Source organism: Lissotriton vulgaris, chromosome 5 (assembly GCF_964263255.1).
Source record: "Lissotriton vulgaris chromosome 5, aLisVul1.2, whole genome shotgun sequence".
In the NCBI taxonomy this organism is placed as follows: Eukaryota; Metazoa; Chordata; class Amphibia; order Caudata; family Salamandridae; genus Lissotriton; species Lissotriton vulgaris.
This window is the reverse complement of record NC_141693.1, coordinates 979,774,600-980,928,032: the sequence shown is the minus strand read 5'-3', so window position 1 is coordinate 980,928,032 and position 1,153,433 is coordinate 979,774,600. Positions and strand designations below refer to the sequence as shown.

Here is a 1,153,433-nt window from a genome sequence, read left to right as displayed (position 1 = left end):
CCTTAACAAAGTCATTCAAATCAATATTGTCAGACAATTTAGACAAATGAAGTTTAACTGACGCCAAAGTGAAATGTTTAAGCCAGTTCTAACATAACTTGCCTACTGAATAGGTAGTAACAGAATGTGTGGTCTCAAAACGGGGATCCACTCCTAATTTGTGTATAGCCAGGGGCCAGACCCAGAAATCAATGTTGACATGAATCTGACGTTTTGTGCCATAGCAACCAACCTTCAGGATTCAAATTAGAAATATTAAAGCAGGAATTTAGTAACAAGAACTGGGATTCACCAATGGACATATCTGTGTGATTGTACCATTTAGGGTATTCTCCCAAATCAGGAATGGAGGGAGCATTTAATGTTTTAGTCCTAGCCAATCCAAAGCAAGTGGTTTGTGAAATAGACAAGTTCAAAAACAACATTTTGTTTGGGATGAGGCATGCACGATGCAAAGCTGCTGTGCCCTGAACTTGCCAACTTCTAGAACACCAAACAGATTTAAGATCAATAGTATCTTTCCACACCTCATAGCCCCCTACAGCTAATTGATCAATAAAGGACTTAGAATACAGTAATTTAGTGTGGGTGAGTCTAACTTTAGAAGAGGACTTCGCAGTCATCTTAAAATAAAATGTGCCAGGATTAGATTGATTAAAATCAGTAAAATAAGTAAACTTTTTCAAAAGAATTTTCGAGCTGCCTTCAATTGGCGCTGGAATGCTCCCATTGTGTATAATTAACCACATTTCTAAATGTGTTTGCTTTATGCAGAAAATGATTACCATAGTGTTGGTAGAAAAATAAGTCTGCATAGTTAGCTGAGTCCAAATAAAAATCTTCAGCATCTAAGGCAGCATAATATTTCAAATCAGAAAAAAGAGCCTCTACTGCTTGTACATCCCAATCATCAGAGCGTATGTTTTGTTTCACAACATCCCACATTGAAACACGATGTACATTAAGGACATTAATAACCTCTGTAGTGCCGTGGATTTTAAATTTAACAGCATTCCACACAATCCCATCTAACACAGGCCAAGCTGTGATGTTAACAAAAGTCTGGTCCCTTTTCATGATGTGTGATGAGGAATGGGTTGCCAAAGTTCCATCAATTAGTCTAATTGAAGATCTTTCCTTAACATAATGTCCATTCACTAGACGAAAAAACATAACTACAAATCCAATGGACATGAACCAAAAAATTGAAAAAAAGCACCAGCCAAATGTAAGTCCAATGGGGTCTCAAAAAATGTTTCTTAAACCAAACCGCAAAAATAGAAATTTTCGAAGGGGACTTAGATGTTGTAGAGTCAGTGTCAAATGAAAAGCGTGAGTGATTGACAGCAGTTGTTTGCGCATCAGGCAACAAGACATCTGTGGGATAAGTATACTCCGTACCATCAAGTGGATCACCAGCTGGTGGATTCAATAAAGGATTAGTTTCTGTAGGCATCTCAATGGCAACGTCAGGCCTGTTGGTCCTCGCCGGAGCCAAAACAGAATTTCTCAGCATTGCTGGACAAGAGACCGCTGGAGTCATACCAAGAAGAATCGGCCACTCGCTGTAATTTGACATTGTCAATGGAGATGTACCTGTTTCCTTGCGTCCAGGAAGTGGAGGTAAAATGACTGTTCTTGTACCCTGCACGCCAAGCACAGGAACTGGTGCACGATATGAGGCGCCAAACTCCTTCTTGTTCTCCACCTTCTCAAGGACCAGGTCACCAACTCGGGGTAGCCAGCCAACTACCGGATTCTGAAGAGCAGCATCAGATGTGGAGGGCACATGCTCCTTTGCAAGACTGTCTCTGGTCTTTTGTAGGTTCTATAATTCAGCGGAATGATCATCTACGTCAAAGGGTGCGTCAGACCCCGCCATGTCTAGACCCTGAAGGTCCGGAACAAACATTTTGATGCCAAAGAGCATTTTGTATGGGGTCCGCCCACCCAGAGACATTCTAGGGAGATTATTAAGTGCAGTTGAACGATATACAGATGGGCCAGCCAGTTCCTGCCAGTACCTAAAACCCTAGCTGTCAAGGATTGCTTTAAGTCACGGTTCATCCGCTCCACGACTGAATTGCCCTCAGGCCTGTATGGAGACGAAAATTTGACCTGTACCCCTAGTGACTTCATGGCCTCCTTGTAAGCCTTAGAGGCAAACTCAGGACCCTGGTCCGAATGAAAGGTACCACATGCAAAGATTCCCACAAAGACACGCAAATCCCTGATAATAGTTCAGGCATCAGCACTCCTTTGCGGACAGACCCAAAGATAGAGTGTGCAGGAATCCACTGCAACTAAGATGTACTTATACGCAGTATCTGAGGAGAAAGGATCGCAGTGATCTAAATAAACACACCCAAGTGGTTTATTATAAATGTACAACTGTGTCTGGGGCGGGCGCGCAGCAGTTGAAGGTTTAATCTGCTGGCAAATGTCGCAATGAAGGACATAATCACGCGTTTGTTTGCACAATCCGCGGCACCAGTAACATTGTTGTAGAGAGATATTGTTGCTGAAACGCCAGCATGTGCCGAGGCCATACCCTCGTGAGCGGCTGTTATCGAGGAAAGTCTGCGGTCCGCGTTGGGAATCAACCTGTCACCATCGTTAATTCTCACATAGGGAACTTTATCAGGACTTAAATGATAAGAGTATTTAGAAGGGAAACCTCAAGGGTAATTACCTCTCTTCTCTCTTGCAGCAATGGCTGCCAAGATGTCATCATCAATCTTACTTTTGGAACGTATAACTGCTGCTACTACATATGTCTCTACTGCTGTCTTTGCTGCTTCATCAGCAAGACTGTTGCCAACAGCTTGTACCCCTACGCGCTGATGACCAAGAGTATGAATTACAAACACGAGAGGCAGATGTTCTTTAAGTTCTGCGACTCGAACACATAACATTTTGTGTTTGATCGTGCTACCTTTGGAATCTCGATATTCATTCTGAGTCCAAAAGAATAAGTTTTCATTGAAGACTGAACACAGTAGTAAGAGTCACTCACGATAAGAGTAGTCACACAAGGGTCAGCGTACTCCAGTGCAAGCACCAGAGCCCTAAGCTCTGCCAATTGGACGGTACAGTCCCCTAATGTCTGTGTATGCACGACATGGGACTTGAACTCTCCATTCACCATAGTACCAACCACTATTGCGCAGGCCGCTGAATAAGCATGCTTTGACACCGTCGCCGGTTGCGCCAAACCGTCAGTGTAAATGATACAATGGAAATCCTCATGCGAGCGTAAGGACAAAGGAGCCGGATGAACAAATTCATACTGAAGTACTCCTGAGTTTGCAAAGAGGAATCAAAGAAAAACATGACATCCAGAGACATCAAGGATGTGGCCAATTGTATCCAACAAGGATACAAAGCTTTTGAATTTGGTACACTGGCTTTTGTCACTGCCTCCAGGGCAGGATACGTCGTAACTACAAACATGCGTTCCCCCTGCGACAGCGCTCTTTATTTTAGAATCGCCATCTGCACTGCAGTCAAAACTTTCTTGACAGTGGAAAATCGCATTTCAGCTTAAGTGTACAAGCGTGACTTGTAAGCTATAGGGACTGTTTCACCCTCATTAAAAGTCAGGTACGTGAAACCAGCCGCGCCTGGCACAAATCTTATCGCCAGTTGGTATGTTTATCACGAGTCAGTAAGTATTTAGATTCAAGAAGATCAGACTGCAAAGACTAAAATTGCAGAATGTTCAGGCAGCCAGCAAGATTTGGTGAAAGTAGGTTGTATCAAGGCATAAAGCGGCTTGATACGCTGGGCATAATCGGGAATGTAAGTACGCCCGAAGTTTTAAAAAAACAGCAAAGATTGTAGTTTTTTCAGAGTTGTAGGAGCGCACAACTGTGTACATTTCTCCAAGAAGTGAGGTGTCAAACCTCAACCTTCATTGTTGAGCTCTTAGCCCAGTAACAACACTGTGTACTCTTCAATGTGTGATTTTTTTAAAGTTAAATTTGTAACCGAAGTCCACAAACATACAAATGATGCGGTCAACGCGACACAGATCCGGTCTGTGAGATAAATATCAACTTACGAGCATGCATCAGGGTCGAGTCCCTCCAAAAGAGAGACTATGCGAGCGGCAAAGACGCCCGGGCTGTTCTTATAGCTCATGGCTAACCTTTTGAACTGATATTGTTTGCCACCAGAGGTAAAAGCTGTCGTTTGACTACTAATAGAGGACAGGGTATGGCTAAAAAAGCCATTGGATTACGCACAAGACTATCCACAAGGGCAGAACTGTGAGTATTTTGTACCGCGCAGGTCTGACAATGAGAGTTCAAGTGCTGGTAATCTAATACGAAGTGGTACGACCCATTAGGTTTGGTCACAGTAAAAAGAGTATTAATCATCGGTAACACACACGGCCCAATCACACCTTGATATACCAATTGTTCAAAGATTTCCGCAACAGGAGCTTTTGCTTCACGCCGCATGGGATATTGAGGTTGTGGCTGTGGCATAGACCGCAATGGAATCTCATGTCTGGGCGAAAGTTCGTCCCATCCATATTGAGTAAGGTACAATGCTGGTGCAAGCACCGTAGCCCACTCTTCTGCAAAATTCAGGGCCTGCTCCTTCGGCACAGTGTGCACGAAACTAGGGAGGATCACCTCCTCCCCTCTCGGAGCTGTGGGGGCCAGTCTGCCTCCGCTAACAAAATGTCATAAGTAGAGGTCAGATTTTCCCCCAAAATCCCCTTTATTTTACTTTGTATGTCACCATCAATTAAAAGGACTATTTCAAAAAGTCTGTTAGGGGGAGCCACTCTAGTGTCAGCTGTCTCACCAGTAATGAACGTGTCAGTTGATGTCGCCTTCAAAAATGGACGCAATGCTTCCCACACTACTGTAATTTCCACCGCGCTGTCTAGCAGCGTCAGCGCCCATGTCAGGTTCCGAAGCTGTGCTCTCACTATCCGTGGCATACCTCACTGTTAATGCAGCAATTTTCTTCTTCTGAAACTGGGGTCTCTGACGTGGAAAGTCGTCTTGCTTGCCTTTACCTTCCGACTTGCGGGGCTACTCACACCCCTCTCCCCCGCTCCTCCACCGGTGGGTGAGACCGATGTATCCTGCAAAGAGTGAGGAGAACGTTGAACAGGAACCTGAAAACGATCAGGTGACTTAATATTAGCGCAGTTGCGCAAATCATATGTGCGCTCAGTAGACACAGGTATTGGCGAAGCAGGACGTGACCCCTCTTTCTGTTGCTTTTTTCCCTGTTTTTTATTCTTATTCCAATTCTGCTTTGGAAAATTGGGGCGTTCATCTTTATTAGAATTCGCCACCTGTGTTTGCTTCTGTGCTGATGTCTTTGCAAAAGGCTTAATACCCAGACTATTGTTGCCGATGGTCTTATAACCCTCCGCATGGATTTTCGGTAACTGCCCTGGTTTATCCGCATCGGGGACATCGAGTAAAGCATTAGACACCTGGAAGTTCACTGAATACCCCTTAACATTAGCAAGGACGAGATCAGAAACTACATCAGATACTCCGAGTCTCATTCCCAATTCAACAGCCGCTTCCCCACCGTGTTCATCCTGTACACCCTTAATTACGGAGGGCAGGACAGCCATGGACGGAGTGCCGAAGCACTTAGTATAGACTGTCGCAGGAGTCATATTAGGAAAGACTGCTTCCAGCCGGTCAAATTTCTCAGCAAGCCAAAAAGGCATATCATCCTTATCTTGGGGCCGCTTGCCCATAGCCGAATTAACCATGACGGGATTCATTTTCATCCTGGCTGGTCCAGCTGGTTGCGCCGCAGCAGCAGGTGGCCCCACCTGGACGTTGCGGGATACGTATTGCAGTAGAGCCCGATGCACTCCAACGAGGGAGGCATAGAGCACACGTAATTCATCTATAGTAACTTGCAGGTAATGCGGATGCTGCGTGTAACCGGCCACGTGGCCCCAGGAATAGACAACGGACCTAACTGAACCGCTGTTACCGATTGGGGAAGGGCGCCATCAAACCAAACTTGATGCTGCCAGGCCGTAATTGGAATCTCCAGTGTCCTATATGGGGTGTGGTTTAGAGGCACGGCCGTGGGAGTATAAATGTGAAACGTACCAATATCCGCATTGGCCGCAGGAAAGGTAAACCCAAGAGTTCAAACTGGTACGCTGCTTCAGCACTCACCACAAAAACAACCGCCATGCCTTCCAAGGTGACGCCAAACTCCTGCAAATGATTGCGGATGGCCACCCTACTATGCGGTGGGATATCAACGTCAGCCATGAGGACACAGAAGGGAAACAATGCAAACGAAGTGTAGCACAAAATAGGTTGTAATTCAAAATAAGAACCTTTTTAAAATTGCAAGCTTGAATAAACCTATATATAAACCATATAGGTAGGTTAAACTGTCACCACCGTCAACCGGAAACAGTAGTGAGGGTGTCATGGACTGTTATAAGCACTACTCAAGAGTCTCAAATATAAGACCACATCGTGAGGTGCGACATGTTGCGGGGATTCTGCTCATACACAGAACTGTGTACAGAGACCCAGGACCTCAGTGAATTGTGGGGTCCCAAAAAACTCACCTCAGTACCTAGTACTCCTAACCGACTAGCATCAGTGTCACATTAGCTCTCCGTCCTATAGCGAAGCTACTAATGATTAGACAACCCAGAACATGCGACTTAGGTTACTCTCAGGAATGGTGGGAATCAAGAACACTCTTTCGTTTGTTATGCTCATACCAGTCCACAACGTGAGTAAATAGAGACACAGAAACGTTCAAAATGTTTATTTTAACAATGTGCTCTAAGATGCAGTATTTTTGCTAACATAAGCAGGCATATGATTAAAAATAATACGATCAGCATTGTTACAATTCCATAAAACACAAAGGGAGAAATCATATTATAATGATAATGGAAACAGGTCCTATAGTGCCTTGTATGCCACCCTCCCCAGCTAGGAACTAAGTTTTATAATAATAGAAGTTCTCTTTGGCTTGAATGGAAACCCCATACTTCAGAGATCAGCAGAAGTGAATCACATCAGGATCTGCACAAGCTCTCTCTGGAAACGGAATTTCTCCAAGTGCCCTCATCATGCATGCAGTGCAATATTAAAGGCGCTAGGATTTCAGTTAGCTGCAGCTGTGTGTATGTTGTGTCTAGAGCGTGGGCTGATCAGCCCAAATAACAGCTAACATTGTTTTGATAACCTTGGAGGCTTCTGCACACACTGTACAGACTGAGGTCGCGATGTAGGGCTAGGGTTGTTGAAAACAGGCCTTTCTCGTGTGAAGATTTTCAAGCAGTCTAACTTACATTAACAGTAACATGCAGTGTTGTGTGCAAAAGCTGCAAAATAGCAAAATGGCATTTAAACGTCTAATAAGCTTATGCTAAAATAGCAATGTGTGCACGCAGGGCCCTGCCTTCACTACAGATGTTTTTATAAGGTAATGTACTGCTTTCTGAACTTTGTCTATGCTTTTTAATTCTTGCCAAACATTTTTGTATTTTGCAGACACTCCATTGACTAAAACCACTTAAGGTTTCTCTATTTTCTATTCAGTTCCAAGAGTGGTTATGTTTTTGTTGAAATTTAGTGGTAGGAAAACTACTTTTCCTTTCAGGGTACGTACTAATTTTGCTGAAATTTCCGATTTTGGGTTTGTTCTAAAAATGATTTGAAAAGGATGGACAGTTAAAATCAGATGCTTTAATATAATTCAGTTGCTGTAGTTCAGATGGTATGGGATAAATGTTCAATTTGTTATGAATTCCATTTGAAGGCATAAAGTTGTGGTCTAGTTTTACAAGAGAGTAATTGTAGGGCAGAATTTGCATAGGGAGAAATTGGACCTGGGAAACTAGCCGTAACTTGTGTATGCCAGAGAGGGGCCGGTAATCCCAGAGTTATTATTGAATGGTTTCTATTACTTCCACCTTGGTGTAGGAGCGGATTTTGGCAGACTTTCCAGCTCCTTTAGAAACATATTCCGTGTTATGCTTCTCTTGCTAGAGGATGCTATGAGATGGGAAAGTGCAATTCTTTATTTTATAAAACAATTTTTTCTGTCAACCGTTATTGAAATGTATTATTGTATGTGATGATATTGCATTGATTGTCTTTGAAAAATATATTGGGTGAAAATTTGCAATTGTGCCAATGCTATCCTATCATATTGCATATTTGCTGTACTTCACACTGCTACATATGCAGTCTTATCTTGTTGTATTGAAATGCTTGTTCAAGCTGTTTTGATGTAAGCAATTGTAAGTGCTAAGCTCATAATACATAATTTTTAGGAGTGCACCGCGTACGATTGCCCCAACGATTAGACAACCAAAATTTCTAACGCCATTTGAATTGTACTTATACAAGTTACTAATTATCATGGATTCCCAGTTAAAAGGTATGGAAACCAGGTTCCCCAAACAAATAAAAATAATTAATAAGTTTGGCTAAGAGTAGCATTTACAAACATAGGCACACATATTTCCTGGCCTAAGGAGGGAGCATTTGACACAAACATAATTGAACACACTAAAACACATATAAAAACGAAATATGCAGGACAAAAGAGTCAGTATCAGAATTATGGACCATCTTTGAAAAGGTTCAGACCGATAACCCCCTGATGCAGATAGAGAGCAAGGCGTCAGCATCTCCCCCACCATATGCAAAGATGGATGTACTTACACCAGCTCCCCCTGCCGTAGGATATGCAAAGCCAATAATAGTAGAAGGTGACGAGGCCCCCACTGGGAAAAGGTTAGTTGGGTCTAAGCCCGAGAATGCCAAATTTAAGCGAGCCCAGATGCCACAGCGCAGTCCAGGTTCCTAGGAAAGGTGACCAAATATTCGACTCCTGTTCCACCACACTCAACACGCACCACCTCAAAGGACGGCAAAGCACATTTTCTCACTGAGGCCCCACCGATAACAGTGGGGCTGCAGGGTTTGCCCGGGTAACTGAGGAGGAAACAGGAGAACATTTGAGGGCTAAGCCAAGCTAACAAAAGCAGCATGTAGCTCTGAGCAAAAGGGACAGGTCACACAGGGCAAGGAAGAGATGCGTGAATGAAGGCTCAATAGAGAAAAGGCACACAACACGGAGTTAGTGCAAGAGTACAGGACAGCTCACTCTGCTCATGAGGAAAGCAGCGCCAGGTATAGGACCCAGTGCTGGGAAAACTCAGAGGTAGATGAAAGACTACTAGCTGGGCTTAGAGCGACATCGATCAGTTGTCCGGGGAGAGGGGCAGACCAAAAGATAAGGAACAAGGCAGCCTGGTACTCACTCACCCTCCTGCGATGCAGGAAAAACAAAATGGCACCTGTGTTTGCACATGAGGGAAGCTCCTTGTGGGTGCCGTACAAACATGAATAACCCGAAGGGAGGTAATACCTAAAAAGGAGGGCAGGACTTTTGTGTACCCCTTTTGCAACTTACTAGCAGACTGAACTGAGGAGAGGGACCAATATGATAGGTCTTTCCCGAGGGTTTGCCAAAGAACATGGCAGCACCGGAGGATTACATCAGGCATGAAGGAGGAAACCATATTTCAGACTTCAACATGCAGAGATGCCTTGTGAGATGGGAACGCTATGTTGAGGAGAAACCCGTAAAGTCACCAAGAGTGAGAGTGGGCCAGCTACTACGAAAGAGCGTGGCACAGATTATATACGTGCCATGGGCACAAATGGACAAAGAGGTATTGAGAACAAAGTTACTGCCATTGCTGAATGGGGCAGGGAAATGGATTCCATGCTTTGAGAAAATGACAGCAGATATCATCCTAACAATAGGGAATAATAAGAGTTTGCTAAGCAGTCTAATTGGGGATCAGACAAACATGGTGTTCGCCCAGGCTCGCATTCCAGCAGTCAAGCTAACAGATACCCAGAATGACTGGGCCTTGTTTACTACCCACAAGTAGCGTTTTTCTACAATATTCTCAAGAAAGGGTTACCCACCGAGTTACAGAGAGGGCAGGACAGTGTAGTTGGGTTAGATACCAAACCATGAAGGGAGATACAAGCTCACATATTCCACTACCATAAGAAAAAGCAAGAAAAGGAAAGAGAATCAGGAGCAGACCCAAAAGGACACAGGCAAATTAGTTTAGCATAAGTTGAAAAAGACCACCCTCGAGGGGGCGGCGGTGGCAGCCACCTTGCAGATGGCACTGGTCACAATAGGGGCTCTGCCGCAAAACTTTAGAGGGTTCCAAACAGGTAATCCAGGAGCACAGACAGATTATATTAGTGGAAGCCCGGAAAGCTGGTTGCAACCAGACCTTAGAGAGTGCTACTATTGCTGTAGGTGGGGTCACCTGGCGAGGAGGTCCTTGTTAAAAGCATACCCTGAGCAGCAAAAGCAGCAGGGGTTAGAGAGCCAAGGCCAGCCACCACATAACCCCATGAACATCCATCCTCAGTTTCAAGCACAGGGTAATTAGAACGTAGCTTATAGACAGTCACTGGGAGGTCCACCAGTCGACGTACAACCGCAGCAGGGATCAAGCAATTGGGCGAGCATGTAGCAGCAACAGCCGCAGACCGGGAACTGAGCTCAACTGGGTCCAGGGCCACAACCCCGACAAAGAGAGGTGACAGTATGGGTAAGTAGCACGTTCACGCAATCACAAAGCCAAAATCGACAGTAGATGAAGACAGGAGGTAATAATAATCTCAACAACCTAACCTCCAAGAGTTCACCTCCGATAATAAAGACAAAACAGCATCCCCCTTCTCCCTCTTTCAGAACAGAAAAGACCATAGGCAGTATTGGGGTTTCAAAAAAGGTTTTTTCTTTCTTCCAGGAAATCAAGGTTGCTAAGTGCTTTGTCGATCAGGTGTTCACACAGAATTCAGCATCAATGTTGAATCAGTGGAAGCACACAATAATCAGGCTGCCCAAAGTGCCTACAGAAATTAGGCCCCACTCTGCTGCTGATCCCCCAGGGCGGGATTTGCTGGCCACGCACCATGGGCAGGGCAGTCTGATGAGTTGGCAGGAAAGAGACTTGTTCAAACAGCCTACACCCAGGTCCCGCAGCCAAAGTCTAAGGGGACGCATTCCAGACACCAAGCTGAAAGGTCTCCATTATTCTGGACATCATGCCCAAGCTTGATATTTCCTTCATGGTGTATAGTCCAAACAAAAACCCTCAAACGCCCTAGAAGTCTCTGAGTCCATGAAAGCCGCCCTTTCATTTATGAATGAAGCCATCCTCAATTACGGGAACAATGTTCGTCTTGCGTTGGGGATGGTATGACCCTAAAACTCCACAGCGCCCCCACACACGAGAGTCAATAAGTTAAGCCTCTGTGTAGGTTGACCAGATGTCTCAGATGTGCCCAGACAGTCCTGTTTTGTTTTTCTTTTGGTTATCTGTCCATGCAGATTTTTCTGTGTTTTTGGAGTGACCACACTGAGCTAGCTTTTATTAGTCAGTAGTTAGTCAATGCTATTCAGTGCTTAGGAGTCTGTGTTTGCTTCGTTGAGGGGCACTCTCTTTTTTAAGCATTCTGCACCCCTCTGCAATGTAAAATTGTAGTCCCACTTCTATTTTTGTACAACACCCTGATTTTATGGCTCCAGAAATTTGATCACCCTACCTCGACGTAATGACTATTCCGAGACTCCAGCTGGGGGTTTGTGAAACCTTTCAAGGCTGTGTGTGGTCCGAAGGAGAGGAGGGTGTCAAGGACGGAGGTTTCCGAGCCTCTGTCCCTGCTTCAGATGGAATGCAGGCCACTGGGTACTCCCATTCCAGGTTCAACTCCATTCCAAGCATAGACCACTCACAACACCCCATCCTAGCAAGCACCATCCAATAAAACAGTTAACTCTGCCAAACCCATGGGGGCAGTGCATGGCAGGGGGTAAAACATCAGAACAGCTTCTGACCTAATCTCCATGGGGCAAGGGAAACCATGAAGAATGTGGCTCCACGAAAAAGCCCAAAACTAAAAGGAAAAGAAATCTAAAAAATCTGCGATTAAAAAGGCAGGGTCTGGGTCAGCCAAAGACAAGTAACTGAGAGCACAAGGGAGGGCCACGTTGCACTCTACAAGGCGGAGAAAAGGGAGATGCGCACTCATAAACATGTGTTCACGTGGTAAGCACAAGCAACACAAACGGGGCGTGGCTAAGCACGCAATGGCGGAGGTCGCACTAGGGTAGAGCTCCGTGTTAAGCTCCCCTTCCCTGAGCCGATTCTCCGCCAAAATACATGGCAGCCGCCCGAAACTGCAGGCGGACCTCCCCGGGACACTTTTCGGCACTCTGGCCGACTTTGAACTCGGAGCTCCGACACGGTCGGCACCGGCCTATCCTAAGGCCCTCCTGCGGGACCTGCTGCTTCCCGGCAGGCGGGGAAATTAAGAGAGGGCGCGGCTCGGGCCCAGCACACAGACCCCGGCCGGCGATCCCCGCCCCACCGATTGCAGCCCCCTGACCGACTGCCGGCAAGCTGAGAACACCCTCTGGCGGCCCCCAATCTGCCTCACCTTGTTGCTGGACGCCTGCGGGGGGCCCGGACTGAGGGAGGAGCGGACACACGGCCCTCACATCACGGCCGCCGCGCACCTGGTGCTCCGTGCGTGTGGCGCGGGCTCGCTTGGCTGCCTGATGGTGCGCCCGGAAGGGCACGACACAGAGGACACCACCGGCGGGACGCTGGTGGGATGGCGGACCCGGCTGACGGGACTCCTCTCCAGGATGCTGCGATGAGACCGGTGCCACCCGGTGAGTCCCTCCTGCGCCTGCCTGCATAGCGGGACCCGCGCAGAGAAGCCGCCTGGGGCTTGCGTTGCGCATCCGCTGCTGGTGGAGAAGCTGCCTGGCCCCTCCTCTTGACCACCACACCGCAATCTGCGGCAGCCTGGCCGCCTTCCTGTGACGGAGGCCCACAACAGCACGCTCCGCACCGGACTTGCCTGCGGGCCCCCCGCGGGGATAGCGGCTGCCTGAAGGGCGGGGGGGGCACGCGAGGGGCCGCGACCTGGGCCTGGACCTGGCAGCCGGACCTGTCTTACCCTCCTGCCCACAGAACTCGGGCCCTGTGGACCCGCGTGCCGCCCTGGCCCCCTGGTCCCCCGCTGCACCTGGGACAGTGCGGTAAAACTACATTGGGAGGAGACGAGGACCCGCCTGACGGACCTCCCCCCGCCATAACGGCGACGGCCCTGGCCAGAAGAGCGGCTGCTGGCTGGCGGACCCCCTGCCTGGCGTTGGAGTGATCCCGGAGGTGCTGCTGGAGTGACCCAGGTGGGAGAGCTGCTGGCCGGGTGATCTTGCCCATGTCCGGAGGGGTGCGGACCCGCACCGGGACTGCAGGTGCCCCGCCGAAGGGTAAAACAGACAAGTTGCTCAACAAAATGGCCGCCGACCAAGTGACTGCGAGGCTGGACAGCGTGCTAGCAGCTATGGAGCGCATGGAACAGTCGCTCCAACTGACCAGAACTTCCTTGGAGTCCAAAATAGACAGTGTCGACGTGGACCTGACCCACCTAAGGGATGACCACAGGAAACTGTCCGATCGGACCAAGACTCTGAAGGGTGCGGTAAAGGAGATCGAACCCAAGGTCACCCAGACGGACAAGCAAGTGCAGGATCTCCTGAACAGGGTGGAGTTTCTGGAGGACCGGGCCGAGGATTATTGAAGGGAGGGCGAGACGCAACAACATCAGGCTCGTGGGGGTCCCGGAAAAATGGGAAGGGAACCATCCTGCCCAGCATGTTGAAGACTGGCTCAGGAACCTGTTACCCGAAGGCACGCTATCGCCCTACTTCGTAGTGGAGCGGGCACACCGAGTGCCGACGAGGCCCCACACCACCGGCACTAATCCGAGGCCGCTGCTCTTCAAGATACTGAATTATAGGGACCGGGACACGGTGCGGCGGGAAACTAGACGCCTCGGCGAAATTCGAATAGACAATGCAACAATAATGTTGTTCCCGGACTACACTGTCCAAGTGCAACGTCAAAGACCCAACTTCATGGAGGTGAAGCGACGACTCCGCACCGCAGGCCTTAAATATTCCTTGCTCTTCCCTGCAAAACTGAGGGTGGTGGCAGGAGACAAGACCTACTTCTTCAACACCCCCGAGGAGGTCAGTGAGTGGCTGGACGAGGGCACGGACACGGCACCCAGACAGGGGCAGGGCGGTGAGGCGAGGCCGCGCTCACGCGGGCCGCGGCGCCGCCGCAGAAACAGAGCACAGCAGACCCAACGCCCAGAGGAGGCGTCACAACACTCTCCCCCGATGGACAAAATGCTTCAGGAACAACAGGATGCACTCCGGAGAGTCTCCCAGTTGAGTAATTCGCCATCCCAGGAAGCGGCCCTGGATGACGGCCAACAGACAGTCCCTAGCGATGATGATGAAGCTGTATATGGGATTCCGAACTCTCAGATCTCGGTGGACCTACCGGACATCACACCGCAAACTGCAGACCTGTTTCATTGACTCCGTACGAGTCATCTGTGAGGTACCCGCCATGGCGGGGGGGATGGCGGCAGGAGCCGACTGGACGCTACGGCGCGGCTGATGCCTGATGCTGCCGGGGAAATCTTCTCCCCCCCCCCTGCCTGCCGACTGGACAGTGGACAACCGGAACAGTGAGTACTGCCCCGATGGTGCTGATGAAAGCAGGGTGTGGTGGCGGTGGGGTTGTCTTTTGGCCCGTGCTCCTCCTATACCACCTCTGACCGCAGGCCACAGTCAATGGGGAGCCATTCTTGCCAGGGGCCCGGGAAACGCACCACACCTCCTTATACCCTTCCCCTGCCATGACCGGCTGGAACGGGGCCCCCCACGGGATGAATGGCGCCACATTCCGGAACACTGATATTGGCTGCCAGTTGCCTATCCCATATGGCTCAGGGAAGGATCTTGATCTCCTTCCTTGACTGATCACCTGAACTGCCAGGACTATGCTTAGCGCACGATACCCCCTAGACTTGAAAGGTTGTCCCTCTCGATTGAGAGTATGGACGGTGGCCCGTTTCGCCACTGCCCTTTTGGTATTTTAGTGGGGTTCACCCACAGTTGGTTATTGTTGTTCTTTGTTTTTCCCCTCCTTAATGTCTTCCTGAACATTGCTGAGTGTGCTGGGGGGTGGGGGGGGGGGGGGGGAGGTGGTTGTGGGAGAGCTGGAAAAGGGGATGCAATGGACCTTCGTTGGGCTGATGTTCGTGGCTATGGTGGGGGGGAGTTCACACTGCTAGAATGGCTGCGATAACGATATGCACCTGGAATATTAGAGGCGTGCACACACCAGCGCGCCGTTATCAAATATATTCCTACTTGAAAAGGCAACAGGTGCACATTGCACTCCTGCAGGAAACACACTTGAACGGGGGAGGTGGCCGCACTGCGTCGTAGATGGAGGGGGCAACTGTATGCCACGGAGTACTCCTCGTTTGCCCGTGGGGCGCTACTGTGGGTGAAACCGGGCACCCCCTTCACAATGACAGATGTCCTCACAGACCCGGAGGGGAGGTACGTGTTGGTGAAAGGCCGCTTGGATGGGCAACCAGTAGTTCTGGCGTCCGTTTACTCTCCGAATACGGACCAGGGGTCTTTCTAGCGCGCATTTCGGAGAAGCTGGCGCCCTGGCATGGTGTCCCCTGGATACTGGGGGGGGATTACAACACAGTGCTGGATCCCATGCTGGACCGCTCGGCCCCACCCAGGCCAGATGCAACATCTCCAGGAGCCACAAGAGCACTCACACAGTGGGCGGCACAGTGGGATTTAAAAGATGCATGGCGCGCCCACAACCCTAACACCAAAATATACTCTTATTACTCAGGGACGCACGCGTTACATGTCCGCCTCAACAGGTACATGGTGTCATCAGAACTGCTGCCACACATCACAGATTCTCAATACCTTGGCCGAACACACTCGGATCATAATCCACACACGCTGCAAATGGCTTGGGAGCGCCCACATCCGCCCATCCTCACATGGCGTTTACAACCTGCCCTACTGCTGGATGCCCCCTTTCGAGACTCCCTGCAGGCTTGCGTAGCACAATACTTCACAGACAACTCGGGCACAGCGTCCTCCCCACAGGTCGAATGGGACGCCTTCAAGGTGGTGGTACGGGGACACTGTCTGGGCACGCTGGGGAACATGCAGAAAACACTAGAAGCCGACCTGCGCAGGGTGGAGGCGGACCTGCTCCGCTGAGAGCTGGAAGCGGTGGCAGGGACGGGCGACCAATTAAACGAGGCCCGAGCTGAACACACGACAATACTGGAACGACTGAGACACATCAACTATGCGGCTCACTCGGCGCGAGTACACCAACACAGCGACAAGCCTGGGAGGCTGCTGGCCTGGCTAGTCAGGCAAGAGAACCGCACGGAGCCGGTGTCCGCCATCCGAACAGCTGAGGGAGAGGTAGTGTACACACAGAGTAAAATACACCAAGCCTTTGTGCGTCACTACCAGGCCCTATACAGGTCACAGCTGAGGGTCTCATCGGCGTCCATAATAGATTACCTTGTTGATATACAACTGCCTTCCCTTACGGACGCGCAGCAGGGGGACCTAGGTGCACCATTCACTCAGGAGGAAATGCGCGAGGCCATTTTCGCCCTATCCAATGGCAAATCCCCTGGCCCGGATGGCTTACCTGCCGAATTTTTTAAAGCGTGTTCAGACACACTGATCCCGGAGTTGCTCAAGGTTTAGAACGCCGCAATCGAGGACTCGGCGCTCCTGGACACGCTTAATGAAGCCAACCTGGTTTCGCTTTTGAAACCCGGCAGGGAAGAAACATGCATGGGGTCCTACAGGCCATTAGCCATGTTGAACACTGACTATAAAATTTCACCTCCTTATTGGCCCGACGCTTAGCCTCGGAGGTCTCCAACCTAATCCATGATGACCAGAATGGTTTTATGCCAGCAAGGAGCACTTCTCGTAACATACGCCGACTCTTCCGAGTTCAGGAAGCCGCCACGTCGCATTGGCCGAGATCGGGGTGCCTAGTCTTAGACCTTGAGAAGGCCTTTGACTCCGTAGAGTGGCCCTATCTGGGGGCGGTGCTGGCCAGATTTGACGTGGGCGATGCCTACGCGGACATGGTCGGACTACTTTACCAGCGGTCCAGTGTGCGAGTGCGGACGGGCAGGCTGCTCTCGGAGGCGGTGCGGGTGCGTAGAGGCACCCGACAGGGCTGCCCCCTGTCACCAATTCTCTTCTCTCTGGCCATTGAGCCCCTGGCGGCGCTGTTGCGGGACAGGGGAGCAGGATGGGGGATCCCGCTAGCTGACGGGGTACATATAGTTTCGCTTCACGCGGACGACCTGCTGCTGTATGTACGGGACCTTACCGCAGTACCGGGCGCACTGTCAGACATTTTCCAGACATTCGAAGACGTATCGGGTCTTAAGGTCAACTGGACAAAGTCCGGAGTGTATTCGTTCAATCCGGACCTGCAGGAATGTGATGTGCACCTCGGAGGTGCTCGATTCACATGGTATCCTACCACCTTTAAGTACCTCGGAATGTATATATACAGAGACACGCAAAACATACTGGAGGGCAACCTGGTGCGCGCTATCTCCTCGTTGCGAGCCCAGATGGCCTTCTGGAAGACTCTGCCACTGAATGTGCCCAGCAGGATTGCACTATCCAAAATGATAGCTCTGCCCAGGCTACTATATCATTTCGCAAACATCCCACCGTATGTCCCCACAATGATATTCCGCGACCTGGAATCAATGATCCGTAGCTTGATCTGGAACACCGGGCGCCCCCGCGTGGCCCTGGCGAAACTGTACTCCCCGACTGCTGAGGGAGGGCTGGCAGTCCCTAACATGGAGCTGTACTACCTGGCCGCGCAGCTGCAATGGGTGACACACTGGCTTAGCGGCTCGCATCTAGACGACACGGCCACCGCTGCCTACCAATGGACCCACACGCAGGTATGCGCCTTGTTTCATCCCCTGACTAAGGGACCCCGCCCTCTACCCCTGCACATGGCTGTGGCCCGTAAATGCTTCATCCGTAGCCTAAAAACTGACCCAGGAAGTCAGACCATATGCCCTTGCGCTCCCCCTGATGGGCACCCCCCGGCGGGGAGGAACGGTGACACCACGCATTCTGGAGAGCTGGACTGTGGCTGGGGTGGAGACCATGGGCGACCTCTACGCGGATGGAGCCATGCTCCCATTTGCGGAACTGTCGGAGGGCACGGGTCTGCCAGCGGGGCAATTCCTGCTCCACGCGTCTATACTGCGGGCATACACGGAGTCCTGGGGAGATATTCAGGAAGAGCCGCCGATACACCACCTAATGCAATACCTACACGCCATGGGCAACGGCTCCCACATCATTCGCTGGCTGGCGCAGGCCCTCCTCATGCACACGCAAAGATCCACACAATCGATTCGGGACAAATGGGCGGCCCACCGAGGGAGGGATTGGACGGATAAGGAATGGAACCTGTTACTGGCTGGCCCCGTGAATATCCCACGCAACTCCCGCTTCCGGACGATTCAATTATACATACTGCACCAGGCATATTTATCACCAGACAGAATCAACAGGTACTTCATGATCAACACTGCCACCTGTCCCAGATGCGACCTGCTAGGCGCGGACATCCTACACATGCTCTGGCACTGCCCCTCTCTAGCCACATACTGGGGGGAGGTGACATCTCTCCTGACGCGTAGTACGGGCCCGGGGCTGCCACACACATGGGAGGCTTGCATTCTTGGGCTATACAAAAGAACCAAACTCAATAAGACACAAGCTAGGTTCTGGGATCTAGGCCTTATCACAGCCAAACGGCTGCTCACCAAACACTGGAAACGGAGAGAACCGCCAATCCCCAAATACTGGTATGCATCCTTTACCAACTGGGCTAGAGCAGAAAGCACGGCACTACACCGGGAGGAGATAGCGGGCTTAAGGCAGTTCCCGATAGCACAACTCTGGGACGACATCCTGAGATCCCTCCAGGGGGAGGGCACGGCCAGAGGGCTCACATAGAGACCGCCACAAATGGGATAGCACTGCTGGGGTAACCGTGGCGAAGACAAGGGCACAGGTTGCATCCCCCCTCACGACACTCGCCCGCTTGGAGCGCTGGAGACGTGGCGCTTGCGGACTGCAGGAAGCCTGCCTCCCCCCCACACGCCCTGAGCAGCGGCTGCACCATACATCCGACACGCTAGCTGTGGACCCGGACAGCCACCCACACGAGGGACCACTAATCCACGACATATTGAAATATCCTCCTGGCCCCTTTTCGTGGCATCGCTCCCGCAAGTACACTCTCCCCTACCGCTCCCCCTCCCACGCGCACCCCTATGTTCATTGTTTCGGACTCTTGTCTCCCAAATATAGCCCTGTCTTCCTCACACGCCACACCCGGAAGGCGTACCTGGACACATGTCCGGCCACGGGACCGGACGCAGGTGGCGTCTCCCCAATACACAGCATGGCTATACCATTTATCCGTAAGGCACATCACACACTTCATCGACAGCCCATGGGGCCCTACCGCTCTGAACGGCTGTCGTACACCACGACAAAGACAGACTGAACACATGCACTACTAACCCCTATCCCATTGACGCGCCTCCAAGGTCTGATGTTATAACCTATGGGTTTCAGTGTTGTGGAAAGATACGCGATGGCACAGCCAAAGATTGGGACACACCGATGAGATCTGTTTTGTTTGCAGAGTTAAAATGTTTACTTATAAAAAAAGATAAAACAAGACGTCGTTTGCAAGCATAACTGAATAATGAGCACACGTGATACGAAAGATGTAATTAAAGACTCACTCACTGAAGTTACAATCGAAGGTACTGTACACCTTCCTCTATGTTCCTTTACTCTCACGATATATCGTAATGTTGCAGCCGGCCCACTGGGTTGTAGGCTTCGCTATATGTACTGCTCTATTGACTACTAATAAACGACTTACAAAAAAAAAAAAAGCACAAGCAACACAAACAGCAATACGTCCCTCTTCGCACATTTCCACATGCATATAGCGATCACATAGGGGCTGAACTACTCAAATTATAGCAAGAACAACTGGGGTAATGCCAAAAACAGGCAGTTCCTAGCAGGAAAATGGCCTGAGAAAAAGGGCCGCTCAGCAGTCGAACTCTTAGGCTTGAACCAGGCGAGTTGTCTTTGGTAAAATGAATGTCACTCATAGAATTCCTGCTAAAAAGCCAATTCTAACCCTCCATCAGACCACTTCACAAACAAACCTAACCCCAATCTGATCACCGAGAACCGAACCGTCAGAGAAGTCCGAAACATTATATATACAGTTAGGATTAGAGGGCGCTCAAGGGCTTATAAAAAGATCTCGCTAGATAATAATAATCGCCCTTATTCCCCCAAATTACTAAAACGTTTCCAACTGGGGTCACGTTCTGGTGCCTCACTAGATGGAGACTAGCAAATGTTAGGTTCACACCCCTAGAGTAAAATACAGGGTCTCCAAAACCATTAATAACGGAGCTTGTGTAATGTTTCTGAGTTAACAATCAACCAAGTTCTTTCAAAAACAGGCAACCGAGAAGACATCAAAGTGCACCAACGTGATTTCTTGTCAACCCCCACAAAGAAAAAAAAAAAAGGACATTTCTGAAGTTACACCAATGGAAGGAGGAAAAACCCACAGGCCCTCAGCTTAACACCTGCGTGGCTGCACCTTCTCCTCGCATAGCCAAGCCCTTCCATGGAGATGACACCCATGAACTAAATACAGTAAACATTTTCAATTTGGTAAGAAGGAACACAGCAACCTGAGGAGCACAAATGACCCCAAAAGGATTCGCACCTCAAACTACAAATTTCGACAAAAGTTATGTATACTTTTATGGTTGTGTACAATTTGCCTACTATGGGTAGTCCCACACTTGAGCACTACCGAGGAAATTGCTGGCTCCAAAGATATTTACTAATGGGAAACTACTGCGTCTGCATAGGGACCTTTGATATATCATCTTAATTACACTAAACAGAATACTAGCATACCACATGCACTGCACAGCACCCTTTTACATAACACCCGGTACCAACACATGACCACAGTCGTTTTCCAAGCATCATCCAGGTCATGTTATGTGTGCTCATTGATCCCTCATGCGGTAGGCGCAAGAGGTAGCCCCCGAGTTATCATAATGCTTCATTCACCTCTACCTATATAGGATAAAGGCCAAAATTATAGAACGACGCAGAGTAGTTGTAAACACCCACCCAACATTGCTATTCCATTTCACTGACCGACTAATATCCAAACTGAGTTTGACAGGATGCGTAGGAAGGGTGCCATAAAGAAAGATACCAGTTGGCCCGAGATTTCCTGGAGAAGAGATTCATGAAAGTAGCAAAACCAACAACTCAGTGCACAAACACGTTCGCTCCAGCATCCAAGTGAAGACCGAGAGGGGCTCTTAGGTTTTCTGGGCTGTTTTTTTTAACAACAAGTGGTCTCCTGACATGGAATTCCTGTGCAGGGCCGTTCAGCTATGGGATAAACAGGGGATTGGGTCGGATGGGGGAGAGTTTAATTCAATAATAAATCGACTCATCATCATCAACTTTATTCGGTTTGTTTGTTCAAAACCATCAAAGTACACAAAAGATAAAAACATTGTCAATTTACAGTTTAAAAATATAAAAACAGGTACATTTTCGGGTAGCCTATTAAAAAGAACACCAAAAAGATGGCAAGGCAAACATGCATCAGAATACATTAAGAAACAACTAAGGGGCATGCTTCCTGAAGAAGTGGGGGGAACGTTCCTAAAGTGCACAATGCATAGGTACATATTTTGCAGAACAATTAATAATTCGGTGCAATCTACAATAACAGTTTCTGGCGGATTATCCAGAAGGCAAATAAAAAGCGAGTGACAGAAACAAGCATTTGCAGTGCAATAGGTCTCGCATTTATGCGAGTTTAGGCTATTGACATTGTTAATGACAATGCCTTTTGTTTAGGTTTTAAAAAACAAAAATAATAGGAATTGCCATTTGCAATGCCAATAGCTTAAACTTGCGTAAATGCGAGACCTATTGCATTGCAAAGGTGTGTTCTACTATGACGCACCTCTGTCAGAGCCTGCACAAAACTTACCTAAAGAACAGAAGCCCTTGGTGTGAGGTGAGAGAGACTGCCGCCCAGCACGAACCTAGCAGCAGAACGATGATTGATAGAGCAGCAGAACGATGATTGATAGTGATTTGGCACAGCAGTTGCATAGTAATGCACTGCGAGGCCTATAGCAGCTGCAGCATTTTCTCCACTTTGGTAATGTTTCTTCTTAGGGGATTGGTGCAAGTACATCTGTGTGTATATCAGTGTTTGTAATTACAGCATAGGCCCTGCGGCACCTCCAAAATAATCATGCTGGAATTCAGAAGGTGTAGAAGAATAAAGATGCCTTTAAATTTTGTTTATATCTAGTCACATTTGCTGCACGTTTAAAGACGTCATGTGTAAGGCTATGTGTAAGGCTATGGCTCTGACAAATCGCTGCTTATTTTCTTAAAAGATTGTTTGGTGTTTGTTTTCTTTTTCAAACTGAAAAGTTAAATGATTTTCTTACGTGAACTTTGGATTAATCTTGTGTGAACCAGTGAGCGGGAAAGCAGAGGCTGTAAAGTGCCATATTTACCCTAACACAACAAAATTTAAATACATGTAATGAACGCCATTTTGTCAAAAAATTTGAAAAGCACAACTGAAGCACATTTTATAATAATTTTGAAGTGCAATTGAAACACACATTTTAGTAAGATCAAAACAAGCACAAATTAAATATTCAGTGAAACCAGATTGTTCTTCATAAGCACCTAGAAACCTCGGAAATGTCACACACAGGCAATCTGTAAACTATGCAGCTATGACTCTCCTCTTGCGCCCCTGTGATGCCCTGGCAAGTTAAAGCAAGATTGGGGATCCTCCAAGGATACGGAGGGACGCGCTCCTCACATTTCCCCTCAATAACAGCTCTCCCTGGAGGGTTGGGTCATTCTACACATACGTATCCCATGCCTGCCCGTTGCATCACCTGACTGCTCTCCAGGCAGCAGCAGTTCGCTCGGTCTTCTAGTCTAGATCCCAACCTGAGTGAGGGTTCTTTGCCGCCCCCTCCAAAACACGACTAGGCCAATCATAACAAAAAAATGAATAACTAGCCTGCCCCTCAAAATTGACCTTACCAAAAGTGCATAAGGATGTCAACAACCCGCCGGGCCGACCAATCGTTTTGGGCTGCGGCTCTATGCTTGAACCCCTCTGTAAGTACATAGACTTTTTTTCTCAAACCAATAGCAATCAAGACCCAGGCATATCTCCGAGACACCACCCAAACCATCAACCTAGTGGATCAGCGCCCTTTTGATTGCACTCGACAATTATTAGTCACCTGTGACATAGTGTCCTTATACACTAGTATACCACTGCTGGAAGCTCTCAAAGTCATTCGCAAAGTCTTGGATGAACGTCCTGCACCTGTACCAGTGCCAACTGATTTCATTGTGGATTTGCTGAAGTTAGCAATGATGAAGAACTTCTTCATATTCCAAGAAGACTTCTACCTCCAAACAAAGGGAGTCGCCATGGGGGCTACATTTGCCCCAAATTTAGCGATAATATTTATGGACTTTTTTGAAAAACAATTAATCTCTTCAGAAACTAACCCATTCAATGCCAATCTGGCTTTATGGGTAAGATATATTGATGATGTTCTTTGTGTATGGGATGGCAACTTGGAAGAATTAAACAATTTTCACACTTGGCTAAATTTAAGAAATGAACATATACAATTCACCATGCAGTCCAGCAATAATCGGATCCCATTCCTAGACATTACCATCTATGTTGAAAATGATCATCTACAAACAACCTTGTACAGAAAACCTATGGAGAGGAACTCATTGCTACAATACGGAAGTCATCATCCAAGGTGACTAAAAGATAATTTGCCTGTGGGACAATTCTTACATATCAGACGGAATTGTTCCAAAAAAGAAGACTATATGTGTGAATCCCAGGATTTATCGGAACGCTTAGTAGCCCGATGGTACCCGGGACGACTAGTGAAAAAAGCCCGTAAACGGGCGTGGTACAATCCACGGGACATTCTTCTTAATGCCGGAGATCGCGACAAAACTGATCCTGAACGCATAATTTGCGTCACCACTTTCTCGACGAGAAGTAACGAGATCAAAAAGATCATTAATAAAAACTGGTCCCTGGTGGCCGATGACATCAAGCAGGAGGATTTACCATTACACTCTTTCAAAAGAGCCAAAAACATCTGAGTCACAGTGGTCCATTCTTTCCTAGATTCGCCTGAACAACCCACCATCACTTCACTATGGAATCTTTCTCCGATTATTGGGCATTATAAGTGTGGAGTATGTATTGCTTGTGCCACAACACTACAAACTTTTTAGTTTGTATATCAGAATCGGACCTTCTTTCTCAAATCTTATACCAATTGCAATACGGCCAACGTTATATACATCATCCAGTGCCCTTGTGAAAAATTATATGTTGGTCAGACTCAGCAGAAGGTTAAACAAAGGATCTTGCAGCATGGCAGCAGGATACGGTGTGCCGTACCAGGAGCTCCCCTAGTAGAGCACTGTCAAAGAATGGGACACACTGCACAGGATTTGACATGGTTAGTCATAGAGAAGATCACTTTGGGTAGAAGGGGTGGTAATCTGGCGGCAGTGCTTAATACCCGGGAATTGAAATGGATGACCATATTTACCTCAATCACAAATGGTCTCAATGAAACAGACAGTAGCTATGCCCAGATGGCAGCATTGGGACAGTGATTAAAGTAGTTATTGAAAATGTACATGTGTCCAAGCCTTACAAAATAACTTCTAATTGTTTCCGATGTGAACTAATTGATAACGTCTACACCCTCATACTGGAGAGGTGCACGATTCGCAATTGGTTATAGTATAGAACAATTTATAGTGTGTCTTCTACTATGTAAGACTGTATACCATTATAATTATTGATTATTTACACCCTAATTGATTTGTCTGAACAAACTCTAAAACTGTAATAATGAATTGCGTTTACACCCTCGTGCGTGATAGGTGCGTGTTTTTCATATTGGTCACATTAATTTAAATTTGAGATTCTATTTCTATTCTATTGGGTGAATCAATTGATAACGCCTACACCCTCATACTGGAGAGGTGCACGATTTGGAATTGGTTACAGTATTGAACAATTTAGAATGTGTCTTCTACCATGTAAGAAATTATTAACATCCCATTTGAGCTGGTCCGGGAAGTCTCTGAACAAATTCTAGAACTGTAATAATGAATTACGTTTACACCCTCGTGCATGAGAGGTGCACGTTTTGCATATTGGTCACATTAAAGTTGATACTTTATTCTGTAAGAACGATCGTGCAATTCAAAACATCCGTCCCGCTGTCTTACAGTTCGAGTAGTATCTCTTTAGTTTTTAGTCACCCACGTGACCACGCCACTAAGCTTTCAAATGAAACATGGAAGTGCTTTCGCTTCGCGTATACGAAGAAGCGAGCACCTTTGTAACGAGAGAACGCGGCTGCGACTACACTTTTCAGTAAGTTTTACACCTCTGCAGATTTTTGCTGTTCCCCATGACTCCTGAGAAGAACCTACTAATATCCGTTCCATTAACTTAAATCTTTCAGAGATTTTGAGAACGTTGATGAGCCTCTACCGCCAAGGGCCATTATACTAGACTATTGCAATCCACGGCGACCGCCTGATTAATGTAAGTTTTTGATCAGGGATCGCGTTCTCATACGGTTAGACCTTATAGAGTTTTTTGGCTAAAACCTCAATCCTCTTCCTCCTTTAGCGGCAGCCTAGGAGAAGATATCCCTTTCTACCCCAGCGTTCCTTTACATGGATGGACTGACTCCAGTCCTAAAGTGAAAGATCTATGTAAGTGAGACCTCTTGGAATGCAGTCTATCCTGGCTGTATTGCTGTGAAGTTTGACACCTGTGATTTATTGATCGAAGTCTATTCTTGCTCCTCTTTAGTTTACCTTTAAGCCCACTAACACCTGACCACACGGAAGGTGGTCCTTCAGATTCCTGACACTCGGATCCTGCTGGCCCGAATAACCATGGTAAACCTTCCCTTCTCTTTATTGTATAGATACATTTTAAATTTAATTTTTGTTCGGAATTTACTTAGTCCTCTTTATCTTTTAGAATTGTCTTGCCCCACTACTACACCTCCTGTCCTGATGAAGACCCCGTTTAAGGGCTCAAGTAAACCTCCCATGTAGGGGTCGAAACGTCGACGGCTCTACCTGTTTCGTCATCCGGCACAATCCATGACTAAAATATTTATGATTGTGACCGTAGAATGATTTGTGTACCATTTAAATTGCAATATTGGCTTGAATAATTTATAGCCTGTTCTTAATTAATAATGAATGTTTTGTATTGAAAATGAAACTTAGTTCTCCTTTTTGAATCACCTTACTCTCTTTTATTTCACACTTTACACTTCCTCCCCTTTCTGTGCTTGGGGCTCTTAATACTTTTATGTCGCAAAATTTGAATTGATTGAATAGCACATTGTGATTTAATGACAGTGTTGGCTTTATTAAATATGATAAATTCTGTATTTGGAAATGCTTTGATCAATTAATTGCGTACTTTCATGATACTCTGTCTCTCTGGGACCCTTATATATGTATCCCTCAAAATTGACGGCACGTTTTCACAGGCGGCGGCACCGCATTCACAAATTTTGTCCACACAAAGGCAAATAAAGCCCAAATTTGTGCAACCCGCCAGGGGAGTTATTTTCCCACACTAATAAGAAAAACCTCACCCTTTTGTGAGGGAAATAGCCCAATCTGAGAGTATTGTTCTAGGATTAATACCACAGTGATCCGCTGTTTTACAAACATACTGTACCACCCAGGCTCTCTGTATGGGCTAGCCTTGTTTTCTATATTGTTCATGTGCAGACACGTACTCGAAGTGTCACACATTTGACAGTAGAATGTCACACATAGCCGGACTTAAACCACAGAAGCACCACACATACCGATCTGATAACTTAGCAGGTTCCTTTGGTTTTGAAAAGTTGATTGGTATATTAAGCAAACCACACTGTACACTATTTTTGGACTGGCTGTACGTTCAATGTTCAAGGGTAACTATAAGTTTCAGGGTGCAAAGGGCTGGGGTTATTAAAACCAGTAAATAATAAATGAACATGCTGCATCTCGACAACTCTGGGCCATAAAGATACACACAGCACTGACGTACGGCCATGTGTTCAACACTATAATGGCAGGAGCAGAGCGCAAGGTATTTTTTCGAGGTTTGCCACAGGAGTACACATGCCCTTGATATGCCCGTCAGACTGTTGAGGGCTACCAGCTTTTACATGGCAGGAAATTGAATGACCACTGGGAAATCCTGTGTAAAGTGAGGTTTGCCGGTCAGATTTTAACTTGGCCAGCAAGTCACTAGGTGGCGCTGCTGCGCCTGGACCATTTCCTGCCAAACGAGTAGAAAAACAAGCAAACAAGTGAAAAAAACAACACTGCACCAAATACTAACACCACACCTGCGTCAATACGATCTACTCACTGCACGAACAAGTCGGCCTGGAGCGCAGAACAGCCTTAGAAGAGACGCGGGAGGGCAGGAGCGTGACGCCATGAGCGTGCACGTTGGCGTTCCCTGCGGCTCGTGCCAGTGGTGGCGCCTGCAGTCATTGCCTGTTTCTTGGAAGCGCGTTCACAGACCGGAGTCTGCTCGTGCACCGGTCTGTACCACTTAGGGAGGCAACACAACGACAATAAGGCTCGCTGGCGGCAGTGCTTCGCGCTGCAGCGCCAGGCGAGCCCTAAAAACTATTGGTTCAGATATATCTGATTTTAAAATTCTGTACACAATCTGGTACTGCCTAGCTCCTAGATTAAGGCAGATTGGTTTTTATCAAACTCATGCTTATCTGCTGGTATCTAGGCCAGAAAAACAAAATGTGTTCTTCAGTTTCTCTGACAGTAGAACAGGAAGGACATAAATCTAATACTAGGCCAGATTCCTCCATACTAGGACATTTTAGGAGCAGATTGCCGTATCTGAATCTTACATATAGACTTCTTGCAAGAGAGATTCGATCCAGAAAGGGTTCTAATTGTGGGCGTGACTTTACAGCTAAAAATGTAGATGTTAATTGACCGTTGTTCAAATTATTAGTATAGTTGACGGCCACCACCTCCCAATATCTGGCTTTTAATCTCAGAAAATCGTCTCTTGTAGCCCTATCCGTATGTTCCCACAGGTCCTTCATACTCAATGACTTGCACCAGTCTGCAATGTGTTTAAACCATGGTAAACTTTTTGCACCATTGATCATCATAACCTCCCGAAGAGAATTTCGATAATCGATAATCGATAAGTTGGGGGGTTATCCATAGGCGCAGCCAGTAGGTTAAAGGTTTCAAAGCAGCCAGATCCCCATTTCTCCTAAACCAAAGGTCACAGAAGAGGGGAATGAGAGGAGTTATAATCGGTAGCGAGATGAGGGATCTAACAAAGATGTTTTCACAAGTCTTCAGCTTATTGGCGTTGGTGTAGCCCCTGATCTCGGCTCCATACAGGGATTTGGGCTTTTGCACGATAGATTTCCAGTGCTGGGGATACAGGTTGAGTGTAAGATTGTTTATTAAATCTTAAAATAGATTTAGACCTTTTGCACAGGATTAGGTAACTCTTGTTTAGCTGGTAATCCCAATTGAGTGACTCATTCAAACCTATGACTAGATAATCAAAATGTTTTACCCGCTCAAGGGGCTCGTGTGTAATCTTGATTTCCTGAAGGCCACCCCGAACTTTCCCAAACACCATATATTTTGTCTTGCAGGTGTTGAGTACCAATGTCCGATCTCTACAAAATTCTAAAAATCTATCCAATAATATTTGCAAACCCATTGGAGTCTTAGATATTAATAAGGAGTTGTCTGCAAAGAGCGAGATAGGGACTTTTCCCCCGTTCAGGCAGGGTGCGTCATTCTCACCTAACATTGCAATTCCATTTCACTGACCCACTAATATCCAAACTAAGTTGGACAGGATGCGTAGGAAGGGTGCCATAAGGGAAGATACCCGTTGGCCCCAGGTTTCCTGGAGAAGAGATTTTTGGAGGTAGAAAATCCAACAACTCAGTGCACAAACATGTTCGCTCTAGCATCCATCTGTAGACCGAGAGGGGCTCTTAGTGTTTCCTGGGGCGGTCTTCTTTAACATCAAGTGGTCTCCTGACATGGAATTCCTGTGTAGGGCCGTTCATCTCTGGGATAAACAGGGGAATGGGTCATACGGAGAACAGTTTAATGAAATAATAAATCGACTCATGTCAGGAAATCTGGGACACCGAGGTTGGTGGATACACCTGGCTAGAAGAGAAAGGTCAACCCCTGATTGTATGTCAATTTACACTGTATTCCTTATGTTTCAGAGGAAAATAAACGCTTCTGATGGGCATGAATGCTAACTGCAGGGTGATTATGCATATTCTGGATATGCAATGGGGCACCTCCCACTGATGGATTTTTATTGACAGTGCGGCAAGCATGCTAAATCCCAGCTTGTTCCCGGTTGGAGGGGACTGTGCTCCCTGGCAACCCTGCACACTTCGACCCTGGTCATTCCTAGAGAAGAGCTAACAGACTTGTACCAGCACCTGTTAAAGAAAAAGACCACCTTGCTGCACAAAGGTCATGAAAGGAAATCAGCGGACTATTTTGGCTGGGCTCAGTTCAAATATATTCCAGAAGAATTTAGGCTGTTCACGGAAGCACAGCTAGGGGCAGGGGTCGATACCCTTCTTCACCATCCAGACAAAAGTGAATGACTGCTGGCTTCATATCACCTAGTGGGAAATGCTTAAATTATGAACACCACTGAGCTCAGCCTCAATTCGATCAAAGAAGAAGTACGAGCCATCCGCCTCATGGTAGCATCGATATGTGCTGGACTTAATTACTGCTGTAAAGGGAGGGGTCTAAGAACTGAGATGCCTGCTGTGCATTCATCCCAGGGAATGGCATAGACAATTTAACATTTACGCTTGCCATCCAAGCACTGCATATCCTACAGAGAAGTATGCATGAAGATGGCGGTGTTCCTGACCAGGAGTGGTTTTAGGATTGATTCTCCTGGCTCCCACAGTGGATATCTGGACTATGTAAATCACTTTTGCGAGTTATTGTTGTGTTCCTATTAGTTTGCTGGGTTACATAATTGGGAATCACCTACTGTAAAAAAACAGTCCTCAAACTGGGTAAAAATGCAATTAATTAGGACGGTTGTCGTAGCCAAAAGCGAGCAGGGGAAACAACAGGACCCAAATAAAGTAATGATACAAATGCATGAGTTATAGTGTAGCTCAAGAATCAACTAGATTGGAGAACGTTAATATGGATATCAATGTGTTTTATCAATAAAAATAAACTATCATCCTTATGAATAGAATCGCCCATTCTGAACTCCCCATCTACCTCGACACGCAAGTATGTACGTCAGGAAAGCCGTACGACCTAGGCTCAGGATTACTGATTGATGGGTCATAGGTGGGAGGGTGCGTAGCTGGCAGGCAAACATTTGGGCTGGAAACTCTTGATCAATCCCACAGATAGGCGCAGCGACATTACAATGGTCAGGGTTATATATATTCACTAAAAAAACAAAGGTTAAAAGGACATTATATTCACATTCAGATTTTACATGTACAAAATGGTAGAAATTCATTATCTCAAGTAACCATAATTCGTGCCCTACGGTAGTTATAAATCGCCCCCCTGCCATGCAGTTTTATCAGTGGTAATTTTACAACAAATCTTGCAGTGATATTATCCATGATTTCATAGAAGATGTTATGAATGATGTATCTGAAAGAGACCATAGGTATAGGTTCCTTACCTTAGAATTACCTCCAGGCGTCAGACTGGATCTGGAGAATTATAGTCATAGCAGTACCCCTGCGTCAGTCGACTCCGCGTCCATCGTCGGCATCGTGGTCGCCGGGATGAAGTTGCACTGTCTACTTTGCCACCCCTGCGCGCTCAGGTCAGTTCTTTCTTTTTCCGTTCCAGCCAGCGCAGATCCGGAGACAGCATGCCCCTTAGTCTTCGACTCCTGGTGCAAGAGGGATGTCCCATCGCCGGACCGGATTTAAGCCCTGTGACTCCTGTCACTAGCTGATTTTTTGTCACTGATCCACACCTCGTGTGTCTTTGGTGCCTGGAGCACGACCAAAATCCGAAATCATGCTCCACCTGCCGGGCCATGAATCCGAAGTCTTTGCAGGAGCGGTCCTGAAAGCTTTTGGAGGCCCTGCAGTCTTCTCCACATCGTTCGAGGTCCCGGTTGAGAGGAAGGTCGCGGGACCAGTCGCAGAGTCACCACCACTTGTCTTTGAAGTCGTCGCACGCCTCCGGTAAGTCGAAGCACAAGAAGAAGGTGAAGAAGCATCATTGCTCTTCGCCTTTTCCCCGACCAACGCGACGCTGGACCTGGAGTGCTGTTGCTCTTCGGCTCTGTCTTCGGAGTCCGCTGGGACAGCTCCGCGCTTCCCTCCCTTTCCTGGAGTCAGAGTGTCCTCTGCCCAGCTTTGTGCTTTTTACAAAGCGCTCCATAGCATTTTTGGGCAGCCTGACTCCGCTAGTGCGCCGTTGGTCCCCACGGACTCGGCTGGGGGCCCTGGGCCTTCGATGCCGGCAGCTCCGGCCTCGGCACCGGAGGGCCTCCATGGATTCAGGCCTGGATCCGGATCTGTGCTGGTCGACCTCACAGTACCTTCCCCGGCATTGATTCCAGTGACAACGCTCCCCGACGCCGGTTGTGCCCCCAACCGTCGTTGACACCCTCACCCCGACTTGGACCCGGTGCCATTCATCAAACGGCCCCAAAGTTATTTGTAAACTAAAAAGCGCCTTGTCTGTGGAAAAGCTGACCTCTAACCATGACTACCCAATCGCCTCCACTGGGATATATATTCACGAAAAAAACAAAGGTTACAGGGACATTATATTCACATTCAGATTTTACATTTACAAAATCGTAGAAATTCAGCTGTTATAGTTCATTATCTCAAGTAACCATAATTCGTGCCCTAAGGTAACTATAGCTCGTGCCCCACCATGCACAGTTTTCTCATCAGTAATTTTACAACAAATGTTGCAGTGCCATTATCCATGATTTCATAGAAGATGTTATGAATGACATATCTGAAAGAGACTGTAGTTATAGATTCCTTACCTTAGAATTACCCACAGGTGTCAGACTGGATCCGGAGAATATTTTTTTGTTGCAGTGCCCCTGCGTCGGACGAGTCTGCGTCTGTCGTCGGCATCGTGGTCGCCTATATGATGTCGCTGTGTCTACTTAGTCGCTCCCCCTGCGCGCTGACGTTTGTTCTTTCCTGCCCGCCAGCGCAGATCCGGAGAGAGCGTGCCCCTTAGTCTTCGACTCCTGGTGCACAAGGGTACTTTTGTACCACTGTTCATCACTGGCGTTCCCTATCGCCCTGAGTGGCAGCCAGAGGAGGGTGGGGAGGACTGGGAGGGGTCTATTGACCCTCTAGCTCACCAGCTTAAAGATCCGGACTGGCGAGAGGAGTTGGGTGACACCAGTGGTCTGGATACCTCCCAGACCTTTGCATGCTCTACTCCCTACCATGACTACAGATGAGGTAGCTTCCTAGGCTGTGATGTTGCATAGGGCCTCAGAGACCCTGGGCCTCGAGCTTCCTACGGTGGCAGTCAGGACTACCCTCCTGACAGAGGTGCTTCAGCCTGCAGCGGCCTCTTCGGAACCCCTGCTGCCTTTTAATGAAGCCCTCACCGACATTCTTCTGGGCACTTGGTCCAAGCCCAGCACAGGGGCTCCTGTCAACAGGATGATTGCCAGACGCCATCTCCCAGCCCCGGGGGACCCACTTTTCCTCTCCCAGCACCCCACCCCGAAAGCTTGGTGTTCCAAGCCTCGTCCTCGAAAGGTGCATTACCTACTGCTCTCCCAGACAGGGAATCCAAGAAGCTAGACCACCTTGGGAAGAAGATGTTTTCTTCCACCAGCTTTGGGCTGCGGTCGGTAAACAATGCATGCCTCTTGGGCTGTTACGGTTGTGCAAGTGCTGCCACAGTGCCCGTAGGAGGCCTGGGCCTTGCTCACCCGTGCAGTGGCAGATGGTTGAGAGGCAGCGAAGTTCACCATCCGGTGTGACTGGATAACGGTTTCCATGTCAGTAGCCCTGAGGCGCTACGTCTGGTTGAGGACATCTGTTTTTCAGGGAATGTCCAATCCACCCTTCTGGACATGCCCTTTGATGGCCGTCACATGTTTGGGGACAAGGCCGACTTCACGCTTAAGCGCTTCAATGATTCTAGGGCTACGCCAGATCCTTGGGCCTCGCAGCAACCTCTCGCCCCACACAGTCTGCCTTTCGTGACTACAGAAGGGGTGCCCCACCACTTTACACCCAAGCGAGCCACAGGGCCATGCAAGCTACCCAGTCTATGTGTGGCCAAGGACATGGGACCCAGCGTCATAGGTCTGGGGGCCAGTGGGCGGGCCAGTCCACTCATACCTACCTTGCAGCAGCCTCCAAACCGTCCTAGTCAGACCTTTCAGGTTCACCAGAGGCCAATGAGTGGCAAGATTGGCCATCACCTCACCCACTGGCAAACCATCACGTCGGACAGGTGGGTTTTGCAGATATCAAATAACCAAGAGGGGGAGTGAAGCAGTAGTGCTCAGAAGAGCATAAGAGGTGGATATGTCCCCCTCTAGTCAATAGGTTAACAAACAAAGGGATCCACCCTTATGTAAAAGAAAGGTAGTGTTCCTCCAGACCTAGTGTGTCTCCTACAGTGGTGGAAAGCAGACCGCTTTGTTAAAATACCCCTCACCCACCAAAAGGACCCTTGGTGGCATGCTTCATCATCATGGTCTTCTCGTCCCGCTGCTGGACGGGGCGTGCTGCGACCTATGACTACCTGGGAGCGCTGATTATATAACAATACTATGTGTGCTGTATGAGTGTGAGTGGAAGGGTCAGAAGTGAGTGAATGTAGTGTATGCTTAAAAAATACCTGGCTCTGCGGAAATATAAACTTTAATGATCCTTTGAGCTGATATTGTTAAAAGTGGGGAATAAGATGGAGGTACTAGGCTTTAATGGGCAGTACTTCCTGTGTCAACATGTTTTGAAGCTCTCCCCTGGCTTCTCATCAAGACCTAACAAATTCCTTCTATGCTAAAAATTTCAAAACTAAAATGTGTGCTATTATAATAAGGTAAATACTATGTAGTGCATATAAGAATCTACATGCATTGTATAATATACCCCAGTAGGTATTTAGGCTGGTATGACTCTGGAAGAACAAAATCATAATCAAACATTAAAAATACATAACACATACACCCTGCACCATTTGTGGTGGTGACCTGTTAGGAAAAGTGATATATTTTTGTGCGTGATATATTTTCTTTTATTCCTATGCTTTACGTTTTATAACTGGTGCGTGTTATGCCAGCAAAATGAGACAGTACAAGACACGAACGAACAATGTACAAAAACCACACACTCTATTGTAAGGGACCGCGTAGTTTGCTTGTCCACTTTGTATATTACCATGAGTCTCTTTTGTATACATCCACAATTCATTTTCAAGTGTAATATCAGGAAAAACCTGTTCAATAGGTTGTTTACGTACTTCTAATTAGCTCATTTAATACATTATGAGCCTGCACAACGAGAGGGAGGGAGCACCTGTAGTCAGACACTGGAAAATAGAAAAATAGAAAGCTGGAACAGCCACCGTTGGTTTTGACCTCTAACATTTTCATTAGCGTTTCTCTACTCTAATGCGGCTATGCCATACTCACGTTGTCAAGGTTACCTCCTCGCCTGGACACTACCTCATCGCTGCTCCGTGGAATACTGAGCCTGCGTCAGGTGTCCCTTTTTAAGTTGAGTGCAATTGATGTTTTGCAAGCCAAACCTGCACTAATTGGTTGGTAACACAAGACCGCTACGGTTAAACAATGATCCCCTGGATCGTAACCGTTCCAAACCTCACTTCCTGTTAAGGTCCGATAGTTGGGAAAAGGCTAGTGCGTTATTTACCCCTGGGGCGGAGTCGCAACAGGAGTGATCCTCACTTCCTGTTGTGGCCTGTCTTCGAACAGAAAGGCTGGTGCATGTGTTATAACCCAGTGTTTTCTCAATGAAGAAAGACTGCCCCCGATAGTGGAATGAAACACTTATTGTTCTGTCTGTTTTTACCCCACAGTTTGGAAAATGCCCGATGGTGGATCTTGTATGTTGGTGTGGTCCTGTAAAATAATTGAGAGAGAAGAAGAAGCAGGCCTCGTTAGGTTATCTCCCGAGTTCATCGTGCGGTGATGGATATACCTCTATGAGTAGGTGCTTCTTGTTGGGCGGCAACTACTGGGTGTTTTTGGAAAAATCCATGAATAAAACAAAATGATCAAGATAATAAATGAGGGCCTAAGATGTAAATAAAGGAGAATATAAACAATAGCATCCTATCGATTGTGTGAGGTTGTCTCTGGAGCAAGTCCCATGTAGGTACGTGTTAAGGCTCTGTACTCAGGACTTGTCATCGACATATGTGCTAATAACAAATGCACATATATATATATATATTTCTAAAGCGCATTACTGGTTGTTAATTCTTCCCCAGGTGGTGGTCAATGTCCCAAAGTGAGCAGAATGGAAAAAGGTTGAAAAAAATGAAAAAAGTGAGATGTGATTAGCCACGAATGGTTGCACTACCAGTATGCACTTTCTTGTAGTTGGTGGGCCTTAACCAAATTCACCCCAGGGTATATCACCGTTGAGGCCCGTTAGGTGAGTGCCCAGGTGAAACACCCTCTGTTGTTCTTCCTCGAACAGGCCATTCTCATCATTAAATTATTCAATGATGGTCCACTGTAGGTCTTCCGTCGTGTGTTGAGTCGTTAAGTAGTGGGTGGCCATTTTAGTGGTACTTTTCTTGTAACGTACGTTGCTCCTGTGTTCTCCTATCCGGGTTTTGACAGGTCTTGTCATTCCAATGTATTCCATACCACTTGGGCAGGTAATGATGTACACTACATTTTTGCTATTACAGTTTGTAAATCGTTGCTGCTCCCATTCAGTGCTGATTTTGAACTTAATGTGTTTGGTTCCTTTTGTAAGGTGGCAAATGCTGCAGTTGCCACAAGGGTAGTCGCCCTAAACGTGGTATCTGTTTCACTTGTTGTGATATGCTGTGGTCTTGTGTGGACCAACATGTCTCTCAGACTCATTCCTCTTTTGTGGGCAAACATTGGTTTGGAAAGGTCGAGGTTGGCGCAGGTTAATCGCCTCCAATGCTTGTTTACAATTTTAGTCATCTGGTTCGAATTGATGTTATACGTGGTGACGCATATGGGTCTCTGCTCTGGTTCCTTTGGGACTCTTGGTTCCAGTAGTATTGTTGTTGCGTCCCTCTTCATAGCTTTATCTATGACTTGTACTGGATCATTCTGTTTCTTCAGCTTCTCTTGACGGTCCGTTGCCTTGTTCTTGAAGTGCATAACCTTGGTACAATTCCTCCGCAAGCGGAGGAACTGTCCATAAGGGAGGTTGTCCCAGAGGTGTCGAGGGTGGAAGCTGTTGTAAAACAGCAGGCAGTTCTTAGCTGTAACCTTGAAGTTGGTGGTAGTCTTCAATATGCCGTCTTCCGGGTAGATGTTGAGGTCTAAGAAAACCAGATTGGTCTGTGAGACTGTGCTGGTGAATTTGAGGTAGGTGTTCTGTTGATTCAACCAGTTCATAAAAGCTTCTGTTGATGTAATGTCTCCTTCCCATATCACCAGCACATCGTCGATGTAGCGTTTCCATATCCTTATATGGTTGATGAAAGGATGGTTTTTGTTTAAGATTTTCTTTGTCTCCAAGTGATAGATGTAAAGACCAGCTATGCTGGGAGCAATTTTGCTCCCAATGCTGGTCCAGTTTCTCTGAAGGTAAAGGGCGTATTTATAGGCAAAGAAATGTTTTGTAAGTGTCAGAAAGACACACTCCATGACCACATTGCATGGTGTTTGGTACTCTAAGTCTATGGTGAATAGTACCTCCTCTATGATGGTCAAGATCTCATCATGTGGGAGGCTGGTGTAAAGGCTCTCCACATCTAGTCCCATAAGGAGATGTTTTGCTGGTCAAAGTTCATCCCCTGGAGTAGCTGTAGGACTTCCTTAGTGTCCTTTAGGTATGTCTCGGATTTTTGGGCCAGCGGACGAAGGAAGGCATCCGCAAATTTTGATAAAGGCTCAAGAATGGTTTTACAGATAGTCCGAAAGGGCTACTCCCTCCCCTTTGAGACTACCACTCCCTCCATTCCACCAGCAATCCATCGCATGTTGGAGGATCACTTGGCCCTTCTCCGCCAGGAAGTTACGCCTCTCTTGGTCAAGGGAGCTATTGAACGGGTCCCTGTGCCAGAAGTAGGTTGTGGTTGCTTTTCCCACTACTTTCTGGTACCCAAGAAGGACAAAGGACTGTGTCCTATCTTAGACCTCAGGGCCCTCAACTGCTTCCTCTGGAAGAAGAAGTTCAAAATGCTCACGTTGGCTCAAGTCCTCTCTGCCCTCGACAACCAAAGCTGAATGTGGCAAGGCTCTATGCGCAAAATTCTCAATAATCCCCACAATCAAATGCAAGAATATCAAATTATGTGTTCCAAGGAAGAGGGCAGCCACTTATACACACAAAAGCAAACTAGAAAAACTAGCCCTATAACAAGAAACAGGTTATCCTGAGCACCACTAAGTTTGAATCCAATCCGTCTTCTTTCCACTCCGATGTTTATTTCTTGAGATACTCTCGTCACAGTTTGCTATTCATCCTTTATTGACACGCTACAATGTTCTCCAAATATCCAACACGTGTTTCGTCAGACATGATGCATTTGCATCTCTGACTTCATCAGTGTTATAAGCAAATAGACTTCGGACTGGACTGTTCCCATGAGGCACAGGGTCAGAGCTGATTTGCATATAGCCAGTGTCTAACCCAGGGTGGTGTGGAGTGCAAACAAAACATGGATTTAGGCCCAGATCCTTGTACTGGGGTGAATGTATGACATTGTTCTACATTTCTGTCCATCAACTGTGTTTTTTGCAATTTTCACCCCGAGTGTGCTGGGTATACTCAGACATGAGTCCCAGGCTCTCCACACCACTGGTGTCAACCTATCCAGGCTAATGAAGGCTGATAGCCAGAAACCGGTCCTTGGATGCTTGATTCCGGTCTGGGAAAGACATGGCTTGGTAGTTCGGACTGGACTGTTCCCATGAGGCACAGGGTCAGAGCTGATTTGCATATAGCCAGTGTCTAACCCAGGGTGGTGTGGAGTGCAAAAAAACGATGGATTTAGGCCCAGATCCTTGTACTGGGGTGAATGTATGACATTGTTCTACATTCTGTCCATCAACTGTGTTTTTTGCAATTTTCACCCCGAGTGTGCTGGGTATACTCAGACGTGAGTCCCAGGCTCTCCACACCACTGGTGTCAAGCTATCCAGGCTGATGAAGACTGATAGCCAGAAACCGGTCCTTGGATGCTTGATTCCGGTCTGGGAAAGACATGGCTTGGTAGTTCGGACTGGACTGTTCCCATGAGTCACAGGGTCAGAGCTGATTTGCATATAGCCAGTGTCTAACCCAGGGTGGTGTGGAGTGCAAAAAAAACGATGGATTTAGGCCCATATCCTTGTACTGGGGTGAATGTATGACATTGTTCTACATTCTGTCCATCAACTGTGTTTTTTGCAATTTTCACCCCGAGTGTGCTGGGTATACTCAGACGTGAGTCCCAGGCTCTCCACACCACTGGTGTCAAGCTATCCAGGCTGATGAAGGCTGATAGCCAGAAACCAGTCCTTGTATGCTTGATTCCGGTCTGGGAAAGACATGGCTTGGTAGTTCGGACTGGACTGTTCCCATGAGGCACAGGGTCAGAGCTGATTTGCATATAGCCAGTGTCTAACCCAGGGTGGTGTGGAGTGCAAAAAAACGATGGATTTAGGCCCAGATCCTTGTACTGGGGTGAATGTATGACATTGTTCTACATTCTGTCCATCAACTGTGTTTTTTGCAATAAGCAAATAGACAGCACAAGTCTAAATTACATTAGAAATGCTATGTAAGATCACCTTCACCATATCACCCATGTGCTTGGCGATCTCAACGTGATTTGCATAATCATAAACACTGCAACTCATATCTATTATATGCTTATATCACAGAAAGAGGGAATTGAATAAGGTGCAATTCATGTCACCCTAAAATACATAAAACTCATAATCTCATTAAGTGTGAGAAATACGCTCACACTGTAAACACAGAACAATATTTACATGTGTGCTTAAACACAAACAAACATGTTGTGCATAATACATGAATCACCACCAACCCCGTGACTACCACCATTTATCTCTTTAGTTTTTCCGGTCAATGAGCTCACCTCTCAAATATCTCTATTCCAGATTTCAAATGCTTAAAAAAGGTTTCTGTTCAATCTAAAGCACAAGATATGAGAATCACTATCCAAAAACCATAATTTCTGTTGTAAATACAAGCCACACAAAATTCCATCTAAAATAAATGCACAATTCTTACCACCATTCCTTTCTAGTCCTCCATCCAGGACACTTGATATCAGAATTAAAGATCTTCTGACCTGCAAATAATACAAGTATATCAGAGAAGAAAATTGTGTCTCTCACCCTAAATCTATAATTTCTCTTGTTAATCTACATACTGACAAATGTTAAAAAACCACTTATATTTAAGTACAACATATAACATGATGTCTGGTTACCTCTCAAGGCATATATAGGTACTGAATATAATGCATATATCATGCCCATCAAGTACATTATTCCTTCCCTACTTGTCTTAATTGTGATGGCACCTAAGTGCGGCCCCATTGTCAACCCGATATAAATCACTACATAACAGGCAGTTATCAAGTAAATCCAAACCCAATATCTACACCATCACACACCGCAATTTACTACATACGTAGTTCATGTTGTCCGCTTAGCATTGTCAAATTAAAATTATTACCGACCTCATGTTACTGAAAGCTTGGAAGTTATTTTAAAAAACACCACGCGTTGCTAAAGCTCCCTGTTACCACCCGATTCTGTTCACCATGTATCCAGGGAATTCTGCATCAAAAATCACCCCATAACAACTTGCTTCTTACAAAACAAAATACACTGATTATACTATCTAGTTATTTCCCCGGTCACAAAGGTATAATACTCGTACTCAGACGAGTGGCAGAGAGTACTCCTCACTCGTCTTTCTCGGCGTTCCACTCAGGGGCCATCTTGAATCCCTCATATTTATAGTACGTCCAAATTCAATGGCCCGCGTACTATCACTAATAACAGCCATAATTGCCTCGAAAGTCAGATGTAACTTTGTTTTTCTAATCCACCTATCTCACCAGTTAAGTGTCCTACTTTAAATCATCTAAAATCATAGTATTTGGAGTTAAAACCTCATCTGTTTCCTTACAGAAGATGGCCGCCATTGCCTTGAAGTGTTTTGCGGAGTTCAGTGCATGTTACGAAATGTTACTCGTGACACCTACATCAGACTTGTGTACACAAAAAAAACTTTATTACCACCAATAACATGAGCAAAAGCAAATGTTTATGATGTGCTCTTCCGACTTGAAAAAGGTCACGTAGTCATAATCATATGCGGCAAACCTAATTATAACACTGCACACGATCCGAACTAAACTAAAATTCTCATAAACTTTACTAATGTTGGACACCCATGAATTATTTCTTATATAAAAATCGAATTCATCTTGTTACAGTGCAATCTATGTGAGCAATTAACCTCAAGACATCATACAGGAGCCACTGCCTGATCTTACTAGGAGACCGTATAGGCAAAATAATACCTCATTCTCTTACAATTGTCAATCCTACTTTTGATAACCAGAACCTCCTATCCAGCTTCAAACCAGTACCTCTTATCCAACTTCAAAGGCCATTAACAATCACATATTCTGGGAGGTGAATCCATTGTCCCGGTGTGACTAAGTTACTATTCTAAAAACAGTTACAATTTCATATAGTAGGACATCATCAACAATAAAAAACAGTTATATGCCCTTAAACCCAACTAGTTACATGAAAGCTTACACAATTATGTGTATTTCATAAAACACAGTACAACATACAGTTTCAACACTTATAAATCCCCAGATTTCATTACAAGAACGGAGGCTACCATTATGCATATCACTTTTAATGCAGACCCAAGCAGCCGCATACATCATAAAGCAAAGTTCCAAATAAGAACATTAGCAAAGATAAGAGGCATGAGCACATAACTGATAGAGCGCGCAGGTCACCCGACTATAAATTTACCAATACTCACCAGGGCCCATAATTCAATTACACATTTACTTAATCGGGTAACCCACACTCTACTACCAGTTTATTTTATTTCCACTAATTCCTATACCATTGACTTACCAATCCTTGTCACTGGTACCTATGACCACATGGATCAGGGAGTTAGTTGTAAAGAAGGCAGTCAAAATACAATCATTTTAGCACTCATGTAATAACCACAGACTCGGGAAAGGTTTAAACTCTTTATCTAATCATCATCAAAAGTCATGATCCACAAATTAAAAGCAATTAAACTATCAATAACCAAGATTAGAAATAGTATGTAACTATGCAAAAGATATAGTATGCCAACCATTTAGCAAACACGAAATAAAGGGAAGGTAAGAACAAGGAACATGCTATTTTGAGAAACAGATTTTTGCAACTTGACTAAAGGAGGGTAAAGAAATGGAGCATACTAAACCAACAGCTTTCGCAATTATTAACAGTTTGGAAAAAGAGAATACAATATGCAATATCGAAACTCAATTTTAGCACATAACTATAGGGATGGTAAAAATTGGAACACACTATAAATTCAGATAATCAAGCTTAACTCCTTAAAGGGAGGGTAAAGAAAGGGAACAATTATGTAATCATGAAAAAAACATTTAGCATTTGACTAAAAGGTGGGTAAGAAAATGGAACACGCTAATAAACAGCAAAACATGATTTTTTTCCATTTACGAAGGAAAGGGTAAGAAAAGGAAATTATGCAATCAAAACTTGCACATCAGGGAAGGTAAAGAAAAGGACGCAAATTATATTGACAATTACCCACACAGATTTATATTTACCTAGAATGGTGTGAAGACCAACCCTGGCCACGGGTCAGTTGAAAAGGACAGAAGAACTCCAAAGATTTCAGTGCCAGTAGGCCCGCAGGTGCAGATCAGAAAAACAGGACAGGATAACCCCAGAATTTGGATCAGAACCGGACCACCAAAGGGTAAGACCAGCACCCGCAGTTTCGGTTGCAACGCCTGCGCTACTCCCTCTCTGCAAGGAATCAGCCAAAACCCTGATTGGGTTACAGCTTTCACCAGCAAGGTGCTTCGCCAGCACTTCAACTTTCCAGAACCCCGAAGGGGAAAGCGAACCTCCCGACAGAGTGCTCCGCAGCCCTCTGCTCTTTATCACCTATTGAGTGAGTTGGGTCAGTGACAGGTCAGCTAATTGGACAAGTCGGACAATTTCCCTAGCTAAACCTACGCTAGTTATACTGTTTTTCAGGTCAGTGTACCACCCCTCAAAGGTTGCAAGTGTAAGCATCCCCAATTTCGATTGGCCAAAGGAGGAGGACGGGTCATCACACCATCTAATATTTTGAATTTTGCCATCTCCTTATTCAAATTTACGTTCACACCCACCAAATTCAGGTTCACATGATGTCTTCATTTCACATAACAATGGATGTTCTATTGACAAATACATTGTAGACTTTTGACTTCTTCTAGTGGGATCAGAAGTGAGTTTCCCAGGCACATATTGGCTGTGACTGCCATCTTGTTTGGGTTCAATAACACAGAGTTCATCTTCTTGCTGCAGACTGTCATGCGCGGAAAGGTCTTCCAAGATGGAGTAAAAAAAAACACCTCCCAGGCCCAAAGATTACGAAACATGAAAAGTAAAGGAAACAAATTTAGAATACAGAATAAAATGAATACACTGTATACCATGAATTTCTACACTGTACCCATTATTTTATAATAAACTATAGCATTAGGATTAGGTAGAACAAACAGCTTTGCAAGAGCAGCAGTGCAAACCTCTCGCATGTGAGAACACAGAGCAGCCATATTAGCACTAGTGCGCAGATGCGACAGATTCCCTCCAAAGCTGCGAGTACGTCATGTCACGCGGGTACGACAGACGCATGCGCAGTAGAAATTCTCGCGTAGCAGCAGCCATTTTAATGGCAAGCGATTTAGGATTGGTAAACACATAAGCAAGCTTCACTCGGATACCCAATAATGATGATAAAAGGGGCCAATTTGTAAGACAAATATGTTGATTACATAGTTAACGTTATTCGAGGTTCATGAATTCAAGCAAGTTGCTTCTCGTGCGAATCCTTGCTCCATCAATCCCCTCTTTGATGATATTTTATATCATCACCAATTAATGAAACATATGCCAACTTCTCACATTTCACCCATTTCAATCTCTTCAAACTTTCTATTCTTCTTTTTCTCATTATTATTATGAGAATTTTTCATTTTCTTATAGATCTGGCTATTTAATTCTTCTAATTCAAATTCTTCAATATTTCTTTTTACTCCTCGTCTATTCATGGCATATTTCTTTTTATGTTTTCGACATATGCAACAAATTATTATTCCTAAAACTAATAAACCTATTCCCGCCATTGGCATCCGTAGTTTACTCACACAACTTTTACCTAGATTAGAAAACCAACTACCTATAGAGGAGAGACCATCCGTAGCCTCTTCCATGCACTATAACCTTCCAGTGGTTTAATCTCTTTTTCCAAATTAGTAATGTTTCGTACATACCTCTTAATTGTAACCCTTTTGTCTGGTATATAAGTGCAACAATGTTGCGCTTTCAACATTCTACAGACTCCGCCCTCTTTTGCCAATAACGTGTCAAGAGCAAGTCGATTTTGTAAAACCATAGATCTGATCGCAACCAATTCGGTATTGACCATCAAGAAACCTCCAGTAGTGTCAGTTGATAACAGATCTACTACTGTTGACAATTTGCAGATTCTGTGTGTATTCAAAGCCACTCCCACTGTAGGTATCAATGTACTAAATATATCACCTACTATTTCTCCAACACTAGCTCTTTTGCTACGTACTAATCCATTAGTTTCTTCATTGCTTCCAGTGATTTTACCCACATGGTATATCTTTGGGAAGACAATACCAAAATAACAGCTCCCATACCAATGAATTGGCAATTTAAAATAAGCCTTGTTCCCACATATGTAGTAAATTCCGGGGAACACAGGTTCGGACCCATCTTTAAAACCCCAACCCCCAATTACTTTGTAATTGTGTTTGCATTAACTGGAACCAATGAATATATTGTTATAATAACTAGTCTTTTCTCTATGAAGACAGAGCTTCCCCTTCTTTTCGAAATCCAGCAACATAGTAGCATTAGCTCCACCATTTGAGGGGCTCCCTATACTTTCAGCCCATTTAGGAATTTTCTGATTCTTGTCATTTGCCTTTCTTTGGAAACTCTCTCTTCTTTTCTCTACCATATTCAAACATATGTTCTCCTTTTCTTATAATAAGCATGTTAAGTTACTCTTGTGTGCGTCGTCTATATCTATTTTATCTATAGTTAGAAAATATTCACTCATATAACATGCTACATCTCTAGTAGTATGGACAGGGTTTAGGTTTCTACGTACAGGAAGTTCCGAAAATATCACGTCTAAGTTGGAGTAATAATACTGTAAAGGTCCTTTCTTGTAAAATAAGCTAGTTAAAACACTACAGGAAATTCCATATGTTAGTGGTAAATGGTGGTACGTTACACCTTCAGCTACCGAAGTATGTAACTTCAAGCAGACATAGCAGTCTTCTATTTCCATTGCTTCTACATAGTGTACTAACAGGTTTGCAAATACATTTAAATGAGTTCTGTTTATTATAATGCAATCCTTCCTCATCTGGTCCTTCTAAGTCTACTTTCATTTATCTAACGCTAAGTGCTCTTTTTGTGTATCTATTCTTTGTGGTGTATCTCTTGTTAGTAGCTCTTCTGTGTCTTTTGGTAATTGCTCAGTAGGGTACAGATTTGTGTCTTTACTCATCATGTAAGGAATAGCTATTGTTATTCCTATCCAAAGTAGAAGTACTATTGCTACACTACATAAACATACTCTGCAGCATGTTTTTAAACAACTTATTTTCGGTCTTCCATTAACAGTATGATCAGCCATTGCTGACTAAAGGAGACTCATCCTCTCTTTGTAACTTTTACACAGTCTTTACCCTGTGTGAATTTCAAGTGGGTCTCACTTCTTCGTCAGTTTGATCAGTAATCAATTCTTCATCACTTACTTTCGTCACTTATGTCTAGATTTTTAAAATCTTCCAAAACAATGTAGGTCCACTCAGGGCCTTTGTATTTATTATTCAGTCTCTTTAGTCGTGGACTTCTTCTTCTTGGTTGTATTACAGGTTGATGAGTTTGACTTGTTATTTCATATACTTGTTCAAGTTCTTCATTAATTCCCTTTAAACGCAGTCTCAGTCTTTTGACATACCTACGCCATTTGTCTCCTTTTCTGAGTCTTTTAACTGGCACTGTGCTCTGGTATTCTTCGAATGCTCTTTTATTTTCATTCAGTTGTGGCACATTAATTTCAATGCTGTCTTCTCTTTCCCTCTCTATCTGACTAGATAGATAGGGAAACAGGTCTTATTTCGGTTTTTTCTGCCTGGTCACTAAGCTGGCCTTGTTCAGGAATCTGTTGGATTTGACTTTTGTTTGCTTCACTTATTTCATCCTGAACACAATTGTCTATTCCTGCCTGGTCCTGCTCAAGCTCTTCAAACCCTTGATTTTCTTCTGCTTTAGCTTTCGCCCTAATTTCTATCTGTCCCTTTTCAGGCTCAGGAGTTCTTGGTGGAGTGTCGATTACTTAATCTTTCCCTCTCTGGTCCTCCTCAGAATCACTTTTGACTCGGATTTCTATGATCTGAGTATCTTTTTCTACACCTGTCTCATCCTCCCTATCGCTCTGTCTGTCTAGATAGGTTTGACTTCTTGTCCGCACATATTCTGCAGGTATGTCGATTACTGGAATCCAATCATCTTGACTGGTGCTCGGCTGTTCCTCTTCAGCTACTTCAGGATCAATCTCTTGGGACCCTTCAGCTGCACAACCTTCAGCCTCAGTTTCATCAGATTCCGTCACCTTCTTCGTATGACTGGCATGTATCCAGTGTGAAACTCTGTAATGACCGGATTCTCGGACCAAAAACTATCCACTCACCTAGATGCAACCATCCCGGCCAAAACGTAACATCATCCCTTCCCGGATCCTATTTACAACAGTACCTGAGTACTTACCCGGGAATGGGGAATTCGCAATATACAAGCCTATACCATCAAAAACACTGCTAGATCTAAGGGATTACTAAGAATAGCCACTAATAACTACGGAATTCCATGTCTCATCCTATGATCTCACCTTATAGCCCCGCGGCAATCTGGCCCGGGCTATTCTACTCTCCTTCTCATATTGGAGAGCAGCTCACTCTACCACACCAACCACAATTGGTGTTCTCATTAACGCCCTATCTTGAGCGATCTCACTACACACCATCCACAATTGGTGTTCTCACTAATGCCCTGTCTTGAGCAATCTCATTACACACCAATCACAATTGGTGTTCTCATTAACGCCCTATCTTGAGCGATCTCACTGTCCTATTAATACCTTCTGCTCTCTCTCTCTCTATTGGGAAGTTCCTAAGTACCTAATGTTTACTGGGAGTTATTTCCTATCAAAATTACCCTGTCTTCCATTTCTCAGTTACCTGTAAGAAGGGAATTGCCCATCCTTCTATACGACAGCACCTGGCTAAAAAGAAAGGTTAATTCTGTCTTAGTAAACAACTCTCAAGTGCAATTACTACGTATTGGGGCCTCTTTACACACTAATAGGATGACAAGGAGGAATAGCAATATAGATAAAAGGGAAAATAATTAATCATGAGAATGCACACATGCACACCTAAAAGATACACAGATCTGACTAATGCATTTGCAGTTATTCTCTGATCAGAAGCAGTACACTTCACTGTCTTCAGTTACCTGTAAGAAGGGGATCACCAGCCTTCTGTACGTCAGCACCTGGCTATGAAAAGCTCACTTACTCCCTCCCAAAGGAAAACATACAAATGATACTAATGCACATTGGGGTCTCTTTATTAGAATGACAAGAAGAAAGCTTTATTACTAAAATAACAATTACCAACACATTCACACATGGCTGAAAGAAAAGTGATTAATCATGATGTACAGGCAGGTATTGGGGTCTTTATTAGAAAGAGAACAAGACAAAGAAAACATTGCAATAATACAGTAGGGAATTATTGATGCAAACAGGAACCTAAATATAACCTAGAAAACAAAAGCCGATGATTGCTTATTTATAGTGCAAACTAGCTAAGAATACCTCACCCTGTTAAGAAGGGTCCAACTGTCTGTTCCTCTCTCTGGTGGAATCAGGACTCTCTCTCCTTCACCATCACCAACCTCCTAGCTTCACTCCAACTGCACTCCAAATGTAACTTGATCGTCTGCTAACAATTCCAACTCTTCCATCTGCCTGGTAACTGCTCCACAGATCCACTGTCCAACTCACACCTCCAGCTCACAGCTCCAGCTCTTCAAACCAACTGACTACATCTGCCTTTGTCCACTCCAAATACCAATGGACTTCTTCAATTCCAAAAACCATCTGACCAAACTGATCCAACCGACTTCTTCAATTCCAAAAATCATCTGACCTCTCTGCTCTTCTGTTCCCTGATAATATGGGAGGCTCTCTGCTCATGGAAATTTCCAGCAAGCACCCTGCCTCCCACCGAATTCCTGTACCAAGCCCCGCGCTCCCTGCCCTCCCTGCGCTCCCACAGTGGCCAGCTGTAGTTGCATCTAGAGCCCGGGGAAGTAAGCACATTCCTTCGATAAGGGCCGGTCCTCATTGGTTTCTAACTAGTGAATAACAAGCTCAACTCTAAACATCACTTATGACCTACAAGCGCCTCAGACAACCGAGGCAGGAAGACAAGATGGCTGCTCTCTAGTTTAGGCCTTAAGGCCCAAAAAGAGGCAAAAGAGACATAGAATCATGCCAAAGCCAATAGGCAAACACTTCAAATAGATAAATACTGCAAAGGAAAGATGGCTACCCTCTAGTTTAGGCCTTTAGGCCCGAAAAGAGGCAAAAGAGACATAGAATCATGCCAAAGCCAATAGGCAAACCCTACAGATAGGCTAAAAATAGGGATCTAACCACTATACTAGGATGGTAGTAGACCAAAGTCACCATTACTCAGAAATAAAACAAATTATCCGGTCACTACAAACTCCTGCACACTTTACAGCTGTGGTGGTAACCAAAATCACTTGACGTGGCTTACCCCACCTGGGTGCAAGACAAGAATTTCAAGTAGGCTTCTTTATCACTACCCAATCACCTGGGTTCAGGTCATGTGCTGGAGTTGCTGGTCTGGCGACAGTGTCTTCCCCAACCTGGCGAGAGATAGAATGCACTTGGTCAGCCAGTTCTTTGCAGTATTCCAGTACTAAATCATCAGAAATGCTTAGCAGTTTGTGTCCTGGCACCCATGCTTGTCGCATTGCTCTTCCCATCAGTATTTCATGGGGGCTCAAGCCTGTGTTCAGGTCCGGAATACTTCTAAGTCCCATCAGAACAAGTGGCAGAGCATCTGACCACTCTAATCGAGTCGACTCATACATCTTTCCCAATCTTGACTTGATAGTGCCGTTCAATTGTTCTACCACCCCAGAAGCCTCTGGGCGATATGCACAGTGCAGTTTTTGCTTAATTTTGAATGCTTCACAAATCAGACCCATTATTTCACTGTTAAAATGTTTTCCTCTGTCCGATTCAATTGTTACTGGAAAACCGAAACGTGGGATAAGCTCTCTAAGTAAAAGCTTAGCTACAGTGATGCTATCGTTCCTGCGTGCGGGGTAAGCTTCCACCCATTTTGAAAACAGGCAGACACTGACAAGTACATATTTTAGTCCTCGACAAGGGGGTAACTGAATGAAATCAATCTGCAGTTGAATAAAAGGACCTTCTGCCGTCCAATCTTTCCTGGTAACACCACTGTTTTCTTCCCTGGATTCATTTGTTGACAAACCAAACACCTCTGGCAGAGTGCCTATGCTATGTTCCTGAATTTCGCATTAAACCACGTTTGTCTGAACAGACGTATCATAGCATCTCTTCCCAAGTGTGAATCTCCATGAATCAACCTAGCCATAGGAGCAAGCAGACAGTTGGGTAACACTACTGTTTCATCAAGATAAATAATGACACCATCTTCAGCCCTTCTCTGACACCCTAATCTCTTCCATTGTTCCTTTTCCTTGGGTTATGCTGCATTCTGCAAATCTCTCACTTCTTCCCACGTATTCACACCTTCCAGCAACATAAGTTGGCAGCTGTTTCCGCCCACCTCAACCTTTTTATTAACAGCCATCTTATATTTTGCACAATGTTGGGCCAACTGGTCAGCATATTGATTACCAGCTGTCACTTTGTGGTTGCTAGATTTGTGAGCTGCACACTTGACCACAGCCACTTCTTTTGGCAACTGGATTGCTTCCAGTAAATCTTTCAAATATTGACCATTTCTGATTGGAGTGCCTGAAGAAGTCAGAAACTCCCTTTGTACCCATAATTGGCCATAGTCATGCACAACCTCATATATTTTTTATTTTTTTTAAATATATTTTTATTGCAGGAATTAGCCAAAGTTACATGTCGGTTCGTTGACACATTATCAGTGACAAATAAAAGAAAGAAACCCCGGTAAAGAAATACCACTAACACACAGCCATTCAGCCCACATCCCGGAGGCTGGGCGGCGGTTACGTTGAACCAATGTATGAGGGTCTAGTGGTCGTCTGGCGTTGACCAAAATAAATGAAAGGTCCTCTTCTGCTTTTCTAAACAACTTGAAAACATCCCACCCCTCCCACTTGACCCAACCCCCCCAGAGGACTAAGTACCAAGCATACAGTATGAAAAATCTTCGATGTTGGTGGAAGCTTACGCCGCTTCCCTTTCCCTCTATCCACCTCCCACCTCCCACCCCGCCATCGGTGCGCTAGTGTGCATGCAAAGAGCTTGTGGTAGGAAACCTTTTCCTTCTTAATGGAAGTTCCGCCTCTAAATATCTCTACAGGGACGGAGGCTGTTCACCTTCATCACTATCGGAGTCACTGGATGTGCTGTGATTGCGCAGGGCCTGCACCAGTGTCTCCCACTCCTGTGCTGCCTCTAACGCCTTCTCGTCCTGCTGCCGCCTCGCCAGTTGATACCTCAGGGTGCTCTCTCCCGCAGCCCATTTTAGAAGTTCATTGCCCCATTTAGTGCCTGTTGGACCAACCCGTGCCTTCCAGTGTCTGGTTATCTCCCGCTTCGTCAGTATTCGCCCCAGGTCAATAAATTTACTAGAGATTTTGTTTTTGGGAGTGTGAGGGAACCAATGTAGGATCTCCACCGCAGCGTCAAACTCCAGGGCCCTCCCAGTAATCCCGTTAAGGGTGTCCCCTATCAGCGTCCAGTATAAGGACAACGCAGGACAGGACCACAACATGTGTATGAGGTCAGCGCTGATCGTCCGGCATCTGGGGCAAGCCGCCTCGTCCGAGGCAAAATATTTCTGCATTTTCTCCGGGGTCAAGTAGGCCCGATGCAGTATATAAAAGTGAACCAACTGGAATCGAGCGTGACGCGTACCCTTCCAGGCTCGGCGCATCAGCTGCGCCCACGTAGTCTCCGGGATGTCTTTCCCTATGTCAGCCTCCCATCGGGTCCTGAGTGTCTCCAGTGGGGGTAGCCTCTCGTTGACCATCCTGGAGTACAAGCACGTTACTGCTTTGACCGTCCCCGACGATATCATGACAAATTGGCACGCCGCTGACGTCGGTGGTTCCTCGAAACCCTTCTGCCAGTGCGCTTGGATTGCCCTCGTGACCGCCGCGTGAAGCAAGAAATCGCCCCGGGAGATGTCAAATCGGTCCAGAATCACCTGAAAGGGCAGCAACACTCCATCCTCATAAAGGTCGCCTACTAGTTGTAACCCCGCGTCTTCCCAAAGCCGTAACCGTGACCAATCGCCACCATGCGGCAAGGCAGTGAGCATTCCCAACGGGATTTCCGGGGCATACGGGCGTTTCAGTTCCGCCCGGCAATGCACCCGGTTCCAGCACGACCGTATGGTGCGTTCTTCATGCGTGAGGTCCCTCAAGGCTAACCTTTATTGTAGTGCAATATAGGATAGAACGTGCCTGGGTATACTGCGCCCTCGTTCCTCCTCCGGGCCCCGAAACTCTCGCGCTACCTCCTGGGTGTAAGTCTGCAGCTGGGCAGCCAAATAGTACTTTTCAAACTCGGGTACCGCCAACCCCCCCTCCGTTTTGGGTCTCATCAGGGTCTTAAGCGCCACTCTACGGCGGCTCGATCCCCAGAGGAACGCCACTAGCAGTGAGTTCAAGGTCCGGAAGGTGGCCGGTGGGACCCAGACCGGGAGCGTCCTAAAGTAATATAGTAGCCGAGGAAGCGCCACCATTTTCAGCAGTGCAATGCGTCCTGCCACCGACAGCGGCAGGGTGGCCCAAAAGCTCATACTGCCCTTCAGTGCCCGAGTACAACGGGAGATGTTGCCGTCGAGGAAATCAGCAGGGTCATGATAAACGTACACCCCTAGGTATTTAAGGCAGCTAGGCTCCCATCTGATCACCCTGGTAGTGTCAGGTCGGAGCTCCCCCCTTCGAACCGGGAACAGGCAAGTTTTGGCCCAGTTCACCTTAAGGCCCGAAAGATCTCCGAAGGCCGTAAGTGCTGTGTCGGCCCCGGCCAAGGCATCGCCTGCATCCTCAAGAAAAAGTAGCAGGTCATCGGCATAGAGGGAAATGTATTGCTGCCCCGTCAAGGTCTGCAACCCCCTGTAGTAGGCCCCAGTTCGAATCGACCGCGCCAGATCATGCACAACCTCATAACCATATTGGCTGTCAGTGTATATGATTACTTTCCAATTTTTCCCAAATTTACAGGCCTTTGCCAGGGCAACCAATTCAGCTACTTGTGCAGACTTGACTCCAGGTAACTGGGATGCTTCCACTGGACCTCCCAATGTACATAAGCAGCGCTTAGACCTCCTTCCTCATGTCTCATGCATGAGCCATCTACAAACCGCTCATACTCTGAATCAATTAAGAGCTCTTCTCTTATATCTGGTCGTGGTTTTGTGCTGTATTCAGTCCGGTCATTGCAGTCCTGTTCAACTTCTTTTTTTAAATTTTTTTTATTTTTTTTAAAACCTTTATTTCGAAACCATCTCAGATATCACATCACATACAGATTGGTTACATGCAGATAGGGCACATTACATTTGGCATTCAGTGAATGAGATTCAACCTCACAGCGGGCATGGCACGTATGGTATACAGGTATGGCAAGGCCCTACACACAGTGCGCATTGTTCAGTAGGTTACAAGTCACAGAGGATAAACATAGCAACGGACAATCTATAAGGTAGCATAATAAACAGGTCACAGTGTCGGATACCATCAAGAGCACTCATCCTGCATCGACCATAATGGCAGTGCGCATAGCAGTAGAAGTACAAAAAAACAATATCTCCAGTGAGTCCGTTAAGCACTACTAGCATACATCATACGACCAACACAGCAGATGCTCCAAGATAGTCAACGCTGAGCCCAATCAAAGATATTTCTCCATAGCAGCTGTGCATATCTACCAAGGAGAGACCCACTCACACCCCACCATTTTGGCTATCACTCTCTGAATCGCCCTGTTGGGTGGCCCTAGATAACCAGTGGCTCCAGAAGTCCTTATCGCCCTGTTGGGTGGCCCTAGATAACCAGTGGCTCCAGAAGTCCTTAGGTCTACAGCGGACAGGCATCTGGTCAGCATACACATTATATTGATCCTGACAGTATTCCACATCATCCAACCATTCCTTGAATTTCGAAGCTCTGCCTCTTCCCCATCTGCAAGCTATCTGTCTTTTCACCAACAATAGTGCAACATCCGCAAACCTGCGGTGGAACCTTGGAACGTCTTTCGTGTATCCCAGTAACATAATCAGGGGGTCCAAAGCTATAGCCCCCTCAGTCATGATCTGCAGCGCGTCATGAACCTGAGCCCAGAAATCACGCACCACACCACATTCCCACGCTAGGTGAAGAAAGCCAGCCCCCTTCACCCGATACTGAACACACCTGTCATCCTCTGCCAACTGAAATCGAAATTTCCTAGCCGGTGTGTAATAGAATCTCTGAACAAATTTATAGTGTATAATCTTAAGCCTGCAGCTTGAGGAAATGTTGGCAGTGACACCACAACAATAATTCCATTGCTTATCAGTGATGTCAATGCCTAACTCCCGATTCCACTGCTCCCGTGCATAACTAACAGGAGTCTCTCGCTGTGTTCTAATGGAATTGTACAATTTGGACACCAGATGACGGCCATCAGACACCAACATGACGTGCAGCGGCAACGCTACCCCTGGTTCATCTGGAAATTGGGGGAGTAAGTCGCGTAAACCCTGACGGAGCCTGATATAATAGAAGATGTCCAAAGGAGAGGGCTGCTCCACCCGAAAGAATTGGTCTCTCGTACGGAGCGTACCCTCAAGGAATAGGTCACCCCACTTGGTCAACTGATTTCGCCTGCACATGTTCTGAAACCCTGTTTCTTGCAAAAGGGTCAGTTTGGGATGATACGTAAGTGGCCGGTGAATAAAGCAGCGTAACTTCCAAAACCCTTGCGATCCGAGTCCACGCATCAATCGTGCATGTCACCGTGGTAGCCGGAGTCTCTACATCACCCACCCTCCCCAGTATCATGCCATTTAGTGGGAGTGGATGCACAATCCATTCCTCAACAGCTATCTGTGGCATGAAAGGCGTGGGGTGTATCCAATAATATGCATATTGCGCCTGGGCGCTTAAATAATAGACCTCCAGATCCGGGACATCGAATCCTCCTTTTTCATAGGGCTGTGTTAAGGTGGACCACTTCAATCGTGGCTGTTTGCCCCCCCAAAATAATCTAAGGAGTTCCGATCTAAGCCGCTCGAAGAAGTAGGCGCCGGGGTAGTAGGGGACATTCTGAAACAGGTACAGGAAACGGGGAGCACCACCATTTTCACCAGCGAGGCTCTACCCGCCATAGAGAGCGGTAGGAACATCCATCGCGTGACATTATCAGTTAGTTTAGAAATGGCAACTCCGTAATTAAGTCTGATCGTCTCCTCCCTATTAAGCGAAACTATTATGCCCAGATATCTAAGATCAGTATCGCACCACTCCAGGGGATAGTCCAGCGGAAACCTTTCAACAGCCGCCGTGAGTGGGAAGAATTGTGATTTTTTTCCAGTTCGTATGCACCCCTGATATTCGCCCCAAAAAAAGAAGCTCCCGCAGGAGCGGGTTTAGATTCACCTGCGGCTCTTTCACATACAGAGTGATGTCATCCGCATATAGAGACACTCCTATCTGCCGCTGAAAGCAGTTGAACGCACTGTGCTTATGTAATTGTCTAATCCGGCATGCCAACGGCTCTATTGCTATGGCAAAGAGTAACGGGGAAAGAGGACAGCCCTGCCTAATACCTCTTGTTATAGGCATCTGGGGGGAGAGTGTTCCGTTAACAATCACTCTAGCCACTGGTCTGGTGTACAACAACTTCACCCACGCAATAAAGATTTTAGGAAATCCCATTCTGCACAAGACATCGATTAGGTAGTTCCATTCCACCGAGTCGAACGCTTTCGTAGCGTCTAAAAATACTGCGGCAACAGGGAGTTCAGGCGCTATAGTCGGGATCAAGGAGAAAAGTGTGCGAAGGTTATGGGTAGTGGCCCGACCCGGAACGAAGTCGGACTGATCCGGAAGCACTATAGTGGACATGATCAAAGAAAGCCGCGACGCCAGCACCTTCGCTAGAATTTTTGCGTCGCAATTAAGCAGCGACAGGGGTTGGTAGGAGTCTGTGTCCAGGAGGTCCTTACCAGGTTTCAGTAAAGACGTAATCGCCACCTCCCTCATCGAGCCCGGCAGAATCCCCACCTCCAGTGATTCCTCAAACACCTCCTTAAGTACCGGGGCCATCGTGTCTATATAGCATTTATAAAACTCGGCAGGGTGGCCGTCCAATCCCGCCGCCTTCCCATTACTCAAGGTCATTATGGCATCACGGATTTCGTCAACCTCAAGAGGTCCTCCGAGAAATGCTCTATGCCCATCGGATAACCAACATAATGCAGTGTTGTCCAGAAAGCCCCCAAAGCGGACCTCCCCTGTTTGTTGCGTAGAGTATAACTGTTCATAGTGTTGAAGGAAAGCCTTCTGAATCCCCAACGTGTCTCGGCACCGCACACCGCCTTGCGTAGTAATTTCAAGGATGCCAGTGCTAAAGCGTTGATGTCTCGTGAGGGCAGCGAGTACTTTACCCGGTCTTTCCCTTTCGCAGTACTTCCTAGCAGTCCAATATTTTCCCCTATATTTCACTTCTCTAGCGGCTTCTTCTTCGAATTCCGACAGTTTGTCCCTAAACTTATGGCAAATCTCAGGGTCAGTGGTACTTGTCATCTCTCTCTCCAAGTCTTTCAATTCCGATTCCAATTGCGCTATGGTTTTGACGATGGTTCTCAGTATCCCACAGCTTTTAGAGATTATGATCCCTCAAATTGTCACCTTAAATGCCTCCCAAATCATCTCCACACTATCAACCGAGCCCTTATTCCTGGGAAAAAATTCCTCAATCTCATCCCCAAGTTCCGCCTTAAAGACCGGGTCTAAGAGTACAGAAGGAAACAATCTCCAAGGTGGTCGGGCCTATTGAGACCTGGGAAAGTCACAACAACCAGCACTGGACAGTGGTCAGAGTAAGTCCTGGAAAGGTGTTCCACCCTATGCAAGCCTATGCTAAGGCCCCGTGAAAGAAAACAATAATCCAATTGTGCCCAGGAACGTGCATGTGTCGTGAAGTGTGTGCCCTCTCTACTGTCGAGGTGCGTGAACCTCCAGCTATCCACCAATCCAGCCTCCTTCAGAAAGCCTTGTAGGACATCCCTCGCTTGTCTGTTATACTAACTGCTCGCGTCAGACCTATCCGCTCCCGGCCTTAAGGCTATGTTAAAGTCCCCGCCCCATATGATGTGTGTAGCTTCTGTGGATAGAACGTGTCCCCAGAGAGTAGTAAAAAAACCTGGAGTGTCAACATTGGGTGCATAGCAGTTCACGATTACAACAGTATCCAACCCAAGCCTCCCCCATAATATCACATAACGCCCCACATCATCCAGTCTCGCCCCCAACTCCTGAAAATGAAGCGTCTTTTTAACTAGCACAGCAGTCCCTCTAGCGTATGACGAAAATGATGAAAATTTCCTAACAGCCCAATGACTAGCAAATTTAGGGTCCACCCATGGGCGGAGGTGCGTTTCTTGTAACAAAGCGATCTGCACCTGGTGCCTATCCAAGTATGCCAAAACATTCCTACATTTCCTCGCATCATTAAGACCCCGCACATTCCAAGACAGAATCGATATTTTATCCAGCGCAGTGTCAGCCATTACCCATCTTGCAAAACCATCATCACTAGCATAACCATATGCCTACCCCGCCGTTCAGATGAAATGCATCTCAGCCAAAACACAGCGTGCAACCGCAACCGCATCCAATCTACATCACAGACTCTCCCCGTGGCCCTCCCCTCCCCAACTTGACAATACCCAACTACAACACCCCAACCCCTCACTACACTAGTGCGGAGGTCCATAAACAGATGCAGTTCAATCAATGCAGGCAGCCCGTTACGAAAGTGCATAGCATGCCATCCATTGATCATCAGGCAAAATCCTGCACCCCAGCAGAAGTAGGAGCGCAACTGAGAGCAAAGCGCAAGACCTCCATATGCTATAAAGAAACAAATGAGGCCCACTATGACACAGCCTCGTTGAGGCCCCTCAACCAAAGTAACAGCCAAGAGCACAGGAATGAAGAGAACCAAAAAACAAAGGAAGGCAGTCCCAAGAGACCACCGCACCTGAAGACAAGTGCACCCACCCACCTCCCACTGAAGCATCCCCATCCTGCCAGTAACCCCTATCCCCCCACCCTGTACAAAACCCACACACCCCAACATTTGTATCAGAAGCAACAAAGTCAATGGGGTATACCCTTCAGGGTGAAATCTAAAGGTGCACATAACCTCCCCCCACACCTCGCCTGTGACCCACAGTTCACACATTAGGCGCGGCCCAGGTAGTGGGAGGGGGTGCCCGGAGTACATTACCACCGCAGTCCAGTGTTCGCCCAATGACCTCTGGCAGCAAATGACATGTCCTTCTCCAAGGCCTCCGGAGCGGTTTCACAAACATAGGAAAAGGAAAAAGAGTGGCGAGGCCTCACAAGCGCGAATCCAGAGTTCATGCACATAATGTTCAGTGTCAGTCGTCCTCGTTAGCCGAGTGAAAGTCCTCCCGTCCGTCCTCTCCATTTCGCCACCCCGCTGCTCGCTCTGTCTTAAGTTGCTTCACAAAATCCTCTGCCTGCTTTGGATTTGTAAAGAAATGCTGCTTCGCCTGGTGCGTCACACGCAATTTAGCAGGATATAACAGCGCATAGTCTACTTGCAGCTCCCTAAGCTTCTTCTTGAGGTCAATGAACTTGCGCCTCTGCTCCTGCACAACAGGGGTAAAGTCCGGATAGATGGAGAAGTTGACCCCCTCGCAGGGTAGTGTGCAGGTGGCACGTGCCGCTCTGAGAGCTGCGTCACGATCTCGGTAATTGAGGAGGCGAGCAATAATGGGTCGCGGCGCCGCCCCAGGATTAGGCCTCGTCCCAATGATCGATGTGCCCTCTCTACTATGAATTGCTTGGAGAACGCCTCGGGGCCGATCGCCGCAATCAGAATCTTCTCCACGTAGATCTCCATCCTCCCCACATTGGTCGACTCCGGAACTCCCACCACACGTATATTATTGCTACGGCTTCTTGCTTCCAACTCCTCATTCTTCGCAGCTATGATCCGGAGCACATTGTCCATCCTCGCAAGTTGCGTCGTGTGGGTAGCTGCAGTGTCATCATGGTCAGAGATACGTTGTTCGGCCGCTGTAATACGTTCCTCATGGACGTCCATTTTCTGTACCACGGCATCCATTCTTGATGACATTTTGTCCACCTTGTCCACAATAGTGGCAAACCCCATTTCCTGCATCATCTGCTGAAAGTCAGGAGCGACCGGTTGGGGGTCAGTGTCTGGCATAGCATGCGCACGGGATCCTCCCGCGTCCTGCACATTCCGCAGTCCCCTCTTGACCGCCAGCAGGTCAAACGACAGCTTCGGTTGTTTATTATCCGGCTTGCCCATGATTGGATGTCAGCAACTGTCCAAAGCCGATAGCTGTATAGCACAAAAGCGATCACCAGCCCAAGAGAGAAGAGGACAAGAACGCCGTTATATGTAGAGCAAATGTGGGACCACACAGCAGGCAGGCAGCGCTCACGCCAGTTTTGGAGCACCCAAGCAGCAGTCAAGGCAAGGTAAGTCAATTGCAGTGGACGCCCATCAGGGAGCAGAGTCGTGAATACCAGCAGCGGTCGCCCTTATGCGCAGTCCCCCGGTCCCCGAAGTGGCCCAACAGTGTTGCAGCTTGAAGAGAGGATCTCCAGGACCGATGACTCACCCCCAGCAGTTGGCGCCCCCACCGGGTACAACAGAGGCCGTTCGGGGCGTCAGGAGTAGGCCACAGGCAGCAAAACTACGCCCAGCAGACACAGCAGGGTGAACCAGTGCCCCGAAGGAACAGCACCCCGCAGCTAGCCGGAGCTAAGGGCAGAACAAAGAGGCCACCCCACCAGACAGTCCAAGCGTCCTCCGTGAGCTTCACGGGCAGGAGGGCAGAGTCAGCGCACTCACAGGCAGCATTCCTGGATTCATGCAGTCCAGGCAAATCGGCAGCTCCGGCGTTCTATGCGCCCGTATTTGGGTAGAGCAAGCACCCGGCACAGTCCCCAGCACCAGGGAGAACAGCCCCGGCAGACAGGCACAGTCCAGACAGGGCCAGAAGGATCGCCCAGTGACGACAGCAGGCAGGGACACGAGCAGCCAGAACGCCTCCCCGCTGCCGCCACTCACAATGGCCGCCAGTCCTCACGGCTGCAGAAGCCCCGTACCTCAGCTCGCCTCACCCGTCGGCCGCCTCCGCAATTTACCACAGCCGCTTCCCGGCATGTACAGCAGGGCCGCCGCCAGTCCTCTCCACACCCTCGTAGGGACCGCCAATCGGTCAGCACCGCTCTGGTAGGAATCACCGGGAGTCCAGGTGCAGGCCCACTCGCCTCGTGATGCGCCGGGGAGTCACGTAGATCAAAGCCCCGCTAGCGGCACCGGCCACTTCCAGGACACTTCACGGGCGGAGCTTCCAACGACGATAACTCCGGCCTGGAGCGTCGTAGACGGCTAGGACTTGCACCGAAGGTGCACCACAGTCGGCTCAACCGATGTATGAGGTCAGCACGAACACAGGAGGTGGCAAGGCAGGATAAATAACGGATGGTGTCTCCAGGCTGCAGGAGCCTCACATCAGTGCGGCCATTCTGCTAGTGCGCCCTCTAGCGCCCTTCATGTTCTACTTCTTCCTTCACCTCTGCAATATGTGAATTATGCAACAGGGTTGCTGGGTTCAGAATATTACACCTAGCAATGGTTACATTTCCTGCACCTACAAGAATTCTCTCGTACTTAGTCAGCCGACTAGGTGTGAGATATTGAGTCTTAGTTCTTGTAAGCAAAATTAGAACTGCATGGGGAACATACACCGTTACAGGATGTCCCATAACAATGGATTCACTCAGCTCAAGGCTCATGCAAGTTGCAGCTACTGCTTTCAGACATCCAGGCAATGCAGTTGCCACTGGGTCTAACGTGGAAGAAAAATAGGCCACAGGACGTCGCACTAGGCCATGAATCTGAGTCAAGACTGAAAGTGCACAATTATCTCGTGTGTCACAAAAAAGTGCAAAATCTTTCGAATAGTCAGGCATTCCCAATGCTGGAGCTGTACACAGGCAGTTTCGTAATTTTACAAAAGCAGTCATGCTTTCGTCATCCCACTCTCCTGGGTCCTTTGCTCTTTTCTTTGTCATTTGTATCAGGGGCTTTGCAAGGGCTGCAAATCCCACAATCCATTGCCTGCAATATCCTACTACTCCAAGAAACATTCTGATCTCATTTTGTGTTTGTGGCAAATTCATGTTTTTAATTATCCTGATTCTTTCTGAGGTTACTTTTCTGACACCTCTCTCTATCTGATGTCCCAGATATTTCACTGATGAAGCACAGAATTGCAATTTCTCTTGTGACACTTTATGTCCTCCTTCACCTAGATGATTCAGTAAAGCAATAGTATCAACAACACAGTCTTTTCGTGTTTTAGACCCCACCAAGAGGTTGTCTATATACTGAACCAAGACTGACTGTCCAGGTAGTACTAATGACTCAAGGCACTTTTTCAAAATTTGATTACAAATCAAAGGGCTTTCTGTGTACCCCTGAGGGACACGATTCCAGACATAAACATGACTGTCGGATTCAAATGAGAAAAGAAATTTGCTATCTGGGTGCAATGAAATTGAGAAAAATGCATGACACAAGTCTATGACAGTGAACCATCCAGCCTCCCACGGTATCTGATATAGAATCACAGCAGGATTTGGCACGACTGGACAGCAAGGAACAGCAATCTTATTAACCTTTCGAAGGTCTTGTACAACCCGGTACTTACCTCTCGGTTTCTTTATACCAATTATGGGGGAGTTACATGGACTGCTCATTACTTCTTGCAAAATGCCTGTTTCAAGCAAACGCTTTATTTCTACTGCAACACTTGCTTTTATTTCTGCACTCATTTTGTACTGACGAGTATTTGGGTAAACTGAATCTTCTTTTATAGTCACTTTCATTAGGTCAACATTTGCCATTAGTCCTACATCCTTTCCAGTAAAGTCCCATACCTCTGGTTTTACCGTCTGTTGCAGTTCTTCTGCTAAGTCCTGTATTGTCATTTTTAATTTCTGTCTCTGGTTTTACTAACATTAATTTGTAAATTCCGTCTTCGTCTGGGGTTTGAATTTCAACACCATTTGGAGTGCAAAAGATGGTGCAATTCATTTTGCACAACAAATCTCGACCTAACAGGTTAACAGGACTTGAATCACAGACAACTAATCTATGCATTTCTTTAAAGTTCCCTATTCTAACTTCCATTGGTTCTGTAACTGGGGTACTACTTTGCTTATTAGAAACGCACACTACTTGGATTGCTTCTCCCGAGAGGGGTAGGTTTGGAACGTGTGCTGTTCTCACAGTAGAACGGTAGCACCAGTGTCCAACAGAAAGGTGACCTCATTTCCTTCAACCTTTCCTTTAATGTAAGTAAGTAAAATTCTTTATTGTTTGATTATTTAAAATCTTACAATATTTACAACACAAAAACATCTAATGACAGTACAATAAAATCAATTATATCCTTAAAAAGTTCGATAAAATTTCATTAAAGAGATTTTTAGTAATTTATTCACCCAGTTTTGTGATTACTATTTTTAAGAACCTCACAAACGTAGCGTTCCTGATTATATCATTTGAATGAAGACAGTTTATCAATGCTTGCCTGCACGTCCTTATCCCACGTATATTAAATTGCAATTTAAGCAGTGCGCATCTTTCATTACCGAGTGCAGGACAGATGCATAAGAGGTGCACAATATTTTCTTCACCGCTTTTACAAAGTCTACACAATGTGCTATTGTTAGTTTTTTTCAACGGAAAGAAGGTGACTAAGGCCCGGTAGTACTCCAAATCTTGCTCTTATAAGACATTGTTTACATTTTTCAGACCAGGGTATCTCCAAGTATTCTTGTATCTTCTTTTTATGGTATCCATTTATTACGGACCATGAATGCTTTCTTTTTGCCAGCGTATCTTTGTCACTTACAAGTGATAGGTGATTTGTTGTTCGATTTACTATTTTTTAAAACGATCCGTTACTTATCATATTATTCCAAATTGACATAAGTCCAAACTCTTCTATTGCCTCATTTAGATACTTCCATGCAAGTGAATTCGTATTATTTAATTCTTGCCAAAGAAGTTGAGATACATGATTGTCATGGTTGTTTTTTATCCTATACCACGTTTTGATAAATTGGCCTTTTCTTGCGAAACATTGGTCATTTAGACCAAATTCCAATCTAATTTGTGCTGGAGAAGCATTATTTGGAAGATAAAAGAGATTTATATGTTTTGGAAAGTACCTTGTTTATTGTTTCCGCATCCGTCCCCGTTAGTGCCTCGCTACTGTATGTTATGGTTGGGAGCAATTTAGCCCCTATAATTTTCAAAAGTGGCCGATAGGTTAGATTTCCAAGCGATTTCTGTGCTATTTTAAATGCTGCAGTTAGCGAATTAGCTTTTCTTTGTATGTCCAGTTTTTGCAGTTGGTAATTTCCCTTCTGGTCAAATAGAACACCCAAATACTTGTACACTTCTACTTGTTCCAGTTGGATGTTTTCAATATACCATTTATTTTTTTGTCTCAGCTTTATGTTCTTAGTGACCAAAATGATTTTTGTTTTGGTTTCATTTATTTCCATTCCATTTTCATTAGCATACAAGATTGTTTGATTAATTAAACGCTGAAGGCCAATTTTAGTATGACTTAAAAGGATGGCATCATCTGCATACATTAGGTTAGATATCAGTTTACCCCCTAGTTTCAGAGGATGTGCATTCAGTTCGTCCAGATTTCCTGATAGATCTCCCATGAATAGATTAAAAAGGAGTGGGGCCAACACACATCCCTGTTTTAGCCCTTCTAGTGCTGGAATCTCTTTTGTTAATGATTGTCCGTCCCCCATTCTTACTCTTACCCAGGTTTGACTGTATAACAATTTAATCAATCTTAGCAATTCAATTGAAATATCTTTTTTCAGGAGTTTTTTCCTAAATAAGTTTCTTTGAACACAGTCAAAAGCAGATTTAAAATCTACAAAACACAGATACAAAGGCTGTTTAACTCTGAGTGACTTTTCAATTACCAGTGATAACGCCATAATGTTTGTCATTGTTCCAAGCCCCTTAATAAAACCAGTTTGGTTCAATGGCAAGATCTTATTTTCTGTTACCCATTCATTTAATTTAATTAATAGTACTCCAGCAAATAGCTTGGCATCTGTATCTTCGAGGGTGATAAGTCTATAGTTTTCTGCAAGCGCCCAATTTCCTTTCTTATATATTGGGGAGATTAAGGATCCTCGCCAGGACTCAGGAATACTACCGGTCTTTATGACTTCTTTAAATACTTTTACCAGATAGAACGACCATACGTCTGGGTTTTCTTTATAAAGGGCAAACGGTATCCCGTTGGGACCCGGTGCCCCATTTTTCTGCTTCTTTATTAGTTTTGCTATTTGATCTTTTTGTATTTCAAACTGATCTTGCATCTCATCACCAGGATTTTTAATAAGTTGTGTTCTCATGATGTTTGATGCTGGGTTATTACGATTTAGGTGTTTTCCTAGATATGTAACCCATTCTTGCTCAGCCAAAGTTGAAGAAACTACCAATTTGTTCGGTCTTACTAATGTGTTTATAATTTTCCAAACTTCTCTTGCATTTGTTTGTTTACTTGCATGAAATATTTTTGACCACATTTCCTGTTTCGCTTGATATTTTTCATTCCATATTAGCTTCCTCAGGTTTTGATTTAATATTTTTAGCTTAATTAGGACCTCCTGTTTAACAGTTGTATTTTTTATTTGTCTTCTTATCCTATTGCGAGTTCTTTTTAACTTCGTTATTGTGTACGGAAGATTTATGAATGAATCCTTTTCTTCTCGTTTTTCTTTTACATTCCTTTTGCTTGAGGTCTCTTGAGTTTGAGGTTTCACTAATTTCTTAGTAAATTCCACCCATTGTTCAATTGCTGTTTCCGTTGAATTTTCATTGAAGCAAGTCTCTAGAATGATCTGGATTTGTCATTCATCCTATCCTTATTCAAATTGGTCGAGATAAGGTTCTTATAATTTATCGTTCCAACGTACCCAGAGACAGCATGGTATGGTTGGTTAATGTTGCTTCTAATATTGGTGGTTATTATCTTCTGGCAATGGTCACTATCTCCAACTTTGACTAACCTATATGAATTTATACTCTGAAATATATTAAGTGATACCATTGTATAATCAATCCTAGTGCTTACATTCTTTGAGATGTATGTATATACTGGGGGAATATCCTCTTTAAATCGACCATTAAGGATTCGCAATCCCAGCACTTCTATATCATTAATGAATGTTACAGCAATTTTGTTACGTGCCTGGTTAGTCATGGCACCTAAGTGCTGTTGTTGAGGAATTAACCACTGCTGGTCTTGTGTTTGTGAAACATCATCCCTTATTAATGGTACTAATAAGTTAAGGTTAAAATCCCCAGTCATCACATAGTCCACTAATGGATTCTCCAGCATATGTTCCAGCAAAATACTGTTAAGAATTGCACATATACTTGCTCTACTTGTTTTTGTTGGGTGGATATATACATTGATCATAATTAATGACCTCTTCTTTTGCTCAGTTGTTTTGTAATTCAGTTTGACTATAAGAATATTTTTACTGTTGGATACCAATTGCTCATGATCAGCCTGTATGCTACTGGAAATAAAGGTTGCTAGCCCCCCACTCAGACGACCATACTTATGAGTTTTGGTTGCATTTTCATAATATCCTACATAACCCTCCATTATAAAGGGATATGTTTCCCAGGTTTCCTGGAGGAATAATATGTGACATGGGAAGGGTACAGAGCTTATATGTGCATTAAAGAGCTTTGTCCCTACTCCATTTATATTCCATGAGCACATTATCATTTCAGTTAATTTTTCTTGGGGGATTGTAGTCTTATTCCTTCATTGGACTACATTGCTGTGAAGAGCCTGTGCAATCCATTTTTCATTTATTCCTGGGGTGCTTTCTATTATGTTAGATGGTAATGCCACTCTTGGTGTGTTAATAGATCTACCCCGGACATTCCTTAGCACTGTTCCTTTTTGTTTAGTATTTTTTTCTATTAGGACATGACTTATGTCATTAATAAATGGAGTAGGATAAACTTTCGGTGCCTGCTTAGTAATGTGTATTCCACAGGCTTTAAATGTTGTAAACTCTTTTAAATATTTGCTCTACTATTACCATAGATTTTAATGTGATCAATGTCATTTCTTGAGTACTGTCCTTATCTGTAATAAATTCAATGGAATTGATGTCTTCGTTCTTAATGTTATCTAATGCTGGAATTGATTTAAATAGTCTAAGGATGTTCCCTCTATTCAATGTGTCAGATCTACCTCTGGATTCATACTCAGGTTTAAATATTAGCTGTGCTTTCTCCGTTGTTAACAGGATTTCATTGCAAGGTACCTCCAGAGTATTGTTTGTTCTATATGTAATTAGTTTTTCTCCTTCCCTATTTTCAATTACAAGATGATCCCAGTGCGGTAATTTGGTTTCATGCTCTACTTCTTGCTGTATCATTCACGTTGGTTTTGAAACACGTTTCTGTATTCCCATTGTGGTTTAGATCTTGTTGCTGGCATGTTTTTACTGTTACTTTTAATGGCATATTTTCATTTATTCCATTTATATTGAAAAATTTCGAATTGTCCTCCTGGTCTTCATATGTTTCCCTTCTTTTGTCTTTAACTAGTGGTGAATTAGTTATAGTCGTCAGTTCTTTTTCCACCTTTTTTGGTATTATTTTAGCGTCTTTATGAAGTGCTTGTTCCAGTAATGGTTCTTGTACGAATATTGGGAATAATTTTTTAGTCTCATTCTCAGTTTTTGGAGGAATTTTTTTCTTCTTCTTTTGAATTCTCTCGTTGCAATCCATGTTTTTTTATTGTATCATCAGTTTTTGTAGAATCTTCGTACGCATAGTTGTTAACTTTTTTATTTTTCCTTGCTTTACGTTTTTTTTTCTTTGTCGTTTTGACATAGTATAACCATTTGAATCCTGTTCTTTGCATTCCTACTCTGCCCTTGTTACAGTACTAATTGGTTCGTCATGTGTTTCATCCATTACTTGTATTTCTATTGACACATCTCTATCATCCTGTACATTTACTTTTTTCTGGGATTCCATCACTGATATTATTTCTTTATTATCAACAGTTGCCACAACGCTCTTTTTCCCCTTTTTAGCTGTCTCACTCTTGTCGCATTTATATTTTCTTGAATTATCTTCGTGGCTATTTTCTTTTTTAATAGCCTTTTTAGTATCTTCTATTATAGTATGCAAAACCTCTGGTATAGCTACAAGCTTATCCATAAGTGGGGTGCAGATACATTCAATGTCTGTTTTTTGTTTGTCATTTTGGACTCTAACTATCAGACTATTGAGCTGTGTAAGTTTATAATCTATCCCCGTAACTGCATTTGCCATCATTGTGAGGAGATCAATCTGAATGTCCATCTTATTGGATTGATATTTTAACGCTTCAGTATTGTAGCTTTGTGTACTAGTTGATTTGGTCCTATTTTCATCCAATGATGACTGAGGTTTTTTCATAATTTCCACATTTATTTCTATAGGAATTACTGATATTTTTGATTCAATCATGCTACTTTTATTTAATGACTCTTGTATATCTTGCTTATCCAATACTTCTAAATCCTCTAGTTCTATTGATTTATCGTATTGATTTATATTTGGAGGAATGGTTACATTTGGCATATCCTGGTCTGTAATTTGGAGATCCTGACCCATCTTTTGTGTTATAAAATCTCCATTTTGAGGGGTACTTTGCATGACTTGCCCATTGTATTTCACAGTGCTCATTAGCTTTATTGGAGTTTGTAGTTTTTCATTTTCCATATCCTTTTGCATAGTGATAAGAGCACCAGCTGGGTCTGTCAGGAATTCAAATTTATCCGGGATTTTTCCTGATTTCGCGAACATTCTGGCTATTGGGGAAATTAAAGTTTGATTTACTCCTTCAATGTTTGCTTTGATCTTTTTTTCAACTTTTGTTTGCTGTATTTTCTTTGTACGTCTAGTAGTTGATACAGACGTTCTCAATTTGCCAGAGCTCATAGTTCCTTTATATTTTCCTGCAGTTTCAACACTGCCCTTTTGCTATTTCTTATCCCAGACCTTAGTAAAGGCAAGGTGCTCAGTTCTCCGGACTCAAGGGGTTGAGGGCTCAAAAGCTCCGGGGCTTAAAGCTTTCAAGCTGAGCTCTTACCCTCCGCCACAGTTACAGATGATTTTTAGCCCGTTATTTTTTTTTTCTTTGCAGTCCCTCCTTATGATGTACACTCAAGGCCTGTGAGTTGTAGCGGCGTTGTTATCACAGCTCTTTTTTTTTTTTTTTTTTTTTGCAGCGCTCACGCTCACATTCAACCCACTTACGGTATAACACCACCCCTCTGATATGGTGTACTTCGATGTGCAGCAGTGTTGTTTTTCCAGCGCGTATCTCCGCGCTCACGCCTGCATACAAACTGCAATCCTCTAGTAGATAACCCTCCAGCCCCCTGTATCTTCTTCTTTTGTCTTATTTCAATAGGTATCCTAGACTGGCCTCTCCAATGTCAAAGCCCAGTGTCAAAGATTATCATGAGGAAAATCGTGGGGAAAATGTGGAGAGGTGTGAGGTGTGACCTCCCAATGACCTCCCAGTGGTGGCCGCTTAACTTTGCTGCGCGTCTCTGGTTCCCGTTTGCCTTTGATACGTTCACCCTCCCAAGCCTGTCTGCCCTATAGATAATGAACAGCTGCCGTCAGGGAGGGATCGAGCAGGGACAAAGTCGGGTTGGAAGAACAATGTAGGATTTATAATAGCTGCATAAACCCTCAGCACACTCTATCCTTCGAGGATTCTTACTCCAGCAGGTCTACACTGCTACCCAGCTGTAGCTGATTTGGTGTTCCTTCTTGGTAGGAGCCTCCTCGAAATACTGCTATCAGTAAGCTCACTGTGTCTCTCGCCCAGCCTATGCTCCCCACTACCACTAATTTCCAATCAGGACCCGGACTCCGCTATAGCCCGTTATATCCCACAGTATATTTGTCTTGACTCAGACGTCATTCAGACGTCATTCAGGGCCTCGGCGTTTTCACAAACACAATAATCACAATAGTTAGTCTGCAGCACACTCGGAGCCCACTGCTATGGAACTCCAGTTACCGCTACCTTCACTCTCTGCCGTTTATCGCTGCTGCCGCTGCTGCTGCCTCTGCTGCTTAACCCAAGCTCCGGCACTCCGGTTTTATGGATTTGTGCGTACCTGTGGGAGGACCTGTGGGAGGGCGGGAGCGGGAGCACTGGGCGGCTGGTAGAGAGGCAGAGACTGATGGACAGGCAGGGGCCTGGGGCTATGCAGCGACGGGTAGCGGTACTATGATCCTGATCCTAGTCTACTGCCACCCTGCCGTGTCGTGCCGTGCCGTTACCGTTTCTCGTTATCTCCACTGTCCACTCTGTGCCATTACTTCCGATTCCGCTGCCGCCCGCTGATGCTCTACTCCACACCACTGAGTTCCTTCAATGTATGGACCTGACTGGCCTACCGGCAAGGAGGCGCCAAGCACGCACTCCTCGTCCTCCCCCCCTCTGGCACAGTCAGTAAGGTTCTTCACAAAAGAATGTGTCATTCAATTGAAATTGTGAAGTTGCTGCATCCCTTTTTCCCCTTCCTTCCCAAGTCGAGGTATCTACACTCTGTTGTGCTTTGCTCCTGTAATTTACATAGGTGCTGGGGGTAATTGATTCTGTATTAACTGCTGCTGGGTCTTCCGTGGCACCTCATTCTGCGTCTGTGGATTTAAATCATTATTTGGCACATTACCATTCTGCACAGTCTTACACTCGTCTTTCCAGTGCCCCAACTTGCCACATCCGTGACAGGGGAACTTCTTTTTAGCATCCTCCCTATTGAAATTTCCCCTTGGTCTTCATCCACTTCCATCACTCTTATTCTGATTGCTAGTCATCTGGTTTAACTGTTGTTCTTGTTGCTCTGCTAATTTTACTTGTGCCCACATGACTTTTTCTTTTAATTCTTTCCGCTTATTTTCTAGCTCATCTTCACAATATTTCGCATATTTAAGGACCTCATCTATGGGCTTAGCTTGCCAACAAATGTTATTGTCTTTAATCCATTGTGAAATTTCTGGTCTCAATCCTAGCACAAATCCATACTAATATAATAAAGAGAGAGCCCAAACCTTTGAGGCGGGTAATCTCAGGAACCATAGCACCAATCACAACACCCAATACAGCGTTGGAAAGGGCAGTTGAAGCAGAAGGACATAGGCTATGCAGACGCCCACCATATACATTTAAAAGGTAAAAGAACTGTGCCAGCAAAGTAGTCCCTTGTGCGCGTGTCTGCATTCTGCTGTGGGCGTATGGTGGGGGTGTGACTAACGCTGGGTGCGTGTGGTACGTTCTGCCCTTCATGCCATGTCTCATATTGTTTGCTAATCCCACCCTGCTCCCTTTAAATACCCCTGCACCCCATAATCATAACCCACCCTTACTCCTTAAAATACCCCAACACCCTTAAACACTAACCCATCTTAACCCTATAAATATACCCTGTACCCCAAAACCCAAACCTATCCCTAAACCCTAAAAATACCCCTGTACCCCAAAACCCAAACCTAGCCCGAACCCTAAAAATACCACTGTACCCCAAAACCCAAACCTACCCCTGAACCCCAAAACCCAAACCTATCTCTGAACCCTTAAAATACCCCTGTACCCCCAAACCTACCCCTGAACCATAAAAACACCCCTGTACCCCAAAACCCAAACCTAGCCATGAACCCTAAAAATAACCCTGTACCCCAAAACCCAAAACTACCCCTGAACCCTAAAATACCCCTGTACCCCAAAACCCAAACCTAGCCCTGAACCCTAAAATACCCCTGTACACCAAAACCCAAACCTAGCCCTGAACCCTTAAAATACCCCTGTACCCCCAAACCAAAACCTACCCCTGAACCCTAAAAATACCCCTATACCCCAAAACCCAAACCTAGCCCTGAACTCTAAAAATAAACCTGTACCTCAAAAGCCATACCTATCCCTAAACCCTAAAACTACCCCTGTACCCCATAACCCAAAACTATATCTGAACCCTTAATACACCCAAACACCCCAAAACATATATCTCAGTACCCAAAACCATATACCCTTATACCCATACTTACCTTATCCAAACATTAAAAAAAACATGCTTTTACCATTCATGCATTTACAACAAATTTCATTGTAAATGTATGCGTGGTAAAAGCATATAAAATGTAATGCCATGTGTTATAACGGCATTGCAGAGTCATGGTACTTTTGTAATGAAAGTATGCGGAGTGATGGTATGCGGAAAGAAATTTGTGGAATAATGGGTGTTTACCCTCCCCCGGTAAGTACGTTGGTGGCACGGCGGCCCACATCTCCAGCAACATACTCATATTTTTTCAACACCCATTGGAAAAATGCACAGGTCTCTCTCATTGATGGCCAGCACCGACATACACTTTTAGACACACCTCCCGCCACAAGTTCTAGAATTGCAATCTTTAGAGCTGGGGATCTACGTTTGAATCTCGGCATCAGCTCAACATCCTGTGATTCCAGGCAAATCGCTTTGTCTCCCCGTGCCTACCGCAAATGAATGTGTTCTTCTGTAATGTGAATTGTGCTCATGCCATGTTGTCGAGTTCGTGCTGTATAATATTGCAAGGAAAAATAAAGCATCAGCAGTGCACTGTGAATCGGAGCGTTTCACAGGCCTGTCACAGATAAGAAATGCTATCAAAACGAAATCCTACAAAACAATATACTACTGTCCGGCAGCAGTTCATACCCGAACAACGTCGGGACGGGCTGCTAGTCGATAAATAAAATGCGTCATATCCATGTTGTCTAATCCACTGTATTGTTTAAATGTCTGTAATAAACGTTCATAATATGAATGCACTGACTCGTCTTTATTCTGAGTGGTTCTATCTATTTTCATCCAGTCTGTTTCCTTTTCAGGAACCTTTCCTTTTAGGTAAAGTATTACCTGATTATATTTTTTCATTACATCCTCAGAAGGTGCCCCTGTCTTTGGGTCTCTAGGGTACTCATCACTACAGCAATTTTGCATTCCGTCCACAAATCTACGGGGACTACAATGTCAAATAATCTATCTAAGTCTTTCAAAAGACACTTGGAAACTTTTACAAATCTCTCGACTTGTCTGTACCATTCTACAGGCTTTTCACAAAGTTTTGGGAAATCATTTGTAAATTACAAAATATCCTGTCGGGACCATGGAACATGCACATAGCCTCCACCTGGCACCTCCCGCATGGGACATAATCTTTCCACCTTTTCTGCTTCTTTTAAAACATACTCGGAAGTCATTTGTTTTGATCTAACCTCTTCTTTTTTCTTTGCCCATCTGGCTTTCCATTTGTCTAGTTCTCCCCATTTTTGCAAGAGTTTCAACAGCTCTCTTAGCACTTTTCTTCCGGACACATTCATGTTTTCTAAATCTTTGTCAGAAAATTCTACTCGATATGGTTTCTGCAATACTTTAGATTTACCAATGTCAATTCCCATGCTAGCTGCAGTGTCCATTAATTTCTCATGAAACACCCGTGTATTTCTAGTAATGCGTTTACAAATGAATAGTAATTCATCTTCACTAAGGGTATTTAATCTGTCCAATCCCACATTTCCAGCCCTCAATTCTCGTGTCCATCTGTCTATTTCTTCAGGAGTTACTACAGTGGCACTTCTGGTACCTGAAGATGTCTCTATCTGTACTTCTCTTGAATTCAAAGGAGTGGTCTTTCTCATTGAGCTACCTTCTGGTTCCCTTATTGGTAAATCCATTAAGGATATTACAGACTCACATTCACTTGGCTGATCATCTATTATCAGTGGTTCTTTTCTTGGCTGTACTACTGAAGTAGTTATAACTGGAGCTTTTGGACTAGCTTGCTTATCTCCGTACAAACGAACAACTTGGCCAATAGTTACTGGAATTGTCAGAGCTTCAGGACTTGTGTTTAATTGAGAGATTTTCTGAATTAATTCACTTCTCTGTTTATTTAAAGCTTCTCTTTCTCTATCTTGTAATACCCTTTCGATGGAGGTCTCATGTACCACTTGCGGAATTAAAGGCGGTTTCAAGAACGGGGCATACGGATTTACTGTACTTGGTTCCTCATTATAAGCTGGTGGATTTTTCATTAATAAATCCTCCATATAATCATCGTCTGAATCACCACTAGTGATTAAATGTTTGGTTTTCTCAGTCCTTTTACCTCCCATGGGCTCCTCTAAAGTTAGTACTGGATATAACCCTTCCACTAACATGTTTTGTCTCCATTGTTTCATTTGTTTATCTTTGGAATCTCGTGGAACCTTTGGGTAAAATGTACTCAGTCCTTTGTCAATTCTCGGTCTGTCTCGCTCAAAAGCCTCAATCTCCCATTCTTCTAGTGCCTCGTATTGCGTTAATCTAGGTCTGGGATGTAAATCATTCATTTGAGTCCTTAAATTGAACAAAATTCTTCCATTAAATGTGCCTTCTAAGGAAAATGCTAAAATTCCATCATCTTTTGTGTATTCCACCCAGTTCTCTAACCATACACAAGAGTGGTAACCCCTATCAAACATCATAAATGATGCGGGAGTATTTGGTGGTGGAATAATGACTCCTTCTCTAGTTTTAATGGGCTTGTCTTTTTTAAAGTAATTCTTAACTCTGTCTACAAGAGACATTTTTCTCTTACTTCCGTACATGTTGCAAGGTCTGCCTCTTATCATCTGATCCCTAGCAAACCCTTGGTATCTTGGATCAGGTCGAGTTTCTGGATGACTTGGATACCACATATATTTTGCAAAAAGAAATTCAAATTGTGCGAAAATACTTATTTCTGTTTACTATATGCTTCCAATACTAACACGTCTTTTCTTTTTCTTCAACCAAAACAGGGTGGTTTCAAATTATATCACCCAATAATTGTGCGGCTTTTCCCGTGAGATGAATTCCCACACTCCTGCGCTCACCCCTCCTTTACAATGCTATCTCAGCTACACGCCCGCTGTCTTGACCAATACCAGCGCGGCTCTGAGTGACGTCAGCGCAGCTCCGCAACTGACTCCCTCCTTCACAAGGTAATGCGAAAACTCAATTCTTTTCTTTTAAAGTGCAATTCTCTTTTAATCAACAACGTAAAAACATTCGCCACTGTACCCGAGTGACTAGAAAGGAAAGATATGTTTCACTAGAAGTAAATCCCTTCCGTTTACTTTTCATACACTACGAGTAGATCCCTTCTGCCTACCCTTCACACAAGCATTAGAGAACCTGCTACTCCTTCAGACTTTATCCACTCTGGGATATACACTAAGGCCAAAGTTTCACCAGCGAACCCCTTTGCTATCGATCAAGCTCAGACGAACCTGCTACTCCTTCCGTGTGACCCTTACTAGGTGATATCACAACAAATGTTTTGCCAGCGAGCTCTTTGCTATCATTTATTCACACATTCAAACAGAAAACCCTAAATAGTGCTTCCGGTTCTTCCCAACCATGCACTAACTTCCTGCGGGTAAATGAACTCAGTGCGATGTGGCTTCCATTTACCACCCACTATTCTGCCCCTGGGGATTCCAAACAAACCTATAACAGGTACGAACAATTTTTGTTAATACATAAATTATTATAGCAGCAATGACATCGATAAATTTCAAAACATTTCAAATAATATCACATTTGATCGATCAACAAAATATGAACCTTAACCAACTAACTAACTAGCTACCTATCTTAACTAATCCCTAACCATAACTCTGCTACCAAAGAAATATACTGATAGAGCGCGCAGGTCACCCGACTATAAATCTACCAATACTCACCTAGGCACATAATTCAATTACACATTTACTTAATCGGGTAACGAACACTTTACTACCAGTTTATTTTATTTCCACTAATTCCTATACCATTGACTTACCAATCCTCGTCACTGGTACCTATGACCACATGGATCAGGGAGTTAGTTGTAAAGAAGGCAGTCAAAATACAATAATTTTAGCACTCATGTAATAACCACAGACTCGGGAAAGGTTTAAACTCTTTATCTAATCATCATAAAAAGTCATGATCCACAAATTAAAAGCAATTAAACTATCAATAACCAAGATTAGAAATAGTGTGTAACTATGCAAAAGATATAGTATGCAACTATGCAAAAGATATAGTATGCCAACCATTTAGCAAACACGAAATAAAGGGAAGGTAAGAACAAGGAACATGCTATTTTGAGAATCAGACTTTTGCAACTTGACTGAAGGAGGGTAAAGAAATGGAACATACTAAACCAACAGCTTTCACAATTATTAACAGTTTGGAAAAAGAGAACACAATATGCAATATCGTAATTCAATTTTAACACATAACTATAGGGAAGGTAAAAATTGGAACACACTATAAATTCAGATAATCAAGCTTAACTCCTTAAAGGGAGGGTAAAGAAAGGGAACAATTATGCAATCATGAAAAAAACATTTAGCATTTGTCTAAAAGGTGGGTAAGAAAATGGAACACGCTAATAAACAGCAAAACATGATTATTTTCCATTTACTAAGGAAAGGGTAAGAAAAGGAACATATGCAATCAAAACTTGCAAATCAGGGAAGGTAAAGAAAAGGACGCAAATTATATTGACAATTACCCACACAGATTTATATTTACCTAAAATGGTGTGAAGACCAACCCTGGCCACGGGTCAGTTGAAAAGGACAGAAGAACCCCAAATATTTCAGTGTCAGTAGGCCAGCAGGTGCAGATCAGAAAAACAGGACCGGACCACCAAAGGTTAAAACCAGCACCCGCAGTTTCGGTTGCAACGCCTGCGCTACTCCCTCTTTGCAAGGAATCTGCCAAAACCCTGATTGGGTTACAGCTTTTACCAGCAAGGTGCTTCGCCAGCACTTCAACTTTCCAGAACCCCGAATGGGTCAGCGAACCTCCCGACAGAGTGCTCCACAGCCCTCTGCTCTTTATCACCTATTGAGTGCGTTGGGTCAGTGACAGGTCAGCTATTCGGACAATTTCCCTAGCTAAACCTACGCTAGTTATACTGTTTTCCAGGTCAGTGTACCACCCCCCAAATGTTGCAAGTGTAAGGATCCCCAATTTCGATTGGACAAAGGAGGAGGACGGGTGATCACACCATCTAATATTTTGAATTTTGCCGTCTTCCTATTCAAAGTTACGTTCATGCCCACCAAATTCAGTTTCACATGATGTCTTCATTTCACATAACAATGGATGTTCTATTGACAAATACATTGTAGACTTTTGACTTCTACTTGTGGGGTCAGAAGTGAGTTTCCCAGGCACATCCTGGCCGTGACTGCCATCTGGTTTGGGTTCAGTAACATAGAGTTCATCTGCTCGCTGCAGACTGTCATGCGCGGAATGGTCTTCCAAGATGGAGTAAAAAAACACCTCCCAGGCCCAAGGATTACGATACAAAGTAAAGGAAACAAATTTAGAATACAGAATAAAATGAATACCATGAATTTCTACACTATACCCATTATTTTATAATAAACTATAGCATTAGGATTAGGCAGAAGTGCAAACCTCTCGCATGTGAGAACACAGAGCAGCCATATTAGCACTAGTGCGCAGATGCGACAGATTCCCTCCAAAGCTACGAGTACGTCATGTCACACGGGTATGACAGACGCATGCGCAGTAGAAATTCCTGCGTAGCATCAGCCATTTTAATGGCAAGCGTATTAGGATTAGTAAACACATAAGCAAGCTTCACTCTGATACCCAATAATGATGAAAAAAGGAGCAAATTAGTAAGACAAATATGTTGATTACATAGTTAACGTTATTCGAGGTTCATGAATTCAAGCAAGTCGCTTCTCGTGCGAATCCTTGCTCCATCATAACAATAAGCCTATTTTAAATGCGGCTCCAAGCAGATAAGTTCACTACTTCTCTTGTTACTTTATTCCTCTAACTGTTTGATTTATTCCTTTTCTTTAGGTCTCGCTGGTGATGCAGCGCGAAAGCGCTGTCGCCAACGAGATCTATTGTGGTCGTCTTGCCTGCCAAGTGGTACAGACTGGGGCACGCGCCGATTGATGTCTGTGGATGGTCTTCTAAAGAGTCGCGCTTGCGCAGACGCACTTCCATATACACACACAGCCAGCACCCCCCTTCCTTGAACACACACACACACACAAACACGCACACACCCAGACAAGCACGCACACACACACACACACACACGCACACACACACACACACACACGCACACACGCACACATACACACACATACACATTGCCCCCCCACACCCCCCCGTACTCACCGCATAGACGGCCTCAGCCGCCACTCCTGACTTCTGCCGCCACCGAGGGCTCTCCCTCAGGCATGGGAGCCCCGCGTCAGTACTGCTTCTCTGGGCCAGCCACTTCGTGGGCGCGGGCTTCCCATAGAAGACGGAGGTCCCGCCCCACGACAGGCGTGACGCACCCGAACTTACGGTATTGTATAGCGGAGATGGAAACTGCAGGAAACATATCTTAGAGGTCTCACACTCCGCACCTCTCAAGATTTTGCACACTATTTAATTTTCTCCCCAGTCGCTCCCACGGCTAGACTTCGAGTCTGGCATAGTAATGTAATGTAATGTATTACTTGTAAAGCGCACTGTTGCCAGCCGGCGTCCTGGCGCTGTATACCGCTGGGGAACCCGTCCTAGCTTTCTCTGTGGGATGGTTCCTACTGGGAGTCCCCAAGGTGGAGCCAGGCATCCCTGGCGTTGATGGGGCCATTGTGGAGATTAAGCCAGCTAATGCCCAGAGTTGCCGAGTGGGTCCCCTGGTTAGAGTAGGCACCGAGGCGAGAATTATCGAGTCCGCTGACCTTGGTCCAAGACCCTGCAGCGTCGGGAATTGAACCCTGGCCCCGGGCCGACTTCTGCTTCCGGGTCTGATGCCTCTAACCAGTGAGCCACACCACTCCACTGCATAGGAGTGAGTTGGTCATGGGTAAGGGGGTGAGTCGAAAGAGGTGAAGGCCAAGTGCCCAGAAGTTCACCCCCTTCAAAAGGAGGACACGTCAACCAGTTGAGCCCAGACTGAATCAGTGCATGGCAGGGGACAGAGATTACGAGGCGTCTAAGCCGAGGAGAGCGAAATCCTTCTGCCCAGGCAGACTGAACAGAGCGGTGAGCAGCACAGCCTTTCCACTCCAATGAGATTCTTCTTTGCCTCACTCTAAGATATGTTGGGATCCGCTGTGTGTCAGGCGCGAACAGTCTCAAGGGTTCCTCATGGGAAGTAGGGTTGCCACCTTTCCAAGAAATAATAAAACAAGCATTTGCAATGCAATAGATCTTGCATTTACGTGAGTTTGAGCTATTGGCATTGTAAATGACAATGCCTTTTATTTTTGTTTTGCTTTTTGAAACATAAATAAAAGGCATTGTCATTTACTTTTTTTAAATTTATTATTTATTAAAAGTTTTTCACATTTATCTTCCGATACTTTTACATCAATGCACAGCTTTATACAGTATATACAGTATATACAAACCATCAATTCTTATATACAGTAAATACCTATTGCAATTAAGCTTCATTGCAGTTTACTGCGATACTCTATCTATAGGCTGTCAGTGTTCCTCAAAAAGGAAAGAATAGAAGAGGAAAACAGAAAGGAAGAAAAGGAAAGGGGTCAGGCGCATCAATTAACAGAAAACACTCACGACTGCTCCAATCCCTCTTTCCATCTCCTAATAGGGCCCCTTATTCTCAACCCAAGCTGCCTCCCTCTCCTACCTTTCCATGCATAGATTGATTTTTCCAAGTTGTATGCGGTCAGCAGGTTTGCCAACCATGTTTGTAATACAGGGGGACTTTTATCCAGCCAGGCTCTAGCTATGCATAGTCTATATACTGCCATAGCTACAAACATAAAGTCCTTCTGTAAGGTGACACCATCTGGGCTAATCCCTAATAATATCCAGGTTGGTGTAAGTGTTATTTGGATACCTATTGATCTGGCTAAAAACAACTCTATATCTCTAATAAGAGTATGTAGTTGAGGACAAGAAGCAACAATGTGCACCATATCTGCTTCTAGGAGGGTACAGCGAGGGCAGGAAATCCCTGAAGTACTACCCCATTTTGCTATCATTGCTGGTGTAAAATAAAGAGAGTATCGAGTTTTATAGTGCTGCGGCTGCAGAGGTGCTGAACAAAGGATTGTGCGCCCTAAGTCCAACAACACGTGGAACCAGTGTGTTTCGCCGCTCAGTTTCTCGGCCCATTTGGTGCTGTATTTACTTATATCATCTGGTTTCCCTGCAGCTAAACTTGCATAAAAACTACGGATCGTGGGATCACCTCCTTTCCATATTTTATCCAGGATTTCATTGCTGTCAAGCCCTGCAGGTCCACCCTGTTTGGCATTCAAGAAGCTTCTAACCTGCAGGTACTTAAAAAAGCTCCTAGTATCTATGCCATATTTATCTTTTAGTTCAGCGAACTGCACCATCCTGTCCAAATCCATGATATCACCAATCCTTACTATCCTTTTTTCAGCCCAGCCTGCCATGGTTGAATCCGCAAAAACCGCCTCTGTGAATGATCTATTTTTATACAACCTAGTGTATCTATTATATCTACCTAAACCGCATTTTTTCAAAAAGGCAGTCCAAATTCTGATGGCGGCACTAACCGTCCTAAATCTTGTCCTTTTATAGTATACAAAATCGATGCAATTAAAAAAACTATTTTCCACCTCCACCCCCAAAACCAGTGCGTATATCTCTGTCGAATTATTAGTGACTCTTTGATCTACACCTCCCCCACCGATTAACCTCTGCATGTATTGTAGAGCAGCTGCCCAGTAATACAACCTAAAATCCGGGGCGCCCCACCCACCTCTGTTTCTAGGGAGGGAAATAAACCTACATTCCCGGCGGGTTTTGCCATGCGCCCAGATAAACCTATTGAGGATTAGTTCTAACGCATTAAACCACTTAACCTCAAAGTATAAAGGAATGTCTCTAAAAAAATTAAGAAATTTGGGCAAAACAAGCATCTTAATGACATTGATACAGCCAACAAGGGATAGATGAACATTATTAATTCTCTCTAGATCTACTCTTACTCTAGCAATTAACAGAGAGATATTGCTCTCCACCACCTTGTCCAAATCTGCCGAAATCTCAACCCCCAGATGTACTGCAGAGCTGATGACCCGCGTATCATTGCAGCATGTATAGGTATTTTTAACGAGCTGGGTCTTAGCTCTGTTAAGCCTGTATCCAGAGACCTCAACAAAATGCTGATCCTCAACTTCCACTTCCCTGATGGCTGTGGTCGGGTTAGATGTTAAAATGGCCACATCGTCCGCGTAAGCCAATGTTTTTACTTCCCTGTCACTTATCCTTTTTGGACCAATGCCAATAGTTTAAACTCACGTAAATGCGAGACCTATTGCATTCCAAATGCTTGTATATATCTTTATCTCAGGTCAGATCGGCAGCAGTCCTGAGCTCTCTGCTCCTGATCCCTCCTTCTCAGGCCGCTTGGAGGTAGGTGCATCTCCTCTGTCTCCTGAAAAAATGGCGGCAGGTGCAATGGATGAAACCGGCACCTCTGCCTCCGAGTGAACGCCCGGACCGTCTCACAAGGCCACATGTATGCCCTGCCTCGGCGCCCTGGGTGGTCTTAAGAAAGGTCTCGCTGCCTGTAGTGTGAAGGGAAGAGGACTTCCTCGGGGGTGAAAGCTGCGCAGGGTTCACGGAAGGCACAAGCCCAGCCCAAGGGCACACAAATCAGAAACACTTGTTGTTTCCTCACGAACTAAACATTCACGTTTATTGGCCGAGCAGTCTTGGAGTAAACGCGCTTCCAATTTACTACCTTTTTATCGCTGTTTATTCCTTGAGGTGGAGATTTTTGTAATCGTTACCACACGCAGGGGCCGAGCCTAGGGCACAAACACAGAAAAGGTGGAGGGGGTGTCGGGGAAGCGGGGTAGGCCTGGCAGTGTAACACGAGCAGAGCACACACATCTCCGCAGCAGGCGCTCAACCAACTCAGCATGCGCCTGCAGCTCGTCCAGCTGAATGCAAAATATGCCTTCTGTTTCAGGTGAATTTATGTTAAGTTTGGCTTTTTCCAGAGTAAAAGCCAGCCCTTTGTTTATAATTTGCAATTCTGGAAGGGAAATAGTTCATGAACACAAACACGCGAAAAGCTATAGCTGTTGCTGATTAACATAACAATTCTATCTTTTTTCGCTGGAATAGACTTCTAATTGGTGAAATACACATCTAATAAAAGTTTTGGAAACTCAAAAACGTCTTTTCTTTTTGTATTTGGTGTTAAATCTGCTGTCGCGATGATTCTCTATTAACAGCGTTGATATAAAACTGTGTGCAAGGTAGGCACCGGCTACTATTACCCAGTTCATAGTATTCACTTGATCAACCTCAGACGGATGGATGGCAGAGATGGCCCTACTCTTATTCAAAATCATGACCGTGTAAACACAACAGGCGCCTGCTGCGAGTGTTAAACTCGCTGAGCCATCTTGCCAAAAATAAGACAGACTAGAGCTGATCCAAGTTAGCCTCATAAACTCATCAGAAGAGAGTATTGTTTATTTTAGTATTTGTAGTGTACAGTCCTATCCCATGGACGGAGGCCAAAAAAGCATCTCGAAGGAAGGGACCTTAAGCCCCCGGTGTCCGAGAGAGGGAGGGAGAGACGGAGCAGCCTGGTCGAGAAGTCTGCAGCTCTTAAGAAAAGCTGCACAGCTTCCATTGATGGTGGATGGGAATCCCTATGGGGTGGGGTGTCCACATCAGGCACGGCCATAGAGCTCAAATAAATGGAATGAAAAAGAGTGAAATAGTTTAATCTGTTTATTACATTTATTTAGCGTTTGTCTCGTAGCCCATCGCGCAGATCTTAAGACCAGACACTACCAGCTGGGAAAAGGCAGGTGGAGTTTACAAACACTGGTGCTCGCCCTCTGAAGACAAGCCCTAGCTAGTAGGACACGCATGTGCTGTGGGGTCTAGAGCCCAAGAAGCGATCTGAGCTACCCTATGCCTGGTGCGCTGGGACTAAGCTTCGGCAGCATCATATGGCGAAGTTGATTCCCTGCTACACCCAAGCAGGCCTCCCCAAAGGACTGATTATGTGGAGATGTATTGTAATTCGTAGATTTATATAGTGCGGCTTATCACCCATGAGGGTATCCAGGCACTGTTCATAGACCAAGTGATCTGCCCAGTATCACAGGATGTTGAGCCGACGCCGACACTGGACCCTAGGTCCCTCCAGCTCCAATGACAGCAGCTCTGGTCGCTGTGTCACACCTTTTTCGTATCTGCTCATACTGCCTGCCTGTGAAGAGAGTGGGGGTACCTCTAGAACTGTCCATGGTGAATGCATAGTATCTTGGACCTTTGTACACATTGTTTAACAATAACGTAAGCCTACTGTTGGTCCTACCAATTTTACACATCAGGAAATGGAGCCAGAGAAGGGTAAAGTAATCTACCCAGGAGCACACAGCTTAGTCAAGTGGAGCAGCCGGGACTACAACAAGAGTTGCTGCTTCCTCTCTGGTGTGATCGGTAGCCTCAGAAGGAAGAACAGCTTTTGTGGAAATACAGCAAGGCAGCAGAGTTTGCTCTTTACCGGTGACAGCCTGGGAATTGCCCCGTGGAATGGTTGTTGCTAACAACAGCCTGTATTTGAAAGGGCAACAGAGAGATTTGAATCAAATAAGGAGTGGAGGCAAAGGTCCTGAGAGCCGGTTGAGTCAGAAGCACTGGCAGAACCTGCTCGGTGGGGCAGGGTCCGGAAGACAGCACGTCTGCAGCTGGAGTTACTTCCGCCTCCTTCACAGACATGGGGCTGCTGCATACCACTGTCCGCACTGCATACCACTGCCTGCACTGCACACCACCGCCCGCACTGCACACCACTGCTCAGACTGCATACCACTATCCGTACTGCAAACCACTGGCCACACTGCATACCACTGCCCGCACTGCATACCACCGTCCGCACTGCATACCACTGCCCGCACTGCATACCCCTGTCCGCACTCTATCGCTTCTTCCAGGAAACAGTCATATCAATCTGAGGAGTCCCTTTTTAAAAACTTCTATTTACTATCCATATAACGAGGCATGTGGCAGCAGTTACATCAGAACATTCCGAGACCATTAGAGCTTTTGAATATGTTTGTTCACCCAGATATAATGCATCTCCCTTTCTTTACTCAAATGGTTATATGTCGTTACTACGAATTCTGTTGCAACGCAAGCCTTTACCACGCATGCGTTACAACGGAATTCTTTTTTTACGCATAACCTCTCCCACGAATATTCATTTACCACGCATAGATTAACAACGATTTTCGTTGTTAATTTATGTATGGTAAGGGCATATTCTTGGGAAAGGTTATACCCCTCCCCTGTACCCTTACGTGTCCCCCAGCCCCCAAACCTTCGTCTATTTACCCCTGCCCTTAACCCTCAAAATTTTTATTTTTTTAATTCCCCTTACCTCTTCACGTCGTTGTTTCTTCGCCTTCATCTTCCTTGATGATGTTCTACGTCGTAAAGAGGAAGCACAGGTTTTTTCCCGTTGCCTCTCTAACGATGCCAATTGTCTCCATTTTGCTTCGTAATTTCTTTTTTGGGGGGTAGATCCCCCTCAACTCCCCTTTTTATTCTCATGGTTTTTTTTTATTGGGTATGCCCCCGAGCCCCCTTTTTAAATTTTTTTCTTTTACCACACATGCCTTTACTACACATCTCGTAGTAAAGGTATGCTTGGTAAAGACTTCCGTGGTAACCACGCATGCGTTCTAATGCATTCGTGGTAAAGCCTTTCGTGGAAACGGCCGCGTTGTAGTGGCCATTTCCCATTCCCCACTAGCCACCTCCATGAACACCCTCTCCCGTGAATGTGAACAATCTCTAGTTCCCCTCGAAGGGGGGTATACTTGGGCTCCCCCTACTTACATTCCCTTTACCCCAGATTTGCTCCCACTTTTTGGGGCAGCCCCTACTTTCATAACCCACCTTCTCGGCCACCATACACCAGTCCATATCTTTCGTCCCGTCTGGAGTGTCGGTGTTGGTTTACCCCCCACAGTCGGGCAATGTTACGTTTGGCTAGAAACATCCCCAGCGATACCGAGTCCCTCTTGTCATTAGATAGCTGCTCTTTTATAGGACATTGCTAACTTTTCTTAAAATGTAAAGAACAGGTGAATGACCAGGGAAGACCATGCACCCATTATGGAAGTGCTCTAAATGCTGGCACAACTTCACATAGACTTTCTGTTGTGTAGGAGTAAAGGGCTTACATTTTGTATTATTTGCAAATCAAGCACTTTTTTAAATGGACAAGAAGATTCTCCGTCCTGTTGTATCCCCCGATGCCGTTTGCAGACCCACGTGCTTGCCATAAACTGCGTACAGAAATCGTGGCACACCACTAATTAAGCTTCTTCGTGTTAGACGTGTTTTTTATTTTTTGTTTTACTGAATCCAACTCCACCCTCCAACTTAACCCTCCAACTTAACCCTCCAACTCCACCCTCCAACTCCACCCTCCAACTCCACCCTCCAACTCCACCCTCCAAATCCACCCTCCAAATCCACCTCCACCCTCCAACTCCACCCTCCAACTCCACCCTCCAACTCCACCCTCCAACTCTACCCTCCAACTCCACACTCCAACTCCACCCTCCAACCTCCAACTCCACCCTCCAACCTCCAACTCCACCCTCCAACTCCACCCTCCAACTCCACCCTCTGACTCCACCCTCCAACACCACCACATCACTCAGGGACACCACCACACCACTCAGGGGCACCACCACATCACTCAGGGGCACCACCCAGGGGCACCACCACATCACTCTGGGACACCACCGCATCACTCTGGGACACCACCACATCACTCGGGGGCACCACCACATCACTCGGGGGCACCACCACATCACTCTGGGAACACCACCACATCACTCTAGGAACACCACCACATCACTCGGGGACACCACCACATTACTCGGGGACACCACCACATCACTCTGGAACACCACCACATTATGGAAGTGCTCTAAATGTGGGCACAACTTCACATAGACTTTCTGTTGTGTAGGAGTAAAGGGCTTACATTTCGTTTTACTTGCAGATCAAGCACTTTTTTAAATGGACAAGAGGATTCTCCGTCCTGTTGTATCCCCCGATGCCCTTTGCAGACCCACGTGCTTGCCATAAACTGCGTACAGAAATTGTGGCACACCACTAATTACGCTTCTTCGTGTTGGACGGGGGTTTTTTTGTTTTTGTTTTACTGAATCCAACTCTACTCTCCAACTCTACCCTCCAACTCCACCCTCCAACTCCACCCTCCAACTCCACCCTCCAACTCCACCCTCCAACTCCACCCTCCAACTTCACCCTCCAACTACACCTTCCAACTACACCCTCCAACTACACCCTCCAAATCCATCCTCCAACTCCACCCTCCAACACCACCACATCACTCAGGGGCACCACCACATCACTCGGGGGCACCACCACATCACTCGGGGGCACCACCACATCACTCGGGGGCACCACCACATCACTCGGGGACACCACCACATCACTCGGGGACACCACCACATCACTCGGGGACACCACCACATCACTCAGGGGCACCACCACATCACTCTGGGAACATCACCACATCACTCTGGGAACATCACCACATCACTCTGGGAACACCACCACATCACTCTGGGGACGCCACCACATCACTGGGGGATGCCACCACATCACTCGGGAACACCACCACATCACTAGGGGACACCACCACATCACTCTGGGACACCACCACATCACTCAGCCCAACCACATCATCACTCAGCACCACAACAGCACTGTCCTTGCTTGCTACCAACAAGCATTGCCATAGCCAATAGGATTTGCATTAGGAAAGTGAAAGCTATTGGCTTTGTGAATAACAATGCTATTAATTTATATATTTTCAAAGCCAACACATATTTAAAAAATGTGTCATTTACAATACCAATAGCTCACACTTTCCTAATGCGAGACCTATTGCATTGCAAATGCTTGTTTAGCCTTGTTTTGTATTCTGATGTTATCACCAATGCTCTAATGTCATTGCTGCTTGTATTATTGCTAATTTTATTACTCTTAAAATTATATATACTTGTATTTGCGCTTTACTCGATTTGCCTTAATAATTGTTAGTTTATGGTTAATCCCCCTTTATTAGGCGTGTTCTCCCGCTCTCCAATTTATGGCGACTGGCGCAGATTTTTTTCCCCCTAAACCGCCCTCCCTACCCTCGTCCGTTTCTTGTTTCCGCGTTATTTTGTAACCGGGGGAGAGGATCGCTGCTCGTAGGCTCCTCTCCCCGTACTCTCTGTTGCTTGAGGATTTTGATTTAAATTATTTAAAATAACAAGCGCTTACCGTCTTGATGCTCCCTTCACTCTGGGACCTTTCGAGCTGGCGCATTTAAAGGAATTCACCCTGGCAACGCCCGTGTCCCGTACTCTTGTTGCCAGGGGACTTTCCTCTACCTCTCAACAACCAAGCCAGCTGATCAGACGCTCGAGCTGAGTTTTCAGTTACTCGCGTCTTGAATCAGCTGGCGATTTCGGAGCTCGGCTCCCCTTCGAAAAAATATATATTCTTGTATACATTTGAAGCCCTTATTTGGACAATATTATAATTTATAACCCTCTATATTTTCATTTTACTCTATTGAGTGATAGCTTTATTAAGTCTCTTTGTCCTACTAGACCCTCTCCATTTAGCCCCCCCCCCCATCCCACCATTTTTAGGCAAAATACAAATTAAAAAAAAGGGAGTTATATCTGATATGTTAAATAAAAAAAATAAAAAAAGAACTAAAAAATATTAATAATTATATTTATTCACTATGTCTGACACAGACTCAGATCAGGCTAGCTCCGCTGAATCTGGCTTTAATAACGAGGCTATAAAAAATCTAATTCATAAGGAAATGAGATCCTGTATGTTCTCAACACTTTCCCAGGTCATGGCTTCAAAAAGATCATTCCCTTCCGAAGAGGATGACTCCCCCGAGCCTGACCTAACAGACGAGAACGGTCTCACTGAAATAAGGGGTAAGAAATCTAAGAAGTCACAAAATATTGAATTTACCCCAAAGAGCACAGGAGGTCTTAGTACCTCGAGATGTACAGGAGGTCCTCGCACCTCGAACACTTCAGGTGTCCTTAGCGGCACAAGATTGAAAGGTGTCCTTAGCAGCACAAACAATATGGGTGTCCCTCGCGGCACAAACTATCAAAGTGCTCAAGGTGATGAAGATGGTCTCCAATTCGTACATGATGACAACTTTCATGTTGATGACCATGATGATAATGCCTCAGAATTTACGGTGAATATATCCTTGACCTCGATGAGGATGAACAAGATATTGACTCCCTTATCCAGTATTATGGGTGTCTTTCATAGATTCACATGCCTGAATCATTCCCCGTCATCGAGACGGGAGCCTCCGGTACATAAAAAAGTAATGTCCTATAGACATACATAGAGAAAATAGGCCTAAGGGTCTCCCCTTAGCAGCCTTTCCTTGTCCTTATGCAAAAAGGACCAAACTCTCAGAGTCAGCCAATCAGCTCCGACCTCCCTCTAGAACCTTCCTGGGAGGAGCCTCAGTCCCTCAGATTTTCTACCGCACGTTGTGCTAGGGAGTCTCCAGCCTGAGCTCTCCTCAGGATTCCTTTAAAATCATCTGATTACTTTTGGAAGTGATTTCTTCACTCTACAATCTCATCAGGAATTACTTCAGTCCACATTGTCTGCAGTAAGTGTTTCTTTCCACTGCTTTCAACAATGTCTGACTCCCAGAAGAAAGCCCTTTTCAGGGCCTGCTCTTCATGTGGGAAGAAAAGGCTCCATGTGGATGATAAGCATGACCTGTGCTTATACTGCCTTTATCCGGACCACGTCCCTGCAGGCTGCAAAATATATAGGTCTTTCCCTAAAAAGACCGTAAGGGACAGAGAAGGTCGCCTTCTCATCTGGCTTGACAGGCTTAAGGATAGAGACAACCTGGAATCTTCAGTGGGTAGCGTCTCTAAAACCTCAGAAGTCTCTCAGAAGAGGCCAAGGGTAGTTTCACCTGGCCCATCAGACACTCCTCCTAGGAAGGCACATAAGAAGTCTTCAGAGGCAAGATCTACGACATCTTCAGTGTCTGTCAAAGATTCCCAGACCTTTAAGAAGCCTGCTCAGTCATCTACCAGACATGCCCAGAGGACTACCTCAGTGACAACCACTGTGTCGACGACCACAGCGTCGTCACCTTCACCGTCGACGACGACAACTCCATCGTCATCGTCTGCAGGTAGACCTATTTCCTCTGTTATACTGCTGAAATCGTCGTCGACGACGAAGACCTTGTCGACGACGACGTCGTCCTTAAAGGACACATCGTCGACGACGACACCGTCGACGATCCCGACGTTGAAGGCGTCGACGAGGGCATCGACGGCGAAGACGTCGACTACGAAGTCATCAACGACGAAGACGACGACGGCGGGCTCGCCGTCGACGAGTGCACCGGCAACGACAACATCGACGTCGAGGTCATCGTCGACGACCAAGGTGCCGTCTACAGAGATACCGTCGACGAAGGCTTTACCGTCGACGAAGACGCCGTCGACGGAGGACTCGTCGACGACGATAGCCCTTACTGAAACATGGAAAAAATCCAAGCTAGTAGAGGTGTCGTCCCTCACGCTACCACCGTCGACGACGCCAACGACGACGACAGGAACTTCCAAAGAAAGTTCCGCGTCTGGCAAGATTGCCAAGCAACAAATTACACCGGAAACCACTTCTCCGAGCAAAGTGGAAATGCAGCCACCTCCAGAAATCTTTCAAAGTGAAGAATCTGAAGAGGAAGACCACATGGGTCCTGCTACTTCCATATCGGACCTTCATGTCAGATGCCAAAGCACAGACGAAGAACAGGAGGAGTTCACTTACCAAGAGCACTCCGTCCACACTAGTGTCCGCACGGAGGTCACCCCAATGGTGTGCCTACCGGTCTCTATTGTCAATGACTTGAAACACCTTATACAAGATTACAAGCAACGCTTCCCGGAAGCGTCAACGACGGAAAGTGGCAATCAAACGCCTGCAGTTAATGACCCGGCGTCAGCGTCACTCCCAAAACAGTCTCGACCTCCTCCTCAAACCCACCGTGAGAGAATCCAACCTCAGGTGGTGGTATCGTCAAACGAAGATGAAGACGAGGATGAATTGGAAGAAGGAGAGGTCCAGGAAGTGCACTCTGCCCATGATGAGGAAGATGAGTATGTCGCATCTTCCCCGGCTTCACCTCAACCACGCCAAGCAGATTCGCCGCCTGTGGACATTGGCGGCTTCCATAAAATTGTGGAAAGGGCGGCTAAACGATTCCATATGGTTATGGAATCGACGGAAACTGAATGCTTCCTACACGATTTCAAGGAGCAGACGCAGAAGTCAACAAAATCTATTCCGATCATAGAATTCCTATGGGAGCAAGGCAAGAAACTCATGCTGACACCTGCTTCTGTTCCTGCGGTGGTTCCACGCCTGGACAAAAAATACAAGGCCCCGCTTACGGCGGCAGCTTGCCTCAATGGACACCCTAAACCTGATTCAGTGGTCACACAGGCGGCCCAGAAGAACTCCTGCAACCCTTCTTCCTCTCTGTCGGCTCCTCCGGACAAAGAGGGCAGGAAGTTGGACACAATCGGAAAACGTTTCACGACAACATCGGCCATGACCATCAAGGTGGCCAACTCCATTGCCCTGTTGGGGCGTTACAATCGCCAACTCTGGGAGGACATAGCCCCATATTTGGCGGAACTGCCTGACACTGTCCAAAGTGAAGTCAAGGCTCTGCTTGCGGAGGGTCAAACCTCAGCAGCGGAAATAATTGACTGTGCTATTGACGCTGCCATGACCGGCTTTCGTCAACTTGCTGGAGCTGCAGTCCTGCGCCATCAAGGATGGCTCAAAGCGACGTCGTTCCGACAGGAGGTACAATCAAAGGTGCTGGACATGCCCTTCGTCGGCCAGCACCTTTTTGGGGACAAGATCGATGAGGCACTGCAAACCATAAAGAAAGACACCGATACTGCCAGGGCACTGGGTACTTTGCAAACGCGGAACCAGTCCTTTCGAGGCAACAGATCCAGAGGTCAGTCCTCTTATCGAGGTTCCTATCAGAGCAAGTCCTCGTATTCCTACAATAACAAAAACCAATATCAACACAAACAACAACAAGGGCGTCAATCTTCTTACGGAAGATCAAACTTCAGAGGCAAGAATCAAAAGAGGGGCACTGGCGGCCGCCAGTGACCCATTACTCCAGCCAGTCCAGCCACCCTATCCCTCATTACAAATTGGAGGAAAACTGACCCATTTCCTCACCAATTGGCAACACATCACCACGGACAGGTGGGTTCTCCAAATTATAAGATTCGGCCATTCCCTGGAATTCACCACCATTCCTCCCAAAACACCTCCACGCAGACGGACACACAAACACCTACGCCTGCTTCTCCAGGAAATTTCTGTAATCCTGAAGAAGGGAGCAATCGAGCGAGTTCCAACGCCCCTAAAATGGAAAGGCTTTTATTCCCACTTCTTTCTTGTACGCCAGAAGGAGAACAAATGGCGGCCCATTCTGGATCTCCGGGCACTCAACGCTTTCCTACGGAGCCAGTCGTTCAGGATGGTGATGATTCAAGAAATACTGGGCATTCTAGAAAGAGGAGATTTCATGACATCCTTGGATCTCCAGGATGCCTACTACCACATCCCCATCCTCAAGTGTCACAGAAAATTCCTAAGGTTCGAGGTTGCAGGACAACATTATCAATTCAAGGTCCTGCCGTTCGGCCTCAAATCCGCGCTGCGGATTTTCACGAAGTGCCTGGCACCGGTGGCAGCTTTCCTGCGTCAAATGGGTCACCAAGTCTTCCCCTACCTAGACGACTGGCTGGTGAAAGCACCCTCGGCAAAAGGCGCAGCCGAATCCTCCAGCGCCTGCACAAATCTTTTTCAGAGGCTAGGACTAACTCTCAATCTCAAGAAATCCTGCATTATCCCTTCCACAAAAATCACCTTCCTCGGGGCGACCTTGGACACGGAGTCCGCAAAAGCCTTCCCCTCCAAGGAAAGGACAGACAAGATATTATCTCTGGCCACGGCTGTGGCGGCAAGGAAGAACCTAAAAGTCAGGACCTGCACATCACTCCTGGGCATGATGTCTTCCTGTATTCTCCTCATCCCTCACTGCAGACTCAGGATGCGCCCGTTGCAGGAAGCTCTTGCGAGCCAATGGACTCAAAGTACTGGCTCTTTCGAGGACAGGGTGCGGATAACAACAAAAATATCCAGGAGTCTAGATTGGTGGAGGCACCACAAAAATCTAACCGTAGGACTGCCATTTCTCCTTCCGGCAACACCTCTGGTGATCACTACGGACGCCTCCCTGGAAGGATGGGGCGCTGTCCTCCAGAACCTTCGGATCAGTGGCAAGTGGGACATTCAGGAAAAACAGCTCCATATAAACCTTTTGGAACTGAGAGCCTTGTATCTGGCACTGCAGGCCTTTCTACCACGCATCCAGAACTCCCCGGTGCTCGTCAAAACGGAGAACACCACGACGATGCACTATCTCAACAAACAGGGAGGAACGCGCTCGCTCACTCTATCACGCGAATCGCAAAAGATCTGGAACTGGCTTGTCCTGCACGGGATCACGCTCAAAGCGGACTATGTACCAGGCAGAGACAATACCATCGCGTACGCCCTGAGCAGACAAAGATCCCTCTCCCACGAGTGGGAACTAAGCGACAACGCACTGACCCACATCTTCTCTCAGTGGGGAGCCCCAAGAATCGACCTGTTTGCCACCAAGGGGAACGCCAAATGCCCAAACTACGCAAGCTGGCATCCCCAACAAGGGTCACTGGGAAATGCTTTTTCCATCGGTTGGTTCAGCATGTTTGCGTACGCTTTTCCTCCGTTTCCGATGATCCCGAGGCTCCTCAGGAAGATGAAGGCGGAGCCCTGTACCCTGATCCTGATTGCCCCGTTCTGGCCGAGACAACACTGGTTCTCGGATCTGCTTCGACTCTCCATCAGGACACCGATTCGTCTACGACAACATCCGAACCTCCTGACGATGTCCAACGGGCAAGTCCAACACCCGAACCTGCAATCGCTCAAGTTATCGGCCTGGCTCCTGAGCACAGAGAGTTCTGTAGCCTGAATATCCCGCAGGAATGCAGAGAGGTATTGGCAAAAGCGAGAGCAGACAGTACCAACAAAACCTACTCTCTCAAATGGAAAAGATTCTGCATTTGGTGTTCAACACAGGGCCTGCAACCACTGCAAGTCACACCTGAGCAAATATTGCCATACCTCCTACAGTTGGCACAGTCAGGACTGGCACATGCATCCATAAAGGTTCACCTGGCAGCTATCTCACGGTTCACCAGAACTTTCACAGGACCTTCTCTGTGGTCCAGTAGACTGGTCAAACAATTCCTAAAGGGTCTTTATAGATCCTTCCCGAGGCCTCGGAAGGTTCCTCCAACGTGGCAACTCAATCTGGTCCTCAACCAACTCATGAGACATCCTTTTGAGCCCATTCATCGAGCATCCATCAAGTACATTTCATGGAAAACTGCGCTCTTGCTCGCTTTAACATCTGCAAGGAGAGTGAGCGAGCTACAGGCTCTGTCCATTCAAGAACCATTTATGCAGTTCAGACAAGACAGGGTGGTGCTGAGACCGAACCCTAAATTCATACCAAAAGTGCCATCGGACTTTCATCTCAATGAACCGATAGTCCTTCGGTCTTTCTTTGCGAACCCTTCCACCACAGCAGAAAGAGCCCTATACTCTTTAGATCTCAAGAGATGTCTGAAGTTCTACCTAGATAAAACTAAGACTTTCAGAAAATCTTCACAACTGTTTGTGGCATACAGCAGACCGAGAATGGGTCTGCCTCTCACGAAACAAAGCATCTCGAGGTGGATCTCCTCAGCGATTACATTCTGCCATGACAAGGCCGGACGGCCATTGAGCGATCAAGTTACTGCACATTACACCAGGGCAATGTCAACATCAGCAGCACTGTTCGCTGGAGTGCCAATCTTGGACATATGCAGAGCGGCGACATGGAAGTCACCGCACACTTTCTCCAAACACTACTGCCTGGATCTCGAACTCCAGAAGGATGCAGCAGTGGGCCAGGCGGTGCTCCGCCATCTCTTTCAGTGAGGTGAGCCTTCCTACATCCCGCCATCCAGGTATGCACATTCTTTGTTCTAGTAAGATTCTGCTTACGCTATTATTCCCATGTTATTGATGATATGTATATTGTCTAACATGACTGCAGAGCAACTTTGCATCACAAATGTGCATATCTTATTGCTAACTACTCTGATTCAGGCATGTGAATCTATGAAAGACACCCATAATACTGGATAAGAAATGCGTTACTTACCTGTAACAGCAGTTATCCAGTATTGGTGTCTTTCATAGATTCACATGCAACCCTCCCGCCTCCCCTGGAAGGACTCACATCCCTCTCTAACAATACTACGTCTACCTAGCTGGGTGCGTACGAAAATCTGAGGGACTGAGGCTCCTCCCAGGAAGGTTCTAGGTCGGAGCTGATTGGCTGACTCTGAGAGTTTGGTCCTTTTTGCATAAGGACAAGGAAAGGCTGCTAAGGGGAGACCCTTAGGCCTATTTTCTCTATGTATGTCTATAGGACATTACTTTTTTATGTACCGGAGGCTCCTGTCTCGACGACGGGGAATGATTCACGCATGTGAATCTATGAAAGACACCAATACTGGATAACTGCTGTTACAGGTAAGTAACGCATTTCTTCTCTTTAACGACAATCTTCCATCATCATCAAAAGATAGTATCATTGACCCCCTGGGAGAGGAGATGTTTTCTCCTTTTAATATTAAACATCCTAGGAGTTCGGAGTGGACCCCCCATGATCATGTATGCAAATTTATTAATAAATGGTTAAGGAACCCTTTGGAGAGGGAGACTCGCAACCTTTTAAGAGCTGAATGCTCTAGACCTTCAATCGAGGGTAGAGTTTGCCAGACCCCAAATCTCGACCCCAAACTCATTACTTACCTTTTTTAACTTGGTAAGGACCCTCGAAAGGGATTAGAAAGGTCCCTTAAAATCTGCCAAGACAAGGTCTTAGACGTTCTAAGTCCTTTAACTAAAATTATTGATGCCGCCGAAGAGAGCTACCTTAATGACTCCCCTCTCAACACCCATTCAATTCGGGGTTGGAGTCAAAGGGCTCTTGCCTTACTAGGCAATGCTAATGCAGGCCTTGACTCAGAGAGGAGAAGAGTAGTCTTAACCAAGATTAGCCCAAAACTAAGCGATTTGGCTGATAAAGAAACCTCTCTTAATCCTAAAGGTTTACTTTTCGGGGAAGACTTAATTAAAAGCCTCAGTAAATATGTTTCTACATTCACTACTTTGGACAAAGCTCATCAGAACATGAAAAAGGTCTTCAATTCGAACAACCTTTTTGGAAGGGCCGGAAGAAGGGACCAATCTTCCGGCCACTTCAATCGCAGGCCCTATTCCAGATCTAGAGGTTATGGTGGAAGAGGATACCAACCCTCCAATCAACCTCAATTCTACCCCCAAGAGGAAGGGGCTTCCGTTCGAGAGGATTCAGAGCGAGAGGAGCTTCTGCCGACACCAACACTCAAAATGAGTACTTCTCTCCCTTATCCTCCCCCCTTTCTTTGAAACCAAAAATGGGAGGCAGACTGAAATTCTTTTACCACAACTGGAAACTTATCACTCAAGACCCCTGGGTTTTAAATACAGTGGTCGGATTTTCAATAGATTTCACCCAAACTCCAATTTAAAAGTCACTTCCCAAAGTAATTCCCCTCACTTTAGATCAGGAGAAAATAATAGAGGAAGAGATCTCCTCAATGTTTCAGAAAGGTGCAATTATAGAGGTCCCTATAGAATTTCTGAGATTTATAAGCCCTCTTTTCCTTGTAGAAAAAAAGGACAAAGGTTGGAGACCTGTCATAAACATGAGGGAACTCAACAAATACCTTGTTTACAGATATTTCAAGATGGAAGGCATCCATCTTCTGAGAGGACTCTTATTGGAAGGGGACTGGTTAGTCAAATTAGATCTGAAAGATGCCTACTTTACTTCCTATGGGAGAGGAACATCAACCCTTCCTTCAGTTTATTTGGAAAAACGTCTTTTTCAATTCCAAGCCCTTCCTTTCGGCCACTCCTCAGCCCGTTGGTGTTTTACCAAGGTGATGAGGGCAGTTGCCTCATCTTTAAGAGAAAAAGGTATTCCTCTCATCATCTACCTAGACGACATCCTCATCCTGTTTTAAGATTACAATCCAATCATCCAAGATCTGAAAACTGTTGTATACCTTTTAGAAAGCCTGGGTTTTATCATAAACAAGGAAAAATCCATACTTTCTCCCTCAAAGACCATGGAATTCTTGGGTTTCACCATAGACGCCACAAATTGCCTTCTCGTTCTTTCTCCAAAGAAGATTTCCAAAATCAGGAAAGAGATAAGACATGTCCTGAAGCAACAAAATCTTTCTTTAAGAGAATTAGCCAGACTCTTGGGATTTCTCTCTTCTTCCATTCAGGCTATCTTTCCGGGCCCCCTAAATTATCGAGCCCTTCAAATAATAAAAGCAAGGGTTTTGAGATCAGGCCTCTGGTACGGAGATGGTGTTTCTTTGAACTCGGAAGCCATCTCAGAACTGACCTGGTGGTTGGACAATCTGGACGCATGGAACGGCAGAGCGATCTTCGGTTCTGCACCAGATTTAATTTTGGAATCAGATGCGAGCCTTCATGGCTGGGGTGTTTGTCTCCAGGATCAGAACACTGGAGGAATTTGGTCTCAGGAAGAATCTTTTCATCACATCAATTATCTGGAGTTAACTGCAGGGCTTTATGCTCTGATGAGTTTCAAACCCTCTCTTCAAGACAGATCAGTAATTCTCAAAATGGACAACATGTCCGCTGTCGCCTACATAAACCGTTTGGGTGGTACCAAATCGAATGACCTCTCCAACCTAGCCAAGAAACTTTGGATTTTTTGCCTGGAACACAAAATCTCTCTCAGAGCAGAATATCTCCCCAGGAAATCCAGCCTTTGTGCAGATTGGAACTCCATGTTCCTCTTAGACTACAGTGACTGGAAACTCAACACGTCTGTTTTCAATTCCCTCAACAAATTTTGGGGCCCTTTCCAAATAGATCTATTTGCGAGCAGACTAACTTTCCAATTGGAGACTTATTACAGCTGGATGCCCGACCCGGGTGCTCTAGCGGTAAACGCTTTTCTCCAATCTTGGGAAGGGATCAACGCTTATGCCTTCCCTCCTTTTGCCATGATCCAGAGAGTCCTTCAGAAAGAGAGACATCAATGCTCCTCAATTGTCCTGATAATCCCATTTTGGCTATCCCAAGCATGGTTCCCTACTGCCCTAGAACTGTCTTACGATCTCCCCCTCCTAATTCCTCCCCTTTTAGACCTTCTTACAGACATAGACTGTCAAATTCACCCTTTTTGTTCAAACAGGGAATTTGAACCTTCTTGCCTGGAGAGTGTCAGGAGATCCAATGATCTCGCTGGACTTTCGTTGACAGCTTCAGCTCTCCTCAGTGAATCATGGTCCCCTGGCACACACTACCGCTACAACAACATTTGGAAAGTCTGGGTTGTTTGGTGCCTGGAAAGGAACCTGGATTCCGTGGAGGCACCTATCGTTGATATAATTAACTTTCTTGTGGAACATTTCGAGAGAGGCTGTAGCTATAGATCTAGCAATAGTTATAGATCAGCTATTTCCGCAGGCCATGCTCTTATCAACGGTAAAACGGTCGGTAAAAATCCCATTATTTGTAGATTTCTTAAGGGTATTAGATTAAGGAGACCTCCTAGACCAAGATACCAATCTCTCTGGGATGTGAATTTAATTCTTAATCTTTTTTCTAGCTGGCCTGATAACTCCCTTTTGAACAGAAAGAATCTTTCATTTAAACTCGCTACTTTACTTTGTCTAATATCCTGCAGTAGGGTTTCTGATGTTAAAGCTCTGGATATCTCTTATAGATCATACGATGTGTTTGGAGTTAAATTCGAAATCTATAGAAGAATCAAGATTAGGTCTGATTTTATCTTTTATCCACGTTTTAACTTATTAAAAAAACGTTGGGCTGTAGACTGTATGAAAGAATATGATCTCAGAATGAATGCTCTTCATACAAAAAGAAAAGGAATAAATCAAACAGTTAGAGGAATAAAGTAACAAGAGAAGTAGTGAACTTATCTGCTTGGAGCCGCATTTAAAATAGGCATATTGTTATGTGCTCATGCCTCTTATCTTTGTTAATGTTCTTATTTGGAACTTTGCTTTATGATGTATGTGGCTGCTTGGGTCTGCATTAAAAGTGATATGCATAATGCTAGCCTCCAAGTCTTAAATAAAATCAAGATTCTCTAGTCATGTTAATAGGAGAATCGCAATTTTAAACCTCCCCAAACATTGATCTCATATTCTTTTAATCAGCATCATAATCCATAAATTAGTATTCACCCATTTACATCTTTATTATGTACCCAAGAAATATTGCTTTTCATGATCTATGTTGAGCCCAAGTTCTACAGATTTCAACGTCATTATCCATTGTGCTTCGTTCTGCCTCAACATCAGCTCCCTGTTACCCCCTCTAGGGTTACTAGGTGTCGTCTGTAGACCATGGAATCTAAATTGTAGATGTTTTCCCTGAGCAGTACAGTCACACATGTGCTGAGCTATCGGATATCTCATATCTCGTGGTTTAACTGCTCTAAAGTGTTCCAGGATTGTCTCTCTCATAGGCCGTATAGTGCTGCCGACATATATGATTTTGCAATTATAAATGAGTGCACACACTACATATTTTGTCATGGAATCAATATGAGTCTTAATGTTAAATATGGGAGAACCATTAAACCTAAATTCCTGAATGCCATCAACGGCCAGCTTACACATACTGCAGTGTCCGCACTTGTATGAGCCAATAGTCCTATTGTGTAGCCATGTTTCTCGTGTTGGTGTAGATGGGTAGTGATCCAGCGGCCCTACAGAACATCTGTCTCAACAACACTACCCAACACCATGATACTCACCATTAATCATAAACTCTTCACAAGGCCCATAAACGACTGAGACAAATATTGGCCAACTGAATCATGTGACCTAATTAATCAGAACTATTCACAAACTATTTACACTTCATATACAACTGCATTTTTGTCATCATCATATTTATAAAAATGGAAACATTTAATTAAGTCACCTAGGTAATGGATCAACTGATGGTAACTAGACTCAGAATAAACAAGACCAGCTTGTCATTTCAAAATCTATTTTATTAACTTTATTTTCAAATAAAGAGCATTTTAGTAAAGAAAATCTTTTATTAGCAAATTGAAATCATCTTTAATCAAAGCTAAGGCACATTAGACTGTCATTTCAAAACGGGTCAGTATGAGAAGTATTAACGCTGAAAAGGTCTCATTCCCTAAATTCTATTTCCCTGACTAAACTTATTAGAACATAAAAAGAAAAGTCATTAGTTCAGCTTTCCTTACGTGAGTCAAAAGTCCAACAGCATCTCACGCCCTTCAGGATTCAGGAACGAGCCAGCAGCCCTCCTCCCAAGGGGCCAAGTTTTATACCTTTTCTCTATCTAAAACTAACTAAAAGAATACTTTTTCTTTGACATTCAGCATTTTGATTGGCTGACAGCCGTCAGTCCATGTGAGCTCATTGCCTTTTCAATCCAAAATTGTGCCCTTCTAAAACGTTTTTGTCCTTTGTCCACAAGCGACATTAGCTTCCGAGGATTTTGAAACATCTTATTAAATAACAGCAGTTCGCTGCTTCCTCAGCTTGGCTGTTCTTCCGCTTCCTGTCCTTGGAGTTAAACAACACAGAGCACATCTTGCACAGTTCCGTTTATTTGTTTTTCTGATGAACGCAAATGTGACAAACTTTTCCATTCTTTAACTGTGCTCGGCTCATCACAACAGGATTCCAACACCCGTTAAAAAGCTAGGCCTCAGGCCTCTTTCTCGATAACTAGTATGCAAAGAAACACAAAACATTAATTAATTTGAGTAATGAAAGTCATTCTGTTACCCACCCTGTTTACTAATGTTAACCCATTAGTTTATGTTATCTAGCTTTAAGCACATAAAAGCAGCGTTTATAAAAACCTTCTTCACATGGGCCTCAGGATTCTCCACGAGCCTTTGCCACATAAAAGACACGACATAGACAAAAGCACTTTTAAAAATAAGCACATGCCATTATTTAAATAGCCGCAATTAATGTTGACAAGACAAATAGGCAAAGTTAGTTTATTATTTTTCAACGTACTCGCGATTGCAACAAAGAGCACATAATGTTAAACCCTTATGTTGTGAATGCATTTTAAGCTAGATTGATTAGTACAAAATCGTGCAAAAACTCATTAATATAATTAATTCATTATGGAAGTTTAACTTCACGAGTCAAAACGTATTTAATTTCTGAAACTCGCTTCATCAACTCCCTCATCTGGTGATTTTAAAATCACCAAACAATACCAAAAATTTTACCCAAAATTTTAACTTTTGAAGACATGTTTTGAACACTCTTTGTGTTAGTATTTTCTAAACTCCTGTCTCAGCAGTTTGTCTGCAACTCTCATATTGTGCTCTACGAAACTCTTCAGTTTCTATCTCCTTCTCCTGTTCCTTTCTGAGTTTGTAAATCCTTCTCTTTTCCCTCACATGCTTCTTCCTTTTGTGAATCATGCTTCTTCCTTTTGTGAATCATGCAACTAATTTTTAACAAAAGAGTCACTATAACTATGATTATTACAGGATAAGTATTTTGCCAATGATTGAACTGCCAATCTCTCGAAACCATTTTCCTATTGCTGCAAATCTTTTACTCAAACGTTCTGTAAAATTGTCATCTTCCAGGGGTTCTATTTCGTAATGAAATTCAGTGATGTTTTTGATAAGCATCTCTATATTCTGGCTCTTATCTGGGATATATGTACAACAATGCTGGACATGCAAAATCCCACAAACTCCTTCTTTTGCCAGCAGAATGTCTAATGCAAGACGGTTCTGCATAACCATGCTTCTCGTAGCAACAAGTTCTGTGTTAACTAATTGGAAACCACTTGCGGTGTCTGTGGACAACCTATCTACAATTGTGGAAATCTTTCTGATTTTGATTGCATTCAGGGTTATTCCCACCATAGGAATTATTGCACTAAATATGTCACCGATGATTTCTGAAAAAACTTTCCCTCCTGTACCTGTTCAGGTGTTTGCCAATTTCAAATGAACCTTCTGCATTTCTGTCCACATGAAAATTTTTGGGAAAAACCAAACCAAGATAGCACGTCCCATACCAATGGTCTGGGAGGCTAAAGTAAGCTTTATTCCCACAGACAAAATACATTCCAGGGAAAATTGGGTCTTTGCCACCTTTAAATCCCCATCCCCCTATGATACGATAAGTATCCTCGCATTGACTTGCACCGACAAAATATTTGTCATATAATGTGTTGTCTCTCCTAATACAGAATTTTCCACTAACAGGATCATCTATGGAGATGGTCACATAGTTGTATTCGGGGTAAGATGGCGGCCGCGTTGTGCGGCTGAGCAGCAGCGATCTGTAGCGGGGACATGGAGCTATGAACTATTCTGCCTCAGAGCGGACAAACAGTAATTTATGTGAGAACAAATGATTACCTACCGGTTGACGCTGCCATCTGTCTTGCTTCAGAGGATCGCGACGGCTGGAGTCTCGGTTCGCCTGGAGTCGGAGTCTGGCAACGCGGAAGCAGTTCGCGGTGTTCACGGAGTCAGTGGACGGAGCGGACCCGGCGTGCTCACGGTCATCCTCTGCAGTGGAGAGAAGCAGCGCTGCCGACCCGAGAGGATCGAGCGGGGCAAAGTGATCTGTTCCAGGGCCATACAGCGAGTGTGCAGGATGGCCCCAAAAGCTAATGCCGGTGGGAAGGCTGCAAATAAGAAAAAGAATGTGGGCGAAATCGTGAGCGCCCCTGCAACAATCGATGGCAACTCCGGACGGATTGTGGAGCCAGCGGGGAAAATGAAGGCTTTGACTCCAGTTCAATCTCAACCCCCGGCGAAGGAAACCAGACCACCAGCGGTCAGGACCCGCCAAACCACCGCTAATACTGCAAATATCAGCATAGCAGAGATGTTCGCCCGCGGCGGTAAGGAGAAAGGGGGGAAAGCTCCTGAAATTGAGACTGAAGTAGAGGCTGGCACGCCCGGGGGTGAGACAATGTTGGAGGTTCAAAACGACCTTGGTTGCAATGAAGTCGGCCCTATAGACCAAAAAGGTATCGGTGGGTCTGATCCCACTGATCCCACTGCCATAGACTCAACCATGGCTCCGGTTGGGGGTGCCTCTGACATACTCTCAGATGTACCCCCAGATGAGAGTAACACTCAGGTAGATATTGATGCTGTTAACCCTGGCTCAGCAAATGTAACATTAATGGAACTCCTGGAGGGTACGGGAGGCAGTGTTTTTAAAGACTGTGATATAACCAAGGTCAATCCCGCTTTAATCAGTACATCAACCAATGGCATTATCTCAACTGAGGAGACGGCGGTAGCTAGCAACACTGAGAGTGAGAGGACTCCCAGTGAATGTTTCCACTCTGTGGCCGAAGAAGCAGACTGGTCTGAAGATGAGGGGGAGCACAGTTCAGACATAGATGGAAGTAACCTAGAGTCAGACAGTGACCCGGAGGAGGACCTCCCGCAACGGCTGTGAAACCAGGGACTTCTTTCAAAAAGAATGATCAGAAGGGGTTGGCTTGGGACTATTCACCTACTACTTTGCTTCAAGGATCCCCTAATCAAGATCAGGACCATGAGTTCACCCAACGGTCTATATTAGAGGCAATTCACCAGGAAATAATCGCACATCGGGAGGAAACCAGGCAGGACAATCGTAAGTCCCAAGCAGCCATGAGGAAGATAAAGAGTGTTGTGAGGAAACTTTCAAAGGCCTGTGCGACGGTGGATGATAGAGTGTCGAACCTTGAAGAAAGAGTGGTCTCCACTGAGGCTGAATCTGCTGCTGCTAGCAGTAAGGTGGAATCATATGGGGCTCAAGCCCAGGACATACAGTGGAAGCTGGAGGACCTTGAAAATAGGCTCAGGAGAAATAACCTAAGGGTTTTGGGGATCCCGGAAGGCTCGGAGGGAGGGGATGTGAGAGTCTTTATTGTTAAATTGTTTGCACAAGCATTCCCTGAATTGGCTAGCTGGTGCTGGGAGTCAGAAATTCAGCGGGCACACAGAACCCCGTTCAGGATAAATCGAAACCCAAGGGAAGGAGACAAACCCAGGGCAATTTTGATATTTTTGGGGAACTTCATTTTGCGCCAGGCCATAGCGGAAAAGGCTAGACCTGATGCTAAGAGAACAAGCGAGGGGCTATCATTTTTTGTCAGACCTGATTTCTGCCATGTTACGGTAGAAAGGCGTTGGAGGTTACGCCAACTGATTAAGCCCTTCCAGGATAAGAAAACTCAAGTCTACCTTATAAACCCGGCCCAGCTCAAAATAATCCATCATGGGAAGACATTGTATTTCTCGTCAGAAATCAAGGCGCAGAAATTTTTGGACTCCATATAACTTCATTTCGAATTGTTTTTCTTTCGCGGTGGGTCTGGGTACGCGGATAGCTAGATATCAGGATGTACTTGAAGTTATTTACACATGAAGGGATATGATGCTAGAAGTTGTACTTAGCGCAAGACGGTGGTAATGGAAGGGCGTTTTTAAGGTAAAGGCAATGAATAGAATTGCTAAGTGTTTGCCACCTGTTATTTTTGTTTGGTTATTGTAAACATGAACTCTGAGGCTAAGGCCATTAAGGCCAGTAAGCAGTATATTTTGAGTCCTCGCTGCGACGCTGCACCCATCACATGCACAGACCTAGTCTGAGCACCGCACCGAAGAGGGTGAGCGGCCGAGGGGCTAGGGTGGTGGGGGGGCAGGGGCTGCAAGGGGGGAGCGGGAGGGGGGAGGGGTGGGATGGGGGAGTAAACACAAAAGAAAAGAGCACGTGTCACTAATTTACACACAAATTCAATTGTAAATATGCGAAAAAAGAGGTTTTGTAATTATGTATCTAATATGTTTCTTTGTCGTTTGAGAAGTTGGCAATGTCTGGTTCAGGAGTATGCCTAAGCTTAAAATTGGCTCTATAAATATTAATGGGTTGAATGACTGGAAGAAGAAGGGTAGATTTGAGGAATATTTTAAAACAACAGGTATAGACTTCCTTTGGTTACAAGAGACTCACTTGCCATGGAAGAAAAAGCACTGGCTTAAGTTAAAAGGGTTTGAGATTCTGTCATGCTCTTCTCAAACGTCTACCATAAGGGGGGTAGCTATCATCGGGAAGTTGGGCCTGGGAGGCGTTAAGCGCTGCAAGGCAGATGCCCTTGGCAGGTGGGCTGTATGTGAAATGAATATGGGATTTACTGTCTGTTCAATATATGGAGCCAATTCGGACGATCCTGAGACCTTCGATCTTATAGAGAAGGAATTGATAGATTGGCCAGCCCCAATAGTAGTCTGTGGGGATCTCAATATATCGTCTGACTTCGCTAATGGTACCCCATATAATGGACGCAAGCCCCGGGTATACAGAGCTATATCCTCGCTGTTGCAGTCACATGGGTTGAGAGATGTCTGGGGCAATAAAGAAGCAGGGGATACTGGGTACACCTACTTCTCACACCCCTTTAACAAATATTTTAAACTAGACTACTTTTTCGTATCAGCTACTGAATTGAACAAGGTTAAAATCTCCAAACTCCCAATGATAACGTCCGATCATAACCCTCTGGTAATGACAATGGATGTCAATCGACCTACGAAAGGACCTAGACCCTGGACTTTTGATAGAAAATTACTAACCGACAGTGTCTACATAGAATATATTAAAAATTGGTCACAGGCCTTTTTCGATGCCAATAGATACAGTGCCTCTCGAAGTGTAGTTTGGGACAGTTATAAGGCAGGGTTAAGAGGGGAGACCATTAGCTATACTAACAGGCAGTGGAAAAGGATTAATCTGGAAAGGGAGCAATTACTGAATAGATTGACTGAGGCAGAAGGGCAACACCGAAGAGATATATGTCAGGGTCGGCAAGGACTGGAAAGTCTCGAGAGGATCAATACTATTAAAGCGGGATTACAGAACCAACTGGCCAAAAAATCAGCGGCAGAATATCATACACAGAGAACCAGGCTATATGAAACAGGGGAACAGACCGGGAGGGCATTAGCGCTGCGTATTAGACAGGTCACGTCAAAAAATGTAATTATGCAAATAGAAGAACAGGGGAGAGTATACGAGGAACCATCCGAGATTCTGGAGGTCTTTAGAAGGTATTATCAAGACCTATACCAGGAGGAGGTGGTGACAGATGCCCCAATTACCAACTGGGGAAGTACAGGTGTAAGACTGGGTCAGGAAGAGAGGGACGTTCTCGAACAGGTTAGCACCATGGATGAGGTAATAGGAGGTTTACAAAGTTTGACATTAGGAAAGGCGGTGGGCCCGGATGGGCTACCACTTGAAATATATAAGTGCTTATGGGAGGAAATATCCCCACTTCTTCTAGACCTGTTTAATGGGATTATGATTACTGGCAAAATACCGGAGTCATGGATGAGTACCAACATCGTGGTGTTCCACAAAAAAGGCAAACCCAAAGAAAATCCAGGCTCCTATAGGCCTATCTCCCTAGTAAATGCTGACAATAAGCTGTATGCTAACATCTTGGCCACCCGCTTTGGGAGGATCATCGGGCCCTAGTTTCGCCCTGGCAGCACGGGTTCATCCTGGGGAGAGGTACGACGGATCATATTAGAAGAGCGATTACCGTGTTTGATATCTGTGCTGCCGGGGGGGGGGGGGGGGTGGGGGCAGTGCGATGGTCCTCCTTGATGCGGAAAAGGCCTTTGACCGGGTAAGGTGGTGATTTTTGTGGAAGGTGCTGGAGGAGAGGGGGTTCGGACCAAGGTTCCAACAGGCTATCCAGGCAATGTATTCTACTCCTACAGCTAGGATTCAGTTGATGGGGGGGAGTTCAGAAAAAATTAGTATAACGAGGGGGACTCGGCAGGGTTGCCCTTGTTCCCCTATTCTATTTGTGTTGTATATTGACCCATTAGTAACTCAAATAATGTCCAATACGGCGATAAAACCTGTAGTCACAAAAGGCTTTCAAACAAAATTGCTCGCATATGCTGATGACCTAGCCGTCATTACGACTGATCCGGAGTCTGCTATGAGGGAAATAGTGACTATGACAAGTCTGTTTGGGAAACATTCAGGATACCGACTAAATGAGGCTAAGACCCAAGTTCTGTGCTCCAAGAATATAACTAAACTGGATGCTAGGTATGTTAATTCGGTGGTGTACCTCGGTATAACACTTAATTCACAACCAGGGAATATAATCAGAGATAATTTTACACCGCTCCTGAAATCAATGGAACAGGATCTAAAAAGGATGGATACACTACATTTATCGATAATAGGTAGGGCCAATGTCATTAAAATGACTATGTTTCCCAAGATTTTGTATAAATTCAGATCCATCCCATTCAAAATAGAAGATAAACTAATAAAGGAAATCGAAGCCATTTTTATGAAATTCCTATGGCAATACGGCAAGATCAGAAGATCAAATAAGTTTATGTCTCTACCTCAGGAAAGGGGAGGGTTAGGTATGCCAAATATCAGGAATTATCACTGGTCCTGTCTCCTCACAGAAATGGCAATACTCTTTGATCAGGGGGGGGGGCGGGACAGGGGATGGGTCAAGATGATATCCCATCCATATTTCAGCTGGCATTGGGTAAGTAAGCATTTGGGGTACTCCTGAGGAGAACGGAAAAAAGGTACTACAAGAAAACACGATATAAACTGCTCGAAGGCATAGTGGGGGTATGGGCATCAGTGCAGTAATGGGAGTTCCCAGGTATAATCATCATACTCCTCTCTGGAATTCTGGACTTTTTCCAAACTTGTGTAAGGATGGATTCTGGAGACATTGGGAGCATCAAGGCATTGTTACACTCGGGCAAATAATGGTGAAGATGTTTGTAGATCACTGGAAGATTTAAGGATGCAATACTCATTACAGGTAGGGCAAGAATATAAATATCTTCAGGTGGTTAATACAATTAGATCAGTAAGACCCCGAATAATTTTGGAAAAATGGAGTGCACTTCTGGATTATCTGAAGGGAGGGGGGGCGTAGAATTAAGGAACTTTACAAAATTCTTATGGAAGGGTCCCCAGATGATATTGTTAAGACTGAGGCAGCCTGGGCTATGAAATTGGGGGACCCAGAGACTGATCTGGATAGAGCCCTTTCATTTGATAAAAGATTTCTGCGCTCCTCCAATCTTAGAGCCCAGCATTTTAAAACTTTATTTAATTTATATTATACGCCCTCCAAGCTGTTTGATTGGGGAAAGAGGGTGGATAGTGATTGCCCTAGATGTGGTAAAGGACCCGCAGATATCGTACATATGTTTTATGGGTGCGAGAAACTGGAGCTAATCAAAACTGAGATCGTGGCCTTTTTAGAGGGGCTGCTAGATGTCAAAATAAATCTATCGCCAACATTATTGATTATTGGCTGCGATATTAAACTAAATCTAAGGATCGAGGAGGAAGCTTTAGTTTTCATAGCAGTAGCCGTACTCCAAATACTAATCTCAGCCGCCTGGAAAGATATAGAGGCTCCAACATTTCAAATGTGGCTATGCAGGCTCCTCGGTATCCATAACATGGGGCTACGGCTTTGGGCACCAGTGGCCGCTTGGAGGGCGGCAAGGATGAGGGGTCAGCCGAGTGCGATATCAACTGTTCAGCCATAGGCTTTTCTGTACTGTATGCTAAACCTCCCCTGGGCCAATACTTTGTATAGTTCCCCCTTATCTAGAACTAAGAGTGTAGAGATACGAAAAGCAAGAATGGCTACTTTTTAATTTAATTAGTTAGAGTCTTGCCTTTCTCTTCTTTCTTTTTTTCTTTATAGATTATTGGTAGCTACTGATGCACTCGCGACCATTATTTATTTATGTATGTCGGATTCGTATCTTGCATTTTGCATCTGGAATGAATTGTATTTTGTTGTGTGATATGTGTTCACGAACTCTCAATAAAAAAAAAAAAAAAAAAAAAAAGGATCATCTATGTGAAAAGCAGCGTATCTATTTCCACCATTGAGCTTCTCATCCTCGAGTTGCTAAAATTTGGATTTAGTTTGTTTCAGCATCTCATTTCTCTTGTAAATCGCCCTTCTCTCCTCAACCAATTTCAGAAATGATTTTTCTTCATCTCTCATTTTGCATGTTAAATTGTTTTTATAAGCGTATTCATAGGTAAGTTCATTAGTCACCAAAAAGAATTCCCTCATCTGTTTGGAAGGTCTAACTTTGTTCAAGCTATTTACAACTTTCAGATTAGCAAAAATGCCATCATAATCTGAGTAATAGTACTACAGACGACCTGTTTGATAGAACAAACTAGCTATAACACTGCATGTAATGCCATAAGTAAGGGGAAGCATGTTATACTTAACCCCCTTTGAAACAGAAGCAGAAAGCTTCACACAGACATAACAATCCTTCACATCCATGACTTTTACATTTTCTGACAAGAGTCTTGAGAAAGAATTAGTAGAAAAATCACCAACAGATCTATCTTGGTGGATCTCTGGTTTGTGCTCAATGATTCTATTAGTTTTGCCTGCTACCTCATGAACATCTTGTTTAGTTTCAGCTTTACTTGTCAGCTTTGTAATTTTCTTTATCAATCCCAAAAGGAAAGATGACTGCCAAAATTAACCAAACCAAGATTATTAGGATCAAACAAATAGAAGACATTTTACAGCATCTTCTAAAAATAGCACACCTTGAATTGTCAGTTTTTTTACTTAAATCAAAAACAAAAATTTTAAAGTAAAGTAGTACTTATATACACCTCCCCTTTTAATTTTTTTTATTTTTTATTTTAATAACCCTCTAACAGCTTTTCTTCGACCTTGCGTCTTACAACAATGTGTTTTTCCAGCTAACACAATTTATTCGACCTTGTGTCACCTAACACAATTTCTTCAGCCTTATGCCAAAAATAAATCTCAACCTAAAAGAAAATGACCCTAATCATTGTCACTGGTTTCTTCCAAATCCTCCTGACTACTACTACTGATTTCCACTACTGGTGGTATTATTATATATGTCCATTCAGGGGACTTGTACTTTTGGTTTGGCTTTAATGGTCTTTTTCCCCTACTGCTAATCACTTCAATTTTCTTTCCTGCTTGATTTTTCTTATCAGAGTCACCTTTTTGACTTTATTTCATTAACTTGCTCTTTTTGACTTGTTTACCAACTTGAATTTTAAATTTTCTTTTGGCCAATTATCTCCTTTTCTTATGAATTTCTTCTTCGGCTCAGATTTGTTACATTCAGCTTTCCAAACTCTTTTTCTGAATTTTCTTATTTCAGATTCTTCATCACTTTCATCTGAATCAGTCTCAGAGATCTCAAACTTATATTTAGGATCTTCTTTACTCGGCAGCTTCACTCCGTTAGGAACATCATCCTTGTAGCTGGTACTCGGTAATTTGTCTTCTTCTTCTTCTGGAATTACTTCTAACTTGCCAGTTTCAGAATTCTTGTTCCTGCTTTCAGAGCTTTCAGTCTGCTTTTCAATACTCTCCTGATCTTGATTCTCTTCTGACTCAGATTCTTTTTCTGCTTCTTTTTCTAGAACATCTTCATCATTTTCTGAATCTGGAATCACAATCTAGATCTTTTTCATTTAATGCCTGATCATCTGAATCTTCCAGATGTCGACCTTCTTGTCGATCTTCAGAATCTGGATTCTCTTCAGGTTCTTCTTCAGAGTTTGAATCTGTTGTTGTGTCACTATCCTCATCAGGATTATCAGGAGGTGGTACAGGAATGGTGTGACTCGCATGCACCCACCTTTTCAAACCTTTGCATTTAACTGCATTTGTTGTGACTAAAATCACCTGTCTTGCTTTCTGCCACCTGGGTACTAAACAGTTTCTTCTCCGGTGTACTTTTGTTCTCACCCAGTCTCCTGGTAACAGATCATGAGCTTGCTCCTTTTCTTTTGAAATCACATCAGTTCCCACCTGATGGAATACAGAAGTTACCACATCAGACAAGTTCTTGCAGTATTCCATAATAGCACTTTCATTAATGCTAAGAACTTTTCCAATTGGTACAAATGCTTGTCTCATTACTCTCCCCATAAGAATGTCATGAGGACTTAAACCTGTCTTTTTATCTGGTGTGCTTCTCAAAGACATTAAGACAAGTGGAAGTGCATCTGTCCACTTCATTTCTGTAGCAAGGCACATTTTTGCGTTTCTATTTTTAATTGTCCCGTTAATTTGTTCAACAACACCTGATGCTTCTGGTCTGTATGCACAGTGTAGCTTTTGTTTTATATTCAGGGCTTCACAAATCAATTGTAACAATCTGTTTTCAAAATGTGTGCCACGATCACTTTCAACTGTAACTGAAAATCCATACCTTGGTATGATTTCTCTCAAAAGCAATTTTGCCACAGTAACTGAGTCATTGTGACGTGTTGGGAACGCTTCCACCCATCTTGAAAACAGACAGACAATCAATAGGACATATCTTAATTTATTGTGGGGTGGCATGTCAATGAAATCCATTTGCAACCTGGTAAAAGGACCACCCTCCCGTCCTATGGTTCCCATGTTCACAACTGTTTTTCTGTTTGGATTGATTTGTTGGCAGATCAAACATCTCCGGCAAAGTGACTCTGCAATAATCCTAAATTTTGGATTATACCATCTCTGTCTAAACAACCTAATCATGGAATCTCTTCCTAAATGTCCTGGACCATGGTGCATCCGTGCCATGTCAGCAATCATGCAATTTGGCATTACAGGTCCGTCATCTTTGTAAACCCAAATCTCATCTTCTTCCCGCTGTCTGCAACCTGCTTTTAGCCATGTGTTTTTTTCCTCATCATCTGCCTCATCATGTAGATCCTTTACTCCTTGCCATGTCTCAACTACAGATATTAGCATGAGAGAGTTCAGAACATGTTTATTGTCTTTTTCACGATTAATTGAAAAATTGTTTTTTGCACAGTAACGTGCAATCTCATCAGCAAAATAATTACCTTTAGTAATATAATCCTCGCCCTTTTTATGTGCTGCGCATTTTACAACAGCAATTTGTTCTGGTAACTGAATGCCATCAATCAATCTCTTGATCAATTTTGCATTCCTGATCGGTGTTCCCGCAGAAGTCAAATAACCTCTTTGAGACCAAAGTTGGCCATAGTCATGGACTACGCCATATCCATACTGACTATCAGTCACTATGGTAACCTTGTTCCCTTTTGCTCTTTCACATGCACGAATTAAAGCAATTAATTCTGCCACTTGAGCTGAACGAATTCCCTCAAGAGAGGAACCTTCAACTACTGCAACTGTGCAGACTGAATATGCTGCTTTCAGAATGCCCTCATCTGTTCTTAGGCAGGAGCCTTCAACAAAATAAACAAAGTCTGATTCTGGGATAGGTACATCTTTTATGTCTTTCCTAGGTTTAGTGCAGTAATCTAAAACATCCAAGCACTCGTGATCAACATCAGTCTCATTTTTGATTTCAGTAATAGCACCATCAGGCAACAACGTGGAAGGGTTTAGATTCACACTATAGCTGAGATACCCGCCACCCCCTCTCAACACAATCCCCAAGGATGGGAAACCGGAAACGGTTCTGAACTTTTGGAAGACGGGAGGGAGTGACCCTCCCGGCCGTATTTATTAAAATATGAAACAAAATAAAACATTAAAATAACAGTTTCATATTATGTACAATTTCATTTCCACATTGCGATGTTTGGCTAACTTTAACATATTCTCTAATACAAAGGTTCTCCTAGCCGAACTAACATCCTACAAAACATTTAACTTGAAATTGTACATCCTAACGTTTAGGGGCCAACGGCAAGGTCGTAACCGGTGTCAAGATCCCTAAACCAGAAATATCCCCCTCACTTGTGAGGGGCGACCGCACAGAGGTGTACCTCAAGTGCATCTACCAATTTCCCTTGACTTGACGGGGGCCCAATAAACTCGACGCCATTTAAAGGTCGTCCGAGGACTCGTGTGAGGTATCTAGAAGGTAGCGTAGACCCCCTCCCAAACCCCACACAACTTACCACATCTGCCGTCGCAGATGTCCTGGCCCCGGGAAATTCCCCAGGAGGGGGCTGTAGCCCCTCCTACCCAGGAAGGGGCCTTGACCGCCTTTCCTTTCCTTTCGGCGGCCCATCCTTAGAAGGGACCGCCTCCCCGTTGAGGGGCCAATGGCCACCTCCCCCGAGCGCTCCCATCCGTAATGGGTGACGCCCACCCATAGGGATCTTCCAATTACTGCTCACCGATCATGACCTTACCGCCCGACCAAAATAAATACGACAATTCTAACTAAATTACTAAATGACTAAATTACTAAAAGACAGTAACAATTACAACTTATTAAAAAAGCATGATTACTGATCAACACTAGTGCAGAAATACTTTATTTGCAAAACATACTACCAATTGACCATTCTTTATTGCATATTCAAAGTTATCACGATAATCATCACAACCTGCAAGAATTAGCGTTACCACATCAAACTTTATTCAAAACCACTTGCTGTCCTCAGGGGCTGGTGGGTGGGTCAAAATTGGCTCTTCGTTCCGTCTCGAGCTCACGTGCAGCGAGGAGGTGCAGCTTCAGAGCACAGGAACAAGAGGATGCTTTCTTGGCTTGCTGCTCCTTTTATCCGTCTTCAGGGCGGGCGTAAACCCGCCCCTGCCTGCCCCAAGGGCGTGGCCGGCCGCGTCAGTGTCTAGGCCAGCCCACTCCAGGGCGGGAAAAAGCGCGCCCCGGCTACGCCGCTTCGGGCATACCAGCCGAGACTCGCCTCCCTCCCAAGATGGCTTCCCGGGGGGATCGTGGTACTCCGCCATACGTTCGAGGGGACCGAATGGTCGCCCCTTTCCATATAGCTGAGATACCCGCCACCCCTCTCAACACAATCCCCAAGGATGGGAAACCGGAAACGGTTCTGAACTTTTGGAAGACGGGAGGGAGTGACCCTCCCGGCCGTATTTATTAAAATATGAAACAAAATAAAACATTAAAATAACAGTTTCATATTATGTACAATTTCATTTCCACATTGCGATGTTTGGCTAACCTTAACATATTCTCTAATACAAAGGTTCTCCTAGCCGAACTAACATCCTTCAAAACATTTAACTTGAAATTGTACATCCTAACGTTTAAGGGCCAACGGCAAGGTCGTAACCGGTGTCAAGATCCCTAAACCAGAAATATCCCCCTCACTTGTGAGGGGCGACCGCACAGAGGTGTACCTCAAGTGCATCTACCAATTTCCCTTGACTTGACGGGGGCCCAATAAACTCGACGCCATTTAAAGGTCGTCCGAGGACTCGTGTGAGGTATCTAGAAGGTAGCGTAGACCCCCTCCCAAACCCCACACAACTTACCACATCTGCCGTCGCAGATGTCCTGGCCCCGGGAAATTCCCCAGGAGGGGGCTGTAGCCCCTCCTACCCAGGAAGGGGCCTTGACCGCCTTTCCTTTCCTTTCGGCGGCCCATCCTTAGAAGGGACCGCCTCCCCGTTGAGGGGCCAATGGCCACCTCCCCCGAGCGCTCCCATCCGTAATGGGTGACGCCCACCCATAGGTATCTTCCAATTACTGCTCACCGATCATGACCTTACCGCCACAGGCCGGATAGTTGACCGGCTATCCGGACCCCCCACAACACTCCTGCCTAAAGGTCATGTCATAAAGTCTTTAGCCAAGCTATCAGGTCTCCTATGAGTAACTCGTTCCCCATCCGGGATAAATGAACACCATCCCCCAAATACATACTGTCCCCTTTAATACAACCATGCAAAATAGAATGCAGTGTACTTGAACGGAACAATCTACTCACTTTATTATTAATTTTCCTTACTGAATGATTCAGAGCAGAAACCGAAAGAGCCCCCCGCCACACTTTCCGTGGGATCATATGGGACCATGCAATTGTGCACCCTGGAACTCTTCTCGCTAACCAACTTACCGTGGAAAGCATCGCCTCAAGAAGAAGTCGTCTACCAGTGGTCACCAAATCATTGCCCCCAAGATGTACTATGACTACAGACGGCGGTGACCTCGTCCGCCCTAACAAACCCTCAAAAAATGATCGAAACTGGTCAATACAGAGCCCGCCCTTTCCGTAGAAGGACACACTGTACCCGTATTCCACAGCCACGTGAATCATGTCACCTGCTTTGAATACGTCCGCGGCACGCCTCACGTATGAGTGGCCCACGACCCACACCTCCTTTTTCACAGCCGGTGATGTCTGACCGCTGGCCCCCCGGTGTCGGGTCGACTGCACAGTCCGCCCCGCCTCGTAGGCTTGCGAAACTGAAAACCAAACAAAAACAAGAAGCGTGAGTACATCATTACAGCTTCACAACATGTGCAACCGCACATACCTCTTATAACAGTTTGAGGACCAACGCCCCACACGTTTTACTTGTTCAACATTCAGACCCCTGGCTGTAGCCTCTGTAGCAGCACCTATCCGAAAGGAATGGGTCCCAAACTCGCCGGGGTTCAAGCCCGCGGCCGAAATCGACATCGCAAGCACCCGCTGAAACTGAAACCTCGTCAGTGGGGTGGCGTCAGCGTGTCTCAACAAGGTCCCCCCCCATGATGCCACCCTTTGCGTTAAATATTCCTCTACGCACACCACAGGGCACATGGAAGACCCGGGAATCCTTTGTATGATTATGCAGTCCCCAATCCCACCCTGATCGGTCTTGGACCTGATAAACGAGACAGTCATTGTCTCCCCCCTGACCTGGACGTGCTCTCGGCACAGTCCCCCCATGGTATCCTGCTTGTTCTTTGCCACTAGTTCGCTCACCCGCATAGCCCCATGAAATGCTAGCACAAAAGCGGCTCGGAACAACACTGTTTCATACTGGGATGAACACGTTGCAGGAAGTACAGATAACAACAGAGCCAACCTATCCAGACCTATCGGGCTCCTTTCATCTACTCTGCGACCCTCAAGGCATTGCCACCCACGTAGCGCTTTTTGCACAACGAAAGACGCAGTCGGGTCTTGGATCCCATGAGCCCTTGCCATAAAGGAAATGGCGGCCCGATGCCTCTGGGCCGTAGCCACTGATTTGCCTGCCTGATGTAAGGACAGCAGAAATTTTACTACTAGCTCTTCCTGGCCCCGAAGCTCTCCCCTAGCAGCCCCCAAAAAGGCCCAATAGGATCGGAACGCCCCTTCATATGCCTTCCTCGTCCTGGGTGCTAAACTCTCTCCCACGAGGTTCTGTAGTTCGGGGCACCGAGAGACCAGAGAGCTTCGGGAAAGGGTGCCGCCACCGGGTCCGCTGTGGGCAGAAAACCCCAGAAGGCCTGCATACGAAAGCGAGAAAGCGCATCAGCCGCTTGATTCATTACCCCCGGCACATGTCTTGCCCTAAATAGCACGTTCAATTGCATACACAATAACACAATTTCTTTGAGCAATCTCAGAATCCATTTGCATCGTGCTGCCTGGCTATTGATACACTCAACCACGTTCATGTTATCAGACCAAAACACCACAGAGTGATCTCTGAATCCCTCCGGCCAAGTTTTCAGGGCCACCAAAATGGGAAAAAGTTCAAGAAAGGCAATGTTACTTGTCAGCCCACACTCATGCCACCATAACGGCCATTTTTGAGCCGACCATTGCGTGCCGAATATGGCACCAAAACCAATGCTCCCAGCCGAATCCGTCCACAGCCCCAGCTCCTCGGAGGACACCGCCGGTTTATTCCAGACGATTCGACCATTGAACTCCGCCAGAAATGCCAACCAAATGCGCATGTCCTGGCGAACCTCTGCCGATAGCCTCGTGCGATGATGACCCTCCTTCAGGCCGACCATGGCCTGAGCGATCGAGCGGGAAAAGGGGCGGGCCATCGGCATTACTCTCAGGGCAAAATTCAGCTGGCCCACCAATTGTTGTAATTGATGCAGTTTGACCTTAGACTCACTAATACACGTTTCCAGGGATGCCCTGAATCTCAACACCTTTTCTCTTGGTAATCGAAAACAACCTTCCTCTGAGTCGAGCTCGATCCCCAGGAACTCGAGGCAGGACGAGGGACCCACAGTCTTACCTGGTGCCAATGGCACACCAAAATGCTTCATTAAGACACAAAATTCATTCAAAGCCTGTCCACATTCTGGATCCCCGGCTGCCCCCAGAAACAAAAAGTCATCGAGATAATGCATAACATGTTGAAAACCCGTCCTCTTTGTGAAGACCCATTGCAGAAAACAACTGAACTTTTCAAAATAGGCACAAGATATAGAGCATCCCATTGGCATACATCTATCCATGTAATAGTGACCCTGAAACATGAAACCAAGGAGACGCTGATCGTCTGGGTGTACCGGGAGCAACCGGAACGCTGACTCAATATCTGATTTTGCCATCAGCGCACCGGGCCCTAGGCGATTCAACATGGCAACGGCCTCATCGAAAGATGCGTACCGCACCGAACACACTTCCGGGTCTATCGCATCGTTCACGGAAAGACCACGTGGGGCTGATAAATTATGTATCAGCCGAAACTCACCCGGGTCCTTCTTGGGGACCACCCCCAAAGGGGAACAAACAAAGTTAGCACACGGTGGCACATCAAATGGACCGGCGACTCGACCTCGAGTAACCTCCTTCCCAATCTTTTCCTGTACTACGGTCGTATGTTGCAAGACCGACAGTTGGTTCTTACATTTTGCTACACCCTGAAAATCCCCCACTGGGATGCGGAAACCATATGAAAACCCGTTCCGCAACACCCCAGCGGAAGCATGATCCGGGTATTCGTTGAGCCAAGGAATCATTGCCATGGTATCAATCGGAGTAGGTAAAGGCGCCCCTCGGACTATTTCAGACCTGTTTGGCGCTTCCCCTACCACCGTTATCACCCGTTTTGGCTCTGCACATGGACTCAGGATGGGATGGCTGCCCACACCCTCCACATTCGTGTCTAAACTTGCATGACCCCTGGGGCCTCGTACATTTACCCCTGTTAAAATTCCAACAAATCCCCCTTTTACCTGCGTTGCCGTTCGTTACCTGTACCCGATCGAAAGGGTGTCCCAGCATATTGGCGGGAGGATTCACCCCCGCTACTCCCTACCAATGGTACCTTCAACATACCTGTACTCTCCATTTTTGACCATGAAACAGAGTCGTAACAATCCCAAGTCAAGTTTTTGTCGTGTTCTTTCGCCTTTCTAAAAATATTATCGTAACAGAACCACTGATTGCCCCCATATGATCCGTAATACTCCATGATCCGTGACTGATAAATAGGCAATTCGGTCAGCAACTCGGGCCTACGTTCGCCCATGATGGAGGTAAAGATTCCCCATGCCCTGCCCCAAGTGCCAATGTTTTCGTCCACCTTAAAGGCGGCCATTTTTGCGCGCCAAACACTCGGATGCATGAGCTCCTTTTGGCTCTTAACATGCTCCATCTCATAATGGTCGGTAAGCAAAGAGAAAATGTTTACATACTCATCCGCCCACATCTTTTCCTTAATTGCCAGAGGAACATGCTGACCCACCTTTTCCCTTCGTGAAGGTGCAGACCCCTCCCTCGCAATCGGCAATGGCCGCTTACCTGAACCAGAAGCTGCATCTGCCGCTGGACCTGATCCTGTTGCTTTTTCCACCGCCGGAGACAGCGGGGTAACTGGCGATGGTGCCTTCCCCGCCTCCCTAGTTTCACGCAGTTGTTTCATTAACACCCGTGCGTCGTCAGCCGTGGCGCCCTCGCTATCTTTCCCCAACCACGCTGCCAATTGTGCTGCTAACTCAGGAGGCATATCCTCCCCGGACACAGGAGTGACCACCACGGGAATCGGATTCCCCTCCCTCGGCACTGGAGTTGGCTCTTCAAGTGGGGTATCGGGAACCGGGGAGTCCCCCCCAGATGCCCCCCTTCTGGACCTCTTGCCTTTCCCTCCGGGAGCTGCTCCCGACAAAGGTCGTTTCGGTCCCCCTTCCCCGTCTTTAGCCGCCATCTGCTTCTTCAGATCGGTTACTTCTTTCATGAGCATACGGAGCATCTGATCGGTAGTAACTCGCTTTCCAACTTCAAAATTGGCTCTTCGTTCCGTCTCGAGCTCACGTGCAGCGAGGAGGTGCAGCTTCAGAGCACAGGAACAAGAGGATGCTTTCTTGGCTTGCTGCTCCTTTTATCCGTCTTCAGGGCGGGCGTAAACCCGCCCCTGCCTGCCCCAAGGGCGTGGCCGGCCGCGTCAGTGTCTAGGCCAGCCCACTCCAGGGCGGGAAAAAGCGCGCCCCGGCTACGCCGCTTCGGGCATACCAGCCGAGACTCGCCTCCCGCCCAAGATGGCTTCCGGGGGGGATCGTGGTACTCCGCCATACGTTCGGGGGGACCGAATGGTCGCCCCTTTCCAATCTTGCAGTTGAAACATTATCTGATCCTAGAATAACTTTTTCATATTTGGTCAATCTGTTACTCGATAAATGTTGTGTCTTGCTTCTGGTAAGAAGAGTTTCAACTGAATGAGGTACATATACTTTTACAGGAAACCCCATTATAATTCCTTCACTATGCTCAAGACTTACACTTGTTGCAGCCACTGCTTTTAAGCAACCTGGCAACACTTTTGCAACAGGATCAAGAACAGCTGAGAAATAAGCTATTGGCTTTCTCAGTTTTCCATGTCTCTGAATCAGAACTGATAATGTGCAACCTTCCCTTTCACTGCAGTACAGCTCAAATTCTTTATCATAGTCTGGCATCCACGCTGCTGGAGCTTCACACAGACTCTTTTTTAGCTGCTCAAAAACCTCTAGCTCAGTTTTTGTTAGGGTAATCAGGTCTTTTATGTCTGCTTTTGTCAGTCTTTGCAGTGGTTTTGCAATTACTGAAAATCCACTAATCCATTGGCGACAATAACCTACCATTCCTAGAAACATTCTGACCTGTCTCTGTGTTGTTGGAGGTTGTATTGCTCGAATCATTTTTAGTCTTTCAACTGTCACTTGTCTGATTCCCTTTGCAATTCTGTGACCAAGGTATTTTACTTCTTGTTTGCAAAACTGTAATTTGGCCGGTGACACTTTATGTCCCTCATCTGCCAAGCGATTCAAAAGCGTAATGGTGTCTGTTACACAATTTTCTCGTGTTTTTGCAGCCACTACAAGATCATCAATGTACTGGACCAATGTTGATTTTCCAGGCAAATCTAGATCTTCCAAAGATTTCTTTAACAACTGATTAAAGATAGATGGACTCTCAGTATACCCTTGAGGGATACGACACCATGCTAAGATACGATCTTGGAATCTGAACGCAAAAATGTGTTGGCTCTCTGGATGCAGTGGAACTGTAAAGACGGCATTACACAGGTCTATGACCGTGTACCATTCTGCATTGTGCGGAATCTGATGTAGAATTACCGCTGGGTTTGGTACAACTGGGCAACATGGAACAACTATTTAATTAACCTTTCTCAGGTCCTGAACTATTCTGTAAGTTCCGTTTGGCTTTTTAATTCCCATAATCGGTGAATTACATGGGCTGCTCTCAATTTCTTTTAAAACACCTTGTTTTATGAATTTCTCAATCACAGGAATGACACCTTCAATAATTTCAGCTTTCATTTTATACTGAGGAATGTTTGGGAATTCTATTCCTTGTTTTACAGTAATTTGCACTGGGTCTACATGTTTCCTCAAACCCATTTCATCTCCAGTTAAATCCCAAATTTTTGCATTAACTGTCTCTTTCAATTCTTCAGGTAAATTGTTTTTATCAAAAGCAGGAAACAGTTTATTATCTTCTTCAGCCATCAGCATTGTTAATTTGTACAGAACATCTTCTTCTAAAGTTTGGAGTTCAATACCATCCTGTGAGCAATATATTTTGCAATTCATCTTGCACAAAATGTCCCTCCCTAACAGGTTTACAGGACTGCTGTTACAGACTACAAATCTGTGTTTATCTTTGTAATTTCCAATCTCAATTTTAACTGGTTCTGTTAAATCTGTTTTAATCTGTTCATTTGCTACACCAACTACTTGGATGGACTCACCAGAGAGAGGAAGGTTTTCAATTTCCACTGATCTAACAGTAGAACGGGTAGCACCAGTGTTCACAAGAAAAGTGATTTCTACATCATTCACTTTACCATTTACAAAAGGACCTGACTGATCTACCTCAAGAGTGGCTCCAAGCACACACTCTTCTTCCTCTCTCAGGCACCGTCATGAGTAATCCTCTGAATCACTCCCTTCGTTTTCTTTCAACCAAAATTGCTGAGAAACATTTGACACATTTACTCTTGGTGATCTATTTACCTGTTCACCTCCGCAGAATCCTGTTTCAGGACTGAATCTTTGCGCATTCACACAGTTTGGAAGTGGCGGTTGTGGAATTTGGCTCTGCTGATTCAGTTGGCTCTGCTGATTCACTAACTGTCGCTGTAGCTGTTGCTGCTGACTTATTTCATTTAACTGTCGCTGTAGCTGTTGCTGCTGATTTATCTCACTCTGCATCTGTGGATTTAATGATGAATTTTTTAAATTTCGGGGCCGATTCTTACATTCACGCCTCCAGTGTCCAATTTCGCCGGAATTAAAACATGGGAGCTTCTGCTTGAGCTCTTCAATATTTACATTAAATTTTGGCTTGTTAAAATCCCCTTAAAATTTGCCTTGATTCTGCTGAACATTTTTATTTTCTAAGGTCGCTATTTGCTGTTTAGCTACCTTCACCTGTGCCCACATTGCTTTTTCCTTAAGCTTCTTTTGTTTGGCATCTATCTCATCACTGCAGTATTTTGCTTTTCTCAGAATGTCATCAACTGTAAGAAATTGCCAACCGACAATTCCGTTTCTAATCATCTCACCAATTTCAGGGCTCAAGCCATAAACAAACTTGTATATGAAATGGCTCATGTCTTTTTCACTTAATTTTTCATAACCACTGTATTGTTTAAATACCAGCAGCAATCTTTCATAAAGTGAATGTACTGACTCTTTTGGTTCTTGATTTGTTCTGTCAATTTAACCCAATCTACTTCTTTTGGAGCAATTTTTTTTTCAGACACACAATTGCCTTGTCATAAAAATCCATGACATCTGCTGAAGGAGCGCCTGTTATTTTATTTCGAGCTGGTTCTTCTTTGGGCCAACCTACAGAAATTTTACATTCTGTCCAAAGATCTGATGGGACAACAATGTCAAAGAATCCATCAAGATCAATCCACAGAACTTTTGAAACCTTAATGAATCTGTCTACCTGACAATACCATTCTACTGGCTTTTCTCTCAGCCGAGGAAAATCATTTGTAAAGAGTAAGATGTCCTGCCTTGTCCATGGGACATCAACGTAACCTCCGCCAGCTATTTCTCTCATAGGAAACTCATTTGCAACTTCCCCTCTTTCTCTTTTTTCTTCTTCTCTTTTCTTTGTCCATTTTACTCTCCATTTACTTAATTCACCTAATCTTTTTAGAAACACAATCAATTCTTTTACATGAGTTATCCTACCTATGGTGTTCAAATTTTCAATGTCTTTTTCAGAAAAATCCACTCTGTAATGCTTTTGCAATTGTTTCTGTCTACTCAAATCTACGTCTAATTCAGCAGCCACTTCTTCAAATTGATCATACTTGTTTTTCGTTTTCCATTGTATACTCTTACAGATAAACTACAATTCATCATCCTGATATTGTTTTAAACTGTCAGTTCCAATTGTGCCAATAATTCATTCTTCCAAATCTGCTTTCAATTTTGCAACATCAAGTTGTTTAAATTCAGGAACTTGTGGGGTAAATGGAGTCTGTGTTAAATCTGTTTTATTCATGCTCTTTTCTGGAGATCCAGAATCTGATCCTGCAACAGATGGTGACTGACCGTTTGACAAATTTTGATTAAAAGTTAAATCTGGCATTGTTTTTTCTCGATGTATTTCTGATAATTCTGAATAGAATTTTTCAGCCACTTTCTGAATTCCCGCATTTAATGGAACAGTCAGATCTGAGTGTCTATTTTCTCCTTGGTCAAAAACCGGTACAACAGGACCAATTGTTACTGGTACTGTTACTGCTTCCATCCCTTTTGTTAATTGCTGTATTAATTCCTCTTTTGCTCTTAAATATTCTGAAATATCTGGTATATTCCCAAGTCTCTCTGTTCTCAATACATTCCTCGGGAATTCATTTCTCTGTTCTGGAATTTCTGGATAATTTCTGTTTTCTCTTGGAGTATTAGAATTACTTCTTGACCCTACTCTTTCAGGTAATCTTAAAAATATGGGTTAATTTTCATCAGTTTCTCTAGGAGGTGCACAAGGAGAGGTTCCTGAAGAAACTCTCGGGGTAGACTGTGAACACTCTGGTTGATAAGGTGGCGGTTTACGTTTTGTAATATAAATTTCTTCCAAAACCGCATCATCTAATTCTTCATCAAGATTATTTTTCTTTCGGGTATTCTTTTGACCTGGTGTTTCAGTAATCATCTCTCTTACTGGGTACAAACCATCATACATGTCTGCTTTTCTCCAACGATGTACTCTATCTTCATGAGTTTCCCTATTAATGTCTAATTTTGGGCCTCTTGTTATTCCTCTGTTCTCTCGTTCAAGTTCCATCATTTCAACTTCCCATTCACCTAAAGCCTCAAATTGAGTAGGTCTAGGCTTTGGCACAAGAGCCATCATTTTTTCTCTCAGGTTTTTTAAAACTTTAACATTAAATGACCCATCTTCTGGCCACGCTAATACACCATCATTTTTGGTATATTGCATCCAATTTTCAAACCAAAGGACAGTATGATAACCATATTCACCTTCCATATATGCTGCGGGTGTTTTGTACTTATGAAGTAATTTTCCACCACGCGTTTCAATTTTCTTATCGGGGCTGAATATATTTTTCAATTTCTGAATCATGAAGGCTTCTTTTCCTCTTTTTTATTAAATTATTATTAAATGACATTTATAGAGCGCACTGCTACCATGAGTTTCCTGGCGCTGTAGGACAGAGGGGTTGCAGACTGAGGAGGGTTTACAAGGTTTAGCAGGGTAGGGGGAAGAGGAGAGTTTTGAGCTGTTTCCTAAAAAGAAGGAGGGAGCTGCTGGATTTGATGGCCATAGTCCAATAACTCATGTTTTAAAACTATTTCACTTAATTTGGAAAAGATCGTAAGTATTTCTTTGTTATTCCGCTACTCTAGCAAATCCGTGCGCGAAACTCACCAACAAGCCAATCAGGTTAAGCCACGTCACTACCTTGCTGAACCAATGAAAGTACTGTTTTCAGAAAGGACCAATCAGCTATCAGCTCGTTTTGGTCACGTGAACCAATCAGTGCGCTCGCTGTGACGTATGTTAACCAATCACAGCGCGAACCCTGTGACGTATGCTGCCGCTGCAGCTTCACTGTCTCCGCTCCGTAAACTCACCCCTCCTTTACAAAATATTTTCCCAGCGCCATTTTAAAACAATTCTTTTCAATGAAATTCAATTCGTAACTACAGAAAAACAAACCATTTGTCTGTTTCGCTAAATAAAGTGATAGTATTTATCAATCATTCGAGTTCTCTCTCTCGTGAAATAGACAACGCTATTCTCACAAAATCATTTATACACATTCAAACGGAAAACCCTGACCATGTATGAGTAATTAACTTTGGTAGGACTTTAACCTGCCAATAGAAAATCCTCATTTGCCAGTAAGAATAGACGACGCTTCCTTACCCTTCACTCAAGTTTGAATAAATCCTATTACTCTTTTCACAGCGAGTTTTAAAACAAGCTCCTAGTCCCTATACTCAAAGCCACAATTTCATAGGCAATCCTCACTATACATTCAACCTATCACACTTAAAATCCCAAAACTTGTGCTGTACGTCCACAACACTAGCGATATATCAATATCACTATTCTGAAACAGAACAAATGAACTGTGTAACTTCACCTGTTACACTACTCTGCCGGCAACCAACCAGGAATTTTCACACTGCTGGAAAAAACCTTTCGACTACATGTAACAACTGGACAAACTTAACATGTTTTAGACATGTATCCTATGTATCTACATGTAGCATGTCAGTTCCCATAGTAACCATAACTCTGCTACCAGAGAATTGATCCAGCGGCCCTACAGAAAATCTGTCTCAACAACACTACCCAAGACCATGATACTCACCATTAATCATAAACTCTTCACAAGGCCCATGAACGACTGAGACAAATATTGGCCAACTGAATCATGTGACCTAATTAATCGGAACTATTCACAAACTATTTACCCTTTATATACAACTGCAGTTTTGTCATCATCATATTTATAAAAATGGAAACATTTAATTAAGTCACCTAGGTCATGGATCAACTGATCGTAACTAGACTCAGAATAAACAAGATCAGCTTGTCATTTTAAAATCTATTTTATTAACTTTATTTTCAAATAAAGAGCATTTTAGTAAAGAAAATCTTTTATTAGCAAATTGAAAGCATCTTTAATCAAAGCTAAGGCACATTAGACGGTCATTTCAAAACGGGTCAGCATGAGAAGTATTAAAGCTGAAACGGTCTCATTCCCTAAATTCTATTTCCCTGACTAAACTTATTAGAACCTAAAAAGAAAAGTCATTAGTTCAGTTTTCCTTACGTGAGTCAAGAGTCCAACAGCATCTCACATCCTTCAGGATTCAGGAACGAGCCAGCAGCCCTCCTCCCAAGGGGCCAAGTTTTATACCTTTTCTCTATCTAAAACTAACTAAAAGAATTATTTTTCTTTGACATTCAGCATTTTGATTGGCTGACAGCCGTCAGTCCATGTGAGCTCATTGCCTTTTCAATCCAAAATTGTGCCTTTCTAAAACGTCTTTGTCCTTTGTCCACAAGCGACATTAGCTTCCGAGGATTTTGCAACATCTTATTAAATAACAGTTCGCTGCTTCCTCAGCTTGGCTGTTCTGCCGCTTCCTGTCCTTGGAGTTAAACAACACAGAGCACATCTTGCACAGTTCCATTTATTTATTTTTCTGATGAACGCAAATGTGACAAACCTTTCCATTCTTTAACTGTGCTCGGCTCATCACAACAGGATTCCAAACACCCATTAAAAAGCTAGGCCTCAGGCCTCTTTCTCGATAACTAGTATGCAAAGAAACACAAAACATTAACTAATTTGAGTAATGAAAGTCATTCTGTTACCCACCCCCTTTACTAATGTTAACCCATTAGTTTGTTATCTAGCTTTAAGCACATGAAAGCAGCGTTTATAAAAACCTTCTTCACATGGGCCTCAGGATTCTCCACAAGCCTTTGCCACATAAGACACGACATAGACAAAAGCACATTTAAAAATAAGCACATGCCATTATTTAAACAGCCGCAATTAATGTTGACAAGACAAATAGACAAAGTTAGTTTATTATTTTTCAACGTACTCGCGATTGCAACAAAGAGCACATAATGTTAAACACTTATGTCGTGAATGCATTTTAAACTAGGTTGATTAGTACAAAATCGTGCAAAAACTCATTAATATAATTAATTCATTATGGAAGTTTAACTTCACGAGTCAAAACGTATTTAATTTCTGAAACTCTCTTCATCAGTAGCTTGGGCTTATAATGCTTCATATTGAATTACCTTTTTTATATGTGAAACTGGGATGTTCTCTCACATGACTGCAAGTCCCTATCCATTCTCAACAAGGACCAATGTTTCTTTAGCATGTTGTACAACTTATGAGAGTAAGGATGATAGTTGGTAATCAGTCTAATTGTACTCTCCTTTTCTCTCAAACTAGTGTCAGTTCTATCTTTCAGTGTGTTCGTACGTTTTAATTTCCGTGCTCTAGTTTCAGCCTGGTTCACAACATCCTCTCCATAACCTCCTTTGAAGAAACGCTCCCTGATGTCTTTCAGATTCAAATCGAATGTGTATTCCTGGCTGCAGTTTCTACTCGGATATACTTGTATTATTTGCAGGTCAGAAGGTCTTTAATTTTGGTATCAAGTGTCCTGGATGGAGTACTAGAAAGGAATGGTGGTAAGAATTTTGCATTTATTGTAGACAGAATTTTGTGTGGCTTGTATTTACAACAGAAAGTATTTTTAATGGATAGTGATTCTCATATCTTGTGCTTTAGATTGAACAGAAACTTTTTTTAGCATTTGACTTCTGGAAGAGAGATATATTCAGTACATATATATGCCTCGAGAGGTAACCATGTTATATGTTGTACTTAAATATAAGTGTTTTTTTTTTCTATAAATATTTTTATTATTTCAAACAAGAAAAAGAGAATAGACATATCCGGTGCCATACATACATATGTTGATAATTGGGTGAACAGGAATGATAGCAGGATAAACATGGAGCAACAGAAGAATCCTTGAGAGGCCAACGGTAATGAATACGGAATAAGACTTGCAACATTACAATCAATAGACAATTTAAGCGCGGACCCTCAAGACCCTCCCACCCATAAAATCAAAACAGCAGAAGAATCATGGCAACCAGACACTAGAATTCGAAAAACAGAATCAGGATATTTCGGCAATATTGCTAGTAAAGGAAAAACTTAAAAAAAGATTGAAAAAAAGGAAAACCATATGAGCGATAACAGAAAGAAAACAAAAAACCCAACCCCCCACCCTGCACCCCTGCAACGGCTATCGCCTAACCCCCACTAGCAGTGTGCCTATCGCCCCAACTAACTAATTCTAAAAGTAGAAAAGAGAAACTATGGGGGAAGGCATTTCCATATAAGCTCCCGGTCCCCTTTCCCCCTGCCAGAGACCAGCACCCCCTATGATGAAGAGTCAATAATATCTATAATCAACAAAAGATAAATTAGGGGGAGCCATGATGCACCGCCCAACCTCCCGCGAGACCAACAGCCTTGAAATCTACATCCATTACGGCCGTAATACGCTACAGTCGATCACTCTCAGCCCTGGCCCTTCCGAACCATTATGTGAACCCCTCCCATTACTTCAGCAAGAGAATCGAAGCGAAAAAAGAGTCTGAATAAATGCAGTACAATACAATTCAAAGTCAGCAAGTTGCCAAGAACTTTAGCAGCACTAGAACACTCCTTCATGGACGGATAGTCCCAATTTAATTTTCTCCAAGATTGGAAAGTCACCAAAGAGGGAAAGGATGGAACAGAAGTCCAAGGACAACCACCCACAAGATTCTCCGGGAAGGGAACGCAAATCGATTCTCCCAAAGTCAGAGATGATGGTAGGTATGCCAATATCTTCAAAACACTGGGTTCAGGATTTTCCAGGAGACCAACCAAGGGCTGCTGCTCCTCTTGTCGCGCGGGGCTCTCGTTCAGAATCAAGATGGTTGTAGCTGAAATAGTAGCTTGCGGTAATACTTGAGATGTAATCGGGTCCGGTTCCACGCACTCCGTCACCAATAAGCCCGTCGTCATTTTGTGAATCAGGGCATCCACATGGGAATGAAATGCCCCGATGGCTGCCAATATCGTCTTTAGCGACGGCTCACTCTCTGTCCGGTCCATTTCTCCACGCTCAGCAACAATCATGTTTACTTCCCCCAGGGAGCTGGCTTCTACGGGGGGAACAGACACGAGCGGAATGGACGGCATCCGAGGGGACTGGTCAGTTTCTGCGGCAACAATATGTATCTCCCTTCGAGAGCGAAGACCCCGACCCATCAAACACTGGCCGGGCCACACCGGGTCCACGAGTCGGGGACCTCCACCCCCGACCACTGTCGTGCCACATCAACCCTCCCTCAATGTTGGTCAGGCAAGATGAGCGCCTTCGAGATTGGGCAAAGAAAAAACCTCCACCTTGGTGGACCGGACCCTGACTGCCACTCACGGCCGATGTTGTTCAACTCCGACACGGCCAGATCAAAACTCGAGTCCCCGGCTCTCCTGCTGGATTAGGCCGCAAACCTCAACTCGACGCAGCTTCGTCACCCAAGCGAGTTAAGTTTTCGGAATTGCACCATCGGAGTGAGCATCGGTTCATCTACACGGAGGTCGGGCGTGAAATCAGGATTATCAACAGGATCTTGTGGCAGGATACGGAGGTCGGCGGAGCCGGGAGCCTAAGCGGCCATCTTGGTTGCTAGAGTAGCTCCTCCCCAAATATAAGTGTTTTTTTTTACATTTGTCAGTATGTAGATTAACCAGAGGAATTATAGATTTAGGGTGAGAGACACAATTTTCTTCTCTGATATACTTGTATTATTAGCAGTTCAGAAGGTCTTTAATTTTGGTATCAAGTGTCCTGGATGGAGGACTAGAAAGGAATGGTGGTAAGGATTTTGCATTTATTGTAGTCGGAATTTTGTGTGGCTAGTATTTACAACAGAAATTATGGTTATTGGATAGTGATTCTCATATCTTGTGCTTTAGATTGAACAGAATCCTTTTTGAAACATTTGACGTCTGGAATAGAGAGATATTTGAGAGGTGAGCTCATTGACCAGAACAACTAAAGAGATAAATGTTGGTAGTCATCGGGTTGGTGGTGATTCATGTATTATGCTCAACATGTTTGTTTGTGTTTAAGCACACATGTAAATATTGTTCTATGTTTACAGCGTGAGTGTTTTTCTCACACTTTTTTAAAAACGTATATTTAATATTTATTGATTTTTGTGGTGTACAAAAAACAAACATGGTACGTTAGGACACAATCAGATCATTTGCATTCTTCATGTTGCATATCATTATGCTTTGCAAGTTCTTCTACCTATGAATAGACATCCAGTCATTGTTAAGGGCCAATATCAAACAAGTCCTGCAAACAACTGGGGTGTGGAACTGGGGGGAGTGTTCATTGAAATCTGGGTATCAGTGGTGGGTGGGGTATCAGGGCGAAATGCATCTCGCTAGGCATCGTATCAGTTTTTCTCTGGGAGTGAGGGGGGATGTTGGGTCAGCCTTGCTCCAGTGTCAGGCCTTCAGGTGCCGCATGGTGCGTGTTAAGAATCGTGGGGACACTATGTTTATGTTTCAGGAGGGATTCTAGCGTGTGTGTGGACGATTTTAGCTCATGGGCGCGTGTTCGTTGGGCTACAAGGGTGGTCATCTGGGCCGTCGTGGATATGTGGCTGTTTGAATTGGTGCAGCGGCATGGCCCACTCCATGGAGATGGGGTGCTTGCGTGTCCCCTTCACCTCCTCCTCCCTTAGTGTTTCTTCCTCTGCTATCGCCCATTTGTGAACCGTCCACGCCGCGATCGGTGGGCCCTTGGGGGATCGCCAGTACATAGCAATACTCCTTTTGGCTAACAGAATTGCTAGAGAGACAAATTGGGTTGGCACTTTGTGTTTTCGTTTTCGGAAGAGCGTATTTCTCACACTTAATGAGATTATGAATTTTATGTATTTTAAGGTGACATGAATTGCACCTTATTCAATTCCCCCTTTCTGTGATATATGCATTGCCAATGTCTATAATATTACGTATGAGTTGGAGTGTTTAGGATTAAGCGAATCATGTTGAGATCGCCAAGCACATGGGTGATATGGTGAAGGTGATCTTACTTAGCATTTCTAATGTAATTTAGACTTGTGTTGTCTATTTGCTTATAGCCCTGATGAAGTCAGAGATGCAAACGCATCATGTGTGACGAAACACGCGTTGGCTATTTAGAGAACATTGTAGCGTGTCATTGTGTGAACCCGCTATAAACATACTGATTCAAACTAACCCATCAACTCACTGAAATAACCCACTCCTCCCTCCCCAAGGCATGTTGCTTCTAATATGTCACCAAGATTTCACTGATCTGTAACATCGCATGGGTTGAAATTGACCCATGACCAATCATTATGGACATGTGCATGTGCATGCCCCTATCCCTACCTGCCAGCCCTGATAATTGCATGCATATCCCTTTTATTATTATTGTGATCCTTCAGGACGGTGCACTAGTTCCTGTATATTCAGCGCAGTCTCATCCTCACTATCAGTGTCTAGGTCTTTTAGCAACCCTACCAGATGCTCCCATGCCCTTGCCATCTCCAGTGCTCTCTCGCTTCTGGATCGTTTTGCCAATTGTAGCCGGACTACCACATCGCATTCCGCTCATTTAAGAAACTCTTTCTTCCATCTACCCACTCCAGGGGGTGTTCTCGCCTTCCACTGCATTGTAATCTCCTGTTTGGCCAACAACAACCCCATGTCTATGAATTTACTGGTGATTTTAGTTTTAGCCGTGTGAGGAAACCAGTGTAGGATGCATGTTCCCAAAGCCAAATCCAGCCCTCTATCTGTTACAACATTCAGCAAATCAATCACCTCCATCCAATAGTCTGCTAACAGTGGGCGTCCCCATATCATGTGTGGCAAGTCCGCACCTTCCCCTCTACAGCGCGGTCATTCATCCGTATCTGTATTAAAATATGCTTAGATCTTCGCCGGGGTGAGATAAGCCCTCTGCAGAGTAAAGAAATAGACCATTTGAAATCTACCATTTCTATTGCTCTTCCACGCCCGCACTACTATGTGAGCCCATGTCCTATCAGATATGTTAGTACCCACATCCACTTCCCATTTATACTTAAGCCCTTCCTGAGGGTCCAACCTCTCCAGGGTCAAACGCTTATAGAGGCACGTAACTGCCTTATACCTCCCTGCAGCAGTCACAACATACTGACAACCCAAAGAGGTGGCCCTCCTTCCAGTGCATTTGAATAGCCGCAGTGAGGGCCGTGTGTAGCAAAAAGTCTCCCCTTCGCAACTCAAACGGCTCCTGCAATACTTGGAAGGGCAACATAGCTCCATCTTCATACAGGTCCCCAATAGTAACCAACCCTTTCTCCTCCCACCCGGCAAGTGGTATATCAGGAGCATAAGGCAACGCCATCCCCGCACTGCCTCGCTCTCCAAAGGTCCTCCGGCAGGTCACCCAGCATAACAGGAAGGTTCAAAAGGAGCTGTGATAGCAACTTCAACTCTGGCACTCCCCCTCTCTCCTGTTCAGGGCCCCTCAACCTCGCCTCCACATCTGTAACAACCACTGTAACTGTCCAGCCAAATAATACATTTCGAAATCTGGAACTGCCCATCCTCCCTCTGAGCGCGGACGCTGTAACATCGATAGGGCTACCCGGCGCCTCCCAGTGCCCCATAAAAAAACAGTGACCCAGTTGTTTAAACACCTGTGCCGGTATCCAGACCGGCAAGGTTGTAAAATAATAAAGCAACTGGGGATGAGCCACCATTTTAAGTAATGCCACTCGTCCCGCCAGCTATTGTGGCAAAGTACTCCAAAACTCGAAACTGGCAATCAGCCCTCTCATCGCTCTCACCACATTCCCTTCTGCAAGTCCCCTATGCTATTGTTTGTTGGAAATAGACAAGATTTGGACTCCTAGTCCATGCAATAGCGCCTTCGTCTCCTCCAGAGCTTGCTCCGTATCCACGAAAAACATGAGTAAATCATCCTCATACAAGCCAATATGGTGAACGTGGTCCCGCACCCGAAGGAACCTATAATACCTCCCCGTTCTAGCCTTTATCGCCAAAGGTTTCATAGCCAATGCGAACAGGAGCGGGGACAGCGGACATCCCTGTCTCGTTCCCCAACTCACTGCACAGGCTCTAGATATCAACCCGCTTGTTCTAACTGGTGCCGTGAAGGACTGACACAGCAGCGCCATCCATGCTATAAATGCATCTCCCAACCCGAAGCCAGCCATGACATGAAACAGATACGAGCACTCTAAACTATAGAATACCTTTTCTATATCACCGGCAAACACCGCAGCAGTGTCTTTCGGATATTCCAGTCTTCCCCTATCTCGACGACTGGCTGTTGAAGGCGGACTCGCCCCGGCTGTCGTCTCCCACCTCCAGACTACGCGTATCTCCTGCATTCGGTGGAGTTCACTATCAACGTGCCGAAGTCACATCTGATTCCCTTTCAGAAGCTCCTTTTCATTGGAGCAGTTCTGGATACAGCGCAGTTTGGGGCTTATCCTCCCGAGCAGCGAGTCCGGGATATTCAGGCTTGATACCGATGTTTCAGACTCTATCCTGAATTTCGGTGAGAATTACCCTGAGGCTGCTGGGTCTCATGGCCTCCTGCATTCTGCTGGTGGATCATGCCAGATAGCATATGCAGGATTTGCAGTGGGACCTGAAGTTCCAGTGGGCGCAGCATCAGGGGAATCTTTCCGATGTCGTGCAGATCTCAGAGGGGACTGCACATCAGTTGCAGGGGTGGCTCACGAACCAGGATTGGATCAACGGCAGATACCTCTCTCTTCCCCTTTCACAGTGGTGACAGATGCGTAAGTCCTGGGATGGGGCAGTCACATGGGAGAGGCGAAGATCAGGGGTCTCTGGTCTCTGGTGGAGTCCGGGCTCCAGATCAACCTTCTGGAGCTCCAGGTGATCCATCTCGTACTGAAGGCATTCCTTCCTTCTGTCAGAGGAAGAGTAGTGCAGGTGTTCATGGACATCACCACCGCTAAAAGGGTCTGCAACAAAAAGGGCGGTATTAAGAGGTTCTTCACCTTTGGACATGGCTGGAACATCAGGGCATATCCCTGGTGGTTCAACACCTGGCAGGTTCCCCTATCGCCAAGGCGGACGAACTCAGCCACCGGTGTACGATGGATCACGAATGGTACTTCACTCAGAGGTGATGCAAGGTCTCGTTCAGTTGTGGGGAGAGCCTTGGTTAGATCTGTTCGCCACCGAAGAGAACACGCAATGTCAGCAGTTCTGAGCGAAGGAGTTTTCAAGGCAGCACTCACTCGGCGACGCCGTTCGTTGCGAGTAGAATTGCGGCCTCCTATACGCCTTTCGCCTGTACCACTTCCACCCAGAGTGCTGAAGAAGATCAAGCTTGATCGGGCCCAAGTCATTCTTGTGTCTCCGGACTGGGCACGAAGAGTCTGGTACCCTGAGCTCTTGAGCATGGCCATCCATCCTCCAATCAGACTGCCTCTTCGGGACGAGCTTCTGTCGCAGCAGCAGGGGACGGTCCTCCTCCCCAAACTGTCCAGCCTCCCCCTCCTTGCCTGAAGATTGAGCGGCGACAGTTGACAGCTTTCGACCTTCCTCCCGGAGTCTGTTATGTCATCTTGGCAGCCAGGCATCCCTCCACTGAAACAGTATACCCCTGTAGATTTAACAAATCTACAGGTGTATGGTGCACAGCAAAGGCTGTGGATCTCCTTTCTGCCCCTCTTCCAGAGGTTCTCCTCTTCATTCTCTCTTTGGCCCAACAGGGCTCTGCTCTTGGCACCCTTAAAGGCTATCTTTCGGCTATTTTGGCTTTTCTTCGCCTCCCTGATCAGCCTTCTCTTTTTAAGTCCCCTATTGTAAACAGATTTCTGAAGGGCTTTACTCATCTCTTTCCTCCATCTCCTTTCATAATGCCCCAGTGGGACTTGAATCTTGTCCTTAATTATCTTACGTGTGCTCCCTTTGAAGCACTACATAATTGTCCTCTACGTCTTCTTACTTTAAAGACTGCTTTCTTGCTTCCCATCACCTCTACTTGCGGGGTATGTGATCTTCAGGCTCTGTCCTCCAAACCTCTCTTTCTTGCTGTCCATCCGTACAAAGTGGTCCTTCGTACTAGGCCCTCTTTTCTGCCCAAAGTGGTTACCTCTTTCCACAAAGGTCAGACTATCACGTTGCCCACCTTCTTCCTGCCCCTTCACCCCTCCAAGGAGGAGGAGAGACTTCACCGTCTGGACCCAAAACACGCACTGTCCTTCTACCTTGAACGCACTAAAGACTTCCAGGTGGACAATCAACTTGTGGGTGCCAAAAAAGGTTGGGCCGTGCACAAACATACCATTTCTCGATGGGTTGTCCTATGCATCAAGATCTGCTTTTCTTTGGCAAAAAAGGAACCTCTAGTAGGACTGCGCGCCCACTCTACCAGGGCGACGGCAGCCACTACTGCGTTGGGACGTGGAGTTCCGCTAGTTGACATCTGCCAGGCAGTCACGTGGGCATCCCTGTACACGTTCACAAAACATTACTGCCTAGACAGCCAAGTCCAGAGAGACGGCTTTTTCAGCTGTTCTGTTCTCCAAGACTTCCTGGTGTGAACTTTGTTCGCAGACCCACCACCGGGGTTGGCATTGCTGGGGTATCTATAACTACGGTCTCTTTCAGATGAACAAGTTACTTACCTTTGGTATCGATGTATCTGTAAGAGACATATGTAGTTATAGATTCCTTACCGCCCCACCCATCCTCTCCTTTCTGCGAACTGACCTTTAGGGATAAGAACTCCTTAACAGGACCCTAGGTATGTGCACCAGTTGCTTGTGTCTTACATGGCTCTGTGCTTCTGGCATGGAAAGTCTTGTCCGCGCGTATGGGCGGCGTCTAAGTAAACACCGTAACGTCATCCCGGCAACCACAACGACGGACACGGAATCAACCAACGCCACCTACCGACGTGCAGGGGTACTGCTACAAAATAAATTCTCTGGATCCAGTCTGACTCCTGGGGGTAATTCTAAGGTAAGAAATCTATAAACTACAAATGTCTCTTACAGATACATTGTTAACAAAGGTAAGTAACTTGTTCAATTAGCAGTGCATGGCGAGAGCTCAAGTTATAGTTACCTTAGGGCATGAAGTGTGCCCCACCCAATTAATTTTAAAGGCAGGCTCCCGGAGAATTGGGTCCCCGGGGCAGAAATCGGTGCTGGGAGAGGGGCCATGGTTACCCCTTTAATTATATTTATAAATCCTCTTTAGGACCTGGCTAACCTGCGGTGCATAAAAAAACAAGTGCTGGACACCACGCTTGTTTAAAAGAAAAAACTAGGGGGCGTGGCCAAGATGGCGGGGTGAGCGGACGCTTCTTCCCGCAGCTCCTCCGGCCCGACTAGGCCCGAGCCCTTTTTGGACAGCTTTCCTCCCCCCGCTGGAGTTCAGCGGCCGTGGGACGGGTAGCGGAGACCCTGGTGCGTACACCGGTGCTAAACTTTGGCCCGAGCGCTTTTGCAGGAGCACACTCGGGTGTCGACAAGCTGGCTGCGGAGCACCACTGAAACGAAGCGAAGCAGATCGCCGGCTGAGAGGCCTGGGTGGGCCCCGGCGCCTGTACCTGGCTGCTTTGTGCGGAGTCTGCTAGCCTACTCGCATCGGCTTATGCTTTGGAAGCTGGTGCGCCGGATGACTAGCCACCGTGAGGTGCCGAGAGGAGAGACGCCTGTTGCCTGAACGTGGAGGCGCTTGAGTTTGCGGCAGTAGCCTGATACACTGCGTGTGCCTCGGCCCTGTAGCCAGTTTGGGACGGAGTTCAGGATAGAGGGCCAAGTCATTCGGCCCTCCTACGACTCGACGGGCCTAAAGGAGACTCATTTCTGAGGCCCTGACTCTCTGCACGGTTCCGGCAGTGACCATCGGACTCGGAGGGTCTGCACGGCTACGCCCGGCCGCCATCTTATCTCCACGGCGGCGGTGACGAAGATCTCCTACAGTGCCGTCCTTGAACAATTCCTGCGCCCCCGGACCTGAGCAGAACTCCCCTAAGAGAAGATTCCATGGACCGGGAGGTCCTTGTAGTGGCCAGCGGCTTGGACATTAATTGGAAGTGTGGGTCGGCCTCCGCGGCAGAGCCTGGCCGCCATTTTGTTCTCGGAAACACGGAACGCGTAGCGGCCCTGCTACGTCGGACTCTACCCTCGGTGGTGCCTTGCCTGTCAGTGGGGACTCAACGACACCGAGACCCGCTGCCAGTGGTCCGGGATCGCTTCTTTGGTTGAGTGGAGTGCTGTGGTCCATAGTGCACAAATGTCGGGGAACCGGGGCGCGAAGAGAGGTGACTGCACTCTCCCGGACATGGTCAGCAGAGCCCAGCAGCAACGCGACAGGGCGCAACCATCCCCAAGCTCTTCCAGAACCACAGGAGAACCGGCGGGGGTGAGCCCCCAGTCACAAGATCCTTCATGGAGGACCTGTTCAGCTCACTCAAAGCTGACTTTCAGACGCTAAAGCAGGAAGTAGCCAGCGAGGTGCGAGAGGTCCGCAGAGAGGTGGAGGGCCTTGGTGAACGGATGGAAGCGGTGGAGGCAGCGGCTCAGCGGAGGGACGAGGAGATTGTCCATCTACAGCAAGACGTACTCCGCCTCAGGGAACAGCATGTTGACCTCCAGGCACACAATGAAGACCTGGAGAACAGGTCGAGACAAAATAACATTCGGGTCCGGGGCGTTCCGTCCGCAGAAGAGGGAACTGATTTGGCTGGCTACCCGAAGGACATGTTTAGGGAGATCCTGGGTGAGCCCGCGGACTTCCCGATCCGGACCGACAGGGCCCATAGAGTCGGCCGACAGCGGCAGTCGACGGCGCCTCCTCCGGACATTCTGGCCTACCTCCCGGATTTCCCAGTGAAGGAACGCATAATGGCGGAGGCCCGCAAGAAACAGCCGCTGACCTTCCGTGGACGGCCTGTAGTGTTGTTTCAGGACCTGTCTGCCATCACTCTGCAGAAGCGCAGGGCCTTCAAAATCGCGACGGACTTCCTAAGGGAGAATGAAACACCGTACTCTTGGGGATATCCTTTTCGCCTTATTTTCCGCTGGAATGGCATACTGCACCAACTGCGCTCCTTGCAGGATGTCTGTGGAGTCCTGGGCCTCACGGCTACGGAGGAGAGTGAAGCGACGCCGGGCCGGAGGCGCCCTGATCGAGGAGGACGACGGCGATCGGCGAGGCGGAGGTCGACGGCTAGTGCTGGGAGACCGGACTCACCCACCATCAGAGCAGAAATGGCCAACGCTCTGAGAGAAGCGGCCAGGGACTCGGCTGCCACGAACGGTGTAGCCATGATGGCGAAGAATCGCCGGGGGGGGGGGGAGATGGACATAGCTTCTGCAACGACAGGTTTGGGGGTTGGTGAGGGGGTCAGGGGAGAGGTGGGAAGAACGAGTGGCCGGACGTCCACTTTTTGTACTTTCCACGGACTTGTCCGTTTTGGGACATGACTGGGACAATGTGCTGTTTGGGTTTGGGTAGGGAGTTGGCCAGTTGCCACGGGGTTGCTTTGAGGGAAGTTGGGGGCTGTTTGGGGGTAGAGGGGGCACCGTCCAGTGTCTTACATGTTATTGCTTTATCTTATTTTGCTTCTCCTGCGCTACTGTCCCGTGCCCCTCCCCCGCCGATTGAGAGCCCGCGGACTAGCGCACACAATCCTCTGGGGATATGGCGACACTGAAAGTAATGACCCTTAATGTTAAGGGACTGAACAATCCGGTAAAACGGAGAGCGATCTTATCTTTGTTGGAGGGGACACAAGCAGACATATGTCTGCAGGAGACCCATTTACTAACACAGGATTGCCACAGGATGCGCTCTAACAAGTTTCCTACACAGTTCTTCTCCTCTGCTGCATCGAAGACAGCGGGGTGGCCATTTTGATAGCAAGTTCCTACAGGGGGGAGGTGCTGTACAAATTCGCAGAACAAAGGGGGAGGCTGTTAGCGTATCGCCTCAAGCTGGGGGACACAACGTTCACTATCGGCTCTTTATATAGCCCAAACGACCGCCAGGAACGCTTTCTGGACTCGGCGCTGGTGGACGTGACTGCCTCCCCGGACAGACATGTCATTTTAGGGGGTGATTTGAATATAGTTTTTGACTCCACACTCGATAGGTCCGCGCAGCGACACCCGCAAACTGGGGAACTCTCACAGGCAGGGAAGGCCCGAATCGCTGATATGGACCTACATGATCTTTGGCGCACCCTTCACCCCACGGTTAGGGACTATTCTTACTATTCACATGCACACCAGACTTATGCACCGTTGGACCACTTATTGGTCAGTGGACCGATGTGTGCCTCCGCTACGGCGGCGGACATTGGAGTCCTGTCGTTGTCTGATCATGCACCGGTCGTGGGCACATTTGCGCTTCCGCGGCCCCCCCCCCTCTCGTGGGGTATGGCGACTTAGAGACACCCTCTTGCATAAAAAAACAGTTGTGAAACACATTGAGGAAGCGATTCGGGAGTATCAGGCACACAACGATAATTCAGACACCTCCCTAGCGACGCAGTGGGCGGCGTTGAAAGCGGTTCTGAGGGGGGAGTTCATTTCCATCTCCTCGGCAGAGAATAGGGAGAGACAACGTAAGAGGGAGGAGCTGACTTCTAAAGTCCGAGAATTGGAGCAGGTCCATCGCCGTACCGGGGCTCCTAGGGTGTGGAAACAACTGAAGGCTGCCAGGAAGCTCTTGTCGGCATTAGACATGGATAGGGCGGAATACGCGGCGCTGCGTCTGAAACACGCATTTTACACAGGGGGGATAGGTGTGGCAAACTCTTAGCGAATGGACTTCGTATAGCGCATTAGCGTAACGTGGTAAAGGAACTGCTCGGTTCTGATGGGGTGGCAGTCTCTGACGACGCGGCTGTGGCGGAGACGTTCCGTAGGTTCTATGAAGAGCTTTACACGGGGGACCCCCTTCGCCGCAGGATACTGCGGACTACTTGGAGTCAGTGACCCTTCCGGCCCTGGACCCAGCACAGGACAATTCCTGCAACCCCCCTGTTTCATTTTTATAACCCGGGTAGGGAACGATGGAATAGGGAATTGGGTAAGACGCTTAGTAATAAGGAGTGGGATCAGATTGCACATCGGGCGAGACACTCTGCATATCACACAGGTCTCACAGAAACACTCACCAAGGTTTCCACGTATTGGTATTATACCCCGGAGAGGCTACATGAAATGAATAGGAATATTGGGAAGGAGTGTTGGAGGGAATGTGGACACACGGGGGCTCTCACACATGTACTTTGGGACTGCCCCTTGTTGAAGGAATACTGGACGGAGATCATTGATGAGATAGATGCTTATTTTGAGATTGAACTGCCACGCGTATGTTCTGCTGGGTCTCCCGAATGGGCTGATGTACCCGCTGAAGTCCCGTAAAGGCAGACAAATAGCAATAGCACTGGGATCGGCGATTCAGAACATCTTGATTCATTGGCGCACCACCACGGTCCCCTCCATCACGGGCTGGCTACACAGGCTCTGGCATGTTCTAGGTATGGAGAAATTATCGCTTATGGTGGCGGGGGACGTGGAGCAATTTGACGAGTTGTGGCAACCCTTTCACGCGCTCTTAACCACAGAATTCAGAGAACTCACCTGTCCAAGGTACCTTAGACTCCTGAGACTGACACCTCCGGTGGTCCCAACCGACTAAGAAGATATGGGATGGGGGCTCATGGGGCGGGGGATGGGGTGGGAGGGCAGGACGCATTATTGCTGAGCACTGGACGGGGGGGGTGGGAGGGTGTTGGGGTGAGTTGGGGTGTTTGGAGGGAGGGGTTCAGGGGGGTAGTGGAGTTGGTTTCTTGCTTTTCTGCCTTTCACTTTTTAGCCCGCTTGATGGTGGCAACCATGTTTAGCCCTTACTATTTTGCTCATCGACATTTTCTTTGCAGTAGCCCTGTCCACCATCGCGCTCTTTTATCTTTGCTCTGCTTTTTTCATTTGCAATGTATGTACCCTTACCCCTCTTGTCCCCTTACCTCCTATGTTTTTGCCTTAATAAAAAAAGCTTTAAACCTAAAAGAAAAAACTATTTGTCACAGATTCGTTGATCCTCTGAATTCACAGTAACATTTTTAAAACACATTTTTTGGACCTCTGAGTCCCATGTCTTAAGATGGCTGCCACCACTTTTTGGTTGAAGTGATGGTAGCCAATCAGATCTCAGCATCCGTGTCCCTAGATTTACTCCAAATTACAAAAAAGAGATGGACCAAGACCTACCTTTTGTGCCAAACTTGATGAAATTCCGTTCAGTGGTTTGGACTGTAGTTGTATCGAAAATCCCTATGGGAAACTGCATGGGGCCGAAAAGTGTTTAGGGACATCCTTTTTCCTTGGCCCACTCTTGACGAATCACGTTGGAACTTTCTAGACAGCAGCTGAAGTTAACTGCAAACTCGTTTTGAAACTGTAATGAAGATTCGTATATATATTACTAGTATAATGCATAAATGGGCAGAAAACAAGGAGCCCCAATCGACGCCTGTAACTAAGAACGGGTTGCTGCCTGTGTCCTGGCACTGATTTTGCCACCTCAGAGGGCAGCAGTCACAAAGGTAAGCCAAAGGGTGAACCTTGACCCCCAATCCGGCTTTCGTGCCTGCCACTCCACTGAGTCTGCCCTCCTCTTTTCCACAGAGGTTCTGAGGAAACATGTAGATGAGGGTCAGACAGCGGCACTGATTCTTGTTGATCTCAGTGCCGCATTCGACACTGTGGCACATCACACCTTGCTGCAGTGTCTGAGGAGAGGCGGAGTGAACGGGAGGGCTTGGTCCTGGATGGAATCTTTCCTCCACGACCGCAGTTTCTATGTTGAGCAGGGTGTTCATAGGTCAGAGGCTTTTGACCTAAAACAGGGAGTCCCTCAGGGCTCTAGTCTTAGTCCCACCCTATTCAATCTCTACGTAGCACCAGTGGCTTCGATCACAGAGCAGTATGGGGTAGAGGTGGTGACCTATGCCGACGATACCCAGCTGGTTGTGGCTTTGACACAAGCGGCTGAGCTCGCAGCCAGCTATTTTACATCCTGCTTTCAAGATCTGGCAGGCTGGATGGCCAACAATTGTCTCAGATTGAACGGGGACAAAACAGAGATGCTTATCATTGGCAGGTCCCCCTCGGTCTGGACCTCTGCTTGGTGGCCCCAGGCACTGGGCCCGCTACCCACCCCGAAGGATCATGTGAAGAATCTAGGCGTTTGGATTGATTTCAAAATGTCCTTTGATTATCACACTCGGCGAGTTGCAGGGACATGCTTTGGTATCCTTCGCAGTCTGAGAAGAACACTCGATCTGCTCCCTGTGTCAGCTAGGAGGGCTCTGGTCCATTCCTTGGTCATGTCCAGGCTGGACTATGGAAATTCCCTATACCTGGGAGCAAATGCGAGTTGCCTTCAAAGACTGCAGCATATCCAGAATGCAGCCGCGCGCCTTGTGCTGCAGTTTCCCAGGAGAACTTCCTCTAAAAAAGCCTTGGAGACATTGCACTGGCTTCCCATTAAGGAACGCATTGAGTTTAAAGCTCTCTGTGTTAGTCACAGGATCGTTCATGGGAAGAATCCTGGCTTCCTGCGCAACTTGCTTCTCCCGTACAAACCTACCCGGCTCCTACGCTCATTAGGCGCAGGTTTGCTCTCAGTCCCTAAGATCAACAGGGCGAGAATGGGCGGGAGATCTTTCCGCTCCTTGGCCGCACGAAGATGGAACACTCTCCCACCCAGGATTCGGTTGGAGCCTTCGGAGGCGGTGTTCCGGAGGGAGCTAAAAACGTTCTTGTTTCCTAAGCCTTAATTTTTCGACGCAGGGCTCTTTCCTTCTGCCCTAGGTGCTGCTCAGTTCAATGATAGCGCGGGGACACACTGTCAAGTGTAACCAGACGCTTTAGAAACTCAGAAATAATAATAAAATGACGTTCATGCCAGAACTTGTCTCGGGTTTTGCACTGATTTTGGTGTCAACTTCCATTTTGGCTCCAATAACCCTGCCAGTCCCTCTTTCATGCTGGTCCCGACATCACCAGAGAGGAATCTGGTGCAGGCTCCAATGTACAACCGGGAGCCAAACAAGTTTCAACCCAAACCGAGGTTGAGCTCCAACTCAAATCCAGCATCCCTGGTTCCTATATAGCCTTTTTCAGACAGTATACAACCACTTCTGTAAAGCCTTCCTCTAAGCTTTTATCATATTTTTGGTTCTGATTCTAATTGGAGTTTACCTCCACCTGACGTGCATTTGTAAGGCGCACGTTCACCCATGAGAATCGTGGAGACCTGGAGATAATGGGGATAACTGACCTCCACAATTTGAAAGTTTATACTTGGACGTACAGGAGGCCAAAGGGCTTGATACTTCCTCTGATACAAGGTTGATTCCCCCCATTAGGAATGAGAATGCTTCCTTTGCTGTAACAATTTGACATACAACTGAGGCCTACAACTGCCTCCTGTGGAATTAAGACAATCATCCTTGTAGAGGTCCTGCAACTTGGGCCTGCTTCCTCTGAGCCCTTATTCCCATTTAATGAAACCCTAACTGACAATCTGAGGAGCAATTGCTTTTACCCACCGATGAACAAGCAGGTGGCCACTCTCCATAGACAGGTGCCCAGTGACCCTTATTTTCTTATGCAACATACTAATCCTGGAAGTTTGGTGGTCGAAGCTTCAACCAAAAAGTTGAATTCAAATGTATTCTACACAAACCCCCTCGCACAGGGAGTTGAAAAGAATTTAGGCGCTTCGAAAACGAATGTTCTCTTCTGCCAGCCTAGCCTTGAGGTCAGTCAATGCGGTGTCTCTATTAGGCCAGTATGCACACGGACTCTAGGACATCCCTTATATATATATATGCCTTTACATAGATGCCATCTATTCAACAACATTTTTTACTCTGTCTTACAACACTTTAAGGAAATTTAGGTCATGGCGATGCCTTCTTTTGACCCCTCTACTCCTTTCAGAAAATTTCTGCATCAGTTTCAACCTTCTGACACTTGTCCAGAGATTTGCCATACCAGCAATGCCGAAGCCCATCGCCTCCTCCCTCCCGCCCGGCAGTCAACCCCGTACTTTCATGGCCAGGGATATAGATCAGGCAGGAAATGCACAGGTCACTAGGGACATCGATTTTGCCAGTCTTGCTCCACTGTTGCTTCAGCATCCAGGCAGATTTAGTTTCCCTTTAGAGGCACACAATCGCCCTGCAGGAGGCAGGATACAAATCTTTCCCCCTGGGTGGCAATCCATTACATCTGACAGATGAGGCCTGCAGACGATTCTGCATGGCTATGCCACTCTGTTCCTTTCAGACCTGCCACAGCACCCTCCCACATCATAGCAGCTTTTAGAGGAGGACCTATCCATTTTACTTCAAGAGGTGCTAGCTCTACTGTTCAGAGTAGCCATCAAGAGGGCTCTGGCCTAGAAATAGGGATGTGTTGTTACTCCTGCTATTTCTTCATGCTGTATTAGACCTTGCCTCCGTTATGCCTTTGTGTGGAAGGACAAATACAAAATACTGACACTGGTCTAGGTTCTGTCTGCCTTGGATTCTGACTACTGGATGGTGGGTGGGTGTACTTGTAAATGTGGGTGTACTTGTAAAGCGCACTGTGACTCCAAGGAGTATCCTGGCGCTGAAGACCGCTGGGGAACCCGTCCTGGTTTTCCCTGTGGGATGGTCCCTTTCTGGGTATCTCCAAGGTGAAACCAGGCATCCCCGGCGTCTGTGGGGGGCCGTTGTAGAGATGAGGCAAGCTTAATGCCCAGAGTTGCTGAGTGTGTTCCCCGGTTAGATTAGGCACCGAGGCGAGAATTATCGAGTCCGTTTTTGACCCTGGTCCACGACCCTGCCGCGTCGGGAATTGAACCCTGGTCCCGGGCCGTTCTCTGCTTACAGGTCTGCCGCCTCTAACCCCTGAGCCACACCACTCCACGGTAGTCTTGGACTTGTAGGATGTGTCCTTTCATGTACCAGATCTTCATTTCCACAGATTTTACCTGCAGTTCAAGGTTGGCTATGAGCATTTTCACTTTGCCGTGATCCCCTTCGGCCTTACCAAGGCCCCTTGGGTGTTCATGAAAGTAATTGTGGTTGTTGCTGCCTGTCTTCGGATGTTGAGGATACCAGTTTTCCCCTACCTCAGTGAAAGGCTGTTGAAAGTATGCTTGCCTCAGTCAGTTGTAGACCACCTCCAGACAGTGGTGCTTTTCCTGACTTCATTGGGGTTCTTGATCAATGGTCCAGTTCAAATCCTTTCCTCCATCGTAATGAGTCCAGGAAATTTGGGTAATGATCCTGGTGTTTCGGCCGCAGTCCTGGATATCTCTGAAAGCAGCTCTGGTCCTTCTTGACATGTTAGCCTCATGCATCCTGCTTGTCCATTTAGCCAGGTGGCATATGCAGGCTCTTTAGTGGGATCTGAATTCCCAGAAGCAAGGAAACCTTTCGGATGTCATCTAGGTTTCAGAGGAGATTGCACAGCATCTGCAATGTTGTATACTCAACTGCAACCTGCCTATTTACAGACCCTTCTCCCTTCGGCACCTAGAGCTAACGGTTGTGACATATGCGTCACTGCTGAGCTGGGAAGGTCATCTGAGAAAGGTGAAGATATGAGGACTCTGGTTTCCAGCGGAAACCCGGCTCCATATGATTCTGTTAGAGTTCTGGGCCATTTATCTGGCACTGTAGGCCTTTCTGCCATCTATCAAAAGGAGGCTGGTACTGATCATGGATATCACCACAGCCAAGCGTTATTGCAAGAAGCATGGCTGAGTGGGTTCCTGTGTCAAGAGGCTCTGTACCTGTGAAGGTGGTTGGAACGCTGGGACATCTCCCAGATAGTGAGCCACCTGGGAAGATCCTTGAATGTCAGGATGGATGAGCTCAGCCGGCAGTGCCTGGTGGATCACGAATGGTTGCACCTGAGGTGACACAAGGGACTTCTACCAGTGGGGAGAACTCAGGGCTAGATCTTTTTTGCCACTGTCAAGTGCGCAGTGTCCAAACTTTTGCACAGTGAATTTCCTGTAAAGGCTGTCCTATTAGATATATTTAGTCTGCAGTGGAACACAGGACTCCTGTCTGCTCTTCCATCACTACCTCTCCTGCCAGAGTTCTGAAGAAACTGAGGAGCGGCCATGCATTGGGCCAGGAGAGTGTGATGCCTGAACCTTTTGATCATGTATTGTTCTGCCTTCTAATCGGGCTATCACTTTTGGAGGATCTTCTGACGCAGCAGCAGGGTTCTGTACCCGAACCAGCACAATCTACACCTCCATGAATGGAAATTGATCTGCAGCAGTTGACTGCATTCGATCTTCCTCTCGAGGCAGTGGATGTCATTTTTGCAGCCAGCCCACCTTCCGTTAAGTTTATTTATGCAGGGCACTGGAACAGATTGGTGGCCCTTTGCTGAGTTTGCGGGTCATACCCATTGCAAGACAAACCGTTGAATATTTTCTATTTTGTTTTGTCTTTGGCCCAGGATGGCTTTGCAGTGGGTATCATTAAAGGTTATTTATCTTTTCTTTCAGCCTTTCTGCTTTTACCAGAAAAAACTGCCCTTGTTTAAATCGCCTGTTGTGATGAAGTTTCTTTAAGGTTTAAGACACAACTGTTCCCTCCCAATCTGTTTGTGATGCCACAATGGGACCTTAATTTGGTTCTGACATTTCTTATGTTTACTCCCTCTGAGTTGATGTACAGTTGCTCGTTGTGGCTTCTGATCCTAAAGACGGTCTTCCTTGTCATGATCACGTCAGCTTATCGAGTGAATGAGCTCCAGACTCTCTCTGTGCAATTGACCTATGCCACCTTTTTTTCAGGCAATCGGTTGATGAAGATCAGGGCGGCCTTCTTGACAAAATTGGTAACACCTTTTTGCATTGGGTAATCCATCCCCCTCCCAACGTTCCTTTCTCTGTCTCATCGCTCAAACGAGGAGGGAAGACTTCATCGTTTAGACCCAAAAGAGAATTCAGCTTTTGCATCGTTTGCATCAAAGACCATTGGCTGGTCGATTAGCTTTTTGTTGGGTTTCTGGGGCAAAGAATGGTAAGGTGATGCAGAAAAGGACTCTGTCAAGGTGGATAGTGCTTTGCATTAAGATCTGCTACGTTGGCCAAAACGCAGACCTCAGATGACATGAGGGCCTATTCTATCAGGACCAAGCCTGCAGACTGAGTGCCTGTCCTTGACATCTGTCATACTGCGACATTGGTGTTGATTAAGCATGGGCGAATTTTGCGAATCTGGCGTTCGCGAATTTTGCTAATTTGCGAACTCGCAATCCGCAAAATCCGCGAATTCTCGCGAATTTGCAGATTTTTTTTTTTGTGTTCGCAAGGATTTCTGCCAGTTCGCGAGGGTTTTGTACCAGTTCGCAATTGCGAACTTACATGTCGGCTCGCAACGGTCGCGATTATGTTGTTTCTACGTCTGGTTCATCATCACAGGTTCCCAGCACCCTCTGTTTCACCCCTGCCACCCTCTGTTTCACCCATGCCACCCTCTGGTACATCAATGCCACCCTCTGGTTCATCATCACTGCAGATTGTGGGGGGAAAAAGCAAGCACACCTGCCCTGCTTCAACTGACATTAATTAATTTGGGGTTTATTTATTAATGTGTCACTGTTTTAAAATTCCAGTCTGGCACCTGCTTCCTTATCTGTAATTTGCTTTCTGTTGCAGTGCAATTTTTTTTCCAGGACCTTTGTGACCTACTTGTAGCGATTCTATGATCCGGCTGTGAGGGTCAGAGCAGGGTCATACAATTGTTGCAACTAGCAACTGAACTCTGGAGGGGCCCCAGTCAGAAGGCACTACAGGGAATGGTTACTAATGATGAATTTGAACTTTTGCACCTGCTGCTAAGTGCTTTCAGTTTAGCAAAACTCGTTTTTCTGCAGAACAGCATTACAGCAACTGTAATGCCCAAACAAGCTTACTTGTGAAAGTTGATTTCTAATCCAAAAGTGATCCAAAGAAAGTCAAAAGGCCTCAAATCCAAAAAAGTGCAGGCAAATGTCAACCTGAGGAGTTATTCTCATAAAAATCATAATTTTCAGAAGGTCTATGCTGCTTGCTCGTGGATTTCTTGTGCAGAATTGCAATTTTTGTAATTTCTCGAGTGCGAGATTGTTGCTGCCCGCCGCACCTACATGTTCGCAGTTGCGAACTTACACTGCACACCGCAAAATTGTATCACCAAGAAAAAAAAATCCGCTGCGTGCGAATTTGCGGATTTTCGGTAAATTCGCGAGCGTTCGCGGATTGCGAATTTACCGAAAATCCTCACAATCCGCAAGCGGAACGGATTTTCCGCCCATGCTTAGTGTTGATGCACACGTTCCTGAAGCACCTCTGCCTTGAACTGTGCATAAAAACAGTTCCCACAAATTCTCTTCCCCAACCCCCCACCCACACCTGCCCAACCACCAACTAGGCCGCGTTCATTCGTCCGCCCCATCAAACAGTCCCCAGCCCCGCTATCACACCCCAAGCTCCAAACACACGCATCAATCAAGCCCCCCCATCCACCCCCCAAAATATACAGTGGTAATCACACGGGGCAGATGTAGTCGGTAAAAACTGTGCGTCTATCACTGTAAGACAATATCAAGTACACTGCCCCTCTACACCCCTCCAACCCAGAACTCCAAAAAATAGGAGGGTGGCACTACCACCCCATATCAAGTTGCCAGATGTCTCAATCCACAAATACGAAATCGTAAACTGCAAAACACACGAAGGTCTAGAGCTCCCAAGACAATAGGCAGTGCTGTAAGTTCAAACGGACACTCCCAGACAGTGTGGGACCCAAAGAGTCAAGGAGCGAACCCTATAGTACTCGGGGTCATAGTCATCTTATAGCAATAAACAGCTCTTTAGAAAACCATTATGAACATGTACCCCAGCCTCCCTCCCGCACACAGGACATGCCGCGTAATGAGGCATCAGAGCATCAGAAAACACACTTAGGTTATGTTCAGTCTTGCTCCTCCAGGGGTTCCCCCACCGCATCGTCGCTCTCCTTCCTCGGCGAGCGTTTCTCCTTCTGCCAGACTTTCAGGGTATTTTGGAGCTCCTTGGGGTCCGTAAAGATCATAGATCTCCCCTGCCGATTGATGCGTAGTTTTGCTGGGTATAGCATCGCATAGAATCTCTGACAGAATATCGAGAGACAGGATATCGACACTCAAAATATTGATGTTGGAATAGCGAAGGCAAGTATATCAACACCCTATCTACAACATGGTAAGTACAAAAATATCGAAAATAAAATATCGATGTTAAAAATATCGTAAGTAAATATATAGTTTTTTTTTATTATTAAAAAAAGAAATGTAAAGTAAATAATACTTTTATATAATTTAAACTTATGTAAAAATATTTTAGATTGTGTAAAATGATTAAATAATACATAATTAATGTTAAACATTTAATTAAAATTAAACGTGCAATATGTAATATATATTTAATTAATGATATATATATTTTTTTAATTATTGTAAAAATATTAACAAATACTATAAATTACAAATACATCAACACTCATAAAATAATTACATAAATAATAATAAATATTTATATTTAATACATAAAAACAATGAAATATACTTTCATTATTTAAAAAATTATTTAAACACAACATTATGTAACATAATAAAAATATTCTAGAATACATAAATAATTATAAATTATATTGGATAGCATAAGGCTAAAAATTGCTATTCAAACTCCATAGGGTAGTAGGGAAAGTGTTAGATAGCGGGTAGGTAAAAATGACTATTCACACTCCAATGAGTGCAACATTAGGGAAAGCGTTGGATAGCGTAAAGGTAAAAATTACTATTCCAACTCCAAAGGGTGCAACAGTAGGGAAAGAGTTGGATAGTGTAGGGGGTAAAATTACTATTCCGACTCCAGAGAGTGCAACAGTAGGGAAAGCGTTGGATAGCGGGTGGGTAAAAATTACTATTCCCACTCCAGTGAGTGCAACAGTAGGGAAAGCGTTGGATAGCGTACGGGTTAAAATTACTATTCCAACTCCAGTGAGTGCAACAGTAGGGAAAGCGTTGGATAGAGTAAGGGTAAAAATTACTATTCCAACTCCAAAGGGTGCATCAGTAGGGAAAGCGTTGGATAGCGTATGGGTAAAAATTACTATTCCCACTCCAGTGAGTGCAACAGTAGGGAAAGCGTTTGATAGCGTAAAGGTAAAAATTACTATTCCAACTCCAAAGGGTGCAACAGTAGGGAAAGCGTTGGATAGTGTAGGGAGTAAAATTACTATTCCCATTCCAGAGAGTGCAACAGTAGGGAAAGCGTTGGCTAGCGTACGGGTAAAAATTACTATTCCCACTCCAGTGGGTGCAACAGTAGGAAAAGTGTTGGATAGTGTAGGGGTTAAAATTACTACTCCAACTCCAAAGGGTGCAACAGTAGGGAAAGCGTTGGATAGCGTACGGGTAAAAAGTACTATTCCCACTCCAGTGAGTGCAACAGTAGAGAAAGCGTTGGATAGCGTACGGGTAAAAATTACTATTCCCACTCCAGTGGGTGCAACAGTAGGGAAAGCGTTGGATAGCGGATAGGTACAAATGACTATTCCTACTCCAATGAGTGCAACAGTAGGGAATGCGTTGGATAGTGTAGGGGGTAAACTTACTATTCCCACTCCAGAGAGTGCAACAGTAGGGAAAGCTTTGGATAGATATGGGGGAAAAATTACTATTCCAACTCCAAAGGGTGCAATAGTAGGGAAAGCGTTTAATAACATAGATTTTTATTGTCACATACTTCGAAATAATGTTTATATTTGAAATAATGTATAATTAATTTTTCAAATACATCAACATCAATAAAAAACAATTAATGTTTAATAAAACCAATTACATTTCAATAATTTATTGACTATAAATTAACAACAAACACCAATAAATAATAATTATTAAATATTAATCACCAAATAATACATATTAAAGAATAATTTATTTATCATAACAATAAAATAATATTTAAATTTAAATCAATATTAAAAATGAAAAAACATTATACAAATTATTATTTTTAGAAAAAATAATGTTCAACAATTATTTAATTATTTGTTCTAGTTATTAAAAAATATTTACAAATATTAATTGACAATTTAAAAAATAATTGTCTATTAAAATAAATAATTACCAAATAATAATTTTTTAATACATTAATTATCCATAACCAAAAATGTATAAATAATCAAATATTTACAATAAAATTACTTTCCACCCAACACCCCTATAAATCCACAACACGCTCAGGTACTAAAACATAACATTTAATTAAAATTAACATTAATTACCAATTATATAATTAATTTATCAATTAAAATAATTAATTGCCAATTAATAATTAATTACAAAATAAATTATACATCAATATATATTTTATTAATTACAATTAAATTACTTCCCACCCTATTCCCCTATAAACCCACAACCCGCTCCAGTACTAAAACATAACATTTAATTAAAATTAACATTACCGAAATTCCCCACACAGCTCTTCTCCTCCGACACATCCAAAACGGCAGGGGTCGCAATCCTAGTGTCTGGGAGGTTCAAGGGGGAGATCCTTCACAAAGTGGCTGAACAGAGGGGGAGGCTATTGGCTTACAGGGTCAAATTGGGAGGCCTGGTGTTCACTATAGGCTCGATTTACAGCCCCAACGACCGTCAGGAGCAGTTCCTGCTTAGGGCCCTAGAGGAGGTGGCGACCACTCCTGATAGACATATCCTGTGGGGGGATTTGAATATGGTCTTCAATGCGTCCTTAGATAGGTCGACGCAGAGACGCTCGCAGACGGGAGAATTCTCACAATTGCTTAGGTCCCGTATGGAAGACCTTGATCTGCACGATCTGTGGTGACGCCTCCACCCTACGACCCGGACATATTCCTACTACTCACACGCCCATAAGTCCTACGCGAGGCTGGATCATCTACTGGTGACGGGCCCGGTCTGCGAGCTGGCCCTGGCCTCTGACGTAGGGGTGCTTTCCTTGTCGGATCATGCACCGGTGGTGGGCGTATTTCAACTGCCCCAGGTCTCCCCCTCGCGCGGGGTCTGGCGCCTCAGAGACACCCTACTTCACAGACAATCAGTGATCAAACGTATACGTGACTCCGTGGCTGAATACCAACACAATAACGATAACACCACCCGCGCGACACAATGGGCTGCCCTGAAGGCGGTGCTTTGCGGCGAGTTCATTGCGATCTCCTCTGCGGAGAATAAGGAGCGTCAACTAAAACGGGATGAGCTTACGAGCAAAGTGAGGGAATTGGAACAGGTGCACCAGAGAACGGGGGCACCCAGAGTCTGGCGGCAACTTAAAGCCGCCAGAAAACTCTTGTCCGCGCTAGACATGGATAGAGCAGAATACGCGGCGCTACGCCTGAAACATAAGTACTACACCGGCGGGGACAGATGCGGCCGACTCCTTGCGAATAAGCTTCGCATGCAACACCAGAAGCACCGGGTGAAAGAGTTGTCGGTTCCTGGCGGAGGGATGGCCACAGAGGACAACCAGATTGCGGACGGTTTCCGTCAATATTACGCCGATCTTTACACAGGAATGCCCCCCTTGGCGCAGGTTGAGGATGACTATCTGGAATCAGTCGATCTCCCTTCCCTCACCTCGGAACAGGCCCAGCACTTGGAGCGAGAAATCAGGCCCGAGGAGGTAATCACGGCGATTTCTCGCCTCAAACTGGGGAAGGCCCCGGGACCCGACGGGTATACCCCCCTTTTCTACAAGACATTCTGCCAGGAATTGGCGCTGATATTGACGCGCCTCTTCAATTCGTTTTCGGAGCCCTGGGCTATCCCTCCGGACTTACTCCAGGCGACAGTGTCGGTGATCCCCAAGCCTGGTAAAAACCGGGCAGAATGCGGATCCTACCGGCCGATCTCGCTTCTAAACGCGGACCTCAAACTGTACACAGGGATTCTCGCGGCGCGTTTGGCACTACACATGCCGGGGCTCATTGACCCGGACCAGGCGGGGTTTATTCCCGGTAGGCAGACGGTAGATAACACCAAACGGGTGGTCCATTTACTGGAGAAGGCCTCCCGAATCCCCGGTGAACGTATGCTGCTTTCCATCGACGCGGAGAAAGCGTTCGACCGGGTGCACTGGCCATACCTTGAGAAGGTGCTGTGTAAGCTGGGTGTGGGAGAGAAGTTTCGCAACCTGATATTCAATTGCTACAGATTCCTGTCTGCGGTGGTGAGAGTAAACGGTTGCAGTTCTCGGAAGTTCATGATAGAGAGGGGCACCAGGCAAGGGTGCCCATTATCGCCACTCCTCTTCGCCCTTTATATGGAGCCATTCGCTCAGAGGATTTGTCGTAACCCTGCAGTGACGGGCATCCGAATGGGGGAGTTCGTGCACACTCTTACTCTTTACGCAGATGATGTAATTTTAACACTAGATGATCCTGGACAGTCCCTCCCTGCGTGCATCGCTGAACTGGATAGCTTCACCAGGGTGGCGGGCTTTAAAATGAACTTGGGGAAGTCGGCGGCCCTGGATATCTCGCTATCTCCCACCACGAGAACCGAATTACAGAGGCTCTTCCCCTTTAGCTGGTCGAGGGATTTGGAGCCTTACCTGGGCATCATTCTCGCACCCTCCCTTCCTGCTATGGTGTCAGCCAACTACACGGCCTTGGGCAAGAAAATCAAGGAAGAACTAGCCCGATGGGATAAGGGGATGCTATCACTGCTTGGCAGGATAGCCGCGGTGAAAATGACCCTCCTACCGCAAGTCCTATATCTCTTCCGGGCCCTGCCGCTTCAGCCTCCTAAGGGGTGGATTAGACAGGCCCAGGCGGATATCGCACGCTTTGTATGGCAAGGCCGCAAACCCAGGCTTAAAAGAACTCTCTCCACACTGTCACCTGAATCCGGTGGCCTCGGCATACCGGATCTGACCAAATATTTTCAAGCGGCGCAACTTCGATACCTAGTGGAGTGGAGCAGATGGGAATCCGACAAACATTGGTTGTTTCAGGATCAGGCGGTGGCGGGTCGACCGCTGCAAGAGGTGCCTTTCTTGCGTAGACCCCACCGCCCCCCCCAACCTTTATGCGTCGTTTGTCACAAGGGTCCCACTGCAGGTATGGGATGCTGTGAACTGCAAACACGAGCTCACCACCTTTCCATCGCCGTTCACACCGATAATAGACAACCCGGATTTCGGCCCAGGCATGGAACCCGGAGCTTTTGCGCGCTGGCGTTTCACTCGATGCTCTGCATTGTTCCACGTATATGGCCCGGAGGGAGCTGTGCCCTTCCAGGACCTTCGACGGGAATTCGATCTGCCTGAAACGGAACGCTTGAGATATATGCAGGTGCGTCACTGGGTGCTTCAACCGCAGGTGCGAGAACTGGCTGATCGGAAAATCACGCCTTACGAACGATGGCTGGTGACGCGTTCTTCAGACGCCAAGCTCATCTCAGATCTATATAAGCTCCTGCAGCCCCCTTCGTCCCACATCTACAATCCCGGTCGAGAGCGCTGGGAAAGGGAACTTGGAAGATCACTGAGCCACACTGACTCGGATCACATCTCCTACCGGGCACGACACTCCGCCTATCACACGGGGCTCACCGAAACGCTCACAAAAATCTCCACCTACTGGTATTACACTCCCGCAAGACTACACAAAATGAATCACAACATCCCACAGACCTGTTGGCGAGAATATGGGCAGGTCGGAACACTTACTCATGTCCTATGGGAATGCCCTTTACTGGGCCCCTATTGGGAGGAGGTGTTGGAGGAGATAGACCGGTGCTTTGAAATTGAACTACCGCTCTTCCCTGTCTACATTCTACTGGGTCTGCCCAATGGCCTGATGTATCCTCTGAAATCTAAGAAAGGCACGCAAATAGCAATCGCATTGGGCTCGGCGATCCAGAACATACTCATTCATTGGCGCACCACCACGCTTCCCACTGCTGTTGGCTGGCTGCACAGGTTGTGGCATGTCTTGGGGATGGAGAAGATGTCCCTTATGGCGACAGGAGAGGTGGATACATTCGAGGAATTGTGGTTGCCCTTTCATACCTTGCTACAGTCAGAATTCAGGGAAATTACTTGTCCCAGGTACCTTAGGCTGCTACGACTGACATCCCCGGCGGCCCCGCCCACATGAATCACTCCTGAGAACGGGAAGGACAGGGGGAATGAACAAACTGCTGAATTGGAGAAGTAGGGCACTCTTTGCACAGTACTGGGGGTGGGGTTAGGTACGGGGAAGGGAGGGGGGAGTTGGGTAAGGGGGAGTAGGTTTATGGACTCGTCTCACACGCATGTGCGCCTGATACATAACCCTGAGAACTGCTAGTCTTCTATCACTGTAGCTACAGGCCGCACTTCTATGGCGAATTGATTGCACTATTCTAACCAAGATAATTGTAATTGTTGACCTATGTTGTTTCTCTTTTTCAATGATGTAATAAAATACTTTAAACCTAAAATTAACATTAATTACCAATTATATAATTAATTTATCAATTAAAATAATTAATTGCCAAATAATAATTAATTACAAAATAAATTATACATCAATAAATATTTTATTAATTACAATTAAATTACTTCCCACCCTATTCCCCTATAAACCCACAACCCGCTCCGGTACTAAAACATAACATTTAATTAAAATGAACATTAACTACCAATTATATAATTAATTTATCAATTAAAATATTTAATTAACAATTAATTACAAAATAAATTATACATAAAAAAATATTTTATTAATTACAATTCAATTACTTCCCACCCTATTCCCCTATAAACCCACAACCCGCTCCGGTACTAAAACATAACATTTAATTAAAATTAACATTAATTACCAATTATATAATTAATTTATCAATTAAAATAATTAATTAACAATTAATAATTAATTGCAAAATAAATTATACATACATTTTTTTTTATTAATTACAATTAAATTACTTCCCACCCTATTCCCCTATAAACCCACTACCCGCTCCGGTACTAAAACATATCATTTACTTATAATTTTTTTTATTCATATATAAAATGAATACCCATATAATATTATTTATTTTAAATACTTAACTAAAACATATAACACATACATAATAAAAAACAAAACAAAAATACAAATATCTTTATTAGTGTCATCGAAATTAGTTACATCGATATATATGCTATCGATATTACTAACTTCGATATTACTTACATCGATATAAAGAATTTCGATATTACTTACCTTAGGGTCGATATTCTGTCCAACGATATTCTTGACATCGATATTCTGCACCTTCGATATTTCAAACACAATATTTTGGTAGGTCGAAATTTAAAACTCAATATTTTGACTGTGTACCCATTGCATAATCTGCGCCCAATTCACGTAACTGACGCTTCATAGGAGCAAACTGTTTCCTGGCCTCCTGCACCCTGGCCGTAAAGTCGGGATATATGGAAAGAACCGAGCCCTCGTATTGTAGCGGCTGCTTTTCTCTGGCAAGTTTCAAAGCAATATAACGGTCCCGATAGTTTAACAGTTTAGCAATAATGGGCCGAGGGGGAGCCCATTATGTCGTGGGCCCAAGGAGCGATGTGCCCTTTCAACAATGAACTTGGATGAGAACGCTGTGTCTCCAAGTAGTTTGTTCAGGAGGCCCTCCATAAACAGTTCCATATTGCCTGTCGGAGTGTTTTCCGGAAGGCCAGTGACGCGTAGGTTATATCGGCGCGAGCGGGCCTCCAAATCCTCCATTTTGGAACTCTCTGCCTGCCCCTCTGCGCTCTATTCCTGAGTTGCTTCCTTTCAGGAAGGCACTTAAAACCTTCCTTTTTACCACAATTTAGGCCCATTTTTTTCTACCTTTTCTGTCGTGTTGTGTTATTATTCTCCAAAGCGCCGGGACGCCACTTTGCTGCGGCATCCGTGCGCTATACAAAAATCATATAACATAACATAACATAACATTTTGTCCAGGAGGGACTGCATGGCTCTACCAATTTGCTTGTTCTCCGAATCCAGCGTGGTCTGGGCCTCCTCTACCTCAGTGAGCCGACGCTCCGACATATCTATTCTCTCCGCTTGTTTGTCAAGCCGCTCGGCCATACGATCCATGCGGTAGGTAAGAGAGTCTATTTTCGTGCCCAGGTTCGTCATACCCCCCTGCAGATTCTTTTCCATGGAGAGAAGGATACCTTGTAAGTCCTGCTGTTGCGTTTCCTCTGTCTCAGGCCTATCCGCCGCACCGCCTCCGCCAGCGTCCTCCATCGTCTTAGAGCCCTTGGGGCCGAAGGAAAGCTTTAACTGCGTCCTGTCGGAGCGACCCATAGCAGGTGGGAGTGCACCCCTTCTCCGTAGGGATGAGGACCAAATCAGGAATCCCTCAATGGCAGGTCACAGTATCTTAGTACACCTCCAGACACCCTCTCAGTCGGGCACGTCTCCAGGCGCAATGTCCGTGTCCGCGTAGGGTGGTAGCCTCAGCTGGGGGATCAAGAGTAAGGATGGACACACTGCCGAAGTACGGCCAGGGGTGCGCAATTGTGAGGCGGTCGGTACAGGCCCGAAGTGTTGGTGGGGCGCAGGACCACACGACGCGGGCAGGGACCAGTAGGAAGGTGTTCAGCAGATGGCAGACAATGGGGAGAAACAAGTGCCTCTAGTTCCGTGCAAGTACGTGCGTCGCAGGTCCACGCAGCAGCGTGGCAGACCGCGTGGACCAGGGAGGGAGTTATCAGCACGTGCGCAGCTAGGCACCCTCAGCAAATTCAGGCAGAGCCCCCTCTCCGCCCAGCACCATCAGTCTAGTTGTGGAAGTGTCGGGGGGGAACAGTGATGAGTGATGTACCCCACTCCACGGGAGACCACAATTCAACACAGGTAATCAGTGATGCAGGTAGTCACTGGTCAGCTAGCACTGTCGTCTGGGCCTGCCGTAGCAAAGAGCGCTCCTGCGTAGGTCACTGGGGGCTAGAACGGGTCTACAGCCCGAGTAGTGCAACCTTCAAATCGTGGGCCCCTTCGTATTGGTTTTGGCAGCGGTGCGGCAGACCTCACGTTGCCAGACCGATCTGCGAAGCGGGAGCGGGGGGGGAAGGGGGGGAGGAGCGACCCGATGGTCAGGGTCCTCGCTATGTTCACCAAATGCCCCCCCTGAAGCCCGAACTCCTCCACTCACCGCCGAGCCAGCAAGCCGCCGCTTCAAACCGCAGCACAGTGTCTTCAGGGGCCTCGATGGGAGAGGCTTGGATCTGTGTTGCGGGTAGCGTGAAACTCGAGACCGCGGCTCAGTAGGCCTGCCGCGCGTCTTACTGCCGGTCGCTCGTTCACAGACCTGCCGGGTTCAAACTCGAGCAGAGTCACAGGATTCGGGTGCCGAGCCTGAGCACACACTCCGGTGCAGCAGTTTAGCCAAAGAAATACAGCAACTGACAAGGATACTTGTACGATCGTTCGTCTGGGCGGAGGAGCTCCGGACTTAGGCAGCCATCTCGGACGCCGGCTAGCTCCGCCCCAACCTTTAGAAAGTTACAGGAAAAAACAACCGGAGGAGATCTCGTAAACCCAGTTGCAACCCGAGTAAGATAGTAGCAAACAACAACGTCTGAACAGGTAGCATGTGAACGACAATTAAACAAAAGTAAATAATTACTTAAGGGAGGAAAAAAACAGAGAAGAGATACCAAAATTGAGTATCACTATCTGTATTAGATGTCGTTGTGGGAAAACATTAATTTCAAACAGCAATACTCTTTCTTCAATGTAGGTATAATCAAAGCCGCGGCCGGTAGTGGGAGTACCTGCCAGGCGGTGACTTGGGGAGGGGCAGGGTGGGGGTTATTAATGTATGGATTATAAAGCTTTACAGGTAAGGCATTTGGTGATGCAGTGCACGGAACGAAATTCGTTTTATTTATTTATATGTTTACCTACCTTTAAAGCTCCAAAATCCACACATTACTACCCCCCACTCTGCCCCTCCCCCTCCCCACGTCACCACCCGGCAGGTACTCCCACTACCGGCCGCGGCTGTTTAATCAGAAAGATGCAGACATAGTGCTTGTAAAAGGTGAAAGGCGCAGTGAGGCACGTGATATGGTGGCCGCACCAAAGGTGTAATTAAAAATGGTACATAGCATCAGCAGTGGGGCTATAACCAGTGTGAGACATGATACTGATATGGATATGGATATAGGAATGCTGTGCTTTGTCGACATAGTTTCGACCTGGGCAATTTCACGTCATCAGCAGGACGAGTTTACATGAGTTATTTTGAGACTGCTGGAAAAATGAAAAGGAGGAGAAGGAAATCAGGACAGTGCTACTGGGAGAGAGGGATAATAAGACAAGAGATGAGTCAAGGGATGAACTACCTGGACTGGTATCACGTCCGGATCGGCAGATCCCGATTGGTAGGGGTCAGTGAGTACCAGCGAGGTGAATTAAAGAGGTTCCGGGGAGGGATCCTGGAACAATGGGAAAGAATTAAAAGACGGCCTGAGAGGGACAGGGTGGGTATCAATTGGGAGAAGTTGATTTATCAAGAGGGTGGTGGAAAGGGGCAAAAGGGGGCCAAGAAGGCTCAGCCGGAGCTTGGCTTCCAGTGAGTATTAGAAGAAGTAAATCATGGGAGGTGACCATCCGGGGATTAGTCAGCCCGATTCCAAATTGAACCTAATCAGAGAAGTGGAGCGAGATTAAGGATTAAGGCCTGCATGAGTGCTTGCGGAGACCTAAAGGCGTTTAGTGAAAGTGAGATTACCCTCCCCAGCAATCACAAGCATGGAGCTGGTCGCGCTTGTACTTCTAGCACCGTGCGCAGCACAGATTAAAAGCTGCCACTGAGCTGGACTGTCGGGAAGGCGTGCCAGTGCAAGTCCGGGGTGGCGTTGAGGGAGCATAGGGGACATGGCGGGAAGTAAAGGGAAGGTGAAGGCCATATAAGACGCCGCCTACAGCCAGTCACACACACAGAGGGTCTAGTCTGCCAGTGCAAACACTGTGGAAATTAATCTAAAAGGTAGCCTCCGAGCAGGTAGAGTGCTTCCCGGCAGGGTGGTCCACTGTCAATGTGGCGTGGCTTGCGCTGGGAGACGTGGGGTTGGACTGAAAGGAAAAGGCCTATGAGGCGGTAAGAAAGCTAGACCGCCTGTAACATGGGAATGCAAGGGGAAGCCAGGTACCCCGGGGGATTGTGGCGGGTGGGAAAAAGAAGAAAAAAAGGTAAGGCACACAAGGTTAATAGATTAATAGAAGTCAATCAGAGTCTTGTGGGGTCAATCAGAGTCTTGTGGCACTGGAGAAAAATAACTCCAAAACCATGGTCCCTGCTCGCAGCGTACGCGACGCAACAACAATGACTTACAACGCAAGCCCCGACAGTGCTGCAGCGCCTCCGAAGTACCGCCGCTGCGTGATTCTCGAGCACTGCTTCACCGAATTATGTGACGCATCGCTCCAACTCCAACGCAGCGCTTGCAACCTGGTGGTGTAACATGAATGCAGTGGAATCGACGCACCTCACTTTGACATCGACACCTCGTTGCCCTTAATACTCGAGGTCTCACAACTGCAACCGATGCATCACCTCCCCGTCTCCCCACATCATCCTTGGTTGTTAGTTGGACAATGACCCTGCACGCCTCCTGGAACAAGCACATCACTTTGCTACAGTGTCGCCTTACCTCCTTTGCACAGCGCATTGCCCCAGAGCGCAAACCACCTGCATAGCATTAAGGACCCGATGCATCACCTGCCTTTGTGACGCCTTACCTCCTGTGTGCACTGGACCGTCTTGGACTTTTTGACACATCCATTGTACTGTACCGGGGTCTGTGCGACTCCAGTAGCCGGCCCGCACTCCATCGCGATTGGACTGAACTTGTGGATTTGTCTTGGTCAAGCGCGATCAGATAGCCCCAGTTGGAGAATTTTTGTTCTAAGCACTACAACTGCATTTAATTTTGAAGGATTTATATCTTGACTAGTGTATGATGAATTGTTGCCGTTTTGGTCTTGTGTTATAAATATTAGCTACTTTTCTAAACTGGTGTTGAGTACTTTAGTGGTGTATGCGCTATGTTACTTCTGTGTGTGTGCACACATTGCCTCTTTAGTTTAGACTGATTGCTCTGAGCCACGCTACCTAAGGGCGAGCACAGATAAACTTAGTGTGTACTACACTTACCCTGACTACAGTGGTGGTTCCTGTTTGTACAGGGTGCATCAGACAACCAGAAACCTCATTCCTAGCAACCACAAATAGTGTTACAGAAATTAACTTGCTCTTTACTTGTATTTTCTTTAATTTTCTCTTAGACTTGAGAAAGCTCCTAGGCATAATGTTAGGCCATGGAAAATAAAAAAAACTGAAGAATTATATCCCCATAAAGTTTCATTAAGGTTGTATATTTGAAAAAAACACCAAAATGATTTTTAAGATCCGAGCTATGCTTCAAGATCTACAAGAATACTCCTGAATTATGGGTGGTAGGTAAATCCGAACCATCGCCCAGGGATCGCCTCTTATATTCACCCTGCACAATCAGATACAGATGTACAAATAGCTGCAGAATGGTTTTGCTTACATATTCAATACAAATTCTTGAAGATCTGTGAGTGTAAGAACTTCAATTCTTCCTGACAAATGAACCTGTTCGTGAGAATATGGGCCAAGCAGATTCAGGAACCCTTTCCAATCCACTACTGATCCAAACAATTGCTTTTAGATCAGGTAGCCCTAAAAGCCTTTCAGTCTTAAATCAAAAACGCTCATGTCGTGTTAACAACAGAAAATATGACCACTTAGTTTTAGATTTTTTATCAAAGAGAAACAAGATCTCTCCTCCTCTCAGTAGAATCACAGTCTCTATGACTCTTTGCCTTAAATCACAATGTTGCTTTAAAGGTGGAGCTCATGCCCAGATTGTGCAAATGCTGGATAGATGCTCTAAAGCATACAAACAACCCATAGCTGCTGTGGTTGGGGGACCAGCAATAGACTCTGATTTGTCTTCCAAAGATGGGGAACTCCATCGCAGAACTGTGTTTTAACCCTTGTAATGCAGAATCCATGTAGCAACCCTATCCTATTTGTACGAGCCATCAATTTAGTATGGCGTGTTGAAGAGCTTCAGGTTTTCATCCATGGACTCTCTAGTCGTAAATAGCTCTCTTTGGAAACCATTTGTATTCCGTCAACTGAATATGCAGACACCCAGTCACCAAACATTCATACCTCCAGTCTTAAATGAGTTAAATGCTGCTCAATAAATAAAAACTTTGTGTCTCCAAATTTAATTAAAACATGTTTTCAATCAGTAAGTCAAAAGCTGTTACAATTATTTCATGAGTTAAAATTTCATTACAAGAAAAAAATAAACCATAAAAAAATACACAAAGACTACATGAATTCAATATTTTGAAGGAGAAAAAAACATACAAGGCAATTACATCTGTCATTGATTCGAGCTAATTTGTTAGAATCAATAAAAACAAAACATAGTAGAAACCAATTTCTTTTCGAATGTGATTATCTGATCCTCAAATTTAGCACAGTGTGTGCGTCAACACAGAAGGTAAATCAGCATTAAAAAACAATAATACTATTGCCCCTCCTGTTAAATACTATACAGTGGTGAAACATAGCCATTTGGACTTTGCTTGTCCATCCTTGAAAAGATCACAGGTAATAGAAGAGGCTGTACCCTTGAACCTAAGCGAAACAATAAAGACAGTGGCACATTTCTAAGTTTCATTCTGTTAGAAAGGGCTTGAACTCGAAAGAGAATTGGATGAACTCCTTTTATTGTGATACTTTACAGGTTAACCTGCGAAGGGGGCGGAGCTTGCCCCCAATCTGTAGGCAGCGCCGCTGAAGAGCTCTCCAGCTGCCTTGCACATGCCCAGCTCCTCTTGGCCCCTACGCCTGCCTGAAACAACCTGCAGCAGGGGCCCTGCCTGCTGTAGACCCGAGGGCATACAGTGCATCCAACTAGGTGGACCAGACCACCGATGCCGACCATGATGCCCCAAGGAGACTCGGAGCTGCCTGTCGAACTAAGTTGGCAGCTCCGATGTGAACAAAGATGCGCCCGCTGCTCACTAGACTGCTACCACCATGACCGCAACGCCCAGGCGAACAGTGGGAAGATTACACTTAGTGGGGCCGAGACTCTCCATCCTTCCTTTCGTTGCAGCCTGCATTGTAGAGCCCGGTGGCCCCTCCCACTTACTCTCATCCACACCCGAGTCCCATGGCCCGCTTCCTTCTTCAGTGGGCGCCTTGGCAGACAGAGCAGTGTGAACTTGCCCTGTTTAAGAATTGGATGGAGCGCTGGGTCCAGCTGAAGGCTGATGGTACATAAAGCCTGAGGGTGCGACCGCACTGCATTAAGGGTGATCAGGCCGCTTGCCAAAACAAGATAGCAGCCTCAAGATGAGATGCACACAGCAGTGCCTGAAAAGCTCACTGCCCTCACCACATTGGGTGCAAAATCTGAGCAGACTGCGAGGAGACTGCCCTTTGTGGGGGCCACCATTGGTACTTCCCCCGCATCCTCTCCTCTCCGGTATTGGAACCTGGTGCCCTGCTTTCTTGTTTAAGCAATTAACCAGCAAAGGATTAACCAGACAGCGGAGGCCTGCCATTTTGGGGATTCCAGCAATGTGTGGGGCTAGCTGGAGCCTGACTAGTAGCCCCAGCATTGAAGGTACTTTAGATTGTGGAGCACAGCAGGGGTATTGGGGACCCCATCTGATCTGCTTATCCCCTGAACTCCCCACCTACTGCACTTGTTGTTGGTCGTGTACTCCCCGCCACCTTTGCACATTGCCGGAATACAGGACGGATGAACACATACACTGTGTTGGCTGAAGCTGTGGGGGAGTGACACCTTCGCCAGAGGCCACCGTCAAACCGCTTATTCTACCAGGGTAGGAGTCAATCCACAACAACCTTGTCTGCCCTGTGTGGAGTGGGGAGGGCCCCGAGGTGCATACGGACAGGATCTGGAAGGGTGCCGCAAGAGCTCAGGATTGGTGGGTAAAGGGGACAGTCCTACTAATGTTGCATGTTGAGCGCCTCCCTCTACCCTCTCAAGGACTGTACCTTCACCTGTTGACTTACCACTCAATACCGAAGCAGTAGCAGCGCTGTACGCGGTTATACTCTGACTGCAGTTGTTAGTTGTGGACTACCTCCCCTTGTCCCACTGCAACATGGGCCGGTCACAGCGACTAAAAGACAACACCTCAAAGGGTGCCCCTCAGAGGGGTTCAAGCAAGGCATTGAGGGAGGAATGACCTCTCAACTCGATGGCAAGCTTGATAAGCTGATGATGGCAATTGATGCTTGGTGAGCGACTAGAGGGCAAGATCGATTCAATAGCGGTAGAGTTGGGCCTTCGAAAAAGATGTTGGCACAGGTGTCTACCCTTGAGACTATGGTTCCTAACCTAATACCAGAATCGGCGAACATAGATCACCGGCTCACCAACTTAGAGACACTTGTCAACATGAGGCCAGGGTTTAAGACCAGGAGGGGAAGGCACACTGAACAACATCAGTATTGTTAGCCTCTCCGATATAGTGGAGGGTGAGTCCATGCTTGGATTCTTGGAGGATTGGCTACCGGAGTTTGTGGCCCAGAATGTTTGTCCCTGTTCTATACACTAGAGCGCACACATAGAGTTCCCGCTCGACCACCCATGCGGGGGGCCCTGTTAGCCCATTGATAGCCCGGCTATTACATTTCAGGGTGAGAGACTTCCTTTTGCAACAAGCACGAAGCTGTGGCCCCTTTGCTGTGGAGAATGCTAAGATTTCCCTTTACCCCGACTTCACCATTTAGGTTTAAAACCGAGGGCATCCTTCACTGCAGTGATAAAGAGGCTTCGAGAGCTGGGGCTGCTCAATGCATTGTTTTTCCCGGCCCATTTGAGGGTGCAGGCAACAGGTGAGACTCACTTCTTCGCTGACCCCGCAGCAGAATGGGAGTGGCTCAAACTCTTTGACAAAACAACAGCACAACCGCCCTGAGCGCCCAAGGATGCAGCTACCGAAATTGCAGAGGTCCCACAAATGTGGGGCACCCCAACCCACCAAGCAAGAGGTAGATGTGGAACAGACTAGAGTGGTGGAGGTGGCCGCCTCATAGGGGCCTGGAGATGGATCTTCCCTCCCTGGGTCACTATCACAGAGGGGGACCGCCTTTGACGCTGCCGGGAGTGACACTTGATACAGTCTCTCTACCCTAAAGAACTTTCTGTAACAGAACTTTTTGGCCTTTCTAATAGTTCATTAGGTTAAGGCTATGGCCTATATATGTTTTTACAGGATGTATCTATGTCACCGTCCGGGGAGGGTGTTGTGGGTATTTAGTTGATGTTTTTCTGCTATGTTTCTTTCAGGGTGTGGGCATGGTAGATGGGACTTTGGGGAGCGATTGGATGGTGGTACTGTGGTTGGGCGACTGGCAGGAAGGGGCCTTGAACGCAGGCCCATGCACATTATTGCAGCTATATCTGACCACATCCAAGTGATCACCTGGAATGTGCTGGGACTTATAAGCTGTCAAAGTGGTATAATGTGCTAGCGTACATAAAACATATAGGTTCACAAATATAATTTCTGCAGGAACCCCACATGATTCTCAGTGAGGGCAGGACTCTTTGTAAGAGGTGGAGGGGACAACTTTACTACACCACATACTCTGCATTTGCGTGGGGCACCCTGATCTGGATTAGACCCTGAATGCCTTTCCAGTTACATAAGGCTATGAAGGAACCCGAGGGACGTTATGTGTTGATGTTGGACAGATTGTATGGTAAAGACATAGCACTACTGAATGTGTATGCCCTAAATACCGAACAACATGCTTTTCTAATTGCCTGACACACTTGCTGACGGCCCTGCTGCATTACCTGCAAATAATTGGCGGTACTTCAATTGTGTGGCGGATCCCCACCTGGATAGGTCATATCCTCCGCTACCTGCATCCCTGACACATAAAATAGCAAGGTCCTTTTGACAGTGGATGAAGCACTGGAGGTTAGTCGACTGCTGGGAGGCACGCAATCCGGGAGTACAGGCTTATTCCTCACTGGATTGCACAGATTGGATGTGCGCCTAGATGTACTCTTCTGTTGTGATGCCATGACTGAGCGAGTGATGGATGTGGAGTACTAAGCGAGGACACACTCTGATTACAACCCATTACTTTGCACATACCTATGGCTGCCTCGCAGGGCTGGTGTCGCATCGCAGCTTTTAGATCCTACCCTTCTGGAGGATCTGGTATTTCGCAAGTCACTCGTAGAGGTAATTTGTAATTACTGGTTGGAAAATATGGGAGCAATGTCCTTTCTCGCGGTGGAATGGGAGGAACTCAAGGTAGTGGTGCTGGGGCATTGAATGAATGAATGAATGAATTCAGATTTCTAGAGCGCACATAGCTGCCATGAGGCGTCCAAGCGCTAAGCATACCAACTGAAGTTCAAGTTAGGAAAAGGCAGAGTCAGCTCCACAGTTTATGTGGTAAACAAGAACGTTTTCAGCTGTTTACGGAAGGAGAGAATATCGGGATTAGATCTTAGATGCTGAGGCAGGGCGTTCCACCTCTTGGCTACATTGTAAGAGAAGGAGCGGCCTCCGGACCTTGATTTCTTTATTTGCGGCACAATGGCTAGATTTGCAGAGGTGGAGCGCAGCTGTCTGGTGGGGAGATAGGGTGTGATGAGAGGGAGATTAATTGCCGGGTCTAGAGACCAGAAGGTCTGGTGTGCAATGCAGAGTGATTTGAAGTTTACTCTTTCCTTTACGGGAAGCCAGTGCAGTTTCCTCAGTCCGGACTTTACTGAGGATCTGCGGGGGATATGTAAAAGTGTTCTGGCTGCGCAGTTCTGTATTAGTTGCAGTTTGCGTAAGGTGAAGTCAGGGGCTCCGAGATACAATGCATTTCCATAGTCCAGCCGTGATTGGATCAGGCCCAGAACCACGGTTTTTCTTGCTTCAAAGGGGAGTAGAGACAAGATCTTCCTGATGACTCTCAGGATGCCGAAACAAATGGCAGAAAGTTTTGTTGCCTGTTGATCGAAAGACAGGGACCTGTCGAGCCAGACACCAAGGCTCTTAATGGCGTCTTTGGGAACAGGGGCAGGACCTAAACTGGAAGGCCAGAGAGTTTCTATGGCAGATGGTGCGGTGTGACCCAGGAGCATGAGCTCGGTCTTGTCTCCATTAAGTTTGAGACAAGACTTGGTCATCCAGCTCTTGACCCTCTCCAGGCAACCAGCAAGATCTACATTCGCCGAAGGTCCGCCTGCCTGTGCCAAGGAGACCACCAGCTGAGTATCGTCCGCGTAGGTAACGATCTGAATACCATACGGGCGGACGATCTCAGCCAGTGGCCTCATGTAGACGTTAAATAACGTCGGGCTTAATGATGATCCCTGCGGGACTCCGCATCCCAGAGGCTTGCTAGAGGAGGTGACATTGCCCTCATACACCTGGAAAGATCTGTCACTCAGGTAGGACATGAACCACTCCAGAGCTCTGTCAGATATTCCGGTGTCCAGGAGATGCTGCAGGAGGATACCGTGGTTGACGGTATCGAATGCCGCGCTCAGATCGAGGAGGATGATTGCCACCGATCCTCCCCGATCTAAGATTCTCCTGGACTCCTCTGTGACTGCCAGCAGTGCCGTCTCGGTCCCATGCTTGGGGCTGAAGCCAGTCTGGGAGGGATCGAGCAGTTGGTTTTGCTCGAGAAAAGTTGTTAGTACGCTGTTTATGTATTTCTCCAAGATTTTGGCTGCCCAAGGCAACAAGGAGATCGGGCGGAAGTTGTTGAGGTTCTTGGTGTCCAGGTTAGGTTTTTTGACAAGAGCCCTCACCATACCTCTAATAAATTGGGTGTGCGCACCCACCTGCACGATGACATTTAGCGGCAAGAAGGGATATTGGGAGATCTGTCCCCGGACTTGGGAGAGGCAGTCAAACTAAGAACCAGGTTGCTGGAAGAAAGGGAGAAGTTTTTTGCCTTTGTGGAATGTCTGAAACAGTACGATTATTTATAGGGCATATATTGCATGGGCACAAGCGGACAGGGATAAGTTGGGCAGCATGCCGGTAGGAAAACAGGGGGCACACAATACTTCAGTTTTGGGATGTGAAACCTGGGCCTATAATCATGAACATTACCTGCGCCATCTTGCCCAATCATCCTTTTCTACGCGCACATAGGCCGCAGCCATTTTGATCGACCGCAACCATTTTATGTTCTGTTTCACCTGCACTCCCACAAGTGTCTGTATAACTCTCTGACCGACTTGGTATGTGTGCTAAGGGCCATAATCTAGAGGACATGCCCACGTTTGATGTTAGCTTCAAAGGGACATTCTATTGCCACCACAAACCTCTGCCCTCCTTGTTCCTCCCCATCCCCGTGCAGATAACCAAAGATTGTAGATACCAAAAGGTCCCGCACTAACCTGGTTTATTGCACCCCGATGAATGCACCTCCGATGGACAATGGAACTTGTTTTCCTATCAATCATGAAAGACGTTAAACCCTGACCAGCCTCGCATGTTCTCGACCCTGAGGCAAAGGCCAGCTGCCCGATAAGCATCATACGTCCAACTGTTTATGATTGGGAGGGTACGAACCAACTTGTCCGGAATGTATGGAATCTTGTCCGGGGCGGGGGGTACCAAGCTTACATGACACCACTCATAAAGATTGTTTTGTCAAAACACTGTATAAAAGTAGCCTGTTGAAGAGTTGAAGTTGGAACACCTCCCTGAGAAGACATCCCGGTGTCTGCAGTAGACGTGCTCCCCTCTAGAGAAATAAACCTTGTTCTTGTTTTCCATTCCCAGCGCCTGCCTCGTTATTTTCATAGAATCGAAGGTGAATTAAAGGTGCCAAGCCAAGCAGCTTCGGGGGTCTCAAAGGGGGCTGCTTTTCCATAGGATCCCTTGGGTCTGGCCTGCTCTCAAAAATAGAGATTAATGGAGTGTTAACCCAGTATTATAGCAAATTGTCTGGGACGGGTGCAGCTGTTGCAGAGGTGGATATGCTGCAATGTATAGTGGACTCATCCTCCACGTCCTGAGCCCTGAAATGGCTGAGCGAATAGGTGTTGCCTTTACTGTTCGGGAGGTGAAGTGTGCGATCAAGGAGATGGCATGGGGCAAGGTTCGTGGGTGAGACATTCTTCCCAACAAGTTCTATGCACATATACGGTGGCACTTTTCCCGAAACTGATGGAAGTAAACAATAGGATTCTTGTGCAGTGTAGGCTCCCGCCATCACTGTACGATGCAGTGATAGTATTATTACCCAAGAAAGACAAAAATCCCCCATTCTATCCTTAACATGGATTACGAAATCCTAAGCAAGATTCTGACAAACCGCATTCTGCATCACGTGGGACTGTTGATACACCTGAACCAGACAGGGTTTGTCCCTACCCGTAGTACTATGCCTAGTATATGCCAATTGATCCAAGTTCTGGACATGCATGAACACTTCCCACAGGATTCCCTAGCACTATCGGTGGTTATGCAAAAGGCATTTGACTCCCTCCGCTGGCATTTCCTCTATGCCACCTATTCAGGATGGGCTTCGGGCTCCAATTTGTTAAGTGGACGCGTCTTTTATACATTATATCTGGTCTAGCAAGGTACCAGACAGGACTGCCCAATTTCGCTGTTAATATTTGCCTTGGCTCTGGATCCATTTGGGCTGACTGTACGGATGGGAAAGCATTATAGGGGGTTGCAGATCTTGACAGACAATTATATATTTATATATATATCTATACTACTATTATAAAGAGAGAACTTGCACCTTTTGGCCAGGTAAACTCGGGAACCACATCGCCAATCTACACACCCGATACACCTATGAAAATTTCAGGGTGTGTAGATGGACATAGGCTATATAAATGTAAAAAAAAAAGTAAATTAAAAAAATTAAGTTTGTAAACAAAGTAGTCCCCTGAAAGTAGCGCCGGCCGGGACCTAGCGCTGGCCGCGACGCGACGTGCGTGACGACGACGAAGGAGGAGCGGCGGCTGTGCAGTGAGGAGCGGCGGCACAGGTAAGGAAAGGGAAACTTCAGTGCGAGACGGTGTGATGCAGGGGAGGCAAGAAGGAGGCAGAAGTAAAGGAAAATGTCAGAGCGCGCGTGAGTCGGGGCGGGAGGGTGCGTGAGTGAGTCGGGGCGGGAGGGGGGCGCGAGTGAGTCGGGGCGGGAGGGGGGCGAAAGTGAGTCGGGCAGGAGGGGGGCGGGAGTGAGTTGGGGTGGGAGGGGGCGGGAGTGAGTCGGGGCTGGAGGGAGTTGGTGCGGGAGGGGGGCGGGAGCAGGTGTACTGCCCCAGGCAACGCTGGGGCAGGCTGCTAGTATATATATATATATATACTAGCAGGCCGTCCCAACGTTGTCCGGGTATGAATTGCTGCCGGACAGTAGTATATTGTTTTGTAGGATTTCATTTAGATTGCATTTCTTATCTGTGACAGGCCTGTGAAACGCTCCGATTCACAGTGCACTGCTGATGCACTTAAGAGTGCGCGTTCAGTAGTGTGTGGACTCGAGTTTCCCTATTTTATTTTTCCTTGCAATATTATATAGCGCGAATTCGACAACATGGCATGAGCACAATTTAAATTACAGAAGAACACATTCATTTGTGGTAGGCACGGGGAGACAAAGCAATTTGCCTGGAATCACAGGATGTTGAGCTGATGCCGAGATTTGAACGGAGGTCCCCAGCTCTAAAGTTCGCAATTCTAGAACTTGTGGCGGAAGGTGTGTCTAAAAGAGTATGTTGGTGCTGGCCATCAATGAGAGAGGCCTGTGCATTTTTCAAATGGGTGGTGAAAAAATATGAGTATGTTGCTGGAGATGTGGGCCGCCGTGCCACCAAAGTACTGACCGGGGGAGGGTAAACGCCCATTATTCCGCAACTTTCTTTTCGCATACCATCACTCCGCATACTTCCATTACGAAAATACCATGACTCCGCAATGCCATTATAACACATGGCATTACATTTTATATGCTTTTACCACGCATACATTTACAACGAAATTCATTGTAAATGCATGAATGGTAAAAGCATGTTTTTTTTAATGTTTGGATAAGGTAAGTATGGGTATAGGGGTATATGTTTTTGGGTACTGAGGTATATGTTTTGGGGTGTTTAGGTATTTTAAGGGTTCAGATATAGTTTTGGGTTTTGGGGTACAGGGGTAGTTTTAGGGTTTAGGGATAAGTATGGGTTTTCGGGTAGAGGGGTATTTTTAGGGTTCAGGGCTAGGTTTGGGTTTTGGGGTATAGGGGTATTTTTAGGGTTCAGGGGTAGCTTTGGGTTTTGGGGTACAGGGGTATTTTTAGGGTTCAGGGCTAGGTTTGGGGGTACAGGGTTATTTTAGGGTTCAGGGCTAGGTTTGGGTTTTGGGGTACAGGAGTATTTTTAGAGTTCAGGGGTAGGTTTGTGTTTTGGGGTACAGGGGTATTTTAAGGGTTCATGGCTAGGTTTGGGTTTGGGGTACAGGGGTATTTTTAGGGTTCAGGGGTAGGTTTGTGTTTTGAGGTACAGGGGTATTTATAGGGTTCAGGGCTAGGTTTGGATTTTGGGGTACAGTGGTATTTTTAGGGATAGGTTTGGGTTTTGGGGTACAGGGTATATTTATAGGGTTAAGATGGGTTAGTGTTTAAGGGTGTTGGGGTATTTTAAGGAGTCAGGGTGGGTTATGATTATGGGGTGCAGGGGTATTTAAAGGGAGCAGGGTGGGATTGGCACACAATATGACACATGGCATGAAGGGCGGAACGTACCACACGCCCCCAGCGTTTGTCACGCCCCCAGCACACGCCCACAGCACAACGCAGACACGCCCACAAGGGACTACTTTGCTGGCACGGTTCTTTTACCTTTTAAATGTATATGGTGAGCGTCTGCATAGCCTATGTCCTTCTGCTGCAACTGCCCTTTCCAACGCTGTATTGGGTGTTGTGATTGGTGCTGTGGTTTCTGAGATTACCCGCCTCAAAGGTTTGGGCTCTCTCTTTATTATATTAGTATGGATATATATATATATAAGGACCAGACCTGCCTTCGGTCGCGGGAAGAATGGAAGCGGCGTCAGAGTCATTGTACTCTGCTTTGAGTGAGGAGCTATCCGGCACTTACCCCCGTGGATTTCATGCCTGCTAGCGGAGGTGTTGCAGTTAGGGGACCTAAGGAGCCTCGATGTTTCTACCGGCAACATAGGCCATTGGTAACTTGGTACACGACTCCCCGCTGCTTGCGCCATTTCCCGGCAAACCACTGCATGCTGGGAATTGCAGTCCAGTAACCATCCAGGAACGGCTGCAGGTGACACAGATCATTGTGATGGGTGGAGCATACTACCTTTGCTTAGGTGGGGCAGGACTATTAATACCGGATACCAACTCACCTCCTATTTACTACTGGGCGCTGATGAGGCTAGACAGCCGAAATGCTGCATCCGCCCCTTTGTGCCGAATTTGAAAATAAAAGACTACGAAGTCTTCCCCTTTTGTGGTCTCCGCCTTTCTTTGTTGATGGGACTCTTGCTGCACATATATATATATATATATATATATATATATATATATATATATATATATATATATATGTGTGTGAAAGAGATCCCGACCGCTTCTCGCTGCGGTCCTAACGGGCGAAGACCTGCACTCCACAGATAGATTAACTGGATGTTAAATCATCGAAGGCACAACACCGATCAAAGTGCCAGCAGTGCAAAATTTATTTTCAAAGTGTTTCAGAGCAAGTGCCCTCCCTGACGCATTTCGCTCTGCGAACGGAGCTTGGTCACATGACGCGTCAGGAGTAGGCAGAGCATTATATAGATGTTAAAAGCCCAAGCGCCTAAAGAAACAGGACGCATGGGTGAAATGTGATAACAATCAAGCAGTAAAACAAGCAAAAATGATAAGCAAGACCAGATATCTGAAAATAATCTGAAAAACCAATGAAAGCATAGTGCTTATGAATTAAGGAACAAAGCAAACCAGTATAAACAAAATGAATAGGGTAAATCCATTAAAAATGAACAGAACTATTTGTGCAAGCATTGAAATATAGTAACTATCATCATATAAACAATTAAATATTTGCGATTCATATAGAAATTGCATGTATAAATAGTATAAACAAATCAATTGCAAGTGCAAAATGTAACTATATGATTATGCAACACTAGCGTTCACAAATAGATTTTATACAATCAGCTCTTGCATGTTAATTTATAAAAATGCATGATTGCTAAAGTGCAAGTGCTAAAAAACGTGATCACCACATTCAGATGTTAGATACATGTAATATTAAAAAATATAGGCGGTTGAAACTCTTTTCAAACCTACAGCAAAGTGAACACTACATATTTTCAAATATTCATCAAGTATATAAATGTACTCTGTAATACAGTTGAATATAGGTACAGGATAACTGAAAGAGACCAATGATGCAAAAAATCTACACAATTATAAAAAGTGATGTAACTCATCAAAAGCATTTAAACCATTAGGAGATCTGGTGTCAAGCAGCAGTATAAAATAGGCTTCTTTTTGTCACTAAAGTTTTTCACGATCACCGCCTCTGCCCGGATTAGCGACAGAGCACAATAAAGTATATTTGAGATCTTTAAGTTTTTTTATCATGCACTGCCTTGAAGTGGCGAGCCACTGGATAATTTATGTCAGAGTTTACTATTGCTCGTATGTGCTGCAAGATGCGTTGGTTTGCTTGTAGCTTAGTGCTGCCAATATAAGAAAGTAAACATGTGCGTGTTAGTTGGTGTATTACATAATCACTGCGACATGTAAGATGTTTTTTGATTGAAATTGGTCTCTCACTAAAAGCTGATGTGTAGTGGGTACCATTGACAGCAAACGTGCAGGCCCGGCTCGAAGTACACCTAAAAAAACCTGGTTTATTAAGCCAGGAAGTTTTGGGTTGGAGCTCAGGTTGTGTTTTATCCAACAGATCTTTCATGGAAGGAGCCCTCCTAAAGGTGATAGCCGGTAGCTTGGGTAAAAATGGGCCTAAAATAACATCTGTTAGCACAATCGGCCACTCTGACTTTATGATCTTTCTTAATTTAGATACCTGGGAGCAGTAGGTGGTGATAAAGCGAATAGATTCAGCACTGGCAGAATCTAAGCTGGTATTAATTTTAGGGGTCAAAAGTTCCTCCCTAGGGCGTGCTGAAGCCTTAGTGAGAGCACCATCCAAAGTGTCTCGTTTGTAGCCTCGCCTGAGGAATCTTTCCCTGGAATCAGCCAAACACTGATTGGTAGTATCAGAACTGCTGCAAATTAGTTTAATGCAAATAAATTCGCCTAATGGTATGCTGTTGATTGTGTGTGGATGGTGAGCACTGCAGGCATGTAGGATGGAATTTCGCGCAGTGCTTTTCCTGTGTAATTTAGTCTGGATTGTGTTGTAGTCAATGTAAACTTGGACATCTAAAAATTCTGCAGAGCTTGATGTTATGTTAGCAGTGAATTTAAGATTTCTGGTGTTCATATTAATGTCCTTGACAAAGAGTGCTGCTTGCTCGTGTGTACCCTTCCAGACGATAAAAATATCGTCTATAAACCTCCAATAATGGGCGACATGGTGGAGCTAGTGCCCATGGGTGACCCGGAGAACATGCTTCTCCCACCAGCCAACATGCAGGCATGAATAGCTGGGGGAGAAGCATGAACCCATGGCCACTCCACGTTCTTGATGGTAAATATCCCTATCAAATTGGAAGTAGTTATTGTATAGACAGATACTAATCATGTCCAACAACATGGAATTATGCTCTTGCATGCTTGCCTCCCGTGTGTCAAGAAAATATTGACCAGCTTCCAAACCTTGTAGATGATTAATGCTGGTGTAGAGTGCCTCAATATCCATCACCAGGAAACAAAAATCAGAACAACAAGTGATATATCTATATCAAAACTCCAAATTTCTCTGACATCCACTGCAGCAACCTTCATGAGGTAAAAGCCAGATCGGCGGGCAGATCCAGTTTACAGCATGCCTGTCGATTCATTAAGGCTCTAGGGATTTATTTATTGATTTGTTTGTCAGGGACACCTCATCAATTAGAACTTTTTTCCTTTAAACCTCTACCATAGTATATATTGAAAATTTGTGTGCATTGCGAATTATGTTGATCTAATGAATTGCGTTTTCGGATCAGAAATTGAGAATCCAGATAGACTTAGCCCATCCAGGGCAAAATGAGTTAACACAAGACTGTTTATGAATTGACAGTCAATGAGACATGTATTGCTTTTTTCAACATTATGAACATTGCTCTTATTCAGGTTCTTTGCAATTTTGCCTGGGTTAATTTGCTATTCTAAGATGGCGCCTATGATTTGAAACACGATTTGCTTTCTATGTCAATTGTTATGCCTTATTTACTTCCGCCTTGCCGTCGCCAGCTGACACTGACGAAGGGAAGTGCTGAAACGCGTCTGTTACTTTGATATCTGCGTGCAATAAACCTGAGAGAGGTTTAACCTACTGCGAGTGCTGGTTTTGCTGTTTCTGCTGTTTTTGGACTGCGGACTGCGGAGCTGGCATATATGTATATATATATATATATGTGTATATATATATATATATATATGTATATATATCAAAGCTCCAAATTTCTCTGACATCCACTGCAGCAACCTTCATGAGGTAAAAGCCAGATCGGCGGGCAGATCCAGTTTACAGCATGCCTGTCGATTCACTCCTGACGCGTTTCCTGCTCATTACACTCTTCAGAGGCGCAACAGTCATTTTGACATAAAGGCTATTGCTGCAGTGGATGTCAGATTGCGTTTCCAACAGGTGGGAACCTTGGAGCTTTGATTTATACGCGGCCTCCCAGCCGTGGGAGATGCACTACCCGGAAATTTGGGGCCACAGATCTCCGAATCACGGAGTCTCAATGTGGAGGCATCCATGGAGGATTGACAAGCCGGATGTGCGAGTGGAGGCCCATTGGTGGGCTTGAAATGTCTCAGACAGCGGCACATAATCGAGGCACACACTACAAGACCCACAAACCAACGCTGACTCTTTCGAGTCAGCCATTGGAGGGCTCATATTTTTAAGTGGGAGGTGTGGCCTCTGTGTCAAAATGACTGTCGCGCCTCTGAAGAGTGCAATGACCACGAAACTCATCAGGCGTGAATCGACAGGCCTGCTGTAAACTGGATCTGCCCGCCGATCCGGATTTTACCTCATCAAGGTTGCTGCAGTGGATGTCAGTGTGCGTCTCCAACAGGTGGGAACCTTGGAGCTTTGATTTTGATATATATATATATATATATATATATATATATATATATATATATATATATATATATATATATTTGTACTTGGACGATATGCTCTTGTACTTGCGAAGGGAGGAGTCTGATCTGGAAGGGGTGCTTACAGCCTTTTCCACATTTGGGGGGATGTAGGCCTTTTCTGTCACCTGGCATAAATCAAGTGCCTACCTGCTATACCCCGACCTCAAGGAACAACAGAACGCGCAAGCCACACCTGCACTGCGTTAGGAGCAGCTCACCACTAAATACCTGGGCGAGCTGATTTATAGAACTGCAGACCTGCGACTCAAGGGGAATTGAGGTAAGGCTCTGACTGTGCTGCATCACTAGGTCACCTTTTGGAATGCCCTCCCCTATCAGTGAGTGGTTATATAGCGGCATCGAAAATGGTTGTACTGTCACGCTTTCTTTAATTATTAGCATCTCTGCCTGCTGAGTTCCCAGGACGTTCTTTCGGGAACTGGATAGCATTTTACTTACACTATATTGGGGCTCCTCCAGGTGTTAAATAACTCTACAGAAGCTACAGCTTCCGGTGGACGAGGGGGAAATTGCGGCCTCGGATCTTGAGATCTGCTACTTGTCTGCATAAATGCAATGGATGGCTAGATGGCGCTACCATCTATGGAATGCTCTGCATCAAGGAGAGCATGGTCTACCATCCCACGATTGCAGGGGTACGGTGCGTACACCCCATGATTTCAGGGGTACGGTGGGTATACCCCATGATTGCAGGGGTACGGTGCGTAGGGGTACGGTGCGTACACCCCATGATTGCAGGGGTACCGTACGTATGTGATTGTGTGGCTCTCCATATGAATCGCTCATACGCAATGTTTTACGTATGAATCGCGTTCTCATTCCCCGATTCCGGATCGTACTTGTAAGGTCGGACAGGAAGTTTACGATTCACACGGTTCACTGTGAGGGTCCGTGTCGTACGGATTGTCCCTTGCTTTTTGTACGGTTCGCAACGATTCGGTTGTATATTTTTCAAACGAATCGTACTATGCGATTCGGACGGAATTGTACGAGTCATACGGAAAGGGCTAAGGATTTCATTCAGTCGTACGATTGGTTTACCAAATCGGAATCAGCCCCTATATGTACCTGGTAAACTCCTGAGGCACAGCCGGGAGATTTTAATCGCTAGAACAATCTGCTTTTAAATTGTTGTATACTGTGTTTTTACTTACTGCTTCACTAAAAAACGCTGCTATACTTAGGCACTTACTCGAACTTGGCCCAGCCGATGTCAGCGCTGACGCGGGAGAGGGAATCCCGGTGTAGGCTCAGTTCCCACCCGCCGTGGAGCCACGCCCCTTTGATCTAAGCCACGCCCCCTACCAGTACTTAACGCGCTGAATACGAGCCGCGCTCAGATAACTGGTAAACTCCTGAGGCACAGCCGGGAGATTTTAATCGCTAGAACAATCTGCTTTTAAATTGTTGTAAACTGTGTTTTTACTTACTGCTTCACTAAAAAACGCTGCTATACTTAGGCACTTACTCGGACTTGACCCCCCTGCCCAGCCAAGGTCAGCGCTGACGCGGGAGAGGGAATCCCGGTGTAGGCTCAGTTCCCGCCCGCCGTGGAGCCACGCCCCTTTGATCTAAGCCACGCCTCCTACCAGTACTTAACGCGCTGAATACGAGCCGCTCTCAGATACCTGGTAAACTCCTGAGGCACAGCAGGGAGATTTTAATCACTAGAACAATCTGCTTTTAAATTGTTGTATACTGTGTTTTTACTTACTGCTTCACTAAAAAACGCTGCTATACTTAGGCACTTACTCGGACTTGACCCCCCCGCCCAGCCGAGGTCAGCGCTGACGTGGGAGAGGGAATCCCGGTGCAGGACACGCCTTCATTCTGAGGCCACTCCCTCCGAATCCCCCATATACACATGTGCCTCCACTGGACGCGCAGCGGACGGGCGCAGCGGGCGCGCCGTCTGCGCGCCTAAGGCAAGCCCGTCTGGGCCCGTCCGGGCCCAGACGGCCTTAGGCCCAGGCACTATGCCCGATTCTCAAAGCCGTATAACATACACCCAAGACAGGCTCCGAGCATTGAATTCGAACAAACATCCCAATTGCACATATATCCTCATGGAAGACAACCCATTCACGGGCTGTGTCCTTTGCAACCCGCCGGAGGAGCAGGCACACCCACAAGCCCTCCGACTTGGCCTTCTCAACTGCAGGTCTCTTGTCAGACACGCTCACGAGATAAATATCCTCGTTCAAAACTTTACGCTGGATATACTGTTTCTCACAGAAACATGGCTGACGCCGAACAACGACTTTGACATGGTCAACGCCGTCCCCCCCGGCTACCAAATACGCTTCCTTAATAGACCTGTCGGCAGAGGCGGTGGATTAGCCATCCTATACAAGGTCCACCTCACCTGCAGGATTGACAATGGCAACGTCAAAGATTGTGAAAGTTGCAACTTCACTCTACAGATCTCGCCTACAATCTCTCTCTCCGGACTTTTAGTCTACCGGCCGCCAGGAATTCTCCAGTTCACTGATGGATCATGTTACACTAAAAGCAACTACTGCCTCTAATTTCCTTCTCCTAGGGGATCTCAATCTTCATTTCCTTGATCCCACGGATAACCCTGCAGCCAACCTATTGACAGATCTCTTGTCAGTTGACCTGCATCTCATGAACGCACAAGCCACCCATGAAAAAGGCCAGCTTTTGGATCCGATTTTTATGAATCTTCGTAATTTTAAAACTCAGGCACCCATTCCTTTTCCATGGACAGACCATCTACTGGTCCCCATGCACTGGCATCTCAAAACCACTCCGACTCAACCACCCAAAGCCAGGACCCTCGTAAGACGTTGGCACAAGCTGGTACCGGAGGACTGGGAAGCTAAGCTGAGAGAATCCACCCCTCTCCCTTCCATGGATCCCAAAACTGCGGATAGAGAATTTAATGACTGGCTCACCCATTCCCTAGATAATCTCATTCCCCACACTAGCACTCTCAAACACACCAAGAGGATCAATCCCGCTCCTTGGTACACCCCTGCATTGAACGCCTTACGGAAGGAATGCAAAAAGTCAGAACGCATCTGGAGGAAGGATAAGTCTGCGAATAAAAAAGACGTATTCCAGACAGCCATGAGAGAATAGAAACTGGCACTCCGTAACGCCAAAAGTGCCTTTTATGAGGAAAAAATAAAAAATTCTTCCTGCTCTGCTAGGGAAACCTTCCTTATCCTTAAAGAGCTCCTCCATGTCCCCGACCCCCCAGAAAAACACCTGGACCCCAAAGAAGCGGAGGACAAATGTGTCAAACTAGCTACCTTCTTTGATGAAAAAATCAAAAAAATTCTCGCCTCTCTCCCCGCGACTGATTCCGATTTCAATGAAGGAGATAAGGATAACTCTCCCTCGAACTCCCCCCTGAAATCACCTGCCCCTCACCTGGCTTCCTTCGGCCTGGTTACCGCGGAGGAAGTAGCCGCCACATTTGCCTCAATCAAGATTGGCGCCCCCAGTGACCCAGTGCCCATACGGTTCCTCAAAAAAGTCACCCACACCATAGTGCCCCTGCTGACCGCACTGATTAACACCTCCTTATCCCAAGGGGAAGTCCCTCCTAGCTGGAAAGCGGCGGTCGTTAAAGGACTTCTCAAGAAACCTTCCCTAGACCCTGAGGACCTATCAAACTATAGACCCATCTCCCTCCTCCCATGGATTGGTAAGGTTACTGAGAAACTAGTAAACAAAAAACTGTCACAGTTCTTGAAACTAACCACCTGCTCAAGAACTCTCAAACGGGCTTCAGACCAGGCCAGGGCACCGACACCGCACTCCTGGCAGCAGTGGAGAAGGCCAGAGACATTCTTGACACAGGAGGATCAGTGGCAGTGATCCTCCTGGACCTCAGTGCGGCCTTCGACACTGACAGCCACCAGGTCCTAACCCAACGCCTGGGAAACATCGGAGTGAAGGACAAAGCTCTGAAATGGCTCGCATCTTTTCTCTGCCAACGTTCCTTCCAAGTTTGGGAAAGTGACAGCCGCTCTCCTGCCATCCCCCTCCGGTGTGGTGTGCCCCAGGGCTCGTCACTTAGCCCCACGTTATTTAACATGTACATGGCCCCACTGGAGGAGGTGGTCACCCCATTTGGAGTGACCATCATCAGTTATGCTGATGATACACAGCTGGTGGTAACTCTATCTCACCCCAAGCAAGAACCCTCCAACCTTCATGGCTGTCTCTCCAAAATTCACCAATTGATGAACGACTCAGCCCTTAAGCTTAATGGGTCAAAAACAGAGATTCTGCTCCTGGGACAAAAAGGGCTCTCTCTCCCCCCTAACATCTGGCCCGCCTGTCTTGGTGAACCCCCTACCCCCAAGACGGAGGTTAAGAGCCTAGGAATATGGTTAGAAAAAGATCTCACCTTTAGAACACAGGCAAAGAAGATGGCTGGTGTTTGTTTCGGCCTTCTTAGGTCATGTAGGAAAGTGCTCCCCCTGCTTCCTTTTAACTCCCGGAAACTGTTGATCCAAGGCCTGATTGTGTCCAGGTTGGACTACAGTAACGCCATTTATCTGGGAGCCCCCGAAGCCACCTTTCATATCCTACAGAAAATCCAGAATGCCGCTGCCCGGATGCTAACGGACACCCCGGCCAGAGCATCAGCGAAACCCGCCTTGAAGAAACTGCACTGGTTGCCGGTCAGGGAAAGAGTGGTGTTCAAGGCCCTCTGCCTGGCTCACAAACTGCTCCACAACGAAGGCCCCCCAAACCTCAAACACTGCATCACCCCCTACAGACCTTCCAGAGCACTCCGATCGGACCACGAAAACCTCATAGTGGTACCCATAGTGAAAAAAGCCCGCGCAGGAGGTCGCCGCTTCTCGGTGCACACAGCGAAACAATGGAATGCGCTTCCTCTGAAACTAAGAACAGAACCCAACCTCCTCCGCTTCAGGAAATCGCTCAAAACCCTTCTCTTCCCCTAAACCCTCCAATTTCCTGTAGTATGTCTCCTCTTGATTACTAGGTATAGCGCTGGGATACTCTCAGGTGACTACGCGCTCTATAAAAACCTTAAATAAATAAATAAGTAAAATATGTTCCCTTTACAGTTCTATCGGAATGCTTAGTTGACATGTCGCCACACCCACGTTTGCTGTGTGATTTGTATTCATTTTGATTAAAAACAATAAAAACAAGTTAAAAAAAAAATACAAGTTAACCTGAAATTAAAAAAGAATCACATTTGGGACAGCACAGTATGCAGGTCCCATATCTGTTTTGTTTTTCTTTTACAAACTAGTACATAAATCAGAGTATAAGAATTTGAATGCTCTCTTCGCTTAGCCACACTTTTTAATAGCTATTCCATTTTCAGATGTGTATTTTCATCACCATTTACCTGGTTTATAATGTATGGTTAAAGTTTTATCGATTCATTCTGCTGTTTAAACCGCTCTTGACAGAAGGCCTATTGAACGATCTCACTCAATTTACTTATTCCCCTAACATTTATTGGTTATTTGTGCTATTTAACATAACATTGTTCTTTAATGTTCTTGTTTGTCAAATATTTTATAAAATAAGTTTGCATATATATATACTAAGTTATATATATATATTATTGTATTTTTAGATCATCACAATATCACAGAACCAATTACTCTGGTGGTGGGGCAGGTAACACATTTCAGTGTTGAATTGTTCTGGGATTTGGAAAGCAAGTTGAGACGGAGAGAACCTAACGCTGAAACTGTCACATTTTTGATTGAGCAAGAGGATTCCAAAACGAAAGCGTATACAACCGTTTATACGTAAGTATACTTTGAACGTTTTAAGACTCGTTGTTTAGGTTTATATCAAGTTACCCATTTAAAAATGGAAGCTTGATAACCAAAGTCCTAAAAATATCCTCATATTGAATGCACAGTTTTTTCTTTTTCCTATGTTTGCCAGAGTGGTTTTATAGAAACATTCATAGAAATAATTTTGGAAATATTTATTACATTTTATTACGTGTCTCCCTAAGAAAAGCACTGTATTTACTATTTTTGTTGATCTAGATTGTGGAATTCAGCATAGCTTTTTTTAGGCCTTTAAAGCCATTGCCAGCAATGAAAAGGCTGATTCTTTTCAGGCTATAATCAAATCAAGTCAAACCCCAAAATTCCACCCAGCATTAAACCTCAAAACTCTCTCTCTCTATGTAAAGTTGTTGAACACTTTTTCCCCATGTATATTTTATTGATTTTCAGCAGAAATTGAATCACAGTACATGGAAGAATGTAATCGTATATAACATAGGTAACTAGACATATTATTGCATTTTTAATATGGAATGTAAGTAATATTGAAGTAAAAATATTGATATTACCATAATATCGAATGATAGAATATCGATGTCATAAATAGTGTTTTAATTTTAAAGTAATAATTATCGAAGTATAAAATATCGAATTGATAATATCGTTTTTCTATAATATCGAAATTATAGTGTTGTCAAAAATATCGAAAATAAATATATAGGATGTTTAAAATATCGATTTAGTAAATATCGAATTCGTTATTTTTTAATATTAATTTGTGTAATTTTTTTAATTGTATTAATATATGTAATAATTTTGTTAAAAATGTATTTTAAGATATGTTTTAGGAGCGGATGCTGGGTTATTAGGGGATAAGAGTGGGGAGTGTTCTAAAAATATTTGTTTTTACATTTTTGTATTAAATATTTTAACTTTAAATTTTAATTGTTTTGAAATTAGATATTTTTTTATAATTTCGAATTGAATTTTTTAGAAATGTATTTAAAATTTGGAATTTATAGTAATTTTTTAGGAGCGGGATGTTGGGTTATTAGGGAATAAGGGTGGAGAGTGTTTAAAATATTTGTTTTTAATTTGATAAAATGTAAAAATTTTATTTCGAATTGTTTCGAAATTAGAAAATATTTTTATAATTGGGAAAAATATTTTTAAAATGTATTTAAATGTTGTGATTTATATTTATTTTGTAGGAGTGGGATGTTGGGTTAGTAGGGGATAAGGGTGGGGAGTGTTTTAAAAATATTTCCTTTTAATTTACAATGAAATTTTCAAATTAAATTTCAAATTGTTTCAAAATTCGAAATTATTTTTATAATTGGGACATTTTTTGTAACAAATTTTATCATAATTTTGGCATTTATAGTTATTTTTTGTAGTGGGATGTTGTATTATTAGGGATCAATGTAGGGTGTTTTGTAAAATGTGTATTAAGAATTTATAATGTTTTATCATGTTATTAAAATTTAACAAAACATTTATTTAACATTTCTTAAATTATTTTCACATAAATATGTTTTTTAGTGTCTAATATTTTCAGTGACTTTAATTTAATTTGTGTTAGAATAGTAAATTATATATGGTCAGTTTCCAGCACCTTCCTTGACTTTCACATAAGTGGAGTGGGAATAGTAAATTATACTTGGTAAGTGTTCTGCAACTACCCTGACTTTCACATAAGTGGAGTGGCCAGCACCTTCGCAGACTTTCACTAAACTGGAGTTGGAATAGTAAATTATGTATGGTCAGTGTCCAGCACCTTCCCTGACTTTCACCCAAGTGGAGTTGGAATAGTAAATTATATTTGGTCAGTGTCCAGCACCTTCCCTGACTTTCACCTAACTGGAGTGGGAATAGTCATTTATATATGGTCACTGTCCAGCACCTTCCCTGACTTTCATCCTTCTGGAGTGGGACTAGTAAATTATATATGTTCAGTGTCCAGCACCTTTCCTGACTTTCACTCAACTGGAGTTGGAATAGTAAATTATATTTGGTCAGTGTCCAGTACCTTCCCTGACTTTCACCCTTCTGGAGTGAGAATAGAAATTATATATTTTCAGTGTCCAGCACCTTTCCTAACTTTCACTCAACTGTAGTGGGAATAGTAAATTATATTTGGTGAGTGTCCAGCACCTTCCCTGACTTTCACCTAACTGGAGTTGGAATAGTAATTTATATATGGTCACTGTCCAGCACCTTCTCTGACTTTCACCATTCTGGAGTGGAAATAGTAAATTATACATGGTCATTGTCCAGCACCTTCTCTGACTTTCAGTCAGCTGGAGTTGGAATAGTAAATTATACATGGTCAGTGTCCAGCACCTTCTCTGACTTTCACCCTTCTGGAGTGGGAATAGCAAATTATGTATGGTCAGTGTCCAGCACCTTCCCTGATGTTCACCCTTCCGGAGTGTGAATACTAAATTATATATGGTCAGTGTCCAGCACCTTCCCTGACTTTCCCCCTACTGGAGTGGGAATAGTAAATTATGTATGGTGAGTGTCCTGCACCTTCCTTGACTATCACCTAACTGGAGTATGAATAGCAAGTTATATATGGTTAGTGTTAACTATATTTTGTTCTTTTTAGTGAATTGTTTTGGATATAAAAAATTATATGTATTTATGTAGGATTTATTTGAAAAGTTTTTATTATATTTAATTATATTTTTATAATGTGTTTATTTTATTTTTTTGTATTTTAAAACAATTATATTGGTATTTGTAGAAATAATTTAATATGTGTACTTACAATGTATATAATAATATACATTTATATTATGTGTAATTATTATATACTTTTCTTATGTTACTTAAGTGTGTTTTACAGTTTAGTGAGACAAATATAATTAGAACATGTATGTATTAAAATTATACTTGTAGATAAAAAACATGTAGGTGAAATATATATTAATATATAAATATTTAAATAAAAACACATTTTTTTAGAACACCACTTTTATTTTTGTAGAAGCAAGTAGAGAGGAATAGTTTCAATTTTTTTTATTTACAGTATGGATTATACATTAGTCAAAATACAATAAATATGTATTTCAAAACTTTTTATTGGAAGTTTCAGGGGTATATATCATACAATCAGAAATTGCAATGTACATACCATCAATACTTGTAATTACACATCATTCAGCATAAAAATGTATTATGTCCCATGGTGGTGGTGATGCAGGACGATCTTGAAGACAGTGTGGCAAACCACCATGCAGCCTTCCTAGGCTGGGTTCCTGAGGGGCTATAAAACAAGGGAATTGGAGTTGGACAGGAAAGGAACGGAGTAGATAAGAGGAAAATGGAGAAAATAGAAAGAGAGAATAGAGGTTAGAGGTGAGATGTAAGAGGTAAGAAGCTAGATGCAAGATGTAAGATGTTAGATGTTTGGTGTTAGATGGTCCACCACGATGCGGCTTAGCAGTCCAGGTTACGAGTGACGGGCTATTTAAGCTGTGAGAAAGTATGTACGTACGGCCCCCCAGGAGCTGTGGGAAGGTATGGGGAGCATGATGAATCACAGAGGTTTATGGGTTTTGAAGTAGATGTCTAGTGAGTTCCAAAGTTTCCTTTGTGAGGTTCGCCCCGGTGTATTTTGTAAAGTGATATTATCAGCTCCTCTGAGGTTAATCACCCAGTTTAGCCAGCAGGCATAGCTTGCCTTTTTGGTGTTTTTCCAATTGTTTAGAACGACTTTCACAGCTGCTGTGAGGAGGAGGTCAAGGAGCGCCCTGTCTATTTCTGGGAGTTGGGTCTCTTTAGTAAAGCCGAAAATAAGATAGGGGAGTTCTTTGGCAGGTGAGATATTAAATACTTTGCGGACAAAGTCAAATACCCTATCCCAAAACAGTGAGACACAGTCGCATTGGAGTATGAGGTGTTCTAAATCTCCTTCTGCACGCTTACAGTTCCAGCAGAATGCGTCAGGGCTGGGTATATGTGCATATAGGCGAGCCGGCGTCCAGAATTCTTTATGCATTAGCCAGAACTTGGCTTGTGATAATGTAGGGCTTATTTTATGGCTTGTGCAAGATCTCCACGCCGTGGACCACTCCAGCTCTGAGATGGAAAAGGAGGCGACTGATGACCAGAACTGTGTTGTTTTGGTATTTAATGTTGATGATTGCGGGCTCAATAATTTGTATAACCTCGAGACCTGGTGGCCTATTTCATTTAGGGAGGAGAGGAGTGAAGGAAGAGCTGGGTGTTTGGATGTCAATCCGCTTTTGAAATGGCAGTTTTAACATTGAGGAATATGTAGAAGTCGGAACTATCAATCCCAAAATTAGATTGGATTTTCGTAAAGGGTAGAGGGTAGCCATTGTCATAGAGTTGGTGGGGAAAAAAGATTCCCTTCTTGATCCAGGTTGGGTTGAATAGTGGCTCACCTTTGTAGGTGATTGAGGAGTTTTTCCAGATCGCTTCCCACCTAGATTTTCTTATAGTTGAGTCTAACACTTTATCTACTTTAAGTAGGGCTATTTTGGTGTTGGTAAATATGGGTTTAGAACATGGGATCTGATTCGCTTTCATTGAAAGGATCGAGATGGGAGGCATGCCTTCCAGAAGCGCTTTTTCGACATCTAACCACTCCGGCGAGTAGTCCATCAGGGGGGGACAGCCAATAGGATCCTTGTTTCGCTAAAAAGCAATTTGATATCTTTTAAAGTCAGGGAGGTTGACTCCGCCAATGGATTTATCAAGTTTCAGTTTTCACAGGCTGATATGTGGTTTTTTCCCTTTCCAGCTGAAATTGTTCATAGTTTTATCTAATTTATTATGAAATTCTTGGGACAGCATTAAGGGGAGCATGGTAATTAGGTAGTTTACTAGCGGTGTAATCATCATCTTAATGGTCTCCAGCCTACCCCACCAGGTGATGAAGCGGGGTGACCATCCGTCTAGTTGCGTTTTTATTTTTTCGAGAGTGAGTTTCTCATTATGTATTAGGGTCTCTATGATGTAGCTTTCAAATTCTATACCCAGGTATTTGATGTAGTTGTTTTGCCAGACTAGGCCTGATAAGCCTAAAGATTCTTTGTTAGTGAATATGTTTAGGGGTTTAACTTCATATTTATCCCGATTCAGTTTGTAGCCTGAATGTTTAGAGTATGATTCTATAGAGTTCATCAGTGCGGCTATAGAGGTATCGGGATTTTCAGTGACTATCAGAATATTGTCTGCGTAAGCAGCAAGTTTTACAGTTTTATCCCCGAAGTTGATGCCCCTGACATCTGTGTTCTGTTGTATGTCGCGGAGGAGAGGTTCCATTGCCAGAAGGAATAGAGAGGGAGATAATGGACAACCCTGTCTAGTTCCTTGCTCGAGAAAGAATGGTTCTGATAGCGAGCTGTTGATAGCAATTCTAGCCGAAGGGGAGGCGTATAATGACATGACCATATTAATAAAAGTCTCACCCATGTTGAATATGTGCATGCATTGGCGGAGGAAGAGCCATGACACTTTATCAAACGCCTTCTCCGCGTCCAGGGTGATTGCTACAGCGGGGGCATTTGAGATTTTCGACTTCTCCAGTACATGACATAGGAGTCTCGTATTATCGTTAGAAAGGCGATGTTTCAGGAACCCCACCTGTGAGTTATTTATTAGGGCGGGTAAAACTTTGTTTAGTCCAAATTTATGAGGGATATCGGCCTATAATTCTTAGGGAGTAGGGGGTCTTTCCCCTCTTTGGGGATCACTATTATTGTCGCTTCACTCATCGTGGGGGTGATTCTGTTTGAAAGTGAAAATAAATGGAACAGTTTAAGGAGTCTTGGGTTAAGTTGTCCGTCAAAAGTTTTATAAAAATTGGCCGTGAAGCCGTCAGGCCCCGTAGCTTTATTGTTCTTTAGTGTTTTGACTGCGGAAGAGATTTCTGCTATAGTTAGTGGGGCCCCTAGTCTGGTTTTGTCAGGTTCCGATAACCGTGGGAGTCGAATTGAGGTTAGATAGTTGTTACATTCTTCCATGTTGAATTGGTTATTATTTTTATAGAGCTCCTCATAAAAGGACTGAAATGTGTGGAGAATGTCTTTTTGTTTGGTTTCGGTGTTATTGGATTGGTCTCTAATCGATGTTATATGGAATTGCTTCCTTTTGTGTTTAAGATAGGAAGCAAGGAGTTTCCCTGCTTTGTTACCCTCACAAAGTTTTAATGCCTTGAATTTGTTAATCCATACTCCTGCTCTTTTACTAAGGATGGCGTTGTATTTATATTTCAGGTTTGTCAGTTGGTCGATGGTAACTTTATTGTTCAGATCACTGGAGTGATGCAACTCTAGCTGCTTGATTGTTTTCTCTAGAGAGTCCAGTTCGGAATTTAATTCTTTATTCATACGAGCCCTGATACGTATTAGCTTACCTCTTAATGTTGCCTTAAACGCGTCCCATACTAAGGCGAGGTCCGTTTCTGGTTGTGAGTTTATCTGGAAGTATTCTTGTATGCATTGTTCTATGCTTAACTTGTTTTCTGGCACTGATAGTATCTCATCGTTGAGTCTCCATCGTCTGGGGGGGATAAGAGAGTGGGAGCCTGCCAATTTCATATGGATACCTGCATGGTCCGACACCAATATGGGGTCTTTATCAGTTTCGTCGATGAGGTGTGTATGAGAGTCGGATATCAAAAGGTAATCAATTCTTGAATAAGAATTGTGGGGAGGGGAGTAGAAAGTATAGTCACGGCCATCTGGGTGTTGGAGGCGCCAAGAGTCATGTAGGTGGAATTTGGCACACATTCGTTTCAATGCCTCGTGGGCGCGTGGGGGGTGGTATGTACTTTTGGATTGCCTGTCTAACAAGCGATCTAATGGTAAGTTAAGATCTCCCCCGACCACTAGTAATTCAGCTTGTGGGATATTTTCAAGTTCTTTCGACACATACTCCCAGAATTCGGGCAGGTCTGTATTAGGGCCGTATATATTTGCCACATAGATATGGTCCTCGTCTCTTTGAAGGTGTGCAATACTCAGTCTACCCTCGGAGTCTACCGAGTGTGATATCAGGGCTAAGTTTGCCTTTTTAGCAACCAGGGTGATCACCCCTCTTTTCTTTTGATTCGCGGGGGAGCAAAGTGTCAGTGAGATCCAGTTTTGTTTAAGATTATCGGCATCAATCTAGGATAATTTGGTTTCCTGCATGAGAATTATGTCCCCTTTAGTTTTGGCTAAGTAATTTAAGATTTTTTTGCGCTTTACTGGGTGATTAAGCCCCTTAACGTTTAGCGAAAAAATAAGTAGAGAGGCTGGTAATTTCTTATCTGGGGCCATGGATATATGATCGGATTAGTGTGGTGACGGGCCGCCACGAGATTTTGTGTGGATATGGTCTTGCTGTAACGTGGATTCCCGCACACCTAGGTAGTCCGAGTTCTATGGAAACTCCAATAGATAGCGCTGCCAGCCTAGTAAGGCCTTGGGATGCGTGGCACACATCGCGGTGGTAGAGAGTAATTAGTAAGTCAGAGGAAGCAGTGAAAGTGCGAGTAGAGAAAGAAAAGAAAGAAAGAAGAGTAAAGAGTAGATAAAGAGTAGTACATAGCAGAGATACACCTGAAACATCTGTTTTTACAACCCTACATCCCCCCCAACTGAGTCAGCCCCTCCTTACACCCCTCTCCCCTCCCCTCCCCCCCTCCCTGAAACTCGAACTGAAGAGCTGCGACAGCAGTGCTGTTGGCGCCCGCACAGGGACATATGTACTAAAGATGATAGATGACCCATTGTGCGATATCATTCTGAAAAGTTTTGCGTTCAAACATCTTGGTAAAGTTCTGATAACATTAAGAGATAAAGCAACTTAAGTACATTCAACTTATATCCTTTAACTATTTAACTTAGCACTTCGGGCACTCCGAAGGATGTCTGACGTAAAGCCTTATTTGAAGAAAATTACATAAGTAAACAAAGAACTTCTTACTTGGAGAGCCCCTCTTTTTTGCATATGATAGATAGAATTATTGCTAACAGTTTCGGTTATGAATTGGTACAGTAAGCAATCAGGGATTTGTGGAAGGTATAGTCTTTTGTACGCAAACCTCGTAGCTTAAGTCTATGTGTAAACAATATAGCGTGGGTCCTTGCTTAAATGTAAGTAAAACAACTACCTGGTAATCAACCTCGTATTACAATCGACTCACGTCAGGTTATCGGTGATAATTAACATACAATAAACCTCTCAACGACTTATGGGTAGTCATAGTATTAAGAGGCACAAGGCAGTTGAGCACTTTAAGTAGTGCAGTGTAGTGCTGGAGCCCTCCATACATGGAGCAGATCAGTAGATTTACATTTTATAACTAGAAGAAAGACAGGCTAAGTGGGGACTTGACACAGGGATGTCTCAACCCAGATTACAGTTTTCGATCACTGAGTCAAAGTTCAGACTGTGAAAGGCACTGAGAGGCTAGGACTGGTCATAAGGCTGGAGTAGCAGACCATCTGAATTCATCTTCCATATCACAGCGTTTAGACAGACCTGTATCTACATGACTGTATGTAGACAATATATTGTATGTCTTCTATGGAAGACAATGAAAGTCTAGGACATGCCGTTAAAGGCCGTTAAAACTGGGGTGGCAGGCCGCCTGTATACACCTTCCATATTTCAACATTTGGACATACCTGTCAATAAGATCATTGAAGGCGAGGGTTAGAGATAGTCCTAACTGCCTTTTTCTTGGGCATCTGTTTTTCTTTTATTGGATTGACCGCCAGACATGTCCATTTCTTGTTGAGGTTTAACGCTTAGGTAGCATGCTAAGTCATGCGGATTGGTGAATAGATGGGAGCGGCCATGGTCTGAGATCTTGAATTTCGCCGGGCCTGCAAAAGAGAACTGAATATCTTTCGCCCGTAATTTCTCTCGGAGGGAAAGGAAACCTTTCCGTATTTCCACCGTTTCCCTTGAATAATCCTGAGTAAATGTGATTCTGTTACCTTCCCAGCTGATGTTGTGGTTTGTTCTAGCATACCTTAGAATGGCTTCCGCGTGCTGGAACCTCAGTGGCTTGCATATGAGAGGACGAGGGCCTCTCAATGTGCGGTGTGGGAAGGCAGCACTCTGTGGGCTCTGTCCAGCTCCAATCCATGCTGGAACTGTATCCCCGTAACAGAAGAAATCCACGCTTCCAGAAAGGATATGCAGGAGTCAGCGTCCTTTTCTGCATTTTCTGGGATTCTGAAGATTCGCACATTTCCTCTTCTGTTGCGATCTTCCAATTCTGAGGTTTGGCGTCTGAGATCGTTGGTGGTTGTTTGGAGATGCTGCGTAATTTTAGCGCCATTCGTGGTCTTGTCTTCGATGTCGCTAATTCTTTGCTCTGCTTCGTCTTGGCGTAGAGATAAGGAGTTCATGTCTTCCCTGATCGCGGTTAGTTCGAGTTGCATCGCATCGGTATTGCATTTTGTCGATTTGGCTAGCTCATGCACGTCCGCCAGCTTCTTCAAAATCATGTCTAGTGTGCTAGCAACGTCACCCCTGTTTTTGATAGGTGAGTCTGAGACGGAAGTTTCTGGTCGTACCTTCTTAGTGTTTTTGGAGTCCCTGTCCGCCATTTTCGGTAATTACGTGGTGTCTAATCAGTAGGAAGGTGTATCGATAGCGGTTGAACCACGGCCGACTGCAGAATCAGAGTCAGACTTATGTATTCAATGGCTGGTAGTGCACCTCTGGCAGTTTTGCTTTTCTTGGCCCACAATTTTCATGAGATCCTATTTGTAGTGTGGCACTAGTAACACTGCTCAGTGGGACAGGGACACTGAGCTGTGGGCCGGGTCGCAGATGATAACAAAGACCTTCCGTGCCTTTACAAATTGATGCGTTTGTTGCAAGACACCCTGGTTGCAGTTGTTATAGTGTGGGCTATAGTGTGGGCTCAGTGTGCCCTTCTCTCTCAGTTGCCGGACGGCGTTGACTGGTGTCGCCTGTATCTACTGCTGGGCGTTATTAGGGCTGAAGAGGAGTTATGGGCTGAAGCTGGCCGTTTTTATGATGGTTGATCACTGATAAAATGGTGCTGGATCGATGAACCTCTCAGTTGCTGGACAGCTGGCTGTAGTGTGTGGGCCCAGTGTGCCTTCCTCTCAATTGCAGGATGGTGTACCTACTGCTGGCGATATTAGGGCTGAAGAGCAGTTATGGGTTAAAACTAAAGCTAAAGCTGGCCGTTTTTTGTGGTGGCTGATCACTGAAGTGAGTTACCAAAAGAAAAATCGCCTTCTCAAATTGTGTGTAGGACCGCCATCTTAAGGTCAGGCACGACGTGCTGGGCGATGGTCTGGGAGCCCCCTTTTAACTTGTATGTTGGGGGATGTTAGAAGGAGCGGCAGACATAATTTAGTTTGAGGACATTTAGACAGTCCCAAGAAGCCCGGAGCAGGATAGCATGGCGAGGAGGCAGGCTGCGTTCGTTGCAGGGTCTTATCAGGACGCCATTTTGGAGTCAGGCAACAGTGGTGCGCGTCGGATTATTTTGCCTCCCGTTGCCGTGGCAAATCATTGGGATCATCCGTGTGCCGCCCTGAGTGAGGGTAAATCAAGCGCTCACCTCCGGTGTAGAAACCACACCTATCTGGGGTTTGCAGGCATCGGAGCACCTCCGTGTCAGGAGCGGAGGTCGCGATCGCAAGATGGCGGCTGGTTGTCGGGTCCCCGGACTGTCCGCTCGATCGGCTAAAAAACTCCTTTCAATGTCTGTAATGGAGTCGCAAGTCACATTTCCCCGCGCACCAAATCAAGTGGTTGGAGATGACCTCGATCTGATTGACGCTCGGGCTCTGGGTCGCACTGCAACAGGATCTGGTTCTGTCCCTGTGCGGAGCGGAGACAGACTAGGCGGCCAATCTCACCGCCGTCCAAGCCACAATAAATATGAATATATTTTTTATTCATGTTGAAGTTTTAGGTAAACAAAGTTTTATAATATTATAATTTTGAATAACATAAGTATTTATAATCCATGAAAAAACCATATATATTTATTTAACATTTATAACAGTTTTTGAATTCAAATATTACATTTTTTGATTACATTTTAATTTTTTATTATAAATATATACAGTATATTTCTCATTAGAAAAATGTTGCAACAGAATGAGTTTGTTATTCACAATAATTACGTTTGAGGAAAAAAAATTGTAATTGTGTTTCAGTAAATATGTAATTAATAATATTAATATATAACATATATTAATATTATTAATCATTACATTGCTTTATTAAAACATTTTTGTAAACAGGTAATTATTTTTTTCAATATTGAAATGCTTCATATGTATTTTGTATAATTTTTGTTATACAGAAAAATATATTAATAATAATTAATAATAATTTGTAATTAATTATTAATATTAATTTACAAAGGGTAATAATTACACAGTAATTTTTAAACATACAGAAACATATTTGTAACATGTATAGTTAAGTATAATTCATGTTTTTAATTTTTCAGGTTTCATTTAATATATTTAAGAAGCCATTTGCATTTCACTGGGACTATTTTCTAACCGCGTAATGTTATTTAGGTTCATTCAGGACAGGAGAAGCTCGCGGTTGAAGCTACGTCGCATTGAGCAAGGTAAGGTGAATTTTAAGTCTTATATCTCCGAAAATACTTATGTTTGAGCGTAGTTGGGAGTTTTGTAGTGTTTTTTTTGTTATCTGGTCGTGTTTCTGGTGTATTTTAGGTGTTCGTAATTTTTCACGGGGGTGTCGTGAGTTGGTTTTTTAGGCCTAGTGTGTTTAGTTTATTATGTTATTAAATATGTGTTGTTTATATGTTTTTATGTTTCACATTGATGTTATTCTATTTATTGCATGTTATTGGGGTTTTGTGCGGGTGGGTATGTTTTCGATATTTTTTACAGGTTCCTGTTTTTCTCGGTTACGTTCCGGAGAAGGATGCTTTTTTTAAAAAGAAAAGTGTTTATTAGTTGATTAAACTAATATTGTTACACGTTCTTTCATTTTTCGTGGTTTCCTGGAGCGATTATTTACTTTTTAAAGTTTTTTTTCGGGTTTTTAAGGGTTTCGAATGTATGCTGAAGCGGAAGACGCGTTTAAAAAAAAAAAGTGTGTGTAACTTTAATTTATAAAGTTGTCACACTTTTTTTCTCGGGATTTCCTGGAGCGTTTTTTACTCTTTTTACATTTATTCAGGTTTTTGAGGGTTTCGATATATTGGATTTGTCGAAGAACAATTTTTATTGGTGATATTGCATTTTTGCATTTTATTTTTGGGTATTCTTTGGAATTACCAGTCCAGTATAAGGATTATTGCTTGTTGGACTACATCTTCTACTGCTACATGAATTGTAAGTTTATTTATTTTACATTATTTGGGTGGGACATGATGTTATAATTGGATGTGATGTATATTATATTTTGAGAAATAATTTATAATTGTTCATATACATTTAGTTTATTGAATATAATATGTATGACAATTATAGATCATTTCTGAAAATATAATATTTATTTATGTTTGTTAACTGATTATTTTGTACATTATTGTGTATTTTTAGTTGTGGATAGGTAAATTATAGGATGCTTTTGGCTATTAGAGATAGTCTAGGCCTCTTGTTGATGGGTATAGGGTAACCTGACTTTGTAGTAGTGGAAACATTTGTTTAGTTTGTTTGGTTAATTGAGGAGCAATTTGAGTTACAGATTGTTCTATGCGTAACTCTTGATAGCTTTCTTCTTTCAGTATAGATTGCAGTTGTTTTTGTAGGGTAAGTTTCCCTCTACTTGTAGTTGCTTGGAAGGCATTGTGCCATCCTTCAACACTATTATTTGTTTTGGCTTCTTTGTTTAGTGTACTTAGGTATACATTCCACCAAGGAATGTGGAACTTTGGTTGCCTTCTATGTCCAGATCGGTGCAGTCTTCCCACCCATGTGTCCTCAAAGTAGTCTAGGAGTGGTGCTAATTTGTCTTCATTTCTTTTGTAATTGGGGCTATCTATTAGTATACTGTAGTGTTCTGTTACGTCGGTCACAGGGACATATGCTAGGGCTATTAGCTTTTTAACCTGGTAGGCAAAAGGGCTATCTGTAGCAGATTGTACACTTAGGGGCACTGTCGTAACAAGGGACAGCCCGCCATAAGGGTGGGGGTCCCTTATGCGCCCGGCACAGTGGCGGGGGCATCCTGCATCCCTAACATTGTGGCGGGCGGTGCACTCAGCACCGCCCTCCACAATGCCAGGGAGGCATGTTGTGCACTTCCATGCACAACATGTCAGGCACCGTGTTGTGCCTGCCATGCTGTGCATGGAACTGCAGGAAGGGTACCATAGCCCCCATGTGCACCCCTCCCCGGAGTCCCTGGGGGCCCGCAACAGGCCTCTAGAGCAGACTCTGCATGCCTTTCCGCATCTGCTGAGACACATTGTAATATGGCTGGCGGTGTCTATTAGACACCGCCACCATATAGAATCCTTATCGAAAAGCGGCGGACGGTCTTTCCGTCCGCCGCGGACCCCCCAGCCATTATAATATGGCGGGGGGTCATTTCTGCACGGATGGCGGGCGGATCGCCCCCACCAGGCTGGAGGTGGCTACCGCCAATGTTGATTTTTGGAGATGTCTCCAAAGGATTTGGTTAAAATGATAATAGCAACCCTGGATTGCTGTGTGTGGAAACGTTTTTTAAGATGGAATTTATCATTGCCAATTTGAAATCAATAATTATTTTTTGTGGGAAATAATTATTAGTTTCTTGTTTTATTGTATTTAGTACATCTATATAGGTATTTTGTTGTTTATTTGTTAATAGGCAGTAGATAAATGGTATGTTAGAATGATGGTATAATTCATGCACTGTGTACAGCTGGTAAAATGGTTTTGGGCAGGTTTTGAAAGTTCCGTCCATCATCCAGCTGTGACATTGCTGTAATTTAATTAAATTGTTTGCAGTAGCAAACATTATTATTCTGTTGTTAGGGCATTTGTTGTCAAAAAGAAGAAATTGTTCCTTATTGTGGGTTATCCTTAATTCTGGGGGATTCACAACTTCTTCAAAGATTTTAGGGTTAGGTAGAGTAGTCGTTGTTGCTCTTTTTTGTCTGGCAATAGTTCTTTTCAGATAATCTATTGTGGGTAATTGTCTTTTAGTATTTGAGTGGTAGGTTTTTCAGTATTAGTACTTGCCTCTTTAATGCTTTCTAGAGCATCCCTGACCTCAATCTCTGTTATATGGGGGGGGTGATTATGTTCTTTTGTAGACAGTACTGTAGTTTCATCAGTAATAGCTCTACCATAACATTTGTTTGAGTAGTATTTGCTACACTTCCAAAAAATATTTAGTCCAGATTGCTTTTCTTGTGTATACACATACCCCATATAACACATTAACATCTTATTATTTTGAGACATTACAAATTCAGCACCTTCAGTCATGTTTGTCTTTGTTATACTAGGAGAGATTAGAAAAAATACATTTTAAGTATAAGAAGCTTTATATATATTTTAAATGCATTTATATTTCAGTTTTTATACTTACAATGTTTCTTCGCTGTAATTTGAAATGTCCAGGATATTATTTCAAGCTTTTACTTGCATTTTGATGATGTATTTTTTGTTTGTTAGAGAAAAAAACATGTTGTTATTGTATTCTTTTGTTTTTAGATGGGCAGCTATTTTGGAGTTAGCATTTTAGGTTTTTTGTAAAAATTGAAAAAATATATACTTACTTTTTCAATGTGTGGAGTTGTTTACTCTGAAGAAGTACGTTTTGGATGTTTTTACAATCTTCTGTAAAGGAAATAGAAAACAAATAAAATATGTATTAGAGCTTTTAGTTTAATAATTGTTGCAGGTGTGTCATAGAAATTTTAAATACACTTACCTTCATTTATTTTTCTCTGGGGAAGATGTAGAAAGTCTTGTGGTGTGTTTAGGAGAGGTTTGTAGAGGAAATCTAAATGATATAAAATAAAGGTTACTAAATTGATCTTATTAATAGTTTTACTTCTAGGCTACTACTTTTTTTTAAAACAATAGTTTAAGTTACTTTGAGTAGTTCTGCAATATTACATTTTTGAAGAATTGTTCTTTCAGGAAACAGTTGGGCAGAATTTCACCTTCTTTCGTTTGAGTAGAAAATAGATGCAAACATTTTGGTCTTTTATACTGTGTATTTCATTAGTTGCTTCATTTTATTGTGAAATGGGAGCATTTCATTGATTGTTTTGTATTTTTTTTTTATTTGGCTGTTTGTTTTCATATAAGGGAAACGCTAGTTAGTTATTAATTGGTGTCAAAATATTTTATTTTCGTTTTTGTCTTTTAAATATATTTTACATTGTTTGATTTATTATATTCTGCAAGTATTATATTTGTGAAAGTTTTTTTAAAGAATATAATTATTTTTCTATGTGACTGTTTGATTTTGATATGTATATGTATTAGTAAGGTATTATTTTGGGGTTGATTCTGATTCGGGAAACAAATCCGTACGACGATTCGAATTCGTAGCTGTTTCATACGAATCGTACAAATCGTCCGAATCGCGTAGTACGATCCGTAGTAAAAAAATACGTCCGAATCGTTGCAAACGATTCGGAACCTGAAAGTGAACCACAAGAATCGTAAACATGCCGTACGACCCGACAAGTACGATCCGGACCGGGGAAAGAGTACCCGATTTGTCGCGTATGAGCAATTCGTACGGAGAGCCACATAGGGTACAGTTCGTACACCCCATGAACGTAGAGGTACGGTTCTTACACCTACGATCATGGGGTACTGTTCGTACACCCCAAGATTGTAGGGGTATGGTTCGTACACCCCATGATCTTAGGGGTACGGTTCGTACAACCCATGATCTTAGGGGTACGAACCATACCCCTCCCGTACCCCTACGATCATGGGGTTACGAACCGTACCCCATGATCGTAGGTGTACGAACTGTACCCCTAAGATCATGGGGTGTACGAACCGTACCCCATGAACGTAGGTGTACGAACCATACCCCTACGATCATTGGGTGTACGACCCGTACCCCATCCTCTTAGGTGTACGAACTGTACCCCATGATCGTAGGTGTCAAACCGTACCCCTACGATCATGGGGTGTACGAACCCTACCCCTAAGATCATGGGGTGTACGAACCGTACCCCATGATCGTAGGTGTACGAACCGTTCCCCCTACGATCATGGGGTGTACGAACCATACCCCATGATCGTAGGTGTACGAACTGTACCACTAAGATCATGGGGTGTACGAACCGTACCGGGGGTCCGTTTTGCACGCATTTCAAGTCGAATCCTACTTTTCTGGACGTTTTGAGCTCTCGTAAAAAAAGAGTTGTACAGAGTGTTGACTGGACGAATCGTAATTGCTGGGTAGGAATATGATGCTTCGATCCGTACGGACATCCCGTACTGCGCGTTCCGAATGCGATTCGTACGGATTATTGAGTCGTACGGGCTTTGGTACGATTCGGACGGAGAAATGCTTTGGGTACGCATCGTACTACATCGTACGTATGGGGACGTTCGAGGATACGATTCATATAGGAAAAATGCTCCGTACGGCCATTCGTACGTGATTTTACAGAATGGGAATCGGCCCATTTATGTTCTTCAATTGTTTTGAAGAGTATTATAATGTAAATATATATTTTTTTGTTCGAGTTATATTTTATTAGCTTATTTTTACATAGTCAATATTTTTAGAAAATCGATGTTGGTGTGATCTATATTTTTGCATTCATATGTTTGTTACTTTGTATTTAATTTACTGTTTAACGATATTTTTTATCGATATTTATTATTTCGATATTCTGTGTTTCGATATTTCTTATGTACGATATTTTGTACTCGATATTTTAGTATTTCTTTAAATAAGTATTGTCATTCGATATTATTGTAGTCGATATTTTGACGCCAATATTTTTTGTGTATTCTATATTTTGGTTGTCGATATTATGTCAGTGATCCATAACATATCATTCCCATACTTCATGGAATACCAATAAAACATAAGAAAATATAGCATTAACAAAAAAAAATAAGCCTAGGCCGGAAGGTCGATATTTTGGTTGTATACAATGTACAATGCAACATAATTCTAAGGCAGGACCCGGAGGCGAGGATTAGGCTTTTCTCTCTTCACTTTAGTGTAAACCATTTACTCCAGCAGCCATTTTAAGTTTGTGACAAATCGTTAGAAAAACGACATCTACCATGAACACCAGGGAGTGAAATCAACATATTGCAGCCAATAGCATCATAGTCCAGTCCATAACATCCCGTGTAGACCTCCTAACTTCCTCTTTTTTCGCTGCTCCAGCAGCAATCAAGATAAGTGCCCTTTACTCTAGCGTTCGGTATACTGTTTATTTTGTGGTATTGGGAGTGCTCGAGAGCCTCCCGCTCTGCGGCTACTCCTAAGTGCTGACAATTGCTATAATCTGTTAATTAGTGTTGTTATCACCGCGGGAGCCATCGCTCCTGCGTGGCTTTTTGTCTGAGGCTCGTGCGCGGGCGGTCTTCTGGCCGGCGGGGGGCCCAAGTTCCTTTTTGCACACTCAGCACATCCTTCTGTCTGAAGGCAGCCGGAACACATAAGTTTCTCTCTTTGAAACTGATGCTTTGTTCCGGCTGCAATTAACAACGCGGGGCGGTTGAAGGAGCGCGTGAGTCCAATGTATTGAAATTGACATGGTTTCACACAAAAGCTGCAGCTTTGTTAACAGCTGTTTCTGCACTCGCGTAGTGAACCCAGTGTAATTGACACGAGCCAGTGCCTGAAGGGATAACACCCTTTGGGGTAAGACTTTGTGTTCAGTGGAAAGGGACACCCCAGGCACTTTACCCCGCAGAAACATAGGGGGCAGTCCTTGCATTTGCTAGCAGTGAGATTTACTCTGATTTAATCAGTCTATAAGACTCTAAATCCCCCAAATGTTTGTGGGAACCTTCCCTCAAGTACCATTAACCCTCATGGAATACGAGGAGGCTGGGGACTATATGGAAGAGGAAGAGGTTACTTACCTTCCTATTGATAATCAATTTAGTAAAGTCATGGATGCATCCATCCTCAGGGCAGTTAAGCAGGTGGTGGCCCCCCTGGTGAAGAGAATAGGACTCCATGCGCAGCGTCAGCAACCCCTCAAAGAGAGGGGAGATTCCAATGGGCCCCTGCCTCCTTACCTCCTGGACAGGCGAATGACCCACCTTGCATCCCTCCCAGAGTGTTGAGAAGTGTAAACGCATAGACAAACCAGGCAGAGGCGGCCAAAGGAGCAACTTCAACAACTTCAACTACACTCAAGGTGAGAATTCACTCTATTGGGATCCTCATTAGGGGGGCGGTGGCCCATTTTCAGTCAAATTGGAGAAAGTTATCCTCGGATGCTTGGGTGCTACAGACGTTAGAAGATTTCCACATTGAGTTTTATGGAACTCCGTTCCAATTCCACCCGCCCAATCCTTTGTCCTTTCCTCCCGAGCAGAGAGTGATGGTGAGCCAGGAGGTGGACAGCGTTTTGCAGAAACAGGCAATAGTTTGTTCAGTAATTCACCCTCGGGGCTTTGTCAGCAAAATTTTTCCTAGTGGAAAAGAGAGATGGTGGTCAGCGCACAGTTATAAACCTCAAGGAGTTTAATTCTTGGCACTGCTATCGTCACTTCAAAATGGAGGGTATTCACCTCCTGCAGGACCTGCTCCAAGTCTCTGATTGGATGATCCGCCTATATCTGAAGGACGCCTATTTGACTGTGCCCATTTTTCCCCTGCACCAGCGATGCCTACAGTTTTACTGGGAGACCCAAGTTTTCAAGTTCACCGCCCTTCTGTTTAGCCTTTCCACAGCGCCTGGGTGCTTCACCAAGCTGATGAAGCCGGTTATCGAGCATTCCCAAGCTCAAGGGATGAGACTTATCGTCTACCTCGACGACATCCTGTTTATGGACCAATGCACAACTTCACTTTCCCAACATTTGCAGACAGCGGTGGATCTGCTGGAATCTTTGGGCTTCGTAATAAATGAGAGCAAGTCAGCGCTGATCCCATCCCAAACGATGGAATTTCTGGGCTTTGTGGTGAATGCAACCGAAGCAACTGTCAGTCTACCAACAAGATACTTATTCTGGAATATTCCGATATGGCTCACACAAAAACAATAATTCTAAACTGAGGTCCGCGCTTCAACGCCTAGCATGGGCTGGGACACAGGCCAGAGTCAGCTGGACGACCTTAACAAAACCATATTGGGGTGTTTGGAACCCCGGACCTCCAATTGTATTACTATTGTGCCAAGTACACCACGCACATTACTGGATACAACCGCACGCACACATCCCACATATTGCAGTGGAGAGAGACCGTGTTCTTCCAGAACTACTGACAAGCCACATTTCGGATCAAAAGATTTACTCCCAGAGAAACGATAAAAACAGTCCACTGCACATCCAGAGCGTGGCATACTTTAACATATCGAGCACAGAAGCTTCCACTATACACCCCAGCGCTGCCATTGGCTAACCACCCTAAACTCTCGGTCCCACAGGAAAAGAAAATGCGAACAATATTAGGGGAAATGGGGTTTTTGACCATGGGTAAGTTGTTTTCACACAATAAATTCATCCTGTGGAGCGACCCATCCCTATGTGCACATCAAACGCCATTAAAGGTGTTCGCATACCTACGACTACGCCCAGCAGTCAAAGAATTGTACACATCATTTCCAGAAGAACCCAGACAATTAAATGCACTACAGATTCTTTTGACAGCGCACACAAGCCAACCCCTAGTAACACGACTACACAACGCTTCCCAGAACGAACAGAAGTTAGGACCCGATATGTCACTCCAGAGATGGGAAAAAACAACTGGTGAAACAATATCCGAAGAAGATTGGAGCTATAGCTATGCTCAACTACATTTACTTACATCAAATTGCAACCTACGCATAATTCATTTTAAGTTTCTCCATCAGACATATTACACATAGGTTAAACAACATAAATACGGCCTTAAAGCAGACAGCAAATGTGTGCTATGTAACGCACCCAAGGCTGATTTTTTGCACATGGCGTGGGCATGCCCCCATCTGCAAAAGTATTGGCAGGAAATCACAGATGCGTTATCGACTATGCTGACTGAGCAAATCCCAAACACACCATTAGTATGTCTGCTGAGAATCCGCACTCTTAAACTAGCCAAAAGACGGAAATTCTTGGCTGTGACACTCCTACTGGCCAAAAGACGAAATTGCTATGAAGTGGGGTAGTAAAAGACCACCTAGATTCAAAGACTGGATGACCGACATGACATAATGTAAAGAGACACTGGGGGCATATGCAGAGGACATACATCAGGCCTCCAGACCTAGAGACTTCTGGCAACCACTAATGGAATATCTGCAGGCGACACAAGACGACCCTTGAATGCAGGAGAAAAGTTGTCAAGATGTGCACAGGGGATACTTGACGGAATGGCAAACGACTGGTCAAAGTTGGCTTTCATGTACACAGCATGTCAGGTCACAACTATTTCACAGGAGATTCTGACGGGCGCTCCTTTGATTGTAGCCTTATGATGTATTTACTGTATTGTATGCCGCTGATTGTATTATTTTTTCTTTTCTTTGTGAATTATTGTAAGTGCATGACAAAATAAGACATATACTAAAAAGATAATACATGTATGATGTGCATTGTTGCTGCTTGGTGGAAAAAATAAAATAAAAAAACAACAACAAAAAACAGTCTACCAACAAGGAAACTATCCAAAATTCTGCACTAATTGCGGAGGACAATGTCCAAATACCACGTATCACTTCGGCAATTGGCAAGGATAGTGGGACTCCTGTTGTCCTCTATCCAGCCAATTTTTCCGGGTCCTCTCCATTACAGGACCCTACAGCGTCTGAAGATCGAAACACTTTGGAAGGGTCACAAATGATTTCTCTCTCGCCCGGAGCAAAAGAAGAGATGTGTTGGTGGCTAAGCCACATGGAAGCCTGGAAGAGCAATTTTCGTCTCTCAACCCGACCTCATTATTGAGCCAGACGCCAGGGGTTCCAGATGTGGCTCGCGTTGTGGGGAATTCTCCCCAGGCGGAAAATGGTCCTCCGCCAAATGCTCTCTACACATGAGTTGATGGCGGGATGAAATGCTCCTTACTCCTCAAAATGGACAATGTTGCAGCAGTACGTTACGTCTATCACCTGGGAGGGGTGAGGCCGAAGACACTGTCGGACCTAGCCCCTACCATTTGGGAGTATTGTCTGTCCAATCAAATTTCCTTATTAGTGGAACTTCATCCTAGGAGCTCCAATCAAATTGCCGACTGGCATTAGAGAGATGTCTGCCTGTAGAAATTGAATCCACAGATATTCTGATAGATCAAGAATGATGGAGACCGGATCCACAGGCGACAGCCTTGGATGCCTTCCTACAGGATTGGAGCACGGAACAACCGTATGCGTTTCTCCCCTTCGCCATGATAACCAGGCTGATGGCACAGGTGTGCAGACAGAAGGCAGAATTAGTGGTGATAACCTCAGTTTGGCGATCTCAAGCTTGGTTTCCAGTGATGATGGAACTTTCTTGGGATTTTCCATTCCCTCTACCCCAATTTCTAACTCTTCTCCGAGATCCACAAGACAATCCTCACCCGCTGGTCTTGGCCGGATCTCTTCGTTTTATGGCCTGGAGGGTTACAGGCGACGCTGGCAAGTCCCAGGCCTTTCATCAGAAGCTCCTACCTTGCTCGCTAAGGCCTGGGCAGATAATGCAAACAGACGATTCAATTCTGCTTGGTCACGATGGTTATGTTGGTGTCATCAACACCAAATTAACCCCTGGTGGGCAGATGTTGTCCATGTAGTAAATTTCCTAGCAAATTTGACTTCCTCGGGTTTCGCTTATCGATCGATCAATACTTACAGGTCAGCACTTTGCATGTGGATAGTCACCCAGTCGGGGAATATCCTTTGGTCAGGAAACTGTTGAGGGGAATTAGACTCTCGGTTCCTCCTGAACCCAAATATACATACTTATGGGACATTAGCAAGGTCCTAGCATTATTTCAATCTTGGCCTCAAAATAAATATCTATCCAGAAAACAACTGTCGGCAAAATTGGCAATGTTTTTATGTCTGCTATCCTGTTGCAGCTTTTCGGATGTCCGAACCCTGGCTATAACAGGTAGAGTGTTTATTTCAATTCTCTCGTAGAACTAAATCTAATTCTTCATCTGTTTCTTACCCAGCTGTGCGTGGAAATCCTAAGTTGTGTGTGGTTCGCACTATCAGGGCCTATAAGGTTATGACTGAAGAATTCCGCCCTGATGGGGAGAAACAATTAATAATTGCACTCACCAAACCTCACAAAGCGGTTTTGTCTCCTACGATTGCCAGATGGGTCAGGTGGGTCATGCAAGAAGCAGGAATTGATGCCTCACATTTTGGAGCCTACCCAGTCAGAGGGGCCATGGCTTCAAAGGCGTTCTGTCTAGGAGCCTGTCTTAAGGATATCCTCAATGCGGCAGACTGATCTAATGACTCCACCTTCAAGACCTTTTATTTTAGACCGGTTCCCTCAGGCTAGCGTGGTAGAGGATAAGCTTTGAACTAGCCTAATCCTTGCCTCCGGGTCCTGCCATAGAATGAAAAATTTCCTAGGTAACGTAACGGAAAGTTTCAATTCTATTAAGGACATGGAGGCAAGGATTAGCCCACCCTAAGAATTCTTGGAAGAAAATTCTTACCCTCCCTTTATTGGAGTCAATTTGAGGTACTTAAGGAATGTTCTATGACACAAAATTTGTTGAGTTTATGACCTTGTTGAGTTTTATGATCTTGCTGTTCTAATTTGGAATCCGCCCGCGGGGGTATTAGGATGCGCCCGCCAAAGTGGCGGGCTCATCCTGCATTTTGCATCCTGCATTTTTAACATTGTGGCGGGCGGGCTCTCAGCACAGCCCACCACAATGCTAAAAATGCATGTAATGCATTTGCATACACAAAGCGGCAGGCACCGCGCGGTGCCTGCCGCATTGTGTATGCAAATGCAGGGAGGTACCACAGGTACCCCCCATGTGCACCCCACCCCGCTTTCACCATGGGGGCCCGCAGGGGGCCCCCAAAGTAAAGACCGCCTGCCTTTCTGTGGCGACATTGCATCTCACAAAGCCTACACTAATATGGATGGCGGTGTCTGATAGACACCGCCACCATATTAACCACTTGGATGCTAGGCGTTTTCCCGCTGTGTGCTGGAAAATGCCATTTTAGTGGCACCATGACGAGCTCAGCTCGTCATCAGCACACGACCCCCGTGGGTGATGACGAGCTGAGCTCGTCATCAGCATCGAAGGGGTTAAACCTTTTCGCCATAGTAATATGGCGGGGGGGAATGGGTGGTGCGCGGGTGGCAGGCGGGCAAGGATGTCTGGCGGATCGCCACCGCCCGCATGGCGATCCACCAGACATTCTAATGGGCCCCTTAATGTCATATGATATTTGGAATTTCATTACCGTAGCAAGTAATTGGTATCCCTTTATTACAGGGGCAGGACAGACTCTAACAAACAGGAACAGTAAAATGGCGATTGACAACCGTCTCAGGAAGAAAGAGGATGTTAGAAGGACTGCACAGGATGTTATGGACTGGACTATGATGCTATTGGCTGCAACATGTTGATGTCACTCCCTGATCTTCATGGGAGATGTAGTTTTTCTAATGATTTTTCACAAACTTAAAATGGCTGCTCGAGTAAATGGTTTACAATAAAGTGAAGTGAGAAAAGCCTAATCCTCGCCCCGTGTACTTAATAGAATTGAAACTTTCTGTTACGTTAGCTAGGACATTTTTCATTATTGACAGGGGTGATTATAAACGGTAAGTGAAACAGTTTTGTTTCCTAATTGGGCACTGGAGGTCGGTATCCTCAGAGGCCTCTGCAGGGAAATCGGCACTATCTATACATTTGTATAATTACAGGAGGGGACAGCATTCTGGCAATGTCATATAGGCGCACTCCGCTCGGAGCGTGTACTTCAAGGGGGTCAATCATAATTTTTCTCTCTTCAATCCTCCCAACATAGTCATCCCAACAATATCCTTCTCTAATGAGTGTTTCCTGAAGGCGCATCCATGTATAAAATCCAGACTCACTTGAGCCCACGTCCAAAGTTACCACAGCCATCCGTTAATATCCGGGTAACAGGATCCTTCCAGTGCATTGCTATGTGGAGCTTGAAAAGGATGAATGCCAGGTCCACGAATTTATGATTTGATTTCGAAATTCTAGAGCGCTCGAATGCCCGAAGGCATCTTAGCAGTAGCGAATCCACCCATCTAAACCTCATTTAAACCAGAAGTGCCGCAGAGGTTATAGAGAAAATGAAACAGCCAGGTTTTTAGATATTTGCAAAAGCACAGGAAATTTGACAGATATTTTAATCCAAAGTTGACTGACCCCCCTCAAGAGCCCCAAGTTTCAAGCCAACTAGGGTCTATAATGGCTTTTGTGGAGGCAGTTGTTGAAAAAGCAATAAATGAAACTCAAATTAACAAGGCACCGAGCCCAGACGGGGTCCCAGCGGACCTGTACAAGAGCGCACCGAAATTTTGGGCCAAGATCCTCTCAAATGTTTTTAATGCAACTAGAGGAAACAACTTCCCGGAGTCCTGGGCTAAGTCCATTATTATACCTATCTTCAAAAAGGGACAACGTGGAGACCCGGTCTGTCAGAGGCCCATCTCCCTAATTGACTCTGCCGTTAAAATCTTAGGCAGAGTCATACTAGGTAAGCTCACAGACTGGCTAGAGGAAAGCGGAATCATGTCGAACGCCCAGTATGGCTTTAGAGCCAGGAGAAGCACTCTGGATCAGTGTCTTAATCTTCAACTTTTAATCAGCAAATATAAGTTCGCTAAGGAGGGGTCCCTATAGATGGCTTTTATGGACCTCTCCTCAGCTTTCGACCTAGTCAATAAGTCGAAGCTGTGGAGGGCCCTTTTGGGGATGGGTATCGATCCCCCCTTAGTCAGATTTTTAGCTGACCTCCACTGCGGTCTCCTGGCCTCAGTCAGAGTCACTCAGGCGGGAAGGTGCACAAGCCATTTTAAGTCGGAGAGTTGGGGGTCAGGCAAGGTTGCATCCTGGCCCCCCTTCTCTTTACACTTTACATAAATGCCCTAGAACCTGTATTAACAGAGGCAACTGTAGACGTACCGCGTGTAGGAGACACTAATATTCCGGTCCTCCTATACGCGGGCGATGCAGTTCTTCTAGCTCGATCAGGCGTTGCCCTAAATGGACTATTAGCATCCTTTGGTGATTTTATGTTATCACTAGATTTGAAAATCAACATCTCTAAATCCCAGGTTATGGTGGTGGGAGCCTGTGGTAGGAAAATGAAAAGTAAATGTTATTTCTTTTGCATGGGGGAAGAGGTTAAAAGGGTTCCCATCTTTTCTTACTTGGGTGTCATCTTTGATGAGAAAGGAACTTGGGGCCCCCAACAGAAGTCTAAATGTAACGCAGTTGCCAGGTCGTCTGCGGCTGTGTTGGGATTCGCCAAACGGTTGGGAGCCAGACCAATGGAGGCTATACTTGAAGTATATAAAGCAAAATGCCTGGCAATAGCCACCTATGGCTCGGCCGTTTGGGGAAATACAAATCAGGATGACACCCAGAAGCTGGAGAATAAATTTATTAGATCCCTTCTCTCCGTACCACAGTCAACCCCGACCTTTTCAATTCATTCGGAGTTGGGGATGGGATTTGTTACAGACTTACTGAAATCCGCCCCGGTAATTTGCTGGATCAAAACCTGGCTTAACCTGGAAATTTCCTTGAATCATTTGATTCTCAAGGATTGCCTGGCTCTGGATAAAGCCCACAAGATTCCATGGTTGGTCTTTATTAAAGCCTTGCTCACGAAATTAGGCAGACCCGAGCTTTTCCATTCGCCCGGTTCTATAAAAAGAGAAGATGTGAGGGAGATTAAAATTGTCCTGTTAAACTTATTTACTGTTGAGCGGGAGGCAAAGGAGTTGGAGAAGCCACTTGTAAGAAGGAATTATGGATTGATAACTGCCCCCGGACTTGAACCCTATCTTTATGGTAACTAGACCGTTTCATCGGTTTGTTTTAAATAGATTTCGTTTTAATTTAATACATTTTATTCTTGGTTCTTTCTCTACCTGGGAACACACTTGAAATGGCTAAATCCTGCGACTGTGACAATTTCTCAATACAGGACACACTACACTTCATGATGTTTTGTGACCATTACGCAGAAATGAGGAAAAAATACTTGTTCCCGATTCTGAGGGAGGCGGGTTTCCTCAGGTGAGACCCGCTCTCCTGTTTTTGCAACTTTTATCTAGTGCACAAGTCACTTTCCATGTAGCAAGTTACCTGGTAGCGTGTGTCCGTATTAATAAAGGTCGCAGTAGGTCACAGTGTATTCTTTCCCAGTGTATGAATTAACTGTATATTGGCTGTTTTTAATTGTCCCATTGAGATATATCTTAACTGAGTTTTAATCTATGAGTAATTTATATACATATTGTCTGTACACCCAATGAACTGCTGTTGTTTACTTCCTGTGATGTATTTATATTTATGTCTCTTTTTTTGATTTTTATTAATGAAATAAAAGTATCTTGACTGACTGTCTGACTGACTGATAATGTAGACAAAGCTGCAACCACCCCAAGATGCTTTCTTGATTCTGGGGACGATCACTGATCTTAACGTTACAGATCGTAAAGGTTTTTCAGAGAGTACCAACCAGATTTGTTTTTTAGATACACAACCGTTTCTATGCAGCGCTTTATGGGCCATGCACAGGGCTTTGAAAACAATCATCTTTCACACAGGAAGCCAATGGAGTTTGGCTAATGTGCGACATGCTGCGTTTTGCAGCATCTGGAGCTTGTTCATTGGTCTCTGTTTAATGGCCATATAGAGGGCATTACAGTAATCAATTCTGGATATAATTAAGGAAATGATAACATAATTTCGCAGATTTATATGAATAAAAGGTAATCCTAGTCAGTTTTATTATAAAAAACACGAAGAAGAATGTTTCTTGATTTGTCCATGGAGGTATTTATCCCCTTTTGCTCTCGCCTGGATTCCCAAGATGCCCAGGGTAAGTCGAAGCGTGTGCTCCATATCTTACCCGTTTTCTCTGTGACTTTTCCCCAGACATGGTGAAGTAGTATGCATTCCCATGTCATGTGATAAAAGGCCACATTTGGAGTTCTGCACCTAGAACAGTCGGAGGAAGCCCCTGAGTACATGCTTTGTATTCTGTTGGATGTGAGATATGTTTGGTGTATGCAGTTAATTGGGTGACCCTAAAACATGCGTTCCGTGGCAATTCTTTGACCCATTGCTTATCTGTCAGTTGAGTAAGTAGCGCTGAGTCCCACTGCCCTCATGCTAACACTAACCCGGCAGTGGCCATAGTCTGTAGAGCGTTGTACAGAATTGTGATACCATGTTGTGTGCCCCTATGGGTTATTGAAACATGGGTGCAGAGACAGAATATCGAATCAAAAATATTGATTTACACAAATATCGAGTCAAAAATATTGTGGGTCAGAAATATCGACAGACAAATACTTGTGGTCAAGAATATCGAATTTAGGTAAGTAATATCAATGTTTAAAATATCAAAGAGTAAAATATTGTTTGCAAAAATATACAGCTAGATTCATCATAGTGCCGTTTTGCGAGTCCTTAAGAGCGATTATTAAGGAATCGCTATTAAGGACTTGCAAAACGGGATTCATGTTGGAATCGCTAAATAAATTGCGATTCCTACACATTTCTTATTTGCGATTAGCAAATTGCTAATTGCAAATAAGGACTAACTCCCCATTCATTCCTACAAGCCTAAATAAGGATGCGATTTCAAGGGTGCCAGGGGTGTCCAAAGGACACCCTGTAGCACCCCTGAAATGTAATCTACATTGGTGTTGTGCACACACATGTCCAAAGGACATGTGTGTGTGTAACATGCAACTTAGAAAAATGCATTTAAATGCATTTTTCTAAGTTTTCGCTATTTACCACGAGGTTGCCAGAAATAGCGAATTCGCAAATCAAAAATGGTTAATGAATTGCATTTAAGGAATCTCAAATAGAGATTCTTTAAATGCAATTCCTCGCAAATATGCGATTTCGCAATTACCGATTTTTGCATTTGAGAAGATGAATCCCAAATGCAAAAATTGCGCTCGCAAAGGGCCAGATTCACAGAATCTGGCCCTTTGCGAGCCGATTTTTCTTTCATGAATCTAGCTGATAGTTGTTAAAAATATCGATTTTTTTTTTTTTATTAATTTCATTTATTTTAGTATATATTTTATATGCATGTGATGTATGTTTTTTTGTATAAGATTTGTTTGTATTTTTAATATATGATTTTTGCGTTTTTAGTTCCATAGCCGGTTTATAGGGGAATAGGGTGGGAAGTAAATTAATGATAGTAAATGTAATTAATATTTGTATTTATTATTATTTGTTTCATTTAAATTTTATAGAGTTAAATGGGGAAAGTAATTAATTAATTAATAATTGGTTGTTAATTAATTTTAGTTAATTGGTAATTATGGTAATTGTGTAATTATTTTAGGTGTGTACTATGGTGTTTATAGGTGTAAAGGGTGGGAAGTAATTTATTTGTAATTGTTGAATTAATAATTAGTTATTACTACGTTTTAATGAATTAATTAGTAATTAATTATGATAATTGTGAAATTAATTTTAGGTGTGTGTTGTGTTTATAGGAGTAAAGGATGGTAAGTATTTTGTGTTTCATTATTTATTATATACTTGTTAATGTTAATTATTTGATATTTATTTTGTGTGATTGTTTATTTTGTGTGTTGTTTTTACTTTTTAGAGGGATGAAAAGTGTGTATTAAATACGTTTTTAAATATTTAATTATTAGTTGATAGTAATAGTTTAGGTGTGTGTTGTGGATATTATAGTGTTAAAGCATGTGTTCTCAATGAATATTAATTCTTTTTTTTTTATTAATACGTTTTGTTTAATTGATTATTAAGTATGTTAATTATGGAAATAAATGCAATTAAAAATGTTGAAGTGTTTTGTTATCGGTGTGGTGTTATAGGGTAGGAAATAAAATGAATACATTTATGTTTTAAATAATGTTTTTGTTTGTTAATATTTGCTACTTTTAAATCATTATTGTTTATAAATGTATTTATGTTAATATTCTAATATGTGTGCTTTTGATATGTTTAATATATAAAATGGTATATATTTAAAATGTTGTTTATTTTATGATTTTTAATATTGTAAAAAAAAATTCAATTGTTTAAGTGTTATTAGTCATTTTTGTTTCTCTGCTATCCAACACTTTCCCTAATGTTGCAATCACAGGAATGGGAATAGTAATTTTTACCTCTCCGCTATCCAGCACTTTCTCTACTGTTGCATACACTGGAGTGGAAATAGTAATTTTTACCTCTCCGCTATCCAGCACTTTCCCTACTGTTGCATACACTGGAGGGGAAATATTATTTTTTACCCCTCAGCTATCCAACACTTCCCCTACTGTTGCACTCTTTGGAGTGGAAATAGTAATTGTTTCCCCTCCGCTATCCAACACTTTCTCTACTTTTGCTATAATTGGGGTGGTAATAGTAAATTTAATTCCTTCGGTATCCAACACTTACCCTACTTTTGCACCCCTACCTAGCAGACTTGATTAGGATCTAACCAGTGCTATTATGGCACAAAATATGGGCATCTGAACACACTATTTTAAATCGAGCAATAATTGCCGACTGCCAAAAATCGCCTAAGGTTTTCAAAATTCCGTGAAATCTGTAAACCGTCTGTGCTGAGGAACCAATTGATCTTGACTAGTGTTTATATACAGAAAATAAATGTAGGGAGGGTCAACAGGGCATATTTAACGACCAAGACCACTTGTGCCCTTATTATAAATGTCAACAACCAAGGAAGTGGTCTGGTCCAAAAAACTGTTAGTGTGCCGTAACTGAACTAGAGCCCCTAAACCATTAGTAACACTAGAAGTGATAACCCTGGGCTGGTAAAGAAAATCCCATCACACGAGAGAGTCACTCACCGCTGACAGAACAGACAATCTAATCCTGTCTATGTTAACACGTGTTAACATAGACATAGTAGTGTTTGTGTGCTTAGTTACTTGTTCTTGTTTCCTTAATTCCGTTACACACTATATCTTCTGATGCACGCTTATCCTCCTCTTTTTATAGGAGATACTGAAAGATCTGGATTCCCTCCAGTACACATCTGGGCTCAGAGGAACTGGTAGGATTTATCCAGCGTATACAGCGTGAACAGTCACATAGTTTTGTTGTTTATAGTTGCAGTCGCAGTTTCCCAATGGTCCTGAAGAAAGCTTAGACCAATAGTCAGTTTAGCTGAAACATGTCGACCTCCACTCACTTTGCCTATATATAGTTATTATTTCAAACTATCTGGGCATTTTTAACATTGACACTAGTACCATACTGATTAAACTTAATTTTGGTCCTTTGAGTCAATTTTATTTTCACTTGTTCACTTTAATTTTTCCACTTGCACTGCACCCCATTAGCATCACCAGTGAAGCCCAGTGGTCTGGATTTACATCATGATAATCCATCTCCGCACCATCACTAGGTGCATTGTCTGAGATTTGGATTGGTGACATCTCCCACATGACGACACTCCACCAAATGGGTGGGCTGATGGGATTTTCTTTACCAGCCCAGGGTTATCACTTCTAGTGTTACTAATGGTTTAGGGGTTCTAGTTCAGTTACGGCACACTAACAGTTTTTTGGACCAGACCACTTCCTTGGTTAGTGTTTATATACAACCATACCTAGCTAACGTTTATAATCCTTGTCACAGTTTGTGCTCACCCGTTTTCGGTTGGATATTTTCCATCATTTAATTAGCTTCCCTAATGCTAATAATTGGTCACCTGACTTGGGGAACTGTACTTGTGATGATATTTCATCTCAGAACACAATGCATACCGTACTTTTCTGTAAACAGTTCTCATGGTCGAGACAGAACCTCATAAAACCCTTTTTATTACAGCTGAGTTTTAGACACTGCCGCCCGGCGTATATCCATTTTCAAATGTTATCAGACATTTTTACTTGTTTTGTAATGTCGCATTGCTTGTTGGCTGTCATGAACTATAGGAAGCAGCTGTAAATAGTAATCATATCATTGAGTCCTGATGACAGTTCTTTTTTTAAATACTCTGAACTTGCTCACTTTTTATAAGAAAGAATTTTGTTTGTTTTAAATTGTATTCTTGGTCATTTTTTTAATCATTGGTACTGCTGTCTTACGTAGCTTTTATGATTCACGTTGTGACTTCGAATATAGCTTATTTTGATTGATTTGAGGGGGGATAGCAATTTTTACCCCTCTGCTATCCAACACTCTCCCTACTGTTGCACTCTTTGGAGTGGGAATAGTAATTATTACCCCCGCTATCCAATAGTGATGTTGCTTAAGCTCCATGTCCTAACATGGAGCGTGGAGCGTGTGTATTCCACTAGAGTCAGTTGACTCAAGGCCTCTATGGATGGGGTCATTTAAATAAACCCTCTACTTTGACCTACGAATTACAGTGTTGGTTGCTTCTTTACACTGGCGACGATCGCGTGATGTGGGAAGAGGGATAATTGACCCCAACATGGAGAAGGAGAATAGTGCAGGACGAGCAGTGAATTTAAAAAAAAAGAAAAGGGAAAGGACGGAAAAACGTTAAAGCGGGATAGCGGAAACACCTCACCTGTGTAGCTGCATATGTCGTGCAAGGCAAGTGAAAGTGGATTTTAAGGCAAATAGTGGGAAGCGCGAGGAAGAAGTGTGCTGGAACGCAGCTCGCGCATGCGTTTCACTGCAACTGTTGGGTTGCAGAGTTGGCAAAAAACATGCTCTATCGCTGCCGGAAAAGAGCATGAATGTCACGCTAGTGCTGCGCAAAGAAAACAAGCGCAATCGTCAATAGAAAGACGACCAAGTGTGTACTTGGTGACGATGGCGGCGGACATTTTAAGGACAGGCAGTAGGAAAAGGAAACAAGCCCAATCTTCCAATCTAACCAACATGTTTGACTAGGGATAGTGGCGGCCATATTTGAAAGGGAGAAGTGAATTTCTTTGGAAACTAAGAAAAGAGGAGGATAAAGGTGGATTTTGGTGTATTTTTTTTTTTTTAAAAGAAGAGAGAAAGAAGAAAATAGAGAAGTGGAAAGTACGAGTTTGCTGCCACTGTGACAAGCACACCTTAAAGTACTGCTGGAAGCTTGTCACAGCTTAATGTACAGCTGCAAGTTAGTCAATACAGTGACTAGCACAACTTAAAAAAAATATATAAAAAATATATTTTTAAATTTCTTTTTTTTTAATGCATATGATTTTGGTGTAGGTTTAAGGTGTATTGTATTTTGAAATTTTAGGGTATAATAAGCTATATTATAACTTTTACTAGCTTTTGTCAGTTATTTTTATTGAGAAATAAGGACAAAAGAAAAAGCAAAACATGCGACAGTCCCGCACAACTTCCCACACAGGGGGCTAAATTGAAAGCAAGGTAAAATGAGGACCCTGCATCAGAGTGGAGCTACTGGTATCACCAGAAAAACGACCTCAAACTAGAATCAGTAGTGGCACGTCCAGGCCGCCTGCTAAGGAAAGGAATGAGATAAACCATGTAACGGGTTGAGTAACAATAACGAGTACTTAGGCAAATAGTACGGTGCGGCTACCGCTTGTGGGGAAAAGCTCCGCAAGGCCCTTGAAACTGGGTCTGCGCGGAAATATAAACAGAAAACCCCCCTTCCCCCCTCCCCAGTGGTGGTAGCAGCAGTTAGTAAAATAAAAAGAAAAAAGAGAAGAATAGTGGTAATCACAGTTGGAACAAGTGAAGTGCTCGCACACTAGGTGGACAGACCGCGGAGGGAAGACCCTTGGAAAGGAAGTGAACCAGGGGGCCCCAGCAAAATATGAAGTTTTTAAAATCATCTCGGAAAACATCAGCCATTCTCTCCACACTCAGCAACTTCCATAACCTTGCGTGCCAAAGCGAGATCGCGGGGGCCTCTTTCTTCTTCCAGGCCGCCGCAAGGGTGAGTTTAGCCGCCCCCACACACAGCCACAGTATTCTCTTATCAGCTTTCGTTTGATGCTCTAGCTCTGGGTCTCGGAGGCCTAGCATTATATGAGCTATGGAGTCCTCGATGGGGTAGCCCAATATCTCTTTAATGTAGGATAAGATCTTCACCCAGTAAGGCCGGATGATGGGGCAGTCCCACCAAATATGGCGGAAGTCCCCCAGCAGTCTGCAGCCTCTCAAACATCTGTCTGAGGAGCTCGGGAAGATCTGTCTCAACTTGGCAGGGTAGAGATACCAATCCATTATCGTTTTGAGATGGGCCTCCCGTAACTCTATCGAATGGTTGTGTTTTGCTACATCCGACCATAGACGGGACCATTCCACCTCGGTGATGTCGCGGCCAATCACTCCCTCCCACATAGACATGTATCGAGGTCTGGGGGACATGGTAGTGGACAACAGAAGGCTATAAAGGAAGGAAATTGTCCCTCGCATAGTGGAGGTCCTCAAGAGGAAGGACTCAAACGGAGTCGGTGGTCGGGTGGCTGCCTCTCTCACCGCGGGGGACAAGGCCCAATGTAGTAGCTGGGTGTGGTGGTGCTGCTCGGATCGTTGGACACTATAGTCCCGCATGCAATTATCAAATGTGAGAGGCGCATAGCCATGGAACAGGTGTGTCAGGGCGCGACACCCTCCCTCCTTCCATTTGTCAAAGGGCCCCTCAACGGCCGCCGGGGGGAAGGCCGGGTTAAAGTGTATAGGAGTAAAAGGAGAAGGAAATGTCGTCCATCGGTCATCACCAGAGATCGAGTCCCACACCTTACGGGTAGTTCTAGTGGGGGTGCTAACGTAAGCATTCCTGGGCCTGTCGCCCTTGGGCTTCCATACCAAGTCCCATATCGACCTCCCCGCTAAGCTCCTGTCCATATGCAGCCAATGCTTTTCCGACTCTTGCTGGGACCATTCCACAAAAACACGAAGTTGTGCTGCCTTAAAGTACAAGTGCATGTCAGGAAGGCCTATTCCACCCTCCTTCCGTGGGCGACGAAGGGTAGTGTAAGAGAATTGAGATTTCCCCCCTGCCAGATAAAGCGGAGCATCTGCGTTTTGACACGGCGGAAGAAGTCCCCATCGGGGGTGATGGGCAAAGCTTGAAAGAGGTATAGGAATTTAGGGAGAAGGGTCATTTTAATCGCATGTATGCGCCCAAGCCAAAAGATAAACATCGGTTTCCATCGAGCCAGGGTCTTCTGGATGGAGGCAAGCAGCGGTGGGAATTTAGCGGAATATAGCTTCTCAACCGTGGGGGTCAGTTGGATCCCCAAGTACTGTATAGAGGCGTGAGACCACGATAAGGCCGTGGAAGATTGAAGACGCAATACCTCCATCTGAGGCAAAGTGAGGTTAAGGACCAGGGATTTCCCATAGTTGATTTTAAAACCCGCCACCTCTTCGAAGTGGAGCAAAGCATCTTGAACGTGGGGCAAGGAATGGGCGGGGTCCGAGAGGGAGAGCAGGACAACATCCCCAAACAGAGTAATTTTGTGTGATTCACCCGAGAAGGGAAGGCCACGGATATCGGGGTCCTCTCTCACTGCTACCGCGAGCGGTTCTATACTCAGGGCAAAGAGCAGAGGGGAGAGGGGGCAGCCCTGGCGCGTACCTCGGGAGTGTAGGAAGGGTGCGGAGACGTGGCCATTGATAACTACTCTGGAGCGGGGGGCGCTAAAATTGGCTTGAAGCATTGTTAAAAATTTAGGAAAAAAGCCGAAGGATGTCAGAGTTAGAAACAGGAAGCTCCAATCCACCCTGTCAAACGCTTTTTCAGTGTCCAGGCCCACCAGAACAGCAGGGATCTTGAACTTGTTAGCTTTTTCGATGAGATGAACCACTCGTCTGGTGTTATGGTGGGCCTGGCGGCCCTTGATGAAACCGGACTGGTCCGGGTGGACAAGAGCTGGCATCAAGTCCTGCAGCCTCCCCACCAGTATGGATGAGTAAAGCTTGGCGTCTAGATTGAGCAAGGCTATTGGTCTGTACGATGAACAAGACGACAGATCCTTCCCAGGCTTAGGAATGACTGAGATTAACGCTTCAGCCAAGGACCCGGGGGATACCCCTTCGGTAGCCATGCAATTGAATAGTTGGACCAGAAAGTCGCTCAGTTCCGAGGCAAAGGTTTTTCAAATGGTTGCGGTAAATCCGTCAGACCCCGGGGACTTATGAGGTTTCAGGGCCTTGATGGCCGTTAGAACCTCATCTCTGGTAAAGGGGGCGACTAGTTGATCGTTCCACTCCGCTGACACCTGAGGGAGCGGGAGCGTCCTCAAGTAAGTCTCCTGCGCCCGTACGTTGGGGGAGTCCCCGGTATAGAGAGCTTCATAGAAGTCTCCGAAGAGCCCCTCCTTGGTGCTATTGTGGTGGATGATGGAGCCCCTCACATCCCGTGTGCCCCCTATATAGTCCTTCTCCCGTTTGTCACAGAGTTGGCGTGCCTGGTGTCTCCCCACTTTATTACCCTGGGAATATGAGAGCCGCCGCAGTTTCAGCAGCGTGAGCTCAGCTCTGTTGTTATAGTGAGCTCTGAGTTTCCCCCTGACCGCCGCTAGCTGCCGCTCTGCTCTCCGGGAGGGTTTCTGCTTGTGGGCGAGTTCCAGCGAGGAAAGATCATCCTCCAATTGGCCCCGCTCTTTCTTTCTGAGTTTGTTAAGGGCAGAGTTGAGGGCTATACAGCTGCCGCTGATAGAAGCTTTAAAGGCGTCCCATGTGGTGTATATCGACGTGTCTCCTATAGCATTAAGTTCGAAAAAAACGTGTATAGCTTTTCTCAATTCCTGGCAGGAGGTAGCATCGCGAGTCAAAGAGGCAGGGAAATACCATCTGCGGTAGGCGGCATCCACTGTTTCCCAATGAAGACAGATAGTGAGCAGGCAATGATCCGAGACGGATAAGGGGAAGATCTTAGCGTTGCGCAGCTCCCCTCGTAGAGATTGGCTAAGGAAAAAGTGGTCTAAGCGTGAGTATGAACGGTGAACATGCGAGAAGAAGGTAAAATCCTTAGACTGCGGGTTCAAAGATCGCCACCCGTCCACTAATCCCATGTCTGTGATCATTTGCTGGGTGTCGGGGGAGAATAGGCCGGTATCCGATCTCTGCTGATGAGTACTGTCCATATCCCTCTGCCAAACTAGGATAAAATCTCCTATTACAATTAGGGGACCCTCCACAAAGTCCAGGGCCGTCTTCAGCAGGCCCTGAATGAACCCGTTCTGACCTACATTAGGGGCATAGAGGATCAGGAATGTGCAAAGTCTACCCCGAAGCACCCCCTTGACCCCCAGCCAGCGCCCCTCTTTGTCAGTGATCACTCCCGTGGGCTGGAAGTGCAGGCTCGCCCGGAACATAAGGGCCACTCCCCTGTGTTTCGTGGTGGCGGAGGACCTATAGATGAGGGGGAACTGTTTATGTTTGAGGCGGGAGTCGTCTTTCCTGGACAAATGGGTTTCCTGTAGTACCACCACATCTAAGTCATGGTCCATTATGTACTTCCAAACTTTCTGGCGCTTTTGGGGGGAGTTAAGCCCCTTCACGTTCCAAGTCCCTAAGGTGAGTGGCATCGTAGAAGCGGGGATTCTGCGTGCACTGCATGGGGCCTATGGGCTCGTCCAGCCCCCCTAACCTTAGTCAAAAAACCAACAGTCAACAATTCTGCCTCCCTCACCCGCTCTGGGCAACCACTCACGCCGTGTGTCAATAGCAAAGAAAAGAACAACAAGCCCCCCCCAGCTACCACCACTACCCCCACCACTACCCCCTTCCCCTCCCCCCCTACCCCCAACAACCACCCCTCCCCTCTCCCCACCCACAAAGACCACCCGGCCCAGCCAGTTCACCCCCCTCACAGGAGGGGCATGAATGTGACCATAGGGGTCGAGTCTCTTGGACTTTGGCGGCCAGAGTCCCAAGGTCTCTGCAGGGTCGTGTCCCAGGGAAAGACATAGAGTACCTGTTGAGACAGACGGTCCGCGTCCCTCCGACGCTGGCCTCACCTACGCCCAGGGTCTCATTCAGCTGAGGAGTCATCTTGCGGGGTGGCCTGCGTCACCAACGACACAGAGGCAACTGCCCCCCCTTTTTCCTGGCGGCTAATCGCTGGATTCGGCTTCCCCCCGGCCCCCCTCTGCCATGCCGGGGAGCGCTGGCGGCGTCTTGTAGGCGTGCCGTCACCCCTGGGAGTCGTAGTCGAGTCCTCAAGATCTAAGAGTTCCATGGCTGCTGCAAGAGATCTGACCTGGACAAGCTTGTTTTTCCAGCGGAAGATAAGGCGAAAGGGATGGCCCCACGAGTTGGCCACCTTCTGGTCTCGCAGGAAGGTGGTGACTGGGCGGAACTCTCTGCGCTTCTACAACGTTGATGCCGCTAGATCCTGGAAGAGTTGGGGATGATGGTCACGGAACAGCAGGGGTCCACCTTCCCGGGCCTTCCAGAGTATGCGTTCTTTGAGTTGAAAGTCGTGGACTCAGAATAGTATGTCGGGGTGGTGACTTCGTACCACTAAGTAGGCCCACCCGGTGGACTCTGTCCATGCGTATGGTCTGAAGATCTTTCTCGTCCAAGACATGTTTAAAAAGGCTTTCCACATATTCTTGAAGATCTGCACCCTCCCCCGACCAGGGCACCGCCCGGATACGAATGTTGTTCTGGCGGGAACGGTTCTCCAAGCCTTCGGCATGCGCCTGGAGGTCCAAGTTTTGCTCTGTGAGTCGGAGCACATCTTGTTGGAGTTGGTGTACGTCCACCATCTCCAGGTCGTGTTCCTCCAGGGTCGCCACACGTTCGCCCACTTCGTCCACATCTCTCCGCACCACTCGGAGATCCGACGCCAGTTGCGTGCGTAGTACTGAAATGTCCTCTTTGATGGCAGAGAACAATTTCCTCATGAAGTCCTTCGTCGCCGGCACCTCGTCGTCTCCCCGGGGGTGTCTTGCTTGGTCCCGGTGGCGTAGTGGGCGTTGCTCCCTTGGGTAGGCCGTCCTTGCTGGGTTTATCTTTACGGGGTCTGCCGGCCATAACTCCTTAGGTGCGGGAACCGTAGGTCAGGGATGACCTTCCTTTCCGGCCTCCACCGAGTGCGTTCAAATCGACTATGGGCCACCACTCTGAGGCCGTCAGGCAGGGGGAATCTCACCAACCAGGCTTCACGTCGCCTCTCCCGATCTTCACACCACTAGGCCCTGCAGCCCGCGCTAGAGGGGCACCTTCAGGGCCGAACGCGTGGCGTCAGGCGACAGCCTCAGCTGATAGCAAGGGGAGCCACCCCCAGGCCCCGTCAGTTGATCCTAGTCGTGTACATCAGTGCCGGGGGACCCCGCAGCGTGTTGGATGGGCAGGTAAAACTATGGATCCCGTCGATCCCAGCGCTATTCCTCCAGGCCCCAGGTCGCGTCCTCTTGTGGCCCCACTCCAAGGCGGCGGTGCGTCGTGCAGGAAGGGCCCCGCGGGCTCCGGGGCGCAGGCACCACCCTTCCCAAACCGCGTGTGAGCCGCTACGCAAAGATTATGCAGTTCGGCGGCGGGGAAGGGGGGGGGGGGTGTTTGGGGAAGTCCGCATTCAGCAGCCAGATGACAGGCCTCCACTAAGCCAGCCTCACTGGGCTCTGGTCCAACGGGTATCGCTTCTTGCCACCCCCGCAGCGGGCCTCTCTTAGTAGTTAATCGGAGTGCCACAGATCACCGCCGCAGCCCGCCTTAAGTCCGCCCTCTAAGGGCTGCAAGGGGGCCCTCCGCTTCCCTCCTGTGGTCCGCCCCTGGCCGCGCACGCTCAAGCTGCAGCCTACCTAGGCCCCGGTGCCCCGGGACCTCCTCGATGCGGGCCGTCGAGCGCCGTCGTCCTCTTGCCTGCAGGTGGCCCCCTCCGCGCGGAAGCAAGCCACGGCCCTCTCAGGTCCCGGAGCCCTGAAGCCCCGCACTCTCCTAAACGACGCAGTCAAACCGCCGGCTGATGGGTCCCAGGCTCGTCGAATGCGGGGGCAGCTCCTCCGCTGGCTCTACACCCTCCGATTGAGGAGGCGCGAAACAGGGCCCCTTAGGCACCGTACCTCGGTCTTCTTCTGCTCTCACGGCCGGGCCGCCTCCACCAGGACCGGGCGTCCGTCTTCCGCGTCTGACCCCCACTGGAGGTCACTATGTCCCCGATGCCGCTCTTGCCGGCTCAGCCCCCAGCACGTAATGGACAGGCAGTCTGGTGCAGGCACCGGTCCCCTCGGTCACGCTCAGCTCCGCTCTCCGAGCCACTCCGCCCTCAGCAGCCGAAGGTTCCCGCGCGCGGCCACCGCCTGGCAGGCCGCGGCTATAGACTCCGTCGCAGGGCACCGCCGCGGGCAGTACAAAGCCCCAGACTCCGCCAGTCGTCTCCGGAGCCCCAGCAGCACGATGGGCAACGAGTAGGAGCCCCTAGGACCAGCTAAACAATGCCAAGAAGGCCTATGGCGCCGGAGGGACTGCAAAGTACGTCTCACTCCGCCGCCATCTTGGCCATGCCCCCCTTTTACTAGCTTTTGACTAGTAGTATTTTAGAAAGTGCGTTGAGAGGGTGTTTCAATCTCTATTTTTTTTTTTAAATGGAGTGAAATTACTAAAAGTGGAAAATGCAAAATGTAACTGCGCCACCATTTTTCATGACTAATCCGGGGGAACCACTGGTGAAATGGCAGTAATGTTTTGTAAATGATGCAAGGGTATGTGGTTCAAATTTAAGTGCGGAAAGAAACCAGGCACTTTTACTTCATTGTTAAGGTGGAGAGGGGCAAGAAGTATTAGAAAATCTTCCGCCGCTAAGTCAAATACGTCAAAGAGGTATGAGGTATGTGTAAAACAGTTGGACCTACATTTTCTGCCAAAGGTGAGCACCATTATGGAGCGTTATTATTTTAGTTTGAGACCAAGGAAAGGAAGAAACTGTGGAAGAGTTTGTGACTGCTCTTAGGAAACTGGCGTCAAGTTGTAAATTTGCGGAACTGGTAGTAGTAAGAATACGTGGCCAGTTTGTGTTAAAATGTGGAAGTGACAAAATGAGAAAGGAACTAGGGTTAAAAGATGTGCCACCTTTATATGAAGTTATGATAATTTCAAAAAGGGTTGAACACATGTTAAAATCTGGACCTGTTTATAAAATGTTTGCTGCTATTGTGTTTTTAATTTCTGAGATCAATATGTATTCAACAATATGAATTTATTTAATTTGTTTTTACCTGTAGAATTCTACATGTTTTAACTATATGCCTTTTTAGATTATTTATATATGCTTTTAATGTTACGATTTCCAAAACCCCTTCAGTTTTATCTGTAAGAGTGTAATTATCTTATGTACCGATTGTATTGTGTCTGGTTTTTTTAATGTATCTTTTATGGCTCAATGGGGCCGAAATAAAGATTTAAAGATTGAAATTGAAAAAAATTGAAAAAATGTGTTAGTGAACTGAGCAAGGTAGGGAAGTCTGCAGTTACTCAATAAAAGGTTGAAGAAGTTGTGTTTCAGGCGGTACATAAGACTGACATTGATAATAAGAACAGTGGGGAAGATGAGAAAAGAAACAAACCTGGGGAGGGTATAAAAAGAAATGTTATGCCTTTCCAGGGGACTTGTTATTGTTGTGAGAGAAGTGGCCATAAGGCAAATGCATATTTTTGTCCTGCACTCAGTGTGGTTTGTAACTGTTGTGGAAAAAAGGGCATTTCTCAAAGAACTGTTGTTTCCGCAATAAAAGAGATGGTAAGAGTGATGTGAAAGAGGTCAGTTTCCAGGTAAATGAGGTGTGTGGTTTGGAACATCCTTCAGAATGGGTTAAGATAGAAAATGTGAAGTTAAAGATGAAGTTTGATTCCTGTTCTCATCTCACTTTTATCTCTAAAGATTTTTTTTAACAGAATTTTTAAAACAAAGTAAAATTATTAAACACGGATGTTAGACCAACAGGTTATGGGGGTACTCCGATAAAGATGTTGGGATACTTTCAGACTTGTCTAGAGTGCAAAGAGAGATTTACAGATGCCAAATGGGATGGATCAGCCATTAAGGCATCTACTTCCTCCTTTGAATATGATAGGCCTAGGTCCCCCATTTTCTAGGGTGTATGACTAAGGTGCATTAAGTATGGTACTCTGCATTTGTCCTGAGTTTGTAGTTGGTCGAGTATGTACTAGCGTGTCTCTTAAACTTCTCGCTCTCCGCTTCCTACCCATTTCACGTAATTATATTCCTTTGTTATGCTAGCGCTAGTGTGTCCACACTGTTGGGTGTTTTGACTATTTTTAGTACCGTCTGTGTACTTCCTCGTTATAATTCTTTTTGCACTTGGTTTAATAGTCATGTTCTTTTTTTAAAAACATTACAGTGGCGATTTAATTATTATATACGCCGCATTGTCCAAGTCTTTCTGGACCTAATGGGGGTTGAGAACGAGAGTATAATGGGCTCAATATATCTCCCCAAACAATCACTCATTATAAAAGTACCATCGTGGGTCAGAAAGTGTTTGCTTGCCCAGGAATGACATTAACAGTCGCATTCTTATGAGGCTTGGTAAAGTGGAGTGCACGTGGATATATTGATGAGAAAATATGATTTTTACACATAACGTTAACGGAAATACGCCTGTGTGTATATGTGTTTCTTTCTCTCTTTTTCCACAGATCCCAAATACCTGGAAATCCCAGGCTTAACCAGTATTAAGAACCGTGAGTTGAGTAATTCTTGAGATAACGCTGAGGTGAGGGTGCGCCTTAGAGTGCGTATACCGCCCAGTGTTTAAATTGTGTTTGGTCCTGATGAAAGCTCTGCCAAATTGGCCTGCAAGAGCAGAAACATGTCGACCTTATGATTAGGATAATCTGACTCAAATTTACAGTCTACATTGTCCTTCTCATCTCTTTTTTATATAGATGCTCACATTGATCTCTATTAAAGTTTGGTTTGGATCAGTGTCCGCACCTTTTTAACTTTATCACGTTCACCATTTTCACTGGTTTTTATTTATATCCAGCTCCACTGCAACTGCAGGTGTCGCAGCACACCAGACAGGTCTTTTACCTATCTGGTGAAAAATACCCAATGATGAAGCATGTCACCCAATAGTTGGGTGAGTGAGGCTAATACAAAAAACTTTTGTTTATTTATTTCACGTTTCACTTCACTTTAGACACCTTTTTTCCTTTGTTTTCTTAGTCACTCCTTTGTTGTTAGTTATATTCAGAATGGGGTACAGGAGTGTCCTTTGAGCCCTTTCTCTCTTGTTGTTGTTATATATCTTCTGCAGCGTGCAGCTGCGAGAGTAATTCTTTCACGACTTTAAAACCATCCAAGTGCACCTTAGTCATACACCCTAGAAAATGGAGGACCTAGGCCTATCATATTCAAAGGAGGAAGTAGATGCCTTAATGGCTGATCCATCCCATTTTGCGGATCCCCAAGTGGCACAAACAATATCCCAGACAACTGAATGGGACAAGTTATCTGAACAAAAAAGGAGCCGTATTCGGGCTATCCTACATGGGACAATATTAAAGGAATATCTACTGAATAATGCAGCACCCAAGGGTTTGTTAGTAGCTAATGCCTCAAGGATTTTTCTTGACGATGCCCCATTCCGTATAGAATGGGCTCAAATTGCCTGGCGCTGTACCCGTGATTGGGCCATACTAATCATGAAAACATCTCTTAGACTCTCAGAAGCGCTTCTTGTAGATATTCAGGTGACTGAAACTCATTTTAAGACCTCACTGACTGGATACAAGAAAAAATTGGACGAACTCAATAAAGAAATAACGGAATACAAAGAAAACCTAGCCCAGTCTAAAACACAAAAATTGCAGAAAGACTTAAAACGATGGTCATACACAAAAGTATACCCATATTCAAGTGCAGAATATACACTACCTAATCGTAATGTTGACGAAATAGATAGTGGTGACAGTGATTCCAATAGCAGTGGTTCCAGCACTGGTAGCTACAGCAATAGACAAAGGGGTAGGGGCAGGCCGAGAAGAGCACATAATATCCAACCATGGTACCCATTCCCACAACAGGGTAACTTCCCTCCACCTTTCCAACAACCATCTTTTCCACCCATGATGGGATGGAATCCACCTCATATGGCATACCCCCAATTCCAACAAAACATGTATCAACAGCCTTTTTTAGGACAGGGCAGACGGAACAGGGGCAAAAGAAGAGGGGGCAACCAGGTTCGCTGGACCAACAACGAGGTAGTGGGAGACAATACCCGCAGCAAGACGACCGAGCAACGCCCAGGCCCAAGCAACCTGAGAGCCTAATTGTAAATCTATCAACAGTGACCCTCAATCCTGATGAAACAGCAGTATTAGAGAAAGGTCTAGGATGTATCCCTACTGCACGTTTGGACCGCTTTAAATTACACTGTGAGCTGTCTGAATTCTTTCGAAAATTACGCTTAAAGAATTTCTTTGAGAACAGAACGGTAGAAGAATCACAAGCTACCAATGATGACACCGGGTTCCGTTCAAAATCTACCTTCACTCCGCCCTCCTACACGGTACCCCCAGAACTACTAGCCTTTGAACAGGTGGTATTCAATGAGGTTGAACAATTACAGGAACCTACCGCCTTCAAAAATATGAAGGCGACTGAATACCAGGCTTTACAACATCTGCAACAAAACCCTAATATCGTAATAAATCCTGCGGATAAGGGGGGAGGTATTGTGATACTTGATGTCATGGCATACGATATGGAATGTAGACGACTTCTGAGCAGAGAACCAACTACATTCTCCTAGATGCGGACCCCACAGAGGCCCTACGGGATGAAATTATCGAGTTGGTGTCTGAGGCTGAACATAACGATTACATTTCCAAACATGAGGCAAACTTCCTGACCAAGTCTGAAGGTATTATACCGTACTTCTATATTCTACCAAAGACCCATAAAAATAAATTACCACCACCGGGACGACCTATCGTCTCCGGTATTGGGTGTTTGTTGGAACCTTTCTCCCAATATTGTGATTTCTTTTTGAAACCACTTGTCAAACAGACTAACACCTATCTGAGGGACACAAAGAGTTTATTGGCCATGTTGAATGAAATAGTTCTACCAGAAGGACCTGTATTCTTGATCTCTCTAGACATAGAGAGCTTATACACATGCATCCCGCAGGATGACACCATCAGGGTCATCAGAGACTCTCTTACCAACTCAGGATGGACATATAAAACTCCACCTTCCTTTGTAGTCGCCTGCGCAACTTTAGCCCTTAAAAGAAATTTCTTCAAATACCAAACTGACTTGTATCTTCAAGCCACCGGAACTGCAATGGGCAGTACCTTTGCCCCTAGTGTGGCTGGACTTTATGTCCATGATTTTGAGAGCAAACATATCCTCCACGTCTCAAATCCATTCACAGTCAATATAACGTTTTGGCGCAGTTACATTGACGACGTGCTGGTTATCTGGAGTGGCCCAGAATCAAGGCTCAAGGAGTTCCTAACGTGGATCAACACTTGCAATGAACACCTCAGATTCACTTACAATTACAATCCCAGTGAAATGATATTCCTGGACATCACCATCTCTAGACAAGGCAACCGTTTACAAACCAAAAACTACCAGAAACCTACATCAAAAAATAATCTCCTACACTTCACCAGTTTCCACCCCCGTACATTAAGAGAGAATCTACCATACGGGCAATATTTACATCTCAGACGTAATTGTAGTGAGATGAAAGATTTCAAAAATCAATCAGTGGAACTGACCCAAAAACTTGAAACACGTGGTTACCCCAAACAGATTCTGGCTAGAAGCTGTAAACGGGCGGAAAACCAACCAAGGGATGTACTGATTGAAGACAACCCAAGATGTCCTGAGGAGGAGATTCCCCTTACGTGCATAACAACTTATAACTGTTTATCCACCAGCGTCAGCAAATGTATAAACAGACATTGGACGATTCTTACTAGCAATAAACACAATTGGACTAAACCCCTCTTCTCTTATCGGAGAGCGAGAAGTTTAAGAGACACGCTAGTACATACTCGACCAACTACAAACTCAGGACAAATGCAGAGTACCATACTTAATGCATGGGGACTTCCCCCGGTACTAGGACACCATCCCTGTGGTGGATGTAGTGTCTGTCACCTCACGTCCTCAACTAAAACCCTGACCCTAGAACCAGGAAAAACTTGGCACCTGTGCCAACATGCAAACTGTAATTCCTGTAACGTAATTTATCTTATAACATGCCATTGCGGCTTACGTTACATTGGAATGACGACACGGCGCATAAAGTTGAGGATCTGCGAGCACCGCAGCAATATTAGGTGCAAGAAGAGTACCACAAAACTTACTAACCATTTCATTGAGGCCAATCACAATCCTAATGACGTTAGGTGGACAGTGGTAGAGCAGATACACGCTGGCACCAGATTACAGGAATCCCTGTTTGAAAAAGAACAGCGGTGGGTATACCGATTGTCGACCCACCTACGAGGTCTAAATGATAATATTCCATGGGGTACAGTAATGCATCGCTGATATAACACCTTAACTCTGCTCCACACATATACTGTTAGTGCCCACAGTTCTTCTCTACTCTGAATAACAAACCCTTCTGATCACTTGATTTCACCGGGACTTGACTAATGAGTCGAGAATAGGGGGAACAGTAATGCACCGCTGACATAACATCATAACTTTGTCTTGCCTATAAACTTGTAGTGCCCAAAGTTCTGCTCTATACTGAATAACAGACCGTTTATGTAACTTGATTCCATTGGGACCTGACTAGTAAGTCGAGAATAGCCGGATCGGTTAATATTTCTCATTCTCCCGTGAGATAGCTCGGGTTCTGACAATAGAATACGCGCGTTCTATTTAAGCCAATTTCGCGTGTATTTAGACTTGCATGATTATGTGCAGGGATGGGGATTTGATAAAGTTACATTATGATTGATTTAGAACTGTCTCTTTAAATTCAAACACCTTCCACAAGTGCTCTACCAAGAGCCATGAACGATGATTCGTTGTCTAACAACACGTGACCGGAGTGATTCCATATCGCCGTTTCAGCAACCCGCATTAGCTACCATTCGGGCGGTGGTTGTGCACTGTGTAGGTCACAACGCGGGGAGCCATCGGAGTGCAAGTGAGTAAGATTTTCCGCTAACTTAGATCACGCCGACAAACGATTTCGTTTTGCCTTCCTTACTGCTTATAGAAAGGACTGTGGTGGTCGTCGTATATTGATATGGCATCTTTATTCGCTTTCAGTTTCCTCCGATGTGAAGTAACCCCCACCACTCTGCCCATGACGTGAGACAGACTTCGGTTTCATGTAATTTTATTCCTTTGTTATGCTAGCGCTAGTGTGTCCACACTGTTGGGTGTTTTGACTATTTTTAGTACCCTCTGTGTACTTCCTCGTTATAATTCTTTTTGCACTTGGTTTAATAGTTGTGTTCTTTTTTAAAAACATTACAGTGGCGATTTAATTATTAAATACGGTAAACAGACATAATATCGAGTCCAAAATATCGATTGGACAAAATATCGAGTAAAAAATATAGACTGGACAAAATATAGACTAGACAAAATATAGACAACAAAAATATCGACTAATATCGACTAGAATAGCCAAAATATCGAATCAAAAATATAGACTAGACATAATATAGACTAGAAAAAATATAGACAAGAAAAATATCGAAAATAAGGTAAGTTATTCATATTTAATAATATGTGAGTAATATAAATCTGTAGCGGGTTGTGGGTTTATAGGGGAATAGGGTGGGAAGTAATTTAATTATAATTAATTAATTATGTAACTTTAATCTAATTGTTAATTAAATAATAATTGGTAAATAATTAAAATATAATAGTTAATTAACTAAAAATTATTAATTGATAAATAATTAATTTTTAGTAATTTATTTTCTGTAGCGGGTTGTGTGTTTATAGGGGAATAGGGTGGGAAATAATTTAATTATAATTAATTAATTATGTAAATTTAATCTAATTGTTAATTAAATAATAATTGGTAAATAATTAAAATATAATAGTTAATTAATTAAAAATGATTAATTGATAAATAATTAATTTTTAGTAATTTATTTTCTGTAGCGGGTTGTGTGTTTATAGGGGAATAGGGTGGGAAGTAATTTAATTATAATTAATTAATTCTGTAAATTTAATCTAATTGTTAATTAAATAATAATTGGTAAATAATTAAAATAATGGGTAATTAATTTAAAATAAATAATTGATAAATAATTAATTTTTTTAATTTATTTTCTGTAGCGGGTTGTGTGTTTTATAGGGTTCAGGGTCAGTTTTCAGTTTTTGGGTAAAGGGGTATTTTTAGGGTTCAGGGTCAGTTTTCAGTTCTTGGGTAAAGGGGTATTTTTAGGGTTCAGGGTCAGTTTTCAGTTTTTGGGTAAAGGGGTATTTTTAGGGTTCAGGGTCAGTTTTCCGTTTTTGGGTAAAGGGGTATTTTTAGGGTTCAGGGTCAGTTTTCAGTTTTTGGGTAAAGGGGTATTTTTAGGGTTTAGGGTCAGTTTTCAGTTTTTGGTTAAAGGGGTATTTTTAGGGTCAGGGTCAGTTTTCAGTTTTTGGGTAAAGGGGTATTTTTAGGGTTCAGGGTCAGTTTTGGGTTTTTTGGTAAAGGGGTATTTTTAGGGTTCAGGGTCAGTTTTGGGTTTTTGGGGTACAGGGATATTTTTAGGGTTCAGGGTCAGTTTTGGGTTTTTTGGTAAAGGGGTATTTTTAGGGTTCAGGGTCAGTTTTGGGTTTTTGGGGTACAGGGATATTTTTAGGGTTCAGGGTCAGTTTTGAGTTTTTGGGGTACAGGCGTACGCTTTCTCTACTGTAGCACCCACTGGAGTGGGAATAGTAATTGTTACCCCTACGCTATCCAACGATCTCTGTAATGTAGCACCCACTGGAGTGGTTACATTAAATTTAAACCTTTTGCTATGCCACGGTAAATATATTCTATATGTTTTATTAATAACATGTATTAATATATATATGTATTATTATTATTAATTTTTAAATTTACATTAATTATGTAATCATGTTACATGTATTTAATAATTTTAACAATGTTTATATTAAATATATGTAATATTATAATAGTTTTAACTTATTTTAAAGACATTAAAAAATCGATATTTTGACAGTCTATATTTTTAACACTCGATATTTTAAAGTCGATATTTTTGTACTTACCTTAGTGAAGATAGAAAGTCGATATTATGTCCCTCGATATTTTGTCATCGATATTTTGGGAACTCGATATTTTGGTAGTAGATATTATTTCAGTGATCCATTAAATACGCCGCATTGTCCAAGTCTTTCTGGACCTAATGGGGGTTGAGAACGAGAGTATAATGGGCTCAATATATCTCCCCAAACAATCACTCATTATAAAAGTACCATCGTGGGTCAGAATGTGTTTGCTTGCCCAGGAATACCATTAACAGTCGCATTCTTATGAGGCTTGGTAAAGTGGAGTGCACGTAGATATATTGATATGAGAAAATATGATTTTTACACATAACATTAACGGAAATACGCCTGTGTTTATATGTGTTTCTTTCTCTCTTTTTCCACAGATCCCAAATACCTGGAAATCCCAGGCTTAACCGGTATTAAGAACCGTGAGTTGAGTAATACTTGAGATAACGCTGAGGTTAGGGTGCGCCTTAGAGTGCGTATACCGCCCAGTGTTTAAATTGTGTTTGGTCCTGATGAAAGCACGGCCAAATTGGCCTGCAAGAGCAGAAACATGTCGACCTTATGATTTGGATAATCTGACTCAAATTTACAGTCTACATTGTCCTTCTCATCTCTTTTTTTATATAGATGCTCACATTGATCTCTATTAAAGTTTGGTTTGGATCAGTGTCCGCACCTTTTTAACTTTATCACGTTCACCATTTTCACTGGTTTTTATTTATATCCAGCTCCACTGCAACTGCAGGTGTCGCAGCACACCAGACAGGTCTTTTACATTTCTGGTGAAAAATACCCAATGATGAAGCATGTCACCCAATAGTTGGGTGAGTGAAGGTAATACAAAAAACTTTTGTTTATTTTTTTCACGTTTCACTTCACTTTAGACACCCTTTTTTCCTTTGTTTGTTTTCTTACTGCTTTGTTGTTAGTTATATTTATTTACAAGAATCTGTGCAAAAAGAGATTGACAGATTGTTGGATGCAGGTGTGATTGAGCCGGTGGAGGTGACTGAATGGTTGGCTCCAATAGTGGTAGCTAGAAAAAACAATAATGAAATTCGTCTCCGTGTGGACTTACGTGCACTCAATAAGGAGGTGGTTGTGGACAAATTGCCATTACCCAACATAGATGAGATGGTCTCAACTTTGGATGGTGCTTGCTATTTTAGTACATTGGATTTAGCTTTGGCGTATCACCATGTGCCTTTAGAAAAGAGTTTGCATGCACTCACTGCTTTCAATACACCTATGGGAGTATTTAAGTTTTTAAGAATGCCTTTATGACTGGTGTCAGCCGCATCTGTTTTTCAGAGAAATATGAATTATGTGGTTAAGGGAATTAAAGGGGTCAGGTGTTATCAGGATGACTTGTTAATATACGGTAAGACCATTGAAGAACATGGTGGGAGAGTTGAAAAAGTGTTAAGCAGACTAATAGAAGCTGGTTTGACTCTACCTTTTGATGTGTAAATATGGTGTGACAGAAGTAGATTATTTGGGTCATCATATCTGGTAGTGGTGTCAAACCCCAAAAAAAAGAGTTGGTAGACACTATTGTAAATCTAAAGGAACCAAGTTCTGGGTATGGCTGAATTTTATGGCAAGTTCATAAAAATATTTGCAAATAAAACACGTCATCTAAGAAGTTTGCTCTGCAAGAAGACAGAGTTTGTGTGGCATGAGGTGTGAAAGGAAGAGTTCCAGAATGTTAAGCTAGATCTTAAAAATGCACCTGATCTACGAGCCTTCAAACCCGGTGATTTGACGTACATTGTGACAGATGCGAGTAATAAAGGACTAGGTCTATTGTTGATACAGAAAAGAGATACTCAGGAGTGTTTGGTTGCCTGTGCATCAAGGTGGTTTTTTTTTTTTTTTTTGTATTCCTCATATACCAATTTTTTGGGTGCTCTAGACGGAGATCCTCTCCCCCCCCCCCTGGCATCTCGATGTTACGACCACAGAATTCGATGCCAGTGAAGGCAGGAAAAGATACCCCCCTCTAGTGTTTACTGTTTGCTTTATCCACCTCAGCCTCTGTGACTTGGCGACCCCCGGATTGGTTGAGGACTAAGCACCGACAGTACCCAGGTGAAATCATCGGAATACTCTCATCTGTTCCGCCATGCCACAAGGAGCTCCCAGATCTTAGACTCTGAGGAATTATCACATGCTATATCAGACTCACTAATATATATAATATACCTTAAACATTCAGAAAAAGTGGGAGCATCTTCAGATTTCCATACTTTACATATTTCTCGTCTTGCCAATAACATCACATAGAAAATAAATTTAGTCTGCTGATTCGCGAGATGGTAATCCGTCTCCAGACCGAACAGAATCATTACCGGTGAGACCACAATCCGTGTTCCTAGCACATCCATCAAAAAACCCTCAATTTTTTTCCAAAACAGGTTAAGGCTAGGACATTCTACAAACATATGCAAGTCATCTGCCTCTAAAGATTTGCACCTTGGGCAGCTATATTGTAGGTTTGTGATCCTTGTCAGTCTTTTTGGGGAGAAATACACCCTGTACAGTGTGAACAGATGGTTTCGTTTAAGAGGAGCTGATTTTACTATTCCGTTCACCAGGCTAAAAGAATCCCCCCACAAGTCTACCAGTTTGTTACTATCCAGCCCCACAACATTTCCCCAGAGATTCTGAAGTTCCAAATCAGTAACTCCCTCTTTTTCCATCAATGCCTCATACCAAAAAGCGAGCTCTTTATCCCAACGCCCCTTTCTATTTACAAAATCAAATTTCGGGTTAGATGTACAATCCAATATTTCCGTAGACCACCAGCTTGACAGCTGGTAATATTTAAATCTTGTAAGGGTTCCTCCCGTCAACATGAAGAGGGAATCCCACCCCAATAACTGTTGATCATTTTGTAAATCTCTCCACTGCATTAACCCTGCTAATTTGAGAGGGGTTGACAGTTGGTCTCTAAGACATTCTGGGGTCCCTGGAGAGTCCCATATTGGGGCCTGAGAAGCATAGTATGGAATTTGTAATTTTTTCCTGAAGAAAACCCAATTCTTCAGAGCCGTGACTAAAACCTTTAGCCTGACCTTTTTATAAAATCTGGGGTCTCCAAACTTAAATAAGAAGTATTCGTGGCCTTGGGGGATACCATGCAATATTGCCTGAAACAAACGTCCCAAAAAAGATGTATCTGCCTTACCTGCCATAACTCTGAAATTTTTAAAGTGGAAGGAATGGGCATAATGCAAGATGTCAGGTAGCGCCAGACCTCCCATTTTTAATTGTCTTCTTAACTTTTTAGCAGAAATTCTGGGCATTTTGGAGTTCCAGATGAATGAACGTATTTTTCCTTGTAGTTTACCCACCGCCTTTGTATCAAAAGATAAAGGTATTGAGTTAAACAGGAAAGTTACCTTTGGTAGTATAATCATCTTTATAAGATTGACCCTCCCGAAGATGTTTAATGGGAGCCCGGACCAACGCTGTAATTGTCCACAGATTTCCTTATACACCTTGTCCAAATTAACTTTCGATATCTGAGTAATGTCCTGGACTAACTGGATCCCAAGGTACCTCATCCTTAATTTTGCTTCAGGCAACACTACCTCCTGATTCCATTGCATGATTTCCGTTTTATCCTTATTTATTCTATATCCAGAGGTCTCTCCAAAAGCTTCTGCATGTTCAAAAAGTCTAGGTATTGCTACCTCAGGATTGGAAGTGAACATTAAAAGGTCATCTGCATATAGGGCGAATTTTAGATCCAGATCGGTTATGGAAAAGGGTTTTATTAAATGATCTGCCCTTAATTTATTTACTAATGGCTCAATATATAAATTAAACAATAAGGGGGAAAGGGGGCACCCCTGCCTAGTACCCCTTGATATTTGAACCCAGTCTGTGAGCGTCCCATTTACAAAAATCCTTGCCTTTGGGTTCAGGTACAGTGCTTTTATAGAGGTGATGAAGTTAGTTGGTAAACCGAATCCGGCCAGTACATCCCAGAGATAATCCCAATTTACCTGATCGAATGCCTTTGCGGCATCTATTGCTACAATAGTCAACGGAAGTTTCTTATCAGTAGCATAGTCTATTGCTGTGATAGCCTGAAAAGTCAACTCGTTAATCTGCCTACCTGGCATGAAACCCCTCTGATCCTCATGTACAATAGTTTTAATCACTTTGGCCAGCCTCGCCGCCAAGACTCCTGCAAAAATTTTGTAGTCAGTGTTCAGCAGGGAGATTGGCCTATATGATTCAATAGTCAGGGGGTCCTTATTCGGCTTCAGGATCAAAGCAACTGAGGCCTCCAACAAGGTCTTTGGAATAGGTTCACCAGCCAGATATATTTTGTTAAACAAAGAAGTGATAACTGGGACAATTATCTCCGCACCAATTTGATATACCTCCACAGGGAGTCCATCCGGGCCCGCAGCTTTTCCTTTTGCCATCTTCTTCATCTGATTATGGACTTCCCCCTCTTTTATCTCAGATCTTACAAAGTCAAAGTCGTCCTCCTGACACTGCGGAAGTCTGACCCCCTCCAACCATCCATCTACATCCAGATTAGATTTATCCTTGGTTTCGGAATATAGGGTCTGCATGTATCTTCTTGCCTCTTCCGATATTACATCATTAGCATAGGAGACATCACCAGAGCTTTGCACTTTAAGGCCATTGATTTGATTTCTTGCTCTATCAGACCTAGCCTTCCATGCAAGAAGGCGGCCACATTTTTCCCCATATGAGAAGTTGCTAAGTTTACTTGAATCCCATTTTTCTTTGATGATCTTATCAAGATTCGCCTGATATTTCGCTTTCAAATTTTCTAACTCTTGTTGTAAGATGTGTATGTTGGCATGTTGTTCAAGTGAAGCCTTCTGCAGCTGTTGCTCCTTTTGCTTAATCTCCTGTAATGAGTTCCTCTCTGTTTCCTTCCTATTCTTACTTCTCTTAATCATTATAGTGGTAAATAGACCCCTTAAGTAGGTCTTGAAAGCTTCCCACACTATTTGTTCTGGAGCAGTGGCCTTGTTAAACATAAAATATTCCTCCATTTGTCTCCTCAGATCTCCCCTGATTTCCTCCTGTTGTAGTATCGATCTGTCTAATGTCCACCTTCTGGCCTGCCCTCCCTGTGGAATCTTTATAGACAGGGTTACTACTGAGTGGTCCGATAATATTGCTGGAACATAGGAAGTGGTCATGACTTTAGATAAGAGCTCTTGATCGATTAAGAAAAAATCTATACGCGAATGATGTTTATGCCTGTGGCTGTAAAATGAGTAATCTATATTTTTCTGGTTTTTGACGCATCAAGGTGTTTAAGAGGAGCTGAGATAAACTACTCAGTCATTCAGAAGGAGGCGTTAGCCACTTTTTGGGCTTTGAATAAATATAAGAAATTTGTTTGGGGTACCCAATTCATTGTTAGGTCTGATCATAAACCTTTGAAAGAGATTTTCGAAAAAAAAAGGTTTGGACTCAATTCTTCTAGAATCAGGAGGTGGGTGATTTCACTTCAGGAATTTGATTTTTCTATGGAGTCTATTCCAGTAGCAAGTAATGTTTCTGCAGATTGTCTCTCACGTTTGGTAGATACTATAGAAAGTCAAGATGTGATAGGAGATGAAGACGTGGTTGATGAGTTTGATGTGAAAGTTTGTGAAATCACTTCAGGAGTTATCAAAGAAGATGAATGGAGAGATGAAGTGAAAAAGGACAAGGAAATGCTGAAAGGTATGGAAATGATTACACAAGATAAAAGCAGCAAGCTGGAAAAGCCTTAGTTAATGGTGTGTGATGAGTTAGCCATCAGTAATGACATTTTAACCAGAGGCACAAGGTTGGTTCCTCCAGTGAGTTTGAGGGACAACATTATAAAAATGGCTCATGAGGGACACATGGGTATTTGTAAAACAAAGGAGCGTGTTAGGCAGGACCTTTGGTGGCCTGGCCTAGATTTGATGGTATGGTGCGTGATTGTGTTCCTTGTTCCATGAGCGATAGGATTCTTAAACCCAGACAAACTCCAATGGTCTGTAGGAAGTTACACATGTGTCCTTGGGATGAAATAACCATTGACATTGTAGGACCACTTCATGGTGAGCATCAGACCCCATATTTAATAGTTTTACTTGATTTGAACTCACGTTGGATTCAAGTGAGTTGTGTATGTGATATCTCTACTCAGGCTGTGATTACGTTTTTTGATGCTATTTTAAACGTGAAAGCTTTCCAGGTTCTTTGTTGTCTGACAATGGCCCACAATTTTGCTCGGGTGAAATGGAGGAATATTTGACTAGGGGCCAGATGTAGGAGCCTTAATACCGGTCGGAAACGGCCGATTTCGGCCGTTTCCGACCGGTATTTGGCTTTTGAGATGTAGGGGGCATCTGATTTACAGAATCAGTAAATATACCGATTCTGTAAATTAATATGTAGGTGGCACTTCACAGAGTGCCACAGGCCCTGTAGGAGTCGGTATTTACCACCAAATCCTATTGGGTGGTAAAATACTGAATTCAGGTGTGCATGCACATCTGTGCATGCACACCTGTGCCATGTGACACACAGACATGCCCTTAGGGCATGTATGTGTGCCACATGTCACACAAGCCTGTACTTGGGGGGCTAGAGGGTGTCAAAGTGACACCCCCTGCACCCTTGCAGGATTCGGTATTTACCGATTCGGTAAATAACGAATCGGTATTTCCCATTGATTCCTATGGGCTTCAAGGCCCATAGGAATCAATGGGCAATACCGATTCGGTATTTACCGAATCGGTAAATACCGAATCTTAAAGATTCGGTAATTGTGTTTTGAAAATTACCTACATCTGCCTCCTTCTAATTTACCGATTCATAAATACCGAATCGCTAAAATTCGGTATAGGGGGCTCAGATATTGACTCTTGGGGAGGAGTCGTCCTCAGAGCCCCAAAAATATTTATAGGGGCTCCCTTCACTGTTGTATTTTACTACAGAATGTGGTGTTAGACCTGGCAGGATGTGAAATAAGGTGATCTGATAGAGACTTCTAGCTGCAGATTCCTTACCTTTGATTTTGAAAGTTAAGGAATCTGCAGCTAGATAGTCTGTACCAGATAATGCGTTACCGAAGATAAAAATAACTTGTTCTTCTAGCACAATTAGTTTAAAATTGTGTATTTTAAACTACACTGGGCCCAGTTAAATTGGTCTCAGCCTAGTACGACTTAATATTTTCAAGCTGTTTTACTAATCCCTCCTCCATTGCCCAGCGATACTTTTAGAAAATTGTTGGGAAATGGTGCAATTTAAGCACATTTGTTTGTGTATTGTTCGGTCTATACTGTGTTTACCAGAATGCAGTACCTTTATAATGTTTGCAATATATGTTTGTACCCAATATAGCTCTGTTTGTCATGGGCAGGGTTTCTAGTGCTCGCTCAGTATAACACACATAATACTGAATCTGCAGTTCTTGGAACTATGCGGTATCCTGCATTTTGGCTCCTAGTATGAGAGCAGATCAAATTAGTAGGCTTGGCAAAGATGCAGTTATAATTCTTTTTTTGGTTTATTGATTAACTGAGCTTATTTTTGTATGCCTCGTGGGGCCAAGGCGTTTCATTTTATATGATTGCAATTTAAACATGATGTATTTATTTGAAATTAAATTTACAAATACCATAACGTTTTTTGGCTTAAATTAAAAATGGAATGCTGATATTATTTTGAGACAGCTGCATTTCGTTACTGCTAGAAGTGGGCTTGCTATATGCAGGGCCACTGGAATTATGCGATTGCAGCTGCTGCGTTTTTCACATAGTTATAGATTTTCCGCATTTGCCACATAATCTGCTGTATAAATGTACTCGCCCCAGCCTCGATTTCGCCCAACCCTGCCCATTCTAGTGGCCCTGGTTTGCGGATTTGTAATTTATAAAGGGTAGCTTTCGTCGCTAGGGGGCAGAATTGAACTGTATTCACGTTGATCTCTTTACTTTTACCGTTGCAAACATCACACATGTATCAAGGGATTCCATTTTACAATAATTTTGCAGTCCTTGTTTGGGGAAGGAGTTACTATTTGCTAAACGTGTTATCGGGCTACACTGCCGTCTGTTTAACGGCGCTAGCAGAATAGTGGGGATTGAACTCTAAAATATTTAATTCGCTTGTTATAACTGCTTTGAAAGGGTTTTAGAGTTTAGGAAGGACTGACACATTTGCTTTGAATGTAAGCGTTTATATTTGTTGAGCGCTGTTCATGAGATCTGAATTTGTACACGTCATGCTAGCGACATTTCTGGCAAACTTTAAAGACAAATACATTAAAATGTCAGTGATGTTAACCCATCCCATTAAAAACAATTATGTTACAATTTTGTTTTATGTGAAGATAACCACCTTCTAATTTCCTCTTTTTAGGGGATATTCCAAACACCGTGTTGTGGAGGGGCTTGAGCCCACAACTCTGTACAAGTTTCGTCTTAAAGTTGCTTTTCCTAATGGGAACTTTGAGTACAGTCCAGTGGTTTCAGTATCTACCACACGTAAGTCTGTGTTTGTCGCTTTAAATTGATTTTCTGTTGCCAACACTGTTTTATAACATCAAAATATATTTCGGTGATGCCAGATCAGTTTTGTGTCCTAGCAGCAATGTTAATGGACTCGAGATATTTTTGCTTTGCGCTTCTCACCATTTTCTCAAATCCAGCCCATCATAAATCATTTACGTCTCTTATATCGTGGGTACTGTCATTAATAAACACAGAGAAAGAAAGTATTTTGCCATGAGGTAAGTGTAGTTGCTCTCATACATGCGATAGCAATCGCCAAGTGTTACCACTGGGTGTAATGGAGATATGTAAACATTTGGCTACATTCAAGAAAAAGGCATGCCCAGTGGATATGCCCTATTGTCGGAAATGCAACCTGTGTATTATGAGGTTAGCCAGGTAGTGCAACACTACACAGCCAGCCCCCTTCCCAAGTTAGCAGGAGCTCTTGACATTCCTTGACTTTATTCCCTGCCTGGAGGAACGTGCCGAAAAGCATCCCTCACTGAAGGGTCACCACAAAAATATTTCCTTCCTCCTATTCTTTTATTGACCTCGTTTCGTTTTGTTGAGTGGCTTAAAAGGAATGTTTTGAAATGTGATAAATTAAACGTTTTGCATTCCTCCTCTTTTACCGACCTCGTTTCGGTTTGTTGAGTGGCTTAAACGGATTGGATTGAAATGTGATAAATTATGTTCAAGTTTACTCAAAGGCCATTCAATTGGACACAACAATTATAAAAAGTAGAATGCTGTATTTAATTCCATTGCTCACATAAGAGAGGGAGAAGTGCTCATTGATCAAGTGCTCACACATGAGCGAGTTCGAGAAGAACAAGACGTGTGGGTGTAGATATAGAATCGAGCAATGGATCCGACAAACTCGAAGTAATGGTACAGTACTCATCAATTGTAACACATACAACTGTCAATGCCATGGGCCCAGTTGAAAACTGCTTCAACAGCGTTTTGGTCCATGCTTCTGTAAGGGATTCCATCTTCCTTCAGGACAATAGGTTATTGAGCATAAATGGAGCTCTGCAAATTTGTAAATATTAAGTTCAAAATTATAAAAATCCATTTAGTAGACTAGAATATATGTGCCCATCGACTGAATGACCTATATTTGTAAATCAGGGTAATATCCCACTGATTGCTCGGGAAATACAGTTCTGGCCCAAAGCAACCGTTTTACAATCCTCAGAGCATACTCAAAATACCTGAAAACATTCTTTAAGCTGATATTCATATCCTTAACTGGCTGAAGGTTCTCATAACTGTCTAAATCGGGGCAATTTGCTAAATTTAGCAAATATTATTCTCGATCTCACTTATTTAAATGTGCGTCATATATGAGGGGTTGAGTTTCTAGAAGTATAAAAGGGTCCCGAAAAACGAATGCTCTAGGATTATGCAATCTATCAGAGTAGCACCGTGTAAAATTAGTATACATGTTGATGGTCTCTGAGTACTAATTTGAAATTAAGAAAATTTAAAGCTGATATCAAAAATGTGAATGTCATTCCAAACAATAGATGCCTCATCTTGTTATATACAGTGGCGGCTCCTCGAGGGAGTGCTGCGAGGTGGGGGAGGGGCACGTTGGGGGGTAGTAAACTCCGGAATGCGGGCAAACGGAGTTGTGTATATAAATAAATAAATAAAATGAATTACATTGCACCCGCTGCAATGCCAAATCGGAGATGCAGTGCACAATGTAATTGGTTTGATTTATTTATTTATATACACAAGTCCGTTGGGCTGCATTCCAGAGTTTACTACCCCCACCCTGCCCCTCCCCCAACCCGCCCACCGCCCGCAGCACTCCCTCGAGGAGCCGCAATTGGTTATATACTATTAAATTAAAGCACCAACATGGCAGGAGTAGTGTCAAAGGAGGTCAACTGTGTTGTTTTGTTCATGGAAGTTCCTTCACAGTCAGGTATTTTGCTTGTGTGTTCAGTCACTCCATTTAATTATCCTAGTATTAGATTCCCAGATACAACATGTCTCTGTTAACCATCATGTAGGGTTCTCTTCCAGGGGATCCTCATCAATAGTCATAAGCATTAGAATATTCCCGCCCATGCGCGGGACCCCGGAAACACTATATTATATGTGCCCCACATATATATACTCATATATATATATATAAACATATATATATATAAAAACATGCAATAGCAGCAAAATAACATCAGAGCTGAAATATGCTGTGAAGAATTTCCACCATATATGAATAATATGCAGTAGAAACATGAGAAACAACACCAAAGATTGTTTAGAAAACTGTTTTAATCCTCAGATAGCAGCAGAAATTCTTATAACTCACTGAAAGCATTGAAAGTTCCGAGGCTGCATTGCTAACACACAGTCTAAAAAGACTGAAAAGCTAACCTGTAGCTGCATAGCAATAAACTGACACAGTGCTTTTAAGGCACTCATGACCCCCTGTATCCCATCATGCCTCAGGGGTGACAGTAAGGTCAGTTGTTCTTTCCGGCTCCTTCAGGAAGGATCCTGGTTACACAGCTCCACTAATTTCTGTTTTCTGACAGAAAATTACTTCACTTTTAACAACTTTTTTACTTACTTTGACATTTTACATCTAGTCAAGTAAGAAACTGTCTTTTTAAGTCAGTTTAGTGAGCATTTTCAGCTGAGAATGCCTTCACTTTTTGACAAATGTCCTTCTTGTGGCAACAAGAAGGCAAAATCGGACAACCACGACGTTTGTATCCTGTATCTGCCTGAGGAACATGATCCAGGCACCTGTCCTCAATGCGAGCACCTGTCAGGAAGAACTCTCAAAGACAGGGAGAGGATTCACATTTATGGCCTGGCTCACAGGTCATCCAGAGGAAGGTCTCCGATGAAGAAGGACTCCAAGAAGGCTAGAACATTTTCAAAAGAGAAGTCTTCACACCCTTCAGCTTCAGCATCGGGCTCGGCGCTGAGGAAAGAACCACCGGTGGGTCATTTATCTTCAAATCTACCGTCGACGGCAGGCTCGCCGTCAAAAAGAAGACCAGGTACGTCGACGACGTAGAAGAATCCAGCTCCGTCGTCGAAATCCCCTCCGCCGTCGTCAACCCGGCGACGATTGGCGTCGAGGGAGGTCACTCCTCCGCCGTCGTCAACCAGGCGACGTTCAGCGTCGAGAAATGTGACTCCGCCACCGTCAACCAGGCGACGGTCGGCGTCGAGATCCAAGGCCCCTCCGCCATCGTCAACCCGGCGACTATCAGCGTCGATGGAGGTCAGTCCTCCGCCGTCGTCATCCAGGCGACGACCGGCGTCGAGAAGTGTGACCCCTCCGCCGTCGTCTAAGAAACAACGTTCGGCGTCGAGGACCAAGACCCCTCCGCCGTCGGCAACAAAACATCGATCGACGTCGAGGAGGCAGTCTCCGTCGCCGTCTCGTCGACGCTCGGCGTCGAGGGTGGCCAATACCCCTCCGCCTTCATGGCACAGACATTCGACGTCGAGAGGGAGGGCTCCGTCGACGGCTGGTCATCGCCGTTCGGCGTCGAGGGAGGCTCCGCCGTCGGCTGTTCATCGCCGTCCGGCGTCGAGAGATCGTAGATCCTCGCATCGATCGCCGTTGAAACATTCGACGTTGAGATTGATGGTCCCGCCGACTCCCCAGAGGCATTCGATGTCGAGAGAAAGGCATTCGACGCCAGAACGCTCGACGTCGAGACATTCAGAAAGAGCTCGATCGTCGTCGAGGAACTCTGTAATCATGGTTACGGAGTCAGCTTCGCGCCATTCCACGTCACAGTCTTCTGGCTCCTCGACAACATCCTCAAGATCCAGAAGTCCTGTCCGCAGATCTCCTGTGCGGCAGCCAGATCCTTCGGCTGCGGAGGTCAGACTGTCACCTAGATGGTACAATTCATTGGATCATTGGCGAGAATCAGGGGCTACCAGACATCTGCAAGAGTATGTCAGTCCTCAGCACAGATCTCCTCTCCAGAGGCTGGTGGAGGAAGTGGACAGACGCAGTCCTCCCAGGCGCCAAGCAAGCAAATTGCCTGTGAGAAGGCCAACCAGATCCCGTTCTCCCGAAGGGAAGATCTGGTTACATCTCGTTCTCCCAGAAGAAAGTATCCGGTCAGGTCTCGTTCACCCAGAAGAAAAGATCCGGTCAGATCTCGTTCTCCTAGAAGGGAAGAACACTCAAGAAGATCATGGGAGAGGAGGCACGGTGCGCACGGTAGACGTCGAAGAACTCCGTCTACTTCATCTACTTCTTCTACCAGGTCTTCCAAGAGGGATTACTCTCCCACGCTGATGGATAGTCCTGTTTCTAGATCCTCTCCAGTGGATGACATTGGCACTTATCTAGATGTCCTACAAAGAGGAGCTCAGAAGTTGAGCATTGAAATGTCTGTCCCCCAGGTGGCTACAACAGTAATTTTTGAAACTTTGCACAAAAAATCAGTCTCTCGCCCGCTGCTGCCTTTGGTCCCGGGGATTATGGATCCGGTCAAGGACGTTTTTCTAACTCCAGCAACCATCAAAGCGGTGCCGGCCCGCATACTGAAGAAGTACAAACCAGCTTCCTCCGACCCAGTTTTTGTAAAATCTGACCCTCCAGCAGACTCAGTGATAGTGGCAGCTGCAAGGAAGACGTATGCAGTTGCTGCTTCCTCTTCAGTACCACCAGATAAGGACAGCAAATCACAGGACTCGTGGGTCGCAAGGTTTGCAATTCAGCTGCCTCCACGCTGAAGGTCTCCAGTGCGGCCGCGCTGTTGGGTAGATACGATAGAGCCTTATGGGACTCCATGGAAAGGTTCAAGTCCAAGCTACCAAAAGAAGACCAGAAGGACTTCGAAGAAACTATGACAGAAGGATGTCTGGTGGCGAACCAGTTGATAAGCACTGCAGCGGACGGTGCAGTTCTTGCGGCACATTCCTACTCACATGGGTGCCAGGAGGTCAGCTTGGTTGCGCCTCACAGGGCTGAAGCCGGATGCTCAACAACGCATCCTAAATCTTCCTTTTTCGGGGTCCTCTCTCTTTGGAGAACATGCTGACGAAGAGATGACTCGTATGAAGACCGAGCTGGATACGGTAAAAGCGGTGGGTTTGGAGAAGAAAAAAGAGTTCAAACGCCGTTTTAAGACCAGCAAGGGAAAAGGGGCTCAACAGAGGGTTCAAACCCGTTAGTGGTCCCAAAATAAGAACCAGGGAAAATCCCAGTTTCAAGGCAAATCCAACAGAGGTAGAGGAGGTCACCAGCAGTCCTCTACCACCACGAGAGGAGGAAAGGCCTGAGCAGTGGCTTCCTCTGGCGCCGTTGCCCACTCCAGTGGGAGGAAGTGCTTCACAACACCTGGCAGAGTGGGTGAGCATCACAAGAGATCGGTGGGTGCTGAATATACTGCGCAATGGATACATGCTACGTTTCCGTGCACTTCCAAAGAGCATTCCTCCAAAGAACTCTTGCTCTCACCAGCTAAGCTTGCTCCGGAGAGAGGTGAAAATCCTGCCACAAAAAAGAGCTATAGAGGAAGTTCCCCCCTCTCAAAGGGGAAGGGAGTTTACTCCAGAAACTTTCTTGTCCCCAAAAAAGATCAGGAGGACAAGTTCAGGCCCATACTCGATCTTCGTCTCCTGTCAAAGAAAAGTTCCGCATGTTAGTTCTTCACCAAATATGCCCACATCTTCAAGCCGGAGATTGGATGTGTTTGGTGGATCTGCAAGATGCATACTTTCACATTCCGATTGCACTGCAGCATCGCAAGTACTTGAGGTTTGTCGTAGGAAACAAACACTACCAGTACAAAGTGCTACCCTTCGGACTCAAGTCCGCACCACGAGTCTTCACCAAATGCATGGCAGTGGTGGTGGCTTTTCTTCACAAAAGGGGACTCTTCATCTATCCATACCTGGACGACTGGCTCCTAAAGGGGCCATCTCCGGTACCGGTAGCACATGATCTGCAACTTTGCCTGCACCAGTTGCACAGGCTCGGTCTCCATGTAAATCTGGAGAAGTCAGTCCAGTGGCCGACACAGTCCATCCACTACCTAGGCTTCGTTCTGGACACAAAATTGGGAAAAGCGTTTCCTTCGGAGGAGAGTCTTTTTTCCATGAGACAGAAATGTGGGATTCTACTAGAGTCTCGGTTTCCAACAGTCGGACAGGTAGCATCCCTGCTGGGTTCCATGGCGTCCTGCATTGTTCTCATCCCAAATGGCAGGCTGAGAATGCTGCCTCTGCAACAGGCTCTCGAAGACCAGTGGGACCAAGCGACAGGGCGTTGGGAAGATCGTATCACTCTTTCCCAAGCAACAAAGGATGCCATCAAATGGTGGACTCGGACGAGGAATGTGCTGGTGGGAGTGCCTTTTCACCAACCTCTACCGTCCCAGTTTATAGTGACGGATGCCTCTCTGCAAGGCTGGGGAGCGCACATGGGTCCACTTCAGATTCAGGGTCAGTGGTCTGCCCAGGAGCAGACGTACCACATCAACATGCTGGAACTCAGAACGGTGTTTCTAGCTCTCAAAGCTTTCCTTCCAGCAATCAAGTCCAACTCAGTCCTAGTTCAGACGGTCAATACAACCACCATGTTCTATCTGAACAAGCAAGGAGGCACGCGGTCACGCCCACTCTCCCGGGAGGCTCAAACCATCTGGCACTGGATTCTCGCTCGAGGCCTCTCAGTAGTAGCGGTGCACCTTCCAGGCGAATTGAACTTCAAAGCAGACGCACTCAGCAGGCACTTCGAAGATCAGCCAGACTGGGTGCTAAACGACGAAGTGGTAGAAGAGCTTTTTAGTTGTTGGGGTCGTCCAGCCATAGACTTGTTTGCAGACGACGAAAACCCAAAATGCCATGCCTTCGCGTCCAGGTTCCACCGGCCAGGGACGCAGGGGAATGCTCTCCTGATGGATTGGTCGGGAACATTTGCTTTCGCGTTTCCTCCCCTGGCTCTGATTCCGAAGGTAGTCTCCAAGCTTCTCAGGTCCGACATGGAGATGATCTTGGTAGCTCCGGATTGGCCTCGGCAGTGGTGGTACCCGGACCTTCTGCATCTGTCTGTGTGTCCACACAGACGACTTCCTTGCAGGCCGGACCTGTTGAGCAAGATGAACGGGAGGATACTGCATCCCAACCTCCCATCACTTCCACGAGAGCGTCCTATGCGTTCAAGTGGAAAAGGTTTTACATATGGTGTAGGGATCATCACCTAGATCCTACTAAAGGGCAGGAGGGGGTAATTCTGCCATACCTCCTTTCCTTGGCAACTTCTGGTTTGAAATATGCTTCCATTAGAGTGCATCTGTCAGCCATAGTAGCGTACAGGAAATCACCTAATCAGATTTCTTTCTTTCAGGTTCCGGTGGTTAAGGACTTCCTCCAGGGGTTGAAAAAAGTCTATCCCCCTGTGCGAAATCCTTCTCCTCCTTGGGAATTGAACCTGGTGTTATCCAGGTTAATGTCACCTCCTTTCGAACCCATCCACAAGGCCTCTTTGCAACATCTTTCTTGGAAAGCAGCCTTTTTAGTGGCAATTACATCAGCGCGCAGAGTAAGCGAGATACAAGCGCTCTGTGCGAAAGAACCATATACTGTTTTCCATCACAATAGAGTAGTCCTGAGGGCTCATCCATCCTTCTTGCCTAAGGTGGTTTCTGATTTTCATATAAATCAGTCCATTTCCCTCCCTTCTTTTTTCCAAATCCAGCGACCCCAGCAGAGCGGTCATTGCACTCCTTGGATTTAAAGAGAGTGCTCAAGTTCTATTAGGAAAAAACCAAGGGAATCAGGAAGTCGGATCAGCTGTTTGTGAACTATGGTTCAATGAGAATGGGCTTTCCAGCGGCCAAGAGGTACATCTCCAGATGGATTGTCTCCTGCATTAAATTGGCCTATCAGCAAGCAGGCAAGCCTTTATTGGTGTCATCCAAAGCGCATTCTACCAGAGGAAAAGCGGCCACAGTGGCTTTCTTGCACAACATTCCAATGTCAGAAATATGCAAGGCTGCAACCTGGAAATCAGTTCATACTCAAGTAGGGCAAGCCTCCTTGAGAAATCTGTTTGGGTAACCTATGGCCTGCTCAGGCTTGTTAATGAGATTACTGTCTTGTTATTCCTTTGCCCGCAGGGATGAGGAGAGGTTCGCTATTCTATTCTAATGCTTATGACTATTGATGAGGATCCCCTGGAAGAGAAGGATTAGTTACTTACCTGTAATCCTAGTTCTCTTCCAGGGGTATCCTCATCAAAGTCATAAGCAACCCTCCCGCCTCCCTGGGCAAAGGACATTGTCTAATAAGTCAAGTCAAGTCAAGTCAAAAAATTTATATAGCGCGCTACATACCCAGAGGGTCTCAAGGCGTTTGAAGAGGGGTGGGGACTTACTGGTCAAATATCCACGTTTTAAGTTGCTTTCTGAATGCTAGGTGGTTCTGAGTGAGGCGGAGGTGAGTGGGAAGTGAGTTCCAGGTTTTAGCTGCTAGGTAGGAAAAGGATCTACCTCCCATGGTGGTTTTGTTGATGCGAGGTACAGTGGCAAGGGCCTGGTTGGATGATCGTAGCTGGCGTGAGGGGGTGTAGAAGGACAGTCGTGTGTTGAGGCATTCTGGTCCGATTTCGTAGAGTGCTTTGTGTGCGTGGGTTAGGAGCCGGAAAGTGATCCTCTTATTGACGGGGAGCCAGTGGAGGTTTTTCAGGTGACCAGAGATATGTTCTTTGCGCGGGATGTCTAATATGAGCCTGGCTGAAGCGTTCTGGATTCGTTGGAGTTTTTTCTGGAGTTTAGCGGTAGTACCGGCGTAGAGGGTGTTTCCGTAGTCCAGTCGGCTCGTGACCAGAGCGTGGGTGACCGATTTCCTAGTTTCGGTGGGGATCCAACAAAATGTTTTTTTGAGCATGCGAAGAATGTTGAAGCAGGATGAAGAGACGGCGTTGACTTGTCTGTTCATTGAAAGTGAGGAGTCCAGGATGACGCCCAGGTTCTGTGCGTGATCCGTCGGGATGGGTGCTTTTCCAAGGGCTTCTGGCCACCAAGAGTCGTCCCAAGCAGAGGGGGAGGTACCTAAGATAAGGACTTCTGTTTTATCCGAGTTCAGTTTCAGACGGCTGTGTTTCATCCATTCGGCTACTTCTTTCATTCCTTCGTGTAGGTTAGTTTTGGCGGTGCTAGGGTCATTGGTGAGTGAAAGGATCAGTTGAGTGTCATCCGCGTAGGAGATGATGTTGAGGTTGTGTTGGCGTGCGATGGCCGCGAGGGGGCTCATGTATACGTTGAAGAGGGTGGGACTGAGTGAGGATCCTTGGGGTACGCCGCAGATGACTTCAGTGGCCTCTGAGATGAATGGTGGGAGGCGGACTCTCTGGGTTCTTCCGGTGAGGAACAAGGTGATCCATTCTAGTGCTTTTCCTTGTATTCCGATGTTTCTGAGGCGCTGTAGAAGGGTGCTATGGCAGACTGTGTTGAAGGCTGCGGAGAGGTCAAGGAGGATGAGGGCGACTGTGTCTCCATTGTCCAGGAGAGTTCGAATGTCGTCTGTTGCTGCGATGAGGGCGGTTTCAGTGCTGTGCTTGGCTCGGAAGCCGGATTGTGAGGAGTCGAGGGATTTGTTTGTTTCAAGGAAGGCGGCGAGCTGGTTTTGACTGCTTTCTCAATGACTTTGGCCGGGAATGGAAGGAGCGAGATGGGGCGGTAGTTTTTGAGTTCGGTGGGGTCAGCTGTGGGTTTCTTCAGGAGGGCGCTGAGTTCGGCATGTTTCCAGCTTTCCGGGAAGGTTGCGGAGTCGAGGGAGCAGTTGATGACGTCTCGGAGGTGCGGTGCTATGATGGAGGCTGCTTTGTTAAAGATGTGGTGAGGGCATGGGTCTGTGGGGGATCCTGAGTGGATAGAGTTCATCAGACGGATGGTGTCTTCGGTGGAGATTGGTTTCCAATCATTGAGGGTGTTCAAGGGAGGTGGGGGTCCTGCAGGGGGATGGGTGAGTTGGTCTTCGGGTTGGTTGTCGGAGCTGTTGTGGATGTCTGCGATTTTGTTGTGGAAGAATGAGGCTAGGGAGTCGCAGAAGGCTTGGGAGGGGGTGATGTCGTTGGAGTTGGCTGCGGGATTGGTAAATTCCTTGACGATGTTGAATAGTTCCTTGCTGTTGTGGGTGTTGTTATCTAGTCGGCCCTTGAAAGCGGCTTTCTTGGCATTTCGGATCAGTTGGTGGTGTATGCGGGTGGCGTTTTTGAAGGCTTCCTTGGTGCTGGTGGTTGGATCTTTTTTCCAGGCCTTCTCATGGGAGCGGCAGAGTTTCTTGGATTTCTTAAGATCATCGTTGAACCAGGAGGCCTTCTTGCTGCCGAGTTTGTTTTGTCGTTTTTTCAGTGGTGCTAGGATGTCGGTGCTGTTGGATAACCATAGGGTGAGGTTGGAGACGGCTTGATCGGGGTTTGAGGAGTGGGCTGGGGGGTTAAGAAGAAGCGATGAGGAGATCTGGTCGATGGTGATTTTGTTCCAGTTTCTTTGCAGAGTTGGTTGGGGGTGGTTGTTGGGTTTGGGCTTGTTGTAGGTAAAGTGAACGCAGCTGTGGTCAGTCCAAAGGAGATTCGTGGTGTGGCTGAAGGAGACATGATTGCTGGAGGTGAAGATAGGGTCGAGTGTGTGACCTGCGATGTGGGTGGGGGAAGTGACAAGTTGTTTAAGTCCGAGGTTGGCGAGGTTGTCCAGAAGGGTGGTGGAGTTGCGGTCGTTGTGCTTTTCAAGGTGAAAGTTGAGGTCTCCCGGAAGGATGTAATCTTTGGAGGGGAGCGCGTGTGGAGTGATGAAGTCCGTGATGTCCTCACTAAATTGAGCGCGGGGTCCTGGTGGCCTGTAAAGGATGTTTTTTCAGTCTCCGAAAAGAACAACTGACCTAACTGTCACCCCTGAGGCATGATGGGATACAGGGGGTCATGAGTGCCTTAAAGGCACGGTGTCAGTTTATTGCTATGCAGCTACAGGTTAGCTTTTCAGTCTTTTTAGACTGTGTGTTTGCAATGCAGCCTGGGAGCTTTCTATGCTTTCAGTGAGTTATAAGAATTTCTGTTGCTATCTGAGCATTAAAACAGTTTTCTAAACAATCTTTGGTGTTGTTTCTCATGTTTCTAATGCATATTATTCATACATGGTGGAAATTCTTCACAGCATATTTCAGCTCTGATGTTATTTGGCTGCTATTGCATGTTTTTATATATATATGTTTATATATATATATATGAGTATATATATGTGGGGCACATATAATATAGTGTTTCCGGAGTCCCGCTCATGGGCGGGAATATTCTAATGCTTATGACTTTGATGAGGATACCCCTGGAAGAGAACTAGGATTACAGGTAAGTAACTAATCCATACTATTCATCTATTGTCTTGGAGCTAAATAGGGCTGCTAATAAAATTAGGATGTCAGAATTTTCCAAGTTATATAAATAACATAGCAAATAGTTATTGTTAAACCTGGCATCATTGATGTGTTTTTACCGTCTTTTTGCTTCTGACCTCCTGTTTTTGACTGAGTGCTGCATTTAGTTTTTGCTAGTTTTAGAGCTCTGGGCCCTTTACCACTGCTGATCAGTGCTAAAGTGCAAGTACTCTCTGTGTAAATGGTGATTATGATTAGTTATCCATGATTGGCATATTTGATTTACTTTGTAAGTCCCTAGTAAAGTGCACTGTGTGTGCCCAGGGCCTGTAAGTCAAATGCTACTAGTGGGCCTGCGGCACTGATGGTACCACCCACATGAGTATCCCTGCAACCATGTCTCAGACCTGCCACTGCAGTGTCCATGAGTGCAGTTTTAAACTGCCATGTCAACCTGGCAAGCGCACCCACTTGCCAAGCCAAATCCTTCCCTTTTGACATGTAAGGCACTCCTAAGGTGGGCCCAAGGTAGCCCCATGGGCACGGTGCAGTGTATGTGAAAGGTAGGACATATATGGTGTCTTTTGCATGTCGTGATAGTAAAAAAGACTACCAGTTTCGTTTTATTACCATAGCAAGGACAATCTTTCCCATATGTTATCACTGGAGCTGCCTTGTAGCATCTTACAGATGTAACTTTCAATTGGGAAGAGATGGAGTTTTGGAGTTTGGGTTCTTGAACTCTGAATTTAAAAACACATCTTCTTGTGAAGGTGGTTTTTAAATTGTGTTTTTGAAAATGCCATGTTTAGAAAGTGGGTATTTTGTTGCTTTGCAAACACAATAAGATGATGGACGGAGCGGTGAAACTTTTCAGACACTCACCCCCAGTCACTATTACATCTGGGTTGAATCCATCCTCATGGGAACAGTCCAGCCTGAACTGCAAAACCAGGTCTTCCCTGTTGTGGTTTGCTTCCTGGGCTTCTCTCCGATCCAAATTGCCCATCACAGCAGTTCTGACGTTCCTTTTGCAGCTTTGGCTGTGGCTCCCCATGCAGCCAAACTGTTCAACCACCACAGGGGACCCAGCAGTTTTGTGACTGAGGTGCCCATGGACACCATGGCTAAAGTCAGCTGGCTGCCCAGTCCACCACCCCTCCTGCTAAGCCTCTTTAGCTTATCCTTCAGAGAACACCGTCGAGCGGTGGGAGCAGTATCCATCGATTCTTACTGGTTTGGCAGGCCATCACCTTGGACAGGTAGGTTCTGCAGATCATCTGTAAAGTATACACCCTTCACTTCCTCTCTTCCCTTCTGCTCCTTTAACTGTCCCCTAGCATCTGATGGAGTACCATCTCTCCATTTTGTTGCAAGAAGTGCCAAAGAGGCTAGTATCAAGAGGGTGTCAGTACCATAAGTAGGACATGTTTGTTATTCCTGACACTTTCTGGTGCCCAAAAGGACGGAGACCTTTGTCCAATTTTAGACCTGTACCCTATCAATGGCTTTCTCCAAAAGGAAAAATTGAAAAAGCTCACCCTAACTCAGGTCTTGAATGCCCTTGACCCTGGAGACTGGAGGGTGGCGTTGGACCTCTAAGATGGCTATTTCCATATAACTGTCCTACTGGCTCTTTGGTGCTCCATGCGGATTATGTAAGGACAGGAGCATTTTCAGTATGCTGCTCTCCCCTATGGTGTCACTAGTGCCCCTCAGGTGTTTATGCAAGTGATGGTGGCAGTGGCAGGGCAGCTTTGGAGGACAGGGGTGCCAGTTATCCCCTACCTTGCTGACTGGCTGTTGAAGGTGGGCTCGCTCCAGACAGTGGGGTTCACTATCAACATATCGGAGACACACCGGACTCTTTCTCAAACATTCCTCTTCATTAGAGCAATTCTGGACACCGTTTGGACATTCAAGCTATGATCTCAATCTTCCAGCCTTGGTCCTGGATTTCAGTGAGGTCGACTCTTAGCTTCTGGGACTGATAGCCTTTAGCATTCTGCTGGTTTAGCCAGTTGGAATATGCATGCTCTGCAGTGGGACCTAAAGTCCTAGTGGGCCCAAAATCAAGGGGATCTCTCTGTCCATGTTCAGATTTCAGAGGAGACTACACAAGACCTTATGTGATGGTTGCTGGTATGCGATCGGGTCAGTGGCAGACCCCTCTCCCTTCCCCACCAAGAGCTGACAGTGGTGACCGATGGCTCACTACTTTGTTGGGGCTGCCATCTGGCCTCCAGTGGTGCCCTGGCTCCACATAATCCTTCTAGAGCTGAGGGCTTTGAAAGACTTCCTTCCATTCATCAAAGGCAGGCTAGTGCAGGTGCTCACAGACAACACTATATACATGTAGTACTGCAGCAAACAGGGCAGGTGGGGGTCACAAACCCTGTGCCAGAAGGCCTTGCACCTCTTGAATTTCCAGGGCAGATGAGCTCGGCCGTTGATGCCTAGCAGATTGCAAATGGCAGTTACACCCACAGGTGGTGCAAGGTCTCTTCCAAGGAGTCTTCCACTCAGAGATGTGTCTGCGTCGAGTAATAGTCAGGGCTTCTGTATGTTGTTCCGCCAATACTACTCCTGCCCCACATTCTCAAGAACATCAGGACTGATCTGGACAAATCATCCTAGTGGCTCTGGACTGGGCATGGAGAGTATGGTATCCAGAACACCTGAGCTTGAGCTTATGTCCTCCTATCAAACTTCATTCCGGGAGGACTGGTTGTAGCAGAAACATGGCAGGGTTCTGCACCCAGACTTTAGGATTCTCCACTTTCATGCATGCAGATATAGTGGCGACAGTTGAACACTTTCAGCCTTCATCCAGAGGTGGTTGATGTCATGTATTGACAGCCACGTCTCCTTCGACAAAAACTGTATATGGCTTTCGTTGGGACAAATTTGTGACTTGGTGAGGCACTCATCAGTTAGACCCCCTCCAAGCCACGTTATCTGAAAGTTCGGTTTGTCATTTGTTCTTTCTTTTGCCCAGCAAGCTTTACCTTTGGGCAAGTTAAAGATGTTGCTCTTTCGGCCATCTTACAATTGCCATATCAGCCTTGGTCGTTTAGTCATCACAGACTCGGTGATGGCAACTGTGTGATGGTTCAGCCACACTTTCCATACACAGAATGTTCTTTTGATTGTTAACTTTGGTTCCATTTGACGAATCTGCATCCCATTAGCAAACTGGTTAAGGTTGGTCCTGCCAGTTTTTATGCAGATCTGTGCAGGGGCACTTTGCTTAGAAATTTTGATTTTTTGATTTGGCATACATCTGTTCAGTAGCTTTTGAGATATTGGTGTTTGAAAAATGTGTCGGTGGGCATGAAAGAATTGAAATGTGGAGATAGTTTGACTGTTCTTACTTGCAAGCAGGAAACTCGCAAGTTGAATTTTCATGAAATGTGATTAATTGAGGAAGGGTTTTCAATTGATTTGCTTTCTCCCCCGTCTTGAAATGACAAATTTGCATTAGCTTGCCAGTTATGCACTGTGAACAAAAAATAAAAACCACAAGGAAAGACACAATGTCCATATCTAGGCCATAAAGAGAAGTACACCAGTACACAGAGGCTTGAAAACAAAAGAACAACCAAATCTAAAAGAAATCTTGTAAATTAAAAAAAAGGTGTGATCATGATGCCACGGTTTTATCATTTTAAGTAGGTGCCATTTTCCTGAGCGCTCGAACTTATTTGAGCAGATGTCTGTGTGTGAATGTGTGTGTGTGTGTATATATATATATATATATATATATATATATATATATATATATAATATAGGGAGTGCAAGTAATCCCTTCTCTTTGATGAAAATACTAATGTGGACTTTGATTACAGACCCGCACTACTCGCACTTACCGTTAGTGCACTGTGACAGAGGAATCATTTGTTGTGAAAATATATATATGTGTGTGTGTGTGTGTGTGTGTGTGTATATATATATATACTAGCAGGCCGTCCCAACGTTGTCCGGGTATGAATTGCTGCCGGACAGTAGTATATTGTTTTGTAGGATTTCGTTTAGATTGCATTTCTTATCTGTGACAGGCCTGTGAAACGCTCCGATTCACAGTGCACTGCTGATGCACTTAAGAGTGCGCGTTCAGTAGTGTGTGGACTCGAGTTTCCCTATTTTATTTTTCCTTGCAATATTATATAGCGCGAATTCGACAACATGGCATGAGCACAATTTAAATTACAGAAGAACACATTCATTTGTGGTAGGCACGGGGAGACAAAGCAATTTGCCTGGAATCACAGGATGTTGAGCTGATGCCGAGATTTGAACGGAGGTCCCCAGCTCTAAAGTTCGCAATTCTAGAACTTGTGGCGGAAGGTGTGTCTAAAAGAGTATGTTGGTGCTGGCCATCAATGAGAGAGACCTGTGCATTTTTCAAATGGGTGGTGAAAAAATATGAGAATGTTGCTGGAGATGTGGGCCGCCGTGCCACCAAAGTACTGACCGGGGGAGGGTAAACGCCCATTATTCTGCAACTTTCTTTTCGCATACCATCACTCCGCATACTTCCATTACGAAAATACCATGACTCCGCAATGCCATTATAACACATGGCATTACATTTTATATGCTTTTACCACGCATACATTTACAACGAAATTCATTGTAAATGCATGAATGGTAAAAGCATGTTTTTTTTTATGTTTGGATAAGGTAAGTATGGGTATAGGGGTATATGTTTTTGGGTACTGAGGTATATGTTTTGGGGTGTTTAGGTATTTTAAGGGTTCAGATATAGTTTTGGGTTTTGGGGTACAGGGGTAGTTTTAGGGTTTAGGGATAAGTATGGGTTTTCGGGTAGAGGGGTATTTTTAGGGTTCAGGGCTAGGTTTGGGTTTTGGGGTATAGGGGTATTTTTAGGATTATGGGGTAGCTTTGGGTTTTGGGGTACAGGGGTATTTTTAGGGTTCAGGGCTAGGTTTGGGTTTTGGGGTACAGGGTTATTTTAGGGTTCAGGGCTAGGTTTGGGTTTTGGGGTACAGGAGTATTTTTAGAGTTCAGGGGTAGGTTTGTGTTTTGGGGTACAGGGGTATTTTAAGGGTTCATGGCTAGGTTTGGGGTACAGGGGTATTTTTAGGGTTCAGGGGTAGGTTTGTGTTTTGAGGTACAGGGGTATTTATAGGGTTCAGGGCTAGGTTTGGATTTTGGGGTACAGTGGTATTTTTAGGGATAGGTTTGGGTTTTGGGGTACAGGGTATATTTATAGGGTTAAGATGGGTTAGTGTTTAAGGGTGTTGGGACTATTTTAAGGAGTCAGGGTGGGTTATGATTATGGGGTGCAGGGGTATTTAAAGGGAGCAGGGTGGGATTAGCACACAATATGACACATGGCATGAAGGGCGGAACGTACCACACGCCCCCAGCGTTTGTCACGCCCCCAGCACACGCCCACAGCACAACGCAGACACGCCCACAAGGGACTACTTTGCTGGCACGGTTCTTTTACCTTTTAAATGTATATGGTGAGCGTCTGCATAGCCTATGTCCTTCTGCTGCAACTGCCCTTTCCAACGCTGTATTGGGTGTTGTGATTGGTGCTGTGGTTTCTGAGATTACCCGCCTCAAAGGTTTGGGCTCTCTCTTTATTATATTAGTATGGATATATAGATATATATATATATTTATCTCACAACGCAAAGTTCCTTAAGAATGATGGCACTCCACTCGGGGGAAGTTTAAAGGGTTTTATTTCAACAACTGTGATCACAGTTGTTGAAATAAAACCCTTTAAACTTCCCCCGAGTGGAGTGCCATCGTTCTTAAGGAACTTTGCGTTGTGATATTTGACGGGATACTGCCTTGATCCCGACGATGGCACCAGCTCCTGTGTGCTCCCCCTGCGACGAGGCAAGTTGCGAGGTGATAAATATATATATATATATATATATATACATATATTGCGCTCCAACTCCTCCTGATTAGTCAAGAAGACAAAACAGCATTCGAAGAGGTATACTGCCAATCACGCTGATTTTATTTTGCGAAAAGGGGCTCACACAGACGCGTTTCGGCGTGCTGCCTTCATCAGTGTGTGTTACACCAAAATGCATTGTCGCCATTTTGATAAAGCTTTCAGGTGATCAAGGACATGAACATTGACAAAGGACTCTCACCACTATGTTCAAAGAGCGCGCCATCTTGGAATGACATATGGTGTATTAATGTCACAATCAATCAATAAAATTGAATACAATATAGCCCACAGATGGGCTAATCGCCCCTTGAGAACAGTGATGACTTCGTTATACGCATTGTTCTTGAAATGATCAAAAAATCAAGCCGTGGATCGGCTAATGTCCCTTATCTTGCATGTCATCATTCCCATCATAATTTACAAATTACATTTTCATTCCAAATATGGAAAAATTACTTTTGAAGGGAAAGGAAAGCTCAGCAAGTAGATGCGATGGGTTTTCAGCTAAAAGAATGGCATGACATTACATTACTACAATCAACTCAATGAATCAATCTTATTGAGTTGTATCTCTAAGTATTTCTAGGGCTGTTAGGTTACAGAACAGCTATGAGGTTATTAGCCTAGATAACATATTCAGAGATAAAAAAAGGCATTCGCCCACTGAGAAAAAGTCATAGCAGCATTATAAGACATTCATAAATCACTTCTAATTCATGGTCGCATGATTACTTCACAGTTAGCATAATTCATAGACGCTAAAATATTTTCCTCAAATGGTGAGAATCCAAATTTCATCATATGGCAATCACGAATTCATAGTTTCAAAAAAGTAATAATAAGAAGAAGAATCAAATCAGATCCAATCAGATCTGGTTAAACTTTCAATTGAGAGTTAACAAAACAAATATCAAATGCACAGAACAATTATGTTAGTTAAGGGGACAGCATGTTAAGAGATAAATTCAAACTAGCTCTAGTTCACATAACAAGGTTATGCTCATACAGTGTTCAAGTTTTTCATTCTATACTTTGAGCTATTCTCTTATTTACCTAGATGGAAGGCCATCTCTTCCCCACTGTTAAGACCTTTAGGGTGTTTTGTAGAGAGGTCTATTATATATCTCGACTCCAACCTCCGGAGTCGCCTCAGGCGGTCACCGCCCCTCACATTCGGGGGCACAATATCTATTCCAAAATATTGTAGTTTGTTTCGGTCCCGCCCATGTGCTTCAGCAAAGTGGGGAGCCACCGTGTAGGACGGGTCTGCCTTGTCTATCGCTCTAGGATGTTCTAATATTCTTAGTTTAAGCTCTTTGATTGTGCTTCCGATGTAGCGGAGGCCACACGGACAGTGCAAGCAATAGACCGCATACTGCGTACTACAGGTGATAAATTTGTTGATAATCATTTTTCTCCCAGTTTCTGTTATTATGTACGAAAGGACCCGTTTACTGCCTGCGCACACTTTACAGCGGCCGCAGGGGTAAAACCTTTTTGATCCCTTAGAGTATTAACTCTCGGGGCAAGTTTGTCAAAGTGGCTGGTAACTAACATGTCACCAACTGATCTTGCTTTGCTGAAAGTGATAAGTGGGTGAGTTGGTAAGTCCTCCTTAAGTACATTATCAGTCAATAGAATGTGCCAGTTTTTATTAAGCATCATTCTCAGATCTTTCGCTCCTGATGAATATGGGGTAATTAGCCTGAATTTCCCTTTGTTATTGGTTTCCTCCTTCCCACGTCCTCCCCTTGTAGGGTTGGATGTGAGGAGGGTTCCTCTTTCGATCTTCCTTACTTTATTCAGTGTCTTTTTCAGCAATTGTTTGTCATACCCCCTGATCTTAAAACAGGATACGCACTCCGAGGCAGCCGCCTCGAAGTCGGAATCTCTGGAGCAGTTTCTGCGGAGCCTCAGTAGCTCCCCATAGGGAATGCTATTGATGAGTTGGGGAGGATGGCTGCTGCTGGCAAAAAGTGTTGAATTCCCAGCAGTCTCCTTCCTATATAGGGATGTATGAAGATGTCTTTCTTCAATGAATATTCTCAGATCCAGATAATCCGCTGCCACCGGATTAACCGAACCTGAGAAATGAAGATTCAAGTTGTTGTTATTTAGTATGTTTATGTATTCATCTGCTGTTTCTCTTCCACCGCTCCATACGATGAACAAGTCATCGATGTAACGATGCCAACATACTACTTTCCCTTCTTGCTCCCTGACGTTACAGCTCCTGGGCACCTGCTCCTCCCACCAGCCCACGAATAAATTTGCGTAGCTGGGAGCAAAGCAGGTGCCCATCGCTGTCCCTGACCTCTGCATGTACAATTGATCCTCAAATAGGAAAATATTATGGGTCAGGCAAAATTCAACAAACTCCAGAATCATGATATTATGTCTGGCAAAACGCAATTGACGCTGTTCTAAAGCATGCTTGACTGCTTTCAGGCCATGATGATGTTCAATCCTGGTGTACAAGTTGGTGATGTCCAATACAATCAATAAGTACCCCGATTCCCATTCCAAATCCTGTATTTACACCAAAAAGTCTTTTGTGTCTCTAATATACGATTTCAAATTGGACACCAAAGGGAACAGGACGTTATCCACGAATCGGGACATATTCTCTGTCATACTCCCAATGGAGGAACTGATTGGACGGCCTGGAGGACAGTCACGGTTTTTATGTAAATTAGGGAGTTGGTAAAATGTTGGTGTCATGGGACAGTTGTTGCGCAGGAATAAGTGTTCATCTCTACTGAGCATCTGAAGATCGTACCATTTTTGGATATATATATATCTCCAATGTTCACTGTCTTCTCACTGGATACTTCCAAAGAACAGCAACGGACCACAGAGTAAGTGCTAAGTTAATTTATTGTGCAAATCGGCATAACACGTTTCAGCTCCTGCGGGAGCCTTGATCACATAACCATATATATATATATATGAATACTTTGTTCGATTTCTTAACCATCAAAGTTTACTAATAAGTCAAACACGAAACCATCCATCATCATTTCAACAAAATAAAATGACAGATTGTTGGATATGCAATATACAATATAAAAACATGGTTCATCATTAAAAATACTCTTTTGGTGTACAATAGAAGAATAAAAGTATATTTTTTTAATAAGTTTAAAATCCCACCAATTACATACTTGATATGGGTAATTCATGATTAAGCAGATATAAGTACAGGTGAGTTAAAAACACTTAAATTCCTGGAACTGCTCGGTCAAACGACCCTGGTTCTGTTCATTCACGTATGACAGATAGAGAGATTTACGGGCCAGTTTATCTGCCTTGCAGATTGCGTCTGGTTTGTTCCAGAATCGCAGCAGACCCAATTTGTTAAGCCAAAGTAAAATCAATCTTATTCAACCTTTAAAGTTAGGTCCAGTCCCATTAAATCTCTCAGAGAATCGGGGGGGGGGGGGGGGGGGAGTGCCTGGTCTCTCTGAGCAGCAAGATGGCCGCTTGTTGAGAGGGCTCTGCCGGAAGAGAAATTATCTGGCATTTATCCGAGCTTGAAGGCCTAATCTGAGAGATCTCAGAGGATGGCAATAAACGCCTAACTGCAGGTTGCGTCTTCTGTGAAGATCCTAACTCCTGGGGCTCCGGTAAAGATTGGACACTGACAGCCGAATGGCTGGGCCTCTGACACGCCTGACGGGCCTCTCTATTCAGGCCCGCCTGTGAGGAATGGACCTCCTGGCACGGGTGGGGTCTGGCACGGCTGGCCTGGTGATGCCGGAGGGCTGGAGCCCAGGCCCTGATGCTGCCCCAAAGAAAGAATAGGCGAGTCCACTGCGCGGTGATGGAGGGGCTCTGGAGAGACTCTGCAGAGACTGTGCTCAGACGCCGCGCTCAGACGAGCTGGAGGAAATTGAGGTGAGAGCTCTCTCTGCGGAGCTAGACATGAGACACCTGGTCCCGGCTGCAGACTGACCCGACCTGGACGCTGCCAGCTCCTGCTGCACGCACCAATGTCGGCGCCCCTATCCTGCAATCAGTCAACCCTGCTGGGGGGAAGCTGGCAGTGGAGGGCGGGGAGCGCTGGGCGGGCTGAGATGCAGCTGATCTGCGCAGCTGTCATGAGAGCGGCCCGGCGTAGATCCTCTACTGGAATAAGGAGACAGAGAATGCTAGGGGCAGAAAGCACAATACTGGGCCCATCTGCGGGAGAGTGAGAGACAGCCCGGACTCCCTGAACTTCAGACGCAACAGCGCAACTGTGCCAAACATGTAACAGGCCTGAAAACTGATGCAGGGGCTGAGTCTGACACGGAGTCTAGCCCCAGGGAAGAACCTGAAAGACAAAGTGCATATCTCTGCGTCATACTACTTAAGGTCAAAACCAGCCTCAAAAGAATTGACTCTAATTTCAATATACATTCCTCTGGGCTGGATCAGGTGAAACAACAGGTGGACGCCCACGAGACACGGATAGACCAACTTGAAAACTGCACTTCTGATGCTCATGACTACCAGGTGAAATCTAAGGAGCACCTGCTGCAAATGGAAAAAGTCCTGAACGTAATTAAAGCGAAGAACGAAGATCTAGAAGCCCACTCTAGAAGGAACAACCTCCGCATCACAGGAATCCCAGAAACCACAGCAGTATCTAAAATGGAAACATATGAGGTCACTGTCATTTGAACTGTTTGGCCCTGACCTCTCCACAGTGTTGATTGGTGAATGCGTCCACTGTTGCCTGGGCCCCAGGCCTCCTGTGGGCGCTACACCCAGGCCAATCCTGGCGCGCCTGCTTAATTACAGCGACCACAACAGTATCCTGTGCCTGACCAGGGAGCATGGCACCATAAGCCATCAAGGAAACAACATTTCATTCTACTCTGACTTTACACCCTCGGTGTAAGCAGCCTGTCATGACTTTGCTCCCGTCAAGCGCATCCTACAACAATCTGGGGTACCATATGGCCTTATGCCCTTCTGTACCCAGCTAAACTATAAATCACTTACGACGGACACCCTCACTACTTCACTGATTTTAAATCAGCCCTAAAGTTTGCAAGGCTCATTGGTGGTCAGAAATGCACCCCCGAGTCCTCGGTGCGTGGCCCTGCATGCACGGGGCTCAGCGATAACGACTGACATTTCAGTAAATGGACACTGCACAGCGGAGACCTTAGCCAATTGGAATGACTTCATGGGCAGAAAAGCGCCAAAGCAGCTCAACTGGGGAGTTGTTCCGGATATATACACATTACATTGCCGACATCTGTTTGGCTTCTTTGAATTATGATAGCTCTTGCTTCTTCACTATTATCTGATAAACTCTGCCACCCTGCCCCTAAGGCAGACCAGTTTGCTGGCTCTCTCATGCCCCCCGGGAGAGCTTCCCCTCCTCCTTCTATACCGGGGTATTGTAATGTTTACGAGATAGTGGGTGGATTTTAATACAAAACCTTATAGGTTGGTGTGGGTGGAGGGTGGGATTGGGAAGTTGGTAAAGTTTTTTGGGGGACGGTAGAAGGGGAACATTGAGCTCCAACACCTGCTTGGTTTTATAGATACATGGAAGCACTACAGATCACACCAAAGAGACAACTCATAACCCATTTATTTTACAACAGCAACATCAGGAGACAACAGACAACCAAGATGGTCATGCCCAATCGCACTCAACATCCTGCACCCAGGTTTAAATGATGACATACACTTTACTTACTTGGAACATTCAAGGTCTAAACGAGCACAGAAAGGCATGTCTCAATCAGACATATTTGCTTTGACAAAACATTGATGTCTTCTTCCTTCAAGAGACGCATCTTAGCAACACATCAGCTACTAAACTACACCACAAACGCTGGGGGGGGGGGGGGCATTTATTCATCGGCATACTTCAACTAGGTAAGATGTATTCTCAGAACTGCCTGCATAACCCACAAAGCTCTCCCACACAAAGAAAGTCTCCCTTGAAAACGCACTATCAAAAGCAGGCCAAATGAGACCCCTTCAAAGCTCTAACAGTCTACTCCTGAATTCATCCAAATTTGAGAAGGAAAAATCTTGCACCGACTCCTTCTCCAAGAATGCTCCTAGAATCTGAAACACACTGCCTCAGGAGCTGTGTGACAACCAATCAATCCCTCACTTCAGGATGAAACTTAAGCTTCTTCTCAATAAATACCTAACCCCCCCCCCAAATCATCGGACTGGCCTGTTGCCTTTAGCCCACACCCTACTGATAATTCTGAGCATCACTACCTCGGGAAAACTGTGCATTTACTCTCTCCACCTTCGCAGCACCCTACCATAACTGCCTCAGTACTATACAGTATGAAATCCTACTGTGTAGATTATACTGACCTTTTATACTGTAGCAATGCATTTGTATCTACTCCATGTGTAGCTCATTTAATTGCTGCTATGATATCTCTGTAAAGCCCTCTGATACCGTCGGATTTGGTTAGCGATATGGTCCCCATATACTACTGTCCATCGTATACTTCTTTTATCTACTCTTACTATGTATTATTCTTTACTGCATATGTAATTCGTGTAATTGCTGGTGTGCCAACTCTGTAAAGCGCTCTGGTACCTTTGGGTCAAGTTTTTGCTATACAAAACTTGATAAATACAATAAACAAACAAGCCTGACTGGCCCTAAGACGTTATTGTGACTATCATGCAGTGAGGTCTCACAATCACTCAATATAATGCACCATTTTCCTCGCATGCCCGCTTGTAAAGGCAAGGGGCCAGACCTCATAGACCGGCACCTGGTGAACCGGATTTGTTCACCCAAGCTCGCCATCCTACAACGCCTTATTGTGTAGGCTTCAAGCAGTATAAGTGAATGCAAATTCACTCCTGACTACTGCTCCGGATTGAGAATCCAAACATATTCATACTTTTGGTAAACATGTTTTCTTCTGCCACTCTAGGACTGTGATCTGAGATCTTGCCCAATACACACACATGCCTTTTAGGACATGGTCAGCGAGATCCTGCAAGATTTTGGGGCCTAGTATGTTTTCCATGCATGTCTAAATACTATAGATTGCCTCTATAGAGTGGTCAGTACCAGAATTTTCCATTGGCATCTCTGGATGAGCCCTACTTGGATCTCTGGTTACGAATAGGTCTCCCTAATAACCAGGCACTGGTTATTTCCAAGCTGGACTAATACAACAATCTATACTTGGGAGTTTCTCAATCTCGCTTGATGAGACTTCAACGCATACAGAAATCCACAGCTCAATTGCTTCTGAATCTTCCAAGATGGGCCTCAATAGGCCCTGTGGTTCATAAACTGCTCTGGCCCCTTGTGAAGAAGCATCATTCTTTTAAATCTTTGTGCTGCTGCTTCAGGGCCTTCTTAAATACTGGTGCTATAGAAGGCTCACCTATTGTGCTCCAAAGGAGCCATTGACAGGGTGCCAGACTCAGAACAAGCATTTACAATGCAACAGTTTCGCCTTTGGAAAAGTTAGAGCTATTGGCATTGTAAATGACAAAATTTGTATTTATGTGTTGGCTTTGAAAACAGATAAATAAATGGCATTGCCATTTACATTGCCAATAGCTTAATCTCTCGCAAATGTGAGACCTATTGTACCCTTCGGACGAGCTCAGCAGACAGCAATTACTACCACACACACACACACCCAGAGCCACACACACACACACACCCAAAGCCAGCCACACACACCCAGAGCCAGCCACACCCACCCAGAGCCAGCCACACCCAGAGCCACACACACCCAGAGCCACACACACACCCAGAGCCCCACACACACACACCCAGTGCAGTCACATACACACACCCACTGGAGCAGTCACACACACACACACTGAAGCAGTCACACACACACACAGTCTGGAGCAGTCACATACACACACACTGGAGCAGTCACACACACACACACTGGAGCAGTCACACACACACAAACTGGATCAGTCACACACACACACACTCTGGAGCAGTCACATACACACACACACACACACACACTGGAGCAGTCACACACACATACACTGGAGCAGTCACACACACACACACACTGGATCAGTCACACACACACACTCTGGAGCAGTCACATACACACACACACACACACACTGGAGCAGTCATACACACACACACTGGAGCAGTCACATACACACACACTGGAGCAGTCACACACACACTCTGGAACAGTCACATACACACACACACACATTGGGGCAGTCACACACACACACTCTGGAGCAGTCACACACACACTTGAGCAGTCACACACAAACACACAGACACTCTTGAGAAGTCACATATACACACACACACACACACAGGAGCAGTCACACACACACACACACACTCTGGAGCAGTCACATACACACACACACGCACACACACTGGAGCAGTCACACACACACACACACACTCTGGAGCAGTCACATACACACACACACACACACACACACTGGAGCAGTCACATACACACACACTGGAGCATTCACATACACACACACACACACTTGAGCAGTCACACACAAACACACAAACACTCTGGAGCAGTCACATACACATACACACACACACACACACACACACCCACACACACTGGAGCAGTCACACACACACACACACTCTGGAGCAGTCACACTACTGGAAGTTTCTGGAAAGTGCTGCATGGTGAACCACTCCATCCTTCTTCACGGGCTGCCGCATCACATGGTAGACATCTCAGAGACCGCCTGAAATTATGAGGACCCTTCCTTCATCTATTGGATCCATCAGAATCTCATCTGACTATTTATATTGAAGAATATCTCCAAGTGCCGCAGAGTCCCTCAGACATCATCATCGTCCATATTACTTCATTGACGGACATAAAATAACAACTAGCCACCTGGACCTTCCGGATGCAAACGACACCAGATCCACTGACAGTCAAGAAAAGATCTGTGCGCCAAGCCAACCGGTCCAGATCTTGACGATCTGAACTGGTGGTTATGCTTCTGACCTTGAAACAGGAGAGAATAATTCTAATCCCAGGTTCCCCTCTGGGCCAAACTATGTGATTTTGAGCAAACAACTTCATCCGACTGTACACCTCTTCCGTAATCCTCCTAAAATAAACAGCCCTTTGACACAAATGAATGCTGTTCAAAAGGCTGGGTAAAAATACAACTGGGCAGGCAGTCCAAACCCACAATGGGAAATGTGAATATCTGGCCCACTTGCACGCATTGAGCATGTGTAGATCAACTCTTTTAGGACGGCTTGGTACACTGTGCCAAGTGGCTTTTTAGGGTGCCAGGGCAGTAGGTCAGGGTGATTTAGGTTGCTTTTTATCCCCTCACATTAAACTGAGCCCTATCTCTTCAGTGGTGGCTGAAGCTGCGTTTGTTACACTATTGCTGGTAGCAATAGCGCTAAATCCTCCACCCTGGCCAGCATAGGTAAACTCATCTGCACGGAGACCAGGCTGCTCAGTCGGTGGTGGGGCTGTCGGGCTGTAGACAGGGCAGTTGTAGACCACCGTCTGACTCCTAGGCAGCTTGACAAAGGAGGCAATATCACGGTGCACACACTCTGCTGCTTTACTGTAAAGCGCATCCGAGCTGCTCACAGAATGTTTGTTCTTTAGCCCAGACTGCTGCGTCCCTCGAGCAAGTGTGATGTGAGCAGCGCCATGTCCTGTGAAGAGGAGACCTCAAATCATCCAAGCTAGCGTTTGTGAGGGGAAATCACTGGTAGCCTGCCATCACAGCCTCAAAAATAACAGGACAAGAGAACAGCCGATAAACTAGAGACCTCCCCTTTTGTAAATGGCAGCTACTTGAGCAATGGCGAACCCTTGAATTACGAGATAAACACATAAGATATATGTGCTGCCTTTCATCTCTGTGAACCAAAAGTTTCTCGGGCACATCCTCTGACTCATACTGCAGGTTGAGGCCCAGCTCATGAATTAAAATGCGCCCCTGAGTTGAATGGGGGTATCAACGGTATTAGAAAACAGAGTCAGCCAGATAGTCAATACAGAATGTGTGTACTTCCCGCACACTGCTTTCTCTTTCTGCCACGCTTCTAGTAGTGATTGAACAAGGGGGTATGGGCAGGGTGATGACTTGCTAAAGCCATAGGAGCTGTGCAAAATCAAAGTACTACTTTAAAAAAACGTTTAGCTAATATAATTAATATCGATCATCAAAAGAATGTGGTTGGATCAGTGGGGACACACAGATGCATTTTGAAGCACATTTTTTCAGGTATGTGCCATGGTGCAGTACTGTCCGATATATTCAGCATATCCTCTATAAAAAGGAACCACAAATTCGACCCGAAAGTATCTGTGCGCTGTACGCAAGCACCAGTTGCATTACGGACGGACACATTAATTTTTATGCTGGGGTTGAAGTCTCCGGGCAATAAAGGAAAGGCACGGACAGCCGGAGGGGGGGCGGGAATGGCTCGGACAGTGGGAGGGGGAGCGGGAAAGACACGGACAGCGAGAGGGGGGGCGGGAAAGACACGGACAGCGGGAGGGGGGGCGGGAAAGGCACGGACAGCGGGAGGGGGGCGGGAACGGCAAACTGCAAGAAAGGCACTCACCTGGACTTCCGGCGGCGGTCGGCCGCAAAATAACCCAAACAAACATTGACGACCAAAAAAATAAACCCGTCCACCGCCTCACTGACGTCCTAAAAGGGGCCGGATGAGAAAAATTCTCAGAAACGCCCACGAGTCGCCTCCCAGAATGACGGACGCCTCTGTTTTCCAATGGCTAGCCTCCATTTATGGAGCTAGCCAATGGGAAACAGAGGCGGGACTTTTGTCCATACTAGTAAACAAAAGATTTCGCCTTGCGCGAAAGTCTGCTTGCGAAGCTTTCGGCGAGGCGAAACCTAAAAAGGCAGGGGCTATTCTCGATTTTTCTTCACCACTCAACAAAGCACATGGCCTCAGTTCTATTCTGGACCGGACCTGTGAATGCCTTCTTGCGGAAGGATACATTTAAAATGTTCCATTGGCCCAATCTGCTCTGGATTCAGTGACTGGATGCTATCCTTGGACTTTCTGGATGCATACTTGCATATAGCCGTCGAGCAGTTCTACAGGCATTCACTGTGATTCAAGGTGGACCCGCTGCCATGTCCTACTTCAGCCTCATCAGTCACAAAACCAATGTCAGCGGTGACTGCCCATATCCTGGTGGTTGGGAGTCCCTGTATTCCAATACCTCGACTACTGGATGCTAAAGATTGGCTCACTCAGTCAGTGTGGTCTTCCTCCGGATGGTGGTGGAACTCTTGACATTGTAGTGGTTCACCATAAACGAGCTGAAGTCCTACTGGCTGTCTTCAGAAGCTTCTGTCCATTTAGGCAGTCCTGGACAAGGTGGAGTTCAGGGCTTTTCCTCTGCAGCAGCACGTCTCAAATATTCAGGCTATAATTGCGATGTTTCAGGCACTGTCCTGAATCATGGGAGAGTAACTCTGAGGCTTTCTCACCTCTTGGCATTGTGCATCCTCCCAGTCAGCTATGCCAGGTGACACGTGTGCTCTGCAACGGAACTTGAAGTTTCAGAGGGCCCAACATCATGGCAGCCTTTCTGACCTAATCCAGGTCTAGTAGGAGAAAGCTCAAGATCTGCAATGATGGATGAACAAATGCAGTTGATCCAGTGACAGACCCCTCTTCCTTCCCTACCCAGAGCTGATGGTGATGACAGACGTGTTACTGCTGGGCTGAGGACGTCAATGAGGAGGCAGAATAGACATAGAGAATCCTGTATGTTTTTCCACCTCTGCCTCGAGTTTAGAACTACATTAAGAAAGACTGCGCCCAAGTCACTAGTGGGCTGAGTTTGGACTCGGAGTTTGGTATACCTAAACGCCTGGCCATGAGCAACTGTTCTCCAGTCATGCTGCCACTTAATGGTGACCTCTGTCTAAGCAGAAGGGCACACCTGCACACGAATGTACGCAATCTACACCTTCATATATGGAGATTGAGCGGAGGTAATTGACTGCCTTTGGTTTTCTGCCTGAGGTGGTGATGTCATCCTTACTGCCAGGCACTTCTTCACTAAATCCATTTATGCCAGGGATAAGGCCAAATTTACAACCTGGTATGGTGTTCTCAACAATGAACCCTTACAAGTGAAACTGTTGGATGTCCTTTTGTTTTTAGCTCTGAAAGGCCTTGTAGTGGGCACTATATAAGGTTACTACAGAGACTTTCAGCGCAACCACCCTGCACTGCCTTTTTCTTGGACAAATTGATGCTGAGGACTAGAGCAGTCTTCTTACCAAAGTCGTGACTTCTTTCCACGTTTCGGCAATCGACCAGTCTACCAGCATTCTTTCACCTCTTGAAATATGAGGAGCTGCTTCATCTATTGGACTCCTTTTAAAGGTCTTTAAGCTTTTACATATGTCATACCATGGACCATTGACTGGATAATCAGCCTTTTGTGGGGGTTATCTGGATCAACCAAAGAGAAGGCTATGCAGAAGGGACTTTTGTTGTGGTGGTCCCAAGTTAGTATTCTCCAGTATTAGGGTGTCTTTCATAGATTCACATGCTTGAATATCCCCCGTCGTCGGAGTGGGAGTCCAATGGTAAATAAAATAGCAATAATATACTATATATATATATATATATATATATATATATATATATATATATATATATATATATATATATATATATATATATATATATATATATATATATGTAACAACATAAATCCTGAAATATGTAATAGAAAAAAGGCATAACAAGCCTACACATATTTCTACATAGGATTGCATGGAAAAGGAAAAAAACATTTGCAGTCTATCATTGTCATTATGTTGGTCCAAACCACAGCCAATCAGGCGCCGGCAACCCTCTAGAACCTTCTCCTCAGAGCTCAGCACCTCAGATTTTCTACAGCACGTCGTGTGAAGGGAGTCTCCCTGAGCTCTGCTCAGTTTTCTTCAATTTTCTTCAATTTTTTCTTCTTAATATCACAGTTTTGTAATGTCTTCTTACATGAAGTCTTCCTTCAGACCCTGTGTCACTTGTGGGAAGCTGAGACCTTTTCCTGTGAACCCTCAGGAAAAGTATATGGACAACACTTTGCTGGTCTCTGACATGGTAAGGGGAGAAGGGGTTGTTCTTGTGCTTAGACTGTACCCCCCTTCTGATGTGGGAGGATTTTTTTGTGTGTCCTGCACATTAAGAATTTAAGTGATGCTTCTCCTCTACTTCACCAGCTGAAGTAACATCACAATTAAGGGGTCTCTGGCCTTCTTTGAGTCTGCCTCCCACATCTACGCCCACGAGATTTACTCTCAGGCGTCTAGACTCTCTCTGCGCACTTTTCTGCGTGAAAATGTGCCAGCTTGTCGACGATACGGTCAATGTACCCTCTGACGACAATCTCTGCCGTCACTGTTGCTCTGCAACGACAACGCCTCCAGGCATGCGTCGACGACAATGTTGACAGTGCCCTCTTGTAGTCTACAGGCTCGTAGACCACTGGGAGTTTTTTTTTGTCAATGGTAAATTTCTTCGACAGTTGGCCTCGTCGACGGTCAGTTCGTCGACGGTAGGCCCGTCGACGGTGGCCTCATCGACGGTGGCCTGGTCGACGGTGGCCTGGTCGACGGTGGCCTGGTCGACGGTGGCCTGGTCGACGGTAGGCTCGTCGACGGTAGGTTCGTCGACGGTGAGCTCCGTAGACGGTGAGCTCGTCAACGGTGAGCTCGTCGACGGTGAGCTCCGTAGACGATGAGCTCCGTAGACAGTAATCTCTGTAGACGTTGAGCTCTGTAGACGTTGAGCTCTGTAGACGGTGAGCTCTGTAGACGGTGAGCTCTGTAGACGGTGAGCTTTGTAGACGGTGAGCTCTGTAGACGGTGAGCTCTGTAGACGTTGAGCTCTGTAGACGTTGAGCTCTGTAGACGTTGAGCTCTGTAGACAGTGAGCTCTGTAGACGGTGAGCTCCGTAGACGGTGAGCTCCGTAGACGATGAGCTCCCGTAGACGGTGAGCTCTGTAGACGGTGAGCTCTGTAGACGGTGAGCTCTGTAGACGGTGAGCTCTGTAGACGGTGAGCTTCGTCAACATTCAGCTTCGACGCCAGTTGGCTTCGTTGACGGATGACCCTGTCAACTGTTGGATTCGTCGATGGTTGAGTCCGTTGACAGTTGGTTTCACACACTGTTGACTTTTATGCACAATGTTTTTCGGTAGACGATTTATCTCGTCGACTGCAGCTTTCTGCTACATCCACGTGATGGCGTGATGGTTTTTTACTCCTGCCATTATTCTTCTTGGGCAGCACATAGCCGTATGAGCATGTTGTTTTTTTCTTCAGATCAGAAATATGTATTTCTGACAGCAAGGCTGTCACGGCCTGATTAAGTCTTCTCTTTTAGCTGGAGTTCTATTGCATTCACCTCCGGTGAATATTGGAGGCTTCCCCTCCTTATGAAGAGAGCGACAAATCGTTTTCCCTTTTTTCCCTCGTCCTGGGGTAACTACAGAAACAAGTTCGTTCAGTTCCTATCATAGACTGTATTTAGCAATAAGATGTTAGACTCATACGGAGGCCAAACTCTGTGCCGGCGGTTTGTTTTCCACACCTCGACAAGAAATGTGAAGCTCCCCACTATTCAGCCTACCCTGACTCAGTCATTACTCAGGCGGCACAGCGATTATCTTGCAAGCCAGTTGGGCAGGTATGCCGCCAAATGTGCTCTGAAATGTTGGCGCCAGTAGAACTTATTCCAGAATCCTTCAAGCCTCACGCTTTGAAGATCCTGCCGGAGGGAGAGAAAAGAGAGAAGTGCATCAGGTGTGATACACTGTGAAGCGGACATTGCGTGTGCAGGTTTTTCCACAGCTCGCTGTAGGGGCAGTCTGGCAAAGACAATTTTGCTTCAATGCTACATCTTTCGCAGGGAGTTTCAGACTTCAATACTTCACTTGTTCTATTGATTGAGGGTCCCTTCTGGTCAGCATGTTGATGAGGCACAGCAGACCATCTTAAAGGACACAGATACTGCCCGCGCCTTCGGGATATAGAATCGCAGCCTTTTTGTGGTGCCGAGAACGTAGCTCCACGTCCTTTTTTTCAAGGGAGTTACATCCAGTATTGGCTCCTGCAATCAGAACCAACTGGGTTACGCAAATCAAACGCAGTCATATAGGCACAGTACCAACAGGTCCTCCGTAGACAATCATCGTACAGCCGAGGCAACTCTTCTAGAAACAATGGATTACCTGGAACACACCTTTATTCCCTCCAAAAACGTCAGAGGTCTAATATCTCAATTTTATTCCAATTAGTCAAATTTTCCTCTTTCTACACCTTCAAAGGGACCTCCACCTTCTCTTCTAGGGTTGTCGTTTGCGCAAGTATCTATATGGATACAATCAGGGACCGTCAGAGTGGTTCCGAATCTCCAACACTTTAGGGTTTACTTTCAGTTCCTGATCAACAAGCAAATGAGAGAAGTAGCGCATGATTTTGATCTTTGCGCAAACTTTACAAATGTGGTCCCTCAAGACAGTCCAAAAGTTCTTATGCCAGAACGACTTTATACCTACTCTCAACCTCCAGGATGTCTATTTTCATGTGACAATCCTTCTTAAGCACAGGAAGTGGCTACGCTTTACAATAGGTACAGAACTTATTCAATTAAAGTCCTACCTCTTGGATTTAGGTCTGTTTCACGTGTCTTTACGTAGATGCTGGCACTAGTGGCAGCCTATCTACGTCTGCAAGGCATTTAAATTTATCATTACTGAGACAACTGTATAATAAGGGCTTGCTCTTATTTACAAGCAGTCCAGCACACCCAGACTTATCATTCACTGTTTCAAGACCTGATTTTGAATTAATCATGACAAGTCCCAACTAGTACTAGCTCCAATATCAACGTTTCTCGGAGCATCAATCAATACAAACCTAGCAAAGGTGTTTGTCTCACACGAACGACTGGCCTGCATCTCCCACTTGGTGGTTCTTCTACGTTGGTTGCAGGTCTCCAGTTCATTCGAAGATCTCATTCAAATCAATCCTCGGATGCAAGAGGCCTTTTTGTTTGGTGGGTCCAAGAAAGAAATTTGTAGAAGGGGTGTACGTTTTTTCCTTCAAAAAGCGCCAAATTACACAATCACCACAGACTCATCCCTCAAGGGTTGGGGAGCATATCTTCAAGGGCTGAAGGTCAGCAGGGAATGGAACCCTCAATAAAAGGCTTGGCACATCAATCTGCTAGAGCTAGGTGCCATCTTAGCCCTCAAATCCTTTTGTGTTATCATTAAAGGGACCATAGTATTGCTTCGCACAGACAATACTTCAAGTATGCATTACTTAAACAAACAGGAAAGAACAAGGTCGTTTCTTCTATCTCAGATCGCCCAAGAGATATGGGGTTGGTCAATATGGCAGAGGATCAAACTCTTGGCTGTTCATGTGCCAGTAGTTGCAAATGTGTTGGCGGACACCCTCAGCAGGTCAACAGGTGTCCAACCACGAATAGGAACTGCATCAGCCAATGGCGGATCGAATCTTCCAGCTGTGGGGTCATCCCGATCTAGACCTCTTTGCCACAAAAAAGAACAGCAAATGCCTGTTTCTTTGCAAGCTGGCATCCCCACAAGGACTCGCAGGGGAAGGCGTTTTTCGATAAACTGATCTCAATTATATGCTTACGCCTTTTCCTCCGATATCGTTGGTTCCGAGAGTTCTCCGGAAGATGAAGAAAGAGCTGTGTTGTTTGATTCTCATCGCCCACAGGTGGCCTCGCCAATACTGATTCACTGAACTTCTTGTCTCTCAGAGTACGATCCAATACAGTTTCGACCAATACCAAATTTCCTCTCCATTCAGTATGGTCAAATTTGCCATCCGATCCGGCTTCTCTAAAATTAGCAGCTTGGCTCCTGAAGCGCCTTGAATTAGCTCTTCTGACTATCTCGGCGGATTGTAAGGAGGTACTGGCTTACACAAGAGCACCTACTAAAATAAAGACATACAGTCTTGAAAAAAAAAAAAAAGAATCTGCATTTGGTGTTAATCTGCTGGGGTTCACCCATTTCATGCAACGCCGGACTAGATATTAACTTTTTTCTTGCACCTGGCAAGATCAGGCTTATCTCATACAACGTTGAAGGTCTTTTTGGCAGCCATTTCAAGGTAACGTCAGGATGAGTCCATCTCTCTTTATTCTTCAAGAATACAACAGTTCTTTAAGGAACTACTCAGAATGTTTCCTCCTGTACGTCGTCCGCCACCATCATGGCATTTTAATGTAGTATTAGCGCAGCTCATGCGTCACCCATTTGAGCCAATTTTCAAGATGTATTTCAGTTTCCTAACATGCAACGTTTCTTCTCTTTGCTAGCATTAACTTCATCTTAAGAGTCTGTGATGTTCAAGCTCTCACTGTCAATTCACCTTTCTTACAATTCACGTCCAATTCTGTGGTGCTACGTACAAACCCAAGGTTTATGCCTAAGGTGCCTTCGGATTTTCACCTGAATGAACTAGTTATCTTAAAGAAGTTTTTTCCTAATCCCCAATCCCTTGCGGAGAGGGCATTACTTACCCTTGGCATCAGTAGATGTTTTAAAATTCTATTTGCAAAGGACCTCTGTCATTCTCAAATCGGATCGACTGTTTATTGCCTATGGATATATACGGCAAAGACAAGCAGAGTCTAAAGGCACCATAGCTAGATGGATTTATGCAGCTGCTGACATTTGCCATCTTCATAGCTTATGAACGTTTCCACTAAGGGCGTCCAGTTCCCAATCCTAGTATTGCTCGTGGGTTTTCCTCGGCCATTGCTTTCTGCCATCAACAGGCAGGCAAGCCTCTACAGTCTTCAGTGAGGACCCATCCTACCAGGGCGCTATCGTCTTCAACTGCCCTGTTTGCCAGTGTGCCGCTGCATCAGATCTGCAGAGCAGCCATGTGGTCAAGTAGGCACACGTTTACGAAATACTACTGCCTGTGTGTCATTAACAAAGCAGACACTGCAGTGGGACAGGCTAGGCTTCGCTATCTTTTTCAAGAAGGTGAGCCTCTGTCTTCCCTCCTCCATTATGGTTTACCTTGTTACTGTACGTCTTGCATGAATATAGACATATTTGGTCTTATAAGTCTATGCATGTGTATCATGCTGGGAAGTTTTCTTCGGATATTACTGCTTTCTATTCTATATTCAAGCATGTGAACCTATGAAAGACACCCTAATACTGGAGAAGAACAATTGTTACTTACCTGTAAACAGGTGGTTCTCCAGTATTGGTGTCTTTCATAGATTCACATGCGACCCACCCTCCTCCCCTCAGAGGCTCTTTTCTCCTCATAGACTCTGTGGTCACTATTGTGCTACGAAAATCTGAGGTGCTGAGCTCTGAGGAGAAGGTTCTAGAGGGTTGCTGGCGCCTGATTGGCTGTGGTTTGGACCAACTTAATGACAATGATAGACTACAAATGGTTTTTTCCTTTTCCATGCATTCCTATGTAGAAATATGTGTAGGCTTGTTATGCCTTTTTTCTATTACATATTTCAGGATTTATGTTGTTACACACACACACATATATATATATATATATATATATATATATATATATATATATATATATATATATATATATATATATATATATATATATACATATATTATATTATATTATTGCTATTTTATTTACCGTGGGACTCCCACTCCGACGACGGGGGATATTCAAGCATGTGAATCTATGAATCTATGAAAGACACCAATACTGGAGAACCACCTGTTTACAGGTAAGTAACAATTGTTCTTCAGTACACTTTTACCAACAAATGTGCATGCTCGTAGTATGAGGAAGCGGAAAGAGTAAAGCTAAGTAACTAACATCAGCACATAGGGATGGAGCATATATGTGGCTTTGTTCCCTCACTATTGGGGTGGTGTGGCTCCAATGTGGAGCCACACCACACCACCTAGTGGCACATGGGAGCGCTGCTGTGCAAAATCTACAGATCAGGTTTAGCACCTTGGGGATATTCTAAGGTGAAGAATCCGTGGTTAGAATATCCACCAGAAACTCTGTTAGGAAAGGTAAATAGCTTGTTGAATATTGTCAAGAGCAGCAAGACACTGTAGCCTTAATTATTGGGGCTTTTTGTTTCACTTACATCACAGATGCGTTGTGTTATTCTTAATGCTTAGAGTTGTATCTAAAGTGGCATTGCCACATAATGTGTGCCTCTTTGCCTTACCATAAAATCTAGCATCTGTGTCACCAGACCCAACTATGTTCAAAAGATGAAATTCAACGAAAGAAAGAAATGATTAAGAATCTTCAGAGAAACTTGGACTAATGATTTAATTTCATTAAGTAAAATTAGACTATACTATATATCACTTGTCACGAAAAACCGCTGCTTACAAGCAATACAATCATAAGCAGTATTATTGCATAACGATGCACAGACATTTAAAAACGTAAAAGGTCGGTTCCAAATTGGTTGAATGAATTCTCTGAAACAAAACATGATTGGCAATAGTTGTTTTTCATAGTTTCTAATCATAGTTCTGAAACAGCAGCCAAGCTCGATTTTTTTAATAACCCCTAAAATAGCGAAAAAAGGTAAACTTTAGTCTTATGGCTAATTCGGGAAAGCCTGCTCGTATATAATTGTATCGGAGCCGTTCGTATAGCAAAACCCATGGTGGGTAAAACCAACCTTTTGCATCAGGCAAATGCTAAAAGAATAGATGACCTATCATCAGGCAGTAAACATTCATCCATTGATAGACTCTGCCTGTGAGTTGAACAGGTTGGGGCTCGATGAAACAACAGATGTTCGTTATGCAGCTCAACTGACTATCTTTGTACAAGTAGCTCTCAAAGAATGCCATGTTGTTGAGAAACTGGTGTTAACGTTCAGTGTAAGGCACAACAGCTGGACAAGGCATTTTCGATGAAGTTAAGCTCGTCTTGCTAAAACGTGATTTTCTACAGAATAAACTTAGTTGTCTAACAGCTGATCGAGCTTCTGCGATGGAAAGCTAGCAGATTGAATTTGTTAGTCTAATGATGAAATCAGTGCCCCAAGAAATCATCACTGATCACTGCATAATTCAACAGGACTAATTGCATGCAAAAGCCCTGGATATGAAATGAGATATACATTTTTTTCACAATGAAATTCAAATGATCAGAGGGACTCAATCAGAAAGTCCCAAGCACTTCTTAATGAGATATGATCAGACTATAATGATGTATTGTACTCCTACCAAGTTCTAAGGCTCAGCAGGAGAGCCACATTTGACACAGTATGGTAACTGTTTCAAGAAACAAAAGCCTACAAAATAAAGTAGGAGGTGTTAACTTAATGGATGTTGATATGTAGCTGAATGACATGGCATTCTTAGATTACTTTACACGTATCTTCAAAACTTGTATGTAAAAGGGTCCATTTTAAAACAAACTGTTTGACTTCACACGTCGTTCATTCTAAATCTGGAATTGATTCCTAAAACATGTAATGAACAGGAAGTCACACATTTCACAATACTGACATCCGGAGACTGTGCTAAAGAAGGGCCGTGCATTTTGCACTGAACGTCAGACTGCTTAGAGGAATTAAAAAAAGATTTCTAGAATTCGGGGAGCACAGTGATGACCTAAATCTACCTGCAGTTCTATGTGGAGGAAAAGTTGTTGATGTGCCCAAAAGTTTAATAATTGAATTAACCGACCACCATAATGTGAACTATTGACATTTTACTGTCATTCTTACATCACACTCTTTCCCATTAAAATAAAAAAAATATGCACTTTGCTTTACGGATCTGTTTGGCAGCACTTATTACTATGCACCTCTGTGGTGTTCTATTGTATTACTATGTATCTTCATTTTGTGAATTTTATGTTTATTCTATAATATTACTTATGGTATGGAATATTGGTATTATCTTGTCCTCATATTATGTATTATGTTGTAATGGAATGTTGGGCTTCAGTGGATGTTCACACCAGAGTCAGTTGTTTATGTTCCTCTGGGCCCGTCAGACATGCTTTCTTATGGTGAAATAAATATACCATTGCAACTTTTCTATTGGTGGATTTTCATTTTTACATTTTTGGCGACGGTCTGGGACTTGATCTTTGAACCTCTGGAGGAAACGCTGTGCTTGTATACTTCAAGGTATTTTTTTTCATATCATCCAACGGGCCCAAAGGGATATGTTACTTCCTGCGCTGTTTCCATTTCCAATATTATTATTTGTACCTCAGCGTTTGTGCCTCCCATGATTTTCTGCATTTTGTGCTTATTTTCGCATTCAGTGCTTTCCGTTCCTGCGCAGTTTTAAATACTCCGATCACACGCTTTCGAGCCTCCGCTCGAGCGTGTTTATCTATGTCACAGACTTGACGCCACGTTGCCCTGGTAACTACACGTCTTGAAAGGCCGCTTTCGTTCAAACAGAGGAAGACGCTTAGTGTGCCACGTTGCCCTGGAAATTATGCTTCCTGAATAGTCGCTCTGTGCACAATCAGACAAAGACTCTCCGTGGACACTTCGGTTTTACCAAGAAGTTATCAAAGGTATTTATTTCTGTGTTTTTACATAGGTGGAAGACACTCTACTTTGCCATGCGCATATAACTGTGGGATACCGCTCCAGTATACGTGCAGTTTTCAGTGATTGTGGGGTTGTTTTCTTTTCATGTGCGTTTGTCTGTGGGAGATTGCGCCGAAAAAATGTGCATTTGTCCGCATTTCTACCTTCTTTGAACAATTACACAGAAACAAGTTATTTCTTTGACAAGACCTATGTTTTGAAACTGCAAATCTCAATTTTTACATTTTATTGATAAAGAAAACAGGAATTCACACTGTTTACTCATCTTATTTATTACTCAACGTGCATTGTCGTGGGATACCGCTCCGACTGACAAGTACTTTCAAAACAGTGTTTCTTTATCATCTCTAGTTTTCAACGGACACTGTTGTGGAATACTGCTTCGACTTTTCTGTACATTTAAATCATTTTTTTAAGGTTTTATTGCTACAGCGTCATCTTGCAGTGATTCACACACTTTCCAGCAACTGTGAACACTATTACTACTATTTTCTTGGACATCCACTTTCGCATTTTTTTTTCTTTTTTTTTCATTCATTCCTTTTTTCTCTTCATTCTTGTTTAAGTATGCAAACTGTTACTCCTCCTAATTATTTTTTACAGGACCCTGGAGAACCTCCTCTAAAATGGCGTCTGTGGTTTAGATCTTTTAATGCTTATCTTGGAGCTATTGATGGTATGAAAGTTAAACCAGATAGAAAACGCAGTCTTCTCTACTACTATTTAGGTGTGGAGGTGCAAAACGTTTATGATCATTTACCTGCTTATGTTGGTCATGATAGTGGTGATATGGATGAATATCAGTTGCCTCTTAAACAACTTAGTACTTATTTTCAAGGTATAGTTATTTGTTTGTTCATAGGCACACATTTTTTACACGAGCTCAATCTGCGAGTGAATCTATTGATACCTATGTCACTGCTTTAAAAGTATTGGCCAGTTATTGTGACTTTGAGGATTTTACTTCTCAATTAATAAGAGATCAAATTGTGTGTAGATGCTATTCAAAAAGAATCCAGCAGAAATTACTTTCTTGCAAGAATGCTTCTTTGGATGATACTATCGCTATTGCTAAAAGTATTGAGCGGTCAGAATTATATGCCAAACTGTTGGAATCCAATGCATGTTCTACTGTAGCCGCTGCTATATTCAATTCCAATTCCTGTCCTAAACAGCATATCAGTGATACCAAACCCAAGAAAGGAAAAATTATTCCTGATAAGAACAAGCCTTCTTCACGCATGTCTCCTGGATTTTATTGTTATAGATGTGGCTCACCGTCTCATCTTTCCACTTTTAAAAACTGTCCTGCCATTTCTCAAGAATGTCATAAATGTAGAAAATCTGGTCATTTTAGCAAAATGTGTAGAGGTGGCAAATGTTTCCCAAATTGAAGTGTTCAAGATGCACATTCCCATGAAAATTCTGATGAATTAGATACGGGTATGGAAGAATTATCCTTATCTGTTGTGTCTGTTGAGTACTTAAATAATAACAATGTACAATCTGATAAAAGGTTTAATGATCCTTTTTGTACAAATATCCATCAATCTCATGAAATTCCCTTGCTCATAGATTCAGAGGCCAGGATTACCATTATTTCTATTGATAAATTTAAACAATCCTGGTCCAAGATCGATTTTCTACCTCCTGATGTTATTTGCACTGCGTTTGAGGGCAGCAGGATTGACCTTGCAGGCTATTTTTGGGCTGATATCTCCTTTCAGGATAAAACAACGTTGGCCTCAAAGGTATCAATGTTTTAGGTTGGTGGCATCAAGCCGAATTAGGTATGATTATAAGACCTGGCCAGAAGAATCCTGTTTCTTTGGTTAATTCAGTTTCGGATAGTTCTCACTGGAAAGTTAATTACCCTCAAGTTTTTGCCGATAATATTGGCAAAATAAAAGATTTTGTACATTCCATTAAAGTCAAAGATGATGAACTTCCAGTTAAACACAAACTGAGAAATGTTCCCCATAGTATAAGGAATGATCTTACTATTATGATTATCAAGATGCTTGAGGATTGTATAATTGACCGTGTTGACGCCACTCTCTAGTTATCTCCCATAGTTTTGGCTAAAAAAAGGTCTGGTGAACTATGCCTTTGCATTGACTTAAGATCGGTTAACAAAGCCATTTGGGTTGAGAATTTTCCTTCGCCTCGTATTGATGATTTAATCATTGCTGTTGGTCAGTCCAAATGGTTCTCGAAATTGGATTTACGTTCTGCGTACCATCAGGTAGTCCTTGTTGAAAAATCTCGTCATCTTACTGCTTTTGTGACACCTGATGGTACATTTCAATTTTGTCGGCTGCCATTTGGAGTGGCCTAAGCTGCTTCTGTCTTTCAGAAGGTCATGACTTCTATGTTCCAGAACATTCCCAATGTTGTAATTTTTCAAGACGATATTCTTGTACACACTGATTCAGAGCTTGAACACAATCAAATGTTAGATCGTGTTTTTCAATCTCTTCAGAACAATGGTGTTACCCTGAGGGAGGATAAATGTATTTTTTCGGTAAATAAAATTGAATACCTTGGTCACCTGTTAGCCAAAGATGGTGTTAAACCTAAACCCAGCATAGCTGATGGTATTGTGAATGCTCCACATCCTTTAGATAAAGATCAATTACAATCTTTTCTTGGTCTATGTGAATTTTATTCCAAATTCATCAGGAATTTTTCCAGTCTAACCGAGTGCTTTAGAAATTTATTAAAAAAAGGATCTGAATTTGTTTGGACAGCGTTATGCCAAGAAAACTATGTTTTAATTAAAGAGTGTATTGTTTCTGCTCCGCTCTTCAACCTTATGTAGAGGGTCGTGACTCTTTCATTATGGTTGATTCCAGTGCGTATGGAATGGGTGCGGTTTTGTCCCAGATTGATGGTGGAAGGGAATTTACGATAGGTTTTGGTTCCAGGAGAATGAAAGAAGTTGAGTTGAGGTATTCGGTAATAGAGAAAGAGATGTTAGCTTGTGCATGGGGAGTTGAAAAGTTTAAATCATATGTATGGGGAAGAAAATTTTGGCTAAGGACAGATCATAAACCCCTTGTTGATATTCTCTCTGGTTTCAAAATTAAAAAGTCTACTGCTAGACTTGCCAGGTTGTCTACCAAATTGTTAGAATTCAGTGTCACAGTTCTTCATATTGCAGGTGATAAAAATGTAAAAGCAGACTTTCTTTCCAGACTTCTGATGGAAAAAATTTCTAATGACATTTCGGAGGACCTTATTGCCAATGTGGATGATACTGTTATTTGCTCAGATATGTCTTGTTGGCAAGATGCGTTATGTATTGACTCTATTTTGAGGCAAGTAATGGATTATGTTGTTGAAGGATGGCCCAAAGAGAAAGTTCTTTCTGCTGACCTACAACCATTTTGCAGAATTTCTGATGAATCATCTATTGAGAATAATTTACTGGTTAGGGATAATAAACTTATTCCCCCTACTATATTCTGAGTCAGGATCATGGAAACAGCTCATTTTAGTCATTTGGGCAAGAGTGCTACTAAACGTAGAATTAGAAATGATTTCTGGTGGCCCATTATGGATCGTGATGTTGACAAATTAGTAAAGAATTGTGTAAAATGTTGTTATAGTGATAAACATCTCACTATCTGTACTCCCATACCCAAACCTGTTTTGTTTTCACCCAGAGTATGGCAAAGAGTTTTGGTTGATCTTCTTGGTCCATTCCATGTCTTACCTAATTGTATAAGGTATTTTATTGTTCTTATTGACAATCTTTCCAGATGGGGGGGAAGTGAGAGGTGTGTCTGATTCCAATTCTAAAGCTGTCATTAGGTTTCCACAAGACATTTTTTCTAGAGAAGGTGTTCCGGAGGAAATTCTAACTAATAACGGAGTGCTGTTTACTTCTGCATCCATGCAAGAATTCTTGGCTAAATTAGGAGTTAAACATTTACGCACTCCTCTTTATCATCTCCAATCCAATGGCAGAGTTGAGAGGTTTAATAGGGTCCTTGTTGAATGTGTGCAGAGTACTCTTAATATTCATGGGGATTGCGAAACAGCTGTACGTAATATGATTTGGGCACATAGAACCACTCCTCACTCAGTTTCAGGTTCCATTCCTTTTGAATTGATGAGAGGGAGGAATGTTTCTTCTTCTTTGTGTCCTTTCTGGAAACTCAATGTTTTTACCAATCATTTTTCTGGGGAAGCTTCCAAAGCAAAAAGAATGTCTGACAATGCTAATCGCCTCAGATTTTATAAGAATTGTCAATCTGGTAAAAGGAAACTGATTAAATTTTCTGTTGGTGATCTAGTAAGAGTAAAAGATCCTTTAATGTTGCAGAAAGGTTTGTCCAAATTCCGACAACCTCATTGTATTGCTGAAGTTAAAGGACATGCTGTTAAACTTGATAATGGTCAGTGGTGGAGCTTTTCTCGTCTTGCCAAAGTTTCACTACCTAACAATGTTTCTGATTAGCAGGTTGCCTCTCCTGAAGTTGTTTTACGAAGTAGAACAAGAAGGATGCCAAACAAATTTCTTGATTCATTTTTTTTTTGTTTGTTTTGTTACAAATGTTATTCTTTCTCTTATTTTTGTTTAAGGGAGAGATATGTGGTGTATTACTATGTATCTTCATTTTGTGTATTTTATGTCTCTTCTATATTATTACTTATGGTATGGAATGTTTGTATTATCTTGTCCTCATATTATGTATTATGTTGTAATGGAATGTTGGGCTTCATTTTTTATTTTATTGATTTTTCCCCAAGCACATTGGAAACTATACATATCAATCAGAATGATTATGAAACAATGTATACCTAAGTAAAATAAGAAAAAGAGGAAAGCAGAAACCCCAAAAAATACAAACAGATTATCAAAGAAAAAAGAAAACAAAATTATGAAAAGAGGCAAAAAGAGCAATTATTTACAGTAGACAAAAGCAGATGGAGTGGCAGCTGACCCCATTTAACTATCATTATTGCTTTTAAACCCTAAACTATATTTTACTTACTAAACACTGTTCGACCCGCCAGACCCCCCAACATCCAGTCTTGAATGGGTGCCCAGATTTTACCCTCAAATCTTCTCTTCCTACTCCCTTTACTTCTGTAAATTGCTACCTCGAAGCTATAGATAGCCAGCAATCTTGCTCTCCAATTAAAAAAACTTGGAGGCTCAGAGCTAATCCACTCACTGGTAATACATGCTCTAACCACAGCCATCATCAGAAACAAAAGTGCGACTTCAGCATTATTCATTATAATGGGCCATGACTTCGACCCCACCCCCAAAATTACAAGTTCACGCGTAAAGGTTATCTGCTTTTGAAACAAAATATTTAAAAACCCTTCCAAGTCCTGGAAAAAACCCTACTAAATTTGGACAGGAAAAGAACATATGGATGGAATCAGCAGCTAACAGCCCACAACGATTGCACTTATCCCCTCCTGTTTTTCCCCACAAAACACCTTCCTAGGTGAGTAATATAAGTCCCACAAAGCCATGTAATGCTGGCTATGATGTCTGCCTGTCATCAAAACACTATTGGCCAGTTCCAACAATGTATTAATATTAAGGGCTACCACACCAAATTTTTGCTCCCATTTTAATTGACAGTTATCCAAATCATCTGGTAAGACTGCGACCAGTTGTTGGTAAAATTGCCCAATCGAGTCTTCTTCCTCATTTTCTCGATTAGCTCAACGAATTGAGATCCCATATTAGGACCAAATTTAGCCATGAAGCCCTGAATTTGCAAATATTTGAAAAAGTCTCCCCTGTCCAGGGCAAACTGTTCTCTAAGCTCTGAAAATACCATCAAGTCCCCTTGATCCAAAAGTTCCCCTAACCAAGAAATTCCTTTTCTGCCCCATTTAAAAATAACATGATCCCTGGAAATTGGAGGAAGCAGCCCGAGGCTTTAAATGGAGTGTAGACGTTTAATTTTGGAATTTTGCATACCCGTTTAATTTGCTCCCACACTCGATGAGTCTTAAATCTTGTTTCTTTTATAATACGATGGCTCTACGATAATCACTAGGGAGCCATTAGCTTTCTCACCCATAATAAGCTCATACATTGACGGTCTATGAAATAAAGAGATAGGAGCTTTACTCCCCAAAATCAGTGCCCCCATAATCTGTAACATGGCTGCCCAATAGTACATTATAAAATGCGGGACACCCCAACCACCTCGATTTCTTGAAAGAATCATTTTCTTATGGGCCCTTCTTGTTCTCCGATACCCCCACAGAAACCTTGAACAAACTCTTTCTAATTTTAAAAACATTGAGTTAGGGAATTACAAAGGAATGGTTCTAAATATGTACAGAAATTTGGGAAGAACAAGCATTTTTGAACATAGCATCTACCGTGCAAGGAGAGATGAAGGTGATTCAGGCGTTACAGAGTAATATTAACCTTCTCCATGACAGGAGGAATATTCAAGGCTGGAATCTTCTCCAGATTAGGAGTAATTTTAATTCCCAGATAAGTTGCCTCTGACGTAACTACCACGCCAGCCGGGGGATCCTACCTAGAGTAAAGAACTTGAGTCTTTCAGATGTTGAGCTTATACTTGAAAAAGAGCCAAACTGCTCCGCTACAGTTTTGATTACTGAAAGAGCAGTTAACAACTCACCAGATACATGAGTATATCATCGGCATAAGCCAATGCTCTATATTCAACTCCACTAAAACTGATTGGTTTACTATCCTCATGACAGTTTACTTTGCACAAAAATAAATCAATTTTTTTGCATTCTGAGAACACTCCTGAGGCGGAAGCCGGGAGCAGCTGTTTTAAAAACTTGTGACTAATTTTATAGTGTATTATTGTGATTTTAAGACTCTTTGCACTTTAAAACGCTTGGCATCACCTGACTGGAGCTTATCAGCAGATAGCTTGTTGCTTCGCTCTGGGATCGCGTCCTGCCGCCATTTCCTGGTCGAGGGACCCGCCAGACACGCCCACCGCGGCTGGCCACGCCCCCCCTCCCCAGTTCATATAAATTGCGCGCCAATCGCCAGCGCCTCATTTGCATTCTGAGAACACTCCTGAGGCGGAAGCCGGGAGCAGCTATTTTAAAAACTTGTGACAAATTTTATAGTGTATTATTGTGATTTTAAGACTCTTTGCACTTTAAAACGCTTGGCATCACCTGACTGGAGCTTAGCAGCAGATAGCTTGTTGCTTCGCTCTGGGATCGCGTCCTGCCGCCATTTCCTGGTCGAGGGACCCGCCAGACACGCCCACCGCGGCTGGCCACGCCCCCCCTCCTACGCACCGACCCCTACTATAAAACATGAATCCTAGCAGGAAGCGCAGCGGACGAGCGCAGCGGGCGCGACGAATGCGCGCCGAAGGTGCGCATAAGGCAAGCTCGTCTGCGCTCGTCCGCGCCTCGGCAGCGACTGGAGCGGATTCCCAAGCTCTGGCCCCCCAGTCCATCACCACCCATCCGCATCTAACTCGCGAGTCCTTACTCCGTCTCAGAGATTTTGCTCATGAAGGCCATTTCTCTTTCACAGACACTGCCGATCCTCTGCATGACTTCGCCTGTAGAGGTTTGCTGTCGGGTGGCCTGCTGAACGTTAGGTCACTGCCTAAACACGCCAATGAAATTTCTCAGCTCATTGATAACCATCACCTCGATGCACTATTTCTTACCGAGACATGGACCCACTCCGACTGTAATATTGAATTGGACTGGGCTTGTCCACAAGATTTAAAAATATTGCATCTTCCCAGACCCAAGGGTCGAGGTGGTGGAGTCGGCATTATCTATAGAGCTTCCTGGTCCATAAAAACCCTCGATATGGACCCAGTTACCGGTACGGAAATACTCGGCCTCTCAATAAACTGTCACTCTGGAATCACCTTCACGGCCTTGATATGCTACCGCCCTCCGGGAGCCTTCAATTCCATGCAGCAACAGTCGCTTCTTACCACCCTCACCAATATGGCTACCACCCACAACAAGCTGATTATTCTGGGCGACTTCAACCTCTGGCCAAACGGCAGTCTGGACTCTGCCCTAAACAATCTTATACTTTCTTGTATAGGTATGGGACTATCCCAACTGGTCAATAAACCCACACACTCTGCAGGGCACCAGCTTGACCTGATCTTCTCCTCCCCCCAGCTAGTATTCCTGAGCGATATATTGCCTATGTGCTGGACCGACCATGCACTTATTAAATTCCACATAGCTGGCAGCAGAGCCAACAGGCCGCCACTTAGCACCTCCCCCGATTCTCTGTACAGAGATTGGAAAGTCTTGGACAAACTAAGATTGGCCGGCCCCGTATTCAATGTGGAAAATAGTTTTTCCACCTCTCATTCGGTGGAGGACAACTACACGGCCCTCTGCACAATGATTTCTAACACCTCGGAACCCCTTGTCCCCCAGAAAAAGTGCAAACCTAAGAGAAGAGCACCAGCCCCCTGGTTTGACGACTCATTGAGAGCCCTCAAATTAGCCTGCAGACAATCAGAGAGAAAATGGAGGCAAGGCTATTCGGATACCAACAAATCTCTCTGGAAAGATAACCTCCGGGCATATAAAACTGCCATTGTGCAAAGTAAGGCAAACTACTTCTGCTCTACCATCGCCAACGCCACCAATAGTTCGAAAAGTATCTATCAAATACTCAAAAACCTAACCCACCCAGACTGTGCCACAATGACTCAGCCTCCTACACAAGCACTCTGTGACAATCTTGCAGCAGTTTTCACTGACAAAATTAACACCATCATCCACAATTTGAAGACCCCCCCCTCGCTGGGATGTTCCAACAGCCCGGGAGCTAGCACCAGCATCCATGACTCGACGCCCTCAGGCTCCATCCCTACGGCTAGATTACGGGAATTCCCCCCTATTTCTGAATCCGAGTTTGAAAGACTGGCGCTCGGAATTACCTCGGGTTCCCCTCTCGACCCCCATCCTTCCAAAAATTTGGAAAAGCTTTGGAACAGAACTCTTCGGCACTTTGCGCCGAATATGCAACTGCACTGCGGATATGTTCCAACCCCTTGGAAACAGGAGCTCGTTACCCCGCTCCTGAAAAAGCCCTCCTTGAGCCCTGACTGTCTATCAAACTACCGACCCATTTCCCTCCTGCCATTTCCAGCGAAAATCGCCGAACGATGGGTCAGCTCCTGTCTCTCCACTCACCTGGAGCAGAACAACTTCTTGGATGACCTCCAATTCGGTTTCCGTCCAGCCCACAGTACTGAAACAGCTGTCTTGACAGCCATGGAGGATCTTCGCATGCGTGCAGACAGGGGCCAGCCAGTAGCATTGATACTGCTGGACTTGTCTGCCGCATTCGATACGGTCAACCACAGGACGCTGTTGGAGAGACTCAGTGAGGCAGGTGTGGATGGCACAGCTCTGCTATGGTTTCATTCCTATCTGCGGGACAGGAGACAGGCTGTTTCCCTTCCCCCATTCCAATCCGCATTTGCACCTGTGCCCCAGGGAGTTCCCCAGGGCTCCTCCATCAGTCCCATCCTTTTTAACGTGTATCTTAAACCTTTGATCACGTTAATTAAGTCGTTCAGGATAAAAACGATCAACTATGCTGACGACACCCAGCTCATTCTCTCCTGGGAGGGAGAAGACTCCATCCCCTTAACTTCCTTCCACGACTGCCTAAGAGAGACGGCTGGGTGGTTGCACAGGAACTCCCTACAATTTAACTCCTCTAAAACAGAGGTTCTGTTTTGCGCTGGAAACAACATACCTCGCCAGTTCCCGAGCGATTTTTGGCCTCCAGAAACAAGGGACAAACCACAGCCAGTTACCTCGGTCCGCAACCTGGGAGCCATGCTCAATAACAAGCTGAGTATGGAAACCCAGGTCGCTAAAACAGTGGGGACCTGCTCAGCTCTTTTACGTTCCCTGCGAAAAATTATGCCACTCCTCCCTGCACAAGCTCGGGCGTTGATAGTCAGGTGCACTATTCTCAGTCGCCTCGACTATTGTAACGCATTGCTACTTGAGTCTCCAGTTACGCTGCTAGACCGGCTTCAAAGAATTCAGTCAGCCGCTGCCAAGCTAGCTCTCGGCTGGACGAGGAGATCTTCGGCCACAGCGGCCCTAGCCGAGCTACATTGGCTACCTTTGAAGCAGCGTGTGGCTTTCAAGTCCCTCTGCATTGTCTTTAAGGCTCTGCATGGACTCGGGCCCGGACCTCTGCAAGCCCTGTTCTTGTGGTACACTCCTACCAGAGCCCTGCGATCGTCCTCAGCCTGTCTGGTAAAAGTGCCCAGATACAACAAAGCTAGAACCGGGGGCAGATCATTCAGGGTCGCAGCGGCTAAATTATGGAACAGTCTGCCCATCGACATACGCCAAATCTCACAACTCCTTCCCTTTCGGAAACGGATCAAGACTTGGTTATTTCCCTAAATCTTCCAGCTTGTTATTTGTTATGGTTTCTCCTCAGTAGAGTATTCTCCAGCGCCAGGAAACCTGCAAGGTATCAGCTGCGCTATACAAATACTTAAAATAAATAAATAAATAAAAAAGCAAATAAAAGGGGAGAACACAGGGATCCTTGTCGTGTGCTGCGTCTGATATTCAATTCATCGGTCGCCAGCCCTGAAATCCGTATTGAGGCCACCAGGCTAATATATAGAGTCTTAACAGCTTGAATAAATGCTGGACAAAACCCTTTCCACCGCAGGACCTCCCACAAATAGCCCCAGGAGACCCTGTCGAAAGCCTTTTCGGCGTCCAACAGGATCACCCCAAGCTCTCAGTCTGTTGCTTGTGCCCAATGTAGAATGGTAATAACCCTTCTGACCTGGTCGGCAGTATCCCTCCCTAGAATAAAGCTGTGTTGCACGCTAGATACTAGAGGAGCAATAACTGTCCCTAAACGTGAGGCAAGGATTTTTGAGAATATTTTGCTATCAGAGTTGATTAGCGAAATAGGTCTATACGAAGAGGGTGAAAGCTCTGGCTTACCATTTTTTAGAAAAACGACGATCGTAGTTTTTCTCCACAACTCTGGTGCTATCCCTTGTTGCGCATTCAAGAACAGATTTGTAAGCTCAGACATTAAGACACGACAAAACGTTTTATAGAATTCAAGTGGAATACCGTCGGGCCAACTGCTTTGCCCCTAGCTAATGATAAAATCGCTGCTTCCACCTCTTCCATGTAACATCTGCTGCTAAAGCCGCAATGTTCTGATAGATACATCGGCCTTGTGGATTCCTCCCCTTGCGAATATCCCCCTTGCATCAGCAACGTTCGGAAAATGCTTGGTAGCACGCCGGCGTCGACGACGTCAAAGGAGCACAGCATCGCGCGCGACTCGGTCTGACGTCACCGACTCCTTATTAGGCCTACGTCGGCGTGATGACATCAGTTCCCTTTTTTCCACGTCGTCGACGCTAACGGTTTCTGGGATCTTCTGAGATTCAGATAGCGACTTTGTATCTATTTATTTGTGAGTTTCTGTTTCTGTTCTTCGTCGAAGATGTCGTCAAGGAAGACAGGGTTCAAGCAGTGCGGCTCGTGTGCCCGGATGATGTTGATTACCGATCCACACGAAGATTGCTTATGGTGTCTGGGTTCGGATCATGATGTCAAGGGCTGCCGATCCTGCTTTAAAATGAATCCAAACGCTCTGCGAGAATGGGAGGCAAAACTTCTGCTGGCCAGAGTTAAAGGTAAAGAAGCCAAGAGATCTTCGAGATCAAGATCAAGACGCCCCAGCTCGAAGCCGAAGTCAAGGTCGAAGTCGCGATCGAGGTCGCGATCGAGGTAGAGAGCGAGGTCGAGGGCCAGATCGGAGTCGGCGTCGAAGTCGGCTTCTGGGCATGCTTCAGGATCCTCAAAAAGAAAACACAAGAGGAAGAAGCATAGTTCTCGGCATCATTCGGGGTCGTCGGACTCGAAGAGGAAGTCTTCAAGAAAACATCAGAAGGACTTTGTGTCTCCTTCTCCCGAGGGTGGAGCCTCGCCGGTACGGTCTCAGAGCATTCACCGGATCCAGAGCAAGAACCGAATCCGGTATCGGGACAGTCTTCGGAGCATGAAGAGGTCGTGGATCCTCAGACACCGACTCCGGAGGAAGACCTGGAAGGTCAAAAGGGTCAAGAGGAGCCGAATCCAGAGCAGCCTCCATCGGAGCAGCCATTGGGTTCGTACCCTCCCTTTCCTGGTCCTGGTCAGGACCCTTCGCATTTCCTAAATGCCATGTTTAGTGTTTATGCGAGGGCAATGTACCCCTCTGGAGCGCCTGCGGGTCCCATGGGTCCTTTGTCATATAACTTGGGTGCTCCCCAAGCTTATGCTTCGGCGCCTTTTCTACCATTTATGCCGGCGCCATATCCTCCTTGGCTCGGTATGGCGCCGCTGAGGTCAGCGACTCCACGCACGGCTTCGCCGGCTCCGGAGCGACCTCGGGATTTGGATCGGGGTTCGACGCCGGTTCCGTCTTCTCAACCACCTGTTGTTCCGGAATCGTTACCGGATCCGACAACTTCGGTTTGTCTGGAGTGGTCGAGGCGTAGAGCCCAGCGTGTCTTAGAGGAGAAGGAGTATGGGGAACCTGAAGTGGAGGAAGGCGAGTTACAGGAGCACGAGGATTGCTTTGAGGATATGCAAAGTGCAAGTAGCCTGGAACTTTCACCAGAATGGGGGTTGCCTGTGGTTTCAGATGCACCCTCTAGGGATGTGATGCCATACCATGTAGTTATAAGAAAGGCTGCTGAATTGCTAAATTTGACTTTGCCTACAGTGGAGTTCAAATCAAATATCCTCACGGAAGTCTTGCATTCGCCATCTTCGGTTATTGAGCCTACTCTGCCATTCACTGAGGCTCTGACTGAACCGATTTTAGAGGCTTGGAAAAAGCCTTTGTCTGCACCTGCAGTGTCCATATCAGTGGCAAGGCGTTATAGGGTGGCGCCTTGTGACCCTGAGTTCTTCACTTCTCATCCTTCACCGGAAAGTCTGGTGGTGCAGGCCGCTTGTTCGAACAGGTCTGCTGGCTCTTTTCCCCAGGTTCCTGGAGATAAAGACTCCAAGAAATTGAATCAGGCTGCTAAAAAGGTTTTCTCCTCGGGTAGCATGGCCTTGAAGTCTACTAATGCTACTTGCCTACTGGGAAGGTATGTTCATGCCTTAATGGATTCAGTGAAGCAGTTGTCAGCTAAGCTTCCGGAGGAAGACAGGAAAAACTTCAACGAGGTTGTCTTGGACACTCAGGCGGTGGCCCACCAGGTTATTCAGAGTGGCATGGACACGGCGGACTCTGTGTCTAGGGTGATGGGTTCTTCGGTGGCCACCATAAGAGCCGCATGGCTAAAGACTTCAGAGTTTTCCACAGATGTTCAGGCTACTCTTATGGATTTGCCTTTTGATGGCGTTGGCCTCTTTGGAAAGAAAGTGGATACGGCATTGGAGAGGTTCAAAGAAAGCCGGGCAACGGCTAGATCTTTGGGCCTGCAAGCAAAAGGCACTACCACCAGGAAGGTCAGGGGCTTTGGGAGGTCCTCCTTTCGTCCCTTCAAACAAAGCCAACAACAGCAGCAACAGCAGAACCCTCTATATAAATCATACAGAGGAAGACAGAGGGGTCGCGGACGTGGACGTCAGGCCTCCTCCTCCTCTACTTCCTCCTCTAACACCCACCCCCCACCTACAACAGCAAAGCAGCCCTAGATCCGCCATTCCGGATCATGCGGGTCCGGTAGGGGGCCGGCTTACTCATTTTCTACGGGATTGGGAATCGGTTCCATCAGATCTTTGGGTTCTCAATCTCGTAGAAAATGGGTATACACTTCCTTTTCAGGAGTTCCCTCCCAATTACCCTCCTTGCCAAGGTTATTGTTCGGAAGACCACCTGCTTCTCCTGCAGGAAGAAGTCCTGGCACTGTTCAGAAAAGGTGCGATAGAAGTGGTTCCGGAGCAGGAGAGGGGTCAGGGGTGCTACTCCCGGTATTTCCTGATCCCCAAGAAGGATGGCAGGCTTCGGCCAATCCTGGATCTCAGGATCTTGAACTTGTATCTGAAACAAGAAAAGTTCAAGATGCTCACTCTTGCGCAGGTTCTTCAAGTGCTGTTGGAAGAAGACTGAATGGTGTCGATCGACTTGCAGGACGCTTATTTCCACATCCCCATCCTGAAGTCGCACAGGAAGTATCTCCGTTTTACGGTGGGGTCGCAACACAACCAGTTTGCGGTCCTTCCGTTTGGACTTACTACTGTGCCTCGAGTTTTCACCAAGGTGATGGCAGTGGTGGCAGCACATCTCAGGAGGTCGGGGATACCGGTATTCCCGTACCTGGTCGACTGGCTGATCAAAGCGGAGTCGCCAGAGAAGGTGCTCCATCATCTGCAAGAGACAACTCAGTTGTTGTACAGGTTGGGTTTTTCGATAAATGTACCCAAGTCTCACCTGGTGCCCTCCCATCACAACCTATTCATAGGTGCGGTACTGGACACAACTGTATGTCGTGCATTCCCTCCTCCTCAAAGGATTCGCGACATACAAGAAATTATTCCTTTATTCTACAATGGAGCGGTTGTTCCAGTCCTGAAGGTCCTTCGTCTGCTCGGTCTGATGGCTTCTTGCATTCTGTTGGTCAACCATGCACGCTGGCATATGAGGGCACTCCAGTGGTGCCTCCGCAGGCAGTGGTATCAGCACAACAGAGATCTCGGGGAGTCTGTGAGGATCTCCAGAGAAACTGCAGCAGATCTGTCTTGGTGGGGCGTGGAAGGCAATCTGTCTCAAGGAAAGCCTTTCCATCTACCTCCATCGGTGGCCACAGTGATAACGGATGCATCCACTCTAGGGTGGGGTGCTCATCTGGGGGATCTGGAAATCAAAGGTCTTTGGTCTCCAGAGGAAAGGTTGCTTCACATCAACCTTCTAGAGTTGCGGGCGATACGTTAGGCGCTCAAGGCCTTCCTCCCTTCCCTTCGTGGTCAGTCGGTTCAAGTCCTGACGAACAACACGACCGCGATGTGGTATGTCAACAAGCAGGGAGTAGTAGGGTTGCAGTGTCTCTGCAGAGAAGCTCTGCGTCTCTGATCCTGGGTTCAGGACCATCCGATTTGTCTGATGGCAAATCATCTGGCCGGAGTTCTGAAGGTACGTGCAGACATTCTCAGTCGGCAGTTCTCTGCCGATCACGAGTGGAGGCTCCATCCGGAGGTTGTTCACGACATCTTTCAGATGTGGGGGACTCCTCGGGTGGACCTGTTCGCCACTCGCAAGAATGCTCACTGTCTGTCACTCTGCAGTCTCCAGTATCCGATGCAAGGAACTTTGGGGGACGCATTTCAGTTGAGTTGGGGAGGTCAACTCCTTTACGCGTTTCCTCCCATACCCTTGATTCCTCGGGTTCTGAGGAAGATTCGCCAGGACCGGGCCCAAGTCATATTGGTCGCCCCGGATTGGCCAAGAAGGGTGTGGTACACGGACCTACTCCACCTCTCCTCTCACCCGCCGCTCCGTCTCCCTTTCAGGGTAGATCTCCTCTCACAGATGGAGGGGCAGGTTCTACACCCCCACCTCCAGACATTACACCTTCATGCCTGGAGATTGAACGGGGCAACCTAGGTTCCTTTTCTCTCCCTCACGATGTGGTGGATGTCATTCTTTCAGCCAGGCGTGACTCCACCAGGTCCATCTATTCGTATAGGTGGTCTAAATTTGTTGTTTGGTGTAGGGAGAAGGCTATTGACCCTTTGAGGGTTCATTTTTTCCGATATTTTACAGTTAGCTCTTTCTTTGGCGCAGCAAGGTTTTGCTGTTGCCACAGTCAAAGGTTTCCTTTCGGTGTTGTCGGCATTTCTCTGTTTGCCGGATCAGCTGTCTTTATTTAAATCTCCAGTGGTTTTGAGGTTTCTAAAGGGCCTCACTAATAAGTTCCCTCCTTCTCCATTTATCATGCCTCAGTGGGACTTAAATCTTGTCTTAACATTCTTGATGGGTTCTCCCTTCGAACCCTTGCACAAGTGTCCCATGAGGCTTTTGTCTTTTAAGACGGTCTTCTTAGTTGCGATCACCTCGGCACGGAGGGTGAGTGAGCTTCAAGCTCTTAGTTCTAAGCCCCCATTCCTGACCATTCATGCTGATCGAATGGTTCTTAGGACCAGGGCTGCTTTTCTGCCTAAGGTGGTATCTCCCTTCCATCTAGGACAGTCCATTACCCTTCCTACCTTCTATCCTCCCCCTCACCCTTCCAAGGAGGAAGAGAGACTGCACCGTCTGGATCCTAAGAGGGCGGTGTCTTTTTATCTGGACAGAACTAAAGACCTTCGGATGGATGACCAGCTGTTTGTTGGTTTTGCTGGCTGCCGGAAGGGTAGAGCCGTGCACAAGCGCACACTTTCCAGGTGGATAATTCTGTGCATCAAGATCTGCTACTCCCTGGCGGGTACGGACCCTCCTGAGGGTATAAAAGCTCATTCTACCAGGGCAAGGTCTGCAACTTCTGCATTGTCTAGAGGTGTGCCTGTTGAGGACATTTGCAGAGCCGTGACTTGGGCCTCCCTCCACACTTTCGCAAAGCATTACTGCTTGGATACCGAGGTGTGGAGGGACGGCCACTTTGCGCGCTCTGTCCTCCAAGATTTTCTGGTATAGCAGAGTGGGCACCCTCCTCCGGGAGTGGGGACTGCTGTGGGACTCTATTCACAAGGTGAATAGAGAAGAACAAATTACTTACCTTCGGTAACGCTTTTTCTGGTAGATACAGTATCTGCCTGTGGATTCCTCACTGACCCACCCGCCTCCCCGTTGTCCACTCTGCTATACCTGAGTTTATGTAGTTTTGTATTTATATTTGTATATATAATGGGATATTTATTCCTTTGCTGTGCACTATGTGTGCTGTTTTGATTTGTATGTACTATTTACACTGTATATTTGTATATCTGCTGTCATTGGTCCGTCCGGGTGCCTCGAAGGCATGGAAAAAAAGGGCGGAACTGATGTCATCACACCAACGTAGGCCTAATAAGGAGTCGGTGACGTCAGACGGAGTCGCGCGCGATGCCATGCTCCTATGACGTCGTCCACGCCGGCGTGCTACGAAGAATTTTCCGAACGTTGCTGACGCAATGGGGATATTCACAAGGTGAGGAATCCACAGGCAGATACTGTATCTACCAGAAAAAGCGTTACAAAAGGTAAGTAACTTGTTCTCCTCTGAGATTTTATTGGTTTCTATATTGCCACAAAATTCTTCCATATGCCCTTCAGTATTTATTGTTACAGGCCAGCATAAAATCTACTAAAGACCCTCAAAATATCATTTGGCGACTCCAGAACCTTATCATTATGGTCACATATCCTAGATATTCGATTCACATTCTCCCTTTGGCGCATCTTTTTGCTAAAATTCTACCTGCATACCCCGAGCATTGCTAACCTAGACTCCCTACCGGAGTTCAGCCCGGTTGAGGCAAAAGTGTTTATGGGGGATCTGGGGGACAGAAAGGTTTCCCGGATATACCAGACGCTGGTCATTCATTGCTCCTCCAGCCTACACTCTCTTCGGGCGGCATGGGAGGTGGACGTTGGCCCTCTCGATGAGGACGATTGGAGGGAGGCGCTAGAATCCCCACGTGGGGCCGCCATTGCTGTCCGGCTCCGACTCATCCAATTTAAATACTTGCATCGGGCCTATTATACTCGTGAACGATTGTGGAGAGCTGGGTTGATAGCTTCCCCGGAATGTTTGCGCTGTGGGGCGGTGCCTGGGTCCCTGATGCATACTGTGTGGTCGTGTGGTCGGTTGTCTAGTTTCTGGAGGGGTGTGTGGAGTTGTCTGTCCGAGGTCCTGGGCTGGGACCTTCCCCGCACCCATCGGCTGGGATTGTTGCACATCATGGATGGCATTGGTGGGAACATTTATAAGCGTCATCTGCTGCTCTTGGGGCTTGTTGTTGCCAAGCGGGACCTGGCCCGGGCATGGAAAGCGGTGAGGGCCCCCCCCCTGTCTGCGTGGAAAGCTGGGCTGGACTATTTCATGGGCCTGGAAAAGCCGATCTTTGAGGCGAGGGGCTGCTCGCGCAAACACTACAAAATTTGGAAGCGATGGGCAGACTACCGGGGTCTGTCATTGGATCCCCCAGCGGAGCGAGAGGAGGACATTTGATGGCAGAGACAGTGCTGGCCCGAAGCTGTAACGCCCCGGGTGCGCTACACCTATACTCGTTATTGTATTGCTGTATGTACGCGTGTGGTCGGGAGGTAGGGGGGGGAGTTTGGGGAGTTGGGGGGTCGGGGTAGGGGGATAGGGTGGGTTAGAGGGAATTTTTATACTGAGCCTATTCTTAAGATCTGCTAGAACATTTGCTGCCTATGTGATTTACTGTACCGAAACTGTCGTGGTGATCTCTGGTGTTGGGGGTGGCACGTTTCTATGGCTCATTTGCTCAATAAAATTGGTTGTGAAAAAAAAATTCTACCTGCATTCTCCCCTGTTCCTCTGGGCCCGTCAGACATGCTTTCTTATGGTACCATTGCAACTCTTCTATCTGTGGATTTTCATCTTAACAGCCTCTTTTTTCAGGATTGAGCATATCAACTGAAATCACCCTTAACAGATGATCCCATTAAGTATGTCAGCGGAACCTAATAAATTGTATAAGGCTGTGGTTCTTCAGCTTTTGACTTTTGTGCACTCCTATTTATTCATCACTTGAACCCGGGGACCCCACAACTAAATTTTTGCTTGCAACAGGTTTTTACAACTATCTTTTCTTTGTTGGAATGTCCAAGAAAATTTCCAGCAAGCACACCAAAGTGCGTATGACTGAATTTTCAAATCTCTAGTGTACGTGGAAAAGAGGAAGATTTTATTATCCAGTATCATTAATATTCTCACTTGACTATTGTTTGGAGAAATGTGATATTTAATGTTACTTTCCTTTCTTGATAGAAACATTTTCTTTTCCAGATGTGATCACATTTATTCAGTAGTGTTCTATGTATTTTTTTTTTAAATGGCAGCCATTACATCTGGTTTGTTTAGTCATGTTGTACTATTTTGTTGTTGTTGCTATTATTATTTTTAGTAGTAGTAGTATTTAGGAATCTAAATTATTTTTATGTTTGGACTTTGTGACCCATTCAACTGTTTTGCATTCTTTGATGTTCTTGTTGGCAGTGATCATGTGACTCTGCTGTTTGATGTTGCATAACTTTCAATGCTTTTCTTTCCTCCACAATACTTGATGCGCCTCCATACCCCCCCACACACACACCTTAACACATTAGATAACCCTTTTTAGTTCTCGCGCCTGCGATTGCAGGGGCGAAAGCCCCTACTGTCGCAGAGCGAGTCTATTGTAATCGTTTCAGTCCTTTTTGCTTTCAAGGACTAGGCAGAGCGGACAAGAGACTGTTACGCGCACGCAGCCTGCCGGAATCTGATCAGGTGGCGCGCATGAACACGTGCTCCGATTCCGGCAGGCTCTTCACAACACATGCACAACACACATACAACCCAACCCCCCTGCCGCGCATACACACACATACAGAACCCCCCCGCATAGCATACACACACACACACACACACAGAACCGCCGGCGCTTACACACACACACATCTCCTACCTCATCTCAGCGTGTCTTCTCGCTCCCTTGCCCCCGCTCCTCTGGTGCGCGCGCCGGCTCCTCTGTGGTGCAGTTCTGTGCTTGTTCTATTTATTCGCGGGGTGGGGAGCGGAGCGGGGGGAGTTGCGGTTCAAGGTTCTTTCATCGTCGGGGCCCGCAGCGGCAGCAGCCTTACGACCGGCTTTCCTCGGAGTCCGTGTAGGGTGGGACTCCCCCGCCAGGCCCCACCCCCGGTGCAGTGCCCGCCCGGGGAAGAGGACGAACAACAGACTCCAGAGCGGGCGGACCAGCAAATAGCGGACCACAAGGGCTGGGGACACCTGTAGGTTGACAGCTGCTTCACCACACCCGCGGCCAAAACAAGGAGCTGACCTCTGCTGGAGCCCAGATAGGAGACCGCAGCCACCCGAGGTCTCAGCTGCCCAGAGACTGCTAGGTGAGGCTTAGCGACCACCCCTCCGACACTGCGATTTGAAACTAATGCTGTGTGTTTTGGGTTCGTGTTCCCTCGGGCTCTCTGCTGTGCGTGGAGGTTGCTTTGCTGTGGCCCGCCCCGCCACCACTGGTTTCGTTTTAGTCAGTGCACGCGCATCATGTGGTTAAAGGCAGCAGTTGCTCCCTGGCATGAGCCGGTTGCAGTGGGAAATGTTTCAACCACGCCGTGACGCCGGGTTAGTGGGTGTAAGTTGTCAAGACAGCGAGCCGGGCTACTTGGGGACACGGAGAGAGTTCTTTGGACTGTGGATTCTGGCGTAAGGTAAGGTAAGCCCGGACCGGCACAGTGCGGTCAGAGCGGGCACTAATATACCGGGAGTGACCAGGCAGAGTACCAAAGGAGCGGGCCGGGCAGAGCTGGCAATAGTGCACCAGGACTGGTGATGACAGTCTGTCTGACTACTTTGAAAACAGAAAGCCAAAGAACGGCGACTCTGGTGTCTCCCAATTGGCAGAGAAGTTCTTGGCTGCAGGGGAATGAAGAAGTGCAGAGGGAGGGTGTCTGGGCCATTGTCAGGAGTTGGGTAAGCTGCAGTAGGCCCTGTTTCGAGCTCCCTGTCCCTAAGGTGTGCACAGAAACCGCAGTAGCTTCTGAGGTAATGGTTCATTACTGAAGAAACAAATACTGCCTCTTATGTGTGAAGGCACGCTGCATTAAGCCCCAGTGAAGACATTGTTAAGGCATTGTCATTTACACCACAACATCACTCGGGGACACGACCCACTTCACCTTTCCACCAACTCAATTGCAATAACTTTTATTTAAGTATTAATTATTAAAAATATTAACAGCCATTATTATTGGTAATATCAATAAATCTAAGTCACGGAAGTACAACACATATTGCGTTACAAATGCTATAGGTGTCACATTTGCAAAAGTTATAACTATTGGCATTGTCATACACAATGGCAATAACTCAAACTTTAATGCTGCAAGATCTATTGCATTGTAAATGCTTGTTTAGAGTGTATCTAGAGCATCATCACCGTTAGCTCTGCTGCAGGATCACCGAGTAATTTCAGCAATTTATTAGAGGTAATGTACCACTCATTTAATTTTAAAATGGTTTGGAGGCTACCTCTTGGTTAGGGAGACTAGAAATACAATAATATGTTTGTTGGATTCTCCTTAAGGCTTTAAACTTTACCTTTTAATTATTTCTAACACACAATGGGGGTTTGCAGGGTGATAAAGAAGAAAGGATCGACTCTGTGCTGCAGGGTTATGCAGGAGGTCCCTGGAGGATCAGCTTAACATGTCCACTAGCCATCTGGGACAGAGCGTCTGCGAAGTGGATTTTCTAAGCCCCTGTCTACATGAAGATTGGGACTAGCCACTCTGGCAAGTGAAGTGACTGGTGGTGTGGAAAAGTGACAAACTGCTCTAGAGTATGGATTGTCCTTTGGTTGGAGTGAGCTATAGTGATCTTTGTTCTATTGTGGTCTTAAGGGGTTTATGTTCTGGGCTCTTTGATTGATGTACCTTCTCTTACTTTAAGTCAGAGTGCGCTCTTACTTCTCTCGCTGCCTGGATAGAACTACTGGCTGATAACTGATTAATATTGCTTCCTGGCTGGCGTCTCTTACTCCATTGCTGAGAACCACTTGAACATCATACCAGGGGAACTGACCAGTTGACCTGCTTTCCAGCACCGAGTGCTTTTCTGTGAAACTGTGCAAGACCTACTTGTGATCGGACCATTGAACATAAACATGCAATCCTTGGTTTGTGATCCTGCAGCCTATATACTAATCATCCTGGCTTTGTGAACACTACATTCTTACTGTTGTGAGGCACACTAGTCTTTGTGACGTTGGACTTTTTTTTACTAGCTGTCGTTTCTGAGACACACATTTGTTGATGCTGTACATTAGTAATAACTAGAGCCACATGCAGTCCTCACATTTCTGTTGGCAGTGTAAAGACTCTAAAGTAGTTACTAGCTTTTATTTCCTGGTAGGATATGAACTTGTTTACTGTGGTGGTTTGCGATACTGGAAGTGTATTTGGCACTGCTCTGTCTTGCGACGCAACATTTGCCATGTTTAATTAGTTGTGAACCCTTGCTCTCCACAATACAAATTTTATATGTGTCCCGCCACGTCTATGCCTGAAGTATTTTCTGAGATGCTATGCTGACATGCAAATTGCAAGGATAAATACACAAAAAAGCTACCAAGGAGGAACTCGGATCAACTTACCAGATTGTTCATTGAACTGGTTCTTGCACAGTAGGCCTACAGCTCGCACCCTGGGCCAGGCCTACCCTGCTTAGCAATATCACTATCAATATAAAAGGTATTGTGGTAATTCGAGGGCTTTGAAGTCCCGATGACATTGGCCATCTCAACCAGTCCAACACCACAGCAACCGTCTTGCTCTTTGCAAGGCAAGAGTGGATACCGAGGATATCCACAGCAGCAGCAGTTTAGTCCCCACCAGCCACTGTGGGGTTTGCTTCCTCCAATCCCCTCTGACTTCTCCTAATCATGACATCATATTCCAGTGGGTGGGGAAGGGGATCATGAAAGACTGCAGGGTAATTGAATTGATCTGCTGTTGCAATGCATTTCCCTTCCTGTCCTCAAGCCCAGGCCACCTCCATTCCTACGAAAATGCTTGCTTGCTCATGACTCCATTGGAAGGCAGAATACTTTTCCTTGCAGGACAAAGGACTTATACAAGTACCCGAGGAAGAGGGGAGCAAGAAATGTTATTCCCCTTACTTCTTGGCCCCAAGAAGGGCTTAGACCTATTCTGGACTTTCACCTTCTGAACCTGTTCATCTGTGAGGAATAGGCTGTGCATCCTGTTGTGCCTCAGGCCAGGTGGTGGATGAGAGCTCTCCTCTGGTGTCTGAGGAAGATTTTCCAGCCTATAAATCAGGATCAGCATTGGTGGTTTTAACCCCTTCCAATTTCTGGGGGGGTTGCCCAATCAGCCCTGCGCAGGCTCAGGCTAATGTAGTTACATACACCTTCTTCCATGATGGAGTGTTCATCTGGGCGACATGACATGACAGGCCTTAGATTCATGTTAGAGGCAGAGGCTGTACATAAATGTACTCAAGCCTTTTTGCCCTAAAGTCCTTATCCACTTCCAGTTCAAGGGGAAGTTGATAGATTCTGTCAGACAACACCACTGCCATCCATTATATTACTTACCAGGTCGGAGTGGGGTCATGGACCCTCTGTTGGCATACAGTTTGCTTGTGGACGCAGTGATGTGATGTGAGCTCTTTCCACTTGTGGGCCATTCTGCTGGCTCCCTTAATTTCCTCATTCGTGAACAACAAGTGGGAACTATCCCCCAACGTGACGGATCTTGTCCACATTGGGTTATCCATTCGTTGATGGCCTTGCCACGGCCCCTAAAACAAGTGTTCTCACTTTTGTGTTATACACTTTTCCAGTGGATGGCTCTTTTGAGAATGTCTTCAGGTTCCACTGATGTCAAGGTCTCCTACATGCGTTCTTGACGATCCGGATTCTGCCCGGAGTACTGCAAAGAACTGCTGGATAATTGGTGTGTAGCTTCCAAATAGACGAGGCGGATCTAGTACTCCAAAGTCATGCCACTCTGTTTTCTACTGTTTTTGATTTTTACAGAAAGGGGACCTGCTCTCACAGCAGAATGGTGAGGTCTTCCACCCTAGTCACCAAACACTGTGAATACACATCTGAAATTTGAGCTGTGCCAGCTAGAATTCTTTAGCCTTCCTGATGAGGTTGCAGATGTTATCTTGGTGGTCAGAAATTCTATCACCAAATACATCTCTGGAGACCACTGGAAGTCGGATGGGTTTAATCCTTTTAACAATTGGGGATTTCGTTCCTTGCATAGCAGAGTATCATATATTGCGAGCGTGGCAGCGCTGTCTGCATTTACGTGTTCTCCGGACCAACCTTTTCTGTTTAAGTAGCAACTAGGCGGACACTTTCTGAAACGTTTGCTTCATTTGTTCCCTCTCTATTCCGTTTATTGTTCCCCAGTGGATTTTGAGTTTATTTTTTATTTTTTATTAAACACCCTTGATGGCATCTTCATTCAGACCAATGCAAAGTTGCTCGGTTCGACTTCTTACTCTAAAACATTTCTGTTGGTGGTGAATACTTCTATTTGCAGGTTTGCAGGGCCTCTTGGTTCTCCCTCCTTTCACAGATTTCCACCAAGGTAAGCTGGAGCTAAAAAGATCAAGGTGGTAACCAAACACACTTCACGTTGGGTCAGCTTCTTTCTTTAGGTCTGCTGTGCCCCAGCTAAGAAAGAACCTCCGGAGAACATTTTTGTTGATTCCATTAGGGACACAGCTGCTTCCATGGCTCTTTAAAAAGCCATCTCAGTTGCCAAATCTGCAGGCAGCTGCATGGTCACCCTTGGTTATTTTTGCCATGCACTACTGTCTCAAATCTCAGGCAAAGTGTTTGGTATTTTGCCCAAGTTGTGTAGAATGACTCACTTTGTTGACCAGAATCCAAACAGTGGTTCAAGTACAATGTTAAAGTGAGAAGGGATTTGAAACAAAAGGAACTAAATCGTAAGAGTATTTCGTTAAAACAGAAAAAAGAGAAAGCCCAGAAACTAGTGCTGACCAACTAATAAAACACTCAAAACCAATGAACATATAATAACTTTTTAGATTTATAAAATGTATTATCAAATTTTTTTTTATACATAAAACAAAATGATTCCAATTTTCAATCTATCGGAACATATCCTTTCCTCTGCTGAAGTTACTCTTCTGAGCAACGGCCTCAGTTTTGTAACCACAGAGAGGACCTGTCTATTCGATATTCAGATCGAGCTCTTGCAGTTCTTCAGAAAAATGAGTTTGAAATATTTTTCAAGTACCAGATTACAACGACAAGTTTAATCCTTCGAAACTCAGCCCAACTTCTACGTTCAATCCCCCTTCTCATCAAATTTCAGTTGAATTGCTGGCTTTTGAAGCTATGGTCTTGAAAGATGTTACGTCCTTAGATAAGGGGTTTGAATATATTCCTTATAGTATCTCGTTCTTGGAACGAAAGGCGTTACAAACTCTGAAAAATAACCGGGAGGTGATCATAAAGCCAGCAGACAAGGGTGGCAGGATATTAATCCAACCTATCGACACATACAAATCTGAGTTTCTTAGACATTTCTCTAATATGAATCACCACACCCCATTAGAATGCAATCCACTGTCTGATATCCAAAAGCTTGTTATGGATGTGACATCAAAAGCTAAGTTGTCTGGGTTCCTTAATGACAAGGAATTTGATTTGACTTTTTAAACACTCAAACACCACAGACCCCTGTTCTGTACACTCTCCCAAAGGTGCATAAAGATCTTGCTAATCCTCCAGGCCGTTGTTTCTGGCTGTGGGTCGGTCCAGGAACCAATAGGCAAATACATTGATGTTTTCATCAAAGACCTTGCCATTCAAACTAGGAGTTATGTACGGGACAGTGAGAATATTATTTCACAGTTGGAATTGATGCATTTTAATCTAGAAACTGAACTATTGATGTGTTTGGACATCGAGTCCTTATACAACAATATACCTCCATTGGAGGGAATTGAGGTTATTTGACATGCATTGGACACACAATCTGGTCCGGTGACAGTCCCCACAGACTTCATCATCGACCTGTTGACAATCTCTCTTACCAGCAACTAATTCGAGTTTGACTGTACTTTCTATTTACAAATAAAGGGAACATCAATGGGGGCTTCTTATGCCCAAACTTTGCAATATTGTATGTAGATAACTTTGAGCAGGCCTACATTTACAATCAAGCCGCCAATCCATAGTTTTTGAATATCCGCAATTGACGGCGATACATCGATGATGTTTTCTTTATTTGGTCCGGTGACACGCCAACTCTCAATGATTTTCTAAATTGGTTGAATTCATGTTCTCCTGATCGCAACTTCACCTCCCATTCCAGTAATGATAGTGCTGACTTTTTAGATCTAACAATCATCCCTCACGATGGGCAATTGGCAACTAAACTTTATACCAAACATCTGCACGAAATCCTCTCCTAGAATATACCGGCCACCTTCCGAAAGGTTTGAAGAAAGGTCCACTTTTTGCCCAGTTCTTGCATATTCGTAGGAACTGCCAATTTGGGGTAGACTACTTTCGGGAAGCTAAAATTCTAGCCAAAAAACTAGAACAGCGCGGGTATCCAAAGAAACAAATCAAGCGCTCCTTGAAGAGAGCTTGGTACAACCATCGCAAGTTTTTACTTATACCATGTACCCCTAAAACTCTTGATTGTTGTCAGGACTGTCAGATCATCTTATAGAAGAAGGCTCACTGTAAACTCTATTGTCTGCAGGTCAAGTTTTAAAAGGAGGACGTTTTCTAAGCAAAATAAAGCTTTGAAGATTACCGATTCCAAGATGGCAGCGCAAGGCAATGTTTCGAGCAGCAGGTTAGCGCTCTACTAAACAGCGGCAATCAGCAGGATCCTGGTGCGGTGCCCGTTCCGTGGTACACTTCACCAAATGTCGCAGCGGAGAAGGACTTCTGGAATTTTGGAGCATCGAGAAGTTAGTCAGGGAACAAACTTTGTCACGCAGAAAACATTCAATACGCTGTAGGGGTTTCGCAGATATCCAGTTTCCAAGTAAGACTGTTCCGGTGTAAATATTTGTTGTTTTTGAGCATGCGCTATCTGAAGAGAGTGTTCTTTCACTCGAGCATGCGTATTTAATTATTTCCTTTGAAGTGTCTCGGAGAAGGCTGCAGCGTAACCGCAGTGGAGCACTGAAAGGATTTTCAGAGTCAGTACAAGTCCGCTATTTAAAACGAAAATTCAGTTGTGAAAATTACTTGCAGTGTGATGTAAACACATGTTTAAAGTAGAGTTTAAAAACAGTAAATAGAAGTGAAGTAACTTCAATATAAACAAATAATAAGGCAGAAGGAACACTAAAGAGATATCAATCGTTATTCAATCGTTATTCAAGTAAAAAGAAAGAAAGACACTAAGGTGAAGCAAGAAGATTACAAGAAATATACTTACTCAAAATAGAATCCAATGAAAACTACAGCTGAGCTCAATATAGGTGAGAAATCAAAAGAAAAACCACAATAGAAGGAGTCAGTTGGGAATAGGCAAAGAGAGAGAGAGACATTATTAATATCATCCTTTAGTTGCAGCATCAGAACAACATAAAGCACTATCAAAAAAGAAGAGAGGCAAAGGTCACACTAAAACTGGTTAGGTGAGCAGAAGGACAAGTAAATAGGAAAGTTAGCAGGCGTAACAATGTGTTAATAGTGACTTTCTCTTGCAGCTCAATATAATCTGTCGAGCCAGAACGAAGCTCTAGATAGGAGAAGCTGAGCGAAGAATTCAAGCACAGTGTGGCATCCTATTCTCTGTCCCATCCCCCCCTCCCCGGGGTTCCCTTGGCATATTTGCTGTTGTACGCTGGGGGAATCTGGGAGGGGCATTGCGAACTTGCAACGTTCTGCTCCTGTGCTGTTGAGGCTAGCACCGAACCTGACAGAGTGAAGTGCCCACGTTTTAATAAGCACCTGAGCAGAATGGCGGATGGTCTGAACTTAATTAACACCTTGAATGCTACAGCTAATCCTCCTGGATGATGACCTCTCTTGATTCCCATTGTTCATGACGAGCTCAGCTCGTCATGAGCTCACGACCAGTGTACTGCATGACGAGCTCAGCTCGTCATGAGCAGGGAAGGGGTTAAGTTATGAGAAATCTTAGAAGGAATTCAAAGAGAATTAATCTCAGTCAGAGAAGAGAATAGGGAGGTAAGAAAGGAGACTACTGATTTAACCATCAAAGTGAGCAATCTCGTGTCTAGTCCCAGTTTAAAATATTCAGTCTTCCAAGAAGGAAATCTTAGTGAAGAATCAGTTTCCGCCCCAAAAATTACTGCACAAGTTATTCATTCCTTGTCCCCTGTAATTCCTTTGGCACCACCAGAACGATTTAATGGAGACCCACAGAAGGCCCAAATGTTCCTGACACAATGTACCTTACATTTCATGTGTCGTCCGGCAGTTTTCCCCGATGCGCAGTCTCGAGTGGCATTTATCCTGTCTTATTTAAGTGGGGATGCTGCATCTTGGTCTTTACCGTTGGTCACCAGAAATGATCCGATTTTATATGATTTGGACGAATGAAAAAAAGAATTTCTTTGAATATTCGACAGACGAAGGGTCTGGCAAGCAACAGACAATGAATTATTGGAGATTAAACAGGGCAATCAAGAGCTGTTCCCTTATTTGGCTCAGTTTAATAAGTTGGTAGTGGGATAAATTAAAAGACGCCTTGGCACAAGTGCCCAATAGCCCCACGGAGATTTCTGCATTAATATATCTGGTATTAGAAATTGACTTCCGCCAGAGTGAAAGAAGAGGAGAAAGGAAGTGAGACTATCGCCCCAGTGTGGCAAGAATGGAAGTCAGTAAGGAAAATGACTCAACTCAGTGAGAACCCATGCAAATTGGAACCATTCGTGGGCCTCTCTCTAAAGAAAAAAAAGAAAGAAGGAGAGTAAACAAGCAATGCCTTTATTGTGGTGGAACAGGGCATTTCGCTCAAAATTGTCCTAAAAAACACAAGCAAACACCGTCGGACAACGCCTCGCACCACCAGTAAGTGGAGTTGGACTGGTGGTTGCAGAGACTGAGACAACTCCAGATGCACATACCTTGGCAAACACTTTGCAGTCTGCTGCTCCGCATTTGGTTATGATGATAAAACTACGTTTTAGAAAGAAGGTTTTGAAACAAGTAACTGTCATGGTAGACTCAGGGGTTACGGGCAATTTTTGCGATTTGAAGTTCACGGAAAAGATCTGTCTGTATGCAATCAAGAAGGAAAAAAGTGAAGCAGTTTGAGCAGTCGATTGAACAAATCTTTCATCAGTACCCATCGTAAGTCATACAGAACCAACTGGAAATGGAATCATAAGATGGACATCTTGAAACCTTACAATTTAATTAATCGATCGATAGCTATGAATTCCGAATATTGTAAGGAGAATTGTCATAAAGAATGCAAGAGAGTCCATGAGAAGACTCCGGCGTTTCATATGAGTGAAAGGGAAGCTACAATTTGTGTGATAAATACAACATTACCCGAAGAGTATAAAGAGTTCCAAGATGTGGTAAGTGAAGTGGAAGCAGAACAGAAAGGCTTCCACCACATAGAGAATTTGATTGTAAAATCTGATTGGAACCGGGCTCCAATCTCCCATGTAGCAGAATCTATGCTTTGACGGAGCGAGAAGATGAACATCTGAAGGAATATTTACAAAATTATCTGGCAAATGGATTCATTAGAACGTCCCAATCCCCAGTCTCTTTGCCACTGTTTTTTATTCTGAAAAAGAGTGGAGAGTTAAGAACATGCATAGATTATAGGGCAATCAATCGGATAACAATCAAGAATTGATACCCTTTGCCTTTGATATCAGTATTGTTAGATCAGGTGAAAGGCTCAAAAGTCAGATTTCGTGAAGGAGATTAATGGAAGACGGCATTTAGAACTAAGCATGGGCTTTTCGAATACCAAGTAATGCCCTATGGTTTATGCAATGCCCCAGTCGCCTTTCAGCATTTTATGAACAAATTCATTGATCAGAATATAATAGTGTATATTGATGACATTCTAATATATTTATAAATCAACAGAAGAGTGACTAAAAAACTGAAAAGATAGTGAATGGCTACCACCAAGCTGAAGGAAGGGTAACAGACAGAGAGCATTCAGACAGAAAGGGTTACATACAGAGTGTCACAGAAAGAACCCTCAGGCACCAACGAGACAGTTGGTTGCCATTTGTCTTCATTGGGTTCTGTATTGAAAGTAGTGATTGAAAAGTTAAAAGAAGTATGGACTACTCCCCAAACTAATTTATTAGGGGGTAGTTCTAACCTCATTAAAAGTTTTAGTGAAAGTAGAACGGACGGGAAAGTAGTTATGTTAGTTTGAACCACCCAGTCCCAAACAAAAAACAAATATAGGTCGACATGTTTCTGCTAAAAAGAGCCTATACTCAGCTCAGCGTTCATCAGGACCACATATAACTACAACAAGTGAGTGAAGCACGCTAAGGCTGCATCACCACTTGAAGTAGAAAAAATTAGTAAAAAGAGGATTACGACCTTGTGTGTAATCGAGACACTGGGACTTCCTAGTCTCTTCTCCTTCTACGAGTGAGAGGTTTATGTGTGTGTGATGATTTCACAGCACCGCATAGGCACGCGGCTGGGGGAAATCTTCACGCTCGGGCACCTGGCTCCCGGCGACTCCCCGCTTCTGAACCTGCTTGTTGGCCAGAACCGCTGCCCTAATCCTCTTTTTACTAATTTTTTCTACTTCAAGTGGTGATGAAGCCTTAGCGTGCTTCACTCACTTGTTGTAGTTATATGTGGTCCTGATGAACGCTGAGCTGAGTATAGGCTCATATACAGTTCATATGAGCACAATGCCTGGTTGTTTTTATTTCCAGCATGGGCGGTGAATTTTTTGAACTTGTGATTTGGTACAGTATGAATTTTTAATTTTATATATCTGTTGTATCCATGAGTGGATAATTTGGCATTTTTATCATTTTCCCTACTTGTGTTCCTATCTCCATTAGATCTCAACTTTTTCATATCCCAGACTATTAAGGCCTACTAGACCAGTATCAATTACTTCCTATGGGGCATAGATATTGCTTTAGGTATGTCCATATACAGTCAATCCCATTCTTTTTCCTTTATATATTGAATTACGGGTTTATATAAATTTGTACCTGTTTTCATTTTGACAGAGTTCTTGGTTTTGCGATTGCTGTTTTGAAGGTTGCATGCTTGCTTCACCTCCCTCTTGGAGTACTTACTTTTGCTAATACAGGTTATTTCTCTTGATCAAATTACTACTCTCTGCGATTATCTTGAGCTATATATATATATTGCATTCATTTCTCATTTTTTCATTTCACTTTTTGGTGATATACATTTTTTGCATTGTTTTCTGTTCTTCGGGTATATCACATACTCAGCTGTTTATGTCTTTGGGCTTTATGAGTGATTCATGTATTTTGCCCATGGTCATATATTATATCAGGTTTCTGATACTCATGTATATTTTATTACAGATATTTTGTTGATACCCAGTGGACCCTCTAATGTTTGATGTTCTGTCCTGATAATGACTCTTTAATTGGTTACGGGTCGAAACGCTGTTGATGCTGATATGTGGCCCTAAATGAAGAGGATACATATTTTGTTGTGTGTTTCTGTTTTGTTTTGAACCGTGTCTTTGTAGTTTTTTCTCAGCCACTTTTTGTTTGTTTACACTGTTTATAACTGTAACATTGTTTCTCCAGTATTACATCTTTCATAGATTCACATGCTTGTATCTTCCCCGTCGTCATGGTGGGAGTCTCACGGTAACAGAATGACCAAGCAGTATCATAGAGAAGAAAAACTGCATAGAAAAACCCCATAGGGGCTGTACTATTTGGTAACCAGACCATTTCTTTGTTTTGGTCCAAAAGCCAGCCAATCAGCATTGCTGCCCTGCCCTCACACTCCCCAGCAGCAGCTTCTTGCCTCAGATTTCCAACCGCCTTCGTGTGAGAAAGGAGTCTCCCTGAGCTCTGCTCAGTTTTCTTCTGTTCCTGTGTGAACTTTTGACCCTTTGGAATCTTGTTTCCTGCCTTCTAAATTGAGGTATTGTGTGTACTTATCTTGCTTATGATGGCTGAAAGCTCTAAAAAGAGGCTGTTCAGGCCATGCAGATCCTGTGGGAAGGCCACACTTTTCTCTGAGGACCCACATGAGGACTGCCTTTACTGCCTCTACCCTAACCACCTGGTGAAGGACTGTAAGCTTTGTAGAAAATTTTCTGACAAAACCAAACGTGACAGAGAGGCTAGATTACTGTTATGGCTTCAAAAGAAGAAGGCCACATCAGGCTCAGATTCTGAGGAAGAATCTTCTCACTCCACTCCCAAGAAAAGAAAGGCCTCTGTTTCTGTGGAGAAAGTGGAGTCTAAAAGGAGTAAGTCTAAGGAAAAATCGACATCATCTCTTACTAGTACTCCTCTGGAGAAGCAGTCAAGTCTTAAAGGACCTGGATCTGCACCTACTACCAGTGTGATGGCTTCTACTCCTAAGTCTGTGGTAAAAACTTCAGTTCCGTCGTCTACAGCCTCGTCGACGACAGGATCTAAGGCTGCGTCGACGACCACGACGTCTACAGCAACGACATCGATGAGTAAGGTGTCCCTGTCAGCGAAAGGACCGTCGACGACGACGACTCCGTCGACGACAGGTTCGATGTCGAGGATGTCAACGGGGGCCCTGTCGACGATGGTTCCGTCGACGATGGTTCCGTCGACGAAGGTCCCGTCGACGAAGGTCCCGTCGACGAAGGTCCCGTCGACGAAGGTCCCGTCGACGATGGTTCCGTCGACGATGGTTCCGTCGACGAAGGTTCCGTCGACGAAGGTCCCGTCGACGAAGGTCCCGTCGACGAAGGTCCCGTCGACGGTGGTCCCGTCGACGGTGATTCCGTCGACGATGGTTCCGTCGACGAAAATCTTGCTTTCATCGGCTAAAGTGTACAGCTCTCCTCAGTCGAAGACCATGATCTCCATCCGCTCTTTTCAGTCGACGAGAGGTTCGGCTACCATCAGTAAATCCGCAGAGTTCACCTCATGGACAAAGATTTCTCCTTTACCGCCATCATCGCTGTTGGAGCAGGATTCAGATGGAGAGGAGTCCTCAGGTGCCGCCTACAGTCCTTCTCAGCTTCAAATAAAAAGCCAAGATACGGATGAGGAGGAAAGTTTTTCCTTCAGGGACAGGCCAAAATCTTCCAGATATGAATCATTCCAGGAATCTGGTAATTATGATGATGAAGAAGAGCAGCACGTGGACTCACGGGAGGAGGAACGTCAAGAGACGGTTTCTATACCACTCACTCTTGTGTCTGATCTTAGATTGATGCTAAACGACTACTATCGTCGTTTCCCAGAGGCAAATTCCTCTCAACCAGTTACACAGACGCCTCCTCCGCAGACACCTAAAAAAGCACCTGCCCCTCAAGATCAAGGAGTTAAATCTCCGCAGGTGGTTACTATAAGGGACGACCTAACGGACTCCGATGAAGATGAACAGCCCGAAGACGGAGAGCTGGTTCATGATGCCTCGGGGAAGGAATGGGACGAATACGTCTTGCCATCGGCTGCATCACCTGACCCACTCAAATCTACCTCCCCTCCTCAGGACATCGGAGGCTTCCACGATATCATGGAAAGGGCGGCCAAGAGATTCAGTCTAGATGTGGAAGTGCAAGAGACTGATTGTTTCTTGTACGATTTCAAGGATGATAACAAGAGGTCACTTCGCTCAATTCCTATTATTCCTCATATCTGGGAGGAGGGCCTCAAGATTCTAAAAACACCAGCTTCTATAGCGGTTTCAGTTCCGCAAATTGAAAAGAAATACAGAGCTCCAGAATCTACGGCAGCCTGCCTCATTGGACATCCCAGGCCGGAATCTGTTGTGACACAGGCGGCGCAAAGAAATTCTAAAAACCCGGTGGCTACTTCGCTAGTGCCACCAGACAAAGAAGGGAGGAGAATGGACGGAGCAGGTAAGAGGTTTGCGGTCATGGCAGCCTCTACCATTAAAGCGGCAAATGCTATGGCACTGCTTGGCCGTTACAACAGGCAGATATGGTCAGATCTGGCACCAATTCTGTCAGCGCTTCCGGAGGACCGAAAGGAAGAAGCGGCAGCCCTTCTCAAGGAAGGAGCAAAATCGGCCGCCGAGTCTATCGACATCGCCATGGATGTCTCGTCTTTGGCCTTCAGACAAATGGCCGGGGCGGTGTCGCTTCGCAGACAGGGCTGGCTCAAGGCGACTTCTTTTCGACCAGAAGTGCAGGCGAAGATTGTAGATATGCCCTTTGATGGGGAAAATCTGTTTGGGAAACATATTGATGAAGCATTGCAAGGCATAAAGTCGGACACGGATACGGCTAGAGCGTTAGGATCTCTTCAACAGGGAAAGTTTCAGTCCTTTCGGAAGAGGGGTGCAAGAGGCCAATTTAATCAAAGACCCTCTTTTCAGTCCAACCGATATCAACCGTACAATCAGCAGGGATATCGCCAGTTTAACACCAACAACCAGTTCAGATCCTCTAACTCCACTTACCAGCAACAGTCCAGAGGTAAACCCAACGACAGGGGGAAAAATCAGCAGTCTAATAGACGTCAATGATTTCAGGCAGGCGCTCCCCACACGGAAGATCCCGGACAACGACCACTATCTGTCTCAATACTTCGCCAACTGGATGTCCATAACATCGGACAAATGGGTCTTGGATGTCATAAGCAGGGGCCACACGCTGGAATTTGTGGAAATACCACCGGACCACCCCCCAGTACTCAGGCCCAACCGTCATCGCAAAGAAATGCAGAAGGAAGTTCTCTCGCTTCTGCAAAAGGGTGCCATAGAGGAGGTACCACAGCATCTCAGAGGGAGAGGCTTCTATTCGCATTTCTTCCTCATCAAAAAGAAGCAGACCCAGAAATGGAGACAGGTATTGGACCTGAGGGATCTCAATCTATACATAAAAAAGATGCCCTTCAGAATGTTGTCGTTGCAAGAGATCTTACTCATGTTAAAGGACAAGGACTAATTGGCGTCCTTGGATCTCATGGATGCGTACTTCCATATTCCCATCCATCGGAAGCACAGGAAGTATCTAAGGTTTGTTGTGGAGAGTCGCCACTTCCAGTTCAAAGTCCTGCCATTCGGACTCAAATCAGCCCCGAGGGTATTCACCAAATGCATGGCCCCGGTGGCGGCCCACTTAAGACTGCAAGGGCATTACATTTACCCATACCTGGACGACTGGTTGGTGACAGGTCCATCTTTCAGGGAAGCAGCAAAAGCTCTACAAAGTTGCATCCGTTTGTTTCGGCGATTAGGCCTGAGGACAAACTTAGAGAAATCCTCGCTGACTCCGGCCCAAGGCATACAGTTCCTGGGGGCATGGATATGCACCAGAGCAGGGAAAGCCTATCCTTCCGAAGATCGGATGAAAAAGATCAGGGGGTTAACAGCTTCCCTTCAAGTAAAAAAGTCCACTTCCGTGAGGATTTACAAGTCCATGTTGGGGATGATGTCATCCTGCATCCCATTGGTACCAAACTGTCGTCTGCGAATGAGACCTTTGCAGGAGCAGCTCGACGAACAGTGGGTACAGGCCAAGGGAACCTTCGAGGATCGCATTACCATCACGATCCGTATGAAGGTGGCCATGTCATGGTGGAAGATCCTAAAGAACCTGGACCAGGGACTGAGCTTCATTCCTCGAGATCACGACTTCGTGATGACGACGGACGCTTCGCTGAAAGGATGGGGCGCACATCTTCAAGAGCTGGAAATTCAGGGCCTTTGGTCAGATTGGGAAGCACAGCTTCACATAAACATGTTGGAGCTCAAGGCGGTGTTCCTAGGGCTTCAAGCATTCCTTCCCAGAATACGACAATCGTCAGTACTTATCCAAACGGACAGCACCACGACCATGTTTTACCTGCTGAAAATGGCGGGACGAGATCCAGACAGCTGTCGACACTGGCGCAAAGGATCTGGAAATGGCTCATAACCAACGAAATTTCGATCCAAGTTCAGCATATACAGGGAGTCCTCAACACTCGGGCGGACGCCCTGAGCCGCACTCCCAATGCGACACACGAGTGGGAACTACACGACACTCAGATTCGCATTTTGTTTCAAAGGTGGGGCACTCCCACATTAGATTTGTTCGCGACTCAAAGCAATTCAAAGTGCGCTCACTTTGCGTCCAGGTACCGTCAACAGGACTCCATGGGAAATGCATTCCTCATGGACTGGACAGGAAGGTTTGCATACGCGTTCCCATTGATACCGCGCATCCTGCGCAAGATGAGATCGGAACCGTGCCGGATTATAATGATTGCACCAGCCTGGCCAAGACAGGCGTGGTTTTCAGACCTCCTTCAATTGTCGAGGGGCGACAGGATCCAGCTCCCGACATTTCAAGACCTCATATCCATGAAGGAAGGGCAGATTCTGCATCCGGACCTACACTCTCTAAAGTTGTCCGCATGGAACCTCATGAGCGGGAATTTCAAAATCTAGATATTTCGCAAGAATGCAGGCATATTCTCTCACAAGCAAGAGCTGTATCGACAAACAAAACATATACAGCAAAATGGACCCGTTTCTGCCACTGGTGCAACAGACAAAACTTGCATCCGTTTGAGGTTCAGCCTGAAGGTATCCTGCCTTACCTGCTTTCACTATCTAAGTCAGGTCTGTCGCATGCTTCGGTTAAAATGCACTTAGCAGCAATATCACGTTTCCGGCGGAAGCCAAATGAACCATCTCTCTGGTCATCCAGAGTGATAAAGGAATTTATCAAGGGGCTTTTTAGAGTCTTCCCGCCCATACAACGCCCACCTGTGCCGTGGCACCTCAATACAGTTCTATCGCAGCTTATGAGGCCACCCTTTGAGCCCATACATAAGACAGACTTGCAGTTCCTGTCATGGAAAACAGCCCTCCTTCTCGCCTTAACATCTGCAAGGAGGGTTAGCGAAATCCAGGCTTTTTCGGTGGAGGAACCCTTCTTGCAATTTCGTCAGGACAGAGTTATATTGAGAACAAATCCTACCTTTATTCCCAAGGTGGCGACGTCTTTTCACCTCAACGAACCCATTATTTTACCTACTTTCTTCAGCAAGCCTTCCTCGGAAGCAGAAAGAGCCTTACACTCTCTAGACATTTCAAGATGCCTAAAGTTCTACATTGAACGGACAAAGACGTTCCGCAAGTCCAAGCAATTATTCATTGCTTTTGAAGGGCAGAGAAAAGGTCTTCCATTGTCGAGACTGAGTATTGCTAGATGGATATCCTCAGCTATCCTAAAATGTCACGAAAAAGCGGGGAAGCCGCTATGTTCTAAAGTGCATGCACATTCAACGAGGAAGATGGCAACCTCGATGGCCTTGTTCGCAGGAGTGGCACTGCCAGACATCTGCAGAGCAGCAACGTGGAAGAGTGTGCATTCATTTACAAGACACTACTGTCTAGACACTGCGTGGAAGGAGGACACGGCAGTGGGACAGGCTGTTCTGAAGCGTCTATTCCAGTAAGGTATGGTCTAATGGCATATTGTTTTTACTATACAGTGCTTTGACTTGTACTTATACATGCATTTATCGTATTACTGATACTTTACTAGCTACTGTTATATCATTGCTTTGCGGCAGAGCTTCCTTCTGTGTTCTGACCTGGAAACGCTGCAAGTATGGTGAGCACTGCTTACTACTCTGATACAAGCATGTGAATCTATGAAAGATGTAATACTGGAGAAGGAATTAGTTACTTACCTGTACACTATAGTTCTCCAGTATTATCTTTCATAGATTCACATGCGCCCGCCCGCCTCCCCGTTTCTCAGGCAGATCTTGTTCTCGGTATTTATCCATGTCTCCCACTCGGGGACGGAAATCTGAGGCAGGAAGCTGCTGCTGGGGAGTGTGAGGGCAGGGCAGCAATGCTGATTGGCTGGCTTTTGGACCAAAACAAAGAAATGGTCTGGTTACCAAATAGTACAGCCCCTATGGGGTTTTTCTATGCAGTTTTTCTTCTCTATGATACTGCTTGGTCATTCTGTTACCGTGAGACTCCCACCATGACGACGGGGAAGATACAAGCATGTGAATCTATGAAAGATAATACTGGAGAACTATAGTGTACAGGTAAGTAACTAATTCCTTGTGTAACTTTGTGAGCGCCATTATCGTTTGATGATAAAAAAAAGTTGACATTAAATTTTATACATCTAAAAAGTTATTAACTGTACATGGGTTTTGGGTGTTTTATTAGTTGGTCAGCACTAGTTTCTGGGCTTTCTTTTTTTCTGTTTTAACTAAATACTCTTAGGATTTAGTTCCTTTTGTTTCAAATCCCTTCATACTTTAATGTTTTACTTGAACCCCTGTTTGGATTCCAGTATTATTTAACCCCTGATTCTGGTTCTAGGGTTGCCCCTGTTGTTCGTATCACTTGTTTGATCAGCACTGCTCAGTCTCAGCTGAGACGTACTGCTTTGGGACTCATTTATAAGGTGAGGAGTCAATGGGGATGATGTATCCATCAGAAGAAACATTTCTTATTTCAGATGAGTAATTAATCCTTCTGCTGATTCCTAATTCTCCTCCATCCCCAATGAACAGGTGCTGTGATAAGGTATGCAAACCAACTATATGCTGTATTTATCAATGCCATGGCTCTCTTGGTTCCTCTCTGCATGGGTAACATCCGTAACAACGCGGTCAAAACACTGCCCTGCCATTACCACGCGTCTTTTACAACGCAAGTCGTTACCACGACTTGCGCTGGAGGGCGCTGTAGACTAAGGAATAGTAGATTTACTATTCCAACACCTTCCCTACTGTACGTAGGCTGGAGTTTGAATAGTAAATCTTACTATTCCTAAGTCCAGCACCCTACAGCGCAAGTCGTGGTAACAGCTTGCGTTGTTAAAGATGCGTTGTGATGTACTGCGATCTAAAACATCGCGTTGTAACATCATACAACCCTCTGCATGCTTCAGTGGGGGACACAGCATTTACAACATAGGCTTAACCATGCTTGCTGTTTCAATGCAAGCAGAACCACTCTTGCCTTAGCCATGCATATGCCTAAACCAGGTATATGCATGGTTAAGGCTGTTAGTACTCTTGATGCAGAGCGGATGGGCAAGGAAAGGAACAGGAAGGATGGGACACAGCTTGGTAAGTATGGCTGGAGGATGGGTCGGGTAGTTGAAAAGGGCTGAGGGCCAGTTTTAGGGCTAGGTCGGGGTAGCTTTTAGGGCTCAGGGTGGTGGGGAGGAGCAGTTTTCATTGCTGGGGGCCAGTGTAGGGGCTCAGGTCGGGAGCACTGGGGTCGGGGTAGTTTGTTGGGCTGGGGCTGAGTTTTAGGGCTCAGGGTAGGGGTGGGTGTAGTGTTTAGGGCTATAATGGTTAGATTGCAGTTCAAAGGGCAGGGTTTTATGGCTCAGCGAAAGGGGGGGGCTGGGGTGTGATCTTTACCACGCATATACCTTTACCAATCATACCTTTACAACTAAGTTAGTTGTAAAGGCATGCGTGGTAAAGGCACGTTTGTTAAGACCGTGTTGTTAAGGCATGCATGGTTTAGGGAGTCGTTCTTCCGTCATACATTCTTCAGTGGTGCACAGAAGAAAATCAATAACTAATGCCAGAATGCCAATCTGTGCATAATATCCTCTAGTCATGTTGTAATGTGGGGTCACAGCTGCAGTCGCATGCTGCTGCCTGGTGACACCTCAGACTCATTGCTGGGGAAGAGGTTTTCTGGATGTGTTTGAAGTCTGGAAAAAGTATTTATAAGATGAGGAATGTGCAGGAAGACTAATCATCCAACGGAAATATTGTTTCTCAAGTTAATTAACTTTTTTTTTAATCAAAGGGACAACAATGTGATATTCCAGGTTCTCTGTCAGAGAACTACTGTGCCTTGTGAAAATGGGACAGTATATTTTCAAACTATACCATGGCTGTACAACAGGCCAGAAATGTATTCGAGAGAGTGAAATATAGGATACAGGGGAAGGGTGTTAAATTCATGTGCCTTCTGCCAGAAAAAAGGAAGACATGCTCTTTCACTGAGATGGAGGACTCAGAGGTCTGTGTCTGGGCAAAGGGATGGAAAACAGTACATGGTGTAGTACAGGACATCCTTTCCTGAAATGTGTAATGCCTCAGAAGGAGACTATTTAGACAGAGGAGTGGTAGACTTCCTTTTCCAGAAACCCAGATGACGTATGGAGAAAATAATTATGGAAGATGCAGACCTCATTAAAGGGTTGGAGGACCCTATATGTGATCCAACACATGAATGCCTGACACTTGTTTTATTCACCAGTCGTTCTTCTCTAGCTGTCTTATAATAGATTATTGTAATCAGGGTTTTAGCTGAGATGATGGGTCTGCTTGCAAGTTATTTGTTGTTAATTAACGTTACTGTGGCTGTGCCTATTTTTTTACTTGAATTCTTTTTATTGAAAAGGATTTTCACAGATCAACAAAGTGATCAAGACATTAGCTCCATACAGACCAGTTGGCATCAATTGCATTGAATTGCACATACAGAGTGGTAGAAGTACTGTAGTAGGCAAAAAAGTGTGTCATTTACCCCTTGAATATAACAAAAGTGAGCTATCACAATTAGCTGAGCAGTTCCAACGATCCAGCTTAGAATTGCAATTATAGAAAGGTATTAAAACAAACAACAGTCAAGCAGGATTGTCCAAGCCTAGGGAGGCCCAGTGTCCGCACAAGAAGGTAGGGGTTTGCAGGATAGGGACATGTGACTAAAGGAGAGGGTCAGGCCGGGGAAAAGCAGGGGACGTGTCCCGCCAATTGGTAACATATTTTATCTATTCAGGATTAGTTCAAACAAAAGTTGCAGCACGTTAAGTTTGGGGGGATTTAAGCAAGTATATTCCAAGCGTGAAAGTTATTTATCAAGGTTTGCCAGATGCGGGCAAACTTGAAGTCAGTTTGAGCAATTCTATGTGTCAAAACCTCCGTGGTGTCAGTTTGCCATTGTGATGGATATGTATGTAGGCGTGGTGGACCTGAATGTTAGAGGACCTGGTAAGTGCGGGAAATCAGCCCTCGCATGCCATCATAAGCCTTAACCAGCCCTTCAAACAGGGTAAATTGTCTGGTTGCTCCATGTGTGTTTAGTGGGTGTAAGGCCCAATGTCACAACTGACAATACTGTAGACAAAACTATTCCGGGAAGTGGAACTCCTGTTTACAGTGATCAAATGTCTTGATAGAAGTTCCAACAAACAGGTTGTGCAGCGTGCAACATTCCCCCCCCCCCTTCCCAATTGTAGAATGAATGAGGCTCCAGAGCCCGAGAAAACTCAGGGTTGCGCATAAAGGGGTTGTTAGGGGAGGGGAAGGGGTATGTCCTCATTTCAGAGCAATTTTGTCCCAAATCTTGAGCACGGTCCTAGCAGGAGTCGCGAGGTAGGCACTCCATGGCCGGGCAGACCTTGGAAACCAATCCAGGTTCCAAAGAGGCCAGCAAGCGACATATGGACCCAGTGCCTCTCACTTTCCCTCATCACCCATTCAGATGTGAAGTTTATGTGTGCCACCCAGTTGGGACACGCCAAGTCCCCGATCCCTAGTGAGCATCAGAACCGAGTTCAAGAACCTGGGCTGCCTCCCTCCCCAAATGAAGGCTCAAATGTCTTGCTACAAATGTAAAATATCCTTGCTTGTATGGGGGTTGGGAGTGTTTGGAACAGATATATGGGAAGGATAAACATTTTTATGGCGTTGAGCCATCCGAGGCAAGATACGCGCAGGGGCCTCCACTGATGAAGATCATCCAAAATAGATTTTCAGTAGAGCGTCCAGCAAGCCCTCGTCCAGATTGATATGGTAGGGGTCAATTTGAGCCCTAAGTAACAAATAACATGTGGGGCGGACTGAATTAGGGCCACAGCCTGTAAAGCCGGGAAATCCTACTTGGGTATTGTAAGGTTTAAAGCTTGGGACTTGGACATGTTGACCCTAAAGCCGGAGTCCTGCTCTAAAGCTGTCAATGCTAAAACAAACGCCGGGAGATAGGTCGTAGGCTGGGCGAGCGTGAGTGAAAGTTCATCTGTGAATAGACTCTGTTTATGAGCACAGCCACCGAAGGACATACCAGCGATAGAGTCTGCCGGTCTGTTAGTGATTGCCAGGGGTTCTACCACGAGGGCATACAGTAGCGGCGTGAGGGGGCATCCCTGACGCATATCTCGCATTGAACTAACTGGTCTTGAATGGAGGCCGTTGATCCGAATGACGGCGGTGGGAGCTTGATAGAACGCCATGATATGAGATCTCATCTTTGGCCCGAGCACTGCCCTTAGAAATGGCCGGTTGAACCAATCACAGGTCTTCTCCGCCTCAAGCGAGAGAAGGCAAGAAGTAATCAGGTCAGGGGTATACTCCTCCAGACGGTTTGCCTTAGCCTTAGTGTAGAGCTTAGCGTCTGTGTTCAAAAGTGCAATGGGGCAATAGGAAGCGCACATGGAGGGATCCTTGCCGGGTTTAGGGATGAGGACAATCTCTGCCGCTGCCATTGTTGGTGTAAGGCCGGAGTCTGAACTGAATGAGTTAAAAAAAAAAACAAGAGCCAGACCTGGAGGAGATGGAAGAAGGGTCTATGGAGGGCAATTGGAAGCCCATCTGGGCTAGGCCTCTTCCCCAAAGGCAGGTCCTTTAGAGCCCGCAGCAGTTAAGCAAGAGTGATGGGGGCCTACAGGAGCTCCGCGTAGTTTGGATCTATAGGACCCAAGGACAAGCGCTGAGATAGGAGTCTATGAGCCTCCAGGTAAAGAGCCTGATAGAAATCATAAAAGGCATGTTGCTTCGCCTGCTCAGTAGTGGCCCACTCTCCATTGTCAGTCTTGATCTTGGCTATGTGTGTACGGGCCTGATGTTGATGTAATTTACGTGCTAAAAGTGCTCCCACTTGGGGCGGAGCTAGCCGGCGTCAATGGCGGACGCGTAAGAGCGAAGCTCCGAGCCAGCGCCGACACCTATCCGGCATAGATCCTCTAATAGCAGTGCCACACACGAATAACCAGCGGACGTCGTCCCCCCTATCCCTAACGGATCTCCGGCTGCAATTTTGGCGGAAATCGGGCTAGGGAAACCCTACTTTGCCCGACTACCCTACTGACGCCGGACCAGGCCCGAATCCCCGGCCTTTCCTACCCGGCGAGGCCGAGCGACGTCACCCGACGTGCGGCAGAGGCGAGCGGACGGCTGGGGGTCTGACGAAACCTGGCGGAGGCTGGCCCTCCGACTGCCCCACGCTTTGGAACCACGCACCGGAGGTGCTGACACACACCTGAGAGCCGGCGGGAGCAGCGAGGGAGGCACCGGTGCGACTGCAGGGCCGGTTGCGGACCACGTGGCGACCGCGGAGCACCCCGAAGGTAGGCTCGGCCCGGGCCCCAGACTGACATGCATCCCCACAGCTGAGGAGAGCTGGGCTTTGCTGAGGGAGCGAGCAGCCTCCAGAGGGCAGAGGACTCCCCCCACGAGAACGGACTTCTTTTACTGCCCTGGGCCATATTGGGGATACTGGAGGGCGACCTACCGGCCATACCGGAGGACACCCACGGGCATAAGTGGCGACACCGGGCCCCAGCAGGCCGCACTCCCTACGCAGCCCAGCCTACAGCACCACTGCAGCCACTCACTGCCAACGAGGGTACACGCACGGAGCTCCGGCATACAGTGAGGCCCCCCGCCAGAGAGAGCCACTGCCTCCCCGAAAACTTCACAATGGGCAAGGGAGACCGGACGCAAACGAAGCTGACGTTCGAGCAGCGAAGGCAGAAGGAACCAGAACAACCGGCTGCCCAGTCTCCGAACACGGCTAGTGACCAGAGTCCCTCACTATGTGCCGAGATAAAAGAGATGCTTACCACTATGGAGAAAGGGCTGCAGGAGGGTATGTCGGCCATTGGAAGCAAGATTGATGCACTGGCCTATCGGATGGACCGGATGACAGAAAGAGTGGACAAGCACGCGGAGAGGCTGGACATGGCGGAACGCAGACTCACTGAGGCGGAGGAGGCGCAAACCGAGTGGGACTCTGACCGTAAACAATTTGGTAGATTACTTCAGGTCATCCAGGAGAAGTCGGAGGACTTGGAGGCGCGTTCCCGGCGCTCCAACATCCGCGTCACGGGCGTGGCCGAGTCGACCCAAACGGGCAAAATGGAACTGTTTATTGAAAAGCTCCTGAAGACGATGCTAGGGGACGACACCTTCTCGCCAATGTTCATAGTGGAACGCGCCCATCGCACCCTCGGCCCGAGGCCTCCCCCGGGCGCCAACCCTAGGCCGATTATAGCGAAATTGTTAAATTACAGGGATAGAGACGCTGCCCTCAGAGCGGCCCGTGAAAAGGGCAAACTACAGTACGAGGGAATGGACATATCGCTATACCCTGACTTCACTTCGAAGGTCCAGGAGGAGAGACGGAGATTTGTTCCATACAAACAGCAACTCAGAGACCTGGGCCTGGACTACGCCATGTTATACCCAGCGAGACTACGCATCAACAGGCAGGGGCACTCGCATTTCTTCACGGATCCCAAAGAACTGCAAAAATCCTTGAAGGTTTGGATGAAAGATGCCCGGGGGAGCCCGAGTCCACACACGGCGGAACGGAACTGTAATAGGGACCTCGAGGAACAAGACTGAGGAACAGAGGGCGGTAAGCAGTGCAATCAGTTTCACTGATCGCTTCAGCACCCCCGATTCCCCTCGTTGGACTAATGGGAGATAGCCGCTCGGAGCGCACTGCCACAGGCCCTGGACTGTTACACGTTGAACTGTGGGTGAGATTTGTGTGTTATGTACTGGGGCCACCGGGGGGCTGCGCTTGCACTACTGGAACTGCCCTAGGCGGGACTTGGCTCCCAAATGCGAGACACAGGAGGGTACTGGAGAATCTGGGTGTGGGGGGGGGTGGAGGGGTGAGAACTCGCACACATTGGTGAACTGTGGAGCTTAGCAGACACTGCTAAATCTTGTTAACGGGGCGCTGGCGAAGGGGCAAGCTGAAGGACACTGTTTGATAGTCCTAGTGGGGAAGAGGACGACAAAAGGACTACACAGGCTACCTCTGCCCCAGCGCATACTGCGGTTACGGCTCGGATCGAGCTGGTATGGGGAATTGTTGCATGGGTTTGAATGTGGGGGGGGGGGGGGCACTGGAACTTCGGTCACACCAGGTTGGGGGTTGGGTGACTGTGGGAGGCGGGGGGACGCGAGAGCTGGAGGACTCTGTCACACCAGGTTGGGGTTGGTGGACTGTGGGTGGGGGGGGAGATGGGGGTTATGGGTTCAGAACTGTTCGAGGGGGGGGTCCAAACTGTGCTCTGAAATGTTGTGCACCTCGGAGGGCGTAGGCGGATGCTGCGGACGGAGGGGGGTGATGAATGGCAGGGCCTTGACATTGATGTGCTTCTTTAGGGACTATGGTTGATGCATCACATGATGACTTACTGAGTGACACAGAGACTCTCAAGGCTGTTACATGGAACGTTAGGGGGCTAAATGATTACCGAAAACTCCGCAAGGTGCTGCAGTACCTACTCCGACACCACATAGACCTGGCGCTTTTGCAGGAAACTCACTTGCCCGACACCAGCAAGATGCTCACGCATAGGGGGCTTCAGGGAAACGCCACTTACGCGGGCTTCACCACACACGCAAGGGGGGTTCTTACATGGGTCAACCCGAAATCCAAGTTGTCTCTCACACTACTGAAAGCGGACCCGGAAGGAAGGTTTGTGTTGAGCAGGTGCGTAGGCAAGGGCCACGACATACTAGTCATGAACATCTATGGCCCGAACTACGATTCCCCTGACTTCTATGCGGCAGTGGCGGGCCACTGCGCTGAATGTCCCGCTGATAGAATGCTTTGGGGGGGGGACTTCAACTTCACATTTAATGCAGAGCTGGATAGGTCGGCGGGCCCCCCCCGGCGCCCGGCGGCGGCCGCTCTGCAGATGCAGGCTGAAATGTTGCGACTAGGGCTGGTAGACATTTGGAGAGATAGGCACAACGACAAGGGGGGATACACACACTACTCCGCGTACCATAACATCCATACCAGGATAGATTACTGGCTGTCCACACACACGCTGCTTCCCATGGTTAGGGGCTGCAGGGTGCTCCCCCGCACCCTGTCGGACCACTCCCCAGTAGTGCTAGTACTGACCACTCCCAAGCAGAGGATCCCTCCGTTCACGTGGCGCTTCCCGCCATACTCACTACTAGATGAGGCGTTTAGGGCTGACCTGGGGGAGGACATAGATACCTACTTCGCCACTAACGTAGGCTCAGTGGACAGATTTGGGACAGTCTGGGAGGCATTCAAAGTTTACTCAATACAGAACACCCTGGGTCTTCTACAGAAGAGTGAGAGAGGAGTGAGTCAACCAAATGAAGCAACCACTAGGGTACCAGTCTTCCGAGTGGGAGCGAAACGTCCTTCTACCAAGACCCATCAATCACCCAATGTGATGTCTCATCATCTGGGTTTAGGTATCATCCCATCAAGGAAAACCGATCTAGGGATTGATCGGAAAAAACCTTGACTAAGAGGAAGACTATGGGTTAGCTGGTCACCCTACATAGTACTTACTCACATCCAGAGACTCACTTAGGAAGGTGAGAGGATCAGAGAGGTATAGGTAAAGGATGTGAAATGTGCAGCGCAAAATAAAGTGAGAAGGTGGTGTTCTAAAAATGACTAAGGAGTGCTTATAACAATCTTATTCCGCAAGCCCCCTTGCCATTACTAAAAAGCAGAGTGCTGACGCTTGTTATTTACAAGACGTCAAACAGTGTGAAAGGTCAACATGTTTCTGCCCTCACTAAGATCAAACTGTATCGGGGCATTCTTCAGGACCAAGCTATAAACAAGTACAGCTGCTGCTACAAAAAGTGAAAATTATAATAGTGTGAAATTAATATACAAATACTCCACCGGTAATGTCCAGATTGAATGGTTAAGGATACATTAACCGGAACCTGTAATAGATAAGAAACATCATCTACGTGTCAAAAAGTACTCCATAAATTACACTCACTCAAACTCACTCTGTGCTTGCGTCAATTGACGCTTTCACATTTCTAATTGTGTGGTGATACTCAAATGAGGTCTATCACTTACCCAGAACACTTGGGTGTCGCCCTCACCTCTACCTGGTACACTACTCAGGGAAGGGGGCCCCGCTCTGAAATAAGGACAAAAAAAGAAGAATATAGTCAGTGATGTATCTACATCACGACCAGTACGTCTTATATTTACTACACTCGCCCCTGGCTAGGGCCAATTGAAGGTACAGCGCGTCAGGTGTAGTCCACAAGGGGTACCCGTCAAAAATCTCATCCCTCATTAATCACGGGGTGTCATGTGATGTTCTTACATATTATCTATTTCACCCCTCTTAGTGTAATCCTCTCTGTCTAACCTGCTATTTGAATAAAGCAAGTAAATAAAGCAGTATGCTCTTGAGAATGGAGCAAGTAACTTTAATTAAACACAGAGAGATATAGCTAAAGGCTAAGTCTTGGCTAAGTTGTTATTAAATACAAAGCAAGTAATCCTGGTTGAAAACAGAGATACTAAGACTCGGCTAGGTCTCAAGTGGGGTATCCAGTTCCCACTCCTGAACCAGCGTTCGTCTGCTTGAATCGAAAAAGTCTAGGCATCTCTTGTGAAGAGACTCACCTGTCCGTCGGTACCCCGGGCCGTGAGGAGTAATGACCGGAGGTACCGACGTTCTAATCTGCACTGTTTTTAAAGTAGATTAGCCGGCTCGCCGCGTCGCGGGGTCCTCCTCTCCACGGGCGTCCAGGGATGTGCCTGCAATACTAAGTTGTTCCCGCGCATGCGCGCGGCGACTAACACTGCATCTGGTATGCCCGGCCCCGATTGCGCATGCGCCAGGAGCCAGACACTCCAAAACGGACATGCTCTGTGGGTCAAATGTAGTTCTAAGCATGCCCGAGTTCGTGTCACTATACCCACATGCTTTGAGATTTATCTCGTTACTCTATATCGGTGTCAAGTTTCTGGTGGAGTTTGGGCAGGATATGGAACACAGGTTATTCTCACTAAAAGGTGTTCATTAACACTTGTGAACTCCTCATCCTAGGGTACATACCCATTAGCTTCACTCATTTTCATTCTGGTGTGTGGAGATTTTGGTGAATAATGATGTTTATCACAAATAAGATGAGTGATGTGTTTTATGTACATTAAAGTATCTGGTGTATATTATGTACATTAAAGTATCTGGTGGAGATTTTCAACCAAAACAGCCTCAATAGTATGCAGTGAGTTCTAGAATGCCTCCCTAAAAAAGGTGTTATTTCATAGGGTAATTGTTCTCAGTAACTTCTGGGATTGTTACTACCCAGCATGGGGGCAAATGACAGATTGCCACACCCACTCAGAGCCTGGCCATGTTGCACCCAGGAGGTTGCTATATGAGAAACAGTTGGTTTTGCTCAAAATACCACATGGATGTATACAGAAAGTGGTATTATCTGCGATATGGTGGTTTTATTTATTGTAATGCCAGCCACGGAATTTCTTCGTTGAGCCCATCTACATCTGTATGTAATCGGAACACCCAGCGCTGTTCACGTTGTAGGAGAAATTTTTGAATATCCGTGATATGAGTAGGGATAAATGGTTTCTCTAGAATCACCCAGTGTAATTCTGTATCCGAATGTCCCGCCTCTATGTAGTGATTAGTTAATTTGGTGGCACTTTTCTTACACCGAATAGTACTCCGGTGTTCGGAGATTCTCACCTTGATCTTTCTAGATGTCATCCCTATGTATCTCTTTTTGCAGGGACAAGTGATGAGGTAGATGACCCTCTCGGTGTTGCAATTAGTGTGTTTATTTAGGGTCCAGGGCCTAGCTGTCCCTATGTCTACCTCAGTGGTATGACTTGTCAGTGGGCAGACAGAACAATTGCCACATGGGAAATGACCTGTCACAGGTGGCAATCCCCATATTCCTGGTTCCATGAGATCCTTCTTGGGTTCACGTGGTCTCGTATGTACCAACCGATCTTTGACATTCATACTCCTTTTGAATGCAAAAAGCGGAGGGGGTAATGTCTTCCCTCCGATTTCCAGAATCTTCCAATGTTTTAGAATACTCTTCTTCACAGCATTTGAATGTCCTGAGAAGGTGGTTACACATGTCATCCTCTGTGTATCTGTTCCATCATTCCGTGGTAATCTGGGCTCCAGTAGAGCGTCTCTATTATTATTGGACGCTCTTTTCAATGAGGTTTTGATTGTTTTCTTCGGATACTGTCGTTCCTGCAATTGTACAGAGAGTGCTGTTGCATGTTCTTTGTATTTCGCACTGTCAGAGCAGTTCCGCCGAACTCTCAGAAACTGTCCAAAGGGCAGATTTTCGCGAAGTGCCTGGGGATGATAACTCTGAAAATGTAATAATGAGTTCCTCGCCATTGGTTTTCTATATAGTTCAGTACTCAGATGCCCATTCTGAGAGTAGATGTTAACGTCCAGAAATGGGAGATTCTTCTTAGAGAATTCACAGGTAAAATTCAGAAATTGGTTCCGATGGTTCAACCACTGGTGAAATTCTTTTATACTCTCAGCTGTTCCTCTCCAGATGACTAGAACGTCATCTATGTAACGTTTCCAAGTCACAATGTGGTTCAGAAATGGATTAGTGTTACATAATACATGGGTCTGCTCAAAGTGATGAACATAAAGGTTCGCCAGCGAAGGAGCAAAAACACTGCCCATGGATGTACCAGATACTTGGAGAAACAGATCTTTATCAAACTGGAAAAAGTTCTCTTTCATGGCTATGGATGCACATGCCATAATAAAACTCACCGGAGTCTTGCTATCCAAATCAGTCTGTAGCAGGAGGGTTTCTATCACAGAGAGAGTCTCGTCCTGAGGTATACATGTGTATAAGGACTCTACGTCGAAAGACACAAGAAAATCTTGGTCCTCATCATACTCCATGGCTGTTAGTAGACGTAATAGATCTTTGGTGTCCTGAATGTATGTTGGCATTAGTTTTACTAGAGGTTTAAGAAAGAAAAAAAAAAAATCAACAAATGTTGTGGGGTCCATTTTTAGAGGACGATAGAATTTCTTATTGCTCAGTTGTCTCTTGCACTCATTGTCGTATGTGTCTATATCCATGATCACAGTTGCCCCCCCCTTGTCGGCGGGTTTGATGACAATGGACTTGTCATTAGACAGAGTTGATAGTGCTAGGTGTTCACGTTTTGAGAGATTGTTGTATTGTTGATGGGTAGTGTGGAAGATCCGTTCAGTATCATTGAGTACTGAACGGATCTCCCACGCATAGACTCAGCGTTGGTATTAAGAGAATGGTAGAAGAAGCTAAAGAGGAGGATTGGATCACCGATCAAGAGGCAGCGTATTTGGTTACCACACACCCGGTGGTTCCTTACTTTTATATCTTACCAAAGATACATAAAGGAGTTACACCCCCTCCTGGAAGGCCCATTATTTCAGGGATAGGCTCCTTATTGGAACCCCTGTCGACATTTGTTGATTTTTTTCTTAAACCTCTAGTAAAACTAATGCCAACATACATTCAGGACACCAAAGATCTATTACGTCTACTAACGGCCATGGAGTATGATGAGGACCAAGATTTTCTTGTGTCTTTCGACGTAGAGTCCTTATACACATGTATACCTCAGGACGAGACTCTCTCTGTGATAGAAACCCTCCTGCTACAGACTGATTTGGATAGCAAGACTCCGGTGAGTTTTATTATGGCATGTGCATCCATAGCCATGAAAGAGAACTTTTTCCAGTTTGATAAAGATCTGTTTCTCCAAGTATCTGGTACATCCATGGGCAGTGTTTTTGCTCCTTCGCTGGCGAACCTTTATGTTCATCACTTTGAGCAGACCCATGTATTATGTAACACTAATCCATTTCTGAACCACATTGTGACTTGGAAACGTTACATAGATGACGTTCTAGTCATCTGGAGAGGAACAGCTGAGAGTATAAAAGAATTTCACCAGTGGTTGAACCATCGGAACTAATTTCTGAATTTTACCTGTGAATTCTCTAAGAAGAATCTCCCATTTCTGGACGTTAACATCTACTCTCAGAATGGGCATCTGAGTACTGAACTATATAGAAAACCAATGGCGAGGAACTCATTATTACATTTTCAGAGTTATCATCCCCAGGCACTTCGCGAAAATCTTCCCTTTGGACAGTTTCTGAGAGTTCGGCGGAACTGCTCTGACAGTGCGAAATACAAAGAACATGCAACAGCACTCTCTGTACAATTGCAGGAACGACAGTATCCGAAGAAAACAATCAAAACCTCATTGAAAAGAGCGTCCAATAATAATAGAGACGCTCTACTGGAGCCCAGATTACCACCGAATGATGGAACAGATACACAGAGGATGACATGTGTAACCACCTTCTCAGGACATTCAAATGCTGTGAAGAAGAGTATTCTAAAACATTGGAAGATTCTGGAAATCGGAGGGAAGACATTACCCCCTCCGCTTTTTGCATTCAAAAGGAGTATGAATGTCAAAGATCGGTTGGTACATACGAGACCACGTGAACCCAAGAAGGATCTCATGGAACCAGGAATATGGGGATTGCCACCTGTGACAGGTCATTTCCCATGTGGCAATTGTTCTGTCTGCCCACTGACAAGTCATACCACTGAGGTAGACATAGGGACAGCTAGGCCCTGGACCCTAAATAAACACACTAATTGCAACACCGAGAGGGTCATCTACCTCATCACTTGTCCCTGCAAAAAGAGATACATAGGGATGACATCTAGAAAGATCAAGGTGAGAATCTCCGAACACCGGAGTACTATTCGGTGTAAGAAAAGTGCCACCAAATTAACTAATCACTACATAGAGGCGGGACATTCGGATACAGAATTACACTGGGTGATTCTAGAGAAACCATTTATCCCTACTCATATCACGGATATTCAAAAATTTCTCCTACAACGTGAACAGCGCTGGGTGTTCCGATTACATACAGATGTAGATGGGCTCAACGAAGAAATTCCGTGGCTGGCATTACAATAAATAAAACCACCATATCGCAGATAATACCACTTTCTGTATACATCCATGTGGTATTTTGAGCAAAACCAACTGTTTCTCATATAGCAACCTCCTGGGTGCAACATGGCCAGGCTCTGAGTGGGTGTGGCAATCTGTCATTTGCCCCCATGCTGGGTAGTAACAATCCCAGAAGTTACTGAGAACAATTACCCTATGAAATAACACCTTTTTTAGGGAGGCATTCTAGAACTCACTGCATACTATTGAGGCTGTTTTGGTTGAAAATCTCCACCAGATACTTTAATGTACATAATATACACCAGATACTTTAATGTACATAAAACACATCACTCATCTTATTTGTGATAAACATCATTATTCACCAAAATCTCCACACACCAGAATGAAAATGAGTGAAGCTAATGGGTATGTACCCTAGGATGAGGAGTTCACAAGTGTTAATGAACACCTTTTAGTGAGAATAACCTGTGTTCCATATCCTGCCCAAACTCCACCAGAAACTTGACACCGATATAGAGTAACGAGATAAATCTCAAAGCATGTGGGTATAGTGACACGAACTCGGGCATGCTTAGAACTACATTTGACCCACAGAGCATGTCCGTTTTGGAGTGTCTGGCTCCTGGCGCATGCGCAATCGGGGCCGGGCATACCAGATGCAGTGTTAGTCGCCGCGCGCATGCGCGGGAACAACTTAGTATTGCAGGCACATCCCTGGACACCCGTGGAGAGGAGGACCCCGCGACGCGGCGAGCCGGCTAATCTACTTTAAAAACAGTGCAGATTAGAACGTCGGTACCTCCGGTCATTACTCCTCACGGCCCGGGGTACCGACGGACAGGTGAGTCTCTTCACAAGAGATGCCTAGACTTTTTCGATTCAAGCAGACGAACGCTGGTTCAGGAGTGGGAACTGGATACCCCACTTGAGACCTAGCCGAGTCTTAGTATCTCTGTTTTCAACCAGGATTACTTGCTTTGTATTTAATAACAACTTAGCCAAGACTTAGCCTTTAGCTATATCTCTCTGTGTTTAATTAAAGTTACTTGCTTCATTCTCAAGAGCATACTGCTTTATTTACTTGCTTTATTCAAATAGCAGGTTAGACAGAGAGGATTACACTAAGAGGGGTGAAATAGATAATATGTAAGAACATCACATGACACCCCGTGATTAATGAGGGATGAGATTTTTGACGGGTACCCCTTGTGGACTACACCTGACGCGCTGTACCTTCAAATGGCCCTAGCCAGGGGCGAGTGTAGTAAATATAAGACGTTCTGGTCGTGATGTAGATACATCACTGACTATATTCTTCTTTTTTTGTCCTTATTTCAGAGCGGGGCCCCCTTCCCTGAGTAGTGTACCAGGTAGAGGTGAGGGCGACACCCAAGTGTTCTGGGTAAGTGATAGACCTCATTTAAGTATCACCACACAATTAGAAATGTGAAAGCGTCAATTGACGCAAGCACAGAGTGAGTTTGAGTGAGTGTAATTTATGGAGTACTTTTTGACACGTAGATGATGTTTCTTATCTATTACAGGTTCCGGTTAATGTATCCTTAACCATTCAATCTGGACATTACCGGTGGAGTATTTGTATATTAATTTCACACTATTATAATTTTCACTTTTTGTAGCAGCAGCTGTACTTGTTTATAGCTTGGTCCTGAAGAATGCCCCGATACAGTTTGATCTTAGTGAGGGCAGAAACATGTTGACCTTTCACACTGTTTGACGTCTTGTAAATAACAAGCGTCAGCACTCTGCTTTTTAGTAATGGCAAGGGGGCTTGCGGAATAAAATTGTTATAAGCACTCCTTAGTCATTTTTAGAACACCACCTTCCCACTTTATTTTGCGCTGCACATTTCACATCCTTTACCTATACCTCTCTGATCCTCTCACCTTCCTAAGTGAGTCTCTGGATGTGAGTAAGTACTATGTAGGGTGACCAGCTAACCCATAGTCTTCCTCTTAGTCAAGGTTTTTTCCGATCAATCCCTAGATCGGTTTTCCTTGATGGGATGATACCTAAACCCAGATGATGAGACATCACATTGGGTGATTGATGGGTCTTGGTAGAAGGACGTTTCGCTCCCACTCGGAAGACTGGTACCCTAGTGGTTGCTTCATTTGGTTGACTCACTCCTCTCTCACTCTTCTGTAGAAGACCCAGGGTGTTCTGTATTGAGTATACTTATAATAGGGGATATTCACCCTGCTGGTCTATAAAATTATCCCTTAGACCCTCCATTAAGATATTTGTCGTGATTGAAAGATTCAAAGTTTACGTCAGGGGGGTAGTCATGGCAAAACACTCCAGTGTCCTCAAAGCTATTAGGAACAGGCTTAAGTATCTTGAGGGGCAGATCGCGGACTGTGAACGCCGCCAGCTGCTGGACCCGACGCCACTCGGGGATGGGTCCTTGCAGGGCCTACTGAAAGAGTTTCAGGAGGAGGCGGATAGAGAGGTTAGACATCTAGGAAAGTACGCGACAGCGCGCTCTTATGGAGAAGGAGAACGGCCTGGAGCACTGCTAGCTAGGATAATGAAGGGCACTAGGCGCAGGCAGACAATCCCGGAACTGCAAACTCCGGGGGGGGGGGAGAGTCACTACGGAGGATGACATTCTAGCGGAATTTCGGAGATTCTATGAGGACCTATATACTACCAAGATCACTGGGGTGGAAGACCAAATTGACAACTATTTAGACTATATTAAGATGCCGTTCCTCGAGAACTGGCAGAGGGAATTCCTGATGTCCCCTATACTCCGTGAGGAAATATCGGACGCGCTAGACACCATGAGGTCCGAAAGTGCGCCCGGGATAGACGGACTGACGGTGGCATTCTATAAGGCATACAAGGACAAGTTGTTGCCTTACCTCTCCACCCTCTTTGACGAGATATGCGAGTACGGCGCTATGCCGCCCTCGATGAGAGAGGCGCTCATCGTCACAATATTGAAGCCGGGCAAGCCTCCTGATCTTCCAGGTTCATACCGCCCCCTTTCCCTTCTGAATGTGGACGCTAAGCTTTATGCTAAGGTCCTGGCGACCAGACTGGCACTGGTAGCCCCGGAGTTGGTAGCCCCGGAGCAGGCAGGGTTTATCCCAGCAAGGAACCTCACTTACAACATCCGCACTGTCATGGGGGCCATGCAGCACACTAGGCATGATACTAAAGCCATGGCGGTGTTCCTCGATATGGAGAAGGCCTTTGACTCTGTGGAGTGGCCCTTCATGCGTAAGGTGCTGAAGAGGCTGGGACTGGGGGAGCTATTCCTCCAACTCCTGGGCGCGCTTTACCATATGCCCACGGCGAGGATCAGGCTAGGGGACGCAGTCTCGGAGCCGATCGCCATTAGCAGAGGCACGAGACAGGGGTGCCCCCTCTCCCCGCTACTATATGCACTGGTGGCGGAGCCACTGGCGTGCGCGATGCGGGAATACCACTCCTATGAAGCCATCAGCTACCCTACTTACAAGATTGGCATATCCACGTACGCGGATGACACTCTGTTGTACATCAGAGACCCGGCCAATAACTTGTCTTCGGTCTTGAGGGAAGTGGTGAGGTTTGGCGCACTCTCGGGACTAAAGGTCAACTGGCCAAAATCAGTGGCCTTCCCGCTGACCCCTATCACCGAGCCTTTCGAGATGGATTACCCGCTCCAATGGTCCACGGAACCGGTGAGGTATTTGGGCATCATGCTCCACACAGATCCTGATATGATGTTAAGGGAGAACTACGGGGTTGCCTACAGTAAACTTGTAGACGACGTGGAGCTTTGGATTAAGCTTCCGCTGTCGCTGATGGGCAGAATAGCTATGATGAAAATGGTGATTCTCCCGAGATTTCTGTTTCTCTTAAATAACCTCCCGATGGTCCTTTCGAAGGCTTTCTTTGCGACCATGAACAAATTTCTGGTGAGACTGGCGTGGGCTGGAAAGCAACCTAGAGTGCAATGGAAGGTGCTACAATTGCCGTACGAGCAGGGAGGTCTGGCTGCTCCAGACCTGGAGCGCTACTACAGGATTGCGCAGGCCTCCCATCTCCACACCTGGATTCATGGTGACCGGGACATCCCGCATGTGATCCTGGAGCGGCTGTTCGCGGATCCCACCCCACTTCCAGCGACCATATGCGGACCCAAGGACCGCAGAGTGGGAGTGCTGGACTCCCTCCTGTCCACTAACCATGCCTGGCATTCTATATTGCAGCGTCAAGACAAAGTACTGATGTACGCATCCAACATGCCGATACAATGGGCGCTATGGCCCCCAACATTGGCGGAACCTGGTGTGTACAAGGCCCTCAACGAATTAGGCGCACGCACCATGGGTGACCTCTTTGTGCAAGGGAAGGTGAAGACGTGGGAACAGCTCGCGCACGGGGGGAGCGTGCCTCAGTGCTTCAATGCTTCCAGTATCATAGGGTGAGAAGTGCGCTGCTGGATCTATTGGGCCCCGACCTGGAAGAACCCCCTGAAGTCCCGGAACTAGTATACATCATAGATACTGAGAACCCGAAGAAACTGATTTCTAGGCTTTATAGGATAGGTCATGAGCACACGGCACTACACTACACTAGGGCGCGATTAGCCTGGCAGACTGATCTAGGGACTCCAATTGACGACGGCATGTGGGGGTACTGCTGCGCGGCCTCCAGGCGCATTTCCCTGAACGGGCGGCACAGTTTGATCCACTTTAAATTCTTGCAGCGGGTGTATCACACGCCGGAACGATTGCACAGGTACGGCCTACGGGACACGCCACGCTGTGAGAGATGTCATGCTCCAGTGGCGGACTTCCTGCATTTAGCCTGGTGGTGCCCAGGAGTTCAGAAGTTCTGGGCCTGCGTATTTGCAGAAATTAGCAATATAGTGGAGCTGGACTTGACACTTAACCCGGCCCTCGCGCTGATGGGATACACAAAGGAGATACCTGTCACGGTGAGGAAGCTGGTGAGCATGGGCATGCTCCTTGCGAAAAGAGTAGTGGCACTGTGCTGGATGAGGGGTCCCCTTCCTACACTGAAGAGGTGGTCTAGCGACATGAAATACTGCAACACTCAAGCAGACGCATACAGCGAGCTCCTCCCGCCCCGAAGCCGCCCCAAAAACTTCTGGGGGCTATACCAGACTTACCTAACCACCAGAATGGACGGGGATGCATCCATGGAGGGGGAGGGGGAAGACCAAGACAGTGACCCGCACATGGAGCCCGGATAGGGCTGTACACTACACTATAGTATGTCACTGGGTGGGAGAGGCCGTCACACCCCTGCCTGTGTGAGACATTAGGAGGCTCCCTCTGGGTTGCTGGGAGGTTGAGAGTGGCACGAGCCATAACACGTCACCGGGACGCACACTACCAAACACGAGAAGCACACACATGGGACCAGTTGTGGGGTGGGGGGGTTCATGGGATGGGGTTTTGGTTGGGAGAAAATGATAAAAATGTACAGTTTTGTTTATATACACGCAGTGCACACCGCAACGCAGACAGGATTAGCGGGCGGGGGTAGCCCTGCTTGATCCGTATTGCTACCGAGACCTAAACCTTGATCTATAGGTCCTTCTGCTTGCTACATGTAAGTGTCATGATTGTGGCGAGGCAGACCACTGCCGGCCCGTGAAGGGTTGTAGGCGAAGGGCTCCTCGTACATTGTAATGTGCTGTTATTTTTGCATGATAAACAAAATAAAAAAAAAAAATAAAAAAAAAAGTGCTCCCACTTTATCCTGCCCTTCATAGTAACGCAGCCTCAAGGCCAGTAAAGCCCTTTCCGCTTTATTCGTTCTATGTGTGCATAACTGGCCTCGCAACAGAGCCAGCTGCCTTTTCTTACACCAAGAGAGGTCAGACTGAGATCAAGACGCTCAGCGGTTTTAATCTCTGTGGCTAGGCCAGTCTTTACCAGCCGAAATTCTCGCATGCGGGCAATTTCTTTGTAGGAGATAACTCCCCTCATGGTGGCCTTGAAGTCTCCGGTATGTCGGTAAGCTCAAAATAATCAGTAATTCCCTTTCTGATTTCTTCCACATCTACTGGGTGTCTAAGGAGATGTGAGGGGAATCACCAGCGCAGCTGTGTATGCCACAAGGGGCCATCCCAGCTCCAAACGATTTCCACATGTCCATGATCTGATTAAGCATGTGTAAAGAAAACATGAGTGAAAACCCATCAACCTGGTTGGGATTGGGGTAGAAAGATATATACAATAGACAATATCCCAACTGGTATTATTTGTAGACAATTATACAGGATATCTATACAGCATTATCCGTAAAGGAACAAGGAGACTCAGTTTGATTTTCGTATGTGCTCAAGGCATCATTTATCTCAGCGTATCAAAATTGTATGGGGCAAATGAAATTTCAGTTGATATCAGCACTGCAATTAATCAATCACAAGTGACAGCCCAAATTGTACAAGGTGCACGAGTGCAATGGTGAGTGGCACTACGGCGACGCAAGTGACAGTGAGAGCAGCGTGGACGGCGCAAGGTGCAATGTGAATAAATATATACAGTGCGTAAAAACAGAGTGGTATTCAAACAATTTAGTTTTCAATTTTCCAGTTTCTGAGAACCACTGAGTACAGGGCGCTTAAAATCTCGCTGGGGATTCGACGGCGTTTCGATCTGAGATAATTAGGATCATCATCAGGACTAAGGGGCTGGAATCAGTGCATCCAGCAGCTGGTGGATGACAAAAGGGGAGTCCCACGGGTTCAAAGCTCTATAGTGAGTCTCGGGGACAATCAGGTGCTGGGGTCTGTTTGGTCCCGGCTTATATCTTGGATTCCATGAGAGCCTGAGAGCGGCAGTATGATTCAAAGCCGATTGGTCCGTGAAGGACGCGAAAGTTGATCTATGCGTGATGGGGGGCGAAACAGTCGGCAGTATAAATCAATGCTGAGTGGTCCTTGGAGGACGCAGGAGCGGATTTAAGCGTGACAAGGTGAATGAATCTTTCCTCGATAGAATTATCGAGCGAGTAAAACGCTGTTCTGGGGTCTCTATGGCAAAAGGGCTGATTAAGCATGGGCTGAAAATTCGTTCAGCTCGCAGAATATGCGTATTTTCCGCGATTTCGCGATCCGTGAATCTTGCGAAATCGCAATAAAATCCGCGAATCAGCTGGACGAATTTTCAGCCAAGCACTTACAGGGTTACAGCAGCAGGTGCAAAAGTTGAAGCTAATTTTTTGTAACCTTTTACAAAAGGGTTACAAAGAAATTAATTTCAACTTGGGCACCTGCTGCTGTAAGCCTGTAAGTGCTTCCTGGCGCCTCGTTGCCTACTTGCAACTATTCTCTGACCCTGGTCTGACCCTTGAAGCAGGGTCAGAGAATAGTTACAATTAGGCAATGAGGCGCCTGTCACGAAAATTAAACCTCAACAGGAAGCACTGACAGATATAAAAACAAGCATTTACAATGCAATAGGTCTCGCATTAGGAAAGTTTGAGCTATTGGTCTTGTAAATGACATTTTTTTTTATGTGTTGGTTTTGAAAATAGCTAAATTAATAGCTTTGTCATTTACAATGCCAATAGTTATAACTTTCGCAAATGTGACACCTATAGCATTTGTAATGCAACATGTTTTGTATTTACGTGACTTAGATGTATTGATATTACAAATTACAATGGCTTTTAATTTTTTAAAATAATTAATACTTAAATAAAAGTGATTTTAATTTATAATGGCAATAGCTTAAACTATTGTAAATACCTTTTGTGAAGATTATGTTCAGTGTATTTTATTGTGACGAAAATCCAAGAACAGAAGTCAAATATTAACATCTTTTTGTGACATTTGTAATAAAGCTTGAAACATTGAGAGAACATATTTGAACCAGTTGTTGTTGAATGGTTGCGCAGATTGATGCTGGGGTGGTGCTGTGGTGGTGCTGAGTGGTGCTGTGGTGGTGCTTAGTGGTGCTGTGGTGGTGCTGAGTGATGCTGTGGTGGTGCTGAGTGATGCTGTGGTGGTGCTGAGTGGTGCTGTGGTGGTGCTGATTGATAATGTGGTGGCGCTGAGTGATGCTGTGGTGGCGCTGAGTGATGCTGTGGTGGCGCTGAGTGGTGCTGTGGTGGTGCTGAGTGATGCTGTGGTGGTGCTGAGTGATGCTGTGTGATGCTGTGGTGGTACTGAGTGATGCTGTGGTGGTGCTGAGTGGTGCTGTGGTGGTGCTGAGTGATAATGTGGTGGTGCTGAGTGATGCTGTGGTGGGGCTGAGTGGTGTTGTGGTGGTGCTGAGTGGTGCTGTGGTGGTGCTGAGTGACACTGGGATGGTGCTGAGTGATGCTGTGGTGGCACTGAGTGGTGCTGTGGTGGCGCTGAGTGGTGCTGTGGTGGTGCTGAGTGGTGTTGTGGTGGTGCCGAGTGGTGCTGTGGTGGTGCTGAGTGGTGCTGTGGTGGTGCTGAGTGATGCTGTGGTGGTGCTGAGTGGTGCTGTGGTGGTGCTGATTGATAATGTGGTGGCGCTGAGCGATGCTGTGGTGGCGCTGAGTGATGCTGTGGTGGCGCTGAGTGATGCTGTGGTGGCGCTGAGTGATGCTGTGGTGGCGCTGAGTGATGCTGTGGTGGCGCTGAGTGATAATGTGGTGGTGCTGAGTGATGCTGGGGTAGTGCTGGGTGATGATGTGGTGATGCAGAGGCAAAAAAAGCACAAAAAGCAGTCTAACAAAGGGCAGAAGGGCAGAAAAACAAGGGAAAAACGAGTCTAACAGAGGGCAGAAGGGCACAAAAAACAGTCTAACAGAGGGCAGAAGGGCAGAAAAACAAGGGAAAAACGAGTCTAACAGAGGGCAGAAGGGCACAAAAAACAGTCTAACAGAGGGCAGAAGGGCAGAAAAACAAGGGAAAAACGATTCTAACAGAGGGCAGAAGGGCACAAAAAACAGTCTAACAGAGGGCAGAAAAACAAGGGAATAACAGAGGGCAGAAGGGCACAAAAAACGAGTCTAACAGAGGGCAGAAGGGCAGAAAAACAAGGGAAAAATGAGTCTTACCGAGGGCAGAAGGGCACAGAAAAAGAGTCCAACAGGGGGCAGAAGGGCAGAAAAACAAGGGAAAAACGAGTCTAACAGGGGGCAGAATGAATCCCGCCCTGCGTGTTTGTCCATGAAGATGCCACCGTTTTGTGCAATACCTTTACTCAACTGGAGTACTTTCTACTGTCTAATCAGTAAGTGCTCCCTCGTTGGCATCATTTATCTCAGCGTATCAAAATTGTATGGGGCAAATGAAATTTCATGTGTTACAGGCACACATGGTCACTGGAGACACATCTTCTGGCCATTTACGCAGCTACAGTGTAGTAAAAGCACTATACATTTACCCAATGAGGGAGTACTTACTGGATTAGCCAGTAGAAAGTACTCCAGGCCAAAAAATCAGCGATTTCGCAGGAAAATTCGCTGATTTTTTTTTTACAATTTCGTGGGGAAATCCGCGAATTCACAAATTTCGCCCATGCTTTGATCTGATACAGAAATGTCTGAGATGGTGACAGTGCCCAGCATTCATAACAGGAAGTGGGTCAGGAATAGGTGGTCAATTCTAGAACAAGATGTGTGCATGTGATAATAGAATGAATATTCGTACGCGTCATGGGTGCCTGTACATCCAAGCATATACCAGGCCCATATCTGCAATATCTTTTTTAGGCGCTGCCGACCTCACACCTTTACCTTGGAAGGAAACAGGGGTGCGGTCCAACTGGGGAGCCCACACCAGGTTCAAATTGCCACCTATAATGATATCACCCTCAACAGAAGCTAGCTGGTCTCGCAGCAAGTCTCTAAGGAAGAGGTCTTGCGCCGGATGAGAGGCATAGACATTTAATAGCGTAAGTGGGCAAGTGCTCCGTTGCATGGTGAGTCTCATGTAACAATCATTAGCATCCTGTATCGTCTTAACTAGTGGATGCATGTGCGCTAAAGTGTTGGGGGGATTTCTGGTGGTGCATGCATGTACTATCGCCCTTCAGGAGATGAGTTTTTTGGGGGAGTTCAAGCCCCTCACGTTAAGTGATAGTAACTTAATGTGTCGGAGAGTAGCCGTTGGCGCATGAGAGAGGAATCAGTAGCAATGGCAGCAGACCAAGGTGGGTGGGAATGCCGAGGGAGAGCAGCGGCACTGCCCAATAAAATAAAACTTCCAGCAGGGGTGGTGGCCCTAGCTTGGGGCAGAGTCAAGTACGAGGCCATGTCGTGGACTCGGGGAGATGAAGAAACATGTAAGAGGGCAGAGGAGGCAGAGACAGTAGGACTGCTAGCGGGCAGGCACATGGGCAGTGCTCCCTTGTATACTAATCGACCTGAAACAGATTTTTTTTTAAAAAGAACTACAACCTTCATAACGCCAACGGGGCTAACAGCTCCATTCAAGTCCTGCCACGACCCGCACTCTAGTGCGCCTGTCACAAGGGATAGGTCATTCTCCAAAGATGTGAATTAAGATGGGGTGACCAGAAGCAGAGCAGCATCAGGTTCAGGGAAGGACATCCTGTCATGTACAGGTAAGGCAATACATCCACAGTGACATCACAGGCCCCAGACTCCTGCAGCCATCGAGAGCTGGAACCATGTTTTGAGGTGTTCTCTGTGCAAGTAAGTCTGGTAGTCCTATTTTCATGATCACCAGGGAGGGCATTCATTGATGCTCAAGGTCGGGGTCCCAAAGGCCTAGAAGAACATGGTCCAATGAGTCCTTGATAGGATAGCCCAGAATCTCCCTGATGTGGGACAGAATTTCAGCCCAGTAGGGACGGATGATCGGGCAGTCCCACCAGATATGGCGGAAATCACTCAGCAGCCCGCAGCCTCTCCAGCATCTATCCAAAGAATCCGGAAAAATTCTCCGTAATTTGGCCGGGTACAGGTACCAGTCCATCATGGTCTTAAGATGGGCCTCCTTAAGGTCTAAGGAATGGTTGTGTTTCGCTATGTCATGCCACAGATGGGACCATTCCTCGTCCGATATGGTGCGTCCAAGGAGTTCCTCCCAGAGGCCCATGTAACGCGGTCTAGGAGAAATAGAAGTAGAGAGAAGGAGGCCATACAGAAAGGTGATGGTTCCTCGCATGGTGGAAGTTTTAGCGAGGAAAGCCTCAAAAGGAGTGGGTGGCCTGGTGGCTGCATCTCTAACCGCCGGCGACAGCGCCCAGTGGAGTAGCTGGGTATGGTGGAATTGCTCCAGGTGTGAGACCGAGTAGTCCCGCATACAATTGGCAAATGTGAGTGGGGCAAATCCATGGAACAAATGTGTAAGGGCGAGGAAGACCCCGGATCTCCAGGCGTCAAAGGGACCCTCTCGCTCTGCAGGGGAAAAAGCCGGGTTAAAGTGAATCGGCGTGAATGGGGACGGGAACGACGTCCAGCGTTCATCGTGGGAGACCGAGTCCCAAACCCTCAGGGTGGTGCTCGTGGGAGTACTGATGTACGCATTTTTGGGTCTATCCCCTTTAAGTTTCCACACCAAGTCCCAAATCGTCCTCCCCGCCACCGACTGATCCATATGCAACCAATGCTTCTCGGAGAGGGGCTGGGACCACTCTACTAGGACCCGTGGCTGCGCCGCCTTATAATATAGGTGCATATCCGGGAGGCCCCCCCTCCCCTTCTGTGGGTGCCGGAGGGTGAGGAAAGAGAATCGAGCCCGACCTCCCTGCCAGATAAAGCGGAGCATCAAGGACCTAAGACGACGGAAGAAATCGCCCTCAAGGACGATAGGTAAGGCCTGGAAAAGATACAACAATTTAGGTAATAGGGACATTTTGATCGCGTGAACCCGTCCCAGCCAAGAGATAAACTTAGGCTTCCAACGGGCCAGATCGCTCTGAATCCTCATCAGGAGTGGGGGAAAGTTGGCGGCAAACAATTTCCCAATAGTGGGGGTCAAGTGGACCCCTAAATACACTATGGAGGTGAGGGACCACGGCAGGGGCGACAGTGGGCGTAGACGGCCCTCTTCAGCCGAGGGGAGCGTGAGGTTAAGGATACAAGATTTATTGTAGTTGACCTTAAAGCCCGCCACTTTCTCGAAATGCGATAGGACGTCCTGGACATAGGGAAGGGAGTGAGCAGGATCCGCTAGGGACAGCAGAACATCGTCCGCAAAGAGAGAGATCTTATGTTGTTCCCCCGTGAAGGGCAGGCCCCGAATGTCTGGGTTCTCCCGCACCGCCAACACGAGCGGCTCAATGCTCAGGGTGAAAAGCAGGAGGCGAAAGGGGACAACCCTGCCGAGTGCCACGGGAGTGTGGGTAGAAAGCAGAGCAGTGTCCGTTCACCGTGACTCTAGAGCGGGGGCTACCGTAGTTCGCTTCTAACAACGTGAGGAACCTAGCAGAAAAACCAAACGCCGACAGGGTCCGGAACATGAAGTTCCAATCCACTCGATCAAAGGCCTTCTCTCATCGAGGCCCACCAGGACCGCCGGGATCTTAAAACGGTTGGCCTTCTCAATGAGGTGGATCACCCTCCTGGTATTGTTGTGTGTTTGATGGCCCTTAATGAAGCCGGACTGGTCACTGGTCCGGGTGTATGAGGGCCGGCATTAAGTCCTGGAGTCTGTGTGGTAGAATGGTGGAGTACAGTTTGGCGTCCACATTAAGCAGTGCTATGGGCCTATATGAGGAGCATACGGTAGGGTCCTTCCCAGATTTAGGGATAACCGATATGACGGCTTCCGCCATAGAGCCTGATGTCAAGCCCGTCTCCCCCATGGTATTGAACAACCGCACCAAGAATCCACAAATGTCCGAGGCGAAGGTTTGGTAGAACAGCGCGGTGAGCCCATCTGGCCCTGGCGCTTTATGAGGCTTCAGCGCTTTAATAGCCGCCCGTAAAGGGAGACGCAAGAAGGTCGTTTCATCCACTCCTGGGGTAGCGGGTGCGCCCGCAGGTACTCCTCCTGATCTTCGGAGGACAGGGCTTCCGCCGAGTAGAGAGCGGCATAGAAGTCCCCAAAAAGGTCCGCCTTAGCCCCGTCTTGGTGTGTCACAGTTCTCGACGGGTCCTGAATGCCACCTATGTAATCCTTCTCCCTCTTGTCCCTGAGTCGGCGGGCCAGATGTTTTCCGACCTTGTTCCCCTGGGAGTAGGAAAGGCGCCTCAGCTTCAATAAAGTAAACTCCGCTCGATTATTGTAGTGGGCTCTAGGTTTGCTCCTGACAGCCGTCAGGGGCCGCAATGTTATCCTAGAGGGGTTCTGTTTATGTGCCCGTTCAAGAGTGGCGAGTTTGAGTTCTAGTTCGTCCCTTTCTGCTCGTCGTAACTTGTTAAGAGCGGAGTTGAGGGCGATGAACTTGCCACGTATGGTGGCCTTGAAGGCGTCCCATAAGGTAAAGATAGAGGTGTCTCCCTCGCGATTGAGGTAAAAAAATTCACGAACAGCCTTTTGCAGTTCTTTACAGGATGTGTCGTCCCGGGTTAATGATGGTGGGAAATACCATCTGCGGTGGACAGTCGTTCCGGGGGACCATGTCAGACAGAGCGCCAGCAGACTGTGGTCCGACACCGACAGGGGAACTATGCTGCCCTCCCGAAGATCACCACGCAGGGATTGACTCAAAAAGATATGGTCCAACCGAGGATAAGAGTGATGGCCATGGGAAAAGAAGGTGTAATCCCTAGCCTGAGGATGAAGGGCACGCCACCCATCCAGAAGGCCTAAGTCCATAAATATGTCCTGAGTATCCGCAGCAAAGAGGCCGGCGTCGGATCTCTGGCGGTGGGAGCAGTCCAAGTCTCTGTCCCAAATCAAGTTGAAATCCTCTAGGACAATGAGTTCTCCCTCCACAAAGTCCCCCACCTCCCGCAGTAGGTCCCGCAAGAACCCGTTTTGACCAATATTAGGGGCGTAGAGGACCAAGAATGTGCAAGACCTGCCAAGGAGCACACCCTTGACCATGAGCCAACGTCCCTCCCTGTCACTCCGGACCCCCAGGGGCTGAAAGTGGAGAGTGGAGCGAAACAATAGGGCCACCCCTCTATGCTTCGTAGCAGGGGAGGATCGATAAATTGTTTATGCTTGAGACGGGTTTCGTCTTTACGAGCGAGGTACGTCTCCTGGAGGCCCATCACGTCTAAGTGATGATCAACTATGTACTTCCAGACTTTTTGACGTTTCTGCGGGGAGTTCAAGCCTTTCACGTTCCATGTGCCTATGACTAGAGGCATTACATATCAGGAAGCTCCCTTCGCTCTCCCAGACGGCCCACAGCAATCCGCTCAGGACCCGTCAACTCAAGGCGGGCACACAGCAAGTCCACACACACCGGACCATGACCGTCACCCCTCAACACCACACAAGTGACAGCGCAGGGCAGCCCGCACGCAAGGTCCGGTCCGGACCCCCCCACCCCATTCCCCATCACCCTGCAGCCAGCCTCGAGCAAACGCGGATGCCACTTGACACCCCTCATCCCCCCACCGCCAGGCCACCAAGACACCACCATCAGCAGGGCAAACCCCACACCACTGAAGCCACCCGGCATATCAAAAAGTCCACCCTTGAGGGCAGGCCACACACATCCCATAGAAAGCAAGATGGAATTCACGCAGACATACATACCTTGGTTACCACCACTCCCTCCCAGCCCCCCGACGTGCCCCCCCAACCCCTAAAAACAAAAACACACAAACCAAAAAGAGGCAGAACGGAAATAAAAACTAGATATATTTATAATTATTGACTCACAGAACTACTGTTTATTATCTCTGGTTGATCGTGACTTTGTTCACTACTGTTCTTATCATTGTAAATCACTGATGGCTAATAAGGTGAAGAGTTGATATTTGCCTTTGGAACAGTTAAAAATAGAAATGCATAAGCCATGTTGTGTACAGTGAATGTATATATTTATGTAATAATGTTTTTTAGTAAATGTTTTGTATAAGTTGATTTACATATGTGTTGTATGTGTTGTGTTGTCTTTCTGACATAAACCAATGATTTTTTCAAGAAAAAGAATCTAAAGAAAAGGTAAAAATAAATATACCTAACATATCAGAATTAATATTTATCTGTTGCTTATAATTCAGAGCAAACCAAACAAAGTGGGTTGGCATTTTCTCTCCCTTTTTTGAACGTACATAATAAGGTCCAGCCATTCCCACACCTCAAGGACCTAACTCCTTTACTTTAAACAGTATCCTGTGGTGACAGACATCACCACAATCCTCACGATGATTCCACCAACTGCCCAGTATTTTTCGGTCATAGACCTGAAAAATGCCTTCTTCAGCATCCCTATCCATCCCGATAGCAGACAGATTTTCGGATTCTCGTTATCTGGCCGAAGCTTCCGCTTCTGTCGCGCACCTCAAGGCTATACTGAAAGTCCGAGCATATATAGCCAAGCCCTTAAGGCTCTGTTGGACGACCTGGACTTGCCGGAAGGCAACGTATTGATGCAATATGTGGATGACCTGCTAATTGCTTCAGACACAGAAGACGGCTACAAAGCTGCCACTGTTAAATTGCTACACCATTTGGCAGCAAAGGGGAATAAGGTGTCCTTGTCTAAATTCCAATACTGTCGACAGGAGGTAACCTATCTAGGTCATCTACTGTCGAAGGAGGGTTGGCGACTAACCCCTGAACGTATTACTACCATTTCTAATATGTCTGTTCCTTGCATTCAGCGTGAAGTTCGTTCTTTTCTTGGCATCTCTTCTTACTGTCTCCAATGGTACCTAACTTTTCATTGCTCGCTAAACCTCTGTTGCATCTGACTACTCAGGACGTGCATGAACCCCTCCCCTGGACGGATGAATTTCAGCACTCTTTTGACTCTTTAAAAACTGCTTTATGTTCTGCTCCTGTCTTGGGCACTCCTGACTACCGTAAACCTTTTGTACTATACGGGCATGAGGTCGACGGTTGCTCACTTTCAGTGTTAACGCAGGACTTTGGTGGTAAGCAAAGACCTTGCTCTTATTTGTCAGCCACATTGGATAATGTCGCCAGAGCTCTTCCTAGCTGTCTGAGGGCCACAGCAGCTGTTGCGGTGGCTATCCGGCAGTCGGAAGGACTCGTTCTAAATTCCAATCTGACGGTGATGGTGCCGCATGCTGTGGACACATTACTAAATAAAACAAAAACACAGCATCTCACAAGTGCACGCCTCACTGGATATGAATTGACATTGTTTGCACCACACATCACGATCACACGATGTGCAACACAAAACCCAGCTACACTGCTACCACTCCCTCCGAGTGAAACTACCACTGACACACATGATTGCATTTACCGTACCGAAGAAGAAACCAAAGGAAGAATTGACCTTACCGACATTCCTCTATCTGACCCTCAGGGGGAGTTATATGTGGATGGGTCCTGTTTTAAACTAGCAGATGGAACAACAACAGCTGCATATGCAATTACGACTTTGAAGACAGTAGTCCAAACATTTCGAGTACCCCACCGGTCAGCCCAAGCTGCTGAACTGATGGCTTTACTACGAGCCTGTGAATTGAGTGAAGGACTCGAAGTTAACATCTATATAGACAGCCGATATGCCTTCGGCGTGGCCCATAGTTTTGGGCGGCTGTGAAGGGAGCGGGGTCTCCTTACTTCCCATGGTCAGAAAATACAGAACGGCCCCCTGGTTTTACGGCTGTTAGATGCCCTCACTCTGCCCAAGAAATTAGCCATCATCAAATGCAGTGCACACAAAGCAATAGTGGACGAAGTGGGGGAAGGGAATGCTTTCGCAGATCAGGTGGCCAAACAGACAGCTCAATCCCCAATGTCAGCTATGTTTGTGACCTCCTCCGCAAGATGGGTGGAGGAATCTGAATTGTTTGGTAATACTATGGAGAGTGTGAGTGAATTACAGAAGGAAGCTGTTGCGTGTTTATCTAGGTTCCTGATCGATACTGTGACCTTATGCCCCTATTCAGCTATAAATCCATTTATTCCCTATATTGGCATAACCGTTCAAGTGCGATATTCAGAAAGTCATCTCTGGCCTCACACGAACAGAGCCACATTCCAGCATAGTTCTCTGCCACTTCCTTTGCAACCAATTAGTGCAATGACAGTGCAGAAGTCACTATCTGATATTCCTAGATTAACACTCCGAGTTCTTCAACAAGATAAAAACTCAGCAAACCTGGAAATCCCCGCTTGCTGTGTTTTGATTAGTAATGGAACTCTAATGAGCAACTGATAGCTATCACTTCCTAGTGACATCTTTAATTGACGTCTTATGTCCAGCAAACTTGCCTCAAACCAGGCACCTGTCAGGTATAAATACTACCAACGTTGCCTTAAGCAATTGCTGGTGTCCCATTGCTGTTGTATGCTGTATGCAGTACGCTGATGCTGCTGCTGTCCCTTTGGTGGTGAAGCTACTGATACCATTATCGCTGCTAAAGCGCGAACGATGGTGTGGTGAGCTTAGGAGCTGAACAGCCGTCCCTCTGCGAAGAGCCCAGCAGATGCCAAGCTGCCCGCGGACGCTGTCCCCCCTCCTTCCTCGACGCGCTGAAGAGAGACGCTGCATTTCTTCTGCTGAGAAATCCAGCTCCAGCGTTTCTAGTCTGCCCTCGCGGGTGACTGGGATACCGAGTGCCTCCTGAAGGAGATACCAGACCTCCATCATTCTATTCAGAGGTATGGTGTTGACTAAACCCTTAGATGAGAATTCTTGAAGCAAACCTTGGCAAAACCAACTTAACTTAAAGCTACTTACTTACTCCCCTTCCACATGTTAGGCTTAGGTCAGGCACACTGAGGTAGGCGTAGTTAGAAGCACCAGTTGAGTATTTTAGCCTAATGTATATATGAATGTATATATGTTTTATTACTTTTAAACCATTGTATGGCTAAGAAACCATATCAATGCTTTTACAGTATTATTTCGCAATCCTTATCTTACTGTACGTACTTTTTATAATAACAAGTCTTGCAATTGTGGCAATACATTTCTCTTGTACGAGAAGAAAGACTGTTCAATAAATGTTAACCCTTTATTGACAAACGCCCGTCTCTCTATTCTCTACATCTCGTGAAAGTAAACTGCACTAACCTGACTGAGTGAAATACATGTCTATTGTTTCACACGACCCTAGAGATTGACTCTTGATCTGAGGAGCAAAGTTGTCATGTTGCACGGTTGTTGGAAAGCTGAATCCCTTCTTGTCTGTGCCAGGGAAGCTGATCACTTCCCATGCAGAGAAGAAAGTTTCCAGTGACCTCTGAGCTAGTTGGTAACACACCCAATTAAGTTTAGCATAGTCAGTAGAGGCCTGGAAGATCCGCACTTCTACGTCGATACTACTGTTTATGTTATTCCAATGCGCAGGGCCTAGTGGGAAACTAGGAACTACACTACATGGCGCCCAAACGTTTGGTAAGGCGATAAACTAACGCAAGACGTTAGAGTAACTCAGTCGTGCATATTTCACACAGACCCCTTTCTCCCGTAAATACTCCAATAGACGTCTGGAGTGGGTGAAAGGTTAAAATCCGCCCGACCTCAGTAGGAAGAGATTCCTATGTAAAGCTCTGGTTTATTCAACGTTGAAGGATACAGTGTTCCAAAATATTGTGCACCTAATCTTTGTCTCCTTGGAGACCAACTCTGCAAAACCTGCATTTATAAAAAATGACAGACAGTGAAGAAGAAAGGGAAGCAGTTAGACTGGCAGCCCTACTAATAGAGGAAGACTCGAGTTTCCTAGACACAGACCCGGATGCAATTATCATCCCGGTCCACTTAAGAAAATCTATAACGTTAAAACTTATAGAGAACGGACTGACACCACAAGGTGGTACAGTAATTTTTGTGATAGAGGCTCACGAATATCGGCAGACAGAGGTATTCTATTCATGGATAAACTTTCCAGCGGCAAACGCTACAACAAAAGAGTTTCACTATTACAAAATAGAGGAACCTCCGGGAAGAGTACGCTCCTTTCGAGGAGATTGAAATTCCACTTAAATTTCAAGAGCACCTGCTCTGGTTTAATGGCGCTCTAAAACATAATGATCACATTACCAGGCTCGGTCCACTAGGTAGACCAGGAGCAACGTGGCCGGTTCTAGCCAGCTACACACCACATCCGGACATTGCAAAAATGTCAAGAGAAGAGCTGTTAGTACAGCTAAAAACACTAATTAAAATACATAGGCAATTAGTCCAATATGTAATGCGGACTGCAACAGTCCAGCCAGCTGTTAATGTACCACAGCTGACCCCTCATCAGGGGAACACTAATAAAATTACACCACAGAACATACAGTCATGTCTTGGTAAAACACCCGTAAAACGGGAACAAATTCCTTTCTGGTTAGCACAGAAAATCACTCAAATAGAGGCAGTATTTCCTGATACTACCCCTATAGAGAAACACAGAATCTTGACCATCTGCCTTCCTATGGGAATCGCACCACACGTGGAGGACTGCGACACTTGGGGTTCAGTCTTTGCTTCCATTTACACAAAAACACATGGTGTTCCGTCTATGGCGGTAATACCAGAAGTGCTAAAACAGATTCAAATTGAATACGGTCCAGAGCCAGCTTTAAATCTAGGTATGAAATTACTGAAAGACTTCAAGCAGGTCTCGGCTATATTATTAGCCAACATTAAAGGAGAAGCAGCATCTGTGACGATTCGCCAGAAGTTGAAGGAAACAGATATAAAAGATCCAATTGAGCTTGCCAAAATCATAGAAAAATGCAATGGAGAATTAGGTAGAGACAGCTTGGGTGGGAAACCAGTAAAGCCCCAACTGCTCGAAAATCCTGAAAAATTATTTATTAAAAATAATTCAAACACTCCTAAAAAGAGCTGGGATGGAAATAAACAATCCACTCCCAAGGAAAAAGTTTTCCAGTCCAGAGGAAGGTCTCCTCGACGGAGGGAAAGAACTCCGACTCGAGAACACCAGTCTCCCCAGAGGGAACCCTCTGAGAAAAGATATAACCTTAGAAATAGGGATAATCTGAAAAAACCTGATAGATATCAAAGTATTGATACACGTCCCTCTCGATCTTTTCCACAGAAATCGGAAAGAAGAGGACGGTCAGACCCAGGAGAGCACACCAAGTCCAAAGACAAGGAACCTGCTCAGAGTAAAAAATCTCAATTTCCAAAAAAGAAGGTAGCCAGTATTAGAGTAATCAACCATGCCGAGAATACTGAGGACACAGTTGAAAAACGGGGAGTGGGCATTGGCAATGTTGGACAGTGCAGCAGAAATCAGTATAGCGCGCAAGATCTTGATGAGACATCTGGAGACAGTGGACACGAATGAATACATTCAGGTTGAAACTGCCGACACCAGACTTAGCGAGCACCATAAAATATACTAAATAACATTGCGTATAGAGGGTGATAAGACTAGGAAAATAAGAGGTCTGTTTTGGGATAAACTCTCAAAAGGCTATGATATTCTGTTAGCTGAAAAAGATTGGCCCCCAGAGTTTGTCAGGGAGTGCCCTCGTGGCAAAGAAGTGATTATGCCTGCCTTCTCGAATCACATTCCGATTCACAAAAAATATACTTATGCAAGGAAATGGGCAGTAGCCCAGGCTCCGGCATTGTATAAAAATCATGTAGGATGGGATGAGGACTCACCGCCTCACAAAATCCAATTAAAAAGTGAACCAACTGCCCAACGGCAGTATCCCATAAAGCAAGAAGCTAAAAAACAGGTCAGGGAGATCTTAGATCAACTTGAATACCAGGGGGTGATTGAAACATGCACCTCTCAAATGAACAATCCTTTGTTTCCTGTCTCCAAGCCAGACAATTCATATCGTCTAGTTTTGGACTACAGACACCTTAATACATGTTGTAAAACTTTTGCAGTACAAAACTCGCATAGTGCAGCCCTAATGAATAACATAGTTAGGAAAAAATATAAAACGACATTAGACATATCTAATGGTTTCTTTTGTCAAAACATTGCACCAGAAAGCAGATATTTGACCGCTTTCTCCGCATTTGGGTCGCAGAAAAAATTCTGTCGACTCCCACAGGGGTTCAAGAACAGCCCAGGACTATTCTCAGCTAGGGTAACAGAGTTACTACTTATCTATGATGATGAGGCATTATCTTACGTAGATGATATTTATCTCACAGACGACGACTTGGATACTCACTTGAAAAGAGTGAACACCATTATACTTGGGTTCGCAGCAGAGGGTTACAAATTCAACTTTAAAAAGTCTCGAATTGCCCATCTGACAGTACTATTCTTAGGGTACTAATTATCAAGTGAAGGGAAAAGCCTGGCGGACAACTTCTTAGAGAAGTGCGCTGTACTCCAAGCTCCAAAAACGCTGAAGAATTTACAATCCATTCTAGGTTTTCTGAATTTCGGAAGAACATACATTCTAAATTACGCAGAGAGGGTTAAACCTCTCTACAAACTAATTAAACCTGATTTTAAACAAATCAATTGGACTCAAAAACACACAGAAATTTTGAGATCACTGCAAACAGACATGTTAGCAAAAACAAAATTAGATACACGTGACAACACACGTGATCTTGTAATCCGAGTCATCCCAGGAAGATGCGGATTCACGTACCTAACCTCTAATGAGGGAGAAAAGGTACCAATTTCAGTTAAATCTCACTTGTACACACAAGCAGAAAAAACATTCAGCCACACAGAAAGAACTGTGAAAGCAGTGCAAATCGCATTAGCAAATGAACGAGAACTAGCACACGGCAAACGGATTAATATCCTTACAGCGGAATCCGCCTTCGAAGCGCTATTCAGCCCAGCAAACCTGCCTACAGTGTCACTGGATCCGAAATGGATACAATATATAGATTCTCTAGGAGCGGAAGATGTGAAATACTATTTCGCCCCGCAATTCGAAGAACCGAATGATTTAGAATATTAAGAAGAATATCATCTGCCAATCGAACTTCTGCCTCTCCCACAGTACGCCTGTATAATCTATACAGATGGATTTGTACAGCATTTCAACGTAGAGAGAAAATCCTACGATGCAGCATGTGCGATTATTAAAGGTCGTTGGCTGTGCGGTAAATTCAGACCGAAAGTAACAAAAACTGAATCTGTAAGAAACTGTTCGGTTCAGAGAACTGAAATAAGATGTTTAAAGATGGCGCTCGAAAATGCAGAACGTGAATTCCCGACACTAATAGTGTGCGATTCTCATTTTTGCATCAACTCTTACAACAATAAACTGCAGAGGTGGATTGAAAACGACTACAAAGATGACACAGGTGCCACAATAAAGCATAAATTGCTCTGGAAACAGGTAGCTCTTTTACACAAAGAACTACAAAAGACTCACGTGATACACGCACAGAGTCTTCAACGTGATGGCGTTCACGTTGCAGGGAATTCATTGGCTAATACAGCCACAGCGGAAGCAACTAACCCGGCTTCCGTAGCCACAAAAAAGCGTACAGAAAAATACATAGACGGGGAAACCATGCTGGCAGTAAAAACGACCTTAAAAGGCGACTGTGCAGCACTACCCATGAACTATCCACTCAATTATGCATACGTAATAGATGCAAACTCCGTTCCTTTTGCTCGAATCCCTGGAATGGGGAACAGAGTAATTCCAAACAGGAGCAGGAGGGGCTTCCTCTTACTGGAAGCACACATGGGGTTGGGTCTGAGACATCAAACAATTAAAGATTCTCTGAAAGAATTACAATCAGAGTACTGGTGGCCAGGAATGAGCATAGATATTCAATGTTTTGCTCAAAATTGTGAAGACTGCAACAGAGATCGCAGTAATGAACAGGCCAGTGTAGTTTCAGGTACCCTGCTAGACAGCATAAGGCGGTCTATCTGCGCAATCAAAGAAGAGAAGCGCGTCCCATTGTACACAGTTAAGGCTAAACACACATAAAAATGTGGCCCCCAGCGCTCGGCTGACGCTAGAACGGTTATAAGAGATTTGCGAGTCTTTATCGGCACATATGCAATTACCACGTTCCATTCTGACCAGGGTCCTGCTTTCAGCTCTAGAGCCTATAAGGAGGCCATGGCCAGCATGGGAATTGGGTTGCGGTATTCTTGTCCGTCGCACCCCGAAGGGAATAGTGTGGTTGAAAGAAAAAACCGGGACATAAAGCGATCTATAACAGCGAAGGTATTAGGTTCAGGCGCTGGGTGGGTCAAACATTTAATAAGTGTCCAAACTAGTCTTAATAACTTGCCAAGAAATTCTCTAAAAGGTTTCAGCCCATACGAGCTATTGTTCGGAATTAGAATGAACATTCAGGACCTCGATAGTCAGATGTCAGTGGTACAAGAAAAAACAACAGACTTTGACATCAAAGATCATTTGGCTGTTTTACAGGAACTGAATGAAACAAGAAAATCCTTAAGCAACATAAAGTTAAAGCAACAGCCAACTACCACGGACGAGGCACCACAAGCAACAGCCCCAGCAAGGCCTGTCTGGATTCCAAAGATTGGGGATCTAGTCAGAGAAAAGATTGCGGTGAAGAAGGAATTTGGGCCTTCTTACAGAAAAGCAGTACCTGTCTTGGCAGTCACCGGAACAAGATCAGTAGTGCTACTGCCCCTTGCTGGTAAAAAGGAGAACAGAGTCGTGTCCATCGACCTGGTTAAACCACAAGCATGTGGCCTATAATCAACAGTAGGCCCAGTGGACTCCCAAGAAACAACAGAATATCCAAACTTGCAACAATCCAAGAGGTTCAAACTGAAAGACTAATCACATTCGATCAGCCTGCAGTGCACAATGAAGGACTATGCAATAATGCCATGGAACTCGTGCCTCTTGAGACACAGATTGAAACAGTTCGTCAAGAAACAACACCAGTCTACACTAATGTGGCATCAGAAAGTGCTACGGAGAGACAGATTGAAAGAACAATCCCATCAATTGACAGAACTGCCTCTGGTTATTTCATCAACTTCGACAACTTCTCTGAAGATCAAAACGACCCAGAAGTGATGCCAGAAACAAAAAAGTATTCTAAAGAAAATACAACAGGACTCCTTCAACAAATCAAAGAATTATATCTGGATTCACCGTTGATTGAGCATTGGATTATCTCAGGGGTATTCATACTCCTACTATGCCTAATTTTAGTTTTAATTTTAGGAAAATTTATTACAATTGAATGGACACAGCAAGTCAGAACATCAACCTAGTCCTGAAACCACACAGATCATCACACGTGAAGAAAAGAGAACTGTCAACAGTAAATGTCACAGCAATTCCAATACCTGGTGGGGTAGTATGGGAGAAAACAGACTATGAGATCTATGGTCCGGTCGAAATCCTGAAGTATCCTCATCAACTGAAGGTTTCCTTAAGTGACTTTGTAAAACCTAGCACATTCTCTGATGATTGGGACTTTAACAGTATTAATGACATGATGTCTGATTTAGTAATGTCAGCTAGATTCACAGATCATGATTATTTACAAGGTTCATCTAGTTATGAGCAGCTATTCTGCTACACACACTATGGTGATCATTACTTGCATAAATCTGCACAGCCTAGAAATGTTTTTATGTGTAATCAATGGGAACATTGTGCTACACCACCTAAAAGCAGTCCTAAAGCATTTTTTGAGAAATTCAAATACTTCTCAGGGTTTAACACCAGTGATGCAGAAACGTTTTATTACAAACTGTTAGATAAAACAGGAATGAAAACAATGCTGACAAATTCTAAATTGATATATTCAGAAGCATTTTATGACAAAATGATGACATTTGGTTTTGATTATTGGAAAAATAACATTGAAACGAAAACTATTTGGGGTACAAAAGATTGGCAGGTACAAGGCCTTGAAGCACTATTTAGAACCTGCATGATACCAGAACAAATGTTGTTTTTAAATGACACAATACACCAAACATCCTGTCTTGGCCTAGCTAAGATCAAAGACCTTAAAAAACCGTCTATTCCAAAGCCAATACCTGAAAATATAACTGCAGATATTGAGTTAGACGTAACACAAATTTTACATTTTAACAGAACACATCCTGATTGGAAAAAGTGGTTAATCTGGCCTACTGACACAAACAACTGTCAAGATAGATTCCTGAATAAAACACAGGGGTTAAAAAATGACCAGACTACACCCGAGATATTCCCAGAGACAACATCCAGGGATAATAACAACATACAGTGTAGGGAAACTCTGCCTTGAATGGCTAACATCATCCACACTGGCTGAAATTAAGCAACACTTGTCTTTACTAAAAGATGGTGCTGATTTGCGCGATTTCATTCTTGGACCACGCAAACAGCGTCAAAAGCGTTTCATAGCGACCAGTATCTATGCTGCGTACAACGAGGCTTGGAAAGTCAAACAAATTGAAACAGCTGAAAAAATACGAGAAATTGATCGTATTAATTTGGAAAATTCACTTTCTGTAGTAGACAATGGGTTAATGACTCTGTCTTCCAGAATATATTCGTTGGACAATATTGTATCATCTGCCTTTGATGTGATAGATAGAGACTTGCTAATGTTACAACATGGCCAATCTCAATTACGTTCTATTATACAATTAGGCTGGACGCTGCAAAATCTTCGTTCAGGCTATGTGCCTTGGCGTTTAATCAACACAACGTCATTATTTTCCATTTTTAACCTTACTGATAAACAGATCAGTTTGGCACAGAAAGGAGCAGACTATACAATCCTGAGCATTGAAAAACTTGAGAGATTACCATTGACAATGTCAGAGAGTCCTGTCATTGAATGGATAATACACGGAATTATCACAATTCCGATAACAACTTTCCGATTTAAAAAGTGCCTTGAGTACATACCTGCTGGCCAGTATGAACAATTGGGTAAAGGATATGTAAAATCTGAATGGAAATGACCATACACACATTCTTGCTATAGTGACAGCGACAAAAATGTATTTCTTAGTGGTGACAACTGTAAACATTCACTAAGCGGTATACTTTTGTGTCAGGGTATTAATTTACATGGAGCATGTGATGGAAATTCTAACAACCTTTCATGCCACCAGCTTGTCACACCTGCAACTCAGATAGAGCCCTTCTTTATGCAACTTGCAAACAGGAGTTACATTCTTAGAACGGATCACAGATGTTGTGGCCTTGTGCCAGGGAAAAGTTATCTAGTAAGTGTAACATCCATGGTCAAATGCTGTATGCAGGCATTGTTCCCGAGTGGGCCTGCAGACACAGTGACTCCCATCTGGCCTCGTCTGAATCTCTATTCTATACGAATTGATACTTTAAGCAAAATGAAGTCTGTGCTTTTGCAGACAACAGTGCCTATAACGTCATCAAAAGAGACGTATGATCTTCTAGTTGCAAGGACAGCTTCTGAAGTTCATGAACTTTTATCAACAAATTGCCCCGTGCATTTCGTAGAAATGCTCAGCCAACTCCTCAACATGTCTAGTGCCACGAGCATCCCAGGCATATTTAAGACGATTTTTACGGGACTGCTAACACCTTTTCAAGCAATTTTGGGAATCGTTCCTAATTTTGTTCACTCTGTTTTTGGCGGCATACCACTATTTTTGGGACTCGTTGCAGGGATTCTATTTTTGACCCTCCTGCTTCGTTATGGCAAGCCGAAACTCAGACATAGCTCCCATGGGAATGGATGAGACAATCCTAGCAATGCGCTACCGGGACAGGATAACTAACGTCCTCGGATTGGCCAGGCTGAGAGATCTAAACATGACCTGGTTCCTTTCATTCAGACCTATATGGCAGAACTGTATCTTACCGGTACTTCGATGTATGCTATGCGGAGATGAATGCGTGTTGGACATCTGTCTTTCACTTCCATCAGCAGTACCAATGGACGTCGATACTTTGCTCAGTCCAATAACGGCTCACGCATTGTGTTGTCCCCAGCGGCTACCAATCCTGATGACAGCATTCGTTGAGACTCCTGTACTACGACTAGGTGGTAACAGTGGAGCGAGTGACAAAAGCAGCATCACCCAGGTACGACCTTCTGTGAGCATTGCTATGAGCTTAGCTGTGAGCTATGATGACAGCAATCATTCTCACACCTGCCAAGTTACAGCACTATCGAATTTGGTTGAACTGTCACCTGAATTTGTAGACCAATTCTTTGAGAGCCTCTCTGATACGATGTTCTCACCCGTACAGAAACAATAACTTTTGAGAAGCTTTCCGACACACAGCGTTCCCATGAACTCTGAATTCGGCCTTCAGTTTTGATCAACAAAAACTGCTAAAAGCGTTGGAACTCTATTTCCCCGTTCAAGCAATAATTCTTTTGAATTGGATATTTTTTTAATATTGACCCTTTTTTGGCACGAACAATTCTTTGCTTAAGGTAAAAACTATTCTTAAAGAACAGAAGCTTCAAACTTCTATTTCTAAACACATCTAGAGACATAACAACTTACATCAGCCTCTAGCTCACATTTATTGCAATGCATTTATATGTGATGATTTATCTCGCCCTTCTTCTGTTTCAGAGATATTTCATGTGTAATTCTTTTTGCATAATCGTTCATTGATTTCATATGCTATCATTTTTGAATGATTTCTATGCTTTAAAAACGTACAGTACCTAAATTTCACGTATTACAATATACGCCTATTTCGAATGCATTTATGTATTTTGGGGTGGGCAATGTTACACAGGCATCCTATTGCTCTAGTTTTAGTAATTTGATGGACATGAAAACGTGGAGTGGGTGTTGCGTGTTTATCTAGGTTCCTGATCAATACTGTGACCTTATGCCCCTATTCGGCTATAAATCCATTTATTCCCTATATTGGCATAACCGTTCAAGTGCGATATTCAGAAAGTCATCTCTGGCCTCACAAGAACAGAGCCACATTCCAGCATAGTTCTCTGCCACTTCCTTTGCAACCAATTAGTGCAATGACAGAGCAGAAGTCACTATCTGATATTCCTAGATTAACACTCCGAGTTCTTCAACAAGATAAAAACTCAGCAAACCTGGAAATCCCCGCTTGCTGTGTTTTGATTAGTAATGGAACTCTAATGAGCAACTGATAGCTATCACTTCCTAGTGACATCTTTAATTGACGTCTTATGCCCAGCAAACTTGCGTCAAACCAAGCACCTGTCAGGTATAAATACTACCAACGTTGCCTTAAGCAATTGCTGGTGTCCCATTGCTGTTGTATGCTGTATGCAGTACGCTGATGCTGCTGCTGTCCCTTTGGTGGTGAAGCTACTGATACCATTATCGCTGCTAAAGCGCGAACGATGGTGTGGTGAGCTTAGGAGCTGAACAGCCGTCCCTCTGCGAAGAGCCCAGCAGATGCCAAGCTGCCCGCGGACGCTGTCCCCCCTCCTTCCTCGACGCGCTGAAGAGAGACGCTGCATTTCTTCTGCTGAGAAATCCAGCTCCAGCGTTTCTAGTCTGCCCTTGCGGGTGACTGGGATACCGAGTGCCTCCTGAAGGAGATACCAGACCTCCATCATTCTATTCAGAGGTATGGTGTTGACTAAACCCTTAGATGAGAATTCTTGAAGCAAACCTTGGCAAAACCAACTTAACTTAAAGCTACTTACTTACTCCCCTTCCACGTGTTAGGCTTAGGTCAGGCACACTGGGGTAGGCGTAGTTAGAAGCACCAGTTGAGTATTTTAGCATAATGTATATATGAATGTATATATGTTTTATTACTTTTAAACCATTGTATGGCTAAGAAACCATATCAATGCTTTTACAGTATTATTTCGCAATCCTTATCTTACTGTACGTACTTTTTATAATAACAAGTCTTGCAATTGTGGCAATACATTTCTCTTGTACGAGAAGAAAGACTGTTCAATAAATGTTAACCCTTTATTGACAAACGCCCGTCTCTCTATTCTCTACATCTCGTGAAAGTAAACTGCACTAACCTGACTGAGTGAAATACATGTCTATTGTTTCACACAACCCTAGAGATTGACTCTTGATCTGAGGAGCAAAGTTGTCATGTTGCACGGTTGTTGGAAAGCTGAATCCCTTCTTGTCTGTGCCAGGGAAGCTGATCACTTCCCATGCAGAGAAGAAAGTTTCCAGTGACCTCTGAGCTAGTTGGTAACACACCCAATTAAGTTTAGCATAGTCAGTAGAGGCCTGGAAGATCCGCACTTCTACGTCGATACTACTGTTTATGTTATTCCAATGCGCAGGGCCTAGTGGGAAACTAGGAACTACACTACAAAGCTACCCCTGCAGAATTAGAGAAATGGGAAAAGGAAGTAGGAAGACTGGACGAAAACAATTGTTGGGTTGATCTAACAGAAAAACAGAGGTGGTTACTGCCTAATGCATTAGTACAGGCCGTTCTGACTATGGCTCACGGCCCTGCCCATGTAGGAACAAAAGGTATTGGCGGGCTCCTGGACCCAGTATAGAACAACCCTAATATACAAAGGACGGCTGTCCGGTTAGTCCAATACTGCATGGTCTGTTTGCAACACAACCCGGGGAAGGTAGAAAATGTCCTGAGTGGGAACTTTGCGCCTCCAAGGCTGCCTTTTGAAGTACTCCTGATGGATTACATCGACATGGAGCGTGTTAATAACTTAAAATACGTTCTGTGGTGGTTTGTGCTTTTAGCAAATGGGTTGAGGCCTACCCTACCAAGGAGAATACTGCTCTGGCCACAGCAAAAGCCCTTCTCAAGGAGTTTGTGCCACGATTCGGTTTGCCCCGCTTGATCTGGTCAGACAATGGGGGGCACTTCCATGGGGCCCTTGTTAAGCATATTTGTGATGGTTTACAGATAAAACAGTAATTCCACGCAGCCCGACATCCACAATCAGCAGGGCTCGTGGAAAAGTACAATGGGATTCTTAAGCTCAAGATGGCTAAAATTCAGGAAAGCACAGGGTTGAAATGGCCTGACACCTTGCCCTTGGCCCTCATGTCACTACGGGTCACCCCACATTCTCGCTCCGGCCTTTCTCACCTTCGGCCGGCCGGCTAATGTATGGGGGTACCCAGACCACGATCCTTTTCTGATATTGAATATCCTATGTTGATTGATTATCTGTATGCCCTGACTAAAGACCTCCGTTCTATTCATCAGCAGGTAGCATCTGTGCTGCAGCCTCTGCCAGAGGGCCCCTGACATAGACTACAACCTGGTTAGTGGGTTCTAGTCAAGAAGTTTGAACGAGACACCAGCCTGGCTCCGAGGTGGTCCGAGCCACGACAGATCCTACTAGCCACCCGGATGGCTGTCAAAGTGGATGGGAGAAAACATTGGATTCATGTCTACCATCTGAAAAAGCTGCTGCTTCCACTTCCATATGATCAGCAACGCCCAGGAGGAATTCTGACACAGGAAACCGAGAGAGCTGCTGCATTTGTACCCTTCTCCGACGCCTGCGAGATTGAACAAAGGCAAGAGGAGGGAGTGACGAGATCAGGTGAACCGGTCTCTGCTGAATCTGCAATTGCTTTGAATCCTGTTTTGAGTACCCGTAAAGCGAAAGTTCTAATGAGAGAGAGATACCTACAGTGCTATTTTCTGATCAGGAAGTTCCGGGTCATGTGCGATACAACCTGCGGCCGAGAAAACATCACGGTGCCTCAGACCCCACCACTAGGAGATAAGGAAAGACTCGATTGAATAGATAGGGTTTGCTAGTTTGCCGGCCTGAGGTACTGAGCGAGACACTGGACTGAACCCGTTGAGAGCTGGAACTTTGATCACTGTGCTCTGTTCAGAAAGAAAGGCTAGCTATTGTGAACGGCCAGGTTGCACAACGGAATCATTCTGACTACCACTCTTTGTTTTCTTGAGATGAACGATAGGAGTCTACCTGTGAGACTCTGACGGACACAGGGAGAAGAACACTCTGGCAGAACGGACTGCTAGGCCCGAGCTTATTTTTTGGACTTTTAGCTAGGAATGTACCCTTTTGGTCGTATTGGGCTTATTTGTATATACAGAGCATAAATACCCTTTGCAAACATTTTTACCCTCAACGGTTGCACCGCCTGAGCATTTGATGTACACCTTAGCACCCCACAAAGAACGACATCGCCAGACCTATGCTAAAAATGTATTTGTAGAAATGGTTCATCAGACGCACAGTGCTACCAACACTACTGATTGCTGGGTTTGTGGGCTTCTGCCTTCTGTTGTGCACAATCATGATCTGTTCCTCTCACTGCCCCTGTCCTATTTAGGTAGTTGTGAAGCATGCTTCAAAATGTTTTCCGCCATGTACAATCATTATATAGAAAATCACAGACATTACACTGCGAAAGATTATGATATGATTTTAGCATACATCGAGGAGCATCAGGGATTTGACCCACAAGGTAACGGGGGACGGGGATCGATAGACCCTCAGGCGTGTATGAATAGGTACATGGAGGTTAGGAACAGTACTTGGCTGCAGGATGAACTCTATGATTTTAACTATTTTAATGCTTTCCAATATTTCCAGCTTTTTGTTGAACGAAATGTTACAAGCGATCGCATTGTACCCATTCCTATTTTAAATACTTCCTCGGATTTCTGTGTACAGGGGATGGGGCATGTGCAGGTTGGTGACAGTATTTGCAATTATACCTATCATATGAAGATACCTAGCAGTCCACCATTGTTAACGCCACCCAATGTGTATTTTGTATGTCGGGAAAATGCTTACACTTGGTTACCACGTGGTTGGGCTGGGCACTGCTATCTGTCCTTCCTGTACCCCCCTGTATACATAGCACCGTCTGACTATCACAGAACACACCAGCTACACCCAGCGAGCAATTGGCAACGTAGACAGCTCATCGCAACAGAAGTCGTTCAGACCGACACCTCCTTGCAACAATTCACGGATTTTAGCAAGGGTTCGGTCCCATTCTGGGGACCTATATTTAATAGCAGAGAAATAAGAAGGTTGTCCAGAATAGTAGAAAATGTTATTAACATCCCTACTGATATCTTGGCCAATCTTACGGTTGAGCTTCAGGCGACCAGGCTCGTTGCGCTCCAAAACCGTATGGTTTTGGACGTTATCTTGGCTGATCGAGGCGGAGCATGCCGAGTGATTGGCAGCTCCAGCTGTGTGTATATTCCAGACTCCACCCCCACTGTTCATTTGGCCATTCAAAAGCTGCATCGCATAGCGTCCGAAATGCATACTGACAACGGGTCCTGGTCACTGTCCGGCTGGTTCTGGGGGCTCCTGTCCACCTGGGGATGGAAATTGTTGTTAATTTTGGGTGGAGCAGCCGGTGTTATTTTTACCTGTTGCGTCCTGATGCAATGTGGTCCGGCCTGTTGCTCCTATTGCGCTTCCAGAATGACGACTCTGTGTGTCCCTGCCCCAGTTCCCGCCAAGATTCAGATGATACAACAGGAGATTCATGAACTAATGGCCATTGATGAAGTAGTTTTCCGAGATTAACGCCCGCCTTTGTATTTAGCTACATAACGCTAAAAGGAGGATTTGAGGAACCGGAATTGATTTCCGGTTATGCGCAGCATATAATCGATGTTTTAGAAAGTAGCATGATGTTTCTAAATTACTTACCGCAAATACGCAAACACTAGCATGAACCCAAATTGCAGTAATTCAGATTTCTAACCTACACCGCTTTTCACGTTTTACACTTGCTTGACTTGACCGACGCCATTTTGTGGCCTCACTCGAAGCCCTACAATAACAGACCCCATTCATTTCTTGCATCGAAGTCGTTCTCCTGAGAAACAACCCTGTTGCAATACTTCTGCCTCAGCTCGTTAGGCCTGTCAAGGTTATAGGTAGCAGGAGGAGGCCCGATAGGCACATTCCGGGAGGGGTGCGGGGCGGACTGTCTCGGAGTTAGTCACCCGTACGACCTTGCTAATCTAGGATGAGCTAAACCAAGAGAGCTTTGTCTCCCATATATGGTCTTTCCTTCTGCACCAACCTGTACCAACTTGTATTTTTCCATCTTGGGTAACGGTTTCGAGAATGCAACTGTATATATGTGATGTTCTGACAATGTGCCAGCAGTCTTCTTGGCAGACCTCGTGGGGTTAGGTCGCAAGGAGCTCCTCTGGCAGAGTTTGTTTGTTATAATAAACGATTAGACCTTCTGCACTTCCAACCGACTGATTATTGGTAATGGGAATGGGATTGGTTGTGAATGTAACTCTAATTGGGAGGTGGTGAATATATTTTCAGTACTACACATTATCCATGCGACAGCTACGGTGGACCCAATTTTTTAGCGAATTTGATTTCGTGATCATGTACCGAGCGGGAAGAAAGAATGGCAAGGCAGATGCCTTATCCCGTTTGGGATACGATCCTGTCGAAGAGAGTAGTACACCTCCTCCCATTATAGCCCCTGAAAGGTTCATAGGGGGGTCTGTTCAGAGGAGGAATTTTTGGACAAGGTGAGAAAAGAACAAGAGACAGAAACCATGAAAACAATTACACAAACACATGAAGCTATTAAGGTGGGTGATTTCTACTATGTGGAGTGTGGATTGGTTCTCCCCTCTGCGGAATTACAAGGTTGAGCTCTTCATTGGTTTCATTCCCATCCATTAGCGGGACATCCGGGTTACAAGAAGAATATTGAAACCGTAAAACAATATTTTTGGTGGCCGGGGATGGGCAAAGACACAAAGAGGTACATACAGACTTGTTCTATCTGTGCACAGAGTAAGGTTTCCCATCAGAACCCCATAGGATTGTTACACCCGTTACCAACACCCCCGAGTCCTTGGCACACCGTCTCCTTAGACTTCATTGTAGAGTTGCCACTCACGGTTAGGGGTCACAATACGCTGCTTGTTGTAGTGGACACGTTTTCCAAAATGGCTTATTTAATCCCCCTGAAAGGACTCCCTACTGTGAAAACCCTAGCTTCTGTATTTTTGACACAGGTGGTTAGATTACATGGACTCCCGTCAGTGCTGATCTCGTATAGGGGCACCCAATTCGTCTCCCGATTCTGGCAGGGCCTATGTGCTCTTTTGTCAGTAGATGTACGACTCTCTTCTAGCCACCATCTGCAGACAGATGGCCAGACAGAAAGAGTTAACCGGTGTTTCGAGCAGTATATTAGAGGCCAGGCCTTGCAATCCTTGAAAGAGTGAGGTGAGTTGGTATGGTTGGCAGAGATGGCATATAACAACAGTCACCATGCATCTACAGAATTCACACCCTTTTTCTGTATGTATGGTTTTCACCCCGCATTCTCCCTGGTGCATCCTCCTCATCTACGAATGCTCCCCTTTGCCTCACAACTGCTGCTAGCGAATTAGTGCAGGAGATTCAGCGGACTCACGCACTCACACAAGACAACTTAGAACAGGCCAAGAAGAGATACAAGAAGGGTGCAGACCTCCACAGACGGCAGGAGCCTGGGTATAAGGAAGGGGATGAGGTATGGTTATCATCCAAGTACATCAATATGAAGGGGGCCTGTAAACTCAAGCCCCGGTATATTTGCCCTTAAAGGATACTGAAAGTCATAAATCCTGTGGCCATGAAACTTGAGCTCCCATCATCCATGAAGATACATCCCGTATTTCATGTATCGTTACTAAAGACCGTTGAACCAGGAACTATTTTGCCTACATCACCTCCTCCCATAGACGTAGACGAGGAGCTGGATTACGAAGTTGAGGCCATCATAGACTCGAGGAGAGTTAAGCGACGGTTACGGTATCTCATACACTGGAAGGGGTATGGGGTGGAGGAACGAACATGGGAACCAGCTAGTCAGGTCCACGCCCCTAGGTTGGTGAAGCTATTCCATAGACAGCATCCGAAAAAACCTAAACCAGTAGGAGGATCCGTAGGGGGGATGTACTGTCACGCCTGCCAGCCCCTGAGTGAATATGCAGACCGAGCAGACAACGCGAGACCTATCCAAAATGGCCACGAGTTTCTGCGCATGTGGGAGGGGATCGGGCAGGATACTAAAGCCTGACCTCCCTGCTACTCTGAGCTTCGCGCTCTAGTTTCCACGTCGCTTCTAGCGGCGCTCACTTCCGCCTCGCCCGCCTCACTCCTTGTTTCCTGTCGTAGCTTCTATCTATTCTGATCCGCATCGTTCCCGGACGATCCATTTGTCCTTCGCTGAAATAGACTCCTTGTGTATTCTGTTATTGGAGCACCATTGTGCTTCTCTGAACCTCGAAGTTAGAGGTTAAAGCTTCAGAATACCGCGTCGCCTGATTTGCGGTACTTTTCCAATTCTCCCCTTTTTGTTTTGAGACACAGTCATTGTCCCCGGTGCCGGCTGTCTCCTCTCAGGGTTCTGGAGGGGGCTCACTCAGCTGCACTCTTGCGGATCCGCTTTTTGGCCGGACTACGGTTCCGTCAGACGGCCGGCCTTGTGGGGTGTGAGTTGTTGGTGTCCACTGTTGGATTCTGGGAGTTGTGGTCCGCCTGGAGGTACACTCTTTTATTTTTTGTTGTTAATCCCAGTTCCTATATTTGGAGTTTGCTTCACTTCCTGAATGCTGGCATTCGTCACAGTGCTGGGAAAAGACGACCTGGTAACGCGCTTGTAGCGCACCTTTATTATTCACACATTTCTTTCATAAGGGTTCTGATGATTCTCATGCCAACTGTTATTGCTCTTCCAGAGATACTATTGCTGTTATCTTAGTCCGATCCATAGTTCAACCACACTGTTTAGCTCGTTGCTTTCAGGGGTAAGACTAGTACAGCACTACATATTATTGCTCATTGGCATGTAGCATATTCCCTAGTTACATGCTTTTATCCATAACAGGCATTCCGTGGTACCTAGTCACTGTGGACATTTAGGAAGACAGATTGAACCCTAGTATCCCAGTACACTCCTCGTCCTTATCAGGTATCAAGCAATATATATGCAGAGAAATATTAGTAATGTTTGTTGCTTATTGATGTACTAATTAACCGTTCCTTTACCAGCACCAGCTGCATCCAGAGAGAGAGAGTCATCCAAGAAGTCCTGTGTCTCTTCCCCTCTTACCTTGTTTTGTTCCCTCCTTTCCCTCCCGATCACCATTGCGTTCTAGTGTTTGATAGCCGCAATTGGTGTAGGGGGGACGGGTTGGGCTAGGCTTCGGTTCCTGGCACTCCTGCAGAAACGACCTTGGCTCCTTACAGGAAGGCCGTCAATGGTCGGAAGTCACGCCGCTTCTGGAGCGTTGAGGCAGCCAGATCCTGGAACAGCTGGGGATGATGGTCCCGAAATTGCAGGGTGGGAATCCCTCGAGCTTTCCGAAGTATCCGCTCCTTCAGTTGAAAGTCGTGGATGCATACTAGGATGTCTGGAGGCGGCACCCGCGCTCCCCTCGGCAAACCCACTCTATGGACTCTGTCCATACGGATTTCTCGGAGATCGTCTTCACCCAGAATCTGCAGAAATAGTGCCTCCACATAGCTCCGCAGGTCTCCAGCCTCGCCCTCCCATGCTACTGCCCGGATGCGGATGTTATTCCGGCGGGACCGGTTCTCTAAGTCCTCAGCGTGAGCCTGGAGGTCTAGATTCTGCTCCGTGAGTCTGAGCACATCTTGCTGGAGTTGATGCATATCGCCAGCTAGACCCAGATCGTGTTCTTTGAGTGTTGCCACCCGCTCACCTACGCCATCCACGTCCCTCCTCACCCCGCGGAGATCAGAAGCAAGCTGGGAGCGGAGTTCCGAGATGTATTCTCTTATGGCAGAAAAGAGCTCCAACATAAAGGCCTTGGTAGCCCGCGCGTCATCGTCCTTCTGTTTAGACGAGGAGCTGGGTCCCGGTGAGGTCGACGACAGGGTCTCTCTGGGCTGGCCGTCCTTGCCCGGCTTGTCCTTCTCTTTTTGAAGCCTGGTGGTCATCTTGTAGCCCCCGGTAGACCACTCCGGTCAGGATCCAAGGTAGAGCGCACCACACACCTCACGAGCAGCACCCACAGGACAGGGCACGTGGGGCCCCCTATAGTCAGGCAAAGATCTTCAGTACCTCTCACGCGCCGGGCAATCCAGACACCAGTATGGCAGCTGCAGTAGTACTGGTCAATGGGGAGGGGGGCACCGACATCCACAGCCGCCGGGCACCACTCCAATGATGATCTAAGGGGTGGCCAGACCCCAGCAGAGCAACGCAAAGTCCATCTGCAAGCGATGCGTTGGAGCGGCAGCCGCAGTTCACCCCACAGAGGGGCCAGTTGGGGCAGGCGGGGGGTAGACCCTCCGCAGCAGCCGGAGCGGTGCAAGTTGAGGAGGCCGCAATCACCCCCAGCAAGAAAGGCAGGGACCAACACGCACCGCTGGCCGCAGGTTCGGGTCCGCGCCGCAGTGGGCTACACAGGTGGCGGCTCAGGCTCAGCGCCACCTCTCGGCCACTCCGGGGGCGGGCAGGCAGCAGAAGCGTTAAGAGTCTCCCTCAGGGGCAGGTGGGCGCCAGCAGTAACTCCGGAGCACCCAGCCTTACCCCACTCCAGTGGACAGCACTGCAGGCCCAAGAGGGGGAAGGCTCAGCAGGCCAGGAATCTCCGGGCTAAAGTTCGCCCCAGCAAGTACTGTGCACAGCCTCGTATGGCAGATGCCCCGCCAAAGCTCCAATCCTCCTCGCAGGCACACCCCCGTCCAGGCCACGCCGCACCTCCGGGAACCAGCGGCACCACATGGGTCGGGCACTCAAGGCAGCACGCGGGCTACGCCGCACACGGAGGCCCGCCCCAGGCAGGTCACAGTTCTCAAGGGGCAAATCGAGGCGGCAGCGCTCCAGGGGGCCTCAGTCACACGCCCCACTCGCCCGCCGCAGCAAAGTACGAGTGGCTGATCTCGGCGGGGGGCCCAGCAACGCCCGACTCGGCAACCTCCACGCCGATCAGGCCTCACATCCCCGGCCTCAGGTGACTCCTTCTGCCGGCCCCCTTGCTCCCGGCCGCAGGGCTGTGCAGTGAGCAGGGCACCGCAGACGCGAAGGTCACGGCACCCGCTCAGCACTCCAGTCGCTCGATGCACGGGGCAGCAACCTCACTGCCGGGCCACGGGCCGGAGACGGCAGGGGGTAAGGGCAGTACAGCAGCTCCTCCGCCGCACTCCACGCTCCGGGGCAGCCACGCCGGATGACCAGCAAGCAGGCCGCATACGCTATCACCTCGCTCCGGGCACCGGGAGACACCGGAAAGGCACCAATCGAATCCACGCAGCAGCGCGGAGCTCCCCCCAGTCGTCCCACCGGTGAGTAAGAGCCCCGGGAGGGTACCAGACAATGCTTTGAGTGTCGTGGCGCCGGAGGGACCTGGAGGAACGCCCTACTCCGTCGCCATCTTGGGCACGCATCAAGACCCTTTTAACTGAAAGATAAATGCAATTGTGTCTGCCTGTATCGTAGTAAAATGTAGCAATATCAGGTGTTGAGGGACGTTCTGACAACGTTTTGGCCCAGGGCCACTGCACCTGCTGCACCATTCAAATCATGAGCATGTTGTCTGCAAGGTGGCTACACTTGTGACTGCCTGTTTAATAGTAAAATATAGCAACATTATGGGGCCGATTTACAAAACGAACTTAAGACAAAATCCTAAACTTACTACCATTTTGGTATTCACAGAAGGTACTTACTCATTCTGGAATTCACAGAAGACACTTACTCATTTTGGTATTCACAGAAGATATTTAGGAGTCCTAAAGTTAGGAGTCCTAACTTTACTACTCCTAAACTGAGAAGAATCCTAATTTTAAGACTTTCGGTATTCACAGAAGGCATTTAGGAGTCCTAAAGTTAGGAGTCCTAACTTTAGGACTCCTAAATGCCTTCTGTGAATACCGAAAGTCTTAAAGTTAGGATTTTCCTCAGTTTAGTTGTAGTAAAGTTAGGACTCCTAACTTTAGGACTCCTAAATGCCTTATGTGAATACGGAAAGTCTTACAGTTAGGGTTGTTCTCAGTTTAGGAGTAGTAAAGTTAGGACTCCTAACTTTAGGACTCCTAAATTCCTTCTGTGAATACCAAAATGAGTAAGTGCCTTCTGTGAATACCAAAATGGTAGTAAGTTTAGGATTTTGTCTTAAGTTAGTTCTTTGAATCGGGCCCACTGTCTCTAGGAGACTGCCCAGAGCAGTTAGCAGAATTAAAAGCCCTTTTACTGGCACTAATAAATACGGATCGAAAATTCCCCACACTGATTCCGTGCAATTCTTTTTACTGTGTCCAGTCATACAATGAATATCTTTACTACTGGGGTAAAAATGGGTTTAACGACTCAAAAGGTTGCACAATTAAGCATAAATTGCTATGGAAAGAGGTAGCTGAGTTGAAAAACGAACCACCAAGAGCTCACGTGATACACACGCTGCATCATCAACGTGATGACGTTCATGTTGAAAAGAATTCATTGGCTGAGGAATCTGCAAAAGGGGCAGTATCAACTACTGCCGTAGCTGCAATCACTCGTTCTAGCATGAGAATAGACAGAGACATAATGGTAGCTGTCTTTGCTTCATGCAAAAACAGCTCAGAAGTGCCAAAGAAATTTCCACTCAAGTACTCAAGTTAGATGCAAATAACATTCCATATGCTCAAATTCCAGGAGTGGGCGATAGAGTAATACCAAACATGGATCGCAGATTAAGTTTTAATTTTTTTTAACTTTTCTTTTTTATGAAAGACGAGGTAGTACATGTATAAACAATGGTCAATCATTATTGCCAATGAGACATCCATGGGTATAGTTCCCCCCGAATACAAAAGCAAACGTCAAATTACAAACTACACACAGTTAGTCAAACTGGGACCAGTCTACCCTGATTCGTGCCTTCATCTTGGCAACGGTGGTTCACAGATCTCGCCTCTATAACAGTTCCATTTATTCCATATTTGTGTCCATTTATTGGGGCAGACTCTAGATTCGTACAAGTATTCTCAGTGAACATACAAAGATCCATATCGTTTTCCCATAGTCTCAGTAACAGCTTTTCTTGGGCCCCCCACAACCTTGCAATATTCCTTTTGGCAATCATCATTCTCAATGTCCCCCATGTTCTCTCCTTGGTATTCAAGTCAGTGGGACCCCATATATTTAAGAGACACAGTTTTATGTTACAATCGATTTTAAAACCCATTATTTCCTCCATGCTACTCGCCACCCTGCCCTGTATTTTTGGATAGCTTGACATTCCCAGAGCAAGTTTACGAAAGTACCTCCCTGCCCACATCCCTTTGTGCAGTCTGTGCCGGTCTTATAGCACATCTTTACCAGCGTTGGCCCCAAGAGATATGTTCTATGGAGTATTTTAAGCTGAACTAGCCTGAATCTAGCAGAAATAGCAGTAGCCTTTGGTGAAGCGAGAGCTTATAGCCATCCCTCATCGTCCAGTCCCATCACGTCATGATCCCATTTAGTCCCGAGTCAGAGTAAGGGATCAGGTATATTTTTAATAAGCTTTTTGTATATCAGCACAATTGTCTCCTCAGGGAGATTACTGTCTAGTATCCTGTCCTCTAGCGGGGATGACTCTGGTGGCATCTCTCCTCTTGGTATTGCCGCCTGTAATGCATGCCTAATCTGTAGGTACCTGAATCGTTCAGTAATGGCAAGATCGTATTCGTCCTGCAATTGGGTAAAGGAAAGCACCCCCTCCGCCCTCCATAGGTTCCTTACCGTGGAGATGCCTTTGAGGTCCCAGTTGTCAAAGCCTTTAGTGAATCGTAAATTACCCAAAAGTGCAGTATCCCAAAGTGGGGTGGCCAATGTAAGTTTATCTTTCCAGTTCAAACTCGTGGCAGTCCGCCACACTTGGACCGCGTGTCCAGTGCGTCCCGACAATTTCAATTTAGAAGGGTGTGCATCGAGCGCACCCATAAAGCTACCCCCTGGGAGTAGCCATCGATCAATATTAAATCCCGGATCTCCCTGCGGCCTGTACATACACTGATTTACAGCAGTGAGTTGTGCCTCCAAGTAATATCTTTTTATATCAGGGAGGTCTATTACTCCATCATACCAGCCTCTCATAAGCTTTTGGATCAATATCCGTGGTGGTTTTCCCTCCCACAGGATTTCCTCAGGGCTCTGTCTATAGATTTAAATTAGTCTGCTCTCACTGGGTGTGGAGTGTTCTACCAGGCATATAAAAACAAAGGAAGGGACATTATTTTAAATAGGGCTGCACGCCCTAACAAGGACAGTTGAAGTGACTTACAGTGCAAGATATCACTCCTGAATCTTAGCAGCGGGGGAGGAGGTTGCGTTTGTGAAAAAGAGTCAGATTTTTCGACAACTGGATCCCCAGGTATTTAAATCTTGATGTGACTTCAACAATGGTGAACCCTCTAGGTAAGATCAGTGATTTACCGCTGAGAACGTAAAGAACAGACTTGGACCAGTTAATCGTGTATCCTGAAAACTTACCGAAGACAATAAAAATATGTATCACTATCTTCAGGGAGGCCGCCGGCGATACCAGGTATAGTAGGATTTCGTCAGCATACAACGAAATGCGGTCCTCCCACTCTTCAGCCCATCTAAGCCCTCTAATAACCGGGTCCTTCCGTATCCACATTGCCAAGGGCTCTAGCACGAAGGCAAAGAGCAATGGGGAGAGGAGGCAGCCCTGTCTGGTTCCCCTTCCGAGCTTGAATGTGGGGGAAATTCCGTTTTTGACCACTATTTGGGCCAGAGGCTCCGCATAAAGAAGGCGTATCCATCGCAGGAAGCCCGGGCAAAATCCCAGTTTCCTCAATACTGCAAACAGGTATGGTCACTCGATCGTTTCGAACGCCATGACTGCGTCAAGCGAAATCACCACTGCGTCCTCCAGTATCATATCAGCCCGATCTAATACCCTGTGGAATCACAAATTTGCTAGCATTCGCGACAAGAATTTGCAATTCTATTAAGGACACGGAGGCGAGGATTATGCTTCTCAATCTTTATTGAAGCTCACAGCAGCCAATGAAAATGCTTGCTTTTCATTAATAAAACGTTAAACAACTACACATCCCATCATGACCAGCACATAGGCCCGCCCCCCTAGTCCATAAGAGGCCCCTGCCTGCCGCCATCTTCCTCTTTCTTTAAGGCGAACAGCTCCAACAACCACTTGGATAACTTGGTAACTCCTCCAACGTGGAAGAACATAAACTTTTCAGGCGTAATATCCTGGTAGTCGTCGACGTTCAGTCATTTTTCTTATCTGAACCTGCAATAAAGGATATAAGACCGTAACCACCATAACCACTGGGTGGGCAAGCATTTATACATAACATGCCGGGTGGGATAATCCTCGCCTCCGTGTCCTTAATAGAATTGCAAATTCTTGTCGCGAATGCTAGCAAATTTGTGATTCTATGGCAGGACCGGAGGCTTCAGATTATGCTTGTTTAACGCTTATTAAAAACAACAGAGGTAATATCCCCCACCGGCTTATAATATTACGTTTTGAAGGTCGATTCTGATGACCAATCTGCGCTACGCATGATATCTTGTATACTGGAGCCCAACATAAATGACTTTGACGCCATGGTTCCTCTGACTAAATGAGCACCAAAAATGGTGACGTCAACACCGGCTTCCTTCATGACATAACGAAGCCATCTGGCAATGGTGGCAGCTGCCACCGCTTTAAAAGGCTTTTGTATGGCAATCAATAATTGAGAACAGCCCTGCGGCCTATTAGCCGCTGTGCATTCCTCATAAGTTTTCAAACATTTAACAACATTTAACAACACATAACTTGTCATTCTCTTGAAAAGCATTATATGAAATATGGCGAGATAATGTCTTGGTGCGTCCTGAAATAGAAAAAGAAACTCCTTCCGGAGTAAATACTCTACCTGTAACCTCCAGCGCCCGCACGTCCGACGACCTCCTGCATGCTGTAGCTGACAACTGCTTCCTGGATAAAAGAGAGTTTACCGGCCATTTGTTAAATAAATCTAAAACCAAAGACACATCCCACAACCCCGTGTATTTGGGCTTTGGTGGGTTAGCCACCCTAATTCCTTTAAGCAATTTGCACACCACTGGGTGCATGCCTATTGGTTTTCCATCCAGCTGAGCATGGCCTGCTGATATGGCTGACCTAAAACTATTGACCGATCTATACGCCAAACCCTCGGAAGCCTTATCCGATAAGAAATTCAGCACGTGGGGTAAGTCTGCCCCCACGGGATCCAGATGTCGTTCCATGCACCAATCCATCCAATTCTTCTAGGCCGAGGAGTATCAAGCGCAATCAAGCGCAAGTCCTGCTCGAAACGCCTGGCAGCTGCCAATGTTCCCTGAAAGCCTCCAAGCCATCAGCTGAAGCCTGCCTTCCATTATCAAGGGATGCTGTTCCTGATGAGGGCCCAGCAGTAGCGTCTCCGATTCCGGGAGGAGTCTGGGCCGTTCGCAACTCCACTGCATTAGTTTGGGGAAACATGATTGTGACGTCCACCATGGGGTCCCCATGACTACTTCCGCCCGTTGCTTGATCACTTGAGACATCGCTCTCGGGATCAGCATGAAGGGTGGGAAGGCATACTGCGTCCCCTCCGACCAATCCCGGAGAAATGCATCCGTTGCTTGCACCACCGGATCCGGTCTCCAGCTGAAGAACCTGGGTACCTGATACGTTAGTCTGGATGCAAATAAGTCCGTCCTGAACGGACCCCAAATTTTCTGCAGCCATTGGAACACCTTCGGGAGCAACTTCCAGTCGCTGTAGTCCCTGAGGTATCTCGAGTTCCAGTCCGCCACCTGATTGGACTGACCCGGCAGATATTCCGCAATTATCGATATCTGGTTCTCCAGACAATAATGCCAGAAGACCTTGGCTATTTGTACAAGCATCGACGACCTCGTGCCGCCCAACTTGTTGATGTATCTCACTGCTGAAACATTGTCCAGGCGCAGGAGGATACAACAAGATGTCTGCCTCGGGGACAACGTCCGCACCGCGAACGACCCCGCGAGCAATTCTAAACAATTTATGTGAAGCGAAAGCTCCTCCGGGGACCATCTGCCACCTGTGGAGATGTCTCCGCAACGAGCTCCCCAGCCCCAACGGCTGGCGTCCGACTCTATTGTTTTTTCTGGGAGAGACCGAAGATGGCTCGGCCGTTCCAGGCATCTACGTGTCCCAGCCACCATTGCAGTTCGGTTCTCACCTCTTGTGTGAGAGGGATACTGTCCGAGTACGACAGTCCCTTCTGCAGATGTCTGATCTTTAACTGTTGCAGGGCCCTGTAATGCAGAGGGCCCGGGAATATCGCTTGTACTGATGACGCCAATATTTCTACCACTCTGGCAATTGCCCTGAGTGAAACTGTCTGACTGTTCAGCAGCCTACTGATTTCCTTCTTCAGGTCTTTCAGCTTGTCCTTCGGGAGGCATAGCTGTGCTGTCATGGAGTCGATCGTGAAACCTAGGAAGTCTATCACTTGAGTGGGTACCATGACCGATTTCCTGGTGTTGATTACGAGTCCCAGATTCTGAAGCAACGTTGTCGTCAGAGTGAGGTGTCGCAAGAGGGTCTGCTGACACTGATCCACTATCAGGATGTCGTCCAGATAGATTATGAGGCGTATACCCCATTCTCGGAGGTATGCCACCACTGGTTTCACCACCTTGGTGAAGCACCAAGGAGACGAGGAGAGTCCGAAAGGCAGAACCAAATATTCGTACCATCGGTCTTTCCACCGGAATTGGAGATATCTGCGATGCGGGGGAAAAATTGGAACAGAAAGATAAGCGTCCTTCAGGTCCAGCCGGACCATCCAGTCTCCTACCTGTAGTAGATCTGTCAAAAGATGGATGCCCTCCATCTTGAAGTGATTGTATGTTAGAAACTGGTTGAAATCCCTGAGGTTCAGAACCAATCTGTTTCCGCCTCTCTTCTTCTGTGTAACAAAGATATTGCTGCAGAAACCGCGAGGACCTTGATGGACCGGTGCTATCACATGTTTCTGCAGCAACTCGGTGATCTCTTCGTCTATAAAACTGAGATCTTGTTGGGAAAAATGGAGACCTGTAGGAAGCCCCGATTGAACAGGACGAGAATAGAACTCCAAGTGAAAACCTTGAACTGTTTGTAACACCCATGCGTCCTGTGTAAGCTCCCGCCACTGTGCTAGGCAGTGTTGTGTCCGTCCCCCCAATGGAAGAAGATAAACATCTGCTACTCTCACCTGAGTTCTGCTGGTGTTTGAAGGTCCTCCTGTTGTTATTCGATTGATAACAGCTCCTGTTGAACCTCCTGCGCGAGGGGTAGAAGGTCCCACCACGGGTGGAATCGTACTCGTTCCTGCCCCTGCCGAAGTCGCCTCTTTGGGAACCTTGTGGACCTCCACGGCCCGACGAGCGGCCCCCGCCTCATCCGGCCCTGTTAAAAACTCCCTGGCTGAGAGCTCTCTTAATGTCTGACTGCGCTTTGTCCAGCGCTGTAAAAGTCCCCACATATTTGGAGACGTCCTTGACAAATTTGTCCACAAATAATTGACCCGCTGCTAGGGGTCCCGGCTCAGCATCCGCTAGCTCGGTCAAATTACTATCCATTTTCATGAGGAGTGATTTCCTCCTTTCTGATGAAATGGCACAATTCGCGTTGCCCAGCAAGCAGATGGCTCGCTGGGTCCAACCAGCCAGCACGTCCGGGTCCACAGGAGAGGAACGCTCTTTGGCCGCTAGAGCCATCTCCAGAATTTTGGCCAAAGGTCCGATTGCGTCCAACATTTTGTCTTGGCATCCTGACCATGCCCTATCCAAACCTCGTTTGGGGTCCTTCGAGAATTTCTTCAGGAAGGTCAAGAGACTTGCGTCAATTTCTGGTGTCTCCGCTACTTTGTCCGGGATGTCCGGCCGAGGGCATTCCGACTTAAGACGGTTCCTCACTTCCCTGGGGAAGCTCCGTCTAAGGTTGTCGTGGATATATGCTGCCACCGCCGGAGGTGGCACCCAGTCCTGTGACCAGGGGTGCATGATGTCAGACGGATCGAAGGTAAAAGGTGTATTCACCTGAGCAATATCTACCTGCACCTTCTTCGCCATCTTTGGAGGAGGATGCTCCTCCGAGGTATCCGTGTCTGTGTCTGTGGTAGTGTCCGTGTCAGTGTCAGTGTCCATGTCTGCATGGACCTTACGTTTTGACTTGGCCTTGCTGCCAGATTAGGAATGTTCCGCTGTGTCTGGTAGGGTAGCTAGGGCCTGTGCATGAGGCCATGTGGCAGTGTCAACTGAAGGTTGACCGGAAGTGGATGCGTCCGCTTTTTTCTTTTGTGGCTTGTCATAGCCATGCCTCTTGGCAAAGCCCTCCAATTGTTTTCTGATTGGGTGAAGGGCTGTAGCTAGGGCTTGCTGTACTGTCTGTGGGACTGTAGTCTCCATAGCCCTATTGACGGACGACTGTACAGATGCGTCCAAAGCGTTGACTAAATTGTCCTCAAGGACAGCTTCCTGCCGTCCATCATATACCTCCTCCTCAGCATAATCTTCATTGTATTGCTCCCACTCCGACATTGCAGGGGTGGTTGGTCTAAACTTCACCTCAATGAAGTTACTCAATGAACACTGTCCAGCCACAAGGAGGGTCAAGGGGGGGGTCAGCCCTGCTAGCACACTAAATTTAACGAAGTGCAAACCCCCTCAGCAAAGCTGTAGTCACAGGGGTCAAAGACCCAGGCCAAATCAAGATACACAGAGCGTGTGCGCACTCTAAACACTGGCCACAATATTTTACAACCTTTTCAGGCGTTTCACAAGAGCAGAGGGACCACCGGTATGTAATTGCACCAAAAACGCTATGAATGTCAGTTAGGGATTCGGGCCGTGAAGTGCAGCCCAAACGTGACTGAAAACCTACTAAAAGGTAGCCCAATTTCAGTGCGTTTAGACGCACGCCGCGGCCGAGAGCCACCCGGACCCTACTCGCGTCATCGGCCTACCAGGGATGCTGTATGCGCATGCCCAAGACGCGCTTAATTGGGAAACAGCCGGGACAACAATAGAAGGCTCACAGTGTATTACGTGGTGCCCGTCTGCCCCCGGTCAGCGACCGCTGCTACCTGGCTCCGCTAGGCGCTCCAAATGCCACAGAGGAATGAAATTAATTCGCTAGGCGCCGCGACGCTAGCGCTCGTGCACAACACCCCCCGATACTCTGATTAACCCCGCAAACAGGTAGTAAAGATGAACAATCCTTTGCCCATTACATATTTTGTCTAATCAGCACAATTTTACTAAATAACATTTAGCATTTTACTAAATAACATTTAGCATAAGCCACTCTCAAGTAACATTTGCCAACAGCAGAGGGAGGAAACAACATGCACTTAACACTTGCTGTGAGCAGCAAAGAAAGAGGAAGATGGCGCCAGGCAGAGGCCTCTTATGAACTAGGGGGGCGGGCCTATGTGCTGGTCATGATGGGATGTGTATTTGTTTAACGTTTTATTAATGAAAAGCAAGCATTTTCATTGGCTGCTGTGAGCTTCAATAAAGATTGAGAAGCATAATCTGAAGCCTCCGGTCCTGCCATAGAATCTCTGCAGGTTAAGTGAGGTGTTTCTGGCTGGCAGAAAGCCAGACTGGTCAGGGTGGACAAGCTTAGTAATGACATGAAATAGAGGGGTCGCAAGTATTTTAGCCAGGATCTTGGCTTCTGCATTAAGCAGGGAGATTGGTCTATAGAAGGCTAGTTGCTGGTCTGCTGGGAGGAATCCTGCCTCGCAGCTTATTTATTTATATTTTATTTTATTTATTTATTGCATTTATATGGCGCAACAGCTACCCTGAGGGTTTCCCGGCGCCTTGGATCTGTGTTAGCCGAACAGAAGAACAGTGGACACTATTGATGAAACAGCCAGGCTTTGACTCCCTTCCGGTATTGGCGGTAGTTAGGTTCCAAACGTAAATTGAGCGGAAGTGAATTCCACAAGACTGGGGCCATATACGTGAATTAGCGTCCGCCCAAGCGTGCCCATTTAAACCTGGGAACAACAACAAATTTGGCCTCAGACAAGGATCGAAGATTCGGGGGGGGGGGGTATATATTTCTGAGCCAGTTTACATAGATATGTAGGTGCTTCCTTCACATTGATCCGAAACATATAACAGAGTGCTTTGAATTTCACTCTGTTGGCGATTTTCAACCAGTGCAGTTTTTTCAGATGTTCCGTCATGCTCGTGCGCCCTGGGAGACGAAGGAGCAACCTAGCTGCGGCATTTTGAATGACCTGAAGTCGGTTGATGGTGTCTTTATTCGCTCCTAAGTAAAGGATGTTCCTGTAGTCTAATCTCGAACCTATTAAGGCCTGTACTACTGTTGTCTGTGCTCCTTCCGGGAGTTGCCACAATATTTTCCTCAACCATTTGAGGATTGCAAAACATGTTGAGGCCGTTTTGGCAGTTTGTGCTCGCATTGACAACTTCTCGTCAATTATTACCACTAGGTTGCGAGCAGATTGTACCGCAACCGGGGTCGGCCCAATTCTACCGGCCAATGAGAAGGGCCCCACAGATCCTTATGATCACCAAAGAGAAGCAGCTCTGTTTTTCCCCGTTCAGCTTTAGTTTCTTAGAGTGCAGCCAGTTTGTCATTCTCAAGAGCCCAGAGCAAAGAGAAGAGACATTGGATTTATCAGTAGTTGTCAGGGAGAACACAAGTTGTGTATCATCCGCGTAGGAATAAATAGTGAGGCCTATTTCCTCTGCAATTTTGGCTAGCGGGGTAACGTAAATATTAAACAATAGCGGACTCAGTATTGAACCCTGTGGTACCCCGTGGAAAGCGTCCAGGATATCGCAGGAGTTGTTTTTAGAAAACACCTGGAAGGTCCAATGTGAGAGGAATTGTTCCAGCCACCTCACCTCTTTCCCTCTTACTCCTATGTCCTCTAGTGCCTGCACCAAGGTTTTGTGGGAGATGGTATCAAAGGCTGCACTCACATTTAAAAGAATGAGTGCCGCCGTACCACCGCTATCCAGTTCCTTACGGATAGCTTCAGTAACCCCTAATAGGGTAGATTCCGTGGAGTGACCTCTTCTAAACCCTGACTGAGAGTGATGCAGTAGATTGTTATCATTGACAAAATCTGCCAGCTGTTTGTTCACATGCTTTTCCAGGATTTTCGACAATATTGGCAGTAGCGATATTGGGCGAAAATTAGAGAAGACCTCCGGGTCGCCGTTTGCCTTTTTTAGTAGGAGGATTACCATAGCGCGCTTCCCGTCATCGGGTACTACAGCTTCCTCTAAGGAAGCGTTTTACAACGATCTGATCACACCCAGGATGAAAGAATCCAGCTGCTTTAGAATAAACACTGGAATCGGATCCTGAGGTGAGCCTGATCTGATGCTATTTAGTATTTTCACAAAAGTCGTGTTGTCTAGAGGTTGCCATCTACTAAGTACGTTCTCAGGGGAGTTCTCTCTTATAGCTCTTCCAATAGGGATTGAGGCAATTGCTAACGAGTCATTTTTGCTAAAATTAGAATACATTTTGGTTATCTTCTCATTTAAAAAATTGGCTATGAGATTACATTGCAAGGGAGACAGGGACGGGGGTTTTGGTTGGAGAGCCGCTTCTGCAAGGTCTTTTAAAACTTTAAAAAGAGTGCCAGGGTTGCTTTGTGCTACTATAATAGATTTCTTAGTATACTTTCCCTTAGCTATTTTACAGGATAAATGGTAGTCATTAAGCGCTTGTTTATATATTTCTTTAGTGGCTGAAGTATAGTCTCTCTGCCTCTCTAATTTTTTGCACTTACTTTTTTCTTTCCTTAATTTCTCTGTAAACCACGGAACTGGGGGATTACATGATTTTCGTTTGCTCCAAGTGAGCGGGACTATAGTGTGTGAAGCACTGGCTAGCCAGCTATTGATCTCTTTGTGGTCACTAATTTTGAGTTCCTTAAAAACAATATCGGGGCTTGAGCGAATGATCTGTGTGTTGAGCTCATTTATATCACGTTTTCGGCAATTCCTGGACCAGACGTCCGATCTAATCAGGTTTTTGATAGTGGGAACCCAAATATTAAAATGGATAAGATAATGGTCAGACCATGGGATAGGTAATGCGGGCTCACATCTTATACGATCGGAATTTGCAAAGACTGGATCTAATAGGTGACCTGCAATATGAGTGGGGCCATTGTTCCACAATTAGACATTAAGTGCTTCGAAATCCGAGAGAAGATTGAGGATCATGGAACAACTGCGATCCTCCAAATGCAGATTGAGATCTCCAAGAATTGAAAACATGGATGCTTCCATTAGAAGTGGAGTGATTACTTCCGATAGGGCTGCCACCCAATCCCCAACCGCCCCTGGTGGACGATAGATCAGAATTCCAGTGAGTGTAGTTTGGGGAGTCAAGGTAAGTTTAAAAAGACCAGCTTCACAGTTGGCCAAATTGAGATCCTCCCATTTGCATTGAAGTGTTTTTTTAAAAACAACATCTATGCCGCCCCCGCCTTGGTTTAGTCGATCTTTTCTGACTATGGCGTAATTTGGGGGAAGGGCCGTGGCAATGTCCGGCCCTGAGCTTGCATCTAGCCAGCTCTCTGTTAAAAATAAAGCATCCGGCTGTTGATCAGTTAAAAGATTAAAAATATCCTCTTTATGTTTGGGCAGTGACCTACAGTTAGTGCTGAGGAACTTGAACTGTCTGTCATGAACTTTATTCATATCAGATGTCTTGTTCATACATCTTCCATTCTCCCCCGTTATTCCTAGCTGAAAGTGGGAAGCAGAGAACTTACAATAAGGACAGCCAACTGGAGGATTTTTTAAGCACAGCATCTCACAATTGGCGTTGAGTTTTGTCCTGAGTCTAAGTAAGTCATCACAGGAATAGCTAGGAGCTGTAAGTTTTCGGGCAGGGGCGTTGCCCCTAGCCCCGTCTTGGCTTTTGTGGAACATATTAGTCAGGTGTGGTGCAATTTAGTTTGAAGCGATCTTATGGGCAAGCTATTCGGGCCCGATGCCTTGCCCACACGCAGGTCCTGTATATTGTATAGCGTTTCTACGGCCGTACATTCTAAGTCTTTTTCTAGGTCTAACCGTTCATCATCGGAGAGTGTCGGCAAGGGTATGTCTTGCAGTAATGAAAGTGCGTCCATTTCTGTATGTGCCGTCTATGACATGTACACTTAGCGAAAGTGATCACCGAACGCATTTGCAATTTCTTGTGGGTCCGAGATTGTGTGTCCAGACTCAGTCGGGAGTTCTACTACCACTCTGTTGGCCTGTTCTCCACAGCCAAGCCATGCGAGCAGCTTCCCGGCCTTGTCGCCCACTTCATAAACTTTACAGAGTGTCACCCTATGTTTTGCTTTAGCCGCATCAGTGGCCAAAGCTAGGTATTCTTTAGTTTTAAGCCGCAAAGCATGTTGTGTCTCTTCAGGATGGGCATCCTGGAGTTTCCCTTCCAGTTCCAAAATAGCAGCTTCCAACCATACTAGTTCCATCTGTTTCTCTCTCTTAGTGCCGGCGATCTGGGAGAGAGCCGTCCCTATTACGACGACCTGGTAGGCCTCCCAAAGTGTCTGAGCTGAGTCAGCCGAATGTTAATTTTTAAGGAAGTTGTGCTTTGTCGTGCATAATCATGTTGTGAATCTGAGGGATCTTAAGATACCAAGGGTTTATAGGGGCTGTCCTCCCTCTTTGTGGCAACCCCCACCTCTACCCCGGCCCAGGTAGGCGAATGGTCCGATATATCCCATGCGAGGTGGTTCACCTCCCTAACTTTTCCCAATTGGCCCGCTGGTGTTCTAATATAGTCTATTCTTGACATACTGCAAGGGCCCCAGAGTTAAATGTGTATTGCTGCTGTGTAGGATGGAGCACCCTCCAGGTGTCCACAAGGCCCGTTGCTGTCATGAAGTTATGGATTTGCGTGCGAGCCGCCAGAAGGTCTCTAGAGGGCCAGTGACCTAACCTGTCAGAGACGATTGAGTTGAAGTCCCACCCTATCACGAGTCGCCCCTCAGGTAGGGAGAGTAATAGGTCGCCTAAATCCCTGAAGGCCGGGGCTTGAAGGCCAAGTGGAATGTATACACAAAGACTAGATTTAATGTACGTCCCTCCCAGCACCCTGAAATGGCCACGAACCTTCCCAGGTTGTCTGTCCATATATGGTCGGTCGTCATCTGAATTTTTTTCCGGGTCAGTATCCCCACTCCCGAGACCCAGATCCAAATGCAGAGTCTGCCACTAATTTGAACCCCCAACGCGTCAAAGCCTGGCATGCGTTCCCCAGTAAGTGTGTTTCTTGTAGCAAAATCACGTCGGGTAAGTGTCTTTTGATATATTGAAGCACTATCCCCTTTTCAACTTGTCCCCTAAACCATTGACGTTCCAGGATAATACTTTAAATACGATTGGTATTGGTAGTCCCATGGCTGTGCAGTGTGTCAGTCCAATCTTTTAAGGGAGTCCCAGCGGATGCATCACTTTCTCGGCTATCTGCCCTCGTACAGACTATTACTCCTAATGTAGACATAGGTTCTTTGAATACAGGCAGTGCAGCGTCATGAAGATAAACTGTCATTTCAACCTTGTCAAAACTTTGAATAAACCCAGCAAAAGAAACCCATCCCCCCATAATGTCGTCGTGTGGGACAAACTGCTCCCCAGTGCAATCGTACATGAATGTAACATATACTCTCAATGTATAAAGTCCGATCCACCCAACACCCCATAACTGCTCCTCCCTCCCTGCCTCCCTGCATGGCGGTATCGGAAACTCCTGTCACCTCAACATTGCGGAGCGCCTATAACCCACCCAAAAACTGATAGATCATGTGCCAACCCACTTTCACCTGGTCCCGCGTTCTGTTCCATTCGATTCTGCCCCTGCCTCTCTCGTGAGTTCTAGTGGTTCTTCTTCCTCGCGACTCACCCTCCGTCAAGCCAGTTCTTCACTACTCCTAAACTGAGAAAAATCCTAACTTTCAGACTTTCAGTATTCACAGAAGGCATTTAGGAGTGCTAAAGTTAGGAGTCCTAACTTTAGGACTCCTAAATGCCTAACTTTAGGACTCCTAAATGCCTTCTGTGAATACCGAAAGTCTTAAAGTTAGGATTTTTCTCAGTTTAGTTGTAATAACTTCTGTGAATACCGAAATGAGTAAGTGCCTTCTGTGAATACCAAAATGAGTAAGTGCCTTCTGTGAATACCAAAATGTAGTAAGTTTAGGATTTTGTCTTAAGTTAGTTCTGTGAGTTGGGCCCCATGTCTTTCCCTCCGCTTCCACTCACAGTTTGGTAGGGAAGAGCATGGCGTATTTTATGTCTTTCTCTCGCAAGGCTATCTTGATTTCAAGGAAGCTACGCCGTTGTCGCTGGACCCTGATCGTAAAGTCGGGAAAGAAGGTCAATCTGCTGTTCTCGAGTTCTGTTGGAGGCACCGTTCGAGCCGTTTGTAAATAATGTCTCTATCCCTACAGTTGAAAACTCTTACCACTATAGGTTGTGGGGGGGCTCCGGGCTTGGGTCTGCCACCTGGTACTGTATGTGACCGCTCGATCGTGAAACATTTTGACAGTCTCATGGGTTGTAGATGCTTAGTGACCAAGTCCTCCAGGAACAGGTCTGCCGCCTGTCCTTCAGCGTGTTCTGAAACGTCAAGAAATCTCACGTTGTTGCGCCGTGAACGCCCTTCATGTTTGTCAAGGAGGTCCTCCATTCTATCGCTTTGGGTCTGTAACTCAGTCACCTTCTTTTGTACGGCCGAGGTATCCTTGACCAGGGAGCCAGTGGTAGATTTGACTTCTCCGATTCTAGAGTTCATGTTACGCATGCCTGCACGTATGAGCGAAACTTCAGCAGACACAGAGTCAATCCTGGTCTCTAGTCACGCCCTCACCATTGTGATGGCTGTCATTATGTCTTGGAGAATGAGTTCTGATGGCCTGTCATTCTCTTGCTGCTTTTCTGGTGTGTCTTCCGCTTCTTTGTCCCTTAGGCCCGCTCCCTTAGTCCAGGCATATTTATCCAGCTTGGCCTGTGTGGAGGCTTTAGAAGTTCTTCCACCGGCTATTGTAAATCTTCAGCTGTCCCTAAATGAAACACTATAGGTGTCCAGTCGATGAGTAACCTTTGCAGGTACCAGATATTCAGGCTGCTCCTTGAGAACCAGTTGGCTCAGGTAAGAAGTTATTTGAGATATGCCCTAGCACAGGCCAACCACCCTGTGAGCTGTCTATCTGGGGGAAGTGGAACACCATTTACACAGTTCCGGAGCCTCGGGAGTATCTCCCAATCCGTTTCCACCCCCGATTATCAAGGTGGGCAAGGTGCTGGCAGATAGGCAATAGAACCGGTAGTCCTGATTCCTTTGGAGGATAGCCGAGGCAGCGCTGTGGCTTATGTGAGTTGTAGGGATAGTGAGAGATGAACAACTGCGGCAATCAAAGGTCACAACCCATACAGCAGAGGACAGGCGCTTTTAAAATTCGCACCGTGCCCTTTGGGCCATAATGCAGGCGACGTAGCAGGTATGCAATGTGCAGCTTACCCGTCAACGAAGTTACTCCTGAACGCTGTCCTCTCCCTGTCCTTGGGCGGACTGCAGGTGTTAGCCAATGGAGCTGCGTTGTATGTGATTCACTTTGAATAAGTAGCCAGGAGTTTGTCCTTCCGCCTCGATGGACACCACAATGGGGCTCTGCCCTGGGCACCAACAGGAGCCGTCTTCAGGCTCTATTCAATAGTGAGATTAGGCTCTTCACTAAGCCCACAGCTAATTTGGCCACCCAGCGGCTTGGGGCACGGCGCCTTGAACAATTGGGAGGAGCTCAGTCTTTTAAGGCACAGGGCTCAGTTTGGGGCCAGGAAGCCTGCACTTAGCTGAGCACAGCTTTCTCCACTGCTCCAGTGGCCACTGCTCCCAGCCATAGCAGGAAACGGGACCCCAGCCGGTTCGCTGTTCACACTGGCTTTCACGATGGCTCACGCCCCAGCGGGCAGTATGCTGGGGCTGCATCCTTTCTTCCACCTTCTCCGACAGCCATGTGAGGGAACTCAGGCGCCACTGCTCCACAGCCCAGCCTACGCAGTCGGAGTCGTTGCCGGGACAGTGCAGTGTTCTCCGTCACTACTTGGTTGATTTATACTGTTTCTTCGGCAAGGACACTCTGAGTGGGCTCCGGTTGTCGAAAAGTTATTAGAGTTACACTCTCTTAGGATATTGAGGCAGATATTGCTGGAGAATGGGCACGCTCGGACGGAGCCTCTCGAAGTTACGGCCATCTCACAAAAGCGGTTGGCCACGCTCCTCGCAGATTAGGTTTAATTCTATATGCACAAAAGGGTGTAGGTTCTGCACACGCAAGATTTACCGCAACAGTTTACTTTCTGAAGCAACGCTATTGGTTGCCGGGACCAACTAAACAGACAAAGAATTTTGTCTTAAAATGCAATATCTGTCCGCAGATGAAGGGTTCCACCGTGGCATGTCCAGCGCAGCCACCATTACTAAAATTGGACAGACCACTCGCTTGTGTCTATTTGGACCATTGCAGCCCCCTACAATCAGATGGGCTTACAAGTATATCTTGGTGGCAGTGGATTCATGCTCTAGATTCCTGTGGGTTTAGCCTTAGCGCTTGGCTGACGTTCAAACTGTTATAAAAGATTTGCGAGTCTTTATAGGGACATACACAGTTGGCACATTACATTCTGACAGCGGCCCGTATTTAGCTCTAGGGCTTACAAAGAAGCCATGGGAAGTTTGGGTGTTGTATTGCGGTACTCCTCTCCGTACCATCCCGAGGGAAATCTGGTTGTGGAGAGGAAAAAACTGGGACTTAAAGCAATCTTTAACAACAAGAGTATTAGGTTCGGGTGGTAGTTGGGTCAATCACTTATATTGTTTCTTGAGGCGCTCAACAGTATGCCAAGAAGTTCTCTAGGAGGTGTCACTCCTTACGAAGTCCTATTTGGGACGACAATGTGGGTACCAGATCTCGAGTATGAAAAGACAGTGGCGGATGAAAAGCCATTTGACATCAATAAACGTTTGGCTGTTTTACAGGATCTGAATGAATTCCGGGCACTACAAAGCAATGTGCAAGTAAAACGCACCACCACTTGGGAAGTCAATCCAGTCATGGCAAGACTTATCTGGATCCCAAAAGTCAGGGATCTGGTCAGAGAAAGATTGTGGACAAGAAAGAATTTGGGCCATCATACATAAAGCCTATATCTGTCCTGGCTGTTGAAGGAACAAGAACAGTACTTCTTCTTCCTCTTGCCGGGCAAAAAAAGAAAAGATTTGTCTCCATCGATTTGATCAAACCACACTATGAGGCCGATACTGAAAAGTAGGCCTCGTGGGCTACTGGGTAGCCGACGCTCTCCTCTCGCTACCTTTCAGGAAGATCTAACAGAAAGACTTATAACATTTGAAGAGTCACCAATACAAAATAATGGACTTTCAACAATGAAATGGAATTCGTTCCTATTGAAATAGAACATCAAAACACAAATGAAAGACAAATATCAATTCAGCCTACCACCAATATCTACATAAATATGCCTCCACAAGATACGTCTGCCAGTTCAACAAACTCTGCTGAGCTACCAAAAATAGGTCAAACTGTATCTGGCTACTTCATCGATTTTGATACCTTCTCTCTTGATCCCAGTGAACCTGAAAGAACGCCAGCTTCAGTTTCCCGTAAACAACAACTTCATGACTACTACATTTTTATGAAAAAGACTTACCTAGTCTCACCATGGCTACAGCCCTGGATAACAACTGAAGTACTTTTTTCTGTTCTGGATTGGCCTAGTGACTGCCTTCTGCTTACTCATGAATGGAAACTATATCCCAGAACGGTCTGCAGTATCAAATGTGAACTTGGGCCTGAACCCTCATACATCATCGCATCGTGAACAAAGACACCTGTCCTTCGTGAACATTACAGCTGTTCCAATTTCTGATGGTATTGTTTGGGACAGAGTTTCATATGATGTATTTGGGCCCACTGAACGTTTGAAAATACCACATGTATTTAAAATCTTTTTGAATGATATTATTACCTCCAGTATATTTTCTGATGATTGGGATTTTGAAACTGTAAATAATATGTTGTCTGATTTAGAACATTCTGCTGCATTTTCAAGCATTGAAATGTTAGAGGACACAACTGATTACAACACAATTTACTGTTACCAACAATATGGTCATCTCTTTGTACATAAATCCAGTATCCCACGTAATGTTTTTACACACCACCAATTGGAATATTGCCAACAACGCCGAAAGGTAGTTCACAAACTTTTGCATAGAAGTTTTCTTATTTTCAGGGTTTAACACTTCTGGCCCAACCTCATATTACTATAAGGTTGCCCCTACAACTGCACAGAAACATATGCTAACAAATACAAAACAGATTTACTCTGCATCCTTTATTTCCCAACTGTCTGAACAAGGTTTCGACTTATGGAAGGACAGTATAGACATAAAATCAGTCTGGGGTTCAAAGGACCCAAAGGATTCTGTGCAGCTCTCAGCGCTATCTATTAACCATACCCAGGGCCACTGGAATTAGGCAATTATGCGGCCGCTGCGTTTTTCACATAATTATAGATCTGCCACATTTTCCCTATAATCCATCATCTGCTGCATAATCTGCAGATTTTGATTTAAACATTTTTGTTTCTAGCTCAAACGGTTCAAAAGTTATCAAAATTGCAGCAACATCTGTTCACGCACAGTAAAATGCCATTTTAAAAGTTTGACTTGTTACATTGCTGTTGCTTATTGCTATGTTTGCTTGTTAAACTGGTACTAATAAGGGGCAATGTATGCCCAGACAGTGTTACCAAGTGTAAAAAGGCCAAATTAATAAAGTAAAACTATCAGAAAATGTGCTGCATTACGCAACATAATTTGCCTTTTCCTGCCGCATAATTTAGTCGACCTTGGCACATAATTTGACCCTCTCCTGCCACATAATTCCAGTGGCTCTTACCATACTGTCAACAGAGGACGATTGCTCCTCATCACTCTTTTTTATACATGAGATCTTACCTTTACCCATCTTTTTACCTTTGCGCATGCAGGCTTTTGCAAAGTGACGAACCAGACCACATTCAGAGCCCTGAACAATCTAGCTGGGCACTTATCAAAGTCTGCAGGATGAAATGGGCTTCTGCACCTGTAACGCGCTAACCTAGGATTTTTACAGAAATGGGAAGTATTGGGAGCAAACTTCTTTTTACCATCAGAAATCCTATACACTGATTCACTCCCTTCAACCTTAGTACTTCCTAGTGACACTTTGCACAATGTTCTGAAAGTTCCGCTTTTTTAACAATAGTTTCAACCCATAGCCTGTCTTGGACCGACTTGTTTTTAGTGTACATTATGAATTGGTCTTGAATAAGGTTATCATGTAAAGTACCAAAATTGCAGGTGATTGCTAACTTCTTAAGTCCGGACACATAATCATCAATGGATTTGTGTTTCTCTTGCTTACGCTGGAAGAAAGCATGTCTCATAACTGCCTCACACACTGTGGGTGAAAAATGTTCGTCCAAGTCTATTAAAGCAATTTTAAAAAACATCAAAATCGCCCGGTCCGTCTATTTTTGGAGTTGCTTGTAAACTCTTAAACCTTCTGGACACAGACAGTACATTAAAATTCTCTTTTTTCTTTCAGGAGAAAAGACGCCACTGCAATCTTCTAGATTAGCAATATAATTTAGGAGATATTTTTTCCGTTCCAGCCATTGTAATTCAGGTTTACAAGGATTAGATAAGAATTCTTTGGGAGAACTGAGGTTAAAAGCAGAAGAGGTTCTAGGTGGTTCTCCGGCTGTAGACATGCTCACAAAATAAAATTCCATATTTTTTTTGAGGAGTGGAAAGTACTTAAAGCTGTGATAAAACGTAGGCTTGACAGTGCTGTTGAAATGTCAGTAATTGTGGGAACAGTCACTAAAAGTAGCGCACACAACAAAAGTACTTATGGCTGTCGAGAACGTAGGAAACAAAGCCAAGCTTTGAAGAGTCGGGAGCCGGAAATAACCTTAAATGCTGGTAATTGTGCAAATCGGAGCTGAAGAGGTGATCACCAACTGAGGAAGTGCTGAGCAGTAGGGAGGTGGAAGACTCCAATACCCAAAATGGCGGCACTTATTTGCTGTTGTGTGGGATGGCTCTCGGCACGAAAATATACCAAACGTTGCTGCGCAGCTGTACTGATGCGGAGGAAGCGTCACAGAAGAATTTTCCAGTGGAGACGAAGTGTGTGTGTACGGGCACTCAATGTGCGTAGAAGGATTGCACGAGAGTACACTCGAGAGCACACAGCAGGGATGGCTCGTGGCTAGAAAAAACGTAGGAACGGAAGGTACGTTTGAAAAACAAAAAATGCCTTACCTAACCGTTCATATCTTCGATGCTGCACAATCGTAGTGTAGACTCAGGAAACACACAGGAAAGTGCGGTTTTCTGGAAAAGTATGTAGGCAATCCTCCGGAAACGTTGGAACTAAGGGAAGGTTTAAAAAAAAATAGCCTTACCTAAATGCTCTTACCTTCTATGCCACAAAATCCCTGCAAGGACTTTAGAAATTTTCAGGAAAGCAGTGTACGGGCAATGTATGTAGGAATCCTCAAATGGTTGCAGGCAATTTCCTTGAATAATAATGATAATCCACAAGACAAATAGAAGTCCCACTGTAGCATAGGCCTCAAAGTAATGAGTATTGTCACGTAGAAGTGGGTTCGTGGGCTTGTCAGCAATCCCGGCCCGTCGCCAATTTCTTGAAGTAATGAGGCTGTAAACAAAGGAACTGTGGATATCTTCTTTATTCTGACAGCCCCTCAGCATGAACCAAGCAAGCCGAGTAACAAGCAGAAGTAAAGCCACCATTCTAATACATGGAAATAAATACACAGAACTATTGAATTGTTCTGATTCTTAATTCTCAAGAATCAGACTATTCCAATCCATGATATAGGAAGTAACCACAATATTACAGTTACTTTGCTCAATTTTCACAAAGGATCAGTTCTATGCGGTTGACTTTTTTGGGAACGGTTTGTGAACTGCCCTCAATTATTTTAAACAAAAAATGCATTGTAAAGAAGAAAGGACCCAAATAAGAGAACATTTAACATTGCCAGTTTAAAACGGAGTTCCTGTTCTTAAATATACTCTGTCTTCTCTTTTTTCTAGGAGAAACTTTAAATGCGGACTATTTCCATAATGCTGTCGCTGTAAATAACGAGGAAGCTGTTATGAATTCTCTTAAAGAAAGGTTGGAAACCATTCAATATATTTATGAAACTATAAAGTCATAATTGACATGTACTGTCTGTGTTGCAGTATGCGGCTGACTTTTATGTATGGTAATCTATTTGCTCTCTCGTGTGGCAGGTGGTTTCTTACCTGCTCATTCTCACGGTGTATGAAATGTAGAGTTCTGTTGTTATTCTTATTTGACTTCTTCTTCCAGATCCCTTCACTCCAACCTTTAGAGATGTCTGATAGAGTTACGTTAGAGGCCCAAAATGTATTTCATTAAAATTGCTGGCAAAATGAAGATAGATGCATGTGAATGCTTGCTTCTGTAGGGCTGTGCCCTGATGTGCTCCGCTTCCTCGTGGCTCAGGCGAATCCTCCTTTTTATGAGCCTACAGTTTACGAAGTTATTTCATTTAACCAGATAGCCCTTTGAGCTTCATTTTAAGATAGTACAGCTCGGAAACAGCGAGCACCCTGACAGAAGCATGTACTGTAAGAAAGCACTGCTCCAAACCACTCAGGTTGGGGTAATTCCAAGAGCTTTCTTGGTAACACAACCTGGCATCTCAAGGCACAGCCAGTAACTGCTGGCCCTGGAACTTCCTTCACCTCACAATCTAACCTGGAATGTGATTCAAAGAACATATGCAAATTAATGAAGAGTCAGGATGATGTATTCACATCATAATTCATCTCCTTTTTTCCTTGTGAGCAAACTAAAGAAATGAAAGAGAAGCATGGAAGAGTAGAAAGGTCACAGTGATAGCAAAACAATGAGAAAAGTAAGCATTAAAAACATCGCCAGAGTGAAAAATATAATTCTAATCTGAAACAAAATCTGTGGTCTCCGAATTCTGGAGACACCAACAGAAGTAGGCACATTTCCCATGGGTATGGTACTTCCTCCAGAGGAATCCAAATCAAGACCAGAACCGTGCGTACCACCAACATCCTCATCCTTCATCAACATCATACCTGAACACCCTTCGTCCTCCTCCCTTGTACAAACTCCACCCTTTTGATAAAGACCCGCATGTCTGAAATTCCACTTGTCACCATTGTCCAACATTACAAAAAACGTTCCCACCTTCACAGCATGGAAAGCACATCTGAACTTAGACAGTCCCCTGTAACTCGCCCAGACCTTCAATGCGAAAGAAATAACCTGGTGTCCACACTCAAATAGTAAGGGAAAATGTACAGAAAGCACACAAATGGAATGATTAAAAAAAGTAGAAATGCATTTATTGTAAATATAAAAATAAGACAATCATGTTAAAAACGTAGCAGAAAATAATTCAAGCTGCATAAACAATTTTATGAATAACCTAATAACACATCATATTCATATATCACAGTGACAAAAAACAGTTTTTAAAAATTAAGACAGCTGACAAAATAAAACAATAAATCACAATTATTGAAGGAAATTCATAGAAAATTCTGGTGGCAAACAATGTAGATCGACGCGCGTTTCGGCGTTATAAAGAACGCCTTCATCAGGAGCCACAGAAAAAGCTAAAAACTTTTGATGGTATCTACAATGGTTTTCTCGAACCAATACAGGGGAGCGAAGCAAATCTTTTATATTCAGGTAATGTATTGAACACACAATGCGTCTCAAGAGTCTGCCGAAGTTTCCATATCTTTAAAATTGAGGAAACCTATGTACTCGTTTACACATATGCAGTTGTAGGAAAATGTCAAGGTAAGATGGAATAATCCGTGGCAGACAAAAGAGTCGAATATCCGGTCAATAAGGATTGCGTGGATATCCAAATGTAGGTATCTGCATTAACCAGGTGGGTCCCGCTATCAATCTGCTAGTGACCCACAACCGTTTGGGGAAAGTAATGCCTTACTCGTATTGTCCGCAGTAAATGGCGGGAACACAGTTATGAATTCGACCGTGTATTTAAGTTTCTTGCCGTAGTGTAAACAGAGGGGGTTGCACTGAATGGCGAGGACACAGCTCTAATACGGACCTTGTTTCAAGGATAGACAGGTCGTCGGCGTGTGCATCAACCTGCGGGAGCCGCAGAACTGATCTCTGCTGGCGTCCCGCAGCCGTTCCTATCCCAACGGCACACAGTTATGAATTCGACCGTGTATTTAAGTTTCTTGCCGTAGTGTAAACAGAGGGGGTTGCACTGAATGGCGAGGACACAGCTCTAATACGGACCTTGTTTCAAGGATAGACAGGTCGTCGGCGTGTGCATCAACCTGCGGGAGCCGCGGAACTGATCTCTGCTGGCGTCCCGCAGCCGTTCCTATCCCAACGGCTGCGGGACGCCAGCAGAGATCCGTTCCGCGGCTCCCGCAGGTTGATGCACACGCCGACGACCTGTCTATCCTTGAAACAAGGTCCGTATTAGAGCTGTGTCCTCGCCATTCACTGCAACCCCCTCTGTTTACACTACGGCAAGAAACTTAAATACACGGTCGAATTCATAACTGTGTTCCCGCCATTTACTGCGGACAATACGAGTAAGGCATTACTTTCCCCAAACGGTTGTGGGTCACTAGCAGATTGATAGCGGGACCCACCTGGTTAATGCAGATACCTACATTTGGATATCCACGCAATCCTTATTGACCGGATATTCGACTCTTTTGTCTGCCACGGATTATTCCATCTTACCTTGACATTTTCCTACGACTGCATATGTGTAAACGAGCACATAGGTTTCCTCAATTTTAAAGATATGGAAACTTCGGCAGACTCTTGAGACGCATTGTGTGTTCAATACATTACCTGAATATAAAAGATTTGCTTCGCTCCCCTGTATTGGTTCGAGAAAACCATTGTAGATACCATCAAAAGTTTTTAGCTTTTTCTGTGGCTCCTGATGAAGGCGTTCTTTATAACGCCGAAACGCGCGTCGATCTACATTGTTTGCCACCAGAATTTTCTATGAATTTCCTTCAATAATTGTGATTTATTGTTTTATTTTGTCAGCTGTCTTAATTTTTAAAAACTGTTTTTTGTCACTGTGATATATGAATATGATGTGTTATTAGGTTATTCATAAAATTGTTTATGCAGCTTGAATTATTTTCTGCTACGTTTTTAACATGATTGTCTTATTTTTATATTTACAATAAATGCATTTCTACTTTTTATAATCATTCCATTTGTGTGCTTTCTGTACATTTTCCCTTACTATTTGAGTGTGGACACCAGGTTATTTCTTTCGCATTGATTATTTCCCTGTATTACGGATTATTCTTTAGAAACAGGGGGTCCTTGATTGTTACATTGACTCGCCCAGACCTTACCATGACCCAATCTCCACCAATTATCCTACTTTCCCTTCTACCACCATAGTTATTCACCTCTTGTCTCACACTCCAATACACCTTTCAACCATACAGGCACCAACCTAGTTCCCAGCATCTGCCCACGCATTTAATGAAAAGGAATTTTACTATGTGCTATGTGCAGTTGTACGAAAAGCCCACACCATGTTGGTTACCATTTTTTTTAACATCACAGCGATTGGTAATACCCACCAATTGGTTGAGTCTTTCTACCATTTACCTGTAGATTATATAAAGAGGTGCAAGAGTGTCCCACAACAGACATTTTGAGAAAGGTTGTCATATCATGTGAGGTCAACTGAGTACCATTGTCAGTTATGAAGACTGAAGGGACACGTTAAGCCTCAAAATCCTCCTCCAAATCTAAGATGGTACTTATAGTAGTCACATTCATCATGAACCTCACAAATATCCATCTAGAATAAACGTCCACAATGACCATGGCAAACCTCAACCGCCCTGGTGGTTCTGCCATGGGTCCAATGAAGTCCAAACATATGGTGTGCCAGGGCTTTCCAGGATCTTCAATGTGCCTTGCTTCACTTCCATGTCCTACCCTTAACCTCTTCTCACTCTCCTTGCAAATACAACAGGACTCAACCCATCTTTTGACCTGCTCATCAAGGCCAGGCCACCAACATTTCTCTTTAAACCTCCTATTAGTCAAACCTTGACCCAAATGGCCTTCATGAGCTAGGTTAAACAACCTGTGTCACAATCCAACTTGAGGAACAAAACTATCTCCCCTCATTATGATAGATCAACCACACAATGCCAACTCAAACAAGATTTTAAAGTACGAGTGTACTGACTGACAACATACTTTCCCTCGACGCACCCCATTGGATCAAATTGCTAACCTCTCTGAGAACACAATCCACTCTCATCTTTTACTCCCATTTTGCAGAGGTAAATGCTCCCAATCCACAATATAATGCATGGTACTCAGAAGCTACAGCACCTTCCGCCTCCGACTCCCTTACTGTAACACATCCACCCTTTTCCAATCCAAAGGCAGTCTAGACAAACAGTCCACTTGTACATTTTTTATTCTTTGCACAAATTCCACCACATACTGATACTCTCGAAGTCTCACTGCTAGTCTGCCAGCCTACCAGAACCTTTTCCTGCTCCCCGGTAGAAAGTATTTTTAACAGAGGCTTGTGGTCAGTGCGCATGATAAAAGTAACTCCCCACTGATATACACGAAAATATTCAGCACCCCAGGTGGCTGCTAACACCTCTCTTTCTATAGCTGAGTAATTCCTCTCAGCTTGTGTAAGGGTGTGTGATGCGAATGCAACAGGTTTTTCATTTTTAACATGTAATTGGGATATCACCACCCCTAAACCAGTTGCACTATCGTCCACTATCAATATGGATCTCAATTTATTGTCAAACAAAGACAAAATCCCAGCATCAAAAACGTCAGTCTTTATCTTGTCAAAACATGTGCTCTGCTCCTTCCCTCACACAAATATTTCTCCTTTATGCAAAAGTTTCAGGCTTTCAGTTTTATCAGAAAATCTATCTACACATTTGGAATAATATTCTATGAGCCCTAGATATGATCTTAGCTGATCTTTGTCCATTGGAGCAGGAGCCAACCTTATGGAATCCACTAACGATCATTTGGTTTGACACCACCATTAGATATGGTGTCGCCCAGGTACTCTATTTGCTCGCTCAAAAATGTAAATTTCTCCTTATTGAGTGTTCGACCAAATTCCTTAAAACCATGCTCAGAGTTACATTGTGCTGTTCCACCGTCTCTCCCATGATCAAGATATCATCATCTTTCACTCCCTCCAAGACTTTTGTCATTATCCTTTGGAAGACACTAAGCCAAACTGCATACGAGTGAACTGATCAGTATCTTTAGAAGTAATAAAAGATGCCAAGCCTTTGAGTCTTTGTGTAATCTGATCTGATGGTATGAACTTCTCAGGTCTAATTTGGAGAAGTACTTACCATCCTTTACCAAGACCTACAGCTCATTGATGTTTGGGAGGGGGAATGTGTCTGTGATTACCTCCCAATTAAGGGCTCTGAAATCTACACAAAATCTCAAATGACCAATGGATTTCTGGGTAATGACCAATTAAGATATCCACTCTGAGGCTTCTACCGGTTCATTCACGCCCTCTTTCAACATTTCGCTCAATAACTTCTTCACTCCCTCTCTCACAGAAACTGAAACTCTCCTTAGTTTGTGTTGTTTAGGTACAGCATTTTCTTTCAACAAAATTTTGTAAACATACCCCTTTAATCAGCCTAAGGATTTACTGAATACATCCGCTTCCCCCTCCAGTACATCCTTCAAATGAACATTGCCAAGAACCATTACCTGTTTTTTTGTTCTTGGGTTAATGACAATGTTAAGGTCGAATTGATGGATACATCCCAATATCGGTGGCCCTCTCACAGAAACGTATTCTTTCCCCTTTATGCATCGTGTCTCAAACTGAATGTTTCCTTCCATGTAACCCTCAATATCAATGGGCTGACCTTGAAACCCGCTGGGACTAATGTCCTTTAGTTTTAATTGCACTCCAGCAAAATAGAAGAAACAAAACCCTGCCAAGGAAGATCACAAATGGTCCTCTAAGGGATGCAAAACTGCTATTTAAAGAGTAACATTAGATGAACATCCAAGCCAGTGACTTCAAAGGACATATACATCAATCCATAGATTTTTTGATAAAATATATATGGAGTCCCAAAAACTCATAAAAACAGTGTTGATCCACCTTTGAGACCCATTGTCTCCACCATAGGCTCGGCTTCCGAGCCTTTGTCCAAATACATAGACACATTTTTGAAACCTTTGGTCACTGAATTACCGTCCTATGTGAAGGACACTGGCCATTTCATTAGTCTAGTGGAGGGCATCCCTTTCTTTGAAAAATGTGAACTCTTAGTGACCTTAGATGTGGAATCCTTGTATTCCAACATACCTCAACAAGGAGCATATATTACCATCGAAAATATTCTCGCCATGAGACCTGAAATTACGAATTCTGAATTTATCCTCCAATGCCTTGAGGTGGTACTCTTCGAGAATTATTTTGAATTTGATCAAACCATGTACAAACAAACAACGGGAGTCAGCATGGGGGCAAGTTGTGCCCCTAGCATAGCCTGCCTCTACATGGGGGAATTCGAGCGGATCAATATTTTCAATGAGATGGCCCCCTTCCATGAAAACGTCAAGAATTGGAAACAATTCATTGATATCTTTTTTATATGGAAGGGGGACCAAAACAGTCTGAACAAATTTGTTCTGTGGCTTAATGCAGCCGATCCCAACCTCCGGTTCACATATCACTCGACCGAACACAGAATTGAATTTCTGGACATATGGGTAGGGCACCTGAATAACATCATTAAAGTATCTTTATACATCAAACCCACTGCCCGCAACACGCTACTTCAATACACCAGCTTCCATCCACGGTGTCAGAAGGAAAGTATCCCCTATAGTCAGGTCCTTCGCATTCGGAGGAACTGCTCTGACTTCGGGACTTCCTGACCCAATCGGATATCCTCAAAGAAAAACTACTACATCGAGGATATCCTTCCAAATTGGTCAAGGATTCCTTCAAGAGGGCCAGATACACCCATCGGGAGAACATGTTTCTACCCAAATCCTCTGAGAACACCGATTAATTGGTTTGCATAACCCGTCATTCCAACCTCAACCATAAGGTGCGCCAGGCGATAAATTCGAGCTGGCACCTACTGAATCTAGAAAAAAACAAGGCCCCCCTAAATAGACCGATCTTTGCGTTTAGAAGAAACAGGAATTTGAAGAACTATTTAGTCAGGGGCAAGATGCCAGAGATTCCATCCAGCCACCAGATCGCAATCACCAACCTGAGACCCATCTTTGGAAACCATAAATGTGGCTCGTGCCATGCTTGTCCTCATGCTGTGATAGGCGAGAAACTAACTACCACTGAACGCACGGTGTCGGTTGCACGGAATGAAACCATGACGAACTGCAGCACTACTAATGTTGTATATGTGATCCTCTGTCCATGCGACCTCCCCTATGTGGGGGAAACTGGACGCGAGTGTCGCATCAGAATAGGAGAACACAAGTCCAACATTAGAAATAAAAAAACATCGGCCCCAATTGTCACCCATTGGCTTGAGAAATGTCATACTGAACAAGAGCTAAGGTGGTTTATACTTGAAAAGATAAGGGCCAAACCTGGAATAGACCCCGTAAACCTCCGTAATAAAAGAAAGGTCTTTTGGATCTTCATGATGAACTCGGTTACCAAGGGCCTTAATGAAGATTGCCCCTGTCATCATGCCTTTTTTATAAACCCCTTTCCTGTTCACCTATTGAATATGATCTATATAACATGAATTTGAATTAGTTTGAAATAGGTTATGTGTCCTACCCTAGCTCTGAAGATGAATTCTGTCCTGAAACTAACTGTGAATCTGTATCCATTTTACACAACACTTATTCCTAATACTTTTTTTATTTTGTATTTTCTTTTTTCATTTAATGAAATATTATCTCTTTTTAAGATGACGCATCATGTCAGAATCCCCTGCTTCCTGTTGATTTCTGTACTCATATACTCTTGACCTGGATCCCAAACTTTACGTATCCCATGCAGCGCCGTTTTTCTTGAGACTATTGAAATGTCATTTCACTGTAAGATGACGCCCTATATCAGGAATACCTGCCTGTGGTTTAGGAATGTTGCGCCGCATCCCCTTGGGATTATTGAAATGTCATCCCATTCTATGATGGCGCCCTGTTTAAGGAATCCGTGCTTTCGGTCTACATACAATGATTCGATATTTAGCGGAATTTAGTGAAACCATACACCATTCCAAGATGGCGCGCTATGTCGGGAACGATTGTCCGTTGTTAATTCTGCCGAATACTCAGCTGAAACGAATTCTTATCCCGACATATTTAAAAAGGTGTCGGTACCTTTGGGGCAATAGCTATATCGAACTTCACCGAACCAGAACTCTGTACCCGTTGTCAGGAGGCTCATCGGTCGGATATCTCTGCGGTAAGCCTTTTCTCCCCATATATGCCCCTTTCAAACTTGGATATTGAATATATCCAAACTATCCTACGTTTGAGTCTGGCAGGGATGTTCCCATTGCTAAATCGACCCCCTGCCACCGTATGAGAACCTTTAATCCCTCCCCGGGACCGCCTTGATAACAGAAACATTGCATACCAGACACGTTTGGATCTGCGCCCCATACTTCTGGTAAGCGCGTTATCGCCCTTTTTAAATTATTCATCCCGCCATACGGATCAGATCGAAAGGAAAGTGATGTTCACCTGTGTACCTTAACTTTACCCCGAATTTCATCGGTCTAGCGAATTAAGTACTCCTTACGTGAGCTTTTTATTCTCCCGTTTATTCATAGCCCTATAACGAACTATGTTTACTTAATGAGTGCTGTCACCATTTTGACCACTTTGGACCTATATATTTGAATACCTGAAAGACATTAATCGCCTCATCTTATTTCTTCCTCAGTCGTTGATCCCCTGGGATCTGGGCCTGGAACGAATTCCAATTTGACTCTTGGACCGCGCCCTTGCATCATTAGGGTACTGAATGTTTTATACATATTAAGGTCATCCTTTAATTATATACTTCCTTATTTAATTCCAACCTAGTCCAGGCAGTCGCCATAAGTATTTGCTCGTATAAGCTGGTAGGAAGGCCCAACCTTACTTCATTATTCGTCCGAGAAATATAGCTAACTTTTCCCTCCTTATACACTCGACTGTTCAAATCCAGTTAGCATAGGCCATCACCATAACCTTATGCGTGTATGTGATGGCAGGAAGGCCGAACCTTACTTTATTGAGTATAGCAGGACTATATCAACTCCTTTAATCCTGTGCTCCTCTATCTCACATTCTCCTTTATAACTTGAGAAGGATGCTACCAGATTATCCTAAACGAACATAGAAAAACCATTCTTCGATGTTTGATCTAAATACCATTCCTTCTGCTCTGCTTGTTTAACATCATCAGGAAAAGAAATAGAACTCTCCTCTCCGCTGACTAGAGACTCCTGTTAACAGACCTGAAAAGTGTGGACCATTTGAACCTCCCATCAGGTTGAAGTTGCGTTCCCCACAGGTATGAACCCTATTATGGGAATGAATATATATAATTAAAAAAAAAAATTAAAAAGGGCCTGTATATCTACAGAGGGGAAGTGGAAACTGGAACTATCTACATCATGTCTCTTTCCCGACACGACAGAACTTGAATTGACTTTTTTATTAAACCCTGACTTTTTCTCACTAAAAGAACTCTGTTACCATAGAGAGTTATTCACGTTGGGAGTGACCTCATTATGATAGACTTCATGGATGAATCATGAATCGAATAAACAAGGTTGGCATCTTAATACTCTAGCCACCTTGATTTTAACCACCTTGCTCTCTCACCTATAAGAGAAATAAAACAACAACTTTTTAAATATGTCTAATTACCGGCTTGGGATAAATGTATGTGAATGAATGATGGAATGTAGGAAATGTTGAATGACGATTCTTTTGCCCTCTCCTGGGTCCTTATCTTTTGCTTGACCCTCACTCCCCGATTGTGGGGAGGTATATCTTGTGAGTAACATGATGTCATTGAAGCCATGACACTAATATCCTATTAACAAACTGTAATAAGAATGTATTAAATATGAATTAGACTATATAGTCATCTAATATTAGGAAATGTGTTTGATTTTCAGCTTGTATGTTCCGCTCCCTGGTCGTACCTGCTTGCCCTGACCCTTGCCCTTGCCCGGTGCTCTACACCGAAACGCGCGTCGGCGTCACTCATAAGAAACGGCAATACCCTAGTCCTTGTGGACAACAGTTTTCCATCTAAGTGGCCGTTTTGCACCCACGTCCATGCAACCTTAATTCTATCTTTTTTTGTTGCAGGCTCTGTAGTACCTATATGATTGAACCGTATGAATGTTTTGAGAGTATGAATGAATTCCTGAAAATATGAGTGTGTGATATGTCCCCTTATTTGCCAGGAGTGAGTGGAACATTGACCAGTACAAATATATCGTCCTCTTTCAAAATGATATGAAATTTTGCTACTTATCTTTTTTCTTAATCTTATGTATTTATGCATTTTCGAAATATCAGATTCTATATAAAAAAATAAAAAATATATATTTTATCAAAAAATCTATGGATTGATGTATATGTCCTTTGAAGTCACTGGCTTGGAAGTTCATCTAATGTTACACTTTAAATAGCAGCTTTGGATCCCTTAGAGGACCATTAGTGATCTTCCTTGGCAGGGTTTTGTTTCTTCTATTTTGCTCTAATCTCCCTCCTTCCTGCCTTCATCAGTTACCCTTGTGGGGAACCCCCTTCTATTGTGTAGTGTTTAATTGCACTCCATCCCATCGTGCCTCAAACAACTCATTAGGGATAATAGTGTACATCCAGCCCGAGTCAACCATGAGGTCCACTTCTTTCTCACACTCTACAAACTTAGACACTGGCCTTGTCAATCGCTTCTCTCCATCATATTGGTATATATGTTCTCACACTTAGCGTCCACATCCACCACACGTATCCTATCCCCCTATTGATTGTTGCATGTTTCACCAACTTCCATTACCCGCGATCTGCATTCCTTGTCGCCTCCACCATTTTCTTTGCACATTCTTGCATAATGGACCCTTCCTTCACATGTCCTGCACTCTTTGTTGATAGCAAAACATCGCTTGAAGTCACTGGAATAAAATGTGCTACCACAACATGCGCACTCTTTCACTTTCCCTCTACCTGTGGACATAGTTGCTCCTACCCGATCTTTTTTTTAATAACACAAACTCCCTCTTGAACGTCATTACCACCGTTGTCTATTGTTGAGACTCCAGCCTAAGTTCCTTCATACACCTTTGGGACTCCTCAATAACTTTTGCCATCTCAATCGCCTCCCTAAGAAGAGGGATCCTTCACTGCCCATAATCTCTTTTGTATTTTTTTATCTTTACATTGGACAATAAGCTAATCACAAATTATTTTCCCAGTCATTGTGCCAAAGCAACATTTAACGGAAAGTTATCTAAGCCTTGCCACAAATTTGTCGATTGTAACATTTATACTGTACCATTACCAGATTTAATTCTTTGGCGAACCTAGTTTCCAGGCGCTTAATCACTTCTTTAAACACATTTGAAATAGGTTGACAATTTGGTCCTACAGCTATAGGCAAGTATTTAAAAACCTTTTGCCATTCATTACCCAGAACAATTAGCAATAAAGCCTTTTTTCTTGCTACAGAAAATTCTTGGCCATCTAATGCTATTATGTAATTTTCAAGCACCTCTACCCAATCATCCCAAGACATTGTAGGTGGGCCAGGTACATAAAAAAATGGAGGAGCAATTATGTTGTTAAGAGCAGCTAGAACTGATGAATGCAAGAAAATTATACAATGTATCCAATGTATTAAATGTGTACCTACGTGTCCAGATCACCAGAAACATGGGCATATAGTCATGTCCAGAGCAATACTTTGCCTGCACTATAAATGGTGTGCAGATCACCAAAACCAATGACTCCTCAAAAACGTTTGTCTGCACATATAATAGGTGTGCAGATCACCAAACACAGACTTGCTTGTAACTTGGCTGCAGACTTGGATACGCCAGAAGAAAGGTTCCTGGAATGGTTCGCACGTTGAACTATGTGCACAGCAATAAAGTCAAGGCAAGGGCAGCAGCTGCCGGCCCTGGAACTTCCTCCACCTCACAATCTAACATAGAGGGGCCGATTCCGATTCAGGAAAAAAGTGTCTGTCCGAATCATATCCGGAGCCCTCTCCGTACGAATCGTCCACGTCCGTCCAAATCGCGTAGTACGATCCGTATCTCGTCAATCGGCTCGAATCGTCGCGAACCGTACGAATTGCAAGGGTGAAACCGTACGACACGGACTCTCACAGTGGACCGTACGATTCGTAAACATGCTGTACGACCCGACGAGTAAGATCCGGACCAGGGTATGAGGACGCTATTTGTACGGTCCACGTCAGGTAAGGGCGATTCGTACGGACAACCACACAATCAGGCGATTCGTACGGACATCTACACAATCACATACACACCGTACGGTGCATACACACCATGATCGCAGGGGTACAGTGCGTACCCCTGCGATCATGGGGTGTACGCACCATACCCCATTATCGAAGGGTGCACGCACAAAACACCCTGCCATCATGGGGTACGGTGTGTACACCACATGATCGCAGGGGTACGCACCGTACCCCTGCGATCATGGGGTGTCCGCACCGTACCCAGGGAAGGGGGCTTTCCGTACCTGTTTCGAGGCAAACTCTGCTTCTCCAGACGTTTTGGGCTCCCGTTAAAAAAGCGTTGCACGGTGCGTACCCGACACGAATTGTACTTGCTGGGTCAGGAAAACCTGCTTCGAACCGTATGGATGTCGCGTACAGCGGGTTCCGAGGGAGAATCATGTGGAGATTAGAGTCGTACGGTCTTTGTATGATTCGTACAGAGTCCTGCTCCTGGTACGAATCGTACTTCATCGTACGTAAGGGGACGTTGCAGGGTATGATTCGTATGGGAAAAACGCTCCGTATGGCTATTCAGAGTGGTTTTTCCCGAATCGGAATTGGCCCCAGAATGTCATACATAGAAGATATGCAAATGAATGAAGAGTCAGAATGATGTATTCACATCATAACAGAACAGCTTCTCCGTGAGAGCATTGGAGCATCGTCCACCCTAAAAAAATGCTACAGAGCAGGTAAAAAATAAAATGGTAACAAAGTTTATTTATTACCATTTTATTTGGAAGCAACGTGTCCAGAATCTAGTGTCAGGACGGGGCAGGGCCAGTGCTGACGCGTGGCAGCAGGAGCTGTGCCCTTATGTTTAAAGTACGCATTTCTCTTTGGCCGTCCTTCTTACGACAGCCAACCAGATATGCAGATTTTAAACTTCTCTAATCTAGCTGTCTTAGCGCCAGGTGTACGATCCTGGAAATAGCGTCTCACAAATTGCAAATCTTTTGCGACTCGCAATTTCCGAGGCGCTATTACCAATGTACAACAGTGTATTTCATTCTGTTGGAGATTCCCAATGGGGTCGCAAATAGATAGGCTCAAGAATATTAATGAGCCTCTCTCAATTTGCGACCCCATTGGGAATTGCAGGCTCCTGCAGGTATTGTGGCCTGCTGGGCTCAGCAGTCCACCATGTCTGGGACTGCTTTTAAATAAAGCAGTTTTTTTTTAAATGCAGCCTGTTTTCCTTAAAGAAAAACGGGAGGCATTAAAAAAAAAATTAAAAGTTTTCGTTTTATTTTTTAAGGACAGGCAGTGGTCCCTGTGACCACTGCCTGCCCTTAAAAAATATTTTCCCCTGTGTTTGCAACGGGGAAGGGGTCTCCTGTGGATCCCTTCCCTGTTGCGACCTTATTACCACCCTCTTGAAGAGGTTGGCAATTTGTGAGTGTTTTGCGCCCACAAAACATTCTTACATAGGGTTGCGCTCGCTATTAGGAAGGAATAGCGAGTCGCAAAAGCCTATTTTGTGAGTTGCAAAAAAAAAAAATATATATATATATATATATATATATATATATAAAATATTTTTGCATGCGCAAACGGGTTTGCAAACCCAATTCTGCATGCAAAAATGCTCGTACATCTGGCCCTAAAACAGCTAGGTTATAGCGAGCAGAGGCCTCCAATGCTCATAGGAGCGCTGTGAGAGGCTGCTTCCTCCAATCCTAACACATCTCTCATGCTGCGAGACGCGCCAGGATTGGAGAGTGCAGTTTTCTGGGCCCAAGCTAACAAGGAGCGAAGACACCCGAGCAAGGAGGACTTTGTGTGGCAAGTCTGCAAGGTAAGTGCCTTTTTTATTCTATTTTCTTAATGTCACCTGCATGATGCCAGCTCACCATCCTAAATACATGCCAGCCGCCACCTGCAAGCAGGGTTTGCCTCTTTCTGTTTCATAGCAGTGATGTCCAAAGAAATACTGCACTAACTCAGAGAAATTTTGGGTCAAATTAATTGACTTCCAGCACGTGGTGCTGATATTTAAAAGGTTCACTGCTCTGCGCTGAGCCAGCACAGGACATTTGATACAACCCTTGGACTCTACCTTTTAGGTTCCCCAGTCTCTTTTCTCTGCTTTGAAGAATTTTGCTGCCATGGGCATGTCTTTCCCTCTTTCCAGTATGTACCTGAGATAGTTCTATGGTTATCATGCCACAGGTCACCAGCTTCAAGGAGTGCAAAAGGTTCAATTGACAGTTGATCTGTATGGAGTGTGCTTGGATGGCCTAGGCTTTCTACCAGCAGTGTCCTATATTTCTATGTACCTTTTACCTGTGTCCTTTGAGGAAACTTTTCATTATGACTTGGCCTCTCATAATCTAACCGCTGAAAACGTGAGGATGTACATTTAGCAAACAAGCAACCAAATTAATGCTGGATCTTTGGTTTCGAGAAAGGAGGGGGTAGCGTTTTTCGTCCCCGTCTGTTGCACTGCTTGTTAACTGAGGAACCATTCCTCATGCGTGAAGTTGTATTCCTGCTATAATTCGACAATGTGATCAAGTATTCCATAATTTTTACATCGTTCTCATGTTTCAAGTGGACTTCAAAAGTGGATCACTCCGGAGACAGCCAGATGGTGCTTAAAATGTTTTATTTTGCATTTTCAAATGTCTGATGTTGCCGAGGCTTTTACACAGACATGTGCTTTCAACATTGTTACGAACAAACCATTCTTTTCACCCAATGCATTTCGAACGTATAGTTCTTCGTCAGGGGTACTGAAAGAAATCAATAAATAAGAGCCACATCAACCAATGTTTAAAAATAACATATTAAATACATTGAGATAATACAAATCAGTTTATCAGCTTTGAAAAAAAACCTCATTTAACCACAGTGAACTTTTCTTGGTATACAGATTCATCACACAGTGTTCGCAGCGGTTCCTTCAATTAAGCCTCACCCTTATGTTTGTACATCATTGAATTCAAAGACTTAGTCCGAATGGTATACTCTCCCCACACCCCTAGCTGGTCTTAACATCAAGCCTCTTCATCTAGATGTAAAATGTACCTGGTAATGTGCAAAAAGCCGGCGGCTTGTAACAAGTCTATTTCCTTTCTGTGCCGTGAGCTTAACCACAGGTTCTTTGGTTTCGACAGCCATCTCACCACAAGCCTCTATGGTCAGTGAATCTCATGAATAGTTGCCACCCTGCAGTAGCTGAATCTCTCCAGATGTGCTCTCTTACCATAGTATATGGTTTTCCCTGAATTTCTTCCTTGGACTAAAGCTAAAAGTACAACTCAAAAATCCTAAAGACACCGGTGCTGAACCCCATTTATTTGGTAAATTCTTCAGAGTTCTTTGGCTTGTTGAAACCTACTTGTTGGACCCGGCCCGTTGGGCAGGTTCACCCCTAGACTTTTTGCTTTTTCCTAGCCTGTTTATGGAACCTGGTGTTGGTGATTTTAGGCCTCTGCGCACTTTTTCACTGTGGTACAGTGTAAAGTGCTTGAGCTCTCTGTGAATGAATGGTGAGTGACCTGCCCTCCCATAGGAATGAATGGGGAATATATATGCCCATGGTAGTTCCTGATGTGTGGGGAGTGCAGGGGCGAGTTTGGTATGTATGAACTCGTGAGAATGAATGCTGCAAAATGATGTATGCGGCATGACTGTGTCTAGTCTAGAAGTACTACTTTTGGAAGTTGGCATATTTGTGTAAGTTGGTGCTGGCGTGTGATTGGCTGGTGAGCCTGGCCCAGAGTGCCTGGGACTGCTTGTGGATTGACTGTCTAGTTTGAGGATGACAGGGGCTAGAGAGCCCAGGAGGTTGTCTGAAGTCAGCCCATGGATGAAAGGCAGCATCTGCTGCCAGGGAAGTGGGAGGAGATGGCACCTGATAGTGAAGGGCTGTGCCTGCCTAACTACAAAGCTGGCTCCACCTCCCGCTGGGCGACTGACACCTCTGTCCCTGATACTGAAGGGGACTTCCCTCTAAACCAGTCCAGCTGGTTCTCACACTGAGACTTCAAAGGCTTCAAAGACTTTTCACTGTATAAGAAGGGGCTGTGTCCCCTTCCAAAATGTTCTTGTTTCTGACTTGAATCTGCCAGGGGCATGCTGCTGCTGGAGCTCAGGGGAATCCCTGGGCCCTGCCCAGCTCCTGGACCTCTGATGGACATTCCTGGACTCCTGGGGGACCCCTCTGCCTTGCTGGGCTGTGGGGGGGACTTTGCTTGCCCCCTTGGAATCTCTGAGACCGTGTTGCAGCATGGAGGAGCTGCATTTGCCTGCAGGAAGCGCTGTGCTTCCCCCCTGAGCGCCTGGGAGCGCTCTGCCTGATTTCTAGCGCTGTAGAGCGCTTTATTTGGATTACAGCGCTGTGGGTCGTCATTTAGCGCTGGGAGCGCTTTATTTACATTGCGAGTGCCCACCTCGCTTATTTGTACTTTTATTTAATTTCGGCTGCCCACGCCGATATCTTTAATGCCTGCCCGCCTGCCTGCCTGAATCGGGCCGCCGCGCTGCCCGCGGCGACCCGGAAGTACCTGGCCGGCCGGCCAATCCCAGCGTGGCCGGCCGGAAGTCCCGCCCCGCAGCCCGGGTGCCGAGGAATGGCGACCGCGAGGCGAGGGGAGGGAAAGAGGAGAAGCATGGCGGAGCGGTAGCGGAGGGGGCACGAGGCACATTGTCGGTGCCTGCCCCCGCCGCGGAGAAAGGAAGAGAGGAGGAGTGTGGCCGGCTTCTGGGGCTCCCGTGTGCAGAGGGAGCCCCGAGTGAGGAGAGGAGCGGCAGGCGGAGACTTGCGGCGGGGGCGCGAGGCACATTGTCGGTGCCTGCCCCCACCGCCAGCGGAGAAGAGCCGCCACCCGGAGGAGCCACCCCTGAGGCCCGGTGAGTCTGGGCTGGGGCCGGGCGGAGTGGGGCAGAGCAGGGGAGGGGCGCCGGGACACATTGTCTGTGTCCGCCCCCCCCCACCCCCCCCCGCAGTAGCGCGAGCTCGCGCTCGATGTGGAGAAGCCACGAGGGCTTCAAGGGCGGCCCCAGATGGCAGTGGGCCGCCCCAACGTCACGCAGAGCCTGTGGAGGCTCCAACGAAGGGGCATGTTTTATTTACATAAAGCCTTGCGAGGCTCACGGCGCCCTTGTCCACGAGTCCGTGAAGGCTCCCACGATGCCCGCATTTTGTTTGCAGAGCCACGGAGGCTCGTGGGCCTATTTTAGTTAAGAGCCACGAGGGCTCTAGTGGGCACAGTGAATTCCTGAGCCAAATGGCTCCAGCACCCCCCCCCCCTACTTCTTTCCAGAGCCCAGTGGGCTCCAACGCTTTAGGGGCATGTTTGTTTTAGAGCCTGTGTGGCTCAGGTGGCGCAGATTTGTTCTAGGGGCTACTGAGAGCCCTGCCACAGCTTGTTAGTACACAGTTGCCCAGCACTTTGTGGGCAGCTGCCACGTTTAGGCTTTTTGTACTCTGTGACTGGCGCTGCGTGGCAGCGCACCCTGACTTTGGACACAGGGCATCTTTGCCCCACAAGGCCAGTTGGCCTAGGGACTGCTACAGGTAGTGGCTTATGTAGTGTTGGCGCAATGTGATTTCTATGCTTTTTAATAGTTATTGCTAATGTGAGTTTTTGCGCTATTGATTTATTATGCACCTCTGAATGTGTAGGTTTATGCATTATGTGTCTTTCTTTCCATGCGCTGCACCTCTGAATGTTTAGTCATCATGTGTCTTCTTGCGCTGCACCCCTGAATGTATTTTATTGCATCATGTGCTCTATTCTTAACACCTCTGAATGTATTTTAGGCATCATGTGTTTCTCTTTATTACTCCTCTGAATGTAGGTTATTGCATCATGGGTAATGTGTTCTTTTCCTAGACCCCTAAACGCTGTGTGATACTTAGGTGGTTCTTCTTTTTCTAGTACAGGTGGTCCTAGTAAGTTCCTGGTTCCTGTTACCAGTGGTTACTGGTTGTTATCTTTGATTATTATTTTATGTTACATTTATTCTTTATTCTCGAAGTGATTTTATATTCTACATTTTATCTAGAAGTGCTATATCTGAATATGACAGTGGCCCATGTGGCCCTGTCTTGTAAATAATCCCATGTGAATATTGCCCGTGCCAGTTGGCACCATGTATATTGTGTGATTTTATCTGATGTGGTTTTATAATACAAAAGTTATTTTTATAATAACCTTGTGTGGAGTCTCTTTTGTGGTGTGCCTAGTATGTTGTTGCTGTTGTGCGCTGGCGCAAATGCTTTACACATTGCCTCCGAGTTTAGCCTTACTGCTTGAGCCAAGCTACCAATCAATCAATCAAAGACATTTATAGAGCGCACTACTTACCCGTAGGGTCTCAAGGCGCTGGGGGGAGGGGGGTGCCGCTACTGCTCGAACAGCCATGTCTTCAGCTTCTTCCTGAAGGAGAGGTGGTCTTGGGTCAGGCGCAGGTCGGTCGGGAGGGAGTTCCAGGTCTTGGCGGCCAGGTAGGAGAAGGACCTTCCTCCTGTATTTGCTCTTCGGATGCGGGGGACGGCGGCGAGGGCGTCGTTGGCTGATCGGAGGAGGCGTTTGGGAGCGTAGAAGTTGATTCGGTTGTTGAGGTAGCTCGGGCCTTGGTCGTGTAGGGCTTTGTGTGCGTGGGTGAGGAGGCGGAAGGTGATTCTTTTGTTGACGGGGAGCCAATGTAGGTCTCTCAGATGTCCGGAGATGTGGCTGGTTCGTGGGATGTCGAGGATGAGTCTGGCTGAGGCGTTCTGGATCCGCTGGAGTCTCTTCTGGAGCTTGGCGGTGGTACCGGCGTAGAGGGCGTTGCCGTAGTCCAGTCGACTAGTGACGAGGGCCTGGGTGACGGTCTTCCTGGTCTCGGTGGGGATCCACCAGAAGATCTTCCGTAGCATGCGTAGGATGTTGAAGCACGCCGAGGAGACGTTGTTGACTTGTCTGGTCATGGAGAGGGAGGAGTCCAGGATGAAGCCCAGGTTTCGTGCGTGGTCTGTCGGTTTGGGTGCGGTGCCCAGGGCGGGAGGCCACCAGGAGTCGTCCCAGGCAGAGGGTGAGGAGCCCAGGATGAGGACCTCCGTCTTGTCCGAGTTCAGTTTCAGGCGGCTGGTCGTCATCCACTCGGCTACCTCTTTCATCCCTTCGTGCAGGTTGGCTCTGGCGGCGGCGGGGTTGTTGGTCAGGGAGAGGATCAGCTGGGTGTCGTCGGCGTAGGAGATTATGCTGAGGTTGTGTTGTCGTGCGATGGCCGCGAGGGGGCTCATGTAGACGTTGAACAGGGTGGGGCTCAGCGAGGATCCTTGAGGGACGCCGCAGATGACTTCGGTGGCCTCTGACTTGTACGGTGGTAGGCGGACTCTCTGTGTTCTTCCGTCGAGGAAGGAGATGATCCATTCCAGAGCCTTCTCCTGGATTCCGACGTTGCTGAGGCGCTGTACTAGGGTGCGGTGGCAGACAGTGTCGAATGCCGCGGAGAGGTCTAGGAGGATGAGGGCCGCTGTTTCTCCCTTGTCCATCAGGGCTCGGATGTCATCGGTGGCGGCGATGAGGGCGGTCTCGGTGCTGTGGTTGGCTCGGAAGCCGGACTGCGAGGGGTCGAGGGATCCATTCGTCTCAAGGAAGGCGGCCAGCTGCTTGTTGACGGTCTTCTCGATGACTTTGGCTGGAAACGGGAGGAGCGAGATGGGGCGGTAATTCTTGAGTTTGGTGGGGTCCGCTGTGGGTTTCTTGAGTAGAGCGCTGAGTTCGCGTGCTTCCAGCTCTCAGGGAAGGTGGCGGTGTCGAAGGATGTGTTGATGATGTCTCGCAGGTGGGGTGCGATGACAGCGTCGGCCTTGTTGAAGACGTGGTGAGGGCAGGGGTCGGTCGGCGATCCGGAGTGGATGGAGTTCATCGTGCGGATGGTGTCTTCGGTGCTGATCGGAGTCCCGCCGTGGAGGGTGGTGGTGGGGGGTGGTTGTTCGGTCTTGGTGTGCGTTGGTTGGTTGTTGAAGCTGTTGTGTATGTCCGCGATCTTGTTGTGGAAGTATGAGGCGAGGGAGTTGCAGAGGTCTTGCGATGGGGTGATGTCGTTGTTTCCTGCGCTGGGGTTGGAAAGCTCTTTCACGATGTTGAAGAGTTCCTTGCAGTTGTGTGCGTTATTGTCCAGCCGGTCCTTGAATTCAGTTTTCTTGGCAGCGCGGATCAGCTGGTGGTGCTTCCGGGTGGCAAGCTTGAAGGTGGTCATGTTGTCCGGTGTTGGTTCCCTTCTCCAGACTTTCTCGAGGGCTCGGCAGTTCTTCTTGGAGCTCTTGAGTTCGTCGGTGAACCATGGGGCCTTCTTGCTGCCGGGTCTGCTGGGCGGGATCCTCAGCGGGGCGAGCTCGTCTGCGCAGTTGCTGATCCACTTTGTGAGGTTGACGGCGGCCTGGCTGGGGTTCGCTGAGCTGGCAGGCGGGTGCTGGCTCAGTGAGGTGGCGAGCTGGTCGGCTGTGATCTTGTTCCAGCTTCTGCGGGCAGCCTGTTGCTGGTAGTGTGGGTCGTCGTTCTTTTGAAGGTGAAGTGGACGCAGCTGTGGTCCGTCCATTGAAGCTCTGTGGCGTGGCTGAAGTCGATGTCTGTGCTGGATGAGAAGACTGCGTCGAGTGTGTGTCCGGCGAGGTGGGTGGGGGTGGACACCAGTTGCTTGAGTCCAAGATTGGCGAGGTTGTCGAGCAGGGTGCTGGTGTTGCGGTCGTTGTTGTTCTCCAGGTGGAAGTTGAGGTCCCCCAGGAGGATGTAGTCAGCGGAGGGGAGGGCATGCGGGCTGACGAAGTCGGCGATGTCCTCGCTGAATTGGGAGCGTGGTCCCGGGGGTCGGTAGATCAGGGTGCCTCTGAGGGTGGTCTTCGGGTCGGTGTGGATCTGGAAATGCAGGTGTTCGGCGGTGGTCAGGGTGTTGTCGGTGCTGGTCGTGAGACGGATGGTGTTCCTGTGGATGATGGCGATGCCTCCTCCCACCTGGTTGGCGGTGCGATCCCTCCGGGTGATGTTGTAGCCCTCTGGGATGGCGATGGCGATGTCGGGAGCTGAAGAGGCGTTCATCCAGGTCTCCGTTAGGAAGGCAACGTCAGGAGCTGTGGTGTCGAGGAGGTTCCAGAGTTCGATGGCGTGTCTGTGGACGGAGCGGGTGTTGAGCAGGATGCACTTGAGGTGGGTGCTGCTGGTGTTCGACTTGGCTGGTGCTGGTGCGAGGCAGGTCCGGATGCAGGTGAACTTGCAGGCGTGGCAGCTGAAGGGTCCGTGGGTGTGCTTCGGAGTGGCTTGGTAGCATCCTAGGGTGAGCAGGGGTTATCTTGGCGTGTGACTTCCTTGCCCTGACTACAATGGTGGTTTCTGCCTGGCTTTGGCGTCAGCCTTAGCCTACCAGAAATAGCCAGTTCTAACATTGTTGGTCAGCGGTGCGGATTTGGACTTGTGTTTGCGCAGTGCCATAGCGACAACTGGCTACATCACAAAACTCTGCAATTGTTTTTTACAGATAGTCACATGTTTGGGATTATTGTTTTTGATTTTTTTCCTCAAGAGTGTCATTTTCAAATGTGTTCCTGCGCTTTATGTTTAGTGGCAGATGAGAGAAAGTGACAGGGCGGGACGCCATTAGAGGGGGAGGTTCCCATAGATTAGGAATCCCTTGCTGGGTCCTGTGCCCAATCCCAAATCCTGTCCCTGTGTGGGTAGATGGAAGAGAGGGAGTGTGAGGAGAAATGACTAGCTCAGGAGGGTGGTTGTTCCCTGAGTGTAGTGTGTGTGTCTGGATTCCCCAGTGTGGTAGGATCCAGTGGTGGCAGCTTTAATGTGTCCAGTGTGTTAATTCCCATTCCCCGCTCCCAGAGTTTGGTACCTGTGTCACGTGTGGTCAGGTTGAGTGATCAGGGGTGGTAGAAACTGCCTTACCAGTCCGAGGGGGGGGGGGAGTGTGCGAATGAGTGATATGCTGAACTGGAGGAGTTGGTGTGAGGTTTTTTTTAAGGAGCTTGCACGTGAGGTGTACCTCTGGTGGTGTGCAGGAGGTCCTGCAGAGGCACTGGACAAGAAGGTGGATGTCTGGCGGTGTGCTAGATGTCTTGCAGAGGCATTAGGAGGTGATTCTAAAAGGAGTGGCTTGTGTATCTGATGATCCTGTGAAAGGGAAGAGGTTCATGTGTAACCCAGCTAGGTCCCAATAGTATGGTAGGGGTGTAGGGGCTCACGCCCTGTCTCAGTGGAGGCGGAGTGAGTGTGGGACGGTGTGTCCCACGTTGGCCTGAAACCCTATCTCAGGGCCTGGAGGGTTCCCTAAGGGAGCGCCAGGTCAGGGGCCTAAGCTGTACATAGGTCATTTGAGGAGGATATTCCTGTGTCTAGAGGACGGGAAGTGTCTGTAACCAGAACTCTGGCGGTCCTGGTGTTGGGCAGCACCACTCCTAAGTGGAGGGTGCAAAAGTCCTGGCTCGCTGAGCATATGACGGTCTAGAGTGCTTGACCATTTGTGGGGCCTCTGGAGGTCGTTCCCCGAGGAGGGGGGAAAGCCGGGTTGGGGTTGTGGCCTGACCTGGAAGGAGTACTGAAGGAGAGTGTGTCGCTGATACGCCGCTGGCGTGTGCTCTGTCTAGCCTGGGACATACTGAGAATCACCCTGTGATAGGGAGTACTGAAGGAGAGTGTGTCGCTGATACGTCGCTGGCGTGTGCTCTGTCTAGCCTGAGACATACTGGAAGGGGGTGCAGAGGGACGGTGTCCTTACTTCTGACCCCGGTGTAACCTGAGGGTTTAGATCTTAGGTTGGGAGATTAGGAAACTTCTAGGTCAAGAGGAATCTCTACCAAAGTGGATCAGCTGAAGAGACTAAGGGGGCTGCCCTTGCTGTGTGTTCTGGGGCTCACCTGCAGTTTGTTGTTTTCACTAAGGTAGAGGAAAGGGGGCTTTGCTGTGTGCTGTGTCCCCCCCACCTGCTTGAAGAGGGACTGTGCTGTGTGCTTTGTACCTCAGAAGTGGAATAGTTTCCAGGTGGTAGACCAGTGATGGAGTGAGGTCCTGATCTGGTAGGAGAATTGTGTTCTGGTGAAGGGCTTTTCTGTGAGGGTGCGGAAACCCAGAAGAAGAGGTAGGGTGGGGCATTCTTGCCCGTGACCTCTGGTCAGCCTGAGGGTATGGTCCCTAGGTTGTTGGATCAGTGGTAGTTGTAGCTACACTGAGAGAGAGAGTGGAGAATGGCTATTGTGTGCCAGGGGTTACTACCCCCCACTCTGTGGATTAGTTAGGACCTGTGATTTGGATGGCCTATGGCCTGGTCCTGGCTGTGGATGACTAGGGAGTACCAGTGTGGTATCCTAGTTGTGTCAGAGAGTTATTGTTTGGAGGTAACCAGGTGAGTTCAGAGTGGCGTAAAACCGGAAGGTGTCCCTGCTGTGCGGGTCCGTGTCCGTGGTTTGTCGCCCAAAGCAAGGAAGCCCATCAGTGGAGTGATTGGTCTACCCTGTGTTTTGGCTGGAAGGGGGTTGTGTTGGACCCGGCCCGTTGGGCAGGTTCACACCTTGACTTTTTGCTATTTCCTAGCCTGTTTATGGAACCTGGTGTTGGTGATTTTAGGCCTCTGCGCACTTTTTCACTGTGGTAGCCTTACTGCTTGAGCCAAGCTACCAAGGGGGTGAGCAGGGGTTATCTTGGCGTGTGACTTCCTTGCCCTGACTACAATGGTGGTTTCTGCCTGGCTTTGGCGTCAGCCTTAGACTACCAGAAATAGCCAGTTCTAACACTACTTCATTGACATTTATTTGCTAATTACTTCAGAGTTTCATGGCTAGGCTAAACCAGCCTACCTAATTCTTCTGAAGAAAGGCCTAATAGACCTTATGCCAAAGTTAAAGTTTCCACTGAAGTCACCTCAAATCTTAAGTCTACAAAAGTGTGAGCTGAGGTGTCTGTTGTGCAGATATATATATATATATATATAAGTGAATGAATCAGATGTGAAATCCTTGTTGAAAGAATTTGAAAGACTGTGCAAGCAGGAGATTTCGAAGTGGTGGGAGTGCACTTCGCTCACTAGATATTTGGAAGTCAATAGAGTCCCTCGTGGGCTGCGAGTACTGGTAGCACCCACATATGACAATCCAGACCCGCAGATGCTTCAAGAGTGGGCGGACAATAATGCCATGTCCTCAAAAAGAATGTTGGAAATACTCGTAAAATATGCTGCTTCTGACAAAGAGAAACTGTTGGCAAAATTGGAAAACGTGGCTGAGGCCCTTGGAAAAAGTGATGAACAAGAGCTTATACGAAAGCAAATGGATGAAATCAAAACCAGAGTATCCAAATATGAACAAACAATAAGGGAACGCAAGGCCCAGATATTCCAAAGGGATAGAGCGGATTATATGAAAGGCCGTATATATACGTTCGCAAGAAAGTATGACGGTATAAGACAACGAAAATTACCAACTCCGAACAGCAGGAAAGTGTAACACCTGAGGAATCAGAAATAAGTTCAGGAGCTGAATCAGAACCAGGTACCTCAACAAATGCAGCTGAAGTGCAACCAATACCAACTCCTGTGGATGAATTTGCTTTTTTACGAGAGGACAGATTACGGAGCCTAAGGCCACGGCAACCTCAGGGAAACTACAGCAAAAACAAGACATCTTATCAAAAAGCAGGAAACGCAAAAACAGACAATGGAGTAAGTGTGCAGCAACCCACAACGAAAAAACAAACATACAGAAGGTACAACAGGCGATAACAAATATGGCCTCAGAGAATAAAAACACAATCATCAACTTATCCAACATGGCGTTAACAAACAAAGAAGAAGAGACTCTCTCATTAGGACTATCTTTCTGCAAAAGAACTAACTTCAACTACACACAGACACGTATTGATTTACATCAATTCACAAGAAAACTGAAGTTAAACAAACATTTCATTAATAGCAGTGAAAATATAATTACTGGAAATGAAAAACTGAATGAAGCAAACAATGGATGGCGGGTTGAAGATATGACATTTATAAGAGAAATGGACGATTTGGACACAGAGGAGAGAGAGGGTGGACTAAGCACACAAGAAGCAGCCCAACATGCAGGGCTAGTCACAACAGGCACCACTAACTAAAACTCCATTCAAACCAAGATCAACGTTTTGTCCAAATATGCCGAAAGACTCCATAGACATCTTTTCTGGCAAAGTCATCAAGGACCTGAAAGCACTCTCATGGGACAGCAGTAATGACTTTTTCAAAACAAACCAGAGTGAGAGGCAGTTATATGATAACATCATGATGAAAATTAAAGACAGGAGTGACCTAGTCATACGTTGGTCTGACAAAGGCGGCAAAATGGTGCTTTGGCCTTTGGAAATGTACAACGCAGAAGCACAGCGGCAGTTGTCAGACAAAGATTGTTACCAAAGAATAGGTATAACGAACATATTGACCATACAAGACAGATATAATAGGAGTCTGTATGATTGGAAAAGCGCAGGTATCATCTCTAAACAGGAATTCCAATTTTTGAAAACAGACTATCCGGTCACCCCTAATCTGTACCTTATACCTAAGGTACACAAAAACGCGACATGTCCTCCTGGAAGGCCGATTACATCAGCTATTGGGGGCCTATTTGAAAGTACCAGTCGATTCATTGACTTCCATTTGCAACCTTTTGTGCAATCATTGCCTTCCTATACGAAAGACACTGGAGACTTTTTGAAAAAAATCTATGACATAAAATGGCAGCCTGATTTCATGTTTGTAACACTAGATGTGCAAAGCCTATACACGAGTATAAGGCATTGTGATGGCCTCAATGCAATCAAGCACTATCTAAGCAGCAGAACTATTGATTTGTATGCACAAACTCAAATGTTGATACAAATGACTGAATGGTGTTTGATGAATAATATATTCAACTTTGACAAATTGTTGTACAAGCAGATACAGGGGACGGCCATGGGTACTTGCTTCGCCCCCAGCTATGCTAATTTGCATATGGGCTGGTGGGTGGAGCAAGTACTCATGAAGCCCAACACTACAGAAATGTCCGAAAATATAGCACATTATAGTCGCTATATCGATGATATTTTTGATATATGGCAGTGAGGAGGGTGCAAAAGAATTTGCTGAACATCTGAATGAAAACAGCCTGAATTTGAAATTCACAAGCTCCACCAGTAGAAGCAAGATTAATTTCTTAGATTTAGAACTATTTGTGTTGGACGGCAAGATTCAATCTAAGACATATCGCAAACCTACATCATGCAATACGATCCTCCATGCCTCCAGTTTCCACCCTGCAAGCTTGATTAACAGTATTCCATATAGGATAGGATAGGATAGGATAGGATGTGGATTTATAGAGCGCGAATTGCTGCCCAGAGGCGTCCAAGCGCTAAGAATACCAGGTCCAACCAGGGGAAAAAACACAGAGGGAGGGTGGGAAGTTTAGACTGGGTGAAATAGGAAGGTTTTTAATTGTTTGCGGAAGGTCGTGAGATTAGAGTTGGATCTTAAGTGCAATGGGAGGGCGTTCCAAGCCCTCGCCGCATTGTAGGAGAAAGACCTACCTCCGGATCTGGATCTCCTTACTCTCGGAGTGGCTGCTAGGAAGGACTGGTTAGATCTTAGGTTCCTGTTGGGTCTGTAGTGATGGATTAGGTCCTGTGTAATCCTGGGGCCAGAATTCCAGAAGGACTGGTGGGCTATGCACATGGCTTTGAACAAAACCCTTTGGCGCACCGGTAGCCAGTGGAGAGTGACTAGCCCGGACCTAGCTGACTGTCTGCGAGGGATGTCAAGTAACAGACGTGCGGCGCAGTTCTGCACAATCTGCAGCCTCCTCAAGGTGGATTCTGGGGCTCCGAGGTAGAGGACGTTATTAAAGTCGAGACGAGATTGGATCAGGCCTTGTACCGCTGCTTGCTTGGCTTCCATAGGAAGGAGGGGGAGAATTTTCCTAAGCATTTTCATGATGCCGAAGCAGGTGGCAGAGAGTTTGGTAGCTTGTACGTCGAAGGAGAGAGATCTGTCCATCCATATTCCCAGGCTTTTAATGCTGTTTTTGGGGGTTGGTGGAGGGCCCATGCTGGGTGGCCAAAGGTTGGGCGGGAGGCTGGGAACCGAGTTGCCGAGGACCATAAGCTCGGTTTTGTCTCCATTTAATTTTAAGGATGATTGGGACATCCAGGACTTTACCTCCTCTAGACACTCTCTGAGTCCGCTCTGTACAGGTAGATTGGTCTCCTGTGTCAGGGAGACCACCAGCTGCGTGTCGTCCGCGTAGGAAATGATCTTGATCCCAAACGGACGGACGACATCAGCCAGTGGTCTCATGTACAGGTTAAAGAGTGCCGGGCTCAGAGAGGATCCTTGGGGGACGCCGCAGTTCAGAGGAATGCTGGTGGAGACTGAATCACCATCGAACACCTGGAAAGATCTATCTTTCAGGAAAGACCGGAACCAGGTCCACGCTTTACCCTTGATCCCGACCTGGGCCATGCGGTCCAGCAGGGTGACATGGCTGACCGTATCGAAGGCCGCACTGAGATCAAGGAGGATCACTGCCACTGATCCTCCCTGATCTAAGATTTTCCTGGCCTCCTCAGTGACCATGAGGAGGGCGGTCTCGGTCCCATGTTTGGGTCTAAAGCCGGTTTGGGTGGGGTCGAGAAGAAGGTGGGTTTCTAGAAAGTTGGTAAGTTGGAGATTTATGTATTTCTCCAGGACCTTGCTCGCCCAGGGGAGCAAGGTTATTGGGCGGTAGTTGCTCATATTCGTGGGGTCTAGGCTGGGCTTCTTCAGCAGGGCCTTCACCATGGCCTGCTTCCAAACTGTAGGAACTATGCCCGTGGAGATGGAGGTGTTTAGGACGTCCCTTAGTATGGGTAGGGTGGTTTGTGAGGTGGCCATTATTATCTCTGGGGGGGCAGGGTCATTGGGGGAACCAGATTTGACTTTGCGTGCCAGAGACTCCAACAAGACAAGTTCCAGTGGAGGAAAATGAGACAGCGTGGGTGATTGAGGGTTATGAACTGGTTCAGCGGGGTGTGGAGATGTAATGGGCGGAGGGGGATTGATCAGGGGGAAGGCCGAGTAGATGGAACTGATTTTCTGATGGAACAATTCGGCAACTTTGTTGCAATGGGAGGTGGGTTTGTCCACTGGTAGGCTGGGAGGGGGTTTGGTTAGTTGTTTTATGATTTTAAAAATTTCCTTCGGTTTGGATTTTGCAAGGACAATTTTCTCCGAGAAGTAGGCGGCCTGGGCTTCCTTTATCAGACTTTTGTAGTTGCTGATGGCTTCTCGGTAGAGAGTTTTATGTACCGATGAATAATCAGTTCGCCAACGTCTTTCGAATTTCCTACAGCACCGTTTTTTGTCTCTCAAATTCTCCGTGTACCACGGGGCAGTTTTATGGAGGCGTTTAAGCGTGATTTCCTTTTTCGGGAGGGCAATGTCGAGAGATTGGGAAATCCAATTGACGTAGGCCTGGTTGGCTGGATCGGGGTTATCCGTGATCAGGGGTCGGGTCTCTATAAGTGCATTGGTCCAGTTATCAATCATTAGATGGGACCAGGCTCTCTTGAGTCTTGTGGTGGGGGTGGGTTCGGGGGGTTTAGGGATAGTCCAGTTGATGGGGATCAGGAAATGATCCGTCCAGGGAAGGGGAATGGGAGGACTGGTTAGGAAGTCAGTGCAGTTGCTAAAAGCTGGGTCAAGCCGATGGCCTTTTACGTGTGTGGGCAGGGTGACCCGTTGTGAGAGCAGCAGGGCTGCTAGGTCGCCTGTTAAAGTCGAAGCGGTGAGGTCAGAGGGCGAGTCAAAGTGAATGTTAAAATCACCTAGCAGGATGAAGTTAGGTGAGGAATTAATACGTTCGGATACATTTGTGGGTAGGCTGACGTGGAACTGCTTGGGGGGGCCTGGAGGTCGATAGATCAGGGTGCCTGAAAGGCACTTATTGGGGGAAAGTTCAATGTTAAAGGTGAGGCTTTCACAGTCTAGAATGGTTTCGCCGACCACTCTGCAGTTGAACTGCTCTTTATGTATTATGGCTAGACCTCCTCCCCTCCCTTTTGACCGGTCCTGGCGCAGGATTTGAAAACCTGCAGGAAGCGCAGCTATTACGGCTGGATCGGCTTCCGGGGAGAGCCAGGTTTCTGTTAAGAACAGAATGTCAGGTGAGTGTTCTTCTATTAACAGCATTATTTCGGCTGTATGTTTAGGGAGGGAGCGGCAGTTCAGCAAGAACATCCGAAAATTGTGGAGCGGTTTGGGGGTAGTAGTGGGTTTGAGGAGTTTGTGGCACTCTGGGCAGAGTTGGGGTAGGTTGTCAGCAGGGTATCTGTGACAACTGTGATTGACCGTGGGGGCCCTCAGACTATGAAGGGGGTCCGCACTGTAGAATATGCGATCAGTAGATCGGGGGACAGGGGATCTGGCCCTTGGCCCGGACTCGGCGCGGACGAGCGCAGACAAGCTTGCCTTATGCGCGCCTTCGGCGCGCAATCGTCGCTCCCGCTGCGCTCGTCCGCTGCGCTTCCTGTACATGCACATATTTATTGGGAGGGTTAGGGGGCGTGTCCCTTGCTTCCTCGTGGCCGATGGCGGCTGAGGAGGGCTCTCTCAGGCACTCCCTCTGAGCGCTAGCTCCGCTCTGAGGAAAGCAGGTGAATACAAGTTAAAAACAATTTAAAAGCAGTTTTTTCAATCTGTGCAAATCAGCAAGTTTAGCAGCGTTTCCTCTCCCGGCTGTGCCTCAGGAGGGAAGTGGTATACAGTGCGCTTGTGGGTCAGCACGCTATATATGGCGAGAAAGTGGGCGTGGCTACGAGGGGGGCGTGTCCCTTGCTTCCTCGTGGCCGATGGCGGCTGAGGAGGGCTCTCTCAGGCACTCCCTCTGAGCGCTAGCTCCGCTCTGAGGAAAGCAGGTGAAGACAAGTTAAAAACAATTTAAAAGCAGTTTTTTCAATCTGTGCAAATCAGCAAGTTTAGCAGCGTTTCCTCTCCCGCTGTGCCTCAGGAGGGAAGTGGTATACAGTGCGCTTGTGGGTCAGCGCGCTATATATGGCGAGAAAGTGGGTGTGGCTACGAGGGGGGCGTGTCCCTTGCTTCCTCGTGGCCGATGGCGGCTGAGGAGGGCTCTCTCAGGCACTCCCTCTGAGCGCTAGCTCCGCTCTGAGGAAAGCAGGTGAATACAAGTTAAAAACAATTTAAAAGCAGTTTTTTCAATCTGTGCAAATCAGCAAGTTTAGCAGCGTTTCCTCTCCCGGCTGTGCCTCAGGAGGGAAGTGGTATACAGTGCGCTTGTGGGTCAGCGCGCTATATATGGCGAGAAAGTGGGTGTGGCTACGAGGGGGGCGTGTCCCTTGCTTCCTCGTGGCCGATGGCGACTGAGGAGGGCTCTCTCAGGCACTCCCTCTGAGCGCTAGCTCCGCTCTGAGGAAAGCAGGTGAATACAAGTTAAAAACAATTTAAAAGCAGTTTTTTCAATCTGTGCAAATCAGCAAGTTTAGCAGCGTTTCCTCTCCCGGCTGTGCCTCAGGAGGGAAGTGGTATACAGTGCGCTTGTGGGTCAGCGCGCTATATATGGCGAGAAAGTGGGCGTGGCTACGAGGGGGCGTGTCCCTTGCTTCCTCGTGGCCATGGCGGCTGAGGAGGGCTCTCTCAGGCACTCCCTCTGAGCGGTAGCTCCGCTCTGTGGAAAGCAGGTGAATACAAGTTAAAAACAATTTAAAAGCAGTTTTTTCAATCTGTGCAAATCAGCAAGTTTAGCAGCGTTTCCTCTCCCGGCTGTGCCTCAGGAGGGAAGTGGTATATGCAGAGTGCTTAAGAATGCGACGCAATTGTAGCACAGAAGAGACATATGAAGAGTCTAAGGTTAATCTATTTAGCAGACTGACCAGCAGAGGGTATACTGAGCAAACACTTGAAATAGCAGCAAGAAAAAGTGAGACCAGGAATAGGAAAGCTCTACTGTTCAAACATGTATCCAATGCACCAATGTCCAAACAAAGCACGAACATCCCTTGCTTAATCACAGGGTACAATGCCTACCATAAACAACTAAAAAAGATCATCTATAGGCACTGGCCAATAGTACGTAATGACCCAGTGATTGGCAGTATGTGCAACAAAGTCCCTCAGGTCACTTTCAGAAAGGCGAAAAGCATGAAAGATGAGATTTTTGTAAATACTCCATCCTTGAAAAAGAAAAACATACCATGGCTAAAAAGTAGAAACGTTTCATTTAAGTGCATTAAGTGCAAAGCGTGTCAATATGGCCTTAACATGACCAAATTTGATGTGCCACACAGGAAACAGCCACTGGAAATTCGTGAGAATTACTCATGCAAGACAGACTATGCAGTCTACGTCCTGCAGTGTAGTTGTAAAAAACAATACGTGGGCAGTACTATTCATCCTGTCCATGTGCGGGTGATGACCCCACGTATCCAGTGGCCAGACACATCAACAAAGACCATGGGGGAGATGCCGACAATATAAGATACTTTGTCGTGGATCACGTAAAGAAGAGTATAAGAGGGGGGAATAGATTACTTGCCCTAAGGAGACTCGAATCCCGTTACATCATCCTCCTAAATACAAAGGCCCCTCCGGACCTTAACGCAGATGAAGCACTTAGTGTACATTTATAAGAAAAATAATAAATTTTTTACTGTCACTCAGTTGCCCCAACCGACCCGAGCCCACACCCTTTGTAACAGTTGGAGACAATAGCCTAAATACTGAGCTGCAAACATAGGCTTTTTAAGAGAATTTTTTTTTCTATGCAGATGTTAATCACAAAAAAAATAGGTGGTTGTTACACTTATAATTTAGATTAAGAAAAATATATGGTGGACCCGGTTGTATATGTAAATAGCAACAATGTATGACAAGAATGGGACAGGTATACAGGGATGCATTGTCATGAACTAACCCTATCACTTAGTGTTGATTTCGGTTCTCTAAATTGCCCACTTGGGCTGTATTTCTTTTGAACTGTCTAAATAAGGCATTATGCAGTGATGCAATGACATGTATTTAAACTTAGTACCCAATGTGTGCTTTCGGTTCTTTAGATTGCCCACTTGGGCTGTAATCCCCCCCCCCCTTTCCCTCCCCTCTTTTTGAACGGGTTAAGGCATTATGCCAATATACAACTATACGATGTAATAACTAACATCTATAGCTTACACAATCATACATGTACCATAATGCTACTGTAGCATGTATTTATGCATGATTTGCACAGGTGCCACCATACATATACAAGATTTCCAATAACACGGAAGATACGGGTTGTGTGAAAATAACAATGTGTTTTAATTGTCACACAAGCCATGTATTAGTTAAAATTATTATCATTTATTAGGTTATTCACATATTGGTGAAACACAAAGATCGATGTGTAGAAACGATGCAACGATTTGGTAGCCATGAATTTAATGGTTACCATGGTGTCTAAAACATGACCACCCTAACCAATCAGCAACTTGTTTGTTTGTATATAGGATCCTATCTCACCAGCATTCACTGTTGTGATCAAGGCGGTATGGCCGTCGAAACGCGTCGAATCTTTATCTTTTGCAAAAATAAAAACTTTTTCCTGAAAAAGACCCCACGGAGTCAGTGCCTGCTTTGCACCGCCAAAACGTCAGGTTTGGACATTATATATATATATATATATATGTGTGGCTTTTTCTTCTTCCAGGTGAAGGGGATTTGGACTGTATATGTTGTGCGCGGCCCCAGCGCATTTGGAGCCCCCACCCCACAAAGGAAGTTCGGTGTTAGCAGTGGCAAGTGCTTTGTTGGTAACACCTCATTGTCTGGGGAAACGCCGAACCACCACGCTTCACGGGAGCAGCCTACCAGTTTTGGACAGTGAACTGCACGAGGGAACTGCCTGCACTGTTGGAATGTTCCGAGTCTGCAACTGTAGTGTGTGGGGGGGTGAAGGTGCAGGCCAGCCGCTTTTTCCACAAGAACATCCAGGTGCATTGAGGAAGTATAGGCAGTGACCGCCCACTGGGGCAGTACAGACGCCTTGTGACTGCCGTTCCTGAGACCAGGAGTGCCGAGTTTTGGGATACTCCCTAGTACCTGTCAGGTGTCAGCAGCCAATCGCAGCAAGACATTTTGTTTAAAAGGTGGACATTGGCGAGCATTCAAGGATTGAAGGCATTTGAAAAAGTTTTATTATGAAACGCGTCATGCCAGAAAGCCGCGCAATAAAGTGTGCTGGACCAGGTTACCTATGTGTGGCTTTTTCTTCTTCCAGGTGAAGGGGATGTGGACTGTATATATATATATATATATATATATATATATATATATATATATATATATATATATACACACACACCATGGGTTGTCCTAATGTCCATCTACAGGGGGGCAGGTTTTGCAAATGACGAGCTACTCAAAGCAAATTAAGTAATTACTGGCTCTAGTGCTATGTTAAGGGAAAGCCTCATGAGCCTTGATGAAGCATCATTTTCCATATGTAAATGCTCAACCCTAAACAAAAACCCATGAGCAATTTTCCAGGTTATGATTGGATTGATCATATGTTCCAGTTGTTGAGCTTGACTTAATCCAGATGTTAATGGGCAGAAAGATATACCAATTATCTGTAGCTCCCTTATCTGCTTCACCTGGCATGTGTGATTCACCAGAAGATGCTACAATTGAGCAGATCTTAAAAGCTTCTGTGCTACGCTTCCTCACAGCTTGGTATTGTATCCGCTTGTTTCTGTGAACATTGTAGAAAGCTAGTTGGAATACTTGACCCATTGAATAACAGTTTGACCTCTTTCCCTTTCCCTGAAATATAACTCACCACACATTCTCTGACATCCTAGGCATCCTTCCCCACACAGGCTACAGCATGAGGATTGTACTTATAAGAAGGAAGGTGGCACAGTCATTCATATTTCCTCTTGGTCCTTTACAATAAGCAAACAAGTGATACGTTTTTGCAGGTTCACCAGCAAAGACAACCCAGTTTTAGACACCCCAAACCATCTGGCAAGCACAGGCTCAGGACGGGTTACCAATTCTTGCCAGGAAGTCAGGCAGACTGTAAACCATGTACCACCCATGACTTATTTGGGGATGGGGTGTCTAGAGTGACAATTAGTCTTGTGAGACTACATTACTATTTATTAGTTATTAGTGAGTTCTAGAACCTCATGGTTGAGCATAAATAAAAAATCTACACTATATAATAAAACATGCTGTGTTGCAAATGAATGCCCTAACTTAATGTGGATATGAATACATATCTAATAAACATAAGCAAAATGGTTACAACTGAATAGATGACTAAACAATATATACAAAAGAATAACAACATATTGAGAGGCATTTAGATGGTGTTTATTGAATTAAAGCATTGGTTGATGGAACCAACCTATTGTAAAACTCCCCACCCTCACCAAAGTGCCTGCACGAGTTTCTCAAATGGCCTGTCACACATACCTTCGTTTCATGAGAAGGTTGTGTTTGAGGCATATGAGCTGTAGATCATATACTTGTGCATAGAGCGCCACCTGGTTTTGGGCTCGGATGTTTGCACTTTGTTTTTATGTTCAAAGAAGTCTTTGTAGTCATGAGCTAGGTGACTCCTCCTTAGGGTGATAGTGTGCATGGGCATCGACTCCATCTTCAGATTGTTTTTTCCACCATCTGGTTCGGATGTGATTTACTGCGCTCCGGGTCGGTGTCGTTTTCGAACCCCCTTCGACGCGCAGTCCCCCACCACTCAACGGTATTGTCTCAATCGCGTTTCCTTTTCAATGCCCATCTCCAAAAAATATAAAATCATCGACCTAGATCTTCGATGCGGGCCGTTGGGCATATCCGCGCCAATCACGCCAGCAGTCAATGTAAAGGACTCCTTTTAAGAAATGCACCGGGTGTGGTGCTAAGTTCCCACACACTGACTTACACCAGGTTTGTAATCACTGCCTCTCACCAGAGCACAAGGACAAGAACTGCCAGGCCTCAGCATCTTTCAGGTTAAAGAAAACCATCTGTGACCTTCGGGCTTGACGTCACCCAGTGTCCAGCCAGAACAAGAAGCTGATGAAGCAGAGATCTCCGTCTCCGAAGCCGACGATTCCGACGTCGAAGACAAGACAGTCACCCCGGCTCAGTGGTCCGTGAATACTGAGACCTCTCTCCTAACCAACCCCAAACAAAAGGCTCCGGTAACACCTTCCCCATCGGGCTCAGGTCAACACCGGCAACACATTTCAGATGCCCTCCCTCAGGCCCAGCTATGAAACCGAAAGGAAAGCCTTCCAGCTCGGGCTCGAGCCCACCCCATTCCCGTGCCGACAAGTCACCTCTGGCACCGAATCCCAAAACTAAAGATGTGCCACACCCTTCTTTGTTGGCACCGAAAACAGCCTTGATGCCATCGGCGTCGAAACAAACAAAGGACAAGCATTCGGAGCCGAAACAGGTTAAACAAAAACCTATTGAGCCGAAAAAGGTCTCGGAGCCACAAACTGCTATAACGAAAGCTAGAGTCCAAGACCCCGCAGAAAGCTTCAGAGACAAAGACAAAATAATATTCTGACCCTAAGTCATTGGCACCGAAAAAGGACATTGTATCCAAACAACAGTCTGTACAAGATTGTTCGGATCCAAAGCAAAAAACACTATACATTGACCCAGAAACAGGAAACTGGACACTCCAGAAGACTCTAAAATACCCATTAAACGGAAAAAATGGGCACTAATACTGCTCCACCTCCCTCTCCTTCTCCGGCTGATCCTAATTTGTTAATTTCTCCTGCACACTCCCCACAACATACATTTTCACCTCAACCACAGGATGATGAAGATGATTTTTCTGATGGGGATGGGAACGGAGATCCAGATAGGGATGATGACGCACATACCATCCCACATGATACAGTTCTTTGGGATGATTACAATGCAGATCCCATACCACACAATGACCCGGACCTCTATCCCGCTAGGTCCTCACCACTAGATGACAATATTGGTTTTGCGCAACTAATTATCAGGGCTACCCAAAACCATGGGGTACAATTACACTCTGATCCCTTAGAGGAAGATGTTTTATTAGAAACATTTGCACCCTCACAAAAGTCCACACACACCCTGCCAATGCTAAAAGGCATGCTAAAACATGCACCAGAAGTGTTTAAAGACCCCCTCAGAGCCAGGATACATAACACCAGGGTGGACAAAAAATATAAGGCAGCTCCCAATTACCCAGTGTACATCAAAGGTCAGGTCCCTTCAGATTCTCTTGTGCTGTCTAATGCACGTAAGAGGGCTAATTCACAAAGCACAGGCGACGTGCCTCCTCCTGATAAGGAATCAAAACTCATAGACTCATCCGGGAAACATATTATGTCACAAGCTGCAAATCATTGGTGGATTGCCAATGCCCAAGCTTTGTTGGCCAGATATGACAGAGCTCACAATGATGAGCTTGAAAAGCTTATGCAACATCTTCCTGACAATATAAAAACAAAGCTAATGACCTTATACAGGAGGGTAAATTAATATGCAACACATCTATCAAATGTGATACGGCATCTCGTGCTATTAATACCAGCGTTTTACTACGCAGGCACGCTTGGCTCCAAATCTGCGGATTCAAGCAGGAGGTGCAATCCCCTATTCTTAATCAGCCTTTTGACCAAGAGCATCTTTTTGGACCCACAATCGATACATCTTTAGAGATGAAAAAGGATACTGACATTGTCAAGTCCATGGGGGCCTTGCAATTACCTTCCCCTAGAGGTTCATTTTGTCGCTCCTTTCTTTTACAGGGCTGGCTCCAAAAATACTTGCTCAGCACATCTCTCTTCAACATATAAAAGTCCCAATCAAACTACCTCCTCCAGAGGATATTTTCGAGGAGGGTACAGAAGGGAAGAGGTCGCGGTAACAATACCCGCAAATTCCCTACCACCAAGCAGTGACATCCCTTCACTTCCCCCTGATCATCCCACTCCTGTCGGGGGGACGTCTCTCACAGTTCCTACCTGTCTAGAATTTCATCACAAAAGACAAGTGGGTAAGACAAATTATCCAGTATGCTTATTGCCTGAAAATCACATCCACTCCCCCAAATATCCCTTTCAAACAATGTCCAATGTCCTCAGAACATCTGACTCTTCTCAAACAAGAGGTTCTCTCTCTATTACAAAAACATGCAATAGAACAAGTCCCCTTTGCCTCGTCAAGGCACAGGGGTTTACTCCCTCTATTTTCTAATTACAGAAAAGGACAGCTCTCACAGGCCAATACTGGACCTCAGACCGTTGAACCTCCACATTCAGCCAGGCCACTTCCACATGGTCACTCTCCAACAGGTGTTTCCACTGCTTCAACAGGGTGACTTTCTCTCCACTCTGGATTTAAAGGATGCCTACTTTCATATTCCCATTCACCCCGCTCACAGGAAATATCTCAGGTGTGTGGTAGACGGTCAATACTACCAATTCAAAGTCCTCTCGTTAGGGGTGACTACAGCATCCAGAGTCTTCACCAAGTGCCTCGCACTAGTGGTGCATCTCTTACGAAAACAACATATTCACGTGTTCCCCTATCTGGACGACTGGCTCATAAAAGCCAAGTCACACATCAGCTGTGTGCAACACACATACACAAAACAATCCATTTGTTTCATGACTTGGGATTCACTGTGAACCTCACCAAATCCCACCTCCAACCGTCCAGCACACAACAATATCTAGGAGCTACAACAGACACCTCAAAAGCTCTAGCATACCCCAACCCAGTCAGGAAAAGCAACATGCAAGCTCTAATATCAAAATTTCAGCCTCACCACTCATTACCAGCTCGAGTGTTCATGCAGCTAATCGGGATGATTTGCATCTTACATTCTGATAGTCCCTTATGGAAGACTCCAAATGCGTCCCTTACAGGAGTGTTTAGCACGTCACTGGAACCAGGCTCAAGGTCCGCTAACAGATCTGGTGTTGGTGGGCGGCCGCACACATCGCTTTCTGCAGTGGTGGAACACACAAAACCTTTCCTAAGGGTGGCCGTTCCTTGACCCGGTTCCACGGATAGTGCTAACAACAGACATATTGCTCACCGACTGGGGAGCTCATCTTCATAACCATACCATTCAGGGCATGTGGACCCCTCAGCAAAAACAATTCCACATAGATTACCTGGAATTGTTGGCAATTTTCCTAGCGTTAAGATCCTTTCAACTCCATCTAGTATATAAAGCTGTCCTGGTCCTTACACACAACATGACAGCAATTGACTACATCCAGAAACAGGGGGACACACTCTCTGCAGTTTTCGCACCTACCTCAAAGCATATGGAGATGGGCCATTCCGCAAAACATATATCTCAATGCGGAACACCACCTAGAAGTACACAATCAAATTGCGGATCTGCTCAGTCTTCTAAGACAGCAGATCCACTAATGGGAACTTCATCCTCAAGTTCTTCTTCCCTTCTTTCACATGTGGGGCCACTGAGAAATAGATCTGTTCGCCACACACCAAAACGCAAAATGCCCAAGCTTCGCGTCCAGGTATCCACACCCATTGTCCAAAGGCAATGCACTATGAATGAACTGGTCAGGCAAATTGGCTTATGCTTTTCTGCCTCTCCCGCTCATTCCGTTAGTGGTTTGGAAACTCAAACAGCATTCCCGCACAATGATCCAGGTTGCTCCAACATGGACTTGACTACCATGGTTCACAACCCTCTTGGAACTATCAGTAGTTCCGCCTCAAAAGCTACGACTTTCACCCGAGCTTCTTACTCAGAACCATGGAGAGATAAGGCATCCAGAGCCCAGTCAACTCAACCTTGCCATCTGGCACCTGAAGTCTTAGAGTTTGGCTACCTCAATCTTCAGCCAGACTGCATGAACATCATTAAAGAGGCTAGACGTCCTACCACCAGAGCATGCTATGTAGCAAAGTGGAAACGATTTGTGATTTACGGTACAAATAGCAAAATCAATCCACTAGATACTTCTATTCAGAACTTACAGGGACATGCATCAATATTGCATTTTGCGATTCCTTAATTGCGAAAAATAAGGAATCGCAATTAAGGAATTGCAAAATGCAATGCATCAAGAAATTGCAAAAAAAATTGCGATTTCTTAATATTCCTTAATTACGACTCGCAAATTGCGAATCACAATTAAGGAATACCTCCCCATTCATTCCTATGGGCCTAGAGGCCCATAGGAATGAATGGGAAGACATTCTCAATTTGCGATTAGCAATTAGCGAATCGCAAATTGAGAATGCGATTTCAAGGGTGCAGGGGTGTCCAAAGGACACCCTGTTGCACCCCTGAAATCAATCTGTGCACATATGTTGTGCACACACATGCCCTTAGGGCATGTGTCTGCACAACATGGAACTTAGAAAAATGCACAAAGTAAATTTTTCAAAGTTTTTGCAAATTACCATGAGGTACAACCTCATGGTAATTTGCTCCCTCTAATTGCGAAATCGCAATTTTTTAAAGTTTCATGCATTGCATTTAAGGAATCGCAAAATGCGATTCCTTAAATGCAATCGCAATTTGAGAATTCGCAAATATTTGCAAATTCTCAAATTGCGAGGGCCTTTACCCTTCATGCATTCCAAATGCAGATTTTGCGATCGCAAACGGCCGATTTTTGCGATTCGCACCGTTTGCGATCGCAAAATCCTTTGATGCATGTGCCTGATAATCTGTTATCTCTTGCACCACAACAATGTAACCTAGCATATACATCTATAAGACTACATCTTTCTGCAATAGCAGCTTATCTCCAAAATAGACAACACTTGTTTTTATTTCGAGTACCTGCTATCAAAGCATTTATAGAAGGACTTAAACGAATAGTTCCACCCAGAGTTCCACCCTCTCTGGTCTGGAATCTAAATATTGTCCTTACCAGACTCATGGGCCCCATTTGAATCTCTGCACAAATCCGAATTACAGTTCCTCACTTGGAAAGTAGCCTTCCTAGTTGCTATCACATCTCTGAACTCAGACAAGACGGAAGTTCTCATCCTCGGCCCATCCATCTCCGCCTGGAACGACTCCTGGTGGCCCCCTGCTCTGGGTCCCCCACTCAAGCCCACGGACCACGCACGCAACCTGGGCTTCATCCTTGACTCCTCCCTCAAGATGGCCAGGCAAGTTAATGCCGTTACCTCCTCCTGCTTCAACACACTCCGCATGCTCCGTACGATCTTCCCCTGGATCCCCACTGGAACCAGGAAAACGGTCACCCAGGCCTTCGTCACCAGCCGTCTGGACTACCGGAACGCCCTCTACTCTGGGACCACCGCCAAAATACAGAAAAGACTCCAGCGCATCCAGAACGCCTCAGCACGACTCGTCTTGGACATCCCCCGACACAGCCACATCTCCGCCCACCTGAGGGACCTGCACTGGCTCCCCGTCAGCAAAAGGATCACGTTCAGACTCCTCACCCACGCACACAAGGCTCTCCACGACTTGGGCCCCGCATACCTCAACAACCGCCTCACGTTCTACACGCCAACCCGCCAGCTCCGCTCCGCCAGCCTCGCCCTCGCCACCGTCCCACAGATCAGCAGAACCACCACTGGAGGAAGATCCTTCACCTACCTTGCGGCCAAGACCTGGAACACCCTCCCCACCCACCTATGACTCACCCAGGACCATCTCTCCTTCAGGAAGCAACTCAAGACCTGGCTTTTCGAGCAGTAGCAGCCCCCCCCCCAGCGCCTTGAAACCTTAGCGGGTGAGTAGCGCACTTTACAAATACTCTTGATTAATTGATTGATTAGAAGAGTTAGTGAACTCCAGGCATTAACCATACATGAACCATTTTTGCAAATCTATCATAACAAAGTGGTTCTTCGAACCAATCCTAAATTTTTACCTAAAGTCGTTTCTGCCTTCCACCTTAACCAGTCTGTTGAACTCCCAATTTTTTTCCCTCTACCAGACTCAGTGGCAGAACGAGCTCTTCACACGCTAAACGTTAAAAGAGCAATACTCTACTACATTGAAAGAACAAACAACTCTTTGTGGCTTTCTCCCCACCTCAAAAGGGCAAACCCATTTCAAAAGCGGGAATTGCAAGGTGGATTGTTAAATGTGAAAAAAGGATGGGCAGTAGGGGTATTTAGGCTGCGCATGGTGATTTGACTGCAAGTAAAGCAAAACACTTATATCTGAAGCATTTACGATAGTGCTCCAAGGAAGTTGAACAACAACCGCCCCTCGTTGTTAAATGGGTGCAAACAACGGCCAAACAAATTCAAAGTCCTGAGCCACAGGCGTAGCGTTAGTATCACAGTCAATCCAAAAACTAGTCTTCTCAAGTGATTCTTCTTGATGTTTATTCTCCTTTATAATAAAGTTGTACTTCATTCCTTCAATATTACAGGTAGCCACAGGTTGAGCCAACACGTGTCCCACACCACACACTTTCACAAAAAACTATTGTGTAGATGTGCAAGCAAAACAACAACCTAGTGTGGGCCAGGCTGTATTAAGAACACTTTTTCAGACCACTGCAACAGATATAGGTAGCCACCGCTAAGGAGATAACTGCTGTATTGTCTGTTCACAAGTATATGACCTACAGCTCATATGCCTCGAACCGAAAATGCTACTTAACAGTATGCATCTGTTCTTGGCATGTAGAGCCCACCCGCCTCCCCAGATACCTCTATCTGTTGCAGTACTATCTTACTTAGATACATCACACATGGACATCTCTTTCTATTTCTTACTAACGCCATCATAACCCTTCATGTGAAAACAATCTGGAGATGGAGTTGATGCCCATGTACACTATCCCCCTAAGGAGGAGTCACCTATCTCGTGACTACAAAGATTTCTTCTAAGACAAAAACAACGTGCAAACATCCTAGCCCAACACCAGATGGCGATTTATGCACAAGTATATAAATCTCCAGCTCTACATGCCAAGAACAGATGCATACTGGTAAGTAGCATTTTTCTTTTTATGTGATACTGGGATCTGAGATCAGAGGTCACAGCTTTGCTCTGTTTTAACATTCAGCACTTTGAAAACGGAGATAAAGTTGGCAAATGTCAAGATGTGGCTTTTTTGTTTACATGTTTTTACAGCACGCTCTCCTACAAGTTCTCAGAGGAATCTGAAGGTGTCTTTCTCTGAAGATGCCTTTGCATCAGACTTAAAGAATTGTTTATTGTTATTATGAACAGGTCAGACACCGTGATTAGTGATGTCAAGTAGAGGAATTGACATAAACATTCTGTTGCACATTTACTAAAATCTGCTTCACATTATAAATCTCACTATTGATGTATAACATATAAGCAGTTGGTGCACTATCAACCTATAATAAAGCAAAACGTTGCAAGTTGAAATGTGTAATGAATACTCATTGTAAAGGTTATAAATGAGAAATGTGTATATGAAATGAAGATGAAACGTAGTTGATAGAGTGCTTTATTCAAGTAGGAGGTAACAACTCCAGCTTCTCACGTCTAACCCCCTTCAGGCTTTCCCAGTCTTCCTGGAACCCCCACCCTTGCTATGGAAACCACAACCGTGGCCTTCCAATACAACATTCTGAAGTATCTGTCAATGGCATACAACACATGCCACTAACAGCAGAGATCCTAAATGCTACAGCAGAGATACTAATACTAGATACTACACACCTCCCTCCTTTCAATGACTAAAACATGAAGGACAGCAATTTAAGGAGTATGAACAATTAAGAATATCAAAAACAAAATGCAATAACATCACAGGTTTCAATAAAATAAGAATTCATTAAGAGTATCAAACAAACTCATCAAAATACTGATATTTTCTAGAAACCCTAGAACTTCTTCTGTTTGTTGGCACACAAATCATGTTTGTCGGCTCTGTCAGCCCTCACCCGATCATCCACAAACTTTCTCACATTTACCCTTACCACACGTCTTAAGTTCCAAATTCTATGATCTTCAGTCCTCACTGCATTCTTGAAGACCTTAATGTCTTTCATGGGAGTTGAAAATTTAGACCTGTGCTGGAGACACTTCCTCGAGGACTTTCAATCTTAACAAAGTCACCAATGTAAACCACAGTTTCCTTTGTCGTCTTGCGAGAATCAAATCACTCCTTTCTTTCAGATGCTAACTTATATTCTCTTACATTCTTGGAATCTTCTTTTTGTTTCACACTCAAATCATCACCCACCTTGTCATTTACCCAAAATGGACCGACAAAAGTATTTGCTTTCCTTCTCTTGAACAATTCAAAGGGAGAGAAGCCTGTGGCGGAATGGGGAGTTACTCTATAGTTACTCTATAGTTCTTCACCTTGCACAACAACTCTCTCTTTAACACAAATTACATGCAATGGCTCGCTGTATCATCTCTTTGAGTACTTTGTTCAACCTCTCCACCATGCCATTGGTTTCAGAGTGAAACAGTGCTGACTTCTTATGTTGCTACCCCACTTCTGCAAAAATTCTTCCATTTCACGAGAAACCAATTGTACTCCGTTGTCAGTTAGCATTGTCACAGGAAAGCCCTCTCTCTCAAAAACGTGTTCAAGGAATCTAATAACATCACGTGTTTCATTGGAATTAGTAATCGCAATCTCAGTCCACCTGGAAAACATATCAATAAGAACCAAGACGTACTTATCAACATTGGAACAACGAATGGGACCAAGAAAATCGAAAGCAATTTCTTGTCAGGGTTTTTTGGGTATCTCACTAATTATCATAGGTTGATCTCTACACTTAAGTGTTTTGTCTGCATTTTAACAATCAACACACTCCCTCACCACCCGCTAATCCTGGACATCCATTCCCGGCCACAAATACATTTGTTTCAATCTTTCTTTGGTTTTTGAGATGCCTTGATGACTGTCATGGGCTAATGAGATCAATCATTCCCTTAATGAGCCTGGGGGAATCGATCTAGACCCCCTGAGACCCAAGCTTCCCTTCACAGACAATTCATCCCTAACTCTCCAAAAGTCCTGCAACTCAACCTGATTCTTATCAACAACAGACCAATTACTTGTAATCTTCTGCACCACATCTTGTAAGATCTCATCTTTACTCACTTCAAGTAACCACTCTTCTTCTCCTATCACTCCTCTTAGCAAACTAACTTCCAATTCTTCTTCCTCACTAGAAACTTTCTCACTTGCATCATGAGTGCTAACTAACCGAGAACAACAGTCAGCTACCCAGTTCTTTGTTCCAGGAACATATTCAACGTCAAACTGAAACTCTTGTAAACTAATAATCCAGCGCCTTATGGTTGCAGACACATCATCCAAACTTTTTTCTTAAAAATCTCTCTAAGGGGGTAAGATCTGTTTTTACAGTAAACTTATTCCCCTAGACACATTTTTTAAGTTTCTGCACAGCCCAAGATACTGCCAACGCCTCTTTTTCAATAACTGAATAATTCAGTTTTGCTCCTTTCAAACTTCTGGAAATAAACAAAATGGTCCTTTCTAAGGCATTGTGTCTCTGTAGAAGGACAGCTCCCAGTCCTTTTTTAGAGAGTTCTTGAGAGAATTAAACTCTTTCTCACACTCTTCAGTCCACAAGAAAGATACAACTTTCTTCAATAGAGCTCGCATATTCTGAGTCTTCTCTGCAAAATTCACAATAAATGTATTATAAAATTCAGCCATCCCCAATAACTTAAGTACTTCTTCCTTTGAAGTGGGACTGGACAAATTGTTGATGGTTTCAACCAGTTCTTTTTTAGGCTCAATGCCCCCAGAGGTAGCTCTGTGTCCTAAATATTCTATCTGATCCAAATGTAATTTACATTTGTTCGCTTTCAAAGTTACACCACTGTCTCTAAATCTTTGCAGCACCTGACGCACACGTTGATTATGTAGAACCACATTCTCAGCAAACATCGATACATCATCTTGATACATTTTAATTCCTGGAATACCACTCAACATCTTTTCCATCGCCCACTGAAAGGTGGGAGCTGCCGAGATTAGCCCAAATGGCATACGCACACACTTATAAGTACCAAAGGGGGTAACAAAGGCAGTCAAGTCTTGTGACACACAATGTAGTTTATCCTGGTGGTAAGCAGATTTGAGATCAACGATAGACCATTTCATTGATGTTAGGTAACCATTTTTATTCAACTCACGCAGATCCACCCAAAGGCGAACCTCGCCATTAGCTTTCTTCACCATAACTACAGGAGCTAGCTACTCTGTAGCTTCTACTTCCTCAATTATGCCATTATCTTTCAACGTATCTAATTCTACTTTCATCTTGTCTTTAACCAGCAAAGGGACCCCCTAACTTTGCTTACAATATGAATAGCCACCTTTTTTACGCGTATTTTGTGGACATAGTTCTTCACACAACCAAGTTTGTTGTTAAACACTTCAGGAAACTCTTTCTCAAAGTCAGGTTTATCAGAACGTACAAATTCTACCTCTGCAATTTGTTTTAGTTTAACAGATGGATTTTCGTTGGAATAAAGATAAATTCCAAGAACTTTCTGGTGATACCAACTGATAAGAGAGTCACCTCTCACAGAAACATACATTTTTCCCAATCTAGTCTGTCTCTAAAATACAAAGACCCATTGAAATAGCCTACCAAATCTGTTGGTTGACCTCCATATCCTTTAGGACAAATATCGGGTTTGAATATTTTGACCTTACCCGACAAATATTTTTCAAGAAAACGTTCTGTATCAATGTTATTTTTGCACGAGAATCAAACAACATTGAAACAGAAGCACCTTCAATTTGAACCATGTCCCAAGGGCCTCCTATAACGTCTTGAACGTGTAAGATAATTTCATCACCTGATGAATCATCAACAAGTTTACAGTTAATTACGTGATTAAAAAAAAAAAGAATTATTTTTGGTACCAGAGCTTTCTATAGCAACTCAACACATGCCCTTTTCCCCACATGTCTTGCAGGTAGCTTTCCAACCCACACATCCTTTGAAATTGGCATAGTGACCATAATCACCACACCTAAAGCACTTCCCTTGAATAGTTTTCCCATCTTTCCCCGTATCTTTCAGATAAAAACCGTGAAGTGGAACCATCACTGGATTTTTTGTGTAAAGTGGCTGATTGTGTTGTTTCTTCTTTGGAACTAGCATTCCCTTTTTTTTATTTCTTCAACACAGGCCTTGCTATGTTCAAAACCTTTTGCAAGCGTAACTACTTCAAATGAAGATGGATCATCTTTTTGCCAAAAGCTTTCTATGGCTTTTTCTACACAACACCCTAACATAAACTGATCGCGCAATCTTACATCACTACTAACCCCAAAAGAGCAAATTGAGGCCCGTTTTCTCAAAACCAATACATATTTTTCAACAGACTCATTGGACCTTTGCATACACTTGCCATATTGGTATCTTTCTAAAACCTGTGAAACCTTAGGTGTAAATAATGTAAATCCGATTTTTTTATACATATTTCATATTCATTGAAACCCTCACACACTTCTGTAGGTAAGTTAGGTAAGTGCTCAAATACTTCTTGGCCTTTAGAGCAAAGACAATGAAGTAATAAAGACATTTTACGTTCAGCACTTAAAGATGTACCACATATCCTTGCATAGTTTGCAAAAATGTTTTTCCATTTCTTCCATGGAATTTGAAGTTCACCACGGTCATGAGGAAAAAAGGTAGAGCAGGAACATTTTGCATGATGGCACGATTCGTTATAATCCTAGGTATCGTGCAACAGCAAAACAAAATGAAATGAGTAATGCAAAATATACTAAAAGGAAGATGGTGTGCCGTCACCGAGCAAAATGAAATTTCCAAAATGTTAGGGAGACCAACTTTCAATGAAGAGTTGATCACTGATTGTAAATAAGACAGCGAGAGACCCCTTTGTTTGGACCAAGGGAGTAGGGTACTCTTCACGAGATAAACAAACAATCCCTTGGGCGATACTCTGCGTATATAACCTAAACCACTGCTAGATTACCATTAGTCTGACCGATCAGACAAACACATTTATTTAGCTTACAGCCCACCCCACAAACTAAAATAACTTAATCGATAACTTATTCAATTGGAAAAAGACAAAAACATGTCTTTATTTAGTTATTGATCTCACTTTATAAAAAGCATTCATTAAACCAGTTAAAATCTCACACACATGTCTCAAAACAGTTCATAAAAACAAATCATAAAATAATCACAGTTTTACACAAAACATACAATCACAATTAAAAAAAAAAACATAGACCCAAGAGAAAAAATATTTTTAGACTCTGTCATTGAAACAAACATATCCTATGGGAGAATTAATAACCACCCGGCCTGTGTGCCCTCCTTATCTTGCAAATACAGGATCGGGTTGACCCTAGGATTATGTTGAACACTATGCGTCAACGCGTTTCGATGGTTAAAATTATTGTTCCACCTTTTTCAAGACTGTAGATTGAAATTTTCTCTGTTGTCATTCCTATTTTCTATATCCTTGTTTCTATAGGAAAGTCCAATCGAACTTTACACCATTCATATATCCGACTTCCCACTCATCTGGGTCTGCTTGTATATAAAACCGCAGTCTATCACTCACTTTGGGTGGATTGTCTGTATCTATACCTCACATTCGCGCTAGCTCAATACCGCAAGTTAACTTGTAACAGGGTTTACTACAACTTGATACCCCGTTCCTCATATGCACGCAGTTACCCACTAAATCCTCTGTTATCTACAGGTCAGAGGCATTGGCAATGCTCCAACTCCTCTCCCATGTGTCGCTGTTTGTTGAGTGGCAGCGGTTGGCCTCGGGACGCTCTCTCCTCGTTGTAAATCGTTCCTACGATAACGGAGGATTTAGTGTGTAACCGTGTATGCTTTTGACCAAACTCAAAAAAACGGATGCTCAACGAACAGTATTTGTATCCAAATTTCCCACCAGGAGTGTGAGCATAAAAAAGTCCATTATCAAACACTGCTCCATTCTAACATTAGAGGATGATTTCAAAGGCATCTTCAGCTCATCTCCAAGATTCGCGTATTTACAAACACGCAACCCCAAAGAAACATTGAATAAAAAAACTGAAAATCAAAACACGAAATATAAGCGGACTTTACCCTGCATGAACTGCGGAAATTGTAACGCCATTATCAAAGGGAACTACATTCCACATCCATCGACAGGAACTCAAATAAAACTAAGGGTAACAGCGACATGTGACAGTTCCAACGTGGTGTACATGCTGAAATGCCCCTGCAGGTATGTTTACGTAGGAAAAACGGAACGCAAAATCAAAACTCGGTTGACAGAACACAAAAGCAATATCCGGATGAATAACCCAAAATCCACAGTAGCAGCTCACTTCAATACAATGAAACACAATACTAGCCAGTTGAGATTCGCAATATTTGAGAAAGTACCAATTCTCCCAGGAAGAGATAACACCCTGTTTCTACTACAAAGAGAGTTGTACTGGATAAATCACTTAAACACCGTCAATCCCAAAGGTTTAAATGAAAGACTGGATTTAAGTTGTTTTATATAAACCAGAATGTGGTGAAAATCCTGTATTACTACATAAGGTTTAAAATAAGCCCGAATATGTTAAAAATCATCTTCTCACTCAGAGGATAGATCACACACTCATCAGTTGCTTGACCATCCTGTAATGATGTTCCAAAACAACTTGTGAATTTTTATACATTCCATATATCTACCTTTCAGACAATTGCAGTTAGTGCAAATACATATTGTTTCTACACCTGTAATCTTTCTTCTTTCTTTCCCCTTAGTCTGTTTTACAGTTCGATTCTACCTAGCAGCCAAACACCATCAAACCGAGACTGACTTTTAGTTAAGTCCCTCATTTATTTTTAGCCATGCACGGGTACCACATGACCCCGAAAACTTCCGGGTAAGCACGACATTTAGGTCCATTCACTGACCCCTCACTCCAAACCCACCCAGGGAATCGAGCAAAACTTTGTTTTGAAGGAGACAACTGACGCTAAACACTTCCTGCACTTTGGGTGAGTGAGAACTCTTAGGAAAGCGTTCAAAACACCTACAGCCGTTTTACGTCCAAATACCAGGCACTTATCTGTTTTCTTTATTTCTCATCTGTAGAACGTTGAAGTTATTTAGACACTTCCATTCTGGAAGATAAAGGTTTGTAAGTTTTTGCATATTATTATTTTCTGTACACCGTGAACACATGGCTCTCATTTAAACCTTGCATTCAGTTTGGGTCACCGCCGTCTATTCTTAGCTCACTGATTTGCATGACGTTTCAGGAAACTCACAACATGGTTTCTTTTGCACGAGTACTTCGCTTAACAATTCACATTCCGTTATGTCATGTCCCATTCCCGGTTCGCCCACCTCTTTCTTTATTCTTGACTATGCCATGAAAAGGTGCTGCTTCGTTCAGATTGTGTTTACTTGAATATCCAAAGCATCTCACCTTTTTACACCAAGCTGTATGGATTCAATCGTATTATAAGTCACATGCATGTTATGAATCAAACTGTCAATGTCTATTTTACTCAATGTTTTTTTTATACACTGTGCTTAATATAGCCTCTATGTTAACATTACTGAAGAAAGTAAGGTTATGAAATTAAAAAGAAGAATAAAATTATTTTTGACAAACATTTACAAAAGTTTAAAGTTGGTTGAAATATCTACAGATTGCAATTGGGGACACTCTCCCCTGCTGGGAGCAGCGCAAATAAATCTTATTGCCTTCCCTAAACTCAGGGGATAACCAATTGGCACTACCGACAGTTAATACCTTTTGGACTACATAGCATAACCGGAGTGTGAAGGTCCTTCCTCCGTTTAGATCAAGTATGCAGGCCAATCTAAGGTCAGTTCTAACGGCGTGTGGTCCGAGAGGCAGATCGGGTGAAACCGGGTTCCCAACACCGTATAGGGGAGGGAGACTTATGAAGGCATGATCGATTCTGGAGTATGTCCTATGCGAATGGGAGAAGAAGGAGTAGTCTCGGGTCGAGGGATAAGCTTTTTTCCATACATCTACCAGGCCCAGCCCAGTGTAAAGTTGCTTGAAGCTGTTTGCTAAAAACCCCTCCTGCTCCCCTATGGACGTGTGTGGTATCCAAAGATGGGTCCCATATCAAATTGAAGTCTCCAAGTAGTATAATATCGCCTCTCACAAAATGGGTCTCCAATGGTCTCATGCGGTTCTCTGGTTCCTTGTGTTTGGCCTCCAGTTCGAGAGCACGGGCCTCAATGGAGTCCACATCTGATTTCAGGGCCACCAGCCGATTTCCCATTTCCGCCTTGAATGCGTGACATGAGGCCCCTTTGTCGGCCTTGATGTCATCCCTGAGCTCCTGCTTATTCCCGTAGTGAGGACAGCAGATCCTCTCTGGTGAGCGCCATAATGTAGGATGCTCGTGTATGTTTGCCCCTGACTGCCCCCTTGGTGGCAGGGCAAAAGAAGCTGGAGACCCTTTGAGGCTGTGCTTTATTGGGTGGCAAAGAGACCTTCACCCACTGCTTGCGCGGGCCGTCCATGCCATGGGAGAGGCCATGGAGAACTTGGCACTGCAGCAATTGTCCACTCTTGCTTTGCCGGGCCGAACCGCTAATACCTTGACTCCGGTAAAAAGAGATCAGCTGTGGGAGGGCTAGATGTCCGGGGCTCCAGGGCTTGAAATGGTGGGGGGGCGGGCGTGTAGTAAGTGATCCCCCACTTCTCGGGTCTTGTACGGTCCGCGCGGGCCTGTGTACTCTTGGGGTCCTAGGACCACCCCCTCTGCTGTTGGACTTAATAGGCAGTATTCAGTAATCTGTGGAGAGCAAGATTATTTGGGATACTCCTCTGGGCCTTAAGGGGGGATTGTGCGAATGGGACCTCAACCATTCCCCTTTATGCGGCCATGAAGGCTCTCATACCTGGGCAAGTGGATAGATCCGTCTTCGATAGTCACCATTTACCAGAGGGCCCACCCTAGGGGCGCAGGTACAGTACCGAATTGGGAAGAGCTCCACTCTTGGGCCCCCTCATGAGGCTCCCGGTCGGCGCCTGGCCGCCACCATCTTAGCGCCAGGCACCTATCCTCACAACCCCTGTTGGCGGGCTGTTGCGGTGAAAGGGGGGCCGCCCTGATTGTCACTGTTGTGATCGCTTGTCTCCTGATGGGGTGTAGCAATCACGTGCAATCTTCGAGGGCACAAGGTGCTCAGCACACTTCCTTCCTCATCTATCACCACAAGAATGATTGAGTATGAGAGCACCTTGAATGAGGGACCACTAGGGGGCAAACGACATACTGGGCACTACAAGTCCCAGAACCCTATGCTCTGAATGCCGGTAGCAAGATCCGTGCTTTGGCCCACATGGAGGCTACAAAGCCCCTCCTCATCCGAGGATCAGGTCTTGACAAACTGATCCTTGGCTTCCCGAGTTCCTACCTTTATGAAATCCTCCACCGGAGTGCCGCGCTAGGCAGGTTCCCGTTATTTTCAAGCCTGCTGCGGACATCTCGAGTTTCCGCTTCCCGTTTGCATTTAGGAAGGATCGAGTCCCTGAGCTCCGGCCACGGAAGGTACTTCCCCGCAGGAGTGCCGAGACTCAGACTCTCCTCCTTGCTGGCTGCCGTCGCTGTTTCTGACGGAGCCGTGATTTCTGCTGCCTGTGCCTTGCAGGTCCCTTTGTGCGCTGATCCAGTGAAGGAACCGGACCAGCGTGTGGTTGCATACAATACAATGGATAATCCTCAGCGCAAGCCGCTTTCAGGTATTTAGGTTGCTTTTGGGGAGCATTTGCGCAGGAGCGCTTTCTATGTATCCCGTGCCCGAATAGAAGAATTTTGTACTTTGACATCACCTTGCTGATTTTACTTCTCCAAACTCGTAGTGAAGGAACTACTTGTTTGTGGTTTCTTTTGAACCGGATTACAGTCTTCCTGTACATGTTGAATAGTCTTGCCCTTGTTCACTTAAAGGATAATGAACTCCACTGCATGTATCCTTTTTGCTGAACCACCATAGATGCCATATTCTGTTGAGAACTGCTGTGTGGAGCATGCGAGTATAGATCCTCTCACTGGGTGTGGTATGAGTAGTCCTTGTCATGTTTTTGCCCCAACTCTGGCTTCTTGTCTCATTTCCTTAGAGAGTTGCCTCCACAGGACCCCCACGCTCCTGCTCTGAGGGTTGAATGTCAGATTACAGAAACAGGAGTAGAAAGAACAGTGAGGTCCGCAGGGTTTATTATTTTATCCACTTCCCTTTTCCCTGGGGCGCAATTGTACATAGTAGTGTTGGTTTCACTCTGTGTAGGGTTGCTCCAAGGGGATTGGGGGGGCCAGTTGCTTACCATTGTTCACATTTACGATCATCCAGGGTTAGTGGCTACATTTTGTTTAAGTGCTGCTGACATCGCAGCATGTGGTCCCAAGCATCTCCGGCCCCTCAGGGGACCCGTTCCATCCTTCAGGGTTGCTGGAGGTAGGGCACGTCTTCTCGCGCGGGCACCAACGGCGCAGGATACCTTCAGGTTATGTGAGCATTCAGCCCCAGGGTCCCCAATGCCTCACCGGGGAACATCACCGGAGCCGTCTGGGCCTGCTCACGAGATGCTGACTGTTTGCCTGGCTGCCGTCATCTTAAGGCCAGGCACCGTAGTCCTTAGGAATCTTCAGCGGACTATTTGGTGAAGAGGGACCCCGCTCCTCATCGGCACCAACGATTGCCACTAGGTGGATCTCCAAGCCAATTTGGCCCCCCGCGGCCCCTGCTCCGTCAGCCTGCAATGTTGGCGGGAGGGTGTGTCTACCCTCATGGGGGACGGTGGCGACGATCACCTGACAGCCGTCTCGTGGAGGTAACCCCTGGGGGCCAAACTAACAAAGCCCTCCGCTCTTGCTTTCCGCCACTGGTGTGCGCGGCCATCAGTAGGATCTGCCGCATCAGAGTGTCTCTTCCCTGCCGAGCTGGGTAATGGCTGCCATTTTAAACCCCTTTGGGCACCAGTGAGCAATGTCTCTGGTTCCTCGATCACACCTGGGGGACTGTCCCCTATCTTTTTTGTTGTTCCTCAGACCCTGGGTACCTAGGCTGAGCCTTTGAACCAACTATGGGGCATTTGGTGCCCCCTAAACTACTGGATTTTTTAGAGCCTGGCACGGAGCCGATTGGATTCACGTCCGGTCGGCCATGATGGTTAGCCACGCCCCCCATTTCATTTCTTTTATCACGCTACACATCTCAATGTAGAGTGTCAAGCGCTTTACAGCACACTTAAACAATGAATCATGTATATAAGAGTATAGGAAATGTTGGGTAAGAAAATGAGAGCTGCAAGGTGTAGGAATCACGTCATTGTTAGATTTGGGGGTCTCTATTGGCAGAGGTTGGTACCCTTGACCATATAGGGACTCTTGCGTCTAGTCAGGGTAAGGGGCTACACTTCTATAATAACCCCTGCTCACCCCCTTTGTAGCTTGGCATGAGCAGACAGGCTTATCTCAGAGGCAGTGTGTTAAGCATTTGTGAACACATACAGTAATATAGCCACAGCACTACAGATGGACACCATACAGGTTGTATATAAAAAATAAATATTCTTTATATATGCTTATCACGACCACAAACAACAAAAATCCACAATACTGTACTTTAGAATGGTAGAAATAGCTCAGTTCACATTAGAAGGTGAATGCAAGACTATACGTTTAATGTAACTTTGGATGCGTAATGCTCTACAAACAAACGTGTTGCAGGGAAGGTGATGCGTCGGTTCCTTACTCTGGGGGAGGTGATGCGTCGGTTCCCTACTGCTGCGTTGGGGACAGTGATGCGCCGGTTCCTTACTCTGGGGGAGGTGATGCGTCGCTTCCCTACTGCGACGTTCAAAGGGGCTGAACCCTAGGGACTTCTGTGGCACCTCACGGTAAGCAAAGAGAAGGCATGGTAAGAGGATGTCCCACTTATGCCTCATGGGTTCTTCCTGACCCATAATCGCGCCTTTGAGGGTTCGGTTGAACCTTTCAACCAGCCCATTACCTTGGGGGTGGTAAGGAGTGGTGAACTTGTATGTTACACCGCACTCCTGCCTCAGGGACTTCATATACTAGGAAATGAAGTTTGTACCTCGGTCAGACATCACCTCTCTGGGGAATCCCACACAGGAGAAAATTCCCATCAGTGCCCGTCTCACCACGGGGGGGCGTCACTGTCCTGAGAGGGATGGCTTCCGGGTGGCATGGTTCACCAAACCAGGATAAACCTGTTGCCCATGGCTATCTTGGGATCCAGTGGCCCCGCAATGTCAATCCCCACCCGTTCAAAGGGGGTGGGGTGCTGACCACAGGGAATGGCTGGAGAGGAGCCTTTTGCTTCCTCCCACTCTTTCCACTTGTATGGCAAGTCTGACAGGTCCTGCAATGAGTGTCTGAACTCTTGCGCATTTGGGGCCAATAAAAGTGGGTGGCAAGCCTCTCAAAGGTCATGTTCTGCCCCAAATGTCCTGCTAAAGGCACATCATGAGCCAGCCCCAGTAGGAAGGCTCTGAAGCTCTGGGGTACCATCAGCAGATGGGCTGACCCAGGCTCACTATACAGGAGACCATTATCTCAGTAGATCTAATGTGATCCAGACTGATCACTTGCTGCCTGGTTTGCTGCCTGCTGCTGCAAACCCACAAGAGAAATTCACTCTTTCTGCACCTCACAGAACTCTTCCCTGGGGGGTCCTGCTTCCTGCTGCCAATGGTTTAGCTCAGGCAGGTCCCCCAGTTCAGCTACCTGGGACCCTGTAGGTTCCAGAGCATCCCCCTCAAGGTCGGCCTCCTCCTGGACCGTGGGAACTTCGGGGGCCGGTTTCCCGCACCCCCTGCCTCTCCTCTTTAAGGCAGGCACCGGGGCCTCCCTCTCAGGCTCCAGGTCCTCCTGAACACTCTTACTGGCTGCCATGGACCGTGTGGTCACACATGCCCACTCAGGCAGGCCCAACATCTTCAAATGAGCACTTCGGTCCACCTCAACCCAAGGGGAGCTCTCCAAATCGTTACCCAACCGACAATCAACAGGCATGGTGGCCTCACAGCTACTTGAAGAGTACAAGAGACCCCCTCCCCCACTCAAAGGAAACCTGAGCCACCTTCCAGTGGCTCTCTGTGCTGTCATTGGCAACAACTGGGTAAAATGCATTGGAGACCACCTGCTCTTTAGACACCAGGTGACAGTTGACCGCTGTCACAGTGGCTCCAGTGCCCCAAGATCCTCCACTCTATGGCCATTGATGGTCATCCACTGCCAGTACTTCTTAGTGTTATCAGGCAGTTGGGTCCTGGGGATCACCTCACAGTCTCCTAAAGAAACAAGGGACATCTCTGCAGGACCCCACCCACCTTGGGCACCCATCTCCTTCCCCAGGGCTACACTTGCCATCTGCCGGGGTGGTGCACCAGGGGGTGCTGTCTTTCCATACTGTGGGCACTCGGGATCAATAGACTTATGACCCACTTCACCACACTTGAAGCACCTCAGAGTTTTCCTCTGAACATGTCTACCTGTCGGGCCACAGGCTTCTTCTCAGGAGGAGGATGGGAACTTTCCCTTAGTTCCCTTGGGGATTACTTTGTGGCCCTTTCTGGACCTCCCTCTGTTTACCCTTGTCCCCCTACTCTTCTGCTGGGGACCCTGCCCACACTTGGCGGAGTCTCCCACGTGACCCTTGTGGACCCGGGTGCTCACCCAGCAGTCCGCCTCCTCAGCAAGCTTCCCAGGGTTAGTCAGCATGCTATCAATAAGGTGCTGGCGTAGCTCTGGAAAAAAATTACTTGACAAGTGGTCCCATACAATTAAATCAAAGAGATCCTCAAAGTCATTCACTTTGCTACCCTTCACCCAACCATCCAATGCTCTGCAAAAAAAAGTTACATACTCTACCAATGTGCTTGACTCCAACTTTTTGCAATTCATAAACCTCTGCATATACAGTTCAGGAGTCAACCCATACCTGGTCATCAATGCTTCTTTCATATGGCTGTAAGAATTGTGGACTTCAGAAGGCAAGTCTAACAAGGTGTCCCGACCCTCACTGTGGAACTGCCCCCACAACCCCGATCCCTAATCCTTCTCAGGGACCCGGTGGGAGGATATGGCTACCTTTGAAGGAATCGAAATTTCGCAAAGCCTGGCTATACTTACCAATATCCCATATATAAATAAAATTAACAAGAAGGCAGTCGGCAATGGAGAAAGTCGAATCATTTATTCAATCAAATACAAGCCCTGTCAGGGGAGCCTCAGACCACACGACCCTGGAGGTGCGCAGAGGAGACTGGCTTCATACAAATGATACAAATACGTTTCACACATTCAAGTTAACACCTTACAAGGAAAAATACAAGTTGTCAGTGAGCCAGCAGGAAGACCCATATAAGGCACAATTGATTGCTAGTAGCTAGGCCGAAACTATTCCGGGGGCAGGGCAGTGTGTGGGTTTCCCTGGGCTACACACTAAAGATACTAAAGATCACAGAAGGAAGCTATGCCTGGCAACATGGTTTCGTACTGAAAGCTAACTCACGTGACTTCTGGGAAATGGAACATGAACACGGAGAACCGAAACACACTAACCGCAGTTATATCAATAGGCCTGCATAGGCCTGCATGGATCAGTCGAAAAGCATACGCATATCTACGTAACAGTATATGGTTATTCATATGTATGCACAGTTCTATGGTACATAGTGGGCCAATCATGTGTATATATATATAATTTTATATCCCAACAGACGGCCCTTTTAGCCTACTATGGCCAATATAACTATTCTACTCCACAAACACCCCCCCATCGATCTGCATGAGGTCTGCTACCTCCTTCTGAATCATTTGTTTCTCAATCTTTTCCTGTCGGGAATTTGTCAGGGCGGAGGTTATCTTTGTGGCACAAAAAGTGCAACACGCTGGGCCACATTGGAGGCATATGCAACAAGTAAAAAGAACCCCAAAAGCTCCTGCTAAAATCATGAATATTTTCCAACCCCAGGTTGCCAGGAGGCCCCAGAACCATCCACTGAGGGACCAGGTGCCGTTCTCTTCATGTAGTTCACTAGCTAATCGGTGTAATTTCTAGATTGCAAGGTGTATGGTAGGGTCCGAATCGGGAATAAATACGCAACAAGAGCTGCCGATCACACTGCAAGCTCCACCCCTATCTGCCAGGGTGACGTCTAACACCATCCGATTTTGAAGAGAAACGAGCCTCGTAGCCTGAAGTTCAACAGTAAGGTTGGTCAAAATTTCGGTCGTGTTCCGGCTATTATAGATTGGACCCCAAAATGGAGCCAAGCCCTTTGAAATGTCTTCAAATTGGTGCAGTGAGGTATCTGTCTGATCAGTACTGTCAGTATCATAGCTCCTAATAGTTCGATTAGATTCTACCTCTCTTTTCACCAACCAATGGGTCCTGTGATAATCAGAAGGAGCAATATACACAGGGGGGTAGAGAAAAGACAAACAATATCGTCCTGCCCATCCTCGAGGGAGCCAGGTATAAGCATTTTCCCAGCATACAAAATATACATTAGGGGGTGTGATCATCGGGGGAGTACTGTCGGTCTGCAACGTATAGGTGTAATTACAGGTACTACTCCCTACCTTAACATGACCTCGTCCCCTAATACAAAATAATGAGGAGGCATTGATTATAGGGATCGGCAGTGCTTTATCGTTTGTAACATTACGTTCCTTAAAATGCTGGAAATACAAAGTAGAATTTTAAAGTTCAAAATCCTGCATTTCTTCCTGCAACCAGGTATCATTTTCAAAATCAGTATATACATTCATACACGCATTTGGATCTAAGGAACCCTGACCTCCATCCCCTTCAGCATCAAATCCTTGGTGTCGCTTTATATACTTCAAAATAGCTTCATAGTCTTTTTCGGAATATATTTTGGGATTTTCAACATAGTGCGAATACATTAATGATAACAATTGCCACCATGCTTCGCAGCTAGCTAAATAGGATAAAGGGAGGGAGATGAATAACTCATGCTGATGCATGACTGATGGTAACAAGCCACAAACCCAACAGTTCGTTTTGTTCGTGGTACTGTGGGTTTGATGCAACATTTCTATGAAAACATTCTTTGAATAAGTCTCCCTATGCCTACCCTTATGTGGAGGCAAAGAATAAAAGAGATGTTCTTCCGGGGCAGGAGTAGTTTTCAAAAATTTCTGCGCTGGATGCTGAAATTCCAAGTATACAAACACACACATCATTATTACAGTAATTATAACAATACAAGCAACGAATGCCACCTTCACTCTAGTGGGCCATCGGAAAACAATTGCATATCATGAATATGACGCCAAGGGCAAGTGGTCGTTCATCTTCCATCACAAATCGATCAAAGGGAAACATATTCGCTAAGAGTCCAAATCTATCTCGGCCCCTTGCTAAAAGTCCAAAAACTAAGCTCTGTATCCACAAAGCACGCACACCACCAAAGGGTTTCTTCTCCCCACTAAGGGGTCTTCTCCCTGTGTCCGTTTTTTAGAGCCTCACAGGCAGACCCTTATCACTTTCAAGAAAAAGCAAACTTTCAGATTCTAGAGGTACGATCGCGGCCCTTAACTCAGTCTTTCTTTCTGAACAGAGCCTTATTACACAATATTCCAAGCTCTCTGCGAGTTCAGTCCAGTGTCTCGCTCAGTACCCCAGCCACTCTACTCAAGGTTTTTCAGCACAAAGTCTTGGTCTATTTTCTTCCATCAGTGAGTGGGGTACCGCGCTGTTTTCGGGCCGCAGATCGTATAGACTGCGGCCAGGTTGCTCCTGGTCAGAAAACAATTCGGTATCATGGGTAACAGACTCGGTCACCCCTTGTGGCACCTCTGGACCTGTGGTGGCTTCTGACTGAGCTTCCACACAGTTTCCCTTCAGGCGACACTTCACTTGATTGCACTATCTCTTGAGCATCTGAAAAGGACACAAAACTTTCAATCCACTCTCCTTCCTGACTCGGCACTCCATCCGTGTTCTGTCGATCAGAAGGTAGGGGCAGCGGTAGGCGCTTCACGTGGCTCACATGAATCCAGTGCTTTCGGCCATGCACCTTCACCGCCGTCCTTGTGGCTAAGAGAATCTGGTAGGGCTTGGACCACCTGGGCTCCAAACTCGACGTCCGTTGGTAATTCTTCGCCAGTATCCACTGGCCAGGCTCCAAACGATGTCCAGGACCCTCCGGTAGTGGCTGCAATGTGTCCGATCCCTGTTGATAAATAGAACGCAGATCTTTAGTCAAAGCATAAAGGTAATCTGTCATCCACGGATAATCAATATCCCTAAAAGATCTGGGCCTAGGGACTCCCCACACATTGACGGGACGGCCAAATATCACCACATATGGAGACAGACCGGTTCTAGAGTGAGGAGTGGTTCTAAGGGACAGTAAGGCTAATGGAAGGGCATCGGGCCATTTTAATCTCGTGTCTGCACAAATTTTGGCCATCTTGAGCTTTAAAATACCATTGTATTTTTCGACCAAGCCTGCTGATTGTGGATGTCTAGCAGCATGAAACTTTTGCTTTATTTAATCCATCACAAACACTTTGCACTAGCAAGGCATTGAAATGGGACCCGTTGTCCGACCAGATAATTCGGGGCAAACAATACCTAGGGAAAAATTCCTTTACTAGAATTTTAGCAGTGGCAATTGCCGTGGCATCTTTGGTTGGGTAGGCCTCAACCCATTTACTGAAAGCACATACCACCACCAATACATACTTCAAATTATTTACACGTTCCATTTGTATATAATCTATCTGTATGACTTCAAAAGGCAAGGATGGCGGAGCACAATTGCCACTCAAAACAGCTTCTCTACCTCCAGGATTATGTCGTAAACACACCGGGCAATATTTAACAATGAGGGCTGCTATTTTAAGAATGTTTGGGTTATTCCATACTGGGTCTAATACTGCGCTAATTCCTTTACCACTAATATGGGCCGGACCATGCGCCATGGTAACTACTGCATATACAAATGCATTAGGGAGCAACCACCGCTGCTTCTCAGATCGATCTATCCAACATCCATTCTCATCCAGTTTCCCAATCTCCCGTTCCCACCTCTGCATCTCTTCAATAGTTGCTTCCTTCTGTAACTCTTTCACACTTTCAATGGTATTATCTAAAAGGGATGTCTCGGTGGGCCATCGGGCAGACGTACTAGGAAACATGGGACTTCCTTTAGCCTGAGCCGTTTCTTTGGCTACTGCATCAGCAAAGGCATTCCCTTCTCCAATAGAATCTACAACTTTCTTGTGGGCACTACATTTGATAATAGCTAACTCCCTCGGTAATGTCAGAGCAAATAATAGTCGATCAATCAAGGGATCATGTTGGATTTTCTGGCCATGCATAGTAAAGAAACCCCTCTCCCTCCACAGCCTCCCAAAACTATGGGCAACGCCGAAGGCGTACTGGCTGTCTGTAAAAATATTCACCCTTCGTCCTTCACTCAATTCACAGGCTCTTAGCAAAGCTATTAGTTCAGCTGCTTGGGCTGAGTGGTGTGAAATCCTTGCGGTTTCCACTACTGTCTTCAAAGTTGTAATGGCATATGCATTGTTGCAGTGCCATCTGGCATCTTAAAACAAGAGCCATCCACGTACAATTCCCCGTCCGGTTCAAGTAAAGGGGTGTCAGTTAAATCTACACGCCCCTTTGTTTCTTCTTCCATTCTAAATACACAATCATGGATATCAACTCTCATCCTTTTCCGGGAGAGGCAATAGTGTGGCGGGGTTCAAAGTAGTACATCTTTTAATGGTAATGTGAGGGGCAAATAATGTCAATTCATATCCTGTCAATCTGGCACTCGTGAGGTGCTTGGTTTTAGTTCTATTTAAAAGGATATCCACAGCATACGGTACCATAACTGTGAGGTCAGTGTTCAAGACTATACCCTCTGATTGTTGGATGGCCAGTGCTACTGCAGCAGTAGCCCTCAGACAACTCGGGAGGGCTCAAGCAACAATGTCCAAAACTGAAGAGAAAAATGCACAGAATCTCTGTTTTCCTCCAAAAGTCTCAGTTAACACTGACAATGAACAACCGTCCACCTCGTGCACATAAAGTGAAAAAGGCTTCCGGTAATCAGGGGTTCCCAACACAGGTGCAGAACACAAAGCAGACTTTAAAGATTCAAAGGCTTCTTGACATTCATCCGTCCAGGGTAAGGGTTCATGCACATCTTTGGTTGTCAAATGAAAAAAAGGTTTAGAGAGAAGTGAATAGTTAGCAATCCATTGACGACAATAAGAGGTTATTCCAAGAAAAGCACGAACATCACGTCGAGTACGAGGTACAGACATATTAGTTATAACAGATATTTGTTCAGGAGTCAAGCGCCACCCCGCTTTCGACAAAAAATGGCCTAAGTAGGTCACTTCCTGTCGACAATATTGAAATTTAGAAAGGGACACTTAATTTCCTTTCTCACCCCAATGGTGTAACAATTTCACCGTAGCCTCTTTGCATCCCTCTTTTTTATCAGAGGCCACCAATATATCATCCACGTACTGAATATTCGTATTCCCGGCTGCCAAAATTAATTCATCGAGAACCACCTTTAAGGCTTGGCTATATATACTAGGGCTTTCCGTATAGCCTTGGGGAGCGCGTGTAAATCTAAAACTTCGGCCAGCCATTGAGAATCCGGAGATATGCCTGCTATCTGGATGAGTCAGGATGCTAAAGAAGGCATTCTTCAGATCTATTACAGAGAAATACTGAGCTGTGGGAGGAATCATAGTCAAAATAGCAGTTATATCGGGTACCACCGGATACTGTGGAACCACTATTTTATTAACCTCTCGAAGGTCGATCACAAAACGATATGTGTCCTTATAATCTGGGGCACCATCAACTGGGGCTTTCTTCAAAATAGGTAAAACCGGGCTATTACAAGTATTCGCCGCTGTTTCTTCCACTACCCCTTTTTTAATGAGGTCGCGAATACTGTGTAACATAGCCCGTTCACCTTCCGGTGAAATTTTATACTGTGGAATGCAAGGCAGCTGCACATTAGGTTTCAGAGTAATCGACACGGGGGCTATCTTTAACAGACCAACATCCGTGTCTCCTGCAGCCCACAGTGTCTGAGGAATTGTAGAGAATTCAGGGGGAAGACGCTCACCTTTTGCAAAATATTGAGCGTCCATCAAAGAAGGTTTTTGCATCGTCTGATATGCACCATCCGTTGAACAATAAATTCGGGCATGTCATTTTTTAAGAATATCTAATCCCAAAAGATTCTCACCACAATTCGATGTCAACATAAAAGGCGACTGTATAGAAATAGGACCTATAGTAAAAGACAAAGGCTTAGAAATGGGGCTTACCACAGGTATTCCAGAGAAACCTACCGATACATTATTTTGGCCAGACAAAGCAGCCCCTGGGACCATTGTATGAGCAACTGAACTATTCATTGCTCCAGTATCCAATAGGAATTTTCCCGATGGGCCAAACAGTTCTCCTTGTACATAAGGTCCCTCTTGGTCAACTGGTACTGTAATGTGGCCCCCTCTCTGTCCTTGGCTGTCTCATGCATAATCTTGCCCATCGTACCCATCCTCTCTATAATTCTCGTTATAGTATTGCCTATTTTGTGGGCTGTCAAAATAATTCTTTCGAGAATCCTCTTCCTCTCTTCGCATTCTGTTTCGATCCATATTTCCCCGGCCCCGTCCTCGTCCCCTACTGGGGCCGTTCCTTGCCAACAACAAAGGACAGTCCGCTCTCCAATGCCCCTCCTGTTTACAATATGAGCATTGATTAATGCCAATATTAGGGGGTCCTCCTCTTCCTCTGCCTGCAGCTACACCCCTTTGGGAAGGACCATGCCCACCTCGTCCCGCAGTCTGTCCTCTACTGACTTACTGCAACAAAACTCTAGTTTTTAAATCTTTCGACTTCTTTTCAGTTTTTTCTTTGCTCTCATTTTCACAATGCTCATAATATTGAGCCATACTAAAAATTACGGACGGTGTGGCAGTGGTCCAGGTACTTTCAGCTGCCTGGAGGCGGGACATAATTTCAGGTAGCAAATTTGTCACATACCTGTTTACAAATAATCGTATTCCCCCATCTATGGAGAGATCCTGACCACTAAAATCTATAAATGTTTTCTCAAACCTGGTGAAAAAATCTGACACACTCTCCTCTTTCTTTTGTTTACAAGCCGTTAATTTATCCCAGTCTATTGTCTTAAAAGGGAGAAGGGTCTGCATGAACGTAATAATTTTATCTGGTACCGCAAGAATTTAATCTCGGGGTTTCTCTCCAGGTTTCCGTTCCTTATCCCAATTCTTCAACAGGAATATGATCAATATCATGTATCTGCCTCCAGATATCAACCGGAATCAGAAGACCAAAAAATAACTCAATGTCAGCTATAGTCATAATAGCTGAATTGGCAGCCTCGACCAATTCTTTAAAATAAGCTGTAGGATTCTTACGGGGGTCAGGGAGCTGAGCTCTTAATGTGAGAACCTCGCTTCGTTTCCAAGGGGTATATACCCATTGTTCCTGAAGCCTCGCGTCGACCCTTACTCTGGTAACATTGCCTCCAGCGTCTTTTATCTCTGGTAATTCCGGAAAGAAGAGAGGATGCACCTCTCTCATAGGGTTCTGAGCTCCCCAATCAGCACATTTCTGATGCATTCGTTCTCGATAATGTAAGAGAGTCCCTACATTCTGATATACCTCATCAGACTGTAATTGGAACTTATGCGCTCTTTCTCTTATATCCCTCAGTATTTGAGGGGCTAACCCTTCCTCAAAACATTGTTCCCATAGCGAATTTAATCGAATCGCCATATTCTCTAAAGCCAATTGCTGAGCAACTGGTTCATAGTCTTTCATGGTGCTCCAAATATCCTCCATCATATAAATAGCGTTCCGCATCCATTGGAATGCTTGATTTACTATAGCCCTCCTTTCTTCCATACCTAACGAAGATCTAGTAAAAATAAGTTGATCACTCGAATCAGACCAAAGACGCTTAGGCGTGGTATCTATGGTAGCCAGAGCTCGAGAATCTATAGCGCTCCGAGCAGGGGGAGAGAGAAATACGGGATGCAAGAGGGAAGAAACAACTGAATCTGGTTGTAACGAAATCAAGGGTGAGGTAGTTGGTCGGAGTGAGGGAGGGGGAAGTAATGCGCGCCGTACAGACCCATCCAATGGGGCCGTAGCCACGGCTCCCATAGGATCCTTTATGACTAACGCAGCGCCAGGGTGATCTACTCAGGCCAAAGGCACTGCTGGGTATAAACCCTGTGGGGCATAAGGAGGAGGTGGACGGGCGTCCAATAAATCCTCCAGCTCATCTCCGACATCGGGTCGTGCCACGTAACTTCTGTCTGTTTCTAAACGGAACTGTCTATCCATTTGGGCAATATTTTCCTCCACCTTTCCTTTATCGTAAGCTACGGCTTTCTGCGTTACAGTCTGTCCTAATTTAATCTTCCCCGATTTCTCCTCCCTTATACGTCGCCGTTTTGCCTCCTTTAACCATAGGTTCAAGGAGTCAAACATCGACTGACGGCTTTTCTTCATAAACATTTTATTTTGGAGGTAATTAATCTTTTTCTCATCGAACGACCCGGTTAGAGGCCATTGTAAGTCAGTATTATCACTGGTGTATTTGTGCCATAAAGTATTAAAAAAGATTGGTGTAAGACCATGTTTAACATACATATCAAAACTGGGGCTTCCCTCTGGAGGGGCGGGCTGTCTTTCTTCCAGCCGAGGACCTCTCCGACAGCAGCACCCAAAACATATTTTGCTTAAACAAGGCATGGCAAGGACAATATCATAATTCTTATTTATAAATTTTCACTCATTCCTTTCATGCGGGCGCCCTCTTCACCATTCACTCTCTCATACACTTCCTAATTTTCAATCATGTAAAGTGCTGTAAAGCGCGTCAGGGTAACAAATGAGCTCAATACAAATTCTAATGCAAATGACATGTCTTCTAATACGAACAGAGCCCGTCGACTCTCGTTCGGGGAATCAATTCAAAAGAATTCCAGACCACTCCGAAATTCAACCACAAATAAGCCACTTGGTAGGAAAACCACAAACCCACTTCCTAGGTATCCCCTGGTCGCATTCTGGTTGGGCCGGTGTTTCGGGGCTAGAAGCTTCAGAACCCTAGCTTACCCAGCTGTTCCCAGGGCTTTTTCCGGAGTGAGTTTGGCCGAGCGAGCACTCCGTGCCCCGTGAGGCACCAAGTATTATCTCCAATATTTACCAAACAAATCCACAGGGTGTCTACCTGTGCAGCCCCTGCACCGCAACGTCAGACCCCTTCGATTCCCTGTGTGGACCGGCTTCCCCGACCACCAACAAAAAGCAGACTGCTATTACCAAGTGAACACTTTTCCCAAGTGTCCGTAATCAAAAGACTCACTCACCTGGTGCACTCAGGCCGATCCCGACTTCTCCACTGCAGATTCCTAAACAGACCGACACAGCCTGTTCTTCTCTCGATTTAAGCCCGTAGGACTCCGGCGTAGGGTCTTCGGCAGCTGGGAAGGATACTGGGCTCAAGGGCGGAATCTCTAATTGTCATACCACAAACGGGTGTTTCGGATCAAAATACTGCCTGTCCACCCACTCGGCCAGAACTCCTTCCTGTCCCTTCTGCTCCTGTTTACAGTAGGGGACGACCCTATCGCAGAGTCTTGGCGGAGTCACCAACTGATGGAATCGAAATTTCGCAAAGCCTGGCTATACTTACCAATAGCACATATATAACTAAAATGAACAAGAAGGCAGTCGGCAATAGAGAAAGTCAAATCGTTTATTCAATCAAATACAAGCCCTGTCAGGGGAACCTCAGTCTACACGACCCTGGAGGTGCGCAGAGGAGACTGTCTTCATACAAATGATACAAATACGTTTCACACATTCAAGTTAACACCCTACAAGGAAAAATACAAGTTGTCAGTGAGCCAGCAGGAAGACCCATATAAGGCACAATTGATTGCTAGTAGCTAGGCCGAAACTATTCCGGGGGCAGGGCAGTGAGGTGCCCTCTTGTCTATCTGGGGCCCGGGGAGTACAAGAACAGACTCTGCTAGAATGTACGCATCCTACAAGGAAAGGCAGGTGCGACCTTGGGTTTCCCTGAGCTACACACTAAAGATACTAAAGATCACAGAAGGAAGCTATGCCTGGCAACATGGTTTCGTACTGAAAGCTAACTCACGTGACTTCTGGGAAATGGAACATGAACACGGAGAAACGAAACACACTAACCGCAGTTATATCAATAGGCCTGCATAGGCCCGCATGGATCAGTCGAAAAGCATACGCATATCTACGTAACAGTATATGGTTATTCATATGTATGCACAGTTATATGGTACATAGTGGGCCAATCATGTGTATATATATAATTTTATATCCCAACACCTCATAAGCCTTGAACCACTGCCCAATGTCAACATTTTTTATAAAATTATTTTACCACATCCTTAGGTATATACACTCTTGCTTCAACAGGCATGGACGGTGTGCTGCCACCAGAGGGAGTAATCTCTAAGCTCCTAGTGTTTAACTCCAACTTTCTCAAACTTCTCTCATTCTCAAATTGCATTCCCTTTTCCTCTAGGGCCAATTTCCTATTCTCTAACTCCAATTTCCCACCCATCTTGAGCTTGGTCAGCTCCAATTTGTGCATCCTACTTTTCTCCCTGTCCTCCAATCATGGAGTCACTAATCCATACATCAATTTACCAAAGGGAGCACTTGCACTGTGGCACTGAGTAGCAGCAGCACAGTGCCCAAAGCGTCTATAACCAGCATAAACATAGGAGGCAACAGCAAAAAATGGAAGGGAGACCCACTCCAATGGAACCAAGCCCTTTGAAATGTCTTCAAATTGCTGCAGTGAGGTATCTGTCTGATCAGTACTATCAGTATCATAGCTCCTAATAGTTCGATTAGATTCTACCTATCTTTTCACCAACCAATGGGTCCTGTGATAATCAGAAGGAGCAATATACACAGGGGGGTAGAGAAAAGACAAACAACATCGTCCTGCCCATCCTTGAGGGAGCCAGGTATAAGCATTTTCCCAGCATACAAAATATACATTAGGGGGTGTGATCATCGGGGGAGTACTGTCGGTCTGCAACGTATAGGTGTAATTACAGGTACCACTCCCTACCTTAGCATGACCTCGTCCCCTAATACAAAATAATGAGGAGGCATTGATTATGGGGATCGGCAGTGCTTTATCGTTTGTAACATTACGTTCCTTAAAATGCTGGAAATACAAAGTAGAATTTTAAAGTTCAAAATCCTGCATTTCTTCCTGCAACCAGGTATCATTTTCAAAATCAGTATATACATTCATACACGCATTTGGATCTAAGGAACCCTCACCTCCATCCCCTTCAGCATCAAATTCTTGGTGTCGCTTTATATACTTCAAAATAGCTTCATAGTCTTTTTCGGAATATATTTTGGGATTTTCAACATAGTGCGAATACATTAATGATAACAATTGCCACCATGCTTCGCAGCTAGCTAAATAGGATAAAGGGAGGGAGATGAATAACTCATGCTGATGCATGACTGATGGTAACAAGCCACAAACCCAAAAGTTCGTTTTGTTCGTGGTACTGTGGGTTTGATGCAACATTTCTATGAAAACATTCTTTGAATAAGTCTCCCTATGCCTACCCTTATGTGGAGGCAAAGAATAAAAGAGATGTTCTTCCGGGGCAGGAGTAGTTTTTAAAAATTTCTGCGCTGGATGCTGAAATTCCAAGTATACAAACACACACATCATTATTACAGTAATTATAACAATACAAGCAACGAATGCCACCTTCACTCTAGTGGGCCATCGGAAAACAATTGCATATCATGAATATGACGCCACGGGCAAGTGGTCGTTCATCTTCCATCACAAATCGATCAAAGGGAAACATATTCGCTAAGAGTCCAAATCTATCTCGGCCCCTTGCTAAAAGTCCAAAAACTAAGCTCTGTATCCACAAAGCACGCACACCACAAAGGGTTTCTTCTCCCCACTAAGGGGTCTTCTCCCTGTGTCCGTTTTTTAGAGCCTCACAGGCAGACCCTTATCACTTTCAAGAAAAAGCAAACTTTCAGATTCTAGAGGTACGATCGCGGCCCTTAACTCAGTCTTTCTTTCTGAACAGAGCCTTATTACACAATGTTCCAAGCTCTCTGCGAGTTCAGTCCAGTGTCTCGCTCAGTACCCCAGCCACTCTACTCAAGGTTTTTCAGCACAAAGTCTTGGTCTATTTTCTTCCATCAGTGAGTGGGGTACCGCGCTGTTTTCGGGCCGCAGATCGTATCGACTGCTGCCAGGTTGCTCCTGGTCAGAAAACAATTCGGTATCATGGGTAACAGACTCGGTCACCCCTTGTGGCACCTCTGGACCTGTGGTGGCTTCTGACTGAGCTTCCACACAGTTTCCCTTCAGGCGACACTTCACTTGATTGCACTATCTCTTGAGCATCTGAAAAGGGCACAAAACTTTCAATCCACTCTCCTTCCTGACTCGGCACTCCATCCGTGTTCTGCCGATCAGAAGGTAGGGGCAGCGGTAGGCACTTCACGTGGCTCACATGAATCCAGTGCTTTCGGCCATGCACCTTCACCGCCGTCCTTGTGGCTAAGAGAATCTGGTAGGGCTTGGACCACCTGGGCTCCAAACTCGACGTCCGTTGGTAATTCTTCGCCAGTATCCACTGGCCAGGCTCCAAACGATGTCCAGGACCCTCCGGTAGTGGCTGCAATGTGTCCGATACCTGTTGATAAATAGAACGCAGATCTTTAGTCAAAGCATAAAGGTAATCTGTCATCCACGGATAATCAATATCCCTAAAAGATCTGGGCCTAGGGACTCCCCACACATTGGCGGGACGGCCAAATATCACCACATATGGAGACAGACCGGTTCTAGAGTGAGGAGTGGTTCTAAGGGACAGTAAGGCTAATGGAAGGGCATTGGGCCATTTTAATCTCGTGTCTGCACAAATTTTGGCCATCTTGAGCTTTAAAATACCATTGTATTTGTCGACCAAGCCTGCTGATTGTGGATGTCTAGCAGCATGAAACTTTTGCTTTATTTAACCCATCACAAACACTTTGCACTAGCAAGGCATTGAAATGGGACCCGTTGTCCGACCAGATAATTCGGGGCAAACAATACCTAGGGAAATATTCCTTTACTAGACTTTTAGCAGTGGCAATTGCTGTGGCATCTTTGGTTGGGTAGGCCTCAACCCATTTACTGAAAGCACATACCACCACCAATACATACTTCAAATTATTTACACGTTCCATTTGGTATATAATCTATCTGTATGACTTCAAAAGGCAAGGATGGCGGAGCACAATTGCCACTCAAAACAGCTTCTCTACCTCCAGGATTATGTTGTAAACACACCGGGCAATATTTAACAATGTGGGCTGCTATTTTAAGAATGTTTGGGTTATTCCATACTGGGTCTAATACTGCGCTAATTCCTTTACCACTAATATGGGCCGGACCATGCGCCATGGTAACTACTGCATATACAAATGCATTAGGGAGCAACCACCGCTGCTTCTCAGATCGACCTATCCAACATCCATTCTCATCCAGTTTCCCAATCTCCCGTTCCCACCTCTGCATCTCTTCAATAGTTGCTTCCTTCTGTAACTCTTTCACACTTTCAATGGTATTATCTAAAAGGGATGTCTCGGTGGGCCATCGGGCAGACGTACTAGGAAACATGGGACTTCCTTTAGCCTGAGCCGTTTCTTTGGCTACTGCATGAGCAAAGGCATTCCCTTCTCCAATAGAATCTACAACTTTCTTGTGGGCACTACATTTGATAATAGCTAACTCCCTCGGTAATGTCAGACCAAATAATAGTCGATCAATCAAGGGACCATGTTGGATTTTCTGGCCATGCGTAGTAAAGAAACCCCTCTCCCTCCACAGCCTCCCAAAACTATGGGCAACGCCGAAGGCGTACTGGCTGTCTGTAAAAATATTCACCCTTCGTCCTTCACTCAATTCACAGGCTCTTAGCAAAGCTATTAGTTCAGCTGCTTGGGCTGAGTGGTGTGAAATCCTTGCGGTTTCCACTACTGTCTTCAAAGTTGTAATGGCATATGCATTGTTGCAGTGCCATCTGGCATCCTAAAACAAGAGCCATCCACGTACAATTCCCCGTCCGGTTCAAGTAAAGGGGTGTCAGTTAAATCTACACGCCCCTTTGTTTCTTCTTCCATACTAAATACACAATCATGGACATCAACTCTTTCATCATTTTCCGGGAGAGGCAATAGTGTGTCGGGGTTCAAAGTAGTACATCTTTTAATGGTAATGTGAGGGGCAAATAATGTCAATTCATATCCTGTCAATCTGGCACTCGTGAGGTGCTTGGTTTTAGTTCTATTTAAAAGGATATCCACAGCATACGGTACCATAACTGTGAGGTCAGTGTTCAAGACTATACCCTCTGATTGTTGGATGGCCAGTGCTACTGCAGCAGTAGCCCTCAGACAACTCGGGAGGGCTCAAGCAACAATGTCCAAAACTGAAGAGAAAAATGCACAAGGTCTCTGTTTTCCACCAAAAGTCTGAGTTAACACTGACAATAAACAACCGTCCACCTCGTGCACATAAAGTGAAAAAGGCTTCCGGTAATCAGGGGTTCCCAACACAGGTGCAGAACACAAAGCAGACTTTAAAGATTCAAAGGCTTCTTGACATTCATCCGTCCAGGGTAAGGGTTCATGCACATCTTTGGTTGTCAAATTAAAAAAGAGTTTAGAGAGAAGTGAATAGTTAGGAATCCATTGACGACAATAAGAGGTTATTCCAAGAAAAGCACGAACATCACGTTGAGTACGAGGTACAGACATATTAGTTATAACAGATATTTGTTCAGGAGTCAAGCGCCACCCCGCTTTCGACAAAAAATGGCCTAAGTAGGTCACTTCCTGTCGACAATATTGAAATTTAGAAAGGGACACTTAATTTCCTTTCTCAGCCCAATGGTGTAACAATTTCACCGTAGCCTCTTTGCATCCCTCTTTTTTATCAGAGGCCACCAATATATCATCCACGTACTGAATATTCGTATTCCCGGCTGGCAAAATTAATTCATCGAGAACCGCCTTTAAGGCTTGGCTATATATACTAGGGCTTTCCGTATAGCCTTGGGGAGCGCGTGTAAATCTAAAACTTTGGCCAGCCAATGAGAATCCGGAGATATGCCTGCTATCTGGATGAGTCGGGATGCTAAAGAAGGCATTCTTCAGATCTATTACAGAGAAATACTGAGCTGTGGGAGGAATCATAGTCAAAATAGCAGTTATATCGGGTACCACCGGATACTGTGGAACCACTATTTTATTAACCTCTCGAAGGTCGATCACAAAACTATATGTGTCCTTATAATCTGGGGCACCATCAACTGGGGCTTTCTTCAAAATAGGTAAAACCGGGCTATTACAAGTATTCGCCGCTGTTTCTTCCACTACCCCTTTTTTAACGAGGTCGCGAATAATGTGTAACATAGCCCGTTCACCTTCCGGTGAAATTTTATACTGTGGAATGCAAGGCAGCTGCACATTAGGTTTCAGAGTAATCGACACGGGGGCTATCTTTAACAGACCAACATCCGTGTCTCCTGCAGCCCACAGTGTCTGAGGAATTGTAGAGAATTCAGGGGGAAGACGCTCACCTTTTGCAAAATATTGAGCGTCCATCAAAGAAGGTTTTTGCATCGTCTGATATGCACCATCCGTTGAACAATAAATTCGGGCATGTCATTTTTTAAGAATATCTAATCCCAAAAGATTCTCACCACAATTCGATGTCAACAGAAAAGGCGACTGTATAGAAATAGGACCTATAGTAAAAGACAAAGGCTTAGAAATGGGGCTTACCACAGGTATTCCAGAGAAACCTACCAATACATTATTTTGGCCGGACAAAGCAGCCCCTGGGACCATTGTATGAGCAGCTGAACTATTCATTGCTCCGGTATCCAATAGGAATTTTCCCGATGCGCCAAACAGTTCTCCTTGTACATAAGGTCCCTCTTGGTCAACTGGTACTGTAATGTGGCCCCCTCTCTGTCCTTGGCTGTCTCATGCATAATCTTGCCCATCGTACCCATCCTCTCTATAATTCTCGTTATAGTATTGCCTATTTTGTGGGCTGTCAAAATAATTCTTTCGAGAATCCTCTTCCTCTCTTCGCATTCTGTTTCGATCCATATTTCCCCGGCCCCGTCCTCGTCCCCTACTGGGGCCGTTTCTTGCCAACAACAAAGGACAGTCCGCTCTCCAATGCCCCTCCTGTTTACAATATGAGCATTGATTAATGCCAATATTCGGGGGTCCTCCTCTTCCTCTGCCTGCAGCTACACCCCTTTGGGAAGGACCATGCCCACCTCGTCCCGCAGTCTGTCCTCTACTGACTTGCTGCAACAAAACTCTAGTTTTTAAATCTTTCGACTTCTTTTCAGTCTTTTCCTTGCTCTCATTTTCACAATGCTCATAATATTGAGCCATACTAAAAATTACGGACGGTGTGGCAGTGGTCCAGGTACTTTCAGCTGCCTGGAGGCGGGACATAATTTCAGGTAGCAAATTTGTCACATACCTGTTTACAAATAATCGTATTCCCCCATCTATGGAGAGATCCTGACCACTAAAATCTATAAATGTTTTCTCAAACCTGGTGAAAAAATCTGACACACTCTCCTCTTTCTTTTGTTTACAAGCCGTTAATTTATCCCAGTCTATTGTCTTAAAAGGGAGAAGGGTCTGCATGAACGTAATAATTTTATCTGGTACCGCTAGAATTTCATCTCGGGGTTTCTCTCCAGGTTTCCGTTCCTTATCCCAATTCTTCAATTGATCCTAGGTCCCCCCTAGCTCAGGAATATGATCAATATCATGTATCTGCCTCCAGATATCAACCGGAATCAGAAGACCAAAAAATAACTCAATGTCAGCTATAGTCATAATAGCGGAATTGGCAGCCTCAACCAATTCTTTATAATAAGCTGTAGGATTCTTACGGGGGTCAGGGAGCTGAGCTTTTAATGTGAGAACCTCGCTTCGTTTCCAAGGGGTATATACCCATTGTTCCTGAAGCCTCGCGTCGACCCGTACTCTGGTAACATTGCCTCCAGCGTCTTTTATCTCTGATAATTCCGGAAAGAAGAGAGGATGCACCTCTCTCATAGGGTTCTGAGCTCCCCAATCAGCACATTTCTGATGCATTCGTTCTCGATAATGTAAGAGAGTCCCTACATTCTGATATACCTCATCAGACTGTAATTGGAACTTATGCGCTCTTTCTCTTATATCCCTCAGTATTTGAGGGGCTAACCCTTCCTCAAAACATTGTTCCCATAGCGAATTTAATCGAATCGCCATATTCTCTAAAGCCAATTGCTGAGCAACTGGTTCATAGTCTTTCATGGTGCTCCAAATATCCTCCATCGTATAAATAGCGTTCCGCATCCATTGGAATGCTTGATTTACTATAGCCCTCCTTTCTTCCATACCTAACGAAGATCTAGTAAAAATCCGTTGATCACTCGAATCAGACCCAAGACGCTTAGGCGTGGTATGTATTGTAGCCAGAGCTCGAGGATCTATAGTGCTCCGAGCAGGGGGAGAGAGAAATACGGGATGCAAGAGGGAAGAAACAACTGAATCTGGTTGTAACGAAATCAAGGGTGAGGTAGTTGGTCGGAGTGAGGGAGGGGGAAGTAATGCGCTCCGTACAGACCCATCCAATGGGGCCGTAGCCACGGCTCCCATAGGATCATTTATGACTAACGCAGCGCCAGGGTGATCTACTCGGGCCAAAGGCACTGCTGGGTATAAACCCTGTGGGGCATAAGGAGGAGGTGGACGGGCGTCCAATAAATCCTCCAGCTCATCTCCGACATCGGGTCGTGCCACGTAACTTCTGTCTGTTTCTAAACGGAACTGTCTATCCATTTGGGCAATATTTTCCTCCACCTTTCCTTTATCGTAAGCTACGGCTTTCTGCGTTACAGTCTGTCCTGATTTAATCTTCCCCGATTTCTCCTCCCTTATACGTCGCCGTTTTGCCTCCTTTAACCATAGGTTCAAGGAGTCAAACATCGACTGACGGTTTTTCTTCATAAACATTTTATTTTGGAGGTAATTAATCTTTTTCTCATCGAACGACCCGGTAAGAGGCCATTGTAAGTCAGTATTATCACTGGTGTATTTGTGCCATAAAGTATTAAACAAGATTGGTGTAAGACCATGTTTAACATACATATCAAAACTGGGGCTTCCCTCGGGAGGGGCGGGCTGTCTTTCTTCCAGCCGAGGACCTCTCCGACAGCAGCACCCAAAACATATTTTGCTTAAACAAGGCATGGCAAGGACAATATCATAATTCTTATTTATAAATTTTCACTCATTCCTTTCATGCGGGCGCCCTCTTCACCATTCACTCTCTCATACACTTCCTAATTTTCAATCATGTAAAGTGCTGTAAAGCGCGTCAGGGTAACAAATGAGCTCAATACAAATTCAAATGCAAATGACATGTCTTCTAATACGAACAGAGCCCGTCGACTCTCGTTCGGGGAATCAATTCAAAAGAATTCCAGACCACTCCGAAATTCAACCACAAATAAGCCACTTGGTAGGAAAACCACAAACCCACTTCCTAGGTATCCCCTGGTCGCATTCTGGTTGGGCCGGTGTTTCGGGGCTAGAAGCTTCAGAACCCTAGCTTACCCAGCTGTTCCCAGGGCTTTTTCCGGAGTGAGTTTGGCCGAGCGAGCACTCCGTGCCCCGCGAGGCACCAAGTATTATCTCCAATATTTACCAAACAAATCCACAGGGTGTCTATCTGTGCAGCCCCTGCACCGCAACGTCAGACCCCTTTGATTCCCTGTGTGGACCGGCTTCCCCGACCACCAACAAAAAGCAGACTGCTATTACCAAGTGAACACTTTTCCCAAGTGTCCGTAATCAAAAGACTCACTCACCTGGTGCACTCAGGCCGATCCCGACTTCTCCACTGCAGATTCCTAAACAGACCGACACAGCCTGTTCTTCTCTCGATTTAAGCCCGTAGGACTCCGGCGTAGGGTCTTCGGCAGCTGGGAAGGATACTGGGCTCAAGGGCGGAATCTCTAATTGTCATACCACAAACGGGTGTTTCGGATCAAAATACTGCCTGTCCACCCACTCGGCCAGAACTCCTTCCTGTCCCTTCTGCTCCTGTTTACAGTAGGGGACGACCCTATCGCAGAGTCTTGGCGGAGTCACCAACTGATGGAATCGAAATTTCGCAAAGCCTGGCTATACTTACCAATAGCACATATATAAATAAAATGAACAAGAAGGCAGTCGGCAATAGAGAAAGTCGAATCGTTTATTCAATCAAATACAAGCCCTGTCAGGGGAACCTCAGTCTACACGACCCTGGAGGTGCGCAGAGGAGACTGTCTTCATACAAATGATACAAATACGTTTCACACATTCAAGTTAACACCCTACAAGGAAAAATACAAGTTGTCAGTGAGCCAGCAGGAAGACCCATATAAGGCACAATTGATTGCTAGTAGCTAGGCCGAAACTATTTTGGGGGCAGGGCAGTGAGGTGCCCTCTTGTCTATCTGGGGCCCGGGGAGTACAAGAACAGACTCTGCTAGAATGTACGCATCCTACAAGGAAAGGCAGGTGCGACCTTGGGTTTCCCTGAGCCACACACTAAAGATACTAAAGATCACAGAAGGAAGCTATGCCTGGCAACATGGTTTCGTACTGAAAGCTAACTCACGTGACTTCTGGGAAATGGAACATGAACACGGAGAATTGAAACACACTAACCGCAGTTATATCAATAGGCCTGCATAGGACCGCATGGATCAGTCGAAAAGCATACGCATATCTACGTAACAGTATATGGTTATTCTTATGTATGCACAGTTATATGGTGCATAGTGGGCCAATCATGTGTGTATATATATAATTTTATATCCCAACACCTCATAAGCCTTGAACCACTGCCCAATGTCAACATTGTTTATAAAATTATTTTACCACATCCTTAGGTATATACACTCTTGCTTCAACAGGCATGGACGGTGTGCTGCCACCATAGGGAGTAATCTCTAAGCTCCTAGTGTTTAACTCCAACTTTCTCAAACTTCTCTCATTCTCAAATTGCATTCCCTTTCCCTCTAGGGCCAATTTCCTATTCTCTAACTCCAATTTCCCACCCATCTTGAGCTTGGTCAGCTCCAATTTGTGCATCCTACTTTTCTCCCTGTCCTCCAATCATGGAGTCACTAATCCATACATCAATTTACCAAAGGGAGCACTTGCACTGTGGCACTGAGTAGCAGCAGCACAGTGCCCAAAGCATCTATAACCAGCATAAACATAGGAGGCAACAGCAAAAAATGGAAGGGAGACCCACTCCAATGGTGGCAGGTCTAACATTCATCATATGGGTAGGAATTGTCTGTTAAGAGTGCTTGGTCTGGAGAAACAAACTCTGGATTTAAAACATAGCAGAGTTATTTTGCTTGCCTATAGTAATAAGAATGTATTACTACCCAAAAAAACCTTTCTAGCAGCCTTAGAATAATGAAAAAGATTGAGATAAAAAACAACATGTTTCTAACCCTGTACCTTGCTGTTTGCATGCAGCTCTTTTATGTTGGTTCATATTGCACTCCCCTTTGTTAGAAGGATTGTAACTTATGAACTGCAAGTAACAAAAGCAGTACCTCACTGAGCTACCTATAAAATGCAAATCTGTTATCTTCATGTTACACATTGTGCTTTGCCGCAGACACATTAATCCTACGTGCTTCTTAATGATGAGTAAAACTGTGACGTAGCAAAAGACATTTCTCTCCAGCAACTGCGTTAACCACCAGAGTATACTTACAATTATTATCACCACCTGAAAATTGCTGTGAAAACACAAATCTGTGCAGTCTGCTCTTGTCTAGCCTGTCACGCTTGACATGTCTGATCTGTCCTGTCTTCCCATTGCAGCGCAAATGGAATGCTCTGAGCTTGATGCATCAGTCACACTTCTTTAAAGCCAGTCCTGCTCTCGTAGTCCTAGACTGGACAAACCCCCTTGCCATCACCACCCCCCTGCTCAGTATCCAACCATCACATTGAGATCGACCCAAAAGACAACAACTAACTTTCACTGCATTCGGAGAATACTCTGTAGACAACCTAAATATCAAACTCTTCTCTCACCTTGCCACCTCCACATCTAAGCAAATGTAACGCATTTTTGGAAATCCATGTAAACACCCATGCTGTTGGGGGGCGTTGCCTGGCAAGATGGCAGAGTAGACGATTCTCTCTTCTCTCCCGTCGGCCATCACTGAATCCGACATAATCCTGATCAACCTTAATACCATCTCCCTTCTGGGCTGCAGGAAATAGTAAGACCTGATACCAGCATTGTCGGGCTTTCAGGTTGATCCAGGCAGAAGTCCAATTCCCCGGGAGCGAAGCTATTGTCTCAACCTTTCCCAAGGTACCACCCTCTCTGTGTCATCAGAGAACACAACAGAGAAGGCGATTTACCCTAAAAATGAAGAGACCAAGAGTTGACTTTCAGCCAGCTGAAGATATGACCAGGGCAGGGAATCGTCAGGATAGCTGTATAGTAAAACAGAACATGAACAAAATGTAATCAATAAAGTTCTTTCCAAAACAATAAATGGTTTCTCTATTCTATACAGTTCTAACTGTGTGCTGTCCCACACTCACCTGTAGCTTGGCTGAAGAGAATCCTCGTACAAAAGTCTCTTTACCAAAATAAACAGCTGCTGAGAAAGTCTTGCAATGAGTACAAAATAATATCAGGCAAAGATCTTGCTGTTTATTATTCACCAAATATCGGTTGGTAACGGCCGAAAATACTGATTTTCGGCCGTTACCGACCGGTATTTGGAATTTGAGATGTAGGGGACAGAAAAACGTCCGATTTGGTAAATTTACTGATTTAGTAAATTTACCGAATCAGTAAAGTTTCCGAATCGGTAAATTTACCGAATCGGTAAAAATACCGAATCGCAACAGTTTGAGAATCGGTAAATTTACCGAATCGGTAAAAATACCGAATCGGTAAATAAGAAGTGGTAAAATTGAAAATTGTGATGTAGGTAAGCTCATAAATACCGAATTTGCTTGAAATTCGGTATTTGAGTCTGTATTTACCATGGATTGAAATCAGGTGGTAACCAGGTGCAGCCTATAAAAAAGGACCCAAAATGCAATACTTTTTTCACGATGGCGGCATTCTATGTCATTGCGAGGTGGCTACGGCTACAGGAGGAAGGAGAGAGGGAATGGCAGGTCTACAGACAGAGGATCACCTTGTTCATGCTCACAGAGCCAGAGATTCTCCAGAGGTACAGGTTGGACTCAGACACCATCTTGGACCTCATCAGGGACCTCCACCCACTTTTGGAGCACACTACCCCAAGGGCGCACGCCATTCCACCCCACGTGCAGGTGCTGTGCAGCCTACACCTGCTTGCGTCAGGGAGTTTCCAGAGTGTGGTCGCTGCGGTACGTGGGGTGACCCAGAGCAGCCTGTCACGCTTTTTCCACAAATTCCTGACGCCATGGTACAGAGGATGGACCAATATATAACTTTCCCTGAAACCCATGCTGAACTGCTCCAAACAAAAACTGACTTTTATCTGACTTTTATCTGATGGCGCATTTCCCCAATATCATTGGCTGCATTGATGGCACCCACATTCCCATTTGTCCCTCTGCTGCCACCGAATACATATATAGGAATCGAAAGTCCACCCACACCATCAATGTGCAGGTGATCTGCAATGCCAAGTGCGCCATCACTGACCTTGTGGCGAAATTTCCTGGGAGTACCCACGACTCCTACATATTTCAAAACAGCGGTATCTATGCACGGCTGACAGCAGGGGAATTTGGTGAAGGATACCTGCTAGGTAAGACACAGTGTGCGACCCCATTAACACCAATTGCAGTAACAAGTACATGTATGCATGTGAGTAATGTACTCCCATTTCCTTTTAGGGTGCAGTGCATATGCCCTCCGCTCCTTCATCCTCACCCCCTACCTCAACCCCTCAAACCCAAGCCAAAGAAGATATAACAGGGCCCCCAAGAGCACAAGAAATGTTGTGGAGCGTACCTTTGGTATATGGAAGAGCAGGTTCAGGTGCCTGCATAAGACTGGAGGTGCCCGGCAGTATACCCCCATCACCTGCTGCAAAATCATTGCTGCCTGTGCCATGTTGCACAACCTTGCCGTGAAGAAGGGCACAGAGGTGGAGTCGTCAGATTTTGAGGATCATGACGACGAGGTTGCTGTGCCTGAACCACTACCTGCTGGTGTGTCTACACCAAGTGATGGCAGATACAGACATGAGGAGATTACACGCAACTATTTCTGAGTAAGTAATGAGACACAGACAGGTTGTGTGTGAGACAAACTTATTTTAATGGTGCCACAACGTTTCTGCACATACGTGCAAAAACAAAAAATGTATACACGTGGGGGCTGTATGGCCCGGGTTACTTCACCCATGAACGGTAATGTCACTTGCGCAGGCGCTTCCCTGAGCCACTTGGATGTTGTTCGCTTTGTTCAGCATGCCCTGCAGCCTCAGCTTGGCACCTGGTACTACTCCGTGTCTCCACATTTGAGCTTGCTATGCTGATACGGCTACTGGTGTCCTCACCCTCTGCCACATCCAGGGCAGGATTCTGTGCTGTGTGGGAGATCAGCATTGCCTCTAGAGCACTGGTCATTTTGGCCTTGCCCCTGGTGACCTCAGCTGTATTTTGGGTCAATGCCTCCTGCATATTCATGCCTCTCCTGCATAGCAGGGATGTGGCAGTGGCCAGGCGATTGATGGCTGAATTCTGGGCACGGGGATCCCTGCGCCATGTGTGTAACACACTGTCAAGTTTAGCGCATAGCTGCGTAACTGATTGGCTCATCTGCTGCATCCCTGCTGCAATTTCCCTATTTGTTTTGGCAACTTCTTTATTCGCCTCCACTATGTCTCTCATGCCCTTCCCTATGTCTCCTATGTGCACATTCAGGGCTCTGACTTGGCGTTGGCAGACTTGGATGGATTTGCCCTACATCCTTTGAATGTGCACCATGCTCCCCTCCAGCCCACGGAACACAGTGCCCTCACCACGTCCGCCTGCACTGCTGTGTCTGTGTTGTCTCCTGCGAGAAGGGCCCAACTCATTTGTGGACTGCAGTGCTGCTGGACTCTTATCCACGGTGTTTTCAGCCTCCCCCTCACCCTCTGCTGCCTCCATTGATGGTATAGGGGCCACGACACGCCTCCTGGCTGGTGGGGTTACAGGAGTGGACTGGAGCTGAGGTGGTGAATTTTCTGGTGAAAATTGCAATTGAGGGGATTGGGAAAGCTGTGGTGAGTGCAACAACTCTGTGGTCTGTGCAGTGACATCTTCCAAGGACATGCCAGTTGTGTCTCCTTTGTCCTGTCATTTTTCCACTTGGCTTGAACCTGCTTCCTCACTCTCCTCCCTCTCTGGTGCAGTCCCTTCTGTGTCAGTGGGTCGACTGCGTGATTTGGCCCCTAGGTATAAATGAGCGTATATTAACTGAGTGCTACTGTGTCACGGTCACTACAATAAATGAATTACACATTTCACTTTCATTTATCTGCATTCATTTCACTGACTTGCTGATGTCTGCGCTGTTACACATGGTCTTACATTTGCTGACTGCATTTTCCATAATGCATTGCTCCTGTATAGTGCTAGCAGTACTGGACTGGTGTTTGCTTGTCCTCAAAGGGAAAAGGGAAGCAGGTTGTAATGGGGGTGTCGTTCTGCGTGGATGTATGACGGTACAACGCATACCGTCACAACGCATCCCTTTACCACGCATCCCTTACAACGCAAGTCGTTACCACGACTTGTGTTGGGGGTGCGGATTTCGAATAGTATAATTTACTATTCTAACACCAGTCCCCGTGGACCCTAGGGAAGGTGTTGGGATAGTAAATTTACTATTTTTAATCCTTTAGCGCCCTCCAGCGCAAGTCGTGGTAACGACTTGCGTTGTAAGGGATGCGTGCTAAAGGTACCGCGTTGTAAAAACTTTGTGGTAAACGATGTTTACCTTCTGCGCATGCGTCTTACCTTTTTTTGCTGCAGCTCTGGCTGAGCTGTCCACATCTCCCAGTCCGCAGACGCTGTCTGCCTCAATGGTTGAGGCCACAAACTCCTCCAAGTCAGTCAGGGGGGGCTGTGTTCCTGCTTCCACCGGTTAGGCCTGCCTGCTTGTGGATTTCAGCCATTTTCCTCTTGGTGAGGCTCCTGAGGTCATAGAATCTTTTTTTAAGGTCCTCAGTGTTCCTGGTTGTGACTCCCACAGCATTCACTTTCTCAACAATTGCCTGACAGATTTTTCTTTTGGCAGACTCGGCAACAGTGAGGGATTGCCTGCCAAAAAGTTTGGGGTGCACCCTCACTACCTCCTCCACAAGTACCTGCAGCTCCATGCTGCTGAATTTGATTTTCCTCTTCCTGTTAGACTTCTGGCTTTCACTGCTGCTTGCCATTTTTCAGTTTGTGAAGTTGAAATGAACACTCCCTGCTGCTCTGTGACTCTGCTCAGCTCAGACTGCCTCTCCAGAACCTTCTAATTAGTTGCAGCTGCCTGGGTAGCCACTTCCTGGTAGGGAGGGGGCATGTGTTTGCACCTGACTGGCTGCCTTCATTGGTTTCACTTTTGGTTTTTTTCCCGATTCGGTATTTACCGATTCGGTATTTCCCATTCAATCCAATGGCCAAAAAGGGCCATAGGAATGAATGGGGTATGCCAATTCGGTAAATATGATTCGGTAAATACCGATTCGGAAAATACCGATTCTCCGATACCGAATTTTACCGAATCGGTAATAATTACCGATTTTTTTTTCCCTACATTCCAATTACCGATTCTGAAATACCGAATCGGTAAAATTCGGTATTTTAGAATCGGTAAAATGGTTTTACCTACATCTGGCCCTAGGTCCTTTAGAAAGTGAAGTAAAAAAATAGATGTAGGTGCTTTGTAGCCCGATGGACACCAGGTACTTTGTAGAAAGAAAAGGTGGCTGCGTTCTTGGGAGCTCCAGCAGGTATCCTGGGGATTGGAAAAGAGAAACGTGTCCTCTCGTTTAGCTACTTAAAATGGAGGGAGGCTTCGGCAAACAACAAGCGCGTCTCAGCGCTTCTCTTGGCAGAAATGCAGTGGTACTGGAAAGTAAATAAACGCGTCCTCGCGCTTAACAAAGGAGCAGAGTTCGGCAAACACCAAGCGCGTCTCAGCGCTTCTCCTGTGGCGGGAATGCAATTGCAGGGGAAGTAAATAAACGCGTCCTTGCGTTTCACAAAGGAGTATGCCGGCTCAGAACGTCCACAGCGGTGTTAATCTCCAATTAAAGTTGTAAGCACCAAAAAAAAAGAAAAGGCTCTTTGTCCCGAGAAAGAGAAGCACTGATGTAAACAAAAGCGGCACAGCCGCGAACAAAGATCCATGGGAAGAAAAGAAAAAAGGATTTAGCGCTCACCGCGCTCGGAGTCCGGATATGGAAGGGTTGAGCCCTCGAGTCTCACACGAACAGCAACAAGGTCACAGCGACAGGGAACCAAACTAGACCAGGAAGGTTTAGCTCATAAAGCCAGGCACCACCATTTTGCACTTGGAGGCTTAAGAACCTCCCAAGGTATCACCTGATCAGTCCCACGTCAGTATGGGACAGCACACCATTCCCCTATCTGGCAGTGCATTCTGGAACATGTAGTGCAGTAAGTGAACACAGGTTTCTAGTGCTAACAAGCATCCACCTGCTGACTCAAGTAACAGTACGAGCGGGCTGCGGCCGTGAGTGTGGCCTGGCCCGGGCCTGGCCACTATCTTGTGTACTGGGCCCATGAGGCAGACGTGAGGAGACTCCGGCGAACTGATGGCTTGAATTAAGAAATACACTACAGCAGACAGAACAGTGGCTCTTCCGACGGAGGTGGGCTCGATCCCTCCTCCCACAAGTAAGAGACGCGCAGAGGTAAATACGGGGGCCGTACCAGGTGGCAAGACAGATGACGGGGCGCTGCTGCGGGCCGGCAGACTTCGTGAACTGCAGAGGAGTGCTGGGGGGCACCCCAGGCAGTCTGGCAGCCGGATTGAGCAGACCGGGGAATAGACCCGGAAAGGAGGGCAGTTCGGCATATTCTGGATGAGAAAGTGAACAGCTGCGGAGGTTATCGCTCTCCTCTGGAGGACGCTGGTCACAGCTCCAGCTACATACCGGCGCAAAAGTGGCAATGAGGCAGGCGAAGGAAGGGCCATGCTGATTCTGCTGGTCGGACGCGATACACTGAGCAACTGAAGGTACCCGCTGAGCAAAGCAACAGAGCGATCGCAAATCGTGGGGAGAAGGAAGTCGGCCTCTCTGGTCCCTAAGAACTGCCCCAAGTAGTTAGGCTACGACAAGTCCACAAAGACTTGAATAATTAGCAGAGTCTTACAGAAGGCAGGATGGTGTACATAGGTCGGATTGGAGACAATGACACCTGTAGCTCTAACTGACACAGAAGACTAGGTCAGTGACTGGTACTGGCACGGTCTTAGGGCCCCACCAGAGTCAAGGACCACAACCGTACACTCTGGAGTAACCGACTAAAGTATGACCTGAATGGAGAATACCACAAGAGGTGGGCATAACTGATCCGCAGACCCAACTGTGCAGAGGATTATAAGACTGGTAGGAGAGGGATCTGAAAGGTAAATTCACCTGGAGGGATAACTAAAAGGACGTGGGGGGCCTCTGGGATCCCGGCGGTGCGAGAACCGCACATGCTGCTAAGAATCGCGGATACCGACAACATGGTCCAAGATAAAGGACCCTGTGTGCCTAAAACTAATAAAATTTCAAAGTACGCCCAACCTTTATCAGTGGCTTTGGGAGCTCAGCAGGTAATGCGGAAAAAGGTAGGGCTGGTGACCTTTTTCAGAGTTGCCCGGCGTTAACCGCCTCTATACCCACTCAAGTTACCAAACAAAGAGGCAGGCGCTGGAGACTGGAAGGCAGGAAACAGAAGTTTTATTCCGACGGAGCAGAACACATCAAATCAGACAACAGGGTATCTTCTCGAGGTGCTCTAACCGCATCTCTGAGGCCTGGCCTCTTATACACAAGTTTATTGTTTTATTACGTAAAACACATCTCTGTCACTACTTTGATGTACGGAAAGACATCCTCGGAATCCCCGCTTCAGGCCCGTTCCCACACACATTTACAGTTGAAGTCCCCACCCTGGTTACAACAGGTGATGATTATCGCGCAGCTGGACATTCCGCCGATTCACGGAATGTATGTGGTCGATCGGATCTCATAAGGTGGGGGCTTTGATCAACTCGTGGATCCTTTGATGGGGGAAGCTTCCTACTGTACAGGGGGGGGGGCAATAAACAGGATCCGCAGGGCCAGGTGGCGGCCTGGGAACGAGTAGGACAAACGGGCTCACAGGAAAAGGGGTGTTATCAAAGGATCCGGGACCATGAAAGGAATGGAGGGAGGTGTCGCGCTGGGAACAGGATGGGGTTCCGAGGCAGAGCTGCGCTGAAGAGGGGTTTATGACCCAAGGCATGTGAGAGCGGGGGCTGTCAGCGTGCGGGGGATGCTTTGCGAGGTCAGGAGAGAGAGAGAGAGACGCGCTGGCTATCAGTGATGGGCAGAGAGGCCATGGTACTCAAAATGGCTGCCGCTTATGCACACGAATGGGCTCGAAAAGGGGGGCAAGATGGCGCCGATAATGTTGATGCTGCAGCCTAAGTTTTAACAGTCCTCCCTTTTCAACATATCTAGCCAGCTTGTCTACTCGATATCGATCTTCATTAAATTCCTAACCTCGGCATCATACAATGCTCCCATGCGTTCATTTCCAAAGTCCACAGTCTTAGGGCAAATACAATTCGTACATAATGAACACAGAGGCGGCAGGCATTGAATTCCTAAGCATAGTCCACATATTACAACTACAGGAATCAGGATAATGGTAAACAGTCTCCAGCCCCAGTTCTTAACAGTACTCCAGAACCATCCACCAAGCGACCATTCTTCCTGCTCCTGGTGGACTTCTGAAGAGAGTCTGTGGAGGTGTTCGATGGCCTTGTACACTGAGGGTGAATTGTCCGGTATAAATGTACAGCAGCTGGACCCAATTATGCGGCATGCTCCACCACGGTCCGCAAGAACCACATCTAGAACAAGGCGGTTCTGGAGAGCCACCAAGCGGACCGCTTGAAGCTCGGCGGTGTTGTTAGCAAGGATACCAGCTGTGATGTTCATCCTTGTCTCGACTGCCTGAGTCAGATGTCGGATGGCACGGCTGTTTGCCATCGGGCCCCAGAGTGGAACAAGTCCCTTCATAGCATCGAGGAACTGTGCTCCTGTTGAATCGGCTTGTTCAAAGTCCTTGGCTCGTTTTTGTCTATGGTGATTCGCTGGAGCCACATAAGTCGGAGGAAGGATAAAGGAGATGAAACAAGTGCCCCCCCAGCCTTTGGGGAGCCAGGTGTAAGCCTTTGTGCCGCAGATGAAGTACATGTTTGGAGACGATACGAAAGAAGTTGGATCGGTGGAGTCCAAAGTTCTGGTAAAACGGCAAGCACTGTGGCCTACCAGCTGTGTCCCAAGCCCTTCTATGCACATATGGCCTGTGACGTTGATGACAGATAGAGCCACAGTCAGGGTGGCAGCCGTTCGTTTCCGTAGGTAGGAGAAGGTGGGTCTGGTTGGATTGTTGAACACCTGCATTTCAATTCGTTCTTTAGCGGGGATGTCCATGTGGATAGAGTCGTTGGAGGTCTGCGGGCAGAAGTGAGTCTTGGTTTTGTTTCGCCAGACCTCATGAAAGAAATGCGTCATGGTTTTGCTGGAGGTGGCATTGTCCTTATAGCTTTCTTGCAGGAGGATCAGCCAAGCAAGGCAGGAGCCGTGAATTGAGAAGGGTGAAGGGATGAAAGGTATCGAATGTCCAGTGGCATGGGGTAGCAACCCACAGATCCAGCAGTTGGTGGCATTGGTGGCAAGACTGTGCTGGTGCAGCAGCTGTACAAAGGAGTTATTCCAAAACTCCTTTCGCCTCTCTCTGAGTTGAGGAGAGAGTAAAATCAGATAATGTTCCTTCATGGTGGTAGGCTGTGCAGTGGTCAGGAATGTTTCATGAGCAGGTGCATTTTCTTCTACAATCCAGAGTGTGGTCATGAGGAGAAAGCAGAAAAGGATTGTGATGAAAAGTGCAATTGTCTTTGAGCTGTGGAGTCTGTCTGTTTCTGGGTTTCTGTAGTGGGTATTTCCAGTTGCTTCCATCATCTTCTTATTTGGCGCTTCCATCATCTTCTTATCTGGCGCTTCCATCATCTTCAAGGTGCTCGGTAGCGGGCAGAACCACAGACTTCGTTTAGCTTCTCTCCGGATGACCCTTGGTGGTGTTTAGGTCACCGTTCTGAGATTTAACTTAGTCCGTGGTCTACTTAGCCGAAGCTCCCTCCTTTCGACGCAGGAAATACCCTTCTCTGGATGGCACAGTGGGATCAGGGAATTTTGCAAGTTCAAGTGCCTCGGTATCAGGATAGCAGTTCAGTGATGGTCGGTCCTTGTTCAGGAGCTCTTCTTGGTTGTCGATGTTTTCTGTTGTGGCCAGGGTCGAGGAGACCTTCTTGCAGTGGTGCGCGTGCAGCCGGTGCCGTTTCCCCTCCACTCGAAGAGCGGTCCGGGTGGTGATCAGTACTTGCCAGGGGCCCGTCCACCGGGGTTCCAAACTCTTCGCCCGTTGAAAATTCCGGACTAGCACATAGTCCCCCGGTTGGATGTCGTGGCCCGGACCCCTGGAAGCATCGGGGATGGCCTGCTGCACCTGCTGATGAATGACAGACAGAGTTTCAGTCAACTTATACAAATAATCAGACATTAGGACGTCCGGGACGTCATGAATGGAAGTCGGTTTTGGTGCAGACCAGACGCTCATGGGTCGGCCGAAAACGACCTCGTAAGGTGTCAAGTGGTGTTTGGTGGGGGTGGAACGCATCGATAGCAATGCCAGTGGGAGAGCGTCTGCCCATTTCAGTCCTGTGGTAGCCACTATCCTGGCCAGTTTTAGCTTTAGTGTGGCATTGTGCCGCTCGACAAGCCCAGCAGACTGGGGGTGGAAGACTGCGTGGAACTTTGCTTGATACTCAGCCCCTGTAAGATGAGCTGGATGACTTCGGCTATGAAGTGGGGGCCGTTGTCGCTCCATAAAATACGACAAAGGCCGTAGCGAGGGAAGAATTCTTTTAACAGTACTTTTGCAGTGGCCATAGCAGTTTTGTCACGGGTTGGGTATGCCTCCACCCACTTGCTAAATGCACATACCACAACAAGTACGTATTTCAGGCCTTGGCATCTGTCTAGCTGGATGTAGTCCATCTGCAGGACTTCAAACGGGTGATTTGGGACCCCAAACCCTCCCCGGGGTACCACAGTTCCTTTCCCGGGGTTATGTTGCAGGCATATCAAGCATTGTTGGACCAGACGTTTGGCGGAGTCTGTGATTTTATCATTGTGCCAAACTCTGGAGACAAGTTCAATCATGGGGGCTGATCCTATGTGAGCAGGGGAGTGTGCCATAGTCAGTATGGGAATCAGGTATGAGTCAGGTAGCAACCATTTGTTTGTGTCTTTTGTCCGCCAGCAGCCTTCGTCGTCTTTCAATCCCACCCGTGCCCATTCAGTCAATTCGTGTTGTGTGCTAGCCATTTGAATGTCTCTAATAGTGTCCCTAGCGTCGGTCCATTTTTCTGCTTGTGACCTGGTCACGTACATACGTGTTGTCGTCCTATTTTCAGCTGTCGTTCGAGCAGTGAGGTCGGCTAGAGCATTTCCCTGTCCAATAATGTCTATCACCTTCTTGTGTGCCTGGCATTTGATGACCGCAAGTCTTTTGGGGAGAAGGACAGCTTCGATCAAGGCGGAAAGTAGATCTCCATGTAGGATGGGAGTGCCGTGTGAGGTCAAGAATCCCCTTTCCTTCCAAAGGAGCCCAAAATGGAGAACCACCCCGAAGGCGTACTGGCTGTCGGTGTAAATGTTCGCTGTCGTTCCTGCTGCTAGGATGCAGGCTCGTGTCAGGGCAATCAGTTCCGCTGCCTGAGCAGATCGTTGCGTGATGCGGGCTGTCTCGACTACAGTTCGAGCCGTGGTGACTGCATAGGCAGCTGAAGTGGTGCCATCGGGGAGTTTGATGCAAGAGCCGTCCACCCACAGCTCTCCGTCGGGGTCAGGAAAAGCCGTGTCTCTGAGGTCAACTCTACTTCTAGTCTGTTCGTCCGTGAGGGTCACACAGTCGTGTACAGGGGGCACATCGGGATCATTCTCTGGTAGGGGTAACAGAGTTGCTGGGTTCAGGGTGGTGCATCTTTTCAGGGTGATATGGGGTGCAAGCAGAGTCAGTTCGTATCCAGTCAGTCGTGCACTCGTCAGGTGTTGTGTCTTGGTCTGGTTCAGGAGGGTGTCAACTGCATGGGCTACTAGTACCGTGAGGGAATTCGAGAGCACGATCCCCTCACTCTGTCGGATAGAGATAGCAGCGGCAGCTACAGCTCGAAGGCAGGCAGGTAAGGCTCTGGCTACAGGGTCAAGAGTGGCAGAGAAGTAAGCGCACGGTCGTTGCTTTGGGCCAATGGACTGGGTCAGGACAGATAAAGCGCACCCCTCTCTTTTGTGAGTGTAGAGGGAGAAGGGCTTTGTGTAATCGGGGGTACCTAGGACAGGGGCCGAACAAAGGGCATCTCGTAATTCCGTGAAGGAGGATTGGCATTCAGTGGTCCAAGGGAGGGGGAAAGGGACATCTTTGGCTAGCAGAGAAAGCCGCGGTTTCACAATGAGGCTGAAGTTTGGCAACCACTGTCGGCAGAAGGAGGTGAGGCCTAGTAGGGAGCGAACCTGTTTCTGGGTCTTAGGGACAGGGGTTTCAAGAATGGTTTGGATCCGGTCGGGAGTAAGTTTCCTTCCGTCTTTGGACAGAAGGTGGCCTAAGTAAGTGACCTGGGGTTGGCAGAATTGCAACTTCTTTTTGGAGACCTTGTGGCCATTTTCCGCAAGGAAGTGCAGGAGTTGAATGGTGGCTGTGACTGCTAGTGGAGTGGTGTCGGCCGCCAAAAGGATGTCATCGACGTATTGTACTAACACCACCCCATCGGGTAACTGGACTTGATCCAGCTGTCTCTTGAGGGCCTGGCTGTAGATGCTGGGGCTTTCCGTGTAGCCTTGGGGTGCTCAGCAGAACCTATATGAGCGGGCTTTTAGGGTGAAGCCGAAGAGATATCGGCTGTCTGGGTGGATGGGGATAGAGAAAAATGCGTTTTTGAGTTCAATGACAGTGAAGGTGGTGGCAGTAGAAGGAATCAAAGTCAGGATAGTGGTGATGTCTGAGACCACGGGGTACTGGGGTACAACCACTTTGTTGATCTCTCGAAGGTCGATGATGAAGCGGTATGCTTTCTCATCTCCCTCTCCTTGTTTCTTGATGATGGGCAAGATAGGGCTGTTGCAAACGTTGCTAACCACTTCCTCTACCACTCCTGCGTCTATCAGTGACTGAATAATCTTTACCAATGCCTTCTCGCCCTCGGGCGATATCCGATATTGTGGAAGTTTTGGGAGTATCGCGTCCGGTCGGACAGTAATGTGCACTGGGTCAATCATCGTGCGCCCTACGTCCGAATCTGTCTTGGCCCACAGATACGGAGGCAGAGTGTCAAGCAGGGACGTGTCAGCGTCAGTGATGGAAAACATGCGTCGGGAAGGGCAATGTCTAAGCAGAACGGGGTTGTCGTACAGGAAAACTCGAACTCCGTCTTGGGAACATCTAATGGTCGCTCGGAAGTGTTTCAGTAAGTCAAGTCCCATAATGGCGTCAGGACTATTGGAGGAAAGCAAAAACGTTGTGTCAGTGGTGTTGTTTTCTAAGTCGAAGAGGATCGGAGCGGACAAAGGGTTAGTGGAGGGCGTTCCATCGAAACCTGTCGATGTTATAAGTGAGCCAGACAAGGGTGCCCTTGGAATTAGTCGTTTAGATAACGCACTACGTGTTGCGCCAGTGTCTACCAGAAATGGAGACTTTGTACCCAGGACCTTAGCAGTGACATAAGGGCCTTGCTGGTCAAAATAGAGCTCGACTGGATCCCTCCCTTGCCCTTGGCAGTCCTATGCGAAGTCGTGGGCATCGTCGTAGTCAGATTACTGGTACTGGTTCTGTCTGGGTCGGTCAAATGTATTTGGTCTGCTTGATCTATCGTTAGTCGTGTCATTTGCGGGCCCTCGTTGCTGTCCTCTATTTCTCGGTCCACCTGCTACGTCCTTGGGGTCCCTATTTCTGATCATTTCCAAAAGAACCGGGCACTGGGATTTCCAATGGCCGGATCCTTTACAGAAAGCACACTGGTCCTCTCTAATGTCTGTACGTCCAATGTTGGGAGTCGAGGTGTGGTCTTTAGGAGGTGCGGTCTTAGGGACATTCGTCTGATAGTTTCCTTTGTATTGGTCTCGTCCTATAGTCACCCCTTGCAGTTGTGCAATCATCACCCTCTCTTTCAAGTCTTTCTTCTTTTTCTCTGTTGCTCTATCGTTTTCATTTTTCTGGTGTTCGTAATATTGGGCCATCTGAAGGATAGCCGCAGGTTTGGAGGCTGCCCAACTACTCTCGCTGGCCTGCAGCTTCTGGGAGACCTCCGGCGACAAACCCTTAACATAATTCTGGACAAACAGATGGTGTCCGGTTGCAGTGGTCATGTCCTGGCCGCTGTAATCGGAGAACACCGTTTCAAACCGGGAGAAGTAGTCAGATACATCCTCCTGGGGTTTCTGACGACAAGCCGTTACTATCGACCAGTCCACTTTCTTTTCTGGAATCAGGGTTTTCAATTTCTGTACGATTTTATCTGGGAGGTCTAAAATGGATTTCAAAGGTTTCTGTCCAGGTTCCCGTTGTCTATCTATGCCATCGAGTTGTGACCAGGTATGTCCAAACAGCTCAAGGTGATCGACTTTCCGGATTTGCTTCCACACATCAGCTGGTAGACATAACCCGAAAAATAAGTCGATGTCAGCCAGGGTCATGATTGTTGAACCTAGGGCTGTACCTAGTTCGGTATAGAAGGCAGTGGGGTTTTTACGTAAATCAGGCAGAGATTTCCGGAACGTTAGAATATCTTGCCGATCCCATGGCTGGTAGACCCAGTTGTACACTACCCTCCCTCTTGCATCTTTGAGGTTGACGTCATCGTGAGTTCCTTCACCTCGTGGAGGAACCCAGTAAGGGGCAGCCTCTCTTATTGGCATCATGGCGCTAGCTCGCTCAGTTTGTGGTTCGGTTGCTACGGGTGTCGTGGGTTTAGCTTCCGATTCCTGTTCAGTGAGGTGGCGGAAAACCTCAAGCGTACGCGTAAGGAGGTCCGTCACATCACACTCGCCCTCATCCCCGATATCAACCTTCCTGTACAGAGTCGTTAGGCTCTCGGGACCTTTGTCTCGATATCGGTCCTCATATGCGTTCAGGACATAATAACACAGTCGTACGGTAAAATGTCGTCTGTAACTCCCTGCATACGAGTTGAACATATCCGTGATGTACTCTTCACTTTCTTTTCTTCCTACCAATGTCCTCACTATCTTGTCAATCCCTGCTCGCTCATCCTTGCTTAATCTGTTTGTTCTTGCGGAATCAGCCTTTCGGGTCTCAGGGTCACCTAACGCTGTCGCTTGTGTTGTATCTAATACAAGGAGTTCGGCCGGCACAGAGGCCATGGGGGCCGAAGCTTTGGTGCTACTCTCGTTTGTGCTTGGGGGTAGCGGGGGCTGTGCTAAGGGTTGGGAAGGGGCATATGGAGGGGGCATGTAGATGATCGGAGGGCCTAACAAAAGATCATCGTTGACCCGTTGTTTCAAGGGCAATTCAGGATAGAGCGTAGAGGGCGTTCTAACCGGACACTGGTTTGATGTTTCTGCCTCTGGTTTCCGTTTGGCTTCCTCTCTTTCCTTAATCTCTTCTTCTAGTTTCTTAGCAGCAAGGTGGGCTGCCTTTCGCAGCTCTTTTCCCAACCTACTCTCATTTCTCTTTTTACGCTGTTCGGTTTCTTTGCGCCACATGCCGAGACTATCAAGCATAGTGGGCGTTGTCTTGTGTTTCCCAAGGGCTGTTTCTAGCGCGCTTATTTTATCCTCATCAAAGGACCCTATCAGTGGCCACTGACTTTCTTGATCCTTTTTCGTATATTTATGCCACAGCTTGCTATACGCTATAGCGGTCAATCCATGCTTCATGAACATGTCCTTATTAGGGGTGCCTTCCAGTGGAGCCGGATGGTTCATCTCTAATAAGCGGTCTGGGCTAAACAGGCTACCAATCAGTGGGGAGAAGACAGGCATGACGGATTACAATAGGGACAAAAGTCTGCACTACCTATCTTATCACTGCGTGCAAAGCCTAGACAGAATATTTCTATTCTTCGTTGTTTGCAGGCGGTGAATACCTCAAAAAGAACCAATATCGAACAGTCAATGTTCGGTCAATCAAACAATCAATGGGGAGAATAAGTAGGCACGACGGGTTACAACGGGGACAAAAGTCTGCGTTACCTACCCTTTCACTACCTGCAAAGAGAGAACCTGTTCTTCCCTGTTTGCAGACAGAGAATCTCCAGAAAACAATCCGCGAACAACAGTTCGGGTCAAACAATCAATCAGTGGGGGAGAAAAGATAGGCACGACGGATTACAATGGGGACAAAAGTCTGCGTTACCTATCCTTCACTGCTTGCAAAGAGAGAGCCTGTTGTTTCTCCGTTTGCAGACAGTGAATCTCCAAACAAATCAACAAAAGAGTAATACTAGTATTTTCCAAACAATCAAACAATCATTTCGCAATTCGTCGTGTTTACACGACCTTACCCGGACCGCATGACAGTTTCTTGTCTTCCGAATCCAGCGCCCGATCGTCCTCTATTCTTCGTGATCCTCGCGGCACTCCTGATGGTTCCCAGTCAGGACCGTAGATCACTCGAGAGAGGTCTGTTCGGAACCAGTGAAGTTCGGATGATCGGCTGTCAGACGAGGGTCTATCGGACAGGAGCTCTCCCGATCGTTGCAGTCGTTCACTCTGTCGTCGGGACCTCTCCCACTGGATCCACGAGTCGCTGATGGGCCCCACGTGGGCGCCAATTGTGGAAAAAGGTAGGGCCGGTGACCTTTTTCAGAGTTGCCCGGCGTTAACCGCCTCTATACCCACTCAAGTTACCAAACAAAGAGGCAGGCGCTGGAGACTGGAAGGCAGGAAACAGAAGTTTTATTCTGACGGAGCAGAACACATCAAATCAGACAACAGGGTATCTTCTCGAGGTGCTCTAACCGCATCTCTTAGGCCTGGCCTCTTATACACAAGTTTATTGCTTTATTACGTAAAACACATCTCTGTCACTATTTTGATGTACGGAAAGACATCCTCGGAATCCCCGCTTCAGGCCCGTTCCCACACACATTTACAGTTGAAGTCCCCACCCTGGTCACAACAGGTGATGATTATCGCGCAGCTGGACATTCCGCCGATTCACGGAATGTATGTGGTCGATCGGATCTCATGGGGTGGGGGCTTTGATCAACTCGTGGATCCTTTGATGGGGGAAGCTTCCTACTGTACAGGGGGGGGGCAATAAACAGGATCCGCAGGGCCAGGTGGCGGCCTGGGAACGAGTAGGACAAACGGGCTCACAGTAAGGGGTGTTATCAAAGGATCCGGGACCATGAAAGGAATGGAGGGAGGTGTCGCGCTGGGAACAGGATGGGGTTCCGAGGCAGAGCTGCGCTGAAGAGGGGTTTATGACCCAAGGCATGTGAGAGCGGGGGCTGTCAGCGTGCGGGGGATGCTTTGCGAGGTCAGGAGAGAGAGAGAGACGCGCTGGCTATCAGCGATGGGCAGAGAGGCCATGGAACTCAAAATGGCTGCCGCTTACGCACACGAATGGGCTCGAAAAGGGGGGCAAGATGGCGCCGATAATGTTGATGCTGCAGCCTAAGTTTTAACAGTAACCTTAAAAGATAAACAAGGAAGTATGAAGGACTTGGAGAATCCAGACCCCTAATAGTGGACGTGTTGAAAGCCTTGCATACAACATGAGACAAGATGGCCTATAAAATAGACAGCCGCTGGCTAGGCTGCGATCTCCGGAAAGTTACGGATAGAGTAACTACCAAAGAACATATGGTGCAAACCTTGCAGAAGGAGGCAAACACCTTAAGTAGTATCAATATGAGGAGAGTAACCCTTATGCGTCAAGGGAACTGGGTAAAGCAAAGCTCAAAAGTAGAAAGAGGTTCCCTTGAGTTACAACTTTCTAAATCAAGTCTGGTCAATCTATTAAATTAATAGATAACCATCGCACATTCAGTCACTCACATATACTTGAAATCAACAAAATTAGCACTTACAATCTAAAGAACTATATACCACGTAGCCAGTAAGTTTGTGTATTATATGTCCAAGCATTTATTATTTTTAAAAACCAAATTATAAAAACATTCCAATTAAAAACATACAGATAAATATTCCTTGTAACAGTTGTTTGTTTGCACTGGTGCACTGTTGTTATTAAGCACTCAGTCAGTCTCATAAGTACATTGTACCATGGCAGGAATCATAATTGGCAATACATTCAAAATACATTTAAAAATTATTGTAAACAAATCAAGTCAAGTGATTTGTTTACAATAATTTTTAAATGTATTTTGAATGTATTGCCAATTATGATTCCTGCCATGGTACAATGTACTTATGAGACTGACTGAGTGCTTAATAACAACAGTGCACCAGTGCAAACAAACAACTGTTACAAGGAATACTTATCTGTATGTTTTTAATTGGAATGTTTTTATAATTTGGTTTTTAAAAATAATAAATGCTTGGACATATAATACACAAACTTACTGGCTACGTGGTATATAGTTCTTTAGATTGTAAGTGCTAATTTTGTTGATTTCAAGTATATGTGAGTGACTGAATGTGCGATGGTCATCTATTAATTTAATAGATTGACCAGACTTGATTTAGAAAGTTGTAACTCAAGGGAACCTCTTTCTACTTTTGGGCAAACACCTTAAGAAATACAGTAGGGCTCTTCAGAAGAAAGTGGTCTGTCTTGATTAGTGAATGGAGGACTCTGAAGGGAGATCAAGACAGAATAACCAACGATTTATAGAATTTCCAAAAAAGGCAGAACTTCTTTTGGAGAACTAGATTACCGTAGCAATGGTCCCCAAAAAGCCATCTAAATTATTCACTGTGGAAAGGACACACAGGGCGCTTGTGCCTGCGCCCAAACCTGGCAAACCACCTAGAGGCATCAACGTGATGCTCCTTAACTTTAGGGATAGGGACGCCATCATGCGAATGGCGCGCACTCGAGGCCCATTGATGTTTGAGGAACATCCCATTTCCATATACCCAGATTACACACAACGGGTATAGGAGCAAAGGAAATCCTTTATGATGGTTAAAAGATGACTCAGGGAATCAAATCTTAAATACAGTCTCCTGTTCCCCGCCAAACTCATAGTTGAGAGCAACGGGAAAGCATAGTTCTTCTTTTGGGCAGCAGAGGCCAGTGACTGGCTGGACACACAGGGACATCCGGTGAAAGAGGCAACCCTCTTAACGAACTCCTCCTGAGTGGATAGCTCCCGACTTCCATTAAAGGACAAAGGAACACAGAGCAAGGCACTCAGGCAACCAAATACATAGCCCTGGAAGGATCCGAGTATGTAGAGATGGAACACTCCAGTTCTTGGGCATCGTCCCTGACTCAGGAGACTCCTCCCAGACACCGCAGTTGAATATGAATCCTTGTGAAGGAGAGGATGAGAAGGTGGGGACGCATCAGCTACACAATTTAGACATTGGAAGGATAACAGAACATGATAAGTAGATGACTGATACTGAAGGGAACCACTGGGAATGTTTTTTGATAGTATGAAGGGAGATTATAACACTTATGTGGTTGTTGGCACAGAGAATAAATAATTCTGATTTAGAATATTGATTTTTTATTTTTTTATTGAGTTTTTACATGAGTTGCATCAGTTGCCAATAATGAAAATATATATCAATATCTTGCTCAGATGGATCATACATCAAACAATAAATGACTTTACAGCATTTTGGATTATTTTGGCAAGGAGTATGTACTCTGTCAACTATATCAGCATGCTGTCACAGGCAACACCTGGTGAGATGTACATGTGTTGATAAATGTAACAACATGTTAACTCGTGGGGGGTGAACAATATGGTGGAAGGGGGAGGGGGGGTCTCATCTATGCATGCAGTTTTTGTAAATTGGGTGCAGATGCCTGTGTTAGTGTGTTGCCTGCATAGCATCGTACAACTCAACTCTGTGTCTACGCACTGTTTACTTATACTACTTTTCCTTCTGTTTTTGGTACTTCTATCTATGGGAACCATCTTTTACCATGCAACCATTACAAGGCGTAATGGTTACATCGTGGTTTTAACAACGCAAGTCGTTACATCGACTTGCACTGGAGGGCGCTCTAGACTAAGGAATAGTGTGAATTACTATTCCAACACCTTCTTTACTGTATGTTGACTGGAGTTGAAATAGTAATTCACACTATTCCTAAGTCCAGCGTCCTTCAACGCAAGTCGATGTGATGACTTGCGTTGTCAAAACGGCGATGTAAAATACCACATGGTGATGGTATGCGTGGTATGATCATACATTCCTATCTACACCTCTAGTTCTCAGTGAATTTGTGTGTCTCCTTATTTGTTGCATACTTCAACTAATTTTGCCTTGCATATATGTCTGGTTGCACCTCGCTCTGCCCCTGTGTCTTTCCTCTAAGGTGGCGTTTCCTGGGGGCACCAGCTCCTATTGTGTGCTATTCGTTTGCTCTTATTCCATGTTTGTTACTTGGTGGGTTTCCTGCGCCTCCAAACGCGCCTGCCAGGTGGTCCGAAGGTCTGTAAGTATTGTGTCCCATGTTGTTGCCATTGGTATCTTGTGCACACCAGTGGCGTCTTCGCGTCTAAGTGCTACGCTTTCCACTTGTGGCCAGCACAGCTTGGAATGGAACCATGCCTGCACTGTCGGGGATCAGGAGATTTCCAGCATTTACTGATGAGGCGCTTTGCCACAATAAGACCCAGATCTATCAAGCGGGTTGTCACCCTATGTTTCTTAGTTCTCCGGTATAATCCCAATAGGCATATCTCCCAGGTCGACTTAGCGTTCAGTTGGTGCATTGCGCCAAATGTGATAGTTTCCCAGTATGTAGTCAGTGTGAAGCAGGCCCATAGCATGTGTAAGAGGTCACCGCCTACTAGTCCGCACCTAGGGCATTGGGCATCTTCTCGGCAAAAGATTTCATTTATTTTAGTTGGCGTCATATACACTCTCTGTGTTATATAGTATTGTATAATTCGGAACCAGACGTTCCTTGGGACGTAGGTGGGCCCTTCTAGAATTGTTGTCCACTCCTGGTCTGTGTTTGCCTCTGTACGTCTGTGTCCTAATGACCTTTGAGGGTCGTTAGTGGTGTTGCCGCATGCATGCGTAGTGATTCTGCTGGTCATCTAGGAGATGCCGGCCAGTGCCATTATGTGCAGGTATTGCACCGTTAAGTGTGTTTTTGGCTCCTCCGTTACTTTTCCCCTGATTGCCTGCATTGCCTTTGTTATTGCAGCATGAAGTAAAAATTGGCCCTGCGGCAGATCATACCCGTCCAGGAGGGTGTCGAGGGGCATCAGCTGCCCGTCTTGATATAAATACCCTAAAGTCTGGATTCCTGCGTCTTCCCATGTACGGAGTTCCGCTGCTATGATTTCTTGCCGTTGCCTTGGCATGCCCAGTATTGGGAGGGAGGGTGTGTATGGGATTACACCTTCAGGGAGCCGCATGCTGCGCTGAAAACAGGCGTAAGCGACCTTCATCAACTTTTGGGTGGGCCCAACTCCTTTCCTACCAGGGTTGAATAGAGTCACAATCTGCGTTTGGGTGTAGTTCAGCTGATACGAGGCAATGTTTGTGAGCTGTCTGTCACCGAGCCATCATGCCTTCCATTGCAGCTGCGCTGCCAGATAATAGTGCTCCATATTGGGCACTCTCTACCCGCCACTGTTGGTAGGCAGGTAGAGTTTGGCCAACGCCACTCTGTTACGGGTGCCATGCCAGATGAACTGTTGCATGTCAGACGAAACAACGCAGGCTTAATATATAAGGGTACACTTGTAAAGTAATATAAAAGTCTTGGAAGCACCACCATTTTTAAGAGTGCTATTCTGCCCATTGTGGCAAGAGGCAGCGTGCGCAAGAATGTCATTTGTGATCTGATCGACGTTACTTCGCGTGTGTAGTTACCCTCTAGCAGGTCCAGTGGTTCCCGATATACTCTGATTCCTAAATATCGAAATGCTGTCTGCTGCCAATGTGCTGGTGTGCCATTGACTGACAATGCAGGATAAGGGGTTGTCTCATTGAATGGGTATAGGCAAGACTTATCCCAGTTCACGCACAGTCCCGATATGGCACGAAGTCCAAGAGCGTTTTTTCTATCGCGTTGCACGGCTCCCGGACATCATGCAGGTATATTAGCAGGTCATCTGCATTTAGGGACACCACATGTATGCGGCCCCCAAGAGGGATACCCCAGTCTTTCATTGATCCACATAAAGATACAGCCAGTGTTTCGATGACCAACGCGAACAATAGTGGAGAGAGAGGGCAGCCTTGTCGCGTTCCTCGACCCATTGGTATTGCTTGAGATACATATGGCCCTGTCTTCACTCTGGCTGTAGGTTGTGTATATAGTAGTTTGACGAGCCCTAAATAGTCAGAGCCCAAACCATACCTGGTTAGAGTGGCGAATAAGAAATCCCATTCTAGTGTGTCAAACGTCTTTTCTAAATTTAGCACTAAGCAGCCTGAGTGCGGCCAGAGCACTCTAGAGTACTGGGCCACTCTAAAGAAGCGCTGTGGATTCAGTGATCTGCAGCGTGCCGGTACAAACCCATTTTGGTCCGCATGTACTAATTGTGGGACTATTGGGGCCAGCCTGTTTGCTACCAGTTTAGCTAATATTTTGTAATCTGGAATTATCAGTGCTACTGGGCGATAGGAGCCTAGGAGTTCTGTGCCTCTGTCGGGCTTGGGCAGTGAGACAAGGAAGGACTTGTGCAGTGACAATGGCAAGGCAGAGTTCTCCTGTGCACTACAATATAGTGCAAGTAGTTTCAGGGCAAGATTTTCCAGGTACGCCTTATAAAATTCCGCAGGCAGCCCATTCGGACCTGGTGCCTTGCGTGTAGCCAACGCCCGGTTCGCCGGCTGTACCTCCAACAGTGTTATTGGCTCGTCTAGCTCAGTTCGCTGAGATTCAGTCACAGTCGGCATAGGGAGTTGGGACAAGTATGCTTCTAGCGCTTCTGAAGTCGTTTGTACCACTGGCTTGTATATTGCAGTAAACCACCAATAAACATCTATCTACCTATTTGGAACAATCTGGCAGCCTCGATCCATCACAGTCAGGTTTTAGGCCAAAATATAGCACCGAAACGGCCTTGCTGTCGATAACGGACGATCTACGGATGTACCAGGACAAAGGCTATTCTGTTGTCCTGGTGCTGCTAGATTTATCGACAGCGTTCGATACCATTTCTCACAACATCTTGATCGAACGACTGACTGTGAGTGGAATCGGCGGTAGGGCACTGGATTGGATTAAAAGCTTCCTCTCCAACCGCACCCAATGTGTCACCATGGGTGAGTTTAGATCGGAAGAGGTTAACATCACCAAGGGGGTCCCGCAGGGCTCTTGTCTGAGCCCTACCCTATTTAACACCTATGTGGCCCCCTTGGCAGAAATAACCAGAGCTTTTGGTTTTCGCCCAGTGTCCTACGCTGATGATACGCAGCTGCTTTTCCCCTTCAAACAACTAACTCCGGGGATTATACAATCTTTCTCCGATGGGATGAAGGCAATTGCGAGGTGGATGTCCTCCAACTTTCTTCAATGTAACGTTGGAAAGACTGAGGTGATGCTTTTCGGTGAAGCCAGGGTCCAATGGTCCCCCGATTGGTGGTCTCCTGATCTGGGCCCAGTTCCTGAACCTAAATCTATAATCAAGTTAGACTGGAACCGGAGTTGACCATGAAACAACATGTTATCACCACCGTGGGATCTTGTTTCCACGTGATAGGTCTCCTCCGTAGGATATTTCCTTTCCTCCCTGACTCCCATAGGAGAACTCTAGTTCAGGCTCTAGTCATCAGCCGTCTTGATTATTGTAATGGTCTCTTGGCAGGTGCAAATGAAGAGGTTTTGGATCGTCTGCAGGTAGTGCAGAATACAGCAGCTAGGTTAGTCCTTAATGCACCTCCCAGATCTCCATCTAAACCTTTACTACACAAACTTCACTGGTTGCCCATACGCCAACGAGTGAAGTTTAAGACCTGTTGCATCATTCACAAGGGCCTCAATGAATTGGGAACAGAATACTTGGCTAATAAATTTGTTCCATATGTTCCCACCCGTACCCTTAGATCTAGTGAACAACTGTTACTGAATGTTCCTAAGATAAATAAAACTAGGCTAGGCGGTAGGGCCTTGTCTGTGGTGGGTCCTAATTTTTGGAATGCGCTCCCACTTCCATTGAGACAATGTTATAACCATCTTCATTTTAGAAAACATCTGATAACTTTTCTGTTTAGTTCACTTTAGCTAAGCACCCTTGTTGGGTTTTAATGAGTTCTTATCTGTAACATTTTTAATATCATTATTTCCTCTCTTAGTTCCTCCGGCCGGTTGTCACGAGCGCGGAGATACTCCTCCGGGAGTTTATTCACAGCGCTATATAAACCCGCTAATAAATAAATAGTGTGTGGTGAACTCGCTGTGTATGTCATGTTGGTGTGTTAATATTTGACCCGTCTTGGATCGTAGGTGTAATGTCTGGTGTTGTACATGCTCCCACTTAATTAGTCGCGCCAATAGTCTCCCAGCTCTGTCGGCTGAGGCATGGGTGCGAGCTGAGTATGCAGCATAATTCAGGCATTGCGGTCTTCCCATGACCTTATCGGGTTTTTGTCTTTGATCATCCAACGCTTGCTGTGCGCCAGCGCTGTCTACCAGGTCAGTTACTAACTTTATAAGCACGTCCTCAATTTGTTTGGCTTCACGGTCCAACTGGCGGCGAATGGTCCAATTCAGGCCTAAGCATTGGCCTATAACCACTGCCTGGCATGTATCCCATAATACACCATGGTCCGCCACTGAGCCTTCGTTTGTGCCAAAATATGCTGTTATGTCCGCGCCCACCGAATCTCGAAAGGGGGATCCTCTAGTTCTGTTGTCTGCAGTCTCCATAGTTTAGCAATGTGTGCCATATCTTGCCCACGCAGTTGTAACCAATGCGGGTTGTGGTCTGAATGTGTGCGCCCTAGATAGTCCGCACTGGTGCACTTTGCTAGTAATGTCGTACTCCCCACGAATCTATGTGCACATGCAGGCTGTGTAGGTGTGAGGAGTGTGAGTAAAGGCATGCCTGTTGGTTTAACCCCTTCCATGCTCATGACGAGCTCAGCTCGTCATGAGGCACGGTTGAGCTGTGCTGATGACGAGCTGAGCTCGTCATGAACAATGGGGTTCATCCAGGATCAGCACAGGAGGGGAAAACACCTAGCAGCCAAGGTGTTAATGACCTCCAAATATCTGCAAACCCCCATCTGTGCAACCATTCACGGAGGCCTCTGGCTTTTGACACAGTGGTTGTTTGTTGCATTGGCTGGAAGGACCTGTCTAGGCTCATGTCTAACACTGTATTGTAATCACCTCCCAACAACCAGGGGATATTGCACCAACGGGACAGAATTACAGATAGTGCGCGCCCGAATGGAGTTTGTTCGGTATTTGGGGCATATATGGAGACCGGTACTATTTGTCTACCATTTAGCCTGCCTTTTGTTAATGCAAAATGGCTGTGAATGTCTATTTTTGTTTCTTCTGACACATAGGGCTCCATTAGGATGGTGGGCGGATGGCCCCCGCCAGACTGGTGGTAGCCACCGCCAGCCTGGCGGGGGCAATCCGCCCGCCATCCTTCCCTGTATTCCCCCCGTCATATTAGAAGGGCGGGGGGACCACGGCGGAGCAAAACACCGCCCGCCACTTTTCCGCCCCGGTCACATTGCGGATGGGGCGGAAAATGATTAATATGGTGGCGGTGTCAAGCAGACACCGCCAGCCATATTATGATGGGCTGAGGGTGATGCCGCCGCGGAAAGGCATGCGGTCTTCACTCTGGGGGGCCCCTGCGGGCCCCCAGAGTGAAGGAAGGGGGGTATTGCACATGGGGGGGTACCTGTGGTACCCCCCCCTTCATTTGCATTAACAAAGCGGCAGGCACCGCGCGGTGCCTGCCACTTTGTTGATGCAAATGCAGAAATGCATTTCTAGCATTGTGGCGGGCGGTGCTGGGAGCACCGCCCGCCACAATGCTAGACATGCAGGATGTGCCCGCCACTGTGGCGGGCACATCCTAATGCTGGCGTCGGGACCCCCGCCCTTAAGGCGGGCGGTCCTGTTGACCGCCATCCTAATGGAGCCCATAATGGGTGCCCGTTCTAACCCACACTAACGCTCCTCTCTCATATGGGGAGTACCCTGTGGCAAATATCTGGGCTCTCCACTTGCGCTGCAACCTGTGTGTATCTGGCTGCGATATGTGTTTTTCATGTAAGAACGCTATATGAGGGGCGTGTCTCTTCAAATATGTGTAAGTATTGTATCGGCACGCTGGTGTGGGCATGCCCCTGACATTCCAAGTAATTATAGTAGTCGGCGGCATTTGTCAATCATATGGTATGGTTGCATAGGTAGCAGTCGTATTGCCCTACAGGCCGAGCGGTTAGTGTATGCATGAATTCCAGGCTCACTCTGCTTTCTATCTGTGTGTAATTCCAACCGCAGTGTTTGTGAGACATAATGTGGTGGAATAAACATTCTACTGTAACTGGGAAAGGCAGAGTAACAACTTGTGTCTGCTCAAACTTCGAACGTTGCCTTGTGGCAACTGTCGGCCGTTTACTCTATATGTGGGGTGAGCTTAGCTGAGTTGATAGAGGGCTGGTGGAACCACGGGCCCTGTATCTATTCTTAATAAAGCTCACTGTGTTTTATCCTATCTTTGTTTCAGTGTCCCAGCAGTGGAGAGAGGAGAAGGTATGATTGGGGGGGGAGAAAGGGGAAGACAAAGCGCGCTCATATACAACTTCACAGTCCATGTAGTTGGGACCCTGCCATATTGTGTTTTGCTGGTATACATGGGAACAAGATGTCTTGCGTACAGTTTTGTGTGAAAGTTGCTGCAGCTTTCTTTCAGAGTCTATGCAATGTCGTCTTCTGTCTGGGGTGTCACATCTGGTAATGCATTTGAGTTCTTGCACAGCGGCCATATCGCAGATGAACTGCCTGCACTCATGGATCTTTCTGAAGAAGCATCTGTGTCTCTACTGTCTTGGCTCCTTCACATAGTTGCTGCCATTTGCAGTGCAACACTTCTTTCCTGCAGACTTTTCTCCAAGTCGGGGACTGCCCTGAGTTGCATAAGGTCTTTCTTTACTTGTTTCCTTTGTCTTCGCCGGTTTCTATGATACCCAGATTAGTGGCAGCAGTAGTGTGTCGCCTACTGGGCGAATTGTGTTGATCTGCAGCTTGGATCCAGTCCTATACCTCTTCCGCTGTACTGAAGAAGTGAGTGGAGCCATCCTTGACCACTCGGAGACGAGCTGGGAACATGAGTGAGTATTTTATATCTAGCTCTCTCCTTTTCTTTTTCACTGCCATGAACAAGCTCCTCTGTTTCTGCACTCCAAGGGAGTAGTCCAGAATAAATAATACTGTGGAGTTGTCTACAATCACTTCTTCTATTTTGCGTAGCTCCTGGAGTATCGCATTGCGGGCTTTATAGTTTAGAAATCGGAATAAGAATGGTGGGGGCCAGTGCCCGGTGGTGGGCAGCCCGACCGGACCCCGTGTGCTCTTTCCGTTGCAAAGAAGGGGTAGAGCGTGTGTGGTGGCATCAAGGACTGCAGCCAGGTGTCGTGTAGATCACTGCATCTCACCCTTCCAATCCCTTTGGCAGGCCCACCACACGGACGTTGTTGCAGGGAGAGCGCCCTGCTGCATCGTCCACCCTGCACTCCAGCATGCATACTCTATCGGTGAGTTACCGCACCTCAGTGGCCAAGGCCTTAGTGATTGGGAGTATCTCTTCAATTTCCGCTTCTATTTCATCTACTCTTTCAACAAGTTTGCGATGGTCTGCGTGAAGTAGCGTGAAGTCGGATGTGATCTTATCTGTTCGCCCCTCCGACGATGTGCGGTTTTGCGCCAGTGGGATGTTTATCTGTGTCACTGCTTGTAGTACAGTATCTATTTTAGATCCCAGCATGGGGTTCTCTGCAGTCTCCTCAGACTCCTTCTCCTGTTCTGGTTGCTTGGGAGGTGCTGTGGTCTGTGTGGCCAGTATGTTTGTCGCTGCCCGTTGTCTTCCCATCGTTAATGCCAAAGACGTAGGAAATAGGTACAGGTGTTGTGTTCGCAAAAGGCAAGGCCCTATTCCTCTTTTCTAGTTCTCTGGCCGCCTTGATCTATTAGTCCAGTCCCTCTTTGGTATTAGTAAGGTTGTGCGCCACTTTTTGAATCCCTCGTTTTTTTGGTGTGCCTGGGCCTTGTTAGCACGCCTTGCTGCCTGTGGCTCCTTCGGCGTGGATGTTGTCAGTTCCCGCTCGTTTAGGTGATCTTGTCGGCTGCTAATTGCCACTGGGTCTAGACTCGATACAGCCCCGGGGACCCAGCCATAAAGCACTCACTGCAATCTTGTGGCTTTGTGACCGCGCACAATCCAGCCCCGGGGCCTTCCTAATGTGACCCACACGGTGGCTCTGTGCTCCCTTTGTCTCCGTGTACCTTTGCCTTGCCTACTCCAGCACCCTTCCTTCAGTTTTTGCTGTGCCTGGGCTTTGTCAGCGCGCCATGCTTCCTGTGTCCCTTCCGGGGTGGGTATTTGTAGTTCCTGCTTACTTAGGTGATCTTATCGATCATTACCTACCGCTGGGCCTAGGCCTGATATAGCCCTTGGGTCACCGCCGCACCACACTCACTGCGTTTGTATGTCTACGCATCCACAGAGCTTTGCAGGTCGGATCACACGCGTTGGGGCCTCCATCAGGGTCTTGTGTGCCGAGGCCTTCACTGCGCGCCTTGCCTCCGCTTGCACCACTCCCCCCACACTGCCGCTCCTCACTGGCTTCTGGATGTAGGTGCGCCCCCTGTGTCGCCGGCTGCCCTTACCCAATGTCCAGGGCTTGGGGGCACTTGCTCATAGGGCTGTTACCCGGCGATGTCCGGGCCGGTGGCCATGCCGGTGCTGAGTGTTCTCTGAGTATTCTCCAATGGCTGTGCCAAGATGGACGCCCCTTGCAGCTCGCTTAGGGGCAAACCGGGCCTCGCACCGGGTCCGTGCCATGCCTCTTCTCCCAGATTTTTGGCTGTAAGAAATATTTCGGCATGATCTATCTGTGGCGCAAGCTCCGGTGTCTCAATGGCTTCAGTGGCTGTCTTATTTTTGCAGATAAACGGACCTCAGTGCGGAGACGCCTTAGAATGCGTCTGCCATCTTGGCCAGCTAACCACTCCCCCCTGATTTAGAATATTGATAATAGACAGGAGGCCTAACCCCCCCAAGTGGTGGACAACTGAGTGGGGAGCTGGAGGTGTGTCCTTACAACCCATTTGAGAGCCTACCACTACCATTGCAGAAACTGTTGAAATGTTTTACACGCGTAATGCAGAGAGTATAGAAACCTTGAAAATAAAGCTAAGGATGGTATACTATTGTTGCATTGTTTATCTTTGTTGTTTGTTGGGGGAGAGAATGGGGCAGCATAAATACATCTTCACCGTGTCTCTTTTGCAACTGGGGTGGGGGGTGCACTACTGCCCAGAGGGAGGGGGAGGTTTACCATAGTTGGGGCTTGGTTGGGGCCTATCTTCCCGGCTTCTCAGGGAGTCGGAACAACAGTCCCCTGCACACACTAACAGTGTATCAATTATTTCAATAACTGTTTGACAAAAGCTTGAGTCTTTCAGTTTATTCACAACAGCCTTAACCAACACATGTTTCGGCAAGCTTATGGCTGTGTGCAGCAACTTCTTCAGTTCTAAGCAACATGGGCCGATCCTTCAAAGTTAGTCTGTCACAATGGGAAACTGACATTGGATGCTATTGTTGCATACCTTTCATTCCCAATTCTGTGCTATTGTTTGTTTCTTAGCCCTGAAGAAGTCGCTGCGCACAACCGTAAGTGCAACAAAACACATGTTTGCTAAACTGAAGCGCATGTTCCAGCAAAGACTCCAGTTTTTGTCACACTGTTATTGAAATAATTGACATACTGTTTTACCAGTGGATATCCACACATTGGGGAGGAGGGTGGCTCTCCCTACCCTTATGCCCCGCAATCCTTACTCAGTACTAGAGTATACATATCTGCGTATTGCCCAGGAGCACCAATACCCTATAGAACCACCTACCAAGCAGTTTCACTTCTCAGGGAGTCAATGTATGTGACAAGGCATTAAGATGCCACGCATGGGATGAAAAACATGGTGATATATGGTTGTGAAAAAGGAGTGGAGTAGGAACATACCTAACATGGGGGCCCCTGTGAAAAAGCTAATCACATGGAATGTACATGGAATAGCCGCCTTCGATAAGGGCAGAAGAGTCTTTGAATATTTAAACCGCTACAAGGTAGCCGTAGCCTTCTTGCAGGAGACACATATATGGGAGTACTCCCCAACTCACGTGAAGAAACGTTGAAAGGAGTAAGTATATGCTACCTCATATTACGGGTTTGCCGGAGTTGTCCTCATATGGGTGGCTCGGGGGATCCTGTTCCAACATCACCACCACTTAGTAGATCCGGAGGGGAGATACGTTATTTTGTGTGGCAAGCTAGACGGTAAAGAAGTGTGTATTATTAATGCATACGCCCCCAATGAGGTTTGTCCGTCCTTTTTTTCCTGATTTGATGATGGGAGCGGCCCCCTATCTAAGTGCGTCTGTACTGCTGGCGGAGAACGTTCACTGTGTCCTGGATGGCGCTATGTATCGCAAGCCCCCAAAACCATGAACTAAACTCCGGGTGACGGAGACGCTACAAGAAAATATGGACAGCATGTGGCTGGTTGACTTATGGCGCTGACAGTCACACAGCTCAACAGTTTTCCTACTACTGCCGTGCGTCCTGAACATTTAGTCGGTTAGAATACTGGTTCCTTTCCACAGACCTAGACCCTGATGTGAGCAGAATAACGTATTTACCTAACTACCTGTCCGATCACTCACCTGTACTGTTAAAAATTAGTGAGGCGAGAACTCGCCCTGCTGTGCCACTGTGGAGGCTCCGGACGGAGGCGATATCAGATCCTCCATTTGTGTCAGCAGTACTCACGGCCCTAGAACGCTACTTTGAGACGAACTGGGGGACAACCTCGACATGTGCTCTTGAATGGAAGCCATGGAGGTGGTTATAAGAGGGGAGTCTATCAAAACATCATATGGAGTACACCACCAGTTGGAAACGGACGTAGCCAAACAGGAGGTTGTGGTGGGTGATCTAGCGAGAGCCCTCCCAGGGCCCCCCAGAGGTTGGAGGAATGGCAGACAGCACGCAAAGCCCTATTGATAGCCTTGCAGAGATTACAAAAGTATGTACACTCCACATACAGACAAAGACTGCATAGGGAGGGAGATAGAAAAGGAGCTCTGTTGGCTCGGTTAATTAAACAAGAGTCACAAGTTAACCCGATCGTACAGCTACAGGACCAAGATGGCATCATGGTTTTTTCACAAACTGCAATTGCAGCTATCCTAGCTGAGCACCTCAAAAGAGTTTATGCACAACCACCCCTGTGCCACAAGAGAGAATCCGAGCATTCTTAGATCCAATTGAGATTCCTCAGTTAGACGCGGAAATGAGGGAGGCACTAAACGTCCCTATCCGAAAGGAGGAGGTTATGGTAGCTATCCAACGGTTGAACACCGCTAAAAGTCCAGGGGCCGATGGCCTACCGGCAGAATTTTATTAAAGGTATGCCCCACAGCTACCTGACCATTTAGTGAAGGTTTATAATGAGGCATTGGGGCAGAGCATGCTTCCACCCACTATGAGAGAAGCACTAGTTCAATGATGCCTAAAGTGAACAAGGACCGTCTACTCGCCAGCTCCTACAGACTGATATCCCTTTTAAATATAGATGTTAAACTCCTCAGTGGAGTTATGGCATCGCTACTTCTCCCTGGGATTCCCCGGTTCATTCATCCAGACCAGGCCGCATTAATACCTAAGCGCAGTACTCTCTCACAACCTAAGGAGAGCAGCACATGTCTGGCACGCTCCAGGCGCGATGGATGATGACTATGCCCTGGCATTGTTAGATATAGAACAGGCCTTCGACTCAGTGGTGTGGCACTATCTATGGGATGTCCTACGGAAGGTGGGGGGTTGGTGAGGAATTATTTAAGTGGATAAAACTATTATATACTGCTCCTGTGGCACGAATCAGAATAGGGAATCTGGTATCCAAACAGTTTTGATACACGGGTACACAATAGGGATCCCTACTCTCCCCATTGTTATTTGCGTTAGCTGTAGAACCACTGGCGACAGCCCTGCAGAGCAGATTAGGAGAGTTGGGGATTAAGCTGGGAGAGACCAACCATGTGGTGTCTTTATATGCCAATGATACCCTGGTTTACTTACGCTGGCCAACAAATTCTGTACCACTGCTGCTAGCAGAGATGCAAAGATTTAGGGAGGTGTCTGGGCTTCGGATTAATCCAGGGAAGTCTAGGCTCATGCCCATCGGGGTTGGCGGGAAGGCCGCAGTCTGAACACGCTAGGGAAGCACTACCTAGGGGCGGGAGGGAGTGTAATATCTGGGTGTAAGACTGGCATATACACCTTCCGCATACCTTGAACTTAATATTGGTAGAGTAGATAGGAAGGGGGAGGAGCTACGTACCGGTCCAAGATGACTGCGTAAGATCTCGGCTCCGCCGTAACCAGCCCCAGCATGCTGACTAGTATCCTGAACCTGAAGCCTAGGGATTAAAGGAGGAGGGAAAGCGGCGCACCCGGCGGCAACTCAGACCATCCTGCGACTTCCGGGGCGGGAGATTCAAGCCCCGTAGTTTGTGGCCTGTGCCATGCCTAGAGCCAGGGACTGGCGTGGAGAAGGTACCGCCGCGGAGTAAATCAACAGCGGTGACTTGGGCCGGAAGTCGCCGGTCACGTCGCATCGGCCGTGAGATTCGACGGCGGTCGCCCGTGGCGGCATGTAGGAGGTGCAGGGGGTGGGCACTAGTGCTCTAGGAGGAGCCCCCCTCTTGCGCTCGCTCCCCACAGCGACCGGGCAAATACTGGAGCCCTGGAAAGGCTGCAACTCCGGTGCGGTCTGCGAAGCATCGGCAAAAACCGGCGCCAACCAGCTTCAAAGGGGTACCGGGGGTGAGTGCGGGACAGCTCCATGCCATATCAGAGAGACTGGGGGGCCTAAGGAAGTGACGGGCTCGCAGTGGCACATAGGAGTGCTTTGGAACCCCCGGTGAACATCATACAGCCAATTCCAGAGATCAAGTGGTCAAGCGGAAGCCCTGTAACAAGACAACCGACTGGCGAAGGTAGCAGCTGAATCCAGGGAACTACCACTGGTGTACACAAAGAGACGATCTGCTCATGGCGACCAAACCGGACACCGATAAGCATCAGTCCAGGACAACCAAAGCGCTGAGGCAAGTCCAGACTAATAAACTGGTTCGATATACGCTGCCCAAAGGTCCTCCAACAGATTCTAGGCAGATTCTAGGCACACGCAGGAGTTGAGTCCTCAGGCCCGGCTACAGACCTGACTCTGCTTGATGTGATGGCGGCTATAGATGGGGTCAAATCGTCCTTGGGGAAATAAATGGAGTCGTTGGACAACAAGCTTGACACAGTCTCCTTAGAAGTTAATATTATACGTGCAAACCTCACCAAAGTTAACGAAAAGGTCAAATCACTGGACATTAAGACAGCCAGTCTTATGTATTATGTGGTGGAGCTCCAGCAGAAAGTGAGCGATCTCAACTCTTAACATGAAACGGCTGATAAGCTGGACGAATATGAAGGGAGAGCCCGCCGCAATAATATCCGCATCTTAGGTGTGCCCGAAAAGTCAGAAGGCCCAGCTCCTGATTTGTTTGTTTAAGACCTTATCCTAACACATCTTAAGCCCAAGGGACTTGGGAAATTCTTCACCATCGAGCGGGCACACAGGGTCCCGGGAGGGCGGCCAAAGCCCAGTGCGCCCCTCGTCCGATGATCGCCAGGGTTCTGAATTTTAGGGACAGAGACACTATCCTGCAGGCTGCCCGGATGGGAGCCCCATACGCTATGAGAATGCCACCCTCTCATTCTTTCCCGATTTCACGCAATTGGTACAGAAGCAGCGCTGGAACTTCCTCGCAGTAAAGAAAAAACTTAGGGACAAGGGGATAAATTACACCATGCTGTTCCCAGCACGTCTTAGGGTGGAGGTTGAGGGAAGAGCATGTGTTTTTGATAATCCGGAAATCGCATCTGACTGGATCGACAGCCGTCCAACTGGTGGCTCGGGTCACGGGACTGAGGTGATGAGCAAGCAGCACAGGAGCAAGACAGATCCACCACCTACGCTCATGGACTAAATGTACCTTGCCAGGTCTTGGGGAATGGGTCCAATGTTAGGATGTCTGACTGTCCCCAGGATGAACCAAACCGGTTATACGTAAAGTGGGCTTCAAGGGACAATTTTGTTTGAGTTGATGCGGGGTTCGGGGGGTAGGGTGACGGAGCACCGGCCTTCCTCCTCTTTCCTACCTTTAGTCATATAGTAGATTTAGTGTGTAGGACAACAGGCACTCTGCCAGTTGGGGATATTGAACGCCGTGAGCAGGAGTGCAGGGAGGGAGGGAGGGAGGGGTTTGTATTGATTTTCATTTTTGAGTTGGTATTGTTTGATTGTTCACTTCAACGCTATCAAGGGGCAAAGCAGGGCTGGGAAGCCTTCTACAGAGGCGAGATGTCGAGCCATAGACAGAGATTAAGGGTCAGAGTGCTCAGCTGGAATGTAAATGGGCTGGGAGACAAATTAAAACGGGGCATGGTGAACCAATTTATTAGAAGGCATGCCCAAGATGTGATCCTTTTACAGGAAACCCATTTGATTGGGAACAGATGTATGGCTTTGCATAGGGGAGGATATGAATTTGCACACGCGGGATTCACCTCAGGGTCGAGGGGAGTAGGTATACTAATCAAAAACTTGTTTCCCTTCACGATACAACACACATGGACAGATAAACGAGGCAGATATATAGGGGTCTCGGGCCAATGAGAAGGGAAAGTCGCCACACGTGGAGAAGTATGGTTCAATGGTTAGAGCGGCAGACCCTGATGCAGAGGTCTAGCCCGGGACCAGGGTTCAATTCCCCGCCTCGGCGGGTCTTGGGCTCAAAAATTTCAGGGACCTGATAATTCTCGCCTCGGTGCCTATTCCAATCACGGAGTCCCACTCTGCAACTCTGGGAAATAGCTTGCTTAATCTCCACAATGGCCCCCACAACACTAAGGATGCCTGGCCTCCACCTTGGGGGTGCCCAGGAGTGGACGCCTCGCAGGGAAAGCCAGGATGGGTTCCACAGCGGTATTCGTACAAGCGCCTTGAGACCCTTGCGGGTGAGTAGTGCGCTATACAAGTATAAATTTACAATTTTTTACAATTTACACATTTGTCTCAATATATGTCCCCCCGGCCTACAGACGGAAACGCTTAAGGACCTGGGAGCAATTTTCCTGACTCTTCCTCTGGGTCTGCTGATGTTGGGAGGAAATTTCGATGCTGTTATGTCTGGGGACTTAGATCGCCACCCCCCACGAGAGATCAGACCTGCTCAGAGGTGGCTCCCTGAGTTCATAGACACAGTAGGTCTTGTGGATGGTTGGAGGTTACATAACCATGATAGAACACAATTTACACTTGTGTCGGGGGCACACCACAGTTTGTCTAGAATAAACTACATCCTAGTCCCGTCGGTGCAGGCCCATACTATTCGAGAGGCACGTCACTTGCGGCGGGGTATTTCAGATCATTTCCCCTTGTGGCTCCTACTGGAATGGGACTACGTGAGTGTTGGTAGAGTAGCCCCCATCACCCCATGGTATTTAAAGGATCTGCAAACCCGTAGGAGCTTCGTCAAAGTCACAGATCATTACCATCAAGAAAACAAGGACTCAGTAGGCTCCGCACAGACACTACGGGAGGCTTATAAAATGGTTGTCCGGGGAGAGACGCTCTCCCTGATAGCGGGTAAAAAGAGGGAGCGGCAGGCTGATCTTGAAAGAGCAGAAGAGGATGTGGTACAAGCAGAGGAGGAATTGACCCGGGCGATTTCCCCGGGTTTCCCCGGAGGGCCTTCACCTCCTGCGACTGAAACAAGATGAGTTTTGCGGTATCGCTAGAGATGGAGCCAGGTCGCAGGGTAGAGAGGTCCAGGGCAGAGTGTACGAACTCGGGTACAAAGCGGGAAAGCTGATAGCGTGGCTGGATAGGCGGAAGTGGGTGTCTCGTGTCATGCCTGAGATAGAGGGAAGTGATTCCGATCCTATAACTGACCCACAGGCCATAGCGAACTCATTTGCTGTCCACTACCGTACAGTGTACACTACGGCCGGCAGGTTCACGGAAGACTAAAATGCCGAAATGTTAAGAGATATAAGACTCCTGACGCTCTCTGACGAAAACAGAGAATACCTGGACTCCCCTATAACTGATGACGAGGTGGCGCAGGAAATCTGGGGTGCAAACTCAGGGAAAGCTACAGGCCCAATGGTATCCCCATTGAATTGTATAAGCTGAATTCCAACAAACTGGCCCCCTATTTCCGGTCCATGTTAATGAAGAGTAGGGAGAAGGGACTGCTTCAATACGACTAACGAGTGGCAAATATAGTGGTCATATACAAAGACGGTAAGCCGAGAACTAGCTGCGCCTCCAATCGACCGATATCATTGTTAAATGTGGAGCCCAAGGTCTTTGCCAAATTATTGGCGACACGCTTGATCAAAGTAGTCACCACTCTGGTGCACCCGGATCAGTCGGGCTTTATGCCGCATCGCAATGCAGCCCTTAACCTACTTCGACTGCATGGAATCTTGAGTAGAGCGTCCACCATACTGGAACCGGCAGTTGTGGTGTCATTAGATGCCACCATGCGTTTGATATGGTTGAGTGGCCCTATCTATTTGCGGTCTTAGGCAAGTTAGGTTTTGGGCAGGACTACATTGGCTGGATTCATCTTCTCTACTCCGATCCGATGGCCCGGATGGTCGTAAATAATTGTAGGTCCCCGGATTTTCAGCTCAGTAGAGGTACTCAGCAGGGATGTCCCCTGTCTCCGCTCCTTTTTGCGTTGGCAGGGGAGCCATTGGCAGCTTGGATTAGGCAGGATTAATCCATTCGTGGATTGAGGTGGTCGCCGGATTGGGAAGACAAGATTTCATTGTATGCTGATGACGTTCTTTTGTATCTCACGAATCCTAGAGGTTCACTGATCTGCCTCCTTGATGTGTTAGTAATATTTGGATGGTACTCGGGATTCACAATAAACTGGCTCAAATCGGTGGTCTTCGTCCTACAGGGTGAACCACCTATAATACTGGGAGGTTGCCCGATTCGAATTGCGTCGGAGGGGTTCCGATACCCCGGAATCTACGTAACCCTAGATCCGAAACTCCGTTATGCCCGCAATTTGGATCCGCCTCTGCAAAGACTCAAGAAAGATGTTGTGCATTGGAGATCTCTTCCTCTATCCATGCTAGGCATGGGGGTTCTTTTTTAAAATGATGGCGCTTCCACGTTTCCTATAAGTACTTCAGGACACGATGGATCCTGTTCCCGTGCCCTATTTTATGGACATTGAGAGTTTCCATAGACTACGTCTATGGCAAGGCAGACCGCGTATAGTATTCTCCAAATTAACCCTAAACTGGTGTGATGGGGGAATTAGTCTGCCTGACTTAAAGAAATACTACTGGGTGTCTCAGCTAGCGGCAATCAACCACGGGATCCATGGGCAATCGAATGACCCCGGCAACGCCATGGACAGATGGCTGCTCGGGGGGGGGAGGCGTGGGGGGATAGGGGACTATACTAAAGCTATATGTGCTAAACCCCGTAGATACCCACTGACTGGACCTACTGCACATGCTGTACAAGGATGGCATACCATCACCAAAACACCTGCAATGGGAGACTAAACTCATGCTCGCCACACCACTGTGGAGCTCCGAGAAACTGGGTAACATTTGGATAACCAAGGGGTCCGATAAATGGGACCTTATAGGGATCTCCCGAATTGAAGACATCTGGCGGGAAGGAATGGTACTACCATTTCCGACACTACAAGCGCAATACAAACTATCTGACACTGAGAATTACTGCTACCTTCAAATCCGCCATGCACTACTCGCGCATGTGCCCAGTGGCACGTCACTCCTGGAAGCCTCCCCCCTGGAGGATAGAGTCCTCAATGGACATCTTCCAGAAAAGACCATATCCCTCATATATAGGAAGTTGATTAACAACATGGAAAATCCGTTATTGGCTCTCAGATGGAAATGGACGGGAGACGGTCTAGAACTCGATGATGAAGACTGGCAAGAGGCGTTCTCCTCCCACGAGTGGTGGCGATCCCAGCCAGGCTGAGGTTAGTGCAGCTTAAGATACTGCATAGGGTCTATGTAACGGGTCCGGGCCTGGTTTGCATTGGACCGGTGGAAAGTGGAGAGTGCAGACGGGGGTGTGGAGAACTGGGAACGTTTATGCATATATTGTGGAACTGTCAGCAGAAAGAAAGGTACTGGATAGACAATCATCGTATACTGTGATCTGTATTTGGGGTGGACATGCAGTCGGAAGCTCGAAGATGCATATTGAATGTCTGGGAGCTTACAGATCTCAATACATACACTATGCAATGGGCTACTCTTGCATACATGATCGCAAAACGTAACATCGCACAATTGTGGGGGGCCAGTCAACCGTCCCAATCGGGGAAGTGGAAGGAAGATTTAGACTGGTGCATGTTCAGAGAGATATCAGTGTTCGTGGCGAGGGGATGCCCCAGGAAATGGCTTAAGGTGTGGGGAGCGTGGAACCGATTTAGAGGCGATATCTGTCTCCCGCTTAGCCGGCAGGTGGACGCAGCCACTCTTGATACCCCTTAAACCGACTTGTGCATTACTTGTGATTTATGTTGTAAATGTGAATGGTCTCTGCGATGGACGAAGCAGCCTGCTTGTATCTAATGCGTTGTGATTTTGTTGAACTGTTTAATAAAAAGCAATATAAAAACAAAAAATTGGCAGAGTGATAGAGGGGTTCCATAAGGTTCTGGCGGGACTTACTGTTGTCCTTTATGGGTCGAATAGCAATAATAAAAATGATTGTTCTGCCCAGATGTCTCTACACACTGTATCACTCGTTTTACGTCATTCCTCAGAGCTAATTTCGAACATTAGACCAACTTCTCACACATCTCTTGTGGGGTAATAAGCGTAGGTGGGTGTGCGTATAGATGTTGCAGCCAATGTGGGGCCGGTGAGGACTAGAAGTCCCATGCATGGAATTGTATTATATGGTTTCCCAGCGCCAACATGCGGTGCACTGGCTGGACTCGGATAATAATTGGGAAATCGATCTATTGGCAGGCATGCATGCCGGATACACATTGCCTGAACTATTAATGCTTGGGGTAGGTGTTCCCTCCCAAATCCATTACATTGTACACCATGTAGCTGGGATATGGGAACACATGGTTTGAAGGGTCGTTCAACACACCCCATATGCTTCGGATATGCCTCTATGGTCATTACGACCATTTTCCCATATGTCTGTGTGCAGGTGGAAGGAAGGACGGTGCCAAACAATAGGAGATCTTTATACAGCAGGGAGGTTCATTATGCGAGACAAAGCCATGGATCTCTTTTACCTGGGGGCCAGACAATTTCTACAATATGAGAAAATTTGCAACTTAAACCGGGAAATATGGCCAGGGTTTCCTGTGGAGTGCCCCAGCACCAACACACTGAAGGTAATGCTATATATGGCAGTGGGAAGGCGACTAAAATCCCATTTATACCGAGCCTTGAGGGATAACTTACCAAATGGGACCCTACCAGTGAAGCAAAAATGTACGGAAGGAACCACTGTCAGACAGAGAATTGGAGAGAGTACACAAGAGGGTGCGTACAGTCAGCTCCAATGCAAGATTCAAACTCCTACAATACAATATAGTTCACCAAGTGTATCTCACCCAAAGTAGATTGCATAGGATATACCCAACCCGAAGGGATGAGTGTCCAAAATCTAGATCACAGGCAGCGGACTTCCTTATCTATAATCTAGTTGTGCCCCACACTTGGCCCCATCTTGGATGCGGTGCTAACACACCTTCAGAGGGCTATGAGGTGGGTGCTCCCTAAAGAGATCAGACAGATACTGCTGGGCCTAATAAGTACTCCTAAAAACGAAACAATATGGAGGCAGTATTTTTCCCTGGGATTGGTGCTCACAAAGAGACGAATCATAATAGTATGGATCCGACCTAGGCCTCCGCAGGTCGGGGACTGGATGAAAGACATCTGTGAATGGGCAACGGTGGAAAGGGTTTGACTGAAATTGGTTTGTAAAGACGAAAAGCTAGAAGAAGACCTCCGGGCATGGTATGAAATGTTAAGGGATCTTAAAAGAGAGCAGGACACAGGAACCCAAGCGTCTACACACGTGATCGATGCTACGCCACAAAGGGGAAGGTAGGACGGGGAAATAGCACGATACATGCCTGACATTAAAGATTAATATATAACAATCATGCAAAAACCCACTAAAGCCGGGATTTTAGTTGGGACGGGAGGGGAGGGGGTGAAGGTTAGCGAGGGATATGTCCAAGTTAGGATTGGCATTATTTACGTAAGTCTCAAGGAAGAGTATCAGAGGTACATATGACATCAATGGAAGATATGCGGATGGGAATATTTACTTCCTCTATTCGGATCAAATGCCTTGTCCAGATAATGTATTGTGATTAGGAAGATGATATGACTAAGCCCAATGAGATGATGGATAAAGGGAAATGAGGGACCGCTTTGGTGTCTCAACATTTGACTGTAAAACTGTCTTTATGAAATCTAAATGCCAATAAAGTTAACTTTTTAAAGAACAAAAACAAAAACACCCATGCTGTTACCAAAAGGCAGAAGTGCAAGTGGAAAACTTCTGCACCCTGTTAGTCGAGAGATTTTGCAAATAACAAATGCACCATCCACAGACAGGATAGTAAATAATAAAACAACCCTTGATGCTACACCCTACAGGCAACTTGCAGACAACTCAACACTTCAGCCAAAGCCAAGTACTATACAAAAACCATCAATGAAGCTGCCTATAGTAGTAAAGCATTCTTCCAAACAATCAAACACTACACACTCTACAGGCATGTGCACTTCTTCAGTGAAAAATGGAGAAGATCCAACAGCACATAAACACCAACAAATCTGCTTCATCCCTGACACTCAGTCATCCACTCTGAATCCCATATAGATAATTCTTCACACCCCTGTCTCTTAACAACCTTACTGAAATCCTCAAAACCCTCAGCCCAATTGTCTATGAAGGTAATGTCTTACCCTCAGCCTTGATCAAACCTCTCCCTGGAGCCATCAACACAGGCCACCACCTCCTACACCTAAAGAAACTAACACTAGACCCTGACAACCTGGCCATCTCTCATCCCAACACTCATTTTCACTTTGTCAGAAAGATTATCAGAGAAAAAGTCTATCCACAAGCTAAATATCACATCAAAGCCAACCATCTCCTGCACAGCTATCAATCCGTTTTCAAATAACAATGCACAAGGCGACAGCTGTATATCAAATCAAAGTCAATGCCCGCCGGATAACAAAGATGACCTCTGGCTCCTGACAATAATGGGCCTCCCAGCTGTCTTTGACACTGTCAAGCATCACACCCTTGCCTACAGCCTGATGTCTTCAGTATAATTTACAGGAAATGTCTTATACTGATTTTGCTCCTGCCTGTCCAACCAAAATCAGTTAATTCACAATGGCACCTAAAGGTACCCGTATATCACATTACCCTTGGGGGACACCCAGGGGTCCAGCTTATCCTGTGTCATCTTCAACTGTACATAGTTTTTTTAGATATATATCTTTATTGGTTTCAGACACAGACAATAACCATATCTAGAACATCAGCAAGGAGCCATTCGCACATAGCTACTTACCAAAATCGAATGACAAACAGGAACAGTGGAGCCATAGTGAGCACGAAGAAACCACTAACCTGCATTTGGGTGCTGTCAACTGACACATTTAAGAAGGCATCTGCACCGGTGTGTCACAAGCTAGTAAGAATTCGATAGTAGCGATAGTAGGACTCGGGGAAGGGGGTGGATCCAGCCAGGAGGATTGTGACAATAGCAAGGGGCCGCAAATGTGCGCCCCACCAGGGGACAAAGCCCCATCAGCGCACTCACAACAGACCCAACCCCTCCCCCGCAGGCGCAGAGAGACCTGGCATAGTGAGTACAAGATCTCAACTAGATTTGGAGCCTGAGGCGGTATCTGTCTCCTGTGGTCAATGACGTCCCATTATGTGCCCAACAAGATGGGATACAAGATTCTAGGAGAACACTCAAGGTGGGTCTGTATCATTCTTTTTTCTAGGCTTCTAATGTAAGTGTCCTAGCTCCAACGGCGAGCACAAACACCCCCGCGAACCTCTGCAAGCACATCCAACTCAGAAGTCGTTCACCGCAACAATGTGGCGATCCAGCAGTGTATGTCGGGGCTGGTGAGTGCTTTCCAAGACATCGCGAACTGATGCTTGAATAGCACAAAAGCAAGATCAATAAACCTATGCAGACACATATTCCCTTTAGCCTTAGGTTAAAACCCAAGGAGGTATGATTCAGGTGAGGGTAGGAGCAAGCACTCCACCACTGCAGCCGTTACTCCTATGACCTACCCCACTGTAAAAACCCACCTCAGGAGTTCTGCATCTGAGACGTTCAGGGGAGACTGCGGGAAACACATGTTTGATACACTGCAGTGCCAAATAGGCCTGATGACGAAACCTCCTTGACATGTTGGAGCGCCTGGGACCAAAGACTATCAGTGAGTGGCGTCAGGAGGTCAGTAAGCCATCTAGCTTTAGCTCTCTCTGCCGTACAGGGGAGCAAACAAAGTGTGGCATAAATGGCCATTATAACATTCCTTGTACTACCGTGTGACAGAATGGCATGTAGGGTCAGCCATTTTAGTGTCTCCTCCCGCCCCAGTCCCCAATCTGTAGCAATTGCATGCTATACAGCAATATACGATAAAAAAGCTGTGATCCTGTAGGTGTCCACAATCTCCTGAAAGGCCATAAGTACCCCTTCCAGAAATATGCCCTCCAGTTGATCTATCCCTGCCTCCCTCAAAAGTGTCAAGTCATAGGCTCGAACCACCTCAAGAAGTGCTGGTGTTGGAGTGTAGAGAGTGCCACCTGCTGCCTTCTGCCCCAAAACCGAGATCAACTATAACAGGAGACCATGAAGGTCCCAAAAAAGGCACCTAGAGAGAAAAAGTGGTAACGCTGCAAAGAAATACAGGAGCCGGGGTAGGATAAGCATCTTGGAAATTGTCACTAGGCCCAGCGGAGATAGCAGCAAAGATACCCAAAATAGGAAGAACATGCGGCTTGAGACCAAGGCCCAGCCCACATTACCCTCAGAGAGTTTGCTGTCCGAGTTATATATCTGGACACCAAGGTATTTAAAGGTGTAATTGCACCATTCAAGCTGGAACCTCAGCATGGACCCTCTTCGGGCTCTGGGGGGCGGGGAGAGGGGAAATGGGATTGACTTAGCAATTCACCATTATGCCCGACACGGTTCCAAATTCCTCCAAGGTCTTCAACAGGGCTGAAAGTGAGGCTATGGCATCGTGCACATAAAGGAGAGCATCATCCGCATAGAGCGAGACAGTGTGCTATTCATTGTGCCTCCAACAGCCCCTACTGCAGCGCACGTTGACGTATGCTACAGACCTGGGGCTTCATGCCCAGCTCAAAAACCAGTGGAGACGGAACAACTCTGCCGGGTGTCCTTTTGAATATCCGAGCTGTAAGAAATAAGGTTACCCATCCTGACTTTTGCCGTCAGATTCTTACACATGACATGGTCCCAAATGAGGTAAACCGGCCTGACCCCCATGGCCGTCCGTGCCATCAGTAAGAAGTCCAACCCCAGAGTGTTGAATGCCTTCTCTATATCAAGCTACAGCACTACCTGCTCTCAAAGCTTGCTCAAGGCACCTCTCATTAGTCAAAGCAATCAGCGGAGGGTGAAGAAGGTTTTGTGATGGGCAATAAACCCAGATTGATCTTTGTGCACGAGGATGCTGACAGTGGGCAACAACCTTCCCCAATACTTTGTAACCTAATGGTAGGAGAGGACATCAAGAGGGTCAATGCCCGGTTTAGGCAAGATCGTTATTAGCTCCTCACGAAGTGAATCCGAGAGTTGGCCCCTTGAGCTGGCCTCATTAAACACAACCAGTAATTTCTATGAAAGTTGCACGCTGAAGGTGGCGTAGTATTTAATGTGGAGGCCATCTGTCCCTGGGATTTTGTTCTAGACAATTTGCACAATCCCTGCACGTATCTCGTCAAGTTGGAAGGGAAACAGGAGTCCCTGTAGAAATCCCCAAATGCAAGCAGCGGGGGTGAGTGGGTGTCATTAGTAAGCGTCATTAATGTCAACCTGCGTGTTATTAACCATGCCTTTCCCCAGTTTGGTGGCCCCTGTGGGCAGGCGAGTGTGGTCCTCCCTAACTAGCCATGCCAGTATCCTGCCTGAGCGATCTCCTTCTGCGTGACGAAGGACAAGGTGATATCTGTAATCATGTCACCCCAATCGCCCAAGTGCATCTCCAGTTCCCTGTGAGTCCTGCACAGCTGCCAAATTCGCTCCAACTCAGTCGACCTCTGGGACATCTCCGTCTCTAGAATTTGCAGTGAGTGCTGTAGGTCTAGTATTCCCCTCTTCAGTGTTCTACAGACACCCCCATGTAGTGGCGATACAGTGGCCTAGCATTACCACCATATGGACATCACATTCCAAAACTCTGGTGGGGTCATATCCCTGTTGAGCTCAAAGTACTGAAATATATGTGCGGATCTGATCTCTGTAAACTGGAAGGTCCAACAGTGCTTCAGTCTTCAGCCGCCTGGTCGGTATGCTAGTTCCCATCTGCCGTCAGTGTACTGTCAGCAGTAGCGGGCAATGGTCAGAGAGGGTGTGTGGCAAGTGCTGTGCCCTATCCACCTGCATGCCCATCAGTTCACTGCAGCGAAAAAGATCAAGATTGGGGTGGAGTTCATGAACCAGGTAATAAAATGAGAACTCACTGGTGTCCGGTTGGCACAACCACTACACATTGTACACATGCCTATGAGCCAATTAAAATCGCTGCCCCACACACTCTAAGTGTGTGGGTCTCTGAAGAACACCAGGGTAAGGAAGTCTAAAAAAGCAGAGTGGTTAAGGTTGGATGGGTAATGCTCACCAGTATGAGAGGCGCCCCGTTCTTGTAGCTCTCCTGGATTAAATACCTTCCCTCCAGGTCAACTATGTGGATCTGCAAAAGCGAGGGCCCCTAGGGCTATCCAAATGAGCACTCGCTTGCATACGCCGACGTCTTGGTGCCATATACTAGTCCCCTCCACTTCACACTAACCTTATTTAACTGTGTCTGCGTTAAGAACGTCTCTTGGAGGAAAGTGACATGCGTGCCCCTTTGATTAAGGTAAGCATGCACCCAGTATCTCTTAGTGGTAGTGGCCATGCCCCGCACATTCCACGTCAACATGTTATAGTGTTGGGTGGCGATACAAGCTGGTGTCCTGATAAAGACGTAGTTAAAGAAATCGCAGCCGCAAAGCAAACTCCCCTCTTTGTAAATGTGTGGGTTCCCCTGTGCAAACTGCCTAAATGGGTGTGACTGGTGCAGAATTAAGCCATACTACAGCAACATGAATACATGACTCGCAACAGTGCAACAAAGAAAAAAACATCAGAACACATACAAACCCCCCTCACTCTGGCCCGGGCTCCACCAAGCACTTAGCCTCAACCAGTCAACAAATAACCAATAACATACGAAAAATATAAAAGAAACAATGTCCTTTTAGGGCAGCAGTAGAGACGTGGTGAGCAAAAAGCGAGGCTCATGGACACACAGGTCCATTCTACTGGTTCGGGCATCCGACCAAATGGCCCAGGGAACCCAAGGGCCGTGTTCCGACCACAGAGCCGCAAAAGGATTCTGTCCATGATGTAACACCTCCTCCACTTCCTGTTTAAACTCACTAGCCGCTTGTGCTGGGGAGGGATGGCTCCCAGTCCTCTTGTGCCACAGCTGGGGCTTCAGCCAGTCATCAGCACTCCGGTTGTTGCATGGGGGCCTACCATCCCCTTAGCATTGAGCCAAGTACAGGCATCCTCAGTGGTTAAGAAGAAATGACAGGGTGCTGGAAAGCACTACTCCACACGTCCGGTAAGGTCAAAGATTTATTTAGGAGCACATGTTCCGCATCAGGAGCGGCACAGCGTACAACTTAAACACAATACAGCAACTGACCATCCAACCACCAACCTCGAACCCTCCAGGCTAATCATATTCCATTTTCTACTCCCCAACATTCCAACACAATGCCACACATCTTCCCTCTTTAGACAACAACACAAATAACTATGTACAACTGATAATTAGCACTTACAATACATCAGTATGTCACTATTCACCAAGAGGCAAGGTAAAGTCATCATACAAAATGAAATGTTATCCCAACTGGTAATCCCCCAGATGAACAGGAGGTTCCTCATTCTTGACCGCGATGTACTTTTGGATCATTCCTAGCCTCCCCATCCCTTCCACTCACATCACAACCACTACCTTCTACTGCACCCTCACTTCTCCATGAACCAACCACAAAATCCTTTCCCAACACATAATTATTTTCCTCACCGACTCACCATTCACCCCTTTCTGCAACGTAACAACACCACTTTTAACATTGCACAAACTCACTTGACATAGATTCCACTGCACTACCCATCACTCCACTCACCCTCAGCGGTTCTGACCAACATGCATCCCCCTTCACGACAAATATGAGTTTTTCACATATACTAATTAACCCCCTTAACCCAGCCCCCTCTTGTTTTTGGAAGTCTGTTCCTGTACGGTACGGTCTTGAAGCTTCTCTACCCTCATCCTCAAATGTACATCGCAAGCCCCACTTCTTATTCTCCCATTCCTTCTCAGTAACCACCAGGGTACCAATTTTGTAGACGGTTTCCTTCCTCTCAACAATTCAAAGGGCATTTCCCCTGTCACTGAATGCGGGGTAACCCTATAGGATAATTTATCCTGTAAAGCCCATTTCCATGGTACCCCAGCAACAAGAGCTAACTGGATGGCCTCTTTTATCACCCTATTAAACCGCTCAATGTGTCCATCGCTTTTTGGGTGATATAACGTTGTCCTCACATGTTTGATTCCAGACTCAGCTAAGAATCTGCATTTTAGGGGAGGTCGGTTGCACCCTTTTATCCAACCCCAACACATCCGGTACACCTTCTCATGAAAATACATTCTCCAAGAACTCAATCACAATGTCCGTAGTCATATTCTCTACCATTCTTACTTCTGGCCATTTGGAGTAATAATCCACTAGTACAATAGCATACTTGTCCTTAGATGACCAGGTAGAAAAGAGACCCATAATATCACCAGCCAGTTTCTGCCATGGACCCTCAGGTAATGCTACCCTCGTCACATGTATGATCAAAGGTTTAACCACCTGGTGACTTGAACTGTAAGGTTTGCAGTTCCTAACCCAGTGGTCCACCATGGCGTCCAATCCATGCCACCAAACGTTTTCCTTCATTCTTTTTTTAGAACTCAATATACCACCATGCCCCTTGTGACCAATGCTTACAATGCCTTACCGTACTCCAATTGGAGGTACAATTCTGTCACATCTCAATATGATCTCCTTGGACACAGACAACTCCTCATTCATCCTTCCAAAATGCACTACACTCTCCTCGCAACTGCCCTTCGCTTGGCCAACCACTTACCACATACCTTTCCACAGCCTCCAGAACCACATCTTTCTCCATTTCTTGTTCTCACAAACTTTATGTCAGTATCTGTTCACCTTCCTTAATCTCCACTCCACCACTCAACACATCCTCAGCTGTAAATGCCACGTCATACTCATTGGTCACCTCCTATGGCGACGGACTGGCCCCTTTACTTTGGTTGTTACACGGTACGTGTTATTTAGACTGTGACCACTATTTTCTTTATTCAGTTCCTCTTACTGCAGGCACGATGTCCTTTGGTGCCTTCTTTAACCTTCCCCCCTCCTGTTGTTGTGCCTTGTTTACCCCCCTCCCGCGCTCCCTCCTGTTGTCCATGCTTCTCCCCCACCCCCTCCCGCCCGCTCCCTGTCAGTGCCTTTTAACATTGCACAAACTCACTTGACGTAGATTCCACTGCACTACCCATCACTCTACTCACCCTCAGCGGTTCTGACCAACATGCATCCCCCTTCACGACAAATATGGGTTTTTCACATATACTAATTAACCCCCTTAACCCAGCCCCCTCTTGTTTTTGGAAGTCTGTTCCTGTACGGTACGGTCTTGTAGCTTCTCTACCCTCATCCTCAAATGTACATCGCAAGCCCCACTTCTTATTCTCCCATTCCTTCTCAGTAACCACCAGGGTACCAATTTTGTAGACGGTTTCCTTCCTCTCAACAATTCAAAGGGCATTTCCCCTGTCACTGAATGCGGGGTAACCCTATAGGATAATTTATCCTGTAAAGCCCATTTCCATGGTACCCCAGCAACAAGAGCTAACTGGATGGCCTCTTTTATCACCCTATTAAACCGCTCAATGTGTCCATCGCTTTTTGGGTGATATAACGTTGTCCTCACATGTTTTATTCCAGACTCAGCTAAGAATCTGCATTTTAGGGGAGGTCGGTTGCACCCTTTTATCCAACCCCAACACATCCGGTACACCTTCTCATGAAAATACATTCTCCAAGAACTCAATCACAATGTCCGTAGTCATATTCTCTATCATTCTTACTTCTGGCCATTTGGAGTAAAAATCCACTAGTACAATAGCATACTTGTCCTTAGATGACCAGGTAGAAAAGAGACCCATAATATCACCAGCCAGTTTCTGCCATGGACCCTCAGGTAATGCTACCCTCGTCACATGTATGATCAAAGGTTTAACCACCTGGTGACTTGAACTGTAAGGTTTGCAGTTCCTAACCCAGTGGTCCACCATGGCGTCCAATCCATGCCACCAAACGTTTTCCTTCATTCTTTTTTTAGAACTCAATATACCACCATGCCCCTTGGGACCAATGCTTACAATGCCTTACCGTACTCCAATTGGAGGTACAATTCTGTCACATCTCAATATGATCTCCTTGGACACAGACAACTCATCATTCATCCTTCCAAAATGCACTACACTCTCCTCGCAACTGCCCTTCGCTTGGCCAACCACTTACCACATACCTTTCCACAGCCTCCAGAACCACATCTTTCTCCATTTCTTGTTCTCACAAACTTTATGTCAGTATCTGTTCACCTTCCTTAATCTCCACTCCACCACTCAACACATCCTCAGCTGTAAATGCCACGTCATACTCATTGGTCACCTCCTATGGCGACGGACTGGCCCCTTTACTTTGGTTGTTACACGGTACGTGTTATTTAGACTGTGAGCACTATTTTCTTTATTCAGTTCCTCTTACTGCAGGCACGATGTCCTTTGGTGCCTTCTTTAACCTTCCCCCCTCCTGTTGTTGTGCCTTGTTTACCCCCCTCCCGTGCTCCCTCCTGTTGTCCATGCCTTCTCCCCCACCCCCTCCCGCCCGCTCCCTGTCAGTGCCTTCTCCCTCCCCATTCGCTTCTCCAGCTGGACGTAGGCTTTCTTCTGACAGCTGTTCCCTCTACATGCTCCTTTTTAAGGTTATTTTGTACAATTATAAAGCATGGGCACAGGGGTGAGTAAGTCATTTGCCCAGGTTTACAAGAAATTGAATGACGCTATGGCTTAAACACTGTTCCCGAGGTCCGAAGTCGGCAGCTCTCATGCGGCTGCTCATTGGAGGAGGGGTGAGGTAGAGCTGAGGCAGCTGTTTGTGCTTGTTTTTTATGTCACGCTTGAGCCAGCGCATGCGCTGCTCTGCGAGGCTTTTAGTAAGGGCGTTTAAACTCTAAATACACGCTCGTGCATGTGCTTTTTTTTTATCACTCGCAATTGACCTTTGCATGCGTTTTTCTAAAAAAGACAGCACACAATTGGGCCAAGGCGGGTTTATGTCCCGCCTTCTCTGTCCCTTGGCCTAGTGTGCTCGGGAGCGAGCAGCAGCGCCATCTGTTTCTAATTATCGCACCCGTGTCTCGCGGTCGCATTAATTGGAAACAGATGGTGATCAGAGCTGGACTCGCTGGTTATGTTGTTTTTTCTTTCCTTCTCCTCTCTCGTGATTTAAACTATATTCTCATCTCTGCCCCACTAGCTTTTTTTCTCCCATCACCTTATCTTCCTTTACTGTTGCACTTCCTTCTCTCTCTGCCTTTGTTTCGTCCCTTTTGCTCTTCTTCTGCCTTGTGCCCACCAAGCAGTCTTTATGTTTAGTTTAAGATTGCGTGTGCGCATGTGTGTAAGATTGCAAAACAATCACTGATGTCAGATGCAAGCGTTTATCTCAATGAGTCGTCTCGTGACTCATTAAGTTAAACACTAATTATTGACATCCTAAGCGCGAGGATCTGTACGACGTGAATCCGTGCACTGCCAAGTCTGTATTTGTCTTTCCGAAGTTGGTCAATTGAGTACCATTAAACTTGCCAGCACTGACAAAGAGTTCCTTGCACCGTGTCTCCGCCGACACCCCTGGATGTCCAGGACTTCGCAGGAGGCAGCCTAGCGGCCTTCTGTATGGCGTGGACCTCCTGGATCGCCACCAGTCCCGGGGAGCTCCGCATTCACGTGTACTCGGCGGTGAGGTCCCTCCCCCAGTTTCAGAATGTCATGTAAGTTGAAAAGTGAGACCAGGAATACTTATTTACAAAATAGAGGTGGACAGGACAAATAAGGCTCCAGCCTGTGTCAATGCACATCATGCCGGGTGGCTCAAACTAGGGACTTCCTTGCCCATGGAAATGAATGGGAAAGTATTCTTTAATTGCGATTCGAAATTTGCTAATCGCAATTAAGGAATACTAAGAAATTGCGATTTTGTACATATAAACCTATTTGCGATTCTCAAATAGCGATTTCTTAAAAATCGCTATTTGAGAATCGCAAATCAGGTTGTGATACATATGGCCCCATGATCACAAAGCAGACTAGGGGAAATTTGGGGCTTGGTAAGCATATTTTCTTCATGGGACTCTAACCAACAGCCCTATTGGACCAAGAGGGAACTGCCATCTCCCAAGTAGCATCCGTCTGAAGGTCAAATTTTTTAAACAATTTAAGAACAGTAGATGTTGTAGCACCCAGGATAACGTACGTGCTTCTTGGTTAAATACTTATAAGGTCCCAAAGGCGAGACCTTTTTGCTATGCCAATGCTTGTTTTACATCCAGCGTGCCTCTTGTACAGTAAAAGTTGGCAAACGCGATTTACTCTTTGCCATTTCTCGTGTTGAATATAATTTGGCGAAAGCTGTAACAACTCACAAGAGGCTTTCAGTCATTGACGCAGCCCGGGTTCCATGGCCCAATCGTCTAAACAATGACAATAGCCCGCCTCACCACTGCCTGGAAAGTTAGATTCCTTAATCTTAAATTCGTCCTCATGTGACGCTGGTGCTGCCTCTTACTTTGGTTCAGGGTTTCTCATAAGAAGAGCCATGCAGGTGTCCCATCCCGTGCAGCGTGTCTTCAGCTGGAGTCCATACTGTGTTGGAATGTAAAAGAGATGGTGTTCCTCTGGATTGCTTTGCTTGGCTTTAGTGTGTCTTTGCCACAAAAGGAATACATTTGAACTGGGTGTCGTCAGAGTTTTGGGGATGGAGCAATTCTGGTAGATGGGATGATGCGAGTTAAGTTTAAGGAAGGGGGTGCGTTTTAATTTATTATGGGGGTATATTAAATTGTTTACATATGTTAAAAGGGCATGTCTCTTTAAAGGTAACTGTGCTGCACTCGCACAAATGAAGATACAGGCCTGTGTCTTCACGTAGACATTGCCTTTCATTCTTTCCAACCTGTACACACATTACAACAGACACTATGTAAGCATCTGGGTCTTTCGTATGTACAAAAAATGAGGTTTTATTTGATCACACACTTTACTGTGCCAACATTGTATTTAACAAGGGCAACAGAGACCCAGAGGAGGGCCTCACCCCAGTAGCACACATTTTGCGGGCCGCCCTCTTTTTTTTTTTTCTCCTCATTTTCCTCCAACCTTAGCTAACCTGAAATCCATCGGTTGCCACTGTTACTCCAGAAGGAGAAGTAGGCCCTCCGAATCATTTCCGCCCTTCAGCTCTACCAGCAGCATACCCACTTCCTTCTAGTTGCTGCTCTCCCGTTGTTACGGGGGAGGGTGGTTGCACTCTCTTCAGGAATAAACCGAGACTGGTGTTGATGGCCATCCTTAGCTTAGACACAGTCTGAGAGTTTCCTTGAAGCTTAATCATAGGACAAACCAAAAAAAAACCCTCAGACTGAAGTCCAATTTGGTTCTCTTCTTAGATTTTTTTAATCGAGCCAAATCTGTTTTGGAAATTTTATATAAAGAAGATAGCCACTCCGAATGTGTGGGAGGTGTTGATTCAGCCCATCACTTACATATTTCCCGTCTAGCTAAAAGAGTTGCAAAAAATAAAAAGTCTCTCTCCGGGCTGGTGATATCGCTCCATATACCAAAAATGATGGATTCAAGGGAAATTTGTATTGTATAGCTCAAAATTGATGTTAAAGAGTCTCCGACTTCTCTCCAGAATTTAATAAGAGATGGACAGGTCCAAAACATGTGTACATCCGGAGCACTTTCCAGATTACATTTTTTGCACTTTGCCGGTGGGCCTTTGGACATTTTAGCCACGCCGGGGAGAAGTAGGCCCTATATGTTGTAAAATAATGGTTCGTTCTCAACCAAGCTGGCTTCACTACTGAAAACAGAATTCTGCCACAAATCCTCCCAATCAATCTCCGGAATGGCTTCCCCCCATAACTGCTCGGCCAGCTTGAATTCGCCGTCCATGGCCTCTCCTAAAGCCCAATAGAAAAAATAAATTTCTTTCTTCCTTACTGGTTTATTAACCAGATGGTCTTCCAGGGGGTTCCCTCGGCCTAGTGGCATCTTCAAGTTTTGCGACCAGCTAAGTAGCTGCAGATACTTGAACCTAGACATACCACCCTCTAGCTTGTCATTTAACGTGGCCCACGGCAAGAGAGATCCATCTACTGCAAAGTCCCCCCATTCTGCTGCTCCCGATGTTTTCAAAGGGCCTGCCAACTGATCCTTTAGGCAACTGGGAGTTCCTGGGCTGTCCCACATGGGGCAAGCCTTGAGTAGTATTCGAGACCTATTCGTTTTTTTATCTTAGCCCAATTTTGAGCCATACCATTTAGGACTTTCAGTCTGACCTTCTTAAAAAAAATTGTCCCCATACTTAAACATAAAGCCTTCTCGAGGAAGCCCCAATTGATCCAACATGGCCAAGAACATTATGCCTCACCCTGAAGAGTCTCGAAATTTTAGCAGCATTCTAGAATACGATAACTGAAAGGCCCAAGCATAGTATTTAATATATCGGGAAGAGCCAGACCTCCTTTCTCCCTCCTACGTCTTAGTTTCTTCCATGATATTCTAGAAGCTTTTGATGCCCAAACAAAGGAATTCATGGATTTCTGAAATTTATTGATCAGTGCTTTCTCGAAGTTCAAAGGGATGGTATTAAACAGGAACGTTATCTTTGGCAAGATGGACATCTTTATAAGATTTACTCTGCCCAAGATAGACAGAGGTAGATGTATCCAAGATTTCACGAGAGTTTGAGATTCCTTCAAAATATTAATAAAATTAACTTTTGGTATTTGGTCTATCTCTGGAACGATCTTTACGCCTAAGTAGCGCAACTCTTTTTTGTTTTGGTATCGGGACACTGGCAAATTCCATGTCATTATCTCGGTTTTGTTCTCATTAATTTCATAGCCAGAGACCCGGGCAAACTCTCCAGCTAATTCAATCACTCGGGGGGAAAGAGGAATCCAGATCTGACACCTAAATGAGAATATCATCGGCATACAGGGCTACCTTCCTCTCCCATGAGCCGCTCTTGAATGGTGTAATCGCAGAATCCTCCCTTAGGCACTGAGCAAACGGCTCTATATAGAGATCAAAAAGGAGAGGGGAGAGGGGGCAGCCCTGTCTAGTTCCCCTTTCAATTTTGAATGGTCTAATCGTTCTACCGTTTACCACCAGCCTAGCGGATGGCTCGCTATATATAAGGCGGATGGTGCAGCCAAATTTTGGCCCAAATTTCAATTTCTCCAAAACCGCCCCAAGAAATTTCCAAAGCACCCTGTCAAAAGCTTTGGTTGCATCGAATGTCATTGCTGCCAGGGGGAGAGAAAAAGTGGATGCAAGATCTATTGCACCAATAAAATCGTGGGTGAGATCAAAAAGGTTCCTACCCTTAATAAATCCTTTCTGGTCAGAATGCAAGAACTCACCAGCTATGCTCCCTAGTCTATCTGCCAAAATTGTGAAGAAAATCTTATAATCCGAATTTAGGGGCCTATTAGGATGGCGGACGGACCAGCGTCCGTCCGCCACCCCTGAGGTGGAGGGGCAGCGGCGGTCCCTCCGTGCGAATTAGGATGTAACCGTCACCCTGGCGGTCACATCCTGTATATTTAATAAGGGTGGGCGTAGTGGGGCTTCGCGAAGCTACGCGAAGTGGGCGAGACACTACGTCCACCTACGTACTTCGCGTAGCCCCACTACGCGCCACCCGCCTCCCTCCCGCGCTCCCTAAATACTTAAATTACATTTTATAAAATTATTAAAACCCACTTACCTTGTCCGCCGCGTCCCCGGGGCTCCCTCTCGTCATCGCGCGATTTGCGCCGCCGTCTTGAATAGTAATGCGCATGCGCGGCCGCCTGCCATGCGCATGCGCATTACTGTCAAAGACGGCGGCGCGAATCGCGTAATGACGAGAGGGAGCCTCGGGGACGCGGCGGACAAGGTAAGTGCTTTTTGATCATTTTATAAAATGCAATTTAAGTATTTAGGGAGCGCGGGAGGGAGGCGGGTGGCGGGCAACTGGCGGGCAACTTCGCTACGCCTGCGGGGTGGGTGTAGTGTTGCCTGCTACGCCTACTTCGCAAATGGCGAAGTAGGCAACACTACGTCCACTCCGTGGGCGTAGCGAAGTGCTACGCCCAGGGTTAATATTTACCATTGCGGCTGGTGCTGCTTTAAGCAGCACCCGCCGCAAGGTTAAATATGCATTCTTTCCATTTGCATGCACAAAACGGCAGGCACCATGCGGTGCCTGCCGCCTTGTACATGCAAATGCTGGGGGGTACCATAGGTACACCCCATGTGCCCCCCCCCCGACACCCTGGGGGCCCGCAAGGGCCCCCCAGAAGCTATTGTCCACATGCTTTTCCATGGCGGTAAATCCGCTGCGGAAAAGCATGTTTCCAATTCCAGTGTAATTTGGCTGGCGGTGTCTTGCAGGCACCGCCACCAAATTGCAGCCAACAACCCGCGGATCAGCGGCGGACGGCCTGACGTCCGCCCCTGATCCCACCGCCATCATAATCTGGCGGTGGGTGTTTTAAAGGTCCGCAGCAGTGATTCCGCATCCTCCGGGCCGGCGGTAGCTTCCGCCGACCCGGAGGATGCGGAATCACCGCAATCCTAATCGAGCCCTTAATAAGGATATTGGCCTGTATGAACTACAAGTTGTAGAGGGTTTACCTGGTTTAAGGATTAAGATAATATTTGCTTCACCCCAGGTAGCAGGAGGTTGAGCTCCTTCTAACAAGATTTTGTTAAACACCTCGACCAAAATGGGAATAACTGCCTCGCTCAATTCCTCATATAGTTCCGCAGGGAGGCAATCTGGCCCTGCAGCTTTGCCCTTTTTACAATCCTGAAGAGCCTTTCTAACCTCTTGGTGCGATATTTCTACCTCCAGGCTTTCCCGATGTATTATGCCCAATGAAGGTAGTTCGATGGATTTTAGCCAGCCTTGGATAGATGCTATGTCAGTCACTTTCATCTTTATATAGGCCTTTAAAGTAAGCATGGAAGATCTCTCCCATCTTCTCCTCCTCCTCGCTTGTTATTACATTCGAGCCTTCAACCTCTATATGTTTAATTTGATTCCTGACTCTGTCTACTTTGGCTTTCCAAGCTAATAGCTTTCCAGCACCTTCCCCATATTCAAAGTGGGTAAGCTTGCTCACCTCCCACCTATTAGAAATTCTTGTTTGAATTGTATTTACCATGCGGGCCTTTAACGCCTCTAATTCTACCGTTAGGGTCTCTTGGAGATCTTGCTCTTGCTCGCTTGCCTGATTAATCCATTCTCCCACAGCTTCATTTGGGACTCTACAGAAGCAATCTCCAGCCTGTATTGTCTATTTTTATGGACAGTTTTATTTGTAATCAGACCTCTCAAAAAAGATTTCAGTGCATCCCATACCACCATTATATCTGTTGTTCCCTTATTGATACCCAAAAATGCTTCCACCTCCGTGATCAAATATCCAGTAACAGCAGCATCTAGGAGAAGTGTGCGATCAAACGTACACACCCTTTGTTGTTCTCTACCGGCTAAATTTAAGTTAATCCAGACCGCAGCATGGTCGGACAAGTAAGGGGTTTAATACCCAATATTTTTTGTGTGGGTCTCTTAGATTGTTACTAATCAGGATATAATCTATTTGTGACTTATGTCTATATATTTTTTGTTATAGAAAGATACACCCAGCTGTGTACCCGATCTCTCTCTCCATATGTCACAAATGTCATATTGCTTCATCATCAATTTTAAAAAGGCCCTTGATTTAGAGGGGATTGTGGCTCTGCAATTTGAAGATTTATATAATCTCGGATTTAAAACAATATTGAAATCCCCTGCTAGGACAGTTGAATCAGGGAACTCCAAGAGATTTAGAAAGATAGTTTTTAGCGTTGATGGATCATCCTGGATAGGACGATAATATCCAACGATTGTAATAGGGACATTCTCTACCAAGATCTTCGCTATCACACACCTGCCACTTAGATCAGTTCTCACATCTTGTAGGGACGCATTTGCTTGTTTTTTTATTAGGATAGCAACACCCCTAATATTCGCTGTCTGACATGAGCAGGCATAATGTTCCACCCACCTACTCTTCCCACAAATGTCACTCATTTCTTTTTTTGCCAGGTGGGTCTCTTGAAGAATAAGTATCTGTGCAGGTGAGTCTTTTAAATATTGTAGTATTCTTTCCCTCCTACTTTTAACTCGCAGACAGTTCACGTTCCAAAATAGGCACTGTAGAATTTTCATGGCGAATGAGAACGAAAATTGAAGCTATAACCTTGGGATTTCAATATTTTCCAGTTTACCCTGTTCCTACACCAAACCAAAGACGATACAATTTGAACTTCATCTAGATTATGAGGCAAATGTTTTTTTGGGATTATTTTTTCCCTTCTGCTCCCACACCCGTGTACTGCCCCCCACCCAACCTTCCCCCCCACCCTCCCTGGAGAACCCTACCCCCATTTACCTGGAGTAGCCAAGGTTCTGCCCGTCTGCTAACATACTGTAAACTGCTCCATAATTTAATTCTACTTACTCTAGTACTATAACGTTAGGCTGCTACCTCTAACTACGATTCTAACTGCAATTCTAATTGTCTGCTAAGGAAAGCATAATCTGTGTAGTGTACAGAAAACTGAAGTAAAATCAAGGTTTTAGGTTCACTAGAAGCTCATCCGCTTCTTGCACTGTTTTGACCAAATATATTTTAATATTAAACATGATTTTTAGTTGTGCAGGGAACTTTAATTGGACTGTTGCCCCTAGCTTCCTAAAGTCATCCATTCTTCTCCCCAGCTCCCACTGTCTATCTAAGGTGGTACGAGAGAGGTCGGATCTGATTTCAAAGGAAAAGGAGGAGTCTCTTGATTTCAAGGATTTCAGTTTAAGGGCTGCTGTTAATATTTTTTCCTTAAGGGAAAAAGTCAGGAAGTTAACTAAGATCTTCCTAGGCTTTGTCCTATTCGGCTGTCTTCTGGGGGATCTTGGTGAATTCTCTGGATATCTCTTTTTAGATCATCTTCCGTGGCATCGATCTGTATTGTATCCTTAATGAGGGAGGTAATATAAGATTTAAGGCCCTTCCCCTCTTTCCCTTCTGGTATATTTAGGAGTCGCAAATTGTTGCGCCTGGAATTATTTTCCAATATTTCCACTCTGTCCCGAAGTGCAGCTTCCCCCTTTTTAAGAATGGAAATATCCGATCTGACTTCACCCAGGCCGTCTTTGATGGTTCTAACCTCACTCTCCAAAGTAGTCGTTCTTGAACTTAAGTTGTCGAGTTTAGTCGTATTTCCCCCTGATTTGCCTCTGAAACGGCGAATCCCTTTTTAATGTCCGTGGCCATTGAAAAAACAAGGGTTTCCAAGGAGATCCCTGAGTGATCAGGGTCACCCGAAGGTACAACTGGTCCCAACGCATCCCCACAAACCTCCAGTGCTCTTTCCGGCCCCATGTCCAGCTCCCTGCTATCTTTTCCTATCCCCCTATATTTACCAATGTTAACTGGTTGACCTCGGTGCTGGACAAAATTATAGAATTTTCTACTGAAACAATTTGGTTGGCTTGTGACTCTATTGACCGTAGATCAAACCCAGAAGAATCTAAAGGCGACCCCAATGAAGAATCAGCCCCAAACAACAGGGGCAAGTCCAGGGTTCAGCTCAGAAGCTGAGGGGATAGATTCTGACGGGGGTAGTATGAGACTCAACTCCATATTTGAAGGTCCTGACATTTTTATAAACCCAGAGGATTCCAAATCTTCCCTCAACCCCCTCTGCTTCTCCCTCCTGCTTTCCTACTTCCAGCACTTGCGGGAGAACCTTAAAATAAGATCTCAAAGAAGGGGTAATTCGTATTTTTGCATCTGCTGGAAAACCCCTTTTCTCCAATTTTTTGTGCCCTTCTTTTTATATTCTCAGTTGGGGGGATATCCTTCGTTGTCTCCTTCAAAGTCTAAAGCTGAGTGGACTTTATCTACTGCTGTTTTCTTAAAAACTTCATCGTCCACAATGCTCTCCTGAAATGACCGTGCTTGTGAATCAGAGTTTTTTCCTACCTGCCCTTTCCCTCCTTTCCTCCCTCTCTTTGCACCTTTACTACCCCGTACTTTAGGTGACCCAGCACCCTTCACCCCCTCCCGCCCTCCTTGTTTTTTCCCTGCTGCTTCTCAATGGGCTGGACTCTCCGAGGGGGCGGCAAAAACAAAGAGGGCAGCTTTCCCGAAGTAGATGTTATGGGTTATGGGGGGGTTTTGTATAGCGCTCAGATACTCCAACGGAGTGTCCCGGCGCTTTCAGACCAACAGGTCAGCAGCTAACACATAACACAACAAAGAAAAAAGGAGCAGTAGGAAGAGTAGAAACACCAGACTAAAGACCAAACAACCAGGTTTTAAGTCCCTTCCTAAAGGCAAGCAGATTGGCGGTGCTGCGGAGTGACAGGGGGAGAGTGTTCCAGAGCTGGGGAGCAAGACGTTTGAAGGAGCGTCCACCAGTCCGAGCCTTCTTCACCACTGGAACCACCGCAAGAGAGAGAGTTTCTGATCTCAGAACCCTGGTGGGTTTATAGAAGGCTAGCCTTTTCTGAATATAAGTCGCTCCAGTAGAATATAGCGCCTTGTGGGCCAAAGTGAGGGCCTTGAAAGCAATTCGCTTTCTGACAGGGAGCCAGTGCAAGGTGGATAAAAGATCAGAGGCACTGGCCCGACGGGGGAGACCATAAATGGCGCGGGCGGCCGAATTCTGGACTACCTGAAGACGCTGCATCAGGTAGTCAGGCAGACCCAGGTAAAGAACATTGGAATAGTCCAGCCTCGATCCTATGAGGGCATGGACGGTAATCTTACGATGGTCAAAAGAGAGCAGAGGGAGAAACCTCCGCAACATCCTGAGCAAGCCAAAGCAGACGCCCACAAGGCCAAGAACTTGGGCTTTCATGGTCAGGCCATTATCAATTTTAACCCCCAGATTTTTCGCCACGGTGGAGGAAGATGCCGGTGGAAACATGTCATGCGGCCACCAATCCTGCCAGCTCGGGTCGGATTGGCACCCGAAAAAGAGCACCTCAGATTTTCCAGGGTTACACTTAAGACTATGACCCTGAAACCATTCAAATACAGCTCCTAGGCAGCCACAGATACTGTCTCCATCAAACTCAGCCCCCTTTGCACACGTGAAAAGGAGCTGAGTATCGTCGGCGTATGATATTATCTTGGCCCCAAAAGACTCGGCCAGCACCGCCAGAGGGGTCAGAAAGATATTAAAAAGTATCGGGCTCAACACGGAGCCCTGCGGTACTCCAACCCCAAGCGGCGGCACTTCGGCTGAGTGGGGGGGGGGCCCAGACCACCTGCCGGCGACCAGTAAGGTAAGATTGAAACCACCTCAACACCGTCCCACGCAGACCTATCTCATACAGTCTACGGAGAAGACCTTCATGAGGGACGGTGTCGAAAGCCGCCGACAGGTCGAGCATGACCAACATGGCCCTGCCCCCTGAGTCCAGCACCTCCTTGATAGCCTCACTGACTTCAAGAAGCGCCGTTTCAGTGCTAAAGTTGGTACGGAAGCCAGACTGAGAGGCATGAAGCAGGCCGTGTGACTCAAGGAAGGCAGAAAGGACCCCATGGACATGTTTCTCGACGATTTTAGCGAAAGCAGGTAGGAGAGAGATCGGGCGATAGTTCGCATGAAGGTCAGGGTCGAGTCCCGGTTTTTTGAGAAGCGGAACCACCCTCGCCTCTTTCCAAATACCGGGAACAACGCCACTGGTCAAAGAACAGTTCAGCACAGGATTCACAAGTGGATTGACCACCTCCGCCATCCTTGCCAAAAACCTGGCAGGACACGGGTCAGCAGGTGAACCGGATTTAAGCTGAGAGAGCAAATCATGCGACGCAGTAATAGATAGAGGTGGAAATTCCGATAGAGTGTACTCAGAATCTTCCACCAAATTCCCATGGATCTCCTGGCACATCCTAGCCCCAATGACAGGGTTAGGGAAAGAGTCCTGGATCAGCTTGATCTTGTCATGAAAGAAGCTGGCCAGTGCGGTCACCCACGGTTCCGAGAACTCGTGCTGAGATGCAATAGCTTTGGGCGACATAAACTCCTTCACGATCGCGAAGATCTCCTTACAGGAGCTAGAGGCTGACTCTATTCGAGCCGCGAAATAGTGCCGTTTTTCTCGCCGAATGTCAGCATGATAGGCTTTAATAGCTAACTTGTAATCAGTCTTAGCCACATCCTCGTACCTATGGCGCCACCGTCTTTCCGCACTCTTACAGGCACGTCTGGACGAAGCCAGGGCCTCAGTAAACCAGGGTGCAGATGACCGCCTAGGAATTTTACGAGGAGAGGATTCAGGAGCAAGTTCATTTAGGCGCTCCCTGATCCAATCTTGCAACTGAACAAGGTCAGACTCCAAGTTTCCAGACAGCCGGCAAGGGTAATCACGGCAAGCCTGTCCCAAATCTTCAAGAGAGACCTTATGATAGGCTCGATGGGACTGCCCCGATGGACAAGTGGCGCACACACGGGCTTACCAACCCCGACAATCTGAAAAGATATCAGAAAGTGATCTGACCAGAGCACAGGGATTGGAAGGGCCATGATGAGAGGCAGAGTGGAAAACACCTGGTCAAGAGTATGACCTCTATTATGGGTTGGTACAGCCAAGTGAGGGATAAGGCCAAGAGGAGCGGTGACATCCAAGAGTCTAATCGTGTCACCCTCATCTCCTTGATCCATATGGATGTTAAAATCACCCAAGACCAGACAATGTTTACCCTTCAAACAAAGTTCCATGGCCCTTGCCTGCAGATCTTCATAAAAAGAACCAAGGGGCCCCGGGGGGCGATAAACAAGAAGCCCCAAAAAGGATTGGTGGGCAGAAAGAGTCATGGAGAAAGCTAGGGCCTCACAACCCGAGATGGGCTCAATCGGGACTACAGCGCAGGTGGCCGATCTATGTAGATACAGATAAAGAGGTATCCGCAACTAAAGAAGAATCCCCCTTCCGGTTTAAATTGGGCAGTGAATATGGGGGGGAAGGCTTACCGAGCTTGAGGCCCCCTCGGAGCCCCGGTGCCTCGCCTCTGGACTTCCCTTCCTGCTTTGTTGTGGGGCTTCGCATTGCTGCCACTAGTTTTACAAAAAGGCAAGGGTTGAGGCAAAGAGAATGCACCTGCTTTCACCTGTGGCTTGTAAGTAGTGGCGATGGCGCTTGTGATTCCGAAGAACACAACCCTGTCTGTTCCTTCAAGGGCAAAGCCCAAAAATTGCAATAAAGGATAAGGAATCAGCACCCATCCAAGAAGTGTTTTTTTAGTAGTTTCAAATGTCCACAGTACATATAAAAGTGCACGATCTTGTAATAAATAAGTCCGGATTTTTGCAAGATTTTCTTTTTCACGTTCTTTATTGTGGTAATCCAACACAAGAAAAAATCCAAGAACACATAAGGATTTCCTTCTTAGCCAATGCGTTTCGTACAGACGTGTACTTATTTTGCATTGGCAATTCATTATTTTGAGCTGTTCTATTATATTCCAGAATTAGATGAGGGTCGCCTTCACAAGGTGAGGTAAGCAAGCAGCACAAGGCCTCAAAAAAACATTTTTCTAAAGTCAGCACCTCTGACCACATCCTCTGCCATTCCTTGAGATATATTACTTCATCATCTACTATGTTTCTAAGTGCCCCTTATACTGATCCTTCAGGATGCTCAATACTCTAGAGATGTAGTTGCACATAGAATGTTATGGTGTTGTTGACTGGTGACAAAGCACGTGTCTTTTAGTCTGTGCCATGAAAAGCCTTGGAATGTGTCCATAAATGTTTTCGGAGGCAAGCATATAATCCTGAATCAGACTGCACGAACCAGTGTGTGGCAATTGTATAGCTCTTCAATCCCTGATGGCACAGCACCCAGGATAATGTGCTGCATGGCTAAACATTTATAAGGTCCAAAAGGAGAGACCTCTTGGCTATGCCAACGCTCGTTTGCTAAGTGAATAGCTGTGGATTTTGAGCCTTGGCTCAGCCGGCACCCAGGGAAACCTAGCAAATGTGCAAATGATTTAAACCTAGACACCTGGGGAAATCCAGGTTGGGGTGACTTCTGTGGCTCACACCAGTTTGTGTAGCCAGAATCCCTTGCAAACCTCAAGCTATGAAAAAACATTTTCCTCACATTTACAGGAATATACAGGAAGCCACAAACGTCCTTCCACCCAGCATTTCCCTAAGTCTCTCAATAAAAATTGTTTTTCACTTGGGTGTGTGGGTAGGTGAAAAGTACTTCTTAAAGTAAGTTTACTTCCAAGTATAACTGACAAAGCCAGCAGGTCAGTCAGAGGAAATGTAACTGCCTACTGTGCAAAGCATAGCATTCCACATTCCCCAACAATGAAATCAAGCAGATCTCCTCATTCCTCTCTTCCTTGCACATTCCACTCCACATGCCTCCCAGCAAAACCTGACACATCTTTCCCTTATACAAAAAAATAAAATAAAAACAAAATTAACAACTAAAAACTTAAAAAAATTATTCACACAATATATCCTTTGTTAGACGTATCAAAGCGAGTCAGAATCTACTGTTCGAGTTAGGCTGAGTACAATTCATGTGTCCTATAACCTGTTCACCATTGGGTAGCTTAACACTGAGCAGTCAGGCTTATCCCCATGGCCCAAGTATATGGTATTGGCACAACACCAACCTCACAACACACTGTGTACACCACTAAAGACTGCACACCGTATGTATAATGCACAGGTCTTTTACACACACATTGAAATCAAAACGAGATAATCATATTAAAATGAGATACACATTGTTTATACACTTTACATTTATATGCAATTGTTGAATTTTCCTATTAACAAAATAGTCAAGCAATCAGAGATCTTTGACTGTGCCTCGTGACGCAGCTTCTCAGCCACTCAACTACATCAGCCAACAATAACGGTTGCCCCTGCTGGTGCCACATTGACTGGACTATCGAAACCACCTAAAACTAAAAGAAACAGTTACTAAGTTTCGTTCATCCGGATTAGATCTCCAGGCACCCTGCGGCACTTGCACGAGTGTGGGATCGCTATCTCCCCGTAGACAAAAGGTTGTGACCCAGGAAGCTGGCTTGCTTCCAGGCCTAAAGAAATGTTTCCAGATGCCGTAACTCCTGACAGTCAGCCGTAGGTGTCTACAAGGCACAACAAAACCCCATGGGCCATGTCATGATTTTCTCCACAAGAAAGTACCTTTGTGGCGTGGGTCCAGGGAGAGGGAGCCAGCTACCACGGGCGCAGGCTGCAATGTCAGGCACTGTTGTCCTCCCGATCTGGAGGTCGAAGATAGTCTAAGTATTCAGCTGAGGACTCCAATTCCCTTCGGACACCACACGTCCCATGATTGCAAGCACGAGTCCCTCAGACTCTGTAAGCTTTCCCCACACTCTTCGGACTCATCACGTCCAGGCACCTCAGGTGGCTGCTGATCTTAACGAGCACAGTTCTATGCGTAGTGTGATGAAGGTGTACATCAGGATGGTCCTTTTCCCAACCGACGATCACTTCCACCCATTCCTGCCGCACTCTGCGCGGTTCTTAAAATCTCATGGAAACCGGGAGATCCTTTGTGTCCCTGGGATCTCATGGACAGGAGGCCAGCCAACCGGCCATTGGAGAGTACTTCGAGACCCGGGCTACAACAGTTGACACTTAGCTGCAGGCCAGCAACGTCCAGGCAAAATCCAACAAGTGATAGTCCTCTTCCTGGAGCACGACAAGCTCCATGCCACCACAAGTCTGTGGATAATCCAGTTACAGTCCCTCCTGCCCTAATGATTCCTGGTGTCGATGTCCCAGCGTCAAACCAATGTAGTATATCTCCAAATCCAAAAGCATCTCTACTTTTGGAGGCCAGAGTCCCAGTAGTTATACCCACAATGGCTTTTGAAGATACGATCGATTCTAAAGGCCACCTTTGAAATGCACACAACCTCGCTTAATTTTGTCCTTTCTGACATCCTTCCGGGTGAACATTGACCACTATCTTTAGTGTGGCCAAGACCCTGCCCCTTGGAATACAGGTGTCAATTCCACCCCAGCTTAACCATCCCAGAAAGGCCCCTCAGAGTCAGAGTTCAGCAGTTTTCCTTGAGCCCCTAGTTTATGCCCTTCTATTAGAAATGCACAGATGTAGATGTCCCTCCACTAACTAGATGTGAATTGGAGACAGGCCAAGATGCACACAGATCCACAAGCATCGAAATGCCCATTTTCCCCAAAGTGAGATTCCACATATGAAATGTCAGATCCACTCACACTACCGAGAGGACTCGCCATTACGAACTCATCAATATCAAACACTATACTGCTACTATTCTGCTAAAGAAAATGCTGCTCAATAGTCTTTTTGTACATTTCCCCATGCTAATTTAATGCGAGAAGCAGGCCCCATTGAACCGAACATACCACCCTGAGTCATTAACAACCCCTTGCATGTAATGCACACGCGCACATGCCCTACCTCTTCCCAACACTGCAACCTGTCACCAGGGAGAACTCTGATATAGCAAAAGACATGCAGAACCTAGGCACGTACCTTTTTAATTGCCAAGCAGGGTAACAGTAACCTGTGCACACAGGCCCCACCGGGCAAACCTGTGACACAATCGATGAGCTACCTCCATGAATGGTAAAACGAGTGATGCAGGCCCACAGAGGAGCATTTGAAATACATGCCCTGGGTATATGTCTTACCCCTTGACAAGGGACTTATAGCTAACTTGAATCATGTAAACACTAATCACCATTATTTATATGATGAGCACAGCACTTTGGCTCTGAATGGCACTCTCAAATGCACTCAAAGTCCTAATGTTAGGATCTAGATCATCGAAAAACTGGGGATGATAAAAGCAAAAGGCTGCAGACAATGGTGGCGCAATTTGAATCCTTACTGGGCTGATTGAAGGAGCCCTTTGAAGCACAGGGACATTGCCGTTTTTGTTCGCCGACCCAGGATCACGGTATCAGGACCTTTCAACGGGCGTGTAGCGGGACTGCGAGGACCAGGGGGCCAAGCAACACCTTAATCGGCCGCACCTGGGTTCCCTTCCTGCCCGCCCCTACGTCCATAACAGCACCTTTAAATGTAAATGTAAATTCGAATCAACCCAGCCCGCTCAATCACGGGTAACAACGCTCCCGGTTTCTTTCTTCTATGGCGAGGGGTCTTCTGGCGGGGGAGATCAGCATTCCCATGCTTTCATCAATGTTCTGAAGAATTTATTGGACCCCCTAATGGCCAGACTTGACTAGATTGATTCTAGGCTACAAGCACTAGAAACGGTGACTGGGGGTATTGAGGATCATTTGAGAACCAGAGGCAGTACCCAAAGAGTGCCTACAAATGCGGGCATTCCCCCCCACCCAATCCCTCCGGTTTGATAATTGCAAAGAAAACCATCCCCCCTACCTTAGTTAGCACAACTTTACCCAACATACCGATTCCCACTCCAGTACCTGCCCCTAGGCAACCACCCCCCCCTGCCTTTAGTACAGAAGTCTAATCCTGCACCCATAAAGAACCCCATTCAGACTGGTGACCACCCTGCCCAGGATCCAAATAGCTTATGCCGGAAAAAAGTTGTCAATCTACCCCCAGAATTGGCATCTCATGTGGTAATCTTAAGTGGAGTGCCTGAGCTCTCCAGCTTTGCCCAAGAAACCTTTGACTCGCTAAAAAATAAAGTGATCAGTTGGCTGAACATCCATAGGCCCCTTCCCCCTAACATGAGAAGCGAACTGCTGATGGTCAGGAGGGTAGCCTGGGTGGGCAACACTTCGAAGAAAATAAAGGGTGACTGCATCCTGGTGAACTTTAGAGATCCGCAGATAGTTTCTCATATCTGCAATTGGTTGGGTGACTCGGGAAATACAACCATTCAACCATTGCCATTGTCCTTCTTTTATCCACCTCCAAATACCCGATGGTACCCAGGGACTGATAATGGATGGACAAGGGTGGGACCAGGCTCTCAAGGCAGAAGGTATAGGACCATTCGATATGATGTACCTACCCTGGGAGATTACTCACATAACAACAGATACAGCTGTCTTGATCAGGTTGACTGACTCCAGTTGGAGCCAGGCAAAGGGGGAAGAGCAGGGGGGGCGCCTCACTCAGTTCAGCCGGGGACAGTTGTGGTCACCCTTGATGGTGAAATATAAAACAGGGGGGGGGGGGGTGGGGTCCAAGGGAATATATAACGACCCAACAATGCTACTACCCTTATACATATACAACTACCAACAATAAAGTAGCAAGGGGTCAATAAAGAAAAAGAGAAACTCCTGTGTGTGTCTGTCATTTGATGATCTCTACTGCGAGAGATGAACAGCAAAATCAATCTTAGGGTACTCTCTTAGTGCAAAGAGAGAAATTCCCATCAGAAAACCAACCTGTACCGCCCTACATCATTTGGGAAGCCTTCTGGCTGCAGGTAGATGTTCGTACCCGTTGAAAGATTTGGCCAAGTTCAGCCAAATCTATCCGTTATGTCCCAATGGTGGTGTAATCTTAAACTCGTTATCAGGAGGTACCTGAATAGCAGTGCTTGATAATGTAAATCATATGTGATAGAAGTGAAATATGTAAAATTGAGTAATAAAGAGGAAAAAATATTTTAATGGGCACCTCCTTATTCCCAAAGCTAAAATCAGTGCAAAGAGTAGTATTAACAAATAACTACTAGAATGGAAATGTGGTCGACATGTTTCTGCATTTTAACAGGGGCCCATTGGTCTCCTACTGCTTCATCAGGACCATATATGCTACTGCTAATGTTGTGGAAAATATATGTGAAATGATATACGTGAAATAACAATATTATTATCACCTGCAATTCTTCTATTTTCAAGATCCCATTTGTATCCAGGAGTTCAAGGCAATAGACAGACAGAAACACAAAAGAGAAAAGAAGTGTATACATATCGTTAATGACATCTTCTTATCACGAAATTCCTGCTAGCTTGGTGTTAACCAGTCAGGACTGCATACTACAGAGTATCATGGTACTTATAACTAATGTAACATGAAAACACTACCTGTGGAGTATATCAATTTACGTGAATGGCCACTCACCTATTTTGTAGGAGAATGTAGCCCCACCTCACCTGGCCACAGTGCAGGTAAAATGGAGCACCGCTCTATTTAGGCAAAACAAAAAGAACAGAGTCAAAGGGAGCACTTCAATGCTACACAACAAGTATCACTAATCGGCTTTCATAGGGTTAACTGCATTGATTTATATGAGTCCATTTCTTAACTGAGTTTATGTGAATTCAGCGTCCTCACACGCCGTCCATTGCCAAGCCCGTATAGAAATATTAGGGTTTGTCGAGACGCTATGTCTGTGTGGGTAACGCCGCGTGTATATATAACTGGTGCCGCTGTCGTTTGTAAAAAGGAGTCGGTCACATGCTCTTAATGCCAGGGCAGGGTTCAGAGTGTTGGTTAAGGAACCAAGGCTTGTTCAGATAGAATGTTCGTGCCAGGTACGAGCCACGTGTCTAAACAAGATATTAGCTCTTCCGTATACTCCTTGCAAGCAGTTGTCAAAATCTGACCGTGCGTGTTAAAAACCGGAGTATTGGCCCTGCCCTTCTACAATTATACCAAGTTTGTATGCACAGGCTAGTAAACCCGCTTACCTGTCCGTCGGTACCCCGGACGTACTTCTGGGCTGTCTGTGGGGAGGTACCGAACGGACAGGTAACGGTGATTATAACGTATCATGGGATTGGCCTGTGCGTGTACAACATGACGTCATCTTGTGGTGCCTCTGTAAAGGTTGGGAATTGTAGTACGTGGAACTGGATAGTAGTTTATAAGTATGTTCACTGTCAGGTTACAACGGATTGGCCCGTACATATGCGACATGACGTCATCTTATGGCTCCTCTAAGAAGGTTGGGAATTGTAGTACATGAAACCCGATAGTTGTTCATATGTATGTTCACGATTGAATTTACCCACTTTTTTTCACTCAATCTTAACTCCGTCTCACCACTGTTTGTGAACACCCAAAGGACATTCTTCCACTAGAAGCCATATTGTTCAGCGCCACATCACCGCGTCGTTGCAGCAGTTATTGTTGGTAGTTCACCCTTGATGGTGGCCATCCCTCCCGGGAATATCCACTCCTCGGACCTGTGGGCACTGTCAATGGAGGATGTTCTGGGCAACCTCCAGCCAATTCCTCTGGCCCGAGTGCATTAAAGAACCTTTCCTGGAATGTAGCAGGCCTATGTAACAAACTTCACCTGCCCTGACTGGGCGTCATTTAGAGATCTAAATGATATCTGCCTCTTCCAGGAAACATGGGCAAGGGAAGAGCAATTTCGCATGGGATTTGCCTCATTCTCAGTCCCCGCAAGGTGGGGGGGAAAGGTAGACCGTCTGGGGGTCTAACAATTATTTGGGTTGCAACCTATCTGGGCTGTTCTGCCAGCACCATGTATAAGAATTGGCTTGGTAGTTTGGTTTGCCCTGTTCCCATCATGCACTGGGACAGGAACAGACTAATTTGCATGTAGCCAGGTTCTGAGCTGGATGGTGCAGTGAGCTAAAAAACGGTGATGGATCAAGCCCTGATCTTTGGACTGGGTAAGAGTGGTCTGCTTAATTCAGACACTCTGTTCATCACCACCCCTTTTCTGAATCATTTTTGTCCACCATAAGCGTGGAAGGGTATACTCAGATGTCAGTCCCTTGCTCATTGCACCATCAGGATTCAAGCAAGCCGGGCCGACGACGGCTGAAATGCCAGAAACCGGTCCCCGGTAGCTTGTTTCCTTCCCAGTATAAGAATTGGCTTGGTAGTTTGGTTTGCCCTGTTCCCATCATGCACTGGGACAGGAACAGACTAATTTGCATGTAGCCAGGTTCTGAGCTGGGATGGTGCAGTGAGCTAAAAAACGGTGATGGATCAAGCCCTGATCTTTGGACTGGGTAAGAGTGGTCTGCTTAATTCAGACACTCTGTTCATCACCACCCCCTTTTCTGAATCATTTTTGTCCACCATAAGCGTGGAAGGGTATACTCAGATGTGAGTCCCTTGCTCATTGCACCATCAGGATTCAAGCAAGCCGGGCCGACGACGGCTGAAATGCCAGAAACCGGTCCCCGGTAGCTTGTATCCTTCCCAGTATAAGAATTGGCTTGGTAGTTTGGTTATCCCTGTTCCCATCATGCACTGGGACAGGAACAGACTAATTTGCATGTAGCCAGGTTCTGAGCTGGGATGGTGCAGTGAGCTAAAAAACGGTGATGGATCAAGCCCTGATCTTTGGACTGGGTAAGAGTGGTCTGCTTAATTCAGACACTCTGTTCATCACCACCCCCTTTTCTGAGTCATTTTTGTCCACCATAAGCGTGGAAGGGTATACTCAGATGTGAGTCCCTTGCTCATTGCACCATCAGGATTCAAGCAAGCCGGGCCGACGACGGCTGAAATGCCAGAAACCGGTCCCCGGTAGCTTGTTTCCTTCCCAGTATAAGAATTGGCTTGGTAGTTTGGTTTGCCCTGTTCCCATCATGCACTGGGACAGGAACAGACTAATTTGCATGTAGCCAGGTTCTGAGCTGGGATGGTGCAGTGAGCTAAAAAACGGTGATGGATCAAGCCCTGATCTTTGGACTGGGTAAGAGTGGTCTGCTTAATTCAGACACTCTGTTCATCACCACCCCCTTTTCTGAATCATTTTTGTCCACCATAAGCGTGGAAGGGTATACTCAGATGTGAGTCCCTTGCTCATTGCACCATCAGGATTCAAGCAAGCCGGGCCGACGACGGCTGAAATGCCAGAAACCGGTCCCCGGTAGCTTGTTTCCTTCCCAGTATAAGAATTGGCTTGGTAGTTTGGTTTGCCCTGTTCCCATCATGCACTGGGACAGGAACAGACTAATTTGCATGTAGCCAGGTTCTGAGCTGGGATGGTGCAGTGAGCTAAAAAACGGTGATGGATCAAGCCCTGATCTTTGGACTGGGTAAGAGTGGTCTGCTTAATTCAGACACTCTGTTCATCACCACCCCCTTTTCTGAACCATGGACACAGCATCCGAGGATGTACAGTGTGTGATTCTGGAATGGCAGAATGGCTCTAGACTCGCATTGGTCTATATCTACTCTAGACCTGTGAGTCCTACATCTGAGTCTAAAGCCATCGAAGAGCTATCCTCCTTATTAATGAACATTCCAGAGGGAGTTATGTTTCTGGTGGGAGGAGATCTTAACTCTCACTTCGAACCCCTGGAGGGTTTACTGGATGGTGGAAACCAGGAAGAGGATGATCTCTGGAAAATCCCACAGGTTGCAGGCCCCACGGCGAGGTCATGGGCTCCACTGGCCATTCAAATTACGTCTTTGACTCTGGCCCATTCTATCAGGGCATGTAACGGCCGTACTAAGTCTGATATCCCGCCTATGACCACTTATAACAAGCCAGGGAGGGAGGCACATTTGGAGTATATCTTTGTTGAGTGTAGGGCTTGGAATAGAGTTCTAGACCTGAAGGTTGTACCCAGGGGAGAGAGTGATCACAACCCCCTCATCTTGGACCTTTCTATGCCTGGTACCAGGAAGGGCAGCCCAGCTCCACAGGCTGACACATCCAATGGGGCTATTCTGTCTAGTAATAGACGTAGGTTAAGATGGGACAAGCTGGTCAACAATCCAGATGGAATAGGCGAACTAAATGCCCGGGTCACCCCTGTATTAGTTGACGTAGCTGCTCTTATAGATCAGCATCCCACGCATGATTTTCCCGAAAGGCTGGGAGCACTTAATAAGGCACTATTTGATAGTCTCTCAGACATTCTAAATCCCCCAGGTCCCAGTGAGAGAAGGGTAGGAAAGAAGCCTACCTGGTATAACAGGGCATGCCGATTGGCAAAAAGCGAACTCCTTGGTGCTTTGAAACCCAATACCAACAGAGAAGTAATAAAGAGTAGGAGGCAAGCATATCAGCAGTTAATCCGCCATGCTAAGATCTAGTGGGGTAATGAAAATTGGGCAAAGTTAACAGCAGCCTTAACGGTTAAAGACCCACGGAAATTCTGGCAGATTGTGAGCAGTGACTCGGCTGAACCAGAGCTGGCAGTACAGCCGAACATTGCAGCAGAGGTCTGGGAAGAACATTTTAGCACCCTGTATAAGGTGGACAACTCCTGCTTGGTGCACCACTCGGGCGACATAGTGAGTTCGCCTGCGGACGGTTCATCTGAGATTAGGTTCACTTTAGGAGAAGTCCGGGACGCCATATCCAAGCTACCTGTGGGTAAAGCACCAGGGTTGGACAAGGTACTGGGAGATCTTTATAAACACGAACCTGAGATCTGGGCTCCCTATTTGCTAACGATTTATAATGCAATCCTTGGAGGTATGGCAGTCCCAAGTACTTGGCTGGGAGCAGAGTTTGTCCCCATTTTTAAGAAGGGGTCCCCTCTGCTCCCATCCAACTACAGGCCAATCAGCCTGATAGACGTATCTCAGTAGCTTTTTGCAAGGCTGATCTTGGACCACCTCTTGGACTGGATGGAGGACTCAGAAATCCTAAGCCAGTACCAAGCGGGTTTTAGAAAGAACGTACCCACTATTGACCAGATTTTCAGATTATCTATGCTCTACTGGAAAACGGTCATCGTGGAGGGCGGTTCATTATATACCGTTTTCGTGGACCTCCGTGCGGCCTTCGATCTGGTCCCACGCAGGAAACTTTGGAGAGTTCTAGGGAACCTAGGCATCCCAGTTCCCCTTCTGAACATCATAATACGACTCCATACTCAGAACTTCGCTACGGTCATGTGTGGGACAGAAGGCAATTTGTCATCTAGCTTCTCCGTTGACAGGGGGTAAGGCAGGGTTGCGTTTTGGCGCCAACCCTGTTTTGCCTCTATGTCAACGGAGTAATCCCCCATCTGAATGTTGTCCCCAACAGAGATACCCCAAGGCTGGCTGCGTCGGGAGTCTCTGCGATCATGTTCGCAGATGATACCCTGCTACTCGCTAAGACTCCAATGGGTATACAGCGCGTCTTGGATGGCTTTGTCACCTTCTGTTACGATAGGGGGCTTGAAATAAATACATCCAAGACGAAGTTCATGATTTTTAACCCCCCGAAAACTACTCGCCCAAACCCTGCCATAGGTGGTGTACGGCTGGAAAGGGTGCAAACGTTCGAGTATTTGGGTCTGACCCTTAATGAAAATATGACCTGGGCCCAACATCAGATCAAATCCAATTTAAAGCTCACCCAAAAGGCGGGTGGATTCTAAAATTAGTGAACAAATCATCATTAAAACCTATCGGCCCACCTCTTGAAATCTATAAAATGCAGGCACGTGGGGCGGTAATCCATGGAGGTGAATTGTGGGGTCACAATTGTGCCCCTGCAATTACTGCCAAGGAAAACAAGTTTATCAGGCAGTTGGTATCCATGCCTCCCAGCACACCCCTGCTTCCACTCAGGCTAGATTTGGGATTGAGATCACTAAAAGAGGAACTGGGCCTTAAGCCCCTAACATTCTGGCGGCGACTATGGGTCACCCCGGAACTCTCAAGCTATAGGCAAGAACTTTTGGACCTATTAAATCTCCCTAATGTATGGAAACTTCCCTGGTTAAAGTATATCAGACAGGAATTTGAGAGGTTAGGTTGTCCTTCACTGTGGACCAACCCGGAACAAGCTTGCAGAAGTCTAACCCGTAAAAGACCTGGTCAAGAGGTATTACGATCAGAATCTGTCTGCCTGTTTATCGAATGTCCAAATGGGGTCATTGTCGAGCACATTTGTAGTAACAAAAGATTACTATAAAATGGAGTCTGTGCTCGATGATATTAGCCCTACCTCCCTCAGGAAGTTGTATCTTCAATGGAGACATGTCTCTTTGCCAATCAGAGCCCTCACTAACCGCTGGTGTCCACCTACCCCCAAAAACTGCCCAGCGTGCACCACGGACCTAGAAAATGAAATCCATGTTATCTTCTTTTACCCTTCGTATCAGCTATCTAGAAAGAAGTGGATTCTTCCAATTTGCAAAAACTTGTGGATAAGGCAGTGTTTTCACTCCTATAGAATATTAAAAACTGATTTATCTCCAGTAATTGTTTTTGCTGTATCCAAATTCTTAGCTGCCATGTGGCATATCAGAAGACAGCATGTGGTAAAATGAAATTTTGCGTATTTTCTTGTGTATAGCTCCAGGTGCTTGTAGGCTTTTAATGACGAGCAGGACTTTTGATTTAATCCCTATTTTAATCGTTGTAAATGTTCCTATGATTAATTAGTTTTATGATAAGATGTACCCTGGTTTTATCTTAAAATTGTAATGATTTTTTGTTGCTGAAATTGTAACTGTGACCTCTTTTGTGGCATTTTGTGTCGAAATAAAGATGATAAAGAAAAGAAAGACAAAAGTCAAGGGAATGCACCCTAAAAAGAGCCATTTCAAACAACCATATTCAAGCAAATTTCATGCTACATCATAGTCACCTAACCGCACAGATAGTTTTTTTCTCCATTGGGGTTCTTGTGTGTGGATGACATTTGTTCCTAGAAACCTCAATACACAGCTTCTCCCAGATTGCTGGAACATCAACACCACAAGTGTCTAGACTGACCCTTCCATCTATGCTCAGAGGTGCTCTTTGTACAGACAGCTTTTCCTTATTCTACCATTTGCCACCTTCAAGCCTGACCACACTCCTCTTCACACACACTTCTTTTTTAGGATCAGATAATTTTGACTATCCTTTTCAATTATTCCCAGCAATCTGACACTGAGCCATGCTTTCTGTGGTGGTTAGACCAATGAAACCTCGGGATCATGATGGATTTCAACAGCCCAGACCAGGTGATGTTGCATAATGAGAGGATGGGTGCAATGTCTGTAGGCAAATGTGCGTGGACTGGAGCTTTTCCAGAAGTGTTCGGAAGTGAGTTGGGCAAAATTAAAAGGTTCATGCACCAAATTAATTTGAAAACTGAAGCTGAACTGGTGGTGCACAAGGCAAGACATATCCCATTGCCATGAGGGAGGAGTTGAATGAGGAACTCAGGAAGGTATGTCAGCAAGGCAAAATTGAGCTGATAGGGAGCACGGACTGGCTTTCGCCGGTTGTACTGACTAGAAGGGCAAATGGTACTTTAAGAATGTGCATTGACTTGAGAGACCTAAATGAAAGGACATAGGTAGATAGACGTCCTCTACCCAATATTTCCGAGATGCCGATCACACATGAAGGGGTGAGGATTTTCACTGCATTGGACATGTACTTCGCCTACCATTAGTTTGCATTACATCGGGACTATTGCCACCTAACATCCTGTGTTACACATGGTGGAGCATTCAGATTTAAACAAATGCCTTTTGGTTTCGGCTCATCCGTTTTCCAGCTTTCATTGAAACCATTTCTAAGGGCATTGATAACGTGAGGTGTTTTCATGATGACATATGCATTTTCAGGATAGATGAGAAGGCGCATGATAAAACTCTAGTTCCTACTAGTTCTGCCGCCTTCAGTTAGGCCTCAGCGCCGGGACACCCCTGCAGGGGGTAGCTGTGAGCCATACAAATCCCACAAATAAATAAAACTCTACTATTGGTGTTGTCTATTTTGAGGATAAAGGAGTCACTCTAAAGCTGAGTAAATGCCAGTTTGCTGTAGCCAGTGTGGATTTTTTGGGACCTAAATTGTCAGCTAGAGGGATGGAGCTAAAGAAGACTGCAGCACTGCAAAATAAAGACTGATTGCAGTCATTGTTTGTTATGCTAGAATTGTATCCACATTTTTGCCAAAGTGTGCAAAAAGGACAAAAAGGATTAACATATTATTAAAGAAAAATGTAAGGTTTGAGTCGTATGAGGAGGTGGACAAGGAATTTTGCTCAATAGGGCGGAGATATCAGACTCTATTCCACTCAAGTCTTTTGTCACCCATGATCCATGTACTATGGTTACTGATGCCAGTCAGTACGGACTGGGGGCGGTGTTGATACAAACAAGGGATGGTAGGGATGAAGTAGTGGCATTCGCTTTGCTTGCTCTTTGGGGTGCAGAAAGCACAAATTCCGTTATAGAGAGAGAGAAGTGTTGGTGTGTTGATTGGGAGTAAAACACTTTAGAAAGTACTTGTAGGGGTTGGAGTTTGCCATGCTAATGGATCACAAGCGGTTGGTCAATTTATTTACTAGCAAGGGTGCTTGCAGAGTAACTTCTAGAACATCCAGTGGCACTACAGGTTGCAAGACTTCCAATTTAAACTGGAGTACATACCAGGGGTGAGAAATGTTTTTGCGGTTTGTTTGTCATGACTACCCTTGAAAGTAGTATGGTAGAGGATGAGGACAATGATTTCTGTGTTGTATTGTGTACAAAGACAGATGACGTGGGTTGCATAAAGGAAGAGGAATGGAAAGAAGTGGTAAGTCTAGATATGGTGCTACAAGAGTTAATATTGTCCCTATATAAAGTATGGCCTAAAGGGAGCGTGGATAACTCACTGAAGGTGTGCAAAGAGGTTTTTAAGGAGTTGTGTTTCAAATGGTATTATAAGACGTGCAAATTTGTTTGTAGTGCCTCAGGGAGTGCGAGCAAAGGTACTGGAATTAGCTCATGAGGGGCACATAGGGATGCAAGCAAATAAAAGAAGGATCAGGGACACGATTTGGTGACCTGGAACGGGCAGACAGGTGGAGCAGTGGTTAGGAGAGTGTGTAGCTTGTGCCCTGTTTGATAATTCACAGGTGACAGTGCCAAGTCCTGTAGAGACTGTGCCAGTGCCAGAGAGACCTTGGATCAAATTAGGCGTGGACATTATACCTATGAACTTGCTTAGGGAAATCCATGGATATGGCATTTTATTGTTAGACTAGCAGCCCGCCACAGCACTGCCCGGGGCAGAAGGGGGCTGGGGGCAGCATTTCAGGCTTGTGTGCACTCCCCCCACTGCCCCCGCCCGCCACGACATTGTCTGGGTCCCGGACAATGTCGTGGCGGGTGGGGGCTGGGCGGGAGTGCACGCAAGCCTGAAATGCTGCCCCCAGACCCTGAGCCTTACCGCAGTTGTTCCGGGCCAACCTCCCGGACCGGCTCCCTCCCGTCCCGTGTCCCAGAGCCTTACCTGAGCCGCCGCTCCTCCCCAAGCTCCTCACTTCACCTCCACTCCTCCTCGCAAGCCTGAAATGCTGCCCCCAGACCCTGTGCCTTACCGCCGTTGTTCTGGGCCAACCTCCCACACCGGCTCCCTCCCGTCCCGTGTCCCAGAGCCTTACCTGAGCTGCCGCTCCTCCCCGAGCTCCTCACTTCACCGCCGCTCCTCCTCGTCATCACGTACGTTGCGGCCAGCACTACGTTGTGGCCGTCAGCGCCGCGGTCCGCTCTGCTTTCAGGGCACTACTTTTTTTTAAAGTTATATTTTTTAATTTACGTTTTTTTTTCTTTTCTATAGCCTATGTCCATCTGCACACCCTGAGGATTACAACAATGTATTGGGTATGTGGATTGGCGCTGTGGTTCTCGAGTTTACCTTGCCAAAAGGTTTGTGTTCTCTCTTTATAATAGTAGTATAGATTATTATTCTTGGTGGGACGAGATAAAATTTGTCAAGTCAATAAATACATGGGAAGTGATTTAAGTTTTGTGCGCTTTGTTTTTGAGGGAAAGTGCTTTGACTGAGTTGGTGACGGATAACAACATACAATTTATGACAAGCCACATGCATCAGATGCACAGCTAATTGTGGCATTAAGACAAAAAAATTTTTAAAACACATGCTAGGCCAAGTCTCGCTTATTGCCACATAGTCAAAGCTGCCGGTAGACTCATTAGCAATTTGGGCAAGAGCACAATTGATTAAGCTATTGGTTGTGTGCTCAAACACCTCGAAATACCCAGATGTGTGCCCGTTGCGAGACACTGTTGTGCATTCAAATACCTAGAATTGCCCTGCTGTGTGCCGGCACCACTTATGCACTTGTTTATTATATGGGTTGCAAACTCACTGTCATCCCCAGGGATGCTTTGCAAATACCTTACAATCTTTCCCTTATGCCGTTCTGGAATCCGCGGGGAGAAAAAGATTTCCATCCACCCAGCATTTTCCCAAGTCTCCCAATCAAAATGTTACCTCACTTCTGTGGGTAGGCCTAGTGCCCATGAAAGAAATTGATTAAACCAAGGTTAACAGGAGTCCCCTGGATGAGGGATTCCATTGTCCTTGAGTTGAGCTGTTCCTATAGTGGGCACTTGGCCCAGCCGCACAAGTGGGGCAGCGTTTTTAACTGCACAAGTGGGGTAATGCAGCGCGGTAGGAATTTTGTGGATTCCTGCAGATTCCAGAAGTTTCCATCACAGAAATGAAAGGAAAATGTGTGATGTCCGGCAGAGTTTGAGGTTTACAGAGCATTTTAGGCAACAAAAGCTTGTGGGATCCATGCAAGGTACAGCATCCTGGAATCCCCAGGATGTCTAGTTTTTAAAAATGTCTGTGGTTTGTCGTTTTTCATTGCTGGCGCCACAGCATGTCCCCAAATACAGCAGCTACCCACGTTGTGAATCTAAAAGACTATTAGTTATAGATTCCTTACCTTAGAATTACCCTCAGGAGTCAGACTGGGTCCGGAGAATTTTTCTTCAGCAGTACCCCTGGGGTCGGTAGGTGACTTCGGTCGACTCCGTGTCTGTCATCGGCGTTGTGGTAGCCAGGATGACTTTGCAGTGCCTACTTAGAAGCTGCCTCAGCCCAGAACTGGAGAGAGCTTGTCCCTTAGTAGTTTTTTAGGTTTATAATATTTGTAATTGAATTTTATATTAGGCACATATGAACCATGAAAACAATGAAGAAAAACTGATGAACTGTATCCCTCACCCACCCACCCCCTTTGAAGAGTCCACCCCAACAACTCCCCTCCCCACGCCTTTCCCCCTCCCTCCCTCCCCCTGCTCCCTCCCTCCCAGCCCAGCCCCCTCCCTCCCAGCTTTCTCATAAAGTTTATCTTTTGCAACCTATTAATATTCCACCTGCATTGGTTTCGTAAATCGTAGTATTCGTAAGTACTTGGGGCATGTGAGTTCCTTGAATTCAATGGAGAGCATCTCTATAAATGGCTACCATAGCTCAGAAAAATAGGTCCCCTTGTTAGCCAAAGATTAGGATATCTGCTCCATGCCAATGAAATGCCATATGTGATGCAACCAGCCCGTATCAGTTGGAAGTCTACCTGTGCTACACAACGCCAAAATATTCTGTAGAGCTGCACCTAGGGCAAGGCCTGTCTGTCTGCCTTTCCGAGATTTAAGCGGACACTTAAGATCATTAGGTAGGCCCAGCATAACATATCTCGTAAAGTGGGGAAGTTGTATATCAAAGCATTTATCTACATCATTTAGGACCTGTGTCCAACATTTGGATAATTTCGGGCAGGCCTACAGGATATGTGTTAAGTTTCCCTGAGCCCCACACCCCCTCCAACGCAAAGGGTCCCGTGCAGGGTTTCCGCAATGTAATCTGACTGGCGTGAGGTACCAAAAGGCAGTTATTTTTGTGACTGTTTCTATACCCGCTACGTTTCTGGCTGTGTGCCTAGCTCTATAATATATGTTTTCCCAATCACGCAATGTGAGTTCTCTACCCAGTTCAGTTTCCCATCGCCTCTGGCTAGGCCCATTGGTAGTTGGGGAGGGGCCTTAAGTGATTGCATAGTTCTGTGATAAGGCGAGAATCAGATGTCTTGGACAAAAGTCACCCCTCTAATGACGTTAGATGGCGTTGTGCTCGAGGACGTATCTTTGGTTGCATCACCCAATGCCTAATTTGTAGGTACCTAAATCTCTTGGTTTCAGGCAGGTCTACGCGTTGACAAAAGTCCTCAAATGTCCGGGAACCTGATTTGTCAAAGAAGTGCCCAATGGATCGGCCTCCCACTTGTATCCACCAGTGGAAAGTTGTGATATCTAACACCAGTAGTAAAATCTAAATTTTGTGCTACGGTTGTCTGGGGAGATGGAAACGTCGTTAACTTCTTTCTCTCCACCACTTTATCCCAAGCCCTCAGAGATGCCTGCGTGACCTACAAAAGATAGAGATTCCTGGGACAGTTCTGCTTTGAGATGAATAGGATCTTCCACAGGGGTGTTTTGGCCAGGGCCCTGTCCATGAACAGCCAATGCTTTTCAGCTTTTCACATTCAGACCGGGACCATTCCACTAAGGGCCTGATCTGCACTGCCCAATAGTAATTTTGGAGATTTGGAATCCCGAGGCCTCCCTCCCCTGGGGTTCTATATCTGAGATCTCAGCGTAGGCGGGGATTCTTGTTAGCCCAAATAAAGTGCCCTAATTCTCAATGTAAGGTAGGTATGGTACCGGTAGGGGGATCTAATGGCAAGGTCTGGAAAATAAATAGAATTTGGGGTAAGACTGTCCTCTTAATTGCCGCTATTCTTCCCAGCCAAGATAAGGTATATGATTTCCAACGGCTAAAGCAGGTACATATTTTCATAAGCAGGGCTTTGTAATTTAGTGAAACCGTTTGTTGCTGGGATGTGGCCAATTGTATCCCTAGTTAGGGGATTGCATCTAGTGCCCATTGAATAGGGTATGCTGCTTATAGGTCTGCTAGCGTGGATGATTTAGGGGATAAATGAGCTGAGAGCCTGGGATTTCTGAATCTAAATTTTAATCCCTCCAGCTTGAGAGAATTCCTCCAACTCAGCCAAAAAGGCCAGAAGGGTTGCCCCCGAAAATGGAGCAAGATCTGGGGGGCCTGGAAGGAATTCAGGGGAAATATATGTGAACCACTGGAGGAACAAGCTGATGAAGGTTTGGGAGAGGATTTCTAGAGAGGGTGACGTTAATGACGTGCAAGGTACTGCTCACAAATGTGGTGCTTCAGTTATCAATGGGTATGAGTAATAAAGGGGTTGGCCCTTAGAACTCAAGGACCTGGGTCCATATGACAGTACAAAGAAGAAGTGATCCGAGTTGCAATGTGACTAGTATACTATAATAAGTCTGTATCAAATCAAACAGACATTCACCACATAAACATTTGCCATAGATTTGCACACATTTATCAAAAAAATCAAGAAGAAAGAAATTGCATTTATTTGTGCAATATTGGTATTTTGCGCAATATTGGTATTTGCGTACATTAATCAGCCTGTTGTATATCTAATATTTCAAAAAACAATACTTAAATGCAATTGTAAAGTCATTACATTCAGAGTGCTCTCAGTGAGAAGGGGAGGGGAAGTGCGAAGGTTGTGAGGGACCGGGTAAAGGTGGTGTGACTTTTTAAAGACATCGCGTTAAAATCAAAACACGCCTTTACAGTCAAAATGTACAAAAGGTTCCGGGATTGCATCAGACATAGGTCAAATTAATATATTCCTTTATGTCCAATGGTGTGTTCAGATGGCGTAGTCTACGTTTCGACCCCCAAAGTACGCTAGAAGGGTAATTATTGCCTCATGTTGGGGTCTTCATCAGGACAGTGATATGGAGAGCCTACAAGAATAATGCGGAGGCTATAGTTAAATTGAAAGTGGTGAGCAAGCTCAGTGGTGATCAAACTAGTTAGAATGAGTTACATACATCAATAGACGGTCCTCATCTGTGCCGTCTTGGGGTGGGCCTGGGCGGGCTCCTTGTTATTCTGTTAATACATAATAGGTAGAGAATAAGTCTCAATGTGCTGTTTGGCCGGGCTGCCGGAAAAAATAATTAATATGGAGTGGGGAGAACTTACTTGGACTCTGTTCCTTACTGACGTCTGAGCATCGTGTCAGGGTACAGTCCTGGTATTTCAAATGATTCAACGCGCTGTACTGGGAAAGTTAACAAAAAGCCGCCATTAGATAATCAGAGGGACTGAGGCTGTGACAACAGTTCATCCAGAGTAATCAATGTGGGCTAATTGTGGCAAAATTATTTTGGGCGGTGGAGAGGGAGCACGTTTGACAGGTAGTGCTTGAAGAGACATTCTTTAGCTTAGACAGAACTAGAAGGTGCATAGGAGTCCCTTCAGTTACAAGTGCACTTGTCAAGTAGTCAAAATGGTCAAGAAACGTATGGAAAACATTGAAAGCGCGAGTTTAGGAAAAAGTTAAACAGGAACGCCATGTGAGATTAAAAAGCGGGACTCAGGGTTGGTAAAACGCTCGTAGCGGATGTTACATAAGGGTACTGTACATGATCCACAATGTTAGTGTGATCACTTACTTCAGCGTGGTTATGGCCGTCCGTGCTCTTGGCTGCCTCGGTGCATCTGTCTATGCTCGCGGTGCAGCCGCTGGGTGCTAGTTAAAAATGGGCTCGTCAGTGACGGGCCAATCGCGTTGGACCTCAGTGGGCCTGCTGATTCACCGCGCGAAGCGTGAGCAAGGGGGCGTCTGGTAAAAGGTCGATTTCTGCCCGAAGGTTGAGGGAGTGTGTCAAACCATTCGTGTGCCTCCATTGTAGATAGTTCTAAACTAATAATGGTTTGCAGGAGTACAATACACGTACGAATGTATCTGAAGGTTGAGGAAGTGTGTTAAAACATTCATGTGCCACATTTGAAGATAGTTCTGAACTCATACTGGTTAACAAGGGTACAATACATGTACAGTTTTTTCTTAATCGTGTAACATACATGTCATAACTGTGTATAGGGAGGACTTGAGAATGTGGTCATCTAGTAGTGTTCTTGTACAGTACACGTACGAGTTTCACAGTACACAAATGCGTTATAGTGCAACCTGTATATCATAATTATATGTAAGAACAACAAACAGCATGGAACTGTGGTTATCTTATAATATTATTGCCCTCTATCAAGCAATAGCTTCCAATGCGAATCGGAAGGACCTAGTAACTTGGGGATACAGGTGATTGTGCTATACTATGAAGGATCAGGTTCAAGGGGTGAGAGTTTTATGCTGGATGTTCATTCTGGGTTTATACCAGCCATTTGGGCAAAATTGGCATCTAGTTCATTGAGCCCAAGGGTGATTGTTTTAAATAGATACATCCATTTGCATTCTCTGATATTTAAAATGGTATTCAAATTGCCTCTGAGCAAGAGCACTCTTGCGAGGGTTTTTCTTCCTTTTTCCAATTCAATTTTACATGTTTGATTAATTCTATTTGTGTATAGTAAGGGCTTCATCAGTATGGAACTTGAGACCCTTTCTTATACAGAAGACTATATAGAGAACTTGATTGGGGAAGACACGGGGACTGCCTTCCTTACAACAAACAGCACCAGTGTAGACTATAACTATAGCCCCTGCATTATTCTTGTAGGCTCTCCATATCACTGTCCTGATGAAGACCCCAACATGAGGCAATAATTACCCTTCTAGCGTACTTTGGGGGTCGAAACGTAGACTACGCCATCTGAACACACCATAGGACATAAAGGAATATATTAATTTGACCTATGTATGATGCAATCCCGGAACCTTTTGTACATTTTGACTGTAAAGGCGTGTTTTGATTTTAACGCGATGTCTTTAAAAAGTCACACCACCTTTACCCGGTCCCTCACAACCTTCGCACTTCCCCTCCCTTTCTCACTGAGAGCACTCTGAATGTAATGACTTTACAATTGCATTTAAGTATTGTTTTTTGAAATATTAGATATACAACAGGCTGATTAATGTACACAAATACCAATGATGCGCAAAATACCAATATTGCACAAATAAATGCAATTTCTTTCTTCTTGATTTTTTTGATAAATGTGTGCAAATCTATGGCAAATGTTGTGCAAATCTATGGCAAATGTTTATGTGGTGAATGTCTGTTTGATTTGATACAGACTTATTATAGTATACTAGTCACATTGCAACTCGGATCACTTCTTCTTTGTACTGTCAGTTATCAATGGGACACTGTACTGGGAATGTAATTTGATGGTTCTGAATGAATATGTATGCCACCTGGAAGAATCTTGTTTATTTTTCTTGCTTATAATAAAATGAATTTACAAAAAGGCCAGAAGTGAAACCTCTGGGTCCTCCAGAGATGCTATGACATCATCTGCTTACAAACTTAGGGTGTGCCTTTCTCCCCCGAAACCTACCCCAGTAATGTGAGCATTATCACACACTCTTTGAGGCATAGGCTCCATATATAGGGCAAAAAGGAGAGGAGACAAGGGACAACCCTGTCTAGTCCCTCTTTGTATTGGGAAGGGAGAGGAGGCATATCCGTTCGCTCTAACTGAAGCTATAGGGTTGGTGTAGCCTCTAAAGACCCATCGGAAGAATCTGTCAGGGATCCCAAAGTGTCCCAGGGTTGCTTTTAGATAGGGCAAATGGCCCTATTGAATACTTTCTCAGTGTCGATCAGTAGGAGCATACGCTCTGTCTCGTACCCCTGTGCTTTATCAGTGATATGGAGTAATCTCTTAGTATTATCAGCGCATTGGCGGCCGGGGATGAATTCCCCCTGGGCTGGATCTATTAGGCCAGGGAGGAGGGGGGACAATCGGGCAGCCAGTGCGCTTGTAAATAATTTAAGATCTACATTAAGCACAGAGATCAAATAAGAGGCACATTATCTCTTGTCCTTACCAGGCTTGTGAATCACTACCACTGATGCTGCTAGCATAGTTTGGGGAATCTGTGATGCAGACCCGACAGCATTGTACACCCTGGTGAGGATTGGGGGCAATATATAACAGAATAATTTATGAAACCCATCTGGCCCTGGGAGTTTTAGCTTTTCTGTTTGGAGATAGCGGTAATTACCTCTGCTAATTGTATGGGCGATTCCATAGCCTCCGCTAGCGACCCCTTGCAAATACTGAGCTGGAACCACTGTATGGAGATCCTGCGCCTCGTTAAGCCCCCTGTAATATTGGCAAAATGTCTCCGCAATCTGGTGATCGGACTCCTGTACCTACCCGGTCGATGCATATCTTGCAGTTACTCCCGCAACCTGTCTCTGCATCCACAATCTATTAGCTCGCAGTCTCTCACTCCTGTCTCCCCCAGTGTAGAAAGTGTGGCACAGACTCAGCGCATCATACTCTGCTCTATCTAAATCTAGTGCTGCCAACTGGACGCCTGCGGCCTCCAGCTGACGCCAAACCCTTGTGCCCCGGTCCGTTGGTGGATGCGCTCTAATTGTACCTGCGCTTTCAGGAGGTCCCTCCTCTTCCTCCGCCTTTTGTTGTCAGGGATGCAAGTGATATAAATTCTCCCTTAACCACCACCTTTAGGGCATCCCATAGGGTTGCTATTGAGGTTTTTCGGAGGTATCATTTACTGTTAGGTAATTCCTTATTGTTTTAGTTTTTGTTCGATGTCCTCGGGGCACTGTAAAAGTGCGCCTCTCAGGCGTCAAGTGCGTGAAGGGGGCTAGCGGTTTGCAAGGTGATTTCCACTGATACTACTGAATGATCAGACAGAGTGCAAGGATGAATTTCCACCTGCATGACTTGTGCTCTGATAGCGTGAGTACCCAGCATGTAATCTATTCTGGCATATGTTTTATGTGAGTGCGAGTAGCATGTATACTCTCGGGCTGTGGAATGAGCATCCCTCCAGATATCCAGCAAGCCTGAGTTTTGTTACCTTTGGTGTCCTTCCTTAGAAAGCATTCCATATTGTCCCCGTCTTTGAGCCATCCTGTCGAGGGTGTTGTCAAATGTCAAGTTCAAGTCCCCCCTACAACCAAGAGTTTATCAGTAGGTATGTACACCTCTGCTACTGCTGACTGGATGAAGTGTTCCTTTTTTTCCTTGGGGTACATATAGAACCAATTGTTATGGAATGAGGTCCCACTTGGAAGGAGTATGCCAGTAGACCCTTGATTTTGGCTATCTTGGAACCCAGCTTTCCCTGAAATGAGGCTGAGGTGAGGATGGCCACTCCCGCAGATTTGGTGGAGAGAGAGGAGAATATTTGCTGGGGGAATGCTTTAGAGCGAAGTCTATGTGTGTCACCTGAAAGGAGATAAGTCTCCTGCAGGAGACAGATGTGAGAACCTGAGTTTTCTAGATAGGAAAGTATGGCCCGTCTTTTCACCTGGTTGTTGAGCCCTTCAACATTTAAGGTGAGAATCTATATCCGTTTAAGATGTTGCTTAGAGAGTGCGCAAAGTGGGATGAACTGAGTAGCTGCGCTAATGGGATCGATCATAAGTTGCATGACGGTAAAAACCCCTTACGCCGGTGCAGATGGCTGGGACTCGGGGGCACTGGAGAGAAACACCCCAAAATAATGAACCCCAAACATATAACAATATACTTAAAAATTGATTATTATAGTCCTGGGAGGTCAAATCTATGGAAAGGGGGTGGAAGCGGCTCGGAGTGCCCCATCGCCGGTCTCTCCCGGACCCACTCTCCGATTGAATAACAGCTGGCCCGGTAGGCGAGACGGAGCAACGAGCAGGCACGTCCTACTTGGTCGCCATCTTGGTGACCCCCACCTCCCCCCCTCCCCAAGTCATTTTTTGACAAAACCTTTTTCGACTTTTCTCAACTTTTTTTCGAGTCTTTAACTCCTGGTGAGCAGGATGTCTCATCGTCGGACCGGTTTCAAGTCTTGTAACTCCTGTCACAAGCTGATGTCCATGACAGATCCGCACCTCGTGTTCCTCTGGTGCCTGGAGCGCGACCACGACCCAAGGTCGTGCTACAGCTGTCGGGCATGAACCTGAAGTCTTTGCGGGAGCGGTCCCGAAAGCTTTTGGAGGCCCAGGAGTCGACTCTGCGTATCTCCCGGTCTCACTCGAGGAGAAGGTCTCAAAACCGGTTGCAGAGCCATCACACCTTGTCTAAGTCTTCGCACTTCTCGGGTAAGCCCAAGCACAAAAAGAAAGAGAAGAAGCACCATCGCTCTTCGCCTTCCCCCGTCGGTTGGCTTACGTGACACGGGACCCGGAGTGTCGTCGCTCTAAGGCTCCGTCTCTGGCACCTGACTCAGTGACGATTCTGCGCTACCCCCGTTTCCGGGCATCCCCTGCCCTGCTTCGTATGTTCTAAGAAGCCCTCCACCGTGTGTTTGGGCAGCCGACTACGCTGGTGCACTTTCAAACCCCACGGAGCCGGTTGGGGGCCCTGGGCCTTCGATGCCGGCGGCTCTGACCCCGGCACTGGAGGTTCCCCATGGATCCAGGCCTGGATCCGGATCGACGCCAGTCGACATTACTCGACCTTCCCTGGCGCCGATCCTGGTGACGACGTCCTCGGCACCGGCCGTACCTGCAGCCAACGCCATCCCCATCCTCATCCCTGAGATGGACCCGAGCCGGATCGCTGCCGAATCCGACGCCGGAGGATACTTTTGATCCCTTGTTCATCTCAGGTGTTCCCTTTTTCCCTGAGGATGGTGATGAGGACTGGGAGGGGACGCTCGACCCTTAAACTGACCAGCTGGAAGAATCGAACTGGAGAGAGGAATTGGGTGACGCCAGTGGTCTGGATACCTCCCCAGATCTTGGAAGGCTTTCTCCCCCTTCCGTTGCTAGGGAGTGGCAGATGGGATAGAAGCAGCAAAAGTCACAATCCGCTGTGGATTGATACCACCAACTCTCTGAGCAGAACGATTGCTACGTCGGTAGCCCTTCGGCGCTATGCCTGGTTGAGGACGTGTGGTTTTTCGGGGGATATTCAGTCAACCTTGCTGGACATGCCCTTTGATCGCTGTTGCCTTTTTGGTGACAAGGCAGACTCAGCTCTGGAGTGCTGTAAGGATTCTCAGGCTGCGGCCAGATCCTTGGGCCTCGCTGCGTTCTCCTGTCCACCACAGTCTGCTTTTCACCCCTTTCGTGGCTACAGAATCGGCACCCCACCACGTCAAACCCAGTCCAACCACCGGCCCACGCAAGCTGCCCAGCCTCTGCGTGGCCGTGGATGCGGGACTCAGCGACATGGGTCTGGGAACCAGCGAGCGGGTCACTCCACCCTTTCCCCCTCTGCAGCAGCCTCCAAACCCTCCTAGTCTGACCTTTCACGGCCATCAGCAGCCAGTGGGTGGCAGGATTCGTCATCACCTCCCCCACTGGCAATCCATCACGTCAGACAGGAGGGTTTTGCAGATAGTCTAAAGGGGCTACTCCTTCTCCTTCAAAACTACCCTTCCCTCCATGCCGCCGTCTTTCGATCGCATGTCAGAGGATCACTTGGCGCTTCTCCACCAGGAAGTCTCATCTCTCTTGTCCAAGGGGGCTATCGAGAAGGTTCTGGTGCCAGACGTAGGTCGTGGTTGCAGTTCTCTCTACTTTCTGGTGCCCAAGAAGGACAAAGGCCTGTGTCCTATCTTAGACCTCAGGGCCCTTAACCGCTTCTTCCAGAAGGAGAAGTTCATAATGCTAACCTTGGCTCAGGTCCTCTCTACCCTCGATCCTGGAGACTGGATGGTGGCGTTGGACTTGCAGGATGCCTATTTCCACATACTCGTCCTTCCAGCCCACAGACGTTACCCTTTGGTTCACGGTAGGCTATGAGCATTTTCAGTTCAACTTGCTCTCCTTCGACCATAACAGTGCCCCTCGGGTGTTCACAAAAGTGATGGCGGTAGTCTCAGCTCATCTGAGCAGATCAGGGGTTCCAGTCTTCCCCTATCTCGACGACTGGCTGTTGAAGGTGGGCTCCCTCCAGGCTGTTGTCTACCACCTCCAGACTACGGCAGACCTTCTGCATTCCCTGGAGTTCACTATAAACATACCAAAGTCACACCTTTTCAGGCACTTCCTTTCATCGGAGCTGTTCAAGACACAGTGTAGTTTCGGGCTTATCCTCTCGAGCAGCGAGTCAAGGCTATTCAAGTTATAATACTGATGTGTCAGCCTGCATCCTGGATTTCGGTAAGAATGACTCTGAGGCTGCTGGACCTCATGGCCTCCTGCATCTTATTGGTAAAACATGCCAGATGGCGTAAGCAGGCTCTGCTGAGGGTCCTGAAGTTCCTGTGGGCACAGCATCAAAGGAATCTCTCTGATGTGATCCAGATCTCAGAAGGAACTGCACAGGTCCTGCAGTGGTGGCTTACGAACTGTGATTAGGCCAGAAGCAGATTCCCTCTCCCTTCCCCAACCAGATGCGTCACTCCTGTGATTGCGTGGCCATTTGGGAGAGGTGGAAAGCAGAGGACTGTGGTCTCCGGCGGAATCAGGGCTCCACATCAACTTGTTGGAGCTCTGTGTGGTCCAACTAGCATTGACAGCATTTTTTCCCTCTGTCAAGAAGAAGTTAGTACAGGTGTTCCCAGACAACACCAGAACCATGTGGTACAGCAACAAGGAGGGCGGGGTAGGGTTTTGGACTCTTTGACAAGAGGCATGGCTGGAACAGCAGGGCATAACCCTGGTGGTTCAACACCTGGTAGGTCAGGCCTTTAAAAATCATAAAATGTTCACTAGATCTTCAGTTCTAGTGACTTAAATAATCTACTCGACCTATTTTTAGTGGTCTTGACCCATAAACTGGTTTCAAATGATGTGATCGTGGGCAAATTATTAATTTTATTGAGCCGCCAATTTCTTCATTACCACTCATGAAAGCACCTTCAAATGTGCAAGTTCAGCATTTCTGCTGTACAAAAAACTCTTTTGTTTGATTTAATAGGCTAAACTTTTTTTCCATATATAATACAAATCTAGCCACTTATAGGTCACACCTGACCCCTGACTTGCCCCTTAGTTCATTATTGGTACAAAAGGGGGTGGTAATGGATGGAGCATCTGAACCAATCAAACACTCACACCCAGTGAAAAGATCTGGGTTTAATCCATCACCGTTCTTTAGCCCACTCTGCCACCCCAGTTCAGACATGGCTATATGCAAATCAGTCTGACCCTGTGCCTCATGGGAACAGTCCAGCCCGAACTGCCAAGCCATGCCTTCCCTGGACCGGAAACAAGCTTCCGAGGACCGGTTTCTGGCATTCCAGCCATCTTCAGCCCGGCTTGCTTGAATCCAGTGGCAAAGTGAGCAAGGGACTCACGTCTGAGCATACCCTGCCACACTTATGGCGGCCAAAAGCGGTACAAAAGGTGGTGGTAATGGACAGAGCATCTGAACCAATCAAACACTCACACCCAGTGAAAAGATCTGGGTTTAATCCATCACCGTTCTTTAGCCCACTCTGCCACCCCAGTTCAGACATGGCTATATGCAAATCAGTCTGACCCTGTGCCTCATGGGAACAGTCCAGCCCGAACTGCCAAGCCATGCCTTCCCTGGACCGGAAACAAGCTTCCGAGGACCGGTTTCTGGCATTCCAGCCATCTTCAGCCCGGCTTGCTTGAATCCAGTGGCAAAGTGAGCAAGGGACTCACGTCTGAGCATACCCTGCCACACTTATGGCGGCCAAAAGCGGTACAAAAGGTGGTGGTAATGGACAGAGCATCTGAACCAATCAAACACTCACACCCAGTGAAAAGATCTGGGTTTAATCCATCACCGTTCTTTAGCCCACTCTGCCACCCCAGTTCAGACATGGCTATATGCAAATCAGTCTGACCCTGTGCCTCATGGGAACAGTCCAGCCCGAACTGCCAAGCCATGCCTTCCCTGGACCGGAAACAAGCTTCCGAGGACCGGTTTTTGGCATTCCAGCCATCTTCAGCCCGGCTTGCTTGAATCCAGTGGCAAAGTGAGCAAGGAATGCCAGAAACCGGTCCTCGGAAGCTTGTTTCCGGTCCAGGGAAGACATGGCTTGGCAGTTCGGGCTGGACTGTTCCCATGAGGTACAGGGTCAGACTGATTTGCATATAGCCATGTCTGAACTGGGGTGGCAGAGTGGGCTAAGAACGGCGATGGATTAAACCCAGATCTTTTGACTGGGTGTGAGTGTTTGATTGATTCAGATGCTCAGTCCATCACCACCCCCTTTTGTACCGCTTTTGGCCGCCATAAGTGTGGCAGGGTATGCTCAGACGTGAGTCCCTTGCTCACTTTGCCACTGGATTCAAGCAAGCCGGGCTGATGACGGCTGGAATGCCAGAAACCGGTCCTCGGAAGCTTGTTTCCGGTCCAGGGAAGACATGGCTTGGCAGTTCGGGCTGGACTGTTCCCATGAGGCACAGGGTCAGACTGATTTGCATATAGCCATGTCTGAACTGGGGTGGCAGAGTGGGCTAAAGAACGGTGATGGATTAAACCCAGATCTTTTGACTGGGTGTGAGTGTTTGATTGATTCAGATGCTCAGTCCATCACCACCCCCTTTTGTACCGCTTGTGGCCGCCATAAGTGTGGCAGGGTATGCTCAGACGTGAGTCCCTTGCTCACTTTGCCACTGGATTCAAGCAAGCCGGGCTGAAGACGGCTGGAATGCCAGAAACCGGTACTCGGAAGCTTGTTTCCGGTCCAGGGAAGACATGGCTTGGCAGTTCGGGCTGGACTGTTCCCATGAGGCACAGGGTCAGACTGATTTGCATATAGCCATGTCTGAACTGGGGTGGCAGAGTAGGCTAAAGAACAGTGATGGATTAAACCCAGATCTTTTGACTGGGTGTGAGTGTTTGATTGATTCAGATGCTCAGTCCATCACCACCCCCTTTTGTACCGCTTTTGGCCGCCATAAGTGTGGCAGGGTATGCTCAGACGTGAGTCCCTTGCTCACTTTGCCACTGGATTCAAGCAAGCCGGGCTGATGACGGCTGCAATGCCAGAAACCGGTCCTCGGAAGCTTGTTTCCGGTCCAGGGAAGACATGGCTTGGCAGTTCGGGCTGGACTGTTCCCATGAGGCACAGGGTCAGACTGATTTGCATATAGCCATGTCTGGACTGGGGTGGCAGAGTGGGCTAAAGAACGGTGATGGATTAAACGCAGAACTTTTGACTGGGTGTGAGTGTTTGATTGATTCAGAGGCTCAGTCCATCACCACCCCTTTTTGTACCGCTTTTGGCCGCCATAAGTGTGGCAGGGTAAGCTCAGACGTGAGTCCCTTACTCACTTTGCCACTGGATTCAAGCAAGCCGGGCTGAAGACGGCTGGAATGCCAGAAACCGGTCCTCGGAAGCTTGTTTCCGGTCCAGGGAAGACATGGCTTGGCAGTTCGGGCTGGACTGTTCCCATGAGACACAGGGTCAGACTGATTTGCATATAGCCATGTCTGAACTGGGGTGGCAGAGTGGGCTAAAGAACGGTGATGGATTAAACCCAGATCTTATGACTGGGTGTGAGTGTTTGATTGATTCAGATGCTCAGTCCATCACCACCCCCTTTTGTACCGCTTTTGGCCGCCATAAGTGTGGCAGGGTATGCTCAGACGTGAGTCCCTTGCTCACTTTGCCACTGGATTCAAGCAAGCCGGGCTGAAGACGGCTGGAATGCCAGAAACCGGTCCTCGGAAGCTTGTTTCCGGTCCAGGGAAGACATGGCTTGGCAGTTCGGGCTGGACTGTTCCCATGAGGCACAGGGTCAGACTGATTTGCATATAGCCATGTCTGAACTGGGGTGGCAGAGTGGGCTAAAGAACGGTGATGGATTAAACCCAGATCTTTTGACTGGGTGTGAGTGTTTGATTGATTCAGTGGCTCAGTCCATCACCACCCCCTTTTGTACCCCTTAGTTCATTAACAGCATTAACCAACTTAAGTGTTCTGCTCCTATATACCTCTTTGTACGTATCACACTTCTTAATTACAAAATAAAATAGCTTTTGTAATTGATATGTTTGTAATATTAACCCCTTGGGTGCTTATGACTGCTCCATGCCGTCATGAGTCATGGTAGGCGTGTATTCATGACGGCGTGGAGCCGTCATGGCGCTGCCCCTCCGCCCACGCAGCACTAATTCTCCGCCTGTGCGGACGAATTAATGAGCGGGCGGGGTCGTGACGGCACCACGCCATCATGAGCACACGCCGCCCGTGACTCATGGCGGCATGGGGCCGTCATGAGCACCGAAAGCGCCTCGCCCACCCCCTAGCCCCCGCACCGCGGCGGAATTTGCAGCGCAGGGAAGGGGTTAATTTACAGGCTATTTATTTACATGTATGTGTTAGAGAAAAATGACTGACATCTTCACACAGCTCACTTGACATAAACCCTCTAACTTTAGTGAGGGAGAGAAAAATAAACCTCATTTTCCAAGCAGCAATTAGTTCAAAAACAAACTGACATTTGACCTCTTTCCTTGAACAGACAGCAAATGTCAAGATAAAAACAAGATTTTATGGCATCTTTATTGCTCATTTATTTCCTGAATATTTATTTTATTTAGTGTGTTTTGTATAGTGAATAAACAGAAAACCTGTTCTTTTCCATCCTAAGTTTACTCACCAGATGGGACTAGTAGAAAATAGCTCTTTACTCGCAATTGCGAGTGTTGATGCCTGAGCTGGAGATGGTGTAATTTCAGCAGTGGGTAGAGCCTTAATTAGAACAGTTTGCCTCTGAATAGAATGTGCAATGTCAGCAGTATTGTGCTTTGGAGTTTTTAAGTTGGCCATTGCTCGGCGACGCTTTTCATTGCAAGTTGAGCTCCGTCCTCCTGTATGCCTTCCTACCCATACCACTCCTGCCCTGAGTTCTCAAGAAGATCAAGAACGACCAGGCCCAATTCATTCATGTGGCTTTGCACTGGGTGCAGAGAGTTTGGCATTCCGAGCTTCTAAAAATGATCATAGATCCTCCGAACCACTGATCAGGCTTCCCCTTCGGGAGGATCTTCTGTTGCAGCAGAAGGGGATGGTTCTCCACCTGAGTCTGTCAACTCTGGCGATTGAGCGGCTGCATTATATAGAGTTTTTAACTTTTCTCCCGAAGTTTGGATGGTTATTCTGGCGAACATGCAGCCCTCCACCAAAATGGTATTCGTCTGCCATTGGCAGTGTAAAATATTGCACAGAAAAGTCTATCGACCCTCTTTATGACTCTTTCTGATATTCTTCTCTTTATTCTTACCCTTGCCCAGCATGGCTTGCTCGTGGCTCTGTTTTTTCCCCGCAGCTAATGCCCCTGCGGCTCCCCCTGCTCGTTCCCGCTCCCACTTCCCAGCTGCACGTCCCGCCCCCTTCCCTTTTAATGGTGGCCACGACAAAGGCGTGCCTAAGGCAAGCCCGTCTGCGCCCGTACGCGACCAGCGTCAGGAACCCTGGATCTCCAACCATCCACCACTACGACGCAGCCGCCCTCCTCGCACTCAACCCCGGATGAAACAATAACTACAAGCAGTCCACCCCAAAAACAACACACAGTCAATTCTCCTGCTGCCACTGTCACAAGACCCTCACCTACTCCCCAGCCGCCAACCCTGCTGACGTCCTGAAGTGCATCCTCCTCATTGTGCGCCATGTAGATCTGGAACCTCCTTGACACCCTCTCACCAGACGTCGCCTTCTTTACCGAAACCTGGACCAACGCCTCCTCCACTTGTTGGGTGTCACCACCGCCATCCCGGACAGATACAAGATCCAGATGAAGAACCCGCCTCAACCACCTGGAAGGAGGACTCGCCATTGCGCACAAAAGTTCCCTCTGCCTCTCCACCTCGAGCTACGCCTTCTCGGCCCCGACCACCTATACTTCCAGATCCAGACCAGCCCCAACTCAACACTCCACGGCATTTTCGCCTTCAGACCCACCGGCTCCCATGCCCCCTACACCTCCATCATTGCCGACCTCATCGCATCCCACGCTAACGCCGCATTAAACTACATTCTCATCAGTGACCTGAACTTCCACCTGGACAACCCCAGTGACGACAACTCCACTACCCTCCTCGACAATCTCGCCAACATCAGACTGAAACAACTCGTCACCACGCCCACCCACAAGGCAGGACACATCCTAGACCCCATCTTCGCAGGAGGAAGCAGAACCCATTTCAGCCACACCACGCAACCCCCATGGACTGACACCACTGTGTACACTACTTCGTCACCAAACCCAAGCCACCCAAGCCTGCATCGCGCCCTCCGCGAAGAAACTGGAGCAAAATCACCGAAGAACAGCTAAACTCGCAACCAGGGGACTCCTGGATCTTCAGCTGCGCAGACATGCTCGCCCGCTACGCGACTCTGACAGATAGCCCCACAGGAAAGACACCTTGTTCACTAGTGACCTCAAAGAAGCCAGACGCACCTGCAGACGCCTCGAGAAGAACTGGCGGAACAACAAGACATCTGAAAACCATACCACCTACAAATACCCCATGACAGAATACCACCAACACATCAGGACCACCAAAAAAACCTTCATCCGCAACAAAAGCCACGCCAACGTCAGCAACTCCAAGAACTCTTCAGCGTCATCCATGAATTCACCAAAGCCCCCAGCGAAACCACAGACATCACCCCCTCCCAGGACCTCTGCGACAAGCTTGGATTCTACTTCCATCTGAAAATCATGAACCTCTACGACAACTTCAACGACCAAACACCTGCCTCTGCAACCATTGCGACCTTCAGCAACTCCAACCAGCCCGCCATCGCCTCCTGGACACCAGTTACGAAGAGACCGCCTCTACCATGAAAGGCGTCCACTCGGGCGCCCCCACAGACCCCTGCTCACCACCCATCTACCACAGAGCCACCATCGCACCAGAACTAAGACACACCATCAACGCCACCTTCATGACCGGCACCTTCCCCGATGACTGGAAACACGCGGAAGTACGACCCCTGCTTAAGAAACCCTCAGGAGATCCCACGAACCTAAAAAACCACATGCCCATCTAGCTCCTACTTTCACGTTAAAAGTCGCATAGAAGACCATCAACGCACAGCTAAACAAAGACAACTCCATATCACTCAGCCCAACCCTTTTCAACATTTACATGACCCCCCTAGCCGCCATCATCTGACAGCACGGTATCCTACGCCGACGACACCCAACTCATCCTCTCCCTCACCAAGGACCCCACCACCACCAGGCTCAACTTCCAGGAAGCTGTGCAGGACTTTGCATCCTGCATGAACAACAGCTGCCCAAAGCTCAACTCAGAGAAAACAGAAGTCCTCGTGCTTGGAAACACCCCATCAGCATGGAACAACACCTGGTGGCCACCATACTCGGCAGCCCGCCGAACGCCATGGACAACGCCAGAAACCTCTGCATCGTACTCGACACCTCTTTCTCCATGAAGAAGCAGGTCAACGACGTCATGTCAAACTGTTTCAACATCCTCTGCATCCTCCGAAAGACCTTCAAATGCATTCCCCCCCCCCGCAAGTCAAGGAAGACAGTAATCCACGCACTCATAACCAGCAGATTGGACTACGGAAACGCCCTCTACGCCGGCATCAACAAGTCTCTACTCTGCAAGCTCCAGACGATACAGAACACCGCAGCCAGACTCGTCCTCGGCATCCCCGACATGAGCACATCACCCAACACCTACGGAACCTGCACTGGCTCCCCATCAAGAGGAGAGTCACATTCCAGATACTCACCCACGCCTAGAAATGGCTCCACCACACAGGACCTCAATACCTCAATGAGAGAATCATCTTCCATGTACCCAAACAAAACCTACGCTCCACGAACCTCGCCCTCGCCATAACCCTACGCATCCGCAGAGCCAGAACAGGGGGAAAAGCCTTCTCCTACAACGCAGCCAAGACCTTGAACAAGCTCCTGATTGACATTAGACGCGCCCCCTCCCTATGCACCTCTAGGAAGGAGCTCAAGACCTGGCTATTCAAATGAACGGAACTGCTGTCATCCCCTCCCCCGTCAACGTCCATGAGACCCTCATGGGTGAGTAGTGCGCTTATAATTCCCTGATTGATTGATTGATCTTTCTGCTATGTCTGCTTTCTTGCGGCTCTCTGACCTGTGCTCTATATACCAGGTCCTATTGTGAATAGGTTCCTAAAATGGCTTGTGCATATGTTTCCTCCTATGCCCTTCATTACTCTTTAATGGGATCTGAAACTGGTTCTCACGTACCTCATGTGTGCTCCCTTTGAGTTGCTACATAATTGTCCCCTCCGGTTGCTTACCATCAAGACAGCATTTCTAGTGGCAATATCATCTGCCCGGAGGGTGAGTGAGCTCAGTGCTTTATCATCCAAGCCTCCTTATCTAATGGTATTCCCAGACTAGGTGGTGCTTCACACCTGGGCCTCTTTCCTACCTAAAGTGATGACCCCATTCCATTTGGGTCAGTCGGTCACACTGCCCACGTTTTATGGTCCTCCACATGCCTCTAAGGAGGAGGAGTGAATACATCATCTGTACTCAAAAAGAGCATTGTCGTTTTACCTTGACCTCACAAAAGAGTTCCAGGTGGATGACCAACTCTTTGTGGGCTATGTGGGAGCTAGAAAGTACTTTGTCCGTATTCCACTGCCAGGTTGGTATGGCTTGGGTATCAAATTCAAAGGTAAGGAATCTGCAGTTAGAAGTCTTTATCAGATGAATAAGTTACCTTCGGTTTCGCATTATCTGGTAGAGACAATATCTAGCTGCAGATTCCTTGCAGACCCACAATGCCTCCCCGCTCAGTGGACATATTTATAAGGCTAGGATTGCTCCCTTTTCAGGGCCTTAGGACACACACTAGTCAGTTCGCATCACAGCTTTGCACTTCTAACGTGGAAAGTCATGAAAAGTATCTGACGCCTGAACGCCTGGGTGGCGTCTATATAGGTGACTACAAAATCACATCCGGCGCCAACTACGCCACGTGGAACCAAACTGCGCCACCCCAATGGCGCGCAGGGATACTGTTCACACAAACGTTTCTGGTTCGAGTCTGACGTCAGGTAAATTCAAAGATAAGAAATCTGCAGCTACATATTGTCTCTATAGATGATGCGTTACTGAAGGCAAGTAACTTGTTCATCAAAACCACGTGCTAATTTCAGTGATAATAAAGAATTAATGTTTAGTTTTTTGTAGTCTGTGTTTGTGGTACCTAATATCTTCTAGAACAATTATCTCTACAGATTCAATCGACATTTTTGTTGCCTGACAGATGCAAAGGCCCCATACACTTCTTCCAACTATGCATTCACAGTTTACAGGCCTAGGTAATATACTTATTGCCATTAAGCTGAAATATTTTAGAATACTGTTTCCATGCTTGATTGGTGCATTATGTCTAAACATCCCACTCTGAATAAAAGGTTCCCCTTTATTTATGGGAAGTTACTTTTAGTACCATTGATTTATTCGGTGCAGTTTAAATTGGAGTGTTGAGAAAGTTGAAGTCGGCTATACATCAGTTTGATGACACATTTGGGCTGAATATGTGAGTAATTTTATAATGGAAATTCTGAAGAGAATATCACCCTGTATCCTCTGGTTATCTTGTGTTTTCTCCACTTGTCAATTGCTGTCTTTCTTCTAAATCGTTTGCTGTTTATTATGTTTTATTGTGACAAATAATGAGATTCATTGACTTACATGCTTTATTTCTTCTTTCTTTTATAAGGAATTTCTCTATTGATGTTCTTGACAATTATGGATTTACAGCTCTGATGACCGCTTCACAGAAAGGGCATTTCAAGTAAAGTTGTAATTCCTTACAATTGATTGTATGGGCTTGTATTGTTTTTCCATTTCAGGTTTCTGACTGAAAGTTCTGTTAGACGTTATTGAGATTTTTATGAACAACACAAAGACTAATTATTTTACATTTATATTTAGGTATGCCTAAAGAGAGCAGTAACAAAACATACACGAACATTAGATGGTCTCCGATGCCGAGTGAAGCTTTCACTTCATTGTGGCTTTCCGTTTGGTGTTCTTGGATATTGCAGTCTGTTTTCACCCGGTGGTCTATGATGGCCCTATCCAGTGTATTGGCCACGAGAGAGCCAGGGTCTGATGGAATTGAAGTAGCCATTTGGCTATTAATCCATGTGTCTGACACTCTCAACAACACCATGTTTCAGGTATCAAATTATTGCCACTGAGTACCACGCTAACACCCTAGCAGATCCTGTCACGAATACCGAACTCCTCAGGATCATGGTGATGCTTAGAGGGGTCCACCTCCTGATTAACCCACACTCTGACTAGACAAGCATACACTGAGCATAGATATAATCAAGCGAGGGATGGGAAAGGTTGGGAACAGCAACGGAGGGGATACCTGAAATGAGAAGACGCAAGAGATTACCAGCCTGGAAACACTGTCTACTCTCAGTTATTTCTCACTAATGCTTTCACACACACCTAGAATAATGTTGTTCCAAGAGGAACTGTCCTCTCTTTGTCAGGGTAGCAAGATATTTCTCTCGCCAACAGGATCCGAATATCCCTACAAAATCAAGAGTATTAGCAACCACCCACATCTCACCATGCTACTCCGTAGTAACAAAACCGACACCATACATACCCTCTTGCACTCTCCCATAATCCACAGAAGAGTCCTACTCCAGAACCAGAAGGATTAGGTGAGGCAGGGGATATTGGAAGTACATAGGTGTATATTAAGATCCATGTTCAAGGAAGAAAAGCTGTTCCAAAATCAAAAATATAAACAAAAGGAAAGTTCCAAAGGCTACTATTGGGTCCCAGCAAAACCTATTGGAAAATCTGGGCCCCAAGGATACATTCCATATGCAGCACAACAAGGTCAGGAATAGGGTTCAGTCCTACTGGACGTCAGCTGCTTACCAGAAGTCGGTGGCCTTTAATATCCGTAGGTCATGAGCTCCCAGAACGGAGTTCCTTGATGCTGCCGCATGGACGTTCAGTACTCCCAGGAACACACTCCCTGCTGCCGCTCTCTGCAGAAGTACACGGGCTCCCGGTAAATAGCGCTCTGCAGGGAAGAGCCGCCCAAGTTTCTTAAACCATGTCCGAAGGAACTCCTAGAATTTCGCCCTCAGCTCCTTCCCCGCTGCAAGCCGCAATCAGAAAGTAGAACAATCACAGGAGATCCTGCTCAGCCGGGCAGGCGGGCGGCGCGGAGCTCAGTAGGAACCCTCACCGCGGGGAGAACCAGAAAGAAGAGTGCCTCAGCCGAGAACGCTGGAAATGCCCAAAAGTACGCGCCGTCGGGAAACCAAGGTAGGAGGCTCGCGTACCGAAATCCAAAAGCTTCAGAAAGAAGAATCACGTACGACGCTACCTGCGTGTAACATGCTTATAAAACTTCAGTTTTTGATGACCTGCCTTCCTCCCCATCATTGTATTACCCGACCTCGGACCACACAATTACAGCCAGAACTACACTACCACATACAGCACTACACTACTACTTCTCACTGACTCCAGTCTACACACCATTGTGTTTCTCACCTTCAAGATCTGCTACCACCTGTAGGATCACACTACTATCCCTATAACTCTATCATCCCTAATATCACAATACAAGCCTACACTATCATGCCTTTCACAGAACTTTCCAAGCACACAACAGCATAATACATCCCTGCTTACAGCAGCACTACTATCTCACCTATACACTACCACCCCAAACATGCGCTACCATTTTACAATGGCAAAAGTGTTCCACCACCACCTTAACATCCAAACAACAAGACTAAACTTTGACAACTCAGTCGAACTAACACAGCCTAGCACCTCTCCATCTCCATCTCTCTTATGATACCTCACTACCACCAGAAAGCACACACTGCACTTCTAATTTTCAACCAGACCATTGCAGGTGTCATAGTTCTGATCCCAGGACTGTTCTGCTGTTCCTAGCACCACTTTAGTAGTTCTTTGTGGTGTACTGTCACATCTTTTATTTGTTTTGTTTACTTTTAAGGTCTAGAGACCATCGGAATAGCAGACACCTGCATGGACTTATGGGTTTTTTGGTGCGTTCTGATATTCATTATACTGCATACTTGATGCTTGGTGTGGGAAAACGAAGAATTGGAATTTCCAGGCCCTTCGGGTTGCACCATCTTGTTCATTCTCTTGCACAGATGTTTACAAAATGAATTTAACACTTGCTGATGGATACTTCTACCTGTAGATTCCTCACCTGTAGAACATCCCCAGGCGTCACACTGGATCCCGAAAACTTAAAAGTTTGTAAGTCGCTGCTAGAAGGTGCCGGACTTGGTCGACTCCAGAAGTGACATAAGGCAGCATCCTTGAGGCCAAAAGGCATGTAATCAGTTCCCTTTTGTGCACACATTCAAGATGGATCTAGAGCTAAGCTTTCTGAGGAGTTTTCTTCACAAAAAATTCTACAAAACAGTACTATGTCTCCTCCTAAGAAATCAGGATTTAAACCATGCAAGGATTGCAAGTGACAGATATCCATTACAGACCCCAGTTAGTTTGCCTTTGGTGTATGTGGTCAGACCATGACTCCTGAGTCTGCCCTTCCTGCCTCAGATTGCACCCTAAGGCCGCAAAAGAGTGGGAGGCCAAGCTCTATATGGCCAGGGCGGGAGAGGCCCAGTGATGCCACAAATTTACAATGCATAATTCCAGATCTTCACCATCCACTATCAAGAAGAAGCAGAAAAAGGCAAAGAAGCACTCAAAGGTAAGTTTTCTTGTCACTCTTTGTCTCCCGTACTAAGTCTGGCTTCGAAACATCTTCACCACTGCACAAAATTCTAGTGTTGGCTGAGCCTGCCCCGATTTTTGGACCCAGAGTCAGAGTCAGCTGATTTTTTAACGCAGTGTTATTCTCTCTTTGCAAAGACCTCAGTGCTGACTGGCACATTTTTGGGACCATGGGCCCCATTTAGGCCTCCAACGTTTATGTCGCTTTCTAATCCATTAAACGCCACCCTGCTTCAATCTGGCACTCAAGGATTTGGCACCTCAGCAGCCAACAGAGTGGACGACTCCTCCACCTCCAGTGCCGGATACCACACCACCGACACCGCAATTGAATGCCATCTCTCAGCACAGTTCTCTCAGGTAGACCCAATGTATTTTAGAGGAGGAAGCATACAAGAGCAGTCTTCATGATACCTTTGGGATGAACTCTGATCCTATTGAAATTATGTCCTCTGGAGACCCTGATCAAGATCCTCTGGACTTCTAAGGGCTGTCATCCTCCAGCAGCATAGACACCTCGACAGAGTTAGCAATGCAATTCTCCACTAGTCTACCAATCCCTGAAATAGTATCTCTAAACAAAGTGATGCTAAAGGTCGAGGTCTTAGATCTCCAACCAAGGACTTAGATCTCCAACTGCCCACCACAGAAACTAAAAGCAATATTCTGACCGAGGTCATTTTGCCTTCTGCTGCAACTTTGGAACTGTTTGTTCCCTTTGATGGTGCCCAAGAAGGAAGTCGGTCTGCATCCTAACCTGGATTTCAGGGACCTGAACTTCTTTCTTAAAAAGAAAAAATTACAGATGCTGACCCTAGCTCAGGTTCTCCTGACTGAGCTTGGAAACTGAATTGTGTCAGCCTGCAGGATGTGTATTTCCACTTCCCTATCCCGCGGTCACACTGGAAGTACGTGCGATTTGGGGTGGGTTTTACGCACTACTACTTTGAAGTACTATCCTTTGGCTTAGCATAGGCAACTCCACTCTCCACAAAGGTAAAGGCAGTGGTTGCTACCAATCTCAGACTGTTGGGCATCCCCGTTTTCTTGTACCTGGACGACTGGCTCATCAATGCTAGTTCGCCAGAGGTGAAGTTGCCCCATCTGCAGTCGACCGCAACCCTGCTGTTCAACCTGGGCTTTTCGATCAACTGGCCCATATCTCACCTGTGGCCTTCCCAGTGAATCCAGTTCATAGGGTCGTCATTAGACACCAGCCTTCTCCATGTCTTTCCTCCACTGTAAAAGATCAGAGACATCCAGAAAACTGTTCCTCAATTTTCCAAAAGGCCTAAAAGTTCAGTCCCAGGAGTTTTAAGATTTCTAGGTTTGCTGGCTCCCTGCCTTCTCCTTGTCACGCTGCACATTGGCATATGAGGGCCCTGCAGTGGTTCCTCTACAGTTAGTGGCTCCAGCACGGGGAGACCTGTTGGGTTCCCCCATAATATACCCCATCACTGTGGCAGAAACTGTTTGGTGGGGGAACTAGGTGAACCTAACTTGCGGGATGGCATTCACTCCCTCTCCGACTCTGACTACGGGACTGACCCTAGGATGGGGAGCTCATATAGAGGATCTAGAAATCAGAGATCTCTGGTCTCCAGAAGAGTTGGTTCTTCACATCAAACTCCCCTCCCTCGTAGATTCCCACATCCAGATTTTGATGGACAATACAACAGCAATGTGGTTTATGAGCAAGCTAGGGGGAGTAGGGTCTCACCTCCATTGCCTAGAAGCATTGAGACTATGGTATTTGGCACACTGCCTGAGCCGTCTCGTCACCTTGCAGAACACGAGTGGCATCTTCTGCCAGAGGTGGTCCAGGATATATTCACGCAGTGGGGCACACAACAGCTTGACTTATTTGTTTATTTGGAAAATGGTCAATGCTAGCAGCTCTGCATCCTGCAGTATCTGTTGAGGGGAGCCTTGGGGGATGCTTTTCAGTTGAGGTGGTGGACCTTTCAGCTTCATTATGCACTCCCCTCCACCCCCACTGATATCCTTAATTCCTCAAGTTCTCAGGAAGATTCAGCAAGACGAGGCTCAAGTCATTCTCAACACCTCTGGGCATTTGGCTGCCTTATCTGCCGGACAAGCCATCCCTTTTTAAGTCCCCTATTGTGCTTCCTCAAAGTTTGACAATTTTGTTTTCTTTAACTCCCTTTGTGTTTCCCTGGAGGGTTTTGAATCTAGATCCCACCTTTTCCATGAGAACTCCTTTTGAGACGCTTAACAATTATACCTTACAATTGTTATCCATCAAAACAGTGTTTTTGGCTACTATCACTTCTGCTAGAAGGGTTATTGTGGTGCAAGCCCTTAGCTATCGTCCTCCCTTTTCTAATTTATTTCTGGATAAGTTTGTGTTGCAAAGCAGGGTTGCTTTCCTTACTAAGGTGCTGATCCCCTACCATCTCTGTTAATCCATCACCCTTCCAAACTTCTATCCTCTTCCTCCTATCCTACGAAAGAGGATGAACGGTTGCACTGGTTGGATCCTAGGTGAAGGGTTAATTATTACCTGGACGGCGTCAAGGATTTCTGAACAAATGACCAGCTCATTGTCTAGCACCGTGGTGCCAAAATTGGTATGGCAGTTCATAAGAGGACTCTATTACAGTGGATCATCCTCTCCATCAAGATCAACTATGTCTTAGTCAAAAAAGTTCCTCCTGAAGGGATCTGAGCCCATTCCACCAAGGCTAAGTCTGTTTCTTTTGCACTTGGCTGAAAGATTTCAAATTCTGAATTCTGTAAGTTGGCAATGTGGGCTTTCTTGCACAGCTTCAAAAGCACTACTTTCTGGATTTAAAGGTGCGCAAGGAGGGACACTTTGCCAGGTCTTCTGCAAGATTTCCTCATCCAACCATGCATCAACCCTCATCCGTGGCAGGGTATGGCTCTACAGGTGAGGAATCTGCAGTTAGAAGTATCAATCAGAACAAAAAGTTACTTACATGCAGGAACCATCTGTTTTATGGATACTCTTATCTCTACCTGCACATTCCTCACATTCCTGCCCACCTTGCCTTCTCATTTGATATACGAGTTATAGGGAATGGTAATACGATCACTATATATATATATATATATATATATCAAATTAGCACTCCTGACTGCTGTCGAAGCGGTAACACAGCAGGCGCAGACCTCTTCTCATTTACGCAAATTAGGCTCTGAAGTAAAGCGCCGTCACACTATCAGTAGTATAAGCAGTGGAAAATGTATTGCAGCAAGTGCAGAGCAAATGCTCTCCTCGACGCGTTTCGCTCCGCAGGCGGACCTTGGTCACATGACGCGCCCAAAGTAGGTGTAACATTATATAGTGATGACAAGGCTCTATCACCCATAAAAAAGGGATAAAAGCACAAAACAATAAATGGGCATAACATTGATTCATGAATATACAGTCACTGTGTGTTTGTGTTCAATAAAACACACATACACAACAAAACAAATGCAAGCATAGTGCTCAAATCATTATAAAATGAAGACAATCATCATTTTAGAAAATGTACAATTTGTATACAAGGTAAAAAACACAGAAAGACAATCAGAGCATAGTGCTCATATCCAAAGGTTTAAGGTATGATTGAATAGGCTATAATTCATGATGGTAATTTCAAAATCAATCAGGGTAGTGTAGCAACTTTGCCAATTTTTAATACTGAACATCGGATTCTTAATCGGAGCTTGATACTATGTAGAATAAAATGTTAATCAAATAAATGTCATGTTTTTCAAGCTCCGTACATTTAATAAAATTTGCCACTAAATCACCTGGCAACCCAACCACAATGTTCAACAAAGTGTTTCTCCTTGTAACCAGTGTAACCAAATGAAATAAAACATGATATTTAGTATGCCAACTAAAACAAATAGTGCTTGTGTAAATAGGGTGAAAAAACAAATTATAAAAAATGTGTACTTATGAACGGAAACAGCTGAAGCACACGTTATGAAAATCATCCTAATTCATTTAGTGTAAATATAAAACCATATATCAAAACAGGTGTCTTATCAGATTGTATAAAATTGGCCTAACTTTAGACACTAAATTCCAGAAGCACAGCAAAGATGGGTTCAAAATTTCAATTATAAAATGTTGTGAAGTTCATCAATTGCATTTAAACCATATGGTGCCTTAGAATCGAGTAATAGAATGAAATATGTCTCTCTTTGTCTAAGGAGTTTCTCTCTATCTCCTCCCCGTCCGGGGTCGGGAACTGACCCCAAAAGTGTGTATTGCAAATCTTTCAATTTATTGCTGTGGACAGCTTTGAAGTGGCGAGCCACCGGGTAATTACTGTCCGAGTTTACAATTGCACGTATATGCTGTAAAATACGTTGATTGGCTGGTAGTTTAGTACTGCCAATATAGGACAAATTGCATGTACAGGTAAGTTGATAAATGACAAAGTCACTACGGCATGTCAAATATTCTGTGATGGCGATCAGTTTATCATTAAATGCAGATTTGTAATGCGTGCCATTCATCGCGAACGTACACGCGCGGCAAGACGTGCATTTAAAGAAACCTGTTTTGGACAGCCAAGTTCGTTTAGGTGTTAATTCAGGTTGGGTCTTGTCCAATACATTTCATGGAGGGAGCCCTCCTGAAAGTAATCGCCGGTGTTTTAGGTAAGATGGGACCTAAAATGACATCCGTCAAAATGATTGGCCATTCTTAGTTGATGATCCGTCTCAGTTTGCGTTCTTGTGAGCAATAAGTGGTGATGAGGTGAACTGAACCGATGGAACTGTCCTCAGAAATAGTCAACGTTTTGGGAGCCAGTAATTTATCCCTCGAAAATAGAGACGCTTTCGAGAGGGCGCGTTGTAACAGTTCAGATTTATAACCACGCTCGAGAAATCTCTGGGTTGATTCACCTAGGCATTGATCTGCTGCAATTGGATCACTACATATTCTTTTGATGCGGACAAATTGCCTGCCGTTGTTTTCCTATGTAACCTGGTGTGGAGCCTACCCGGCTCGATGTAAATCTGGACATCAAGCAACTCAGCCGAGTCTGATGTAATGGTGGCAGTAAATTTCAAATTGCGAGTATTGATGTTAATCTCGTCTACAAATTTTTGAGCCTGAGCTTGCGAACCATTCCATATGATACAAATATCATCGATGAATCGCCAGTAATGGGATAGATGTGAAAGCCACTGGCTGTAGTTTTTTCCTAGCTCGTGCTCCTCCTACCAGCCAACATGAAGACATGAATAGCTGGGGGAGAAGCACGAGCCCATGGCAACACCCCGTTCCTGATGGTAAAATTCATTTGCAAACTGGAAATAATTATTGGTTAAACAGATGTTAATCATTTCTACCAACATATTATTGTGATCTCGCAGGATTGCATTGCGTGTGTCCAAATAATATTTGGCCGCCTCCAAACCTTGGGAATGATTAATGCTTGTATAGAGTGACTCAATGTCCATCACCAAAAAACAGAAATCAGAACACCAATTAACATGTTTAATCTTAACCAAAAAGTCCATAGTGTCTTTAGGATAGGATGGGAGTGAAGTCATGTGAGGTTGGAGAAAATAATTAATGTACTTGGATACATTTTCATTCATACTCCCTCGTGCCAAAATAATAGGACGACCAGGAACAGGAGTGATTAATTTGTGTACTTTGGGGAGAAAATAGAAAACAGGAGTGATTGGATGCGTGACGCCCAAAAATTTGGCCTCTTCCTTAGTTATGAGACCCATTCTTTGCCATTGATGGATATTTTTTCTAGTCACTTCATTGCTTTTTAGCATGGCAAATTTGGTGGTTCATGTGTAACACAGGGGATCTCCCAATTGTCTTTCTGCTTCAAGGAGATAATCCACTTTAGCCCATAGTACCGTGTTGCCACCCTTATCGGCGTTCTTAACAATCACAGATGGATCACTCTGAATTTTCTTAATTAGTAGCCAATATTGTTCATTGTTATAGTTATGTTGTTTTTTCTTACCCAAAGTAACCCTGTTCAGTTGTTTCAATTTGGCTACAACTCGGTCGCTAAAAACATCAACTGCGTCTTTCGGCATGAGAGGTAAAAAAGTTGATTTACTCCTAAAGGGACTGGAAGCTGGTTTATTTACTGAGACAACTTGACTGACAGTTGGTGTTCCTTCCACGTTATCTTCATGGGCTAAGGAGAGAAGTGTTTGAAGGCCTTCAAGATTTCTCACTTGCAAGGGAGCTGGTGTTGTGTCTGTTTGTACAATCTCACTTGCTTTGTTTTTAGGCATGGGATGTAGTTGGAAATATTTCATCAATTTGATCTTCCTGATCAATTTAAAGACGTCTATTCGTGCCTGAGTGTAAGAAAAATTATTTGTTGGACAATATGAAAGGCCTAGTGACAATAATTGTTCCTCTGCCTTGGACAGGACAAGGTCTGTCAAATTAATCACAGTGTTCTGTTGTCTCATTGTGGTTTGTTCCAGTTCCTGCAAGAGTTGCCCCTTGCTGCGCCTCGCTTTGGAATTGCGCCTCCTGATGCGTCATTTTTGACTACTGCTCTGCTCTGTTGTTGTTGAGGGTTGCGGAGGCGCAGGGAGTACCTCCGGTCCTCGTTGACAAAATTCAGCTCATCCACAACGTAGAAGTCTGTAAGGTGGCTAGCATCTACAGAGACCACTGACCGATTATCCTCCGAACCACTGTTGGAGGTAAGAGATGCATTGTCAAAGTCCGTAGCATCGCTGTTGGTAGTTGTAGATTGGCCCGTTGCTTGCCCGGTTTTTTGCTGTCCAGACATGGCTTTCCGTTTATAGGAATCGTATGTACGGGCAAAGGTGAATATGCGACCTGTCGCATAGTCGCGTTGATCCCGCGCAAATTTCTGTATTTTGCGTTCTTGAATGGATTGCTCATATTTCTTCAAACAAGCTTCAATCTCCTTCCTAACTTTACTAATGAGGTCAGTTTCTCCTGTAGCTTCCAACAAACCATTTATACCTTCTATTTCCACAAGCAGAGCCTCTATCAGATTGGGCGTATTTAATCAAGATGTGTAGCATATTTCTTGAGGCCTGTAGATTATTGTCGGCCCATTCTTGTAACATCTTGGGGTCCGGATTGTCATAGGTGGGGACAATTAATACTCTCAGACCCCGTGGTATGCGATTGGCGTCGCAGTATTTCTCCAGGGACTTCTTTTCCCACCATTTGGACAACTCGTTACCTAGTAAATTCTCCAAAGTCCTCAACAAGTCTTTCACATTACGATTCGTGGATGCACCCTGATTGACGGTGGGCGGAGCATCCTTAACCGCCGGTAGATTTTCAAACAGCGCTTCAGCCGCCGTTTCTCTACTTTTCAGCGCTTCGCTGGAAATCATAGCTGCACAATAATATTTGGCTCTGAAATGATGTTGCCACTTCACTGCTAGATGGCGGTGATATATTTTATCTAATAATGTGAGAATTATCCCAAAGGACCCGCTATCAATAACAATTTTGCAAGCACATAAGCAACAGGCGTCTTACCTGAATCGGCGTTCCAGGCTCGTCAAGGTCAGCCGACCTCGCAGACTCCCCGAACACCACGCCAAGTAGCAACCCAATGCCGTTTTATTGCCAACAGTCTCTGGAAAGCGGGGGGCCCAGCACAAAACTCGCCCGAGTTTAAATCGTAGTACTCCGAAGGGTAGCTGGCTGGAAGAAACGCTGAGCCTCTTGGATAACTGGGCAGGTCTTGCAAAACCGGAAACAGCCAAAGTCCGGTGATAGAAATCAAATTAGCACTCCTGACCGCTGTCGAAGCGGTAACACAACAGGCGCAGACCTCTTCTCATTTACGCAAATTAGGCTCTGAAGTAAAGCGCCGTCACACCATCAGTAATATAAGCAGTGGAAAATCTATTGCAGCAAGTGCAGAGCAAATGCTCTCCTCGACGCGTTTCTCTCCGCAGGTGGAGCTTGATCACATGACGCGCCCAAAGTAGGTGTAACATTATATAGTGATGACAAGGCTCTATCACCCATAAAAAAAGGGATAAAAGCACAAAACAATAAATGGGCATAAAATTGATTCATGAATATACAGTCACTGTGTGTTTGTGTTCAATAAAACACACATACACAACAAAACAAATGCAAGCATAGTGCTCAAATCATTATAAAATGAAGACAATCATCATTTTAGAAAATGTACAATTTGTATACAAGGTAAAAAACACAGAAAGTCAATGTATATATATATATATATATATATCTATATATATATATATATTTAGTTACTGAACTCCTACATCGATGTCAGTCTGCCGTCTCGCCTCAAAGGCTTGGAAGAAAAACTGAGAAATACAGATTTCTGGTGTTGTTCTGCAGGTGAGGAATCAACAGGCAGATAGAATCTCCACAAAATAGATTGTTACCTCAGGTTTGTTACTTTTTCTTTTATACTTTAGGAAGTCTGTAGTTGAACTCCAGATCAAGAGGGAGAGTAAAGTTGTCTTTTAAGATTATAATACAGCCTGCATGAGTCATAAATAATCTATTTTCCATTCCTTTTCAGCAATCTGGGAAGTCACTCATAGGCCCATTCACATTGAGCATGCGTAGGGGGTGGCCATTCATTTGGAGTTGAGCCATAATCCACATGTATACTGGGTGCACAGCTGATGTAATTAGCTTAATTTATGCTAAAGATAGTCCTATTTTTAGGCCATGTTTTTCAACATGATGACCATCACTCAATACCATCCTTATTATCATAGTAACAAAACTTCGTCTTTGCTTAATCTCAATGCATATATTTCTTCCTTTACCTGATTTTCTTCTTCTTTTGAGGTTTACTTGTAATGAAATTGTTACAATCTTCCTGTTCTCTGAAGGCCTGGGAGGATGTTGAGAGTACCAAATAGATTTGACCTGATTACTGTGGACAGAACCATTAGGATAAATGGAATTAAAATAACTATGAAGCTTTTATATGTATGACTAATACAGGCTAACGAAAGCGCCAATTCTGCAAGACCTCCGGTTTCATCCACTAAATGGGGTCGGTGCAAAGCACCGGGTGCAGAACCATCTAAACATCAAAGGAAAGCTGTGTCTTTCCCTCAGCAACATAGAAGCTCACACTCAGGATCCATGTCCTTGTGTTTATTTCAGTCATAGATGATATCAGCCACTTAGCAAGTTATTCGTAGCTCTGAAAGAATGTATTTAAACGAGATAGGAAGTAATACGATTGTATGCAAACAAGATTGCTTGTAATTGTACAAGTGAATTTACCATATAACTTTTCACTTTTCCTTTTTTCTGACCATACCGTACAATTTATTCTGCTGTATTATAATTTAGAAATGCTGTATCATGATGCGCAAATATGACAAGTATGCTTCCTATGTCCATGGTTTAGTAAAGTTTTTAAAAGGTTATTGTGCACTTTGTTGGATTTAGACCGTGACGAAGATCGCAAGGTCGAAACGCGTTGCTCAATAAAACTTTTTCTTGTACACATCCCGTAGTGCAAGCTTCTGTGTTACTGAGGGCATGACACAGCTTTTCTTTAACTAATTACGGCTGTAGTAAATGGGGGCGTCCCTTTAGTCTATCAGGATGTTTTTTATTTTGACTATCCTTTTTTTAAAAACTTTTTACTGTGGGTGAGTCCCAATACATGAGTCTCACTCACATAAAATTCCCAGTAATTGGAGTGACTGTGTTGACTGCCACTGTGTGCCTTTTAGTATAAAGTTGATGCTGCGCAGCTATGGTAGGGGGCACTGGGCTGCTTACATATGAACATGTGTGCACGCATGTGTACGCAGGTGTTCAGGCTGCGCATTTGAGACTTCCATTGCTCAGTAATTTTACACATGTAGCTTGGCACAGAAGGGACTGTGCATGGAAATTAATACTGACATGGATGAGTCCTTATAATATGAGTGAACATTCACAATGCATCTGTAGTGCTTACTGGAATAACCTGTGGTGCTTTCTCCGTATTAGACATATAGGAAATCTGCCTTTGAAGTGCAGTTTCACACCACTTAGGTCCACAGAGTCCAGCAAGGTATCAAACTGGGGTAGAGCATGTTAGCTTAATTGCAATGTCCAGCCAACACATCATATATATACATCTTATGGGGCTTAAGGGATTGTCATATTTTTCTTATTCATAATCAGATTCCAGGCCTTTGTCCTCCCTACTGGACCAAGGTAATTACTCTGCTCCCCATCAGAGGAAAGAAAGACCTACACATTCTAAAGTAATAATTATCAGTGATTGATTCACCTCCTAGGAAATTAAGGAGTGGGGAGGAAACTACATCTGATGATTAGCTTGTCATTCTGCACTCATCTGAGCTGGCCCAACACAGGCCCACTTGAGGGGAGGGGCAAACCTCTGAAGTCAGCACAGGAGGGGCTCACCTTTGAAGTTTTGGTGGCATTGATGTTGGCATGGGGCAGAGGTGAGGCCCTCAGAGGAGCTCTTTCCAGAGAAAGCATTGTGACAGGGTGGAGGAATTGTGTGGCATCCTAGGATTGGGCAGGTGTGCCTGGCATCTAAAACTTTAAACCTGCCCCCCTTCAAAACTCCTGCACAAGAAAGAGACAATTAAGAAGGCCATGGATCTGGTCGGTCACAATGGCCGACAAGATGCCAAGCTAGAACTAGAAGACACCTGATTCCCTGCAAAGATGACTTAAGGACTTTGACGCCTGCTGGCCTCAAGAGTAAAATGGGGCTCCCCACGGACAGTGCAGCTGGTGCCCTTATGCCCCTGAGGAACAGTTGGGGGAAAGACCATGACTCCACTGCACCCCCACCACTGCTCTGCAAGACAGCCAGGAGGCTCTGGGTCCTTGGGAAGGGTACAAGGAGGGTGCTCTGCTGGCTGGTTGCAAAAGGGCTGCGCGAGAGGATCGACCAGTAGGAGAAGAGTGCCAAAAGTCAGGAAGAGAACAAGGCTGGTGTAGGGAGCCAGCAAAAAAAGCTCCCTGCAGAATGCTCTCTTTTATAGGCCAGAAGGGCTGGTAAAAAATTTCCTGGTAGCTAGACCTGAGCACCAGGAGCAAAATGAGAGACAGATGGACAAAATATACTTGTTTAAAGTTTTGCCTCTTCAAGAAAAAAGAAACAGAAAAACCAAGCACCTGCAAGGCCACCGCTACTTAGCAAAGTGCACCCTGGGTGGGCCAGTGCTCAGAAGTTGGCACACCTATTTTTTTATTCTTTTATCCTCCAAGGGAAGGGGCCTCCTCCCTAGATTTGGGATGCTCCGGGGCAAGTGCAGTATTGGCGACCTCAATTCTAAAAACAAGAGAGCAAACAAACAGGGAAGGTGCAAACTTATAAAAGCATCCTAATTTTCGTTACTCTATGTGGAACTCAATATAAAATCATACGGGTGTCCATTATTCATTTCATCAATATGGCACTCGTGTAGATCCTTGGATGTAACACTTTGAGGTGCGTCGACGCGTTTCGGTGGCCTAATGATTATTGTATGCCACTTTCTTCAGGACAACGTGTATAGAAACCTCTCTTCCCCCAACAGCAAAATATGTCCTTTTAGGCTCTCGAAGAGAGTTCCGAAAAAACTTCACAACGGGCAAGACCATATGATCCAGACTGGGTGTATGTGTGCCTGAGAAGGGTACAATATATGAGTGATGCAGTACTGTGCAGTATGTGCAAGTACTGGGTATATTTGTGCCTATGAGTAGTACAATGCATGAAGGATACGGTGCTTTGCAGTGTGTGTACATTAAATGTGGGTGCTGGATGTATGGATGCCTATGAGTGGTACAATACACAAAGGTTAAATTGCTGTACAGTTTATGTAGGCTCTATACATGCACTGCATATATGTGTACGTGTGAATTGTGCAGTACATGGAGGGCCATGAGTTTCATGTTGGGATACCCAAGCCTGCCTGGTGAAACATAAGGAGAGGAAGTAGAGGAACCCCCCCCAGACAGATGTGTGCATTGTTGCATTCATGTAAACTGGGAGAGGATGGCTCGGTCTACCCAATACACTTCAGAGGGTGTTTTTTGATTTAGTGAGCTATCACAAGAGGGGCCTGGGTACATTTTAGGAAGGAGATTGGGCTGATAAGAGAATCACACAGAATAGGGATGGGGCCCTGGGCTAACCTTTTGATACACATATCACTGTGGCTGACATTCAGGTCTGACCTCTTGTCTCTTCAATGGACTGTATTTTGAGGCTATCAGCTATGTAGTCGCTCTTGTTGTGACACTCTGCCGTCAAGCGGAATAGAAGCCAGAGGAGTGGGCACTTCAAAAGAAACAGACCTGGACATAAACTTCAAGGAGTCAGACTCTAAATCAGGGGTCTCCAAACTGGTCCTGGAGGGCTGGATCCATGCCAGAGTTTTTTAAATAACTACATGTATCTCAATGGGGATATCCAAAAAATCTGGCATCGATCCGGCCCTCCAGGACCGGTTTGGAGACCCCTGCTCTAAATCATATTTGGAAGCTGGAAATGCGCTATAAGAAGGAGAGCTTAAGACCCCAAGATGTGTTATCTGCCAAGGTGCCATATGGGCTGTGTAAGGAGGAGAAGCTCTGAAAGACTTCTGCCTGTGTCCAGGACTGACATCCAAGGTCGGATAATGTCCTTGCTTGCTGAGGAGACGTCACCTGGGAAATCCAAGACCACTGGCCTTTGAGCATAAGCGCCTGCCTGCTTGCTAAGCCCAATGTGCCCTGTGACCAAGAGGAGAGCGTTAAAGGGTGCAAGCTCCAGTGGGGAACCCTGTCAAGTGGACTCCCTTTGTGAGGTGCTTGGAGATGGCTGCTGCATCAATCATGTCAAGTCACGTATGCAGGGCATACTCAGCAACCCTCATATGACAGAGGAGTGCCGCTGTGAATTTAGTCGTATGCATTGCTGCGCCAAACAGACCGGAGCCCATTTGTAGTGTGGAGTCACAACGCTGTGTGCTAGGAGGGGTCACCGCAAGAAGATTGCTGTACTATGAGGGCCCTAGCGGTGGTGAGCTGTGACTCCTTGGGCCGGGAGGGGCCGCTGCTGAGGACTTCACTATGCCAAATGGGCCACAGCCTGTGCACAGGGATGATACAGTATGCCAAATAGCCCACAGCCCGTGCACAGGGATGATATGGTGCCAGAAGGGGTCACCGGGAGGAACAAGACGTACGACCGATGACACCAAAATCCCCCTGCCAGATTAGTGAGGCCACTTTAGGAGTACCTGAGCATCAAGGCAAGGGACTTGGTTCAGAATTGTTACATCACCACTGATACCCCCCCCCCCCGCCACCCCCATTGCAGGAGAGATCAGACATCCTGCAAGGAGTATCCACAGAGAATCTCCAGTCCCTTTGATGGTGAAGCTGTGTTTTAGGGAACTCCGAGTACAGCCCGTCTGGGCTACATGTGACAAACTCTCCTGATTCAGCTATAGCCGCTCTGAGCACCTGCAGATGGGACGCATTCAGGAACTCCATACGCTTCAAGCCTTCAGTTGCTGGGAGGACTGATTACAGGCCAGTTCCCCCCTGGGGAACTTGTTTGCTAGTTAGCACTGCAGCCCTGAAACCCTGATGACTTTAAAATTGAGTCAGAATGGGCCCTTTAGACTGAAACTACTTGTGGGGCTTCCCCTAGATGTTGCCTATAGTGAATGGGGAATACCCACTATCGCTATGAGCAAGGATTGAGTGGGACCCTGGGGACCTCCTAAAGAAGCATTAGAGCCTTGACCTCAGGGGGACTGTGTAGTTCATGAATTTTGAATTTTTCCTCTGTGTTAATAGTTGCAGAACTAAAATATGTCTCTTTTTTGTTAAAAAATGAACATTTGACTGTACAACAATTTATTGCTGGACACATTTTGAGTTGAGAGCCTGTGTTCACTTCCCTGTATCCACCTACCCCTGAGGGAGCCGTAAACTGCTAGGACCACACTATTCCTGAAGTCAAGTGCTGAAGGTGTACTTGGCCTACCTACTCAGGTTCCATAGTACGTCGGGCAATGGGACCTTAGGAGTAAAAGGTTTCAACCCTTAATGTTGGGGCCAGTAACCCATGTGTACCCTGTAGTCCTCTAAAAGGGGTTCTGACAGTGTGCCTATAATGAATGTATCTGAATATGTTTAATTTATGTAAATTGTTGTATGAGGTTCAACTAGGGCTGTGCCAAAATATATATATATATATATTTTTCCTGTAGTTTTATATAGCGTGAACTTGACCCGAAGGTGTCAGAGCGCGTTACATTAGCACCAGTTACGTTACACAAGGACACATTCATTTTTGTAGGCACAGGTATATTAAGTGATTTGCCCAGAATCATAGGATGTTGAGCGTCTTTGCCGATAATCAAACCAGGTTCCCCAGATTTGTTATTGACTGCCCTAGCCTTTTAGGCTATATCGGTGAGTGCTGCAAAGTAAGCCATGTCAAAACCACTGGTGATGTTTTGTGCCAAAAATAAATGGCCAAAATACATCATTTCCTTCATGTGAATCAGTGTTCAGAATTCTGGGCGTTCGTGGAAGCCCCAATGAGGACTCATTGAAGCTTTAAGACCTGTTAAGGCTCCAGGAGGGGGGGGGATACATTTTCGAAAATGTCCCTCTCTGTCATTCAGTGTGTACAAATTACAAGGATGGGTAGTGCTCTTGCGGGCCAAGGGTGAGGGCCCCAGGAACTGAAGTCCTTGTATAGGCCTGCCATGTCGCAGAGTGCATGGGACGGGGATTCCGGTGGCTCTGAGTTGGCTCCCTTCCTTGACCTGGTGAAGAAGCTGTGACCTGGCCCATAGAGCTCTAGCTTGCCCTGGGCTGGAAGTGTTTTTCGCTGGGCTCCATTCTCTGGGTTGGTGTGTCACAAATTGCCTGAGAAAGAGGTCCTGCAAGCACTAGGCTTGAGGGTTCCCTGCTTGGAAGGGTTAAAATGCTCTGACCAGTACAAGGGTCAGAGCTCCAGCTGGCCCAAGGCTGGAATCTTCCGTCCCTAGGCTCCATTCTCTCGGCCCTTGTGGCGCAAATGCCCGGGATGGGGCCCTGCAGGCCTGGGAACATCTTCCCTCCTGCCTGGGCTAAGAAGCTCTGGTCAGGTCCTGGTCAGATCCTTAGCAGGCCCGGTTGTGGATGCTCCTTGCCCTGGGCTCCATTTTCCAGCCCGCTTTGTCTCAAAGTGCCTGCGGCTGAGTCCCATGAGTATTGGAAGGCTTTCCCTGCCTGCCCAGTTTAAAAACCTCTGACAGTGTACCAGATCAGAGCTCCAGCAGGTTTGGGGATGGAAGCCACTGGCCCGTTGAAGGCCTCTCATGCCTTCTCAGGCTAAGATACTCTGACCAGGCCCTGGTCAGAGTTCCGGTAGGCCCAGGGGTGGAAGGCCCCAGCCCAGAGCTCCATTCTCTGGCTCACCGTGGCTCAAAGTGCCTAGGACGGGGTCCCGCAGGCCCAGGAAGGTTTCTTCTGCCTGCCCGGGTTAAGAAGCTCTCACCGGGACCTGGGACAGAGCTCCATGAGCCCTCCTACAGCCCCCGACATGAGGCCCAGCATGGAGACCACAAACCTGTCCTGCATAATTAATGTCTCCTCCAATGCTGAGCAGCATGTTTGACATGATACCTTGCAAGCAGATGGCTGGGCTGCCTTGGAAGCCCTGATGAAGTCTAATTTTACACTACAGTCCTTCAGGGCTCTAGAAGGTCCAATGAGTTCACTCTGACACAGCCCTCAGTTTGAGGCACTCCCTTGTCTACCAGTTATTTTCCTCAAGCACTGCAAGGGTGTGGGCCAGCCCACATAGGGCCCCCAATGACACTGCTGCCTTCCAGTTCTGTCCAGTAAGCCTTTTCTACAACCCTGCCTTCCTGAAAAACAGAAAGGGATGCGAAGCTGACATCCTTGTGCATGGCGGCCTGGTTGGGGATAGCACTTTACTCTGATCAAGTGGGCACACTTTGGGATGGACTGCTTGGCCATCCTGCTGTTGTTTCAAGCAAAGAGGTTGCGCCTGCTTGCATATCTACTAGCTCGAGAGTCTACTTTTTGTGGAGGCCACCTAGAAGATTGATTGCCAAGCAGCCTGGCAGCTTTTGACCCACAAACCCCTACGGGCATGCAGGGGTTCCCGCAGAAGGCTCCTGAGGGATGGAAAGGTCAGTCCAGGACTGGTTTGTGCTCCCCCCCATCCAGCAACTAGTTGATCTTGCCAGTAGCATATGTTTGGCTAAAGGTTGATTACATGCACGTGTAGGTACACATGGCTGGTACAATGAAACGGGAAATGGCTCATTGAATCATTTATGGTTCCACTAATTGCTCTATTACATGGATACCTGTGGTAGTTATAGAGCTAATGCATGCAGAGGAGCGCTGACCTCCTAGGAGGCATGCATTTATCAGACCCAGTCCAATTTGACAGAGATGATACATTCAGATGTCTTGCCTATCAACTTCCAAACCCACTTTATGTGCCTCCCATGGTGACCACCAGTAATTGGGAATCAGGCTTTGATTCCGAAGAGGGAATGGCTACTGTATCCAGGCAAGGTTTCCCGGGGGAGTAGAATTCTAAAGCTGAAACTTAAAGGAGATACTGGAAAATATGTAATTGCTTGAAGTAAGTGGCCAAGACTTACATGTTGACCATGCAGTATTAGGAAAGAAACTCTTTTCCACACTGTTTGCAGATGTCCAGGATATGCAAGCATATGTATTGGACCTGGCTCTCTCTGCCGGGTCTCTCCCAAACTTTTTGGCTTTTTCCCCGCCATTTTTTGATGAATTTGTTTTTGTTGGCCTTAGGACTTTGTGCACTTTACCATTGCTAACCATGACTAAAATGCTTGTGCCTTCCCCTTTAAACATGTTAACATTAGCTTAAATCTGTTTGGCCTATTTAATTGACTTATAAGTCTCTTGCAGAATCGTATACTATATACCCAGGGCCTGTAAATTAAATGCTGCTAGTGATCCTGCAGCACCTATTGTGCCACCCACCTGAATGTGGTTTTAAATTGCCAACTCTACTTGTCAATATAACCCGCTTGCTAAGCCTTAAACTCCCCTTTTATTACATGTAAGCCATCTCTAAGGTAGGCCCTAGGTAGCCCACTGGCCAGGGAACATTGTAATTAAAAGGCCCAGGGTGTACTTTTAGGTTTCACATGTCCTGGTACTGAAAGCACTTACATTTTTTTTCACTACTCTGAGGCCTACCTGTCCAGTAGGATAACATTGGGTTGTCTTATTACATTTGATTAGTGCTAACTTTTGATTGGGGACCAATACGCAGTTTATGTTTGGTATCTATGAAATTGTTAGGAAAAATAATTTTTAATGGTAAAGCCTGATTTTAAATTACAACTTTGAAAATGCCACTTTGAGAAAGTTGGCATTTTCTGCCCTCAGATTTTTGGTGCGTGCAGCCTCCCCATGGTCACATGACTGGGTGTAACTGAACGTTTGCCCCAGTGCATCTCTCCCGTATAGTCACACAATAGAGGGATTAGGTGGGCCTGATTGGGCCATCTGCTAGCAGCATGGTTGGGGGCGGAGCTGGGCACAACCCCACCTGCAACTGAGTAGGTTGTGCTCTGCCTTCACACAAATGGCTTTTCAAGCACTTCGAAGAGAAACCTCTAGAAACTTCTCCCAACTTAAAAGAAGGCACCAGGTATAAAAGTAGGGCCATGATACCCACTCTTCAGTTCTTTTTCTGGACCTTCGGAAGGAATTTCAGAGGACTGCCTGCTGCTGTGGCCTGCTGTGTGCTTCACAAGACTGCTTTGCGGCACCTAGAAGGGCCACTTTGATGCTAGGAGCCTGCATTAAACCCTCAGATGCCAGCCTTGCTATTTGAGCCTTGCATCTTCACCTGAGCCCAGGACTACCAGAGGACATGGGGCTTGTTTGCTGGCCTCCTGTTCAGAGCCACTGGGACATAAAAGGCTCCCACGATCTTGAACCCGCACCTGGCCCCAGCCTGAGAGCCCTGAACCCCCAAGTGCTGTCCCACCAGTACTGAAAGCTTGGTTTTGGTGCTAAAGGTGTCTAGATAGCCAAAATTCAAAATCTGGTACTTAAAAGATTTTGGGCTAAAAATTGCTCTTGGACACAAGGGAAGACCGGGACCAATCTGCTCGTCGGTATTCTCAGTGTGCATCGCCGGTCTGCCTGACTTCGCATTTGCTCTCTGTACATTCTTCGCAAGAGCAACAAATCCTGCTCAGTGGTCGCTACTAGTACTGGTATCTGACGTTCTGAAACTGTCTTCAGCTACAGCCTCCTTTCTCGTCCCTCTGAATTATTTTTCGACTTCCATAAAAGTGACTAAGTCCTAATGTAGAAATCTCCACTGCAACTTCACCCAGCGTCTCCCCAAAGATGACACTTCCCTCGTGGACACTGCCTGGAGCCATGCCCCGTTGAACTTTGCCATCTCACAAAATTTTTCTTGAAAATTCTTCAAAGTCCAAAGGCAAACGCTGACTGGGCCTTAATCCACTTTGTGTATCCAACCTGCGGTATCTCGCGGTCGGCCATATTTTTATACTGTGACCCGGTCAGTCGCGACTTTATGTCCGAGGTTGGTACTCTGATCTTTTAAGTGCTAGTTTTTACTAAAAACTCATAATTCATGTTCTACTGATTGCATTTGTGTCATTTTGGTGTCAAATAATTTAATACAATGTACTCTATTTTTCTAGATCGGTGTGGGATTTCCTGGTGTTGTTTTTTCACTTTATTATTGTTTGTGTGCTGCATAAATACTTTACACATTGCCTTCAAGTTAAGCCTGACAGATTTTTGTGCCATCTTCCCAGAGTTAAGCACAGGTTAATTTAGTAACTTTTATGTGGTTCACCCTACCAGGGATTGTGGCTGTTGCTTGACAAGGGCTCATATCCCAGTCAGCCTACAACCCAGTTTCTCACAGTTCAGCGGTGTGGATCAGGACTTGTGTGTGTACGGTACCATACAGTGATGCGTGTTGCAGAAAATCCCAGATAAATAATTTGACACCAGAGTTGACCTATTTTTTAATTCTTCTTAGTTTTCTATTGGCTGTGTTCTCCCATTTCTATTTGTAAGTACCCTATCTCCCTTTTTGAACAATGGAGATCGGTGCTGTGCAACTACGACACCCTCAGCTGGGGTTTAGCTGCTGAAACTCTGTAAACAGAACGAGCTGAAGTCAGACAAGGAGGTTACCAAACTGGATCTCTAGGTAACCCTCACTCTTTGAGGAGGTATAAAGATGGCAGTCCACCTCAGCAGATGATCATGATCATGATGAGGGGATAAGTATCAGAAGATGAGGAGATGGTGGAACTAGTCCTGGGCCCAGAGCTGCAAGGATAGCCCAACTTAACCACAGTGGATGCCCAGGATGGGGCAGGCCGTATCATGTCTGTCAATGGCCTGTCCCAAGAAGCTGTGGGACAGAAATGCTGAGACAGAGCTCAAACTTCAGCTGGCTAAGATGAAGCTAGAGGCAGCGAAGACTGAGGCAGAAAGAGCCTTAGCTGAAAAGAAATTGCTTTAGGTTCATGAACGAAGTCTCTGAGAGCTGGACATAAAAGCCACGCAAGTACAGTCCAGAAATAATGGTGGCAGCATGCCAGCAGTGTCCACTGGAGATGGGAGGGATTGCATACCACAGGAACTGGTGCACAACTATGTGGTCAGAGATGATGTGGAGAAATGGTTGTCTGCCTATAAAGTAGCTCTGAGGAGTCACAGGGTCCCAGAGGAATGCTGAGGGGTAGCTTGTGGAACTAAATGCCTACAGTTGGCAGTGACACACTTCTTACACTTGAGGTAGAGGACCAGACCAAGTATGTCCCCACGAAAGCCATTATTATTTCCCAATTTAAGCTGACCCCTGAGAAATACTGTCAGAGGTTCAGCAAGAGTAACAGACTCCCATACCAGTCCTGGGTGGACTTCTTAGAGTGTTCCACCCAGCATTGAAGTACTTGGTGAGGAGCAGCAAAGTGGATGATTTTGTTGTGCTGTACAACCTTGTTCTGAAGGAGCACATGCCCTGTTTTACAGAGCTGCACCAACAGCTGGTAGAGAGCAAGCTGACTGACTTTAGAAAGCTTCTTGAGGAGGCGGACTTTTAGACCAGCACCAGAGTGTCCAAACAGGTACCTGGAGGTGGTTTAGCCCCCCCCCCCAGCAGGGTGAGCTGGAGAACAGGGGAGACACAGACCATTCTCAGACTAAGGGGGAAGGAAGTGATTCCCTTGCCCCTTCTGTAGGAAGGGTCTGGCGGGGGTTGGCCCAGGGCACCCCATTTCCAACCCCCCACTTTTATTGTTCTCAGCTAGGACACAAGCATTGGGATCTGTCTGTAATAAGAAACCAACCACTGTTGGGACCTTTACAGGGGTGGCCAATATGGCCTTACGGTTAAGTAGTCCCAAGGGGGAGGAGGTAGACTATGATCTCAACTCCCTCAGTTGGATACACCCAGTAGATAGAATGGTGATCCCTGAGGGTAGAAATGGTCACTTCCACCAAGTAAAGGTGAATGGGGTCTGAGGGACCCTAGGGCCAGCCAGACCATGATAGTGGAGAAGCTGGTTCCCCAGTGCAGTATACCGGTCAGATGTGTAGGGAAATTCAGGCCCACAGGCAGTAATTTTTCCTCCCCATGGCCCTGGTATACATGGAGTGTGGTGGGGAGGTGACCCAGAGGAGAGTCATAGTCAGTCCCCAGATACCCATAGATTATATTCTGTGGAATGAGTTGCCACCGGTGTCAAGAAAGCCGGTAAGTGCGGCCACCCAGGGTCCTCTAAATGCTTGGGTTACTGGAGATACCACTCCCAGACGGAGGGTACTGAGGCCCTGATGGAGTGGGAGGAGAAGGAAGGATTCGCCCCTGACCCCTGCTCAGCTTCAGGGTACAGCCATCGAGCTGGGTGACCAGTCTCAGTCCTACACCACTGGACTGATTGGAAGGAGAGTAGATAAAGGGTTCCTAACACCTGGGGCAGTTGCCCTCCAGTCTGAGAAACCTTGGTGGTCAAAGATCCTGGGGAGGACTGGGATCTGGCTCATGGACCTGACCATTGTCAGTGGCTTCCTCTAGGTTGCTGTCCTTATGAGCATTTTTTCCTTGGGTTTGGTAGAGCAGTCTGCTTCAAGGGGTGGAATGGACCAAATCACTTTGCTGGCCCTTGTCCTACTGGGACACATCTGTGAGCATATTAAAATGTGGTGCTGCATAGATGGGGTCTATAGGTGAGGAGTAGGGTTCCCATAGGTCAGTCCAGCGGCTCAGGAGAGTGTAGACAGAGGAATCCAACTGAATCCATAAGGGCAAAGAACTAACAAGTGCCTCTGCAGTAGACGGCCATTGGCCACGTTCTATTGCCTAAGCAGGGTAGCCCGTTAAGCTATTGAGTAGTCTACCCTGGTTTGATGCTGGAGGGGGGTGGGTAGTTTTGGACCTGCTCCTCTCTACAGCCCCCAGCCTTTTGCCTTTTTCCCTCCAATTGTTGCTGAATTAGTTTTTGTTGCCCTTAAGACTGCACTTTTACCACTGCTAACCAGTGCTTAATTGCTTATGCTCTCCTCTTTGAACATGGTAAGGTTGGCTTACACCTGACAGGCCTACTTAATTTACTGATAAGTCCCTTGTATACTATATACCCTGGGCCTGTAAATGAATGTTACTAGTAGGCTTGCCGCACCTAGTGTGCCACCCACTTTAGTACCCCCTTAAAACATGTCCCAAGCATGACATTGCCGTATGAATGAAGTTTTAAATTGTCAACTCGACTTGGCAATGTAACCCGCTTGCCAAACCCTAAACTCCCCTAGGTAGCCCATAGGGTAGGGTGCATTGTAATTAAAAGGCTGGACATGCACTTTTAAGGATCAATTCTCCTGGTAATGATATACTTCTGTATTCTTTTCACTACTGTGAAACCTCCCTGTCCCATAGGATAACATTGTGTTGCCTTATTAAATTTAATAAATGCGTACTTTTGATTGGGAACAGATACACAGTTAATGTTTGGTATCTATGAAATTGTAATGAAAAACCCTCTTTAATGGTAAAGTTGAATTATAAATTGCAATTTTTAAATATGCACTTTTAGAAAGTTTAGAAATTCTTGTTGTCAGCCTTTTGGTGCTCGCAGCCTTCCCTGAGTCACATGACTGGGTAAATTCCTCCTGGACAGTCACACAGCAGGTGTGCCTGAATAGGCCATCTGCTCGCAGGATGGGTGGCGGAGCTAGGCACAAACCCACTTGCAACTGAATAGGCTGTGCTCTGCATTTAGACAAAGGGCCTGTCATCTCCACATTGCCCCTGCAGCAAGCTTGGAGCCAGGGCAGGGGATTCAGAATATTTGAACCACTTTAAAGAGAAACCACTAGAAACTTCCCCAACGTCATGGAAGTCACCAGTTATACAAATATGGCTCTCAGATTCACTCTTCAGTAAGCTTTCTGGACCTGCGGAAGGACTCTCAGCGGACTGCCTGCTCCTGTGGCCTACTGTGTACTCTGCAAGACTGCTTTGCTGCCTGGAGCTTGCCTTGAACCCAGAGAGGCCAGGCTTGTTTTTGGAGCCCTGCATTTTCACCTATACCCAAGACTACCAGAGTGACTCCAGGGGCTAGTTTTCTGGCCTCCTGTTGAGAGCCACAGTGACATAAAAGGCTCCCACGATCTTGAACCCACACCTGGCCCCAGTGAGTCCTGGTCCCTCAAGTGGTGTCCCACCAGTTTTAGACCCTTGGTTGTGGTTTCTAAAGGTGCCCAGATAGCTAAAATCCAAAACTTGGGACTTGAAACATATTTGGCTAAAAACTGCTCTGAGGGCCGTGGAAAGACCAGTACCAACCTGCTTGTCGATCTGCCCAAGGTGCATCACTGGTTGGCCTGACTTTGCAGCTGCTCCTGCTACAGTCTTTTCAACAGCAGCAAATCCTATTCAACGGTTCTGCACCAAAAGAGTATCCGACATCCTTGAACTGTCTTCGGCTGCAGCACCTACCTAATCCTGCCAGAGATTTTCAACTTCTATAAAAGTAACTAAGTCAGAACATAGAAATCTTCACCGTACCTTTGTACTGAAGCTCCCCAACAATGATGCTCCCTCCTCCTATACCGCCTGCAACCTTGCCCTGCTGACCTTTACCTTCTCAGAACGTTTTTCGTGAAAAAAAATTTACATCCGAAGGTGAGTTCCGATCGGGCCCAATGAACTTCTTGTATTCGAATTTGACCCGGTCTTGCGCGACTAGGTTGACGCTTTTAACATTTAGGCACTCGTTTTTACTAAAAACTTCAAAAACTCATAACTCCGACTTCACCGGACTAGAAATTGAGTTGAGTGTGTCATGGATGCTCTTAAAAGATGTTAAATTGAAATATGCCCTTGTGGGCTCCTCTTTTGACCAATCGTTTGAAAGCATCTGTATGTACGAGTCCCCCTAAGGCATGGTCACACTCAATTATTGTGCCAATATTTAAGAAAGGCTCCAAGAGAAATCCACTGGACCGGTTGCAAAGTTTGGGCAGAACAGAATTATATTCTCACAAAGCTACAATTTGGCTTTTGTCCGGTCTCAGGACAGTTGAGCAATGGTTCAGTCTATATCTATTAATAAACAAATACACGGCGGCCTAGGAGAGGAAGTTTTATTTGGCATTTATGGACCTGAGCTTGGCTTTTTACTCTGTCAATAGATCCAAGCTCTGGGCCATTATGAACAAAATTGGGGTAGAAATGAGTACTGTTAATTTCTTGAGGGAACTACACTCAGAAGTGACAGCCACTGTGAGGTTTTGGTTGGGATGGGAGACAACAGAAGCTTTTAAGCTTGCTAGAGGTGTACGGCAAGGCTGTGTCCTGGCCCCTTTTCTTTTCTCACTGTACGTGAATGGGCTTGAAAGGAGCGTATTAGATATTAATGTTGATTGCCCTAGGGAAGGAAATCTCTGTGTTCCAGCACTGAAGTATGCTGAGGACACTGTGCTATTAGCTAGAACTACAATTGAGTTACATTGATTGTGAGATCAGTTCTGCATTTTCATGGCAAATTTGGAACTCAGGGTTAGACAAGAGAAAACACATGTGATGGTCTGTGAGCCAAAGAAAAAGAAAGATAAGGCCTTTACAGTGAATAATATGCAAGTCAACATGGTTCCATCATCTATGTATTTTGGAATCTAATTTGATGATAAACTTACCTGGGGCATTGTGAAAACAGCTAGAACAGCCATGCTAGCATGAAGCTCGGAAGTGGTCCTTAGTTTTGCTCACAGGATAGCCATTAGAGAATTGACAACAATCAATAAGGGTAAATATTGCCCCAATGCCATGTATGGGGCTGGTCCTTGGGGAAACAGCAATCAACCAGGGCTGGGGAAGGTTGAGAACAGGTACATTAAAAGACTTCTGGCCGTACTGAAAACCACCAGTGCTAGCATTTGTCATTCTGAAGTGGGGCTGGGCTATACAAATCACCATGTGAAATTTCAGCTGTTGCTATTATGGCTGAGGATCTGGACTAAGATTACGACTTCGTTCAACCAGACAATTCTTGCTTATTGTCTTAAGCTTGATCGAAGATTAAAAATACCTTGGTTTGCGTACATTTAAATACTTGTATCAAAATGAATTTACTTGATCTTCTTGAAAATCCAGGTACTTAGTCGGCTACTTTTTCCAGACCCTCGAGGGAAATATTTTTGACCAACTGTTCAGATGAAAGGTCATTAAAAATGTTGTGAAGCCTGCTGTTATCCAGTATTGGGGTATCTTTCATAGATTCACATGCCTGAATCATTCCCGTCGCCGAGGCGGGATTCCCACAGTAATAATATATACAAAAGCAGTGCCTTCGAAAAATGTTGTAGTAGGCTGACAAGACTATAGGCCTCAAAAAGCCCAAAACGTAGCAGCTTATCTACCTCATTATATGAAAAGAACTGAAAAAACGGGGTTCCAACCAATCAGCTGTCAGCACCCTCTAGAACCTTCCCAGCAGAGGCAGTTCTCCTCAGATTCTCACTGCACGTTGTGTGGAAGGGAGTCTCCCTGAGTGCCGACTCAGTTTTCTACTTTTCTCTTCAGAATGTCCGAGAAGAAAGCCCTTTTAAAGGCCTGCAGGACCAGTAATAAAAAGAGGGTCCATATAGATGATCAGCGCTTAGACTGCATCCACTGTCTGCATCCCACTCACATTGTGAAGGATTGCAGGATTTGCCGCACCTTCCCTGCCAAGACCATCAGGGACAGGGAGGCAAGGGTTCTTCTATGGCTCAAATCATCGTCTACAGATGATGAGGACAGAGCTTCTACTTCCAGCAAAAGAGCCAGATCCAGAGATAGCTCTTCTCCTGAGAGGAAAAAACATCTCAAATCCTCTCATAGAGCTACAGAACCCACAAGGAGTTCATCGACTCCTCCACTGGGATCTCCATATTCTCCGCCCTCTTCATCTAAAATTGTGAGTAAAGCCCAGGCAAAAACTGTCTCTCTGGTGTCTTCTCACACAGTATATGTGACTTCTACCACCTCAAGCTCTTCTGCTACGGTGTCTGCGTCTTCTATCACCTCACCTACTGTGTCATCCAAGGTTTCCTCAAAGAAATCTTCTGGGGCTAACAACATTTCTTCAATTTCCTTCAAAATCATCGTCGACTATTCCATCGACGACGTCGAAGTCAACGTCGACGAAAGCCCCATCGACGTCAAAGTCATCGTCGACGACGAGCCCGTCGACGAAGAGCCCGTCGACGACAGCCCCATCGACGACCGCCCCGTTGACAAAGAATCCATTGGCATCAGCCCCGTCGACTTCGGTCCCGTTGACAGTACCACCATCGACGACGATCCCCTCGATGACGAGTTCATCGACAACTAGCTCGTCTACGGCAATTCCATCAATGAGCCTGCCGCCTCCAGCGCATCTTATCAAGACGCCTGAATCAATGAAGAGTCCAGTTATTACCAACACGCCACCTGCAAGAGTGGCATACACTCACTTTCAAGTGAAGAACTATCATAGGCAGGACTACTCTAATATTTCCCCGCTACTACCATCACACATTTTGGAAAGATATGTAGAGGAGGAGGAATCGGATGAGGATGTTGGAGACGAAGAAGGTCCCTTTGAGATTGCAAGCCATCCATCAGAATTACGAATAAAATATCAGGAAGAGGATGGAGAGGAGGATACGCAGGTGCATTCCTATCAGGAGAATTTTTCTACACCTTTCTATAGGCAACCATACAGAGCTCCACGTTCAGGGGATAAGGATAAGTCTCCCTCCTTCTTTGGTTTAGGACTTACAAGCCATGTAGGCAGAGTATCGCCAAAGGTTCCCGCCTACACCGTCCACGCCAGCTGTGCCTTCGGTACCAGCAGACGTACCCATGCCTCCAACACCGCAGGCTCCAGTGTCGCCAAGACACACTGTGGACCCCACACCACAAGAAGATCAGGATACTTCCTCTTCAGATGAAGATGGTAGAGAGGAAGGCGAGCTGCCTAATGACAACACACCTGAAGATCCGTGGGATGAATACATAATCCCCATGCCTTCACCGCCCTTGCCGCAACCCTCGGATTCCCCACCGGAGGACATTGGCGGGTTTCACAATATCATGCAAAGGGCTGCTATAAGATTTGAATTGCCAGTTACTATTGAGCAGTCGGACTGCTTTTTGCATGACTTCAAAGAAGGGTATAGGAAGATCACCAGGGCTATACCCATTATTGATTTCATTTGAAAGGAAGGTCTTAAGATAATGAAGACGCCTGCTTCTATCCCTGCAGTCCTTCCCCGTATTGAGAAGAAGTATAGAGCACCGCCAGAAACTCCATCTTGTCTGGTGGGCCATCCACGTCCGGACTCTGTAATATCTCAAGCTGCTCAACAGATGCCCAAGAATCCATCCACTCGTATCTCGACACCACCGGACAAAGAGGGCAGGAGATTAGATCTTATAGGGAAAAAGTTCTCCACCAATGCTGCAGCTTCCATTAAAGCAGCAAATTCCTTGGCAATCCTTGCCCGCTATGACCAACAGATGTGGTCGGATCTGTCGGAATTCATAGATCTGATACCAGAAGATCGTCAGCAGGAAGCATGTAAAATAGTGCTGGAAGGAGAGAGGGCGGCCTCAGAAATAATAGACTGCACCCTAGACATCGCTAACACTAACTTTAGACAGTTATCAGGTGCTGCGGTCCTCAGATGACAAGGCTGGCTCAGAGCAACCTCTTTCAGACCGGAAGTGCAAACAAAGATCCTAGATATGGCTTACGACGGGGATTCACTCTTCGGTAAGCGCATAGATGACGCCTTACTTACCATCAAAGCGGGTACTGACACCGCAAAATCACTAGGTACCCTGCAATATAAGAGAGGCTCTTTTAGAGGGGCAAGGGGTCGTGGTTTTTCTCCTAGGGGAAATTAACACAACCAACAGAACAGGCAATACCAATCTCAGTACAAACAGCTGTATTACCAGTCTTCATACAGGCAATCTACCCCCAGCAATTTCTCTCGTCAGGGAGGAAGACGAAGATCAAATAATCAGGGACGAGATTCCAACAAACGTCAATGAGCTATGCCGGACACCAGTCCAATATCCTCCCCTCCCCGTGGGCGCAAAGATATCCGCCTTTTACCAGCAATGGCGGAACATTACATCGGATCAGTGGGTCCTCGACCTAGTAGAAAAAGGACACACTCTGGAGTTCTTAAAGAAACCGCCTACAACCCCGCCCAAGGGTCCCCCTCCCCTCGTCTTCACTTACTGGTCAAAGAAGCCTTAAACATGTTTCGCAAGAATGCGATAGAGAAGGTTCCCATCTCGCAAAAAGGAAAGGGATTCTACTCTCGCTTCTTCCTCAAAAAGAAGAAATCGGGAGAGTGGCGCCCAATTCTGGATCTGCGCAAACTCAAGAAATTCTTGAAGAAACAAAGTTTTCGCATGGTGACTTTGGCAGATGTGCTCAATTGTCTCAACGAAGGTGATTTTATGGCTTCTCTGGACTTGGAAGATGCTTACTTCCATATCCCTATACACCCCAAACATCGCAAATGCCTGCGATTCACAGTGGCTGGCGTCCACTTTCAATTCAAGGTGCTCCCATTCGGGCTGAAATTGGCACCAAGAATATTTACCAAATGTTTAGCCCCTATTTCTGCAGCACTGAGGTCGCAGGGAATACAAGTCTTCCCATACCTCGACGACTGGCTGCTCAAAGAACCGTCAAAACAGGCTACAAGACAAGCGGTCAAAAGCTCCCTCCGTCTATTCTCAAACCTGGGGCTCACCCTCAATGCAAAGAAATCACAACTGCAACCCCTTCAAGTGTTAACCTTTCTGGGAGCTTCACTAGACACTCAACAGTGCAATTCGTTCTTGTCAGAACAAACTTCAAAAACTAGCAAAACTAATCTCAACAAAAATGTCACTTTCTGTCTGAACATGTGCGTCTCTTCTGGGGATGTGCTCTACAGCGATCAGTCTGGTCCCATTGGGAAGACTCAGGATGAGGCCACTGCAAGACGAATTGCACCAACAATGGCGACCAATAGGAGGGTCTTTCGAAGATCGCATAAAGGTGACATCAATAATGAGGCAAGCTCTTCAATGGTGGTCAAAAGAAAACAATCTGTCACCGGGCCTCACGTTTCTCCAAACTTTTCCGGAGTTCATCCTGACCACGGACGCATCTATGGAGGGTTGGTGAGGTCATCTCCAGGACCTCCAGATCCAAGGGCGATGGTCTCACCAATTTCGGCAGAGACACATTAACAGTCTAGAGTTAAGAGCCATTTTCCTGTCTCTGCAGGCGTTCCTGCCGAGAATTGCAAATTCCTCAGTGCTGGTGCGTACCGACAATACCACCAGCATGTTCTACATCAACAAGCAAGGGGGGACGAGATCTCTCTTCCTCTCGCAGGAGGCTCAGGAGATGTGGGAGTGGGTTATACAACATGGCATAACCCTCAGAGCGGAGCATGTGAAGGGGGTTCAAAACTCTCTAGCCGACAGCCTCAGCAGATCTCTCACAGGTTGACACGAATGGGAGCTGGAACAGGATCAGGTGAACAGGATCTTTCGGAGATGGTGCACGCCAACTCTAGATCTGTTTGCGACGTGACAGAACAGCAAATGCCTGTACTACGCCAGCAGATTTCCTCAACGGGGGTCAAGAGGAAATGCCCTGTCCATGAGATGGTCAGGAATCTATACATACGCTTTTCCCCCGATTCCTTTAATACCGAGGATACTGCAAAAGATGAAGAGGGAACATTGCACTCTTCTCCTCATTGCTCCTCGCTGGCCGAGGCAGTACTGGTTCCAAGAACTGCTCCTGCTATCTCAGCAGCCTCCAATTCGTCTCAGACCGACAATTTCAATGTTGACAAGGGAAGGAGGTCAGATTTTACACCTGGATCCTCAATCGCTTCACTTGCACGCCTGGCCCCTGACTTCTTAGAGTTTAAAGATTTCTGCAGACTGTAGAGAGATTCTGTCTCAAGCCCGTGCTCAGAGTACTATCAGAATGTACCGTTTTAAATGGAGACGATTCTGTGGTTGGTGTGAAGCAAATAATATTCATCCGCTCCGGGCTCAACCTGAGGATATCCTTCCTTACTTGCTATCGCTAGCCAAAGCAGGTCTAGTATTCTGTTCTATCAAAGTACATCTGGCCGCTATATTCAGATTCAGAATAAGTTCAAACAAGCCATCACTATGCTCTTCCTCATTGATAAAGCAATTTCTCAAAGGATTATTTTGGGCTTTTCCTCCAATCCGACCTCCACTTCCTGAATGGGATCTCAATATTGTTTTGTCCCAGTTAATGAGGAGGCCCTTCGGACCTATTCACAAAGCTGCTCTAAAGTTTTTAACCTGGAAAGTGGCTATTTTACTAGCTCTCACTTCAGCCTGGAGAGTTAGTGAGATTCAAGCTTTCACGATTTCAGAGCCTTTCCTTCATTTCTCTAAGGACTATGTTACCCTGAGAACCAATCCGAAGTTCATCCCTAAGGTACCATCTCAATTTCATATAAACAAGCCGGTAAAGTTAAAGACTTTTTTCCCGGATCCTGTCACACCGGCAAAAAAAGCTCTGCACTCTCTTGATGTGAAACGATGTCTAAAGTTCTACCTTCAAAAAACTAAAGACATAAGAAAATCTAACCAGTTATTTATTGCTTATGGTCAGGTCACGCTGGGACACGCCGTGACGAAAGCAACGATAGCCAGGTGGTTACCCTCAGTAATACAGTTCTGTCACGAAAAAGCTAACAGACTTTTAGTCAGAAAGGTTAAAGCACATTCCACCAGAATGATGTTGGTGTCGACAGTCTTATTTGCTGTGGTCACGCTAGAGGGCATTTGCCGAGCTGCTACATGGAAGAGTGTCCATACATTCACAAAGCATTACTGCTTGCAGTCGGCATCACAGGATGATACAGGATGATACAGCAGTGGGACAAGCGGTGCTGCAGCATCTTCTTCATTAAGGTTAGACTTTTACAAGATCTCTCACATTATGTTCATGACATAAGAGTATGCGAGATATACTGTAATGTTTTGCTTGTCAAATGCTGTCTTTCATATGAACTATGTTATCTGAATATAACTATTTTCTTTCATAAGGTTTCTGCATATATGTATAGTTAAATTTTTAGTGCTCTATAACCTTCCGGTTGAGTGGGGGATATGTAGAATTACGCTTTGTCTCCCACCTTCCGCAAACGACAGATATGGTTTTACTGCTTGCTATTCTGATTCAGGCATGTGAATCTATGAAAGATACCCCAAAACTGGATAAGAAAACAAGTTACTTACCTGTAACTACGGTTATCCAGTATTGGTATCTTTCATAGATTCTCATGCACCCACCCTCCTCCCCGGCAGAGCAGTTCTTTATTAGGGATACATACTTCTCACTTGTGCTGTGAAAATCTGAGGAGAATTGCCTCTGCTGGGAAGGTTCTAGAGGGTGCTGACAGCCAGAGGCGGATCCTCCATGGGGGCGTTTGGGCGCCGGCCCACTGCTTTCTCGCCGTGCGGGAAGGCAGAAACAAATTGTAGAGAACTACCATTTGTTTCTGCCCTCTTGCACGCGAGAAAGATGAAGTTCCTGGTTGCGAGAGTGGGAGGGGTTACTCGAGGGCAGGGGGGAGTGGCTTTCCCACTGTTGTAAATACTGTCTGTTTGGGCAGCCTCACAGAGGCTGTCCAAACAGACAGTATTAACTGTATTAAGAAAGCCGCTCCCCCCTGCCCTCGAGTAACCCCTCCCACTCTCCCTGTTCTCTGTATGCTGCAGCATACAGAGAAATCACGTGGTGTTGGGGCAGCCGGCCGAACCAAGAACAGCGCTGTGCTGTGGTGGAGGGGAGGGAGGCTGCCTGGCTTCCTGCGTGACGAGTGACGAATTGAAGAACAGGAAGGCGGGTTTGGGACGTCTGGAGTCGCCACGAACTTGAAGGCGGGAAGGTAAGGAAAGTTACGTTTAGTGTTTCATTGTGCAGTTTGCATCTGCTTTGATTCTCTAAAGCTAAAATCCAACATAGCGCGAAAATGATACACAATTCCGTATTTGTTTCTCAGCATGTGGTGAGAACTTGGGCTCAGCCCGAGCCAGAGGGAAGATAGATGTATGCTGCTAATGCGGACTTTAACTAATTTGGCACACCGCTATATCACAGCAATAGCGGCGCTATGAAGTTACCGACCGAAGCACTGTATTAAACACTCCATGGCGGTGTGAGTTGAAAAGTGTGCACACTCACCTGTTGCGCGAGCGTTTGGGGACTGGGGTATTGCTGAACAGTAAGTTGTCTCTCAAACCGTGGTGCTGAGAGAGCGGGAGCACAAAGCAGGCTCTCAGTGTGGTGGGCATTTTGCACTATAGTGCGTGGACCCGAAACCACTGGTGCTGCGAGGTTGTATCACAGTGAAAAGTGAAGGGTGGCAGCATATGCTCGTTTTATTGCCTGCTCACCCGTGCTATGGAAGGAGAGGCGTTTCAGTGTCTGTTTAAGGACAATAATACTCGCTGCGGTGTGACATTAATCACATGCTGTTTGTTTATTCAATGACCTTAATCTCACGCTCGTTCTTTTTGTTTAATGACATGTATCTCGCGCTGTGTTGGTTTCCAGGAGTTTAAGCCTTGAGAACTTTGCGTGTTTTCCTTCAGCTGTGAGATTGCAGCCGCTGTTTGCAGTGTCCACAGTTTGCACCAGTGCGGTTTGTGCTCTCACTGCTGGTCTTTTAAAGGGAGGGCTGGAGGCCGCTTGTAGCATTAGATACCAGAAGGGACTTCTGCCCTCCGTCCCCGCCTCCCACCTGCCCACATAAACAGACTTGGTGTACTATTCAGGCAGCCCGGCGGTCTGTTTCAGAATACTTTTACTTTAAAAATCGCCATTTGCCAATCCTTTTCCAATTTTCTTTTGAGAGGAGGACCCAACCTGTACCCACTTTCATTAGCTTCGCTTGCTCACTTCGCTTGCTGTCATGCCCAACTTTTACGCCCCACTGTTTTCAAATGTCACCAGCCGCCACTGCTGACAGCTAATTGGTTGGAACTCCTTTTTTCAGTTCTTTTCATATAATGTAGTAGATAGGCTGCTAAGTTTTGGGCCTTTTGAGGCCTATAGTCTTGTCAGCCTATTACAAAAATGTTCCAAGGCACTGCTTTTGTATATATTATTACCGTGGGACTCCCGCCTCAGCGACGGGGAATGATTCAGGCATGTGAATCTATGAAAGATACCAATACTGGATAACCGTAGTTACAGGTAAGTATCTTGTTTTCTTCTATCTCATGCTTTGATTTTCACCAGCCCTAGCACTGAGCCTTGCCTAGTTTGGATCAGTAACCTTTATCACAGATTTCTGCTTACTCGCTTGAGGCTAAACACTGTACATTTTCTCGTGGCCTATCTGGTTCAAGGTAGATATTTTAGTCAAGTCAAGTCAAGTCAAATAGGCTTTATTTCGACATAAAAAATATCTTAAAAAGCATACATACAAAGTAAATTCAATTTTAAACATTGCTAGATAAAAAGCATAAAAAACCCCTTACGTACTAGGAATCAGCGTTTTTTCCTACAATTTCTGGAGGGGGAATTATATAAATTACCTAAAAGAGATAGGCCGAAAACAGACCATAAGTTTAAAATCATGATTAAACAATTTGCCTAAGTCTTTTTGACCGAATCCGCCATGCCCACCCAAGGTATTTCGAGGTGGCGCATGCAAAAAATGTGCGAGTGTCTGTAAGTAGTATTCTTAGTGCCACGTTGCAATGTCTGGTGCCCAAGGTGAGACACATTGGTTTAATCCATTTCATACGAGGAACCTTGTAGGCAGGGCACTCGAATAACAAATGAGGGACAGATTCACGGCGCTGAGGGCAGAAGGGGCACCATGGAGCAGTCTGATAAGGAATTTTCCAGTGGCATGTGAGCTCCATTACAGGGAGAAGACCTATTCTGAATTTAAAGTACAGGGATCTTTCCCATGGGGCGGAGATAATGTCCAAATACAATTCTCTGATAGGGACATCTTTGAACTCCACAAAGTTTCTAGTTGATTTACAGGTCGATGCCGAAGAGTTTCTTTTGTTTGCCACCCATGTCCAATAGAGTTGTTTTAACGTAGATTGGGCGGGGCTGACTGTTGATGCCATGCTTCTTCCAGCCCCAGGTTGGCAAGTAGGGCCTTGATGTCCCTTAGCCATTTTATTTTTGCCCAACCTGTGGATTTGATTATCTCCCGAAGGCCATCCGCATAACTTGAGAGCTCTGGCACTCTCCAGATGCGGGCCCACAGTAGCAAGGGGCGTAACTTTGCTTGGTCTTCAATCGCCCGACAGCCCATGTCCAGTTGCAATGGTAGGATGGGGACAGATGGACCGAGAGACATTAGACTTCTCAAGAAGGTGTTCTCAGCTCGAGTTAGCTCTTTCATGTTTGACATCCCCCAGAGCTCTGCCCCATAAAGTGCTGCACTTACTCCTCTGGCCGAGTAAATGTCCATTACTGCTGCTATTGGTTTTGTGGAAGCTGCTCTCTGCTCTTTCAGCAGGACCCCAGTCACTCTTTTCAGGCTCAACAACATTTTGGTCAAGTGACAGTCCCATTTCATGGAGTCCACCAGCCGGATGCCCAGGTAGTCGAACATCTTGGTCCTTTCCAATGCAACGGACCCCAGTGTTGGAGGGGGGCCGAGTTTTTGCGGGGGGTTCAAAATGAGATACTTTGTTTTATCTGTATTGATACAGAGACCTCTCTGCTTGCAGAAATCGTCAAAACCAGAGAGAAGCTGCTGGAGGCCCATTGGAGATTTAGACAGTAGTAAAGTATCGTCAGCAAAGAGCAAGGTAGGGATTAGACGGCCTGCCAGACGGGGCGCATCTGCTGGTAACTTGGTCAGGAAGTCCACCACCCCATTTACATAGAGGGAGAATAGGGTTGGGGCAAGTACGCAACCTTGCCGCACACCTCTATTCACCTCTATTCTTGGGGTCTTTTGACCATTTGGCCCCCAGCGTATTTGGGCGTAGTTCTTTTCATGGAACCTCATGATCAAATGAAGCAAGTAGGGTGGCATACCAAGGTCACACAGTACCTTCCATAGGTTGTTTCTGGGTACCAAATCAAAAGCCGTCCGGAGGTCGATGAAGGCCAGGTATAAGGTACCCTTCCCAATCGTGACGACCTTCCAGTGGATCATGAGCAGCCTTAGCGATTGTTCTATTGTTCCTGTGCCAGCTCTGAACCCAGCCTGGAAGTCCGAGAGTATCTTGTTTTCATCTGCCCACTGCTGAACTCTGGATAAGAGGACCTTGCCCGCTACTTTTTGGGAACAATCTATCAGGCTGATCGGCCTGTAATTAGCTGGGTCGTCTCTTGAGCCTTTCTTGTGCAGGGGGACCACCTCGGCGGCCATCCATGAAGCAGGGAGGGGGGCCCCTGCCATAGCAGCGTTTAGTAACGATGCGATTAGCATACCCCAATCACCTGTGTCTGCGCGAAGAAGGTCGCCAGGAAGGCCATCAGGACCAGCTGCTTTGCGAGGGACCAGAGATTTTATAGCAATTTCAGCTTCTTTCCTGGTAAACAGACTTTCCTCATAGCTCCCATCACCTCGAAGGATCTGTGGTAGTGGGAAGTCCATCGCTTCTACTGCAGATGCTGTGTACAGTTTTGAGAAGTGTGAATACCACAGATCTTCGGTTATATTGCATGTGATGACAGTGTCTAGGGGTCTGTTTTTCTTTCGCAATAAGTCCCAAAAACCTTTAGCATTTTTTTCTACACTGGCGACACGGAGTTCCTGCCAAAAGGCATCTTCCCAGTCTCTCCTTGCTGCCTTTAGCACAGATTTGTAGCACTTGCGTTTGGTGGCTATTAATGTTGCATCACCGCTCTTTACTGCCAGTATTAAGGCTCTCTTTCCAGCACGGCACTCCGACGAGTACCAGCCTGATTTGCCCTGTCGCTTATCAAGGTTTTTGTTTCCCTTTTTTAGTTTAACCATGAACAAATCCCCAATCGACGTCGAAACCTCGCTAAACATGGCTGAAATCTTGTGCGGACTGGGAGGCTGACTTTCCAGAAGTTCACAAGCTGCAGCAGTAACGGCTTTGATGCAGTATAGTTTTTCTTCATCGATAGCCACTTTGTCCCATTTTAAGCGTCTGAGGCAATTTGAGGGGACCACCCCCCCCCGATGACCTTAGCTCAGAAACGTCACGGTCTCCACAAGATGAGCCACTGTCCCTCCACCAGTATGTTAGGGATAATGAGAGTGCATTATGATCACTATCCAAGGAAGGTAGAACTATCATGCCCTTCATGTGGGCCCACAAAGGAAAGTTTAAAAGGATGTAATCTATCCTAGATGAGTGGCCCACCCTATTGTACGTGTGTGCCCCCGCTAGGTCTGAGTGTGTTCTCCCGTTGGCTGCTCTCAAGCCGTACTCTAGTGTGAGGGAGTTTAATTGAACAATTCTAGGGGTCCATCTTTTGACGATTGGAAGATCAAGGGACGGGACGCCTCTCCTTGAATCTTCGTCGTACAGGTCCAAGGATTCGTCGGTCAACAGGGGCTCAAATGTGCAATTAAAGTCCCCCATAACCAAAATTAGGGAATCTCCACGGCACTCCCCTAAGGCTGCCTCCAAAGCCATGAGGGTTGGTGACGAGGCCCTCCCTGAAACCCCGCGTGTGTAAATGTTAAAAATCTCCAGCTTTTCAGCTTTCCTTGGGCATTTTACAGTGAGCCGCATCAGGTCTGGAGATTTTTGGGGATGATGGTGTACTCTCCAACCTAAAGATATATCTACCCAGACTAGGAGGCCTCCAAATGGGCGCCCTCCTCCCGATGCTGGAATACCTGCCGGGACAGAGAAGGTAGCATAACCTACTCTATGCCTTGGTTCCACACACCACGTTTCTTGGAATGCACAGACTGCGTGGGGCTCAGTGAGCGCCACCCAGTCCGGGGCATCCAACTTGTTATTTAAGCCTGCCACATTCCAGCTGATGGCTTTCAGGGTAGGGCAATTTGAAAACTCAGCACGTCCAGCTTCCCCACCCTGTGCACCCAAAATTTGTACTCCATCCACGGACTCAGTGGACTCAGTCCGAAAGCCTGAGGAAGAGGGAATGGGGTGGTTGGGCGTGGGTTGGGGCACAGGGATGTTAGCTAGTGACGGGGAGGCCCTCCCAGCTATGCATGGTGTAATAACCCTAGGTGGGGGGGCGTTTATTACCACTTTATCACCAAGTCACCAACCCCAACCCTGTGATGGGGCTGCTTGAGTCGGTGTCCATGCCCTTGCTCTAACGTCCAAGGTTGGGTAATGCGGGAACCATGCGCCTCTGCCCCCATCCGGCAAAAACTTCTTGTGCCCCGATGAAGGGGGGGGACGGTAAAAGTACCCCAAGTCCCTAGTTTGAATGTCGCAAAAGTTGTGATGCGACTGCTGGCTGCAAATCATACCTGCTGCTCTAGGATCGCTAAAATTGATCAGCACGCAGTCCCCAGTTAGATCCTTACGTCTATTGCCGATCCACCCCACACGACGAACATAGGCTATTCTGCCATCAATGTGCCCTGGGAGGGGTCTATTTGCTTTGAGCCAGGAGAGCGTCTTGTGTTTAAGATCAGAATACAGCTCACAAGAACCCTCTTCGAGCTCCGGAACTCCCGTTAGAATTACCACATACGGTTTACAACCAGGGGGGAGGCTAGCATTGGGTGTGTGCCTTTTTGCCCTATCTGTTGGTGTTTTAGCCGGGGATTTAGCTAAGGGTTTGGCTAGGGGTTTAGGCGCAGCCTGATTGCCAGGAGTGGAAAGGGATGGAGTTATGTTTCCATTCGACGTGGTCGGCAAATTTCCTGCTGCTTTAGGGTTGGACGCTATAGGCTTGGGATTTGGAGCAAAGTTAACCTTGGGGGCCTTAAGCGCTTGGGTACTGGGTTTTTTCTTTTGGCGGCCCGAGCTGGGCTCAAGAGTAGGAGTTTGTGGGGCAGGGCTGGTTCCAGTGTTGGATTGATGTGACTGAGTGGCCTCCCCCGGTGCAGGCGTTTTAGGGCGAGACATTGACTCAGAGGGAACTAAGGTGACAGCACCACTCCTTGACCCGCCATTCTCTTCGCCCTGCGCCTTGGCGTGGAATTTAACCAGTGATTTCACAGCGTAAAAATTATCCAGCATTGACTGCTCAAGGGTAGCTAGTTTACGTGTGAGACTGTCAATCTTGTCTACAAGGGGCATCACCACAGACCTGATTATGTTCTCGACATCTAGATCAGTATGCACAGCCTGGGGGAGTGTGGTAGTACCTAGAGAAGCCAATGGGCCTGGTATGCCCTCAGGTACAATATCTCTAGTGTGGATGGTAGAGGTTTTTGGGTGTGGGACATGGTTTGTAATGGTACCCCCTTTGGTCACATTGTGCCTACTTACTTTACTGTGCGGCTTTTGAGAGCCCCCCCTGCGAGGACTGGCAGGACGCTTTCTCTTCTTTTGTGCAACTAGTCCTGGAGCTAGTTTCCCTAATGGGGTAGTTTCTTGAGCCACTGCTAGGGAAGTGCTAGCTTCGATAGGTTCGACTGTGAGGGGAGGATTTGGGGCTTCGTTGGGCAACGCAGAGGGGCTAAGGGCATTGTTGATCTCGGAATCAAGATCATAATTTTGAGCCCCCGGCGAAGTGTCAGTTTGGTCGAGTGGATTAGGGTGTATTGAGTCATGAGCAATGACTGGTGCAGTGGTAGTTACCCTTTCTAGGCTTGCCCTAATCCGACTCACTCTCTCATCAATGTCCGGGGAGTCAATTACCACCAATGGTGTTGTAGGTACATTTACAGGGCTGGGGGCTAGGGCAAGGGCGCCCAGAGATGAGCGCTTGTAAGAGAGGCCCCTGGAGTCCCGGGATAATCTTCGTTCAGCAAGGATTATCTCCTTTTCTACAATGGAGACAGCCCGAGTTATAAATTGGTCCATTGTGCCTATGACAACGTCTCCCGCAGCTTTCCTTGATTTGCTTGCTCTAGTGCCTGTGGCCATGCTCTTGCGATTCACGTGCCCGCTTAGCAGAGCCAAGAGATGTGGCCCGGCCCGGCCTGGCCTCTTCTGGCCCCTGATGGCCAAAGATGGTCCCGCCCTTGTCCCGGGCTTCTCCCGCGATGCTCCCGCGTGCTCCCGCACAGCAGGATAGAGGCGTTCCTTTGTGGAGGCGTGAAGCGAGGGATGGGAGGGGCAAGAGGTCAGCAGGTGTGCCGGAACTCAGGGGCTCCTGGTTATTTGAGTCCCTGCAGCGGCAGCGCTGGTGGATAGAGCGTGGCCCTGCTCCCTAGAGTCCTTCCTAAGGGCTGTGAGCAAACGTGCTCCCAACAGCCTCACGAACCAAAACTGCGACGCGGCACCCGCGGAGCGGGTGCGGCTAGTTGTAGCAAAGGGCTGCCCTTTGTCCCGTGCTCACTACGCCACTGGAGTCAAGCTATCCTGGCTGATAAAGGCTGATAGCCTGAACCCGGTCCTAGGATGTTTGATTCCAGTCCAAGGAAGACATATCTTGGCAGTTTGGACTGGACTGTTTCCATGAGGCACAGGGTCAAGACTGATTTGCATATGGCCATGTCTGAACTGGGGTGTTGTGGTGAGCAAAATATCGATGGATTAAACCCAGATCTGTGACTGGGGGTGAATGTTTTGCCAATGTGCAACATTCTGTCCATCACCTTGTGTGTTTTGCTGTTCACCCTATGTGGGAAGGGTATGCCCAGACGTGGGTCCCGTGCTCACTACGCCACTGGAGTCAAGCTATCCTGGCTGATGACGGCTGATAGCCAGAAACCGGTCCTAGGATGCTTGATTCCGGTCTAGGGAAGACATGGCTTGGCAGTTCTGTCTGGACTGTTCCCATGAGGCATAGGGTGAAGTCTGATTTGCATATGGCCATGTCTGAAGTGGGGTGGCGTGGTGAGCAAAATAACGATGGATGAAACCCAGATCTGTGACTGTGGTAAATGTTTTGCCAATGTGCAACATTCCGTCCATCACCTTGTGTGTTTTGCTGTTGCTTGATCAGGGCTCACACCCCAGACCCCAGTCAACTTTCAACCCAATATGGAATTTGTCGGGTTGAAGAGGTTATTTATTCAGTCATATCTAATAAAATCTACTCCAATATAGTACAATTATTTTTAACTTAGCACACTAAAGGCTAAGCGGTTTGTCATATTTCACAAATATAGTATTTTCCCCCACCAAGCAGTAACAATGTACATCATATATTCATTGTCCTTTTGTACATAAAAGTCAGAATAGCTTCATGTATACATTGGAAGGCAACATAACAAAGCATGTAATATAATGTTCGGTGTAGGACATGAGATCAGTTACACAAAAGATTACCATTTGATGAGCACAACACTCAAATTTCCGTGCCACAGCTATGACCGGATTTGACCTTTACATGGGGCCCACTATCAAAGTATACAGATCTACTGGCAATCTCTTTCCGCAGCCATTCAACCCTACTTGGCAAGCAAGAGTCTTCTTGAGTTTGTTGCAAATAGTTTGTTAGTGGTTGCCAAAAATCTTTAGCTCTGGATGCTTGGGGGATTTCCTCCGCAAAAGTTCCTAATGCTTCCTAACAGTACAATAGGTCAATTATCCAGTCCTTACATCTGGGAGGACGTTTGCTACCCCACTTTATAGCTACTCGTCTTTTTGCGAGTAACAGCGTCACCGCCAGGAATTTACGCCTTCTGGCTTGTTCAAGTTTACGGATTCCCAGCAGGCATACTAATGGCGTGTTCGGAATTAGTTCGGCCAACATATTTGTTAGTGCGTCTTTAATGTCCTGCCAGTACTTGTGTAGGCTGGGGCATGCTCAAGCCATGTGTAAGAAGTCAGCCCCAGGTGCAGAGCAACGCAGACATCTGTCATCCTCTGTAAGGCCGTAACGGTATAGTTGAGTCCGTGTGTAATATGTCTGATGTATAAACTTGAAATGTATAATCTTTAAATTACAATTCGACGTAAGAAAGTGTAACTGTGCACAACTGTAGTTCCAGTCCTCTTCGGGTATAGTTTCCCCAGTTATGTCCTCCCGAGTCCCATCTCTTGAGTGATCTATGCGGCCCTAAAACTTGTTCATTCTGGAAAGCAGTATAAAGCCGTGTAACAAGGTTTGTACGTGTGGGTGCTGTCAATAATATTTGTAGTGCATGCAGTGGTGTGGGTTATTCTAGGAACGATTCGTACAAATCTTTGACCACTGCCCGTAACCTTAAATAAGCAAACCTCTTTAATGGCGCTTGGTGTGCACAAAGGGATGGGTCATTATGTAGGATAAATTTCTTATGTGGAAATAAACTGCCCATGGTCGACAGCCCCATTTCCACCAGCATAGTCTGCATTTTCTTTTCCTGTGTTACTGAGAGTTTAGGATGATTAGCTAGTGGTAACGCCGGAGCATATGGAGGTAGTTTCCGCACCCTTAGCGCAAGAGTATGCCATGCCCTAGAAGTGCATGTAACCGTTTGTATCTTGTCTTTGGGATAGCATCTAATAGGGTCTAATATGTAATGAGTGAGTTGGTTAGGATATACACTGTCCTGTATTACTGCGATATGCGGGATGTGAGAGTGGGGTTGTATCCAATAGTGTGCATGGTGTGCCTGCGCACAGTAATAAAACAGTTGCAGATCAGGGGCTGCGAACCCCCCCACCCCTTATGATAGGGTTTCGTTAGTATTTTCCAACTGAACTAGGATATTTCACAAATATATTTGATGATAATATTCACGTAATTATTTTGTGGAGTTGTGCATTAGAGTACATATCTGTAAAAAGCACCTGGTCACTGTGTAGTCAGTAAGAACAGACTTTATATGTATAGAATGTATAAATGTGTCTAATCTAGCTGATGGTAAATAATTGTATATGAAGGATCTGACTCCTTTATACCAAGCAGTTGTAGTATTTTTTTTTTATCTTCAGGACAGACACCGGACTCCTCCTTCGTCGCCAAACAGCAGCTAAGCAATTGTAAGCCCCTCTGAAACATAGAAACCACTGCTCTGGTGAATACCAACCCGCTCAGACCCATGACCAGTGTTCCTGCCGGGGGAACAAAGGTGCACATTGGCAATGTAACAACCCTGAGGGCACAAACTTCATTATGAAGCACACGCACTTCACACATCACTGAGACATCTTTTGCAGCTCTTGCTTTTAAAAAGCGAGCAGCGTGGAAAAAAGATCACTTTCTTGAAGGGTCACAAGGAACAGAGTCTGCGATCTTTGGCCAAGCAACAGACCACTGTGGAAGAGGGGAACTCGAGCAGTGTGCCTTTTACACGGCAGTGTATCTGGTTGTAGAGGGTCACAAGTTGTGCAGCTTGTGGCTTCATTACATTTCGTTTGCTTCATAGTTTTGTAGAGAGGCTGCTGAGCTTCACAGGCAGTGGTAGTATGACCCGTGGCTGGCATATTAATGTATTTTTAAAGGTCATGCACTAATTAGCATTGTTTGGCATTTGGCGTTTGGTGTTTGGCATTTAAGGGCATGACGTGTGGCATACTGAAGTTATGTTTTAAGTCCCAGCCGCTGTCCCAAGCATGCATCAAATGATTAGTCATTTTCCCTGCCTAGACCTGGGCTCTGCAATTGCAGCATTGCCCACCTTTGACGCATGATTGCAAGCAGCCATTTAAGAATGTAAGGGCACTATGATTGGTAAACCAATCACATCATCATGTTATTCCTTTATAAATGTGCAATGAGTTTCTCACTTCTGGTTGATACTACCATGCCAACTGATTATAGGATTCATTTGCCACCTTGCTCACACTAACACACGAGGACACAGCCTCAACACTCATACGCCATCTCACAAAACACACACTATTACTTACACATCACAACAACTTTCTTACCTTTGCGGCGAGGGCTCTTTGCAGAGCTCCCCATCAGAAAATGCCAAAGTCCCAATAACCACCTCCGGCCACACAAAGCACGTTGGCCCCCTTGCAGCTCTGTGGTGCACAGAGGATCTCGCCTGACAGAAAGGACTGGGCCTGCATCTTCAGCTTAGGTGCTACTCGCTCTTTGTGGTGGGTGATTACCGTTAGAGCTGCAGAAAGAGACTTAGGGACTCTCTTCCCATCCTATCATACCTTTTGTCACATATGTTTAAGAGTTAGTAGTTGAACTGTGGTTATTGCAGATGGATGTAGACATCTATTCCTAAATAAATTCTGTTGCCTCTTCCACTGCACAATTCTCTGTATGTAAGAGCACCTCCTGGAGGGTACACATGTTTTCAACTCTGGAACCACCACAGTGCTCAGGCTTCGGTAGTGAAGAGTGCTGCTAAAATTAACCATAAAGCAGCTAACCGACTGAGCAGCCCCTTGTCTATGAGCACTGCCAGGTATGACATGATTAACCTGTTGTCAGGAGTAAGTGATGTGTCCAGATCTATTTTTTCTTTTATCCTGGTTCTTTTTTGCTTTCCTCATTAGAAAGTAAGAGTCGAAGAATGCAAAATAAAACAAGACTTAGGGCCAGATGTACTAACGTTCGGAGTACTGATTTCCTTCTTGTGATTCTCTCTGAAACTCAAATTGGAAATTGGATTTCCTAATGTATGAAACTCTTTTGAGTTTTAAAAGTGATTTTAAATGGTTTGCAAATAGACCTACTGCATTCATATTAATGAGGTAGGTCGCAATTTGCGACCCATTAGGAATCACAGCCATCACAGGGATGGTGGCCTGCTGAGGTCTGCCGAATACTATGCTTGGGATTGCTTTTTAATAAAGATTTATTTTTTAATGTAGCTTGTTTTCCTTAAATAATAACGGGATATGTCTAAAAAGAAAAAAAAAATAACTTTGCAGTTTCATTTTTTAAGAGTAGGCAGTGGGGTGCAGGGGGACCACTACCTGCTCTTACAAATTATTTGTTTTCCATTTTTCCATTCTCAGAGGAGAAGGGGTCCCCTGTGGACCCCTGCCCATTTGCAAATGGGTACCATCTCCTTCAAGTAGTCTATAAAATATGAATGTTTTCCAACCTTAATTTTGTTGCAAAACATTCCTACATCTCATTCAGGTTCGGTAATTGGAAGAAACACCCTATAGACGCCCCTTCCAAGTTCCTAATCGCAAACACAAATTGCAAATCGGTAATGTGTTACTGAATCGGAATTTATGTTTTGTACATTTGTAAAACCATTTTTGTGGTAGCAAACGGCCTGATTGGCTGTTTTCGACTGCTTAAATGCTTTGTATATGTGGCACCTAATGATTTATTCCCCCAGAAGCACAACTTGCCTATAGGGCACTAAACTAATGGCGCAGCTCCAGTTTTGGACATATGCAGCAGCAGCAGTGGCATGAGCCCCCGCAATTAAGCTTTTTTTTAAACAAATGAACCACTGCAAGCACTCATTTATTTGTGCTCCTCATGATTAAATTTATCTTTCATCTTGCAGCCTAAAGCTTGGAGATAACATTTTGTTTGAAGTCCATGCTCAGGGCACTGTTCGTGTTTTACAAGTGACAGCAGATGCTCCTTCAAGGAGAGCATTTGCTGTTCTTGGTTCAGTCATTACACCTTCCTGCCGGTGGTACTACAAACATAGAGATCAGCTTGCTCACTCTTTATGATTCTGTGCACTTTACCATTGGTGCAGCAGGTGCAGTGGCATAGGGCCCAGTGCCATGAGGGACCCATTGAACCCTGTAAATTACTGTATATTAGCAGCACAACAACAGTTAAATTAGTAATTTCCTTTGCTTGCACCTGAGCTCATGGCATCCTTGGTAGTCTATTGGCTATTACCACTATGCTCTCTTCATCCTCGTCTTTCCAAAAATATACATAAATCCGAGCTAGGTGTTACTGCTAGTACTGATAGAGGGTTGTATGTTTTGGAAGGGGGGTTGATTTGCTCAAGACCGTACACAGGTAAAATGATAATCATAACAAGTCACTGCAGCGCCAATGCCTGAGCAGAAGTGAACCCTTTGTCTACCTCTTCTTGGTTCATTCAGTATTTCATTCTACCAAAAATAGGTTTTCCATGTGTTTCATTTAACAACACAGTTTACTTCCTAAATGTAACAGCAATATTAGATTTTTGTGTATTGAATGGTACATATGATTATAACTGCAAGTATTTGGAATACAAAACAGACACACACACACACGCATCAGCTGTTTTAAAAATATCCACGCCCTATATCTTTTATCCTACGCCACGTGTTGTTTAGGATTACCAAGTGTAGGGAGAGGACACCTTTACAAAAAGAAGGGTCAAGAAATTGTTGACATACTAACACTATCAGTCTTCAAGCCTGTGATATGCATGCTGCAGATGTCTGCAATGGATGTGTTAACCATCTGCACTACCTTACATGTTTACTAAGACACAAGCAGGGATGTGGAATTCCTATAGCCCGACGCCCAGGACATATTGTTTGGGGTCAAGGGCAACAATTTTTTATGTGTATTTTGTCCTTGGGACAAGTAGGCTCAGCCCCCTGCAGCACAAACCCTTTGGCTGCCAGTGTGCAGAACCACATTATGGACCAGGGAAGGGCAATGTCTGCAGTTACGGTAATATTTTTGTCCATATGTGAATGCTATTCAAACTTGTATTTATGGTTCATTAATTGAAAACCTTTATTATTAGGGTGAGCGCTCCACCTAAATGTTGCAAGCTCTGACTGCACTACTCACTATGGTTCCAGTATAACATGTGTACACACGTTTTCAAAGTTTAGCAATACAAGACTATATCTAATGCTCCCAGCATGCTCTCTGATATGATGGAAATATTTGCAGAAGCTTGAAAGCAAGATTGATGATTCTTTGCTTTCAAAATAAAATGTTGATAAAAAAATGAAAGCAGGAAAAAAAAACCTTTAGCTAAACTTTCTTTGCAGCATCATTTAGTAATCTGTTGGTACATGCTAGTGTTTCCCAAAAATATTCATAATGGAAAATCAGTGTAACCATTTTCAATACGATTATGGGAAACAAAAATAAACAAGCATTGGGAAAGTCAGTAGGTCTGAAATTGGTGGTCAGCTTTTTGGTTTTGTTAATGTGTGACTTGTTTTGGCATGGTTTTTGTAAAACCTTATTGATGTGGGGGCTGCCGGGCCCCTCACAATTATAACAAACATTGGCAAAAGAAAAAATTGTTTTTAGTCTGAAAAACACACTGCTACACTAGTTACTGGCACTGAACAAAACTACTTTGTGTGCCGATATGCTCCTTGTGAAAGAGCGGAATGCTGTCCCTCACAGTGAAGCCAGCTGATACAGAGAGACAGAATTTTAATAAACGCAAAAGGTCATGGCCAGACTAAATTTGGAGCCCAATTATTAAAGAAAGTCTCAAAAGTGCACCCATATTATATAGCCTTGCATTAAGTGCTGCTATACAGCTTTTTTGTATTCCCAAGAATTTACAAAAGTAGGACAAGAAATAGTACTTGAAGAAAATATTTGTGAACTGCATTTTAGCATGAGCAGATAGGCATGTGTAGATTTTCTCATACGAAAATCTGAGTGTTTGCAGATTCACTTTTCATCCAACCGCTTTTTTCCACAACTCTGGAAGAAGGCTTATGTCTGCCTTTGCCAGGAGTGCATTTCCAACTTTTCTCAGTATGGGAAAAAGATTAGAGAAGAGTTGTTGAAAACCCCTAAAACGTGCAAGTTAGTAGGTTTGCATAGACTCAAAAGGGCATTCTAACCCTGGAACTATTCCTTACCACTACCTTCAGCCCCAGTATGTAGATCTGGGGAAACGTGGCAACATAAGGGCATTGCATGTATTCAAACACTACTTTGGTATGAGCCCTGTCATAATCAGAGAAGCTATATCAGAGCTCTTATATAATGAGATTGCTGACATAATTTGTCGCCGCACTACATGGCACTAAAGGGACAAGTGGATTTTGTTACAGGACAAGTAGATTTATGAAGCAACCTGCCCGTTGGACAAGTAGATATATTAATAAATTCCACACCCCTGACAAGAATAACAGTGTATGTGTGTTAATTCCAACTGAGGATCAACAGACTTTTGGGGTTAGAGGATTACCTAAACCTTTTGTTTTAATAGCTAAAATCACTTTTATCTTTAGCATATTGCACTGTGCATTTTCTTTTTCATTGCACTGTGGTTCACCATAGGAGCAGCTGCGATTTATTTGCTGCCGCATGGCTCCTGTCACTCCATTACCAGTCCATTTAAAACAAAATACACTGAGGTATGCAGTGGATTCACATATAATTTCGACCTGCATTTGCTGAGAGGATTTGTTTTTCCAAACACTGTGCAGTAGTTTTGTATGCAACATATGACACTTGTGCAGTGCATACTGTAAATTGTGCTGCATCCAGGTGTGTTACTGAGCAGAAATTGTGGGGGGGGGTGATTAGAATTGGATGTGATTGATAACTCTGGATTTGAGGCAGAATGCAGTGTCAGTTTCTCACAGTGTCTGTCAGCGAGTCCTACATATGTTCAGAGTGCATGCCCCTCCAATATTTGTCCCCTCTACCAACCACATAGAGTGATATTCACGTGTGTAAATTGTAACTGTGGAAAAGTGTTTGCAGGAGTTACACAACAGTGCCAAAGGGTAACAAAAGGCTTTGCTTATAGCTGGCGGGTGGTGTATATGTGGGGGGATGTTGAAATAAAGGAGATGAAAGGAAGTATGTGCAGGAGAGTGAAAGGATGGTGCTAAGGAGGAAAGAGATAATGTTTGAGAGATGCATATGGAGGTTTTCAAAAACTATATGGGGAGAAAATTAGCCTAGGTGTCTAACAGAGTGTGAGACTGCGGAGAAATTTGGTGTGAATGGCAGAAAAGTTCAGTTCTTGTTATCACAACAAAATTGTTGTTACTCATCTTTTGATACAGTTAACAAGCACTGACAAAGCCAATACGGTTGGCCTGTTTTAGATATAGGTCTGTTGTTATTATGTCTGCTATAGTAACAGAAAAGGAACGTTTACAACAAGGGGGAGAGGTATCTTATAGGAAAGTCGAATTCACCACTCGGGTAGAGTAGTAGGTCCAGCCACAGTGTTCTCCCTCAAAGTCAATGTGTTACTAAGAAGTACTGTGCTGTTCCTGGAGGTATTAAAAGTACGGGTCACAAAAGTGTCTGGATGTAGTAGGGTCTCATAGGAGTCCTACAGTCGGGCATCCATTTTGTTGAATGTAATGTCCTCACACACCCTTTCAGGTATCATGCTTTATCATTGGTAATGCTCCTCGTTGGGTCGGCGGTGCAATACCCAATGGGCGACACCTTAAAGAGGGGCTCTTTGGCGGAGATCTTCTATCCAACAGCCATTTGGGTGAAGTGCGGGTGTGGGGCCAGGTTGTAGTAGACGTGTTGGTGGGTTAAAATGAGGCTAGGAGTACCAGGATTAAGTTTATTCTGGGGGTCCCCTGCTTCAAATAAAAGAAAAGACTAGCCTGTACTTGATGGATAGCTATGTTTCCTTCTTCGAGACACGACTAGTAAGTCCAGTAAGTGGTCGGCATGTTTCTCGCAGGTGTGCAATGACTAGCGATTCATCAGGACCTAAATAAGAAGTAAATATGTCTACATAGATTGATCTACCTAAGTATCAACTATTCATTTCAGACTATAAAATGATCAAGAATGGTGTAAAAGCATATGGTTGTGGTCCCTCTTCACACATTTGCTACACACACACACATATATATATGTGTGTGTGTGTGGAGCAAATGTGTGATCGATGTTTCTCGAGGCATATATATATGTGTGTGTGTGTGGGTGTGTGTGTGTGTGTGTGTGTGTGCGGGTGTGTGTGTGTGTGTGTGTGCGTGTGGAGCAAATGTGTGAAGAGGGACCACGACCATATGCTTTTGTAGCCGGATGTTGACTTACGAGTGGAGCGATATATATATATATATATATATATATATATATATATATATATATATATATATATATATATTATATATATATATATAAAATACAAGCCAGCAAATGGATTCAGCGTGACAATTTTCGGAGACGAGCATTGCATCAGATCTATCCCCTTTCACATCAGTAATATTGGCTCTGCTCTACAGACCTCCAAGACAGGTACTTCATGTACAGATCACCAAGAAACATTTCAAATTCTGGATGTTTGTCGTGGGGCAGGACCTCTATCAGTATCAAGGCTTCCATTTTGCCTCGAGTCTGCACCCAGTACTTTCTCGAAGTGCAGACAGTGGGGGCTATCCTCCTCAAGATAAATCAAATCTTCATCAACCCCTTCCTAGACAATTGGTTACCCAAGGTGTCTACTCCACAGGGAGCATAGCTACACTTGCAAAAATGTTTACAAAATAAACTTCTCAAAAAGACGCTTGGGTATTGAATATTGTTCTGTCGCTATTGTCTTAGACTTTAGAGTCCTTCGCCGACCATGCCACCTAAACATGCTCTCATGAAGTCACTAATCCCAAGGTGACATCAGTATCATCTCTCTTCTGCTCCATAGCCTCATGCATCTCTCTCACTCAGAATGCATGACTACTCCACAGCATCTTCTTCAGCAGTGCCTCGAGGAGCAGTGGGAACAATTGTCTGGCATCTGGAAGGGCAACATCATCGTTCCTCATGCACAGTTTCTAATATGGTGGTGCTCTCCAGCCTACCTGCTTTGAGGAATGCCTTTTCACCAATAGGTTTCCTCTCAGACTATTGTCAGATACATCAATCCTGGACTGGGAGACTTACACTTATCTGCAGTTTCAGGGCATGTGGTCTCTGGAAGAAATGACCTATCATATTAATCTCGTCAGGCTCCTAGCAGTCCACCTAGCCGCTAAAGCCTTTAGCCTGTACATTCACATCACACTGGGGCTTGTTCACACGGACAGTTCAATCATCAAATTCCACCACTACAGGCAGGTGAGAATGAGCTCCACACCTTTATCCCACGAAGCACAGACAATGTGGGAATGACTCATAGCCAGGACTATACGTCTCTCAGCGACTCACCTCAGAGGTGTACTAATGGGTCGGCAGCTGCCCTTAGTAGAGTGGAACAAGAAAACAACAAATGGGTCCTTCACAACATCATAGTTCAAGGCTTCAGGCTGTGTGGCTTTCTGCTCCTCGATTTTTTTGCCACTACAGGACTATAAAAATTCTAGGGCTTCGCCTACAGATATTCCCAACAAGAAATTTTTGGAAATGCCTGACTGGCCCGCAAGATTTCTCTACGCCTTTCTAGCAATCCCACTATCCCATCAGTCCTCATTCTCAAGAGCCAGAATTATTTTAAGAGCTCTGTAGTGGCACTGGTGGTTCACACACCTCCTTTACCAGTCAGGATGTCCAATTCTCAAGCTCCCTTGTAGACCAGACCTACTAATTAAGTGCGTAGACCTGAGGGTGCAACAAAACCTCACTTCTTTGATTTTGGATCATAGCTCCTGAGCGTGTGCAGTATGGACGCTTGAATCTGCTGCAAACCAACTTGGACATCCTCAAGGAGGCTAAAAAGCCCTTCCTCCTGTTCAGTATATGCCTTCAAGTAAAGTAGATGTTGCATCTGGGGCTCGTCCTAGAACGTACACCCTAAAGTGTGCAAGGAAAATGTCATTCTTGCAAGTCTAATCTATAATAGTTCACTTGGCAGCCCTTACTGCCTATAGAAAATGTCCTTTACAAGCCTCTTATTTTCCCAATCTTTGTTATGGAGGTTTCTTTAGAAGGATTGAGGTACATTTTTTCTTTCTGTTAAGTGTCCTTTTCCCTCCGGGGAGCTTAACATAGTCCTTTTTTCTCGTCTCTGCAGAACCCTTTAAAACCGATTAATAGAAGTCAAGTCAAGTCAGAGAATTTATATAGCGCACTACATACCCAGAGGGTCTCAAGGCGCTAAGGAGGGGGAGGAGGATTACTTGTCAAATATCCACGTTTTAAGTTGCTTTCTGAAAGCTAGGTGGTTCTGGGTAAGGCGAAGGTGAGTGGGGAGTGAGTTCCATGTTTTAGCAGCCAGGTAAGAGAAGGATCTGCCTCCCATGGTGGTCTTGTTGATGCGAGGTACAGTGGCGAGGGCTTGGCTGGAAGAGCGTAGTCGGCGGGAGGGGGTGTAGAAGGACAGTCTTGAGTTGAGGCATTCTGGACCGATGTCGTAGAGTGATTTGTGTGCGTGGGTTAGCAGTCGGAAAGTGATTCTCTTATTGACGGGTAGCCAGTGGAGGTCTTTCAGGTGACCAGAGATGTGTTCGTTGCGTGGGATGTCTAATATGATTCTGGCTGAGGCGTTTTGGATTCGTTGGAGTTTCTTTTGGAGTTTGGCGGTAGTGCCTGCGTAGAGGGTGTTTCCGTAGTCCAGTCGGCTCGTGACCAGAGCATGGGTGACTGTTTTCCTGGTTTCGGTGGGGATCCAGCGAAATGTTTTTTTGAGCATGCGAAGAATGTTGAAGCAGGATGAGGATACGGTGCTGACTTGTCTGTTCATTGAAAGTGAAGAATCCAGGATAACGCCTAGGTTCCGTGCATGGTCTGTCGGGATGGGTGCTTTTCCAAGGGCTTCCGGCCACCAAGAGTCGTCCCATGCGGAGGGGGATGTGCCTAGGATGAGGACTTCTGTTTTATCTGAGTTCAGTTTCAGACGGCTGTGTTTCATCCATTCAGCAACTTCTTTCATTCCTTCGTGTAGGTTAGTTTTGGCGGTGCTGGTGAGAGAGAGGATCAGTTGAGTGTCATCTGCGTAAGAGATGATGTTGAGGTTGTGTTGGCGGGCGATGGTCGCGAGGGGGCTCATGTATACGTTGAAGAGGGTGGGGCTGAGAGAGGATCCTTGTGGTACGCCACAGATGACTTTGGTGGCCTCGGACTTGAATGGTGGAAGGCGGACTCTCTGGGTTCTTCCGGTGAGGAACGAGGTGATCCATTCAAGTGCTTTTCCTTGTATTCCGATGTTATTGAGGCGTTGTAAAAGGGTACTGTGGCAAACTGTGTCGAAGGCTGCAGAGAGGTCGAGGAGGATGAGGGCGACTGTGTCTCCATTGTCCAGTAGAGTTCGAATATCGTCTGTTGCTGCGATGAGGGCGGTCTCAGTGCTGTGATTAGCTCGGAAGCCAGACTGTGAGGAGTCGAGGGATTTGTTGGCTTCGAGGAAGGCGGCGAGCTGGTTGTTGACAGCTTTCTCGATGACTTTGGCCGGGAATGGAAGGAGCGAGATGGGGCGGTAATTTTTGAGTTCGGTGGGGTCCGCTGTGGGTTTTTTCAGAAGGGCGGTGAGTTCAGCGTGTTTCCAGTTTTCCGGAAAGGTGGCGGAGTTGAAGGAGCAGTTGATAACGTCTCGGAGGTGCGGTGCTATGACGGAGTCTGCTTTCTTGAAGATGTGTTGAGGACATGGGTCTGTGGGGGATCCTGAGTGGATGGAGTTCATCAGGCGGATGGTGTCCTCAGTGGAGATTGGGTTCCAGTCGTTAAGGGTGTTCGCGGGGGAAGAGTGTTCAGCATGTGGTTGGGTGGGTTGGGCTCCGGGTTGGTTGTCGAAGCTGTTGTGGATGTCTGCAATCTTGTTGTGGAAGAATGAGGCTAGGGAGTCGCAGAGGGCTTGAGAGGGGGTGATGTCGTTGGAGTTGGCCGAGGGATTGGAAAACTCCTTGACGATGTTGAAAAGTTCCTTGCTGTTGTGGGCGTTGTTGTCAAGTCGATCCTTAAATGCTGTTTTCTTGGCCTTTCGGATTAGTTGGTGGTGAGTGCGGGTGGTGTTTTTGAAGGCGTCCTTGGTGCTGGTGGTTGGGTCTTTTTTCCAAGCTTTTTCAAGGGTGCGGCAGAGTTTCTTGGACTTCTTAAGATCATCGTTAAACCATGAGGCCTTCTTGTTGCCAGGTTTGCTTTGACGTTTTTTCAGTGGTGCTAAGGTGTCGGCGGTGTTGGATAGCCATAGGGTGAAGTTGGCGGCGGCTAGGTTTGGGTCCGAGGAGTGGGCTGGGGTGTTTAGAAGGAGCGATGAGGAGATCTGGTCGGTGGTGATTTTGTTCCAGTTTCTTTTCAGAGTTGGTTGGGGGTGGTTGGTGGGTTTGGGCTTGTTGTAGGTGAAGTGAACGCAGCTGTGGTCAGTCCAGAGGAGATCCGTAGTGTGGCTGAAGGAGACATGATTGCTGGAGGTGAAGATGGGGTCGAGTGTGTGACCTGCGATGTGGGTGGGGGAAGTGACCAGTTGTTTAAGTCCGAGGTTGGCGAGGTTGTCCAGGAGGGTGGTGGTGTTGCGGTCGTTGATCTTTTCAAGGTGAAAGTTGAGGTCTCCCAGAAGGATGTACTCTTTGGAGGGGAGCGCGTGTGGAGTGACGAAGTCCGTGATGTCTTCACTGAATTTTGCGCGGGGTCCTGGTGGTCTGTAGAGGAGGGTGCCTCTGAGTGTGGTTTTGGGGTCGATGTGGATCTGGAAGTGAAGGTGTTCGGAGTTGGCGAGGTTGGCGTCTGAGCTGGTTGAGATGCGGATTGATTTCTTATGGACGATAGCGATTCCTCCTCCTGTGTGGCTGGTACGGTCTTTGCGAGTGATCTTATAGTCTTCAGGGATGGCAATGGTGATGTCTGGTGCGGAGGAAGCATTCATCCATGTTTCCGTTAGGAAGGCGATGTCTGGAGAAATGGTGTCTAGTAGATTCCATAGGTCAATGGCGTGCCTGTGGACCGAACGGGTGTTGAGAAGGATGCATTGTAGGTGGTTGGGGTCGGGAGTCAGTGGAGTGGTCGTAGCGGAGGTGTTGTCGGTGCCGCTGAATTTGCAGGAGTAGCAGGAGAAAGGTCCGTGGGTTTGTCCAGGGGCGGCTTGGACGCAGGTGGGGGCGCGACCGGGGTTAAGGGCTAGGAGGGTGGCGGCATCGTAGGTAATGCGGGGGGGCTGGGTGGCGCGAGGGGCAGGGGGTCTGGCGCTGGGCGCGGTCCAGGCGCGGACAGGCGTAGACGGGCTTACCTTTGGCGCACCTTCGGCGAGGCCGTAGCGCATGGACGCTGCGCGTGGGGGCATTGGCCATAAATGGATGGTGGAGGTGGAGGGGGCGGAGCGTGGGAGGGGCGGCAGGGAGGCGGGCCAAGGGAAACGATAGCGCAAGATGGTGGTCGAAACTGAGGCAGTGTAAATAAACAACAGCAATGGCGATTACACAGATTACAGGCACAAAAGCAGGCTCAAACAGTGTTTTGGGGCAATCGCGCTATGAGCAACAGATGAGGTGCGGCGCTACAGTGACGCGCTATGAAAGCTGACAACAATGAGTGACAGAATGATATTAATGCAGCGCGCTACGATACCATGCGCTGGTAGCAGGGTCAAGCGCTTCTGGAGGTGCAGGACTGGAGAGTGGCTCAAGCGCTTCAGGGAAGGCACTCTGAGCGGAGGTAGGAAGCGAGGGAGCGACCGTATAGGCAGAAGTCCAGACGGTCACAGCGGAAGGTGAGGCGAGGTGAGCTATATGTTCGTGGGTGGGAGGGGCGGCTGGGAGGCGGGCCAAGGGAAACGATGGCGCAAGATGGTGGTCGGGGTGGAAAACGAAACTGAGGCAGTGTAAATAAACAACAGCAATGGCGATTACACAGATTACAGGCACAAAAGCAGGCTCAAACAGTGTTTTGGGGGAATCGCGCTATGAGCAACAGATGAGGTGCGGCGCTACAGTGACGCGCTATGAAAGCTGACAACAATGAGTGACAGAATGATATTAATGCAGCGCGCTACGATACCATGCGCTGGTAGCAGGGTCAAGCGCTTCTGGAGGTGCAGGCCTGGGTTGGCGAAATGCAGGCATTTCGTTCTCACAAACCATTCACAGTTTTTTGCTCTAACAAGATAATCAATCATGAGAACAACCCTCGAATTTCCTCCAGAACATTCTTTCGGATTTCAACGTCAGACATTTTCCTTATCAATATTTTTTCAGCTTCCTTCAACTCCAGCTGAGGTCCTTCATATGAAGCATGTTTTGAAGTTTTATCTAGATAAGACATGCAACATGAGTTAATAGGACCAAATGTTGGTCAATTATGGCCTGATCTGCACAGATGTAGCCACTTCCAAGCAACAAATCTGGATAATATCTTGCATCTTCTTATGCTTTCAAGAAACAAACAGTATTTTGTCAGCTAGACCTCAAGCCCTTTTTTCCTGGTTGAGAAGCAGCTACTGCTACTCTAATGAGATATACCCCTGTAGCGGACATTTGCAAAGCAGCTACATAGAGATCCAATCACACATTCACAAGCACTTTTGATTGGTTTCAAGTGCTCGAGCACATGCTCAAATATGACGGGTCTCACTGAGAAATCTATTTGCATAATTTAGTCATATCATCACTACTCTGTTTTTCCACTGCTCTTTGTGGTTATAGGCTGCCTACTACGATTCAAATGCTTATGACTTCAATGGAGATTCCCCTACAAAATAACTTGAATTAAAGGTAAAAACTACTCCTTCCTCACATAAAGAACTCAACAAATTTGACTCCCCCCCTACATCTCAGAACCCAAAAAACCTAATCTCATCAGTCCCTCGAGGATCGTCACTCAGCCCAACACTCTTCAATGTCTACATGACACCCCTCGTGGACATTGTCAGAGCCCATGGCTTCAACATAATATCCTGTCCTATTTTAGTGATGGTACTACGAGTTATCTCCTAACTTGACATGTCGACAAATCAACGGGAAAAGCAAAGGTACAATCGAATGTTTTTGATTATCAATCTATATCAGTTCCACATTATATTATCGCGGACAAACATGGGCTGTGACAGATTCGGTACAGTGCTAACAGCAAGAATATAAATTAAAATAAGACTTATAACAATGTATGTTTGGTAACGTTGTTATTTAAATTTTATTCCACATAAACAATATACAATTCACAATTCATATAAAATCATCATTAAAACATTTGTAATGTGCATATCAATAAAATAATTTTTTGCATAAATAAAAACAAGAAAAGAATCACAAGGTCGACGCGGCGTTTCGGCTTTCTTTTGTACACATTCCTCAGGACTGATTCTAAACAATTAAAAATATTAAAGAACATAAAGTTACCAAACAGTTTTAGCTAAAGGTTTATATTCCACATATGGACGCATTTCATTTTATTTTCCCAATCTGTCACACTGTAGTTCTTTGTCTTAAATATGAAAAGCAGTAACACAATTTAAATACTATCACTTTTTTTCTCTTTTTTTGCAGATTATTTTCATTATTACATTTTGTACACACCTTGTTTAACATCTAGTTTGCCTGTCCTTTGGAACTGAATCCAATGCTTGACGACCCATAGTACCACTACTAAAAAGAGGTGCCTGACGGATCTTATCGAACATGCATACCTTATTAATCCAGATGGAGTTATAGCCCATGTGCAGAATGTTGTTTTAGCGAAAGTCCTGTGTAGAATCAGAGAAAGATAGGAGCTATGTAGACCGAAGATGATAATTATAAAAAGACTCGGCACGATTATTTACAAGGAGTCACTCAGAAAAAGTGACAAGACAAGCTCCCATAATTAGAAGAAAACGACTATAATAATGCGTTATACCAAATAACCAAATGGTTAAGCACGGGCCATTATTTTATCAAATAGAGGCAAACCTCGAGCAACGTGGTTTCTTTAATAACCAATGGTAAACAAAGAGCTATAATTCTGCCCAATAAGAATAGATCGTGAGATACAACATTAACATCGCCATAGAAACGCGTTCGTGTAACAACCACTGTGACTGCGAGCCACAATTCTGCCAATACAGAGGCTGACCCCCAACAACACGATTCACTCGATTCATTTTTAATCACTTTTCTGTTAAATAGAATTATACGGGGAGAGATAACAGTAATATCGCCACAGCAATGCGCTGTTTCAATAACCAATAGGGTAACTACAAAGAAAAGTAAAATCGCCATAGCAACGCGTCACTTTAACAACCAATAGGGTAGCGGGAAAGAAAAGGCCTGCCCAATAGAAACAAATCCCGAGAGGTAATAGGAACACTAAGGAGAGCAACATCGCCATAGCAACGCGTCGCTTTAACAACCAATATGGTAGCGACAAGGAAAAGGCCTGCCCAATAGGAATAAATCCCGGATGATAATAGGAACAAAAGCAATTGAACATGAATCGCCAAAGTTTAGACCAATCAGGAAGCGCGAGAAACGGCGGCCTATCCCGAAACAGGTAGCATATAAACAGGTAACGCGGAAGCAGGTTATTCTATTTTGAATGCCGGCTGACTGAGACGAGGAAAGGCTGCCAGAGGATAAGAGCAGGGAGGCCGTAATAAGTAACGAAGGTAAGGAAAAGAGGGTAATCAGGGGTTGAATTGAATTGATTACCACTTAGTTGAAAGTTAATTAATCAGCCTACTACCAGGAAGCACTAGAAGGGAAAGGGCGAAAGATGAGGAATAGGAATAGAATTCAGCTGCAAAATGGAAGGGCACATACCGAGTAACGCGAGAAATATTTCGCTCCTTTGTCTCAGCGAACAATGAGCTTAAAAGAAAACATACAAATGGCAGTATAGACAGTTTATAGAAATCGCTAGAGAACAGAGGGAGACATGTATAGTAATATAGAATAACTTACATGAAATACATGCACAGAAAAATGTATATTCTAAATCTTAAAATATCCTTCAGCAGAGCAACTTATAATAAATTGATTTAAAATGCTAAAGATTGAAAATACATATAGAAGTAGGACGTATACGATGATGAAATATAAGACAAACTCATGTAACCAGCACTTCCACAGTGCACGACAACCCTGTGAGGCGAACCCCAAGTGTGTTGATCGTCCCACTGCGAGACGCAGATCTAATTGAAGGAGATCTCCGACTTTACAGACCGATCCCGAGGGTCTTAGGGTGAGTGATATTATGCTGCGATTGAAACATGACAAAAATGTTTTCCTAAAACTGTTTCTGAAAACTAGAATAAAGAAAGCAATTGTAACCCCACAGGGAGAAATTGACCAATATCCTTCATACAAACGGGGGCTCCTTCTGGCAGCTTGAACCCGGCAGTACTATATACAGGTACAAAGGATATGATATTCATAATAACTACAATATAGAAACATGGGGAACGGTAATTTAAAACACCCCTTTCCCTTACTATTTCCTGTTACAGATCAATATATAAACTAACAGAAAATGAGATCAAAAGGAAATTAAGGGTACTCCTTTGATAATAGGTATGTATTAAGAACGCCGCCCACCGAGTATAAATAGATGGGTAAAGACAATAAGTAAAAATCATTGGTATATATTTTATGTCTTCATTTAGAGACAGCACATTTTACAGATTGATGGTAGTAGTCTGTGCTCAGCTGATCATCCCATTCTACACAGGACTTTCGCCAAAACAACATTCTCCACATGAGCTATAACTCCATCTGGATTAATAAGGTATGCATGTACGATAAGATCCGTCATGCCCCTCTTTTTAGTAGTGGTACTATGGGTCTTCAAGCATTGGATTCAGTTCCAAAGGACAGGCAAACTAGATGTTAAACAAGGTGTGTACAAAATGTAATAATGAAAATAATCTGCAAAAAAAGAGAAAAAAGTGATAGTATTTAAATTGTGTTACTGCTTTTCATATTTAAGACAAAGAACTACAGTGTGACAGATTGGGAAAATAAAATGAAATGCGTCCATGTGTGGAATATAAACCTTTAGCTAAAACTGTTTGGTAACTTTATGTTCTTTAATATTTTTAATTGTTTAGAATCAGTCCTGAGGAAGGTGTACAAAAGAAAGCCGAAACGCCGCGTCGACCTTGTGATTCTTTTCTTGTTTTTATTTATGCAAAAAATTATTTTATTGATATGCACATTACAAATGTTTTAATGATGATTTTATATGAATTGTGAATTGTATATTGTTTATGTGGAATAAAATTTAAATAACAACGTTACCAAACATACATTGTTATAAGTCTTATTTTAATTTATATTCTTGCTGTTAGCACTGTACCGAATCTGTCACAACCCATGTTTGTCTGCGATAATATAATGTGGAACTGATATAGATTGATAATCAAACACATTCGATTGTACCTTTGCTTTTCCCGTTGATTTGTCGACATGTCAAGTTAGGAGATAACTCGTAGTACCATCACTAAAATAGGACAGGTTTCACTTCGTCCTCTGGTTTGGGACTTTGTCATTTTTTTAACACTGTTTTTCCCCCCGGTCCCTTATAATACTGCATGGGGTCCTCCTTCTTCTTCTTCAATTCAACATAATATCCTACACCGACAACACACAGCTCATCCTCTACCGTACCGTCTCAACCAGCACCACCTAAGCAAACTTCACCAACTGCATGAGCAACGTAGCTGCTTGGATGAAAAATAACTGCCTCAAACTCAGCACAGACAAACCCCAAGTCCTAATCTATGGCAATAACCACTCCCCTTGGGAGACCTCTTGGTGGCCCTCCGAACTTTGCCCCCAACCCACCCTGCGAACCATGGCAAGAACCTCAGGATCGTCCTAGACACCACCCTCTCCATAAGCAGACATATCAGCACCATCTCCTCATCATGCTTGCACATCCTGCGAATGCTACGCAAGATTTTCAAGTGGATCCCACTGAACACCAGACAAAGGGTCACCCAGGCTCCTATTATAAGTAGGCTTGATTACGGAAATGCCGTGTACATTGGAATCCCAGCCCATGTCCGACACTGACTCCAAACCACCCAGAGTGCTGCTGTCAGACTCATCCTGAAAACCCCACAAAATAACCACATCTCTTCACACCTCAACAATCCCCACTGGCTCTCAGTCCATGAAAGATATAGGTTCAAGCTACTCACCTATGCCTATAAAGCTCTCCACCACACCAGTCCAGCTTGCCTCAACTACCACCTCAACTTCTACCAACCCACCAGACACCTTCGGTCTGTGTCCCAGGCAGGAGCGCACCTCCCTCTCATCAAGAAGACAAGAAGTGGAGGACACTCCTTCTCATCCCTTGCAGCTGATCCTGCGGGCCTAAAGAAATTCTGTCTCTTCAGTACTACCTACACCACAATACTCACCATTAATCATAAATTCATCACAAGGCCCATAAATGACTGAGACAAGAGGCCAACTGAATCATTTGACCTAATTAATCGGAACTATTCACAAAACTATTTATATTTATATACAACTGCAGTTTATCATTGTCATTTTTAAAAATATGTACATTTAATTAAGTCACCTAGGCAATGGATTAACTAATGGTAACTAGACTCTAAATAACCAAGACCAGCTTGTCAATTCAAAATCTATTTTATGAACTTTATTATCAAGTAAAGAGCATTTTCAATTAATAAATCTTTTATTAGCATTTAATAAGCATAATTTTATTAAGTAAAGGCGCATTAGACTGTCAGTTTCAAAACAAAATCAGCATGAAAGTATTTTAGCAGAAAGAATCTCATTCCCCTAAACCCTATTTCCCTGTCTAAACTTAATGGAACCTAAAAGGAAAAGCATAAGTTCATTCTCCCTTACGTGAGTCAAAGGTCAATCAGCATCTCACGCCATTCAGGATTCAGGAACGAGCCAGCAAAGCTCCTCCTAAGGGGCCAAGTTTTATACCTTTTCTCTATCTAAAACTAGCTAAAAGAATACTTTTTAAAAGACATCCTGCGATTCAATTGGCTGACAGCCGTCAGTCCACATGAAGTCATTGCCTCTTCATTCCGAAATCATGCCCTTCCATAACGTCTTTGTCCATTGTCTACAAGTGACATTAGCTTCCGAGGTCTTTTGCAACAATTTATTGAATAACAGTTCGTTGCTTCCTCAGCTTTGGCTTTTCTGCCGTATCCTGTCCTTGGAAAATTATACAACACGGAGCACATCCAGCACAGTTCCTCGTATTTTGTTTACTGATGATTATGAACGACAAACTTTTTATTTCATTCTTTGCTGTGCTCGGCTCATCACGACAGGACACCAAATCACCCATTTTAAAACTAGGCCTCCGGCCTCTTTTTCGAAACACTAGTATGCAAAGAAACACAAAACATTAATTAATTTGAGTAATGAAAGTCATTCTGTTACCCACCCCCTTTACTAATGTTAACCCATTACTTTATGTTAACTAGCTTTAAGCATGAAAAAGCAGCAAATATAAAGACCTTGTTCACACGAGCCTCAGGATTCTCCACGAGCCTTTGCCACATAAAGGACACGACATAGACGAAATCACATTTAAAAATATGCACATTCTATTATTTAAACAGCCGCAATTAATGTTGACGAAACGAAAAGACAAAGTTAGTTTATTATTTTTAAACGAACTGGCAAATGCAACAAGAGCACATAATGTTAATTCCCACATGTTCATGTAAATGCATATTAAACTAGGTTGAAGTAATACAAATCATGCATAAACTCATTAATATTATTAATTCATTATGGAAGTATAACTCAGCGAGTGAAAACACATTTTATTTTAAAAACTCGCTTCATCAACTCCCTCATCTGGTGATTTTAAAATCACCAAACAATACCCAAAAATGTTACCAAAATTTTAACTTTTGAAGACATCATATTTTGAACACTCTCTGTGTTAGTATTTCTAAACTCCTGTCTCAGCAGTTTGTCTGGAGCTCTCATTTTGAGCTCTACGAAACTTTTCCATTTCTATCTCCTTCTCCTGAGCCTTTCTGTGTTTGTAAATCCTTCTCTTTTCCCCTCACATGCTTCTTTCTCTTGTGAATCATGCAACTAATTTTTAACAAAAGTGTCACTATAACTATGGTTATTACAGGATAAAGTACTTTGCCAATGATTGAACTGCCAATTTCTCCAAACCATTTCCCAATTGCCTCAAACCTTTTGCTCGGAAGTTCTAAAAAATTGTCGCTTTCCATGGGTTCTATTTCAGGGGTGTGGAATTTAATAAAATATCTACTTGTCCATGGGACAGGTAGCTTCATAAATCTACTTGCCCTGTAGAAAAATCCACTTGCCCCTTTGGTGCCATGTAGTGCAGTGACAAATAATAGCGGCAATCTCATTTTATAAGAGCTCTGATAATAGCCTCTCTGATTATGCCAGGGTTCATACTATATAAGGGTTTGAATACTAGCAATTTTTCTTATTTTGCCATCTTTCTGCAGATTGGGGCTAAAGGTAGTGGTAAGCAATGGTTCAAAGGTTGGAATGCCTTTTAGAGTCTGTGCAAACCTAATAACTTGCACATTTAAGTGGTTTTCACCAGCTCTTCTCTAATCTTTTCGGACACTGACAAAGGTTAGAAATGTACTACTGACAATGGCAGAAGGAAAATTTCTTCCTGGGCTGGGAAAAATGTGGTTGGAGGAAAAGTGAACTTGTAAATGCTCAACAGATTTTCGCAGGAGCAAAACTATGCAATCATATTTGGTAGTGCTAAAATGCAGTTCATAAATATTTTCTAGGAGTACGATTTCCTGGCCTTCATGTGAACACATAAAAGCTGTGAATCTGCACCAATGCAATAAAATTTACCTTGGGTGAACTTCCGTGACTTTCTTTAATAACAGAGCTCCTAATTGGGTCTGGTGTTAAGCAGGACCTTTCGTTTTCATGAAAACTCTATCTATTGACTGGCTTCACTGTGAGAGTCAACATTCGGCTCTTTTACAAGCAGCGTATCAGAACTCATAGTAGTTTTGCTCAGTGCTAGGAAATACTATGGCAATGTGTGCTTTGAGACTAACAACTATTTTCCAATAGTTGTTGTAATGGTTAGGACCCAGCAGCTCCAGCAACAATAAAGTTTTACATAAACCATGTCAAAACAAGACACGCATTGACAAAACCAAAAGGTTGACCACCAAAGTCAGACCTATTGGAGTTGCCAGTGCTTGCTTATTTTTATGTTTCCCATTATCTTGTTGAAACTGTTAACACTGATTTTCCATTATGAATATTGTTTGGAAAAGCTAGCATGCATCCACTCATTTTAATAAATGATGATTCACATAAATGGTACCTAAAATTTCGCAGTAGTTTAGCAAAAACAGAGGTAAGGGTTTTAGCAGTGGTTTGAGATGGGTACTGTCTTAAGGAGAGTTTCTATAATGGGTACCTTTGTGATTTCTGCCGTAAAGAACATAGCATCCATACAATTTCACATTGTTTTACTGTCTCTCCTGAGAAGTTTGCACTATTAGCTGTTTCCGGCTTTAGTACCTTCTTCTGCCTGGCTTCTGCATGTGATTTCTTTCCAGCAGAAAAAACTGTCTTCCTGACTGCCTAGTGGTAAGAGTATCAGCAATGTGCTTTGATGTAACGTTCAACCCAATTGCAAGGTGTAGCTGTTATAGATAATCCGAAGCTCCGGGAAGATAAAACAAATATAACACAAAAGACAGACTCATGGGCCTCTGCAAAAATGTGGACCCTAAAAACAATACATCTTATTGAAGTCAAGGAGTGAGAAGCCCCCTCAGTCTATCCATCCCAAACAGTAGGAGGAGAATTTCTTTAGACCAGTTTATCCTAGGATCTCAACATTTTCACTTTCCTGGGTCAATTGTTAAGGTGCCTATTTGTATACATTGCATATACACACATGCACGTCTACCCATATTAGCTCCTCTAACTAGTCATCTATGCCAGTGTATTGTAGGTAACCATTCCATATTTTGCCTAGTACCAGCACACTATTCTCCTAGCTCTTGAGGAAATGTGGTGCAAATATGATCGGCCAAACGAGGGCACCGAACCTTCAACCCTGACTCACTTTCAACCCTGACTCACTTTCAGTTAACCTCAATGTGTTATCCTGGGCAAGTGTTTTGTTTACTTGGTTCTCTGGTTCTTAATCTACTCAAATTGATGGTACTTGGATAAAGGTTAACCCGTTACTAAACGCTACCTAAAACAAGGGCTCGGACCCTTCTATCTCGTCCAACTTTCGCCCCATCTCCCTGCTGCCCTTTCTGGGCAAGGTGATGGAACGCCATGTTACCGCGGCTCTGAGCACCCACATTGAGGCGAATGGGGGGCTGGCTTCTCGTCAGGCAGGATTCCGCCCCAGGCACTCAACAGAATCGGTCGTAGTCGCCGTCCTAGACAACCTCAGAAAGGGCATGGATGACAACAACCACCAGGCACTGGTCCTCCTCGATCTTTCCGCCGCCTTTGACACGGTGGACCATACCATCCTACTCACCCGTGTCAAGGCGGCTGGCATCGGGGGATCAGCCCTTGTCTGGCTCTCCTCCTTTCTGAGGGACCGCACCCAGGCGGTCCGTCTAGGCGACTTCACCTCCACTCCCCTCCCTGTCACTTGTGGTGTTCCCCAGGGTTCCTCTCTCTCCCCTCTTCTCTTCAACCTTTATATCTTTCCTCTCATCTTTGCTCTCCAGCAGTTGGAGGTCACCGTCTTTAACTACGCGGATGACCTCCAGCTCATCTTTGATCTGTCCCCCTCTTCTCTCTCGGTCTCCAATTTCCAGTCTACTATGACATTCATCAGGGACTGGATGAATCACAACCACCTTAAACTGAACCCTGATAAAACTGAGCTGGTTCTCACTGGTGGTTCGTCCAGTCCCTGGAACTCTCTTTTCTGGCCCCCCTCTCTTGGCCCTGCACCCTCCCCCTCCACCACTGTCAAAACACTGGGTGTAAAAATGAACAATCAGCTCACTCTTCACTCTCACATCAGCTCCGTGGTCTCCTCCTGTTTCCTCACTCTTCGAACTATCCGCTCTGTCTCCCGTTTCTTCACCCCTCAGGCCCTCAAGACCATCATGGCCGCCCTGGTAATCTCGCGTTTGGACTACGCCAACGCTCTTTTCCATGGCATCCCTGCCTATAGTTTGCGTAGACTCCAAGCCATCCAGAACCAGGCGGCCAGACTGATATTTGGCCTCCCACGTTATCACCACTCCACCCCCCTCCTAAAGAAACTCCACTGGCTCCCCGTGAAACAACGTTCCCTCTTCAAAATCGGGTGCATGGTTTTCCAGGCCCGTCAGGGCACTGCCCCTGCTTTCATCACTTCACTTATCAAACCCTACGTCCCCGCAAGAAATCTCCGGTCCTCCTCCAAGTCCCTTCTCCTGATCCCCCGTTTCTCGCGCAAAAAATGGGGTGGATCCAATTTCTCTACTCTGGCCCCTTCCTTTTGGAACTCTCTCCCTGATAACCTCCGCTCCGCAACTCAGTACCTTTCTTTCCGTGGAGACTTGAAAACTTTCCTATTTAGCCAGGCTTTCCCCGCCTAAATTTTCTCCCCGGTCTTCCTTCCCCTCAGCCACTGAACCTTCAGCGCCAAGAAACCGCAAGGTGTATGCTGCGCTTTACAAGCATTTTAAATTTTTTAAATTAGAATTAGAAGTGTGTATTGCTAAACAGTGCAGAGGCGCTGGGTTTAACCAAAACTTTAATAGTGTTTGCAGGGGTGATGAAGAGTTTAAGGCTTAATTATTGCTATAAATTAGATAAAGGTGCAGCATATTGGGAAACTCATGGTTGTTTCGTGTGTGAGTTCGAGGGTATGTCCTTATTCAATGAGAACTGAGCTGACCTAGCTGTAGCCCCTTTGTAGGCCTCAAGTCACCTATCCTATTGCAGATATTGTCTTGTGCCCTGGCACTTGAAGAGGTCACACTCCATTTAGCACACCATGTTTCCTTAAAGCCATGCTTATTAGTTCACAGAAAAGCATATAAATTCCCTCAGTTCAAAAACAAGGCTTTGGTAACATCCGGTAATTGAAATTAAGATTTACATTGAATGTCTTTCGTACACACATCACAGTACAAGTCGGGGGTGGAAAAGGCTGGACTGTGTCCCCTCATTAATCAGAGGGGACACAGTCGTGTTTTGCCCAAGGCAGAAGGAAGATCAGGTATGTCCCTTTTTCAACTGTATGAATACCCATGCAGTTACCTAGCATTTTCATTACTGTTTCCAATGGCAAACATATGTCTTTCGTTACTTGCAATGTGGCTCACAGTATTTTTGTGTCAATAGACATCTTCCCCCTCCTCCAGAGGAGCCCATGATGGGGGTAAACTGTCCAGCACTGACATTAATTTCTTAATAATGTTGGGAGTGTGGTGTTTTGCAATTTTATGGTGTTACGAATTACAGCTTATCCAGTATTATGGGTATCTTTCATAGATTCACATGCCTGAATCATTCCCCGTCGTCGGGGTAGGAGTCCCCGGTAAATAACAATAGTAATGTCACATAGACATACACTTAGTACTAGGCCAGAGGCCTCACATTAGCAGCCTATCTAGGTCCTTATGTAAAAAGGACCAAACTTTGGCCAGGAGCCAATCAGCTACCATCACCCTTCTCACCTTCCTGGAAGGAGCCCTAGTCCCTCAGATTTTCTACCGCACGTCGTGCAGAGGAGTCTCCACTGAGCTCTGCTCAGGTTTTTTCCTATATCTTTGGTTTTTTGCCTACTATTTCTTCAGAGTTAGTTGGAAAAGGAGTATTAGTATTTAATATGTCTACTACTCCTAAAAAAGGTCTTTTTAGGCCATGTGCCTCATGTAGTAAAATGAGGTTACACATAGAGGACAAGCATGAAGAATGTTTGTACTGCCTCTATCCTCAGCATTCTGCCAAGGAATGTAAGATTTGTCGCACTCTCCCGGTCAAGACATTGAAAGACAGGGAAGGGCGACTGCTTCTGTGGCTCCAGAGACTGAAGGACAAGGACCAAGTCTCCTCAGGTGAGAGTGAGTGTTCCTTCAGAAGTTTCCACTCCTCTCCTAAAAGGCCTCGACAGACATCTCCAGGTCAGTCTGCTGTGCCTCCTCACAAGAAGCCAAAATCTATGGAGGGTCATCCTAAGGTCAAGCCTTCTCTTCAGATGACAACCTTCAAAAAGCCTGCTGTGGTATCTTCTGGCCTGCCTGTGACGATGTCGACAGTATCCATTTCGACATCCACGGCGTCTACTTTCTCCATGGCTTCCACTGCCACAACGTCGTCGACGATGGGTAGGTCAATACCTTCTGTTATTCCTCTCACAAAACCGTCGACGACGCTCCCGTCGACGTCTGCTTCATCATCGACGAAGGCAAGGCTTCCAGCGTCGACGAAAAACCCATCGTCGACGTCGAGTTCATCGTCGACGAAGACTTCATCGTCGTCGAAGCCACCGTCGACGAAGACACCGTCGACGTCGAGACCGTCGACGAAGACTTCCTCGTCGACGAAGACTACACCGTCGACGACGGCACCGTCGACGAGGACACCGTCGACGACGGCACCGTCGACGAGGACACCGTCGACGACGACACCGTCGACGACGACACCGTCGACGACGACACCGTCGACGAGGACACCGTCGACGAGGACACCGTCGACGAGGGCACCGTCGACGACGACACCGTCGACGAGGACACCGTCGACGACGACCCCATCGTCGACGAGCCCGTCGACGACGACACCGTCAATGAAGCCATCGTCGTCGACTTCTGCAGTGTCGACGCCGCCGTCGACGAGGGCATTGTCGTCGACGTCGACGAGGACATCATCGACGTCGATGCAGTCGACGATGAAAATGTATGATAAAATGTCAACTATTGTAGACGCTCCATCAGACGCTACAATGAATCTACACTCAAAGGGCTCTCCATCACTGAAGTATTCCTATACCCATTTTAAGATGTCATCATGCATGGTGACACCAGAGATGACTTCACCTAGCAAAGTCCAGCAACTGCTGCCAACGCAGTTTCTAGAAGCAGAAGACCCTGACGTGGAGAACATGTTTCCCATAGCATCCAGTCCCTCTCATCTTAACATCAAGGTTCATGAGAGTTCAGACTGTGAAGATCTTGAAGAGGTGACGATTCAAGAAGAAGTTCGACAGCATACCACTGTTCAGCCTATGGTATGCCTTCCGGCGTCAATTGTCTCTGACCTACAGTTTCTGATTTCAGACTATAGGCAAAGATTTCCGTCTTCTGCTCCTGCTTCAGGTGTGCCAGCGCAGCAGGAAGCTCCAACCCCTCAACGTCGCCAGCGACCACCTCCGCTGGTTGTGCATCAGGAGCAAGAGAAATTGCCTCCTCAAATTTCTTCTGATGAGGATGAATATGAGGAAGAAATGAGACATGATGAAGTCCAAGATGAGGAAGGTGAAATACATGATGAGGATTCTGATGACAACGCCAACCAGGATCCGGCATCCCCAGAGCAAGTACAGGATGATTCACCCCCTGAAGATTTAGGGGGATTCCATAATATAGTAGGGAGAGCGGCTGCAAGATTCAACATCCAAATAGCTTCGGAAACGCAGGACTGTTTCCTCCATGACTTTAAGGAATCCTTCAAAAGATCTGTTCGATCCATCCCAGTAATCGATTATATATGGGAGCAAGGACTTAAAATTATGAAAAATCCTTCCTCTCTCATTCCAGTGCCAGGTAGACTTGAAAGGAAGTACAAAGCCCCAGACACTGCTCCCGCATGTTTAACTGGCCAAACTAAACCGGACTCAGTCATATCACAGGCCGCTCAGCAGAAGTCTAGCAACCCGTCAGCGGCAATAACAGCGCCTCCTGATAAAGAGGGAAGAAAACTTGATGCCATCGGCAAAAGATTTTCTTCTATGTCCGCCCTATCAGTCAGGGCTGCAAATTCTCTAGCATTACTAGGTCGCTACAATCGACAGATTTGGGCAGATATAGCCCCATATCTAGAGGAAATCCCAGAAGACCAGAAAGAAGAGGTTAAGAAAATTTTACTGGAGGGCGAACGCTCTGCCTCAGAAATGATCGATGTGGCCTTGGATATCGCTTCCACAGGATTTCGTCAACTGGCAGGAGCAGCGGTTTTGAGACGCCAGGGCTGGCTCAAAGCCACAGCATTCCGGCCTGATGTGCAAGCCAAAGTTCTAGACATGCCATTTGATGGAGAACTGCTCTTCGGTGAACATATCGATGATATGCTGCAAGGTATTAAGAAGGATACCGACACGGCGAAAGCCTTAGGCACCCTACAATACAAAACTAATTCCTTTCGAGGATCCAGAGGTAGAGGGCAGCAGAATCGAGGCAGCTATCAAGGTTACAAGTCCGCTTATAACTCTTCTCAGCAGTACAAGCCTCAATATCAGCAGCGACAGCAACAAGGACGAGCTTCCTACAACAAGTCGTCCTTTCGAGGGAAAGGAGGAAAGAAGGATAATTACAGACGCCAATGACTGCTTTCTCCAGCATGCCTGCACCTCTTCTCCACAATTCGCAGTTGGAGGAAAAATTACCAACTTCCTTCACAATTGGAAGCAAATTACAACAGATCGTTGGGTGCTGCAATTAGTTCGCTTCGGACACACTTTGGAGTTTGTGGAACATCCTCCTCCGAACCCACCATGTCCTATGCAGCACAAGAATCTACGCCTACTTCAACAAGAGCTCTCTCTAATGCTCCAGAAAAGAGCAGTGGAGAGAGTTCCTCGAGGTCAGAAGGGGAAAGGATTCTATTCCCGATTCTTCCTGGTCAGAAAAAAGGAGAAGAAGCAATGGAGACCAATACTGGATCTGAGAAACCTAAATGTATACCTCAAGAAGCAGTCCTTCCGTATGGTTACCCTCCAGGAGGTACTACATCTACTCAATCCAAAAGACTATATGGTATCCTTAGACCTCCAGGATGCCTATTTTCATGTCCTCATTCACAAGAGTCATCGACAATTTCTGAGGTTTGCAGTGGCAGGCAGGCACTACCAGTTCAGAGTTTTACCATTCGGCCTGAAGTCAGCTCCACGCATCTTCACGAAGTGTCTGTCACCAGTAGCGGCATACCTTCGCCAGCATCATCACCAAGTCTTTCCCTACCTAGACGACTGGCTCATCAAAGCTCCGACTCGGTCAGGCGTAGCCAAGTCCTCTTCGGCCTGCCTTCATCTATTCAAAAATCTGGGCCTAACACTCAACCAGGAAAAGTCAACTCTCCAACCGTCACAACGTCTCAATTTCCTGGGAGCAACGTTGGATACACAACAAGAGAAAGCCTTTCCTTCCAGAGAACGTCAGGTCAAGCTGAAGACCCTGGCTGTCCACATTCAGGCCAAACAGAGAGTCAAAGTTCGACTATTCAAATCATTGCTAGGAATGATGTCTTCCAACATTTTTCTCATTCCTCACTGTCGCCTACACATGCGGCCTCTACAGGAAGCCTTAACAAATCAGTGGATCCAATCTACAGGGTCTTTCGACGACTGGATCAGGATCACTCAGGTCATGAAGAAAGCTCTGAGATGGTGGCTTCTGGGCGACAACTTAAACAAGGGTCTCCCTTTTCTTCTCCCAGTCTCTCCTCATGTGATTACCACAGACGCTTCACTGGAAGGATGGGGGGCGTTCCTGCAGGAACTGCAAGTACACGGTCAATGGTCAGTGGCAGAAAAACAACTCCACATCAATCTGCTAGAGTTGAGAGCAGTGCGCCTGGCACTTCGAGCATTTCTGCCCCGAATCAGGAACTCCCCAGTGCTTGTGAGGACGGACAACACCACCACAATGCACTACCTGAACAAGCAGGGGGGTACTCGATCCAGGACGTTGTCTCGAGAATCTCAGCAAATTTGGATCTGGCTGGTACAACACGACATTTCTCTGCGGGCAGAGTATGTCCCAGGAGTAGACAACACCCTGGCAGACTCGCTAAGCAGGCAGCGTTCACTTTGCCACGAGTGGGAGCTCGACCAGCAGACGCTCGACTCGGTGTTCTCCCGTTGGGGCAAACCTCACCTGGATCTCTTTGCGACGGAAGTGAACGCGAAATGCCAACATTACGCAAGCTGGCTTCCCCAGAAAAGGTCCCTAGGGAATGCCTTTTCGATGACATGGTGCAACGTCTTTGCTTACGCTTTTCCACCGTTTCCCCTGATCCCCAGGGTTCTCCGGAAACTGAAAGCAGAGAGTTGTACCATAATCCTGATAGCCCCAGCGTGGCCGCGCCAACACTGGTATACGGAGCTACACCTTCTATCGCTGGAACCTCCAATTCTATTCAGGACATGCCCACATCTCCTCACAATGAACCAGGGACAAGTCCAGCATCCGGATCCAACATCTCTAAAATTATCAGCTTGGCTCCTGAGTTCAGAGAGTTCCAGGATTTAGATATTCCACAGGAATGCAGGGCCGTCTTAGCCCGGGCTCGGGCTGAAAGTACTAATAAGACGTATTCCCTCAAGTGGAAAAGATTCTGTTTGTGGTGTAGAGCTCAGAATTTGCATCCATTCACTTCTACTCCAGCACAAATTCTGCCCTACTTGCTCCACTTAGCCAATTCTGGACTGGCACATGCTTCAATAAAGGTCCACCTGGCGGCCATATCCAGGTTCAGACGATCTTCGTGTGGAGCTTCATTATGGACCAACAGACTAATCAAACAGTTTCTGAAGGGATTATTCAGATCTTTCCCTCCAGTTAGAGCGCCTCCACCTACATGGCAACTAAATGTGGTTCTAGCTCAACTAATGAAACACCCGTTTGAGCCAATCCACAGAGCAGATCTAAAATATTTGTCATGGAAAACAGCTCTTTTGCTGGCGCTCACGTCAGCAAGGAGAGTGAGTGAACTGCAGGCCTTTTCTGTGCAAGACCCCTTCATCCAGTTCAAGAACGACAGGGTCATTCTACGGACTAACCCTAAGTTTATACCGAAGGTTCCGTCCTCTTTCCATCTCAACGAACCTATTGTCCTACGATCTTTCTTCCCGAATCCATCATCTGCGGCTGAAAGATCTCTTCACTCATTGGACCTCAAACGATGTCTCAAATTTTACCTTCACAGGACGGAGCAATTTCGAAAGTCCAACCAATTGTTTGTCGCATTTAGCAGACCCAGGAAAGGCTTAGCCTTAACAAAACAGAGCATTTCCAGATGGATTTCAGCGGCCATCGCCTTCTGTCACCAACAGGCGGGCCACCCTCTGCCTTCAAAAGTACGAGCACACTCCACTAGAGCGGTTTCCACCTCCATGGCGCTCTTTGCTGGGGTATCCATTGTCGACATTTGCAGGGCGGCGACATGGAAGACACCACATACGTTCACGAAGCACTACTGCTTGGACTCTGAACTTATGAAGGATGCAGCAGTGGGACAGGCTGTCTTACGTCATCTATTTCATTAGTGGTGAGCCTTCTTCCTATCATCCCACCTTCCAGGTAATTTATCGCACATTTCTTATCAGGTTGTGAGTATCATGTAAACTGTGTAACAACTTATGATAAGATTGCTATGTCTTTACGAATGTATTATGCGAAATGTGCTCATTATTGCTTGCTATTCTGATTCAGGCATGTGAATCTATGAAAGATACCCATAATACTGGATAAGAAATGCGTTACTTACCTGTAACAGCAGTTATCCAGTATTGGTATCTTTCATAGATTCACATGCAACCCACCCACCTCCCCTGGAAGGGCTCACCTTCTCCCTCTCAGTAGCACTGTGCTTACGAAAATCTGAGGGACTAGGGCTCCTTCCAGGAAGGTGAGAAGGGTGATGGTAGCTGATTGGCTCCTGGCCAAAGTTTGGTCCTTTTTACATAAGGACCTAGATAGGCTGCTAATGTGAGGCCTCTGGCCTAGTACTAAGTGTATGTCTATGTGACATTACTATTGTTATTTACCGGGGACTCCTACCCCGACGACGGGGAATGATTCAGGCATGTGAATCTATGAAAGATACCAATACTGGATAACTGCTGTTACAGGTAAGTAACGCATTTCATACTCGAAACAGAGCACCTAACAATTTGCTCTTTGCAAGATATCCATGAAACGTACTCACTAAAAACTGTCGTTTTTGACTGTAACTAAGAAGGCTCTTTAAAAATGTCAATACGTACCCCTTTGTGTTTGGGAAAACACATGATTTACAAGAAGTAAAACGAATATAACCTTGTTCAGCATCTCACTTCATAAATATATTTGTTGTTCTGTAAAGCAAGTATACAATTAGGGGATCAATTCTAGCCTAACAATATAAACATTTTTTTGTGTGCAAAATGCTACATATTTAATGCATCGCACAAGACAGTAACATTACTTGCTGTGACATCACTTCATGTGATTGTCTCTGTGCTTTGCCTATGCTAATTAGTCTCTCTGTGCTTTGCCTATGCTAATTAGTCCACTAGCGATTTTCTCTAGAACTTGTGCCCTGCATATCACCACAAGCCTGTCTACAAAAGCAGACTGGGGTGTCCCTTTGGTTTTCATTTCCCCTCTTCCCATTCCTGGTGCTGGTGAAGAGACAAATGCAGAGCACCTGGAAGAACGAGCTGGCAAACAGCACTGCGCCCACCAAATAAACATGAGGCACGAGGGGCCAAGTGAAAGGACAGAAATTGGGGTGGGCCAGAGGCCTATATGAAGGTGAAAGTTACATGGGCAAAGTAAGGAGATTTATTGAAAGCCCTCAATAAGATAAGAGGTGCACAGGGAAGGTAAAGCATGAAGGGAGGGAGGGGCACAAGCTGTATGAAAAGGGAAAGCAGGGCACTTTAATGTAGGCCCAGGAGGCGAGGGTGACAAGGCATCTTGGGGCCGTATGAGACACAAGGGTGGAACAAAGAATAAAAGACCCAGATGGCAGGGGCTTAGAAGCAGATAAACCAGCCTCGTGCAGGTCAATGCTGTAAGTGTTCTTGAGCTGCAGTGCTCGAAGTGAATGAAAGCGCCTTGAGGAGAAAGTAAAATGCCTGTTACGTGGTAATGTTGTGGGTGTACCACAAGGAGCTGCAACTACGAGCTCCCCTCCAACATGTTGGTCTTATGTTCCGGGGAAATGAAAGCGCAGACCCAAACGTTTGAACTGACCCTTTCACTGCCAATAAACTGCTCAAAGCCCAGCCCTGACCAGGAGGCACTGACACAAAAGAACAGTGTCTCAGTGGGGCGAGCTAAGCCCCCCTCTCATCCAAAGCCAGTCGTGACTTTACTGCATGCCATCAGTGCAATCACAGGCCCCAACATTTCAGCACGAAGTGGCATGTACTTAATTTAGACTTATTGTCTGGCTTTCACCATCAGGTTTGAAGAGCTGTGTATCGCATTACAGCAAGTCTTTGTCTACTTGTCCTTGGGACAAAATAGATATTAAAACTTCTTGCCCTTGTGAGAAATCTAGATTCTCGGGCGTCGGGAGATACAAATTCCCCACCCCTGTATTTCTCAGTGAAATTCAGTGATATTTTTGATAATCATCTCTATATTCTGGCTTTTGTCTGGGATATAAGTACAGCAATGCTGGACATGTAAAATCCCACAGACTCCTCCTTCTTTTGCTAGCAGAATGTCTAATGCAAGACGATTCTGCATAACCATGCTTCTGGTGGCGACAAGTTCTGTGTTAACTAATTGAAAACCACTTGCAGTATCAGTGGACAATCTGTCAACAATTGTGGAAACCTTTCTGATTTTAATTGCATTCAGGGTTATTCCTACCATAGGAATTATTGCACCAAATATGTCACCCATGATCTCTGTAAAACTTTCTCTCCTGTATCTGTTCAGGTGTTTGCCAATTTCGAATGAACCTTCTGCATTTCTGTCCACATGAAAATCTTTTGGAAAAACTAAACCAAGGTAGCACGTCCTATACCAATGGTTTGGGAGACTAAAATAAGCTTTGTTCCCACAAACAAAATAAATTCCAGGAGAAATTGGATCTTTGCCACCTTTAAATCGCCATCCCACTATGATACGATAAGTATCCTCGCATTGACTAGCACCGACAAAATAATTGTCGTATAACGTGTTGTCTCTTCTAATACAGAATTTCCCACTAACAGGATCATCTATGTGAATAGCAGCATAACTATTTCCACCATTAAGCTTCTCATCCTCGAGCTGCCAAATTTGGATTTAGTCTGTTTCAGCATCTCATTTCTCTTATAAATTGTCCTTCTCTCCTCAACCAACTTGAGAAAAGATCTTTCTTCATCTCTCATTTTGCAAGTTAAATTGTTCTTGTAAGCGTATTCATAGGTAAGTTCATTAGTCACCAAAAAGAATTCCCTCATCTGCTTAGCAGGTCTAACTTTGTTTAAGCTATTTACAACTTTCAGGTTAGCAAATATTTCGTCGTAATCTGAGTAATAGTACTCCAGACGACCTGTTTGATAAAACAAGCTAGCTATAACACTGCATGTAATGCCATAAGTAAGGGGAAGCATATTATATTTGACCCCTTCTGAAACTGAAGCAGGAAGCTTCACACAAACATAACAATCCTTCACATCCATGACTTTAACATATTCTGACAAGAGTCTTGAAAAAGAATCAGTAGAAAAATCACCAACATGTCTATCTTGGTGGATCGCTGGTTTGTGCTCAATAACTCTATTCGTTTTGCCCGCAACATCATGAACAGCTTGTTTAGATTCAGCTTTGCTTGTCATGTCAGCTTTATAATCCTCTTTGTCTATGCCAAAAGGAAAGATGACTGCCAAAATTAACCAAACCAAAATAATTAGAATCACACAAATGGAAGACATCTTACAGCATCTTCTAAAGATAGCACACCTTGAATTGTCAGTATTAGGCATTTTTTTTTTTTTTACAAAGTTTTTACTTAAACAAAAATTTTAAAATAGTACTATATACACCTCCCCTTTCTAATTTTTTTTTAATTACCCTCTAACAGCTTTTCTTTGACCTTGCGTCTTACATCAAAGTGTTTTTCCAGCTAACACAATTTCTTCGACCTTGTGTCACCTAACACAATTTCTTCAGCCTTATGCCAAAAATAAATTTCAACCTAATGAAAACTATTCTAATCAATGTCACTGGTTTCTTCTAAATCCTCCTGACTACTGCTACTGATTCCACTACTGGTGGGATTATTATGTAGGTCCATTCAGGGGACTTGTACTTTTGATTTGGCTTTAATGGTCTTTTTCACCTACTGCTAATAACTTCAATTTTCTTTCCTGCTTGACTTTTCTTATCAGAGTCACCTTTTTGACTTGATATCTCATTAATCTGCTCCTTTGATTTGTTCACCAATTTGAATTTTAGATTTTCTCTTGGCCAATTATCTCCTTTTCTTAAGAATTTCTTCTTAGGCTCAGTTTCGTTACATTCAGCTTTCCAAGCCCTTTTTCTGAATCTTCTTATTCCAGATTCTTCATCACTCTCATCCGAATCTGTCTCAGAGATTTCAAATTTATGTCTAGGATCTTCTTTACTCGGCAGCTTCACTCCGTTAGGAACATCATCCTTATAGCTGGTACTCGGTAATTCTTCTTCCTCTTCTTCTTCTGGAATTACTTCTAACTTCCCAGTTTCAGAATTCTTGTTCCTGCTTCCACAGCTTTCAATCTGCTTTTCAATACTCTCTTGATCTTGAATCTTTTTTGACTCCGAATCCTTTTCTGTTTCTTTTTCTAGAACATTTTCATCACTTTCTGAATCTAGAATCACAATCTCTAGATCTTTTTCATTCAATGCCTGATCTGCATCAGAATCTTCCAGATGTCGACCTTCTTGTCGATCTTCAGAATCTGGATTCTCAGGTTCTTCTTCTGAGTCTGAATCAGTTGTCGTGTCGTCACTATCCTCATCAGGATTATCAGGAGGTGGTACACGAATGGTATGACTTGCATGCGCCCACCTTTTCAAACCTTTGCATTTAACTGCATTTGTTGTGACTAGTATCACGTGTCTTGCTTTTTGCCACCTGGGTACTAAGCAGTTTCTTCTCCGGTGAACCTTTGTTCTGACCCAGTCTCCTGGTAACAGATCATGAGCTTGCTCCTTTTCTTTTGAAATCACATCAGTTCCCACCTGATGGAATACAGAAGTTACCACATCAGATACATTCTTACAGTATTCCATAATTGCACTTTCATTAATACTTTAAAATTTCTCCAACTGGTATAAATGCCTGTCTCATTACTCTTCCCATAAGTATGTCATGGGGGCCTAGACCTGTCTTTTTATCTGGTGTGCTTCTCAAAGACATTAAGACAAGTGGAAAGGCATCTGTCCACTTCATTCCTGTAGCTAGGCACATTTTTCCAATTCTATTTTTAATTGTTCCGTTAATTTGTTCAACAACACCTGATGCTTCTGGTCTGTATGCACAGTGTAGCTTTTGTTTTATGTTGAACGCTTCACAAATCAATTTTAGCAATCTGTTTTCAAAGTGTGTGCCACGATCACTTTCAACAGTGACTGGAAATCCATACTTAGGTATGATCTCCCTTAAGAGCAATTTTGCCACAGTAATTGAGTCATTGTGACGAGTTGGGAACGCTTCCACCCATCTTGAAAACAGACAGACAATCACAAGGACATATCTTAGTTTATTGTGAGGCGGCATGTCAATGAAATCCATTTGCAACCTGGTAAAAGGACCACCCTCCCGTCCTATGGTTCCCATGCTTACAACTGTTTTTCTGTTTGGATTGATCTGTTGGTAGATCAAGCATCTCTGGAAAAGTGATTCTGCAATAATTCTAAATTTTGGATTATACCAAGTCTGCCTGAACATCCTAATCATAGAATCTCTTCCTAAATTTCCTGGACCATGGTACATCTGTGCCATGTCAGCAATCATGCAATTTGGCATTATAGGTCTGTCATCTTTGTAAACCCAAACCTCATCTTCCTCCCTCTGTCTGCAACCTTCCTTCAGCCATGTGTTTTTCTCCTCGTCATCTGCCTCATCTTGTAGATCTTTTACTCCCTGTCATGTTTCAACCACAGATATTAGCATGAGAGAGTTCAAAATGTGATCATTGTCTTTTTCCCGATTAATTGAAAAATTGTTTTTCGCACAGTAACGTGCAGTTTCATCAGCAAAAGAATTACCTTTAGTAATATAGTCTTCACCTTTTTTATGAGCTCCGCATTTCACAACAGCAATTTTTTCAGGTAATTGAATGTCATCAATCAATCTTTTGATCAATTTTGCATTCCTGATCGGTGTTCCCGCAGAAGTTAAATAACCTCTTTGAGACCAGAGCTGGCCATAGTCATGGACTACGCCATATCCATACTGACTATCAGTCAATATGGTAACCTTTTTTCCCTTTGCTCTTTCACATGCACGAATTAAAGCAATTCATTTTGCCACTTGAGCAGAACGAATTCCTTCAAGAGTTGAACCTTTAACTACTTCTGCAACTGTGCAAACTGAATATGCTGCTCTCAGAATGCCCTCATCTGTTCTTAGACAGGAGCCATCAACAAAGTAAACAATGTCTGACTCTGGCAAGGGCACATCTTTTATGTCTTTTCTAGGTTTGGTACAGTATTCCAAAACATCCAAGCACTCATGATCAACATCAGTTTCATTTTTAATTTCAGTAATAACACCATCAGGCAATAGTGTAGAAGGGTTAAGATTCATACATCTTGCAGTCAAAACATTATCTGATCCCAGAATAACCTTTTCATATTTGGTCAACCTGTTAGTCGATAAGTGCTGTGTCTTGCTTCTGGTAAGGAGAGTTTCAAATGAGGTACATACACTTTTACAGGAAACCCCATTATGATTCCTTCACTTTGCTCAAGGCTTACACTTGTTGCAGCCACTGCTTTTAAGCAACCTGGCAATGCTTTTGCAACAGGGTCAAGAACAGCTGAAAAGTAAGCTATCGGCTTTCTCAGTTTTCCATGTCTCTGAATCAGAACAGATAATGCACAACCCTCCCTTTCACTGCAGTACAGCTCAAATTCCTTGTCGTAGTCTGGCATCCCCAATGCTGGAGCTTCACACAGACTTTTCTTTAACTTCTCAAAAGCCTCTAACTCAGTTTTTGTCAAAGTAATTGGGTCTTTTATGTCTGCTTTTGTCAGTCTTTGTAGTGGTTTCGCAATTACTGAAAATCCACTAATCCATTGGCGACAATAACCTACCATTCCTAGAAACATTCTGACTTGTGTTGTTGGAGGTTGTACTGATCGAATCATTTTTATTCTCTCAATTGTCAATTGTATGATTCCCTTTGCAATTCTGTGACCAAGGTATTTTACTTCTTGTTTGCAAAACTGTAATCTTGCAGGTGACACTTTATGCCCCTCATCTGCCAATCGATTTAAAAGTGTAATGGTGTCTGTTACACAATTTTCTCGTGTTTTTGCAGCCACTAGAAGATCATCAATGTACTGGACCAATGTTGATTTTCCAGGCAAATCTAGATCTTCCAAAGATTTCTTTAACAATTGATTAAAAATAGATGGACTTTCAGTATACCCCTGAGGGATACGACACCATGCTAAGATACGATCTTGGAATCTAAACGCAAAAATTTGTTGACTCTCTGGATGCAGTGGAACTGTAAAGAAGGCATTACACAGGTCTATGACCATGTACCATTCTGCATCATGCAGAATCTGATATAGAATTACCGCTGGGTTTGGTACAACTGGGCAACAAGGAACAACAATTTGATTAACCTTTCTCAGGTCCTGAACTATTCTGTAAGTTCCGTTTGGCTTTTTGATTCCCATAATCGGTGAATTTCATGGGCTGCTCTCAATTTCTTTTAAAACACCTTGCTTTATGAATTTCTCAAACAAAGGAATAACACCCTCAATAGTTTCAGCTTTCATTTTGTACTGAGGAATGTTTGGAAAATCTATTCCTTGCTTTACAGTAATTTTTACTGGGTCCACATGTTTCATTAAACCCATTTCATCTCCAGTTAAATCCCAGATTTTTGGATTAACTGCTTCTTTCAGTTCTTCAGGCAAATTGTTTTTATCAAAAGCAGGAAACAGTTTATTTTCTTCCTCAACCATTAGCATTGTTAATTTATACAGACCATCTTCTTCGAAGGTTTGGAGCTCAATACCATCCGGTGAGCAATATATTTTGCAGTTCATTTTACACATATGTCCCTCCCTAACAAGTTAACAAGACTGCTGTTACAGACAACAAATCTGTGTTTATCTTTGTAATTTCCAATTTCTATTTTGACTGGTTCTGTCAAGTCTGTTTTAATTTGCTGATTTGCTACACCTACTACTTGGATGGACTCACCAGAGAGAGGAAGGTTTTCAATTTCCACTGATCTAACAGTAGAATGGGTAGCACCAGTACCCACAAGAAAAGTGATTTCTACATCATTCACTTTACCATTTACAAATGGACCTGACTGATCTACCTCAAGAGTGGCTCCAAGCCCACACTCTTCTTCCTCTCTCAGGCACCGTCATGAGTAATCCTCTGAGTATCTGCCTTCATTTTCCTTTAAACAAAATTGTTGAGAAACATTTGGCACATTCACTCTTTGCGATCTATTTACCTGGTCACCTCCGCAGAATCCCGTCTCAGGACTGAACCTTTGCGCATTCACACAATTTGGAAGTGGCGGTTGTGGAATTTGGCTCTGCTGATTCAATTGGCTCTACTGATTCACTAACTGTTGCTGTAGCTGTTGCTGCTGACTTATTTCATTTAACTGTCGCTGTAGCTGTTGCTGCTGATTTATCTCATTCTGCATCTGTGGTTCAATGATGAATTTTTAAAATTTCTGGGCGGATTCTTACACTCACGCTTCCAGTGTCCAATCTCACCGCAATTAAAACATGGGAGCTTCTGCTTATGCTCTTCAATATTTACATTAAATTTTGGTTTACTAATAAAGTTCCCCTTAAATTTGCCTTGATTCTGCTGAACATTTTTATTTTCTAGGGTTGCTATTTGCTGTTCAGCTACCTTCACATGTGCCCACATTGCCTTTTCCTTAAGCTTTTTCTGCTTAGCGTCTATCTCATCACTGCAGTATTTTGCTTTTCTCAGAATGTCATCAACTGTAAGTGATTGTCAGCCGACAATCCAGTTTCTAATCATCTCACCAATTTCAGGTCTCAAGCCATAAACAAATCTGTAAATAAAATGGCTCATATCCTTTTCACTTAATTTTTCGTAACCACTGTATTGTTTAAATACCAGCCGTAAGTTTTCATAAAATGAATTTACTGACTCTTTTGGTTCCTGATTTGTTCTGTCAATTTTAACCCAATCCACTTCTTTTGGAGGAATCTTGTTTTTCAGCCACACAATTACTTTGTCATAGAAATCCATGACATCAGCTGATGGAGCACCTGTTATTTTATTTCGAGCTGGTTCTTCTCTGGTCCAACCTACAGATGGGACAACAATGTCAAAGAATCCATCAAGATCAATCCACAGAACTTTTGAAACTTTAATGAATCTGTCTACTTGACGATACCATTCTACTGGCTTTTCTCTCAGCCGAGGAAAATCATTTGTAAAGAGCAAAATGTCCTGCCTTGTCCATGGAACATGAACATAACCTCCACCAGCTATTTCCCTCATAGGAAACTCATTTACAACTTCCCCTCTTTCTCTTTTTTCTTCTTCTCTTTTCTTTGTCCATTTCACTCTCCATTTACTTAATTCACCTAATCTTTTTAGAAACACAAATATTTCTTTTACATGGGTTATCCTGCCTGTGGTATTTAGGTTTTCAATGTCTTTCTCAGAAAAAATCCACTCTGTAATGTTTTTGCAATTGTTTGTCTACTCAAATCCATGTCCAATTCAGCAGCCACTTCTTCAAATTGATCATATTTGTTTTTCGTTTTCCATTGTATGCTTTTACAGATAAATACCAATTCATCATCCTGATATTGCTTTAAACAGTCAGTTCCAATTGTGTCAATAATTAATTCTTCTAAATCTGCTTTCAATTTTACAACATCAAGTTGTTTAGATTCAGGAACTTGTGGAATTAATGGAGTCTGTGTTAAATCTGTTTTGTTCATACTCTTTTCTAAAGATCCAGAATCAGATCCTGCAACTGATGGTATCTGACCATTTGACAAACTTTGATTAAAAGTTAAATTTGGCATTGTTTTCTCTCTATGGATTTCTAATAATTCTGAGTAAAATTTTTCAGCCACTTTCTGAATTTCCGCATTTAATGGAACAGTCAGAGCTGAGTGTCTATTTTCACCTTGCTCAAAAACTGGGACAACAGGACCAATCGTTACTGGTACCGTTACTGCTTCCATCCCTTTTGTTAATTGCTGTATTAAATCCTCTTTTGCTCTTAAATATTCTGAAATATTTGGTATATTTTCAGGTCCCTCTGCTCTCTTTTCATTTCTTGGGAATTCATTTCTCTGCTCTGGAATTTCTGGATAATTTCTGTTTTCTCTTGAAGTATTAGATTTACTTCTTGACCTTACTCTCTCGGGTAATCTTAAAAATCTGGGTGAATTTTCATCAGCTTCTCTAGGAGGTGCACTAGGAGAGGTTCCTGAAGAAACTCGGGGTAGACTGTGAACAACTTGGCTGATAAGGTGGTGGATTAATAAAAATTTCTTCTAAAACCGCATCATCTAATTCTTCATCAAGATGACCTTTCTTTCGGGTATTCTTTTAACCTGATGTTTCAACAACCATCTCCCTAACTGGGTACAAACCATCATACATGTCTGCTTTTCTCCAACGACGCACTCTATCTTGATGAGTTTCCCTGTTTATGTCTAATTTTGGGCCTCTTGATATTCCCCTGTTTTCTCGTTCGCGTTCCATCATTTCAATCTCCTATTCAACTAAAGCCTCAAATTGAGTAGGTCTAGGCTTTGGCGTAAGAGCCATCATTTTTTCTCTCAGGTTTTTCAAAACTTTAACATTAAATGATCCGTCTTCCGGCCACGCTAATACACCATCATCTTTGGTATATTGCATCCAATTTTCAAACCAGAGGACAGTATGATAACCATATTCACCTTCCATGTATGCTGCGGGTGTTTTGTACTTATGAAGTAATTTTCCACCACGCGTTTCAATTTTCTTTTCGGGGCTGAATAAATTGTTACATTTCTGAAACCATGAAGGTTTCTTTTCCTCCTTGTCGTACCAATAACTCATGATTTTAAACTATTCTGTTTAATTTGAAAAAGATCGTAAGTATGTCCTTGTTGTTCCGCTACTCTAACCAATCCGTGTGTGAAACTCACTAACAAGCCAATCAGGTTAAGCCACGTCACTACCTTGCTCAACCAATGAAAATACTGTTTTCAGAAAGGACCAATCAGCTAACAGCTCGTTTTTGTCATGTGAACCAATCAGTGTGCTTGCTGTGACTTATGTCAACCAATCGCAGCGCGAACCTTGTGACGTACACTGCCGCTGCAGCTTCGCTGTCTCCTCTCTGCAAACTCACCCCTCCTTTACAAAATATTTTCACAGCGCCATTTTAAAACAATTCTTTTCAATGAAATTCAGTTAATAACTACAGAAAAACAAACCATCTGTCTGTTTCGCTAAACAAAGTGATAGTTTTTATCAAACATTCAAGTTCTCACTCGCGTGAAATAGACTACGCTATTTTCACAAAATCATTTTTACGCATTCAAACGGAAAACCCTAACCATGTATACATGAAATCTTTGGCAGGACTTTAACCAACCAATAGAAATCCTCAATCGCCAGTAAGAATAGACAACGCTTCCTTACCCTTCACTCAAGTTTTTAAAAATCCTATTACTCTTTTCACAGCGAGTTTTAAAACGGGCTCCTAGTCCCTATACTCAAAGCTACGATTTCATAGGCAATCCTCACTATACATACAACTTGCCATACCTAAAATCCCTAAACTTGTGCTGTACGTACACAACACTAGTGATATGTCAATATCACTAATTTGAAACAGAACCAATGAACTGTGTAACTTCACCTGTCACACTACCCTGCCTGCAACTTAACCAGGTATTTTCCCATTGCTGGAAAAAACCTTTCGACTACATATAACAACTAGACAAACTTAACATGTGTTAAACATGTATCACATATATCCTATGTATTTTACATGTAGCATGTCAGTTACCATAGTAACCATCCTCTGCTACCAGAGAATTGATCCAGCGGGCCTAAAGAAATTCTGTCTCTTCAGTACTACCTACATCACAATACTCAGCATTATTCATAAATTCATCACAAGGCCCATAAATGACTGAGACAAGAATTGGCCAACTGAATCATGTAACCTAATTAATTGGAACTATTCACAAAACTATTTATATTTATATACAACTGCAGTTTATCAATGTCATTTTTATAAATATGTACATTTAATTAAGTCACCTAGGCAATGGATTAACTAATGGTAACTAGACTCTAAATAACCAAGACCAGCTTGTCAATTTAAAATCTATTTTATGAACTTTATTATCAAGTAAAGAGCATTTTCAATTAATAAATCTTTTATTAGCATTTAATAAGCATCATTTCATTAAGTAAAGGCACATTAGACTGTCAGTTTCAAAACAAAATCAGCATGAAAGTATTTTAGCTGAAAGAATCTCATTCCCCTAAACCCTATTTCCCTGTCTAAACTTAATGGAACCTAAAAGGAAAAGCATAAGTTAATTCTCCCTTACGTGAGTCAAAAGTCCATCAGCATCTCACGCCCTTCAGGATTCAGGAACGAGCCAGCAAAGCTCCTCCCAAGGGGCCAAGTTTTATACCTTTTCTCTATCTAAAACTAGCTAAAAGAATACTTTTTAAAAGACATCCTGAGATTCGATTGGCTGACAGCCATCAGTCCACATGAAGTCATTGCCTCTTCATTCCGAAATCATGCCCTTCTATAACGTCTTTGTCCATTGTCTACAAGTGACATTAGCTTCCGAGGTCTTTTGCAACAATTTATTGAATAACAGTTCGTTGCTTCCTCAGCTTTGGCTTTTCTGCCGTATCCTGTCCTTGGAAAATTATACAACACGGAGCACATCCTGCACAGTTCCTCGTATTTTGTTTACTGATGATTATGAACGACACACTTTTTTTTTCATTCTTTGCTGTGCTCGGCTCATCACAACAGGACACCAAATCACCCATTTTAAAACTAGGCCTCAGGCCTCTTTTTTGAAACACTAGTATGCAAAGAAACACAAAACATTAATTAATTTGAGTAATAAAAGTCATTCTGTTACCCACCCCCTTTACTAATGTTAACCCATTAGTTTGTTACCTAGCTTTAAGCACGAAAAAGCAGCAAATATAAGGACCTACTTCACACGAGCCTCAGGATTCTCCACGAGCCTCTGCCACATAAAAGACACGACATAGACGAAAGCACATTTAAAAATAAGCACGTGCTATTATTTTAACAGCCGCAATTAATGTTGACAAAACGAAAAGACAAAGTTAGTTTATTATTTTTAAACGAAGTGGTAAATGCAACAAGAGCACATAATGTTAATTCCCACATGTTCATGTAAATGCATATTAAACTAGGTTGAATTAATACAAACCATGCATAAACTCATTAATATTATTAATTCATTATGGAAGTATAACTCAGCGAGTGAAAACACATTTTATTTTAAAAACTCGCCTCATCACAGCCAAGACCTGAAACAACAAACTGAAAAACCTCAGAACCTCCTCCTCCCTCATGGACTTCCAAAAGAACCAAAAGACATAGGGCCAGATGTAGGTCGGTCGGTAACGGCCGAAAATCGGTACTTTCGGCCGTTACCGACCGGTATACATGATTTGAAATGTAGGGGCACAATTTTACAGAATCGGTAACTTTACCGATTCGGTAAAGTTACCGATTCTGTAAAATACCGAATCGGTATTTTTACCGATTCGGTAAATCTCAGATGTAGGTGGGACTCTTCTGAGTCCCAAAGGCCCTACAAAATCGGTATTTTACCACACAATCCTATTGTGTGGTAAAATACCGATTTCAGGTGTGCATGCACATGTGTGCATGCATACCTAGCCATGTGACAGACAGACATGCCCTTAGGGCATGTCTGTGTGCCACATGATGCACATGCCTATTTGTGGGGTGCCAGAGGGTGTCAAAGTGACACCCCCTGCACCCTTGCAAAAATTCGGTATTTACCGATTCTGTAAATACAGAATCGGTATTTCCCATTGATCCCTATGGGCTTTGAAGCCCATAGGAATCAATGGGAAATACCGATTCTGTATTTACAGAATCTGTAAATACCGAATGTTACATAATCGGTATTTCCACATCTGGAAATACCTACATGTCAACCACATTGATTTACCGATTTTCAATTACCGAATCGGTAAAATTCGGTAATTAAAAATCGGTAAATCAATATTACCTACATCGGGCCCATAGCTCTTCCAGACAAAATTAGGATGATCTCCTTCCTACTCAGGCCGGCCCTACTCAGCGCCTGGATACACTCACAGGTGATTAGCTGTACTCTACAAATTCCCATGTGAAATATTTGGATGTGATTTTTGGGAAAACATTGTCTTGGAAATCATGTCATATAGTGTTTGGTATTTCTGTTTTCATCCTACTGATTTATAAACTTTGTTTTAATATTTTATTTAAACAGATAATCTATACCACTATATTTGGGATTTTATCTAAATGCAGCAGTATATTATTTGACTTGAACTTTAAATGTATCCAATGACCTGAGACTTTCTTTTTCGTGTACATACCTTCTTGGCTTTGATTCCAGTACAAGTATTTTTGATGCTCCAGTTATTCACACAGTATCCATTTTTCAGATTTCTCTTTTACAACTGGTTCTGCATGGTTCAGTGTGTCCTTCTACAAAAAATGTCAATCTCTGACAGACTCCCCGCTATTTAGTGTCATGACTGGTTTCAATTGCAGAAATATGTGAGCATCGGGGATTTAACTGTCAATAGTGGAAGTAAATTAAAGTAATATCAGTGAGAGCTGCTTGGGTCAACCAGTATTCTGCTATCTGCACCAATATCCTCAGCTAGGAGCAGTTAGGATCTGCAAGGGCTTCTCAGCTCTGCCGAAGAGAATTAAGGCATTTAGGGGCCGATTATGATGGCGAACGGACCTGAATCCGTCCGCCACCATAGAGTAGGAGGGAACCTCCGCATGGCCTGCGGAGTTCCCTCCTGTGGAATATAGGATGTGACCGCCACCCTTCCGGTCACATCCTCTATTTTTACCATTGCTGCGGGTGCGGCTTCAAGCTGCATCTGCCGCAATGGTAAAAATGCATACATTGCATTTGTATGCAGAAAGCGGCAGGCACCGTGCGGTGCCTGCTGATTTCTGCATACAAATGCAGGGGGTTACCATAGGTACCCCCCATGTGCACCCCCCACCCCCCTTCACCCAGGGGGCCCGCAACGGGCCCCCGCAGTGAAGTTACAAATGCTTTTCCACTGCAGAAAAGCCGCCACGCAAAAGCACGTTTCACAGCCCATCCTAATCTGGCTGACGGTGTCTGAGAGACACCGTCACCATATTAGAGCTTTTCCGCCGCGGTTGTAAGCCAACCGCGGCGGAAAAGCTACGGACGGAAACCAGGACCCACCAGCCATCCTAATGTGGCGGTGGGTCTTTGGTGGGTCCGCAGAGGATTTTCCGCATCCTCCGGGCCGGCGGTGGCTTCCGCCGGCCCGGAGGATGCAGAAAATCCTCCATCGTAATAGGCCCCTAAATTAGGTGTTCTCCTTTAGGACATTTCTCGTTCCCATAAAACACAGAGGAAAAACACATTTTCCAGAAACCTGCAGGATTAGAAACTTTTTAGAAAACCCTAAAAGCCTACAGGAGTCTATGAGGTACACCTGAAAGTAATGTATCATAAGACATTTTTGCCAAAACAATTGTATCCAACGACCTAAAAAACCTCTAAAAAAGCTAAAAGTCTGTATCAGCAAATGTTTACCTCTATCATTGGGATATATGGGGACTAAATAATATAAAGACAGTGAAGGAGGGAGAAGAAAAGGTACCCTTCAACTATCATCCTACAGAGAGCCTTACAAGATGTTCGAAATATGCTCTTTTCAAGGCTATTGCTTTAGTCTTGAGAAAAGAATCAGACAAAGAATAAGGGACCCAATAATCTAGCATAGAATTTGTTGTAAAGGGCATATGACCTTAGATCATAGAGTGTGTCACTTTACTACTGAGGCTACCATGAATTTTCCTTGGTTGGTAATATCAATGATCATATTTTGTATGAGGATTCACCATTTACCCTATCAGCGAACAACTGAGACGGGATCACCACAGAAAGCATGCCATTCTTTTGGTGACCTCCATGTCTTTGTTCTCCAATGGGCAAAACATTGTATCTCCAGCATTTCCAATGTCAGTTATTTTATTTTTCTGGAACCAGCATGATGATAATCGGTGCACATTGATTAGAAAGTCGGACAAATACTTTCATTTGTATCCCACATGTACACAACCGCTCAACTTGTTGCCCTGATTGTTATTTTATTTCATACAAAGTTAGGGTGTTAGTTCTCGCTGCCATAAATCTGCACCTTTTCTCTAAACACGTTATGTGTGCATGTGGTGAATTTCATGCAGCTATTATTTTTATGTCTTCTGAGGCATGTGTCAATTTTCTGGTTTTTGAGACCAACAGTTCGTTTTGAGTTTTAAAGAGTTTACAAAATGTAACGTTACTATTGTCGGAACTAAGGATTTATAGATCTTCACAAATCATTGATATCGGGAGAAGCTGATTTTTTTCCATTAGAGTTAAAGTTTCACTTTTGTGTTCTTGCCAGCAGCTGTCCCAAAAATGTTGTTTTTGGGAAATATTTCTTTTAATTGTAAAGAGCATGGATCTTTGTATCTTTTAAGCGAATTATGAGCAAGCCTTGTAACTTTTTAATAAAATATTTGGAACACCCTTAATCGCATTCATGACTTCTGTCAAAATCTTTCCCTAAAATGTTGTTAAACTCTCTACTGCATCCTTCATTTGCCTGATTTCCTCTCTATACGATAAAATGTATTTGCTTTAGTAGCATTGAGATATGGATGAATTGTGCCCTAAACGTCTGACAAAATTCTTTATTCCTTTTGCAGCAGCTTGTGCCAGCAACGATTTTCACTTAAAAGCATACCTAGGAAGGACATTTCTTTATTATTTCCAGTTTGTGGCTATTGCAATGGAAATTATAACTTTTCCTTCTTGGGTGCTTTAGATTGATGTAAATTATTAATGACTTGTTCTCACTGGCTTTTAGTGTATTCACTCAACAGTACAGTATTATTATGTCGGTGCAAGCAGATGTCTGATGATTTACTCGAACCTCCTCCTGTATGTATATGCTGTTTTTCAAACCTGGGTGTAGGGCTGTTTGTTCTTCGCCTATCTCCTTTGCTGGTTCGATAATCAAGACGCAAGGCCAGATTTATTTAATCTGCACAATTTGTGGGTTGTGGTTCTATCTATGCAAGGACATCCTTAAAAGGTTTGTCAGGAGACCTGACTTCCTGTCTTGAGCGACACTAGCTACCCGACTCACTCGGTGCCCGGAGGCATGTGTGACACTATGGCAGTTTCTATATGTGACTCCCCATTTTAGCGCGGAAAGTAGTCAAAGAAGAAACTGACGTTAGCATGTCAGGGGAGGGCTTATATGGACTCTGATGACGTCATATCCAGTGGACGACGTTGTTACGGAGTCTCTCAACGCCCTCCACCGACGCGCAGAAGTACTGGTGTAGAAAAAAATTTAGATCCAGGCTGGCGGCTGGGGATTATTTTAAGGTAAGGATTCTGGTGCTAGATCTAGTCTCTATCAGATGAGGTATTACTGAAGGTAAGTAATGTATTTGTTAAAACCATTGTCAAAAATAAATTTTACATTGAAATCTAAAACATGGTGTGGCATTGTTTTGAAAGGGTAGGTAGTAATCCTATAGGCTTTTTTTCACTCTCTGAGACTGCTGCATATTGTTTGTACATCTTTTGCCACATTTTCCCTCCAAAAGATCTCTGATATTTCTTCAGTTATTGTGGTTCAAATCTTTTGAGCAAAGACAGAATTGCAGGTTTCATAGATTGCAGGTTGTCAAAAGTCAGCAGTAGGCAGGTAAACATTCCCTGTTCCACAACAGTTCATTTTTAGGTCTTGTTTAGTCCAGTTGTCAATAATGGGTATTACCTCACAACTTGGAAAGCAATCCTTCTAAAAATAACATTTCTCAAATATTAGTTCTAAAAATGTGCACTTATAAAAAGTAACACTTTCCAGAGTGTTTTGTCCCCAAAAACATACTAAGGAAAGGACAGTTTGAAAGGATTTGAGGGTTTGAAGATTTGGTGGTGAAGATGTAGCTATTAAGAGTATGGAGATTAGGATTAAGATCGTAGTATTAAGAGTTTGATGTGTATAGAAGTCAGGCATTAAGCATTTGGGATTAATGGGTTCAGGGTTAAGAGTTAAGGTTTAGGTTTATCCAGGTTAAGAATATGGAGTTATGGGTAAAGGGTCAAAGGCATAGGTTTAACGAATTGTGGATATAACTTTATGGGTTGGTGATATAGGGTCATGGGTATATAGGCAAGGTTTAAGGGTAGAATGTTAATGTATTTGGAGGTTAAGGGATTGGGGAATAGTGTTATGATAGAGCATACACAGTTGAACTTTAAGGGTATGATAATTAATGGACTGGGGTTATGGGTTGTGGTTAAGAGTTTGGTGTTTGGGGTTTTAGGATATATCATTAAGGATCTGGAGTATAGGGTTGCGAGTATAGGTTAAAGGTTTGGGGTATAGGTTTACAGGTAGATTTAAGTTGTAGGCATAGGTTAAGAGTATGGGGATGAGGGGTTCATTCTATGGGGTTATAGTTTAAGGGCATATTGTTTAGAGTTAAGGGTAAAGGGCTAAACGTTTGGTTTAGAGAGGTTAATGGGTTAGGGTTAACCACTAATATTGTATTTGCTAAGTTTCACAGATGGAAATATGTTTACATAAACATGTGTATATGAGTTTTAAAGTCGTTTTTAGTCTAGCTACACCAGAAAAAAATTGAGGTGTTGCTCCACACAATAAACTCTGCATTTAATTAATTTCAAATAAACACATTCCATTTTCGATGATATGCATTTGGATGTGATAGAAACAAGTGGATGCTATTTCTAAGTAAAAAATTAAAATGAACAAGTTAACACCTACTAATCATTCTAATACATATACATTCAACACTTTTTTAAGATCTCTATTGATTTGATATGATTTAACAAGATGGTACAAAACAAAAAGGGGAATGAGTCATGTACAGGCATTGTAACAACTGCAGCAAATTGAGAGGACAACATATTACAGCTCTAGCATAAGCTCAGAATATAGAGTCAACAACCGAACAATGAAGAAGCTAAGACCTCACGACCCATCGTTAAAGTAATTCCATTATGGATTCCTATTTTATATTGTTTTCTCTGAACCACCCGGGCTTTGTAACCAAGTTCCAATGTTGCAGAGGAGAAGTCCTTACCCCTGGTTCATTCCTTCATCAAGGGGGGATCTGCTTGTCTCCAGTGGGGAGCCAGATGGCTCTTGGTTATCAAAAAGCAGGTGTAAGTGGAATCATCCAAGTATTCCATGAGTCCTAGAATCATCACATCATCCCCTTAGGATCTAGGACTAACCTCCTACCCACCACCGTTCTCAGTGTGATGCACACGTAGTGCATTTGCCCATCACTTGGAGGCACTGGCAAATCATGTGATCATATTTGCCAAGAGAAGAATTTCACCTCTGTCACCCGAGAGTGCTTTCCCCTTCCCATTTGCCATAGTGATAAGGGGTTGTAGTAATAGCTGTGTACATATTTAAAATTGCTAGTTAATTGAATTGCAGATGTGGTTAACACCTGTGGGGCCATTCTTGCTTCCACCCACTCACAATCTAATGTACCGCCATCAAGCTCTCTTTTTTAAGTTGGGATCAGGAGAATTGGTCACTAGAGACCGGTTAAACCATGATATCCCTTTTTCCCCAAATGCATCGGTGTCTAATATGGCTTTGAACGGACTACGTTCTAGAAGTGCGGCCAAATATGCTCTTGTAATATTCAAGGGTGTACAAAAAACAAGAGGGGGAGGTAGAGCAAATGGGGAATGGATTCTTGCTCCACAGAGATACTGTAATAAACAAAGAGAATCCAACCCGCAGGTAGGGTGAAGTGTTCAACATGTGTTGGAGCACTTAGTATTTTGTAAAATACCCCTCACACACCAACAGGACCCTTGGTGTCATGCTTCATCATCGGGGTCTTCGCACCCCTCTAACGGGATGTGGCGTGCTGCGACCTACGACTACGTGGGAGCACTTATAGTTAGTGACTATATGTGGTGCATGTGTGTAGGGTGTATTTACAAGTGAGTGGTGGGACGTGGTGAAGATTTAAAAAGTACCTGGCACATGAGTATATTGGAAAAAAATGTATTCTTAACTCTGGCTGGTACTATTAAAAAACGGTGCAGTGTGAGGTCAGATCTGTTGTATTAATGAACAGGACCTCTGGTGTACGTCGACATGTTTCGGAGGCAAAGCTCCTTCTTCAGGACTTGGGCACAACTTCCTCACCTTACTCACGTATTTCTAGATAATATCCAAATGAATTATTAAAAAGTGAAATATAAGGCTTTAAATGTGCCTACAGCGGTCTGCTACAAGCTCAATGACTTATGAAGCTTGCTTCATGAGCAATAGGAACGTGTGGGGTGTTGCTATTTTTGCAATAGGATCGGGACATAGTAATCTCCGCCTTACCCCCCACACGCTGCTCCGCCGAAGTGATTGCCCCACACGGCGGAGCAGCGTGTGGGGGTAAGGCGGAGATTACTATGTCCCGATCCTATTGCAAAAATAGCAACACCCCAGACGTTCCAATTGCTCATGAAGCAAGCAAGCAAGCTTCATAAGTCATTGAGCTTGTAGCAGACCGCTGTAGGCACATTTTAGCCTTATATTTCACTTTTTTATAATTAATTTTGATATTATCTAGAAATACGTGAGTAAGGTGGGGAAGTTGTGCCCCCGTCCTGAAGAAGGAGCTTTGCCTCCGAAACATGTCGACGCACACCAGAGGTCCTGTTCATTAATACAACAGATCTGACCTCACACTGCACCTTTTTTTAATAGTACCAGCCAGAGTTAAGAATAATTTTTTTTCCAATATACTCATGTGCCAGGTACTTTTTAAATCTTCACCACGTCCCACCACTCACTTGTAAATACACCCTACACACATGCACCACATATAGTCACTAACTATAAGTGCTCCCACGTAGTCGTAGGTCACAGCACGCCACATCCCGTTAGAGGGGTGCGAAGACCCCGATGATGAAGCATGACACCAAGGGGCCTGTTGGTGTGTGAGGGGTATTTTACAAAACACTAAGTGCTCCAACACATGTTGAACACTTCACCCTACCTGCGGGTTGGATTCTCTTTGTTTATTACAATATTCAAGGGTGTGCCATAGTTGAAGATATCTCGAAAATTGGGTTTTATGCACCTAGAAATCCATAGCCCAGTCTTTGACCAACCTAATACTGTTAGTTTGCCACAGATCCCCCAACAGAGAGATACCGATCATGTTCCACTGGTGAAAGCTAGTCAATCCGGCTGATTGGGCAAGTCAAGTGCCTTGTTTTAATGCTTTCTTCCTGCATAGTAACAGGAGTCTAGTGGCCACCACCATCATCCTGGAGATTGTCCCACGATACAATAGTTGAAATAAGTCAAATTGATCAAAAAAGTCTACATCTAGTATGTTTAGGGTTCTTCCCTAACACCGAAAATCCAGTCATTAATGAGGATGAGCTGTGTGGTCGTTAATGGAGTCCAAAGTCTACAACCTATAGCCCGCCATCACAGGGGGACTGTCTACATTTAGTGAAAGACTCTTGTGGAGTTGAATCCCCCCAAACAAAGCCACTAATCGGGAATTGTAAATCTGCAAAGAACGTTGGTGATAGCGGAAATAAGTAATTTTATAGGATATAAAGAAAGTGTGGCATGGAATTTTTTTTAAACAGTAAACTCCATCCCATTAGCGTTAGAGGGAAGGAGGCCCTGGATGTATTCTCTTGCTTCGATTTGTCTGTGAGGTGAACTGTATTCAACTCCCAGCTGGCTTCTTGTAATTTCCATACCCAAATATCGAAAGTAGTCTCCCTCAATGTGGAAGAAACAGGTGAGATCGGCAGATTCCTTTCATTGGGGGCATATATTGATTTCTTCTTTAAGGCCAGACTCATCACCATGCATCCATAAAATGTCCATGAGGCATGGAACAAAGATGCAGGGTTCTTACAGTAGTATGCCATTCGAATATTCTGAGATTCTGTCTTCCTGGTCACTTGCCACCTTAACCCCTCCAAATGAGCATCTATATTTATCCATAAGGCCAAGGGCTCTACAACTCACAAAAATTAAATTGGAGAGGTGGGAAGCGCTGTTGTGGTCCACTCTGTATATCGAATGGTGTGTAGTGGATCCCATTGACTCAGACCTGTCCCAGTGCTCAGTGTAGATGATTTTCACAAACCTATAATAAGCAGGTTCCACCTGACAGAGAAATGGCCAGTGTACTGAATCAAATGCTTTCTCCGTGTCCAGCAAAAGCAGTGCACTGTCCCCTGAGATCCTGTCTTCCCTGGCAAAAATAAGATTGAGACGCCATAGGCAATATCTGGTACAAGTATTTTCTATTCAATATAAATTAAACATATGGGGAGGTTGGAGGAACAGTTGTTTGCTGCTTTTTTGGGGGTGCGAATGACTGCTATTGTTGCTCCACACAGGTCGAATGGTGAGGAATTGGTCTCGAATACTCCTGCAAACAGTCTTTGGAGGTGAGGCGCAAGGATTGAGGAGTACCTCTTTAAAAAACTCCAGTGAGATGCCATTTGAACCCAGAGTTTTCCCTGAGGGCATGTACATTATTGCTTTCCGTAGTTACTCCTATGTAATGGGAGAATCTCTGTCAATCTCTGTCAAGCATGACTGATACTGGAAACACTGTTGCAAGGGGATGCCTACGTGAGGACAGTGCTTTGAAATGTGAGGCAAAGGATACACTGATACCTGCTCTTGTAGTACTCGCTAGGCCATTCTCAGTTTATATTGAGGGAACTGCTCTATTTACCTGATCTACAATGGCAAGATAATATAATAGTTTGTCAACCTCATCCCCCATCTCGTAAACCTTAGTTTGAGTAGCCATCTAGCCTGTGCGGGACTAGTCAAGCATTTGTTGTCTCAGCTTGGCCCTTGTGAGCTCAAGTGATCGATTAGTGGGTGGGCCTATGAAGGGACCCAACTGCCTCGCAAATGACTCTGTGTGTTCCTCAAAATCAGATATATCCTTGAGTTTATCTCTCAACTCACCCTTGATGTATAACATTGTATCCCCATGCATGGTCGTCTTGAATGCCCCCCTAGAGTGTTACAGGGGAACTTACTGAGGAAGTATTGAGAGTGAAATATTCAACAATATTCTCTTGGAGGAGGGCTACTAGGAAATCCTCGTCAAGCCACCATGCAGTGAGCCACCACACCCTGTGATATCCTCCTCAGGTGGTATGCAGGGTCAATTCAATCTGTCATCTCTGTAGTGGATGCTGTGATAAGAATTATAAATTAGCCTGTGACTACTCAAACTAGGACAAATAATGTCTGAATCTCAGCCACCAACTGCCCTCCACCCAAAAGCATCCGTTGCCTTGAAGAACAGGAAATTTTAAGACAAAAGAGAAAAAAACATAAAGATGAGTAGAAGGAAAAAGTTATGAAGGGGATAGGAAAACAGCGGGCTCAAAAGTGGTGATGCATACCCATGCTCTCTGAACCACTGTGTGATTACCATTATCTTATGCAAAGATGTCCCCTCCGGTAGGGGAAGGAGGGAGGAGCCTACACTAAGGTAATTTGCCCAACCCTGGTCATGTACCAAATGACAAGAAACTGAGAGGTCGTGAGTGACATCTAGGGGAAACTAAATGTAGGGCCCACTATATTAGTAGGATCAAGTTGGACTTGCAAGGAGCAATATTTACATTGTGTTCAGGTGAATAGTGTCCCACCATCTCAGGGTGGCCTCGGAGCATCTCACAAAGCATCAAACTGAGACAACTTGGAGGCCACTGCCCTACCCAGCTCCACATCAGCACGGGTCTGATGGGACCTTACTAGACTTTCAGATTTATTGTCAGTTTTCTGAAAATTGTGGGTTCTCAGCCATCTACTTCAACGTGTTCTTTGCTTTTTGGGACTCACTGTTGCAAAGGGGAATTCGGAGTACTGCACCTTGTCTTGTGGTTTTGTGAGGTGAGATGATTGCTCTTCCATCCCAGCCCATGCTTGGTCCGATGCGTTGAAGAAGTCATCATTAAGGAGAGCTTATAATTTTGCAGGGAAGAGTAGCATATAGTATAGGCCCATGGCCCACAACTTCTATTTTACCTTGTCATGGGTCTGGAGCTACTACTGGGCCACTCAAGGTTAGTCTGAAATTATGAGAATTTTGTGAGTGACTAATAGTAGATCCTGGGACCCACGAGCGGCTCTTAACAATAGAGGCTCGATCATGATAATTAAGAAAGTGTGCAATCACCTTGCCTAGCAGGGTTTCTCATGGGGGCAGCGATCACGGTGCCCCATGTGCTCTTCCTATGAAGAAGCAGTGTGGGAATTTTGCATCGTGCATTTGAGCTATAATCCACTCCTCAAAAATGTTGATGAGGCAGCTCTAACCTTTTCAGAAAACCCCACAAATTAAAGGTTATTGTGCCTCAACCTGCCCTCAGCTTTGGCGCGTTTGCAACGTTCATGGGACATCTTGTTCAGTTCCTTAAGGGTGTCTCTGAGACCCGTGGTTATGTCTTTGATCTGCAATATATACATTTCTGTTTTAGTGAGCCTATCAGCCATGTGCTGCATATCCTGACGCAAGGAGGAGGGGCCGGTGCCACAGGTCGCGACCGCTCTGAGTTCTTCCCGGTTCTACTCAATCGAGTTCCCCCCACGACTGCTCTTGGCTGGGGAGGAGATTCCAACGTTGTGTGCTGAGCCATGTGCCGAGCGCCCTGAAAGGAGAGCCCAGCCCAGCACCGATGAAGCTTATGTAAGTGCGAGTGCGGCCACTGTCAGACAGCAGCCGCAGAGAGCGAGCCTCAGGGGGGAGCAGAGGTGGCCCGGCTAGTCCCGGGTGCAGCCTGCACCTACCCTGTAGTGCCCCAATCATCCCACCTGCATGGAAACCTATAAGAAAACAAGCCTCATATTTGGTGTCTACCACCACCTCTTGCCACGCTGCTTTGCTGCCTTGCCAGCAGTTTCCGGAACCTCAGCAGCAGCAGCCTCAGCAGTGGACCCAAAGGAGTCTCAGCAGTCAAACTTGCCCCTAGGAAGGAGATAAAGTGGACACCTACTCTTTAGCCCGAGCAGTCTAGCCCCCTAGTCCAGGTCTGCCGGCCCTCCACCTGCCCTAACATTCCAACAGCCAACAGCCTTCACCTTTCCCTTAGAGGGGCACTTTCTTGGGGGGGGCGGGGGGGGGGCAAGCCTTGTCCGTCCAGCAGCTGGTATCCGGAGGGGGAGCCCTCTAATGGTGGTTGGACGTGTTTGAAAAATTTAGTCTGTAAGTCCGGCATCTCGAAAGTAACTGCGCCGGTACCCATAATACAGACACCCTGGGAATATACCCGGAGGGAAAAAACAAAAAGGGGCATTAGGAATTAGCAGCCAAGACCAAAGACCAAACAAAGATGGTCAAAAAGAGGTGTCCGGGCAGAAGCACGGCCAGGAAGGGGTAAACAGACCACGCGAGTGCCTGCTCAGGCACAGTCGAAGAGGGGCAAGACAGTCCCTCACCTGACCATTCGGGTACCAGTAACGTACACCTACAATTCAACCAACAACAATAATTACAACGGAACCCATAATGGAAACTGACAATCATCTGAAGAAGAGTCCACCCAAGATAGGTCCTCCAGTTACCTCTCCGCGCCCTCCTCCATGGGGGAAAATCCAAAGTTATTTTCAAAGAATCATTCACCCTACACACCCCATCGCTCACCTCAAATGCAACCACGCCCTTGAAAAGGGCACTAAGGAATTAACCAGGTGCTCCCAACTTTCAAATTGGGCAGTGTCATTGAGCCCAGAGCCGTCCCAGCCTAAAGGGGGTAACATAAGGAGATCAAATTCCCACCTTACGCTACACCAAGTCTGTGAGCCAAACAGACTGGCCGAGGGAAATACACATTCCATGATAGCGCATGTCCATGTTGGACTTTTAGCACAGATTCCGGTCACTCGCTTAAGTTAGCTATTCCCTCCAGCCTTTTCAGTGAAACAAGCCCTACAAGGGGGCCCTATCACAAGAATTTTTAACAACTTTAGAAGCTCAAATAGTGCACAAATGGAAGCATCTTTATCCCAAACACCAAGGCCAGTCACCAAGCGAGTTACACACACTAATTATCACTCACCGCTCCACCTGGATGAAGAGAGCACCGACCAAGTCAGCTTGGGAAGCCCGGCAGGTTACAACCGGGATGATTTCTCCTTTTGGTTGATATGCTTTATTTCGATACATAAAAATATCTTAAAAGCAATACATACAGTAGTAATTTAAAAAGATATACAACAAATGTACATAGGTATACATCCTAAAGCTAAAAAAGACAATAAAACATTGGAATATGTACAATTAAAAAGCATTGATTTTGGTATATACAGTTAAAAAGGAATTAAATGGATACAGAAAGCCTATTTAATCGGATCAACCAAGACCATTTTAAAAATGTTGAGACGCCACATACTACAAGGGGGGTGGTATCTGTATGTAAGATGCGAAGGGCCACTGTATACTGGCGGGTGCCGAATGATCTGCACACAGGTTTAAGCCAGCGCTTTCTTGGGTTAACATAATCTGGGCATTCAAAGAAGATATGGGCAACCGTCTCCACCCTTGTGGAACATAGGGCACAATAGGGAGAGTGCTGGGAGGGAGATTTCCATCTCGATGTCAAGTAGCCTACTGGTAGAGTGCCTACCCTAAGCCTTAAGTACAGAGCCCTATCGAATGCGATGGAAATCAAGTCAAGATAGGGTTTGTAAGCCACCACGTCTTTAATTTGTAGAAAAGCTGCGGTGGAATTGCAGTGGCGTGGGTTGCTAATAAGTTTAGAGGAGACCCAGTCCCAGTACAATTTCTTTAAGGTGGCTTTGGGGGGGGCGGAGCGAGTAAACCATGCTTCGCCCAATCCCAACTCCCCCAAAAGGCTTTTGATATCCCTCAGCCACTTTATCTTATGCCAACCCCCCATAGCCATCACCTCGGACAGGCCCTCAGCATATGAGGCAAGTTCTGGGACCCTCCACAGATGGGCCCATAACAACAGGGGGCGTAATCGTGCCTGATCTTCAATCGGTCTACATCCCAAGTCAACTAACACAGGGACTGTGGGTATGCTCAAAGGGAGAGCCATTAGATCTTTCAAAAATGTGCTCTCCGCTTTGGCTAGTATCTCCAGATTACAAGTACCCCACAGCTCGGCCCCCTAAAGTGCAGCGGTGACCCCTCTAGCTTTATATATATCAATAACAGGGGCCATACATTGTTTGGCCCCTGTTATTGATATATATATATATATATAAAGCTAGAGGGGTCACCGCTGCACTTTCTCCTTTTATAAATAAGACACAATAGCCAAAGCTATGCTCGAGCGGCAGTCACAGAAAATGGAGCTCCAGATCAACCTCATCCAGTCAATAGAAACAAGCTTAGTGGTCTTAGGGAACAGGTTAACTATGATTGAACTCAAACTTGATCAGACGGAAGTGGGCCAACCTTGCTCTTGCACTCAACTAATGGACAAACTGACCTTGATACCGGAAATTCTGTGGGCCCTATTAGACAATGTTAAGAAGAATTGTCTATCAGCGGACACTCAAAGGGATAACGGAGATGCAGCAACCAGCACACCAATGCCCACAGGGAAACCAGCACACCAGCCCGCATCCTCTTGTCATAACAAATGCATGGAAGCAGATTCCCACTCCAATGCAACCTCGAGCTCCTACATAAAATTACACTCATCAGTGAGCACCACCCACCTAGCTCCTAATGCTTACTCGACAGAAGAGCCCTCTCTCAGCCCCCAGCAAGCTCTCAACGTCCATGTCTCAGGGGAGCCTCTCTGATCTAGAAGAGCAAAAAAGAAGCAGAAAAAACTCTCCAAAAAACAGCACCTACAAAAAAGGTTCCAGATGACATCAGGCCCAGGCACAAGAACAGGCGCAATCTTACAACAAGGAAAGCCAGGTACATTTTTAATAAGAGATCCCAACTACGCACCAGCTCGAACTCCAGCGATTCTCATGTCAAGGTTATAGTGGCCAGTACTCAGAAAATGGAACAGCCTCCTATATTGGAAAAACCTTCAGAGCACACAAAGAACTCCAAACACAGATGAGCCAACCCACAGAATACAAAGTGACTTGCTATTGACTCCAACACAAACAATGGCCAGGCTCGGATCCCTGGCAGATACTCCACCAATACACCAGGCCAGCCCGGGAAATCTAATAAAAAACCAGAGCGCACACTACCATCCGAGCCGATATGCAGTTCAAACCACAGCCCCTGGCCTTCTGTCTAGCACAGAAAAATCAGTCGCACATAATGGCGCTCACATAATTTCCACCCTGCCTCCCCCTTCTGCTAGCTCAATGTTGACCTCAACTCAAACCGACCCTCCTCAAGGAATCTTCACGCATATAATGGTCGAATCTCGAGGGACAATGAGCAGGCACAGGAAACCCTGCTGAGGGGGCTTCAAACAATTGGGACCTTAACAGAAATCCTAGCATATCCCAACACATGAAACCGACCGTGGAAAAAAGGTCACATGGGGGCACATCCGCAGCACCTTTCTTTACACACAAGCGGGGACCGGCAAATTTCAAGTGCCCAGGACTCCAGCGTCATAGGAATATAAGGAAGCAGGCCATCCAGGAGAACCTTTACCTTCCTGCATTAAAGGGGATGGGCAAACAAAGGCAGAAAACTCCTCAGTCGGCTCAATATTGATCCCTCACTACGTCTCTAGAGGGCCTGCGGACATTTTAAACAGAGGGAACTTGTTAAAACTATTTCAACACATTCAACACCTCAAGCATCTAACTTCAGCGGAGCTGCATTCAGTAGAATTTGCCCACATACCTGGACAAGAGCTCCTGAATCAACAATTACAATCTGGGACTCAAAAGCCAGTAGATACACAGTTCTTGGGGCAGAGAACTCAAGCCCATTCAGCCAAAGAAATATTCTAGGTCAACACATTTGGGACCAGCTTTCGTAAGGACCACACGCCACACAATGGTCACAAAAGGATGAGATAATAGGGCTCACCAACCCAATGTCAACACCGATAGGCCTCTCACTTCCAGTAGAAATTGTGAAGGGGCAGAGCTTCAGCGGGGGAGCACAGCTCACCCCACAGTCACCTCATCTGTTATACATTGGCACCAGAAGTTTCAACAAGGGGCACAGTCAATACCTATTGTTGCCCAGGGCTCTCGCAGAATCTGAGGACAGTGGGAGTGCAGTGCAGTCTGACTATCATGTCCAGGATAAGTATCAATGTCCCACTCACCAAAGCATACCCGGGCAGGAGAGCAGTGCATGCCAAAGACCACCCAGACCACTCCCTGTCTCCCTGTATGGGCCCTCATTGTGGCCTAATCTACCACAGCTAAGAAACTTAGAAGGGGCGGGGAGGGGGTTGCATGCAGAGGGCAGAGCTCACTCCAGTCCCAGGCATACTCAGGGGACCAATAACAGCTGGTCGTCCATGGCCCCTGCCTGCTGCCGGGACCTAGGGTTACGCCATTAGGCCTCCACACTCACTTGGGCAGATGGCAACAAGGCACAGGCCTTGGGTCAGTAAACAAGGGTTGGCGGCCCAGCTAAAATACTAGATGTTATCTCAGTCAATGGGTACATGTTCATACAGGTGCAGCAGGCCTCCAATAGCAAACTTCCGCCAGACTCTGCTTCACCTCAGGACCCCACACCATGGACTTTTGCAGGCGTCCGCCATGTCCCTCGGTGTTGGCAGTTGTAGGTGCAGTCTAGGTTCCACAGTGCCACTGTTTCATCTGGTACAGCTGCAAGTTTGAATGGACGGATATTTAAAGTTTATCGGGCAGAGCAGTGCAGAGCTCTATTCAGTGGCGTCCACCATGTTCCCAAGCAAGATGCCCATCATTGGTGTTTGTGCAAAGAATTTTTAGAGTTTGGTATGATGGGCTAAGATATTTCTGTGCTGTTGTAAGAAGAGAAAACTTACATAAAGCATCAGCCTTTTTGTTCTGCTCTGCTGGTCTGGTTATTAAGATACACAACAGGGTGCAAGCTACCGCTTCTGGAGGTATGTTCCAACTGTATGCCACAGCATCTATTTCTGAAGCACCAGCTTCTAGAAAAGTTGAATTCAGGGGATTAGGGTGAAGCAAAGTGCATGCTGCAGTGAAATAGACTAGCAGTATATGAAAACAGCATCTGTTTACTTGGACTACCCAAAGAAAATTCCTTTCTTCAACAGTCAAATATTAGGTGTTATGATTTTGGAAAAAGTAGTGATTAGTCACTGTTAGAAGTTAGTCGACGCCAAAATGCATAAAATACCTTGCACTGGTTAGGATCAGACCACTACAACCTTAACGTTACTTGCATCCATTTGAAGCCCTTGTTAATTAATAATTAAATTTAAGAACTCCTTTGTGGACCTACTACAAGTACATTTCTCTGCTTTTGGTGTATAGTTTTTCTTTTTGAAAATATGTTTATTGTCATTGCAAGGTCACCATTACATTTACAATCATTTCGTCTCCTCTTAGTTACAGAATATTGTGCGGTGTCATCAACATTTTCACATCAATATTATCACTTTTTCCGTTTACTTTGTCAGCGCTGCTCCCCCCATGACATTTATTATTACTACATATTTACTTTTGTTTCAATTTTGCTACAACCAACCCCCCCCCCCCACCCACCCCCCCGGCACTTATACATTGTATAGAGTCTTTTGCTTGCGAGCCACGTCCGTTCTTTTATATTCCGTAATATAATGGCCAACCGTCGCATCATTCTCATATTTCAATGCTACTGCCAATTATGATGTGTTTCGATTCTGCAACCTGTATGACGTGTATGTGACCCTCATCATAGCTTGGTTGACACCCCAATTGGGGGGCCTTCCCCTGCCCTTGTCAGCCCACCAACCTGTCCACTATTGGCATAGATATTCACTCGGTGTATTCCTTCGCGCACGTATCAAACTCCTCTACCATTAAGTTCCATTGTATGGAGATTGGGTGTTTGCGTAGGCCTCTTCTCTCCTCTCCTTGTAGCTCTTGGCCCTCTGCCTTACCCCATCTCAATACCTCGCTAATCCATGACTCCACACTCGGTGGTTTCACTGACTTCCATTTCATTGCTGTCGCCCGCTTTGCTAATAATAACGCCAGGTCTACAAACCTAGTTGCTACACTCCTCTTCCTTTCTTTGTGCCCCAGCCCCAGCATGTTGTATAATGTTGAGTCGTATGGTCTTCCTGGGGCAACCTCCGCCAGGATGTGGTAGATTGTGTCCCAACTTAGGGCAGTCCCAGAACATGTGTAGCATACCCGCGTCATCCCGGTGGCATCTGGGTCATTGGTTGGACGACTCAGGGAACATTGCGTGTATTCTGTGTGGGGTTAAGTATGCTATATGGACGATCATGAGTTGTATGAATTTGAACTTAGGGTTGCGTGACACTTTCTTGGGGAACTTTAGTATCCTTTCCCAGCCCTTATCATCAATGTCTCCGCCTGTGTCACCCTCCCAACATGTACGAAGTGGCTGTAGCGGTACCGCTTTACTCGTTCTGATACCCCTAGTGAGCCACTTTGTGAAATGACTGCCCGATCCCATGAGATATTGCATGGTGAGCAGGGCCGTCGTTTCCGGTTCCATGCCTTCTCTCATCCAGTGTGTGGAGATGTAGTGTGTGACTTGTGCATGTAATAGAAACATCGATTGTGGCGTCTAGTGTAATTGCATGCTTTTGGTGTATAGTTCCTTATCTAATTTTCTTTATAATTGTGGCAATTTCATTGTTTTTCAAGTGAATAACATATCCTGTGTAGATGCTCCTTCTATTTAAAGTATCAACAATTCCTTTACAAAGAAAACTCACATTACAACAAACTTAAGACTAAGAAACCATCAGTCTACTCAGTAAAGTATTAATATGGTGGCGGACACCGCCAGCCATATTACAATGGGCTTAGGGAGATGGCTTTCCGTGGCGGCGATGTCGCCACGGAAAGGCATGCGGTCTTCACTCTGGGGGGCCCCTGCGAGCCCCCAGAGTGAAGGAGAGGTGGGGGCTGCACACGGGGGTACCTGTGGTACCCCCCTTCATTTGCATAAACAAAGCGGTAGGCACCGCGCGGTGCCTGCAGCTTTGTTTATGCAAATGCATTAATGCATTTGCATTGTGGCGGGCGGGGGCGGTGCAGAGAGCACCGCCCGCCATAATGCTATAAATGCAGGACGTGCCCGCCACTGTGGCGGGCACATCCTAATGCCCCCCATAAGACCCCCGCCCTAATGGCGGGCGGTCCCGAATTCCGACAGGATGGCGGGCGGACAAAGTCCGCCTGTCATCCTAATGAGCCCCTAGGTGTTCTGTTCATTCGGGAAGTCAATGAGCAATAAAGATGTCTTTACATCTTATGTTTGAGGCTTGTGTGGCTGTAGATACACATGCTGCGCATACTCCTGCCATCTAGTGTTGGGCTCGGATGTGTGCAAGCTGTCTTTCTAAGAATTCTTCCTGAGTCATGGGGTTTGTGGCTCCACCTCTTGCTTACAATGCGCATGGCCATTGGCTCTGTTGCCACAGCCACCTATGGACATGTGCTTCTGTGCTCCAGATTCATGCTGTTGTGGTTATCTTTTCGGTTCTCATTGTCCCGATCTCTCAGTCAGTGTTGGATTAGATCATGTTTCTCCTTTTTCTCTCGTATCAGGGCAACGCTTCAAGTCACCATCCGGGACAGTTTGCCGGTGGAATCTGACCCCCTGTTGGGCCTCTTCTCCTGGGGCCTCTCTTTCCTTCCATTCTTTCCGCTCTTACCATTCCTCACCTGTGATGGAACAACACCCTTTTGATACTGCTCACAGTCTTTTGCGAAGTACCCCTGGCCTTACCCCACCAGGTCTGTAATCTTAACCTCTTACCCAAGCATGACTAGGCCTCTTGCAACACGAGGCAGTCCTTTCTGTTGAAGAAAACCCTTCAAGACCGCCGGGTCAGTTGATTCGAAATGCTGCTCATGGGCGGCCAAGATAATCTCTTTGGCACCCAGGACCTCAAGGGAGAACATCATTCTGAGCCTTTGTCTGCTGATGAGTAGGCTTTCCTGCCCGAAAAGAGTTCCAGCTCCGACCTTGAGATCGAAGATCTCCCACCGACCCAACAGTTTATGAATACCTCTCACCCTTGACTCCCCTCTGAACTTCTACCTCACAGAGGCATTCAGCCACTATGGACCCACAGAAGCCTGGGCAACTACTGCCTTCAGAAAATGGTCGGCACCGACCATCAACTTCGAACACCATTCTAGGTCGGATCTGAAACAGTCAGCCTCCAAGCACAAGTCGGCTCTGCAGTCTAAACATTTAGCTGCAACCAGAGAAAATACACTGAAATAGTCATTCACCCCCAAACAGGCCGGATACAGACACAGCCTCGAATGCATGATCCTCGGCCTCCTAATAGTCAGCTCAGCTTCGAAGCAGCTCTGGAGCCCCCTCCTCATCCAAAGCAGCAGGGTAAAACCACCAGCCCTCTTCTTGACCCCTTACTGCCTCCACCCTGGCCACCACCATCATGTTCCCCATCTCCTTCTTTACCTAACTCACTGTCTTACAGTCCACAGTGGTCACCACATTCTGACATGAGTGAACAGGGTGGGGGGGACACTTATGATGTGCCCCCACAGGGAGAGCCTTAGGACTCTTATGATGTAGGAGGAGGCTGGGGCCACACTGCCTCTCATCCCAGCTCTCAGTTTTCCCCAGTGCATCATGGTAAATGCAGTGCATGATAACACTTACTTCAGTTGTAGTTTCTGATTTTTCGCTCTTGTTAGTGCAGCCTGTACTGTGTAACTCTAGAAACGTGTTTTGGGATTCACTCCATCAGTAGGGAGCGACAAGTCATTTTGAGAGTGCTGGAAATGCTGGCGTACGTTTTCTCAGGTCTATGTACTACTCACTGGGCTCAGGTGCATCAATACAAGCTCATCGGCTCAGTAGCTCAAGGGATCCTTTTCAGACAGAAGGAGGATGGGAGCACACTGCCTTACATCCTAGCACTCAATTTGCTCAAATTCATCATGGTAAATGCAGTGCAAGATAACACTTACTTCAGTGGTAGTCTTTCTTTTTTTCACCCTTGTTGGTGAAGCCTGTGCTGTGTAATTAGAAGTGTTTCTCCATTCACTCATTTATCCGTAGAGAGCAACAAGTTGTTTTGGGTTCGCTGGAAATGCTGCCCAAAGTCTTCTCAGGTCTCTGTACCACTCACTGGGCTCAAGTGAATCAACAGAAGCTCGTCAGCTTAGTAGCCCAAGGGAGCCTCTTCAAATCAGAGGAGGGTGGGAGCACACTGCCTCTCTCTCATCCCAGCGATGGGATATGAGGCAGTGTGTGCTCACCCTCTCCTCATATGATGTAGATCCACCTAAGGATACTGATCCCAGCCTTTACCCTGCCCACCATTTCCTGCCAGGGGAACCTCTTGTTATCATGAGGTTCTAGGTGGGTCTGCTGCATACCACAAAGTGCAGATGCATAAAGATCCTGTCTAGAAGGATCTCCTCTTTGAGATTATTTCTTCGGCTCATCGCTCCATGTAGTATATTCTCATGCTGGAGGGGATGTTCAAGCCTGATCCAGATGTATTCAAGGAGCTTGGTCAAGATAATTGTTTTTAACCCAAAGGTTGACAAAAAGCGGCCATTTGTAAAGCAGCTACGTGGTCTACACCACATACTTACACTAAGCACTACTGTTTAGATGTATTAGCCCACCAACAAGCAAATGTTGGTCAGGCTATATGTACTACATACCCCCTTTCTATCTTCTGCAATATCCACAGGCTAGCCACCACTTAGGGGAGGACTGCTTTACAGTCTATGCTCATTATGTGTCTTTACAGCCGCACATGCCTCGAACAGAAAATATTATTTACCCTGTAAGCATCTGTCAGTGGCATGTAGTGTTGTAGATTAACATGCTCCCACCCTCCTCCCCGGACACCTCTGGCTGGTGCAGTTACCATTATTTTCTACTTTTCTTGCATGGTCATCTTTATCCCTCTCTCTTTCCTGTGTCACTCTGCTCCAGCCTCATCCTAACCCGTTGTGTGGGAAAAACAAAATGAGAACGGAGCTGATTACCACGCACATTGCAAGCAAGAGATGAATTCACACTACTTAGTGAGTCAAGAAGAAATCTAAAAAGAAAAACAACTTGTACAATTGCGAGCATAACACTAGCTGGCAGCGTGTAAATCTACAGCACTACATGCCACAAACAGATGCTTATAGGATAAGTAGCATTTTTCTTTTATCTTGTCACATTTCCGTGCTTCAAAGACAGAGGTCAATTGTCTTCTTACACAGTGCTGCTTATATTTTCCTGGAAACTGGTGTTTGCTTTTCTTTTTCACAATAGTTTTATCAGTAAAACGGGATGTTAGTGGGAACGTTCATGGCTATTCAATTTGAAAATGGAATGGCCTGTAAATGGTAGTGCGCTACCACATCATGCTACCCCCATGATTACAATGCTATTAGTGAACTACGGGCCATATGTATGAAGAAGTCGATTTGCGATTCGGAATCTGCGAATTTTACCGCATCGCAGATTCAGAATCGCGAATTGGAATGTATCAACACATTCACTAATATTTAGCGATTCGGTCAAAATCGCTAAATATTTGCGAGAAAATAAATAGCGATTCCTTAGTGGTAAAATATCGCAAATTTGCAATTTTTTCCGGTTGAAAATCCCACCGGAAAAAAATCGCAAAATTGCGATTTTCTAGAATCATCCAATCGCAATCCTGATGCAGTTTGATGACATCACCATCCAGGAAGTGCCTGATTACCCATGGTGCAACAGCATTGATTGTGAGAGAGTGTGAGAGTGAGGATTGCATCTGGGAAGGCATACAGGCAAAAGTCAATGCCCTTGGAGTAACACACAGGAGTGTGGAAGTGTTGCTCAAGCGCTGTGTTATATTCTACTATGGCATATTACTATGCATGCCTTTATCCACTTAATGCTTTCAGTGGAATGCCTTTGGAATGCCTCTGCACTGTGATTCATCATAGAATGTTGGGTGGAGGTTTAAAGAAAGACACAGTTATGATGGGGCTGAGCTGCCTGCTGGTGGCTCCTGGTGGGTTCTTGTTCTTGACTTATTCCTGATTAATTAACATCTTAATAAATACCTCTTGAATACCTCAACTCGGCTGGACTTAGTTACTAAATTTTGATGGCGACGAATTGATCCTACCTACGTATTCAACTCAAGAAATCAATTCTCAAGAAACCTAGACTGTCATAATTTTCATCAAGGAGGCAAGATATTGTAAAGTTTCATCTATTTCTAACTCCATCAAACTTCAAACACTAATTTTTGCACCAAGACCCACCAGTGACCATTTCACTGGTCGCCCCCAACTGCTTTGTGCCAGATTCCTTTTCAAGTCTCAAAATTGGATTTCACAGCAACAACACTTCTTCAAGCAAGGTAACTGGCTGTTTCCTTTCTGACGCTTTGCTTTTGGACTGTCTGGTAAAGAAGTGTGCTCTGATCTACGCTAGTTTCGTATGCTGTATTTACAACCAAGTCATCTTAACTTTCCAGCATCTTTCAAGAGTCAAACCACTATGTTCACAAAGTCTCTACTAGCAAGGTTCCTGCCTCAACAAACGCTTATGTACTATCAGAGTGGTATCTGGTGAACATTTTGTCCATCTCAATAAGGAAACTACAGCGCACTTGGTTCAAGAGTTGAAAGTTGTGTATATGAGGTTCTTTTCCCAAAAATGTCAATATCTATTCTACTTGTTTATTAATGCTGTTGAACAGGGTGGTATGAAAGATCTTTATTAGTTCTTTTCTCTGCTTCTGTTTGGTATTTCCATCATATACTCAATGTTTCACCTTTTCATACTCTCCTTAGCTGTGGGTGTGTCTCGAGTGAGTGTTGGGTTGTTTTTTAATTCTCTTTCTCGTTATTTTCTGTAGAGGAGAATTAAAGCTCTTATTTTTCTTGTGTTCCAGTCTTGCTACTGGTTTGTTCCGTTTTTGTATCCATTGGGAAGAAAGGGCAGAATAGTTCCTATTCATGTCCTTGCTACCTGTCTGTTCCACGTTTATGTTTTCGTTGGAAAGAAAGGGAAGAATAGTTCCTATTTATGTCCTTCTGCTTTTCTGTCTCTCTTGTAATCTGGGTGTTCTTTTGCTTTTGCTTTGTCTTGTGTCTTGGGAATGTATCTGTCTCTGTCTCTGTCTCTCTCCTCTAATCTGGGTGTTCTTTCACTTTTGCTTTGTCTTGTGTTTACAGAGTGGGATCTGATCTATTTTCATTCTTATCTTCTCTGTTGTTTCTATGTTTCTTGCTGTTCATTCCTTCCTGTCACATCTGTCTGGCCAGTGGGTGTGCCAGTTAGTAATGATCAGTACGCGTTTTCTTTCTTTCATGTTCTATGTTCCTATGTTCTCTATTTTGTTGTCGAAGAAAAGGAGGTAAGTTATAACCTACTATGGCATATTTCTATGCATGCCTTTATCCACTTCATGCTTTCTAGTGGAATGCCTGTGGAATGCCTCTGCACTGTGATTCATCATAGAATGTTGGGTGGAGGGTGAAAGAAACACACAGTTATGATGGGGCTGAGCTGCCTGCTGGTGGCTCCTGGTGGGTCTTGTTCTGGACTTCTTAACATCTCAATAAATACCTCAACTTGACTGGAGTAATTTACTACACGCTGGTTATGTTATGTTATTCTGAATTTGTTAAGCGCGCGGGCACCCAGAGGTTTCATGGCGCTAGTAGTGAGGAGAGATAACAAAACAGTTAACCTAACCCGAAGCTTGCTTGAATAACCAGATATTTACAACAAGGGGTGGTGAGGGACAGAGTCTCTGAATTAAGCAGAAAGCTCTCACCCAGTCAAGAGATCAGGGCTAGATCCAACACCATACTCAGACATGAGTCCCTTTCTCACTGCTCCATCAGGATTCAAGCAAGCCGGGCCGAAGACGGCTGAAATGCCAGAAACCGGTCCCCGGTAGCTTGTCTCCTTTCTGGTGAAGAATTGGCTTGGTAGTTTAGTCTACCCTGTTCCCATGATGCACTGGGCCAGGGACAGACTGATTTGCATATAGCCAGGTTCTGAGCTGGGATGGGGCAGTGAGATAAATAACGGTGATGGATCAAGCCCTGATCTTTTGACTGGGTAAGAGTGGTCTGCTCAATTCAGACACTCTGTTCATCACCACCCCCTTTTCTGAATCGTTTTGGCCACTATAGGTGTGGCAGGGTATACTCAGACATGAGTCCCTTTCTCACTGCTCCATCAGGATTCAAGCAAGCCGGACCGAAGACGGCTGAAATGCCAGAAACCGGTCCCCGGTAGCTTGTCTCCTTTCTGGTGAAGAATTGGCTTGGTAGTTTAGTCTGCCCTGTTCCCATGATGCAGTGGGCCAGGGACAGACTGATTTGCATATAGCCAGGTTCTGAGCTGGGATGGGGCAGTGAGATAAATAACGGTGATGGATCAAGCCCTGATCTTTTGACTGGGTAAGAGTGGTCTGCTCAATTCAGACACTCTGTTCATCACCACCCCCCTTTTCTGAATTGCTTGAATAACCAGGTCTTCAGTGTGCTCCTGAACTCCATGAGATTCGTACATCTCCTAAGTGACACGGGGAAAGAGTTCCAAACCTTTGGAGCAAGATGAGGGAATCGGCACCCACCAAGATGTTTCCGTTTAAAGGAGGGCAGAGTGAGAAGGGACTGATAGGCAGAGCGGAGATTGCGGGTCGGCTCATGTTTGATTATAAGGCTGTTGATAAACATGGGGCTTTTCCCGTGGAGAGCCTTAAAGGCCAGGCATCCTACTTTGAATATAACCCATTGGGCTATAGGTAGCCAGTGAAGAGTAACCAGCAGTGGTTTCGCCTAACTCCTACCGTGGCTCTTGAAGATTAATCTGGCCGCCTGATTCTGCACAATTTGCAAGCGCTTAGACAAAAACAGGGGAAGGTCCAAATAGATAGGTACGACCTGCGCCAGCGCTCCACAGAAAAACTGGCAGCCAAGCTGGAGCAGTCTCAACTCACCGGTGGGGGAACCTCCAATGTAACAACACACACGGAGAGAGTAGGGTCCAAGGGAAATATTTAAAGACCCAAACACAGTTATAACCCCTTAAGCTGAACACTATATATCTTAATAATAACTGTGGGTCTCGAGAAACTCAGGTCTCTGTGTTCAAAATGTGTCTAATCTACTACAAGATACATCCGGACTCATCACTGTGTGATAAAGATTCCCATCAGTTACACACTCTGAACCGCCCTTCTTGTCATCATTTGGGCCAGTCTCACAAAGTGGTATGTCCACAACGTACATATAGTACACTAGGATAGTGGTAACCGAAAAGCAGTGCACAAAAAAACAATGAGTGAAAGTGATATAGTTAAAAATGGATAGTGGGTGCTCAAAGGACTTTAATGAGAAGCAGTCCACTTCCAAGATTAAAAAGCGTGAAGTGCAAAATGACAGCAGTTTTAAACAAATATCTACTGCATGTATGGAAGGGTCGACATGTTTCTGCAGTTAACAGATACTAACGGTATCACCTGCTTCTTCAGGACCAAGAATATATTTTGCTACTGCTTAAAAAGTGCGTGCGTGCATAATAGAAATTATATAGATACTAGGATATCACCTGAGTCGGCCCTCTCAATGCTCCTGTTTAGGAGAAGCTGATTTCCACAAACGAGAGGAATCATGTGTAGACAACACATATAAAAGAAAACAGAGAAAATGGGGCAACATATTAATGAAAGTTATCTCTCCTGAGTTTCAACAGTTGAAATTACTTGTATACTCGTATATCCCAAGTGCATTACCCAACCATTTATTGTTTGGATATGCCTCTCACTCACCTAGATTTTGAGGGACCGGCGCCGCTCCTCACCTGGCCACAGCTCAGAAAATAGGGGCACCGCTCTATTTAAAACCACAAAAACGATAGTGAGAACCCCTCACAACAACTGCCAAAGCAACTGATCCATCAACTTGTTACAATTACCATGAAATCAATGGTAATGAGCATGTCATATTAAGCATTAGTCTCATTCTGTTTTGTCAGAGCGGTCACTAACTGTGTTCCACCTAACAGGAAAAATTCTATCTACTGAGGGTGGATTAGTTGTTTTTAAGATGTCAAAACACCCCGTTCTGATGGCCAATGCCGAAAGAGTTTCTTTGAATGTCCAATTTAAAGAGACGCTGTAAAGGTCAGCTCAAAAGGGGGTTACCCGCCCTTGCGCGCAATACCTTTAAAGAATAGCGCGCAATCCAGTGTGCACAGAGTCGATTTGGAGCATACCTTTCCGTCGGTACTCCAGTCAGGCATCTGCGCAGTTTGGGGAGGCACCGGGAAGTGTTTACGCGTCATATTTCTAGCTGGAGAAAACCAATCCGTCGCGTACAAAAACCAATGCGCATGCGCCGTTACACACAGGCGAGGGCTCATTGGCCAATACTGCGTACGTCATCCAACTGTGTCAAAAGGACTCATGGGAAATGTAGTAGGGAAGCTATATGGCGGAATAGAACAAGATCCCATCCGAGCAGCATGTAATTAATGAAGAATATTTTTACGAGAATGTCCGTAATATATGTGTAAAGCCAGCAAAGATACTTGATCTTTTGTATACTGGCATTTCGTTTTTAGATTTTAGAAAAACCTCCAATGTGCCTGAATCGACACCGCTTGAGGAACTGGTAGAGGGCACACTGGCTCCAGAGTGTTGCGGGCCTATCCGTGCTAGACAGCTCCGACCAACCAGCTGCAAGACCAGGTAAGAAGCATGCCTTCCCACCTCAAGCACCCACCCCCCCACCCCCTGCAGCAACCTAGGGATTAGGGGAACCACATGTCACGCTAGAGCAAGTACACAGGCAGTCACAGCAATGCATTGTGGGAGATGTAGTCACAATAGACAGAAATGTTTGAAGTAGCATCCATCTAATGCACTTTTCACATGTGCAGGTCAGGAAAGGGTAATGACTAAAGTAAAGTAAGGGAAAACTGGGAAATATTTTTTTTTCACATCATACTTTAGCAACAAAAAAATGGTGTGATGTTCTATCCACAGCACCTGCAACTCATAAGCCCACAGGCAGTGGAAGAGACACAGGACCCCAAGCCTCTGGAGATGCTAGCCAGGTTCAGGACACAGATGGGGAGGACAGTCCTGGCATTCCAACAAGGGAATGCAGGAGGAGGATGGTCAGGCCATTACCAGTCATGGAGGACGGAGATGAGGACAACAATTACATTGAGCAGTCTGGTGCCCCAGGTTCCCAGCAGCAGGAGTCAAGGCCACAACACAGCCAGGGTCCACAGGTCACAGGCAGGCGTAGACCCAGCACGGGCCGCAGCTCCATTGCACATCAGGACGAATCGGTTTTTGCTGGGCTGGAATTGCACATGCTCCAAGTACACCGCCTACAGGCAAAACATATGAAGGCAATACAGGGTGAGATGAGGGCAGGGTTCAGGGGTGTGCGTGAAGAAATCAGGGGTATGCGTCAAGAATTCAGGGGTGCTGTGCAAGAGCTAACTGCTGAGTTGCGTGAAGAACGCGCTGCCAGGCGCAAAGAGCTGGCCCACATGGACCTCTACACACGGGCAATAAACCACCTGGCCTCATCTACAAATATACTGTCCAGGCGTACCATAGAAACCCAGCGTGAGTTCTCTCACGGCATTCAGGACATTGCCACAGTTGTCGTGCAGTCCACTTCTGCCCTGGATGAACTGCGTGCCCTACGTACCGCTGGACCAGGAATGCTGACCCCAAGTGAGGAGGACTCCCAGTCCGTGCGGAGCTCCAACACCCCACCACCCACTGTTTAGAGGTGCCGTCGTGACAGAAGCAATAGGCCTGCTATACACCAGTAGGATGTGCAGCCAAATGACAATGACTTTTCAGGGCAGAATATGGCCCACTACAGTGTTGACTGTGCAGTCATTCCTGTCAAAATGTTGCACTGTGATTTGAACATGTGCTTCACATTGAGAGTGTTGGATGTTGTCGATGTGAATGTGTGCCATTGTTGCTGTAGCAATAAAAACACATTTGCTAAGATAGAAGTTGTCATTGTCTCATCATTACTCACCTAGAAGTAGTTGCGCATGATCTCATCACGCCTCTGTCGCCCAGCTGCAGCACCAGCTACGCCAGCTTCCATGCCTACAGGTCCAGGTCCCTCCACGTCGGAGGAGTCCGAATCACTCAACTCCATTGGTGTCCCTTTCCTGGTAGCGATGTTGTGCAGCATGGCACAAGCTACAACAATTTTGCAGCACGTTTCGGGGCAGTATTGGAGTGCTCCTCCACTTTTATGAATGCACCTGAATCTGCTCTTCAATATGCCAAATGTTCTCTCGATGGTGCCTCTTGTTGACATGTGTGCCCGGTTGTAGCGCCGCTCCCCAGCAGTAGCAGGATTGAGGTACGGTGTCAGAATGAAATCCCGGACTGCATAAGCACTGTCACCTGTGGTTTGAAATGTTAACAGTTAGTCACTGTAATGCACATGCTAGTCAGTGGAAACGTGGCCTATGTATGTGAGCATTTACCTAGTAGGTATCCATCGCCAAAATCACCTCTTGAGAGTCTACGGTATAGACCACTGTGACGGAAGATAAAGGCGTCATGTGTGCTTCCAGGATACTTTGCCACTATGTATGTGATGATGTTTTTGGCATCACACACCACCTGTATGTTTAGTGAGTGGTAGCATTTCCTGTTCCTGAATATGTACTCGACGTTTGAGGGGGGGACATGGCAACATGTGTCCCATCGATGCATCCTATGACGTGGGGGAATTGGGCAATGTTGTAAAACTCCTGCTTGGTCTGTGCTAGTTCCTGTGGGGTGCTGGGGAAGTGTATGTGGTGTTGCATCCTATGTGTCATGGCATCAAGGAACGCATGGAAGAAGCGCAACAGGGCACTTTGTGACACCCCTCCTGCTGAGGCAATAACCCCCTGAAAACTACCTGAGGCCAGCAGGTGTAGTGAACACAGGACCTGGATGTGTGTGGGTATGGCTTGTGTCCTGCGGGTGGGGTGTTCTAGGTAGGGTCTGAGTTCCTCTATTAAATCAAGTATGCTCTCTTCCTCCAGTGTTTAGTGGGTGTAGATGTCCTCCTCAGTGCGCTGGAAGATGGTTGTGCGCGCACGGAATATCCTCTCCTGCCGCCTCCTCCTCTGCGCCACAGCTCTCAGTCTTCGCCTCCTCACTATCATGTAGAGCCCAGACATTGTGGAAAGGATGTGTTGCATTCTGGGATTCCTAATATACTTTACACCTGGTTACCATCTGCTCCCATTTGGTGGTAATTGCGATTCCCTAAATAGCGATTTTCAGTGTTTCGCAATTTGCGAATGTTTGATACATATCATTGCGAATTCCTTGATTGCGATTTCCAGATTTGTGATTTTCGCTAAGCGGTTTCATCGTAATTTTGGGAATCGCAATGTTATTCGCAGATTTCGGGTTCTCGCACTTTTTGGAACTCGCTAAATAGCGATTCCTTGTTTTGCATGCATTTTTCTTTGATACATAGGGCCATATGTATCATCATGCCAATTTGCGATTTCTAAATAACGATTTTTAAGGAATCGCTATTTAGAAATCGCAAAATGGTATGTATGTAGGAAATCGCTTCTTTTTAGCGATTCCTTAACATTCCTAAATTGCGATTAGCAAATTGCTAATCGCAAATTTCCCATTCATTTCTATGAGCCTGGAGGCCCATAGGAATGAAGGGGAAATTTGCGATTAGCAATTTGCTAATCGCAATTTAGGAATATTTTCAAGGGTGCAGGGGTGTCACAAGAACACCCTGCTGCACCCCTGAAAATGACATGTGTGGGCATATGGCGCACATACATGCCCTAAGGGCATGTATGAGCGTCATATGCCACCTTTGGATTTTAAATAAATTGCTTTTTCAAAAGAATTCGCAACTTACCACCAACTAGAAGTTGGTGGTAATTTGCGATTTCTTATGGGCATTTTTGCATTAAATTTTATTTGATACATAGCATTTAAGGAATCGCTAAATTTGCGATTCCTTAAGGGCAATCCCAAAATAAGGAATGGCAAATTTTGCGATTCCTTATTTTGCTGCGAAAATGTTTCATACATTCCATTTAGCAAATTAGCATTCGCAAAGGCCGAAATTCGCAGAATTTGGGCCTTTGCGAATGCTAATTTGCTTGATACATATGGCCCATAGGAAATTGATATTTTTCTGTCGCAAACGCTATTTTTTACCGATTCGCATCATTTGCGACAGAAAAATAGCTTCATACATATGGCCCTACGAGGCAAGTCAGGGGTCATGTGTATCTTACATGCGGACTAGATTCTTTTTAAATCATGGAGCAAATGTCTATTAAATCAAACAAAACATGTGTTTTGCTGCAGACATTCTAAACTCACATATTTGCAGGTCCTGTCATATGTGACAGTGGAAAAAAAGTGACTTGTTGAAATGCAATATTTGCCTAGGATCACATCATTTGAGACCAGTTTATGGGTCAAGAGCACTACATGTAGGTCATGTAGAATAATTGAGTTGCCAAACCTGCAGGTCTGTTAACATGGTTATGATTTTGGGAGGCATGGATATAGTGTACTTCCCTCCTCAATGTGCAGTAAACATTTTGTTGCAGGTCCTTCCATGTTTTAAGGCATTGGGTGTCTGAGAACTTCACACCAGAGAGGTCATGCCATTTGCATCTTTGCTGGTCTTTGCCATATGGGGTTGCTTCCAATAGGAGGATAAATAATTGCGAAATTATGGCTTTACAAACTTCTCAAAAGGGTTAGCTGTATGGTTGCCATCTCCCTCAGACTAGGCTGCAGTATCCAGTAATATCTCGGTGTGTAGAAAAATTGTTCAGTTTCACACATGTGGTATTTTCTTTTACATTCCATGAATTTTTAAATCATCCCATACCAAAGCAGGTACATTTATCATTAAGCAATCTCCATCTCGCCACACAGAAGTGTAGTGCTTGAAACAAAGACTGGTTCTTAGGCACTGGTGTTTGTGGGGAGGTGAAAGTGCTCTAGGGAGATATTTTATTTATCACATCCCATCCTAATAGTAATCTTTCTATATGAGTACTCAAGAAGACATTTAGTGGGCCACTATACTAGGGCTTTCATAGAAGATCCTACATCGAGGGACCTTTCGCTGTTCTATCCAAAGGCATCCTCAGCTTCCCTGACTCTCAAGCGCTCCATTCAGAGATCACCCTCAGCTGGGTTGTGCGATAATGCATTTTAAAGCCGGGTACGACCAATAGCCCTTTCCTTGTGCTGGCACGTAATTTTTTATATCTGCGTCTGACCTCCACCACAGATGTATTTTAGAAGCCCCTTTTTAACATTTCAAAAAAAGGTTTTGGGGACAGCGATTGGGAAAGCCTGACAAGAGGTACAATCTCTTAGGCAGAACTGTCATTTTAATCTAGTTGACTCTTCCCAGCCATGAGATTGGGAGTGTCTGCAATCTGTGTAGTTTCCCTTTTATAGATGCCAAGATTATTGCTTTGTTCGCTCCAAATTAATCTTTAATCTTGGGAGTAATATGAACACCCAAAAATCTGACCAATCTTGTAGCTTGTACAGTTGAGTTCAATCTTGCAAAGCAATTACTTACCAAATCTGGGATTGTTTAGAATTTCACATTTAGGTATATTTATTTAAAATCCTGACATTCCCTCAAAGTCCATCAATAAGTCTTGAAGCAGAGAGTCGAGGGAGGGAGGTGCCAGAATTAGTCAAGGTAAGTAGGACATCATCTTTAAATAACATTAACTTGTGCATCTCTTGCCCAAATTACAGTCACTTTATTCATTCATCATTGCCCAAATGGCTCAATAGTGATAGCAAAGAGGAGTGGTGACAGCGGACACCCTTGGTGGATGCCCCTGCGCAGAGAGAGTGTGGAGGGGAAAGCTTCCAATTAAACACTATTCTCGAAGTCTGATTGTGGTAATTAGGTAGCACCATCACCATGAATTTGGGATCAGACCCCATACTTTCCAACATCTGTTAAAAGAAGCCCCGGTCTACCTTATCAAAGCCCGTCTCAAGCTGTTAAGCATCTGGCAGTTTTTAACTAAGTCTGACTGATCTGGATGCATTAGATCTTGCAAAATATTTTCCAGATGCATGGCTAGGATGTTGGTATAAATGTTAACATCACTGTTAAGTAATGCTATCAGCATATATACACAATGTTTAGGATCCTTTTTTGGTTTGTGAGTAATTGTTGCTTCTGCTTTTCAAGGTATAACTACCCCTGCCTTCAGAAAAGAATTAAAGAATTGAGTATGACGCAGGACATCCAGGAAGGCAAAGTTCCTGTGAGCCCATCAGGTCCAGGAGATTTTTGGAGTTTTAAGGATTTGATAGTTAATTTCACTTTGACCTCTGGATTAGGGGCTTCAAGCAATTTCTTTTGTCCTTAGACTCCATGGTATTGCTTACTTGAGCTGGGATGGTGTGGGTTGGTATTCCGGTCCTGAACATTTACTACAGAGGACCAGCTGCTTCGTCCTTGAGCAAAGGGTCAACCCCCACGCCGCCAACAAGGGGTGGGAGGGAATCTCCCCACATGTTCAAAACCGGAATACCAACCCACACCATCCCAGCTCAAGTAAGCCGTGCCACAGAGTCCAAGGAGAGATATTGACTATCACCTCACAGGCCCTTGGTCTGCAGATTCTCTATCAGTCAGCCAAGGAGAGATATTGACTACCACCTCACAGGCCCTCGGTCTGCAGATCCTCAATCAGTCAGCCAACAAAAATGTTCTCATATAATTGATTGCACACTTCCTCCAAGGGGTTGGTCCCGCGCTCCATGCTTGCAAGTGGCTTTGTGGAGCCACTGGTATTCCGATAAACCAAATGTGATACTGAATGCTGTTTTCTTTCATCACTTTCTCAAGCCCTCGCAGATCATTCAAAAGATTTTTGTGTTTTTTTATATGGTCTGTAATTATTGTTATTAAAAGTAGGGAATTTCTTTTGTTGATGATAAAGTAATTTAACTCTCAGTAGTAAATGTCTTGCCTTTTTTGGGTGCAAACAACAAAGGAGATGCTGCGGGTGACTTTGAGAATCTGATGAAGTTGTTGCCAAGTTGTTTGTGAAGATATATTTGAAGATATTCATTTTCTTGCTCGGTGTGTTTGTGCCTAACTACAGCTACAAGGAAGAGGGACTTTAAGTTCTAGATTGATTCATTAATCTCTGACGACCTAATGATGACAAGCTACATATAGAATCAACAGTGGGTTTTTTTATATTTATTTTTATTAAGTATAACAAGCAAGGCAAGAAAACAATATACAGAGTGCTTTGTTCAAACGAGGATGGATAAACAGTACATCAAATAATCAATAATCACTATAAGGAAGGGAGGGGAACAGGGGCGAAGCAGTAAACAGACAATAGTGCAAACATTAATGTGGGGTCAGGGGGAGAGTGGGAAATCGATGTTATCCACTGCAGGCGGTGTACATATGTCTCCACGATACCTGGTCCATGGCCCCCACACTCTATGCCATTTCCGGGGGCGGCCCCGGGCTACATACACCGTTTTTTCCCTAAACATGCACCAGTCCATGTTTTCCTTCCATACTTAAACTGTAGGAGGCCTCTGGGACCCCCACAACTGTGCAATATCATGCTTAGCAATCATGGCCCCCAGGGTTGCCCACTGGGTCTGGGCTACGTTGTAATCTGTAGGCTCCCAGATATTTAACAAGCAGCGCCTGGCCTCCGGTAAGAGAGCAAAACCCGTAACCTCTTTCATTACATCGTATACCCTGTTCCAATAAGCAGCGACTTCATGACATTCCCAAATAATATGAAGAAATGTCCCCACCTGCCCACATCCCCGCTTACACAGACCCTCCTCAGAAAAGCCCATCCGAACCATACGGGGGCCCGTGATATACACTCTGTGAAGAATCTTAAGCTGGACCAGCCGAAGTCTCGCTGGAATCGCGACCTCCTTGGGAGAGGAGATCGCCGATTGCCAGTCCTCGTCATCCAATTCGAGGCCGTCACGGACCCAGAGATCACGTAAGGGCAGCAGGAGGTCCGACCTATCATTGATCAACTTTTTATAGACAAGGGAAATAGTACTGTCTGGAACATGACCGTCCAGCAATCTGTCTTCAAGAGGGGACGACTCAGGGACCACCTCCCCTATCGAAAAGACTGACATCAAGGCATGGCGAACTTGGACATAGCGGAAGAACTCCGAGTTCCCTAATTCAAACTCCGTCTTTAAAGTCTCAAACGATTTCACTAGTCCCTTAACCCAGAGGTCTCCCACCTTGCTAATACCAATGAGGTCCCACTTATCAAAACCCTTAGTCTTCCACAGTTTACCAAGTCTATCAGATTCGAAAAGTTGGGTCACTAAAGTCAAGCGGTCCTTCCATCCCATCAAATTAGTTGCGTATTGCCATATACGAACTGCCGTCTTCGTAGGCCCTGACAAAGACTTGACCACTGATTTCGAGTATAGTGCCCTATAATAGTTACCCCCAGGCAGCAGCCATCTATCCATAGCAAAATCAGGGTTCAATTCGGGACCATACATACCGTGATTAATGGCCCCCAATTGAGATGCCCAATAATATTGTTTGATGTCAGGGAGAGCAATACCCCCGTCGTAACACGGGAGTGTTAGTTTGGCCAGCGCAATGTGGGGTCTACCGTCCCATATCAGTTTCCTTTGAAGACCTTCAACTTTACGAAAATAACTAGCGGGGACTATATCAAGAGTGTTTTGGTGGGCATAAAGAAAACGAGGCAGAGACATCATCGTAAAGAGGGCCGCACGTCCAAGCGGCGAGAGCGGAAGCCTACGCCAACCCGCGACGTCCTGCTTCAATCTGGTCAGAGGTGGGAGAAGACTCCGCTCATACCGAGTCACAGGGTCCCTAGAGACCCAGATACCGAGATATTTAAATCCCATCTGTGTCACCTGGATGGGGCAGTTACGCGGAAGGAAGGGGGCATCGCCAGAAAGAACATACAAATAGGATTTTGTCCAATTAATAATCAAGCCCGAGTTTCTACCAAAAGAGGCCAGGACATCGCATAAAACTATCAACGATTTCCTGGGAGAGGTCAGATATAGCAAAATGTCATCCCCGTAGAGCGAGATGCGATCTTCATACTCAGAGGACCACCGAATACCCCTCATCGAGGGCTCCCAGCGGATCCATGCAGCGAGGGGCTCAAGGGCTAGGGCGAACAGGAGGGGTGATCAGGGACACCCCTGACGAGTACCGCGCCCGAGACCAAACGGAACCGAGACGAGACCGTTCACCACAATTTGCGCAAGGGGGTCCTCGTAAAGAAGCTGCACCCAGCCAATAAAACCGGGACCAAACCCAAATGTAGCCAACGCAGCCCACAGATATGGCCATTCAATAGTATCAAAAGCCATTGTGGCATCCAACGATGCCAAAATGGCCGGCTCACGTAGCGTCGCAGCCCTCGCGAGAACTCCGTGCAGACGCCTAAGATTCAGCGCAGTGTTTCTATGGGGAATAAAACCGGATTGATCCGTATGGATCAGATTGCTAATAACAGTGATCAATCGATTATCCAATACCTTTGCAAGAATCTTAGGCTCGGCATTCAAAAGAGATATCGGTCGGTACGACGCACACTTATCCCTCGGTTTCCCCTCCTTATGTATAACAACAATCTGTGCTATCATAGGCCGCGGTGGGGCACCCGCCTTGGGTTTACCACCCGGAACCCAGTGAGCCCGTTCCACAGTAAAAAAAATACTCAGTCCCTTGGGTGCAAGGTGGCTAACGATGAGGTTCTCCACAAAGAGGTCAGCTGCCGGATCCTCCGCCTTCTCCGGAACTCCAATGATATGGACATTGTTCCGCATAGCCCTTCCTTCAAAATCCTCTAGACGACGCGCAAAGAGGTAATTGGAGGCCCTTAAGTTGCGAACCTCCATCTGTATCTCAACAATGTCATCCGTCAGACTGGAAGTCTTAATGTCCAACGATTTAACTTTTTCATTGGTCTTCGTTAGGTCCGTGCGGATCAGATTCACATCAATCGCCACTGTGTTGAGTTTGTGGGCGAGAATCTCCATTTGTTTCCCAAGGGACGATCTGATCCCATCGATAGCGGCCATAACATCTTGCAGGGTCGGCTCGGCTGCTGAAATCAGTGGATCTCTCATTCCCTCCAGCGACCTACCCGGTCCACTGGGCGACACCTTAGCCTGGGCATAGCGATCCATGATGTTAGTTTGGGTATAGCCACCCCGCCGAGTGGTGTTAGACTTCTGTTTGTCCCCCTCCGGTTTCCCCGCCATTGCGGGAGGTAGTAGGTATAATCCCAAACAGTGGTGGGGGGACAGAGCGCAAACAAAGCAGCTGAAGAGTGGTAGGCTATTCCCGGCAGCAATCAACGTCGGTCGACTTGGAACAGTCACACTGAGTGGAAAGATGGAGGCCTCAAAGGTCCCTCGAGCGGAAGGTCAGAGTCAGCCCGAGAACACAGCTCGAGCGTCTCTCCAGAGCAGGTCAACCAATGAAATACTGTGCCTGCACCTAGTGTTTCTACTTACTGCTGCTGGGTGCTTTGAACTGCTTTTTGCCCCCTCTCGCACCACGCCTCGCGGTCCCCTCTCGCACCACGCCTCGCGGCCCCCGCTTCGCGGGAGCCGCTCGAGGTGCTTTCATCTCTGGATTGCCTGAACTCAAGAGGCGACCGCCGAGGGACTGCTATCGTACCAGGGACTGCGAGGACCAGCGGGCGCTGCGTTCCTAACTCGCCGCAGCTGGTCCTCTTCCCGCCCCCTCCCGCCTGGATTTGAAGAGCGGAGAGCTGGACGCATCGTCTGTGCCTGCACATAGTGTTTCTACTTACTGCTGCTGGGTGGTTTGAACTGCTTTTTGCCCCCTCTCGCACCACGCCTCGTGGCCCCCGCTTCGCGGGAGCCGCTCGAGGTGCTTTCATCTCTGGATTGCCTGAACTCAAGAGGTGAGGGACTGCTATCGTACCAGGGACTGCGAGGACCAGCGGGCGCTGCGTTCCTAACTCGCCACAGCTGGTCCTCTTCCCGCCCCCTCCCGCCTGGATTTGAAGAGCGGAGAGCTGGACACATCGTCTGTGCCTGCACATAGTGTTTCTACTTACTGCTGCTGGGTGCTTTGAACTGCTTTTTGCCCCCTCTCGCACCACGCCTCTCGGCCCCAGCTTCGCGGGCGCCGCTCGAGGTGCTTTCATCTCTGGATTGCCTGAACTCAAGAGGCGACCGCCGAGGGACTGCTATCGTACCAGGGACTGCGAGGACCAGCGGGCGCTGCGTTCCTAACTCGCCGCAGCTGGTCCTCTTCCCGCCCCCTCCCGCTATATAGAGACAGCCACTGACGCGCTAGCGGGACGCGCGCGGGGCAAAGCGCGGAGCGAAGCCCGGGCAAAGGGCGGGCCCTCTGTGGCCCTCGGTGACTGAGGTAGGCTGGGCTGGGCCACGTTATTTATATTTGCTTTTAAATATACATGTTGCGATCATAAGCGAAGTGCCGCCTTGTGAGGTGTAAAATTGGTTACTTGCTCCTTTGACACTGACTGGAAGGCAACACCAGACTTTCCTCCATCCGTACACTTATTTTTTGGTCCATTTACGTTCTTAATCATATTCTCTGTGGAAGTTTATTTCCTTATAAACAACATATTTTGTATAAATTGCCGGGGAGGATGACGAAGAAACTTCGCTCCGGGAGAATACTAGGGAGAAGGTCTTGTGTCAAAACAAAAACCAACCCCCTAAGAAATAAATCAGTTAATAACCCTCTACTGAAGGGTCAATGTCAGCTCTTTAAACTATGGGAACAACCAATGGATAAGAACTTACCAGTTGATGAAATAGAAGGCTCCGTCTCAGTTGCGCACACGGGACCGTTTAAAGTGGTTGATAATCCGGTCTCCCAATTTGCTGTGAGAGATCCATCCCAAATAGAAATTGCTGCGAGGACCTGCCTTGTACATCCCGATTTTGATAGTGATATCAAGCTCCATGTTCAAACTACGGAGGGAGAACAAGCTAACAACTCACCAACTCCACAAGTCTCTACTCCTTATGTTCGGTCAGGAGGAGATTCCTTATTGTCATCCATTGACCTAGAACTCTGTGGCCGTTACTTGGATGCCGGTACTTTGAAATCTCCAGAAGCCATTAAGTCATCAGTGGGTGCTACTCCTTCTGGGCTATTATTATATAGCAGCACTCCTTCAATAAATGCGCAGGACATGTCTGCATTGTTAAACGTCTCCAAGAGCCCTGAGATCAATCTATCTGGAATCTGTCCTCCTGTTGCTACAGGTGAAAAACCTTTATCGGAATCTCTGATTGCCCTGGAACATTTGCTGTCCTCTATATTACTTCTTTTGGGTAAATTTGTGGGTAGCTCTGACTGTATTTTGGATTCGGTCACACAAATATTGAATACGTTGCTGCTAAAAGTTCCTGAAAAGAGGAGTGACTTCCCTCCTGAGGCCTGTATCAGCCTGGCAACGGGGTATGTAAATGTTCCTGCAGGAAACTCTGGTACCAAGTCTACAGTAGTAGTTCAAGAAAACGATGTCATGGTACCGCGAGTCACTGGGGCGACTAACTATGTAAAGAACTCAGATCTTGAAATAGAGGAAGAAAATCTGTCTGTCTCAGTTTTAAAAGTGGCACAAGAATTATTTCCAATATTCATCCCGGAAAAAAAAAAAGGGCAACATGATGAGGAGAAAGTGATAAAGGAAAAAATCGGCAAACATAGAAATAATAAAGGAAAAAAAAGGAAACCTGTGCGCAAATATAGGAAGAAAAGACAGAGGCGGATAATCTTCCAAGATCCAATTGTTTTAACTGATAACGAAGATAATGTCACCGTCTCTAACCCGGTGGCCACGAATCCGGCTATTGAAACCTGCCGTTCAGATTGTGGTCCAGAGGTCATATGTAATATTCTTCCTATGTCTGTGGAGGACTCTCAGATTGGTGGTCATGGGTTGGTTGCCCCACCAAAGGCGGAGATGAGGAGACCTATCCTGGCCGAACTTGGGGCCCTCAACCCTTTGGCTTCTTCTTTTTCTCCTATAGATGAGGTTGAAGTTCGTCCCCATCTTTCCTCCCAGCCAAAAATATCAATGTCTTATGTGGACACTCTGGTTCTGGACTTTTTGCCTTTATTTGATGCTGATTTGCCCTTAAACAGATCATGGTTGCTTAAATGTTTTAGAGACTTGGAAAGTCTTCACCTTATACAATCAAGTGATATTGAGTTAGTTACTCTGCTAGGTGGAGATAGTGTGACACGTATAAGGGTCAAATTTCATTCTAAAATTATTGTAAATCTTATATTACAACAAGCGGAGAATTTCTAATGCAGAGGTATTGATGTTCTGCCTATTTTCACTCTAGGAAAAGCCATTCATTCTCATAGGATGGCCCAAAAGGGTGATAAACAAGATGGGGCCCTTTCGCCCTTTAATGATTTAAAGATTTGGGTTTCTAAGGGGAAACGCTCGGTCTCCCAGGTATTGCCCCCTCCACTAATTCAGAACTCTCTTCCATCAGAGGATAATCAACGGTGGAATTGGCTGCCTAGTGCCCTATCAAATAAGACCACAGAAAATCCCAAATTATTTCAACATCTTTAACAATAATTTGAAAATCATTTCTTGGAATGCAGCCAGGATATACAGTAGTCCAGAGAAACTAGAGTTTCTATTCTCGCTGGAAGCAAATGTGATCTGCATCCAAGAAACATGGTGTGCTAATAATATTTATGCAGGAAAGGATTACTATGTGTTGGAAGTGCCGGCTGCCCCCTCCAAGAAAGGTCATGCTAAAGGGGGAATTGCTTGCTTTTTGTCTAACAAACTGCAGTGGAGATTCTCTCACTATATTGACCCAAGTTATCTCTTCCAAGCTATAACAATAGCAAATCTCCCTAGCTTTGCAAATAAGTCTTCTGTTGTAATCATTAATGCTTACATCCCTCCCGAAGAATGTTTTAACATTTTATTGAAGCAAGTGTTTCAGTATATCAGGCAGATAAAAAAGGCTCATCCTTCACCTGAAGTTATTCTTGTAGGAGATTTAAATTGTAAAATTTCTAATGCTAGTTTAAATTTATTTAGAAATAAACCTAAAGAAGAGGCCTATTTCATTCCACAATCCCTCTTCCCAGATAAAATAGTAACTAATAAAAGAGGGAAGATTCTTTCGGAAGAACTGCAGGCAGTCGAGGGGCTTATTTTAAATGGTAGATTCCCCTCTGACGTGCCTGCGAAATTTACTCATAGGTCCCCCTTTAGTGCTTCTATACTTGATTATGTGATCTCCGATTATGACATTTTTCCATTCGTTCAGGATCTTATGGTTTCCCCAACACTCTTGAGTGACCATAACATAATCACTTTAACTATTTCTTTAAAACCTCCTCCCACTGAGTCTTGGTCCCTTAATAATAACGATGTTAACTTCCATGGATCTTCGGGTAGATGTTTCTGGAATCCAACTGCTATTATAGGTGTGCAGAAAATTCTTTCCAAAACCATATAAGAATTAAGCGATTGGCAGGGTTCCGAAATTGTTAACTTTGAAAAATTTATGAGGAAGATCATCTTGGATGTGAAAAAGGCTAGTTGCTCTAGGAAAAAGGTAGTTTATCCTAGTGTATTGCGTACTCTGAATAAGGAAATAAATAAACTAGTGCGGGAGCAATTCTTAGGTAGATCTGGTGAATTAGCAAACGAAATATCGAGGTTAAAAAGAAGGAGAACTAGATTGAAATTGAAACTAAAAAAAGAGAAGGAAGATTCTGTATGGATAAATCTAAGGGAAGCGGTTGTGCATGGTAAGGCTAGAGAATTTTGGTCTATAGTTGGTAAGGGATGTGGTGCCAGAACTAGCCCTCTCCCCATCCCTATATCTGAAGAGGTATGGTCCTCTCACATTCGGAAGCTGTATGCTGGGAATGACATATTGGCTGAAGATAGTGAGCCTGTTCTAACATCTGAGGGTCCTATTAATTTCCCAACAGAGAAAACCATAGAAATGGCTATAAAGAACATGTGCTCCTCAGGAGCAATGGGACCTGACGAACTACCTATGACGGTTTTGAAGCAGGAGCCCTCTTTATGGAGTAAGATCCTCTACCCATTGTTTAGATCCTGCTTTGTTACTAAAACGGTCCCTGCTTCTTGGAGGGGAAGTTTATTGATCCCTATTTTTAAGAAGGGAGCAAGGGACAACCCCATGAATTACCGTTTGATAGCTCTCCTCGATTCAATCGGAAAGGTTTTTGCAAAATGTATCCTAATATTACTTAACGAATGGATCGAGAAGAATAATATCTACCATTAGAACAAACTGGTTTCCGTAGGGGGCACGGTACACTAGATAATCTCACCGCCCTACAGGTGATCTCGGACAAATACACCAATGTGCGAGGGGGGGTGGTGTTTGCTGTGTTTATTGATTTCTCCACAGCGTTCGACAAAGTAGACCGTTGTACGCTGTGGAGAAAATTAGCAGCGCTAGGCTTACCTTCTTACCTATTAGATCTGGTACGTGCTCTCCATACGGACACTTGGTGTCGTGTACTTCAAGGTGGGGAAAGAGGACTCTCGCAATTAATCCCATCTTTGAACGGCCTTAAACAAGGTTGCCTTCTGGCTCCATTATTGTTTTCCTTGTATACTGTAGATCTTCCTGCTTCCTTGTCTGCTTGTGTGGGTATAGCTCCGGTGGTGGGGGGGAGGGTTCCCTATCTCTTGTCTGATGTACGCCGACGATATTCTCGTCCTAGATTTAACACCTAAGGGTCTGGCTAATCGGTTGCAGGCTTTACATGCATTTGCTGACTCTCATTTTATGAAGATTAATACATCTAAAAGTAAAATTATGTGTATTGCAGGGAAAAAGGAGTGTCGATCTGAAAACTTTGGATGGTCTATAGGTGGCCAGAAATTAGAGGTTGTCAAATCCTATACCTTTTTGGGTAAAATAATTGCGGCCAATTTGAGTGAGAAGCCTCATATTGAGCATAGTTCACGTAAAGCCCTCGCTCATGGCAAAGGTTTGAATTCCCTTTATCTCGCCACTGGTAAAAGACACTTCTCCTGTTTACTTGAGGTGTATAGGGCAAAGATTCCTGCTACCATATTATATGGCATAGAACTTATAGAGCTGAAGCACTGGGGTTTCTGCCACACAATTGAAGGGAAACTCCTAAGATCCTTATCTACCCTCAACTCAGCGTGTTCCCTGGCCGCATGTAGGCTTGATTTTGGCCTTAGGAGCAGTTGGGTTCAAGGGTTATGTGCTCTGGTAAGATGGGTGGCATGCTTGGCCAGAGCTGAACCGGGATCGATGAGAGCTCTTCTTAAAGGAGAATTGTTGGGCATCTTCAAAGAGTTCTCTCGATTAGTAAGGAACTTTAGAAGAGCTGTGTCACTTCTAAAGCTAGACGAAAGTGTTCTAATCCTACATTCGCCGACTCAGCTAAAAACCCTGCTGAAACAGGCATCGTGGGAACTCTGTTTTCAAACAGATAAGAATGTAGTACAAGAAAAAGGGGGTTGTGATCTCCTCCTTAATTCTTACTCTCTGAAGTTGGCCCAACCCTATGCCACATGGAATATTCCACATGGTATCCGAAGATTATGGTTTCTTTTAAGATATGATTTATTGCTCCTAAATATACTCTTATCCAAACGGTATGGATCCTCTCCGATGTGTAATTTTTGCAATATGAGTGTTCAGGATCGAATGCACGTGTTGTTGATTTGCCCTGCACTCCGCCTATTGCGGTATAAATGGTTAAAACCAATATGTTTACTACTAGGCATTTACAATGTAAAAATCTTCCTACAAGCTCTGCACTGTCCCCCAAATGAAATGGTTTGGATTCTATATTTTTAATTTTTGTCAAAGGTTTTTTAGCTGTTTATTAATGTGACATGGAGGTCTTTGATGTTGATTATTCTTGTCTATTGTCAATGGATGCAATTTGTTTCGTGCTTGCTGTATTGAATTTTTGTTTTGCATGTAATTTGTATTGTGTATTTTATGTGGCCCTCGTCGAGAGCCAAAACATAATAAAATAAATTGAATGAAATACACACTCTCGAGTACCAAGCCAGACAGCTGCCTTCGGCGATAGGGAGGCGCTCCCAGTCCCGGGTCTCTCCAGTAGGCAAAGCCGAAAGTGAAAGTGGACCGGACCAGCCGTCCCCTCCACCTCTGGCCGATGTTATTCAATTACACCTCGGGCACCATGTCAACTCCACAGCCGGGCATCAAGGAGGTGTAGGCCTCAATCTTCAAAGCGCCATAACTCCGGCTTCCGGGGTCCGATCTGGATTCTGATTGCAGTTTTTGCCTCTCCCGTGGTTCGTCTTCACAAAGACGTAAATAGGGGTCAGGATAAACAACAGGATATATGCAGGAGGTTACGAGGGTCTCGGGAGTCCTGTGCTCACGCGGCCATCTTGGTTATGCGCGAAGCACCTCCCCAGAATCAACAGTGTTAAAGTTGGCTGTAGCAGCAAACTTTTCTTTTGCACCAGCATACACAAAATAAACCTTCCCTTTAAATTAAGCCAACATTTATGGCTTAGCTTTTTTATTTTGCGAGGAATTCCTCAATTGTAAGTAGATCCTGTTTTCCGGACAGATCACTACTATGTCCACATGGGCATTTATTGAAAATTAACCAGATGGCGTCACATGACCCCCAGGTGTCATGCTTCATCATCGGCCATCCGTGCTTGCTAAAGCATACTCTGACTGGTGGCCCCTCGTCTGAGTCTGAGGGAATTTTTTTTTAAAGGAACTGAGGGAAGGGAAGTATCCTAGTAAAAATCCATTCCACCTGCCAGAAATACAACTCTGGATTTATTATGTGGCCGAAGAGGGACAATTAAGATCAATAACAGAACAGATTAGACTCAACCATACTCCTATTCTTATCATGTCGACATGTTTCAGCCCTAAGCTTGCCCCCAACGGGTTCCCGTGCTTTTTTCAGGACCAAAAGGGACTCTATGCGTTTCCCTACTTCCATACACACGCTCTGTGCACATGCATACGATACACAGATCCTAATTTCTGATCTGTGTAGTCAGGACTTTTGCCATCTTTAACATAGGTCCTATGCGGAAACATAGAAAAATCATTTATAAATATTACTGATGCCAAAACGACAACAAAGAAAAATACATAAATCATAATATAAATTAAATGAGACAATGCATATGTAATCGCTAGGTAACATATACACTTGACTCTCAAAATGCAAGTTAGGCCAAATTCACCAATATCAAATGACTACATCTTGTTTTCCTGGTGTGTACACTGCACACTGCATCCAACTCAGGCTTGTGTAAGTCCAACATCCAAGTCATGCTTTAGTAAAACAAGCATTGTGTGTATATAAAATGTTTCATTATGCATGCACTAGAAACCTCACTCTGTGGGAAGTTCCTTCTTAATTGAGGAGGGGAGAAGGAGAGCCTTAAACTCACACACTGTAAATAAAGGAAATCGCTAAGATAATGCCTATATCCAACTGAAAATGCTCCATCTCTATTTGTTTCAAAAGGACTTACCTTGTCAAAGGTCTTCCCTTTCTACAAAACCTACTATGCGGTCCGATCGCCTACTGATGCTGTTGTGACTGTGGTAGCTTTGGGACTATAACGAGGACTGTCAGCGATGACTTCGAAAAAGGGTTGCTGGGCTGGCCTAACTGGGAAATGTAGTCTCCATCTACATGCTTGCAAATGTGGATGCTGTGATCCTACGCTAGGGAGCACAGAAGTTTTCCAAGATCTGTGGCATGAGCTGTGACCTCCTAGTAGAGTTAAAAAAATAATCAGGAGCAAAAACTAAACTGTTTGTCACATTTCGAAAGGTAGCTTAAAATTTAGAAATTATAGACTCAACAAATAGGATGCCACTGTGTTTGCAATTGTTGCTTGAACTTTTTTTATATATATGTATGTATATATACAAAATGAAAATGTCGCTTTCCCGCTCTTTCCAACCCCCCCTCTGCTCCCCGCCGCTGCTCTCCTGCGGCCTGCCCCCTTCTCCTGTCCCTCGCCCCCCATTCGCCGCCCCGCTCCCACCTCCCGGCTTCTCCTCCCTCTCACTTCGCTATAAACGGCGGGGACCGCGCGTACGCGCCAAAGGCGCGCCAAAGTCAAGCCCGTCTACACCCGTCCGCGCCTGGACTGCGACCAGCGCCAGAACCCCTGGACCCCGCCAGAGCCCGCCAACCCGACTGAGCTACGACGCCGCCACCCTCCACGCACTCAACCCCGGCCGACATCCAGCCTGCTACCAAGCCACCCCGAAATGCACCCTCGGAGTCTTCACCTGCAACGCCTGATACTTCACCTGCACTCGGTCCAGCACCGTGCCAGCCAAAACAGCCGCCAACAACAACCACCTCAGGTGCATCCTGCTCAATACCTGCTCCATTCACAGGCATGCCGTCGAACTATGGGACCTCCTAGACAAAACGGCACCAGACGTCACCTTCTTCAGGGAAACCTGGATGAACGCCTCCTCAGCCCCCGACATCGCCATTGCCATCCCGGACGGCTACAAGATCGTCCGGAGGGACCACGTCAACCAGATCGGAGGAGGCATCGCCATCGCCCACAGAAACACTATCTGCATCACGACCAACACCGACGACACCCTCGCCATCGCAGAGCACCTGCACTTCCAGATTCACACCGACCCCAAGACCACCTTCAGAGGAACCCTCATCTTCAGACCCCCGGGACCACGCTCACACTTCAGCGAGGCCATCGCAGACTTCATCAGCCCACTCGCCCTCTCCTCCCCCGACTACATCCTCCTAGGAGACCTCAATTTCCACCTAAAGAACGACCAGGACAACAACACCACCGCCCTACTAGACAACCTCGCCAACCTCGGATTCAAGCAACTGGTCAACACCCCCACCCATTACGCCGGCCACACGCTCAACCTGTCTTCTCCTCCAGCAACCACATCTCCTTCAGCCACACCACTGAGCTCCACTGGAACGACCACAGCTGCGTACACTTTAACTTCAGGAAACCAACGACCCACCACCCCCCTCAACAAACCCCCCGAAGATGCTGGAGCAAGATCACCACCGACCAACTCACCACCTCCTTGCGCCTAAACCCTCCCACCAACACCACGGACCCCAACGAAGGAGCCCGCAACCTCACACAGTGGATCACCGACTGCGCTGACACCCTTGCTCCAACTGAAAAACCCTCCCAGCAACCTCAACAGCAAGAAAGCCGCGCGGTTCACCAACGATCTCAAAGACTCCAAAAAATCCTGCCGTGACCTCAAGAAAGCCTGGCGCCACAACCAGTCAACGGACAACATGACAGCCCTGAAGGACGCCACCCGCAAACACCACCAGCTGATCCGCACCACCAAAAGGTCATCCTTCAGAGAACGACTGGACAACAACACCCACAACAGCAAGGAACTCTTCAACGTCTTGAAAGAGCTCTCCAACCCAAACGCCAGCAACAACAACATCACGCCTTCTCAAGACCTCTGCAACTCTCTGGCCACCTTTTTTTCACCGTAAGATCGTCGACATACACGACAGCTTCGGCGCTCAGAACACGTACCCCACCACCGAACCTACACCCCCCACCACCACCATGTGCGCCTGGACTCAGGTCAGCACGGAAGATACCACCCACACGATGAACACCATCCACTCGGGCTCCCCAGCCGATCCCTGCCCACACCACATCTTCAACAAAGCTGACTCCATCGTTGCACCCAAACTTCGGAACATCATCAACAACTCCTTCATCCCCCACCTTCCCGGAGAGCTGGAAGCACGCAGAGATCAGCGCCCTCCTGAAGAAACCCACCGCAGACCCCTCAGACCTCAAGAACTTCCGCCCCATCTCGCTCCTCCCCTTCCCTGCAAAAGTCATCGAGAAAACCGTCAACAAACAGCTGACAGCCTTCCTGGAGACGAACGGCTCCCTCGACTCATCGCAGTCCAGATTCCGAGCGAACCACAGCACCGAGACCGCCCTCATTGCAGCCACCGACGACATCCGGACCCTGCTGGACAACGGAGAAACCGCCGCCCTCATCCTGCTCGACCTTTCGGCTGCGTTCGACACGGTCTGCCACCGCACCCTGATAACCCGCCTCCGCCACTCCGGGATCCAAGGTAAGGCCCTGGAATGGATCACCTCCTTCCTCTCCGACAGAACCCAAAGAGTCAGTCTCCCGCCCTTCCTCTCAGAAGCCACCAAGATCATCTGCTGCGTACCTCAAGGCTCCTCGCTCAGCACCACCCTCTTCAACGTCTACATGAGCACCCTCGCAGCCATCGCACGCAAGCACAACCTCAACATCATCTGCTACGCCGACGATACCCAACTGATCCTCTCCCTCACCAACGACCCCACCTCCGCCAGAGCCAGCTTCCAGGACGGAATGAAAGACATTGCAGACTGGATGAAGCACAGCCGCCTGAAACTGAACTCAGACAAGACGGAAGTCCTCATCGTCGGCCCATCCATCTCCGCCTGGGACGACTCCTGATGGCCCCCCCCTCTGGGCCCCCCACCCAAGCCCACGGACCACGCACGCAACCTGGGCTTCATCCTTGACTCCTCCATCACGATGGCCAAGCAAGTTAACGCCGTTACCTCCTCCTGCTTCAACACTCTCGGCGTGCTCCGTAAGATCTTCCGCTGGATCCCCACTGGAACCAGGAAAACGGTCACCCAGGCCCTCGTCACCAGCCGTCTGGACTACGGGAACGCCCTCTACTCTGGGACCACCGCCAAACTACAGAAAAAAGACTCCAGCGCATCCAGAACGCCTCAGCACGACTAGTCTTGGACATCCCCGACACAGCCACATCTCCGCCCACCTGAGGGACCTGCACTGGCTCCCCGTCAGCAAAAGGATCACGTTCAGTCTCCTCACCCACGCACACAAGGCTCTCCACAACTTGGGCCCCGAATACCTCAACAACCGCCTCACGTTCTACACGCCAACCCGCCCGCTCCGCTCCGCCAGCCTCGCCCTCGCCACCGTCCCACAGATCCGCAGAACCACCACCGGAGGAAGATCCTTCACCTACCTGGCGGCCAAGACCTGGAACACCCTCCCCACCCACCTACGACTCACCCAGGACCATCTCTCCTTCAGGAAGCAACTCAAGACCTGGCTTTTCGAGCAGTAGCAGACCCCCCCCAGCGCCTTGAGACCCTAGCGGGTGAGTAGCGCGCTTTACAAATACTCTTGATTGATTGATTGATTCATTAAAAAGTTAGTAATAAGGGGATTTCTTATCCAAGGTGGTTATTTGGAAGCATAAAGAAGTGACATCTGGAAATCAAACAGTGGAAAACATATTTCTAGCTTGAAAGACTCATGCCATAGTTACAACTCAGTATGATTCAATGAGTGCTTTGGAACATACTTTTGGTTTAAGAGACCATGTGATCATTACAAGTACAAATTATCCACTGTGGGACTACTCCTATACTTGTAACCAGGGAATATCATTGTTGAGGCCAGTTATATGAGTCTTTAACCGATACACCCACCATTGCTCTCTTTCAAGCAGTACCTGACTTGTGTTACTCCCAGGGCGATGAGCTATGACGTCCAGTATGACCCGCAGTAAGTCCTTTTCTGTGTGTTGCTAATTTAAGTTATGTCTGTTCATGCAGGTAGTGGTCTTCCAACACCGAATAGTTCTGCGCTGTTCACTATCAATCAGGGAATTGTAAGCGCGCTATTCACCCATGAGGGTCTCAAGGTGCTGGGGGAGGGTGGGGGTCAGCACAGCAGTTCCGTTCAGCCGAAGAGCCAGGTCTTGAGAGCCTTCCTGAAGGTGTTCAGGGAGGGGGCACGTCTGATGTCAATTGGGAGCTCGTTCCTGGATTTGGCCGCGATGTAGGAGAAGGCTATTCCCCAAGTTTCGGCTCTGCGGATGCGGGGGGTTTCGGCGAGGACGAGGTTGGCAGATCTGATGTTTCGTTTGGGTACGCGGAGGGTGATTCTATCGTTGAAATATTGGGGTCCGGTGTTGTGTAGGCATTTGTGGCTTAGGTGAGTATCTTGAAAGTGACTCTCTTCTCGACGGGGAGCCAGTGGAGGTCCCGTAGGTGTTGCTGATGTGCTCGTGCCGAGGGATTCAGAGGAAGAGTTTGGCGGCGGTGTTCTGTATCGTTTGGAGCTTGCAGAGCAGGGGCTTGTTTATGCCGGCATACAGGGCGTTTCCGTAGTCCCGTCTGCTGGTGATGAGTGCGTGGGTGACTGTCTTCCTTGTTTTGGGGGGATCCATTTGAAGGTCTTGCGGAGGGTGTTCAAGCAGCTGGAGGCCACAGGGTCGACCTGCAGTTCATGGAGAGGGAGGATTCAAGTAGGATGTCTAGGTTTCTGGCATGGCCCTTGGGAGTCAGGGGTTGTTCCATGCCAATGGGGTGGTTCTGAGGATGAGGACTTCTGTCTTTTCCGCGTTGAGTTTCAGGCTGCTCTTGCTCATCCACGTTGCGATGTCCTGCATTCCTAATCACCAACCCTGATCCATTGCAACCATATGTCTGACTCAGATAACAGATGTAGCCTAGTGTTTCGAAAAACACTGTGGCAAAGAGAGCTGCATGGTGCCCTGATTCAAATGTATAACTGTGTTTCGGTATTATTGTGTGTTTCCTATAGAGCCCATTGTCGTTTTTCCTATATTAACCTAAGTGTGCGCATAGTAGGCCGATTTTGCTTTGCACACATTACCAAATATCATGCTTGTTTTTGTGTCACATTGTATTTTAACAAATAGGCTGCACGTGTTTTTGTGTTTTTTTCTCTTCCTGGGATTTAGTCTGAATATCCTATTAAAAGTTGAACAACACTGCTCCTTGTTATTCTCTTTGGTCGGACACTAGCCCCTAGACATAATAGAGAAATCCAGCTGCTGTTTTTACACACATACTTTTATCATATAACCCAGGACTTGTCCTTTTGAAAAAGGCATAGTTAAAACATCATTGCAGAGCAAAGATCCAGAGAGGAGACGGCTACTACACCAGTTGAGCTATAGCACAGCTATCTATGTATGCCAGTTACGGGGTTTGCCATTAATCCCAGAGATCTATAATATATTACTGTTTTACATAGTGAGGGTAGGCTTAGGCAAATCTGTCAGCTAATATGTTAGGGCTTTTTATTGTGTATGGTCTTCTAATTTTGCTAATCACATTGTTGACCTGCATATGTTTTGTATTTGCAGCGCAGTTGCTGCATAATAGAGCACAATAATTTCAATAAATATTGTAAGGTTTCCTCGTATCTCTTTATCATTCATGGTGGACATGCATGAATGAGAGAACGAAAGGTGATGACCTGCTACCGTGTTCCTGAGACAGTCTAGAGTGTTGTGTTCTGGGCTGTGAAATTACGTGTCTCTCTGGAAAGGTTAGGAGGGCAAGTGAGGCACTATTACCTAGTCTGATCTGGGTCCAAAGGTACTGATCTTGTATGGTGGCTCAGTCCCTACATACTGGTGTGCTATGGTTCCAGTCACAGCTCTGTTTCTGAACAGAATCCCTGCAACATGGTGCCACCAATGTTTGGGTTTGGTACTTATTCACAGGTCTCCTGAGTAGTGCTTGTGCGTGGCCACAGTAACCTTAACGTCTTCCCAGAGATGTTCAGGCTGTTTGTGATTAATCCTCCAAAGTCTTTAGGAAGCACCTAAGTCTGTTGTTTTTTCAAGCTTGAAAGTTTAAAGAGATATAACCCATTTTTATGTTGCCTTTATTGTCCTTTCTGCCATACTATGGCAGCACAGCCTATTGTTATTCCTGTTAATTGCTGTTAGAACTGGGGGTCTCTAGTTGGCAATGGTATACACATTTGTCCAAATAGGGACCCTTGCTTCTAAGTCAGGATAAGGGGATTACACTCCTAGATAACCCCTGCTTACCCCTTTGGTAGCTTGGCACGAGCAGACAGGCTTATCTCAGAGGCAGTGTGTTCAGCATTTGTGAATATACACAGTAATACAGTGAAAACACTACAGATGGACATAACACAGGTTTTATAAAAAATAAGTATTCTTTATATAGATTTAACACAAGACCACAAATGACAAAAATCAACAATACTGTACTTAAAGTTGACTTAAAAATGGTAAAAGTTACTTAGTTCAAGTTGATGATAAATGCGACACAGTTCTCAACAAAGTACCTGGATGCGTAACCCAAAATAAACAAAAGGCTATCAGAGGGAGATGCATCGGTTCCGTGCTCTTGGGGAGATGATGCGTCGCGCCTCAATGCTTGCACAGAGTAGGGGATGGCTCGTGATCCTTACGGGTGGGGTAGTGATGCGTAGGTTCTCGGCCTGCAGCCCGGTTGCGATGTGCAAGATGGTGCCTTGATGCGAAGCGACAATCCTGGTGCGATGCGAGAAGATGGCGCCCTTGATGCGATGACGATGCGTTCATGCCCTGGCAGCCTTGCTACGACTCTGTACTTTGAAGCTGCGACACGCTTCTCTGGTGATGCGATGGCGACCCTCTCGATGGCGTCATGCTTCTCTGGTGATGCGACATCAGACAGCTTCGACGAAGACACGCTTCCTGCGAGATGCGACACGCTTCTCCGGCGATGCAATGACTACTGCTGTGGTGGCGTCACGCTTCTTCTCGTTGCCTCGCGCTCCCAGTGACACACAGGCTTCTGCAGATTGAATTCCCAGCAAGGAAATTCAGAGGGGAGCTAGAGATAAAGTCTTTTGTCCCTGAGACGTCAGCAGGAGGCAAGCACAAGTTCAATCCCTTGGGGAAATATTCTGCAAGATGATGAAAGTTCTTAAACAGTTCTGTCTCCTTTCCTTGGCAATAAAGAAACCACTGCAGGCATACCCAGCAAACAGCACACTGGCAGAGGGGCAGTCCAAACTCCTGCAGCTTCCTCGGTTCTTCTCCTTGGCAAAAGGTTGGTCTTGTTCCCAGAAGTGATCTAAAATTCTTGGATCTGGGTCCCAATATTTATACTACTTTTCTCTTTGTTCTCTGAAGGCAGAGGGATCTTTGCCTACTTCAAACCAGCCCTGGAGCACTTTGTTGACATGATTCTTTCTCTTCCTTCACAGTGCAGGGCAGAGACATCAGCCGCACCCCAGGGGGTGGAGTCAGCATTGTGGAGGGAAGGCACAGCCCTATTCAGGTCCCAGGTGCAACTCCTCCCTCCAATCTAGATGCAGATCTCCCTATTCACCACTGGGCTGACTCATTCTGTCTCCTGGAATCCCCCAGCCCTGTCACTCAAACTCCAGACAAGGAATACACACCCTAGCAGAGGCAGGCCTGGATAGTTATGTTGTAAATAATTGGGTTGGACCCATGTAGTCAGTGGGACCTGGGTAAGTAGTCGATATACATATAAAGGGGTCCCAGACCAAGCACAGAATGAATTTTTAGTGATCACAATATTTAGTTAAATTGATCCAAAACAAATGAGGGTGCATAGTGTTTTTATTTTCACCGCACCGTTATAACCATCCAATGATCAGAGAATCAATCATAGTATACACAAATTTTCAATGCGCCCACAGGGAGAAGGGAGAAAGTGCAGGGAAAAAAAGAAACACATTTTTGATAGTTGTACATCACTAATCAAATTTACATATGCATAAATCCATAGATCAAAATCATAAATGTCGTTGACCCCATATGAGAGGTCAAATAAAATATGCATACATCAAAAACATTTTATGACAGAAGCTCCTAATCTGCTGTATATTTCAAGCTAATGTTAGGAGTTCGAGGTTGTAGATAAATGTCTACGTTTCAACCCAGAAAATGTAGGACAGTAGATCCTTACTACGCGGGTCTTCGTCAGGACGTGAAGGGAGGGTATGGTGGGGCTGATTCCTGGAGGGAAGACTGAGGCGGCCAGAAAAGACGTGGTCCGTGGCCAGGCTGTGCCTTTTTCTGCGCTGGATGCTATCCGTATCTCTTAGTGTCAGGATAGTGGAAAAAACTGATTCTTGCTCCTCCGTCAAAACTGTTTTTTTTTTCAAAAAATCTTTAAAGTGAAAGGATCACTCATACGCGTCTCCTGGTTTCAGGAGACGCGGTGAGACGCCGGCTCGCACGCTCCTTTACAATCACAATCCCTTCGGATGTGTATGAGTGATCCTTTCACTTTAAAGATTTTTTGAAAAAAAAAACCGTTTTGACGGAGGAGCAAGAATCAGTTTTTTCCACTATCCTGACACTAAGAGATACGGATAGCATCCAGCGCAGAAAAAGGCACAGCCTGGCCACGGACCACGTCTTTTCTGGCCGCCTCAGTCTTCCCTCCAGGAATCAGCCCCACCATACCCTCCCTTCACGTCCTGACGAAGACCCGCGTAGTAAGGATCTACTGTCCTACATTTTCTGGGTCGAAACGTAGACATTTTTTCTACAACCTCGAACTCCTAACATTAGCTTGAAATATACAGCAGATTAGGAGCTTCTGTCATAAAATGTTTTTGATGTATGCATATTTTATTTGACCTCTCATATGGGGATCAACAACATTTATGATTTTGATCTATGGATTTATGCATATGTAAATTTGATTAGTGATGTACAACTATCAAAAATGTGTTTCTTTTTTTCCCTGCACTTTCTCCCTTCTCCCTGTGGGCGCATTGAAAATTTGTGTATACTATGATTGATTCTCAGATCATTGAATGGTTATAACGGTGCGGTGAAAATAAAAACACTATGCACCCTCATTTGTTTTGGATCAATTTAACTGAATATTGTGATCACTAAAAATTCATTCTGTGCTTGGTCTGGGACCCCTTTATATGTATATCGGCCTGGATAGTTAGACAATAAAATACCTACTTTCTAAAAGTGATATTTTCAAACACAGAATATTAAAACCAACTTTACTAAAAAGATGTATTTTATCATTTTGAGTTCAGGCATATTAAATTCGAATTTCTACCATGTTCCCTGAGTCAGTTAGGATTGTAAGATGTAATAATCTAATTGCCCATTCTGGCCTATGGAGAACAGGTAGCCTTGCAAAAGTGAAAAACGAAAATGGATGTACTTCACTATTAGGACATGCCACACACACCACGGTATGTCCTACCTCATACTTACAATTCACCCTGCCCTTGGGCCTACCATAGGGGTATCTGATATGAAGAAAAGGGAAGGTTTAGGGACTGGCTAGTAGGTGCACTTGCCAAGTCGACATGGCAGTCATAGACTGCACACAGGCCTTGCAATGGCAGGCCTGAGACACACTTTACAAGCTTTTTCTGTGGGTGGCACAACCAGTGTTCAAGTTCAAAAGACCTTTATTCGAATTTCATAAAATTCATAAAAGTACCGATTACAGCAATGATTCATTTAAATATAATACAAACAGAATAAAAAGAATATTATACAGAAAAGCATTTCATAATATCATAAAATGTCATACAATAACTATACAATGGATTTCATTTCATTATATTATTTTCATAATAACACCATTATGGCTGGTTTCTATATTCAGGGGTTTTCCATCGTCTTACGCGCTCGTATGGCCGATCTTAGAAAAGTGCTGGTGCGAAAAGTCAATTCATCAGTGTCCAAAGTAATCAACATTATATAAGATTCTTTAAGTGTGAGAGGTCTATATTTTTTAAAATAAGGGGTTAAAAACCATTTAATAAATCTCAGATAAAATTTGCAAAAAAATAAAAAGTGCAGATCATCCTGTGTGCTCACACCATCACAAGGGCATGGAATGAGGTCAGCACTATGTCGATACCCCATAGGAAAAGACACCAATTTTCTTTGGGCGAGGGAGGCTCAAAACAGAATTGTTGGCCTTCGAGAACTTGCTCGTGGCGTGGGCCAAATGCCCACACCACGAGCCGTTCGCAGCGAAAACCAACCCTAAATAGGGGAATTTAGGAACAGATTCTAGTTTGTCTGTGCCTATCTGGATAGTATTGAGTTTCCTTTTGCCCGGGCCACAGGACATAATAAAATATTTTTTTAAATGTACCCTTAAGTCCAGACCCTCCATAAAATTGACAAAACTATGTGCGAGCAGACGGAGAGCATTGGGAGTGCGGGCCATGAGCACCGCATCGTCTGCGTATAAAAGCACAGGTAAAGGTTTACCTAGGATTATTGGGACATCTGAGGTGACTTTTTTCAAGCAATTGGATAAACCATTGATATAAATGATGAACAACAGGGGTGCTAGAACGCACCCCTGTCTCACCCCCCTTCCTTTTTCAATGGCTCCCGAGACCTCTCCACCCATCCCAATACGTACCCGTGCTTTCAGGTCAGTATGGAGATAGGCTAGAAATCTGACGAGAGTAGCATCGAGACCGTTAGATAGGAGAATTGACCAGAGTTTGGATCTATTCACGAGGTCAAAAGCGGATGAAAGATCCATAAAAGAAAGGTAGGTGGGAGATGAGCGGGCATTGCTATATTTATCGATTATTAATTTCAAATTTAAACATTGCTCCACTGTTCCTACCCCACTCCGGAACCCCATCTGACAGGAGTCTAAAAAGTCAGTGTCCACCGCCCATTCCAATACTCTGTTATAAATTATACGGCCCAGGACTTTTAGGGTGTTGTCCAAAAGGGAGATAGGGTGATAATTCGCAGGATCTGACCTATCTCCCTTTTTGTAGATTGGGACAATGATACTGGTAGATCATGTAGCCGGCATAGCTGCTTTTGGGAGGCTATTGAAAATATTAAAAAGTATTGGTGTCCACAAATCGACATTATATTTAATAATATCGATGGGGAGGCCATCGGGTCCGGGCGCCTTATTTCCTAAACTCTCTTTTATGGCAATTTAACTTCATGGTCCAAAATCTTTAGGCCACCTAATTGACCTAGATTAGAGAGAGAATGCTCATCAGAGGGGGCTGCATAAATTTTAGTGAAGTGGGTCTCCCATGCTGCGCTTGTTATATTACAACTGATTTGGGTGAGCTCCTTTCCCATTTCCCTCGTTTTCCTGACAGCGGACCAAAATGGACCACTGCCACCCAGATTTGCACTAATTACCAAAGAGTCCCACTGTTCTGAGAGTAGATTAGCCTTCCTTTGCGATATTTTAACTTTATAATTTTTCCTGGCAGCTTGAACTGTAACTTTGCACCTGGGTTTAGCAGAAAGTGCCTTTCTTAACTCTCTGTTTGCCAAGGAGCAAGATGAATCGAACCACCTTGGCTCTTTACATTCCTTGGGTAGTGGGACTGACAAGAGGGTTTTAATGGTTGAGCACAATACTTCAAAATCAGCAATTAATTTGTCATGGTTACCACTGGGGAACAAACAAGACTTGATCAGATGTGAGTGTGACATTTGTACACTGTCTAGAATGGCCCCACAATCAATTCCCCTCCATTTTAATCGAAGGCCATCAATTGACGGTGTGATATCCCTTGCACCATTTAAATTCATAAAGATCGGACTAGGTGCAAAATTTAGAATCACCAACAGTGAATTATGATCGCTAAAGGATGTTTGTACCACAGAAGTTTTTGCTATGCAATCTGTTAACAGTGGTGACATAAATACATAATCGATAGTAGAACTACTATCCCTGCTAATAAACTTAGGAGCATAGGGGAAGTTAGGGTTATGCCCTACTCTCATGGCATCAGCAAGGTCAAATTCGGTTAATATTTTAGACAGTTCCAAACCCCTGCGGTCTACTAAATCAAGGTAGGTCTGATCTTCAGACCCATAATTCTCTATTAATTTCACATTAAATTCACCCCCTATAAGAATACCAGTCGCAGTATCTACTGATAAGGAACATTCAAATTTGCTTAAAACCTTAGATAATGCCAGAAAATTCTTGTTCGGTACACAATAAAAATCATTATTATAAAAATTGATTAAATAAATCGTGGTCTTTGACTTTGACTTGTATTCAAGAATTTGGATATTAGGGTTATCAAGGTTTTCAATCTGCAGGTCTCTAATTGTACCACCTGCCAGGATCCTAATCCCAATGAATAAGCCACCCACTGCTCGGCCAAAACTGAATTTAGGTGATGTTAAACTGAAACAGTGGTAGCCCTCTATGTACAGATTCCCAACAGCCCATGTTTCTTGAAACATAAGTATATCCACATCATTGATTATCTCAATCCATGCAGGGTCCGACAACTTAGATTCCATTCCTGCAACATTCCAGCTTAAAATTGATAGACCATGAGTAGTGCAACGTTTGCCAGGTCTACTCCCAGTATTCCCTGTTTTATCATAGGTTGTATTGTCAAAAACAGGCAAAATATTGTTAGAGGACAAGATTTCTATAGGGCCATTCAGATCCTGACAAACTACAACTGGTGCTGGAGGTCCCTCTGGTTTACTGACTGTAACTTGGGCATGCATATCATTTTTGTCCAGTGTACCCAGTCAGTCCTGTTCATCTAGATTGGAGAAATATTCAAACCGATTGTGAGTAGGAATATTAAATGTTGACCTAACTTCAGTTATCGGTGTGAACTGATAGGGATCAGGAACTGGGTAAGACCTATCTCTATAATTGTATTGCTGCATAGTTGGGAATTGCGGGTAATGCGGAGGATGGGAGATGGAAACTGACATTGGGGCCTGATTCCGCCAATTGCGGCTATTCATATGATTAAAATTGGGCTCCTGGTTCTGAATAAAAGGTGGTGATTTAATCCTTGCTCCAAAATTCAAATCTTGATAAGGTATTAAAGGGTAATTCGCCATAGCTTGTTTGGGGGGTATCCAATGTCTATAAAAATAGCCTAGTGGAAGGAGTGTAGTGTTGAATTCCCATGGTGAGGGTGGTGGGGCACTAGCAAGTGTTTTTTCTGCCCATTGGGGGTTTTTAAAGTTTATTGTAACACAGTCACCCTCAAACTTTTTCCTGAGTGGGCCTATCCAGCCCACTCTCTGAGTATTAATAATCTCCCTTGCACCATCTATAGGAAAATTGAAGTTTGCAATTAACCAGTGTAGGTTTTATTTTTGAGAGATGTCGGAGTTTTGTCCTGGTCCTTCCTTAATTTAGAGACATTTACTAGGACCAGTACATATGCTCCGCATTCTGGTGGAAGGTTAATACGAGAGGGGACTTGTCTGATTGTTTTTTGTGGCAGTTGGGTCATAAGGGAACTACTTGCAGCGTTCAAAGGTTGGCCTGCAGTAGTCCCATTTAGTTGTTTGGTGTTCTGATCCTTCCTTATGTCTAAGGCTACATTCTTCGTGCTAGGGTTGGCTATTGGCTGACTGATAGTTGGACCTTTTGGTGTGGCTGATGGGGCTTTAGGTGCGGTATTTATATTTGTAAATGGTGCTTGAGAGATGTTAGATTTAGTACCTGCTGTTTTAGTGGAACTTAATTTCGTTGCACCATTCACGGCACCTTCTTTGGATAAGTTCTTAATGGGGATACTCAGTTCGGATATTTGCTTTTCTATCCGAGCGAGCCTGCTTTCTATGGGAGATAGATAGATACTTAATAGTTCACCCAACCTTTCCAGCATACGATCATTTACATTTTCAATATTATCATTGATTATATCATCCTTATCTAATATGCTGCTCCTCCTCTCTTTCCTTATCTAATATCCCACCCTGCTGCTCCTCCTCTCTTTCGTCCTCCTGAATAGTCTCTGTAGCCCTACTCAAATTTTGGTTGGAATTAGAATTTGTACCTTTCCCGGTTTTTCTTTTTGTGGGCCATGTTTTCTGACCTTTGTAGACCGGGGCTTCGGTGCATATAGTTTTTGTCTTTGAATAGCGCCCTCACGTCTGCCTCTTAATTGCCTTGTGTTATCAACTGATATTACTTCAGGAGTGGGATTAATATGTAAGTCTGGGGTCTTTTCCAAATCCATACTAGTATCTGTCTCCGAATCTATCAAGGGAATTGAGGCAGATAAATTTACCTCACGTGGGATAGTGTGTATGTCAGCACATACATTTACTAAGGGTCTGATATTGTTGGGCAGAACCTGAGTAGGTGTAGTAGCTGAAGCAATGAGGCCAAGGGATGAACGTTTAGCATGGGCCAGGTCTTGTGAGACCCTACGTTCTAAAAGAGAAATACCCTGGTTTATAGCATCGTTGGCCTTAGTTATGAAATTGTCAATAGGGCCAGTTACTGATCCACCCCTTACAACAGCTGTTTTACTGCGACTGCCTCTTGGCGACATAATGGTAATAGCATATACTGATCGAGTCACAATGTGAGGTAAAGTCTGTTGGACAGAACAAGAGTAATGAGCAGAGCAAATACGGAGAGCAAAAGCCTAGGATGAGAAAGGGGTTACCACAAGGAACACAGAGCAAGATTACTAAGTATCAGCATGTTGGTGCTCCCGGCAGAAATATAAAGCAGTAATGTCAATAATCCTCAGGGAAACTTGCCGGACAATAAACTAGTAAGACTAGTAACGGACAAGTACCTTACGGAGACAAAGTTAGGGGGGTGGCCCCGTCACGTCCTCCTCGTGCCTCTGAGGGCCACAGAGGGCCCGCCCTTTGCCCGGGCTTAGCCCGGCGCTGGTCCGCGCGCGGTCCAGCGACGCGGGAACTGTGTGGTATTTAAGTGCCTCCTGGCGCTGTGGTTTGGTTGCGGGCGGTGACGCTTCCTGTTTCCTGCCGCTGTGCAGGCTGGGAGTTGTGGTTTGCCTTTGCCTGTCTCCCCTCCACTCGGCGGCCGCTGTAGGCTGGAAACGCGGCGGCGGGAGGGAGAGTGGCTGCAGGCTGGGCAGGTGCTGGCGGGAAGAGCGGGACCCAACAGGCAAGTCCGGCGAGTTCGCAAATTACCCCTGCTCCACCGAAACTGTGTGGGATTTAAGTGCCTCCTGGCGCTGTGGTTGCGGGCGGTGACCGCTTCCTGTTTCCTGCCGCTGTGCAGGCTGGGAGTTGTGGTTTGCCTTTGCCTGTCTCCCCTCCACTCGGCGGCCGCTGTAGGCTGGAAACGCGGCGGCGGGAGGGAGAGCGGCTGCAGGCTGGGCAGGTGCTGGCAGGAAGAGCGGGACCCAACAGGCAAGTCCGGCGAGTTCGCAAATTGCCGTAAATGGTTCCTGGGATGATTTACGGCACGATTTCATAACCTGTACGGTTGATACGACAACCAACAGTAAGGCGGAGAACTGCCTCTTCAGCTGGTACAATTGAGCATAGCTGATTCAGGCTTCCAGTTTTTTTTTTGCAAACAGATTTTATTGTTGTCCACATTCGAAAAGAAATATGCAAGGCACAAACCGCCAATATGCCCACGCAGGGGCCCATAAGACAAGGAGCATTGCAATCAAAGCTTAGCCAGATGAGGGGGTCAACAGTTATCCACAACTCTAGAAACCCCTGGACCATGCACCGTCCGTCTATAACAGTCAGCTCTCGGGCTGCCAGGGTCGAGTCTCAGTAGAGTCCAGAAGGAGGGATCCTCCAATGTTATGACACAGCACAATACTCCTGCGGAGGGCCGGCCCTCCCAATCACAACGCTCCGGCCCTACCAGTGAGAGCCTTAGCCCTTCCCGCGTTCCCAAAGCGCCAGGACAGCTAAAGGTGGACATTTTTACCTAGAACCCGTGAACCCCCAACAACCCCCCCTCCCCCCCAACCGCCCGCTCCCACCCCCCCAGTGGTGAAAGTGCCCTACAGTGTAGCGTCAATATCTAGAGGCCTGTGTGCTGCGTCTAGAACTGGAACAGGTGTAAGGCCCTGATTGTAGAGGGACACACCGCCGATGGGAGGCCCTCAGAGAGGAACCTGACAAGTGGCCCCCAGCGATACTCGAAGTTCTTGGAGTCTTCTCGGGAGATGTCGGACATGCGTTCCAGGCTTAGCAGTTGCCACAGGCGGGAGTGCCACATTGACAGCGCTGGCGCCTCTTTTTGTTTCCATGCTTTTGCAATGGCTAGCTTGGCTGCCCCCAAGCACAACCACATAATCCTTTTATCTGCCCTGGTTTGGTGTTCTAACTGGGGGTCCCGGAGGCCCAGAAGTGTCTCTGCCATAGTAGTCGGGATCGGATAACTCAAAATGGATTTTACCTGAGCCAGAATTTCCTCCCAGAACGGTCTAATGGAGGGGCAATCCACCATATATGTTTGAAGTCGCCTAGGAGCCCGCACCCCCTCCAGCACCTATCGGATGTCCCTGGGTAGATCTTGGCCAGTCTAGTCGGGTATAGGTACCAGTCTGCCATTACCTTTATGTGTGCCTCCCTCAGTTTCGTGGAGCGATTAAAGCGAAATATGTCTGCCCATAGGTGTTTCCAATCCTCCTCCCCAATGTCCCGCTGCGCCAAACCCTCCCACCATGCCATGTAGCGCGGCCGTGGTGCAATCTCTGTAGAGAGTAGGAGCTTGTACAATTCCGAGATTGCCCCCTTCATGGACTTGGCCTTGAGCAGGAATAACTCGAGTGAGGTAAGAGGTCTGGTGGCACCCTCCCTAACCTGCGGACTCAGGGCCCAGTGAAGGAGTTGAGCGTGGTGATATCGCTCCCCGTCCCCCACCCCATAATCCCTCTTGCAATTGTCATAGGTGAGTGGGTCATAGTCGTGGAACAGATGTGTGAGTGCGAGACAGCCCCCCGTCCTCCAGGCATCGAAAGGTCCCTCTCGAATCGCCGGGGGGAAGGAAGGGGTGAAATGGATCGGGGTGAGCGGTGATGGGAAGGACGTCCAACCCTCCCTGCCAGCCACAGTGTCCCACACTTTGAGGGTAGTGCGTGTAGGGGTGCTGGTGCACGCATTGAGGGGCCTGTCCTTCTTAGCGCGCCATACCAGATCCCAGATCGTCCTGCCCGCTACGCTGCGGTCCATATGGAGCCAGTGCTTTTCCGACTCCATCTGTGCCCACTCAACCAGGACGCGCAATTGAGCCGCTTTATAGTAGAGACGAAGGTCCGGAAGCCCTGCCCCTCCCTCTCGCTGCGGGCGCCTTAGCATATAAAAGGAGAAGCGTGCCCTCCCCCCTGCCACACAAACTTCAGGAGCATGGTATTAAGACGCTTGAAGAAGTCTTCCTCTAGCTCTATGGGGAGTGCCTGGAACAGATAGAGGAGCTTGGGTAGGAGGGTCATTTTGACGGCGTGAATGCGTCCCAGCCAGGAGAGGAAAAGTGGTTTCCAACGGGAGAGATCTTGTTGGAGTCGGGTAAGGAGCCCAGGGTAGTTGGCTGAATATAATTGATTGAGCTTGGGAGTCAATTGGACCCCCAGATACTGTAGCGAGGAGGGCGTCCAGTTGAGTGGAGATAGCGCTTTAAGCTGCGCGGCTACAGGCGGAGAAAGAGTCAGGTTGAGAATGGAGGATTTGGTCAGGTTGACCCTGAAGCCTGCAACTCCCTCAACGGAGATGAGCACCTCCTGCAAGTGCGGGAGGGACCCCAGCGGATTGGACAGAGATAAGAGGACATCATCCGCGAAGAGCGAGATTTTGTGGGCCTCCCCGGTGAAGGGTAGACCTTCTATGCCCTGGTGTTCCCGGATCGCTATAGCTAGGGGCTCTATGCTAAGGGCGAAGAGCAAGGGGGACAAGGGGCAACCCTGTCTCGTCCCCCTGGAGTGGTCAAAGGGGGCCGATTGCACCCCGTTGACCGAGACCCTAGAGCGCGGGTGCCTGTAGTTGGCCTGGAGCATAGTAAGAAATTGAGGGGAGAAGCCAAACCGCCGCAAGGTGGACCACAGGAAGCTCCAATCCACCCGGTCGAATGCCTTTTCTGCATCCAGACCTATCAGCACTGCAGGGATTTTGAATCGATTGGCCTTCTCTATTAAATGAATGATGCGCCTAGTGTTGTCGTGCGTTTGCCTCCCTTTGATGAAGCCGGTCTGGTCGGGGTGGATGATAAGGGGCATAAGGTCGCCCAGTCTCGTGGCCAGAATAGAGGAGTAAAGTTTGGCGTCTATGTTGAGGAGGGCAATTGGCCTATATGAGGCGCAGTGGGAGCGATCCTTGCCTAGCTTGGGAATGACCAAGATCACCGCCTCGCACATGAGTTGCCCTCCGTGGCCATGCAATTGAACAGGCGGACCAGGCGAGGCGCAATCTCAGAGGTGAAGGTCTTGTAGAAGACTGCAGTGAATCCATCCGTCCCCGGTGCTTTATGAGCCTTAAGGGCTTTGATCGCCGCTCGGACCTCCTCTAGGGTGATAGGGGCTACATGGAGGTCGTTCCACTCCGGGGACACTTGAGGGACGGGCAGGTTCCTCAAGAAGGCGTCCTGACATTCTGCGTCTGGGGCGTCCGCTGTATAAAGGGACGCATAGAATTCTCCAAAGAGATCTGCTTTGTCCTCGTCTCTGTGTTGAAGGTCCCCCGCACCATCTCGAATGCCCCCGATATATTCCCTCTCCCTCTTATCCTTTAACTGTCTGGCCAGATGTTTCCCCACCTTGTCCCCCTGTGTGTAGGCTAGGCTGCGCAGTTTAAGAAGAGTGAACTCCGCCCTATTGTTGTATATAGCTCGTAATTTACCTCTAAGGGCCGTGAGCGCTCTCTGGGTTTGCCTGGTGGGAGTCTGCTTATGTGTCTGTTCGGTCTTCGATAGCTCCTGTTCCAGGCCTTCCCGTTCTTTAGCGCGCTGTCTATTAAAGGCTGAGTTAAGCGCAATGCATTTACCCCTAATAACCGCCTTGAACGTGTCCCACGTGTTACATTCAGAGGTCTCCTCTGGGTTATTGAGGGAGAAAAACTCCCCGATGGCCCCCCTCAGTTGCATGCATGAATCTTTGTCTCTCACTAGTGCTTCCGGGAAGTACCACCGTGCCGGTTTTGGGGTGCAACCTAACCAGGTCAAACAGACAGTGTACATCCAATGGTCCGAGACAGAAATGGGGAGGATCTTTGCGTCTTGTAAGGAACCCCGAAGGGACTGGCTGAAGAAGATGTAGTCCAGGCGGGAATAGGTTTGGTGCACATAGGAGTAAAACGAAAATTCTCGCGTGTTCGGGTGTGCCACACGCCAGCTATCTAGGAGTCCCATGTCCCCTATCTGCGCCTGGGTAGAGTCCGGGAATATACCCATGTCAGCTCTCCTAGTGTGTGTACTGTCTAGTGTTGGGTGCCAAACCAGGTTAAAGTCCCCCATCAGAAGAACAGGCCCTTCTGCAAAATCTGTCACTTTACCCAGTAGTGTATGCAAAAAGCCCTTTTGGCCAGTGTTGGGGGCATATATTGACACCAGAGTGCACACTTTACCCTTCAGCCGGCCCTTGACCATGATCCACCTCCCTTCCTTGTCACTCTGAGTGCACATAGGTTCAAATTGTGCGGCCGGACTGAACAGTAGCGCCACCCCTTTCTGCTTGGTTCAAGAGGTCTGACTGTTGATTTTACTATCACTCTGTTTTGTCTATGTCAGGAGCCACGCTCTAAGCTCCTTTCTTTGCACTTTTTCTTTACCTTCTTTTTTTCACTTGATTTACAAATTCTGGAAATAGGAATGGCCACCTATGATGAGAAAGGGGCACAACATTTGGTAAACATCTGACCAAATTGCCCCGAGGGTGTTCGCCCGTGAGGTGCCTTCCTCTCCGCCACACATTTTTTCTGGTACGAATTGTGTATGTGTGGATGTTGGTATAGTCCTATCTAGGGCTGACTATATTGGTCGCGCCGAGTTGAATACCTAGTGAACCCCCCTCTTTTTTTACTACTAGTAACAAATATTGTGTTTGCTTAGGACAGTCGGGCATTAGAGACAATAAATACCTACTCAGAGAATTACGAAGAGGTATATCCAGAATTTTACTATAGAAAATTCCAGTGGAGACTGTTTTCATGCCCGCAAGACAATTGCTAATTCGAGTCCTGGGTACAGGGAATTTTTGGATTGCATCCTCTCACACGTACCTATGCCTGTTCGCATGGGTTCCCTCAGTCATGATGGGGCGACCTGGCCAGCCTTAGCTGGATATATGCCATATCCTTCATTTTTTGCAAACACAAGCGTTTTCCGAATCTTTAGTTGTTTTGTATAGACGCTTAACTCAAAGTGTTTCACACACCTTGTTGGCGCAGCCAGCAAGGGTTAGCTTGCTAGGGCAAGCTCAGTTGCCTTCAGTGCCTAAAATAAGTCCTATAATTGTTCATTCAGTTATGGGCAAAAGACCCCCTTATCACAAGGAAATTCCATTTTGGATCGCCCAAAAACGAGATCAACTTGAAACTGTGTTTACCTTTACAGGTCCACAAGACAAGCACATAATGTTGACTATATGCTTACCCAATGGGATGGTTCCCTCTATTGGAGGCTGTAACACCTGGGGGATGGTTTTTACCACAGTCTATACTATCTGTCACGGCGCTCTCTCAATGTCCGTCTTACCAGTAATACTCAAACAGATACAGAATGAACAAGGGGCAATGCTGCCCTGGATTTGGGGTTGAAACTGAAGGAAAATGTTCCCATAGTGTCCTCAGTGATTCTATCTAATGTTAAAAGTGAAGCAGCATATCTGGTTATACGCGACTCACAGCTGTTGTGCAAGTCACCACGAATGTGAGCTGCCTATAATTATTGCAGATGTATATCCATCCGTAGGACTTATTATTTTGGGGGCCTGACCTACTAAATCACCACTTGGCAAGCCTAGCCCTGACAAGGAAGACAAGCAGACCCGTGAGTTTTTTTTTTTTTTTTTTAAAAGCGCTAAATCAAAACAACCACAGAAAGGTAAACCTCGTGGAGGTTCTCCACCCCTGGAGCCCTCTGAGAGACGTTACGATTTTTGTGATCGCTCCAAACTCAAGACTCAAAACTCCAGACAGGTTCCTGATACACATTCTCCTCGTTTCTTTCAGGATAAGCAGTATGGGATAGGAGATTGATCGAAGCGCTGACAGGAAGAGTACTTGGAGCTGAGGAAGGATACACAACGCTCGTCTGACGTAAAGATAAAGGATTACAGACCCCCTCAATATAAAGCCCCTTTTAACAAAAGAAAGTAGCTTTCATGACGTAAAATATGCTACAGACACTGATAACCCTCTCCGAACAGGAGTTGGGCGGTGACTGACCTCAACAGCACAGCAGAAGTCACCATAGTGTGCCGTAATCTCCAGGAGTTTCTGGTAGCGAAAGCAACTGATACTTTTATTACAGTTGATAGCCTAGACAGTCGTGTGGCCCCTCCTGATAAATTATATCGCATAGACTTTCAAATCGAGGGTGACATACAGCGAACAATTAAAGCAATTTTCTGGGAAAATTCAACTTACTCCTACAACATCCTTCTGACAGAGGTTGACTGGCCCCTGCAATTTGTATGATATTCCCACAAGGTGAGGATGTGATGTTTCCTTCTTTTTCAGTGCTTTTCCTTGATCAAGTTCAGCAAGCTTATGCAGCTAAGTGGGCTCTTGCCCTAGCCCTTGTATTATATCGCAACTATGTCTGCAGGGATAAGGATTCTCCTTATCCTGTTATACCAATAAGGTCCAGCCCGCAAGTGTAACCACAGTACCTATTAAACGAAATGCTAAAGCACCTGTTAGAGAAATACTCTCCCACTTGGAGTATCAGGGAGTAATTGAACCCTGTGTCTTTCAAATGAACAATCCTCTTTTTCCTATTTTAAAACCACGCCATTCATATCATATAGCCTTAGACTATAGACATTTAAACAGTCATACACGCGCTTTTGCAATACAAAATACACACTGTATGGCACTTATTAACAATATAGTCTGTAAAAAAATAAAAAACAAACGTGGATATTTCCAATTGTTTTTTCAGTCACAATCTAGTGCCCTAAAGCTGTGATTGGACAGCTTTCTCCACACTTGTATTTAGCAAATAAGATATGGAAGGCATTCAATGAGCTATAAAAATAGCCCTTGAGTTTTTTCTGCATGCATAGCGTCAATTCTACATGACATTGACCTAGATGCGTTGCCCTATGTAGATATCTAATTTGAACCCACATTTAGCAAGAGTAGATCACATTATATTGGGATTGGCTGTAAGTTCAACTTGAAGAAATCTAATATAGCTTTTCTGAGAGTCCATTTTCTAGGATATGAACTTACACATGGGCCTTGCACCTGATATTTTGGAGAAGTGTGCACAGTTGCAAACTCCAGATACATTAAATAAATTACAGTCCCTGCTAGGATTTCTAAATTTTGTCAGAACATACATACCATATTATGCACAATGCCTTACACCACTATATGAATTCATTCACCCTGATTTTTCCAATTCACGTTGGACATCAGAACACACAGATGCACTCAAATATTTGCAATCTTACTTACTTGCTACACAACACTTACATACATGTGTATATCCCACAAACCTGGTTTTGACCGGGTACACTTAGATTTACCTCTGTTACTTATAATGAAGGTGAACCAGTGCTGATGGCACGTAAATCGCATTTATATTCCAGTGATGAAATGCTTTTTGCTTCCACTGAAAAAATACTGACTGATGTGCAGGTGGCTTTTTTAAAAGAAAAGACAATTGTACAAAGGAAACGCATCATTGTTGTTACTCCAAGTGCCAGCCTTAGAGGCTTTTACAAAAGCTAACGTTCCTAACAATAAAGCGCTCCATCTTAGATGGATACAGTGGGCAACATCCTTAACAGCTGTTGATGTAGACTTTGTCTTTGACCTGTCTTTGCACGTACAGAAATTCTTACAGTATGAGCAGGTTTATCTCATGCCAAGATATGTCTTACAACTTGAATAGTACAAATATATTAATTACACTGATGGTTCAGCACAACCTGCTAGAGTGCTAGAGGTACTAAACAGCAATATTCAGCAGTATGTGCTACTGCTGTTGGTGTTATGTAGGATGGCAACTTCCAACCGCCGAAAACTCGCACCCAGTCCTTAAGTGACTGTACTGCACAGTTGGCTGAACCAAAGGCTTTAATTCTTGCACTTGAACATATGGATCCTGAGTTCCTCACACTTATTGTGTTTAATTCGTATTACTGTGTACAGTCCTTTAATGGTCATCTACATTGCTGGCAGCAGAATGGATTCAACGATACTAAAGGCAACACAAGCATAAGACACTTTAGAATAAAGTGACAGACCTCAGAGACAGGTTGCCACTGCGCACGTTGTAGGGAATTCTTTAGCTGATGAAGCAGCGAAATCCTAATTTTGGCTGCCTTTAATGCAAATAAAGAGGACATCCCTTTACCCAAATGTTTTCCTTCCAAATATTCTTAACACCTAAGTGACCAAAAGATCCCTTTGTTGGTAGCAGAATGGATTCAACGATTCTAAAGGCAACACAAGCATAAGACACTTTAGATTAAAGTGACAGATCTCAAAGACAGGTTGCCACTGAGCACGTTGTAGGGCATTCTTTAGCTGATGAAGCAGCCACATCCTAATTTTGTCTGCCGTTAATGCAAATTAAGAGGACATCCCTTTACGTAAAAGTTTTTCTTCTAAATATTCTTAACACCAAAGTGACCAAAAGATCCCTTTGTTGCTATTCCATCGGTTGGTGGTCGTTGGATTCCCAAACAAGACCGCAGACTAGCTTTATTGATAGTGGCACATGATGGAGTTGCTTCTGCACATGCAGGCGTAGCGGCCACAATTTCCTTGCGACAGCAACCATATTGGTGGTACGGCTAATATCATGAGGCCAAAAATATGTCCTGTGATGCGACTTTTGTCAAAAAATGTAAGCTTCCACCTTGACTCGTCAACAACAGACACACCTGTTGATTTCAACAAGCCTTTAAGATGCTTTTTTATTTGGACCACTGTGGTCCTCTTATTTCAGATACTGTGGTTGGATTCATTTGAGTTGCAGTTGATTCTTACTCTAGGTTCCTCTGGGTTTGGCCACCGCGTTCGACTGATACTCAATCTTTTATTAAAGACATGCAAGTTTTTATCGGAACACATGCATGCAGTGCACTGTACTCTGACAAGGACCCAGCATTTTAGTCTGTAGCGTATCAGGATTCTATGGCATCCCTTGGTGTACAGATGCATTATTCTTCTCCATACCGACCCAACAGCAATTCTGTTGTGGAGAGAAGGAACCATGACTTAAAGAAGTCCTTAACGGCTAGAGTATTAGGCACAAGGCATAGCTGGATCCGCCACCTATATGGGGTTCAACAAGCACTTAATAGCCTCCCTAAAAGATCTCTGGGTTGGTGGCCCGTACAAAGTACTTGTTGGCATCAAGATGTATGTTCCAGAATTTGACGGTCCAGACATTGTGGCGGCAGCTTTGCCCTTTGCCGTAGATAATCATTGTGCTGTCTTACTGGATCTAAAAAGGTTCTGTGATGGGCAATCCAATGAACATTTTAAAATGTCTCCCTCTCCGACCATTGAGGAGGAACCACAACCTTCCGGCTGAATTGTTCGGGAGAAGGTCGAGGTCTAATAGGAATTTCGCCCCTCATACCTACTACCAGTTCCAGTCCTTGGTATCCAGGGAACAAGAATTGTTATCCTGCCACTGCTTCCTGGTTCTAAAGACAATTGTTTTGTCTCCATTGAATATGTCAAATTACACCATATGGCTGTTTTAAACAGCAGACCACGAGTAACCCGTGATATTCTTCTGCAGCTAGTCAGCACCACAGAAGCGGATTCTTCTTAGCTGGGGGGCAGAGAAAGCATTACAATTAATTCCTGCATCTGCAACCAGCAACACAACTGAAGTAAGCACAGCTGTTACTGCTGCATCTTCTGCAGCTGACGTTGTCTACACAGATCCATCTTCGGTGAGTCCACCTCTTCTGGATTTTCTGACTCCTGGATTTTCTGACTCCAGTTACCAAACATGAGCCACCAGTTTTTCAACCGAATGCTTCTGGGTACTATATTGATTGCAATGATTTGTCTTCAGACAGTTCCTCCATTTTAGACAGTCTTCCTTCAAGGATCTTTGTTTTCTGTTCATGGCTGAAGTGCACTTATCTGGTCCCGTTGGATATATTTTTGGATTGCACTTTCTTTGGATTTTCTATTCCTATGGATGGATTTGTGACTGTTTATTTCCTGCTGATTAATGACCACTACCGTCCAGAACCTTCTGCTTCAGAACTGTTCGACGTGCTGTTGGCCCCCCACTCTTCGTCCCATAAATTTAAAAGAGGCCTGTCCCTCTTGATCATTTCAGCCGTTCCAGTAACTGATGGAGTTGTCTGAGGTAAAGTTCCTTTAGACACATTCGGTCCAATGGAGATCCTGCAGACATCTTTCTCTCCTGTCCGAAGACATGGATTTATCAGACTTTTTATTAGGCTCAAGTTCCCCGTGTTTAAAAGTTTTATTTATGCTACCTATAATGAAATCTGGAAATTATTGCAAATGGAAGCTGCCTCACGTTTAAGACAAATTGATAAAGATTATCTGGATAAAGTGCTTCCTGTTATTGATAATAGTGTTAACATCCTGTCTTCTCACATATGTAATTTATTTAACATTGTGTCAACTATCATTCATATTATGCAAAGTGACATGATGACATTGATCATGGGCGAAGTAAGCTTAGGTCTATCATGCAGTTTAGTTGGACACTTCAAACCCTCATGAATGGGTGTATACCCTGACGTTATTTGATTTCCACTAGCATATTTTTGCCTTTTAATTTAACACACAGACAACATCTGATGGCAAAGAAAGTGCTATCTATACAATGTTACATTTAGGAAAATTAGAACAGCTCCCCTTTACAATAGCCAAAGCACCTTCAGTTGCCTGGTTAATACACAGTGTAATATCATTACCAATTCCAATTCACACCCTGTATGAAACATTTCCCTGTTGGTAAATATGAACCCCTAGAAGGCAGCTTCATTCATGAATTTTGCTCAATCCTCTTTTCCTTCCATTGTCAACATGCTGGCAAAGAGATCTTCCTAACTGGAAAAGAATGCAACACTTCTGTCGGGGACTCATGCGTTTGCAAATACATGCCCGCCCTCGGCGCATGTAATGCTTCGGAAGCAAATTTTGCCCTGTTTTCTAAAAGATATAACAGCTTCTGCAATACTCCCACCTTCTACTGAAACGCGGGGTGGGCTCCTGCTTCATTAATAAAATATAAAGTGGGCAATGAAGGGTAGGCTCCCTCCAAAATTAAAATATAGAGCAGGGTGGGCACACGCTAATCTCAGCAATTTCGGGGGAATGCCTTTGCTGGGGATTCCATCAAGGCAATATGCAGCTCAACGCTGCCAAGCTCTGGGGCTCCTTTTGGAGCCAAATCTCCGCGCTCCCAGGTCGCAAAAAGGCAGCATCAAGTCTTGGCAAAGTCAAAGGAAGCAAAATGTCCAAAAAGTCCTGGAGGCATCAAGGGGGGGGACATTGTAGGACCCAGGGGCCAGCACACAGGGCCCTCCAGCAGGGAGGCAGCCATCATGGCGGTTCCTCCTGGGCCCCACCAGCAGCAAGCCCCACCTCCGTCAGGAACAGCACACCAAGAGTGAACAATTTCATAAGGTCACAGCCCCTTCTTTTATATTACATTTGCCCTTTGTTCACGCCGCACAGGCTGGGGGAAAACCAGATGCAACTGGTTTGGGGGAGCTTTGGAGCACGTTGTTGTGCTCAGCTCCTCTCCTCTTTGTCAGGTGGGGGCTAGATGCTCAGACGCACCACATGGGCAGAGCCAGCATTGTGGAGGGAAGGCACAGCCCTATTCAGGTCCCAGTTGCAACTCCTCCCTCCCATCTACGTGCAGATCTCCCTATTCACCACCGGGCAGATCCATCCTGGCTCATGGAGCCACCCACTTCATCCAGCACCTGTCAATCACAAGCCAGACATGCAATTCACATCAGGCAGGCAGACACACATTACACAGAAATGCCAACTTCTAAAAGAGGCATTTCTCCACCAGTCACCATAAATCGCCAACAAAGGCTTAACACTGAGGGGGGAAAGGCCTAGCAACGAAGGGGTTAAGAATTGGGGCTCTGGCTTAGTCAGTTTACTTTATACACTCTTCGGAGTAATACCGGCCTTTATTCATTCCCTTTTTAGGTCGAGCCTGGGAATACGCATCCGAAGGATGCGGTCCAGGTGGAGAACTATAGCTAGCTGACTCGGGGCAATGAAGGACAAGAAACTGCCACGCGCTTCTCTCCGGCTGGATTCAGCTGTGTGCACGCGCACCCACACTCACGCATGCGCACATCACAGCCACACGCATACACAGCCACACGCATACACAGGCACACACCCCCCCCCCCCGCCCCCGCACCTACACACACACTAGCGCACCTACACGCACACACAGAGACCCCCCACACACACACCAGTGCACCTACACACACGCACGCACACATACAAAGACCCCCCTCCCTCCCCCCCGCCGCCGCAGCCGCCATCGTACACATACACACACACACCAGCACCGGACCCCACTCACCGGCTACGCAGGATTTCTCTTATCTGGGGCGGCCCCGGGGCTCTCCGTAGCTCGCGGGAGGACTCGGCTTCTTTGCTCCATCCCGGCGGGCAGCCAATCATAGCCCAGCAGCAGGCGGGACTTCCTTCTTTCTTCTGGCCCGGCCTACGTCTTCTCTCCCGTTGCCTGGCTTCCTGCCTCAGGGGTCCCCCAATGGCAGCGCGGCCCCGAGCAGGAAGGCGGGCACAGCGTTTCCTCTGGAATCCCGGGCCCGTTGGCGGTGATATTTTTAAAGTCACTACCCAGCCACATGCTGCCTTGTTATTTAATTAACTGCAAAGCGATCCGCATATTTGTAATGGGCTTTGTTTTCATTTTTTTTATCAAACGTCTTTACGTTGAGCTGAGATGTCTGTTCAGTTTGAAGCAAATCCAGCTAAGGGATTAACGTGTATCTGCGATCTATAATGCAAACCGAGTGCGCATTTTTGTGATGATTTTTGTTGGCTTCTTTATCGGTCGTATTCATGTTTGGCTGCAATCTCGGTAGAATTTAATACAAATTCAGCTAAGGTACTCTAGTTTGGCAGCAATCTTTATGTACTTTTTATTTTAATTCACTGCAAATCGATCCATATATACTTGTAATGGGATTTGTTTTTGTGTTTTTTTATCAAACGTCTTTACGTTGAGCTGAGATGTCTGTTTACTTTGAAGGAAATCCAGCAATGATACATCGGATACTCCCCTTTACTAACTCTAGACTTTGTTGTGTTAAAACACCTCCTCCCTCAGTGTTGTGCCCACGGGCACACACTGCCTGCGAGCCAGTGGGCTTTTGTCCGGTGTAACGCTTTGTGGTATTTTAGACGCCAGTTGCCTAACAGACAAATGTTAGGGTTGCGAAGCCAGAGGTGTGTATCTCAGCAGAAGCAGCAAGCATGCAGGGCATGGGAGGAATTTGCATCGGAGACGTGAGAGCCCTGAGAGCATAGTGGTGACGTGTTGAGGAGGGTGAGAAACGAGCAGGGCAGGGGGAGGGCTGGTCTTAATAATAACAATAGACCGTTTAATTTATTTTCAGGGCATTTCAGACAGTAACCACTGTGCCCTGCACGCAGAAACCACACCTCAAGATAAATAAATAGTGAATGATGTGCTACGGTATTTGTGCAATGTCACTTTGTGCCCAAGTGTGTTGTTTGTGAGATGATCTCTTATGTTTTACAATTTTATGTTTCAAGTTTCAAGTTTCAAAAGACCTTTATTCGAATTTGTTAAAATTCATAAAAGTACCGAACACATCAGAAAACATATACATACACATAATACAAAACAGTTAAATAATTTACATTTCATAATGACAAAGTAATTCATATAGAGGTTAGACAATAAATTTCATTAGCTTATAAGGTTTTAGCAGTAGTATTTTTTGACTGAATCTAATTGCAAGGACTTTCCATAGTCTTGCGTGCACGTATGGCTAGTCTTAGAAAAGTGCTAGTGCGAAATGTCAGTTCATCATTGTCAAGGGTAAGCAGCAGCATATAGGATTCCTGAAGTGTAAGAGGTCTGAGTTTTCTAAAATATGGGGTTAAAAGCCATTTGGTATATCTCACATAAAATTTACAGAAAAACAGAAAGTGCAAATCGTCTTGAGTGCTTGTGCCGTCACAGGGGCAGGGGGTAAGGTCAGTATGATGTTGATACCCCAAAGGAAAAGAAAGCAAAAATTTAACAGTTCCTGCCCTTAGACGAAACAATAGAGATCGTTCCCAATTTGACATAGGCAATGATAGGTAGGGTGGCATGATTTGCATACAGAGACCATTACCAATGTATTTTTTAACCCCTGATTTCTGTAGTTCGATTCCAAGCCGTTCATTACGGTAAAGTGCATAGAGTGCCTTTTGGACCTCATGTTTATCCTTTGGTTCAATAGCCGTTGGCTCAGTAAACAGAATACCTCTTCCAATTTCATTAAATATTTTAAAAACTTCTTTAAACCAGGGGATCTGCATGCCATTATCACTATTAAGGCAGTCCCTAATAATGTTTTGCGTAAGGGCAGCAGCCTCATTCCTCCAGATTCTGATCCAGAAGAGTGCTGGTCTTGCTTTAATAAAGTCGTTTATAAAAGGGAGGTTGAGTTCGTTGTGGCAGATGAAATTGGAGGAGGAAATTGGTGCTCCCAGCAATTTCCTGCAAAAACGGTTTTCCTCTCTTTGAATACCAATGCTGCTGGCCGATCCCCAAACTTCGGCTCCATACGTAGCAACAGGGGAACACTGTAGTTTAAAAATTGTAACAATAGCTTTGGTGGCGCCGATTTTCTTAGGGCGGGGGAGACTCAGGACAGAGTTGTTGGCTTTCGAGAACTTGCTCGTGGCGTGGGCCACATGCCCACTCCAGGAGCCGTTCGCAGCGAAAACCAACCCCAAATAAGGGAACTTATGGACAGATTCAAGTTTATCTGTTCCAATTTGAATAGTGCCGAGTTTCCTTTTGCCCGGCCCACAAGGCATGATAAAAGACTTTTTAAAATTAACTTTCAAATCCAGTCCCTCCATAAAATTTACAAAACTATGTACAAGCAGGCGTAAGGCGTTAGGTGTACGTGCCATAAGGACAGCGTCGTCTGCATATAAAAGTACGGGCAGGGGATTTCCTAAAATGATTGGGACGTCGGGGGTAGCTTTCTTTAAACAGTTGGACAGGCCATTAATATAGATGATAAACAGCAGGGGTGCTAAAACGCACCCCTGTCTCACCCCCCTCCCTATCTTAATGGCTCCCGATACCTCTCCGCCCATACCAATACGTACCCGAGCTTTCAGGTCGGTATGGAGATAGGCTAAAAATCTAACAAGAGTGGCATCGAGACCGTTTGACAGGAGGGTTAACCATAGCTTGGATCTATTCACAAGATCGAATGCGGATGAAAGATCCATAAAAGCTAGGTAGACGGGGGATGAGCGAGCAATGCAGTATTTATCTATTATCAATTTTAAGTTTAGGCATTGCTCGACTGTTCCTACCCCACTCCTAAACCCCATCTGACAGGGGTCTAAAAAGTCAGTATCAGACGCCCATTCTAGTACCCTATTATAAATTATTCGTCCTAGTATTTTTAAAGTATTGTCCAGGAGGGAGATGGGACGATAGTTTACTGGGTCAGATCTGTCTCCCTTTTTGTAGATAGGGACAATAATACTAGTAGCCCAGGTGGCAGGCATGGCTACATGTGGAAGACTATTAAAAATGTTTAAAAGTATTGGTGTCCAAAGATCAGCGTTAAATTTAATGATATCAATAGGGAGGCCGTCTGGCCCGGGCGCCTTGTTACCTAGGCTCTCTTTGATAGCTTTCCTGACTTCTAAGTCCGAAATCTCTAAGCCTGCTGGTTGATTCAGGTTGGGGAGAGGTTGCTCATCCGAGGGGGCGGCATAAATATTAGAAAAATGGGTCTCCCAGGCTGTACTGGTTATGTTGCAACTAATTTTTGTAAGCTCTTTGCCCATTTCCCTCGTTCTCCTGACTGCCGTCCAAAATGGGCCGCTACCACCCAGATTGGCGCTGATAACCAGCTTATCCCAATGATCGGAGAGCAAATTTGCCTTCCTTTTCGCTGTTTTATCTTTATAGTTTTTCCTAGCAGCTCGAACAGCGTCCTTACACCTGGGATTGGCTGAGAGGGCCTTTCTTAACTCTCTGTTGGCCACGGAGCAAGATGTATCAAACCACCGTGGCTCTTTGTGGTCAATAGAGAGTGGGACTGACAGGAGAGTTTTTATATTGATGCATAAGGCTTCAAAATCAGTAATCAATTCTTCATTATTTGTACTTGGGGAGGAGAGGCATTTCAATAAATCCGGATGTGCCTCCCGAATCGTATCTATAATGGCCCCACAATCAATTCCTCTCCATTTAAGGCGAAGGCCATCAATTGAGGGTGTGATATCCCTTGCTCCATTTAAATTCATAAAAATCGGACTGGGTGCGAGATTAAAAATAGCAAACAAAGGATTATGATCGCTGAAGGACGTTTGCACCACAGAAGATTTGATTAAACAATCCGTTAGCACAGGTGATGTAAAAATGTAATCGATAATTGAACCGTTATCCCTGCCCTTAAACGTAGGGGCATAGGGAAAATTCATATCATACCCTACACTCAATACATCAACAAGATTAAAATCAGAGAGTATGCTAATCAATTCCAGACCCCTGCGGTCGTTACAGTGATCAAAATTAGTGGATCCATAGTTATCTATGAGTTTCACATTAAAATCTCCCCCGATCAGTATACTAGTCTTAGTATCTACTGACAAGGAACAATCAATCATATTTAATACCTTAGAAAGAGCAACAAAATTTTTGTTCGGTACACCATTAAAATCATTGTTGTAAAAATTAATTAAATAAATTGTGGTCTTTGATTTCAGTTTATATTCCAAAATTTGAATGTTGGAATTGTCAAGGTTGTCTAACTTCAGAACATTAATTGTACCGCCTGCCAGAATTCTAACCCCCGTAAAAAGTCCACCCACCGCTCGGCCAAAACTAGGTTTTGGAGATGTCAGGCTGAAGCAGTGGTAGCCTTCAATATACAGGTTGTCAACAGCCCAAGTCTCTTGAAACATGAGTATGTCTGTGTCCTTAATTAGTTCGGTCCAGGCAGGGTCAGAGAGCTTAGATTCTAAACCTGCGACATTCCAGCTTAGAATTGATAGGCCGTATTTAAACCCCTGGTTAATAAATGTGCATCTAATATTCCCGTTATCATAGGTAGTTGGTTCGTTTGAAATGGCCGGAATACTATCCGACAATATGATTTCTGGAACTGCTGTTTTAGCATGAAGCGATGCAGGTGGATTTATAATTATGGCATCCTCTTGGTTACAGGCTTTTACATTCTTACATAATTCTTTATTGAGGGGTGTGCTCAGTCAATCCTGTTCGTCTAATGATGATAGATAGTCGAACCGATTGAAAGTTGGGATATTATACATTGGCCTAGCTTGTGTCATCTGTGCAAACTGGAAAGGGTTAGGAATTGGGTAGGACCTATCCCTGTGATTGTTCTGGTGCATAGTTGGGGCTTGAAAATGCTGCGGGTGGTTGGGGGTAAGGATTGGCATTAGAGGTTGTGGATGCCAGTTGAGGTTGTTGGAAAAGGCGGCATTTAGGTTCTGGTTTTGGTCAAAAAGGGGTGATTTGACCCTTGCACCAAAATTCATCTCTTGGTATGAGTTAATGGGGAAATTGTTGGGAGGGTTAACCGTGGCTTGTTCTGGGGGTATCAGGTGTCGGTAAAAGTATCCTAGGGGAAGGAGCGTGGTGTTAAATTCCCATGGCGATGGTAAAGGGGCGTTGGCTAATGTTTTCTCTGCCCAATGTGGTTTTCTGAAACTAATAATGACACAGTCGCCCTCAAATTTTTTCCTTAGTGGTCCAATCCAACCCACCCGCTGTGTGTTAATAATCTCCCTTGCACCATCAATCGGGTAATTGCAGTTAGCAATTAGCCAGTGCAGGGTTTTATTTTTGAGTGATGAGGGATTTTCATCCTGATCCTCTCTTAGTTTAGTAACGTTTACTAACACTAATACATATGCTCCGCATTCCGGAGGAAGGTTAATGCGGGCCGGAACTTGTCTGGGTGTTTTAGGGATGGGTTGGGTCAAGATAGGATTGCTTGTAGGAATTAAAGGGTGACCTGTGGTACTCGCAATTGGAAGTGTAGTATTCGTGGTGGTGTTGGTGCCAGGGTCCTTCCTTTTATCTGCGGATTTGCTGTTGGTGTGTGATGTTGCTGTTTTTTGTTTAGTAATTGGGCCATTGGCCGGCGCGACAGGTACGACTTTATCTACATTATTTGGGGCGGCTGGGGGTACTTGTAAGATAGTTGTTTTAGGACCTGCTATATTGGTGGAGTTACTATTTTTTGTACTAGCTGCAGGACCTCCCTTTAGGAAAATCTTAAGAGGGTTGCTCAATTCATCTAGCTGTTTTTCTAATCGAGCAAGCCTATTTTCGATTGGGGATAGATAAATACTTAATAAATCCCCCAGTCTTTCCAACAGGGGGTCATATGCCTTGTCTATATTTCCGTTAGTGTTCGTTGTTCTGCCCTGCTGAACAGTTTCACTATCATCCCTCTGGGATATTACCGTAACCTTAGTCGCGTTGTGATTATTGTCAGGGACAAAGTTGGTATTTTTCCCAGGTTTCCTTTGTGCCCGACCATATTTCCTGATCGTAGTTACCCGGGGCTTGGGTGCGTGTAACTTCAGTTTTTGAACTGCCCCCTCTCGCCTACCTCTAGCATGCCTGGTGTTGTCAGCAGATTTTACTTTGGGAGAGGGGTTAATTAGTAAGTCAGGCGTTTTTTCCAGGTCTGTGCTAGTGTCGGTGTCTGTGTCTAACAGGGGAATTGAGGCTGAGAGGTTAACCTCGCTGGGAATGGTGTGTATGTCAGCACAAACATCAAGTAGGGGTCTGATGTTGTTAGGCATAGCTTGTGCAGGTGTAGTGGCGGTAGCAATGAGGCCAAGTGAAGAACGTTTGGCATGCGCCAAGTCTTGTGATACCCTGCGTTCTAGTAGGTTAATGCCCTGATTGATGGCATCATTGGCCTTAGAAATAAAAAGGTCAATGGGGCCAGTCACAGCGGCGGCAGTTTTGCTGCGGGTGCCTCTTGGGGACATGCTGACAGATAATATTCCCTGTTCTGCGGTTTGGGTTGTTATGCAGGACTACAGATACGAGAGTCAATGACACATAGCAAACATAATAGTTGAAAAGGCAGATAGTCCCGGAAATGATAGCAGTACCCACAGTTCCCAAATGAGGAATGGCCAGTGGACCAATGAACAGTACCTTCCAGTTGTGACGAATGGGTAAATAAATACAAGGAGGTGGCCCCGTCCCGTCCTCCTCGTGCCTCTGAGGGCCACAGAGGGCCCGCCCTTTGCCCGGGCTTCGCCCCGGGCGCTCCCGCGCGCGACTCGCGGGGGCGAGGGGGGTGTCAGCGTTTTACCTGCGCCTCCGGCCGCTTCGAGCGCGTCACGGTCGCGCTGGTGCCCCAGGGGCTGCTGGGGATTGCAGTCCTTTACTCCCGGTGCCGGTGCCTCCCGGAAAAACACTCCGCCGTTTCCCTCACGGCTTTCCTCTGCCCGATGGCAGTCCAGTGATGGCTAAGACTGGTGTCCCCCCTGGTCTCGTGGGGGTCAGCGTTTTACCTGCGCCTCCGGGCGCTTCGAGCGCGTCACGGTCGCGCTGGTGCCCCAGGGGCTGCTGGGGATTGCAGTCCTTTACTCCCGGTGCCGGTGCCTCCCGGAAAAACACTCCGCCGTTTCCCTCACGGCTTTCCTCTGCCCGATGGCAGTCCAGTGATGGCTAAGACTGGTGTCCCCCCTGGTCTCGTGGGGGTCAGCGTTTTACCTGCGCCTCCGGGCGCTTCGAGCGCGTCACGGTCGCGCTGGTGCCCCAGGGGCTGCTGGGGATTGCAGTCCTTTACTCCTGGTGCCGGTGCCTCCCGGAAAAACACTCCGCCGTTTCCCTCACGGCTTTCCTCTGCCCGATGGCAGTCCAGTGATGGCTAAGACTGGTGTCCCCAATACAATTTTATGATATGTACTTGTTATGTGTTATTTTATTTAATGTGGTCATGTTACGTTATGTAATGTTACGTTACTATTTTCCGTAATGTTGTTATGTTATTTGCTATTCTATGTTATGTTGTCATGTTAAATGATGTTATATTATGTTATTCTACCTACATTACGTTGCGTTACATTATATAAGATTGTGTTATGTTATTAATTTTTCTTATCTTCTAATGTTATATATTATTTTATGTTATGTGTTCATGGTACGTTACAGTATGTTTTCTTATATTTTTTATATTATTATTTTATATTATGTTCTTATGTTATCTGTGCAACCATTCAACAACAACTGGTTCAAATATGTTCTCTCAATGTTTCAAGATTTATTACAAATGTCACAAAAAGATGTTAATATTTCACTTCTGTTCTTGGATTTTCGTCATAATAAAATACACTGAACATAATCTTCAAAAAAGTTATTTACAAAAGTTTAAGCTATTGCCATTATAAATTACAATAACTTTTAATTAAAAATTAATTATTGAAAGAAATTAAAATCCATAGTTATTTGTAATATCAATTCATCTAAGTCACGTAAATACAAAACACGTTGCATTACAAATGGTATAGGTGTCACATTTGCAAAAGTTAAAAGTTTTGGCATTGTAAATGACAAAGCTATTAATTTCGCTATTTTCAAAGCCAACACATAAATAAAAAAAATTTCATTTACAAGACCAATAGCTCAAACTTTCCTAATGCGAGACCTATTGCATTGCAAATGCTTGTTTCTAGTGTGTTAGGAGGATTCCCGCAGCTGTTATTCCTGATTTGGAGAATTTTGGTTCTATTTTTGCTTCTCCGCAATGATGCTCTGTTTGCGAGCCCACTGGAATTATCACGGCTCCAGCTGTGCCGTGAGCATATGTTTCAATACTTTGTGATCTTACTACTTCAAGAATTGGACCTTGAATGTGTATTAACTTTCAGACCTGTCTGGTTCACCTGCGTGCTGCCTGTGTTTCACTGCCTCTGATGCCCCTTCGTATGAGCACTGGATACTTGCCTAGCTTTGCAGGCGCCATCTCTCATGGACATTGAACTGCTGATGAGTCCTTTAGCAACCTATTTTGAGAGTTGGCCCTTGGGCTTGCCGCTTCTCCACAATGCAAGGTATGAGCCACTCCTTCCAGAGATGTGTCCATCGGCACATGGATCACTAAGTACAGGCTCTAATAGCATGGATGCAGGTTAGCCAATAACTTTCTAGGAATCGGCTGAGACTGAGGATCATGTCTGTTCTCTGTAACTTATGAACTGGGCTATCGAGCAATCATTTTCTGCAGTGATGTACTCCATTTTGGTGTTCCTGGCCTTTGAATTTGCGAGTGACATCATTGATACCTCCGACACACCATAAATTGATTATTTTTTTCTAAATTAACATGTTCATATTTTGTTATCCTTCTAATCTTTTTTATAACATGCTTAGTAGACATGCTTTGAATTGAGTTGAATTGTGTGATGTGGAGTGGAATTGTGTGGTGTGGAGTGAAATTGTGTGGCACTGGGTGGAATTGTATGATATGGAGTGGAATTGTGGGGAGTGATGTGGAGTGGAGTAGAACTGTGTGAAGCGGAATCGTGTGGAGTGGAGTGGAGTTGAATTGTGTTGAGTGGAGTCGTATTGTGTGGCATGGAATGAAATTTGGTGGCTGGAATTGTATGGCATGTAGTGGAATTGTGTGGTGTGGAGTAGCATTGTGTGGCATTGAGTGGAACTGAGTGGAGTAGAATTACGTGGTGTCAGTGGAATTGCCCAACATAGAGGAGAATTGTGTGGCATTCAGTGGAATTATGTGGAGTAGAATTGAGTTGTGTGTCATAAAATTGTTTGGAGTGTCAGGGCTTGGAATTATGTGGTGTGGAGTCAAATTTTGTGGAGTAGACTTGTGTGGTGTGAAGTGAAGTGGAATTGTGTGGCTTGGAGTGAAATTGTGTGGAGGTGAATGTGTTGCATCGAGTGGAGTGAAATTGTGTGACATGTAATAGTGTGGGTTGGAATAGTGTAGTGTGCAGTGGAATTTTGCAGCGAATGGACACTAATTAAGATGACTCGGTTTATGCTTGGTCCATGCTCCATAGACAGAAAACGGAAGTGATGCTTGGCACAGGTTTACCAAGTAGTAGGCAGTCAAAGAAGGGTGGCAAATATGCAACTAATGGGAAACAATGGGTGGTCTCCAAGCCCTTTATAGTAAACATTATTATTCCCAGTAGACAGCTTGTGAGCTGTCGGCAGGCGAGACCTAAAAAAGAGAGTTGGGATGCTTCTGACACAGAAGCTTGTTACATCATCATGCCGATGTACTGCTATGCCGCGTTATACAGCTGGTGGATAATTTGAGGCAATCTACATCATTATGTTAAAAGGCCAGCACAGAGTGTGACTAAAGCAACAACAAAAATAGCTTCATAAGTATTGTGCAAACAAGGTAGTAAGCATCAATGGTGCAAATAAATACAGTAATAAATATAACTGTACTAAAGTAAAGAAGAAGGACTTTTTTCTGCCAAGTTAAAGAATGCAATTAGCATTAGATATTCCATATGTCTCAGTAAAAATATTATAAAGACTGTGCAGACAGTGTTGCAAAATAACTGTGAATAGAGTAGCGCCAAATGATATTTCCATCTAATACAATGTTTATAGCTTGTCATGCTCCACATTTATTTGTAGATAATAAAGTTGGAACAAAAGTGGACGACAGAAAGACTTATTGGTCAAAGCGGGCTCAAGGCATTTCACCAATTAGTCCCAATCTGTGAATCTGTCTTTTATTCTATAGACCCACTTTTTGTTCTTTTGCTGATAATCTAGTGATGGAATCTATGGTATGCAGGGATTATTTATATCATTTTCATTGTGTCTTAATTCCAAAAAATGGTTAGTCAACCGTGCTAAGAAGCATGGTAGCAGACATTACTGCGGTGTTCCTCAATGTGGATCCTAATCTTCCTGGTTGTCATATTTTAGTGCACATGAGAAAATGAAGAAATAGATCAAATGATCACGTTTGCAGTAAGAGTATTTTCTTAGCTGCTATTGTTTACAGAAGACCAAAACAACTTCTTCAGTGGTGCTTGTGTGCCCACAAGTAGAATGCTTCATAACTGGCAGAAGGCACCAAATGGCTGGTTGTTCACTGGTTGAAGTGATTTTCGGTCGTGAATATATTATATATTTATATTAGACTACACCCTCGTTTGAAGGATACCAAACGTTTTGGTAGTCACATTTGTCCTGTATTTACGATCTCTCAATGTCTCTTCATGACCTATTTTAACATTACAGATCAAAGAAAATGTGGTTGGTTACGCATGTGATTCTCTCATGTTTTAGACTTATGCTTGGTTCCTACTGAGCTTCACAGATATTATTTTATACACTTTTTCTTGCTCTTTTAATAATCTGATTTGGGTATTTCCTTTTATCTAGTTTCAAGGTCAATTGTTCTGCTTGCTTGCAAGTGCATTTTTTATGCAGGCGTAAAACTGTCTAAATGGTAAATACTTCCTGAGAGTCTGAGGTTGAAAACTATCGAATGTCAGTGAATTGTTGCAGTCAATGGGATTGGGATATACCTTTGCGATCCACCAGCCTTCCTGTGAAATAATGTTAAATCCAAATAGAAATTATTAGGGTTAGACAGTGTATGAATTCCTGTGCACAACCATCCCCATACACCTCAATTACGCAACAGTCAAAATTAAAGGTGCTGATTAAAGGCAAATTTTACTTGTTGACAGACGTAGATGAGGCTCAAGATCTGCTTAGCAAAATGTTGCCTGGTTAGATAGTTAATTCACCTCTTTTTTTTTCTCTTCTCTTTTTCTTTAATCTATTGGAGGATGGCGTTATAATTGACATGGAGGAGGGGTGGAGGGGGGGTGCTTGGAGGGTTAGGGGGTGTTATACCAAGACACCTCTATGGTATGGGTTCAGACTCGGTGGCAGGCGTGGGCAAGGGCAGCAGTAGGATGGCCACGGGTGAAGTCTGGGGTGGGGATACGGTTGGGTGGGATAAAAAAGGTGAAAATATCGAAGTTTTTTGCAGTAGGATTGTTTTTGGTGAAAGAGTTCTCTGTAAAGATTTTTGTTATTTATGGAAAATTTGGCACTGTGCTATTTATGATGTTACAATGTTTGACGCGTATAAGTTGTAATATGTATTATGTCTATTAATGGGACACTGAAATTCATCTTGTTTAATGTCAATGGCCTCAATAATAGGAAAAAAATGCGAGCCATAGAGTCATGGATTGAGACTGAGAATCCCGCTGTTATAATGTTGCAGGAGACTCATCTCTCCGTTCCTAAAAAGGAGGATTTTACGATGTTCAAGGCATGGGCTTTGTTCCGGGGCTTTTCATGCGCCATTAGCTCACAATGAGGAGTTGCTCTTTTTTTTAATAAAAATTTGGAGGCTGAAATTACTGAGACGGAACAGGACGGGCTAGGTCGTTGGTGTTGGGCTTCGTGTAGTTTCAAAAATTGACAAAGGCCTATTACCTTTGTAAGCTTTTACTCTCCTATAGAGGATAATTCTCAGATTTATGACACTATGTTTCAGTCGTTGTTATTGGTGGGAGGGGATATTGTTATAGGCGGCGATTTTAATATACTTATGAACCCTAATTTAGATTCTACCACATCCTCCAAGAGACAGCCTAAACCTAAATCCCTTAGGACTATGTTAAATAATATGTTAACATTCGATTTATGTGATCCATGGCGCTTGAAAAATCCACGGAAAACTGATTTTACTTGCAGGTCGGGCAGGTTTAAATCATCCTCCCGTATTGATTTTTTTTCTGGCCTCCAGAAAGCTCAATTTTTCTTCTCAGAAAATTTTTCATAATGGTTTTTCTGATCATGCCATGGTGGTTATTAATTTTGCTGTGGGAGACAATACTAAAATTCCTAAACGATGGATCTTTAATAAAGCATATTTATGGGAGATAAATTGGGTTACTGTACTCAAATCAGAGATTACGGATTTCATTGTTCGAAACACAGGCAGAGCTCCCGTACATATTATTTGGGACTCCCTGAAGGCTTTCATTTGGGGTATAGTCATAAGCAAAGATACGGCTGAATTGCTCGCCGTAAAAAATATCAGGAATTCTCTGTTACAAAAAATTCAGGATTTAACACAACAATACTCCAATCCAACTTGTGATGTTCAGAAACAACTTAGTGAAGCCAAGCGGGAACTTAGTGCCCATTATTTTTCACAGAGCGAAGAGGTTTTTCGTAGACAATCTCAAAAAGTCTATGAAGAAAGTAACTTTACTCGGAAATTTTTAGCTTGGCAGGTGAAAGAACAAGCTGCTACGAATATGATTCCTTCTTTAAAAAGTCCAGTTACTCCTATTGAGACTTCTGATCAGGCAGAAATAAATTCAATAATGTTCTCCCACTATCAAAAAATTTATAGTACACAGTATTCTATCGACCATCAAAAGCTGTCAGATTTTCTGGGGAGACATGTACTTCCTAGTTTATCATTAAACGATCAACTAATCATGCAAAGTCCATTTTCCCGGGAGGAATTGGATTTGGTTGTAAAGGATCTTCCATTGGGTAAGACTTGTGGCCCGGATGGCTTCCCTGCAGAGTTGTTTAAGGTCATTTTTAGTTCTTTTTTGTGATCTGTTTTTGGTATTATTAAACTCTATGCTCGATGGTGGACAAGTTCCCGCATCTTTTCATGAAGGTACGGTTGTTAGTTTTTTGAAAAAGGGGAAAGAACCAAAGGACCCTAATTCGTATAGACCGATCACGTTATTAAATTCGGATTATAAAATCGCCACCAAATTACTGTCACTTCGTTTTAATAACATTACGGCGGATTTGATTCATCCCAATCAGAACGGGTTTATTATAGGAAGGCAATTACTCACAAATACAAATTTTTTGATTGAGGCACTAGATTACTTTCGGTCACGGGGGTTACATGCTTTGGTTCTATTATTAGATGCAGAAAAAGCTTTTGATTTGGTGGTCTGGGACACACTTTTTATTATTTTGAAATATTTTGGAATCCCACAACAAATCAATAATTTAATACAGAATCTGTACACTGGTGCTACAGCTAATATAATTATTAATAAACTTTTAGCGGGTTCAATTTTAGTTCAGCGGGGAACTAGGCAAGGGTGCCCTCTGTCTCCTATTCTGTTTGCTTACTTTATTGAACCACTTGCTATAGCTATTCGGAACTGTGCTCAGATTGTTCCCCCGATCATTTCTATGGCCAAGATAAAATTATATGCAGATTACATTATGTTATTAATTAAACCGGATCTTCAATCACAGACACAGGCTCTTCAGATTTTTTAAGAATTCGAGGCTTTAGGGGGCTATCGAATTAATAAAAAAAAGACAGAAATTCTGGTTTGTGGGGGAGTAGACCCAGTATTACATCCGGACCTGCATGGCTGTATTAATTCAAAACCTAAAAGATACTTGGGGATCTTATTTTCTCCTACAATTCAGGATTTTAATACACTTAATTTTGTCCCTTTGCTTCGGAAGGTCCGCTTAATGTTCGCTCGCTGGGATCCATTACCGTTATCTATTCTCTGTCGAATAGCCCTGATTAAAATGTCAATACTTCCCCTTTTCAACTTTTTATTTTCCACTATTTCAGTTTTTTTTGCCTGGCTCTTTTTTCTCTAGAGTAGAATCTATGTTTTCCGCATTTGTTTGGGCAAAAAAAACGTCTAGAATTGACATACGGACTTTATACGAAGAAACTGAATATGGAGGCCTCTCATTACCAAATTTAAAAGACTATTATAACGCATACTTTGCGCAGTACTTAGACAGATTTAAAAATACAATTCCAGGGGTGGGTTTATTTATACATTTTTTCTTTGAGTTAATATGTTTAGAAATTCAGATCCCATCCCCCTTCTTGTGCTCAAATCACCTAAATTTGTTCGATACAAGACCCTGAATTGTTTTTTTAAATGCCGGGATGCCATGCTTAAGAGATATTCCCTTGCCCTCTTCAATTTAACAACTCTTCTAATTGGTGCTTATGCTTTCTTAAGGATCAAAATTAAACCCATAATTGTTGTAAACTGGGGGTGCGCTGGGTTTAAAACGTTAGCCGATTTTATGGGGAATGGGTCCTGGTTAGCTGTTGATGAAATGACACGTTTAATTCCTGGCAACTTTTTGTTAATCGGGTCCTATATTGTGATCTATAGAACTCTGGCACAATTAGACCCCAGTCATATTAGTATCCCTTCTCTGTTGGCCGAAGATCTCTTTGTAAATGTCTCAATAAAGAAACCTGGGGAATGGAAACATTGTTTGGAACAGAGTCGGGAGGAAGAGTTGAGCTCTAAAGCTATACGAAAATGGCATACACAGGAAAATTGTGTGTTATCTATCGATATATGGAAAACTATTAATCATTTTAACTTTGGTTCATTACGTGGTGCCAACTGGCGCAGAATGTTATTTTTTAGCAAATGGCTTTTGTACCGCACTCCTGCAATTATCGCCAAAATGTATGATAATACGTCTGCTAATTGTTTTAGATGCTTTCAATGTGACCCAGCCAATTGGTCTCACATTATGGCTTACTGTCCAAAAATTAAGTCTTTTTGGGATGACATTTTTGTTTTTCTTAAAACCTATTATGCGATTTCAATTTCATGCAACGTAAAATTATTACTGTTTGGCTTTGATCCTGATTGTAAACTTTCAGATTATTTGGCAAAATTAGTTTATATTTTAATGGCGGTTGCTAGATCACTGTTATTGCAGAACTGGCGCTCATCACAGGTTCCGGTGTTTCAGGAGTGGTTTGACAAACTGAAAAGGGTCAGGAAATGCGAACAAATGTATGCCAAACGTGTTGGGGGGATAAAAAAGTTTGAAAAGATTTGGGGAGTGTATTTCGAGTAACTTCCTGTATAATATGTTATATTGAAAAGAATGATAATGTAGATCTGTGAGATTTATACTCTTTGTAGCTGATTTAAGAGACTGCAAATAACTTCAATAAAAATATTTTAATAAAAAAATTTAAAAAAACATCCCCATACACCTAGTTAGAGTTCTAAGTGCAGATACCTTCATACATCTAGTTAGGATGGGGGTAGGTAGAGTACAGTGCCATTTTTCTTTCTTTTGGACCTGGCAAATGCCTCTGATCCCCTAGTTCGGCACTTAGGGCCAGATTGCAATCTTTGGCGGCGCAAGGGCCGGTGTCCCCGCCACCCGCCTGCCAGATTGAACGTTTTTTTAAGTCTGTCTGGCGGGCAGTATATCGCTCCCACAGCAGTGCTGTTTAAAAGGCTCATTGTGAGCCTAAAACAGCACCGCTGGAGGACCACCAGTTTACGTTCCTGCACAGGAAGAAATGCACCATGTCGTGCATTACTTCCTGTGCAGGAACTGGGGGTGCAGAAATACAGGGGGCACAACATGTATCCACCCACCTGCAGTCACCCTTGTGCACAGGGGCAGGAAGGAGCCCTGTAGGGCCTCCTTTCATTCCTCACCGCCAGCAGTTACATGGAGGAAGAACCTCCATAATACCGCAGGCGTTGAGGAAAGTCGTTATATGCTTAGCAGTGCCTCAGGGCACCCCCAAGCATATTGCAGCCCTCTGACTGCCATGGGACTACCAGGGAATGGTGGTTCCCTGACAGCCGTGACGGTGCATTGGCGGTCTAACCGCCGGAGTCCTAATAGGACAGTCGGACCAACGGCGCAGCAGTGGCTGGACCGCCACTGACGCGCCCCTGCAGTCTGGCAGACCTCAGGCCGCCAGACTTGTAATCAAGGCCATATTGTCAGCAGAAACATGTTGATCACATGAAACTACTATAGAGACACAAAATACCCTAAAACGTCCTAATTTTAATTTTAACTTTAGCGTCGAGAACATCATTATTATGATTCTTTGTTCTCCTTTAGGTAATTTTAATCATACATCAAGGGGTTCCCACAGGAGCACCTAGCCTTACAAAAACAATGGTGCATTTAAAAAGAACTCCGTTAATTGGAAGCCATTAAGCTGAACAGGATCCCCTGCCTGCCCAACGAGGAACAAAACCCGATGATCAAATGTGCCACATTACTGGGTCAGGGATTTCACGTCCTGTGTACACATCGTTGTAGAGCTAGGAATCTTAGCACTTGCATAACTGTGAAACGCAATACTTTTAGTTTTGCTTATGTACATTGCAGTTCAGGTTGCACTCTGAATTCACCTTATATACTCTCATCTTTTGGTGATTTGCATGGGTTGGCATGTTAAAGTAAAACCTGTTGTCTTTGCCACGGCTGTTTATACTATTTACAACGTATGACGCCTGCAGGAAACAAAACAAGCATTGGCATAGCCAATAGGTCTCGATCTTGGGACCTTTTAAGTGTTTAGGCATTGAGCACATACATACACAGGAGGAAGGACACTGACAGTGATAGGGGTGGGGGGAGGTAGAGAGCAGGAGGCAGAAACAAATAAGGAGAGATAGAGGAAGAAAGAGGAAAGGAAAAGAAAGGTCCTGTAAGAACGTGTGCAGAAACATGCAAATTAGTGACATCCCTCCTGAGTTGGCGAGCAAACAAGGACTCTAGTTAATAGGATTCTCCCATCCAAATTAAACTCACCCTTTATGGTTCTTGGTTAGTAGGCCTCACCAGGCCTCAGTCGTGCTTCCCTACACTGAACAGGCTCTGCCAGGTAAACAACTGCAAAGTGTCCATGCCCTGCTGATACCATATTAACATAAAGATTAATCAGTCGTGGTTGCAACCAAGCTACTTCCCCTTTATACACAGCTCTGGGTGAGGCGGGTTTGAAACTGAGCTCTGCCACAACCGGAGCATAATCCCGCAATCCGGCCAGTAATCCATTGGAGAAAGTTAGTACGAGGCAACAGAAGCCCCTGGTATATCTGAGAAACCGGCAGACCCGGAGTGAGGTCTGCAAAGGGACCACTCAGCAAGAGCAAAACCAAAGCCTGAAGAGACAGCGGGTGGACCCGTCAGTGCCATTGCCAGAGGGGAAGATTAAGTAATTTGCCCAGAATCACAGGATGTTGAACCAACGCCGGAACTTGAACCTGGTTCCAAAGGTAGGAACTCGGCAGCTCTAGTCATTACAACACATCCTCTCCCCTCTTTCATGGTTAGTACTTGGTTCTGTTTTAGGTGACGCTAACAGGAGAAATGGGCTGGTGCAAGCTACCCCCTGACAGGAGCTCCAGGACTTCTTTTTTTTTTACAACTTAACCACTGCTGTGGGGAGTAACTTCTCATGGATGAATGAACTGAATATGGTGCTTGGACGTATAGAAGCTTCATTATGGCATCTGTATGGCATCTTAGCACTTGCATAACAGTGAAACGCCATACTTTTTGTTTTGCTTATGTACATTGCAGTTCAGGTGGCACCCTGAATTTACCCTATATACTCTCATCTTTTGGTGATTTGCATGGGTTGGCATGTTAAAGTAAAACTTGTTATCTTTGCCACGGCTGTTTATACTATTTACAACATATGTTTTATACCTGGCTGGTGATTGCCTCCTTCTGGGTAGTTGTGACATCGGCTCTGTAAGGCTACTCCTGTGTGAGATGCTACTGTAAGCCACCCTTACGGGCGAGCATCACGGCGAAAGGTACTCATTATTGCTGTTACACAGCCTCATGGTGCTGTTTGGTGCCTGTTAAAGCTTGATGACAGCTTTCCCAGTGCGGTGTCCTTGAATCCTTAGCATTGGGGTGGTAATGGAACGTTGTATTCATTAACATACGATATGAAGAGCAAATTTACAGCTTGACAGGCACGTCAACAAAACCACTTCTACGTGCATGATGTTGTAACGCATGTTGCGTAAAGTTCTGCCCCTTCTCCCCGCCCAAGCTAGGCCGGAAGTAGTTCGCGGTACCATACTAAGTCGTTTAGACTATTGTAATGCGCTACTTCTAGAGGCCCCAAAAAATCTGGTGGGGAAGTTACAACGGGTGCAGAATATGGCCGCCAAGTTGGCTCTCTCACGCCCTAGGTCTAGCTCCTCTACCCTAGCTTTGAGAGAGCTACACTGGCTCCCGGAACATCTGAGAGTGCTGTATAAAGCCGCGTGTTTGGTGTTTAAGGCAGTACATCAACTGGGCCCGGTACCTCTGCAGAACATGTTCACCTGGTACTCTGCCCCGCGACTTCTCCGCTCCTCTTCGGCGCATCTGCTGGTAGTCCCGAGGTTTCAGAGAGTTAGGATGGGTGGCCGCTCATTTAGTGTTGCAGCGGCCAAACTCTTGAACTCCCTGCCACTCTCTCTGAGAAGCCACAGGGACTACCTCCCGTTCAGGAAAGCGTTAAAAACGCATTTGTTTCCTAAAAATTGTTGAGTAGCGAATAGTGCAACCGCTCAAGTTCAAAGCGCCAGGATGCCCTTTGGGTGACAGGACTGCGCTCTACAAGTACACAAAATAAATAAACAAAATAAATAAAGAAATAAATTATGAAACGTTTCTTTACAGCAGTAGGTCTCCCGGCATATGGAGCCTTGTGGCTCCCGCGGACGGTGACCTCATCGCTGCATCACGTGCTGGGGAATTAGCCACATCTCTAGACCTGACTTAGAGGGCCTCTCCATAAAGCATGCCGGCATGTGCGCGCCCATGCACATCTCTTTGCAGGGCGGACAGAAGATGTGCACGCAGGGACTGGCTTTACTGGCGGTGCAAAAAAAAGTCCACTGAGTATCACGCCGCCAGTAAAGTGGCCAATACCCGCGTGCACATCTTCTGTCTCGTTTGTCTCCCCGTGTGCATGCTAGAATCGTATCAAATCCAAAAGGCCTCTCATGGCAGAGCAGCGCATGCGCTGCTTTCGCCAGGCCGAGATCCAAAATGCGCACTTCACGTTTTCCTGGGTGAGTTTCAACCCTGTTACTTCACAGAAAAAATTGTGATCTGCTGTGAATTATTGAAGTAGCAGCATTGCTACGGACTATATTTGAAATTATGTGTTTATATTTAACTAGCAGCCCGCCCTGACGTTGTCCGGGGCAGAAGGGGGCTGGGGGCAGGTCCGCTGCAGGAGACACGCAGCAGAGCGGCCAGCAGCGGGAGCAGCAGAGTGTACTTACCAGCATCACGTGCGCGGGGTGTTGTTTCCTTACCCCCGTTTCCTTGCTCCTGGCCGCTTCTGCCCACGTTCGTTTCGTTGCTCCTGGCCGCTTTTGCCCACGCTCCTGTCCTGACTCCGGAGGCTGTTGGTTTGGCGTTCCTTTTTTTTTTTTTAAACCTTTATTAGAGCAAAAACCATACAGTAGTGCACATACAGATTGGTTACAAGAATAGAAGGCACAATGTTAGAGTCAAAAAATAAAGGAGAACGTTCTTCACACTGGGCAGTACATATTACAATTGGGAGTACGGGTCAACATATACGGCAATTAGCACTGTACAGCAGGGCCACGGTACAGAAAAGGGGGGAATAGTACAGCCGATAGGATCCCAGCATAGTGTAGCACATAATGTACAGCATCAGTAAATATCGACAACCCCTATCAGTCAGCAAGAATCCTAGGAAGGCACATGTTATTAGTGACACAGCGGACATCAGCAGCCCAGCACCCCTTCAGGTATCAGAAGTCAGCAGCCGTCACACATCCATCACGGCATTCCGGTGTAGATAATGCGCATATTAATAGATCATGCCATTCAATCACGGCAGTGCAGATTTAGCAAAGAGGACAGCCCTCACAGCACGCCACCCTGGATATCACTATCCGAGTACGCGCTTTGTGCAGCTTTGGTCAGCCAGTAAACCTGCAGTGGGCTCCAGAAGTCCTTAGGCCTACACCGCACAGGCATCAAGTCAGCATATACATTATATTGATCCTGACAATACACCATATCATCCAGCCAGTCCTTAAATTTTGGAGCCCTGCCTCTTCCCCACCTACAGGCTATCCTTCTTTTCGCTAGTAATAAAGCCACATCTGCAAACCTGCGGTAAGGCACCGGAACTTCCTTCGTGTATCCCAACAGCATAACCAGGGGATCAAACGTCATAGCCTCCTCAGTCATGATTTGCAGTGCATCGTGAACCTGGACCCAATAGTCACGTATCGCATTGCACTCCCATGCCAAATGAATAAAGCCAGCCCCCTCCGCCCGACACCGAGCGCATCAATCATCCTCTGCCAGGCGAAATCTGAATTTCCTAGCTGGAGTGTAGTAAAATCTCTGAACAAATTTATAGTGTATTATCTTTAGCCGGCAGCTAGATGAAATATTGGCAGTGATGCCACAACAATAGGCCCATTGCTCATCAGTGATATCGACGCCCAATTCAAGAGTCCACTGTTCACGCGCATGACTAGTCGGAGTCTCTTGCTGCGTCCTAATGGTGTTGTACAACTTCGAGACCAGATGTCGACCATCAGACACCAGCAGAGCATGCAGTGGCAAGGCTACCCCAGGTTCATACGGAAACTGTGGCAGCAAAGCACGGAGCCCCTGCCGAAGCCGCACGTAATAAAAAACGTCTAAGGGGGAGGGCCGTTCCTCACGGAAGAATTGATCTCTCGTATGAAGAGTACCTTTGAGAAATAGGTCACCCCACGTGGATATCTTGTTCCGTTTGCACATAGTTTGAAACCCCGTTTCTCCAGTATTAGGGGTGTCTTTCATAGATTCACATGCTTGAATATTCCCCGTCGTCGAAGTGGGAGTCCCACGGTACATAAAATAGCAGTAATATATGCATGTATATATGAGAAATATTATAAATAAAATATACATACATATAATGCAATAAAAATGTAAACTTAAAAAAGTACCATAGAACAGAATAGGCCCATTGAAAAGCCCAAGGGAGAATTCACTTTAGTAACTTATAGGAGTCATTATGTGTTGGTCCACATTCCAGCCAATCAGGCTGTAGCCTCCTCTAGAACCTTCTCCTCAGAAGCCCAAGTCCTCAGATTTTCTACCGCACGTCGTGTGAAGGGAGTCTCCCTGAGCTCTGCTCAGTTTTCTTCAAGTTTCTTCATATTTTTCTTCAAAATGTCTTCTTCAAAGAAAACTCTGTTCAAGGCTTGTCCATCCTGTGGGAAACTTCGCCTTTTTCATGAGGATCCACACAGTAAGTGTATTTACTGTCTATATCCGGACCATGTTGTCTCTACCTGCAGACTCTGTCGCAAATTTCCTCCTAAGACCTTGAGGGACAGAGAGGCTCGTCTCCTTCTGTGGCTACAGAAGTTGAAATCATCTGACAACATCGTGTCCGATGCTGAGAGTATGTCATCTGGTTTTTCTAAAACCTCTCAGAAGTGTGGGTCTGAGACTGAAATCCCCTCTCCTTTTCTTAAGAAGAGTAAAAAGCTGGGATCTTCCAAGGATGTCTCCTCACAAGACTTGCTTCAGGGCGCGCCTACGGGACCTGGTTCTCTGGCGTCTCGTCCCAAGACCATGCCCTCCGTTTCTAAAACGGGCATTGGCTCGTCGACGGGCTCGTCGACGCGTCCGTCGACGTCTTCAGCGTCTACGAAGTCTGTTTTGGCTTTTTCCACGTCGACGACTACTTCTTCCATGTCGACTAGTTCTGCCACGACGATGATCATCTCGTCGATGAGCAGCCAGGAGGTGAGACCCATCTCATCCATTATTATGATCTCGTCAATCAAACCGTCGACGAAGAAACCACCGTCAACGCATCCATCGTCGACGGCTCTCCCGTCGACGAAGACCAAGGCTTCATCGTCGACGACCGGATCCTCGTCGACGACAGCCCCGTCGACGATACCATTGACGCAGATGATGAACCCCCCGTCGACGGCTGCTCCGCCGCCGACTTCCTCGTCGACGGCAAAGACTGCGATTCCATCGACGGCCTCGTCGACGGCCTCGTCGACGACCAAAAAATCATCGTCTACCAAAATTAAATTTCCTACGCCAGATGCAGCGGCGCCAACGAAAAAACAACTAGAGGGTGTTACAGCTATGCCACTCTCGTCGACGGGCTCGTCGACGACACAGCAACCCCTACAATCTGCTACCACCTTCAAAGTGGTTTCTACTTCGTCCCTCAAGTCTGTACCACTGATACAGTTAAGTCCTATTAGGAGTGGATCGCAACCTCCGGAGAAATTATTTCAATCTGGAGCAGAGGAATCTGGAAATGATTCAGAAGTGGATCAACTTTACCAACCAGCAACCAGTCCATCGGATTTACACATAAAGTGTCAGGACTACAGCGATGAGGATGAGTATACGGATAATACCGTCGAAGATGGGAACGTCCTTTTTCCATTGGATAGCACACAACAACCTAATTACGAACGCTTTACACAAATTCCTATGTCTATGGTCAAAAACCTACAACACATGCTGGATGACTACAATCGTAGATTTCCACCATCGCTGCCGCCTTCCCCAGCACCCCAAGTGCAACGGTCCCAGGCTCCAGCTCCACGCCCTCCGTCTCCAGCGCTTCAACCACAGTCTCCAGCACCTAGGCCTCGAGCTCAAGCGACTAATGCACCTACGTCTCCTTTAGGTGCTGCTCCTGATATAGATAATGAGGGTCAAACTCCACAAAACACTGGAGATAATGACACTGATGATGAGGAAATGCAGGATTGGGACAATTATAGGGCACAGACACCCTCTACTCCACCAACATCACCGAGAACTTCGCCACCAGTGGATATCGCAAGTTTCCACAGCCTTATGGTTCGTGCAGCAAAAAGGTTCCACCTAACGTTAGAAACGCAGCAAGCAGAATGTTTTCTGTATGACTTTAAAGACTTGCCTCAACGCCAAACTCATACCATTCCTATTATTGACCACATATGGGAAGAGGGTCTGAAATTGATGGAACGTCCTAACTCCATTCCAGCCGTTCTACCTAGACTGGACAAAAAATATAAGGCGCCGCCTACTTCCCCGGCCTGCTTAGTTTCACAGCCTAAAGCAGACTCAGTGATCACTCAGGCGGCACAAAAAAGGTCTCGAAATCCAGCCATACCCCTAACTTCCCCCCCGGATCAGGATGGCCGCAAATTGGACTCCATTGGTAAGAAATTTACCACAATGGCAGCAACAACGGTAAGAGCTTCCAACGCCTTAGCCATTCTGGGTCGATACGACCGTCAAATGTGGTCCGAGATCGCTGGTCTACTTCCCCAAATGCCCGACTCCATCCGGGAGGAAGCACAGGCCATCATTCTCGAGGGAGAAAAGATTTCAACGGAGATTATCGACTGTGCCGTCGATATAGCTTCTACTGGATTCCGACAATTGGCGGGTGCTGCAGTTTTGCGTCGCCAAGGCTGGCTGAAGTCAACAACCTTCCGGCCGGAAGTTCAATCCAGAGTGCTTGATTTGCCCTACGATGGCGAATCTCTGTTTGGTAAGCACGTTGATGATGCCTTGGAACTCATCAAAAAAGACACGGACACAGCAAAGTCCTTAACAACTCTCCAATACAGGAAGAGGCCATTTTGTGGGGCACGTGGTAGAGGAGGAGGAACCTCTACTTTTCGAGGCACAAATCAATATAGAGGATACACTTACGACAACAGACAAAGAGGATCCTATCAGTCCCAAAATCGTTCATCCACCTCCAGACCTTACCAGCGGAAGTCCAATTACAGAGGTGGTGCGAACACCAGCAAAAAACAGTGAGAGGATTGTGCATCTTGGAGGTCGGATCTCGAAATTCTTCTGCAATTGGTCGAACATCACCAACGACCGATGGGTCTTGGATGTAGTTTCAAAGGGACACACCCTGGAATTTACGAAATTTCCCCCCGCTCGCCCGCCTTCGGGCCCACCTTCTCCCCATTTCAAGGAACTGTTGGCCCAGGTGCAGCTTCTGATCAGGAAAGGAGCCATAGAATTGGTACCGCAATGTCAACGCGGCAAGGGATTCTACTCCCGTTTCTTTCTAGTGAAGAAAAAATCAGGAGAGTGGCGCCCCATCTTGGATCTGAGGGCTCTAAACAAGTTCATCGCATCCAAGACTTTTCAGATGCTAACCCTGCTTCAAATCTTGAATTTCCTCATTCCAGGAGAGTTCTTTTCGACAATAGACCTTCAAGATGCATATTTCCATGTGCCTATTCACACCAGGCACAGGAAATACCTTCGTTTTACAGTCAGCCAATTTCATTACCAATTCAAGGTCCTCCCATTCGGCCTTCGATCGGCACCGAGGGTATTTACCAAGATCCTAGCCCCGGTGGCCGCTTACCTGCGCTTACAGAACATCCAGTTTTATCCGTATCTGGACGATTGCCTCATAAAAGCCAGGACTTTCCAACTGACACAAGAACACACACAAGTCTGCATATCCCTGTTTGAAACTTTAGGTTTCTCCATCAATTGCCTGAAGTCACACTTTCGCCCTTCTCAACAACGAGACTTTCTAGGAGCCTCGCTCGATTCTCGGCTAGGGCAGGTGTTCGTTTCACAGGAACGTCAGGGCAGAATGTTACAAAAAGTTCAGTTCCTGCAGTCAAGACAGTACGTTTCTGTCCGAATGTACAAGTCATTCCTCGGCATGGCTTCCTCGTGCATTCAACTGATTCCCAACTGCAGACTGCACATGAGAGTCCTTCAGGAAGAACTCGACAGCCAGTGGAAGCAGGTATCAGGGTCGTTCGAGGACAAGATCCATCTAACATCCCGCATACAAAGAGCTTTGGAGTGGTGGGCTCATCCTCCAAATATAGCAACAGGTCGTTCATTCAAGGACGAACAACCAACACTGACACTGACGACAGACGCCTCCCTAGAAGGTTGGGGTGCTCATCTCAACGGAATGTCCGTGAGAGGCAAGTGGACGGCGTCTCAGCGCACTTGGCACATAAATCGCTTAGAACTACTGGCGATTTTCTTGGCCTTGAAGTCCTTTCAAAGAGTGGTGCAGGGACAGACATTGTTGGTGAAGACAGACAATACCACCAGCATGCACTACATCAACAAACAAGGCGGCACAAGATCTCTCGTGCTATCACAGCTGGCACAGGAAATTTGGGACTGGGCTCTACAACGTCAAATACATCTCCAAGCTATCCATGTACCAGGTGTGGCCAATGTGCTGGCGGACGCGCTCAGCAGAGCCCTCTCGGACAACCACGAATGGGAACTCCACCAACCAACGTTGGAGTACATCTTCCGACAGTGGGGCCGACCGCAGTTGGATCTCTTTGCAACTGTTCTCAACAGGAAATGTCTAAGGTTTGCGAGCCGGCATCCTCACAAGGAGTCGAGTGGGAATGCTTTTTCAATAAATTGGTCGAACGCCTTCAGTTATGCATTCCCTCCTCTGCCGCTCATTCCACGTCTGTTACACAGAATGAGATTCCAACCATGTCGGATGATCCTGATCGCACCCAAATGGCCGAGACGTCCTTGGTTCTCAGATCTCCTCCTATTCTCTCTGACACAACCGATACGGTTGCATCCGCTACCACATCTTCTCACAATGCATCAACGTCAAATATGCCATCCGGATCCAGCATACCTTCAACTTCATGCTTGGAACCTGAGTACTATGAATTTGCACACATGAATATCGACAAGGATTGTAGGGCAGTGCTATCAAATGCTCGAGCACAATCTACTGTCAAAACTTACCAGCTGAAATGGAAGCGTTTTTGCGCTTGGTGTTCCACTAGATCACTAGATCCCATGTGTGCTCAGCCAGAACAAATTTTGCCATTCTTTTTGTCGCTAGCAAAATCAGGATTATCTCACTCCACCCTTAAGGTTTTTCTGGCTGCTATCTCTCGTTTCCGTCATGATGGCATAACATCTTTGTACTCTTCCAGGATCATAAGACAGTTCTTCAAAGGCCTTTTTAGGATGTTTCCTCCAATCCGTCGGCCTCCACCTTCATGGCGACTCAACCTAGTTCTGTCTCAGCTGCTTTTGCCTCCATTCGAGCCCATCCATTCTTCCAATCTGAAGTTCCTCACGTGGAAAGTGGCTCTGTTACTTGCTCTGACCTCTTCTAGACGCGTCAGCGACATTCAAGCTTTTACTATACAGCCACCGTTTTTGCAATTTTCCAACGAGGCTGTTACCTTGAGAACAAATCCCAGTTTTATTCCTAAGGTTCCCAGTGACTTTCATCTCAATGAACCTATTGTTCTTAAGACTTTCTTCCCTGCACCTCAATCTGCAGCGGAGCGCTCCTTACACACTCTGGATGTGAAGCGCTGTCTTAAATTTTACATTCAACGCACAGCTACCTTCAGAAAGTCTGATCAATTGTTTGTTGCATATGGTCCAGTATGCAAAGGACAACCCGTAACTAAACAGACTATCACCAGATGGATATCGTCTGCTATATCCTATTGTCATCAACGGGCTGGCAAGCCCCTTCCTGCTCCTGCTCGAGCTCATTCCACGAGAGCTGTGTCGACTTCTGCTGCCCTCTTTGCGGGGGTACCTCTAAGACAAATCTGCAGAGCTGCTACTTGGTCCAGCAGCCATACTTTCACGAAGCACTACTGCCTGCAATCAACAGATGCCGCGGATGCGGCAGTGGGTCAAGCGGTGCTGCGGAATCTTTTCCATTAAAGGTGAGCCTCTGTTGCTACCCGCCTCCAGTCATAAAGGTATTGTCATGTTTTGGTTTTTTATTGCTTATTAAGTGATAAGTTATGCCTAAACTTAATTTGTATCTTCCTTTATGACTAATGTATGTTTTACTGCTTTCTATTCTTATTCAAGCATGTGAATCTATGAAAGACACCCCTAATACTGGAGAAGAACATAAGTTACTTACCTGTAAACTGTGGTTCTCCAGTATTGGTGTCTTTCATAGATTCACATGCGACCCTCCCATCCTCCCCTCAGAGGCTCTCTTCTCCTCAAACATTTATACTTACTTGTGCTACGAAAATCTGAGGACTTGGGCTTCTGAGGAGAAGGTTCTAGAGGAGGCTACAGCCTGATTGGCTGGAATGTGGACCAACACATAATGACTCCTATAAGTTACTAAAGTGAATTCTCCCTTGGGCTTTTCAATGGGCCTATTCTGTTCTATGGTACTTTTTTAAGTTTACATTTTTATTGCATTATATGTATGTATATTTTATTTATAATATTTCTCATATATACATGCATATATTACTGCTATTTTATGTACCGTGGGACTCCCACTTCGACGACGGGGAATATTCAAGCATGTGAATCTATGAAAGACACCAATACTGGAGAACCACAGTTTACAGGTAAGTAACTTATGTTCTTCCTGCAGCAGTGACAATTTAGGGTGATACGCAAGTGGCAACGCCGGTGAGTAAAGCAACATGGTTCCCAGAGCCTTTGCAATACGAGTCCATGCATCTATCGTGCACGTCACCGTGGTGGACTGCAATTTCACATCACTGACTCTCCCCAGTACCATACCATCAAGTGGGAGGGGATGCACAATCCATTCCTCAGCTGCTATCTGCGGCATAAAGGGCGTGGGCCGCATCCAGTGATAGGCATAGTGCGCCTGAGCGCTCAGATAATATACCTCAAAATCCGGGACATCAAACCCCCCCTTTGTCATACGGCAATGTTAAAGTGGACCACTTCAACCTCGGTTGCTTGCCCTCCCAGAACAATCTAAGGAGTTCCGACCTAAGGCGTTTAAAAAAATAGGCGCCGGGGTGGTATGGGACATTCTGAAACAGATACAAGAAGCGTGGGAGTACCACCATTTTCAGCAGTGAAGCTCTGCCCGCCATAGAGAGCGGCAAGGACATCCATCGCGTGACATTGTCAGCCAACTTAGTGATAGCGACTCCGTAATTGAGCCTAATCGTCTCTTCTCTATCAAGTGAGATCACTATACCTAAATAGCGGAGATCGGTATCGCACCACTCTAGGGGGTAATCCAGCTGGAATCTCTCAACAGCCGCCGTAAGCGGGAAGAATTGTGATGTTTTCCAGTTCATGTGCACACCGGATATTCTGCCAAAAACAAGAAGCTCCCGCAGTATCGGATTTAGATTCACCTGCGGGTCCTTCACATACAAGGTGATGTCGTCCTCATAAAGTGACACACCTATTTGGCGTTGAAAGCAATTAAACGCACTGTGTTTATGTAATTGCCTGATTCGACACGCCAGTGGCTCTATGGCAATGGCAAATAAAAGTGGGGAAAGAGGACAGCCCTGTCTAGTACATCTCGTTATAGGCAATTGAGGGGAGAGTGTTCTGTTAACTATCACTCTGGCCACATGTTGGGTGTACAGTAATTTCACCCATGCAATAAATATTTTAGGAAAGCCCATTCTTCACAATATATCGATGAGGTAATTCCATTCCACCGAATCGAATGCTTTCGTAGCATCCAGAAAAACTGCGGCAACAGGGAGCTCAGGAGCTATAGTCGGAAGTAAAGAGAAGAGAGTGCGAAGATTATGGGTGGTCGCACACCCCGGCACGAAGCCAGACTGATCCGGAAGCACTATAGTGGGCATAAGCAAAGACAGCCGCGACGCTAGTACTTTCGCTAACATTTTTGCGTCGCAATTAAGCAGCGACAGGGGATGGTAGGAATCTGTGTCCAGAGGGTCCTTGCCAGGTTTTAGTAGGGACGTAATTGCCACTTCCCTCATCAATCCCGGCAGAATCCCTACCTCCAGAGACTCCTCAAAGACCTCCTTAAGCACCGGGGCCATAACATCAACATAACATTTATAGAACTCGGCAGGGAGTCCATCCAAACCCGTCGCCTTTCTATTACTCAGAGACATTATGGCGTCCCTTATTTCCTCCACTTCCAGGGGCCCTCCGAGAAATGCCCTATGGCCATCAGAAAGCCAACACAATGCAAGATCGTAAAGGAAGCCCCCTTATCTGACCTCCCCCGACTGTTGTGTAGTGTACAGCTGTTCATAGTGGTGCATGAAGGCCTTCTGGATCCCTATTGCATCCTGACACCGTGCGCCGTCTTTCAGTGCTAGTTCTAGGACCCCAGTGCTAAAACGTGGGTGTCTCGTGAGGGCAGCGAGCACTTTACCCGGTCTTTCACCTTCACAGTATTTCCTAGCAGTCCAATACTTCGCTCTATATTTCACTTCCCTAGCAGCCTCTTCTTCAAAGTCCGATAGCTTGCCTCTAAACGTATGACTGAGCTCCGGGTCCGAATCACTGATCATCCTGTTCTCTAGGTCTTTTAAGTCTCCTTCCAATTTCTTTATGGTCTTGGCAATATCTCTGAGTATCCCACAGCTTTTAGAGAACGTAACCCCTCGAATCGTCACTTTAAATGCCTCCCAAATAATTTCCACACTATCCACTGACCCCTTATTCCTGGGAAAGAACGCCTCTATCTCCTCCCCAAGCTCTGCCTTGAAAATGGGATCTAACAGTACTGAGGGGAACAACCTCCGGGGGGTCGCGGTCTATTGAGACCCGGCATCGTCACAACAACCCTAACTGGGCAGTGATCTGAGTAAGTTCTGGAGAGGTGCTCCACCTTGTGTATTCCCACGCTAAGCCCCCATGACAGAAAACAATAGTCCAATCGCGCCCAAGTGCGTGCGTGTGTTGTGAAGTGCGTGCCCTCCCTGCTGTCAGGATGTGTAAACCTCCAACTATCCACCAACCCAGCCTCCTCTAGTATGCCCCGTAAAACGTCCCTCGCTTGAGTGTTATATTGGTTGCTCCCGTCAGACCTATCCGCCACAGGCCTCAGCGCTATGTTAAAATCACCGCCCCATATAATATGTGTGGCGTCTATGGCAACGACGTGGCCCCAGAGGGTAATAAAGAAGTCAGGAGTGTCAACGTTGGGCGCATAACAGTTCACAAGCACAACAGTATCTGAACCAAATCTACCCCACAATATCACATATCGCCCACCAGGATCCAACCTCACCCCCAGCTCCTGGAAATTAAGCGTTTTTTTAATCAACATAGCAGTCCCTCGAGCATAGGACGAATATGATGAAAATTTCCGAACGAGGGCCCAATGGCTAGCAAATTTAGGGTCAATCCCTGGGCGGAGATGTGTTTCTTGTAAGAAAGCGATCTGCACCTGATGTCTATCCAAGTACGCCAACACATTCCTACACTTTCTGGCATCGTTAAGACCCCGCACGTTCCAGGACATGATTGATAATTTATCCAGCGCACCGTCAGCCATTATCCATGTAGCAGACCATCAACACAGACCCACTCATGCGCCAAAGTCGCCTCCCAGGCGAAGAACAACTTAGCAAAGAAACATTATGCAATCGCATCCGCACCCAATCTGCACCACAAACACACCTCATGATTTCCCCCCCCTCAACTCGACAACCCCCAACCAGCACACACCAGCTACACACTACCGCAGAATACAAGGCCATAAACAAGAACAGTGCAAGCAATGCAGGGTGCCTAAGGCAAGTACCCACAACACACCACCTAGCAATCACCCAGCAGCATCCTACCACCCACTGGTAGCAGGGTCAGATCCGAGTGCAGGGCACAAGACCATCCCACAGCATGACATAACAAGAGAGGCCTGTCATGGTACAAGTATGTCTAAGCCCCCGGTCCAGAAGGGCAGTCATGATCATAGCAGTGTAGAAAACAGTAAAACAACAAAAAACAGTCCCACGGGACCATCGCACTTTAGTACAAGTGCATCCTCCCGCCACCCACCTGAGCAACCCCAACCTGCCAGGACCCCTTGTCCCCCCCTCCTCCCGCAGCAAAACCCATCCAATCCAACATTTGCATCAAAAGCACCAAGTTCAATGGGGAATACCCTTCAGGGTGTAATCTAGAGGCGCACATAACCACCCCCCACACCTCGCCTTTGACCCTCACGTCACAGGTAGGCACGGCCCAGGTAGTGGGGGGGGATGCCTGGAGTACATTACCACCGTAGTCCATCGCTCTTCCAGTGTCCTCTGGCAGTACGCGATAGAGCCATCCTGCAGTTCTCCGCAGCGGGGTCAGACAACAAAAAGGAGAGGGAAAAGCGGGTATTATGGCGGAACCACAGAAGTTCAATTTACAGACACCGACCAGTCAGTGTTCAGCATCACTCATCTTCGTTGGCCGAGTGGAACCCCTCCTGCCCATCATCCCCATTTTGTCGACCCGCTGCACGCTCCCTCTTAAGCCGCTTCACAAAGTCCCCTGCCTGTTGCGGGTTTGTAAAGAAGTGCTGCTTCGCCTGGTGCGTCACTCTTAATTTTGCAGGGTACAATAGAGCATAGTCCACCTGCAGCTCTCTAAGCTTCTTCTTGACATCCAGGAACTTACGCCTCTGTTCCTGTACCACAGGCGTGAAGTCCGGATAGATGGAAAAGTTTACCCCGTCACAAGAGAGTGTGCGGGCGGTGCGAGCCGCACGAAGAGCCGTGTCTCGATCCCGATAGTTCAGGAGACGGGCGATTATCGGCCGCGGTGGGGTTCCGGTAGCAGGTCGCGGTCCAAGGGAACGGTGCGCCCTCTCCACGATAAATTGCTTAGAGAAGGCCTCCGAGCCGATCGCTTCAAGCAGAATCTTTTCCACATAAGTCTCCATCCTACCCACATTGGTCGTCTCCGGCACACCTACCACGCGTATATTATTGCGACGACTTCTGGCCTCCAACTCCTCATTCTTTGCAGCTATGACCCGGAGCACTTTGTCCATACGCGCCAGTTGTGTTGTGTGGGTAGCCGTCGTGTCATCATGGGCAGAAATACGCTGCTCTGCCGCTGTAATACGCTCCTCATGAACGTCCATTTTTTGCACCACAGCATCCATCCGTGATGACAGTTTATCCACCTTGTCCACTATAGTAGCAAACCCCTGCCTCATTTCCTGCATCATTTGCTGAAAGTCAGGGGCAACATGTTGGGGGACAGCGTCAGATACAGCAGGGGGGGAGCGGGAGCCCCCGCGTCCTGCGCATTTCGCAATCCTCTCTTGGCCGCCAATGAGTCAAAGGACAGCTTCGGCTGTTTATTGTCCGGTTTACCCATGCCCAATTGCCTGCAGCCGCCCAAAGCAAGTACTGCTACACTGACGGTACACAAAGCGGCCAGCAGTCACAGGGCAACGCAGGCCAAAGACCCCCCCTCGTCTGCTTAGCACTCACTGTCCGTAGGAGGCTTAAGGGATATCGCAGCACGCATGTGACACCAACACCATAGACGGAGCACCCAATCCACAGTTCAGTCCAAGGGCAGCAAAAGAGGGGGGTCGCAATCAACAGCAGCAGTCTCCTCCGTGCGCACACCCCCAACCTCAGAAGCAGACCACCAGCACTGTAGCTATTTAGATGAGCACCGAGCCTGCCAATCCCCCGCCGCAGCCCACTCTCCAGGTGGCAGGAATGTAAATCCCAGAGTTATTGGATGTATAGTACAATCAACAGCATTTCATTCAGCAGGCACAAAAGGCGGAAAAGTGCCTCGCATCACTGTTGCATCACCCTCGAGTTGGGAGAAAATAAAAATATAGCAGAATGATCTCTCCACCATATGCCAGCAGTGTCCCCCGTTAGCTCCGGCAATTGAGGTCGAGGACAGCACTCTCCATGTTGAACGTCCTCGGTCCCACGCAGACCACAAGGATAGTTGCACCAGGGTAAAGCAGGCCCGTACAGGGACTGCACACAATCTCAGCGCCGCATCAAATGTCAAGGAAATCAATGCCGGCAGTCGCGGACCAGCCAGCAAACAGGGGGAGCAGTGAAAGCCCACAGCAACCAGGGGCACGAGCAGGTAAAATACCCGCCTCACCTGTCTCACACAATGGCCGCCGCTCCACACGGCCGCCGGAGCCATATGCAGCAACGCGGCTCTATAGGCAACAGTCACTGCAGTGCAGCACAGCGTCTCACCAAACGCAGAGGAAGGATCCTTGTCAGTCGTCCTCTCGCTCCGGCGATAATCGCCCAGGGTAGCACAGAGCCGTAAGGCCCCGCCGAGTAGTGCGTGTGAAGGCCCTCTTGCCTCGTGGTGCGCCGCTGTCTCAAGTAGATCGGCAGCCCGGCCAGCAGCAGCAGGCGTCTCCAGGTCACCGCCCGGTCAGATCTTCTACCGGCTGTAACTTCGGCCAGAAACGTCGAAAATGGATGAAAGTTGAACCGAAGGTGTATCAGGCCAGCCTCAAGCAGGATTCACGGACAAAGTAAGCGCAGATGGTGGTAAAGTAGGATTAATGACAGATAAGGTCTCCAGGCTGCAGGAGCCTCACATTAGTGCGGCCATGCTGCTAGTGCGCCCTCTAGCGCCCCCTGGTTTGGCGTTCCTACCCGCTTCTGCCCACGCTCCTGTCCGCTTAAGGCATGTAGAACTCCGTAGTCTGTCGGTTCGGCGCTCCTGTCCTGCCCGCTTCTGGCCACGCTCCTGTCCGCTCTCTGAGCACTTTACTACTTTACTAACATGGCGGACCCGTGATTGTGATGTCAGCACGTATCAAACGCACATGCCCACCTCAGACATGGTGCTACTTCCAAGGGACTACTTTCTGAAAGAACGTCCTTTTCCCTTCTAAGGTATATTTTTTTATGGTATAACGCCTATGTCCATCTGCTTACCCTGACGTTTCCTATGATGTATTGGGTGTTTTGATAGGCGCTGTGGTTCCCGAATTTACCTGGCTCAAAGGTGTGTGTTCTCTCTTTATAATAGTAGTATAGATAACAAATATCTGTTTATACATCTGAACAAAAGGTCTGTGTTAGAATTTCTTTGATAAATATAAATGAGAATGTCTGTTTTCTTTACATAGTCTCGTCACTTTATTGGTTGAAAATGGTGCAGATGTGAAAAAGGTGAACGGAAGTGGAAAAGACAGGTATTTAAAACAAAATATCTTTATTTAGTTGTTTTCCAAATACATGCACGTTTCATATTGTGTAGTTTTGTCACGTTTCATTACTTTTCTATTGTGTCATCGTTATTGGAACATTTGATTCAACTCTTATAACAATAACTCATAAATTTGACGATATCCGTAAAACATTCTATATTACAAATCAGTTGCACACTGTTTGTATTTCTCATACTAGTTAACGGCATCGATGACTCGGGGTGTTTGGTATTGCTTGTGAGTGATGCCAGCTTTATCCTTGTTGACGTATGTATCGGATCTTATACCATAACTGTTTGTGAGAGTGACGCGGATCAGGGGTGGACAGGGGTGGCTGGCATCAACGGGGGTGTTTGCGTGCTCAAACAAAATTTGAAAATATAAAAATAAATAGGCGCTCATGAGAAAAAAACTTCAAATATATTTAAAATGAACTTACTTTACGACAGGACATCCTGCCCCGAACCTCTCGCGCATGCAGCTCGTCCACCACAAGGAAACTCCTTAGATCAATCCTGGAGCTGCTCTCATGTTGTGAGAGCAGCGCTTTGATTGGAGGGAGCGGCCTCACTAGGAGCTCCCTAGCGGCCTGCACTTACTCCAACCCAGCAGCTGGGTTAGAGGTTTCAATGTGTGCATGTCTCACTGGCCGTCTCAAGACACCCAGCCAAAGGGACATGCACAGTTTAAAAAGTGCATATACTGCCCACTCTCCTCCTTGCTCCTGTCATTCAGAAGCGACCCCGCCCCCGTCCTGACGCTCGGTCCCATCTGACCATTTTATTCATCTCGGGGCTTTGGGTGGTTTTTTAAATTGGTGCGACTCTCCTCTGCTCAAACTGAGGAGCAGCCCCTAGGAGTGGGTAGTTTGTAATGGTGAGGGTAATGAAGGGAGTAGGTATTTAACCATCATGTTATGTTATTATTGTGTTATGCTAAGATTAATTTGTAGAATGCACGTTCACCAAAGGTCTCTTGCCACTATTGTAAAAGCACTATCAGGTGGGTGCATATGTATAATCTGCTCAAAAGTCTATTAAAATAGCTATGTCTTTAGATTTTTTTCGAAATGATAAAACGGATTGTGCAAAGCAGAAAATTCCTGATAGTGGGGGCTAACACTGCAAAGCTCCTCCCTCCCTATCTGCTCTTCCGATAATTAGCAACTAATAAATTAGAATAGGCATGTCTTAGATTGTGAAGAGCATACTTTTTAATGTTAACTGCAACAAAGTTCAGTGCTAAATTGTTTACGCAGTTAAAGACCGTACAGAAAAGTTTAAATTCTGTCCTTTTTTTCCTTGAAAGCCAGTGCAATGTTTTTTAGCAACTGTGTCGCCTGAGTATGTCTTGTGACCCTTTAAATTAGCCAGTGCTTAATTTGTAAAATATGAAGTGCAGGTGCTCAAATGTTTGTCGGAGGCCACACCTACTTTTCTCTGGCTCCACCCACTTCCTCCACTGGCTCCACCCACTTACTATATTAGCTCCACCCACATCTTCAACGGGTCAGAGCCAGGGCAGTAATAATAATAACCCTTTTACATAACCCGGCTGCACCCTTCCATGTGAACATACTGTGAACTGTGGTGCACAGCCCCTCATAGTAGGCTTCCAGGCCTCCCACATCATGCCAGGCAAGGCAACAGAGTGCTTGTTGAGGGTCAAATAATCCTGGAGTCCCTGAGCCAGTCCCTGTGTGAAACACCGGTCTGAGAGGTGCCACAAGTTGAGCCTCCACACTTGGCTAGGTCCCACGCTCTGAGATCCAAAGTGTAGCATTACTGGGGTGTGGTCAGAGATAAACCTGGGCACAGTGAGGGAATCAGACAATTGAGTCAGATCGTTAGGAGGGAGTAACAGTAGGCTATTTTGGGATTGTATCTTGTGTGTTGCCAACAGGTGAGTGTAAAACCGGTCATGGGGGTTCCATGTCCTCCACGCATCACAAAGCACCAGGACTACGACCCATTATTTCAGACCTGTCAATGTCCCCCTCCTAACACACTGGGCCCAGTAGAGCCCACCGCTGGATTCAGCGCTTCATTAAAGTCACACCTTTTGAGGCTGATTCCCTAGGGTAATTTTAGTATCACATCTCACACTTGGTTCTAGCTGGAGGGGGGCAAATATACATTCCAAGGGGATGGATTGGGCAACCCTCAAAAGGGTACCTCTACCACCACATATCTACCAAGAGAATCGTTCGTCACTTCGGATACCACCAGGGGGTAGGTTATGTACGCATCCTGTGGAGGGGCAATACAGTGGGCTGAAACATGCCCACCTGACCAAAGGGTTGAATCATTCCTCTGCACTTTTAATTAAGCCCATCAGGGGACAGGAGTAGAGTTTATTAGGGCACCAGAGAGGTCTTTTTAGTCATTCTGCGTCTCTGTACATAGCACTGCAAGGTTATTTTATCCACTTTTTTCAAATATTTCCCCCACGCCACAACGCCTTGTTTGATATAGGACTCCACCACACCACACATGGACATTTCTGGAGCCCCCATGCCTAGCAGGGCTGTAGCCCACCCCCAAGAGGTGGGAGGAGGATCCTATGATGAAGCCTGCCACCAGGCTGGAGGGGGGGGGGGGCTACCATCTTCAAAGGAAGACCGTTTTATCTCACAAAGCCCACTTATCTATTCAGTAATTTACAACACCCCCTTTGCAGAGGGTACCCGCTGTCCCCTTGGCCCTGGGAGAGAAACCCCTAGTGTACCCCAATAAACCCCTTGCAGTAGTTTAGTAATGTGAGACCACAACTGATGGACACGCCTTTCAGTAGATAACAGGTCTCACTCACTTCTTGCGGTAACACACCATCACTTAGACATGATGTCACACCTGTCTTGTCTTCAGTTAACATACTTCAAGGTGTCATGCTATGAAAACCTGCACATAGAGGCTTCCAAAGCTCCCCTAAAACATTCTAGAAGCTTCAATAAATGGACATTTTACAATCTGCTGATGATGCCAGCTGCACGAAAGCCTGCACTAAAGGGTGTTCATGAGCAGAGGGCTATAGTGGTGTGAGGGCTTAGGGTGCGTGAGGGTCAGGTAAAGAAGGGGGCTTGTGAGAGAAGCGTGTTTGTTTCCAGCTGGGAGAGGTTCGCCTCGCAGTAGAAATGTTATGAGTTGTATGCACAAGAGCGTCCAGAGCTGAACGAGCGTGTAGGCTGAACCCTTCTTTAGAAGTGACCCAGCCATTGATTGGATGGGCAAAGAGAATGTTACTTGCTTGTCTCCTGCCATGTGCCTAATAGAGAGATCCCTAGTTGGCATCCCTCTCACCTCTTGGAGGTGAATTCTCGACAGAGAGGCCAGTAGTGGAATGGGCAGTAGGTCTTAAGTGCCCAGTGCCTCAAGAGAGCAGTGGCTCCCTGGTTGCGTGTAGTGTCAGGCCCCAGGTTGATACGCAATAGGATCACTACACCTCTGGAGCCTTTGGTGTCCTGCTGCTCCTGCATGCTTCACCTGCGCAGCTTTATTTTTTAAATCATGATTAGGCCGCCGACCTACGCCGCCTACCCAAGGCCATCATGACTAGACCAATCAACATAATGATTTAAAAAACAGTAATCACCGTCACGGCGCCTGCGGCCTGCCAGGCCCTGCCTCACCTACGCAGCTTTATTTATAGGCCTCGCACACAACTCTTTACCTGTTTATTTTTGTGTTGGAGATTCTCCGGCTGCAATAAAATGCTGCGATTAAGGCACTCTATTTTTTGTGGTCCCAAGTCTGTGCTATATGAAATACTTCAACTAAACGAATGTATGGAAAATCTAAAATAAATAAATGAAAGAGTTGCGTCATGCGTACGTTAGTTCAGTGGGTTAATGTACTCGCTGCGGTGATCTGGGCTCTACATGTTCCTTGCCAGCACCCCTGTTTGACTCGGCGTTTTGTCCCTATGAGTTCACTGTGTGGTGGGATATATTACTTTTTAATTGTATACAGTTCTGCAAAAGTGCAAATTGCCACAGCAAGCACCACTCAAGAAAACAAGCTATTATTACTATTTCGGACCAGATCCTTGCTGGACCTGCCTGACTCAGAATGCCCAGTTGTAGCTTGATTGGTAAACTCATATTTCACCTAACGGCTTGGGAGGCAAGGTGGCTGAGAACAATTTTCACATTCAGACCCTGGTGACACATACAATATCAGGGTCTCAAAGGAAAGACCGTGAATCTCATGCTGCCTTAATACACAATACAGTTCAGTGGGGTGAGAGCCCACCCAGTGTGCCGACGGTCGCACGTCTGAATACAAACGGCAAACTCAGTGTAACAAAGTAGTGTTTAGCAGCGTTGGGTGAAGGGAGTTGATTGAATAAGATCACAGTTTAAATGTCTCCAGGCTCACGGTGATGCAACCGGCTTCAAGAAGTATGAATTGTAAAACATGAAGAGCCAGGCTTGCTTTACCTGCAGTCGGGGTGAAACCGGCAGGAAATCTAGTGGAATTATTTCTCAATGTAAAGAAAAGTAACATACCAGGTCCCGACTCCCGCTACTTTGAAGGGCGGCATTGAAGTAGTTCATCAGCCACCAGTGGATACTCGGTGGTCGGTGAGGTGCGGCCGTGCGGGTATGCTGGGGCGGGCGTGCCATGGCAAAATTAAAGCTGTGAATGCGCGCGCATTCAAATCTACGCACGCGTCGCTGCCTCTGCCGCACACAGCCCCAACCCCCACAGAAGAAGACCGGCAAAGGCGCCCTGCCCAACTCAGTGTCCCGCCCACTGATCCGAGTGGGCCAGAAACACTGATCCGCGGCCGGAGAAGTGAAAGTGAGGAGATGAGAGAATCTGAGTTAATCACGTGACATCACGTCGTCACCATTTAGGACACACAGTAAGTGTTTTACATCCACAACCAGTACGACAGAACTTAAACTAAGCAAGTTACAGCAGCAGCACTAACGATACTACAGCAGGCGCAGCACAGCACAGCACACGCTCTCTGTGCCAGTGCCACAACTCATTATCAATTACTGACGGTGCACTTAATGAGCGTGACTGTAGACCCGGCCCTGATAATTAGGTGCCGGTGCTAAGCACCGGCAAGCTCCGGCTCAAATTAAGCCCTGAAATTAGCCCAGCTGCCTCATTCTGTAACACTTGAAGTTTATGTAGGTCGGTGATTGGCAGGCCGGCAAAAACCACGTTAGCTTAGCATAATCCAAACTGGATAGAATAGTCACTATTAAAACTTTGTGTGCTTCAGAAGTCACCATGGGGCTGTTTTTCTCATCATTTTTAATGGGAAGGTGCATTTGGACACCAGAGAGATCGCTTGAGTCTAAAAATGATAGATTACTATCAGTCATGCCCCTCACACTCCTAAACACTGACGAGGATGTAGCATCCATGACTGTAGGGTGACAACAGACGTAGGGCACTAGGACCCTGCGGGTCATAGGGCAGTGACCAGGTCACTGGACACCACATCCTGTAGGGGACAGGAAGTGGACAGACGACTGAGGACAGACGAAGAGGACAGACGTGCTGTGACACGCTGGTACCACAACTACAATAAAGAAAGTGACCAACCTCATTTGGCGTCCTGTGTTCCTTATGCCGAGTGCAGCCCTAACAACACGACATCTGGCGACGAGGGAAGTGACGAATCCACACGTGTGAGAATCGCGCCGTGTATTCGAAAACAACATCACTGGTAGCAGAGAGACGCAAGGAGCTACACGGGAGCCCACCCCGATCAGCGTCCAACGGAAAACGGCAAAGCGCGGTAAGAAGCATTGGACGAACAGCGCTAGTGCCCCCAGTCAGAAGCGCGAGATCCTCGCGCTCAGAAATTGAAGCGCGAAGTCTCGCGAGAAGCGGGAACATCGGCGGCCATCTTAGAAACAGGCAGGAAAGCCAATAAGAGCAATGTAACGACGCGGCGGCCATCTTGGGAACAGGCAAAGCGACATTTCGACAGCGAAGTCTCGCGTGAACAAGGGCAGCCATTTTGATGGGGACAGCAGAAAAATAACAGTGAGAAAATACAAGGCAGCCATCTTAAGGGCAGGCTAAACGAAAAAAAAACGAGGAATAAAGAGAAATAGAGAAGAAAACAAGGAAAGGGACATAGATGGAGCCCCACATCAAGGAACAAAGTCAGAAAAAGATCGTGAGCACTTGGAAAGTGCCGAATTTGAAGAGGAAGAAAAGAAATAAAGCACAGGCAAAGCCAAAGACAGCAAATAAAGGCTGGACAAAGGACAAAGAGAAAAAGAAATCAAAGACTTAAAGAAACAAAGTGACAAAGGAAAAAGAAGATAAGAGAAAGGAAGAAAGAAAAGAAACAGTGAAAGACTAAAAAACAAAAACAAAAAAAAAAGGAGATAAAGAGAAAGGAAAAGAGGAAAAGAGCAGATAAAGGCAAGAAGGCAAGGATGGCAGACCCAAAGCCCAGCGCACAATGTAGGAGGCCACTGCCATTCAACTTATCGGAGCCACAAACAGGAATAAGGTGGGAGAAGTGGATCAGACGGTTCGAAAGATATATGGAAGCAACAGACGTAACAGAAGGAAAGAGACTAGGGTTACTGCTGAACTTAGCAGGGGATGACATCGAAGAACTTCTAGTGACACTGCCAACCGAAGAAACAAAGACATATGAGACATTAAAGAAATGCCTAACGGCCAAATTTGACCCACAATGGAACATTGACTTCGAACGATATACATTCACTATTGCGTGTCAACAAGTGGATGAGACGCTGGATGACTTTGCGACAAGGCTGAGAAAATTAGTGACACATTGTGAGTTTGACAAGTTCGACAACGAACAAGCAATACGACTACGGATCATTGAAGGCTGTCGCGACACAGGATTCAGGGCAAGGATCCTCAAAGAACCGATCTCATTGGAGAACATCCTGTCTCTGGCAAGAGCAGAGGCGAGAGCAACGGCACATGCCAAGGAAATTGAAAGAGGGAAAAACGTTGAAATAGAAAACGCACACTACGCGCAGGCCGGTGGAAGAACGACCGGAGAGAACAAACAGAGAGGATACAACCTGAAGGAACATGCTACAAGTGTGGAATGGAATTTCCACACAGAGGTCCGTGCCCAGCGTTTGGCCAGACCTGCAAAAGATGTAATGGGAGGAATCACTACGCCAGTATGTGCCAAGGCGTACAATTCAGAGATGACAGGAGAACAACAGGAAGACAACAAGAGTCGACAACAAGACACGTCAGATATGTCGACAGAGAAAGAAGAAGTTTGTCACGAGGATCAGGTGAAGATGAGGAAGAAGAGAAAGTGGAAAGACTATACCACATGTCGGAGGTTCACATAGAACTGAATGGGGAAGACAGAAAAGGAGAGACAACAACTCGCACAGGCAGAAACACCCAGGAAAAGACGGACTTGGCAAAGATAGGAGTAGGAGAACATGAAGCGGAATTTGTACTGGACAGTGGTGCAACATGCAATGTCATGTGTGCATCAGAATACGAGAAAATTGAATCAAAGCGGGCACTGAGAGCGTCTAAGGTCAAGATCTTCACCTGGGGGTCAAAGAAAGAAATAACAAACTTGGGAAAGTTCACAAGGGAACTGAAGTATAAAGACAAAAAGAACAAAGAAGACATACATGTGCTGAAAGGCGACGTTCCAGGACCATGCCTGCTAAGACCGCCCAAACAATGGGTCTCATAACTATGACATATGAGAAAAAAGACAATGAACAACGCACTGAAAGCGAACAAAGAGAAGAAACAGAGACCAGAGAAAGAGGAAGGGCACGAAAAAGAATAACTGAAAAACCAGACAAAATAAAAGGCGGCCGTAGAAAGAGAGGAGCCAACAGAGATAGCGCCAGCGGGACCAGGATATTGGACACACGACAAGGAGCTAGAAGTGGAAAGATAGAAGCTGGCACGCGGAGAGCAGGAGGAGGACAACAAACAAACAAAAGAAAAAGACGATGTCAGAGAACGGCGACTGAAAAGAAATGCAAGGAGACAAAGAGACTAAGCGATAAAACATAGGAGTCAGAAAGTAGAGAGACGAGTCAATGATGACACCTGGACTCTCTCTCTCTCTCTCTCTCTCTCTCTCTCTCTCTCTCTCTCTCTCTCTCTCTCTCTCTCTCTCTCTCTCTCTCTCCATTCACTACCTCCATGATGTACCAAGATTTCGTGCATGTGACAAAGAACTCTTGTTTGTGTCAAAGGGGGAGATGTAGCATCCATAACTGTAGGGTGACAACAGACGTATGGCACTAGGTCCCTGCGGGTCATAGGGCAGTGACCAGGTCACTGGACACCACATTCTGTAGGGGACAGGAAGTGGACAGACGACTGAGGACAGACTAAGAGGACAGACGTGCTGTGACACGCTGGTACCACAACTACAACAAAGAAAGTGACCAACCTCATTTGGCGTCCTGTGTTCCTTATGCCGAGTGCAGCCCTAACAACACGACAGAGGGAGGTGGTAACGGACCTACATCAGAAGGCCAATACTGTTGATCATAAGCGACAATCTTGTGCATTTAACAAGACTACCTCTGTCTTGTCAGCTTTTATCATAAGTTGGTTCAGCTTCATCCAACCAGAATGATGTCCTGAAACTGCGTGTGCTCAAGGTGTACCATCCAGATGAAACACTAACTGAGTATAATCTGCATATTTATAAACATTGCAGCCTCTATTTACCCATTCAGCAATGAAAGGCCTTATAGGAAGATTGAATAAATGGGGAGACATTAAGAAGCATTGAGGGACTCCTCATTCCATTCTTTTGGCCTTAGATGTAAAAAGCCCTGGTCTAACTGATTGAGTGTGGTCCACAAGAAATTATTCAATTCATAAGCGTATCCTGCGTCCTTCACTTGATCGATCAGTATCCTATGATTGAACATGTCAAAGCCTGTGCATAGTTCAAACAGTACCAGTGGTGCTTCTTTTCCCTGCTCTTCTTTCCATCTTAGATCATCTATTACAGATAGTAAAACCAATTCTGTGTTGTGCAAAAATCCAGCTTGAACAGTGTGCAGGAACACCGTAACCTGTAGGCACTTACACAGTTCGGAGGCAACATAGGCCTCAAGTAATTTAGCTGAAAAGGGGAGCAGGGATATAGCTCTGATGTTTTTTATCTCTATTAGTTCCAATCCTTGCTTTTTCAATAATGGAACCTGCCCAGAGTTCTCAAGAGATCAGAAATGTCTGGGCCTAAGTAATTTTTGAGGCTCGGGATCGGGCATGGAGAGTCTGGTATCTCAAACTTCTTAGCTTGAGCATTTAATCCTCTGATCATGCTGCAGTGGTGAACTGAGCAGGCCCAAGCCGTGACTGAGGACTAGAATCTGGAGTGTTATGCCTCTCCCAACGTGTGGTGAGGATCCCAAGAAACCTACCGGCATCAAAGGAGCATCAAGAAGTCCCCCACCCCCTGGACTCTGTAGGACCCCATGTGAGGAACTCAACTTGAGCTTCATCCGGGTCACGTGACAAAGAGTTATTGGAGGCAGTCGTTGCAGCTTAGTACCCACGAAGGGGACACGCTCAGAGTTTTACGGTTGCTCAGATCATACTGGTGCAGGTAAGATTGATTGACTGGCCAGATGGCCCACAGCACTTGCATGGTAGATAGTGCTTCTGCACAGAAGCAATTTTGACTTTAATATAGAGTTGGACGAGTCCTGAGACTTGGACTTATAATGGAGCTTAACATCAATTTTGCATCTAGTGCATGAGGACTAACCACTACCACTGGGAGAGAGGAGTGGGAGTCAGGGACTGGCATATAAAATACTAGACCCCTGACCTCAAAGGACTGTTTGTATTGTTATTGAATGTCATATTTTACTCTGTGTTTGTATATAAATACTCCTTTTTTCAGGAAAGTAAGTATTTGATGGGACATTCATTTATTGCTGCTGGTGAACATATTCCGAGTTTTGAGCCCTATTTATGATTTACCTCATTAGTTCTAATACAGGTCATGGCCGAGATATATCTTGACTACAGCTCGATTTTACTGATGTCTAATTTAGATGTTAAATCCCTTTTGTCAAAGTCTATCATACAATCTGTCAGTAAGGATATACTCAAGTCATGGCATTTTTTTCCAGTGATCAAGAGCCAGGCTGTCCATTATTATGTCCGTAGTAAATTTTGGCTCTTCTTTTGCCCACAAACCTCGCCAGAGTGTAAGGCCCGCTAATTTGATGGTATCATTTATATAAGAAACCACCAATTCTTTATATACAATATAATTGGCTGTGGAATTTGGTACTGCCAATACTCTTTTTCGAAATGTATTTTCTTGGATTTGTAGGGATATGGTATTTTCTCTCCCCCATATGGCAGCCCCATAACTAGCACCAGTAACACATTTGGTTCTATATAAGGTAAGTATCTCCCTAACAGGCCTTGTTACCCATTTTGGCTGAAAATCTAAGCAACTCTTAAAAATTTCAGGTTACATGAATCTATGTGGGGTTTCCAACTGCCCTTTCCATTGAAAAGTAGGCCCAGATAAACAAAGGTTGAGACTCTACCTATGGATACACCCCCACATTATGTTGTCTAAGCTTCGACTTAGTCTTTCCACATGCCATAACAAAAGTTTTGTTAAGATTTATCTTTAAATCCCTATCTGACATGTACTGTGTAAAATTCTCAATTAAGCATTGTAATCTATTCGCTGTCCTTGATAATAGGACAGCATCATCTGCGTAGAGTAAAACTGGAGTTATACATCTGCCTACTTTTGTACAATCAACATTTTGCTTTTGCAGAAAGTGATCCACATTATTAATATATAATGAAAACAACAAAGGTTCCAATACACAACCTTGGCGTACACCTCTTGTAACCTTAAAATCCTGTGTACATTCGCCCCTCATTCCAAAATGTACTCTTGAATTCAAAAAGGTATGGATTTGGGATAAGTATATAATAATACTAATTGCTGGAATGTTGCTGGACTGGCCAACAAATTGGGTGACCCGGACTGGGCAAATTATATCGAGACTGGAGACGTATGTATGTTCCAGGAAACCTGGGCCAGAGAGGACTATGGTCACCAAGGCTACATGTCATTCTTCATTCCAGCGAGGTGGGAAGGCAAAGGCCGTCCGTCAGGGGGGCTTACGACCTGGGTCGCATCTCATCTGGGCTGCGTGGCATCACGGTTGTCGGCTAACTCCGAAGACATCCTTGTGGTTTCATTATCATGGCCTAACCAAGCTAAACTTGTGTTTATTAACATCTATTCTAGGCCAGTGGGAATTGCAAAGGAATCACCGACCATAGAAGAACTCTCGAACTATATATCTGAACTACCGAGTGATTCATTCTATGTGGTGGGAGGGGATTTTAATTCTCACTTCGAGCCACTCCCTGGCCTTCTGGACGGGTTATTATCGGAAGAAGAGGCCAGATGGGTAGTGCCCTCGGTGGAAGCTCCACCACCGAAGGCTTGGACCCCACTAGCCCTACAAATTACAGCCCTCACCCTAAAGTTCGGAATCAGAGCTTGCAACGGGCGAATGAAATCCGACATACCCAGTAAAACCACCTATAACAGACTGGGAAGAGAGTCCCGTCTGGACTATGTCTTGGCCCAAATAGTGAAGTGGCCGACAATCCAGGACTTTAGGGTGATGGAAAGGACCGATAGTGACCACAATGCACTTGAGCTTGACCTTGTCCACCCTGGCCCCCAAGCTCCCGTGACTAACGTGGAAGGGAACAATCCTGCGCTTCTCCTGGACAATAGCAGGAGAAGAATCAGGTGGGAGCACATGGTTACAAGCAAGAATAAACTCCCCATGCTCTATGATGGGATAACTCCCATCTTGGAAACTGTGGGGAGCTTGGATACCGAGGCAAACAACAAAGACTCCCAGGCCAGATTGTACAAGGCTCATGAGGACCTTATAAAAGCTGCGGCACCTCATTTCACTTGTAGCTCACGAAAGCCAAGAGGGGGGCGGCAAGGCAAAACATCATGGTATAACCTAGCATGCAGACGGGCAAAAACATAACTCCTCAGACTAATCAAGGAGGGACCAGGGGGGGATAGCCTTAAACAAAGCAGGCGAGCTTACAAGAAACTTGTCGCCCACGCTAAGGCAGAATGGGAGGAAAATCAGTGGGAAGAACTCACCAAGGCCCTAGCGATCCAAAACCAACGCCTGTTTTGGAGGATAGTGAACGGGGGGTCGGGGAATTTACAATCGGCACTAGAGCCTAACATTGCCCCAGGGGTGTGGCAGGCTCACTTCCAGTCCCTATACAGCTCTGAGCCGGGAGAATCTTCTGCTGCCACTGAGGTGGGCTGGCCGGGCTATGAAGGGGAGCCAATAACACTGGGCGAGGTCACTGCTGCCATCTCAGGTCTGGCTTCCGGAAAGGCGCCGGGACTGGATGGCTTACCTGGGGATATGTTTAAACAGGAGCCCACTGTTTGGGCGCCTTACCTTGCTGCCCTTTTCAATGGAGTTCTTGGCGGCATGGAAATCCCTAGTACTTGGCTGGGGGCAGAGGTGGTCCCCATCTTTAAAAAGGGCTCGCCTCTCCTCCCAGCCAACTACAGACCAATCAGTTTAATAGACGTAGCACAGAAACTGTTTGGTAGGGTTTTGCTGAATCGGCTCCAGGACTGGATGGAGGAGGTGGGCGCCCTTAGTCCCTACCAGGCGGGATTTAGGAAGGGGGTATCCACAGTGGATCAGGTTTTCAGATTGAACCTGATCTATTGGAGGGCAGCAAAATTCGAGGGCGGTAGTCTGTACACAATTTTTGTGGACTTACGGGCCGCCTTCGACCTGGTGCCCAGGGGGAAACTTTGGAGCGTCCTGGCAGAGATGGGCGTTCCCCCGGACATCCTATTGATCTTACAGAGTCTGCACCACAATAATTACGCCCGAGTGAGGTGTGGGAGGTCGGGGAACTGACCGATAGATTCCCCGTTGGCCGGGGGGTAAGACAGGGTTGTGTGTTGGCACCGACCCTGTTTTGCCTCTTCGTCAACGGGGTAATCGCCCACCTGAATGCCACTGACTATACTGACGCCCCCAAATTAAATGGCAGCAGGGTGCCCGCAATTATGTTTGCGGACGACACCCTGCTGCTATCTAAAACCCCTATGGGTATACAGAGGATTCTTGATTCCTTTGTGGCCTTCTGTACCAATAGGGGGCTAGAAATTAATGCGGCAAAAACCAAATTCATGGTTTTGAATCCGAGCCAAAAATTGCGGCCGAATCCGCAATTGGGAGCTGTACGGCTCGAGAGAGTAGCCACCTTTGAATACCTTGGTGTGACTCTTAACGAAACCATGACTTGGGGATCTCACCAGAGTAGGGCAAACCTCAAACTCATACAAACCACTGGGGGCATCGCCCAGTTGATGACCGGCTCATCATACCGTCCATTGGGGGCACTAATCCAGATATACAAGGCCCAGGCTAGGGGAGCGATCATGTATGGGGCGGAACTGTGGGGTCACACACCTTGCTGGAGTCTGTCACTAACGGAAAACAAGTTTATAAGACAGATAGCCGCACTCCCGCCCAGCACCCCGCTCCTCCCCCTGAGGCTTGATTTGGGTTTGCGACCGTTAGCTGATGAAATAAGCCTGAGACCCATAGCCTTTTGGCGCAGGCTGTGGAGCAGCAATGATCTTGCAGATTACAGGGCGGAACTGGTCGAATTACTGAATCACCCAAAAGCGCTCCGTATCCCCTGGGTCAAAAACATCCAAGTCACTTGCATGGAATTAGGGCTCCCTGATTTATCGACTGAGCCGGCGAATGCCGCATTAAACATCTCCAAAAGGTCCCTGGCTAATGTATATCACGAACACAAATTAGCTAGGGCCCAAGCTACCCAGGCAGAAGGGTCCTTATCCTCTGTGTTTTTGCAAAGCAAGGATCTTTATAGGTTTGAGAAGGTATTAGATCCTATTTCCCCTGTACTTGCTAGAAAGCTGTTTCTCCAATGGAGATACGGCACACTGCCCTTCCAGTCCTTTACAAGCACCTGGTTACCGGCCTCCTCCACAAAGCAGTGTCTGGTTTGTGATGCAATGGAGGAAACCGACTTGCATGTGGCTTTCTTCTGCCCAGCCTATAAGGTAGCAAGAAAATACTGGCTCCTCCAGTTGATAAGGAATATGGGTTGCAGGGAATACGCACCAATGTACAGGATTCTAAAATCTGATGTCTCCGGCCCAACTGTTTTTGCATTAACAAAATTTCTTACCAATGTTTGGCATACGTGTAACCGTATTTTAAAGGTGTTGGGTCCTCCTTAAAAAATTTTAGATGCATAGTTTGTATAGCATTTTTAGCACATGCATTCCAATGGTTTTATCCCTTTATGAACTGATTTATTTGTGATTGTATATGCGTATTGTGTATCTTTTATGACCAAATGGCCGAAATAAAGATTGGAAAATGAAATGAAATATAATAATATCATTTGGTGCTCCTAACTCTTTTAAGGTTTGCCACAATTTGGCGTGATTGACAAAATCAAATGCACTGGTGAGGTCTACAAAGCATAAATGTAGAACCCCCTCCTTAACCAGTGTTTATTTTCCTATTAGGAGTTCCAAATTTAATCATTGTTCTACCACCCCAATACCTCGTCTGAACCTAAACTGGGCTTCTGAGAGGATGATTTTTTCATTAACCCATTCTTCTTACCTCCCCAGAAGGTTTCTTCCCGATAATTTAGAGGTTGAGTCCAGAAGGGATATGGGGGGGTAGTAATTCGCCTTCACTCGATTACCCTTTTTGAAGATGGGAACGATAATACTTTGTGTCCATGATACAGGTAGAGCTCCATATTGCTTTTAAAAACATCAATTGGTACACCATCGGGTCCAGCGGCTTTCCCGCTGGCACTCTTTAGGAGGGCAGTTTTAATTTCCACTGATGTAATGGCAGTGATTTTGCGGGTTCAACTAGCATAAAATGTCTATTTTGTATTGTTTTAACACTAGTGGCGTGTGGATTGAAAATAGACTCAAAGTGTGTCATCCACTCATTTGGGGGCACCGCAATCTCAATGTTCGGGGTTAGGCTATCTTTAAAAAAAGGATGATCAATGGTACGCCAAAACAATATTGCATTTCTAGTTTCCCGTGCCTGTATTAGGCTTGCACAAGCATCCTCTTGAATTTCACTTTTCCTTTGTTTTAGGACCATTTTGTAGTCTTTCCTCGGGGTGCTTATTCTGGCATAATCTCTTGGTTTTAATTTGAGAGCTATTTTTAGATCCCTGTTTAGCTTTGAGCATTTGTTATTAAACCATCTAGGGTTGTTCTCATATTTCATGTTCTTTCTTTTGCAAATTAAATCACTCGCTATTTCGGTGGTGATATTATAAAAGGCATTAACAATTAGCAAATCTGTGGAGGAGCTATTCAAGCAGATATCAATATCTTTTTGGTTTTTCCCTTTTAGGTTACCCAAAAAGAGCATTGGATCAATGCCTGCCCATTTAACGGAGACTCCATTATCTCCTTGCAATTTTATTTCAGTATAAGAAGTCATGCCCCTTCGTTGCTGGCCCAGACCTAAAGTAACCCCCAATGTAAGGGGGTGATGGTCACTAAACAGACTTTCACTAAATTTGACTTATTCTACCAGATCTATACACTTTGCTGATATAATAAAATGATCAATATTTGATCACCCTCTCCCACCTACATAGGTTGGGATCATGGTTTCACCCTCCAAATTTTCTGGTTCCAATATTACTAGATTATTTTTAAAAATAATATTATTTATGGCATCACCATATGTATCATGTGGAATATGTGGAATTCGGTCTCCAAGACTACATTGATCTCCCTGGAATTCCGCAAATTTCACAGTTAAAATCACCGCCTCCCAAATAACTACATACCCCCCTCACAATTCCCTCACAACATTCTCTAAATCAACCCCTAGGTCTTTAATTACAACTGATTTAGTGATATCAAAAATATTATTATAAAAATTAATCAAAATAATTGTTTGTTGGGCGGGATCCGGGAGAGGGGAGTTTCGGGGGGGGAGGAGGGAGTGGGGCTAATCTTGTTTTGTTTGTAACTGCTTGTTTCCTATAAGAAAAATGGATTACAATCTAATTGTTGTGGCATATTTGACCTGCAGATATCTCTGGGGTACAGAGCTCTGCTAAATGTATGCAATCTTTGAAAAAAAATTTTTTAAAAAAAATAATTGTTTGTTTCCCTTCAGTATAAAGCTGTATCAACTGATAAAATTGTGAATTAGTATTAACGTCTTTCACTATCAAAGGTGCAGTAACCGTGCAGTAACCGTTATTAGTGTTGCTAAACCTCCCTTTGATCTTCCTCTTCTAGTCGGTATAGCGTTAGTACAAATTACTTTAAACCCATTTACAAAAAAGGGCTCTGTATTCCATGTTTTCTGAGTCGTAATTATAAGACACCTCACTATCACTTTACACCATGCATCATTTTTTATCTTGTTCTTAATTCCCAAGATGTTTCTTCCCCTGGAGAAGCCTTGGACTGCTTGACCTGCGCTACCACTGAGAGTCAAGTGCCTAAGGGGTACTTGTCCCAGTTGCTCAGGATCCATAATAGATTTGGCCCTGGAACATAGAGAGTAAAATATGAGGGAACTAATTAATGTTACCTCTGATTTCGGTAGTGCATCCGGATACAGATTAAATGTGGCAAAAACACAGGTTCTATGCTCCAGCAAGACAGTCAAGTTGGATAGTAGATATGTGGACTCCGCTGTCTATTTGGGAATCACAATCAATGCCCAGACACAGGAAATTATTAAGGATAATTTCTCACCATTATTGTCGAAAATGAAACAGGATCTAAAGCGGATCGATACTTTGCATTTATCAATTATAGGCAGGGCGAATGTCATTAAAATGACAATGTTTCCAAGAATTTTATATAAATTCAGATCGATCCCTTTTAAAATTGATGATACTTTGATCAGGGAAATGGAGGCAAGTTTTATTTGGCAATATGGCAAGGTGAGGAGATCAATCAAATTTATGTCTCTTCCTCAGGAAAAGGGTGGCCTGGGTATACCAAACTTAAAATTTTATCATTGGTCTTGTCTGCTTAAAGATATGGCTATACTTTTCTTCCCTGCTAACACGGTAAATTCTCAAAGTGGTATTCCCTCTTTCTATAAGTTATTATTAGGGAAAGAGACCGATGGAGTACTTCTAAGACATTTTGACAAACGTTTCTTTAAGTCTCAAGGGCACAAAATGTTGGAAGATATTTATACAATTTGGGTGGGGATACAGAAGAATCAGAATATCCCGAAGTACAATAAACACACTCCACTTTGGAACTCTGGGTTATTCCCCCACTTGAGCACAGACGGGCCCTGGAGACACTGGGAAAGACAAGGAATCACCTCATTGGGTCAAGTGATGGTAAAGGATCTACTGAGGCCCCTAGATCTCCTGGTGTCTCGGTATGCACTTCAAGGCTCTCAAGAGCTTAAATACATACAACTGACTAACACAATTAAATCCAAGAGACCGACCATAGATGTATCTAAAGAATGTGCACTTTTAGACTACTTAAAGGGAGGTGGCCGTCGCATAAGGAAATTGTATGTATTATTTTTGGATACACTGTTGGATGATCTGCTCAAGACAGAAACCACTTGGGCAGCGAAATTAAATGATCCTGATATCGATTTAGATAGAGCCATTCTTATGGATAAAAGGTTTTTAAGATCTTCAAATCTAAGAGCACAGCATTCTAAAACTTTATTCAATCTCTATTATACGCCGGCAAAATTATTTGATTGGGGCAAGAGAGTAGACCATAATTGCCCCAGATGTGGCAAGGGTCCGGCAGATCTGCTCCACATGTTTTGTGGCTGCGAGAAATTAGGACCAATTAAAACTGAAATAGGAAAGTTTTTAGAGGGGTTGCTAGATACTAGGATTGATCTATCCCCAACTGTATTAATTCTTGGGGTTGATACCAAAGTGGGGTTGAGTGTAGAGATGGAGGCACTGGTTTTTATAGCTACAGCAGTCTTCAGAATATTAATTGCTGCTGCTTGGAAAGACACTGAGGCCCCAACCTTTCAGATATGGATGTGTAGGCTATTAGGGATTCACAACATTGAATCAGAGCTATACGCACTGAAGGGGGTGAAATCCAGAGAGATGGGACTTAGGATCTGGTCACCTGTGGCAGCTTGGAGGCGGTCAAAAACCCATGGCTTTTAATCTGTCAAATATCCATAGTATTACCTCCTGCATAATCTTAATATATTATAAGCATATGTATCTTCCGCTATATTAATGGTTTTAATTAGCTCAAGTACTTTTTTAGAAGGTGAAAATTTGTCAGTTTTATCTATGCCTTGATATTTATAACTACTTGGGGTTGCTAGATACTAGGATTGATCTATCCCCAACTGTATTAATTCTTGGGGTTGATACCAAAGTGGGGTTGAGTGTAGAGATGGAGGCACTGGTTTTTATAGCTACAGCAGTCTTCAGAATATTAATTGCTGCTGCTTGGAAAGACACTGAGGCCCCAACCTTTCAGATGTGGATGTGTAGGCTATTAGGGATTCACAACATTGAATCAGAGCTATACGCACTGAAGGGGGTGAAATCCAGAGAGATGGGACTTAGGATCTGGTCACCTGTGGCAGCTTGGAGGCGGTCAAAAACCCATGGCTTTTAATCTGTCAAATATCCATAGTATTACCTCCTGCATAATCTTAATATATTATAAGCATATGTATCTTCCGCTATATTAATGGTTTTAATTAGCTCAAGTACTTTTTTAGAAGGTGAAAATTTGTCAGTTTTATCTATGCCTTGATATTTATAACTACTTGGTAACGCCATGCCAATTTGTTTTCTCTGTTTTGTATTTGTTATGATATCGACATGAACTTTCAATAAAAAAAAAAAAAAAAGAGAGTAAAAGGCCTAAGCCCCCACGGTTGGACCGTAGCTCCTGCTTGCTCCGTCATCTTCTGAAAGGGGTTTTAATGCTTATGATCTGGTGATATTGAAATAAGTCAATATTACTAAAGAGAACACCACCAATCGATTGTGTTATTATTGGATGTGATTGAAAACGCACTGTGGCCGATTCACAAAAGCAGTTACGACAACGGGAATAAGTACTACATGAGTTCTCTTTAAAAAAGTGAAAATGCAAAGAGAACTCAATCCTTTTGATTTGTACTAATTGTATACATATATTGCCGTGTTTATTCGCACATTAGAGGGTTTGGAGCTACTTCACAAAGGCATGTTTGAGCACATACAGAGTGTTACTTAACGTACTCTAAAATGCCTTTGGGAATTAGTTCTTTGTTAGTCATGGCCTAAAAGGTTCTCTGCAGGAAAGCATCTTATAATCATTCTTTGTTTAACAAATTTGTGAATGTTTTGAGGCAGAAATATTACATTATTTTGCACAATATTTGAAACATATGGGTACCCTTCCTTTCAGGTGAATCTATTGGATTATAGAATGTTGTGCTTTACAATCTACTAAAATTGTAACAAACTCTTGTTACCTATATGTTTTCGGTGCGTCCCTCCTTTGTTTGACAATCCAAATGTGGTCATTCGTATTAGCATATCACCTCTCCCAATCATCTTTGCTAGATTGAGGAGGTGTAATCCTTCATGTCTTCGACTGGACTCACATGTTATCCTGTTTTCCTTTCTTGTCTTTAATTGTAGATGTCAGCTTTTTCATGGCATATGTAGTCCAGTGTCTTGCACATCCCATATTTATCTGGAGTGGGTCTGTGAGCTTCCAGGTTTGACCTAAATTTGTGATAGTAGGTTCATTCAACTTTGTCCTAGGAGGGAAAGCTCTCTCAACAACTATGGGCCATATGTAGGTGGCCAAATAGCGAGCGCTAACTCTGAAATTCGCAGATTTTCAGCATTTGCGATCTCTATTTGGCTGAGAGCAATGTAGGTTTAAACCTACTAGCAAACTAAGGAATCGCAAAATTACGATTCATTAATGCAATGTAAGTAACACAAAAGAAAGTGCACTTTAACCTTAAGGAATCGCTAATTACCACCAACTCCAAGTTGTTGGTAATTAGCGATTTCCTTTAAAAAAGCACTTTTCAGCTTTTTTAAAAATGCCATGTGGCACCCATTCATGCCCTTAGGGCATGTATGTGCGCCACATGTGCACATATGCACATTTCAGGGGTGCAACAGTGTGTCCTTTTGACACCCTGGCACCCTTGAAATAGCTCCCCCTATCTGTGATTCTTTAATAGCGAATCGCAAATAGTGAATATCTTCCCATTCATTCCTATGGGCCTCCTGGCCTCCTGAATGGGTAGGTATTCCTTATTAGCGAATCTCAATTTGAGATTCATTATTAACACCTTGGCTGCTAGGCGTTTTCCCCCCCTGTGCTGGAAAATGCTTTATTACTTTATTTATGACGAGCTCAGCTCGTCATCAGCACAGCTCAACTGTGCATCATGACGAGCTGAGCTCGTCATGAGCATCGAAAGGGTTAAGGAATATTAAGGAATCGCTAATATTTTATCGATTCCTGCCTACATTCAATTTTGCGAGTCCTTAATAACAAATCGGTAAAATTCGCTATTAAGGATTCACAAATTTGATTTTACCTACATCTGGCACCTATATCGTCTTTAAGAATTTAGCAAAATATTTATCTCCAGTTCGGTTAGAATCTATTTGTAGGATGTCACCACCCTCCAATATTCCTCATCAAAGGGACATGGCAATCACATACTTAATAGAGCGATTTGTGTTGTACAACACTTACACCATAAATAGGAGAAATTGAATATCGCTCTCAGAAGGGTTAGAGTGAGGTTCCAGAAAGTAATTATTTTATACATATTTTCCCTTTATTGCAAATAAATAACTTAATTCCTTGACCCCAAATCGTAGACCAGAACTCATCTGTTATGTGGCATCAACAGTCATCCTCCTGCTGCATTATGTATTATTATTATTTATTAATTGTATGGTGCACGAATCATACCCAGAGGGATATCTCGGCCCCGAGAAGCAGACAACTGTGTACAAACATCAAAACACTAATATAGCCATGTTTTTAGCTTTTTCTTAAAGGCCATGAATGTAGGACAGATCCGCAGGTCTTCTGGTAGTGCGTTCCAATACTTAGGAGCAACATAAGAAAAGGCACGACCACCCATCCTGACTTTTTTGATTCTCAGTATTTGAAGAAGCTTATGGCCACTAGATCTTAAGTGATGGGATGGAGTGTACCATATTAATTTTTTCCTCAAATATTCTGGTCCTAGCCCAACCAAGGCTTTAAAGGCCAGACACAGGAGTTAAAAAACTGCTCTATTCCTCATTGGTAGCCAGTGCAGCTCATTCAGTAATGAGACAGGTTTATTGAGAGCTAGGCGGGCCGCCGCATTTTGCACGACTTGAAGTTTGGAAAATAAATCTTCCCTCATCCCCTCATGTTTGAACATCAATTTGGAGTTATTTAGCAAGGAATATAAGATTGATATTCCCTTTATGTTTTGTTGTTTTGAGAACAGTTGTTCAAAAGGTGTTTTTCCCTTGTTGTTGTGTCACTCCATAAGTGCGCAGTGTGGTTGTTGTACCCGATAAGGTCAGGGCTAATCTCTCCCTATTGGTTTCAGTATAAATAACAGCTGCCTGTAAATGATAACACTCCAAAGGGTGATGGATTGCCCTAATTCCAGCATTTAAACATGGGATCTGATTCCGCAGGAGTGAAATCAGGGTTGAACACTGTAGGATCCGTGGGTTAGAGGAAAGATGCAACGCTTCCCTAACATGTTGCTTGGTCCCATTAATCCAGTAGTAACTTCAATAGTAATAGTTCCTCATGGGAACATTCCACCCAACACTCCAGAAGGGAATGCAAGCATCCCCAGACCAGTTTCGGTATTATTAGGTCTCATCCATGAGTTATAGCTTGGATTCTATGGCACAATGACCATGGGGACCTGTCTGGGTACAGCTTTGGCCATTAAATCAAACACATCTGCCCGGCAGGCAGGATAGATTGTTAACCATGAGGAACAGGTTTAGTACTTATTTGCATAAAACAGGACACGGTCTAGAGTGGCACAGTGGGTGGAATTCAGTGGGTTGGAATGCTACCAAGAGCAATTGCCAGTCCAAGCATTCCTCCCATCACCTTTTAAGTGTTTTTGTGTAGCCAACCGTGGTGGTTGAAATTGTTTGCCACTTGTCTCCTGTGGTTTTCCCTACTTAGCCTCGGCACAGTGGGCCAAATACACCTTTTCTACACTTCTGAGTAGCAAGGAGCTGTCAAAGGCTTCTCAGGCAGGTAGGATGGGGACAAGAGATCATAACTCAACAGTCAACCAACAGACACAGATATATATCTGTAAGGGCAGTGCTACTCTCTTAGTTAAAAGAAAGACCTCTATACTCAAAGCAAAATGAAACACTACACATCTTAACAGGAGTCTCAGTTACTGGGTAATGATATTATTTACGATCGTCAGTGGGGTGCTACACTCCTTTCGGTGTCTTCTACCCACTATTGGAGTTTTCTAATCTTTACATTACAGTCCCTGATATATATAACATGAATATAGGCATTCATTATATAAATACATTTCCTGATAAGGAGGCATCATTTGCTATTTTCCTCTCTAAGATAGCATGAAATGTACCACCTTTATACTATCAGAGCAAGATTAAAAGTGCAAGAATTTAGGAGTGAAAGTGATACTAAGTGGATTATTTGAAGGGAGGCCGTGAACTCTGGGGACTCAAGGAAATATTTACGTTTGGTGGCAGAATACTGTGATTCTAGGGAGACAGCCCATAAAATTTCCATCCCTGAAAATGTTTTGGGTGGGGTATATTTCTAACCTGTATTGTAGTTGTTCTGGTGAAGATGATCTTCTGGCGTTAAGAATAGACAAATAAATATTTGTAAGATATGGTGCTCCATCTCAAGCTGAGACTGATAGTTTTATTTTAAAAAAATGCAAGAATTTATGGAGCAGTGGGGCCAGATGAGAGCCCTATTGCGGCTAATAAAAAGGAGGCTGTAGAGTGTGGAGAGTTTCTTGGCCCACGCTTTGAATATTACTATCGAACAGGGATTATCCCTGTGTCTTGGAGGGGTAGTATCATCATACCGATTTATGAAAAGGGCCATAAATCTTCCCCAGCTAGTTTTAGACAGTTAACATAGTTGGATACAACAGGTAAACTCTAAGCTAGGAGTTTACTTTCCCATTTACAACATTGGGTTTGATAAACGAACCTCATTCCCCCTGAACAAGCAGGTTTTGAGATGCTAGTACCATCTGTTATATTGCTGTCCTTCAAGTGATTATTGGGAAATATCCTCTTTACTCCAGTATTGGAACTTTCATAGATTCACATGCCTGAATCATTCCACGTCATCGAGACAGGAGTCTCCGGTATATAAAAAGCAGTGCTTAGTAGTATAGAAAACTGAAAAGAGGCCTAGGCCCATTTCCCTTTTGCAACCCATAGCCTTTGTTATGTAAAAAAGGCCCAAATTTTTCCCTGAACCAAGCAGAGCTCCTCACCCTCTAGAACACTCCTGAGAGAACCTTCTGCCCCTCAGATGTTTCTACCGCACGTTGTGCTAGGGAGTCTCCTTTGAGCTCTGCTCAAACTCTTTACTTTTACAGTATTTTGACTTAGATTTGAGGTTTTTCATCTACCATGTCTGAGAAGGAGAAGAAAGGATTATTTAGAGGTTGTTCCACCTGCTCTAAGAAGAGGCTTTATACAGATGACCCTCACAATGACTGCATCTACGGCCTCTATCCAGACTATAAGGCAGCAGATTGTAAGGTACGTCGTACCTTTTCGAATAAGACCTTGAGAGATCGTGAGGGAAGGCTACTGATCTGCCTTCAGAAGGTTAAGGCCATAAAGGAGATCCTCTCAAGTGAGAGTGAAGAGGAATCTGTGGCGTCTAAGAGATCTCAGAATAGAAGTAGATCTCACATTCCTCAGGGGAAAGACCTGAGAAGGCCCCAAAAAAGACCACTCCAGGGCCTTCAGGGCGCAGTCCCTCAAAATCCCCTTCAGTCTCAGCTAAGAGGAAGAAGGGTTCTGCTTGTGAGGTGAAACTAGTGAAATCCGCCTCAGATCCACCACAATCACCTCAGAAAATCAAGATTACCATCAAACGGTCTTCTTCTACGCCTTCTGAGGAGAAGGGTACTGTTTCAGCACCGTCGACGGGACCGTTGACAAAAAAGGGATCATCGGTGACGACAAAAACACCTCCGTCCTCGACGAAGAAAGATAATGTTAAAGCTGGTGAGAAAACAGCATAGACGATTTCACCGTCAACGATCGCGTCGACGAGGACTGTGTCGACGGCAGCGTCGATGAGGACGACGACGTCGACGAGGACAGCGTCGACGGAGACTACAACGTCGACGGTGGCGTCGACGACGATGACTTAGTCGACAACGGCGATGGGAATCTTGTCAACGGGCTTGTCAACAAGGGAAAAAACACCAGAAAAAAGGTTGGTGCCTTGGAAAAAACCTATAACACCAGAGGTTACATCTCCGAGCAAGGTCTCCCCATTGTTGCCGTCTCACCTGCTGGAAGAGGAAGATTCAGAAGAGGAAGATGACGAGTATGGAATTGCCAGTAGCCCTTCGCAATTGCATGTCAAGTACCAGGAGGAGGATTCTGAGGAGGAATATGGGGGTTATCAGGAACAACCCCAGGAACAGCACCGATATCGCCAACAGCAACGCGAGGAGATGACAAGTGTGCCATCCTCATTGTTGAAGGATCTCCAGGGTATGTTAGAGGATTATTGGGAGAGATACCCAGCGACTCCAGTCGCTCAACAGCCCCAGGGGTTATTCCACGTCCATCATCGGTACCAGGGACACCGGTTCGTAGGAGAGAGATTTTGACGGAACCTACTGCTAGGTCTCCACCGCTGACGGCACACCACGATACCTCAGATGACGATCATGAGGATGGGGAAATTGTGGACACAAGTCCAGAATGGCATGACTATATCACCCCCTCACCGTCTACTCCTCCACAGAGACCAGTAGATTCTCCACTGGAGGACATTGGTGGATTTCATAATTTGATGGAAAGAGCCACTAAGAGATTTGCAGTGACCATGATAGAGGAGAAGACGGAATGTTTTTTATACGACTTCAAGGACTCGTTTCGGAAATCCGTTCGATCCCTGCCTATAGTGTCTCATATTTGGAAGGAAGGATTAAAGGTCATGGAGACGCCAGCCACGGTAACGCCGGTTCTGGCCAGACTAGAGAAAAAGTATAAGGCGCCTATTGATGCTCCAACTTGCCTTTTGGGTCATCCCAAACCGGATTCTGTTATTACTCAGGCGGCACAACAGAAATCCAGGAACCCATCTGCTCTGATTGCAACACCTCCAGGCAAAGAGGGCAGAAGGTTGGCTAATGCGGGAAAAAGGTTTTCCTTAATGTCGGCTCTGCTAGTGAGAGCTGCTAATGCCCTCGCTATCTTGGGAAGGTATGACAGGCAGATGTGGTGTGACCTGTCTCCATACATTAACCAGGTGCCGGAACAAGAGAAGCAGGAGGCGAAGAAGATTCTCATGGAAGGAGAGAGGACTTCGGCTGAAGTCATAGACTGCGCTATGGATATAGCGACCACAGCGTTTAGATCCTTGGGAGGAGCGGCGGTCCTGCGCAGGCAAGGATGGCTGCCAGCAACAGCGTTTAGGCCGGAGGTGCAAAACAAGATTTTAGACCTCCCTTTCAATGGAGAAGAGTTATTTGGGAAGCATATTGATGATACTCTGCAGAGTATCAAGAAGGATACGGATACGGCAAAGGCTCCGGGAACACTGCAATACAGGAAAACCCCTTTTTGTGGCTCCAGGGGTAGAGGACAGTCCTCGTATAGAGGAGGATACCAACAGGGGAGATATTCTTATCCGTCCTCATTGCAGCCTTACCGTCAACAGTACAGCCAGCGTCAATTAGGAGGATATACAAAATCAACTCCAAGAGGATGGGGTGGCCGGGGAAAGGACAACACCCGTCGACTATGACAACCTCCATCTTCCGGCTCTGTCAGATGCTCCCCTGGGTGGAAAGATTGCTCACTGTCTTCACAATTGGCAGAAAATAACAACGAAGCAGTGGGTCCTCAAAATAGTTCAATTCGGTCGTACCCTAGAATTTCTTCAAGCACCCCCTTGTACGCCACTGATGCACCAGAGAGCCAACCATCTGCATCAACTCCTGCAGGAGATTCGGACAATGCTCCGAAAGGGAGCAATAGAACCGGTACCGAAAGCCCAGGAAAACAAGGGGTTTTACTCCCGTTTTTTTCTTATCAAGAAAAACAAGCTCCAGTGGCGCCCCATTCTGGATCTCAGATCCTTAAACACCTATCTCAAGAAACAATCTTTCAGGATGGTGTCTCTGCAGGACATCCTTCCGTTATTAAACCCAGGAGATCATATGACCACATTGGACCTACAAGACGCGTATTTCCACGTGCCGATACATCCTGCACACAGACAGTACCTTTGGTTCTGGGTACCCGGAAGACATTACCAATTCAGGGTACTGCCATTCGGCTTGAAGTCAGCGCCAAGAGTTTTCACGAAATGCCTGGCTCCAGTGGCGGCTGTGTTGAGAAAGCAAAAACATCAAATATTTCCTTACCTCGACGACTGGTTAGTCAAGGCACCATCAAAGGTACAGGCCAGAGCGTCAACACAGGCCTGCATAGCCTTATTCGCCAATCTAGGATTGACTCTCCACGAGGGAAAGCCGAACCTCCACCCAGCAAAAGTGATCACATTTCTGGGGGCAATATTGGACACTGATGCAACAAAGCGTTTCCCTCCGAGGAAAGGCAACTGAGGATTGTGTCCCTCTTCCAAGACTTTGTAAAAAGAAAGTCTCTTTCAGTCCGCAGGTACAAATCCTTACTGGCCACGATATCATCTTGTATTCCCCTGGTACCTTGCTGCAGGCTAAGGATGAGACCATGTGTGAGAAGTTGGCCTGATATGTAGTGTTTCCAATTCTGGAACCACTGGGTATCAGTCCAAACAAACCCCAAAGATGTCAGGTTGTAAGTCAACCTTGTAGACAAGCTATCCTAGTGGTAGCATGGACTAAGCAGCCTTAAAGGCTTAACTTAAGAGGTCGTGTTAAGCGAGCTGTTTTACCACATACAATCCTGTAATCAAATGAAAGGACACCACACAAGTATATATTGTAAAAATATATGTATTTATTTCTAAATTACTCCCCAGTACTCTTTATGAGGAAAGGGGCACAAGCGTTAAATCAAAAGCACAGTAAAACATATAAAGTTGCACAGTTATGGATGAGGGCGGGTGGCCACTCAGACCATATATTAAAAAAGTGGTATAAGGAACACTTATCGAACAATGGTTAGGCCTAGGGCCTAGAGATTCGCTGGGAGCAGTCAGGACTAGCAATGATGAAGTCGGGAGTAGCCCACAGGAGACGGGTGCAGCACGGAAAGTGCGGCGCGCACCAATGCAAAGTCAATGGTGCGTAAAAGTTGGATAAAGTGAATTAAATGATACTTCCGCTGAACCTAGGAACACAAAACTTTAGACACAGACCCTAGAGGTGTGTACCAGTGTAAGGACACCGGCGTTGCAAAGTTACCTCACCCACAGGCCGTGGGTGCACAGGGTCGAAGTGGCGTCGGGTTCTGTCACGCAGGTTCTTGGTGCTTGAAGCTGTTGCAGCTGCAGGCGCTGTGAAGCAGAAGTGTCCGGTGCGATCCAAGGGTGGATCGAAGTAGAAAAGTACCTGAAAGCAGAGGGGACAGAGTCTGGGTCACTCAGCAGTGACCAGGGTGGAACCAGGACGGAACCAGGCAATGTCGGGCGCAATCAGGCGGTTGTCGATAGGCTTCTCTCCGCTGTCACGTGGGCTCTGGGGCATCTGCGACGTCCAGGAGCAGGTCACGATCTGTCCCACGTAGGCTCTCGCCGTCAGCACCGTCGGCTTCAAGATTGCAGCAAACAGCACTTGGCAAAAGCAATCCACGCAGAACCGGGAGATTGCTTATCACTCGAACCAGGAGGGTCAGAGTCGGTGCTCCTTTTCACAGGAGCTGGTGCAGATCTGGAGCAACCAGAAAAGCAAGTCGTATTTCAAGTTTCGTCGGCACAGGGGCCACAAGCCAGCTGGCAAGTGACCGGGCCAACGCGTCAAGCGCACACAAGCAGAAGGGCCCCACGCAGCACTCGTCGAGTGTGGAGGGGTGAGCTTTGGTGCAAGTGGAGCTCGGGGCTGGGGCTTCTCAAACCCCGGTGTACAGCTTCGAGGGTCACTCGTGGGCTGCACGGTCAGCGTCTCGTGGCCTTTTCAAGATGGCGTGCCCCACACTTCCGGTCGCCTCCACGGGTCTCAGCTCTGCAGGGACTGTGGATCGGGCAGGTAGAAGGCAGGCAAGCTTGATCTCGTCGATCTCTGTCGCTCGAGTTCCGGCGGGAACTGCAACAAAGCAAGGGTCGAGGGCTGGATGGTGCCTGTTTGCACAGGGTGGTCACTCCTTGACCACAAGGGAGATTCTTCAGTCTTCTCACGTCGTGTAGAAAGTCGAAGGGTCCAGATTTCGTTTCTTATGTTTCTTCAGGATGATCTGAAGTCCGTTGGGACTGCTCCCCCTCTTATTCGAATCTAGGGGGTTGGACATCCTGCTAGGTCCCCTCCTATGGGTGGGACCCAGGACGGGGGTGGTTACACCCCTCTCCTTTGATCCTGGCCGCGCTGGGACAGGGGCTGGGAGGCCCCAGAACCGGTTTGGCCGGATCCTGCAAGGGGCAGCCTTGTGCTCCCCAGGCAGTGTCTGGTTTCTTTGAAACCTCCCTACTCCAATCCACTATCTCCTGTCTGGGGTGGTTTGACACCGCCCTGTGACAGGAAACTCTTTGTCCAGGCCTCCTCTGCCGGGTTTCGGTCAGCAGCAGGAGGCCAGACCCGTGTCTGTGGCAGGGGCATCCATTTTGTGGATCTGAGGCTCATTTTAAATCAACCGCGTTTCAGTAAAGTAACATGTCTTCTCCCTCTAGAAGGGTGGAATGCTACCCCCGTCGCCAGAACTGGCGAGGGGGTAGTATTCCAATTCGTATGACACCTTACACGACATGTTTTGATAAAGCCAAACCAAAGTTGCTATATAACCGCGAGGATTATAAGGCGCTTAAGAGTATATGGTATGGCATTATCCCGGACCAGCTTAGGGGGTTGTTCCCGACAGCTGCAGACAGGCTCAGCTCATGCCAGAGCACCATCTCACATAAAACCACGCACTCTGCCTCCAGGATTGATGAGGCCTTCCATAGGAGTGGCTCACAGGTTATATATGTGTCCAGATATAGGTTTAGATATAGGTATACTATATCTAAGCAAGGGGTGATTACACCCACTTGCCCCAGCTGAGTGTTCAGCCAGTTGTGTCAATTTAGATAGCCAGCCAGGGGTGGCAAAAGATATGCTGCAGCCCCTGGTAGGCCTTGGATGCACCTATGCCCTGGGCACCTATAGGGCACTGTACAGGGGCTGATAAGGTGACCCAAGCCAATCTAGTTATGCACCTAGGGTACATGGAATCCATTTTACAGAGAGAGCAGATAGCCTGGGGCCCTGATTAGCAGGGAACCAAGCCTGGGGCCCTGATTAGCAGGGAACCAGGCCAACTAAGTCGAAAACCAGCTAAACACAGGGCAAAAAATCTGGGGTAACCATAGTCAGGTAGCCACCTTCCTACATAACCCCCCCCCAGACGAAAGGAGATAAGGCTATCCTTGGCCAGGTAAGCCTTTATTGCCTGAGTGGCCATATAAGGAAGTACCTGCACTAGCATGGGTACCCCCTGTCTCATGGTCCACTAAGCAGTCCCTCACCCTAGGGGTATTAGAGGGTCTCCACCATAGGGAATCACTACCTTGGGTGTGTTTATGCAAAGTTAAAGGCTGGTTTGGATATGGAGTATTGAAGTGAGGCTCCACTATTTTTGGGCTCAACTTCCTCCAATTATCTTCCACCATATGTGCCTTTCTTTCTTCAACTGAGTTGCACTGAGCTCTCAGGGTCAACCTCTGGCTACCTAAAGCTGGAGGCTGGGTCCCTCTGTTTGGCTTGCTGGAGGGACAGTTCAGGTTTGGGCCCTTTGGGTCCCAGGTTTGGCTGTGCCCAACAGAATCCATCTGTGGGAGGTCCCTAACAATTTTTAAGGGGGCTCCCTCAGGAGTTTTTAAAGTTTTCACTTTACTAGGCCTACTAGTTTTGGTGCCCCTAATCTGTTGATGGGGATGCTTTATTTGACAGGGGGCCCTCTGGGTCTCACTGTCCTTCTTGTCCTCTGCAGCCCTGGGCTGACTAAGGCAAGGTAGAGAGGGGCAGGTTACCTGCTCCAGACTGGATCCCACCTGAGAAGGGTCCACTGCCATCAGAGGCTCTGTCAGGCCAGGCCTAACAACCTCTGGGGCAGTTCCTTCATCAGGGGTAAGATCAGTTCCCTGAGGAGGCTGATCCTGTCCTACTGTCTGGTGAGGGGGAGATTTCTCTTCCTCCTCCATGCTCTCAGTTTGGGTGGAGTGATCCATCATTTCAGGCTTCACAACACACATATCTGTTTGAGTTTGGGCTGTGGCCATCACAGCCCCACCAACCTTTTCAGGAGGAGACTCAGTTTGGGTTTCTGCTGTTATCATAACAGCTTTGCTATTCTGTCTTGGAAGAGCTTCTGGTAAAGATGGGGCAGAGAGTTGCTCAGCCCTACCAACCTTTTCAGGAAGGACATCTTGAATTGGGGCTATAGCCAGTACAGCCCCACTAACCTTTCCATTGGAACTTACCATTCCAGAATGGATTTCCTGTTCAACCTCAGCCCAGGCTGAGATTTCCAAATCATTACCCAGTAGACAGTCTACAGGCAAGTTTGGTGACACTGCCACTCTCTTTGGGCCAGTGACACCTCCCCAGCTGAGACTTACTACTGCCATGGGATGATTTGTTTGGATGCCATCAATGTTTGTTACCTGGTATGTGGCACCTGGTAGAAGTTGTTTAGAGGGGACTATACAGTCAGCCACCATGGTGATGCTAGCCCCTGTGTCTCTAAAAGCTTCAACTTTCAAACCATTGATGATGGGTTCTTGTCTATATTTGCTCAAGGTATTTGGGCAAACAGAGAAGTTGGCAAACCCCATGCCAGTCTCATGAACAAGATTATTTGGGGATGGGGACCTGGATAGGCCAGGGTCCCCTTGGACTCCAAAAGTAAACCCACCCAGATTCCTGGGTGTGCTCCCACTTCCTGGGGGATTACTGCTGACAGTAACAGGAGGTGTTGGAGCTGGCTTTGGAGGTATGTTTTCCTTATTGCCATTCTTGGGACAACAGCTGTCTGTTTTGTAATGCCCAACCTGTTTACAGGCATGGCAATAAGGCTTTTTCTCTGTTGAAGAAGTGTCTTGGGACCCACCCCCCTTCTTGGAGTTTTGGGGCCCTGGGGAAGTGTTTTCTTTACCTTTATCCCCACCCTTATCTTGAGGCTTGGTAGACTCCTTCTTCTGGTTATTGTCCTGATTCTTAGGCCTAATCCTGGTTCTGACCCACTTATCTGCCCTCTTTCCCAATTCTTGGGGAGAGGTCAAATCTGAGTCCACCAGGTGCTGGTGTAAGAGCTGGTTCTGACAATTACTAAGGATCTGCTCCCTCATAATCAAATTATACAATCCTGTGAAGTCATGTACTTTGCTGCCATTCAGCCAACCCTCCAGAGCCTTAGTTGCACAATCAACAAAATCAGTCCAGTCCTGAGTCTGTGTCTTCTGGGTATCTCTGAACTTTAACCTGTACTGTTCAGTGGTTAAGCCAAACCCATCTATCAGAACACTCTTCAGGACTTTGTAATTGCTGGCATCCTCATGTCTGACAGTGAGGAGCCTATCCCTCCCTTTCTCTGAAAAGGAGTACCATAAGATTGCTGCCCACTGTTCCTCAGGAACCTGCTGTACCATGCAGGCTCTCTCCAGAGCAGTCATCCATTTGTGGATGTCATCCCCTTCCTGATAGGGGGGCACAATCTTTGTCAGGTTTCTACTATCATAGGACCTGGGTTTCTCTTTAGGAACTTTGCTGCCACCAGTGGCATCTAAGCCACACAATTTTCTTTCTCTTGCTAAAGCAAGTTTAGCTTGAGCCAAGGCTACCTCTTCCCTTTCTATTTGGAGTTGGACAGCCCTCATCCTGGCCCTATGCTCTTTTCTCTGGGAGGGAGTCATCCCTCTCTGAGATTCTCTTGAGGCACTAGAAAGGTGAGAGTCCCTTGATAGAGATCTCTCCCTCCTATTACCTGGGAGAATTTGGTTATGAGATCTGGGGAGGTGCTGGCCCTCTCCATTCCCATGTAGGTCCAAGTTGGCCTGGTTAAGCCTGGCAACCTGTACCTGGTTTCCCCTCTGATCCTGATCTTCAGGCTCTTCTACATCAGAGCCTTCCTCTTCCTCTTCCTCCTCCTCTTCTTCTGGAAGATTCTCATTCTCAGGGGAGTTTATCCCTTCACCTGATTCTAAGGGAGCCTGACTCACCTTATCTAGGTCATCCTTTTCTAGGAGAGCTATTAGGGAAGGAATGGTAGGGCCTCTGCCCTTTTTAGCCCCCTGGCTGTGCACAAGGCACTCAGGTCTTTGTGGCTAAGGTTGTCATATCTGGATGTTGTCCCTATAGGATCAACTTCTACAGGAGCAGAGCCTGAGGGTCTACCTGTATCAGACATGACTGCTAGTGAGGTGTAAGTGGTGCACTTACCTACACTAAGTGGTTTCCTACTGTACCTTGCTAGTTAGTTGTAGTCAGGGTGTGCTAATCCCTTTAATCTACAACTACTAAGTTCAGTAGAACTTAATATGCTAAGCTTTTGATTTATATGTACCTAGAGGTACTTGATGTGATCTTTCAATTTGATAAAGATTGCAATGGTAAAACAAACAGCAAGCTCAAATCCGCACCGCTGCACACCAATGTGAGAAGTTGGCCTGATATGTAGTGTTTCCAATTCTGGAACCACTGGGTATCAGTCCAAACAAACCCCAAAGATGTCAGGTTGTAAGTCAACCTTGTAGACAAGCTATCCTAGTGGTAGCATGGACTAAGCAGCCTTAAAGGCTTAACTTAAGAGGTCGTGTTAAGCGAGCTGTTTTACCACATACAATCCTGTAATCAAATGAAAGGACACCACACAAGTATATATTGTAAAAATATATGTATTTATTTCTAAATTACTCCCCAGTACTCTTTATGAGGAAAGGGGCACAAGCGTTAAATCAAAAGCACAGTAAAACATATAAAGTTGCACAGTTATGGATGAGGGCGGGTGGCCACTCAGACCATATATTAAAAAAGTGGTATAAGGAACACTTATCGAACAATGGTTAGGCCTAGGGCCTAGAGATTCGCTGGGAGCAGTCAGGACTAGCAATGATGAAGTCGGGAGTAGCCCACAGGAGACGGGTGCAGCACGGAAAGTGCGGCGCGCACCAATGCAAAGTCAATGGTGCGTAAAAGTTGGATAGAGTGAATTAAATGATACTTCCGCTGAACCTAGGAACACAAAACTTTAGACACAGACCCTAGAGGTGTGTACCAGTGTAAGGACACCGGCGTTGCAAAGTTACCTCACCCACAGGCCGTGGGTGCACAGGGTCGAAGTGGCGTCGGGTTCTGTCACGCAGGTTCTTGGTGCTTGAAGCTGTTGCAGCTGCAGGCGCTGTGAAGCAGAAGTGTCCGGTGCGATCCAAGGGTGGATCGAAGTAGAAAAGTACCTGAAAGCAGAGGGGACAGAGTCTGGGTCCCTCAGCAGTGACCAGGGTGGAACCAGGACGGAACCAGGCAATGTCGGGCGCAATCAGGCGGTTGTCGATAGGCTTCTCTCCGCTGTCACGTGGGCTCTGGGGCATCTGCGACGTCCAGGAGCAGGTCACGATCTGTCCCACGTAGGCTCTCGCCGTCAGCACCGTCGGCTTCAAGATTGCAGCAAACAGCACTTGGCAAAAGCAATCCACGCAGAACCGGGAGATTGCTTATCACTCGAACCAGGAGGGTCAGAGTCGGTGCTCCTTTTCACAGGAGCTGGTGCAGATCTGGAGCAACCAGAAAAGCAAGTCGTATTTCAAGTTTCGTCGGCACAGGGGCCACAAGCCAGCTGGCAAGTGACCGGGCCAACGCGTCGAGCGCACACAAGCAGAAGGGCCCCACGCAGCACTCGTCGAGTGTGGAGGGGTGAGCTTTGGTGCAAGTGGAGCTCGGGGCTGGGGCTTCTCAAACCCCGGTGTACAGCTTCGAGGGTCACTCGTGGGCTGCACGGTCAGCGTCTCGTGGCCTTTTCAAGATGGCGTGCCCCACACTTCCGGTCGCCTCCACGGGTCTCAGCTCTGCAGGGACTGTGGATCGGGCAGGTAGAAGGCAGGCAAGCTTGATCTCGTCGATCTCTGTCGCTCGAGTTCCGGCGGGAACTGCAACAAAGCAAGGGTCGAGGGCTGGATGGTGCCTGTTTGCACAGGGTGGTCACTCCTTGACCACAAGGGAGATTCTTCAGTCTTCTCACGTCGTGTAGAAAGTCGAAGGGTCCAGATTTCGTTTCTTATGTTTCTTCAGGATGATCTGAAGTCCGTTGGGACTGCTCCCCCTCTTATTCGAATCTAGGGGGTTGGACATCCTGCTAGGTCCCCTCCTATGGGTGGGACCCAGGAAGGGGGTGGTTACACCCCTCTCCTTTGATCCTGGCCGCGCTGGGACAGGGGCTGGGAGGCCCCAGAACCGGTTTGGCCGGATCCTGCAAGGGGCAGCCTTGTGCTCCCCAGGCAGTGTCTGGTTTCTTTGAAACCTCCCTACTCCAATCCACTATCTCCTGTCTGGGGTGGTTTGACACCGCCCTGTGACAGGAAACTCTTTGTCCAGGCCTCCTCTGCCGGGTTTCGGTCAGCAGCAGGAGGCCAGACCCGTGTCTGTGGCAGGGGCATCCATTTTGTGGATCTGAGGCTCATTTTAAATCAACCGCGTTTCAGTAAAGTAACATGTCTTCTCCCTCTAGAAGGGTGGAATGCTACCCCCGTCGCCAGAACTGGCGAGGGGGTAGTATTCCAATTCGTATGACACCTTACACGACATGTTTTGATAAAGCCAAACCAAAGTTGCTATATAACCGCGAGGATTATAAGGCGCTTAAGAGTATATGGTATGGCATTATCCCGGACCAGCTTAGGGGGTTGTTCCCGACAGCTGCAGACAGGCTCAGCTCATGCCAGAGCACCATCTCACATAAAACCACGCACTCTGCCTCCAGGATTGATGAGGCCTTCCATAGGAGTGGCTCACAGGTTATATATGTGTCCAGATATAGGTTTAGATATAGGTATACTATATCTAAGCAAGGGGTGATTACACCCACTTGCCCCAGCTGAGTGTTCAGCCAGTTGTGTCAATTTAGATAGCCAGCCAGGGGTGGCAAAAGATATGCTGCAGCCCCTGGTAGGCCTTGGATGCACCTATGCCCTGGGCACCTATAGGGCACTGTACAGGGGCTGATAAGGTGACCCAAGCCAATCTAGTTATGCACCTAGGGTACATGGAATCCATTTTACAGAGAGAGCAGATAGCCTGGGGCCCTGATTAGCAGGGAACCAGGCCAACTAAGTCGAAAACCAGCTAAACACAGGGCAAAAATTCTGGGGTAACCATAGTCACGTAGCCACCTTCCTACACCATGGCAAGAGCAGATCGATCTCCAATGGCGTCAAGCGGAGAGATCCTTCGACGATACAATATGGGTGACACCAGTGATGGTACAGGCAGCAAAGTGATGGACACAAAAAGCAAATGTGTCTCAAGGACTGACGTTTCTGGCAAGAGCGGCTCTTCTAGTGGTAACGACGGATGCGTCGTTAGAAGGATGGGGAGCTTTCCTTCAGGACCTTCAAGTCAGCGGTCGTTGGAAGGCGCAGGAGCAGCAATTACACATAAATCTGCTGGAGCTCAGAGCGATCCGCTTGGCATTACTGGCTTTTCTACCAAGGATAAGAGGTTCGCCGGTGTTGGTAAGAACAGACAACACTACGGCGATGCATTATGTGAACAAGCAAGGGGGAACAAGATCTCTCTCCCTGTCTCAGGAAGCCCAGGAGATATGGGAATGGGCTCTTCAGCAAGGAATATCATTGGCAGCAGAACACCTCCCGGGGGATCAGTACATCAAGGCGGATACTCTCAGCAGGCTCAAATCATCCTGCCACGAATGGGAGCTAGACCAGGGGATCCTGGACAGCGTCTTTCAAAGATGGGGAACACCGATAGTGGACCTCTTCGCTACAAAGGAAAACAGAAAATGCCAGTACTTCGCAAGCTGGCTTCCCCAGAAGGAATCTTGGGGGAATGCTTTTTCAATGGCATGGTCCGGCATCTTTGCCTACGGTTTTCCTCCAATTCCTCTTCTCCCCGCGTACTGGTGAAGATCAAGAAAGAGCCGTGCACTCTGATCCTAGTAGCCCCGTGGTGGCCCAGACAACACTGGTTCACGGTACTGCTGCTGCTGTCGGAGGACCGTCCAATTCATTTGCGTCCAATTCCATCGCTTCTGACAATGTCCAAGGGGCAGGTGCTCCATCCGGACCCGAAATCCTTGCGATTAGCAGCCTTTCTCCTGAACACTGTGAGTTTAGCCATCTGAACATCTCACACAAATGTAGGGAGATCCTGTCCAAGGCTAGAGCGGAGAGTACCAACAAAACCTACAGGATGAAATGGAAGAGGTTTTGTCTGTGGTGTAAGAGGCATAATGTTCTCCCTCTTACTGCTGCACCTCATCAGATTATACCTTACATTCTGCTATTGGCAAAGTCAGGATTAGCACACGCCTCCATCAAGGTGCATTTGGCTGCGTTATCCCGCTACAGGAGGTCATCGTCAGGCCCATCCTTATGGTCATCAAGGATTATCAAACAATTTATGAAGGGGATATTCAGGGTCTTTCCTCCAGTAAAGCCTCCACCACCATTATGGAATCTGAATATTGTACTCTCTCAATTGATGAAACCACCATTTGAACCGTAACACATGGCAGACCTGAAGTTTTTGTCCTGGAAAGTGGCTCTTCTCATTGCATTGACTTCAGCAAGAAGAGTAGGTGAACTACTAGCGCTCATGATTCAGGAGCCTTTCTTACAGTTTCAGGAGGATAGAATGATTCTCAGGACAAACCCAAAGTTCATTCCGAAGGTGCCAACTGATTTTCATTTGAACCAACCGTTGGTGTTGAAACATTTCTTTCCTCATCCGTCAACAGCAGCAGAACAAGTATTGCACTCGCTGGACGTTCAGAGATGTATGAAATTTTACTCGAAAGCAACTAAGGCGTTTCGCAAGTCTTCTCAGTTATTCGTCGCTTTCAGCGCACCCAGGAAAGCTTTCCCGCTGTCAAATAGGGGAATTGACAGATGGATTTCCAGTGTGATTGTCTACTGTCATCAAGCGGCTGGAAAGCCTTTGAATGCACGAGTTCATGCCCATCCCACAAGGGCGGTGGCCACATCCACTGCACTGTTTGGAGGAGTGCCAATCCAGGATATCTGCAGAGCAGCTACCTGGGCATCTACGCACACCTTCACCAGGCACTACTGCTTGGAAGCAGCTGCAGAATCGGATGCGGCGGCGGGAGAGGCGGTACTGCGGAATTTCATCCAGTAAAGGTGAGCCTTTTTTACATCCCTCCATCCATACTTTCTCTTGTTTACAAAGTCACATTTTATATAAGTATATATATATATATGTATATGAGATTATGCTTCATTTTCAAATGGTATTGCATGATTATGAAATGTATCAGAGAAATGTGCTTTGTTTTTTCACTGCTCACTATTCTGATTCAGGCATGTGAATCTATGAAAGTTCCAATACTGGAGTAAGAAAACAAGTTATTTACCTGTAACTTTAGTTCTCCAGTATTGGAATCTTTCATAGATTCACATGCACCCACCCTCCTCCCCTGAGAGGCTCACCTCGGATTTAGCACAAGAAGTGTGTTATATGCACAAGTGCGCGAAAAATCTGAGGGGCAGAAGGTTCTCTCAGGAGTGTTCTAGAGGGTGAGGAGATCTGATTGGTTCAGGGAAACGTTTGGGCCTTTTTTACATAACAAAGGCTATGGGTTGCAAAAGGGAAATGGGCCTAGGCCTCTTTTCAGTTTGCTATACTACTAAGCACTGCTTTTTTATATACCGGAGACTCCCGTCTCGACGACGGGGAATGATTCAGCCATGTGAATCTATGAAAGATTCCAATACTGGGAAACTAAAGTTACAGGTAAGTAACTTGGTTTCTTCCCGTGGTATGGCAATATATATGGCTTTCTTTGACTTCTTCACAGCGTTCGATAGAGTGGATTGACAATTGCTTTGGAGAAAGCTCTTTTGTTTGGGTTTTCCTCGCCACCTCTTAAGGCTCATTACTGAACTTCTTTCTGATACCTGCTGCCAGATTCTCGTGGGGGATTTTAGGGACGATTTCTAAAGGTTACAACTCAGAATTGTTTACAGCAGGGCTGCCTTTTGGCTCCCCTGTTGCTTTCTCTCTCTGTATATATGATATACCAGGTATTCTAGGTCAGGTGCAGGGGGATTTACCCAGAATTTGCACAATGTCTTTTGGCTGTCTGCTGTACGCTGATGACGTGGCTATAATGGATATAACCTATTTCGCCTTACAACATCACCTTACTGCTATGAAGAAGTTCACAGAAGCCTTCTTTCTGAAAATAAATATATCTAAAAGTTACATTTAGACTTTCCGTAAGAAAAGTGCAAGAACAGGAGGGAAGTTCAAAAAGTATCTAGGGATAGATACATTGGAAAAAGTGGACTTGTATCTTTATTTGGGTAAAAACATTTCTAGTAATGGGCGCAATGGCAATCATGTTAATCTTTGTTCAACTAGAGCTCTATCCCAGTCAAATACCCTTACTAGATTATATAAATTGTGAGGGAAACGTCACTTTGGTCATATTTTGCCGGTCTATAAGGCTAAAATTCCTTTTGTTATGCCTTTAAGGTGTTAGATATAAGTCGCTGGTGCTTTTTTGAAGGTAGTAGATGGTCAGACCCTTTGCCTGGTACTTTGGATACTCTAGCAGCCCCTCATGCCCTTTGCCTGAAGTTGGGATTAATGTCAATTTTTACCATTGCACTGGGCGCTGTTTTGAGATGGGGAAATTCACTTTTGGGCAGAGAGGAGGGCACACTTTGTGCAGCTCTTAGGTGTGAAATGTTTCGCCTTCAAAAACATGAATTCATTCTTTAGGTCCTTTGAGTTGGCGAAATAAACCTTTGAGATTGATTTGATTGTAGGCTGCTGCATGCCTAAATCCTTATAAAAGAGTCATATAAAAAATACCCTCTATAGAGTATGTCAGGATAGAGACATTGCTTTCTGTCAATCAAATGAGCAAAATCAGGTGGCATGGGAGAGCAATCCTGGTAATAACCCAACAACCTTATTTAACCTGGAATCAAAGTCAAATAAGTCTTTATTTCGACAATTAGTCATAAAAGACAACACAATAAAAACAGTAAAAATCAATATTTCATACTTGTTACATCCAATGTTCACAGTTTACAGGGAAAATTCATTAATTGATCTATCCAATCGATGCCATGTACAGGGTGTTCCAACACAACCATTTAGAAAAAAAAATAATACTGTGTGAATATAAAATCCATTAAAATTTAGTACCATTTTTACTTATCATACATTTTTTAGGTTTTGGGACCAGATTAAAATAGTGCAGACTACAGTAATTTCAACTTATCCCTGCGTATTGACCACATCCATTTTAAAAATTTTGCAAGTGCAATTACCATGTCAGTGCAATCTGTTTTAACAATTCTTAGTGCCGCAGTGCCACTTTGGATGCCTTTCTGTATGCAGATTGGTCTAATCCATTTATGGCGCGGGGCTTTGTATGCTGGACATATAAACAAAACATGAGCTAGACTTTCAGATTGGGCTACACAAAAAGGACACAGATGGTGATCTTTGTTACTTGACCATTTGCTAGTAAATGTATTGATAGGAAGGGTTCCCACCCTGTATTGATGGAAAAGTTTCCTATTATTTGGGATGGTAATGAGGTCCCAATATCGCTCGTAAACAGGAGTGTGTTTTTGTTCCAGAAAGGCCCTGGTGAGTGATTGATCAGTATGTTTCTGAAACTCCCTTTGGGTTATGTACGCCCAGTACAACTCTTTTAAGGTCTTTTGAGAGGGGGAAGATATTTTCTGAAGGATTTTCCCATAGTTCCATCATTCACAGGGCTTTAAAAAGCGACTTCACCTGTCTGAACCATAGTATTTTACCCCCTGAATCCATATTTCTGGTTTCCAGAAGCGCTAAAGCATAATGAGAAAGTTTGTGTGTAACCCATAGCCTCCTCCAATATGCGATAGGTCTGAAGCTAGATATGTCCTGTATTTTCCGACATCCCAGATCCATGTACAAAGGTACCAATGGTGTAGATTGCGGGAGCCTTGTTAGGCACCGCAAGAATTTGTTTTGTGCATTAGTCAAGGCTGTGACGTCGGAAACCCCCCACAGTTCAGCCCCATACAGCATTGAGGCCCTAACTTTTGTGTCGTATATTTTAAGGGCTGGGGCTATTGGTTGTGTGGCTGAGGATTTTAACTCTCTCAGTAGGACACCAGCCAAATGTGCATGTTTGGTGGTTAAATAAGTCATGTGTGGCTTCCACTCTAACCGAGACCCCAGTGTGATACCCAAATAACTGAAACTATCTGTTTGTTCTAAAAGCTCGCCTTCCATAAGAACTGTGCCCCTTACTTTCTTGTGTCTATGCATTACCATAAATTTTGTTTTCGACACATTAATGATTAGGCCATAATCATTGCAGAACATCTAAAAACAACCAATTGCTTTCTGAAGCCCTTCTTGCGTTTTGGAGATTATGAGAGTGTCGTCTGCAAACATTAACAGGGGAACTGGGATGCCATTTTGTTTGGGTGCATCTGTGTGTACTTCCCTATAATATTCGGTGACCCTGTTTATATATAACGTAAACAGTGTTGGCGCCAGGACGCACCCTTGTCTAACTCCCCTTTCTGTTGCAAATTTATCAGTAACCTGGCCCTGGTTTCCCCACCTAACCTGAGCATAATTATTTTCATGAAATTTGATCAGGAAGGCAAGGAGTTCATGTGGCATACCTTGCTCATGAAGCACTCGCCACAGCCTAGTGCGTGGCACAAGATCAAAAGTCGATTTCAAATCGACAAAGGCTGCGTAAAGGGTGCCCCCTCCAAGGATAACCCATTTCCAATATATGGCAGAAAATCTAAAAACTTGATCCACAGTACTCGTAAATGGGTGAAAGCCTGCCTGAAGCGTGGACATGACCCCTGAATCGTCTATCCAGTTCTGAATCCTAAGGAGCACGAGCCTGGCCCCCACCTTCTGAATACATGCAATTAGGCTGATTGGCCTATAGTTCGCAGGATCGGCACGATCCCCTTTTTTTAAAATTTGAATTATTTCAGCTCCCCTCCAAACTTCTGGTAATGGTGAGCCCCTGGAAATGGCATTTGCCAGCAGCTCTATATACAGCACCCAGACCTCTTTGCTATGAAGAAAAAGGTCTGCCGGAATCGTGTCCGGACCCGGGGCTCTTCCTCTCGGTATTGTGTGTTTAGAGCTTGTTCAATGTCTCTCCGGCTAAACACCAGCGGAGTAGTAGCTGTGTAATTTATAGTAGGATCCAAACTTTCTACGCTTGCCCCATCGGGGCGTGCAAACTGTAATTTAAAGTGTGATACCCAGCGTTCAGGAGGAACAGAATTTTCTGGCTGGGGCCAATGCTTCCCTTTGCCCCATCTCACTAGATTCCAGAAGCCTGTCATATTTCTGGACTTACTTGCCTCATATAGTTCTTCCCAGTATTTATTGTCCCAGGATTTTTTGCTTCCTGCTGGGTCGTTTTGTAATGACGCCTAGCATCACGTATTAAGAGCCTATCCGTTGATCGCACTGCTAGTGCTAGGGATTTGTAGGCAGTTCTACAGCTTTTGTCATATCAGGAGTCTGGCTTCCTTCTACCTTTACGGAGTGGATCATTTCTTGCCTTGATAAAAAATTTACTGAGATTTAAAAAAAGAGTTGTGTGGATTGGAACCACCCTAGTTACATAATCATCATCGGATGATCAGCCCTGTAACTCAGAGATTGCACCCGATACCAATGCATCCATTTCTGTGATGCAGTGATGATTACCTAAACATTCAGCCCATTTTAGTCGCCTTGTGTCGTTAGCAAGAACGATATCGTTTGTTGTATACCTGGCGACTTCTCCCTTGCCCTTAAGGAGCTGAATCTCTAAACTGAGGGGATTGTGGTCACTCTCAATTCTTTTAAAAACGTTCATGTCCCGGATAGCTGACCAGAATTCCAGATTAACTAGTATATAATCTATCCTACTTGAGCTATTGCCATTGTTAAATGGAGGACTTCCGTGCTTATCCCCATTTGTTCTTCCATTTACTGCTCTAAGTCCACACTCAAGACTTAAGGTTTTGAGTTGGAGAGCTGCTTGGGTCCACCTGTTTATGGGGGGTATATTTAATTGGGGGATTTGCCAGCTGTGAGATCTATATCTGCCTCTGTAAGATCTATATCGAATTGGTCCAGGGGCTAAAAGGAGCAATTAAAATCACCACATATCAATACATTTGCATTTCCCCTAAGCGTTTTTACATGGTGACCAATTGGTCAACTGTTTCTGACGGTTTTCCTCCCGGTTTCCCCCTTGCGTACACATTGAAGATTATTCAATCTCCAAACATAGGGGAGTTTAGTTTTGCAATTAGAATATCCTTGGAGTTGGAGTCTAATTTCACAGTAGTATACCTATCATCCTGCTTAACCCAGGTGGTCAGGCCCCCCATTGGCCTTCCCCTGTTTGTGTGGGTTGCGGGTAGCGAAAAATTTAGGTAGCCCGACCTATACTGGGATTCCACTGCCCAGGTTTCCTGCATGACGATTACGATATATTTGTTAATAAAGTTTGACCAATCCCTGGAAGCCATCTTTTTCCTAAGACCAGCTACATTCCATGACACTAAAAACTGTCCAACCTGGTCTTTACTTAGTTCTCTTGGGGCCTGGTCATACTGTGGATGCACATCCCTCTCAGAGATTGTAAGTCCGGGGGTGTCGTTGGGCTCAGCAGACCCATGACTCTGCAAACTATCGTTGGGTCCTATGACATCTACTTCTATTGTTCCTATCGCCCTCCTAGTTAGTGTGTGAGACACTAAACCATGTTTAGTTGTATCTTTCACTATTCCCCCCATTCTAACTGCCTGAGGGTATGTTCTAATCATGTCATGTGGTCCCACTGAAGCTTCTTCCAAAGCCGGGACTTTTTGGGCCATTTGTGTGCTAGAGGGTTTGGTATGTGATGATTCCGCATGAGTATCACCCTCAGAATAGGGTGAAAAAACACTACTGTGTTTTGCCCGGTTATAACTGGCTACATTGATTCCCCCCAGAGGCTGATGTAACACAAAGTGTGATGTATTTACCATGGAAAACCCATGGTCTTTAACTGCTGAGCTGATAGTGTGTGTTCGACCACCCATACCCCATGTAGGCTATAGTCTTCAGTCGCAATCATCCATACCAGTAAATACATCAAACCTGTTTGCTGTCTCCAGGGGTGTAAAGGGTCTCAAGTGATCCATTCTCCTGTTAGCATTTGTATTAAACCTAGGAGGTACAATATTCCACCCAAAGGGATCAGCAACGGGTACTGGGTATTGTGCATGTAATTGATGCCTAGTGTAATATGAAGTTGGAAAATAAGTATTGGTAAGTAATTGACCACTTGTGTAAGTTGGTGGGAACACTATGGATCTAGGATAGAAATATGTCAGGGCACGGGGGATGATGCAGTTATTGCCATTGCCTGAGGGCCAATTTAGTATAAAATTGACCGCACGCGGGTCTCTAAAATTAACTACAACTACATCTCCCTCAATGTCTTTGCCTCTGCCACCCAGCTATTGAAGTCGGCGAACATGTACTATTTCGCCATTTATGTTATTTGCAATTGGTCTGTATATACTGAGCCAATGCATAATTTTATTCTTTAGCTGGGCGAAACCTTCCCTCTTGTTTTCTGCCAATTCAGGGACCCCTGTAAGGACAACCACAAAAGGCACAGCTTCAGGAGCAAGTTCTGCTAATGGACCCCTATTCATTGGAACCCCTACATGCCTAGTGCCTCCCCCCTCCTCCCATGATTTCCCCATGCGCACCTTCTCCAATCCCCTTGTGGGTTTACTTACAGAGATTGCAGCTAGTTTGTTTGTCTGCTTTGGGGGAGATGGCTTGTGTTGGTTGTTGTTTGCTCTTTTGGGAGGTTTTGGTGTGGCTATGGTCGGTTGCAATGTAACATTAGGGGCAGATGTGGTGGGTAATGTAGCCAAAGTTGGAAGTTGCACAGCCACATTCACCGGTGCCTTAGTTGGGCCATCCTTGCTCCTTATTCTCAACTCTATTTCTTCGAGTCATTCCTCCACCCTGTCTAACCTCTCGATAATTGGTAGGGTGTAAGACCTGATTAGATGTTCAATACTGTCCAGTGTAACGGTAGAATGTACTGGTTGCAGCAGGGGTTCTGCAGGACCTACAGTTGGTGCACTGGTACTAGCATCCTTATCGATTTGTGGAGATATTAGGGGGACTATCACATTTGGCAATTTATCGGGTGCGACTATTACAGCCTGATCAGTAATGATGGTAGGCTTAGAAGACTTGCCAAAGTCGGAATGACTAATCTTTGGTTTTTGCCATTCCACCCCCTTGCGTCTTCTTTTACAGGGTGGTGGACCATGGTCCTTGAGCGGCATTGGCTTCTTTGTCTTACTTCGAACAGATTTTACATGAATAGGAACTGAGGTGGTCAAATTCTCAGTTATACTAGTTATACTAGTAGGACTGGGGGGGGGAATATGGCTCAAAGGCTGTTCGGTGGAGACACAAGGTGTAGGTGTACAATCTCTAAGTAAAAGTGGCACACTCTCCAGGGATGTAAAATCATTGTTACCACTAAGACTACCTTCGTTTAGGGAGTGGGCATGGGACATAAGATCTGATGGTATCTTATTCTTCATGCTTTCAACCGAACGACGGCGCTCCGCCCTTCGCTCTGCTAGTGTTGTTTCCTTATCTAGGTCAATGACAACTTTTGTGAAATATTTATCAAGAGTGCCGTTGAGTGACCCCCCCGGTTTTTCTACAGTGGCTTTCTCAGGGCTTGGAACCATGATAGACATTTCACTGGAAAGTACAAAAGCTAAGTACCTGTCAGTCAATGAAAGGGTATAGGCCCTGCCCGGCCTCACTCAGCTTCTGAGGGCCTAAGAGGGCCCGCCCTTTGCCCGGGCTTCGCCCGGCACTGCCCGCGCGCTCCCGTGTCGCGGGAGATGAGGCAGTGATTTAAGCGCCTCCTGGCGCGATTGATCCGGGTGCGGCTTCCGGCCGCAAAGGCTGCTGGTCGTGGTAGTTCCCCCGGCCCCTCCTCCGCACTGCGGCCGCACGGATATGGAGTTTGAGTGCGGCAGCGGGAGGCGGGAGGCGGGCTGTCACGTCGGAACAAGCAGCGGGTCCGTGAAAGTTCCAAAATGCGTCCCCACAAGTTCGCACAAGGGCGCCAACAGTCAGGTCAGTTTTGGCGAGATCCCCGCTCCCCCGGAGATGAGGCAGTAATTTAAGCGCCTCCTGGCGCGATTAATCCGGGTTTCTAGTAATGGGCGCAATAGCAATCAGTTAATCTTTGTTCAACTAGAGCTCTATCCCAGTCAAATACCCTTTCTAGATTATATAGTGAGGGAAACGTCACTTTGGTCATATTTTGCCGGTCTATAAGGGTAAAATTCCTTCAGTTATGCCTTTAAGGTGTTAGATATAAGTCGCTAGTGCTTTTTTGAAGGTAGTAGATGGTCAGACCCTTTGCCTGGTACTTTGGATACTCTAGCAGCCCCTCATGCCCTTTGCCTGAAGTTGGGATTAATGTCAATTTTTACCATTGCACTGGGCACTGTTTTGAGATGGGGAAATTCACTTTTGGGCAGAGAGGAGGGCACACTTTGTGCAGCTCTTAGGTGTGAAATGTTTCGCCTTCAAAAACATGAATTCATTCATTAGGTCCTATGAGTTGGCGAAAGAAACCTTTGAGATTGATTTGATTGTAGGCTGCTGCATGCCTAAATCCTTATAAAAGAGTCATATAAAAAATACCCTCTATAGAGTAAGTCAGGATAGATACATTGCTTTCTGTCAATCAAATGAGCAAAATCAGGTGGCATTGGAGAGCAATCCTGGGAATAACCCAACAACCTTATTTAACCTGGAATCTCCCTAATGAGAACTGAAAATTGATCCTTTTGATGAGAATGAATTTGCTCCCCTTACATGCTATTACTGGCATTTGCGATAAAGTACGAAAGAAGGAGAGAATTTATGAGTTATATCACTTGCATATTCTAGATTTTAATTGAGTAATATTTGAATGTCCTGTGTTGCACAATGCACAGCGTCAGTTTCTAAGGCCATTGTATTTTAAACAAGATAATCGATCAGCATCGGAGGTCCATAAGTGTCCAACGTTTCCACCTAATGGAATGGTTTGTGATAAGATCTTTCAATTCTTTAGATGTTTTTTAAATATGTATTAACGATTCAGGTTGTTTACATACAAAAAGGGTCAATAATGCAACATTCACAAGTTCCATTACTAGCAGGTACATTATTACTGTTTGTATGTATCTTGTGTTGCACAATGCACATTGTCACTTTCCTCAGGCGTTATTTAATACATTTCAATATTTGTTTAGTATAGGAGGCCAGTAAGCGTCTAATGCAAGTGCTGTTTTTTTTAGCATGTACAATGCCATTTTTCAAGGTTAGTGTCCTATATTTTCACCTAATTAGATTTGGAGGCTTGTTAGTGTTAAACGTTTTTATCTACAAGAATAGTTTGTGTGAAGTTTTTTAAATATTTTTGTTTCTTTGTAATCTATTAATGAGTTTCATATAATTATGATTGTATATAATATGCCCTATGTATTTTTGTATTTTTTATCTCTGATATTGCGTTATGTGGACCTCCATCACAGTTCCGTATCATAATAAATAGAATTGAATTGGCATTGATAACGCACAGGTGCTGTTTACTCAAATGTACCCTATTGACTAAGATGGGTAAATCAGTTGAAATAGCTTTCCCTGGGCAAAAAAGCCTTACATTCATTCGGCACAGTTCTCTTGCACTTTCATACTTTTGTTTCCCTGAGATTTAAGCCCACTATGATACAGTTCTGGTAGTGTGGGACACCCCAAACATCTCTCCTGCGGCAGCAGCACCGTAACTGCACTAGCCGTGACAGCGACCTTACTCGGTACATAGGTTGCGGGGACGATCATTGTGACAGGCTCCCATAGCGGCACATATCTTCAGCCGTTGTGGCATCCCAGCCTGGGTGCAAATGGGTGTTTTTTTAGAGCACTTGCATCTTCTGGGACATTTGTCAACCAGTGTTCATCTTCGGCATTTGTGATCGCCGGGCTGATAAGACCTTTTGCATCAGCAGTGATGAGGAATATTCAGCTTCAATATCATCAGCACCAGTCCCTCAGGCACGACAGGATGCCGGGTGACACAATGATGCTTTGTACTTAAACATCTTGGTGCATTCCACAGCAGGAATCACTTAGGTAGATAATGAGATCCTTTCATAATACGGTTCACACCTGGCTTTGCTCCCTTATGGCAGTCAGTTTGTTCTCTGTGTTCCTGTTGCCCGGAACACATTGTGCTTCTCATCCTGGACAAGCTCTCCTCCTGTACGGCGAGGCACCCTTCTTCTCGCTCTTTATCTCAGCAAGCACCTAGGTTTTAGCCAGACAAGACCGCTCCTCCAGCAGAAAGTGCAAAAGTCTGGTGATGTTTTCTCATCTCCCGAAGAATGGAAGTCATGCAGTCACCAGCGCTGGTCACACAGTAATCCTTTAAGTACTCTGCAAAGCACTCCCTTCTTTGCCAATGAAGAACCTGAAACTGGAAGAAAGAGGGGTGGTGTAAATCCCACTTTTATAATCATTGTCCAGACAAGGCATGTAGATCCATTGACTTTCTGAGGTATCAGAACCAGTTTGGGTTGGTTCTCTTTCAGATGTCATTTTCTGGCTGCCTCGCATTTATTACTTTGTGCAAGATGATGACTCTTTTAACAGGTAGCATTGATGATGGCTCAAAGCAGAAGTATTCAAAACAAGGGCACAATGAAGAGTGAGATCTCTGCACCTGGCTGTCATTGAGCTTCCTAAAACAGTAATCAGGGAGAGATCAAAGGACAGGCCCTGCCTACAAGCTTCCTCACCTTGAACAACAGAAACTGCAGCCCACTCCCTCACCCATACCAAATGACAGTGCCCAGAAAAAGCTAACCAGCAGCCCTCGTTTAACAGAGACCTCATAAAAAAATCAGTGATGGCCCTTTCTTCATCCTGTAATACTTCAGTGTCTGGGTCATCACCCTTCTGTCCAGGGCCGGACTGGGAACCACACGGCCCTGGCAAAGTGCTCGCCCCCCCCCCCCACCCCCCCCCCCCCCAAGTTGAGCACTTTGCCGGGGCCGGTTTTCGGCCGATTTTGTTACAGGGCCGATTTTGCAGCCCTGTAACAAAAACAGCCTACATGGGACCCAAAACCGGCCCTCACCCGTGCGGCGCACCGGGGGATTGCCCGGTGCCCACTATGGCCAGTCCGGACTTGCTTCGCTGCTTCTGTCACAGGAATGCAGTCACTTTGCTTACACTGTCTGAGGGAGCTGTATCCACCCTTCATCTTGTGCCATTCTAAATGAAGGCCAATCTAAAATGTATCCCGCCGATCCCATTAATCAGACAATCACCACAAACTGAGTTCTACTACCATACATAGGCACACCCACTGCACATGCATTTACTTGACATTCACCCGAAATGGCACTGCAAGGTTTTGGGTCCATAATAAAGTAGAACTTTACACAAGAAGGGCAATAGACCAAGATGTCACTTGACACAGGTCGAGTCATACTAAAGATCCAAAACACTTGTTACACTGCTACCGTCACTTTATGTGATACCCCAAGACATGGGAAAAAGTCCTGTGCCAGCTCTGTGGCAACACTTGGTGTGCCCTTCCAGGCCACAGTACAGGTTTTGGGTCTTCAGCTACCACTGAAAGGCCTAGGGCACAACACACACACTACATTAGCCTGTTAAGAGGACCAAACAAAAAGTCTGGTCCAGCTTCAATTGCATTTGGTGTACAAAGCTATTTACTATGCAGAGGACATTCCCGCCCCAAAATGGAACCTGCATTTTTCTGTTGAAGACAACCTTTTTTTGCTTTTGATATTGTTAGCTAGCCACAACAGGGGGTTAACATCTCATCCACAAAATGTTGGAATTGTTAGGGAGTAACTGGGAAGCACATTCATTAAAAAAAGCATACTACCCCTCACCAGTCTCATCCACAAAATGATGGAATTGTTGGGGAGCAACTGGGAAGCACATTCAATGAAAAATCATTGTGTGCCTCACCAGTCTCCCAATTAAATATAAAATGGCATGGGTTCCAACTAGGAGGGATCATTTGAATAAGGTTGCATGAGAAAAGAAGTCATTGTAAACTTAATTATGAAGGATCATCCTCTTCTTTCCATTTGACCCGAAAGCCGAAAAGAGACCATAAAGCCAACATAGTAACTCGGTTGATAACTGTTCTATGCACAGTTCTACTTTTCATACTTGTCATATGAAGAATGTATGCTTTTATGCCTCATCCTGGCTCACTTTCTTAAGTATGAATTCACCTTTCTTTTATCTGTATAAAAAATGTTCTTAATGCTCTTAATATTCGACTAAATAAAAACATGATTTTTAATTTGCAAAGAAGATCCACCCCAATGTTTGTAAGAAGAATGAATGGAAATAAGTTATACATACAGTTTCATATTTTGATTTGCCCACATTTTTCTCAGGTAGTTTAATACATTTTAAGATTTACTGTCTCTTCATTGCAGTGTTTTGTACTTATATTTCAGTTTAATGTTGGCTTGTTATTCCGGGAACTTGGAAATTGCTCAATATCTTAAGTCAAAAGGAGCATCTTGGAAAACCAGAGATAAAGCAGGTTGCATGGCCTTACATTCAGCAGCAGATGGTGGTCATATAAATATCATTGAATGGCTGATCAAAGATGGCTGTTGGGTATGAAATTTAGCTTTGGTCATTATGTGTAGTTTTAGTGCAATACAATTTGGTTTGATGATATTCACGTACAAGTTGTGTTAAAAAAACAAATATTCCACCTAGTGCTACAAACAATTTGGTGGCTATTTTTTTAACTGGCATACTCTCTGAGGTTTTAAATTGTCTAATGTCCAAATATTGCACAAGCGGGTGCTCAGCAAAAGTAGGGAGCATCCACCTATGTGCTCGTCAAATAGGGCAATGTCTAAACAGTTGCAGTTACACCTGCGAGCGCTCTTACAAATCATGCTTAAGTCATTAAACATACTTTACAACCGCTGTCTTCTCTATTCTGTGTTTCCTACAGTTAATTCCACAACACCAGGATATGTGGCACTGCAGCATCACAAACCCACTCAACCACATATTCAACAGGTGGCGAACTTCGATCTCGCCTACTGTTCATTATACTTGTGGCACCTCAACAATACCTACACCGTATTTACTCATGACCACTGCTTAATATGGACTCACAATATTTTCCTGACAGTAATATGGAAAACGTTTTGGAATCTTCTACTGACGTGTGTTATATTGTACTCGAAATAGCCCTTAGGAAGTCATTGGCAGTTTCCAGATGGCGAAGGCGTGTTGGCTGCTAGACTACTTTTGAGGGCTTTATATTAATTTGTGAAGGTGCACACAGGTGTAACTGGAAATAGTCTTCCTACCTGAAATATTTTAATGCCAAAAGAGTAAATTTCTACAACTTGTAATGCAATTCTTAAACTCTCCCATTTAATCTTGTTTCCATGTAAATTCTAAAATAATTTATTATGTAAGCCAGGAAGGGTATTGACTCATATGTATACGCCTAACTTTTTATATCTAATGTAGGTCTGATGTAGGAGCTCTTTTAACGAAGGTTGGACCTGGTTCTATGTCAGAATTTGCCGGCCTGCCATGGTGGTTTTTTCATAGCAGTCCCGTCTTCATGGTGGTTGATACTTTGGGAATGGGAGGAAACATTGGTGGCCAGGTCCACCATGCCAGCATGGGAAACCTAGCTGCAGAGGCTCTGATAAACCGAGAGCTTTTTTCCAACGTGCGGGCAAAATCCCTTAATTTGTTTCCTGTATGGTTTGCCACAGTTCATGTAGAAGACTGACAGATAAAAGTGACTGGGGCATTGGAGTGGCCGCCCTAAAAAGGGCCATCAGTATATGTAATGTACAAGGGTTTTCACGACAGCAGTACCAGCATCAGTTTTGGCAGAAAGTCCATCAGGACCACACTTCAAAGTAAGCTCTGCCATACATAATTGAAAGCAGGAGAAGGAGCATAAGGAAGTGGAGTACACACATCTCTCTCTCCCTGTGTGATGTAATTGCAATAAGGGAATCTTTCACTTTCTGATGTAAAAACTTGAAACTTCCCTCCCATAAACAGACTAATCCCCGATACCATGGCATTCGATTTTTGTCGAGTGTGATGAATAACACCTTTTATGAGTTTATAGGGAATCGCATACAGATTTCAGTGTTTAATGCACCAATATCGGCATGCTATGGTAAATGCAGTATGCTTTTCCCCTGGTATACTACTGCTCCTAGTCTTTATAAAGCAGAGAGGGGATCGGCTTGGCTAGGAGATGGTATGTGGGATGGTCTGATCGCAGTTGTGTGAGGTTCCATCACTGTTCGAGACCCCCCCACCCAACCACCATCCAGAGTTGCATCGAGCACTGGAGTTCTTGCTGAGCAGTCATTACCGGGACTAGGTTCGTAATGTCATGTCTCACTAGGAATTAAGGCCTGATGTAGAGTTTGGCAGAATGGTTAGTCCATCTTACATTTGTGATTGGGATCCCATCCGCACTTGTAATACAACGGATGGTTTATCACGTTTATGATGGAGTAACGCTCCTGCTGAACTCTAAATCAGGCCCTAAGTGAACAGCTGGGTTGGCAGAATCTAGGGGAGCTGCCACTGTCCTCATTGGCATGAAGCTTCAGCATTGAGTTCAGGGCTTAACGTGTATGGAACCTGCAGAAGAAAGGCACATTCCTTATCACCTTCTCTGGGCTAGTTCCTTGTAGTTTGGAAGATTCACCATGGGGTCAATTCATATGGAAGCCTGCACTTCCCCCCTGGGTGCCTGTCTCTGACTAACACCAGGTTCTCCACATGAAGGCTTGATTAACGCTTATCAGCCAGAGTTATCTGTATTACTTTGAGTGACCTCATGAATCGTTCATGCTCACTGCTATCTTGCGGACAGCAGTTTGTCACCTTTAGCTACTTCAGTGATGATTGGTGCTGGGGGATCATAGCTACTCTGCACATTTTCACTAACTTGCCAGGCCATATAGTAGCAGAACCACAGTGTATTGCAGAGTCTGTTCTCCCGTCTTCACCATTCCTTTGTGTGCTGCGTGAGTGGACTCCAATGGGTTGTACAATACCTGCTGCAGACCCTGGGGAAATCCCTTGTGTACCTATGCCCTGTGTACCTTTGTACCATATACTAGGGACTTACAAGGGTACACCAGTATCCAATAGCGGATGTACAAGAGTACTTATAATGGTCTATTTAGGGAGAAAGTACACTGACTGGGGTCCTGATTATCAGGATCCCAGTCAGACTAGGTCAAAAAACATACTGACACAGAGCAAAAACCATGAAAGCAGATCCCGTTTTCCCACAGAAGCGCTTGGCAGATGTGTGCAGAGACACCCACATTGCTTCCTGGCAGGTGTCTAGGACTGGGACACCCTGAGCCAACGCCGAGGTTGCAGGCTTCCCCCTGATGGGATGACCTCTTAAACCTTTGGGGGGCTGCTTCTTAGCCAAGGCGTAGCAGATTTTAATGCAGAGAATGACCCAGCGAGAAATGGTCTATTTCTGCACTGCCTGACCTTTTTTAGCTTCCATGAAACACACAAAGTGTTGTTCGTCCACCCAGAACTCTTTTGTGCGTTCAAGGTAGAACAACAACTCTCTTTTTGGGTCCAGACGATGGAGACACTCCTCTTCCTTAGAAAGTTGAAGAGGAGCAAAAAAGGTGGGCAGTATGATCAGTTGACCCAGATGAAATGAGGTCACCACTTTTGGCAAGAATGAAGCACCACCTTTTCAACAAAAGTCATCAAGTAGAGAGGCTTACTAGACAAAGTCTGCAATTCATCACCCTCCGGGCAGATGTTATTCCCACTAGAAAGGCTGTCTTGATGGTAATTAGCCGGAGGGGAGAGTTATTTAATGGCTCAAAGAGAGCTCGGGTGAGAAATGTCAGGAGCAAATTAGGTTCTACTGCGGCATGACAAAGGGCATAGGTGGAAACATATGTGCAAGCCCTTTTAAGAACTTTTTTACGATAGGGGACTTGAAGAAAGAGGGTTGATCCGGCAGCCGCAGGAAAGCGGACAGAGCAGAAAGATAATCCTTGAGAGTACTCAAGGCAAGCTCTGCTGGGCAAGGGTAAGAATGAAAAGAATAGTAGATAAAGAAGCAGAAAGAGAGTCACTAGACCTTTCTGTACAATATTTTATACATTTTTGCCAACTGCAAGGGTTAAGGGGGCCTAGATAAGTATCTACTGGATTTTGCGAGCCAGATCTGTAGACTACTGAGAAGGCATACTCTTGTAGCTGAAGTATCCACTTCTCATCACTGAGGAGGCTTGAAAATGGACCCCTGAAACAGAGGGACTAGGGGCTTGTGGTACTTGCAGACTGTGCAGCGGTGCTCTCATACGTAAAGTTGGAAGGGCCTGCATCCCAGTGGATTATGATTGCCCTACGTTTTATCTTGGAATATCGCTGTTCTGTAGGGGTCAAGGGTCGGCTGACATAGGCAACAAGTGCCCCTTTCCCTATATTCTTGCTTTCGAGATTTCATGGAGTCGGTTATCTGACTTAGCAGTAGTTACACTGTATGCAAATTGGATTAGGTAAAGTCCTTCATCTGTTTGGCAGTTTAGGAGCATCCTTGCTGCTCAAGTGACATAGATGTCTTCTGGGGGGCGCTAGAGGGCGCACTGCAGAATGGCCGCACTGTCGTGAGGCTCCTGCTGCCCGGAGCTATTATCCGCCTAGGGATCCTGATTACCATTGATGCGCCCTGATCTGACCCTATAGATCTACTGGGATATCGACTGACCACCCACGGTCCAACTCCTGGGCCATTCGGAGGTTGCTGGCCGAAGTTACGAGGATTCCAAGTTTCCCCGACTTGCGCTCTGGAGGCCTGGTGTCCCTTGGCCCGGCGTCATCATCCATGCCAGCCCGTGGCTCTGCACGTGGGGTGTAGGCCCTGATCTGCCCCTCTCCACCGGGTCCGCTCGCTGGCCGGGCAGGCCGTTTGATTCTTCTTTGCCATTGGACTGATTTCTTGGCTCCTGCATCTGCCTGCCCAGATACCATTGCTCACGGAGACACAGCGGATCTCCTTCTGGTCGTCTGGGGGATCGCCCCTTGGGTCTGGGAGTGGAGACGGCCATTTGTTCGCCGCTGGGAGTGGCGGGGCGCGCTGGCCTGCTCGTGCCCCCACGGTTCGGTTTTTGTCCGTGCCCTTTGTCCGGCCTACATCCTAACTCCTATGTGCTCTGGTCCCCCTGCTGCACTACTAGCACACCATTATGGGGAAGCCGGACACTAAACAATCCAAGTTGTCCTTTGACTCTGGATGCGCTAGGAGGGGAACGCGGTTGCTCCAGGATGCTGGGACTTCACGGTCTCCCCCCCCCCGTCTGTCGCTGATAGTGTGCCGCAGCCACCACCACCGGACTTTACCCAGATGATGCAGGAGATGAGGCAGGGGTTTGCCACGATAGTGGACAAGGTGGACAAGATATCGTCGCGCAAGGATGCGGTCATCCAGAAGCTGGACGTGCATGAGGAGCGCCTGACAACGGCGGAACAGCGCATTTCGGACCACGACGACACGGCAGCCACCTATACCACCCAACTGGCGAGAATGGACAATATCTTGCGTGTAATTGCCGCTAAGAATGAGGAGTTGGAGGCGAGGAGTAGGCGCAACAACGTTCGCATTGTAGGTGTGCCGGAGTCCACAAATGTGGGTAAAATGGAAACTTATGTGGAGAGACTACTGGTGGGCGCCATTGGGGCGGAAGCATTCTCATCCCAGTTCATCGTTGAGAGAGCGCATCGGTCACTTGGACCTCGGCCGGCCTCTGGGGCCGCGCCGCGCCCCATCATCGCGCGCCTTTTAAACTATCGTGACCGAGACGCTGCCCTCCAGGCTGCCCGCACTAATCGGGCCCTCTCCTTCGATGGGGTGTCTTTCACCATGTACCCCGACTTCACGCCGATGGTGCAGGACCAGCGTCGTAAGTTCCTGGGGGTGAAAAAGAAACTTCGGGATCTACAAGTAGACTACGCTTTGCTTTACCCTGCCAAACTTAGAGTGACGCACCAGGCTAAGCAAAATTTTTTCACCAACCCACAGCATGCTGAGGATTTTGCAAAGCGCCTCCAGCGCGAACGAGCGGCTGCAGATCGGAGAGGCGATCGAGACCCTGAGGATGAACATTCGGCGGCTGAGGAGGAGGTCGCCTGATTGTGGTGACTTTGGTCTTTGTTTCTCTTTTGCTGGTGTTGGAACATTCTGGACGTTTGCCTTTTACACTGACTTCTACGGACTTCCTTGTCCGCATTGGTGGCCTAACTGCTATCCGCTTTTACTTTTGTTGGTGCGGGGGTCATGTCTTTCCTGAGGTGAGAGTGTACGTATTGTTTTGTGGGGTCGGTGTGGAACCGCAGGATGGTGCTATCTGGTGTCGCGCTCTGGGCACCCACCCCCCCGCGCTGCGCCTGGGGCCGTTTGATACTCGTTGGCTCGGACACTGGTGTGGTGTGAGGGAGTGGTATCGTGCACCTCTAGAAGGTTCCCCGGAGGGTGTGCCCCACTTGTACCTTTGGTTTGGATTCTAGTCCTTTGCTGGTTGACTGGATGTGTGTGTGCGCATGGCCTGATAGTTGGGGTGTCATCAGGTGGGTGGGTGGGGTGGGGATGAAGCTGACCACACTTGCTTGCCCAGGCCTCATGGGTCAGTGTATGGATTGCTGCTATTGTCTGTGTGCACAGGCGCGGCTCCGTGCCCGCTGCCTCGGCTGGTCCATTTATCTTCTCGGCGGAATTGATCCTGGGGCCCTTGCCCCCGTCCGCCATGGGCCCGTTTGGAACGGCCGCCATCTTTGGCAGCCGCGTGGCGGAGAGCGCTTTGCACGAGGAACGCGTGTGCGGGGTGTGGGCCGTATGAGCTGGATTGGCTGCGTGCTGTGCGTAGTGTGTTCTGAGTGCTTGTTGCATGGATGGTTCAGCTGGGGGGGGGTTGCTGTGGTTCTGGTTGCTTGGTTTGGAGATGGCTGGGATGTGTGTGGAGTGTATGCGGGGGGACGACTGCTCCCTAGGGTGTGGTCCTGTCGCTGGCTGTTGCTGGGAGTTGGATGTTCTGTATATGCTTATTGGGTCCTGCGGGGCCCGGAAACTGGCTAATGTCGACTGCTGTTATAGATCAGATATCGATTTTGTCCTGGAATGTACGGGGACTTAATGATGCCAGGAAATGTCGTAGTGTGATCCAGTATTTGGACAGGCATGCTATTCATGTTGCCCTCCTCCAGGAGACGCATTTGCGCCCCGCTCCTTCCCCCAGCTTTGGTGGGAGGTGGGCTGCGGCCAGGATGTTTGCTTCCTATTCTTCTTATGCTCGCGGGGTTGTCATCCTTGTTAAAAGATCACTCGCATTTCAAGAACTGGGATCTTTGGGGGACCCTGAGGGGCGCTATGTACTACTGTGGGGGCGGCTTGGGCAGAACACTGTACTGTTTGTTAATTGCTATGCTCCTAATGTCGATACGCCAACCTTTTTCGTTACATTGTGGGGTCATGTTCTTGCTGTGGATGCCACTTACATTGTGTGGGGGGGGGATTTCAATTTTGCATTTCATGCCCAGTCGGATAGATCGGAAGGGAGTCCTCAGTATAATGTGCAAGCTAGAGAAGTACTGCGTGGGATTGTGGAGGAGGCTGGGCTGATCGACAGCTGGAGGTACACCCACCCTGCCACTAAGGAGGGTACTCATTACACTACACATGCTCGTTCATGGGCGAGACTGGACTATGTGTTTCTCTCTAGAGGGTTGGTAGCTGGCCTGCGGGAGGCTACACATCTGGCTCGTACGTATTCTGATCACTGTCCGGTGAAGGTTGCTCTATCCGTCCCCGGGCTGCATAGGCCGCGCCCGCCTTGGCGCCTTTTTCCGACTGCTTTGCTTGACCCGGTGTTCAAGGAGGAGCTTGGCGAGGAGGTAGAGGCGTTCTTCCCTAGAAACAAGGGCTCTGTTGACAGCGTCGAGGTTATATGGGAAGCGTTCAAGGTTACGATCCGGGGAGTCACTATTTCTAAAAGTTGTGGAATGCTTAAACTGATTGTTCGGTCCCTCGAGGGCTTGGAAGCTGACTTGCGAGACTTAGAACGCAGGATGCAGGTTGACTCTGATCCCGATCTTCTGGCCCAGTTCCGTACTAAACTCTCCGAGTATGAAGAGGAGGCTGCTAGAGAGGCTAAACATAGGGGAAAGTACTGGACGGCGAGGCGATACTGTGAGGGGGAGCGGCCTGGTAAGGTCCTCGCTGCCCTTACTAGACATCCGAGGCATGGGTCGGACGTGTTGGAATTGGTGTCGCCGGATGGCACTCGCTGTCGGGACACTGCGGAGATTCAGCGAACCTTTATTGACCATTACGCACACCTTTACACGACACAGCAGACTGGTGAGACACGGTATGGCGGATTTCTTGATGAGCTGGCACTCTGTTGGTTATCGGATGATCATCGAGCGTTCTTAGGTAGGCCCCTAGAGGTGGAGGAGGTCAGGAATGCCATCATGTCTTTGAATAATGGGAAGGCCGCCGGTCTGGATGGCCTTCCTGCTGAATTTTATAAGTGTTACGTGGACACCATGGCCCCTGTTCTCCGCGAGGTTTTTGAGGAGTCCCTGGAGGAGGGGCGTCTGCCGTGCTCCATGCGTGAGGTCGCCATTACGTCGCTGCTCAAGCCGGGGAAGGACCCGTTGGATGTGGGTTCCTATAGGCCCCTCTCATTGCTCAACTGCGATGTCAAAATTCTCGCGAAAGTCTTGGCAGTGAGACTTGCCGAGCTCATGCCCGTTATTGTACTTCCTGATCAGTCGGGGTTTGTGCCCGGCCGTGCTACCTCCCACAATCTTCGCACCTTGTTTTCGCTTGTGTCGACCATCGCGCCTGATATCCCGGTTGCCGCCATCTTTCTTGATGCCACTAAGGCGTTTGACTCCGTTGAGTGGGGCTATCTTATTGATGTTCTTTGTCGGATGGGCTTCCCCCGGATCTTCATCTCATGGGTTAAGCTCTTATATACTGATCCGATGGCGAGGGTGGTGGTGAATGGGATGCTGTCCCCCTTGTTCCCTCTCACAAGGGGGACCCGACAGGGATGCCCCCTCTCGCCCCTCTTGTTTGCCATTGCCATTGAGCCGCTGGCCTGCAGGATTCGTCAGCTTCACCAGCAGAGCGCCTTTAATTGTCTTCAGCGGCAGGTCGGTATCTCTTTATACGCTGACGATGTTACACTTTATGTTAAAGACCCTGAGAACAACCTTAATTCGCTCTTGTGAGAGTTGGTCGCTTTTGGGGGTGTCTCCGGTGTCCATATCAACTGGCGGAAGTCTCAACTTTTCCCCCTCACTGCTGCTGTAGCTAGGTTTCCCCTTGATTACCCTCTGGAATGGTGTGATTCGGAGCTGCGGTATCTCGGCATTGTCGTGTCATTGGATAGAGAAGAAACGGTTTGGCTTAATTATGGTGTGGCTATTACTAAACTTGCAGATGATGTCACTAGATGGATGTCCTTGCCTCTCTCCATGGCCGGTAGGGCGTCACTTATCAAGATGGTGGTTTTGCCCCGCTTTCTGTACCTCTTTCAAAACCTTCCGTACCATCCTGGTGCTTATTTTTTTCGCAGACTTCGATCTGAGCTCATACGATTGTTCTGGGGGGGCAAGCAGCCGCGGGTGGCTTGGGCTACCCTTACATTACCCTATTCTGATGGCGGATTCGACGTCCCTGACTTTGAGCTTTATTATCTTAGTGCTCAGACGCAGTACGCTTATCACTGGATGCGCCCCACGCCGTTTATGCCCCAAATTGCTGCTGAACATTGGGTTGCCCACCCTCTCCCACTGGAGGGGATGGTATTGGGTAAGGTGTCAGATGTGGAAACGCCTCGCACGACGTTGACGTGCACGGTGGATGCTTGGAAACGGGTGGCTCAATTGCTGGGCGTCTCCTTTCTTTATTCGCCGGCCCTGCCTCTGTCTTATCATCCTGATTTGTCTCTGTTGCTGGAAACGGGGTTTCAACGAATGTGTAGGCGGCTCGGTATCCTCACGTGGGGAGACTTGTTTCATGACGGTGCCTTCCGTACGCAGGCTCATTTCTTCGGAGTAGCTGCCTGCTCCCCTTTGGAACTGTTCTACTTTGTCCGCTTGCGGCAGGGCATGCGTGCTTTGCTACCAGATTTCCCTTCGGAGCCGGGGGTTACCCTCCCCCTCCACCTGCTGTTGGTTTCAGATGGGCGACACCTGGTGTCGAAATTATACGGAGCTATTCGCAGACAGCGTTCGGTCCCGGCCAATCGGGTGCGCGAGCAGTGGGTTGCTGAGTTGGGAGCCCCTATTACCGACGAGCAATGGAAGTACTGCTGTGGACTCACGGCCAATGTTTCCTCCAGTTGTCGCCTTAAAATTATCCACTATAAATTTGTTCAGAGGTACTATTACACCCCGGCGAGGAAACTTCGGTTTCATTTAGCGGAGGATGACAGATGCGCTAGGTGTCGTGCAGAAGGGGCTGACTTTCTCCACTTGGCTTGGAGTTGTGCGGGGGTGCTGGACTATTGGACTCAGGTCCATGAAGCCCTGCAGATTATGGCGGAGGATGGGGTGACATTTGACCCGTTGGTGATGTTGCTGGGCTATTCTAAGGACGTGCCTGCCTCTCACCGTAGATTTGTCGACGTGGCCCTGCTGCTGGCTAAGCGTAGGGTTGCTTGTTGCTGGGGTCGTGGCAGGGTACCTCGCTTCCAGGATTGGTTGACTGACCTCATATACTGTCAGGACCAATATAATATCTACTCTGAATTGATGCCTGTCAGATGCAGACCGAAGGACTTTTGGAGTCCGCTCCAGGTGTACCTCCTAACTAGAGCTGTGCAGGATTCTGATTCTGAACATGGGGACCGTGTAGGGGTTGGTTGACGGCAGCATGGTGGGCTGGGATTTCATCTTACACCTGCTAATCCTCAAGTATCGGGGGAGAGTCTGGGCTGCTTCCTCTTACTGCGAGCTTTCGGGGGCTGTGGTTCCTCTTATGACAACTGGATGGTTAGAAATTGAGATCGTACCCCTGTCAGGTTTTTTTTTTTTTTTTTCTTGGCCCTTCTATCTTAGTCTCCTTTGTTTTATTTTCTATGCGCTACTAGAGTGTGTCCATACTGTATTATCTTATTAGCTTGTCTGTGCATGCTGGATCATTTCTTTCTTATATGCATTGTACATTTCGATGTGGCTATGTGTATTGACTGATATGCTACCCTGTACTTGCTTTTATCTCATTTTTCGAGTCTGACGCACCATTGTAATGGCCATATGTGACTGTATGTATTGTGTATGCACTTCCTTTGTCCTTGCTTGTCTCCAAATAAAGGTTTAAAAAGACAAAAAAAAAAAAATAGATGTCTTCTCTTTGGTGAGTTCAGTTTTAAATACCCCGGTCAGGGGCAGCAAGATCTAATGCCCTTAGGTTTGAATTATATTTTGGTTGGTTGCAAGTGTGACTGAGTCATCAGTGAGTTAAATGTTGTCCTTGACCCAATGTTAATGCATGCACCAGGGTCGATGAGGGGATTCACCAGTCGGCCTCCCACTAGGATTCGGCAGTGGAATCAACTGCATGTTGGATAGTGTCCTGCTTGCTGACGTACACAACATGTACTTTCTCTTCTCACTCCTCATCATCATTCATCTTGTCGGCTGGAGCATCAGATGAGGTTGGCATGGCACTGACTCTCATCTTTCTGGTCAGTCTCGACTGGTGAGAGGATTGGCATTCTTTGCATAGCAATTCAGTGTGCCACACACTGAACATTTCTTGCCTACAGCTGGAAATTTACTGGAGTTGGGAAACCTTCTGCAGTACCTGCATTAGTGGCTTAGAGGCAACTTGGATGGTGATTTGGGACGATTAGGTGTCTTGGTGCCTAAATTGATTGGCTCAAATAATTTGTAGGTTTACTTGATGCCCTTTCCATGTTGAAAGCTCTGGAAAGTTAAAGGGATTATAAATAATATAGTGTATGAGGTACTAAACTGATGACTTGCAGCCCATTCACCCCTTCCTATAGAGGCAGTCTGTGTTTGATGTGCAGGCCTTGCTGAGGAAAAGAGCAATTTTTGTAACAAGGCCTACAAGCTGGTGGCTGCCCCAACATGTGATTATATTGTTCTACTTCTGACTGCGCATTGAGGTCACGCCTGCCTGGTGTAGAGAGAGCAGAAAACACAGCCTCTCACTTGTGTCATCTGACCTGAATTGGGCAGATTGCGAGTGATGTTGAGCCTTGAAGCTCTTTTGGGTTAGGATGCAATGTGGCTTGTGGATGACAAGGCATACATAAGGCCACACGTCAGAGGGCCAAATGACTAGGGTTGTGGCCTTGAAGCAGAGCCAACAATGAGTTAGCGCTATGGTTGGGAATAACCAGGTGCACACAGTGGGAGAGGAGCGCCTGCAGCGAGGAATGTTGGAACGCGATTTTGCTGGGCCACAAGGTTGAGAGCATGGGGCTGTCAACCATCCTTTTTAGGCCGCGGGCCTAGCGTACACTGCGCATGCAGTGTCGCGCAGCGCAAGTCCTTTTCTCGGCGTTTTGAAAATGGACCTGGAAATTCCACGCAGCTCGTGCGTGTTATTTCCTAGGTCCATTTTCATTGGCCTTCCCATGCGTGCGTCTTTAAAACAGAACACGCAATAGGCCATGGGCGGTCGTACAGCTCCGCCCATGGCCTATTGGTGTCTGTTACGCGCACCATAGGCCATATATCTTCAATTAATGCGGCCGTCAGGGCCGCGGTAATTGAAGACATATGCTGGCAGTGGCGCGCGCGCACCACTCTCCAGCTTCTCATTTTTCTTTATCCATTTCACGGCGCAGCTCTCCCTGTCAGCGCCTCTTCTCCATGTTCAAATTGGCTTTGCGCAAAGAAAAAATAGGGTATGTGACCCATTTTGTGACGCTGTGTCCTATATCTGGTTAACTGACCCGTGTTTTGTCCGGGGAGTCAGCAGTGGGCTCCTCGCCCTACTTATCCTTCCCCTCCATCAGGCTTCCAGCTCCGTCTGCACCCTGTTCCATCTGCTCCTGTACTACACTCCTTTGCCGCTTGTTGCTCGTGCCTCTGCGCCGGGTCCCCGTGGAGTGCTCCTGTGGACGGCTCCATGCGTCCCCGGGCTCCTGCAGCCGGGTCCTTGAAGTCGGCTCCCGGCGCCCAGACTCGGCAGCCCTGCTCACCGGCCGGCACAGCTGTCGCCCAGTGTCCCTCGGGCTGAGCCTCACCACCCCCGGCAGAAGGAGCAGGCGCTCCCCCGCCACCTCTAGAGCAGACATCCTGTCGCTGCCGCACAGGCTGCTATTGATCGAGGAGAATTGACCTCTCGCTGCCTCCAGGTCTGGCTCTGGCACCCCGTGCCCCCTCCTTCTGCCCCTGCCCTGTTACGCGGGTTGCAGTGCCCTTCGGCCCCGGGTCTTCACCTGCACACACCTCCCCCTTGTATTCCACCCGTCCCCTACCCCCTCACTCCTCCACTGTCCCCTTTACTCTCTCATCTGAGAAATTTTGCACATGCTCTCTGCCCGGCGTCTTCTCGCCACGCTCTGTCGCGCTCTCTTTTCTCTCTTCTGTGTTTCCTGCCCCTCCCCTTCTGGCCAGATCTCCTCCTGTGCCTGGGACCCAGGTGAGTATACAGTCAAAATACCGAGTTTTTGTTATTGATTTGCATTAATATCGTTTAAAAAATAAAGAATGGACACAATATTGACTGGACAGAATATAGACTACAAAAATATCGAATAGGATAGCATTAATATCGAATAAAAAAATATAGAATGGACATAATATCGAATGGACAGAATATAGACTACAAAAATATAGAATGGACAGAATATAGACCACAAAAATATAGAATGGACAGAATATCGACTACAAAAATATAGAATTTGAGGTAAGTAAGTTAATATACATTTTTAAAGTGTTTTTTATGTTAGTATATGTTTGAAAAGTGTACATTTATTTTATTATTTATATTAATTAATTAATTTTATGGTATTTCATTTTTACGTAATATAATTCTGTAGCGGGTTGTGGGTTTATAGGGGAATAGGGTGGGAAGTAATTTTATTATAATTAATTAAATATGTTAATTTATTTATTGGTATTTATTTTGAATTATTTGTTAATTAATTATTATTGGTAATTAATTAAAATATAATTGGTAATTATTTTTTATTAATTGATTAATTGATAATTATGGTAATTGTAGTAATTTATTTTCTGTAGCGGGTTGTGGGATTATAGGGGAATACGGTGCGAAGTAATTTAATTATAATTAATTAAATATGTTATTTTATTTATTGGTATTTATTTTGAATTATTTATTAATTGGTAATTAATTAAAATATAATTGGTAATTAATTAAAATGAATAGATTAATTGATAAATATGTTAATTTTAGTAATTTATTTTCAGTAGCAGGTTGTGGGTTTATAGGGTAATAGGGTGGGAAGTTATTTAATTATAAATAATTAAGTATGTTAATTTATTTATTTGTATTTATTGTGAAATAATTGTTAATTAATTATTAATTGGTAATTAATTAAAATATATTGGGTAATTAATTTTAATTAAGTTATGAATTGATAATTATGTTAATTTTATTTATATTGGCCCACATGCATCAATGTAGGATTTTGCATTTCTTAAATAGCGAAAATTAAGGAATCGCTATTTAGGAAATGCAAAATGCTATGCATCATTTTTTTCGGTATTTCTTTGTGATTCGGTAAAAATCGCATTTTTTACCGAATCCCAAAGAAATACCGAATTCTTAAGTTAATTTTCGCAATTTCCATTGATTCCTATGGGCCAAAAGGCCCATAGGAGTCAATGCAAATTGCGAGTGGCACTTAGAAAATTTCATGGGTGCAGGGGGGGGTCCAAAGGACCCCCCCATGCACCCCTGAAATTTATTTTTCGCATCATGTTGCACACACACATGTCCTAAGGACATGTGTGTCCGTAACATGAATGTTGAAAAAAAACATTTTAAGCATTTTAAACACTTTTTCCAAATTTACCGAGTGGTTCAACCACTCGGTAAATTTGGAACCCTAAGTGCGAATTTTCACTTGTCAAAGTGATGATGCATTGCTTTTAAGAAGTCGCACAGTGTTAAGTATTTTAATTAATTTGTAATTGGTATTATTATTTATTTTATTTTTATTTATATATGAAGTATTTAATTTCCCTACTGTTGCACTCACTGGAGTGGGAATAGTAATTTTTATCCCGACACCATTCCAACGCTTTCCCTACTGTTGCACTCTCTGGAAAGGGAATAGTAATTTTTACCCCTACGCTATCCAAGGCTTTCCCTACTATTGCACTCTCCGGAGTGGGAATAGTGATTTTTACCCCTACGCTATCCAACGCTTTCCCTACTGTTGCACTCTCTGGAGTGGGGATAGTAATTTTTACCTCTACGCTATCCAACGCTTTCCTTACTGTTGCACTCTCTGGAGTGGGAATAGTAATTTTTACCCCTACTCTATCCAGCGCTTTCCCTACTGTTGCACTCTCTGGAGATGGAATAGTAATTTTTACCCCTACACTATCCAACGCTTTCCCTACTGTTGCACTCTCTGGAGTTGGAATAGTAATTTTTACCCCTATGCTATCCAACGCTTTCCCTACTACTGTTGCACTCTCTGGAGTGGGAATAGTAATTTTTACCCCTACACTATCCAAAGCTTTCCCTACTGTTGCACTCTCTGGAGTGGGAATAGTAATTTTTACCCCTACGCTATCCAACGTTTTCCCTAATGTTGCACTCTCTGGAGTGGGAATAGTAATTTTTACCCCTACGCTATCCAACACTTTCCCTTCTGTTGCACTCTCTGGAGTGGGAATAGTAATTCTTACCTCTACGCTATCCAACGCTTTCCCTACTGTTGCACTCTCTGGAGTGGGAATAGTAATTTTTACCTCTACGCTATCCAACGCTTTCCCTACTATTGCACTCTCTGGAGTGGGAATAGTAATTTTTACCCCCACGCTATCCAACGCTTTCCCTACTGATGCACTCTCTGGAGTGGGAATAGTAATTAATACCCCTACGCTATCCACCGATTTCCATAGTGTTGCACTCTCTGGAGTGGGAATAGTAATTTTTACCCCTACGCTGTCCAACGCTTTCCCTACTGTTGCACTCTCTAGAGTGGGAATAGTAATTTTTACCTCTACACTATCCAACGCTTTCCTTACTGTTGCACTCTCTGGAGTGGGAATAGTAATTTTTACCCCTAGTCTATCCAGCGCTTTCCCTACTGTTGCACTCTCTGGAGATGGAATAGTAATTTTAACCCCTACGGTATCCAACGCTTCCCCTACTGTTGCACTCTCTGGAGTGGGAATAGGAATTTTTACCCCTACGCTATCCACCGATTTCCATAGTGTTGCACTCTCTGGAGTGGGAATAGTAATTTTTACCCCTACGCTATCTAATGCTTTCCCTACTTTTGCACTCTCTAGAGTGGGAATAGTAATTTTTACCTCTACACTATCCAACGCTTTCCTTACTGTTGCACTCTCTGGAGTGGGAATAGTAATTTTTACCCCTACTCTATCCAGCGCTTTCCCTACTGTTGCACTCTCTGGAGTGGGAATAGTAATTTTTACCCCTACGCTATCCAGCGCTTTCCCTACTGTTGCACTCTCTGGAGTTGGAATAGTATTTTTTACCCCTACGCTATCCAACGCTTTCCCTACTGTTGCACTCACTGGAGTGGTTTTAGTAAATTTTACCCTTTCCGCTATATCCTACGGTAAAAATATTGTTATGTTTTTTATTAATATTACGTTTATATATATATATATATATGTATTAAATCAATTTGTATAGTTTACTTACATTAATTATTTATTAATTTTAAGGTTATTTAAGTATGTTTAAGTTCATTATATTTATTATTTCATTAATTTTTAATTAATTTAAAGCATTTTAAAAAATGCGATTTTTTGACTAACTATATTTTTTACATCGATATTTTTGATTCAATATTTTTGTACTTACCTGTTTGGAGATAGGAGGTCGATATTTTGGCATTCTATATTTTTACCTCGATATTTTGGAAGGTCGATATTTTGGCATTCTACATTATGTCAGTGATCCACCCAGGTGTTAATGATTCCTGTGGAGGAGTGTTGCCATTGGGGGTGGGGGGTATGTGTGAAGTTGGGTTCCCTTGGCGTTGGGGCTCAGACCATCATGAGTCACATTCGCAGGCTTTGCCGGCTCTCCTGTCGCTTCTCCTAACTTGGCCCATTTAAACCCGGCAACAGGCAGCTAAAGCGGTCCCGGGTGGACTGAGCGACGAGCGGCTCTGGCACCTATTCAGCGCCCTCCCTGGGTGTGCTACAACTTCCCACACACATAGGACGAGTCCACATCAACGAACAGCATACGCGGCACGGGGTGTTCACAGGAAACGGAGGGGGGGCCTCCAAAGTAGTTTTTTTCAGATTAACATACTGCCTTCTGGGGGAGGGAACCAGTCGGGAGTAGACATGGAATACAAAATGCAGGGTGAACAGTGTGTGAGTGTGCAGGATGAGCAGTGTATGAGTATGCAGGGTGAGCAGTGCGTGAGTATGCAGGGTGAGCAGTGCGTGAGTATGCAGGGTGAGCAGTGCGTGAGTATGCAGGGTGAGCAGTGTATGAGTATGCAGGGCGAGCAGTGTGTGAATGTGCAGGGTGAGCAGTGTGTGAGTATGCAGGGTGAGCAGTGTGTAAGTATGCAGGGTGAGCAGTGTGTGAGTGTGCAGGGTGAGCAGTGCGTGAGTATGCAGGGTGAGCAGTGTATGAGTATGCAGGGCGAGCAGTGTGTGAATGTGCAGGGTGAGCAGTGTGTGAGTATGCAGGGTGAGCAGTGTGTAAGTATGCAGGGTGAGCAGTGTGTGAGTGTGCAGGGTGAGCAGTGTGTGAGTATGCAGGGTGAGCAGTGTGTGGGTGTCCAGGGCCAGCAGTGTGTGATTGCGCAGGGTGAGCATTGTGTGAGTATGCAGGGTGAGCAGAGGGTGAGTATGTAGGGTGATCAATATGTCAGTATGCAGGGTGATCAGTATGTGGCTGTCTAGGGTCAGCAGTGTGTGAGTGTGCAGGGTGAGCAGTGTGTGAGTATGCAGGGTGAGCAGTATGTGAGTATGCAGGATGATCAGTATGTGGGTGTCCAGGGCCAGCAGTGTGTGAGTGTGCAGGGTGAGCAGTGTGTGAGTATGCAGGGTGAGCAGTGTGTGCAGGGTGAGTAGTGTGTGAGTATGCAGAGTGAGCAGTGTGTGAGTGTGCAGGGTGAGTAGGGTGTGCTTATGCAGGGTGAGTAGTATGTGGGTGTCCAGGGCCATAGTGTGTAAGTGTGCAGGGCCAGCAATGTGTGAGTATGCAGGATAATCAGTATGTGGGTGTCCAGGGTCAGCAGTGTGTGAGTGTGAAGGGTGAGCAGTGTGTGAGTATGCAGGGTGATCAGTATGTGGGTGTCCAGGGCCAGCAGTGTGTGAGTATGCAGGGTGAGCAGTGTTTGAGTGTACAGGGTGATCAGTATGTGAGTATGCAGGATGATCAGTATGTGGGTGTCCAGGGCCAGCAGTGTGTTAGTGTGCAGAGTGAGCAGAGTGTGAGTGTGCAGGGTGAGCAGTGTGTGAGTATGCAGGGTGAGCAGTGTGTGAGTATGCAGAGTGATCAGTATGTGAGTGTCCAGGGTCAGCAGTGTGTAAGTGTGCAGGGTGAGCAGTGTTTGAGTATGCAGGGTGATCAGTATGTGAGTATGCAGGGTGATCAGTATGTGGGTGTCCAGGGCCAGCAGTGTGTGAGTGTGCACGCTTTCTCCCGGCACAAACACCACCAGCCGTCAGTGCACGCTTTCACCAAGGACAAACACCACCAGCTGTCAGTGCACGCTTTCCCTAGTTTATTGTTTATAATTCCTCGCTCCATTTTCTTCCACTCCTTGCTCCCTATTTCTTCCCCTCTCTGGTTCTGTCCCTCTGACCACTCTCTATCTCGTTTCTCTTGCTCTTTTTCTGTACTTTTGTCTCTCTCTCCATCTGTTTGTTCTTTCAAATTACCGCCTTCTCTTTCCCTCCTAGTAACCCTATCAAACTCTCCTTTTCTCTTCTTCCTCAGTCCCCCTCTCTCTACCCCTCTTCCTTCCTCCTTTCTTTACGCCCCTCTCTCTCTTCCTTCCTTCCTCCTTTCTTTACGCCACTCTCGCTCCTTCTTCTCTCTGTACCTTAGATGTGTTTGCTCAAGCTGTGTGGGCCTACATATAGTTTTTTGCTGGATGTTTGCAAGCTCTTCATACATTTCCTCATCTATAAATACATCCTGCACTTTTCTTTCATGAAACGTTAATCTGACTGGGATTTCCCTGTGAATGTATTTCATTTTAAACCCCAGAAATAATAAATGTAAACATTGGCTAGATTGGTATGAAGGTTTAGGATTTTTTTAGGTTTGGCTCAGAAACAGCATTGGCTCTCTTGCCTGCGTCATGGTTAAACTATTACCAAAAGTAATACACATGCCCTGAGAGCCTTCTGTATGCCCTGTATTTACATCCATTGGTCTGTCCAAGTGTCATTCAGGTTTTGATTCTGCTCATAGAGCTTGGGGCACTGGGCCCACCCACTTCGACAGTTGGCTGGTTTGCTCTGTAACCCATCTTTGTGCCTCCAATCTTTCCTTAAAGTTCGAATGAACTGGAATCGTTGCTTTTTCACGTATGTTTGTTTGTCTGCCAGGGCCTCTTTGCTTTGTCGCTTTTTTGAAGCGTGCATGCGCAGAACAGTTGTAGATGTGATCCAGTGTTAACCTGTTAGAGATGGCCAGGCAGATCAAAGGCAGCCTCTCTCCTCTCTGTTGACTTCTGCAAACAGTGCCCTCCTGACAGGTGCACCTTGAGCTGTGACTCCGCCTCTCTCTGCGGCTTCCTCTGGGTTGAAACTGCCATATGACATCAGTGGTTAAAAAGTGCAAGGGAACCCAAGAATCAATAGGGACCAAGGGTACTAAGTATTTTCTGGACCAAAGTTCCGTACAGTCAATGAATAGATAACAATGCTCTGGAGACAAGAATAATGTCCAGGAGTAATAAAAAACAAGCATTGGCATAGCCAAATGGTCTCGCCTTTGAGACCTTATAAGTGTTTAGCCATGTTACACTTGATGTTATTGCATCAAGGACATTGTGCTGGACAACTAAACACTTATAAGGTCCCAAAGGCGAGACCTATTGGCTATGCCAATGCTTGTTTTCATTGTGATGTTGGCACAGAACAGAACACACTAGCCAGTACAGTGCCAGTTTAGCTTCTGAAGAGCAGTGCGCAGGCTGTCGGTTTGCTTTTTTGTGCTTGTATGATATCACCTAGGACTGAACCATTAGGCCCAAACTCTGGGGTACAAAAACACAACAGACCACTGCAGTGCCTTTAAGCGTGTATTGTGCACCTTAGGATCCTTTCCTTTTCCTACGATTTTCCTATTTGCGGTCTGAACCATGTGCATCTTTTTATTTGGGTGCATTAAATGGTAACTTGCAAAGCGATCCTCAACCGGTATTGGTTAACAGTTTATCATAATTCATGTATTCTTCAAAGCACTATCTAGAATTCTGGAAACCACGTCCAATGGCAAAATATTAAATATGCTCAGCAGAGTCACAACCCTGAAAAGCAAAGTTGAAGGACAAAACATTCAACAAATGGTACTGTTTAGAGGAAACTAACCTAAAGGGAGCAGGCAGGAATTTATTAGGAGTTTTTATAATGTCACTAGGGTGCTGGTAGGTGACTGGAAGGACTAAAAAGAGTCTCATTAAAAGTAATTCAGGCACAAACACTTCACAGAAAAAGTGGTTATTTGGACTTTCACAAACTGTATTGTAAAGTTGTTATAGTATAGAGGTCGGTTTGGTGTTCAGTATGTAGTAGTGGGAGCACCCCCAATCAGGCATTGGAAGTGGAAAACATTTTCTTTATGACAGTGTTAACCTGAATCAAGAATGGTAATTCTGTATCAGAGATGACTCCCTGATTTCTTTCTGAAAGACAAGGATTAGGAGTGTTTAGAGAGAGAAAGGTGAGATCTTGGCAGGAATCATTTATATTTGTGGTTATTTTGGGATTTTGATGTATATTTGGGTATCATTGACATAATTTTGGTAGTCACTGTTGTGGAGTTTGGGGAATTTTGGATGTAGGTGTTGAAGAGTGCTAACAAGAACCATGAGTAATTGAGATTAATGGACTAAGTTTTACCTGATGATGCAGCTGGCAGGCAGTGTTATCTGAGCCATTGGAGAATGATCCGTATCAGACCAAACATGGTCTTCTTTTGAGATAAGAGATTACAGTGGTTGACTGTGTCAAAGGAAGTAGACAGGTCCAGGAGAATCAAATTGTCTGTGGCAGAAAGTTTTTCTGTGGTGTTCTGCTAAGCAGTTTTTGTGTCACTTTGTGATCTGAAACCACTGCAAGTTGCTGAGGAGGTTATTTGATTCTAAGCAGGTTGAGAGTTGTGTTGTGAGTATGCTTCCAATATTTGTGCTATTGTGGGGAGAGTAGATACCGGTCTATAGTAGGCTAGGACCTTTGAGTTAGTTGTATTTTTCTTGAAAAGTGGAGCGATGACAGCATGCTTGGGTTTGTTGGGGAGGCATTGACAGATGTGTGATGGTTGGAGTTAAAGCAAAAAGTTTAATGGTTTTTGCATTTCATAGCTTTGAGGTGAGGTATGAAGTTTGAGCTAACTGATTATTTTCTTAATAGAGGTGTCAGTGACTGGGTCAAATGAATTCCAATGTATAATATGGAGAACCATGTACCAGCAGGTAATGAATGTTCATAATAAAAGAAATATGTCACAGCTGTTTGGAATACAAGAAGTTCTTCACGAGTAAGTGGATTAGCTACAGTATTTCCAATATTAAGCTTGCCTCTGCAAAAGGGCAGAATGATAATTTCCAGTAGGAATCTTCACCACACCCACTAATTAGTCGCATTCATCATAGTAGTGTAGCCTTAACAGTCAAATTGGATGCTTCTACGTATGAATTCCAAAGGTATATGGAACTTTCAAATGAGATTGCAGTTTTGAGAATAAACTGAACACAAGGTTTTAGAAAGTTGTTGCTGTTGTAACACTTAAGGGTTCAGTGAGGATTTTGTGTTGTTACTTTACAGATCTGGAAAGGAACTGCTCGGGAATCTTGGACATTTGTGATCCATAAACCTGAAGTATTGTTGTTGTTGTATGTACTTTATTCAATATAAAATATCATAAAAGCATGAACAAGAATTATTTAAGAATAAAAAGTCTGTCAATTCACTATAAAATTTGTCTAAAATGTCCAGTAAAAGCTTATACCATATATATACAATAAAAACAGATATCATTTACAAATTGGCATATATACAGCATTTGAGCTCTTAAAACACTAACTCTTACTGTGCTTTAGCAGCTTGATACGTCTCAGCCAGGCATTACCCAAGTATTTTGCTACCTGAAGTATGCTTTTTAGGTCTCATGGCGATTACTGCGCGAAAGCGCGGTCTCGCCAGAGACCTATAGTCACCAGCTCAGCTTCCCAGGATACAAGAGATGGCCACGCGCATAAATCGGATCGGAGCTGGCCGCGCGCGCGTGTGCACATCTCCTGGGAAGCTCCAACACACACAGCCACACCTCCCCCTGCTTTCACACACGCATGTGCACACACACACACACATACACACACACACACGAGCGCACATACACGCACGCACACATACAGAGAGACACACACCCCCCTCCCCCTCCCCCCGCCGCACACACACCCTTAGCAAGCCCCCCCCCTCGCTTCTACATTTTTATTACCTACCGAGGGTGCCCACCCCTCATTTGTCGACACGAGAAGCCGCTGCCGCGGCAAACCCGGAAGTCCGGCCCGTGCCCGCCTGACTGTGGGCGGGGCCGGGAGTGACTCACTTCCGCTTCCCCCTGCCTGGGGGAAGCCATTGCCCGCTTTTCCGGTCTCTTGAATGCCGAGGGAGACCGGAGATACCCAGAAAAGCCCCGAGTCCCAGGAGGGGGCCCGGGGGAAGGGGGACGACGGCCGATGCCAGCGTGGGGCTCCCGTGAGGAGAGGGAAGTGCCGCGCCAAAAGTGTCCCTGCCGGTGTACGGGGGCTCTCCTAGGGAGGAGAGAGCCCCGTGGACCCCCCCATCAGGGAGCAAGCCCCGGGTCCCAGGAGGGGGCCCAGGTGAACACACCTGGCGGCGAGGCTGCCGACTGCAGCGCGGGGCTCCCAGGAGCCCAGGGGAGCCCCGAAGGAGAAGCGCTGCCACACCATGGGAGGAGGAGCCCCCGCCCACACAACAATCCATCTCTTCAATGTTCGTGCGGTAATGTTGGAAATCTGCACCGTAATTACCCAGCAGGGTTCATAAAACAGTGATGTAATTATGTAAGCTGGTTAAAGTCCGATTTGCATTTTGATTGTGATGGTAACACAGCAATACATTCATCATAAGAAAGAAATAATGAAGCCTGGGTAGTGTGGCTGCAAATATAGTGCAAAGAGCAGTAAGTGTGATAAGCATGATCTTTGAAAGCAGGCCCATTCTCCACCCTCTTACTGCGTGCGAGTCGGACTTTATTAACATCGCCAAACTGAACTTGTTTTATTAGAAAATATATAGACCCATAAGCTCCTACAGCTTTCCAGGCCGTCTCTTGATTGGGTCGGCCATGGTAGGGCACTTTGTACTAGATTCTTTTATAGGCGTGCTTACCTTTAGTACACATTGCATGTATGTCTTCAGCTGCCGTCGTTACGTTTTGTTATCAGTTTGCACAGCCAGTGTGGCTTCAGAATCTCCCTCCCAGCATCTGGCTCCTGACCTGCGTGCTGTCTGGCCCCGCCCAGGCCCTGCGTGACGTCACTATGTAAATCAGCATGCTTTTAGGAGGTTTGCACAGGCACTTGGGCGTGTGTTCGTGGTCTCTTCGGGCTGCCGTTTTCAGACCACGCTTGGAATGTAGTTCGAGAAAAGCAGGATGGATTTTTTTAAGAAGGTGGTTTCATCCGTTATGTCTGGAGACGTAGTTTTGGATGTGGGAAGCACAGTACGTGAGAGTTCACCAAAACTCCTGAAGATGTGGCGGGTGAGCCTGCTGTCTCTGGGTCAAACCATAGACGAGGACAAAGTGGCCGACTTTAAATTCACTAACTTCCAAAGATACAAGCTTTGTCCTCAAGGTATGGTAAATAAAACAAAGGGCCATGTTTTTGTTTTGGATGTAGATCAACTGACTTGAACAGCATGCCCGCTTCCTTAACAGTCCAGGTTGCCACCGGGAAAATACCCTTTTTTCCATCTGTTAACTTGGTCCCAGAATATCACACATTCGTTTTCGGATGTCCAGCTGCTGAACCTCACTAGTATTCATAGAGATATTTCATTTGTAATGAATAGACCTGAAAATCTCAGTGTTCAAGGAAATAAAAGACTTACTGGCGAAGCGCTGTATCGCGAGAGACATATAGTCACCGGCTCTGCTTCCCAGGAGACAGGAGATGGGCACGCGCAGCCTCAGGAATCGGATCGGCGCAGGTCGCGCGCGTTCCCAATCCCATGTCTCCCTTGAAAGTTCCATCACACACAGCCACACCTCCCCCTGCTTTCGCACACGCATGCGCACACACAAACACACACACAAGCGCACATACACGCACGCACACATACAGAGAGACACACACCACCCCACCGCCGCACACAACACACACACACACACACACACACAAGCTCATAGAGACACCCCCCGCCGCCCCCCTCCCCCTCCAACTAAGCCCCACTCACACTCTTAGGTATTTTCGTGCAAAGTGAAACTCCCAGCCACAAGTTTACAAAGCAGTTTGTCTTTATTGCAATTGCTAGCCAATGCGGACACTACGCTTCACTCGTACAGCAACGCATCTCCTGTTAAGCGGACATGGGCGGGTCAAGGCGACGGAGAGGAGGAGGAGGAGGAGGAGGCGGTGGGGTGCCGGGGAGCTGCGGGTTGGCTCCTGGATCTCCGTGCTGCTGGAGCAAGTCGTGAACGAGGCGCTGGTAATGAGCTTCCAGTGGGGGCGGCGGAGCTGCAGAGTGATCCTGCTGGAGAGCACGTAGAAGTAAGAGTCTGTGCGCCGCGCATGCAGGGGGAGCTCGGCCTGTGGAACTCTGATGAGCAGCTGGAAGCTGGCCAGGCCCTAATCCTATTAAGGGGGCTGCCGCCTGCCATGATTAACGAAGCGACCGTGTGTGCAGACACCACACCACCCCCTCACCAACTCCAACTGCGAACCCCCTGTGTACTCGGACCTGTGAACTCGCTCCCCTCTGCACCAGCACCCATGGATCCGTGAACCTGCCGGGTCCGAGGAGATGCGAAGGTATGTGCGGCTGGCGCTGCTCTGCTTGCTCGGTGGACTCTGCTCACTTCTTTACGCCGCGTTCTGCCAACTCGCTAGCTCCGGGCACGGACTGTGGTCCTTCAAACGCCTTCATCTGGCCTGCATAAAGTCAGTCCATGGCAAGACGGGGATAATAGGGAAGGGGGGCTATTAGGGTGTGAATTTGATAATTCTGTGTGCTCTGAAACAGCAAGACTAGCCAGTTGAGCAGCTCTCATCAAACGTTGATGCCATCTCAAACGGTATTATGACGGGTCACCTCCAGTCTCAACAGAGACTACCTTTTCATTGTATACATAGACTCTGGCCTATTTACATTCTCCTTAATTTTATATCATATACAGGTGAACTACCACACTGGACTATGTGGCTGTGCAAACATCAAGTAACCTAACATCTGTGTTTGTACTTCATTCCCCGTCCCTCCTCCCATTTGTTGTTTTTGTGTGCACATTATCCACACTTGCACTTTTCACCCGCAGTCATTATGTTCAGCTTCTCGTCTCGTCAAGATGACATACACTCTGGTAACAGCATGGAACAGAAAGTGAGTGTGTAAGCTTAGCGGGCCAGTCGCCCTCCAGAAAGCAGAGCTTTTAATTAGGCTACAATGAAATACTCGAGGGCACAAAGTCATGTTTTGCAAGCCTGCCAACATTGTCAGCTCAACTACTCCTTGACTTTCAGGCTTTCTTATGATTGCTGCTTGTGTAGTGTATTTTGTATTTCTTTTGTGTGCCAAAAACACTATTTTTAGCACACATCCTAACTACATTTGCTCTTTCTGTTTAAATCCTAATGCAGAATCTGCCTTTTTCTATAACTTGAAGTGAAGTTGTAAATTTAACCACAACATTTGGTATTCTTTTGGCAGTAAACAGATGTTCCTAGGATTTTTTAATTCTTATTCTTCTTTCTAAGAAGTAGCACTGATTTTTCTGTATCGCCTTTTAGCAGAGGTTTGCTATCCTTGAGACTGTTTCCTTTATTTTAGCCCCCCCTCGTTTTAATCAGCATTTACAAAGCGAGTAGATATGGGATTGGCTACCATCCTTGTGGCATTGCCAATGCTTATTTGTCTAGTTGGCAGACTCAACTGAGAGGTCAACAACTGAATGGGTGCGTACGAAGAGTCAGGTAGCCTGTACTTCTGCCACTACACCGATTCAAAGTAAAAAAAACTTTTGGTATGTAACACATTGTCATATACAATGCCAACAACTCAAACTTTAATGCTGCGGGACCTATTGCATTGTAAATGCTTGTTTAACTCTGATAATTGCTGCTTTATACTCTTTGTGAGGGATGTGGCAAGGACCTTTCTAGCAATCTACCTTTTGTTGAAAGAGTAAACGCTTTTTAGAGGATTTGAGCTTCTTTTTGGTGCAAGGGCTTCTTACCCAGTGCAGCAGTGGTTATTTGTAGGTGATAATTGAGGATATTGGACGACTGTACGTGTCAGAAGAGCCTAAATGATGTTGCTACACTAAACATTTCTTAGGTTTCTTCTCCTGGAAGAGGGCAGAGGATTGATGCTCGTTTTTCTGAAGGCCTCTTGTGAGACTAACAGGCCCAGCGTGTCAAAATAAAGCACAATTCTTTGTATATATGAAATCAGACCAGATGTTGAAGTCTCCAAAATGAAAGAATGTTAGACAGGGGCATAGTGAACTGGTCCAAGTCCAACATCTCAATTTGGAAGGATTCCGTTTTGGGGAGGTGATATTCAGTAGTGCATTAGAAGGCTGATCAAAATATACATTTGACAAGTATAGGATCAAAGGATTCGTAGCATGGGCTTTAGTATTTGCGACAAATAATATTGGTATGATGTGTAAGGTCCACTCCTTAAAAAGCAGTTGAAAATAATCAAATTTGAACATAGATAATAAAGTTGTAATGTGACGAACATATACTGATGTAACACATGAGCAACAATGTAACGTTTTGAAGGAAGACTGTAGATATTGTATGTGAGCAACTAACTGTATGTAAAATCTTCATGCTAAAGAATTATATAAATGTGCCTTTTCTTTGGATATAATGAAAGAAATAAAAAAAAACATTCGAAGATAGATTGCAAATACTCAAAATGGGTGTTTCACTAAAATGTAAAGTGATACATGTAGTTGAGAGAAGTGTTAAAATAATTTGACACATTAACCAAACCAGATATTTTAAAACCATCTCTTGTGCACCTCAGCGGATGTATGTCAGTACAACGCGATCTTTTAGATCGCGGTACTTTACAACAGGGTTATTACAACGCAAGTCATTACAACGACTTGCGTTGGAGGGCGCGGATTGAGGAATATTATAATTTTATATTCCAACACCAGTCCACGTAACAGTAGGGAAGGTGTTGGAATAATTACAATATTCCTTAACCAACAGCGCCATCCAGCGCAAGTGGTAGTAACGACTTGCGTTGTAATGGCAGCGTGGTAAAGGTCGTGCGTTGTAAACACTGCGTTGTAAACAAAGTTTACCACCTCAGCAGCTCCTTAAAGCTCAAAATAAGTGTGGCCAGAATGATGAATCCCAGAACATAAACATATACTCCCCATCTGTCCCTTGACACACCTAAAAATAAACATGTGCACTGGTAAACAAATGGTATATGGGGACTTCAGTAGATTAGACTTCACATTTACAGCACCCGATTTACCCATTTATCTTTGTCTCATGTATTAAGGTGCTCGTTTTAGAACTCATATTGTTGACAAAGACATATTGAATGTGCCTATTTTTTATGGGAGTTCTTGGCCTCCTGCATCTAAGAATTATCATGCAGCCCCAAAAAGCAATGTAGTTCCTAATATCCATTCCAGTTACTGGCCAATGTTAAGCCAACTGTTTGCAAACACAGTTTTGAAAATATTTACTGTGATAGTCAGCAAGGGCCTTAGCAAATGATGGAATCAGATACAAAGTTGGATATTATTATGTAGGATTCCTTTTTTACTCCAAACAATAACAGTCACAAAGTACTTATACTAATGGTCCACCCTCTAGTGTGTGACATTTCGACCATTACATTTTTATTAACCCCTTCATTGCTAGGCCTTTTCCACCCCTGAGTTAAGCCTTTTTTTGACTATTTGGGGTAGTTCATGCTTAGGCCCCCGTGACCACCGTAACTTTTTGTCCACGTAAGGTATTCATGCCAAATGCACTTCCTTTTCTTTCAATATCCTGTGGATTCCGCTGGAGGGTACCTAGAAAGTAGCCAAAATACAGCAACATTTTGCGTTTTTGGGGAAAAATTGGAAAAAAGAGCTGTAGAAGAAAGCGTCTGTTTTTTTCCCAGCAAATATTATCAACAAAGGGTTTGTGGTGCTAAAATTACCATCTTCCTACCTTTCATAAGCAGACAGACTTTTGTCAGAAAACCAAACTTTTCTACACAGTTTTGGCATTTTACTGGGACATAGCCTATTTTTCCTATTTTTTTATGCTTTCAACCTCCTTCCAGTTATTTGTAGAAATGGATGTGAAAGCAATATTGGATCCCAAAAAGCTAATCATTTATGAAAGGTACACAAAAGTCTGAATTCAGCAAGGGGTCAATTGTGTAGATCCTTCAAGGTTTTTCTATGGAAACTAACGGTTGAAATGAAAACAATGTTGACATTGAGTTGAAAAAACCAGCCAATTGTGCCAACGTTTTCATCTATAACTTCTTGTAAGTATGGCTGATAATTTAAAGCAATATACCGTTATGTCTTCTAGTTGCAGGGATATATAGGACTTGTAGGTTCAACAAGAACATGAGTTACCCAGAGCCAATAACTGTGCTGTGCCTTGCACTGGTTTTCATTGTGTACCGGGTATATAGGAATTAATTTGGTAAAATATAAAGAGTGAAAAATAGATATCAAGAAAACCTGTGTATTTCCTAAATGGGAACAAAATATACAGTTTGGAAGCAATGGTTATTTACACATCTTTGAAAGTTTGGGTACCCGCACTAGCATATGAACTGGAGGACATTTTTCAAAATTACTTCTTTTTTACAGATTGTCTTACATTTGGAAGGCAGAAATGTATAGAAAGTCAATTGGTAATAACACTTGTTCTACTACTCTGTGTTCCTCTAAGTCTCCCGATAAAAATGTTAATTTATTTGTGTCTGTAAGCCTAGTGCCCGCGACAGGAAACGGCCCAAAATCACATGTTCCAGTGAAAACTGACCCTTTTTACGCAATGTGCCCGGCTGTGGATTTTGGACCCTATGTCAGCCGGCACCTAAGCAAACCTAGAAAACCTGTACATTTTTTTAAACTAGACACCAAGGGATTCCAGAATTGGGTGACTTGGGTGGCTCCCACCAGGTTCTGTTACCCAGAATCCCCTGCAAACCTCAAACTTTGTAAAAAAAAAAAAACATTTGCCTCACATTTCTGTGATGGAAAGTTCTGGAATCTGCGGGGAGCCACAAACGTCCTCCCACCCAGCATTCCCTCAAGTATCCTGATAAAAATGGTATCTCACTTGTGTGAGTAGGCCCAGTGCCTGCAACAGGAAATAGCCCAAAACACAAACTGGGCACGTCACATTTTTCCAGTGAAAACTGACCCTTTTTTCGCCATGTGCCTAGCTGTGGATTTTGGACCCTCGCTTAGCTGGCACCTAGGGAAACCTAGCAAACTTGTAAATTTTTGAAAACTAGACACCGAGGGCAATCCAGGATGGGGTGACTTGTTTGGCTCTCAGCCGTGGCTCGGGCAAGTAAGAGGGGTGGGGCCGAGTTGGGTGGGGATTTGACAGATGACCATGAGGGAAAATAAATAACTAAATTTCCCTCATAGTCATCTATCGAAATCCCACCCAGCCCCACTGCTTTTACCTACACGGGCCGCGGCTGGTGGCTCTCACCAGGATCTGTTACCCAAAATCCCTTGCAAGTCTCAAATTGTGTGAAAACAAAAAAAACATTTTCCCATTTCCCTCACTTTTCTGTGATGGAAAGTTCTGGAATCTGTGGGGAGCCACAAACTTCCACCCATCCAGGATTCCCTCAAAACTCCCAATAAAAACGGTACCTCACTTGTGTGGGTAAGCCTTGTTGTTGCAACAGGAAATGGCCCAAAACGCAACGTGGACACATATTTTATGAGTGAAATATGCCTAGCTGTGGAGTTTAAACCCTCGCTCAGCTGGCACCTTAGTGAAACTTAGCAAACCTGTACATTTTGGGAAACTAGACCCCCGGGGGAATCCAGGATGGGATGACCTGTGAGGCTCTCACCAGGTTCCGTTGCCCAGAATCCCTTGCAAACCTCACATTTTGTCAAAAAACACATTTTCCTCATTTTTCTGTGATGGAAAGTTCTAGAATCTGTGGGAAGCCACAAACTTCCACCAACCAGTATTTCCCCAAGTCTCCCAATTAAAATGGTACCTCACTTGTGTGGGCAGGCCTAGTGCCTGGGACAGGAAATACCCCAAAACGTACTGTGGAGACTTCAAAATTATCTGTCACAAAAAAAACTTGTTTTTGCGAGGGAGACACCTGTCTTTTTAGTCCCGAGCTTGGCGGGCATCTAGGGAAACATGCCAAACCCAGATATTTCTGACAAACTATACACCAAGGGAAGTCAAGGCAGGTTTGACTTGCATGGATCTCCCAACATTTTCCTACTCAGAATCCCCCACAAACCTCACATTTTTCTAACTAAAATCACGTTTTCCTCACTTTTCTGTTTTGTAAAGTTGTAGGATTACCAGGCTGCCACATAGTTCCTACCACCCATAGTTCCCCCAGGTCTTCCAATAAAAATGGTACCTCACTTGTGTTGGTAGGCCTAGTTCCTGCGACAGGAAATGGCCCATAACGTACTGTGGCGACTTCAAAATTATCAATTGCACAATTATCTGGTTTTGAGAGAGAGTCACCTGCGTTTTTGGTTCCGGGCTCAGCGGTCATCTAGGGAAACCTACTGACCCCAGACATTTCTGAAAACTATACACCCACAGGGAGTCCAGGGATGTGTGCCTTGCGTTGATCTCCCGACATTTTCCAGGGGGGGGGAGAAAGACTGATTGCATGCAAAAACGTCAGGGGGGCAAAAGCCATTGACCAAGGGGCTGTTGCCCCCTCCCTGGTCCCTTGTGGGTGGATCCCTGCTTGGGGATCGTCCTGCTGTGGCAATCCCCTATCAGGGATCTACAAGCAAGAGTTAACATCGGAAAAGGGAGATTCTCCCCTTTCCAATTATACCTCTTCCGTGTGTTTTGGTGCTCGGGGATGAGATAGCCGCACGAGCAACGAAACAGTGAAACTGAAACTAGCCGATTGGTATGGTACATGGGAGCACAGCCCCATTTTACTCTAGCATGCATTCTGTCTCTGCGCACCTCTCACAGACTCAGGCCTTGCATGTAATTGCATACGGTAAAGAAATCCAGCCCACATCTCGGCTTTGTTCAGAATCTGTCTTAAAGTTTTCTGGAATTCTAATTAAAAAATAAAATATGGCAACAATCTAAAGTCTAACTTCAACAAAAAAGAATGGAATATCTTACGTGAGTTAGCAAACAACAAAGCACTTACATTTTAAAGAGCGGATAAAGGAGGCGCTCTGATTGTAATGAACACAGAGTATTATCACAACAGTGTTACAAATCATGTGGAAGATCGAACTGTTTATATGAAATTAGACAGAGATCCTACATTAGAATTCCAGAAAACGTTAAGACAGATTCTGAACAAAGCCCGAGATATGGGCTGGATTAGCAACAAAACTTACCAATTTCTAGACAACGAATATCCACGGCGTCCAAAACTGTACATGCTGCCAAAAATTCAGAAAAATGCTCAGTTAACACCCTTCAGACCCATAGTATCTGCATGTGGATCAATTTCAGAACCAATCGGACAATATCTCGATCACTTTCTACAACCTATTGTTCAAAAATGGTCATCATATATCAAGGACACAACAGCATTCCTTAATTTGCTTGAAACTTTCACAGACAATGACAAGTCTAATTGGATACTGTGTACAGTGGATGTGATTTCACTATACACATCAATACCACACAATGAAGGCCTAGAGGCCATTGAATGGTTCTTGCTAAACAATGAATGTAAAGGAGCTAATAAAATTTTGATAATCGAATTAATGCAATTTGCATTATATCATAGCTACTTTAAATGGAATGATGTCTTCTATGCCCAATGTAGCGGTACATCTATGGGCTTTGCTGGAGCCCCAACATATGCAAATCTGTTTATTTCCAAATTAGAATTTGAATACATCATGAATGACACCATATGGACAGAAAATTTGGTTACCTATAAAAGATATATAGATGATATTTTTTTAATTTGGAAAGGAGAAGAATCAATGCTAAAAGCAAAAATACAAGAATTGAATGAATGTCATCAAAGAATCAAATTCACATACCATATGGATTGAAAACAAATACCATACTTGGATGTCTTGATACAAATTAACGAGAATCAGATCAATATTAATGTTTATTCAAAACCAACAGACCCAAACAATAATCTTCATTACAAAAGTTTTCACCAACAATCACTCAAAACACACCTCCCAAGATCTCAGTTCATCAGACTCAAAAGAATCATTAATAGAACTGAAGCCACCACTGAGAACATCAGAAGATACGCCAATAGATTTGCAAAAAGAGGATACCCCAAGGAAGTGTTAGATGAATCAATAATGAAAGTCCAGCTTATTGAAAGGAAATCACTTTTGGAACAAAAACCTCAAAAGAAGGAGCAACATAACATTTGCATACTGAAGCACTCAAAAGAAGCCAATAAGATAAAGAAAATCATCCAAAAATATTGGCATATCATTCAAAATGAAAGTGATCTTGAATGTATCTCAAAAACAAAATCATATTTGCATTTCAGAGATCAAAAAATCTCAAAGAATTGTTAACGAAAAAAGCTACTACCAGCACACAATTGAGATTCAAAGGCATGCAAAGTTGTGGAAACTGTGTTCATTGTCATAATGTCATAAAAGGAAATAATTTTCCACATCCGACAAAAGGTCACAACATTAAGCTACAACACAACAGCACTTGCGACTCAAATAACGTAGTTTACGCTATAAAGTGCCCATGTGGCAAAATATATGTAAGGATAACGGAAAGGAAAATCAAAATAAGAATAACTGAGCTCTTAAATCAACATCAAAAAGCACAATGAAAAATCATCTGTAGCCATGCATTGGCTAGAAGCTGGTCACAACGTTACACATTTGAGATTCACTATACTTGAACAAGTTAAACAACAGCATGGAATTCACCCACAAAAGCAGTTACTCAAATTAGAATATTTTTGGATAAAGAGATTGAATTCTCTACAACCAACAGGGTTAAATGACCGTATTGAACTTTCCTGCTTTCTATAAACAAATGTCTTTGTATTACTCCAATGTAAAAATTGTGCATTTTTGCAATGTATTTAGTTCTAATTATCGTCATATTGTATTACTTATGCTTTCTTCATAAAGAGCCGGGCTCGATCATGTTACTATGTTTTTCACAAATCACCGTGGGTCATTACCCACACAATACAAGCTTGTTTTTAACATTTTACCCAACCACGAGTTAACTACACCTCACGTGATGACTATACATCACGTGTAAATACGTGATACATCACGTAATCCTGAGTATCGCGCCAAACAACTAGATTCACGGCCGACTTTGCAGACGAATGCCGGAACACGCTTAAGAGTGACTTCTTAGATTTCAAACGGTAAGCAAGACATCGCGGATCTCCGATGCGCGTTAGTATAGTCCCAGTAGCAACTGATCTCGAATGCCACCAATAAAACGTAATGAACCGATTAATATTTAATGTTAAAACTCATTGAAGGCACGTCGCCATTAAAACCACTATGCGAAACGGCATCTAATATGTTTATAAAAAGCTTGAACGCAATAACACTGATTGCTGACTTTAGAAAGCCATGTTTTAAACATTGGTTTACATGTTTTTACTAAACGCACTACACATATCACGACAAAACTGCAAATAAGTAGAATCAGTAAAATCCCACTACAAATTATGTGGTACATGTGAACTTTGATGTTTACGTAAATTTGAAATCTCTTGAAATGCTCGAAATTTTATTTAGAAATGTTACAGCACCGAACGAGAAAGCATAATTGTTGTAAATGCAAGATTTGAATTAACTTTATTTAAACGCACAATTTCTGTTTGACATAGCAGCCCCAAAATGAGATTAAGTAGGACTGATTTGTTTTTGTTTTGATTGCAGACCCCTGAAGAAGGGTCCTTTATAGTGACCCGAAATGCATTGGGTTATGGTTTGAACTATGAATCATTTGATGGAAATGAAATATTGGTTTTTGAAGACGAGAAATATTATGAATAAAACACTTCAAGCATCAGTCATAAGAATTGGATTTATTTTGAATTAACTGTATTAAATGCTAGTTGCAGAAGCAATAAGGAACAGGAACAGTTCCAAGTAAGAGTGTGCACATCTTACGGAAAAGGAATCTCCTAACCCGATCTTAGTTGAATTACAGTAAGGCACAGTGACTAGGTGTAGCAGATGTAGCAGCACAAAACCAACCTTGACAAAAAAATGAGTGCACAGAGAACCCATTTTGGATGATTACGTATCGCCCACATAGCCCTCCCCTACTCCGCCTATAGCCGACTCTCCACCTGCAGATGTCGGCGGTTTTCATGACCTCCTAGAGCATGGCTCTAAGCCCTTTGATCTCTCTATTCCCACAAAGCAGATGGAGTGTTTTTATATGATTTAAGGCTACTATACAGCGCTCCACCCAAGCAATTTCCATGGTGGATTACTTATGGCAAGAGTGCCTGAAGCTAATGAAGACACCAGCCTCCATTTCTGCGGTTATCCCGAACCTTGACAAAAAATACAGGGCACCTGAACACTCTCCTGCGTGCCTTATTGGTCATCCCCAGCCCGACTCAGTTATCATGCAGGCCACTCAAAGAAGACCCAAAAATCATTCCTTGCCATTTTCAGCTCCACCAGGCAAGGAAGGGCGCTGGCTGGACAATAGTGGCAAAAGGTTCTACGTGTTGGCAGCCACCACCATCAGAGCTTACAATGCCATGGCTGTCCTCAGGAGATATGACCGACAAATGTGGTACAACATCTCCTCCTTGTTGAAATATCTTCCCCAGGAGAAGAAGAAGGAGGCGAAGGACGTTCTATTGGAAGGTGAGAGAGCCTCTTCTGAGATTATTGACGTGGCACTGGACATTTCATCTACTGCCTACAGGCAGATGGCGGGAGGGCGGTGTTGAGATGGCAGGGTTGGCTCAAAGCTACAACATTGCACCCAGAGGTTCAGCCAAGGGGCTGGATATGCCGTTCGACGACGAATACCTATTTGACTGGCACGTGGCTGACGCGCTGCAGTCGATAAGGTAAAACATGGACAAATCGCTGACGAATTTGCAACAAAGGAAGTTCTCTTCTGTTCGGGGAAGAGGTCGAGGTCAGTATCTCCCACCACCATGCCTCCAGCAGCGTTTTCAAACCTACTACCAACAGGGGTTTCGATGGCAGTATTCTGCACAGCCCTTTCAGTAAAACTTTGGCGCAAGCATATCCTAGAGCAACAGCACGTCGACGCCCAGCTTCAGGAGGAAGATCTCATGACGCCAAGAAAAGACAATGAAAATTCATAAGCCCCATCACCACAGTCCCACTTCAGTTCGGCCCACTTACTCCAAATTCTTCAGTCAATGGAAGTGTTGCGTTCCTCTGTCCAATTCCTCGGGATCGTGCTGATGCTCAAAGGGGCCCACATCTGAACTACCCCAAGTCTGGAATAGGTATATGTACACAGACTATTGAGGTAATTGAGCGGGAGAGGAATGGGTAGAGACAGCTGGGAAGGAGATCAGGGATAGAAACAAGAAAACAACGCAAGACCTCCGAAGGTATTTCTTCCCAACCAAGCATTTGCATAATAGATGGTTCTTCTATACCACAACCCCTACCTTAAATAAAGAGACAAAGATTTGTAACATCGGAAGAGAGCAGATGGTGATGGCTGAGTCAGAACACCTTCTAGGCAAAAGAGAAAACAGCAGGACATGCAATGTTATGGTTGATATAGTCCTCTGCCCTTCACCACATAGAGCTTACACCATACGTCCTATTTTAAGTATCAGACCAAACACCTACCCAGGGTAAATGTTCTATGTTCCCTATAGCTGGGATCTACCCTCTTCACACGAGCTCTCTTCAGATGACAGTTGAAGAAAAGAAACAACCAAAATGAAATAGATGAAAGGTTTCTTTGAACTCTAAATTATGATAACTGGAAAGGATAACCGCTGAATTACAGTAGTTCAAGAAGAACGTAATCACTACGTGAATAGTCCTGCACCAGGTCCTGAAAGATTAACCATGATGCAAAAAATACAATATATCACTGCGTTCCAAGTTATTACTTTATAACCGAAACTGTCGCGGGCGCATTACTTTCCCTGCTTGAAACCCAGGAAAATGAAGGTTTCTCCAGCAGGGAAATATTGCAGCCCAAGTGCCGTTCTAGCCACCTAAACTCCCCGCAAGAGACTGCAAGCATGCACGTCTCAACCAACAGGGGCGTCCAACGAATACACAGGGTACTCACCACCCAGTGATTTGCAGTAACTGGGAGCCTTCGATGGAAGAAGATGCAGGTGCTCCCATAAGCTCCCCTGCACGAGACGGCGAGTCCTGCACGACCCAGCCAACAGGGGAGTCGGTATTGAACAACCACGGTGCACTTGGCACCGTTCTGAAAGTCAACAGCGGGCTGTCATTAGGGTTGTGCGCAAGCACGCTCACCGCCCCAAAAGCAAAAGAAACCTGACCGAGGCGTCCGACTTACAAAACCCGAAAGAATAATCAGCAGCATTCTGAGGCAGCGGCTGTTGTTATTCTTCGTTGACGCGACGTCAAAATCACGTGATACGTGACTCGCCTGACATCTTGGGGAATGTAGTCTCTTGCCTTGTCATGCAGGTTTTCTGTACACCCCGCCAGGATCCTGATAGGAAGCTCATATCTTTCAACAAATTGGTGTAGACGTTTTCCACCATTGGTCACACCCTGGAATTTGTTCAACAGCTTCTGAATTTACCTCCAGTGAAGACTTCACATCGTCATCTAGCAATTCTCGACAAATAATTCAGATTACTCCTCTCCAAACAAGCAATTGAAGAGATGCCACGCAGTTAGCACAATCTGGGTTTCTACTCTCATTTTTATTTAATAAAGAAAAAACAGGAAATGTATGCAAATATTGGACTTCAGGTTGCTGAACAAGTGCATCAAAAGTCAACCCTTCAGAATGTTTATGTACCAGGAGATTTTGCTTCCAATGGGTACGGGGGATTTTATGTCCTCCCTCGATCATCTTGATGCGTACTTTCATATTTCCATACATCCGAAGCACCAATGTTTTCTCAGGTTCGAGTTGGCAGGTAGCCATTACCAGCTCAAGGTGCTGCCCTTCGGGCTAAAGTCGGCACCAAGAGTTTTCACCAAGTGCTTGGCGCCAGTGGTGGCTTTTCTCCCAACGATCCATCCACCAGATATTCACTTACCTGAGGACTGGTTAGTCAAGGCCCCATCCTTCCAAGCCGCCAGAAGATCTACAAAGGCCTGTGTTCAGCTTTTTCGCTCCCTTGGTCTCAAACTTATCAGGGAGAAGTCCTTTCATCCCGCCCAGATCACTGGTGTTCCTAGAAGCAACCCTGGATGCCATGCTTTCAAAGGCTTTTTCCACAAAAGAAAGAATTTTGCACCTGCAGAAGATAGTGCAGTCCCTATCCTCAAAAAATTGTGTTTCAGTAAGGACATACAAATAAATGCTAGAGATGATGTCATCCTGCATCCCGTTGATCCCACACTGCAAGTATGGTTGAGACCGCACCAGGAGCAGCTCGATGCCCAGTGGACTCAATCTCGAGGCTTCTTCAACAACATAGTTTAAGTCTAACCAGAAATGACCTTAGCAATGTCCTGATGGATGATCAAAGACAACCTTTCTCAAGGTCTATCTTTCCTCATGACGAAACCAAGGTTGGTGATGACGTCAGACGCTTCCACGGAGGGGCGGAGAGCCCACCTTCAGGATTTACAGATCCACGGAAATTGGTCAACTCAGGAATTGCTGTGTCTAAATCTTTTAGAAGTGAGGGCAGTTTTTCTGGGCCTCCAGGCTTTTCTTCCAAGGATTAGAAATTCATACACTCTCGTAGGCACGGACAACACCACCACCATGTTCTACCTACAGAAACAAGGTGGGACAAGATCTTATGCTCTCTCAGTCCTAGCGCAGCAGGTCTGGAAATGGCTAATAGCCCACAAGATAGAAAAGCAAGTTCAACATGTACCAGGAGTCCAAAACAAACAGGATGACTTCCTCAGCAGAGATACCAAGCATTGTCATGAGTGGGAGGTAAACAAAACTCAGCTGTGAAGGGTTTTTCACTGTTGAAGAGTTCCAACCTTAGATCTATTCGCTACATCCCTCTACAAAAAAAGCAGGTTTTATTCCAGCAGATTTCCTTAGTCAGACTCTCTGGGAAACGCCTTCCACTTCTCTTGGGAAGAAACATTTGCTTACGTATTTCCTCTGTTTTCTCTCATTCCAAGAGTTCTGCAGAAAATCAAGCAGGAGCCCTGCCGCATCATCCTCATCACCCCGATATGGGCCCGGCAATACTGGTACACACCTATCAGAGTCTTCTCCAATCCTGTACCGGCCAACGGAGAATCTCCTTTCCATGAACCAAGGCCAATTGTTTCATCCACAAATTCACACGCTTCATTTGTCAGCTTAGCTCCTTATCACATAGAATTCGGAGCCCTAGCAATATCTGACGAATGTCAATCAATACTTTAGAAAGCATAAGCTCCTTCTACGCCTGAGTGCTACTCGGCTAAATAGAAAAGATTCTGTTTATTGTTTGTCGAGCACTCTTGTCTCCCTCTCTCCTCGCCTCCTGAAGATGTTTTGCCCTATCTATTGTACCTCGCAAAGGAGTTTATGTACGGCCTGTTCAGGGCCTACTCACCGATAAGACCTCCTCCAGCACTCTGGCAGCTAAACCATGTCCTGTCGCAACTTATGAGGTCTCCTTTTGAGCCAGTACACAAATACGACTTAAAATACCTGTCATGTAAGGTGGTTTTTCTATTGGCGATTACTTCGGCTAGACACATTAGTGGAAAACAGGCCTTTACTGCAACAGAGCGTTACCTACAGTTTCATCAGGACAGAGTGGTCCTGCGCACCAATCTTTCTTTTATTTCTAAAGCACTTTCCACATTTCATCTAAATCAACCGGTAATTCTGACTTCCTTTTTTCCTGCTCCATTTTCGCCTGCTGAAAGAGCCCTCATTCGCTGGACAATAAACACTGTTTAAAATTCTACTTGCAAAGGACAGAGACTTTCCGTAAATCAATTCAGTTGCTCATCCCCTTCTCTGCCCCCAGGAGAGGTCAGGCTCTGACATGGGCATCTATTGCTCGCTGGGTCTCTTCAACTATAATGTCTAATAGAGACTACTAACCGCAGATTCCTTAACGTAGAAATATCCCCTACGTGATACTGGATCTAAAAAAACTTTTTGACTCAGCATCCCTGCGTGCCGGGGGGACGGCACCATGTGACTCCGCCCTGATGTCATCCGCGTCCGTGACGTCATCGAGGATAAATCGGTCCCACCCCGGCGCACCTGCATAATTTTTTTCTCTTTTCCGTGTGCAACGTGGATCCGGATTGCGTCCTGGCCTGTTTTTGGGGCTTCTATTCTTTTACACGCTTTAGCGTTAAGTGGAACAGTGTTCGAATGACTTCGGGTTTCAAGACGTGTACCTCTGTGCGCGTCCCATGTCTGTGACGGACCCTCACCCAATTTGCATGTGGTGCAACCACAACTCGGAAAGCTGCGACGCCTGCCAGCACCTTAAACCTAAGTCACGTTGGGAGCGCCGGATGAAGTTGCTGTCGGCGCGCTTGTTCAGGTCGGTGTCATCCCAGCGTCCATCCCTTACCTCGGAAGCAAGGAACCGCCAGTTTTGTCTGCGACATCGTCTTTCGCCGCAGCCTCAAGGGTGTGGCTCGCCGGCTGGTAGGTCCTTCAGTTTATCTCTGAGGCCTTGTCCTCCTTTCGGAGTGGGCGCCTGCTCCCCCGGGACATGCGCTGTCGCTTTTCACCTTCCTACCCATCGTTTCCCGGCGCAGAGGCGACTAGGGCCCAAATGACAGCCTACGCGGCGGCGCTGTAGGCTTCTTTGACCCTTCCTCCACCTCCTGAGACGTCCGCGGATCCCTTGCCTGTCGCGGGGCCTTCCGCAGAGTCGCCGGCGGCTCCGGCCCCGGTGCCGGAATTTTCGGCTCCATGTCTTAGGAGGGTGGTGTTGTCAAGGTGCGGTCCATCGGGGCACCCTTCTTCGGCACCTGGCATCACTGCCTCCCCGCAAATCCCTACGGGGCTTCCTGTGGCATTGCAGGAGTCCGCCGGGCTTGCCCCTGAGTCCCCCTCGGTCCTCTGAGCAGGCAGCTGCCTCACCAGAGCTCGAGCCGGCGCCGTTTCGGCGCCAGGAGCCTTCTTCCCCGGCTCAAGTGGAGTCACGGGTGGACGCAGGGACGTGTGGTCCTTTCCCGAGTCCCCCTCGGTATTCCACGGGCAGCTGCCCCATCTGAGGCCGAGCCGGCGCCTGTTCTGTGCCGCTCCCTCGTCGACGGGGCGTTTCGGTGCCTCAAATAATCTTGCACCTTCTTCAGGACTTGTTCATTTAAATCATATCTTCTCGCTCTTTTGAGCAGGTTCTCTTCCGCTCTTGTGTTCTCCTAAGGAAGCTTTGTTTTCTTTCCTCTTTCTTATTCTTATGTTTCAGTTTCGTTGGTACTCCACCCGGGTTGATTAAAAATGGACCAACTTCAATCCGGTCCTATTTTCTTGGTGTCTTAAAGGGTTGGAAGGACGCCTCTGGGAGCTACCCGTCGCTGTTCTTCTCACCACTTTGTCTTTCTGTTGAAAAGACCTGCTTTAAACTGGATTTCCTCCTTCTTTTTTCTTTAGTATGAAATCAAGGGTCACTTTGTTGGGCTTTGATAAATTAGCTGCCAAAACCCCGAAACGCCGCCTCGACAGTTTGTTCCTTATGTCTAATAAATATGATGTATATGTAGACTTGTGTAACAATGCTTAACAGCATTTTTTTTTAATATAGCTGACTAACAGCAAAGACGAATGTGCACAAGATTGTTTTTATGAAATAATGTGTTATTATTTTTAAATTATTTGAATAAATGAATGAAACTTTTAATTTTTGTGTATGCAATGTTTTCATGCTATCTTTTGGTCTGATACATATTAAGTTGTAAATTTGGTAACCTACGCAATACTTAAATCCCTCCCACTGATGCAAACGGCCCCCAGGGGAATCTAGCATCACTAATCATTTGCCAAACTCAGGAGAAGGAGTTTTTTGTTTTCATAAGATTGTTGCCCCAACCCTTTTCCTGTCAAAAGGGTAGCTCCCTCTTTACCTTTTGACACTTCTGTGGCTCTCCATCGCCATGCCTGGCTATGTGATGCTGTTTTTCCTGAAAATATCAGGCAACGTTTGGTTGATCTGCCCTTTGACGGGGTCCTTCTGTTTAACAGTCATGCGGACTCCGCCATTCAGCGTCTTCTTGCGGGGCTCCGTCCTCCTCCTCCTCCTCCTCCTCAGTAGGTGGTTTTGTTGATTCTCCGGGTCTTAGTGGGAGGTGTTATCCCACTGCTCCTGGAATGTGGTTTTGGGGTGAATGTTACACTTTCTGTGAGGGATACTGTGCCCTCTGGGTCCTGGGTTGGCCTACCTCTTCAGTTGGCTACTGGTTCAGCCCCTTTTGGCAAAGAATGTTCTTTTTGGCTGCTTATTAAGCTTTCTGATGCAGGTTTTCTAATTTGTTCTCTGATGCGGGATTTTCTTCCCTAAGAGTGGTTCCCATACTTCTTGGGCCATGTCCTACCCTACGTGGGGTATTTGTAGCTATTGGATAGCCCTGTCTTACACTGGAAAAGTGTGGACTTCCCCTTGTGGGTTCCTTGCCCTTCCTGGTTTTGCTGTATGCCGCTGGTGCGTTTTCTTGGGCAGCTGCTGCATTGTGCTGCAGTGTTTTTGCCCTTTGTCTGCCGTTTGGCCTGGTCTTCTCTCTGGTGTCCAGAAGGGTTATTTTCCTGTGTTGAAGACTTGGTTCGTCCTACTTGGTTCTCCTCTTGTTTTTCCCGCTGGTTGCTTGTTGGCACCCAGCTGTGCCCGCCTAGACGTTGGGGTTTGGATGTTTAGTTTGGTGGCGCTTGTCGGCGTCCAGCTGCGCCCTCTGATCCACGGATAGGGGCCTTTGAGTGAGGCCTGGCGCCCCTGCTTCTGGTTTTTCGGGAGCCTTATGTTTTTCTCTTCCAACTGCCTTATTACTAAGGCGCTGTTCTGTCTGGCCTGTTGACGTCCAGCTGTGATGAGTTCGGCCGCCCACTTCACTGGGTGTGTTCTCGGTGAAGGGCTCTTGCCCTCGTTTCTGCTCTTCCCCTTGGAGTCTCTGGGTTGCTCTTCTTCCTCGGTACTCCCCTGCGTTGCCTGTACCTGGGGCTTTCGGTGAAGGTCCCTGGTACATTGGCTGCTGGCCTCCTTTCGCATTGCCTGTACCTAGGGCTTCCAGTGGAGGTCCCTGGTACTTTGGCTGCTGACCTCCTTTCCTATTGCCTGTACCTGGGGCTTCCGGTGGAGGTCCCTGGTACATTGGCTGCTGGTCTCCTCTCCTATTGCCTGTACCTGGGGCTTCCGATGGAGGTCCCTGGTACATTGACTGATGACCTCGTTTCGTATTGCCCTTCCTTCTCCTGCTTGGTGCGGACGGGGCTGCCGCTTGTCATTGTAACACATCCCCTGTGGGGCAATGTTCTCTGCGACACTAAGGTTTTAGCCTGCTTGGGTGGGGGGCTGGGCTCTTTTCCCTGTCCCTGTGGCTCATCCCCTGTTGGCGAGGACTGGGTTATTTCCCTGTCCCGGGGATTTGTCCCCTGTCGGGGTCTTGAGTTCGCCTGAGCTGGAGGGGTCCTCTCGCAGACCCTCCTTCCCCTTGGGTATGTATCTGGTAGAGACGATTCTAGCCGCAGATTCCTTCACGACCCACTCTTCCTCCCCATTCTGCGAGGGCCCTCTTGGTCTTCTGCACTCGCCTGCCTCCGGGTGGTTGTCTTTTGCGAGTGCCATTTCTTGCTCCCTCCTTGGGGGGAAGCTCGCCTTGTTGTTGCTCCAGTCTTGACTTTTATAAGCACTTCTGCGCCCCTGCACCCTGGTCCCCAGTGTGGGGTTCGCTTGTGCTTCTTCTTCCCTTTGTTGCTTGCACTTCTGTCTTTGGCAGTCCTTGGGGTTGAGGTGCCTTGGCTGGTCTGGACCTTGGCTTCGGGATACTTTTTCCCTGCTGGTATTGTCTGAGGTTGAATGGTCATTGCTCTTCGTTCTGACCATTGTGCTCCTTTCTGTTCCGGGTGGTGGCTGCATACTTCTTTTTCTGTTGTGTATTTTTCACATCCTTCTGCCCCTGGGACGCTGTTGTATTTGCTTTCCAGTAGCGGTGCCCTGTTCTTTCATTCCAGATCTTGGTGCCTCAGTACCTGGCTCTATTCTGGATGGTGCTGTTCCTCACCATTTGTTTCTTTCCCTTCTGTTTAGCTGGATTTTTCGCACACTGTTCCAGTATTCTCACAGTTTTGTTGGTGATGGCTCCGCGTTGTGGCGCGGAAAAGTTCTCAGAAGAAAACTGACATAGGCGCGCCGGGTTGGGACTTATGTATCCTCGCTGACGTCACGGACATGGACGACGTCCGGGCCGAGTCACGTGGTGCCGTCTCCCCGGCGCGCAGGGATGCTGTGGAAAAAAGTTTTCCGGATCCAGTCTCACGCCTGGGGATAATTTTAAGTTAGGGAATCTGCGGCTAGAATCGTCTCTACCACATACATCGTTACCGAAGGTAAGTAACTCGTACAATATGCCATGAGAAGGCTGGGCGTCCACTTGCTTCCAAGGTCACAGCTCATTCCAATTGGAAGATGGCCGCATCCTCTGCCCTGTTTGCTGAATGTCCATACCCTCATAAAGCACTACTACCTGGACACATGGCAAAAGGTAGATGTAGCGGTCGGACAAGCTGCTCTACGACGTCTGTTCGTATTAGGTTTCTATTATTATTGTATTATTAATGATTAATGTCTTTTGGTTACCTTCATCTTAATAAATAACGGCGACGATATATGCCTATTGTTGTTTTCTGCAATTACAATATCTGCTTCTATATTTCAACTTTTGGTCACATGGTGGAATGGTTTACCTTACACGCTGCAATTGCTACTGAGAGCTGCTTACTATGCTGATTCAAGCATGTGAATCTATTAAAGATACAATACTGGGGGAAAACAAGTTACCTACCTGAACACTGTGGTTCTCCAGTATTGATATATTATATACATTCTCGTGCGGCCCGCCCTCCTCCCCTTTCATGTTCATCTTCCAATCCTCTATTGTTCTTCTATTTACATGTGAGTTCGAAATCTGAGGTATGGTTGTCCTGCAGGGTATGGAGACTCTATGGTCTGTGCTCTGATTGGCTGAAGTTTGGATGTTTTAAAACAATGATAATAGGTTGCTAAAAGCTATTGAGTTACCGTGGGGCTCCCACCATGGCGAAGGGGAAGATACATGCATGTGAATCTATAAACAATATCAATACTGGAGAACCAGTGTACAGGTAAATAACTTGTGTTTTTGTTCACTTGACTATAACATCTCATTAACCTTTTGGTTTTTTTCCTATGAATTTCGAAGTGTTTTTTTATGTAACGTTAGATATTATAATAATTCCTAACTATGATGTCATTAAAACCTTTGATTTTTTCAGTTAATTTCTAGGTTCTATATTGTAAAGTAACATGTCCGTCACTCTGCGAGGCAGGGAGGTGCGCACCGTGCCTGCATCCAGCACCTTTTTTTTGCAGTTCCCCCAATTTGCTGATCTACTTTGATTCATCATTAAGAGGCTCCACGCTGAGCACTGCAGTGGAACTCCTTGTTCACAAAATGGCAGAAATATATATATCTATCATATATATATATATATATATATATATATATATATATCCGCACTGTACTTTTCACTGCGACAGTCTCCAATCACCGACCCCACACAGGAAAGAACAGGAAGACCCAGAGTGCAGGTGAGTTTCGTTTATTCAATAGCACACCACGGCAGCATAACGTTTCGGCCTGCACAGAGGCCTTGGTCACAATATATATATATATATTTTTTTTAACCCATAGTGGAGTGCTGTGGCTCACTGGTTAGGGGCGGCAGACCCAGAAGCAGAGGACGGCCCGGGACCAGGGTTCAATTCCCGACGCGGCAGGGTCGTGGACCAGGGTCAGCGGACTCGATAATTCTCGCCTCGGTGCCTACTCTAACCAGGGATCACACTCAGCAACTCTGGGCATTAGCTTGCCTCATCTCCACAACGGCCCCTCACATACGCCGGGGATGCCTGGTTTCACCTTGGAGATACCCAGTAGGGACCATCTCACAGGGAAGACCAGGACGTGTTCCCCAGCGGTCTACTGCGCGGAGATACCCCATGTGGGGTGATTCAGGTGCTTTACAAGACAAGACATCAGACATCACATAGTGGGGGTGGGTTGGGTGGTCAGTGTTATCCCCTCCGCTCCCACCCGTAAGGCCTTGGGAGTTCATGGTGCCACTAACCTGTCCCCTATATGGTTTAAAAAAAATCTTTTTAGGACTTGGGGACCGAGTCCTAAGATGGTGGCCACAACGTTTTCATCAGGCTGCGGCCAGCACATAAGATCCTGTGTTTCTTCTTCAGATCCACCGTGGTTACCCGTGGTCAACCAATCAGAGTGCCGCAGGATCCACAGATCCACCACCAATCACACAAAGCATGCTTTCTTGACCAAGATCTAGCTTTCTGGCAAATTTGGTGTAGTTCTTTTCAGCCATTTTTGCAGTATCACTGTTGGTAAATTCCATAGGGAAAACACTTTTTGGGATCCCTCTTATTTCTCTGCCAACGGGACAGATCAATCCAAAACTTTCCAGGAAGAAGATCAAGTGGATGAACGTTTTTGGGGAAAGTTTTGTGAAGATTTATTAAAGTTATTTGCAATTCAGAAAAACCATTTCCTTTGGAAACGTGCTCTAAGTAGCACTACGCAGTAGCGACCGCCGCTGGGAAAAAGTTCTATCTGTCTATCTATCTATCTATCTATCTATCTATCTATCTATCTATCTATCTATCTATCTATCTATCTATCTATCTATCTATCTATCTATCTATCTATCTATCTATCTATCTATCTATCCATCCATCCATCCATCCATCCAAAACAATTACAAAACATAGACAAGTGACGTTATACTAAACCAGATACTCTTGAGACTCCTTGCCAGGAACAGATAAAAGAACATCAAATATTATTTGTAAACCAACACAAGTGAACACAGTTAATTAATCATGTGACACAGCCCACTGTGAGTTTAAAAAGAGCAACCGCACACAAGCATTTCTGTATTGTCAAAGAAAAAAAATCATACACATGAACGTGGAAGGTTAGCTTACCTTAACTCTGAGCTAGGAAGGTCCCGTGAGCAGCAGGGCCCTAGTGTCCTGTTGGTGGCACTTTGAAGAAAATAAGCGCTCCTCACAGCAGCATTGGGATATTTTATGCATGCACATGTGCTGTCCTCAAGTCTTCCACAAATATACACATGCAATTTTCGTGTTTTCATCAATCCTTCCAGTTGTTTGGTATCAGCACTGGAATGTTCTGATGCTGGCAGAGTAAACTATTTATTCACTAGGGTTAGTAAAGTATTGCCGTTTTATTTTGACAAAACTAAGGACATCATGACAATAAAACAATCGGCTGTGAACCATGGTCACATTATACAAAGTCTTGCTACCATCAAACAATCTATTGGCAGTTGGACAGTAGCGTGTTTTTCTTTGTTATCAACTGTCCTGCAGACCTCGCCGCGATACACCAAAGGTTCATTCCGTAAGCAGGAAAGCTGCATGTACAACATGGGTTAGATATTTCCTTACTTCAACCACCTGTCAGGCTACGACATGAAGTTCAGTACATACCTTTCCCATACATTGTTGTATAATGTCAGATACTCCAGCAGAAGCTTATAACAAGAAATTATCAGAGAGCTTTTTAAGTAAGTCCTTGTCTCTACCATAGCTGCATTGTATATTATTGGATAGGTTGTGTAGGAAAGCGCCCCTTTTTGCATGGTTGCTCTCCACTTTTTGCCTGATGTTGATATTCTTTGACTAAGTTTGCCCTGGGTTCCTGCTAACCCGGTACCCAGGGCCTATGTTTTTTCCCTAAAACTGTACCTTTGCAACCCCAATTGGCAACTCTCTGGTCACATGTAAGTTCTTTGTAAAATGTACCTTGGGTACCAAGGGCCCTGTGACCAGGAAAGGTCTCTAAGACTGCAGCACATATTGTGCAACCCTTAGGCCCCCTGTACCTTAACACACATATGCTGCCCTTGTAAACTGCATGTGTTGGTGCAGAGAAAGGTGAAGAGTTCACATGGCACAAATATATATGTGTGCCATGCCTAAAACCCACTGCCTATGGTATAGGTAAGACACCCTTCTAGCTGGGTGCACTATACCACTGATGAGGGTACAGGTACATGAGCCATGTACCCCTACAGTGTCTAAGTCCGTTCTTAGACATTGTAAGTGCAGTAAAGTCATAAAGAGTATGTGGTCTGGGAGTTTGTCATTACAAACTCCACTGTACCCTAATGGCTTTCCTGAATTCTAGGAAGTTTGGCATCAAACTTCTCAGCACATTAAACCCACACTGAAGCCAGTGTGGGATTTAAAGCCAAATGCACTCTTAGATAGGCCCCCTGTAGAATGACCTAAAGCCAGTGTCCTGGTTGAGTGGCTGCTTGCCAGCTGCCACTCCAGACATGTTTTTGGACCCCTGGGTCAAGAGCCTCCTGCTCTCGGGGTCCTGAAACAAAGCACATCCTGGGCAAAGGGTGCCAAGCCTCCTCCCTTAGGATGAGCAGAGTTCATAAAGGAACCATGCCCAAGGAAGGGACTCATAGGTTCCGACCTGTACCTATCGGAAACACCTCCACATTTAATATTTAGGGGCAACCCTGAACATTGCCTCCTCAGACAAGCAAGAAGGTGGCAATGCAGAAGGAAGATGAGGAGATCACCAACTGACTTGGCCCCAGCCCTACCAACCTGTCCGGACCTCGACCACCACCAGCGGAATCCCGGCATGTCGTGCAGCGAACTGCCTCCCAGAACCTGGAGGACCCAACTTAGCTCTCCGACCAGTGGTCGCCTCAAGGAAGCCTCCTTGCTTTAATCTGCAGTGTTCGTTCTGATTGGAGATCTCCCATTGAAAACAACAGTGCACCTGACGCTGATCCAGCACCCTGCATCCGACCGCCCCAGTGCCGTTGTGGGTGTACCTTAGGTGCTAACTTGGATCCTCTTTATCCTGTGCTTACCCCTAGGAGCTTTGCTCCTTCAACCCTGTGGCCTGCCCAAGAGCAGCCACCAACCAACGACCCCCTAGCCCTAGCCAACATAGGGCCTCAGCACTCTGCACCCGACCGCCCTTGTGCCTCTGAGGGTGATTTTTTTGTACATCCTTGACCCTGGGGGAATCCTTGTTCTAACCCAAGAAACTCAACCCCTAAGACCGATTGCTTACCTGCAAACCAATAACCCAATTTTTCTCCATAGGATTGCATTGACTATTTTCCTCTGAAAAAAAAAGTCTCAGGCACAACGTCTAGGGGCATAGTCTGATCCTGCGAATCGTGTTCTGGAGGGGAAGTTCCCAGAAAATCGACCTCCGTAGAATTCTCCACGAGGGAACGAAACTGCAGCGTTCCATCATCTCCCACCGTTATCCTCTGCTGTGACACCTCCGGGGCATTTTGCGAGTCCCTTCAATTCTGCTTGCCTCCTTCAGGCCATGTCCCCCACTGTCGCTTCTGATCCCATGCTTCTCCAGGCGGCAATCCATCACCACGGATCTCCTACCACTCCCAGATGGCTTCCGGGGAGTCAAAGAATTACCCCACCCTCCAAAATCACCTTCAGCTTGGCCGGATACAGCAGCATATGTTGTAGTACGTTCATGTCTCGCAGCTTACCCAGGAAGGATTTCCAGAGTTCCTGAACTTGCTTAGTGTAATCTGGGTATATAGTCACTTTATTGTTTTCATACTGAAGGTTCTGGTGGTGCCTTGCCGCTCGCAGGATACAGTCTCTATCCCGATAGTTGAGGATTTTAGCTAAGATAGCTTGTGGCTGCGCTTCTGGAGGAGAGGGAGGGACGAGAGCCCTATGCGCTCTCTCAATCACAAACACATCCAACAAGCCCTTGGGGCACAGCTGGGTATGAATCCAGCGCTCAAGGAACTGCTTGGCCACCCCCAGTTCCGCCCGTTCCGAGATGCCCAGCACTCAAATATTGCTGCATCGCGCCCTCCCCTCCGTCTCCTCAGCACGATTCTCCAGTGCTTTTGTGACCACAGTCATCTGCGCCACCTGCTGCTTGAGGGTGACCACCTCTCCTTTTAATTTTGCAATATCCCCCTTTGCAGTAGTGACCTTATCAGCTACCTTCCGACGATCCGCATGCCGTAGGTTCGCATACAAAGAGACTGTATCTATCCTATCTTCCAGTATCTTCCTAGAGCTCTGTATGGCCAACATGAGTTCCGCCCTGGTGGGCTCCGGGGTCTCCCCTCCCGAGTCCCGTTCTGTCTCCACAGTCTGTCTGGCCAGGCGCCGGGGGGCCTGCCTAGGCGTGGTATACTGCGTGATAGTGTTCGACCCAGTCATCTTCTGAGGCTTGTCTTTGCCCATTTGACACCCCTAGCACACGTTCCTCGCGCTTCCACCGACGGGATGCACGCACCAATAGACCCTCCTCAGTGGGGGTCCACTAATCAATGCAGGCCAGCAGACACAGCAATACACAATTACAGGAAACCAGGTAAGTAGCATGCACTGCCCGCCGTCCCAGCACAGAAGCTGATGCAAGTTCCAAGCCTGTCCTGGCCACACAAGCAGCAGGACCAGAGCCAGAGCACCACAGTCCACATAGATAGCCAGTGTGGGGAGTGCAAAATAATACGCAGTCAATGCAGCACTCAGGCTGCTCCCTCTTGTGCCACTCTCCTTAGGTCCTCAATTATGTGCCGCTGGCCTAGTACGGGCCCATGCACTTTCCAGAGGTACTGCTGCAAATTTGACCCACCTGTGTTAAGGTCCCCAGCCCCTCCGCTGACGCACCACCGTAAAGCCAGCCACCCTCATCACATGTCTCTCAGCTCCGGGGGGGCGGGACTGCAGCAGATCCTACACATCAATTTGCTAAAGTTCTCAGCCCCCACAGTTCAGCAGTGCCCAGGCCTCCAAGCATGAGAAGGGGGTGCGATGGACAGCAACCTCCAACTGCGCACCACCCCGAGGTCCAGGAGGCCCCAGCACCAGTTTCTCAGTTCCAGGGAGGGCACCAAGCGCAGAAACTGCTCCTGGACTCCCTAGTCAGACCCAAAGCGGACGCTCTGCCCTTCAGGCCCTGACCGGGGGAGCCCCGCTGGCACCAGGCCCACTCACCGGCACCAGTTGGACACCCAGAACACTTCGCCGCTTCGCAGCCTACTCCCGAATGCCGATCACAAGCAGTGCGTCATGGGAGCGCACCACACACTCAGCCTGGGGCCAGGAGAAGGTGGCTCTGCCGTCAGGCTTCTGGGCAGTCCTCTCTCTGTACAGGAGTTTGCCGCTCTCAGCAGCCAGGATCTCGGACCGTCCTTGGTGGCTAGCAGCAGCCATGCAGTCAGCGGGCACGAGAAGGGGGCCCAACTAGCCGCACTCCCGTGAGGCCCGATCACCTCGGCAAAGCGTCCTGACACTGCAGGTCCTCCTGCGTAGGCCCGAGCAGCACTACTTACTTTCGTGCTCTGCAGTGTGCCGGCCCGCAGCTCGTTCAGGACTAATCCATGGGACCCAGGGTTGCTTCCCTAGGCCTTCCCCCACACCAAGGTAAAGATTTCAGCAGGGCATCAAGGATGAATACAGGATTTTCAGGCAGACGGATGGCGAGCTAAGGAGGCTCACGTCCCGTTGGCCATGTTGCTATGCCACACACAACCGATATTTTACTGTAATCCATCTTCGGTATGACTGTAGGGTTTGGGAATATAACTATTGGGCATAAAAGGACCTTTCATGATGTGCCAATGTTTCCTCAAGGCATTGCAAATTACTTTGCTTAGATGATGTGTTCGGTTACAAAGGCAACCTCACTACCACCACCTCTATCCACCTTCCGAATCTTCTGTGTCAAAAGTTGCTCCCTCCGCCATCTCAAGGCTTTGTTCTCAGCATGTTGTAAACCTTTCACATTATACCCTCGGTCCCAGAAGTTTGAATTTATTTCACATAGGCTTCGCCTGAAGGTGGTTTCCTGACTGCAGTTTAGTCTTGATCAAACCCTTTCCCCTTAGGGGACTGACTGAATTATTGTTCTAGGGCACTCGCTGAAGGCATACAACACCCTTATGCTTGTAGTCTCTTTTTTCAAAATATCACTTTGAATGGTATTGTCATGAACATTCAACATCAGGTCCAGAAAATCAATCTTATTCTTATGGTATTTTATTGTTAGATGTACATTAAACCTATTGTTGTTCAGAAAAGTATGGAAAGCCAGCAAGTCTGAAAAAGGTCCGTTCCAGATCATAAGCACATCATCTATGTATCTACCACAAAAAATGTTGCTGTACATCCATTGTTTTGCTCCTGAGCCCAAGGCATGTACCTTCTCAATGAAACTCATAAATAGGTTTGCTTAAGAAGGACCAAAACTAGAACCCATCGCAGTCCCCTGCTTCTGCAGGTGCCTTGTGCCATCATATAGAATGACATTCCTGGTGAGGATAATATGGACTATCTCAAGTAACATCTGTATGTGTTCCAGATGACCTGCACTGTGCTTGTGGAGCAAATACCTTAATGTCTCCATACCCAGTTCAAATTGTATACACGTGTACAAGAGGGTAACATTGGAGGTGTCGAACATAAGATTTTCATCTACCCTTTAAAAGTAGTTTAGTTTGCAGAATACATCTTTGCTATCTTGTATATGAAAGGGAAGGTTTAGAGCAAAAGGATTTAAAAACATGGCCAGAAAATGTGCCAGATTCTCATTTGAGGAACTGTTCCTAGAAATAATAGGTCTGCCTGGTGGTTAAGTCTCAGGTTTATATACTTTTGGCAGGACACAAATACATAAATATCGAGGGCAGTGAACTTTAAGGTAAGATATTCCTGTTCAGACAATAGACGACTCTTCCTCCAATCTGCAGGTTTTGCAATTATATTTTTTCAGTATCTGGCGTTGGATTGGTGTCTAGTTTCTCAATTATCTTTGAATCTCATTCATATAGTCACTTTTATCCATAATAATGTTACCACCCTTTTCTGCCCCACGTATGGCAATGTTGTTATCACCTCTTAACCACCCCAAATTAATCTGTCCTTTTTGATGGTATTATAACCATGCTGACATTGATTTCCCTTTATATGTGAGTCTTCCAGTCTGTATAGTTTGAGAGTGATATTCTTGTATAACTGTCTTGTAATCGTTGCGCAGTACTACTGTCACCAAAGGGATCATCCACGAATATTAAATTGTGAATGTCATTTATGTCTGCAGTAGAATATTCAGATGGCATTGCGCTATAGGCAGAGTTGGAAGCTGACAATTCATTTTTGCTGAAGAATGTATTTAATGTACGTTTTCTGATAAACCTGAACACACCGATATGTGCATCCCTGAAGTTACAAGCATGCATAGAACAAATGTTCAGACCTTTTTCAAGAACATTCAATTCCCTATCCATCAGAATTCTAGAAGACAAATTTAGGAAACTTCGCCTCTTAACTCTGGTCATTTGTTTTTTTATTTTTTTTTATTTTAAATATTGAGAGTTGAATACACAATTGTTCAGATACAAAAATTAAGTGCTTACAATATTTAGTTTTGGTTGACTCAATTAATTCGAGCATAATCAAACAGTAAAACATATCACTATCAGTAGTGCTAATAAGAAAAACATAAAAGGACCTAGAAGTGGCACTATTCAAGATGATGTCCCTCCCCTGTCTGCTTTACGTGCTACAAAATATCCCCGTTCCGATCGCAGAGCCCTTTTTCAAGGAATTGGATGGCATGGTGCGGGATTTGCTATGGGAGGGTAAACCCCCCCCCCCACATTGCCACGCACAAGCTCACATTGGGGTTGGTTTGATTGGGGCATTGGGCTCCCAGACATGAAAAGATACTACTGGGCCTCGCAGCTCACTGCTATTAACCAGTGCACTTATAGACGGCATGACGACCCGGCATTTCGGATCGACCATTGGTTCCTTCCCGGGGGTGGGTTTGAGGGTGCACTGTATACGGAATCTCAAAAACTCGCCTTGACTGGCCCGACCAAACACGCTGTGCAAGTATGGAGGGACGCTACCAAAAGCCTGGTTTGGGAGGGCAGGCTCACTCAAGCTACGCCACTTTGGCTTTGTGACCAGCTGGGTCGGCTGTCGCGCTCCTTGGGCTTCGACAAATGTGATATCATTGGCATTTCCAAACTAGGGTACCTTTGGAAATCGGGCGGCGCCATACCCTTCTCTCAGCTAAGTCGGAATTTGAAATAGCCGACTCTGAGCAGTTCCGATACATCCAAATTAGGCACGCATTGCTTGCAGCTCTCCCTAAGGGTTTGGTCCTCCCTGAATCCACCCCTCTGCAGGACAGGATCTTAGATGGTGATCTGCCAGGAAAAGCCATATCTCTCATATACAAGAAGATTATCAATAACATGACCGATCCCCTAATCCGCTTAAGATGTAAATGGGACCATGACGTCGCTGGCCTGGAGGACGAGGAGTGGCGGGCAGCAGTGGCTTCTCCACGTGAGGTTACCATCTCCTCCAGACTCTGATTGGTCCAGCTAAAGATCCTCCACAGGACATATTTGTCCATACCCTCCCTGGTCCATATGGGCTATGCCCAGGACAGTGACTGTGTGCGGCATTGCGGGCAGGAGGGCAGCTTCATTCATTCACTCTGTGAATGTGCAACAATTCAGAAATTCTGGAACGGGGCAATACTCATGATGGAGGAATTATTGGAGCAGTCAGTACAGTGCAACATCAAATTAATCTTGTTGAACATATGGGACCCTACTGACCTCACAGCCAAAGAAAGGATCTAGGTCACCTTGGGTTTCATGGTGGCTAAACGGAATATCGCACGATTGTATGGGCTCCAAATCCTCCGGGCATAGCTGAATGGGCCAGGGACATGAATTGGTGTATGGTGACTGAGATTCCTATTTATGTTTCCAGGGGTTGCCCGAAGAAGTGTCGCAGATATGGGGGCCATGTTATACCTTCCGGGAGGAGATATGTGTGACGTCAGGGAGCCAAGATGATATTGTTGATAACGTTGGGTAATCTCGCATTCCTGAGGACCAAGTTATTGTACTATGGTAAAGGGGTCTTGACGTTTTATTGCAATTTGTGTCATTGATTATATGTGAAATTATATGCCCTTACTGTATATATGCCACATTTTTTAACTAAAAAGCCCCCCCTCCAAAAATAAGGACCTAGAAAAACCACATATTGCACAATTTCCCTTTAGTATACCAACTAATATAATTCTCACTCTAACTTCCTATGGACTTCCAGCGTTTCTCAAATTTTGTGCATACCTTAGGGCATAGCATCTCTCCAGCTCTCTAACTCTATACAGTTTTGCCTGCCAGGCATGAAAAGTAGGGATATTATCGCTTTGCCAATTCTGGAGAATTAGTGATCTCGTCGCCACTGAGGCCAGCATATATAAACATTCCTCTTGTGTTTTTCTTCATCGTTATGTTTTGGGAACACCGTAGGGTACCAATATAACTATTGATGGTGAATGAGTGTCATATCTTCATTCTACAGTAGTTCTCGATTTCTCCCCAAAATTGCTAATCTTTGGGCAATCCCAAACAATATGAGTCCAGGTTCCTCCCCCTCCTGCAGAGCAGCGAAAACCTCTATCCTCAATATGGGGGTATATGTTGTGCAGAAAAGACGGAGTCCTGTTAATAACCATTTCGTGTGTAAAATTGCATTCTCCTGAAATTGGCGCCTCATATTAGTGAATTATTACTTACTCCAGTATTGGAGCTTTCATAGATTCACATACCTGAATCATTTCCCTGTCGTCGAGACGGGAGTCTCCGGTACATAAAAAAGTAATGGTTAGCAATATAGCTAACTGTAAAAAAGGCCTAGGCCCATTTTTCTTTTGCAACCCATAACTTTTGTTATGTAAAAAAGGACCAAACTTTTCCCTTAGCCAATCAGAGGCACTCACCCTCTAGAACCCTCCTGAGAGAACCTCTTGCCCCTCAGATTTTCGGGCACTTGTGCTATAATACTTTCCGTACCCAATCCGAGGTGAGCCTCTCAGGGGAGGAGGGTGGGCGTATTTGAATCTATGAAAGCTTCCAATACTGGAGAACTACAGTTACAGGTAAGTAACTTGTTTTCTTACTCCAGTATTGGAGCTTTCATAGATTCACATACCTGAATCAGAATAGCGAGCAGTAAATCATAGCACATTTTGTCTTTGTCACCTTGTTCTCATTAACAGGCAAGTCATGATACCTGCACACAGTAATAACCATATCAATATCAATCAACAATAAAATGTGCTTTTCTTACCCAAGAAAGGTAGGAGGGATGAGAAAGAGGCTCACCGTCATTAGAAAAGGTTCCTCAGCACTGCTTGTCCCACTGCTACATCGCCTCTTGCATGGGCATCCAGGCAGTAATGCCTGGTGAAGGTATGCGTACTCCTCCAGGTGGCTGCTCTGCAGATGTCCTGTATGGAGACGCCTGAAAATAGAGCTGTTGAGGTTGATACCGCTCTTGTGGAATGTGCATGAACACGTGCAGCCAACGGTTTTCCCACTGCTTGGTGACAGAACTGGATAGCACTTGAGATCCATCTTGAGATTCCTCGTTTGGACAACGGGAACCCTTTCCTGGGGGCACTAGGACTAATCTGTCTTCCCTGAATTGGAGAAATGGCTCTTGCGTTGTAAGGGCTTGTATTTCTCCTACCATTCTGGCTGATGTTAGAGCTATTAAAAGAGCTACCTTCCAGGAGATCCGCCTTGTGTATTGGCTCAAATGGCGGTTTCATAAGTTGTGACAAGACAACGTTCAGTTGCCATACAGGTGGTGGAGGCCTGATGGGTGGATAAACTCGAAATAACCCCTTCAAGGATTGCTTCACAATTCTCTCCGACCACAGAGAAGGACGTGCTGAGAATCTCCTGTATCGTGAAATTGCCGCCAAATGCACCTTAATAGATGCATGGGCTAATCCCAATTTCGCTAGTTTCAGCAAATATGGGATAATCTGATGCGCCTCTGCCCGCATGGGATGTAAGGCATTCTCCTGACACCATAAGCAGAACCTCTTCCATTTCATCCTGTATGTTCTATCCGTGCTTTCCGCTCTTGCTTTTGCAAGAATTTCTCTGCATTCTGCTGGAATGTTCAAGTGCTGAAATTCTCCGTTGTCAGGAGCCAGGCCGCTAATTGCAATGATGTCGGGTCTGGATGCCGCACTTGTCCCTCCTCCATAGTCAATAATGTTGGAAAAGGTCGAAGACGTATTGGCTCGGTCTCCAATAAAAGGAGCAGCTCCGTGAACCAACGCTGCCTGGGCCACCAAGGAGCTATCAGTATCATCCTGCACGGTTCTTTCTTCATCTTCGTGAGTACTCTTTGCAGGAGGGGAATCGGCGGAAATGCGTAAGCAAAGACGCCTGACCATGCCATCGAAAACGCATTCCCCCATGATCCCTTTGGTGACGCCAACTTGCAAAGAATCAGCATTTCTTGTTCTGGGCTGTGGCAAATAGATCCACCGTTGGTATCCCCCACTTGGCAAAGATGGTCATCAGTGTGTCCTGATCTGGTTCCCACTCGTGACAGGTCGTTTTCTGCCTGCTGAGAGTGTCCGCTGTTGTGTTTTAATCTCCTGGAAGATGTATGGCCTTCAGAGTCACTGCGTGATCTATCGTCCATTTCCATATTTTCCGTGCCTCTTTCCACAGAGAGGGAGATCGTCTTCCTTCCTGCTTGTTTATGTAGTGCATTGCAGTTGTGTTGTCTGTCCGCACTAACACTGATCCTCCTTCTATTCTTGGCAGGAAGGCCAACAACGCTAATCCTATTGTCCTTAACTCCAATAGGTTTATGTGACGGTCTTGTTCTTGCGCCATCGGCCACTGATCTGTAACTCCTGAAGGACAGCTCCCCATCCCTCGAGAGAGGCATCCTTGGTGACCACCAACGGAGCTGGTTCGGTCAGGTAGGAGAGACCCACAGAGATATTGTTCCTGCGAGTCCACCACTTTGCTGCCTGCAACATTGGACGTGTGATCTTTATCTTGTCCTCGAAGGATCCCTTTGCTTGGCACCACTGAAGTTCCAGTTCTTCTTGTAACGGTCGCATTCGTAAGCGACATAGGGGAATGAGTGGTATGCATGAGGACATTGTTCCCAGAAGCGACTTGTATCTTATGACTGAAAGAGACTTGCTTTTACCGAATCCCTTGGCTAGATTTACAAGTCCCAACTGTCTCTCCACTGACGGGAATGCTTTGTTTTGTGTTGTACCAAGGATTTCACCTAGAAACTTGATCGTCCTGGGTGGCCATAGAGATGACTTTTCTACATTCAAGGTCAGGCCCAGATCCGCAAACAGCTCCATGCATGCTACGATGGAAGCGTGAGCTTCTTCCTGCGACGGTGCCTTTATCAACCAGTCATCCAGGTATGGAAATATCTGGTGTTTTTGTCTTCTTAGATAGGCCACCACCGGCACCAGACATTTTGTAAATATTCTCGGTGCAGACGTTAGGCCAAATTGTAGCACCTTGAACTGGTAATGGTCTTTCACCACTGCAAACCGAAGGAACTTTCTGTGAGACTGATGGATGGGGATATGGAAATATGCATCCTGTAAATCGAGGGAGGTCATCTGCTCCCCTGGGTTTAAGAGCAGCAGAATATCCTGCAGGGTTACCATTCTGAATGACTGTTTCTTGAGGTAGGCATTTAGGGACCTTAAGTCCAAGATCGGACGCCACCTCAGAGCATCTTTTCTGATCCAGAAGAAACAGGAATGAAATCCTCTTCCTCTTTGGGAGTTCGGCACCGGTTCTATTGCTCCCTTTCGGCGCATTGCCCGAATCTCCCGACGCATCTCGAATAGGTGTTTTGCTTCTTGATATGTCGGTGGCGTGGAAGTGGAGGAATTCTAATGTATGTCCGAATTGTATTACGTGGAGAACCCACTTGTCCGATGTTATCTTCCGCCACTGTGGTAAATAATGAGTCACTCTTCCACCCAGGGGAACATTTGACAAGATAGGAGGAGAAGGATCCGCAATCTGTAGGTTGTCATTGTCTTTTATTATTATCTCTTCCCGAACAACCTCCTCGTCCTCTGGGAGTGGACTTAGAGTAGCCTCCCGATTGTTTCTGCCCATATTGCAGCCGATATCTTCCTTGCTGGAATTCACCTCTATACAAGGGTTGTCCTCTTCCACGGGCACCTCGAAAAGGCCCCTTCCGGTACTGTAACGCACCTAAAGACTTCGCTGTATCCGTGTCTTTTTTATTATTTTGAAGAGTGTCATCCACCATGCGCCCAAAGAGATCCTCCCCATCAAAGGGTAGGTCCAGAATCTTATTTTGGACCTCTGGCCTAAAGGAAGTGGCCCTCAGCCAACCTTGGCGCCTCAAAACTGCAGCTCCTCCGAGGGAACGAAACGCTGTGGTAGCTATGTCCATAGCACAATCAATACCTTCAGCCGAAGTTCTCTCTCCTTCCTGTAAAACCTTCTTCGGCTCCTGCTTAGAGTCTTCCGGGAGGCTACATCACACCACAGTTGTCTGTCATATCTGCCCAGGATGGCAAGGGCATTAGCAGCTCTGACCAGGAAAGCTGACAAGGAGGAGAATCGTTTTCCTGTGTTATCTAAACGCCGTCCCTCCCTGTCCGGAGGTGCCGAAATAGGTGCTGCCGGATTTTTTTACTTCTGCTGCGCTGCTTGCGAGATAATTGAGTCAGGTTTAGGATGGCCCAGTAAACACGCTGGAACGCCCGCAGGTGCTTTATATTTCTTATCCAGCTTTGCTAGTACCAGTGTCACCATTGCTGGAGTTGTCATGACCTGCAATCCTTCATTCCATATGTGGTCAATAATTAGTATAGACCTGATTGATCTTTGATACGGCTCTTTAAAGTCATAAAGAAAACATTCTGCTTGAGTTGTTTTCATTGGCAGTTGGAATCTTTTCGCCGCCCTTTCCATTAAATTGTGGAATCCACCAATATCCACCGGTGGAGAATCTGCTGGTACCTGGGTGGGCGAAGGCGGAGAAGGAATCAAATAATCATCCCATTCTCTTTGGGGTTCTGGGAGCTCCCCTTCTTCGCGGTCATCATCATCATCTGTTGTCACAGGATCCTGCTGCTGTCGGACCTGAGGTGTCAGCAGAGCAGTATCCAGCAGGTTTTCTGTGCTGCGGACCGGAGTGGTCGTAATTGAACTAAGACGTGAAGGTGGAATGTCATGAGAAACTCCTGACGTAGGAAACCTCCCTTTATTATCCGCCAACATAGATTGTAAATCCGTCAACATGGATGATGGCATTGCTACCATCTGTTCCTAAGTTTCTTGTTGGTAGCGGTGGTTTGTGACACTGTGGTATTCTTCATACCCTTCCTCATCATCCTCATCCTGACATTTCATATGGAGCTCCGATGGGCTTGTGGCATACCCAAAGGGCCCCTCATCCTCTGACTCTTCTTCCTCCAAAAGGTGCGACGGGACTAATGGAGTAATTTTACTTGGAGAAGTTACTGCTGGCGTGATCTTCTTCCTGCTCTTTTCTGGGGTTTTTCCCGTCGACGAGCTCGTCGATGAGATCGTCATCGATACCACCGTCCACGAAGCTGTTGTCAGCGCCATAGATCCACTCCTCGCCGACGACATATTAATCGTCGTCGGCGTTCCCGTCGACGACCTCATTGTCATCACCGTCGACGACGATCCCGTCGTCGACACTGCCGTCGTAATAATTAATTTAGTTCATTTACAGGTATTTATATTTTGTTGTGTGTTACAGTTTCAATAATGAGAACATCCTACAGCCCTTCCTGTGACACTCCAGTAAGATTCTTAATCAACTGGTAGGGAGGAGGAATTAAAGTCCATTCTATTCCCCATATTAAATATAACAAGCAATCAAATGTGAGAATGGACACTTGTAACTACGTGACCGTAAGTTAGATTGAATCACCCTCATAAACACTGTTTTGCGTGCGGTGTATATCGGTTCTCCGCCCCACATACGCGTTATGACATTGTCATTGGGTGTCCATTCTCACATTTGATTGCTTGATACTCCAGTAAGATTGTCACAAAATTAACTTTAAAAACTCCTCTCACTTTACAGTCAGAGAACAAAAAGTAAACACCAATGCCCATCTTAAAACAATAAGCAGTAATTTGTTAGAAGACCTGCCATGACACATGGCCTCAGTCTTTGAAGCTCCAGCAATTGTGACCAGATAAACACAGATGGTACAGAAATCTTTATTTATTGCTTGACCGTTCCAGACTCACCATAACTGGGCTCACAACCCACAGTTTGGGAAACACTGCCATAGATCATTTCATGCCAAGTTGATCTTGGATGGTGCGTCACTGGAGAAGGCCAGTGAGTATGAGTACCTAACCTTAAATGATCGAACTAGGTCAATTAGGGAAATAAAGTTGATGGAATTACATGCAATGCAATTTCATACTGACTAATCCCACTGGGGCCTGAAACATGTGAGCAACATAACAGTATGACTCCCAACACTAAAATATAGTCTTTCCAAGATCAAATGTATTTCAACATTTACAGTACTACATTACATAATGCACAATACGACAAAATACATCTATTATTTAAACAGAAGTTCATTGACCCAAATGACAGTAAAATTATTTAACACAATTATCTAAAGTATGATACATAATGTATGATACAACAAATTACTGTAAAGTGCGTTATAGATTTAGGGGATGGTGTGATGGGCATTAGTTATATTTTGCCCTCCCATACTTTGTCCTAAGGCAGTGTTTCCCAGACTGTGGGTCGCAACTCACAGGCGGGTGTAAAGCTATTTTTTTGCGAAAGTCAAAGCAATAAATAGATGCCTTTAAATGTTGTGTTTAATTTGTCCCATTTGCCAGTGATTCGAAGACAGAGGCCAAATTTCAGGATGCTTTATTCTTTTAACATTCTTATAACATGGGAATTGGTGTTTACGTTTCTTTCTATGACTGCAATGTGAGTTTTCAATGTGAATTATGTGACAATCTAGGGTGTTGTTATTTGCAAAACAAAACAAAATGTAAATACCTGTATATAAACTGTGTGTATCCAGCAGTTAGGGAAGCAAAAAGGAAGCACTTTTTTTGTAATTCTGAAGTGTGTTGGAAATACAGATTTTAATAGCATCAAAACAAATCAAGGCACTTACTTGGTGATGCACAAATGATAAATATTCACAGAAATTCGATTTGCACACATTATAATTTGTGTGCTATATGATTTTATCAGTAAAATTGTTTGTGTCGATTTAGTGGCTTTTACAATTGAAAATGTGCTATCTGTAAATGACAGTGCGCTACCACATGATGCTTTAGTTCCATAAAAAAATTGCCCCGCCTCATGTCCAATAAAGGTAGGTGGGTTAGTCGCAAAAGTTTGTTGTTCTAAGAAGTGGGTCGAGGTTCTGAAACATTTGGGAGCCACTGCGGTAGGGCATGGATGTATTATACTGCACAGAGGTGAGAAATCTTTCTCCACCTGCTTTGGTTAAATGGAGGGATTGGGTGCATGCATATCCTTTATTTAATTTTTGGGTGTCCCAATGTTTTAGACATCGATTGACAGAAAAAACTTTGACCAGATGGCTGTTGTGAAAGAAAAGAATACCTTATAAAAATGAATGAAATTGCAGTGTTGTTGAAAAATCCGGGTATTGGAGTTGCGCTACTGCGCAAATCAAGATGGCCGTCTTCTGCTGAGTCTTGGTGATAAATGCCCTTAATTGCCGGTTTTTGGAACTATAATGAGCTAGTCTTATTGGGTATTCCAGCTTGCGGGAGCTCCATACTGCTGTGGCTTTGGAGGGCTATGTTTGCTGTTCCTTTGATCGTCAAATAAAGGGAGCATTCCTTCTTCAGCCTTTCACCGGTGTCTTCCTGCAGGTACTGCTGAGTTTTCTGTCAGGAGGGTGGAGTCACTTTGAGGAAAGGGTGCTGCTGAGGCCTTTGCCACTCACACAGCTGGTTTTAGCTTCTGCACAGCTCAATATCAAAGTATTCTTTTTCAGGCTGAATAATTATTTGTTTATTCTTGCGCCTTGCCTTTCTATAATTTTTTTTTTTTATATGGAAGGCAAAAATATCCATGGTATGAATAACAAAAGTAAAGAAAGTAACTCTTCTCTAGCTGTTAAATCCAAATTAGTAGAAGCTAATGAACCTTCATTATCCACATTACTTAAGGAGAATCAAACTGTTTGCTCTAACACAGATAATATTGCATCAGACATAAAAAGATACACAAAACATTAGCTAGCCTCTCTATGAAAGTATTAGACAATGTAATAAAAATTCAAGATAATATAGCAAAAATTGACAGTCTCATACCTCTTACAGCATTGATACAAATGAGTAAACTCTTGACTTAAAAATCATAATCAACAGTAAAACTTGTGAACATTTAGTTTACGGAAGATGTGGAAGGTAATGACTGAAGGTTGTATTTGAAAAATCGTATACCTGGTCTTTTACATATAAAATTACCCAAACAATTCGAGATTGATAAGGAGCTCAGAATTTCTTCTCATTGCAGTCCTAACCAGAAAAAACCACGTCAAATGATATTTAAAGTTTTACGACCATTTAGTGCTGATACAGAAGGTGGCAAGAGATGTTACATTCCTGATAGTTAATGGGAATACAATTTGTATTCATTAAGACTTTGCCAAGGAGACTGATAACATCCGCAAAGAGTTTGCTGATTTTCGACCAAGACTGAGAAGATCTGGTTTTAAGTATGACTGTTCAACCCATCAACAATGCGAGTTTGGAAAGATGGTTTTTCGAAGTCCTTTGAGCATCTGGATAATCTTAGACTCTTCATACATCAACATGTACAGCTCTCCATGGAAAAAAATGACTCTGTTACTTGAATATTTGATTTAAGTTTCTTATAACAAGCCTCTTCACTAGAGTTCTTTTTAAGGGCATGTAGAGGCTAGTCATTCTAGTCATGCGTATGTGCAATTCAAAGTATTTTTTATGTTTTATGTTGTTTTTGTTTGTGTTTGTCTGTGTCTTCCTTTTTCTATTTTCTTACAATGTTAGTGCTACTTTTTCTTCTTTCAGTCTATCTAGTTATTTCTTCTCTTTCTTATTTTATGATGATGTCTAATATTAAAGTTACTAAAATTGTCTCTTTTAATGTTAGAATCGAACAATTTTATTCAGCAGACACGTAGCAGTGAACACAGCTGGGCTGCCTACATCCACAGGCCGGCAGAGCGGAGTCAAATTGCACATAACACAGCCATAGGGTCTACAACCCGGAGGGCGACCCGGCGAAGGTGGGCTAACAGCCATGCGGTGAGTCCATGTAGGGAGGCGAGGCTGCTTTTTGTCAAAACCAGAAAAGAAAACAACCCGAAAGAAACCGGACCCTCCCGCCCCCCCCAGTACCCAACCAACTCTAGCTCCCCCCCCCTCCCACCCTCTCCGCATCAGCATAGTTCAGAGAACCCTCAGAGTCCAAGGGTCAGAGACCCCGTTGCTACCCTAAGACGACCTAGCAGCAATCATGCCATCATGCAACAGCCCCGGGCGGTTCCAAGAGAATAAGTTGTAAAATCTGGAGGAATTTGGGGCACGTGACCTCACGCAAGTCCCGGGACAACAGGTGTATGAAGGGTGCCCAAAGCTTAGCATATGTGTCCCCTTTACCATCCACACACAGGGAAAGCCTCTCCATCCCCAGAAGCAGCCACAGGCGCCTAATCCAATCCCTGGGGTCAGGGGCGTCCAGTGAGCGCCACTTCGAAAGGATCACCAGGCGCGCCGCCAGGAGCGCCAGCGCAATCTGTCTACCTCGAGGGGAGCGCAAGGGAAACGCCTTAGGGTGAGGGAGGCCCAGTAGTACATATTCCGGAGCCCTGGGAAAGGTGATACCGAAAGCATTGTCTATGTCATCTAAAACTGCTTGCCAGTAGCGCACCAGCTTGGGACAGTGCCAGAGCAAATGGGAAAGAGTGCCTGTAGCGCCGCAGCCCCTCCAGCAAAGCTTCGAGCACTTGGGGTCCCACCCATGGAGCCTCGCCGGTGTGTGGTACCAGTAAGTTACGATTTTGAAGGCCGCTTCCGCTCCCGCCACATTCGCCGCTGTGTGGTGCGCGCGATAGAAAATTTTACCCCATTCCTTACTCGTCAGGGGGCGGCCCAACTCCGTCTCCCAACGAACTTGTGCCTTGGAGCGCTGCGGGTGGTGGCGTTTCATAATGAAGGCATACAGCTCGGAGGTAAGTTTGCGATCGTCCTTCTTGAAGACCACCCAGCGTTCCAGAGGTGTCATTGGTCGAGACATGTCCGCGATGTTATCAGGAAGCGTCACCCAATGCGCTACCTGCGAGTAGTGGAAGGCGTCAGCCACGGTCAGCTCGAAGTACTCCCGTCGCAGAGTGGTGAACGGTATCAGCCCCTCCGGCTGAAAGAGGTGACCCACTCTCTTACAGCCCAACTCCCTCCAACGCTGGAAGACCGGCGAGTCGCACCCGGGGGGGAAGTCCGGGTTGTCAACGATGGGCGTCAGTGGGGATGGGAAAGTGGTCCAGCCGCGCCTGAGAGCTAGACGATCCCACACTGCCAGGGTCGGGGAGGTCACCGGGGAGGAGTAAAGGCCCCAGGATCTGCGCTTGCGCGGGAGCCATAGCTCGCGCCAGATGTTGCGCCCGGCCACAGTCTGGTCCATGAAGAGCCAGTGCTTGCTGGACAGCGGCCTATTCCATTCCAGAATGAAACGCAGGCACGCCGCCTGGTAGTACGCCTCCACGCACGGGAAGTTAAGGCCGCCGTCATCGCGCGGCGCCATGAGGCGGTCAATAGCAATGCGAGGGCGCTTATGGTTCCACAAAAAAGTGGTCAGCAACCGCTGGAGCTTTCGCAGGGTTCCCGGGGGGGGGCGCAAAGGCAGCATCTCGAAGAGATAGAGGATGCGGGGAAGGATCGTCATTTTGATCGCCGTGAGGCGGGCAAACCAGGCCAGCTGCAGCCGGGACCAGTCCGAGACGGACTTAGCCGTTTGGTCAATGAGGAGCCTGTAGTTGAGAGCAACCGTTTGCGTGAGCGTGGGCGCCAGCTGGATCCCGAGGTACGGGATGGCCGACTGGACCCATTGAAACGCGAAATCGGCACCGAGGTCCTGGACCTCCTCCTCCGGCACCGAGAGGTTCAGGATTTGGGACTTCGAGAAATTGACCTTGAAGCCGGCCACCAGGCCGAAGTCTTCTAGCTCCCGGGAGAGATGCCTCAGTGAGGAGCGCGGGTGTGTGAGGGATAGGATGACATCATCCGCATAGAGGCTCACCTTGTGCTCCTCTGCCCCAAAGCGCACCCCCTGTACGTCCGCATTGTCCCGGAGGCGTTGCGCAAAAGGCTCCATATAGAGCGCAAATAACAGGGGCGAGAGAGGGCACCCCTGCCTCGTCCCCCGGGTAATCGGAAAATAATCAGACCGACAACCGTTCACACGAACAGCGGCTCGGGGGGAGGCGTAGAGGCAGCGGACCCAGCTAACAAACGAGTCCCCCAGCCCGAACTTACGCAGGACCGCAAACATGTACGACCAGTCAACGCGGTCAAAAGCCTTCTCGGCATCTATGGAGAGGAAGCATGCTTGTGTACGCGACCGGCGAATCAAGTCCATCAGATGCAGGAGGCGTTTGGTGTTCTCGCCGCCCTGGCGCGTCGGCACAAAGCCCACCTGGTCGGGTTCAATGATACCGTCCATAAACGGGCTGAGGCGAGCGGCCAGGATGCCCGAAAATAACTTCATATCTATATTCAGAAGCGAAATGGGGCGGTAGGAGCCACACTCCTGGGCATCCTTGCCTGCCTTATGAATAACCGTGACCACGGCCTCGGCCATGGACGGCGTCACGTTCCCAGACTCTCGGAAGGAGTTGAAGAGACGCGTCAGGAAGGGGGCCAGTGCGGGACAAAACTTCTTGTAGAAGGCGGCCGTAAAGCCGTCAGGGCCAGGCGATTTAGCCACCTTCAGGCGCGCAATCGCTGAGATGACCTCCTCAATGCGTATCTCGGCGTCCAGAGACGCAGCCGAGGTCTGCGACAGGGGAGTGATGTCACAATACTCCAAGTATGCTTGCACCTTGTCTGGGTCTGGGGGGTCAGCAGAGTAGAGAGCTTGGTAGAAACGCTGGAAGCTGTCCGCCACGCGTGCGTCAGCCACCTGTACCACCCCATGTTCGTCCTTGACGGATGACACCATCGTTTGTTGCGTTTGCGCCCTCAGACGGTGCGCCAGCATCTTACCCCCTTTGTCGCCACTAAGATAAAATTTATGCCGCAGTCGGAGGAGCGCGTATTCGGCCCTGTCAAGGTCAAGGTGTTTCAGCATGCGCCGCTTCGTCTCCAGTTCCCTCCAGACCCTTTGCGCCCCGGTCCGTTTATGTATCGCTTCCAGCCCGTGAACGTCCCTCTCGAGTTCCTCACGCTTCTCTTTGCACGCCTTTGCCAACGAGGCCGAAATCGCGATGCATTCCCCCCGCACCACCAGTTTAAGAGCTTCCCACACCGAACTAAGCGACATCCCATCGGTCTCGTTGGTGTCAAAGTAATGTTTGATCGTGTCCTGCAAACGATCCACTACCGAGGCGGCGTTAAGCAGAGAGTCGCGCAACCGCCAGCTCCCGCGCGCCCGCGTAAAACCCCGACAGCATAACCGAGATAAGCGCATGGTCAGAGAGGGAGCGCGGCGCTATCTCCGCAGAAGAGAGCTGGGAAAGCAGGGAAGAGGAGGCGAGGAAGTGATCAAGGCGCGCATAGGACTTGTGCGCAGCAGAGTAATAGGTGAAATCGCGCTCAGCCGGGTGCAAATGCCGCCACACATCATGGAGTCCCCCCTCTTGCAACCAAAGCAGACCCCCTTTGGAAAGCGCGCCAGACGCGTGAGAGCGCGCCTCAGACCTATCAAGCGCCGGATCCATCACCACATTCAAATCACCACCCACCAGGACCCCGGGATCAGGAGAAGCCAACACATCCGCGAGCGCTGAGGTCAAAAAGGCCTCCTGCTGCACTTTGGGGGCATAGATGGAGCCTACCGTGAGTTGGGAGTCCCCCCATTGGATCCTAACCGCCAGAAAGCGCCCTCTAATATCAACCACCTGAGACAACACTTTACAATGGGCTTTCGCACTGATCAATATCGCCACCCCCTGTCTCTTTGTGCCACAGGAGGACCATATCTGGGTGGGGAAGCGCCTGTCCTTCATCCGCCTCGTGTCTTTGGCGAGTAGGTGTGTCTCTTGCAGGAGACAGATGTCGCCACCTGACCCCTCCAACAGGGAGAGGATCGCCGCTCTCTTGACAGGGCTGTTGAGACCTCGCACATTTAAGCTAACAACCTTCAAATCTCTCCCCATCTAGCAAGCAAGAGAAGCACTCTGCTGAGAGAAACTAGCGGCTGATGCGGAGAACCCCCCCTCCCCCTCCCCCTCCCTCCCTTCCCCCGACCCTCAACCACCCCAAAACCTTCCAATTCAAACCCCCCAAAACATTCCCACCCCAACAACAACAAACCCCGACATGGTCCCCAGGAGCGAACTACCAAGGGGGAACAAGAGTCTGTCAGTGAAGTCCCAAGGGCTGGGGGCATGGACTTACTCCCACCAGCCACCCAGATCCTGATACAGGACAATATACACGGGGAACGTGTCAGTACATTACCCATCAGTGTCCAGTAGTTCGGTCCCTCCACTGCCAGCCAGCCAAGATGCACAGGGGAAGATGTTCAGCCGAACCATTCAGGGCCCTTCGGGCGAAACAGTCACCTTCGACACCGAGGCCACTGCGGCGTCACGCTCCCGCAGGCTGACGGACAAATCCGGGCCCGATGGCTTGGACGACCTGCCCACGGTGTGCCATTCCTCGGAGCGGCGACGAGACCTCGAAGAGGGCGATGGGTGCTCAGCGGCAGGGTCAGCCTGCTCCATTCCCAACAGGTCACGGGCAACCTCCACTGAGCGCACCTGTATCAGCTTCCCTTTCCATCGAAAGACTAGCCGGAAGGGGTGCCCCCAGGAGTAGGGGACACCCTGCTCCTTCAGAAAAGCCGTGACCTCCCGGAAGCCCCGTCGCTTGGCCAGGGTGGTGGCCGCCAAGTCCTGGTAGAGCACAGGGCGATGGTCACGAAACAGGAGGGGGTCATGCTCACGGGCTTTCCTCAAGATCCTCTCTTTGAGTTGGAAGTTGTGGACGCACACCAGGATGTCCGGGGGGGTGCGTTGGAGTCTCGGGGTAAGCCGACTCAATGGGCCCTGTCCAGTTGAATCTCGCCGAGCTCCTCGTCTTGTAAGATGTGGCGGAACAGGCCGTCGACGTACTCGCGCAGGTCCGGCCCCTCACCTTTCCAAGGGACCGCACGAATACGAATGTTATTGCGCCTGGATCTGTTCTCTAGATCCTCCGTATGTGATTGCAGGTCGAGGTGCTGGGTGTTAAGGCGAAGGATCTCCTGCTGGAGCCTATGGATGTCCCCCGCCGTGTCCACGTCGTGCTCCTCGAGGGTCGCTACCCTCTCCCCGATGGCGTCGACGTCTCGGCGTACCTCCCGTTGGTCCGAGGCTAGCTGCGCCCGGAGTTCCTGTATGTCCTCCTTGATGGCCGCAAAGAGGTCACGCATAAAGGCCTTGGTGGCCGGCGCCTCCCCCACTCCGGCGCCGCCGCTTTGTCAGGCGCCGTCGACGACCGCAGTGGAGAGCTTTTCTGCGAGGCCTCCTTCAGGGCTTTCTCCCTCTCCTTGTCCTTTTTGGTTCTGTTGGCCGTCATGGCGGCGGTAGGCCCTCAGACGCCAAAAGCGCGCCTCCGTGCAGCCGCCGGGCGGGTAGCAAGTTCCGCAAGCGTAGTGCGCCCGGGGTCCCGGGCAACAGTGCAGTCCAGGGGCCAGCGAGCGCCAATTCCGCTGTCCTCGGCAAGGGCTCACCACCCGGAGGCTCTGGTCAGGCTGACAGGGCCGGGGGTGAGGGGAGGGACTACTGCCCCCACATGCTGTGTTCGCGCCTCTTCCACCGCCGGCCCAGGCGGGAGGGGGGAGGGGATGTAGAATGGCGCCACGCGGGCCTCTTCTCCCCGGTCAGGACCCAGGCACACGAGTGTCCCCACAGTGCCGGCTCTGCTTCACTGGGTGCAGCACGGTGCACCACGCTGGGTGTCTTCGTCAGGCGCCCACCATCGCCGGCCCAGGCGGGAGGGGGAAGGGGATGCCGGACGGCGCCACGCGGGCCTCTCCTCACCGGCCAGGACCCAGGCACACGAATGCCCCCTTAGTGCCGCCTCTGCCTCACCGGGTTCAGCGCTGTGCCCCCTGCCGGGTGTCTCCGTCGGGTGCCTTCCACCGCCGTCCTAGGCGGAAGGGGGGAGGGGATGCAGGACGGTGCCACGCGGGCCTCTCCACTCTGGCCGGGGCTCAGGCACGCGAACGCCCTCTCTGCGCCGGTTCCGCCCCACCAGCTGCAGCGCGGAGTACCTTGGCGGGTGTCTCTGTCGGGCGCCGGCGAACCTCCGTCGCGATGCGGCGCCACAGCAATGGCGGTTCGCGCGATGCGGCACCAGTGCAGGCCGCTGAGCCGGGGCCCACAGTAGATGGCGCGCCGGGCGCGCGAACCACGGCCTCCAGGCGTCGCGCCGGCTCCACCGCTACCCAGCGCCGTGTCCGCCTCTCCGGGGCTGGAGCGCCAGGAACCGCACCAGCGGCTGCCGGATCGTCTCTTAGGCTGCCGGTGATGCTTTGGAGACAGCAGCAAGGTCCCCTGCAGGGCTGAGACAAAGCGTTGTAGAAGCGGCAGCGGAGGGACCGAGAAAGACGTCCTACGCTGCCGCCATCTTGGCCACGCCCCTTCGTCTCTTTTAATGTTAAAGGTTTACAACACCCAGTTAAACGTACTAAGATTTTAGATTATTTTGCTAGACTTAAGGCTGATATATGTTTACTGCAGGAGACCCTGTTTTATCTTATATGAGCAAAAACATGGGTTGGAAGTCTTATTCTTCCCCTGCACACGTTAGGAAAAAAGTAGTTGCTATCCTCTTTGCAAAACAATTATATTTTCACATTTTGTACAAATGCTTTGATTCCAAAGACCGTTTTCTCATAGCAAAAATCTAAATTTACAATACTATTATGTATCTAATTATTGTGTATGTTCCCACCAATGATGACCCCAATTGTTGGTGTCTTTTTACTTCCAAAGTACTGAAAATTAGGTAAAGTACCATATATTATTGGAGGAGACTTTAATCTTATATGTGACCCCTTGTTGGATAGAATTTTCCAAACCAAATATCGTCCTCCAAAAGCTTACTTCACTCAGACATCTTTTTTTACAACCACCAAATTGATAGATGTTTGGCATTTGCATCATCTAACAGACAAACAATTGACTTTCTTTTCCAATGCTCATAATTTCTATCCTTGAATGAAATATTTATTAATATCCCATAATTTAATACATTCTGTTTTTAATCCTATTATTCAGAATATTGTTATTTCTAATCATGTGCTTATGTCTTGCACTTTATGTCCTACCTCTTATCAACCATCTCAAGGTAGATGGCGTATGAATTCCAATGTTGTCCTTAATGAAAAAAAAAGCCAAGAATTTTGTCAGCAATTCATGACTATTTTTCATTTAATCCTGATGGTTCTATGCCAGCTGTCATTCGATGGGATGTATTTAAACATATGTTAGAGGAGAGACTATATCTATTATGGCACATGATAATAAATCATTTAAATGAAGAATTAGATAAGCAAATAGCTAAATACGTTTGTCTATTTATTACTTTTACTCATATCAAATATAAATTACAATTTTAAAAACTTTGTTATGAACTGAACTCCATACTAAGCAAAAGAGTGGATATACAGATTTCCAATAACAAAGCTAAGTTGTGTTTTAATGCTAACAGATCTGGAAGATGTTTGGCCAATTATCTCCATATTAGGAAAAATTAAAATCAAATGAATGCTATTCAAACTCCTAATGGTCAAATAGCTTTAACTCATAAAGAAATAATTATTGAATTTCTTAATTACTATTCAACTTTATACAGTAAACCTCCACCTATTGATATGTTACATATTGACAACTTTTTGGATAGTTGTGGTTTACCTAAACGTTCTCCATCAGTTAGAAATAAATAAGATTTACCAATTTCTTTAGATGAAATACATTCAGCGATTAAATCTCTTAAGTTACTTAAATCTCCAGGTCCAGATGGTATCACTGCAGAATTTTATAAATAAGTTTCTCCTCACCTTTCTTCTCATTTACTCAAACTATTTAACTACTTTACTACTACTTGATCAACTTCCATGTCTTTTACTGAAGCTTTGATTATAGTCCTTCCGAAACCTGATGAAAACCCCTCCTTAGTTACTAATTATCAGCCCATAAAAGAAAAGAATACCTTATAAAAATGAATGAAATTGCAGTGTTGTTGAAAAATCCGGGTATTGGAGTTGCGCTACTGCGCAAATCAAGATGGCCGTCTCCTGCTGAGTCTTGGTGATAAATGCCCTTAATTGCCGGTTTTTGGAACTATAATGAGCTAGTCTTATTGGGTATTCCAGCTTGCGGGAGCTCCATACTGCTGTGGCTTTGGAGGGCTATGTTTGCTGTTCCTTTGATCGTCAAATTAAGGGAGCATTCCTTCTTCAGCCTTTCACCGGTGTCTTCCTGCAGGTACTGCTGAGTTTTCTGTCAGGAGGGTGGAGTCACTTTGAGGAAAGGGTGCTGCTGAGGCCTTTGCTAGCTGGTTTTAGCTTCTGCACAGCTCAATATCAAAGTATTCTTTTTCAGGCTGAATAATTATTTGTTTATTCTTGCGCCTTGCCTTTCTATAATTTTTTTTTATATGGAAGGCAAAAATATCCATGGTATGAATAACAAAAGTAAAGAAAGTAACTCTTCTCTAGCTGTTAAATCCAAATTAGTAGAAGCTAATGAACCTTCATTATCCACATTACTTAAGGAGAAACAAACTGTTCGCTCTAACACAGATAATATTGCATCAGATATAAAAATATACGCAAAACATTAGCTAGCCTCTCTATGAAAGTATTAGACAATGTAATAAAAATTCAAGATAATATAGCAAAAATTGACAGTCTCATTCCTCTTACAGCATTGATACAAATGAGTAAACTCTTGACTTAAAAATCATAATCAACAGTAAAACTTGTGAACATTTAATTTACGGAAGATGTGGAAGGTAATGACTGAAGGTTGTATTTGGAAAATCGTATACCTGGTCTTTTACATATAAAATTACCCAAACAATTCGAGATTGATAAGGAGCTCAGAATTTCTTCTCATTGCAGTCCTAACCAGAAAAAACCACGTCAAATGATATTTAAAGTTTTACGACCATTTAGTGCTGATACAGAAGGTGGCAAGAGATGTTACATTCTTGATAGTTAATGGGAATAAAATTTGTATTCATTAAGACTTTGCCAAGGAGACTGATAACATCCGCAAAGAGTTTGCTGATTTTCGACCAAGACTGAGAAGATCTGGTTTTAAGTACGACTGTTCAACCCATCAACAATGCTAGTTTGGAAAGATGGTTTTTCGAAGTCCTTTGAGCATCTGGATAATCTTAGACTCTTCATACATCAACATTTACAGCTCTCCATGGAAAAAAATGACTGTTACTTGAATATTTGATTTAAGTTTCTTATAACAAGCCTCTTCCCTAGAGTTCTTTTTAAGGGCATGTAGAGGCTAGTCATTCTAGTCATGCGTATGTGCGATTCAAAGTATTATTTATGTTTTATGTTGTTTTTGTTTGTGTTTGTCTGTGTCTTCCTTTTTCTATTTTCTTACAATGTTAGTGCTACTTTTTCTTCTTTCAGTCTATCTAGTTATTTCTTCTCTTTCTTATTTTATGATGATGTCTAATATTAAAGTTACTAAAATTGTCTCTTTTAATGTTAAAGGTTTACAACACCCAGTTAAACGTACTAAGATTTTAGATTATTTTGCTAGATTTAAGGCTGATATATGATTACTGCAGGAGACCCTGTTTTATCTTATATGAGCAAAAACATGGGTTGGAAGTCTTATTCTTCCCCTGCACACGTTAGGAAAAAAGTAGTTGCTATCCTCTTTGCAAAACAATTATATGTTCACACTTTGTACAAATGCTTTGATTCCAAAGACCGTTTTCTCATAGCAAAAATCTAAATTTACAATACTATTATGTATCTAATTATTGTGTATGTTCCCACCAATGATGACCCCAATTGTTGGTGTCTTTTTACTTCCAAAGTACTGAAAATTAGGTAAAGTACCACATATTATTGGAGGAGACTTTAATCTTATATGTGACCCCTTGTTGGATAGAATTTTCCAAACCAAATATCGTCCTCCAAAAGCTTACTTCACTCAGACATCTTTTTTTACAACCACCAAATTGATAGATGTTTGGCATTTGCATCATCTAACAGACAAACAATTGACTTTCTTTTCTAATGCTCATAATTTCCTATCCTTCAATGAAATATTTATTAATATCCCATAATTTAATACATTCTGTTTTTAATCCTATTATTCAGAATATTGTTATTTCTAATCATGTGCTTATGTCTTGCACTTTATGTCCTACCTCTTATCAACCTTCTCAAGGTAGATGGCGTATGAATTCCAATGTTGTCCTTAATGAAAAAAAAAAGCCAAGAATTTTGTCAGCAATTCATGACTATTTTTCATTTAATCCTGATGGTTCTATGCCAGCTGTCATTCGATGGGATGTATTTAAACATATGTTAGAGGAGAGACTATATCTATTATGGCACATGATAATAAATCATTTAAATGAAGAATTAGATAAGCAAATAGCTAAATACGTTTGTCTATTTATTACTTTTACTCATATCAAATATAAATTACAATTTTAAAAACTTTGTTATGAACTGAACTCCATACTAAGCAAAAGAGTGGATATACAGATTTCCAATAACAAAGCTAAGTTGTGTTTTAATGCTAACAGATCTGGAAGATGTTTGGCCAATTATCTCCATATTAACAAAAATTAAAATCAAATGAATGCTATTCAAACTCCTAATGGTCAAATAGCTTTAACTCATAAAGAAATAATTAATGAATTTCTTAATTACTATTCAACTTTATACAGTAAACCTCCACCTATTGATATGTTACATATTGACAACTTTTTGGATAGTTGTGGTTTACCTAAACGTTCTCCATCAGTTAGAAATAAATAAGATTTACCAATTTCTTTAGATGAAATACATTCAGCTATTAAATCTCTTAAGTTACTTAAATCTCCAGGTCCAGATGGTATCACTGCAGAATTTTATAAATAAGTTTCTCCTCACCTTTCTTCTCATTTACTCAAACTATTTAACTACTTTACTACTACTTGATCAACTTCCATGTCTTTTACTGAAGCTTTGATTATAGTCCTTCCGAAACCTGATGAAAACCCCTCCTTAGTTACTAATTATCAGCCCATAAAAGAAAAGAATACCTTATAAAAATGAATGAAATTGCAGTGTTGTTGAAAAATCCGGGTATTGGAGTTGCGCTACTGCGCAAATCAAGATGGCCGTCTCCTGCTGAGTCTTGGTGATAAATGCCCTTAATTGCCGGTTTTTGGAACTATAATGAGCTAGTCTTATTGGGTATTCCAGCTTGCGGGAGCTCCATACTGCTGTGGCTTTGGAGGGCTATGTTTGCTGTTCCTTTGATCGTCAAATTAAGGGAGCATTCCTTCTTCAGCCTTTCACCGGTGTCTTCCTGCAGGTACTGCTGAGTTTTCTGTCAGGAGGGTGGAGTCACTTTGAGGAAAGGGTGCTGCTGAGGCCTATGCTAGCTGGTTTTAGCTTCTGCACAGCTCAATATCAAAGTATTCTTTTTCAGGCTGAATAATTATTTGTTTATTCTTGCGCCTTGCCTTTCTATAATTTTTTTTATATGGAAGGCAAAAATATCCATGGTATGAATAACAAAAGTAAAGAAAGTAACTCTTCTCTAGCTGTTAAATCCAAATTAGTAGAAGCTAATGAACCTTCATTATCCACATTACTTAAGGAGAAACAAACTGTTCGCTCTAACACAGATAATATTGCATCAGATATAAAAATATACGCAAAACATTAGCTAGCCTCTCTATGAAAGTATTAGACAATGTAATAAAAATTCAAGATAATATAGCAAAAATTGACAGTCTCATACCTCTTACAGCATTGATACAAATGAGTAAACTCTTGACTTAAAAATCATAATCAACAGTAAAACTTGTGAACATTTAATTTACGGAAGATGTGGAAGGTAATGACTGAAGGTTGTATTTGGAAAATCGTATACCTGGTCTTTTACATATAAAATTACCCAAACAATTCGAGATTGATAAGGAGCTCAGAATTTCTTCTCATTGCAGTCCTAACCAGAAAAAACCACGTCAAATGATATTTAAAGTTTTACGACCATTTAGTGCTGATACAGAAGGTGGCAAGAGATGTTACATTCTTGATAGTTAATGGGAATAAAATTTGTATTCATTAAGACTTTGCCAAGGAGACTGATAACATCCGCAAAGAGTTTGCTGATTTTCGACCAAGACTGAGAAGATCTGGTTTTAATTACGACTGTTCAACCCATCAACAATGCGAGTTTGGAAAGATGGTTTTTCGAAGTCCTTTGAGCATCTGGATAATCTTAGACTCTTCATACATCAACATTTACAGCTCTCCATGGAAAAAAAATGACTCTGTTACTTGAATATTTGATTTAAGTTTCTTATAACAAGCCTCTTCACTAGAGTTCTTTTTAAGGGCATGTAGAGGCTAGTCATTCTAGTCATGCGTATGTGCAATTCAAAGTATTATTTATGTTTTATGTTGTTTTTGTTTGTGTTTGTCTGTGTCTTCCTTTTTCTATTTTCTTACAATGTTAGTGCTACTTTTTCTTCTTTCAGTCTATCTAGTTATTTCTTCTCTTTCTTATTTTATGATGATGTCTAATATTAAAGTTACTAAAATTGTCTCTTTTAATGTTAAAGGTTTACAACACCCAGTTAAACGTACTAAGATTTTAGATTATTTTGCTAGATTTAAGGCTGATATATGTTTACTGCAGGAGACCCTGTTTTATCTTATATGCGCAAAAACATGGGTTGGAAGTCTTATTCTTCCCCTGCACACGTTAGGAAAAAAGTAGTTGCTATCCTCTTTGCAAAACAATTATATGTTCACACTTTGTACAAATGCTTTGATTCCAAAGACCGTTTTCTCATAGCAAAAATCTAAATTTACAATACTATTATGTATCTAATTATTGTGTATGTTCCCACCAATGATGACCCCAATTGTTGGTGTCTTTTTACTTCCAAAGTACTGAAAATTAGGTAAAGTACCACATATTATTGGAGGAGACTTTAATCTTATATGTGACCCCTTGTTGGATAGAATTTTCCAAACCAAATATCGTTCTCCAAAAGCTTACTTCACTCAGACATCTTTTTTTACAACCACCAAATTGATAGATGTTTGGCATTTGCATCATCTAACAGACAAACAATTGACTTTCTTTTCTAATGCTCATAATTTCCTATCCTTGAATGAAATATTTATTAATATCCCATAATTTAATACATTCTGTTTTTAATCCTATTATTCAGAATATTGTTATTTCTAATCATGTGCTTATGTCTTGCACTTTATGTCCTACCTCTTATCAACCTTCTCAAGGTAGATGGCGTATGAATTCCAATGTTGTCCTTAATGAAAAAAAAAGCCAAGAATTTTGTCAGCAATTCATGACTATTTTTCATTTAATCCTGATGGTTCTATGCCAGCTGTCATTCGATGGGATGTATTTAAACATATGTTAGAGGAGAGACTATATCTATTATGGCACATGATAATAAATCATTTAAATGAAGAATTAGATAAGCAAATAGCTAAATACGTTTGTCTATTTATTACTTTTACTCATATCAAATATAAATTACAATTTTAAAAACTTTGTTATGAACTGAACTCCATACTAAGCAAAAGAGTGGATATACAGATTTCCAATAACAAAGCTAAGTTGTGTTTTAATGCTAACAGATCTGGAAGATGTTTGGCCAATTATCTCCATATTAAGAAAAATTAAAATCAAATGAATGCTATTCAAACTCCTAATGGTCAAATAGCTTTAACTCATAAAGAAATAATTAATGAATTTCTTAATTACTATTCAACTTTATACAGTAAACCTCCACCTATTGATATGTTACATATTGACAACTTTTTGGATAGTTGTGGTTTACCTAAACGTTCTCCATCAGTTAGAAATAAATAAGATTTACCAATTTCTTTAGATGAAATACATTCAGCTATTAAATCTCTTAAGTTACTTAAATCTCCAGGTCCAGATGGTATCACTGCAGAATTTTATAAATAAGTTTCTCCTCACCTTTCTTCTCATTTACTCAAACTATTTAACTACTTTACTACTACTTGATCAACTTCCATGTCTTTTACTGAAGCTTTGATTATAGTCCTTCCGAAACCTGATGAAAACCCCTCCTTAGTTACTAATTATCAGCCCATAAAAGAAAAGAATACCTTATAAAAATGAATGAAATTGCAGTGTTGTTGAAAAATCCGGGTATTGGAGTTGCGCTACTGCGCAAATCAAGATGGCCGTCTCCTGCTGAGTCTTGGTGATAAATGCCCTTAATTGCCGGTTTTTGGAACTATAATGAGCTAGTCTTATTGGGTATTCCAGCTTGCGGGAGCTCCATACTGCTGTGGCTTTGGAGGGCTATGTTTGCTGTTCCTTTGATCGTCAAATTAAGGGAGCATTCCTTCTTCAGCCTTTCACCGGTGTCTTCCTGCAGGTACTGCTGCTGAGTTTTCTGTCAGGAGGGTGGAGTCACTTTGAGGAAAGGGTGCTGCTGAGGCCTATGCTAGCTGGTTTTAGCTTCTGCACAGCTCAATATCAAAGTATTCTTTTTCAGGCTGAATAATTATTTGTTTATTCTTGCGCCTTGCCTTTCTATAAATTCTTTTTTATATGGAAGGCAAAAATATCCATGGTATGAATAACAAAAGTAAAGAAAGTAACTCTTCTCTAGCTGTTAAATCCAAATTAGTAGAAGCTAATGAACCTTCATTATCCACATTACTTAAGGAGAAACAAACTGTTCGCTCTAACACAGATAATATTGCATCAGATATAAAAATATACGCAAAACATTAGCTAGCCTCTCTATGAAAGTATTAGACAATGTAATAAAAATTCAAGATAATATAGCAAAAATTGACAGTCTCATACCTCTTACAGCATTGATACAAATGAGTAAACTCTTGACTTAAAAATCATAATCAACAGTAAAACTTGTGAACATTTAATTTACTGAAGATGTGGAAGGTAATGACTGAAGGTTGTATTTGGAAAATCGTATACCTGGTCTTTTTTTTTCACAACCAATTTTATTAAGCAAATGATCATCGCAAATGTGGCATCTCCACACATCGAGAGCACCACAACAAAATCAGTTCAGCAATTACACAGGCAGCAAATAATAGAGCAGATTCAGAATAGGCTTAGTATAGAAATTCCCCAAAACCCTACCCTAACCCCCAACGCTACCTCCCCCCCATTCTAAGAACCCCCCCCCCCCCCCAACCCCCCCACCACACGTGTACATATAGCAACAGGGAAGAGTCATATGTGGGTGTAATTCCACCAGGGCGTTACGGCTGCGGACCAAGATTGTCACTGCGATCAGATGTCCTCCTCCTGCTCCGCCGGGGGGTCCAAGGACAGACCACGGTAGTCGGCCCAACGCTTCCAAATTTTGTAGTGTTTGCGCGGACAACCCCTCGCCTCAAATATCGGTCCCTCCAGACCCATGAAATAATCCAGCCCAGCCTTCCACGCCGACAAGGGGGGAGCCCTCACCAACTTCCACGCTCGGGCCAGGTCCCGCTTAGCCACGACCAACCCCAATAGCAACAAGTGGCGCTTATAAACATTACCACCAATCCCTTCCATGACATGCAAGAGGCCCAGCCGGTGAGTACGGGGAAGATCCCAGCCCAGGACCTCAGCTAGACAACTCCACACGCCCCTCCAGAACCCAGTCAATCGGCCACACGACCACACCGTATGCACCAGAGAGGCAGGCGCCACTCCACAGCGCAGGCATTCCGAGGACACAATCAACCCAGCCTTCCACAACCGCTCACGGGTATAATAGGCACGATGCAGATATTTGAATTGGATCAGCCGGAGCCGGATCGCAATGGCGGTTCCACGTGGGGATTCCAGTGCCTCCCTCCAATCGTCGTCATCAAGGGGGCCCACATCCACTTCCCACGCCTTCCGAAGGGAGTGTAGGGTGGAGGAGCAATGAATTACAAGTGTCTGGTAGATCCTAGAGACCTTCCTGTCCCCCAGGTCCCCCATAAAGACCTTGGCCTCTACTGGACTAAATTCCGGCAGGGAGTCGAGACCGGCGATGCTCGGGGCGAGGGCATGCCGCAGCTGGAGGTAGCGGAAGAACTGGGACTGAGGCATTTGGAACTCTGCACGGAGCTCCTCGAAGGATTTGAGGGTGGTGCCCGACACAACCTGGCCCAGCTGGGTAATCCCAATGGTCTCCCAACCCTCAAACCCGGTTAGGGCCGCCAGCTCCGGGAGCAAACCATTGTGCCAAAGCGGCGTCTCAGCCGTCAACCTGCCCCACCATCCCATGCGGCGCAATGACTGTCGCCACACCGCAAAGACCACTCCGGTGACCGATGGCAATGCACGACGTAAGCGAGCGGAGTAAAGAATTGTATGGAGCGTGTGGTCGCCCATGAGCAACCGTTCCAGGGCATAAGCCGGGTCTCTTCTATCACCATACCACCAATCATTTAGGACCAGCAGGTGGGAAGCCTGGTAGTAAGAGAGGAGGTCCGAGGTGGCCAGGCCACCACTGTATGTGGACAGAAAGCACGTCTTCAACGCCACTCTGGCCGCACCACCACCCCACAGGAAGCGGCCCAGCACCGAGTTAACCTGACGGAACCACTCCAGGCCAATGGGGTATGGGAAGTTCTGGATTTGGTACAGGAGCCGCGGAAGCGCCACCATCTTGAAGATGGCCGATCTCCCAAAGATAGTAAGCGGCATTCTAGCCCAGGTCTTGACATCAGCCTGAACCCGCTCCCACACCGGCAAGACTCCACGCGCCCAGGCCACGGCCCGCGACTCCGATAGAAAAACTCCCAGATACTTTAGGCCATCCGAGGCCATTCGCAACTCAGCAGCCCAGGGGTCAGCAACCACACCACCGCCCAGCACCCACAGGGTCGATTTGTTCAGGTTAAGGTGAAGGCCCGAGACCCCGCCAAACTCCCGCATGATTTCCAGAACTCGGGGGCCCGATCGCCGTAGGTCCGTAAGGAAGAGGAGAACGTCATCCGCATACAGTGCAATCCTATCCACCAGATCCTCATTCCAAACGAAACCGCGCAACCGGTCATCCGCTCGTATCCGCGACGCCAGAGGTTCCATGGCAAGGGCAAACAGGTACGGGGACAGCGGGCAACCCTGCCGAGTACCACGACCCACATGGAAGCGCCCAGAGGTAGCACCGGCCACGCGGACCGAGGCCGTAACGTTGGTGTAAAGGAGACGAATGTACGACAGGAAGACCGGCCCCAGGTTGAGGCGGGCCAACAGTGCGAAGAGATATGCCCAGCTCACCGAGTCAAAGGCTCGGTCCATGTCCGCTAGGAGGAGTGCCGCTTGCTCATCTCTAGCCCCCATAGCATCCACCGCCACCTGCGCCCGCCGAATATTATGTCGAGTGGCCCTGCGAGGCAGTATACCTGGTCTTTTACATATAAAATTACCCAAACAATTCGAGATTGATAAGGAGCTCAGAATTTCTTCTCATTGCAGTCCTAACCAGAAAAAACCACGTCAAATGATATTTAAAGTTTTACGACCATTTAGTGCTGATACAGAAGGTGGCAAGAGATGTTACATTCTTGATAGTTAATGGGAATAAAATTTGTATTCATTAAGACTTTGCCAAGGAGACTGATAACATCCGCAAAGAGTTTGCTGATTTTCGACCAAGACTGAGAAGATCTGGTTTTAAGTACGACTGTTCAACCCATCAACAATGCGAGTTTGGAAAGATGGTTTTTCGAAGTCCTTTGAGCATCTGAATAATCTTAGACTCTTCATACATCAACATTTACAGCTCTCCATGGAAAAAAAATGACTCTGTTACTTGAATATTTGATTTAAGTTTCTTATAACAAGCCTCTTCACTAGAGTTCTTTTTAAGGGCATGTAGAGGCTAGTCATTCTAGTCATGCGTATGTGCAATTCAAAGTATTATTTATGTTTTATGTTGTTTTTGTTTGTGTTTGTCTGTGTCTTCCTTTTTCTATTTTCTTACAATGTTAGTGCTACTTTTTCTTCTTTCAGTCTATCTAGTTATTTCTTCTCTTTCTTATTTTATGATGATGTCTAATATTAAAGTTACTAAAATTGTCTCTTTTAATGTTAAAGGTTTACAACACCCAGTTAAACGTACTAAGATTTTAGATTATTTTGCTAGATTTAAGGCTGATATATGTTTACTGCAGGAGACCCTGTTTTATCTTATATGAGCAAAAACATGGGTTGGAAGTCTTATTCTTCCCCTGCACACGTTAGGAAAAAAGTAGTTGCTATCCTCTTTGCAAAACAATTATATTTTCACACTTTGTACAAATGCTTTGATTCCAAAGACCGTTTTCTCATAGCAAAAATCTAAATTTACAATGCTATTATGTATCTAATTATTGTGTATGTTCCCACCAATGATGACCCCAATTGTTGGTGTCTTTTTACTTCCAAAGTACTGAAAATTAGGTAAAGTACCACATATTATTGGAGGAGACTTTAATCTTATATGTGACCCCTTGTTGGATAGAATTTTCCAAACCAAATATCGTCCTCCAAAAGCTTACTTCACTCAGACATATTTTTTTACAACCACCAAATTGATAGATGTTTGGCATTTGCATCATCTAACAGACAAACAATTGACTTTCTTTTCTAATGCTCATAATTTCCTATCCTTGAATGAAATATTTATTAATATCCCATAATTTAATACATTCTGTTTTTAATCCTATTATTCAGAATATTGTTATTTCTAATCATGTGCTTATGTCTTGCACTTTATGTCCTACCTCTTATCAACCTTCTCAAGGTAGATGGCGTATGAATTCCAATGTTGTCCTTAATGAAAAAAAAAGCCAAGAATTTTGTCAGCAATTCATGACTATTTTTCATTTAATCCTGATGGTTCTATGCCAGCTGTCATTCGATGGGATGTATTTAAACATATGTTAGAGGAGAGACTATATCTATTATGGCACATGATAATAAATCATTTAAATGAAGAATTAGATAAGCAAATAGCTAAATACGTTTGTCTATTTATTACTTTTACTCATATCAAATATAAATTACAATTTTAAAAACTTTGTTATGAACTGAACTCCATACTAAGCAAAAGAGTGGATATACAGATTTCCAATCACAAAGCTAAGTTGTGTTTTAATGCTAACAGATCTGGAAGATGTTTGGCCAATTATCTCCATATTAAGAAAAATTAAAATCAAATGAATGCTATTCAAACTCCTAATGGTCAAATAGCTTTAACTCATAAAGAAATAATTAATGAATTTCTTAATTACTATTCAACTTTATACAGTAAACCTCCACCTATTGATATGTTACATATTGACAACTTTTTGGATAATTGTGGTTTACCTAAACTTTCTCCATCAGTTAGAAATAAATAAGATTTACCAATTTCTTTAGATGAAATACATTCAGCTATTAACCCCTTCCATGCTGATGACGGCCCCCATCCGTCATGCATTACGGTGCTCGTGTGCTGATGACGGCTGGGGGCCGTCATAAAGCCATTGATTCTTTAAAAGCCTAGCACACGAGGAAAATCGGCCCAGCATGGAAGGGGTTAAATCTCTTAAGTTACTTAAATCTCCAGGTCCAGATGGTATCCCTGCAGAATTTTATAAATAACTTTCTCCTCACCTTTCTTCTCATTTACTCAAACTATTTAACTACTTTACTACTACTTGATCAACTTCTATGTCTTTTACTGAAGCTTTGATTATAGTCCTTCCGAAACCTGATGAAAACCCCTCCTTAGTTACTAATTATCGGCCCATCTCTTTAATCTATCAAGATTGTAAACTTTACGCAAAGATTCTTGCAACTAGGTTGACTTCTGTGCTTCCTAACATAGTGCATATTGATCAATCTGTTTTATGAAAAATAGGCATTCAGTTAATAATGTTCGATTACTGTTTCATGCTATTAAGGCTGGATCATCACTTCTGTAGTAGGGGATCTCTGTTATAGTCATAATCTAGTGAATAGTCCCGCCCATGTGCGTGGACCCCGGAGCAATCAAAAATAATCTCTTAAGTTGTCAAAAAATTGCAGAACTGCAAAGACACTTAAGAGAGTTTTAAAGACAGATAATGCAGCCTATATCCACAGGCTACACTGTCCAGTACGTCAACTAGAAATTTCACCAAAAAAACACACACAAACAGCACAGCTTGTCCAGTTTCCTCCACAGAGAAAAATTTCCTCTACCAGCAAAAACCTCTGGAATGATAGAGAGGAAGGTATGGACAGACAAGCCCCATAGGCTGCCATTATGTGGCTCAAATAGGATACTGTGCCTTTAAGAAAACTTTCCAGAACTCTCTCAGTATCCCAGAATGCACAGCAGGTCCCTTTTACGTTCAGTTCTTTTTTCCGGCTCCTACTAGCAGGACCCTGGAGCATTGAGCTCCCCCTTTCAAGGGTTTATTTGGTGATTTTTTCACTTTTTCTTGTGTGATAGTGCTTGTTGTTAAGTACTAAGCCCTTTTTCTTCACTATATTGTCAAAATGCCTGGCTAATTTGACAATTGCCCAGAGTGTGATAGGAAAAAGGCCAAATCCGACCCACATGGAGTGTGCATCGTCTGCCTCCCCTCTTCTCACATCCCAGAGGAGTGTGAAATCTGCAAAACCCTCTCTGTTAGGACCCTGAGAGAGAGGATGAAGATCAGGCTCCAAGGCCTCGAGGAAAGACGTCAGAAGGCTCAAGGTGGGTCAGGGCATGCTTCATCTGCCCATGCTGAGGCCTCTGGGGGGCTCCCCAGGGGCAGGAAGTCCAGCAAGCGTCCCCATACTCTGCCAGCGTCGACTGTGGTGTCGAGGGCGATGACAACGGTCTGTTTCCCATCTCCCCGGGGCTCTGGGGAGAAGCGGCGTTGACGTTTGGCGTCGAGGGAGCTGAACAGACCACCGTCAACAGCATCGTCGTCGACATCATCGACGTCACCGTCGAGTCATCGACGTCAGCAAAAAGCCCGGCATCGGCGCTCGTCGTCGAGGCGACACTGCCGTTCGCCGTCGGCGAAGAGGAGAAGATCGGCGTAGAGGGGATCCTCGCCGCCGAGGAGGCTTTCGCCGTCGAGGAGGCGTTCGACGTCGAGGAGGCGTTTGCCGTCGAGGAGGCGCCACCGGTCGACGTCGAGGAGGCGCCTCCAGTCGACGTCGAGAAGATGTTCCTCGACGTCGAGGCGGCGTTCCTTGACGCTAAGAAAGCGCAGGAGGAGCCTTGACGCTAGGAGGTCGCCGATTGGTTCGCCATCGTCGCCAAGGAAGAAGACAAAGTCACCGGGCTTGGTGTACTCAGTGGTGTATACGCCTACTAAACCTAGGACGCCTACCTCTCCTCCTTTGCCGAAGGGTCCGCCTCCGTGGAACCCCACCCCGCCTCCACCTCTACCACCGCCTCGTGGGCCGGCTCCTCGCCAGTCACCGCTGCCTCTTCCCTCCGTACCTCCACCGGTGCCTCCACCCAGGGCGGCCTCGTTGCCACGTTATCCGACGCCACCTAAAGGCACCCCTCCGCCAAGAGTCCCTTCCAGGCCGACATCGCCTTCCTCTGCGAGGCTACGGATCGGCTGAAGTGATCGCGATCCCGCTCCGGCCGGAGAGGGAGGTCGCGGAGCTGTGGGCGATCGTCATCTCGATCTAGACTTCGCCACAGGAGGCGCAGATCCAGATCCCGCACAGGCTCTTCCACCAGGGTTTATTCACCGACGCTGTCGGAGTCTCCAGGGACGAGGGTGTCGCCCGTTGACGATATCGTCTCCTTACAGGAAGTGCTGTTGAGGGGTGCGGCAAAGCTAGGGATCACGGTGACGGTGCCAACACCTACGACGTCCGTGATCTTCGAGACGCTTCACAAGAAGCATTTGTCTCAGCCGCTGCTTCCGTTGGTACCAGGATTGGAGGAGCCCGCCAAGGAGTTGTTTCTCACTCTGGCGGTGACGAAGGCAGCTCCCTCCAGGCTCATCAAGAAATCTCAGGCTCCGGAATCTGACCCAGCTTTTCTTCGAATGGACCCAACACCTGACTCCGTGATTGTGACAGCGGCTAAGAAGCAGCATGCCACCACTTCGTCTTCGACGGTGCCGCCTGATAAGGACAGCCGTTGGCTGAATCCGGGGGGCAGAAAGGTCTGTGGGACGGCATCTACCACCATGAAGGCTGCAAGTGCCGGGGCTCTGTTGGGGCGATATGATCGTGCCCTATGGGACTCCCTCCAGCAGTACGCTGAGCTCCTCCCTCGTGACAAGAAAGAGGACTTTCTGGAGATATTAAGTGAAGGGATGATGGTGTCGAACCAGATCATCAGCACGGCTGCTGATGTATCTCTTCTGGCGGCGCACAGATACTGCCACAGCATCAACCAACGGCGTCACATTTGGCTTCGCCTCACCTCACTCAAACTGGAGGCGCAACAGCGGGTGGCCAACCTGCCTTTCTCGGGGGAAACCCTGTTCGGCAAACATGCGGACGATGAAATGGCCCGTATGAAAGCAGAAGCCGAAACCCTGTCGGCTGTCGGGTTAGAGAACCTTGAGAAGAAGAAGAACTACCACCCGTTCTAGAAACGGTTCGGAACTTCAGGCAGAGGGCGAGGGCAGACTTCCGTACAACAGCAACAACAACAGCAGCAGTTCCGGAAGCCCTTCCAGAAACGCCAGAGGGGCAGAGGAGGCCAACAGTCCGCAACAGCGACCAAAGGCCCAGCCGGGTCTAGGCCCTGAGCGTTTACTTGCCCTACATCCGTTACCCACTCCGGTGGGGGGAAGCGTTCAATTTTTTCTGGCAGAGTGGAGAAAAATTACTCAGGACAAGTGGGTGCTGAATATTGTTTGCAATGGATACAGTCTTCGATTCACCAGCCCGCCTCCAGCTATTCCGCCGGTGAGCTCGCAGTTTCAGCTGCGCGAGCTATAGGCAGATGCCGACATCCTGTTAAGGAAAAGGGCGATAGAAGACGTACCTCTGCCTCAAAGGGCAAGAGGTCTGCACTCACGGTTCTTTCTGGTCCGCAAGAAGGACAAGAACGAGTTGAGACCCATTCTGGACTTGCGGCAAGCAAACAAGTGGATTCGCAGAGAGAGATTTTGCATGCTGTCGTTGCAGCAGATTTACCCTCAGCTGCAGCAGGGAAACTGGCTTTGTGCTATAGACCTACAGATGCGTACTTCCATGTGCCCATTGCACAGAAACACAGGAAGTTCCTACGATTCCAAGTCGGCAGCAATCATTATCAATACACAGTACTGCCATTTGGGCTGAAGTCTGCGCCCAGGACGTTCTCGAAGTGCATGGCAGTGGTAGCTGCACACCTGCGGAAGAACAAGGTGTTTGTCTACCCGTACCTGGACGACTGGTTGATCAAGGCCTCCTTCTCGGAAACTCAAGCAAACTTCCAGTAGACGTGCGTTCTATTGAACAAGTTGGGGATGCATATCAACATGTCCAAGTCGGTCCCGACTCCGGTCCAATGCATACAGTACTTGGGAGCCTCCATCAATACGCTGTCAGCGATGGTTATCACTCCTTCGGAAGGCTCAGGCTCTTATGATCGCATCATCTACAACAGTGAGGACAGTGTCTTCTCTACTAGGGTTGACGGCCTCTTGTATCTTCCTCACGCACAGTTGCACATGAGACCACTGCAGGAGTGCTTGGAGGATCAGTGGGATCAGAGGACTGGTTCTTGGGACGACACGATACAACTGTCTCTGCATGCTCTTCAGTCTCTGAAGTGGTGGTGTTCAGCGTAGAATCTCCTCAAAGGGGTTCCTTTCCACAAGGACATTCCCACACAGACGATCGTGGCGGATGCGTCTCTCCACGGATGGGGGGCGCATTCCGGAGACTTACAGATTCAAGGGATGTGGTCTCCGCCGGAGTCCACGTACCACATCAATTTCCTGGAACTCAGAGCTGTTCACTTGGCACTGAAGGTCTTTCATCCGTCCTTTCAGACCAACTCTCTGCTTGTACAGACGGACAATATGACCACGATGTATTACCTCAACAAGCAGGGGGGCTCGAGATCACGCACTCTGTCGCAGGAGGCGCAGGCGATCTGGCACTGGCTTCTGGCCAGAGGACTGACAATAAGGGCTACCCATCTGCCAGGTGTGCAGAATGTTCAGGCGGACGCACTGAGCAGAATGATTCAGGAAAACCACGAATGGGTCAAAAACGACGAAGTACTAGGAGAAGTCTTTGCAAGGTGGGGGACTCCAGACGTAGATCTGTTCGCCTCTGCCGAAAACAGCAAATGCTGAGACTTCGCCTCCAGGTACTACCAACTGGGGACATTGGGGAATGCCCTATGGATCGACTGGTCGAACAGCTTTCTGTACGCTTTTCCACCCATTTCCCTGATTCCGGCGGTGCTCATCAAGCTGTCCCGGTCCAGGGCGCGGATGATACTGATTGCCCCGGAATGGCCCAGACAGTGGTGGTTCACGGACCTGCTTCATCGGTCTCTGCTTCCTCACATACGGCTGCCGTGCAGGCCGGACCTTCTCACGAAGTTCGGGGGGCAGATGGTGCACCCGAACCTCTCGTCTTTGAGTTTGGCGGCATGGCTCCAGAGGTAGTGCACTATGGCTATTTGATTCGACCCGAAGATTGTATGGACATACTGAAGGAGGCTAAGCGACCTTCCACTAGGACTTCCTATGCTTACAAGTGGAAGAGATTCTGCATCTGGTGCAAGTCCAAGAACTATGACCCTACGACGTGTAAGGAGGATGTCATCCTTCCTTATCTTCTACATTTGGCACAGTCTGGCCTTAATTTCCATTCTATTAAGTCGCTGCATTGACTGCCTACAGGAAATGCCCTTCGCAGACTTCCTTCTTCCAGATCCCTGTGATCAAAGATTTTTTGGAAGGCTTGAAGAAAGTATTCCCTCCTGTCCGGCTTCCTTCGCCTTCATGGGAATAGAATGTGGTGCTGTCCAGATTGGTGAAGGAGTCTTTTGAACCTATTCATAAGGCTTCGTTGCAGCACCTGTCCTGGAAGGCGGCGTTCCTCGTGGCCATTACATCGGCCCGCAGGGTGAGTGAAATTCAGGCATTTTGTTGCCAAGAACCTTATACTGTATTTCATGCTGCTAAGGTTGTTGTGCGTACTCACCCTAAATTTCTTCCCAAAGTTATTTCTGATTTTCATGTCAACCAGACCATAACTTTGCCTACGTTTTTTCAGAATCCTTCATCTCCAGCGGAAAGGTCTTTACATTCCCTGGATGTTAGGAGGGTGTTGAAATTTTATCTAGAAAAAAACAAAGATATTCGTAGGTCAGACCAATTGTTTATCAATTATGGATCAGTCAGGACTGGTCTTGCTACCTCCAAACTGTCCATTTCAAGGTGGATTGTGTCCTGTATACAATTATGTTACGAAAAGGCTAATAAGACCTTAGGAGGTAAACCTAAGGCTCATTCCACCAGGCACAAAGCTGCCACGACTGCTTTGCTGCGTAATGTTCCAATTGCAGAAATCTGCAAGGCAGCCACTTGGAAGTCAGTCCATACCTTTGCTAAACATTACTGTCTGGACACTGATGCCAGGACAGACGCTCAGGTTGGGCAGGCTTCGCTGCGAAATCTGTTCGCATAGTAATGGTGTTATGTCTTTTTCTCCACCGCCGCTTTGGTGTGGGGATGGGCTTGCCATTCTATTCACTAGATTATGACTATACACAGAGATCCCCTACTACAGAAGGAGTAGTTTCTGTCCTGTAACTCCAGTTCTGTAGTAGGGGTATCGCTGTTATAGTCATAAGCGCCCGCCCTCCTCCCCGGTAGAAAAAGATATTCATGTAAGGAATGCTACAGGTCTGGCGTGTTACGCCTTCAAAAAGAACTGAAAGTAAAAGGGACCTGCTGTGCATTCTGGGATACTGAGAGAGTTCTGGAAAGTTTTCTTAAAGGCACAGTATCCTATTTGAGCCACATAATGGCAGCCTATGGGGCTTGTCTGTCCATACCTTCCTCTCTATCATTCCAGAGGCTTTTGCTGGTAGAGGCAAGTTTTCTCTGTGGAGGAAACTGGACAAGCTGTGCTGTTTGTGTGTTTTTTTTGGTGGAATTTCTAGTTGAAGTACTGGACAGTGTAGCCTGTTGATATAGGCTGCATTACCTGTCTTTAAATTCTCTCTTAAGTGTCTTTGCAGTTCTGCAATTTTTTTACAATTTAAGAGATTATTTTTGATTGCTCTGGGGTCCACGCACATGGGCGGGACTATTCACTAGATTATGACTATAACAGAGATACCCCTACTACAGAACTGCAGTTACAGGACAGAAACGACTCCTATCTAATCTAGCCAGTGTCTTGGCATGAGATGTGGAAAAGGCTTTTGATAAAGTCCATTGACAGCATCTTTTCAGTACATTATATGCATTTAATTTTGGTACCTCTTTGTTCGCATGAATTCAGCTCTATATTCTGGTCCGTCTGCCAAACTTTACAATAATGGTCAAATTTCTATTTGTTTTTCCCTTTTTAGGGACACGAGGCACGGTTACCCCTTATCTCCATTTCTTCTTTGCTTTTTCTTCTTGCTGTTGAACCTTTCCTAATTGCTATTAGAAATGGAAGGCCTTATTAAACATAAAGTTCCTCTTAAAACGTCAGCATATGATGATGAATTACTCCTATATATTGGTAATCCAGAAGCATTGATTCCTCCATTATTAAATCTAATCAGCACTTACTCTCAGATTTCAGGATACACATTAAACACTAATAAAACAGATTTTTTTTCCTTTAAATGTTCATTGTACAATTGATATGCCTACAAACAAAGAAATCATTTGGCAGAAAGGCAACTTAAATATCTTGGTATATTATTTTCTAATACCATAAAGCAATCCCTTTCTATACATTATGATTATATTCTTGCTAATATGAAGGATAAATTACAAAAATGGTCTACCCTACATTTAACTTGTTGGGGAAAGATTGATACTATTAAAATGATTATTGCTCCAATTTTTTTATCTTCTTTCCATCATGCCGGTTCAATGTCCTCTTAAATTTTATAGAAATCTGGACAATTTTTTGTCTGAATATATTTGGGATAACATCTCCTAGATTAAGTTAAAAAAATTAGCTAGAGGGAAGGTTTGATTGATTTCTTTACTTATCATAAATGGGTTATATTTTTTAAAAAAAGTACTTTGTGGTTTCAGCATGCAGAAATTAATAATTTACCTTTGTGGCTTCATATTGAAAAAAGTCTGATAGCTCATTTCCCTTTACCTGCATTGCACACCATGTCCAATTCTACAGCTTTGTTAAAAAGATCAGTAATACTGAAATCTACAACATTAATCTTACAAGATTTAGACTCTCTTTTCCAATGTCCTATGTCACCTACATTAAATCTGTCATGGCATGATCCTTTGTTCAAATTGGTTCGCCACACAAAAGTTTGTTTTTCCTGGATTTCAGCTGGTATTTTTTATTTGAAAGATATTGATCATATAGATGCCTTTTTGAGTTTTACTGAATTACAGCAAAAATGTTTGTTACAGTCGTCAGATATTTATAAATATGAACTTTTATGCAACTCAATCCTTGATTCGTTCCCAAATCAATTTCTTTTACACGCTACCTCTGATTTATAATTGTATATACAAACAAATGCTTCATCGTACCATGTTTTATAAAAAAATTAATAATTCTACAGGGAATATTATTTGCATTCTCTCTTCATTTTGGAATAAGGAATTAGATTTGTCATTATCCTTAGATATAGGTAGGAAAACTTGGTTGAGTAGTATTTCAGGTTGGTTATCAGTTCTTTATACCAAATTAATTCCTTTATACTTTTCAATTGTCCATGGACCCCGTTAAGATTATTTCATGCCAAACCTTTGAATTCGTTGAACTGTTGAAATTGTTTGGATACAGGTTTTTTGAAACATATGCTGTACGAGTGCCACTTGGGTCATACGTTTTGGAAAGAGGTTTGGGAGATTATTACTAAAATATTGAATATTACAGATAATTTGTTATACACATTGTAATTTGTAAATCCACAGCACTTTGTACCAACCTAGCTTTTATTATTTGCAAACTTTTAGATTTTTTAATTTCTGCAGTTTTACAATCAATTACTAATAATTGGAAAAATGCCTCATCATTATCGGTGTGCTTGGATACTTTGTACCAGAATAGGAGCTAATTTAACTTTATCGGGCGTCATCCATAATGCTCCTCCCTATAAATTATTTTGGAAACCAATCAATACTTATAAAACTTTACATCTTTAACTGAGTCTTATTAATAGCGATTTATTGTTATTTGTATAGTCAGATTGATTAGGTTTAGTGGCTCTATAAACTTTATATATATTGATTGTTACGTTTATTTTCTTTTTTCTTTCTTTTTATTTTCATTATAGGATGATAATACTGGTTTTATTTGTACTTTATTAACTCTCACTTAATAATATCTTACTGTTTAAAGTTTTTATCTCCATAGTTATTTTTTTGATGTGCATTAACTTGTACCTTTGCAGTGCTCTTTTATGTATGGTCTTTTATATCTATATACAATTCAATAAAATATTTTGAACTAGAAAACAGCCAGATATAGTGAACCTCTTCATTTCTAACTATTGGTGAAATATACTAAAGCTTACCCCCCGACCCCCACCCCCCTCCTGTGCATTGCCCTATAACGGCGGGTTTGAGGAATGTATTTTTGTGTTTGGTTTACCAAACATAGAAATGCCACATTTGCAAGCTTTTTGTGACAAAATGCCCATGAAACTGATCTAAACAATTAAACAGATAGAACACCCCCAGACACATGGTTTAACCACCACAGAATGAGACAAAAGCAATCTCACACCACCTAATATTTGCACTACTCAGAAATGTTTTTCCTTTACTTTATCATCGCAAGCCGACCACCCAGATTACCTTTAGTCACATTAATCAATCAAGGATGTATGAAGCGCACTACTCACCCATGAGGGTCTCAAGGTGCGGGGTCTGGCAGCACCGAGGTCGTCTGAAGAGCCAGGTCTTGAGGTCTTTTATGAAGAATTACAGTGTAGGGCTTCGTCTGTTGCTAAGGGTGAGTTCGTTCCAGGTCCTGGCCGCAATGTAAGAGGAGGGTCTGCCCTCCCTTCTGACTCTGTGGATGCAGAGGATTTCGGAAAGGGCTAGGTCGGCGGAGTCGAGGTTTCTCCTGGGGGCTTGGAAGGAGATTGGGGTCTAGTATTGTGGAGAGCTTTGTAGGCATGTTTGAGCAGTTTGAAGGTAACTCTCTTTTCAACAGGGAGCCATTGGAGGTTGCGGAGGTGCTTGGTGATGTGGTTGTGTCATGGGATGCTGAGGACGAGTCTGGTAGTGCCGTTCTGGACAGTCTGGAGTTTGCGAAGGAGTGATTTGCTGATGCCGGCATAGAGAGCTTTTCCGTAGTCCAGCCTGCTGGGGATAAGTGCTTGGGTGGCGGTCTTCCTGGATTCGGGGGGATCCTTTTGAAGGTCGTCAGTGGTGGCTAGGAGGGCGGTCTTGTTGCTATGGTTGCTGCGGAATCCGTATTGAGATGAGTTGAGGATTTCATTTGTTTCTATGGAGTGCGTTGGCTGGGTGTTGCCGATTTTCTCTATGACTTTGGCGGTGAAGGGGAGGCGAGTGATGGGCCTGTAGCTCTTGAGGTCCGTCGGGTCTGCGGAGGGCTTCTCGAGGAGGAGTTTAACTTCGGCATGTTTCCAGTTGTCGGAGAACGTTGCTGTTTCAAGGGCGCAATTGATTGTCTATCATAGTTCTGATGCGATTAAGGTGGCTCTGTGGAAGATGTGAGGTGGGCAGGGGTCCGTGGGTACTCCGGAGTAGATGCTCTTCATAGTCTTGTGGGGTCTTCTGTGGGGACAGGGGTCCAGGTGTGGAGGGTAGGCTTGGCTTGGTGGTGTAGCTGGTGGATGGTGTTGGGTCGGTGCTTTGGTCTTGGTTGTCGAAATTGTTGTAGAGTGTCCTGATCTTGTAGTAGAAGAAGTAGTTAAGTTTGTTGCAGAGGTCCTGGGAGGGAGTGACGTCAGTGGTTTCGCTGTTAAGTCTGGTGAATTCTTATATGATGGTGAAGAGTTCCTTGGAGTTGTGGGATTTGGAGAAGAGTCTGTCCTGAATGAAGTTTGTCTTCGTAGATCTAATGAGTTGGTGATGTGCCGTGGTGGCGACCCTGTAGGTGGTGCATGCTTCCGGGGTTTCGCTGTTACTCCAGGCTTTCTGCAGTTTTCTGCACAAGCGTTTGGATTCTCCAAGGTCCACGGAGAACCAGGTGGCTTTCATGTTGAGTTATCTGTCAGAGTTCTAGAGGGGGGGAGCACATTGGCAGAGTCAGCGATCCATTGGTGAAGGCCGTTGGCTGCTTTGTTGGCGTCTGTTGCGGTAGGGGGAGGAGTATGGCTGAGGGCGGAGGTGAGGCGCTCTTCGGTGATCGTGCTCCAGTTTCTACGTGGGAGTCGTGGCGTAGGCTTGTGTGCAGTGGGTTTCGAGAAGGAGAAGTAGACGCAGTAGAGGTCCGTCCGGAGAGGTTCTGTGGTATGACTAAAGCGAATGTTGTTTCATCCGCCGAAGATGGGGTCAAGAGTGTGTCCCACCATGTGGGTGGTGGTGGAGACGAGTTGGTTCAGTTCAATGTTGGCGAGGTTCTCTTGGAGGGCAGTGGAGTTGGTGTCGCTGAGGTTGTCTAGGTGGAAATTCAGGTTTCCGAGCAGTACGTAGTCCGTGGACGAGAGGGCATGGGGTGCGATGTAGTCTGCAATGGTGTTGGCGAACGGGAAGTGGGGTCCGGGTGGTCTGTATCCTCCCCAAAATCTGTAAAGGTATTATTTGCACAAACTGCACAGGGAAGGTAGCTATAAAGTTTTTTTTAACATGTCCTTGGAACTACGGGCCTGTTATGCAAAATTCCCATTTACAAAAAGTGGCCACAAATTTTACACTGACTGTTTGTAAATTGAAAATATTTGTATGAACTGGCCTATTCAGTCGGTTTATAAAATTCCAAATTGCAGTGGGTTGCAATCTTGCCTAATACCTACCTACCTCAATATGAGCAATCCTAGCGCCTTGAGACCTTGCGGTGAACTGTGCGCTATATAAGAATGTATGACTATGACTATTGAATGCCATCCCAGGGATCGTGACATGCTGCTGTCAGCAGACCACCATGTTTGTAATCACATTAACATAAAGGAAACTTTTCTCTTAATGCAACTCATTTTAGGAAACAGGGTTGCATTTAAAAGGGACTTTTAAAAAAAAAATGTTTGTTTCAGAGTTGCCATTGGACTACTGCCTTTCCTACACCCATAAAACCTTTTTCATATTGCAAAGGAGACTATTTCCCTTTTGCAAATGTGTTACCTCCCAAACTCAGGTGTCAGTAACTTTTCAATATTTTGCAACCAGTTTTTGGTCCGGAAATACTGATACTTTTCGTAATCAATAGCTGTTTAGAAGGGATCCCCATAAAACCCAATTCCAAATAACTTTGTGTTATGCCTTCGTAAACCCATTTTCAAGTCACATACTGCATGAGTTTGCGAATTGCTAATTCTGTGATTGGAAAGTGTCTCTGCACATTTGGCTCGATGTTCTTTCCCACCAAAGTTGAAACCCGCCTACATTAGACCACTCCTTGAAATGAAAAAAAAACAATTGATACTGAAAATGATTAACCAATATCGAAAGGCCTGTTCCTTGAAAAAGCAGTTTTTAATCAACTTTCCAAGTTTATAGAGGAAAATGACTTGGTGTTAGACCAACAGTCCAGATTCACACAAGACAGAGGCACATCATATCAGTTTGTAATGAACTGAAAGTCACTGTGGACAAGTACAGAGTGGCTGCCCTATTGCTTCTGCATTTGACTCTGTCCTGCACCACAAACTACTACAAAGACTCCTTCATCTCGCGACACCTGAAAACATTCCTCAAACACTCAACAGGGGGGTCCACCATCTCTCTTCATTTATTCAACATCTAAATAACCCCATTACCGGACCAGACTAGAGCATTCATCCTCACTTGGGGCAGTTATGCAGATGATACATAAATAATTTAAACAATGTAGTGCACAGAATATCTCTACTAATCGAAATTTCAAGACTGCCTGCGCACAATAAATGTATGGAAGATGAGTAACCACCTGATGTTCAACACCGCAATGACAGACATCATGACCACTGGACAATAGCAAAAATAAAAATCTATTGCCATATAGCTGAAGGAGCTCAAGGCTAAATCTAGCAGTAACCATGGATTCAGAACGGCCCTGCCTACCACAAATCAACAAGGCCACAAAGAGCACCGTGTACACAATGAAACACTGCAGGGCATCTTCCCATACCATGCCAACATACTATATTTTAGTGCCCTCTGTGTCTTCATATGCAAAATACTAGCAGCCAAAATGCTGCCAAGAAACTCATTCACTGCCTCCATCAAAGAGAACATTTGACTCCACTATTGCAATCACTCCAGGGACTACTGGTAGCTAGAAGAACAATGTTCAAGGCTGTTGGGAATTGTGTCTGCAGGGTCGCCCCAATTTTGTAAAAAAAAAAGTGCCCTTTTTTATTTACTATTTTCGTTGGCTATAGAACTCTGCACTTTTACCCTGCTAACCAGTAGTAAAGTGCCTGTGCTCTTCCTTTCAACATGGTGAAATTGGTATGCCGCTGATTGGCATATTTTCCTTACCTATAAGCCACTAGTATATGGTGTCAAACGTGTACCCATGGTCGGTAAGTTAAATGTCACCAGGGGGCTGCAGCACTCATTGGCACAGTGATCTTCCATGTCATTCAGTGCCTTTTCTTTGGGGATTTTTTTGTTCAGAGTTTTGGAGATTTAAACAAAAATGTGAGTTCTCAAGGATAGAAAAATATATAAACCATGTGGTAGTGTCGCAGGGTTTCCGTTCTCTCACAGAACTGTGCACAGAGATCTAGAACCTGGGTGAGTCAGGGTGACCCAGAACTCACCTTTGTTTCAGAAATCCCCTTACCAAGCTAGCTACAGTGTCTCATCGGTAGTAAATACTTCCCAATGACTTAGACAATCCAGAACATGAACTTAGAATACCTCAGGTATCGTGGAACACATGAACACTCTTTCGTTATATTATCATTCCAAACCGAAACTGGGAGGCAAAGAAAACACGTGCAAGTTTTAAATGTTTATTTTTCAATGCAGCATTCTCAAACGCAGTATCTTGTATAATATCAATACACATATTATAAAAATCAGAGTCAGCAGCATAGTCACTAATCCATAGTAAGCAAAAGGTGATAGCATTTTATGATGCAAAATCTATAGAATTCTGTATCACCTATATTTCGCGCACCCTAATTAGCATATTATATTATATCTAAGAAGGTCTCATCTGGGTTCTTAGCAGGGCGGACCCATACCTCTAATTCTCAGTAGGAGGAGATCACATCAACAGCTACCAGCTCTCAGCATGCTCAGCATCAAGTGTGTTGATTCATTCCCTGTAACTGTATCTTAAACCCACGTAGAGCCAAATGTTGGCACAGACATTATTTGTGTTATGACTAACGTGGTGCGAGGATCAGTCCTTCAACAACCTTGTGTTAGGTTATTCTGAGAGTGTGCAGTTCTCAGTGTGCAGACAGTTGTACCAAGTGTACCAAGCACGACTGATACCAGGGCAATAACATATTATTCTCAAATAAATCCCATCTTTCGTCTAGGTTGAAAGCTACAATAACAATTAGGTGCCGTGTGCAAACCGAAGCAGAAAGAAAATATGGCGTTTAAACATTTAATAAGCACATGCTAACTTAACACAATATATAGAAACGTAGTAACCATATGACACCCCCCCAATGATCCGAGGACGGTTAAAAAGGAACAAATATAAGCCAATACTCTTTGAGAGGCAAGACATGAAAGCAGAGTTCAATGATATTGAGCCAAGCTAAATGTATGTAAATGTATGTAAAATTTAAAAACACAAAAAGGTATGTATGAATGCCTATAGTGGCCACACAAAATATAAAAAGTCGAACTTGAGGCCTACTTTCAGTTAATAGGCCTAGAACATATGAAAAAATCGAATGTTCGTATTGAAAAAGGCACCATTCAGAATTACTAAAAAGTCACGTGCCATAATGATGGAAGTCTTCAGAGTCACTCATCGTTGAATGAATATGCAAAATAGGTAGCTACAGCTTCCAACATGAAATCACTGCCATCATCCGAAAACAGTTCAGCCATCCAATTAGGCAATGGGAAAGAACATACGTGCTCCTCCAACACCGATTCCTCTAGCAACATCAGAGGACAACTCAGTGGGTTCTCGAGAACGCTTTGTGCCAGAAAGTCATGTGCCGCTGCGAATATGTCCCACTGACCCATTAGTCCATGCATCGCTGCCACAGCCATAACCCTTTCGCCAGAACAGACCAACTCGTGAGCCACTACGGGGTATATCAGCTGATCAAAGTTGACGTCAGGAGAAGTCGGTTAACAGAGACACAAATCAATGGCCCAGTCGAAATCACAGCTCAGGCAATGAAACACAGGCTGGACACATGTGAAATAGGAAAATCTGAAGGATAATCCAAAAGCCGTGCTTAATGTCGCAAGCGGCAAGGATCCATAATAATCAAGCATCCGGTTGCGAAACTGCATCAGTAGGGGCTGAGCGTTTCCTTGCGCAGGATGGGCATCCATGTTTTATAAAATAAAATATCACCAGAACGCCTGCAGCCAAAGCCAGCAAAACAGGAAATCCGCCAAACAGGCTAGCGAATATAGAATGAAAGAACGCAGGGATAATACCAAATACTTTTTCAAATGTAGTCACGAGACCACTGCTAACCATTTTAAAAAATTGAGCCAGGCTCGTTGTGGATGAGGCATTGAAGATTTGATGAACCAGCTCGCAGAAATGAAACGGTAAATCAGTACTTAAAAGTGCTTGTACTTCTGTGCGTGTGTTTGCTATGTGAAGGACATAAGTTTCGCGGGCAGAGCTCAGGGCCACCTGCTTTTGAGACAATAGGGCTCTTATACGGCCTAAACCATTGAACTCAGCTCTCAAGGTTGGTATTCTTGGCCAAATTAAAACTTCTGAATTCCCATGCGTGGGTGGAAACAACACATTCTTGCAGCAAACCACCCTTTCAGACACGGTAACCACATAAGCGATACCAGCCTCTAACCCACAACAAAATTCGTTATTCAAAAGCAAATAACTACCGTTGGACAATAAAGTGAACGTGGGAACTATTGCAGGAACTGGTGTCCCTTTCAAAACACAGGCCAAATTAGGTTTGTCCTGATTACAAGAACCATGCAACTGGATGTGTCTGCATATTAGCGAGCGGTCAGGCGACTGTGTACATTCTTCACCATTCAGATTCACTTCATTTCCCTCCTTAAGGCATCTGTAAGTGTATGGTAAAGACCATGTCTCATGGAGGAAAGCGCTGCCTAATGGTTCATATCGCCCAATGGCTATATATTTCATACAATTTGTAAATTTATACAAAGCAAAAGGTAATGTTATAACACCATGGATAAGCCATGTCGCAGCAGTCACCTCAGCCACTGAAATGGTAGGGATTCTAATTTTTCAATATGCAACATAGAAAACGTTGCATCTCTCATTGATAGCATGCGCTGTTTCTCAGTTAGATTAAATGGGGCAAATAATGATGAGACGTTCATAAAATTCCATGGCACTCGACCAGACTTAAGAGTCTGTAGTGTCCACGCAAACTGCATCACAGAACGCAATTGATTTTGACCATGATATAACACGGACACTTCATCATGTACAATGTCAACAACAGAAGACACAATATTGTTTAACGTGTAAATTCGGGAAGAAAGCGTGTTAATGCTGTTATCAACAACTGCAAGCACCTTCTCTAAATTTGCTTGATCAATTGCTCTCAGGCGTTTAGCAGCCTCAACCTGGGTAACTTTCCAAATTTCATTGTAAATCGCATACAGCCATCGTTTAGATCTACCTTTAGCTGGGTCTTTTATAAAATCGTTCAAATCCACATTATCATTTAATAGAGACAGATGTAGTTTAACTGCAGCTAAAGTGGAATGTTGTAACCAATTCTGACACAGCTTCCCCACAGAATAAGTTGTGACAGTATAGTCTTCTTCAAAACGGAGATCGAGTCTGACTTTTGTGAACCCCTTAGCCAAACCCAGAAAACGGCGTTGGCAAGAATCAGCACTCCTATGCCATACCAGCCAACCCTTGGAATCCAAACTGGAAATGTTAAAGGACGAATTGTGTAAAAGAGTTTGCAACTCCTGAATGGACAAATCAGTAAAATTACCCCAACCTGTATATTCCTCTACACCTGGGATGGTCGGTGTATTCAATTTTTTAGAAGTAGCCAATCCAAAGCATGTTGTTTGGAAAATGGATGAATTTAAAAACAACATGTGATTCGGGATGAGACATGCACGGTGCAAAGCCTCAGTGCCTTGTACCGGCCAATCTTTGGTACCCCAAACCGATTTAAGGTCAATTGTTCCTTTCCAAAACTCGTAGCCATCTACAGCCAACCTGTCTAGAAAGGACTTCGAATACAGCAATTTTGTATCGGTAAGTCTAACTTTGGACATGGACTTTTGTGTCATTTTAAAATAAAATGACTCGGGATTAGATTGATTAAAGTCTGTAAAATAGGTGTATTTTTTCAGAAACGTATTGGAACTGCCCCCAAATGGAGTAGGGCAATGTTCCCATTGTGTATAATTTACAGCAACCCTCCTGGAATTTGTCTTATGTAAAAAATGATTACCATAGTGTTGAAAACAAAACAAATCACCATAATTAATAGAATCTGTGTACAGATCCTCAGCATCGAAGGCAGCATAATACTTTAAATCAGAGAATAATGCTTCTACGGCCTGAATATCCCAATCATCAGAACGTATATTTTGTTTAATTACATCTCCCATGTTTACTCTAAGCACATTTGGAACATTAATCACTTCAGTAGGCCCATGTATCTGAAACCTAACCGCATCCCACACAATCCCATCAAGGACAGGCCAAGCAGTAATGTTAACTTTATTTAAGTTTCGTTTCAGTCTGTGCGCCGAATGTGAAGAGGAAAGAGGGGCCAATGTTCCATTAAGGTACCGAATTCCTGTTCTTTCTTTAACGTAGTGACCATCAATCAGGCGGAAAAAATAAAACACAAAACCAATTGACATAAAAAGATAGAATGAAAATAGGATCAACCAAATGTATGTCCAAGGCGGAATTAAAAAATGTTTTTTAAACAACGTGGCATATCTTGCAATGTTTGTGGGTTTCTTTGAAGTTTCCGAAACAGAGTCAAAAGAGAATCTGGACTGGCCTGCCAAACGGGTCTGTAAATCAGGCATCGATAAATCAGCAGGATAAGTGTAGTTTAGCTCATCAATGTTAGTATCAGGAATAGTATTTAATAAAGGACTGGATATGGCAGGCATCTCGAGGGACACCTCCTGTTCTGCACCAGATGTAATAGCCAGCACAGAGTGCCTCACCATGGAAGGACAGGATACAGCCGGTGTCATACTATGAAGAATCGGCCACCCTGTGTGTCTTGACATTGTCAATAGAAATAAATCTGTTTTCCTTACGACCTGGAAGTGGTGGTAAAATGACTGTTCTTGTGCCCTTCACTCCAAGAACTCGAACCGGTGCTCGATATGATGGACCAAACTCTTTCTTGTTATCGATCTTCTCTCGAACCAGTTCTCCAACTTGGGGTAGCCAGCCAACTACCGGGATCTGCAGCGCATCATCCGATGTGGAGTGCAAATGTTCCTTTGCAAGACTGTCTCTGGTCTTTTGTAGATTCTGTAAAACATTGCAATGTTCATCTACGTCAAAGGACGTGGCCTGGGCCTTGCTGTCTAGCCCATCGAGGTCAGGTACATACATCTTGATACCAAAGAGCATTTCGTATGGGGTCCGCCCACCCAGAGACCTTCTAGGGAGATTATTAAGCGCACGCTGCACGCCTATGAGGTGGGCTAACCAGTTTCTGCCAGTGCCTATAACTCGAGCTGTCAAAGATTGCTTTAAGTCGCGGTTCATTCGTTCAACTACACTATTACCCTCAGGTCTGTAGGGACTCGAAAATTTGACTTGGACCCCCATCGAAACCATAGCATCCTTATATGCCTTAGAGGCAAAAGCCGGACCCTGATCCGACTGGAAGGTACCACAGGCAAAAATTCCCACAAAGACTCGCAAATCCTTAATGACAGTACGTGAATCAGCGCTTCGATGTGGCCATACCCACACAAAGCGTGTGCATGAATCAACTGCTACTAAGATGTACTTGTACGCAGTATCAGAAGAAAATGGACCGCAGTGATCCAAATAAACGCATCCAAGTGGTTTATTCGAGATGTACAACTGTGTCTGAGGCGGACGCGCAGCAGTTGAAGGCTTAATTTGCTGGCAAATGTCACATTGAAGGACATAATCGCGCGTCTGTTTATACAGTCCCCGCCACCAGAACCTCTGTTGTAGCTGAGTTACAGTGGCTGAGACGCCCGCATGCGCAGACGCCACACCTTCATGCGCCGCTGTAATCAAAGCAGCTCTGCGATCCGAGTTGGGAACTAGACGTTCGCCAACTTCAGGGATTTTCACATAAGGAACCTTATCGGGACTTAAGTGGTATGTGTATTTAGAAGGGAACCCCGCAGGATATTTACTTCCCTTCTCCGTTGCAGCAACTGCTGCCAAGATGTCATCATCTATTTTGCTTTTGGACCTCGTGACAGCTGCAACTAAGTATTTTGATACCGCTGACTTCGCTGCTTCATCAGCAAGCGAGTTGCCAACAGCGTGGACCCCCACGCGCTGATGACCGAGAGTATGAATCACAAACACGAGTGGCAGCTTCTCTTTCAGTTCCACCACTCGGACCCAGATCATTTTATGTTTTATTGTGCTACCTTTGGAGTCACGAAATTCATTTTGAATCCAAAAGAACAAGTTCTCATTGTAAGACTGGACACAGTAGTAAGAATCACTTACGATCAAAGTCGTCACACTAGGATCAGCGTACTCCAATGCAAGCATCAGTGCACGAAGCTCAGCCAATTGTGCGGTGCAGTCCCCAAGCGTCTGCGTGTTCACAACACTGGACTTGAACTCATCGTTCACCATGGCACCGACCACATTGGCGCAAGCGGAAACGTAGGCATGTTTAGAGCCATGCGCAACCTGCGCCGAACCATCAGTGTAAATGATGCAATGGAAATCCTCCAACGGCCGCATTGCTAATGGAGCAGGATGAACAAATTCATACTGTAAATACTCCTGCGACCGTAAAGTGGCGTCAAAAATAAACGTGACATCCTGGGACGTCAAGGATGCAGCCCATTGAATCCACCGAGGGTGCAAAGCTTTGGAATTAGCTACACTGGCTTTCGTAACCGCCTCTAAGGCAGGACACGGGGTAACAACCAACATGCGCTTTCCTTGTGACAGGGCACGTTCCTTAAGAATTGCCATCTGCACAGCCGTTAAAACTTTCTCCACAGTGGAAAAACGCAATTCAGCCGAAGTGTACAAGTGTGACTTGTAAGCAATAGGTACTGTGTCTCCTTCATTAAAAGTGAGGGATGTGAAACCCACCGCCCCAGGGATAATTCTTATCACCAGGTTGGTTTGGTTATCACGAGTCTGTAAGTATTCAGAAGCGAGCAAATCAGCCTGCAAAGACTGCAGAATGGCCGAATGCTCAGGCAGCCAGCATGATTTGGAAAAAGATGGTTGTATCAGAGCATACAAAGGCTTGATACGCTGGGCATATTCCGGAATGTATGTCCTCCCGAAATTCAGAAAGCCCAGTAGAGATTGTAATTTTTTCAGTGTTGTCGGAGAGCGCAACTGTGCGCATTTCTCCAGGAAGTGGGGTGCTAAACCCTTCCCTTCGTTGTTAAGCTCGTAACCTAGAAACAACACTGTGTACTCTGCAATGTGCGATTTTGCAAAGTTAAACTTGTAACCTATGTCAGCAAAGTTACAAATTATGCTATTTACCCGACACAGATGCTCCCAAAGATCGTCGTCTGTGAGATAAATGTCATCCACATACGAACAAGCAACTGGGTCGAAGCTCTCCAGCAGAGAGACAATGCGTGCGGAAAATACTCCAGGACTGTTCTTGTAGCCCATTGGGAGTCGCCTAAACATTTTTTGCACACCGCCGCATGTAAAACTGGTCCATTGGGAACTTAGACCGTCTAATCTATGGGCATAAAAACCATTGGAAATGTCAAGCGTGGTTTTGAACCGTTTACGCTCAAGACTATTCACTAACGCAGAGCCATGAGTATTCTGTACTGCGCAGTTACGGCAATGCGAGTTCAAATGCCTATAATCCAAAACCAAACGATATGAGCCGTCCAGCTTGTTTACAGTAAAAAGGGGATTATTCATCGGTGACACACACGTTTTAATTACACCTTGATATTCCAATTGTTCAAGGATAGCCGCGACTGAAGCTTTTGCTTCACGCCGTATGGGATATTGAGGTTGAGGCTGTGGCTGAGACCGTAAAGGAATCTCGTGGCTTGGTGACAATTTATCCCAGCCACATTGATTGCGTTACACAGCCGGCGCAAGCGCCAGAGCCCACTCTTCTGCAAAATGCAGCGCTTCCACTCTCGGCACAGTGTGCGCGAAGCTGGGTAGGATTACCTCCTCCCCTCGCGGAGCTGCGAGAACAAAAGGTGGGGGCCAGTCAGCCTCCGAAAGCAAAATGTCATACGTAGACAAGAGATTTTCCCAAAATACCCCTTTTACAGTTCGCTGCATGTCACCTTCAATTAACAGGACAATTTCAAAAAGACGTTCAGGGGGAGCAACATGCGTATCAGCAGTTTCAATCACAACATAAGAATCTGTCGCTGTCACCTTCAACAGTGGACGGAGGGCCTCTCTCACTATGGTAATCTCTGCTGCGCTGTCCAGCAAGGTCAGAGCCCACGTCAGATTCCGAAGCCGCGTTCTCACTATCTGGGGCATAACGATGCGCGGTCAGGGCAGCGACTTTCTTCGTGGCAAACTGTGGTCTCTTGGGCGTAGAGCCTTCCTGCTGATCTCCACCGGCACGCGGGCGGGGCTGACCACGTCCTTGCTGGCCACCCCGGCCCCTGCCGCCCCCTCCACCACCGGTTGACGGAGCCGATGAGTCCTGAAAGGAACGAGGAGAGCGTTGGTCAGAAGCCTGAAACCTCTCAGGCGATTTAATCATCGCGCGGTCGCGCAATTCATAAACACGATCCGACTGCGCAGGCAACGGAGACGCAGGAGCAGAAACCTGTGTTTGTTGTTGTTGTTGCTTACCCTGAGTCTGCTTTTTAGGCCAATTTTGTTTTTTGGACTTTTGTTGACCACTAGTTTCCGAAGTCTGACCCTGGGGTTGCTTCTTCTCCTTATCAGGAAAAGCTTTAACCCCCATTGCATTGCGTCCAACCATTTTGTACGCAGCTACAATTATCCTTGCTAACCGTCGGGGTCGTTCGGCCTCGGGAACCAACGCCAACTTGAAAGTTCACTGCATCCCCCTTGACATTCGCAAGGATCAGATCGCAAACCACATCAAAGGAGCCACACAGGCGCATACCCAATTCAACAGCCGACTCCGGTCCGTGTTCGTCTTGAACACGTTTAAGGACCCCACCTAGATTGGTCACAGACGGGGAGCCATAGCACCTCGCATAGACCGCTGCAAAAGTCTTGCCCCAGGTCTCACAGTCAACAAGTTCAGGTGCCAAATCTTTCGGCAAACTTAGTGTAAGAATCCGGTGCTTATCACCCGGACTCGTGTTGGGAAACACAGCTTCCAGCTGGCCGAATTTCTCAGCAAGCCAGAACGGAAAATCATCCTTGTCCTGGGGCTTTTTAGCCATCACGGAATTAACCATGACCGTATTGATTTTCAGACCAGCATGTTCTGCACGAAGCTGTGCGCCCCTAGGGGCCGCGTTCTGAACATTACGGCTAGTGTAATGAACAAGCGCTCTAATCACTTCCACCGCGACTTCATGAAGCCGCCTCAGATCAGCCACGTTACAAGTGGCACGTCGGGGTTGAGGAGTAAATCCAGCCAAAGCGGGCCAAGGAGTGCCCGGAATGGACAATGGACCTAACCTCGGAGCGGTTAAAGCGTGCGGTAGGGCGCCACCAAACCAAACTCCATGCTGCCAAGCATCAATAGGAACTTCCAGTGCCCTGTACGGAGCGTACGCAACCGGTACATCCGAAACAGTGTATGAGTGGAACACACCAGAATTAGCGTCCACTGCCGGAAATGTCACCCACGAATAAAACAGTTCGTACGGGTAAGCATGTTCCGCACTCACCACCAGAACCACAGCCAAGCCTTCCAGAGGAACATCATACATCCGCAAATGGTCACGCACCGCAATGCGACTATGCTGCGGGATGTCCACGGCTTGAGCCATGACAGCACAGGAAAGTGAAAATACAAAGAATACTTTGTAGCACAACTGGGTAGTAATTCAAAGAAACCGTTTTAGATAGATTCAAGCTTGAAAAAGACCTATTTCAAAAATAGGTAGGTTTATCCGACACTGCCGTTTTCCGGAAACGGGAATGTAGGCGTTAAGGTTTGAATGATATACTACTCGAGTGTCATGATATAAGGCCAATCAACGTATGGGCGCCATGTCGCAGGGTTTCCGTTCTCTCACAGAACTGTGCACAGAGATCTAGAACCTGGGTGAGTCAGGGTGACCCAGAACTCACCTTTGTTTCAGAAATCCCCTTACCAAGCTAGCTACAGTGTCTCATCGGTAGTAAATACTTCCCAATGACTTAGACAATCCAGAACATGAACTTAGAATACCTCAGGTATCGTGGAACACATGAACACTCTTTCGTTATATTATCATTCCAAACCGAAACTGGGAGGCAAAGAAAACACGTGCAAGTTTTAAATGTTTATTTTTCAATGCAGCATTCTCAAACGCAGTATCTTGTATAATATCAATACACATATTATAAAAATCAGAGTCAGCAGCATAGTCACTAATCCATAGTAAGCAAAAGGTGATAGCATTTTATGATGCAAAATCTATAGAATTCTGTATCACCTATATTTCGCGCACCCTAATTAGCATATTATATTATATCTAAGAAGGTCTCATCTGGGTTCTTAGCAGGGCGGACCCATACCTCTAATTCTCAGTAGGAGGAGATCACATCAACAGCTACCAGCTCTCAGCATGCTCAGCATCAAGTGTGTTGATTCATTCCCTGTAACTGTATCTTAAACCCACGTAGAGCCAAATGTTGGTACAGACATTATTTGTGTTATGACTAACGTGGTGCGAGGATCAGGCCTTCAACAACCTTGTGTTAGGTTATTCTGAGAGTGTGCAGTTCTCAGTGTGCAGACAGTTGTACCAAGTGTACCAAGCACGACTGATACCAGGGCAATAACATATTATTCTCAAATAAATCCCATCTTTCGTCTAGGTTGAAAGCTACAATAACAATTAGGTGCCGTGTGCAAACCGAAGCAGAAAGAAAATATGGCGTTTAAACATTTAATAAGCACATGCTAACTTAACACAATATATAGAAAAGTAGTAACCATATGACAGTAGCTCAAATATGCCCATGTTGTTTTAAACCCCATCTTTAGTTGGATCTTTGATACTCACACCACTTCCAACTTGCCCAAGGGTGGAATGCAAATTTTGCAACTTCCTCCTTGCCCTTTATTAATGATGAGTGAGCAAAAAAGTTTGAATTGGGATCCAGCTTGTAGATTACCAGGCAACATTTTGGAGACACCCACCTCTTGCACTGCTGTGTTCCTGGTGCAGGAGGGAACTTGCCGTAAGCCCCTCGCATTTTGCAGGGGTGGAGTGAACATGTCTCCTTATTCCTCCTCACATTTTCCTACTGTGGGTAGGGGCGATTTTGTTTCACAGCTGCCTTCCCCATAGATGGAGGGGTAAATATTAACTGTCCCGTCCATGTACAAGTGACCAGGGAATTGTGACTAGTCCCCTTTGTACAAGTAAGGGGGAATATATACTTCCCTTGCCATTCCAAAGATAACGTGGCTGGTGTGTAAGAAATTGGGTTATTAGTTGAGAGGGTTAGAAGCCCCACTCACATATTAAACACTCTCCTTGTTAGAGTGAGCCACAAAAAGTCACCAAATTAACTTATGCTTATTCCTCTGGAAGCTTGGCACAAAAGCAGTCAAGCTTAACTTAAAGACAATGTGTAAAGTATTTATGCAGCACACAAACAATAATAAAGTAAAAACACAACACAGGAAAAATTCCACACCAGTTTAGAAAAATAGAGTACATTTTAATAAAACTAAAATATGACAAAACAAATTAAATCCAATAAGTGGAACCTGGAACATTTTTTGTGAAAAATACCACCTTAAAGAACAAAGCGTCAACGGCCGGTATCTGGACGCCCAAACCCGAGACAAAGTCACAAGTTGAGGCCTACTGCATTGGAGTACAGGTCGAATACAGGCACATGGTTCTCCTCAGTCAAGAGTTAGCATCAGACTTAGAAGACATTCTGAAGATTTCCCGAAGAAGTTAGAGTTCTCAGTAGGTGAGCAAAAAACAATGGCTTTAGGCCCAGATCTCTGACTGGAAGGGAAGCGGTGGGGGGTTGGGTAATTGACATTGTGCAGCATTCCGTCCATCAATTGTTCTTTTTGCATTTGTCACCCCAAGTGGGACAGGCATTCCCAGACGTGGGCCCATCCTCACCATACCACTGGATTCAACTATCTTGGCTGATGAGGGATGAAACCCCAAAGCTAGTCCTGGGATGCTTGTTTTCGGTACAGGGAGGATATAGCCTGGCATTTCATACTGGACTGTTCCCATGGGAAGCAAGTTCAAGACTGATATTCGTATGGCTGGGTACAAACTGGAATGGCGTGGTGTGCAGAAAAACTATGGATTTAGGACCAGATCTCTGATTGGGGGTGAATGTTTGACATTGTTCAGCATTCTGTCCATCAGTTGTGCTTTTTGCATTTGTCACACCAAGTGGGACGGGTATCCCAAGATGTTGGTCCCGTCCTCTCCATGCCACTGGATTCAAGCTATTATGGCTGATATGGGGTGATGCTCCAAAACCAGTCGAGGATGCTTGTTTTTGGTCCAAGAAGAAGCTGGCCTGGCAGTTCAGTAAGAAAAAACAATGGTCCAAAACCTAATTCTTTTGGCCTGATTCAATCAGTGTATATTCATACAATAAGAAAATTCCTGGGCGTTCCAACAGGATCCGCTCCAAGTCAATTATTTCACTGTGGACTGTGGGTTGCTGCGGGCCGGAATAACAGGCGTGGAGGCCGTATATATTGGGCTATGGTAGCTCTTTTATTGTTCTCTTTGACAAAAGTACGTGGGCATATACATAAAGAGCTCCGGGGTGTAGCTTTGGCCGGCTCCCAGCGGTACGTGGTCCAGAGGATCTTCCAGAGGTCTTCACGTCTTCCGGGCGTTGGGATGACCTCGGAGGGAAAATAGAGAAGCAGGGGTTAGTCCTTTGGTAAAGACTTCTCTGGTACCGTTACCAACACCGGGGCGTGCGGGAAAAAGAGAGAACCGTGAGGAAGGGAGCGGATAGGGATGCAGAGGGGGGGGGAAAAGAGGAGGGAGAGGGTAGAAGGGAGGTGCGCTGGTGAAGGGGGGGTTGTAGGGAATATTATACAAGATTTACTAGTGAAGGGTCTCTAATTTAGTTTATATACAGTGCAGAGGTGCTCTAACAGTGAGATCTAGCTCTATACAAATATCTACAGGTTTCTACAAAGGGGGGAACACGGAGACGGTAACACGGTACTCACGTGCCCCGCCGTAACTCTCCCGCGAGTTACGGCCGCTCTCCAGCCACCTCCTGAGGACTCCACCACTCCTCGGTCCAGACGTCCTCCAACTCTCCGCCTTCGATCCTCGCACTCCTCTCTCTCTCTCTCGATGGTTCTCTGCGCGCTGTCTCCTGCCACGAGTCGGCTATCGGGAACACTCTCCTCTCTTCTTCGGCGTCCTTTATAGTTCCGGGCCCTGGGATGGAGGTGGGACTTCCGGTTTCCCGGTAGGCTGCTTCCGGTTCGGGACTGCCGGGGTCAAGGCGCTCGGGAGGTTCCGTTTCCGGGACGAGTCTGGGTTGGTTCCGCTGGTTGCGTGCCTGCAGGGGAAACAAAGAAGAAGGACTCCTGGTTGTCAGAGACGCAGGAGGATTAGAACCCGAGAAACCCTCGCTCGAGGGTCTCTCCGTTGAGGTATGTGTCGTTCCCCTTCCACATCCCCTTTCCCTAGCTATCCTTCTTGTAGGGTTGGAAGGTGGGGGATATCTGGATAGGTAGTCTGCATTTCCCTGCTCGGCCCCTTTTCTATGCTTTGTCTGGAATCTGTAGGGCTGTAGGGATAGGAACCAGCGTAGCACCCTGTCATTGTGTCCCCTGTTGCGTGCCATCCACTCTAGGGGTGCGTGGTCCGTGTACAGAATGAACTCTCGCCCTTCTAGGTAATAACGCAGGCTCTCAATGGCCCATTTAATAGCTAGGGCTTCTTTCTCGACTACCGCGTAGTTCATCTCACGGGGAAAGAGTTTCCTACTGAGGTAGAGGATAGGCCTCTCTATGCCGGACTGGTCTTTTTGGGAGAGGACCGCTCCCAGTCCCTGTTCTGAGGCGTCAGTCTGGAGAACGAAGGGTTGTGTGTAGTCAGGACTGATGAGAACTGGCTCGGATAACAGTGCATTTTTCAGGTTCTGAAAAGCTGTCAACATTTGAGGGGAGGGTTGTCGTAGTAGGGTTTCTGTTCCAGGGTTTTTCTTCAGGAGATCGGTCAGGGGTACTGCAGTCTGAGAAAAGTTTGGGATGAACCTCCGATAGTATCCTAAAAGCCCAAGGAAGGCCCGGAGGTCCTTTTTGGTTTGGGGGAAGGGTATGGACTGAATGGCTTTTATTTTGTTATCTTGAGGTCGTATGACCCCCTTCCCGAGGAGGTAACCCAGGTACTTCACGGTTTGGGCCGCCAGAGTAGTTTTAGCAGGGTTAATGGTGAACCCATATTCACCCAGGGAAGTGATTACTCGTTCGAGATGGGACAGGTGTTCAGGCCAGTCATTGCTATAAATGACTATATCGTCAAGATAAGCTCCTGCGTATTGGGCATGTGGTTGCAGGACAATGTTCATAGCCCGTTGAAAGGTTGCTGGGGCCCCGTGAAGCCCGAAGGGCATAACTCGAAACTGGAATAGTCCGTCCGGCGTAGAGAACGCCGTTTTCTTTTTATCTTCGCTCTTCATGGGGATCTGCCAGTATCCTTTACAGAGATCCAGCGTACTGATATAGCGAGCCCGTCCAATGCGTTCTATCATTTCATCTACTCGGGGTAGTGGATACGTGTCGAAACTTGATACTTTATTGACTTCCCGGAAGTCAATACAAAATCGTGTGGAGCCATCGGGTTTCGGAACAAGCACGATGGGCGAGTTCCAACAACTAACGGATGGCTCGATAATACCCATTTTCATCATTTCTTGTACTTCCTCTTGGATGACTTTGCGGCGGGCCTCTGGGACGCGGTAGGGACGTTGTCTCACGACTTTTCCAGGTTCTGTATGGATCGCATGTTCGATGACAGTGGTGTGTCCCGGAGAAGTGGAAAACACCTTTTGTATGGGTGATAGGATTTTCCTGAGGTCTTGTCTTTTGTTTGGTGGTAGTTCCGGGTCAACACAGTTTATGAAGAGCGGATCCCCTGGGTTGAGCATGCTGGAGAGCACGGGTTGAGGCCCCTCCCATTTCTTGAGCAAATTTATGTGGTAGATTTGCCTCTGTTTACGGATAGGATCTAGTTCAATCTCATATGTAACAGGGGTTACCTGTTTCGTCACCGGATAAGGGCCCTGCCATTGTCCAAGTAGTTTGTGGTCGGACGAGGGTATAAGAAGTAGCACTAGGTCTCCGGGAACAAAGGTTCTGGGTTTGGCTCCCCTGTCATATTGCCGTTTTTGTGTGGCCTGGGCGGTCAATAGGTTCTGCCTCACTATTTCCCTAATCTGGCCCAGATGAGTTTTAAGGTTGGCAACATATTCCGGCAGGGGTCGGGTACGGTCAGGCTCGGCTTCCCAGGCTTCCCGAGCCATATCTAGGAGGGTTCTCGGGGGTCTTCCGTAGAGGAGTTCATAGGGGGAGTACCCTGTGCTGCTCTGGACCTTGCAGCGGATAGCGAAGAGGGCCAAAGGAAGCATTTCCTCCCAGCGACGGCTTTCTAGTCCCAGCAACTTCTTGAGAGTGGTCTTTAGAGTCGCGTTGTACCGTTCTACAAGTCCGTCGGTCTGGGGGTGATAGGCAGAAGTTCTTATTTGTTTTATGCCCAGTTGTGAACACACCTGACGCATGAGAGATGAAACAAATGGGGTACCCTGGTCTGTTAATATCTCTCGGGGAAAACCCACTCGGGTGAAGATGGTTACCAGGGCTCTTGCAATGTTCTGAGTGGTGGGATGTTTTAACGGGATGGCCTCAGGGAACCGAGTGGCGTAGTCCACGAGAACGAGAGCATACCGACATCCACTTTTCGAGGGTAACATGGGGCCTATCAGGTCCATCCCCACCCTGGTGAAAGGGACATCAATAAGGGGGAGCGGCTGAAGGGGGACTCTTGGAGGCCGGTATCGACTGTTCTTTTGACATACCGGACACTCCTTGCAGTATTGACTCACTTGTTTATGTATGCCCGGCCAATAGAATTTCTCCAGTATCGTTTGTCCGGTTTTGTCGTCCCCGAAATGGCCTCCTAACAAATGGCTATGTGCTAAGAACAGTACCTTCTCACGAAAGGGACCTGGAACGAGCAGCTGGGATTCTTGTTGGGGTCCACCTTTCCTATACAATAGACCGTTTCGTTTAAAGAAATAGGGACATACGTGCAAGGGATCCTCATTATCAAGGGCTCGTCCCCAGGCGTCCTGTAGTACTGGGTCTTCTTGTTGTGCTGCACGGAACTCTCGGTCATTTTCCCAGGGATGCGGTTCCACCTGCACAGGATAGGCAGCGGCGTAGGTCCTTTTCTCTTTCTTCTTTTGCCCTTTTGTCTTCGGAGCCTTGGTTGCGGGCTCTACAGGAGGAGGATTTTGGGAAAAAGGAGCCTCAGACCACCATTTCTCCAAGGAGTTGGTGGCGTCGTGTAACAGTCGGGGAAGTCCGTGGTAATCACTGCCCAAGATTACCTGTTCCGGCAGGTTGGGTACTAGGCCCACATTAAGGGGACTACGTTCTCCCGAGTACTGTTGTACCTGTACCCGGGTGGTGGGATATCTCCGGGTATCACCGTGTACACATTGGATGTCTACGGTGCCAGTCATCGGCCCCAGAGGATTGGGCATTTCTTGCGGTCGTATCACGCTTTGCCGACAACCTGAATCAGCTAAGGCCATCATTGTATGTCCGTCGATCCTTACCGGACAACGGAAGGGAGGTGGACTAGCCTCCTGGGTGAGACACACATAGTTCCGAGTAAGGCCGACCTCCATCGGTTCTTCCTTTTGAGGACAGAACCGTGCAATATGTCCATAACCCCCACAATGGTAGCATTGAGGGCCAGGAAGGTTTGGTCTTGGGGTCACCGGGAAGGGAACAAAAGGAATAGGCTCCGGTTTTCGGGGTACTAACAGCCTCGGGGGTCGAGGATGGCTTCCATGGACCGTTCGTGCAGGATGTTCGTCCTTCTTCTGAAAGTCCTGTGCCCGGCTAAAGGCACTGGCGATTTCAACGGCGGTATCTAAAGTGAGTCTCGAGTGCTGACGGACCCACTTCTGCGTAGCTGGGTGCAGGGAGGCCAAAAATTGTTCCAAGTAAATTTTGGCAAGGATTTCGTCTTTGGTGGATGTGGCAGGCTTCAGCCAGCGGTTGGTGAGGTCTTGGATGCGGAACGACAAGGCCCTGGGGGTTTCCTGCGGCCCTTCACGTACCTGCCGCAGCCTTGTCCTGTAGGTCTCGTCGTCAATCCCAAGTCGCTCAAGGATGCACGTTTTTATGTCCTGGTACGGGGTCTGTCCTTGAATATTGGCCTGTTGGAACGCCGCTTGGAGTTCGCCCGTCAGCAGTGGCCCAAGGTAGTGGCTCCATCGGTCAACGGGCCAAGCAGCGGCCTCAGCCAAGCGCTCAAAGTTCGTAAAGAAGAAGTCCGGATCCTCTCCTGGAACGTACTTCTGTAATACCACCGAGGGTAGGGCAGTTGCTGGTCTCGATTGCCCCATGACGTCAACGAGCTTCCCAAGGGCTCGATCTTGAGAGGTGCCCTGGTCTTTCAGGACATCGTGCAGCTGGCCTCGGTCATCCTCAGCGGTTTTAAGAAACCGCTCCATCATCTTCCCTAGGAGTTCCTGGCTTTCAGCGAGTTGCTTCACGGCGGCCTCCATGCTTCCGGATCCCACTTCTGACACCAGGTGTGGACTGTGGGTTGCTGCGGGCCGGAATAACAGGCGTGGAGGCCGTATATATTGGGCTATGGTAGCTCTTTTATTGTTCTCTTTGACAAAAGTACGTGGGCATATACATAAAGAGCTCCGGGGTGTAGCTTTGGCCGGCTCCCAGCGGTACGTGGTCCAGAGGATCTTCCAGAGGTCTTCACGTCTTCCGGGCGTTGGGATGACCTCGGAGGGAAAATAGAGAAGCAGGGGTTAGTCCTTTGGTAAAGACTTCTCTGGTACCGTTACCAACACCGGGGCGTGCGGGAAAAAGAGAGAACCGTGAGGAAGGGAGCGGATAGGGATGCAGAGGGGGGGGGAAAAGAGGAGGGAGAGGGTAGAAGGGAGGTGCGCTGGTGAAGGGGGGGTTGTAGGGAATATTATACAAGATTTACTAGTGAAGGGTCTCTAATTTAGTTTATATACAGTGCAGAGGTGCTCTAACAGTGAGATCTAGCTCTATACAAATATCTACAGGTTTCTACAAAGGGGGGAACACGGAGACGGTAACACGGTACTCACGTGCCCCGCCGTAACTCTCCCGCGAGTTACGGCCGCTCTCCAGCCACCTCCTGAGGACTCCACCACTCCTCGGTCCAGACGTCCTCCAACTCTCCGCCTTCGATCCTCGCACTCCTCTCTCTCTCTCTCGATGGTTCTCTGCGCGCTGTCTCCTGCCACGAGTCGGCTATCGGGAACACTCTCCTCTCTTCTTCGGCGTCCTTTATAGTTCCGGGCCCTGGGATGGAGGTGGGACTTCCGGTTTCCCGGTAGGCTGCTTCCGGTTCGGGACTGCCGGGGTCAAGGCGCTCGGGAGGTTCCGTTTCCGGGACGAGTCTGGGTTGGTTCCGCTGGTTGCGTGCCTGCAGGGGAAACAAAGAAGAAGGACTCCTGGTTGTCAGAGACGCAGGAGGATTAGAACCCGAGAAACCCTCGCTCGAGGGTCTCTCCGTTGAGGTATGTGTCGTTCCCCTTTCACATTCACATAGTCAGACAATTATATATATACCACTACAACAGCAATCAAGAGTACAATATTTAATTTATTGTCTCTACACAAATCGATGATGATATACAAAAGTATTTTTGCTTTTTTGAAAGAAGAAGGTTGCCCAAAAAGGCGTGCACAAAGGAGTGATCAAAAAGAGTGTGCGGTGAATAGGGAAAGAAAAGAAATCAAAGTGATAGGTTAAAGGTATTCACATTTAAATCCTGTAATCACCGTCTCACAATTTTCTGTGTCAGAACCTGGTCCACAACATAATGTTAAAATACCAAATGATGTCAATCTAAACTCAAAATAGACAACCAAGTCAGATTTTTGTGCACATTTTTTGGCAAGTGTGGATCCTAGGTTAGAAAAATATCGTCGACGTTTCGACTCGACTTTGGTCAGCCGGTAAGTTAGACCCGGACCGTGCGAGTCTTCCTCAGGACAGTTGGTGGGGCAACCAAGGGTAAAAGGATGACCCTATAAAGAATAAAGGAGGGAATTACCCTGTTGTAGTGATATAAACTAAAACTAAATAAAAACTCCCTAGTGGGCAGTATGCTTACCCTATGGGGCAGGGCCGAAACCAGTGTGTCCTCGGATCACCCAAGTAGGAACAAATCCTGCAATACACAATGATGCAAACTAAGGACTACTAATGCTATTGACCCCAATGTGCCAATTCGTCGCAATAGTCTGTCCATTAGATTACCTTGTTCGAGTGTGGGATTCAGTCATCCAAAAACATGTCGTCCAATCTCATGTTGCAGAAATAAATTCCAAATGAATGTACTGAGAAACCTCAATCCCTGTCCCAATAGTCATGGAACTGTTTAAAAAACAGAGGGGAATTATTTAATATAATTTGCCGAAAAACCGTTTTGACATTTATTAATTCCAAAACATGGGTTAAATTACCTTAAAAACATCACTTCAATCGAGAAGGCCCCTGTCACGCACCGATCAGGAAGCTGTATGACAAAAGGGAGCGGTGGTAGCTGATTACATAATAGGGTTTAAAATCGTCAAAAATGACTAATGTTTCACCACCTAATGTCAACACACATAGGGAACCGGGTTCCTTACCCTATTTACGCGGTTCCCGTCTTCTATTGGTGATCTTTACTGTGGATTCGCAAACACTTCCGCGTCAATCGGTGCCTTAGTCTCTCAGCGTTAGTCGGTCAGTCTCTCAGTGTTTGAATAGTGGAGATGGACGACAGACTACGCGTCCAAATAATGTGCATTAAGCAAGTAAAGTTCTGTTCTAAATTATGGGGCGGAATCCGGGTCCTCTTAATTTCTACTTTTGAGCACACCACCAAAAAACGGGGGTCACAAAATTATGTCCACGTTAATGATCACATCGCGTTCGGAGCTTACGTGCCATTTTGGATTGGGAGGCTCCGGACCAATAACAAATATGTAGTGGGTCCCGATATTTGGTGGAGCCCAGTAGGTTAACCTGGTCAAGGCAAAATAGCTGTATCATACAGTTGGTAACATTCCTATACCATGTAGTTAAAAATATTAGCACAGGTGTGATATAAGCAGGTAAAGTTCGGTTCTGAAATTATGGGGACGGAATCCGGGTCCTCCTAAATTCTACTTGTGAACACACCACCAAAAACGGGGGTCACAAAATGATGTCCACATTAGTGATCACATCGCGTTCGGAGCTTACGCGCCATTTTGAATTGGGAGGCTCCGGACCAGTAACAAATATGTAATGGGTCCCGATATTTGGTGGAGCACAATGAATCATTACAGAGAACAGTAGGTTAATCTGGTCAAGGCAAAATAGCTGTATCATACAGTTGGTAACATTCCTATACCATGTAGTTAAAACATTAGCACAGGTGTGATATACAATAAATCATTATTGATGCATCTGAGGATTAGTACAGGTATGATATACAATAAATCATTATTGATGCATCTGAGGATAGATCAACAATAAACAGGTGCGTACCAGTGTTCAAATGGGGTGGATAAAGACTGGTGCATTGATCTGTTTTAAAGCAGTAGCATGCAGTAATTATTCATACATCCTCCAAAGCATTATCACAATGTATGTGGATTATAATAGACACTTTACATATTTCTTCATGGGGACTTAACACGCCAAAGTGGAACCATGGTTGGTGATCCCATAACAATTGTGGATGGTTTAACTAAAGTCGCTTTGTACACATGATTATCGTGGACAGTAATAAACACTTTGCATATTTGTTCATGGAGACTTAACACAACACAGTTGAGCCGTGGTTGATAATCCTATACCAAATGTGAGAATGATTTAACTAAAATCACTACATACACATGATTAACAACCAAAAGATTGTAATGGTAATTAAACCAGATGTTTAAACCCCCAAAAGTGATACTTGTCTGTTAAATTCCTCCGATTCATTTAGTCCTGTATTCACTGTGTCCAAGGCATATATCCATTTACATTCCCTTCTGTTAAGGGTATTATGGAAATCTCCGCCTCGTGGGTTTGCCAAAACCTTTTCCACAACCCACCATTTCAGGCTATTTTCAGAGTGTTCGAACCTAGTGAAATGCTCCACCAGGGGAGCACCAATGGTACCACAACGTATGCGACTCATATGCTGTAGTACCCGGCACTTTACCTTCTGAATGGTCTGTCCTATGTACAGATACCCACAGGGACAACGAATGGCATATATTGCCCCTGAGGTATTACAGTTGCTATGGTCTTTCAGTTTGTAGGTCTGGTCATTGTGGGTAAACGTAGCCCCTTCAATTGTCAAAGGGCAAGCTTTACAATTGCCACATTTTGTATGGCCCACTATAGCCGGCAGGCCCCACAGGGTGGTTTGATTTCCTGGCTGCCTCACAGTTAACAAAGATTTAACCACATGTTCCCTGATATTCCTTCCCTTCCGGAAAGCATGTAATGGGGGTGCAATTCCCCCTAGTTCTTTGCTGATTAAGTGCCAGTGTCTATTTATGCACTTTTTTATGGCATTGCTACGAGTGTTAAATGTTGTCACACATACCAATCTGTTCTCAGTAGTTTTTGGTTTCACTTCCAACAAATGTTCGCAATGGTTATGCCATGCACGTTCACGTGCCTTTTTCAAAAGCCTCAGTGGATAACCTCGTTCAAATAGTCTCGCTATCAAAAGGGCGGACTCATCAAAATAGTCCTCCCTCCTGTAGCAATTCCTCCGCAGTCTCAGGAATTGCCCAAAGGGCAAGTTATCCCTGAGATTGCGGGGGTGATGGCTCGTGTATCTCAACAGTGTGTTTCTCTCACTACACAAAGACAAAGTCTATGGTAAATTTGATATCAGGTTCAAATGATATCAAATTTACCATAGACTTTGACACCTCCTCTATCAACTTTTTGGATCTACAGATTACTAGCCAGGCAGGATTACTATACACCAGCCTATATAGAAAAAGTAATGAGAGAAACACACTGTGCACACTGTCCCTTAACAGAAGGGAATGTAAATGGATATATGCCTTGGACACGGTGAATACGGGACTAAATGAATCGGAGGAAATTAACAGACAAGTATCACTCTTGGGGTTTAAACATATGGTTTAATTGCCATTACAATCTTTTGGTTGTTAATCATGTGTATGTAGTGATTTTAGTTAAATCATTCTCACATTTGTTATAGGATTATCAACCACGGCTCAACTGTGTTGTGTTAAGTCTCTATGAACAAATATGCAAAGTGTTTATTACTGTCCACGATAATCATGTGTACATAGCGACTTTAGTTAAACCATCCACAATTGTTATGGGATCACCAACCATGGTTCCACTTTGGCGAGTTAAGTCCCCATGAAGAAATATGTAAAGTGTCTATTATAATCCACATACATGTGATAATGCTTTGGAGGATGTATGAATAATTACTGCATGCTACTGCTTTAAAACAGATCAATGCACCAGTCTTTATCCACCCCATTTGAACACTGGTACGCACCTGTTTATTGTTGATCTATCCTCAGATGCATCAATAATGATTTATTGTATATCATACCTGTACTAATCCTCAGATGCATCAATAATGATTTATTGTATATCACACCTGTGCTAATGTTTTAACTACATGGTATAGGAATGTTACCAACTGTATGATACAGCTATTTTGCCTTGACCAGATTAACCTACTGTTCTCTGTAATGATTCATTGTGCTCCACCAAATATCGGGACCCATTACATATTTGTTACTGGTCCGGAGCCTCCCAATTCAAAATGGCGCGTAAGCTCCGAACGCGATGTGATCACTAATGTGGACATAATTTTGTGACCCCCGTTTTTGGTGGTGTGTTCACAAGTAGAAATTAGGAGGACCCGGATTCCGTCCCCATAATTTCAGAACCGAACTTTACCTGCTTATATCACACCTGCTAATGTTTTTAACTACAAGGTATAGGAGTGTTACCAACTGTATGATACAGCTTTTTTACCTTGACCAGGTTAACCTACTGTGATCCGTCAAATATCGGGACCCACTACATATTTGTTATTGGTCCGGAGCCTCCCAATCCAAAATGGCGCGTAAGCTCCGAACGCGATGTGATCATTAACGTGGACATAATTTTGTGACCCCCGTTTTTTGGTGGTGTGCTCAAAAGTAGAAATTAGGAGGACCCGGATTCGGTCCCCATAATTTAGAACTGAACTTTACTTGCTTAATGCACATTATTTGGACGCGTAGTCTGTCGTCCATCTCCACTATTCAAACCCTGAGAGACTGACCGACTAACGCTGAGAGACTAAGGCACCGGTTGACGCGGAAGTGTTTGTGAATCCACAGTAAAGATCACCAATAGAAGACTGGAACCGCGCAAATAGGGTAAGGAACCCGGTTCCCTATGTGTGTTGACATTAGGTGGTGAAACATTAGTCATTTTTGACGATTTTAAACCCTATTATGTAATCAGCTACCACCCCTCCCTTTTGTCATACAGCTTCCTGATCGGTGCGTGACAGGAGCCTTCTCGATTGAAGTGATGTTTTTAAGGTAATTTAACCCATGTTGTGGAATTAATAAATGTCAAAACGGTTTTTCGGCAAATTATATTAAATAATTCCCCTCTGTTTTTTAAACAGTTCCATGACTATTGGGGACAGGGATTGAGGTTTCTCAGTGCATTCATTTGGAATTTATTTCTGCAACATGAGATTGGACGACATGTTTTTGGATGACTGAATCCCACACTCGAACAAGGTAATCTAATGGACAGACTATTGCGACGAATTGGCACATTGGGGTCAATAGCATTAGTAGTCCTCAGTTTGCATCATTGTGTATTGCAGGATTTGTTCGTACTTGGGTGATCCGAGGACACACTGGTTTCGGCACTGCTCCATAGGGTAAGCATACTGCCCACTAGGGAGTTTTTATTTAGTTTTAGTTTATATCACTACAACAGGGTAATTCCCTCCTTTATTCTTTATGGGGTCATCCTTTTACCCTTGGTTGCCCCACCAACTGTCCTGAGGAAGACTCGCACGGTCCAGGTCTAACTTACCGGCTGACTAAAGTCGAGTCGAAACGTCGACAATATTTTTCTAACCTAGGATCCACACTTGCCAAAAAATGTGCACAAAAATCTGACTTGGTTGTCTATTTTGAGTTTATATTGACATCATTTGGTATTTTAACATTATGTTGTGGACCAGGTTCTGACACGGAAAATTGTGAGACCGTGATTATAGGATTTAAATGTGAATACCTTTAACCTATCACTTTGATTTCTTTTCTTTCCCTATTCACCGCACACTCTTTTTGATCACTCCTTTGGGCACGCCTTTTTGGGCAACCTTCTTCTTTCAAAAAAGCAAAAATACTTTTGTATATCATCGTCGATTTGTGTAGAGACAATAAATTAAATATTGTACTCTTGATTGCTGTTGTAGTCGTATATATATAATTGTCTGACTATGTGAAATAATTGACTTGGAGCGGATCCTGTTGGAACGCCCAGGAATTTTCTTATTGTATGAATATACACTGATTGAATCACGCCAAAAGAATTAGGTTTTGGACCATTGTTTTTTCTTACTGAACTATACCCAGGTCGTACCGTTTTGGGTTGCCCCTTTTTCATTAATGGCCTGGCAGTTCCGACTGGACTGTTCCTATGGGGAGCAGGGTCAAGACTGATTTGCATATGGCCGGATCCAAAATGGAATGGTGTGGTGAGCAAAGACTGATTTCTATATGGCTGGGTACAAAATGGAATGGCGTGGCGAGCAAAAAAGCAATGAATTTTGGCCCAGAGCTCTGACTGGGGGTGAGTGTTGGACATTGTTGAGCATTCCGTTTGTTAATTGTTCTTTTTGCATTTGTCACTTCAAGTGGGACTGGTATGCCCAGACATGGGTCCCGTGCTCGCTATGGCACTGGATACAAGCTATCCTGGCGGGTATGGGGTGATGCCCCGAAACCAATCCTAGGATGCTTGTTTCCAGTCCAGGGACAACCTGGCCTGGCAGTTCGGGCTGGACTGTTCCCATGGGGAGCAGGGTGAAGACTGATTTGCATATGGCCGGATCCAAACTGGAATGGTGTTGTGAGCAAAGAAACTATAGATTCAGGGCCAGATCTCTGACTAGCGGTGAGTGTTTGACATTGTTCTGTGTTCCTTTCATCAATTTCTCTTTTTGCATTCGTACAATAATTCAGAGCACAAAGAAATGCAGCTCACAGTCACCCCAAAAATGAAAATTGTTCTGTCTCATCCTTGTATTCAAAAATAAAAAAAAACCCAGCCGGAGTAAGAGTGCTTAAATAAGCTGTGAATCTCCACCGTGATAGTTTAGGAAAACATAGGTTTTCCTAGAGAACCCTCACTCACTTGTAAAGTTGTTATAGGTTGTTCTAGGGTTTGAGCCCACTTTTTCATGCATAGACACTCTTTGTTTGGCTCTACCTCTGTTAATATAGCATAGATCTTTAAGATGAGTCCTCTTGGACGCTTGTACATGGGGAAAAGTTTCTCCCAGTTGGTTAGGAGTCTGGTGGCTGCTAGTTTGTTTAAGTATGGTTAAGGGGAAAAGGACCCAATGTCTCACTTAGCTTATAGTTAGGTTTGCATTGTGTAAATTCCTTAACCTCCTCACACTGGAAAATGCCTTGTAACATTATGCACTCAGCATCTGACCATTTAGCAAAGTCACTCTCCATCATACCCGGCGAAAACTCTAAATTGCCAAACAACAGCGTAAAGGGGGATGGGAACATGGTCAATTGCTGGGTCTTTGTGAGGGAGTTCCAAAATCCATGGTGGGCCTGAGCATATCGGAGTGGTAGCAAACTGACGGTCTTGCATATTTATGGAGCACAGGGATTGCTCATTGGGCCTGAACTATCACTGCTGTATTCAAATGGCCCTAGAAATGCTCAGTTTCCAGGATTGCACACTAGAATAGAGCTGTAAGTCAAGCCGCCTGGTAATATTTCTTGATATTGATGAGGCTGTTACAAATTATATACATCATAGTTAGGAAGTTTAACATGGAGAGCCTAAAACAAAGAATCCTAGGGTGCACATTTTGCCTGATCACTGCCACTCTGCGAAGCCAGGATATGTAGAAGTTTTCCCATCTAATTTGGCCAGTTTTAATAGCACTGAATACCCAGGACTTTCCATGGTGTGAAGTTATATTTATGCCTAGATATCTTATTTTCTTGACAGTGGCCACCAGAGGGTGGTCAGAGTCATAAAGGTCTGTTTGGGACTGAAGCTAATCCTGTTCCAAGTATCTCTGATTTATCATAGTTGACTGACATGCTATTGTAGGTTTGTATGATATTCAGGGCGGTGGGTATGGATCGGAACGGGTCAGTTAGTGTAAGAAGTATGTTGTCTGCAAATAAATGGATTTTGTGTTGCTCCTCACCAAAGGGTTTACCCTTAATTTTGACCTGTCAGCGAATAGCTACCGCAAGGTGTTCCACTGAATCATAAAAGGAAAGGGTGGAGGGTGAGCATACCTGGCTTGTGCATCTGTGTAATAAGATTTTGTCTGACTTTTCCCTGTTTACAAGTGTTCACGCTGCTGATTGTTGGTAGCTAGGGGCTAGCCATGTGCGCATCCTCGGGCCCAGTCCTATTACCTCAAGTGTTTTGAAGATGAAGACCCAGTCGACTCTGTAAAATGCCTTTCCTACATCTAATAACAGGATTAGTTTAGGAATCACCCTACAGTTGGCTTTTTCATGAGCTGAAATACCTGCCTAATATTATTGGCTGCAGGTCTTTGTAGGATAAAACCTGACTTATCCAGGTCTAAAAGGTACGACATATGGAGCAGTAATCTATTTTCCAACTCTTTTGTGAAGTCATGGACCCATAAATTATTTCTACCTGATAACAAATGCAGGTGGCTCTCTACCTTGCATAGAAACAATGTGGGCCAGTGGGTAACATGTTCAGATGTCCGGTATGGGGAGCACATGATCACAGCGTGTGCTGTGTCCTGACTGTCTGCGTCTATTACATGTGGTATCAGTGAGGAGACATAACATGACCTAGCTGATCCCTGGATGCCCACGGCGGTTATGGGCTAATACCATGTGTTGTGTAAGAGTGCACTGTGTAGTGCATGTGGAATGCTAGTGTTGGGTTAAGTGTAATTAAAAGTGACATGCGAGCAGCCCTTACCAAGGGCTGTGCATATGTCGGGGTCGACTCCGGCGTATAAGCTGGTGGTATGCTGTTTCCCACCAGCGTTACAACGGTGATTTCAGGGTTTTCTTGAACCCGCTGGGTAAGGGTTCCATATAGAGAGCAAGCAACAGGGGTGACAATGGGTCCCCCTGACGTGTGCATCTGCCAATGGAAAAAGGTGCCGAAATTTGGACATTTACTTTGACCGTTGGGTAGCTATAGCTGCTTAGTACCCAAGCTCTGAATCTCTCTCCGAATCCGAAATTAGCTATGGTCACTTTGAGAGTGTACCCAATCAAAGGCCTTTTCGCCATCAATCATCAGTAGCATGATCTCCCTAGTCAACCGTTTTAGCTTTTTCAATAAGGTGCAAGATGCGTTTAGTATTGTTGCTGCATTGTCGTTGGGTAATAAACCCTGCTTGATCTGTATCAATAATGTGCAGCACGTAAGGGCCCAGTCTGGTGGCAAATATGCTGGTAAAGAATTTTATATCTACGTTGTATTGTTGTTTAACCTTTCCAGGCTTAGGGATATCCACTGTTGCTGCCATCAACATCGATGAGGGGACAGATTCCTGCCCGGCAAATTAATTAAATAGTCTGGTTAGAATTGGAGCTGGACATGCCAAAAGGTTTCGTAGAAAAGTAGGCGGGAACTCGTCTGGTCCCAGGGATTTCAAAGCTTTTTGGTGGGAAATAGCAGAGATTACCTCTTCTCGATCGATAGGGCAATCTAGAGAGGGTGCTCGCTCTGGAGAAAGTCGTGTCGTATTTGCCTCCAGGAGGGAGGTAGCGTGATGTTCCAGGTCTAGGTTCATCCGGTATAGAGTTGTGCGTAGAAGTCTCTAAATGCGGTTCACCAGAAGTGAACCCTGGTTGCCTGTCTTTGGACTGACTTTTTATTAGCATGGAGGCACCTGCACTTCTCCCCCCTACATAACAGGAGTGTCGTAACCGGAGCGCTGCATATTTGGAAGTCCATGTCTTATTTTTTTGCCCTGGCTATCAAACAGCAAGACGTAGATGGCTGCTTCAGCTTTGCAAAAACCTGGGCACTAGACATTGCAGGGAAGCATTTAGAATCTTAAAATACAACACAGATTCTTATATAGTCTTTGCTGTTTCACGTTTTTTAAGCTCCATGTGGTGGGTCAGGAGAAACTTCCTCAAGATGCAAGATGGTGGATATCATTGTGCCTGATTTTATTGTCTTTTCTTAATTTAACAATGTATTATCTTTGATTAATTGATTTTATTCCTTTTAGATTTTTATCTGCTTGTATATACTTGTGGCTGTTCTTTTATGGTGAAATACCGAAATAAAGAAATATTGGTATGGTATGGCATATTCGGCTCTATCTAAATCTATACCCGCTACCTGAAAACGGGTGTCCGTTAACCAGTGCGCTGATGGATACGTTCCAATTCCTTTACCTAGCGGGATAGATGATCTCTCTTCTCTTTGCTAATCTTGTTGTCTACAGCTGTAATAGCTATCAGTTCACCCCTAATGACTGTTTTCAAAGCCTCCTACAGTGTGGTAATAGAGATATCCGGAGTGTTGTTCAATTCTAGGTAAGTTCTTATAGCATGAGTAATCTGTTTCATCAACTCTGGGTGGTGCAAGAGGGTCTCTTGTAATCGTCAAGTTCAGGTGGGACACTCAGGGGCTCATTACAATGCCAGTCGGGAAGCCTCCGACTGACACCGTCTCGGACATGGGACTGACTGACAGGCAATCAGTGGTTCCAACTGCCGGGTTACGATGCGGCCTAACACTTTTCCATCGGATTTTCATTGTTCCCTATAGGAGCTTGTTGTTGGACCCGGCCTCGTGGCGTGGCCCTCGCTGACCCCCCATAAACCAGAACGACGGACCTAACTAATTCCCGTCCACCCAGAACTATACACGAGACTCCTACATCGGACCTGAGACGACCTCCAGACCGCGTGCCTGCACCCATGCACGTGACCGGCAGACTCCATGTTTGGCCACCCCGGCCAGCCAGCCGCCTTCTTCCCTTTCGGCAGCCTCTGGCCGCTCCCGGCTGCAGCTAGGTGTGCGCGTCTGGCGCGTCCGACTCGCCCAGGGGGGTGAACGACTCCCCAAGTACCCGAAACCAAGGTGTCCATCACACCTCCGGCCACCTCCAGAGTAACTGGATGTCCTCACATCTCCGAACCATCCCTGGGGGCTGGTTTCGATCGCACCTTTTGGCGTCCTAGTGAGCTGGCTCCAGGCCTTAATGGGCGTCTGGGATTCCCTGGACGCATGGTCCAAAAGCATCAAAGACACCACCTCCCAGACAATCAGGCGCCTGGCCCTCGGACCTCCGGCCTCCTGCCTCTGAGGGTCCGGACATCAAAGTGCCCCTGAACTATAAGACAGCCTGCCTTCCATCTAGTCGGCAGTTGTATCTTGGACCAGAAAGCCCTGCTGATCTGATCGCGGCTGACCTTGAGGAGAACAGACTCTGACCCACCGAGCCCTGCTGACGTCGTCGCGGCTCATCCTTGAATCTACGGAACGGAACCATCGGAGCCCTGCTGATGCTGTCGCGGCTCACTCTCGAAGAGTAAGACCTGAAACCATCGGAGCCCTGCTAACCTTGTCGCGGCCCACTCTTTAGAACGAGAGGCACTTGCTACCATCTAGAGCCCTGCGGACGCTGTCGCGGCTCCACCTGCCTACGAGTACGACAAAGTACTCCTGACCTAAGCCCTGCTGACCTCGTCGCGGCTTGAAGAAGTCTCCGGTCCGGCTGGACCATCGACGCTACCCTCACGACCATCTGAAACCGAAGTGAGTAGGACAGCAAGTCCCATCGCCAGCCCCCGTACCCCCCAGTTCGAGGATTGAGAACTGTGCGCAGGGTGCGTGGCGTGCCAGCTGGCCCTCTAAGACTGTCCCGCTTCCCCGTTCCCTTGCTACGAGACTCTTGCGATCCCTCGATCACCCTGTATTGATCCTCCTTTTTATCTTGATAAAAGTTCATACTTGATAAAGATTCACGGTGTGGTGTCCGTTCGTAAGTGTGGTGTGTCGACAGTGTGTACGATCAGTCCTCCCCGGCGGGGACTCCCCCTCGATAAGACTCGGCAGTATTTGTGGGAGAGGAGGTCCCGGGTGGTTAGGAGAGTCATCTTGACCCCTGGGGTCACCGCCTTCCAACATTGGTGGCAGCGACGCGATACGAACCTACGTCTAAAGATCGTACCACTGATACACTACCTGAACCCACACGCAGCAAACGCACGAGAAAGAAAGAGCAATAATGACGTCCACAGAATCTGGTGTGAAGACGACATTCGATAAAGACCTCTTGGAAGACTACACCCATAGAGAGCTAAAACAGTTCTGCAAAGAACTGAGTATCCCGAGTACCGGACTAAGTACTAAGGAAGATTTCCAGAAAGCGCTAACCGCTTGGGTAGTGTCCGGAGCACCCCTCCCCCCGACCGAGGACGACGAGGGAGGGAGACCACAGACCGAACCCGGTACACCGACCGGTGGGAGAATCCAGCAACTGACCCGGAGCCCGGCAACCGGGAGAGATCGGTCCTCGAAAGAGAGGGCCGACCGAGAACATGACCGAAGCCATGAGCTCGAACTGGTGCGCCTCAAATTGGGGGGCGAACTCAAACTTGCAGAAAAGAAGTTGGCGGTTGAGCAGTTGCGGCTCCAGGGAGAGCTAGAGGAGAAGAAGCTCCAGAGGGCGCATGAAGGTCGGAAACTTCAGCTCGAGCACGAGCGCAGCCTTAAAAGAACTCGAATTGAAAGCCAGAACAGAAGCAACCGGATCACCGGGACTTGGAGAGCAGGTGGTCCCCAAAGAAACGAAGGTGCACATCCCCAAAGACGTCGTGAAGGAGTTTTACAAAGGAGACGACATCCAGCAGTGGTTCAAGGCCTACGAGGTTGCCATGTCCGCCCACCGGGTCCCCGAGAAGGACTGGGGGGCCGGCCTGTGGAGCCGCTTCCTCAGCGAGGGAAGAGACACCCTGCTGGACCTACCGACCGCACACATGAACGCCTACCCCCACATGAAAGACGCTCTCCTATTCCACAACGGCCTAACGCCGGAAATGTATCGCCAGCGGTTTAGGGAGTGCAAGAAGATTCCTGGCACCACCTGGCTAGATTATGTGAACTACTACACCGGGCCCTCGATGGGTGGATCAAGGGCAGCAATGTGACCACCTTCGAAGGACAAGTCGACCTAGTCGCTTACGGGCACCTGTCCGCCAATTGCTTTGTGGAACTAAGACAGCACCTCCTGGACAGTAAGCTCGCCAACCCACGGAAACTGGCTGTTGAAGCCGATCGCTGGGTGGCCACCCGAGTCCAGAAGGGGCCCGGGGGAGACCCCCCACGGAACGACCAAGGATCTTCCCGCTAGCGAGGTGGGGGAGGTCGAGGCAAACAGCAAGGATCCCAGTCAGGGCCCCAGCGTAGTCCCCCCAGAAACCAGGCCCCACGCTCTCCTCCCGCGATGAGAGCCGCCCCAAGTGCAGGACCGCCGGGGCTCCGCCCCAGCTCCACATGCTACAAGTGTCAGCAACCCGGGCACTATGCCGGTGATCCCCGATGTCCCATGACCTTGAGATCCACTCCCACTGGCCCCTCCACCAGAGTGGCCATAGAAGAGGAAGAGATAGAGGAACAGGGGGAGTGGGAGCCCGCAGCCATGGTCTTAGCCTCCCTGGGGAATAGCGAGATGATCCCAGGAGATTACCTGCCCGACAACACAGAAAAATATCGCCAGACAGTTAAGATTAACAGGTGCAGCGTAGGAGCCCTTAGGGACACAGGAGCCAGCATCATGTCTGTTAGATACACGCTAGTCCCTGAGTCAATGATCATCCCCCACACCTCCTGCAGAGTGATAGCAGCTGATAATTCCGTCCGCACCTGCAGGATAGCACAGGTCCCGTTTGAGTGGGAGGGAGTTTCGGGCGATCTATGGGTAGCGGTCCGCACGGACATGCCTGTAGACTGCCTCCTGGGGAATGACTTAGAGAGTTCCCAGTGGAAAGAGGTAGAGAGAAGGACCCATTTAGAAATGTTATGGTCTGCCCCAATGGGCCTGTGTGAGCACCCGAGCCATGACCGCCAGAATGCCCAACCCCGGGAACGAAGAGCCCGAGTTCCCCAGCGCAGCCCCTGATGTCCCCGAGGGAAGCGAGCACCCCACGGTCCTCGACCAGCCCTCCATCGAAGGAAGCGAATCCGACGAAGGTCCCCTCGGGCCCGCCGTCGAGCCAGTCCCCACCCTAGCAGATGTCCCCGAGTTGGCCCAGTGGCGCCAAGAAGGAGGACCATCCCGAGAAGAGTTCTGCCGAGAGTAGACCTCCAGCCCTGCCCTTGAGTGGCTCCGGCAACAGGCCGCAGCCCAGGCCGCTGGAGACCAGTCCGGCTCCCATTACCTTTATTGGGAAAACGGCCTACTTTACAGTGAACCGAAGACCGCCGAACTAGGGTCAGCCCGCGTGCTGGTGGTACCCCTATGTTTCCGCTGCCTCCTCCTCAACCTGGCCCACGATGTGCCCCTGGCAGGACACCTGGGCCAAGATAAAACATTCCAACGGCTAGTGACCCATTTCTACTGGCCCCGCATGCGGGCCGATGTGGAACGCCACTGTAAGTCCTGCCCCACGTGTCAGGCTAGCGGCAAAAGCGGAGGAAAGCGCAAGGCTCCCCTCCAGCCCTTTCCAGTTATCAGTACCCCCTTCGAGAGGGTAGGGATCGACATCGTCGGACCTCTGGACCCCCGGACCTCCCTAGGTCACCGGTTCATTTTGGTTCTGGTCGATCACGCCACCCGATACCCCGAAGCCATCCCCCTCCGGACCGTGACGGCCCCGGTCGTGGGCCAGGCCCTCATGGGGATCTTCTCCCGGGTGGGATTCCCCCAGGAAGTGGTGAGCAACCGAGGCACAAACTTTGTCTCCCGGTACATGAAGTCCCTTTGGCAACAGTGTGGGGTGTCGTACAGGTTCACCACCCCATACCATCCCCAGGGTAACGGCCTTGTTGAGCGGTTCAACCGCACCCTGAAAGGGATGATCATGGGTCTCGAGGAGCCCTTACGACGCAAGTGGGACGTCCTCCTGCCCTGCCTCCTGTTCGCATACCGAGAGGTTCCCCAGAAATCCTTGGGGTTCAGCCCTTTCGAGCTGCTCTATGGGCACCCCGTCCAGGGTCCCCTCAGCCTGGTCAAGGAAGGCTGGGAGACAGCCCCCCCGAGCACACCCCCGATGTGTCTCCTACGTCCTGGCCCTCCGGAACCAGACGCGGAAGTTTCGCGAGCTGGCCGAGGCCAACCTGGAGGCCAGCCAAGAGGAGATGAAACGGAGGCGCTAGGGGGCGCACAGCGGGATGGCTGCTTGAGCAGCAGCTCCGCCGGGTGATCGTCCTCTTTGGTGGATTTCTCCGGTACCGCCTCGGCCGCCCGCACCCCGGGCACATCAGCAGTTGGGGGAAATGATGCGGCATTAGCTGAGGTGCAGAAGCCCTCCCGGCCGGCACAGATTGCAGGTTTAATCAGTGGTGGAGGCCACGGAGCGTCCGAGTGCCTGACAAAATGGCCGACGCAAGAGGACGACTACTCAGCGACAATGGAGTGGACGGACTTCCTTCGTCCATCTCTGCTAAAAACGGCGTTTCGAAGGTAGGATTTTAATCCCTGGACCTTCCGATACCACTGCCTCTTTCCTTTCGCGCTACAACGTGCAGGGGGCCCCATAATCACATCGAGGCGAATGCCTGACAACATGGCGGCTGCTACGGAGAAAACGCGGGCTTAGCCGACCCCAAAGCACAACGCATATCCCACAAACTTGCTGGTCCTACGGAGTGACTGCGGAGGTGCTTACTGGCTGAAACGCAATCAGCGTAGACTGCAGGACTGGTCTCTGGCTACAGTGGAGGCGCGTCTAACGGTTACCTAGCGCTGGAGGACGGCAGCATGTTCTGAGTGAGGCGGACAGTCTGCGCTAATCAGTCTGTGCTGACTGCTACACTGAAGGAGTATAGCCCTGCTTCGGGAGCCTTCTGCTGTCCTGACCCTGCGGCCTGCGAGAGAACTTCACTGGCGCCCGGGTTGGGGCCGGGCGCAGTAGCGCTGCCTTGCTGCCTAACACATGTGTATCTGGCCCCCTCTCCAGTCGGCGCGCAAAGGCCCCTATACCTGCAAGGAGGGCACACGAACTACGCTGGCTGCCTAGGACGTGGTGCGCAGTGTGCGAGTGTAGTGCCTGCTGCGACCGGGCGCCGCACCGGGGGACGGTGAGGCCTGGGGGCTTGTCGACGCGGTGCGCTGCCACACCATATCGCCAGTACTGCACTGCTGAGTGGCCACTGACGGGTCCAGTTGCTTGGGATTGCGGTGCGGCGGAGCGGCCAACATACGGCCACGTGCTCGCACAATAAGGCGAATTTCAACTTTGGCCCCCTACGAAACGCAGTGACGGTGCGGCCAACGGCGGACGTATCATTTGAGAGGATCACCGCGGCAACGGCCTCCAGAGCTACGAGGGCGTCAGGGCCCAAGGGCAGGAAGACAGTCTCCCCGACAACCACCATGGGTAAGCCGGACAAGCAGCAACAGAAACTGTCATTTGAGGCCAAAAAAGCGCAGAAGTCGACCGACGGAGTGGTGGAGGATGGCGATGGGGCAGGGACTGCGCCCAACAACAACATAGAAAAGATCCTACTGGCGATTCAGTCGAATCTGCAGGACATTAATGGCAAGCTGGACAACCTAACTTGCAGAATGGACGGCATGGCGGCACGGCAGGAACAGCATGGCGAGCGCCTGGATGAGGCCGAAACGCGCATCTCCGCGGTTGAAGATGAGGCACGAGCCTCCACCTCAAAGTGCGTAGATATGGAACGACTCCTGGAGGTGATCAGAGCGAAGGAGGAGGATTTGGAGGCGCGCTCGAGACGCAACAACGTACGGATCGCAGGCCTGCCGGAGACCACCAACACAGGTCGGATGGAAACCTACGTGGAAACGCTATATAGAGACCTGTTCGGTGCTGAGGCCTTATCGCCCCTATTCATCGTGGAGCGTGCACATAGATCGTTGGCCCCGAAACCACCTCCTGGCGCCACGCCGAGACCGATTGTGGCGCGAATCCTCAACTACCGCGACAGGGACACGATCCTTCGTCTGGCGAGGGAAAAGGGGAAGATTCAGCATCAAGGAAACTCCTTAGAGTTTTATCCTGACCACACGGTTGCGGTCCAACAGGCCCGGAAAGAATACACCACAGTGAAGGCCAAATTACGTGATTTGAACATTGCGTATTCGATGATGTATCCGGCGCGCCTCAGGGTGGTGTGGAAAGAGAAAGCGGTTGTACTGGCGACGCCGAAAGCAGCGCAAGAATTTGTTAAAAAGGTGCAACGCGAGATGAGGGACAACTCGCAAAATGAACAGCATCGTGACTCGGACTGAAGGTATGGAGTTGGTCATTACTCTGCCAATGGTGAGTTTCTTGTTCTATCCGAATACATGCGTTCCAGCATGGCAACTGTTGTCCGCATTTGGTGAGCCCACGTGGCACTGATCTCCTGAGTGAACGATTGTGGTGTTGGTACAGCATAGACTGCGTGACTGGATGGAGGGGGCCTATTGAGACACGGGGATTACTGTTCAATAATGTGCGAACAATACTGACTTTGGATTGTAAATGCCCCGAGATCCTTGCCCCTTCGCTTGTGCTGTACTGACCAACACTGCCAAGCAACAATGGTGCCATTTGGCGGTTACACTGTGAAGCTCAGTTCACGCATAGTGGGCCACTGGACCTTGAGTGATACGCTCTGCTCACCATGTACTAGCGTTGCCACGCTTCAATCACTGACTATCATTGCGATTTCCGATACACTGGGTAGCGATCTCTTGGGAGGACGACTGTAGTGTTGGCACAGCAAAGACTGCAGGGTTGATTGGAGTGGGAGTGTTGGGGCACAGAAACTACTGCTTGGTAATGCGGGGACACTCCTGACTTTGCATTGTATGTGCCACACGCCCCATGTTCCCTCATGTGTGCTGTACTGCCCAACATTGTCAGGCTACATAGGTGCCATTTGGCGGATATACTGTGAGGCTCGACTCGCATACAGTAAGTCACTGCTCCCTGTATGATATGTTTTGCTTACTACGCATTAGCTGTCCCGAGCTTCAGTCATGACCTGCCTTTGCGTTCTCCAACGCACTATGGGTGGCAACTAGCACATGTGGGGGGCGGAAGGTGTATTCTTTACAGTTGTCATAATGAAACACCGTTGAGATCGCAATGCTATGAACATGCTTAATGTTGCGGCACTGTTGATTGTGATCGGGGGCGGTGGGGGGGGGGGCGGCGGAGAACCACCTAAATTGCATCTCACACAGCGTTTTTAGTATCGCCCACGCCCTTACGCCGGGTGGAGAGTGTGCCCCTGGCGGACCTCTGTGTGGGTATAACCCGATATGAGTTTGATTCTGGGCACTATAGTTATGGTTGTGAATTTTATGGAATGGTGCACTGAATGGGGATGGCTTCGGCAGGTTGGGGTTGCTGGAGTGGGTGGGATAAGGGGTGGTGGGTTGTTTGAATGTATATGTAGACCGACAGAGTATGACGTATCTCTTCATGCTAGTTCACCGTTGATTCGGACCACCGAGGTGCCACTTAGGACTCCCGCTGGGAAGCAGCTGGCAAGTCCTATACAGTTGACAGGGAGCACGTTGTCATGCATTGTACCACTCAAATTTAATGGGGTCGAGGGATTCGGGTAGAAGCGGTCTAAACGTTCTCACTTGGAACGTTAGGGGCTTCTCGCAGCCACGTAAAACAAGGCAGATCTTCGCTAGCCTGACAAGGTGGAATGTGGACATAGCATTCCTACAGGAATCTCACCTGGCACCACACACGCATGCTCAGTTAGGGTCAAGGTGGGCGGAAGGGGTTTACAGGGCCTCCTACTCTTCTTACTCTAGAGGGGTGCTCATTTTGGTGAAGCGTGGGGTGGGGTTTGCAACACACACTGTAACACAGGACCCATCTGGTAGATTTGTGCTGGTATCGGGTACTTTGAGGGGTCAGCGAGTAACGTTGTTGAACGTGTACGGTCCGAACACGGACGCCCCGTACTTCTTCCGGGAGGTGTGGGAACACTTACAAAAACACAATAGCACACACATATTATGTGGGGGTGACTGGAACATGACTCTCCGTGACGGCTTAGACCGATCAACTAATTCCATAGAACAACACAAGCAATCACGCATACTGGTGGGTCACATGATGAAAGATCTGGGTTTAGAGGATCTTTGGAGGTTGAGAAACGCTAACGCATCTGGGGCTACGCACATAACAGCTTCACATAACAGCTGGTCCAGGTTGGATTACTGGCTTGGCACAAAGGACCTGGCACTATGGGTCCGTCACCTACAGGTGCTGCCCCGCACACTTTCGGACCACAATCCAGTACTATTACAATTGGATATTCCTCGATATGTGCCCCCTCCCTTTCAATGGCGCTTCAACTCGCGTGCCCTAACTGACACGGTCTATGCAGACACCATTAAAAAGGCGATAAAGGATTATTTTGACCTTAATGCTCCGTCAACTGACGACCCCTGCATCCTATGGGAAGCATTCAAAGCCACGATTAGGGGGGTCTGTATTGGCACCACTTCAGGGGTTCTTAAAGATATTCGGGCCCAAATACGCAGATGCGAGCGGCAGATGAGAGACCTGGAATCCCTATATGAGTCCACCCAGGATATCTCCCACCTAGCCAAACTGCGGGAAGTGCACACTGAGCATGCGGATTTTCTTGAATCCGAAATGAAGTACCTGAACCGTACGCATGTGGCTAGAGCCTTTGCAGAAGGGGGTAGGCCGGGAGCATTTTTGGCTCGTAAAATATGTACGGGTCGAGGTCCGACTACGATACTCAGGGTGAAGTCCAAGGAGGGAGTACCACAGACCCATGCTGCAGACATACTAAAATGCTTTGTTCATTCCTTTGAGTCACTGTACAAGTCCCAACCCACGGCCCCAGCTGCTGACACGTATGACTACCTACACGATGTGGCAATTGGATGGCTGTCAGATGCGCACAGGGAATACTTAGCTAGGCCTATCTCGGCGGAAGAGGTAACGGAGGTAATAGGTTCGCTGCAAAATGGCAAAGCACCCGGCCCGGATGGGTTCACCTCGGAATTCTATAAACAATACGCGGACATTCTCGCACCACACTTAGTAGACATGTATGGCACCTCATTTGAGAAGGCAGTGCTCCCCCCTCGCTGCGCGAAGCCATGATCATCACTCTCCTCAAACCATCTAAAGATCCGGAAGAATGCGACTCATACCGACCACTATCCCTGATCAACGTAGACTCGAAAATACTTGCCAAGTTAATTGCAAAAAGGCTGTCACCCCTGATGACAAGTTTAGTCCTGCCGGACCAATCTGGCTTCGTGCCTTCCAGATCGACCACACACAACACTAGGACTCTGTTTGCACTCTCACACTACCTCCAGCCCTCGGTCAAAGCGGTGGCGGTCATGCTTGACGCCGCCAAAGCTTTTGACTCCATTGAATGGCGATATATGATCACTGTCCTGAATAGAATGGGGTTTCCGAAGCGATTTGTGCAGTGGGTCTCCCTGCTTTACACCAAACCACGTGCCAGAGTCAGAGTTAATGGATACGTCTCGGATCTATTTGAAATTGAGCGGGGGACGAGGCAGGGCTGCCCACTCTCACCGCTCTTATTCGCGTTGGCACTGGAGCCGCTGGCCTGTCTGATAAGACAGAACTACAAAGATTCGGCACTACACTTCATAGCCAGGCCGCTTCATATTTCCTTATATGCGGACGACATGCTACTGTATGTCCGTGACCCTGAGACCCACTTGAACACACTACTCCGGGAATACATCCGATTTGGGGGCCACTCGGGTCTAGCTATAAATTGGACCAAATCATTTATAATACCCCTCACTGACACCACCTCTCCCTTTGTGGTAGATTTCCCACTAGAATGGCAACAAGACCCGATCAGATACCTGGGGGTCATGTACCATAGAGATCCAGAGGAGGTGCTGAGGGCAAACTACGGCGTGGTGCTCTCTAAACTGGAAGACAGTATTCAGCGCTGGATACATCTGCCCCTCTCAATAGCAGATAGGATAGCGGTCGTTAAAATGAACATACTGCCCAAACTGCTATACCTGTTTAACAACATCCCGATCACCCCTCCGCAGGCCATATTCCGGCGGATACACTCCCTGGTAAGCACCCTGATTTGGGCTGGCAAGCAGGCCCGTGTGGATCTGCGGACTCTTACACTGCCGCTTGCGCAGGGTGGTTTCAGTGTGCCTGATTTCCTCCTCTACTACCTATGTGCGCAGGCGCAATACGCGGCGTATTGGTACCATGCAGTTCCTTACCTCACCCATGTGGCTGTGGAGGAGAGTGATGCGCACCCTGTTCCCCTCACGGCAATTATCTCACATACACGCCCCCCGCTGTATGCTAGGGATATTAACACAGTGGACACTACGGTCAAGGCTTGGCACAGGCTGGGGCAGCTGGCTCATAAAACCCCACTGTACGCACCGGCCATGTTGCTGCACCATCATCAGGAGCTATCAGTCACTGGGGAGGGGGCCGGAATGTCCCTCCTGCGCAGAGCTGGAATTGACAGGATGGGGGACGTTTTTCAGGGGGGCGAATTCGTGGGCCTTGACAAGCTGGGATATGTTCAGAACCAAACACCCATGTTTCGCTTTACGTATTTCAGACTCACTAGAGCCTTGAAGGAACACTACCCAATGTTCCCTTCGGAACCTGCATCCCTTGCACCACTGCAACTATTGATCACAACTAACGATTTGTCACACCTGGTGTCCAGACTTTACTCGACTGCACAACTAGAAATAGCTGGACACACATCGAAGGCAAAGGGGAGGTGGGATGCACTACTAGACACGCCGTTAACTGATGAAGAATGGGCTAGCGCTTGTGCCCTGACACAGATACTGACACCCAGCGGCAATTTAAGGATTATTCATTTTAAATTCCTTCACCAAATTTATTACACACCGTCGAAACTGCTTCGATTTGGGTTACAGGAGGAAGATAGATGCAAGAGGTGCAACAGGGAGGGGGCGAACTTTGCACATCTGGCATGGGACTGCGCTAAGATAGAGAGTTACTGGGTAGAGGTCACTACTACATTATCTGTTATTTTGGAGGAGGAGGTGCAGTGTACGCCTAAGGTCTTTCTGCTGGGAATAGTGCCGCAGTTCAGGGCATTGAAGCGCAAGTTCTGTGCCATAGCATTATTACTGGCGAAGAGGCAGGTGGCACAATGCAGGCACAGTCGAAAGGTGCCTAAGGTGCAAACATGGTTACATGACATGTCCACATGCCGAGACAAACTACAAACGTATGAGGAGCTGCTACCTGCGAAATCCAGGCCAAAAAGTATTTGGGGCTATTTGGAGGAGTATCTTGCTTCCCTGCAGACTGATGAGGAGACCTGACACTTGCATTGGTTTGATCGAACGAATGGGTGGGACACCGCAAGTATATGTGCAGGGTGGTGGCGGGCTTTTGGAGGGACTTGTGTTATCATTACAACTGAAGAGTAGCATGTGAGGTTCAACTGTACGGTCTAAGTTGGGGAGTGTTGTTATACGGTTTTTGTTATGAAAAGTGAAAATGTGAGACTAATTTCCTTTACCAGCTAGTGGCCATACATAAGACACGCGACGAAGCACTGCATTGTAATGCAGAGGTGTTAATGCGCAACAATCATTGTCAATGTTGGTTACTGATATTAACGTAGCGAGCCGGCCCCAGGGTTGTAGGCTCATGCTGTGTCAACTGCTTTATGACAAATAAAGGTCTTACACAAAAAAAAAAAAAAAAAAAGAGGAGATGAAACGCTGGTACGACCAGAATGCCACTCTGGTCGAGTTTCAACCAGGCCAACAGGTTTGGGTCATGTCCCCAGTGGAACCTTGTGCCTTGCAGGACAAGTGGACTGGACCCTTTAAGGTGATAGAGCTCAAGAGCCAGGTCACCTACCTCGTTGATACGAAATCAGCCAGGAACGCCCTATAAGTCTTACACGTGAACCGGCTCAAACCCCATTTTGTGCATTCTGAGTTGGGGTTACTCCTTGCCACCGACGACGGAGAGGAAGAGGAAACGGACCCTCTACCAGACCTCCTGTGTGCAAAGGAACAAGATGGCTCCGTAGAGGGAGTGAGTCTCTCCTCCTCCCTCACCCCCTTGCAGCGTGAAGAATGTCGCCACTTATTGGGACAATTCTCAGACCTCTTCTCCCTCACCCCCGGCGTCACCAGTTGGTGCGTCCATGACGTGGACACCGGGTACAGCCCTCCGGTACGACACAGAGCCTACCGAGTCCCTGACCGAGTTCGAGCCTGCATCAATGCCGAAGTCGACAAAATGGTGGACCTAGGAGTGGTGGAAGCCTCCGACAGCCCATGGGCTAGCCCCGTGGTCCTGGTTCCGAAGGCAGCCGCCCCCGGCACCGTTCCTGAACTGAGGTTCTGCGTGGACTACCGCGGACTTAATACAGTCACCCGAACCGACGCACACCCCATCCCCGAGCCGACGAACTCATTGACCGCCTAGGATCGGCTCAGTACCTCAGTACCTTCAATTTCACCAGTGGCTACTAGCAGATCGGCCTCACGGAGAGGGCCCAAGAAAGGTCTGCTTTCTCCACTCCGGATGGCCATTTCCACTTCAGAGTGATGCCCTTCGGCATGAAAAACGCCCCCACCACCTTCCAGCGACTGGTCAATCAGGTCCTAGCCGGGTTAGAAAGTTTCAGCGCAGCATATCTCGACGACATTGCGGTGTTCAGTGCTCACTGGCCCGAGCACCTGCACCACCTCTGGGAGGTGTTGGACGCCCTGCGTCGAGCCGGGCCCACCATTAAAGCTAGCAAGTGCCAAATAGGACAAAGCTCCGTGGTATACCTCGGGCACCAGGTCGGAAGCGGCCTCGTAGCCCCCCTCCAACCCAAGATAGACGCTATCACTGCCTGGGAGACCCCCACGACCCAGACCGAGGTGCGGGCCTTCCTAGGACTCACAGGGTACTACCGTAGATTCATCAAGGGGTACAGGAGTATTGTAGGCCCCCTCACAGAGTTTACAGCCAAGGCCAACCCCAAGAAGGTTAGTTGGACCCCCGCCTGTCAGAAGGCATTTGAGGAATTAAAACAGCCCATGTGCACCGCTCCAGTACTACAGGCCCCTGACTACTCCAGAGAGTTCGTGGTCCAGACCGACGCCTCCGAACATGGCATCGGAGCCGTGCTCTCCCAGGTGGACGACCAGGGGATTGATCATCCAGTAGCCTTTATCAGCCGGAGGCTACTACCCCGGGAGCAGAGATGGAGCACCATCGAGCGAGAGGCCTTCGCAGTAGTCTGGGCCTTAAAGAAGCTGAGGCCCTACCTGTTCGGTACCCACTTCCTGGTCCAGACCGACCACCGTCCTCTCCGGTGATGGACCAGCGTAGTAGTTTAGGGTTCTCTTCTTCATGAGAGAAGATAACCCTAAACTACTACGCTGGTCCATCTCCCTCCAAGGTATGGATTTTACTGTGGAACACAGGCCTGGTGCCGACCACGCCAACGCCGACGGCCTGTCCCGCTTCTTCCGCCTCAGCGAAGAGAACCCCCAAGAGGATGGGTAGTTCTCCTCGTCTTTCAGCTGGAGGGGACGCATGTTGGAACCGGCCTCGTGGCGTGGCCCTCGCTGACCCCCCATAAACCAGAACGACGGACCTAACTAATTCCCGTCCACCCAGAACTATACACGAGACTCCTACATCGGACCTGAGACGACTTTAAGACCGCGTGCCTGCACCCATGCACGTGACCGGCAGACTCCATGTTTGGTCACCCCGGCCAGCCGGCCGCCTTCTTCCCTTTCGGCAGCCTCTGGCCGCTCCCGGCTGCAGCTAGGTGTGCGCGTCCGGTGCGTCCGACTCGCCCAGGGGAGTGAACGACTCCCCAAGTACCCGAAACCAAGGCGTCCATCACACCTCCGGCCCCCTCCAGAGGAGCTGGATGCCCTCACACCTCCGAACCATCCCTGGGGGCTGGTTTCGATCGCACCTTTTGGCTTCCTAGTGAGCTGGCTCCAGGCCTTGATGGGCGTCTGGGACTCCCTTGACGCATGGTCCAAAAGTATCAAAGACACCACGGCCCAGACAACCAGGCGCCTGGCCCTCGGACCTCCAACCTCCTGCCTCTGAGGGTCCGGACATCAAAGAGCCCCTGAACTATAAGACAGCCTGCCTTCCATCTAGTCGGCAGTTGTATCTTGGACCAGAAAGCCCTGCTGATCTGATCGCGGCTGACCTTGAGGAGAACAGACTCTGACCCACCGAGCCCTGCTGACGTCGACTCGGCTCATCCTTGAATCTACAGAACGGAACCATCGGAACCCTGCTGACGCTGTTGCGGCTCACTCTCGAAGAGTAAGACCTGAAACCATCGGAGCCCTGCTGACCTTGTCGCGGCCCACTCTTTAGAACGAGAGACACTTGCTACCATCCAGAGCCCTGCGGACGCTGTGGCGGCTCCACCTGCCTACGAGTACGACGAAGTACTCCTGACCTAAGCCCTGCTGACCTCGTCGCGGCTTGAAGAACTCTCCGGTCTGGCTGGACCATCGACGCTACCCTCACGACCATCTGAAACCGAAGTGAGTAGGACAGGAAGTCCCATCGCCAGCCCCCGTACCCCCCAGTTCGAGGATTGAGAACTGTGCGCAGGGTGCGTGGCGTGCCAGCTGGCCCTCTAAGACTGTCCCGCTTCCCCGTTCCCTTGCTACGAGACTCTTGCGATCCCTCGATCGCCCTGTATTGATCCTCCTTTTTATCTTGATAAAAGTTCATACTTGATAAAGATTCACGGTGTGGTGTCCGTTCGTAAGTGTGGTGTGTCGACAGTGTGTACGATCAGTCCTCCCCGGCGGGAACTCCCCCTTGATAAGACCCGGCAGTATTTGTGGGAGAGGAGGTCCGGGTGGTTAGGAGAGTCATCTTGACCCCTGGGGTCACCGCCTTCCAACACTTGTGTTACAGGCGGAAATGAGCTGTGACACAAGGGGAAATGTGTGTGTAAAACTCTGCACCCTGTCGCAGGCACCGGATAGTGCCTGCTATACAGTGCAGGGTGTTAGAGGGGGTACCTTAGGTACCCCGTGGCCACCAACTGTAGGCCGTGTTGTCAAGGGAGCCATGCTGGGGGCCCCCAAAGTCACTTTCCGACAGCCTTTCTGTGTCGGAAAGACTGTCAGAATCCGACATTGGAATCCCGACGGCGGAAACACTGTCCATAGGGGGGGCCGTGGTGTGGTTCCGACCGACAGGAATACTGTAAGACCGGTTGAAACTAAGCCGGAATGATCGTCCGGTGTTTGTTCCAACCACGAACATCTTATTCGGGCGGTCGAACCGCTAACCGACCAAGTTGGTTGGAAGGGCTCCGACAAGGTCATGAAGTTTCCGACTGTCGGTCGGAGGCTTTCCAACATACATCGTAATGAGCCGCTCAGTTGTGGGGAGGACCATAATGAGGGATATTGGGAGGAGCACCATAGTGAAGTATACCGCTGCGTCGTCCGTGAAGACGAGGGCTCTATTTCAGATACAGTAGTCAATGTGTGTATATATCTTTTGTCCCTAGGAAATCGACAAGCAGGGCGTATGTTTTATGAGTCTGTAAGCAAATGAGTGTGCTAGTGCGCGTGGATGAAGTTCCCGCAGTAGATCCTGTAGACCACGTCCCGCAAACAATGATGACAAGACAGAGAGCCAGCCTTGGCTGTGCCTGTGTGCTGTTCTAGCCATATCCTTTTTGAATACTAGGTTAAGATCGCCTCCCAAAGGGCCTGCTGTTCTGACGTAGACATTACCTCTGACACGGCTTATGCAGGAAGTGTTCTTGCCCCTCATTTGGGGTGTATATGGCACCGACTACAAAGGAATGGTCATGTTGTATGCCAGGATCTTGCCTTTTAAATCGGCTACTTTGGACCCTATTTTACCTCTGAAGGATTGAGCTACCTACATGGTCACTCCTGCCAACTTAGTAGATGCAAAGGAGAGGAATTTATGGGGGAAAGCTCAAGATCGGAGCCAATGCCAATCGCTCGCCAAGAGATGAGTCTCCTGGAGCAGGCAGATGTCCACCTTTGAATTCTCTAGATATGATAGTACTGCTCACCGCTTGACTGGCCCTTCACATTTAACGTAAGGACCTGGATAGACGTATGGGTCATATAGGTCTATGGTGTATCGGTAGTGCACTAGTGTACAGCATCCCAGCTGTGTTGATCCTGAACCCCTCTCCGCTCCCACCCAGTCCCTGTGAAAGCGTGTCTGATCTGTAATGTGGCATTATCAAGAATGTGTACATTCCCCAGGTAACAAGGATAACAATTAATAACACAAATAGCAGAAATATCAATTCCAATACTGTTAGAGCAACTTACAGTTCCTTTGGAGCATGGTGAGAATGGGTTTGTTTTGTGGTCTCAGGTCCCCCTTCTGCTGGCCAGCCACCCATCCGGCCACTTAAACACTGTGTTTTCATTGTTGTATATGCCCAGCAGTGTCACAGGACCTCTGTTTTGTCCCGCTCCCCAGGTACCGACTCCAGCACTGCCTGCTGTTCTAGCGCGATTGTCGCTGGGTCAGGCCGCATGTATTCAGAAATTGTTTTGTGCCTTTGCCAACATTAACATCAGCTAGTCGAGCAAGCCTGGGAGTTCATTTGTTGTTCTTTGGTGGCAAACATGTAAATGCCCAGAATCCCGCAGGTTACCTTAGAAGAGCTCATCTGCAGCTTGCCGTCTAGACGAAAGATAAGCCGAATGGGTGGCTCCAGGAATAGGCAACCCCTATGTTCCCTAAGTGAGAGGTAGCGGGGCAAAAGTTGCGTTGTATCTATAATGTGATCACCAATAGATCCTGACAGAGCGTTGGTGTATGTCCTTTGAAGAGCACTGGATGTTTCTCGTGGGCTTTGCGTAAAATGGTCTCTTTTAACTGAACGTCATCGATGCAGATTAAACTTCTGTCCCTAGACAAAGGTGATAGTGAAATGTTACTGGTGTATGAGAGGACTGGACCCTAATTATTGCAAACCTTGGACCCGATTCACAAATGTAAAGTGAGACTAAAGTCTAACTTTACGACTTTCGATATTTACAAAGGGCGTTTAATACCCGTAAGTACCCTTTGTGAATGCCAAAAGTCGAACTTTACGATTTTCAGTATTCACAAAGGGCATTTACAAGTAGAAATGCCCTTTGTGAATACGGAAAGTCGTAAAGTTACGACTTTCATTTAACTTTACCTTTGTAAATCGGGCCTAGTCTGTTTAATTGTGTTGGCAAGGAGATCCAAGGTAGATTCTCAAATTAGGTATTTCTTATGGTTATAGACCTAAGCTCTGTGAAGGTGAATGGCTGTGCCACACAAGGTCCATAAGAAAACATTTATTTGAAGATTTGGAGTGTTGAACGCATACAGGAGCCAGATGACCACATCAATTTTAGGCTGTCTAGAGCGGCAACAGATCACCAGATGAACTGCTCTGTGGAAAAATCCAGAGGCTTCATTACAGGACCACACCTCAGAGAGCACATGGAAAACTATGTCATCATAGGGAACACTCACTGTTGCTGGGCTTCCTGCATTCCTACCTCCACTGCCGCCATTGAGACGAAGTACCGGCTCCTGTGTGTATGGGGGCTGTGTGTAGTGTCGGACTACATCTCCTGGGATTCTCTGGGGCACGCGCACCAGACGCCGACGCTGCAAGCGCCAAAGAGGCACACAAAAACATGCTAGTGCTCCCGCAGTGCGGGACGCGTGAGGACGTGCCCGGGCTGCCCCCAGGCAAAGCCTGGACCAAGGGCGGGCTCGTCCATGCCCGTCAGAGGCAGGCCAGGGGCCACCTTATTAACACTCTGTGCCTTAACACCTTGGCTACTATGGGTTTTCCCCTCCTGTGCTTATTTTGAGCTGGATGGCTCAAAACTGCCTGAAATTAAACTCCGATAAATCGGAGGTTGTAATTTTTGGCAACTTATCCCCGGAGTGGTCCCCCCTTTGGTGGCCATCATCTATGGGCCAGCCCCCGGACCCGATCAGCAAGGTGAGGAACTTAGGAATCATGTTTGACAATCGCCTGAACTTTCTACCTCACGCAAATCAGATTTCCTCCTCAGCCTTCCACAAATTACGGCTCATCAAGAAAATTCTGCCTTTTCTACCCGAGAGTGCCGGCAAAACTTTGGTGAGCTCCCTGGTTTTGTCTACACTAGACTATTGTAATGCCTTGTTTTTAGGTGCCCAGGAGAGAGTGCTACAGAAAATGCAGGCTATTCAGAATGCAGCCGCTAGGCTCCTAGGGCGCATTCCTAAACACCAACCGGTATCACCCATCATAAGACAGCTTCACTGGTTACCGGTAAGAAAGAGAATCACATTCAAGTCTCTTTGCTTGGTATACAAGGCTCTACATAATGTTGGACCTGCATTCTTCACCCAAAACCTTATTCCCTACTGTCCCTCAAGAACGCTACGCTCATCCAGCTCACATGAACTGGTGGTACCCCGAACCAAATCTGTCACATGGGGAGACAGAAGATTCCTTGTATCTACACCGAAACTGTGGAACACATTGCCACACTCAATTAAAATCAGCACCTCCCTTTGGTCTTTCCGCAAGCAACTTAAGACCTGGCTTTTTAATCAATGAACTTCAGCATCCCTTGTTGGTTAAACACTGCAGTAACTTCAGCGCCGAGATGCCCAAGGGCCTTCGTTCGCGCTTTATAAGTGTCTTTATAAATAAATATATAAATAAATAAATATAAATTTGTGAGCTTTCCCATTATACTTGACGAGCTCAGCTCGTCATAAGCACAGCTCAACAGTGCCTCCTGACGAGCTGAGCTCGTCATGAGCAGGGAAGGGGTTAAAGTTATATGATTATTGACTTTGTTAGCGGGCTAGTGTGTGTGGACCAAGGGTCCTCATCGACTTAGTTGAACAATTCGGCTGACCATTTGCTATCCATCTGCCATAGACCCTTATATACCGTCCTACTTAGGTGTATTGTCAAAATGAACAAAAGAAAATCCCTCACAGAACAGGGAGTGGTAGGGACTCTAGATGCCTTTCTGCTACGTGCTGAGTCAGCTCTCATCCACAAAATCTCCCTAACAGAGTGAAGATTGTCCTTGGAACCAAAACCCCTCTAAGGGCAGCTTGACCTAATACAGCCCTTAAATAACATCGACCGCCAAGAGTGCATTTCTCCTACTAGGATAGTGAGCGGCCAGATCACTGAAGTAAATAATAGTATCACGTCGAGGGTTGTAAATGTCAGATCTAAAATAAATACCAGGGGCCAGAAAAGCAAGATCAACCAGTGGGATAGCTCCCCAACCCAATCTAGGACAACAAAGGGACCGGGCCCTAATAAGCTTGTTCATTCAGCACCAAAGAGAAGACGCAAAAATAAAACCACGAGGGAGGAGACGGAGGAGGTGGTTGAGGGGAATCTCTCCGCAATTAGTCCAGTCAATATACAGTGCCTCCTACAATGCCCCTTACTCCTATACAAGGCACTGAAAGCACAGAGTTCTGGGCAAAAATTGGTGGACTGGTTACAACTCTATTAGAACCCCTACTTCAAAAATTAAACCAAATTGAAACGAGTATTGAAAAACTCGAACGGATGCAGCAGCCCCTGTTGAGCCAGTCAGGCCCGCACAATAGTCAGCCCCAATCGATTAACCCTTGCCACTGTCATTGCATCACATAGGACACCCAAACAACAGGGGATGACAGGCCCTTGTCTACACAAATAGGACCCCCAAATCTTGGCCCTGTGACAGCACCTCAAATAGGACAATTGGCTCTCCCGTTCATGAGCCAATGTGCATCACAAGCCACAGGTCCCAAGCACTATTCAAGAACGTTTAATAAATGTCAAAAATGAACCCTTATCTAGCAGATCTAGACATGAAAGCACAAGGGAAGCACCAATGAAATTTGCACAATATAAAGCATCACACACAGTAAGACGTCTATCCGATACAAACATCTTACACCTTCCACCGGAAGCAACTCCCTATACGATAGTGTTAGCCAATGTACCCATGTTGCCTGACAGCACTAGGGAACACTAGTCATCTCTCAAAAATAAAGCACTGTCCCTGTTCAGTTCGAGGTACGGACTATCCTCTCCACTCTTCATAGAATTTAAAATGGTTTGATGGGTTGGTTGGATAGGTAGATCAAAAAAGTTGTTAGAGGGTGATTGTGTGGTGCTAATTTTTAGTTCACCCAACCTTGTTCAAACATTACTTGATAGGGTGGAGAATTGGACAGTTGTGCAAAGAGGGATCCATATTTTACCTGTGGGGTTCTTTTATAAGCCACCTAGCTTCAACCAGTTGCTACATGGGATGGATAGGGGTGGGGGATGGAATCAATCTAGATACAATATCCCAGTGAATAACCACGATGCGGCCCTTGGTTCTATGGAGGACACTGATTGACTGGAGATACCTAATGATGAGTCACTCGAAAGAAGGGCTGTTATAAGAGGCCCACAAAAGGGGGTGGTGATGGACGGAGCATCTGAACCAATCAAACACTCACACCCAGTCAACAGATCTGGGTTTAATCCATCACCGTTCTTTAGCCCACTCTGCCACCCCAGTTCAGACATGGCCATATGCAAATCAGTCTGACCCTGTGCCTCAAGGGAACAGTCCAGCCCGAACTGCCAAGCCATGCCTTCCCCGGACAGGAAATAAACTTCCTAGGACCGGTTTTTGGTATTACAGCCATCTTCAGCCAAGTGTGCTTGAATCCAGTGGCAAAGCGAGCAAGGAACTCATGTCTGAGTATACCCTGCTAACGTATTGCGAACAAAGCAGTACAAAAGGGGGTGGTGATGGACAGAGCATCTGAACCAATCAAACACTCACACCCAGTCAACATATCTGGGTTTAATCCATCACCGTTTTTTACCCCACTCTGCCACCCCAGTTCAGACATGGCCATATGCAAATCAGTCTGACCCTGTGCCTCATGGGAACAGTCCAACCCGAACTGCCAAGCCCTGCCTTCCCTGGACCGGAAACAATCTTCCATAGCTAGGAACGGCCACTGGCCTTTGGATAAAGAGTTTGAAAATGTTAGCAACCCTTTAAATCCTCCATCGAAGCTCCAAATACTATCCTGGAACGTTGCAGGTCTTCGCTCAAAATAGATAATCCGGAGAGGGTTGCTTTTATTCAAGACTCTGACATATGCATGTTCCAGGAAACCTGGGCGAGGGAGAATACCCATAGATATGTCTATGCAACCTACAACCTACCAGCTACATCAAAGGGGAAGAGCAGACCATCTGGGGGGCTTACTATTTGGATTGCTACACACTTGGGCTGCTCAGTAAAGCAGGCAGAGACTTCTTCAAGAGACATCCTATGTGTTATCCTGAGTTCTCCCTCCAGGACCAGGTTAGTGCCTATTTATGTATACTTGCGGCCAGTCGGTATGGTCAAGAGTCTCTCACCCTAGATAAATTACTATCATTCATATCCATAGTCATTGATAATGACATAGTGATCCTGGCTGGCGATTTCAATTGTCAGTACAAACCACTGTGGGACCTGGAGGCTGTGACCCAAATGAGGAGGACCTGGACTGGGCTATTCCAGTGGCCAATGCTTCGCTAATCCAGGCATGGACACCATTAGTTGTACAGTTGAACACCCTTGCCTTGAACTATTCGCTCAGGGCATGTAATGGGCGCTCTAAATCTGACAGTCCGGCAAATTTTACCTATAATAGGTCGGGCTGCCCTTTGATCATAGACTATATCATGGTGAATACTAAATCCTGGCACCGGATGGTTAATTTTAAGATTGCCCCCAGATATGACAGTGATCATAATACCCTGATTTTAGAATTGGACTCTCGGTATATTGGGGATGTCCCTAAGGGCCAATCGCCGAAAATGACAGTGCCAATCCTAACTAATTGTAGGAGGAGAGTAAGATGGGGCACCCTATGTGAATCCCAAGATAGATTGTCTTCACTCTAGCAAATAATTACGCCATATCTGGAGGTTGCAAACCAATTGAGTGAGTCTGGAGATTCTACTCGTCCACTCTGTGAAAATGCAGAAATCCACCAAGGCCTAGTGGCAGCCCTGGTGGATAGTTTTCCCATGTAGTACAAGTTAAGGAAGGCAGTGCACACAAACATCTCTGGTATAATGGCAAATGCCGAAAGGCTAAGACATTCTTGCTTTCAGCTATTAAATGTAATGACAAGCTTGCAATAAAGGAAAATAGGTTACTTCACAAACACGCAATTAAGCAAGCTAAAAAAGAGGGGGAAGAAGAAAAGTGGGAGAGCCTGAGAGATGCTTTAATTAGGAGGAATATGAGGACCTTCTGGAAATTAATAAGTACAGACTCAAAAGAGGATAAACAAGCATTCAAACCTAATTTGGGTGCTGAAGTCTGGAGGGCCCACTTTCAGGCACTTTATTCCAGGATAGAAGGCACTCCTGAGCAAGTTGAAATTAATTGCCCCCAGCCACACCTAGCCTGCCCAGAAATTCCTGCCATTTCTCTTAAAGAGGTAACAGCTGCAATTGCTTGTGTAATACCTGCAAAGGCTCTGGGCTTAGATAAGATCCCTCTAGATCTATATCGCACTGAACCTAGCATTTGGGCTCCATACTTTTGGAGCGTATTCAACGCTATTTTACAGGGAATGACGATCCCCATAACATGGCTAGGGGCGGAAATCATCCCTATCTTTAAGAAGTCTCACCCCTCCATCCTGCGAATTATCAGCCCATTAGCCTTATAGATGTTGCACAAAAAATCGTTGCTCGAGTGCTTCTGGACCGATTACAGAACTGGATGGAGGAGTTTTCCATGCTGAGCCCTTATCAGGCTGGTTTCCGAACAAAAATGTCCACAATCTATCAAGTTTTCAGTCTGCAATTGTTGCACTGGAAAACAGTGATACTGGATGGTGGCAGTCTCTCCATGATCTTTGTGGACTTAAAATCAGCCTTTGATCTAGTTCCTAGGGAAAAACTATGGGCTATTGTATTTGTTCTGGGTGCGCCCCCGTATTTATGCGAGATCTTGAAAAGCTTGCATGTGAATAATTACGCTCAAATTAGATACGGGAGGAATGGAGACCTCACTGACCGCATACCCATAGAGAGAGGTGTAAGACAGGGGTGTGTTTTAGCTCCAACCCTCTTTTGTATTTTTATCCACGGCCTAGTGGGAGCATTGACAGCAGGAGGGGACATAGATGCTCCAAAGCTAGTGGGCTGCAAGGTACCCGCCTTGATGTTTGCAGATGATACCCTCCTGCTGTCAAGATCACCAATGGGTATTCAAAGAGTTTTGGACATCTTTTATTTATTTTGTAAGAATAGGGGTCTGGAAATCAGTACACAGAAAACAAAATACATGGGGCCCCATTAGGATGACGGGCGGACATTATCCGCCCGCCACCCTATCGTAGAACGGGACCGCCCGCCATTAGGGCGGGGGTCCCGTGGGGGGAATTAGGATGTGCCCGCCACAGTGGCGGGCACATCCTGTACTTTCTGCATTGTGGCGGGCGGTGCACTCTGCACCGCCCGCCACAATGTAAAAAATGCTGGTTTGCATTTGCATATGCAAAGCGGCAGGCACCGCGCGGTGCCTGCCGCTTTGCATATGCAAATGTGGGGGGTACCATAGGTACCCCCCATGTGCCCCCCAGACAGTGGCGCCAACCTGGGGGCCCTGCAGGGGGCCCCCGCAGCAATCACCGCATGCCTTTCCGTGGCGGCATTTCCGCCGCGGAAAGGCCTCTGCTTTATGCCATTGTAATATGGCTGGCGGTGTCCATTGGACACCGCCACCATATTAATCTATTACCGCCGCGGTCGCAAGCCGACCGCGGGGGTAAAGTGGCGGACGGTCTTTCCGTCCGCCGCTGTCCCCTCCGCCATCCTAATCAGGCGGAGTGGAACACGAGAGTGGTTGTCGGGCGGATTGCCTCCGCCTGGGTGGCGGTGGCCACCGCCACCCTGGCGGAAGCTATCCGCCCGATATCGTAATGGGGCCTATGGTGTTTAATGCAGGTCACTCAAAAAGACCCAACCCACAATTAGCTGGGGAATTCTTAGAGAAAGCCCCTGTATGTGAATATTTGGGATTATCCCTCAATGGAGTGGGGTGAACAAATTAAGAAGGCTTGTCTTAAGCTGACGCAAACATCAGGGGGCTTGCGAAACAGCAGAGGAAGTGTGTACCCAAGATGCTGGGACCGGTGCTGGAAATATATAAGCCGCATGCCAGAGGGGCTGCCCTATATGGAGCGGAACTATGGGGCCACAGGCCATCTGAACAACTTGTCAAGATTGAAAATTCATTCCTCAGACAACCTGTTGGGACTTCCCAATAGTACCCTATTAACTTTGTTCCAAATGGATCTGGGAGTCAGCCCAATGGCATTGGAGGTCGTGCTTAGACCCCTGCTTTACTGGTGCCGCCTATGGAGTACTCCAGAATTATCTGTCTATAATGAGGAATTGAGGTAGGTGGCAAACCTCAGTGGAGCAAGCAAAATACCTTGGCTCACCTATATCAATTCCTTCTTATCTATTGGAATGGGAGATCTATGGGATAGCCCGGAAGAAAGATCTTTGTCAACATCAAGAAAGGCCTTTATGCAAATTTTTAAGGATCACCATCTCAATTTATTACTGAGGGCCCCCAGGACACGAACACTTACATCATCCTTCTTTGAAGTTAAACTGCAATACACCTTATAATCTAGCATAGATGACATACAGCCTTCTCTTGCTAAAAAACTTTACTTGCAGTTTAGGTATGGTGTACTTCCTTTATGTGCTGTTACTTATAAGTGGGGGGGGGGGGGGGGGGGGTAGCTCTACGAAAGATTGTCCCTCATGTAAAAGCTGTATGGAGACTGACCTGCATGTGTTATTTTTCTGTCTCACCTACAAAGCAATAAGGAATCGTTGGTTATGACAGCTTTGTAGGAACCTTGGAACTTCCCATTGCTCACAGGTTTATAGGATCCTAAAATATGATACCGGTATGCCAATTGTATATTCAGTTTCCCGTTACCTATTTTCAATGTGGTTTGCATGTCGTGCAGTTTTAAAGAAAGATCAAGTTTACATTACCCACTCTAAGCCTTTACTATGCCTTGGGACTCTGTATTCTAATCTGTTTTTTAACTACATGAGTTTGCACTATATGCTCATGATACTTCGCGCCTCATGATATTTAATACTCTTTTTAACATGTTATTGCTCTTATATTTTAATGTGTATTAAAAAACTGATAAATTGTACTGAATTTTTTAATGTTTTATCTGTGCTTTTATGGTCTTGTGAGGCCGAAAGAAAGTATCTCCTGACTTGACTTGGTTATAGACCTATGACTGATAGATTTCAGATGGCTGGTACTGCAAAAAATACATTTGATAGCAGTACAAGAGACTCAATGTGTGAATATAGTCTATGAAGTGTTGCAGGTTGTGGTATATTGGTTTTGTTTAAGGTGCAAGACAGAATAGAAAGTGTTTATAATCTTACAATTGCCAAATTTGAACCCCAGTTAGGTTTTTACCTTCATTTTTTAAAGTTAGTGTGGGCCCTTTGTTTCCCGGTAATATGAGTTGGATTAATTATCGGACAAGAGTAAACTGAGATACAACTATTTGTGACCCATTGTACCCAGAATTATGAGGACCATATTGACAGATTCTGAACAACTCGCCTTAAATATACTAGCAATTATAAGGATTAGATTTCTAATGTATTGGCAGGTGATGTTCCATCTCTTTCTAAAACCTCCAGGCAGGGTGGGCTAAACTGATTAGATGATATGCAATTAATGTCGTCAATTAAAGAACAAAACCACAATGCTTTAAATTGTAGTCCGAAGATGGGTAGACTAGGCATGGCATGTGTTAGAGTAGAATATAAGGAGCTCATTGTGAAAAAGAAATGAATGTATTGTGCATATTGTTTTAACTCGTTAAGAGCAGCCATTGTAGAGAAAAATATGACTGATTTCTGGAGACTACTTGCCAATGGAATCAGAAGTGATCTGGCATCAGAACGTTAAATTGCTTGTGAAGCATGGTGTTTTACTTCTTTGGCTTATACTACGATGATAGAGGTTGTAAGCCCAAACACCACACTCTTGTAGTTAGGGGTTGCAAGAATGTGGGCAATCAATATATTTTTTGTACCACAGTGGTTAGGAAAAGACAGATTGATTAAAGGAAAGGTAATGCTCAAGGCCCCGATTGTATGCCGAGGTGTGTGTCTCTTTTCTGAACCGTGTATTTGATTATGTTTCTATAGTGGACAATGTTTCTCGTCTTGAACTATGGGTGATATTTTTTAATTTCTACAAAAGGTGATGGGATTTCACTTACAAATTGCTTGTTATTTTCCTACTTAGACAGGATTCATATTCCCCAGTTTGCGATACATAAAGGAGTAGGGCAAGGCTAAACTCTGGTGCCTATTTTGTTCGCTATTTTTATAGACATGGTGCCATGATTGTTGTCCATTGCATTTCCCTCATGTTCCTAAACTTGCAGATGAGTTCATACCCTGACAATAATGATTTATTATCCAGGACTTAAAATGTTCTCAGTAAATGACTGGCTACTAACAAGTTGTATAACTTAAGCATGAAGAGAAATAATAATGCCAGTAAATAATAGTTTGGTAATAGGTGCAAAAAGGTTTTTTCTGAAATCAAAGGAAGTTTGAGATCATGTCAGAATTCAACTACCATGGTGCCCTTTTTCCGGTAAGGACTACTAGAGCACTTGTATCCTGAGGAAGCCTTTGGCACTATCTAACTTTTCACAAATTATGTTCATTTGCAACTTTAATCCAGCCTCTGCACCTTTGATAGTTTATTAAATGAAAATATAGACTAGTGTCCAATATGTTGGGGAGATAAAATAATGTGACTAAATTGAACGCTGCACAAAATGACTTCTTTAAAAGATATATAATCTCCTTCCTTTTATTGCTGCTGCAGCCTTGAGATTCGATTTATAGTCTGAGTGTTTCATCACCGGCAGCTTTGAGGCCAGCATTATTCTGAATGTTGTGCTCAAATCCAGCTGTAAAGGTATTTCACTCTGGCCTTAAAGACCTTCTTTCATGTGATAATATTTTATAAAAACTCAGTTTTTGCATATTTGGAAAGTCCTCATCGGTTTGGGTGGAACAGTTTTTTTGGTTGAAACCTGCAAGGGTTGAAAGCCTTGAACACATTTGGTAAAATTTATTGTGAAAAATGTGTGATAAAACAATATAATGGACAGGAAGCTAAGAGGTATATGTATTATGTGTAAACAGATAAGTCGAGCGGGTTTCTGGGATTGGGTCAATTACCTGCAACACAAATCACACTGTATAAAGTTTTGTATGGGAATTCCTCTTCTTAAGCATTTACCTGTACATGACAAGGGGCTGTATCACATTGTCTAGCAGGTATGTAGCTGACACTTAGTACAAGCTTCATTTTCTGTTTTCTTGACTGCATCGTATTAACTTCGGACACATAGCCTCAAAGACAGTCAGGGTCATAACTAGACGAAAGCTTATTTTGTGTAACGCTGCTTCAGCCACGTGGATTCTGAAAAAAAATTATCAGAAGCTCTTGGCGTCACTCATGTTCTAGTCACAAGCAAGTTAGACTACGGGAACACTCCTATGCTGGCATCACCAAACATCTCACTAGAAGGCTACAGCCCATTGAGGAATTGGCAGCCAGACTCATTCTCGACCTCTAATGCAGAACTCACATCACATCTCCGGGAGCTCGACTGGCTCATGACATACAAACATGCTCATTTCAAACTCCTTACACACACAAGGAACTACACAATTTAGACCTGAACAATCATATTTCTTTCCACCAACGAGTCAGACACCTCTGCACTGCAGTACTCCTACTTGCACATATCCCATTCATACAAAGAACCAAGTTGGGCTTCTCTTACATTGCTCCTAAAGTGTTGAACGGCCTCCCACTCCACATTAGAGCCTCCTCCTCTATTCTTGAATTCAGCAAGAAGCTAAAACCTACCGGAGCCCCTCCCAGCCCTAAGAACTACCCCAACCGCCCATTCACCTCTCACTGCCCTAAGGCCTAAAACACTACACTACCCTGCCCCCATGCTATTTCTTAAGCTACCCCAACCCCTTCCACTGCCCTAAAACTCACCCTGACCCCCCACCTCCCTAAATACTAACCCAACTGCCCACTGCCCTACGGCCTAAAACTCTGTACCCTAACTTAGATTACACCGCCCGTGCTGTCCCCTAAACTATGCCAACCCCTTCCACTGCCCTAAAACCTACTTCAACCCCCTCCCACCCCTTAAAAAAACCCAGCCCCACTTACTTCACCACAGCGTCTTCCTCTTTCCATCTTCCAGCAGCTAGACTGTGCACTGCCTTAACCACGCATATGCATGGTTGCGGCATATGCATGGTTAAGGCAAGCATGGTAGAGCTTGCGTAGTCGGACCACCCGTAGTTCAGACCGCAGTGTTCCGATTGTTTCCCCATTTGGATTAGTGAGCAATACTCTATGGAGATATTTATTAGCTGGCCTGCGCTTATTATCAAACCAAGATAAAAAACTGCATCTTTCAACCACTTCACTCATCAAAGCTACACTCCTCATAGTCACATGGCCTCTTCAATGTGATTTTTACACAAATTTAACATTACGCATCCTGGATGCAATTCTCTATTTTTTTTCAATTAAAACCAGGGTGGGGTGGCTTTGAAGGTCCCTAACTATGGCACGGGGGGCCAGGGTATGCTCACCCAGTCTCCTTTTATAGGATTTTTGGTCGAGGACAGTAGGATACGCTTGCGCAGTCTTCGGGAGGAGATTTAATGTTTTGTTCTCTCCTCCATTCTCCTCCATTGGCTGGCTTCCTAAACGGAGGCCAGCCATTGGAGGAGAAGGAAGTCACTCCAATAAAGCCCCGTCTCTTTCAGATTCGGGGGCGTGTTTTTTTGCGTTCTTTCGACTGTGACGTCATCCGTCACTCAGAACGCCAAAACACGCCCCCGAATCCAAAATTTTCGGAACTTGGCGGCCGCCATCTTGGTTAAATCCCGGTTACTAAATGCTGCGTGTCTGCTGTTGTTGCGCGTCCCTTGTTTAAGAAACTGGTGAAGTAGCACTAGAGAGCTTGGTTCGGCTGCTTTTGATCGACATGTTTCTAAATGCGTCCTCGTGTTTCCTTGGCAGCTGCACGGAGCGCTGCGCCGTCGCCTCTGCTGCCGCCCACTCGGTATCTGTGCCTGGGCGGGTTCCTGGAAACCTCTGCGAACGGGCTCCGCCGTTGCCTCTCCTTGGCCTTCTGCACTATAGAATCCATCTCCCGTAGGTGTTGTCGTTTGTGATCTGGGCTCAGGAAGGCATTCGCCATCCTAGGAACGGCTGTTACTTGCCCATTGGTGAGCCCGTCAATGTGTGCTTCCCTCCTCCCTTCACCGAGATCTGTAGTTCTGAATGGTTACACACCTCCCCCTGCCTCAGCTGTGTGGTGAAGAAATATTGCAACCAGTGGGTAGGTCGGAGGTGGCTTTGAAGACGCTGGCCAGGGCTGGAACTCGATGCCGCAGCCAAGGGAGACCTCGCGGGTGGGTGGGAGAGGGGGCTGGAGCCAACGGAGGCCTCGTGGGTGGGTGAGGGGTGGGGGTTAGTTAGTTGCACAGGGCTGTTGTTGCAGTGTTTGGCAAGACTGTCCACATGGTGCTGACGTTCGTGCTGCCGGGCTTGTTTCAAAGTGAGGTATAGTGAAGATGGCTCCCGTGATGACGTCGCCTAATGGCCCGGATGGCACTTGGTATGTAGACAGCTTCTATTAAGAAAACCGAGTTTAATGAGCCGGTTCTGACTTTTACCTGCTGTGCATAAAGGCTCTTTAGATACATCTTGTATTAAAAACGTACAGGCTCCAAGCACTCTGATGTAATGTCACACAGTGCTTGGAGCCTGGAAACGCTATATGAAACCCCTGAACAAACGCAATCCGCGGGTCGTTATGGAAGGTGTTTGTGTGGATGTTTCTTGGCTCCTTAGTCTGATTTCCATGAGTGTTTCTGATGTTTGTCTGGCGCACCGGGCCTGTCCACCTGTCCTACTCCTGCGCACGCAGGCCTTGCTTGACAGGGGCCTGCCTCTTTAACCTGTGCTCTGTCGCCAACGCCTCCCCCTGCAGGCTGTTCCTGCCCACACACCGCTGCTTATCCATCTCTGTTCACTCGTGTGCTTCACATTTACTCTTTGATAACGGAATTAAACAAGCTCTGCTCGGTATTGATTTATGCGCCTGTCTGTGTGTGAAGCAGTCCCTGAAGCGAGTCCATTATGTTTAGCCTCACTGAACATAGGCTTTAGCACCTCTGAGCTCACTCGCCACTGCATGGAAAGTAACACATGCTTATTTTGTATTATTCTGTGCTTAAATAACATGTCCGCCCCCAAGTGAGCATAAGTGAGTATCAGGTGCATGCTGGTAGTGAAGTCCAGTATTAATATCCAAGTGCATCCGCTCCCGAATGAGCGGCAGAGCGTTTAAAGATTCTGCAACGAGCTGGCTGGATAGGATTCAAACATACCCACTGGGGTAATAATATGTGATATTTTTTCATGTTTTAGCAGCAAATGCACTTGGATATTAATACTGGACTTCACTTCCCAGCAGGCACCTGATACTCACTAGAGTCCACTTGGGGGCGGACATGTTATTTAAGCACAGTGATTGGAGTTTGCTGAAGACTCTTTGCTGCTTGACAGTGTTGGCCAATGATCAAGGGCAGGGGAGCCCGAAACAAGTTTGTCCTGACAGTTTTTGGCCATTAGTTGTTGGTTGCAGTTTAATAAAGGATGGTATCTGCTGCTGTGTGCCAGTTCGTTTAGGGGACAACCTTTTTTTCTATGTCTAGCCTTCTGAAAACAAAAAGAAAGATTTAAGAAAGGATATTACTACTTTATCGAGTGTTAGAGAGGGTAAGTAATAATAACATGACAAATATTCCAACATTAGCAGCTATGCTTTTACACTTCGGCCTTTATCTTAGGATCTACTACTTTATCCTAAGTGATCAGTTTTGTTCAATTGGTGAGTTTATTATTCCATAAATTGTGGTTGGAATAGGACACTTTGGGGAGCATCCCAGCTCTTGTAGGTGTGCACATTGCTGCAGACATCCTAACCATAGACTGCAGTAAGTGAAGAAAACATATGCATTCACCCACAGATCTACGCATTAAGTGTAGTTTGTCAATATCAGGCCTCCCCAATTTGCATGATTCTGCTGTAGTGACAATTTGGTTGCGAACCTTGACTTTTTGTTTATCCATTGAAAGCAGCATAAGGTCTGGCCAAGGGTATGAGTCACGCGAGTCAGTGTTGCAAGGCAGTGTCAAAGCCGAGTGTTTCCTCAAAGGGTTATTCATAATTGCAGGGCGGGGAGACACACCCTGCCAAGAGGCGCCGACCAGAAACAATCTCTGTACCTTCCTCCCAAGCCACTGCCTGTCAGGCCGCCGCTGCAGCTCTGCCGCGCCTCGCAACCGGAGCCCAGGAGAGCCCATCCACCCGACCCAAACCAGCACCATGTCCACCTCGGATGAAGTGAACGGGCTCGGGGGCGCCCCCAATATGGCTGTAAGTTTGGGGGACGGGGACCTGGGGAGGGCGGGTGGCGACAATGCCATTTATTTAAGATTAAAAAAAAAAAAATGTCATGAGCAATGCCAATAGCTCTACCTTTAATAATGCAGAGACCATTGCATTGTAAATGCTTGTTACAGTTTTTTAGAACTCTGAGACTTTGACACACATCCTGAAATGGTGGTCGCAAGAGAATTTTTTTCTCTTGCGGCCAGTAGGACCAATGAGCGTTCTAACTTAGGAACTGCAAGTCCTAAAGAGATGAGGGGAGAAAGGCTCCCTCATGCAGTTACATTTCTTTTAATTTTTAAAATGTTTGGATTCACTGATATCCATGGATCAGTTTCACTAATTCTTGCCAATTAAAACAGCCAAGGTACAGAAATGTATTACCCTTTAAAGTCTACTCTGCAACTAAAAAACTTAAAAAGCTTATATTTCGAAAGCTGCTAAATGGATTGAATGGATTTAGACCAAACTAAGAAAAGCTCACTTTGTCAGAAACTTTTTACTTTTATACCAGGTTTGGTGTAACTCCATTCTGCAGTTTGAGCTGTAGGAGCAAACAAAGTTTTCATTGAGAGCTAAAATGGAATGGCACATCGCCTGCAAAAGCCCTCACCAGACCCCCTTTTACCGTTTTTCCTCCTTTTTTCACCTGCACCGATCTGCATGAAAATTTGCATGCTGGATCTTAGCTGACTACACTAAGAGACTGCCAAATTTGGTGCAAATCTGTCTATGGGATGAAAAGTTATAGGCAAATTAATAAAGGCCTTTTCAATGAGCAGTGTGTCTACTCCACACCATAATGACACAATAGCAACTGCCTCTTTATAAGGTAAATGATATATATGTCCATATCATCTTGTTGAAGGAGGTGATATGTTGCAAAAATGAGAGCATTACTATTGCACCATAAGGGCATATGTGCTTCCTTTGTGATCTAGTCAGCAATGCACATGCTCAAAAGTTATGTTAACATTATTAGCATCTTCAAGTAGTATAACTTTTGGTGTATCATATAATGTCCTCACATTCCACCTGAAGTTTTTAAGGTTGCTGGCAACACAGCTCCAATCATGGTGGCTGGATATATAAATTTACGATGAAAGGAGGCATGGAGTTGAGTGCGAATTTCTTTTCCCATCTGACGATTGATGTGCGCAGGCAAACATGGAGAGTAGGACATGATGTTAGGTGCATTGAAAATGTGTCTGCATATCTAAGGAGTGTATTTACTTCGTACACATATTAGTGAAATGTTGCTTAATTCCAAATTACTTGCACACACATCTAGCTCTTTAATGGCCACTCATAGTCAGGATTAAACTCTTGACAGACCAGGATGTTGACTGGTTTTGGTTCCAAAAGTACACACAAAGGATCTACAAAATAGAAAGGATTGTTGTGCTTTCTATCTGTACATATTTGTGAAGATGAGGTGCGCATGTAGGTGTTCTATAACATTTGAGTGACTTGGTTATTTGAGTCTGATAAAAAACATACATTTGTGGGTGGAATCGCAGAGAGTGGGATTACCTTGTGTTAGTACTTACTTCAGTTTTACTATTTCTTATCTATGATGATCTCAGGAACAGACCCGCCATGCAGCTACTGGGGCTGAGAATGTTAAGGATGGGAAACGTCTTTACAGCGACGGCAACAAAACGAATTCCTAATTAGCCTGCATTCATTCTGCATGGAAGTCGGTACAACGACTTGCTTTAGGGGGGCGCATTGGTGGAATGGTGTTGGAATTAAAGTCCAACACCTTCTCTGCTGTTGCACAGACTGGAGTTTGAATAGTAATTTAAACTATTCCAAATTCCAGCACACCTCTAAAGCAAGTTGTTATACGATTTGCATTCAGAATGAATGTCTGCTAAAGACGCATTTGTTCTAATGACCGCGTTCCAAAAGCATGCGGGAAAAATCATGTGGAATACCCTCATACATTCAGGATGGATGCACTACTCCATTGGGGTGAGTTGTAGACTAACCCTGGGCGTAAAACTCTGCTCTGCTCGCGGAGTTTGCAGATTTTTGGCAACTCTGCATTCTCCGTAGAACGCTGAGTTGCCAGAAAACTCCACACTCCACTATAGAGCGGAGTTTTTTTGGTGTTTGTGCGCCCAATGTGCATATTCACGCACGCTGTAGCGACTTACCGGGTGCCTGCGATCGCATGCGAGATTTCACGTACGTTCGTGAGCACTTTGAGATTTGTTGGCCGGCCGCACGGCCCTGCGAGTGTTTGCGATTGCGAACACATCATTCGGGCGCTTCATCGGAGTTCCGATGGAAGCTTTGTGAAGAACGCAATCCCAAACACGCAGTATCTTCAATCTGGAGAAGGTTCTCTCCCAAGCAGCATCAAAACCCTCCTCAGATTGACATCTGGCTGTACTTTGTTGCGCAAGGAGTCCTTTTTCTTTTTTTACTTTTTTTTAAGAGGAAGGAAGGGCTCCAGTGTCTCCAACTTCCTGTTCCTGTCCAGCAGGCTGCTTCCAGTGCTTTGTCCCTCTCCTGTTCACTTTTCAATTGGATTTGGAGCTGGAAGGATCACTTTGTGTCTGCTGCATCATATATCATTGGATTTGAGGACTTTTGAATTTGAGATTTCACAAGTAAGTTGTAAAATTGGTGTTATTTGTTTTATTGGGACCATGCACATAGATTTCTTTGCACTTTTCATTGTTTTAAAAAATATATATTGTGGCGTGGGCCTGTAGTTTCAGTAGGGGCTTAGTTGTTTCTTTGTAAGTAATTTTTCTTCTTTTATAAAGGAAACATGTTGCACAGTTCACTACATTTTCTCCAACTTTTAAAATCAATTTGCAATATTTATTTAATTCACTGCCCAGTAGTCTGCCAATAGGCCTTTCAGCCAATATGTCCAGAGCTACTATTGGGTGCATTAAACAACTGTTTCTGTGGTGTCTGTTGAATTTAAACATCAGTTATGGCATGGATGGCATTGGATTGAAATGAAAAAAAAAAATTTTTGTATTTCGTTTTTTTATGTGCGTTAAATAAATACCTTTGTTGGATGTGTGTGGTTGTAACTTGCAAACCTTTTTTGGCCCTGTGGAGTTTTGTTTTTGGCATTGTTGCATTAAAGCTGTGTTGTTTAGCATCCCTCCTTTGCCTGGCAAGTGTGTGAGTGTGTTTGCAACAGTGGACCAGCATTTACCATGGCTGAGCCTCCCCATGTGGCCAGGGGTAATTTTTTAAAGTCTGTGTCCAACTTCATATAGGCCTGCTTGAGTTAACTGTTTTTCAGGTCTCCTGCTTGTTGTTGTGACTTGTGAGTGACCATGTGGCTGGTGGCCATTTTGTAGTGCCAATTAGTGTGCTTTAATGCTTTTGCTATAGGCCTGCACGTCTTTCCTTTGTTCATCTTGGCTTATTGTTTCCATCCATTGTCAGCTGCAGCTACCTGAATGCTGCATACCAAGTGATGCACAATGCCAAACGGAGTCCGTTACATTTGTATTTTTATTGTTGTTGTTGTTCTTTACTATCCTTCCTGAGTGTACTGCACAATACAGTACACCAATCATGAAAGCCCTTGTCAAAGACTCACAAATGGCTACACTGTATTGTTATGGTTTTTAAATAACTGAGGTAATAAATGTAATAATAATAACACTAACAAGTGTGACTAAATTATTTATTATATTTGTTTGTACTAGTAGTAATTTAACCACAACAATGAATGCCACATTTCACTGATGTTTTTCTTGCTTCTTTGCTTTTAGGTGCACAAAAGAGGAGGAGACAACATCACCCATTGTACTGCCAGACAGAAGTCCTGCTGCGCACAATGTCATGAGACGTGTGACCAAAGAAATTTCTTCAACTTGTGCCACTGTGTGCTGCTGACATCTTCAAGATGGCCCCAAAGAAAGGTACCAGGTCCAATACCAAGAAAGTTGCCAGTGAGAAAAAGGCACTGCATAATTCCAAGAAAGGTATGTCTCCCAAGCCTTTTTTGGGAAATGAAAGATTTCGCCTCCAGCAGCGGTTTCCGGGGAGCAAGCTGGGAGCAGCATCCCTGCATCAGTGGGACCACTCCACCAGCCTATGCCTAAGTCCATGTTTGTCGGAGAGGCAGCCAGTCTAATCATAAGTCCAACGCCAACAAGCAGTGATGTTGAAATTGACTTATCGTTATCGCAAAGTAGTACCCAATCAATGCAGGAAACTGAAATGAGTGGTCAACAACAGCTGCAACCACCCCCAATAGTTGCTGTTCCTCCCGAAGCAGGGGCAGTTCAGAAGATCGAGCTTCCTGCAGAGGAAGAAGAAGAGCAAGCCACTCTTTCAGTAGATCAATTGTCTTCCAGATCCCCAGCAAGGAAAAGGAGGGTTAGTCCATCAACTTCTTCTGCAAGCCCCCCTTCTGATGATCTAGACGCCACATGGAAGCCAACTCAGTTTGAGAGTGAGACACACCACGAGACAAGGCTAGGGAAAAGGAAGGTTACAGAAAGTCTTAGAGTTATGGAGGTAGATGTAGAGTAGAAGAAGAGGATGATGATGAGCCGGTCATCAAGGACATTATTCCCGCCCCAGTGGAGACTGACATTACCCCATCCCAAATTGCTATGGCGGATGTGGCAATGATACCACCAACACAAGCTCCAGCTTCCATATTTCGCCGGTAGCGATCTACATCCACCACAACCACCTCAGTAGAAGTAGGTACTGCAGGGAGTCAAAAGTCACACCCACCTACCAGTTCATCCGACATTGCAAGCGGCACCAGCAGCGCCAGATAATTGACCTCCCCAGTTTAGGACTTTTTTTCGGTTAGCAAGAACCATGCTATATGCTCCATTTGTGGACAAGGTGTTAGTCGGGGTAAGCTTGGTACAAACTATGGTACCGGAGGCCAAACAGCCCATCTGAGAAAACACCACTGGATCCAGTGGAAGCCGCACCTTAGCAGGCAAAAAACTGCATGTGTTGGTGATGGATGGGATGAAAAAGATCCGATCACGGTGGAAGGTGAACAGGAGGGAGACATTTTCTCTGTTACATAAAGCAGCCTGTGCCCAGCAGTGCAGTGGTACCGCCCAGCCCACATCATCTTCAGCAACATCACAATGGCACAAGAGTCTGACTGCGAAATCAAGGGGTCAAAGGGAAGAGAGTACTGCAATAAAAAAATATGCATTGTGCCTAATAACATCTGTGGTCAAGAAGTCACCTGCATCAGTGGCACCAGAAAAGAAACAAATCCAGGCTACCAGCCTCAGCATGTATAGGTCATTGGGCAGTACAAACACAACTACCCAACAGCACGTTTGTACAACGCGAAGCTGGCTAAAATGTTAGCACTGGACCTCCCACTTTTTCTTTTGTGGAAGGGGTGGGTTTTCTTGAATTTGTGGCAGCCATCTGCCGGAAATTGAAGGTTCCCAGCCAAAACTTTTGTCGCCAGAGTTGCTGTTCCAGCACTACATCACGACATGCTGGAATTGCTTGGACAAGATTTGCAGCAGAGTGCAGTCCACACTATCCACCTGACAACAGACATGTGGACCAGTTGCCAAGCCACTTATTACATGTGCATCACTGCACACTGATCTCTTTTGTGGGGGTTAGAGAAAAGATATCTGCAGGTGTTGATACTGCTGACATTTTACTGCCGCTCGGTAACATGCAACTGTAGCCATGTTTGCCATGGAGAAATCTCATACTGCTGCAAACATTTTGGAAGACTTTGACAACAATGTCTTTGAATGGCTGCGACCAAGGGGGCTTAACATTGGTTTTGTTGCCACAGGCAATGGCAGTAATATAGTTAAGGCCATGGCCGATGGTGGCTGTTTCAGGGTCCTGTGTTTGGGGCACTGCATTAGCAACATTGTTCAAGACTTTCTGAAAAAAGACTGAGTCAGCAACTTACTGACCACCTGCAGAAGAAGCTGCACACATTTCAGCCATTCTTTTAAAGCCCAGAAGCAGCTGAGGATCATTCAACGTGATGATAGAATATCAGTTAAAGCACTCATCCAGGAGGTGCCAACATGTTGCATCTCAACTTATTACATGCTTGAACGTCTGTTTGAGCAGTACAGACCGATCAATGAATATGTCATGCAAAGAGGAAATGCTACTGTAAAAGGCATGATCATTGAGATGGACCAATGGGGCCTGACAGAGATGCTACTTCCTTTCTTGGTCTTCACACGTGAAGTCAGCAAGGAGGACTATACTATGGGCCAAGCTATCCCATTGTTGCACATTCTATAGGAACAGCTGAAGGGGGTGTCTGCAATGTATGCAGGTGTGGAAGGAAAAAAAGAAGCATATGAGTTGGTGGAGAGCTTAACCCTTCGCTTATCTGAAAATACAAAGGTGCAAAGAGGCATTGTGTCATCCAACCATTACATTTGTGCCACAATTCTTGATCCATGGTACAAACCGTTGCTGCATACTTTCATTCCTTTTTCAGAAGGGGATATTGCCAACTACAAATCCTGGATAATTGTGAAAGCCAGTCAGCTAGAAAAAGAACCTCCGGGAATTAGAGGCCCTGTCCTACAGGCACAACAAGTACTGCTGGGCAGTTGGTTTCATGTACAACTTCAGAGCCTGAGGGCAGTGTGGTCTGCTCACAGCGGCCAAAACCACCAACAACACCAAGAACAACATCAACAAGAACAGGAGCATCAGCCTCAAAATCAGCAGAGGAATGGTTTCTACTGGCAGGGTTTAAGTCCATTGCTAGGCAAAGGCATAAGAGGCTGAGCAAAGCGGAGCACCCATGAGCATTGAGAGGATACTCCAGGCCTATCTGGATGACCCAGCAGAGGTCTACTTTGATAAAAACAAAATTTTTGTATTGGTATGGGAAAAGGCGCCAATTGCCAGTGCTCAGCAGGCTGGCGATAAAGTATCTGGCTTGCCTTGTCGCAAGTGTCTCTTTTGAGCGTGTTTTCAGTGCTGCTGGTGCCATTCTGACAGTGAGAAGGACCAGTCTCTCCCCCCAAAATGTGGAGAGGTTAACTATGATCAAAATTAATCAGTTCAGTTCAGTTCAACTTTAATTGGATACAGTAGTACTTATAAAAGCACGGAAAACACAAATTCATCACAATAATTAATACAAGATTAAAATTCAATAGACAAATATCCAAAGTGCCTTGTGCAAAAATAACCATCATGTTAATATATACAGTTGTTAAAACAATTCACAGAATATATCATACAGGGTCAGGAGTCCATCATAGATCGCGGTGCCCTTATTGCGGTTTTAGGAAAAGTGCCAGTGCGGAAAATTAGTTCAACATCATCTAGGTCTAATATTGATCGGTACGCTACCTCCAAAGCGATTGGTCTTCTTTTGTTAAAATATGGATATAAAAACTGCTTAGAGTATTTGATATAATATTAACACAAAAACATAAAGTGCATGATCGTTTGCTCACTCCTCCCATCACAAGAACACAAGTTAGAGTTAAGATTTGGGCTATAACCAAGCGGAAAGCAAAGTGCGAAGCGGATTGTGCCAGCTCTTAGTCGAAACAAAAGGCTAATATCCCAACGGCTCATTGATAAAGTCAGATACATGTGAAGTGGGTGACGGTACTGTTCAATAGCCATGTAGTTACGGGCAGTTGATTTCCTAGACTCTACCACCTCCCGCTCGTTATTATATAGGGAGTACAAAGCATTCTACAGTTCCTTTTTTACAACTGAAGCTGCTAATATGGGATCCCGGAAGACGTTTTCTCTATTTATACTGCGCACACCGCTTAGCCATGGAATTTCTAAGTCCTTGTCACAATGTAAGCAATCCTTGATTATCAGCTGTGTCAAGGATGCTGCTTCGTTCTTCCACACTGATACCCCCATAAGTGCTGGTCGTGCCCGGATAAAATAAGTTATAAAATTAATATTGAGCTCTTTGTGACATATATATTGGGGGGTAGATATTGGGGTGCACAGTAATTTTCTGTAAAACCTATTTTCTTCCTGCTGAATCACTGAGCAATTGACCGTTCCCCAAATCTCGGCGCCATATGTGGCCACCTAGGTACACTGAAGTTTATATATTTTCTGTACTGCTAAAAGAGCGCCTGTGGTCTTATGACGAGGTAGGCTTAAAATTGAGTTGGTGGCCTTTGAGAACTTGCTCCTGGCGTGAGCTAAATGATCACTCCAGGAGCAGTTCGCAGCAAAGGCCAATCCTAAATAAACAAATGATCTTACTGAAGTACATTTTTGGCCCTTTATTATAATCAGGCCTATTTCACACTTCCCCGGGCCACTACTCATCAGAAAGGATTTCTTAAAATTTACCCGCAGGTCTAACTTTTTCATATAATTATAAAAATTTTGGACAAGAAGACGCAATGAGTTTGGAGTACGGCCTATGAGAACCGCATCAGCTGCGTAAAGAAGCACAGGAATGGGCTCTTTGTTAATATATGGGACATCTCGAGTAGCCGTTTTCAGAGAGGTATTGAGCCCGTTAATATATATGATAAAAAAGCAGGGGGGCCAACACGCATCCTTGTCTGATCCCCCCTGCCAATATCAATGGGCGCCGAAACCTCTCCTCCTTTCCCAATCCTTACTTGGGCCTTAAGGTCTCCATGTAAATATGCTAACAAATTTACCAATGATTCGTCCAATCCACCAGCCAAAAGGATTGCCCACAGCTTTGACCTATTCACTAGGACAAAAGCTGTGGACAAATCCATAAAAGCCATGTAAATAGGGGACCTCTTTGCAATAGCATATTTACCAATGATTACGTTTAAATTGAGGCATTGTTCCGTAGTTCCTACCTTGCCCCTAAAGCACAACTGGCATGGGTCCAGGATATTATTTGCTTCTGTCCAGTCCACAATTTTATTGTACAGAACTCTTCCTAGAATTTTAAGGGTATTATCTATTAGGGAGATTGGTCGATAATTGCACGGAAGAGATCTACCTTCCTTCTTGAAAATCGGGACTATTATACTTCTTGCTCAAGTCTCAGGTATTTTTGCCAGAGTTAGATTATTAAAAATATTCAAGAGCAGCGGGGCCAGAAGGCCTGGTTCCACTTAATTAAATCAATAGGGAGCCCATCTGGGCCCGGCGCTTTGTTGCCTAAACTCTGATTGATCGCTTCCATGACTTCCGAAACGCTTATTTCTATGGGCACTGGGCTGCCTGGGTTGAAGATTGGTTCACATGGAGATGCAGGAGAATAGATAGCTGAAAAATGATCAACCCATACATCACTAGTGATGTTGCAGCTGATCGGCGTCAGAGACTGGCCCATAGAACGGACTTCCCTGACAGCTGCCCAGAAGATGTTACCATTTTTCAAACTGGCGGCCTCGGACAATTTGTCCCATTGTTCCCTCAGAATTTCATTCTTGCTACCTTTAATTACCTCAATATATTCCTTTCTGGACTGTTTAACTCCTGTTATACACCTCAGAGTGGCAGCAAGTACCCTGTGTAAGTTCCTGTTTGCTTGGGAACATTCGTGGTTAAGCATCTGGGAATTGCCACCCGAGAGAACGTTTAGAAAGGATAGTTTTAACCGTCTGACAAATCTTCCCAAAGTCCTCGAATATCTGTGCCTGGTGCTGACTCTAATGAAAGGCAAGAAACAATGAGAGGCATGTTGTCCTTTGCCAGTTTCCTAAAAATTTCAGAGTTATCGGCCCCCTTCCAACACAATCTTAGATGGTCAGTTGATACCGCTAAGTTTGTAGCCCCACATTCGATCTGAAAGGTCGGCCGATGGGCTGTATATATCATTATCTTAATGGGGTTGTGGTCTCCGAAGTCGGAGGGTACGACTTCGGCAGAAACCAACTGTTTTTCAATCAGAGGGCATACAAAAATGTAATCTATAATAGATCTACACCCCCAACCCCTATAAGTTGGGTGATTGGTCGTAGTTGACCCTGCGACCAAGTCCATAACATTGGACAAATTATACGATGTAATCAATCGTTCAAGTTCTCTGCCTCTACTTATAGATTGTGCAAAATAGGCTGTTCCCTTATTAGGTTCTGTATCGTTAATTTTAGCATTAAAATCACTACCCACTAATATACCCAGTGTGTCCCCGTCATTAGATTGATTATCCAAATCTGAGATAAAATCAAAGAGCTTTATAAAGCTCTTATTTGGAACTGACTGAAAATCATTATTATAAAAATGTATCAAGTAAAAATGAATCCCTCTTTTAAACAGTACTACATGATAGTCTAAACTATAAGTTGGGATTACCTTTAAACTTCCCCCAGCAGCCACATTAATCCACATAAACAATCCTCCCGATGGTCTTCCCATCCTTGGTGTTTGAGATAACACACTGAAACAGTGAAACCCCTCAATATATAGTTCTTCTGTAGCCCAGGTTTCCTGGAACATGACAATGTCATATTCCCTAATCGAATTTACCCAGTCTGTGTTATCAAGTTTTGATCGAAGGCCTGCCACATTCCAGCTCAATACACTCAAGCTAGCTCCATTGCCACTTTTTACTATATCTGTCCTCCCTTGGGCGCGGTTAGGTCTGATTAATGCATTTTGGATTGGCGTGTCAATTGCATTTATGTTAGGTATCATGTCTAATGGTCAATCTTGCATATTCAAACTGGGAAAAGCATGATAATTGTTTGATAGGGGCATGGCTGCTCTGGTGCCTCTGTTTGGGATTAGAGGTGGCTTATAAAAGTAGTCCAAAGGGAGAGTTCTGATGTTAGTCGGTGGGGTTAAACGTTTCATCAGTGATCGATAGAAGCTGGCGGACCTGCTGGGGCCCTCTAAAATTTAGAACAATGCAGTCCCCATCTATACATTTGTTTGATGGTCCGACCCACCCTACTCTCCTGGCCATGATTATACCCTCCCTTCTATGAGGTTCAAAATTTTTATGTTTATGAAGCCAGTCTACTTACTTATTTTGGAGATCAAACCAGGACTCTCTCTGTCCCTCTCTACGTGCTGGGACACCAGTTAGAACAAGCACATATGAGGCAGAGGCAGGTGGGAGATGTAAAACATCCAGATTAGGAATAGGGCTAGACTCACTAAACTCTCTGTTTACATCATTGCTGCCATTAGCTGGCCTTAAGCCAAGCTTAGATGACCTACCTTGGTTATTGCCCCCCTTATGAGTAACCTTACCATCATTCCCTGTTATTAACCTGCTGCTTCTGTTAGTATTGGGATTCACTTTTTACCAATGAAGCTCCCCCATTCCCGCATGATACGCCAGAGACACCTTGGGATGGGGCCATGGAGTTAGCAGTGCTTCGGGATTGCGGGGCCCTGTCGCAATTGGTTTGGTCGCTTGTTTGACCGATCAGCACTGGCTGCAAAGCATTTTCCCCGCGCCCTTCCCTGTTTATATTTGCTGCCACAGTATTTATCTTCTTGGACAATTCTTTCCATAGGACGTCAAGTTTCTTTACAAAAATCCCCATTAAGTCGTCCAGTCTGGACTCGAATCAGAGTGTCCAAAATTTCAATACCCATATCGGTTGTGTTGGGGCCAATAGCCGGAGGGTCTTCAGTCTGGGTGGAAATAGAGTTAGTCATCCTGGTCTCAGCTGTTCCGTTGACACTCCCTCCATTATTGCTACACGGCACATCTATATTGGAGTCCGTTATTTTTTGTCTGGATTTTAACTGATTTAATTTTAATGCATTTTTCTTTCCACCAGGTACTGTAGCTGCCAATGTCCGCCCTCTGGCTATCTTACTCAGCGTTCCTCGTGTATTACTTGCGGGGGCACTTAGGTCCTGGTTGGCTGGAGAGGATGTAAATGAAATATTTGTAACTACTATATCCGGGCTTCAAGGCACAGCGGAAGGTCTCGAATTGTCTGCAGAGATTAGGTCCAGAGTGCCACCTGTTGACAAACGTAATTGGGACGGTGCAAGGTCTAAAGATAAGCGCCTCTCGGTTGCCTGTATTTCATGTATGAGCACCGATTCGGCCCTTATAATAAAGTCATCTAATGTTCCAACTACCCCCTTGTTATGTTATGTTAAAAAGCTTATACCGCGCACGTACACCGAAACGGTTTCTTGGCGCTCATAACAGACATATCGGACCAGGGCAGGAGGTTTTACTCAAAGGCCGTTTTGAAAAGATACGTTTTTAATGTTTTCCGGAACAACTCATAAGAGGGGCAGTGACGGAAGGAAGAAGGGAGAGAGTTCCAAAAGGAAGGGCCTAGAAAGGAGAAGCGCAGTCCGCCGTGTTTTTTGCTGCGGTTAGATGGAATGCATAGAAGATTGTCGGCAGAGGAACGGAGATTGCGGGTTGGGAGATATCGCTTTAACTTGGAGGAGATGAACACGGGTGCACGGTTATGAAGGGATTTGAAAATGGTGCATCCGAGTTTGAAGGAACACCGTTTGGCCACTGGGAGCCAGTGAAGGCTCCTCAAAAGGGGGGAGACATGCTGGTGTTTGGGTTGATGGAACACCAAGCGAGCGGCCTGGTTCTGGATTAGCTGGAGTCTTTGGAGCTGATAGGCAGGAATCCCCACATATAGGATGTTTGCGAAGTCAACCCTGGAGATGACCAAAGCCAGTATGACTAATATGAGTGCCTCTCTGGTTAGAAATCGGCAGATCTTACGGATCCTGCGCAGCTGAAAGAAGCAGGATGATGTTACAGCCGAGATCTGCGATTTCATAGATAGATCCTCAGAGATGACCACTCCAAGGCTTTTCACAGAGCTGACCGGGCGAGGGGGGATGCCAAGAGAGGGGGGCCAGTAATTATCATCCCAAGGGTTGGTAGGGCCACCCACCAAAACAAGTTCCGTCTTAGACGGATTCAACTTGAGCTGGCTGTGAGCCATCCAGTCGGAGATATATAACATTGTGGTTTGGAAATTAGTGCGGGAAGAAGGTGAGGTGTCCAAGGGAAAAATCAATTGCAGATCGTCTGCATAATTATATATAGTGGCGGGGGAGTGACGAAGAGAGACCATGAGTGGTTGCATGTATAAATTAAAAAGAAGAGGGGATAGAGTCGAACCCTGGGGGACACCGCAGGAGAGGGGGGAGAAAGGAGCAGAAAAAGTGGAGAGGTGGACTGCCTGAGAACGGCCTTGCAGAAAAGATCGAACCCAGTCGAGGGCAACGCCCTGGATGCCGGCGTTGGTGACACGGTCGATCAGTATGGTGTGATCGACCGTGTCAAAAGCCGCCGACAGGTCCAACAGTACCAGGGCTTGAGGAGTGTTGTTATCAGCTCCTGTTCTAAGAGAGTCCATGACTGCCGCAATCACCATCTCTGTGGAATGGAGGAGGCGGAAACCAGCCTGTTGGGGGTCCAAGAAAGAAGAAGTCTCCATGAAAGTGCTCAGACACCTAGTTACATAGGTTTCTAAGATCTTTCCCAAGAAAGGGAGAAGGGAGATGGGTCTGTAATTGCTCAGCACTAGAGGGTCTGCGTTGGGCTTTTTCAGGATGGGTAACACCACGGCCTGCTTGAAGGAGTCTGGGACAACTCCTGTGGCTAAGGAGGTATTGAGAAGAGTCAAGGCAGGATCAGGGCAGGTCAGAAAGATTTCTTTAAGAATATGTGGGGGGCAGCAGTCCTTGGGAGACCCGGAACTGACTTTGTGAAGAAGACTGTGGAATTCAGTGATGGAAATGGGAGAAAAGTATAGAATTGCTGGGAGTTTTCAGAGGGGAGGGAGAATGATTGGGAGGGGGAGGGTGGAGAGATATTGTTTTTAATTGTGGAGATTTTGTCCTGGAAGAAAGCATTGAGCTTGTCACACAAGGCCTGGGTGGGCATGGGGGGGAGGGTGATGCGGTCGGGAAGGGAAAGTTCATTGACGATTGAAAAGATGTCTTTGGCTTTGGAGGCCGACTCCAAGATTTTGCGGGAGAAGTAGGATGTTTTTGCCTCTAATATGGAAGATTTATATTTATTGAGTAAAGTCGTGAATTCTGTCTCAAGTACAGGGTCATACTTGTGGCGCCAGCGGCGTTCAGCTTGGCGGAGGGCCAGTTTGTCGAGTTTTAGCTGGTCGGTAAACCATCGCTGGGCGTCGCGGGGACGCAACGCTTTTATGGTTTTTAGAGGAGCTACAGAGTCGGAGGCAGCCATCAACCAGTGCTCAAGAGTAGAGACTTGGTGGGATACTGATCCGGAAGTTGGTGGAACTGAGGCTGCCAGGAGGGAATGAAGTTCAGTCAAATTGACATTCTTCCAATTGCGTGCTGTAATGTTGGCAGGGAGCGGAGGGCGGTGAAAGCTAGGAAGGTCAACAGAAAAGGAGATGAAATAGTGGTCTGACCAAGTACAGGGGGTGATCAGTGGAGGCGAGATGTCTAGGTTAGCCGTCCAGACCTGATCTAGTATATGGCCCTTGCAGTGGGTAGGAGTTGAAATCTGTTGCTGACAGTTCATACTAGTTAAGGTTTCTGAGAACTGCTCAGACAATCGGCTTTCTTGAGGGTCGGTAGGCCAATAATTAAAATCGCCTAAGATGATGATTTTGGCATGATTAATGAGAAGCTGGGAGACAAGGTCCCCAACTAATTGTGGGAAGGAGGGCATGTAGTTAGGGGGTCTGTACATGAGAACATAAATAAGGGAGGTCCTGGACGAACAAAGTTGAATGACAAGAATTTGAGTGTTAGGGATGGGAGTGCAGTCTAAGATGGAAAAGACGTGTTCTTTGCGAATAATGGCTGCAACTCCACCACCAACTTGTCCCCCAGGGCGGTTAACTTGTAGAATTTAGTAACCGTTGGGAGTAGCGGCCAGGATATCAGGTATCATCTGTCAGCCAAGTCTCGGACAGGAAAAGGATATCTACATTGGTGTCATCGAGTAGGCAGTGGATTTCTAATTGGTGTTTCACCATGGAACGCGTATTGAGGTAGAGGATGGTTAGGGCACGGGTGTCAGCTTTAGAAGAGGGGGAGTTACGGGGTACGGGGGTAGGAACAAGTCCGGGGAGAGAGGGAGTTACCGTGCATGGAGTGGTTGAAATACCGCACTCCTGGGCCCTCCTGATGGCGTCGGGCGGTAAAGGAACTACATGTTGCAGAGTACGTAACTCCGCTGACGAGTACGTAAATGTTTGGGCAGGGTGTAGGGCCGCAGGTCGCGGCCGGCCGCGGACGGGCGCAGACGGGCTGGACTTAGGCTCGACTTCGGCGCGAAGTCGGCGCTCCCGCTGCGCTCGTCCGCTGCGCTTCCGCCATACCGTCATTTTATGTGGATCTGCGTTTAACCACTATACCGCTAACCTGCGCTTCCGTTTGCTCATTTTGACAGTGGGGTCAATTGCTCACTTAATGTCACTCAATAACGTTAAATGTCTTGGAAAAGATAAATATAACAACTTAACTTTATATAGCTAGCGCATTACCTTGCTTCCGTGGGTCGGTAATCCTTAAACAGAATGCCAAGGGAGGTGGCCAGGCCCGGCCCCTGACGGCCCGCCCTTTGCCCGGGCTTAGCCCAGCGCACGCTCCTGTGCGCGTCCCGCGGGGCCGGAAATAGAAGTTGGCTAAATCACCCCCGGTGTCAAGGGGGAGGGGCCGCTTGCCTGCCGCTTTCCCCCGTAGCCTCCTGGGGCGTGTTGTACTGCTGCTGCTCTCAGCCCCCAAACAGCCGCCAGTAACGATGCGTATCCCGCGGAGCGGGAGGCTCGAGGTGTTCTTAAATGCCCCCGGTGTCAAGGGGGAGGGGCCGCTTGCCTGCCGCTTGCCCCTGCAGCCTCCTGGGGCGTGTAGTCCTGCTGCTGCTTTCAGCCCCCAAACAGCCGCCGGTAACAATGCGTCTCCCAGGAGGCGTGAGGTGTTCTTAAATGCCCCCGGTGTCAAGGGGGGGCTGAATGCCTGCCGCTTGCCCCCGCAGCCTCCTGGGGCGTGTAGTCCTGCTGCTGCTCTCAGCCCTCAAACAGCCGCCAGTAACGATGTGTCTCCCGCATCAGTACTTTAAACCACCGGATTGCATCATACCTGAAGTAGCAGAGCAGGAAGATGATAACTGCGACTCGGGTCATGGAAGTAGTGTGTTAGGTGACATACTTCTGGGTGAACCACCAGAGTCTGAGGACTAGCTCTACTTCCCTGACAACTAGGGTTTCAAGTTACTTTCTTTCTCCCTTTGACACCCAAAAAAAGCCCACAAAAAGATATAGTTAGCAAATAATATTTACTTTATTATTTGTGTGTGTCTCTGTCTTTCTGTTTCAAATCATCGCCGTCTTACTCTTTTATTGCCCATTGGAGTTGCAACTGTGTGCACTCAGTGAAGAAGTAAGTCCACTCCTCCGAGTTCTGACTCACCCCAAATCAATTTTCCTTAAGCCAGACATTGGATGGAGAATAGTACAACAAATGTGAAATGTGTGCCTACCTCGAGTCCCTCCAAGCCTGACTATATATCTATCCTCCTTTCCGAGCCTAGAGGGACTGCCCTGGAAGGTAAATGATGGCATGCATTGCACGCTGACTCTGAGTAATTGGTGTTTTGTGTTGTGCATGATGTCTTGTCTACTAGTATTTAACATACACACAGAAAAAGTGACTCAAGTCTAACCCTGGGCGGAGCAGGCGTGGTGCCTCTATATGGAGTTCCACAGAGTTGGAAAAAAAACACTGTGGAACTCCGCTCCGCTTCCTCCCCCCTCCCAAAGTAATTATAAAGTAAGAAAAAAGCCACTTACCTTCCGTGGCTGGGTAGAGGGGCTGGCTAAGTACACTCCTCCACAAAGTTGTAGTTTTGCCTAAACTGCGTGTTCGCAACGGAACGCGGAGCATGCAAAACTATGTAAACTCCACTGGTGGAGCGTAGTTAACCGCCCGGGCTTACTCAAGTCAATGTTTTCCTTATTATTATTATATTATTATTCACTAAATGTATATGTCACACAGCTACCAGGAGGTTTCCGGGCACCTATGAACATGAAGGACAAGAGGTAAAAGCTGGACACAAAAAATTAAAAGGTTCTACTGATTAAAAAGCCAAGTTTTTAAGCCTTTACGAAATTTAAGGTAGTGTTGTTCGACACGTAAATGAATTGGAAGAGAGTTCCAGAGGGAGAGAGCCAGATAAGCAAAGGACCGTCCTCCCATTCTGGCTCGTTTGATCCTAGGCACTTGGAATTTGTATTGATTAGAGGATCGTAGTAGGCGTGGGTGATGGTAATGGTGCACCTAAGCACGAAGATAGTGGGGAGCTAGGCCAGAATTTATTTTATGCATGTAGCAGAGGGCTTTAAATTTGGCGCGATTATCGATTCTCAGCCAATGTAGTTCACGAAGTGAGGCTGAGATGGAAGACATTTTGGGAAGTTTGGAAAGCAGTCTAGCTGTGGAGTTCTGGACCACTTGCAGCTTGCGGAGCACTTCCTTGCTCGCCCCCAAATAAAGTACATTGCCTTAGTCTAATCTGGAAATTACTAAGGCCTGGATGACAGTTTTTTGCGTCGACGAAGGAAGCATCCAGAGAATTTTTTTAAGCCACTTGAGAATGGCAAAGCAGGTGGAGGCGACTTTAACCACTTGTTGCTTCATCGACAATTGGGCAACGATGATGACGCCAAGGTTACAAGCCGATTGAGATGGGAGGGGGGGGATCACTCATCTGTGGTGGCCAGTGATGGGGGCCCCAGAGAGTTTTATTGTTACCGAAGATGAGGAGTTCGGTTTTCCCACCATTTAGTTTTAATTTGTTGGCATGCATCCAGTCAGCAATCTTTTTTAGTCCCGGCTGTAGCGCGGATGTCTTTGAGGTCTCCTTGGGGGAGAGGAAGAAGATGAGCTGGGTGTCATCTGCATAAGAGTATATTGTTAGCCCTGCTTGCTCAGCTATCATAGCCAGAGCGCTAACGTAGATGTTGAAGGGCAATGGACTGAGTATGGAGCCTTGAGGGACTCCATACTGGATACATGAATGTTGGAATGAGCAATTGAGGACAAGACCTGAAAGGTCCTAGTTGACAGAAAGCTGGACAACCATTTGAGTGCCGTGCCAGCAATGCCAATGGGTTGGAGAATGTTTAAGGAAGAAGTGTGAGAAACAGTGTCGAACGCGGCACTTAAATCCAATAGAATAAGTGCTACTGTCTCTCCTTTGTCGACCTGTTGACGAATGTTTTCGGTGACTCCCAGAAGTGTCGATTTCATTGAAAAACCAACTCTAAAGCCAGATTGGGACTGATGCAGGATGTTTTGTGTCTCAACAAAATTTGTAAGCTGGATATTGATGTGTTTTTCCAGAATCTTGGAGAGAACTGGAAGAAGGGAGATGGGGCGAAAGTTGGAGGGGACCTCAGGATCAGTATTTACTTTTTATTTTCTTGTTGTTCAGTAAAACTCAGGACACTACAGGGTTGGACACCATGACCATACCATCCTCGCAGTCAGTCAGTAGGATTGGAAATGATTGATGGAATAACTTGGGGCGTTTCATTGAGTAGCCTAAAAGGTAAACGAAAACAACACCAGACCTACATGTCTGTGTAGTGTTGGAGGCAAGTGTGGTGGTGTGACTGACAGCGGTGTATTGATTTTGTTACTTAATTTGGAAAATGCTATGTTGCTGTGTGCGTGTGTGTGTGTGTGCTCAGTGCTGTCTGGCTCAAATAAAATCTAAGCTAAGTGGAGGTTGGGTGTGCAGCCTGCTCCTGTTGTATGAGGTAACTGCTGGAAACATCATGCCGCCTCTGAAAGTTTTCTTATTGCACTCCTCTTTAATTCATGCAATTTAACTTTATTTTTCTCCTTGATTTTTCAATATCCTTTTTATTTATTCATCTGGCTGGCCTTTACTCTGATCCACACAGGGAAAAACAACTCACACTTACCTTACCAAACCGCATCCACTAGGCAGGCACCCAAGATTGACGGATGGACAGTCCAAGGACGGACCAAGAGGAATGCCTAGATGCAACTTCCAATTTGACAATAATGATAGTATCATTTCATTTGATTAATTTTTTCTCATCAATCGTTATGACTGTGTGTGTTGTTGTTTATGTTTGCTTATATTTGACTCCTACAGATATTTTTTAATTTTCTTTGCTAGCTTTCAAAGGAAACCCGGTACAACAGAACATAAAATATATGTAACTTGTGTCTCCCTGAGAGCAGACAGGCAAGACAATTGTATAATATTATTAATAATATACTGCTGCCTTGTACTACTAGTCTGGTACTACTCATCAAGTCATCAACATGCATGCATTTCCTTTTTCTTCCTTAACAGATTTATGATGGTCAGCTGCCAAGATTGTGTGTTGTCCATGTTTAGTGTTTGTCTTTGTCAAAAGTTTGCCTCAAATCCCCCTTCCCAACCATTCATCAAACCCTAACCCTCTTCTCCCGGGCTGTGTGATTTATATTGAGGTGCGACTAAATTAAATTTACACCAAATATTGATAACACACTTGCTCGGGCGGATGTGGTGAAAGCAACACAAACTCGAGGTAGGGCTAGGATCCTCTTCTGCTCCAAGTGTATATGCTTTAGCCCACACTGGCAATATTAGATTACCCACCCATGCACAGTATTTTTCCAGAGGAACATTACATATTCCATCATCATAATATAATTGGTTGCCAGCATCGAGTCATCAATCATCCTAGTTCCAGCACTAAAGGTTACGAAGCTGTTTGCTTGCTTGATCCTCATCGTTTTTGGCGACTTTAGTTTGTAACTTGTACTAGGCTAGCCCTCCAGGCATTCTGGTTTATTTTACTTTAGCATTGCTTATCATCATCATGGTTTCTTGTTTGGCAGTCTTCTTGTGTACTGTACTTCTACTACTCATTCCTGAGTCTCCCTCAGGTGAGTGACTGTCTCATTTTCTTTTTTTGCAAATGCTACTGTCAGTGTCTACTACTGCTATCACCACCATGGCAACTTGGGAAACCAAACCATCACCATGCAGCCATTGCTTCGCCTAAGTATAAATAAACATCAATATCAGGTAAGAGAAGACGTTTGGGGGAGGCATAATACTATGAAAATTAATTTATTAATTCACACACCCACACCCTTCCGAGTCCATAGGGGTTTTAGTTGCAGACTGCATAGACTAGGAGGAAAGACTGACAGTACTTGTAGGGCAAGTTACAAGGGAGGGTACTGCATCTATCTGGTGGTGTGTTACACTATCGGCAGATTATTTCGGTATGCACCTGTTACAACGCATTTTTTACAACGCACTACCACTACAACGCAGGCATTACAACGCATACCATTACAACGCATTGCGCTGGGGGGCGCTCTAGGATAAGAGGTAAGTTTAATTTACTATCCAACACCTTCCCTAGGGTCCACGGGGACTGGAGTTAGAATAGTAAATTATACTTACCACTATCCAGCACCCCAAAGCGCTATGCGTTGTAATGGTATGCGTTGTGAATACCGCGTTGTAATGGTATGCGGAGTAAAAGTATGCGTTGTAACATCATACATCCGATTATTTCAATCAAAAACTGTCTGTGGCACTGCTGTAGCAAAGGAAACTATGTGAAGTAAAAGAGTAACCCCCGGACAAAACATTTACATCGTATGTGAACTATAAATAATTTATTCCCCTAACAAACTAATGAAAAAAAACACAGTCAATCAATCAGGGTTTATAAAGCGTGCTACTCACCTGGGTGGGTCTCAAGGCGCTGGCGGAAAGGGGGTGGGGGGTGCAGCTCCGGTTCAGTCGAAGAGCAAGGTCTTGAGGCTCTTCCTGAAGGTGTGCTGGGTCGGGGAGTATCTGATGTTAACTGGGAACGCATTCCAGGCCTTGGCTGCGACATAGGAGAAGGCTCTTCTGCCTGCTCTACTTCTGCGGATGTGGGGGGTCTCTGCCAGGGCAAGGTCAGCGGAGCGGAGGTTCCTTTTGGGTACATGGAAGGAGACTCTCTCGTTGAGGTATTTGGGTCCGATGTTATGGAGGGATTTGTAGGTGTGGGTGAGCAGTATGAAGGTTACTCTATTCTTGACAGGAAGCCAGTGGAGGTCTCCTAGGTGTTGGGTCATGTGATCGTGCCGCAGGGTCCCAAGGATGAGTCTGGCTGCGGCGTTTTGGATGGTTTGGAGCTTGTGTGGAAGAGTTCTGTTGATTCCAGCGTAGAGGACGTTGCCGTAGTCCAGTCTGCTGGTTATGAGTGAGTGGGTGTCATAAGAGTCCAATGCCCATGTCCATAAACCCCAACTTTTCCCCAACGCCCAATTTCCACCCACCAAAAAAAGATTAAAAAAGGGGCAATTCGACGGAGTTCTAGTGGCAGGCTCGCTGGATCGTCCTCTCCAGGGTGTTTATCTGCTCTTCGAGGCGCGCCATTCGGAGGAGCATGCAGCGCTTAAATGTCTTGCAGTTGCATGAACTGGGGTGGGCAGCATTGTTGAAAGAAGTGCGGCGGGCGGCTGCCCGACCACGGCGCTGTACCACTAGAGGCACTGGGGAGCCTGGCTGGGGCTGCTGCCGCCTTCTCCTCATCCTCCGCCAGAAACAACCAGCTGCTGATATTCCGCAAGGATGGCCTCCAACTTCCGTTGCCGGGCCATGGCTGCTAACTCCTTCCTGTTTGGTTGTTTCAGTTGGGAAGGAGTAGCTATTAAAAAAGACAATTGTAACTAATACTCTTAGCAAACAGTAACACCAAATTAATTATACGTTTAAAATTATAGTGGCACAGCAGTACAAGCAAGCACAGTACATAACATTTGTGGGAGTTTCAGGCATTACTAGGCTCTATGGAGTAGACAAGACTCTTCTTCTCTCTCTTGTTTAGCTAAATTAACCTTGTAGGCATACCAGCTCAGTCAGCTTGTGCCCTGGACAGATATACTCGTATCGCAGACTCACATTATTTACTGCTATCTGCAGGTGGGCCAGCTGTAGTCTACAACTACACAAGTATCTTATTTTTCTATTATGGCCAAACTCTGTTACTTCAATGGCAACTGCTCAATTTCACTTTCACCCGGACTACTACAACAAGGCAGATGATATCTGATCTGAATGATTATATACAAGACGACGTGAGGGGCTATTGATTGATTGTGTAACCATGGCTGACACGGTCGACATGACATGGGTAGGGAGTGGTCCTCGAAGTCGGAGTGAGGCGATTGATAATGGGTGGGTATGGGTACATACATACACAATATATATGTTGAGCTTGCAAACTACTGTGAGTCAAGGGAGTGTTCTGAAGTACAACCTTGAATCAAAAACCTTGAAAATAAAACGTCCTTGTTTCTCTTTCCATGCTTTTTTTTACATTTATCATTGCATTGCTCTTCTAGCATAAAAACATCTAATCCTATTCCTATCTTCACCCTTGGCTTTGCTACTCTGGCATGGTTTATTTTTCTCTTACATTCTCTTCATCCAGTGACAGTCTCCACCTATGCCATTATTGAATACCATCCAGGCTTCCATCCATTCCAAGTAAACATTGCTATCATCCTTCTTAGTCTCTCAAAAAACCTTTCACCAACAACATACATTTGTAAATTTCTTTTAAACAACCACCCATGCGTCCTTGCTTGCCTTTGAGTTTGACCCATCAAACCCCCCAAAAGATTCCTATCACCCATACACTTTCACCTACCCAGGCAGGCATCCTTTCTTTCACTTTTCACCCATCCTTCAATCCCATATGCATCCTATAAGCCACCTATGCACCCCGGGCCCCCTTATTTCACCCACGCCTCCTTCTCTGCAAGTCATATATTACACATCACCCGTCCTTCCTCCTTCCATCCTTTGTTCCCTTTTTGTTCAACACATCCATCAAAATCGTCTGACTCTTAGTCTTCTTCATAAAACTTTCCCAGCTGAGTTGAAGTCATATAGAAAAGGACATTAGTTACTCAACTCCTGCCGCTAATGCTAAGTAAAGGGTGTCCACTTCAACCGTTGTTCACAACAACTTAGTCTCTCTGAACAGTACAGTGTACACCCTTGCAGCAAGTGTGCATTGTCAATAAGTAAGGAATATGACTTACCACCGGCCGCTACTGCTGCTGGCTCACCCACCCCTGCAGCTGCTGCATCTGCTCGCTCCTGGCTGGCGTCGCCTTCCACCCTGGCCCCAGCACTGGTGGTCGGTACACCTAGAAAAAACATTACATATTTTTTAGATGCCATATTCGCATCCCCCTTTTTTTCCACTAGTAAAATTGAAAATAAAATACATGCATACACCACACACATCGGGTACTAGAGTAGAGTAGACAGTAGTATGTCCTATCCTATCAAAAATAATAAAATATCTGTATTGGCATTTTGTTGGTGGCAATTTTCGAAAAGCCTCTCAAGAAGAGGACAACCCAAAGGACTGTGCTCAGTAGCTAGAGCTATTGGTGAATCTGAGTTTTAAAACTTTTTAAAAAGAAAATGAATAGCCAACTGGACAGACAATCGGACATGAGGTCTCTCGAGTCCTTTCTCTTGCTTAGAAAATATAAATGTGCCCTCCTCCTCCTCATACTTCCTTCCAGCCATGATGCACGGTAATCAGTTGTTCACAATCAGCTGCTGCTAGTAATAATAATAATAGTACAAGGCCTAAACGAGAAAAAGTAAAAATACACTACTTTGGGGTGTCCAATGTGACCATCATTTTATTTACTGATTGAGCATGAGAAAGAAAGTAAAAGAAAGCCTTCTAATGTCAACAAACATGCGTAGAATACCTTAGTTGGGCATGCAATCTACACAGCAGAGTAGTAGTTCTAGTAGTAGTAAAGGACCAATGTGTTCTCTGAGTCTTACAGTAGTACCACCACTAGGCAGTCCACAAAATATAATGGGAGAGGGAAAGTTGTCTGAAAAAACATAATAAATTATAAAGCAAGCTACAGACAGACTAATAGTAGTATGCAGTCAGAGGCAGTTAGATTGATGTAAAAAAACCAGACACTAGAAATATAATAACTAACGGGCATATGCATCAACAATCGGTAATACACGCCGGTAATAGCGAAAAATAACGAATCGCTATTAAGGACATGCAAACCGCGATGCATCAAACTAATCGGTAAAAATTACCGAATCGGTAAAAATCGCTATTAAATTGCAAAAGTACGCCCGCAAGAGTAGCAAATACCGAGTTAGCTAATACCGAATCGGTATTAGTGACTCCGGTATTTGCGACTTCGGTAATAGCGAAAGCGGGAAAATTACGTGATGCTTCGGAAGCAGGCCGATGACATCACAACCAGGAAGTAGGACAGCCACGCTGCATTCTGTGGTCGGAGTAGCACTGAGGAGGAGGCAGAGCACAGGAGCTGAGGACCCAGACAGAACCAGTAGCAACCAGGACAAGGCAAGCAGGACAAGATGGAGAAGGAGGCCCCCCAGCCGGGAAAGGACACACACCGAAAGCGAAAACGGAAGTTTTCTGATAAGGAGCTGGAAATCCTAATCAAGTGTGTGACCAGCAACAATGACCGACTGTTTGGGAAGTTGTCGCTGAAGGTGCCAGAGGCAGAAAAACGAAAGATGTGGCTGCGCATCAAGGACAAGGTAAATGCCTGCGGAGTCACCCACCGCAGCATCGACGACTTAAAAAAACGCTGGTATGACCTGAGTAAGAGGGCCAAGGAGAAGATTGCGCAGAGGGTCAAGGATGCTGCTGGCACAGGAGGGGGCACATCCAATGTGACGCCAAAGACAGCCCTGGAGGATCTAGTGGAGTCCACCATAGAACCGGAAGCTGTTGTGGGGGTCACACGTCTGGACACCTCTGGTGCTGCGGAAGGAGGACAAGGTAAGAAGCATGGCAGCGTAACAATACAGCGTGTACTAAGTCCCTGCCCAATCCCCCATGCCAGACCCAGTGCCCATGTAGCGTTGCCCTAAACGCATACCCTCACCACTGTGTTGCACCATGGGAGTTGTAGTAAATACATGAATGGGTGCATCCCAGAGCCCAGAGATGAATACTGCAGCAAAGGGCCAAATGTCAGACAGAAAAAGTTATTTATTGTGAGATGCCACAGCTATTTCCACATACTATACCATGATAATAACTATGCACTGTTTCACATACAGAAGCATCCCCCATCGATTCTGACGACAGTGCCCGCCTCGTCATCTCTGAGACGCCAGTGTTGTCAGAAGCAGAGTGCTCACAGGAAGCTGAAGCCATGTCCACCCTTCACCACCACGGCGGACAACACCTCCACCATCCCTGCGGTCCAAGACACCACCACCACCATCCTCGCGGTCCAAGACGCCACCACCACCACCACCACCACCACCAGTGCGGGCCACTCCGCAGAGCAGATGTTCCCTCCCTGCCCGTGATGGATTCGGATCACAGTTCAGCACCCCCAAATGTTCCACGCCAGGCTGTGGTCACACCAACCAGCCAAACTGCAGCACGACAGTGCATCAGGCAGAGGGCTGTGCCCCCGGGTCGGGCTGCTGCAAGACCAGTCGATCTGTCCGAAGGGTAGGGAGTTGTGGAGACCCAGATGCTGCGTGTCCAGCGCCTGCAGGGGAGACACATGGGTGCCATGAAACTCTCCATGACCAAACTTTGCAACAAACTTGACAACATGACTGACGCTGTGCGTGAGCACACCACTGCCGTAGCTGCCGGCAACAATGAAATAAAGCTTTGCCTGCAAGAACTGACACGTGCTGTAGTGGCAGGCCAGCAGAGTGAGCTCCGACGTCACAGGCAGATCATGCTGGCAGTGAATTCAACTAACAAGGCCATTAATAAGCTGTGCAACAGCACGGCTGTGCTGTCCCGCAGGTCCGTGTCCCTGCACGTGGGCCTAGGTCATTATTGTGGGGATGTGGCAAAGGCCTTTGAGAGGGTGACCACTGCAGTGGAGCAACTGCAGCCTGGGTCAGCCAGTGTCAGCAGTCTGGGAGCGGAAGAGGGGAGTGAGGCAGCCTCCAGTGTCAGCAGCGTCTCCCTGTCGGACACCAGCGGGAGGAGGCGCAGTGGCCGCAATGCAATGCCACTGACTCCCATCGTGTAGAAGCCGAGGAGTCACAGGACAAGAGACTGGGGGTACGCGGCAAACGGAAGTGAACATGTGGCAAAGTCACACTGTCCTTGGTGACGTTACCATGGCCAGACTAAAGTGCTGCAAGCATCACCCGTTCTGAGAAAGGACAATTTAAGTTTGACTTTAACTGCAGCAGCAGCATGTTTGTGTTGCGTTTATCTGCACCAGTCAGGTGTCCATGCCCATTAAACCCTTGCAAATCAGATCCTGTTGTCAAGTCACTCTCTTACCTGTCTCAGAAATGATTCCGTGTGATGTATGTCCGCCTCCGTTGCCCTTCAGCTGTGTTGGGCAGATGCGCCTGTCGGTGTTGGGGGGGGTGGTTGCTGTGCACGTAGTTCATCCTCTCCGTCCACCTCTATGGGTATCCCCCTGCGTGTGGCGATGTTGTGCAGGATGGCACACACAGCAATGATCTGGCAGCAGGTCACTGGGTCGTACTGCAAGGCACCTCCTGTCTTGTGCAGTATTCGGGCGACTCTTGAGGATGCCGAATGTACGCTCAACCACATTCCTTGTGCTGATGTGTGCTCTGTTGTACGCGCTGCTCTTGCGGTGTAGCTGGGTTGAGGTAGGGAGTGAGTAGATATTCATGCAATGCGTATGCGCTGTCACCTGCAGGATGGGGAGAGAATGGTCATCAGCATGATTGCAAATATACATGTGGGGATGGAGTGGGTGGAGAGTACGATGAAGCATCAATATGTACCTAGTAGGTGTCCCTCTCCAAATTCACCGTTGATCAGGTGCCTGTGGAGGCCACAGTGACGGAATATGTAAGCGTTGTGTGTGCTCCCGGGGAATTGGGCTACAAGGTCCATAATGATGTACTTGGCATTGCACACCACCTGCACATTTAAAGAATGATATGACTTCCGGTTGCGGAAAATGTATTCGGTGGCTGATGGAGGACAGATGGGGACATGCGTGCAGTCAACACACCCTATGACATGGGGGAATTGTGCCACGTGGTAGAATTCCCGTTTGGTGTGGGTCAGCTGCTGGGGGGTTGTGGGGAAGGTGATGTGGCGATTTATTAATGTCAGCATGGCCTCTAGGAACCGGTGGAAGAAACGTGATAAAGCGCTTTGTGACACGCCTCCTGTCTCAGCTATTATCCCCTGGAAGCTTCCAGATGCAAGCAGGTGCAGGCAGCATAGGACCTGCACATGGCTGGTATGGCGTTGGTCCTACGGGTCTCGTGCTGCAGTAATGGTTACAGGTCTGCTATTAGGCGCATTATCATGGCACGGTTGAGTCTATACTTGTCGTACACCTGTTCCTCGGTCTGCCCCAGCAAAGTGATGCGCACCCTGAAGATCCTGTCCTGGATCATCCTCCTGCGCTGGGCCTGGGCGTTGATCCTCCTCCTCCTAGCAAGCACGTAGAGGGCAGCCATTTTGGTTGACATGTGGGGTTTCCCAGGGCATTTTTGAAGGGTTACTGATTGTCAGCACCTGCTGTCGGGGTTGTAATTTTTTTTTCTGTCCTTCAGTTTACTTTACCTTCCGATTGTGATTCCCCTTATTTTGCTCATGCTAAATAGCGATTTTTGGGATTTTCGGTGTTAGCGACTTTTCATCAATACCATTGCGATTCGTTATTAGCGATTCGATATTACCGAGGTCAGCTTTGGGGTTCGGTTATTCCGATTGTCTGTTTAGCGATTCGGTAATTTACCGCAGGGGTTTTTTAGCGATTTTTTATTTTTTACCGAATTATTGTTTGATGCATAGCATTTTCTGGTTTTGCGTTTGGTATCGGCCTGTTTTACCGAATCGCTGTTTGGAAATGGAAATAATAGTTCAAAAAAATAAGGTGCAGTAAAAGGGAAATATTATTATTAATATTAACAACAGGAAGACTAACTGGGGCCAGCTACAGAACCATCTGTAGGAGCAAACCTGCCCCTGGGAGGCACCTCCAGCTCCCAGCTCAGCACACCCCGTCTTCTTCTCGCCCCTGGATGCTGACCATGTAAGACATAATAAAGAGACAGTAATTGATTAGTGTGAAACGAATAATAATTATTTTTAAAAAGCTCCAAAAAGATTTTTTGACAGGACGACAATTGCAAATAAAATGACCTATCTAATCAGATAGACTAGTAGTATTGCGGTTTTGGACTGTCCTATCTCTTTATTATTCCAGTGTTCCATTCCAATTCCAGAATACTAAACCTAAGTACCACCTGGCCCGCCTATTCCGAAGACTTTGGAATGAATTTCCAAAATTATATTTGCTTCTTCTAAGTTCCGATCATATTCGCAATCATCAATAAATCAACCCCCTTTGATGGGCCAATTGTTCACTTAGTCTGCAATTCCATTTATTTTATTCCTCAAAAGTGCATAGATGGATGCATGCATACTGCATTCACCAAACTGTTGGTTGGTTGCTGATGTGATGAGTTGCTGAATTATTCACTCACTAACAAACTACAAAGAGTTCTACTGAGGACTGGAGTCAGCAGCATGTGAAGGAGGACGCATCACGCGGACCGCTAACAAATTACTAACTAATACTAAGTAACTAACTATAATAACTAGCTACCACCACTATCTTAGTGACAGGACAAAGGAAAGGAGTCTCTCTAGCATTACCTAACTTAAGTTCTCGAACCTGCAAACAAGATTAGTAGCGCCTTTCACCTGTCTAAAAGAATAACAATCACATAATATGAGATTTCTAAACGTAACTTACCAGCATGTAAGCAGCAGCATTCTTGAAAAAATATTATTTGCAATAACACAGAACAGAACACACAATAGTAATAAATTAGCTACTCACCAAGCCCCACAACCTCAATACCTAGCAGGTCCTGCTCCGGATCTGGGATGTCAGACCACCGGTGAGTCAGCAGATTGTGGGTGCACCGGATCTCAGAGCAGCGAAACACTGCCCGGCGCACCCTCGCCCACCGTCAGTGAGGCTCCTGGATCCCAATGCCGGAACCAGGCCTGCCACCTGCTGCCAAGGTTAAGGGGAGGTGGCGCTGCACGAAAAAATCTAGGGCGGCCACCTCCACCTCTGAGAATAAAGCCCAGGCCTGCACCCATTCCGGGCGTCGTCTTCCGCATGGAAGCCCTCTCCTGGATGCACTCTTACCCTTAGCCATAGTTCTGGGGGGGCGGGTGGCGGTAAAGAAAATGTAAAAGTAAAAAATAAAGTCAGGAGAAGAAGTAGGGAAGTAAAAATAAATAAAATGCAAGTAATAGAAAAACAGTACACAAACGCAGTAAAAGTAGAAATAAAACACAAAATATACACTTAGGAAGAGAGAGGGATAGATAATAAATAAAAAAAGATCACAATTTTTTTTATAAACAAAACATTGAAAAGATTTGAGAGAATTTAAAAACAGGCCACAGAACCATGACAAAGAGTAGAAACACAAGATGGCCGCGCCCACTGGCGAGCGCGTGGTGAAGTTTGTGTGAGATTTCCCCCCGAACATGCAATCTGCTTTGCCAATCGTTAAAAACGTCTCACGAGCATGCAGAACAAGCAACTCTGGATGCTCGCAGAACTCCACGTAGCACTGCAGAATTTTTTTACCACTTTGCGGAGTTCTGCTTAGCATGGCTACGCAAACTCCGCCAGGGCTTATTTTGCCATCAGGGAGTTTACCTGTAACTTGTATCATAATGAACTTAGATTTTACTTGCCTATTGCATTTTCACTCGTCTTCATGTATTTTACTGCTGGTGCTTCCCTCTTCCCCTACGCAAAAGAAACAATTGATGGACGGAATGCTAGACAATGCAAACATTCACCCCCATACACAAGGATCTGGGTTTAATCCATCATTCTTTTGCTCACCACACCACCCCAGTTTGGACCAAGCCATATGCAAATCAGTCTTGACCCTGTTCCTTGTGGGAACAGTCTCCAGTCTGAACTGCCGCCAGGTCCTCCCTGGACCGGAAACAAGCATCCTGGGACCGGTTTCAGGGCATCACCCTTCATCAGCCAGACTAGCTTGAATCCAGTGGTGTAGTGGGCATGGGGCCCACTTCTGGGCATACCCTTCCCACTTGGGGCCACATATGCAATAGAATGTATGACATTGTTCTGCATTCTGTCCATCAATTGTTCTTTTTGCATTTGTCCCCCCCGATTGGGACGGGTATGCCAACACGTGGGTCCCATGCTCTTCATGCCACTGGATTCAAGCTATCCTGGCTGATGAGGGTTGAAAGCCCGAAACCAGTCCTAGGATGCTCGTTTCCAGTCCAGGGAGGACCTGGCCTAGCAATTCGGGCTGGACTGTTCCCATTGGGTGCAGGGTCAAGACTGATTTGTATATGGCTGTGTCCAAACTGGAATGTCATGGTGAGCAAAAAAAAACAATTGATTTAGGCCCAGATCTCTGTACTGGGGTGAATGTATGACATTGTTCTGCATTATGTCCATCAATTGTTGGGTCCCGTAAGACTGATTTGCATATGGCTGGGTCCAAACTGGAATGGCATGGTGAGCAAAAAAACGATGGATTTAAGCCCTGGTCTGAATGTATGACATTTTCTGCATTCTGTCCATCAATTGTTCTTTTTGCATTTACCTCGTCCCCTACGGCATTTACCCTGCCTTTGGCTTCCATCCCGTGGCTTGTTTGTCAACTGAACCAAAGGTTAATGGAGAAAGACTATTTCTTTTCCCATAGTAGGTAACCACAAAGTTGGCCTGCCTCAGATTCGGTAGACTGAGCTCCATCTCAAGTTTGATTGCGTCTGGAAGGGTTGCTCAGCATTGGCTGCTTGCCTACTCTTCCTATTTGGAATATTGTGGATATTGCACAGTGTAAGCCTTCATGCACAATACTCCATTTATGTTGTTTAAACTGAATATTTTGCACAGTAAGGGAAATTTCACACAGAGTTAAAGTGCGATGTTTCCATTCTCAAACTCAACCATATGCTAATCAATTACTAATTTGCATATGGTAGCAAATCAACATACGTTTTGCGTACAGAGTATTTGGTTTGTTTTTCGTGAATGTTGATAATCTGGACCAGTAAGCGTAGTCATAGAAGTATTCTTACACACTCCTAACATTCGGTTTTTTCTACTTCTGAATTGTGCTTTAAAGCATTTGTGTCAGTGTGTTGGCTTAACCATTAGTTTTACATTATTGTCCATTGAAAATGCTAATTGATGGCCACACTTAGAGAACAATGCAGTATTACACTACATTACTATCTTTACAAGATCGTAGATTCGCATTTCTTTTTAAATAACTGTTTTCCTGGGTGATTTTAGTAATGTTCAGGTGCACGTCTGCTTTATTGCACCAGGTGGATGCCAAAGATACGCTTTTAGAATGGACACCACTCATGAGAGTTTCTGCCGTATCAGGGGATGAAGTAGTGGCATCTTACTTAATTGATTATGGAGCTGATGTGAATTTTAAAGACACAGATGGCCAAACACCTTTAATGGTATGTATCCCTCAATCTTGTTTTTGTTCCACGTGTTTGATTGGCAATGTCACATTGTCAATATTTCACAAGCATTTTCAGTGTAATGCATCTCTGTGTACATGCAAGAGAATGTCTAATGTGAACAAACGTATTGCACAACTAACTCGCGACCCAAACTCTCTTACCATCCCCTGAATGTACACAATTGAATCCTGATATATATTCTCACTAAACAAGTGCATTATCTCAAAACATGTGATATGTGAAGTCAGACAGTGCCCTTCATTCAACAGAACTGGTGCGGTCGTTCACTCTTTTCCTCGAAGAATAAGGTTATAACCGCATTGACAGTCATTGTATTCAAGAGTCGGACTGTCAATGATTTGTAGGTTTTGCAATCGGCATGTCTTCCTTGGTTGTTAGAATTAACTTATCACTAGCACTGGTCCGAATTATGGGGCATATTAGCAAGAACGTCGTTCTCCACACAAAAAGGCTAAGATAAAGAATGCTTTATGACGGGTTAGAAGTGCTGCAAACATAGGGGCATATTAGCAAGAACGTCGTTAAAATTATCACTGTTTTAGCGGCAGGAAACTGCAGCAAAAACAGCGATAATGGGCTTGCTAATATGTGTTATAGAATTCCAATAGAAGCCCAGGTTAGTTGTCCTGCACATCTAACCTGGGCTTCTATTGGAATTCTATAACACATATTAGCAAGCCCATTATCGCTGTTTTAGCGGCAGTATCCTGCCACTAAAACAGTGATCATTTTAACGACGTTCTTGCTAATATGCCCCTATGTTTGCAGAACTTATAACCCGTCATAAAGCATTCTTTATCTTAGCCTTTTTGTTTGGAGAATCCCAAAAGACCTGCAAGCCACCCATTCCTTTTCTTCTTAAAATGGGAGGGTCTCATATTTCGTCTTTTCTGCCCGGATGATGTTGTTCTACTTAACAGAACCCTGGTTGGCCTGAAAAGGAAATTGGTGGAATTTGACAAATACTACCAAAGGAATCATTTATCAATCAATTTTAAGAAAACCAAAGATGTGGTTTTTGGCAGGTAGAGAGATCTGGTTGTAGATGGTCAGTTGAGCAAACTAGGATAAATGACAATTTAGAATATAAGTACTTGGGGTGGCTTTTAACACCTCTCCTACTTGGGCCTCACATTTGACCTACCTAAGCACTAAGGTATGTTCGTTCATAAGTGGGCCAAGGTTTGTCGAAGGACTACAGAGCACTGTCGCTTCACTGTGTCTTGACAGTCTATAAAGCAATTGCCTCATCTCAAGCCCTTTATAAAGTGGACTTTTTGAGATTGAGAAAAGCCCTAGACTAGAAAAGTTTAAAGGGGTCTGTGTTAAAAATTGCTATTCATGCCCAAATCTGCCATTGCCTCGGCCATACGGATGGAAACTGGGCTTTAATCATGGTTTTCCATTGCTAAGTTCATTAAGGTACTTGACTAGTCTGATAATGTCAGCACACAGAAAAATCTCAATGCTCTGCGAAGAAGTGTTTCAAACGTGAGCTAGTCTGAGCAAAGAGGACTAGAATGCAGTTATACCAATTGTCTGCGACCCTGAAAATAAACAAGTTCAATGTGGCTCTGGCCCTTCCCTACTCAAAAAAGAATGGAGAGAGTTAGGCTGTCAGGCCATAATGGAAAGGGATGTCAGTTTGTGTGCAAAGCCCTCCACTTAGGAAGTAAGTGAATCCTGGGAATTAAAAGCAAACCTTTTCGTATTTTCACGAACTTGTGAACCCTCAATTGTGGAATGTAGTTTTTGAGTTTAAAATAGGCCTCCACCCCCTTTACGCTCATCCATTAGGAATATATTCCTTTTTAGGTCTAGCTTCGATCGACCTGTTATATCTCTTCTGTGGGGTTTGGCAAACCCACTGATTGCCATTGGTTACTATCTGTAGCATTCAGAAATGCTGGCTTCTTATTGATGTTATGTTATGTTATGTTATCTGTTTTGTAAAGCGCAAACAGCTGCTCCAGCAACGGGGCGTCCCGGCGCTAGAACCATAACACAACCAGCTGAGACAAGAAACGAGACCTACAAGGAGGGAAAGAGATGGGTTTTGGTCGCTCTGCGGAAAGCTAGCATATTGTCAATGCATCGGATGTGAAGGGGAACAGAGTTCCATAACTTGGCCCCCAGTAGTTTGAAGGAACGCCCTCCGACGCGGCAGACCTTTGTGTGGGGTACCATGGCTAGATGTTGCCCCTTGGACCGGAGATTCCGTTTGGGATTATAGGGGGTCAACAGCGAACGGAGGAGCTCTGGACCTTCGTTCTTCAGGATTTTAAAGGCGAATATGAGGGCCTTGAATTGGATGCGGGCTTCGATGGGTAGCCAATGTAGTCTGTGAATGGTCGCTCTCGCCGAGCACCTTCTAGGGAGACCTACTATAGCCCTTGCAGCCGAATTCTGGATCCGTTGGAATCTCTTTATTTCAGATTTGTTTGCTCCTAACAGCAGGACACTCGCGTAGTCCAGCCTGGACAAGATGGTAGCTTGTATGATAAGTTGTCGCGTTTTGGAGTCAAAGTAGCCTAAGATGGGGTTCAGACTTCTCAGTAAACCAATACAAGTTGCGGCAACTTTTTTGGTGTGCGACTGGAAGCTAAGAGTAGAGTCCAGCCAAACTCCTAGATTTTTTGCTATAGTTTTCGGGGGGGGTGCTGGGCCCAGTGATTGGGGCCACCAGAGGTCATTCCAGTTGTCACAGTTTTTCCCCATTATCAGCACCTCGGTTTTGCCACCGTTGAGCTGGAGGCAGTTTGCTGTCATCCATTTCGCGACGGCAGTCAGTCCATCCCGGAATCTCGTGGCCTCGGGAGAGGGGGCCTCATTGAGGCTGATATCCAACTGAGTGTCGTCGGCGTACGATACTATTGTGAGGCCCCATGTCTTGGCAACCTCCGCCAAGGGTTGCATATATAGGTTAAACAAGGAGGGACTCAGGGCAGAGCCCTGTGGGACTCCTTGTCCTATGTCTTGGGGTTGGGAGATGAACGGAGGGGCAGATACCCTGAAAGATCTGTTGGTTAAAAATGATCGGAACCATTGAAGCGCCGAGTCTACGATCCCGATGTTTTCAAGGCGTTTTAGTAGGATGGCATGGGAGACAGTATCAAAGGCCGCGCTGAGATCGAGCAGTATCAGCGCGGCACTTTTACCGGTGTCCATGATTTCCCGTAGGTTTTCCGTGGAGGTGAGGAGCGCGGATTCCGTGCTATGGCCCGGCCTGAACCCGTGTTGGGAGGGGTCCAGGATGTTGTTTTTTGCCATGTGCTCACTGAGAATTTTGTTCGCGTGGGCTTCCGCTAGTTTCGCTACCCATGGGAGCAGTGAAGCGGGCGGTAGTTCTCCGGTTTAGAAGGGTCTAGGGAAGGTTTTTTTATTATCGGTGTTACCCAGGCCTGTTTCCAGCAGGTAGGTACCGTGGCTGTGGTAAAAGAGAGGTTAAGGAGTGAGGTCAGGGATGGGAGGAAAAAATCCAAGGCTCCCAGGAAGTGAATTGGTCTCATCGGATCTGTGGGGGCACCAGATTTCACCTTTCTACAAAGTTTGGTGAGTTCTTCGCCTGAGATAGCGGGTAGGCAAGTGAGCCTAGAGTCTCCAGAGGTGGCGTTGGGTGGGCTGATGTCGTCTGGACTATCCTGGGTGAAGGCGTTGTAAATTTTCTTCACTTTTTCCGTGAAGAAGGTGGCTAGGTCTTCGCATTGCTGCGTGGAGGTGATGTGAGAGGCTGGTTTGTCACCATTTTGCAATTTTTGCACAATTTGGAAGATAGTTTTCGTGGGGTTGGGGCTAGCTTTTATCTCATTAGCGTAGAAGGTAGCGCGGGCTACCCGGATTGCCTTGTGGTATGTTCTGAGAATGTCCAAGTATGCGCTTTTGTCCTCCTGCTTGTATTCCTTCCTCCATTGCCGTTCCGCTTTTTTACAATTTTTCCTCATCGTTTTAAGGTTCTCATCATACCAGGGGTTGGAAGGGGTGTTTCGCCCTTTTGTCCACTTGGCTGGTATAATGGCGTCCAGTCCCTTGGTGATCCATTCCTGGAAGGACGAATATGCTGTTTCAATGTCGTTTATATCCTCCAGGTTAGGTTCCCCTAGGCTGACCGCTAGGTCACATTGTTGGTGTTTGTGCCAAGGTCGTTTTAGGCGTGCGGTGGGTGATTTTTTTACGGGGGGGAGTTGTTCGGGATTGAGAGGGTTATTAACGAGTGGTCCGTCCAGGCCATGGGTTTGGGGTCGTCAGCTTTGGCCTCTGGTATGTTAGTAAATACCGGGTCAAGCAAGTGGCCCGCGACATGTGTGGGGGTTCGGACGAGCTGGATTAGCTGCAAAGCAGCTAGGTCTGCCACGAAGTTGCTGATTTTGGCATCAGAAGAATCGTCTAAGTGGAGATTGAGGTCTCCTAAGATCGTGAAGTTGGCCGAGCCAGTGATCATGGCGTTTGCTGTCTCAATAAGCTCTTCAGTGAATTTCGTAGAGGGCCCTGGGGGTCTGTAAATAAAAAGGCCAGAAAGAGTGCAATGGGGACTTGTGGAGATTTTGAAGCGAGCGCATTCACTGTCCGCGATACTTTCCTTTTGGAAGGAGCAAGTAAAGGAGGATCTATGGATGGCTGCAATGCCACCTCCTCTTGAGTCTCTATTGATGCAAGTCATAGAGAACCCGTCCGGTATAGCTAGATTGGGGATGCTAGTTAGGTCGTCTTTAAGCCAGGTTTCACACAGAAACATTATATCTGGGTTCTCATCCATTAAGAGCGTTCTTACCTCCGCATGGTGTTTGACCAGGGATCTGACGTTCAGCTGCATGATGGTAAGTGACATTTCCTTTCTTTTGTTCTCTTTGTGGCTGATAGGACGTGGGTCAGGTATGACCAGATTACAGTTTTCGCAGTGGAGGGCGGTACGGCCCATGCATCCCTCTGTATTGTTACATCTAGGGCCAGGGTTGAGCGACCTCAGCATCTTGCTGTCATATACGTATGATTTTTGGGCAGGGGTTCTGGCGAGGACTTGGCGAGGACGGGCGCAGACGGGCTTGCCTTAGGCGCTCCCGCTGCGCTCGTCCGCTGCGCTTCCTGTGTAAGCACATTTGTAGGTCGAGGGAGTGGGGGTGTGGCCTCCAGTGGGCGTGGTCACCGCGCACGCCGCAGGTGATGGCGGCTGTGAGCGAGGAGCTGGGGGGCAGCGAGCAGCTATCACGATCAGCTGAGCGCTGAAGCGCTAACAAGTAAGAGCGAGAGAGCGCTGAAATTAGGGCTTCATAAGTGAGTTTTAAAATACAATTTTTAGTAAGTGACACCACACAAAAAGCGAGCGTGGTGCATGAACAGTTGTTTTTTTAAAAGCAAAGCAAATGAGTACCTCCAGCCCCGGCTTCCGCCTCAGGACTGGGTGAAGGGTTGCTACCTGACCGCTAGAAGTCAGCGGTTAAGTAGTACAAGAAGGGGGCGTGGCCTCCAGTGGGTGTGGTCACCGCGCACGCCGCAGGTGATGGCGGCTGTGAGCGAGGAGCTGGGGGCCAGCGAGCAGCTATCACGATCAGCTGAGCGCTGAAGCGCTAACAAGTAAGAGCGAGAGAGCGCTGAAATTAGGGCTTCATAAGTGAGTTTTAAAATACAATTTTTAGTAAGTGACACCACACAAAAAGCGAGCGTGGTGCATGAACAGTTGTTTTTTTAAAAGCAAAGCAAATGAGTACCTCCAGCCCCGGCTTCCGCCTCAGGACTGGGTGAAGGGTTGCTACCTGACCGCTAGAAGTCAGCGGTTAAGTAGTACAAGAAGGGGGCGTGGCCTCCAGTGGGCGTGGTCACCGCGCACGCCGCATTTCTGTAAAAGTCCCTCCTTTGTGTTTAGCTCTCTTTTTGGCGATTTCACTCAGAGAGCATTTTGGTTGGCCATCACACAGCACAAAATTCGATGGCTTCTCTTCCCTCCTCCCATCTGGCTATTGCAGGCCAAGCTTTGTTTCTGTTTGTAGTTTCATATAGCGCGAACCGGACCCGAAGGTCACCAGTTAAGGACACATTCATTATTTTAATAGGCACGGGGAGATTTAGCAATTTGCCCAGAATCACAGTACAATCATTTCTTTTACGGTGCTCGGTCCGACCGCAGCTCTGTAGTGCAGTGCTGCTCGCACCCACGGCTGGTTGTGTCTTTGTGCCTGAACGCGATTTTATTGCAAAACACATTCATGCGATGTGAGTATTTATCTTGTTATTTTCCTTTCTATGTGCCTGAACGACTTTTGGTTGAAAACGAGTTAATCCGATGTGATAATACGTGGCCTTTTTATTTGACTTCCCTGGCTTTTGTTGATTACTCCAGTCGTGCCCTGCCTCCCCCGAATCCTGATTGAGCGCGCCTACCAGCTTGCTTAGGTCGAGCATTCGAGTCCTCTTGTATATACTTTAGTATATACTTATTATATACTTATTTGTGTATGTACTTTGTGGGCTCTGGAGATCAGCCCTAGGACTTGTCTGCTTTCGCTTAGGGACTTTTTTTCTGTTCAACTGCCTCTATTAAACTGTCTTGATAGAAAACGAGCGGCACAGGCCAGTAAAATACTAGAATTTCTTTCTGCTGAGACTTTCTTTTTTTCTGGCAACTGCCTCTATTTAAATTTCTTGATAGAAAACAACCAGCAGAGGTCAGTAAAATACCAAAATCACTTTTAACATTCACTAGATTCCAATCCATAGAAATTGTCTTCCACGAACACCTGTAGACAGTAATATTTTTTCAAACTTGTTTTTTCAGTAATAGGACCACCGAAGGCCCTGATTTTATATTAAAAACAGAGCTTTGGACTATATCATTTCCTGTTGAAAGGCAATATTTCTCTCCATGTGTTCCCATACCTGGCATGCCACGCAGTTTGGTGCTTACTCTCCCTCCATGTTAAAGAACAGTAGATGTTTCTGCACCAGGCTAATGTGCTGCACAGCTAAATACATATAAGGTCTCAAAGGCAAGACCGATTGCATTGCAAATGCTTGTTTTAATTAACTGATAAAGTGTCACGCAAGATACTCTTTTATCTTGTTGTTTTTGTTTCTTTGCGGCTGAATGCGCTTTTGGTTCAAAACATGTTAATGCGATTTGAGAATACGTGGGCTTTATTCACTTCCCCGGCTATCGTTGATCACTCCAGTCACGCCTGACCCCTCCTGAATATCAAGTGAGTGCACCTACCGCCTTGCTAGGTCTCGCCTAAGCCAGCGCATGCGCTGCCCTGCGAGACATTTAGTGAGTGGGCTTTTCAAAGTCCTACCACTCGCTTTTGCTGGCCTCAAGCTTGCGATTAGGCACGCGGGCCCACGCTTACGAGCAGAGGGGCCATCTGGCTTTCCTTGTCATGCTCATTAAACACATCGCTCACAGATCGCGATCACTTTCGCGGCTGCGTCAATTTCACGGTTGCGCGGCTAGTGCTTGTTGTTTATAGGAGAGAGAAAACGGTGCCCTAGCATCATCCATTAGGTCATTGCAATGTTTGACGTGAAGGGCATTAGACTGTAGATCAACACTGATACTTATAATATAGATATGCACAGGATAGGTCATTCAACTCATATCATCCAAGACGCCCAGGAGCACGGATGGTCAAAACTGACGACTGCCCTGAACACTCTTCCCCTTTGGTATTGTTCTGGCGGAGACATGGCTGCAGGACCCAACAGTCCCTGCTAGCCTAGAGCCTCCACACAAGTCACTCCAATAGTCAGAGCCAACTTGATGGCCCCTGCACAGGGTGCAGTTTCCCCGAGTTTCTTGCACAGCTCTAAGCTCCTCTGGTATCTATAGACGAGGTCCCTCCTCAACGTTTGGGAGCAGGGAGCATGAACTAGAACAGCCTGCACCTTTGCACAACTATCTCCTATGTTTCTACGCCGCTCCATGTCTCAGAGCTCCCATATGGGACCTGCCCGGTTCACAGTCTCCATGAGGAGCCCTCTATGTGGTGCCTAATTTGCTACAGGCCTTTTAACTATTTGGAGATCGCCTCCTGCAGGCTAGCCCCCCCTCAGTGTGCCCCGGTGTTGCTCTGAGAATTGTTGCACTTTCACCAAGCACAGACCCTCCCCACCCCCACCCCGCACAGCCTCCCTGAGTGACCCTGCCCCGCTCCAAACCTGCAGCACAAAGAACAATTTTTTAGTTGTACCGCCAAAGGTCCGATCTCCCAAAACAACTTAAAATCTCTCCTACAACCCTTGCGCAGCCCGGAGGTCCCCTCCGTACCTGTATTGCACTGTTATGAGCTCCTAGTACAATCACGGGGTCTCCTCACAGCCAGCCTCCCTGGAAGCCCTGAGGCACATGCTGTTTATGAAAGTACGTCACCGAAGGTACAATATGTTCTTCACCGACCTGTGAGCCAAAATTGAACAAGAACTGTCGTGGTATGGGGCGTTCCTTGCATGCCTTAACTCACACAGCACGCCGGGAGCCGACAGGAACACGCAACAACACGAGGGGAAACAGTGCCTACAGTCAAGAAGAGCGGATGGTGATAAAAATGACTGCTTTTGTATGCCTGACTAGACAAGGTTAGCAACTGGGAACAATGGGGGCTTAATACAGAGCTCATGACACCCAAAGAGCTCCCACGTATCCGAGGTCCCATTCGTGAACAGCGCACCTCAATCCAAGATATAAGGGGCATTTTGGGACTTCAGGTCCTGCTTTTCTAATGGGATCAAAAAAGAACTACAAATCCCACACCGCAAACATAAAATATGGATCTGGCTGAGCTGCTACATTGGGTCGACTGCTCTGACGCATTAATACATTGGTTTAACTCACAGTGCCAAATCATCTGCACACTCAAGTTCTGGCATATATTGTGTAGCTCCATTGGACTGCGGCACTCTGCTTGGCCTGAACTCGGTGCCTGGGAGTGGACGTTGCAATACCTTTGCTATCCGTTGAACAGGGAAGGACTCAACCTACCTTACTGGGAGCTTTTTTCGAACTTGTGCCCGCTTTCTCCTTTGCCGGTTCCCCCGCCCTTCCTGCTGCGCTCGCTCTCCTCCCGCCGCCGCACCCCAGGAACATCAGTGCGGCCTCTGTGTGGGGGAGAGCTTGAGGTGCAGGGGACTACAAATCCCAGCTGACTTTGCGGCAGGAAGCCATCTGCGGGGAAATAGCACCAGGTTCACTGGATAGCAAAGGTATCCCCACTCCACCGGCGCTTAAATCAAAGCGTCACTGCCCGCGTCGCGGGACGCGCGCGGGCGTCGTTGGGCTAAGCACGGGCAAAGGGCGGGCCCTCTTAGGCCCTCAGAGGCCAACAGAGGACGGGCGGGCCACCCCTCTAAGTTCTGCTATAAGAGGTGAGCCGGGGAAAAGTGACTATGGGGAAACGTAATATCATCACCACAACCCCTGCCCCTGTAAACCCCCCTGTCCCACCCTCCTCTTTTGAATGCTTACTGGAAAACGCCGTTATTACGGTCCAGGAGGAAATTGCTAATACTGAAAGGAGGATGTCATTGGGCTGCAGCACTAGTCACCTGCAGTCACCTCAAGTAAGTCCATCTAACAACCTACCACTATCACCAGTAATTACCATCTTGAAACCCACTTCTCAGGTGCCTTCGTTGGAATTGCTGCCTGGGGGCAGTAGCCCTGTCATAACCATCGATTCTCAGCCTGACTGTGTTGACAGACACAGTCATTGCATCCCCGTCTCCGAGCAACAAAACTGGTGATGGTAAAAGGAAAAGAGGTCCCCTGAAATCCACAGTAAATAAAAGGAAGCAACCTACTCGCAATAAGAACCAACCAACCCCCCAGAGTATGTGGACCAGAAGGAAACAGCATCAATCCGAGGGCATCCCTGTTAATACTGAAACCCTGTTACCTGTTGAGACGGCTGTCCCCATAACCCCTTTCATCGATAACCATAACTCTTTGGGCACACAGACTTAGTTTTTAACTGAAAACATCATCCAATCTAAGCCCAATGGGAACTTTATCGAGACAATTGTGGGTACTATTTTTAAACAACTGGAAAGTCAGCTGATCAAACAATTTAATAGATAAACTAGAAAACCTAGTTAAAAAAGAAGAGGTAAAAAGGAAGGGGGCGATCAGCCTTGATCAGATGAGGGGTGATCGTCTTTTGAAAGACCTAGAGTCTGTTAGTAAGGCTATCCTGTCTGGTGGACCTAGCACCAGCAGCAGTTTAAAGGGTGGGTCCAAACTTATCAGTAGTACTCCAACAGCTAACACCACATCTAGACGTGACAATACAGAGCAAACTAAACCTGCCACGAAAGCCAAGCCCACTCCTCCCGCAGCAGTTGTTCCTTCTCACACCACTACTGTAGTCAATAGCACACGGAAGGAAGGCCCCACTATAACCACTGCAAAACCTGTGGCCCAAGGTAGTAACGATGCCAGCAATGGACAACCAGCCGCTAGCAGACCTATAAAACTTCAGGAACCTGCCCTCCACTTGCCACCTGACGCCTGCCCATACGTTCTAGTACTGGCAGGCGTGCCACCCCTTAGGGATGGACAAAGTGAGTCTTGGGTTCAGCTGAACAATAAGTGTATTGACTGGCTGACCAAGCACAAGGGGTAGGTCATGACATCTCAAATGAAATTTTGTCTGCCCGCGGAGTGATTTGGGTTGGTCCCCTACGTAAAGACTTTAATGGGGACTGCATTGTGGTAAATTTCAGGCACCCTGGTACTGTTAAATACATACTCAATCACAACAGCATTTACCCGGGCCCATCCACTGTTGTTACTCCCCTGTCTTTGGGCTACTTTTATAGACCCCACCAAGGCAATTTTGTTCAGCCCCACCGCCTTTTCCACTTTTTAATAGATACACCGCATTAGCAGAAACATGTAGTTTGGACTGACCATTAGGCATCCTACCTAAATCGCCAGTGATCTTATTAATAAGCATGTCCTTGCAGGAAATCTGTCTACTTGCCCCATTGCATCACTGCCCAATTCACCCGGCAGGCGTAGGGTGCCATTTGATTCCATAACAGGTCCATAGGGCCACATTTCCACCATACCTTCAGATGACTTAACCATCCTGAGTTGGAATATCGCAGGCCTTAGCGCTAAAATGAAAATAAAGTCCTGGATTGATTGGGTTATCAGCTTTGATGTCCTAATGCTGCAGGAAACCTGGTGCACGAGCCCTCTACTCCTCGAAGGTTATAGCTGCCATAATCTGATCGTCCCTTCTCCTCGCATTGGTCGTGTCAGTGGGGGGTTAGCCATCTGGATCAAAATCATTGCTGGAGCTAAAATTGAACCGCTGTCAGCAAATAACAATAATTTTATGGCGTTGAAATATATTGGTAGGTTAAAGTTATGTCTCATTAACTTTTATAATAATGACTTTACAACCCACCCCAACACCAATTTCCTAAAACTGTTCAATTTTATTGATGACATAGTGGATGGCCAAAAATATGGCAGATTTGATGGCATTTGCATAGGAGGTGATTTCAATGCACACATTCACCTTAGAACCCCACCCTGCAAGAGAGGAGAGGAATTACTAAACCTGCTAGCTACATGTGATTTAGTTGATGCAATGGAAAAATTAGATACCGGTGTGGATAACGTACCTGTCCCCACCTATATTGAGCGTAGGAGCTCAACCACCATAGATTACGTATTCATTTCCTCTCACCTCGAGGACCTTTTATTAAAATCAGAGGTTATTAGGACCACGTATAGTGATCATTACCCTATTTTAATTTGTCTTAAATCAATTAAAAACCCGGGGAAGAGAACAGAAATCGGGGCTAAAAACTTAACGGCATCGACAGACAGGCTAAGGGTGGTTTGGAAGGGGATAGACAACCACGGTGTTTTGTGGAGAAGTGTGGCTCAATGCTTAGAGCGGCAGACCTTGATGCAGAACGCTGGCCAGGGACCAGGGTTCGATTCCCGCCTCGGTGGGATCGGGCTTAAATTCCTCTGACCGGATATTCTCGCCTCAGTGCCGATTCTAAGCATGGGTCCCACGCTGCAACTCTGGGCAATAGCTTGCTTAGTCTCCACAAAGGCCCCCTGATACACAAGGGATGCCTGGTTTCACCATGGGATGCCCAGGAGTGGACACCCCACAAAGAAAAGCCAGGAGGGGTTCCCTTGTGGTAGGAGTACAAGCGCCGGGATGCCTTCGGGTCACTGTTCGCGCTATACAAATACGCCACATTTGTCCAGAGTTATTAAAAACATCCCACTCTGGCCCTGGCTTGCCTATCAACATCCAGCCCCGGGCCTGATATCGTTAATTCATTCTGTGAGCTTTGTAAGGCCATAAAAATAGAAATTTCTAAGCCTGTCCTAGCCCATAATAATAGTAATCCTAGGTGGTTTGACACCTCATGCTCCAAAGCCAATCGGGAACTTAGGGCTGCCCTTATTGCCGTACCGCGCGATTTGTCCCTGGTAAGGACTCTGAGATCTAGATATAAATACACCCTAAAGATCAGATCTGAGGAATTAATAAAAGACCACTGGGACTCTCTTGTCCGTACAGTTGCCTTAAGAGATGTAGCCGGGTTTTGGAGGGCAGTTAAGAACCTCAGATCACTGGGTTCCAACATTTCCCCTATCAACTGTAACATAACAGGGGATGTGTGGGTTGACCATTTTTCTAAGATCTATGATGCTTCTGCGTCTGGCAACCCAACAGAAATTGTCCCAGTGGTAAGGCCCTTGACTATTTTGCTGTCGGAGGTGGAGGACGCCATCATCGAAAGTGCTGGGAATAAAGCCCCCGGCCCTGATGGCTTATCCATCGACCAAATTAAATCTGAACCCGACTTTTGGGCACCCTTGTTATGTAATGTTTTTAGTTTCAAATCTGTTTTATTGAGGTCAACAGAGAAGAAAGACATTTCAAAACTGCAAGTGGATAGCAGGCATATATAGCGAGCGAGACAGACCGGCACGTCTTCTCTAGAAAGCAGCAAGAAAGCAAGAGTAATACACCAATGTAGAGATGTAGAGCCAGTGCTATAACCAAAGTGCCATGCGAAAGGGTCAATCGACCAAAACAAACGGAACCAAACCCCCCTCCCCCTTCCCAACTTCCCAATGTTTTTAACAACTTATCTCATACCTCTGTCCTGGAAACATGGTCTAACAGCACTATCGTACCAATATTCAAAAAAGGTGACAGACTTGACCCTGGTTGCTACCGCCCCATATCCTTAATCGACAACACGCTAAAAGTTCTAGGCAGGGTCCTTTTTAACAGAATTAGAACCTGGGCGGAAGAAAATACCATCTTACATCCATGACAGTTAGGTTTTAGAAGCAAAGTGGGCACGGTGGAGCAATGCTTAAACCTAAACCTGCTTATGGCCAAATACAAAATTGCCAAAAAATCCCCTTTATATTTTGGGTTCATGAATTTAAGTTCTGCCTTTGATTTTGTTAACCATTCCCGTTTATGGTCAGTTCTGTTGAATTATGGTTTAGACGATTCTTTAGTTTATTTTTTGGCACATCTTCATAGCGACCTGAAAGCCCGTGTGCGCATTAACAACGATGGCGAAGTTTCCAATGATATTTTAATCGGCAGGGGGGTCAGACAGGGTTGTGTCTTGGCCCCCCTGCTTTTTATTTTGTATATAAATGAATTGAGCGACTCTTTGAGCAATCTAACTAACGATGTTCCGCAAGGTAATGGCAAACCAGTACCCGCACTCCTTTATGCGGACGATGCGGTCCTGATGGGCCGCACACCCAATGCTTTGCGAATTTTAATTTCTGGTTTTGTTAAATATATGGCAGATCTGGGCCTTTGCACCAATTTTAAGAAGTCATTCATAATGTCATGTGGCCCTAAACGTTACAAAATAAGTCAGATCCTGTCAGGGGACAATATTTTTAAAAGCACTTGCACTTTCCCCTACCTCGGTTTGTTATTCTCCAACACAGGATCTTGACAGCCCCACGTTGCCCATGGAAGGAACAAACTGAGCAAAGCTATAAATTCTTTAACCTCCCTCCGCCAACCCATCCAGGCAGATGTGATTACATCATTGTTACAAATCTATAGAACGCAATGCTTACCTGTAGGAACCTATGGTGCTGAGGTGTGGGGTTATTCAAACTGTACCCAACTACAGACTGAAGAAAATAGATTTTGCCGGAAGGTCTTGGGGGGGGGGGTATTACTGCCCCAACTTACGTTTGCCACAGGGAATTAAACCTCCATTATATAGAGGACTTCATAAGATCCAGACCTGCCCTTTTCTGGATAAAAATGTGGTGTAATTCTGCTGCCTCCCTGTCACGTGACATCATTATGGACTGCCTAGATTGTGAGAGGGCTAATTTCATACCCTGGTTTAAGGCTGTGGAAAACAGTAGATCGAGCGTGGGGCAGGGTCATCTTTTTACCTCCCTCAACTGATTGACTGCACGCATAAGAACTTACTAAAAAAGGCTTTGTATGATTTTTATCGTAAAGAGAGGTTAAGGTGCAATTTGGCAAAGCCGTCCACATCCAGGTATATCTCCCTTGTGGAGCCAAGCGACAAACCCCATGCCCTGCCTCAGGGCTATCTCTGCATAAAATTGGGCAGGTGGAACAGGAGCTTGCTGTTTCGGTTCAGGGATGGAAGCATTATACATTTACTCTGCTTTCTGTTTGGCTTCAACAAACTTGTGGAAAATCTAAGCTGTCCCTGCAACCTTGGCGGCAAACAAAGTTTGCTCCATTTTACTTTCTTTTGTGGTTTTTATAGAATGCACACTTTGCACTTTTTAATGCCGTATTGTAGAAAAAATGCCTTGGTGGATTTTAAACTAGCTTTTAAAGATTTGCTATTGCTTAAGACGGATTAGGCTATCTTTAGAGTGAGCTGCTTTCTTAAAGGAGTTGCCCGGTCCCGTGCCTCTTTGCTCATTGACTGAAACATTTGCACTATGCATATTTTGCACATTGTTTATTTTGCACTAATAATTGCCTCTTTGCACATGATAAAGCTGTATATTGCTATGAATTTGTAACCATGCGGGCTGCTATCTGTGCTTTTTTTTTACTTTTTATATTTGTGTTTTTACCTCTGCAGTGTTTTATATGTACTTTTATGGATGTTTTACAATCCGAATAAAGATCTTTTGACTTGACTTGAATAAAGGAAAGGGCAGTGGAATCTCCTGGCCCAGCAGAGTGCAGGGAGTATCCAGCACGGACCTGCCCGCCTCGGCCATGGCGTGCACGTCAAACACGTGGAGTGGAATCATTGGCGGATGCCGTCAGGACATCGATAGACGCGTACTCTCAGCAACGTCAGCGCGCGACTGCGGTCTCGCGGCCATTCAGTCTGCTTCAAGGCTGGAGGGCGTGCAGGTCTCGGTACCAGAGTAGCCTGCACAACTCATACCAGCACATACCTAGAAAGAATGGCCTTTCCAGTGCTTATCTATATTAAGAGTATCAGTGTTGATCTATAGTCTAATGCCCTTCATGTCAACTGCTGCAATGACCTCATGGAGGATGCTAGCCGTCTCATCTCACATCTTCCATAGTACTTCGGGCATCTGTTAGAAGAAGCAAACTCACTCACCCTGGCACCTTTCAAGTACAGATTAAACAAACCAAAGATTTCCGCCCTTTGGTGTATATATAAAATCAAACCACAGAAGTAAAGTTAACGACCAACTGGAACTCTCAATTGCAAAACGAATGTACCTGTTTTGTAGTAAATAATACAAAAATACCTGAAATTAAAAAAAAATCACATACATCCAATCCTTCAATGTAAAGCCAGCTGCTTCCAAATGCGAAGTAAGACGGCATAATTCATGAGATATTTTCCTCAATCGTCGGTGCATATATCCATCTCTTCCGACGCTTCCTATTTTATTTTTAATTGCTCTCAATGTTGCCACTTTCTTTGTTGAAATATATGATAAAAATCCGCAAAGACGTTAACACTGAAACATAATCAATCCACCCCCACACATTTCTGCTCGAGACAGACTATGCTTGCACTGCTGTCAAGCCTCAAAAGATCCAAATATTTCAGCAAGCCCTCTCACCCATCTTCCTATCTTAATTACCCCATCTCAACATAGGACCTGCCCCATCTTTACTGAAGATAATTAATGTGAATTCATTCCTGGAAAATGTCCCAATGTCCTTCCTTAAAAGTTTTCCATATCGAAATCTCGGGTAGTTCTCCATCTTCAGACTTCCGTTCAAACTCCTTCAGGAAAGCCTATGTTCTGTGATTGACTCACCTTTTACAGTTTGGGCAGAGAAAGTGGCTGATGCATCTTTGGGTTTAAAAATGCCTGCTGCAAATTCTGGCCCACTTGCTTTCAGAAGTCACTTTTCTTTATTTATTTATTTTCTTTCTCCCCCTCCTATGTTATGTTACTTCATCGCTTTCTCGATTTATTTTGTACTTGTACCACGGACTTTATCTGCTCTTGTATGTACTGTTCATATCATTGCCAATCTCTCTCAATAAAAAACTTTTGTGAACAAAAAATGCCTACTGCGATGGGTTGATCACTTGCAGAAATAACAGGAACAGAGGGCTGACGTTACACCAGTACAACAATAGGCTACAAGTTTGAATGCATGCTGAGGTCCTTGATGCATGAATTGAGATGCTGCAGCCTAAAAATTCCCAAATTATAGCAACAGCTCATATTAAAACAATCATTGGCATAGCCAATAGGTCTCACCTTTGGGACCTTATAAATGTTTAGTCATGCAACAGTTGATGTTGTTGCACCAAATAAATACTAAATACAGTCCCAAAAGCGAGGCCTATTGGCTATGCCAATGCTTGTTTTTAATAAAGTGATAAAGCATCACGCGAGCTACTTCAAAAGAACACACTTTGACATTCTGCAAAACAGAAGTTATAGGTATCAGGGGCCAGGTCCGCAGCAGGTGATCAGCGCAGAAGGAGGTGAGAGCTGTGCGACAGGTACTGTGATTGTGGGGCTATGGACGTCAGGTCACTTCCCTGCCCTTAGTCTGCGGCGAAGTCTGATCTCGACCTACGACGACCACTACTGTTACAACATTAGATATATGAATGACACTACGACATAAATAGGACGTGTTTATACCCGCCTGACAAAAAGACTGTCTAAGCCACCAGAGAGCAGCCAGAAAGCCAATAAATAGTTTCGCTGAATAAATAGCGTGAGCATTTTTTACTTGGTGTAGAAAAGAAGCAGCTGACTGCAAGCCGCTAGCAAGAGTGCACTTCTGTGACATCATTAGCAAATCCTTTTAGTCAAGCGCCATCACTGAACTGTTCAAATAGTCTCTTTGTAACTGTAACATAGTGGTAATAGTTAATGCAAGCAACGATTCTTCAGCGTTAAGGAGTGCCCCTATTATAGACCACTGTTGCTTGTGTACTCAATTAGTGTTTGGATGGCTAAGAGAGGCCTCTGCAGAGGCGCATTTTACAGCGTAGATTCCACATGCTCAAGGGTTGAAACTGCCCAGTTACTTCATAAGTGTTAGATTAAATGATTTTAGCAAAATACTAACCCAACGTCCCACATGGTTTCTAACATCTGCTTAAAGGCAAATGAAAACAAACTACTATCCAAACAAGCATTTGCAATGCAATAGGTCTCGCATTAGTGAGAGTCTGAGCTATTTGCATTGTAAATGAGAATGCCTTTTGTTTATGTGTTTGAAAAGCTGCCAGTGGTGCACAAACACGCACTTTGTACCTATAGTCTTTGCTTACAAGAAGCAAGACTGGCAGTAACCGCGCCTCTTTTACTGCCAGCCTTGCTTCTCCTCAGCAAGGACTGTAAGAACAAAGGGCCCGATTCACAGAATGAACTTAAGACTCAATCCCAAACTTACTACTATTTTGGTATTCACAGAATGCACTTACTACTTTTGGCATTCACAGAATGAACTTACTACTTTTGGTATTCACAGAATGAATTTACTACTTTTGGTATTCACAGAAGTTAGGATTTTGTCTTAAGTTAGTCTTAAGACAGACTTAAGACAGACTTAAGACAAACTTAAGACAGACTTAAGACAGACTTAAGACAGACTTAAGACAAAATCCTAACTTCTGTGAATACCAAAAGTAGTAAGTTTATTCTGTGAATATCAAAAGTAGTAAGTGCATTCTGTGAATGCCAAAAGTAGTAAGTGCATTCTGTGAATACCAAAATAGTAGTAAGTTTAGGATTGAGGCTTAAGTTCATTCTGTGAATCGGGCCCTCTGTGCGTGTTTACACACCTTTTTGCAGGTTTTCAAAAAAAACACAAATAAAAGACATTGTCATTTACAATGCCAATAACTCAGACGCTCGTTAGCATATTGTCTTTGCTATTGTTTCCCGACAGTGCTGTTTAGCATCAGAAAAAAAAATGCCTTCTGCAGAGGCTGCAGTGTTGGAGGGGGGTGGGGGGGGGGGGGGGCAAAAAAAAAGTGCAATGACTACTGGCGAACATGTGATGAATGCATGTGTCACCATGCACGCACGTGCTTTTGACGTCATGCGCTCCCATTAAATTTAGATTATTTACCAATCCAGGATGACAAACGCCAATCTTGGAGTGGTAAATAAAAAGGAAATAATTTAAATAGCCCAAAAGCACTTTTATAACAAGGCGCAAAGAAAGAAAATGCGGTGCTTACAGTCTAGTGGGGTGTCTTGTCTGTTTAGGGGTAGTGAAGTGAAGGAGGTGTGAGTAAGTGCATTCAGGGGAGAGTGAAAAGAAGGTGCTGAAGAGGAAAGAGACGAGGTGTAAAATATGTAGATGGAGGAGAGTTGGAGAGAAAAGGGATCTACATGTCGAACTGTGTGAAAAGTAGCAATTGAGATCCACTCTCTCTTCGACAGGCCCAATAAAGTTTAATTCACAGTCTCACAATTTCAGAATTAAAACATATTCGATATAATTATTTACAACAAAATCATTGTTGTTGTTAACTTGTTTTAAACAGCTAACAGCTACTGACAAAGCCAATAGTCCTGGCTGGATTTTAAAGTATTTGAATTGTGGTGTCATATACCTCGATGCAATAACTGAAAAGTCAGAGAGGCAATGAAACACCAGTCAGTGTGGTACACTACAGGAATCACAAAAATGTGTATGTATTTTAGCCTCACCCTTAATTACAAAGTTACTTTTTTCTTTTAGACTCCCACACTTTGTCCACCCCAGTTAATTGTATTGTACTGTAATTGCCTTTATATAGCGCTTACTACCCCTGAAGAGGCATCAAAGCGCTTTTTCGGCGGGTAGCACGCCACTCCGGAACCCATAGAGGATTAGTGTTGAATTAGTATAGTGAAACATGCAAGTACATTTTAAGTGGTGTATAGGTTAGTCGGTTATTTGGATATGGAATGATAGCAGAAGGATAGAGGAGGACAAAGGTTTGTATTTATTTAACGCTCGATTGTTGACGCACGCTATTCAGGAAGCCTATAAAGGATTAGTGGTGAATTAATATGGTGAAATATGAGGTAATTTCAGTCGTGGATATTAGACTGTTACTTAGAGTGAGAAGGATAGCGAAGGGATAAAAGGGGAAGAAAGATTTGATTCATATAGCACTTGTTATCCCTGATGGGTGTTGAAGCGCTTTTCTGGCGAGTAGCACGCCACTCCAGAACCCATAAAGGATTAATGTTGAAAATTAGTATAGTATATGAAGTAATTTGAGTAGTAGATATGTTATTCAGTTATTTGGGCAGTATATTAGTATAGTTGAATATGGAATCTGGAATTTGAGAAGTGAACATGTTAGTTTGTTAATTTTGATTGAAAAGGATAGTGGAGGGATAAAATAGTGAATGATTTTTTATCTTTTTATTTTTTTTTAGGTCTTAGCAGTAGGAAGAGGCTTTTCGATGAGTAAAAAGGAGTTTTGGAGGGAAGGAGTCAGAGGGGAGAGTTTACAAAGGTTTGATTTTAGGGGATCGGTGTTGTAAAAAGAGGTGTCAGATGATGCAAGGGGGGTAGAGCAGGAAAGAGTCCAGAAAGGGTTATTTTGGCGATCATAGTAGTGGTATGGGGTTTGGGATAAAACGAGAGAAGGGATGTAGAGGATTTATTGATAGATGTATGGGATGAGAGATAGGGTAGTGCATTGGAAGGAGTAGTAGAAAGAAGTTTGAGATGAGTCAGAAGGTTGGGCTAGAAGAAATATTGAGCGAAGTATAGGCTGAGAAATAGGCTAGTGCATTGGAAATGCTAAATTAGAAGAAAGTGATAAATATATAGATCCATAAGTACATTGAAAGTATATAGATACATAAAGGAAGTAAGTATATTTAGATTAAATATATTGATAGAGGCACAGGATGAGAAATAGGGTAGCACATTGGATATGCTTTTTCAGGAGAAAAGTAACAGACACACAGATTCAAGTACATGGAAGGTTCATAGATGCACAATGGAAATATGTACATGTAGACCAAAGATGATTTTTATTTATTGATGAATATGAATATTATTATTATTATTCATTTTTATTTTTTAATTTTCTCTTAACAACATAATTATTTTACATGTTTTATAAAGTAATACACAAAGATAGGTACATATCTATAGTGAAAAAAAATGCTTATATACAGAGGGATATGCTGTAAATTTCTGTTTCCGTATGGTGCTTATGTGGGGAAGAGCCAAATCTTGAGTAGTTTTCTGAAGATAAGGTGGTTGTCGGTGGGTCTTATGTTGGGGGTTAAAGAGTTCCATAGTTTGGCTGCTTGAACAGAGAAGGATGTGCCACCCATGTTTTTTTCTTGTATGGTGGTATTTTGAGGTGAGATGCTCCTTTAGAGCGGAGGTACCTTTGTTGAATGTGTTTGGGGATTTTATTCCTGCTGAAGAGTGGTCCTATTCCATGTATTGCTTTGTGGGTAATACAAAGCGGCTTGAACGTGGATCTTCTGGCAACCGGTAACCAATGCAGGGCTTTCAAGGCAGGGAAGATGTGGTCTCATGGTTTGATATGCAAGAGTAGTCTGGCAGCCGAGTTCTGAATCCGTTGTAGTCTTTTCATGGTCGTTAAAGGTGATCTGTGTTAGAGGCTATTGGCGTAATCGAGTTTGGATAGAACAAGGAAGATGGTAGCTTGGACCTTGTGTGGAAATCCCAAATGAGGGAAAATTCCTTGCAGCGTTTTTATAGTAGCAAAGCTTGATCTTGCTAGTTTATCCACTTGGACATTCATTGACAGCTTGGAGTCCATGGTCATTCCGAGGTTTCTTACTTCCTTCGATACTTTAGGCAGTGATCCCAGTTCATCAGGCCATGCGGCAAGTGGGTTGTAATTTTTCCAATCGCCACTCCTGCAACTGTAATAAAAAACGGGGCACGTTGCCAGGCCAGCTGTAAACCCTTAAGGGTAGTTCGATTTTACCAGTTGAATATCAGAGCCAGTATTATCTGTGCACTCCGAGGTATTGTATAAGGAGCTGTAACAACCCTTCCTCCTCATACATCCACTAGCATGTCCTTGCCAGCAGTAGTGTAACTAGTGTGCCATAGGCCATATTGCAAGTAGGGAAATGGGAACCCTGGCTGCTGTTTAAATAATAGAGTACACTGATGATCAGGGTTGAATTGCCACTCAGGCTTGTGGGCGCGGTGCCACTGCACCCCCTGCATTAACTGAAGCTATGCTTCTGCGTGCCTGCTTTTAGTCACTGATTGGCTCCTTGACTAGCTGTGAATAATTACAGACGCATGACAAGAATGATGCTTGCACCACAAGAAAATGCAAAGCTACAAGCTCCTTTCACATTGCAAATTAAACTGTTTTTTTCATCAACGCAAGGAGATGTAGTTCCACTTCTATATTTGTATATAGGGTCACAAAAACCCTAGCAGTCTCACACACCACCAATATTGTCAGAGCAGCACCACGCAGTCGATGGGCAGGGCAAGGATAGTGAGGTCAGGAGGAGAAAGAGAAATAATGTTTGTAGGGAATGAGGAGGGATCAGTCGGGGGCGGATTGACAAGAGGCGAAAAAAGTTGGTTGGAAAAGATCGGGAAAGAGCTGCGAAGAGGAGTGGAGTGGCCGGAGCGAGGAGGATCAGAGAGGCATGGGGGTGGGCTTGGAGAGGAAGGGTGAAACGGATGGGAGGGTCAGCCTAAAAGTTTAGCTGGGAGGCGCCGCAGGGAAGGAGAACAGAGAGGGGGCCCTCTAATGGCGGGGGAGGAGTTAAGGAAAGTTTGGCTTTTGTGTTTAGGGGAGGTAGTGCGTGCAGGTGCTCAGGAGGTTAAAGCGATACTGGGAGTGGAAGAAAGAGAGCGTTTCTCCGGGACTGCCCTGCCTGCGCTGCCTCCCTGCCTGCACTGCAGTCCTTCACCTGGTTGGTGCACGGCCCCATCAACAGAGTCATAGCGCTTCCTTTAGCCGCCCCCTTTAGCAACATAAACCCAGACATAGATATTTACTGGCGGTCCGAGCGGCGCTTGTGATCGCGCCTCCGGCCTGAGCGCTGTCGTCTGACAGCTGCGGGCTACTGAGTTAGGCAGGAGTCGAGGCGCTCTGAGCGGTGCACGAACCACATAATGCAATCACGTCTCTCGTCTAGAGCATACATCTGTGTTATTGTCGTACAGCCGTCTCCAGGAGCTCTCTCCCAACTTCCAGGAACCGAGGTGGGTGGTAGAAGTAGTAGTAGTAGTGGGAAAAAATATTTGGTGCATGTCTGCTATCTAGTGGTGAAATGTAATCAGTAAATTCATAGAACATGGAAAATGCAGAATGTAGTTAGTGTAGGTAGGGAGTCTCAGGTGGAAAATGCGCAAGGTGTGGGTGGGAGTACACTCAGATAAGTGGTAGGGTTACGTAAAGAAATAGGAAGTGGTCATCCAGTGGAAATTAAAATAAGGGTTGCATTTTATTATAGACACGGTCACATGTAAACTGATCCTATCTGAAGTCCAGTAGCCTGCTATTTACAAAAGAAAAGTATATATTAAAATTTGCAGTGTGGTATTTTCATAACTAAACAATGCTTTCGATGATCCCCTTTGCCTCTGTTTGGAGCACATGCATTCGGAAATCACTCTCATTAGCTGATGACGACAGCAGTGGTATTTATAAGAATATTAATTACAACGTCGTGGTCTAAAATACGATATAAACTTAATAAACAGTAGGTTGCGCCGTTGCTTGATTCATAAGGACTCACGGCCGGCTGTTAATTGGGATTTAGTGGGCGCAATTATTCAATGCCTTGTGTGTGTATACATCCACCAATCACCGAATCAACACAATGAGAGGGTGAGGGATGGCCCGTTTTCGACTCCCTCTGCCCACCCCTCAGAGCTACACGTACTGAATAGATGAACTCAGTCAAGAGCCATGACGCACAGATATCATTGCTTGAGCTGTGGACAGGTGCACACAGGGGGTCCACGCTGCTGGGGAATGGGGGTGAGGGGGGCGGCAGCTGGCGGCCGCTGCCAAGACAGATGACGCCAACTGCAGGCGCTACAGCTGCACTCTGGAACAAGCACAACACGCGCAACTCGCGTGGCGGGGGGGAAGAGAGGAGGAGGCGGGCGCGATACACTGGGGGGAGCGATAATTGCTGCCAGAAGGCAGCGCGCGCTCCCGCTAGTGAATCTCCTGATGTGCCATTGCCTTCAATGGCGATTCAGAAAAGGGGGTGGTGATGAACAGAGTGTCTGAATTAAGCAGACCACTCTTACCCAGTCAAGAGATCAGGGCTTAATCCATCACCGTTATTTAGCTCACTGCATCACCCCAGTTCAGAACCTGGCTATATGCAAATTAGTCTGACCCAGTGCCTCATGGGAACAGGGCAGACCAAACTACCAAGCCAATTCTTCACCGGAAAGGAGACAAGCTTCCGGGGACCGGTTTCAGGCATTTCAGCCGTCGTCGGCCCGGCTTGCTTGAATCCTGGTAGTGCAGTGAGCAAGGGACTCATGTCTGAGTATACCCTGCCACACCTGTAGTGGCCAAAAACGATTCAGAAAAGGGGGTGGTGATGAACAGAGTGTCTGAATTAAGCAGACCACTCTTACCCAGTCAAGAGATCAGGGCTTAATCCATCACCGTTATTTAACTCACTGCATCACCCCAGTTCAGAACCTGGCTGGATGGTGCAGTGAGCTAAAAAACGGTGATGGATCAAGCCCTGATCTTTGGACTGGGTAGGAGTGTTCTGCTTAATTCAGATACTCTGTCCATCACCACCCCCTTTTCTGAATCGTTTTGTCCACCATAAGCGTGGAAGGGTATCTCAGATGTGAGTCCCTTGCTCACTGCACCATCAGGATTCAAGCAAGGCGGCCCGAAGACGGCTGTAATGCCAGAAACCGGTCCCGGAAGCTTGATTTTCTTTCCAGTAAAAGAATTGGCTTGGTAGTTTGGTCTGCCCTGTTCCCATGATGCACTGGGCCAGGGACAAACTAATTTGCATGTAGCCAGGTTCTGAGCTGGGATGGTGCAGTGAGCTAAACAACGGTGATGGATCAAGCCCTGATCTTTGGACCGGGTAGGAGTGTTCTGCTTAATTCAGATACTCTGTCCATCACCACCCCCTTTTCTGAATCGTTTTGTCCACCATAAGCGTGGAAGTGTATCTCAGATGTGAGTTCCTTGCTCACTGCACCATCAGGATTCAAGCAAGCCGGGCCGAAGACGGCTGTAATGCCAGAAACCGGTCCCCGGAAGCTTGTTTTCCTTTCCAGTAAAATAATTGGCTTGGTAGTTTGGTCTGCCCTGTTCCCATGATGCACTGGGCCAGGGACAGACTAATTTGCATGTAGCCAGGTTCTGAGCTGGGATGGTGCAGTGAGCTAAACAACGGTGATGGATCAAGCCCTGATCTTTGGACTGGGTAGGAGTGTTCTGCTTAATTCAGATACTCTGTCCATCACCACCCCCTTTTCTGAATCGTTTTGTCCACCATAAGCGTGGAAGGGTATACTCAGATGTGAGTCCCTTACTCACTGCACCATCAGGATTCAAGCAAGCCGGGCCGAAGACGGCTGTAATGCCAGAAACTGGTCCCCGGAATCTTGTTTTCCTTTCCAGTAAAAGAATTGGCTTGGTAGTTTGGTCTGCCCTGTTCCCATGATGCACTGGGCCAGGGACAGACTAATTTGCATGTAGCCAGGTTCTGAGCTGGGATGGTGCAGTGAGCTAAAAAACTGTGATGGATCAAGCCCTGATCTTTGGACTGGGTAGGAGTGTTCTGCTTAATTCAGATACTCTGTCCATCACCACCCCCTTTTCTGAATCGTTTTGTCACCATAAGCGTGGAAGGGTATACTCAGATGTGAGTCCCTTGCTCACTGCACCATCAGGATTCAAGCAAGCCGGGCCGAAGACGGCTGTAATGCCAGAAACCGGTCCCCGGAAGCTTGTTTTCCTTTCCAGTAAAAGAATTGGCTTGGTAGTTTGGTCTGCCCTGTTCCCATGATGCACTGGGCCAGGGACAGACTAATTTGCATGTAGCCAGGTTCTGAGCTGGGATGGTGCAGTGAGCTAAAAAAGGGTGATGGATCAAGCCCTGATCTTTGGACTGGGTAGGAGTGTTCTGCTTAATTCAGATACTCTGTCCATCACCACCCCCTTTTCTGAATCGTTTTGTCCACCATAAGTGTGGAAGGGTATACTCAGATGTGAGTCCGTTGCTCACTGCACCATCAGGATTCAAGCAAGCCGGGCCAAAGACGGCTGTAATGCCAGAAACCGGTCCCCGGAAGCTTGTTTTCCTTTCCAGTAAAAGAATTGGCTTGGTAGTTTGGTCGGCCCTGTTCCCATGATGCACTGGGCCAGGGACAGACTAATTTGCATGTAGCCAGGTTCTGAGCTGGGATGGTGCTGTGAGCTAAAAAACGGTGATGGATCAAGCCCTGATCTTTGGACTGGGTAGGAGTGTTCTGCTTAATTCAGATACTCTGTCCATCACCACCCCCTTTTCTGAATCGTTTTGTCCACCATAAGCGTGGAAGGGTATACTCAGATGTGAGTCCCTTGCTCACTGCACCATCAGGATTCAAGTAAGCCGGGCCGAAGACGGCTGTAATGCCAGAAACCGGTCCCCGGAAGCTTGTTTTCCTTTCCAGTAAAATAATTGTCTTGGTAGTTTGGTCTGCCCTGTTCCCATGATGCACTGGGCCAGGGAAAGACTAATTTGCATGTAGCCAGGTTCTGAGCTGGGATGGTGCAGTGAGCTAAAAAACGGTGATGGATCAAGCCCTGATCTTTGGACTGGGTAGGAGTGTTCTGCTTAATTCAGATACTCTGTCCATCACCACCCCCTTTTCTGAATCGTTTTGTCCACCATAAGCGTGGAAGGGTATACTCAGATGTGAGTCCCTTGCTCACTGCACCATCAAGATTCAAGCAAGCCGGGCCGAAGACGGCTGTAATGCCAGAAACCGGTCCCCGGAAGCTTGTTTTCCTTTCCAGTAAAAGAATTGGCTTGGTAGTTTGGTCTGCCCTGTTCCCATGATGCACTGGGCCAGGGACAGACTAATTTGCATGTAGCCAGGTTCTGAGCTGGGATGGTGCAGTGAGCTAAAAAACGGTGATGGATCAAGCCCTGATCTTTGGACTGGGTAGGAGTGTTCTGCTTAATTCAGATACTCTGTCCATCACCACCCCCTTTTCTGAATCGTTTTGTCCACCATAAGTGTGGAAGGGTATACTCAGATGTGAGTCCGTTGCTCACTGCACCATCAGGATTCAAGCAAGCCGGGCCAAAGACGGCTGTAATGCCAGAAACCGGTCCCCGGAAGCTTGTTTTCCTTTCCAGTAAAAGAATTGGCTTGGTAGTTTGGTCGGCCCTGTTCCCATGATGCACTGGGCCAGGGACAGACTAATTTGCATGTAGCCAGGTTCTGAGCTGGGATGGTGCAGTGAGCTAAAAAACGGTGATGGATCAAGCCCTGATCTTTGGACTGGGTAGGAGTGTTCTGCTTAATTCAGATACTCTGTCCATCACCGCCCCCTTTTCTGAATCGTTTTGTCCACCATAAGCGTGGAAGGGTATACTCAGATGTGAGTCCCTTGCTCACTGCACCATCAGGATTCAAGCAAGCCGGGCCGAAGACGGCTGTAATGCCAGAAACCGGTCCCCGGAAGCTTGTTTTCCTTTCCAGTAAAAGAATTGGCTTGGTAGTTTGGTCTGCCCTGTTCCCATGATGCACTGGGCCAGGGACAGACTCATTTGCATATTGCCAGGTTCTGAGCTGGGATGGTGCAGTGAGCTAAAAAACGGTGATGGATCAAGCCCTGATCTTTGGACTGGATAGGAGTGTTCTGCTTAATTCAGATACTCTGTCCATCACCACCCCCTTTTCTGAATCAATTTGTCCACCATAAGCGTAAAAGGGTATACTCAGATGTGAGTCCCTTGCTCACTGCACCATCAGGATTCAAGCAAGCCGGGCCGAAGACTGCTGTAATGCCAGAAACCGGTCCCTGGAAGCTTGTTTTCCTTTCCAGTAAAAGAATTGGCTTGGTAGTTTGGTCTGCCCTGTTCCCATGATGCACTGGGCCAGGGACAGACTAATTTGCATGTAGCCAGGTTCTGAGCTGGGATGGTGCAGTGAGCTAAAAAACGGTGATGGATCAAGCCCTGATCTTTGGACTGGGTAGGAGTGTTCTGCTTAATTCAGATACTCTGTCCATCACCACCCCCTTTTCTGAATCGTTTTGTCCACCATAAGCGTGAAAGGGTATACTCAGATGTGAGTCCCTTGCTCACTGCACCATCAGGATTCAAGCAAGCCGGGCTGAAGACGGCTGTAATGCCAGAAACCGGTCCCCGGAAGCTTGTTTTCCTTTCCAGTAAAAGAATTGGCTTGGTAGTTTGGTCTGCCCTGTTCCCATGATGCACTGGGCCAGGGACAGACTAATTTGCATGTAGCCAGGTTCTGAGCTGGGATGGTGCAGTGAGCTAAAAAACGGTCATGGATCAAGCCCTGATCTTTGGACTGGGTAGGAGTGTTCTGCTTAATTCAGATACTCTGTCCATCACCACCCCCTTTTCTGAATCGTTTTGTCCACCATAAGCGTGGAAGGGTATACTCAGATGTGAGTCCCTTGCTCACTGCACCATCAGGATTCAAGCAAGCCGGGCCAAAGACGGCTGTAATGCCAGAAACCGGTCCCCGGAAGCTTGTTTTCCTTTCCAGTAAAAGAATTGGCTTGGTAGTTTGGTCTGCCCTGTTCCCATGATGCACTGGGCCAGGGAAAGACTAATTTGCATGTAGCCAGGTTCTGAGCTGGGATGGTGCAGTGAGCTAAAAAACGGTGATGGATCAAGCCCTGATCTTTGGACTGGGTAGAAGTGTTCTGCTTAATTCAGATACTCTGTCCATCACCACCCCCTTTTCTGAATCGTTTTGTCCACCATAAGCGTGGAAGGGTATACTCAGATGTGAGTCCCTTGCTCACTGCACCATCAGGATTCAAGCAAGCCGGGCCGAAGACGGCTGTAATGCCAGAAACCGGTCCCCGGAAGCTTGTTTTCCTTTCTAGTAAAAGAATTGGCTTGGTAGTTTGGTCTGCCCTGTTCCCATGATGCACTGGGCCAGGGACAGACTAATTTGCATGTAGCCAGCTTCTGAGCTGGGATGGTGCAGTGAGCTAAAAAACGGTGATGGATCAAGCCCTGATCTTTGGACTGGGTAGGAGTGTTCTGCTTAATTCAGATACTCTGTCCATCACCACCCCCTTTTCTGAATCGTTTTGTCCACCATGTTAGGGTTTTGGGCAGCTAGTCCCTTCTCAGTGACCATGCCGTGACATCACATGACCAATGACCTGTAGGATAAAAGTGTAGTCCTACCTTTACTCATTGCTTGAAATCGCCATTATTGGATTCCGGTTGCTGGCTGCTGTTCGAAGACGCTTCTGCTGATTGACCCCCTTTTTTCCGTCTTCTTGACGGGCTCGTGAGAAGAATTCCTGTTGATTTTGCTGTGTTTATAATTTTTGATCCTCTCCTCCCTCCTTGTCCCCTCCCTGTAGTTAGTTAGCGTTGGGTCCCGGGTTGGTTCCTTCCCTTAACTTCCCCTTGTTTTCCTTTCCCAGCGTAGTGGGGTGGTGGGTGTTCGGGGGCTCCCGTTCACTGTCCGTTAGTTTGCTTTTACTCGGTGTGCAAAGGCTTTTGTAACCGAACGCTAAGAAGCCTACGGATGTAATCAGCGCATCCTGTTTAGACGCCGATTCACATCGTTATAGGCGGACGTGACGTTTTGGGTCACTCCGCGAGAGTTGTGCCACTAACGCTGGGGTTTGCCTAGGATTCCACTCGCTACAAAACTGTCCCGGTCCCCTTCCCCTATCAGTTACATTAAGGGTTTTTTTTTCTGGTACTTGTCGACTTCAGTACAAGTCCTTTTTTCCCCTCGCACTGTTTTTTAAGGGCACTGTATACGAGCTCCCGATTGTCTGTGAGCATCTGAAAGTGGATTTTGCATTTCCAGTGCACCTTGCATTGGTGTTTTAATAGTGCCTTCACGAAGCTGAGCCTGCGCTTCAAACCGGTAAGAGGGGTTGCTTGTGTTGTGTCAGGGCATGGTCAAAGGGGCTGGGACCTAACCCTGTGGAATATGTATATATGAAAGGGTTGTCTTTTCTACAGGTGCAGAAGCGTGGAGGAAGAAGGGAGCAGTGTCCTAGTGCTTCATAAGGGTGGCAGACTTGGTGTCTCCTCAACATTACCACCCTCTTTTCAGGTTCATTGGCTCACTCATAGTGGTTATCCTGTGAGTGGTCAGTGGGCAGGGGAAGGGGACTGGTGCATGCTACGTTCCTGCAGTGCTCGGGCTGGTTGGGATCCAACAGAATTTCAAGCCCACGATAAATAGCACTGCCCGGACTAGCATGGATGAGGCTGGGAACCAGTTAGGTGGGGGTACGGGGGCCCTCACATTGCAGGACATTATGGGGGCAGTACACACCCTACAGGCACAGGTCCAGGAGTTATAACAAGAGAATGTAGGCCTAAAACAGGAATTGGTGGCAGTGAGGGCCAGAGAACAGACACAACCCAGAGGGACGGGTCCTGTTATACAACCTGCTACCTTTCAGTACGGGGGTGGGGCGGGACAAAGCGCGGCGGGAGGGGGTAATCCCATAGCCGTTACAGTAACAACTCCTGTTGCAGTGCCCCTAGCCCCCCCGGAAAGGTTTACAGGGGATAGTGATAAGTTTGGGATGTTTGTGAACCAGTGCCAACTGCACTTTATGTGTAGACCGAGTGCCTTTCCCGATGACTCTGCAAAAGTCGCATTCGCGCTCTCGTATCTGGCTGGTAACGCGGCCCAATGGGCAATACCCTTGGTTGAAAGCGATGACCGTGTGCTGTATAATTATATTGCACTCAAGGAATTGATGCGGGGTCTGTTAGCTAAACACGCATTCATGCAGGCGAGCGATGCAGAGCTTTTGAAACTACGGCAGGGCAGACAGGACCTATTGGTGTACATAGCTTCCTTCAATCGGCTAATATCTGAGACTCATTGGCCAATCGAGAAAAGGACGTCACTGTTCTATCAAGGCCTTTGCGAGGAACTGAAGGATATAGTGTCACAGGTAGTAGATCCACCCGAGGATTGTGCTGCTTTTATTGACCTGGTGGTTAAGTTGAACCATAGAGTGACGGAAAGACGTGGAGAACGGACTCGGTTTCAGTCTTCCCGGGGGAGCTACGTGAGGGCTGAGGCGAAGACAGTAGGGGAGAGCAAAACAGCACCCGAACCCATGGAAATAGGAGGGGTACGGGGACCTCTGACCCCTGAGGAAAAGAAGAGAAGGAGAGAAAAGAATCTGTGTTTGTACTGTGGCCAGGGAGGTCATTTTGCAAGGGAATGCCCGGTGAAGCCGTCAGGGGCAGGGTTTGCGAAAAAGGTGGCCTGCATACTGGTGGATCGTGGTACAGGTGAAGAACGGCACGAACAGTATGAGGTCGTGGGGGCTTTGGATCAAGCCCCCAGACATTTTGTAGTCAATGCCCATTTGTTGCTTACAGCACAGAACCATGTTCCTGTGTCGGTATTGCTGGACTCTGGTGCTACCGGAAATTTCATTGATATTTCAATGGCCGAGAAATTGATGGTTCCGTGCCATCTGAAAGAACAACCTGAGCCGGTAAGGGCAATCGATGGGTCGGAACTGTCGTCTGGATGTATTACCCGACAGACCGCACCCTTGCGCTTGTTGTGTGAGAATGGGCATTCGGAAACAGTGGTTTTCGATTTGATCGATGCACCTTCCTTTGGGTTAGTGTCGGGGGTTCCGTGGCTGCAGAAGCACAACCCCAAGATCGACTGGGTACAGAGGCTTGTAACACTTGACTTGGTGCATTGTTTGGGAAATTGCTATGCTATGGCAGGGGAGCAGGCTAACCCTTTAACCTGTGCGGTAGCGGAGGTGAGAACGGTCCCGCCCCAGTACGCAGCTTTTCAGGATGTCTTTGACAAAGGCTGTGCCCAAGTACTTCCCCCGCATCGTACTTACGATTGTAAGATAGATTTGGTACCAGGAGTTCCACTGCCTTGCAGTCGGGTATACGCATTGTCGGAACCCGAAGAGAAACATCTGAAAGAGTACATAGATGAGATGTTACAGCTAGGTTTCATCCGTCCCTCTTCCTCTCCCGTGTCATCGGCTATATTTTTTATTCCGAAGAAGGAAGGGACCTTGAGGGCCTGTGTTGATTATAGGGTTTTGAACACCGCCACTGTGAAGAACAGGTACCCTCTTCCGCTCATCTCCGTGTTATTGGACCAGCTCCGCAAGGCAACGGTGTTCACCAAACTTGACTTGCGGGGCGCTTACCATCTTATAAGGGTTCGACCCGGGGATGAGTGGAAGACGGCTTTTAGAACCAAGTATGGCCTGTTCGAATACACGGTGATGCCGTTTGGACTGTGCAATGCGCCGGCGGCATTCCAATTTTTTATCAACGAGGTCCTCAGCAGATACCTAGACCAAACGGTCATTGTATATCTGGATGATATTCTTGTCTATTCGGAGAATGGGGCAAAACACGTTGAGCATGTCAAACAGGTGCTTCAAACATTGCAGGAACATCGCCTGTACGCTAAAATAGAGAAGTGCCAGTTTAATAGCCCTGAGGTAGAGTTTTTGGGGTTCATCATCTCGGAGGGAGGTATTCGGATGGACCCAAAGAAAATCAAGGCCATTGAGACCTGGCCAGTACCAACTACGATGAAGCAGATACAGGTGCTACTGGGTTTCGCCAATTTTTATCGGCGGTTTATCACGCATTTTTCAGATATAGTGGCACCTATGACCCGCCTTTTAAGGAAGGGAGTCCCTTTTGATTGGACCAGTGAGGCTCAGGATGCCTTTCAATCACTGTTGAAACATTTTACCTCCGCGCCAGTATTGGTGCATCCTGATCCTGCCCTGCCGTTTTTTGTAGAGACTGATGCTTCTCTGTGTGCCGTGGGTGGGGTGTTGTCACAACGTGATGAAGCCTCTGGCCATATGCACTCTATAGCGTTCTTTTCCAAGACTCTGTTGCCGGCGGAACGCAATTATACTGTGGCTGAACGTGAACTGCTTGCTGTGAAACTGGCCTTTGAGGAATGGCGCCATTATTTATGGGGCGCTAGGCATGTTATCACCATTTATACCGACCACAAAAATCTAGAGTTCTTTCGTTCAGCCAGGGCGTTGACTCCTCACCAGATGCGGTGGGTCCTATTCTTTAATGAATATGACTTCGTGATAACGTATAGACCTGCGGCCCAACAGATCAAATCCGATGCTCTTTCTCGGATCCATGTGGATCCTAAGGAAGAAGGCTCGTTGAGTAACAGCAGGGCTATGATTGCAGAGGAAAGGATCATAGGGGCCTTGGTTGTGGAGGACTTCCCATCCGTAGTAAAAGAACATATGAGGCAAATAGACTTGGCTCCCTGGTCATCCATGCCCCTGGTTACGGAGAAAGAGGGGTTTTTGTATCACGAGGATAGGTTGTTTATACCCCCCAGCTTGAGGAACGAGGTTCTGGAATGGTGTCATTCCTCGGCCTTGGTGGCACATCCAGGAATAAGAAAGACCAAAGAATTGTGCATGAGGTGGTTTTGGTGGGAGGCCATGACTAGTGACATTCAGGGATATGTGAGTGCTTGTCCTGTTTGTGCCACCAGTAAACCATCACACAGTAAGCCCTCAGGCCTCTTGCAACCCTTGGAGGTACCTCCCGCCCCATGGCATACCATAAGCATGGATTTTGTGACCGATCTACCTACCATCTCCGGTTTTACCACCATTCTGGTAGTGGTGGATTTATTTACCAAGATGGCACACTTCATACCGCTTTCCAAACTCCCTACGGCTAAGGAGATGGCGGTGGTCTTTATGTCTTCAGTGGTACGGTTGCATGGGTTACCCGCAGTTATCATTTCGGATAGGGGAGCACAGTTCGTCTCTCATTTTTGGACGGAATTATGTTCGGTGCTCAAAACTGAGATCCGTTTGTCCTCGGCTTACCATCCCCAGTCGGATGGTCAGACTGAGCGCACCAACCAGACGATGGAACAATACTTGAGGTGTCTGGTTGCTTCCTTGTCTTGTGATTGGGTGACAGCTCTACCCATTGCGGAATTCGCGTATAACAACAGTCTGCACTCCGCATTGGGTATGACTCCCTTCTTTTGTTCACTCGGATACCATCCCAGAGCTGTTGCTATTCAACCCACGGGCCGCGTGCCTGCCATGGACGATGTGTGTGAGCGATTGAGTGGTATTTGGGGTTTGGCTAGGGACAGTTTGATGGAGGCCAAGGTGGCTATGAAGGCACAGGCAGATAAACATTGTGTTCCTGCTCCCACATACAAGACAGGGGACTTAGTGTGGCTGGCATCACGCAATTTGCGACTGGGAGGGTCTCGTAAGCTGCAACCCCGGTTTGTGGGTCCCTTCCCCATACTCCAGATCATTAACCCCGTGGCAATGAAGCTTGAGTTGTCACCAGAGTATGGAGTACATCCCGTATTTCATACATCATTGCTGAAACCCTATATACCCTCGGCTCAGGCGTTGCCTCCTCCTCCGCCAGTGGTGGTGGATGGACAAGTAGAATTCGAGGTTCGGGCTATCCTGGATTCCAAGCGGGTCAGGGGTCGCCTCTTTTACTTGGTATATTGGAAAGGGTATACACAGGAGGACAGGACGTGGGAACCAGCTGGGGGGGTGCATGCACCACGTTTGGTTCGGTTATTTCATAGACAACATCCATCAAAACCCCGCCCAGTTGGGAGGATCATTGGGGGGGTTACTGTTAGGGTTTTGGGCAGCTAGTCCCTTCTCAGTGACCATGCCGTGACATCACATGACCAATGACCTGTAGGATAAAAGTGTAGTCCTACCTTTACTCATTGCTTGAAATCTCCATTATTGGATTCCGGTTGCTGGCTGCTGTTCGAAGACGCTTCTGCTGATTGACCCCCTTTTTTCCGTCTTCTTCACGGGCTTGTGAGAAGAATTCCTGTTGATTTTGCTGTGTTTATAATTTTTGATCCTCTCCTCCCTCCTTGTCCCCTCCCTGTAGTTAGTTAGCGTTGGGTCCCGGGTTGGTTCCTTCCCTTATCTTTCCCCTTGTTTTCCTTTCCCAGCGTAGTGGGGTGGTGGGTGTTCGGGGGCTCCCGTTCACTGTCCGTTAGTTTGCTTTTACTCGGTGTGCAAAGGCTTTTGTAACCGAACGCTAAGAAGCCTACGGATGTAATCAGCGCGTCCTGTTTAGACGCCGATTCACATCGTTATAGGCGGACGTGACGTTTTGGGTCACTCCGCGAGAGTTGTGCCACTAACGCTGGGGTTTGCCTAGGATTCCACTCGCTACAAAACTGTCCCGATCCCCTTCCCCTATCAGTTACATTAAGGGTTTTTTTTTCTGGTACTTGTCGAGTTCAGTACAAGTCCTTTTTTCCCCTCGCACTGTTTTTTAAGGGCACTGTATACGAGCTCCCGATTGTCTGTGAGCATCTGAAAGTGGATTTTGCATTTCCAGTGCACCTTGCATTGGTGTTTTAATAGTGCCTTCACGAAGCTGAGCCTGCGCTTCAAACCAGTAAGAGGGGTTGCTTGTGTTGTGTCAGGGCATGGTCAAAGGGGCTGGGACCTAACCCTGTGGAATATGTATATATGAAAGGGTTGTCTTTTCTACAGGTGCAGAAGCGTGGAGGAAGAAGGGAGCAGTGTCCTAGTGCTTCATAAGGGTGGCAGACTTGGTGTCTCCTCAACATTACCACCCTCTTTTCAGGTTCATTGGCTCACTCATAGTGGTTATCCTGTGAGTGGTCAGTGGGCAGGGGAAGGGGACTGGTGCATGCTACGTTCCTGCAGTGCTCGGGCTGGTTGGGATCCAACACACCATAAGCGTGGAAGGGTATACTCAGATGTGAGTCCCTTGCTCACTGCACCATCAGGATTCAAGCAAGCCGGGCCGAAGACGGCTGTAATGCCAGAAACCGGTCCCCGGAAGCTTGTTTTCCTTTCCAGTAAAAGAATTGGCTTGATAGTTTGGTCTGCCCTGTTCCCATGATGCACTGGGCCAGGGACAGACTAATTTGCATGTAGCCAGGTTCTGAGCTGGGATGGTGCAGTGAGCTAAAAAACGGTGATGGATCAAGCCCTGATCTTTGGACTGGGTAGGAGTGTTCTGCTTAATTCAGATACTCTGTCCATCACCGCCCCCTTTTCTGAATAGTTTTGTCCACCATAAGCGTGGAAGGGTATACTCAGATGTGAGTCCCTTGCTCACTGCACCATCAGGATTCAAGCAAGCCGGGCCGAAGAGGGCTGTAATGCCAGAAACCGATCCCCGGAAGCTTGTTTTCCTTTCCAGTAAAAGAATTGGCTTGGTAGTTTGGTCTGCCCTGTTCCCATGATGCACTGGGCCAGGGACAGACTAATTTGCATATAGCCAGGTTCTGAGCTGGGATGGTGCAGTGAGCTAAAAAACTGTGATGGATCAAGCCCTGATCTTTGGACTGGATAGGAGTGTTCTGCTTAATTCAGATACTCTGTCCATCACCACCCACTTTTCTGAATCGTTTTGTCCACCATAAGCGTGAAAGGGTATACTCAGATGTGAGTCCCTTGCTCACTGCACCATCAGGATTCAAGCAAGCCTGGCCGAAGACGGCTGTAATGCCAGAAACCTGTCCCTGGAAGCTTGTTTTCCTTTCCAGTAAAAGAATTGGCTTGGTAGTTTGGTCTGCCCTGTTCCCATGATGCACTGGGCCAGGGACAGACTAATTTGCATGTAGCCAGGTTCTGAGCTGGGACGGTGCAGTGAGCTAAAAAACGGTGATGGATCAAGCCCTGATCTTTGGACTGGGTAGGAGTGTTCTGCTTAATTCTGATACTGTGTCCATCACCAGCGCCTTTTTTGAATCGTTTTGTCTACCATAAGCGTGAAAGGGTATACTCAGATGTGAGTCCCTTGCTCACTGCACCATCAGGATTCAAGCAAGCCGGGCCGAAGACTGCTGTAATGCCAGAAACCGGTCCCCGGAAGCTTGTTTTCCTTTCCAGTAAAAGAATTGGCTTGGTAGTTTGGTCTGCCCTGTTCCCATGATGCACTGTGCCAGGGACAGACTAATTTGCATGTAGCCAGGTTCTGAGCTGGGATGGTGCAGTGAGCTAAATAACGGTGATGGATCAAGCCCTGATCTTTGGACTGGGTAGGAGTGTTCTGCTTAATTCAGATACTCTGTCCATCACCACCCCCTTTTCTGAATCGTTTTGTCCACCATAAGCGTGGAAGGGTATACTCAGATGTGAGTCCCTTGCTCACTGCACCATCAGGATTCAAGCAAGCCGGGCCAAAGACGTCTGTAATGCTAGAAACCGGTCCCCGGAAGCTTGTTTTCCTTTCCAGTAAAAGAATTGGCTTGGTAGTTTGGTCTGCCCTGTTCCCATGATGCACTGGGCCAGGGACAGACTAATTTGCATGTAGCCAGGTTCTGAGCTGGGATGGTGCAGTGAGCTAAAAAACGGTGATGGATCAAGCCCTGATCTTTGGACTGGGTAGGAGTGTTCTGCTTAATTCAGATACTCTGTCCATCACCACCCTCTTTTCTGAATCGTTTTGTCCACCATAAGCGTGGAAGGGTATACTCAGATGTGAGTCCCTTGCTCACTGCACCATCAGGATTCAAGCAAGCCGGGCCGAAGACGGCTGTAATGCCAGAAACCGGTCCCCAGAAGCTTGTTTTCATTTCCAGTAAAAGAATTGGCTTGGTAGTTTGGTCTGCCCTGTTCCCATGATGCACTGGGCCAGGGACAGACTAATTTGCATGTAGCCAGGTTCTGAGCTGGGATGGTGCAGTCAGCTAAAAAACGGTGATGGATCAAGCCCTGATCTTTGGACTGGTTAGGAGTGTTCTGCTTAATTCAGATACTCTGTCCATCACCACCCCCTTTTCTGAATCATTGCCTTCAATGGCAACGCGTGCATGTGCTTGGCTGAAAAGCCAAAGCGATCGGAGAAGGTCATTTTGCCTTGGCAGCGCATGTGAGCTGCGAAGGCGAGACCTAAAAAGGACTGAAATTTAAAATGAATATTAAAGAACCTTTGAGTCGTCTGCATACATTAGCCGGGTGTTAGCAACAAGTATTAAATGATAACTGTATACCACGCCTACATTAACAAAGTGCATTGTTTTAAAATCGAGATAATTTGTCTTGTAAGATTGGGTTGAATTTCTGACCGTGTGCAGGCAATTTTTAAAATCGATATTTGTAAAGTTAAACATAAGGACAAGAATGGCAGCTTTCAGTTTTTTATTGCATATGAAATTCCTGAGTGTAACCTGTGCTCTGGCCAGATTCTAAACAATTTTGTACCCTGAATTTGTACGTTGATGTTTGATGAGTTTTATGTTTTTAAACTAATCTGTATTGCCAGCATTTAGTGTGGTATGATGTTATTCAGGTTTTGTATTGACTATGGCTTTGTTTTATTTTTTACTGCTGTATGTCTATTTATTGTCTTATCATTGTTTTATTTTACAGAGTTTTATATAGCACGAACTTGACCTGAATTGTGTATCAAAGCGCTTTACTTAGCACCAGGACACATTCATTTTTTGTTAGGCATGGGGAGATTAAATGATTTGCCCAGAGTCACAGTCATTGCCGAGACTTGAACCCAGTTCCCCGGATTCGCAATCGACCGCCCTTGCCTGTTAGACCAGCTCCTCTCCCCAATTACGTTAGTACAAATTATTTGTTTTACGAACTAAGGGGCATTTTACCAAGAATGGCGTTAACATTATCGCTGTTTTAGCGGCAGAAAACTTCTGCTAAAGCGACGATAATGGGCTTGACAATACGCAGTAGAGAATTCCCATAGAAGCCCATGTTCACTCCAGAACATGGGCTTCTATGGGAATTCACAAGGGTGTATTATCAAGCCCATTATCAACGCTTTACCGGCAGTTTTCTCCCACTAAATCGGCAATAATGTTAACGCTGTTTCTTGATAATATGCCCCTGGTTTGGCTCAAATTAAAAAAAAAAAATTATGTGACTGAGTTTCCTGTCAAGTGAACAGAGATGGAGTCCACTTTTTCGGAGGGGATGAAAGGTTTGCAGTTAGGCCATTCTTCAATAAAATATGGGATTTACATGAAATACAATACCATCAGTTTGTTATCTAATGTGTATTTTTTCGATGTTGCTGTGGGATTGGGATGTTTTTTCAAGATCTGTGAGAGATTTGAACAATTACGATACACTGATTTTTTTTTATTGAATAGTCTTAGACTTGAATGTAACAGGTTGAGAATGTAGAGTAATCTTATTGTAGGTAGGTTGAGAGGCTCAATTCTGTTCGAATTCCAACAGATGGGCATGCGTATCAAGCATGTCACTGCATGGCTCAGTGCTGCCAAAGGGTGAGGGAAGACCATGTGACCTTGGCGCGGGGGCGTGGGTCTCACAAGTATTCTGCTATAAGTTAGGATCATCACTTAAAGCAGTCTGTGTTTCCTATCCTTGTTCATTTTCTGGTTATGTGCCCCAGCCCTCAAGATTCCTGGACAGCATGTTTAAAAAAAGACTGTGATGGGACAGCCCATTAGGCAATTTTAACATTTTCTGCCCAATGCTGTCAAGAGGTCACGCAATAAAGTATAGTCCATCCATTTGCATTGTCATCTTGGATGTCAGACTCTATGATGAAGCATACCACAAAGATTTTGTTGGTGAAAGTCCATCATAAAAAGGTACCTGTCTGTGGTTCTCACTAGAGCCTAAAAACGAACGATGATGCATATCCCGGTCACTTTTTCTAAGCGGGCTATATCTGTTTATAAATTGGATCTATTTTTATGCAGAAGTGTATATAGCTAACTTAAAGATGATGAGCTTGCTTCGTCCACCTCAGGTCCTTTTGATGCCCTAAGGCAGTAGGTCTTAAATGCAGATGAAGCCCAGAAATTCAATTGAGTCAATGGCCTGATGCTGTAAAAAAACTGTATAACTCACAAGAAGCCAACTCTATCTTGCACAACACATCCAATGAGTCTCGGAGCACTTCACCAGAACCTAAAGCTGGATTCAAAGTCCTCACGTTTTGATGCAATTAGCGATGTGAATATATTAAACTGAGTGTTCCATTCAGGGTCGGCCAGTCCAAATTCTTTGGGAGAGGGGGAAGTAATCTGGTGAAGGGTGTCCTCTCCTTATAGAGCAAGCCCAGCAAGTTTGCCAATCTGAAGCCTGCTATGAGGCCACAATTCCAGTAATAGCACCTGAGAAGTCTAAGGGCCTGATTACAAGTTTGGCCATCTTCCTGCTGGCCGCCATGGCAGTGCCCTGCAGGAAGACGGCTAAACCTGTAGTCAGACCGCCCGCCGGATTATGAGTTAAATCCTGGTGGGCGGTTGGTGCTGCAGCGCTGTTACGGCGTTGCTTATCTAAGGCACATAGGTGTGCCTCAGACATGCACCGCCGTGAGAGTGCCTCAGCCCATTCCTGCATGATATGGAAGGCCCAATGTTATGCATTGCATAGTGGGCAAAAACTGGGAGTGTAAATGTAAATGTACATGTATTTATATAGCGCAAACCACCCACATCGCATGTACAGGGGGCTCTACATGTGCCACCCTACATGCACACCCTGGTACAGGACTGGCAGGGGGCTCTTAGTTACTTCACCGCCACCCATTTCCTGGCGAGCTCACCGCCATGAACATGAGGGCGGTGAGGAAACTCACAATATGCTCAGCAGTGCTGCAGCAGCACCGCCAGCATATTACTTCCTCTGACCGTTGTGTCACTGCTGCAGGATCACGAATCCCTGGAGGTAGCAGTGGTCCAGTGGCAGCCCAACCACCAAAAGCCTAATACGGCAGGTGGAAAGCCAGCCTGGCAGTCCACAGACCGCTACCACGACTACAGCAGTCAATTGGACGGTCCTAGTCATAATCAGACCCTAAGTGTTTGTCTGTGATTGTGCTAAGATTGGAAACCCTGATTGGTGAAGTATTTTGACCTCTCATGATATCATCTGCTGCCAGGTAACATGGGCCACAGAGTCTCTCCGCATTGAAGGGTTCAAGGCTTTGACACAGCCCGCCCTTACATCCCCGGTATGGGACAGCAAAGGGTGGTCTTGCCACGTTTGTGTCCATCCAGCTTGTAGGTATCAAAATCACCCGCGGAAGATCATCCCCTTTCTTTTTGATAAGCTTGTTATTATTTCCTAAGGAACTTGATATTCTCATAATAAACTACTACTATAACGCCTTTGATCAGAGAATGTCTTACATCGTAGATGACCTAGATGGTGTACTAGAGGATTTTATGGAGCAGTCTACCCGAAAACATTGGTCGTGAGGCTAGGGGATTTTAACATCTCTTCATGCCATTTTAGCAAGGGAATATTGAGCGGGTTCCTGGGGTTGGAGGAAGATCGATCGCACTTCAGGCACACTGTTGTTGGTGAAGCACTGAAAGCTTGTATTTTGAAATGTGACCTTTTATTCGCAGGTGATATAGTGGGCTGGACACAAAATGTTCCTAATGATGTGGGCAACTGCGGTTGCAGCAGTATCGATTTATTCTAAATTCTGCAGAATATGCCTCTTTTCTTTCAGATTTTAAAATTGTCCCAAAGTGTAATAGCAATCACAGCCTAGTTATAATTGGTTTTAAATGCCACCTAGGCAAAATAACAGGGGAGAAAAGAAAAGATATTGGCCCAGATGCATCAAGTTAAATCCGCTCGCAAAGGGGCAGATTCTCAGAATCTGCCCCTTTGCGACTGGTATTTTTGCAATTGGGATTTTTGCATCATTCCAAATGCAAAAATCGCAAATTAAGAATTCGATAAATTGCTATTACTTACATTTAAGGAATCTCAAATTGAGATTCCTTAAATGCAATGCATCAAAGTTAAAAAAATTAGCGATTTCGCTAATAGGAGTGGCAAATTACCATGAAGTTCAACTTCATGGTAATTTGCAAAAACTTTGAATAATGCACTTTTGTGCATTTTTCAAAGTTTCAGGTTGCGCACACTGCGCAACACATGTGCACAGATCAATTTCAGGGGTGCAACAGGGTGTCCTTTGGACACCCCTGCACCCTTGAAATCGCATTCTCAATTTGCGATTCGCTAATTGCGATTCCCAAATTGAGAATGTCTTCCCATTCATTCCTAAGGACCTCTAGGCCCATAGGAATGAATGGGGAGATATTCCTTAATTGCGACTCACAATTTGCGAGTCGCAATGAAGGAATTTTAAGAATTCGCTATTTTTGGAGCGAGTTCTTCTTACATAGCATTTTGCTATTCCTTATTAGCGATTCCTTATTTTTCGCTAATAAGGAATCGCAAAATGGATGCTTGATGGCATCATTGGAGGTGTGTGGCTCACTGATTAGAGCGGCAGACCCTGATGCAGAGGTCTGGCCCGGGACCAGGGTTCAATTCCCGAAGCGGCAGGGTCCTGACCCCAAAAATGTCCACGGACTCGATAATTCTCGCCTCGGTGCCTACTCTAATCATGGGGTCCCACGCTGCAACTCTGGGCAATGGCTTGCTTAATCTCCACTACGGTGGCCCACCCGCTGCGGGATGCCTGGCTTTCACCTTAGGGATGCCCAGTAAGGGTTATCTCATAGGGAAAAAGCCAGGACGGGTTCCCAAGGCAAGCGCCTTGATGCCTTCGGGTGATACGTGCGCTATATAAGTCGCAATACATACATACATACATTGATGCATCTGGGGGATAGTTACCTAAAAAAATAAGGGCCTGTGAATCAAATGGGAAAAAGTAATTCGATTAGCTTTTAACGAGAAAATGAAAATGTGCAGCTAGTATTAAATTGCCTAGAAGAAAATGTAGAAGTTTGGATCCTAAACCCCATGGCTGGTTTAACAAAGCCTGCATTGGTGCGCATAAACACCTGAAGGCTACCCTAAAAGCAAAATCCTGCATAGTGGATCATGTGTAAGAGGTTAGACATGCTTATAGGAAGATCTTAGAGGAGAGGAAACAAGAGATTAGAATCAGGCGTGGGAAGATCTTATATGTGCAGCAAACACTAGAGGTAGTTCTACATTTTAGGCAGTTGTTAACCACCTCTCCTTCTTGGATGGAGAGGCACTGAGGGTGGATTGTGTGATCATGACTGAGAAATTGTTGTCCCACTATGCAGAACTTTTTAGGTCAAAATATTAGCTTTTCACATACCCTTGAGACATCAGAAGGGTTGCATGAAGTGGCTAGGAAAAGTAAGAATAATATGCCTCCCATTGAACTTGGCGAAGTAGTCCTGGCAATCAAACAATATATAACCCATGGGAACGTGGTCTCTGTTGATCTTTACAAATCAAATATATTCTGTGGACCTCTCTCCTAACTAATGTATTTAGGAGTGTTGTGGGGGGCCTAATCCAGCCACATGGAGGACAGCTATAATCATCCCCATTTTTAAACAAGCATTGGCATAGCCAATAGGTCTCGCTTTTGGGACCTTATATGTGTTTAGCCATCCAACACTGGATGTTGTTTAATCAAGGATGTTGTGCTGGATAACTAAACACTATAATATCCGAAAGGCGACACCTATTGGCTATGCATTAGGGGGCATTATAAGTGTTTAGGTAGAGCTATTGACTATGCTAATTTTTCTAAGCTGTCCTGTAGAGAAGTGTGGCTGTTGTGCAGCATGCTGAGAAGTTGTAATTAAAAAGTGTAAGAAGCAACGAGTGATGATGTGCTGACCCTGAGTTATGCTGTGGTGGCGCTTAGTGATGCTGTGGTAGCGCATAGTGATGCTGTGGTGGCGCTGAGTGATGCTGTGGTGGCGCTGAGTGATGCTGTGGTGGCGCTGAGTGATGCTGTGGTAGCTCATAGTGATGCTGTGGTACTGAGTGATGCTGGGGTGTTCCTGAGTGATGTTGTGGTGGTGCTGAGTGATGCTGTGGTGAAGGTGAGTGATGCTGTTGGGGCCCTGAGTGATGTTGTGGTGGTGCTGAGTGATGATGTGTTGGTGGTGATTGATGCTGTGGTGGTGCTGAGCGATGCTGTGCTGGCCCTGAGTGATACTGTGGTGGTGCTGAGTGACGCTGTGGTGGTGCTGACTGATGCTGTGGGGGCGCTGAGTGATGTTGTGTCCCTGAGTGATGCTGTGGTGGTGCTGAGTGATCCTGTGGTGTTGTTAAGTGATGCAGTGTTGGCCCTAAGTGATGATGTGGTGTCTCTGAGTGTTGCTGTGGTGGCGTTGAGTGATGCTGTTGTGGCCTTGAGCGATATTTTTGTGGCCTTAATTGATACTCTGGTGGTGCTGTGTGTTGCTGTTGTGGCTCTGAGTGATGGTGTGGTTGTGCTGAGTAATGCTGACGCATGGGGGCGGAGCTAGTGCACAACAGCGATGGCTGCCTGAGCCGAGAGCTCCCTCGTTTCCAAGACTATCCTGGCAATTATCCTGCTCACAGCCGCGTCCCCCAACCTGGGAATCTTTTGGTCCTAGCTCCGGAACATCAGGAGCGACCATCAGGCTTGTTTCACCCCCTGCACTGCGGGGAAGTGCTCTTTCTCCTGGTCGGGCCCTGCCGGGCAGCGGGCCGCGACGGAGCCTATCGTGCGCCTGGGGCTGAGTTGTCCCTGCCCCCATCGAAGAGCCGAGACGATAGAGAAGGTCTACACCGCCTGAGGCGATGTTTACCGGTGGCTTGTACCTGTGGGGTGCTCCCGTGGACCCTCGAGAGTGGTGAGGAGACCGGCGGGGATTGCGCGCGGTTTGACGCGGAGCCTGGCGCCCCGGCCGCGGCGGTGACGCACTACTCGACTGCCCAGCTTTATTTGCGGAGCTAGGCCCTGCAGCATTCGCGAGCGCCTACAGCCCGAATAACTGAGCCTGGAGGTGGACTGCGGCCCATGCCTGATCTCTGGCCGCTATATCTGTGAAGGGGGTCACGCGGCATATTACCGGACTGCCATAGAGTGACTGGGGGCATCGGCCTGGACGCTTGTGGCCTAGCCCCCCCTCCCCCTACCCATGCGTGCATAGGGCTCGTGGCGACGAGAGACGCGACCCCCCTTCTTTTCTATTTGGGGATATTTCGTGGATCCCCTCCAGCTTTGGTCTGGACGCCTGGACAGTGGCTGCGACAGTTGGAGGTACGCGTGTGGCGACAGAGGGAGCGACTGGGTTTGGCGGAGACGAGAGGCACCCAGTGTTGAGGCGCAGGGCCAACCAATTGACTAGCTTGCTACTGAGGTTGTTGCGGTAGGTGAGGCACCCATACTCATACCGGGGGAGACCTGGTCCTGCGAGCCTGATTGACACCAGTACTAGGCGCGTATTGGAGAGATTTGGTATTTGCAGACTTCCTGACGCAGCTACATGGTGTGAGACATTGCGAGTCCTACCCGAAATATTGACTTTCTGTGGCTGGGGGTTTGTTGGCGGAGCTGAGAGCCAGGTCGGAGGTGGATCGGAGTGGCTGCAGAGCTAGGGGGCCCCTCTCGCACCTTCTAGTGGGAATGAGGACGCCCGGGCTGCAATGGGACGACCGGACAAATTGCAGCCTAAATTGACTTTTGGCAACAGAGGCTCCAAGCCCAGCGAGCCTCCGCTGAGCACAGAAAGCGACAGAGCGAGATCTGCGGGAGGCGTGGCGGCGACGGAACCGGATATTTGCACTATCTTATTGGCTATGGAGAAGAACTTGCAGGGTGGCATTACCTCCCTAGGAACAAAGATGGATGCCCTCACATATTGCATGGACCGGATGGCGGAACGGCTCGACAAGCACGCTGAATGCCTGGACATGTCTGAACTTCGCATCGGCGAGGTGGAGGATGCGTAGACGACACTGGACGCTGATCATAAGCAGCTCGGCAGGGTGCTACAAATTTTCCAGGACAAGGCGGAGGATTTGGAAGCGCGGTCTCGCAGATGCAACATACGTATCACGGGCCTGCCGGAAAGCACTTCAACGGGCAACATGGAGCAATTTGTTGAGGCCCTATTGAAGAAACTGCTGGGGAAGAAGCCTTTTTGGGGATGTTCGTCGTGGAGAGACGCATCATACTCTTGGACCGAGACCCAAACCTGCAGCCCTGCCACGTCCTATTGTTGCCAAGCTATTCAATTATAGAGACCTGGACACGGCATTGAAACTTGCACGTGAGAAGCAGCCATTGCATTACGAGGGGTCCACACTGTCTCTTTTCCCGGACTTTACGGCGCGGGTGCAAAAAGCACAGCGTCAGTTTGTGCCAATGAAGCGCCAACTTCGGGAACTAGGGGTCGACTACGCCATTCTGTACCCTGCCAAGCTCAGAGTCAACACGCAGGGGAGGTCTATGATCTTCATGGATCCACGGGCTCTTCAGAAGGCCATGAAAGATTGGACCAGAAACACGCGACACTCAACAGAAGACGGACGCAATGGTGATCCTGCGGACCGCCCACTGGATGAACTGGACTGAACTTGTTTTTTGTTTTGTCCTCATATATGCCACCAGAAAATATGTGCTCTAGATGGATCAATCAGAGCCTTTCGCACACATAGACTGAGATTCTGCCCCTGGATTATGTGCTCGGCCTGCCGATGTCGCCCAGAGGTAGGTTGTCTCCTTGTCCAACTCCCTAATACCTTGTTACCAGGGAGGACCGGACCACAAACCTCTGGCATAATCATTGGACTTTTGATTATTTTTCCGACCAATCTTTTAGGGAATCCCAAATTGGGGCTTGTGTGTTATAGTAGGTGATCCCCAGAACCTTCCGAATATGCAGCCAGATTTTAAGTGCCGCCTGTAAGATTTTCAAGCGAACCTTTTTGTAAAATTTTTTGTTTCCAAATTTATATAAAAAAAATTCAAGACCTTGAGGCTGGTCCGATAGCATTGCCTGAAAAAGACGGCCATGTGAGGAGGAATCTAACTTATTGGCCAGCATTCTAAAATTCTTAAGCTGGAAGGCATAACAATAAAAACGCAGATCAGGTAAAGCCAGGCCTCCCAGTTTCAGCCCCTTCTCAATTTCCTCCACTCTATCCTTGGAGTTTTTGTGGCCCAAATAAATGACCCAATCTTCCCTTGGAGATTAGCGATATCCTTGGGATTAAATATTAGAGGTATGCAATTAAACAAAAAGGTTATTTTGGGGAGGATGGTCATTTTAACCAGATTCACCCTTCCGTAGATGTTCAGGGGCAAACCCCCCCACCTAGTTAATAACTTATCTACATCCTTCACTACTTGTGCCAGCTAGTTTTAAGAATATCCTCTAGTTTCTGTGTAAAATGTATACCTAGATATCTAATTTTAGGTTTAGTCCCCTGTACCGGAACTATGCTATTCCAACTCATTATGTCAGTTTTTTCTTTATTAATTTTGTATCCGGACACCCTGCTGAAGTCTTCAGCTAATTTAAATAATCTAGGAATAGACTTAGCAGGGTTAACAGTATAGAGGAGGAGATTGTCTACGTATAAAGCTGTTTTAAGTTCTAATTCCCCCATTTTAAAGGTGTGATAACAGAGTCCGATCTCAGGGAGCAGATGAAAGGCTCGATGTATATATCGAACAGGAGAGGAGACAGGGGGCAGCCCTGCCTCGTTCCTCTGGAGATGTTAAACCAGTTTGTCAGAGCCCCATTAATCAATACCTTGGCCCGAGGGCTCCTATACAAAGATAGAGGGGAACCCAAAACGTATCATAGTCTCGCATAGAAACACCCAGTTGACCTGATCAAATGCTTTAGCAGCATCAATAGCAACAATGGTGAGTGGCAGCCCTTTATCCTGAGCTACATCGATTGCCTCGTTCACTTGAAACGTAAGCTCATTGAGCTGCCTACCTGGTATAAACTCTCTCTGATCTGGATGAATGATAGCCTTGATGACCTTAGCTAATCTGGTTGCTAGAATTCCAGAGAATATCTTCAAATCAGAATTTAAGAGAGAAATCGGTCTATACGACTCTATTTTTGGAGTATCTTTATTCAGTTTTATGATTAGGGCAATCGTAGCCCCAAGCCATGAAGGGGGAACTTCACCTCCCTGTAGGAAAATTCTGTTGAAGAGTTTCCTAAGCCCGGGCAGAATTTCCTCCAGGTTATCCGCATACACCTCTGTCGGCAAGCTGTCAGGGCCAGCGGCTTTCCCTCGACTCATCTTCTTCACCTGCACCCTTATCTCCCCCTCTGAGATCTCACTGGCCAAAACGGTCTTATCTACTCCACACAATTGTGGCAAGTCCCTCAAGCCTAACCAAACCTCCATCTCCTCAACTCCGCAACTGCTATCCTCTTGATATAACCCCCTCATAAACCCCCTTGCTTCCTCCCTAATCTTTTCTTCTTCCAACAGCAATGCCGCCGGATCCTGCTGGATTAATGAGTCGATAATATTCCTACTCCTCTCCGATCTCGCCTTCCAGGCCAAAAGAGCACCACACTTCTTCCCGTACTCAAACTTTGTCAGCCTGCTAACCTCCCACCTATCCTTAATTATTTCATCGCCCCTTGCTTTAAATCCTGACTGTAATTCTAGGAGTTCTTTTTCCAACTTCGGGATGTTGTCCCTATCTGCGATGGCTGCTGCCTGTAGTTGTAATTCTTTCTTCTTTATAGTTTCCAGGTCATCAGTATCTCTTTTCTTAGCTAATCTACTTTTATAGGACATCTGTGAGCTTAGTATGCCTCTCAAATAGGCCTTAAAAGATTCCCACACCAATTGCTCTGTGCCCGTGCCTATATTAAAACGGAAAAACTCTGTAATACTCTCCCTAACCTTGAGTTTGCTTTCCGCATCCAACAAGAGTGTTCTATCCAAGGTCCATCTAACCTCTATAGGCCAACCGCCTAAATTGATTACTAGTTCCACCACTGAGTGGTCGGACAAACAAATTGGAATATGAGATACAGACACTATATCCGGCATTATAACACGATCTACCAGAAAATAATCAATTCTAGTGTACTGTTTATATTTTTTGCTATAAAAAGAATATTCTCTAACAGTTCCATATTTAGCTCTCCATACATCCTGTAAACTAAAATCCCTCATTATATTCCTAAGAGCTGAAAAAAAATTCTTCCGAACACAATATTTTCCTTTAGAAGTACGGTCTAACTGATTATCAAAAACGAAATTAAAATCTCCCCCTAATATCACCCGTGCAGTATGTTGTAGTAACATACCCCCTAATTTCAAAAGGAAACTAGAATTATCCTCATTGGGACCATAATATACCGCACATGTGTACGGAGAACTACCTATGGAGAGGGCTGCCACCAACCATCTGCCAGACTGATCAGTGTCCCATTTCAGGACCTTAATCCCCTTATGTGTTCTAACGATGATGGCTACTCCCCTTGAAATACCCTTTTGCCTGGAGCATAGTACCTCTTGGACTCAACCTACTAGGTCCGATTATTCTCGCGAGACTGAGCAACGCCGAATCTTTGCTGGATTAATAGCATTTACTGGGACAGCGGATAAACAACGCCACAACATCTGTGTCCAATACAAGTTCTAATATCAGGAGGGGTTGTAACAAAGGTCCCGCACTCAATACACAATTGAAGTTGTTCAGTCCGAACCCAGGGGGTCAAACTGTACAAAAGATTGAAAGTCCGGAGGATGGCCTTGAGGATTTGTCAATAATAAGGCCGAAACGTCAACATATTAGTCCACATCTCTCTTTGTTTGTCAGATTAATTCAATGCAACGTTATTTTTGGTTACAGTGACAAAGTCTCGTTGTGTTATTACTCAAAAAGAGTGTACTACAACGCAAGTGGATTTCAAAGAATAATTAATCTATATCTTGTCCACTTGTTCATTATTGATTATTTTTCACTGCTTTTTAAATTGTACCCCATGAAATGAATATTTGATATATAAAACAATTTTTCATAAAAACTACTTCCCGTGTAGCATTTTTCTATAGTGAGTTGTTACCACTTTTGTCAAATAAGTAAATGTTTAATCAAATGAGAAACAGGTTGTCAATTAATTTAAGTTGATCTCAAATCTGTCAGTCAAGTTTGATCAGCCTTCTGTTTCAAAATAAGGTTCAAAAGAATCCCTTGCAAGCAATTTTGCATACTGAGTATTACTAAGGCCGGCTGAGGCCAGGGGCAAAAAAGGGTCTGCGAGTTCTACCATAACCGGAAGCTCAACTAGCTCTACTGACTCTATTGGCTCTATTGGAGGGAGAGGGGCATCGCTTGATGAGATTGCTGGCACAGGACTGCCCACCCCACTCATCCCGATTTCCTGGTTCTCCTGGTATTCCACATCCTGAATAGTTCCCAAAGGTGAATATCGGTTCTCCATAGTCAGGGTGGTTATAGTGGTTAAAGTGATTGGATCCAAAACCTGGTCTATAACCCCCGCCTCTGTTACCACTGCCTCCTTCGGACCCACCAAATGCTCCATAATCTTGAAATAACTCTTAAGTGATTTGGTGTTCTTTTGCACCTTTTATATGGAGTTAATGGGGTTGCCCCTCCCTCTCCACTGTGACTTCAGAGTCCAACACTACCTTCAGCTCTTGTTTAGACCTTAACTGGTACCTGTTTCTATGTTTTAACTCTACCACAGTCTCGCTCAGTTTGCTCCCACCAAGTACAGGGCGAACTGCCACTAGATCAGGCGCCTCAGTCAGTTTTGTTGCACCCCCCTCTCAAGGGGTTAACCAAATTTGCCGACTGTACTACTGCTACTGCTGCCAGTGGCACCAACTCCATACAGCCTCCCCCACTTGAGCCTTCTTACCGGCGTGTGCAGTGCAGAGAGACGCTGCCGCTGAGAATTGCCCCAAGCAGACTGGACCCCTAAAGTGTAGCAACAGGAGCGCCACTCGCGCCCGGCTCCACAGACTTCTCCGATATACTCGTGCCGATGGAGCCACCACCACAACTGCTACCTCTGCCGTCGGTGTATGGCGATCCTGCCTGCCGCCTACAATCGCCGCATCCACTATCCCCATACGCCTCAGGGTCCTAGCGCACCGGGGCGCTATTCCGTGTTGTTCCATCTCCGCCGCTAACCAGGAAGGAAAAAGATGCTGATTACTGAAAAAGGCCTGAAAACCTGAAATACCATAGCTCCCAGCCTCTCACCGCTTCAACGGGGGACCGTCATCCTGTCTTCTCCGCTTCTCCGTTATCTACCCGCCACAGCCGCCGCTGCAGTGCCGCCGAGTTACGGAGCTCCGCGACCGACGTTGGCCTGCCGCCGCCATGTTCCCCCCAACAGTTTTCTATCACACCGTCAACAGGCAGGGGAGGTCTACGATCTACTCAGATCCACGGGCTCTTCAGAAGGCCATGAAAGATTGGAGCAGAAATACGCGACACTCAACAGAAGACGGACGTGCTGGTGATCCTGCGGACCACCCACTGGATGAACAGGACTGAACTTGTGGTCTGAGGCTAGCTGGGGCATTCACTGTCTCATGTAGTTTACACCCTTGGGAGCCCCACATCGGGGTTCTTTCTCCAGATGTGGCTGACAGGGGCTGGGGACTCAGTGGTACCCAATTCACAGTAGGAGCTTGTCACAATGGACCGCCAAATGTAAGTGGGGGGGGGAGGGGGGAGGGATGCTTCTACGATTGACACTCCCTTAACCCCTTCGAGGCTATTGACGAGCTGGGCTCGTCATCGCGCTTACCTGTCCTGCGCGGATGACAAGGCCAGCTCGTCACGTAACGCGGTATTTTCGAATTTGCCGCGCACAGCGGGAAAAGCCGCCGCAGCGATGCGGTTAAAGTACTAATACTGTGCTTAGGTTCTGTTGTAATGTAATGTATACAATGTTTTGAGGAGGACAGCTGCTGCCTGGCAATGTTAACACCAGAACCTGGGCTGTTATGGGAATTCACAAGGACATATTATCAAGGCCATTATCGCCGCTTTAGCAGCAGTTTACTGCCGCTAAAGCAGCAATCATTTTATCGCCGTTCTTGATAATATGCCCCCTAGTGTTAAGATCTTGGTTAGAGTTATCCTGTCTCGCCTGGAATCCTGGGCCATTGAAAATGCAATTTTATCAGAGGTGCAGTTCAGCTTCAGGCCAGGTATTGGAACAGTCAAGTAATCTTTAAATCTGTACCTCATAGCAGGGAAGTATGTGCAGGCAAAAAAAGAGTAACCTTCACATGGCATTTATAGATCTAACTAGTGCATTCAACCTGGTAAATATGCCAAAGCTATGGCAGATCATGGAAAACTTGAGCGTGGACCCTGATTTGTTAGATCTAATCAAACGTTTACATTAGGATCTAACTATATTCATCCATTATGGTCCTCAGGAAGAAAAGACCACACAAATCAGTTCCTTACGGGGCGATACAGGGGTGAATCCTTGCACCCTTTCTGTTCCTATTATATATAAATTGGATTAATGTACATCTTTTAGGAACAGGGAAGGATATGCCAAAAACGGGAACCATATACATACCCGTATTGCTATACGCGGATAGCACAATTCTTATGTTCCATACTGTAAATGGCCTGCAGGCTCTGCTGGATTTTTTTTCTCCCATACGGACTCTCTAGACATGCAAGTAAATTTTGCGAAAACATATGTGATGTCTTGTGGGGAATGTTATTTTGAAAACAAAGTTTTTTGCGATGGGGCAAATACCTGGTGAAGGTAAACACTGTTAATTACTTGGGCATTACTTTTAGCTCAACATTTACCTGGATTACAGTCATTACTGTAAAAATGCCGCAAGGGGGTAGGAATATGGAAGCAATCTTTAGGTGCACTCGAAAATTGAAAAACAACGCAGTCAAAGAGATGCTTGACCTATTTATGTGCAAGTGTGTGTCTGCAGGGTTATATGGCGCAGGGGTCATGGGAATGTAGGGTCACTTCAGCACCTAGAAATCTCTTTTGCCCGTTCATCCTTGGCAGTGCCGAAAAGTACTCCTATTTTTATTGCTCACAAGGAACTTGGCCTGCCATACATTGAAGGTCAAATAGGTCTTGCCCCCTGTTGCTATGGCTAAAGTACTGGGGGAATCTTGAGGCAACTTTAGTCAGAACCTGGCTGTCTGAATGCATGCCTCTAGATGGCGCAAACAGAATCTTATGGGTTGCCTATGTGCGGAAATTTTTCGGTGATTTGGATATAGCTGAAGTATAGACAAACCCACAGCAATACAATCTTAATTATAAAGAGTCTATTAAGAATCGGTAGCTGGAGAGATGTAAGGAAATAAGAAGGGTAGGTGCGCTTAACCTACAAACAGTTGTGAGATAGCCTTGATATCAACAACCAGGGGTTTGGAACCATGCTTGTGCTGGGTAGAAAACCCATTTAATGTGCATCTGCTAACATTGTTTAGGTTACGTAACGTACATTTTGAGGTTGTATTTCCGTTGCAAAAAAAACAGTATTGCAATTTACCCCATGCAGATGCAATAACATTACAAAACAAAGCACTTCTCACTTCATCATGTTTTGCCCTTTGTAATTAAAGCCCACGCCAAGGTTAACTGGTCCCAGTATGGCATAGTACAGCGGTGAGAAATTACCATTTGGGATTAGAATTCTTGCAAGGTCTTCCTACCTTAAAGATTTGTCATGCTGTTTTATATATTTTTTTTAATCAGTTTTAATCATTAGTAACCTCTGTAAAGAGATAATTTAATAATTGTATGTATGATTAGCATATATCTCTAGCATGTTTTCCTTCAGTCTTTTTATGAGTTTTTAGGCAAGCCTTTTATTTAGATTTTTTTATTTAAAATCATAGTACTTCTATAAATTGGACATTTTTATTGGAAATTTTGATATATTTTATGTAATCCACTGCAAATCTTAAAAATGATCTGTGGCTTGTATGGAATTTGCCAAATAAAGTTTATTTGAATTGATTGACCCTTCCTCAGGCAGGTCGCCCGCTAGCCACCGCGTGGTCCTCCCCGTGCTGGGTGCTGCGCTGTGACCGCTGTTGGATTCCTCGTTCTCCCTTGAGCCTTGTGCCTTTGATTTTTTTGTCGTGTTAACCCTCATTTTGCCTTCTGTATTTCGTTGCCTATGCACCCCTCGCGCCCCCCTCTGCCTTTTGTTACCCCTCGTTTTGCCCTGCATTTTGTTGATTTCACCCCTCGTTCCCCCTTTGCCTTCTGTGCCCTCCCGCTTCCCGCCTCGCCCTCTGCTTCCCGCCACTGCTCCCTGAGGCCCCACCCCCCTGCCATTCCCATTCGCCACCCCGCTTCCACATCCCAGCTGCTCCTCCCTCCCTCAGCCCCTCAAATGGAGGCCGCACTGCTAACGCGCAGCAAACGCGCGCAGCGGGCGCGCCGATTGTGCGCCGAAGGCGCGCCAAAGGCAAGCCAGTCTACGCCCGTCCGCGCCTGAACCGCGCCCAGCGCCAGGACCCCTGGTCCTCGTCGATGTCAGCGCACACGACAAACTTACGACGTCGCCACCCTCCACGCACTCAACGCCGGCCAAAACACCGCCTGCTACCAAGCCACCCCGAGGCACACACACGGACCCTTCACCTGCCAAGCCTGCCAATTCACCCGCCTCAGGACCTGCCCGGCACCCGCCAAGCCGAGCACCAGCAACAACCACCTCAAATGCATCCTGCTCAACACCCGTTCCGTCCACAGACCCGCCGTCGAACTCTGGAACCTCCTCGACACAACATCACCAGACGTCGCCTTCCTCACGGAAACCTGGATGAACGCCTCCTCAGCCCCCGACATCGCCATAGCCATCCCGGAGGGCTACAAGATCACCCGGAGGGACCGCATCAACCAAACTGGAGGAGGCATCGCCATCGTCCACAGAAACACCATCCGCATCACGACCAACTCCGACGACACCCTCACCGCCGCCGAACACCTTCACTTCCAGATCCACACAGACCCCAAGACCACCCTCAGAGGCACCCTCATCTACAGACCCCCGGGACCACGCACACAATTCAGCGAAGCCATCGCAGACATCGTCAGTCCACACGCCCTCACCTCCACAGACTACATCCTCCTAGTGGACCTCAACTTCCACCTGGAGAACAACAAGGACTGCAACACCGCCGCCCTGCTGGACAACCTCGCCAACCTCGGACTCAAGCAACTGGTGAACACCCCCACCCACTACGCCGGCCAAACGCTTGACCCTGTCTTCTCCTCCAGCAAGCACATCTCCTTCAGCCACTCCACCGGACTACACTGGACAGACCACAGCTGTGTCCACTTCAACCTCAGGAGAACCACGACACACCACCACCCGCAACAGGTTCCCCGCAGAAGCTGGAGCAAGATCACTGCCGACCAGCTCACCACCTCCCTCAGCCAGAACCCTCCCACCATCACGACGGACCCCGACGAAGCAGCCCACAACCTCACACAGTCGCTCACGGACTGCGCAGACGAACTCGCACCACTAAAGAACCCTCCCAGCAGACCCGGCAGCAGGAAAGCCTCAAGGTTTACCAACGACCGCATGACCGCCCTCAAGAACACCACCCGCAAACACCACCAGCTGATCCGCACCACTAAGAAGACAGCATTCAAAGAACGACTGGACAACAACACCCACAACAGCAAGGAGCTGTTCAGCATCGTCAAAGAGCTCTCCAACCCCAGCGCCTGCAACAACGGCATCACCCCCTCGCAAGACCTCTGCGACTCTCTCGCCTCGTTCTTCCACCGCAAGATCGCCGACTTACACAACAGCTTCGGCGCACTGACCAAGCACCCAACCACCGAACGAGTGCACCCCACCACCACCCTCTGCACCTGGACCCCTGTCAGCACCGAAGACACCACCCGCATGATGAACACCATCCACTCCGGCTCCCCTACCGACCCCGCCCACACCACATCTTCAACAAAGCCGACTCCATCATCGCACCCCAACTCCGGAACATCATCAACAGCTCCTTCGCATCCGCCACCTTCCCGGAGAGCTGGAAACATGCCGAGCTGAGCACCCTCCTGAAGAAACCCACCGCGGACCCCACGGACCTAAAGAACTTCTGCCCCATCTCGCTCCTCCCCTTTCCAGCCAAAGTCGTCGAGAAGACCGTCAACAGACAACTCTCCGCCTTCTTCGAGACCAACGGATCCCTCGACCCCTCACAGTCCAGCTTCAGAGCAAACCACAGCACCGAGACTGCCCTCATCGCAGCCACCGACGACATCAGGTCTCTGCTCGACAACGGGGAAACGGCTGCCCTCATCCTCCTGGTCCTCTCAGCAGCCTTTGACACCGTATGCCACCACACCCTGATACAACGCCTCAGCAACACCGGAATCCAAGGAGCGGCACTGCAGTGGATCATCTCGTTCCTCGCCGGAAGAACCCAGAGAGTCCGCCCCCCCGTTCCGATCCGCGGCCACCGGAGTCATCTACGGCGTCCCGCAAGGATCCTCACTCAGCCCCATCCTCTTCAACATCTACATGAGCCCTCTTGCAGCCATCGCCCGCCAACACAACCTCAACATCATCTCCTACGCCGACAACACCCAACTGATCCTCTCCCTCACCAACGACCTCGCCACCGCCAAAACCAACCTCCAGGAAGGAATGAGATACGTCCCAGAATGGATGAAGATCAGCCGTCTGAAACTGAACTCAGACAAGACGGAAGTCCTCATCCTCGGACCATCTCCCTCCGCCTGGGACGCCTCCTGGTGGCCCCCTGCCCTGGGCAGCGCACCCAAGCCAACGGACCACGCACGCAACCTGGGCTTCATCCTGGACTCCTCCCTCACGATGACCAAGCAAGTGAACCCCGTCTCATCATCCTGTTTCAACACCCTGCACATGCTTCGAAAGATCTTCCGATGGATCCCCACCGAAACCAGGAAGTCGGTCCCCCAGGCCCTCGTAACCAGCCACCTGGACTAAGGGAACACCCTCTACGCTGGAACCAAAGCCAAACTCCAGAAAAGACTCCAGCGCATTCAGAACGCCTCAGCACGACACATCCTGGACATCCCTCGGCGCAGCCACATCTCTGCCCACCTGAAAGACCTTCATTGGCTCCCCGTCAACAAGATCACGTTCAGACTCCTTACCCACGCACACAAGGCTCTCCACGACATGGGCCCGAAGTACCTCAACAGCCGCCTCACATTCTACACACCCACCCGCCAGCTCCGATCCGCCAGCCTCGCCCTCGCCTCCATCCCACGATTTCGGAAATCCACCGTCGGAGAAAGATCCTTCTCCTACCTGGCAGCCAAGACATGGAACTCCCTCCCCACTCACCTACAGCTGACCCAGGACCAGCTCTCCTTCAGGAAACAACTCAAGACCTGGCTGTTCGAACAGTAGCACCATCCCCCCCCCCCTCAAGGCCTTGAGACCCTTACGGGTGAGTAGCGCGCTTTACAAATTTGGTGATTGATTGATTGATTAAAAGTTCAAATGTCTGCCTGGCAATTGAGTGTGTTTTTAAATGTACTGTACCTCGTTCAGTGAGCTCATGTATGTAAATATATACAGTAGTGCATGTCATCATTATTCAAAGATTTCACATGCACAGGTGTGTTTTTGTGCAACCTGAAAGTGCTGCTAGTATTGCAATGCACAGGTCACATATCAGCGGATTTGCTTTTGTAATACTACTCACAAGCGGGCAGATGTACCTTTGTTCAGTGCCAGAGGAGGTGACAATTGTTGAGTGGTTCTTGGAGATCAGTAAGCAACATGTGCATTCCTGTGGACAGGAATATATTGGAATTGGTTTACATTGTAGAACTCCTGTCTCGCAAATGGCCTGTCTTGCATGGTCAGTGGCATAGATATCTATAGCACACAGCACAAAGTGGATAAAATGTGAAGAAATATAGCACCACCCCAACCTTTGCAGGTTTGTAGAAGATGTTTTTGGGATGTGTTGTAGAACAGTTTTGATCCATTAGCTTGAGTGTGCAATGATTCTGTTCTTGTTAGTGAATGATACTGAAGGTAGGCTGCTAAGTGAGCTCAGCCAGCATGTCTAGGTCACAATCTGCACCTGCCCATCAGTTCCTGTTGATTTTGTGCTGAGTTTCACTTTTCCTACCTCTTTGACACTTCCACTTATCTTATCAGCCGAATCGGACTATGCCGCGTGTTCTGCAATGCTGCTATAGCAATCACTTGGCTCTTTTAGAATTTAGCACAAAGCCCTTTTCTTGACTCCAGCACTTTGTTATGTTAAAACCATTGGTAGAGTACACATACACCGGTCGGTTTCTTGGCGCTATAACTAGCAGTAGCCTTAGTTCTGGTGAGTTATTCATGTGCGTGAATGAAGAGCCAAGTCTTAAGTAGTCTCCTGAATCCCAGGAGGTCTGTGCAAGATCTGATGTCAGGGGGTAGAGTGTTCCAGAAGCAGGGAGCCAACAGCGCAACTCTGCTGCCACCTAGTCGCTTCATTTATACGACGGTGTGACCAGGAGGTTCATGTGAGCTGAGCGCAAATTGCGGGTGGGTTTGTGTCTCTGAATGAGATCATAGACAAATTTCAGGAAGGAGCCATATAGAGATTTAACAAGCATTGGCATAGCCAATAGGTCTCGCCTTTGGGACCTTATAAACGTTTAGCCATGCAACAGTTGATGTTGTTGCACCAAGGATATTGTACTGCATAACTAAATACTTATTAGGTTCCAAAGGCTAGATCTATTTCCCCTACTTGTCACACATTCCACCATCTGTTGTATTATGTGGACATTTTTAACAAATAATGTTTCTAGCTCAAATGGATGTAGGGTTCCTGAAAAAAACTATGCACTCCTGGTGAATTGTAGTTACAATCACTTCCTAAAAGTGACCTTGCCACCAATCTGTTGATTGATCTGTTGTGGTAAACCGGTACTAAGGAGGTGAATTGTTGAATGGACTGTATCTATGTCCCCACTTGATGGACTGCCAAAAAGCTTTTGTCTGCATCATTGCAGGAATGCTTACATATTTAAAGGGAATTGCAAGGGGATGGAAGTTATGATTGTCTTTATCTAGAAAATGTTTTTTTCTCCCCTGATTATTTCTTTAAAATCCCATTTACTGAGAGGGGCTGATTTCAGAGCAGTAAGGCACAATTGGGGCACTGATTATCATTGTGCTTTTCTTTTTAATGTCTGTCTTTAACCTTAAAGTGCATCCTAACCAGTTGTAATTTGGTCATGTACCATTTTATTCTTTTGTGTCTTTAGTAATGGAAAGAATTGTTTCTAATACCCATATTATGAACTCGGGGAAAAGCACAAAAACAAAAGATTATTTCTAAAACTTAACCAACCTGTGCAGAGTAAGTGGCACGCCCGTTGCGCCCTCACTGTCTGATTGTGTGCAGGAGGGAGAGGCGGAGGCTGCCACAATACATATGCTTGTTTCCTTTCATTGATGCGGACGCTGGCTGGTCCTTTCTTTGCCCGCTCTTGGTGTGGTTTTGCGTGGATCTGATAAACGGAAATGCTGTCCTATGGTTGCACCTTTAACTGCATTGACAGCTTGGCGTTGCTCGGGAAGAAAGCCCCAGTTTGGGCGATATGGTGAGGGGGTGAGACATGTATGCTCGTAGGCATGCTAACAGAAACACGAGTGACCTTTTGGAATCAGTCAACTCTTTTCAAGCACTCGTGCTTGTGGCGTCATCCACCTTGCGGGAGCGAGCAGACGCTTGCGCGGCTACGCTAATTGGAAACAGATGGCCCCTGCGCGCTGCTTCTCGCTTCCGCAAGGTGGATTCCGCCACAAGCACAAGTGCTTGAAAAAAGCTGACAGATTCCAAAAGGTAATCTCCTAGAGCAACTCTTGTGCGCTGCCTAGTCGAGACTAAGCATGGGCGAATTTTGCGAATCTGGCGTTCGCAAATTTTGCGAATTTGCGTACTCGCAATCCGCAAAATCTGCGAATTCTCGTGAATTTGCTGGGTTTTTTTTTGTGTTCGCCAGGGTTTCTGCCAGTTCGCGAGGATTTTGTACCAGTTCGCAATGGCCAACTTACTTGTCGGCACGCAACGGTCGCGACTATTTTGTTTCTACGTCTTGTTCATCATCACAGGTTCACAGCACCCTCTGTTTCAACACTGCCACCCTCTGTTTCACCCATGCCACCCTCTGGTACATCAATGCCACCCTCTGGTTCATCATCATCACTGTAGATTATGGGGGGAAAAAGCAAGCACACCTGCCCTGCTTCAACTGACATGAATTAATTTGGGGTTGATTTATTAATGTGTCACTGTTTTAAAATTCCAGTCTGCACCTGCTTCCTTATCTGTAATTTGCTTTCTGTTGCAGTGCAATTTTTTTTTCCAGGACCTTTGTGGCCTACTTGTCGCTATTCTATGATCCGGCTGTGAGGGTCAGAGCAGGGTCATACAATTGTTGCAACTAGCAACGGAACTCTGGAGGGGCCCCAGTCAGGAAGCACTACAGGGAATGGTTACTAATGATGAATTTGAACTTTTGCACCTGCTGCTGAGTGCTTTCAGTTTAGCAAAACTCGTTTTTCTGCAGAACAGCAAATGTAATGCCAACAAATTTACTTGTGAAAGTTTATTTCTAATCCAAAAGTGATCCAAAGAAAGTCAAAAGGCCTCAAATCCAAAAAAGGGCAGGCAAATGTCAACCTGAGGAGTTATTCTGATAAAAATCATCATTTTCAGAAGGTCTATGCTGCTTGCTAGTCGATTTCTTGTGCAGAATTGCAAATTTTGTAATTTCGCGAGTGCGAGATTGTTGCTGCCCGCCGCTCCTACATGTTCGCAATTGCGAACTTACACCGCACGCCGCAAAATTGTATCACCAAGAAAAAAAAATCCGCTGCGTGCGGATTTTCGGTAAATTCGCGAGCGTTTGCGGATTGCGAATTTACCGAAAATCCGCAAAATCCGCGAGCGGAATGGATTTTCCGCCCATGCTTAGTCGAGACTTATAAAAATGAGGCACCTGATTTTGAAGACACAGCTTTGTGATATGGGGAGCAAATGTAGCTTCCTCATCAGTGGGGAAGCATGTTGCCATCCGGGCTGATGGAAGATCAATCTTGCAGCCTGGTTCTGCACCAGTTGCAATCGTTTGACTAGATACAGCGGAAGACTGAAGTAGAGTGAGTTTGTTTAATCTAAGTGAAAAATGACCAAGGCTAGAAAAGCTTGCACTAGTGCTTCCCTATTGAGGAGCCTACTGATTTTCCTTAACTTCCGCAACTGGAAGAAACAAGTAGAGACTCCCGTTCCAATCTGGGCCTTACTGGACAAGTCGCAGTTAATTATCACCCAAGGCTCTTAGCAGAGGAGGATGGGGTAGGGGGAGTACCCAGCTCAGCTGGCCAGAAGTGTGAGCTCCAAGGCTTATGGCCGCCACCAGTCAGGAATAGCGCGGTTTTATGCTGGTTTAGCTTTAGATGGTTGCTGTTCATCCAGTTGTGGAAGTGTAGATTGGTGGCTTGGAATTCGGACATGGAATCAGGCATGTTGTTGATGGTGAATATTAGTTGCAGGTCATCCGCATAGTTGAATGTGCTCAAATTTCTTTCTCTTAGGGACAGAATCAGAGGGAGCAAATATAGATTGAACAGGTGCGGGGATAATGAAGAGCCCTGTGGCACACCACAATTTGACTTCATGTTGGGGGAAGTAATCCAGCTGAGATCTGGACCCTGAAGTCCTGCGGCCCTGACTTTAAGCCTAACTCCTGCTTTTTACCAAACCTAGGGGGTCATTAGGATGGCGGACGGAAGGACGTCCGCCGGCATGAAGTAGGCGGAAAAAGCCTTTTTCCATTCCAGGCCACCAGCCGCGGTCAGTCCGTCCGCCACATTAGGATGGGAAGTACTGTCAAATTTACGTACGCCGCGGAAGAACAAGCACCGCCGCGGAAATACACCCGACCCCGCGGCGGACGTAACCAACCAGAAACCCCGCCGTAAGGAATGACGTCTCCGACCGTCCACCTAATTACGATAGCGGATAAGACACAGCAAATTGCAGCGGAAAAACCACCAGCCTGAACACGGCGGATTCACCACAGCGGAGAGACAAAGCATTGCAGAGAGATACCCACCACAGGCAGATCTCCGTCATGGACCCAGCTCTGAACGCATTTCCGATCCTCTTCGTGCTCCACCACCACCAAGTCATGGACCGACGACGACGCAGGTACGCAAACAACAATCGCTGCCGGAAGGGGAGTACCTGCCGGGGCTGTGGCGTGGGGAGGGGGGGAGATGTATGTAGGGGAAACAGTATTTACGATACCACCAATATATCAACAATGCAAGTAGACAACCAGGAATGACACACAGAAACCACTACACACAAATAAATTGTTTTATTGCACAGATTAGTCAATGACTCCTAGAGTAGGCAGGAGAATGGGCACTGGATACAACAGCAAAGGTACATCTGAGGTAGCACATGAGAGGGCACAATGCAGTATCATAACAGCAACAGGGCAGTGTTCATAACAGAGCAGGTACATCAGAGGCAGCACATGAGTGGGGCACAGAGCATCAACAGTCCATGGCAAAGAACAGGTACATCTGATGCAGCACATGAGAGGGGCACAGAGCATCAACTGTCCATGGCAAGGCACAGAGCAGGTACATCTGAGGCAGCACATGAGAGGGGCACGGAGCATCAACAGTCCATGGCAAAGAACAGGTACATCTGAGGCAGCACATGAGAGGGCACAAAGCAGCATCCTAACAGCAACAGGGCAGTGTTCGTAACAGAGCAGGTACATCAGGGGCATCACATGAGAGGGACACAGAGCATCAACAATCTATGGCACACAGCAGGGAAATCAGAGGCAGCACATGAGAGGGGTGAAGTGCATCAACAGTCCATGGGACACAGCAGGGACATCAGTGGCAGCACATGAGAGGGGCACAGAGCATCAACAGTACATGGCACACAGCAGGGACATCAGTGGCAGCACATGAGAGGGGCACGGAGCATCAACAGTCCATGGCAAAGAACAGGTACATCTGAGGCAGCACATGAGAGGGCACAAAGCAGCATCCTAACAGCAACAGGGCAGTGTTCGTAACAGAGCAGGTACATCAGGGGCATCACATGAGAGGGACACAGAGCATCAACAATCTATGGCACACAGCAGGGAAATCAGAGGCAGCACATGAGAGGGGCCAAGTGCATCAACAGTCCATGGCAAAGAACAGGTACATCTGATGCAGCACATGAGAGGGGCATGGAGCATCAACAGTCCATGGCAAAGAACAGGTACATCAGAGGCAGCACATGAGAGGGGCACAGAGCATCAACATTCCATGGCAAGGCACAGGTACATCAGAGGCAGCACATGAGAGGGGCCAAAATGCAGCATCCTATCAGCAACAGGGCAGTGTTCGTAACAGAGCAGGCACATCAGTGGCAGCACATGAGAGGGGTGAAGTGCATCAACAGTCCATGGCAACGCACAGAGCAGGTACATCTGAGGCAGCACATGAGAGGGGTCAAAATGCAGCATCCTAACAGCAACAGGGCAGTGTTCGTAACAGAGCAGGTACATCAGAGGCAGCACATGAGAGGGGCACAGAGCATCAACAGTCCATGGCAAGGCACAGGTACATCAGAGGCAGCACATGAGAGGGGCCAAAATGCAGCATCCTATCAGCAACAGGGCAGTGTTCGTAACAGAGCAGGCACATCAGTGGCAGCACATGAGAGGGGTGAAGTGCATAAACAGTCCATGGCCAGGCACAGAGCAGGTACATCTGAGGCAGCACATGAGAGGGGTGAAGTGCATCAACAGTTCATGGCACACAGCAGGGACATCAGTGGCAGCACATGAGAGGGGCACAGAGCATCAACAGTCCATGGCACACAGCAGGGACAACTGAGGCAGCACATGAGAGGGCACAAAGCAGCATCCTAACAGCAACAGGGCAGTGTTCGTAACAGAGTAGGTACATCAGAGGCAGCACATGAGAGGGGCACAGAGCATCAAAAGTCTATGGCAAAGAACAGGTACATCTGAGGCAGCACGTGAGAGGGGCACAGAGCATCAACAGTCCATGGCAAAGAACAGGTACATCTGATGCAGCACATGAGAGGGGCACAAAGCAGCATCCTAACAGCAACAGGGCAGTGTTCGTACCAGAGCAGGTACATCAGAGGCAGCACATGAGAGGGACACAGAGCATCAACAATCTATGGCACACAGCAGGGAAATCAGAGGCAGCACATTAGAGGGGCCAAGTGCATCAACAGTTCATGGCAAAGAACAGGTACATCTGATGCAGCACATGAGAGGGGCATGGAGCATCAACAGCCCATGGCAAAGAACAGGTACATCTGAGGCAGCACATGAGAGGGGCCAAAATGCAGCATCCTAACAGCAACAGGGCAGTGTTCGTAACAGAGCAGGTACATCAGAGGCAGCACATGAGAGGGGCACAGAGCATCAACATTCCATGGCAAGGCACAGGTACATCAGAGGCAGCACATGAGAGGGGCAAAAATGCAGCATCCTATCAGCAACAGGGCAGTGTTCGTAACAGAGCAGGCACATCAGTGGCAGCACATGAGAGGGGTGAAGTGCATCAACAGTCCATGGCAACGCACAGAGCAGGTACATCTGAGGCAGCACATGAGAGGGGTCAAAATGCAGCATCCTAACAGCAACAGGGCAGTGTTCGTAACAGAGCAGGTACATCAGAGGCAGCACATGAGAGGGGCACAGAGCATCAACAGTCTATGGCAAGGCACAGGTACATCAGAGGCAGCACATGAGAGGGGCCAAAATGCAGCATCCTATCAGCAACAGGGCAGTGTTCGTAACAGAGCAGGCACATCAGTGGCAGCACATGAGAGGGGTGAAGTGCATAAACAGTCCATGGCCAGGCACAGAGCAGGTACATCTGAGGCAGCACATGAGAGGGGTGAAGTGCATCAACAGTTCATGGCACACAGCAGGGACATCAGTTGCAGCACATGAGAGGGGCACAGAGCATCAACAGTCCATGGCACACAGCAGGGACAACTGAGGCAGCATATGAGAGGGCACAAAGCAGCATCCTAACAGCAACAGGGCAGTGTTCGTAACAGAGCAGGTACATCGGAGGCAGCACATGAGAGGGGCACAGAGCATCAACAGTCTATGGCACACAGCAGGGACATCAGTGGCAGCACATGAGAGGGGCCAAGTGCATCAACAGTCCATGGCAAAGAACAGGTACATCTGAGGCAGCACGTGAGAGGGGCACAGAGCATCAACAGTCCATGGCAAAGAACAGGTACATCTGTTGCAGCACATGAGAGGGGCACAGAGCATCAACAGTCCATGGCAAGGCACAGGTACATCAGAGGCAGCACATGAGAGGGGCCAAAATGCAGCATCCTAACTGCAACAGGGCAGTATTCACAACAGAGCAGGTACATCTGAGGCAGCACATGAGAGGGGCCAAGTGCATCAACAGTCCATGGCAAAGAACAGGTACATCTGATGCAGCTCATGAGAGGGGCACAGAGCATCAACAGTCCATGGCAAGGCACAGGTACATCAGAGGCAGCACATGAGAGGGGCCAAAATGCAGCATCCTAACAGCAACAGGGCAGTGTTCATAACAGAGCAGGTACATCAGAGGCAGCACATGAGAGGGGCACAGAGCATCAACAGTCCATGGCAAGGCACAGAACAGGTACATCTGAGCCAGCACATGAGAGGGGCACAGAGTATCAACAGTCCATGGCAAAGAACAGGTACATCTGATGCAGCACATGAGACGGGCACAGGGCATCAACAGTCCATGGCAAAGAACAGGTACATCAGAGGCAGCACATGAGAGGGGACAAAATGCAGCATCCTAACAGCAACAGGGTAGTGTTCATAACAGAGCACCTACATCAGAGGCAGCACAAGGACGTGTGTCAAGCGGCCCGTCCCATGGACATAAATAATGCACGGGTGGTTACAATGAACTATCTACACACCAAGTAAAATTACATGTGAGTGATGGGAACTACACCTCACAGCACAGAATCTGGTGGACTGCTCGACCTAGTAGCCTCGGACACAGTGTCAGGATCTGATACCAGATTGGGAGACACAGCCATAGCTCTAGTGACTGACACATGAGCCATAGACCCAGACACACTGCCAGCACCAGAAACAGGAGTGTGGGACACAACCATAGCTCTAGTGACTGACGCATGAGCCATAGACCCAGACACACTGCCAGAACCAGAAACAGGAGTGTGAGACACAGCCACAGCTCTAGTGACTGACACATGAGCCATAGACCCAGACACACTGCCAGCATCAGAAACAGGAGTGTGGGACACAGCCACAGATGTAGTAACTGACACATGAGCCATAGACCCAGGCACACTGCCAGCACCAGAAACAGGAGTGTGAGACACAGACACAGCTCTAGTGATTGACACATGAGCCATAGACCCGGACACCCTGCCAGCAACAGAAACAGGAGTGTGAGACACAGACACAGCTCTAGTGACAGACACATGAGCCATAGACCCAGACACACTGCCAGGACATGACCATGCACAGTGACCAACAAATACCATGCCAGCATCTGAGACATGATAGTGGCGGACACACACATTGGTAGTACCTGAAACAGGAGAGGGCACAACTGACACAGTGCTACTACATGAGGCATGACAGCGAACAACAGACACAGTGCCACTATCTGACACATGAGAGTGAACTGAAGCTGACCCACTAGGACCACTGAAATGATGAGCCACAGGGCTGTATGGTCCAGGAGGCAGGTTGGCTCTGGGAGCTGGGGACAGCTGTACTTGAGCGACATTGGGGTGGGCAGGTGTCACAGGTGTGTGTCTCATTTTTTGGGGGGAAATGGAAGGGCACTCTGGACATGACTGGACTGGTAAGTGGTGTGGCCTCTTCATGAACATCACCCATCAAAGGTGGATCATGTGCTGGTGTGGGTCTGCTCTCTGGGGACGTGCTGGACCCTGCTTGACGTTTGCTGTGGCCCTGCCTTCTGACCTCTGCATCATGTGTAATGGGTGATGCAACAACAGTGTACTCCTTCTGCTCTGCGGGGTGTGGATGGGAGTAGAGGTATGGGGGGACTCCACCGCTGACACATGTGTTTTACGTTCCTTCTCCAACCTCAGCCTCAGGGCATCCAGGGGTGATGTATGCCTGTCCTTGATGGAGCTCGTGTCCATGGGAGAACCCCTGAGGGTTGCTGATGCAAACGGCGGTGGATCTCTTAGAAGGTTTTGAATGTGTTCCTCAGTGAAAGCTACTGTGTCCTGTTCAGCCATACCACAACTGAACACAGGTGCTAGAAACAATAATAACAATGGGGAAGAGGGGAAATTGGGGGATAGTATACTAGGAATTGACACTACTACAAAAACCCAACGCACTGAATCCACCACGTGAACAACCTAGTAATAACGAAGGGTATAACCCTGTGGCAGCTACTTCTCTGCCCAACAGGACCTCGCGAGCCTAGACACCCGCACTACAGTTTAGGAAACAAAAAGGGTCTTGACTCCTAAACTCAGCAAGGCCGAGCCAATATAAACTATAACAAACGATACACTTGCCAGTGCTGAGAAACTTATTTTTCAAAAACTATTGGAATATGTAGTATACATGACAATGACATGAACACTCGCTTTATAAATTGCAACTTTTTAATTTTCTTTTTCTTGTTAACTGTTATTTTAGTTCTGCATCATTCTGATTTTGTGCATGGGAATACAAAACATTCTATGTACATTTATATACACACATGAAATACAAATGAAAAACAAATGAAAAACAAACAATTAGGTATGTACAATAAGTCCTCAACTTACATACAACACATTCTTGGCCATCCATTCATACAAAAACACATACACACTGGTCCCAGTGTCAAAATAAACTTTTTGTTCAACAGATGAAGAGTCCTTTTTTACATATTTAACACTTAATTGTAACAATTATAAGAGAAGCAAAAAGTCTTTCTATAGATTCCCCAAGGGTTTTCAGAAAAATCAGGGAAATGACCCGGGACCTGGTCGGTCGACGCGTTTCGAGCCCTGTGACTGGCAGGGTTCTCCTCAGGACCAAACAATAACTATAAAGAAAAGGAAAACAATCATAACTCTAGGGTTCTGAGAGATCAACACCTTGTTCACAACCTAACCACCATCAGTCTACCTCTAGTGTTGGGTCATTGCTCCAACCGCTATAACAGGCAAATGTATTCCAAATGCAAGATGTGGGTTGGGGGAAGTGCTGGAACAAAGTGGGGAAACAAACGATAAGTGCACTGCATTTAAACACACACGTTTGTCATGTTGTGGTTCATTCGTGGGTGTGTGTGTGTGCGCCTACCTGAGTTGTGAGTGAAAGTAGTCGGGGATCAGTCTCCCGCTAGTCTGCCTCTTTTGTAAAATGTCGTACTGGATCTGTGGAAGCAATCGGGGGAGAAAGCGTGTGTTAGCGCTTATTGTCCGACGTTTCATTGTCAAGTGTAGGAGAGGGCTCGTGGACCCTTACGGTATCCTTCTTACCGTTCGTAAAGCTCCGCGTTGGTTCTTGAATTCAGCCGCCGTTCGTGTAATTCACTCCTTCCCCTTCGGTCTGTTGCGACTGACTGAGAACACTAACTGTTCTTAGCTGTGGGAGTGGCTGCGAGCTGAAGGATTGTGGGGGATGTAGTCCCATAGATCTAACTCGGAAGGACTGATAAATTTACGTGTTGGGTTTATAAATTTCAGAAATCTCATTCAGTCCAGTTACTGCTGTGTCAAATTTCATTATTAACATAGCTTCTCTTTGATTTAGTCTTGCTTCGATGTTACCACCTCTCGGGTCGTTTTCAATTTTAGACATCACAGTCCACTTCAGCTTGGTTTTATCATGTTTCATGGCTGCCCAGTGATTGACTAGAGGTGCATTTTCAACTTCTCTACGTATTCTTGGTTTGTGTTGAGTAATACGTTGCCTGACTTCTTGGGTTGTTCTTCCTATGTATAGCATTGGGCATGGACACATTACAGCGTATACGACATTCTTTGTCTTACAGTTGGTAAAAGTGTCATGTTTCCAATTGATGTTATTGAAAGAGAAGACTGACTCCTCTATTATTTCTTCACAGCAGATACATGTTCCACATTTGTGGTGTCCTGTTGTTGGTGGAAAACCGAATAAACTTCTTATGGTCGGGCCTTTCTCGATGGGTAAAGCTGCTCTTACGATGTGGTTGGCCATACTTTTTTCTTTTTTGTGCGCGAATAAGGGTGGTGTTTTAAAGTCCTCATGTAAATCTTTTACTAGATGCCAGTTAGATGTGATCAATTTCTTCAATTGGTTGGTAGCTGGGCAGAACGTAGATACACAGACCAGTCGTTTCTGTTCCACTTTGGGATTTTTCTGCAAAAGGGATTCACACGGCGTCCACCATGCTCTTTTCAATGAATTTTTCAATAGTTTGTTAGGATATCCTCGTTGGAGAAGCCTTTCCTTGAGTTGGTTGGCATGTTCAAAGTAGTCCTCTTTTCGTGAACAATTCCTACGCACCCTGAGGAATTGGCCAAAGGGTAGGTTTTGTCTTAGGCTGCGTGGGTGGTTACTTGAATACAGCAACGCCTTATTTCTGTCTGTCGCCTTTCGAAAGAGGGTAGTTCCAAGGCCTCCATCAGATGGTTCAATTTTTACATCCAGAAATGTGATGGATTTATTGGATGATGTACAACTGAATTTTATGTCATTGCTTCGTGCATTCAGCCAGTTGACAAACTCATTCAGGGTTACCGGGCTGCCGGTCCAAATGAGGAATACATCGTCGATGTATCTCATATAGTGGGAGATCTGCTCTTTAAAAGGGTTGTCATTATAGATGAATTTTTGTTCATAGAGTCCCATAAACATCACCGCTAATTCCGGGGCAAATGGACACCCCATAGCTACTCCTTTTATCTGTAAGAAGTATTCGGAGTCAAAAGTAAAAAAGTTTTTTTGTAGAGCCAAAGTCGCCAGTTCTACTATAAATTCCGTGGGTACTTGGATCGTTCTATCACGTTTATCCAGGAAGAAAGACAATGTCTCCAGAGCTTGATCTTGGGGGATCTGGGTATAAAGTGAGACGACGTCTAGTGTCACCATTAGTTGTTGGTTTTTATCAAACTGTATCATCTCGATCTTTTTGAGAAATGCAGTCGTGTCCTTGAGGTGGGCTGGAACCGTTTCAATGAATGGTTTCAGAAAGAAGTCTATGTACTTGGCTACTGGTTCGAAAAGGGATTCGCATCCAGATACTATTGGACGCCCTGGGGGGTTGTTTTCGTCTTTATGGATTTTGGGCAGTACATAGAACACCGGGGTTCTAGGGTTTTTGTTCTGCAGAAATGCCAACTCCTTTGGGCCCACAAGCCCTTGGTCGAATCCTTTTTGGATGATTTGAAAAAGTTGGTTTTGGAATTCATTCGTAGGATTTTTTGGAATGCGTCTGTAGCAAGTGACATCATTCAGTTGTCGGTGGACTTCTGTTTTGTATTTGTTCACGTCCCAGACCACCACTGCACCCCCTTTGTCTGCTTGCTTTATGACAACTGATCTATCTCAAAGGCTGAAATTCCGGATAGTATTATACGTTCAAACGTGATGACTTCTTTCTGAATTTTAGACCCTGCTGGACAAAAAGTGGATTTCTTCTTTAGACCTGACACTTCAGTTTGGTGGTCTTCGATAGTATCTGAAAAAAATGTTTTCAGCCTGATCTTGCGGCAGAATTCTAAGGCTTCTAACTTCATTTTGACATAATCTGTAGGCCTGGACGGCACAAAGCCTAAACCTTTTGTCAAAATCCATGTCTCCGCTTTCGTCAAACTTCTGTCAGATAAATTGAATATGGGGGGGAGATTTAGTTCTTGTAAAATCGGGACCGTGTTCTCATTTCCCATGGTTGGACTGGTTGTGTGCGACCTCTCCCTTTCTGTTGGCCATGCCCTAAAAAAGGAATCTGATTTTGTTGCTGTCTTTGTTGTTGGTCTTGTTGGTTGCTTTGTCTATTCTGGTAGGGTCTGCTTGTATTATTTGATTCACTTCCTGAAGAGGATGTGTCTGAAAATGTGACAAACTTGCGACGTGATCGCCCTTGATTGTCCTGTAGGAATCTCCTTGACTCGGTGTTTGAATAGAAATCTTTTCTAAGATACGGATAGACGGATTCCAGGGAGAAATTTTTCTTATCCAATTCAAACTTGTTGTTTTTTTGGGCTACTGTGAAGTCCTTAAACTCTCCGATTTCTTTTTCTACCTTTTCAAGCAGTCCTTTAGAATCCGTTATTAACTGATTGTCTTGGATTTCTTTCTCCAGCGATGTAATTTCTTCCAATTCTTTGACAGAGATTCTATGTGCTGTCTCAATGGTAAGGACCATCAAATCTCTGCTGCACTTTGTTTCTATTCCACTGAAACCCTTTTTATATTCAGGATCATCCGTGAATACGACTGGGATATTGCGGATTTGAAGGCCGGAAGGGATTGTGCCAGATCTTAAATGTTGAAGTAGAAAATGCCCATGGAGATCCGTCCTGATTTGTTTTTTGCGCAGTCGGAGTAACTTCTCTGACTCGTTTTGGGTGTTCGCCGCGAGGCTGAGGGTTGCTGATGCAAACGGCGGTGGATCTCTTAGAAGGTTTTGAATGTGTTCCTCAGTGAAAGTTACTGTGTCCTGTTCAGCCATACCACAACTGAACACACGTGCTAGAAACAATAATAACAATGGGGAAGAGGGGAAATTGGGGGATAGTATACACGGAATTGACACTGCTACAAAAACCCAACGCACTGAATCCACCACGTGAACAACCTAGTAATAACGAAGGGTATAACCCTGTGGCAGCTACTTCTCTGCCCAACAGGACCTCGCGAGCCTAGACACCCGCACTACAGTTTAGGAAACAAAAAGGGTCTTGACTCCTAAACTCAGCAAGGCTGAGCCAATATAAACTATAACAAACGATACACTTGCCAGTGCTGAGAAACTTATTTTTCAAAAACTATTGGAATATGTAGTATACATGACAATGACATGAACACTCGCTTTATAAATTGCAACTTTTTAATTTTCTTTTTCTTGTTAACTGTTATTTTAGTTCTGCATCATTCTGATTTTGTGCATGGGAATACAAAACATTCTATGTACATTTATATACACACATGAAATACAAATGAAAAACAAACAATTAGGTATGTACAATAAGTCCTCAACTTACATACAACACATTCTTGGCCATCCATTCATACAAAAACACATACACACTGGTCCCAGTGTCAAAATAAACTTTTTGTTCAACAGATGAAGAGTCCTTTTTTACATATTTAACACTTAATTGTAACAATTATAAGAGAAGCAAAAAGTCTTTCTATAGATTCCCCAAGGGTTTTCAGAAAAATCAGGGAAATGACCCGGGACCTGGTCGGTCGACGCGTTTCGAGCCCTGTGACTGGCAGGGTTCTCCTCAGGACCAAACAATAACTATAAAGAAAAGGAAAACAATCATAACTATAGGGTTCTGAGAGATCAACACCTTGTTCACAACCTAACCACCATCAGCCTTCCTCTAGTGTTGGGTCATTGCGCCAACCGCTATAACAGGCAATTGTATTCCAAATGCAAGATGTGGGTTGGGGGAAGTGCTGGAACAAAGTGGGGAAACAAACGATAAGTGCACTGCATTTCAACACACACGTTCGTCATGTTGTGGTTCATTCGTGGGTGTGTGTGTGTGCGCCTACCTGAGCTGTGAGTGAAAGTAGTCGGGGATCAGTCTCCCGCTAGTCTGCCTCTTTTGTAAAATGTCGTACTGGATCTGTGGAAGCAATCGGGGGAGAAAGCGTGTGTTAGCACGTATTGTCCGACGTTTCATTGTCAAGTGTAGGAGAGGGCTCGTGGACCCTTACGGTATCCTTCTTACCGTTCGTAAAGCTCCGCGTTGGTTCTTGAATTCAGCCGCCGTTCGTGTAATTCACTCCTTCCCCTTCGGTCTGTTGCGACTGACTGAGAACACTAACTGTTCTTAGCTGTGGGAGTGGCTGCGAGCTGAAGGATTGTGGGGGATGTAGTCCCATAGATCTAACTCGGAAGGGCTGATAAATTTACGTGTTGGGTTTATAAATTTCAGAAATCTCATTCAGTCCAGTTACTGCTGTGTCAAATTTCATTATTAACATAGCTTCTCTTTGATTTAGTCTTGCTTCGATGTTACCACCTCTCGGGTCGTTTTCAATTTTAGACATCACAGTCCACTTCAGCTTGGTTTTATCATGTTTCATGGCTGCCCAGTGATTGACTAGAGGTGCATTTTCAACTTCTCTACGTATTCTTGATTTGTGTTGAGTAATACGTTGCCTGACTTCTTGGGTTGTTCTTCCTATGTATAACATTGGGCATGGACACATTACAGCGTATACGACATTCTTTGTCTTACAGTTGGTAAAAGTCCTCATGTAAACCCCAACGTTGTCACAGCCTAGTAAAAGATTTACATGAGGACTTTAAAACACCACCCTTATTCGCGCACAAAAAAGAAAAAAGTGTGGCCAACCACATCGTAAGAGCAGCTTTACCCATCGAGAAAGGCCCGACCATAAGAAGTCTATTCGGTTTTCCACCAACAACAGGACACCACAAATGTGGAACATGTATCTGCTGTGAAGAAACAATAGAGGAGTCAGTCTTCTCTTTCAATAACATCAATTGGAAACATGACACTTTTACCAACTGTAAGACAAAGAATGTCGTATACGCTGTAATGTGTCCATGCCCAATGTTATACATAGGAAGAACAACCCAAGAAGTCAGGCAACGTATTACTCAACACAAATCAAGAATACGTAGAGAAGTTGAAAATGCACCTCTAGTCAATCACTGGGCAGCCATGAAACATGATAAAACCAAGCTGAAGTGGACTGTGATGTCTAAAATTGAAAACGACCCGAGAGGTGGTAACATTGAAGCAAGACTAAATCAAAGAGAAGCTATATTAATGATGAAATTTGACACAGCAGTAACTGGACTGAATGAGATTTCTGAAATTTATAAACCCAACACGTAAATTTATCAGCCCTTCCGAGTTAGATCTATGGGACTACATCCCCCACAATCCTTCAGCTCGCAGCCACTCCCACAGCTAAGAACAGCTAGTGTTCTCAGTCAGTCGCAACAGACCGAAGGGGAAGGAGTGAATTACACAAACGGCGGCTGAATTCAAGAACCAACGCGGAGCTTTACGAACGGTAAGAAGGATACCGTAAGGGTCCACGAGCCCTCTCCTACACTTGACAATGAAACGTCGGACAATAAGCGCTAACACACGCTTTCTCCCCCGATTGCTTCCACAGATCCAGTACGACATTTTACAAAAGAGGCAGACTAGCGGGAGACTGATCCCCGACTACTTTCACTCACAGCTCAGGTAGGCGCACACACACACACCCACGAATGAACCACAACATGACGAACGTGTGTGTTTAAATGCAGTGCACTTATTGTTTGTTTCCCCACTTTGTTCCAGCACTTCCCCCAACCCACATCTTGCATTTGGAATACAATTGCCTGTTATAGCGGTTGGAGCAATGACCCAACACTAGAGGTAGGCTGATGGTGGTTAGGTTGTGAACAAGGTGTTGATCTCTCAGAACCCTAGAGTTATGATTGTTTTCCTTTTCTTTATAGTTATTGTTTGGTCCTGAGGAGAACCCTGCCAGTCACAGGGCTCGAAACGCGTCGACCGACCAGGTCCCGGGTCATTTCCCTGATTTTTCTGAAAACCCTTGGGGAATCTATAGAAAGACTTTTTGCTTCTCTTATAATTGTTACAATTAAGTGTTAAATATGTAAAAAAGGACTCTTCATCTGTTGAACAAAAAGTTTATTTTGACACTGGGACCAGTGTGTATGTGTTTTTGTATGAATGGATGGCCAAGAATGTCTTGTATGTAAGTTGAGGACTTATTGTACATACCTAATTGTTTGTTTTTCATTTGTTTTTCATTTGTATTTCATGTGTGTATATAAATGTACATAGAATGTTTTGTATTCCCATGCACAAAATCAGAATGATGCAGAACTAAAATAACAGTTAACAAGAAAAAGAAAATTAAAAATTTGCAATTTATAAAGCGAGTGTTCATGTCATTGTCATGTATACTACATATTCCAATAGTTTTTGAAAAATAAGTTTCTCAGCACTGGCAAGTGTATCGTTTGTTATAGTTTATATTGGCTCAGCCTTGCTGAGTTTAGGAGTCAAGACCCTTTTTGTTTCCTTTCCTTTGCTGTGTCCTTGTCCTTGGGAGTGTCCCTTGCCTTAGGAGGTGCCCTTTCCTTTGCAGTGTCCTTGTCCTTGGGAGTGTCCCTGGCCTTGGGAGGTGCCCTTTCCTTTGCTGTGTCCTTGTCCTTTGCAGTGTCCCTGGCCTTGGGAGGTGCCCTTTCCTTTGCAGTGTCCTTGGGAGTGTCCCTGGCATAGGGAGGTGCCCTTTCCTTTGCAGTGTCCTTGTCCTTGGGAGTGTCCCTGGCCTTGGGAGGTGCCCTTTCCTTTGCAGTGTCCTTGTCCTTGGGAGTGTCCCTGGCCTTGGGAGGTGCCCTTTCCTTTGCAGTGTCCTTGTCCTTGGGATGTGCCCTTGCCTTGGGAGTACCTTTGGAAGGGGATGCCTGTGTTACAAGTGAATCCGTGTCCCCCAACACCCCTTGAGTATCCTGTGTGTCAACTCCAGGGTAGCTGATGTCGTGGTCTGTGAAAGATTTCCCTATCCTAGGGGATGGTGTCTGTGCCCTCCGTGCCCTGCCTAGTGCAATATCCCGAAAATTAGCCCTGCTCAGAAATGTCACTCTCCGCTGAGACATCAAGTGGTGTGGATGGGGGAACTGAAGTAGAACCTTGTCCCTGCAACTTTTGAATGGCTGCAGACACTGTGTTGGATAACGACTGAACTGTTCTGTATAGACCAGCAACATCGCCATGCATCCCCTCCATGAATGCTACCACCTGCCCCAACTTCCTATCGTGGTCTAGGAATGCATTGATCATGTTGGTCTGCCCTACACACAGCTGTCGCAGTAGATCAACCGCCTCAGCACAAAGGGCACTTTGTGACACAGGGGCAGGGGCAGCGGTGCCTGCACCGAAGACCACTCTGCTCCCCTTAGTCTGGTGAGCCCAAGCAGTACTTGTTGCAGTTGTTGGCAGTGTTCGCCCTGTGTGCTGTGTACCCGCTGAAGGAGTAGATTGCCCACTCCCTGTGTCTACCAACAGTGCTGACTCACCAACACCGTCTGAAAATGAGGACGATGGTGTCTCCACATGCGAGTCCTCAGGGACAGTCCTGTCCCCCTCTCCAGGGCTGCTCTCTTCAGTCTCAGTGTGCGTATGTGTCATTTCGGATTCTGATGCATTCCCACCACTGAGCTCTGTCGTTTGTGGGTCAGTGCCCTCTGCCAAAGCTGAAAGAGAGAAAAGAGGTATACGTAAGTACTACACTCATGTACTGCAAACTGCAAAAACAAAACACCTTGACTGCTGACCAACATGTAGCCCCCATCCTGCACAAGAACCACCCCTACCAGACATCCTCATGTCAAAGAACCGGGGGTGCCTGTGAAACATGTACTTCGAACAAACAGGGCAAGTGCCTGCAGACCACCACACATGTGTTGCCATGACAACACAGAACTCAAGGGCATGTCCTGGGACCCTGCACTACAATGCAACTGGTATTTATACCTGGCTGACATGGATGCCAACGCACACTCCGATAATGGCACCAACATGCTATTGCAGCACAACATACACACCACGGATGTCACTACTGCGTCTGTTATCAATACATGCATGCACTCACAAGTCACAAAGACATTCAGTGTGCTTACCGCTAGTTTGCTGCTGATCCCCTCTCCGAATTAAAAAACAGTCTGGAAATATTTTTATATTATCACTAGTTCAGCAGGGTAGTCGAATGGTATAAGTTAAATTTTTGGAAAGCACTTTACCTCAGTGTGAAGCGGCCTCATCTCTAATTGCGTGGTGGCAAGGGCCAAGGTACATAATAATCTGGAAGAGTTATGCGCAGGGTGTTAAGGTGAATGTGTAACTTAAGCCGCGTGGGAAGTGGAAAGTAGGTAAAACCTGCTTACCGCTAATGCGATCCAGGGAATACGTAATAGTTAGCAAGGTGGAATTAGAGATGATCAGGCTGCATCTACATTTAAAAATGAGTATAATAGTGGGTCAAAAACAGGTACTAGCCTTTACTAAAGGTGCTTGTATAAAAATAAAGGTTACCGATGAGCGACTTACCAGCCGTAGTTGTATGTGGCTGTTGGATTGGATCCTGAAAACAGGGAAAGGACTTCTAAGTAAGTACATTTCACAAAAGGTTCAAAACAAGGTGAAGTCCACAAAAGAGTGGACGGGGCGTCTATCCATATTAGGTTGCAGTGAAAAAACGTCTTACCGATAATTATGCAAAGCAGCTCCGGGAGTCGGGAGTCTGGTGTGCCATGTGAGCAAATTGCTCAAAATATCCACCGGTCAATGCGGGGATGGGTACGGCGCCCGAGTCAGTGCTCGATAGTGTGAATGCCGGACAACCCTGCTCGATAAGGAGCCCTGACACGATGTCACGTGATCGTGGTCATGTGAGCGTCAGTATAGCATTAATTCTGTAGCGAATTCGGCCGCCATTTTAAAAGGGAGTCAATTATACCGATAAGGTAATTCATGCCCCATGAAGCATCAAAAAGATGGGCGAAGAATTATTTTTTGGTACATAATAAATGGTAAAGTGTATGTCCCAATTACAATTTTCAGCTATGTGAATATCCAGCTGTTTCAGTTAAATTCAACTGCCGATCACGTTTATTGCTGATGCCCTCTGTATAATTAGAAAGGTGCTGTGACTAATAGAAATTTAATAATCAGGAGAACCCATTTTCTTCATGCAAAATACTAAAGTGGTAATTCTAGTGTATATACAGCCATATTATTTAATTAAAAGTCAAAAGGACTGTGACAACAAGTCAATCCAAAGGCAGTTGCCATTTTGGGGAAATAACTTCAACATATAAACATAGTCATCATGCCTTATAAGAATACCATTGGCAATCCTACAAAACAGTTCCTATAAATAAAAACATTGTTGAATTACTATATGCTTATTACTTATGTTCCAAACAGGTAACCACACGCAAGCAACAATTCAGGTAAATCATATTAGCACTAATTCTGGTGAGAACAAATATACATAAGACCAGGAAACAGTTGCTAGCAATTGGGTCAAATGATTTAGCGAGTGTGCCATTTTCAGTGGTATAGTCAAGAAACAGGTTGTGGCAATACAACATTGAGTACCTTCCATATGTTACACACTGGCAGCACACCTAAAATCTGTGAAGAAGTCAGATAAGGGAACCGCTAAAATATATCAGGAGATACCATCTAGGAATTTCTGAATCCACAGATTTCACAGTAAAGAGGTCCAGTCCTCAGTACGATTCAGGCCAGTATGAATACTTTTGGTCCTCAGGATCCATTTCAGTACCTGGGGCAGGCTCAACACTAAGGGAATAGTACCTTAGTTTTTCTAATCATTGGATTATCCTTTCATTTATTCTCTCTCTTTCACTTGAGCACATACTTTTTTACACTGTCTACTGCACCTGGCAGAACTCTCCCAACCTCTTTATTTTTAATAATTATGTATATATGTATATGAAATAAATTGTGAATTTAATTGCCATACACTTTTGTATGCAGAATTTATGTGTTGTGGGTATCATCCATAAGACTAGAATCGCATTTGGTTTTCTCTGTTGCCTTTTCTCCTCATTTTTCAGGATCAAATCAGAAGAACCAACTCAGATTCATAATGCGTAGTACACTTAAATGTGCTGAATAAATTGTGTCTAGGACTACTTTTGTTCTCTGTATAAGAAGATGCAGCATCAGGACTGCTTTAAGTCCCACTTAAGTATCTTCCTCTTGCTTCAACGTACTTTGTATGCTCAAAAAATCTTTCGCTGGATCCCCACCGAAACAAGAAAGACTGTCACCCACGCACTGGTCACTAGCCGACTGGACTATGGAAACACCCTCTACGCCGGAACCACAGCCAAACTACAGAAAAAACTCTAACGTATTCAAAACGCCTCAGCCAGACTCATATTAGACATCCCACGCCAAGCTCACATCACCAGCCACCTAAAAGACCTCCACTGGCTTCCCGTCAACAAGAGAATAACGTTCCGTCTCCTCACCCACGCACACAAAGCCCTCTACAAAATAGGACCCGAATGTCTCAACACACGACTGTCCTTCTACACACCCACCGCCAACTAAGATCCTCCAATCAAGCCCTCGCCGCAGTTCCGCGCATCCACAGATCCACCATGGGAGGAAGATCCTTCTCCTACTTGGCAGCCAAAACCTGGAATTCTCTCTCCACTCACCTCCGCCTCACACAGAACCACATTTCCTTCAGAAAGGAACTTAAAACCAGGCTATTCGATAAATAATGCACCCCCTCCCCAAGCGCCTTGAGACCCTCTGGGTGAGTAGTGCGCTATAAAAATTCCTGAACTTGAACTTGAACTATGTTGAAAATGTATTCTCAGTCCTGCTCCCATTCCTGGAGAACAAGGAGCCATTCTTGAAGCCTGTCTTTGTCCTGGTACGAATCCTCAGGTAAGCACAAGATACTTAAGAAGTTGAAGCAGAGGTCTGCTACTTCATGGCATTCCCACTCCCGAGGTTGGCCGGATTCAGAGCTAATTCCACAGCTGGTTCCAGCGCAACCTGAATTTTATGGGTCTTCAGTCATGCTGCACCAAATTGAAGAGTGTTGTTTAGCTATGCTCCACCTCTTTGGATCTTTATTGATTTATTTATTTATGGTTTTGTATAGTGCCAGATTCGACCCCGAGGAGTATCTCTGCGCTTTGGACATGTATCAATTACATATTCGGAAACTGTCGAACTTAAAAGCAAAGCAAAATGTTTTTAAGTAACTTTCTAAAATGGAAATGGTTCAAGCATTCTCTTAAATGTAGGGGAGTTCATTCCAGTATTGCGGGCCAAGATATGAGAGAGCTTTTCCACCTAATCTTGCTCTCCTGATTCGAGGGACCTTCAGCAAGTGTTTGGTACTAGAACGTAGGGACCTTGGGGGCTGATAAAAAGTGAATTTTCTGACAAATAACTGGGCCCAAGATTAAACAATGCCTTGTGGATAATGCAACATACTTTAAATTTTATCCTGTGGCTTATGGATAACCAGAGAAGTTTTAAAAGAAGAAGGCGGTAAGCTGATCTGGGAGGCATGTTTAGGACCAGTCACGCCACCGTATTCGGAACCACCTGAAGTTTACTAATCGAGGTTTCATTCGCGGAGAGCAACAGACCATTACAATAATCCAGGCGACTCAATATGAGTGAATGAGTCAAAGTCCTTCGAACAGAGTCCGGGAGCAAAGGAAAGACTTGTCAAAGTAGGCCCAAAGTATGGAAACATGTGCCCACTGTCTGGCCAATATGTTCCTTAAAGGTAAGGGCATGGTCTAAACGGACTCTTAAGTTCTTAACGGAGGCTTTAGGAATGGGAGGGTTCCCAAGATTAATAGGCCACCAATTGGGTGACCTTAATATGGGAGCCTCTCTGAAAAGTAAAAGCTCAGTTTTCCCAACATTACATTGGATGAAATTATTCTTCATCCATTGTGAGATGGCACTCATACCTAAAGAGAAGGTCTCCAGGACAGTGGGAGTGAATTCATTGAAAGGAAAGAGTAAGTGCGTATCGTCTGCATATGATATTGAAATAAACCCATATTTTCTTAGGGCATTGGCCAAGGGAGCCACATAGATATTGAATAAAGTAGGACTCAAGCAAGAGCCCTGTGGCACTCCCTTGGACAGTTCCATGGATGCTGAACGATATGGGCCTAGGTTAACTGTCTGAGATTGACGGGATAGAAAGCTTGACATCCACTAAAGGCGGAGTCTCTTAGTCCCATTTCCCTCAACCTTCTGAGCAATATTTGATGGGACAGCGTGTCGAACGCGGCGGATAGGTTCAGTAGCACCAGATTCATAGAGTGGCCCTTGTCTAGAGTCATTCTGATGTTATCCGTGACTACTAGCAGGGCTGATTTGGTGCTACATTTGGGCCTAAAGCCTGACTGAGAGGAGTCTAGACAGCCTAAAAGTTCGACATGGTTTGAGAGATGTTTATTGATGTATCTCTGTATTAGTTTACTCAGAAATTGTAAGAGCGAAATGGGATGAAGATTGGTCAGATCAGTCAGAGGGGCCTTGGATTTCTTATGAATCAGCATTATCTGTGCAGCTTTCCATTCGATGGAACAAAACCTTCCTTTATTGACAAATTAAGAAGATGTTCAATCAGTGGAGATAATTGAGGGATTAGGGTACTGGCTACTCTAGAAGGAATCAGATCGCAAGGCGAGCCAGACTTCACTTAATGCATTAGGGCCTCTACGTCTACTGTGGTTAGTGGGGGAAAATTCTCGAGCAGCATGGAAGGAATTGACTCTGAAATTTCTGTGATCATAAGCATCTGATGTGGGTTTCCTGAAGAGACAATTTTTACATAATTTAATTCAATTTTTTGTGAACAAATGTAATGCAATATCATTGCATAGTGTTTGTGAAGGTGCTTCGACATTCTCACAGACCTTAGGTTTTATAAATGGCTGAAGAATGTTGTATAAATTCTTCGGAGCATTACCAGCCAATGTAAGTTGGTTGGAAATGTAAATTTCTCGTGCTGTCTTAATGCTACTATGGTAGCTTGACAAAGAAGTTAGAAATTTAGTTTTGTCACTTTCCTTATGGGTAATACGCCATTTCTTCTCGTATTTCCTACACAGTTTTTTTGTATATGTAACTGGGGGGGAAACCAGGCAGCTTGCGGGCGTTTAGAGTGGATGGGAGAACGTTTCAGAGGTGCAAGGTGGTCAATGGTCCGGGTTAATGCAAGATTATAGTTGGTTAAGGCTTCTACTAAATTGTCTGAAGGTTTATTTTGTGGTACTTCCAGAGAAGCTTGGAAATTCTCTGGAGAGACCTTTTGCCATTGCCTACGAGACGCAAAGGTATCCAAATGTTGACCCCTAACAACTCATTGTGGTGTGCCTTCAGGCTCCATGGAGCTGAGGACCTACCACCTGGATTACCCCTGGTGGGTGCTCCCACAGCACCAGCTGGTTCCTCTGAGTCACTTCCACTCTCAGCTCCAGTACCGAAGCCACCACTGATGACATACCCTATCCAGTTCCGGATTCATTGATGCAGATGCCGACTTCACCTCCAGAAGAGGTAGCCCTGGCTGTTCTGTCTGATGCTGGTCCTATACGTTCTTTGCCACCAAGCAGACAACACTCTTTCCATTCTCATTTTTGTACAGACCCTGACAGTGATCGTGCCCTTGGTGATGAGTTCGCTCAACCCTATGACAATGACAATTGCTTTGAGATCTTGCAAGATGCTGGTAGGATGGGGACCTACTCAGAGTCAGCCCTTTTCTCCCCTCTTGGCCCAGCCATAGAAGAATCTGCATTCTATGCCATGGTTATGCGTATGGGTGGCCAAAGTCCTTGGGAGCCTAATTCCCACTATGGAAGTGAAAACCAGCGTCTTGACGGAAGTCCTGCAGCCTGGCTCGATAACTTCTGAATATGTCCTATCTTTTACTGAGGCCTTGTCTGATATGCTACTAGGCGCTTCAGCTAAGCCTTCTTCTGGCCCTCCGGTTACCTGCAAATTGACAGACACAATCGCCCTGTTCCAAGTGGCCAGGCTTTCGTGCTGCAGCACCCTTCCACCAAGACCCTCATGATGCAGGCATCCACCAGCCAGGCCAACCCCAACCATTTTCTTGCCACATTCCTTGATAGGGAATCATAGTGAGTGGAGTCATTTGTAAACGTCTTTTCTCATTCATTAGTTTGGGCCTATGGTCCATTAATGTTTCCTGCTTGCTAGACCGCTGCACTCATGCCCTCTGGGACTCGGTAGCGCAAGTCCTCCCAGGTGTTCCTGTAGGCCTTTGCTTTGTTCTGTCACAGGCCATTTCGGATGGTTGTGAAGCTGCCAAGTGCACAATTTGTTGTGCCTTGTACACCACCTACTCCTTCGGATGGCCTATTTGCACCATTGTTGCCATTCATCGGCATGTGTAGCTACGTTCTACTGGGCTCTCAAGCATTTCCGGTTCTTCCTAATGAACGAACATGTCATTCAACGGGACTCGCCTGTATGGAGACACGTATGATTTTGCCCCTGAGCTCTTCAAAGAGAGTAAAGCGATTTCTTTGCAATATCTATGACATTTTACACTCTCATTTCTTGATGCTAGCAGGACAGGTATTTTTTTACTTCACTATAATTAACTTCCTAGATACTAAGGTTAGTTGCAAGACGAGGACAATATAGTCTCCTTCAAGTACAAAGCATGCTAAGGACTTCAAGATATGTAGTACTAATATATGGTAAGGTTATACAGACTGCTACATTGATATCTGAATGCATGTTATGTAATAAACATAACATAAAGCCAATCTATTTTTTTTAGACACCTGTAATAGGAGAAGATGGTAAGGTCATACTTCGTTAGTAGATTGAAAAATGAATGATGTGTATTAAACATAACATAAAGCCAGTCCATTCCTTTTTTTTTCTTTTTAATGTGTTTCACAGACTTGAGTTACATTTATATTACAGAAGTATGTCATCATTTACAACATTAAGAGTTCGAGATGATCATATGGCTGTAGTCATCATGAAACACTGGGAAAAACAAATCTTTTGGATTGTGAAAAAAACCCATGGATGCTGTGCTTGTCCAGCTGTTTACATATCTGTCTAACTAATGTGACAAATGTGAAAGCATAGAGGACAGCAATACTTACAATAGATTTCTAAAAATATCATCAGTCATGGCAGGCAACATAATGACATATCTACTTAATTATGGCCGCAGCGGCCATGAGAGGTAGGCACAGTGGGAGCTTATTGGAGTTGTCTGTTTCTAATGGAGATCATGGTTGGAGAGAAGAAGGTGAAATGGGAAAGAGATCCCAGCATTAGCAGCCTGTGGTGAGAACTGCGAAAGGAGAACCATACCCTTGTTTTTTTTCTCTCGAGAGCTGCTTGAAGCTTTGGGAGCCAGCTGCAGCCTAAGTTAGAAATCTAATAAAGACCTAAATTGTTTTAAAATGTGCTCAGATTGATCACATATTCAGTCAGGAACCAATGCTTGATATTGTGGCTTTAGATGATTGAGCAATGACCTAGAAGGATTTTCCTCTGATGAAAGCAGCCTGTGTGGCCAGTTGGGCAATTGGGTTAGCAGTGCTGACCGCTGTTGGAGGTTTTGTTCTGGTATAATCCAACCTAAGATGACTTACATAAGCAGTCTAACATAACCATCCTTAACTGGAGCAGAGCAAATGGAAGATGTTAGAAACGGCTGCCTCTAGTTGGCAGAGGTATGCACTTCTCACAAATAGGGACGCACCTTTTCTAGTCAGGGCAAGGGGATCACACCCTTTGATAACCCCTGCTCACCCCCTTGGTAGCTTGGCAGAGCAGACAGGCTTATCTCAGAGGCTGTGTGTTAAGCATTTATAACCACATACAGTAATAAAGTGAATACACTACAAATGGACACGACACAGTAGTATTATAAAAATAAGGATTTTTATATAAGGCTTAGCACAAGACCAAATAACGACAAAAATATACACAATCTTAATAAATACTCTTGGAAGGGAAAATAATAGTTCCAAGGTAGTTTCTTCTTTAGCACACAGTCTTTTCGTATCAAAGCAACTCTTCTTCCTGGAAACACAGTTCTTAGCAACAATGTAACCAACACGGGAGCTACACGACGTCGAGGCAAAGTTAATCAAAGGTTCGGCGTCGACCGCGAGGAGCGCTACGTCGAGCCCGGAGTCACACGGACCCCCAACAACACAGTACCTTAGGAAAATGAAGCACACGATTATCAGCGGCGTCGAGCAATCCGGCGTCGCGTCTTCGGTGTCGATCAGGCCTCAGCAGGCGTCGTTGTCGATGGTGCTGTTGCAAAGAGTGAGCAGCGCTCACGGCGTCGAGAGGGCGATGCGATCAGCAGCGGTGCAGACACGAGGTCCCTTGGAGCTGGAGCCGAACTCACTACTCACTGGGGTTGCTGCTGGCGTCGATCGGGCCCGGCGGCCGGCGTCGAGGAAGCGGGACACTTGAGCCGTCACTCACGGTGTCGAGCTGGATTCGGCGACATCCGTCGGTGTCGAGATTGCTGGTTCTTTCAGAGGTGCTGGATTCACAGGTTCCAGCAAATAGCACTTTAAGCAGATGAAGTTCTTTAGCCCTGTGACTTCAGCAGGAGACTGGCACTCTTCCAGTCCTTGGAGATTTTCTTAGCAAGCGTGAGAGTACACACACAGTTCCTCTCTCCTGGTTCCTTGGCAAAAATAAAGAAGCGCTGCAGGATTCCCCCAGCAAACAGCACACTGGCAGAAGGGGTAGGCAAGTCCTTAGATCAGCAGGCCTCTTGTCCTTGGTTTCAGGGTTCCTTGTCAGAAGTGATATGATTTCTTGGTTCAGGGGTCCTTCTCTTATACCCCTTTGCGGCTTTGATCCCTTTGTCCATGCAGGGGAATTTCCCAACATCCTGGGTCTGTTGTGGGTGGAGCCAGGCAGAAGCACCTGGCCTATTCACTGAGCAGGGCTGGGTCCTCAGACGCCCAGCAGGAGGTGGAGCCAGCATTGTCACTGGCAGGAGCAGAGCTATCGGCCTCCTGGTAGGAGGTGGGGCTAGGATCGTCCATGGCAGGCACAGAGCCATCAGCCGCTTGGCAGGAGGTGGAGCCAGCATTGTATCAGGCAGGGCAGGCTATCAGCAACTACTCTCCCCCTACTCTCAACGCAAATGTCCCACTCATCCCACACTGACTCATCCAGACCTCTGGAGCCACCCAGCTCCTGTCACACACACGCAAGACCAGCAGAAACCAGAAATGGTTAGACAAGAAAATAGACACTTTCTAAAACTGCTATTTTCAAACCCAGAGTCCAAAAACCATCCACACCAACGGATGCGTAATTAAACCCCGAGTTCAGGGATACCAAACTCGACATTGCACCATGCTCCCCGAGCCAGCTAGGATCATAGCATTAATAATCCCGGCGGCCCATTCTAACTAATGGAGAGCAGGTTACCTCGCAATAGTGAAGAACGAAGATGGCTGTGGTTCACTATTAGGACATGCCAACTTGGTCAGGCGTGTCCTACCTTATACTTACAACGCACCCTGCCCGTGGGCCTACCATAGGGGTGACTAACATGAAGTTAAGGGAAGGTTTGAGGGACTGGCAAGTAGGTATACTTGCGCAGTCAGCGTGACAGTACCAGACTGCACGTGGGTCTCGCAATGACCGACCCGTAGACATTCTTTTACGAGGCCGCTCTTGTGGGTGGCACAACACGTGCTGCAAGCCCACGAGCGTGGGGAGAACTACCCTTGACCTAGGGAGTCCTCTTCACTAAGGCGGAAAAATCTGGACAGACCATCAGCATTGGCGTGATCTGTACCAGGGCGGTGTTCCACCGTGAAGTCCATCCCCTGTAGGGAAATGGACCACCTCAACAGTTTCGGATTCTCACCCCTCATCTGCATCAACCATCTGAGGGGCCTGTGGTCTGTCTGAACCCGGAAGTGAGTCCCAAACAGGTAGGGTCTTAGCTTCTTCAGCGCCAAGACTACAGCAAATGCTTCTCTCTCAATCGCACTCCACCTCGTTTCCCTGGGAAGTAACCTCCGACTGATGAAGGCTACAGGCAAGTCTCGGCCCTCTTCATTCACCTGAGCTAGAACAGCCCCCACGCCATGGTCTGAAGCGTCCGTCTGGACAATAAATTCTTTCAAAAAGTCGGGTGCCTGGAGTATAGGTGCTGTGCACATTGCAGTTTTCAGGGTGTCGAAGGCCGTTTGACAGGCATCAGTCCAGATCACGTTTCGTGGCTGCTTCCTGGAAGTCAGCGAAGTCAAGGGGTGCACAATGTTACTGTAATCCTTGACAAACCTCCTGTAATAACCCGTGAGTCCTAAGAAGGCTCTCACCTGAGTTTGGGTTTTGGGCGGCGCCCAAGCCAGGATGGTACCAATCTTGGGTTGCAGGGGGGCAACCTTGCCGCTCCCTACTTGGTGCCCCAAGTACACCACAGAACCCTGCCCAATCTGGCACTTACTGGCTTTGATTGTGAGGCCTGCTCTGCGCAGGGCCAACAACACTTCCTGGAGGTGCCGCAAGTGTTCCTCCCAGCTGGCGCTGAACACTGCGATGTCGTCCAGGTAGGCGGCACTGAAATCCTCCAGTCCAGCCAAGACCTGGTTGACCAACCTCTGGAATGTGGCAGGGGCATTCTTCATCCCAAAGGGCATCACCCGGAACTGGTATAGCCCATCTGGTGTGGAGAATGCGGATCTCTCCTTTGCCCCATCAGTCAAGGCGATCTGCCAGTACCCAGACGTTAAATCAAACGTACTAAGGTACCGGGCAGCCCCCAACCGATCGATGAGCTCATCAGCTCTGAGGATGGGGTGCGCGTCAGTCTTCGTGACTGAATTGAGTCCTCGGTAATCCACACAGAACCGAAGTTCCGGTGAAGCACCAGGCGCTGCAGCCTTCGGGACCAAGACCACTGGGCTGGCCCAAGGACTGCTAGAGGACTCAACCACCCCTAACGCAAACATTTTGGAGACCTCCTCCTTAATGTATGCTCAAATCTTGTCAGTCACCCTGTAAGCCTTGTGCTTCACAGGAGGGCTGTCTCCGGTGTCAACGTCATGGACACACCAATGAGTGACACCCGGAACCTTGGAAAACAGATCCGGGAATTGTCCCAACAGGTGGCGACAATCCTGTTTCTGCTCAAGGGTCAGTGTGTCAGAGAGGACCACACCATCCACTGACCCGTCTTGCTCTTTAGCACACAGGAGGTCAGGAAGAGGCTCACTCTCCTCCTCCATTCCAGCATCTGTAGCTAGGAGCATGCCCACTTCGGACCTTTCTAAGTGGGGCTTCAAACGGTTGACATGCAGGACCCGCAAGGGGTTCCTGGGAGATTTCAAGTCCACCAGGTAGGTGACATCGCTCTTCTTCTCCACAACCTTAAACGGTCCAGTCCACCTGTCCTTGAGCGCACAAGGTTCCACAGGGGACATGACCCACACTTCTTGACCAGGCTGAAGCTCTACCAGAGTGGCATTCCGGTCGTACCAACGCTTCATCTCCTCCTGGCTGGCCTCCAGATTTGCCTGAGCAAGATCTCTGAAGCGCCGAGTCTGGTTCCGAAAGGGCAGCATGTAACTGTATACATCCTGGGGAGGTTTCCTGGGAGATTTCTCCCAGCCTTCCTTGACCAGACTCAAAGGCCCTCTTACCGGGGGACCATACAAAATCTCAAAGGGGCTGAACCCTAGAGACTTCTGCGGCACCTCACGGTAAGCAAACAACAGGCATGGCAAGAGGACGTCCCATTTCCGCCTCATTGGTTCTTCAAGACCCATGATCATGCCTTTAAGGGTCCGGTTGAATCTTTCAACCAGCCCATTTCCTTGAGGGTGGTAAGGAGTGGTGAACTTGTAGGTTACCCCACACTCCTTCCACAGAGACTTCATATAGTTGGAAATGAAGTTGGTGCCCCGGTCTGACACCACCTCTCTGGTGAACCCCATCCGGGAGAAAACACCCATTAGTGCCCGTCCCACCACGGGGCCGTCACTGTTCGGAGAGGGATGGCTTCCGGGTACCGTGTGGCATGGTCCACCAAGACCAGGATGAACATGTTGCCCAGGGCTGTCTTGGGGTCCAGGGGCCCAACAATGTCAATACCCACCCGTTCAAAGGGGGTACTGACCACTGGAAAAGGTTGGAGGGGAGCCTTCTGCTTCCTTCCGCTTTTCCCACTTGCCTGGCAAGTGTGACAAGTCTTACAATGGATGTCTACATCCCTGCGCATCTGAGGCCAATAAAAATGGGTGACAAGCCTGTCATAGGTCTTGTCCTGCCCCAGATGTCCAGCTAACGGAACGTCATGAGCCAAACCCAGTAGGAAGGCTCTAAAGCGCTGGGGTACCACCAGCACACGGGCTGACCCAGGCTCAGCAGCCTTAGGCTCGCTATACAGGAGGTCGTTCTCCCAGTACACAAAATGTGACCCTGACTGATCACCTGAAGATTGGGCTGAGGCCTGCTGCCTCATGCCCACAAGAGAAGGGCACACCTTCTGTTCGGCACAGAATTCCTCCCTGGAGGGACCACCATCCTGCTGCCAATGGGTCAGCTCGGGCAGGTCTCCCAGTTCGGCAATTTGTTCCCCTGTGGGCTCCAGGGCATCCCCCTCAGGGTCTACCTCCTCCTGGACCACGGGAACTACGGTGGCCGGTTTCCCGCGCCTCCTGCCTCTTCTCTTCACAGCTGGGTCCTGGGCCGTACTTTCAGGCTCCGGGACCCCATCAACACCCTTACTCGCTGTCATCGATCGAGTGGTTGCACACACCCACTCTGGCACACCCAACATTCTCAAATGCGTCTCCCTCTCCACCTTAGCCCAAGGGGAGTCTTCTAAATCATTGCCCAGGAGACAATCGACAGGCATGGCGGGCCTAACAGCAACTTGAAGAGTACCTGAAACTCCCCCCCATTCAAAGGAAACTTGAGCTACCTCACACTCTTTCTGGGAGTTGTCGGCAGCAATCACGGGGTAGAATGCGTGGGGAACCACCTGCTCTCTGGACACCAAGTGACACTTGACAGCTGTCACACTCGCTCCGGTGTCTCTGAGAGCTTCCACTCTATGGCCATTAATGGTCACCCACTGCCTATATTTACTAATGTTACTAGGCAGAGGGGGTGGAGGGACCATTTGCATGTCTCCTAGCGAGACCAGGGACATTTCTGCGGGACCCCTCCCACCAGGGACAACCATCTCTTCCCCTCCCAGGGCTACACTCGCCAACTGACGGGGGGTGCACGCGGCGGTGCATTCAAATTCTTCATGGGACACTGGGGGTCATAATACCGGTGTCCCACCTGCCCACAAACGTAGCAGGTTAGGGGGCCCCTATGAACAGGTTTACCCGTTGGGGCCCCTGGCTTCTTCTCAGGGGGAGGCTGGGAACCTTTCCCTTGGTTCCCTTGGGGATTACTTTGGGGCCCTTTCTGCGACTCCTTCTGTTTACCCTTGTCCCCCCCACTCTTCTGCTGGGGACCCTGCCCACCTTTGGCTGAGTCTCCCACTGGACCCTTGTGGACCCTGGTACTGACCCAGCGGTCCGCCTCCTCAGCATGTTTTCTAGGGTTAGATATCTTGCTATCAATAAGGTGCTGGCGCAGCTCTGGAAAACAGTTATTAGACAAATGCTCCCAAGCAAACAAATCATAAAGAGCTTCATAACTTTCCACTTTGCTGCCCTTTACCCAACCATCCATGGCTCTGCAAAAATAAGACACATATTCAACCCACGTCGTACCAGGCAACTTCTTACATGTTCTAAAAGCTTGTCTGTACTTCTTCGGGGTTAGGCCATACCGCAACATTAAAGCATCTTTCATATGAGCATACGACATCCTATCCTCAACAGGCATGTCTAACAGGGTATCTCTCCCCTCATTCACAAAGCGACCCCACAACCCCGCTCCCCAATCCTTCTCAGGGACCCGGTGGGCCAACAATGCTAACTCATACGCTTTAAACCACTGACCAATATCTTCATTCCTATGATAATCTTTGATGACATCTTTGGGAAAATAAAACCTACTTTCTGCAGGCCCAGATGGAATGCTGCCACCAGAGGGATTCAACTCTAACTTCTTAGCTTGGATCTCCAATTCCCTCAACTTGGTATCGCGCTCCAAAGCTAACTTCTCTCTTTCAAAATCCAACCTTTTGGTCTCCAAATCAGCTTCTCTTCTACCACTTGCATTTTCTAACTCCAACTGCCCATTTATCTTTAGCCTTGCCATTTCCATGTTGTATTCTCGCTCCTTCGCCCTTTCTTCTCTTTCTTCAGGGGAAAGACCTTTGGAGGAAACACTGCTTCCGGGAGAGGACTCAGGCCCATTCACTGGCGCCTCCTCATCCCCTTCCCCTGGCGGTACCACCACCACATCAGAGGGATCTCTGGACTCCAACCAGGCCTCCAGTGCTTTGAGATAGTTTTCCTTAATCTTGAGGCCTTTGGTAGGAACTTTAAACTGTTTGCAAAAGGATTTCAGCTCCTCCAGTTTGTAGACGTTTATCTTCGCTCTGTCGAATTCCTCCACGACAACAACAGGGGTAGTGACTCCGGTGTCACTCATGGTCAAAACTGGCAGTGTTCAAAAAAAAAAAAATCAAGCTTCAGAAAAGCGGAGAACCAAAAATAGGATCCTTCCAAGTAGATTGTGGCTGCGCTATGGTCTGCTTTCACTATGTAGCGCACACTAATCACTGCACATGGGTCATAAATGCAAGGTTCAAATCCTCACTGCTGCATCCAATGTTAGAAACGGCTGTCTCTAGTTGGCAGAGGTATGCACTTCTGACAAATAGGGACGCACCTTTTCTAGTCAGGGCAAGGGGATCACACCCTTTGATAACCCCTGCTCACCCCCTTGGTAGCTTGCCAGAGCAGACAGGCTTATCTCAGAGGCTGTGTGTTAAGCATTTATGACCCCATACAGTAATAAAGTGAATACACTACTAATGGACACGACACAGTAGTATTATAAAAATAAGGATTTTTATATAAGGCTTAGCACAAGACCAAATAACGACAAAAATATACACAATCTTAATAAATACTCTTGGAAGGGAAAATAATAGTTCCAAGGTAGTTTCTTCTTTAGCACACAGTCTTTTCGTATCAAAGCAACTCTTCTTCCTGGAAACACAGTTCTTAGCAACAATGTAACCCACACGGGAGCTACACGACGTCGAGGCAAAGTTAATTAAAGGTTCGGCGTCGACCGCGAGGAGCGCTACGTCAAGCCCGGAGTCACCTGGACCCCCAACAACACAGTACCTTAGGAAAATGAAGCACACGATGATCAGCGGCGTCGAGCAATCCGGCGTCGCGTCTTCGGTGTCGATCAGGCCTCAGCAGGCGTCGCTGTCGATGATGCTGTTGCAAAGAGTGAGCAGCGCTCACGGCGTCGAGAGGGCACGAGGGCGATGCGATCAGCAGCGGTGCAGACACGAGGTCCCTTGGAGCTGGAGCCGAACTCACTACTCACTGGCGTTGCTGCTGGCGTCGATCGGGCCCGGCGGCCGGCGTCGAGGAAGCGGGACACTTGAGCCGTCACTCACGGTGTTGAGCTGGATTCGGCGACGTCCGTCGGCGTCGAGATTGCTGGTTCTTTCAGAGGTGCTGGATTCACAGGTTCCAGCAAATAGCACTTTAAGCAGATGAAGTCCTTTAGCCCTGTGACTTCAGCAGGAGACTGGCACTCTTCCAGTCCTTGGAGATTTTCTTAGCAAGCGTGCGAGTACACACACAGTTCCTCTCTCCTGGTTCCTTGGCAAAAATAAAGAAGCGCTGCAGGATTCCCCCCAGCAAACAGCACACTGGCAAAAGGGGTAGGCAAGTCCTTAGATCAGCAGGCCTCTTGTCCTTGGTTTCAGGGTTCCTTGTCAGAAGTGATCTGATTTCTTGGTTCAGGGGTCCTTCTCTTATACCCCTTTTCGGCTTTGATCCCTTTGTCCATGCAGGGGAATTTCCCAACATCCTGGGTCTGTTGTGGGTGGAGCCAGGCAGAAGCACCTGGCCTATTCACTGAGCAGGGCTGGGTCCTCAGACGCCAAGCAGGAGGTGGAGCCAGCATTGTCACTGGCAGGAGCAGAGCTATCGGCCTCCTGATAGGAGGTGGGGCTAGGATCGTCCATGGCAGGCACAGAGCCATCAGCCGCTTGGCAGGAGGTGGAGCCAGCATTGTGTCAGGCAGGGCAGGCTATCAGCAACTACTCTACCCCTACTCTCAACGCAAATGTCCCACTCATCCCACACTGACTCATCCAGACCTCTGGAGCCACCCAGCTCCTGTCACACACAAGCAAGACCAGCAGAAACCAGAAATGGTTAGACAAGAAAATAGACACTATCTAAAAGTGCTATTTTCAAACCCAGAGTCCAGAAACCATCCACACCAACGGATGCGTAATTAAACCCCAAGTTCAGGGATACCAAACTCGACATTGCACCATGCTCCCCGAGCCAGCTAGGATCACAGCATTAATAATCCCGGCGGCCCATTCTAACTAATGGAGAGCAGTTTACCTCGCAATAGTGAAGAACGAAGATGGCTGTGGTTCACTATTAGGACATGCCAACTTGGTCAGGCGTGTCCTACCTTATACTTACAACGCACCCTGCCCGTGGGCCTACCATAGGGGTGACTAACATGAAGTTAAGGGAAGGTTTGAGGGACTGGCAAGTAGGTATACTTGCGCAGTCAGCGTGACAGTACCAGACTGCACGTGGGTCTCGCAATGACCGACCCGTAGACATTCTTTTACGAGGCCGCTCTTGTGGGTGGCACAACACGTGCCGCAAGCCCACGAGCGGCATTTGTATTTACAAGCCCCGGCACTCCTGGTGCACTAGACTAGGGACTGACAGTAAACCAAATAAGCCAAACATGGAATACAATCGATACATCAATTTAACATCGGGAGCACTTGCGCTGTGGCACTGATCAGCAGTGGCACAGCGCCCAAAGCATATACCAGCAAAACATCGTAAAACAGTGGAGGCAAACAGAAAAAATGGAGGAGAGACTCAAGCCAATGATGTCAGGTCTAACAGAAAACATGGTAAAGAGGAAGACTTCCTTGAAAAAAATGAAGCCATACCAAGTCAGCTCCCGCTCCAAAGTGAAAAGCCAGTGTCTGCAGGAGTTAAATCGGTCAGGCTAGCAGGGCTCTGGCCCCTAGGAGAAACCATTTGACACCATCCTGAGGATTTTAAGGCAATGAAGACCCGCGATAAAAATATATATATATAAAATATATATATCCCACCTAGCACCCTTGAAAGATGGTGATTATTGGCGCCCGACGTGGAACACGGTAGGCAGACGTAGTTCTGCACATTGGGTTAAAACGAAGGCCCTAAAAGAGGCAAAGGAATACAGTATCTCTCATCTACAGAATTTGAAACAGGAACCTTCACAGCAGGCTGGACTGGACGATTGATAGCTGCCTGAGGTGTACCAGACTTGGATTTACCAACCAGAATGCTGCCACATGTAGTTTTCCTCTATGTGCTCTTTTCCTTTACAGGGCCAGCAGTCTCGGAGCCGGACGTTTCTGTACTACTGGCCACAGTAATTAGGTCTGCATAGTTGTCATACTCTAATAGAAGTGTATTGTTCAGTCAATTGCTCTTCCTCCCTTACCTGGTCTTGCTATCCCTTATTGAGGCACTTCTCCCTTTTAGGCGACATCTGTTTGGACTTTGGGATTTTCCCCTCAGTCCAAGAGTGGAGAGCCTCAATTTGTTGGCCTCAGGTAGCCTGTTTGTTCTTCCTTGGTTACTAGTCCGCTTTCCTTGCTATGACCCTGGGGAACCTATGGGACTCTGTTGGAAATGTATTGTCTCCTTTGCCTTGATCTGTTACTTGCTGTGAGATGCTTCCTACCTTTACACTAACACATCTTCCTTCTCCTTCTCTTTATTGCCTAGTTCCTAGGGACTCTGATTAAAACAAAGCTCCTTTCTTTATACGTAGGGCTTAATTCTCCCACCAACTTCAAACAGGTGTGGCGTTACCTTCTCCAGTAGGATCCCGGGCATAATTATTTTTGCGAAAGACTCACTTCCTTAGAGAAGATTGTCATTGCATGTCCCACCCAGGATACCCATCCCAACACCGGGCATACACCAACACAAAACATTGGATGTGGTCATTCTTTCTGTTTCGCCAAGGGTTCTTAACTGACATGGGTGGGCAGGGATCGGGTTGGGGAGTTGCTGGTGATAAAAGAAAAGGGACCCACTTCCCTGTCTTTTCTTAATCTATATGCCTCAAACCTAGCGCAAGGCTCTTTCCTTTGAAGGATTCTTAAAGACCAAACTCGATTGGAAGTGAGTCCTGTATCTACTTCGATACCAGCCTGACATTGCAGTCCTTTTTTGCTCGGGATAGCGGACTTAACCCCTTGCTTCCAGCATCCTTATTCATTTGGACCAAATGTGATAGGGCCTTGAGTACGCAGAACCGAGCCCTTCTGTTCCACCATTCAGGATTCATTCTGGTTTTACTAGGCTGTCATCTCCCCCCCCCTCTTGTCCTGATGAAGCCCCGCAATGACCACTCAATAGTGCTTATATTGGTTTATAACCTCAACGCTACCTCCTGGTCCAGTTCAAGGCTCTGCATGAGAAATTAAACTTGGATTAGCAGCAGTCATTGTTCTCAGTCTGGCCTCCCCTTCCCTTGTACATATTTTAATCACATTGTACATATTACGCACTCAATTGTATCACTGAGCACGATATGTCACTTGATCACTGTTCACCTTGAAACCTCACTTTTTTGACAGCTCTTTATTCAAGTATGGGTAACTGATAAATGATGCAATTTATATAAAAAACGACTGTTTTCCCATTCAAACTGTTCATTTTCGTGTGTTCCTTATGATTAAATTCTTTTGTACTACATGTGGGGGTTACATATATAAAAAATAAGATAATTGATTTACGTTTATAAGAAATGAGTTTCACATACCCGACAGAACCATTGTTTTTTCTTTAATATATACCCAGGTTCTGAGGGACACTGGGTCACCCCATTGTCTACTTGATTTAACGCTTAAGTAGTGATACTATGATGGAGGGGACAAGGTGCGAACCTTACCAGCCTATTGTCTTGACATCAACATGCTCGCTCATACATGGCAAAACTTCACACAACGCACTCAGGATACCCAATTAGAGAAGTTGACCCATAGCCCTTTTGAATACTGATTCTAAGATATATATACCAAGATGTTGATCATTCGTAAAGAATCCCTACTGCCAGATTTGATTGACCCTGACCAGGTGGGCTTTATTTATACAACTTGTAGAAAAAGAAGAAAGAAAGAACAATGAAAAAGTGGTGTTCCTCCAGATCTAGCATGTCTCCTAAAGAATCATGGAAAGCACATAGCTTTGTTAAAATACCCCTCACCCACCAAAAGGACCCTTGAAGGCATGCTTCATCATCTGGGTCTTCCCATCCGGCTACGAGCGGGGTGTGCTGCAACCTACGACTATGTGGGAGCGCTAATTATATGACAATGCTATGTGTGGTGTAGGAGTGTGAGTGTAAGGGTCAAAGAGTGAATGAAAGTGGTGTGTATTTAAAAAATATCTGGCTCTTCAGAAAAGAAGAGTTTAATGTCCCTTTGAGCTGATATTATTAAAATGGGAGATGAGACGGAGGTACTAAGTTTTAATGGGCAGTACTTCCTGAGTCCATGTTTCGAAGCCCTCCCCTGGCTTCTTGTCAGGACCTAAAGGAGGATCCCTTCTACACTCAAATTTTCAGAAATGAAACAGTAATGTTATAAGATAATTACTATGTGACGTACTACATGCAATGCATACTATACCTCAATAGGTATTTTTGGCAATATGGCTCTGGAAGAAGAAAGCGGTACAAAAAAGGGTGGTGCGGGGAAGTGGTACAAAAGGGGATGGAAGAACAAGAACAGGGTTAAAAACTCATAACACATACACCTTGCACCAGTGGTGATAGTGACCTGTAAGAAAATGTGATATATTTTTGTGTGATTTATTTTTCACAGTCCTATCCATTATAATTGTAGTCGATACTGTGATACGCTGGCCAGATATTACAATACAAGACAGACAAACAAAGAAAGAAAAATACACACTCTATACTAAGAGACTGCAACTTGCGTGTCCTCCTTTGAATTTGAAAAGCCGAAGAAGCGTTTGCGCACTCCGACGTCCCCCCGTCGGTCTCTGGACGCGGACGAGAGGGGCAGGGGTACTTCCCCCTTTGCTCTGTTGGAGCCTGTGAGTCCTGCGGCCTACCCACCTTATCCAGGTCTGTCGGCGACTTTGGCCCATGTGCAAGAATTTCTTGCTGCCATGGATCGCCTTTTCAGGCCTCGGGCTCCCGCTGCGCGTCTTTGGGCCCCGCGGTCCCAGCTGAGGGCCCTACCTTGCCGCCGGCTCCGCTACCTGCGTCGCCGGCGGCTCCGGCCCCGGTGTCGCAAGGTCCTCCGCCGGCATCTCCCACGGCTCCGTTCCCGGTGCCGAAATGGGTCCCGTTCGTACCACCTCTGCCCTTGTTCGGGTTTCCGGACAATTTTGCTCCGGGTTGGGACCCTAAATTGGACATGGAGCCTGATCGGCGCCGACCGGACGCCGTTACCGGCGCCGTTGGACCATTTGTATTCCCCTGTCCCCCCTGCCGCAGCAACCTGTGCCATGGGCGGAGGAGGTGGACGACTGGGAGTGGTCTGAGGACCCTCTTGCATGGCAGTGCGAGTCTGAACAGGAGTGGGAGGGGGAGGAGTCGGAGGATGCAGGTGGCCTTGACCTCTCCTCTGAGCATAGCTTTCTGTCTCTTCCTGCTGTCCCGGAGGAGGGCGTCACATATATTATGGTGCTCCGTACAGCAGCTGAGTCCCTTGTCCTTGATCTGCCTACTGTCACTGTCAAGACCAACCTCCTCACTGAAGTTCATTAGCCGGTGGCAAGCTCTATGGAGCCTCTGCTTCTATTCAATGAGGCGTTAACGGATGTTTTGATGGGCACCTGGTCTAGACCAGCCACAGGGGTTCCTGTGGATAAGAATATGGCCAGGCGTTATCGCCCGGCACTTTTTAATGAACCACCCAACTCTGGAGCGCCTGGTCATTCAGGCCTCCACTTCCCAAAGTGCATTCCCTACCGCCACGCTGGATAAGAAAACAAAGAAGCTGGAGCAGTTTGGCAAGAAATTGTTTTCTTCTGCCAGCTTGAGGCTGAGGTCAGTGAACACCGCATGCCTCTTGGGCCACTACTCAATCAATCAAACAAAATTTGTAGAGGGTGCTACTCACCCGCTAGGGTCAAAAGGCGCTGGGAGGGGTGGAGTCGCTTCTGCTCGAACAGCCAGGTCTTGAGTTGTTTCCTGAAGGAGAGGTGGTCCTGGGTCAGCCGTAGGTGGGTGGGGAGGGAGTTCCATGTCTTGGCAGCCAGATAGGAAAGGATCTTCCTCCGGCGGTGGAATTGCGAATTTGTGGGACGGAGGCGAGGGCGAGGCTGGCGGATCGGAGCCGGGGGGGTGTGTGTGTAGAGTGTGAGGCGCCTGTTGATGTATTTCAGGCCCATGTTGTGGAGAGCCTTGTGTGCGTGGGTGAGGAGTCTGAACGTGATCCTCTTGCTGACCGGGAGCCAGTGCAGGTCTTTCAGATGGGCAGAGATGTGGCTGTGACGAGGGATGTCCAGGATGAGTCGTGCAGAAGCGTTCTGTATGCGCTGGAGTCTTTTCTGGAGTTTGGCCGTGGTTCCAGCGGAGAGGGTGTTCCCGTAGCCCAGCCGGCTGGTGACGAGGGCCTGGGTGACCGTCTTCCTGGTTTGGTGGGGATCCACCGGAAGATCTTTCGGAGCATGCGCAGGGTGTTGAAGCAGGATGACGAGACGGCGTTGACTTGCTTGGTCATCGTGAGGGAGGAGTCCAGGATGAAGCCCAGGTTGCGTGCATGGTCCTTTGGCTTGGGTGCGGTGCCCAGGGTAGGGGGCCACTAGGAGTCGTCCCAGGCAGAAGGGGATGGTCCCAGGATGAGGACTTCCGTCTTGCCTGAGTTCAGTTTCAGACGGCTGAGCTTCATCCATTCCGCAACGTCTTTCATTCCTTCCTGGAGGCTGGCTCTGGAGGTGGTGGGGTCGTTGGTGAGAAAGAGGATCAGCTGGGTGTCGTCGGCGTAGGAGATGATGTTAAGGTTGTGTTGGCGTGCAATGGCTGCGAGAGGGCTCATGTAGACGTTGAAGAGGGTGGGGCTGAGTGAGGATCCTTACGGAACACCACAGATGACTTTGGTGGCCGCGGAACGGAACGGGGGGAGGCGGACTCTCTGGGTTCTTCCGACAAGGAACGAGATGATCCACTCCAGGGCCACTCCTTGGTTTCCAGTGCTGCGGAGGTACTGTATCAGGGTGCAGTGGCATACGGTGTCGAAGGCTGCTGTGAGGTCTAGGAGGATGAGGGCAGCAGTTTCCCCGTTGTCGAGCAGGGACCTGTTGTCGTCGGTAGCTGCGATGAGAGCGGTCTCGGTGCTGTGGTTTGCTCGGAAACCGGACTGTGAGGGGTCGAGGGATCCGTTTGTCTCGAGGAAGGCGGAGAGTTGTTTGTTGATGGTCTTCTCGATGACTTTGGCCGGAAAAGGGAGGAGCGAGATGCAGCGGAAGTTCTTGAGGTCCGTGGGGTCCGCGGTGGGTTTCTTCAGGAGGGCGATCAGCTCAGCATGTTTCCAACTCTCCGGGAAGGTGGCAATGATGGAGTCGGCTTTGTTGAAGATGTGGTGTGGGCAGGGGTCGGTTGGGGAGCCGGAGTGGATGGTGTTCATCAAGCGGGTGGTGTCTTCGGTGCTGACAGGGGTCCAGGTGCAGAGGGTGGTGGTTGGGGGCGTTGGTTCGGTGGTTGGGTGCGTGGTCTGTGCGCCGAAGCTGTTGTGTATGTCGGCGATCTTGCGGTGGAAGAACGAGGCGAGTGAGTCGCAAAGGTCTTGCGAGGGTGTGATGTCGTTGTTGCAGGTGCTGGGGTTGGAGAGCTCTTTAACGATGCTGAAGAGTTCCTTGCTGTTGTGGGTGTTGTTGACCAGTCGTTCTTTGAATGTTGTCCTTTTGGTGGTGCGGATCAGCTGGTGGTGTTTGCAGGTGGCGTTCTTGAGGGCTGTCATGTTTTCTGTTGTCTGGTCGTGGCGCCAGGCTTTCTCGAGGGCGCAGCAGGTTTTCTTGGAGTTTTTGAGGTCGTTGGTGAACCACGATACTTTCCTGCTGCCGGTTCTCCTGGGAGGGTTCTTCAGTGGTGCCAGGTCATCGGCGCAGTTGGTGAGCCACTGTGTGAGGTTACGGGCTGCTTCGTTGGGGTCCGTCGTGTTGGTGGGTGGGTTCTGGCTGAGGGCGGTGGTGAGCTGGTCGGCGGTGATCTTGCTCCAGCTTCTGCGGGGAACCTGTTGCGGGTGGTGGTGGGTCGTGGTTCTCCTGAAGTTGAAGTGGATGCAGCTGTGATCTGTCCAGTGTAGTCCGGTGGAGTGGCTGAAGGAGATGTGCTCGCTGGAGGAGAAGATGGGGCAAGCGTGTGGCCGGCGTAGTGGGTGAGGGTGTTCACCAGTTGCTTGAGTCCGAGGTTGGCGAGGTTGTTCAGCAGGGCGGCGGTGTTGCAGTCCTTGTTGTTCTCCCGGTGGAAGTTGAGGTCCCCTAGGAGGATGTAGTCTGAGGAGGTGAGGGCGTGCGGACTGACGAGGTCTGCGATGGCTTCGCTGAATTGTGTGCGTGGTCCCGGGGGTCTGTAGATGAGAGTGCCTCTGAGGGTGGTCTTGGGGTCGGTGTGTATCTGGAAGTGAAGGTGCTCGGCGGCGGTGAGGGTGTCGTCGGTGTTGGTCGTGATGCGAATGGTGTTTCTGTGGACGATAGCGATGCCTCCTCCGGTTTGGTTGACGCTATCCCTCCAGGTGATCTTGTAGCCATCCGGGAGCGGGGGAGGCACAGAGGGCTGCGGAGCGCCTGGGCAGAGAGCAGTACCAAGGCAACTAGTCCAAGAGCCAGCAAAGAGAGACAATGCAGGAGAAATGCAAGAATCTAATCTAAAAACAGACACGGTGGCGCAGACGCTGCCCCAGTGTCTGGAGGAGGTTCGGGCAGTACTTTCCCAAGCTGTTGCTGAGGGGAAGACGCTGCAAAGTTGGTCATTCCTAGTGGGCTGGACACTGCAGACTCTCTGGGTAGGGCGATCTTCACAACAGTGGCCCTCCATTGCCACTCCTGGCTGCAGTCCACGGGGTTTTCTGGGGATGTTCAAAGTTCCTTCATGGACATGCTCTTTGATGGAAACCCCCTGTTTGGCGATAAGGCCGACAGTGCGCTGGAGTGTTTTAAGGACTCTTGGGCTACGGCCAAGTCCTTGGGTCTGGTTTTCTTTCCTTTTGTGGCCATGGAAGGGGCGCCCCAACACTTTCGTTCGGCCAGAAGCCTGCACATCCCCAACTTCAGTGCAGCACAGGGGGCTGTCCACCTCCGCTCCCGCAGCATCCGCCTCAAAGCCTTCCTAGTCAGAGCTTTGGGATGCACCCCTCGCCCTGAGGGCAGCAGGATTCAACATCACCTCCCCCACTGGCATTCTGTCTCCTCGGACAGGTGGGTGCTGCAAATCGTCCGAAGGGCCTACTCCCTCCCCTTCGAGTCTGCCCCCCAGCCATGCCACCTCACTTCCACCGCATGTTGGGGGATCACTTTGCGCTTCTTCAACAGGAAGTCACAGTCCTCTTGACCAAGAGGGCCATCAAACGCGTTCCTGGGCCAGAAGTAGGACGTGGTTGTTATTCCAGCTACTTTCTGGTCCCCAAAAAGGAGAAAGGGGGCCTGCATCCCATCTTGGACCTCAGGAACGTCAATCGCTTCCTCCCCAGACTGATATTCCTGCCTCTCTTATCGGGAGAACTAGTGTGTCACACGCCAAGCCTGAAGCCATGGGTAACTCCCATATTGGCGATCTACTAGAATAGTACCCCAAGTTAATTGTAGATCTCATCTTTGCCCAGGTTCTTGCCAGGCCATGCAGCACCTTCAATTTTACTATTTTTTTAAATATTTGGGATCTCCAAACTTAAATAAGTAACCAGATTGACCTACTCCTTCGCAACTCAGTAGAGCCAAAAACATGCTACCTATACCCTCATCTGTTGGCATGTTGAGAAGTATTCGTAAGTGCCATATTTGAAATGCCCATGCATAGATCTGTAAGTCTGGGCCCGCCAGCCCCCCTTCTCCCTGCGACGCCTGATTTTTTTCCACGCTATCCGTGGGCTTTTATTTTTCCAAAGAAATGAAGAGATTCGCCCTGTAATTTAGCCAACAAAGAAGGGTCAAAAAAGAGTGGAATTGTATTAAATAAAAAATAAAGTTTCGGCAGAATAGACATTTTTACCAGATTCACTCTACCCAACAAAGACAGGGGGAGATGTTGCCAATATCTCATAAGCTTTCGACATTCTTTAGCGATTGCTGCAAAGTTCACGGGGGCAATCTGAGTAATATCTTTGACGATGTTTAGCCCTAGATAGCGCAGACTTGCACTTAGTTGTTCATTGAGACCGCTTGCGTCGTCGTTCCAAACCATGATCTCAGTCTTTGAGGCATTTACCTCATATCCTGACACATCCCCGAATTCCAGGGCTAACTTAATGGCTGCAGGGAACGCTATGCTGATTTCTGATGTTATTATCATGACATCGTCCGCGTAGAGGGCTACCCTCTTTTCCCACTGTCCATAGATAAAGGGCTTGATGGTATCATCCTCTCTTAGTTTCTACGCAAAGGGCTCGATATAGAGGTCGAATAGGAGAGGGGATAGAGAGCAGCCCTGCCGAGTTCCTCTTGTAACTGCAAAAGGTTTAGACAGGGCCCCGTTTACCAATACATTACCTTGGTGGTTCAACACGTGGCAGGTTCCCTGAACGCCAGGGCGGGCAAACTCAGTCTCCGGTGCATGATGGATCACGAATGGCGCCTGAACTTGTACGTGGCGCAAGGTCTCTTTCAGCAGTGGGGAGAGCCTAGGTTAGATCTATTCGCCACCGAAGAGAACGCGCAATGTCATCAGTTTTGCCCGTTAGAATTTCCACGGCGCCACTCGCTCGGCAACACTTTTCATCGCGAGTGGAGCTGCGGTCTGTTGTACGCCTTTCTGCCTATACCACTTCTACCCAGAGTGCTGGAGAAGATTCGGCGCGACAGGGCTCAAGTTATCCTTATGGCTCCGGATTGGGCATGAAGATACTGGTATCCTGAGCTACTCAGCATGGCAATCGATCCCCCAATCCGACTGCCTCTTCGGGAGGATCTTCTGTCACAGCAGCAGGGGATAGTCCTCCACCAGCCTCCACCTCCATGCGTGGAGATTGAGCGGCAACAGTTGACCGCTTTTGACCTTCCTCACGAAGTCTGTGATGTCATTCTGGTAGCCAGGCGTCCCTCCACTAAAACGGTATACGCCTGCAGGTGGAACAAATTTGTGGCATGATGCACAGCAAAGGCTGTGGATCGCCTTTCCGCCCCTCTTTTCGAGGTCATTCTGTTCCTTCTCTCTTTGGTCCAGCAGGGTTCTGCTCTGGGCACTATCAAAGGTTATCTTTCGACCATCCTCGCCTTTCTACGACTTCCAGATAAGCCTTCGCTTTTTAAGTCCCCGGTTGTTAATCGCTTCCTCTAAGGCATTACACACACGTTTCCTCCCGTGCCTTTCATAATGCCTCAATGGGACTCTAATCTAGTCTTGACCTATCTGATGTGCGCTCCCTTTGAGCCCCTTCATAACTGTCCCTTACGTCTTACTCTCAAGTCGGCTTTCCTGGTAGCTATCACCTCTGCCAGAAGAGTGAGTGAGCTCCAGGCTCTTTCTTCTAAACCTCCTTTCCTTTCTGTTCATCCGAACAAGGTTGTTTTAAGGACCCATCCTTCTTTCCTGCCAAAGTTTGTCACGCCTTCCACATCGGGCAGACCATCACTTTGCCCACCTTCTTTCCGCCTCCGCATCCTTCAAAAGAGGAAGGGAGGCTCCACCGGCTGGACCCAAAACGTGCGCTCTCGTTCTATCTGAAGCGCACACTACAGTTGCAGGTGGATGACCAGCTCTTTGTTGGCTATGTGGTGCCAAAAAAGAGCAGGCCGAGCACAAACGGACCATCTCTCGGTGGGTCGTTCTGTGCATCAAAGCATGTTACTCGTTGGCTAAGAAGGAGCCCCTGTGGAGCTGCGTGCCCAGTCTACCAGAGCAACAGCGGCCACTACTGTCTTGGGACGCGGCATTCTCTTGCAGCACATTTGTCAGGCTGCTACGTGGGCCTCGCTGCACACGTTTAACAGGCATTACTGCCTTGACAAACAAGTCCTGAGAGACGGCTTCTTTGGCCGTTCTGTTCTCCGTGACTTTCTGGTGTAATCTTGTTCTCAGACCCACCACCGGGGTTGGTATTGCTGGGGTATCTATTCTAAGGTAGGGAATCTATCACTAACGTGTCTCTTTCAGATGCACAAGTTACTACTTGTGTAACAATATATCTGTAAGAGACATTAGTTAGTGATAGATTCCTTACCCTCCCCCCCATCCTCCCCGTTCTGCGAACTGATTTCTAGGGTTAAGGTCATCCCTTTCAGGGCCCTAGTTTCATGGCATCAGTGTTCAGTTTCTTGCATGGCTCTGCGTTCCTGGCGCGGAAAGTCGTGCACAGAACTGACATCAGCGTGCATGGGTGGCACCTAAGTAGTCTCTGTGATGTCATCTCGGCGCATACGACGCCAGAGATGGCTGCGAAGCAGCACTACGCCACCTTCCGACGCGCAGGGGTACTGCTGACAAAAAACTTTCCTGATCCAGTCTGACGCCTGGGGATATTCTAAGGTAGGGAATCTATCACTAACTAATGTCTTTTACAGATATATCATTACACAAGTAGTAACTTGTGCTAAAACATTACTGTTTCATTTCTGAACATTTTAGTGTAGAAGGGATCTCCTTTAGGTCCTAATGAGAAGCTAGGGGAGGGCTTAGAAACATGTTGACTCAGGAAGTACTGCCCATTAAAGCTTAGTACCTTTGTCTCATCCCCTATTTTAATAATATCAGCTCAAAGGAACATTAAATTCTCCTTTTCCGCAGAGACAGAAATTTTTTTTAATTTGTTTTATTTTTTATTCGGTTTTAAATTTTTACCGGGCACAGCAATACACAAAAATAAACATAATGACAAAGCAATAAATCAAATGAGATGGATACACAACCACAATATACGAGACCTACAATAACCTAAAGGAAGAAACAACAGTGAAGAAAGAAGAAGCGTAAAAAAGACATAGGGGGAAAAGAGAAAGAAAAAGCAGAAAAAAAAGCAAAAGAGTGGTACACTTTATTTTCGCTTCCAAATAGATATAGGATCCCATATTCATAGGCCCAATTTCTTCCCCTTTTTACGCTTCCTTGCATACACCCCCTTTTCTAAATTATATACAGAAAGCAACCTAGCCAACCACTTTTGGAATGTTGGTGGAACTTTATCGAGCCATGCTGTTGCAATGCACATACGAAGGACTGACATAGCCATAAAAATAAAATATACTGAAGAGGCATACATATCCTCATTACTCACCCCTAACAGTATAATGGACTGCATCAGAGAAATTTTTTAATTTCCAGAGATTTCTCTAAAAACGATTCTATAGCATTATGCAACAACTTTAAATGGGGACAAGTAGCAAAAGTGTGAACTATATCAGCATCTGCACTATCGTAGCGGGGGCATTTAATACCCGTTGTACCTCCCCACTGCGCAATCCTTGCAGGAGTATAATATAGGGAATACATTGTTTTATAATGTTGGGCCTGTAACGATGCAGAGCATAATATAGTTTGACCTAACGCTAACGAATATAAAAAGCAATCTTGTCCTATCTTAAGCTTCTAGCCCACTTATTTTTATATTCACCTAAGTCATCCTCTCTTAATGCAATCAGCTCCGCACAAAACCTGTGAATTGTACAATCTACCCTGCCCTCAATAACATCCAATATTTTATTTTTCTGAAACCCGGCAGACCCTCCTTTTTATCTCCGAAAAAGCTCCTAACCTGTAAACATTTTAAAAAGTTCCCTGTGTCAATTCCTTAAACCCCCTGTATATCTGAAAATAAACAAATCCCATTCGTGCCCATCAGATCCCCTAACTTCCTTACTCCACGTCGCCCCCATTCAGCAAAAACAGCATCGGCAAATATTTCACCAGGCAAGGTGTGATTTCCCCCTAAGATAGTGTAGGCATTAAACCTACCCAATCTGTTTTTTTTCCTAAATGAAGCCCAAATCTTATACGCAGCCCACAGAGTCTTAAACTTAGTTCGTTTAAAATAACTAGGGTCTGTGTACTTTAAAAAACAATTCTCCACATCCCCTCCAAGCAATAACGAATACAAGTCTATAGTCCCTAAAACAGCCTCAGGATCAGACACTGCTCCTCCTAGCATCCCCACCATACTCTGAAGGGCGGCTGCCCAATAATATAGTTTGAAATCAGGGATAGCCCAGCCTCCTCTATCCCTAGGCAATGTTATAAAATGTAGAGCTCTTCTGGTTTTCCCATGAGCCCAGATAAACCTATTAATCATCTGATCTAAGAACTTCAACCATCTAGCCTTGAATGTGAGTGCAATAGCTCTAAAAAGATAAAGAAACTTAGGTAGTAAAAGCATTTTGATTATATTACAACGCCCTACTATGGTTAAATGGAGGTTATGCATCCTATCCAGGTCTTTTTTTAGCTTTCTTCATTATGGGTTCAATATTCTTATTCACGATGTTGTCTAAATCCGCCGAAATATTAATTCCGAGATACACCCCAGAGTCCACCACTCGTGCATCGCTACACTGCCCCCTCGTTCTTAATGATTTGGGTCTTAGAAGCATGTAGAGCATATCCTGAGACATTCCCAAAAGACAGAGCCTCCACCTCCACCTCGACTATAGCCTTGGAAGGGCTAGGAGTAATAATGGCAACGTCATCGGCGTATGCCAGTATTTTGCTCTCTATAACATGAGCCTTTATAGCGAGTTTCTTTTTATTTGCTTCCAACTTACGCAGTAAAGAGTCAATATAAAGCGCAAAAAGTAACGGCGAGCATGGGCAACCCTGCCTCGTACCCTTTTTAATTTGTAGAGCTGCTGTATAACCACCTTTTACACGGTTACGAGCTATAGGAGCTATATATAACGCCCGGATAGCCTTAATAAATCCCTCTCCGATGCCAAACCATGCTAATGTTGTCCAGAGATAGTCCCAGGAGACCCGGTCAAATGCCTTTTCGGCGTCCAATAACATTACTGCCATTGAATCTCCTGGGACTTCCATGGCATCGAAAAGAGTGATAGCCCTCCTCACATGATGTGTAGTGCCTCTTCCCATGCTGAGTAGGACTGATAATTCTACTAATAACTTTACAGAGTCTCAGAGCCATTGCCTTCGCAAACATCTTGGCATCAGAGTTCATCAACGTTATTGGCCTGAAAGACCCTGGATCTCTAGGTGGTTTCCCCTTTTTCAGGATTACTACTATATTTGCGCCAGCCCACGAGTTTGGAACCGAGGCCCCTACATGTGCCTGCTGTACTGTATGTATTAAATCTGGAGAAATCTCAGTCTGAAATATTTTATAGAATTCAAGAGGGACCTGATCCGGCCCGCAGCTTTAGCCGAAGGGAGACTATTTAAATCTGCCAGAATCTCATCCAGCTCCTCCCTATCTTCCACAGATAGGGACGAAACTGGAACATCCCTAAAATACTCTTGGATTTCCAAGAGGTCCGTCGGCTGATCTTCATTATATAATCTTGCATAAAACTGCCTAAAAACCTCGCGGATCCCACACGAGTCTGACAGTATCCCCCTGCATCATCCAAAATCTCTTTAACCTCCCCTAGCGCCACTTTCTGCCTTGTTCGGACCGCTAGTGTATGCTCAACTCGCTCACTGCATGCATAGCATTGTTACCTTTTTGTTTAGTGAATAGAGGCTACCTTACTAACTATATTCTCCTCAGCTTCTGCCTTAGCACTTACAACTTTAAGAAGTACCTGATCCAAGGGTACCCTTGAACTTGTTGCTCGAACTAATTCCTCCTCAGCGTCCGCCACTGCTTTAATCAGTTTATTAACCCTCATCTGCTCCTGCCTCTGTCTATATAAACTAAAACTCAATGTCTCCCCGCGAATATCCGCCTTAAAGGCATCCCAAGTTACCCCCGAGGAGGTACTACCTCTGTTAATTTCCCAGAACCCCTTTATCCAATCCTTCATATGCTGGATATAATCTTCATCTTTTAATAACCCCCGCTCAAATGTCCAAGTACGCTCATGTCTTATCGAATTTGTAGCTTCTAATGTTAATATTATCGGGCTATGGTCGGAAATAATTTGCGGTAGTTTCTCCATCCGGGTTCTTGATAATAGGCAGCTAGAAATAAAGAAGTAATCCAACCTAACACAGATCCTGTGTGGGGCAGAGTAATAAGTGTTACCAGGGTCATTAGGTTTCAGCTGTGCCCAAGCGTCTACCAAAGAATTATTCCGAGCCAGACTAAAAATTGCTCTGCACGTTCTTTTTTTTCTACCCGAGTATCGATCTCCTGGCTCCAAGCCCAGACCATCTGCACCATTTATATTAAAATCCCCGCAAAGGATGATGGGTACTGGCCATCAAGCTAACTCTAAATCCAAGGATTCAAAAATATCTGGATCGTCCTCAGTTGATCCATAAATTGAGGCTAGTGTAACCCACTTGCCACCAATCATAAACTCTACCAAAACCCATCTACCCCATTGATCTTCCAATTTTTTCCTGATTACAACATCATTCCGCTTAGAAAGAATAGCCACTCCTCTAGTTTTAGCCCCCTGTCTAGAGTGAGCTGTAAGATGAAACCCCAGTTGCTTCAACAAGTACCCCTTTCTTCCCTCAATATGCGTCTCTTGTTAATAAACAAAGTCTACTCGCATTGTTCTCAGGAGTGCAGAGACTCGTTGTCTTTTCAAGCGATCATTTAACCCACAAATATTCAGCGACACTATTCGTGCAGTCATTAAAATACATTAAGATGATGTCCCATCCAGTTATCCAACAATCCACTACTCAAATTCTTCTTCATAGATCCTACCCTCTCCACATCTTTATTTTGAGTCCATCTTCTTAGCTTTCTCCACCTCTTGCAAACACCCCTACTTCCCAACAACCAAATTGTGCTGTGCCCCTCCCCCCTCTGACCCTCCCCCAAATCCCCCCCCCAAAGAAACCCCCCTCCCTTACAGGCAAATAGGTCAATCATGACCTGTGTCTGACAGCTTGGGCCCGCAACTCACCGCAACCCCCCTTCCCCCTAATCCCATTCAGTGCCTCTATTATAAAAGCGTGCTATAGAGTATTTATACAATAACTAGCTTACCCGTCGCGAGTTGCTGCGATCTCAGAAGAAAGGAAATTTAAGAAAACTTGTAATGATAACATTCAATTTACATTGTGTCATTTTTATTGAAACGTATTCATTTTAATATGGAAAACATTCTAAAGTGTTGTTTTAATTCTGTTTATTTATTCGAGTGCTTGTGGATACACAGCATTTTTTGTTTTTCCGTCTGGTGCGTACACGAATAAATCAGAAGGTTTTCCGACGCGTGAGCTAGCCACATACAGTTGTCCATGTGAGAAGCACAGATTCTCCAGTATTAGGGGTGTCTTTCATAGATTCACATGCCTGAATCATTCCCCGTCGTCGGAGTGGGAGTCCCACGGTACATAAAATAGCAATAATATGCCATAAATATGCAGTAAATACCTATTAGAATAAACCAGGAAGTAAAGTAGCCCAGCTACAGTAGGAAAAAAACTTCCACATCTAGGACTATCCTAGTCGTTTTGTATAGTCCAAACTACAGCCAATCAGGCGCCAGCACCCACCAGAATGTTCTCCCCAGAGGCTCAGGCTCTCAGATTTTCTACCGCACGTCGTGTGAAGGGAGTCTCCCTGAGCTCTGCTCAGTTTCTTTTGGAATATCTCTACTTACTGGATTTAAAATGTCTTCAAAGAAGTCTCTGTTCAGAGCCTGTGAATCCTGTGGTAAGCTCCGGCTTTTTAAAGAGGATCCTCATGAGAAATGTATATATTGCCTCTACCCAGATCATCTAGTCAAAGACTGTAAGATCTGCAGGAAATTTCCTCAAAAGACCCTCAGAGACAGAGAGGGTCGGTTGCTTTTGTGGCTACAAAGGCTAAAGGATTCAGATAAGACTGTGTCTGAAGTTGGCAGTATTGCCTCGGTTTCCACTTCAGTGTCTAGAAAGAGGCCTGCGTCTGAAACTCAACCATCTTCTGGGGCTAAGGTTGCTAAGAAAAATCAACCTGCAAAGGGTTCTGACAAGCCTTCCTGTTCAAAGGCTGCCCCTTCAGGCAAAGACTTAGAGAGTTCTTCTCATAAAAAGCCCACCAAGAGTTTGCCTCAGAAGACTGTTCAGAGTTCTGCTCAGGACTCGTCTTCAAAGACGCCTTCCACTGTCTGCTCGTCGACGAAGACCTCCGCCGGCGCCTCTTCCACGTCGACGATGACCTTCTCATCTCCTAAATCGTCAATGATTATGACGACGGCAGCGTCTTCTCCAACCATGGTCTATGTTACGGTAAGACCTATCTCGTCGACGACGGCCGTCGTCGATTCCTCGTCGACGTCGAGTCTGAAAGCCTTGCCGTCATCGAGAAGATCGGCAGCGACAGCATCGTCGACGGCGCTGCCACCGGCGAAGGTAATTCCGTCGACGACGAACTTCCCGTCGACGAAGACCTCCTCGTCGACGACAAAAATCCCGTTGACGAAGACCGCTCCGTCGACGACGTCCATCCAGTCGTCGACGGCAGACCCGTCGACGAAGACCATACCGTCGGCGAAGAGTATACCGTCGACGAAGAGCATACCGTCGACGGAGATAAAACCGTCGACGAAGGGCATACCGTCGACGAAGGGCGTACCGTCGACGAAGGGTATACCGTCGACGAAGGACATACCGTCGACGAAGGGCATACCACCGACGAAGGACATATCGTCGACGAAATCCATCCTGTCGACGACGGTTTCAAAGGAGTCTATTATATCGGCCACTGGCACAATGGAAAACGCGCCATCGACGCCGCAACTTTCATCTTGTACCGCGTTGCAAGTATGGTCTCCGTCTACGGTTTTCTTTACACCAAAACCGACGACGCAAGTTCCTGACCGTCTTTTGGACTCGGATAGTGAGGAAGAAACAGGTCGGATGTTCGGAGCGGCTACAAGTCCTTCTGAATTGAATATCCAGTTAAAAGAGGATGAACAGGAGGATGATCATCCACCGGTGCAGATGCCGTCCCAGGTGGATTCCTTGCCTCTCACACAAGTACCTATGGCTTTACTGTCCAATCTTCAATACATGTTGGACGATTACTACAGAAGGTTTCCACCTTCAGAAACAGCGTGCTCAGAGCCAACTACTCCTAACACCGAGGTTCCGATACCAGGTTTGCAGCCAATAGTTCCAACATCACCTGCACCACAGGTACAGGCGGAAGGAGTCGATCCTTTGTCTTCTGAGGAGGAGGAACAAAGGGAGGAAGGTGAGGTTCAAGATGAGTCGGAGTGGGATGAAGATCAGGAGCACACACCTTCCCCTTCGCGCCAAGCAGTTTCGATTTCTCCGCCGGTGGACGTGGTTAGCTTCCATCTCTTGATGGAACGCGCCACTAAACGTTTTCATATAGACATGGAGCATAAAGAGCAAGATTGTTTTCTTTATGACTTTAAAGATCAGCCAAGGAAACAGATTAAGTCAATTCCCATTATTGATTTCATCTGGCAGGAGGGGATTAAGGTCATGGCAACACCGGCATCCATTCCTCCAGTCCTACCACGTTTAGAAAAGAAGTACAGAGCACCAGACAAGTCTCCAGCATGCCTTATAGGACAGCCAAAATTGGACTCTGTAATAATTCAAGCATCACAAAAGAGGGCTAGGAATCCCTCGTCCCCGCTGACAGCCCCGCCTGACAGGGATGGCAAACGCTTGGATTCTATAGGAAAACGCGTATCTACAATGGCGGCTACGACAGTTCGAGCGGCAAATTCATTGGCCATCTTAGGAAGATATGACCGACAAATGTGGTCTGATATCGCACCATATCTTGATCTTCTACCTGAACCTTCAAAGGCTGAGGCGCTCAAGATACTTCATGAAGGCCAAAGAATCTCGGAGGAGATTATTGATTCAGCTGTGGATGTGGCCTCAACAGGTTTTTGGCAGCTGGCAGGAGCTGCGGTTCTTCGCAGGCAGGGTTGGCTGCGATCTACTTCTTTTAGGCAAGAAGTCCAACATAAAGTGCTGGATTTGCCATATGATGGTGAATATCTGTTCGGACCTCAGGTAGAGGAAGCCTTACAGATTATAAAGAAGGATTCTGAAACTGCGAAATCCTTAGTGTCTCTTCAATTTCGAAAGCCGCCCTTTCGAGGAGCGAGAGGACGGGGAATGTCTTCTACCAGAGGTGGATATAGCCAGCAACCTTCTTACAGGCAAAACAACCAAAGATACCAGACTCAACGCTATCAGTCTTACAACCAAAGAAAGCCTTCCTATCCCCAAAACAGGGGTAGAGCAAATTACTGTGGAAAGGATAAAAGACAATGAACTTTTTCACCTGCCGCCACCGCTGCCCTATTCAAAAGGAAAAATTGGAGGGCAAATATCCAAATTTTACTCAAGTTGGCAGTCAATAACATCAGACAAATGGGTCCTAGACATAGTGTCCAGGGGTCATGCCCTAGAATTCGAAAAATTTCCTCCAAATGTTTCTCCAAAAGGACCCCCCCCAGCTCACCTGAAGGAATTGTTTGCTCAAATCAGATTAATGATGCAGAAGGGAGCGATCGAGAGCGTGCCTCAAAGGATGAGAGGAATGGGCTTTTACTCCAGATTCTTTCTAATAAGGAAAAAGAATGGAGAGTGGCGCCCGATTCTAGATCTTCGCGCTCTGAACAAGTACTTGAGAAAATTAACATTCAGAATGCTATCGCTCCAGGAAATATTGCATCTTTTGGCAGCAGGGGATCACATGGTCACCTTAGATCTCCAAGATGCATACTTCCATATTCCAATTCTACCTCGTCACAGAAAGTTCCTGCGCTTCAGGGTGGCTGGCAGGGATTATCAATTCAAGGTTCTTCCTTTTGGACTACGATCGGCGCCGAGGGTTTTTACCAAGGTTCTGGCTCCGGTAGCGGCGCATCTCCGACTAAAGGGAATCCAAATATTCCCATACTTAGACGACTGCCTTATAAAGGCCAGTTCTCGAGCAGTCGTTCATTCGCATCTACAACAGTGTCTACACCTGTTCAAATCCCTGGGCCTTTCCATCAACCGCGAAAAATCCAAACTGGAACCGTCGCAAAGACAAGCTTTCTTGGGAGCAACTTTGGACACTCAGAGACTCCGAGCCTTTGTCTCGGAGGAGAGGCAACCCAGAATAAAGAACATGGCACAGAAACTGTTGTCAAAAAAGTCAGTTTCTGTTCGGATATTCAAATCCTTTCTGGGGATGGTCTCTTCTTGCATCCCATTGCTACCGAACTGTCGCCTCAGAATGAGGCCCCTCCAGGAAGAACTGACCCTGCAGTGGTTACAGGTCTCCGGAACGTTCGAAGATATGATCAGGATCACACCAATAATGCAAAACTCACTAAGATGGTGGGCGCAAAAACGACATCTTCAAAAGGGGTGCGCGTTTCTCCAGGAGCCACCAAGCCTCACCATCACGACAGATGCGTCTCTCGAGGGCTGGGGAGCGCACCTTCAAGGCCTCACTATCAGTGGCAAGTGGTCTGCCCTGCAAAAGCGTTGGCACATAAACCGCTTGGAACTGAGAGCCATTTCTCTGGCGCTCAAGGCGTTTCATGCAGTCATTCAGGGTTCCAATGTGTTGATAAAAACGGACAACACAACAAGCATGCACTACGTCAACAAGCAGGGGGGAACTCGATCTCTCCTCCTCTCCCAGGAAGCCCAGGAGTTGTGGACGTGGGCTTTGGAACACGATGTAAATCTTCAAGCGGTGCACGTTCCAGGTATAGAGAATGTCTTGGCAGACACACTCAGCAGGACGAAGGTCTCCACTCACGAGTGGGAGCTTCAGCAACAGACGGTGGATCACATCTTTCGACTATGGGGTCGCCCAGACCTAGATCTGTTTGCTACGAAGACCAACAGCAAATGCAAGCTCTTTGCAAGCTGGCATCCCCAAAAAGACTCTCAAGGGAATGCGTTTTCACTGGACTGGTCCCTGAGTTATGCGTACGCATTTCCACCTATCCCACTTGTACCCAGAGTTCTGCGGAAAATGAAGAAGGAACCGTGCAGACTAATCCTGATTGCACCCAGATGGCCGCGCCAGTATTGGTTCATGGAACTCCTCCTACTATCAGAGTGCAAACCAATTCAGTTGGATCCAGTCCCAAACTTACTCAGTATGCAGAACGGTCAGGTCTGTCATCCAGATCCAGCATCTCTGAAATTAGCAGCCTGGCGCCTGAATACCGTGAGTTCGCCCACTTGAACATCCCAGAGGAATGCAAAGAGGTACTGGCCAAAGCGAGGGCACCGTCCACAATAAAGACTTACAGTCTAAAATGGAGACGTTTCTGCATCTGGTGTCAGGCAAACGGAATTCACCCGTTTTCAGCAACGCCGGAAGAGATTCTACCATTCTTCCTACATTTGGCAAAATTAGGTCTATCTCACGCAACTTTAAAAGTGTTCCTGGCAGCGATATCCAGATATCGGCAAGACGGTACTACTTCCTTGTACTCGGCTAGGATTGTACAACAATTCTTCAAAGGGCTCTTTAGGATGTTCCCTCCAGTACGTCGACCTCCTCCGATGTGGCATCTCAACGTGGTCTTGGCACAACTTATGCGTCATCCTTTCGAACCCATTCACAAGGGTGACCTCAAATATCTCTCGTGGAAGGTAGCTTTGTTACTGGCATTGACATCCGCCAGAAGAGTCAGTGACCTCCAGGCCTTTACAATTCAACAGCCTTTTCTGCAATTTACAAGCGACTCTGTAGTGCTCCGCACTAATCCAAAGTACATCCCCAAGGTACCCTTGGAATTCCACCTCAACGAACCTATAATTCTGAAAACATACTTTCCTAATCCGCAATTACAAGCGGAAAAGGCATTGCATACCTTGGATGTCAAGAGATGTCTTAAATTCTATCTGCAGAGAACATCCGCCTTGCGTTCTTCCAATCAGCTGTTCATCACCTACGGTGCTATTCGTAAGGGGCAGGCAGTTTCTAAACAAACAATTGCAAGATGGATTTCTTCTGCCATTGCCTTTTGTCATATGCAAGCGGGGCGACCGTTGCAAACAGCTCCTAGAGCTCATTCCACAAGAGCAATATCTTCATCAACGGCTTTGTTTGCTGGAGTTCCAATTCCGCAAATTTGCAGAGCGGCTACTTGGGCTAGTCGCCATACATTTACCAAGCATTACTGTCTGGAGACAGCCAGCGAAGCAGATACGTCTGTGGGTCGAGCAGTCCTGCGGAACCTTTTCAAATAAGGTGAGCCTCTGTTTTCCCACCTCCTTTATTACTGTCAGGCTCTGTTTATGCTATGTTTGTTACTTTTGCTTGCAGGATTGTATTCTACTATGCGTAAACGATATGTGTATATTCAGTTTATACTGTTTTATGTACTATATACTGACAAGCTTGACAAACATGATCATCTGCCTGACAAGGATGTACTGCTAACTACTCTGATTCAGGCATGTGAATCTATGAAAGACACCCCTAATACTGGAGAAGAACAATAGTTACTTACCTGTAATCTGTGGTTCTCCAGTATTGGTGTCTTTCATAGATTCACATGCAACCCGCCCACCTCCCCTCAGAGGCTTTTGTTAGGCTATTTTGAGTTACCTTCACTCCTTGCGAGAAAATCTGAGAGCCTGAGCCTCTGGGGAGAACATTCTGGTGGGTGCTGGCGCCTGATTGGCTGTAGTTTGGACTATACAAAACGACTGGGATAGTCCTAGATGTGGAAGTTTTTTTCCTACTGTAGCTGGGCTACTTTACTTCCTGGTTTATTCTAATAGGTATTTACTGCATATTTATGGCATATTATTGCTATTTTATGTACCGTGGGACTCCCACTCCGACGACCGGGAATGATTCAGGCATGTGAATCTATGAAAGACACCAATACTGGAGAACCACAGATTACAGGTAAGTAACTATTGTTCTTCTCCAAATTTAGTCCACACACTTCCAGCGATTGTCCTTATGCTTTGTTGATGGTCATTGCAAAAGCGAGTCGCACCGTAAACTATAAACGTTCAGTATTGGAAAGATTATGAGGGCCCTGGGGGGCGGGGGGGCGATATTTAACACATTTTTCTTTTTTTTTGCCAGAAACCTTCGCGGGAGTGTACTCAACAACTTTTAACAATTTTTTATTATATTTATTTATTTATTTATTTTTTGCCAGAAACCATCGCAGGAGTGTACTCAACAACTTCCCAAGTTTCATGGCGATCGGATGAATGGTGTAGTAATGCATGAGGGACAAACAGACATACCTTTGTTTTTATATATATAGATATATAGATAATACGCTAAATCCCACCAGAAATAGCCACAATCATAATTGCAGCAGAGAGCTGAACACTCATTTCCCCTTCTGTTCCCTCAGTTCTGTAAGGTACGCTTGAGCTTTAATCTTGGAAAAGAACATTCTAAGCCGTCCATTTACTAGCACTTTAAGGCGCGCCTGATACAACAGATAGGCCTCACATCCCAGACCCTGAAAGGCGGGTATCAGCTGTCTTAATCACCATCTCCTTTCCACCGTAGAGTGGCAGAAGTCCGGGCGAGCGAAAAATGTGGTACCATCAAACGAACGTCTGGCCTCAGGCTTTGCCTTATCCATAACCTCTTGCCTATGGAGGTAATTACCCACATACACAAGGATAGCTCTAGGTCTGTCAGATTGGGATACTCGATAATTTTTCTTTTGGGTCAAGAGAAATCGGTGTGCTCGCTGGACCTCCTTCTCAAAGTCCCAGGCACTCAGTTCGGGGAAAGCCCCCCTCAACAAGGTGACGACAAAAGCCTGTACATCCTGTCCTTCAACTCCTTCTGCCACGCCTAAGAGTATAATGTTATTTCGCCTTTGTCGGTTTTTGAAGTCCTCAAGCTTCACTGGACATCCTCTGTTATCTTTTCTTGCGCTTCCTTAAACGCCTGCCACTTATTCACTTCGTCCTCCAGCCTCCCAGTCCATTCCTCCACATGAGTTACTCTGACCGTCATTTCCTCATACAGCTTATTCATTTTCCTGAGGGAGCCCTCAATTTTTTTTGTTGCCTGCTTCGCCCTCCAGCTTTCTACCCTAGCTTCCCCCTGCATCTGCTTCAAAGTAACATACAGCAAGTCCACTGTGGGGGCCTGTGAAGGGCTAATCGAGTCATTTTGCTGTTGTTGTGCATTCGATATGGCCTCTTCATGATACAGCTGAGAGGTAGCCAAATAGTCCCAAATAAGTTTTTTAGCAGTGTCCGCGTGCGATGGGCTAACCAGCACATTAGATTTGGAGCGAGATCTGGGCTTACTTTTCTGATGTTTAAGTTTAGAAGGGGCAGGTGCCTTTTGCACTGACGAGTTTTCGTTTGATTCTGCTGAGGGTAAATCTGATCCTGTATCGGACAGGCTATCCTCACCAGAAAATGACGAGCCAGTATCCTCATTGACAGAGAAAAAACAATCACCTTCAGGTGAATCCGGAACTATACCAGGCTTCCCTAGAGCCCGTGCAAGATCTAGCGCTGGATCTTGCATCTGCCTTAAATCTATAGCCCCTTGGGTCGTTGGGTTTAGTCCGGTGGGGTCTATGGTATTAACTTCCCCTTTTCCCCTGCAGAGTCTTGAGAAAGCTCCCCAGAACTCACCAGTGCAGCCCCTCCTTCACTAGCACTCGCACCATTCAGCCCGTCAGAAGCTGCAGATCGTACCTCTGGCAGTAGCACTGTCTCCGAGCCCATCTTCGGGCCCTTTTCCTCTGGGCCGTCTGTGAGCTCGGTGCTCTGTTTCGTTTGGCTTCTCGCCATCTCTGCCTGCATCTCTGCTTGCAACTGCTCTGGGCCAGCGCCTGCGTCAGCGCTCCCGTCCCCGCGCGCCGGCAGAACTCCTGCCGCCTCCACCGTATCCACAGCGAAGGACTCAAAGAGGGTAGGTTGCTTCATTTTACCGCCGCCCTCCTGTCGATTCTTAGCCCCCTTCTGAACAGGTCCGGGAGCAATTGTAGCTTTATCTCCACGTCCAGAAGGCTGTGACACCTTGTTGCTGCTCCCAGTAGCATCAGCGCCCTCAGCATTCTTCGCTGCAGCCTCCGCAGTTGTCCCGTACTCTGTAGGGAAGAAGCGGATACCGATGGTGCTGGTTCTTTCTGCCCGTCTCCACAATCAGCAGTCTCCTTCTGGTCCTTCTGCGATTTCGGCCCTCTCGGAGCCATTCTGCCCCTGTACGCACGCCAGCACAGTTTAGATACGAAATTTCGAGGTATCCAGTGCTGAGTGTTTTCTTGCCCAGAAGCTCCGTATAACCAGCACAGAAACCAGCATTCCTGCATACTTCACTCCAAAATTATTCATGAGGGAAGGAGAGGAAAAGGTTGTGGCTGCTTGTTACGGCCGGTAAGTGGCTATCTTGCCCCCGGGTTCTGCTCCTGTGAGCCAGATATTTTTCAACTACACACCACTTTCATTCACTCTTTGACCCTTCCACTCACACTCCTACAGTCAAGTCAAGTCAAAGAAACTTTGTTTCGATTGAATTATACAATCATAAAAAGTGCATAGTAAAAAACAGTTACATCGAAATTGTAAAAAAAGTTTTCACATGTGCAATATTAACTGAAATAACGACAAAACAATAAAATTAGTCTTTAAAAAGAATGTCGCCTATGCAGTGTGACACGGTTTGTCAATTGGATGTAAATTGCATATAGAAGTTACAAAGCAGGGTCAGTCAGTTGTAAACGAGTTTTCAGACATGCTTTTAAAAAACAGGCTATACACTTAGCAGCAAATTGTGTGTCTAAAAACTGTAGTGCCAAGAGAGCAGGTCTGCATCTTCTCAAGCCCATTTGGCGAAGAAGAGGAACTAGCCAGCGTTTACGCGGGGTCTCATAAAAGCTACAAAATAGAATTACATGTAGGGTAGTCTGAGGTGCACTACCATCACAGGGGCATCTAATTAATTTATGTGACCAGTCTGAAACCCCTGGGAACGAAACGAGACGATAAAAGGAATCAAAACGAAATCTAGTTAAAACATATCTATCGTAGTTTGACAAATAGAAGGACAGATACGGCTGCATGCCGGGTGTGGTTTGAATCGTCATTAGATGACTGTTTGTATGTTTACCAATCTCTGAACACATGCGAAGATCTCTTAGGTGGTTAACACACAAAGTCCTCAGAGCCTTCCTGGATATGTCCACGAGTGAGGAAGGGTCAATAAAAAATGTTAAACAGTTCAAATCGTTCAGAAAATGAAACACATAAAGTAGCCATAGGATCTTTTTCCAGTAAGTCAGGGATAGGCAATCGGTTATCAGTGACCGAGTAAGATGACATTGCTATTTGGTCCATATACGGTGCCAGAGGAGGATCGGTTGGTATCTGATGGTGTCAGTTAGATAATCCAAACCGAGCTCAATGTGGCTGCCGTAATTTGGAGCGCTTCGAGGGAGGGCTAGTACATATTTCAAGAAGCCATTTTTGGTTGTTTGGAGCTCTCCGGCAGGAGCATAACCCCATACGCCTGCTCCGTAAGTTGCCACACTGAGAAATTTAGCTTGATAGATTTTGAGCAACTCATCTGGAGCGGGCTTGCCCAACTTCCTGGAGAAAGAGATCAGCGCCGCGGTTGTACGCTGGAATTGCATTTTTTTACTAGTGGTGACAGGTGTCCAGGTTGTTTGATCATCTATAAGAATGCCTAGGTAGGGGTATTCCCTAGCATTTTCCAGTCTGACCTTTTCTATAAAAAGAGGTTTCTGTTTCTTAACTTTCTTGCCTATATGCATCACAAAAGTCTTGGTCTTATTTACTTTTAAACCCAGGGAAAGCATGAATTGGCAGTACTTGTCCAGGTGCAGTTGAAGCTGATTTAGGGTTCTCGCCAATATGATGCAATCATCAGCGTATAATAGGGCTGGAATGGGCCGGGCGTTTATGCAGGGGAGATCCTGGCTGCCTTCCAGCATCGCTTGCTCCAGCCCGTTTGTATAGATATTGAATAGAAACGGGGCGAGGACGCACCCCTGTCTGACGCCTTTTGCTACGCTGAATGAGTCCGATAGTTCCCCGTTAGTGCCATACCTCACACATGCTTTGGCATCAGTGTAAAGTTCTCGGAGGAATTTAAGGAGTGGAGGGTCTACCCCCAGATTACTCAGGATCTCCCATAGCTTGGAGTGTATCACGCAATCAAATGCGGAACCTAGGTCGACATACACTAAGTAGAGGTTTCCGCCTTTTGCCCTAGCATATTTGCCCATTAGGAGTGTCAGGTTAAGGGCCTGTTCTACAGTGCCCAAACCCTCTTGAAACCCATACTGGAGGTCAGTTAAGATCTTCTTCTCTGTGGCCCAATTCTGGAGACGCTCCAGAATTAATCTCCCGGCAACCTTTCCCAGTGAGTCCAAGAGGGAAATGGGTCTGTAGCAGGCTGGATTATCGCGTTCACCCTTTTTAAAAATGGGTAAAAGCACTGATGAGGACCAAGATTCAATTAAACAATTCAACTCCTACAGCACACATAGCATTGTCATATAATTAGTGCTCCCACATAGTCGTAGGTCGCAGCACACCCTGCCCCGCAGCGGGACGGGAAGACCTTGATGATGAAGCATACCACCAAAGGGTCCATTTAGTGTGTGAGGGGTATTTTAACAAAGCTGTGTGCTTTCCATGATTCTTTAGGAGATATACTAGATCTGGAGGATAACCACTTTTTCATTCTTCTTTCTTTCTTCTTTTTCTACAAGGGTGGATCCCTTTGTTTGATAAACCACTATTTAGAGGAGGACCTGTCCACCTCTTGAGCTCTAAATGAACGCTACCTCTTCACTCCCTTTTTGTATTTTTTGAGGGATATATACAACACTGACAGGGCCTTGATAATGCCAGGCGCCTTGCTCACCCAATAGAAAAAGTCCATATGCATAACATCCCTGCCTTTCTCCTGTCCCTCGATGTGGAGAAGGCATTTGACAGGATCAGCTGGGACTTCTTGTGTGTTGTTCTCACCAAAATTGGTCTGGGCCCCGTCATGCTTAGCAAAATCATGGCCAGCTACACCGCCCTAATGGCTATCGTTAGAGTAAACAAACATTCCACTGCCCCAATTCTGATACAGTGGAGTACTCGTCAGGGCTGTCTCCTCTCTCCTCGTCTTTTTGCTCTGGCTGTGGAACCCCTGGTGATCCATTTGCACCAGTCTCTGGACATCACAGGCATACCCTTCGTGGACTGGATCATACAGTTCTGCTCTACACCGATGATCTTAAATTGACTCTGACTACCACTGTGTCAACCCTCCCTGCCGTCGCACATCAGCTCCAAAATTTGAATCAGTCTCAGACTACAAAGTTAGTATTTCCAAACCACAAGCCCTGAACCTCACTAAAGTATCGCATCTCCTTCCAGCTTTGCAAGATAGGGTTCCTTTTCAATGGGCTAAACAGTATATTCGCTCCTTGGGGCTCAATGTCACAAATACCCTGCCGACCTGGACTCATGCTATATAGCCACATTACGGTAAAGCTTTTTTAGGGGATCTGCGGAAATAGAAGCCATTACTTATCTCCTGGTTGGTGCGGATCAATGTGGTCAAAATGAATATTTTGCCTTGCATACCCTGTCTGTTTCAGGCCCTCCTGACCTCTATTCCAGCTGAAGATATTCGTAGACTCCAGACGGATGCCTGTGCCTTCATTAAGAAGGGGAAATAGCCCTGTATTTCTAATCACATATTTATGTTACCCAGAAACAGAGGGGGTCTAGCCTGTCCCAACTTTCTTGACTATTATCGAGCTCCACATCTCAGGTTTCTTTGCCAATGGGTAGTTAGAGTGAGCGAAAAACATTGGATATACATGGATCGCACAGTTGCGTGGAGCCATTGTGGTACTTGACGTGGTTACCTAAACCCCATCGCCCTCAAAGCACCTACCTTACAACCTAAAACGGTGCTGGAAATATGGGATAGAATTGGACTTCCCTATTGCCGTACCTCGTTTCCCTCTCCAAACACTTCCCTTGCACGTAACCCGGACTTCAACCCGGACTCTTACCGGGATCTGTTTTTGCCTGGGAGAACACTGACTGTAGGACATTGAGGAACTTATTTCAAAGTCCTCAAACTAAATCCTTCGAGCAGTGCAAATCTGAATTTCATTTACCTGATAAACTTAGACATCAATACTTCCAACTCTGTCATTGGGTTCTTCACCCCTAATGTGGTGGAAGTGATATGGTTATTCACTCCCTTCGAAAACCTAATTCCCAATTTTGAAGGCTCTAAGTGTTTGGTCTCTAGGACCTATACTGTCCTCCAACAATCTTGCCTACTCCCGAAACACCCAGATCAGGAGAATTAGGAACTAAAGAGTTGCCTGGATATCACGCAGAAGCAATGGGAGCTCTTATCACTGGAAATCTCTAGGACTCACTGCAGCATCCTCCACCAGGAATCTTCCTACAAGCTAATGTTTCAGTGGTATTACACCCCAGTATGTCTGCACTTAATCTTCCTCGCGGTTTCTACTTCTTTTGGGATATGCGGGGTGCAAGATGGTACCTTTAAACACATATGGTTGACTGGCACAAAACTCACACTTTTCCGGAAAGAAGTCTTGAGTCATATTAGAAACACGCTAGTGTTCCCTATCCTGCAGAGTATTGTATAGCTATATTAGGCCTCTGCCCACCCACACTTGAAGGACTCACCCATGCAAATTTGTACTTAATCCGTCATATGACAATTGATTGCCCTATCCGGCTCCCTATTGTTCCCATGGCCACTAGACTTTGGCACATGACGACACTGGAACACTTATCACATGAGCTGTCCCTTATAGATAAGAGATTCCTGCGATTGTGGCAACCCCTCCTTGACTACTTTTCATGGTTAGAACACTTATTCCCTAAACCCCCAAGTTGCGCGCACTCCAACTTTTTGACTTATTTCCTGACCTCGTAATAGGTCCCACTTCCTGCTCTTCACTTCCGCGTTGATGAGACTCATGTCGCTATCCTCGCCATCATTACACTACAGTCTGTCTTCCTCTGGCTCTCCTTCTCCTTAAAAGCAGCGGATCATTTCCCGTTGATCTTGCCTATAAAACCTGGTTAGATTATATGGACCCCATCTCCTTGATTTCCAGTGCTTGCTATTGTCTTTTTATCCCCCCGTTCATTGCTCCCATGTGGTATGTGGTTGTCCACCTACTTGTGCTTTTTATATGAAAGATTCTGTAGAATTTTCATATGTGACTGGTTCATGTACTTGTTGTTTTTGTTTGAAACTCAATAAGCAAATTCTGAGCAAAGAATGGTGGCTGCAAAATTAGTTAAGAATCTTGGCCTTAAAAGAGAACAGTCTTTGTCTATGAAAGACCAGGGCGTAGCCACTAGCAGTAGTTGTTTCACCATGATGAGTCTACTGAAGTAAACGTTTTCCTATCTTCCACTCTCTGTCAGGAAAATCCTTGTTTAGGCTATGATTTTTAGTAAATTGAACTACGGCAATGCTCTACTTGCATCAGCAAATGAGACCTTAATATCTAAATTGCAATTGTTCCAAAATACTGCAGCGCGACTTGTGTAAAAATTGTAAATTGATACTTGTATATCGCACTACTCACCCGCAAGGGTCTCAAGGCGCTTGTACGAATACCGCTGTGGAACCCATCCTGGCTTTCCCTGTGAGGCGTCCACTCCTGGGCACCCCCAAGATGGAGGCCAGGCATCCTTAGCGTTGTGGGAGGCCGTTGTGGAGATTAAGCAAGCTATTGCCCAAAGTTGCAGAGTGGGACTCCATGATTGGAATAGGCACCGAGGCGAGAATTATCAGGTCCGTGGAATTTTGAGCCCAAGGCCCTCCGTGGCGGGGAATTGCACCCTGATCCCAGGCTAGACTTCTGCATCAGGGTCTGCCGCTCTAACCATTGAGCCACACTGCTCCTTCTGTACAATCTTCCTTCCGGTTCCACGTCTGATTCCTTTCTGAAAGTCCTGCACTGGCTACCTATTAAGAAAAGGACAAGCTTTAAAATCTGTTGTCTCACTCATAAGTCATGGATGAGCAACGGACCGAGTTATCTACGCCAGGAACATAACTACTGTTGTCCAGTCTGGTATTTGCACTCCAAGGATCAAGCCTTTCTTATCGTTCCTCGTGTTCGTTTGACAAGATGTGGTGGCAGGTCTTTTTCTAACTTGGCCCCGTGTTATTGAAATGCTTTGCCCTATCACATCAGCACCTGTCCTGATTATGTTGAATTCAGGAAACTGCTTAAAACAGTCTTATTTTAATTTTTAAAAAAATTCTTTTTTTTTTTTTTGTCCTCATATGCCAATTTGGTTTTATTTCCATGATGAAGTCCAGAGGTATACAAGCGAGAAGTTAATTAATAACTGGAAGGGCACAACTTGAGACTCGATACTCGTCCCTCAGCTCCTCCAGCCTCAGCCATCTGCAATCACCGGAAAAAAAAACAAAAGAAAGGTGGAGAATATTTCCACTATGATGTCTCGCGCTGGGTTAGGTCTTGGTGGCTTAATCATTGGACCCGGGGAAAAAAAAAAACCCCGGACACTCAATGATCCCAATTTAATAGTTGCCAGAACGCTCTTTTGTTTGAATTACCTGACCTACCCAGGTCTAATCTGGAAACCGTCAGTGCGGAAGTGTACCAATCTTCGATTGTAGGGGGCAAAGAGTCCTTTCACCTTCTACATATCTCCCTTCTGGCTAGCAAAATAGAGTAGAAAACTAGCTTCTTCTCTAAACTTTGGAGACCGTCCAAAATACCGAAGATGACCAGAGGAAGATCAAGGACTATATTCAAATTCAGGGATGATGACAAGGTTCTTCTTACAGCCTCCCAAAACGTTGACAAAATGGGGCATTCAAAGAACATGTGACAGTCTGAAGCAGCCACCAAACCACACTTAGGGCATGCCACAACACTCACCTGAGTAAACTTCGAGAGCCTTAGTGGGGAATAATAGGCTCTATGGATAGTAAAGATATGATTTCTACGGAGCCAAGATGGTTTCACAATATCCCACAACATTCCACAGGATAGGCTCCAAAGCTCTTGCAGATTACAATCCATTATAGAGGACGACCAAAGCTCATCCGATAGTGAAAAAACCCCATCCCTTTCTTCCATAATCATCTTGTACCATGTTGAAATTTCCTTTTTGGCAGAGGGTTTATCAACCAAACAAGATATTAGCTGACTGTGCCCGCCTAAGGGAAGTTTATTTCCACGAGTTGGTCGGGAGATATATGCATGGGACCAGCTAGATATTTGTATATGCTTAAACCTAGCAAAGTTAGGGCCAATGATGTTTCTCAGTCATTCCCATGGAAGCAATTCCCCCTCCATGAATAAATCGCCCCATACAGCCAACCCAGCATCCTTGATCGGGGCAGCAAGACTGTCACTCAGCCAGGCAGGGCTCTCGGGGAGATCCCATAACGGGGTCCTACTACTGTAATAACCTACATTAATAGCTTTGGTTAGCTGTGCCCACATTTTAGCCATTCCCTGCAGAATCTTCAGCTTATTTTTTTTTTTTAATTTAGGGTCCCCAAATTTAAACAGAAACCCAGATTGGCTGACAGAGTGGAATACAAAGACCCTGCCCGATACTCAGATGGATTTTTTAAGAGCATTCTGGCATGAGACAGTTGGAATGCCCATGCATATGTCTGAAAATCTGGGGCAGCTATTCCCCCCTTTTCTCTGCACCTCCTCCGCTTCTTCCAGGAAATCCTCGAAAGGCGCTTACTCCAAATGAAAGAACTAATATCAGACTGTAATTTATTTGTTAATGAAGGATCAAAATATAACGGGATTGTGTTAAAAAGGAAAGACATTTTAGGTAAAATAGACATCTTAATTAAGTTGACCCTTCCTAAAAATGATAAAGGAAGTTGTACCCAAGACTGTAACAATTTACGGCATTCCTTAGCTACAGCAACAACATTTATATTGGCGATCTGATTGATATCCTTAACAATATTAACACCCAAATATCTCGTAATGTAATACTTGTTGGAATCTGATCTACATTCCATATCATCATCTCCGTCTTATCAGCATTGATTCGTACCCAGAGATTTCGCCAAACATCGAGGCCACCTTAAGAACTGTAGGAAGTGCAGTGTGAACCTCTGATGTATAAACCATAATATCGGCGTATAAGGCCACTTTTCTCTCCCACCCCTTATACATGAACGATCTGATGTTGACATTATCTCTTAAACACTGAGCAAATAGTTCAATGTATAGATCGAACAGGAGCGGGGAGAGAGGGCATCCCTGCCTTGTTCCTCTCGAGATGTTCAGTGGCTCAGTTAAAGCCCCATTTACCAGAATACGGGCATTGGGGTTCTGGTATAAAAGATCAATTGCCCGCCGCGTTTTTCCACCCACGTTGAACTTGGCCAAGGCCTCCGACAGGTAAACCCAGTTCACCCTGTCGAAGGCCTTGGTTGCGTCCAACATGAGGACCGCCAGGGGAAGGGACTCCAATAAGGCCATATCATCGCCACTATTAAGTCATAAGTTAATTCATTTAACTGTCGTCCCTTCATGAACCCCTTCTGGTCTGAATGAAGGATTTCAGGGGCCACTAAAGCGAATCTATTAGCATGTATTGTGGTAAAGATTTTATAATCCACATTTAAAATCGAGATGGGTCTATACGAACCATATGATGTAGGTGGCTTTCCGGGCTTTAATATCAGTGTTATAGAGGCACTATCCCAGGATAGTGGAGGGCGAATACCCTCTTGTAAAATTTGGTTAAATAAAACTGTCAAGAAGGAGACCAGTTCTTGCTCTAATACTCTATAGATTTCAGCTGGCAGACCGTCAGGCCCAGCCGCCTTCCCCTTTTTTACATTTTGGACGGCCTTTCTAACTTCTCCCTCTGAAATTATACTATCTAAGAACTCGCTCTGATCTCTTGATAGAGCTGGAAGGACGATTTGATTCAGCCATTCCCTGATTTGATCAGGGTCGGCAGTTTTATCCTCATGATATATATCCTGGAAGTACTCTCTAAAGGCGTGTCTTATGTCCGAATCCGAGGACCGTGGAACATTATTGACCATGATCGAGCCTATATTATTACGAACTTGATCCGTTTTAGCTTTCCAGGCCAGTAACTTCCCTGCGCCTTCGCCATATTCAAAATGGGCGATCTTACTAGCATCCCATCTTTCTTGAATACGCTGATTTAAAACTGAACTTAATTGGCCCTTTAAAGAAAGTAGTTTATTTTGGAGGCTTGACAAGAGGGTTGCAGAGGAAGCCGAGTTGGAATCTATGTCGTGCTGAACTTTAACTATATCAGCTTCGACTGAGGCCACCGCCTCCCTATACTCCCTCCTTCTATAGGACACCTTAGAAGTAATAAGGCCACGTACAAATGCCTTTAGGGAGTCCCAGATGATTCTATTATCAGCTGACCCAACATTTTCCTTAAGAAAGTACTGGACTTCTGTTTTGAGGAACAAACCATCATCGGCATGGGAAAGCAGGGAGCGATCAAAGGTCCAGCTCCTGGTTGAAGCATTGAAAGCCACCGAGAGCTCTAATACTATGGCCGCATGATCGGATAAATGTATGGGGAGGTAATGAATATTCTTTACTCTTTCAACTAGACTATGACTAATCAATACAAATTCAATCCGAGATTGATGGTGGTAATTGTAGTTTCTAAATGAAACTCCCTGTTGGGTTCCTCACTTTTCTCTCCAAATGTCCACATACCCGAACTGCTTCATTGCATTTAGCAAAAAAGTCCTGGATTTTGAGGGGATGCGGGAGCAATTGTTTTTTGACTTATCCAAAATTGGGTCAAGTACAATGTTAAAATCTCCCGCAAATATACCTGGATCGGGAAAAGACAGAAGATGAAAGAAAATAGTCTCTAATACTGAGGGGTCATCTTGATTCGGGCCGTAGTAACCCACAAGTGTGAATTGGACCTCCAAAATATTTAATAAGGCTATAACCCATCTGCCACATGGGTCCGCCATAGAAGTTATCAGTCTGGCCTTTAATTGTTTTTTAAGAATCAAAGACACTCCCCTAGTATTTATAGATTATCCACTATTATGGGTATATTTCATACATTCACTGCCTGAATCATTCCCCGTCGTCGGGGTGGGAGTCCCCGGGATATAAAATAGTAATGTCCTAAAGACATATATATATACTAATAGACTGGAGGCCTCACATTAGTAACCTATCTGAGTCCTTTTGTAAAAAAGGACCAAACTTTGGCCAGGAGCCAATCAGCTACTACCACCCTCTAGAACCTTCCTGGAACGAGCCCTAGTCCCTCAGATTTTCTACCGCACGTCGTGCTAAGGGAGTCTCCACTGAGCTCTGCTCAGGTTTCTGGTATTTCTGGATTTATTCCATATTTTTCTCTTCTTATTTACTCTTGTGAAGGAGGGCTAGAACCTACTATGTCTACCACTCCTAAAAAAGGGCTCTTTAGACCTTGTGCCTCGTGTAGTAAGCTAAGACTGCATGTAGATGACAAACATGAAGACTGCCTCTACTATCTCTACTCTGACCATTCTGCCAAGGACTGTAAGGTCTGCCGCACTTTCTCTGTCAAAACTCTTAAAGACAGAGAGGGACACCTGCTTCTGTGGCTTCAGAGACTGAAGGACAAGGATCAAGCAGTCTCCTCAGGTGAGAGCGACTGTTCCTTTAGGAGCTCACACTCCTCTTCTAAAAGGCCGAGACAGACATCTCCAGGTCCGTCTCACATGCCTCCTCAAACGAAGACGACAAAGTCTTCAGAGGGTCGTCCAAAAGCCATGGCAGTTAAGACTTCTCTTCAGGAAACCACCTTTAAGAAGCTTGTGCTGGTGTCTTCTGCCATGCCTGTGACAGCGTCGACAGTCACCATCTCTACGTCGACAGCATCGGCCTTCACCACCTTGCGACATCTACTTCAACTTCGTTGTCGTCGGGTAGGTCTATAACATCTATTATTCCTGTCAAAAGAACGTCGACGACGCCTTCGTCGACGACAGCTCCACCGTCGACGAAGTCAAAACCATCGTCGTCGATGAGAGTCCCATTGACGTCGACGACCACCTTGTCGACGATGTCTTCGACGACAAAGCCATCGACGAAGCCATCGACGTCGACACCAGCGTCGACGAAGCCGTCGACACCAGACGAAGCCATCGATGAAGCCGTCGACGACAACTCCAACAATGCCGTCGACGAAGAAATCACAGTCGACGACGATACCGTTGACGACATCGTCGTCGGTGAAGACGACAGAGGGGCCTACTGTGGCTGTCCGCATCCCACCGGCGAAGACCACCCCGTCGACGGGCCCGTCGACGGAAGGGTCTCCCAAACAGAAGTATACCTATACACACTTCAGTATGTCAACGCGTACGCTGACGCCAGAAGCGACGTCTCCTAGCAAAGTCCAGTCACTGCCACCGGTTCATTTACTGGAGACCGAGGACTCCGATGATGGCGCCTTGTTCCCCACTGCAACAAGTCCATCAGAGTTAAATGTCAAGGTCCATGAGAGTTCGGATTATGAAGATATGGGTCAGGCAGGAGTCCCTTACCCGGAGGAATATCATTCGCCTCCTCCTTCACAACCTATGGTGTGCCTCCCGGCCTCAATTGTCACGGACCTCCAATTCCTTATAGGGGACTACAAGCAGCGGTTTCCTCCTACTCCGCCACCTCCAGTAGGGCCACCACAAACCGTGACACCAGCTCCTACTCCTCGCACTAGACCACCTCCGCTAGTAATTACTCCAGATCCTGTATCTTTGCCTCCACAATAATCTTCGGATGAAGAGGAGGCAGTGGAAAAAGACGAGGAGGGTCAACAGGAAGAGGGAGAAATACAGGATGACGAGTGGAATGACTACATCATTTCACATCCAGCATCCCCAGACCAGGCACAGGCGGATTCACCTCCAGAAGACATCGGGGGGGTTTAATAATATTATAGAACGAGCAGCAGCCAGATTCAAAATAGAGATGACCACGCAACGGTCCGGTCAATCCCTATTATTGACCACGTCTGGGACCAGGGAATAAAGATAATGCAAAACCCCTCATCTCTACTTCCAGTGCTGGCCAGACTTGATAAGAAATATAAGGCCCCGGACACGGCTCCGGCATGCCTTACAGGCCATACTAAACCAGACTCCGTGATTACACAGGCCGCACAGCGGAAATCCAACAACCCGGCTGCTGCACTGACTGCGCCTCCGGACAAGGAAGGCCGTAAACTTGATAACATCGGGAAGAGGTTCTCGTCGATGTCGGCCATTAACGTCAGGGCGGCAAACTTGCTTGCGCTCTTGGGACGCTACAATCGCCAGATGTGGGCAGATGTTGCCCCGTACCTAGGCACACTGTCAGAGGAGCAGAAAGAAGAGGTCAAGAAGATCCTCCTTGAAGGAGAGCGGTCCGCCTCGGAGATTATTGATGTGGCGATGGATATCGCCTCAACAGGATTTCGCTAGCTGGCGGGGGCAGCTGCCCTTAGGCGCCAAGGCTGGTTAAAAGCTACATCTTTCCGTCCGGAAGTCCAAGCCAAGGTACTGGACATGCCGTTCGACGGCGAGCTTCCCTTCGTGAAGCATATTGATGAGATGCTCCAGGGTATCAAGAAAGATACCGAGACCGCAAGATCCCTGGGTGCCCTCCAGTACAAGAATACTTCCTTTCGGGGCTCCAGAGGAAGAGGCCAACAAACAAGTGGTGGATACCAGGGGTACAAATCCTCCTACACCTCGTCCCAGCAATACAAGCCTCAATACCAACAGAGGCAGCAACAAGGCCAGTCTTCTTACAATAAGTCATCCTTTCGAGGGAGAGGAGGAAAGAAAGATCCCCCTAGAAGACAGTGACTTATTTCTCCAACAGGCCTCCACTTCTTCTCCATGTTACGTAGTAGGAGGCAAAATTTCCAACTTCCTCCACAATTGGCAAAAAATAACAACGGACCGTTGGGTTCTCCAACTGGTTCGGTTCGGACATACTCTGGAGTTTGTGGACACTCCTTCTTCGAACCCACCATGTCCTATGCCACACAAGAATCTTCATCTCCTTCAAGCGGAACTCTCACTAATGCTTCAGAAAAGAGCCGTAGAAAGAGTTCCCAGAGGTCAGAGGGGGAAAGTATTCTATTCACGTTTCTTCGTGATACGAAAAAAGGAGAAGAAATGGAGACCTATACTGGATCTAAGGAACCTCAACACATACCTCAAAAAACAATCGTTCCGTATGGTATCCATTCAAGAGGTGTTACAACTACTCAATTCCAGGGATTTCATGGTGTCCTTAGACCTCCAGGATGCCTATTTCCACATACTCATCCACAAAAGTCACCGCCAATTCCTATGGTTCACTGTGGCGGGCAGACATTACCAGTTCAGAGTGTTGCCATTCGGCCTAAAGTCGGCGCCACGCATTTTTACAAAATGCCTATCTCCAGTGGCAGCCTACCTTCGCCAGCAACATCACCAGGTATTTCCCTACCTGGACGACTGGCTCATCAAGTCTCCCACTCTAGAAGGTGTGAACAGGTCTTCCAAAGCCTGTCTTCAGCTCTACGAGAGGCTAGGACTTACACTCAACCAGGAAAAGTCAGTACTGCAGCCCTCTCAGCGCCTCACTTTTCTGGGAGCAATTCTAGACACACATCAGGAGAAGGCCTTTCCATCACAGGAACGTCAGGCCAGACTGAGGTCGCTGGCAGCACACATTCAGCTCAAAAAGACCATCAAGGTGCGACTTTTCAAGTCACTGCTAGGAATGATGTCCTCCAACATCCTCCTAATACCACACTGCCGCCTCCATATGCGTTCTTTACAGGAGGCGCTATCATCCCAGTGGATTCAGAGTACGGTATCCTTCGACGATCTACTCAGGATCACTCCGTTCATGGTCAAGGCCCTGCACTGGTGGCTTCAAACAAAAAACCTGAACCAGGGCCTTCCATTCCTGTTTCCAATCTCACAGCACGTGATACCAACAGATGCATCATTGGAAGGATGGGGTGCGTTCCTGCAGGAACTTCAGATACACGGTCAGTGGTCGCCAGCCGAAAAACTGCTCCACATCAACCTGTTAGAGTTGAGGGCAGTATACCTGGCTCTTCGAGCTTTCCTGCCCAGAATCAGGAACTCCCCAGTGCTTGTGAGGACGGACAACACCACCACAATGCACTACTTAAACAAGCAAGGGGGAACTCGATCCATGACGTTGTCTCAAGAATCACAGCGAATTTGGAAGTGGCTACTCCAACACAACATTTCGCTGAGGGCAGAGTACTTCCCAGGAGCCGACAACACCCTGGCGTACTCACTAAGCAGGCAACGATCCATTTGCCTCGAGTGGGAGCTCGACCAACATGCTCTCGACGCAGTGTTCTCCCGATGGGGCAGTCCTCACCTGGATCTATTTGCGACGAAGATCAACGCAAAATGCCAACATTATGCAAGCTGGCTTCCCCAGAAAGGATCTCTCGGGGATGCATTTTCGATGACATGATGCAACGTCTTTGCTTACGCTTTTCCTCCATTTCCCCTGATCCCCAGGGTCCTCCGGAAACTGAAAGCAGAGCATTGCACCCTGATCCTGGTAGCCCCAGCGTGGCCACGCCAACACTGGTTTACAGAACTCCACCTTCTATCGCTGGAGCCTCCGATTCCCTTCAGGCCTTACCCGCATCTCCTCACTATGAACCAGGGGCAAGTCCAGCATCCAGATCTGACATCTCTCAGATTATCGGCTTGGCTCCTGAGTTCAGAGAATTCCAGGAGTTAGATATCCCTCAGGACTGCAGGGTCGTCTTAGCTCGGGCCCGGGCTGCCAGTACCAACAAGACATATTCGCTTAAGTGGAAGAGATTCTGTTTATGGTGTAAAGCTAACAAACTGCACCCGTTCTCGTCATCTCAGGCACACCTGCTGCCCTACCTGCTTCACCTAGCCAACTCGAGATTGGCTCATGCCTCAATCAAAGTCCACCTGGCAGCCATATCTCGGTTCAGACGCCCTTCGTCTGGTGCTTCTCTATGGTCCAATAGACTGGTCAAGCAGTTTCTGAAAGGCTTATTCAGGACTTATCCTCCAGTGAGACCTTTACCACCTACATGGCAGATCAATATTGTCCTGGCGCAGTTGATGAAACACCCCTTTGAGCCGATGCATAAAGTGGATCTCAAATACTTATCATGGAAAACCTCTCTCTTGCTGGCTCTCACGTCAGTAAGGAGGGTGAGGGAGCTGCAGGCTTTCTGTATTCAGGACCCGTTACTTCAGTTTAAACAGGACAGAGTCATTCTTCGGACTAACCCCAAATTCATACCAAAGGTTCCGTCTGCTTTTCATCTAAACGAACCTATTGTCCTGAGATCTTTCTTCCCTAATCCATCTTCAACAGCGGAGAGATCTCTACATTCCTTAGATCTGAAAAGATGTCTGAAATTCTACCTTCATAGAACAGAACAATTTCGCAAGTCCAACCAATTATTTATTGCCTTCAGCAGGCTCAGGAAGGGCCTACCATTGACAAAGCAGAGCATTTCAAGGTGGATCTCTGTGGCTATCGCCTTCTGCCACCAACAGGCGGGTCATCCTCTGCCCGCCAAAGTTCGGGCTCATTCCACTAGAGTGGTTTCCACCTCCATGGCGCTCTTTTCTGGGGTGCCATCTGCAGAGCGGCGACATGGAAGACACCACATACGTTCACCAAGCACTACTGCTTGGATTCGGAACTTATGAAGGATGCAGCAGTGGGGCAGGCGGTGCTCCATCATCTATTTCATTGGAGGTTAGCCTTCTTCCTTTCATCCCACCTTTCCAATTTCCTAATTGCACATTTCTTATCCTGCTACTGTTTGCAGTTTATTTTGTTGCACTATTGATAAGTTATTATCAAGTGTCTTACATACTATATTATACGAAATGTGCTGCCTACTACTCGCTACTCTGATTCAGGCATGTGAATCTATGAAAGATAGTAAACGTGGAGTGGGAAGGGAAACTTCTCACAAGGGTGTGCGCTCAGATATACTGGAAACTATATGGTTTCTTAACAGTTCAACACAAAATTCATGTGCAGTAATCCAATAGTAATCCAGAAATTCTTTCAAATTACCCTTAGATCACGATCCCACCGATGAGTATCAAGCTACGCTACAAAAAATCCTCGATCATGCTGTAGATATGAACTGGATCAATGAGAAAACAAAACATTTTTTTGAAATGAAGTTTCCTAGAAGACCGAAATTTTACATGTTGCCAAAAATACATAAAGATCCTGTTAAGCTTCCTTTTAGACCAATTGTCTCAGCGTGTGGTTCAATCTCCGAACCAATTGGTAAATTTGTAAACAAATTTCTACAACCGATTGTTCAAAAAAGTGAAACATACATCAAGGATTCTACATCATTTTTTAATTTGTTACGTTCTATCGAACTAGAAGCAGGTGAAACATATTGGCTCTGCACCATTGACTTAATTTCTCTATATACGTCCATACCTCACAACGAGGGCATTGAGGCCCTGGAATGGAGTTTGTTAAACAGTGGATTGGAAGAATCTCAGCAATTGTTCATCATGGAACTGATGCAATTTGCGTTATATCATAGCTACTTTGAATGGCAAAACACATTTTATAATCAATGCAATGGAACTTCAATGGGCTTTGGGGGGCACCCTCATATGCCAACATTTTCATGCACAAATTCGAGTCAGACCATATCTTGAACAATCCGACCTGGATCACCAATCTCATGATGTTTAAACGTTACATCGACGATATCTTTCTAATCTGGAAAGGTGAAAAAAGCACTCTAGAAGAGAACATCGTTTCATTGAATTCACAGAACGATCGGATAAAATTCACTTATGCTATAGAGAAATCCACAATTGCATTTCTAGATGTGCAAGTGTTGCTTCAAAATAATGTGCTCACTACTAAAGTTCACATTAAAAAGACTGACAGAAACTCAAGTCTGTTGTTCCACAGTTTTCACCCAGAGCCCTTAAAAAAACACTTGCGGACATCACAATATACTAGACTGAAAAAGATCACCACTTATGATGCGGATTTGCATGAAGCATGGGAAACACTAACCAACAAATATCGTTTAAGAGGTTACCCAGAAGAAATTTTGAAAGTGGCCCTTGATAAAGTTCAAGCAAAACCAAGAGAAATGTTACTCAAAGAAAAGCTACCCCTCAAATCCAAGCAAACTGTTTGTGTGTTGAAATATTCCACAGAAGCGTTGAGAATCAAAAGCATTATCAATAAACATTGGACCTTAATACAAATGGAACCTGATCTCAAAGATCTTTATAATGAAAAGATGACTTTTGCATTCCAAAGATCCAGGAATCTAAAAGAAATACTGAACACACCCAAAAAAGACAAATGCAATTTCAAGGGCATGTCCAGATGTCACAATTGTGTACATTGCAGTAATGTCATCGTTGGGAATAGTTTGCTCACCCCACCAAAGGGTATCAAATTCAACTACATCACTCCAGTACATGTGACACTAAAAACATTATTTACGCCATCAAATGCCCGTGTGGCAAAGTTTATGTTGGGCAATCTGAGCACAAATTAAAAGTGCGCATCACTGAACACAAAAGTAACATTAGACTCTTTAACACTAAATCTACGGTGGCCAACCACTGGAAAGAAGCGGGTCATCAAATTTCACAATTGCGCTGCATGATCCTGGAGGTTATTTCACAATGCCGAGACATGGATCCTGTCAAACAGAGATTACAAGCAGAGTATTTTTGGATTAAAAAACTTAATTCTCTCCAACCAGTGGGGATGAACGACAGGATTGAATATTCTTGTTTTCTCTAAATTACATTGGCGATTTGAACTGTTCGGAGTCCAATCATTTGGATCAAGCTGTTTGATTTGATGAATTTGTTTATGTCATTCATGTCATTTGTTATTCTAATTTTTCGGTTTTACCAACTGTCAATAGGTTTTTGTGATTAGCTCTTTTCTATATGCTTTCATCCACTCAGATTGTTTCTATTTTCTTTCACTTCTTTCTCTTCACTTGCCTGTTTCTATTTCTTTACTTTTACACGGCATTTGTTTACCCTCGTATTTTTCGTGTCCGTTTTCAGTTTTCGTTATTTTTCCACTTCCCCGATCACGTGACTGACTTCACCAAACGTCCCCAATGCTTTGTATGCTGACATAGAGACGGTTCCCGTCCAGGATTAATGTAAGTTTCCTAGTGTGCACTAGATTACGTTACATCTTGGTGATGGGTCTATTTTGGTTGTTTGGACACGCAACAACTGGGCTCCTTTGAGAGGGTCTTTTGATTTTCTTCAGATTTCGAGCTCGTTTCTTCTTTCTATTTTCGCACATCTTCAGGTTCACTGCACGAGTTAGTCCATCTTTAAGCCTGTCATTTTTTGAAGCCATTCGTTTTTCATGTTGAGCACGTTTTCGTTTCCAGCACTATTTTTCTTAGGTTTGGTGCACGTAAATGCGTTGTTTCATGCTAGTCACAAGATGATATCACTGTTGAATATACTCTATTGAGTGAGTATTTATTCTGGTCCCGTATTATTCTTTTTCCACAGACCCCTGACGAAGGGTCCTTGCTATAGACCCGAAATGCATTGGGTATTGACAAAAACGTTAATTGATCAAGCTACGAATTGACTTTGATGCTATGTGAATTAAAACATTGGAATACATTTTGAAAGAATTTCTGGATTACTATTGGATTACTGCACATGAATTTTGTGTTGAACTGTTAAGAAACCATATGGTTTCCAGTATATCTGAGCGCACACCCTTGTGAGAAGTTTCCCTTCCCACTCCACGTTTACCTTTGTTGAAGGCAGGCTTGACTACGTGCGTCGGATGTGGCGCCTACCCTAAATTCTGTTCACAATCTGAATATTCGTTTCAACCATTGAGAGCACCAGGATACCACAGTTTGATAGTTTCAAAATCTATGAAAGATACCTATAATACTGGATAAGAAATGCGTTACTTACCTGTAACTGCAGTTATCCAGTATTGGTATCTTTCATTGATTCACATGCAACCCACCCGCCTCCCCAGGAAGGGCTCACCTTGGTTCTCTCAGTAGGTACTACTTAGCACTGTGCTTACGAAAATCTGACGGACTAGGGCTCCTTCCAGGAAGGTTCTAGAGGGTGGTAGTAGCTGATTGGCTCCTGGCCAAAGTTTGGTCCTTTTTTACAAAAGGACTCAGATAGGTTACTAATGTGAGACCTCCGGCCTATTAGTATATATATATATGTCTTTAGGACATTACTATTTTATATACCGGGGACTCCCACCCCGACGACGGGGAATGATTCAGGCATGTGAATCTATGAAAGATACCAATACTGGATAACTGCAGTTACAGGTAAGTAACGCATTTCTTGGGAAGTGGAGACCGCAAAGTCAATCCACCTATGTTTCTTTACCACTATCTCTATCTCAGACAGAGTCAAGTGAGTTTCCTGGAGCAAGATGACCTGTGCATCTATATCTCCAGGATACTGAAACATTTTTCTAGCCCTGAATTTGGTCCGCAGGCCATTTATGTTCCAGGAAAATATTTTTAATTTAGCCATAGCCATAGCAAAGAGAAACCGACCAGAGTTTTACCCAATAATAACACTGATAACAAGGAATGCCGTTCAAACCAAGACAAGCTCAGCTGCAAGTCATGAAGCACCAACTGAACTTCACGGTAGAAAAACAGAATATAATGACAAATGAGGAACTTTTTTGCTTTTAACCCTTCCCCTACCCCCCATCCCACCACTCTACCACACCCCCTCCCGTGGAGAACCCTTGATGTATCTAACCGGATCAAATCCAGTAGATGGCACCCCCCTGCAGACCCCGGCTGACCCACCCGGACCCAACCCGAACCCGAATCCCAAAAACCCAATTTTATACTCCCTTATGACTTACTATGTGTGCAAACATATAATGTGCAACTAAATACTACATTTCTATGTTGATTTTTATATTTAATTTTTTAATTTATGTGTTTATGTGTATTTTTTTTGGATAGGTGTATTTTATTTTTCTCATCAAGCATCCTATTTATATCTAGGTGCTATGATTACATGGGGAAGAGAGCCCTACTTACTCAATTTCCTGGAGACATCACCTTCCACTATACCGAAGAAGCCTTATTGCCCAGCTCCAACAAAAGCTCATCCGCTGCATGCACTGTCCTGATGTTAAACATTTTATTATTGTGCATCACTTTTAGTGCAGCGGGAAATGTCATCTGAGCTGTTGCACCCAACTTTCTGAAGGCGTCTAAGCGCCTACCAAACTCCCACTGCCTCTCGAGAGTGACCCTAGCCAGATCTGACCTTATCAGAAAGGAAAACCCATTCCCTGATAGAGTTTTCTGTTTCAATGCTAGGTTGAGAATTTGTTCTTTAAGAGCATATGTATGAAATTTGACCAAGATTTTACGCGGTTTAGACCTTTGTGGATTACGTCTGAGTGGTTCTCTGTGTACCCTGTGAATGTCTGTGGCCAACTCCTCCACTAAGCAATCAAGGCTTACCGAGTCTTTCAGAAGTCGAGTACAAACTGTTTGATCTCTGAACCCTCAATCCCTTCGGGCACATTAAGGACACGGATATTACTGCGTCTGGCGTTGTTTTCCAACACTTCCATCCTGTCCAGAAGGGCCTGATCCTCTCTCTTCAGCTTAACGATGTCCTCCTCGACTTTGTCCACGTGAAGTGATAACACTCCCAGAACCGACAAGAGATTGACACACAGGAATAACGTGGATTTTGGCGTTTCAAGTACCATCTTGGTGGCACAGGAGCCGAGTAATAGTTGGCCCTCCCTAAAACGAGGCTGATACAGTGAAAAGGATAGCATTGCTGCAGACTTTTATTAACAATGGGAGAAAATGAATTGTTATTAAGCCCTGATGAAGTCCACTGAAGATGGACGAAACGCATTGTCTGCTTGGCTGCTTTTATTATAAATGAAGAATAAAAGAGATTGAATAAATAACAAATATTGGACAGCCCGAATTATCCTAGAACTTGGAGTTGGTGGTGCAATCCACATTTGTGACAAATCTAGTATTGGTCTTGGCGACTGCTCTTTGGAAACAGCACAGGCGGTGAAGGTGCACACTGTTAGAGTGAAACACTCAAAGCATTGGACTTCTTGTGGGGGATTTTTGTTTTTGCGGTAGGTGCGTCACATGGACTTTGAATGGTGGATGTTAGGCTTGCCTTTTCATTTTTGTATTCTGGAGAGATTGACTACTGGTTTGGTGTTGCGCTTGCTTAACTTGCTGAGAGCTGCCTGTGATTGCTATTGTGTGCATTAGCTTGGACTGACATCCACTGTTCTATATTCTATGTTAACTAGTTTATTTACTTTTTTGTTGCCATTTTCACGTTTAGGGCCTTTGTTTCTGTAATTTAATCTTCTGTATTTGTTTTACAGTTGTTTTTGAGTGCCTGCATGAGTTTGGTCCTGCAGATGGAAAGGCATGTAAACTAAACTATTTGGATGAAAAAGAACAAAATATTGATGCATTGTTATATTTCTGATAGAGACATCTAGCCACAGATTCCTTACCTTTGAATTTCCCAGATGTTTCGACGTCTGCGACTTTTCAATGCCACGATTGGCCTAGAACATCTGGCTTTTCAGGGAATGTTCAGGCTTTCCTCATTGACATCCCCTTTGAAGGAAACCATCTCTTCGGAGACAAGACAGACTTGGCACTGGAGCGCTTTAAGGACTCGCGGGCGATAGCCAAGACCTTGGGCCTCTCAGTTGCCCCGTCAACCTCAGTCTGCCTATCGCCCCTTTTGTGGCAATGGAAGGGGTTTCCAACCCCGCCAACCCTACTCCAGCCACCGCCTCATGCCAGCTGCACAGTCCGTGCGGGAGCGAAGATGCGGTTCCTACCGACCCCGTGGGTCAGGTAGCCGGAAGTCTGCCACAACCACCAATGCTGCTCCAGCCACAGTTTCTAAGGCCTCCTAATCTTGCCCTACAAGGTCATGGGTGGCCAGTTGGTGGCAGAATCACTCCACCCCTGGCAGTCCATAACTTCGGCAGGTGGAAGCCTCAGATTATTTGAAGAGGCTACGCCCTTCTCTTTGAATCCCCCTCGCCCCCTTTGCCTCCCACACACAATTGACTGACGGAGAATTATTTGTTCTTGCTCCGCAAGGAAGTCACGGCTTTCTTGGCCAAGGTAACCAAAGAGAGGATTTCAGTATCAGAAGTAGGCAGTGGTTGCTATGCCCGCCTACTTTCTGATCCCCAAAAAGAACAAAGGGCTTCGCCCTATCTTAGATCTGAGAACCCTCAGCCTCTTCCTCAAAATGGAGAAGTTCAGGATACTCACTTTGGCTCAGGTATTGCTTGCCCTGGACAGGGAGACTTGATGGTAGGGCTGGACTTGCAGGACGTTTACTTTAATTTTCTCATTCTGCCTGCCCATCGACGTTACCTGAAGTGCACGGTAAGCCGAGAGCACTTTCAATTCATCATGCTCCACTTTGTCCTTAACAGCACCCCTCGGTCTTCACCAAGGTGATAGTCGCATCTCATCTGCGCAGATCAGGGGTGCGAGTCCCTATTTTGCCGATTTGCTGCTGAAGGCAGGATCACCCCAGGCTGTCGTCTCCCACTTCCAGACTACATCGAACCTCCTCATTCGCTGGGTTTCAGTATCAACGTTCTGAAGTCACACCTGACTCCTTCTGAGACACTCCCTTTTATACAAGCTGTTCTGGACACAGTGCAATTTTGATCTTATCCTCCCAATCATCGAGTCCAGGATATTCAGGCTATGATACCAAGGTTTCAACCTCTATCCTGGATTTCTGTAAGAATGACTCTGAGGCTGCTGGGCCTCATGGCCTCCTGCATCCTACTAGTGACACATGCCAGATGGCATTTGCGGGCTCTGCAGTGGGACCTGAAGTTCCAGTGGGCGCATCAGCAGGGGAATCTCTCGAAAGGAACTGCAAAAGACCTGCAGTGGTGGCTAACGAACCTCAATTGGGTCAGAGGCAGAACTCTATCCTCTCTCCAACCAGATCTCACTGTAGTGACAGATGTGAAGTGACTGGAGCTCTGAGCGATTTGGCTGGCATTTAAAGCCTTCCTACCCTCTATCAAAGGAAGGCTAGTACAAGTGTTCATAGACAACACCACAGCCATGTGGTACTGCAACAAACAGGGCGGGATTTGGTTGTGGATCCCTTGTCAAAAGGCCCTGATTCTGGTAATGGCTAGAGCAGCAGGGCATATCCCTGTGGTTCAACACCTGGCAGGATCCCTGGATACCAAAGCGGACAAACTCAGCCGTCGATGCCTAGCGGATCACAAATGGCATCTCCAGCTGGAAGTGATGCAAGGTCTCAGCAGTGGGGAGAACCTTGGTTAGATCAGTTTGCTTCTGCGAGAACGTGCAATGTCAGCAGTTCTGCGCGCTGGAGTTTCCAAGGCTTCTCTTGCTCTGAGAGGCTTTTCGTCTCGAGTGGAGCTCAGGCCTCCCGTACGCCTTTCTGCCATTACCACTTCTGCCCAGAGTTCTCAAGAAGATCAGGAACAACTGGGCCCAAGTTATTCTTGTAGCTCCAGACTGGGCACGCTGAGTCTGGTATTCTGAGCTTCTGAGCATGAGCATCAATCCTCCGATCAGGCTGCCTGTTCGAGAGTATCTTTTGTCGAAGGGGAGGTTACTCCACACGAACCTGACCACTCGAGGCCTTCTTGCGTGGAGATTGAGCAGAAACAGTTGACAGCTTTCAACGTTCCTCCTGAAGCCTACAATGTTATTTTGGTAGCTAGGTGTCCCTTCACCAAGACAGTGTATGCCTGCTGGAGAAACACATTTGTATTATATTGTACAGAAAAGTCTATTGACCCTATTTCTGCTTCTCTTTCTAATGTCTTTCTTTTTATCCTTCACCTTGCCCAGCAGTGCTGTGCTCTAGGCACTCTCAAGGATTACCTTTCTGCACTGTCTGCCTTTTTGTGGCTGCCTGAACAGCCCTTTGTATTTAGGTTCCCTATTGTACACAGAGTTCTCAAAAGTCTTCTACATTTGTTCCCACCTACCCCTTTCATTGTGCCTCAGTGGGACATTAATTTGATTCTCACATGTTTGTGTGCTCCTTTCGAGCCTCTTCATATTTGTCCCCTCTGTCTACTCACCATCAAGACAGACTTTCTAGTGGAAGTCACATCTGCTCAGAGGGTGAGTGAACTGCAGGCTTTATCCTCCAAGCCTCCATTCCTGTCTATATTTCAGACAAGTTGGTGCTTCACACTAGCGCATCTTTCCTACTGAAAGTGGTAACACAATTCCACATGGACCAATCCATTACCATGCCCACTTTCTATCCTCCTCCACATCTCATAAAACAAGTGGAGCGACCCCAACTTCTGAACCCAAAAAGTGTGCTGTCATTCTATCTTGACAGCACACAAGAGTTCCGGGTTGACAACCAACTCTTCGTGGGGTATGTTGGAGTGAAGAAGGGTCGGGCAGTACAGAAATTAACCATTTCGTGCTGGGTCATTCTCTGTATAAAAATCTGCTTCGCACTGGCCAAGAAGCAGCCCCTGAGGGCTTAAGGGCTCGTTCCACCAGGGCTAAAGCTGTTACCTCTGCGTTAGAAAGTGGAGTCCCAGTCCTGGACATCTGCCTGGCAGCAACGTGGGCAGCCCTGCACACGTTCACCAGACACTACTATCTTAATCGAAAATCTTCCGGATCCAGTCTGACGCCTGGGAAATTCAAAGGTAAGGAATCTGCAGCTAGATATTGCCTCTACCAGATAATGCGTTACTGAAAGTAAGTAACTTGTTTGTCTGCTCTTTTCACCCTCTACCATAGTCCATTAGGCCCCAACAACACAGATTCTATCTCATCCTCCTTCTCCCAGACCTTTTTACCACATCACTGCCAGGGGCGTTTTAAGGTATGCTGCTACTGGACACTAGGGTATTAAGTTGGGGTGGCATCTTTAACGTCCCCTGTTAAGAGACGCTATAGATGGCCACCTGAGTGCCATATACATCCCTCCCCCCTGCTGGTCACAGTTCCATACTTCAGTTACACTTCGACATGTAGTATTTGCACAAGTATGTTAAACACATTTAAATTACAAGGATAGCGTGGCGGGGAGACATATGTACAAGTGTTTCTCTGCTCCAAGCAATTTCTTAGATCGTCACATGGAAAAGCAGAACCATTGTGGATGTCCAGTGGCGGCCGGCATGACTTGCTAGTGGTAAGAGGGGCGTGGGGAGGTGAGGGTGGGTTTAGCGGGAGGGGGGAACTGCAAGGTTTAAGTGTTAAACTTTAACAATGTAAAAGAAAAAAATATATAACACACTTATCTTGGCGCCGGGTACGGCGTCTCTGCTCCTTGCTCCTGCTCTCCTCATGGGACAGGAAGCAAGGAACAACCTGGCTCTCCTGACCAAGCACAACACTGCAATGCAGCGTTGTGCACTGTAATACAGAGTTGTGATTGGTTTTGAGCGTTCTGGTTTGATGCCCAACCAGGCAATGGGGGCCTGGGCTTGTTCTCCATGCAGGCTTTAATGCAGACTGCATGGAGAACGGGGAAAGTGGTTGTTATGCAGTCAGGAGTGGGCAAACCACTCGTCCCCTGCCCTGCTCCGAGAGCAGAGCAGCCCCTCTCCCCCCGCCCGCCTGCCTGCAAAGGAAATACAAAATGATAATAACTTAAAGTTATTATAGTTTTATATTCCCTTTGCTTTCCACTGCTCGAAAGCAGTGAGGCCACGCTCCTCTGCCATAGCGGAGGAGCCGCCACTGTGATATCCCTTTCCCCAGTATCCCTTCTTTTCCCCCTCTACCTAGCATCGCCAGTTGACAGATTGTGTTTCTCTGTGTCGCATCCACGCTGTTCCCCCGAAATTAGCAAGAATGAGGATTGTCATGGCCTGCACAAAAGCTGAGCGGATATGTGTTTCATCAGCTAGGGCTGTAGGCTTTGGAACTGTGGAACTCCTATGATTCTGGGCAAACACTTATTACCGCCCCCCTCGGGCTAAAAAGTGGTTCTCATGTAAAGCACTCCAACCCCCTTGAGCCAAGTTTGCACTATATTAACCCTGGGCGTAGAACAATGCTACGCTTGTGTAGTTTGCATAGTTTGCGCAACTAAGCGCTACGCGAATTGCATGTATCAAAGTGCAAAAACGCGTAGTGGGCATTTTTTGCTTGCTCGCGGTCCTCAACGTCAAGTTGGCGACCGCGATCGAGCAAAATGACATCCCGGCGAGACTTTTTCCTCGTTCGCGATCAGCAACATCAAGTTGCTGCCGATCGCGAGCGTGGAAAATAAACCTCCCGGCGAGATTTTCAACACGAGGAGGTCAGGTTTCTCATTGCGAGTGGTCGCTTATGCTCGAGACCGCTCACGATGCGAAACTACCAGTCCGCGTTGAGAAAACTGCAGCTTGAGTGCAAATCTACTCGAGCGGCAGAAAACGACTGCTTGCACTGTGCAAGATGCCGTTTGCAATAATTTCACAGTGAGGACAAGCATCCGACACTGTGCAATCAGTGCGAACAGCATTTTCCCTACCGCATTACGCAGTTCGCGTAGCTTGCGTAGTGTGAAGTGCACTTGGCGTAGCTACGCGTAGAGCGACTACGCGAACTACGCCCAGGGTTACACTATATGCAACTCAACAAAAAAAAACGTAGTGGATTTCGCATACTATTCCATATGTAATCAGTCATTCTGAACAGTTAACAAGCTACAGCATTATCAGTGCTGACATTTTTAAATAATGTTTGCCTTCTGTTTGATCTAGAAGTGAGAGCTTAATATTTAGAATTTTACTTTTGTCTTAGGCTAAAGTTACAATGTATATTTGCTTGTAAGATACTAATGCTGCGGTAATCTAATCATTTACAGGTCGCAACATTAAATAATCATGAAAGACTTGTTCAACTACTTCTGGAAAAAGGTGCCAACCATTTAGTTAAAAATGAGGTAACTCTTGTTTAATGTATTCGTTTTTAACTTTAAGAAAATGAATGTACACTTAGTGCACGATTTGCTTTGTTTTTCAGTATGGAAGAAGTATCTTGGAGATGGCTAAAGCTTTCAACAGAACGGTAAATAACTTTTGACGTAGAGTTTGAATGCAATTTGATTTTTAAAGAACACTCACTTATATGTCACATTTAATGGTCTTTGTATTCGTATCTCTTTTATAGAAAATAATCGCCCTACTAGAAAATAAGGAAAATACGGAAAATAATTAGACTTGTCTATTCAAGCAAAATCTTTTGAAGGGCAACTTGAGCGCAGCCCTTGAAAAAGAGACATCGGCTACTTCGCGCTGACAGTGAAAACAGAGAATGGTTACATACGAACTATAAAAATTCATTTGTTTAAAGTTTGTTATTGTGTCCCTCATAAGGCATCGCAACCTTACTCGACCATGTTCCTTCAAGACGGAACCGGATGCACATTTTTGTCAGGATGAGATCAATCCCTGTATGCCCTCAAATCAATACATTTCATTTTTTCTCTGCTTGAATTTTCTGGGAGCTAAAGGAAACGTTATGAAACAACATTTGCCACTCGTTCTGTATTCTGGCAGACCTTAGCAAGGTGATTTCGGGTCTTATGGCGCTTAAAACGGATGAAATCAAATGCTCTTGTTTGTTTGATTTAGGTAAATATTAAAAATGCACGCAGGTGCTGGTCAACATACATTTCTATATATTGGACACTTGCGGCCACATGCATCAAAGTCCAGTTTTGCGATTCCTTATTTGCGATTTTTAGGGAATCGCAAATAAGGAATCGCAAAATGGGATGCATGATTTAAATCGCATAATATTTGCGATTCGGTAAAAATCGCAATTTTTACCGAATCGCAAATATTATGCGAATTCTAATTTGCGATTTCGCAATTCCCATTGATTCCTATGGGCCAAAAGGCCCATAGCTATCAATGGGAAGGCATTGACATTTTGCGAATTTCAATTAGCGATTCGCAAAATGTTAATACATTCCATGGGTGCAGGGGGGGTTCAAAGGACCCCCCCCTGCACCCCTGAAATGTTTTTTGAAGTGCATGTTTCACACACACATGTCTTAAGGACATGTGTGTCTGTAACATGACAGTGTTTTAAAATGCAATTTTGAGCATTTTAATACATTTTCGCAAATTACCACGAGGTTCACCCTCGTGGTAATTTGCACCCCCTAATTGCGAATTTGCAATTTTAAAAGTAATCATGCATTGCTTTTAAGGAATTGCAAATTTGCGATTCCTTAAAAGCAATCGCATTTTTGGAATTCGCAAAAAATAGCGATTTTTCAAAAAATGTTTGATGCATCCCAAAAACCTATTTAGGAATCGCAAACGGCCGAATTTACCGATTCGCACCGTTTGCACTTCCTAAATAGGTTGATGCATGTGGCCGTTGATCCGTTGATTTTTCAGTTGTTTATTCTTTAACACAGTTTTAAATGTTTTCAGTAATGCCCTTTTTTAAATGAAACTGTCAAGCAAAATTACAAGATTGTGTTATTGATTTCATATTAATGTATACAAATTGATATTTGTTATCTGTTAGGTGTTCGGAAACTAAAATATTAAATATAGCGTATATGGTCTGGTCTTTCTGTTAGTATGCTAAGGAACTTCAGAACTGCTCCTCACAAATTGCTTTGACCTCATTATTTAATTTTAACCTCTTGGTGTACGGTACGTGGTTAAATCACGGAAATAAATCTTGTTTCATCTCCTTGACGTGAAATATTGAGGTGCACGAAAAACCCAGTCTTCCTCACGGGTACAAACCTTTCGGGGGGCTCCCCTTGTCATCTGTAAGCTTCATTCCTCCTTGCCTCATCAGCAAAGTTCACTTGAGATGAGCCAGTCTCTTAAAACAGGCACTTCTTAAAACAGGCACTTGAAATGATATGCGTTTTCTACACTGCTTTTGGAAAGGGATTACTGCCTTGTGTTACCTCATGGTCAGAGCAGATCACAGATGTGTACTCTGCTTTAAGATATAGCTCATATAATGCTCGGGTCAGGGATTCCACGAATCCCTAGTGCTTCAAGAAATGATCAGATCCATTGTACCACCCCAATCAGGCTAGCAACAGGTCAGTACTGACCTTTGGTAATCCTGGAGCATATAACGAGGGAAAAGACTAAGAGTGAGAGTGCGTGTTGATTTTTAAATATATTGATTTCCTGGTGCAGCTAAGGAGTTTAAGGCCTAACCAAGGTCTAATAAATTAAACTCTCTTCCCCTTCACCTGAGATCTAATCCCAACCTTGCCTCCTTCCGCAAGCAACTTAAAACCCATCTATTCAAATCTCCGTAATCATGTCAGCCCCTTCCCCCTCCTCCTAGTCTCTGTCCGCCTCATTACATCCCCCTCTGGTTCCCTAGCGCTTGGACGCCCCAGGGCAGCAATCGCGCTGTAGAAATGTATTTTCATTCATTTTCATTTCATTCATTCACTTCTCCCATCACCTTCATTAACCAAATAAACAAATCCCATCATAAGCACTTCTCCACTTGCAAGGAGTTGCAAGAGCCTATGTTCCTTAGTCCCTCTATTTAGTACCCAAGCAGCCAAGTAAGCCATCAAAGAACGGGCTTGAGCTCACAGGTAGGAATGGGAAGACAAAGATGTGGCAGTAAGTACTAAAGATTATCAGTAAGTTATCAGGCCCTAGCTTCTGACCCCACTTTATAATCCCATATTTTCCCAAATTAGGAAATAACCTAGTGGCACATGGTTCGACCAGAGAGCTCGCATGAGATCATTGCTGCTGTCCCACCTGTGTATTGGTTTCCATGACTGCACCTCGCTGCAGAGGGAACAGTTGAACCAAATTTTCAGCGCGGCCTCCTGCCTAATGGGCAGTCAGTACATAAGAATGGAAGTCATTGGCACTGACAATGAAGCAGCTTCATAAATACACAATTATTAAAACCCATGAGTCACATCCTATGAATTTGCCACCATTCAAGTGGATTCTCCAAATGGGACAGGGGTACTATATGTTCCTAAAATTACCATCCAGGCCGCCTTTGGGATTGGACAGAAACCTTAAGACTTTCCAAAAGAGCGTCACCGGGGATAAATGTCTTCAGGTAATTATTGCATCAACACTTCCTCTGATGATTAGGGTAGGAACTTGTCAGAGACAAGTTCCTACTTGTCTCTGACAAACCACCCAATCAAAGAACACCACCCAATCAAAGAACATTCTAAATTAGAGAGGTTTACAGAGCAGGTCCCTAATTTGTATGATATATTGGCACCCAAAAAGAAGGTATTTGAGGGCAGGAATTTAATACCAATAGCCTAGAGCGAGCTTTATGAGACTTAACACTAGCAGCAATCACAGGGACTGACCCTGCAGCAATCTCCAGGCATACACCCTACGGCTCTCTAGAGGTCCCATTGGCAGAGGATTGACTCCTTAATGTACCTACCTTCAATTCAATACCAGAACCCTCATGAAGAATTTAGAACCCGTTCAATTCCTTGATCTTTGTCTCTTTGGAGTAATGCCTTTGGAACGAGGACAGTGATGTGTAACTTCAAGTTGGCAGAGCGATGAAAACGATGTGCCAGTTTTTGCCATATTTCTGGGAAGACCCCTTTGTTGCAGCCCAACACTTTGAACATTCATATAAGCTTGAGTTGAGAAACCCAGTCATTTGAGAGGAGCCTTAATCAGACACATTGTCCATTCTGGCACCAAAATCACCTGGTGAGAAATGGGATCTCGGGCATTCTTTTCTAAGTGCTTATTTGTTTTGTCATTGGTGCCCAGGTTCGTCTGAGTTACCCTGAATATTTGAGAAGGATTGACATGGAAGAGATTTAGCTAGCTGTTGTGGGCTTGTGCTGGTTTGTATTTTATTACAGGCGCTAGTGCTGTAGCGCGGGTTTGCTTACATTTGTCTGGGTTCTTGGTTCATGAATGTTGGAGGGTTCTGTGTGAGCAGTTGCTGCCTGGCACCACACTGGGAGAACATGTTACCCCATTACGTATGCACTTAAGGAAATAAAGTGCATCTTTCAAGGAACTACTTGTACCTCATTACTACACCAGCGCGTCAAGTTTCACAGTGAAGGAGATTCAAAACATAATGCCAGACTAGAAAACAAGATTTATCAATGAACACCCAGGCTTGCGGCAGACCTTTGCCAGCTTCTCGTTAGACAAAATCTAACCCTAAAACTAGGGAAAAACCTGATGGAATTGATTCATTTGAGACTTTAGCAACTCATTGAATATGGATATGAATTAGAAAGTCCAACTTGGTTGAAATCTATCGAGGTGGATTGTAGGAAGCAGGTTCTTTATGGCCTTGCTCAGGAGAAGACGGTTTTGCGGTTGGATGTATGTTTTCCTCCGTTAGTGGGTTACCAATTTCAGCAAGAAATAAAATGAGAAATTGACACCAGTATGTAATATTGTAATATTCAGCCATATTTCACTCGAGTGCTACTGCTAATGCAAGACACTGGGCTCAAATATTTAACTAGATTCTCTGCCGAATTCAAATGTAAAACAACTCCGATATGTCACCAGACAGACTACAAGTTGTTCTTTATATTTTGTGGAGCAGCAATACTTGAAATATTTGGCCATGTCCCTGTTTCAGGGAGATTAGTTTAAGACAGAATGTCCGACCACATGTGCTTACCTGTGCAGTAAAAGGTGATACATGGTAATGTCATGCCAGGCTGACAATAGTAGGAGATATCTCTGCACACTTACAAGGTTAGCTAGTGCATACGTTTATTTTCAGAGAATGAAGCAGCCAACATATCCGCTCAGATGTCTTCCTTGCTCTTCAGGTTGGGTGATGTATGTGTCAGTGTAATAACCATAGGACAAAACATTGCGATATTTTTTTATGCAAACAAATGAATTCAAACTTCTATCAACCCGTGTATGAAAGTTCTATTGTGTCTAATTGTGAGGGGTCAACATGTTTCGCGCTGTTCAATGGTCCCTAGTGGATCCTACAGCGCTTCATTAGGACCGTGGAGAAGAAAATATGAGGGGAGAAATAGGGAAAGAGACACCCTATAATCCTCCCACGCCTTCAATGAGGAATGGTCGCTATGTGAAAGACACGCAGTTTATTCGTATGTGTCGGGTGTAAACCCTTTCCCCGGAAAGAATAGGGCTGCTACAGCAGAGAGTAGACTCAGTGGGAGCCGAGTGTATGCTCGCCACTGGTCTCCTGGGGACCTAACAGCATGCCCAGTCCGCTGGTGGCTCCCACACGAGTCTACTCTCCGCCGTGGCAGCCCCATTCTTTCCGGGGAAAGGGTTTGCACCCGACACATACAAATAAACCATGTGTCTTTCACATAGCAACCATTCCACATTGTAGGCGTGGGAGGATTATAGGGTGTCTCTTTCCCTATTTCTCCCCTCATATTTCCTTCTCCACGGTCCTAATGAAGCGCTCTAGGGTCCGCTAGGGGCCATTGAGTAGCGCGAAACATGTCGACCCCTCACAATTAGACACAATAGCACTTTCACACACTGGTTGATAGAAGTGGGAATTCATTTGTTTCTATTCCCACCCTACCTGCAGAACTAGTATCTTCATCCCCGTTCAGATTTTAGCCTAACCCTTTGGACCCTCTAATAAATACGTTTCTGATAGATACATCTGCCGTGTGGATTCCTCACCTTGTGAATATCCCCCTTGCGCCAGCAACATTCGGAAATTCTTTTTCGTAGCCTCGCGCGACGTGGATAGGACGTCACAGAGACACGGCTCCGCTCGCGACTCCGCTGACGTCACCGACGCCTATAACAGGCCCACGCCGGCGTGATGACATCAGTTCCCTTTTTTCCGCGTCGTCGACGCTAACGGTTATCGGGAATCTCTGTAGCCTACTGGTACATTGTTGCCATTTTGTTGGTTAATTCTGCTTCTCTGTATCCTGTTTCTTCGAAAATGTCATCTAAGAAGACCGGCTTCAAGCCCTGCAGGGAGTGCGGTAAAATGATGTCCATTACCGACCCCCATGAAGACTGCATCTGGTGCTTAAGTTCCGACCATGATGTGGAGGATTGTTCTTCATGTCGGAAGATGAATCCGAAGGCCCTGAGGGAGAGAGAAGCCAAACTTCTGGTTGCGAAGGTGAAAGCTGGAAGGGAGAAGTCGTCGAGGTCTCGTTCTCGAAGGGCGAGGTCGAAGTCCAGGGCGAGGTCGAGATCTGCTTCTCGAGAGAGGTCGTCTTCGAAGTCGGCGTCGGATCATGTTTCGAAGTCGAAGAAAAAGCACAAGAAGAGGAGACATGAGTCCCGACGCCGGTCTGGTAAGGAGTCGGGCTCGAGGTCGAGGTCGAGGTCACCGAAGAAGGTACGTTCGAAGGTGGTTACCCTCGAAGTCTCCGAGCATGAAGGTGAGGCCTCGCCATCTGAGTCGCGTGGGCGATCTCCATCTCCGGCTCCGAAAGCTTCTCCGGTTCCGAGTCCGTCTCCGGCGCCGTCCCCGGCCCGTGAAGAGGAGGAGGCCCGGGAGGATGTGGATTCCGCGCCTGTCGTAGAGCCGAATCCGATCCCTCTTCAGGACCGGCCTGATGGTTTTCAGCCGCCCTTTCCTGCTCCAGGCCAGGACCCTTCTGCGTTTCTTAACGCAATGTATGGTGTCTTCTCAAGGGCATGGTACCCCTCTGGTGCGCCTTCGGGTCCCACGGGTCCATTGGCATTCAGCCTGGGAGTTCCTCACTCCTATCCTCCGGCTCCGTTTATGCCCTACATGCCGGCTCCGACGCCGCATTGGCATTTCCCGGCTCCGCCGAAGTCGTCGACGCCGATTCCGGCGTCACCTGCTCCTGATCATCCTCGAGGGCATTCTTCTGTGCCGTCGGATTCGATACCGGCGTCGGCCCCGAATCCGTCGAAGCCGCTGGTGGATCCGGTTGTGAGGCGTGTTAAGGAGAGATCCAGAAGAGAAGCACAACGCCTTCTGGAGGAGCAGAGTTATATGGGCTCTCAGTCTGACGTTGAAGAAGGTGAGCTAGAGGAGAGCTGTTTTGAGGAATTGGCGGATTCTGGGACCCTTGATTTCTCTCCTGAGTGGGAGTTGCCCTCAGGCTCAGGTGCTCCATCTAAGGATATCCAGCCTTACCATCTAGTTTTGAGAAAAGCTGCTGAGCTTCTTCAATTGACTCTGCCTACAGTGGAGTTCAAGTCTAACCTCCTCACAGAAGTATTGCATTCTCCAAATTCGGTGGTTGAGCCTTTACTTCCATTCAATGATGCCTTGACTGATCCTATTATGGAAGTCTGGAAGAAACCCTTGTCTGCTCCTGCGGTATCAAAGAGTGTTGCAAGGAGGTACAGGGCCGCTCCTGAGGACCCGGCTTTTCTCTCTTCACATCCTTCGCCGGAGAGCCTGGTCATTCAGGCTGCCTGTTCAAAGAAGAGTCTTAGTGCCTTTCCGCAGGTTCCTTGTGAGAAGGAGGCAAAGAAACAGGACCAGGTGGCGAAAAAGACCTTTTCATCGGCTAGTATGGCCTTAAAGTCAACTAATGCCACATGCCTAATGGGGAGGTATGTTCATGCCCTGATGGACTCCTTACGTATCCTGGCCCCTAAAATTCCTGACGCAAACCGAAAGGATTTTGAGGAGGTGATTAATGACACTCAGGCGGCTGCCCGCCAGGTAATTCAAAGTGGTCTGGACACTGCTGACTCTGTGGCTAGAATTATGGGCACCGCTGTTGCGACAAGGAGATCTGCCTGGTTGAAGTCATCGGACTTTTCGGCTGATGTTCAGGCGACGCTGCTTGATCTCCCCTTTGATGGCTCAGGTCTCTTTGGGAAAAAGGCGGATGCTGCGCTTGAGCGGTTCAAGGATTGCAGGGCAACAGCGAAGTCTTTGGGCCTCCAGATCAGGGGCGCTTCTTCCGGCAGAAGGTTCAGGGGCTTTGGTCGCTCCTTTCGGAATTTCCGGCAAGGCCAACAGCAGCAGCAGCAACAGCAGCAGCAGCAAAATTCAATGTACAGATCGTACAGGGGAAAACAAAGAGCGCGTCCTCGTGGACATCAGCCCTCCTCTTCCTCCACCTCTTCCAACCCCCCTGCCGCAGAAAAGCAGCCCTAGATCCGCTATTCAGGATCATGTGGGTCCGGTTGGGGGTCGGCTTACCCATTTTCTACAGGATTGGGAATCGGTTACGTCAGATCTTTGGGTTCTCAATCTTGTAGAAAATGGGTATGCCCTTCCCTTTCGGGAATTCCCCCCTGTTTACCCTCCTTGTCAAGGTTTTTGCACCCAGGAACATCTGTCTCTTCTGCAGGAGGAGGTTCTTACTCTGTTGCGAAAGGGTGCGATAGAGGTGGTCCCAGAGCAGGAAAGGGGTCAGGGATGCTACTCCCGGTATTTCCTGATCCCCAAGAAGGATGGCAGGCTTCGTCCTATCCTGGACCTCAGGATCTTGAATCTCTATCTGAAGCAGGAGAAATTCAAGATGCTCACCCTTGTTCAGGTTCTTCAAGCGTTGATGGAAGGAGACTGGATGGTGTCGCTCGACTTGCAGGATGCGTATTTCCACATCCCAATCCTGAAGTCGCACAGGAAGTATCTCCGTTTCACGGTTGGGTCGCAGCACTACCAGTTTGCGGTCCTTCCGTTTGGTCTTACTACTGCGCCTCGAGTCTTCACCAAGGTGATGGCGGTGGTGGCAGCTCATCTCAGGAGATCGGGGATACCTGTGTTTCCGTATCTAGACGACTGGCTGATCAAAGCGGAGTCGTCGGAGAAGGTGCTCCATCATCTGCAGGAGACAACTCAGTTGTTGTTCAGGTTGGGTTTTTCGATAAATGTACCCAAGTCTCACCTGGTGCCCTCCCAGCGCAACCTGTTCATAGGTGCCGTACTGGACACTACTGTTTGTCGTGCATTCCCTCCCCCTCAAAGGATTTGCGACATACAGGAAATGATTCCTTTGTTTTACCCTGGAGCGGTCGTTCCAGTCCTGAAGGTCCTTCGCCTGCTCGGTCTGATGGCTTCTTGCATTCTCCTGGTCAACCATGCACGCTGGCACATGAGGGCACTCCAGTGGTGTCTCCGCAGGCAGTGGTATCAGCACAACGGAGATCTCGGGGAGTCGGTGAAGATCTCCAGAGAAACTGCAGCGGATCTGTCTTGGTGGAGCGTGGAAGGCAACCTGTCGCAAGGGAAGCCTTTCCATCTACCTCCATCGGTGGCCACGGTGATTACGGATGCATCCACTCTAGGGTGGGGTGCTCATCTGGGGGATCTGGAGGTCAAGGGTCTTTGGTCTCCAGAGGAAAGGTTGCTTCACATCAACCTTCTAGAGTTGCGGGCGATACGTTTGGCGCTCAAGGCCTTCCTCCCTTCCCTTCGCGGTCAGTCGATCCAAGTCCTGACGGACAACACGACCGCGATGTGGTACATCAACAAGCAGGGAGGAGTGGGGTCGCAGTGTCTCTGCAGAGAGGCTCTGCGTCTCT

The 1,153,433-nt window shown here is 46.0% G+C and overlaps 1 protein-coding gene and 1 pseudogene across 1 annotated transcript; both read left to right on the top strand.

Moving 5' to 3' along the window:
* Positions 1–178,831: 178,831 nt before the first annotated feature.
* On the top strand, positions 178,832–1,144,277 carry FANK1 (fibronectin type III and ankyrin repeat domains 1). The gene is made up of 11 exons (XM_086919548.1): positions 178,832–178,934; positions 179,567–179,744; positions 236,566–236,690; positions 387,589–387,670; positions 563,299–563,373; positions 759,046–759,111; positions 809,389–809,554; positions 998,958–999,101; positions 1,143,839–1,143,916; positions 1,143,997–1,144,041; positions 1,144,144–1,144,277. Exons 1-11 carry the CDS (start codon positions 178,832–178,834, stop codon positions 1,144,189–1,144,191), a joined length of 1,110 nt encoding a protein of 369 aa, XP_086775674.1. The 3' UTR covers positions 1,144,192–1,144,277.
* LOC147711850 (uncharacterized) lies at positions 785,791–807,591 on the top strand (annotated as a pseudogene).
* Positions 1,144,278–1,153,433: the final 9,156 nt, after the last annotated feature.

Bases quoted from the DNA above. Each gene is read 5' to 3' on its own strand.
- FANK1 (XM_086919548.1), top strand. From the start codon at position 178,832: ATGGAATGCGCTTCCTCTGAAACTAAGAACAGAACCCAACCTCCTCCG. The intron at 178,935-179,566 runs GTATGTCTCCTC...TTGTATTTTTAG, and splicing joins AAACCCTCCAATTTCCTGTA to ATCATCACAATATCACAGAA. The intron at 999,102-1,143,838 runs GTATGTATCCCT...AATCATTTACAG, and splicing joins ATGGCCAAACACCTTTAATG to GTCGCAACATTAAATAATCA.